The sequence below is a fragment of the Schistocerca serialis genome, chromosome 5, assembly GCF_023864345.2.
Source record: "Schistocerca serialis cubense isolate TAMUIC-IGC-003099 chromosome 5, iqSchSeri2.2, whole genome shotgun sequence".
Taxonomy (NCBI): domain Eukaryota; kingdom Metazoa; phylum Arthropoda; class Insecta; order Orthoptera; family Acrididae; genus Schistocerca; species Schistocerca serialis.
Genome location: NC_064642.1, coordinates 573,768,139 through 574,921,571, shown reverse-complemented (window position 1 = coordinate 574,921,571; position 1,153,433 = coordinate 573,768,139). Strand labels below are relative to the sequence as shown.

General features: G+C 43.1%; 4 protein-coding genes, 1 long non-coding RNA gene and 1 pseudogene across 5 annotated transcripts; 1 reads left to right on the top strand and 5 right to left on the bottom strand.

Moving 5' to 3' along the window:
• Positions 1-64,747: 64,747 nt before the first annotated feature.
• Positions 64,748-224,965, bottom strand: LOC126480809 (phosphatidylserine lipase ABHD16A). Its single transcript, XM_050104134.1, has 12 exons — positions 224,855-224,965; positions 224,714-224,764; positions 209,685-209,924; positions 209,528-209,598; positions 189,064-189,230; positions 175,421-175,538; positions 164,832-164,967; positions 144,075-144,239; positions 136,446-136,630; positions 130,740-130,873; positions 66,675-66,820; positions 64,748-66,127 (listed from the first exon to the last, which is right to left on the bottom strand). The coding sequence occupies exons 1-12, from the start codon at positions 224,924-224,926 to the stop codon at positions 66,017-66,019; spliced, it is 1,596 nt and encodes a 531-aa protein (XP_049960091.1). The 5' UTR covers positions 224,927-224,965; the 3' UTR covers positions 64,748-66,016.
• LOC126480810 (uncharacterized) lies at positions 89,591-122,346 on the top strand. Its single transcript, XM_050104135.1, has 5 exons — positions 89,591-89,705; positions 100,544-100,585; positions 108,675-108,833; positions 113,283-113,467; positions 122,097-122,346. Exons 1-5 carry the CDS (start codon positions 89,624-89,626, stop codon positions 122,250-122,252), a joined length of 624 nt encoding a protein of 207 aa, XP_049960092.1. The 5' UTR covers positions 89,591-89,623; the 3' UTR covers positions 122,253-122,346.
• Positions 224,966-268,408: 43,443 nt separating the features above from the next.
• LOC126482099 (uncharacterized) lies at positions 268,409-390,752 on the bottom strand. Its single transcript, XM_050106075.1, has 5 exons — positions 390,726-390,752; positions 366,728-366,875; positions 353,685-353,816; positions 330,715-330,819; positions 268,409-268,579 (listed from the first exon to the last, which is right to left on the bottom strand). Exons 2-5 carry the CDS (start codon positions 366,818-366,820, stop codon positions 268,409-268,411), a joined length of 501 nt encoding a protein of 166 aa, XP_049962032.1. The 5' UTR covers positions 366,821-366,875; positions 390,726-390,752.
• An 81,949-nt stretch (positions 390,753-472,701) lies between these two features.
• On the bottom strand, positions 472,702-522,972 carry LOC126482098 (protein tincar; the record flags this gene model as incomplete). Its single annotated transcript, XM_050106074.1, has 9 exons — positions 472,702-475,432; positions 486,112-486,300; positions 495,832-495,979; positions 496,060-496,219; positions 498,142-498,635; positions 500,119-500,273; positions 503,603-504,060; positions 514,586-514,916; positions 522,850-522,972. Coding segments are annotated over 9 exons (3,174 nt in total), but the record flags the coding sequence as incomplete, so codon positions are not given.
• Positions 522,973-523,050: 78 nt separating this feature from the next.
• On the bottom strand, positions 523,051-1,042,227 carry LOC126481397 (uncharacterized). Its single transcript, XR_007587550.1, has 4 exons — positions 1,042,023-1,042,227; positions 764,434-764,511; positions 546,739-546,821; positions 523,051-523,191 (listed from the first exon to the last, which is right to left on the bottom strand). It is a non-coding gene; the product is annotated as an uncharacterized LOC126481397 (long non-coding RNA).
• LOC126482464 (5S ribosomal RNA) lies at positions 714,624-714,740 on the bottom strand (annotated as a pseudogene).
• Positions 1,042,228-1,153,433: the final 111,206 nt, after the last annotated feature.

Below are 1,153,433 nucleotides of genomic sequence, written 5' to 3'. Positions count from 1 at the left end.
TTCTGAACATGACAAATGATATGAACATGCCACCATTCTAAATCTGCATGGAACTGCACATCAGTTTGAAGGACAAGAACCCTATGAAAAACGACACAAAGAAACATATTCAAAGACTGGTGAGGAGTAATGGACACCAGGATGTTGCCAAGATAGTCACAGGCACAAAGGGCCATACATTGGTCAGCAGAAGAAATTTTGATCAACACAAAACCCAACTATCTTACTCTGACAGTCCACCTCACCAGTCTTGTCTTCAATAGTTCCTACAAAAGATAATGGCTATGTTGCAGTGAAGGTACCACTGTCAGTCTAGTTGCTGACCAGGTAGCGAGGAAAGGGTTTCCCTCAAAGCCTGCAAGTCTGGCCTTCCTCCCAGGGTGTATGTAGAGAAGGGAAAGCCACAGAGCCATAAGAGGCACCATTAAAGAAGCCTTTCCAACTAACTTGACTGCCATAGAAGAATGACCAGCTTTTTAGCTTAATATGTTTCATACATAAACATCTGCCCTGACATCACCCACTACCAGGTGTCCCCTGTGGGTACCAACCAGCCACAGCAGGGAGCCATCTGGCATGGCTCTCTTTACAGGGAGTTCCGATGGTCCAGAATGACAAGCAACCACTGCTACACAAATATGGGGAGGTAGCAGCTCAGATATCAGATGTATGATTCCTGTGTCATCAGGGGGCTCAACCAAAAGGGTACATAATGACTCCACCACATGGATTGGCTAACATACTGGCTATATAACATTAAAAGGACAACAGTGTTGAGTAAAATATGGAAGAGGCAGTAAGGCAACATACTGAAGATGCTAAGTAACTTCTGAGATGTAAGGAGTTCTTCTACAATTGGCTAACACTGTGGAGATAAAACTTGCAAGGGGAGATCAAACAACAAAAGGGGGAAAATTCTGAAAAGTAAAGGCAGGGGAAGAGAAAGAGGCACAAAACCGTAATAGATAGTAAAATCCATGATCATAATTGGGCTGCCATAAGCAAGCACACCAAGAGAGGAGTAGAAGGGGCCAGAGGGGCAGAAGCGATGATGGAGAGGGAAGTGCACAGGGAAGGGAATGCAGCATGGGAGAGAAGAAAGGACTGCAATAGCTTAGGGCCCTGTGTACACCATGGATAAACTCACAAAGGGTACAGCAGCAATGTTGTCCTGCCATCAAAAATGTTTGGATAAGTGCCATATACGGTATTGCATTCATCCAGTAGAAATAAAACATAGGTGCCAATGGTAGGAAATAGAAAGAGATGAGAGAATATGTTCTAGAGTAAAAAAAAAAGTTCAGATGGCTCTAAGCACTATGGGACTTAACATTTGAAGTCATCAGTCCCATAGACTTAGAACTACTTAAATCTGACTAACCTAAGGACATCACACACATCCATACCCGAGGCAGGATTCAAACCTGCAACCATATGTATAGATACATAAGGAAAAGATCCAACTTGCTATGACAAAAGTTAAAAACCAATTATAATAAAACACTAGCACAACAGCTGTAAGCATTGAAAAAGATGTATTTTGCTACGCCAGAAGGCAAATGACAAATGATGGAAATTTCATTCAATTTTTTTTGTCAATTATTTAATGGACTCTGTCTTTAGTTCTCATAGGGAGAAGATGTATTCTTGTGAGAAATGTGTAGTAGACATTGTATTATCTGAATAATAATTTTTATGAAAATATGAAGTGTGAGGATTCTTATTACTGCAAAAACCATGAAAGTTTTCATTTCCTTCTGCGCATTATGCTAACGTCATGTCATTGTAGTTGACTGCATCTAAAGAGGAAATCCGATGAAAATCAGTGTTGTATTCACGGTCAAAAATGAGAAGTACTTAGGGTGAAAGAAGAAATATATATATATATAACTAATTTACAGAAATCTCAACAGCTTAGAGAATGCAAAAATCTATGTACGTTCACAATACTACTGACTTACAGTTTACAAGAGTTGTAAATTAAGACTGAGAGATAATCCATTCCATTAAATTCAATTCATTCACTTCAAAATTTATAAAAATCAACTTTTGCACAATTGTAAAATAATTTGTAGCTTTCGCAACAAACTGTTGCCTCATCAGGAAAGAGGGAAGGAGAGGGAAAGACGAAAGGAAGTGGGTTTTAAGGGAGAGGGTAAGGAGTCATTCCAATCCCGGGAGCGGAGACATATGTCTGCTTGTGTCTGTATATGTGTGGATGGATATGTGTGTGTGTGCGAGTGTATACCTGTCCTTTTTTCCCCCTAAGGTAAGTCTTTCCGCTCCCGGGATTGGAATGACTCCTTACCCTCTCCCTTAAAACCCACTTCCTTTCGTCTTTCCCTCTCCTTCCCTCTTTCCTGATGAGGCAACAGTTTGTTGCGAAAGCTTGAATTTTGTGTGTATGTTTGTGTTTGTTTGTGTGTCTGTCGACCTGCCAGCACTTTCATTTGGTAAGTCACATCATCTTTGTTTTTAGATATATATTTCCTACGTGGAATGTTTCCCTCTATTATAACTATATATATATATATATATATATATATATATATATATATATATATATATATATGATGTGACTTACCAAATGAAAGTGCTGGCAGGTCGACAGACACGCAAACAAACACAAACATACACACAAAATTCAAGCTTTCGCAACAAACTGTTGCCTCATCAGGAAAGAGGGAAGGAGAGGGAAAGACGAAAGGATGTGGGTTTTAAGGGAGAGGGTAAGGAGTCATTCCAATCCCGGGAGCGGAAAGACTTACCTTAGGGGGAAAAAAAGGCGGGTATACACTCGCACACACACACACACACACACACACAAACACACACACACACACACACATCCATCCGCACATACACAGACACAAGAAGACATTTGTAAAGGCAAAGAGTTTGGACAGAGATGTCAGTCGAGACGGAAGTACAGAGGCAAAGATGTTGTTGAAAGACAGGTGAGGTATGAGCGGCGGCAAATTGAAATTAGCGGAGATTGAGGCCTGGTGGGTAATGAGAAGAGAGGATATACTGAAGGGCAAGTTCCCATCTCCGGAGTTCTGACAGGTTGGTGTTAGTGGGAAGTATCCAGATAACCCGGACGGTGTAACACTGTGCCAAGATGTGCTGGCCGTGCACCAAGGCATGTTTAGCCACAGGGTGATCCTCATTACCAACAAACACTGTCTGCCTGTGTCCATTCATGCGAATGGACAGTTTGTTGCAACAAAAAAGAGTTTCTTAGCCTTTACAAATGTCTACTTGTGTCTGTGTTTGTGCGGATGGATACGTGTGTGTGTGCGAGTGTATACCTGTCCTTTTTTCCCCCTAAGGTAAGTCTTTCCACTCCCGGGATTGTAATGACTCCTTACCCTCTCCCTTAAAACCCACATCCTTTCGTCTTTCCCTCTCCTTCCCTCTTTCCTGATGAAGCAACCGTTGGTTGCGAAAGCTTGAATTTTCCTCAAAATCACCCTCTCCAAACCTTCCAGGAATTTCTCACTTCCAGCCTTGCATCTCAATCCTTCTTAAAAAACCTCAATCCTACACCCAACATCACCAGTGCTGAAGCCCAGGCTATCCGTGATCTGAAGGCTGATCGATCCATCGTCATCCTTCCGGCGGACAAGGGTTCCACGACCGTGGTACTTGATCGTCGGGAGTATGTGGCTGAGGGACTGCATCAGCTTTCAGACAACACCACATACAAAGTTTGCCAAGGTAACCCCATTCCCGATGTCCAGACGGAGCTTCAAGGAATCCTCAGAACCTTAGGCCCCCTGCAAAACCTTTCACCTGACTCCATCAACCTCCTGACCCCACTGACACCCCGCACCCCTACCTTCTACCTTCTTCCTAAAATTCGCAAACCCAATCATCCCGGCCGCCCCATTGTAGCTGGTTACCAAGCCCCCACAGAACGTATCTCTGCCTACGTAGATCAACACCTTCAACTCATTACATGCAGTCTCCCATCCTTCATCAAAGACACCAACCACTTCCTTGAACGCCTTGAATCCTTACCCAATCTGTTACCCCCGGAAACCATCCTTGTAACCATTGATGCCACTTCCTTATACACAAATATTCCGCACGTCCAGGGCCTCGCTGCAATGGAGCATTTCCTTTCACGCCGATCACCTGCCACCCTACCTAAAACCTCTTTCCTTATTACCTTAGCCAGCTTCATCCTGACCCACAACTTCTTCACTTTTGAAGGCCAGACATACCAACAATTAAAGGGAACAGCCATGGGTACCAAGATGGCCCCCTCGTACGCCAACCTATTCATGGGTCGCTTAGAGGAAGCCTTCTTGGTTACCCAGGTCTGCCAACCCAAAGTTTGGTACAGATTTATTGATGACATCTTCATGATCTGGACTCACAGTGAAGAAGAACTCCAGAATTTCCTCTCCAACCTCAACTCCTTTGGTTCCATCAGATTCACCTGGTCCTACTCCAAATCCCATTCCACTTTCCTTGACGTTGACCTCCACCTGTCCAATGGCCAACTTCACACGTCCGTCCACATCAAACCCACCAACAAGCAACAGTACCTCCATAATGACAGCTGCCACCCATTCCACATCAAACGGTTCCTTCCCTACAGCCTAGGTCTTCGTGGCAAACGAATCTGCTTCAGTCCGGAATCCCTGAATCATTACACCAACAACCTGACAACAGCTTTCGCATCCCGCAACTACCCTCCCGACCTGGTACAGAAGCAAATAACCAGAGCCACTTCCTCATCCCCTCAAACCCAGAATCCCCCACAGAAGAACCACAAAAGTGCCCCACTTGTGACAAGATACTTTCCAGGACTGGACCAGACTCTGAATGTGGCTCTCCAGCAAGGATACGACTTCCTCAAATCCTGCCCTGAAATGAGATCCATCCTTCATGAAATCCTCCCCACTCCGCCAAGAGTGTCTTTCCGCCGTCCACCTAACCTTCGTAACCTGTTAGTTCATCCCTATGAAATCCCCAAACCACCTTCCCTACCCTCTGGCTCCTATCCTTGTAACCGCCCCCGGTGCAAAACCTGTCCCATGCACCCTCCCACCACCACCTACTCCAGTCCTGTAACCCGGAAGGTGTACACGATCAAAGGCAGAGCCACGTGTGAAAGCACCCACGTGATTTACCAACTGACCTGCCTACACTGTGATGCATTCTATGTGGGAATGACCAGCAACAAACTGTCCATTTGCATGAATGGACACAGGCAGACAGTGTTTGTTGGTAATGAGGATCACCCTGTGGCTAAACATGCCTTGGTGCACGGCCAGCACATCTTGGCACAGTGTTACACCGTCCGGGTTATCTGGATACTTCCCACTAACACCAGCCTATCCGAACTCCGGAGATGGGAACTTGCCCTTCAGTATATCCTCTCTTCTCGTTATCCGCCAGGCCTCAATCTCTGCTAATTTCAAGTTGCCGCCACTCATACCTCACCTGTCTTTCAACAACTTCTTTGCCTCTACACCTCCACCTCGACTGACATCTCTGCCCAAACTCTTTGTCTTTAAATATGTCTGCTTGTGTCTGTATGTGTGGATGGATATGTGTGTGTGTGCGAGTGTATACCTGTCCTTTTTTCCCCCTAAGGTAAGTCTTTCTGCTCCCGGCATTGGAATGACTCCTTACCCTCTCCCTTAAAACCCACATCCTTCCGTCTTTCCCTCTCCCTCCCTCTTTCCTGATGAGGCAACAGTTTGTTGCGAAAACTTGAATTTTGTGTGTATGTTTGTGTTTGTTTGTGTGTCTATCGACCTGCCAGCGCCTTCGTTCGGTAAGTCACCTCATCTTTGTTTTCTTTTTTTATATATATATATATATATATATATATATATATATATATATATATATATATATATATATCCGCACATACACAGACACAAGCAGACATTTGTAAAGGCCTTTACAAATGTCTGCTTGTGTCTGTGTATGTGCGGATGGATGTGTGTGTGTGTGTGTGTGTGTGTGTGTGTGTGTGTGTGTGTACCTGTCCTTTTTTCCCCCTAAGATAAGTCTTTCCGCTCCCGGGATTGGAATGACTCCTTACCCTCTCCCTTAAAACCCAAATCCTTTAGTCTTTCCCTCTCCTTCCCTCTTTCCTGACGAAGCAACCGTTTGTTGTGAAAGCTAGAATTTTGTGTGTATGTTTGTGTTTGTTTGTGTGTCTATCGACGTGCCAGCGCTTTCGTTTGGTAAGTCACATCATCTTTGTTTTTAGATATATTTTTCCCATGTGGAATGTTTCCCTCTATTAATATATATATATTTGCACACATAGCAGCAGCACAGTTCCGGACTGAAGCGCCTAGAACTGCTCAGCCACAGCTGCCGGCTGTTCTAGAGTCACAATAATCACTAAAAAGTTATTTACTATGCATTTCCTATCATTCACATGTAACTTATCAATCACAATTGTTTCATATTAGTAAATTACTGCTAAGAAACTGCATATTTTAATGCATTCTCTGCTAATACGACGTTTTCTCCACATAACCTTTATACCCTCTTTCTTCAAAATATTTAAGTATTGATGGACAGAACTGTTCTGCACCTTAATAAATATATTAAGATACTGGAGGTTCAACTTGTCACATATGACTTCCTAATTTCATTCTTTACAGAACTATTCTTATATTACAAAACAGATGTATTAACATCACTAGAAATGGAAAATCCAGGATAGAATAATGACAATATTATGAAAAGGATAGATTGTTATTCATCATATCAGAGCTGTTGAGTCACAGTTAGGCACAACAAAAAGACTGTCAAACAAGTAAGCTTTCAGCCAAAATGGCATGACCATTGTCTCTGGCTACTGAGGTTAGACTGCAAGCAGCTGTGCGTGATGGGAGAAGCAGTGTGGGTGGTGAGGTAAGGAGGAGGCCGGGTGTGGAAAGGGGATGGTTAGGAGGATAGGGGTGGGAGATGATAAAGTGCTGCTTTGGGAGATTTGAGCAACGAGGTGGAAAGAAGATGTAAGGCTGCCAGGTGCAATCAGGAGGTCAGACAGAGTTTGAGTGGAGGGAGCAGGCAGGGGAGGAGAGAAGTATAACACCGTGGGTGTGTTGGTGGAATAGAGGGCTGTGTAGTGCTAGATTGGGAACAGCGAAGGGAACAGGGTGGTGAAGGATAACAGCTAATGAAATCTGAAGCCATGAGATTTATGGAAATGTAGGATATTTTGCAGGGAGAGATCCCATCTGTACAGCTGGGTATGGGGAGTGGCCATCCAGTGGGAAGGGTGCTGAATCTGCAATGGAGGGGGAGAGGTGAATCGTGCAGTATAGAGGTAAAGAGGACAGGGGGAGTGTGAAAGGACGCTACAGAAGCAAATATAGATGTCACGAAAACAGGGCAAATTTCTGACCAATCTAAGCATAGCATAAACTATCAAGGGACTTATGCTTCCATTCATATAAACTGGGCAGTCTGGTGAGTGTGGGCAGTGATGGGCACGAAAATTAATACACATGGGCTGTGGAATATAGGTGCTTCCCTCATGGAGTGTGCATCCACGTTTACTGCACAGTGGAAAGACATGTGCACAAAACACAAACACCAAAAACACTTTATGGGTGGTGGAGCATATGGCTTCAAGTCACACTGATAAACCATAACCTTGACCATCACTAGAAAAATATCACAATAAAATGCTGCAATAAAGGTGGCGGTACCAACGCAATTGTCTTTACATCCCATCTGAAAATGACAAATAGAATGAATGTGCTGCTGTCTAAATTATCCCGAAGTTCCTCATCAGTTCAAAGGGTAAGGCCCCTATGAAAAATGACACCCTGAACCATATACAAAGACTTGTGGGAAGTAACAGACACCAGAATCTCACCAAGAAGGTCACAGGCATGAAGGGCCACACATTGGGCAGCAGAAGAGGTTTTGATCGACAATGAACCCAACCACATCTTACTTGGATAGTAAATTTCACCGAACTTGTCTTCAATAGTTTCTACATAATATAATGGCTTTGTTGCAATGAAGAAGTCTGCATCAATTCAGGTACAGAGCAAACAGTGGGGAAAGGAATTCACCTGAAGCCGGTGAGCCTGGCCCACCTATCAAGGGGTAGGCACAGAAGGGATAGCCACAGGGTCATAAGAAACAACATTAAACCATCCATTCCTTACCAAAGATACTTTCAGAGAAGAATGATCAGCGTTTTTTTAGCTTAGTATGTTTCATACATTGGTGTCAGCACTGATACCACCCACTCTGATCAAGGATTTGTCAATGAATGCCATCCAGCAACAGAGGGGGCCATCTGAAGTGGCCACCATTTCCAAGAGTTTCAATGCACCAGAATGACAAGCAACCACTCTTAGGCATATATGGAGATGTGGCACCTCAGGTATCAGAAGTGTGACCTCTGTTTTGTCAGCAGGCGCAATAAAAAGGGTACATAATGACCCCACCATATAGACTGGCCACAGTGCTGCTATATAGCATTAAGAGAACAAGAGTGTCAAGTAAAATTTGAAAGAGGCAGTACAGTCACATGCCAAAGATGCTAAGGATCTTATAAGGTGTAAGGTGTTATTTCCCAATTGGCTCACACTATGGGGATAAATCTTAGAAGGAAAGATCAAATAACAAATCGAGAGCAAAAATGCTGAAAAGGTAAGATTGAAGAAAAAGAAAACCAAGAGGATCAAAACCATAAGGGATAGCAATAACCAGGAGGATACCCAGGCCAATGTAAGCAAGACACCGAGAGTGGGGAAAGAGGGGGCAGAAGGGAAGGAGCGAGAACAGGAATTGAGGTGTGTGGGGAAGGGGATGCAGGCCGAGAAGGAAGCAAAGCTGCAACAGCTTGGGGCCACATGTGCACCAGGGACAAACTGATGAGAGGGCTGTGAGCTCCCTGGGGGCATAGTAGCAGTGTTCTGCTGACATGAAAGATATTTAGATAAGTGCCGTATCGGATATTTGCTCTCATCCAATAGAAATAAAACATGGGTGCCAAAGGTAAAAAATAGAGAGAGATGAGAGAATATGTTTTGAAGCCACAGGAATCACTAGAAAGCAGTTTACTACACTTTTTCTATCATTCACATACACTTCATCAATCACACTTGTTTCATATTAGTATATTACTAATAATAATTAGCATATCTTAATGAATTCTCATATAACAAAACATTTTTCCAGATACTCTTTTACCCTCTTTCTTCAAAATGCTTCACTGCTGATGGACAGCACAGTTCCACACCTGATAAGAGGGACACTGGGATTTTTAACATTACTCCAGTGTCTGTCCTATCAAGCATGGCTCTGTCCCTAGATTTACAACATCTTTGACTTCACATTGTTCATGCATTCACACAGTCATCAGCTAACCTTTTTCTACTGAACAGAAGCTTTGTGCTATTGCAACAATACTTGCGTAATAAATACACAAAGATACTAAAAGTTCACCTTGTCATACATGACTTCTTAAGTTCAATCTTTACAGAACTATTTTATACTGCAGTATAGTTGTATTAACATTATTGGTAACTTGGATATAATGACTTTTGTGGCTGGAATTGGTGGAAAGAGGGAAGGTAGCAGATTTATGTTTAACATGTCCTTGAGCAGCTCAGTTCCCCCACCTTTGACTTCATGTCATTTTAAGCCTTGAAGAGGGATAAGTCAATAAGTTGACACACTTTGCTATGTTCACTCATTAATATCACATGGAAATGTGTTCTGGCCCAGCAGAAGACATGTGCTACTTAAGGCATCAATACACTTGATAGTAGTCATGGATGGTGATGGCAATGGCCATGCTCCACCAAGGAACCAGCCTGCGGTGAAAGGGGCACATTGAGCAGGCAAAAGCAATTCTGGAGGCAAAATAATTGTGTTTGACACACCCACTGATAACTTCATCAATGCAATGTGAGAAGGAGGTGGTAAATGCATCGTGGGAGATATAAAGAGGCTGATCAGCATTATGGGTGCACTGGGTGCAACTAGCCGCATGTAGTGACACATGTCACCATGAATTATGCCTGCCACTTGGGTCCTGAGGGCATCCTCAACTCCTTTCAGCAGGTGGCTGATTTGGTGAAGGCAGCTAGCATTGCAGGCTAAGCTGTCTATTCGTAGCATCATCCCCAGGGTTAATCGTGGTCCTCTGGTTTGCATCAGAGTGGAAGGTCTAAACCAGAGACTCAGATGAGTCTGTGATGGTACTGGATGTGAATTTCTTGACCTCCACTATTGGTTACAGAATTCTGGGAGTCCCCTTAATAGGTAAAGTGTGCACTACATGCAAGAAGTGGCTACTGAGCAGCACAGTACGTGTGGTGTGTACATGAGGCTCTTTTTAGGTTAGAGCAACCCTCCCATGGGATCAAAGATGATTTACCTGATAAATTAGTCACAATGTCATCAGAAAATGTTCATCATCTCAGATCAGAAATAGAAAATGTTAATATGATTGTAGCAAAATGCAAGAGCACCCAAGGAAAGGATAGTATTATGAACAGAAAGTTGGTGGAAACTAGGCATTAATGGAACAAAATCATAATTCAGATTGGGATATTCATCATAAGAATAGGTTAGTCACCAGCGTTGGCAGTGTGTTTATTGCAGTAAGGAATTTGATAAAATCTAGCAAAGTTATCATGGATTCTTGGTGAAGTTAAGCATCAAAGATTGGTTAAAAATGGGAATCATATGGTTTTACAGAGCACGTGGGTCAGGAGCTCTAGCAGCAGAGCACTTCAGACAGAACTTGCAGAATATCATTAGTAATTTTCCTGATCATGCCATTGTAACAGGAGGTGGCTTCAACTTGCAAGGTGTAGACTGGGAGTGCCATGCTATCAAAATGCTAGAGAACCAACTCATGAGGGTCACATCTCAGACCTCTTGGCAACAGACAGACCTGAATTATCGAATGAGTAAACATAAAGGAAGGTATAGTGATCATAAGGCTGTGATAGTATCTACGTCAATGCATCTGTCAAAGAATGTTAAGAAAGGTAGGAAGATATTTTTGCTTAGCTAGACTGACAGAGTACAAATTTCAGAGTATTTGTGCAGTCAGCATGAAATATTCAGTGATGAGAGCAAAGATGTGGCAAACCATTGCAGCATAGTTTCAGCTCTCTGAGATTGCAGATGTGTGTGTAAGTTGCACTTGCGTGAATGTGTGCGTGCATGTGTGTATGTGTATCTACTGCTGACAAAGGCCTTCATGGCTGAAAGCTATGATAGTGTGAAGCTTTTTATTGTGCCTATCGTGGCTCAGCATCTCCGCTATATGGTGAGTAGCAACTTTCCTTCTCTCGTATTGTTACAAAATAAATATAGACAGATACCAAAAATCACCTTTTCGCACATGACTTCCTAATTTCAGTCTTTACAGAACTATCCCTACACTACAATACAGATGTATTAATGTTAGTGGTAAGAAAGATATAATCATAGCTTTTTTGTGGTGATGGTGGTGGTGGTGGTGGTGGTGTTTGGGGGTGGGGGGAGGGGGAGGGGGCGGGGAGAGTCCAATTAACGTCTTAGGCTTTCTTAAACATCTCAGTTCACCCACTTTTGACATCATGTTATTATAAGCCTTGAAGAGAGATGAATTAGTAAGTTGGTTGATACACTTTCCTGTGTTCATTCATTAATGTTATATGGAAATGTGTTCTGACCTGGCAATCACGGATGCTGATGGCAATGGCCATGCTCCATCACAGGAGCAGCTAGTGGTGAAAAGGCCACACTGAGCAGGCAAAGACAATGTTGGTGGCATGAATAAATGCATCAGACATGTCACAGACATATTCATAGCAAAGAAAGTAACATAAGCAGCACTAAAGTAGGTAGAGGAACCATCATTAAGAAGGCACAGCTGTCGGTCTGCAAGAACCTAGTGTACAAGAAGAGTCCCAGCTAGATGAAAAAGCACTGCCCCACAATTGGTGGTGGGCATTAAAAAAGGAGGAGAAATGGAGGGGGCAGTTGCTGAAGAGGAGGGCCGTTAGGGCAGTGGGTGAAGTGGCCTCTCAGGGGCAAGATAAATATAGCAAACTGCAACTGCAGAGTACAAGTGGAGCCAGACAGCAACCACTTCAATGTGCTGTTTAGGGGGATCCATGTACTAACAACGCCCATATGGACCAACAGGCAAACAGCACGAGAAGTCCTCAAGGATCCGACTCGGTTCCAACAGAAAGTACAGAACCCACAAGGGTTGGTCTGTGAGCATCAGTAAAATGAGATTCCTGTAGAATGACACAAACTGTAGAGTAAAAGGAAATAACAGATATCATCTCCAGAACGTGAATGCACTCTCTGGGGATGCAGTCTGTTAGAAATCCATTGAATAAGCACAGAATGGGGATCAAAATAGGAGGAAAACAGGCCAAAGACACTCACCCCACCAAATCACCACCTGTCACCAACAAGGACGTGCGACATCCATAAACAAGAGGTCAGGCTGAGGATGTGAGAATGGAGTCAGCACCTGTTTTTTCTTCTTCTCTTTTATAGGTCAAGGAGGTCAGGGCTCATAGAGAGAGCAACTTTCAGTGAGATCTGGAACTGAGGGAGAATGGGCAACAATGTAGCGCACAGACTGTGGGTCCTGCAGCTGATGTGTTGCAGCAGGTCTCCTGTCAGGGAGATACCAAGGAGAAGGGTCCTGTGAGCGGCCCCCATCACCAGCAGACACTGAAAAAATAGCACATGTCTCCAGCTGGGTAGGAGGAATGGTACCCAGTACGTAGGGCAATGGAACCACAGGGGGTGGGGAGAGGAGAGGGAGCGCAGAACTGGGATATGGAGGAGGGGAAGAAGATGCAACACAGATAAAGTTAGATGTCACAGACACAGGATGAATATGGTCAATATCTGATGAGCCTCAGTATAGAATAAACAATCAAAAGACTTATATTCCTGTATCTTCTCATAAACTGTGCAATTTATTGAGCACAGAGAAAGACAGTTGTGACCATTAATACATATGGAAAATGGAATACAGGAGCTCCCCTCATGGAGAGTGTGTCCACATTCACCACATAGAGGGTCTTCTGTATAATGGAAAAACATGTGGCTGAAACACAAACAGTGAGAACACCTCATGGGTGGTAGGACACATGGTTTAACATCGCACTAGTACACCATAATATTGACCTTTTCCAGGAGGGTAACCCATCAAATAGCACAATAAAGGCACCAGTATTGATGTGATTGTCCTTATGGCCTTTCTGATCATGCTGAGCAAAATGAGGTCCTCACTATTCCAGATTAGCCCACAGTTCCTCATCAGTTTGTTATTTGATGTCCCTATGAAAAATGATACCCTAAACCATATTCAAAGACTGGTGAGGAGTAAAAGACCCCATGATGTCGTCATGATGGTCACAGGCAAAAAAATCCACATTCTGGTTGGTAGGATAAATTCTGATCAACCAGAAATCTGACTGTATTCTTCTCAGAGTCACATTGACAAAATAAATGGCTTCTTGGCAGTGAAGATGTTCCCATCAGCCAAGAATCATGAGCTTTGCTGTCTTCCCAGGAAATAGCTGTGGAAGAGAAAACTGCAGGGTCATAAGAAGCAGCATTAAGGGATCCATTCCCAACTAAAGAGACATCTGTAGAAGGATGGCTTAATATGTTTCATATGCAAAGCATGACATTGCAATACTGTCAGAGACAGCAAAGGACTCAGAAGAGCAGTTGAACGGAATGGGCAGTGTCTTGAAAGGAGGATATAAGATGAACATCAACAAAAGCAAAATGAGGATAATGGAATGTAGCCGAATTAACTCAGGTGATGCTGAGAGAATTAGATTAGGAAATGAGACTATTAAAGTAGTAAAGGAGTTTTGCTATTTGGGGAGCAAAATATCTGATGCTGGTTGAAGTAGAGAGGATATAAAATGTAGACTGGCAATGGCAAGGAAAGCGTTTCTGAAGGAGAGGAATTTGTTAATGTCGAGTATAGATTTAAGTGTCAGGAAGTCGTTTCTGAAAGTATTTGTATGGAGTGTAGCCATGTATGGAAGTGAAACATGGATGATAAATAGTTTAGACAAGAAGAGAATAGATGCTTTCGAAATTTGGTGCTACAGAAGAATGCTGAAGATTAGATGGGTAGATCACATAACTAATGAGAAGGTACTGAATAGAATTGGGGAGAAGGGATTGGTTGGTAGGACATGTTCTGAGGCATCAAGGGATCACCAATTTAGTATTGGAGGGCAGCATGGAGGGTAAAAATCGTAGGGAGAGACCAAGAGGTGAATACACAAAGCAGGTTCAGAAGGATGTAGGCTGCAGTATGTACTGGGAGATGAAGCAGCTTGCACAGGATAGAGTAGCATGGAGAGCTGCATCAAACCAGTCTCAGGACTGAAGACCACAACAACATGCAAAGCATCTGCTTTGATAACCAGCCATTCCAATCCAGGGCTCCCTCATAAGTGCTATCCAGCTACAGCAGGGCTGTCTAGCATGGCTGCCATTTCCAGGAGTTCCTATGCTCAAAATGACGCAACCACTCCTAGGGAGGTAGCAGCTCAAGTATCAGAAGTGTGATCCCTGTGTTGTCAGAGGGGCACAATCAAAAGTGTACATAACAACCTCACCATATGGACTGACTAGCATGCTGGCTATAGAGCCTTAAAAGGACAACACAGTTGAAAAAAAAGATGGAAGATGCAGTAAGGCCCCATGTTGAAGACACTCAGTAAGGTGTAGGGTGTTCATCCGCAGTTGGGACACACTACAGAGATAAAATTTAGAAAGTGTACAAAAAATGCAGAAATTGGAAGGTGAAAAAAAAAAAAAAAAAAAAAAGAGAATCAGAATGTAATGAATAGCAGAAACTAGAAGGTAGCCAGGCTAATGTAAGGAAGGACACTGACAGAGGAGAAGAAAGGGGCAGAGGGGAAGGAGTGAGGACAGGGATGGAGGGGTAGAGGGAAAGGAATGCAGTCCAGGAAGGAAGAAAGGGCCACAGTAGCTTGGGGCCCCTGTGTGCACCACACATGAACTCATGAAAGAGCCATGAGACCCCTTGGGGCATAATAGCCCCTGGGGCATAGTAGCAATGTTCTGCTGACATGAAAGATAATGGATAAGTGCCGTACAGGATATAGAATTCATCCAGCAGAAATAAAACATGGCTGCCAATGGTAAGCAACAGACAGAAATGGCTGATATATTCTAGAGCCACTGTAGTAACTAGTAAGCCCTCTACTGTGCCTTTCCTGGCATTCACATATAACTTATCTATCACACTTGTTTCATATTAGTATATTGCTACTAAGAATCTTTATATTTTAATGAATTTTCTTATAAAATCACATTTTCCAGATAATCTTTATACCCTCTTTCCTCAAAATGCTTCACTGCTGATGCACAGAACAGTTCCACACCTGATAAGAGGGACACCAGGATCTGTAGCATTACTCCAGTGTCTGTCCTATCAAGCATGGCTCTGTCTGTAAACTTACAACATTTTTTACTTGTCTTTGTTCATGTATTCACACAGTTATCAACTAACCTTTGTGCTACTGAACAGAATTTTTTTTTTAATTTTGAAAAAATACATGCAAAGTAAATATAGATAGGTACTGATAGTTCACCTTGTTACATATGACTTCCTAATTTCAATCATTACAGAACTATTCTTGTATTACAGTACAGATGTATTAATATTATTGCTAAAACACACACACACAGACACACACACACACACACACACACACACACACACACACACACATATATCTGTGTGTGTGTGTGTGTGTGTGTGTGTGTGTGTGTGTGTGTATTTTTTTGGCTGGGTAGGGAAAGCAGCACCCAGAAAACTTGGGAACTGAAAGGTGGTGCGGTGAGTGGAGGTGAGGGGGTGGGGGGTAGGAATAGGATAAGAAGGAGGAAGGAGGGGGAAAAGATGTAATAGAGGCAAAGTTGGGTGTCATCGAAATATGGTGAAGGTGGTCATACTTCAGACGAGCCTCTGTGTAGGATAAACATAAAGGGATTTATACTCCTGTAACTTTTTTTTCGTTCCTAAGAACTGGGCAATCATGTGAGCATTGAGACAATCATGAAAGTTCATACACATGGGCAGCAAAACACAGGAGAGCTCCCCACATGTCGTGGGAGTTCACATTCACTGCAAAGAGGGTCTCTGTACAGCAGAAGGACATGTGCCTGAAATACAAACACTGGAAACACCTTTCGGGTGGTTAAACATATGGTTTCACTTCACAGGAATAAACCATAACCTGGACTTCCTCTGGGAGGGTATACACTGCAAATGCTAGAAATTGAACATTGGTATCAATGTGATAGTCCTTACAGTGTTTCTTAACATGCTGAACCACAGTTCCACATTGGCCCAGAGTTCATCAGTTTGAAGGCTGAGGGCCTATGATAAATGACACCCTGAACTGTATCCAAAGACTGGTGAGGAGTAATGGAGACTGGGATGTCACATAAATGGACACAGGCAAGAAGAGCTGCAGATTGGGCAACAGAAGAAATTTTGATCAACAACAAACTGACCACATTTTTCTCAGAGATTCCAATTCATCAAATTTGTCTTTGATAGTTTCTACAAAAATAATGGCTTTGTGGCTGTGAAGGTGTCCCTGTCATTCCTGGTGCAGACCAGGTAGCAAGGACAGGGTTTCACTCCAAGTTGGCAAGCCTGACCCTCCTCCCAGGGTGCAGGCAGAGAAGGCAAGGCTGCAGGGACACAGGAAGCAGTATTAAAGGATCCATTCCCAACTAAAGAGATCACTGTAGAAGGATACCTAGCATCCAGGGTTATAATGTTTCATATGCAAAGCATCCACCCTGATACTACTCACTTTGATCAGATGTGTTGCCACCCACCCACAGCAATGGCTGCATAGTATGGTTACTGTTGCTAGGAGTTCCAAAGCTTTAGATTGACAAGCAATTACTCCTTGGTATACATGGTGAGGTAGCAGCTCAGGTGTCAGTAGTGTAATCCCTGTTTTCTCAAGGGGTTGTACCAACAGGGTACATAATGACTCTACCCCCATGGACTGGCTACCATGCTGGCTATATAGTGTTAACAGGACAACAGCATCGAGTAGAAGATGAAAAAAGAGGTGGTATTGCCACACACCAAAGATGCTAAGTAAGATGTAAGGTTTCTTCTCCAGTTTTCCCACATTATGGAGACAAAATTTAGAAGAGAGAGGTCAGCTGAAAAAGAAAAAAGAAAAGAGGAACAAACCAGTAAGGGGCAGCAGAAACTAGGAGGATGGTCAGGCCAAAGTAAGGAAGGACACCAAGACATAGAAAGGAAGGGGCAGAAGGAAAGGAGTGACGACAGGAAGGGAGAGCACAAGGAACGGAATGCAGCCCAGGAAGGTCGAAAGAGCCACAGTAGCTTGGGGCCCCTTGTGTACTGCAAACAAATTCATGAAAGAGCCGTGACACCCGGGGGGGGGGAGGGCGGTGGGGGTGTAGTAGCAATGTTCTGCTGACATGGAAGATATATGGATAAGTACCATACAGGACACCACACTCATCCGGTAGAAATAAAACACGGGTGCCAATGATAGGAAATAGATAGAACCACATGAATCAGTAGAAAGCAGTTTACTGTGCTTTTCCTATCATTCACATATAAGTTTTCAATCACAGTTATTTCATGTTCATTCATTATTACTAAGAATCTTCACATTTTAATGAATTCTCAGCTAACACAACAGTTTTTCCACATAATCTTTATACTTTCTTTCTCCAAAATACTTCATTGGTGATGGATGGGACAGTTCCGCACCTGATAAAAGGGACACTGGGATTTTTAACATTACCCCAGTGTCTGTCCTATCAAGCACGGCTCTGCCCCTAGATTTACATCTTTGACTTCACATTGTTCACACCTTCACACAGTTTTCAACTAACTTTGTTCTACTGAACAGCAACTTTGCAAAATTGCAAAATGAATATAGACATTAGTTGCTCACCTTGGCAAACATGACTTTCTAACTTCAATTTTTTAGAACTATTCTTGTTTTTCAGTGAGGTTGTATTAGCAGTATTGGTAACCCAGGTATAAGATATTTTTTTTAAAGGAGGGCGGGGGGGGGGGGGGGGGGGGGCAGATTCATATTTTACACATTCGATCAACTCAGTTACTCACTTTTGCCTTCATGTTTTTGCAAGACTTGTTGAGAGATAGATCAGTAAGTTGACCACCTTGCTATGTTCATTCATTAATATCATATGGAAATGTGTTCTGAGGTAGCTCATATTTAGGAAAGAAAATCTTCATTGCACTAAAGTGTGCCACAAGAATAGTACGTAGTGCTCCCTCCAATTGATCATGTAGTAAACAACAGTTTAAGGAGTGAGTATTTTATTTATAGCATTTCAGTGCATATTTTACCTCATGAAATTTCTTCCAAGTATTCCATTAGTGCTCCAGAATAAAGACATCTATAATTACAATACTAGAGGAAAAAGACCTCAATTCCACTTCAAAAAAAAAAAACTGTCTTTACCTCTGAAAGAGGTGAATAACACTGCTACCAAAATCTTTGACCACTTGCCCAACGATACTGTATGGCCAAAATGTTCAATCTGAAAGTAAATAAGGAAGTTCATTCTCGCCAGTTCCTTCTAATGTATAGAAGTATTTTTATTTAGGATCTAGTAGCTTATTTAGTGAAAAATTTTCCATACTTATTTGTGTTATTAAACTAAATACCATTTTCTGTTATTTGAACTCATCTATAAAAAGTGAGATTGTAGTGTTATTTAAATATTAGTGAAATTAATATCCTGTAAACTAAATCATTCCAAGCCATTACAATATATTGAAACATATATATCTGTGGCCCATAGAACATGTAACTAATATGTAACCTGAATAATATAACTATTCTCTAAATCTCAGATTGGTTGTTTGGTTGGTTGGTTGACGTGGGGGAAGGGATCACACAATGAGGTCACTAGTCCCATCAAATTAGGGAAGAAAGTTGGTTGTGTTTTGTCAAAGGAACCATTCCAGCATTTATCTGAAGTGATTTAGGGGAACCACAGAAAACCTGAGTCAGGATGGCCGGACGTGGGCTTGAACTGTCGTCCCCTGAATGGGAGTCCAGCCAGATCCTCAATATTCACAGTATTTTAAAAATTGCTCATATGCAAAAGTACACCTTAACACATCTTGGAAGTATTTTTCTGCAATATAATATGGTACTTTTAAGTTTTTCCTGGTGCAAGGCATTCAGCTGAACATTGCAAATAGTATTATATTAGTTCAGTTACATAAAGTACATTTTCATAATTCATATTCTTTAATATTAGCCCTAGAAGATGATCTACTTCACACATATTTACAAACTTCTTTCTTCTTGAAATAGACCCAGTGCATGCCTAGTGACGTGACAACTCTATCCCCAGCTACTTATACACTCACCAGTCTTTTCCCCTCCTGTACTTCTCTCCTTTTCCACCCTTCCCCCTTTTCCAAACCTCTCAACTGCACCTGTCAGCCCTGTCTTGCTCCCACTATGTCTCTCCTTGTTCCCACAAGCAGCACTACACCATTCCACCTATACCCCTGCTATCCTCCCCCCCCCCCCCCCCCCCCCCTGTGCCACCACCATCACAATCACACGACTCATGTCATACCGCTTCTTCCATGCTCATGTATGTGTGAGTTGTGCTCTTACTTAAATGTATAGCAATCTTTTTGTTGCGCCTGTCTGCGACTGAATGTCTCTTCTATACGGTGAGTAGTACTCTATTGTTTTCATAATATTGTGATAATTCTATCCAAGACTTTCCATTGTTTACCTTACTGCTGGCTTGTAATCCATTGCTCTCCAGAACATATGGACCATGGGAATGGTATACTGCTCAAATTCTGGTTCCTGTCCACATAGGTGATGGTATTTTCATTGCCTCATAGGAGCCACGGTGATGTTGACATTTGGAAGTGTCTGGAATCTCCACTAAAAATGCCTTGTCTTAACTACACTAAAGGCCAAATCCAAAAGCAAGATCATCAATTGAATATAACACCTTGCCCTAAAAGCAGGTTTATTACAATCAGCAATGTATAGCCAAACTATAACTGACCTCCTGGATGGGGAGTGCTGTTATGTATACAAACATCGACTATTTCAAATTGCCAATAATTAGATACATAACCATTACAAACATAAGAAATTCAAATAACCTTCCAGATATTATAAACACTAAATAATAAATAATTTTTGATGGTCAGGTAAGAACTGGAGACCCACAGCAACACAACCAGGAAAGCTAGCCACTATGCCACACTGCATGCACCACAACAGATTTTACTTGTAAATGTGTCTATCTGACACTAAGCAACTCCTCTATGTGATGAGTAGCAGCCTATCATAATTCAGACTGTAGATGTTACTAAAACTGTTTCTAGCTGATGTATTGGGCTTAAGATATTTCCTGCTGGTCACATGTTAAGTGTCAGTACTGTTAGCTTATGTTATTGTGGAGGAGCATTCAGTGAGCTGTACAACATGTATTTACCTGAGGGGGCAGAGACTTGACTCCATTTTTGTATATCTTCTTACTTGTTCTACAGTAGTATGATATTAACCTGTAAACTGTATCTGTTTGGATTCAGTGAGTTCTATGTGATGTTCTGATAAGCACAATACATATTCTGATATTACATCCATACTTTCATTTTCCTGTGTGACAATTAGAACTTCATCATTTTTTATTAATAACATTTCTGATGTTTCAATGTTAGAGCCTAAATGAGTGTTCATTAAGATCAATAGCTTTGTTCAGACTGTATTATTTTGTTTTGCTCATAGCTGTCTGAACTACATTCATTCTGCAGCTCTGTCTTTCGGGTATATTTACCATAAAAAGTCCTAGGGAACTTGTTGGAAATCACTGGGGTGAGTCAATAATGCATTTATCAGACTAGATACTTCTGGTAATTAATCATGCAAGAAGCCCCTTACTAGAAAAATTAATGCCCCACTTTCCTTGCTGATTCTTTTAGTTCTCTGTGAAACACATTTTATAGCATGCTTCTTCCCAGGCTTGTAGTATCACTAAAAAAGAAATACCCCATTCATACTAGAGTGAGGAGCAGTCTCAATGATTCTCTGATGTCATACTCAATTGTATGATTAAGGTTGTGGTCCAAACCATTTCCTCTGTCCTCTAATACATGATCCCGTCACATTAATGTCACCATTTTGTATGTGTAGTCATTGTTGTAATGCAGAAATGAAGTGATTTATCTTAAAAGTAATTTTGAGAACATTTCTCATGGAGAAAGTTTGCTCCAGCTAAAAGTACTTTAAAAATGGATTACAGGCAGTCATGACTGTAAAAACATTTATTTCAATGGAAACTGGTTTTGGTCAGTACCTAACCATCCTCAGACCCTCATGTCACAACAGCAGGATGTGGAGTGAATGGAGCATGTGATATATCTCCATGATGTTGAAGTTCGTGTATTTACAACACCTGCTCTATTCACCACAACCACCTGCCATCATGATATGAGAGTCCGGGGATTGTCAAATACTGACTGAAACTGGTTACCATTGAAATAAAGTCTTTTGTGTTTGAGACTGTTTGTAATTCATTTTTAAAGATTAATCTTATGTCCAAACGGGCACAACCATTGTATTTCAGGCCAAGGGTGGAAGAATTTGTGAAATGGCCAAGTTTTCAAACTGTTTGTAAGCCGCCATGCTTAAGATTTACTGTCCATAGCATAATGGCACTATCCAGAAGCAGTCCAAGGCAACTGTGGTGCACCAAGACCCATAAACGAAAACGGTAAACAACAGCTCTGAGGAATGATGTATGGGCAAATAGACATGCAACTATTGAGCAAGTGACCATCCAGATGAACCAAGGGGATACCAACAGTGTCTCCTCAATGACAGTTTAGTGAATGTTGCTGCATATGACCTCCACAGCGGGTGCCTGGTTCATGTGCCGATGCTGACTAATATTTAACAGTGATGAAGGCTGCAATTTGCATGCCAGTACTGCAACTGGCCGTACACTGACTGGCAACAGGTGGCCTTTTCAGATGAATCATGGTTTATGCTCCATCAGATCAATTGCCATCAGCATGTATGGTGTAAAACACCTGAAAGCTAACAGCTTGCAACAATTGTTGGTAGTGTCTAGGATGGAGAAGGGAATGTTATGGTCTGGTGTTTTTTTAACATTCCTTGGGTGATCTCATCATTCTGAAAGACACAGTGGATCAACATAAGTATGCATCTACCCATGGTGACCATGTCCACCCCTCCATGCAGTTTGTTTTTTGTCACCATGATGGCATCTAGCAGCAGGACAATGCAATGTGTCACACAGCTAACAGTGTATGTGCTCAGTTCAAAGAGTACTGGGGTGATTTCACTGTGCTCCACTGGGCACAAAACTTCCTAGATTTAAAGCCACTCAGTAACCTGTGGGACCAACTCAATTGGGCTGTTCACACAATAGATCCTCATCCGAGAAACCTTGCACAGCTGGCCATGGCTCTGGAGTTGGCATGACTCAACATCCCTTTTGGCTTCTTCCAGAACCTCATTGACTCTTTTTCTACTTATCTTGCTGTGGTTTGTGCTGAAAAATATTGTTTTTAAGGCTTTTCACAGGTGGCCACATTAATGTGACTGAATTGTGTATGACAGTTATTTACCAAGAACCTTCTCCCAAAACACTAATAAGAGGTGACATCACTGGGCCCTATACTTAAATTCATTCATGCATCACATTCCTTATATCCCATCAGGGAGAAAAATCTTCATGGATGCGGAACAAATTAAGGTGCGAATGAAAATAACAAGGAAATCAAAGAAGAATGAATTTTCACTTCTGTGGAGTTTGGAAGGTAGGTGATGGGGTACTTGGGGAAGTAAAGCTATGCAGATGAGTTGTGAGACATGCTCTAATAGCTCTGTTGGTAGAGCACTTGCCAGCAAAAGGCAAAGTTTCCAAGTTTGAGTCCTGGTCCGGTGCATAGTTTTGGCTTTCCAGGAAGTTTGAAATCAAAGAAACTTAATCTTTACACTGCATTAGTGATATACTGTCAGTGTACTACTTCATGGTATTCATGTATATGCTATCTAAATTTTACCAAGGAACTTAGTAAGAAGGGTGCTACTGTGAAAAACGTTTCTGCCTGCTCAGTTTACTATACAACTACTGTTTATCTGCTATTGAAAGGAAATGATTGTATGGCATTTATTGGCCGGGATATCCCCTTTGGGGTTCAGCCGCCACATTGCAAGTCTTTTTAGTTGATGCCACTTCGGCAACTTGCGTGTCAATGATAATGAAGGACACACAACACCCAGTCCCCTGCCGGGAATCGAACCCAAGCCCCATTGCTTGGTAGGCGGTAATGCTACCGCTGTACTACATAATGGTGTATTTCAAGGAAAGTATTGCCTTATATTTGTAAATATTGAGTCCTATTGGAGTGACACAGGTTGAGTTTTTGTATGATGGGTTTCACTTCATACGTGATCTATTACCCAGCTGATATGTGTGGCAAATTTTACCTTATAAATTCCTTGCAGTCACTGTCCTTGATGTAATTCACTGTAGTGGACCTACTATGCATTGCCACTAGACCATGACATGTCATCTTGACAATGGATTTCTTCACTTTTCACGGGGGTGGTTGCTGGAAGAGAGCTCTGATCTATGCAAGCTACTAAAACGATGAAGTCACTTTTATGATGAATCTTCTGTACTGTAAGTGAAATCGTGTCACTGTATAAATGCACTTACAATTGTGAGTGTAACAAATCTGTCTTAACTTGTAGCTCATAATAGATCACCGTGTGTATCCATTTACTGATTTGATATTTCTGAATGACAATTCTCATATGTAATCTTCAACCGCTCTGGCATTGATATTACTGCCCATGTCCTTTGCTCCATGACTTCCAAGGCACCATTAAGCCATGACATCAAAGTAGAAACAGGCTTTCACAGCAGGTGCAGATGCACACTCACTGTCGTGCCTTGTCAATGTTCTGTGCTGACATCTTTTGCACCCAGTCTTTACATACAGCAAACCACAATGCACACAGTGGGATGTTCCACACATAACAACTGTCTGAACAATGCTTCCAGTTTATACGAACAGCTTTCATCTGGTTGAGTAGTTAGAAGTGGAACATGTTATTGCATAGAATCGACACGTTACACCACACTTTCCCCACTATGACAAAAGATGTCACATAACATTGAAAAATATCAGTAAAATACCCATAGTTATAACTTTCATACAATTATTATTAATATCCGTTCTAAAGATCACTTAAGACCAAACCCATTTTTATTTTTTAAAAGTATCAATCATGTGAGTCAACTCGCTTCAATAAAAGATAGTGGGTCTCTGTATTAGCCTCGTTTCATGCTTAACATACTTTGTTCAAAATTTTGGTGTATCTCTCTTCAATCACACAGTTCTTCATTGTATGCTATAATCTAGTAAATGACTCTCCTATTACACATTTTATTGTTCTATGTGTATTAGCTTTCCCTTGTACTTTCACCCAGTTACTTTACACATACATTCGTTCATTTTCGTAGAAAAAAACACGAGAGGTATTTGCCCTGTTTGATCAGGCTACATCATTATTACAGTAATCTTACTCAATGGTAATTGCATTTACTTTGCTTTCAATTCACTGATTCCAACAGCACAAGTTTTTCAAATTTACTGATATAGAAATTGTGTAAGTTAATCTTTACCATAATGAGTTATACCCTGGCGTTTTCATTTACACCACTCTCCACAGATTCAAGTCTCAGATCTGTGGTAAGACAAATATGTGTGGAAATGTAAACTCAAAGAATCATCACTGCCAAAAAACTGTTCAGGTCATTTCGTCTACAGATTCACCTGATCATGGATTAGACCATTCCTTCACTGGGTTTGACTATACTTCTGCTCTCCAACATCTACATAAATTTGGGTATATCCCATCTTCAATCCTTAACAGTAAGCACAGCCTTCAGCCATTATCTTTAAGTGGCTCAATGATGAGGTTTCTCAGTAACATATCAACTGTCCCACTTGTTTTAAACATGTGTTTCCTGACTCCTTCATTTGTACCTTTGTACCTATACTTATTCAAACGCCATAATTTACATATGTTCTATTAAAACATCTAATAATGAGCTTTCTCTCATGTTATTCCTACTACATTGATTTTACTATTTACTTATAACATTCATGTGTGCTTCTCCAAGAGGCTTTCACCTTCTGATAAATAATTGTTGTCAAAGACTGTCCACCAGGGAGCTATTCATTGCTACTAAATTACAAGTTTCATCTCTATTCTTTATCACTAAAGTGGTCACATTCCACTCACATCAAAAACCAATGCAAAAATGCAGTTCTGAGTGTTTACATATGTGAAACATACTTTCTTCTTCATTTCTATAGATGAATGCTTGCTGTGTATATTAAAAGGTAGCTTCCCAAGTTCTGTTGAGAATAACTCTAAGTTTGCTCTTAATTTTTATTTAATCCTCCCAATATTTATAAGATGAGACACATCTACTTAATGACTCTTCAATCCTTTGATTTTATGCCTATGACATCTGTCAAACTGTTTACGCCCCAGCTGCCAGAGCACTGTTTTTCAGCATCAACAGTTCTGTTTATTCTCTGTCTTGATACTACTACATTCACTGATGTCAACAGCTTACTCAGTTACAGATTCATTGTTCTTCAAAAGAGATGTTTCTGTTCATAAGTACAACTTCTCTCAACTGCATTCTCCTATTGAAATATTTTCTTTCTCTGTTATACTGAATAATGATATTTTACACAGTTCACGGAAGTTATATTCTGTGTATGAGACAGCTGAATATTGTGACATGCATATAGTTAAATTGTTTGGATAGGTCTTACCTTATACTTCCAAAACCTGTGACCCCAGCATGATTAGCCTGCATAAACAGCACAAAAACTGCAAAAGCTTCCATAAAATCAATTTGTAAAATGACAGACGAACTGACTGTGACACTTCCTTCAGTGTCCAGACTTGCCATGCATTTGCCACCTTTCTGGCTGTACAATTTCACACCATGGTTTTTGCAAGTCAAGGCAAGTTTCCATTACACTGGAATATCTATAGATTGCATGAAGTTCACCTTAGAGGTCAGCCAACTGTATCACCATTTCACTGCAAACATTGAGAACATGATAATGGCATCACCTGTGACTAACTCCTATGAAAAACTCAAGGGTGAATTGATGCGCAGTCTCTGCCTCACAGGAAGAATGTGTACACCATATCCTGACACAGGAAGACATTGGCAACCAGAAACCATCACAGTATCTGAGGCATCTGAGAGGCAAAGTTGATACCGGCACTGTGCCAGATAACCTACAACATATCTTGTAGCTGCCTTCCACCACCAGTCAAAGCTATTGTAGCATCACAGGCCAAGATGCCATCAGACGCAGTAGCAGACCTGGGTGAGAAAATACAAGATGCCATGACACCTACTCTCTCAGTACAGTGACAGTGCTGTGTAACAGTATACCAGTATCAGTGGTTATACGTACAAACTAGGATTCTCTTGCAGCAAAGTTTGCACCTATTCATCAGTGATCGGAGGCCAGGTCATAAATTCCTAGTGGACACTGGATCACATACTCTGTTACATTGCATTCAGCCACTGATCATTGTTCTGCTTGCTTGTGACAAGCTATTGTCAAGTATCAATGTGTGGTATGCAGTGGTTTGAATTAGATTTGGGACTGCAGTCTGCCTTCAAACAGGACTTTATGACAGCTTATGTCACTGAATCAATTATAGAAGCCTACTTCCTCATGCTTCCTGCTGTGAGACATGGCAAACTCAAGACTGTGAGAGCATTAACAACCTGACAGCTTCAGTTATACAACACATCAGTTCCCATTGCCAAGATCATCCAACTGGAAAGTATTGCTGCTATTGTGACAGTTCCTAGCCTTGGCATGATGTCTTGGAGCTCCTAAATAGGTACATCATAGTACTTTTCACCAATTAAAACTAACAATGGTCCACTTATCATCTGTAGACCTAGACAATTGACTTGTATTTGATTCCATGAACAAGGAAGGCATTATTGCCCATTAAGTAGCCCATAGTTGCCTCCTCCCTGCTTAATGCTTTAGAAGTGTGGTAGGTGGCACTCATGCGGTGACTATCAAGCACTTAACACTCAGATAGTGCCAGACCAGTATCCAGAATGTCTGCTGTGGGATTACAATAATTACCTGTGTGCTTCATTGTGCAAAGGCTTTCACTAAAAACCTGGCGACAGAAGAGAACATACCTAAAATAGGCATCATCACTCCATTTGTTTTATCTGAGAATCTTTTTATGACAGCTGGCTTATGTAATGCTGCACAGTCATGATACAGGTTTATTAACTCAATACTGAAAGGACTGCCACTCTGTTTCACCTACTTAGACAACATGTTTGCCTATTTGGCCACTGCAGAATAGCACCAATGACAACTGATCAAAATCTTGAAATTCTTAGAATGTGATAAAGTGGTTCTCAACATTGCTAAGTATGTGTTTGGCCAGTCAAAAATTAAATTCTAGGCCACCACATTTCCTCTTCAGGGTCACTACCATTGTCAGAAAAAGTAGAAGCCATTGCACAACCAAACACCATTAAGGAATTACTCTGCTTCTTGGGCATATTGAATTTTTACTGTTGCCAATTGCCACTTTCAGCTGAATTACAAGAACTGCTGGCAGCAGCACTTGCTAGTCAGAAACCAAAGTAAATTATCTGATACAGTGGACAGACATAATGAGCTCTGCCTTCAAAGCAAAACAAAATGCAGACTCATGACTGCCACTCTCCTGTCACACCCTAAACTGCATGCATCCCTTGTGTTAGTGTTAGATGTGAGCCGGGCTACTATCAGTGCAGTGTTGGAACAATTATACAAAGACACATGGCAGTCACATGCTTTATATTTTTAAAAACTGTCATCATCGCAGCAGATGTGGAGCACATATGACCAACAACATTTTGCAATCTGTGAGGCAATCAAGTACTTTTGCCCCACAATCAGAAACCAGAGAATTCACCATCTTCACTGATCAGAAACAGCTCACATATACCTTATGACAAAACAACAATTGTTAACAACATCAATACAGCCATTTGGAATTTATTGTCCAGTTCAGCACTGATACCAAGCATATCTCGGGCATTGACAATTTAGTAGCCGATTGTTTTCCTCATGTCAGCAGTGTGTCAAGCATACTGATTTTGTGCAACTCGTCAAGGCACAACACACAGACCATGTGCTTCAGAACCTCTGAAGTGGTGCATCATCAGCCTTAGAGTTTCAACCAGTTTATACTTCTGGAGCACTTGTCAAGTTACACTGTAATGTCTGAAACAGAAGACCTCGCCCCTTTCTACCAACTACATCCAGCTTTGTACATCATGACTTGGAAACAAGCATACACATTATGCTATGTCCAGGTGGTGTTAAGCCCTCATTGTGGCCACCTTACACAAGTCTACACCAAGCCTTATGAAGAGGAGTACAATCACTGGACATAACAGTGAATGGCAAACCTTCTACAGTGTCCCTCAACCAGATCAAACAAGTATATGTGTTCCCAGATGTATTGCCAACTGGTGCACCGTGGGAACCAACCTCATCAGCAAGTACAAGCACCACCCAATGCAAATCTGCTTCCACAACACACAACAAGATCCAGACGATGCGTACACTTCCCTGCAATTTTTTTTTTTTGATGACACTCCACTTTTCCCAGAGGAGCTGGTGTAGTGATCACGATTGCCATCCACTGCATTTGTGTTGTGATGTGTATTTATTTTTACCATGGCTGTTTACACACCAGCCGCAGATGTGCTATGTCTGTTCCCTGACTTGATACTATTACATTTATTGTTGTCAATACCTTACTTAGTTAACAATTCATTACTCTTCAAAAAAGATGTTTCAACTCACATACACAAAATCTGTCAAACGTGTTCTCCTATTGAGATATTTTCTTTTGTGTCATACTGAATACAGTTATTTCCCATGGTGTGCAGAAGTTATATTTCATATAAGGTTGAAGATTATGACACAAGTATATTTGTTTGGATGATCCTTAGCATAGCCTTCTGATATTAATAACTACAGCCCTTTTATTTTACTTGTTTAAATAGACAAATGTGTGGTTCCTGAAGAGGCACAGCAGCCTTTTCAGTAGTTGCAGGGGCAACATTCTGGATGATTGACTGATCTGGCCTTGTAACACTAACCAAAATGGCCTTGCTGTGCTGGTACTACGAACGGCTGAAAGCAAGGGGAAACTACAGCCATAATTTTTCCCGAGGGCATGCAGCTTTACTGTATGGCTAAATGATGATGGCGTCCTCTTGGGTAAAATATTCCGGAGGTAAAATTGTCCCCCATTCGAATCTCCAGCCAGGGACTACTCAGGAGGATGTCGTTATCAGGAGAAAGAAAACTAGTGTTCTACAGATCGGAGTGTGGAATCTCCGATCCATTAATCGGGCAGGTAGGTTAGAAAATTTAGAAAGGCAAATGGATAGGTTAAAGTTAGATATAGTGGGAGTTAGTGAAGTTCGGTGGCAGGAGGAACAAGACTTCTGGTCAGGTGAATACAGGGTTAAAAATACAAAATCAAATAGGGGTAATGCAGGAGTACGTTTAACAATGAATAAAAAAAATAGAAGTGCGGGTAAGCTACTACAAACAGCTTAGTGAATGAATTATTGTGGCCAAGATACATACAAAGCCCATGTATAACACAGCAGTACAAGTTTATATGCCAACTAACTCAGCAGATGACAAAGAAATTGATGAAATGTATGATGAGATAAAAGAAATTATTCAGATAGTGAAGGAAGACGAAAATTTAATAGTCATGGGTGACTGGAACTCGATAGTAGGAAAAGGAAGAGAAGGAAACGTAGTAGGTGAATATGGAATGGGAGAAAGGAATGAGAGAGGAAGCCGCCTGGTAGAATTTTGCATAGAGTATAACTTAACCATAGTTAACACTTCGTTCAAGAATCATAAAAGGAGGTTGTATACATGGAAGAAGCCTGGCAATACTGGAAGGTCTCAGGTAGATTATATAATGGTAAGACAGAGATTCAGGAACCAGGTTTTAAATTGTAAGACATTTCCAGGGGCAGATGCGGACTCTGACCACAATCTATTGGTTATGAACCATAGATTAAAACTGAAGAAACTGCAAAAAGGTAGGAATTTGAGGAGATGGGACCTGGATAAACTGAAAGAACCAGAGGTTGTAGAGAGCTTCAGGGAGAGGAATAGGGAACAATTGACAAGAATGGGGGAAAGAAATACAGTAGAAGAAGAATGGGTAGCTTTGAGAGATGAAATAATGAAGATAGCAGAGGATCAAGTAGGTAAAAAGACGAGGGTAGTAGAAATCCTTGGGTAACAGAAGAGATATTGAATTTAATTGATGAAAGGAATAATATAAAAATGTAGTAAATGAAGCAGGCAAAAAAGAATACAAGTGTCCCAAAAATGAGATCGACAGAAAGTGCAAAATGGCTAAGCAGGGATGGCTAGAGGACAAATGTAAGGATGTAGAGGTGCATATCACTAGGGGTAAGATAGATACTGCCTACAGGAAAATTAAAGAGACCTTTGGAGAAAAGAGAACCACTTGTATGAATATCAAGAGCTCAGATGGAAACCCAGTTCTACGCAAAGAAGGAAAGCAGAATGGTGGAAGGAGTGATTAGAGGGTCTATACAAGGGCGATTTTCTTGAGGACAATATTATAAAAATGGAAGAGAATGTAGATAAAGATGAAACAGGAGATATGACACTGCGTGAAGAGTTTGACAGAACACTGAAAGATCTGATTCGAAACAAGGCCCCGGGAGTAGACAACATTCCATTAGAATCACTGACAGGCTTAGGAGAGCCAGGCCTAACAAAACTCTACCATCTGGTGAGCAAGGTGTATGAGACAGGCGAAATACCCTCAGACTGCAAGAAGAATATAATAATTCCAATCCCAAAGAAAGCAGGTGTTGGCAGATGTGAAAATTACCGAACCATCAGTTTAATAAGCCACGGATGCAAAATACTAACACGAATTCTTTACAGACGAATGGAAAAAGTGGAAGAAGCCGACCTCGGGGAAGATGAGTTTGGATTCTGTAGAAATGTTGGAACACGTGAGGCAATACTGACGCTATGACTTATCTTAGAAAATAGATTAAGGAAAGGCAAACCTACGTTTCTCGCATTTGCAGACTTAGAGAAAGCTTTTGACATGTTGACTGGAATACTCTCTTTCAAATTCTGAAGGTGGCAGGGGTAAAATACAGGGAGCAAAAGGCTATTTGCAAACTGTACAGAAACCAGATGGCAGTTATAAAAGTTGAGGGGCATGGAAGGGAAGCAGTGGTTGGGAAGGGAGTGAGACAGGGTTGTAGCCTATACCTGATGTTGTTCAATCTGTATATTGAGCAAGCAGTAAAGGGAACAAAAGAAAAATTTGGAGTAGGAATTAAAATTAATGGAGAAGAAATAAAAACTTTGAGGTTCGCCGATGACATTGTAATTCTGTCAGAGTCAGCAAAGGACCTGGAAGAGCAGCTGAACAGAATGGGCAGCGTCTTAAAAGGAGGATATAAGATGAACATCAACAAAAGCAAAACAAGGATAATGGACTGTAGTCGAATTAAATCAGGTGATGCTGAGGGAATTAGATTAGGAAATGAGACACTTAAAATAGTAAATGAGTTTTGCTACTTGGCGAGCAAAATAACTGATGATGGTCAAAGTAGAGAGGATATAAAATGTAAACTGGCAATGACAAGGAAAGTGTTTCTGAAGAAGAGAAATTTGTTAACATTGAGTATAGATTTAAGTGTCAGGAAGTCATTTCTGAAAGTATTTGTATGGAGTGTGGCCATGTATGGAAGTGAAACATGGACGATAAATAGTTTGGACAAGAAGAGAATAGAAGCTTTTGAAATGTGGTGCTACAGAAGAATGCTGAAGATTAGACGGGTAGATTACATAACTAATGAGGAGGTATTAAACAGAATTGGAGACAAGAGAAATTTGTGGCGCATCTTGACTAGAAGAAGGGGTCGGTTGGTAGGGCATATTCTGAGTCATCAAGGGATCACCAATTTAGTATTGGAGGGCAGCGTGGAGGGTAAAAATCGTAGAGGGAGACCAAGAGATGAATACACTAAACAGATTCAGATGGATGTAGGTTGCAGTAAGTACTGGGAGATGAAGAAGCTTGCCCAGGATAGAGTAGCATGGAAAGCTGCATCAAACCAGTCTCTGGACTGAAGACCGCAACAACAACAAATAATTTAAATAATTTATTCATTAGTACTCTCTCATCAGAGGTAACTTGAGTATTTTGTATTCTTTTCATGCATCAGTTGTTAAACAATTCCTTACTGCTCCCTCACCAGTGATAACAATATTCTTAGCTACTGCAGCAAAACAACTGATGCACCCAACTACAGCTTTTTCACTTGCATGATACTCCAGTTGTGGAAAGCCTTTTTCTCCCTCTTCCACCTGTTCATGTGACATTGCTAACATGTCATGTTAAGATTTGTAACTGTAGTTCTTTCATTAATAATAAAAAATAAACAAGTAAACAAGGCCATTGTGCCTCTATTAAATTAAATAAACTTAACATTAGTATTGTAATCTTGATTAACAGCCCTTAGCTTACTGTAAAATCTCTTGCCATTTCTAAAACTAGTAATACTATAAGCTCATGTAGAATGGCCCATTCATTTAATGTTCAGTTCTAATAAAGCGAATACGATATTTATTTTGCAATGATGCTTCAGCACCTGCTAGAAATTTATTTAATGTTAGTCTTATGTTCTGTTGCTGAACAAGCATTCTGCTATAACACTATTATTTTGCTAAGTAACTACAAACAACTGCATGACAAAGAATATTCCAGTCATAATGTAACTAATAAAATTTTTACAATTTCATTTCCTCCATTTAACACTTCATGTACCAGTAAATAAAATTCTTTGCAGTTCTGATGCTGGTTAAGGGAGAAGCACTACATCAGCAGTGATTCTATGTGGTCTCAGTAGGAAGTAACATAACCACCATCCAGACTTGAAACTTAAATATATCTTAAATCTCTATCTCCCATCAACCCATTATACAATAATTTCTTATTAACTAACACCACATATCTCAAGATCATAGAATGCCTGTCACTGCAGAACATCCACTGTTCACATACAGCACTTCACTGTTCTAATGAATAGTAGCTCACATAATGCAGAGTGACCCAAATGTCCACAAACATTTGAAAATGTATTAATTCATATGTAAGTAGAGAGGTAAAACTTGACACACGAGCCTGAAATGATATGCGGTTTTTACTGAAACCAAAACAAGTGCGAAAACCAGTCAACAGATGGTGCTGGGCCGCAACACATCACTGATACCACATGAGAAGCAGGTATAAAATGAGCTGTAGTAAGAGAGAGAGAGTCAGATGTGCCAGCAATCACAGCATGGTAACTTTACCAGAAAAGGCACTGTTTGTGAAGCTTTACTATCAGAATGGAGAATCTGCTACTGCAGATTTATGATGCTATCACCATAAGAAGGGTATTCACATGGGTAGAGATCCTTGACAAGTGTTGCTATGAAGAAAATGATCAGGAAGTTCAGTAAACATGTACTAGAAGGTACAACTTTTATGCAGGTTGATGCTCCAGTCTATATTGTTACCGATGTGAAAGATCTGTTGCACATAATGTGTTGTGAGGATTGCATGTGGAGCCTCCACTTGTGTCATGCTTGGCCTCCTAGGTACCCAGAACTCAATCCATATGATTATTGGTTGTGGGATTACCTGAAGTTGCAAGTCAACTGTGATCATCTGATCTCATTAGGGATGCTAAAAGACAGCCGATGGCAATTTCTCACCATACCTACTGATGTGCTGTACTGATGTGATTGTTAGTGAATGATAGCCAACATGCTGAGTATTTCTTATAAAGAATACCATCAACTTTGCTGCAAATCAATTATCATGTTAATTATTGCTTTTGTATCATATGAAGCACCCTCAATTTTTTGTTGTTGTTTCAATAAAACCACATGTCATTTCAAACATGTGTGTCAATTTTTATCTCTCTACCTACATTATTCTGTAAAGTTAGCCTCCTTCATTGACATATGGTGAAATCAAACCTCAATTCTTCATTCAGGTATTCATTACAGCTTAAATACAGTTAAGTAGGGTATACTCACTGGGACATACAAATTCTCTCTTGAAGGCTCCACTAAGCTGACACACTGTATTAAAATTTTTGTAGTATTGGAAATCCCATTCTACTGCTTCCCACAACTTGGCACTAAACAAAGAAAAGTGCGGGTTCATCCACATGGCTACTCAGAGAAATCCGATAAATTCTGGGTATACGATAAATCGCACAAATCTAAGGGCTGTCAATTTGACTAAATATCTAGGAATTACAGTTATGAGCAACTTACATTGGAAAGACCACATAGATAATATTGTGGGGAAGGTGAAACAAAGACTGCACTTTGTTGGCAGGACACTTAAAAGATGCGACAAATCCACTAAAGAGACAGCCTACATTACACTTGTCTGTCCTCTGCTGGAATATTGCTGTGCAGAGTGGGATCCTTACCAGGTAGGATTGACGGAAGACATTGCAAAAGTGCAAAGAAGGGCAGCCCGTTTCATGTTATCGCGCAATAGGGGTGGGAGTGTCACTGATATGATACGCAAGCTGGGGTGGCAGTCACTGAAACAAAGGCGGTTTTCTTTGCGGCAAGATCTATTTACAAAATTTCAATCACCAACTTTCTCTTCCAAAAGCAAAAATATTTTGTTGACTCCCACCTATGTAGGGAGAAATGATCATCATAATAAAATAAGAGAAATCAGAGCTCGAACGGAAAGATTTAAGTGTTACTTTTTCCCATGCACCATTCAAGAGTGGAATGGTACAGAAGTAGTATGAAAATGGTACGATGAACCTTCTGCCAGGCACTTAAGTGTGAATTGCAGAGAAACCATGTAGATGTAGATGTAGACGTAGAACTTTTGAACCTCTTTTTGGCATCCTACAATATCGCCCAAAGAACTGGTGATAATACTAGTAGACACAACTTTCTCTCGTATGTTTTGTTCAAGTAGCTCCTGCAGATGCTCCTCCGAACCAGTCTAAGTGTTTGGGGCACTAATTACTTCACCAAATTCTCTACTTTGTTCTAATGGCTCTATGTGGCCTCACATAGCCAAGATTTGATTATGTATCTTTCAAATTCATGGATTGAAAATTTCTCCATTTGTCTCATCTTATTGTTTACTTCTTTAAATTGTTCTTTAACCTCATTCCTGACTAAGTTACATTGTTCAATTATCTCCATTTGTAACTCCTTAGGCAAATTCAATCATGCCACTTCTACACTATTCAGTCATTTGAATGTGACCACCTGTCAAAGCATGAGTAACCACCTTTTGACATGCAAACCACTGCAAGACATCCAGGAAGAGAGTCCAATGAGGTTCTGGAATGTACCAAAAGGAATGTGGAGCCATGCCAACTCAAGAGACGTGGCCAGCTGCTCTAGGTTCCTCAGCTGAGGATCCATGGCATGAACAGCCCAATCCAGGTGATCCTGCAGATTCTCAATTAGGTTTAAAACTGGGGAGTTTTGTGGCCAGGGGAGCAAAGTAAACTCACCCCAGTGCTCTTCAAACCATGCGCTACACTGTTAGCTGTGTGAGTCTTTGCATTTTCTTGTTGGTAGATGCCATCATGCCAAGGAAAAACAAACTGCATGTACAGATGGACATGGTCCCACAAGGATAGATGCTTAGATAACTTGGGTTGATCCACTGTGGCATCTGCAATGAAGAGATCACCCTGAGAATGCCCTCTGGCCTGGACCCATCTGACAGTGTTTGCTTTCAGATGTTTCGTGCATACATGCCAATGGCCATCTGTCTGATGGAGCATAAACTTGATTCATCTGAAAAGGCTACCTGTTTCCACTCAGCGGATGTCCAATTGTGGTATTTGCATATAAATTCCAGCCTTCATTGCTGATGAACAGCAGTCAGCATGTGAGCATGAACCAGGGGCGGGGTGTGGAGGCCCATATGTAGCAATGTTCACTAGACGTTCATTGAGGAGATGCTGTTGGTAGCCCCTAGTTCATCTGGGAGGCAATTTGCTCAACAGTTGCACATCTTTTCACCCATACACATCTCCACAACCAATGTTCACCCCTGTCATCTATGTCACATTGTACAGCAGTTACCTTGGCACTTGTTTCAGATAGAGCCGTTTTGCCATGCATGGTATACCTTAACCATAGTGGCATGTGAACTGTTTACAAACTTAGCTATTTCACAAATGCTTCCACCCTTTGCCTGAAAGACAATGGGAATTCCTGTTTGGACACCAGATAAATCGCTCCATCCCCGCATTACAAAAACGACTGCACTGTTTACCGCATCCCCTCGACAAGCTTTATATACCCTCCACTTCTAGTGCGCCACCTGTTGTCTGCAAGTATTTATTGCACACTGACATTCCCAACATAGACAGTGGTCACATTAATGTGGCTGGACTGCATATATTAAAATTTTTATCTACTTTTGTAGCTACCTCCTCAACATGACTTTTAAAATTTGACAACGCTTGCCCTTGATTGTCATACAATCAGGCCACTGTTCTTTGGTGGCTTTAACACTATTACATAACTCTTCATTGGTGGCTTTAACACTTTTAGTTTTCTTAACATTTCTGGTAAATTGCCTTCCTTACTGTTGGTAGTAACCAGAATACAGAACAGACAATGATATAAGTATACTTATCAGCACTTAAATAACATCACTATGTTTTGACATCACTGCATAATGCCACAAAATGTGTCTTAGCATCTCTTCACAAAATAACCAATATAAAAATCTCATGTCTGTGCTGTTCACAGCTTGCCTAATCAGGCATACTGCTACCTGCATAGTGCTGCCAATATGCCACTTGACATAGTGATGAGTCGCTGTGTAGCTGTTGCAGAGCCAGCTAACCATTCGCTGACCTGTAAAGTGAGCCTCCACTATAATCATGTTGGTCACCTGCAGCAAGGATGCCATCACTGATTGCTGCTGCAGCTGTAGTCTCCGAATCACAGTATGGAATTCTTCCATGTCAATGATAAAATTCTTCTCTATTCACGTACTAAAGATTACTCAATCATGTTAATATCTTTTCCTGTTCACCTCACTGCTATGGTCAACTAACATCCTTTCTTCAGCACTTTAAATCAATTAACACTTCTTTGGTCTTAACCAAATTAAACATTTCTTCTGGAATATTCAATTGAATTCAGGCAACACCCCTGGTTGCTCTAGGTGGTGTCTTATCTTCTTCCTTCATTCTCTTCAAAATTCTTGAAAATTCTTTTTATTATTATGAAAGTTCTCTTCTTTTTGTTCCTCTGATTTGCATCTTGCATTAGGGCACAAAATGGAGTGTAACGAGTGGGGTTATTGTATGAAGGGTTCCATCTCATACACAATCTGTCACCTGGTTGATATATATGCCAACTTTTACCTTGCAAATATCTTATGGTTGCTGTTCTTGAGGTAATTTGCTGTAGTGGACCTGCTATGCAGTGCCATTACACCATGACGTGTCCTCATGACAATGGCTTCATCACCTTTTTGAGGTGTGGGTGCTGAAAGAACGTTCTGAACTATTCAAGCTACTAAAATGACATAGTACTTTTATGATAGCTCTTCTATATTATAAATAAAATGTTGCCACTGTACAACTTCATTTACAATTGTGGTTGAAAAAGATCTCTCTTAACTTGTAGCTCAAAGTAGATTACAACATGTATTGATTTACTGATCTGATGTTTCAGAATGACAGTTCTCATATATAATCTTCACTTGTTCTGGAGTTGACATATCCACCCGTGCCCTTTGCTCCATGACTTCCAAGGTACCACCAAGCCTTGACAACAGAGCATAAGTAGGCCTTCACAGCAGTGTGATGTTCCACATTTAACAACTACTTAAACAGTGTTTCCAGCTTCCAAGAACATCTTTCGTTGGCTTGAGTGGTTAGAGCTGGAACATGTTATTCCAAAGAGTCAACATGTTACAACACACTATTTACAATACACTGCTGCTTGTCATGCAGCTTGTTGAAATACACTGTTGCTTGCCTTGTAGCTAAGAGAACTTTACCGTCCCTGAATCTAGATATTCAGATAATTGTAGAAAGAGTGCCTAATGAGGAATGTTTTTTTTAAATTTTTTTTTGCATTGGTAGCGATTCCCAATTTCATGTTACATGGGAGCTTGTTGAATATCTTCCCATCAGAGCATGTAACTTCGCTCTGAACCCTCAACAAGAATGCAAAATCTACATGAAAATTACTTTTGTGTCTGGTATTTTGATTGAGTAATACACTGTTGAGGCAAAACTGATTTTTATTATGAGTAAAAAGAAATTAACATTTAAATCTATTCAGAAATGAGTGTAGGAATTCCAACATTCTTCAAATGGCTTCTTCATGATGTACAGTTATCTGCTTTACATAATATTCGCACTGCTCAAACAACTTTCAAAGAATAGTTTAATTTCTTTAGATGCACCACCCAAAGTGTAATTCCTGAACTTTTGTCATTTGGTCAATACAATGATAGATGAGTTTCCTGACACAACACATTGACCTAAATTTCTTGATTAATTTATGTACATGTTGATTCCACTTTAACTTATTATGTGGCTGGATCCCAAGGAAATGAAAGGTGAAGAGCAAATTTTCTGTTACAGCATGTTGTATGTTTGATTCAATTCAAAGAAAAGAGCACAAATACAAAGTGACAAAACAATTTGTGTAGAACATAGTGCATTCTAATGGTACCTATGCAGTTACTTGTTACCAGTATCTGGTGCATTCAAACACACAACAAACAGCACAATTAGACCAAAGCTAACTAGGTGGAGCATTAGCTCTTTCCTTTGCTGACTTCTTCAGTTTTGCATAATATGATTTACTTAATGGCTGACCATAGTAACAGTCCAATTACATTCCCCACTAACATAATAATTTCAGATATAGAGATAAAAAATATTAATTTCAAATTGCTGCTGCGCGATCGGAGAAGGGCAACTAATGGAAAAAATCCTTTTAATACTGATTTTGTAAAAAAAAAAATTGATGATAACATTGAAGAACACTGAAGCCACCACCCAGTTTCATGTTCTGGGAAATGCAGTGCCCGGAAAACTGCAGTAGAGACAAAGAACAATGGTCCATTAGGCACAGAATCCACAACCCACCATAATATTACAGAAACAAGAAAATAATGAAATTGTATAGTCAGTCATTCCACACTGATGCCTTTATACTTGACCAGACGAGGTAGTTATTATTAACATTTTTCTTAAAAACTCTTGGGAAATTATTACCCTGAATTTTATTCGAAGGATACACATTGATTTCAATATACTGAACAATAGTTTCACTATACATAGTGAATTTAAATGAAAGTATCCACATTTTGTTTTCAGTTATTTAGTGCTGTGTGAAGCTTTTTAAAGGCAGCGTGAAAAAAAGACACAAGTATTTACTCTTTGATTTATCATTTAGTATTCTTTAGTGGTTAGTGGCACCAAGAGTGGCAGAACATTACTGAAGCCAGTCAGATGAGAAGGCCCCTTATAGAGGTGGTTCACACACGGCAAACTGTAAGAACAAAATTATTACTGAATTTTAGCACTCGCATTAAATTGATTAACTTTTAAATAAATTCAATCCTCAATTCCTTTTTTAGGAAAGGGAGTCACCACACCATTAACATCTACTTCTGGTGATAACAGGTCTTTACTGCTGATATGAAATAGCATAATACACTGGAGCGCAAAACTTAAGACAAAGGTAATGTTTTCATGATGGATCACTGCCAAGTAAAATAGCTTGATGACATAAAAAAACTGCTACAGTACAGTACAGAAAACAACTGTAAGAAATACACAATGAAACAAAAGTCAATAATTGGACTAAATCTCTGCAGTTCACAATGGCTTGGGGCATTACGAAAAGCGAGGTATGGTCCTCAATAGTGTGTGAGATCACCACGGATGGAACATATGCTCTGTGATGTACTCCCATGCTGGCCACAGGGTTGGTATGGAGTTATAGTGATAGGGCAGTTTACAACAGCTGGATGGTCATTGGTGCAAGTGAACATGCTGCAATACATCTACCCAACACATCCCACACATGCTCAATAGGACTTTAGTCAGGAGAAAAGACTGGACAATTTATTTAGTGAATAAACTCACATTTCAAGAGCACATCCACCTGTGCAGTTCAATGCACTTGCACACTGCCACCTATAAAAATGAAGTCACGACTGAATGAATCCATGAATGATGCATATGGGGGCACAGTACAGTGACACAATAATGTTGTTTGAATTCATGATGTCTGTTCTTTCAGCCAAGAGGAGTGAAAAGATAGTTGGCGCAATTGCGATAAACACTGTGCACAGGTGGTGCAGTGGTTAATGCAACTTTCTAGTAAATGAGAGATACTGGGTTCGAATCCCAGTCCAGCACATTTTTTCACTCATCGCCTCTGATACCGCTTCATGTCCTGATGCAGCTGATATCAATAGCCCCTTCCCTCCCTTTCCTTTCCTTTCCCTTCCTTTCTCCCCCCTCTTCCTTCAGTTCGCATAACAATAATGTTGACCATTGAGTATACCATGTTCAAAGATTTGAAGGTCCTATGTACATGCAACATTAATCCTCTCCACACCATAACAGCGGGACAACAAAAATGATCACCTTCAACAATATTGCTGTGTGCTCTATGCATCCCCACCTCTCACCATATGAGGGTACAATCAGAATCACTACTCAAACTGTAACTGTTATCATCTGTGATGATCACATAACCCCCTCCATTGTTGGTCTTGTCCCGATGTTCTTGGCACCACTGCTAATGGTGCCACTGATGTGCAGGTGTCAATGGAACACAACATACTACTCTTCATGCAAAACAAACAACATCCATGCCACTTGAAGCAAGTGACTGTGTGTCTTGAAGTCTTATTAAATGTGGTTGCAATTAGATAGGCTGTCTGATGTGGATACTTTCTTTCCTGTTTACAATTTAGCGCTTATCTGCTGCTGCAGCTGACCATGACTGACCATCTTCTCTCCTTTGGGCAGTACTGTGTGTCATTTGGAACACTTCCCACACATGTGAAACAATACTTTGAGCAATACCAAACTTCTGGGCCACACTCATCACACTACATCCTTCTTCCAGTTTTCAGATGATTCTTCCCCATGTGAAGCTCTCTAACTGCTGTCTCCAGGCCATTATGTAATAATGAATTCCACCACTGTGCAGTGTAATTGCTGGCTTATTAACAAACATTGCCTTTTTCTGATCCTTCAACTGCCTTGCATTGCAGGCCCAGTCCCATACGAGGGCTCGTATCACGGTCTCCATGGAGTATCCATTATGAAAGCCAAACTGAGAGGCATTCTTCTCAGTTAAATGAATCAGAATTCTATCATAGGCCACTTTTTTTAAGCCCTTTGGTAAAGACTGCAAGGTCTTGAATTAGAGGTAATTTTCTTATCTACAATTTTGTATGTGAGTGTTACTGAAGCATATTTAAGTCTGTTAGGAAACATGGCCTGATTACCAACATGACTTAATGGTAATCCAATCAACTCAACACAAGATTTTTATATTTTGCTTGAAACACCATGCCAGCAGAATTACTATTTTTAAGTGACCTGATGAATTCTGTAATTTCTTTAGCAGTTATACTTTTTCAAATTAATGCCTGTTTGTGGTGCAAATTAATGCCTGTTTGTGGTGCTTGCAGTGTCTGCAAATGTAAGCGTAACCATTACATGTAAATTAGGAAAGGGAAAATAAAGGAAAGGGAAGGGATTACTGATGTCAGCTGCACTGGAACATTACATGGAATCAGCGGCGCCGAGTGAAAATGTATGCTGGACCAAGATTTGAACCCAGGGTCTCCTGCTCACTACGCAGGTGCATTAACCAATGCACCACCTTGGACACAGTGTTATCACAACTGTGCGGACTGTCTCAGCATACCTCAGGGCCAACCCACATTCCCTCCAAGCTCCACCTATCTGCAGTCCCTGTCCATTTTCTTTATGCTTGCTACTCTGAGATTCCCACAGGGGGTCAGGCATACTTGTGCATCTGCACTGAAGAAGGTGGATCCATTGCCCATCTAGGTGAATCAGTTCTACGAATGTGTGGTGTCTATTCTTTCGGACAAGTCCGAAACAACACACACCAAGGGAAATTTGCAGCTGTGATACATTATATGTAAATTGAAGAATATCTGAAAGAAGAGACACCATGCAAAATCTGCAGCTGGGATACATTATATCTAAATTGAAGGTGGATGGGGAGAGAAAGGAAAGGAAAAGGATGGGAAGGGATTACTAATGTCAGCTGCGTTGGGGCATTTTGTGGAATTAGCAGTGATGAGTGAAAATGTGTGCCACACTGGGATTTGAACCCGGGATCTCGTGCTTACTAGGCACATGCATTAACAACTGCACTATCCGGGACATATGTTATCACAACTGCACAGACAATCTCGGCACGCCTCAGGGCTGACCCACATTTCCATCGAGCACCACCTATCCGTAGTTCCTAGCCATTCCCTCCATGCTCGCTACTCTCAGATTCCCGCAGGAGATTGGACATACTTGTGTACATGCACTGAAGAATGTGGATCTGTTGCCCATCTAGGCGAATCAGTTATATGAATGCATGGTGTCTGTTCTTTTGGGCATGTCCAAAAGAACAGATACCATGCAGTCATATAATATAATTTAAGCTTCTGTATTTGGTTGTTTACTACTGCGTTAAGTGCTTGCTGTTGTGGAAATAATCATTGAATTTACTAGCTCATGATTTGTGAATATCATAGTTTCTGCTAGAGTTTTTTCTTGGGACTCTGTTTTGAATGGATTCCTCTTTTTTTCCTTGTTTAGTAATGTACTAAACTGTTTTTCTCTTATTCTAGGACTGTTTTGTTTCTTGAGTGCAGTATATTGTTATTTTTTAAATGACGGAATGGGGGACATTCCAGTACTGTTGGTAATGGAATTTCAAATCCTGATTACTGCTTATTCTTTGGATTATGTAGAACTCTCTTTGTAGCACAAGATACTTTTATCCCTTATCTTTGCTTCTGTTCTATTTTGCCCTTAAGTGTTTTAGGAGAAAACAAGAATCCTAGTGCTGTGGGAATATGTTCAAGAAAGAGTTAAATTTTCCATGAACACTGTCCACTTTATAGATTTTTCCCTAGTGCTCCCTTACTTTCTCCCTGAATGTTGTTTAAGATTCTGTGATACAATATGATCTGTACATAGATGGTCACTAAATTTTATTGTTAAAATTTGACCATTGCAGTCTGATAAACAATTGAGTATTGACTTTACAGCTAAATTACTGATGGGTCTAAAATTAAGTTGTCAGTAGCTATTGCATTACATCCTTCACACTTCACAGAGAATTTCACTGCAGAAAGTAACCCAAAGGGGGGCTTCAAACACTCTATGTGCTCTCAGTTACCGCTGTCTGACAGAAACTCAACATTACAATCTGCACAAACAATGATTCACCAGATAAGTCTGATAACCTAAGAAACAATTTTAGTAACTGTTTTATGAAGCTTTCCTGCTGGTGGGCTGTAAACCTTCAGTACAACAAGCTTGCATGTTTCTTAATCCACTATTGTGATCTACCATTCAAAAAGCTATTCAACACAACATTCATTCACCCACAGGACCTCAAGACTTGACTCCATATTTTGCGTATATCACCATTCCTGATATTTTTTTATTAGTTCATTTTTGAATTTTTGAGGCTTCTAATGTTTTGATGGTAGACACTAAATGCACTTCCTTTAATATTCTTGCCTTTGTCCAAGCTTCAGCATTCTGTTGTAAGAATAGCTGAATTCAGTTTCAGTTGTATCCTTTAGATGAATTTACCCTAAAACTAGCTTAGTGAACACGTTGAAAATCACTGAGGCAGGGCAGATCAGACAGGATGCTTCTAGTGGGTAGCTCTGCAATTAGCAACTTACCAGAAGTATTCACATACAAATTACACTGTGTATGGTGCAACAAAGTGACAGGCAGTGCAGCAAGAACATCCATTTGTATACATCCATTCCTCTGCATCATTTGTCAAGCTCTCCAGAAACACATTCCACAGTAGGCTTCATCCAGGCCTTATCACACAACTCAAAGAGTGATACATCTTTACATTTGTGTGAAAGCATCCACAGTGATGTGCCTGATGTCATCATCAGTTGTATCCAATAAGTGACCTGCACCCCTCTACTATTATCATACGATCTTTTTTCTCCAAGATCCTTCCCGAAGGGCCTAAATAGCAGGTGACATCACTGACCCTTAAACTTGGTTTAAAAATACTAGCTCTCAAGTAATTGCTTCAGTTTGTAGCAGTTCAGACATTCCTCTCCTGTGACTGCTTCCCAGCAATAACTTAAAATTTTCTTCTGACACTTAGCTTGTAACTTACGCCCAAAACTAAGAGCCTGCTTCAGAACTTCTTGGGTTATCTGAATGCTTTTTCCTCAGTCTCCAAAGCACTGAAGCTGTTGGACACAGATAGGCTGCAGCAATCAGACCTGTGAAATCTCTTGGATCTGGCTTGACTGTAATCCATTTGCCTGTTCAAGATCTAACATTGCTACTTCTTGTGCCACAGCCAAACAAAGAGGTCAGTGGAAGAAAGTGCTAACCTAAAGCAGCATATTTTGAGTTATAGCTTGTAATACACTTTGTTAAATTCAAGGACAAAAGGTGAATACAATAAGACAAAACACCTAATATAGCAGACACTTCATTCTAGTGGTACATATGAAGCTACTTGTTTCCATCCTGTAATGAATTAAAGATTTTTTTTTTAGTATTGTGTAACAGTAATGACCATCAACATATCTCCAGAAGTGACCAGCACCACTCTTCATGTAGGTTGTATTACAACATCCTACATCTAAACAACAAGGACTCAGCTCATACTGAGTGCTGTTCTTATGGATTCAGTCGCAGTTTGTACACTGTCCATTCCGACAGTCAGGGTATTCAGTCAAAAAGCTTTGTTTGGTGAAAGATTACTAAAATTGAATTCTTGGTATACAGGGTGGTCCACTGATAGTGACTGGGCCAAATATCTCACGAAATAAGCATCAAACAAAAAAAGTACAAAGAACGAAACTCGTCTAGCTTGAAAGGGAAAACCAGATGGCGCTATGGTTGGCCCGCTAGATGGCACTGCCATAGGTCAAATGGATATTAAATGAGTGTTTTTACATAGGAACCCCCATTTTTATTACATATTCGTGTAGCGTGTAAAGAAATATGAATGTTTTAGTTGGACCACTTTTTTCGCTTTGTCATAGACGGCGCTGTAATAGTCACAAACGTATAAGTACATGGTATCACGTAACATTCCGCCAGTGCGGACGGTATTTGCTTCGTGATACATTACTGTGTTAAAATGGACCATTTACCAGTTGCGGAAAAGATCGATATCGTGTTGATGCATGGCTATTGTGATCAAAATGCCCAACGGGCATGTGCTATGTATGCTGCTCGGTATCCTTAATGACATCATCCAAGTGTCCAGACCGTCTGCCAGATAGTTATGTTATTTAAGGAAACAGGAAGTGTTCAGCCACATGTGAAATGTCAACCACGACATGCAACAAATGATGATGCCCAAGTAGGTGTTTTAGCTGCTGTCGCGGCTAATCCGCACATCAGTAGCAGACAAATTGCGTGAGAATCGGGAATGTCAAAAACGTCGGTGTTGAGAATGCTAAATCAACATCGATGCACAGATCCTACACAATTGATCTAAGTCTTAATAACTTGCCAATAAGATTATTAAACTGATAGTTTTATGTAATGCTGAAGTTTCTGTAAACTAGGAATTTTAAAAATAAATTTAGTGACATTTTCATAAAACTAAATATTATAACATCGTTTTGATTAGCAGTACTAGTTACCTGATAATCATCCCAAAAAGATCTCTGTAGCAGTCTTGACACTCCATGACTTTTACCAAGCAGGAAGACCTTCTTGGTCTCTTTAGGGCCTTGCTTTGTAGCCTTAACTTGTATCTTATGCCTTGAAGAAATTTGGAGATGGGCACTTAGGTTTGTTACTGGTAGGTTCCAACAATACGCAGTGTTACAAAGGTGTTTCAGGAACTCAAATGGGAATACCTGGAGAGAAGGCAACGTTCTTTTTGAGGAACACTTTCCAGAAAATTTAGAGAACAGGCATCTGAAGCTGACTGCAGAATGCTTCTGTTACCTCCAACATACATTGCGCGTAAGGACCATGAAGATAAGATATGAGAAATTAGGGCACATACCGAGGCATATAGACAGTCGTCATTCGCGAGTGGAATAGGAGAGGAGATGACTAGTAGCGGTACAGGGTATCATCTGCTGCACACTGTAAGGTGGATTGCGGAGTATCATTGTAGGTGTAGATGATATATTGTGAGACTGCTTCTGAACTTTCCAGGTTTGCCTGAATGCTGTTGTCCACAGTCTCCAAATCAATGAAGTCATTGTAGATGTATAGACTGGTGTTATCAGACTTGCAGCACCTCATATATCCCTTCACTGATTTGGAAAGTTAGTCTATAACTCAGGCTTCACTTTTAATATTCACAAAACTGTGTGTTTGTGTTGACTGTAGCAGAGAACACATGGCAGCCCCTAGTGGCTTGCACCTCTGTTGCATTTTATTTTAATTCTATCTGACGCTGTCAGGTATGACCGCAGCTTTCATATTTTTTGGTATGATATGCTGTAACATTTAGTTTTAATTTTGTCTGAAGAAGGTGCCCCTTGTGACACTGAAACCTAGGTTACAAATTAATTGTGTTTGCGACTGAGGGTTGTGTTTTTCAAAATTTTGTAACTTCAAGTATGTCTCATCATCCCTTAGTACTTCTGTATCCTATTTCTTTGCATATTGATTCTTCCTCACTAATCTCTTGAACTTCAGCCTACTCTTCATCACTACTAAATTGTGCTCTGAATCTATATCTGCTCCTGGGTATGCCTTAAAACCCAGTATTGGAATCTCCGTCTGACCATGGTATAATCTAACTGAAATCTTCCCGTATCACTTGGTCTGTTCCAAATATACACTCCTGGAAATTGAAATAAGAACACCGTGAATTCATTGTCCCAGGAAGGGGAAACTTTATTGACACATTCCTGGGGTCAGATACATCACATGATCACACTGACAGAACCACAGGCACATAGACACAGGCAACAGACCATGCACAATGTCGGCACTAGTACAGTGTATATCCACCTTTTGCAGCAATGCAGGCTGCTATTCTCCCATGGAGACGATCGTAGAGATGCTGGATGTAGTCCTGTGGAACGGCTTGCCATGCCATTTCCACCTGGCGCCTCAGTTGGACCAGCGTTCGTGCTGGACGTGCAGACCGCGTGAGACGACGCTTCATCCAGTCCCAAACATGCTCAATGGGGGACAGATCCGGAGATCTTGCTGGCCAGGGTAGTTGACTTACACCTTCTAGAGCACGTTGGGTGGCACGGGATACATGCGGACGTGCATTGTCCTGTTGGAACAGCAAGTTCCCTTGCCGGTCTAGGAACGGTAGAACGATGGGTTCGATTACGGTTTGGATGTACCGTGCACTATTCAGTGTCCCCTCGACAATCACCAGTGGTGTACGCCAGTGTAGGAGATCGCTCCCCACACCATGATGCCGGGTGTTGGCCCTGTGTGCCTCGGTCGTATGCAGTCCTGATTGTGGCGCTCACCTGCACGGCGCCAAACACGCATACGACCATCATTGGCACCAAGGCAGAAGCGACTCTCATCGCTGAAGACGACACGTCTCCATTCGTCCCTCCATTCACGCCTGTCGCGACACCACTGGAGGCGGGCTGCACGATGTTGGAGCGTGAGCGGAAGACGGCCTAACGGTGTGCGGGACCGTAGCCCAGCTTCATGGAGACGGTTGCGAATGGTCCTCGCCGATACCCCAGGAGCAACAGTGTCCCTAATTTGCTGGGAAGTGGCGGTGCGGTCCCCTACGGCACTGCGTAGGATCCTACGGTCTTGGGGTGCATCCGTGTGTCGCTGCGGTCCGGTCCCAGGTCGACGGTCACGTGCACCTTCCGCCGACCACTGGCGACAACATCGATGTACTGTGGAGACCTCACGCCCCACGTGTTGAGCAATTCGGCGGTACGTCCACCCGGCCTCCCGCATGCCCACTATACGCCCTCGCTCAAAGTCCGTCAACTGCACATACGGTTCACGTCCACGCTGTCGCGGCATGCTACCAGTGTTAAAGACTGCGATGGAGCTCCGTATGCCATGGCAAACTGGCTGACACCGACGGCGGCGGTGCACAAATGCTGCGCAGCTAGCGCCATTCGACGGCCAACACCGCGGTTCCTGGTGTGTCCGCTGTGCCGTGCGTGTGATCATTGCTTGTACAGCCCTCTCGCAGTGTCTGGAGCAAGTATGGTGGGTCTGACACACCGGTGTCAATGTGTTCTTTTTTCCATTTCCAGGAGTGTACTTCCTCCTCTTGTGATTCTTGAACAGAGTATTTGCTGTTACTAACTGGAATTTATTACAGAACTCAATTAGTCTTTCTCCTCTCTCATTCCTTGTTCCAAGCCCATATTCTCCTGTAACCATTTCTTCTATTCCTTCCCCTTCAACTGCATTCCAGTATCCCATAACTATTAGATTTTCGCCTCCCTTTTGGTAATGTATTATGCTTTCAATATCCTCATATACTTCCTCTATCTCTTCATCTTCAGCTTGTGATGTCAGCGTCTATACCAGAACTATCCTGTCGGCATTGGTTTGCTGTCGTTTCTGACAAGAGCAACCCTATCACTGAACTGTTCACTGTTACAAACTGCCCTACTTTCCTGCTCATAATGAATCCTATTCCCATTATATCATTTTCTGCTGCTGTTGATATCACCCTATACTCATCTAACCAGAAGTCTTTGTCTTCTTTCCAATTCACTTCACTGAACCCTATTATAGCTAGATTGAGCCTTTGCACTTCCCTTTAGAGAAAACTTAACTGTTGAGAAAACTGGTAGCATTTTGTGATATAATTCGCAATGCTGTAGCACAGCATACTATATTGCGGCAGAATCTAAGTTCAAAGAAAAACAGTGTTTCATTTCATGGTGCACAGCTCATCAGAGGACTGACTTTCACTAGAGAAGAATTATATTTGGCTATCACTTTTGTGTTTTTACATTTAGTCCAACTTGTTGCTAAGGAAACAGCAGCATTAAACCTAAGATACAGATGAAGCTGGGCAGCATAGTAGCAATGTTCTGCTGACATGAAAGATATTTCGATAAAATCAAACTACGGAAACTCTAGGCTGGAATATCAACAATATAAGGAAAAGGACAGATTGCTAGTAACCGTAAAGATGACACAATGAGTTGCAGGCAAGCACAATGAAAAGAGTGTTACACATTCAGCTGTCAGCCAAAGCTTTCTTCACGAAAGAAAACGTGCACACACATTCATTCACACAAGGAAGCACACCTCACACACAGAAGACCACCACATCTGCCAGCTCAGATCGGAATGCAACTGTCATGTGAATGAAAGCAGCAATCCGGAGGAGGGGGGAAGGGAGGGGGGGAGGAAGGGGGGGATAGAAGGGCACAGGTGGGGGAAGAGAAGAGCTCTGTCAACATGGAAGCATGACAAGACTGCCAGGTGCAGCATAGGGAGGTTGTGGGGCAGGAACTGAGGATGGCAGTGGAAAAGGAGAGGAGAATGGACGGAGAAAGACAGGCATGTGCACTGGCAGAGGGTAGTGCACAATGAGGGTGAGGAGGTGACGGGAAAGAGGGGATTGAAACTGTTGGGTAGAGAATAAGGGGACAGTAGGTTGAGATAATGTTGGGAGCAGAGAATGAGTTGTAAGAATAACACCATCTGCACAGTTCAGAAAAGCTGGAGTTGGAGGGAAGGATCCAGATTGTGAAGCAGCCACTGAAATCAAGCCTGTTATGTTCAGCTACATGTAGTGCCACATGTGCTCTACTTTGCTTTTGGACACAGTTTGGCAGTGGCCGTTCATCATGGGGGACAGCTGGTTGGTAGTTATACCAATATAAAAAGCTGTACAATGATTGCAGCAGAGCTCGTATATACCATGGCCTCACAGGTGGTTTCGCCTCTGATGGGATAGGACAACCTGTGACAGAACCGGAATGGGAAGTTCTGGGTGGATGGATTGGGCAGGTCTTCCGCAGGGGTATGATCCCTTTGGGAAAAAGTTGGAATTGGGATTGGCATAGGGATGGAATAGGATGTTGTGGAGGTTGGATGTGTGACAGAACTTAGGAGGGATGTGAAAGATCCTGGATAGGATTTCCCTCATTTCAGGGCATGAAGTCAATTGCCAGAAATCTAGCCTCCCATGTCAGAGATACCAACCACTTCCTTCACTGACTCTCCACCATCACCACTCATTATCTCCTGGATTGCTACTCATTACTGTTTGTGCCAGTTTCCTATACACCAATATCCTCCATGCCCATGGTCTTGCTGCTACTGAACACTACCTCTGCCAGTGACCTCCAAACTCCAAACTCACTACCACATTCCTCATACACCTAAATAACTTTATCCTAACACACAGCTACTTTTCTTTTGAAGAGAAAGTATACAAACAAATTGGCCAAACAGTCATGGGCACCCGCATGGTATCCTCCTATGCTAACCTGGTTATGGGTCAATCCTAGCCTCCTAAAACAACAAACCCCAAGTCTGGTTCAGCTTCACTGATGATATCTCATGATCTGGACACATGGTCAAGATACCGTATCTTCATTCCTTCACAACCTTAATACCTCCTCTTCTGTCCAACAGGGCCTCCGGGCTCCATCCACATCTCCGTCCACATTAAACCCACCCACAGCTGACATTCCTTCCACACCAAAAAATCCTTCCTATACTGTCTAGCAATTTGGAGAAGGCGTATCTGGAGTGACAAGAATTCCCTTGCTGAAGGGATCCCTCACCAAGGTCTTCACAGACAAGAACTATTCTACAGATCTAGTCTGAAAACAGACCTGCTGTGCCATTTCCTCATACAGCCCCAGCCCTCCCACCACCCCTAAGAACCAGCTACAAAAAGAGTGCCCCATTCATCACCAAATACCATATAGTGGAATTGAACAACTGAATCACATCCTGCATCAGTGATTTGATTAAGTATTATAATGCCCTGAAATGAGGGACATCCTACCCACTCTTCCTAAAGTGGTGTCCTATTACCCAACCAGCCTCACAACATCCTAATCCATCCCTATGCCGCACCCAATTCCAACTTATTGCCGGAGGAACTATATGCCTGTGGTAAGACCCAGGTGCGAGACCTGCCCGAACCAAGCACCCACCAGTTTGTATTCCAGTCCTGCCACAGGCTTATCCCACCCCATCATAGTCCGGGCCACTTGTGAAAGCAGCAATGTCATATACCTCATTGCATAGCTTTTTATATTGGTATGACTACCAACAAGCTGTCCACCATGATGAACTGTGATTGCCAAACTGTGGCCAAGAACAAAGTAGACCACCATGTGGTACAACATGCAGCTGAGCATAGCATGCTCGATTTCAATGGCTGCTTCACTACCCAAGCCATCTGAGTCCTCCCCTCCACCACTAGCTTTTCTGAACTGTTATACCTACAGCACACTGTCTGCTTCCATAATTAACTTGCCCTCAACCTACAGTCACATACTGTCCCCACTCCCTCTGCCCCATAAGCTCCTCCTCACTCTCATCGCCCACCCTCTTTGTTTGCACCCTATGCCAACGCACCCACCCATCTTTCCCCACTCCTCTCCTTTTTCGCTCCTTTTTCCGCAGCTCCCTCCCCCACAATCTCCCAATATTGCCTCTGTTGGCAGCCTAGACCCTGCGTGCTCCATCAGACTGCACTCCTCTCTCCCCCCACCTGTATCCTGCTACCCTCTCGATTCCCTGCTCCCTTCGGATTGTTGCTTTCATTCATGTGACAGTTGCATTTTTGTCCGATCTGCCAGATATGGTGATCATGTGTGTATGATGTGTGCTTGCTTGTGTGAATGAATGTGTGTGCATTTTCTTTTCTGAAGAAGGCATAATAGCCTTTTCCTTGTGCCTATCTGCAACTCCACATGTCATCTTTACGGTGAGTAGCAATCTAGCGTTTTCCTTATACAGGGCATATCAAAAAGAATCATCCAATTTGGAAGTCTATATTTCTGAAAGTAATAAACATATACAATGAATTTTGTTTTTAGGTGAACAGGAAACTGTAAAAATTTTTTTCATACCTTTTCGTAGATGTTCAAGATGTCCCCATTGAGACGCATGGCATACGTCAATGTGATATTCAAATTGTTCCCACATCGCAGCAAGCATGTCTTGAGTTACAGCTTCCACAACAGCTGTTATGCAAGGTCTCAGTCCATTCATTGTTGTAGGTAAAGGAGGCACATAAACAGAGTTTTATTTAAGCCACCACAAGAAATAATCAGCTAGTCAGGTCAGGTGACCTTGGAGGTCAGTAATGTATGGCTGAATCATTTGGTCCAGTGTGACTGATCCATCGTTTGGTAATCCTTTGATTTAAAAATTCCTGCACCTCCAGATGCCAGTGTGACAGCGCCCCATCCTATTGGCAAATGAAGTTGTTCGAATCAGTCTCCAACTGCAGGAAAAGAAAGTTCTCACGCATATCGAAATACATGCTTCCTGTAACAGTGTTCTTGGCACAGAAAAACGGACCATACACCTTTTCCCATGAAACTGCACAAAACACATTAAATTTTGGAGAATCCCTCCCATGTTGTACAATTTCATGTGAATGTTCAGTACCCCATTCTCTCACATTATGGTGGTTCACCTTCCCATTTAAATGGAATGTTGCCTCATCACTAAACGCAAATCATGGAAGAAAACTGTCATCCTCTGTCTTTCCACAGATGAAATTACAGAACTTCACATGTTGTTGTTTGTCACCTTCATGAAGAGCTTGCAGTAGCTGAATTTTGTATGGTTTCATGTGTCAATATAGATGCAACACATGCCAGACGGACATCAGGGGGCAAGTTCAGTTGTCGAGCTGCACGGCAAATAGATTTCTGCAGACTCCTCATGAAACTGTGGCAGATGCAATTGATGTCTGTGTCGAATACTCAGGGATGGCCCAGTGATATGCCTTTACACAAACGACTTGTTCCTTTGAATTCCTCACATCACCATCTAACACACTGTGCTGTAGGAGGGTCCACACCATACCTAGTACGAAAATAACACACAATGCTACTACTGATCTGCACTGCGCAAAACTTAGAACACAGAACGCTTTCTGTTGTTCCCATATCATTTTTACTAGAACTGAAGTGGATGCACTCTGCTGAATCTAGCAAGAACCATGTAAAAGTTTAGAGTTTGCTCTTTCCAACAGTATGTTGTTCATTCACATATCTCAAACAACTTAATAGTTATGATTTTTTTAAAATTGGATGATTCTTTTTGATACACCCTGTATTGTATATATTTATTTAAGTGTCATACTGGATATTGCATTCATCCAGTACGAATAAAACACGTTTGCCAATGATAGGAAACAGAGAGAGATAGCTGAATATATTCTAGAGCCACTGCAATCACTAGTAAGCATTTTACTGTGCCTTTCCTGGCATTCACATATAACATATCTATGACAGTTGTTTCACATTAGTAAATTACTATTAAGAATCTGCATATTTTAAAAAATTCTCAGCTAACACAACATTTTTTCCATATAATCTATATACCCTCTTTCTTCAAATAGCTTCACTGTTGATGGACAGAACAGTTCCGCACCTGATAAGAGGGACACCGGGATTTTTAACATTACTCCAGTGTCTGTCCTATCAAGCACGGCTCTGTCCATAAATTTACATCTTTGACTTCGGACTTTTTAAACAAACCTTATTCTACTGACCAACAACTTCGTGATATTGCAACAATACAGACAAAATAAATATACATAGAAACTAAGAGTTCCCTTTGTCACATATGGCATCCCAATTTCAGTCTACACAGAACTATTCTTATATTATAATATAGGTGTATTAACATTTTTGGTAACCCAAATATAATGTTTTGGGGGGAGGGTGCAAATACATATTTTACAGCTTCTTAAACAACTCAGTTCGCCCACTTATGCCTTGAAGAATGGCAAATCAGTAAGCTGACACACTTTGCTACGTTCATTATTGATGTCATATGGAAATGTCTTCGGGGTAACTCATATTCAAGAAAGAAAATCTTCACAGCACAAAAGTGCCCGGTAATAATAATATGTATTGTTACCTGTGTTCAATCATCTACTAAATAACTAAGGAATATGTATTTGAATTACAGCATCACAGTACATATTTTATATCATGACATTTGCTGTAAATAATTCATTAGAGCCCAGGAATAATCATATCCATAATTAACAATACTAGAAAAAAGGCGTTTATTACACTTCATAAAAATTGCCCTTAGTTCTGAAAGGATTGAACAATGTTGTTACCAACATCTTTGGGCACTTACCCAATGACACCACACTGAGGTAACAAAAGTCATGGGATTGTTTTATTCATATATAGGGATGGTAGTAGTATCGCGTACACAAGGTATAAAAGGGAGTGCCGTCATTTGTACTTAGGCGATTCATGTGAAAAGGTTTCTGACATGATTAAAGCCATACATCAGGAATTAACAGACTTTGAACATGGAACGGTAGTTGGAGATAAACATGTGGGACATTCCATTTTGGAAATCATTAGGGAATTCAACATTCCGAGAGCCACTATGTCAATAGTGTGCCAAGAACACCAAATTTCAGGCATCATCTCTCACCACAGACAAATCAGTGGCTGACGGCCTCCACATAACGACCGAGAGTAGCAGCATTTGTATGGAGTTGTCAGTGCCAACAGACAAGCAACACTGCATGAAATAACTGCAGAAATCAATGTGAGAGATATGATCAACATATCCATTCACATAGTGCATTGAAGTTTGGCATTGACGGGCTATGGTAGCAGACAACCCATGCGAGTGCCTTTGCTAACAGCACATCATCACTTGCAGCGCCTCTCCTGGGCTTGTTATCATATCGGTTGGACCCTAGATGAATGGAAAACCATGGCCAGGTCAGATGAGTCCCAATTTCAGTTGATAAGAGCTATGGTAAGGTTTGAGTGTCTGCAGACCCCATGAAGCCACAGGCCAGAGTTGTCCAGAAAGCACTGTGCAAGATGGTGATTGCTCCATTTGGTGTGGGTTGTTTTTACAAGGAATGGACTGGGACCTCTGGTCCAACTGAACTGTTCACTGACTGGAAATGTTTATGTACGGCTATTTGGCCATGTTCCCAGGAAAGAACATTATGTCACTGGACAACAACTGTTGGCGATTGGGTTCAAGAACATTGCGGACAATTTGAGCGAATGATTTAGCCACCCAGATCACCAAACATTAACCCCATCAGACACTTATGGGACAAAATCAAGAGGTCAATTCGTGCACAAAATTATGCACTGTCAACACTTTCGTGATTATGAATGGTTATAGAGGGAGCATGGCTCAATATTTCTGCAGGGAACTTCCAATGAGTTGTTGAGTCCATGTTGTGTCAAGTTGCTGTTCTATGCCAAACAAAAGGAGGTCGAACATGATATCAGGAGGTACCCCATGACTTTTGTCACCTCAGTGTAAATGGCTGAAAAAGTTCCTTCTGCGCAGCTCCTTCTAATGCATAGAATAATTTTTATTTAGAATCTTGTAGCTTATTCAATGAAAAATTTTCCATATGTATTTTTGCTATTAAACTAAATATTGTTTTCTGTTATGTTAAGTCACCTGTAAATGATCAGCCTACAGTTTTATTTAAATAATCAGTGAAATTAACATTCTGTTAACTAACTTGTTCCATTTCGTGATAATATATTGTGTAGTGACCCACAGGACACAATTCATGATATTAACCAGAATAATAGAACTGTTCTCTAAATGACAAGTTGGAAAATTATTTATATTATTTTATGCTCATTTCTTTTCATGTAGGTTCAGTTTTGTGAAAAAGTTTGTCTGGAAAAGATCCTCAATATCCATGCTATTTTAAAAAATGCTTGTATGCAGAAGTACACCTGAACAGCTGTTGGAAGCATTTTTCTATCATACTATATGTAATTTTCCATTTTTTCTGATGCAAAGCATTCAACTGAACATATGTGCAAAGTTTATTAGTTCTATTATTTATATAAGCACACTGAAGCACCAAATAAAAATTTTTCAGTGGATGGTATTTGAACTCGAGGCTCCTGCTCACTAGACAAATGTGCTGACCACTGCACAGACCATCCTAGTCCACCTTCCTCCTCAATCTGTGCCTCAGTCCTCTAGGTATTCTCCCCTGAACTTGAACAGCATTGCAGAGGGCCTACAGTTGCAATGGAATAACACCTAAGCATCATCAAACGAAACAAGGAATCCTACCTGAAACCCAGGCAGTGCTGATCCGAGTTTAGGATGGAGTGGAAATTAGATTTAGAAAGGAGGTGTGCTAGGATAGTCGATGTAGTTTTGTGAGATTTTTATTAGTTTCATTTGCATTAGTTTGTTAAATAGGTTGATCTTCTTAATTGGTATCCTCTGATGATATGCCAGAACATGACCTCCTCCACACACATTTATAAGCTTGTGTCTTCTTGAATTATATTCGGTGCATGCCTAACAAAATGGCAACTCTATTCCATGATACTTATACACTCAATGAACAGATAACAGAATTTCATATTGGTTATCATAAGTTTGTTAGGAAAGTCACCAATTTTATGGAATACTTGGTTCAAAACAAATCTGCTTTAGTTTGCATTTAAGAAAATAGTGTCCTGTTATACTCAGAAAAGAGGACAAGTTTAATTATCTTGTCAACGAAAAGGTCAGATTAATCGCTGCTGGGGAATAAATCAGCATGTCCTTTTTCAGAGGAGCCATTCTTGTTTTCATTTCACTTGATTGAGGAACCCGAGGGAAATATAAATTTGTAATTATTCCGCAAAGAGCAGTCAAATCACTTTACTTCAGCATACATTATAAACAGTAAATCTTGTTTTTGTAATGCCATTAAATAATTTTGTTTAAAGGGGCTCGATTTAAATACTGATAACATGATTTCAACCTTTTTTTTTACTGTCAAATACCATAAAATACTTGAAAAAGGTCTGCAAAAAGGGAAAAATTTTTGTTCAACACGCTGCAAGTGACAAGGTTATTAGAGATGGAGCATACGTTTGTATTAGAGAAGGATGGTGAAAGAAGTTGGCCATGCCTTTTCAAAGAAGACAACCAGAATTTGCCTTAAGTGATTGAGGTAAATCACGGAAAACCTAAATTTGGTTTGCCAGATGGAGGTTTGAACCTTTGGTCTTCCCAATTACTGACAGTAAGCAGCAATCAAATACTAATGGAAAATCCAGGATGGAATGTAACAATATTATGAAAAGGAAAGACTCACCACCACATATCAGAGATGACGAGACACAGATAGGCAAAAAAAAAAAAGACTGACTCCCTACTGCGAGTACCAGACAACATAGTACACTTGTGTGAGTGAGTGTGTGTTTTGTCTACACGTGACGAAGGATATAATCCCACAGCTAAAAATGTCTAGCAGTCTTTTTTCAATATGCATGTCTGCCATTCTATGCCTCGTCTACATAGTGAATAGCAATCTATCCTTTTCATGAAGTTGAAGTTGATGTGTTGTCCTGCACTACCCTTACTATGTACAAAATAGGCGGAACTCCAGAATTTTGAAGTGTTTATCCAGTGTTAGAAAACTATGTCTTCAACAAGAACCAGAGCAATAGCTTATTAGTTTGGAATGTCGTAAATGAAATTACTGCCATATCCATCTGGTACAAAATAATCATGCCATGAAAGAAGATGTCACAGGTGAGTAAAGTGTTATACCTACGTTTTAAGACAGTGCCTTAACTTAAAAACATGAGATTTCCCAGCTTGATACTGTTGAAGAATAAGCCTGTTTTGACGTCTACAATTTTTTAAAAACATGTTAATTAGGAAAGGATTTTAGTAAATGTTTGGACAGGAATCAACAGTAACTGTTTGAACAGCCATTCATTTTACTTCCACGACTACATGGACGGACTATAGTGGTTAACAGTTAATGCTCAAATATATTGTTTGTTTGATACATCAGTTTTGACACTCATGTCATTCTCATCAGCCCATGTAACTCTTAGGCGATAGCAGTGTGACATAATATGGACTATTCAGAATGATGTAAGTGTCGAAACTGATATAGCTGACAAAAAAAAAAAAAAATGCGAGCATTGACTGTTAACCTGATGAGATGATGAGGTCCCATACTCCAAGGAGCATAGGGGACGATGCGCGAGACCCGCACTGTCAACTAGGCAAGGTCCTAGCGGAAGTGTTTTGCCATTGCCTTCCTCCGACCGTATTGGGGATGAATGATGATGATGATGATGATGATGATGATGATGATGAAGACGACACAACAACACCCAGTCATCTCAAGGCAGGGAAAATCCCTGACCCCACCAGGACATTAGCAGATTTTAATTATTTTACTTTGCGGGCTAAAAGAGTCTTAATTCAGGCATGCGCAGCCATCATCATAACAACACCAGAGAAAAATGCAGCAGTGGGCTGCGTCTCATCTTCCAAGGAACCATAACCGGAGTCAGGTGGTTCGGCATGTGACTGCCCTCATCACCAGCAACAATGATGCTCCCTTGGAACGGGTGAATCCTTCCCTACAACCAGTGAGCCAATAAATGATGAAAGAGGCAGATACCAACCACGGCGCGCTCAAAGCACACAAGGAACCAGCAGGTCTTGTCCATGGACGGGGGAGCAATGGAGTGGGAATGTGACAGACAAAAACTGAAGTTATCATAACAGTAGTAGGTATAGATTTGGTAGTAGGTGCAGTTTTTATTCATAGTAGAAATAGTTTGTTTAACAATTATTACTAGTAATAGTTGAAATAATTATGGTGATAGGACATAGTATCGTGTAGTATAAAATTAAGTGTTAATGTACATCGCAAAATTTCTCTAAGAATCAATACAGCAGTGCTTATATTATATGTAAAAGGCTATAAAGGAATGTAATAAAATAAATGAAATAAATAAATCAGATAATTTTCTGATGTATTCCTCCGGAATACACTTGTAGTCTTCCACAAACTCTTAGCGTACTTTGTATACTTTCGATAGTCATCATGGATGAAAATCTAAAATGGAACATTAATAAATAGACCTAAACTTGGTAAATAGGCTAATCACAGTTGAAAATGATCATCATCTAGGAGAAATATCCACTGAAGATGTCCTCCATTTTCCAGCAAATATAAATCCACGGAATCTTTATTTTCCTAGCACCACTGAAATCGTTAACTGCACGCGCAAAGTTAAAAGAAAGATCCACGTTGTTGACTGTTAACCTCTGAAGTCAAATTTAGTGTGCTGACTGTTGCTCTACACCAACAATATGGCAGATGTGAATATATGGACAGAATTATCCGCAAGTTTTGTAACCCATATTGCTGTATGATGTTCCTCTCCACAAATGCTGAAGGATTTTTGTATCAAATAAATAGTACACTGGCACCTTGCAGTCTGGCAGTCAGGTGGCACTTGACTAAAATGTTCAAGTGCAGCAGGATAGAGTGCAGTGATCCCTGAGAGTTGCATCCCAAATCATCCAAATTAATAATGTCCGAACAATGTTGTATTCAAATCAAGATAGCATTTACCAAACACCAGTTAGTAACCATAAAATGCTGGTCACAATCAATCTTAAGGTAATAGAAAAATACTGCAGCAGAACAAAAATTTTGGAGAGGGTTGTAAATCATTTCTTCAATGTCCACTTCATATGTTTTTGGATTATTCTCTCTTTCAGCATGCACTTCGTAGCATTTCTGGATTATTGCCTGGTGAAAAAGGTTCTGATGAAATAAAAGTGTCCTAATTTACTTTCAATTTTCTGTTTCATCAGCCTTTTCATTTACAGTTATTCCTCTACTTCACAGAATAAAAGTTCACCCTTGTTGTTTGTATATAAGGGAAATTCAGGTTCATGACTGCAGGTTGCCACATACTAACAACACTGCGTCACACAAACTGCCAGTGAGTCTATATGTGGATTTAAGACTTCTATCCTCAAAAACTCCTAATTCACCCTAAACTAATCTGGAATGCTAATAAATAGGTCACACACCTGTAAATGCCCATAATGCAGTCATCTATTTTATTTTCAAATGACATATTACAACATAACATTATCATGGATACGGTCTTTGAAACAACAACTGTATTTACTAAAACATAAATGTAAAAATTGCACTCTCTGTAAGTACATTTTATTCCATCGAAACTTCCCTAAGATTCCCAGTTGAAATTGCAAATTTCTATATAAACTGAAGTTTGTTGAGTAACAGCAAGCACTTCTGAACTAGTACATACTGGGAAAAGACCTCCAGTGTACCCACATCACTTATCCAAAGTTCATCTGAAAATATAAATCCAAAACAGGATTTTTTTCTTTATTGTTCAGAAAATAATATTTAGCAGCATGATTTCCTATAAATTTTACAGAAAAAATTTAGATTTTGCATAATTTTATCATTCACGTTGAGTTAGATATAATACAGAAGAATACACCATGTGCAGTAATTACTATACCATATCTGCAAATAGAGACTTGTAATATTTTTTATAGCAAACATTAATATAGATTAGAATTTCAGGGTGCACTGATAGTGAGTTTTGCGACTGTTTTATCTTTGGCTAGGATATGAAAGAGGCAAAATAAAGCATTAGTTTATTCTCTAAAGTGTAGAGTATACCCTCACAGGAACAAGAATTGCTGTGTACTGTAAAATTAATAGACGATAATGAGGATGGATGAAGTTTCAAAATGAGCACTCGTTGGGCTATAGCCACTGTTGACACAAAGCACTACAAGAAGAATCTAGGCGAAGTGTTAGTTTCTGTTTAAATCGGTATGGGGGAAAGAGACCTACAAAACCAGCATGTTGAACTACAGGGTGTATCAAAAAGAATCATCTGATTTTTTAAAGAATCATAACTATTATGTTATTTGAGATATATGCATGAACAAAATACTGTTGGCAAGAGCAAACTCTCGAGTTTTACATGGTTTCCACTACACTGCCATCTGGAAGTGGAGGAATTTTTAAATCGAAGGATTACTGAATGTTGGATCAGAAGTATTACTGAATGCTGGATCAGTCACACTGGACCAACTGTTTCAGCCTTACATTACTGGCCTCCAAGATCACCGGACCTGACTGTATGTGACTATTTCTTGTGCGGGCTTATAAACGACTGTTTATGTGCCTCCATTACCAACAACAATGAATGAACTGAGACGTCGCATATCAGTAGCTGTGGAAGCTGTAATTCAAGACATGCTCATTGCAGTGCGGGAACAATTTGAATACCGCATTGACATACGCCATGCATCTCAAGGGGGGCATATTGAACACCTATGAAAAGGTATGAAAAATATTTTTTGAGTTTCCTGTTCATCAAAAAAACGTGCCAAACCAGATGATTCTTTTTGATACATACTGTATATTAATTTGTATAAAAATAATTAAAAACTAACTTTGCTTTTGTGTGGACAAAGAGATCCCAACTACATCACAACTACTCAGTGGAAAACAGTCCTGGCTGCCCAGTAACCCATAGCACTCAGGAAAACTCCGAGGATGGATAACACACCAGCTGCAACTGAACAACCGATATTATAACGAGTCAGAGCATTGTTTTGACTTTCCTTAGGCAATAATTCCTCTCCTAAAGACAATCTCGTGGAGTGATTTGGAAGTAAATGGCTGAATGCGTCTGTTTTAGTAAACCACCAGTTACAATCCCCACCGATTCTTTCACACTAGTGTCTCTTTTAGACTCCCCGTTACATCCAGATAAAGTCAGTTCCCCCCAATCCTAACTTTTCCAGAAAAACCACTAAGCTTCATCGCATCAAAGCTGTAACCTCATTTTATTTAATGTTGTCTCTGTTCTGTTGCTGTAGCTAAGATTTCTCTCTTTTTTTCATGAACATATCCTCAGTTGACAAAATGTAAAGTAATGACAAGTACAGGGTGTTTCAAAAAGGACTTTGAAAGTTCTTATAAATTAATTCATAGTACATACAGAGTTGATTGTAGTGTCAATTTGTAAGGAATACATCAAGTTTTGTCTCCCATAGTTCACTAGTGTCAAATCGCACTGTAAGGAATGCTAGAGGCCGTTGGGTGAAAGATGGCTGCTTTCACTGGACTCGAGCGTACTAGCTGTTTGTTTTGGTTTGAAGAATCGATGTCGGCGACAACAACTCAGCATAATTTTCATGCCAAGAACACTAAAGATCCTCCTCGTAGGCCTATAATTTATGAGTGGCATAAATGTTTTTTAGAAACAGGGTGCTTGGTAAGACATAGGAAATTACCAGGTCGTCCAAGCACATCTAATGACGTCGTTGAGCCAAAGAGACAACGACCCTACGAAATTGACCTGGCGTGCATCTTGCGAACTGCAAATCCCACATATGGCTGTTTGGCGTATTGAGAAACCGTTTTCATTTGAAACTGTACAGATTGATGCTCCTACAAGCAATAAAAGACACTAATAAAATTCTGTATGGGGATGTGAAATCGATTACACGACAATGAACATTTCATGGACAAAATCATCTTTTCGGATGAGCTGACTTTTCACTTAAGTGAAGGTTAATATACACAACTGTACGATTTGGAGCAGTGAAAATCCACATCAAACATTGCAACATGTTCATGATAGCTCTAAACAGAATGTTTTTTGTGCACTGAGCAAGAAAAAAGTGTACGGCCGCTATTTTTTTTCTGTGAGAGAACCATCAGTAGGATACTGTACCTGGATATGTTACAACAATTCTTGATACAACAGACTGATGAGGATGACCAAGAATGAAATTTTTACTTCATGCAAGATGCTGCACCACCCCACTGCCGGGCTGACGTATGGGATTTTCTCAGTGACCGCTTTCCAGGTCAATGGATTGGCCGTGATGCAACAATTGCATGGCCCCCATGTTCTCCAGATGTGACAATTATTTTTTTACGGAGATTCATCAAGGATATCGTGTTTGTACCTCCTGTGCCAGCTTCTCTACCTGAACTTACAGCAAGAATGTACGCTGCCACTGAGCAAGTTACACCTGTAATGCTACAGCAAGTTTGGGAAGAAATTGACTTCCAATGGGATGTGTGCAAGATAATCAGCATCTTAAGTTTAAGGTAAAAAAAAAAAAAAAAAAAAAAAGAACACCTTGATGTGTTTCCCTTCAAAATAACACTAAACACAGCTCTATACCTTCTTTCAATAAATTTATATGAATTTTTAAAGTTGTAAAGTCCTTTTTTAAACACTTTGTACAATAACATCTGAAACTTCCAGGCAGATCAAAAAAGTATGTGCCAGACCAAGACTTGGATTTGGATCCTTGACTTTTTCGCACAATGCTCTTACCAACAGAGCTATACACGCATAACTCATGTCCTGCCCTCACACCTTCACTTCCACCAGTTACACCTGGGTAGTTCAGCTGATCACAGTTGCCAGGAAAACACAAGGTCCTGAGTTCAAGTTCCAGCCCAGCATGTACTTTTAATGTGCCTTGAATTAAGGCTATGTTAAATAAAATAAGGTTACATTTTTGATCTGATGAATCATAGTGTTTTTTCTGGAAAACTTAAGATTCTTGTGCAAATTGATTTTATCTGGATAGGACAGGGACCCTTTTACATATTATCACAAGTTGAAACTTAAATTAGGGCTGCATCAGATGCTTCAGTATCAATAAAGAGATTCTCTCAGGACTGCAGCGTATCAAATTCAACTTATCTTAAAGACCATCTAATAGATTTAATTTTCTGATAAAATCACATGATTTTCCCCACACAAGGCTCCTAAAACCAGGGCATTATAATCATTATTGTTATCATTAAAGCTGCAGTTATGTTACGCCAACATTTTGTTGAAATCATAGCATTGTGTACAGCTGAGACCTAGAAAATTATTGAAATGGGAGGCAATTGCGCCCTACCTATGTTCCTATAGAGTTCAGTATGTACTTGGAATTCTCTGCTTATACAACATTATACGACTATGCAATATCTTCTGATGTGAACACCTTTTAACACAGTAGCTGTAGCCAAAATGTATATGCAACCATGATTATAATTATCAAATACAATTTGAGGTCTTTCTTCAAAAGAATAAACTGAAACGACATTCAGCACAAAAATTATTTATAACAACACATTTATGAATATTTACTGACATGTGGCTCATGGCTACACATGAAAAATAAAAAATATGAGCAAACAATAAAAACTTACAGCTGAATCACAGTTGAAATCATCTGGATGAACAATTTTTCCATTTACAGTGGATAAACACACACTGATAACACCAACAACTTGTCAAATCATAGACACGCACAAACACATTTTGCATTCAGATACATGCTATTCACAACACATGCACTGACTAAGGAAATGCGGTTCCAAAATCAACCAAATACGAAATAATACCAGTGATCAGAAACACTGAATTTATCTGAACAATTAAGCTGCCAAAGTTATGAACTCAAGGAAAGAAAACTGTGTGCTCCTCGTTTTAGAAATAATTTCAGTTACTGAATTATAAGCTTGTCTTATATATGTGGAAATGCTACAAATACATTATGCAACTTTCTTGACAATAAATCAAATAAAAACCTAACAATAGTTTGCGATAGGAAGTACAAATTACTTAATTCATTTGCCTACAATACCCACTGAGTGGACAGAGTAACTGCCAAAAATAATGCATAGTGCACAACATCTAGTACATTATCTTTCTGGTGGGTATGTTTTGTTTATTTCATTTCAGGGAAAAATTGTTTATTTCATTTCAGGAAAAATTAAAATGAAGTCACAAAAATTCTGACATTGATGTCAAAGTAAAATATAAGTTAAAGATCTAATTTCTTGCGACACACATATGTAAAAAACTCCTACACTTAATCATTGGGGAAAAAAGCACCACAACAGACAGTCTGGAAAATCAGGACCAATGTGGTGCACAATAACTGTAAGTTGTTCCTTTCATTTAAACTTAAAGGTTTCTATAGACCAAGAAAACATTATTTATTCAATTTCAAAAATTTACATTTTAAGTGAATTTCATAATTTTCCGATACAAAACAATTACAGAAAATAAAAATAAAAATAAAAGTGTCATGCATGATCCAGATTCAAAGCATATTTTGCAGTCAAATGAGTATTTAAAATGTTTGCAAATACCTAATACCACAAAAGGTCCACAGAGAGTTAAACACATGGAGCAACTGTATACACACTAAACACTTACAGAGAAGGGAAAAAAAAATCATGAGTATTACCAGTTGTAAGCTCTATATAATGATGAGTCAATGAAAATAAATATACAAAGAAAAATGAAATGGAATGCATGGTATCATTCTGACTATATACATAGATACACAATAAAAGCACTACAATGTAAAATCTTATGCAGTATACATCCATAAACAGTGTATCACTTATTTTCTTAATCGTATCTCCATAATTACTGCTTCTTCATATTTTTACATAATCAGATTCCGGAGAGAGATCCCAAGGCATTCTGAATAAATTTGTAGGCAGCTGTGTGCAATGACTTGATCTGAAGTCTATCATGTACTTCGATGCCTGTCAATATTACAAAATACATTAATGCATACCAATACAAACATCAGAAACAATTAGGACATAAAAATAGATAATATGTATCAGTGGCATTCCTTAATTATTTCAGAACTGACACTTGGTTGTTTTCCATTATATTTACTCATACTAACTCTATTGAAGACTTGTTATTGTTTGTCCCATGTGAGGCACAATGGCAGCATCAGTTAGCAAGTACATTTGAATCACAGCAAAAATTTAGAGAAGCATAAGGTTCTCATTAATTCATTAATAACCACATTTACCCAGCTACGTAGACCAGAGGCATTTATTTTCAAGGGGGCAGGGAGGGGATGACGGAAAGGAAAAGCAGCTTGGTGAGAAAGGAAAGAGGGAGAGGCTGGAGTGGTGGGAGATGGGTAGGGGTAGGTGTGTGTGTGTGGGGGGGGGGGGGGGGGGGGGGGGGGAGGGAGGGAGGGAGGAGAGAGAGAGAGAGAGAGAGAGAGAGAGAGAGAGAGAGAGAGAGAGAGAGAGAGAGAGAGAGTCCATGAAAATTTGAACAAATACTTACAAGAAACAATGTCATTTGTATTTTCAGGTCCTTTGCAAACTCTTCACCAAGAAGCATTGGATATGAAGTAGAGCTCTCTGCTATGTAAGAAAGTAATACTGAAGTGCAGAGACTCTCATCGACGGCATGTTTGTTCCACAACTGAGCTACAAAAAATAAAGAAAAGCTTCTTTTTAGTACACAGAAAAAGAAATGATACAGTGCTGGACATTTTCTCATACTGAGCAATTCACTATCAATGTTAAAAATACAATTTCAGTCATAAACCAATAAGTTTAGCCTTGCAGCTTACTATAACCTTGTACGTAATACAGGGATACGCACAGCAACACCACGCTGCCGGCACACTATGCTTCGAATATTACACCAATAGCATCTGCACGGGCCAGCCACAGCCACCAGACGCCAGCCATCTGCAGCAAGCCGCATGACTTGTGCTTACTGCACGACATCTACCACGCCATCTACTAGACACACCCCCCCCCCCCCCCCCTACAAGTGCAGAGCTGCAGGCACTTTTTCTATATGTTCTCAACTGTTGTTCACTTTTATGCAGAAGAAGAATAAACTTTGGTTCACTGTGGCCATTCTGTTGTTTGTGTCTTACATTAGGACCCAGTTGTCAACAGGTGTGATGTTTACTTCATGTGCTTAGTCTCCTGGTTGTTCCTTTGGTTCTTCTTGCCTTGGAGGCAGTGCTAAAATCTCTCCTCGAGCAGTATTAGGCTTTATGGCTACTATCATGAACCTGACGGTGACAGGGATTACGCAGGCTCCCATGCTGTTGGCTTACCACTGCCCTTTAACACTTACAACGATGCAGCTGAAGACTGGGAAGCCTATGAGAAGAAACTTCAGCAACACTTTCTTGTCTTTGGTATCACTGATGCAAACGTGTAATATTTGTTCCTTTCTCGGATTCCTCCTCAGATCTAACAGTCATGCCAGTTAGTCCTGCTCCAGGAAACTGCACCACTTCCATTCAAATAAATGTGTAGGTTGTTGTCAAATTATCACCATAAACACACGCATGTCACTGCAGCACATGTAGGATTCTATTGGTGTTATAAACAACCCCCCAAGTTCTACAGGGCTTGAGTAATCAAAACTCAACAGTCTCAATCACAAATGTCAGTTGGTCACCAATGCTCATCATGACTCATATGCCAATTCCATGGTCCGTGTTGCCATAACTCAGCTGGCTACTGACAAGGAGGTGTGTCAACATGCACTACACTGCAACTGTCCATCTTTGGCTGAGGTGTTAAATACTGCCCAATTTTCCGAGGCATCTCATGCTGCAGGTGACCAGAATGAAGGTTGGTGTCACATGGCAGCAATGGCTCCTGTTCCTGGATGTCAGGCATCAATTAGTTCAGGAGGGGAGGGGGGCGAGGACAATGTGGCAGCCATACAACCGCGGCTTCCGTGCCACACTGGTCAGTGATGTGCCAAACGATAACAGCAAAAAATGCCACAGCAATGGCAGTGCTCCACACTCCCATCTTGACCATACAGTTTCGTGCAACATGGCAAGATCACATGCCCTAAGTGCTGGGTGAGTCGCAACAACTATAGGCAGATAGGACACTAAATGACAGGACATGGATCGGCATTGCCTCCATTTACTTTGTTGTTTGGCGAGTTACAACAAGCGCACATTCATTCCTTCAATTTTCTAATAGTATATTATGCGGACTGCAAATTAGTTTGGTTTGGATGCTTTCAATGCTTTTGGTTTTTTTCCTTTTCAGATACGATGCCAGATCCCTTACTAGCAGTTATATCCTGAGTTCTTGTCTCTCTTTTCAGATTGGTTAGGTACCGTCACTAATTTTGTGGCCCACATTACCCTGAAAGCTACAACTGGCCATGTTTTCTTCACGTGTGCCGTATTTCAGTGGCCTTGTGTGATCAAGTGAAAGCAGAACTGGGCAGGCTTACGCAGTTTGAGGTCATGTAGTCTATCACATTAAATGAGTGGTCTAACCCCCTCATGATTGTTAAAAAGCCAACTTGTCAGCTTCACCTCTCTGGTGACTTTAAAGTTCCCATTAAAGCTGAATCCATGCCTGACATCTACTCTTTGCCCCATCCAGACAACTTATTGGCTAAACTCCCAGGGGCACAGTTTTTCCCCAAAACTGATTTATCTGAAACCTATTTGCATGTTCCATTGGATGAGGAGTCTAAAAGACTCCTTGTGGTTAACACACCCTTCAGGCTGTACCAATATCGGTGCCTCCCACTCAGTGTGGCTAATGCCTTGACAATTTTTCAGCATTTTCCAAAACAATTGACAATGTTCCGGGATGCATCAACTATCTCAATGACATCATTGTGATGGACGCCTTCACAGAAGAGCATTTACATAACTGCACCTTCTTGTTCACAGTCTCACATACTGCAGCGCTGAAATGAAACTCGGCCAAGTCGTCCTTTTCTTTCAGCCATCCATTGTGTATTTGCAGTTTCTCGAGATGGTGTTAAGCATTTATGCCAAAGCCCTTACATCATCATGTCACCACAGTCACGGCTCTGCCTTGATCTACAAATGTCGAAGACCTCCATGCATTTTTTGCTGAAACTGCTCACTATCACAAATTTATTCTGGGCACGTCCACATTGGCCCATTCCCTCCACAAGTTGCTCCACAAGAATGTTCCTTTCCAGTGGCTACCAGCCTGCAAGTGTGAGTTAGACTTTTGAAATCTAAATTACATTCTGCTCCTTGTTTGGCTACTTTCCAATCCAGGCCACCCCACCTGGTTTTGGCTAACACACCTTCCAGTATGGACTTGGGGCCATTCTCACACATCGACGTGAGGTTGGTTCCAATAGCTTATGCAGCAAAAATCCTCAAAATCTGGCCAGCAGTGCTACTCCCAACTTGTAGATCCAAGTTCCATCTCATTACTGACCACAAGCCTTTGGCTTCATTGTTCAATCCTTCTGCTTCATTCCTTGACAAAGCAGCACTTCTCCTCCAGCAGCCTTATTTCTGTCTCACTACAACTATGACATACATTTTTGTCCTACTGTGCAACATGCCAGTTCTGTCTTAGGGTGGGATTTTATCCTACTTTTGGTCAAGACGAACTCTATGAGATGGAAAAGTACAGTGGCAGGGTTTTGTATTATGGGCTCCAAGATCACAGCTGCTGTCACTGCTGGTCCAGTTTTGCATCAAGTTGTTCACCTCGTTCAGCTTGACTTGCTGGACAGGCCTCTGGGTGGAAATTCTGATCCTTTGTGTAACTACTTTGCACTTCAGTGTTTGATAGTGGTGTTCTCTCAGCAACAGAAAGGCTGTTAACTAGGCTGGATGTGCTTCAGATCCTACATCACTGGCATTGGGGGGACTCGCGTACCAAGCTATTGGTCCACTGGCACTTGTTTTGGCCCAGCATTGATGGTGACATCTTATCACAGCCTGCTCTCAGTGTGCTACCCAATAGGCACCGACACTCTCTCCATGGCCCACACCACAGTGTCTGTGTGAATGCATCCAAGTTGATTTTGCTGGACCCTTCCTACCTTCTTACTGGTTGTTTATTGTTGATGCTTTATCTTAATTTTCATACATTATCTGCTATCCTTTGTTATCGACTGCAGGTACGATTTGGACCCTCTCCAAATTTTACTCTACTGAAGGATTGCCTTATATGCTTGTGTCAGATAGCAGTCCGCCATTTGTGTTTCCAACTTTCCCTAATTTCTGCACCCTTCAGGGTATTCTCCACATGCCTGCTCCTCCTTTTCACCCACAATCTAACAATGTAGCACAACAGCTCATCCGCACAATCAAGGTTCAAATGAAGAAGTACATCACAGACTCCTTCATGGATAATGCCTTGCACACTTCTTGAGTTCTTACAGGTTTATGCAGGTGGGAGATTGGAGTCTGGCCAAGAAGCTCCACAATCACCAGCCACACAACTACCTTCAGCTGCTCAAGTTGCCCCACCAATGCCAATTGAAGTGGCCCTTATTACACTTCATTCCTGGCACCCCATTCTGAGCACAAGGGTTCAGCCATCGACTCAAATGGACATCTGCCACAATTCACAGCTGCTGAAGGCACTGCCTCTGTATGGTGTGCACCAGTGATGGGCCGGTAGTGCGTCACAATGACCAACTGCGTCCTCACACCACGACAAGGGCCATGTAACTGCTGCCTTCCTCAGTGCCTGCTGTACCAGCACCGCAGGATGGTCCTTCCCTGGGGTGAGCCAACCTCTATGTGGATGTTGCACTTCATGCCTTTCCTCCAGGATCCAGCCCCTGACATCTGCTATCAGGCCTTTCCGTAATGCTTCAATGCCATCAGTGATTCTGCCGCCAGCTGTGCCAGTGCATCTTTCCCTACTGACATGCCTGATGGAATGACCAGTGCCTTCATCATCAGCACAGTTCCGCCATGACTAGACATAACCAGTGCCCTTTTCATCAGTTCTCTTTTATGGGATTTTGCAGAGGACCAACTGCCATGTGTCCATGGCTGAGCCACTTCTGCCAGTCCCCACTGATTATGGCCCACAATCGTCTTTCCTCCAACACGATCATTGGCTACAGCATCCGACATAGAAGCCACTGCTGTTTCAACAGTCGCCTCGATATGCACATCAGTGGAGTGTCCTTTCCAAAGTGGGTGGGTGGGTGGGTGGGTGGGCGGGCGGGCGGGGGGGGGGGGGGGTGCTATAATCCTGCATGTAATACTTGGATACACACAGCAGAACCTGGCCACTGTCGCACTATACTTTGAATACCCCGACAATAGCACCTGCAAGGGCTGGCCATCAGAGGTCACCTGCAGTGGGTCACATGACTTGTACACACAACATGGCATCCACCGCACCCACTGCTGCAGCTTTCCCCTTTATAAGCACAGTGCAACACGTACCCGCTCTCATACTGTGTTCTTACTTATTGTCAGCAAGTGCTTCTATCAGTACCTAAGATGTTTCTATGTGTGTGTATCTATGTTCTCAATTGTTATAAACTTGTATGTGGAAGAAGAATAAACTTTGGTTCAGTGTGGTCAAACTGTTGTTTGTGTCTTACATCACATAACAGCTGACTTTATACCTTATCCTAATGTGCTGCTCAATACAGTGGTAGTTTTCTATAATGTATACTGAGACAGACGAAAAGAGAGAGCACGTGTGCTTTATTACCAGAATGTAGCAAGCAACTAAGTCATGTATGTTTGAAATGGTGTACGTAATTGATGTAGTTTGAAAAATCTTAGGTTGTTAAAAAGAAAATGATGTCTATCTTCATTACACGTGGTATATTGTAACATCATACTCCTCTCTCAAGTAACCAATACATGCAACAATATGTAGAAGATACATGCACTAAAAATTAACACCCAGCAGGCTTCGAAGTTCTGGAACACACTCCCTGACTAGGATTAAATGCCCTGCTACTAAAGAGATAATTAGAAACACGACACACGACTGAATTGGTCAAGGATTGTTGTGTTCCCCGCAAAGCAACCATCCAGATATTATCTTTAATCAATTTAGCAAAACCCAAACCTTGATGATAGATGGGGATTTGAGCTCCCTCCTCTCGAATGTGAGTCCTACAATTAACTATTGTACCATCTTACAAACATTAACCTGGCTAGATGTCTAAAGGTCTAGAATTGTACACAGATAACAAAAGCCTGCCAGATTAAATGGTTTCACGAGTCATTTTGAAAGACGGCCACATACATTAGGAATCCTTTGACTGCTACCTCATCACATTGGGACTGAACAAGGGAAACATGTTATCTGACAAACAAATAATGAACAATCAGTTCACAACTAAACTGATGAAGACTAGTCTATATACAAAACAACAGTCGAATGCATATGTACATGTATACACATGCGTCATAAGATTTGGAAATAAGAAAGAAAGAAAAAGACCAAGAACTAGCCACAGAAATGGATAACTGGGGCTGAAGTGCAAGAGTCTCAGGGTTAGACCACATCAGAAATGAAGAAATCATAAAAATTATGGAAGTGGAATGGAAGATGATGGAAGCTCTTGAGAGGAAGCGGTTGCTATGGTATGGCAGTTCTAATGAATAGATGATAATATATCGAGAAAGGAGGTGTGGAAGTGGATCCCAGAGCAAAAAAGGAAATTAAGTTGAGCTCGCAGAAGATGGGCAATAGATGTCAAGGATGCTAGGAATGTCAAAGAGAGGGATTGGAAACACCATGAACTATGGAAGTTAGAGATATGAGAAACAGCATTAGCTGTAAACAAGCCTCAAAAGAAAAATAAATGAACTGGTAAATGGTCCGTTCAGAAACTTGTAAGAGTTAGTAGCACTGTATTGTAAAAACAACATTAAAATGCATTTGGTGAAAATGTAGTTCTCACAAAAGAAATTATACTGTATCACACCTCCCCCAGGTTAGTAAATACAGATATGGTAAAATTGTTCTGGAAATCGATCCAATATGGCTCTTATAGAAGTGTTCAGAAGAAAGTCAATCGTCGTCTACTATCATTGAGCCACAAAACAGAGAGTATACCATCGACAGTGCTTTGCTCAATTAGAATTTTTACGTCTCCATAATCAGGTTACAAAAATGCTCTAATATTTCAATCAACATTCACATGGAAAGATGTGTTGTTTTTTTTTTTCGATTATGGAACTAAGTAAGTCGCGATTGCGTGGCAACCTGAGTACACGAATCGGTGAAAAAGTTAGTTAAACAATATTAAATATTTGTTTTGTTTTTCATCCATGTTGTTGAGAAATGTGAAATATAAAACAAGTGGTAGGCAGTGCAACTGCATTGCCGTTTAAATGCGACGCTTTCGCCGTTCCCCCCTCCTTACACTTTGTCAGGGCGGTGGTGATATGTGCCAGATGGTTGAACGTTTTTGACTCGGCAAAATTCTTGGACAGCCCTCGTAGACAGCAGGAAAGTACATGGCGGCTCCATTGATTTGTATAGAAGTCAGATAACACATCTCTCAACGCTTACTACAAACGTGACGACCAACGCAATATTGAATATCGATACGGCAGGCGCCATATTCATTTTGACACACTTAGCTCTCTTGTATTACGACTTGTGGTGCGAAGTTTCAAGGCAACGACACATTGGAGATGTATCAGAAAAACTTCACCCTCATTAATGAACGTCAGCAAGTGGCATAATAAAACGTGGCGGATGGGTACGACGTTCGGTTTTGTATCATATCAAGCTTTGTCATAACACTTCATGTCGACTTCCCTCCCAGTCTTTACATTTCTGCCAACGCCAGCGACCTTGCAGATTTTAGTGTCAAAATTGCGTGGTGAAGTTAAACGTCGCAATTTCTGTTGGCAGCGCCGAGCGCCCATTAAGCCAGCATTTCCTCTCGCACTTCTCCGCCCAGAGTAAAGACCAAGCGTGTCATTTAGATTTTTGTTCAGTATTTTCAGCGACTGTTTTTGAAGAACGCCGATGTGACGGAATAGCACACTAGTTGAGTTAATTTCTTTTCTTTTTTTAACGCAACTGATGTGCTATTTCTTCTCATCTGAAATCTTATTCTATTCACACCACCACCACCACAATTGGACTAATACTTTGGTGCCACATATACTTGCTTCACACAAAGAGGATGATTGGACGTGATGAAAGCTCAAGAAGTAGTATGACTTCACACAGTGAAAGTAAAATTATGTCCTACTACAATTTCAAAAGGACAACAAATAACGAAAACTGTGAAAAAAATATAATGTAAAATAAGAATATTGGCGTTCCATATTGCCTTAAGATATCGATATATCTAGGTAGATTTGAGGACGATATATATATACAATTTTTGAAGAATTTCTATATATCGATGTGTCGAGATTTTATCAACAGCGTTATGCCCAGTTTCGAGCGTCGTGGATGTCTATCACCTTTCGGAAACGTATCGAATTCTGAGAAGTGGGAGAAGCCATGTTTAATAAGTTTCCTACTACTATGTACGAGGGCGGTTCAGAAAGTAACCTCCGATTGGTCACAGTGCGGGTTGTGGGGGGAGTAGCGACGCCATCTGTGCGTTCACGCACTCAACAGGTCAGTCGGCCTCAAGCCGTGGTCGAGTGAACGTCGTACGTGCGCTAGTTTAGTTTTTGTGGCAGTTTGAAATGTGTGCTGCAATAGAAAACCCCGCCAAATGTGAAGTGCGTGCTGTCATAAGGTTTTTTACAGCCAAAGGATATTCTGCAGCAGCTATTCATCGTGAGCTTTGTGCCGTGTACGGACCAAGAGTTATGAGTGAAGGAGTTGTCCGTGAATGGGTACGTTTATTTAAAAGTGGACGAGAAAACGTTCATGATGAAGAGAGGAGTGGTAGACCATCATTGGCGACTGACGAACTCGTTCAGACAGTTGATGCAAAAGTTCGTGAAAATCGACGTTTCTCAATGTCGGAGTTGTCTACTGGTTTTCCACAGATTTCTAAGACTCTCTTGTACGAGATAGTGACAGCAAGATTGGGTTACCGTAAGTTCTGTGCACGATGGGTGCCCAAAATTCTTACCGACCACCACAAAACTCAAAGAATGGCCTCTGCATTAGACTTTCTGTCACGTTATGAGGACGAAGGAGAACCATTGTTAAACAGAATCGTGACCGGTGACGAAACCTGGATTAAGTACGTGAACCCTGAGACAAAAGAACAGTCAAAGATGTGGGCACATTCAAATTCGCCTACCAAACCAAGAAAAGCCTCGCAAGATTTTTCTGCCAGAAAACTGATGGCAATGGTGTTTTGGGATGCCAAAGGGGTGTTGTTGGTTGAATTCATGGAACGTGGTACGACCATTAATCAAGACGAGTACTGTGAAACAATAAAAAAGTTACGACGGGCTATACAGAACAAACGCCGTGGTATGCTGACTTGCGGTATCGTTTCTTTGCACGATAACGCCCGTCCTCACTCCGCTCGCAGAACAACGGCCCTTCTTGAGTCCTTCAAGTGGGACGTTATCAACCATCCACCTTACAGCCCAGACCTGGCGCCAAGTGATTATCACCTCTTCATGCATTTGAAGAAATGGCTCGGGTCACAGCGGTTTGATGACGACGAAGAGCTCAAAGATGCGGTCACAGGCTGGCTCCAGGCACAAGCGGGTGATTTTTATGCAGAAGGAATTTCAAAGCTTGTGAAGAGATACGATAAGTGCCTCAATCGCTATGGAGACTATGTAGAAAAATGGTGCAAAGATGTAGTTGTAAGATGTATATATTAAAATATTTATATTTAACTTGGTGTATTTTTTTAAATCAACCGGAGGTTACTTTCTGAACGGCCCTCGTATGTCCAATGAAAATAGGTTGCTCCAGATATTGAGGATCCCTCGAAAACGCGTCGCTGTTGGTAAGATTAATGTTAAAACATAACGGCAGTTGAAAACAACAAAGTGTTTGAAACCGAGTCGCAAGTTGCAAGGTTATACAGTGACGTGGCGGTTAGTGTCTATTATGTAAAAGAATCTAGCTGGTGCGTCGGTTCGCATCCCGCCACACTTTTTTTCCCCTTCGCTTTTTTAAAAAATTCTGGGACCTTAGTAACGTAATCCTCTTTCAGGAATGAGTTGTAATTGTCAATGACTTACAAATTTAGCCGATACATGCAAATGTTCGATATACGTTGATCATACAGTAAAACACAGTAATTAGCGCCCAAAATAAAAAGCATAGAAAGACATACACTGGAAGAAGAATAAAAACGTGTGGCAACTTAGTCTCCGCGATAAACAATGTATAAAAGAAAATTTACAAGCTAGTTATTTTAGTAGACTTCATTTCCAAACAAGAACATCTTATATGTATGCAGGCGTAATATACAATCCTGGAAATGGAAAAAAGAACACATTGACACCGGTGTATCAGAACCACCATACTTGCTCCGGACACTGCGAGAGGGCTGTACAAGCAATGATCACACGCACGGCACAGCGGACACACCAGGAACCGCGGTGTTGGCCGTCGAATGGCGCTAGCTGCGCAGCATTTGTGCACCGCCGCCGTCAGTGTCAGCCAGTTTGCCGTGGCATACGGAGCTCCATCGCAGTCTTTAACACTGGTAGCATGCCGCGACAGCGTGGACGTGAACCGTATGTGCAGTTGACGGACTTTGAGCGAGGGCGTATAGTGGGCATGCGGGAGGCCGGGTGGATGTACCGCCGAATTGCTCAACACGTGGGGCGTGAGGTTTCCACAGTACATCGATGTTGTCGCCAGTGGTCGGCGGAAGGTGCACGTGCCCGTCGACCTGGGACCGGATGCACGCCAAGACCGTAGGATCCTACGCAGTGCCGTAGGGGACCGCACCGCCACTTCCCAGCAAATTAGGGACACTGTTGCTCCTGGGGTAGCGGCGAGGACCATTCGCAACCGTCTCCATGAAGCTGGGCTACAGTCCCGCACACCGTTAGGCCATCTTCCGCTCACGCCCCAACATCGTGCAGCCCGCCTCCAGTGGTGTCGCGACAGGCGTGAATGGAGGGACGAATGGAGACGTGTCGTCTTCAGCGATGAGAGTCGCTTCTGCCTTGGTGCCAATGATGGTTGTATGCGTGTTTGGCGCCGTGCAGGTGAGCGCCACAATCAGGACTGCATACGACCGAGGCACACAGGGCCAACACCCGGCATCATGGTGTGGGGAGCGATCTCCTATACTGGCCGTACACCACTGGTGATCGTCGAGGGGACACTGAATAGTGCACGGTACATCCAAACCGTCATCGAACCCATCGTTCTACCATTCCTAGACCGGCAAGGGAACTTGCTGTTCCAACAGGACAATGCACGTCCGCATGTATCCCGTGCCACCCAACGTGCTCTAGAAGGTGTAAGTCAACTACCCTGGCCAGCAAGATCTCCGGATCTGTCCCCCATTGAGCATGTTTGGGACTGGATGAAGCGTCGTCTCACGCGGTCTGCACGTCCAGCACGAACGCTGGTCCAACTGAGGCGCCAGGTGGAAATGGCATGGTAAGCCGTTCCACAGGACTACATCCAGCATCTCTACGATCGTCTCCATGGGAGAATAGCAGCCTGCATTGCTGCGAAAGGTGGATATACACTGTACTAGTGCTGACATTGTGCATGCTCTGTTGCCTGTGTCTATGTGCCTGTGGTTCTGTCAGTGTGATCATGTGATGTATCTGACCCCAGGAATGTGTCAATAAAGTTTCCCCTTCCTGGGACAATGAATTCACGGTGTTCTTATTTCAATTTCCAGGAGTGTATTCTGGTACTTCTACAGGAAAATACCGGCAGCTGATTTTTCGCGTTGGTTCAGTTACCGGTACTTTCAAAAGTGCAAAGGGAGCAGCTCATTTTTCTCTAAGTGAATTGTGATTTTTCGGACAAATTAAACATACTTCATATAACCTCCACTCTTATGCCATTGGGAAGCTTATTGTTAAGTACTTTCTGTGATACATAAATGGGGGATGTAAGTAAGTATGAAGTTGCTAGGTTCTACGTTTCAAAAAAAGAAAATGCAACAATTTCTGATAGGGCAATAAATGTGCCAATTGAAGATATGAGTTGCTGCTGTAATTCGTAAGCAAGAATGGCTACCACAGTTACAATTATACTCCGTATTCACAGTCTTAAAAATGCGGCTTCAGTATAGTATTATGGTAACACTACATTTATTATTCCGGTATGAAACGCACATATTTTTTATATTTAACGAGGCATAATGACGTTACATTTATGGTCCTCAAACGGAAAAAAGGTCAATTAAAGCAAAGTCAGTAAACTAGTCAAACTGAATAAATTGAGGGAAAATGTGACCTATCCACTGGCAAGCAGCCAGTAAATTTGTTCCAATTTCTTAATACTAGTGAGGCATAAACAATGATTGGGTATTTGCAGACCATTTCTCAAAAGAACATAACTATGTTGTCCACACATTACTTTCATGCTTGGAAATAGTTACATATTGTAAACAGCAACCAGTCATTATTTCAGATCGGTGAACTGCTACTACATAAACGTTTTCCAGGTAGTGGAATGTATCAACACGTTCTGGTGCCAACTCGCAAGTGAAATCTTCAAATGTACGAACATCGCGGTGATGTCTCTCTGTTAACAAAACATGGACGATGTGCATTTACAACTTTTCGCGGAATGATAAATAGTTCATTAAACTCCGGGCATGCAGCCGAGCAAATAAAATGTCTTCCACTGATATTTCGCCGCGCATCGTCCAGTCATCATCAGACTAAATGGCAAGGCTTATGACAGGGTGCCATGCGCGGCCTCACATGCTTCACCGCGAAGGTAAGCGCCTGCTGGCCACAGACTGGTCGGCGACAAAGAGGCCTACGCTTACACACGCGCCGCCCGTGGCAAGGGCAGACAGACATTCGATTCGCTTATCGACGTATGTTCGGCGGCAATGACACCATGACAACTTCTCTGCAGTTTAATTATCGCTAGAGCCAAATTCCATGCTTTGTTCAAATTAAAACCATTATCTCTATTTAATAAATTATTAGCTAATCTAATCTCTATGGCTTCCTTGAAGACAGAATCCCAAATGGAAGAGGTGGATGTTCACATCACTGTAGTTCATGGAATGCCCTATATCAATACAATGTTCGGCCACAGCTGACTTGTCTGGCTGTGATAAGCATGCGTATGAACGGTGAGTGTTGTTTGACCTCTGTATGTTTCCTCACAATTTCCGCAGGGAATCTGACAAACCCGCCTTACGAAGCAATAAATCGACCTTTACAGAGACGAGTAAAGCTGCAATCTTCGTGGGAGGCCAGAAGATCACGTTAACACAGTGTTTCTAGAGAATACGGCCTATCTTCGAAGAAAGAGCACCCATACCGAAGATACACAGGCTTATCATAGCCAGACAAGTCAGCTGTGGCCGAACATTGTATTGATACAGGGCATTCCATGAAATACAATGATGTGAAGATTCTAACATCTACCTCTTCCTTCTGGGATTCTGTCTTCAAGGAAGCTATAGAAATTAGATTACCTAATAATTTATTAAACAGAGATAATGGTTTTAATTTGGACAAAGCATGGAATCCGGCTCTCGAGATAATTAAACTGCAGAGAAGTCGTCATGGTGTCATCGATAATCGTATCGAATGTCCGTACGCCTTCGACACAGGCGGTGCAAGCTGCGTGTGTAAGTTTATCTCCTTGCCGCCGACCGGCGTCTATGACTCGCAGGCGCATATCGCTGCGGTGAAGGATATACGGCCGCGCTTGGCACCTTATCGTTATTCTTCCAACAGGTGGTGGCCAAATTACGCGGCCGAAATATCAATAATAGAAACTTTATTTAAGCGGCTGCATGCCCGACATACAGATGACTGTAAGACAGCATCATTCCACGGGAGGGTCGCCGCGATCCAAATCGATACGGCAACGAAAGTTAATAGACGCCCTCGACGGTCGAAACTGCGCATGTACATTTCGTTTCATATCATACCCGTGTCCCATTAAGTCAAACGTTGCGCTCGACGCCATATTGGACCAGAGTAAACGGGAAACGACAGCTGCTTACTACTACAGTGCGGCTCGAAATGGACTTCTCACAAAACGGAAGTAATCTGAACAACTACATGAAACTTTTACGAACGGAAGCGCTAAAGAAACGCGTTGTGATAAATCTTTAGTCAAAAATTTATCACATTCATTCCTGTTCACATGTGCTAGCTGTGACTGCCAATGATTTTAGTTTCAGAGGACAATAAAGCTACTTTGTTTCTTCCTTGCAGCAATTTTATTTCATTTCTTAATTTTTTCTGGGACATTGACCTGATAAATCAACTTCACTTCCAATGGAAAACAACGGCTGTATGTTTGTATCTGCGCTGGAATTTTCATTCGTGTTTTCAGCCTGAAAGTATGGTATTGCTTTAAATGATAACGGTAACGGTAAGCTGTATTGAAATTTAATTTATACTATTGTTTGAAGTTCATTCTAACATATTATGTAGTATGAATCATATTTCTAATAAATGACTATTGTTAAGTGTCGCAAAGAAACTTTTGACAAGCTTTGTCCAAAATTACGAGATGTGCTTCGGCTTTTCGATTATGTTACCGTTTGTGTAGAGTTTTTCACCATCATCATCATTTTCTTTCAGCAGTAAATACAATAACGAATCGTGATCACTAATTTGAGAGACAAGCGTCTACTTGGACGAAGCGTTCACGACTGCTCAACAGGCCACTTGCACGTGTCGCCGTCAGGCAGCGCCTTATGAGCCAGCGCTATCAACAAAATACTTTTATTTTCTCCACACTGTAGTGGCAGTAAAAAACGATTTCCATAGGTTAGCTAAATTTAGCACACAGCAACGTATTACCTGAAATGACCCAAACGTAAAGTAGCCAGCGATTGTATTTTCCACAGCAAGCCCTTCATATTTTATGCTGTAGAGTACTTTGAAATTAAATATCACAGTAACTGTGTCCAATATCGAAAAACAAACAGGCAAAAAAATGGTTCAAATGGCTCTGAGCACTATGCGACTTAACTTCTGAGGTCATCAGTCGCCTAGAACTTAGAACTAATTAAACCTAACTAACCTAAGGACATCACACACATCCATGCCCGAGGCAGAATTCGAACCTGCGACCGCAGCGGTCACGCGGTTCCAGACTGAAGCGCCTTTAACCGCACGGCCACACCGGCCGGCTACAAACAGGCACTTAATCATCTTGCTATGATATGAAACGAGAAGATACAAAGGATGTAAATTTTTTGTTCCCATTTGTATCGTCAGAACCGAATGAAAGGTATTACACACAAACAGTGAAGGAAGTACAAATGCGAAATAACACGCTTAATTTTTTAAAGGAAGAGAACCTCTGCTGAAAAACTAAATCCAGGAACTGCTGTAGCTTTGCTGTATGCTTTCTACTCTGTGGTTGAGCTACAACAATATTCGGTCACAATGAACAGCGATGAGCGGAAGTAGAAATAGGTCCACATTTCCGGACGGCATGTTGCTTCGTAATGTTATCCTCGATGACCGTGCGAATTCCACGTCTCGGCGATTCTTTGCTGCCTTCACACCCTTTCACGTCGTAACGGTAGTTGCCTCACTGGCACCGACCGCAACAAGTCTTTGCCGAAGAACAAATCTCGTCCACGGTTCAGGAGGGGGAGGGCAGCAAGAACGGATGCCGTTATTAGGTACGTCTATGCACTACTGTGCCGCACTTCAAGGATGTAGGCGAAGAATACAGCCGTGCCACCAAAATCTTCGTTCACCTGCATAAGAATATCCTGGTATGCAATACGATGCTACGAACCACAGTGATTTCCTTCAGTGTTTCGAAGCTCTCATTTACACTATCTGGCTGCTTTTAAAAATAGACGAATGAATCAAGATGCACCGGTAAAGTTATAACAACAGAAACAATGTACTACATTTACCTGAACGCAAATGACATCGACGGGTAATCTCAATTCATCTACCATGAACTGTGTTCTTTAATTTTGCTGTAAATTGTAATAGAGAACACTAATTCGAATTTTGTTTTAGCGGTTTATTAACTTCTTGGTCATGGTGCATCACGATATCTAACTGCATCCAATACTTTCAACACTGATCGTGAACAGCCACAAAGGTCTCTTAGGGTATAGTTACGAATATTTGGTTAACTTATTTCGAATTTCAGGCCGAATTACGACCTTAAACAAATCTACGAAGCGATGATTCGAGTATTTACTATGCTCAAACCACTACAATAAAATCGATAAATATACTTACATTGCCCTTGTCTTCCAAATATAACCTAATATGGGCATTTATGATGGTCATGAGGGCCTATTTTCGATCAACCGAATAAAGAACGCTCGTCAGGTGAATGAGAAAGTCACGCTGTTGGCACAAGGCATAAACATACAGGTCCATGACGTACCTATCAATATCCTCACTATACATCCTGCGTTTTGTCGTAAACTTTCTCTATAAGAATTGACTTTATTCAACTTATCGCCGATTTTGTAAATAATATTAATGACTACAAAGCAGAACTGAAAAAGTTATTTCCTTTGAAATATTTTCATGTTTTCCACACACTTTTCCTTACGAGTTACAATGCTATATCCGTTAACTGGACAATAGGTTTACCGCAACGAAAATCCTGTAATGTGCCAACAGTCAATGGAAACGTGCGACGCATGTTCATGCAATGGCCTCGCTAAACATCAGTTTGAAAGATTTTCGATTAATGTCACTGAACAAGCATGAAATGTGATAACGGTGTATTGCATCACGTCGCATCAGAGACATCCGTAAAAATGCTGGGAGTTTGCAGCGTGTGACTAGGTGGTAGATAAAAAAAATGCACATGTGGCCTATCAAGTCAGACCACCTGGACATCGTGGCTTAGCAAATCAATGACGAGATTTTTTGTTAACTAAAGAAGTGAGTGTGTCCACGCCAGGAATGCCTTAACGTCCTGCACATTGAGAAAAGTCATTTTACAGCATTAACTGACAGACCAGTGACACGACTGCAGTTTTCCCTTTAGTTAGGCAGTTCTCTTAAATATCAGCGAGGAAGAAAACTGCAACCAACCACACTTATTGAATGAATAATAGGTAACACGGATGTATCCCCATAACTAGTTTCGAATCTAGGCCCATCGTCAGACGGCAACGAGCACCTCTTGTAAAAATTTCCAATGTTTGTCTTCAGGAAATACTGACATTTCTGCGGTTTACGAGTTTTCTGGGCCATCGGAGATACAGTTTACCTCTATCATTTCTAACGCAAACACGGTTTTCACAGACATTGTTAGTTATGATACTGCCCGCAATAACTTTTAACTGAAGTCAGTAGGCGTGTGTCTTCAGCATTACCGAAGCATTTGAGATCGTAGCTTGTGCTGGACGGTAAGCGGAAATGATTGCCCATTATCTATGAACTTTCGTTTGCAGTATTGCCTAGAAAATCAATCAGCACTCTACACAGAGACTTCACCTAGAAAATGCATACGTGATTTATTGCGAAGACATTCGGAGACTCTTGTAATTTAGCGCACTGAAGCTACTGTGGTGACTGCGAACAAAATCGTTTAACTTAAGGTCCATGCAAATGATCAAACTTGGTTGTCAAATCTACTGTTTTCTTTCCATGAGTTTGTCGAACAAGAGGGCAGACGTATAATGTATTTTGTCAAATTTAGCCTCACATTCGAAGCAGCTGGCATACTGTGCGAATTGGGTCGCTAAGTGTTTCGACACTAGTTTGAATGGCTACCCACGTAAACAAAGTATTACTTACAGTGACATCAGCATTGTGTACAAAGAAGCAAAAGAAAACAAGACGTTGGGCCACGGAGTGGTTGAAAGTCAGAGATAAATGTATCCATAAACATCTAATGAAAGTTCATTACAATACTACCACGTGGGAATTTATGCAGTAAGTGAACCGTGGAAGACCCGGATAGCTTAGATTCTTTTATTTTAATTCACTGCACACTTGCTTGTACGTTGTGCGTAAAATATTGATTTTCTTATTAATATCCCGCGTAATATACGGATGGGAAACGCAACACCGCTACCATTCTGGTAACTGCCAGTGCTCTTGTTTTTGTACTTCTTGGATCGTAGTTTTCACAACTGTGGTAACCTACAATACCGTGAGAAAACTCTTTCTCGCTAAAAATACGCGGTAAAACAAACAACGTCCGCCAGCTTGTCAAATATGACATCAATCAAAGTTTCTCTCAAGCACACCAAACGAAGCCGCACACTCTAAATACCTGACAAACTAGTAAAGTCTGACAAGTCGTTTAATTGTTAACAAGAACCTTTAAAATCGTGCATGAAGTCTGCTTCCCACAAACTGGAAGCGTCACGTGCGGAACCGTAGCTTTAATGAAGCTGATCGTATCCGCTTTTGAACAGCATTTCATGTTAGCAGTTCATCTAAAAGTTCAATACTATCTATTTGCAATTCATAACGTATGGACCACATAACTCACTGACTGACTAAGTTTAAGACTATAAAAGTTTGAGGTTCGTTCTGTGGCCAGTCCGAGATTTTTTTTTCTTTTTTTCACTTACTGGTTCTTTAATCATTGGCTACTTTGTATACTAAAAGGAAAACTTTAAATTACAACGTCGTTAAGGATTCACGTTAAAATGATAAAAATTACAATCCTGTGATATCTGCCTGTGTCACTTCACAGGGTGCAGGAGGGCGGCCATAACTTCCCCGGTACGACCACGCCCAATTACATTAGATCGATACTACCTTCGGGCTGAGGACAATTTTATTTTTGTGATGCAGCAGTTAGTAGTCTACATCCTCGAAAAGGAAGTGAAGGAAACTATTCCGAAGAATGGGTTACTATTAAAAATTCTGAACGCTATATAAGGAATGTCCTGCTTGGAAAAAAAAAAAAAAAAGTGTTAAAATGTGTATCAATGCACAGTGCAGATATCGTACCCAGCAGTACCAGAATATGATTTTGAATGATGTAATTTCTCACAGTGAAGAATTTGCAAAAACAAGTTTCCAGATGCACATTTAAGACTCGATGCGCATTACTACATAGTAATCATGCATTAAACAAACTTAGCCATTATGAAACTACGCATACCATCAAATTTCCATAATTTTATATGGCGGACTATCATCAAATAAATACGACAGCCTTTTTTTATACATTGATCTTATCTCCACCCATCTTCGAATTCTGGGAATGGTCTTACAGGAGGGCGATGTATGTACGTCGTCAGGAGATCATCAAAAATCTATGGAAATGCTTAAGGATACCGATAACGAAAATTTTTAGACTACAGTTCATAACTGGATCATTTATGACTATAAATCTGAGAAAACTGCCACTGAATTTTCATATCTCATAAAATGCTAGAGTATAAAATAATTGAAAATGCTAATACTGCATTTCATAAGCAGAAATATGACTATAAATCTCAGAAAAGAGAGACCAACTGAAACAAGTTCTTATTTCCATCTTTCATAACTAATGTCTCACAAAGCACTATACTGCCCATATAAAGAAAACAAACTTGTGGATTGCTGTCGCACACATATTACGAATTAAGAAACATTAATATTCTTTTTGCGAGGCATGATATTAAAAATTTATTTCATTAGTCTCTTCATTGGTGGTAGGATAATTTAATCCCGTCGATGTAGAAGTCGTAAAATGGCTCAAATGGCTCTGAGCACTATGGGACTCAACATCTTAGGTCATAAGTCCCCTAGAACTTAGAACTACTTAAACCTAACTAACCTAAGGACTCACACACACCCATGCCCGAGGCAGGTTTTCGAACCTGCGACCGTAGCAGTCACGCGGTTCCGGACTGCGCGCCTAGAACCGCGAGGCCACCGCGGCCGGCGTAGAAGTCGTAAAAACGTTTCTAAATTATAAATGTTAATGATTATAAGTATGATATTAACATTAATTAACGTTTAACAAGACTTTACCAGATGGAGCAGCTGAGGTGCTTTCGCAAGTCTGAAAGCATCATACCCCAATACGGCAGAAGACCAAGTTGCTGACAGAGGAGACAAGGCAATGAGACTGTAACACATCTCGGTCGTTGTAGGTTGGTCGTTGGCGCCTGCGCATTTCCCCTTGGCGATATTGAGCGAACCGAGCCTGCACGAACCCCTCCGATTCTCTTTAGTGATATTGAACGGACTGGAACTGACAGCGAAGTAAAGCGGAAATACTGGGCAATATTCAACTGCTTGTTTATTCGCTAATAATCTCGCTAACATCAATGTTAACGCATACTCTGTGTGTGTGTGTGTGTGTGTGTGTGTGTGTGGGGGGGGGGGGGGGGGGGGGGGGGGGGGGGGGGGGGGGAGAGCGCGCTAGTTCCCAAATAATTCATTACGTATCACTTTTGTTCATCCCTAATTATTCCCATGACTAAGAGCATGTCATGTAGAATCTACAGAAAAAATCGCATCTACATGAATAACACGGTTTAGTGATGCGAAGAGAAGATAAGGCTGGCAGTTCACAGATACCATATTCAAAAACTATTTTCTTATGGTGGTAGATGCTTTTTCTGTTTGGCTACTCCATTAATATCAACAATCATGGTTTTCTTAATTTCGAACTGACACCAAATAGCGGTGGTGGAGCCAAGGTTTTAAAAACATCCACAACAATAAAATACCTGTCGTGCAGCTTCGCCGCATGCTGCAAGGCTTTCGGTTTGACTGCTACGGAAGATTCACGTTACTTTACGCTGCTTATTTACACACAGAACTTCCCAGCTAGAAATAAAGACGATAGTCCTTATAAATTCCCACCAACTATAAATGAATTTTCGTTGTTGATAAACCACCTAAAACAATGGACTTTATGATGGCAGTGTATTTCAGATTACCCATTAAATGAAACACACTCTACAACACTGATTTAAAAAAAAAGTAAAGTGCCAAAAACGGCAACAGAAACGTGATCAGAAATACCATTAGATTTTCGATAAGGAACGCCAGTGCATCAGGGACCAACCTAAAAGCGTTATGGCAAAAGTGCTGTGACTGCACGACGGACAGAACTATACTAACAGAATAAGCCTGACATAATGCTCAAGGATTAGTCGAGGAACAGTTCACTGAAATCGCAGTTAGTAACAATAACTTACAAGTAACACAAAAAAATAAATAAAAACGTACTATATTCTGACTAAATCAGTCCGGATTTCGCGACATGTTCATACAACAACTACGACCGGCTTATGAACAGTAGCCTTATTACACCAAAGGTAAAAACATCTCATTTAGTGGCACGTTCGTGGAACTCTGAAGTCTGGATGCATTTAACTGTGACGCAACAGTAATTCTAGTGGGGATACTTGCGGAAACTTTCCCTAAGAGTTAAAAGTAGTGTACAACTCCTCACCATCTCTTAAGTCGCAGCTTTATCATCGAACAAATGGCGTATTACAGCTTTTCTTCAGAATTTTTGTTTCTACTCATTTTCTGAATGGTGCTTGGCATAAACGGTACGCGGACATACCGGTACTGAGGTACAGCAAACTCTCGATTGTCCGCGACCGGATTTTCTGCTCTGCGGATTATCGTTGGCCTGTTTCTCTAATTTCTATTTGCTGCTGAAACTTTTTCTTTAACTCGGGAGTGGTCGCCAGTGAGCGACAATCTCAATCCCACGTTAGAATACGTTCAAATGGTTCAAATGCACTATGGGACTTAACACCTGTGGTCATCAGTCCCCTAGAACTTAGAACTACTTAAACCTAACTAACCTAAGGACATCACACACATCCATGCCCGAGGCAGGATTCGAACCTGCGGCCGTAGCAGTCGCGCGGTTCCGGACTGAGCGCCTTAGTTAGAATACGTGTGCAGTAAACAATATGCTGCACGAGCATTGAAAGAGCTGGACTGTATTTTGTTTCAAGTTAGTGTAAGGTAATGTAAAACGGGACTGTACAGCATTCTTTGTAAGTACCGCATTTTCACATGGACTATGATGATTAAAGTAGAATTTAATATAAACGTTAGTTAAGAGATTTTAATTATGATACTGTAATGTTTACAGTCCTAATACGTTACTGTGTACTTCAATTGTGGACTATTCGCGGTTTTCAAGTCCTCAGTGACCCCGGATAATCGAGTTTACTGTATGCTCAAGAGTGAGAGAGCAAACCTAATATAGCACGAATCAACGCGCTAACTATGTAGTGAAAGCCTACTTACATAGTTTGAAGAACCAGCATTAAGTCAGGAATGTATAAAAACACTCCAGCCCCTGTGGATGCTCCTGTAGGGGCCGCGACATCAGGATAACACTATTTATAGCATGTGCTACGATGCTAACTACAACAAGCTCCACATTATTAGAGTTAATACAGAACCGAGACTACACCGATAATTCAACATTTCTTACTGAAAACTGCCATTTCCTTACGAAGCATGCTAGATGCCACACAAAAAACCACTGCATTACACATCCTTTAATCGCCGGAAAATGGTAATGTATTAACAAAATTGCAGTTCAAAAACACTGTACGACTTTCGACAACTGTTCTGCGAATTTTTATATGTTTCTATTTTTAATTCACTTTTTTTCATGACGACGGTCATCATTTACGTCGTACATACTCAAAAAAAAGATCAACGCATTTCGGTGCCTCGAAGTGTGTGATACGGGGGTTTCTCGACTGCCTTTGTCTTCGCTTCCTTTCTCTACCCAACACACTTTGTTCACTATATCCACGTCGCTTAGCTGCTCAAACCCACGTTAACAGGAATCACTATTTAAAACTCCTGGAAGTTTCTGTCGTCCACGTCTTCACAACCAGACATCTGTACTGTAAAATAAACAGTAGACAACAAACTAAAACTGATCGAGATACGAACTGAAGCTGCTGCGAGACTGGACAACATTCACCGACTGCTGGACATAAACATCGAGCGTAGTGTGCGCTGACATAAAACTTCCTGGCAGATTAAAACTGTGTGCTGGACCGAGACTCGAATTCGGGACCCGAGTTCGAGTCTCGGTCCGCCACACAGTTTTAATGTGCCAGGAAGTTTCAGATCTAGTCGATATTTAGCAGTCGAGCCACGATATACTTGGGTTCGGCGCGGCGCGCTGTCTAAGAGGAGGAGCGGAGGAGAGGGACGCTGCCGCATTTGGAAGTCGCAGGCGCCCGAACACATTCAACAGACCAACACGGACCAAATTATGAAGCAGGTTCCTGACGTTGCGTCGCTCTCTCTGCAACAAAGCCCTGCGAGCTGAATGCTTGCTGGGACATCAATCAGCGAGACCAGTCAAGGGTACAGAAGAGAAGAGGCGTGAAATCTGGGCTCGGATGTGGGGGAGTAGGTCAGCTAGGGGGAGACGCAGACAGCTGAGTCAGCGGCCGGTCGGTATAAGGTGGGCGGAGGACGGCGCCGCCGCCAGTACTCGCTCAGCATGGTGGCCGCTCCCGCCTTGCCGCAAACTTCCGCGGCACTCCTCTGCCTCGTTCTGACCGGTGCCCTGTCCGCACCATACAGTAAGTATTTACTGCCATCCGGTGAATGTGGGGGTCGCTGATAACCCTTCACGACTGTTTGGGTTTACACTTATCTTTTGTTTGCAGCTGGGTTATTTTCTTTGCACGATTCTTGGACAATTTTCTGTGGTTGTCATACTCAAGTGCTCGCTGTTTGGACTCCAGTTTAACCGTGAACTGGACATGCCGCACGCTGCCCTAGCTAACATTTCTTGCTGCTGTCTAAAAATTAAAGACAAACCAAAAGGCTATACCGAACCGTAAGAAGTGTTATAGGCAAGGAAAATGTCATACGGCAATACCTCTTTACACATGTCCAATTCAGAGTTTGGATTGGACTTCAAACAGCGAAAATCTGAAGAACACAAACTGGGAGGTTGTCGAAATGAAAGGACAATAATGGACACCCAAAAACTTTTAAGTCATCCATCTCGCTGAGTACGCCTGACAGTTCCCGTGCCGCTTACTCCGCTCGAAGAACACCAGAATCAGCCAGTTACTTCATGAAGTCATTTAAGACTCTTACTGGTCAACAAGGAAAACCTTTTTCTAAACGTGAAGTCACGGCAAATTAAGTAGATTCTTCGTTTTGTTTTTAGTTGAAAAATTATTTGGTTTTTGTTCGATAATACAGCCGCAGAGAAACTTATGTCGTGAGTACATTAGCTGACGAAATATAGGGTGAATGTAAACTCCAACAACAAAATACCAGAGGTTGTTCACAAACATTTTATGAGTACTACGGCGTGCTGAAAAGTAATGCCTCCTAAAAGCTTCAGTCTTGCTTATTCAGACATCATCTAGGGATCAACATGCAGGAAAATTTCGGCATTTCAGATGATACTCCATGTTTTGTATTTCTCCACAATCGCACTTACTGTCATCAGGTTCTAAAAGGGCCCATTTTCTCGGATTCATTTTTACAAGGGCTACACCAGTTCTGATACGGTTTAGCATTTTCGATGACTTTTAGTTTAATTCAACACCACTAGGTGGAAGTTCTGAAACGGGGTAGCCAACCCCTGAGAAACCGTTATCTTTATTTTAGTCTTTTTAATCCATAAGGGTTAACCATATAGTGGATGGCGCTCGGCCAATGTCTATTTCTGCTTGATCACGAGAAAACTCATGAAACATTAAATAAAACACGCTTTATTAACAGTCTATATCTTTATTCTTCATATCAACACATTTATTTCACCACACAGTCGCCCTGGCGATGAACACATTTCTCCCAATGAGAGCCCATTTCGTCGATACCATCACTGTAGATATTTGACTTTGTTGACATAGCCACAACCTCACCTATATCTGCACCGTTTCGTCACTATCAAATATGGAGGACGATCGATGACAGTAAACCCAAGGCATCTGATTGTTGCAGATGTCGCAGCGCTTATATGTGGTCTGGCATTGTCGTCCTGAAGAAGATGGAGTTCCATGTGGGGGCAAACTCATCGAATTATTAACTTACAGCGCACTGTTTCTCACGCACCAACATAGTTACGCTGCACACCACTATGTTACAAGCTACAATTTGGAGCCCTCTAGAGGCAAAGAGTTGCAATTTGCGACAGCGAAAAGGGAAAGCCAACCTGTATGTGCATGACATCTAATACCTTAACAGATACTGATAATATGGAGGCATTACTTTTAAGCACGCCCTCGTATTTTGATTAAGGGTATTAACAGTTTGCTGTAAGGGATCCACGGACTATAATGGCTTTTTGCATAGTAATTGCATTTTCTTTGATTTCTTACTCTAATCTGTCTTTTTATATGTATTGCACTAAAAAAACTGCAAAACACTGCCAATAATACCGACTGTACGGGTCGTATATCTTGTTTGGAAACCAACTTTGCCTAGTCACTTAACGGCCCTTGCTGTCGGCAACAGTAATGCTCACTTGGGGCCGTAATTCTGACTGGGGAAAAATCACGTATGGAGGTTCCTCAAGCCTCAATCTTATGTCCACTACTGTTCCTCATATACTTGAACAATCTTCCATCTAATATATAACAAGCAAATTTAGTTCTTTTTGCAGATAAATTAGTACTGTAATCAATCCAAGCATACATACTAGACGGTAAACATAGTACTTAACAGTATCATCAACTGGTTTTCTACAAATGGTCTCATCCGCAATTTTAAAAAGACAACATATTCAGTTATTCAAGTCCAGAGGTACTGCACCAATAAGTGTAGCACATGGCGAGGAAACAATAAATAGTGTCGAAACTTCAAAATTCTTAGGTGTCCATATTAATGCGGATTTAAGTTGGAGCAAGGGCATTTTGGAACTCCTAAAAAAATTTAGTTCAGCAACATTTGCAATTCGAATCGTTGCAAATATTAGGGAAAGACAAATCAGTAAGTTAACATATTTTCATTCAATAACGTCTCACGGAATAATGTTCTGGGGTAACTCATCTTTAAGAAAGAAAGTCTTAATTGCACAAAAACGTGCAGTAAGACTAATATGTGGTGCTCACCTACAATCATCTTGCAGGCGTCTGTTTAAGGAGGTTGGCATTCTGACTACTGCTTCACAGTATATTCAGTCCCTCATTAACCCCGTAGTAAACAATCGACTGCAGTTCAGAGGGAACAATGATGTACATAAGAGGGGCTTTTGAAAAGTACGTGGAAAAATAAAAACTACTTACGTGTTTGGTGCAAACCTTTTTTATTTTTAGACAGTTTCCTTTCAGACTTACACACTTCGTCCAACGCTGTTCTAATTTGTTGATCCCTTTCGAATAATAGGAATTGACCAAGTCTTCAAAATAGCTATTAGTTGTTGCAATCACCTCCTTGTTTGAATAAAATCTTTGTCCCGCCAGCCATTTCTTCAAACTGGGGGAAGAAATAGTAGTTCAAGGGAGTCAAATCTGAAGAATAATAAGGGATGTGAAACGTGTTGGAATCCTATTTCCATTAATTTTGCGACCACAACTGCTGAGATGTGTGCTGATGCATTGTCGTGACGGAAAAGGACTTTTTTGCGGTCCAATCGCCGGAGGTTTTCTTGCAGCCCGGTTTTCAAACAGTCCAATAACGATGAATAATATGCACCTGTAATAGTTTTACCCTTTTCCAGATAGTCGATGAGAATTATCCTTTGCGAATTCCAAAAGACAGTCCGAAGGAATGGTCTTCGCTTTTTTGGTGCAGATTCTCCCTTGGTAGCCCATTGTTAAGATTTTGCTTGGTCTCAGGAGTATAGTAATGTATCCATGTTTCCTCCACAGTGACGAAACGACGCTCAAAGTCCTGTGGATTCTTCCTATACAGCTCCAAAGCATCCTTGCAACACTTCACACGATTCCTTTTTTGGTCAAGCGTGAGCAATGCACTAGCAATCTCACGCACATTAACTCATCTGTCATCCTTCACCATACCATGGATTTTAACAATGATTTGAGTCATGACCTCCACAGGGCGTCCAAAACGTTCAGCATCACTTGTGCCCATATGACCACTCCGAAAATTTTGAAACCACTTATAAACTGGACTATTTATCAACTGTAATGTTTATCAAGCTTCTCTTTAGTTTCCTGAGGCGTTTTGCCATTCATAAAGTAATGTTTAATCACCACATGAAATTCTTTTTCGTCCATTTTTTGACAATCACCCGACTTCCTTAATACACACGAATGCCAAACACAAAGAAATAGACCAATATGGCGAAACTTGGTGTACGTTCTTTCCAAAGATGCTACAAACTAAACATGACCTCTGATCACTTACCAATAAATTTAAAATGTGTGACAGAGAGCACAGTAACATTTTAAACAAACTGAGAAAGTCTCTCTTTGACAACTACTCCTCTTCTGTAGAAAGTGGTGGGTATGAATTAATAACTCATAGCTGTATATCTTTTTTGGGTAAAAACCGTTTAGAAGTGTTCATAATGTAACCATATGTACAAATTAATATGTGATGTGAAAGTAAAATGACTCATTCCACATCATTACAATCTATCGATCAAAATGATCCCTGGAACATGCAACTAGCAATGATCTTCACCCTCAAACTTGCATTCACTACAGCTCAATTCTGTATCTCCCCCCCCCCCCTTCTGGAAACGTTAGTTGTATATCAATAGCATTGCACAGTAGTATGGGTACTTTTACTGATGAATAGTTGCCCAATATGCACCTCATGTATGGCTTCACTGAATGCAATAGAAGAGTGGAACAATAATGCTATGCTCAGGTGTCCTTGCAGCTGTGGCAAGCACATTGCAGTGCAGTGTTTTGTCTGGTGGTTGTTGCTATACCCTGTGATTGGGGTGCATGATTTGCTAATTTCATATTACAGACTTTTTCACTGACTCTGTAGTATGTTTTCAAAAGGCAAAAGATAAATAGCGTAACAAGCCATTTAAACCAAAATTAGATTACTACTCTGTAGGATCCACCAGAGTGTGCTAGCCCTTTATAACAAAATAATCAGAAAATACCCCTGACAAACTCTGAACTTGAAGTGGAGTTTGGGATAGCCCTGTACAGGAAACAGGATTTTACAGTGGCTTTTTTTAAAAGCAACAATGCAGCATTCTCTTGGTGTCATTGAAGGAAACTGTTGAAAGGTGAAACACAGATAGCTACACATGTTCCATCAATTAATGGATGTCTTTCAGGCCAGCAGTACTGGAGTTACTGATATGAGACATAGACCAAGAGGAAATTTGCAATGATGGGGAATTTGGGAAATATGTTTTTTATGCTGAAGAGAAAAAAATACCTGAGGACTTTCAGCTAATGTTTAGGGAAAAATTAATGCAAGACCATATAGAAACAAATGAGAGACCACACAGAAACAAGTGCAAGATGACACAGAAACAAGTGAAAGACCATATAGAAAGAAATGGACGCCATATAGAAACAAATTCAACATCGCCCAGCTGATGAAACATTGGTGCCCATTTAAAATGATGTGCTTACATATGAGTTTCCTTTTTGCAAACAGTGATTATCCTCCATTCAATTTCTATATATTGCGAACAGTAATTGTCTTAGTCTTACAAGAATCTGTTGGAGTATAGCCATAGGTACTTTTACATCTGAAGATTTCTCTTTATTTGGAATGACACACTCTTTTCTGTTTGCTAGGAACTCTTCAGTTCAGTCACAAAGCATCAACCTGAGCACCAGTATTTACTGTTTTCCATATTTCATTGACGAACAGAGCAAGCTGGGTATCATGAGATGATTTACTCTGAAATCTGTTTTGATCCTGACAAAGATTTTGTCTGCAGAAATATCATAATATGTAAGCATAAAATATGTTAGAAAGTTCTACACAAGACTGACATCAGCTCTGTAGTGCAATATTGTGTGAATGTGTTTGACAATCAATCCTGAAAATGGTAATGACCTTAATTTTTTCCATCATTTGGAACACTTCATTCCTCCAGCAATCTATGAGACCTAGATGAGGAGCAGCAAATTCTTTTGCATATGTGGTGAAGAACTGTATAGCCTTCTCATCAAGTACAGTCAAGTAATTTTTGTTGATTTTTTTTATTCTATACTCCCTTATCTCAACATGTGCGTGATGGGTAAAACAAGGAACTGTGATATAATTATTGTCAGTGAAAAAGTATGGAAAACCTAAGTTAGTATGTTGGCCATTTCTCTGTCACCCTCCATTATGGTGCTATTGCAGCCACTGAGTGACTAGATTTGATTCATTTAGTGATTTAACATAAGATCAAAGCTTTGTAGGATTTGCTATCAGATCAGTAAACGGAATTTTACTTTCAAATTCACTGAACTGGAATGGTAAAGTATTCTCTTATTGCTTTTCTTGCACAGATAAACCAAAAAATGGAAAATACTATATGAAAAGAGACCTGAATTACAAAAGGTAAGAGTCCCACTCCACAAGCATAATATACAATAATACTTGAGAATGAACCTTCAAAGATATTAAATACAAATTATCCCCCACTCATTAAAATTATGGTTGGGAAACTTTTTGAGCCACCATAGATGGGTATTTGGCAGGTCTTTTCAAAATAGAACTTTAGGAACAGTATTGATAACATGGAAAGACTGGATGAAGTCAGTGGCATAAACTTGAATAATACAAAAATTATGCATTTGCTTTTAGGTAACAACTTTCCACTGAATGTTTCACCTTTCCTTTGTATTTTCACATCCCCTCAACATATTTCTCTGACTCTTTAAAGGTCTTCACCACCATATTTTTTCATTGATCTCTTGGCCAACCAAAATAATACATCTCACACCTAGACGATGTTACGCCAACCAAAATAATACATCTCACACCTAGACGATGTTACAAAGATGGAGGGGCACTGCGACATGCATCACCAAAAGTTTCATTGCATTCACATAATTTGTCACTGCATGCTATGACATAATTTGTGCCCTGGGTTGTGTCATCATTATATTTGTTTAAAACATGTAAATACGAAAATTTTCTGAATTAAACTTCAAATTGTACTTTGGCTGTTCCTAGGCTTTGTTAACAAGAAAAGCTTAGGTCATTGAAAATGAAATCTAAATCTCTGTGGTGACATTCAGCTGGTGACAAGTGGAATTTACGATGTGTCAAAAATATAGTTTGTTGTGTTGATATAATGTCTTTCTATGTCTGATGTATTACTATCTTTACCACTTCTGGCCAGCACATGGTCTTTTATGCCTTTGCATATATTTGCGTTGTGTCTCAGTTTTATTTGAGGAATAAAACTCGCTCATCCTACAACACTCTGATTTAATTACAGCCTGTCCAATAGGTTACAGACCTAGAAAAAAATATTAATTTACTGAGATAATGTTTTACTTCCTTTGTGTCAATAATGTCTCCAAAGTGTGTTCAGTTACATTGAGGGCTTTATTTAGAAATTGAAAAGGTGAAAGATGACTCATACAAGGCTTTCCAGTACCCAAAAATTTGACAGAGGAAAATTTCGGCAATGGAAATATCAAATGGAAATTATCTTTTTAAGCTATGAATTTGCTAGATGATGTTGACGGAAGTAAAGTATGACCAGCTGAAGGCACAGATACACAGAACTTGTGGGGTAAGCTTAATACAAAAGCAATGATATTTATTTCATCTGGTATGAAATTTGACCAGCTTCTAAGTGTCATGTCATGTGCTACAGTAAATGATATGTGGAAATTGCTTAAGATAAATTGTGAGCAGTGATCTGCAATAAATAACTTAGTGTTGAAACAACAGTTCGTCAGTTATAAAATGCGATAATACTGCAAAACATATCAGTAAAGTTGAAGCATTAGCACAGTCTCTTGCAGATCTTAGTGATCCACTGTTCTGCAGACTTTCGAAACTTTAACAGGAAGGTTACTGAAAGAAGAGCTGCATCTGTCACATACTGAAGAAATGGCACCTGCATTTGCTGCTGTTAATGGTATTCACAAAAGGAATAAAAGTAAGGATCACTGTTTGCAAAACAATTTAAGCAAAAGTTCTGTGTATAAGAGGAATGTTGACTGTTATTACTGTCATAAAAGAGGTCATTATAGGGCTGAATGCAAGAAAAGACTGATGAAATTGTCAAGAGAAAATCAAGACCCTAAACATCGAGTTCCAAGAGCAGAAATCAGGAACATTCTGGCTTTTAACTGTGATAATGTGTGACTTCTGGACAACGGTGCATCAAAACGCATGAGTTCACACAAGGAATGGTTTTTAAAGCTTAAACCAGTAGTGAAGTTCAAACCTCCTGTTCAGATAGGAGATAATCCAGTTGTTTATGCCGAAGGTACTGGACAATAATAAGATTGAGGTATTTAGTGAGAGACTAGTGACAAGTGATGTAGAAGCTGAAAATCGACGTTCCAGAATGTTATTTGGTATGGACAATGTGGAACAAGCAAATTGGGCATCATGGCACAACAAGTTGGGCCATGTATATTTCGAAAATTTGAAGAAAGTGGCCGACAGTGGTTTGACTCCAGAAATAAAATCAAATACTTCAATTGAGTTTTCCTGTGAATCATGTCAGCATGGTAAACTGCGTAGGAAGGAGTTTAGTTCAAGTTTTCAGATTGTGTCTGTGCTCCAGGAGAATTCATTCATGCTGATATATGTGCAAACATATCACACAACATGATTAGGTGGAGCTACCTATTTTGTTGTAGCTGAAGATGACTATACTTCATATAAGTTTGCATATTTTTCCAGAACAAAAGTGATATCACTTCTGTGTTCTTAGTATCAACAGTTGGCGGAAGGGCAGACAAGGACTAAGCTTCAAATTATTAGGACTGACTATTGGACGGAGTTTGTTAGTGACCAACTTCACAATCACCTCAAGAAGAATGGTATCATCCATGAAACCAGTTCACCATATACACCGGAGCAGAATGGTAAAGCTGAACAAGAAATCAGACCTACAGTGGAAAGTGGCTCACACAATGCTTATCAATTCTGGTATTCAAGACACACTTTGGGCAGAAGCTGTCAATGTGGCAGTCTATCGCTGTCCGTATAAGCCTAATTGTGATTAGATGCCTTTTAGAAATGGTTAATGAAGAAAACATTATTAACGTATATGAAGAGATTTGGTGCTGAATGCTTTATGCGTACTCACAAATGGTTTATACCGAAATTTCGAAGTAAATAGACGATGATGGTAATGATTGATTGAGGTAGTTACAGTAAACTACAGGCCGTATGATCCTGTAAAACAGAAGATAACTGTCATACGAGATGTGGTTTTCAATTAAAATGCCATTGGGTACCCTAATGAACTCAGGCCCAACAACACTGTATACAGACAGATGCAAGAGGAAATGAAGTTCAACAACCTGTTGAAAACGAAGAGGAATTTGAGCAATGTCAAGAACTATATACTATTGAGAATGCTCAGTAGGAATGAATCTTAGAAACTGTGATGAACGTTGCCCTCCACTTTGTTTCCAAAACTATGTGGCTTATGCAGCAGACGTTGATGAACCACAAATTTTCATGGTGGTGATGGCATCTGAAGATGCTGAAAAGTGGTTCAAAGCAATGAAAGAAGAAATGACTTCATTAGCACTAAATAACACAGGGGGTTTAATGGCTCTACCTCAAGATTGCCAGGCTGTGGGCTGGGAGTGAGTTTACAAAATTAAATATGGACAAGATGGTAGCATTATGAGGTATAAAGATAAATAATGTGCAAAAGAGTACTCTCAGAAACCCGGACTGGATCACGGAGAAACCTTTTCCTTTTCACTTGTTGTTTGGTATGAATCAATTCAAATTCTTTTGTCTTTGGCAGGAGTGTATGATATGTGCATGCCGTAATTTGATGTGAAAACTGCTTTCCAGAATGGTGATTTGCAAGATGATATATTCATGAAACAGTCTGAAGGTTTCATTAACAAAAATGCAAATTTAATCTGCAAATTAAACAGAAGCCTTTATGGACTGAATTAGCCTCCTTGATGTAGGAATCAAAAATTTGTTCAGTTTATAAAATGTTTTGATTTCAAAAAGTTTCTTTCAGGTAACTGTGTATTCCATACTCAAGCTGACGGCAAAGAAATGTTTTTTGCCACTTTTGTGATGAATGACTGCACACAAGTAAATCAAGTTAAAGAATTCAAAACTCATTTTGAAACTGAGACTGACAATCCAAGTTACTCTGTAGAATTGGAAATCAAGCAAGACCATGAAAGTAGAGAAATGTTTATTTGCCAAGAAAGTTGCCACTTAGAAAAAAATTAACATGAACAACACTGACTTATTGCAGCTTAGCATTGCACTGAGGACAGTGCCCAGTAAATTAATACATGAAGTACATGGAAAATGTTCCGATTTTGTGAGGCTGTAGGTGGATTTAAGCTTGCTGCCAAGTGAAAAGACCTAATATAATGTTTCCTGTCAGCCTAAGTCAGTTTCTTAACAACTCTGCACCTCAGCACTGGACTGCAGTTAAACACAACCTACAGTATCTTCAAGGAACAAGAGATGAAGGCATTAAATACATGTTTTATTCAGATGCTGATTTTGCCGGAGATATTGATACTTATTGTTTAACAACAGCCTATTTCAGTGGACTGACCAGTGTATCTGTTCCATGGACATGTCACAGGCAAAAATGTGCTGCCAGGTCTACAAAAGAAGCAGCTGCTGAAATCACTCCTCTGGCTTTGTATAGTCTCACAGGAGATTGGAGTTAACATGGAACAACCAATGCCAATCTATGTGGACAACCAAAGTGCACTGCAATTAATGAGAAACAATGAACACCACAACAGGACTAAACATAGTGATATCAAGTTCCATTACATCCTTGAAAAAATAAATGACAGTACTATTATTGTTTCTTATGTTAAGTCAGAAGATCAGGTGGCAGACGTGTTCACGAAAGCACTGCCAAAAGAAAAGTTTCAGACAAATTTTAAATCATTAACAATTGTGTCTTTAAACTTTGCAAACAAGAGAGGCATTGTTGCGCAGTATAGCTTGTCGTGCTAATATAATTTTTGTATGTCTAATGTTTTATTATCTTTACCACTTCTAAGCAGCACATGGTATTTTATTCCTTTTGCATGCATTTGCCTTGTTTTCTAGATACATTCTGTATCTAGAATTTTTTTAAGTGCCTTTGTTTTATTCAAGAAATAAAATTTGTTCATCAGATGCTGTTATGATTTAATTACAGCCTGTCTAACACAATGTATATTTCAAAACTGACTGCATTAAACATGACAGACTCTATAACTAAACATGACAGGCTCTATAAAGGTTCCATGTTTGAAAAGGTTCAGAAATAACCCACTTAGACACTGTATACAGTACACTGAATTAACATGTAAAGATAATGTCATTCCTGTTTCAGGTAACTGGAATTCCTTATTCACTGAACAGACATCAGATGCAGGTGAGTAATGAATATTAAAACTATAATTTACCAAGAAATTAGTTAGCCAAAGTCAAAACTTGTGTCAGTATTACTGCTATTGTTAAAAAACACTAAGTATTTGCAATATGCATACTTTTGACAGTATTTCACAATACCATCTACTCTTAATAAGCACTCAGTACATTAATGGCAATACACAACAATCATCAATAGGATACAAGGTCTCCTGTTTCCAAGATGATAGCAATGTTAAAAATGATCTTCTGCAAAATCGAAATCTGTGTATGAAACATCTCATGCAAATATGGCATTTCTTACATGGGGCTGACAATCAGAATAGTTGAAAAGCAATGCAAGGCATACCAGTGATGCATCAGACTAAAGCAACTAGGAAAATTAGCAGATTTTAAAATTTAAAAAACGTTTTTGATTAAGTCTTCTACCAAATTCCATAAATGTTTTAAATTTTTCAGTTAACCTTAACTCAGAAATTCCAGTCTTAATAGTAGCTGCAACTTTTCACAGTGAATGTCATATTCAATATTTTTAAGTCCAGGACCCCACTTACAAGTCATCACTTCCATAAAAGTATGGTAAAATGTTAGTCAATATATGTATATATTTTTTTAAGGCTGGGCGTACTTTCTTGGTCACTGCAGTGTCACTTTGACCATTGGCCCATTATACCAAGACAGCTTGTTGTGAAGTTATACTGGTGAAAAAATGCTGACTAAAAACATAGAAATGTAGTTTGGTGACCTCAGAACCCTTGTGATGACCCTAAAACCCTTGCCCTGTATTCCCAACCCCCCCCCCCCCCCTCCATCCTCTCCCGCCCCCTTGTAATACAAGTTGCTGAAAATGCAATTCTGCTGAAATAAAGAAGTCCAAAAATATAACAAACAGTGATGGAGATTTAAATTTAAATAATGCCTGGGGGTCCTGTACTCAATGTATTAAAATCTCACTGCCAGCCACATCCACAAGAATTTGAAAACACAGAGAATGTGGATGTCACAGAATATGAGAATGAGCTCCGAGAAACAGAAAAGCATCAGAGAGCTTAGTGGGCATACGAAATCGAACTCAGCCATAGATAAAGGTGTGAGCCAACAATAGTTCATTGCCCAGTTGAAGTCCAAATAGCAAGTACAGAGAACAGCAAAACTGGCAGCAACTGATGAAGATGACAGAGTCGGTTGTCAAAATATTGTGTAGAAAAAGGAAATAACAACTCAGTAAAACAGGAAAGCACACAATTAACTATTGTGATATTTTTTACAAACTGCTTTTGAATAAATAGCACACACACATTTTAAAGACTGGATGGACGTTTATTGCAAACCCTTGATCTTGGGGTGGGAAATTGCTGCTAAATGTGTAAAAAAACTGTAAGTTGATGCACGGCAGTGCACAGGTACCATATAGTTAAAAATAAAAACATGTCACATGAGAAAATTCAGTTTTCCAGGGGGTCGTATCTCAAGTTCTTATTTATCACAGGGATAAGGGGTACAGTGTTTTGGATACCCCTTGGTTGAGCGACCACTGGTGTACCTATCAGAGGAATGTGCCTACTGTAGCTATCCTACAGTACTGGGTCAAAATTTAAACGTTAAGACACTTCCTCCAGCCCAGTAAATTGAGCAAATCAGTTGATTCTTTTACATTAGGTGTGGTCTAAGGTGGACCTTAGGTGACATATAAAAGCACCATTTGTTCATGGTCATTCCAGAGAAAACCCAATAAAACCCTGATCTTTGGGTTCAAAAGTATTAATTATGGGGATGATCAATATTATAATTTCTTATCATGGAAGATTATTGAAATTTTTATCTTATGTTCTCTAGATGATGTTCTCAGGGAACCTTGATACTTTTTTCGATGTCATTTTCTGTTACCAAGATCCAGAGGTAGAAATTCATCGTACTTACCCAAGTAGAATCCAGTCTGAGGTGTAGACGTAGTTTTAACTACCATAGTGAACACATGGCAAGGGTTTTAGGATCATCAAACTACGTTTCTATGTTTTTAGTCAGCATTTTTTTGTCAGTAAAACTATGACAAGCTGTCTCGATATAATGGGAAAATGTATAAAGTGACACTGCAGTGACAAAAAAGGGCTAAAAGCAATCACAACAGGTGTGAAAAGAACTTAAATGACTGACAAAAATTATGTTAAATTGGAAAGATTGCAAATTCTTTATAGTGTTTGTTGTTCTTTTTAAGATACAAATCATAAACCGGACTTTTTCACAAACTGTGATCAATGAGCAAAGTAGCCAGAAAAAATGTTGTTATGTAAATGTATCAACATACATAAATGTGTCCAAGTCTTTACTTACCTGTAGAATTTGTTTTACATAAGCAACATGGCTGTAGCAGAGAAAACAAGGAAACCAGTAGAAAAATGTTCCTGTCAGAGCACAAAAAAGGTTCTGACAAAAGTGGGACACCAGCTGCTCAACGCCTCATTCCACCTTCCTCACCAAAAATTTTGGCTTGTGGACATACTAACACCTTTCTGTATGAAATTGGAGTAGCAGAGAGACAGCAATGGTGGAAGAGAGAAGAAACAGTGCTATAGGTAGAGAAAGATGGAGGAGACAGTGATGTTGAGAGAGAGAGAGAGAGAGAGAGAGAGAGAGAGAGAGAGAGAGAGAGAGAGAGAGAGAGAGAGAGAGAGAGTTGCAGTGAAAAAGAAATAACGGCGGATGAAGACAATAGCTGTGGGTTGCAAAGAGTGAGTGATTAGAGTGATAGTAAAAGAGAAAGAGAGATGGATGGAGATAGTAGCAGTGGGAAAGGAGACAGTGAAAATGAAAGATACAGATGAGCGGAGACCATACATAGACTTGAGGGATCTGGATCCTCCCATACCAGTGAATTTAAACACTTAGGTACAAGGTAGGGTGCATTTTGTATCAAAATTTTAAGCACATGGGTATAGGGTTGGATCATCCAGAATTTTTGAACTCCCGAGATATAGTGGATGGAGGGGCAGTGGGAAAGAAAGACAAAAGGAAACAGTGTAAGTGAGACAGGAAACAGTGGTAGTGGGGTATACTGTAAACCAATGACAGAAAAAAAAGAGAGAGAGAGAGAGACTGAGATAGAGATATAAACATAAACACTGGCAGTGTGAGACAGAGATAAGTATGAAGGCTTCCACAACAAAGAGAGACTGGATAAAAGGATTGAGAATGTTCTGTGTTAGAAGAACATGAATATGTTTATGTGGCAAAACTTTTGATGAAGAAGGCAGAACGACGATTGAGGCATCTGGTTTCTCCACTTTTTCTGTCAACACCTTTTACATACTCGTCTTTCCTGTGCTTTCAACAAAGACACATTTGAGGTGGTAAAGTGCGCGTCATTTATGACAGCGGCCGAGTTTATGGTTCGTACTGCGCATCTGACGTCACAAACACAGTCAGCCAATGAACAGAGAACGACTTTACCAGAGCTCGACTGCAGTGCAGAGCACGGACGAGTGTCTTCAGTTTTAGAAACGTTCAGTCATAAATAAAGTAATTGAAACAAAAGCAATGTCTTGACAGCAGACTTTTCTTTTATAGACAGTTTGGAAAAAGGCTATTCTTTATACCAATTGCTTCATATTCTGTTAATTAATTAAATTAAACAAGCATTAAGCCTCCTAATTCAGGGATAGCAAGGAAAGGTGTTTGTATCATTCTCACTTATCGCTTTTTCGCAATAAAGAACAGTGGTAATTGTTTATTTCCTATTGTACTTCGACGAAACGTGAGTAATTCATAGTCATACCAACAGTGTTTGTCGGTATTTTTGCGTAATAAGTCCTCCAGAAGATACATAGAAGGACGTGCTTGTGTTAGCGTAATGGTTAAAGTGTATGGCTGCTAAGCGAAAGGTTCTGAGTTCAAACCTTGATCGGTGCTTAAGTATTGTTCTTTATTTAAAAACAATATCAAAGTGTCTTACTTCATGAATTTTATTCGTTTGAATGTAATTTTTTGAAATTTCTAGTGGCAACTAAAATCGACCATATGGAAAGTATTACGCTATGGACTTTTACCTCTGCAAACTCTTCAAAATTTTGTGCAATGGTTTACTACATCTAATGCTGCACAATAACTGCACTGAACATCGAAACAAAATTAAGTCGTTTATGGGGGGGGGGGGGGGGGGGGGGGGGGGGGGGGTAATCAGTCAAGAAGGATGTGTAAAAACCAAATTTTTTGGGCCAAATAGTTAAATAGTTTTTGTGAAATCGAATGATGAAGTGTGTCCAAAGCAGTCGAAACACCACGAGTCTGCACAGGCGAGCAGTGCAGTGATGAATGCGGGGGAGCACGTCTCTGTAGCAGCGAAAGGGTTAATGTGGCCGTGGTGGCTTTACTTCATAAACTGCGTGCTCCCCCCCTAAACGTAAGTTTGCGAACTATACTATGGCGCTGCTTCTCTTGGCGCGTACAACTGGCAACGCAGCAATCTCCCGCGTCTGGGCGGGCATGCGCAAACCGCCAAGATAAAAGAATTGAACTATAGTACTAATGAACAAAATGTGGTCGTAGAAGACAAAAGAAACTTTTACATGAAATACACATAAATAAGTCTACAGGACACGTATTATGCAGGTGGTTGGTGATATAGGTAGTTAAGGTAAACAGAAAAAAGTGAAAGTAGAAGGGGAAAAATAGCTTCTTCTATAGTGACTGAGGGGACATCAATAAACTAGCAACAAGTATGATTGCTGTGAGGAACATACTTATCATTCACGGCCATGAAAGGTTCCAACAATCGCAGCATGTTTACATGGCCGAACCACAAGTTTATCTGCACAAATTTAAGAGAATATACGAGAAAAACCAAGAGTTGTTGAAGTCTCAGGAAGAAGATCACAACCTAACATGTACTGAGAGTTTTGAACGTTATAGTGATGAAGAAATACGAGGAAGATTTACTGGCAAATGCAGGCTATGGAAAAGAAGCAAGACAAGGGCTTCTGGCGTTCTCTCCTATGTTTCAATTGGTTATAGCAACACTTTTTCAGATATCGGAAGCAAAGGTGGTTTAAACGGAAAATTTCGGAAGGCATTAAAAAGATGGGCTGGAATAACTTACAAACAAAATACTGGAGTGTAAAAAATCAATGTGTAACATCATCTAGGATTTACAGCATAACTTTTGTTGACAAAGGAATTTGCAGAACAACAGTCAAATAAAAGAGTCAGACAAGTGTAGATAAAAATGCAGAATGGACATAAAATACAAAATGCAAGGTGAAAAGTTATTTATGTAGCTGTGAATGACTGTTTTACAAGTAAAAGATTTCACAAATTTTTGACATAACCCCACTCATACTGGAAATCTCATGGTAGTTTAGTAGAAGTGAAATGAAGCACAACACAGATACATAATTATGGCTACAGGAAGAAAACCTATTAATAATTGATGGGGTACTCCTGTTTAATGAATCAAGATGGAAACTCCAGAAACTTATGTAGAGTGAAGTATGGCCAACACAACAGATCACTCATAAAATGAAAAAGATTGTTCAAAACCTGAGACGCTAAGATGAAGCCATTGGAACAAATTCCACAGAAAAGAACAGGTTTTGCATACAGGAAGCATATGTACAATTTCTAGACAGTAAGAAGAAACCCACGAAATGCATAAAGGAAGGGGTATATACATTACAAAAAGGATGAAAGCTTTTGAGGTGGACAGTGGTTTCTAAAAATATGTTTCAAGAATAAAACAAAAAAATGGTGGTTCTTACTGGTGCCAGTGTTTGACGGGCAGTGTGACATGTAGAGAGAGAAGTTTCACACTACCAATCTGTTATCTCACATTTGTGAGTAGACAACTACAATAATAAACAGATTAATAGAAAGAAAAATTGAAGAAACATTAGATAACAAACAATTCCATTACAGAGAACAAATGATTATTCTGATAACACTCTTCACAACAGGAGGAAAAATAGAGAACAATTACAAAATCTTTACAACATTTGGGAATACAGGGGAAGTATCTGAAGAGAGAAAATGGAGTAAAATTATGATATTCTGAAGAGAGTACAACCGAAGAGTAGAAAATTAAAATTTCTAAAAGTTAAATTATTCTGGATAAAATAATATAAAATCCAATGAAGAAGAAAAAAAAAACGCGATAAAAAGGATATATGGCAGTAATGCAACGTATTACTAACATGGCTCATCTTGTGTATGAAAGACAAAAACAATACATGAAGAAATATTTCGGAAGGGGGATATATGCATGCATAGTAAAAATATCAAATGTAAGGTTCAATGAAAGCTAGTTCACCTCTTACACAACAAAGACATTTATTACAATGCCCATTCACATTAATGTGCCCTACCTGTCAAAAGCATGAATAGTCTTGGTCGGGCACACAGTTTTAATCTGCCAGGAAGTTTCATATCAGCACACACTCCGCTGCAGAGTGAAAATCTCATTATGAATAGACACCTTTTGCAGTGTAGACCACTGCGAGAGATGCAGGAAGAGTGTCAACAAGTTTTTGGACGGAACCAACAGGGATGTGGAGCCATGTTGACTCCAATGCCTTGGTCAGCTGCACAACATTTCTCGGCTAAGGATATATAACGCAAACAGCTCAATTGAGGTGGTACCACAGATTCTCGGTCCAGGGAATTTGCTGGTCAGGGCAGTATGGTACACTCATCCTGGTGCTCTTTGAACCATACACATACACTATGAGCTGTGGGACATGTTACTTGTCGGTAGATGATCGAGCCAAGGAAAAACAAACTGCACGTAGGGTGAACATGGTACACAAGGATAAAGGCATACTTTTCTTTATCCACTGTGCCTTCCAGAATGACAAGATCACCCAGGGAGTGCCACAAACACATTCCCTAGACTGTGCCTCTCCTCCAGCCTCAACCCTTCTGACAATTGTTGCAGGCTGTTTGCTTTCAAAAGTTCCGTACCGTACATGCCAATGGCCACCAGTCATCTGAAAAGGCCCTTTGTCACCATTCAGTAGATGGCCAGTTGCAGCATTGTAGCCAATGAATAGCAGTCAGCATGTGAGCATAAACCAGGCATGCGTTGCAGAGGTCCATACACAGCAACGTTTGCTCAATGGTTATTGAAAAGACATTGTTGGCAGTCCCGTGGTCCATCTGGCCAGTCAGGTGCTGAACAGCTGCATGTCTATTTCACCCACATACATTTCTGTAGCCAACTTCACCTCTGCCATTTACTGCCCGTGGCGCACCACAGTAGCCTCGGAGCCAGTTTCGGTTAGTGCCATTTTGCCATGCACTGCACACAAACAGCTTAGCTGTTTCAGAAAAGCTTCCATCCTTGGCCCTTAAAGCCAATGACCATGCCCCACTAAACATCAGATAAACTGCTCCATTTCCACATTACAACAACAACTGCACTGTGTCGTGCACTTTATATAACCCCCACTGATCGTGCTGTGAGTGGTACTGCACATTAACATCGAACTTAGGTGGTGGTCACATTAATGTGATTGGTCAGTGTATAATGAACATATAGCTCATTTAGAAGGAGAAGGAGAAGAAGAAGAAGAAGAAGAAGAATATAATACTTGTGTAGGACAAGGAAAAGCAAAATACTTACTTACTAGACTGTCTGCTACTTTGTCATTTTACTGACATGGGTTACCTGACAGTTTCTTCAGTCATACAGATGCCAGGACTAGAAATTTCATCACTATGACAAGAAATCAAGAAAGCATAGTAAGGAAGATAAGTGACTGAAGGTTTTCTGTAAATAATGTCTTAACAGGGCATATTGCGCTACCTAAAGCTCAAAAGATTGCAAGACATTTATCAACAGCATGTGCACCACCCTCAGTGGAGAGAGAGAGAGAGAGAGAGAGAGAGAGAGAGAGAGAGAGAGAGAGAGAGAGAGAGAGAGAGAGAATATGTGTGTGTGTGTGTGTGTGTGTGTGTGTGTGGTGTGTGTGTGTGTGTGCGCGCGGCGCGCGCGCGCGCGTGTAAAAGAGGGGGGTGGGGGGCAGCAGAATGTGTGTGTTCATGATTAAACAAATTTTATATTGTATTAAATGGGATTCAATTAAAATCACTGTTATTGTTTACAGGGCGAAGAGTTACTTCCAGCACAAGCAACAACAATAATTCACCCACTGGATCCACAATGAATAATTACTCAGTGTCATTTGTTCCTCTATTTAGTGTACTGGCAAATTTAATACCTAGATTTTTTGGAAGATTCAATCACGTTTCAAATGCTGCTAGAAGTAAGTATTATAATAGCAATATTCAATATCACTGTATGTGGTAGTGTTTTACCTTACAAGTCTAATCCTTACTGTGGCAGCACGTTCTCCTCTGTAATAAATTGGACCTATTTTTTGATTTTCCTCCCTTCCAATATTACCTATTATCATTCTACCAACTTCCAAGAAGTTTTTCTCCTATCAATATATCATTTTCATCATGAAGCTGCAATACTCCCTTAATCGTAACTTTCCTTACATCCTGCCATAGCTATGCGATGACAATTACCTGCATGTGTGGGATCAACCCAAGAAGCAACTATTCATTTACAGAAACTAAACTTTAATGTCTACAGCAATGTAACAGTGCCTTATGCTCTTAATACAGTTCACAATTTTCCAACATACATGTATGAGATTCATATTTTATCATGCGCATGGTCCTGATTCTTCAACCTTTAATGAAAAATTTATGGCATTAAAATAATAAAGAACTGTATACTAGTATGGAATAAAAACTCACCAATGCTACAAGAATACTGTCATATGTTAGTAGCTATTTATCCAGAGTCCTAGCAAGGTGAAAATTATGTTTTATGTAATATTTTGATGGCTGATTCAGTCATCCTCATCAAGTGCTGGGAGCACAATTGTACTTAAGACTAACTGTGAGGGGCATTATAGTAGTAGTCTCCCATTTTTAAGTAAAGAAGCTGATTTCAATTTGCCTTTTAATGTACAGCAATTCATCTTTGAACTAAATAATTTAAGGAGTAATGGTAACAACTCACTAAATAGTTGAGGTGCTGAGTCACTGATAGACACATAAATAGGACTGAGAACATTGCTAGCTTTTGGACAAACACTTCCCCAGAGCTCCAGTGTACACATATTCACACATATTACAATGGACAGTCCCAATGTCCTGTTATCGCAGCTCCACTAAGGGGTTGTGCCAGGTCGAGTGGTCACAGGAAGAAAAGAGATGGTGAACAGGAGGGGACAGTTGGCAAAGTTGAGTTCGTTCTGGCCACAAAAAGGGAGAAATGTGCACAGCACCCAATAATATGAAATTTGGGGGAGGGGGGAAGGGAGAGAGGGGACAAGCAGGGGGAGGAGGGAGGGTAGAGTGGGTGTGTAGGGGTGGGGTAAGGTGGGGATGGGGTTTGTGGGGGTGGGGATGGGGTATGGTGGGGGTGGGGTAAGGTGGGGATTGGGTATGTGGGGGTGGAGTGGGGTATGGTGGGGGTGGAGTGTGGTGCGGTGTGGTGGGGGTGGGGTGTGGTGCGGTGCAGTGTGGTGGCGGTGGGGTGCGGTGTGGTGGCGGTGGGGTGCGTTGGGGGTGGGGTGCGTGGGGTGGGGTGCGGTGGGGTGGGGTGGGGTGGGGTGCGGTGGGGTGGGGTGCGGTGGGGTGGGGTGGCGGTGGGGTGGGGTGGGGTGGGGTGGGGTGGGGTGGGGTGGGGTGGGGTGGGGTGGGGTGGGGTGGGGTGGGGTGGGGTGGGGTGGGGTGGGGTGGGGTAGGTTAGGTTAGTGTTGTTTAACGTCCCATCGACAACGAGGTCCATTAGACAGAGCGCTAGCTCGGGGTGAGAAGGATGGGGAAGGAAATCGGCCGTGCCCTTTGAAAGGAACCATCCCGGCATTTGCCTGAAACGATTTAGGGAAATCACGGAAAACCTAAATCAGGATGGGTGGAGACGGGATTGAACCGTCGTCCTCCCGAATGCGAGTCCAGTGTGCTAACCACTGCGCCACCTCGCTCGGTGCGGTGGGGTAGGGTGGGGTGCGGTGGGGCGGGGTGGGGTGCGGTGGGGCGGGGTGGGGTGCGGTATGGTGGGGTGGGGTGCGGTATGGTGGGGCGGGGTGCGGTATGGTGGGGCGGGGTGCGGTATGGTGGGGCGGGGTGCGGTATGGTGGGGCGGGGTGCGGTATGGTGGGGTGGGGTGCAGTATGGTGGGGTGGGGTGCGGTATGGTGGGGTGGGGTGCGGTATGGTGGGGTGGGGTGCGGTATGGTGGGGTGGGGTGGGGTATGGTGTGGTGGGGTGGGGTGCGGTATGGTGGGGTGGGGTGGGGTGCAGTGTGGTAGAGTGTGGTAGGGTGTGGTAGGGTGGGGTGGGGTGTGGTGAGGTGGGGTGGGGTGGAGTGCAGTATGGTGGGGTGGGGTGGGGTGGGGTGGGGTGCGGTGCGGTATGGTGGGGTGGGGTGGGGTGGGGTGGGGTGTGGTATGGTGGGGTGGGGTGGGGTGGGGTGGGGTGTGGTATGGTGGGGTGGGGTGGGGTGGGGTGTGGTATGGTGGGGTGGGGTGGGGTGTGGTATGGTGGGGTGGGGTGTGGTATGGTGGGGTGGGGTGGGGTGGGGTTTTAGATAGCACGGGATGTGAAGCAGCTATTGAAATTGAGCGTGTTATGCTCAGCAGTATGTTCTGCCATCGGGTGGTCAACTACGCTCTTCGTCACAGTTTGGCAGTGACCATTTACTGGGTGCACAGCTAGATGGTCTCATACCCACATAAAATGCTGTGTAGAATTTGCAGCAAGACTGTAATAATGAGTGTATGGCATTGGTGGCCGGGAGAACGTCGCGGGGCGGTTCGACCACCGCTCCACAAGTTCTTTAATGCCACTATGGCGACTTGCGAGTGAATGTGGATGAAATAATGATGAAAGACACACAACACCTAATTATCTCGAGGCAGAGAAAATCCCCGACCCCACCAGGAATCAAACCCGGGACCCCAGGTGCGGGAAGCGAGAACGTTACCACAAGACCACGAGCTGCGGACACCAAGACTGTTGTAAGATAATATTGCTTTCACATGTGACTCTGCTTGTAACAGGACAGTAGCAGTTTGTGCAGTATTGGACAGGTCTTACAGTTGTACCTTCCACAGAAGTATGGCATATGTGGCACAGGGTTGAGAGTATGTGTGGCATTTTGCTGCTTTCTACGTGGGCACAGAAACTAACATGCTGTTTGTTCACATGAATAGCCATTGCCAAACTGCAGTTGAGGAACAGCTAGGCCACCCAGTTGCTGAACATGCTATCCAAAACCATGTGCTTGTGCTTCACTTTAATGACTGCTTCATAGCCTGTGCCATGTGGATTCTTCCAATTAACACCATCTTACCTAAATTGAGCAGGTGGGAACTCTCCTTGCAATATATCCTTTGTACCCATAACACACATGGCCTCATCATCCACTAGTCACCCAATCCCTGCTCCCACTACTGCACCGTAACATACTTTCTATCATACCAACACTCCTATCGCTCTTTTCCCACACAATATTTCTCTCCTCTCCCCCTCTCTTTCACATGGTCTCCTGGTACCTAGTGGCCCTATCACTAGTGGCCCTATCCAGTCCCCATCTCATCCCTGCACGCTCCCACAGGCAGCACAGCACTTTCCCTCACCCCTACCCTGCTATCAGACCCTCTCCTAAACCAATGCTGCTTCCTTGCGCCCACCACCCACCCCAGCAGATTGCTGCTAACATCAGACACAGTCAGGATCCAGAACCCGGAGACTGCAACCGTGTGTGTGTGTGTGTGTGGGGGGGGGGGGGGGGGGGGGGGGGGTTCCTATTTTGAAAGAAAGACTTTATCCAGAAGCTTAAAACAGAGATATTTTTCATTGTGCTCATCTACAACAACTCCTCCTCTATGTGGCGAGTAGCAATCCATCTTTTCCATATTGTTGTTATTCTATCCATGACTTCCTCTTGTTTGATTTACTCCTTACCCCTGTTAGACACGGAAGCGGCTATAAGTAATGTAAAATACTTAGGAGAGCTATACGCATTTTTCATGAGGTTGAACCATTGTAATTCTCCATCTTATATCTGTGCAAAAGCTTTTCACATTTACCCTAATCCGCAGTACGCATTATGGGAGCTACTGTTACTTCTACTACCCAATACTTAACAGAATTCTCAGGTCTCAACCAGGTAGCCATTGTTCATTTTGAGAAAGACAGTCCAATGGCAATATATTTTAATCATTAATTGCACTTTAACACCCCCTCTCCCAAAACACACACACACACACACACACACACAAAGAGTAAAATTTTGGGTTCACAACCACTAAGCACCACATACACTTTTTGAGTACTACTGGAAGTTAAAGAAGTGTACCAAGCTATAAGTTACATTTGACAGGAAGGTACAGAAACTCTTTTCATGGCAAAAATAATGTACAACATAAAAGATGAAACCTGTGTGGCTGCAAAATGCTTACTGCACAGATGGAATTTGCACCATAAAGCAATGTAGCTGTGCCGTATTCTAATTAGTAATACTGAAATATTTCTTTTTGTTGGTTCAGATGGAATTTGCACCTTAAAACAATGTAGATGTGCCATATTCTAAGTAGTAATACTGAAATACTTCTTTCTGTTGGAGATTTATTTGTTTTTCTTTTCTTTTGCTCTTCTTCAAATCCTTCTATCTTCTATATTCCATTGCAGATATTGATGTTGTTGAGGCTACAAAAAATACCCGCAGCAGCAAACCAAGCAAATTCATATGTACGATGCGCATGGAGGGCAGACATCGTGATCCTAACGATGTTCACCAGTTTTATCTCTGTGAACCTGACCTCAAATACAACCAGAGATGTAGCACATTAATAAATGCACGATCAAATGATATGGTAAGAAAAATGTTAACACTATGATTGTATCCATTTTGAATACAAGTTTCTGGTTGTTAAAATCAATGTCAAAATGTCAGCTCAAGCACCTTCCACAGTTTAAAAACACTGAAAACTGACACTTTTCAAAATAGCAAGCCTTCATCATAATTATTATACGTGAATCTATAACAGTAAGCAAGTTAAAACCGTAAATATTAAAATTGGGGGGGTCATTTCCCTAAAATGGGTTTCTACATCATCGGAATCTAAAATGAGGAATGTCCAACCCACTATCCTTCCCACCCCTCCCACAGTGGTATTTCACAGCCCACCAAACCTACACAATATCCTCGACCATCCCTATATGACCCCTGCTCCCAGCCCCACTGCCACCAACACCAGTCTGGTCATGAGCCTCACCTATCCCATTAAAGGCAGGGCTACCTGTAAAACAAGTTATGTGATCTACGAGCTAAGCTACAACCACTGTGCTGCATTCTAAATGGGCATGAAAACCAGCAAGCTGTCTGTCTGCATGAATGGCCACTGACAAACTGTAGCCAAGAAACAACTGGACCACCCAGTTGCTCTGAGCACACTGCCCAACACAACGTTCTTCATTTTATGACTGCTTCACAGCCCGTGCCATATGGATCCTTGCTAGCGACACCAGTTTTTCTCAAATGCACAGGTGGGACTCTCCCTGCAATATATCCTACATTCCTGTTACCCTCTTGGCCTCAACCTTCATTAGTCATTGTCCTTCACCCACCTATCCCCTTCCCTGCTCTCACAATAGCACTACCGAGCCCTCTATTACCTCTATTCCTCCAACAGCCCCACCATCTTTTTATCCCCCCTCCCCTCCCCTCACCCTCACAACTGCACCTATCTGCCCTATCCTCTCTCTGCCTCATCCCTACACGCTCCTACAAGCAGCACTTTACCGTCCTCCACCCCTACCCTGCCATCCCCCCCCCCCACCCCCCTCTCCACGCCCTAGCCTCCTCTTTACCCCCATCACCCAGATTGCTTCTCCCATCATACACAGCTGCTTGCAGTCCAACCCTGGCAGCCAGAGATAGTGGTCATGTGAGTTGTGTGTGTGTGTGTGTGTGTGTGTGTGTGTGTGTGTGTGTGTGTATGTGTTGTGTAATTCAGAAAAAGTATTTTAACCAAGAGCTTAATTGTTTAAAAGTCTTTTTGCTGTGCCTATATGCAACTCAACATCTCCGTTATATGGCAACTAGCAATCTATCCATTTTATAATACTATCCTTATTCCATCCTGGATTTTCCATTCAGGAATTTAAAGGCCCGATGCCTAAACAGGACAGAATAACTGGGCTGAATATCATAAGACAGCTGGCCAGAGCTGACAGATTCCATGAAAACATAGTGAATAAATTAATATGTAAGAAACAGTGTATGGTTGGAAATGCCACATAGAATGTTAAGAATCCCGTTCCATAATTTATCGAAGAACATAGCTAATATTTTTAAGCTATTTGAAGTTGAAGTCGTATTTGAAGCAAACAACATACTACGATGTAAACTGGGGAACAATTTAAAAATATGAGGTTGATAAATACAACTTGCACTCACAAAATCCAGTGTAACAGTTATAATGGGAGCTATACTGTCAGACTAGTAGGTCCTTCATGTTGAAGTAGGAAGAACATAGATTATTTTTGGCTTAAAAATTTGGAAAAGTCGGCCTTGGCACAGCCAATTCATGAAATTGGCCACACTTTGTTGATAACTGAAGACCTCACAATTTTGCACAACAGGTTAATGGTACGAAACTGGATCTATTAGAACAGTTTGAGATCACTATACATAGTTTTTCTCATGTCTTTGAATTCCAAATGCCCTCTTCTTGGAGGTATACGGGCCATGCACACGAATGGGTGTAAACGTGACACTGCTAATACTGAGGACTGGCTACACTGTTTCATATTATTTTATTTTATTTCATCAACTGACAAATGGTCTGGAAGCACATTGTAAGAACATACAGTCATGAGAGAACTGACTATGGAATCTTTATCACTTTTAATGAATTCTTGTATAAATAACACATCAATTTTAGTGTTTTACACTGTGAAATATGGATGAGCCAACATTTTAACATTAACATTAAAACTGTTTGCATGTTGAAGTACCGTATTTATCCACAAGAAATAGGGAGTAAAGTGATAGAGCATTCATTTATCACAACATAGCATCAGTAATAAAGGTTTACATCCATGTCTACATTACATATTTTGAAAGTCACTTAGTAGTTTTCAGTCTATGTCATTTTCATAAGGCGCACATGAATAATGCCTGTCTATAAGCTTTGGTACACACTTTATCCTATCTTATCTTATTCTTTTGATTTGTAATTGAGATATTTGATGGCTGCACCAGAACTCTTAAAAGTCTTCCTCAAAAATAATGGTTACCCAACAGGATTGTATGTGGTGTATGTATGAGGTATTATATTCATGATATTTACAGAGATTTCATTCCATGTTTACCTATCAGTAGAAACTTACATATTGGGCTCGGCGACTCGCCAAGTTTGTGTTCACTGAACTGACAAGTAAAAAGGAATGAAGTTTTGAGGTGTCTACAAGGGACTGGTTACATTTGTCACTGAAATGTTAAATTATGTTACTTCCTTTCCATTTCTAGACTATCCACTCAGCTTCGCAGCTTATCTAAATCTGTCTGCTGCCCTTCATCCCTTGTTCACAGGATACTGTATGAGAAGCCACTAGTTCCAACATGTTTTCTTTACTCCCAGCTTGAAAGGAAGTGTTGTCTGTAAACCTTAGCAATGGTACCTGTTCCCTTGCAATGTGTACATTGTCATACCCTCCGATTTATAATTACATTCAAGGTAAACAATTACTGCTGATAAATCAATAACAGAAAGCTTCTCGGCATCACTGTTGATTGCAGAACAGAAGAAAATTGAAAATATATAGTAATGAAAATCAATATTTGTCTATAATGAGCAAACCACATGGCGGTGTGTCATGGAGGTACTTTCTGTGCACCACAATCACTCCCCTCCCGCCCCCCCTCCCTCCCTCCCTCTTTCCAGTTCCAGTCTTGAATGGCCTATGGGAAGAAGGGAAGAACAGTTGTTCATAAGCAAATGTGTGAGTTCATTTCTCTCTGCACTTACCTTATGGGTCTTTTTGTGAGATACCAGTATGAGGTAGCAATCAGCTGGCTTTTCTAAAACTTATGGGTCTTTTTGTGAGATACCAGTATGAGGTAGCAATCAGCTGGCTTTTCTAAAACTGCACTCTCTCAGAATTTTAGCAGTAAACAATGATGTTATGCACAATACCTCTCTTGTAATGTCTCCCAATGGAGTTGTATGAGCATCTATATGAAGCTTTTTCACTTACTAAATGAATCTGTGACTAAATGTGTTGCTCTTCTTTGTGGATCTTCTCAATTTCCTCTATCGATCCTATATGGTGTGGAACCCGGCCTGATGAGCAATATTCAAGTGTTGATCAAATGATGGTTTTGTAAGTTAGCTTCTTTATGGGTGGATTATATTTCCTGAGGATTTTCATTGAGTCTCAGCCTGGTACCTTACTTACATGCAATTAGTTTTAAGTTGTCGTTCCACTTGAAATCACTCTGTATGCATACTCCCTGATATCTAATGGATGTGATTTCCAGTGACTGTTCTGCAGTTGTGCTGTCATACAAAAGTGGGTCTTTCTGTCTATTTACGTGCAATAAGTTACATTTGTTAATGTTGAATAATTCCTGCACCAATCAATCCTCTTCATGTCTTCCTTAATTTTGCGGCAATTTTCTAATGTAGCTAGTTCTCTGTACGAGGTCTGTTCAAAAAATTCTGGAACATTCGTAATTTTGCACAAATAGTGTGTTGGAGCAATATGCAGTTAGCATCCCTGCAAATGTCTTCGTTTAATGTGTAACTGCCAGAAGTTTCAGTGTTGTATGTCTGTCAGTTATTGTTCAGTGCTGTACTGAGTAGAATACTGTGCTGCACAGTTCTCAAATTTTGAGATGGCAAAGTTAAAGAAGCAATGCATCTGCACTAAATTTTGCGTGAAGCTCAAGAAAACCTTTATAGACACACATCAAATGATACAGAAAGCCTATGGCAATGAGTGCTTAATTCGCACTTGGTGTTATGAAAGTTCACGTGGTTTAAAAAATGGCCAGATGGGAGTGAAAGATGACCATCATTCAAGACACCCTCTTATGTCTACCGACGAAGCTGATGTCAGAAACATCAAGAAAACTGTGCATGCTAACTGAAGACAGACAGACTGAGAGATTGCAGAAGAATGTAACATTTCAGTTAGGTCATCTCATGAAATCCTGACACAGCATCTTGGAATGCACTGTGTTGCTGCCAATTTCATCCCACGGCTCATGAATCAAAGCCAGAAAGAACTTCACCTTGTCATCTGTGAAAAGCTTTTGGATTGCACAAATGAGAACGGGATGTTCCTTAAGAGAATCGTAAATGATTATGAGACATAAGTCTACAGTTGTGAGGTTGAGACCAAGTTTCAATCTTCACAATGGGTCGGGAAAGGGTCTCCAAGGAAAAAAATCTCGCCAGGTCAGGTCAAATGTCAAAGCCATGCTGATAGTTTTCTTTGAATTTGAAGGATTAGTTTATCATGAATTCGTACCACAGGAACAAATTGTTAATCGATGCTAATACTGGGACGTGTTTGCGACACCTATGAGAAAATGTGATAAATAAACGGCCTGAAATGTGGCAATACAATTCATGGCTCTTGCATCATGATAACACATCCACTTGTTCATACTTGTTGGTGCAAGACTACCGCACAAAAAACTAAATGAGATAGATTTTTTTTAATTTCCAGTCTACCAAGACTGCTTCTGCAAGTGGAAACAACACTGGGTGTGGTGTATCAATTGTAGAGGAGAGTGTTTTGAAGGAGAAAATGTACAAATAAGTAAAAGGCACATGTATGGAAATTTTGTGGATAAATCTCCAGAATTATTTGAACAGACCTCATAATTAACAGGATTATCAATGAAAGGCCTTATGGAACTTCCACACCAAATATATATGACCAAGTGGAATCACTGGAAGTCCCAAGAGGCTTTTAATGGATAATGCTGTTAAGTACAGAGGTCTACCTACATTAGGAAATTGTAGCATAATTCAGGAAGACATGCAGAGGATTGATTGGTGCAGGGATTACAAGTGATACTAAAGTACATATATATAGTGGAAGTATTGGTCCCACTCTCTTGGTGTACACTTGAAATTAGTTTTACATCTGAAACCTTCTGTTTGGTACAAATTAAATGTTGTGTTCTGTTAGTTACAAACTATGCAAACCAATTGGAAAACTTTTCTAATATTCCACACTCTCATATTTTTTTTACTAGACGATAGTTGGAACTGTATTGAATAGGTTCTGGGAGACAAAGAACACAGCTTCAAACTGGGCACCAGTATGTACTGCCTCAGCTGTGTCTTGTGGATGAACAGAGGCAGCTGGGTTTCATATGATTATTGCTCGTAGAATATATATTCATTGCTACAGAGAAAATTTTTCAGTCCCCAGAAATGTCATAACACACCACCATTGAGTGTTCCAAAATTCTGCAACACACTTGTCAATAATATAGGCCCACAATGTCCATCCAAAGACTTTCATGATCGATTTTATTTCTAGTGTTTAGGTGATGTCAGCGCAATTACTATAGTTGTAACATGAACTAACAACTGTAAACAACAACTGTGATTTGAGCTGTCACTTGTGAAGACACAGTGTTAAATAGTGGACATGTAACCATAATATGTCTGTGTTGTCTCACAAATCACAATGGAACAACACCTCTAAACCAAAAGTTCAAGACTTTTTCCAGAATGTTTTGAAAAGAGAAAAGCACGTGTTAATTTTGTTCAATACACCTAGACTCTTGAACAAAAACTACATGTGGACAACTACCAGAACCTGATTAAAATGCACAACGTGGATAATTCTTTTCTGAAGAAGGGCAAGTGCTTTGATGGCATAACTGACATTCAAGCCACTGTGATTCACAAGTTGAACAGCATTCCAAAGGAGAACTTTTCTGACAGTTTCATATTGTTGTATACACTTAGGTGACGAAAAATCATGGGCTAGTGATATGCATATATACAGATGTTGGTAGTATCATGAACACAAGGTATAAAAGGGCACTGCATTGGCAAACCTGTCATTTGTGCTCAGGTGATTCAGGTGAAAATGTTTTTGATATGATGGCCCCATGAACCGAATTAAGAGACTTTGAATGTGAAATGGTAGTTGGAGCTAGATGCACGAGACATTCCATTTCAGAAATTATTAGGGAATTCAATATTCTGAGATTGACAGTGTCAAGATTGAGGCAAGGATACCAAATTTCAGGCATTTCCTCTCACCACGGATGGGGCAGTGGCCTTTGCTTAACAACCATGAGCAATAGCATCTGCGTAGCATTGTCAGTGCTAATAGACAAGCAACACTGCATGAAATAACCGCAGAAATCAATGTAGGATGTACATCGAACTAATCCGTTAGGACAGTGCAGTGAAATTTGGCATTAATGGGCTGTGGCAGCAGACGACCAACGCGAGTGTGTTTGTTAACAGCACGACATTACCTGCAGTGCCTCTCATCTCGGCCCGTGGACATACCGGTTGGACCCTAGATGACTGGAAAACCATGGCCTGGTCAGATAAATGCTGATTTCAGTTGATAAGAGCGATAGTAGTGTTCGAGTGTGACACAGACACCATAAAGCCAGGACCCAGGTTATCGAAAAGTAACTGTGCATGCTGGGAGAGGGTAAATAATTGTGTAGGCTGTGTTTACATGGAAGGAATTGGGTCCTCTGGTCGACCTGAACTAGTCACTGACTGGAAATCATTATGTTCGACTACTTGGAGACCATCTGTAGCCACTCATGGACTTCATGCTCCCAAACAATGAAAGAATTTTTATGTATGACATTCTTCCATGTTACTAGGCCACAGGTGTTCTTTATTGGTTTGAAGAACATTCTGGACAATTTTACTGAAGGATTTGGCCACCAAGATTGCTCAACATGAATCCCACCAAACATTTATGGGACATAATCGAGAGATGAATTCGTGCACAAAATTCTACACTGGAGACACTTTCGCAGTTATGAATGACTGTGGAGGCAGTATGGCTCAATATTTCTGCAGGGGACTTCCGAAATGTTGAGTTCATGCCATGCTGAGTTACTGCACTGCACTGGCGAAAAGGAGGTCCTACATAACATTACGAGGTGTCTCAGAATTTTTTTGGACTGACAGGGTATAGTTCTGCGAATCTGTTAACAACCCTTCTTCTAAACGAGAATGACCTGTGCATTTTCCAATCACTAGGAACACTTCACTCATCCAGGGATCTACGATATACTGCTGCTGGAAAATGAGCAAGTTCTTTTGCATAGTCTATATATAGGTATCCCATCACATCCAGCTGCCTTTCCTCTGTTGGACAACTTCAGTTGACTTTCAGCAGTGAGCAATATCTCAAGCCTGTTTTTAAGCCATAAAGCGGATGGCTGTACAACCTGCACCCACATTCGCATTCTACACAGAGTTTCACAGCATCACCACTGTTCGCTATTCACCATCTGGTGAATATCTACTAGCCAGGTACCGAACCCTTTGTCTGAGGTGGCCCAATGTCACTGCAGCCAAGGCAGCAGCCTGAAGCCTGACATCCACGACCAAGACAGTTTCCAACTGTTTCCAGACAATGGCCAATTGCCACTCATCCCACCCCACCCCACCCCACCCCACCCCTCCCACATCCATATACAACTGAAGCAGTTCCTACCCACCTTTAATCTACATTATGTACCTCTTTGTGCCATTACTGCACATTATGTGAAACTTTTCTCCTTCTCAATATTCCATATCTCCCCCCCCCCCTCTCCCCTTTGTACTCATTACTTAAAGAAGTTCTCTCTTTTACAATATTATGCTGAGTCACTGACAGGCACAACAAAAGACTGTCACAAAATCAGCTTTTGGCCAACAAGGCCTTTACTGCAAAAAAAAAAAAAAAAAACACGCCCACACACACACACACACACACACACACACACACACACACACACACACACACACACACACACACACGCACGCCCACACACACACACACACACAGTTGAAGACATACTGCAAGCACCAGCACATGATGGGAGAGGTGACCGACTGGGGGTAAGAAGGAGATGGGGCAGGGAGGGGGAGGGATAGCAGCATTGGGACGGGGAACGGTAAAATGTTGTTAATGGGAACATGCAGGGAAGAGGTGGAGAGAGGGTAGGCCAGCTAGGTGCAGTCGTCAGGTTAGATGGAGTGCAGAGAAGAGAGGAGGGGGAGGGAGTAGCAGAAAAGGAGAGAAGTAAAAAGGCGTTCTTCTTCTTCTTCTTCTTATTATTATTATTATTATTATTATTATTATTAGTAGTAGTAGTAGTAGTAGTAGTAGTAGTAGTTGTTGTTGTTGTTGTTTTAGGGGTGTGTCAAACATAGTAGTAGCTTTAGAGGTGTGTCAAACATAGTATTTCCACTTCTTATATGAAAGTATTTCTGTACTGTTTAGGTGCAGAATGATGAAAATACAGGACTCCACACAGATGATTCTGAAGTCATGCTAGGCAGTTACAGGACAGGCTGCTTCGCTGTGAAAATCTTCAGATGCAGACGTAACTTTGTATACAGTGATGACGATAAAAGATGTATCCCAGAGAATGGATAACACTTGGTCAAAATTGTGAACATTTGTGTAAATAGTAAATATTTGTAAATAAAAAGCAACAAAACATTAAGCTAACTAGTGTTTTTTAATATTTTTAACTATAAAGAAAAGAGTCTTTAATCTATAATTGTATGAGGAAAAATAAGAAATAAATATGGTGATTTAGCATAAGTGTTTTCAGTACAACCTATGATGGCAGCTACAATAGTGTCTGCTACAAAGTAATGTCGTCTCACCAAAAGTTTGTTTGACCACCACAGTGATCATATTGGAGCTAATATGTCCTTGCCTTCCTCTGATCTGAGAACAATTCTGCCCACTTCATTAGAGAGATGCCCAGGTTTACACGTAAGTCAAACCACAGCACAACATTTAAGACCAAGGGTCAACCTTCTGCTGTTCAGGATGACACTTACCAGCAAAGCCATTAAAACACATTGTCAACAAGTAATAAAAGAAATGCCATAGAGATACAGTAAAGAAATATTAAAATTGGTTTACTCATTTGAATAATCAACATACAAATATATAATTTAAAGAATACGCATGAATAAACAAACATTCAACGAAAACTGCTCTAATTTCTCAGTAAAGTGCAAACTAAAAAAGTGTAGTTATACCATGAAACTACATCATAAGCACCCAGTGACTATGAACTACTGGCGTCTATTGTAGAACACTGTGAACATCACATCAGACCTCAAACTTTCGCTGATATTAGCAATCAGGTGAGGGACACCCTGGACAAAGTTGTGTCCAGTATAGTGTTGTCTCTGTATTTACAGAAGTGTAGCAAAAAGCCAAAATGAACTTGCTGGCTGAGCACTTCTCATATTCAAGAGTTGTTTCTCTGACTGACTTTTGAAAGAAATTTTCAGGTATGGTATTTACAATAGTTTTACTTATTTTGGCACACACATGACCACTATTTAACAAATATGTAAGCATGCAACAGCATGCACTTCCTGATATGTGGATAGGAGGCATATAATGCCTTTAATAGCAGTAACAGAGAGCAAGAGGATGATAGTGCCCATGAGGGGAGAAGCAGCGGGAGGTCAGAACAACGGAGACTGTGACTGTGAGAGAGTCAAAGATAGAAACCACACACACACACACACACACACACACACACACACACACACACACACACAGATAGACAATTAACAGGGTTGAATGAGTTAGTGATAATGGGCAAGTGAGAGTGGATGGATATTACAGTCAGGGGAGTAAGAGGTGTGTTAGTTGCGTGTTAAAAGGAGTGTGACATGCTCCTATGCCAACATTTTTGGGAAAATTTTTAAAGGTGCTGAGGAAGGTAGAATGAGGCTGCTGGTACCCCATTGTTCAATTAGAGTCTTTTAAAACATGAGCATATTAGCCTCTCTTGTGCTCCAGAAGGAGCATTTTTCCACTGGTAATATGGAATAATCAATGGGACGGCCAAGTGTTCTCCTCTGCCACTGGCCATGGGCAATTTTTACATAGAGAACTTTAAAGAAAAAAAATTCCTAGACTTTTCCCAGATTTCTGGTTAAAAACACATTTTTTCCCACGTGAAAATACCCTTCTTCCAAGGTGGAAAATACACTTATCCCTGATAAGTGACAGAATGCTTTCCCTTGGAGCTCTAAAAATATCAATCCTTTGAATGGTAAAGGTTTCATACACCAGAATGGAACTTCAAGAGAATGAAAAACTTGGGAAACAAAAAAACTTTTGGAAATATCTGCGATGTGCAGCAACAATTATGCTGCATATTTTCATACTATGATACACTGCGCATATTTGTATTTGTATTATGAAAGTATAAATTCGAGACATCACATTAGTTTCCGAAGCATTGAAATCAAGATTGAAATGCCCTTTTTATGCCAATCATAGCTCATGTCACGTGGTGTAGTCAGCCAACAGCAACATCACTGTTATGTAATGTGAATACACAAATAAGATAAGTTAATGGTTTAAACTAAAGCACATAGCGTAGCTATAAAAAAGTTAACCTTTCACATATAAAATTGGTCATTTTTGCATTTATTACACTTTAAGATACATCACAGAAATGGGTCAGTAAAATTTTAAATAATAACTATGTCTGGTCTTCTGGACTTGAAATTCTTCTAAGTAGCTAGTCCTCAACATGTTAAGCTTTAAATGAGTGTCAAACACTCTGTGGTTTAAGAAGTTCAGTGCACATTTGCACACGTAACACATTCATCTTGCATAAAAGGAAATTTACTTTCAAACTGACACTTTTCAAAAAACCATTTGCAATATTTTCCTGAAACATGTTAGAAATAGCTTCGTTTCAGCAGTTGCCAGAGAGTATCAGAAAACAGGTGTTACATGGACAGCTATGACGACTTAGGAAGCCCATACGTTTGTACGTCTATAGTATTAAGAGATCTTGCATGACGTCATAAAAGAAATAGGATACTTCAAGAGCATCGGAATTTCGTACACCTTACTAAAATGCATAATTCAGCTTAAAGTGCAAATTCATATGTCCAGATTCACAATGAAGTAGAACCCGAACTGATATTAAACTTTGCATTGCTGTTTTCGGGATGCAAATTTTCTTGGAGTACCAGTACTGTATTATCTCGTTTGGTTCTTGATTATGGCATACTGCCAAACACGCCAGAAGATGAAAATGACACTTCAAATTCAATGACAGTTAAACTAGCCAATAGTGTGGAATAAACGCTTCGTTTCCAACAAAGTGACTGCCTCTGGGGAAAAGATTAATAAAAGCCACAATTAATTAATTAATTGGCAAGCTGACAAAATTAACTTTATCATTCTCCAAGGCAATCGGTTGCCAAAAACTTGGAAAATAAAACAAATTAATCATGTATGTTAGCTTTCCGTAATTATGTGAATGTATTTTAATTCACTTGATAGCTCCCAACCACAGAAATCCGTTTTGTTTTCATTTGATATGAGAAGTAGGTTGCAGGCAACTGCTCAAACGAACTTAATGTAAACAGTTGTGATGTCACACTCGTCGGCAGCAGTTTATTGTTACGATGTATTCCATAGCCTTCGTCCTAAAGCCTCTGACACATTTTGCTGTTTATCAGTTCTTACCAGTCAAAATTACAAAAATTTAACTACAAAAATTTAACTGAAGAGTAAAACAATGAAAAATTGCCAGAGTTCTGAAAAACTCCCGGGTTTTCTCCCAGATGGAAAAATTTCCAGATTTTCCGGTTGTCCTGGAGCATATACCCCTGAAACAGCCACCTTTCTGCCCATTTTCCTCCTTCCATCATGCAGGTGAGAAATTTATTATCACTTCAAAGTACTGATGCATGACAACAGTCCATTGAGTGTGTATCTCAACGCAAAATTTACAGCAGGACTGGAAGTGAAGAAAAGCTGAGCTCAATAGACTTCTCAATTGAGAAGAAGCCTGTGCGTCAGATGTTGACCAATATTGACTGGTGTCACAGCAGGGCCAATTTACATCACCTTCTGCAAACTAGATCTGTGGTGAACCATACATAGACCTAAAGAATATTGGACGAAGACGGACTTGGCCACAAAATAAACTCTCTCGATAATGCAAATGTGAATCCACACAATCGACACAACAGGATCAGCATGTAACAATCTTTTCATTCTGTGGGTAATGCAAAGGAATGTAGGCTGGATGAGACAGCTGAAGGATTAAAAACGTATCTTGATACCAGCAAAAACAATCAGTCTTGTTTTCCCTGTTAAATATAGTTATGTACTCAGAGTTCAGGGTATTTATAATATTCCTTTGGAATGAATGGATGTATAGGTCTATTCACTGGGACCTTTTGCAAGAGCTACATCTAGAACCAGCAGCTCATTAAGGACAAAATAATTTAGTAGTAGTTGAACACTGATTTGTTAATAATAACAAGATCTCGTCTGAGCATATACCTATATATATAAAGTCATGTTTCAAATTACAGGGACTCAGTCATCAAGGAGTACACGGAAATTAAATTTTCTAGAACTATGCAATAATCATGGTGGTTTTAATGGAGACTCAAGCACTGAATGTATCACATACATATACTACAAGTACCATATACAGATATTTGGCAGGTGCTGAATCTTCTTTCTAAAAATAAGGCTGAATTTACTACAAGACACTTACACGAAATGCAACTCATTATAATGTACGAAACGTTACAATCCATGAACACATACAGGTAAACTGGCAGACACTCTTCTCTTGCATTTCTCAAAGAAAATACAATCCTGCTCAGAAAATCACAAGCCTACTCAGAAAACTTCCATATATGACTAGTTGAAAGAATGATTCTGGCACAGATGGCAATATATTATCACATATATTGCTGTTTCTGAGATTAACCCTCACAATACCAAGGGGGGAGGGGGTGGGGAGTACTTTACGCCCACCTTTTGAAAATACTGAAATCAACTGAAGTACTTTATTTTTAAAAATTTTATAAAAAATATTTATTGTCTTTAATAAAGTCTTAGTCCAGATTCTTTTATGTTTTACATTTTTTGTTTAAGCTTAGCTGGAAAATCTAAGTTTAAGGGAGGTGGCCATAAAGTCTTCCCCCCTTGGTAGTAGATGCGACTTCCCACAACAGTCGTCTTACTCCACAAATAATAGAATTATGTGACCTTAGATCACATGGACGTTGTATTTCTCTGGGTTGACAGCAACAATAGTCTCAACAGTCATTCACTTCCCTTTGGTTCTTTATTGTTTCCTGTTCAGTGGCACTTAGTCCAGTGTTAGACAGAAGTGTGATTGAAAATGTATCAACAATCATTTACTGACAGAGAAATATCACAGATTTTGGAAGAATCTACAGATTCACAAATTGAATCTGATGAAACTGATGATGTAGTGACTGACCCTGAAAAGAGGAATGTGTTGTGGGCGAGGATGTGGACAGTGATGAAGTACCTACAGACACTGAAGATGAACTCTGGGCACCTGAAACTGATGAAGACGCAGCCCGTGATGTTAGTAACAAGTATATTACAAGCACTGGAAAAATTTATAGTTCCATACCTCCTCACATTAGAAGGCGAGTAGCACAAAACAGTGACAGAAAGAGAAAGAATAAGAGACGAAGGTAAAGTAGGAACAATAAGAGAATCATTTGAAAAGTTTTTGTCTCCAGAAATTGTCAACTTCATAATAAAGCATACCAAAGAAAATGCATAGAGGCAGAAAATACCCAAGGCAGACAGACTTGAGTTCTTTGCATATATAGGGCTACTTATTATTATGGGGAAGAAAAATAACAGTAAGTCATCTGTTACAGATTTATGGTCCTACTCCTAAAGAAGGTTTATTTATACTGCTACCATGAGCTAAACCAGATCCCAGCAGCTTACTAAAATAGTAAGATTTGATAACAGAGATTTACGAAGCGATCACAGCAAGTGTGATAAGTTCGCCACAATATCAAAAGTTTTTGATAAAATGAATGAATTACTGCCAAAATATTATTCTGTTGGGATGCACACTGTTACTGATGAAATGTTGTCATTGTTCCATGGCAGGTGTCCCTTCAAGGTCTTCATGAATGAGAAAAACCTGGTAAATACAGTATACTTACATGCATGCTTACAGACATTAAAACCAGATATGTTATCAGTATGGAGTCTTATGCTGGGAAAAGAAACGATGGTACACAACAATCAAATTCCGTTGCAGCTGTGGTCGAACACCTGGTGGTTCCTATACATAACTCAGGGCGAAATGTCACCACAGACAGATATTACACACTTCAACTGATTTGGCCGAAGATCTATGGAGGAGTCATAAGTTAACTCTCATGGGAACATTACAAGCTAATAGGAAACATATACCTCAAGAACTGAAAGATATCTCAAGACAAGAATTATATTCTAGTAAATTTGCTTTCAGTGATACTAGTACTGGAAATATTCCAACCACAACTGTTTTTTATATGGCCCATGAAAAAAAAACCAAAAGAAATCTGCTGTTTCTATCATCTCAACATTATGATGCAGCAACTGGTCCACCTACTGACACTAAGAAGAAAACAGTTAGAAATTTATATTATAATGAAACTGAAGGTGACATTAACATGATAGATCAAATGGTGAGGAAATATTCAACTAAGAGGAAAAAACCTAATAAGTGGCGACTTTCTCTTAAAAAACTGGGACTACAGCTTACGAAACCATACATTGAAGAAAGGGCAACAAATATTGCAGGATTGCCAAAGCCTGTAGTTTCAAGTATGGAGGGTATCCTTGGATGGAAAATCAAGCAGAACTTCGATGCAAATGAAGCTCATAGAGGTAAAGTAAAGGTAGATGTCATTTGTGTGTTCGTGAAAGCAGTTCATAAGCAGAAAGGCACAACAAAGTGAACAGAACAATGATAATCTGCAACAATTGTAAGACACACACATGTGGTAAACACAACAAAAAAAGCTGTTGTACGTTCCCAGAGTGAAGTAGATTCCGAAGAAAGTGGTGAAAAAAAAAAAACTTCTCACAAAACTATGTTATGTGCCTAAGCTATTTGTAAATTACCTCAAGTTTTTGTCATATTTTTAAATTAAAGTGTACTTCAATAGTACTATAACAATAATTACTACTATTTTTTCTCAAGATAATTAAACTTCATAAACTTAAAGTAAAATATATAAAATGCATTTTTGAAAACAGTTTTCAAAGTAATATTAAGGTTCTGGATCCAGATTATGCATCAATAGATCTTTCAGAAGCATGTTAATGTAATTCAAGAACATTTAACGAATTTTATTTATTTTTTAATTTTTTTATGGTGGGCACAAAGTACCCACCCCCTTTGGTAATATGATACTGAAAATGGCTTGGTGCCGCAACGGTTAAAGTGTCATTTCACAGCTTTATTACAGTTTTAAATATTTCAGCTATTAAAACTTCCTTCTAGAAGTGCCAGTTCTGCAAGGTTCACAGAAGAGCTTCTGTGAAGTTTGGAAGATAGGTGACGAGGTACTGGACAGGTCGTGAGTTGTGCTTGGGTAGCTGTTTGTAGAGCACTTGCCCGCAAAAGGCAAAGATCCTGAGTTCCAGTCTAGGTCTGGCACACAGTTTTAATCTGGCAGGAAGTTTCATATCAGCGCACATTCCGCTGCAGAGTGGAAATCTCATTCTAGATTTCAGCTATTAGTTTGACCATTTTCTGAATATAAATGGGGATAGCTTTTCAGGTGCACTTTCACACCCTTCTTATGCTAAATATTTTCTTTATAACAAAATCTGTTCTGCCAATATAGTTTTCTTTTAAATGACAACATTTTGTCACTGTGTGTGCAAAATGTTATGGAGCTCTTTGTTTGTATGTGTTATTATTGATGAACCCTCGTCGTCCAGATATTTGATGCAACCCTTTGGGAACCTGCTACATCCTAATTGTATTAGGTTTGCACAGATATGAGAGGCTCTGCCCAAGTCAAGATTTAGTTCCCTAAATAATACAGGAGAGAAAATTCAACATTACTGAGGTATTGCATTAATCTTATGGCCTTAACTCTGTCACACCAGTCAGATACTTGACAGTAACCTGGCAAAACTACATTAAGTTGAAGGTAAATGTAAAATCAACCAAAGATAATCAAAAAGTTTACTCCACCTGAAAAGTCAACAATATACAAAACTCTACTGTGTTCTTGTGCGAGTATTTGGAATCACCAAAAGAGGAAAAGACAACATCAAAGAACTCATATGTACTGCGAGGGGCGCAATTGTGCACACTGTCAACTCAGTGACTTGCATGAGAATGGGTGAAAGAAAACTGATTATTTTCTCATTTCTGCAGCAACATTTAGAAAACCTGAGTCAGAGAGACTGTAAAAATGTTCTGCTAAGTACATGAGATGTTTATCAGAAGGATCAACACTCTCAGATACTGAGCTTTAAGTATGTAAGTGGACATGCAGATTCATTCTTTGCCCTACTCCTTTAAAAAGTATGACAGGAAATGGAACAAAAGATTGTACAAAACATCCTTTACTACATGCTACTGCTGTATTATGAACTAAATATTCAGATGTCAGAAAAACCATACACTGGGATGCTTATTTCATCACTGGGTCATATTTATTCTGAATCCTGCAGACAAGAAAAAAAAAATTCCTTGATCTTGTCTGTTTTTCTTCTCTTTTCCCTATCAGTCTTTTATATGTTTGACTCTCAAAGTTCAGTGTACAAATAATCCAAACTCAGTCTTGTTCCAGTTCAGTCTTGCATCGAGTTACTTGAGATACAGAGACAAGTACCAAACAAAGCGCCATCAGTTACTCTGACCTACAGAAAATTTTGGTTTCTGGTGATGGTAATGATGTTTCTCGTGATCTTTGCCACTTACAAAATATAACAAATGTGGCATTTTTAGTGCATATTTAAAATTCTGTATGGATTCTAGTCGAAAAACTCTTTAAAAACATTTGCCACATGAAGCAAAATACAAAAGAAAATAAATAAACAACAAATATTACTTACATTGCTGAGTACTGTCAGCACTAAGCCATTCAATTAAAGTTGGTACTGTTTCATTGTCTACAATCAATGGATACCTGTGTTTCAATAATTTCAGTAACAGGTGATTACCTCTATTCGAAGCAAGATTCATGTCCCTGAAAAAGACAACAAGTACAAAACAGGCATTAATTTAAGACAACTTCTTTTTGAGAAAAATAGCAAAATAACAGCAGATGGAAGGAGCAAAAGTGACATTAAAAACAGAATACAACTTGCCAAAATAGCATTCAATGGAAAAAGAAACTTACTGACGAGTAGAAATGTTAGTTTAGACGTAAGAAAGAGAGTCATGAAAACCTATGTGTGGAGTACAGCCCTTTACGGATGTGAAACTTGGACTAGTGGAAAAGAAGAAAAGAGAAGATTAGAGGCATTCGAAATGTGGTGCTACCGGAGAATGGAAAAAATCAGCTGGCGAGACAAGGCTACAAACGAAGATGTCCTCAGAAGAGTGAAAGAAAACAGATCTCTTTGGCGAAATATACAGAAAAGAAGAATAACCTTCATAGGTCACATTTTACGGCATAACAATTTCATTAAGAGAATATTAGAAGGAATCATTGAAGGAAGAACTCGCCGAGGACGACCTAGATTAAGCTACATTCAACAAGTAATAAATGACATCGGGTGCCAGACCTATGCAGATATGAAGAAGAAAGTTGACAAAAGAACGGAATGGCGTGCTGCTGCCAACCAACCTGTGGGTTGACAACCGAAGAAGAAGAAGAAATGAATTGATTGTTAAACATTTGGCTATAGGTGTAATTTTTGCCTGTCAATCTATAGCCAAATTCAAGGTTTAACAACTGTCACCACTGAGCACAGATTCTTTCAAAAATCACCAAAACTGATGGACAGAACTTTAACTGTTAGTTTATAAACATACATCATAATTTCATCACTAGCCCAATCTTCGGCAACATCTCACTGATAACTATGGGTCATTTTGCTAAATCTACGGAAAATTTCATATGAACAGTGGCTCAGTATGAAATATAACTGCGAAGCCATTATATCCAACGGCAAAACTATATATTTCAGATCACAGTATAAAATTTATAATTTCTAAAGTCCAAAGAATCACAAATTAGTCTCTGCAACATTAAAAATGATACTAAAATGGGTGCCTGCTCAAATTTAACTTGCTTAAACATTTTGACTGTGATTATTAAAGCATAGCCTCACAGTACACACACGTGACAGACACACAAGAGAAAATCTTTGTGTATTAATGGCTGTTATTGTCAATTCTATATAATCTACAGAAATAGCTACAATCTGATGCCTCTTTATTTAATGAGATTTTTGGGGAAATTAAGAGTATATTGAAAGGAGAGACATATAGGAAATAAATGGAGGTAGTGTATTTGTCGCAGTAGACAAGAACTCAAATCTACAGAGATAGTAACTGAAGCTGCATGTCAGATTGTTTGGGCAAGACTCAGAATCATGTGTGGGCATAAAATGATAATTGAATCATCCTATAGCTCACCAGACTCTTCTCCTGATGTAACTTAAAACTTCAGAGAAAAATTCAATTCACTTGTACGTATGTTCCTCAATCATACTGCAATCATTGGTGGAGACTTAATCATCCAACAATCAATTGGGGAAATTACAATTTTTAGTGGTGGACGTGACAAGACATCCTGTGTAACATAACTAAATGCTTTCACTGAAAACTACCTAGAACAGATAGTTCGGAACCCCACTGATGAAGGAAATATATTTGAGCTAATGGCAACAAATAAATCTGACCTCTTTGAGGATGTTCACATATATATTGACATCAGTGACCATGACATGATTGTGGCAACAATTATTACAAAAGTACAAAGGACAACTAAAACAAGCAGAAAGTTCAGTAAAATGTTCAGTAAACTACATAAAAAATCAGTAATGTAACATCTTGATGAGGAACTTGAAACTTTCAGCACATGGCAGAGAATGTAAGGAAGCTATAGCTCAAGTTTAAAAGAATAACTGAGCATGCAGTGGACAGATATGTAACCAGTAGAACAGTACATAATCGGAGGGGCCCTCCATGGTATATAGTCACTGTAAAGAAATTCTAAAGAAACAGAGATCACTGCATAAAAGGTGTAACACAAAGCATAGGGCTAGGGCTATAGATTGAGAGATTTGGCTGTAAAGAGAGCAATGCATGACTTATTCAATGACTAGCGTAGCAGAATACTGTCAAATGATCTTTCACAAAATCCAAAGAAATTCTAGTCGTATCTAAAGGCTGTTAACGGCACCAAAGCCGTGTACAGAAACAGACAGTAACTGAAACTGAGGATAGTGAAGTAAAAGCTTTACAAAGGAAAACATACAGGAGAATTGCCCTAATTTAATCTCCTTACCACTGAAAAGATGAGTGAAATTAATATTAGTGTCAGTGGTGTCGAGAATCATTACGCACAGGTTGTCAAGATAAATGAGATAGTGTCTTACAGTGTGGATGATCCTCACTAGAAATGGATCTGAATAATTATTGGCTCCAGAACAAATTAAAAAACAGCTTAGAACAGATGATCTGGATGAAATTTACAATACAGCAAATGCTGACAAAATTTAATCCAACCCATGATAAATTCATGTCATCATTGGAAAATAGCTTTCCACACAAGCTCATCAGAAAGGACATTAAACAGCCAAGTAAAACCCATCAATCACTAGAGGGATAAAAGCATCTTTCAAAAGAAAATGGGAATTGTATCTTCTCACAAGAACAGGTAAAGATCCTGCAAGGGTTGATATGACAAAAACTACTCAAAATTATTTAAAAAAATCAAGAAACATGCTCATTATGCCAACATCTGTAATTCTGACAACAGACTTAGGGCTTTATGGAAAGTAGTGAAACTAAAGACAATTGGTTAAAAACACGATAACGTCACTATTGGCTTAAAAGAAAGGGATATAAATGATGAGTCACAGGTAGCAAATACAATTAACAATCAAATCTTAAATATAGCAGAAAATATAGTGACAAACAGTTCAAGAAAAGAAGTAAAACAGTAAAGTCAATCGGAGTAACTATGTACCACTTTTCACTATTTTTTTAATATAATGGACACTAATTATACATCACAATGGAAAATGTAACATCTATAGTTACTAAGTGCTTGGAAAAGTGAAAATGTATACTAACCTTATTAGAGTAAAAGTTCAATTCCAATGCTGGTATGAAGTAACAAAGGCATTCAGGGCACCTTTAGACCAGTCTTAAAAAACAAAGAATTTTTCCTACATCTAACACTCTGGGTGCCAGAAGGAAATCATATATTATTAAGAAGCAGAAACAAAACAGTTTTAACTCAATACTGGAGGTTTACTTCGATATTTCAAGATATTTGTATCGACCTGGCATCGTTCAACTTAAATCACAGTCGGCAGAAGCTCTGTTCACAGTCATTGCAACTAAAGGCTAATCACAAGCCTAAAGAGCTTGCAGGAAGTTAGAAATACAATTCAAATACTAACTAGAAATCACAGAGGTAATAATACTGTTATTTATAGTACAAAATAATGAAAGTAGGTGAAGCAGCAGCCATTTGAAACTGATAAAAAGTTACCCTTACTGACCGTATGTTGAAATGTATTTATTAGTTTCCAGTATTCTGAAAGGCACGACACCACCACCAATATGGTTTGCTAAATTATACAATAAACTGCACAGAACCATCGAAGTTGCAATATTACTTTTCTTTATTACTTGATGACAAGTGCAAAGCTATGCTCATTATCATCCAATAAACTAGGCAATAACATTCATTAGGACAGTCACACAGTTTGTAAAGCAGTGCAGTGTTGAACACCGTTCACCATTCCACTGCTTTACAAAGTGTGTTTCATTTGATGAAGTTCGTGTGGATTCTGGACCAACATAGAAGACCATTTACTTTTGGGTTAATTAATTTAAAGGAGGTTGAACAGGAAATGAGACAAAGAATGCTCTGGCCATCCAGTTGAGGTCACTACAAAAAACCATGATACAGTAATGCAAGAGAGTTGAAAAAATTTTGTAAGATTGTCGAGACTGTAGGCATCTCGACTACATAATACCCTGCAAGGAGAATTGACTACAAAGAAGCTGTGTGTGAGGTGGGTGGGTGCTGTGATTACTCACAGCTGACCAAAAGCACGTCCGGCACAACTTTTCAACTCATGTCTGGCAATGTTTAATCACAACCCGCAATACTTTTTGTACCGATCTGTGACTGATAATGAAACCTGGAACCACCATTAAACAACAAAGTCAAAACAGCAATCAGAACAGTGGACAAAGGCTGGTGAAAGTGCAACAAAGAAGGCGATGAACATTTTTATCAGCTGGTAAGGTGAGGGCCACTGTTTTTTGGGATTCCCAAGGAGTAATCCTCATAGATTTTGGAAAAAAGCAGAACCATTAGGTTTCATTGCTGCATCATTTGAAACTTGCATTGACTGAAGAAAAAAAAAAAAAATCAAAGTTGGCAAGCAAAGAAATGCTCTTTCACCAGGATGATGCACCATTCCACACATCAGTGATAACAATGGCAAAAGTGCATGAACTGAGCTTTGAAGTAGTTCCTCATCCTCCCTACTCATCAGACTTAGCCACAAGTTACTTCTTCCTGTTCCCTAACTTGAAACTGTGGATTGCTGGGAAAAAATTTTCATCAAATGAGGAAAGGATAATTACAATCTAAGAGTATTTTGCAGAGTTTAACGGAACCTATTTTTCCAATGGGATGAAGAAGCTGTAGAATTGCCGTACCAAGTTCACGTCCGTAAACAGAGACTATGTCAAGAAGTGTTTTTTTGTTTCATAAACATTTCTTCTTGCTTTTTCCCATGCTTATCAAACCACCCTTGTACATTACATTGGCTGCCATATGAAATTTTCATTATGGTACTTAAGAAGCTGAGGGGTTTAAACAAGATCTGCTATTTGTTAAGCAACACAATACATTCCATTAACAAAGATGTTCTGGAGACCAATTCCTTGGGTGACATAATAAGGAAAGATAGTGATATTCAGTTCAGCAATTCCACAGACCTTTTGCTACTGCATATAGTGAATAACGCAGCTGACTCTATAAATTACAGCAGTTCAACTACATAGTATGGCAACAGACTATACTGCAGTGTCTTCCAGCACCTTCTATGGAAAGTGTTTAGACTGTTCCCTAAATTGTAATTCCAACTGCTCACAGTCAATGTTTCAAACTTGAGTGCATCTCTTCTCATATCAACAAGTAGAAACACAGCACTAAATGCGAGTTGGCTGTCTGTCTTCAATACGTGAAACAGACATTTTCACTAACTCAGTCTACAATCCCATGAACACTTCTGTCAACTGCTGTCTCAAAGACTAGCTGTACAAATGCATTGTTGTGGCCATTTGTTCCTTCTAAGGGTAGTCATCCAGTATGAAACGGTAACCTCACCTGATCATTTACTTGCAATGTATTTTATTTTTGCAGTATAACGTAGTATCACCATAGGGTTTTTGCATAGACTGAGAGACTCTTCGAAATCTGAACAGTAATAAATATTGATAGGTTTACTGCAATTTGTCTACACACGCAAAATTAGAAGACAAGTTTCAAACATGAAGATGAACACAAAAATACTGAAAATAGTATAGAAACCAAGAAAACACTTGAAATAACTTACTCTGTACAAATTACTTCATCTTCAGTTCTCCTAATGATTAACACTGCCCCAGGATACCTAGCCAGCTGCTGGTAATTATTAAGATTCAAATGGTTGCGTATAGTTTGTCTTATAATAGGCTCCAGCAATTGTGGCATTCGCGTGACAGCTAATGTCATAACATCATCAAATGTAGCATCCAGTATCTGCAAATAAAATATCACATTAGTTCAGATACAAATTAAGAAAATTGTAATGTATTTTTATCTTTTTAATGTGCATAATAATGCATGCTAGCAATTAATTCATGATAGACCCAAAAAAGGGACTGCTTCATTATATACCATAAGGTATTATCTGAAAACTGCTGGATATACATTTCCCTTAAAGTTAAAAGGTCACTAATCCCGTGGTGAGTCGATATGGGCTTCATAATTTTTCGTTCTAATGTGAACATCAGACAGTTTAAATAACAAGACAATTACAAAATCACAAATTTGAATGACTGGAGATCACGATTAATCTCTCTTCACCCATTACGAAGTAATCAACTGTAGCTCACAGTTACTTTGTGGGATGACGATCAATTTGTCTGATCTGAGGGAACAAATAATCTGAGATTTAGTAGTAAATATATTTGGATCATGTTGAATGGAATAAATTATTACAATGCTTTTCAAGATACCGGCAATTAAATAGGATTAGTGAGTGGTAAACTTTGGAAAGTGTATACAACCAGTCCATGTGTAGTGGAATATTAAGTTCAGTATCACTACATTTTGGTATACAGTGGCAAAATAAAATATCCAAGTGTAAGCTAACTCTCAACCAAAGTAAAGAGGGACTTTGAAGAAAGATTAATGATGGTATTATTGCTGGCTCTGTAGGTTCTTGGTTTCCTCAAGCCAACATCACGTATACCATGCATTCAATGACAATGCTGAGTTTCTGATGTCATAGCATGGAGAAAGCACAATGAAGAGTCTTTCTGAATGTGCAGATCAATATCAAGCAGGCCGGTAATCCTGAACACGCATTTGAACATACACCAATGAGATGAAGAATACCAGCAATGTCACAAATGTAGATCGCCTCTCTCTTCAGTACTGTGTTGGGAGACACCATATTGGATTTCAGTTGAAGCCCATATTTCGTGGGTCTTATTTTGTAACTTACATCCTACGAATATATGACATTTCCAAGCACCGTCACAGTGAGGATCTCTCAAAAATGCATCATATTGGTACGAATAGTTGTAGTAGAATGATGGGAAATCTCATTTGGTGATTGAAGTATTTTCTGATTACAACTTGCATGTTATGAAAATGTGCCACTGTAATGCATTGGCACACTGAAGACCTATATATCAGAAATTTTAAAAAAATTAATTGTCCTTAGTATGACTTGTTACATTTAAATGTCAGTTAATAACGTAAGTGATTAAAGCCTTCAGGAAATAACATGTAAGACATGGTCATATGCTGCCGAAGTTCAACATAACATAATGAGTAAAGATGTGGATGTACGAAGCAGTGTGTAGCTGGTTTGCATCTCACTAAATATAATTTTTTATTCACCTTCACATTTTCTAAAAGTTATGGGACTTTCTTATTAATTTAGTATAAGTATATTCTGGAATATTCCATTTTATGTAAATATAAGTGCACCCTGCCTTAGGAGGGAGTTTATTCAAATGTGTGTGAATTCCGAAGGGACCAAACTGCTGAGGTCATTGGTCCCTAGACTTACACACTACTTAAACTAACAACTAACGACACACACAACCATGCCCTAGGGAGGACTCGAACCTCTGGTGGGAGGGGCCGCGCAAGCAGTGACATGGTGCCTCAAACCAGGTGGCCACTCTGCACGGTAGGGAGTCTGTTCAACTGGCTTCATCTACAAGCTTGCACTGCATACAGTAGTAAATTTTACACTTTCTTGTTTGATGTTTGACTAAATTGTACCACCATTGTAACTCTGGTCTGCATTGAGTAGTTACTTTCGTTAATGATAAATACATTTTCTCCACAAGTAATTAGTTGTCACATTCATGTCTATAAAAAACATTTTTACATGTAATGCAAATCTTTCATTTGCTGTTGTTGTTGATAATCATGATGATTTGGTCTTCCATTCACAGACTGGTTTGATGCAGCTCTCCATGCTAGTCTATCCCGTGCAAGTCCTTTCTCCAAATAACTAGTGCACCTTACATTCATTTGAACCTGCTTATTATATTCATCCATTGGTCTCCCTCAACAATTTTGACCCTCCATATTTCCCTCCAGTACCAAACTGAATACTTCCTAATGACTCAGAATGTGTCCTATCAACTGATCCCTACTTCAGTGAAGTTGTGCGATGATTTCTTTTATCCATAGTACGATTCAGTACCTCCTCATTAATTACACAATTTACTGATCTAATCATCAGCATTTTAAAAACTTTAATTCTCTTTGTCTGAAATGCTTGTTGTCCATGTTTTGCATCCATACAAGGCAACACTCATGAGAAACACTTAAATTTAATTCAATGATAAAAAATCCCTCTTTTTCAGAAATGCTTTCCTTTTTTTAGCAAGTCCGCATTTTATATTGTCTCTACCTCTGTCATCATCAGTTATTTTGCTGCTCAAATAGCAAAACTTATCTATTTTTAGTGACTCATTTTGCAGTCTAATTCCCTCAGTATTGCCTGATTTAATTCGTTTGCATTCGATTACCCTTGTTTTACTTTTGCCCATGTTCACTTTATAACCTCTTTTAAACATACCATCCATTCCAAGTCCTTTGCTGCCTCTTCATCAGCAAACTTCAAAGTTTTTTTTCTCTCTTCTACCTGATCTTTCATTCCTTTTCCTTATTTGTTCTTTACTGTTTGATCGATGTACAGATTAAATACGAGGGTCACTCCAAAAGAAACGCACACTATTTTTGTAAAAATACAGTTTTCATTCTGCATGTATGAAAGTTTTACAGTGTGTAGATACATTTTCCCACTTGTTTTCAAACTTAGTTCAACCTTTTCCCGTGAGTGGCGCCATCACAGCATGTCTTCAAGATGGCTGCTACACTTGACATTCGTCAGAAGCAACATGCTGTCATAGAATTCCTGTGCTGTGAAAACGAGACAGTAGGAAATATCTACAAGAGGTTGAAAAAGGTGTATGGAGATGCTGCTGTTCATCGCAGTACAGTAAGTTGGTGGGCAAGCAGGTTACATGATGAAAGCAGGCACGGCAATATTGAGGATTGTCTTTGCAGCAGCAGGCCTCGTACTGCACACACTCCAGACAATGTGCAGAGAGTTAACAAATTGGTGACTGCTGACAGACGCATCACAGTGAACGAATTGTCTTGCCACATTGGGATAGGGGAAGGAAGTGTTTGCAGAATACTGAAAGTGATGGCATTCAAAAAGGTTTGTGACAGGTGGGTTCCCAAGATGTTGACAGTGGCTTACAAAGAAACAACAAAAATGATATGCAGTGAAATTTTGGAACAGTATGAGAATGGTGGAGATGAATTTCTTGGAAGAATTCTGACAGGTGGCGAAACATGGCTCCATCATTTTGCACCAGAGACAAAGAGGCAATCAATGGAATGGCATCATGCAAATTCACCCAAGAAAAAAAAATTGAAAACCACACCTTCTGCTGGAAAAGTTATGGCTACGGTGTTTTTCAATTCCGAAGGACTCTTGCTTGTGGACGTCAAGAGTCGCCAAGTGGAACCACCATAAATTTGGAGGCATATGTGATGACACTGAAGAAACTTCAAGCTCGACTGAGTCGTGTTCGACCACATCGGCAAAAGCAGGATGTTTTGCTGTTGCACGACAATGCACAGCCGCATGTCAGTCAAAAAAAAAATTGAAGCGATCACAAAACTCAAGATGGACAGCACTGAAACACCCACCTTACAGTCCTGACCTGGCTCCATGTGACTATCGTCTCTTTGGGAAACTGAAAGACTCTCTTCATGGAACAAGATTTGAAGATGATGACTCCCTTGTGCACTTTGCCAAACAGTGGCTCCAACAGGTTGGTCCAGAATTTTACCGTGCGGGTATACAGGCACTGGTTCCAAGATAGCATAAGGCAGTTGAGAGAGATGGAAATTATGTGGAGAAATGAAAATATTGTTCCTAAAGGATGTATCTAAACACTGTAAAACTTTCAAACATGTAGAATAAAAGATGGATTTTTAAAAAAATAGTGTGCATTTCTTTTGGAGTGACTCTCTTAGCATTGGGGGTAGGCTACAATCATATCTCCTACATTTTCAACTACCGTTTGCCTTTCACAGCTGCATATAACCTTTAATTCCTTTTATTTTATAACTCCTACCAACACACTTTCAAAGACTGGACTCCAGTCAACATTGTCAAAGGCTTTTTCGAAGTCTACAAATGATGAACATGTGTTTGCCTTTCTTCAATCTTTCTGCTAAGAAAAGTCATAGGGTTAGTATTGCCTGGAGTATTCCTACATTTCTCCCAAACTGATCTTCCCCGGTGTCAGCCTCTACCAGTTTTTCCATACTTCTGTAAATAATCCATGTAAGTATTTTGCAAACCATGACTTATTAAATTGATGATTCAGTACTATTCACACCTGTTAGAATCTGCTTTCTTTGAACTGGAATTATCACATTCTTCTTGAAGTCTGAGAGTACTTCACCTGTCTCACACTTCTTGCACATCAGGTGGTATAGTTTTGTGATGTCTGACTTTCCCAGGGATCTCAATCATTCTAAGAGGATGTCGTCTACTTCCGGTATCTTGTTTCAACTGCTATCTGTCAGTGCTCTTTCAAATTCTTCTCGCAGCATCTTATCTTCCACCATCTACGTCCTCTTCTATGTCTAGAATATTGTTGCTGCTGCTGACAATGGGTTTGAGGAGACTGAACATCTAAGATCATCAGTCTCCTATCTACTCTCTAGGACAGAATCCGTGTACCCTATATGACTGCATCTAGTATTATCTACGTGCAAGAGTGAGAAAGTTTTCTGTATTTTTCACAGCATGTAACTGAAGCAGAATGTGGGTGCCAGACCACATCTGGACTGGCTGAAACTTCGGCCCTCATCGTTGGCCCAGGTGATTTTGAACCCGTACCAAAAGCAAGTTCTTTAAGATGCGTGCTTATCTAGAAGGTGTCTCAAATGTCCGTCTTCACTTGTATTTCCCTAGTAAAGCCCCTCCATATATTCCTCCCACCTTTCAGCTCTCCTTTCTTAGCTTAGTACTGGCTTATCTGAATTCTCAATGTTAACGCAGTTGCTCCTCTTTTCCCCAAATCTCTCTTTGGTCATTCAATAGGTGGTATCTGTATTTCCCATAGTTGCACATACTTTGACAGCCTTGCATTTGTTCTGTAGCCATTGCTGTTTAGCCATTTTTTTATTTTTTGTCAATCTAATTCTTGAAACGTCTGTATTCCCTTGTGTCTGCTTCATTTGCTGCATTTTTAGATTTTCCCCTTTTCATCAATTAAATTCAATATATCTCGTGCGTTATCCAAGGATTTCTACTAGGTCTTGGCTCTTTACTTATTCAGTCCTCTGCTGCTCTCACCATTTCATCTCTCAAAGCTACCCATTCCTCATCTATTATTCTTTCCCCCATTTCCGTCACTCATTGCCTAATGCTCCCTCTGGTTCTGTAAATTTGTCCAGGTACCATCTCCTTAAAGTCCTACCTTTTTGCAATTTCTGCAATTGTAATCTGCCGTTTATAACCAATAAATTATGGTCAAGAGTTCATATCTGCCTCTGAAAATGTCAAAGTTTAAAATCTAGTTATAAATCTCTGCCTTACCATTATATAATTGATCTGAAATCTTCCGGTGTCTCCAGGTCTTTTCCATGTATACAATCTTCTTACATGATTTGATTTGTAATCTGTTAGCAATGATTAAATTATGCTTTGCAAAAAATTCTAGCAGTGAAGGGGAAGGTAAGGGAGGGGAGGGGGATTCCGTTTCCCTTCCTTTCGTCTAGTCCATATTCTCCCACTCCTTTTCCTTATCCTCCTTTTCCCACTATCAAATTCTAGTAGCCCACCACAATTATATCTACCTTTCCCTTAACTATATGAATAATTTCCTTTATCTCATCACAGATTCTTTACATTTCTTCATTATCTGTGGAGCTAGTGGGCATTTAACTTTCGCTACTGTGGTGGGTGTCAGCTTCTTGTCCACCTTGATTACATTAATGATTTCACTATCTATTCATATTAGCTTACCTGTATTCATATTTTCTTACTCATTATTAGACCTACTCCCGCATTATCTCTATTTGATTTTGTATTTACAACCCTGCACAGTCCTGACTGCCAACCTGTATCTTTCATATATGTGATTCTTGAGTTTCTCCCGGCGTATTTGATAGTAAAAATATCCACAGATGTACTGCCGGTCTACAGTGTCCAACGGGCACAATATTTCGGTGATCATACATGTCGCCATCATCAGGTGAACTGACGGACTGAGCTCCTGTGAACGTGCCGGCAAGAGTAAATCGAGCAAACGTATAGTTGTGACGACCACAGCGGACAGAGCCATCACTCCGACGCCATCTCAGACGCCGTCGCAATCTATTCCACTGCGCGACCGTGGCGCGGGGCGCGGACAGCGGGGGGAGCGTGCCGTGGACGGAGGGTATTTAAATCGGCCGCCGCCGCGACCGAACCCAGTTCCCTCTGAGCAGCCATAGCGTACGGATCTTCGTGCTGGCACGGATCTTCGTGCTGGCACGTTCACAGGAGCTCAGTCCGTCAGTTCACCTGATGATGGCGACATGTATGATCGCCGAAATATTGTGCCCGTTGGACACTGTAGCCCAGCAGTACACCTGTGGATATTTTGATTTCATATATGTATTTATTTTTTTTTGTGTGTGTGCGTGGGGGGGGGGGGTGTTAACCCTTCCACAGCCATCTTACGAGGTGTAGGTTTTACAATACACGAAAGCAGAAGGAAACAGCTTGTCTATTTTTGTGAAATAATTGTGATGAACATACACCAGGATGTACTAGGTACCACAAAGAATTAGGTACAGTTTACAATTCCACACAGGCATACAAACAGACAGATCCCAGGAATTATGACCAAATGAAATACATCAGTTTCAGTTATAGGCTTCTATCTGACCTAATACTTTATTTTCAACTTAAGTCAGCTTTGATCTTTTAGCGTCATCTTTGTCCAGCACATGTAGGTTGAAAAACGGAACATATCATCTTCAGATAAACAACTGAATTCGGTATATGATCTGATGCACATCTGAGATAATATGTATGTAATATATAATTACTTGTTAGTAATGGGTAGTTTTATATATCTTACTATAAAATATCAATGTTAATTATACATCACACCTCTCAAAATTCATTTCAGCTTCCACTTGTGTAATTTTACACACACACACACACACACACACACACACACACACACACACACACACACACACACACACACACACATTAAAGAAACATTTGCCCAGAATTATAACAAATGCCTCTGATTAATTGTGATGCAAAAAGATATTGACTTCTTTCTTTGAAGTGTCAAATGCTGTTTCATAATAATAAAAAACCCCAAATCAACAGAACACCACACAAAATTTCCATAACACTTACCACTCCTTTCACATCGGGATAGTTCATTGCTGCCCATGTTGTTGCATATCCTCCAATACTCCAGCCAAAAAGTACTATATTTTCTGGCATGAACCCGAGCTTGTGAAGTGCAAACTGCATTACAATGTCAACTGCATGAAGTTCTTGAGGTGGATAAGGTGCTCCCTGTGAGAAAAACAAAAACGTCATTTATGTCCATCTTATGCAGTAAAATATCTAATTCTGGTGACATTATTATTGGAGTCATCCAATTCAGGTGAAAACTTAAAATTAAAAATGTCCTAATGTTTCCTTGCTCACGCCAACGAAAAGTAATGTATTCTGTGGTAAGAAATCCACAAAAAAGAACAGCTAGTGTGAGGCTCATGTCACTTTCTGGCAACCTTTAGAGCTTACATTCAAATGGCAACTGTGACATCCAGCATTTATTTGATTCATTAAAATCTTGTGGCATTTATGTAATAAACAATAGAAGCTTCTGAATACACACAATGGAATGAAAAAATGATTAGCCAAAGATAAGTTTGTCAAATACTTTGTGATAATCATCAAAAACGTGCATAAACTGTTTATAAGATTCAGTTGAGGAGAGGACGGAAAAGAGTTGGAGAATAAGATTAAGACAAACAGCTGTAAGGGCATGTCTTGTGTCCTGTATCATTGACAATGCTCTAAAACCCACTTACTGTATTCCACACACACACACACACTGTAGATGAGGGCAATGACCCAAAAATTCAGCACTGCTAGAATACTTTCATTCAGTACTGTAGTACTGCCTAAGACACTGTCCATCTTATGAAGAAAACTGGTGCCCTGAAATAACTACAGGCAAGTCTGAAGCAAAACTCAGAGACAAAGTAGACAGCATTTTTTTAATGTTACAAGCTGCATCCAGAATGTTCTTTTCATCCAGAAGTGGAGTGTGCGCTGATACAAAACTTCCTGACAGATTAAAATTGTATTCTGGAGTCAGACTCGAATTCAGGACCTTTGCTTTTTGCGGGCAAGTGCTCTAGCAACTGCTCTACCCCAGCATGACACACAACTTGTCCTCATAGCTTTACTTCTACCAGAATCTCATCTCCTATTTTCCAAACTTCACAAAAGCCCTGCTGCAAAACTCGCTAGACTAGCACTCCAGGAAGAAAGGATACTGCAGAGACCTAGCTTAGCAACAGCCTGCACTTTCGGTGCACATTGCACATGGAGTGGCAAGTCAGAGAGATGGGAGAAGGAGATAAAAGCCCATTACCAGCTCCTAGACTGTCAGTTCATCAGCACACATGATAATGGCAATGTGGTTGCTTGCTGAAATACTGTGTCTATTGGACAATGACATTCAGTTGCTCCTCACTTACTAATTCATTGATGATATTTTTATTTAAAAATATATGGTTCAATATATGTTAATCAACATCTTAATTTGATGTAAGATACAGAATACAAATAAAAGAATGAAAATAAAAACATACAATGGGCCTAGTGAAAGTCAAAGCAGAGATCTCGCAATTACAAGTCTAAAACCATTGGCTTTGTTTAATTATTGCTCAAATCTGTTCAGACCTACAAATCTTCAAATTTCTTTTTTTAATGATTTTGAGAAATGCTTTAGAAAACTGGGGTCTGGGCACTGACCTTCAAGTTCTGTTTCTGTAAGTATGAAGAAAATCTGAGGGAGTCAGTCTGTAAGGTCCCCTTGTAAGATGTACAAGTCAGTTACAACATTATAACAACCTCCCTATTGTGAGAATGAATGAGTGACTTTACGGGAGGTTGAAATGAACTCAACATCATCACAGTTATCAGTCTCTCCCTTTGCTCCTTTAATTATCAAGGCCTAAAGGTTTTCAGGAGGAGGACAGGAGGAAATGTCAATTTTATCTTTGCAGCATCTGAGACAGAGACAGAGAGACAGACAGACAGGTAAAAAGCAGAGGGAAGAAAAGGTAAGGAAATGCACTAAACCAAAGAGATGTGCCAACATCCACATCCGACCAGCAGTCTCCCGGTCACTATATAACACAGGCTTAATGCTCAGGAAACAGAAGGTTAAAAAGATAAAACAATATTGAAAGAAAAACTAAAGGTGAAATGTAATAAAATGAAGTGGGATAGGGACATGTGCCAGTCAGAGCAGCTGGTAAGTCACCCAGATCTAGTTCTGTGGTGCAAGACCCTGTTGCACCCTTCTGGCAGTCTCTAATTTACTGTTGAATCCTGGCTGAATGTTCACATAACAGAACAATGAGAATGAGCTTTTTATAGACTGAATGGAAGGCATATGATGGAACACAAAGGGTGTATTTTGGCTTCCAGGAAACTAAAGATTTCATTTAGCATACCTCATCTGAAAAGAATCTGGAAAGCTGGTATCTTCATGGCAAATGCTGAATTATGCTGGCCTGGCAGCTGAAAACAAATTTCAGAAATGGTCCGACTCATGTCATTTTAACATACTACCATTATTAGTTTGTATCAAAGTCTGACATACGTTTTTAAAATTGACAGTCAATGTTAATGTAATATATTGGCAATGTGATTTTTATCTAATGCAAAAGTATCTGCAGACTATATGCAAATGAAAAAGGGGGTTTAAATATTTTGGAGCACAGCACTCAATGCATATTAGGCCTACTGTAAAAGGAGCTCTGCAGTGCTGGACAACTTTCACATGTATCCTTAACGAACCAATGAGACTGTCAACTACAGATGCAATGGGCAGGGGTATGTTGAGATTTGCAAGAGAAATAATACTTCTTGTTACATCACATTAATAGGCATGGAAGGAAACAAGAGCTATCAAGAGAATGAATTCACAAAATGAGTTATCGGCAGAGACGCCTGATTTTTGCAAAGTACAAAATTGCAAAATTTTTATGAACTTTTACAAATTTTACTCAAAATGAGAAACTATTTACCTTTAAGCAAAATCGCAAAATAATCGATGAAATTGTTTCTTCTGAAGCAATTCGAGCTGTGGCAATGAAATCCAAATATCAATGACAATTGATTCTAGACCACTTCAACATGTATATTGATACCTTTTGTCTTATAAAGTATTGCTAACTTTATTTTCTGCACAAGGAAGTAAGACTTTCAACAATATCTGATGCATTCTTTGACCTGGTAGTGTATTGCGTGTTTGAAATTGTTGGTGATCGCCAGTGCATTCAGTCTTATATTTTGTGATTTGTTTTTGCACTGCTGATTATCAGTATAGCAGAAGGACAATTTTCATCAGGAGGATTTTATGTGTGTGACAAAACTATAAAGATACTTATGTGCAAACACAGTGATACGCGAGCTGAGTGGCAGAGAAAGGACATGTGCAAAAGACATATTAACAACAATTCTTTCCCCAAGAGGAAAGGAGAAGGCACTAAAAGCAACAGGTGTCAAAAGGCAATTTAATTCCACAGATGTCAGTGCAGTGGCAAAACGAGCAAAAACCCATAAAGAATAATTCATTTTATCAACAATTCAAGCTTCCATCAAGCTAATATTCCACCAGAAAAAGTTGGTACCTGGAGCAGAGAGAGTGGATGAACAAATATGTACCAAGTTTATGTAAATTTATATTTTTTTGAGGGGAAGAAATATGAATACCTTATACTGATGTCAATATAATAGAAAGAAACATTCCACATGGGAAAAATATATTTAAAAAAAAAAGGATGCTGTGACTTACCAAACGGGAAAGTGCTGGTAGATACGACACAATAAAACACACACACACACACACACACACACACACACACACACACAAAAATATCAAGCTTTCGCAATGCATGGTTGCTTCGTCAGGAAAGAGGGAAGGAGAGGGAAAGACGTAAGGATCGGGAGCGGAAAGACTTACCTTAGGGGGGAAAAGGGACAGGTACACACACACACACACACACACACACACACACACACACACACACACACACACACACACATCCATCCACACATATACAGACACAAGCAGACACACACACACACACACACACACACACACACACACACACACACACACACACACACATCCATCCACACATATACAGACACAAGCAGACATATGGTTTCCTGTAGCGAAATGTAGTTCGGAGGGAAGATAATTGTTCAATGCTTGCCTAGAAACCACTGTCTCGTCCTAAAAACTATTCTTACTGTCATAACCTTTCATCACCAATAATTGCGTGGATATTCAAACACACTCACTTAGAAACAATAGCTGGTTATACGATAACAACTCAGTATCTCTTATTCGACTGCCGTGCCGTGACATGCGGCCGGCGCCGTTCGTAGCTAGGTGGCGCTCCCGCGCTCAGCCGAGTTACGGAGCGCCACTATCGCCGTTTGCGTGTACTGTCGTGGCGGCACTGTTAAATGTCGTGGTACTGTCACAACACTTTTCCCCCCTTTACAAAAAAAAAAAAACCACACACACTTCCTTGGAGACATGGACAGTGCGGAGACATCCATGGCCTCTTGTGAGGCCCCGAGAAGATCCCACGGAGAGACACGAGAGTATGGTCGAAAATGTCCAGGACGGAAGCTCGTGTGTGAAACGTGCCTCCTGGGCGAGATGATGGGTGAAAACTCCGGAGCAGCATCCATAGGTGTCGTGAACCTGGGGGTGTGCTCCACCGAGATGGGTCCCGGAGAAGGCGGCGTCGCGACTGGGGCTGGTTCCGGCGTACTCGGACACGGTAGCGACGTCGGCTGCATCAACACATACGGTAGATCGGCAGCAGCGACAGGACTGGCTTCTCGGGCTGGTGGAGGCGAAGGAAGGGGCAGTGGCACCGGCGTGGCCACCACTCGTGGGCGCATCTGGTCGTAATGGCGAACAACCATGCCGTCGTCCGTACGTATTTCACAAAGCCGGCGGCCGCGAAGAGCCTTGACCACCCCAGGAATCCATTTAGGGCGACATCCATACCCTCGTGCCCACACGTCGGCGTCCACCAAGTACTTTCCCACACTAGGGGACACAGCACAAGGCCTGACAGGTTGAAGCAGGTGCAGTAGAGTGCGCAGTTGGCGGCCATGCAAGAGTTCAGCAGGGCTGCGATCACCCAGAGGCGTGAAGCGATAAGAACTCAGAAATTGCAGCAGAGCGTCATCTGTGGAAAAATCACTAAAGAATTTTTTAATCTGGCTTTTGAAAGTGCGGACAAGGCGCTCGACCTCCCCATTTGATTGCGGATGGAAGGGCGGTGCTGTAACATGATGAATCCCTTGTCCAGTACAAAAATCACAGAAGGCCTGCAAAGAGAACTGAGGGCCATTGGCCGTGACGATCGTGGATGGAAGACCTTCCAGCACAAAGATTTTGGACAAAGCCAGCGTCGGCGCCGCAGTGGTGGGCAACGGACATCAAACGACAAACGGAAACTTCGAGAAGGCGTCAACAGTAGCCAATAAGTACCGAGGAAGGGGCCGGCAAAGTCAGCGTGCACCCGTTCCCATGGCTGCGCTGGATCAGGCCACGGAGAGGGCATTGTACGAGGTGCAGCCAGTTGTTGAGCACACTGACCACACACAGCAAGCATGTGGGCGATGTCCGAATCAATACCGGGCCAATAAACGTGCCTGCGGGCCAGGGACTTAGTCCGAGAAATACCCCAATGGCCTTCATGCAACAGTTTGAGAACATCTTTGCGAAGAGAGGCTGGCACCACGACCCGTGGAGATGCGCCAGCCGTGGCCAGAAGAACAACACCATCACAAACAGACAGACGAAGGCGCAAGGCACGGTAGTTGCAAAGGGGATCCGATGCCCAGCCCTTGGTCCTGTCCGGCCAACCCCGTTGAACAAAACCGATCACCTGACGCAGGACCGGGTCCCACGCAGTAGCCGACGCGACCTGCGAACCTGTAAGTGGAAAATCCTCGACCGCACGACATTCTTCCTCATCAATGTGGAAACAGAGTAGTTCATCATGATCGAAAACCGGGTCAGGGCCCATCGGCAATCGCGACAATGCGTCAGCATTGGCGTGCTGGGCCGTGGGGCGACAGTGAATCTCATAGTGAAAACGAGACAAGTATAAGGCCCAACGTTGCAAGCGGTGATCTGCCTTATCCGGAATCGACGCCAATGGGCTGAACAGAGAGACCAGCGCCTTGTGGTCGGTGATGAGATGAAACTCAGACCGATACAAAAAACGCTGAACTTTTATAGAGCATAAATGATAGCGAGCACCTCCTTTTCGATTTGAGAGTAACGCCGTTGCGCACCGTTGAGGGTCTTTGAAGCATAGGCAATGGGTCGTTCCGATCCATCCTCATACCGATGGGCGAGAACAGCCCCTAGGCCATACTATGACGTGTCAGTCGCCAGAACCAAGTGCTGACCCGGACGGAATGTGGCAAGACAAGGCGCCGACTGCAAATGAGCCTTCAGGTGGACAAAAGCCTGCTCACACTCATCGGACCAACAGAAAGGGACGTTTTTGCGTAACAGCTGATGCAAAGGATGAGCTACCGCCGCCGCAGATGGAATGAATTTGTGATGATAAGCAATCTTGCCTAGAAACGCCTGAAGTTCTTTGACCGTAGACGGCTGGGGTAAAGCGTTAATGGCCGCAACGTGCTGACGTAGAGGACGTATACCCTCACGGGACAAGTGGAAACCAAGATACATAATGGAGGGTTGGAAGAACTGTGACTTGTCCAGATTGCACCTCAACCCAGCCAAATGCAAAACCCGAAACAGTGAACACAAATTGCGAAGGTGCTCCTCTGTGGAGGCCCCCATGACAACAATGTCATCCAGATAGTTTATGTAGCTGGGAACGGAAGCCGTGAGCTGTTCCAAAAACCGCTGAAAAATGGCCGGTGCGCTAGCGACGCCAAATGGTAACCGCTGGTACTGATACAACCCACAAGGAGTGTTGATGATGAGAAATTCCTTGGAAGAAGCATCAAACGGCAACTGATGGTACGCCTCCGAAAAGTCAAATTTGGAAAAGAACTGGCCCCCAGTGAGCTTGGTAATTAGCTCCTCAGGACGGGGAAGAGGATAAGTGTCAATGAGGCTCTGAGCGTTGACAGTGGCTTTAAAATCACCACACAATCGCAGACTCCCGTTTGGTTTAGAAACCACCATGATTGGCGATGCCGATTCGCTGGAGGTAACAAGGAGAATCCCTGAAGCTGTTAACCTGTCTATCTCAGCATTGACAGGTGCACGCAACGCCACCGGAATAGGGCGTGTCCAGAAAAACTTAGGGCGAGCTGTAGGTTTAAGAGTAATGTGGGCTTCAAAATCCTTGGCATGACCCAAAACAGCAGAGAACACGGACGAAAATTCAGAACACAATCCATCCAGCTGTTGATACGGAATATCCTCAGATATGAGGTGCACATCATCATCAATGTAGAACCCGAACAACTGGAAAGCATCATAACCGAACAGGTTTTCAGTGCCCGCATGATCCACCACATAAAAAATGAGGGGCCTAACAACAGACTTGTAGGCAGTGGAAGCATCAAACTGGCCAATGATCGGAATTTTCTGTTTATTGTAAGTTCTCAGATTTCGCGTAACTGGAGACAAGGGAGGGGAGCCCAACTCCAAATACGTGCGAGAATTAATGAGAGTTACTGCAGAGCCAGTGTCCACTTGCATGCGAATGTCTTTATCCAGAACACGAACAGTAACAAACAACTTATTTGTTTCAGAAAGCACACAGTTAACATCCATGTCCGATGCCTCGTCCTCGTCGACAGGAACTTTAGGGGACTGACACACAGAAGCAATGTGGCCTTTTTTCCTACATGAATTACACGTGGCCCAACATTTTGGACATGCGGCCCTGTCATGCTGTACGAAACAACGTGGACAAGAAGGAAGTGCGGAACGAACCTGCTTCTGAGGTTGCTATTTTCGCTGCGAGCGTTGCGGCCCAACACGACGTTGTTTACGCAAGTGAACCGCTGCCACATCTTCGTTCCCCTGTGAAACAGGCAAATTGTCCGTGTCGAAAGTTGACTGTACAGCGCCTACATCACACCACACGTCTATTTGTGTGCCAGCAGCGTGAGACACTTCAAAGGATTGAGCGATGCTTAGAACTTCCGACAACGACGGGTTTGGCAGTTGTAGGGCACACTGCCGAACTTCTTTATCAGGAGCAACCCGTAGAATAGCATCCATAACCACTGAATCAGTGTAAGACTCATGATGAGTGTCCGTGACAAACTGACATTTCCTACTCAGACCGTGTAATTCCGCCGCCCAAGCCCGGTAAGATTGATGGGGCTGTTTACGACACTGGTAGAACGCCACGCGGGCGGCAACGATGTGGGTGTTTTTTCGGTAATAGTTAGACAATAAGTCACAAATTTCTTGGAAGGACAGAGAGGCAGGTTCCCGCAGAGGGGCTAACTGAGATAGCAGCTGATAGATCCGTGGGGAAATCCAAGATAGATATAACGACTTACACATAGGAGCGTCGACAACGCCGAAAGCCAAGAAGTGTTGCCGCAAACGCTTCTCATAATCCTCCCAGTCTTCAGCGGCCTTGTCGTAAGGAGGGAATGGAGGCGGAGAAGAGGAAGACAGATGATGAGTAAGCGACGTCGACAACGCCTGAATAGCAGCCGTCAGCTGTGTTTGTTGTGCCTGAATAGCAGCCGTCAGCTGTGTTTGTTGTTCAATGAGCACTTGCATAAGCTGTTCCATGTCTGCCCCGTCACAAACACACAAATCCACAATGCAGTGAAAATATCCCATCCTTGTCACCAAAAAGTGTTATAACCTTTAATCACCAATAATTGCGTGGATACTCACTTAGAAACAGTAGCTGGTTACATGATAACAACTCAGTATCTCTTATTCGACTGCCATGCCGTGACATGTGGCCGGCGCCGTTCGTAGCTAGGTGGCGCTCCTGCGCTCAGCCGAGTTGCGGAGCGCCTCTATCACCATTTGCGAGTATTGTCGTGGCGGCACTGTTAAATGTCGTGGCACTGTCACAACACTTACTTTTATAGCAAGAATGAGATCGAGACCTTGTGAATCAGCAAAATTCGGACTTATCAGTGCTGCCAACTGTCACGTGGCAAGAACTTTAAAATGTAGAAATAGAGCAACACACTCAATCTAACCAAACTGTCAGTTGTCAGGATTTTATGATGTATACAGCATGAAGTTTTGGGATGACGTATGAAAGCTGGCAACCCCCTTTTACGTGTGTGTGTGTGTGTGTGTGTGTGTGTGTGTGTGTGTGTGTGTGTGTGTGTGAGTTGGGTACAGCAACGCACAATTGCTGCGCAGTCGCTATGTTGCCAATAAGAAGTCCCACAACCGAATACCCTTTTTTTTTCATATTATCACTTACTACATTTACATGGGAATTAGAATTGAATTGAGGCAATGAGAACCATAAGGGCCTAAATCACACCATTCTCAATTGCAAGTTTGTAGCATTTATTCCAGCTTCTGACATCTGTTGATCTTATGGTGAGTCAGGTTTATCTGTGTTGTAGGCCCACATTGTGTATATGAACATTCGCAAAAACCTGATTTACTGGTTTCTCTGACATTCACTTACATGTGTACTTGACAATGGTATGCTTTAGGCCCTTATGGTTCTCAGCACCTCAACTAAATATGCTTTCTGTACTCTCAAAGAGGAGGAGGAGGAGGAGGAGGATGAGGAGGAGGAAGAGGAGGAGCAAAGATTAAAAGAAGCTGTTGAAGATGAGAGAGTTTCTAATGTTTGTGATGAAATGATGGACACAATAGTGTGTGTTCATGGTTCTGATAAAAGTACTGTGGCGATGATGCAGTTCAGATGCTGTTTGCAGGGGGAGTGAAAGTTACTGCAAATGCAAACAAATGTTCGCAAGCAATAATGATTGTAATTCAGAAACTTGAAATTCAGTACTGACATGTAGTTTCCATAACTTCCGAGTCAGCCCATTATGTGTTCAAGTGTATAAATGCAATTAGAGCTCTAGTTTCAGAAAGGTTAGTACACAGGGAGTGCTGGGGTACAGAATTTGGCGATTTGAACCATTGTGTCATTGAAGACAAAACACATCTTCCTTAATACCAAAACAGAAAGTATGTGTACATTCAATTCTTAAACCAGAAATATGAAGATCAACCCACAAAAGCTAAACTTTTCCCTTTTCCTGTTACCACAAGCTGGAACTCAGGGTTTGAAAGTATTGAGTAGCTTGGAGAATATCTCAATGATATAGTAGAATTCATTGAAACTATTTAAGAGAGTGTGTTGCTGGAAACTTTTTTAAATCTTTGACCTCTAATGAAGTAAAAAAAGAAATCAGTGCCTACCTATTTTCTTGTTAAGCATTGCTCGAAATGTTGGAATTTGCTGCTGACATCAGAGTGCTCCTAGGTACCGTTAATTCGTGTTCTACAATCTATGCTTAGTGGCCTTTCAAAGAGCTTTCAACTACAAGAGGATGCATGTCCCCCAACCCAACCCAAGACAACCTCATAAACTGCCGAAGCAAATGCAAGTACATTTAACATTGCTGTTCCAGTCTGTAGGTAGAGAAAGTCTAGTAAACTGAACCACTTAATAGAGTGTGACACAGGAATGATGTTCATTTCTTCCATCAGTGAACGATTTGATCCATGAAACATAATGAAAGGTAATTTAGATAGTGTAGAAATCTCTCAGCTAATGAAGCAAATTCCCATTCTACAAGAACTTTCAATATCAGTGTATCTTTAGCCATATACAGTTTTTAGTGTTTTATTTGCCAGTTCTTGCAGAGGAGGTAAAGAAATAGATGTGATTTCTATTCTTCTTTCCCTGAAATCAGACTATGCGTATTTTGTGGAAGCTGCAGTGAAGGATCTGTGGATCCCAGTCAGTAACGTGGATAGTGAGAGGTCATTTTCAACATACTTTAATACAACGTTTGACATGAGAACAGTTCTGACTCCCAGTAATATGAGAGTCATGGTATCCATGTCTTTGTCATACTGATTTGTAGATTATGTACATAGGCTAAACCCCACATATTAATGTGTCAGAATAAATGTTTTCTAAACATTTACGCTTTGATGTGTATATTTTTGTCAGACTTATAATTTTCATGCTTTTTGAATTTATGTAAAAATAAAAGAAGTTTCACTGCAAAAATGCTAGAGATGCCAAAAAATAACATAACTGATAGAAATATCTGGTTATTGAGTAGTAGCAGTTACTGTGATAACTGCTCATCTAATACTACAAGTTATGTCAATAACTGACACCTCGCACCATATGTAAACCGAAGATCGTACTACGCTTTTGCGTCAACTCATCTGAGCTCTGGCTACGGTGCTGAGGGACAGACCATCTGGGAGGTGTTCTGTATGCCATGGAAATAACTGCAAGACTGCATGCCATCTGTTGATAGAACGGCGTACTATTTTGTGCACTCTCCCTACTTTCAACACAAGCCATCAAATAAAGTTAATGTTAGAGCGATGGCTGATAGAAGCAAGTGTAAATACATTGCACATGTACGCTCATTCCCTTGAGTCACTGCTCTGTGTGTCAATTTAGTTTGGGCGGGTGGTACAAATAGTTACAAGGAATTTGGGCAACTATAGAGATAACTGTCAGAGTTCAGTATTTTTCTCTGGCCGTTATCGTATTCACTCACAGTTCTTGTTCTCTGGCAGTTAACGGGATACCCCTATAGGTAACCTGGAAGTTGGTAACTGTGTTCCTGACTACAGTTAAAGGTTGTAGAACTTGGTGATATTGCCAGAGAGGATAGTTACTGGAGCGAACAAGCGCACCTTCTAACAGCCGTGTACCGCAAGTCTCTAGAGGAACAGAAGGTTCCAAATGATTGGAAAAGAGCACAGGTAGTCCCAGTCTTCAAGAAGGTTTGTCGAGCAGATGCGCAAAACTATAGACCTATATCTCTGACGTCGATCTGTTGTAGAAGTTAAGAACATGTTTTTTGCTCGCCTATCATGTCGTTTTTGGAAACCCAGAATCTTCTCTGTAGGAATCAACATGGATTCCGGAAACAACGATCGTGTGAGACCCAACTCGCTTTATTTGTTCATGAGACCCAGAAAATATTAGATACAGGCTCCCAGGTAGATGCCATTTCCCTTGACTTCCGGAAGGCGTTCGATACAGTTCCACACTGTCGCCTGATAAACAAAGTAAGAGCCTACGGAATATCAGACCAGCTGTGTGACTGGATTGAAGAGGTTTTAGCAAACACAACACAGCATGTTGTTATCAATGGAGAGGCATCTACAGACGTTAAAGTAACCTCTGGCGTGCCACAGGGGAGTGTTATGGGACCATTGCTTTTCACAATATATATAAATGACCTAGTAGATAGTGTCGGAAGTTCCATGCGTCTTTTCGCGGATGATCCTGTAGTATACAGAGAAGTTGCAGCATTAGAAAATTGTAGCGAAATGCAGGAAGATCTGCAGCGGATAGGCACTTGGTGCAGGGAGTGGCAACTGACCCTTAACACAGACAAATGTAATGTATTGTGAATACATAGAAAGAAGGATCCTTTATTGTATGATTATATGATAGCGGAACAAACACTGGTAGCAGTTACTTCTGTAAAATATCTGGGAGTATGCATGCGGAACGATTTGAAGTGGAACGATCATATACAATTAATTGTTGGTAAGGCGGGTGCCAGGTTGAGATTCATTGGGAGAGTCCTTAGAAAATGTAGTCCATCAACAAAGGAGGTGGATTACAAAACACTCGTTCGACCTATACTTGAGTATTGCTCGTAAGTGTGGTATCCGTACCAGATCGGGTTGACGGAGGAGATAGATAAGATCCAAAGAAGAGCGGCGCGTTTCGTCACAGGGTTATTTGGTAACCGTGATAGCGTTACGGAGATGTTTAGCAAACTCAAGTGGCAGACTGCAAGAGAGGCGCTCTGCATCGCAGTGTAGCTTGCTCGCCAGGTTTCGAGAGGGTGCGTTTCTGGATGAGGTATCGAATATATTGCTTCCCCCTACTTATACCTCCCGAGGAGATCGCGAATGTAAAATTAGAGAGATTCGAGCACGCACGGCGGCTTTCAGACAGTCGTTCTTCCCGCGAACCATACGCGACTGGAACAGAAAAGGGAGGTAATGACAGTGGCACGTAAAGTGCCCTGTGCCACACACCGTTGGGTGGCTTGCGGAGTATAAATGCAGATGTAGATGTAGATTTACGTACTGGTACGGAAATAACCGCTTGCCATCAGGGGTTCCCGAGAGTTGACAAATAACGGAATTCTACTCTCTACATTTCTTATACACTCCTGGAAATGGAAAAAAGAACACATTGACACCAGTGTGTCAGACTCACCATACTTGCTCCGGACACTGCGAGAGGGCTGTACAAGCAATGATCACACGCACGGCACAGCGGACACACCAGGAACCGCGGTGTTGGCCGTCGAATGGCGCTAGCTGCGCAGCATTTGTGCACCGCCGCCGTCAGTGTCAGCCAGTTTGCCGTGGCATACGGAGCTCCATCGCAGTCTTTAACACTGGTAGCATGCCGCGACAGCGTGGACGTGAACTGTATGTGCAGTTGACGGACTTTGAGCGAGGGCATATAGTGGGCATGCGGGAGGCCGGGTGGACGTACCGCCGAATTGCTCAACACGTGGGGCGTGAGGTCTCCACAGTACATCGATGTTGTCGCCAGTGGTCGGCGAAAGGTGCACGTGCCCGTCAACCTGGGACCGGACCGCAGCGACGCACGGATGCACGCCAAGACCGTAGGATCCTACGCAGTGCCGTAGGGGACCGCACCGCCACTTCCCAGCAAATTAGGGACACTGTTGCCCCTGGGGTATCGGCGAGGACCATTCGCAACCGTCTCCATGAAGCTGGGCTACGGTCCCGCACACCGTTAGGCCGTCTTCCGCTCACGCCCCAACATCGTGCAGCCCGCCTCCAGTGGTGTCGTGACAGGCGTGAATGGAGGGACGAATGGAGACGTGTCGTCTTCAGCGATGAGAGTCGCTTCTGCCTTGGTGCCAATGATGGTCGTATGCGTGTTTGGCGCCGTGCAGGTGAGTGCCACAATCAGGACTGCATACGACCGAGGCACACAGGGCCAACACCCGGCATCATGGTGTGGGGAGCGATCTCCTACACTGGCCGTACACCACTGGTGATCGTCGAGGGGACACTGAATAGTGGACGGTACATCCAAACCGTCATCGAACCCATCGTTCTACCATTCCTAGACCGGCAAGGGAACTTGCTGTTCCAACAGGACAATGCACGTCCACATGTATCCCGTGCCACCCAACGTGCTCTAGAAGGTGTAAGTCAACTACCCTGGCCAGCAAGATCTCCAGATCTGTCCCCCATTGAGCATGTTTGGGACTGGATGAAGCGTCGTCTCACGCGGTCTGCACGTCCAGCACGAACGCTGGTCCAACTGAGGCGCCAGGTGGAAATGGCATGGCAAGCCGTTCCACAGGACTACATCCAGCATCTCTACGATCGTCTCCATGGGAGAATAGCAGCCTGCATTGCTGCGAAAGGTGGATATACACTGTACTAGTGCCGACATTGTGCATGCTCTGTTGCCTGTGTCTATGTGCCTGTGGTTCTGTCAGTGTGATCATGTGATGTATCTGACCCCAGGAATGTGTCAATAAAGTTTCCCCTTCCTGGGACAATGAATTCACGGTGTTCTTATTTTAATTTCCAAGAGTGTAGTTCCAGAACAGGTGTCACTCTCTTTCCAACTTCTGGTTGCATTGGAGGATATTGACTTTCATTTTATGTTCTTGTTTTTCTCTGTGTTGTTGTCACTAGAATAGTAGTACTAGCAATAGTACATGTAAAGCTATGAGATATTGTAAAGAGTATGCAGCATGTTAATATTTTTAGGGGTTTTACACTTACTGAAATATCTGAGTATTGTAGGTGATCTAAAAATGGAAAATAGTTGAGTAGCTTCTCTAAGTGTGTGTGTGTGTGTGTGTGTGTGTGTGTGTGTGTGTGTGTGTCTATATATATATATATATATATATATATATATATATATATATATATATATATATATATATATATATATATATGCTTAGTGGCATCATTATGATGAAAAAACGCCAGTGCGGTATCACATCAGTCTCATTAAAGTGTGCCTTATCAACTTGAGTACAAAAAAACTCGTGCAGTTCGATGAAACATAGATTTGTGGCTTTACTATGAGAAACACTAGTTTTTCCAACCTGTACACATTCATTGCAATTTTTTTAGTTATTTTTTGGCCACTGACTTTCAAACATTTTCTACACAGTATTGAGCACATCAATTTTATTCAGGAATATTGTACAATGGAATATTTACACTTCAGACACATGTATGACAAATTAACCATTTGATGGAGGCACATTTGGAATGAATACAGGTATGCTTACAACAACATTCAGATCAGATACTTTATCAGTGGTATTTCAATAAAAGAATAGATTTGCTTGTATTAGGGCCTACTAGTACTTGTGCACACAACATGAATGTTTTTGAATAATATATGCGTTTTTGTTTTCAAAGAGCTCAAGTCAGTTCATTTTCTGTTATGTTAAATAACACTCATTGCTATGTTGCGGTTCTGTTATATGCAGAACTTAGCCCCTCATTTTGAGTTCTCACATGTCTAGTTCATGAATTAGTCTGATAGGTATTCAGACAGGTAACTGTCACAATACTAAATAGTGAAATGAAAAAACGTCAAAGCAGGCAGGTGGCACTGACAGATGAAGTGTTTATTATTGCCTCATATGTGCGACAGCCCCCCCCCCCCCCCCCCCATGAACCATGGACCTTGCCGTTGGTGGGGAGGCTTGCGTGCCTCAACGATACAGATAGCCGTACCGTAGGTGCAACCACAACGGAGGGATAACTATTGAGAGGCCAGACAAACGCGTGGTTCCTGAAGAGGGGGAGCAGCCTTTTCAGTAGTTGCAGGGGCAACAGTCTGGATGATTGACTGATCTGGCCTTATAACACTAACCGAAACAGCCTCGCTGTGCTGGTACTGTGAACGGTTGAAAGCAAGGGGAAACTACAGCCGTAATTTTTCCTGAGGACATGCAGCTTTACTGTATAGTTAAATGATGATGGCGTCCTCTTGGGTAAAATATTCCGGAGGTAAAATAGTCCCCCATTCGGATCTCCGGGCGGGGACTACTCAAGAGGACGTCGCTATCAGGAGAAAGAAAACTGGCATTCTACGGATCGGAGCGTGGAATGTCAGATCCCTTAATCGGGCAGGTAGGTTTGCAAATTTAAAAAGGGAAATGGATAGGTTAAAGTTAGATATAGTGGGAATTAGTGAAGTTCGGTGGCAGGATGAACAAGACTTCTGGTCAGGTGACTACAGGGTTATAAACACAAAATCAAATAGGGGTAATGCAGGAGTAGGTTTAATAATGAATAAAAAAATAGGAGTGCGGGTTAGCTACTACAAACAGCATAGTGAACGCATTATTGTGGCCAAGATAGACACGAAGCCCACACCTACTACAGTAGTACAAGTTTATATGCCAACTAGCTCTGCAGATGACGAAGAAATTGAAGAAATGTATGATGAAATAAAAGAAATTATTCAGATAGTGAAGGGAGCCGAAAATTTAATAGTCATAGGTGACTGGAATTCGACAGTAGGAAAAGGAAGAGAAGTAAACGTAGTAAGTGAATATGGATTGGGGCTAAGAAATGAAAGAGGAAGCCGCCTGGTAGAATTTTGCACAGAGCATAACTTAATCATAGCTAACACTTGGTTCAAGAATCATGGAAGAAGGTTGTATACATGGAAGAACCCTGGTGGTACTAGAAGGTTTCAGACAGTTATATAATGGTAAGACAGGGATTTAGGAACTGGGTTTTAAATTGTAAGACATTTCCAGGGGCAGATGTGGACTCTGGCCACAATTTATTGGTTATGAACTGTAGATTAAAACTGAAGAAACTGCAAAGAGGTGGGAATTTAAGGAGATGGGATCTGGATAAACAAAAGAACTTGAGGTTGTACAGAGTTTCAGTGAGAGCATAAGGGAACAACTGACAGGAATGGGAGAGAGAAATACAGTAGAAGAAGAATGGGTAGCTTTGAGGGAAGAAATAGTGAAGGCAGCAGAGGATCAAGTAGGTAAAAAGACGAGGGCTAGTAGAAATCCATGGGTAACAAAAGAGATACTGAATGTAATTGATGAAAGGAGAAAATACAAAAATGCAGTAAATGAAGCAGGCAAAAAGGAATACAAACGTCTCAAAAATGAGATCAACAGGAAGTGCAAAATGGCTAAGCAGGGATGGATAGAGGACAAATGTAAGGATGTAGAGGCTTATCTCACGAGGGGATAAGATAGATACTGCCTACAGGAAAATGAAAGAGACCTTTGGAGAAAAGAGCACCACTTGTATGAATATCAAGAGCTCAGATGGAAACCCAGTTCTAAGCAAAGAAGGGAAAGCAGTAAGGTGGAAGGAGTATATAGAGGGTCTATACAGGAGCGATGTTCTGGAGGACAATATTATGGAAATGGAAGAGGATGTAGATGAAGATGAAATGGGAGATATGATACTGTGTGAAGAGTTCAACAGAGCACTGAAAGACCTAAGTCAAAACAAGGCCCCAGGAGTAGACAACATTCCATTAGAACTACTGACAGCCTTGGGAGAGCCAGTCCTGACAAAACTCTACCATCTGGTGAGCAAGATGTATGACACAGACAAAATACCCTCAGACTTCAAGAAGAATATAATAATTCCAATCCTGAAGAAAGCAGGTGTTGACAGCTGTGAAAATTACTGAACTATCAGTTTAAAAAGCCACTGCTGCAAAATACTAACACGAATTCTTTACTGACGAATGGAAAAACTAGTAGAAGCCGACCTCCGGGAAGATCAGTTTGGATTCCGTAGAAATGTTGGAACACTATAGGCAATACTGACCCTACGACTTTTCTTAGAAGAAAGATTAAGGAAAGGCAAACCTACATTTCTAGCATTTGTAGACTTCGAAAAAGCTTTTGGCAATGTTGACTGGAATACTCTCTTTCAAATTCTGAAGGTGGCAGGGGCAAAATACAGGGAGCAAAATGCTATTTACAATTTGTACAGAAATCAGATGGCAGTTATAAGAGCCGAGGGACATGAAAGGGAAGCAGTGGCTGGTAAGGGAGTGAGACAGGGTTGTAGCCTCTCCCCAATGCTATTCAATATGTATATTGAGCAAGCAGTGAAGGAAACAAAAGGAAAGTTCGGAATACGTATTAAAATCCGTGGAAAAGAAATAAAAACTTTAAGATTCGCCGATGACATTGTAATTCTGTCAGAGACGGCTAAGGACTTGGAAGAGCAGTTGAACGGAATGGGCAGTGTCTTGAAAGGAGGGTATAAGATGAACATCAACAAAAGCAAAATGAGGATAATGGAATGCAGTCGAATTAAGTCGGGTGATGCTGAGGGAATTAGATTAACAAATGAGACACTTAAAGTAGTAAAGGAGTTTTGCTATTTGGCGAGCAAAGTAACTGATGATGGTCGAAGTAGAGAGGATATAAAATGTAGACTGGCAATGGCAAGAAAAGGGTTTTCGAAGAAAAGAAATTTGTTAACATCAAGTATAGATTTAAGTGTCAGGAAGTCGTTTCTGAAAGTATTTGTATGGAGTGTAGCCATGTATGGAAGTGAAACATGGAAGATAAATAGTTTAGACAAGAAGAGAATAGAAGCTTTCGAAATGTGGTGCTACAGAAGAATGCTGAAGATTAGATGAGTAGATCACATAACTAACGAGGAGGTACTGAATAGAATTGGGGAGAAGAGGAGTTTGTGGCACAACTTGACAAGAAGAATGGATCGGTTGGTAGGACATGTTCTGAGGTGTCAAGGGATCACCAATTTAATACTGGAGGGTAGGGTGGAGGGTAAAAATTGTAGAGAGAGACCAAGAGATGAATACACTAAGCAGATTCAGAAGGATGTAGGCTGCAGCACGTACTGGGAGATGAAGATGCTTGCACAGGATAGAGTAGCATGGAGAGCTGCATCAAACCAGTCTCAGGACTGAAGACAACAACAACAACAACAACAACAACAACATCATGTGCGACAGAAGGGGGGAAAAAAGCAAAGCATGGAATTGACAGGTCAAGTATTCCTCATGACAGGAAATTTTGTTATTGAGAAATTTCTGAAAACTTAATGCAAATGCATATTTCCAACATCAATATTATTAATTCTGACTCTCACATTCTGGATACCCAATGAAGAAATAGTTCAACAGAGGAAAAATGGTATCATAATAACATGAGAGGCATTTAAATCTGTAACCATTATGAGGTCAACACAACCAATCATCCACTGGAATTCTGTGTACAATAATGCCAAGCGTAAGAGTACACAACAAGCTGATGGGTTCGAGAAATGTAATTTAGTCATTCTCCCTCCAAAAACTTAAAACCTTCATGGTAGCTGAAGAAACCAAGCAGTTTTCCAAATCTCACCTAAAACTTGTATTAGCATACTCTCACTTTCCTCAAATGGACTATCTTGTACAAGAGTAAAAGAATCTATCAAGTTATGTATATTTGCATGTTGTTTTACAAGGCTGCACACTTATTCTATTAAGTGCACAGCACAAGAAATTAAGCTACGAATTTTATCTACAGGCTTCAGCTTACGTATTAGTTCATACTTAAAAAAGCACGTTTATAATATTTCACTTAAACAGTGCTGCGGTGAAGTTCTGCATACTTTCCATTTACAGTTGCAAGGATAACATTACTAATAGTGACCAATAACCCACATACAATATGAAACACCAATAACCATAAACACAAATTGAAATGTATCAGACAGTTAATTAGATAAGGTTATGACACGATTCATACGACATTCTTGCCACTTGCCATTACAATTCACTGATAACTAAACTGATGGATTCCACCTACTTTGTTATTTCACTGGAACCCCATCTGAAGCATTCTGTAGAGAAAAATAACTGACAGTTATAAGTAACTGTTAAAAACAACTGTTATAAAAGAATAACTGTAACCGTGATAACAGTTACTCCAAAATAACCATTTGCTCCACCTCTAAAAATGCTGTAAATGATTTTTACTTTAGTTTCTTTTTTTCTTTTTGCTGAAAGTGGAAATAAAATTTAGCAAAATCCTTGACGAAATGATTAAAAAATAGTGAGAAAGTAACAGAAATAACTTTTTTAAAAATGACGAAATCCGACAAAAATTTTCATCAGAAACAGGTGCCTCAAGTTATTGGGCATACACAGGCATTATGCTATTAATAACGTATTATGCTATTAATAATGTTCATCTGCAACTCCTGATATTTGTAGTACTTGTAGACAACTGAGTAAAACTTGTCAGGTTTGTTAATACTATTTATGATCACTTGCATTAGTTATTGGTCAATGTTTTCATCTATGGATAAGACTTTCCTACATGGCCATCAGTCCACATGGATATTAACACATTTAGGATGCATGATGCAACAGATCGGAAGATATCACATGTCACCACGGGATCTACACGGGCTTCACAGGGCCTGTGCATAGCTTTTACGTGACAACTGCCTCCAGCAAAGTACAAAGGGTTTACAAAGCCCCTGGCAGAATAAAATTCAGTGGTTTTCTGTACTAATGGTGCTGCGACACACTTCTGAGTGAGTAGTCATAACGCTCTTGATGATGTGTGTAAGAAATATTAATAGATCAGAAAGACACACAACTAAGAGAAAAATAAATTATTACTTACTGTGCTGCCAGCAAAACCTGGATGGTTCCATCCCAGTACAGAATAACCTGCCTCTATTGGAGTGGTCATAATCCCAATTTCATAAAATCCGGCATTTCCTTCTGAACAGAGGATTAAGACACTTCCATTTTCATGTCTGAAAGTAACAAATCAATACATATATTTTCACCACAAATCAAGTAGTCAAATTTTTAATACTGCCAATACACACACATAAAAGTACACAAAACTATTCTAGTTTTTTGGGAGCATTAGTTCCTTCCTCAGGTAGTAGAGGTATGTGGGTTGGGGAATGTTAAAAAGGAAAGGTAGGACACCCAGTTCCCAGTATGAGAAGCAACCACTGGCTCCGAGGATGCAGAGTAAACCTCTGCCAACTAAAAGCTGTAAAGGGTCACCTCCACCCCACCCCACCCCCTCATTACCCAGTATCACCATGGGACAATGTAGCTGTGCTCGAGTATGTGGGTTTTGTACTTTAGCTCCGAGGAAGCAATCTACCAATAAGCTCACCAATGTTTTACATCTTATTTGTGTGCCTTTCAACCAGTCATCACCTCTGTTATATGATGAGTTATGACCTTTAGTCCTTGCATTATTTATGTTATTCTAGGGACAAGGAAGTGTTTTTTTTTTTTTAATTCATTTTCTTCTAATTTCACTTTTACAGGAATGCCTGTGTTACTTGGTGCCTCTTCTATCCGGTGTATTGCAGCATATTCTCATAAACATCTACATCTATATCTACGACATCGTCGTCGTCATCAATGTATACAGGTTTTCAGTTTAGTCATAAAACTGCTGGCAGGTTGAAAGTTATGGTGCTAATATATTTGTCTTATTTCTAACTGAAGTTTATTGTTAGCAACAAACACAGTCGTAGGTTAAATGAAAAAATGGATTTATACAAAAACAGCAAGTTTCTGAAGTTCTCTCTACGTAGTGCATGATCATTTACTTTAGGTAATACGCTGACAAAAAAAACTCACAACACCAAGAAATAACTAATACAGACTAGTGAAATTTCAGGAATACATTTATCTATATAAAATATTTACGTGGTTCACATTGCAAGACCAAAGTTTAATGCAAGTGCAAGATAATTCATTGCAAATGTGACACGATGGTACAGTAATAATTGGTGTAACCGCCAGATCTTGAATGCAATCAAGCGAATGTGCATGCATTGTTATAAATTAATAGGGAAACATTCCACGTGGGGAAAAATATATCTAAAAACAAACATGATGTGACTTACCAAACGAAAGCGCTGGCACATCGATAGACACACAAACAAACACACAAAATTCTAGCTTTCGCAACCAATGGTTGCCTCGTCAGGAAAGAGGGAAGGAGAGGGAAAGACGAAAGGAAGTGGGTTTAAAGGGAGAGGGTAAGGAGTCATTCCAATCCCGGGAGTGGAAAGACTTACATTAGGGGGAAAAAAGGACGGGTATACACTCGCGCACACACACACACACACACACACACACACACACACACACACACACACACACACATATCCATCCACACATATACAGACACAAGCAGACATATTTAAAGACCAAATATGTCTGCTTGTGTCTGTATATGTGTGGATGGGTATGTGTGTGTGTGTGTGTGTGTGCGCGCATTTACACGCCGTTTTTTCGAAATTTTCCCGAATCTCTCCATCCTTTAACGTGTTTTGGCGGCAACACAACCACCTAACCTATGTGCACATCGTTGTCTACCAACCCAAGTTCACCACAGGATCAACATAGCCCAGCTTTAACCAACATTTTTTCACCTTTTTTCACAACAGATCTCCAGTTACTTTCTCCAGTTATTTTCATTTTCTTCTCAACCTCATGTTACACTTTCCACCTTCTAATACCATGTCACCCTCACAACACCCCCACAACGACCCCATTAAGTTTTATTTACATTCACTCCACAAACATGCCTTCACCCTAGCAAGATTACGCTCGCATATTTTATTTTCTCAGGCTTGTCTGACATTTGGCATTACCCCCAAAGGCCTCACACTTACAGTTCCCATCTCTGGCTGCAAACCTTCTTTCCATCAGTCCCTATACCAGTTCCAAACTGAACAATCCATTGCCCTCACCCACCTAATCCTTCACCTACACATCAACTCAGTCAATGAACACACCCGTCGACTCCTATCCTTAATAAAAGTCCTCAATCTTTCCCACATCAACACCGGCTGTTCAGAGCATCCTCCTACAGGCCAACCGCAAATTAGAACAGCATGCCACCCTTCACCTCAAAAAACTTTCCAATCTCCTGGTTTCGCACCTCCGGAAAGGCAACTCACTCACCCTTCACAACCTTTCCATCAAACCTCAACCTCCTCTCATTGCACACAAACCCAGTCTCTCCCATCTACTCAACCTCCCACTTCCAGCTCCACTCCCTCCAAAACCTCAAAATTCCGATCAACACAATCTGGAACCACAACACCCTAATTCAGTAGTTAACCTTTCCTCCAAACCTCTCTCCCAATCCGAAACCTCTGTCCTATCCAAAGGCCTCACCTTCAGCCCCACTCCCAGATTCAACCAAACAGCCCTCGTCAAAGATTTACTGTCCTACACTCGTACTCTCTGCTGGAAGTATCACTTTGCCACGAAGAAAAATGATCCTAATCCTACTCCTAGTGATCCAACTCCCCAAGACACTATCCAAATTGAACCCTGCCTGGAACAGTTCCGTCCTCCGTCACAGTGGGACCCACCTCCTCTTCATGAAAATCACCCTCTCCAAACCTTCCAGGAATTTCTGACTTCCAGCCTTGCCTCTCAATCCTTCTTAAAAAACCTTAATCCTACTCCCAACATCACCACTGCTGAAGCCCAGGCTATCCGTGATCTGAAGGCTGACCGGTCCATCGTCATCCTTCCGGCGGACAAGGGTTCCACGACCGTGGTACTTGATCGTCGGAAGTATGTGGCTGAGGGACTGCATCAGCTTTCAGACAACACCACATACAAAGTTTGCCAAGGTAATCCCATTCCTGATGTCCAGGCGAAGCTTCAAGGAATCCTCAGAACCTTAGGCCCCCTGCAAAACCTTTCACCTGACTCCATCAACCTCCTGACCCCACCGACACCCCGCACCCCTACCTTCTACCTTCTTCCTAAAATTCACAAACCCAATCATCCCGGCCGCCCCATTGTGGCTTGTTACCAAGCCCCCACAGAACGTATCTCCGCCTACGTAGATCAACACCTTCAACCCATTACATGCAGTCTCCCATCCTTCATCAAAGACACCAACCACTTCCTCGAACGCCTGGAATCCTTACCCAATCCGTTACCCCCGGAAACCATCCTTGTAACCATTGATGCCACTTCCTTATACACAAATATCTCGCACGTCCAGGGCCTCGCTGCGATGGAGCACTTCCTTTCACGCCGATCACCTGCCACCCTACCTAAAACCTCTTTCCTCATTACCTTAGCCAGCTTCATCCTGACCCACAACTTCTTCACTTTTGAAGGCCAGACATACCAACAATTAAAGGGAACAGCCATGGGTACCAGGATGGCCCCCTCGTACGCCAACCTATTCATGGGTCGCTTAGAGGAAGCCTTCTTGGTTACCCAAGCCTGCCAACCCAAAGTTTGGTACAGATTTATTGATGACATCTTCATGATCTGGACTCACAGTGAAGAAGAACTCCAGAATTTCCTCTCCAACCTCAACTCCTTTGGTTCCATCAGATTCACCTGGTCCTACTCTAAATCCCATTCCACTTTCCTTGATGTTGACCTCCACCTGTCCAATGGCCAGCTTCACACGTCCGTCAACATCAAACCCACCAACAAGCAACAGTACCTCCATTATGACAGCTGCCACCCATTCCACATCAAACGGTCCCTTCCCTACAGCCTAGGTCTTCGTGGCAAACGAATCTGCTCCAGTCCGGAATCCCAGAACCATTACACCAACAACCTGACAACAGCTTTCGCATCCCGCAACTACCTTCCCGACCTGGTACAGAAGCAAATAACCAGAGCCACTTCCTCATCCTCTCAAACCCAGAACCCCCCACAGAAGAAACACAAAAGTGCCCCACTTGTGACAGGATACTTTCCGGGACTGGACCAGACTCTGAATGTGGCTCCCCGGCAGGGATACGACTTCCTCAAATCCTGCCCTGAAATGAGATCCATCCTTCATGAAATCCTCCCCACTCCACCAAGAGTGTCTTTCCGCCGTTCACCTAACCTTCGTAACCTCTTAGTTCATCCCTATGAAATCCCCAAACCACCTTCCCTACCCTCTGGCTCCTACCCTTGTAACCGCCCCCGGTGTAAAACCTGTCCCATGCACCCTCCCACCACCACCTACTCCAGTCCCGTAACCCGGAAGGTGTACACGATCAAAGGCAGAGCCACGTGTGAAAGCACCCACGTGATTTACCAACTGACCTGCCTACACTGTGACACATTCTATGTGGGAATGACCAGCAACAAACTGTCCATTCGCATGAATGGACACAGGCAGACAGTGTTTGTTGGTAATGAGGATCACCCTGTGGCTAAACATGCCTTGGTGCACAGCCAGCACATCTTGGCACAGTGTTACACCGTCCGGGTTATCTGGATACTTCCCACTAACACCAACCTATCCGAACTCCGAGGATGGGAACTTGCTGTTCAATATATCCTCTCTTCCCGTTATCCACCAGGCCTCAATCTCCGCTAATTTCAAGTTGCCGCCACTCATACCTCACTTGTCATTCAACAACATCTTTGCCTCTGCACTTCCGCCTCGACTGACATCTCTGCCCAAACTCTTTGTCTTTAAATATGTCTGCTTGTGTGTGTGTGTGTGTGTGTGTGTGTGTGTGTGTGGATGGATGTGTGTGTCTGTGCAGGTGTGTGCCCGTCCTTTTTTCCCCCTAGGGTGGGTCTTTCCGCTCCCGGGATTGGGGTGGCTCCTTGCCCTCTCCCTTAGAACCCACATCCTTTCGTCTTTCCCTCTCCTTCCCTCTTTCCTGATGGGCGGCAGTTTGTTGCGAGGGCTTGAGTTTTGTGTGTGTGTGTTTGTGTTTCTATCGACCTGCCAGCGCTTTCGTATGGTAAGTCACATCATCTTTGTTTTTTAAATATATAAAAATGAAGATGATGTGACTTTCCGGGCGAGGGCGCTGGCACGTCGATGGACGCACGGACGGGCGCAGGCATGCACACGGAATTCTGGCTTTCGCAACCAACAACGGTTGCCTCGTCGGGGGGGGGGGGGATTTGGGTTTTGGGGGAGGGGGTGGGGAGTCGTTCCGGTCCCGGGAGCGGAAGGACTTGCCTTGGGGAGTGGGGGGGGGGGGGGGGGGGGCGTGTACGCTCGCACATGCGCGCATGTCCATCCGCACGTGTGCAGACACAAGCAGACATGTGTGTGGATGGATATGTGTGTGTGTGCGCGCGAGTGTATACCCGTCCTTTTTTTCCCCCTAAGGTAAGTCTTTCCGCTCCCGGGATTGGAATGACTCCTTACCCTCTCCCTTAAAACCCAAATCCTTTCGCCTTTCGCCTTTCCCTCTCCTTCCCTCTTTCCTGACGAGGCAACCATTGGTTGCGAAAGCTAGAATTTTGTGTGTGTATCGACGTGCCAGCACTTTCGGTTGGTATGTCACATCATCTTTGTTTTTAGATATATGTGCATGTATTGTGTTGTATAGGTGCTGGATGTCTGTGGGATTGAGTTCCATGCCTGCTGCACTTCGTCGGTTAATGCAGGGATGGTTAATGCTGTTTGTGGACGATACTGGAGTTATTGTCTGATGATGTTCCACAAGTACTTTATTAGAGACAGATCTGGTGATCGAGCAGGCAAGGCAGCATGCCGACACATTGTAGAGCATGTTGGGTTACATCATCTTTACATGGGTGAGTTTTATCCTGTTGTTAAACACCACCTGGAATGCTGATTATGAGTACCTGCACAACAGGTCGAATCACCAGACTGATACACAAATTTGCAGGCAGGCTGTGTGGGCCAGGTGGAGGTCCAGGGTATCAGGCACAGAAACAGGTTGGTTAGAGGCCCTCAACTGGCCTTCTCCTGACCAACACACGGTCCACAATGGCATCGAGGCAGAACCAGCTTTCATGAGGAAACACCACAGTTCTCCACCCTAACCCCCAATGAGCTCTCACTTGACACCACTGAAATCACAAATAGGAGTGGTTTGCAGTCAGTGGAATGCATGCTACAGGGAAACTGGCTTGGAGCTGTCCTCGAAATAAGTGATTTGTAAAGTTTGTTGTGTCACTGTGGTGCCAACTGCTGCTCAAACTGCTGCTGCAGATGCAGTACGATGAGCGAGAGCCATACACCAAACACAATAGTCTCCTCATGGCCTTCCAGAGCCCTGCCATCTTGTAACCGTTCATTCTCGTGACCACCGCTGCCAGGAATCAAGTATGGTGGCTACATTGCTGCGAAGTCTTTCTGCAGTATCTCAGAAGGACAATCTAGCTTCTTGTAGCCATATTACATGACCTCATTTAGACTTGGTGAGCCATTGATAATGGAGTCTTTATCGCCTTGAAGGCGTTCTTGACTAACGTCAACTCACCATGTCCAATCTCAAAGGCAACTATCCCTCACAACCATTACAGCGTGCATTTAAAGCAAACCTGATTTGTATCCTCATAGCAGCACTACTAGCACCACTCTTATGCAACTGGCATGAAATCTGAATTGACATCTTTTAGATTTAGAATCACACGTACCATCTTTTGCTTATGTCACACAACTCCTCCTTGGTGTTGTGATTTTTTCCCCCGTCAGTGTATTCTGGCAGATAGTTTTTCTATAATAAATATGTTATCAGATTTTATATGGAGTGTCCCAAATAATTAATGCATAAAGCTGTGTGAAAAATATACTAACACCTCCGTGAGCATTTAAAGATCTCAGTTCACTTAACAGAGTATGTATGTGATGAATGTCTCAGTTTATTAACCATGTGGACTACAACAAATTACACACAAATGATTTTATTCACGCTATTCATAAACATAAGTTTTGAAACCTAAAAAGAATTGCGAGTTGTATGAAATTCAACTACTGATGTTTCTGAGAAACAAAGTCAAGATAGCAAAAATCTGAACATAGTCTTGTTCATGTCAGAGTTTGTGAAGTGTCCATTTGCCTGGAACAGATAAAGCTCCAGCAATGCAAATGTGATGCTGTACATACTTTACTGTCTGCACTTATCTAAAAATATGAATTACTGGTTTGAAGACTTCATTAATTTAAGAAAATCATGCTGAGGTAATTTCTCAAATTTAGTTCACTAGCAGCTTCTTTCTTGAGGTCAAATACAGATTTATCCAGTAAGTACTGCATACAGGAAGCAAATTGTGATGCAGACAATAAATCACTTGTTAGAGCATCGCGTTTTAAAACTACTCATACAAATATTTACTTCTCTTTTGTGATTAATTTGTTTTATAAATAATTTTGTTCTGGTGGAAGCAGTTTGCTTGTTTAAGCGTCATTCTGAGAGATAATTCTGAGTTCTAATATTACCTGAATTATCAAGGATAAATTCAATTAATTTAGAGAGTCTGTGACCTTAGTAAGTTTTTGTTTTTCAAAGTGTTCAAGAAATGAAGCATTTCTAATTTACAAGAGTATTGTTTCTATCATTTGTTAACTCTCTCTAAGACAATTTAGCCTTGTCCTTGAACATGCAATTTTAAATGCAAGACACAAAGTTATATTTTCTTCTAATTTTGCAAGGTGCCTGATGTTGAACACACTTAATCATTTGTTTTACATAATATTATTTTATCTTTCCTGTACATGATAGACTCTTTCATGGTGTTAATTACTCATTACCTCCATTTTTGTCTCCGGGGGGGGGGGGGGGGGGGGGGGAAGGGGGGGGGGGGAGGGGGAGGTGGTGATCAAGTCTGCAACCCCTGCAAAATGTTGGAGCCACCGAGGCAGCATTTTGAACAACCGGCATGTGCAACTCAATTTCACATTATATTCAACATTTCCATAAGAAAGAGGTAGATCCACTGTTAATTAAAATCTTCTTCCTTCACCCAGACACAATTATGCATGGTGCGCAACTGATACTTATCAAGTGCCACTACTAACACTACTTCAGCTATTCTCATGAAAGGAGGCTGCACTTCAAAAGTTAATTTCTTCATCTCCTGTGTAGTCCTTAGATGATTGATGAAAAGGTTTGAATGCAACTTAATGTATGAGGCAGGATCAGAAAGTAACTGACAATAATATTTTTTCTTCCCTGGTATTGCAGCTGGAATGTTGAAATTTCATGACAATGTAGTTTGAAGTTTGCACTACAGAGGGTATTTTGTTTTCATATGCAGCTCTACTGAGAGACACCTGAACTATGAAATACAAATGGTACGCACGTCATCAGCTTATGAATAGCAGTAAAGTATAATTCTGTATTTGTGAGCCAAAGGGCACAAATTGAGCAAAATTCACAGGGATGCGCACGGCATATATGGGGATGACTGTATGGACCGTAGCAATGTGTCTAGGTGGGGTGCATTCTTCCAAGAGGGCTGTGTGAACTTTAGTGATTTGTCACACTCCGGGTGGCCAGTAACAGCTGCAAACCTGCAGAATGTCAGAGGCACTGAGGCAGCAATTTTGAACAACCAGCGTGTGCAACTACGAATTTTATCATAGCAGTTCAAACATTTCCTATGGTGTGGTGTACAATTTTATTCACAATACACTGAAATTTCATAAAGTTTGTGCTCACTGGATACCTAAGGACCTGACAGACAACTTGGGTGGCATGTGGTCCAGCATCCACCATACAGTCCAGATCTTGCGCCATTGAACTTTCATTTATTTGGTCCCATGACAGAATTACTGACCAGCCAATGCTTTGTCACAGATGCAAAAGTGAAACCAGCAGTCCACAGATGGCTATACGCGAACCAAAAGGACTTCTATCAAAAGGGCATACTGAAACTCGTACCACGATGGGAGAAATTTGTTGAGAACATTGGTGACTATGTAGAAGAGAAGGTAGAAGATGTACGTTTGTGTGTGTGTGTGTGTGTGTGTGTGTGTGCGTGTGCGTGTGCGTGTGCGTGCGCGTGTGCGTGCGCGTGCGCGTGTGCGCGCGCCCGCGCATGCATGTGTGCGCATGTGGGGGGGGGAAGTGCGGGTGCCGTTTTTTTAAAATCTCTTTAGCTTTTTGGTAACAAAATTACTGTATGTTACTTTCTGATCTTCCCATGTAGGTACTATGAGGAACACAAAAACAACAGAGCAATCATGGTCTTGATATATGTCGAGTTTCTGTGTTGTTTACCCATTGGAAATTTGCATCTGTACGTGCCATTGTGAGTAATGGCCTTTTGCGAGGTATCCAAATCCAAATGTCCATGACATCTAGTCCTCTGTCCTCTTTGTGATGTTTGCTTGGAGATTGATTGAGATGGAGATACACATTCACTGGCAGGAGCAATTCTTGTCAGGTTTGAAACAGACTGTCATTGACAAAGCATGAAACTCGTCATTGGTCCTTGTTGTTTAGGATCATTTTATTACCACAGTTTTTATGCTTTACTGCATGGCTCAGAGCAGTAAACCATTCTTTATAGACTTGTACGACAGTATGTTGATACAAAAACAAATTGGAAAACTTTGTTCAAGTTAAGGAGATTGGGATGTCAAAATATGATAGCTTCTTTCTGTCATTTTGCACCTCTTAACCGTAATCATACTCTACTGATTCCCATAGAGATGACTGGCACATACACATCACTTCACTGCCACGACTTCGTCAGTAGTGGACAGTCACATGACTATCTGGTACCAGTTCTACACCACCTACAGCAATCCAAACCAAACGGTGTGTTCTTTTAAAGTGACAGTTAAACATTGTCTAGTGCACTAAACATAAGTTTTGGAATAAAGGATTGTGTAGCAAAATATATATGATTTTAAGTTTTACAGTTCTTGTCATACCTACAATCGGAGTTTCAATGCAATAAAATCCTCACAGGTTTCTTGCTGCACAAGATTGCAGTGTGAGCACCATGTTTCTGAACAGCTACACCCTCTTTTCACCTTCCAGCAAAGAAAAAGAGAGAGAGCACCTTTCCAAAAAGTTGTGCTCACACTACGATATAACGCAGAAAAAAAATTGTGAAGATTTCATTGCATAACTGCATCTGCCAGTCAGACACATAATTCACTATTAGGACCCAACAGATAGTGTTAGTAATGATATTCAACTTGTCTGAATTTTTAATGGGACAAGAAAACTGCAACAAATGAAATCACTTGAAACTTTTGGCCAACTCCCAAATTATAATTTTACAGAAAAATCAAATTTTAAAAGGAGATAATCACAGTAATGTATAAGGAATGATCTACAAAAACTGGGAAACTGAATTGCTACTGTGGTTCCCCTTCGGCACGAGTACGTACCATTCTTCAACAACTAAGAAGTAGATATTCTAATGCAGTAGATAAAAAAAAATATATTTGATGAGTGCACATGTGCAAGCAATATCTCTGGTTATAATGTGTTGTTAGGGCAAATGTGCAGCCACACTTACTTGTTTCTATTGTCTACAAACATGGTGTCAATTTCATTTCCATCCCTTGATTTCAGCTTATATCGTTGACCATTGTGTTCAGTGATCAACTTTGTTCTACCTTGTAGTAGCATTGGGACTGCAAATGGAACAAAAACATTCACACACAATTAAAAGTTTCTTGAATAATCTACAGAATAAAAAATTATAAGTTACTAAATCATTAAGTAATGAGACTAGAGGTATCCTATTATGTTAATTCTTTAAAGAGATCTTTGGTTTCATGTCAACTTTTACAACTGCCCATCATTCTTGAGCAGAACTCAAGAGAACAATGCATTCTTTGTAATGTTTAAATTTATTTTGTGCTAGCAAAAGGAAAAGCTGTGATGGTGGTTGCACAGAAGATCCCCTTCGTTTAGCACAAATCATTTTATGAAAACTGAAAGGGTATGGGAATCTACAACAGAAAACTCACCTGTTTTGAATGTTACAAAGAGAATATCCCATGAACTGTTTTATGTTACTTCTTCACTCACAATATTTAAATTCTGTTCATTCTTTTTGTAACAGAGGGAACTGCTGGATATTGCCTTGCAAATAAATACTGTCTTCAGACACAAATTTACTACCACACAACCCACTGCTATGTAATGTTACGAAAATTCTTTCATGTAGCATACAGTGAAAACCCCAGTTAACTGAACTCAGTTCAACCGAAACCCAGATTATACAAAACAACTCCAAATATTGCAAAAAAAGAAAAAAATGTCTTTATTGCACAGAAATAATTCAAGGTGAGTGTGTGTGGGATGGCAGGGAGTTGCTTCCCCACCCACGAACTCACCGGTCTCAACAAAACTATACTGCCAACAATAGTGCATTTGAGTGATTGTTTCTTTCCACTGTGTGTGAATTTTTGTTTTTGTGTTATGCTACAAATTATGAAGTACAATATACTGTATATTAATATACTGTAAACCTTCATCTAATTTTAACATTAATAAAGACCATAAAAGATGTCTGCAAAGGGAGATTTTTGAACTCGTTTGGCCTTCAGAAGCTTCCAAAAATATGTACACCAGGAAATAGTGTAGTGCATATTAGATGTTCATGGCCTAACTGAGAAAACTGTTATCCAAAATGGCTTCCCTCCCCCTTTAGTTTGGTTAATTGGTGTTGTAACGTGCAGAAGGAAGATGCCACACCATATTCGACCGAAATTGCTAAGTTTGACATCCCTATGAAAACTGCATTCCTGACTTAGGTGGGAGGTGTTTCACCAAACAAAGAAAGTATTCTGAATCCATGTCCCACCTTCTTACACAACATTTGCCACTGTCCAGTCTATCAAAGTTCTGTACAATATTTCCTATATAAAATAAGGAAAGTACAAGACTCCTAACTACCAGAGACATTTTACATACCCAAGATATACTGAATAGGTAAACATCATCTGATCATTACCATTAATCTCTAAAAAATCTAGTACAATCAGACGTGATAGTTGTTCTCAATGGGACACCATAAAAAATACAAAATGATAAAACCCGTTTATCACACGCCATCCTGAGACTACTCCAGAAGAGCTACAAAAGAAAACATTACAGCATTTTTTTTTTCTTTCAAAAAGTTGAAAGCAGGTGATATCCAGTGGAACACATTAAGAAGGAAGGTAGCTTAAGAGTCCTGTAATTGTAAAGGTCATTGGAGTCCTAACATAATGTTGGACTGGCCCAGAATGAAGAAGGAAAAATGGATACAGCTTTATTATGGAAGCCATTCTAGTATTTGCCTCTAGCAATTCAGAAAAATCACTGAAAATCTCATTTAGTATCACTGGGTTGGGATTTAAACCCTGCACCTAATAAATACAAGTCCAATGTGAATGTACATATTCCAAGCATATAGTGCTAATGAAATACTCTCACGTTTTCATCCATATGGCTGTGTTAACATTCCGCAATATTTCAATGAGTGTCCCTTTCTTCATCTTCTGGCGAAGAAGAAGAAGAAGAAGAAGAAGATGACGACGACAATGAGTGTGACACATATTGAAACATAACAGAATATCAACACAGCTGTCCACGTGGAACACAAAGAAGATTTTGTGACAAGTCTTACATGTTACGACTGTACAATTCACTCAGTGGCACCAGATTTCATTTCAAGCACTAAAATGCAGCATTCAGTGATGCAGCAAATGAAAACTTGACAAAAAGCAGCTGTGTGTTTCAGTCAGAGGTACATATTAAAAGTTTACCCCATCTGAGTGCTGAAAAGAAAGAGAGAGAGAGAGAGAGAGAGAGAGAGAGAGAGAGAGAGAGAGAGAGAGAGAGACAGAGCAGTTGACAATATTCAAATACATACAGATATTTTGAACACAATGATATATAAAACCACTGAAATCCAGAGGAATGGTGATATTGCTTTATTGTCAGTAGCCTGTAGTCCAAGGTATATTTCTCTGCATAACGTTTCATCATCTGTTGCTGAAGACATTGTCAGAGGCTGCTTGAACAACTCAGAAAGCAGTTACAGTTTCAGCTCAGCGAGCCGAACTGTTTATACATTCCACGCAACTGTCAGTTCATGTCATCAAACTGCTGCCAGAGAGCACGGAGTCACGACAAATTATGATTGCACCGGTGTATATTAAGGAGCTTACAACGGAGAAGAGCTCATGCTGTTAGCTTTCTTTAGCATTCACGTCCACAATTTGTGAAAATGCATAGTAATGGTTGGCTATTGGTAAAATCACAGTATCAGCTAAATGAATTTTGTGATTCTCAGATCAGACTGCATGATCTGCTACAGCTGATTTATACTTATTGCCCCGGTGAAAATTGTTCTTGTGTTTCTTAAGGCCACTGTTAATGCTTCTATTTGTAGTTACTATCTATACTTGACCATAAATGCAAAGGATTTATATACTCCTGCTGTGGCAAGTGGCAGCCATAAGTCCTTTGCGGTGTTCAAACATCTGCACACCTTTCTTGTGGGTATACAAACTATCAATATTGTGTTCGTGTGAGTTCTCTGCTGATGAGAGCTGTGGCAGTGTTTTTCTTTCCCAAGCAGAAGGAAAACTTTCCCTTTAGTTGCTTCTTTTTCATTAGAAGCTCTAGAACTTTTAGGATATAGTCCCCTATTTATCTTTCTGTCAGAGCAGCCATATCTTCTAAAGGCGTTTCTTTAATGATCGAGCCCATCCACCAAATCATATGTTTCACAGAGTCTTTTAGCACAGTCCACCAACGTTTTTGTTGTATTGAGCTTGCCTTGGTTGACCAAACATGGTGTGTTGCTCACTGCACGCTTCATCTTGGTAGAGAGATTTCAATTAGCCTCCTCACATGATACACTGGACTTTGTTCTCTCCAGAGCTCATCATCTTCTGATAGTTGGCATCGCATTTGCCACCAAAGAATGTTGTCATCACTTCCACTCACTGCAGACAAATGTAACCTTCCAAGTGTCTTTTTAAGTCCCGGTACTCCAAGCTCCAACCCAGATCTCTGAACTCTCACCGGGAGAATAGATGGACCTAGCACGACACTTAATAATCTGGTAATAGTCAGTAAGTGATTGACATTGTACTGACAGCCAGTGATCCATGGTTTCATTGAGCTATGTCCATGTGGACAGTTACATCCAAGGACATAAAAGTTATGTATCAGTCTTGTCAATAGCATAAAAAGTACACTCATATTTTAACAATTTAATAAATGTTGAACTATCTATTCCACATCATTCACCTACGGACACAATAGGTACTTCTGGCAACAAGGATGGTGTAGCTATGGATACATTAGACCAGGATCGAGCATCAACAAAATGATCACTTTTTTTTGCGCATCTGTGTCACCATTTTTGAACTTTACTGTTTGTTTTTCTTACATATAGAAGTGGGTTAATTTTTTAACTTTTTTTATGAAATGGGAAATACAGGAGAGTGACCACTCACTGCACTTACTCAGTTTCCGAGCCAACAATCCCACACTGCTAGATGCACAGAAGCCCAGCAACGAAATTCAACTGAAGCACAGAATTCCGGAGGCATGATGCCATCTCCTCCTTTCCGTTCTGTTGATGAAAACCAAGAGGCCTGGACGGAATACAAAGTTGGTCTCGAAGAACACTATGTAGCCTACAAAAACAGGTGATTCACAACGTCAATTTTTAGGATATGTTGCAAAGTTGTTTCCCCAAGTTGAGTACCACTCTCTACCCTGTGAGGAAGTCATTCAGAAATTACACGATTTTTTGACACCCAATTTCATGTAGCTGCCGCTTATTTCAAACTTTTTTGTACACATTGCCACAGTAATCAGACTTGCAAGGAGTAGGTGACTAACCTCAAGGGTATTATGAGAAACTGTAAATTTAATCAAACTTGTGGAGCTTCATTCCAAAATGAAGTGCTTCACAATGCACTTATTCAAAATGTGACTGCCAACAGGAAACAGGCTGTGATTTTGAACTATTATGATCCTGCTCTCACTAAAGTACTAACAATGACTAAATCTCAGAAAAGTGCAAGACTTCATGGAATTGGACTTAACTGTGCCTGTTTTTACCATGCTGAGAGTAGATAGTTTTAACGTGCACAGTCCACCGTGTCTCACATTGACAGCAGCCACAAACAGCACCAACTGCAATACACGAGGCAGCCAAGTCTTGCATCAAGTGTTTTGCAATGCGTGGCTGCAAACATTGTTTCTCCTGTGAAACAGAATGCCATCACTGCCAAAAGTCAAGTCATACACAGCAAGTAAGCCTGCGAAAGATTGGCACAGTAAACTCTGTTCCATGCAAATCTGAGAAAATGAAAATCAATATGATTTCTCATTATGAATCCTCGCCTGCTCCTGGAAACACTCACTGAAACTGCAGACACTAGTGCAAGAATTGTAAAGTGTTATATATGGTGTATTCAGTGCCAAATTTTCCTGAATCAGATCAGCTCTTCTCAAACACATAATCAGCAAAATGCTCTGTCACTCACAGATTACACAAAGACAGCCTTCTGAAAGTAGAACTGACAATCATACTCAGAGCAATAATCACCAACTGATCATATCTTTTTACAGGATTGCAATCTAAATTAACCATTTCAGTTAGATACTGATGCTTCAGTCACATTTATTAATCAGAATACATGTACGCAATTGAGACATCCCAAGCTACAGAAATCATACCTTACATCTTACAATGGTGAAAGTACCTCTTTTCTGGAGGTATGCACTCTGCAAACCAAATATAAAAATATGACTACATTAGTGCCATTTACAGTACGGGAAATACAATTTAATCAAAACTTTTTGGCATGGACACATTTGATTTCTTTGGTTTAGATATTCAGGACAATGTGCATGCTATCAATACTCAGTTTTCCTCTGCCAGCATTTATGAACTGCATAAAAAATGTGGACATTTAATTTTATTTAATTCAAACATATGCAATTTTTTTGTAATGCTGTAATAGGTATCAAGAATTGATATATTCAAATAAGGTGTGTAAATTTTTAGAATCTGAAATACATTTACTGCTTCAAACTTGTTGGAACAGGGTGTACATGTGGACAAGAAAAAAATTCCTGCTTTTTCCCAGGTTTCTGGATAAATATTGGATGAAAATACACTTTTTCCCAGGTGAAAACACACAGAAGCCCTGGAGATAGTACATTTTATTATGTGTTAAGTGACAATATACTTCTCCTTTAGAGCTGTAAAACTTACGAGTCCTTTGAATGGCAAAGGTTTTATAAACCAGCATAGAACTTCACAGCACTTTAGGAAATGAAACCCAGCTAAAAGCAAAATGGCTAAGCAAGAATGGTCTGTATAAGCAAGATGCACTTGGGGCAATATTTGGAAATGGAAGAGGATGTAAATGAAGATGAGATGGAAGATATGATACTGCTTGAAGAATTTGACAAAGCACTGAAAAACTTATGCCAAAACAAGGGCCCGGGAGTAGATAACATCCTGTTAGAGCTACTCATAGCCTTGGGAGAGCCATCCATAACAAAACTCTTCCATCTGGTGAGCAAGATGTATGAGATAGGCGAAATACCCCAAGACTTCAAGAAGAATACAATAATTCCAATTCAAAAGAAAAGCAGGTGTTGGCACGTGTGAAAATTACCGAACTATCAGTTTAGTAAGTCACACCTGTAAAATACTAACACAAGTCCTTTACAGAAGAACGGAAAAACTGGTAGAAGCCGACCTTGGGGAAGACCAGTTTGCATTCTGGAGAAATGTGGGAACACACAAGGCAGTACTGTCTCTACGACTTCTCACGGAAGATACGTTGAGGAAAGGCAAACCTATGTTTACAGCTTTTGTAAACTTCGAGAAAGCTTTTGACATGTTGACTGGAATACTCTTTTTCAAATCCTAAAGATGGCAGGGATAAAATACGGGTAGTGAAAGCCTATTTACAGTTTGCACAGAAGCCAGATGGCAGGTATAAGAGCTGAAATGCACAAAAGGGAAGTAGTGAATCTATACACTGAACAAGCAGTAAAGGAAACAAGAAAAATGTTGAGTAGGGTTTAAAGTCCAGGGAGAAGAAATAAAAACTCTTAGGTTTGCCAATGACATTGCAATTGTCAGAGACAGCAAAGGACCTGGAAGAGCAGTCGGACAGAATAGACAGTGTCTTGAAAGGAGGATATAAGGTGAACATCAACAAAAGCAAAATGAGGATAATGGAATGTAGCCGAATTAAATCATGTGATGCTGAGGGAATTAGAAAATGAGACACTTAAAGTAGTAGATGAGATTTGTTATTTAGGAAGCAAAATAACTAATGATGGTCAAAATAGGGAGGATATAAAATGTGGACTGGCAACGTCAAGAAAAGCGTTCCTGAAGAAGAGAAATTTGTTAACATAAAGTATAGATTTAAGTGCCAGGAAGTCCTTTCTTGAAATATTTGTATGAAATGTAGCCATGTATGGAAGGGAAACATGGATGATAAACAATTTGGACAAGAAGAGAATAGAAGCTTTTGATATTTGGTGCTACAGAAGAATGCTGAAGATTAGATGGGTAGATCATTCAACTTATGAGATGGTACTGAATAGAATTCAGAAGAAGAGAACTTTTGCGGTACGATCTGACTAGAAGAAGGGGTCGGTTGATAGGACACTTTCTGAGGCATCAAGGTATCACCAATTTAGTACTGGAGGGAAGTGGGAGGGGGAGGGCAAAAACCATAGAGGGAGACCAAGAGACGAATACAGTAAGCAGATTCAGAAGGATGTAGGTTGCAGTAGTTACTCATAGATGAAGAGGTTTGCACAGGATGGAGTAGCACGGTGAGATGCGTCAAGCCAGTCCTTGGACTGAAGATCACCACCACCACCACCACCACCACCACCACCAACAACAACAACAACAACAACAACAACAACAACAACAATTTATTTGCCATTTTTTCCCTGAGGGAATGGTTAGGCACAATCCTACAAGCACAGCTGAATAGTTATGACAAGCCCAATTATAGCTTTAACTTCTGTGCACAAAACATGTCTTGTGTTACCTGGCTGAATTCGTGTTCCATCAAGCACTTCGGCTTTCCCATAGAAAAGCCAGGGTGAAACTGCCCAAGAACCCACTTTGCACTTTTTTAAAAGCATAAGTATATTTATTGACGTCGTTGTTGCATAATTTGTAATCTATGAAAGAACTAAAATAAATATGAAAAACTAACCTCTGAGTTTAGTCATTTGTAGCTTGCCAGAAAAATTTTTAAATAACAGTATAAACGGTTGGTCTTCTGGGCCCAAAACTTTTCTAAGCGGATGGTCCTCAGTGTTAAGTTTTGAATGGGAGTCTAATTTAAGGAATTCATTGCAGTTTATCACTTGTAAATGACTTATCTTGCATAAAAAGAAATTTACTTCAAAAGTAACATTTCTCAAACCACTATTCGCAATATTTTCCAGCAAAGTGTTAGAAATATAAATAGTTGTGATGTCGTGCTCATAAAAAGCAGTTTGTTGTTACAAAGTACTTTATAGTCTTTGTCCTAAAGCCATTGACACATTTTGCTGTTGGCACACACTTGTGTGTGCACTGTATTCTGATGTTCTAAATGGCACATTTTCTTTGCAAGTTTTATTTTGGTGTTATTCTCTCATTTATGTTTTACAGTGCTGCAATATTATTCAGCAGTAGCGGGGTAAAGTAAAATTCTTTGTTAGGCAAGCAGTTCCTACCAGTCAAAATTACAAAAAATTGATAACTAAGACAATGAAACACTCCCATAATTCTAAAAATTCCTGGATTTTTCCCAGTTGAAAAAATTGGCATTTTCCTGGTTGTCCCAGGGCATGTAAACCCTGTAAAAATATAGTATTTGTTGTCATATTTTCTTTTATTTTTAGAAATGTTTTTTAATTGCATTAGAAAGAATACATTATTCTTCCATGTTATGTATGATGGTATTATGTCAATAAACAGGCAAATTAAATAGGAATGTAACTTTCCTCACGCATCAGTTAAACATCATTAAATGTAGCCTGAACTAATAAAAGCTTATCGTATTTTGTGAAATAAATGACAGTACATTCTTCTCTAATTTGTATCACTTAACTAAGAAGACACATTTCCGCTTGCAGTCAGTTAATGCAAAATGCAGAAATGAAAATCATATATAAAAGCATCACATGACCACGCGCTATTTCCATATAAATTCAGAGTTCGTTACATTTTATATGATTTTAAGATATGAGCATGTGAATTTAATTTAGTTTCATTATTTTACTGCTTAAAAAAAACTAGATTTATTGTGGACACTGAATTTATATTACAACTCTCACATTTCCATTAATATCTTGAAATCAAGTTTCGGTGCTTGGTCAGTTAATGCACGACATCACCCAACTAATTCAGGAGGTACTTTACAGAAGGAGGAGGATGAGTGTACACAGACAGTGAGCGAGGCACTGGATATGCTCCTCCAGACTCATTTTCCTCAATGCCCTCTGGCAGATAACAAACACCAAGAGTCAGTCCCTGACAGCCACTGGTTTACAGGTAATCTCAGGGAGAAAAAGGGAACTGCCACAGATTGTATTCATTTCAAAAATCCAGTAGATGGAGGGAATGTTTCCACTGTCAGAGGCACCAGGCCCAGATTGAATCTTTCCAGTTCTACTGCAACAAGAAGAATGATTAATTACATTCCTGTGTAGACCACTTAGGGTCACTCTAACAGCAGGAATTATTCCTAATAATTGGAAGACATTGAGGGTTGTCTTCATTCTGAAGACAGAGAGAAATGATCATACCAAAGCTACAGATATGATACTGATCTGTCTGTCCTCCTTTCTTCTAGAGATATTAGAAAAACTGATTACTGTGCGCATTAGGGAAGAAGAGGCTAACTGAGGTTCCTCTACACGTAAACCAACACACAAATTAGGCAAATCATGTGAAACAACAATTAAACTTGCTGGGAAGTTGGAAAAAGCTCTACACCTTCAGAAAGTTGGTCTTTGCATCTTCCTTAGAATCGAGGAGGCTATTAACAACACAACCTTTGGATCTACGAGTAGAGTTGCAGAAGAGCATGGCACTGAGGCCACCATGTGCAGGTGGATTAAGACCACAATGAGTACAAGAAAGGCAGAAGCCATCTGACGAAAGAGAAAATGGTGACATCATCACCAGAAGGTATCTGCAAGGTGCCCATCACCAGAAGGTGTCTGCAAGGTGGTGTTTTGTCCCCACTACTGTGGAACTTAATGGTGAACGAATTCATTGAAGAGTTAAATATTGGAGCCTACTTTTGCCAAGGATAAGCAGACAATTTAGTAATAAAAAAAACCTGGCAAATTTGCTAGTACTATTAGAAGAATGACACAATGTGCACTGGGCAAAACTATTACACAAAACAGGATCTAAAGGGTCAGTCCCAAGAAAATAATTGTGGTTCCATCTACAAGGACACATCCAGCTACAGTAAAATGGAATAAAGCAGAACAGAAGGTGGTTGCTGAGGAGCTTGCCGAGGTACAGAGTCTGACTAGCTTAACCATAACATGCTGGACATGCCGCCATTGCAGGTTAAAACTAGAAATAACTGGAATCCTTTAAGACATCCAGTATCTCATACCAATATAGCAAGTGTGGTAAGTATAGAAATGTCTGGGGAAATGCCTGCTGACCATACAATAGCTTCCAGCTACTTCAATAAATCTTTCAATGTAACAACTGGAAGAAAGGGGCAATGGAACAACAAACCACAACACTGTTGTCTCCCTGTGCAAATCAAATCAGTCACCCAATAAACATGCAGAAAATTCATGAAGAAATTGAAAACTGGCATTTCATTATATACCAACAGCCTGACGACTTTTTGAAAATTTCTTCAAGTGTTTTGCATCAGACTGTGGCTAAACAATTAGGGTGTCACAAGTACTTCCTAGAAGCCACCAAACTCCGTGGAATACAGCTCCTTTGAACTTTCTTCTTTATTACAATGTAGGAGCACAAGGCCTACAGAACAAAATCTTAACTGATGATGAGACATTTATTCCCTACACTAATACAGAAACACAACATCAGTCAGTGATGTGGAGCTATAGTTATTCCAAAGACAAATCAGCATTTTTCACTCAGACACGGCCAGTGGAAAGCACTGTTCTGGTGTTTTGATCTTCAGTGAATAGCTTTCTTCATTTCTCATTTTATTACTACCATTATTACAGTTACTAACACTGCTGCTACTAATGCTGCAGAAGGTGGAAAGATTAGGGTTTATGTACCATCAATGAGGTCATTAGAGATAGAGCACAAGCTCAGATCTGACAAAGATGGGGAAGGAAAAATAACAGTGCCTGCATAAAGTAATTTAGAGAAATCACAGCCGACACAGAAATTTCACATTTCTCAAATATGTGTCAACTGCGCAACGCTAATGGCAATTTTATATACACCTTTTATATTGTTTGAAAGTTACTATTTTTTTTTAAAATCAATCCGGTTTCTGAAATTTTCTGTTACCATTCAATTCTAATCTCTGGGCATCCTCTCTTGGTTACATTTAGCTTCATCCACCTTTCATTTTAGAAAAACTTCCACCCCCCTCACCCCTCCCTACCTCAATAAAAAATTTGTTTACTAAGCCTCCTTGGGAAGCAGTCAGATTTTGGCTGTCGTATGTCTGTGTGCCAAGCCATGAGTGCCCAGTGAATGAGATTGAAAACCTATGGCATCCAAACAGTGGACGTGTACTGTCAGGTAAGTGTGTGTCACAGAGCTGAGAAGGATTTTAATCTACTAACTGAACCAGTCCTAACAGCAGTTTAGCCACAGAACGATTCAAGGAGTGTGTTCTAAGTTATTTGTCACATGTGATGCGTATACTCTGCCACTTTATAAAGAGGCCTCATGAGTGTATAAAATATATTCTCAGAAGAAATAACAACAGTCCTGGAACTACTGTGTTGAAAACTGTGCTTGTTTTGTCTCAGGATTACATTATAGTACATCTAAATGTTTGGGTTAACTTTTTATCTATTTCATAGTGTTCTCCCTGTTGGTTATAACATTCTAACATCGCTGAAACAGTACAGGGTTTGAACACTCTAGCATTTTTCACTTTTCTCGCTAAAATGTATTAGTGAAATCAAACAATAGAAAATCCAGGATGGAATGTAACAAGTCTATTGCATATAATAATGCTGAATGATGAATAAAGAATCTGAATGTTATGAAAAGGAGAGCTGGTACTCACCAGAGAGCGGAGATGCTGAGTTGCAGATAGGCACAACAAAAAGACTGTTGGAAAGTGAGCTGAGCACACCGCCCAACAAAACATTCTTCATTTCAGTGACTGCTTCATGGCCTGAATCCTTCCCACCAACACCAGCTTTTCTGAATTACACAGCGAGAAATCTCCCTGCAATATATTCTACGTCCCCGTAACCATCCTGGTCTCGACCTCAATTAGTCATTGTCTTCACCCATCTAATCCCTTCCCTATTCCCATTCCAGCATTACACAGCCCTCTATTTGACCAACGCACCCTTGGTCTTTTTACTTCTCTCTTTTTCCACTCCCATCTCCCCCCCCCCCCCCATCCCCCCGCTCTCCGTCCAATGTCCCGACTGCATCTAGCTGCCCTACCTTCTCTCTCCACCTCGTCCCTGTGTGCTCTCACAGGCAGTACTGTCCCTACCCTACCCTGCTACCACTCCTCCTCCCCACTGCAGCCTCCTCCTTACCCTCCACCCAACACCCAGTTGCCTCTCCCATCATGCGCAGCAGCTCACAGTCTGGCTTCAGCTGTCAGAAAATGGTCGGGAGCTATATGGTGAGTAGCAACTATCCTTTTCAAAATGTTGTTACACTGTACTAGTGGAAAGTTGTGCATGATCACACCACTTTAGCCATTGAAAATTCATGAAGAGCAAAATTTCAGGGCATTTAAGGTCAGTACTTGAAATCTGGAACATCAAAGAACAGCAAACTGATGAAGGAACATTTGTTCCGAAAGCCAGGAACGTAAATTTTTGGTTCTGTTTTTTGTGTATCTATCGGCTGTACTGAGCTGAGATAAGTACTGGCCAGCCCCTCTATCTCTTTGTTAGTATTTGTTACACTAACCAATCTGTAAGATATATGAGGTATACTTCTTGCAGTGATGAAATTGACACACACTATTGTTTCGGAGGGGAAGAAAAAAAAAAAAAACAGAGAGAAACTTGCAATTGAGTAAATAGTTACTTTCTAATATTCTTCATACTGGTACTTGCAATTGAGTAAATAGTTACTTTCTAATATTCTTCATACTGGTACTTCAGAAGTGAAATTACATGAAATGACAAAGATCTCATTCTGTGTGATCCCAAGCAAATCGCAAAGTGTGACTAGATGCCAAAAGAAGTGTACAAAACCAAGATGAAAAATCAGAAGTGTCACCATGGTACAAGTCGTTTCACTAAAACATTACAAGTAGTTAGACAGTGAAGCTGCCCATCCACTGTCCCAAAACAGGTATTTCAAGCAGTTTAATAGAAGAAAAGAATATTATCATGGTAAGTGTTGAGAGTAGACAAGCATGAGCCTTTCAGTTCAGAGCATGACATTCACTATAAATTTGAGCCAAAGAGTGGCTGAGGACTTTCTTCACTGCCTACAAGAAACTAACACAAAGAGACACTGAGAAAAATGGACCAGAAACAATAGGTTTTGCTACGTGCCAATGCCCTTGCACAGCAGCCTTCATGCATAAAAGAAATAGTGGCTCCCTATTTGTCCCTGCTGATTATTATTATTTGTTCCATGCCTAAAAATGAAATCAATGAAACAATATTTTGCAATCGTGGGGTGGGGGAGGAGGGAGGGAGGGAGGGAGGGAGGGAGGGAGTGCACACAACATGGCAGTGGTTTTTGAAATTACTTTAGAGCAGCAGTACAGATGTTGGTGCAAGAACACAAATGCAAGAACAAAAATCTCTGTAAATGATGTGACTTTTTGCCTCTACCCATATTGAGACAATATTTGAATTGATTGTATCTGAGAAGTTATCTAATAACACAAATAATCAACACTAAATATCTAAAAGTATAAGTTTTCCTTATCTCACTAATCAATAAGCAAAAATGGGATATCATTGTCATTATTTAACAGAACTTACACAGCATGTACTGCATCATCTTCATAGATCCAGGATACATTAACTTCACTCCAAATGTGTGAGCAATGATGTAAGTGAGAATGTGACAAGGTATAGCAAATACGTTCTCAACTGCTGAACCTCGAACCGATGGTCTGTCAGCGTACATCCTGAATTTCTTCTCCTCCCTGTTGGATCATTTTTCAATTATGGCAAATGCATAATGAACAATTCCAAATTTGTATTTGAAACTTGGTATGTTTACTAATAAATCGGCTCTCTGCAGTAATATAAATAAGAGCACCCCGACAGTTGCTCCAGCAACTGTATTATAATACAAGAGACAATAACAATCAATTAACAGTACCTAATAAAGAGTACACAGAGCACAGAATAACTTCAATTATATTTTTTGATAAAAACTGCATGTTGCACAAAATACTCTTCAATGTCATAATAAAATGTACAAAAAGGAGAAACTTAGTCTAGTCAATAAACAGTAATATCAAGTTTCAAAAGTAAGTTAAAACATTCAAGGTCTCAAAAATACAGAGATAGAATATGCACCTCCTTTTGCAAAAATTGAATGAAAGTAAATATTCATTATGAAAATTATCTAATTTGGAAGCAAGTACCTAGCACTTCACCATATAGTTTTCATAATGGATGTTTACTTTAATTTTCACAAGAACAGCATGATGATGATTAGCTGCTGTGTTTTCTGAAACAACTTTCTATATGATTATTACAACTAATTTCTACATGAGGTCAATTCCTCATTTCATGATATACTTATTCTTACAGACCTCCAGCATACTGAAGGTGAAACAGGACCACAACTTTTTCTTTATTGAAGTAAACTGTTGGAATTTGTCATGAGTTGCATTAAGAAGTAGCCTTTATTTAATGGTGGTTCGGACACTGTGTCCATTCTTAAACCACCCAGTTCATAACTGAAATACAGTCAAGTATGCATGTTTGGAACATCCCACAGCATACTATTCAAATGGCAAAGCAGATAGTTTAAAATACAATAGGCAAGTTACAGTGAATGATATTGTTCACTTAAAATGCCATTTCTGACAAAATTCCAACCACTTATACACTATGTGATCAAAAGGATCTGAACACCTGACTGAAAATGACTTACAAGTTCATAGCACCCTCCATCAGTAATGCTGAAATTCAATACAGTGTTGGCCTTCCCTTAGCCTTGATGACAGCTTCCACTCTCGCAGGCATACGTTCAATCAGGTGCTGGAAGGTTTCTTGGGGAATGGCAGCCTATTCTCCACGGAGTGCTGCGCTGAGGAGAGATACCGATGTCAGTCAGCGAGGCCTGGTACAAAGTCGCCATTCCAAAACATCCCAAAGATGTTCTACACGATTAGGTCAGGACTCTGTGCAGGCCAGTCCATTACAGGGATGTTACTGTCATGTAACCACTCTGCCACAGGCCGTGCATTATGAACAGGTGCTCAATTGTGTTGAAAGATGCAATCACCATCTCCGAATTGCTCTTCAACACTGGGAAGCAACAAGGTGCTTAAAACATCAATGTAGGCCTGGGCTGTGATAGTGCCATGCAAATGACAAGGGGTGCAAGCCCCCTCCAAGAAGAACATGACCACACGATAAGACTACCGCCTCCGAAATTTACTGTTGGCACAACACACGCTGGCAGATGATGTTCACCGGCAATTCGTCATACCCACACCTTGCCATCTGATCGCCACATTGTGTAGCGTGATTCGTCACTCCACACAACGTTTTTCCAATGTTCAATCGTCCAATGTTTATGCCCTTTACACCAAGCGGCTGCTCAACCATGAAATCCAAGTTTCTTCACCTCCCACGTAACTGTCACAGTACTTGCAGTGGATCCTTATGCAGTTTGGAAGTCCTGTGTGATGGTATGGACATATGTCTGCCTATTACATATTATGATCCTCTTCAACTGTCGGCGGTCTCTGTCAGTCAACAGAGGAGGTCGGCCTGTATGATTCAGTGCTGTACGTGTCCCTTCACGTTTCCACTTCACTATCACATCAGAAACAGAGAACCTAGGGATGTTCAGGAGTGTAGAAATCGTGTACAGATGTATTACACACGTGACACCCAATCACCTGATCACATTTGAAGTCCATGAGTTCTGCGGAGTGTCCCATTCTGCTCTCTCACAATGTCTAATGACTACTGAGGTCACTGGTATGGAGTACTTGGCAGTAGGTGGTAGCACAATGCAAGTATCTTTTTGGGGGTGTCGGGATACTTTTGATCACATAGTGTATCTTATCTCACTTTGATCCTGTAATATACTGCAGGTAAGATTCAATTTTCTTCCATGGACTGTTTATTTAAAAAGAAATATACTGAATCATATTTGTTACTCATTGCTGCTAACTTAATTTACAGAATGGTGCAGATATATACACACACTCAATTTGGAAATAATGTCGGGAAGACAGAAGCATTAATTGCATAGCTGAATAAAATAATTATGTCTACCAGTTCTATCAAACATATTACTGTCTAGCTTTTCCGGAACCAAACACACTGAGGCAGCACAGCGCTGGGAAAAAAAAAAAAAAACCCCACACACACACACACACACACACACACACACACACACACACACACACACATTCTACAGTCAGAAAGCATTATACTGTGTCAACAGACAATGTAGGCAACAAAAAGCAATTACGTAACACAGCCTAAAGTTGCAACCAGGCTCTACTGGGGGGGTGATTCATATGACCCCACCTTTCCATCAGAATTTTGCTGAAAATGAAATTGTATGAACTGTAGTCACAGAGACAACATAAAATAAATATCAAATTCCTCATCTTAAGAAGTCAATTGTTTTGACAAATGGCTTAAGAAAATCTCAGACCAAGAGGTAAAAGAATAAATTATTACTATTTGCATGCAATACAACCTTCAAAAGGTTGTGATCAAATCCTCTCTCTTCCTCGAAAGTCACTAAGTATCCCACATCTACTAACCTTGCTGTGTAAACATGAACTCATAAAATAGGATGTATGATATTTGGGTAAAAAATGATATGCAATCAAAACAGTAAGCATATAAAACTACACTTATTCAATAGCTTACTGAATTACTCAACTAGGTGAATAAATAACGAAGAAACCCTCAGCACAATACACTTTATCCTGAGAGGCACTTGTAAAATGATCCACCCCACAAAATTTAAGTATAAAAATTTTAAGTACAAGCCTCAGACAATTTGAGCTTTCTATACACCTTGATTATCTTTTTCTTCAAACGATTCACAATTTATGGATGTTATTGTCCTCAATTTGATTCTCAGATATTATTCTTACACTGTATTTGACCTTTATCTCAAATTTTCCTCCTCAAATACTTCTTAGTTTGTGGTTTTTCATGTTTCAGTATGGTCAGCTTGTTATGTGCAATAATTTATTGACGATTTTATGTCTTTCACATTAAACAACTTTCGTATACAGATGCCCTATGTAAGCAATATTGGAACGGAGAGGGGCTATCAGAATAATTTTAAGTGTTGGAAGTTAACGAGCCATAGCACCTTTTGTCAGGATCCAAAAGGTATTAAGTTATTCAGTTTTGGTCTACTCTACTATCTTAAGATGGGCAGTTATCGTGAACAAATACTACTGTAACAAATTACTTTTACTGCTCATCACATCATTCATGCAATGCCCAGTGTCAACAGAAAATGTCAGTTTGTTTCCCATTACAAACAGAACTATTTTTTAATACAAATTTTATGTGCCCATTCGAGAGAACATTCTCCAGTAAGTCTGGTCCGATGTTTGTTTTATTGATATGTACTAACAGAGATAGTTAAACATGAAAGTAAATAGCAATCCAGCAGTGACTCAGCTGTGCTGTCACTGCTGGGATACTGGTTATTCTTTAAGTTTTACTGTTCCTGGTAATAACATTGATAAAACAAATATCACACTAGACTACTGGGGGACCATTGTATCAAATGGCACCTAAATTCCACTTTAAAAATAATTTTGTTTGTAACAGGAAAGAAACCGACACTTTCCATCAACACTGGGCATTGCACGAGAGATCTGATCAGCACCATTTGTATACAAAATTATTCTTTTTACCTACTTGGTAGTAAATATCAAATGTCTTTATAGCAACTAATCTTATTATACAACTGAAATACATAAGTGTGCTTGAAACATCAACACCTACTCTAAAATACTTGACTGACCTAAAAGACAGCTTCCAAAAATTCTAAACCCGAATTTGGAAATTATCTGGCTACACTGTAAATCTGAATATTTTCTAGCATATTCAGCAGACTGCTACTATGGGTATCTACATTTCTGTAAAACTTCTCATAGTCTTTGAGATGCGGAGGAACTTGGGAGTAGATTAATTTCTTGAAATTAACTGCATCAGAACGGGTTATTAAAGAGAGAGATCGTGTAACTACAACTGTTATGCTGAATTATGGTGTTATTTTCATTTGTGGTTATTTTAATTCATAAGCAGCACATTCTAAAGTTTTTATGGTAAAGTAAATTACATTCTTTTATGTCTTCCAGCATATTCTTGCAAAACTTGACACTTTCATGCAGATATCTAGGCAACACGAACAAAGGATTTAAAGTATATCAGTGTGACAAATTACTCCTCTTATTTTTAAAATATACATATAAATCCATGTTTACAATGCATAGCTAAAGAGCTGCTGAGAACATTATTTCACCTAGTGTATCACATAAATATGTAGTACAAATAACATTAAGTAAAACTGATGTCACCTTTAAATTTCACTTTTACTATTTAACATTTCAAAAATAAAGCCAGCAAAAACTGATATTCTGTCATCTGTGTGAAGGGACTTGCAGAAACGCTGTAAAACCCAATCACGATTTAAAATTTGAACCTATTGAATAAGAGCCCACAATTTTTAACACAGTGAAACCATGTACAGTCCACATTGTAATCTTCAGTGTTGGACATATCCCCAATAAAGACATTTACAAGTCTGTATGTGACAGCAATAAACACCGTATTTTAAAATCAATTCCTGCGATTTTAACAAAGTTAATACCAACAAACTGTGTTGTAAGATCTTAGCTGGTAGTACAAGTACTGATGATGGTTTGCTTGACAGCACACTTGGGGTAAAAAGACAAATCAATAAACAGTGGGAATTATATTCTTATTTTTCATGTATATTTACTTGCATAACACTGCTTCAAAAATGTTTAGGTCAAATGTTATTGAAGAAACCAAAATGAAATGCACACGTACACTTGACAGCACAGAAAGTGGTGGTGGCGGCTGGAATTTGAATTTACTGCTCTGTTACACCAGAGCTAATAACATTATAGAGTGTACAGTGTTGTTGATAAAAGTAAAGGACACTTATGAGAGTAACTGAGGGGAAGGCATCTTATTTACACTCATCACAAAGCACACACCCTCTCAGAAAAACACAAGAGAACCTACTCCATTTCATTCCTATGGCTTCAGATGTGGAAAAGACTTCATACTGAGAGATGTACTCAAGTGCAGAACAATATGAAATACCTAAATATCACAGCACTTGGTACACTGATTTCACTGTTCAGTGAAGTGAACAGACACAGGCTTGGGATCAAGTCCTGCATACAGCAGTTTTTTGTTTTTGTTTTACTGTGTTGATTTCTTCAATCTAAAAGTGACATGAAATTAATGGCATGAACAGTTTGCAGTTCTTTATAAGACTTTTTGGCCCTGAAGAGGGCATAGCATATGGTTTCTTTACTACTTAATATCCTGTATAAATGGCTTCCACTTCAATGACCATTTGCACCCTGTGAGGAAACGGGTCTGAGATACGAATAATAAGTCTCTTCTTTTATGGTATCTTGTCAAAGGCTGCTATGATGATGATATGACGGTAATCACAGGTTCTTGGCACAGGGTAAGACCAGTTTTCTCACATGGTACATTTTGGATCCAACCATACAGTTTAAATTGCTGAGATCTGCAGCAGAAGGTGGCGAGTCCAAATGAAAAATCTCATTCTCTTCTGAAAGTCATTCCTTTACCATGCTTAACATTTGTACCGGAGACAGATCCTCCTGGAAATATTGGGCAGCATCAAGTTTGGCACTCATCCTGTGAAGCATCCCACATTCACAGGAAAACCTCCACCCCCAAACCTGCCACTGACACATGGTCACTGTGAAACGAGTCACAAATGTATTTGGGGCCAAAATGAATACTATGCAACCTGTACACTCATACTCATACTGGAACATTATCCACTGGGAAAAATATTGGTGCTACACAAAATATACATTCACATTTTGTCGGCAAATGCTGATCACTATAGAAGATCATCATCACAGAGCTTCCCTTGAAGGTCACATGTCTGCATTAATATGTCAACCAATGAAGTTGGAAAAACAGTAGTACGTTTCCATTGCAGTATGTTTAAATAAGGATTTTCCAATAATGCATTTGGATTGAGTTTGGGCTCATTACCCTGGACTGGTATTGTTACACAACAATACCGAGCTCCCACACACCTACTAATTATCCATTACAACAACTGTGTTTAATCAATTGTTGCCCAGTATATTCAGAAAAGTCATATCACACCCTAGCCTCCCATGCCATTGGATTCCCTTCCCCCACAAGAGCCTGCTGAAAAGGAGACTTGGCCCAAGAATTGTGTACTGCCATAAGCCACTGCAGAACAAATGGTGGATGATGGATCCAACTATTCACATTAGCCAGTCAGTCAATGGAGCAGAATACTGTCACCATATGTGCTGATAACATCTAGAATACCACTGCCACATGTGGGGATAAAATCCAATGTGATAAGATACTCCATAACAACATTCCCCTTTTAATAAGATCATACTGCAACAGTATTCAGGAGTTCAACTTTTCTAAATCTGCCCATAAAGTTTTTAGGTCACTAGGCCTTGGTTTTTGAAAAAGCTGAGAGCAACTGGAAATATATTGCAACTATTAGAGCAGTTATCTACCAACCAGAACATCGTGAATTTAGATCCTCACACTTAATACTTTTTGCTTTATTTTTGTTTGATGCAGATAATTGAAAGCCTTTAATAAAGCTCAAGATCGATAACCATAATACATACTGTTTTTATTATCTTTCTTACGGTTAACAAATTACGTACAGATATGTTTGCATGGAAATAATTTGAGTTTCTTTTCAGGCAACTGTTGGATAAAAGGAATGTGATTTTTTTTGTTTTTGTTTTTTTATTCAGCATGCCTGGTGCAGAGAAAATTTGTGTCTTAAATGTTTTTATGACATTCACCATTGTCAAGACAAAGTTCAAGAATATCTCACTTTTAGCCACCACAAGTGGGAGAGGTGCTTGGTTGTGCATTTTACTCTACTTTTTTGAGATATAATGATGTTCAGTGTTCACCTATGGCATGCTAATATGAAATTTTTCACAAAAATTGCTAAGTGAAAAATCCGTGTGATGAGAATTTTACAGACATTACATATATTCTGCATAAATTTTCATAGTAAATCAATATTCGTGATTTACAGTTACTGTAGCACATATTAGGACTAATGTATTGTGTTACATTTAGTTTTCCCTTTAAAAAATAAGGCAATGGATGCATGTATAAGTGACAGATGGTGCAATAAGTAATCGTGTACATGACACCAATGAATCTTCCTTGAACACTAGAATGACGGAATTTGCGACATTCCTTAGAATGACGGAAAGGGGTAATTTTAACCTCACATAAAGTATTTTTGTATTTGACTTAAACAAGTACTTTATTTTCATGTATGTTAATCCCTATCTTTTTGCAAGTTACAACTTTCATTATTTAAAATGATAATTAATACAATACTTACTTATTTGACCAAAAAAGTATTTTCACGATTTATCACTGCTCATACTAACAAGTTCCCTAAACTGTAGAGTTTAATATATTAACTATCTGTAGAACATTTTACACACATTTACTATATATGGTCCATATTATACTCGCACATGTTCACGCATTGTTTTACTGTACTTTTTACTCAAGTCATTGGAATCTGATAGGTGTACTTAGCAAAATGGTTCTACTTTACACCCACATTTTCCACACACAGCTTTGTGGCATTTTACACCATTTTCGTTGGATCTGTTGCCTTTCAAGAGGCTGATTTGGCACTCCTGCTTTCTAAATGATTGTATGCTCATATTCTCCTCTTTTGTCTGTTCTTCCTCCTACTCTTTCATTCCCTTAAGTTCATTTGCTATCTGAATGAATTTATTTCCTTCCATTTTCTCGTTTGTTATGATTTTATAGATGACCCCCACATTTATTTCCCTGATGGCCAAGATGTAGAAGACATGAATCAACGATCTCCTACAAGCAACATTTGTATTATATTTACAGATCAGTTAATCAATCTTGTCTTCTCCATATTTTGTTGCATTGTAAAATGTTGTGGTTTCAGGTCTCTTCTTCTCTTCTTTGCTTATTGCCACTTCAATATGCAGTGTACTCAGGAAGATGATATTTTTATTCTACTGTCCTTGGTATACAGCCATGGTGCAGTCTGTGTTGCCAGTTCGGCGCAGGATGGTGGAGGAGTATATTTCAGCATTTGGCTTCTTTACCTCATTGGGGATTTCATGATGGATCTTGTTTACTGTACTAAGTAACTAAGTTGTTTTTCCTCGAACTTCTTAGCAAGCTGAAGAGATGTGAAGAAGTTGTCTGTTGCCACATTTCTGCTTTGATTTAGAAATGGCTCTATGCCACATAGAATGACATACAATAAACTCCCGTCTATCCAAAGTGATTGGGATGGCAAGTCCCCCTGTTTTCAAGTGTGAAACACCCCAAATTGCGTCAATACTGCGAAATATGATCGTGAAACTTGCGTAGGGTATGTACAATATTATTGATACACTTGTGAATAAGTCTACATGTTCTTGACTGAAAAAATTGTGTTGACATGTTAAAAAGGCACCAAAGTACCATTGAAAACCCAAAGTTTTTAAATGCTGAATAACAAAGCTCACTTATTTTGCGTTCTTATAGAAAAAAATCTGCCTTATTTGGCAGCAGGAAAAAACAGGAGTTTTAATTTTATTACCTATTCTTTTGAGTAAAAAATAAATTACTGTACAAAATTATGAAACAAATCTAGAGATTATTCAAAGGAACGAAAAGTTTGTCTAGAGAAACTTTAAAGTAAAAAATCCAAAAACTTTTAACTTGTGTATGTTGAGGTTCTAGGACGCTTCATTAGAATTTATTTTTTGGTAAAAAAAAGTCTTTTTTGCGCTTGAGAAACTTTTGTTGTGGCAATAAATCTCCAATGTTGGAAACAAACAATCTCAGGATAAGTCGCATCCTCCTGTTGGCTCATGTACTCCAGGGCAGTTTGGATCGCTTCGTAACCGACTTTGCGAGGAATCTTTTTCTCTGCTTCATCATCAGAGACATATTCTTCTGACGCTTTCTGATTGGCCGCAATTTGGATGATTTCTTCCTCAGTCAAATCAAAAGAGTCATTTTTCGTACACTCTCCAACATCTTCAAAGTTCACATCTTCACAACCCAGTAGCTTCTCCAGTAAATTCACCAAAATTGTGTCATTTTCACCTGTTTCTGGCACATCAGCTTGAGTTTCTGTGTTGCGTCCTTCTTTCCACTACTGATGAGTTGTTTTATGATCTAAGAGTATTTCCCAAGACCTAACGAGAGCAATTGGAGGAATTAGATTCCAACTTCAGCAATCCAATGAATGACACTTAAAAACATTGATTTTTTTAAGAGCTTGCACAAAACCTTCTTTAGCATCAATCGCAACAGTTAAGTATTCCAGCAGCTTGTGTCTGTAATGGTTTTTCATTGCCTCAAGAACACCTTGGTCCATCAGTTGACATAGAAACATGAAGTTTGGTGGGAGAAATACAACTTTGATATCCCCATCTTATAGATCATCTGGGTAAGAATGAGCATTGCCCATAAGAAGTAGCACTTTTCGAGGAAGTCCATTTTCCTCCATGTATTTTTCTACAGCTGGAACAAACTCTGCCTGGAACCACTCTTTGAAGATTGGCAAAGGTTTAATCAGCTGGTTGCCATCTCAATGCTCTTTGTTTTGTGGATTTGCCAATTAAAGTAAGACACAGTTTATGACTGCTAGTGGCATTACTGCATGTGAGGACATTAACGCTTTCTTTGCTTTTTCTATATCAAAATGCAGTTTTTTCTTGTTTAGAGGCAAGGGTTTTTGTTGGCAACATTTTGTAATTCGACCTGTTTCATCACAGTTGTAAAGTTGATCGCCAGTATAATCTCCTCTGTAGATGATTGTGTGCAGTTTCTTCTTAAAAAATCAGCAATAGCAGCTCCATCCCCAGATAATGATTTGCCGCTGACGACAATTTCACAAATACCATGCCACTTCTTGAACCAATCCAGCCAGCCATCACTTCCAAGGAATTGTTGCCCCTTTCCTTCAATCAGCTGATAAAAAGTTATTGCTTTTTGACGAAGTACAGGACCTGAAACTGGCACACCTTTGGCTATTTCTTGTTCATGCCACAAAAATAAGGCCTCTTAACTGAAGATGTGCACCTTTTCTCTCTTTTTTTTTTTTTTTTTTTTTTTTTTTTTTTTTTTTTTTTTTTTTTTTCCCCCCCCCCTTCCAGATTTCACTGCACTGCCTGATGCTTGGATGGAACAAAATTTTTCAATTTCTGATCGATTTGTCTTCTAATCAGTAATCATACTCATACCGCCGTTCAAATCTGCAGTAACTTTCGCGGGTGGCTCACCAGTGTCAATTCTCTGCAAAACGCGAAGTTTTTGTTCCAACGAGATCACACTATTTTCCCGTTTCATGTGTCTTTTTTTACTGACACTCGACTGATTCTTTTTTGGTTTTTGGCCACTTCTATCTCTGGACATTTTAAAGCACATAGCGCGAGCACGAAACGTTAAATCGAAAACATACAGATCCACGAACGGACAACACTCGAGATGTACTGGACAAAGCTTCTGATTTTTGAAACCAGGCTGTGGCACCCCTCTCCCCTAACCTACACAAGCCCACACAGCAACACAACAGTGCATTGTACATTCACTGTTAAATTAATAAACGCTCACTTCATCTGATGTACCGACAACAGGCAAAAAGTGTTTGGCACTGCACACTTATTGTCAGTTTCAAAGGGGCTACGTCACGCTGCACAGAGCAAAACTGTACATACTGTACTTCCATGCAATTCCAATGGATGGCAATGACATGAAACCATGCAACATGAACAAGAAACATGCTAGAACTTCAACACATGCACGAATTGAAGACACTCGGACTTTTGATACACACCAGAGCACTGATTAGCTGTAGACTGCTGGAAAACACCAGCAAATGCATGGCTCCAGGCACCGACAAGTTGAAACTTGCCATGTGTCAGTGTAGCTATCCAAAAGTGTAGCTGTGCAACGCGTCAGACAGCGCCAATGTGAGCCGCGAAAATTGGAAAAATTTGTTCGCATAAATCGAACTTCGGATAGATGCGATTTGGATGAACGGGAGTCTACTGTATTCTCCGAATGGCTGCTTTTCTCTAAGCATATCCTCTTTTCCAAGGTATGAGAAAGCACTAATTATCTGTCATAACATCAGCAACAATTCAGAATTTGGAAACATATTTGTCACATTTGTTGGGCCTCAGTTGAGTGAACCTGCAACTTGTTTTTCTTGCTGATGGTTATTTTTCTATGGTTATATTTTCTCCAGTTCATTAAGAACAAATACTGTTTTCCATGAACTTCCCCTCACTTCAGATAAAGTGTAAATTTGTTGGCTGGTAGGCTATCAACCCAGACTGACTTTTCATCGGAACAGAAATACCTGAGAAGCTCCTGCAACCTGTTGCTTGGCATAACGTCCTTGATTAAAGTAGGACCCCAAGAAAGTGACCACGGATCATCTGCTGACATACCTTTTGCACAACTGATATTGAGGCTATCATTGAGGGTGAGGAGATGTGAACTGTGAGGATGTAATAGGGCAGAAGGGTCGGGAACTCTTGGGTGGAGGGGATGGGGACAGTAGATTACTGTAGGTTGAGGCCAGGATAACTTCAGGAAGGTAGAATGTGTCGTAAGGATAATTCTGATATCTACAGTTCAGAAAATATAGTGGTGGAGGGTTGGATTCAGATGGTCCAAGTTGTGAGCTGCCATTGAAGTCAAGAGTGTTATGTTCAGCTGCATGGTGTGCTCTGATTCGACGCAAAAGTTGCAGTCTGCCCCAAGGGGTAAAAGATAATGGCAAGGTGTGCCAGCTTGTGTGAATGTGTGTGTTTTCCTTTCTTTTCTGAAGAAGGCTTTGGCTGGGAGCTCGGTGTGTAACCATCTTTTCAATGTGCCTTTCTGCAACTCAGTGTATTATCTTTATGGTTAGTAGCACTCCATTCTTTTCATAATTGGTGATATTCTCCCCAACGTCCTTCAGACTCCAAACCCACTACCTCATTCCTCATACACCTAACTAACTTTATTGTAACACACAACTACTACTCCTTTGAAGGATAGGTATACAAAACAAATCCGCAGCACAGCCATGGGCACGCGTATGACATCCTCCTACACCAACCTGTTTATGGGCCATCTAGAGGGCACTTCCTAGCCTCCCAAAACCCCAAACCTCTGGCATTGTTCCGGTTCATCGATGATACCTTCATGATCTAGACTCAGGCCCTAGACACCCTACCAATGTTCCTTCAACAGCCTGAACATTTTCTCACCCATATACTTTACATGTCCTCCTCAACACAGCATGTCAACTTACTGGACATTGACCACCATGTCTCTAATGGTTCCATCCATACCTCTGTCCATAAGAAACCCAACAACCCCCAATAGTACGTGAATTTTGACAGCTGCCATCCCTTCCAACCAAAAAGTCGCTCCCATACAGCCTGGCCACCTGTGGACATGTGGACAGCTTATCTGCAGTGATAAGAACTTCCTTGACCAGTGTGCTGAATGACTCACAAACATCTTAACAGACAGGCACTATCCCCCAGACCTACTCCATAAACAGATTTCTCATGCCATATCTCCGCACATACCCAATCCTCCCACCAAAACCCAAGAAGCAGCTACAAAGGAGGGCTTCCTCTGTCGCCCAATACCACATCAGACTGGGACAACTGAACCATATCCTTCATCAGGGCTTTCAGCATCTATTATCATGCCCTGAAATGAGAGACATCTGACCCAAGATTCTTCTCACCCCTCCTAAAGCAGTGTTCCACTGCCCATCCAACACCCACAGCGTCCCAGTCCACTCCTACGTCACTCTCAGTCCAGGCCCCCCACCACAGGCATCATATCCCTGTGGAAGACCTAGTGTAAGACCTGTCCAACTCAATAACCCAGCACTTTCTATTCCAGTCCTATCACAGGCTTATCTTATGACATAAGAAGCTGGGCCACCTGTAAAAGCAGCCATGTCATATACCAGCTCTGCTGCAATCACTGCACTGTTTTTTATGATGGTATGACTACCAACCAGCTGCCTACTAAGATGAATGGATACCCCCAAACTGTGGCCAAGAGCAAAGTGGACCACCCTGCGACACAACATGAAGCTGAATATAGCATGCTTGACTTCGATGGCTGCTTCACAACTCGAGCCATCTGGATGTTCCCCTCCACCACTAGCTTTTCTACACTGTACAGATCAGAGTTATCCTTACAATACATTCTCGACTCCTGAAATGATCCTGGTGTCAGCCTTCAATAACCTACTGCCCCACACACGTTACCCAACAATTTCCGTCTCCCATCTCCTATAACCTCCTCCCAATCCACGACCCCTCACCCCTACTGTGCGCTGCTCTCTGCCTGTGCATCCACCAGTCTTTTCCCCTCTCTGCTCCTCTCCTTTTCTGCTCCCCATTCCCCTTCTGGCCCTCCTCCACAGCCTTCCAACACTTCAGCCAGTAGTTTTGTCTTGCCATTTTCTAGCCCCTACATGCACTGCCCTGCCAAACAACACTCTTCTCTCCCCCTCCCCCCATCCCCACCCATACCCTGATATCCCCCCCCCCCCCCCCCATTTCCCACTCCAGATTGCTGCTTTCATTCAACACAACAGCTGCAGTCTGCCCAGGGTGGCCAGAGATAGCAGTTGTGTGACTTAGGTGTGCCTGTTTGTGTGAAAGTGTGTGTTTTTCTTTACGAAAGCTTTAGCCAAAAGCTCGGTGTCTCTTCATTGAGCCTGTCCATAGCTCGGCACATGGCAATGGCAATCTTTAATTTTCATAACTGGTAATATTCCAACCTGGACTTTCCATTGTTTGAATGTATTGTGAACATATTTTTACGTACCTTGAAATTCTTATATTTCTATGCAACTCTTGGAAATAATATTATTGTGCATAAATTGCACAAACATAACCCAGTAGTATTATTTCCAGGAAATCCGAAGACTACATACTCTTGTTGAATTTGAACAATGAGGGAATAAAATAAAAAATATTACAACATGTGATCTTGGCAGCCAAATATTCTCATTTACCAAATATGAGATCACTCCCAAGCAACGTGTGCAACTTATTCAAATAGTAGATAGCTTATATATTTCCCAAGACTTGTTCTTTACTGTTGTTGTTCATCTTTTGCACAAAATGTAACAGTTACTGAAGTGTACTTCTAGCTATTAAATGGTTTCCTGCAATGCTAAAACGGATCTGCTAACTCTAGTTTCAGAGATTCCGAAGCTGTAAAATCACCCACTTTCTGTGTGTGTGGGCAATCTGTTTAAAGAGTTGGCACCAGAACTCCATTTTGTAGAACAGACAGAAACAACTTTTTTATATCATTCTGGTTGTCAAAGTCATTTGGAACCAACTTTTATTAGCTATAACAAATAACATAAAAGAATAAATGTGATGGCATACAAATATAAGAATCTCAAAGGCCTGAAAATATGTCTCCAACAAATTTTATATCACCGAATCTTGAGAAAACACAGTTACCCAAAAATTCTCTCACCGTTGCCACTGATTAACTTGCAATGTGCAATGGCACACCATCCTGTTGAAACCAGGTTTTATGAAGCTGTGGAATATTGTTAAATGCAGTGCAACAAAGGATTGCAATGTCCTAACATACTGATCCGAAGTGACAGTCACTGTGATCTGCTCTTCACTTTAGAAAAAAGTAAGGACCAATGACCCCATGTGACAAAATGGTACACCATACTCTCTCTCACCTTCCTGAAATGTAAAGGGCACTCTTTAATCATGTAAACTGTGAAATGAAAATGGGCCTCAGCTGACATCCACAGCTTGTCCAGAAATCCACTGTCCTAACTTATGTCTGTGATAATCAGCTGACAGAATTCTAATCACAACTGGTAATAATTCCCCTTCAGTTGCTGTGTGATCTGCAGCTTTTACAGTGACATTTTAAATCATAATGGAGAATTCACGACACACTGCTCACAGTTGCTTCCTTACAAACTACACACTGGAGCCTCTGTAAAACTGAAATGCATACAGCTTGGTATTCTGTGGAGTACAAGCACTTCTTGGTCATCCTGTTGGTTTCTCTTTTACAGGGCAGATCCAGTCTCTTCAAAGTTTTTAATACAAGTTTTTATTGTTTGTTTTGAGGGAAACCAACCATGACTCTCCATGCTGGGAAGAAGAAGGTTCGAACACACTGCGCAATTTCCAAACCATCATGGTTTTTGTAAAACATTTTTACGCCAAAAATGTACTGGTAACCATTGCATTGATCCATTATTACTAAATGAAGAGATTGTCTGCACCTCAAGGTTCCTGTTCCGCAGTGCTGCCGACTGTATATGCCGACCACTAAGCATTTCAAAAGTTCCCATTTTTCCAGGTCCTGCTGCACCATTTGGAAGAAGTGTACAAGAGCCACCCAACTCATGAACCTCCACAATTTCCATATGTAGCCTTCCTGATATATGTGATAGTAGTATGATCGAATCTTTGACATTTGAAACAGCACATTGGGTAGGGAAAAAACAGTCACACCTTGAAGACGACATATAATCTGTAAGAATATAGTGTCGGAAGTTCCATGCGGCTTTTCGCGGATGATGCTGTAGTATACAGAGAAGTTGCAGCATTAGAAAATTGTAGCGAAATGCAGGAAGATCTGCAGCGGATAGGCACTTGGTGCAGGGAGTGGCAACTGACCCTTAACATAGACAAATGTAATGTATTGCGAATACATAGAAAGAAGGATCCTTTATTGTATGATTATATGATAGCGGAACAAACACTGGTAGCAGTTACTTCTGTAAAATATCTGGGAGTATGCGTGCGGAACGATTTGAAGTGGAATGGTCATATAAAATTAATTGTTGGTAAGGCGGGTACCAGGTTGAGATTCATTGGGAGAGTGCTTAGAAAATGTAGTCCATCAACAAAGGAGGTGGCTTACAAAACACTCGTTCGACCTATACTTGAGTATTGCTCATCAGTGTGGGATCCATACCAGATCGGTCTGACGGAGGAGATAGAGAAGATCCAAAGAAGAGCGGCGCGTTTCGTCACAGGGTTATTTGGTAACCGTGATAGCGTTACGGAGATGTTTAATAATCTCAAGTGGCAGACTCTGCAAGAGAGGCGCTCTGCATCGCGGTGTAGCTTGCTCGCCAGGTTTTGAGAGGGTGCGTTTCTGGATGAGGTATCGAATATATTGCTTCCCCCTACTTATACCTCCCGAGGAGATCACGAATGTAAAATTAGAGAGATTAGAGCGCGCACGGAGGCTTTCAGACAGTCGTTCTTCCCACGAACCATACGCGACTGGAACAGGAAAGGGAGGTAGTGACAGTGGCACGTAAAGTGCCCTCCGCCACACACCGTTGGGTGGCTTGCGGAGTATCAATGTAGATGTAGATGTAGAATATATTTGGGTAACGTTAGAGTGTTGAAGGTTTGGATAAATGTTGCCATTTTTCCGATGTGCCATTGACTCTCTTCATATAGTTCCGCATTTCTATGAGAACCCCATTTCTCCATTCTTCACATAACTCCTCATGTTCCATCTCCATTATATCAGAGCAAGTAATCACACTTTTACAAAGTTAAGGATGTTGTGCAACTCAGCCATAACAGGGTAGTCTTCTAAAGCCTTGCATCCCAGAAGCTTAGACACTTGGTGTGTTGTGGCAGTTTCTATTAGATGTGTTCCATTATGAAGTCATTTAATACTTTTTAAGGACCCTGCAATACCACCCAACACATGAATATAGAAGTCCTTAAACAGTGGTGTAACTATGGTGTGTGTGTGTGTGTGTGTGTGTGTGTGTGTGTGTGTCCGTCCTTGCATGTGCAAATAAATTTTGGGAGCCTTGTTTACAACTAAACCATGAAAGAACAAATATGAAAACATTAGACATTCACGCACCACAGTTGGGTTAAAAGTGAAATAAGCTCATCAACTGATGCATTCCTTGTAGAACAAACAATGCTTTCAGTTTTGTAAATTGACACAACATGCTGAAGCAAACTTGTCTTTCCACCTCTCCTACAACTGGCACTACAACCTTTTTGATAATGTCATCCAAGTTAACAGAATACGTTTCATGTCCAATGCTTAGAAATTCTAAAGCACTTAAATTGAACTCTTGATATCTAGTCTCTCAGAAATGTTTTGAGTGATTTCAGTTTAGAAAATGATCTTTCTCCTGTAACAGAAGCACCTGGCAGAGTCAAGTGCAACCGAGAGCTGTGTGCACATTGTGGAGACTACTGACAAGAAAAGTATTTTCCACAAACAAAAATACTGTGAGATATTTAATTGACAATATGTTTCCTTTCTTTCCAAATTCTTTCAATATAAGTATTTTTAGGCAGAACAGTTCATGTGAAGGATCTATGGTTAAATCTGATTCATACTTTCTGTCTAGCTTTTCTGCTCTCTTCTGAATATCTTCACTTTCAAACTCAAAACAATGAACAGGAAGGCACAGAAGAAAAATAATCATTAACATTCTGTAGGCTGGTAAAATGCTTAAGTGCTGAATTAAAATATCAATAGAACCACTGAAAATGTGACTTGAAGAAAATTTAGTTTATTCACAATTCTACGATCTGCAGAAAGCTCGTCAAAATGTTTCTTCATTTTATGGGTACGTTTTGAGGTCAATTTACGATCAAGGCTCCAAACTTTCACTAGTACTTTTGTTGCTTCTACTACAACTTCAAAATTGTTTCTTAGATTGACTAGATTCTTGCTTGCAGTTAGAAGAAGTTGAGGCGCATTCTATCAGCATTAAAGGCTGGAGTAGTTTGGAAACTAAGTTAATATCTTCCAAAATCTCATTCTGAAACAAGGGAGGCATGACAAAATCAAAAGTTGCTACTTTTCATCAAATTAGAAGCTTTTCTCTCTCTCTCTGCTTTCTTTTTGATCTTCAAAAAGACACTGGAGAGGTACTGCAAAATTCGTATGAAATTCTGTTTTACTAGTAACAATGAATCAGATCTGGAAGACCACCTCGTTGGGCACAGTTTGAAGTTGTAACACGCCTGATAGTTGCAACAGTTTTGTTCATTTGTTACCACCACAGCACAGGAGCACTACAGAAAACACGAATACATTGTACTTTCTTGTAAATATGTTGCAATTCCACTACATTCATGGCGGAATCATTTAGTACAAACAGAAATCATGTGTTGAATGATGTATGAATCCAGCGTTTGGGACCCATGCTTTAATTCTTGAGTGCAAACCTGAGTATTTGCCACTTATAGATGCACCACCACCGTGTTGTTGACTTCTGTACTGATCCAGCAGTATATTCATCTTCTCTAAATCATTTATTATTTCTTTTCCGTAACTATCAGCATCATAGCCTCTGCCTCTTACCTCATGGCACCCTGAAAGTGATTTCTTTATTTCAAACTCCTTTTGTATCCAGTTTGCTTAAATATAAGTGCAAATATTTGACAACAGCACTAAGTTGTTCCTTTCTTGATACATCAGTGTTGTGCTACAAAAAGCAGAAAGAATGGCTGCTGTTAATTTCTCTGAAGATCCACTCTAAAACACAATAATTTAACAGTTGTGTCATCTTGTTTTGAATTTGTGGCCTCAAATATTTTGTTTTAGGTTTTTCATTTAAAGGTGTGCCCTGAGAAGGATTATATTTCAGATTCACGATTGCCCCAGAAAGCAATCTGACAGAGAGCGAAGATCCTTGTTACATCCAGTTGCACTACATTATCTGCAAGGCCATTATGTATGCTACTGTTGTCGAAGGTTCTGCTTGCACTCTTGGTTATTATGTAAGTAATATGGCAGACTAGCACCATGTTACCATAATTCTGAGACTACTACCAGGGCAGAATGACCAGACTACTACTTGGGCAGAATGACCAACTGAGCTCTCTTTGTTGGGTGGGTGTAAGTACTATCTGAACCGCATCTGTCTCGTCAGGTGCAGATACAAGTTAACGCCACTCCTTAGGGATCCCACTAGGGAAACAAATGTCGACCCATGCGAAGTCCCGCATGCATGAAGGAGCCTTATAAAACTACTGGGTGGCATGTGTCACTGAGGTTGCATGATAGAGACTGTTCTGCCAAACACCCTATCAGCAAGCACACATTTTGAGACAGTGTTCTCTCTCTCTCTCTCTCTCTCTCTCTCTCTCTCTCTCTCTATCTATCTATCTATCTGGTGTGTATGTCTTCCTACTTTACAGGAGAAGTAGTCTGGCAGCACTGGCCAGTCTCCAGCTTAGGAAATCCAGAGTCGTTGCTGTGCCCATACCAAACCACTGCTGGAGGAGCACCGTGGGAGAAAAAACTGCCCTCTCTTTCACAACTTGTGGGACACTTTGTCAAGACCCACTGCTGAGGCCTGCCCTGCTTGGGAGGCCCTGCCAGTAGCTATGCTATGACTGATGATGCAAATGTGTGTTGCTAGAGCTGTGACCAACCATATTCTTTAGGAGATTCACAGTGAGTATAAATGTAAACTACCTGAAGAATTATGCTCAACTTATCAAGAAAAGCTGCTCCTTGTCTTAGAGAAGTCGTATTTCACAAAAAAATACTATTATTCGCATCACATATTTTGAGTAAAGATTAAAGAACAAGATAATAACGACTAGGGCATACAGTTTCTCAAAAAATAGATGGAACAGGAAAGTATTTACATGTGGTGCCGTTCAGTCATGGCACTCCAGATGACAGTAATATCTTTCCAACTATTTTAAGTTGCCAGTGGAACAGTGTGTGCTTCTGAAGATTGCTACTGCACTTAAACAATATGGCGGATGTCAGTAAACTAGTGCCTCCATCATTACTACCATCACATTATAATTTGTGTTAATTATCCCATAGAAACCCTCTGTTAATTTTTTTCTATTAACAAATCTTAACTTTCGTAACAATGTTTCGAGAACCACATTAATATAATTTTTTGCAAACCTACCCAACAACTTCAGTCCATCGGAAGTCAACTGGGCATGCATAGAAATCGAAGTCATATGCTGATAAAGCTTTCTGAAACGAAACAAATAATCCATATAAAAATGTTACACCTAATACGAAGTAGTGGCAACTATGTGTCAATATTCAATAATACCAACCTTTGTGTCTTTGTTGTAATCATTTTTTGCTGCATTTAAGGCCCTCACAAATCTTATGTACTGCTGATTATTGGCCCTGCCAATACCTCGAATGAAGTAAGATGCAACTAGTACGAGTCCAAGACCAGTAATAAACTTGGCTATTGTGAGCACTCCATCAACAACAAATAAGCCTTTCCTGTGCAATATTGCAGCTACAATTGGTGATGTATAAATCCCAAAGTTCCAAGCTAGATATAACTGAAACAAAACATATTTGCACCTTAATAATACCTGAAATATGAAGAAATGTTATATGTTTCAGATAATCTAATTTTGTATCATCTACAGCTGAAACAAAATAAATTAACACTGTAAGTGGTTTAACAGATCCATCCCATATTACAAATATATGATTAATATCGAATTCCAGATGGGTTGACTCAGATATACACTGTGTGTGTGTGTGTGTGTGTGTGTGTGTGTGTGTGGAGGGAGGGGAGAGTAGTAGTATACATCTACTAGGGAATTGATCCTGGCAACAGTAGATCTGAAAATGATATGCCCAGCCAGATCAAAATCAGTCATCATTAACAAAAAACAGTGATTCAGGCAGATGTTTTCATTCATTATACCAACAGAGATCACAATTTCCTGAGACATGCTATATATTACAAGAAAAGCCATAAACTACTGTCTCACCTTTCTCTTGACCAAATTCAAGAAAGTTCTCAAGTTAGTAATGTATACCCATTTTCTTTCACAAATAATGTACTGGAATCCCTAGACAAAAAATGTCACTTGGTATATTTTGCGATCTTCCTATGGCTTCAGACTGTGTGAATCACATATCTCTCACCAAAGGGTGTCGCAAAGACATCTGAGGGCAATGAGAAATCAGCTAGAAGGTAGCTATGGATACAAGCAGCAAAGTAGATGGGGAAAGGGGGAGGGGTGGGGGTTAGGATCTGACTAGGACTGTAACATTCTCAGGCAGAACATCTTTTTCAATTAATAAAGCAAAGACACAAGTGGAGCAGCCTTCAGTTGCAATACTAACATTACATGTTATCACATTATTATTATGTGGTATAAAGATTTGTTTGTCAGTCACAAATACAATGATCACAGCCTAAATGAATTTTTCTAATACTAAAGTATCTCAGCACTTGAAGGGGGCAAGCACTTCACTGGATGTTTCTTGCCAAGAAGAAAGTGATGATGTGACAAGTGGTTGGTTTGTGGGATTGATGGGACCACACTACTAGGCCATCGGTCCCTTTTTCCACAAACTTGAAACACCCACAAAGAATAAAAACAAACAATGAAGATTACAAGAGACGACACAGGACAAGAAAGACACAGACAGAGACCAGAAATAAGGAATTAAAATCACACCGAGTGTGACAGTGGTTGGCCGACCATAGAAACAAAAAAAGAAATGCCAACCACCAAGAAACAGAAAACCCCAGTCTAAAATCGTAGGCCAAAGGCCAGACTCAACACAAAAAGATAGGACAAACACTTAGATCGAGTGATAAAAACCCCCTGCACGAATAAAACTCAAAACTAAATCAGCTATTGCAACATCATCTGATAACAGTGCAGGAAGCATATCAGGCAGCGCAAATGTCTGCCTGAGCGGAGTTAAAAGTGGGCAGTCCAACAAGATGTGGACCACCATCAAAGCTGACCCGCAGCGACATAAAGGTGGGTCCTCGCGGCACAATGAATAGCTGTGTGTTATCCAGGTGTGGCCAATGCGCAGCCGGCAGAGGACAACAGAGTCCCTGCGAGAGACCTGCAAGGAGGAGCGCCACGCACCCGTAGCCTCCTTGATGGCCCAAAGTTCGTTGGGTGAAGGAAGGGTGCGCCATTCTTCACCCCAGGTACGAAGTACCTTCCGCTGTAAAACAGACCTGAGGTCACTCTCCAAAAGGCCAATCTCCAAGGCTGGTGCACCGACAGCCTGTTTGGCCAGTGTATCAACACGTTCATTTCCCAGGTTGCCGACATGACGCGGGATCCACACAAAGACCACAGAGCGCCCGCAACGGGCAAGAGTATGGAGGGACTCCTGGATAGCCATCACCAGACAAGAGCGAGGGAAAAACAGGTCAATAGATCATAAACCGCTCAGGGAGTCACTCAAATGAGCAGGAGCGGATATACTCTAGGGCGCAAGAGACGGCGACCAGCTCAGCAGTGAAAACACTGCAGCCAGCCAGCAATGAGAGTTGTTCATAATGATCCCCTAGAGTAAGATCATAACCGACATGACCAGCAACCTTCGAACCGTCAGTATAGACGACAACAGAGCCTTGAAACGCAGCAAGGCTTGAAAGAAAGCAGCGGCGGAGGGCCTGAGGGACTGAGTCCTTCGGGCCCTGTGCCAAATCGCGCCATAGGCTTGGGCGGGGCACACAACACAGGGGTATACGCAGAGGGGCACAGAAAAGAGGTGGAAGAGGGAAAACCTCAAGCCCAGAGAGAAGAGCTCTGACGCGAACTGCGATCGTACACCCTAACCGGGACCGACATTCCGGAGGATGGACGACCGACTGAGGGAACAGGACACGATAATTGGGATGCCCGGGCAAGCCACAAACATGTGTAGCGTAAGCGGCCAGTAATCATTGGTGCCGGAACCGCAATGGAGGGACACCTACCTCCACATGTATGTTGTTGACAGGGCTTGTCCAGAAAGCTCCAGTGGCGAGTCGGATCCCGCTCTGAAGGATGAGGTCCAGCAACCACTATGTGGATGGGGACGCCGAATCATAAGCCAGGCGTCCATAATATCGACGGGACTGAATTAACGCCTGGTACAGCTGTAGAAGGGTAGACTGATCAGCACCCCAGCTGGTGTGACTCAAGCAACGAAGAGCGTTAAGATGCCGCCAGCACGTCTGTTTAAGCTGCCGAATATGAGGGAGCCAAGTCAACCGAATATGAGAAAACCAAGTCAACCGGGTATCAAAAACCAATCCCAAAAACAGAAGCATCTCCACCACAGCAAGAGGTTCGCCGTCAAGATAAAGCTGTGGCCCAGGCTGAACAGTGCGTCACCGGCATAAATGCATAATGTAAATCTTGGCAGCCAAAAACTGGAAGCCATGCGCTACACCCAAGATTGCGCCTTGTGGATAGCGCCCTGCAGCTGCTGTTCAGCAGCTGCAATGCCAGTGGAGCTACAGTATAGGCAGAAGTAGTCAGCATACAAGGAAGCCGAGACAGACTCCCCACTGCTGCAGTGAGCCCATTAATTGCAATTAAAAAGCGGTAGACACTTAAGACAGATCCTTGCAGTACCCCATTCTCCTGAACTTGGGAGGAACTATGGGAGGCCGCAACTTGCATGCGGAAGGAAAGATGCGACAGAAAATTTTGTATGAAAATCAGGAATGGACCCCGAAGACCCCAACCATGAAGCATAGAGAGGATGTGATGTCGCCACGTCATATCACATGCCTTCCACATGTCAAAAAAGACAGCGACAAGATGCTGACAGCGAGCACAGGCCACACGATTGACAGACTCCGGGCACACCAGATTATCAGCGGCAGAGCGGCCTTTACGGAACCCACCCTGAGACAGAGCCAGAAGGCCCCGAGTCTCAAGTAACCAACTCAACCTCTGGCTCACCATGTGTTCGAGCAACTTGCAAAGAACGTTGGTGAGGCTAATGGGGTGGTAGCTGTCCACCTCCAGTGCGTTGTTGCCAGGTTTCAACACAGGGATTACGATGCTTTCCCGCCATTTCGACGGGAACTCACCCTAAACCCAGATACAGTTGAAAAGGTCTAGGAGGTGTCACTGGCAGTCCACCGAGAGGTGCTTGAGCATCTGACAGTGGATGCGATCTGGCCCGGGAGCCATATCAGGGCAAGCGGCTAGGGCACTTTGGAATTGTACGATTCAAGGTGGCAAGTGTGAAATGAAAGGCTCTGACGTTCCAACCGCTCTTTCAGGGAGCAGGAGGCCAGTGGGTAATTCGCAGAAGCGGAACTCTGAGCAAAATCCAGGTCCCATCTCCTTAAATTCCCACCTTTTTGCAGTTTCCTCAGTTTTAATCTACAATTCATAACCAGTAGATTGTGGTCAGAGTCCACATCTGCCCCTGGAAATGTCTTACAATTTAAAACCTGGTTCCTAAATCTCTGTCTTACCATTATATAATCTATCTGACACGTGTCAGTATCTCCAGGCTTCTTCCATGTATACAACCTTCTTTTATGATTCTTGAACCAAGTGTTAGCTATGATTAAGTTGTGCTCTGTGCAAAATTCCACCAGGTGGCTTCCTCTTTCATTTCTTACCCCCAATCCATATGCACCTACTACGTTTCCTTCTCTTCCTTTTCCTACTATTGAATTCCAATCACCCATGACTATTAAATTTTCGTCACCCTTCACTATCCGAATAATTTCTTTTATCTCATCATACATTTCTTCAATTTCTTCTTCATCTGCAGAGATAGTTGGCATATAGACTTGTACTACTGTAGTAGGCGTGGGCTTCGTGTCTATCTTGGCCACAACAATGCGTTCCCAAAATATGTTTTTCATATTAGGTGCATTGTGCTGTCACCTACTGCCAGGTACTCCATATCAGCGATCTCAGTAGTCATTAGACATCGTGAGAAAGCAGAATGGGGCACTCTGCAGAACTCACAGACTTCGAATGTGATCTGGTGTCACTCGTGTCACACGTCTGTTCGGGAGATTTCCACACTCCTAAACATCCCTAGGTCCACTGTTTCTGATGAGACGGTGAAGTGGAAATGTGAAGGGACACACACAGAAGAAAAGCGTATAGCCCGACCTCGTCTGTTGACCGACAGAGACTGCCGACTGTTGAGGGGTCGTAATGTGTAATAGGCAGACATCTGTCCAGACCATCACACAGGAATTCCAAACTGCATCAGGAACCACTGCAAGTATATGACAGTTAGGCAGGAGATGAGAAAACTTTGATTTCATGGTTGAGCAGCTGCGCATAAGCCACACATCACACTGGTAAATGCCAAACGACACCTCGCTTTGTGTAAGGAGCGTAAACATTGGACGATTGAACAGTGGAAAAATGTTGTGTGGAGTGACAAATCACGGTACACAATGTGGCGAAGCGATGGCAGGGTGAGGGTATGGCAAATGCCTGCTGAACGTCATCTGCCAGCATGTGTAGTGCCAACAATAAAATTCGGAGGCGGTGGTGTTATGGTGTGGTTGTATTTTTCATGAAGCTGCCTTGCACCCCTTGTTGTTTTGCGTGGCACTATCACAGCTCAGGCCTACATTGATGTTTTAAGCATCTTCTCACTTACCACTGTTGAAGAGCAATCCGGGGATGGCGATTGCATCTTTCAATGTTCATAATGTACGGCCAGAGTGGTTACATGACAATAACATTCCTGTAATGGACTGGTCTGCACAGAGTCCTGACCTGAATCCTATAGAACACCTTTGGGATGTTTTGGAATCCCGACTTCCTGCCAGGCCTCACTGACCGGCATTGATACCTCTTCTCAGTGCAGCACTCTGTGAAGAATGGGTGCCATTCCCAAACAAACCTTCCAGCACCTGATTGAACGTATGCCTGTGAGAGTGGAAGCTGTTATCAAGGCTAAGGGTGGGCCAATACCATATTGAATTCCAGCACTGCTGATGGGAGGGCGTCATGAACTTATAAGTCATTTTCAGCCAGGTGTCCAGATACTTTTGATCACAAGTGTGGGTCTGAAGAAAGAAAAGACTCCAATGCATCATTTGCAAACTCTTCATGAAGAAATGCAGAGGTATGGGTAAAAGTTATATATTGGATCCACCTTCCCATCTTTCATAGTTTAGTATGTTTTATGGAGTGCGAGTTATTGTTTACAGGTTTTGGGTGATGGGCAGTGGGGTCATGCATTGTGGGTGATACGCATCACAATACTGGAGACTTAGCCATAATCTAATACAGGTTTTCTGAATTTGTCTTGCAGTTTTAATTTTTATGGCAAAAAAACCCGCTTAATATGGTGTAAACGCAAACAGGTCAATCTGTTACTACAACCTTTATTTAAAGAACTACTCATCAAGCAGCGGCAGAACACATTGATAGAAGAAGGTTACAATTAGGCAAATTTTTGGAGTCAGTGGCTCCTCCTCGAGGCAGAAGGGTTGAAGTGGAAGGAAGAGGGGTGAAGGAAAAGTACTGGAGAGGTCTAAGAAAACGTGTAAATTCTGAGAAAGTCACCCAGAACTGTGGGCCAGTGGAGACTTACTGGATGGGATGGAAAGGAAAGACAGATTCAGTCTTTCCTTCCCATCTTGTCCGGTAAGTCTCCCTTGAGCTGCAGTTTCAGGTGACTTTCCTAAAATCTTCCCCCTTTCTTAGACCTCTCCAGTCCTTTTCCTTCACCCATCTTCCTTCCCCTTCAACCCCTGGAGAAGGAATTACTGGTTCCAAAAGCTTGTGTAATTGTAACCTTCTATTACGTGTGTGTTCTGCTGCCTCTTGTTGAGTGGATTTTTTAGCTATCCAATTAAATTATTTTGTCAAAAATTGATTGTTTTCATTGTTATACAACTTTTATTTGGCATTCATGTTCACTGGCTTTGCCAACTCACTACCAAATCATAAATTTCCAATTTAATCTAGACCTTGGGCCACACTACAGATCAGTCTGTCACCACAATCAAGATGTGGAGGGTGGGAGTCATCCCATACAACACTCTAGCCAAACTGCAGCATTTATGCGATACAACCTGGGGATTTTGACATTATATTCAGCTGCCTTTCTCAGTCTTCAAATTTTAGTGTGTGTAACATCGCAGGAAGTCAAAAATAAAACAGCAGATGTAAGTCATTTCATTCCATGCAACTGGTAAAACACATCCATTAAAGATGGTAAAGGGGTGCTCCACCATGTTTAATACCATTATTGTGTTGTATAGACCTTGTTCATCTCTGGTAAAATACTGAGGGCATTCCAAAACACAAAAAGCAAGAGGAAAGGTCTGAAATTCAATGACACTAAAATTTGAAGACTGAGAAAGGCAGCTGAATATAATGTCAAAATCCCCAGGTTGTATCACATAAATGCTGCACAAACAAAGCACATCTCACAAAACTGTCAGTTATGGATTAAAAAATACTGCCAAAAACACAAAATTCTCATTAGTCCGCAGACCTCCTGGTACTACAGAAAAATTATGATGTTAATCAGAGGACTAATGAAATATATTAAAGAAACATTCTACATAGAGTTTGTCTGCTTTTGGCTGCAGATATCACTTTTACAAAATGTTCTGAGCTGTTTTCGGTGTCCGGTACACAATGTCCGGTCACAGATTTGAATATGTATGAGTATTGGGCACTTAACAGGAAATCAAGATTTTTTCTAACAGCGTCTGGTAAATGAGGCATGTATGTCAAAGTGCATAGGTGTTATGAGCACTCAAAAAATCCCTTTGTTCACTGCACACTATTTACTAGGTTTCTGTCGAATGCTAATGCTAAAATAGTGGTTAGTTGGTATGTTTCCTAGAAGAGCTCACATTTTTCTATTTGAGATGGTCGTCTTTATTTTAGGGTGTACGTTTTATGTACCCCACAGATGTAGGAAATACTATGCCGAGGTAAAATTTTTTAAATGTAATCATGTACATTTTATTCAATAATACACTCACCCTCTCCAAGATCTGTTCACAAATATATCACACTTTACCATTTTTGTCAATAAAACGTAATGTGCAATAATAAAGAGTACACGGGATGTGAAGAAACAAACTGTTTACTTCTTTGGTTGTACACGTTACATACCCACTGTGTTGCTATAATAGAGGTGTGGGTTTTGTTTATGATTTCTAACTCATGTAAACAAGGTATTCCACTCCTCTCCCCCCCCCCCCCCCCCATCCACCACCGTGCACCTCATTTGTTGTTGCTTTAGTGTACAGTACACTGCATACCAGTGTGGTTGTGCATCAGTGTGACTTAGTAACTGCATGGTGATAGTACACACTATGAATACAATTTTTGGTGTGTAAAGGTGTCTGATGTACACGCATAACGATAAGGTAGAAATTCTGCCAATCTATGGAGAAAGTACGTTGACAGCAAATAATTTAGTAACTTATATTTTTATGTTCAGCACTGTTAGAGAAAATCATGATTATTATGCTATTATGTCTATCTTGCTCTACTGTACGTACCCGTACTGCAATTTTCTGTAGGTGGGCGATATTCTGAACAACTACTGTATAGCAGGCAATTCCCTGACAAGCCACTGGCTTTCACTGGAGGTTTGGTCACCTCATTTTATTTTTTTTTTCTACCTGAAATGGGAAGTTTAAATGCAAGAACACAAACAGACGAAGCTGCTGAGGTTGCTGTGCTCACAGCCGTACCCATTAACACTCAAGTCTCCACACAACAAATTCCACACGAACTTGGTGTCTCGAAAACAAGTGCACATCACGTTCTGCAACGTTATAAATTCTATCCTTACAATGTTCATTTGCACCAAGAGTTTCATGGAAATGACTTCAGCAATAGGGTTCGATTTTGTCAGTGGGCTCAGCAAACAACTTCTAACTAATCCTAATTTCTTCTCAGGTGTTCTTTTTACCGTTGAGGTGTCATTCTCCAACAAAGGAATTGTCAATATAAGAAATATGCATTATTGGTCCATCAACAATCCACGATGGCTCTGACAGGTAGAGCATCAATGTCCATAGAACGCTAATGTTTGGTGTGGAATTATTGGAGATAACTTTTTGGTCCTTTCTTTGTCAGTGTCAACCAAAATGGCAGACAATATGCCTGCTTTGCAAGCCACTCTTTATGTTCTCTTAGACGCCGTGCCTCTGATTCAGTGGATGGTCCTGTGGTATCAGCATGATGGACGTCATGCACATAACACCATACAAGGACTAATTGTGGACCATAAATATCCTGGTAGGTGGACTGGACACAGCGGGCCAGTTAGTTGGCCTGCCTGACCTCTGGACCTTACACGACTGGACTTTTTCTGTAGGGAAGAGTCAAGGCTGCTGTCTACTAAAATGTTCCACCACCGGAGGACATACGGCAACACATTACTGATGCTTGTACAGCCATTACAGACAAAGAAGTAGCACCAAATAGGCCGGCCATGCACAGAGAAACCCTATGTATTAATGTCAATGGTCACCATTTTGAACATGTAATGTAAACACTGTGTTTTCCATGTTGTGTTAGTGTCACAGTAAGAGTTACTACAAAGGGCCATGTTACTTTTGCATTGTCATAAGTATTGTAGTATGGTACTGTACAATGACAAGATCCAATTACTGTACAGTGCAGTACTGTTGCATTTAAACTTTATTGATAATTTGTAAAATGTTAAAATGCTCCTTGAAGAGGTTAAATGACTTAATTAATGAACTTAAGTGATATTTATATTAGAGAAGTTACGTATTATTTAACATTTCCATAGCTACTAGTTTTGGGATAAAATGGTGCAGTGTGATACATTTTTTAATACTTCTTTGAGAGATTGAATGTATTTTTTAATAAAATGTACAGGTTCCATATAAAAAATTTAACGTCCACCCCATATCTCCTACAAATGCGGGGACACACAAAATGCATTCCCTCGGCAAGAACCAACCAATGATGTTAAAAATCATAGGTTGGAACAATTTTTCATTTAACTTATCAGAAAAAAAGCTATTTTGAGTGAGCAAGATGAATGGGACACCCTGTACACGGTGCAGTCAACCCGCACCACACAGTCACCTTTGCTGAGTCAAGTGGTACCAGGTGATGTGTGTGCAGACTTTCTGTTACACATATTCTGCAGTTCTGTGTATTGACATGTCCTTGGAGATGGAAATGGGTTCCATGGCCATTCACTGTTCACTTCCACATGAGCAAGATATTTCAGATTTTTTCTTACTGGCAGGTTAACAGGAAGCTATGCATTGCGCTTGCAGGCATGTCCAATGTTTGGGCAACATCCTGCGCACCGTGTGTTTGTGCACACCACGACATTTCTGATCAACTGCTTTCCTCCCTCTGACACATTGCATTTCTAACGAACCTTTCTTGTTGAATTTTGTAATCATTTTCCCCAGTGTTATCAGGCATCAGATCAATGCCTTTTTTGTACCCTTACATTTCTGGAACTTCTGTAGGGTTACAGCCAGACAGGCACCAGTTCCTGCTAAAGAGCTTTACCAGCAGCACGAGATCCTTCGTGTAGACAGTCATGTTGGGCTTCTCGGACACTAAATGAGGAACAACTGTCTGTTCGTGTGCATATTCTGATGCATGCAGCATCATCTACTGGTCGATTTTTCATTAATTCTTTGTTCCATGACATTTCCTACTGCACCAATAATATGCAGTTCAAATTTGACTTCATTCTTAGCAGTGGTTCACATTCTATAGCGTTTTGACACTGGAACTTTAATTATGGACACCCTGCTGTCCCTAATATGTGTTGTTTTACCTTGTCAACAGACTGTTGACCACTGAGGTGGCAAACATTACATTAGACCAGTAAACTGCACGATTCTTTGAAGAATCAAACTCTCACGTGTACACCAACTTCAAACTTCTGATTAGTATACAAATGAATTATTGCGTTAAATATTTGACATTAAGCATGTAAGCAAAAAAGGCTTAGGAAAGGTTTGAAATTACATTTGAAGTTAGTTGCGAGTCACTAAGTGCTCTCATTCTCAAATACTGGATGAATATAGTCTGGATCTATGTGTGGTGAGATACACTGCCTCAAGACATATGCATAGTTTGTAACTATAATACTTGTGCTAAACCTTTAACATACAATTGTACCTCTCAGTGAGTAGACTATGGCTGTATTTTACATTTGGTCAATAATTGTACAAAATATTAAAAATCAATTTTTTTGTTGCCTCTGGAAACAGTATGATTAGCAACCTGCAACTGGGATGGAGTGCCTTGAATTGGATTAGCCGTTTAGTACTATAGATTACATACACTTTTCATTCCAATAGATCTATAGTGAGGAGATCCTCCAGGATATAGAAATGTCACAAAACAAGAATACACAAATATTTACAAATTTTAAAAAAATGCCATTTTATTTTCCACAGATCCCAAGAGAAAATGTACTCATAAATGTGGAATAATACAAAAACTCTTGAACATATCTTCATTTCAAAGACTACATTCATCACAAAACATGCAAATGTTCTACACTCTTGAGTAGCATATAAGAATTCTTGGCACTTATCAAGTTTAGGGGGAAAAAATTTTCAAAAATATTTTTTCTCACTTTTTGATCAGTTAGACTATGTTGATCTCAAAGATGTTATTTATATTCATCCCCGATAAAAACTTTTTAATATATCAAGACAAAAAAAATTTTAATGAAAATTTTTTTTTCTAATTTTTTGACCAGACCACGAATATGTCATTTGCAAACATCATTCAAGGTAAATTGTAGCACATCAAAGTACTCTGACAAACTAGCCTCATTCAGTTTACACTGAAGTCAAATAACAGTGCAGTTAAGTGTTAGTTCGGTGTTTGTTCTGTGCATTTGTTCTACTAACTCGTAATGACTAGAATCTTTCCTGATTTGGCCGAATTTCATATGGTAAATTTGTCACTATGTTGTTGTATTGTTACATGTTGATTAAATTACAATATGTTGTTTTACTTTTTCAAAACTGATTAAAAATATGTCATATTTGTGATCAGCATAGTCAAATTGACAATGTCATTGTTGCTGTTGTTGTTGTTGTGGTCTTCAATCCTGAGACTGGTTTGATGCAGCTCTCCATGCTACTCTATCCTGTGTAAGCTTCTTCATCTCCCAGTACCTACTGCAGCCTACATCCTTCTGAATCTGCTTAGTGTATTCATCTCTTGGTCTCCCTACACAATTTTTATCCTCCACGCTGCCCTCCAATGCTAAATTTGTGATCCCTTGATGCCTCAGAACATGTTCTACCAACCGGTCCATTCTTCTTGTCAAGTTGTGCCACAAACTCCTCTTCTCCCCAATTATATTCAATACCTCCTCATTAGTTACGTGATCTACCCATCTAATCTTGAGCATTCTTCTGTAGCACCACATTTCGAAAGCTTCTATTCTCTTCTTGTCCAAACTATTTATCATCCATGTTTCACTTCCATACGTGGCTACAATCCATACAAATACTTTCAGAAACGACTTCCTGACACTTAAATCTATACTCAATGTTAACAAATTCCTCTTCTTCAGAAATGCTTTCCTTGCCATTGCCAGTCTACATTTTATATCCTCTCTACTTCAACCATCATCAGTTATTTTGCTCCCCAAACAGCAAAACTCATTTACTACTTTAAGCATCTCATTTCCTAATCTAATTCCCTCAGCATCACCCGACTTCATTGGACTACATTCCATTATCCTCGTTTTGCTAATAACCGGTAAAAAATCAAAGATTTCATGGGTGTCCCCCTAAACTCGATAAGTGATGAATTCTTAGGCTATGTAGTCACATATCATCAAACAGAAATATCATTTTACAACATTTATTTTGATATTGATCACTTTACTGAACTGAATTTGTAAGGAAATCATGTCTTATATAATACTGGTATTATCTGATATTATTAACACATTTGAGACAGCACCTGAGTCTCACTTGTGCAGTTGCATGCCTAGTGCCCAAGTGAGTTCGGGCACCATATTGAAAGGGTTAATAACATAAATATATCAGTTGGTTCCGCTAAGAAATCCATCAGTGGAGGAGGAGGAAGAGTTGGCCACTATTAAATCCTTAAGTTTTTCTTAAAGTGAACTATATAAGTAGCTAAACGTTTTATGGCTGCTGGTAAGTTATTAAAAACAATTATTCCTGAATAATGGATACCTTTCTGGACCAAAGTAACCTTAAATCCTTGTGAAGATTATTCTTATTTGAAGTACTGATTCAATGGACTGAGCTGTTAATTTGAGAAAGAGAAATTAATTGGGAAGCAGATGTTAGTATCCTCAGTTCTTTAAACAGGCCCCTGCAGAATATAGTTGAGTTTGCATCACAAATAGAATATATAACACATTTTTGGACTCTGGAAACTTACATTTGGCTTGATGAGTTACCCCCAAAAAAATGATCATATATGAGACAGTGGAACAAAAAAAGCAAAGCATGTTAGCTTTTTTTATTTTTACATGATCTGTCTCTGCACACATTGCAATGGATTTGCTTAGTCAATTAAGCAGTTCTGTAGCATGGTCCAGCTGAATTTATTATTAAGCTGTGATCCCAAGAACTTACTGGTCAACTTTTTCTATCTTGTTATCATCACATTTTAGGCATACACTGGCAGAAAACCCCTTACAAGTTCTAAACTGCATAGAGTGTGTCTTTTTTTTTTTTTTAATCTTTAAAGACACAATTGGCTAGGAATCATTTATTGATGTCCATGAAAAATAAATGTTTCTAAGGTTATAACTATTTTACTGTTTATCACAGTATCTGTATGATCTGCAAACGAAATGAACTTGGCACACTGTAATGCTTTTGTTGAAGGATGATTGCTACATTCAAGAAAAAGGAAAGATCCTAAGATTGAACCTTGTGGGACATCTCTAGTAATTAGGTCTCATTTGGATTACACCTCACAGTTTTATATAGGTCATTCCTAATGTCAGGCTTTGTTCCCTGTCACACATTTATGATCTGAACAATATTGTAGCATTTTACATTATACCCTAATACTTTAATTTACTTAAAAGGCTATTATGATTTACACATAACGATGCCTTTAATAGATAACGAAATATACCAGTGGCCTGTAACCTACTGTGTAATCCATTATGTATATTCCCATATGTGTGTGTATGCGTAGACAGCCTTCCCTGGATTGGAACCCTTCAGAAAAACACACTGTGGCAATATATTATTTATAGTCAGGTGGTTAAGGAGCCGACTGTACATTACCTTCTCTAAAAATCTTGGGAATACTAGCAAATATTAAATGGAACAGAAATCTGATGGCATTTCTTTACCTCCTTTCTTAAACAATGGCTTAACTTCATCATATTATACGTGACCTGAGTCATGTGTACTAAGTAGAACTACATCTGCCAATATCTGGTTTTAATGAGCATGAATGTTTGATAATGGGGCTTTGGCCCTGAAACTAGCTACAACCAAAAAATTAAAGAATTTCAGTGTAGCTGCATAAGAGTTATTTCTGGAAATATGTGTGGGTGCATACACACACATTCCACAAGGAAAAATGCAAAGTAAAGAAACAACTAATACACGGCTCCCCATTGTGTGACAGAATTATTATGGGAAGAAGCAACTGATACACCTTGTCAAGGAACAACCAAATGATCAGATTGTTGATAAGGTGAGTTAAATGTAACAGATGAAGTGAAGACAAGAGTATTACACAAACTACATAGGATAAAGCAACAGTCCCAGTTATATAGCACCCAGGAACCGACACTCAGAATTAAATATGCTAATAGTAAAGAAGCTTACAGCAAATTATTCTCCTGCACGGTGTTACAGGATCTATCACATGCCAGCTCATCTATGTAGAAAACAATACAACACAGGAGATTGCAACACCAGTACATGTCTTCACAAAGATAATGATTTACATAACAAACTATACGAAAATTCGAAAGTTTCAACAGTTTTAGCTACACAGCCATACATCTGTGCATAAGTACGTTGATATCACGTACACACACTGGTACAGATCACATTCATCCGATTTAAAATTATTGCTAGCATTTTCAGCACAATATCCACCAAAAGGAAAACGTGTCATTTTGCAGGCAGTGCTTTACTGTAAGTTCAATATATTAAGGTAGCTCAAAAACTAAATAAGAAAGCCTTTGTTACTAATTAAGAATCTGTCAAGTAACCTAAATAAGTGAAAGAGAAATGTATTGTCACGGTTCGTCTGCAGAACCACTGATCACGCTGCAGCAACAGTGGGACAGAGCGTAACAACTTACAAATATCAGTTCTGGAAATTCGTTAGTAACATTAGTTCTCAATGCAGTTTTAACTTACCGAGTTAATGACTTGGTCACCAAATTTTTCTAGTTGGCCGGGTTCGTACACCTACAACAACAATAAAACAACGGTTTTGAAGGGTAAACATTCGATATCCTGGTAAGACAATTAATTTCTTTTGGTAAACACAAAACGTACTGCGGCGTCACTGTATACTTTGTATAACTTGGGCGTAAACATACATTGCCAAACCAACCTAACACCAGCCATATTTCGACCAAAGATGTGACTCTGAGTGAATGAAACTACGCTAGTGATCCAAAGCTCTCCAAACGACTCTAGACGAACTAGTAGCCGTAAAGTGCTCAAATGACAAGACCAGTGCAGTATCGATTTTCAATTCTACGACATTTTTCACAAATCAGCCCCATTTGTTTGCGATTAAATACAAACACCAATTAATCCTATTTTGCGACACTTTAAAGACTAAAAATAATTTTATTTCACTTGCGATAAATGTATAAGGGAATAGGTAATTTATTAATAAGTCAAACAAATGAACAGAAATTATACAACTTGAGTAGTTACCAATTAACAGTTAATTGGAAGAACCAGTTCACTGTGGGACGGAACTGTACTCATGTATTTCTTCTGATGAGAAATTGTAGCATTAGTGACAAGTGGATCTGTACCAGAGTCTCTTGGCGTTTTGTTTATTTTGTCTTTAATAGGAGGCGTTAACATGGTGTTTATCCTTTTTTATGAAACATGTGCTGTACGGTTCTATCATTGATTTACCTTGAATGAACCGTGCAAGTCTCATACTGACTTCATTTATAAAACAAAGGAAAAGTTAAATGCCGGACAACATTCTTTGGTCAGTCTTGTTACACAGACTACCTCCACTAATTCAGGGTGCCTTTATTTCGAAGGAACATGATTAAAAGACATTAATTTGTGTTTAACTAGCTAGGCTTAAGGCAAATCCACAATAACGACAGGGAGCGGCAGTCCAACAATATAATCTTCCCCCATGTAAATTTAATGGCCAATAACCCAACCCGACCATGTGCTAGTTCGCTATATTTTATCGTCTGTTGTATTAAAGCTGGGCCGATCAGCCAACAGTTCAGTGACCTTTCAGTTGTTAAGGTGAATATTTACAATACAGCAAGTTAGCGTATTTCACCTTCAGGAGAAATGCGTTTACTCCATGAAATATAGTAGTTGCAAGATGAACAGATTGTTTACATAAAAATTAGTGATTAATGGGAACTCTGTTACAAGAGACGCAAGTGTGAATATGTACATGATTCTGATGATAATAACTTTCTATTGTTACACGCCATTTGCAAAACAGATTGGAACTGAATTATTTGACGAGAGAAAGGATAAAAAAGCCATTGGTGTAAGTTTCAGCAAGAATATACTGATATGTTAAAAGGTAATTCTACCGGTCTTAATTATATCAAGAAGTTTAATTACTGGAAAGTAATCTATGCCAAGCTTCTATATAGGAACTCTGGACATTTGGTTAGTGATGTTTGTTGGTGAATCTGCAAGCATAGCTAAGGAAATTTGGGAAGTGTTTTCTTACAATTAAGATAAATTTGCTTTACGACTGCACATCATATAACGAAATGTGAACTGAATAGCACTGAATCAGTATCTGCAGATTTTATATAAGACCCTATTTATGAACAGTAAATTCACAGGCGACCTGAGATCATTGGCGGCTGCTTCTCCGCTACAGGATAGACGAGTTGCCATTACTGCAGTTTCATTGTTATTTGCAGGTCACAATTTTATTTCAGCACATTATATCACGCTGTTTCAGCGAAGACATAATGATTAATGCCTGTGTTCTGCAAGACTTTAATAATACAAATCATTAGGCCTGGGTACATTAGTTTGGATGTTGGATAATTAGTGAGAATAATTTCACTCAGTCATGAGATTAATTTTTATCTGTGTAGAAGTAGTATCCACAAGACATTACAATTACACATTCTTAGTAATGCAAAGTTTAATTACTTCAGTTAGTCATTAAGTGTACCTTTAATGCATCACTTACATTACATACATACATACACACACCTATACAAACTAGGGTGAAACTTCAACAGCCTTAGGTCTGACAGGACTAGAAACAGTGGATTTCTATTTCCAGATTTATTGAGTACTTTAATTGTTGTATTATAATACTATTTGTTGTAAATCATTGCAATTGGTGAAAGTATAAAAAGATATACTAAATCTGCTAAATCTGTGTATGCTGCATCCAGGTTGTCCAGTCAGCCATGACGATGAGGGTCCATCATATACGAATTTCACATATGAGTTTAAGACAAGCTCAAGAACAGTTTCCAATAGAGACAACCAGAATGAACCAGGAATTAGAAACTGTACAGGGAAGACAACAGGCGATGGAGACAGAAGTGGAGAATTTTTCTACATCAGTAAAGGAGATAGCTTCAGGATGCAAAGCACTTATGGAACAAAAGTTCCAAGCACAAAAACAGAGGTTCACCAAACAGTTAGAAGACTGGGCGCCAGATAAGACGCAACAAATTTGCTGTGTGTTAATAAAAGTATTAAAGAAGCTGTGAAGAGCATACTAAAAAAGGCTTACCAATATCGGGTAAAATGAATCGAGAACTTCAGAAAGTCTAAGATCAAATAGGGACAGAATTTGATAAATGGAAAAAAAGAAGCCACACAAAATGTGCAAGAATGTGCACAGGATTCAGAGGAAATGCGAGGGGTAATCAGAGAAGGCAGGAATGAGAACAACATAGACTGGAAACCACAGGTCCCCTATTATGGATCTTTATCTGACTATGCAGATAGAGAGCAATACCATTGTAGAAGCCTGAACAAACACATTTACGGAAGTGTGTCACTGTTGATTATGCAAAATTGGAGAAAAAGGTGTCAAAGCATAGGCAATTTCAAACATTTTTGCCAGAGAAAAGGACACTCAACCCAGCTGTTTTTATAAAGAGATTTTATGGTGTGTTCCCAAGATCATGGTCAGAAAGACAAAGGATTGATTATATAGCAGGATATATTCAAGAAGACGATAGCTTATGATTGACAGACATGATTGATAAGTGTCAAACATGTGAAGAATTTGAGAAGGTGTTCTTGGTTGTGAGACATTAAAGAGAGATTGAAAATGGACGTTTTTAATCCCCCAAACTATTCTCACACAGAAGAAGAAACCTAAGAAGGTACCTAGAAAAATATTTGAACAAAGCATAGTACTGGGATGAACTGGTAGATCACCAAAGTATTCTAAGGACCCCAGAGGTCAAGTTACTCATGGAATTTAGGGAGAAGTTAGTACATGTATCTGAAGAAAGTTTGGAAAATTTTTTGTTGGCTTTGGATTCACCCAGTTTGTTGCAAGAAGACCAGAGAAGGAGGATAAACTACAATAAAGTTTACACACTGGAGAAGCTACAAGTCAATTATAATAATAGTAATTGTAGAAACAAAAGAAGTGAGGTAAAATGGTAATAGGGCGAAGAATAATAATAGCAAAATTAATGGACAGAACAACAGCTGTGGACCCCAGAATGGCAACAACAGTTTCAGACCAAACAGGAAGAGACAGGCATAATATAACAGGAGATATAATCCAGTATATGACGCTAACAACAGTAAGAAGAGGGTCACACCCATAATATCAGAGATGGAAGACAACAATGATCCAAACAGACATGGAAGTTTAAATTAAATACAACTGGGTTGAACAACAACATGTTTTATGCACAAGAATGGCATGATTACAATGGAAGAATTAACCAAGGACATGAATCCATGTGAGAAAGTTTCTCTTACAGTACTGGTCTCAGCTACATAGGCATAAATTTTAGATATCCCTAAAATAATACTAGATACCAGAGTTTCACTAAATGGAATACCCAATAAATTATTTAAAAGATTATCCCATAAGACAGAGCTACCGAGATTTCCAGTATGTAGCTGTCAGATCATTGGAGCCACATGTATCCAATCATAAACTGTCTGGATATAGACTATGTTAGGAATGAAAGTGGGAAATGCAGCGATTTTGTGAGCATGCCTGGTGATTCACAAATTAATTGTAGACTGTAACATCAGATTGGATACAATGAGTGAGAAGGACATGAAAATGGATTTCTCAAGGGGTAAAGTCAGCCCTTACAATAGTGGAAAATTAGCACAAGTTGAACTTATCAGGGAGGAATGATGTCATAGAAAGTACTGTCAGAGGTGTGGAATTAAGTGTATCAGAAAGGAGAAGCATCATAAGTGTTTAGAAGAAGGAAAAGAAAGGAAGATACTGGGAATAGATGAACAGGTGGAAGAGAAGGTCATAGAAACTCATAGAATACAGGTGAAACAAAGGAACTAGCCGCACAAGATCTTGGAGAAATATAGTTTGGGTTTGAAAGAAAGACCCAGGATAATTCGTGGATTTACATGCAACTTAGAAGTGTTTCCACACTGTGGCAAATCATCTGAGTGAAAACTGAAGAAGTTTGTGGATGAAAAAATAGATAGGATGATAAATTGGGTCATAACTGAACCACTGACAAGCCCATATTATAGTCCTTTATTAGTTGTATCTACACGAAGAGGGAAAGTAAAGTTTATATTTGATGCACAGGTCATAAACACAATCATCATGCCTGTGAGGACTCATCCAGACAAAATCAATGAACGAATACAAAAATTTCATGGGACCAAGCACTTCTCAAGTATAGATCTGTGTACCTCACATTGTCAGATTAAATTAAATCAACAATTGAGGAAATATACAACCTTTATACAGGGTGATTCAAAAAGAATACCACAACTTTAAAAATGTGTATTTAATGAAAGAAACATAATATAACCTTCTGTTATACATCATTACAAAGAGTATTTAAAAAGGTTTTTTTTCACTCAAAAACAAGTTCAGAGATGTTCAATATGGCCCCCTCCAGACACTCGAGCAATATCAACCTGATATTCCAACTCGTTCCACACTCTCTGTAGCATATCAGGCGTAACAGTTTGCATAGATGCTGTTATTTCTCGTTTCAAATCATCAATGGTGGCTGGGAGAGGTGGCGGAAACACCATATCCTTAACATACCCCCATAAGAAAAAATCGCAGGGGGTAAGGTCAGGGTTTCTTGGAGGCCAGTGATGAAGTGCTCTGTCACAGGCTGCATGGCGGCCGATCCATCGCCTCAGGTAGTTGACGTTCAGGTAGTTACGGACAGATAAGTGCCAATGTGGTGGCGCTCCATCCTGCTGAAATATGAATTGTTGTGCTTCTTGTTTGAGCTGAGGGAACAGCCAATTCTCTAACATCTCCAGAGAGTGTGGAACGAGTTGGAGTATCGGGTTGATATTGCTCGAGTGTCTGGAGGGGGCCATATTGAACATCTCTGAACTTGTTTTTGAGTGAAAAAAAACCTTTTTAGATACTCTTTGTAATGATGTATAACAGAAGGTTATATTATGTTTCTTTCATTAAATACACATTTTTAAAGTTGTGGTATTGTTTTTGAATCACCCTGTATATGCCAGAAGAAGATATCAGATGAAGGTACTATCCTTTGAACTTAATGCAAATGTAGGGGTGTTTATAATGGCATTATATACAGTTTTGGGGTCAGAGCAGAGATGTCAGCTAATGCTGTTTGCAGACAATATATTAACAGCAACTTTGCCATAGGAACACCCTGCACACATGTTACTCTGATTGTCAGAACCAAGGTCAATTTACAAAAATCTCATCTTGGAATGAAAAGGATAAAATTTTTGGGCCGTATGATAGATGAAAATGGAATTTTACCAGTTAGCATAAGGATCAGTGTCATTACGAATTTCCCTGTGTCTAGAATGCTTAAAGCATTTTTAGGATTACCTTTATTTTTTTGTTGGTTTATACAAGACCAAGTCATGTACGGAAAACTGCTAATCAGTCTACTGAGGAAGAATGGATCTTGACAATTGAAAAGTGACTGTCAGAATGCATTTGAGGCGATTAAATACAGCTTGATAAACGTAAAATTATTACACCACCCAGAAATGGAACTCGAATTTCGCCTGATCACAGACTCCACAAATGTGGAATTAGGAGCTTGTCTGTTTCAAATCAAAGCAATTGACGGTCAGCCAACCGTCTGCCTAATAACTTTTGAAATAAGATGTTACTGATTAATGAAAGGGAATATATAACAACCACAGAATAGGAAGCACTAGCTGTTGTCTGGACCTTCAAGAAGACCCACTATTTCTTATATGGATACAGACAGTAGTGTACTGCAATCAACAAGTCCTTAGTTTCATGCAGTTGTGCAAATTAGTTATAGCGAGACTATTAAGGTGGACACTGGTACTGCAGGAATAAAGCTTTCAAATACAATATATAAAGGGAAAGAAGAATCAAATTGCAGACGTCCTATCAAGATTTCCTGAAGGGTTAGAACAGTAAGAATCGTAGGACGAGAAATGTGGAGAATTTCTGATATAATTGATGAGGGAACAAACAGCACAGAGATACAATTCAGAGCTATGTCGAGAAATGCTGTTCTTACAGAAGAAAGACCAGTGGTGGTGTGAAATACGATGGAAGTTGGAACACCCCAAGTTTCTAAACATAAACTAGTATTTTTGGGCAGTGAATGATGTACTATTCCAGAGAGCCATGAAAATGAGTTGATAAAATATATGCATCTGGTGTGGGGCCATTTTGGAGTGACTAAGTGTGCGAATAACCTATGGACATACAGTTGTTTCCCCAGCTTGCAACGGAGGTACAGAGAGTATAAATTCACACCTTCTGAACTTATGCTAAAGAGAGAAGAAAATAACGAATAGATAAATAGTCTACCTAAATTGCAGAATTCTAAACAAAGTTGGGAAGAAAAGGTATAACTGGCCTTACTTAACATGGCCAAGAAGCCAAGAAAAAGGAAATTGAAGTATGAGAGTAGTAGAAGATGAGTTCAAATTTTTAATGTGGGGGCAGGGTACTATTACTGACATACCAGTAGGCACTATTATTGAAGCAGTACAACAAGAAATGGCAGGTATTTTTCGTAAGTCCATTTGAGATTATATGAATCCCACACCCAGGTGCTTTATTGTTAGTGTACCCAGCAACATGAAACGAAATTTCAATAAGGTTATTTATTTGTTTATTGTCTGGAGTATTTGGAGAATTATAAGATAGTTATGTGGATCTATCTTCATTTCTTGATGATAGAAGCTTCCATGAACGTTTTGACATTAATTATGTGCAAACACTGTGGATACATGAACCTGTCACAAGACAGGGAGTAATTTTCATGGTGATGGCAACTGACACAGACAGTGGGCGTGGATTTCTTTCTCTTGTGGTCGACTTGACTATTAATAGGTGGAAATTTATTTCATGACAAACTTTTCATGTAATGTAATCAGTGAACTAACAGTGGCTGAGTTTTGACTGCGGAATTGTCTTATTAGACGTGGAAAAAGCCTTCGACTAAGTCTGGCACACTGGGCTGCTCCACAAAATGTATGTCCAGGGTTTCCCCGGAAAGATCGTGAAACTAGTGAAAAACTATCTATCTGGTAAAACATTTTCCGTGAAGACCGATACTTCGCTGTCAAGAGGGAGAAGAACACTTGCGGGAGTGCCACATACTCAGTCCTAGGATCGACCCTGTACAGCCTATACATTTCGGATATCCCTACCAGCCGGCCTGTGTGGCCGAGCGGTTCTAGGCGCTTCAGTCTGGAACCGCACGACCGCTGCGGCCGCAGGTTCGAATCCTGCCTCAGGCATGGATGTGCGTGATGTCCTTAGGTTAGTTAGGTTTAAGTAGTTCTAAGTTCTAGGGTACTGATGACCTCAGATGTTAAGTCCCATAGTGCTCAGAGCCATTTGAACCATCCCTACCACACAGCGTGTACAAACAGCGCATTATGCAGACGACGACGCATTCATCTCCAGTTTCACGAACAGGAACCTGGCAACGAGACGTCTGCAAACTGCCCTAAACAGGAAGGACAACTGGGCAAAGAAATGGCGCATCACTCTGAAATTAGAGAAGACGCAAGCAATGATGACCACTAGACGACTTTGAAGACGCCGACCTCTCTGAAGACCTACTAAAATGCTGCAACTTCAAGGACAAAATCTCCTCTGGAGAAACACTGCGAGTTACCTAGATGTGTCTCTAGACAAGCGCTTAACTTGGAAGTGCCACATAGAGGAACTTTCCAAGAAGGTCCTTGGCAGGATGGAGATCATATACTCTGGCCTCAACAGTAACAGCTGCCTTTACCAAAGCATCGTAGTAGCCGTCTATAGAAGTCTAATTACACAGATACTGGAATATACGTGCGCTGTATGCGGATATGCGGTCAGATTGACGATAGAAAGCCTTCACATAGTATCGCGTTTCCCCACAGAAGACCTCCATGTTGCTGCAGACATGCAGAAACTGCAGACGCGATTCCGCACCATGGCGGAACAGTTCTCTGCCAAAGCGAGAACATTGCGAAATGACAAAATCTTAAACATGGCTACGAATCAGCAACTGCAGAAATCTGAAGAGGTTGAAGAAATCAGCCATCAAGTCGCAAACAAAGATTTACACATGGTATTACATTAAAATAGCTGATGCCGAGCAGTTCTTGTCAGATATAAAACTGACATAAAAATGAGAATTATTACATGACATGGCTTTTTATAGCAGCCAGATTACATTTAGCGTAATTCAGAATAAAAGTCCACTGGTAAATGCCCACCTGTAAATGCCCCCAAACAAAGGCTCTTGTCCCGCTGGTGGATCCACCACGCATTATATCCAGTACGATGTCTAGAGGATGATCCGCACTGCAGTAAGTCCGGGATAAGGTTGAAAGGTGGATCCATCAGCGAGGCGACTGTGTGAGGCTTATGGCAGCCATCCATGACACTCGTATAGAGACAGACATACAGAACAATAAAGCAAATGCATTGCATCTGTAGAACATTTGGTTGAGAGTGACTAGTTGCATTCGAGTATAGTGCTATACTGCTCGACTGATGTGCTGTTCTGTAATGTACATAAGAATAATACTCACAAAGGACTGTCTGCATCGTTCCGAACAGACATCTAGCACACAAAATAGCGGAGCTGGGATAGTGATGTGCCATCATTGTGGATCTTTAAGAGCATAAAACGAGGTGTAACAGGTGCGGCAGGATGTCTTGCTTTGTTGTAATTACTGGAGAATCTACACAATATTGTTACGAAATATCGATAATATAACTTACATAGAAAATGTTACGTTCTTTAGCAGGATGAATTTAAATTTGCTTACATCCCCTACAGAATTGTTTTGCAACGAGTTTTTCGCTCTTTGCGGGTCTTTAGCACTGTCGAAAATAACGTAAAGCGGTTGAAATTGAGACATCGCAATTGGTAATATGCCTGCATTCCTGTGTGTTTGGAGAGTTGTCAGCGGCGGACGGTTACGGCTCTAACGGATAACTGGCTAAATGTTCGTCTATATATTTACGTTGACTGGGATGCGCACCCTGTAGGTATGGGGAAGGGAAATTCTCACGTTCCAAAATACTAAGTTCTGTGGATACACTGTCAAGTAACGAATAGCTTATTATTAAGATAAAAGAAATTCCCCAAAATCTAAAATTTCTAGATGTCTTAACATTGTTAAGGGGGCGTATCAGAGTTGGAAGGTATAACAAAAGCAGAGAAGCTCGATTGGTAACCAATAAGAATTTATACTTAAGGGAAAAAATATCAGAGCAGCAGCAGAAATCAACTCTGTACACTGTCAACTCCCTGTTGCAGATCTCTGCACGGAGAGTGGAAGTCAGGTGAAGGTGTAGAACTGTGCAGACTTTGAGTTTGCATCAAGTGCATCGCTACATGAGTCTGCAGACAAGCTCTCTGACGTATCGTAGCCGTAGATGGATTTGTTTCCAGACTATGAGTTTCCAATCTGAACCACTCTTTGTGTCTCATCAAGGTACGAGGCGAGTGTTGCTACACTTTTCGTGATTTGGCTATCAAAAATACATGCGTGTACATCATCGAGAAAAGAAGAATTCTCAGGATTTCTTTAGTAGGCTGGTGTATAGGACACGCTAATATCCCTGTATAAAGACAAACAACGCATGTGTATGCCGGCAATACGAGCATATACATACGGAAAAATATCAAAAAATATGAAAATTACATAAAACAGGTAAAAATTGAGGAAAACCTGGTATAATTACGGAAATTTGAGGGAAATACGACGAAAAATGTAAAATCACGAAAAAACTTGCATAGTTACGATAACTGACTGAGAATACATAAAATTAGAGAATAACTATCATGAAATGCGGGGACCTGAAGTGTGTTGGGGGCACCCGGATACTGCAGACCGAGAAAAGCTTAAAAATTATGCTCTAGTTGTACTCAGTTTTAACCCTGCCCCAGTAAAGTACGTGGGTTTTCGTACACGAAGTACATATGTACTACACAGAGGCGCTATAATAAAGCATGCAAACCGTATGTATCCCAATCTGTAACACTGTTCTCACACACGTAGTCGAATATAGGAAATCCCGAATTACGGCCGGTTCTCACAGGCAATGTCATTCCTTAAGTATTAAGGAGAAGAATCAATTCGATTGTCAGACATAAGCAATTTCCTAGAGCATCTACAGGAGAGTGGGCCGATGTCACATGTGTCATCCCAAATAGTGTGAGGGGAGTGTACTCGAAACATGTGTTAGGACGAAATTACTAAATTATCTTACGCATAAGCAAAGCTACCTAACATAAGACCAGGACTTCTTTGTGCAACACAAACGTTACCAAAGCTATGATGATGCTTCCGTAAACACCAATAAGACTGTTACATCTCATTTGGCTACCGATCGTGCTGCTTCTGCAAGTGTGTTTTCGTGCAGCAGTCTGTGGGTTGTACCTCAATCGAAAATATTCATGTCGCATTTTCTTGGCTCTATTTCCTAGTGAGGCACAGCCGCATCCGTCAAAACCGATACTACTACTAATTATTAGAACGACTGATGAAGGAAGTGTGATTGAGGAAAATTGGAAGTCTGTGGTAAGGTCTTATGGGAACAAACTGCTGAGGTCATCGGCCCCTAAGCTTACACAATACATAATCCAACTTAAACTAACTTATGCTAAGGACGACACAAACACGCATGCCCGAGGGAGGACTCAAACCTCCGACGGGGCGAGACGCGCGGACCGTGGCAAGACGCTCAAGACCGCGCGGCTACCTCGCGCAACTGCGTTTGAGGGTACGTAATTTTCCGACATAGAAAGACGTATAAAATCCAGTAATTTCCTAAGAGATAGAACAGCAGTCTCCGGACTTGGATCTATCTGGTTTATAAGCAGCTCGAGCGGTAGACATACACTGACGAGTCATCCTAGAACACCAGAATAGTGCAGAAGGAAGTAGTTTTATCATTTTTAAGTTTGTCACCGTAGTGTTCGAGAAGGAAATTTACGGGGTGGCTTTATGTTTGATTTTGGACAAACATATCCCGCATTAGAGTATTACGAGCGTTGTATTCTGCGCATTAACGATATAGCATTTTTGGGTGCAGAATCTTGTAACCATAGGAGTGTGTGTTTATTCTCTACGATCATTTGTCTCATGCCGGTACCTTGTACTGACTCCACACAGTGGAATAATGGTTCAGAATTGGTATCACGGTTGATTTACGTGAAATGTTTTAAACTCCATTCGCCTAGAGCTCCATCATGTATAAACCACACGTTTCTTCCCAGCTGTCTGCTATACCACCCAACACTCTCACGTCTACTGCACCGACAAGAGGCGTTACCCTCTTTGTCACGCACGCATCTGTAGAGGTATTGTACTTTTGGATGGGTGTAGTGGGTACGATTGGTGTTGCAGGGAGGATTGGTCAAGGATGTGGGAGGGATCTGCCAATCTCCGACTTTATCTTAAGAATGCGTGAATACTCTTGTGATGTACATCCACACAGGGAGAGATGGCCAGTCGTAATCGTAAATTTCGTACTATGGTCGATGCGTTGGAAATACGAGTATGTAGATAGCCTAATTGAATCGGTATAGGACGCTTTCTGGTATAATTTGGTGCATGTGGTCGAAGGGACGTATTGCTCACTCATCTAGCTGCATTCGTGGTATTTGCAAAATAGTGGAGGAGTGATTCAGCGATGATGCAGAAACTGGAAAGCAATCTGCTGTGTCATTGGCTGGCGTTGAAATTACGGAACAACTGATAAAATTGCTAAAATTGATCGTGCTATCAACTGTGGTGTGTATTACAGTACATCGTCCAGTATCAACAGTGTCTTTCCCATCCCGTCCGTCCACTCTACGCTAATGATTGACTGACACAACTTGGTTTGATGGAAGGAACCTTGGAGGAATACTGTATGGCTACTATTTGTCACTGTGGAGTATGGGATTAAATGTAGAGGTCATCACCTTCAGGCAGTTGTTTGGAAGCGTTTCTCAATGCTGCACTCTCGTCCTATTTCTATTTAGAAGAACGATCATATGTATTACGTGCAAATTACTTCACGCCAATTGAGTTGAGCATTGATGAATGGAGTAATGCATTGATTGGATTGGAGACGTACAACAGCTTCCCAAACATCGCTGAGACTAATAACAAATTGCCTCTGGATATTAATGGTGGGAAAGACATTGTGGAAACAGATCCTGGTGCATACGATATTGATGATTTAAACGAATTCCTACACACTCTGGAAAAGGTTTTGAGCTAGTACGTGCAAACATCACTGCACTTAAATCTGAAATAAGTACTGTGAATGCAGCGTCTGGCTTTAACCAGAAAGGTTCAATAGGGCGCCTACTGGGTCTCAAAAAAGATCAATATTTGCAGAAGGATCCTAGTAAATTTCACAAGTCAGATCAGACTGTTGACATACTGCCCGTTAGCACATTCCGAGTCGACTGTAACATTGCAACGAACTCCTATCTCAACGACAGTCTGATTCATACTATTTACTAATTCTTCCCCTCAGTTATAACAGGGTGTAAGATTGTTGAGACTCCCAGCAATGAAATATATCTTGCAGTGACAGTTCAGATACTGGGCTATTTAGAGTTTTGATTTCTGGACCAGATTAATCAACTTGTTGGCTTTCGTGGCGAGGAAATCATTGTACGATTACATCTAAGGCAGGATGGGCGTATGGTATAAAACAAGCGCACGCAATCCACAGCACGTCACTTCGTTGCCGAACCACAAAGTGATAACACGCGCGAACTACGAGTTTCTTAAAATAGTTGGGTTGAAACCTCACAATGACGTCCTCACTCTATGTAACCCGTCCACTAAAGTATGATGAGCGAATTACACGTCAGGAATGCCTGTCGCATAAACCTTACGCATCAAGCACATTTAACAATAATGATCAAATTACAATTGTCATCCAGCACCAAGACGCGCTGACGCTTCCATGCAAGAGTTTCATATATTTGGAGGGATAATTCAAGAAAATCGACGTCAGCGCTACAGTGGGATCCAAGCTTACGCGTAACGCTTTATTCCTGTTTCAAGAGATACCCTCTGAACTCAATGGGTCTGCAATGTAGGCATAACATCAACCCTTAAAACATACGAATCTCAAAAATGGCTCTGAGCACTATGGGACTTAACATCTATGGTCATCAGTCCCCTAGAACTTAGAACTACTTAAACCTAACTAACCTAAGGACATCACACAACACCATAAGAATCTGCATCACCCACAGATCTGAATCGCTTAGAAAATGCTGGGTGGTTCATAGACGATCCGACGGATAGAGCAGTTGCAGAGTACAAACGATTTACTGCATGCACACCTCTAAAAATGCTTATGGGCTACTTTGAGGACATGAGGCAGACTGTTATGAACGCTCAACAGGAACTCATTCTCGTATGGAGTGCGACAAATAATACCTGATACATTCAAGGAGTTCAAGAGGAGAATATGATTACAATCAGCCAGACAATATGGCAAATGCCACACGTGTATCAGCCGAGGTCAACATGAACGGGAAACAACTCTTGGATTTCTGTGCCAGCATAGGCTTAGTAATCACAAACTCCTTTTTTAAACATAAGAACATTCACTGGTATACTTGGAAAGGCAGGGGAAGCAGATCTGTCATTGACTATATAATAACAGATCAGGAATTCAGGAAGGCTGTGAGGGATTCACGTGTATTCAGGGGATTCTTTGATGACACTGATCACTGTTTAATCTGCAGTGAAATTGGTATTGTGAGGCCAAAAGTGCAGGAGGTCAGGCCCACATGTAGGAGGATAAGAGTGGAGAAACTTCAGGATAAGGAAATCAGGCACAAGTACACAACAGTGATCTCAGAAAGGTACGAGTTAGTTGACTGTAGTCAATTACAGTCATTGGAAAAGGAATGGACAGGGTACAGGGACACAGTACTAGAAGTGGCTAAAGAATGTCTTGGAACAGTAGTGTGTAAAGGTAGGATGAAGCAAACAGCTTGGTGGAATAACACAGTCAAGGCAGCCTGTAAAAGGAAAAAGAAGGTGTATCAAAAATGGCTACATACTAGAACTCAGGTAGACAGAGAAAGTTATGTTGAAGAAAGAAACAAAGCCAAACAGATAATTGCAGCATCCAAGAAGAAATCGTGGGAAGACTTTGGAAACAGGTTGAAGACTTTGGGTCAAGCTGCTGGAAAACCATTCTGGAGTGTAATTAGCAGTCTTCGAAAGAGAGGTAAGAAGAAAATGACAAGTATTTTGGACAGGTCAGGAAAACTGCTGGTGGATCATGTTGATGCCTTGGGCAGATGGAGGGAATATTTTGAAGAGTTGCTCAATGTAGGAGAAAATACGATCAGTAATGTTCCAGATTTCGATGTACAATGGGGTAGGAATGATGATGGAAACAGGATCACATTTGAGGAAGTGGAGAAACTGGTCAATAGATTGCAGTGCAATAAAGCGGCTGGGGTGGATGAAATTAAGTCGGAACTCATCAAATACAGTGGAATGTCAGGTCTTAAATGGCTACACAGGATAATTGAAATGGCGTGGAGTCGGGACAGGTTCCATCAGACTGGACGAAAGCAGTAATCACACCAATCTTTAAACACGGAAACAGAAAAGAATGTAACAACTACAGAGGTATCTCTTTAATCAGCGTTGTGGGTAAAATCCTCTCACGTATTGTTGAAAGGAAAGTGCGAGTATTAGTTGATGACGAATTGGATGAAAATCAGTGTGGGTTTAGGCCTCTTAGAGGTTGTCAGGACTAGATCTTTAGCTTAAGGCAAATAATGGAGAAGTGTTACGAGTGGAACAGGGAATTGTATCTATGCTTTATAGATCTAGAAAAGACATATGACAGGGTTCCTAGGAGGAAGTTATTGTCTGTTCTACGAGATTTTGGAATAGGAGGCAAACTTTTGCAAGCAATTAAAGGTCTTTCATAGATAGTCAGGCAGCAGTTAGAGTTGACGGTAAATTGAGTCCATGGTGCAGAGTAGTTTCAGGGGTAAGACAAGGCTGCAACCTGTCTCCACTGTTGTTCATATTATTTATGGATTATATGTTGAAAACGATAGACTGGCTGGGTGAGCTTAAGATATGTGAGCACAAAATAAGCGGTCTCGCATATGCGGATTACTTAGTTGTGATGGCAGGTTCGATCGAAAGTTTGCAAAGTAATATTTCAGAGTTAGATCAGAAATGTAAGGACTATGGTATGAAGATTAGCATCTCCAAAACGAAAGTAATGTCAGTGGTAAAGATATATAAACGGATTGAATGCCAAATAGGAGGAACAAAGTTAGAACAGGTGGACGGTTTCAAGTACTTAGGATGCATATTCTCACAGGCTGGCAACATAGTGAAAGAACTGGAGCGAGGTGTAGGAAAGCTAATGCAATGAGTGGTTGTATGGGAGTGAAAGCTGGGTGGATTCAGGTTACCTTATCAATGAAGTTGAGGTTACGGATATGAAAGTAGCTAGGATGATTGCAGGTACTAGTAGATGGGAACAATGGCAGGAGGGTGTCCACAATGAGGAAATCAAAGAAAAACTGGGAATGAACTCTATGGATATAGCAGTCAGGGCAAATAGGCTTAGATGGTGGGGTCATGTTACACGCATGGGAGAAGCAAGGTTACCCAAGAGATTCGTGGCTTCAGCAGTAGAGGGTAGGAGGAGTCGGGGTAGACCAAGGAAAAGGTACCTGGATTCAGTTAAGAATGATTTTGAAGTAATAGGCTTAACATCAGAAGAGGCTCCAATGTTAGCACTGAATAGGGGATCATGGAGGAATTTTATGAGGGGGACTATGCTCCAGACTGAACGCTGAAAGGCATAATCAGTCTTAAATGATGATGATGATGATGATGACTATATCTGTTGTATTCTTCAAGCACAGGAGATATAATTTTATATATGTATGCTATAATTCTTTTGAAGCGGACGTGTTCACGTGCCTCCTCCTCCCATAACCCAATTCGTGCTGCGTGATAGCCGTAATTCCATGCAACCACTCTGTATATTTTGTTATTTTCGGTCTTACACTTCACCTCCTTAACAGCATACATCTTAGGAAAAACTAATGTACACTCCTGGAAATTGAAATAAGAACACCGTGAATTCATTGTCCCAGGAAGGGGAAACTTTATTGACACATTCCCGGAGTCAGATACATCACATGATCACACTGACAGAACCACAGGCACATAGACACAGGCAACAGAGCATGCACAATGTCGGCACTAGTACAGTGTATATCCACCTTTCGCAGCAATGCAGGCTGCTATTCTCCCATGGAGACGATCGTAGAGATGCTGGATGTAGTCCTGTGGAACGGCTTGCCATGCCATTTCCACCTGGCGCCTCAGTTGGACCAGCGTTCGTGCTGGACGTGCAGACCGCGTGAGACGACGCTTCATCCAGTCCCAAACATGCTCAATGGGGGACAGATCCGGAGATCTTGCTGGCCAGGGTAGTTGACTTACACCTTCTAGAGCACGTTGGGTGGCACGGGATACATGCGGACGTGCATTGTCCTGTTGGAACAGCAAGTTCCCTTGCCGGTCTAGGAATGGTAGAACGATGGGTTCGATGACGGTTTGGATGTACCGTGCACTATTCAGTGTCCCCTCGACGATCACCAGTGGTGTACGGCCAGTGTAGGAGATCGCTCCCCACACCATGATGCCGGGTGTTGGCCCTGTGTGCCTCGGTCGTATGCAGTCCGGATTGTGGCGCTCACCTGCACGGCGCCAAACACGCATACGACCATCATTGGCACCAAGGCAGAAGCGACTCTCATCGCTGAAGACGACACGTCTCCATTCGTCCCTCCATTCACGCCTGTCGCGACACCACTGGAGGCGGGCTGCACGATGTTGGGGCGTGAGCGGAAGACGGCCTAACGGTGTGCGGGACCGTAGCCTAGCTTCATGGAGACGGTTGCGAATGGTCCTCGCCGATACCCCAGGAGCAACAGTGTCCCTAATTTGCTGGGAAGTGGCGGTGCGGTCCCCTACGGCACTGCGTAGGATCCTACGGTCTTGGCGTGCATCCGTGCGTCGCTGCGGTCCGGTCCCAGGTCGACGGGCACGTGCACCTTCCGCCGACCACTGGCGACAACATCGATGTACTGTGGAGACCTCACGCCACACGTGTTGAGCAATTCGGCGGTACGTCCACCCGGCCTCCCGCATGCCCACTATACGCCCTCGCTCAAAGTCCGTCAACTGCACATACGGTTCACGTCCACGCTGTCGCGGCATGCTACCAGTGTTAAAGACTGCGATGGAGCTCCGTATGCCACGGCAAACTGGCTGACACTGACGGCGGCGGTGCACAAATGCTGCGCAGCTAGCGCCATTCGACGGCCAACACCGCGGTTCCTGGTGTGTCCGCTGTGCCGTGCGTGTGATCATTGCTTGTACAGCCCTCTCGCAGTGTCCGGAGCAAGTATGGTGGGTCTGACACACCGGTGTCAATGTGTTCTTTTTTCCATTTCCAGGAGTGTATTTGCGACCTGCACGGGTTTGCACGTAGCCGTACAGTATGTAACATTCACTCGCTAGCCGACCTATCTGGGAATGCTGACAATTTGCTTGGTCAGTGGGCGTGCGTCCGGCCGCAGTAGAGTAAGCCACTGGCCGCCGTCCGCTGCGCGCCATATAGCTAACGCGGCCTCGAACGCGAATATTTCTCTTTTCTTAGCTCACCATGGAGCCTTTCGATACGACCGTAATTAGCCGGTGTTAGGATGTCAGACACAATGATGGTAGGTGCGCGTAACATGCGTGTTTTGTAATCAGCCTTAATATACTGTACTATAAATGGAAATGATCATATGGTATTGTTGGCCAGGAAGCCCCATGCGGGGGAGTCTGGCAGCCGTATTGCAAGTCCTTTTTAGTTAACACCACTTCGCAAGTTGTGGGTCAATGATGATGAAAATTATTATGAAGGACACACAACACCCAGTCCCCAGCCAGGAATCGAACCAGGGCCCCTTGCGTGGTAGTTGGAGACGCTACCGCTAAGCTGCAGGGACTATACAACGAAGACATAGAGTAACCAATTTTTTTCATTTATTCAGTTATTGAGACTACAATTCAGTTCTTGAGATTACAATATAGTTCTTGAGTTACAATTTGACTCTGCTATTCCAATGTGGAGATATTTTCAGCTTAATACTATAACAGGAACACTGGATGAGTATAATTTTTACAATTTTCTTTTTATTTCCAGTAGCACTGGATGAGAATGTTTACAATTTTTCAAGATATATAAATCTATGCTAAAAAGTAATGCGGAGATACTTTTGCTGCAACTAAATTCCACAGTCCCAGTAGCATAGATTTTACAATAATTCTGATGGTCAGTGGACACTTAGAATTTAATTTCAACAACCACAAAAGCAAAGGTTTTTACAAAAATAATCATTCTAATGGACTGTTAGCTACCCAGATTCTGGGTGTACCCGGGCATTATACCGTACGACCATCCCGCCTTAGATGTAATTGTACAATGATTTCCTCACCACAAAAGTCAAGAGGTTGGTTATTCTGGTCCCACCGAGCGAGGTGGCGCAGTGGTTAGCACACTGGACTCGCATTCGGGAGGACGACGGTTCAATCCCGTCTCCAGCCATCCTGATTTAGGTTTTCCGCGATTTCCCTAAATCGTTTCAGGCAAATGCCGGGATGGTTCCTTTGAAAGGGCACGGCCGATTTCCTTCCCCATCCTTCACTAACCCGAGCTTGCGCTCCGTCTCTAATGACCTCGTTGTCGACGGGACGTTAAAACAACACTAACCTAACCTATTCTGGTCCACAGTACGCAACTCCAAATAGTCCAATATGCGAACTCTCACTAGAAGGTATATTACACTGGTGGGAGTCTCAACAATCTCATACCCTGTTGTAACTGAGGGGAAGAATTAGTAAATAGTATGAATCAGACTGTTGTTGGCCGTGCGGTTCTAGGCGCTTCAGTCTGGAAACGCGTGACCGCTACGGTCGCAGGTTCGAATCCTGCCTCGGGCATGGATGTGTGTGATGCCCTTAGGTTAGTTAGGTTTAAGTAGTCCTAAGTTCTAGGGGACTGATGACCACAGATGTTAAGTCCCATAGTGCTCAGAGCCATTTGAACCATTTTTTAGACTGTCGTTGAGATAGGAGTCCGTTGCAATGTTACAGTCGACTTGGAATGTGCTGAAGGGCAGTATGTCAGCAGTCTGATCTGACTTGTAAAATTTACTAGGATCCTTCTTCGAAACTCGTCCTTTTGTGAAACCCAGTAGGCGCCCTATTGTACCTTTTCGTTAAAGTCAGTCGCTGCATTCACAGTACTTATTTCAGATTTAAGTGTATTGCTGTTTACACATAGCTTAATACTTTTCCAGACTGTTTAGGAAATCGTTTAAATCGTCAATATCGTATGCACCAGGTTCTATTTCCGCAATGTCTTTCTTACCATTAATATTCAGAGGCAGTTTGTTATTAGTCTCAGCGATGTTTGGGAAGCTGTTGTACGTCTCCAATCCAATCAATGCAATACTCCATTCATCAATTCTCAAATCAATTGGCGGGAAGCAATTTGCTCGTAATACAGATGATCATTCTTCTAAATAGAAATAGGACGAGAGTGCAGCATTGAGGAATGCTTCCAAACAACTGCCTGAAGGTGATGACCTCTACATTTAATCCCATGCTCCACAGAAACAAATAGTAGCTATACAGTATTCCTCCAAGGTTCCTTCAATCAAACCAAGTTGTGTCAATCAATCATTAGGCGGTAATTAACAGCGTAGAGTGGACGGACGGGATGGGAAAGACACTGTTGATACTGGACGATGTACTGTCATACACACCACAGTTGATAGCGCGATCAATTTTAGCAATTTTATCAGTTGTTCCGTAATTTCAACGCCAGCCAATGACACAGCAGAATCCTTTCCAATTCCTGTATCATCGCTAAATCACCCCTCCACTACTTGGCAAGTACCACGAATGCAGCTAGATGAGTGTGCAGTACGTCCGTTCGACCATATGCACCAAATTATACCAGAAAGCGTCCTATACCGATGCAATTAGGTTATCTACATACTCGTATTTCCAACGCATCGACCGTAGTTCGATATTTACGACTACGACTGGCCATCTCTCCCTGTGTGGATGGACATCACCTAAGATTATTCACGCATTCGCAAGATAATGTCGGAGAATGGCAGACCCCACACACACCCTTGACCAGTCCTCCCTGCAACACTAATCTTACACACAACACCCGTCCAAAAGCACAAGATCTCTCCAGAAGCATTCGTGTCAAGGAGGGTAGTGCCTCTTATCGGTGTATAATAGACCTGAGAGTGTTGCAGTGGTATAACAGACGTTTAAGAAGAAACGTGTGGTTTATACATGATGGAGCTTTAGATGGATGGAGTTTGAAACATTTGACGTAAATCAACCGTGATAGCAATTCTGAACCATTACTCCACCGTCTGGAATCAGTACTAGGAAGGTACCGGCATGAGACAAATGATCGTAGAGCGTGAAACACCCTCCTATGGTTACAATATTCACACCTAAAATAATGCTATATTGTTAATGCTGTAGAGGACAAGGGGTTATTTTTAGAAAATATGGTGCGAAATTGTGATTTAGTGTGTTTCAGTGCGCGATGCGCCAGCCTCACAGCAAACGGAGGATGAAGGCTGGCCAGCGCGTTATGCATGTGACACAGTTTTGCAACGAGCGTCGGCATGTGTGTACATGCGCGGCAGCCATCAACAGCCGGAACGCAGCATTAGCAGAATTACACAGGTGCGGGCCGCGTGTGACGCGGTTGCGTTAGCCAACTCATCGTTGCCCGCTGCTGCACCGGCTACTCCCAGCATTATCATGAGCCGCAGCGTCTGCAGGAGGCGAACTAGGCCGGGCCTCGTGCTGCTAACCTCCTACCGCCTGCGCAGCCGCTGACAGCACGGCGTCGTGTTCCCTGGGCTGCGCACATCAGCACGTCTCCACCACGACACGAGCAGTGGGGCTGAAGAACCAACAATAAAGAGGAAGATTGCTAAAAACAGCCACTTTCTTCTACCCAGCCACACCCTACAACCCCGACCACGTCACGCGCTCCGGTCATCCTATTACAAGTGGTGTCAGTCGGGCAACCTGCGCATCACCCACTCCTGTTACAATTGGTGACAGTAGTGGTCTTCCTGGATTTGGAGGCAATTGTGGCTGGTAATCGACGAGGATATGTGGCACCTGAGAAGGGCAACAATGCATCAACAACTCCTGCAGCATGACAAGTAAGTGTCAATTTTTCGTTTGGTGGTTTGTCTGAACCTGTAGCATAGTCTGTCTTCCGTTCCTGTTCTTCTTTCTGGGCTTACTGTAGTCTTGATTTGATAGCTGGTAGTGATGGAGCAGTCTGTGTCAGCGGAGGTGGCTATTCAGCAGCTACTTGAGCGAGTGTTGGAATTAGAGCTAGAGCTTGCTTGGTCTAAAGAAGCGAGCAAGGAACGGTTTCCTGTTAATGCAGTAATTCTTGACACTATCGCTGCGTCTTTGGCCACCCCTTTCTCAGGAAAAGCTGGGAAAGATGTTATGATTTTTTTTAGAACCTTAGCACAGCCACTAAATTGGGAAATTGGGGTGTAGAACCACTTTTGCATGTGGCTAAGTTGAAAGTAACTGAGGATGCCATAGCGTACGTTACATGCCATGAAGAATTAAGGGATGCTCATACATTTGAAGTATTCAAAAAAGGGTTGCTGGAAAGGTATCGGAGGAAAAATACGTCTAGATTTTATCGGGAACAATTGAATAGAATGTATCAAAGGAGTGGGGAATCAATAGAAGCTTTTGTAGATCGAATTCGAAAAATTAATGTTAATACCTATGCGTTAACGAATTCCGATAGGGTTAATGAAGCCATTCTACAGGAAGCTGAGCAGAGGGCACTAGACGCCTTTTTGCGAGGACTACAACCTGAAACCTCCCGCAACATTATGATGGAATTCCCTAAGGTTCTCAATGAGGCAGTCGGAATCACTGTGGCGTTAGAGGAAGTTGAAGCAGCAACAAAGACGCGGGACAGGAAAGCAGTGTTTAATGCAGAAAATGTTTCAGATGTAGTCGGAAGGGACGCATTAGGTGCGATTGCAAGGAAGTGCAGTGCAGGAAATGCAGACGTTGGGGTCATCGGGAGCGTAATTGCAATGGGTCCTAGCAGAGACATGAGAGGAAACCACAAGGTTGGCCTCATCCCCCTCAGTTAAATGGGGCAGGGGGTAGTGTGTCCACTGTGCAACACCCCCGGTAAGGATTAATCCTAGTGCAGAATCAGTGGCAGACTTTTTTCTGACTGGCTTGGTGAGGGGCAGACCGTGCAAATTTTTATTGGATACCAGGTCTCAGGTATCCGTAGTGAGTAGAAATGTACCCGGTAAAGTAGAATTAAAACCACCACGCTGGGCGTTAAGTGGCGTGGGTGGGGGACAGGTGAAGTCACTCGGATCAGGGGAGTTAAACTTCCGAGTGGAAATGAGGAACTTCCAGGCGAAGGTAGAAGTTCTTCCAGTTGTTGGCAGCAGCTATGATGTCATACTCGGATTGGATTTACTGGTTGCGCATCACGCAAAAGTGAACCTGGAACGGCGTACAGTAGAACTGGACGGAATATAATTTCACCTAGGTTCTGCGGCTGAAAAACCATTACTGTCACAAGGAACTGCCCAGACGTTGGGTGAGCCACCTAAACTGCGTACAAGGTTCATTAGGGTTAACTCGCAGGATACTATACCGAAGGGTACAGAAAAAATAATCTGGGCAGATGTTGGAGCTAGCGAGCCGGTAAATTCGTTGTGTGTCGTTGAACCTTTGTCTGAGAATGAGCCGCTGGCTAAAATGAAGTGTTTCACGCGCCGTAGCGTGTCCTACGTGCGGGAGATAGAAGGATAAAAGGTTGTGCCTGTCAGTATTGATAGTTTTTGCCCTGAGGAGGTGCAGTTAGCACGGGGTACCGTAATAGTGAATCTGGAGATAATAGGGGAAGATGAACTGGATAAGGATTTCGCACCAGATTACACAATGCCGGGAGAGTCTGTCGGCTGGTCCGCACTGAGGGGTAAAGTACCATATTTAGAAGGGCAAGACAGAGAAGTCATGGAGAACCTTTTGACGGAATATAAAGAGTTATTTAATTTTCATGGTCCACTGCCTGCCACACCGTTAGTTCAGCATTACATCCCCACTGGGAATGAAGCACCGGTGTACAAACGTCCATATCGTGTCCAAAAAGTTTACAGCCAGTCATGGAAGTTTAGGGATTGGATAATAGAAACCAGTAGTAGTCCCTGGTCCGCTTCTGTCGTAATAGTGGGTAAAAAATCACCTGATGGGGGCAAGACATATCGTTTTTGTTGAGATTATCGTTTCCTGAATCAAAAAACTGTATCAGATGCATACCCAATGCGTAATATCACTGAAACTCTGAATAATTTGGGTCAGTGTTGGTACTTCACGACCTTGGATCTTCGAAGCGGGTACCACCAGTTGAAGGTCGCCCCGGAAGACCGACCAAAGACAGCTTTTTAAACACCTACAGGTCATTTTCAGTATCGGCCTTTCGGACTCAAAAATGCTCCGGCAACCTTCCAACAGTTCCTAGATAGCGTGTTACGAGGGCTGAATCCTAATCAGTGTATGGTATATTTGGACAACATAATTGTTTTCTCAAAGGACGTGCAAGAACATGTGCGCCATTTGCGCGAAGTTTTCGATCACCTGAAAGCAGCGCAGTTAACTCTTCATATGGAAAAATGTCATTTTTTGTTGCAAGAAGTCCGTTATTTAGGTCATATTATAGGACAGGAGGGTGTCCGCATGGATCCAAAACTTGTGGAGGCGGTAATTAATTTTCTGACATCTACAAAAGTAAAAGAGTTGAAGTCTTATTTAGGTCTCGCCAATTACTATACTCCAGAATTTGCGGAAATTGCAAGGGCCCTCACGCAGTTGTTGAAGAAGGGAGCAAAATTTCACTGGTCAGCAGAATGCGAAGAGGCTTTTCAAAAGTTAAAAAATTTGTTAACATCTAGTCAGGTTTTGGCTTTTCCACATTTTAGTAAACAGTTTATATTATCTTGTGGCTCTAGCAATTTTGCTTTGGGTATTGTATTATCTCAGGAAATAGATGGGTGGGAACACCCGATAGCATATGCTTCCAGACAGCTAAACAATGCAGAAAAAAATTACTCAACAACCGATAAGGAGTTACTGGCATTAATTTTCGGAATAACCTATTTCCGGTGTTATTTGTACGGACGACGTTTCAAGGTGATTACCGACCATGCAGCACTTAAGTGGTTGTTAGGGCTTAAATACCCAACGTGTAGATTAACTAAGTGGGCTTTGCGTCTTAGTGAGTATGATTTTGAAGTGATTCATTATCGGGTAAATCGCATGGAAACGCGGGTTGTCTGAGTCATAGAGTATGCGCCATGGAATGCACAGGAATAAATGAGAACGAGTGGGTGGAGGCACAAATTGTTGACACAGATTGTCAACGATTTACCTCGCAGTGACAGTTCGTCGTGGAAGACAGGATATTGTACCGTAAAACTAGGAACAGTCCACACATAGTCATACCAGAAAAATAGCGAAGCGAAATTTTAAGGCAAGCACATGATTCAATGTTTTCTGGTCATTTGGGTCGAAGAGCAATGAAAAGGAGGGTAGCACAGAGTTATTGGTGGTCAAAACATAGGCAATATGTCGATCAGTACATAAAGAATTGTATTCCGTGTGCTCAACGGGCGGAATTGAGTCATCAGAAAATTGTGTTGCAATGACTACCGGAAGTGGACAGACCTTTTCAATTATTTGGCTTAGACGTCTTGGGACTGTTTGTGCAAACACCAGCGGGTAATCGCTATGTTTTAACAATAACAGATCATTTTTCGTGCTATGTGTCTATGACAGCTATTCCGGACCAGCGAGCCGAAACAGTGGCTCACACCATTGTACGTCAATGGATATTGAAATTCAGAACACCTGAAACTATAATTACAGATCAAGGGACAAACTTTATGTCCAATTTGATGAAACAGTTATGCAAGTTGTTGCATGTAAAGAAATTGAGAACGAGCGCATTACACCCACAGGCTAATGGTCGGACCGAGAGAGTTCATCGTACAATAGCTAAGATGTTAAGTTATTATGTAAATTAGCAACACAACAATTGGGATACCTTATTGGCGTTTGTAACCATGGCGTATAACTCAAAAATGCATGAAAGTACAGGATTGTCTCCGTATGAAGTACTGTTCAGTCGGAAGATTCCATCTCCGTTTGAATTGCTCAAAACCCCACCAGGAACCGATATTTCAGCTGTTAAGGATTTCGGTCAGAAGATGCCATCTCCGTTTGAATTGCTCAAGACCCCACCAGGAACCGATATTTCGGCTGTTAAGGATTTATCCACAAAGTTGAAAACAATCTGGCGGCAGGCGAAAAAAATGAATACTAAAGCGTTAGAGAGACAGTACAAAGTTCAGAATAGAAAGGCAGCTTTACCCAAATGTCATATAGGACAATGGGTGATGATGACTAATCCATATGTGCCAAAAGGCAAAACGAAATAATTTGTATCCTGTTATCAACGTCCTTTCCAGGTGTTCGAGATGAAATCGCCGGTGAATGTAAAATTACAGCTTCCAACTCGCCCCACTATTGTGCATGTGAGCCGAATTAGGCCTTTTAAGGGGAATTTTGAGGAACTTCCTTCTTTGTCTGCAGTAACTTCTAGTGGAGAGAAAGATGAATCTAAGAAAAAGAATAATAAAGGAGTAGATAAACAAGAGAACCAAGTTAATTGTGGAAGCGATCAGACATGCTATTATGGTCTTAGGCCACGCATAAAAAGGAAGAGCTAATGTGAGTTGTTTTTCTTTTGTTTCTCAGGAGGCGTGACGTTCTGGTAAGACCAGCAGTTTCAGCGTCATGGGTTGCGCTGAAGAGGGAAGAGGGAAGGTGTGCACTATCTCTCTGTTTTGCTGTTGCAACTTAGCTAAAGCCTTGAAGGAACATCCTATATTAAGTGGTGTTTTGTTATCGCGACAAGTGGACGTAATTATATCCGGAAATCAATGGACCTTAAGGGTGGACTGTAATATTTGGGCGGTTGACGACGAAATCTGTAAATTAGAGGATACATTTAATGAAATTCATTCCATGGTGGCTAATCAGTCGAGGTTTAATGACACACAGGGGGAATATCAGCTACTATGATCAGCTTTTGCACACTTACAAGCTCAGTTGCGGCAAACTGCAGGGTTAATCCCGCATGTCCGAAGGAAAAGAGGATGGTTAGACGCAGGTGGCCATATCCTAAAGACTGTTTTTGGGACCGCCGACAAAGAAGATATTAAAAGTATTAATGAAACGCTACGGCAGGTACAGGATAATGTGAATAGAAACCAGGGAATGCTAGATCTTCACACAACCCAATTAGAGAGTTTAGAGAAAGATGTAGTTAATAATACGCGCCAATTGCGAGCTTTGGCCGTGGCCTTGACGTCCCAGATTAAGGCCACAGACGACACAACCAATCACGACTGGTTGGATAACATCGATTCACAGCTGATAATCGCTAAGCTGCTCCGTTTCCTTGCTGATTGTAACATGGAAGAACTCATAGAAGCCACGGAACTAAAGGAGGCTTTGGTGCACGCAATGCGCGGGCACCTAACCCTGGTACTGTTACCTTCGGAACAACTTCGGGAAGGATTATGGAAAGTTCAATCGGAATTGCTCACATTCCTGGAGCTACTGACGACATTAACAGACGAACACTTATCTTTGTATTACAAAATGGCCACTGTTACCAGTACGCAGACGGGTACCCTGCTGAGAATTCATATCATAATACCATTAACATGCAAGGATTGTAAATTTGAATGTTATGCCTAGCATACGTATCCAGTAAAGTGGGAAATTTTGCAGAAATTCGTACAATTATATATACGGGAAATGGCCGGCCGCGGTGGTCTAGCGGTTCTGGCGCTGCAGTCCGGAACCGCGGGACTGCTACGGTCGCGGGTTCGAATCCTGCCCCGGGCATGGGTGTGTGTGATGTCCTTAGGTTAGTTAGGTTTAAGCAGTTCTAAGTTCTAGGGGACTTATGACCTAAGATGTTGATTCCCATAGTGCTCAGAGCCATTTTATACGGGAAATAATCTTAGTGGTTCGTAACAGACAAGCTCATGCGTTCCTCACTGCACAAGACTTGCTGCGTTGTCGAACAGGTCCAGTTACTTTCTGCCCCGCGAAATTGTTACACACTGTTCCCAACTCTTGTGAGTATTCTCTATTCCGCTCTCAAGAACCAGTCGTGGAGTGCCCTAAGGAAATTATAGCAGGCATGGTGCAGTTCTTTCAGCAAGTGGGTCCACATTGGGTATTTTCAGTAATGGAAAACACAGTCGTTTTTTTCGTTTGTTACGAGCAAGGGAGTACACAAAGAATAGAATTGCAGGGGCAGGGACTGTTAATTAACGGCATACAGTGTGACATTTCAGGACCAACTTTCTGTTTACCAACAGTGATTACTGGAGCTACAATCATGAACATAACACGCGCATTGATCTATGTACCCGACCAACTGGTGCAATTTGTCACGAAAGAAAATCTCAGTCTTTTGAATAGCACATTAGACCCGACTTTGCTCGCCTCTTTGGACAGGATGCTAGCAGCTCAGGATGGACGTATAACTATGGAACATATTTTTCAACAAGGGCATGAGTACCGTAATGAGCATAAGCAACACTTACTAGTTATTGGATCATCAACCACTGCCACCTGTATTTTTATCTTTGATATAGGATTAGTGTACTATCAGTTCAAGGGGAAGGCAGCCCAAATCTCGCCCCTTCCAACCTTTAACCTAAGGGTCCAGGCAAAATCACAGAACAGTTGTGAGGCACTGCAGCAGAACACTGAGTAATGTTTATGAACAAATATTAGACTGAGGATAGAAGTGAATGAATACAGTGTAAATAGTGAATCAATCGCATTTTGTGGTGTTTGTGAAGTGAACTGTAGTTGTTTTGACTTTTTGGTTGAATTCGGGAACGAATTCTTTTCGTACAAGGGAGGAATTGTAGAGGATAAGGGGTTATTTTTAGGAAATATGGTGTGAAATTGTGATTTAGTGTCTTTCAGTGCGCGATGCGCCAGCCTCACGACAGACAGTGGAAGAAGGCTGGCTGGTGTGTTATGCAGGTGACAGTTTTGTAACGAGCGTCGGTATATGTGTACGTGCGCGGCAGCCATCAACAGCCAGAATGCAGCATTAGCAGAATTACACAGGCACGGGCCGCGTGTGGCGCAGTTGTGTTAGCCAACTCATCGAGAACATTCTAATAAACACGGCGCCACATAACTGGCGGATTCAGCAACAGTCTGCACTATTTAAGGGCATCAGAGGTGGGCGTCGGCATCAGTTCGACCGATTGGGCGTTCGGTTGCTGTTACGTCGTCGTCATCAGGGACGCCGTCTCTGAGGACCGGCCAGCGGAAGGCATTACCCGCTGCTGCACCGGCTACTCCCGGCATCATCATGAGCCGCAGCGTCTGCAGGAGGCGAACTAGGCTGGGCCTCGTGCTGCTAACCTCCTACCACCTGCACAGCCGCTGATGTCACGTTCCCCGGACTGCACACATCAGCGCGTCTCCACCACGACATGAGCGGTGGGGCTGAGCTACCGGAAAATGGGATAGAAGAACCAACAATAAAGAGCAAGATTGCTAAAAACAGCCACCTTCTTCTACGCAGCCACACCCTACAACCCCGACCACGTCACCTGCTCCGGTCATCCTATTACCATGCCATATAGTTTCGGAAGTATTAGTTGTGCAGAATGCAATTCTCGTGATACTGTAATGCAGGATATATTTGTCCAACATCAGACATACCCAGCAAGTTTCCTACCAGAATCACTACAGTGCCAAACTAAAAATGATGAAACTACTTCCTGCTGGAATGAGATTTTCACTCTGCAGCGGAGTGTGCGGAGATGTGAAACTTCTTGGCAGATTAAAACTGTGTGCTGGACCGAGACTCGAACTCGGGACCTTTGTCTTTTACGGGCAAGTGCTCTACCATCTAAGCTACCCGAGCATGACTCGCACCCCATCCTCACAGCTTTACTTCTGCCAGTACCTCGTCTCCTACCTTCCAAACTTTACAGAAGCTCTCCTGCGAACCTTGCAGAACTAGCACTCCTGAAAGAAAGGATATTGAGGAGACATGGCTTAGCCACAGCCTGGGGGATGTTTCCAGAACGAAATTTTCGCTCTGCAGCGGAGTGTGCGCTGATGTGAAACTTCTTGGCAGATTAAAACTGTGTGCCGGACCGAGACTCGAACTCAGGATCTTTGCCTTTCGTGGGCAAGTGCCCTACCATCTGAGCTACCCAAGCACGACTCACACCCCATCCTCACAGCTTTACTTCTGCCAGTACCTCGTCTCCTAGCTTCCAAACTTTAGAGAAGCTATCCTGTGAACCTTGCGGAACTAGCGCTCCTGAAAGAATGGATGTTGCGGAGACATGGCTTAGCCACAGCCTAGGGGATGTTTCCAGAATGAGATTTTCACTCTGCAGCGGAGTGCGTGCTGATGTGAAACCTCCTGGCAGGCCAGGGGCATGAGTCGTGTTTGGGTAGCTCAGATGGTAGAGCACTTGCCAGCGAAAGGCAAAGGTTCCGAGTTCGAGTCTCGGTCCGGCACACAGTTTTAATCTGCCAGGAAGTTTTATTCTTCTGCACTATTCTGGCGTCCTGGGACGGTATCGTCAGTGCATACCCAACGCTTGAGCTGCTTATAAACCAACTAGAACCAAGTCTGGAGACTGCTGTTCTGTCTCTTAGGAAATTCATGGATTTTATACGTCTTTCTAAGTCGGAAAATTACGTACCCTCAATCACACTTCCTGCATGAGTCATTCTAATAATTAGTAGTAGTATCGCTTTTGATGGATGCGGCTATGTCTCACTATAAAATAGAGCCAAGAAAAACCGACATGAATATTTTCGATAGGTGATTCATTGAGGTACAACCCACAGCCTGCCACACGAAAACGCACGTGAAGAAGCAGCACGATCTGTAGCCAAATGAGATGTAACAGTCTTATTGCTGTTCAAGGAAGCATCACCATAGCTTTGGTAGCATTCCTCTTGCAAAAAGAAGCCCTGGTCTTATGTTAGGTAGCTTTGCTCATGCTTAGGATAATACAGCAATTTCGCCCTAACGCAACATCTCTCGAGTACACCACGCCCCTTTCTCACACTATTTAGGGTGACACATGTGACATCGGTCCACCCTCCTACAGAACATCCTAGGGAATGGCTTAATTCTAATAAACGCATTGATTCTTCTCCTTAATACTTAAGGAATAACATTGCTTGTGAGAACCAGCCGTAATTCAGTAATATCTATATTTGATTGCATATGTGAGAACACTGTTGCCGATTGGGATTACCTATGTTTTGCATGCTTTAATATAGCGCCTCTGTGTAACACTTCTGTCGCCTTTGTTGGAGTATGTATTACGAAAACCCACATAGTTTACAGGGGGAAGGGGAGGGTTAAAACTGAATGCAGCCAGAACATAATTTTTGAGCTTCTCTTGGCCTTGAGTGTTCGGGTTCCCCCAACCCATCTCAATTTCCCGCATTTCGTGGTATTTTTCCTCTAATTTTATATATTCTCAGCTAGTTTTCGTAATTATGCAAGTTTTTTTCGCAAATTAACATTTTTCGTCAAATTTCCCTACAATTGACGTGTTTCTCGTCAGTTTGTTGTTATTATATCAGGTTTTCCTCGGTTCTTACCTATAATATGTATTTTATGGCATTTTTCATATATTTTTGATATTTTTCCGTATATATATGCTCATATTGCCGGCGTACACATGCGTTGTTTGTCTTTATACGGGGATATTAGCGTGCCCTATACACCAGCCTACTAAAGAAATCCTGAGGATTCTTCTTTTCGATGATCTACACGCATGTATTTTTGATAGCCAAATCACGAAAAGTGTAGCAAAACTCGCCTCGTACCCTGATGAGACACAAGGAGTGGTTCAGATTGGAAACTCATAGTCTGGAAACAAATCCATCTACGGCTACGATACGTCAGAGAGCTTGTCTGCAGACTCATGTAGCGATGCACTTGATGCAAACTCAAAGTCTGCACAGTTCTACACCTTCACCTGACTTCCACTCTCCGTGCAGAGATCTGCAACAGGGAGTTGACAGTGTACAGAGTTGATTTCTGCTGCTGCTCTGATATTTTTTCCCTTAAGTATAAGTTCTTATTGATTACCAATCGAGCTTCGCTCCTTTTGTTACACCTTCCAACTCTGATACGCCCCCACAACAATGTTAGGACATCTACAAATTTTAGATTTTGGGGAATTTCTTTTATCTTAATAATAAGCTATTCGTTACTTGACAGCGTGTCGACAGCACTTAGCATTATGGAACGTGAGAGTTTCCCTTCCCCATACCTACAGAGTGCGCATCCCAGTCAACGTAATTTATAGACGTACGGTTAGCCAGTTATCCGTTAGAGCCGTAACCGTCCGCCGCTGACAACTCTCCAAACACACAGGAATGCAGGCATATTACCAATTGCGATGTCTCAATTTCAACCGCTTTACGTTATTTTCGACAATGCTAAAGACCCGCAAAGAGCGAAAAACTCGTTGCAAAACGATTCTGTAGGGGATGTAAGCAAATTTAAATTCATCCTGCTAAAGAACATAACATCTTCGATGTAAGTTACATTATCGATATTTCGTAAAAATATTACGTAGATTCTCCAGTAATAACAACAAAGCAAGACATCTTGCCACATCTGTTACACCTCGTTTTATGCTCTTAAAGATCCACTATGATGGCACATCACTATCCCAGCTCCGCTATTTTGTGTGCTAGATGTCTGTCGGAACGATGCAGACAGTCCTTTGTATTATTCTTATGTACATTACAGAACAGCACATCAGTCGAACAGTATAGCACTATACTCGAATGCACCTAGTCACTCAACCAAATGTTCTACAGATGCAATGCATTTGCTCTATTGTTCTGTATGTCTGTGTCTATGCGAGTGTCATGGATGGCTGCCATAAGCCTCACACAGTCGCCTCGCTGATGGATCCACCTTTCAACCTTATCCCAGACTTACTGCAGTGCGGATCATCCTCTAGACATCGTACTGGATATAATGCGTGGTGGATCCACCAGCGGGACAAGAGCCTTTGTTTGGGGGCATTTACAAGTGGGCATTTACCAGTGGACTTTTATTCTGAATTACGCTAAATGTAATCTGGCTGCTATCTAAAGCCATGTCATGTAATAATTCTCATTTTTATGTCAGTTTTATATCTGACAAGAATTGCTCGGCATCAGCTATTTTAATGTAATACCATGTGCAAATCTTTGTTTGCAACTTGATGGCTGATTTCGTCAACTTCTTCAGATTTCTGCAGTTGCTTATTCGTAGCCATGTTTAAGATTTTGTCATTTCGCAATGCTCTCGCTTTGGCAGCGAACTGTACCGCCATGGTACGAAATCACGTCTGCAGTTTCTCCAAGTCTGCAGCAACATGGAGGTCTTCTGTGGGGAAACGCGATACTACGTGTAGGCGTTCTATCGTCAATCTAACCGCATATCCTCATACAGGGCACGCATATTCCAGTATCTGTGGAATTAGACTTCTATAGACGCCGGCCGTGCGGTTCTAGCCGCTACAGTCTGGAACCGAGCGACCGTTACGGTCGCAGGTTCGAATCCTGCCTCGGGCATGGATGTGTGTGACGTCCTTAGGTTAGTTAGGTTTAATTAGTTCTAAGTTCGAGGCGACTGATGACCTCAGAAGTTACGTCGTACAGTGCTCAGAGCCATTTGAACCATTTTTTGAACTTCTATAGACGGCTACTACGATGATTTGCTAAAGGAAACTGTTACTGTTGAGATCAGAGTATATGATCTCCATCCTGCCAAGGACCTTCTTGAGAAGTTCCTCTATGTGGCACTTCCAAGTTAAGCGCTTGTCTAGAGTCACACCGAGGTACCTCGCAGTGTTTCTCCACGGGAGGTTTTGTCTTTGAAGTTGCAGCATTTTAATAGATCTTCAGGGAGGTCGGCGTTTTCAGAGATGTCTAGTGGTCATCATTGCTTGCGTCTTCTCTAAGTTCAGAGTGATTTGCCATTTCTGTGGCCAGTCGTCCGTCCTGTTTAAGGCGGTTTGCAAACGTCTCGTTGCCAGGTTCCTGTTCGTCAAACAGGAGATGAATGCGGCGTCGTCTACATAGTGCGCTGTTTGTACATGCTGTGTGGTAGGGATATCCGAAGTGTATAGGTTGTACAGGGTCGATCCTAGGACTGAGTATGTGGCACTCCCGCAAGTATTCTTCTCCCTCTTGACAGCGAAGTATCGGTCTTCACGGAAAATGTTGTACCAGAGAGATAGTTTCTAACTAGTTTAACGATCTTTCCGGGGAGATCCTGGATATACATTTTGTGGAGCAGCTCGGTGTGCCAGACTTAGTCGAAGTCTTTTGCCACGTCTAATAAGACAAATCCGCAGTAGCCTTTATGGTAGAAGCTTTCTGTGGCTGCTTCAACCACCCTCGTTATTTGTTGATGGGCAGCATTGTTATCGCTGGAATCCGAAGCGGAATTTGCTCTCTTCTGATGAGATCCTGTAGTGGTACTAAGCGGATGACACGGTTTTCCGCTTACATTGCCACGGTTCAGGCCGCTGGCACCAGTCAGACAGGGTCAAAACGAAGAGTGTGCAGAAGGCGATTGGACAGCTCATAGCAGTTCCGGCCCGCCATGGGACCGAGTGACGTCACGTGGTGCGAGGGCCGGCGCTCCGTTTGGAACAGCCGCTCCCACCTCCCTACAAGCGTCAAGCATTCGTCGTTGATTCCTTTCGACATCTACAGCCCGCCTCCAATGCCCTATTCAATGTGTACCCGTTGTCTCTCTTAAAATTTTTACTGCACATTCTAATCTCAGCAGCCTCTTTTATAAAGGAATGCCAGTATGTTAACGCATGAGCCAAGTCTCCCGTGTTTTCAAACAGTATTTAGTGCCCGTTTTCTAGGCAATGCTTGGCTAAGGCCGACTTGTCAAGCTCCCTTTGTTTAATACGTCGCTTGTACTCGGTACAACTCTCTTCATCTATACGAATTGTCTGACCTATACAAATGCTGCTGCATTCGCTAGGGACATCATACACACCAGGCACACGAAGAGCGACGCGTCTTAAGCAGGGCGCAGCATATATCGTATCTTGGGGGCGAGCTGGAAGACTGTTCTCAGTCCATGTCTCTGCTCGTTGCTCCACTGTTTAGCAGGAAAGCAGCCAGTTTGGCCTCTTCAGCCGATTCACAAGGCGTTCTTCTTCGGGGGAACCTCAAAGGTTTGCAATGTCTCTCTTGCTATAGCCGCTCTCTCTAAACACGTGCCGCGCGAGATTAGCCGAGCGGTCTTGGCGCTGCAGTCATGGACTGTGCGGCTGGTCCCGCGGAGATTCGAGTCTTCCCTCGGGCATGGGTGTGTGTGTTTGTCCTTAGGTTAATTTAGGTTAAGTAGTGTGTCAGCTTAGGGACTGATGACCTTAGCAGTTAAGTCCCATAAGATTTCACACACATTTGAACATTTTTCTGTGTCTCAAGTGCTGCAATTGATACTGCAAGTGGACGTCGTCAGAAACAACTTTTGCTCTGTGTATTAAGGTGGTCAGGACCGCTCCCTCCTGTACACGACGGCGAAAACTGTCGCCGTTCAAGTATGGATTAGTGTGCGTCGGTTTCCTGTACACTGAATGACCAAGCAGACCTCCTGCCTTCCATTCAACTAAAGGGTCCGGGAACTGTAGCGTGCCATCCTTCTCCATCTCAAAGGTAAATTTAATGTTGGGATGGACACCGTTCATATGATTGACGAACTGCTGCAGTGTTATTTCCACCGTGGGGCCATATGATGAAGGTGTCATCGACATATCTGAGAAAGCAGGACAAACGCATCGCCGCCGTAGTGACAGCCTGCTTCTCAAAGTGTTCCATGTAGAAATTCGCGACTGCCTAAAACAGTAGTGAGCCCATCACTGTGCTATCCAGGGAGGGGGGTGGGGTGGGTAAAAATTGTAGAGGGAGACCAAAAAATGAACACAGTATGCAGACTCTGGAGGATGTAAGTTGCAATTGTTATTTATAGATGAAGAGGCTTGCATGGGATAGAGTAGTATGGAGAGTTGCATCAAAGCAGACTTCGGACAGAAGATCACAATAACAACAACAACAACGTGGAGTAAGGAAGAAAGAGTGCCGAAATACCTCTGTGTGCGTTGTAATTAGTCTGATCTTGTTTTATGTGGTCCCTACAGGAGTGGTATGTCGGATGTTGCAGTAGATTTCTGGCGCGTTTTAACTCTTCACGTAGGCTCTCAGGGGACAGTTGCATCTATCTTAAAGCATCTGTCAGTTCAGATTCTTCAAAATGCCTATGATTCTCTATCACAGGTCATGCAAACCTGTGACCAATCGTGCTGCCCCTCTTTATACACATTTAGTATCCCCTGATAGTTCTATTTGGTATGAGTCCCATACAGTTCAGCAACATTCTGTGATGGGTCGTAACAGTGTTCTGTAAGCAATCTCCTTTGTAGACTAATGCATTCTCCCAGTATCCAACCAATGAATCGAAGTATGTCGCCTACTTTACATAAGACTGAGTCTATGTGATCGGTTGGGGTTGCCATATGTCCCAGTTTTTCGGGAAAGTCCCGGTTTCAGGTTAAAGAAATCGGTGTTCCGAAAAATATTTTCGGAACAGTAGTTTGTCTCGGATTTCACAAAAATATTCTCATACGATTTATTTATTTTCCAAATTCTTGCTTGGATCTACATTTCAACTCTAGCTGTTAAGCTAAATAACGCAAGTTTTTATTATCGCAGCTGTCTGAGTGCCTTAAGGAGTATTACGGCGCGCTAACGCTGGTGACTTTCCATTATCGTCCCGTATCTCAATTCAGTAACATGGTTCTCTGTTTCCCTGTGCGAGTCTAGGCACGGTTAATTTGTTATTAAAGTGTTTGATTGTTTCAAGTGAACTCAGAATGCCAAAGAGGAAGTGTTCATTCCAAGAAATATGTTCAGAAGAATGGTTCTTCATAAAAATTGGGAGACGTGACAGTTGTGTCTAGGACTTCTGCATGTGCAGTTCGCTAGACAAACAACTCGTATTAATGAGTTTTGTTACAACTAGACAATGACGATACTTGACTTTGATAGATGTGTTGCAAGCAAAGGGCGACGTATAAAATAATCAGTCTTCTTCAGAACAAACAGACACAAGTCTGTGCTAAGTAGAGATAGCTAACAAAGTGGCTAACATTGAAACTGCTATCGAAGTAGGCTCTACCAGTCGGGCGCGACGCTTATGTCGTCTTCACCTAGGAGCCGCTGCTGTCGCGTTGTCGTCCTGGATGGAACTCGGTGAGTGCATGATTGGCTGACCTCTTCTCACAGCCTTCTCTTCCCTGCCGTTCCCGACAGGCGTGCCGGCGCTGACTTTACGCCGTAGCAGTGACTATGAAGTGAATGTGTAATTTGTGTTATGTTTTCATTGCAGATGGGGGAAGAGCAGATGTTAAGGATCACTTAGCTAGCGCAAAGCACGAATCAAACGTGTGCCCTGCAAATACTTTTTTAAAAAAATGGACAGTTATTTTGTTTCAAATTCATTCAAACAGTGCAAATTAGTAAGAGCAGCGGAATTGGCAATACAAACTTATGTCCATTTTTTGTCAGTTTAAGAAAAATGTCCACCTCTGTGAGACAGAAATTATGGCAACCCTCCGATCACTCCATCTAATATTCTTACAAACTGTTGCATCTGGGTATTTGTATGACTGGACTGTTTATAATTTTGTGACATACTGATATTGTAGCCATACAATACTATTTTCTTTCGTTTTGCGAAGGGCATAATTTTACAATTTAACACAACTAGAACAAGTTGCACAGCTTTGCATCCCTATCATATCTCCTCAAGGTGTGACTGAATATTTGTGCACCTGTTACCGGATAGTGCTTCACTATACAGGGTGGTCCATTGATCGTGACCGGGCCAAATATCTCACGAAATAAGCGTCGAACGAAAAAACTACAAAGAACGAAACTTCTCTAGCTTGAAGGGGGAAACCAGATGGCGCTATAGTTGGTCCGCTAGATGTCGCTGCCATAGGTCAAACGCATATCAACTGCGTTTTTTAAAAATAGGAACCCCCATTTTTTTATTACATATTCGTCTAGTGCGTAAAGAAATATGAATGTTTTAGTTAGACCACTTTTTTCGCTTTGTGATAGATGGCGCTGTAATAGTTACAAACATATGGCTCACAATTTTAGACGAACGGTTGGTAATAGGTTGTTTTTTTCAATTAAAATACAGAACGTAGGTACGTTTGAACATTTTATTTCGGTTGTTCCAATATTATACATGTACCTTGGTGAACTTATCATTTCTGAGAACGCATGCTGTTACAGCGTGACTACCTGTAAATACCACATTAATACAATAAATGCTCAAAATGATGTCCGTCAACCTCAATGCATTTGGCAATACGTGTAATGACATTCCTCTCACCAGCGAGTAGTTCGTCTTCCGTAATGTTCGCACATGCATTAACAATGCGCTGACGCTTGTTGTCAGGCGTTATCGGTGGATCACGATAGCTAATATCCTCCAACTTTCCTCACAGAAAGAAATCCGGGGACGTCAGATCCGGTGAACGTGCGGGCCATTGTATGGTGCTTCGACGACCAATCCACCTATCATGAAATATGCTATTCAATACCGCTTTAACCGCACGCGAGCTATGTGCCGGACATCCATCATGTTGGAAGTACATCGCCATTCTGTCATGCAGTGAAACATCTTGTAGTAACATCGGTAGAACATTACGTAGGAAATCAGCATAAATTGCACCATTTAGATTGCCATCGATAAAATGGGGGCCAATTATCCTTCCTCCCATTATGCCGCACCATACATTAACCCTGCCCGCATCTCGTGGTCGTGCGGTAGCGTTCTCGCTTCCCACGCTCGGGTTCCCGGGTTCGATTCCCGGCGGGGTCAGGGATTTTCTCTGCCTCGTGATGGCTGTTGTGTGCTGTCCTTAGGTTAGTTAGGTTTAAGTAGTTCTAAGTTCTAGGGGACTGATGACCATAGATGTTAAGTCCCATAGTGCTCAGAGCCATTTGAACCATTTGAACCATACATTAACCCGCCAAGGTCGCTGATGTTCCACTTGTCGCAGCCATCGTGGATTTTCCGTTGCCCAATAGTGCATATTATGCCGGTTTACTTTACGACTGTTGGTGAATGACGCTTCGTCCCTAAATAGAACGCGTGCAAAATCTGTCATCCCCGTAATTTCTCTTGTGCCCAGTGGCAGAACTGTACACGACGTTCAAAGTCGTCGCCATGCAATCCCTGGTGCATAGAAATATGGTACGCGTGCAATCGGTGTTGATGTACCATTCTCAGCACCGACGTTTTTGAGATTCCCAATTCTCGCGCGATTTGCCTGCTACTGATGTGCGGATTAGCCGCGACAGCAGCTAAAACACCTACTTGGGCATCATTTGTTGTCCGCCCCCGGTAGCTGGGTCGGAGATTTTCTCCGCTCAGGGACTGGGTGTTGTGTTGTCCTAATCATCATCATTTCATTTCCATCGACACGCAAGTCGCCGAAGTGGCGTCAAATCGAAAGACTTGCACCAGGCGAGCGGTCTACCCGACGGGAGGCCCTCGTCACACGCCATTATTATTTATCATCATTTGTTGCAGGTCGTGGTTGATGTTTCAGATGTGGCTGAACACTTCCTGTTTCCTTAAATAACGTAACTATCCGGCGAACGGTCCGGACACTTGGATGATGTCGTCCAGGATACCGAGCAGCATAATAGCACACGACCGTTCGGCATTTTGATCACAATAGCCATACATTAACACAATATCGACCTTTCCCGCAATTGGTAAACGGTCCATTTTAACACGGGTAATGTATCACGAAGCGAATACCGTCCGCACTGGCGGAATGTTACGTGATACCACGTACTTATACGTTTGTGACTATCTGTCCATCACAAGGCGAAAAAAGTGGTCCAACTAAAACATTCACGTTTCTTTACGTACTACACGAATATGTAATAAAAATGGGGGTTCCTATTTAAAAAAATGCAGTTGATATCGGTTTGACCTATGGCAGCGCCATCTAGCGGGCCAACCATAGCGCCATCTGGTTTCCCTCTTCAAGCGAGACGAGTTTCGTTCTTTGTAGTTTTTTCGTTTGATGCTTATTTCGTGAGATATTAGTGTTCCACTAAGCTACCGTTCAACATACTTAACATTCATTTGTTGTAGAATCTTAGAACATATTATGAGCTCAAACATAATGAGGTGTCTCCAATAAATTAAGTCAGTCAGGTGGATGCAGTATTTCATGACTTCTAAAAAGTATTTGACTCAGTACCATACAAACGCTTGCTGTCGAAAGGGTGATCGTGTGGAGTATCAAGCGAAATTTCTGACTGGATTGAGGAGATCTTGGTAGAGAGGACACAGTATGCTGTTCTGTATGGAGAGTCATCATCAGATGTAGAAGCAACTTCACGCTTGCTCCAAGGAAGTGTACTGGGGCCCTTACCGTTCCCATTTTAATTTACTGGCCTTGCAGACAATATTAATAGCAGCCTCAGATTTTTTTCTGATGACACAGTTTGCAATAATGACTTGATGTGTAAAAGAACTGCACAAATATTCAATTCGATCTTGATAGGAATCCAAAGTAGTGCATGGGCTGGCAACACGGTTTAAAAATTTTGAAATGTAAACTTGTGCGCTTCACAAAACGAAAAAGTTTAATATCTTATAATATCAGTAATGTATGTGGTGTCTGTTCATTCGCCGACCGGAGTGGCCGAGCGGTTCTAGGCGCTTCAGTCTGGAACCGCGCGACCGCTACGGTCGCAGGTCCGAATCCTGCCTCGGGCATGGGTGTATGTGATGTCCTTATGTTAGTTAGGTTTAATTAGTTCTAAGTTCTAGGGGAATGATGACCTCCGCTGTTAAGTCCCATAGTGCTTAGAGCCATTTGAACCATTTTTGTCTGTTCATTTGGACATGTCCCTAAGAACAGGCACGACATACGTAATTTAAGGCGATGACGACTAGCGGTCCCTTTAGCGCAGATGCACACCAAGCTGAACACTTGCGGCAATCGTCGAGATGCCACGAGAAATGTAGCTAATTATCAAAGGCATTACGTCAGTAGTGTGTGGTATAGCTGAGAATTGGGGTCTGACGAGAGATGTGCTAGGGTAATCCTTGCGTCTGTAGTGACCACTGTGTCTGGATGGTGTTGTGGTCAGCGCGTCTGCCTAGTAAGCAGGAGACCCAGGTTCGAATCCCAGTCCGGCATACACTTTCAACTTGCCCCAATGACATAAATCGATGCCCGCTGGCAGGTGATGTCTTTAATTCCTTTGTGCCTATAATATCAATGATTCACAACTGGAATAAGCCAATTCATAAAAATACCTGGATGTCAGAATATGTAAGGATATGAGATGGAACGATCACACAGGCTCAGTTGTACGTGAAGCAGGCGGCATACTTCGCTTCAATGGCTGGATACTATGGAAATGCAATCAGTCTACAAAGGAGATTACTTATAAAACACTCGCGCTAGCCATCCTAGGATACTGCTCAAGTGTGCGGGACCCACACCAACTAGGAAAAACAGGGGATATTGAACGTGTACGGTGAAGAGCAGTGCGAATGTTCACACATTTATTTGACTCATTAGAGAGTATCACAGAGACGCTGAGAAAACTGATCTAGCAGATACTTCAAGACAGACGCAATGCCTAATTACAAAGTTTCAAGATCAACTTGTACGTGAAGAATCTAGGAATATACTACAGCCTCTTAAGTATCGTCTCTTTAATGATTATGAAGGATTCGACTAACTACAACACTCGAGGTTGCTTAAGTGATCATTCTACCTAGCATCCACACACAAGTGGAACAGGAAGAAGTGTTAATGGCTCTGAGCACTATGGGACTTAACTGCTGTGGTCATCAGTCCCCTAGAACTTAGAACTACTTAAACCTAACTAACCTAAGGACATCACACACATCCATGCCCGAGGCAGGATTCGAACCTGCGACCGTAGCAGTCGCGCGGTTCCGGACTGAGCGCCTAGAACCGCTAGACCACCGCGGCCGGCGAAGAAGTGTTAATAATTGCTACAATGGAAAGTATCCTGTGCTATGTACTTCCGTGTGATTTGCATAAATTCAGATGTAGATTAGACACACTGTCTGACAGAAAAAGTGAAGGACTGGGAACACATGGACAGATGTCAATATAACTTTGTACACGTGCAGATCATCGACGGTTATCTAAAATATTAGAATTCCAATTCTCTGTGACAGGTAGAATGACAACTAGAGTGCATTACTGATGTTCGTGTAAGTGTTGTTACTAGTTCTGATAGGGTACATAAGTGGAGTGAACAGTGACAGATGTCTGATCACTGTGAAAGACCCAAAGGTGCCAGTAGTCACATTAGACTGTGATATCAGCACAGAGTGACAGAGTTTGAAAGGGGCCTCGTTTTTGGTCTCCGTTGGCCAGCTGGTCAAATAATGTAACATCCAGATGTCTGAGACACTGGGCTTTTTCATTGTCCCAATGTGGACTGCAGAGGAACGTGAGGCAGACATACTCGTATTAAAGATTCTGGTCAGGTAGATCTGACCACCACAAGAGAGGACCGCCATACTGTGCATTAAGCACGAGGTGAGCCCTTCACATCTGTGCTGGCATCTGTGAGCAAGTAATGGACTCCCTGCAACATTCTGTGTCATGCCACATGGAGACTAACAGCAACCGGAATAGGGAATTACTGTTCCATGCAAAGGTGCCATCAACATCATCAGCACACAAAAGGTTGCGTGACTGGGAAGCATGGACTCCTGAAAAATGTCGTCGCATTTCGTTCAGCGATGAACCGCGCTTCTGCACTACCCCGGATAACGATCGCCAGTGAGTATGGTGGCGACGTGGGAGAAGTCCCAATATTCTAATGTTTTGGATAGGCTCCACGGTGTTACTTCTGGCTCATAATGCGAGGAGCCATCGGGTACAACTTCACATCGCGGCTGGCAGTGACTGAGGGGACTTTGACGACACAACAGTCCGTCACAAACATCGAGGAACCTCTTGCGTTACCTCTTCAGCGATAGTACCCTGGTGCGATTTTTTAATAGGACAACTCCTGTATACACATGCGACATGTTACTATGAACTGTCTGTGCAGTGCTGAAGTACTACCACGGACAGTATGATTCCCAGGTCTGTCCCCAATAGAACATGTGTGGGAACAGGTCGGACTTCAGCTCCATCCTAGTACCAATTCTGAGAACCTGTTAGAACAGTTTTTATGAGGAGAGAATACAACGGCCTTATGACACCCTTCCCAACATAATCAATGCATACACCCAGGCCAGAGAGTGTGCTACTTTGTACTGATCAGGGCCTCAAGTTATTTGTAACTTTGTCTAGATATTGTATTCACTGAAAAAACATTACACATTCTCTCAACTCGTGAAGTTTCAGTTCGTTTCCTTCACCTCTTTTGGGTGCCTCACTTCTTTTATCTGGCAGTGTATGTAACTACATCATCTGCCAAAAGTTTGAGATTACTATTAATGTTCTTGCCAGCACACTAATATACACCTCACTGGGAGGCACAATGACTTCCCATCCAAGATAACTTACTGTGTCCTCCGCACCAAGAAATCCTCAGTACCGTAACAAATTTCATTTTGTACTCAATGTGCTCATACCTTCGTTAATAATTTTCATCTACTTTCAGAGTCAATGTTTTTTTGAAAGTAAATCGCGAACATCTTGTAATCCTCTCTCAGAAGCCAATCCTGTTTCTGTGCCTGGAGGAAGTTGTTGTTGAAAGATTCAAGTGAGTGTGTTGCAAGAGCACTTTATTCATTTTAACTGGAAGCTGCGCTTTTGAGTAGACGGGAGTTCACTGGGTAGTGTCGTAGGAGCCTGTGGATTGCTGGGAGACGGTGCTGGAGCAGGTTGGAGGCATGCGCTCCAGCTCTTCCTGGTACTGCTGCTCCAGCTGACGCTCCAGGCGGCACGAAGACTCCTGCAGCTGCCTCATCAGTTGCTCCGGTGACGGCAGGCCTCCAGGCTGCAACATGGCCCAAACAACACGTTAGTCGTATTATGTGTCTGTCCAACAGTTACACTACTGGCCATTAAAATTGCTACACCACGAAGATGACGTGCTACAGACGTGAAATTTAACCGACAGGAAGAAGATGCTGTGACATGCAAATGATTAGCTTTTCAGAGCATTCATACAAGGTTGGCGCCGGTGGCGACACCTACAACGTGCTGACATTAGGAAAATTTCCAATCGATTTCTCATACACAAACAGCAGTTGACAGGCGTTGCCTGGTGAAAGGTTGTTGTGATGCCTCATGTAAGGAGGAGAAATGCGTACCATCACGTTTCCGACTTTGATAAAAGTCGGATTGCAGCCTATCGCGATTGCGGTTTATCGTATCGCAATATTGCTGCTCGCGTTGGTCGAGAACCAATGACTGTTGGCAGAATATGGAATCGGTGAGGCAGGAGGGTAAATACGGAACGCCGTGCTGGATCCCAACGGTCTCGTATCACTAGCAGTCGAGATGTCAGGCCTCTTATCCGCATGGCTGTAACGGATCGTGCAGCCACGTCTCGATCCCTGAGTCAACAGATGGGAACGTTTGCAAGACGACAACCATCAGCACGAACAGTTCGACGACGTTTGCAGCAGCATGGGCTATCAGCTCGGAGACCATGTCTGCGGTTACCCTTGACGCTGCATCACAGACAGGAGCGGCTGCGATGGTGTACTGAACGACGAACCTGCCTGCACGAATGGCGAAACGTCAATTTTTCGGATGAATACGGGATCTGTTTACAGCATCATGATGGTCGCATCCGTGTTTGGCGACATCGCGGTGAACGCACATTGGAAGCGTGTATTCGTCATCGCCATACTGGCGTATCAGCCGGCGTAATGGTATGGGGTGTCATTGGTTACACGTCTCGGTCACCTCTTGTTCGCATTGACGGCACTTTGAACAGTGGACGTTACATTTCAGATGTGTTACGACCCGTGGCTCTACCCTTCATTCGATCCCTGCGAAACCCTAAATTTCAGCAGGATAATGCACGACCGCATGTTGCAGGTCCTGTACGGGCCTTTCTGGATACTGAAAATGTTCGACTGCTGGCCTGGCCAGCACATTCTCCAGACCTCTCACCAATTGAAAACGTCTGGTCAATGGTGGCCGAGCAAATGGCCCGTCACATACCCCAGTCACTACTTTTGATGAACTGTGGTATCGTGTTGAAGCTGCATGGGCAGCTGTACCTGTATACGCCATCCAAGCTCTGTTTGACGCAATGCCCAGGCGTATCAAGGCCGTTATTACGGCCAGAGGTGGTTGTTGTGGGTACTGATTTCTCAGGATCTATGAACCCAAATTGCGTGAAAATGTAATCACATGTCAGTTCTAGTATAATATATTTGTCCAATGAATACCCGTTTATAATCTGCATTTCTTCTTGGTGTAGCAAGTTTAATGGCCAGTAGTGTACATATCGGCTGTTGTCCGGGCATTCAATACAGCATGTATAGATGCACTTCAGTCACTACTTGTTATCAGGCCATACGGCGGGCACAGTCAGTTCGGTATCCCACTGCTGTCCGGAGCGTCTCCAGACACGTCTCGCTGGTCATTGGGGCTCAGTTCTAAGTGGTACTCTTCACTGAATACAGTTCTACTTCAGTCTAAGTCTTGAAACGTCGCGGACAACGGTGAAATACCATCGCGACTGTCACCCGCCATACGGCCGCACAACCAGGAGTGTTGGACTGGGGTGTCAATTCTCTCCACACATGGACTCCTTTGATTGTCATCCGCAGCACCCTTAAAGCACAGCGGCACGTCGACGATATTATGTGCCTCGTTTTGGTGTCCTTCATGGCATGCCATCCTGGGCTTACATTTCAGCAATGTAATGCGCGCCCGCCCAGGACAAGAGTTTCTACTGCTTGCCTTCGTGCTTGCCAAACCGTACCTTGGCCAGCAAAGCCACTGGATATCTCTCCAATCGACAGCGTTTGGAACTTTATGGGCAGGGCCCTCCAACCGCCTCAGGATTTTGACGATTTAACGTGCCAGTCAGACAGAATTTGGCACGATATTCCTCAGGAAGACATCCAACAACTTTATCATTTAATTCCAAGCCGAATAATTGCTTGCATAAGCGCCAGAGATGGACCAACGTGTTATTGACGTTCTCAGTATGTGAAGCTCTTTTTGTTAAATAAATCATCCAGTTTTTTTCCGAAATTGTAATCATTTGTTTGTCTGTAATAGTAAATCCGTCCCATTCGGATAATTCCTTCATGGTGCGTTTTTTTTTTTTTTTTTACTGTGTATTTTCCAGGAATCCCCCGTTGCGGAATTCTACGTCTATGACCTACGCTAACATTACTTAACATCTGTGTGAGTGGGTCCATGATTGCTGGAGACAATATACTAAATCTCTAGAACAGCTGAAACAGGAGGGGTCATAAGTGAACCAGCGCCGTCGACCATAGTGTCATTGGGATCAGCCAACGGAACTTAACGGAACCACCACACTCCACCCAACCCAAGATAATGCCCACCCACACACAGCGATAGTTTCTACTGTATGTCTTCGTGCTTGTAAACACTGCCTTATCCAGCAAGGTCGCAGGATCTCTTCCCATTTGAGAACGTTGGGGGCATAATGGTAAGAGCCCTCCAACCAGCGAGGGATTTTGACGATGTAGCGAGTCAGTTGTAAAGAATTTGGCACGATATCCGTCAGAACAACATCCAACAACCCTATCAATGTGAAGCTGAATAACTGCTTGGGTAAGGACCAGAGACGAACCAACAGGTTACTGAATTGCTCAATTGTGAAGCTCTTTATCTTGAATAAATAGTTCAAATTTTCTGAAACTGGAGCCACTTGTTTGTCTGTATATGCATATCACATCTACTGATTTCCTTCCCATTCGGATAATTCCTTCAAGATGCGCCGCTTTTTTGTCTTTTGTCTTGTGTTTTCTTTTTTCTTCTTTAACCCTGAAAATCTGAAACGTCTCAGTTGTTAAGATCAGTAACTGTCAGTAAGTAATCTGCTGCGATGGTAGTGTGGATAAGCAACAACTGTAGTACCATAGTTTTTGGTGTTTTTACTTTTTTATATTATACTTAATTTCACCGTTACCGTAAACGATTAAATTACTGTGGTGTGTCGGTAGCAGATTGAGGTCTCGGTGTTGTACAATTTTGGGCAGGACTACAACAAAACCAGTTACTTATTATCAGCGTAACAGGAGGATTTATTTAATCACTGCTTCTCTCAGCTTATGATCGTTATTTTGTTAAAGAAATCTCCACCAGGGAACATGTAGCAACGTTGTCTGTCAAGCAGTGTAAATGGCACTAAGTTCATGCACAAAAGTGATCTTATACAACCACCATGCATGTTAAGTAATCTCAACTGCATAAGAGTAATGATTTTAGCAGTCTTCAGTGCTGTTGCATAATAGTCTCATTACTAATTGCAGATCGTCTATCCAATTTACCGCTACTGTTATTCGAGGTGGCAACACTTTTCTTTAAGCAAAATGAACAGTTTTGACACACAATACCACACGCGCACTAACGTACTATTTCCTGTCAAAAATATTTCATAAAAGTTGTTGCGAAATAACCATGCTGTTTGCACTATATTTAAAGATTATTCACAATCTAAGTGGAAATTATTGCCTCTGAGTGGGTTCTGAGCCACCAATACACAATTATTATCGCAATAATGACCATAACTGCCGCTGCAGTATTTCACTGAGATGGCGGCTAACATAAGACAACCACTTAGCGATTCTCCTTCATGCACTGTTTTACTACTAACAAATAATATATATCTTTTCTGTACCTTTACTATACGCATTAACATTTAAAAGTATTTCTCGATGTTAATCACTTATTATTCAGCATTTACCAATAAACAGCGCTGTAGATCAATAGTGCTAATGGCTGCGCCCCATTGTAGCTGACCAGAAAACTTAACAATTATATAGGATGAGAATCATATTGAAATAAAAGTTCAAACAAAAGGATTGATTTCAATGACACAAAAACTCTATTTTTCAATATTACTTAACAACATAATACAGTTTTCTTACAGACCTCTGTGCTATGAGACATCAATCACATCCGATCAGTACAATAGTTCGAACAAGAAGAAAGATTACTCTAGAAGAATCATAGATAACAAAAGACGGAGATTTTCATTATCTTTTTTCATAGGTATATTCTGTGATATACGTTTTTACAGAATATTAAATTATGTCACAGACAATAATTATTTATTTTTTTAGTAACGATGAATTTCTTTGTATTAATATCACGAGAATGTTCATTCAGATTCCACACACAATGACGTAAATATTTTTCTGAATAAAAGATATGCGTGGATATTACACTACGTTACAAATCTTCAGTTGAATGTTTAATTACAGTTGTGTACAACTTTCTGCAACTGTGTCGAAATACCACTCTCGATAACTTCCAGATGGCATGCGTCGGGATTGCAAGCAATTACCCTTATTTACTTAAAAATAAACCATTTGTCTGTCCGTTCAGAATTTATTGTCTCAAAAAGTAATGGTCCCATTTACGCGGAATGTTTTGCAAAATGATCAGCATTGTCCGGAAAACGTTTGTAGCTATTGCAACTTTTCAAGCAAAAAGTTGTCGCTTTTCCATTAAAACGTGATGCCTTTTTAATACACATTTTGTGGAGGCTCAAATATGAAATATTTTATAAGGTTCTGGCATGGGAAAGTAATGCAAATTTGCAAACTTACCACATGAGACGAGTGCACTATGGCAAGTAAGAAAACGATAGAACGCTTTATCGACCTATTCGAGATCTACGAAGATATGCACAACCTTCTGGTGGAGCTCTCATTTTATTAGCAGGCGACTACCGACAGACTCTACCAGTTATATTAACAACGCTGGCGTATGAACGAAACACTTGCCTCAAATCTTTGGCACCTTGCGCATAAACGCACATTAAAGATCAACATATGTATTCATTTACAGTGGAATGCACCAGCCATATTTTCAAAACACTTATTGGACATCGATAATGGAAAAGTTCCAGCTGATGTCTTCACAAAATAACGGGTGGTTATAGTTAAAACTGAGGGTGTTCTGGCTGCTGCAGTGCGGGCTGTATGCATTGTACGACGTGGAAGCATCGTAGGTATCGGTGCGTTCGTGGAGCATGCTGAAAAACTAATAGTTCCATTGTCTGCCACCAGGAGAGAATACGACGCTGTAGGCAGTCACGTGAACTGTTTGCTGTTTCGATGTCAGTATGCTGTTTGTCTCGTGGAGCATGCTGAAAAACTAATAGTTCCATTGTCTGCCACCAGGAGAGAATACGACGCTGTAGGCAGTCACGTGAACTGTTTGCTGTTTTGATGTCAGTATGCTGTTTGTCGCTTGGTGACACACGCTGATTTCTTTTGTGGAGTGACTGTTGGTGTAAACGCTCATGACGGCTGAAATTGTCTGTACGAAACGCAATGGCTATTGAAAAGAAAGACCGTGCTCTGCTGGTTAGGTTGTTTTACAAGAAGGGCAGCAATAGCAGCGCTGCACTGCGGGAATATGGCCGAAGAAATAGCAGCGAAGAAACCCCGTGTCAAGAAATGGATCAAAGAATAAGATCAAGAAATTTGAAGAAACAGGTGAATTAGGTACCGCAGCATTCCCGTGACAGTTGTTGATGAAGCTGCTGTAGCCAGTGCGCAAGCAGTCACAGGGGAATTGTCTCTCCAATGGTCAACAGTTTAAAAGATTTTGTGGCAAATTTTTGACTGATATTCCTACAAGATTCAGAATGTGCACCAAATGAAACCCCATGATAGGGTACAACGTCGTGACTTTGCTCTTTCGATTTTTGGCAAGTATGGATATGGATGACATGTCGGGCAATATTCTTTGGACGAACGAGCACCAAAAACGCTGCACGGTGACGTGAGTGCACAGAACTGTCGCATATGTGATTCTACTCCGCCACGTATTGTGCAGGAACATCCACTGCGCTCAGATTAGGTAACTGTGTAGTTTAGTTTCAGAAGCTCCTTCATTCACGGTCCATTTTTCATTAAGGAGATGGCACCTTGCGAGCTTGTTACGTGTAGAGTGACATCTGCACGTTAGAAGGACTTTGTTGTGGAACACCTGATTCCACTTTATCAAGAACGCAACTGTTTCCACACGGCCGTTTTCATGCAAGATAAGGCAACACAAGAAGTTGCTCGCCAAGTGAAAGAGTTGCTTCTAGAAACCTTCAGTAACTTCCTCATCATCTCTAGGCAACTTCAAGATGTGTGGCCTTCCAGATCCCCCGATCCAAACCCATGTGAGTTCCGATTGTGGGGTGGTATCTGAAAGATCGTGTCTGTCAGAGATGTATCTAGACTCTTACCGGTCTGAAGGATAGCATATGACGACGCTTCGCTCTGATTGCACTGGATATGCTGCGAGCAACTGTCGACCATGCTGTGTTATGGATGTAGCATGTTGCTGAGTCGAGGTAGCATACTGAACACACGTAACTTGAGACTATGTCCTACCAAACGTGCCAAACCCACAGTTATCATATGTTTGATCGTTCCTCCCTTTTTCCTGCGCCCACACTACATTGTGATCTTAAACAGTGCCACATTTTCACCTGATGGCAGAAAGTGGAACTATTAATTTTTTCAGCATATTCCGCAAGCGCACCGATTAATGAACATACCCACTATGTTTCAGCGTCCTGCGATGAATACAACCCGAAGTGTAGCACTCGGAATACCGCCATTTTAATTGTAAACACCCAGTATATTTCATTTCAATTTAACTTTTGAGTCAATGATTCGTCGATCGAACACATAATTGAGAAAGTTTTCCCAGAAACGGCCACAATTTACACAAATCATCAATGGCTATATGAACATGCTATTTTGGTAGCAAAAAACACCAGCAGTCAATTATGCCATCCATGAACAAACTGTGGGAGAGTCCGTCTCGCATATATCGATTGGCAGCACCGTGAATGCAGACGATATTTTAAACTATCAGCCTGAATTTTTGCTGTTGCAGTTGGTCGATCAATGCAGGGACGGTTAATGCTGTTTGTGGATGACACTGGAGTTATCGTCCCATAATGTCCCATATGTGCTCGATTGGAGACAGATTCGTTAATCAGGCAGGCCAAGGCAACATGTCTACACTCTGTAAAGCACGTTGCGTTACCACAGCAGTACGAGAGGCGTTTGAAAAGTCCGTGCAAAGTCCGAGAGATGGCACCACCGGCAAGTATCGAGGTCATGTTTAGTTAGTAGCATCTTTGGAAAGAATGCACACCAAGTTTCAAAAAAATGTTCAAATGTGTGTGAAATCTTATCGGACTTAACTGGTAAGTTCATCAGTTCCTAAGCTTACACACTACTTAACCTAAATTATCCTAAGGACAAACACATACACCCATGCCTGAGGGAGGACTCGAACCTCCACCAGGATCAGCCGCACAGTCCACGACTGCAGCGCCTTAGACCGCTCAGCTAATCCTGCGCAGTGCCAAGTTTCAGCCATATTGGTTTATTTCTTTGTGTTTGGCATTCATGTGAATCAAGGAAGTCGAGTGATTGTCAAAAATATGGACGAAAAAGAATTTCGTGTGGTGATTAAACATTACTTAGGAGAGTAAAGAGAAGCTTGATAAACATTACAGTGACTCTGCACAACAGTTTATAAGTGGTTTCAAAATTTTCGGAGTGGCCATATGGACACAAGTGATGCTGAAGGTTCTGGACACCCTGTGGAGGTTACGACTCCAGTAATCATTGATAAAATCCATGATATGCTGATGAGTGATAGAATAGTTAAGGTGCGTGAGATTGCTAGTATTGTGGGCATCTTGAATGTATGAGTACATAATATTTTGCATAAACATTTGGACATGAGAAAGCTATCTGCAAGATGGGTTCCGCGATTGCTCACGCTTGACCAAAAATGGAATCATATGAAGTGTTGCAAGGATGATATGCAGCTGTTCAGAAAAAATCCGTAGGACTTTAAGCGTCGTTTCGTTACTGTGGATGAAACATGGATACATTACTATACTCCAGAGACCCAACAGCAATCTAAACAATGGGTTACCAAGGAAGAATCTGCACCAAAAAAGGCGAAGACCATTCCTTTGTCCGGAAAGGTTGTGGTGGCTGTCTTTTGGGATTTGCGAGGGATAATACTCATCGTCTATCTGGAAATGGGTAAAACTATTACAGGTCCATATTATTCATCGTTATTGGACCGTCTGAAAACCGAGCTGCAAGAAAACGCCGACGATTGGACCGCAAAAAAGTCCTTTTCCATCACGACAATGCATCAGCACACACCTCAGCAGATTTGGTCGCCAAATTATTGGCAATAGAATTCCAACTCTTTTCACATCCCCCCCCTCCCCCCTGTTCTCCATACTTGGCTCCCTCAGACTACTCTTTGTTCCCCAATTTGAAGAAATGGCTGGAGGAACAAAGATTTTATTCAAACGAGGAGTTGATTGCAGCAACTGATAGCTATTTTGCAGACTTGAACAATTCCTATTATTCGGAAGGGTCAACAAATTAGAACAGCATTGGACGAAGTGTATAAGTCTAAAAGGAAACTACGTCGAAAAATAAAAAAAGTTTACCCCAAACACGTAAGTAATTTTTAATTTTGCACGAACTTTTCAAACGCCCATCGTATGCGGGAGAGCATTATCCCATTGTAAAATGCCCCCTGGAATGCTTTTCATGAATGGCAGTACCACAGGTCGAATCACCAGACTGGCAAACAAATTTGCAGTGGGGGTGTGTGGAATAGCCACGAGAGAGACCACACGAGAGATCCTGCTGCTCCACGAAATCGCACCCCAGACCATAGCTCCAGGTGTAGGTCCAGTATGTCTAGCATCCAGACAGGTTTGTCGCAGACCCTCAACTGGTCTCCTTCTAACGAACACACAGCCATAATTGGCACCGAAGAAGAACTAGTTTTCATCAGAAAACACGACCGACCTCCGCCCTGCTCTCCAATGAGCTCTCGCTTAACATCACTGAAATCGGAAAATTGCGGTTGTTTGAGGGCAGTGGAATGCATGCTGCAGGCGTCTGGCTCGGAGCTGTCATTGATGTAACCGATTTGCAATAGTTCGTTGTGTCAGCTCAAATTGCTATTGCAGATGCAGACGATACGCCAGAGTTACATGTCAAACACTATAGTCTTCCATCTCGGTAGTGCTATGTGGCCGTCCGAAGCCCGGTCTCTTTGCAATCGTACATTTTCGTGACCGCCGTCAGTAATATGTACAGTGGCTACATTCCTACCAAGTCCTTCTGCAGAAGGAACATTCAGCTTCTCGTGTAGCCCTATTATACCACCTCGTTCAAATTTAGAGAGGTGTTGATAACGGTGTCTTTTTCGCCAAAAAGGCATCCTTGACTAACATCAACTCACTACCTACAATCTCGAAGGTAACTAATGCTCACTACCTTTACAGGATATACTTCAAAAAAACCTGATCTGCATTATCGTAGTGGCGCTACTAGCGCCACTCTTATGCGATTGGCGCGAAATTTGAAGACACATCATCTTTCAAATGTAGCAACATGTCTACCAACTTTCGTTTATATCGCAAAACTCCTTTCGATTTTGTTCGATCAGTGTTTAGATGAACCCTACCGAAAGAAGCAAAGTAATTTCGTTAAGGTTTTAATACGCAAAGCGAAATCATTAAAACTGTACACCCTAACCAAGTAAACTCAATGTTTGTTTGTGTTCGCAAATATAAGACTGCAGCGATTAATTCTGTCACTGACTTTAACTCCTGAACCTACTTCTGTCATTGGGTAAAATAAAAAACTAATATTGCCATCTATTTTTTCTTTGGTGTACTGAGAAACTAACAGCACCACCTCTCGGTTCTTTGGTGTACTACACTGTCACTAAGGTAAACATCCATAATACTAAGCTGAGAAGGCTCTTAAAGCTTGAAATTACGGTAACTTCTCTTTTTGTGATCCGATTTTCACTACATAACGCCAGTTCGTTGTCCCAAGCTATGCTCAAGTTACCTGTGGAAACCCCTTGAAAATTCAACTACAAGTTTTGGAGATGGCGCGTTCAAAGAGACAGAAACGACGGTTTTAGATAAAACTTTAAATCACGATATGTTTCTCTTTTCACTATTAGATTTTTATTAAATGATGCCTATTTGTTACCGGAAGCTACGCTCAAGTTACCTGTGAAAACCCCATGAAAATTCGTCTAGTGGTTTTGGAGACTAGTATGTTCAAATGAACAGACATTACAGTTTTAGATAAAACTTTAAATCAGGATATCTTTGTTTTTCATGATAGATTTTCTTGGACTGTGGCCTATACAGTGCTACGCTCAAATTATCTGTGAAAACCCCAAGAAAATTCGTGTAGTAGTTTTGGAGATTAGCGTGTTCAATCAGACAGATGCCAAGGTTTTACAGTTTTATTATTAGTGTAGATGTAGATAACGCAATGATAAAGAAATTGTGTGTGTGTGTGTGTGTGTGTGTGTTGTGTGTGTGTGTGTGTGTGTGTGTGTGTGTGTGTGCTTCGTTTATATGCATAATTTAAAAAACAATTGAAAGACGAATTGCACTGCATACCGAGCATTAACGACTAAGTAAATGAACACTACGTTTCCACATGTCATCCCAAAAATAGCTTTATGTCATCTCTGTCAAACGTGTCTCTAACTTATTTATGCCATGTAAAGCAGACATGGGAGACCTTTGATGTCCCGCGGGCCTGATTCAGAAACTGCTGCCACGTCACATGAGGCCACAGCAGCGCTCCTAGCGCATACAGTCAAAACTATAGCGTTCATGACGTTAGTGTTTATGCACTAATATCAATGACACGCGTTTTTGAGCTTACATTCATTTTACGTTTTCCTCATCATTGTTTCTTTACTTACGTCCTTTTAGAGATGCAGTCGTACTTCCGTTGAAAAAAAAATTGCAACGTCATCAGTAAAGAAACAAGTTCAGACGTAAATAAATGCAAACTTCTAAAGATGGGGAACATCTTCGGCGGTAATCCGGTAGGATACCGCCCTTCGATTGACCATTCGGTTTAATCGGAGCGTTCGGAATTGCAGGTGCCAGCCAGCAGTCCAGCCAGCCAGCAGTCCAGCCAGCCAGCAGTCCAGCCAGCAGCAGCAGCAGCAACGGTCCCGGTCCCGGTCTGCAGCAGCGGTCCAGCCGGCAGCAGCGGTCCAGCCAGCAGCAGTGGTCCAGCCAGCAGCAGCAGCAGCGGCAACCGCCGCCCCGGCCCCGTCCGCGGCAGCGGCGGCAGCAGCAGCAGCAGCAGCAGAGGCGTTCCTGCACCCCGCCGTCGCCGTCGCCGTCCGATCCTGGTCTTCGGCCGTCTTCGTCTTCCTCCGTCTTTGTCTTCGTCTGTCCCCAGTTTGTGTCCTTTCCTTTTCGTTCTGTTCGTTATTGTTTCTCCCTGTCGTCATGTCCGCCCCCACCACCACCGCCACCGCTACCACCACCGCCACAGTTTATACTTCCCCTTCCGCGCCCTCCACCACTATAACATGGTGTGCCCAGTCCCACCCCCCTCCTTCCATCCCTCCTCTTCTCACTCTCCCTTCGCCCTCGTTCTTTGTCGCCCCCTCTCCAGCTTCTTCCTCCCGCTCCTCTCAATCTGATCCTTTCCCCCCACTCCCCCAGCCTGTCACTGCAGCTCCGGCTCGGGTGGTGGCCCGTCAGGCCACTGTCCATGCCCAACTCTCCCCGTCGCCTTCGCCATCACCGCCGCCACCGTCATCGTCGCCGTCACCGTCACCGTCACCATCACCATCTCCGGCGCCGCTTGCTGCATCCACGCCGGGACCTGTCCCTTCCCACCACCTCCCTATAGCTCCCGTCCCTCATGTCACCACCCGCCCTTCTGCCACCGTTAAGCGCCCTAGTGGCACCACCACCTCCTCCGCCCCCAAAAAGGCCCCGCCCCGTCCTCCTTCCCCCCCCCCCAGGGTGCCATGGATGTCTCCCGACCTGGCCCTGCTCCCTCCGCCTCTTCCTCCTCCTCCTCCTCCTCCCCCCCTCTTTCTACAAATACCTCCTCTCCCGTCCTGATCCTTCCCTTCTTGAGGCCCGGAATCTCTCCCTCCTCCTCCACCAACCCTTCCTGGTGCACCCATCTCTCTCCTCACTCCCAGACGGGATTCCGTTCTCATCTCCTCCCCCAGCCCCATCCTCCATACTGACATCCTCTCCCGCCTCCCCATCACTCGTTTTGGCCCCAACACCTCCCTCACCCCTGCTCCTTCCCAATCTCCTACCCGCCAACCCCAACCCCCGCATCGCCTGCTGACCCTCACCGCAGTGATCACTCGGCTCAGTCCGTCGATCACGGAGGAGGAGGTGTTGACGGAGCTCAAGGCGCATCCCATGCTGGAGGTGCGGGCGGTCCGCCACATTTTCAACTCGGCTGGCTCCACCTGCCTTATGCGGGTTTTCTCCGAGGACGCCCCCTCCATTGATCGTCTCCTGAAGGAGGGTGCCCTCTTCTTCAACCAGCGTTACAGGGTCGACCCCTCCCGTTCCCCTCCTCAATCCCTGCGCTGCCAGAGGTGTCTGCACTATAACGCGCACCCCACAGCTGAGTGCCGCGAGGCCCCCACCTGCCCGCATTGTAGGTAAGCGCACTTCCTCAGGCAGTGCCCTAACCTCCAATCCCCTCCTTCCTGTAATACCTGCAATCTTCCCCATCCCACCTACTCCCAAAAGTGTAAAGCCCGACCCCCTCCGACCACTCCTGAACTCACCGTCCCTGTCCGTCCTCTGGACGCCCCCACCCCTCCTGGAAATTCCCTTCATCCCCACCCACTGCTGAGCACATCATCCGGTTCCTCACCATCATCCTCCAGAATGTCCATCTCTTTCAGCGCCCCCACACCCTCCAACAGGTATCCCTCGCCACCCGTTCCATTTTCCACCTCAAAATGTACACCACCTACTCCAACAACCAGGCCCATTTCACCTTCTCCCGCCTTGACACCCTCATCTAAATCCCTGTCATGGCGCGACAGCAACGTATCCTTTTCAACAACATCCGCTCCCTACCCGCCAACAACAACCTCTTCCTGCACACCCTTGCCACCCACCGCATGGATGCCTTCCTCCTTAATGAAACCTTCCTCCAACCCCGCCACACCATCCACACTTCGCCCTATCTCCTCTACCGCTCCGATAATCCCCTCCCAATTGCGCGTGGCAGAGTTGCCATTGGTCACCACCGCCAGATCCCCGTTCGGCTCCAACCTCTCCTTCCCGACCCCACCGAACACCTGATCCTTAGTCTCTTCTTCCCCGGCCTTACCGTTACCTGGGCCACCATCTATGTCCGCCCCAATGCTCCTATTCCCTTCGATTTCCTCTCCCACATCGACTGTACCTTCTCCTCCTACGTGATCGCTGCTGACCTCAACATCCATAGTTGTTCCGCTGCCCAGTTACGGCGGTGGCATCGGTTCCTCTCCACCCTTCACGGCGACCTAGTCCCCATCCCCCAGCACACCCATCCTGAATCCAACTCCACTCCCGATGTTATTCTCTCCTCCACCAACCTTCTTGGTCGCATAACGGTGGATGTCCTGGAGCCTATTGGTAGTGACCATCTCCCTGTCCTCCTCACCGTTTCAAACGGACGTCGCCCCTGACCTGACCCTCGTAATGACCCTCCCCCTAAGTACATCCATGACTATTCCCGTGCCGACTGGAATGTCTACCGGGATACCCTCTCCACCCAGGTCGATAGCCACCCTTTCACCTACCACCACCCCGATGATGTCACCCATGCTGCCTCCTTTCTCCAGCAGACCTTATCTGAGGCTATGGAGGGCCACGTCCCTACTTTCGCCATCCACCCCCACCGTCCTACCTTACCCCCACAGGCCGTCCTCCTCCGTGAATCCCGCCGTCTCTACCATGCCTTCCTCCACACGCGTGACCCGGACACACTACAACGCCACCGGCAACTCCAGCGACACATTCGTAATTTGCTCGCGGCTAAGAAACGCCGGGACTGGCGACAGACATGCACCCGTTTAAATACTACTCTACCTATCAACTCGTCCAAGTTCTGGTCAGCCTTCCGTCGCCTAACCGGAACTAAGCCCTCCCCCTATTATCCTCTTCTCCATGATGATCATCCCTTCCCTGACGCCCTTAGTAAGGCCAATCACTTTGCCTCCTATCTGTCTGATGTGTTTTCCATCCCCGATGATCCCCAGTTTGATTACTCCCTCTTCCCGGATATCCGCGATCGAACTGACACCTCTGTCCCTCCCCTCGCTCCTGGTTTCCAGTACTTGGACCACGTTGCACACACGGAACTCAATACCCCTATCACTACACAGGATCTCATTGCTACACTCCGCACAAAACGCAACACCGCTCCTGGTCACGATCGTGTCACCTACTGTCACCTTCGTGAAGCTCCTGTCTCTTTTCTCTCCACCCTGGCCAGGCTCTACAATGTAGTCCTGTCCACCGGTTACTACCCCAACCTGTGGAAAACCTCCCGTATCCTCATGTTTCTTAAACCTGGCAAACCGCCATCCGCCGTCTCCTCCTACCGTCCCATCAGCCATACCTCAGTCTTCAGCAAGGTCCTGGAATCTATCCTCAGCCGATGCATCCACCAGCATCTCCACCAGCACCGCCTCCTTCCCGTTACCCAGTGTGGCTTTCGGCCATCCTTCTCTTCCGATGACCTTCTCCTTCACCTCCCTCATCTCCTTTCCGAACAGCTTAATTCCCGTCGCTCCACAATCTTCCTCTCCCTGGACCTCGAACGTGCCTATGACTGCGTATGGCATTCCGGTCTCCTCTTCAAGCTCCAAACCTTCGCCCTTCCCATTAACTACGTCCGTCTGATCGGCTCCTTTCTCTCCCGCCGTCCTTCCTATGTCACCATCCATAACACAGATTCCTACACCTTTTTCCCCTCTGCCGGTGTGCCCCAAGGCTCCGTCCTCTCCCCCCTTCTGTACCTTTTGTACATGGCGGACATGCCGCCGCCGTCAGCCCCCGTCCACCTTCTCCAGTTTGCCGATGACACCGCCTTCCTTGCCCTTTCCCCCACCCTACAGCGCTCCCAACACCTTCTCCAATCCCATCTTGATTGGTTCACCGCTTGGTGCAACCAGTGGTTGCTCAAGGTCAATCCCTCCAAAACCCAGGCGATCATTGTAGGCAAAACCACCCCTTCCTTCCGCCTCCTTGATTTCTATCTCACCATCTATGGCCGTCCTATCACCCTCACTCCCATCCTTAAGTACCTTGGCGTCACCCTCGACCGTCGCCTCTCCTGGACTCCCCACCTCCGGACAATCCAAGCCAAGGCACGCTCCTGACTCAGTCTCCTCAAGCTCCTCTCCGGCCGTACGTGGGCTCTGGACCCCTCCACCATCCTCCACACCTATAAGTCCCTCATCCGCCCTATCCTTTGTTATGCCCATCCGGCTTGGATCTCCGCCCCCCCCTACCTTTTATAAATCCCTCCAAATCCTTGAAGGTCATGCTCTCCGCCTCGCCTATCGCATCCGTCTCCCCTCCCCCACGTGGATCCTGTACGATCTCATCCCCTTCCCCCACCTCCTCCTTTTCCTTGAAAGGCTACAGATCCTGTACACCTCCCGCAAACTCGATCCTCCTCACCCACTCGTCTCCCCGATCCTCTCCCACCCCCACCCGCTGCCGCGCCTGTCTTCCCATGTCCCACCCGGTCTCCATCTCTCGACCCTCCTTACCCTCTCCCAAGGTGGCTTCCGCCAGCTCCCCGTCCCTGATGATGTCCTCCTCCCCTCCATCTACCCCTCCTACCAACTTTGATCCTCCCTCCCTCTTCCTGTATCTGTTCCTTTGGGCACCCTCCATCCCTCCCCCCCCTTCTCCCCCGGGCCACCCCTCCCCTGTCCTTCTACTCCTCCTCCCCTCTCCTCAGCCATTGGCATCTCTGTTCTCCCCTCTCCACCCTCTCCACCCGCCCTCACCCTTCTTCCCCTCTTGGCAGGTCCTCGGACTCGCACACGCTACGTGGACTTTCGCGCGCCGGAGATCATCGCCATCTGTGTCTCGTGTGTGTGGACGTCGTTTAGTGTTTTTAGTGTCCACCGTCACGCTTCTCCGTTCACTTGTGCCTTCAGATTCATCAGTGTTATGTGCGCCGTGTCAACGTGTTTTCAGTGTCTTTCTCGTCGAGTGTGAACGGCTCCGTGTTTTTTGTGTGACTGTGACCACTATTTTGTGCCCGTCACTATGTTCATTTTCATTCTCCGTTCTTGTACTGTGATTGTCAACTCTATGGCTGAAGAGCGGCGTAGCATGCCGCTGCCAGCCTACCTGATTGTTCAGGTGTTAAAATAACAATAAAGTAAAAAAAAAAAAAAAGATGGGGAAAATAGACGCCTATAAAACCTACTGGTTGCAGCTAATTCAGTACAATACACACTCAATTCCAACCGTAGCAGTATTCTAATACGTTCACAATGGATAAGAATCATTTACTAATGTTAATACGAGAAAGGATAGAAAAACAATGAGATACGCAATTCCAGTAGACAAACAACTAAGAGAAACTTGGTGATTTTTTGTTACAAGCAGGTCATTCGCCTCAAATCTAGCGGCGGCGAAATGGCACTACAGATGCGCGGAGTAAGCAAAACTTTCATGATCTCCTCGGGAGGTAAAAAATGGGGAAGCAATATATTCGATACCTCATCCAGAAACGCACCCTCTCGAAACCTGGCGAGCAAGCTACACTGCGATGCAGAGCGCCTCTCTTGCAGAGTCTGCCACTTGAGTTTGCTAAACATCTCCATAACGCTATCACGGTTACCAAATAACCCTGTGACGAAACGCGCCGCTCTTCTTTGGATCTTCTCTATCTCCTCCGTCAACCCGATCTGGTACGGATCCCACACTGATGAGCAATACTCTAGCATAGGTCGAACGAGTGTTTTGTAAGCCACCTCTTTTGTTGATGGACTACATTTTCTAAGGACTCTCCCAATGAATCTCATCCTGGTACCCACCTTACCAACAATTCATTTTATATGATCATTCCACTTCAAATCGTTCCGCACGCATACTCCCAGATATTTTACAGAAGTAACTGCTACCAGTGTTTGTTCCGCTATCATATAATCATACAATAAAGGATCCTTCTTTCTATGTATTCGCAATACATTACATTTATCTATGTTAAGGGTCAGTTGCCACTCCCTGCACCAAGTGCCTATCCGCTGCAGATCTTCCTGCATTTCACTACAATTTTCTAATGCTGCAACTTCTCTACGGTCGCTGTCAGATGGGATCTTTTTACAACCACTTCTTCTGACGCCGTGTTGCACGATTCTGAATGGTACACCACTCACTGTAGACTCGTTGCAACCAGTTTCATTCACGGTGTGGTCACTGTTGTAACCAAACCAAGCCAAAATTGTTCAGCCAGAGCTGTGGGTTCTTTGAGTATTCCTGAAGTGGATTCATTTTTAACTACAACAGGTGAAATTTTAGTTCATTTTATTTCATGAATGAATAAGAAGATTTAGTTACCTTTATGCAATTCTTCGTTACAGGAGAGCAATGAGTATTTACAACTGTCACTGAATATGAAAGCATCATTTTCAGCCTTAACACAACTACGTGCCCCCTTAAGACGTCAATTAACGGAGGATGGTGTGAGGCGCCGAGGCTAGACATAAGAACGTCCGTTACGTCACCAGCGAGGCACAGTTTTCTGGCTCGAAGCAAGCCATAGTGCTTAATAAATGCTTGCTAATAAAAGTCGCTTTTTGCATTACAGATATTATAGGAAGACTACAGGTCATGAGTACTTCCTTACAACCATATTATAACGCCAGAAATCGCTCATCTTCGAAAATAAAGGAATAATGCTTAAGCTAACGGAAATGAACGAACGGCTATGAAATATCACGAGTGTAAGTACAAGGTACAGCCTGTGGGCCATAGTCACCAGTCGCCGACAGGATGCCTTCCAAATTAGTTCTGTCGTACGACCAGGCTGTCAGGAAGTTGTTAGTTTTCAGTTAATCGTTATTGTGTCGGTATTATCAGTTTATAGTATTTTATAAATAAAAACAACGTAATGGCATCCCTTTTTGGACTTAAGTCTGAAAAATATAGCTTCCCACTTTATCACTAAGAATCACAGAAAGTAAAATTGCACTTTACAGAGACCGTGACGCCGCTGATACTGCTTCTGCGAGGGACGTAAAAGTCGAGAGCTTCTCGGCAAAACTGGTAGAAAGAATCCTACGAGATGACTCACTAAGATAGTCGAATGACGGAGTGTCTTAATCTCCACAAAACTCAAAACTACTAGTCGTGGTATACGCCTGTCACATCATCCTCTACGGACTCCCTGGCTAAACTGAGAACTGACACCATGAAACCTGCAGGGCTGTCCATAAATCCTTAAAAACATGAGAGAGTGGAGATCTCTTCTGAACAGCTCGTAGCAAGGCATCCCAGATATGCTCAATAACCTTCCTGTCTAGGGAATTTGGAGGGCAGCTGTCCAGCTGGAATTGTCCAAGTCCGTCGGATTGCACAATGGACATGAATGGATACTGGTGATCAGACAGGATGCTTAAGGTACGTGTCACCTGTCAGAGTCGTATCTAAACGTATCAAGGGTCCCATAGCACTCCAACTGCACACGTCCCACAACATTACAAAGACTCCACCACCTTGAACAGTCCCCTGCTGGCATTCAGGGTCCTGGGATACATGAGATTGTCTCCATACCCATACATGTCCATCTGCTGGATACATTTTGAAATGGTACTCGTCCGACCAGGTAACATGTTTCCAGTCATCAACAGTCCATTGTCGATGTTGATAGGCCCAGCCGAGGTGTAAAGCTTTGTGTCGTGCAGTCATCAAGGGTACACAAGTGGGCCTTCGACTCCGAAAGCCCATATCGATGATGTTTCGTTGGGTGGTTTGCAAACTGACACTTGTTGATGGCCCAGCGCTTGTATCTGCAACAATTTGAGGAAGGGTTGTACTTCTGTCACGTTGAACGATTCTCCTCAGTCGCCATTGGTTCCGTTCTTCCAGGATCTCTTTCTGGCCCCATCGATGTCGGTGATTCGATGTTTTACGGGGCTCCTGATATTCACGGTACACTCATGCAGTGGTCATACTGGAATATCCCCACTTCATCGCTGCCTCGGAGATGCTGTGTGCCATCGCTTGTGCGCTGACTATAGCACAAGTTTCAAACTCATTTAAGTCTTGATAACCTGCTATTCTAGCAGTAACTGATGTAGTAACTGATGTAACAATTGCGCCAGACACTTGTCCTATAAAGGTGTTGGCGAACGCAGCACCGTATTCTGCCTGTTTACATATCTTTGTATTTGAATATGTGTGCCTATATCAATTTCTTTGGGGCTTCAGTCTATATTGACCTCATTGTGAGGGCACTACTATGCTGAAAGGGAGGCGTGGTACTCAGGAGTGGTTCCCATACGTCGTTGCGGATTGCAGTGAGCCCTCGCTAATGCCCGTGGCATAGATTAGCGTTGCCCACTTCGGTATGGCACTGCATCTCCTAAAAGGATAACCCCTTTCTGTCATTCTGTCGTGCCTGTTGCTTCACAGGTTCCATACAAATGACTGGAACATACATGTCATCTACACTATCAAGACTTATGTCAGAAGTGGAGGGTCACGGGACCACCCGGTAACATTTCTGCACCATCTCCAGCGCTCCAAAGTAGCCAGTGTGTTCTCTTTTAACGGGGTAGACAATGTTTTGCCCAGTGAACTATTATAAACGACTCATATCTGAAGAATAGGACGAATCAGAACGAAGTTCTAGGTTCAGCTAGACAGCTTTGTACGTGGCAACCGGAGGCGTTTGAACACTGTAGTGTCACATTTAATTTGTACTGGTCACACTGCTGTCTTTTTCGCCTGACTGAAGGTAGGTAAATGTTTCTATTTTAATATTATAGTGTGTTTACGATTTCTATGTTTCGTGTGGAGTTGATAGTAGTCGTGATAGTGCGTATTGTCTTTTTATCTGAGATAGGCATTCAAAGTACTTGTCAACACGATTTTTTTAGTCTCAGCCGACGGCCGCGAGGAGATTTCAGCCGCATTATCAAGATATCCTACGGTCTTTTCAATATTGAAAAAATGTGTTGAAATCAAAATCTGTTCGTATCAAAAATGGTTCAAATGGCTCTGAGCACTATGCGACTCAACTGCTGAGGTCATCAGTCGCCTAGAACTTAGAACTAATTAAACCTAACTAACCTAAGGACAGCACACAACACCCAGCCATCACGAGGCAGAGAAAATCCCTGACCCCGCCGGGAATCGAACCCGGGAACCCGGGCGTGGGAAGCGAGAACGCTACCGCACGACCACGAGATGCGGGCTGTTCGTATCAACAATGTGATGTGCGGAAAAGAAAAAGTTAGTAATTACCTGTCGTACAGTACTAAAGCTGGTGAGAATAGTTGTTCGCAATGGAATTCAATAAATTTCTTTCAAGTCACTTGGAGAAAACTGTTCTAAAACGGAGTGTTCTTATTTATGAAGAACTGCATTTATTTGACAAAACTGAAGTGGGTCTGATAAAATTTGAAACGATTGAAAATGAAATTTAATAAAATGACAGAATTTTAAACCATTGTGATCTAAGTAGAATATATTTTATGCAATATATCGTAGAAACGAGTGGCAAAATTTGGTCATAAATAGTTTCAATATTTTTTTCGAATGTAAGAAACTTATTTATTTCGATTATTTTCTTTTTCTATGTCGAAAAACACGAATTGAGTTGCCAAATTAATAAGAAGAAAGCAAAAAAGCTCCCAAAAGCGTACTGAAGATAATTTACGAGGATGGTTTGGAACGGAATAGAAAAAAAAGTACTTACATCACTGCAACTTTTTTATTTTTCAATGTTGTCTTCTTGTAGATTAACGCACTTGGTCCAACGAAGTTGCAGTGCCTTGATCCCATCTCGAAAATGAGTTTCCTCCAGGCCTGCAAAATAGTTGTCAAGTCCGGCTATCAACTCTTCGTCTGAAGTGAATCTTCGTCTACCAAGCAAAATTTTCAGTGTTGGGAAGAGATGGAAGTCTGACGCAGCATTATCATGTGAATAAGGCGGATGTGGCAACAATTCATACCTTATTTCGTATAATTTTGTCTTGACGACGGTACATGTGTGCAGGCGCTCAAAGTCTTGATGGAAGATCAGTTTCTTCCTTGCTAAACCTGGGATTTTTTTGCTTATCTTTTGTTGCAATTTGTCCAAGAGATTATCACAGTATTCTCCAGTAATTCTTTGCCCAGTGCTACAAACAGAATGCCCTTCGTATCCCAGAACAGTGATGTCATGACCTTTCCCACCGAAGGAATTTGCTTTCTTTGGTGGCGGAGATTTAGCATGTTTTCACTGCTTTGATAGTTGCTTTGTCTCTGGGGTATAGTTGGGCACCCCAGTTTCATTTGTGGTCACAAACCACCGCAAATTTCTTGTTCTTTCTACTAACATGGGGCAAATATTGTTCCAATTATGTCCATTCTCATGCGGTTTTGATCCAGCGCCAAGAGTCGCGGCACCCATCTTGCAGATAATTTTTTCATTTCTAATTCTTCAGTTAAAATGTGATATACCCTCTCAGATGACAACTGGCAAGCGTGAGCAGTCTCACACACTTTCAATCAGCGATCCACCATGACCATTTTGTGCACTTTGGCAGTGATTTCTGAAGTAGTGACACATCTTGGACGACCGCTACGCGAATCATCATCTAAGCTCTCCCGACCAAATTTAAATTCATTTGTCCAGTTGGCAACAGTTGAATACAAAGGAGCAGAGTCCCCCAGTGTATTCTGGAAATCGGCATGAATGTCCTTTACTTTCATACCTTTGTTTACGAAGTACTTACCGCTCGAATCTCGGTTTTTTCCTTCTTCGCACATCACCACGTGGGAACAACAACAGAGCCACGACACCGCAACAGCTCTCTTCCAAGAACACTGCCAGTGCCGTGGCACATGTTTACAGGCAACAGTCCAATGAATATCACGTGAACAACTCGTTGCGCTAGCGCTGACCTCTCGTGGTGATTCCGAGAAATTTCAAAGCACCCACGGACTTAAGAGGTAAGAAATTTCACATTGTATTGATTCCCTGAGGATCATATAATTAAGCTCTATAACATACACGGTCACTGAAACTTCGGGAAAAAATTATTAATACAATGTAAATACATAAACGTAGATGTTAAATGAAGGCTATTAGAGAGAACACGTCAGCAAGTGCGTCATCCTGCTGAAAGACAATATTTTTTCCCCCAATTGGACTGAATATTTATCAGCTCATGAACGGCTTTAGTCAATAAAAGGTTATACGAGGGTAAGTCAATTATTATCCGCAAATTAGTTATATTTTTGTTATTTTGGTAGTACTGTCGTTTTAGTTGATGACGCATGCTTTGTTTATTTGTTGTTATATCTTTGAAAATTTAAAGCTGCTAGGTTAGATCCGTTATCACTGCCGTGCTTTTAATCATGGCTGCTCAGCTGTCTATTTGCACCAAAGAAGAGCAACGTCCAGTGATCCGTTTTTTGTGGTCGAAGACTTTCGGTACAGTACGGGAACAGTGTTTTGCCATAACTGAGTGTCTACGAATGGATTGAAAAATTCCGAAATGGTCGCACAAGTGTTACGCACGATGGAGGAGGCAGACGACCGTTTATCGCCACGTGAAATTATCCTCTTAGACAGACGATTAACTATTGACGAAGTGGCACATTATCTGCAAATTAGTCACGGTTCTGCCCACGAAATCGTCCACAACAGACTTGGGTTTCCTAAAGTTTTTGCAAGATGGGTCCTAAAACAACTCACACAGTTGCATAAACAAACACGCTTGGACATCTGCAAAAAACATTTGGATCGTTATGGTAATGAATGGGACAACTTCTTAGACAGGATCATTACTGGTGACGAAACATAGATCCATCATTACGCGCCGGAGAGTAAACGGGAGAGTATGGAACGGAAACATCCAAATTCGCCGAGCAAGAAAAAGTTCAAGACCCAACCGTCCGCAGGAAAACTGATGCTTACGGTTTTTGGGAAGCACAAGGTTCAGTACTGGAACATTATGGGGAAAGGGGCACAACAATAAACAATATATGTTACAGTGAGACGCTTACTGCCAGGCAAAAGCCTGCAATTCGAAACAAACGCCGAGGATTGCTGTCAAACGGTGTTGTGTTGTTGCACGACAATGCCCGTCCGCATACTGCTGCCCACACTGCTAACAGTACTGCTGAAGTACTGGATCATCCTCCATATAGTCCCGATCTTGCCCATTCTGACTCACTCAAACAGGCATTAAGGGGCCGTCGATTTGCCTCGGACGAAGCAGTGAAAGAAGTGGTGCATTCTTGATTCGCAGCTCAGTCGTGGACCTTCTTTTATGGGTGCACGAGGAAGCTGGTACAACGATGGACCAAGTGCGTTGAAACGCAAGCAGTCTATGTCGAAAAATGATGTTCTTGTAAGTTTCCTATGTGATTAAAATAAAATTTATAATTACTTTGGGGATAATAATTGACTTACCCTTGTAATATCAATCCCAAACAAAGGAAAGTTGTAATCAAATAGAAGATTAATTTAAACACGAGACCGCTTTGCTATAAAAAATAGGCATTTCCCTATTAAATGTGTTATGCCCATAGCTTTCTCCGATATTTGGATTAACTTACCGAAACAGTTACAAGGCATCGTACAATTTAACAGAGACTTCGGAACGCAATGCATTTTCTCACGGAGCCATATAGACTCACGTATGTTATTGTGCTCTCTCCTTTCCAATAAACTGATAACTATCATAAAATTCCAACCACGCCAACACACCCAAATCCTCCTTTGACGACAAAAAAGAAACAAAGAAAAAATTCAGCCGATGGGCGGTTTTTGAATAGTTCCGAGTATGTTCAGAACGAAATATTCACAGCTTTGTTTTTCTTACTCTCTATCTTATCAAAAGTAACGTTTCTAATTTTCTTCAGTCGTCATTTAAACCGTTACTTATTCAGCCGCGCGGGGTGGCCGCCCAGTTAGAGGCGCCATGTCACGGATTGCGCGGACCCCCCGCAGGAGGTTCGAGTCCTCCCTCGGGCATGGATACGTGTTTTGTTCTTAGCATAAGTTAGTTTAAGTAGTGTGTAAGACTAATGACCGATGACCTCAGCAGTTTGGTCTCTTAGGAATTCACACATAAACGGACACTTATTCGGTTGGAAGGTACTCAAATACGTCCAAACATTGCTGGGAACTGGCTACGCGATTTTACCTTCGATCAGTTCTATGGAATTGTGGCACCATCCCTAACGAATTTTTCCCACAATCCAAACGTCTGTGCAGGTCATTAAAATACCACCTGAGATTAGATGTCATTACAGTCTCGCAGATCTTGTTTCAGTTGGCATTTATTTTTTCAGAAAGAAAGGATCACAGGACATTGTAGTGAATGCTGCAATGACACTTTCTGCACAGATTAATATTATGTGCCATCCATTCTGCAAAAGCCAAAGGACGAAGTTCGATTTCCGATCAGGCACGGGATTTTCATCTGTCAGGAGACTTCATAGTGGGTTTAGTCAACCATCGCTGTTACGACTTCTACCAGATGCCCAGATGCTTAGCATCACTCGTGGTAGGATCTCAACAAAATTTGTTTAACAACTTGCAGCCCCGAATCTACGATATTTCCAAACCGGGGCAAAAACTTGACAGTGGTGCCCCCTCTCCTTTTCGCCGAGCATTTGTGACAGGACGTCAAAAATTAAAAAAAAAAATTTCTCAAAACTTTGTTCATTTCATAGCGCACATCTCTATGAAGAGTTTGGTCTATAAAACATATATAGCCGGCCGGAGTGGCCGAGCGGTTCTAGGCACTACAGAGAACCGCGCGACCGCTACGGTCGCAGGTTCGAATCCTGCCTCGGGCATGGATGCGTGTGATGTCCTTAGGTTAGTTAGGTTTAAGTAGTTCTAAGTTCTAGGGGACTTATTATCTCAGCAGTTGAGTCCCATAGTGCTCAGAGCCATAAAATATGTATGTTCAAGAAAATGTAAGAAATGTTATTCTGTCTTAAGTGTGCCAAACTGCAGTGCCACGCCTCTTCACATGGCGTTCTTGTATCTCATGCCACCGTATTTCGCTCTGTAAAATTCAAACGTGTATATCTTGTAACGGAAGCCATCAAGCCTATATTCAGAACAGTGGAAATTAAAATGCCGTGTGGAGCCTCTCCTGTTTTGACGCAAGTAGTCGTTTTTATCTACTTCATTTACACAAATAACGCGACAGAATATAATTCACGAAGTACCAATATCAAATTGCTATTAGACATACTACAAGAAAAAAGTTTTACGTTAGGAAATACTTCCACATTTCATACATACGCTACAGTTTCTCAAGCATCAGATCCAAAAGTAGTAGCACGAAATTTTTATATGGATTTGGGATCGTCATATTCTTCCGTATAATTTTTATGATGTTCCCGTTTCTTCTCCTTCCTCGTTGTAACAAGCAATCTTGTCATGATTAATTCTGTAACTATTCCTGCCATTGTCAAAACTTATTCTCCGAGTAACTTCAATGACCCTGCCAGAATCACCTGTTTAGTTATACCGCGTTATTCTCCGGATAGGTGTTATTATGTGTTGGTAAAACGCGTTTTCCGCGCCATTCCGAGAATAGAACTTAAGCGGCTGCTAACCGGGGACTGTACAAATGGCCCTTAGCAGTGTAACGAGCTGGCAAAAATTTTCTGCCAAAATTTCATTTTCTTGGGTTCTCCGAGAAGATTAATGTGTAATCTTTCTTATATGTTATTCCTGTTTGTCATTTATTTCCACTCAGGTAGTCTGAATCTACGGATTTTGCAAATAATTATAACAACGCTTATAATTTGCACACCCAATCGACCGCATAAACAGCTACTGGCATTCGCCCACTCGGGTTTACTCGACTCACTCATATAACCCCGTCCCCTTTTGCCTGCGAGAATGATTTTTATTTCTAGATTCCCCTGGCAGAGACATCACGTATACTATGCACGTATTCAAAAATCAACTTGTGATTCGTTCAGAAATCAACTTAAAATATGCTCAAAAATGTTCAAAAACCAACAGCGATGCGCTTCAAAATCATATGTATAATCAACAGACCAACGTGCGCCGGACGGTAGGCGCTTTGTGAAACAAGGTTTTTTCTTCAAGGCAATGGATTTGGCGCCCCCTGAAATTTCCGCCCAGAGCACCGGTTTGCCCGCCCCCCCCCCCCCCCCCTCCCCAACCCCTCCCCGCTCACATCCGGGCCTGACAACTTGTTGACCGTAATACGAGATGGAGCATAAGCCTGACACAGCTACTTCGGGTTGCCATAATATCTGACTGACAAACCAGGACATTTCGCTTAAACTGACTAAAAATGAATATAGTTTGGGAAGCAGAAACCGGGAAAGGCCAAGACGCTTCTCTTAAGGTTAAAAAAAAGTGAAAGATGCGAGCAAATTGTCATTTTCTGTCGGCAGACTGCGAACCGCTGAAGCGAACCGATCACGGCAGAAGTGGATCACACAAGCATGTCTTCTGCCAAAGCACCTCAAATAACAGCTGCTCTTCAGTCAGTTCGAGGGGTAGAAGCAGCCGCTGTTGCGGCTGTGGCGGTACTAAACAACAGGAAGACGAGGTGAAGAAAGCAGCGGAGTCACCACATCACTGTCACAAGGATGTACAGGATGTACTTGAATGAAAGATTTTACTGCAAAGTTACACTTGCACAGATACTGTTTTGCCGGTCAACTGCACTCGGAACTGCTCAAATTCACGACGTACAAATTTAAAGTTTTTTGGTGAACTAGTAGGCCTAAGCGTATTTGTTCAATTTATTTCCAGACAACAAATGACACCTAACAAATAAGACAGCCAAACTTTGCTAGTCCAATGTGGATGTCTAGAAGCAGTGCAGACAGTAGTTACCTGTAATCTCAGTAGTACGGAATTTGGAACTGGCACTATTCCTTTGTTGTTAGAATTATCGCGCTTGCTTACTAGCCCTTACATGGTACATGGCCATCACTACAAAGTGTGGTCAGTCGATTATAAGTTCGTTCGTCACGCGTAATGCCAGTAGTAAGCGATTCGTTTTGCAGCTGGGTCAGCTCCACAGCCTAAGCACTGACTGACGCGCGCTCGTCTGAACGCTCTCATTTCACTCGGTCTGCAGCCGGTCCGCGTTCTCTCGCGCGAAAGATCCAAAACTGCTTTCAACTAAGTAAATAAACTGCATTTAACACCACGTATAATTAATTTAATAACACCAAATGAAAGGCATTATAACAGCAGTACTTGTGGCAAAATAATAAATCACGCATACTATTTTCACATCTGTGCATTATGAGACACAAAATTAAATATTTAAGTATATTGAAATGCAGCGTTTTCATTGCTTACACATAGCAAAATCTCACTTTAAAATTTCTGCTCTCTTCTAAATTTGGTACTAATCGGATTTATGAGCTTGAGAGAGAAAATCCTACCGCTGAATGATATAACCATTAAAGTCAGAGCAGCCTATTTCGTCTACATCTACATCTACATGGATACTCTGCAAATCACATTTAACTGCCTGGCAGAGGGTTCATCGAACCACCTTCACAATTCTCTGTTATTCCAATCTCGTATAGCGCGCGGAAAGAATGAACACCTATTTCTTTCCGTACGAGCTCTGATTTCCCTTACTTTATCGTGGTGATCGTTCCTCCCTATGTAGGTCGGTGTCAACAAAATACTTTCGCATTCGGAGACAAAGTTGGTGACTGGAATTTCGTGAGAAGTTTCCGTCGCAACGAAAAACGCCTTTCTTTTAATGATGTCCAGCTCATATCCTGTCTCATTTCTGTGACACTCTCCCATATTTCACGATGATACAAAACGTGCTGCCTTTCTTTGAACTTTTTCGATGTACTCCGTCAGTCCTACCTGGTAAGGATCCCACATCGCGCAGCAGTATTCTAAAAGAGGACGGACAAGCGTAGTGTGGGAAGTCTCCTTAGTAGGTGTCTTACATTTTCTAAGTGTCCTGCCAATAAAACGCAGACTTTGGTTAGCCTTCCCCACAACATTTTCAATGTGTTCCTTCCAGTTTAAGTTGTTCGAAATTGTAATACATAGGTATTTAGTTGAATTTACGGCTTTCATATTAGACTGATTCATCTTGTAACCGAAGTTTAACGAGTCCCTTTTAGCACTCATGTGGATGACCTCACACTTTTCGTTATTCAGGATCAACTGCCACTTTTCGCGCCATTCAGATATTTTTTTAGATCGTTTTGCAGTTTCTTTTGATCTTCTGATGACTTTATTAGTCGATAAACGACAGCGTCATCTGCAAACAACCGAAGACGGCTGCTCAGATTGTCTCCCAAATCGTTTATATAGATAAGGAACAGCAAAGGGCCTATAACACTACCTTCTGGAACGCCAGAAATCACTTCTGTTTTACTCGATGACTTTCCGTCAATTACTACGAACAGTGGCCTATCTGACAGGAAATCACGCCGCGCGGGATTAGCGAGCGGGTCTTAGGTGCTGCTGTCATAGACTGTGCGGCTGGTCCCGGCGGAGGTCCGAGTCCTCCCTCGGGCATGGGTGTGTGTGTTTGTCCTTAGGATAATTTAGGTTAAGTAACGTGTAAGCTTAGGGACTGATGACCTTACCAGTTAAGTCTCATAAGATTTCACACACATTTGAACAAATCCAGTCACATAACTGAGACGATATTCCATAAGCACGCAATTTCACTACGAGCCGCTTGTGCGGTACAATGTCAAAAGCCTTCCGGAAATCCAGAAATACGGAATCGATCTGATATCCCTTGTCAATAGCACTCAACACATCATGTGAATAAAGAGCCAGTTGTGTTTCACAGGAACGATGTTTTCTAAACCCATGTTGACTGTGTGTCAATAGACAGTTTTCTTCGAGGTAATTCATAATGTTCTAACACAATATATGTTCTAAAATCCTGCTACATATCGACGTTAACGATATGGGCCTGTAATTTAGTGGATTACTCATACTATATTTCTTGAATATTAGTGTTACCTATGCAACTTTCCAGTCTTTGGGTACGGATCTTTCGTCGAGCGAACGGTTGTATATGATTGTTAAGTATGGAGATAATGCATCAGCATACTCCGAAAGGATAAAACATAATTAAAAACATATTTTCCTATTGCCTCAGCTGTTGATATTTATAATCTATTTTGTTCCTTCGTCCACTGGACATTCATGAGAGAATACTGTATCCACGTTAGCATTGTGTCTGGAACACTAAAGAAGAGTCCACACAGATTTAGTAATTGTGAATACACTTCCACGCGTCCAAAATGTTAAAAGAAAATTAGTTCGTTTCTCCTCACATGACTTACTAGGCCAGTTATCACTATGCTTGCGAAATTGTGATACAGTGAACCGGTTGAGGAAGCAGAGCCGGTCAAACAATGCACTATCGTCGTTTGGTAATTCTTTAGCTTGCAGAAATGGTGCTGTCCTTGTCATTTAATTCTAAACAGCCACAGCAACATCCATCTGAAAACGGAAAATTTCCTCAGGTTCTTTGGCCATTTTTAAATAATAGACACATGTTTCGTAAAACCGTTCAGTGTCAGAATGAAATTTCCGAATATCCCTAGCTTATACAACCTCTATTTTCTGCAACATGGATGTCGCTTTGAGTGATACAAATTTTTCCTCATTACGCCTTCCTGGCACTCCGATAACATCATCCAAAATCGCAGCTACTTCTAAAATACTGCTGTCTGTCTTCTCCAGTTTACGTATTTGTCTCTGAAATACACTCGTCTGGCATTGCAAAAACCGTAAGTATGGCTCAATCCGAAACAGAGTTGTCAGAAATTCAAGTGCTTTTTCTTCTGAGAGGGAGAATGACTCAAAAGCAACATATAATTTCAATACTCTGTCTACTGCAGTAAACAAAGATAATCACCTTGCCTTTGCATGTGACAACAACGCACGATCTCAATAAACTCACAAAATTATTTCAGACATTTGTTCGTACAGTGTATATGGAGAAGTAATTGAAAAGTTTAACTACAAATGTTTCTACATCAACACTGCTCACCACGTCAGCGGCTGCCTTTGTCAGCATTGTGTAATATTTTCGTTTACTTCACTCTTCAGTTTCGCGAGCACTTTGTTGTACCAGCTACTGTATTCCTCCAGAATCAGTGTTGGCATTGTCACCGCAAAACGCTACGCACTTATCAACATTGTTTTCCTCTAAGGCAGTGACGCAAAACGTACTTATTATAGACGCTGTTTCATTTTTCACAAGAGTTAATTTCGATAATTTCACTCGAACGCCATTTTTCGGTGTATAATACTGGACAATTAACGGAAATATTTTCTCGGCTTCATGGTTACAAGCGTCTGTAGCTGTACCAAAATAACAGACCTTAGAAAAATCATCGCATATTTGTTTGACAGTGTCGGGCGCTAACATCAGTTTCACAATTGCTATACATCATCATTAAAAAGTTTGGGGCTGAGCCTACACGCACAGCCCGCTGATTTCAAACACAAATGGCGTCGTTTGACGAGCAAGGTATGCCGGGAATTGATGCGCATGTGCGTTTCAATGTTCACCCGACATTCGATTAGCTACGGCGATTCGAACCTTACTTTCCGAATAACCTTCGAATTTGATAACTTCTACAGTATGAGAAGGGGCTGGGAAAAACTATTTCAAATGTGGTGTACATAGATTTAAGTGAACAGCTTTTCTGGAAGCAAGTAACAGTCGAAAGGCTAGATACACGGTGGAGCCTGACATCAGAGCACCCTTGAGGGGTGTTAATAGCCGACTCCGGCCGCCCTGCCTTTCAATTTCAGCACATTTATGGGAGTAAGTTGGTAAAGAAGAGATGGGAGATGTGATACTGCGACAAGAATTTGACAGAGCACTGACAGATCTAAATCGATACAAGGCCACTGGCGTAGACGGAATTCCGTCAGCGCTACTCGTATCCCCAGAAGATCAGTCTTGAAAAAACTTTACCACATGGTGTGCAGGATATATGAGACAGCCTAAATACCCTCAACCTTCAAGAAATCAGGTGCTGATGGTTCAAATGGCTCTAAGCACTACGGGACATCTGAGATCATCAGTCCCTAGACTTAGAACTACTTAAACCTAACGAACCTAAGGACATCACACACATCTATGCCAGAGGCAGGATTCGAACCTGCTACCGTAGCAGCAGCGCGATTCCGGAATGAAGCGCCTAGAACCGCTCGGTCACATAGGCCGGCGGTCCTGACAAGTGTAAATATTTTCGGACTATCAGTTTTATAAATCATGGTTACAAAACAATCACACGAATAAATTTGCAGACGAATGGGAAGAAAACTATAGAAGCTGATCTCAGGTGAAGAATAGTTTGGATTCAGGAGAAATGTAGGAATACGCAAGGTAGTACTAAGCCTACGACTTATTTTAAAATATAGGTTAATATAGGAGATGGGACCTGGATAAACTGAAAGAACCAGAGGTTGTAGGGAGTTTCACGGAGAGCATTAGGGAACGATTGACAAGAATGGGGGAAAGAAATACAGAAAAAGAATGGGTAGCTTTGAGAAATGAAATAGTGAAGGCAGCTGAGGATCACGTAGGTAAAAAGACGAGGGCTAATAGAAATCCTTTGGTAACAGAAGAGATATTGAATTTAATTGATGAAAGGAGAAAATATAAAAATGCAGTAAATGAAGCAGGCAAAAAGGAATACAAACGTCTCAAAAATGAGATCGACAGGAATTGCAAAATGGCTAAGCAGGTATGGCTAGAGGACAAATGTAAGGATGTAGAGGCGCATATCACTAGGGGAAAGATAGATACTGCCTACAGGAAAATTAGAGAGACCTTTGGAGAAAAGAGAACCACTTGCATGAATATCAAGAGCTGAGATGGAAACCCAGTTCTAAGCAAAGAAGGGAAAGCAGAAAGGTGGAAGGAGTATATAGAGGGTCTATACAAGGGCGATGTTCTTGAGGACAGTATTATAGAAATGGAAGAGAATGTAGATGAAGATGAAACGGGAGATATGATACTGCGTGAAGAGTTTGACAGAGCACTGAAAGACCTAAGCCGAAACAAGGCCCGGGAGTAGACAACATTCCATTAGAACTACTGACAGCCGTGGGAGCCTAACAAAACTCTACCACCTAGTGAGCAAGATGTATGAGATAGGCGAAATACCCTCAGACTTCAAGAAGAATATAATAATTCCAATCCCAAAGAAAGCAGGTGTAGACAGATGTGAAAATTACCGAACTATCAGTTTAATAAGTCATGGCTGCAATATACTAACGCGAATTCTTTACAGACGAATGGAAAAACTGGTAGAAGCCGACCTCGGGGAAGGTCAGTTTGGATCCCCTGGAAATGTTGGAACACGTGAGGCAATACTGACCCTACAGCTTATCTTAGAAGATAGATTAAGGAAAGGCAAACCTACGTTTCTAGCATTTGTAGACTTACAGAAAGCTTTTGACAATGTTGACTGGAGTACTCCCTTTCAAATTCTGAAGGTGGCAGGGGTAAAATACAGGGAGCGAAAGGCTACTTACAATTTGTACAGAAACCAGATGGCAGTTATAAGAGTCGAGGGGCATGAAAGGGAAGCAGTGGTTGGGAAGGGAGTGAGACAGGGTTGTAGCCTATCCCCGATGTTATTCAATCTGTATATTGAGCAAGCAGTAAAGGAAACAAAAGAAAAATTCAGAGTAGGTATTAAAATCCATGGAGAAGAAATACAAACTTTGAGGTTCGCCGATGACATCGTAATTCTGTCAGAGACAGCAAAGGAGCTGGAAGGGTAGCTGAACGGAATGGACAGTGTCTTGAAAGGAGGATATAAGATGAACATAAACAAAAGCAAAACGAGGATAATGGAATGTAGTCGAATTAAATTGGGCGATGCTGCGGAAATTAGATTAAGAATTGAGACGCTTCAAGTAGTAAGTTTTGCTGTTTGGGGAGCAAAATAACTCATGATGGTCGAAGTAGAGAGGATATAAAATGTAGACTGGCAATGGCAAGGAAAGTGTTTCTGAAGAAGAGAAATTTGTTAACATTGAGTATAGATTTAAGTGTCAGGAAGTCGTTTCTGAAAGTATTTGTATGGTGTGTAGCCATGTATGGAAGTGAAACGTCGACGATAAATAGTATAGACAAGAAGAGAATAGAAGCTTTCGAAATGTGGTTCTACAGAAGAATGCTGAAAATTAGGTGGGTAGATCACATAACTAGTGAGGAGGTATTGAATACAATTGGAGAGAAGAGAAATTTGTGGCACAACTTGAGTAGAAGAAGGGATCAGTTGGTAGGGCATATTTTGAGGCATCAAGGGATCACCAATTTAGTACTGGAGGGCAGCGTGGAGGGTAAAAATTGTAGAGGGAGACCAAGAGATGAATACACTAAACAGATTCAGAAGGATATAGGTTGCAGTAGGCACTGGCAGATGAAGAACCTTGCACAGGATAGAGTAGCATGGAGAGCTGCATCAAACCAGTCTGAGGACTGAAGACCACAACAACAACAGGTTAAACAACGGCAAATCTATCTTCATATAATTTGAACGAGGGCGTGCTAAAAAGTAGTCTCCTAATTTTTTATTCTGTTCTCAATATCGGTTGAGGTGTTGCATATCAATGCATATTACTCGATCGACTTCCCTGCTTCGCTGATGCAGCTTGCAACCCTGTGACGCTAGTAGGTCCTGAATTGATGCGTTAACGTGACGGTATGTAACATACCAATGTAGGTGCATAAGAAATAGAGCGCTGTAATCGAGTTTCGAATTCGAAGAGTTTGTCCCTGCTTCGGCAGGGCAATGTCCGACCACACACGAGCGCTGCAGCATCTGCAACTATCCAACGCCTTGGATTCATACCATCAATCATACTCCATACAGGCCGGCCGCGTTGGCCGTGCGGTTCTGGCGCTGCAGTCCGGAACCGCGGGACTGCTACGGTCGCAGGTTCGAATCCTGCCTCGGGCATGGGTGTGTGTGATGTCCTTAGGTTAGTTAGGTTTAAGTAGTTCTAAGTTCTAGGGGACTTATGACCTAAGATGTTGAGTCCCATAGTGCTCAGAGCCATACTCCATACAGTCCTACTTGGCACCCTCCGATTTTCATCTATTTCCAAAGCTTAAGGAACAAGTTCGAGGACTTTACTTTCATAGTGATGAAGCCTTCCAAGTAGAGGTGCTGTTGTGGCTCCGCCAAGAAAATCAAACATTCTACAGTGACGGTATCAACAAACTGATCCTCACTGGAAGAAATGTGTTCGTCGCGATAACATTTGTTTAATTTAAAAAGCCTTAAGAGCTTTCGCATAAGAAATTCGGAGGCATTACTTTTCAGCAAGCCCTCGTATATTTAGAGAAAGCTTCTGTCAATGATGGCAGGAATACACTCTCTGAAATTCTGGAGGTAGCAGGCGTAAAGCACAGAGAGCGGAATGTTATGTACAAACTGTATAGAAACAAGGCAGCAGTTAAGAGTCGAAGGCCATTAAATGGAAGCAGTTGTTGAGAAGGGAGTGACGCAGGGTTTAAGCCCGTCCCCAGAGTTTTCAATGTACAGACTGAGCAAGCACAAAAGAAAACCACAAAAAAAAAACAGGGGCAGGAATTAAAGTTCGAGGAGGAGAAATGAAAACTTTGAGGTTTGTCTATGAAATTGTAATTCTCTCAGGGGCAGCAAAGGATTTGGAAGACCAGCTGAGCGGAATGGATAGTATCTTGAAAAGAAGTTATAAGACGAACATCAACAAAAGTAAGACAAGGGTAATAGAACGTAGTCGAATTAAATCAGGCGTTGGTGAGGCAATTAGAAACGAGACACTAAAAGTAGTAGATGAGTTTTGCTATTTGGGCAGCAAAATAACTAATTGTGACCGAGCAGAGAGGATATAAAACGCAGAAAGAAATTTCTGAAGAAAGGAATTTCTTAACTTGGAATAAAAATTCAAGTGTTACGAAGCTTGTTTTTAAGGTACTTTTCCTTAACTTAAGTTATCCGTATTTTAAAGTTGTGAATGTGATTGTATTCAATACACAGGTAGTTTGAATAAAAAAGCTTTCAGTCATAATTTTTTCGTGTTTTATTAAATTACGTGATGCATTCCTGACTTGTGGGTCCATCTTCAGGTACAAATCGTCTAATACATAATATACATTTGCTCCTGAGTGAGGCAAAATGCATTTTCCTGCTATGAGAAAGTTAGATATTAGGTTTCGTATTTCTTTAATCGAGTCCGAAAATATGCGAGAAACAGTGAAAAAATAATGAAAAACATACCGAACGAACAAAGAACATTTTAAACCTTTTGCGGTCAGAATAGGTTGGTTTATTCAGGTATTTGCGTTGACTGTAGCCTTGTGCAAAAGTGAAACGTATGCAATAAGCAGTTCACACAAGAAGAGAATTGAATTTTTCCGACTGTCATGCTACAGAAGAATGCTGAAGATGAGATGGGTAGATCGCGGAACTAACGAGGACGTACTGAATCGAAGGACTCAAGAACTTGCGACTGACGAGGTGGCCCAGTGGTTAGCACCTTTGACTCGCTTTCGGGAGGACGACGATTCAAATTGTAGTTTGGCCATCCAGATTTGGGTTTCCATAATTTGCCTAAATCACTCCAGGCAAACGCTGGGGTAGTTCGTTTGAAAGGGTACGACCGATTTCCTTCCCCATCCTTGAAACATTTCGAGCTTGTGCTTCGTCTTTAATGGCCTCGATGTCGACGGGACGTTAAATCTTGATATTTCTTCTTTCTTACTTCGACTGTCGTTAAAAAGTGTACGTCGTTCCATTCAAAAAACCATACTTGTTTAATTAACCCTTTCAGGGGCAAAATAAAAAATAATAATTTTTAATTTTTCTTTGTTTTTATTCTATTAATTTTCGTACAGTGAGACAGAAAAATGTAAAAATTAAATGAAATATACATAAACTGAACATATACAGGGTGGTTTCAAATGAGGCCACTGCCCGCTACATGTCATCACTTTTGATGATACAGTAAAAAGCAATTACTTTCTGCAGATAAGCGTAAGGCTACCAGGCAGTGACTACATGTCCATCTGCTTATGTGGGGTTCTTTCTTTGTGCTGCAGTGCACACAGCGCCTTGAGGTTCCATGTTTTGGCAGATGTTTTGCTTCCGATTTACGTTTCTCATGGGGAACAAGAGTTTTGAATTTTTTTGCAGATGGTTCTGACGGTGTACTGGGATGGCCAGGACTATCTTTGAAGACATTACTGCCTGCCAGGCCTGTGGCAGCACGTCTTCGAAAATCCTTTAGCACTTGCTTTGCTGCTGGATTACATAATCGAAACAGAATAAATTCATTTCCAACAGAAATATCAACTATATACCAAAATAACCTTCGTGATTTCCTGTCTATTGCATAAAAACTGTTCATCATATCTGCTTTATCGACACATCCCATATTTGCATTATATGATTTCACTATTTTTGGGCAAGGCACCTTTGTGATTTTTCCATCCTTTCCTTTACGGCTGACTTCTTTAACACATACAGGGAATCAATTTTAGACAGCAACATGACTACACATTTGTCTTTCCAATCGAGGCAGGCAGTGCCATTAGAACAAACTGACCATTCAAACTCTCCTCTTTGCAACTCTTTGTCTGTTTTTAGCGTAGGAAGTCCTTTTCTGTGTGATCTAATTGTTCCACAGACAAAAAGTCCGTCATCTTTTAGCTTCTGTAAAAGTGAGACACTGGTAAAAAAATTATCAAATTATATGTGGTATCCCTTGCCTTCCAAGCCTTTACACATATCTCTCACAACTCACTCTCCTAAAGATTTTTCCACTACGCCTTCAACTTTTCCAGATTTTGTATCCCCTCTTGATTGGCTTTTGGGGCATATATTGTTTGAATGCGATTCGTCCTTTGAACTTCACCATGCATTCATCGATAGCTTGCTCCTTAGTAGGTGCACAGAATTCTTTGAAGTTTATCAGTATCTGATTGATTAGTGGACGGATTTTATATAATTTGTCATAATTTCTGCTCTCCCTTGAAGGCATAATAGCGTTGTCATTGATGTGAATATGTGTCAAAATCCAGCTGAACCTTTTTACCGACATTAGTGAGGAAATGTACTCATTTCGAAGTTCCTTATGCCATGACCAGCAATCACGATAATAACAAAGTTTTTTGATTCCCATTAGAATGTTTATAGCCAAAAATACTTTTAGTTCTGCTTTAGAAAGAGGCCTGAAATTGCCACCTTTCTGTGTTGCGTACAGGTTAGACTGGAAAACTATGTGTTCTAACATAGTGTCACAAAACAGACACAAAAAAAATCTACTGGTTGCATACCTTCACTGTCATTTTTAAGTTTTCCTCGTACACCAGCTTCCTCTGCAAAATTGGCGGCAAAGTTCATTGCACTGACGTCCTTTCTCCATGAAAAATTCGCGATTGAAGACAGTGGCAAATCGTCATTAGTGCTGAAACCATCATCACTGTCATTGTCAAAATGGTCCTCACTCTCACTTTCCGAAATAATTTGAGATAAAAAGGGTGTTTTCATTCGGAAATCCGGATCACTATCTTCAGCTAGCACATCACTTTCACTGTCACTGCTAGTGTCAATCTGTGAGTCTGGATCTGAAGGAATATCTGCGAAAAGGCACTCCAGAATTTCCTCATCCTTTACTCTGTGAGAATACATCACGTGAAACTGGGGACAAAAAAAATTCGTCACACCTACTAATGCAGCCGTTACAGGAGCAGTGGTTTCAAATGGAACCACCACAACATTCACGGAAATAAATGCATTATTTTGGATATTATTGCAGTACATATAGTATTAATGTAAACAGAACAGTTTCTGAATTTAATACATGCATAAAAGTTACCTAATACAGAAGAATATAGTCACAATTTGAGAACAAAGACGTTCGCGCACAGCGTACAAAAATGGATATGCAACTCGCCTCACTACTTGCTAATATTTACAGATTTTGAAGCGGTTCCAGGGACAGTCGCTAGAGGAAGCATCAACTAGGCTGCTGAATGGTGTCCCCAATTGTAGCCACTGCCCTTTTGCCACATAATGAGAAAATTGTAGGTGGTTTCAAACGGAACCACTTCCCCTGAAAGGGTTAATGTATCTACATAGCGGGATTGTTCGGAAATATAGGGCTATTCAAAAAGAAGGAACAGATTTCAATATTTAGTGATTCCAAACTACAAAAGGTAGAAACACAATTCTAACATTCAAATTTTTATGTATTCAATGTGGGCACCATGTGTTAGCAAGACACATGTTAAAACGATTGCTCACTTCCTGCCACACGCGAAGCAGCCGGTTTCTCGTTACCGAATTCACAGCTTCAACAATGCGATGTCGCAGACTTCCGAGAGTGTTAGGCATATGATGGATAATAAAAAAAACACGCGATCTTTCACGTAACCACACAGATAAAAGTCACAAGTTGTAAGGTCTGGAGACCAGGGAGGCCCCCTCGTCGAAGTTCATCTTCCAATACAACGTCCTAGAATGGCTATTCAAGTACCGTCGGACGTGCTGAGAGAATTTAACTTTTGATGATCACAACCTAATTTTGTTCCTATTTATGCTGCATTATTAGTGGTAGTTGATAGCAGTCAAAATTATTATTTTATTTCTCGTTTTTTAGATCAGTTTTTTCGGGCGACTGCATTTTTCCATGCACTGTCTTGTAGGATTTAGTACCGTGCGTTACCGCGGGAAGCTAGTTCCATCGTTTCACAGGAGTTTAATGCCATGCTGCAACTCGGAGAAGCGAATCGAGAAAATCTCGCTGTCTCTGGCCTCCAAAGCGACCGTTATGTCCGCTTCCAACTTGGGAAACCTAACAGTAAAGCTTACACAACACCTTTGTCAATGCCGTATTGATGCTAGCAGTGCAGTCCTCAAAAGGGTGCCTTTCACTAGACTAGAGAGTAGTACCGTCGCACCTCTTAATGTACAGCAAGTCCCAAGACATTTTTGGCACGTTCTTTCCTCTTAATGATGTGCCCTGTTAGGCCCAAACACAAGACGACGTTTAATTATTATGTTTTTCCTGTAATGCAGGGCTTCCCAACGTGTGGTCCGCGGACCCCTTAGGGGTCCGCCGGCTCTTTCTAGGGGTCCGCGGCCACCCTTCACTATATCGTGTAAAATAATGAATAAAATTATTGAATAAAAACGTGAAAACCAAATTCATCACTATTTTTTTTGTGTGAAAAAAATGTGTACTTTTACTTCAGGTCGTATTACCAAGTAGCCTTTACGGTTTCTAAGTGAGAACGCACACACAGTTTAGTGCCGGAGAATGTGGCTTCTCTGAACGCCTGTTTCGCAACAATACGGGGGTCATATTGGAACGAATAAGCCCTCGGTCACAAATATTAAGTCAAAATTGACCTGGTTTCGACGCTAGTATGAGCGTCGTCTTCAGAATTTGACTAACTGTTCTAAAACATATTAGGTATACAGGGTGTTACAAAAAGGTACGGCCAAACTTTCAGGAAACATTCAACAGGCACAAAGAAAGAAAATATGTTATGTGGACGTGTGTCCGGAAACGCTTACTTTCCATGTTAGAGCTCACTTTATTACTTCTCTTCAAATCACATTAATCATGGAATGGAAACACACAGCAACAGAACGTACCAGCGTGACTTCAAACACTTTGTTACAGGAATTGTTCAAAATGTCCTCCGTTAGCGAGGATACATGCATCCACCCTCCGTCGCATGGAATCCCTGATGCGCTGATGCAGCCCTGGAGAATGGCGTATTGTATCACAGCCGTCCACAATACGAGCACCAAGAGTCTCTACATTTGCTACCGGGGTTGCGTAGACAAGAGCTTTCAAATTCCCCCATAAATGAAAGTCAAGAGGGTTGAGGTCAGGAGAGCGTAGAGTCCATGGAATTGGTCCGCCTCTACCAATCCATCAGTCACCGAATCTGTTGAGAAACGTACGAACACTTCGACTGAAATGTGCAGGAGCTCCATCGCGCATGAACCACATATTGTGTCGTACTTGTAAAGGCACATGTTCTAGCAGCACAGGTAGAGTATCCCGTATGAAATCATGATAACGTGCTCCATTGAGCATAGGTGGACGAAACTAAAATGAGCTCTAACATGGAAATTAAGCGTTTCCGGACACATGTCCACATAACATCTTTTCTTTATTTGTGTATGAGTCATGTTTCCTAAAAATTTGGCCGTACCTTTTTGTAACGCCCTGTATAGTACATTAATAAAATTAAAGTTTGTACTGACTGGAAAAGATGCAGTACTTACAAGGGTTGCACAACTGTTCATGACGTCACCTTTCCGGCTCAGATCTTTTTTAATATGTGACTTGTAAGTACTGCATCTTTTCCAGCCAGTACAAACTTTAATTTTATTAATGTACTATATACCTAATATGTTTTAGAACAGCTAGTATAATTCTGAAGACGACGCTCATAGTAGCGTCGGAACCAGGTCAATTTTGACTTAATATTTGTGACCGAGAGCTTATTTGTTCCAATATAATTCTGACACGGTCACTGAACCTTAGCAGTTATGTTCAAAGTAATACGGGGGTCGTTTGTGCGCCGGCTCACGGCGGTAGATGCGCTGAAACCTTTTACGCATGCGCGAAGCGAGGTTTGTCGACCAATCACAGCATTCGCTGGCACGCATGCATGCGGCCCCAGGCATCATTAAATGTTAAACTTGCTTTGTCAGTGCACTACCTATTTCATATGTCGATTACTTCGCGAGCGGGGGGGGGGGGGGGGTGAGGAGCGGGGAGGGGAGGGGGGGGGGTTCATTAGGAACATGGAAATTGCATCAAGAAGCTTTCAGTTCCCAAGGGTTTCGCTCTGAAATTTAAAGTCTTGGGGTCCGCCATGTATTTTCGACTGAAGAAGGGGTCCACCGGCTGATAAGGTTGCGAAGCCCTGCTGTACTGAATTATTCCAACCACAGTATCAAAGAGTGCACTTAGAAATTGGAGTCAGCTACTAAAGTAGATCGAACAAATTACTAATTTCTGGGAATCATTAGACGAAGCATTCCAGACGTTCGGTTTCTACAAAAACTGGATAAAGTGAAGCTATTAAGTCTTTCGATTGGTACGTACAGATAGAACTGCCCGGACCTCGGTTTTCAGAAATCGTTTCATACAAATACTACACAAATACATCACGGGCACAGTCGATGCCATATTCATAATTTGAAAGATTACAGGGTTAGGAGACAAAAGTGTGGCGGATTCTCCATTTCTGCCGGAGCTGATTAACTGCGTGGGTTGCAGAGTGAACTCACTACTAAGAACTGTCGAATTCCATTGGTCAGGTTTCTGGAAATAATCTGTAGACAGACAAAGAGGACTGTGTGCCTGGAAGGATTATGGTGAATGTCAGAACTATATGAGGATCAGGGCCGACGTTTATTATTCTGTCGTATTCTTTCTTCCAGACGGGAGAATAAGACGGACCGAAAAAGGTAATACACGCACGTCTACTTTCAATTTGCCCAGTTATGGAACAGCTGGATCAGTTCTTCTGGGCCACAATATGGTACAGTTACGTACACATTTCGGTTGCATAGGCTGTACTGATAAGGCGTTCGCTGTCTGTGCTGCGTTTATAAGCGTCTCGTGTACGAACTAGTAGTTTGCGACAGCATAAACAAATCAGTGTGCCTGTAAATGTATAAACCTGCTTCAGTATGGCATCAACGGAGCCCATACCCGGGGGCAAAGAAGGCCCACAGTCCTCTGCGCCCCCCTCCCCCGCACGCTCTCAGAGAAAGGAAAAAAATATATTGTGGTCAGGCATTTCTCTTTCAAGAAAATAATTTACAAGTCGGTATTACGCAGGTTTTTAACAAAGTCAGAACTGGAAATTTTTTGCGGCTACTTACAAGTCGCCATTCGTCTTCCAAAATATTAAAAATATTTTATACTCCTGGTTTGCCGCCGCCCCCCTCTCCTTAGAAACCAGTGAATAGGTGCCCTTGCACGGTATAGATAGGGCATGGATAGTAAAAAGAGCAACAGAGAATAATTTGGGAAAAAATTAAGTTCAAACCATTAGGATAATACCTAAAAGCTATTACTCATTCGCGAAGACGAATTTTCCTAGAAAGAAAAATTTAGTTTGAATACAATGAGTTATTCAAAGCCTAATGGATACTGTAGGACATACCGCAACCACACCCTACTAACCATGACCAATATATTTCTTCGTTCTTCCAGCTTATAAGGAAAGTGTCTTTGCCTTTGTCTCAAGATTTTTGTTCGCATTTCATTAGACAATCGAAACAGACAAACATTCTCTCTCATTCTTGACTACGCAGCGAATCTGAAAAAATGGTTAAAATGGCTCTGAGCACTATGGGACTTAACTTGTGAGGCCATCAGTCCCCTAGAACTTAGAACTACTTAAACCTAACTAACCTAAGGACACCATACACATCCATGACCGAGGCAGGATTCGAACCTGCGACCGTAGCAGCAGCGCGGTTCCAGACTGCAGCCCCTAGAACCGATCGGCCACCCCGGCCGGCAGCGAATCTGAACACCTCGACAAAATTTAGTAAGTTGTTGAGGGACATTTTCCGTGTATTTTGGCGTAAGGGACCCGTGGTCTCCGATGGCTCGTGACAGAGTTATTGCACCTCGTTTAACTTCTTGCCCTCATTTTACCCTGCGTTGATATTGGGCTAAAAATGTTATTTGCGTGACATTATAAATGTTTACGGTGTAGGCTACGTTTTCTTGTTTGGAAACAACCTTGCTCCATTCAGTCCCAGTACTTGATACTGACAACAGCACGCCCATTTTATTCTTCGCCCTTAACCTTGCATTCAGTGTTACTAGCTTCTGTATCGGATCTATTTCTTCCGGAAATGTTAGTTAGATGTTTACAATGACACACAGTGGTACGGATAGTGTTATAATAATGATTTAACCGACATGCGACTCGCGCAGGGGTATTCGTGGCAGAACGGGATACTGGTGTACAATGACATTGCACTGTTTTCTAGACTGGAGAGTGCTGCAACTTACTGCAGTGACACGTACATGGTGATAATTATTGACCGACATGAAATAAAATCGTCATAACTTCTGAACGGTTTGCGTTAGGACGTTCAAACTGCACAGTTGGCCGCGGGGTATGATGGAAATTAGTGTGGTATGTACAGTTTGGTTTAGCGACGAACCCCCCTTTAATTTAGGTGGGTTCGTCAATAAGCAAAATTGCCACATTTGGGAGACTGAGAATGCGCATTTCGCGATCGAGAAGTCTCTTCACCCTCAATGGTGACTGTCTGATGTGCAGTCACGGAATAGTCGGTGTGATATTCCTTGATGGCACAGTGACTACCGAACGGTACGTGAAGGTTTTGGAAGATGCTTTCAACCCCATTATCCGCAGTGACTCCTTTTTGTGGGAGTATATTAAAGACAAGGTGTACAACAATAACACCAAAACCATTGCGGAGCTGTAAACTGCCATTCAGTAGGTCATCGACAGCATCGATGTTCCGACACTTTAGCGAGTCCTGCAGAATTTCACTATTCGTCTGCGCCACATCATCGCCAATGATGGCTTGCATATCGAACACGTCGTAAAATAAATCCGATTATCTTTAGTGACATTTAGGTGCTGAATGTCTGCACGCTGTAGTTGAGCACTAAATTATGTTTTGCCGGCCGCGGTGGTCTAGCGGTTCTAGGCGCCCAGTCTGCAACCGCGCGACTGCTACGGTCGCAGGTTCGAATCCTGCCTCGGGCATGGATGTGTGTGATGTCCTTAGGTTAGTTAGGTTTAAGTAGTTCTAAGTTCTAGGGGACTGATGACCACAGATGTTAAGTCCCATAGTGCTCAGAGCCATTTGAACCATTTAAATTATGTTTTCTTTTCATATAGTTCAATAATTGTCATCCTGTAACTACGTCTCTGATTGCAAGGGAGGGTGTGGCAGCTATTTCGACTTAGTTTGTACAGCGACTTGTTGTTGAATTGTTGTTCTTTCTGTTTCCAATTGTGTCTTTATAATTTTTGTTGAATTTAAACGCAAGATAAGCCTTTAATTGTTAGTTGTACGCCCTCAAATGACATGTAATCTTAAAGTGCATATCACATTAGTTTCATAATACGTTTAAATCCGTCAGTTATTATGCTCCACAAAAGTTGTTAACATGAAATGTGGTCTTGGAGTGGTACAGAATGTGACAAAATTGGATAGAATCCTGACGTACCCTCATCATTTTTTGAGTGAAGTAAATTTCAAACCATATACTGTGCTTAATTTTTCCCCCCTTGTTTTTTCAGATGGTGTGAACTTACATTAGAAAGACTGATAGAAAGCAATTGGACGTTAAATCAATGGAAATGGCTGTTTGCGCCGTTTCGTCTTGTAAAAGCACCTGAGGAGTTTAACGTACCCAGATCAACTTTGGAAAGATGGGTTGGTTAAACAGACAGTAGTTCCAAGTACAGAGTTGACAAATCAGATGGGAAACTTAAAAATTTGTTCACTGTAGAACATGAGCGTCAATGGAGAGCAGACTTTTTAGCCCAAAGATGAAACATCTCGTTGTCAGATGATTCTCCTATCAACTAGCAGAAAGAAATGGTTTAGCTCATAGATTTGATAAAAAGACTTGTCTTGCTGGGCAAGACAGGGTTGTGGGATTTATTACTAGGCATCCTACGTTGTCTACTCGTAAGCCAGAAAATAACACGATCTGTGGGATTCAATAAAGAAACAGTTAACTTCCAATTAAGCATTAAAAATGATTGTACATTTTTCAGGATCTCGCTCGAGTTCTAGAAACGGGGCGTCGACGTCCGGATACCGTCAATCGTACGTAGCCACCAGCAAGGTTGAACCACCTGAAGAGCCGGACAGTTGCTCCGAGAAAATATTGCGGAATTTGCATAACGTGATCCGGCGGCAAACCCGTGAAGATTATTTAGAACTTCATGTCTCACTTTTAAGATGATATTCCTAACAACTGCAATAATTTCACAAAAAATTGCCTTCTCCCAGTATGCCACGTGGGTGAGGCAGAATGGGAAACATGTGAGCATTCCTTTGAAAAAATGTAAAAATTACATAATATATAGTTTTAAGTGATTTTCAAGTAAAATACGTTAAGTTAGGGTAATTTTTTTATATCTTTAAGAAATGTTTTCTTATGCTCCATTATTTTGCAAAAATTGTTAAATATTACGCATCTGAAAAGACTGAAATAATGGTAACGGATCCACTTGTAATAGATCACATCACAGTGAACAATAGGGAAATTAAAATAGTGAAACAATTTAAATACCTGGGTGAAATTATAACACATAAATTGGACGAGAAACCTGCATGGCGAGCAAGAACTAATAAAATGATAAAAGCTCAAAAACTAACATGGTCTACGTACAATAAAAAATGTCTATCAATTAAAACAAAATTAAAACATTACAAGACGGTGGTTCAACCAGAGGTTACATACGGAAGTGAAACTCTTTTTAAAGTCACCCAGAAAAACAGAATTGACAAAATTTTAAAAGTAGAGAGAAGAATTGCTAGAACATGCATAAATAAGAAATATCAAAAAGCTGGGCAATGGCGGATAGTTCCAAATGAAGTGGTATACAGAGAACTGGAGCCCATCACTGATACTATACGAAAGAAAAGGATCTCTTTTTGTGGTCACATTCTGAGGACAGCAGAAACCGGATTATCAAGGAAAATTATTGAGAAACTCTGGAATTTGAAACAACAAGGAGGATGGCTTAAGGAAATAAGAGAGGATATGGAAGAACTGGAAATAGCTCTGGATGATTTGCAGAACAAAACGCCAAATTTAAAGAAGTTGAGGGACACAGAAATAAGATTTAAACCAAAAATTGACAAACGACATACAATGAAAAGGGTATTTACAGATAAGGAACGACGAAAAGCATCGGAACGAATGAAGAGATACTGGGCCACTCGGAAGGGGAAAATACCAAAGAAGAGGACCAGAAATGATTGACTGAAGTGGTCCAATGAGGCCGTAAAAGCAGAAGAAGAAGAAGAAGAATTACGCATCCAGTTCCACACCGAGTTGCCTTGTAGAGTGCTAAGTGAAGAACGGCAGAGCCTTAGGGAGGTGATCTTACGCCCCTGGCAGACCTGCCAACACTAGATGTCCCTCCCACCGCCACCCCCTCCCCACTCACCCTCCGTAAAAAAACCCTTCTTTTAATTTCTTGTACGCAAATTTAGCTAATTTCATAATTTTGTAGATTTAAAAAAAATGGAGCATTATTGCAAAATATTTCTTACATGAAATACATTGATAAAAATACTGCATACAACAAATTAAGTGTATCACTGTAGTAAGTGAACTGCAAATTATATCGACTTTCTAAGAGAACTATTGTTTATGGCAGCTACTGTACATTGAACTTTCGACTCTTTAGTGCGAGTCAGTTACATTTCGAGTAGAATAACAACAAAATACTTAAGCTTCAAAGACATAAAGGACATTTTAACAAAGATCGCCAACATATTCTATTTCTGTTTACCAATATAATGAAATAACTTCAGCAGCCGATGCTTTCCATTCCCCTACAAAAACAATAGCCGGAGCAGAACAGTCAGAAAAAGCTTGCATTGCTGATAATCCTCCGAGGCACTTCGAGATTTATACTGACGGCTCCAAAACAAGAGACTACGGCAGACTGGGTTGTGCATTCCTGCGTCCAAAGCAACTGATTTCGCTTTCCGACGGAACTTCTCGTTTTTCTGCAGAAACTACAGCTATACTTGCAGCTTTAAATTATTTGCGGAACCACACAGTGAGAAACATCTTGACTTAACGGATTGCAGAAGCTTAGTCCAAGATATGCACACACCAGACTTTCTTAAGAAGACTAATTCACTGATAATGAACATCATAAAACCTACAAAACAAAACGAAAATCTCAGCAAAAGATAAAGTTTATGTGGATCCTAGAACGTAGTACAATAAATATAAGGAAATGGACGATGTCTTAGCGAAAACCACCGCTCAAAATAGCAGTCTTAAAAACATCGTATTACCGCCGTCAGACCTGAAGAACTCATTATAAAGAATAATAAGGCGCCAACAGCAAGACGAGTATCAATCATCGATATCCATTAAAGGAAAATATTATGGGCAAACACAGCCAAGCCGACCGGAGTGGCCGTGCGGTTCCAGGCGCTACAGTGTGGAACCAAGTGACCGCTACGGTCGCAGGTTCGAATCCTGCCTCGGGCATGGATGTGTGTGATGTCCTTAGGTTAGTTAGGTTTAATTAGTTCTAAGTTCTAGGCGACTGATGACCTCTGAAGTTAAGTCGCATAGTGCTCAGAGGCATTTGAACTTTGAAATACAGCCAAACATTCCCTCGAAGCCCTGCTTGTACACAATTAAGCTGAATAAAAAGTCATTAAGTTCCATAATTCGCACGAGATTTAATCGTGGTTCATTCCCTAGCCATCTCCACTCAATACATGTTCGAGGTAACGCCTTACTATGAATGTGATGCGTTAGCAGAAGGAGACAACAAAAAAATGGCTCTGAGCACTATGGGACTTAACATCTATGGTCATCAGTCCCCTAGAACTTAGAACTACTTAAACCTAACTAACCTAAGGACAGCACACAACACCCAGCCATCACGAGGCAGAGAAAATCCCTGGCCCCGCCGGGAATCGAACCCGGGAACCCGGGCGTGGGAAGCGAGAACGCTACCGCACGACCACGAGATGGGGGCAAGGAGACATCAATCAAATTTTTTTTTCCCAACGTAAACTGTGTGCAAACCAGCAAACTGATTTCATCCAACAGCTAATCACATCTCATTAGCCCTTACAACTGATATAGCAACGCTCCCACATCAAAATAATATACTGATTTCAAAACTAATTGTGTAATTTTTAGATAAATGTAACCTTACTCTTTAAAATTCTAAAACACTCAAAGATGACGGTATGACTTCAAGCCAAAAGTCACAAATTTTAAAAAGACTATTACAAAAACTTAGATGAACAGAATACAGTTATCTATAGGTACAACGACTAACAGCTCCTGTAATATTATTAACCAATAAATCCCCGATTCTTTAAGGAATCGAATTCCCACGTATAAAAACGCTTCAGACCACCGATTACTTTGCAAATGAGTTAATTTTTTAAATATTTTATATTAAGCTTGTTAGCGAAAAAAAGTTTAGATCAGGTTTGAAATTATGTTTAAAGTTTGTTGGAAGTCGCGAAGTTCTCACATTATCAAATACTGGATGGGTCTAGTCCGTGTAATTTGCTCGCCGTTTCATGCAAAAGCTCAATGTTTATAACGTCACATCCCCTGAACCAAATGTGGCAGAGTGATATACACTTGCAAGTTTATTCATAGCAATATGTGGACACTGTGCAAAAGTACTGCGAATACAGTTAGTAGTAAATAAGCAATACTTTAAAACGTTATGCCTAATGCGGCAGTTTTAATGCATGAAGCACGAAACTGTAGTAAGCGATAATCTCTTTTCCTTTCATTATTTTTGGGTGGAGGGGGGAAAGGGGCCAGCGAAAAAAATGTTGGGCATTTACTGTATTTGTAAAGTTTGTTAAAAGGCATTAAGTGCTCTCATTCTCACTTCCTTGATAACATAGTCAGTATATTTGCGCACAGAGAGTTATGCTCCCTCAGGACATATACACAGTTTATATGTGTAATACTTGTCTCACTGTTTTGAACGTTTCACATAATATTATACCTCTCAATGAGCAGATTTTAAATTTTTAAATTCAGTCACTACTTACATGAAAAGTTGAAAATCAAATTTTTGTTTCCCCTGGAAGTTATTAGATAGGTGACCTGCAACTGGGATCGGATCTCAGGATAGTCGCTTAGTAATACAAATCAGCGACAGGTTGGCCTATTCTTGAATTCCTTATTATTTACACAGCAGCATTTTTTTGCTTGCTTTCTGCACTATTGCGTCTATCTCCAGTTTTCAGTCATCCAAAATCAGCAAAATTTGGACGCCTTCGATCAAATAGCATATTTTATTCAGTCCCCGCTCGGCTATATTTGAGATCCTACAATACCTTAGAGAAGTAGCAGCAATGTTTGACATGAGCGAACTGTGTAGGCGGCAGCTGTGTGAACCAAGCGCTGTGTCCCCACACTAACCATGTCAGCGACAGGCACCTATTCCGTTGTAGTAGTTTCCATGACGCTACTAGGACGAAATGAAACTACAGAAATGACGCTGTCAAAAGAGCGTACCTTTACAACCGCAGGCCGAGGAAAAAGCTTCCTCTCGTATGCAGAAGATAGGAATACGAGGAGTAGATCTCACTTACCTCTCCCAGCTAAATAATTAAACTTTTTTTCGATTTAAATGCGTTGTAAGTATATTGCTTTTATTTTATTTTATTTTTGTTTGCATTCGTTTTCCGCACTTTCTCGTGTTTAATGGAGAACCCCATGGTAGCAGGTTTTGACAGTATTAGTATTCAACTTCATTACATATTGTCACGCAATGCGTATGTAATTCTGCTTTAAATAGTGCACTGAACAGTGCACTTCACAGAGGCTTGCGTAGTGTGGATGTAAATGTAGAAGTAGATTAGTATGCTTTATACTCTTCGAGCCTAGACCATTCTTCCTTGCAAATGCTGAAAGTACGAGAGTATTGATGCAAATGTTTTCACATGATATTAACAGATAGTAAAAACAGCAGATTTTATCAGAAGTCAAAGACCACTTCGGTGGCCTCCATAAAATGCGAGAGTACGAAAAACGGATCTACATTTACATTTACATGGATACTCTGCAAATCACATTTAATTGCCTGGCAGAGGATTCATCGAACCACCTTCACAATTCTCTACTATTCCAATCTCGTATAGCGCGCGGAAAGAATGAACACCTATATCATTCCCTACGAGCTCTGATTTCCCTTATTTTATCGTGGTGATCGTTCCGCCCTATGTATGTCGGTGTCAACAAAATATTTTCGCATTCAGAGGAGAAAGTTGGTGATTGAAATTTCGTGAGAAGATTCCGTCGCAACGAAAAACGCCTTCCTTTTAATGATTTCCAGCCCAAATCTTGTATCATTTCTGTGATACTCTCTCCCATATTTCGCGATAATACAAAACGTGCTGCCTTTCTTTGAACTTTTGCAATGTACTCCGTCAGTCCTACCTGGTAAGGATCCCGCGCAGCAGTATTCTAAAAGAGGACGGACAAGCGTAGTGTAGCAGTCTCCTTAGTAGGTCTCTTACATTATCTAAGTGTCCTGTCAATAAAACGCAGCCTTTGGTTAGCCTTCCCCACAACATTTTCTATGTGTTCTTTCCAATTTTAGTTGTTCGTAATTGTAATACCTAGGTATGCCACTTCTCGCACCATTCAAATATTTTTTCTAAATCGTTTTGCAGTTTGTTTTGATCTTCTGATGACTTTATTAGTCGATAAACGACAGCATCATCTGCAAACAACCGGAAGACGGCTGATCAGATTGTCTCCCAAATCGTTTATATAGATAAGGAACAGTAAAGGGCCTATAACACTACCTTGGAGAACGCCTGAAATCACTTCTGTTTTACTCGATGACTTTTCGTCAATTACTACGAACTGTGACCTCCCTGACAGGAAATCGCAAATCCAGTCACATAACTGAGACGATATTCCATAAGCACGCAATTTTACTACGGGCCGCTTGTGTAATACAGTGTCAAAAGCCTTCCGGAAATCCAATAATACGGAATCGATCTGATATCCCTTGTCAATAGCACTCAGCACTTCATGTGAATAAAGAGCTAGTTGTGTTTCACAGGAACGATGTTTTCTAAACCCATGTTGACTGTGTGTCAATAGACCGTTTCGTTCGAGGTAATTCATAATGTTCTAACACAATATATGTTCTAAAATCCTGCTGCATATCGACGTTAACGATATGGGCCTGTAATTTAGTGGGTTACTCCTACTACCTTTCTTGAATATTGGTGTGACCTGTGCAACTTTTCAGTCTTTGGGTACGGATCTTTCGTCGAGCGAACGGTTATATATGATTGTTAAGTATGGAGTAATGCATCAGCATACTCTGAAAGGAACCTAATTGGTATACAGTCTGGACCAGAAGACTCGCTTTTATTAAATGATTTGAGTTGCTTAACTACTCCGAGGGTATTTACTTCTACGTTACTCATTTTGGCAGCTGGTCCCGATTCGAATTCTGGAATATTTACTTCGTCTTCTTTCGTGAAGGCATTTGTGATGGGAATAAGAATAACGTGCAATACGAGCAATATACTTATAATGCATTTAAATCGAACTGTTCACCCAGGGATCCGTTAGCAGTAACAAACAGACATGAGACCACAGAATAGTATGCGAGGAATCCAGCTTATGTTTCATGAAATCAAAACAACCATGGAATCATTTAACCCACCCACTATTACGATAAGAGTAAAGATCACGCACAGCAGAAACAATATATTTACTACGCAATTCTACGAGTGCAATACATTCAAGAAGGTTGTAACCAGGAACGTAATCAGCTCGTTTACATGGGCTACTAAAACCGGTTCTGGAAATCCTCTTCTAGTTGCCGTAATTGAATTTCACTCCCATGTAAACGCAGCCGGTTTTGAAACGTGCTTGGGCTGTCAGGTTACGTCTTGTTTTTAAAAAATTTTGGTTAATATGGACGAAGTGGTTTTTTGATAAGTGAAGGATAAGTAGAAATGTGAGACTGAAGCTGTTTACACCTCATTTCATTGGAGAGAAATAGCGATTGTGCTGACTAAACCAGAAACTGTAACAGCTGTTTTCCAGGCGCCATATTTAACTGGGCTAGCAAATCCGCTTCAGACCTTAACAAGTAAACAAGACAGCGCAAAATTGTTTCCGAAGTTCGGTTTTCATCTTTCGGAAGATGTGCCGCATGAAAACATAGTGAATTTCCTCTTGATAGCAGTCACATAATCGAAACTGCAATATTGACTTTTACAAATACACACACAAAAAAGTTTTGCATCACCCTGGTTCCCAGAACTCTTGAAGATAGACGTTGACTGTGAATATTGTATCACTGACGCAGTCCCTTTCACTGTTCAGAGATGTCACTAAACCCGCCCAAAGATGTAAACAAACGTGCATGAGCAGCGCCTATTAGACGGAGGGGGTCCGACAGCCGATCAGTTCCTGTCATTCCACAAGGAAGGAGGTACACGGCTCGTGTTGTCTGTAGTCCAACCATGCCTAGACGGTCAATAGCGCGGTTCGATCGCGAGGAAGGGCTCTCAACAAGGGTAGTGTTCAGGGGTCTTGGAGTGAACCAAAGCGATGTTGTTCGGACATGGAGGAGAGACAGAAAGACAGGAACTGTCGATGACATGCCTCGCTCAGGCCACCCAAGTGCTCCTACTGCAGTGGATGACCACTACCTACGGATTATGGCTCGGAGGAACCCTGACAGTAACGCCACCATGTTGAATAATGCTTTTCGTGCAGCCACAGGACGTCGTGTTATGACTCAAACTGTGCGCAACAGGCTACAGATGCGCAACTTCACTCCCGACGTCCTTGGAGAGGTCCATCTTTGCAACCACGACACCATGAAGTGCGGTACAGATGGGACTAACAACATGTCGAAGGACTACTCAGGATTGGCATCACGTTCTCTTCACCGATGAGTGTCGCATAAGCCTTCAACCAGACAACCGTCGGAGACGTGTCTGGAGGCAACCCGATCAGGCTGGACGCGTTAGACACTGTCCAGCGAGTGCAGCAAGGTGGAGCTTCCCTGTTGTTTTGGGGTGGCATTATGTGGGGCCGACGTACGCCGCTGGTGGTCATGGAAGACGCCGTAACGGCTGTACAATACGTGAATGTCATTCAGCGACCGATAGTGCCAGGCATTCGTCTTCATGGACGACAATTCGCACCCCCATCGTGCATATCTTGTGAATGACTTCGTTCAGGATAACGTCATCGCACGACTAGAGCGGCCAGCATGTTCTCCTCGCATGAACCCCATCGAACATGCCTGGGATAGATTGAAAAGGGCTGTTTATGGACGACGTGACCCACTAACCACTCTGAGAGATCTACGACGAATCGTCGTTGAGCAGTCGAGATGTCAGGCATCTTATCCGCATGACTGTAACGCATCGTGCAGCCACGTCTCGATCCCTGACTCAGCAGATGGGGACGTTTGCGAGACAACAACCATCTGGACGAACAGTTCGACGACGATTGCAGCAGTATGGAGTATCAGCTCGGAGACCATGGCTGTGGTTACCCTAGACGCTGCATCACAGACAGGAGCACCTGCGATGGTGTACTCAACGACGAACCTGGGTGCACGAATGGCAAAACGTCATTTTTTCGGATGAATCGAGGTTCTGTTTACAGCATCCTGATGGTCGCATCCCTTCATCTAGTCAAGTTGTGCCACATAGTCCTCTTCTCCCCAATTCTATTCAATACCTCCTCATTAGTTATGTGATCTACCCATCTAATCTTCAGCATTCTTCTGTAGCACCACATTTCGAAAGTTTCTATTCTCTTCTTGTCTAAACAATTTATCGTCCACGTTTCACTTCCATACATGGCTATACTTCATACAAATACTTTCAGAAACGACTTCCTGACATGTAAATCTATACTCGATGTTAACAAATTTTTCTTCTTCAGAAACACTTTCCTTGCCATTGCCAGTCTACATTTTATATCCTCTCTACTTCGACCATCATCAGTTATTTTGCTTCCCAAATAGCAAAACTCCTTTACTACTTTAAGTGTCTCATTTCCCTCAGCATCACCCGACTTAATTCGACTACATTTCATTATCCTCGATTTGCTTTTGTTGATGTTCATCTTATATCCTCCTTTCAAGACACTGTCCATTCCGTTCAACTGCTCTTCCAAGTCCTTTGCTGTCTCTGACAGAATTACTATGTCATCAGCGAACCTCAAAGTTTTTATTTCTTCTCCATGGCTTTTAGTACCTACTCCGAACTTTTCTTTTGTTTCCTTTATTGCTTGCTCAATATACAGATTGAATAACATCGGGGATAGGCTACAACCCTGTCTCACTACCTTCCCAACCACTGCTTCCCTTTCATGCCCCTCGACTCTTATAACTGCCATCTGCTTTCTGTACAAATTGTAAATAGCCTTTCGCTCCCTGTATTTTACCCCTGCCACCTTCAGAATTTGGAAGTGAGTATTCCAGTCAACATTGTCAAAAGCTTTCTCTAAGTCTGCAAATGACAGAAACGTAGGTTTGACTTTCCTTAATCTTTCTTCTAAGATAAGTCGTAGGGTCAGTATTGCCTCACGTGTTCCAAATTTCTACGGAATCCAAACTGATCTTCCCCGAGGTCGGCTTCTACAGTTTTTCCATTCGTCTGTAAAGAAATCGCGTTAGTATTTTGCAGCTGTGACTTATTAAACTGATAGTTCACTAATTTTCACATCTGTCAACACCTGCTTTCTTTGGAATTGGAATTATTATATTCTTCTTGAAGTCTGAGGGCATTTCGCCTGTCTCATACATCTTGCTCACCAGACGGTAGAGTTTTGTCAGGACTGGTTCTCCCAAGGCTGTCAGTAGTTCTAATGGAACGTTGTCTACTCCGGGGCCTTGTTTCGACTCAGTGCTCTGTCAAACTCTTCACGCAGTATCATATCTCCCATTTCATCTTCATCCACATTTTGCACTTCCTGTCGATATCATTTTTGAGTCGTTTGTATTCCTTTTTACCTGCTTCATTTACTGCATTTTTATATTTTCTCCTTTCATCAATTAAATTCAATATCTCTTGTGTTATCAAAGGATTTCTACTAGCCTTCGTCTTTTTACCTATTTGATCCTCTGCTGCCTTCACTATTTCTTCCCTCAAAGCTACCAATTCTTCTTCTACTGTATTTCTTTCCCCCATTCCTGTGACTTGTTCCCTTACGGTCTCCCTGAAACTCTGTACAACCTCTGGTTCTTTCAGTTTATCCAGGTCCCATCTCCTTAAATTCCCACCTTTTTGCAGTTTCTTCAGTTTTAATCTACAGTTCATAACCAATAGATTGTGGTCAGAGTCCACATCTGCCCCTGGAAATATCTTACAATTTAAAACCTGGTTCCTAAATCTCTGTCTTACCATTATATAATCTATCTGATACCTTTTAGTATCTCCAGGGTTCTTCCATGTATACAAACTTCTTTCATGATTCTTGAACCAAGTGTTAGCTATGATTAAGTTATGCTCTGCACAAAATTCTACCAGGCGGCTTCCTCTTTCATTTCTTAGCCCCAATTGATATTCACCTACTATGTTTCCTTCTCTCCCCTTTCCTACTCTCGAATTCCAGTCACCCATGACTATTAAATTTTCGTCCCCCTTCACTACCTGTATAATTTCTTTTATCTTATCATACATTTCATCAATTTCTTCATCATCTGCAGAGCTAGTTGGCATACAAACTCGCACTACTATATTAGGCGTGGTCTTCGTGTCTATCTTGGCCACAATAATGCGTTCAGTATGCTGTCTGTAGTAGCTTACCCGCACTCCTGTTTTCCTATTCATATAATAATAAAGCTACTCCTGCATTACCCCTATTTGATTTTGTATTTATAATCCTGTATTCACCTGACCAAAAGTCTTGTACCCTACTGCCACTGAACTTCACTAATTCCCACTATATCTAACTTTAACCTATCAATTTCCCTTTTTAAATTTTCTAACCTACCTGCCCGATTAAGGGATCTGACATTCCACACTCAGATCTGCAGAATGGCAGTTTTCTTTATTCTGATAACGATATCCTCCTGAGTAGTCCCCGCCTGTAGATCCGAATAGGGGACTACTTTACTTCAAAGAATATTTTACCCAAGAGGATGTCATCATCATTTAACCATACAGTAAAACTGCATGCCTTCGGTAAAAATTACGACTGTAGTTTCCCCTTGCTTTCAGTCGTTTGCAGTACCAGTACAGCAAGGCCATTTTGGTTAGCGTTACAAGGCCAGATCAGTCAATCATCCAGAATGTTGCCCCTGCAACTACTGAAAAGGCTGCTGCCCGTCTTCAGGAACCACACGTTTGTCTGGCCTCTCAACAGATACCCCTCCGTTGTGGTTGCACCTAGGTACGGCTATTTTTATCGCTGATGTACACAACTCTCCCCACCAACGGCAAGGTCCATGGTTCATTGGGGGGGGGGGGGGGGGGGGGGCACTACTGAGTCGAAACGGTAACAAAAACGACCTTGATTAATCTCTGTCGAGAGTTGGAATGGTGGTGCGAGTGCACTGGCTTGTGTTCATGTTGCGACTTGATACCATATCTCCCTCAGTTGAGTTCTAGTTTAAAATGTCCAGCACACTCTTCCTATTTCAATCATTTTGGAAAATGTCAAACATTGAGGACAAAGGTAAGAATTTGAAGATATTTGTTGTCCTCGATCAGTTTTAAGAGAATTAAGCACAAAAAATGACAATTGAGGACTGTTCCCAGAAAATGAGGACATCTGGTCATCCCCAGGAAATGAGGACATATGGCTACCTTAGATTAAAGATTAATAGCACATATAATAAGAGACTTGCATGGTTGTGCCGCTGGATGTTGATGGCGGTGGTGGAAGGGGGGATATCGGAGAGGTCAATGGTAGTAAAAAAGAGGAAGCGTCATTTTTCAGTTCTCGCCTAGGGCGGCAAAACACCTAGCAACTGCCCTGCACATTATAGCACAGCGTAGCACCGCAAGGAGCGCTAAAGAACGTGCCACAGCTTCCCTATGTATAATCTCTCTCTCATTGGGTAGAACGCAAAGAGCTAATAGCAGAAGGATTTCTCGCCACATCCTGCACGTTTCTGTCTGTGTGGCTCTCAACAGCAGAGCGCAAGGTCATCGTCATTAACAAGCCTGTGGAGACAACCAACAAATACAAAGCAAAAAAAAAAAAAAACAATAAATATCTCTCTCTCATATTTACATTCATTCTTTCTTCTCATAAAAGCTTTTCTGTTGTATCCCCATTAACAAATCCATGCTCTCTACCTTCCTTTCTGTATCTGTCTCCCATCCCCCATTAGGATCCTCTATGACCTTATCCCCTTTCCACATCTCCTCCATTTCGTTGAACACATCCATATTGTCTACACCAACCATCGCCTGATCCCCCTCACCTGCTGGTGTCTCCATTCCTCTCCACTCCCCACCTGCTGCCGCACCTTTACCGATGTGTGCCCCCCCCCCCCCCCTCTCCATCTCCACACCCACCACCTCCTCTTCGAAAGGAACTTCCAACATCTCCCTGTCCCAGATGATGTGCTTTGCCCCAATATTTATCCTTTCTTCCAACTCTGACCCTCCTCTTCCCTTCTTCTCTTATGCTCACTCTCCTTCTCCTCGCCCTTCTGCTGTTTCCTCCCTTCTGACCCCTGACCTTCTCACTTCTCCTTTCCCACTCCTTGCACTCTCTCTTCATCCCCTCCTCCCTTGTGTGCTACCGGCTCCACCCATTCCTGCCCCCCTCCTCCATCTACCTCCCTCTCTCTTTCCTCTCTCCCCCCTCTCCGATCTCCCCTCCCTTGGCAGGTCCTTCGAATTTTGATGCAGTTACTTCTTCGTGTTTTGGTGCTCGCTGTGTATGTACATAAGTGCAGTGTGTGTTCAGTGCCATCGTCCCATACTGTGAACGCCATTTTTAATTGTGCTATTCGTTCCACCAGTGTTTAAGTACTACACCTTCATCGAGTGCCATTTTAACTGTATGAGGATTTTATGCAAATGTGCCTTGTCAAACTACCCCTTTTTTGTTTATTTTAACTTCAATTGTTTCCCCTTTCTCATGAGTACATTTCATCTTTTATCCCTGTACTTTATATATGTACTGTTCTGCTGCAGTATTTTACGTAATCTCTGTGCTGAAGACAGACGAACTTTGCACTGCCAGCTCACAGCATCCCTTAGCTCTGAGTAAATGAAGTGCTAAAATTGCTCTTATAGTTCTGGAAACTGTTAATTAAAACCTCTCCACAATTGCGTCGTTCTGTCGCTGCCGCCAACACATTCATCGCTGCCATCTTCACCACACTGTCGCTGAGAGATCACCTTCTCCTGCCATGGACGAAATAAACGCTGCCTCCATCGACGGACCACTGTACGACAAGTACAGAATGATGACATGGCCTGGAATCGCTGCCACAGTGACAACAACCACAATTTACACGACACTAACTGCTACTTGGACAAGAACGTGGGCAACGACTATCTGTCAGACATTCGCCAGACCTTTTTGCAACTCTCCTACACCACCAATGGCGCCGCCTGCTGCCCAGACATCAGGAGCATCACTGCCAGGAATCGCATTGCCAACCTCATAACCGACAGCAGCATCAGCCGCTGCAGCTTCGCCAGCAGTCACACCAACACCAGAACCAACCAAAATGGCACTAGCAACATAAACAACTATTAGTCGCCACAATATTATTGCACCTGGTAGTGAGAGCCCTTCGGTCACCTTATCGTGCTTTTGTATCGTAATATTTGATGAGGATATGCTGAACCACTTGATAGTATATGCACAACTGCCTTAAAATCATTCACAGTGCGATGGGCTTTTCTTAGCCACCAATGTACTTGTTTCCGATAACGGCCACGGGAGACCACGTGCAATAATATCGTGGCCAGGCTGTACGATGCTCACAAAAGTACCTGCAGGTAAACAATTTCTACCTGCAGTCATCCCACTACCTCCCTTCCACACCCAACATAAACCCATCACAACAACTAACACAAGCCGCAATACAAGTGATTTTTACTTATTTAATCGTATGACTAGGGGCCCCCGTCGGGCAGACCGTTCGCCGGGTGCCAGTCTGTCAATTTGACGTCACTTCGGCTACCTGCAGTAGATGAGGATGAAAGGATGATGATGAGGACAGCACAACACCCAGTCCCTAGCGGAGAAAATCCCCGACCCAGCGGGGAATCGAACCCGGGCCCAGAGGATTGACAAGCCGTCACGCTGACCATTCAGCTACCGGGGGCGTACAATACAAGTGATTGTAAGACTGAAACTAAAAGGACTCAAGTAACTCTTTCAGACACTGACGACACACATCGAAATCACTGCAAAACCACAAAACCCAGTACATTCCTTTTCCTTTTTGTTAATCAGATGTGACCCCAAATTTTCTAACCATAACACACACCTAATCCACACTCAGCGGTACACACCAGCAGCAATGCAAATCCAGCAACTTGTCCGCAAGGGAGACTTCATCATCAGAAGACCCATGATCCACATTCCCATTCATCTCACAACGAATTATCCTCTCTTCTGGAGGAAATGCAACTATAACACTCTCACAAACAGTCCACCAAAATAACCACAGCTTCCATGTAGTACATGAACATAGAAATTGAAAGTGAACTGTACTCGCAACAAGAAATCAATGTTTGCAAAGCACTACATAATCAGAGTGATAACGGACCTCACATCTTAGTAATAGTATTCCCAGAATCACCCGACACCCCAGACAAACTCATAAAATATGGGGTCTTCATTTACTGCAGGAAGCATCCTGTCGAAGTGTCCAGCACAACCACACAAGCATACCGACTTCAGTGGTGTCTTCCATACAACGGCCACCAGACCGAAAATTGAAAGAACACTCCAGCTCGTCAACGCTGGCAGCAACATCCGAATTTCATCTACATCACTGGCAATAAAAATTGCTACACCAAGAAGAAATGCAGACGGTAAACGCGTATTCATTGGACAAATATATTATACTAGAAATCACATGTGATTACATTTTCACGCAATTTGGGTACATAGATCCTGAGAAATCAGCACCCAGAAAAACCACCTCTGAGTGTAAAAAAATGGTTCAAATGGCTCTGAGCACTATGGGACTCAACTGCTGAGGTCATTAGTCCCCTAGAACTTAGAACTAATTAAACCTAACTAACCTAAGGACATCACAAACATCCATGCCCGAGGCAGGATTCGAACCTGCGACCGTAGCGGTCTTGCGGTTCCAGACTGCAGCGCCTTTAACCGCACGGCCACTTCGGCCGGCCCTCTGACTGTAATAACGGCCTTGATACGCCTGGGCATTGCGTCAAACAGAGCTTGGATGGCGTGTACAGGTACACACAGGTACAGCTTCAACACGATACCACAGTTCATCAAGAGCCAGTTGCTCGTCCACCATTCACCAGACGATTTCAATTGGTGAGAGATCTGGAGAATGTGGTGGCCAGGGCAGCAGTCGAACATTTTCTGTATCTATAAAGGTCCGTACAGGACCTGCAACATGCGGTCGTGCATTATCCTGCTGAAATGTATGGTTTCGCAGGGATCGAATGAAGGGTAGAGCCACGGGTCGTAACACATCTGAAATGTAACGTCCAATGTTCAAAGTGCCGTCAATGCGAACAAGAGGTGACCGAGACGCGTAACCAATGGCACCCCATACCATCACGCCAGGTGATACGCCAGTATGGCGGTGACGAATAGACGCTTCCAATGTGCGTTCACCGCGATGTCGCCAAACACGGATGCGACCATCATGATGCTGTAAACATAACCTGGATTCATCCGAAAAGATGACGTTTTGCCATTCGTGCACGCAGGTTCGTCGTTGAGTACACCATCGCAGGCGCTCCTGTCTGTGATGCAGCTTCTAGGGTAACCGCAGCCATGGTCTCCGAGCTGATAGTCCATGCTGCTGCAAACGTCGTCGAACTGTTCGTGCAGATGGTTGTTGTCTTGCAAACGTCCCCATCTGTTGACTCAGGGATCGAGACGTGGCTGCACGATCAGTTACAGCCATGCGGATAAGATGCCTGTCATCTCGACTGCTATTGATACGAGGCCGTTGGGATCCAGCACGGCGTTCCGTATTACCCTCCTGAACCCACCGATTCCATATTCTGCTAACAGTCATTGGATCTCGACCAACGCGAGCGGCAATGTCGCGATACAATAAACCGCAATCGCGTTAGGTTACAATCCGACCTTTATCAAAGTTGGAAACGTGATGGTACGCAGTCTCCTCCTTACACGAGGCATCACAACAACGTTCCACCAGGCAACGCCGGTCAACTGCTGTTTGTGTATGAGAAATCGGTTGGAAACTTTCCTCATGTCAGCACGTTGTAGGTGTCGCCACCGGCGCCAACCTTTTGTGAATGCTCTGAAAAGTTAATCATTTGCATATCACAGCATCTTCTTCCTGTCGGTTAAATTTCACGTCTGTAGCACGTCATCTTCGTGGTGTGGCAATGTCAATGGCCAGTAGTGTATTTTCAAAATTTAAAGAACACCTTCGAGGACTTCACTTTGATAGTGATCAACGGTGGAAGCAGAGGAGAGGCTATGGCTCCATTAACAACTTCAAGCATTCTACAGTGGCAGTATCAACAAACTGGGACTCGCTGGGAGAAATGTGTTGTTTATCACCAACGTGACTGTGTTGAGAAATAAATATGTAGATATAAAGAATAAATATGTAAAATGTTAATAACGTTTGATTTATCTAAAAAGCCTTAAGAAATTTCAGATAAAAAATTCGGAGGCATTACTTTTCAGCACACCCTCGTATTTTCCTTATCGCGTTGGTGCCCAAAACTCTGCCAGGTGACATTTAGTCTCACGTTGATTCCTCAGTGTAGATTGTCCTCTTTGCGCAATCTGCGTATAGGGGGAGGGAGGGGGGAGGAAATATCATCCTCATTAAATACCCGACAAATGTTACTGGATACACTTAGATTAAAAAACCAATGAAGTCAAGTTCATAGTCTTTTGTAATATCAGCAGTGTCACAGTTCACCTTTGGAATATCAGCTGGTTCTCGACTCGCCCAGGAAGATACGAAGCGCTCCAATTCCATCTTCAGTTTCCATAGCTTTTGCTCGTGTCTGCTCAGTTCTATTTCCTGAAAAGAAGAACACATTATTAACGTCCTAGAAATGTGAGGAACAATTACAGTAGATTCCCCACCAACTGCCGGATTCTATCTCTTTCTGTATGTTCCCTTTGGCAGGTGTTCACCGAACCCGTCACGGTTCCGCTGAACTGTAACGCATGATGTTTAGTTCTGGAAAAACCTAAGGAAGGCAGGAAGATTTGGGATTAACGCGTCGTTGAGGAGAGTTTATATGGAACAGAGCACAATCTCGGATTGGGGGAGGATAGGGAGGGGAAATGGCAGCGTCCTTTTCAAGGGAACCATCTCAGACTTAGCCTCAAGCGATTTAGGGAAATCTCGGAAAACGTACATATGGTTGGCAGGGCGGATAAGAGTACAGTGTGCTAGCCTCCGCGCCACGTCACTCGGTTTACGTACGGCACACTATTTTCCTAAGCAGTCGAATTCTCGCACATTAAAAGTCTCGCTGCCTCGGCGAAAAAATGTTAGCACTGATTAAAAACTGTACAGGCCACAAATATTTTTAGGTCTACCCTGGACGATCTCGAAAGTCTGTGTCTACATCTGTACTCTGCAAAGCGCCGTAAACTGCATGACTGAGGATATGTCCCACTGCACCAGTTATTAGGGCTTCTTCCATTTCCACTCACGTATGGAGTGCGGGAATGATTACTGCTTACAAGCCTCTGTGTCCATTGCAATCAGCCTAATCTTGTTTGCTTGACCTCTATGGGAGTGATATGTAGGGGGTTGTACTTTTTTCCTAGATTAATCATTTAAAGTTAGTTGTTGAAAATTTGTATAAATATGCTTTCTCAGGATAGTTTGAGGCTAACTTCAAGCGTCTGCAATACAGTTTTTTTATCATCTTCATGAAGCTCATCCACAGGTGAAACAGACCTGTGACCATTCGCGCTGTCCTTATTTGCATACGTTCAAAATCCCATATTAATCCTCTTTGATATGGGTCCCAGACATTTGAGCGATATCCTAAGATGTGTCGCACAAGTGTTTTGTTAGTATCTCCTTTTGATTGCATTTTCGTATTATTTTACCAGTGTACTGAAATCTGTCTTTTGTTTTCTCTATGACTGATAAGAGAATGGTCCAATCCGACATGTCGAAACGCACCCTGAAATTTTTTGTGGAAGAAAAATACGACGAAAGAAATTCACTGTCAAAATTTTAGCTACTAAGACGCACTGCAAGTATTTTTTAAAAATTCCTGAAGTTACTTGTTTTTGTCGCACAAAGACCCGTGTATGACAGCAGTTTGTATAGCCAGTCCCGCCTGGCGCGCGATCGGCTGTGATAAGTGTGTGTAGTGCCACGTAGCGACACTAGCGAATTTGAAGCATCTAAACCATACAAAAAATGTCACGCGCCATTAGTGTTTTGAATACGAGGCGGTTCGCAGCAAAAGCTAAACTCTTGCATATGTAATTCTTACAAAGGTGGCTAGCAGATGAAGGTACATCAAGGCAATATAACAGACGACTTCTATCATTTGTGACTATAATTTACTGAAATGAAATATTTCTTACACATATATCATTTTATAACATCTCCTGTAGCACTGTTCTTAAGATTATTTTTGAATAATGTACATTTTAATAACAATCAAACAGTTCCTTGTCTATTACGCATTTTCGTCACAAATAGCAAAGTGTCATTTGAATGACGAAAACAAATATTTTCCTTATACCAGGCACACATAACGAAAGGAAATTTAATGCTTTCAGGCACGTCATAGTAATTACTAGTTTTATTTATATAGAATTGTGTTAAAATAAGAAATGATCCAGGTTCTTATTGTCCTGCATACCGAGCGTACATAAAACGATTTGTAAATAGTGCTGATGCAAACTAATAATGCATAAATGATTGAAATTTAAGAATATTGTTCTCCTGATAAACCACAAATGACACGGAGCAATCGGAAACTACGAGTACATCGTCCGATAATTTCCTTAAAAATACTTTCCACGGCCGTAAAAATTCGTTTGAAGTCACATTGGTTGTTCCGGGTGGAATCTGAATTATAGCAACAGTCTTTACGGCTTCCTTCTGAAAGAAACAGATATAGTTATGTCCACGTCAAGACTCCAATGAAAGCAATGAATTAATTTCTGCAGTTGATTAGAAACTATTCGAACTGAAATGTTAAACATTATTCTTTCCTATTTTTCCAGCTTTTGACAGGTCGATTATAAGATTTTTGCCATTAAACAGTCCTTTTTTAAATTTTTGGTCCTGAAATGCATTGAGGTCGCTGAAGACAGATATAAATTTGCAGAAACAGTAATCCACTCATTCTTTTCACTGTCATAGCTATATATGAAGATACCACAGCATTAATCGACTGTACAACACAGTGTTTTTTGTTGCCTCGAAATAATAAAGTGTGGTTTACTGTCAGTTCTTTCACCAAACCTCACTGATCGGCATCAGATACAGCGGATTTGAGGATAACAGCCAGCTTCGTTTCAGCTACGAAGTAATGGCATTTCCTCTACGCTTTTACTTGAAATAAACTTCGTTGTTTTGGAACTTCCTGCACTGTATAAGTTCTTGAATCTGCTTAACCAGGTCGAAGAAGGCTTGAAATTAGCAGTGTTCATTTCAACTGCGATTCAGAGGGCCCAGTCTCGAAGATTCCATCGGTAATTGTGCGCCGGCCGATGTGGCCGAGCGGTTCTAGGCGTCAGTCTGGAACGGCGCGACTACTACGGTCGCAGGTTCGAACCCTGGCTCGGGCTTGGATGTGTGTGATGTCCTTAAGTTCGATAGGTTTAAGTAGTTTTAAGTTCTAGGGAGCTGATGACCTCAGATGTTAAGTCCCATAGTGCACAGAGCCATTTGAAACATTTGGTAACTGTGCACTGCCTCTCACGAGCACCTCTAAATGGTTCATATCTCAAGAGAACACCTCTAAAGAGCTGCTGTTCATGTTATTTATTCAAGTTTGTGGTTTACGTTGGTTGTTAATGGGAGGTAACGCGGCTTTGTGGCCACCCTGTGCAGTAAGTCTTCCGGATAGTTTTTCTTTGACAGCTCTGCGCGTTTCATTTTGGAGTGTACTTCGTGTAGGTATTTCTTCCTTTTACACAGATTTTACGGACAAAAACCGGGTTTATACACTGCTTAACATAAAGCATTAAAACAAAATTAAGATTAACAAGTTGAACGCCTTATTGCATTCGGTTACTGGGTATGTGGGACCAAACACTTAAATCCCTTTCTTCATTTGAACAGATTATTTTTAATCATATGTTACATCCTTTGTTAGTCTAACCTTGTTATTTTATATTTTTTATGTATTTGGTTAGATGTACACCTGTGGTCACGGGGCCCATGGAAGTAATTTTGCATCGTGGAACCAAATGACCACAACTGGGAATTTTGTTTTTTAGCTTAACAGATTTATTTCACTTCGGATTTTAAACTAAAATGGCTAGCAGAGGTGTCTCAGATGTAGAAATCGCTGAAATGCAGACTATTCTTTCTGGAAATGATGCCACACGCTTTTCCGATGCTTCTGTTTGAGACCGGAATGTTTCGCCTGCTGACGGTCCCAGTTCAAGTTCTGAGGATGATGATGATAAACATAACCGATTATGAATCTAACGATGACGTCCCTCTTGTGAGTCTTTCAGACTGGAACAAATGGGAACCTGTAGCAAGGGACAGAATTCATTTTGCTTTCTCTTCTCCAAACACTGATATTCATCGAGATGGAGTGCAAAAGCTTCAAGGACTACCTCCTATCTTTATTTTGAACACTTTATAGCCGGTAATGTTATATTGCTATTTGAGACTCCAAAAATAACGAGTCGTAAAAGATTTAAGTTGTTACCTTCGATGTTCCATTTATCAAATAAAGAACCAGAAAGAGATCCAGAAGACAGGCTTTTCAAAATCTCACAACTTTAGGATATTCTGGGGGAGAAATTCAAAATACAGGAAAGCAGCGTACCATTTCGTGGACGTATTTATTTTCAGCAATATATCCCTAACAAAAGACATAATATGGGATTAAGGTTTTCAAGCTTTCTGTTAGTGGAAGTTACACTAGGTCATTTAAAGACTTGTTGGCAAAGAAAGAGCAGACGGCATATCTGTTGCCACGAGGGTAGTAACATAATTACTGGGTGGACTCACAGATAGTAACAGAACACTCTATACGGACAACGGGTACACTGGTGTTTCACTGTCTAAAAGACTAATCCAGCGCACTTGGAAGGCATGGTACGTGCAAATCGAACGAATAAACCCCCTGATGTAGTCAAACTGAATAAAAATGGTCGTTATAGCCCAACTGACTGGAGACAAAACGGTAGTCTTAATATGGAAGGATAAACGAGACGTTCTAACGCTTAATGCGAAACATGGTGACTCAACAAACAAGTAAGTTTTAAGGTCATCGACTATAATACAGAAAAGGCTTTTATCGACCTCTTCGACCAGATGGCCTCATACACCCATACGTAAGAAGAACTGTCAAATGGTACAAGACAATTGTCTTCCATTTCATCACTTCTACAGCTGCCTATTGTAAATGCTCTGCTTTTGTACAATTTGTTTCACGAGCATTTCTGTAACCTTCTACACAGCATTCATGAAACGAAAATAAAAAAAATAATAATATAACATGTCACAATACGTTTTCTATTCTTGATCATCAAAACTCAATGTCAGTACATACATTCTGCCCAGTCCGCGTATGATTTTGTCGTTCATTGGCACCACAAAAATCTCTGGTGTATGGTTAAAACATACAAAACATGCCCACAGGCTACAAACAGGCTTGAAGTACGACACGCCGAATGACCACGGATTAGCGACTGGGCTGGCAGAGATATTTCAAAATGCCCACCAGCGGTCATATGGTGTTCGACGTGTTAGCTCAGTTTTATCTCAAATGTCAACACTTATGCTGCCACAAAAGCAATTAGCAATTGTTACGGATATTAGATGAATTGCAAATTTGAATGAACTGTAACTGTGGACAGTTGTTTCAGAGAAACTGTCATCGAAAACTGTAATTCGCTTTACGAATTACAATCATCATGTTATCTGTTACACCATCAACCAAGCATATGTGCCTGATACGTTGCACAAGCGCAGTCCGCTACAGCTCCGGCAGAGTAGTACAATTCTCAGCTGCCTGGCGAGCTACGAATTTGGTAGTTTTCAACATTTTTTAAAAAAACTTGCAGAGCGTCTTACCAGGTAAAATTTTTGACAGGGGCTTTCTTTCGGTGTGTTCTTCCTATATAAAAAAATTTCAGGGCTTGTTGTGACACGCCTGACTGGACCATTTCCTTGTGAGACAATGTGATCATTTCACTTACAAAATTACCCATACAAATTGTTACAGCCTGGTATTTGTATGAGCGGACCGACTTCAACTGTGACTCGTTGGTACTGTAGTAAACCGTAAAATTTTACAATTTTGAACATTTAACCCAAGTTGCCAATTCTTGCACTTCGAAATCTAATCAAGATCTCACTGAATATTTGTGGAGATTATATCGGGCAGCTTTTCGTTACAGATAACGGCATCATCTGCTATAAGTGTGGAGTTGCTACTAATACTGTCTGCAAGGTCGTTAACATACCAGATGAACAGCTAACACGCTTCCCTGCGGCACACTTCTACATCTGCCGATAAATCTACATACATGATAACATTATGAGTACTCCCAATCCAGTCACATATTTCGATTGGTATCCCACATGATCGTACTTTCAATAATAAGCCGAAGTGTGCTACTGAGTCAAATACTTTTCGGAACTCAACAAATACTATATCTACCTCACTGCCTTGATTCATTGGTTTCAAGATGTCTTTTGAGAAAAGCGCAACCTGGGTTTCATATGCTCTGAGGTGATTCTGTTCGAGATACCTTACTATAGCTGAGCTCAGAATATGTTCTAAAAATTCCAGAACAAATGGATCTACATCTACATAGACACTCCGCAAGGCTACTCTCTACTACCCCTTGTCATTTCCTTTCCTGTTCCACTCGCAGATAGAGCGAGGGAGAAACGAGTATCTGTTTGGCCCGTATGAGCCCTTATTTCTCGTATCTTAGCTTCGTGGTCCTTATGCGCAATGTATGTTGGCGGCTGTAAAACCGTTCGGTAATCAGCTTCAAATGCCGGTTCTCTAAATTTTCACATAGTGTTTCTCGAAAAGCACGTCGCCTTCCCTCCAGAGATTCCAATTTGATTTCCCGAAGCATCTCCGTAACGCTTACGGTTGTTCGAACCTACCGGTAACAAATCCAGCAGCCCGCCTCTGAATTGCTTCGATGTCTTCCTTCGATCCGACCAGGTACGGATCCCAAACAATCGATCAGTATTCAAGAATAGGTCGCACCAGAGTCCTATACGCGGTCTGCTTTATAGGTGAACCACTCTTTCCTAAAATTCTCTCAATAAACCGAAGTCGACCATTCACCTTCCCTACCACAGTTCTAACATGTTCGTTCCATCTCAAATCACTTTGCAACGCTACGCCCAGATATTCAAACGACTTGACTGTGTCAAGCTGGGCACCAGTAATACTATATAAGAAATTTGCAGGTTTGTTCTTCCTATTCATCCGCGTTGACTTACGTTTTTCCACATTTAGGGCAAGCTGCCAATCATAACACCAACTGGAAATTTTGCCTAATTTGTCTGGTGTCTTTCTGTAGTCACTCAACTTCGACACCTTGCCATAACTACGGAATCATCAGCAAACAACCGCAGACTGCTGCCCACCCTGTCCGCCAAATCATTTATGTGTGTAGAGAGGTACAGCGGTCCTATCACACTTCCCTGGGGCACTCCTAATGATACTCTTACCTCTGAAGAACACTCGCTATCGAGGACAACGTAGTGGATTCTACTATTTAAGAAGTCTTTGAGTCACTCACATATCTGTGAATTTACTCCATATGCTCGTACCTTCATTAACAGCCTGCTCAGCCCGGAACCGCGAGACTGTTACGGTCGCAGGTTCGAATCCTGCCTCGGGCATGGATGTGTGTGATGTCCTTAGGTTAGTTAGGTTTAAATAGTCCTAAGTTCTAGGGGACTGATGACCTCAGATATTAAGTCCCATAGTGCTCAGAGCCATTTGAACCATTTTTAACAGCCTGCAATGAGGCACCGTGTCAAATGCTTTCCGGAAATCTAGAAATATCGAATCTGCCTGTTACCCTTCATTCATAGTACTCAGTACATCACATGAAAAGAGGGCAGGCTGAGTTTCAAACAAGCGATGCTTTCTAGAACCATCCTGATTCGTGGTCATAAGCTTCTCAGTCTCAAGAAAGTTTATTATACTCGAAATGAGAATATGTTCAAGGATACTGCAGCAAATGAAAGTTAGGGATATTGGTCTGTAATTTTGCGGGTCCGTTCTTTTACCTTTCTTATATAGGCTGCTGGAGTCATCTGCACTTTTTTCCAGTCGCTTGGGACTTTGCACTCGGCGAGAGATTCACAATAAATGCAAGCAAGGTAAGGGGCCAATGCCGCGGCGTACTTTTTGTAAAACTGAACTGGGATTCCATCCAGACCTAGTGACCTATTTTCTTTCATATCTTTCAGGTGTTTCTATACGCGAGTTATGCTTATTACTACGTCATCCATACGGGAGTCTGTCCGATGACCAAATGACGATATGTTTGTACGATTATGCTATGTGAACGATTTCTTGAAATTGAAATTTAAAACTTCGGCTTTGGTTTTGTTATTTTCGACTCCCACACCAGACTGGTCAACAACGGACTGAATGGATGTCTTAAACCCATTTATTTGTTTTGTGAAGTGTAAAATTTTACAGTTTTGAACATTTTGTGTATTATTTCTACTGGCTTTCTTGTAGATAGTGTGTGCTGTCCGAAGCCAAGTGTTCTGTACGTTGGGCACCCACAATATGATTGCGGTTAAATACACTAATATCACAGGCCTGACTTACCCAAGGCCCAGTGCTATCACTATCTCTCTCTCTTTCTCTCTCTCTCTGTGTCAAAAATGGTTCAAATGGCTCTGACCACTATGGGACTTAACTTCTGAGGTCATCAGTCCCCTAGAACTTAGAACTACTTTAACCTAACTAACGAACCTGCGACTGTAGCGGTCGCGTGGTTCCAGACTGTAGCGCCTAGAACCGCTTGGCCACTCCGGCCGGCCTCTCTGTGTCGTTCAAGTTCAGCAGTCATCTTTAATTCAGCTATTCATGAGTATTTGTGTAAGATATTTTGCGTCTAGATACTGCGGGATAACAGGCAGCACTCTGCCTCTTTTCAGCATTCTTTCTTATCTTCCACGATTCTCTCATTTCTTCTCCACAGAGACTCTTTCTGTCTTCAGTCTACTTTGTAACAGGTTTCTTGGGGATTTCGGTCTCTGGCCTCATATTTCGCTTGTGTATCTTGTCTCTGTTTGTGTTTCTGTCTTCAGTATCTATTGGATCAATTTGTCCTTTTTCCAGGTCAACAGTGACTTGCATGGTCCATGATACTGTTGACTTGACTCCCTGTATGTATGTCAGAATTCTGCTGGTGACTCATTGGATGTGACCTGCTGACACCACCTGCTAGGTTTTACTTCTTTTCTGTGGTTTTCCTAGAGCGCAGTCTGTATCCCTTTTCTGTCATCTTTCGGATGAGAATTTTTCTAATAATTTTGCGTTCTTCCTTCAGTATGCTTTCCATGTTGCTTTTCGCATGGAGTGATAGTGTTTCACTTACATATAGTATTTCAGGCTTCATTATTGTGTTGTAGTGTCTGATCTTTGTTTGAACGGACAGGCATTTGTTATTATCTACACTGAAGTGACAAGAATCATGATATAGCGATATGCACATATATAGATGGCGGTAGTATCGCGTACACAAGGTATAAAAGGACAGTACAATGGCAGAGCTGGGTGATTCATGTGCACATGTGTCCGACACGATTATGGCCACACGACGGGAGTTAACAAACTCTGAATGTGCAATCGTAGTTGGAGCTAGACGCATAGGACATTCCATTTCGTAAATTGTTAGGGAATTCAGTATGCCAAGACCCACATTGTCAAGAGTGTGCCGAGAATACCATATTTCAGGCATTACCTCTCACCACGGACAACGCAGTGGCTGACAGCCTTCAGTTAAAGACAGACCAGCGGCGTTTGCGTAGAGTTGTCAGTGCTAACAGACAAGCAACACTGTAAAATAACAGCAGTAATCAATGTGGAACTTAGGACGATCGAATGCGTTAGGACAGTGCGGCAAATTTAGCGCTAATGGGCTATGGGAGCAGACGACCGACGGGAGTGGCTTTGCTAACAGCACGACATCGCCTGTCCCGTCTCTCCTGGGCTGGTGACCATATCGGTTGGACCCCAGACGACTGTAAAACCGCGCTCTGGTCAGTTCCGATTTCAGTTGGTAAAAGCCAACGTGAGGATTTGACTGTGGTGCAGACCCCATGACGCTATGGCCCAAGTTGTCAATAAGGCACCGTGCAAGCTGGTAGTGACTTCATAATGGTGTGGGCTGTGTTTACATGTAATAGACTGGGTCCTCTGGTCCAACTGAGCCGACCATTGACTGGAAATGGCTATATTCGGCTACTTAGAGACCATCTGCAGTAATTCATGGAGTTCATGTTCCCAAACAATGATGGAATTTTTATGGATGAAGATGCGCCATGTCACCGAGCCACAATAGTTCGTGATTGGATTGAAAAACGATCTGGACAATTCTTGCGAATTGTCTGGCCAATCCAGATAGCCTGACATGAATCCCATGGAAAATTTCTAGGCCATAATCTAGAAGGCAGTTCGTGCCCAAAATCGTGTACCGGAAAACTTTCGCAGTTACCGACGGCTATACCGGCAGCATGGCTCATTACATTTCTGCAGTGGTCTACCAATGATTTGCTGAGTCCCTGCCACGTCAAGTTTCTGTACTATGCTGGGAAAAAGGAGGTTCGACATGATGTTAGGAGGTATCCCGTGACTTTTGTCACCTCACTGCATGCCTTGTATTTTGACGTGCCAGTGGTCTTGCTGCCAGTGGTAACAGCGGCTCCCGTCAGATCACCGAAGTCAAGAGGCGGCAGGCTTGGCTAACACTTGGATGAGTGACCGTTCGGTCTGCCGAGCGCTGTTGCCAAGCGAGGTACACTCAGCCCTTGTGAGGCCAATTGAGGAGCTACTTTGCCCGCATCTCGTGGTCGTGCGGTAGCGTTCTCGCTTCCCACCCCCGGGTTCCCGGGTTCGATTCCCGGCGGGGTCAGGGATTTTCTCTGCCTCGTGATGGCTGGGTGTTGTGTGCTGTCCTTAGGTTAGTTCGAGTTAAGTAGTTCTAGGGGACTGATGACCTAAGATGTTAAGTCCCATAGTGCTCAGAGCCATTTTTGAGGAGCTACTTTATTAAGAAATACCGGTTCCAGTCACGAAAACTATGACAACGTCTGCGACAGCAGTGTGATGGCCAAATGCCCCTCCATATCCGCATCCAGCGACACCTATCAGCTGAGTATGTCGGCACCGTTGGCCTTTCTGAGGCCTGTTCGGGAGGAGTTTATTTTTTTTTAATATTTTGCCGTAAGCTCTCTTCATTTTTTGTAGTCGAGTCTTCCGTGAGATTTTTTCTCCTCCTGTATGTTCGAAGCCTTCACCTAGACATTTGAAACGTGTAATTGTTTATCTTGCTGTATTTTGTATCTAATTTTTGTATGTTTAATTTTGCACAAAAGAATTCAGACGTCTGGAAACATATTTGCAGGCCAACTTTTACTCCACGTTCCTTTTAGTATTTCTATTTGTTGTTTTGTTGCTGTTGCTTTGGAATCCGAGAGTATGACCAGATCGTCTGCGAAAGCTAGGTTTGAGATATCTATCTTGTCCCAGGATCGTCCTAGTCGTGTTGGTTTCCACTGTCCTTGGATTTTCAGTTCTTTTTCCCATTGATTTGTCCAGGAATAGGTTGAACAGTAATGGGAATAATCCGTCGCATTGGCATACTCCAGTTTTGATCATAAAGGGATCAGAGATTTCACCCATGAATTTAACTATAGGTTGAACAGTAATGGGAATAATCCGTCGTATTGGCATACTCCAGTTTTGATCATAAAGGGATCAGAGATTTCACCCATGAATTTAACTTTCTATATTGTGTCATCCAATGTCTGTCTGATTAGTCATAGTGTTTTTGGGTCAGGTCCCTGTTCTTCTAAGACGTTGTACAAGGTTTGTCGGTGAATAGAGCCGTGCGCTTTCTTGAAATCTTTGAAAGTACAAATTACTGGAGTATCCCTGATAGCCTTGTCTTTTGGAACTGTTTTCAGATTGAGAATCTGTTCTGTGCATGAACGACCGTGGCGGAAACCTGCCTGCTATGCACCAATTTCGTGTTCTAACTGTTCTTGTATTCTCTAGAGTCAGATCGATGAGAAAACTTTGTAGGTGACTTGTATTGGGGATATTCCTCTGTAGTTGTTCACATTCGTCCTATCACCCTTCTTGTGCAGCGGATGGATAAGTGCACATTTCCGGTCGTCAAGAAGTTTTTATGTTTTCCAAATGGTGGTTATTACTTGAGTAAGTTCCTGTAAAGTCTTTGGTCCGAGGTTCTTTAGTAGTTCTGCAATGATGTCGTCTTCACTGGATATCTTGTTCTTTTTTAATTTAAGTGCACATCTTCAGATGTTGGTGGGATTGACTCTGGGTGAGTGGGGGTGCAATCCTGTGTTCCGAATCTTGTTTCAGGTTCAAGGCCGTTGCGGAGATCAGAGAAATAACGTGCCACTGTCTGACAATTGTCTTGATTGTTAATGTGAATTTTTCATCTTGTTTTCTGAAAAATATGTTTTGAGATGTGTATCCACGGACCTTCATTGCGAAACTCCTGTAGAATTCTCTCGTGGTATGGTTGCGGAAATTTTCCTCTATAGCGTCCAGTTGCCCCTTCATGCAGGTTCTCTTGGTTTGCCTAGTGAGTTTTGCAATCTGTTGTCTGGGCACGTTAATAGGATATAGGTTTTCTAAGAACTTTTTACTGTTGTATTTCTGGAAGATCTTTTTGCATCCTTCTAGTGCATCATTTCGTTCTGAGCCTCACCGTGGGTACTATCAGTTCTTTTGCTTTTTATCTGCAATTTTTGTGGAATTCCACCCATATTTGCTTGTTGTCTTTCCCTTCCCTGCTTTATGTTGGATTCTATTATGTTTTTCGTGTCAAACTTCTCTATGTGTTTTATTTCTGACGGATTTCTTTCGGTGTGAATTCGATTTTGATTCGAACTAGACAGCATCCACATATGCCGCTGAATGCACCTACAAAATTGCATCATTGTGAGACGCTTAGTTCAGAAGATATGACGTCGTAAACATTCAGCTGCGGGGAAACAAACTGCAGGTCGAAATTCGCTAGAGATACAGGTGAGATATGCGAGATGCGTGAAATATACGCATATCAAAAAAAAAATTGCATCACCCCAGTTCCCAGAACTCCTGAAGATAGACGCTCACTGTGAATACTGTATCACAGACACAGTCCCTTTGACTGTTCAGAGATGTCACTAAACCCGCTCAAAGATATAAAAAACCATGCATGAGAAGCCCCTATTAAACGGAGGGGGTCCGACAGACGATCAGTTCCAGTTATTCCATCAGGAAGGAGGTATACGGCTCATGTTGTCTGTAGTTCAACCATGCCTAGACGGTCAATACCGCGGTTCGATCGCGTCTGCATTATTACTTTGCGCCAGGAACGGCTCTCAACAAGGGAGGTGTCCAGGCGTCTTGGAGTGAACCAAACCGATGTTCTTCGGCCATGGAGGAGACACAGAGGGACAGGAACTATCGATAACATGCCTCGCTCAGGCCGCCCAAGCGCTACTACTGCAGTGGATGACCGCTACCTACGGATTATGGTTCGGAGGAACCCTGACGGCAACGCCACCACGTTGAATAATGCTTTTCGTGCAGCCACAGGACGTCGTGTTACGATTCAAACTGTGTGCAATAGGCTGCATGATGCGCAACTCCACTCCCGACGTCCATAGCGATGTCCATCTTCGCAACCACGACACCATGCAGCGCGGTACAAATGGGCCCAACAACATGCCAAATGGACCGCTCAGGATTGGCATCACGTTCTCTTCAGTGACGAGTGTCGCATAAGCCTTCAACCAGACAATCGTGGGAGACCTGTTTGGAGGCAACCCGATCAGGCTGAACGAGTTAGACACACTGTCTGGCGAGCGCAGCAAGGTGGAGGTTCCATGCTGTTTTGGGTGGCATTATATGAGGCCGACGTACGCCGCTGGTGGTCATGGAAGGCGCCGTAACGACTGTACGATACGTGAATGCTGTGCTGCGACCGATAGTGCGAGGCATTCGTCAACATTTACGACAGTTCGTGCCCCTGTCGTGCACATCTTGTGAATGATTTCCTTCAGGACAACGACATCGTTCGACCAGAGTGGCCAGCACGTTCTCCAGACATGAACCCTATCGAACTTGCCTGCGATAGATTGAAAAGGGCTGTTTATGGACGACATGACCCACCAACCACACTGACGGATGTACGACGAATCGCCGTTGAGGAGTGGGACAATTTGGACTAACAGTGCCTTGATAAACTTGTGAATAGTATGCCACGACGAATACAAGCATGTATCAATGCAAGAGGACGTGCTACTGGGTGTTAGAGTTACCGGTGTGTACAACAATCTGAACCACCACCTCTGAAGGTCTCGCTGTATGGTGCTACAACACGCAATGTGTGGTTTTCATGAGCGATGATGAGGGTGGAATGATGTTTATATTGATCTCTATTCCAATTTTCTGTACAGGTGATGCAAAACTTTTTTTGAAGTGTGTATCAAAATATACTTGGCATGAGTGTATGCGGGCAAATCCAAAGGTAAAATTATCTTCCTAAACCCTTGGATCATTTAATGACACACATTAAATTTACTATATGGAAAAAGTACTGTGGGAGTAAGAAACAGAAATCACTGGGGTGGGGGTGGCAACGTGGAGAGGGAAGAGGGGGTGGGAGAGATGGCCACATCGAGAGGGGAAAGGAGGACAAGGACCAAGATATGGGGGGGGGGGGGGGTAGATGTACAGAGAGAGGTGGAAGGGGAATTGATAGATAAAGGGAAGAGAAGGAGATGCACATAGAGAGGAGAGAGGAGGAAGTGGACTGAGAGGTGGGGAGGGGAAAATAGACAGAGAAAGCGAGGAGGAAATGGACAAAGAGAGGGGGAAGGAGCAAATGAATAGAGAAGTGGGGGAGAAGGAGATTGAGGGGGTGAAGAGAAGGTAGAGGTGTCAGGAGAAGAAGGACTCAGACGATGGAGAAGGAGATGGATATAGCGGGAAGCAGCAGATGGACAGAGGGGGGAGGAGCATACAGACAGGGAGAGTGGGGATGAACACGTGGACACAGAAAGGGTCAGAAGGAGATGGACAGAGAATGGAAGGTGGAGGAGTTGGACAGAACGAGCGGAGAGAAGGAGATGGCCAGCGAGGAGGGCAGAGAGGATGGACAGACAGAGGGGGAAGGAGATGAACTAATATAGTTGGAATAAATACTTACCTGGGCAAAGACAGGTACTCAACTAGTAACAGATAAATAACGTTAATGGGCGGATGCGAGATAAGTCTCCTGATTTTAAAATCATTTTATGCAGCATTAACTATTACAGGTGGGGGTCTTCCCTTGTCAGCAGCTGTTCATCTCTAACGCCGTTACGCGCAAAGTTTCTTTTATTAGAACATATACTCTACCTCATCGTCTGATTTGAGATTTCCATTAATTGTTTTGTGACTTTTTAACGCTCATTATGAATGTTACAGTCTTTGCTGTATAGTAACTGTATATAAACGGGTAGTCTTCAGCACACATCATGTTTACATACTATAATATCTGTCGTAGACCTGCGTACATATGAATCCTTTAATGTGTGGCTGTTAAGTTCAGTTAGTCGCCAGAAACCGGCTCGCTGGTGACCGCTTGTGACGCAGCTGGAACGTCCCCTTCATTTTGTGCTATAGATTTCCACCATGTCCCGCTATCCAGATTCTCACGGACATGAACAGCCTCGTCAAGGGAAGTGGTAAGGCCAACAGTGTGTAGTGGTGAGACCTCTCTACGGAGGAAGGGCGCAACGTAAAGACGCGCCCACACCAGCCGCGCCGTGCTGCACCGCGTCGCACAAAAGCAACAAAAGAGGTTCGGCGTAGCGCAGCGCGCTGGGTGTGGCCAACAAAACGCGCCGCTCTGCGCAATAACAAACAAGCTCCGCGCAGTGTCGATACATCTGACGAAATGCGTTCGTCCGCGTATCTATTTGGACCGATCATTCTCATTATCCACTTTTTATTAACACGCGTGCACACATTGCTGCGCACCTACGAACATTCTGCTCCATTCCGTGCAGTTCTGAGCTGCTCTGCGGCGCACGTTTGTGCTCGGTGCGGCGCGTCCGGTGTGGACATTGCTAAACTAAACCTAAGACTTCCTGTGCATAAGAGAATCTCGAGCACTTTTAGATTCACCGATGCAGTTCCAAATTACCTTGCCGTTTGTTCATTTTATAATTGCAGTTACGAGGCAGTGGTCTCAGAGAGATTCTACAAACAGTGAAGATGATCAGGCGTAAGTTATTCAGGTAGTGCTGGTCGTGTATTGTCTCAGCACGAAACGTAATGTGAAAAGATGAGGAGTTAATCGTTTGCTCTTTGATTGACACTTGGGATTACGGCGTAAAACAATGTTGGAAGAGCAGCGATTGAAAATATATTCACTTTAAAAAATGGCTCAAATGGCTCTAAGCACTATGGGACTTAACATCTAAGGTCGTCAGTCCCCAAGACTTAGACCTACTTAAACCTAACTAACCTAAGGGCATCACACACATCCATGCCCAAGACAGGACTCGAACCTGCGACCGTAGCAGCCGCGTGGTTCCGAACTGAAGCGCCTAGAACCGCTCGACAACAGCGGCAAGCTATTCACTTTAAAGATGCTGATAAATGAAAGAAGGGAATTAAATAATGATATGCACATACTTTTTATCTACTATGTATGTCAACGCGTTTGACAGATTAAACAGGACAGATATTTGGTCCATATTACAAGAAAATGGAATTCCGCGACACTCCGTAAAGCCCATAAAAAGCTTAAGCAGTGAAGCTAAATTTGTAATAAAAACAAGGAATAAAATAAGCAAAAATTGCGTTATAACTAACCAAGGAGTTAAACAACGTCGCTCTCTTTCGCCAATTTTATTCAGTTTATATACAAATGACATAATTGAACAGTGGAATGAGAACACAAAAAATTAAGGAATAAAACTAAATAACGACTATTATATAATAACATTACTGTAATCTGACGGCCAGACTATAATAGCTACATCAGGAAAAGAACTGCACCGAAATGTTTTTAATTTAAACCAAATTGGTGAAAATTATAATTTTAAAATATCAGTGGGAAAGCCAGAAGTAATGGCATCCCGGGAATGCAACAAGTGCGATCAGATATACTGATAGGAAACAAAATAATCGCCTAAGTAATCCATTTTAGATACCAGGGCTGCGAAATTTCTTTTGATTATTATAAAGATGTAATTAATAAGACACTAAAATTTCAGAGTTTCTGCGAAACAATGTAAAAAAAACATTAAACGAATAGACAAGTACAGAAATGCAACTGAAATAATGCAACTGAAATTCTGTAAAACGCTACTGTTCTATTGCTTCTTTAGGGATATGAGGCTTCGATAGCAAACAAGGAAGACATAAATCAAATATTGGCGTCAGAAATGGAAATCCGCAGATCAGCTAAAGGATGTAAACTAGAACCCGGATTAAGAAACGAAGGTATTAGAATGAGCTTAAAATATTTACAGTAACAGAAAAAAGCAGAAATGGAAAGAACACGTAAAGAGAATCCATATATTTAGACAACATTGTCTATGGAGAGCAGCGAGATGCAGGCCAGGGTGGCCGAGGGGTTCTAGGCGCCACAGTCTGAAACCGCGCGACCGCTACGGTCGCAGGTTCGAATCCGGCCTCGGGCATGGATATGTGTGATGTCCTTAGGTTAGTTATGTTCAAGTAGTTCTAAGTTCTATGGGACTGATGACCTTAGAAGTTAAGTCCCATAGTGCTCAGAGCCATTTGAACCATTTTTAACAGCGAGATGATGCTTTATTCAGGTTAAAGTGAACAGTCGAGATCTTTATTGAGATCTCGACTGTTCATTTTAACCTAAATATAGTTTCAGGTCGCTGCTCTCCATAGACAATGTTGTCTACATTTAGGAACAATTTATCGAGTCAGGTATTTGGAGATCTAAAGACGTTCATTGACACCAGAACTAAAATCATGAAATCATATTGCGATCTCGACTAAACATAAACAGAATGCCGCAAGACAGATACCCTAAAATAATTTTGCAGTATGCAGAGTGTTCCAGGAGCAACAGCCAATATTCACGAATGTGAGAGGAGGGATAGTACACATGGCCACTAAAACGCACTCCTTAAGAGACGTGATTACTTTTTCAGTAGTGTTCGATTGTGTTCGTATTAGGACACCTCATGACCTCTTCCACAGCGCGACTGCTGCAACAACCCACTGTAATGGATACCACACAACATGGATTCTCAATAGCCTTGTGCAAGATGCTGTCACCGGGTGACCACGTTAAAGTTTCGTAGCTCCTGTACCACTCTCCTAGCAGTATCATGGGTGATCTACATGAACTATGGTTTTATCCACCTGGCGGAGATCTAGCATGTGCTAACTCCACTCCTCTTACAATGTGGAATTCATTTTAGGACTACCTTTGATAAGCAATCAGCTTTTTCGACCTTGAGTCTATCATAAAAAAGCCTTGGTATTTTACTGGAGCATTAGTTTTGACTCTTTCGACGTTCTCCTTGCAATGTATAAATTCCAGCTTTAGCCATTCAATGGTCAGTCTTTTAAGAGGTTACGCAATTAATGATTTAAAACTTGAACGATAGTACTTCGTAAATGCTCTCTATCCTTATGACATCAAAAGTTATTATCACCTGAAAGTGAACGTATAATGTTGTTGAGAAACCGGTTCTGTTGCCTAATAAAGGAAGCTGTATACAGATAATGCGGCTCTGAAGGTTTTTCATTAACTTTCTAAAAAAGTTGAAGCATTTTTAAGAACACTTTGGAAAAGTTTTGGAAATTTCTTGACAGTAACAATGTGAACAAGTGTTCACCTCAGTATGCACTTTAGAGCCTATGCTTACTCGGGATTTCTTCTTGTTTTTGTCCATACCACCACCTCTCAAAATATGAAAAGCAAAGGGCTTGCGGTAGAAGAGATTTGTTTCACAGTACGGAAGACGAGTGATAATTCCTGTCATATCCCTGAATACTGACCATTGCTCCTGGGACAAGCCTGTACAGCCTAACAGGAAAGGGACGTAGGTCAGTCCAGGAAACTACTGAGCTAAGAAGCTGAAGCTGGAACAGTTTTCTCGAACGTAATCCATAATGGCAACCACTCATCTGTTTTTCCCCGAGGGTGTGAAGAAGTACCCAAAGGTCTTAAGGTATGCGGTATGCATTGTAGAGCCCCGATTTAGTGGACATTTTTTCCATGTTTTCATCCATACTAACTCCTCCAAAAATTTGGAAACCAAAGTGCTTGAAGCAGAAATGCCTTAATTTACAGTATAGAAGATGGAAAGTGCACATAGCTCTTAAGCTATGCGTCTTAGAGCCCTTCACCATCATCCCCGAAAGTTTGTAACATCATCACGAAATCACACTGTATGTAATGTTGTTAATATGGGTTGGCTGCACCTTTTAGCTTTGCATAAAATTTAACCTATTCACTGCCTCACTGAACATCATACCCATGAACAATGGATAACTCATTATACAGACTTATGGTGAACATAGAAGGCCGAATATGACACTGGAAAAAGAATGTACAACGAAATAGTAGATCCAGTTACTGTGCAGGAGCTACAAGAGGCTTTGAAATACACGAAGAATAGAAAATCCACTGGAACAGATGGAGTAAGTGCAGAACTAATTACATATGGAGGGTTCTCACTAGATAAAAGACTTTTACAATTAATAAATGTATGTTGGACGGACAACAGGATCCCAGACCCTTGATATACAGTAGAAGTGATTTCTCCTTTCAGGAAATGGGAACGTAATGACTATAAAAATTACCGTGGCGTCAGTTCTTTTAATGTTGGCTACAAACTATACTCAAAGATAATCAATAACCCTATGAAGAATATCATAGATGCTATTATCTCTGAAGAACAAAATGGATTTGGATCAAGCCTTTCATGCACAGACAATGTGTTTGTAATAACAAACATTATGGAAAAACACAGACAATTTACTACAAAAACCCAAATGGCCTATATCGACCTTGAGAAGGCTTTCGACAGCGTGGGCCATGATAGCGTATGGAAGATTATGTTTGAATGCGGATATCCTTATCATCTAAGAGACGTAATGAAAAGTCTTTACAAAAATACACGCATTGCAATAAACACACGTAGAAATCGATTAGAAAAATAATTATTAACCAAGGTGTTACACAACGGTGTAGACCAGTGGTTCCCAAAAGGTGGTCCGCGGACCCCAGAGGTTCGCAAGATGCTATTAGAATAAAAAATATATTAAATATATTTCGTATGATAACAGATTTTTTGTTTTGGCCGCTTCCTGCATGAGCAGAGCTGTAGCGAACGCTAACTTCTGCGTCTAGCGTCTTGCTAGAGCCAACTGACTAGCACACTCTAGCGCAAAACTGGAATTAGATAGAGTCTTAATTTGGCTTTTTTCGGCACTTAGAGTCTTAATTTGGCTTTTTTAGGCACTTGATACTGTGATACGACAAAGTACCAATCATGCTCGATGAGGGTGTCCTCGAGAAAATTTCGTTGGGAACCCCTGGTGTAGACTATCACCTACCCCTTTTAATATGTACTTCGACTTCATTCTTCATAAGTTTAAATGTGAAATAAACAATGGAATTAAGATAACGAATGAGGAATACCTGAATGTACCTTTCTTTGCAGATGAGATCTTTATCATTCAAAAGAATGAACAGAAAACTTTGTGTTCTGCCTTACGACAGATCAGGTTTTTCTTAACGTTTATAAACATTTATTTACAAAATAACAATTTTCGTTTCACAAATACAGTTTGCATTTTACTTTTTCCGATAAGACAATCCGTTCTGTGCTTTTATTTTTTCTGTTATTGTCCAGGTAATTATTTCCTTTGGTCTTTCTATATTTTTCCAGTATCTGTCAGACTGAGTTCGTTAGTAGTTTCTTACGCTGTGTATTATTTCAGTTTACCGTTTTCTGAGTCTTGATACACCACATTTGTACATGTGGTAGGAGGAATGTGGAAGAAAGCATTGATTGCAAGATGTAGTTAGTTACACAGAATAATTGATTAATAAAAGTTATTTTAAGAATTTTTACCTATTACTAGTTGGGTTATTATATATATATATATATATATATATATATATATATATATATATATATATATATATATATATGGTTTGAGCAGTGGATGTTTTCTATCCATTTTAAAATAATGTTGTATTTTTACTATTTTCTTATTAAACCTAGTGTTGGAAAGCCAAAATGGGAGGCATTTTACGTTGGGCCGTAGTGGAATATACATTAGACATGGAATCAACTTGACAGAAGTATCAACGAATGTATCAACTGTCACTCGTTATTTGTTGAGCAAAGTGGTATCCAAAGGAGAACACTCGTGAATAACTATCTTAACACAGAAAACAAAATATGATAAAATGAAAAAGCGAATTATTAAAACAATTTTTTCAGACTGAGTGAAGAGCAATACACTAGGAAGCAGTGGACGGTGCAATCGTAGAGCTAGTTTGATACAGGTGGTGAGCGAGAGTAATGGAGAGAAGGAAGCTATTCATGGTGGAAGGAAAGGCATATATAAGCACATGAAACACTAATTTGTTGCATTGATAGAACTATAATCATATGGAGGTACTCACTGCTGGGCACACCTCTCGACTGCACACGAGGAAGGCAGAAAAACACTCGAAGCAAGAGTTACGCTGGCACGATATGGGAAACTTTTACGTGTTGTAACACTTTTCACTGTCACTTTTTTTTAACACTTTGCGACACACGTATCACTATTGTATTGGCGTTTTTGGGATGTGGGAGGGCGTTCGGTGACGGCGACGAGGGCGGTGGGGGGAGGAGGGGGGGGGGGGGGGGTGGCTGCGGGCGACGGCGGACACGTCACGTGGCGGCAGACAGGGCGTCCCTGAAGGCGGCGGTCAGCGGGATCTCCAGGAAGTTGTGGAATGTCTCAGACTGAAGCGCCTAGAACCGCACGGCCACACCGGCCGGCGCCTTCTTGTTCTCTTCCCATAAGTCCATGAGGAACTGCACGCTGTCTGACTGCCTTTTGGCAATGACTGCGTGTGCAGTCATGGCGAGTGTCCACATCGTGGTCGTGCGTTTTGGTCTTGGAAACGGTTTCGCACCAGGGACGGTGAGTGCCGTGACTTGAATGTTAAGTGGGTCGCTTCTGTTTATGTGAGTTATCATTTATTTGCTTGTCTCCCATATATTGCTGCTTGCCCTGCATAGGAATCGATGTTCTATGGTGTCCTTTTCGTTGCAGGTTTCACAGTTGGGCGATTCCTTTATACGGACTAGGGCCAGCCTCTCGTTGGTCGGTATGGTCTTCTGCGCTACTTTGTACCACGTAGATCTGGCGTGCTCCGGTATTGCTTGGGGGAGGCCTCGTCAGAGAGGTCCACCGCATGAGCGTCTAGGGAAGTGGTAAGAGTGATGGTTTCACGTTGCTTTACACTGATGATGAAATGATAATGAGGACAACATTACACCCAATCCCTGAGCGGAGAAAATTTCCGACCCAGCCAGGAACCGAAACCGAGCCCCTTGGTGTGGCATTCCGCCGCGCTGACCACTCAGCAATCGGGGAGGACAGAATAAACAAGACCTCCAAAGATTAGTATACCAGCTGAATTAAATATGCAAGAAATACAACTTTAAAATTTCTAGTAATAAAAGGGAAATAATGGCCTTCTGAGGAAAATATCCAGTGAGATCAAAAATTGTTTCCGATAATTTAGTTTTAGAGAAAGTCTCACAGATCTCTTATTTAGGCAGTGCTATAAGCTTTGATTTTGGCTCTGATACCGAAAATAAAATGCAAATATTCCAAGCTGTCTGCGATACCATTAGCAGTACACTAGGCCATAAAGTACAAAAAGAGACCATCATCAAATTCTGTAAGTTGATGGTGGTTCACGTGTTATCCAAATCGAAGTGAAAGCAGGGTTACCACCAAAAAAATAAAATGAAATAAAATTCGAGCAGCACAGATGACGTTCCTAAGGGTAACGAAGGGCTGCACAAGAAGAGACATGACTAGGAATGAAAATATTAGAGCAGCATCAAATAATTTCAACATGAATGAAAAAATTCAAAAATATTGTGAAGAATGGAGACAACCCCTCATGTGAATGGCAGGTCACAGAAGATCCTGAACTACAAGCCGAATGGTAAAAGAGATATCGGAAGACCTCAGAAATATGGGAATGATTTTGTTTGTGATTTCGGACCTGGCAACAGCCCAATCCTTGAAAGGAAGATGATGATGAGTATTATGACAGTTTTTGAGTTGCGTGGGATATCTTGAGGGTCCTGTAAAATATGCTGTGAGTGAGTCCAGCCCGTCAGTCATGTAGCCTATAGCCTTGAAGCTGGGTGCCGACGGAGTGGAGGCGATGCATTGGGCTGCCTACCTGCTGGATGCTGAGCAGGCAGCGCTTCCGCAGCTGCTCGTCCTCGATGTCCTTAGCAGCCTGCGGCTTCCCGGGACACACGGGGTCCGGCGGCGGGTCGTCCATGCAGCCGCACCGGCACGGCGGCAGCTTCTGCACACACCGGAAACCAAGTGCGGTATCGCTCACTGGCTGCTTCTGCACTCTGAATGCATTTACTTATCCTGCTCGCAGTAAGCAGTAGCGTGTACTTCTCAAGCGTTACTGAGAAAATCGCAAGATAATTTTGGTCGTCAAATACCGGGTGATCAAAAAGTCAGTATAAATTTGAAAACTTAATAAACCACGGAATGATGTAGACAGAGAGGCAAAAATTGACACGCATGCTTGGAATGACAAGGGGTTTTATTAGAACCAAAAAAAAAAGTTCACAAAATGTCCGACACATGCGCGTCGTTTGGTGATGATCGTGTGCTCAGCCGCCACTTTCATCATGCTTGGCCTCCCAGGTCCCCAGACCTCAGTCCATGCGATTATTGGCTTTGGGCTTACCTGAAGTCGCAAGTGTTTCGTGATCGACCGACATCTCTGAGGATGCTGAGAGACAACATCCGACGCCAATGCCTCACCATAACTCCGGACACGCTTTACAGTGCTGTTCACAACATTATTCCTCGACTACAGCTACTGTTGAGGAATGATGGTGGACATATTGAGCATTTTCTGTAAAGTACATCATCTTTGCTTTGTCTTACTTTGTTACGCTAATTATTGCTATTCTGACCATATGAAGCGCCATCTGTCGGACATTTTTGAACTTTTGTATTTTTTTGGTTCTAATAAAACCCCATGTCATTCAAAGCATGTGTGTCAATTTGTACCTCTCTATCTACATGATTCCGTGATTTATTCAGTTTTCAAATTTATACTGACTTTTTGATCACCCGGTATATACCCGTGCGTGGCCATTTTTAGGATGAAGCGGCGGCACCCGAGTGGTTAGCATTCAAGCCCCGTAATCGCTGGATCATTGGATCGAATCTCGTTCGTCAGTTTTTTTTATTTTCAACACAGTCATTTTCTTTACTGTTTATATTACAATTGATATAAAGGGAAAATACGTGCAATCACATGAACTTTTATTAAATTTACAATGTTATTTGGCAGTCTACAAATTTTTACTATCACAAGTAATATAATATTCATAACTATCGGCTAGTAAACGACCAAAGGCATTAAGTGATACTGAAAATGTATGCTTGTCTGTGTTTTCACAACTGTTCGTATTTAATCGAAATAGAACGAGAAATTGCTTCTCGTGAAGCTATTAAAATACACTCGATACGGCAGGACCAATTATCAGCGCCGATATTTAAGGAAATACTGCGTTACACATGGTTTGCTTCCAAACTATCGGCTGAAGGAGAGGTTTTCGAAAATGTTAACGAGGTTTGTTTTCCCACGGAAAACACCAAAAGACCTTGCGTATGCGGAAAAATAGCATTTATTCAATGCAGCTGGTGCCGTTTAGCTTTATGTTTTCCATTTTTTTTACGAAGAAAACCACCCTGCAACTTGTAATGTAGAAAGCTACGATAAATTGTACATCTTTCGAAAGCCGTCTGTGCCGGTCAAAACTTGCAGGTAACAAGTCGTTTCGGGCTCTTTCCAGGTATAGGGGACTTCTCAAATCACGGACAAGCATACATTTTCATATGCGTTTGGTCGTTTACTTCAAATGGCTCTGAGCACTATGGGACTTAACATCTGAGGTCATCAGTTCCCCAGAACTTAGAACTACTTAAACCTAACTAACCTAAGGACATCACACACACCCATGCCCGTGGCAGGATTCGAACCTGCGACCGTAGCAGTCACGCGGTTACGGACTGAAGCGCCTAGAACCGCACGACCACCGCGGCTGGCGGTCGTTTAGTAGTCGATAGTTATGAATATTATATTATTTGCGGTAGTAAAAATTTGTAGACTGCCAAATAACATTGTAAATTTAGTAAAAGTTAATCCGATTACACGTATTTTTCCCATTATATCAATTGTAATACAAATAGTAAAGAAAAATACTGCGTTGAAAATAAAAAAAAAACTGACGAACAAGATTCGATCCAGCGATCTAGCAATTACGAGGCTTGAACGCTAACCACACTTTTTTTTTTTTGCATGGTTCGTTGTATTTCGTCGTAGCGGGCGTCACATGACATCCGTTGAAGTTCGTTGTTGATCGTTTCACTCAGTTTTTTTTTTATGACAGAGGCCAGCCAGCTGTCTGACCGAACACGCTTTTTTTTGCGTTGTGCTTGGTCGTTGCGGACGTCACAATGACATCCGTTCAAGTTAATTTGTTGATCCTTCCACTCAGTTTTTTTATTACAGAGGCCAACCAGCTGTCTGACCGAACACGCTGAGCTACCGTGCCGGCACCAGTCGGGTGCCGCCGCTTCCTCGTACCAATGGCCACGCGCAGGTATATATTTGACGACCAAAATTATCTTGCAATTTTCTCAATAACGCTTGAGAAGTACGCGCTACTGCTTACACATTTTGTTGTCCCCAACGGAGTAGAACGGGTGTACGAAGTTTGCAGTAAATCCGCGTTCCAGACGTCGTGGCCTCCCCTTGTTAGTGTCGGAGACTCTCACACCGTTGTTCTTCCTGCCTACGCTATCAAAAAGCGTAATAATGAACCACCAGTACACTACCTGATCAATAGTATCCGGACAGACCTGTGCACTGCGAAACTTCGCAAACTGACCACTAGATGTCACAAGACTTGCGGACCTGGAAGTATAAAAGGAGGCGTTGGAGTACTGTGTTATGCAGTTACCGACCCGCTAGTCTTCTTAGTGGTTTGGGCAAAATCTTCCCGAGAGTCATCCAGGCCCGCATTTTGGAACCAATGGTGGCAGACAGTACAATCAGGGCAGAACAGTATGGCCTCCATCGTAAATTATCCGCGGAGCTGCAACTCCTTCGTCTGACAGAACATGTTACCAAGAATTTCAGTGTGTCTAGTGCTATTGCAGCGGTCTTCTTGGATATTGAAAGGGCCTATGATAACGGAACAACTAATTCGGAAACTGGATGAACTGACGTCGATGCCCAATTGTTATGTGAAACTTATAGCCAGTTTTGTGACAGAGAGAAAGATGATTGTTGCAGTATAAGGCCAATCGTTTGATACCCGACTGGCGCAGACGAAGCTGCCTCAAGTATCTCAAGTATCCGTTTTATCCCCACTTCTATTTAATCTCTGTGTCAATGACATGCCAACAGTCACTGGGGTACAAATTACGCAATTTGCCAATGATGCGGCTTTTCTCACCAGCAGCAGACATATTCACGCCGACATTCGACGCCTTCAAAACTGTTCAAATGTGTGTGAATTCCTAAGGGACCAAACTGCTTAGGTCATTGGTCCCTAAACTTACACACTACTTAAACTAACTTAAATTTATGCTAAGAATAACACACACACCCATGCCCGAAGGACGACTCGAACCTCCTGCGGGAAGGGCCGCGCAGTCTGTGTCATGACGCCTCAAACCGCGCTCAACAAGTTCAATGTCAACTAGATGCCACAGCCGCTTGGTGTAAGACCAGTAAGGTGCAACTAAATCCCGCCCAGACGACAGCCATCTGTTTCAACAAGAAACGCCCCTCAGTGCCTACCAACTTGAGACTGCTAGGGGGGATATCCCCTGGGGGGCAACGGTGATTTACCTGGGGGTCACTTTGGACAAACACTTCTTTCTCCATAAAGATGTTGACCTCCTCATGAACAAAGCTTTCGGCATCACGAAGAAACTCATCCCTTTTTTCCAAGAATAGTGACCTCAGAGCCACAGCAAAACTTCGATTATATAAGGCGATGGCGCTCTCTAAGATACTGTGTGGCAGCTCGGTCTGGGGTCTTTCCAGTCCAACATAAATTGGCTGTCTACAAGTTTTACAAAATATGTTACTCAGATTGGTACTCCGTGCCAGCCGCTGTATTTACATCGCTGACTTGCACACTGCCCCCCCATGTGGATACAGTAGAAGCAGCTCGCAAATGGACGACGACCTTGCACAACAAGGTAGACATTTTGCATAACTCAGTGTACCATAAAAAAACTCTGGGGAGGACAATACCCCTCCCATTGTATCAGTATAAGGTACCATGTTCTGTGGTACCATGACACCCTAACCCATTGCACCAACTGGCGGTATCTTATGGACCCTGAGTAGCTGACCCTGAGTAGCTGACCCCAAGCATATATTCATAATAAAGTGAACCTAAGCACCCAATTACTTCTTTTCACCACGAAGAAGTCTGTCGTCGACGACGGTACTTCGATTTACAGTGCAGTGTGTAAAAAAAAAAAAAAAAAAATACTATGTTGTGTAGAGAAGCAGTAACGGCAGAATGAGCTGGTCAAGCGAGCTCAGTGACCAGTAATTTGATGTCACCCGAGTAATAAATCCATCAGGGACACTTCAGCCCTTCTAAAGTTGTCGGCTGTTGCCGTTGCGATTGTGAAGCGGAACCGCGAAGGAACAACCACAAGTCCACAAGTAATCCAAAACAGACAGATCTCATACGAAGGGCGTTTCAAAAGTCTGTGCAAAGTCCGACAGATGGCACCACCGGCGCGTATCTACGTCATGTTTAGTTAGTAGCATCTTTGGAAAGAACGCACACCAAGTTTCAGCCATATTGGTCTATTTCTTTGTGTTTGTCATTCGTGTGAATCAAGGAAGTCGAGTGATTGTTAAAAAATGGACGAAAAAGAACTTAGTGTGGTGATTAAACATTACTTTATGAAAGGCAAAACGCGTCAGGAGACTTAAGAGAAGCTTGGTAAACATTACAGTAACGTTCTGGACGCCCTGTGGAGGTTACGACTCCAGAAATCATTGATAAAATCCATGATATGGTGATGGATGGCAGAAGAGTTAAGGTGCGCGAGATTGCTAGTGCTGTGAGCAGCTCAAATGAACGGGTACATAATATTTTGCATGAACATTTGGACAAGAGAAAGCTATCCACAAGATGGGTTCCGCGATTGCTCATGCTTGACCAAAAACGGAATCGTGTGAAATGTTGCAAGGATGGTTTGCAGCTGTTCAGGAAGAATCCGCAGGACTTTAAACATCGTTTCGTCGCTGTGGATGAAACATGGACACATTACTATACTCCTGAGACCAAACAACAATCTAAACAATGGGTTACCAAGGCAGAATCTGCACCAAAAACGGCGAAGACCATTCCTTCGGCCGGAAAGGTTATGGCGACTGTCTCTTGGGATTCGCAAGGGATAATCCTCATCGACTATCTGGAAAATGGTGAAACTATTACCGGTGCATATTATTCATCGTTATTGGACCGTCTGAAAACCGAGCTGCAAGAAAAACGCCGGCGATTGGACCGCAAAAAGTCCTTTTCCATCAGGAAAATGCACCAGTACACACATCAGTAGTTGTGGTAGCAAAATTATTGGAAATAAGATTCCAACACTGTTCTCCAGACTTGGCTCCCTCGGAGAACTCTTTGTTCCCCAATTTGAAGAAATGGCTGGCAGGACAAAGATTTTATTCAAACGAAGAGGTGATTGCAGCATCTAATAGCCATTTTGCAGACTTGGGCAATTCCTATTATTCGGAAGGGATCAACAAATTAGAACAGCGTTGGACGAAGTGTATAAGTCTAAAAGGTGACTATGTCGAGAAATAAAAAAGGTTTACCCCAAACACGTACGTAGTTTTTATTTTTGCACGGACTTTTCAAATGCCCCTCGTATACTGACGGACAGAGACTGTCGAGCATTGTGGAGGGTGGTTCTAAAAAATCGAATGAAACCAGCGGAAGAAATCTCTCATGAGTGTCGAGGTGCTACCAGCAGTCCAAATAGCATAATGACGGTGCATAGGGAAATAAAAAGAATCGGGTAAAATGGTCGAGCAGGTCCTCGTAAGTCACACATTTCTGTAGGCAATGCTAAGCGGCGATCGATTTGATGTAAAGAGCGATGCCACTCGACAGTGAATGACTGGAAACGAATGATTTGGAGTCTTGAATCACACTATGCCATGAGACAATGCGATGGAAAGGTTTGGGTTTGCCAAATATGTGGAGAAAGTTACCTGCCACTCCTGTTTAGCGCCAACAGTGAACTACGGAGGCACTGGTGTTATGGTGTGAGTATGTTTTCCGTCGTTAGGATGTGGTCCCGTTATTGCGCTTAAGGAAACGCTAAACGCCGAAGAACAAATTTCAGAGCGTTGTGTGCTGTGTACAGCAGAGAGACAGTTCGAAGACGATGATTAGTTTTTTCAGCATACCAATACCCCCTGTCTAAAACAAAATGTGAGATGGAACGGTTTGAGGATAATAGGATTCCTGAAATGGGCTGACCTACCCAGAGTGCTGACTTGAACCCAATGGTACCCCTTTCGGATCAGTTAGAACGTCGATTTCGCTCCAGGCCCTAGCACCCAATATCACTACATTCTCTGATTTCGGTTGTTGAGGATGAATGGACTTCCATTCTTCCAGGGACATTCACGCACCTCACTGAAAGTGTCCCCAGCAGAGGTCAAACCATCAAAAAAGTGAAGGATGGACACACCCCATATTACAAGTAATTTCCGCAATAGGTGTCTGGATGCTTTTGATCAGATAGTGTATTAAAATACAAGCATACTGGACCAAAAAATATTTTGCTGCTATGTTTGATGTTTAGAAGTCCGTGACTGCAGACACACGATGTGGTCTAGAATATGTCACTAATCAAACTTTCTTTTAAGTTATGTGGATTAATATAGACCCTTATTTGTGTGAAACATATTCCCATGCATACTGAATTAGCTCTTCCATTGTAATATAACTATCAATTTAGTGTTGACCCACACTATAATACTGATGAACCAGAACATTACGACCTCTATCCACTGCGAATCGAATGCCGTGTGTTGGCTTGATGCGGTAAGGAAAGATCCTATGTGCTCTACAGGGGCCCATGGCGTGATAAATCGGGACATTTGTTCTTTCATTCAAGTAACAAGAGACACTACAGTTATTTAAATATCAGTCTTTTGTTTCTTCACCAAACGGAAATAAATCACAGGCAATCTTATCTTTAATTTATCAAGTAAAATCTATGATTATAAGAGTAACTAAAAAACATAAAGTTGTGTTTCACGATCCGAACACTATCTTCAGATAATTGATAATTAATCGATTTTCCGGCGTAATAACACACTAAGCGTGTAACTTTTGACTTAAATGAAAAGTACGTCGACCTAGTTACTGTATTACCTGCCTCAGGACCCTACCCAGGATCTGGGAGCCATGGATGTCCAACCTTTACGCTTACCTCGGCCACAATGGAAGCAAGAAGACGAGTATTTTTGGGCCGCGCGTAATATACTTAACAGTAACAATAACCACTAAAAAACGAAAAGCAACTGGACCAATGACTGAATAGCATCGTGTAGCGGAAGTTTCAAATTCAAGATAGTCACTTTATCATAAATTTACATACAAGAGATTTTATGGTCTTTTTTTCACCTATCGAGTGGCACATGCTCACTTCTTGAGCCGCAGTGATACTTGATTTTTTTTAAAAATATTTGTTTAACATTTAACAGTGTCACACACTAACTCATTTTAAAAATAATTGTATGCATTAAAACACATTCACGCTTCAGTCTTTTGTACGCAGATCTGCAAGAAATTATCCATTGAGTTATTTCCCTTTTTCATGTCCAAATATTATCATAAGCTTTACATATTGGAGTGTTCAGAAAATTCGCATAGTAAGTCTGCATTTTGGATGACGAGTTACTTTCTCATATTAATCCCATTAAGTATGCCACGTGCTGTAAGTTGTTCGTTACTTTAAGTCCAAAAATTATATGAACTGTGTGTGCCAGGATCCACGTTGTTGCGTGTCACTTTGCTTTGGGAAACGGTTTCCATTCGGTTTGGGCAGCATGCGGCCCGCGGGTTGGACACGCCTGATCTACGCTGTGAGAGAGGACTACTCAAACTTGTTCTGTGAAAGAAGGACATGCGGAGAAAATTACGCACTGATTCTTGCTAAATAAAACTACTGAAAAACACTGTTTATAAATCACCAAACATACTAATGATATCACTTATAATAGATCCCAGTGTATCTTTTTTTTTTTTCGTTTATTGTACTTTCAATTCCCCACCCGGGGCGGGCTGGCCGAAGCATAAGCGTAGATCCCTGCTATCTACACTCCTGGAAATTGAAATAAGAACACCGTGAATTCATTGTCCCGGGAAGGGGAAACTTTATTGACACATTCCTGGGGTCAGATACATCACATGATCACACTGACAGAACCACAGGCACATAGACACAGGCAACAGAGCATGCACAATGTCGGCACTAGTACAGTGTATATCCACCTTTTGCAGCAATGCAGGCTGCTATTCTCCCATGGAGACGATCGTAGAGATGCTGGATGTAGTCCTGTGGAACGGCTTGCCATGCCATTTCCACCCAGCGCCTCAGTTGGACCAGCGTTCGTGCTGGACGTGCAGACCGCGTGAGACGACGCTTCATCCAGTCCCAAACATGCTCAATGGGGGACAGATCCGGAGATCTTGCTGGCCAGGGTAGTTGACTTACACCTTCTAGAGCACGTTGGGTGGCACGGGATACATGCGGACGTGCATTGTCCTGTTGGAACAGCAAGTTCCCTTGCCGGTCTAGGAATGGTAGAACGATGGGTTCGATGACGGTTTGGATGTACCGTGCACTATTCAGTGTCCCCTCGACGATCACCAGTGGTGTACGGCCAGTGTAGGAGATCGCTCCCCGCACCATGATGCCGGGTGTTGGCCCTGTGTGCCTCGGTAGTATGCAGTCCTGATTGTGGCGCTCACCTGCACGGCGCCAAACACGCATACGACCATCATTGGCACCAAGGCAGAAGCGACTCTCATCGCTGAAGACGACACGTCTCCATTCGTCCCTCCATTCACGCCTGTCGCGACACCACTGGAGGCGGGCTGCACGATGTTGGAAGACGGCCTAACGGTGTGCGGGACCGTAGCCCAGCTTCATGGAGACGGTTGCGAATGGTCCTCGCCGATACCCCAGGAGCAACAGTGTCCCTAATTTGCTGGGAAGTGGCGGTGCGGTCCCCTACGGCACTGCGTAGGATCCTACGGTCTTGGCGTGCATCCGTGCGTCGCTGAGGTCCGGTCCCAGGTCGACGGGCACGTGCACCTTCCGCCGACCACTGGCGACAACATCGATGTACTGTGGAGACCTCACGCCCCACGTGTTGAGCAATTCGGCGGTACGTCCACCCGGCCTCCCGCATGCCCACTATACGCCCTCGCTCAAAGTCCTTCAACTGCACATACGGTTCACGTCCACGTTGTCGCGGCATGCTACCAGTGTTAAAGACTGCGATGGAGCTCCGTATGCCACGGCAAACTGGCTGACACTGACGGCGGCGGTGCACAAATGCTGCGCAGCTAGCGCCATTCGACGGCCAACACCGCGGTTCCTGGTGTGTCCGCTGTGCTGTGCGTGTGATCATTGCTTGTACAGCCCTCTCGCAGTGTCCGGAGCAAGTATGGTGGGTCTGACACACCGGTGTCAATGTGTTCTTTTTTCCATTTCCAGGAGTGTATTATGTACTTAAAATCGGAGGCAGATTAGTTTATTTGTGTTTTTAACACATTGTTTTTTTGGCAGGCAGGTAACGTTCAGATTCACGCGAATAGTTTCTTTAATCGTAGTTTTTGACATTTGGTGATAACGTGGGGAAAACATCGCGTATTGGAGGCAAAGCGCTACTAGAAGTTTTTATAACAAACATCCAACTGGTATTTTAGTTGTAAACAGAATGGCGGCGAACAGTAAAATTGTTAGAGATTTCACGTCAGATGGCTCTAGGTACACTTGCTAAGAGCCAGTATCCACTTCACTGGTTTCCGATATGTGCAGATTGTGTTCCATTCCATGTTTCGCCCTCAACGTTTCTTTCCATTCTGTCCTCATCTATAAAACACCTCACCGAACAAGCTCTTACCATGAGCAACCACATAATGTAGTTCTCATTTCACATCATCCACAGCTTGCAGGAAAGAAATGTTAAAATAACACCATTGGTACTTTACTAAGAAACAATTTGGTATTCTCGAACTGCTTGAAAATTCTTTTCTGTGAATAGTACCTTCCATTACCTTACTAGTAGCATAATGCGCTTGGTTTCAAATTATTCTGTAGAACAGAATGGGGGATACGCCCGCGAATTCCGTCACCTGAGAGGTGATTGAAAATCCTAAGGCCTCCAATATTTTCACAGTACTGACAGAAGATGGAAACAATGAGTTTGGCTTACAATACGCATGTAGTAATTCCCCATTCAGTAATATGCTCTAATGGCACTGTTATACTTGCAAAAATATTCAAAATGTTTCAGCATAATGGTCTACTTTGAAAGACAATAATGTACTGAAAAAACCATGGTCATTTCTGTTGTAATATAAATTTAATGTCATTATGTTTGTTATATAAAGTTAGTGGAAATGTTCCATTGGAGCAACATTTCCTTCCTCCCCTCGCCTTCCTTCTTTGTTCCCCTTCATCCCTTCATGCTGCCCTTCCTTCCAGTTCCTCGGCTCTCAACCCCTCCCCAATCTCTGCCTATTTTCTATTTTCCTACACACCTCCGCATGTCCCTCCCCCCCCCCCCCCCCCCCCACTTCAAGTAATTCAACATCTGTCTCCATCTGTTCCTCTCCACCCCCACATCATTCCCCCTTGTTCCTCCCACGCATTCACAGTCCACCCTGACACGGCTGGAAAAATTACCGTTTTGCGATGGGTTTTGTTTCTGACGTGACCCATCTGTTCTCCCAGTAGGTTAAAGATTGCTTTCTTGCTTTGTTTAGAAATTGTAATTAAAAATTGTAATGTCTTTCTTTATAATGGTGGCCTTTTCATTGTTTTCTCCGTTGATGGAATATTTGGACATTGTGTCTAGTTGCCTAATGTGCTGTGCGATCTTCTCCCATGACAGGTTTTGACTCTTACAAATTCTATGTTTTATTTGTTTATTGACGATATGCCGCTTATTGTAAAATAAAAATAAAATAACCAGATGTAATGTGAAGATAATAATCAGATATAACGTGATAGGAATATTTACGTTGTTTTGTGTATTATAAAAGGTATCTCTCGGTTTGTCTCGATTTTTGACATCAACGTTATCTGTGGCCAAGTTGATACAGAACGGTCCTCGAGTCTGCAGTCATTCGAAGTCTCCAAATAATATCCTTTACAAACACGCGTAACGGAAATTACACATGGGACTGTACGCTTTTCTTGTATTGCTCACTTGTATGAGCTTTCCTAAGCATATTGTAAGTATTTGTACTTGTATTGTATGTTAACCAGGGATCTAAAAACGACGGAGAGGCCCCGTCCCCGCCGCAGCCGCAGTGGTCCACAATCCCACGACGACTACCGCAGTCCACTTCACCCCTCCGCCGCCCCACACCGAACCCAGGGTTACTGTGCGGTTCGGTCCCCGGTGGACCTCCCAGGGAACGTCTCGCACCAGACGAATGTAAACCCTATGTTTGCGTGGTAGAGTAATGGTGGTGTACGCGTACGTGGAGAACTTGTTTGCACAGCAATCGCCGACACAGTGAAACTGAGGCAGAATAAGGGGAACCAGCCCGCATTCGCCGAGGCAGATGGAAAACCGCCTAAAAACCATCCACAGACTGGCCGGTTCACCGGACCTCTACACAAATCCGCCGGGCGGATTCGTGCGGGGACCAGGTGCTCCTTCCCGCCCGGAAAGCCGTGCGCTAGACCGCACGGCCAAGTATTGTACTTAGTACTTACACTTATTTTGGCCCTGTAATTATTATGCCTTAGCTTTTCTGATTTGTTGTTTGAGTAGATTTTGCCACAATTATCTGATGATGGCGACTCGAAACATGTCATAAATAAAGTTTTTAGTGATTAGGACGTTTCCATGGAATTACTACGTGTCAAATATGGATGGCCATACATCTTATGAATGGAAGACTTCATCAGTCAAATGGAGCTAAAATACGCAAGCACTCTTTGCGTACGCGTCATACAGATCAAAGCACTGTAGGGCACATACAGTACAACTCTACCGGCGACAGTGAGGGGTATTATTGATACTAGAAATGGGGACATTTTCATTACAAGAACAGTGAAAAATCATTCGTTTTCTGCGCTTGCATAGTATGACACCTGTTTAAACTCACCGCAGTTGATTGAGACGTCTGACGCGTGGTGTCATGAATGAGAAGCATGTGCGCACTAGCATGCGACAGTTCAAAGAAGTGTAAACGTAGCATGTCATCGAAACGAAACAATCTCAACCTCGCACCAGTCGGTCCGACACAGTTTCGTGAGGAGACATTTGTTTTGGAAGACTGCCGAAAAGCCCTACGGTGGCAATTACGAGAGCTATCAAGATGTTTTGAAAAACAATCATCTGACTTGTTGAGGTTAATAGCATTAACCTCATGTTTACACCCTGACGAAAGCGACGCAAGGGTTTCTTCTTGAAAACATTTTTGAAGTGATTTCTCACGCTCCTATATCACCAGAAATTTTCAAATCGTCGAAACAGACTCCTAAGGAAGCGTTCGCAATAGCTGTGAAAACATATGCAAGACTGCATGAGATTATGCTACGAAATGACACAAATTTATAACTTTTGAGTGACTCCTTTGTAAAAATCATAATCGGGGAACTAAGAACATGTTTGCCCTTCGCACTTCAGCGAATCAGCTTTCGTAAGTTTGAAGCAGTCGCTCCCATATCAACACTTTTTTACCTCGCCTTAGCGCCCCATGTTAGACACGGCGGCCGAAGCAGATACACATGCGTCGTTACACATTCTTCATAGCGTAAACATGAGCTTAATGCTATTAACTTCAACAAGTCAAGTGACTAGTCTCTTGTCCAGTGACACTATTTCAATCCTGTTTGACCATCTTACGTGTTTGACGCCCATTAACATACCTTTGTTGCAGCTTTGACTATAACGTCTCGCCATTTTGTATTGTCTTGAACGATCTTCTTCATCTTTCTGTGCATCCGTTCCGCATTTTCCATCAAACTGGCGATCGTTTCTATAGGCCTTTCACCTTGAGCATGTTTAATGCAGCAACTGTCAACAGAAAGCAGATGATTATATTAATTGTAGCATAGCCCGTGAAACTAAACAATTTAGAATATCAGAATTACACAGGGTTTACAGATTATTGAAATTATTATTTTTATGTTATTACGAGGGTAAGTCAATTACCATCCGCAATTTATTTATATTTTTGTTTATTTTGGTAGTAGTGTCGTTTACGTGGATGACGCATGCTTTATTTATTTGTAGTTGTATCTTTGCAATTTTCAAGCTGCTAGATTAGTTTCGTTATCGCTGCCGTGCTGTTAATCATGGCTGCTCCGCTATCTATTTGCACCAAAGAAGAGCAACGTTCAGTGATCCGTTTTTTGTGGTCGGGAGGCGTATCAGGGGCCGAAATTCTTCGAAGACTTTCGGTACAATACGGGAACAGTGTTTTGCCACAACGGAGTGTCTACGAATGGATTGAAAAATTCAGAAATGATTGCACAAGTGTTACGCACGATGAAGGAGCCGAACGAGCATCTGCCGCCACAAATGAAGAAACCATTGAGCGTTCACGTGAAGTGACTCTTAGACAAGCGATTAACTATTGACGTAGTGGCACATCGTCTGTAAATTAGTCACGGTTCTGCCTACGAAATCATTCACAACAGAATTGCGTTTCATAAAGTTTGTTCAGGATGGGTCCCAAAACAACTCACACAGTTGCATAAACAAACGCGCTTCGACATTTGCAACAAACATTTCGATCGCTATGGCAACGAAGGGGACAACTTCTTAGACAGGATCATTACTGGTGACGAAACATGGATCCATCATTACGAGCCGGAGAGTAAACGGCAGAGTGTGGACCGGAAACATCCAAATACGCAGTGCAAGAAAAAGTTCAAGACCCAACCGTCTGCAGGAAAAATTATGCTTACGGTTTTTTCGGACGCACAAGGTCCAGTACTGGAACATTGTGAGGGAAGGGGGCACAACAATAAACGGTGTACGTTACAGTGAGATGCTTACTGCCAGGCTAAAGCCTGCGATTAGAAGCAACGCCGAGGACTGCTGTCAAAAGGTGTTGTCTTGTTGCATGACAATGCCCGTCTGCATACTGTTGCCCATACTGCTGAAACGCTACAGAAACTCAAATTTGAAGTATTGGATCATCCTCCATATAGTCCCGATCTTGCCCCTTCTGACTATCCCTTGTTTGGTCCACTCAAACAGGCATTAAAGATACAGGGTACTCACAAATGGTCGAAAAATCGAATTTTTTAATAACTTTATTAAATTCTATAGTCTTTCCTGATTACATTGATAAATACATTATAGGGTTTCAAATGAAAATTGACCTATATACACCATATTTTAAAGTTACAATCATGTACGCCGCCACGCCCCCTTTATTTCTGTTACAGAAACCAGTATTATTTCGAAAAGAACTGAAATGTTTCCAGAGATTATACAAATGATACATTGTATATGTTGGTAACACTGCAGGTTTCTAGTGTCTGTATATGATTCTCTTTGCTAGTATTTACTTGTGTTTCGCTGAAGCAGTTTGTTCACATGTTGCTGAATATTTGTTGCCCAAGTGCTACAAATATCTGTGGAAGTACATATCCTTTACTGTGCAACGAATACGAACTATGCCACGCATCAAGAAATTCAATAAAAGGAAATTCCGTGGTAACCAATTCACAAACAAAGCAAGCCACACCGTTAAAAGTATCAGTTCTTCAGAGAAGAAAGTCCCACATGGCACACCTCCTGCTGATTCAAATATTTGTGTAAACAATGATGCTGTTTGCAGTGGATTTGTTGTTGTTGATGTGGGCATCTTATCTTCTTTGATAAAGGAAGTGGCAAAATGTAAACAATGTGGTGATGTAGGCTGTCTGGGAATAACTAAACAACAAAGTAGCAGGAACAGTTTAGCATCAAAATTAGTTGTTCTGTGTAGATCCTGCAATAAATCTACCTCGAACATGACTTCTAACATGGTACATAATTCATATGATGTGAATTTGAAGTTAGTGCATGCATTGCTTGCAATAGGAAGAGGAAAAAAGGCTGCTCAAACGTTTTGTGGTTTGATGGACCTTCCTCCTCCTCCCAGTAGGTTCAGGAAGTACATAAAAATACTTTTAGGTGCCTTCACGGTTGTGTCTAAAGCATCAATGAAACTGTAAATATTAGTGGAACCAGGGACATTGCTGTTGCACTTGATGGGACACGCCAACGTCGGGGACATAGTTCCTTGAATGGTGTTGTGAGTACTACTTCTCTGGAGAATGGAAAAATTGTTGATGCTGAATGCTTACCTAAGTTCTGCCACACCTGCCTGCCACGGTAACACTGAAGGACATATTGAACATCAGCGTTCTACGAATTACGATTGTTACAGTGGAGGTATGGAGTGTGATGAAGCTCTAATAAAAATATTTCAGAGGTCGGTGTCCGTTTATAACGTTATGTATACGAAGTACCAAGGCGATGTGGACTCTAAAGCTTTCAATAAAATTAAATGAATGAGTTCAATGTTTATGGTGATACCTTGGTGACAAAACTGGAGTGTTGTGGACATGTGCAAAAGAGGATGGGTGCTAGATTGAGGAAGCTACGAAGAGAAATGAAAGGAAAGTTGCTCTCTGATGGAAAATCTGTGTCTGGCCGAGGCAGATTAACAGAAACTGAAATAGACCTTCTTCAGAGTTGTTATGGACTGGCCATTAGACGAACAGCACCTCTGAATCACGTTACAGCAATGAGAAAAGCTGTATGGGCCACCTGCTTTCATAAGTTGTCCACAGATGACCACCCTGTTCACGGACTTTGCCCTAAAGGATCAGATTCTTGGTGTGGTTACCAAAAAGCAAACGAAAGTGGTCAAATTTACCATCATAAGCATTCTCTTCCTGGGCCTCTTAAGAACGAAATAAAACCAATTTTTAGAGACCTGAGTGGCCATGTTTTGCTTAGTAAATGTATTCATGGGGGCACTCAGAATACAAATGAAAGTTTCAACCATTGCATATGGGAAAGATTACCCGTTAGTGTTTTTGTAGGGCTAAACACATTAAAAGTTCGTGTAGTAGATGCAGTGATATGTTTCAATGATGGAGTGATAGCACCGCAAGTCCTGAGAAATTTAGGCATAAAATGTGGCTCTAATTTGGAAGGTCAATTGCTTGCCTGTGACAGACAACGGGTGCATGAAGCTGAAAGGTTCGCTCTTCAAGTTACCAAAGAAGCAAGAAGTGCTAAAAGGAATGCAGAGAGGAAGCTTGAAGATGAAGAAATGTTGCAGGATGAAGACTATGCTTAAGGAATGTTCTGAGGCACAGTTTAATTGGACTCATATCTTCATTTGCAATTTCCTACAAGTTGTATTTTTCAGAATTCAGGTACAAATATTTCCTTAAGTTTATAAAGCATTGCTCTGATTTTCTTCTGTAACTTGCAATAGTCCATACGTCTGTAGTAGACCTAAGCTTTATTGCAGAATCAACTAAATTACAGAAAAAATAACATTTTTATTAGGAAAAAAATTATAAAAATTAAAATGTAAGATGTGATATTTTTTATCCTTGTAATATACATGATGATGATGAGGTCCCATACTCGAAGGAGCGTAGGGGACGATGCGGGAGACCTGCACCGCCGTACTAGCCAAGGTCCTAGCGGAGGTGGTTTACCATTGCCTTCCTCCGACCGAAATGGGGACGAATGATGATGATGATGACACTACAACACCCAGTCATCTCAAGGTAGGTAAAATCCCTGAGCCCGCCAGGAATCGAACCCAGCACCCCGTGCGCGGGAAGCGAGAACGCTACCCCCAAGACCACGAGCTGCGGACTGAAATATACATAACAGGTGGAATTAAATAGGTCTAGTACCTCAGCCATGATGTCATGCATATCTGGTAAAAATTTGGTCTGCTTCAAATGTATAACATTGGATTAAATGGTGCCTCAATTTGAGGAAGCATTTCGGAAAAAAATTGCATCAATTTCTTTGTAATTATTTTTATTAACCCCAGCAGGTTCAAAAATATTCAGAATACTTCTAATTTGTTTCGAAAGTGTGTTGAATTACCTGAGATCAACAAAAAATCTGTAAAACATGTACATTATTAACAGTGTCTGAAAGAAATACGTGTTGATTTTTACATAATATTGAGCCGGAAAAGTACCCGCATCCTTTAAGGGACCATCGATTTGCCTCAGACGAAGCAGTGAAAGAAGCGGTGCATTCCTTGCTCGCAGGTCAACCGAGAACCTTCTTTTATTAGGGCATCAGGAAGCTTGTACAACGATGGACCAAGTGCGTTGAAACGAAAGAAGACTACGTCGAAAAATGATGTTCCTGTACGTTTCCTATTTGATGACAATAAAATTTTATAACTACTTTGCGGATAATAATTGACTTACCCTTGTAATAACTTCCATGGTATATTATTCTTGGTTCAACTTTCCTTTAATTTTTCAAACAGTAATCATTTATTCGCAGGTTTGATTCCATCACCCATCGTTTCCAATCTATTGCTAATGTTTTCATCTCTCAGGAAGAATGAAGACAGATTGGGTGTAACGTTCCGTCAACATCGAGGTGATTAGAGACGGAGTACAATCTAGGATTATTTCAAGGACACGGAAGGAAATCGGCTGTGCCCCTCTCAAAAGAATTATCCAGACTTTTCCTGGAGCGATTTAGGGAATCAGGGAAAACCTAATCTGGATGGCCGGACAGTGTGCCCGAATGCGCGTCCAGTGTGCTAATCGCTGCGCCACGTCGCTCGGTTTTCATCCATGTGCAAGTACTATATCTAGGGTGTCGTCCAAACAGGCGAGTGCCACAGCAAGATTGGCACCTCACACTAAAACCACAGAGTAACAGTCACTGCACACCGTGCCAACGAATGAGAAACGCTGACGCAGCCACACCTCCTAGACCTAGAGCTTTGCTATGCCGCCTACATTAGATCGTCTACTTACGGCAGAGCAGAGGAACGCTCAGCCCAATTCGCAGTCAATGACGAAGACTGAAGCATCGTCTTAGATTGGCCGCCACTGTATTAAATGTCTTAGGCAGAACATTAATGTGAACATTATGTCAGTTACTCTTCAAGTGAAGTGTCTTGTAAAATTGTCTGTATCAAGTGATACGTTAACACTCAGAGACGTTTGTAAATACTCAGAACGTTCTAGTGGAAATGGATTATACAAAGTTAAGTAAATCTTCATACACTCCTGGAAATGGAAAAAAGAACACATTGACACCGGTGTGTCAGACCCACCATACTTGCTCCGGACACTGCGAGAGGGCTGTACAAGCAATGATCACACGCACGGCACAGCGGACACACCAGGAACCGCGGTGTTGGCCGTCGAATGGCGCTAGCTGCGCAGCATTTGTGCACCGCCGCCGTCAGTGTCAGCCAGTTTGCCGTGGCATACGGAGCTCCATCGCAGTCTTTAACACTGGTATCATGCCGCGACAGCGTGGACGTGAACCGTATGTGCAGTTGACGGGCTTTGAGCGAGGGCGTATAGTGGGCATGCGGGAGGCCGGGTGGACGTACCGCCGAATTGCTCAACACGTGGGGCGTGAGGTCTCCACAGTACATCGATGTTGTCGCCAGTGGTCGGCGGAAGGTGCACGTGCCCGTCGACCTGGGACCGGACCGCAGCGACGCACGGATCCACGCCAAGACCGTAGGATCCTACGCAGTGCCGTAGGGGACCGCACCGCCACTTCCCAGCAAATTAGGGACACTGTTGCTCCTGGGGTATCGGCGAGGACCATTCGCAACCGTCTCCATGAAGCTGGGCTACGGTCCCGCACACCGTTAGGCCGTCTTCCGCTCACGCCTCAACATCGTGCAGCCCGCCTCCAGTGGTGTCGCGACAGTCGTGAATGGAGGGACGAATGGAGACGTGTCGTCTTCAGCGATGAGAGTCGCTTCTGCCTTGGTGCCAATGATGGTCGTATGCGTGTTTGGCGCCGTGCAGGTGAGCGCCACAATCCGGACTGCATACGACCGAGGCACACAGGGCCAACACCCGGCATCATGGTGTGGGGAGCGATCTCCTACACTGGCCGTACACCACTGGTGATCGTCGAGGGGACACTGAATAGTGCACGGTACATCCAAACCGTCATCGAACCCATCGTTCTACCATTCCTAGACCGGCAAGGGAACTTGCTGTTCCAACAGGACAATGCACGTCCGCATGTATCCCGTGCGACCCAACGTGCTCTAGAAGGTGTAAGTCAACTACCCTGTCCAGCAAGATCTCCGGATCTGTCCCCCATTGAGCATGTTTGGGACTGGATGAAGCGTCGTCTCACGCGGTCTGCACGTCCAGCACGAACGCTGGTCCAACTGAGGCGCCAGGTGGAAATGGCATGGCAAGCCGTTCCACAGGACTACATCCAGCATCTCTACGATCGTCTCCATGGGAGAATAGCAGCCTGCATTGCTGCGAAAGGTGGATATACACTTTACTAGTGCTGACATTTTGCATGCTCTGTTGCCTGTGTCTATGTGCCTGTGGTTCTGTCAGTGTGATCATGTGATGTATCTGACCCCAGGAATGTGTCAATAAAGTTTCCCCTTCCTGGGACAATGAATTCACAGTGTTCTTATTTCAATTTCCAGGAGTGTATCTGTGTTGTAATAAAGTGAACTAATGTTTTACGTGTTCCAGACAGCCTCCTTCTGGAGCTAGCCAGAGATCCGCCGTCGAGCAAGCTAGCGTATTTTCGTATGGTACAACATCAACATCTTCTGTCGCCTGTATCCCTTTTATTCCTCGAAACGTTTTCCACCAGCTGCTCTTTCTGACGCCAAGTCAACTATTCCTGAACTGTCTCTTCTTTCAGCAGGGGTTTTCCACTGTTTTCGTCTTTATTTTTAGCGCCTCTTCTTTAGTACCTAATCCACTCAGTTTTTGACATTCTTACAAGTAGCATGTTTCAGATACTTCCAGTTTCTTCTCCGCATTTCCCATGTTCCACATTTCACGTGCATGCACAGCCGTATTCCAGACATACACACTATCTGGTTTTAAGTATCCGGAAACCCCTATGTAATGCGGAATTGACCACTATAGTCCGATCCACGAACGATGGCGCTTCGCGCTTGTCGAGGCAGACACGGGGAGTGCATTACTGATGTTTCCAACGACAGTTGCAGTATGCGCCTGCGCGTGGTTTCCGCTCGAAGAATGTGTATATCCTGCGAATTATGTCTCTCGATTGCTTCTGCAAAATTTATCATGTACCTCCACTATCAGCGATGACAACTCGCAACAAACGGAATAGAATTTCACTAAACAACTCGCTACGGTCACGTTTACTGCGAGCATTAACAGTAGAGCGCTCACAGTGCTACTGTTCATTGGCTTTCGGAGAATGCTCAGAACAAGCCTAAACTCTAGCACCATCGCGCTTGACTCCAACTGTAGAAGTTGCGAAAGGTGGACACGCCAGTATAAAAGAAGGCGGGAAGTACTGTGTTGTCAGAAGAGAAGCAGTAACAGCAGAAATGGGTCGCTCAGGAGAGTTGACTAACTTCGAACATGGAATAGTCACTGACTGTCAGCTGAGTAGTAAACGCGTCAGAGACTTTTCAACCTGTTTAAATCTGCCCAAGTCGACTTTGGTGGTATGATTGTGAAGCGTAAGTGTGAAGGAACAATCACAGGTAACCCAAGACTAGGCAGAGCACGTGTACTGACGGACTGGAACCGTCGAACATTGCGGAGGTTGTTGGTAAAAATCGCTTGAAATCAGCTCCAAAGTGCTACCAGAAGTCAAGCTACCACAATGACCGTCAGTATGAATTTATAAAGAATGAGTTACAGTGGTCGAATAGCTCCCGATAACCCACTCATTACTGTAGATAATGCTAAGCAATGGTTGAGATTGTATAAAGAGCTATACCATTGGACACTGGATGACTGGAGACGAGTTATTTGGTGTTATGAGTCACGCTATATCCTGTGGCAATCCGACGGAGGCTACCCAGTTTGGCGAATGCCTGAAGAACGTTATCTGCCATCATGTGTAGCGCCAACAGTGAAGTACGAAGGAGGTGGTGTTTACGGTATGGGAGTATTTATAGTGATTAGGATGTCCCTTTATCGTGCTTAAGAAAACGGTAATTGCAGAAGCATATGAACACATTTTATAGCACTGTGTAATGTGTACAGTAATGAACAGTTCGGGGGCAATGATCTCATCAGAACGGTAATGCGCCTTGTCATAAAATAACATCTGTGAGGCAGTGGTTTGTACACAATAATATTCCTGAAATGGATTCGTCTGCCCAAAGTCCCGACCTGAACGCTCTGAAACGCCTTTGGGATGAGTTTTGTTGTTGACTTCGCTCCAGTCCCTAGCGTCTAACATTAGGCTACTAACTTCTCTGGTTTCGGCACTTTAGGAAGAAATGGCTGCCAATCCTCCACAGACATCTCAGGCACCTTGCTAAAAGTGTTCCTAGCAGAGTTAAAGGTGCTATAAGGGCGAAGAATGGACACATTCCGTATTAATTTCAACTAATAGGTCAACGGATACTTTTAATCAGATAGTGTTGCCGCATATCTTCCTTCCTGATTTCAGGAAAAACTTTTTATGCCAGTAAAGCTCTTATGTTCATGGAAATTTCCTCCACAAAGTTCAATTAATTCTAACATTTTCCTTTCTTTGGTCATTCTGACAAATCAAGCTATTGTGCCACATTTTTTTACTGTCTTCAGTTATGTAATTAGTTAAGCTGCTATTCAACTTTCTACTGATCTTCATCATTTTCATGTTAATTATGTTTATCCTTGACTCACGTAAGTGGCAAGTAAACTGTTCATTCCATTCTGCAGGACTTGTAAGGCCTCCTTTCTTTCTATCGCAGAAGCTATGTAGTCCACGACTGTCAGCGTTGCTATCTGTTTTCTTTGAACTTCCATTCTCCTTCTCGCATTTTATTTCACTTCCTTTGCTGCTACGGCGATTTATATGTGAAGCAGCTTTGACAAGAAGCTGCAATCCAACGTTACAGTTTTATAACACGAACAGCTTTTTTCGTGATTTTCCATTGCATTACTTCTGGCTAAGTTGCCTATTACCATTGACAATTCTACGGGCTGTATCGGATAATATAACTTACGCAGCATAACCAGTACACGAGCTGTGTTCTCATAAACACGCAAACGTCTTCTTCAAATTCCATGCAGTGAAGTTTTGCCGACTGGGACATTGAACCAATGTGTTTTCACATCGAAAAGTACTCTCTCCCCCTCCATGGAAAATGTTTCCACAGTGTCCTTCTGCGACAGGTTACATGAATCAGCAACGTGGTTTACTGAACAAATAGAGCAAGACTATTCCTCATAAACTAAGGCCAGCACGGAAGTTGTTATGTTGTTCATGAAGCGCATCAATGGTACTCCTTATTTCATTATGGCAGGGTCCTTCTCCAGAATGTGATAAAAATTGGCTTCAGCTTTGCCTTCCTGGTGTTCTTAGCAACTGATTTCTGAATATCACCGCCATATGTATCTATACTCTATAACTTACTAAGAAACCGTGCCAGTTGTGGTAAGAGACATTACGAGCTAAAACATTATGCCCACTGCCCACCGCGACATTGAATGTCACCTGGTAGCATTGCAGGCACTCAAAGCGTTATGGAAAGTGTACAGTGTTAGGAACATGTATCGAGATATTTATATTCAGGAGAGTTCATTGACAACATTACATCAGTATTTACTTCAATTGAAGAATAATAATTATAGCTATTATGAGTAGTTAGTACACACATCAAAAAAAGTTTTGCATCACCTCGGTTCCAAGAGTTCCGGAACCAGTACGGAAAATTGGAATAATCATAAACATCATTTCCGCCCTCTTTATTGCTCATGAAAACCACACGTTGCATGTTGTACCACCATACAGCGAGACCTTCAGAGGCGGTGTTCTAGATTGCTGTACACAGGTACCTCTAATATCCAGTAGCACGTCCTCTTGCATTGATGCATGCCTGTATTCGTCGTGGCATACTATCCACAAGTTCATCAAGGCACTCTTGGTCCAGATTGTCCCACTCCTCAACGGCGATTCGGCGTAGATCCTTCAGAGTGGTTGGTGGGTCACGTCGTCCATAAACAGCTCTTTTCAATCTATTCCAAGCATGTTCGATAGGGTTCATGTCTGGAGAACGTGCTAGCCACTGTGGAGAACATGCTAGCCACTCTAGTCGAGCGATGTCGTTATCCTGAAGGAAGTCATTCACAGGATGTGCACGATGGGGACGCGAATTGTCGTCCATGAAGTCGAATGCCTTGCCAATATACTGCCAATATGGTTGCACTATCGGTCGGAGCATGGCATTCACGTATCGTACAGCCGTTACGGCGCCTTCCATGACCACCAGCGGCGTATGTCGGCCCCACATAATGCCACCTCAAAACAGAAGGGAAACTCCACCTTGCTGCACTCGCCGGACAGTGTGTCTAAGGCGTTCAGCCTGATCGGGTTGGCTCCAAACACGTCCCCGACGATTGTGTGGTTGAAGGCATATGCGACACTCATTGGTGAAGAGAACGTGATGCCAATCCTGAGTAGTCCTTCGACATGTTGTTAGTCCCATCTGTACCGCGCTTCATGGTGTCGTGGTTGCAAAGATGAACCTCGACATGGGCGTCGGGAGTGAAGCTGCGCATCACGCAGTCTATTGCGCACAGTTCGAGTCGTAACACGTCCTGTGGCTCCACGAAAAGCATTATTCTACATGGTAGCGTTGCTGTCAGGGTTCCTTCGAGCCATAATCCGTAGGTAGCGTACACCCACTGCAGCAGTAGCCCTCGAGCGACATGAGCGAGGCATGTCATCGACAATTCCTGTCTCTCCTCCATGTCGGAACAACATCGTTTTTGATCACTCCAACATGCCTGGACACTTCCCTTGTTGAGATCCCTTCCTGGCACAAAACAACGATTCGGACGCGATCGAACCGCGGTATTGGCCATCTAGACACGGTTGAACTACAGACAACACGAGCCGTGTGCCTCCTTCCTGGTGGAATAACTGGAACTGATCGGCTGTCGGACCCCCTCCGTCTAATAGGCGCTTCTCATGCATGGTTGTTCACATCTTTGGGCGGGTTTAGTGACATCTCTGAACAGTCAAAGGGACTGTGTCTGTGATACAATATCCAAAGTCAACGTCTATCTATAGGAGTTCTGGGAACCGGGGTCATGCAAAACTTTTTTTGGTATGTGTACATGAATCAAAAGCAAGCCATTAATGGTTATTTTCCCTTGGGTAGCAGGTTAGGTACTGAAGTGTGGATGCACGAACGAAAAACGGAAAGTCTGTAATGACAGGCGTAGTCCTTCTTCACGACACAGTTATGAACGAGCAGAAAATTTTAGGTAGTAAATTACGTGATGTGTTTGTGGGAAGACCGTTAGATGCAGAGAAAAAAACAACCAACACACTGAACTGGGTACGTATTAAAAAAACAATGATCTCAAATCTGTACCTGTACCCCTAACATCCTATATAAGTGGAGCAGAGACGAATGAGGAATCAGTCTAGCGACTATATGGACCGCAAACGGGGAAGTCAACTGACATAAGCGACTTTTAACGAAGGGCTCGTTGCTATGGTCCTGTGCCTGGTAAGGAGCATCTCAGACACGGCGAACCCGGATGGTTGTTCGCGTGCTGCTGTCGAACAAGGGATATCGTCTGTTACCACTGCAATTGGCACGGGGTCATAGATATTATACTGCGGATCACTGGAAACATGTCGCCTACTTGAATGAATCGCGTTTGTTTGTTACACCAGGTCGATGGTGTCGTCTGAATACTCCGTCATCCAAGCGAACAGCTGCACTGTGTCACGGATACAGACTGGTAACGACACTTCCATGCTATGTATCATATCCCCTGGACATCCACGGCGCCTGTGGCAGCAAAGTTGTGAACTACTTGAATATTATTCTGGACCATTGCATCTCCTCGTACTTGTTGTCTTCCCTGTTGCTGATGGCACTTTCCAATAGGAGAGCTGTCTGTCTCACAATGCCAGAATCGTGTTCATCGGTTTGAAGAGCATGTTAGAGAATTCATGATAATGCCTCAGCCACCAAATTATCCTGACCTTGTGACATAATTCTATTGAACTCGTTGCTCTTTTCATAAATACAAGATTGACTGTGATCACTCGATCTATTCCATCCTTGGCTCTGACAGTTGAACTCATTATCTCAAAATGGAGGCATATAGCACAGCTTAACGAAATTTCCACTCCTTTAATGGGAATACCCTCCCTAAAAACAAGGCATTTCCGTGGAACATTCTAGAACCATATTAAACACAGTGCAAATACCCGAGAGAGAAAAGCAAGTAAATTGAACTGCTTGTAGGAATACGACATCCGCACAGGAATCATAGATAAATTGGTGCAATGAACCGAGTCGCAGATTTAATTCCACGTGATTAATGTTCAAACAAGAAACATGTAAGGTTCCACACTTTAACAACAAGAAACAAAATTCGATCTGCTGACCAACTTAATTATGTCATCAATGTGTCTCAAGCTACATTTCCGAGTCCACCGGCGGCTTGCACCCCTACCTCTGGAATCTTTATGTTTCTTTTTTATACGGGCCGCCGCGCACTCAGGTTGGACGCGTTATTTACAGTGACTACGAGCCAAAACAGTACCTGCAATTGGGAACGTAGGTGGTTCTTGAACCAAATTAGATGGCAAAAAAGGAGCCTCAGAGGCCCACTCCAAAAGGTGAGACCCCTGTAGTTGAGATAGACACACGAGAGATGTGTCAGGTGTCACAACAGATGGGTCGACAGGCAGCACTTCCTGATCATCAATCACCTCCACAGAAGTAACAACAATCGGTCGTTCGGACTGCACCTGAATGGGTGACATCAATGGAGTAGATGAGTTCAGGGCATCTTAATTTGCTGCTGTTGAATCACTGGGACGCCAGACGGCTCAACGATTACCCACTCTTGGTTGGTTCTGGAGCAGTTATCTCAACAGCAGGAGGAACACTAGGAGAAACAAGAAGCCTCAGCAGCTGTTTTTGCTCCACCGACTCCATCAGGAGTGGAGAACTCAGCACTACAAGATACATCAACCGACAAGCTTACTTCAGCTAAGGGTGGATGAGAAGAAGACGTATCTGACTCCTCATCACCCTGTGTTCGACATGTCTTATGTTGCTCTGCAGACGCTGCCGGCTTGGCAACAATTTCAGCACCGTCCAGCGAGGGCAAAGGCGGAGATTCGGGAGCAATAAGCTGCACATCCCTCTGTTGTTCCATTGCACCCGGGTAAGACATGGTACCAACCTCATGAGCAGTAGAAATGAGATCAGCAAACGTCAGTTTTTAAATGACGACTTCAAAACATACACCCACCGTGGGTAATTAGATCTAAGGCGGCCACTTTCATCGCAGAGAAAGGTTACATGAAAGCAGTAAACAGAGACCTCTAGATAGGAAGGAGTGTCACGTTTGACAGCCATCTCCACTGAATGGATACCGCTATAACATTGGAACCGGTGTTGGGTGGACCAGGGCTCACGTCGTATACCCCTAAAATCGCCACAAGTGAGGAAACCCTCCTCAAGTAAACCGTCGACAACCTCCGGCGGGAACCGCGTGACCGCTACGGTCGCAGGTTCGAATCCTGCCTCGGGCATGGATGTGTGTGATGTCCTTAGGTTAGTTAGGTTTAAGTAGTTCTAAGTTCTAGGGGACTGATGACCTCAGTAGTTAAGTCCCATAGTGCTCAGAGCCATTTGAACCTCCGGCGGGACGTTGAGCACTCTGACATTTAAACAATCCAGTTCCTCTTCAGCAAGAAGCACTATACTTACGGAATCATCACGACGCTTAAAGAGAACTTGAGGACCATGGCGCAAAAGCAACCTAATCTACTCGTAGGGGATCCAAAAACTTAAAGAAAAACATATAGCTATCAGAATTAAAATACGTAGTACGAATCTGATCATAAGAATGCTATCAGCAAGCCAGCCATGAATCTCCAAAGACCCAGGCTGCATGAAACACATGGATTTGTCAAAACTCTAGCTTACTGTACCTTTTATAAGAACACACTAGGAAGCTAAACAGACACTGTTTTTATCCTTGTTTTACAATTTATTATTAATGTTATTGCACAACCTAGGTTTCGGTTTATAAGCCCATATTCAAGTACATTACTGATTCCCAAAGATGATAATCCACACATAAGCATGATGACCAGGCAAAGATAATAATTTCAGCTTCTTGAGGTATTGATCCATAGCTTAATGTACATTTCAACTTCTTGAGGTATCGATCCATGGCTTAATGTACATTAAGAAGTTGAAATGGTTATCTTTGCCTAGTCATCATGTTTATGTGTGGATTATCATCTTTGGGAATCAGTAATGTATTTGAATATCGGCTTATAACCCGAAAACTAGGTTGTGCAATAACATTAATAATAAATTGTGAAACACGGCTAAACAAAGTGTCTGTTTAGTTAATTTACAATGTTTCACCAAGAACCCAGTTGATTCAATTACAAAACACTTGGAAGCCATGGTCGACATTATGAAGCGCACTGCGCCACTACCAATGGATACACATAGCAATCAACGTTATGGACCAAACCACGATGTGACCTTCGACCATAGATACTAATAGACTGGGCAAGCAGTGTAGCGGCTATACATCTGGCGTGGCTGCAACATAGAATCACGTGACTGTTGGCAGAACGTCGGCGGGAGTTCAAGGCAGCATTCTAATTCCTGATTTCACTTTCTGTATTTCTCAGTGAATTTCCTGCTAACTTCACCACATTAAATGTAGCTTATGTAAACACAGCTAGAAGTGATAAATTATTGCGTAACCACTGTACAAATTTAGTTTTACAGCCATTACTTCACAATGAACTTTCTGAACTGCTGAAACACTTTCGATGTTCGGCAATATATTCGCCGCGAATATTTCAGTGTTACCAATTACGAGATGCATTCTCTACTAACAATACGCGTTATGCACTGCATAAAATGTAAATATTGCGTGTGTGTGTGTGTGTGTGTGTGTGTGTGTTTTAGTGTTGTAGAAAGTGTTATAGACTTCATAAATCGGCATAAACAACGAAACCTGTAACGTAAACACACGTGTTCACATCGAATGTAACGAACTCAATTGTGTCGTTCACCCACAAAACGTAAAGCAGTTTCATTTGAAAGCTCTTTTTTGGTTTAAACAGTTTGTTCCACAGATCATGAATACGATACTTCGCAATGATGTGTCAGTTTAATGAAAGGTAGACCTATCATTACATGACAATTCTTCCAATCACTTATTTATACCTAAAAAATCGTCTACTGAGTAGGAGCTGTCATTCATAGATTCTTTTAGTTTGATTTTCAATGCTGGTTGGCTATCTGTCAGGCTTTTAATGCTTTTTGGTAAATGACCAAAGATTTTTGTAGCAGCATATTCTTTATCCCATACATTACAGCTTATTATCTGGAAACTAACATAGGCCATGCAATTACCTTTTTGCAAATGGTATTCAGTATCTGTTTTTTGTTTTTGATATTCATATGTTTTGTAACTGGGAAGTACAAAATAAAACTAAACCCTGATGAGAAATCAAACCCCTAACTTGTTTTTACAAATTGTTCTTCAAAATAATACCAGCATAATTCACCCCTTTTTGTACCAAAGTCAGATTTAATCCAGGATAGTAAAAATCATCCTTTCTTCTTATGCAGTAGCAATGCACATTGCCATTGCTTTTGGAGTGGGAAGGGTTATTGGTAATAAATATATATATATATCTCTCTCTCTCTTTCACACACACAATATATATATATATATATATATATATATATATATATATATATATATATATAGAGGTGTGTCTGTGTATGTGCGGATGGATATGTTTGTGTGTGTGCGAGTGTATACCTGTCCTTTTTTCCCCCATAAGGTAAGTCTTTCCGCTCCCGGGATTGGAATGACTCCTTACCCTCTCCCTTAAAACCCACATCCTTTCGTCTTTTCGTCTCTCTCCCTCTTTCGTGACGAAGCAACCATTGGTTGCGAAAGCTTGAATATTGTGTGTATGTTTGTGTTTGTTTGTGTGTCTATCGACATGCCAGCGCTTTCGTTTGGTAAGTCACATCATCTTTGTTTATATATATATATATATATATATATATATATATATATATATATACACTCCTGGAAATGGAAAAAAGAACACATTGACACCGGTGTGTCAGACCCACCATACTTGCTCCGGACACTGCGAGAGGGCTGTACAAGCAATGATCACACGCACGGCACAGCGGACACACCAGGAACCGCGGTGTTGGCCGTCGAATGGCGCTAGCTGCGCAGCATTTGTGCACCGCCGCCGTCAGTGTCAGCCAGTTTGCCGTGGCATACGGAGCTCCATCGCAGTCTTTAACACTGGTAGCATGCCGCGACAGCGTGGACGTGAACCGTATGTGCAGTTGACGGACTTTGAGCGAGGGCGTATAGTGGGCATGCGGGAGGCCGGGTGGACGTACCGCCGAATTGCTCAACACGTGGGGCGTGAGGTCTCCACAGTTCATCGATGTTGTCGCCAGTGGTCGGCGGAAGGTGCACGTGCCCGTCGACCTGGGACCGGACCGCAGCGACGCACGGATGCACGCCAAGACCGTAGGATCCTACGCAGTGCCGTAGGGGACCGCACCGCCACTTCCCAGCAAATTAGGGACACTGTTGCTCCTGGGGTATCGGCGAGGACCATTCGCAACCGTCTCCATGAAGCTGGGCTACGGTCCCGCACACCGTTAGGCAGTCTTCCGCTCACGCCCCAACATCGTGCAGCCCGCCTCCAGTGGTGTCGCGACAGGCGTGAATGGAGGGACGAATGGAGACGTGTCGTCTTCAGCGATGAGAGTCGCTTCTGCCTTGGTGCCAATGATGGTCGTATGCGTGTTTGGCGCCGTGCAGGTGAGCGCCACAATCAGGACTGCATACGACCGAGGCACACAGGGCCAACACCCGGCATCATGGTGTGGGGAGCGATCTCCTACACTGGCCGTACACCACTGGTGATCGTCGAGGGGACACTGAATAGTGCACAGTACATCCAAACCGTCATCGAACCCATCGTTCTACCAATCCTAGACCGGCAAGGGAACTTGCTGTTCCAACAGGACAATGCACGTCCGCATGTATCCCGTGCCACCCAACGTGCTCTAGAAGGTGTAAGTCAACTACCCTGGCCAGCAAGATCTCCGGATCTGTCCCCCATTGAGCATGTTTGGGACTGGAGGAAGCGTCGTCTCACGCGGTCTGCACGTCCAGCACGAACGCTGGTCCAACTGAGGCGCCAGGTGGAAATGGCATGGCAAGCCGTTCCACAGGACTACATCCAGCATCTCTACGATCGTCTCCATGGGAGAATAGCAGCCTGCATTGCTGCGAAAGGTGGATATACACCGTACTAGTGCCGACATTGTGCATGCTCTGTTGCCTGTGTCTATGTGCCTGTGGTTCTGTCAGTGTGATCATGTGATGTATCTGACTCCAGGAATGTGTCAATAAAGTTTCCCCTTCCTGGGACAATGAATTCACGGTGTTCTTATTTCAATTTCCAGTAGTATATATATATATATATATATATATATATATATATATATCTTCTTCAAAGTGCTTCGAACAGATGCGTGTGTGCGCAGTAGGCTTGAAATCTTTTCGTTTCACTGCCTGTATCCACATCTGCCTGCGCCCTTCATCCTTTGGAAACCTATACGAAAGAGAAAAAGTAGCTTTGTAGCTTACCATTTCAAGAAATATATACGATTGCAATGTGCGCCTGGAAACACACACAGCACTTCAAACCGCCAATTTACGTAACTGTGGCGTTCTGGGTAAGGATATGATACACAAAATAGTTTATCAGTATTCAAGAAATGCCGCTAAATTATACTAATAATACTTACACGTGAAATTTAATGTTACTTCCCTTCACAAAACGCTCGGTACTACCATAAGCACAACAGGATACCACCATTGCTTTGCCAATAGTCACGTGGTATAGCAGTAGAGATGTTGGTGCCACGAAATATACGTCATGACCAGACTACCAATATCTATGGTCGAAGGATGTGACGCACACGATAACACAAACAACACTGAAGAAAAGCTGTCCACGCGCACGCGACACTGGGATGAGGCGGAAAACTAGCGACGTTCCCGTTCACGCACGAGATGGGACTATTCCCTAAGCTACAGAGGTGGACCTTCCTCAGGACCCAGCAGTTTTTTTCAGAATAGTGGCTTTCTTTCTACATTGAAACGCCAAAGAAACAGGTATAGGCATGCGTATTCAAATACATTGAAGCGCCAAAGAAACAGGTATAGGCATGCGTATTCAAATACAGAGATAATGTAAACAGACAGAATACGGCACTCGGGCGTCAACGCACATATAAGACAACATGTGTCTGACGCGGTTAGATCGGTTACTGCTGCTACAATGGCAGGTTATCAACATTTAAGTGAGTTTAAACGAGGTGTTACAGTCGGCTCACGAGCAATGGTACGCAGCATCTCCGAGGCATCGATGAAATGGGGATTTTTCCCGTTCAACCATTTCACTAGTGGACTGTGAATATCAGGAATCCGGCAAAACGTCAAATTTCCGACATCGCTTGCAGCCGGAAAAGATCTTGCAAGATTGGAACCAACGACGACTGAATAAAATCGTTCTACGTGACAGAAGTGAACCCTTCCGTAAATCGATGCAGATTTCAAAATGTTCAAATGTGTTTGAATTCCTAAGGGACCAAACTGCTGAGGTCATCGGTCCCTAGACTTACACACTACTTAAACGAACTTATGCTAAGAACAACACACACACCCATGCCCGAGGGAACAATCGAACCTCCGTGACGTGGCGCAGTCACTCCGCGCGGCGCTGCAGATTTCAATGCCGGGGCATTAACAAGTGTCAGCGTGCGAACCATTCAACGAAACATCATCGATATGGGCTTTCGGAGTCGGGGGACCACATGTGTACCCTTGATGCCCGCACAACACAAAGCTTTACGCCTCGCCTGGGCCTGTCAATACCGACATTGGATTGTTGACAACTGTAAACATGTTGCCTGATCGGACGAGTCTCGTTTCAAATTATATCGAGAGGATGGACGTGTACGGGTATGGATACAACCTCACGAATCCATGGGCCTTGCCACCTACCTGCCCAGACTTGAACATTATTGAGCATACGTGGGGTGCCTTGCAAAGTGCTGTTCAGAAGGGACCTCCACGCCCTCGAACTCTTAAGGATTTATGAACAGCCCTGGAAGATTCATGGTGTAAATTCCCTCCAGCACTACTTCAGACATTAGTTGAGTCCATGCCACGTCGTGTTGCGGCACTTCTGCGTGGTCACGTGGCCCTACACGATATTAGGCAGGGGTTCCAAGTTCTTTGGCTCTTCAGTGTAATTTACTTCGTTAAATGTAGCTAACATTGGCATGACTGTTTATTATTAACACATTATGTGGAATAGTTTTTTATGATTTCCTTTTACGTTATTAGTTGAAAGGTGGCTACCCTGAGTCACAGCGCCAGAGATTGCGCCAAAGATTATTATTCCACCGCCTCCACTGGTGGAATAGTAGTTCAGAGGATGTCGAGGGCAGTTGTTCTGTTGGGCGAGAGAGTAGATGCTGTTCGGTTGGTGTAATGTATAGATGGAAGAAGTTGCAATTGTCTGAGTGTATTTGAGGAGATGGGCTTTTGATTTACGATGCTGGTGTAATGGAAAATTTTCGTCAATATATAATGAGGTAAAAAGGTATTACAGTTTTCTTTAATGACAATGCCTCATGCTCACAGGTACAGTCTACAAGGCATCTGGCTCGTGTTCATTTATTAGACTTGTAATTCTGGTTTCTATGTTCAATTATAATATTTCTGGTTTTTCAATTAGTTCATTGTAAATGGTGTTTAAAACATTTTGTCGTATTGAGAAAGAACCGAGCCAGATACATGTACGTTGAGTCACACTACCACACACAGAACAGTTACACTTGTGCTTTGTTGTTTCGTAGCTTTTATAGTTGCAGGAGACTTAATTAATCAATTGTGTTAATGGAAATTGCTTGTCATTCTTTATTTTTATTTTATGTAGTCAGATTGCGTGCTAATAATAGTCAGGGCCAACCGGTTACGAGACTTCGTAACCGGTCACACAGCTAGTAAAATTATTGCATTTATTCATTAATATTCTTAATTAAGCCACCATGCATAGTGTATACCTTGACTCGTTCTTTTTGATGGGCTCTACAGCACACAACGAATGAATGAATGAAGGAATGCACGTGATAATTCCAGTTACTGTGACACATTTTCAATGCCCTTTTGTTGTAGAGCTTACCAATTCCGCTAGTACCGGGGTGAGATGGAGCAGAGGTAACAATGGCAGGACGGAGGTTCAAATCTCCGTTCGACAATCGATATCCAGGTTTTCCGTTACTTGCCTTAACCGCTTAAACTGAATTTCGCTATGATTCCGTTGACAGTGAACGGTCAGTTTCTCCCTCCAATGCGAGCTTGTACTTGTACTCCGTCTTTAATGATCTCGTTGCCCAATCTTCCTTCCTTGTAAATCTTCTAGAAGAACACTAAGTAACATGCTGTAAAACTGATACGTCCACTGCAAAGACAATCGACGTATACAGGTGCCTTATAGTGACTCAGCACTGATTCAAATAAGACAACATTTTGTGGTGGATGCCTGTATGATCCCTGAACACCGAGTGACTCACAACAATAGAGGCCAACAGATACATCGCCGGTCGGCAGAGTTGGGTAAACTAAAAATTAGACAATATCTGCGAGTTTACCACACAAATCCTTTCCACCGAGAGAAACTATAATCAGTATCAAAGAGATGAGCCAATCTTCCTATCACCAAAGTTGGAGATATTACCGGTCATCTTTATAAAGTCTAAGTATATGCACTGAACAATTAATTATAGCACCCGGCTGCTGCGATACGCTACTGCAAATGTTTAAACATGGTTGTGTAGCGATGTCTAACTTTGCATTCTCCTGTTCATCGTATACAGGGTGGTCAGACATATTCGTTGCAAGAGACGTTGTGTAAAAAAAAAAATTCGATCCGTTGCCGTTTCAGAGTTGTTTACCGCTGAATTTAAGCGATCAGGTCATCGAGCGCGCAAATTCGAGCACTTGCACGCGTTAAAGTGCGGCAATGCACAGACATCGGTCGGTCCATAAGTTGCCACTGGATGAAGTGCTCATTACCAGCTAAAGTGTGTCTCTTTCTGAAGCAATAAATGAGCAAAAGCTGCGTTTCTCGGTTTGAGGAAACCAAACAAAGTGCACGCTTGTCTATACCACCTCTGGTTGTCGGACTGAATTTGCGCTAGAGACGACCTAATTGGATAACTTCAATGTTAAATAATTCGGAAAGGCCCAACATATCGATTTTTTTCTTAACAATTATTTCTCTCAGCTTTTCAGGCTGTTTCTGACCACCATGTGTAATCTACATAATATGAATCCCAGCATAAAGTGCTGTTAATGATTTTTTATTACTATTTGTTGGAGCAGAGATTAGTATGAAAATCGATACTAGCGGATGGTAAATATCCTTACGTTCTTATCCGACGAACTCATCATTAACTTGTGCATGCACTCGACCGGCAAGACACTCTGTCGAGATTTCAGATTTAATTTATGCCACTGTATGATTCGGCTGATCGAGAACAATACTTTCGCACCATTCCCTTCGTGTCTAGCTAAGCGCTAGTGATAATGCGTCCCTCCTCCACCTGTATTTGAACCGGTTACTCTGATACAGTGCGCCACAAAATCGAATATTTTGGAAAGTATTCAAGCACACTCATAATTATTCTAGGACGACGAAAGGAGGCGGTATTTCACGTATACTGTTTAACTCTGTGACAAAAATAATCAGTAAATGAACCAGCGAATACTTGATTAAGGATAGGGATCAAAGCAGACAACATAAGGATCCCATTCCTGGCTTATGCTGATGACCTGATTTTATTGGCAAACGCCCATGCAAGAGGCTTCTATGCTACTCCAAGCACTGCATTTAATAACAGAGAAAACAGATCTATTGATAACACCGGGAAGACCGAATTCATTACCAATAATAAAGACGCCTCCAGAACGATGACAAGTCAGCGCTACCAAGCATATCAAGAGAGCCAAAAGCTGGAAGTGCGTTGAGAACGGTTCTCAGATGATCTCGGTGAAACGATAGTTCTCGATCAAAGGAAGATTAAACTATTGCAGAAAAATGTATACCTCGAAACGTCTATCGATGAATATCAAATTAAGATACTATAATACGTAGCCAGACCGTCAGACCTCTACGCAGGAGAGTTCCTATGACCCCTTTAAAAGTCCTCGAAGTACAAGAAAGAAAATTCCTGCGAACGATAGTAAGACCGAAAATCCATACAGATGGGAGACGATGGTACAGAGCTAATCGTGAACTCTACCACCACCACGAAATCTTCTCCTAAGCCATCAGAAGAAGAACCACCTAGACAATACGGACCCTCGTAGGCCGACCTATATGATTCGGCTTTCACCAGTGACATAGAAAATATGTAAAACTCCGTAAAGAATTAGCGACTATAACGTGATGGTATTGGAGATTTTTTTTTTCAAATGGGCTAAGTTGCAGGTGAGTCTGTCACCACAACCACGTTTTTTTAGTATCGCAATCGTTGGGTTCGCCAACTCACAAACAAACTGTCTCCTTCCAAACTAACCTAGACTTCAGGCAAAGCTACAGCGCAGTCTGTCGCCACAACCAGGATTTTTTGGTATCGCATTCGTTGGGTTCGCCAAATCACAACCAAGCTGTTATCTCCCACAACCAAGCTGTTATCTCCCAACCTAAATCACACCTCGGGCTAAGCTACAGACCAATGCGTCACCACAACCAGTTTCTTTCCCTTTAATATTCGTTGGCTTCACCAACTAACAACAAAACTGTGAATATATGCACCACAATGTGACGTGATGTCACTAGCATAAGCCGACGACTAATATCGAACATTCCTCTTGACACAGATTTTAAAAGTAGCGAACAAAGGTTAAACCATTGGATCCCTGCAGATCACGAACGTCATGTTAGGTAAGACTTTATAATTAACAGCGGGACTACCATTTTGAAATTGAAACTATAACCTTCCTAACATCCCCTGCAGAAGTTAACCACAATGAGACAAGGAAACAGTACACAGAACCCAAGATAGTGTTCATATGGAAAATGAAGGGACAATGGACTTTCAGGAAAGTTCAAGGTACGAACAAGAAAACAGCTACAAACTTCACCAAGGCCACCAGAAATGGTAGACGACAACAGCACAGCAAAAACACAAGTACCGTGGTTCACATGTGATTCAAACGAGTTAAAAAATAAAAAATAAATAAGAAACAATATCTTCTATGGATGCTGTAACAACCTTGGTTGATGTTAACTGGTAAAGAAAAGAGTTGTCGCTTTAGCTTCTGATGAGTCAGGCAAGCTTTTCTTTGACACGTAAGCAAATCATATAACTTAGTATTCTTGATTCGCTCATATTTATACAGCACTGCTTCCTTTAGCCAAATTCACGATGCACACAGCCTAGTGCAGAAATATAAGAGAGAGCACTGACATAACCACAAAAGCAATGTACTCAGCTGTAAGGCACACAACAAGCGGCAGCTGTCGGTGTTACGAAGTATACGATTTTTGTGACCCGCATGAAAAAGTTTTTACCTGTGGGGACGTGTTTCCAGTTGCTCTTCTTCCATTGAAACTGCAGACGTTACAGCACTTGGATGAAGTTTTAACAGACGACCTTCTTTCACAGAGAAACTAAAGGATATCTTTGGCTACCAACGTAAACAACTTTAACAATTCGGTTCGCTCAGCACGATATGGATGAACTGGAACTCATTCACTAGTAGTTAGTTATACTATTAATATGCGCGCATTTCATTTATGCCTTCTGTCTAACGTCGAGCTTAGAAACAGTGCAGCGATATTTGTTCCGTGATTCAACTTCTCGAACGACATATACGAAGGGCAGAACAGCGAGATCAGGCTCCACAATGATGACCGCTATCCAACGTATACATAGTACCTGCGGGAAAACAATTATTGGTTCAAGCTGAAGCGGCCGCTGCAAGAACGACCCATGCAAAAATATAAACATTGGCGATTAATTTCGGTATCATATGCAACCAGTTGCTTTTTTGAATTTTTGATACGGTTTATTTCCCGTGTGATTAATTAGTTTTCGAACCACTGCAGGCTGATCATCAGACGGACACGACCGTTGGGTAAGGTTGCCAGGTACCCCCATTTGAGCTGGACTGTCCTGATTTTTCCGTTGAAAACCCGACTCCTAATTAAAGCTTATCGGGATACATAAAAATCCCAATTACACAGAACGGGTAATATTTCACACAGTATAGTCTGCTCATTAATCGAAGTGAGATGCACTCTTGTAGATGTAACTGAACTTAAAAATGCAACTCGTAACCTAGATGTGCACTCAAAAGCCGTTCAGAGTCTCAACTTTAACCCTCCATTACTCGCGCGAAAATTCATGACATCGTCACTCGCGCGGATGACTGGTGTCATCCACAAAGCAAGCGGTCTATTTGTATACTTTGAACGGTATTTATGAGTGGTTTTATGATTTTTATTAAATTTAAATATAATACATTTAATATTTGTACACACTATAATATGTTCTAATGTTTGAAACAGTTTTACCATTCGAAGAACCATATCTTCAGCTGAATTACTGGCAATACATGCTCCCTCTTGTTGCTTACCGACGTACGGTTCTAAATTCAAAGTGTAAGCTGTTTTTACATCAACCAAGGCAAACACTTTTAACCCATACTTTGCTGGTTTGCTAGGAATATATTTCCTGAACGGGCAGTTTCCTCTAAATGCCAAAAGCTGTTCGTCAACAGTAAGAAGGAGAAAAATATTTTTGGCAATTGTTCGTTAATAATGCAAGTACCTCTCTGATAGCTCTGATAGCAGCCAACTTGTCAGTCTCTCTGCGAACACCTCTATCACAGATATTATCAAACGTCAGACATCTCAACAGAAACCTGAATCGGGTTTCACTTATGCATAAATAACATGATTCAAGTCCGTTTCCCTTTGAGTTATTCCAAAATTTCGATATACCCTAACTAGAACATCTCAAAGATCCACATAGATATAACAAGCCAATGAAAGCTCTGATCTCTATCGCATCTGTTTCTTTAACGTTCCTTCCCCTAGAGACGTCTTTTTTATACGAGCTTGATTTTTTGGTCCAGGCAAAAGCGTAATAAATTTACAAGATCTGCTTCTAACACTGGTAGGATATTTATTTTTCCCCCGATTAGTTATTCCATCTTTCCCTAAAAAAATGCATCCTTTTGAGTTACTTCTTCCTATGATTCATATTCATCATTTTCTGACATTCCTTGTTCTGTTCCTGAATCATGACCGCTTCCATGAACAGAATCCTCAGTCTCTGAGTCAACACTATCACTGTGGGTATCTTCATCCCTCAGCTCATTGAACCATTCCAACCATACATTAGGATCTCTGCTAAACTCTGTCCGAGGTTTTTTGCCTTTGACATTTCTTCCACAGTTTAAAAATAAAGAGAGTACTAGGTTAACATGGAAGGTAGCTGCAATCAGTTTCAATAGTCTAAATTTATGCACATTGAAGATCGATTGAATCTAGGATAGCCCTAAAGTAATACAGACTTACTTTGTTTCAGATTGTGGCAGCAGAGCTCGCGCGGATGACAAGAGTCCTCCAGACTATAATAATGTTTCATAAACAATGTTGTTGTTGTTGTTGTCTTCAGTCCTGAGACTGGTTTGATGCAGCTCTCCATGCTACTCTATCCTGTGCAAGCTTCTTCATCTCCCAGTACCTACTGCAACCTACATCCTTCTGAATCTGCTTAGTGTATTCATCTCTTGGTCTCCCTCTACGATTTTTACATTCCACGCTGCCCTCCAATGCTAAATTTGTGATACCTTGATGCCTCAAAACATGTCCTACCAACCGATCCCTTCTTCTAGTCAAGTTGAGCCACAAACTTCTCTTCTCCCCAATCCTATTCAATACCTCGTCATTAGTTACGTGATCTACCCACCTTATCTTCAGCATTCTTCTGTAGCACCATATTTCGAAAGCTTCTATTCTCTTCTTGTCCAAACTAGTTATCGTCCATGTTTCACTTCCATACATGGCTACACTCCATACAAATACTTTCAGAAACGACTTCCTTACACTTAAATCTATACTCGATGTTAACACATTTCTCTTCTTCAGAAACGATTTCCTTGCCATTGCCAGTCTACATTTTATATCCTCTCTACTTCGACCATCATCAGTTATTTTACTCCCTAAATAGCAAAACTCCTTTACTACTTTAAGTGTCTCATTTCCTAATCTAATTCCCTCAGCATCACCCGATTTAATTTGACTACATTCCATTATCATCGTTTTGTTTTTGTTGATGTTCATCTTATATCCTCCTTTCAAGACACTGTCCATTCCGTTCAACTGCTCTTCCAACTCTGACAGAATTACTATGTCATCGGCGAACCTCAAAGTTTTTACTTCTTTTCCATGAATTTTAATACCTACACCGAATTTTTCTTTTGTTTCCTTTACTGGTCGCTCAATACACAGATTGAACAACATCGGGGAGAGGCTACAACCCTGTCTCACTCCTTTCCCAACCACTGCTTCCCTTTCATGCCCCTCGACTCTTATAACTGCCATCTGGTTTCTGTACAAACTGTAAATAGCCTTTCGCTCCCTGTATTTTACCCCTGCCACTTTAAGAATTTGAAAGAGAGTATTCCAGTTAACATTGTCAAAAGCTTTCTCTAAGTCTACAAATGCTAGAAACGTAGGTTTGCCTTTTCTTAATCTAGCTTCTAAGATAAGTCGTAAGGTTAGTATTGCCTCACGTGTTCCAACATTTCTACGGAATCCAAACTGATCTTCCCCGAGGTCCGTTTCTACCAGTTTTTCCATTCGTCTGTAAAGAATTCGCGTTAGTATTTTGCAGCTGTGACTTATTAAACTGATATTTCGGTAATTTTCACATCGGTCAACACCTGCTTTCTTTGGGATTGGAATTATTATATTCTTCTTGAAGTCTGAGGGTATTTCGCCTGTTTCATACATCTTGCTCACCAGATGGTAGAGTTTTGTCATGACTGGCTCTCCCAAGGCCATCAGTAGTTCTAATGGAATGTTGTCTACTCCCGGGGCCTTGTTTCGACTCAGGTCTTTCAGTGCTCTGTCAAACTCTTCACGCAGTATCATATCTCCCATTTCGTCTTCATCTACATCCTCTTCCATTTCCATAATATTGTCCTCAAGTACATCGCCCTTGTATAAACCCTCTATATACTCCTTCCACCTTTCTGCCTTCCCTTCTTTGCTTAGAACTGGGTTGCCATCTGAGCTCTTGATATTCATACAAGTGGTTCTCTTCTCTCCAAAGGTCTCTTTAATTTTCCTGTAGGCAGTATCTATCCTGCCCCTAGTGAGACAAGCCTCTACATCCTAAAATGTATCTCTCGTAAATGAAAGCCAACAGTGATTGGAAGTAACAGCCGAAGAGTTAACAGAAAGGCACTGAAAATGGCGCGAACTCAATCCAGCCCTGTCAGACAAAATTGAACGGGAAAGTCATGTGGAAGACGAATGTCATCCGCGCGAACAACGGAGGGTTAAGTTGACCGATCAGCTCCCCAACCTGAAACGCTGTATAACGACGACGAAATGCCAAGCTAGAGCAAAAAAAGTCCTGAATCGGTAGAAGTAGATAGGCTTTGGCCGATAGTCATTTGTTTTTGGTTGCAGCCATTGTTATCTACATAATTAACAGTACTGTGTGAGGTGGTCATTTTTTCTGCTGTGTTACTGGGAACTGGTCTTTGTTGCAGTTACGGTGAGCGTGAGGCGGGTCGCCGTCATGCATAAAAATCATTGGAATCTTTCATGAAGTAGAGGGAACAACGCGTTTTGTAGCATGTCCAGATATGACATTTCTGCCACACGTTTCCCTTGCAAAAAATAAAGGTCCATAAACTTTCTGAACATAAACGGCACAAAACGCATTCAGTTTCGATGTGTGTCACGTTCAAAGACGGCGCCAGGATTTTGTGACCCCCAAATTCTTACCCGATTGATGAAACACCGGCCGGGGTGGCAGAGCGGTTGTAGGCGCTACAGTCTGGAACCTCGCGACCGCTACGGTCGCAGGTTCGAATCCTGCCTCGGGCATGGATGTGTGTGGTGTCCTTAGGTTAGTTAGGTTTAAGTAGTTCTAAGTTCTAGGGAACTGATGACCTCAGAAGTTAAGTTCCCTAGAGCTCAGAGCCATTTTAACATTTTTTTTTTTTTTTTTATTATTATTTTTTCTGTGTGTGTGTGTGTGTGTGTGTGTGTGTGTGTGTGTGAAACGTCGAATCCTCCGATGTGAATCGTTCGGAAAAACTGTCCACAGCCATAATCCTGGAGAACTGAAACGCAAATTCGTACCTTCTGTTTTGGTAGCCAGGACGCAAGTGGTGAAGTAACTGCAACTTGTAAGGCTTCGTATGCAGGCGTGTTTTACAACGCGCCGCACCGTTGTTTGACGAATTTGAAGTTTTTTTTAATTTACTGGCGTTCGGAACGCGCCCATACAGCAGTGTCAACAGTGTAATGTCAATTGTGACGATACGAACGCAAGGACAACACAACACCCTCTCCCCGAACGGAGAATGTTGTGGCGTAACAAGACAGCTACGCCACACTGAAGTAGCCGAAAGGCACGCGTTAATCTAGAGAGAGGTCTGAAACAGGATACGTAATAAATGGTAACAAGAAAAGTACGTAGCTGCTATTATACTTAACTTTTAATCCTTGTTGTATACATCGTTCTGGATGAGACATTTCATACGATAACTATCAAACTATGTAAGGCTAATGGCGCCTTGCTAGGTCGTAGCCATGGACTTAGCTGAAGGCTATTCTAACTGTCTCTCGGCAAATGAGAGAAAGGCTTCGTCAGTGTAGTCGCTAGCAAAGTCGTCGTACAACTGGGGCGAGTGCTATTCCGATCTCGAGACCTGCCTTGTGGTGGCGCTCGGTCTGCGATCACACAGTGGCGACACGCGGGTCCGACATGTACTAAATGGACCGCGGCCGATTTAAGCTACCACCTAGCAAGTGTGGTGTCTGGCGGTGACACCACAGAGAAAATCTCCGACCAGACTTAGAATAGAACCTGGGTCCTTCGGTTAGCAATCCGCCGCGCATCCAGGCGAAAGTAGGTAAAGTTTCTGGCCTACCCTTATCGTGAACTTCGAGGGTTCCGGATCAAAGCACCACGGATGCTCTCGACATTTTCGTCAGACGTGCTTGGCCGACAAGTGTTCTTCCCTCCGCATATGCAACCGGTTTCCAAGAACCTTTAATGCCAGTCGTAAATCTGTTTGTGCAGAAGCGCCTTCTTGCTAAATCGACGGCGGAGTGCAGGTTGCACTTAAACAATGGATTGACTTTGCGCCAATACCGAAAGACAAAATTATTTCTCTTGTGCTGCAGTCTCCATGATCCTACAGACAAACAACAGCGGCTGTGTTGAAACTTTGAACCTTCCTCCGTCTGTTGACATACAGAATGTGTTTCCATTTTTATACTTTTTCGGTAATAAACAGCTGAAATCCATTCTTTCCTTTTTTTTAATCACCCTGTAGGATCCTCGCAAGATGTTACAGAAACATTATCTGCACCGTGCCGAGGTAGAAAATGTGGTCGTGGTAACTACACTGCCTCGTGGTTTCCATGGCAAATCGGACTCGCATTCGGAAAGACGACGGTTCAAACCCGTTCCTGCCATCCTGATTTAGATTTACCGTGATTTCTCTAAATCGATTTAGACATATGCCAGGATGGTTACTTTGAAAGTGCACGGCCAATTTCTTTCCACATCCTTCCCTAATCCGACCTTATGCTCCGTCTCTAATGACCTCGTTGTCGACGGGACGTTAAACACTAATCTCCTCCTACTCCATAACAAATCCATTCCACACCACGAGAGAGCACTATCACCAGGACCAAAGTGTCTAGCAACAATGGTGCAGATAATGTTCCTGAACACCTCAGGTTCATGATGAACTAGTTAATGCTACAGAAGATAAATCATACCAAAAATTCAAAAAGGCACATGGCTGCACGTTATACTCAAATAAATCCACAACTTAAGTCAAAATTGCAGTTCGTCATCCACAGATATAACCAATTTCTGATTTGCTACCAGATGAGGATTGGTATGGATGTAGTGGACATAACAAGTAACCGTAAAGTTCCAATGGATACAAGTGCAAATGATAAGAATGACGGGAAGAAAAAAAATAGGGTCAAATGGCTCTGAGCACTATGGGACTTAACATCTGTGGTCATCAGTCCCCTACAACTTAGAACTACTTAAACCTAACTAACCTAAGGACATCACAGACATCCATGCCCGAGGCAGGATTCGAACCTGCGACCGTAGCGGTCACTGAAGCGCCTAGAACCTCACGGCCACACCGGCCGGCAATGATGGGAAGAAATGTTTCTGATGCCTGTACCACGATTTGTGTAGGAGCTCGTAGCTCCCAGAAATGTCTGCTGTATACTGAATAAACAGTGCATATAGGAACTTAATTTTGCAATCATGAGAAGAATACACACAGTATCCATAGTTCTTCTAGGCTTCCAAGACGTACTCTGACGGGAAAAAAATCACAACACCAAGAGGGATTTGTGCGACATAAACAGAAGTTGGTAGGCTACATCTGAAAGACGACGTCTGTTCAAATTCGCGCCAGTCTCAGCACCTCACTGATATTGAACGAGGTCGTGTAATAGGGCTACAAGTGGCTGGATGTTTATTCAGCGATACTGCATGAAGAATTGGCTAGAACCTAGCCAGTGTACATGATTTCTGGCCGCGGTGGTTATGAGAATGTAGTGTCCTAAGAAGACCGGTCTCCACGTGGCATAACGAGAGAGAAGACATGGTGTTCGGCGTAAGGCTATAGCGCATCGTATTGCATCTACAGCAGTAATTTGAACAGCAGTTGGCACCACAGTGACACAACGAACTGTTTTACAAATCGTTTAAAAACAGACGCTCTGACCTTAAACCATCACCATTTGTGACTTGAGCGATGTCGAGCGAGCGCTCGTTGGAATGCGGAGTGGAGGTCTGTTGTGTTTTCTTATGAAAGCTGGTTCTACCAAGGTGTCAGTGATGGCCATGCGTTGGTTAGAAGGAGGCCAATTAAGGACCTGCACTCAACTTGTCTGCATGCTTAGCACAATGGACCTACACCTAAAGTTAATGGTTTGGGGCGCGAATTCGTACGACAGCAGGAGCACTCCCGTGGTTGTCCCACGCCCTCTGGCTGCAAAATTATACGTCAGTGTGGTGATTAGACACCCTTAGCGTTTATTCTACTGACCTCAACCCACCATTTGCGACGTGAGTGGTGTAGGGTGACAGCTCTTTGGAGGGCGGAGAAGAGGTCTGTTGTATTTTCTAGTGAAAGCTGGTTCTGCCTCAGTGTGAATGATGGCCATTATTTGGTTAGAAGGAGGCCAGTTAAGGCCCAGCACCTAACTTGTCTGCATGCTTAGAGACACTGAACCTGCATCTGAAGTTATGATCTGGGGTGTGATGTGTATGATAGCAGGAGCTCTCTCCTGGTTATCCCACGCACCCTGACTACAAAATTGTAAGTCAGTCTGGTGATTCGACCTGTTGTGCTGCGGTTCATAAACAGCATTCAAAAGGGAGTTTTCCAACAGGATAATGCTCGCCCACATACTGCTGTTGTTACCCAGGATGCTCTACAGAGCGTCGACATGTATTCTTGGCGTGCTTGATCACGAGCTCTATCTCTAATCGAACACTTATGGGACTGCACTGGACGACAACTCAACCGTATATTGACCGACGAAGTGCAACAGACATGTAACTCCGTCACACAAAAGTGGCCGTGCGGTTCTAGGCGCTTCAGTCTGAAACCGCGTGACCGCTACGGTCGCAGGTTCGAATCCTGCCTTGGGCATGGATGTGTGTGATGTCCTTCGGTTAGTTAGGTTTAAGTAGTTCTAAGTTCTAGGGGACTGATGACCTCAGATTTTGAGTCCCGTAGTGCTCAGAGCCATTTGAACCATTTTGTCACACAAAATGGCTCCGAAACCTGTACAGTACAGTACATGCACATTTTGGCGGCTACACCGACTATGAACGTACCTGCATTTCACATTTGCAATGGCTTATCCCGCGCTTGCATTGACATGTGATCTTGCAATGTTAATCGCTGAAATATGTTACCTAGACAAATGTAGTCCCAAAATTTCAATACTTTACATTAATTATTTTTTGGCTTTGCGAATTTTTTTCGATCAGTGTATTGTCACTAGCCAACGTTGTAAACTGTTTGTAACCAAGTGCTCAACCAGCTGGAACGCTGCGAGCGACAATTCGACTCGCAGGATCACCGGCGCATTCAGTTCTGAGCGGAAAGTATTGTGCATGTAACATGCTCTAAGAAGTATGTTAATCAGAGAATGATAGCAGCTATCCTTCAATATCCTACGGAACAAATATACAGGGTGGTCCATTGATAGTGACCGGGCCAAATATCTCACGAAATAAGCATCAAACGGAAAAACTACAAAGAACGAAACTCGTCTAGCTTGAAGGGGGAAACCAGATGGCGCTATGGTTGGCCCGCTAGATGGCGCTACCATAGGTCAAACGGATATCAACTGCATTTTTTAAATAGGAACCCCCTTTTTTATTACATATTCGTGTAGGACGTAAAGAAATATGAATGTTTTAGTTGGACCACTTTTGTCGCTTTGTGGTAGATGGCGCTGTAATAGCCACAAACGTATAAGTACGTGGTATCACGTAACATTCCGCCAGTGCGGACGGTATTTGCTTCGTGATACATTACCCGTGTTAAAATGGACCGTTTACCAATTGCGAAAAAGGTCGATATCGTGTTGACGTATGGCTATTGTGATCAAAATGCCCAACGGGCGTGTGCTATGTATGCTGCTCGATCTCCTGGACATCATCCAAGTGTCCGGACCGTTCACCGGATAGTTACGTTATTTAAGGAAACAGGAAGTGTTCAGCGACATGTGAGTCGTCAGCCACGATCTGCAACAAATGATGATGACCAAGTAGGTGTTTTAGCTCTGTCGCGGCTAATCCGCACATCAGTAGCAGACGAATTGCTCGAGAATCGGGAATCTCAAAAACGTCGGTGTTGTGAATGCTACATCAACATCGATTGCACCTGTACCATATTTCTATGAGCCAGGAACTGCATGGCGACGACTTTGAACGTCGTGTACAGTTCTGCCACTGGGCACAAGAGAAAATACGGGAAGATGACAGATTTTTTGCCCGCGTTCTATTTAGCGACGAAGCGTCATTCACCAGCAGTGGTAACGTAAATCGGCATAATATGCACTATTTGGCAACGGAAAATCCACAATGGCTGCGACAAGTGGAACACCAGCGACCTTGGCGGGTTAATGTATGGTGGGAGGAAGGATAATTGGCCACATTTTATCGATGGCAATCTAAATGGTGCAATGTATGCTGATTTCCTATGTAATGTTCTACCGATGTTACTACAAGATGTTTCACTGCATGACAGAATGCTGATGTACTTCCAACATGATGGATGTCCGGCACATAGCTCGCGTGCGGTTGAAGCGGCATTGAATAGCTTATTTCATGACAGGTGGATTGGTCGTCGAAGCGCCATACCATGGCCCGCACGTTCACTGGATCTGACGTCCCCGGATTTCTTTCTGTGGGGAAAGTTGAAGGATATTTGCTATCGTGATACACCGACAACGCCTGACAACATGCTTCAGCGCATTGTCAATGCATGTGCGAACATTACGGAAGGCAAACTATTCGCTGTTGAGAGGAATGTCGTTACACGTATTGCCAAATGCATTGAGGTTGACGGACATCATTTTGAGCATTTATTGCATTGATGTGGTACTTACAGGTAATCACGTTGTAACAGCGTGCGTTCTCAGAAATGATAAGTTCACAAAGGTACATGTATAATATTGGAACAACCGAAATAAAATGTTCAAATGTACCTATGTTCTGTATTTTAATTTAAAAAACCTACCTGTTACCAACTGTTCATCTAAAATTGTGAGCCACATGTTTGTGACTATTACAACGCCATCTATCACAAAGCGAAAAAACTGGTCCAACTAAAACAATCATATTTCTTTACGTACTACACGAATATGTTATAAAAAATGGGGGTTCCTATTTAAAAAAAAACGCAGTTGATATCCGTTTGACCTATGGCAGCGCCATCTAGCGGGCCAACCATAGCGCTATCTGGTTTCCCCCTTCAAGCTAGACAAGTTTCATTCTCTGTAGTTTTTTCGTTTGACGCTTATTTCGTAAGATATTTGGCGGTCACGATCAATGGACCACCCTGTATGTGTCACTTCAGTTTCAAAGAGAAATGCTTCTAACATGCAAAAGGAAATTCTAAGGCCACTTTAACCAAGCAATTAAAAGTGCTGTATGCCTAACGAAATTCTGTTTACAAAGTAATGAACTTGCAAGTGCAATCTCCTATATTACAACAAGCTTGACGACGTGGTGATGAATTTGGCCAGCAAGTGGTGGGGCGGATTCAAAACGTAAATGACTTGGTAGCTGTATATGAGTGGTACCACAGATTTTGCTACCAAAAGCTGTTTCTGCTACTGGAGAGAAACGGCGATACCGACCTGCAACAGAAATAGATGAATAGATTGAGGCTATATTTGCCTACCTGGAGACCAACACAGAAGAGTGTCAGTTTCCTGTGGACGATGTGTTAGAGTAAATATCAACATCACCTCGCCCTGATTTTCGATATGCAAAGGCTGACCTTTTCCAGAAACATGGTGACAATGCGACGAAAGCTGAAACAGATTCATAGGCAGCAACTGTTTGTTTCAAGAACGTTGGGCACCAAGTACGAAAAAAAAATCAGTTTCTCTGCAGGAAAGACACCGAATCCTCAATGTAACTACAAATATCACATTAGACGATATAAGATAGGAAGTGTGCGATGTCAAACAGTACCCTCCATCTGATAACTTTTTGTGTGATACGAAGTCTTATTACCCCGGATACCACAATCTGCAAAACTGGTCTTTGAAACGATAACTGGAACACAAGCGCTCTCTTAGAAAATGGGAGAAAATTTGCGTTTCTCTTGCTCATGCGCTCGTAAGTGCTGTGAGACCACGTTCATTTATGGTCCTACTGACCGCATTTGGTGCATACTGGTACAGGAAGTTAGGCTCAAGACATCTCACTCAGGTTTTGTCTGCCCTTGGCTTTGCAGCATCATATATTCTATCTTTATAAACAGAATATGAAATAAAAGTGGTCAAAAATGAGATATTTTGCCATTTTTCGCAAAATTTGAAAAACTTATTTATTTTGATGAATTGTAACGCTCTTGGTTTTCGGATCAGTAAAAAGTTGTAGTAAATGAATTTGTAGAGAATTTTGTGCTCTTGAAAACGGAAATATAAGTCAAAGCGCTAAGAGCACAAAAAACTGAGATTTTTGGAAAAATTGCAAAATATCCGGAATTTTTTGATTACATGTTTTTCTTTCTTTCTTTTTTTTTCCCAGCCATATGAATGCGATCTTCTACCTCACCTTTTGCAAGGTATATCTAATACCTGCTATCTGACTGAGCTACGCTGCTTAAATCGGGAGTAATATCTGTTGCTCTTTTCCAATTAGAGAAACCCTCGCTTACAAAACTAATTAATTTGCTTTTGGTGCCATGAGTTTAAGGACGGAAGAATCGACAGACAAAACAAATTGCAGCATTTGCTGATTCGAGAAATGCTACTTCGGAATGGTAGGTCCACAACTGTATAATACTGAGATAAATTTGACAGATTTTTTATTTTTTCTGCCTCAGTTGCATGAATATGCAATTTACTGCTTTGTTGATTACCGGTTTCGGGCTGACTCACCCATACTCAAACCGCACACCTAAAATAACAAAATACATATCATCCAGAAAAATATCTACATATAGATTGGGCCTTCATGTCCATATTACAAGTGCTTGTATAATTATGGAAATTGCATGTTACTAACAGCAACTAGTTACACAACATGGTGCCAAAAGGCACGAACTGTTTCTTTCATGAAAATCAAACCGTGACTAACAAATACGACCATTGATACGACAGCCTTTACGTCTTCTGTTACACCTGAACGACGCATTTAAAATGAGAAATATAATATCTAGTGCTCAACAGCACGCGTTAGTAGGTGTCATCCTCATACATATACACATTAGCATGAGGCAACTTATTAGTTTATTATGGTGCTGTCGCACCCATTGTTATTTGTTGATAACATTTTCATAACATATGAAATACCAGTTGTACATTACAAGAAAGATTGATAGTTTTTTTAATAACCTAGGAGCTGACAACTAGAACGCCTTCCCCTATATAACCCTGTATACTCATTACATGGCAAAATTTCATCCTGTCTCTTGAAACAAGGATCCTTCCTCCCTTTAACTCCTAAAAGAAATTACACTCGACCTAATTGCCAAGTAGTGAAGTTGAAAGATATTTTGATTTTCAATCATACAACGGAAAAGGCATGCACAGTATCGATAGTCAGCAAGACCAGCGATAGATGTAGACTATCTAATTACACTATGCATACCACAATTACTGTTGTAGCCAAGACCAATTGTTGGCCTTGCTGAGCTCAGTTGTTCTGTTAATCATTTCAGTTCTTACTTGCATTTGAATTTAATGTTAAGTGCTACCGTTTATTGTTTTTGTGCTGTGTGCTGTTGTGACAGCTTCTGATTATAGAAAACTTTGTAACGAGATATAAAAGGGAAACCTATTTCGATTCGTCCACTAGCGTTATGGTAAGATAAAAATATGTACGCATAACAGTACCAGCCTAAATACCCATCTACAGCGGTTTAATATGAGCACTGGAGTCATTATTTGGAAGCTTTGGGGTTGCAATATTTCAGTTTTTCACAAGGCAGAGGTAAATATCATTACAAATAACATTACTATCAGTGCATAAAAATATCCTTGAATTTGTCCGTGTCGCCCAAAAATCAAGTTGATCGACAAAAATATCGGCCAAATGGCGATGGTTCCATTTCCTTAAAAAAATTGCTTAATATCCTGTCATTAGTAGCCGAAATGGCAATCTGGTCACCCGCGCAATACTCAGTTACTATGAAAACCAGCTCAGGCACAGAACGGTAAGGGGTGTGTGATGACAGCACAACTACAGTTCGTTCATTTCTAAAATATTTTTTCGGCGGGCTGCTTGAATTCGTCCGAACCGACTGCACCCTGCATACCTTCCTTCCCCTTTCGTCCGAAACCTATTTGCGTTCTTGTAATACTGTAATAACTGGCCAGCAATTTCATGCACAATTAAATCTTAAAAATATGTATGCCATACACTTTCAAAGGCTAAACATGCACAATTAAAAGAAAAACATGCAATTTCGGAATTCAATGTATTGTTGTGATCCACTTTATTTTATTTAAAATCCTTCTGCAACAACTAGTTTTTCCAAATTTTCCACTGATAAATAAATAATGATCCAAATTCTCCTCGGCATTCTGTAATGCAAAAAATGATCATTCTACGTTCCAAGAAGTGACAGATGCATACTTAAATGAGGAAATCTGGGAAAGTGTAATATTCGACAATTCCACATCCTGTGCATTTTCACCTCGAAGAATTGTTTACCCTGTTGGTAATAATCATGATGTCTCAGAAAATTAGCATCTCCCATTCCTAATTACTTCCTCAGTTCAAATCCAGATTGAAAGAAGGAAGATTGAACAATCACTTCAGAGGGTGAAGGGAGAGTGGAGCGTGAGTGAGTCTTAGTGATTTGCCTAATACAGCACTCCTAAATAAAAACTCCAACATCATTATCAAATAAAGTGGTTTATCGTTCTTTATGGACATTTTCAGAATAAATGGAAAACATGAGTCTTTTTATGGGTCTCTTTAACAAATCAGATCTCACCTTCGACAAAATCGTGGCCACATCGATGCTTGAAATGGTAGTACAATACCAGAAATTGTTACATTGTATAAAGGAAATCAGTGCTGTAATCTAAAATTGTCTTTTTTATTGTATAACAATGAAAATAATAAATTATTGACAATATAATATCAATGGAGAGATTAAAAATCTACTCACCAAGCAGCGGCATGAGAAATCACACGCAAATAGGATTAACTTTTGGAGACAGTGGCTCCTTCTTCTGGCAGAAGAGTTGAAGTGGGAGGAAGAGTGGTGAAAGAAAAGGACTGAAGGGGTTTAGGGAAAGCATTACAGTTCAGGAAAGTCACCCAGAACCTCAGGTCAGGGGAGACTTAACTGGACGGGATGAGAAGGAAAGACTTTCTTTCACATACTGTCCAGTAAGTCCCCCCTGACCCAGGATTCTGAGTGACTTTTGTGAACTGTACCCCTTTCCCTAAACCACTCCAGTCCTTTTCCTTCATCCCTCTTCCTCCTCCTTAAACTCTTCTGCCAGAAGAAGGAGCCACTGGCTCTGAAAGCTAGTAAAAGTTAAATCTTGTTGTATGTGTGTTCTCCTGCCACTGCTTTTTTGTTATATGATATTCACGTACTGCCTAAAGAAATAAAAGATGGTTAAAGACATAAAAAAGTTTCACCTTTTTTTATCTACATTATTTTGTAAAAAAACCTACAGCTGCGAAAGGAATATACAATACACAGCTTCATACTCAGCATCATTGGACACAATTATTACCCATGTTGCAAAGGTCGCATTCTAAGCCAAAGCTTCATTTGTACCCGGATCTTACATATGTAAAATCGTATGTAAGAGTGTTAGATAAGACTGACATTAATACATCATTTCATAGGCCTTATATTACAAAAATCCTGGTAAAAATAACATATGTCATCACGATGCATGCAGATGAAAGGGAATCATCTGCATTAATATGGCAAGTGAGTACATATGCATGTACCATACGCGCACTAGTAATATAACATCATTTGCCTGTCACTTCGAATGGGAATAACCACAGCTACCATTAATATATACAGCACAACACATTTTATGACCATACATACTGTATGCCGGAATGCCTGGGCATGAAACCGAAACCCTTACCATTTTTTATATTGTGCTAAATGCTTCTTACTAAAACTAACAAAAATCTCATATTGCTTACAAAAATACAAACATATAGCAGATATGGCACATATACATAGCAATTATGCCAACTGATACTATTACATATGACATATTCCTAAATTTCAATGCATGAACAAAGTCGTTGCATTCATAGATAACACTAATGATATAAAGTCATACGTTATATCACCTTGAAATGCATTATCTGTGTCATTCATAATATAATATTGTCTACTAAAAAGTGATCCAGTGTCATAACACACCCATCTCAGATTGTGGCCTTAAACCCCTAACCACTTTGTATTTCTGGTGATGGATACTGCATTCTAGGAATATTACAGATTACCTGTTGCTTATCAGCCATTGTGAATGAATTTATCATTGTAAATGGCTACTGTATGTTAATATTACCTGGCATAGTCAAAGATCAAAAACTACCAAAATTAGCCATATCTAATCCAGGCACAAGAAGTATATATAATGAAAACTGTGGCACATATATGAAAGGTCACGCTGACAATTAAAAATTCTAGGGAGGTGCCACGGTATGAATCATACCTTCAGACTAGTCATGGCCACAAACCCCATACCAAACAAGCATGGTACCTACACAAGAGCATCTCATTTATCTTTTCCAACCAACTGGAGTGTGCAAACACTATTGTATCAACTGCCTCACAATTTACTATGGTCACATTCATTTCTGTAATATACTGCGTTGCCAATGGAGTTTCAAACAATAACTCCTAAGAATTTAAAATAATGTTCTATAGCTATAACATCTTCAAAATGTTATCTACATACTACATATAGGCCTATCTATTGTAATCTATATCCACAATAATGTGTATGTAATAGGTGCAAATACTGTACCACGTCAGATGGTACTTGTAGTTTATAATGTCAGGCTCGCAACACACCGGTGAGCAGTAACCATCACATCATACTTGAAAAAAGAGACAGCATTGGTCGTATATTTTTTACTATTGCAAAATCGATTTTCTGTCACTGAGTGACCATCTTCAGTGCTAGAAGTTAAAAATTTTTTCACATTACGATCAGAGAGTACAACATAGAAAATCACAATTACATCTGCATATGAACATAACACTTGTTAGAAACAAACCTATATTGTATAACTTAAATTGGGATGCACTGTTGTCATTAAGCTTACGGCAATCACATAGACTGAGGTCGCTGTTTACCTGCATTTGTTCAGCAGACCTCGGTGTGACGGGGCTTGACACGCCCTCTATGTGACATGTGTCACGTGAAGACATAGTGTTATTGGTTTTGCGAATTATTAACACTAAATAACTCTTGTACTTTTGTGAATGGTGTAGTAATTCAAATTTAAAATATGTGTACAACACATAGCAGACGCAGGAGAATATCTAAAATACATTGGCATATTGTTTTTTATAAACTATAAAACATAAAATAGATCGATGATAAGTTGTTAGAGTGCAGCACATATACAAAGCAAAAGATAATGCCAAAGAATAATAAATGAACAACATAAAAAGAGGCGCAACACAGGTCTTTTTTAAAAAACGTAACACCCACCATCTGGCGTGGGAAGTCAAAAGTACAACGTTCGTAATTTATGTAACAAACGTTAATACCAAGGAGTCAATATATAAAAAATAATAACGTTAATACCAAGGAGTCAAATATATAAAAAATAATCACAGTACGAAACTGCCGTTACTTAATAATTAAAATGCCGTGCAAATGTAAGGTGCGAACAAGTAGTATACATCAATCATCGAGAAACCATCACAAAAGTACAAGAGTTATTTAGTGTTAATAATTCGCAAAACCAATAACACTATGTCTTCACATGACACGTGTCACATAGAGGGCGTGTCAAGCCCCATCACACCGAGGTCTGCTGAACAAGTGCAGGTAAACAGCGACCTCAGTCTATGTGATTGCCGTAAGCTTAATGACAACAGTGCATCCCAATTTAAGTTATACAATATAGGTTTGTTTCTAATAAGTGTTATGTTCATATGCAGATGTAATTGTGATTTTCTATGTTGTACTCTCTGATCGTAATGTGAAAAATTTTTTAACTTCTAGCACTGAAGATGGTCACTCAGTGACAGAAAATCGATTTTGCAATAGTAAAAAATATACGACCAATGCTGTCTCTTTTTTCAAGTATACCTGTTACCTGGTCGTAGTGCACAAGACAACATGGAGTCGCCAATCAATAACATCACATCATACATAATAATACTATGCCTTATTACAGTATCTGAACCATACATTTCATAAATTGTAATAAATCTTTGAAAAATTATAAAAAATTTACTTAAATTCATCCTGTTCTTTTAGTAGTTTTATTTGGAAGTTTTATCAGGCTCTTTAACCTTCACTTTAAATGTTTCCATCTCTTCAAGGCTGTCTAATTTGGACCCTTTTTATACCCTATGTAAAACGCTCATTGCATTCTGGCTAATGTGCTGTTTACATCACATCTCAAAACTCCTACCTGTCTGCCCTATATAGTACTTATCACAGATACCACATTGTAAGGTACTGCATTGCAGTTTATAGACACTAGCTGTCTCGAATTTATTATAGGCTATTTTTTATCATCGTCTGTTTTAATTACTACATGTCTTAATCTACTCTTTAAAGACCCGAGGTATTGTATGCAATTTTGCATCTCTTTGGGAATTCAGAAAACAATTTGTTGATAACTTCCCCTTGATAGTCTACAGTAAAATACTTGGTCTCTTTCTTATGCACACATTTACCTTCTTTATATTTTCAGCACAGTTCATTAACAATTTTCACATTCTAATGTGTATCTGATGTCCCTATGATCCAAATTAAATACCACCTTTAAACTGTCCTTTGTTTCCACTGTGCCCTTTATGATAATAAATGTATCGCCAACATATCGTGTATAAAAAATGACTTTTTCCTACAAACCTTACTTCTGATTAGTCAACAACCTTGCCTCAGTGGTATCAGATCACCGAAGTTAAGCGCTGTCGAGCTGGGCTAGCACTTGGATGGGTGACCATCCAGTCTGCCAAGCGGTGTTAGCAAGCGGGGTGCACTCGGCCCTAGTGAGGCAAACTGAGGAGGTGGTTGATTGAAAAGTAGTGGCTCTGGTCTCGGAAACTGACATAGGGCTGATTCAAAATGGTTCAAAAGGCTCTGAGCACTATGGGACTTCATCTATGGTCATTAGTCCCCTAGAACTTAGAACTACTTAAACCTAACTAACCTAAGGACATCACACAACACTCAGTCATCACGAGGCAGAGAAAATCCCTGACCCCGCCGGGAATCGAACCCGGGCGCGGGAAGCGAGAACGCTACCGCACGACCACGAGCTGCGGACATAGGGCTGGGAGAGCGGGTGCTGACCACGTGCCCCTCCAAGCATCCAGTGATGCCTGTGGTCTGAGGATGACATGGCGGCCAGTCGGTACTGTTGGGCCTTCATGGCCTGTTTGGGAAGAGTTTTTTTTAGTTTTGATTCTAACTGAAATACTTTGTTTCCTGTGTGTTTATATAAATATTCACTATTAGATCTGATAAATAGTTACCTATCACTAGAGCATTACATTGCTGATTCACATTCTCATCCAATTCTAAATAATTACAGGTATTCTGTGCTAGATTTCAGCAAATTAATTTCCTCACACTCATTCTCCCGTGGGAGATCATATTGTCTCTTATTATGCACAGTGTACCATTAATAGGAACGTAAGTATAGAAATTCACAATATCATATGGAACCATTAACATGTCATCTGCTATTTCTAACTGCTTTACATTATTCACAAAGTTTATCCTACTAGCAATGCTGTAATCCATCTCATACTTGTAGATTTCCTTTAATTTTCTATACAAAAATGTATTCTAAGTTACAAAGGATGCACATCTACCATTAATTGTTATTCTCACACTCTTGCTGTCTTTATGAAGCTTCATTTGTGCTCTTAAGGGGGGATAGCTAAGTTCGTACAAAGAAAACTCTATGTCTTCCAAAGCTGCAATATAAACTATGTGATCTCCACCTTCTTCATTAATGCTATTTGAAAAAATTTTGTCAGATCTTTCACTACCACTTTAATATTGTTCTCTTCCAAAAAATCATGTAGCCTCGGCACCATATTCACTTTCTGTCGAAACCAAAAGGGTATTTCCCGTATTTGCCCATATTATCAAGGCTTTATTCATACATAGTTTATTATTGATTCTCTTGACAAGTTTTATATCTGCCCCCTGCCCCAGACCCTAGTGTTACCATTAGTCAGTTCCTTATTCAATAGTCTTTGAGTTTTAACCACTAGTTTACTCTCATATACCTTAGTGAACTTACTGTAAGGAGAAACTGACTTTATTTCTGCAATGACATCCATAACATCTCCCTTAGAAATATTATTAATGGGGTCAAACTGTGCCTTACATAGCAGCAGCATTTTCTGTTCACTGAACAAGATACACTGAAGAGCCAAAGAAACTAGTACACCTTCCTGATACCGTGTAGGGCACACACAGAGGTTCCATAATACAACATGGCATGGACTTGACTAATGTCTCACATAGTGCTGTAGGGAACTGACACCATGAACTCTCCAGAGCTCTCCATAAAGAGCACGAGGAGGTGGAGATCTCTTCTGAACACCATGCTGCAGGGCATCCCAGATATGCTCAATAATGTTCATGTCTGGGGAGTTTGGTGGCCAGCTGAAGTGTTTAAACTGACGAGTTTTCCTGGAGCCACTCTGTAGCAATCCTGGATGTGTGGGGTGTCGTATTGTCCCACTGGAATTGTCCAAGTCTGTCAGAATGTGCAATGAACATGAATGGATGCAGTTGATCAGACAGGATGCTTACGTACTTGTAACCTATGAGAGTCATATCTAGACGTATCAGGGGTCCCACATCACTCCAACTGCACACACCCCTCACCATTACAGAGCCTCCACCATCTTGAACAGTTCCCTGCTGACATGCAGGGTCCAAGAATTCATGAGGTTGTCTCCATACCTGTACATGTTTTTGACTAAAATGTAACCAATAATTCGGGTTTACCTAAAAGGAAAAGAAAACCAAAACAATTAAAGCTGCATGATATGAAACAACCACACATTAGGCACTGTAGTCCATATGAATAGCCCCAGGGCAATCCTGATATGCTTGCTCACTGCACTCCTCTTCTTGTAAGCAACCAGTGCGTACACGCTCCAAGGCACAACATACAATGATAGCCTGATGAACAGAGAAGTATCTTTTAAGTAAAACGAGGAAAACCTAACTCATCAGCTGGCCGAAAAGTTGTGACAAGTTTCTAAAAGATAATAAGGTAACTGACCAAAGCAACTACCCTCACTTACAGCTGACTGTAAAGGAATTCAATGGCCAACTGAGATTCAACTTCAAATCATGCCATGAGATGGAAATGGTAAATACTTAACTGTCATGCAGGATGGAAAAGATAGCAAATGTTTAGCTGATGAAACTCACTCATGTTAAAACACAAGTATAACCTACCAAATTAAATGCAACAAAATTTGCCCCTTTAAGAGGCATAAGCTTGCAGGCTCCAAATAACTAAAGAAAGCGACTTGGTGATTTAGTGCGCAGCATACCAGGCAAAAAAAATATTTTAAATGTCGTGAGTAATGACGCTTTGAACACAAAGAAAAATTTACAAAACACCAAATATTTAAAACACACAATCAAATCACAACTCTATGACAATTAACCAATTGAAACTACCATGATTTCATATGAGCAATACGCTTCTCAAATCACCTGGCCAGACACAGAACGGGGAACAACAACAACAGGAGGCCGAACTGGGTACGATATAGAAGCAGCCAGACACAAACCTGCACAAGAAACAAACCGGTCACAATTATCGCACTCACAGTGAGGAGAAAGAGCAGTCTTGACAAACTGAGGCAACGAACTAAAAATAGCCCATCGATTATCCGAAGCCAGTGTGTGGCAAAAAACAGTGGAATAGCATGGAGCCGCCAAGAGGTGCAAGGATGACAACGACCCACTGCCTACATCCAAATCTGGTTGGGCAAAGGAATAATGTGTCCACTCTTGTTTCCAGTGCACGTCCCTTGTGTCCGGAAGATGCTCAGCTAGACAAACTTGGAAGTCACACAGGTGGTAGAACGGATAGCCAGCCCATTGCACTGCAGACCTGCGCTGCCTATGCTGCTCCACTCATAGCCTCTCCTGGCAAATGGTCTCAACATTACTTGTGGCAAACATTCCATGACCCCTTCATGCCAAAGATCATGTTCCAGGAGACGTGGAATGAGCTATTGATGGCACAACGGTTCTACATGTATATATGGGGAGTGTCTTTTATGCTTTGACTTTATGTAATGTAACATGGCAATTTTATAGAAAGTTCCATAAGGGATGTGAAATTTCGCATATTTTATATAATGTGTCACATGAATTGTAATCTCCCCCCAACCATTCCCTCTTATTTTTCATTATTCATGATGGTACCATAAGACTGTTGAAACTGGTCATCTTGAGCAATAAAAGTGTCTACACTGTGTTTGCAAAATATTGTGTGTTTACTTTCAATCGTGGTAGGTGTTACCCTCATATATGCACGAGCATATGGCAACCTATTTGTTTGCTATGCACTGTCAATTAGCTAACATTTTTATAACATAGACAATAGAAGTTTTACATTACAAGAAAAGTTGACGATTTTTTAAAAAAATACCCTATTGTCTAAATTAATCATACAAAGACAGGAGAAGCTGACTAGCACGCCCTCTCCTATACAATCCTATATTGTCACTAGAAGGTAAAATATTATCGACCTATATCTTGAAATATTCTCTGTGCGTTGTGATAACACATGTTATTTGTAACAGGTTCTTATGTAATATAAGGCCTGTGAAATGATGTTTCAATGTCAGTTTTATCTAATACTTGTACCTACAATTTTATGCATGTAATGTTAATGTGCAAGTAAGGCTTTGGCTTTGAATGTAGCCTTCACACCAAGGACATTGATTCTGTCATATGTTGCTTAGTATGGTGCTATGTATTGTTTATTTCTTGTGTAACTGGAGATTTGTTTCCAAAGGTTACATAAATAATCTAAGTAAGAAAAATGCAAAGCTTTTTATATATTTCACCTTATTTTATTTTGTTTCTTTGGAAAATATGTGAATATCATACAATAAAAATGGAAATTTTAGATTTTAGGATTGGCTTCATTTATGGTATGTAACAATTTTTGGTATTGTATCATTATTTCAAGACATAGATCAATAATATTTTACCTTGTAATGTCAATATAGAGATGCAACTTACTGGCAGATTAAAATTGTGTGCAGGACTGAGACTCAAACTCAGTACCTTTGCCTTTTGCAGGCAAGTGCTCTACTAACTGAGTTACCCAACCACAATTCACGTTTCCTGGCAGATTAAAACTGTCAGAAGTAAAGCTGTGAGGACAGGTTGTGAGTCATGCTTGGGTAGCTCAGTTGACTAGAGCACTTGCCCGTGAAAGGCAAAGGTCCCAAGTTTGAGTCTTAGTCCTGCACAAAGTTTTAATCTGCCAAGAAGTTTCATATCAATGCACACTCCACTGCAGAGTGAAAATTTCATTCTCAATATAGAGTTGTATGTGGGAGGGCAAGCCAGACGTCACCTCCAGGCTTTATGTGTTTAATTTAGGCGCTAGGTTGTTTAAAAAAAGACTGTTAACATTCCTTGTAATGTAAAATTGGTATTTCTTATCTTATAAAAGTGTTATCAATAAATGACAGTGGTTGAGGCAGCAACGTAACCAGGTGATAGGGTGCCATATGTTCGTGTGTGTATGTATGAGAGCGACACCTACCAAGGTGTCCTGTTGAGTGTGTCATTCAGATGAAACAGTAGACACGTAGGCTGACGTATCAATGGGTGTCTTTGTTGCTCATTATTTGGCTCTGTGGCAGCCATACCACAGAATCATGTGGATGGTGGCATGCAAGAATTTGCCCACGAGAGCAGATTTTACCAATAGGCCAACTTTTGGCAACCGTGCAGTGCCCACATAAGCAGAAGAGACCAAGTGGAAGCGAGAGCAAGGTAGATCTCTGCGCCATGTGGACATTTATGCCGATTGCAGGTTCTGTCAGCTGCAGACCATGTGTATCGAGTACAATGTTTGCTCCTCACCGACCCTCCACTAATCTGAACAAGCACCGATCATTCGCTCCATTCTGTCACATCCAACAGTGCACCTGTGAGACAAGAGATAATTTGCACATTTGGCCGGACATAAGTCCTTTGTCTCCTTCCAACCATGAGACGATACTATGCACTTGATCATAGAGGAGTGTGCACCTTCTGGGATCAGTGGTTGAGCTATTTGCTGCAGTCACGCAACTGCAGCATTGGAACATTTTGGATAATACTTTCGCTTGCTGTTAGTGTACGAATAAATGTATTGTTACATAATCGTGTGTTTTATAAATTACTGTTCCCTGAACCTACACCAAGTTGACTCACCACACAACAGACTTGAAAGTGGTGAAAATAACCTATTTTCGCGTTTCAATGGTGATCTCAACATGATCTGTAGGCAAACACGTAGGGCAGACTTGATTCATGAAAGTGACATAGAACCATGAGTGAACTCCCAGACAAATGTTTCTGTGCTGGCCGTAGCTGTGCGCACACATGGGTTGAGTATTGAATGTTTATTCTTTTTGTGTTCTTGGCTACGTTGTGTGTGTTGTTTTACCTTCAGCATGTGTTTTCCCCTGTACATGCATTATGATGACTGTTGAGGCACTCCAGAAGGTAATAGAAGAGCTGTCGGCATAATTGGCTGTTGGAGAGTGAGCTACAGGTATGGTCCGCAAGCATGTACCCGGCTCTCCTGAAGCCAACGTATGCAGTGACCGAAACCTTCTCAATTCCTGCTCCACTTGTGGAACCTCATGTAGTCTGACATGCTCCCAGACTTGCACACTATCTGGGTGCGCAGCCTTCTTGCACAGGTTCAAACGGTAATAGCCATGCCAACAGATATGCAGGTGGACACCTTCGCACACTTTGCTGATCAGGTACACAACACATTGGCAAAGGCACGTAGTACCGCAGCCGTGGCAGCCTATGACTATACCCCCACCTCCGGAGTGGCACACACCTACTGCATTCACCACCTTGGATTCCGACCTACACCACATAGTGCGGAACTAGAGTGCCCAGTGTGGCAGCGCCCACCACACAGGTTGATTGGCCAGAGGACAGCAATCATCACAGCAACAGCAGACCTGGCTACTGGTGACCCGGCTTGCGCAACTGGCGATGCAGTGACAGATGTTCTAATGATACCCCACTGACAGTGGAAGCACGGTCAAGTGGTTACTGTTGGTACAATGCCTACTTTGGCGATGAAGTGACTGGGTGCCATTCAGTGTGCTCACACCCAAATGCCAGCTCTTACTGGGCCTAGACGCAACCGGCTACAGTGCAGTATCAAAGCATCTGTTCACAGCGAAATGGGGTGGGGGTGTGACATATGTGTTTGACAGTGGTTCACATTTGTCCATTTTCTCTCGAATGGTAACAGACTGTAGAAAGGCTGAAACACTGTGTCTCATGGCGGCAAACAATCCCATGATAAGAACGTATGGTACTGATCACAAATAATGTGGACCTTGAACTGTGCCGTACATTCACACAAAGATTCACTGTGGGCGACTTCAATGAGCTAAACATGGGCATGGATTTCCTCAGCCACTACAAGCTCCTTACTGAGATCCGCAAACAACAGACTGATCAACTCTACAACAAGTTTGAAGATAGTGGGACAGTGACAGCAGGCAGTGTTCTTTAGCATAAACACCCGTGATGTACTCTGGACTGTAGACAGACATCCTGGGGAAATCCCTGGATCTTACTCGCCCATCTGGTGCACTGAGGAAAGTCAAAGATACAACACTGCACCACAGTATTAGCATGCTTCACCTTCCCACCTCCTGCCACCAACGTAAGCACCTGATAGCCTCATGGCAGCAAAGGCTAAGTTTTAGACCATGCTGCAACAAGGCATTATGCCAAAAAAGGACAATTCATGTTGCCCATGTGAGAACTACCATGCTCTGAATTCAAGGACGATGCCAGACAGATACCCAGTGGCACACCTGCTAGACTTTATGTACGCCTTGGCGGACTTGATTATATTCAGCAAGATCGACTGCACGAAGGCGTATATGCAGATCCCGTTGGTGCCAGAAGACATACAGAAAATGGCAATTGTCACCCCTTTGGACTCTTCCTGAGCGTGTGCCTGAAGTTTGGTCTTTGCAAAGCTGCCTAGACTTGGCAGCATTTCGTGAATTCCTGGACAGTATTTTGGAGTCTTGTCAGGCTGTTTCGCAAACCTCGATGATATCCTCATATTCTTGAAGTCATACGTGCTCCACCGCAGCCGCCTAACGACTGCCTTTCAGCACCTCAGCAAAGCTAGTATCTACATAAACCCACTGAAATGGGTATTCAGGGTGATTGAGAGCGAATTTGTTGGGCATCTAATCACCCCTACCACATCCAAACCTCTACCATACAATGTGCAGATGATCTTGAACTTGCTACACCCACAGACCCACAAAGGCCTTCACTGGTACCTCGGTATGATCAGCTTGTACTGGCACCACATGCATAATGCTCTCATGGTGCTGGAGCCCTTGACTGCAGTGCTACGTAAACCACTGCCAAGGGAAGGGCAATCATTACCTGGACAGACAAAATGAAACAAAGCTTTGCTGAGTCCTCATTTAAGTGACACTGCTCACCCACCTGATACACGATGCGGATTTAGCCATAATTGTGGACACCAGTCAGACTGCTATGGACCCAGCACTCCAACAATGCATTGGTGGCAGCTGGCTGCCACTCGGTTTCTTTTCCCACAAGTTATCAGTGTTGTTACACTCGTGGAGAGCGTATGATCAGGAGTTGCTTGCAGTGTGCCAGGCAGTGAAATTGTTGTAACCACAAGCAGAACAGTCATGGGATTGCCAAGAATGAAGCACGGCGGGACCAAATGGGAGCAGCCTCCAAACAAACAAACGAGTGGGAAAGGACGGACACGGACAATGACAGACGATGGAGCAAGACCTTTTGAACAACAACATGCAGGAAGCAACGGGATCACAAGCGGCAACCTCACGAATACACAATGTCCCCTCGTACAAGGAAACAAAGTAAAGTAAACATGCTGTCTGTAGGCGAGATGTTGATAGACTCACGCGAACTTCAAACTGACTCGCTGAGCAAGAGGCAAGTGCTTAAATACAGGATAGGGTACCTCGCTATTGGCTGCTGGGACCACGTGCTCCACCGTGGCACCCTCACATTACACGTGTGCCAGGAACACATGCAGCCACGGCTTATGACATGACGGCTGCAGAGACCTCTAGTGGTAATCGAGGTCCATGGCGTCTGGCACGGATTCGAAACCCAAGGCACTCGGTACCAGAGAAATACTTCTATTTGTCAGTAGAAGTGTTCCCCTTTCATTATTTTCACCAATCACAAGCTGGTAACTCACATTTCACAGCAACGACATCAATTGTTCACCACGCCAACTACAACAGCTGGAGTATATGTTGGAGTTCACTACAGATCTTCAATGCATTTTCGCGGTGGACAACATTATTGCTGACTGTTTGTCTCACGATTGTGCTGTTATCTACTCTCCTGTGACTTAGGATGTTGCTTAAGAACAGGAGAGTGGTGAAGAATTGGACAGCTTCTGCCATGACACCTCCTGCGGCCTGACAATGCAGCTGGTACCCATTCAGAATTCCTCAACAGGCGCACATAGTCTATTTCTCCCAGAGATGTTTTGGTGCAGTGCATTTGACTACATCCACAGGCTATAACACCCCGGTGTAAATGCCACAGTGACTCCAGTGGCCACACGCTTCATTGGGGAGAGACTCCGGAAATCTGTCAGCAATGGGCATGCACCTGCACCATGTGACAACATGCCAAAGTTGGGAGACATACCCATGAACCCATTGGCACCTTTCCTTGCATGACATGCCACTTTGCACATTTCCATGCTGACATCATGGGTCCCCTTCCTCTGTCCCAAGGCCAGTAGCATCTCAAAAAGAATGGTGGACTGTTTCATGCACTGACCAGAGGCAGAGATCACTGCCAAGACTGTCACCACTGCCTTCGTTGACACGTAGGCAGCACGCTTCTGCTGCCCTGTCAAGTAACAGACGACAGCTGTCAGTTTGACAGCGTGGCTGTTTATGCACATGGGCCGACTGTGTGGCATGCAGCTACATTGAACAGTACTGTGTGCATGTTATATTGTGCATAGACGTGGTACAGCCAACACTTAGGCTGCCTTACTCAGGACCACACCACGTGATCACCTGTGTTCAGAAGACTTCAGATCAAATGTAATGGCAAACCAATTAAAGTCTACACTGACTTAGTAAAGCTGGATTATGTCTTGACTGCCCCGGTCACTGTTCACTTCTTCAACCTGGCAGAGTATCTGTCAATGGTCAATGCTCCCCATGCAACCAGTAAGGCAGAGCCCACTCCTTTAGCCTCCGATGGCACATGGATGCCACCAGCTGTCACCACACAACCACATGCACCTCAGCCTACTCGATCCCATCCAGGCAGCTGCCTGGATTGCACCCACACGGGCAAGCTGACTGCCCCCACCACAGCAGCCAGCAGACTATGTCACATAAGCTGGCTGCCCAGTCTATTTCAAATGCCCCTGCTGTGCTATAATGATGCTAAGCCACATGATCCAGCCTGCACAACTCGCATCTGTTGTGTGCCATTGAGACACTGTCTCCGGTGCTGTATCATCTCGAGTTGAGCTCTGGACATCACATCCCATCTCACCAGCTGTTTTACATTGCAGTTCCTGGATCCTCTGTCGCATCACTCGGCCTGCATCATGTCAGGCATTGATACTGAATTGACTCCCATGCCGGTCTCTGCATTGGAGTCTTGTCGAGTTTCGAAAGCCTTGCCCCACACAGCCGTTCTTGTCAAGTTCCGGATGCCTTGCCCCACACAGCCCAGTTTGTCCGTTGTAGTTCCTGGACCTGCCTTCGAGTCCCAACAATACTGCGTTTTCTGTGAGCCTAGACTCTCTGTAGTCTTTGCGCTCCCACAGCCATGCTATGTTTCCATATAGGGTATGTGCAAGAACTCAGTGCATTATGGACAGCACATCTGGTGAACATTTTGTTTAGATATAAATTATAGAGTGCAGCAATCAGTTGTCCTTTTTAGATTTTAGTATGCAAATCCGGATTTTGACTTACAGCTAGCCATTCTCAATGCACTATTTTTTATTCTCAGTGCATGTAAGTCCCTGTTGTTTTGGCGTCAGTCACAGTTCTTTGAATATTCATAATAAGTTCTAAAAAGGCCAACTGATTGCTGCACTCTATAATTTATAAGTCACATACAGTCGCTGAGTGCATCCACTTTCCGAATGGAAGGTAACCTGATGAAGGTTTTGTTTAGTGTTTTTTATTTTCATTTAACCATACTTTGTTTTTGTGCCAGTGCCCTCCGAGGCGACATCTCTGCATTGAACATTTCCAGCCACACATTGCCTAGGAGAGCTCCCAGACAGCAATGCCTGTTACTGCTGTCACTATATAGTGGGCCATGTGAGGACACACCCACTGCATGCCGACCAGCTGTACATAACATCATGCACTGCCACCCAATCACCGCTGACCATCCTGCTACCATCATGATTGCACTGATGTCAGCACAAAGTACAAATATCTGTTGGCCACAAATGGTTCACTTTCTCTTCTCACAGCTACAGAGCTCTGTTTTCCAAAGGGGGGTCTGTGTGGTAAATGTACCACAGACCTGAGTGGATGGCAACAGGCCAGTATTGACCAGTGAGTCTAGATTTGGCAATGGTCCAGTACCCACAGGTCGGGAGAGACAAAGTGAAAGCCAGTGTGAGCTATACACCTGTGATATGTGGACATTCACATTGATCACAGATCCAGGCAGCTGTGGAACACATAGGTCAAGTACAATGCACACTCCCCATTGATGCGTTTGCTGATTCCGTTGCACCCACAAATTAAACAGTGACCCATGAGACGAGAGGTAATTTGTGCATTTGGCCAGACGAGCATCTTTTGTCTCTCTGTGACTGCAAGATCGTAGTATGTGCTCGATCAGTGAGGAGTGTGCACCATCTGGGACCAGTGGTCTAGCTATCTACCACAGTCACATGACCATAGTATGTGAACATTTCAGACAGTACTTTTGCAAGTTTGTTTGTGTACCAACCTTTGCCAGTAAATGTGTTATTATGTAATCATATGTTTGATCAATTACTGTCGCCTGAGCTTACACCCTGAACTTAGTGCATGGGCGTGGCAGTAAAAGCTGGCTCACTACACGACGGACTTGAAAGCAGTTAAAATAACCAATTGCTGTGTCAACTTTATTGTATCAAGCAGTTTGCATCTTTTGACAGTGTATTGCGTAACTAGTTAGGTTAATAACAAGGTATGTCTTTAATCATACAACCACTTTTAATATGGACACTTATAGTGTATGTAAATAATTTTCTGTTTGGTATGTACTTTGTAATTTCTGTTTGAAATCTGCGACCACTGCAACAATACATTGCATATTCATACAACTGAGATTGACAAAATAAAAATATTATCAAATTTTCCTCAAAATCCAACGTTATTTATCATACTATATTCCAGCCATGGATGAATTTTGTACCAACCTTGCTGGTAATTACTTTTTCTGTCTCCAAACAAGTGAAAATAAAAATGCCTTAATAGAGGGTATTTGGTTCAGGGTAATGTTCAGTTACGGTATGGACATCTCTTCCATTGATGAGTGCTGCTGTGCAGTTCATTTCTCTTGCTTGTAGCCAATGAGAATCGTTGAGTTTAATAACTTGTTTTGCCAAAAAATATGAATTGCTGACTTTTGGTTTCGACTTGGATAGCGCTATGTTAAGGATTATCATCTGGCTGTTATGGATTATGAAGTTGGTTACTGGTTTTCGTATGTATTTATTGAATGTTTATCAGGATATGAGAGGATTTCTTAGGTTACTGCTTCATATTCCAATGTTATTGTTCAGTTGTTAATTGGCATTGCCAACAAATGTGGCTAGAGGAAAACTGGTTGTGGTAACGGACTGGTCTTTTGTATAGCTCGAGGCCTAGGTTAAGTTGGAATGTAACAGTTTGGTTGTGAGCTGGCGAAGCAAATGAAAGTGCAAGTAAGAAAACTGGTTGTGGAAATGGACTATCCTGTAGCATAGCCTGAGTTATAGGTTAGGTTTAAATGTTATAACTTACGTGTGAGCTGGTGAAGCCAATGAATGAATGTGACTGGAGGAAAACTGGCTGTGGTGATAGACTGATCTGTAATGTAGCCCAATGATCACTTCAAAAATTTGTGGGTTATTTTCAAAATGTCCTGATTTCTGAGGTTGTGATTATGCAGAAACTTAAAAGTGCAGTTTCAGTCATACTGAATATGGTGTTTTATATGACATTCTGCATGATATATTCCACTATGCCACCATGTAATTTCATACAATCCACGTCTTGATGACATTATCTAATGCTATTTTGTCATTGATTCCCCCAATTTTTGTCTAATTATCCAACTCATTGTCCATCGTGTTCACTTCTCACATTCACCGTGAAAACAGTTATCATCTGCAGTGTGCTACACAATAGCTGGTGGCACCATAAGAACTTTTTTACATTTAGTTCGTTAGGTTTGCATACATACATCACAATCTACAGCAGACAGATTAGTGCTGCTGGTGTTTCTGGTACGAGTAGAAAATAATATTTTGGCTTTATTTTCACTGAGTTTTTCGGTTTTTGACTGTTTTAATTCTTTTCCCATTTCCATTTCATCATAAACAACAAAATTTTTTACTACTTCACTTTCAGGATCACGAAAACTAACTTCTGCAGTTAAAGACAGAGATGTTGTAAATTTGGCTTTATAACTTTTTGTTGCTGACTGAAGAAAGTGATAAGCCAGGCCATTCTGCACTGTAACTATGTTCACTTTCAATTGCACATACATTTCACTACAAAAAATAAAACACACCACAATGATACTGTTTACCATTAACGCAAATTTTAAAACACATTTGCAAAAAGAAAACAGAAGCTGAGGAAGAACCATTCATTTAATATATCAGTCTACCAGTTCGTTTGCTTGTTGTTCAATATGTAGGGACTGATGGATAGATCAGTGTTAACTTTGTCATCATAATATGCACTTCAAATGTATTTGTTTTATTTTATAGCTTTAATATAATACAATACAAAATTGTTTAACAAATTAGCAGAGTGGTTTGCTTTATGCCTATAACTGTATACAAGTTATTTTAATTTTATAAAATGAAGTTTGACTTTGGACTTTGATTCTGAAATTTGTCCATCTTATTTGGATGGGTCAAATGGTGGGGCAAGAAGATTTTGTGCAGGCCTGGGCCCAGCCAGGTGCCATCACTGCCTGTTGGTCATATAAACCAAGCAGAGTACTTAACTTGCCACTAGCTGGTAAATCTGCCAGCATTGATTCTGTAATACTGCAAATAGTGACAAGGAAGAGATGGCCCTTTCTATTTCAGACATAAGAGTGTCATTCATGAATAGGAGTAATTCCTGTCATTGTTGACTCAGCAGGCTTGTTGGAGCTGGGGAGTATATGTGGCAGGCTGCAAAGTGAACAACAATTGCTTTGAGATATGACCGTGATGTAAAGTGTTAACTTTTGTTCAGTTAAAATTTGGACAACTGGTTCTGTTACAGCACTTCTCTAACATTTCATTATCTTCACAAGTCATTTTGTTAGAAAAATAAAGGTTAATTTCCCACTTATTGTGATATAATTACAGTATTGAAATCAAATATAAATCTCTATGATGAATATTATGTATAGAAGACAAAGTGCGAGAAAGACAAAACAGTATTGCACCAACTGAACAATTAGTTTAAACAGAATTTTACACTACCAGAACTATTACCTAACTATCAGTGAGAATGAATGCCCACAGGCAAACATTCTACATGTGCTACATCCAACATCCTGTTCTTAAGTATCTGCAGGAAAACAAGGACTTACTTACATGTTTTACCAATCAGTTCATTTGAATCTCCTTTCCCAACATCAGCATTTTCCAGTGTAGAGGATGGAAACTGTGTATCCAGTATGTTTCCTTTCTCTCACCATTCACATTGTTTTAATTTACACTGATGTCTTCCACCTCAACTGATTCCTCAATTTCTCGCAGCCTTGATTGTCTCTCATGTATTTACACTCTGCATTAGCATTCTCTCTATGTATCTTTCTCATTATCTTTCACTTATTTAGTTTCCCTGCACTTAGCACCATCATCATTGTCGCTCAAAATGTTTCTCAGCTTTGCTTTTTCACATAATTGTCTGTTGTTTCCATTGTACAACTAGCTTAACTATCATCTTTAGTGTACTACATACCATCAACTCACCAATAATAATACTCTTATCTGTTGAATCAGACCCAACTGGTAAGGGTCCCATACAGACAAACAATACTCCAAGACTGGACGAACTAACATATTTTAAGCTATTTCCTTTATTGAAGGACTGCATCGCTTCAGGATTCTACCAATAAACCGCAATCTAGAGTTTGCCTTACCCGTTACTTGTGTAATCTGACTGGTCCAGTACCATTGTGCATTCTTCTATAATAATTGCAGTAATGCCTCACTGTTTAATTGTTGAGTGGATAGAAAATGCCTGAAGAAGGATGCCAAACTCTTTAATTGTCACTTATAAGGGAAGTTAGCAATTGCTGCCATCTTAGCGGGATCTGGCTTGATACCCTCAGGTGAAATAATATGTCCTAGAAATTTAATCTCCATTCGAGCAAATTTTGATTTCTTTAAATTTACCATAACTCCCCTCTTGGCAAATTTATTTAGAACATCTTGCAATAGATTAATGTGCTCATCCCATGTCTCTGTTGTTAGTAAGAGATCATCAATGTATCTGTGACTCAATCGAGCAACTGTGGCCCTAGCACATTGTCATGTGCTGCAATAAATACTCCGGCACTTATATTTAAGGCTCGCCCTCCAAATACAAATGCTGTATATTGTCTGGATTGCTTCGACAACATGATTTGCCAGAATGACGATCTCAGATCTAAAGAGCTTAAGTATCTTTTGCCATAAAATTTCTGGATCTGCTCATCTAAATTTTCAGGTTTCATTTCCCATGCATCAAGAACCAGTCGAATACTTTTATCTGCTTTACTTGTTGCTAGCAAAGGACTGCTATAAGAGGAATTGGATGTCTCAATTATACCTCAGCCCATCATCTTCCTTATCTCTTTCATGACCTCTTCCTTTTTTGTTCAGAGGACCAAATAAGACACTTGACAAATGGTCTTATGTGGATATACCTGCATATCATAAACATATCCCTTCATGATACCAGGTTTACCTGCAAACACTGCAGGGTATTTAGATAATAACTGTCAATTGTTTAGCTTGAAATTCCTCAATGTTTGTTGCTTCATTTACCTTCTCTTTGATAGTGTCGCAGATATTGAGTGACATAAGCCACAAAATGTTGTTGACAATAAATTCATATTACAATTATATGGGTATTTCAGGGATACAGAATTACACCCAATAATAACACAAAGACCTAGAGAGGTAATTGCAACGGACATAACAGGATCCCTACCGACAGCTCGAGGGGGGTAAAATGCATCCTAGTTATATATGATTTATTCTCCAACATCTGAAATGTATACTTCACATGCAGCAACTGCTAGCAGTATTGGGAGAAAGCTAACTACAGATTACTTTAGAACAATTGGATACCCTACCACTGTCATATAATAGATAATGGTACCTATTTTTCTGGAAGCAGATGGAAACATATAATATAATGGGATAATAAGGAGTAAGACATGTCTTACTATCAAGATTTTCACCTAGCAGTGACCCACTAGAATGAATTTTCAGAGAATTAAACAGATTTATCTGGACCTATGGGTCTAATAAGCAAACAAAATGGATTGAATATCTGAACAACTTCATTGAAATATACAATGATTTACCACACCTATAAACTGTATTTACACCAAATGAGTTAATGGCTAATAGTCAGGAAAAGAACGAATGAGCTAAGGCGATACCTAAGTTGCAAAATGAAGATAAATCACACCAAGGAAGGGTGGATATTGGCATTATGAAATATTACTAGGCAAGCAGAATTCCATAAAATGAAGTTCGACAAGAAATTAACCAACCGACAAGAATATGCTGTAAATGAATTAGTATTGATTCAGACACATCCAAAGGCATCACTTTTAAAGAAGTAGAATAAGAAGTGGCACCTGCTATATTCAGGTCCCTACAAAATTAGTTCTATCCCACATGAGGGATGTTACTTACTAGCAGAATAAAAGGGTTGTATTGCCACAGAGATTTAGAGAGATATCTTCACTAAATGGTAATAACAACGGAAATGGTATGAATAACATTTTTCTACTGAGTATGGGTTCACTTGTATAAGTATTGTATATAGAAGTATTAAGTGATATACTTACAGCATTTCATAAATTTATTTGTGTCTTGTTAATTTTAAAATTGTAGATTAGGGCACTTCACGACCAGAAAAGGCAGAAATCTAACATAAAGAAACTAGGGCCAATCAGGCCAGAGATATGTGAATCACATTTTAAGATTAGTGAATTTCTATAACATTTCAATATTTTATATACTGAATTTTATTATCTGTGCTAGATTAGGAGAAAACCTTGCACCTTGTTTGTTTTCTACTCCTTGTACATAATATAAATATTCATGTATCATCCTGTGTCTTTAAATGAATAATTCAATGGATAGATAACTTTTGAATGCATACATGTGTTGAACGTGAGTTGCACGCGAGTCCGCGTGTTTTCTAAATTACTGACTTTGGCTCAGCTTGAGTAAGATTTTGTGTACTATTTGGGTACACGTTGACTTAAGAGAGTTTCCTACTAAAGTATTCTGAACTCACTTATGATTGAAATGCCAAACATGGACATTTGTCCTATACTTTCAGTAAGTCATGTTACCTGTATGAATGATGATGAATGTAATAAGAGTTTATATAGAAGGGACTACGTACTGGGATCAACACAGGTCCAATTTGAACCGATGATGATTTATGTATTTCTTCTGACAATATTGGAATTTAGTGCATCATTATCCTGATGGGTATGACAGAATTTCATTTGTTCATACTCCAACTTGAGCAGTTTCGGAACACCGACGGAAAAAATCAAATTCCTTATCGGTAAATAGGTTGCATCAAATTCAAGGTTGAGCTCTATTATCATCTGCTGCTGATGGTATTTAAAGGTGAAAGTCCCACAGGGAAGGTCTATAATTGCCTCCTTCTCCCGCATAAAATCTAGTCATAGTAACACCGGTACCAAAAGATTTTCTACTAAAAGCAGTGTGCACACTATGGCTCCAATTTCCATTTGAATCTTGGCTTGAGTCTGGAACTTGACTGTCTGGGCCTTCTGTCCTAGTGCACGAACAACTTTGCAGTTTGAAATGGGCAAAACCAGTAATTTTCTAATCTGCAAGACCCTTTTATACAAAGCATATTCTTAACTGACACACTCGCTCCAGTATCAAGAAGTATAGTGGTGGCCACACCGCTTATAATTGCAGTTATTCTTGATTGAATTATTTCTTTCTTCTCTTTGTCTGAAATGGTGGGCTCTTCATATAATTCTTCACAAATGTCCCTACCATTCTGGTATCTAATCATATATATATTGTTCGACCTATTGCCTTCATTTCCATCCTCGGTCACCTGTCGAAAGCATACTAGGACCGATTTTAGTTTGACGGTTTCTGATTATTCGGTTCCTGCTCAGGTGGAATCTCCACTATCCTTGCATTTTGTTGGTAGTTAGTGGAAGATGGTGTTACTGATTGATTCCACTGTTGCGGATAAGGATTAACATGCATGGGTATAGCTTCCATAAAATTTATTGGCTGTGAATGCGAACCATATGTTGGTTGCAGATTCCAACCACTAGGACCTGGCTGCTGCCAGTATTCTTGTCCTGACCGCATGTTTTTCGGGTTGTTCTTATGTGGACTATTTTGCCCGTTTTCGGTTCTCCTTTTACGATTAAAATGGTTATTTACATTTTCGTTATCACCCTGTCAAAGATTATTATTCAATACAGATCGGTTTTGATTGCTATTGTTACTGTTGTATTCTACTTTTGATCCATAATTCATTTTATTATTATTATAACCTACATTATTGAATCGTTTACTTTTATTTTTCCTAGGACTGTTATTGTGCTTGTTCAATGTGTTCCCATTCCATGATGGTTTTCTGTTATTATTATTATTATGATTGCTCCCCTTTAAGAGAGCGATTGAACTTGAATTCATAATTTCATCTCTGGACGTTTTTCTTCTTTGCTTCCCAAAAACTCTTCATCCTCTCAGAATGCTCCTTCTTCTGTTCTGCTGTCCATTTTTTACCAGGCTGGCACGATGTTCTTTCCTCAAACTTCACATTTGTGATTTTATTCTGGCACTCAGTGCAATCTTCGAGAGTTTTTATATTGATCTGCTGCAGATCCCTCTGGACTTCTCTCTCAGCCATCCTGTGCCACATTTACTCTTTGTGATAATATTGGATCAGTTTCCTTGCTGTTCTGGAGTTTTCCATCCTGTAGTAATGTGTGTTTAAAATTTGGCTTTGCGTTTTCTGATTTCATCTGTTACTGTGTTGGTCTTTATATTGAGCTCGTTTAGTGGTCTCTTCATCCTAATGCCTTTTTTGTTGATTGCCCTGTAAATCTTCCTGAGAATTTTTCTTTCCTGCTTTTCCATTTCCCTAATTTTTGAATGACCATCAATCACCATTGTTTCAGCTGCGTAGATTGCTTCTGGGAGAGTCACTGTTCTACAGTGCCTTAATTTTGCGTCTGTAAATGTACTTCTTGTTGTAATGCGTCTATGTGAGCTTGTAGGTCTTCTGGAGCTTGGTGGTTCTTTGTTCATTGGCAATTCGATTTAATCCTGAGGTCTGTATAGTTTCTCCGGGGTATTTAAAATGGCAGACTTGTGCAATTTTACCATGTTTTGTGATTAAAGGGGATCTATCTTCTGGCTGTCTCTCCATATATATTTTTTTTTTCATAAGATATCTTTAGTCCAGTTTTTTGTGAAATTTTATGTAGCTTTTCCACTGTGTGAATCACTTCTGTTCTGTTATTGGTGATAATTGCAATATCATCAGCAACAGCAAGGTACTTGACTTTAATTCGGTTCTCTTTTTTGACACAAATTTGTATGCCCTTTACACGAGATTCCCATTCCCTGATGATCTTTTCTAGAACAATGTTGAACAGCATTGGGGATAGTCCATCCCCCTGTCAGACTCCAGTTTTGATTTTGAAGGGTTCTGATATTTCACCCATGAATTTCACTTTGAATGTTGTTCCTGTAAGTGTCTGTTCTGTGATTTGTAGTGTCTTTCAGTCAATCCCAAATTCTTCCATGATTTTATACAGGGTTTCAAGGTCCACTGAATCATATGCTTTCTTGAAGTTGATGAATGTAATTACTGTGTTTCTGCATTTCCTCATTTGTAATATCATTTTTAAGCACCAGATCTGTTCCGCACATGATCGTCCCTTTCTGAATCCAGCCTAGTACTCACCAATTAGTGGATCTGCTTGGGATTCTATCCTGTTTAAAAGTGTTTTGGAAAGGAGTTTGTAAGTGACTGGGAGCAGAGAAATTCCTCTATAATTGTTGATGTCTGTCTTGTCACCCTTTTTGTGTAGCAGGTGAATTAGAGAGCATTTCCAGTCCTCTGGTATTTGCTCTGTCATCCATATGTCTGATATTATATGATGTAGTTTCTGCATAAGTAGATGATCGCTTAATTTCCAGAATTCAGTAATGATCCCATCTTCTCCTGGTGCTTTGTTATTTTTCAACTGTTTGACTATCTTCATAATTTCTTCGAGATCCGGGGCATGCGAGTCTGGGTGTGTGAATACTGGAGAAGAGAAGACAAGTTTTTCTTGGGGTGGTTCGCAGTCGAGGAGGGAACTGAAATACTGGGCTAAGATTTTGCAGTTATTTTTCATGTTAGTTTCCAAGGAGCCATCAGGTTTTTTTGAAGCACAAGCTACACGCTTGATATCCCTGTATGTTTTCTCTGAAAGTCTTATAGAAATTTCTTGTATTATTTTTGATGAAATCTTGCAGGATTTCTTAGAGTCTGTTGTTGTCATATCCCCGTTTTTCTTTTCTAATTATTTTTGAGGTCTGTTTTGGGTTTTAAGAAAGTTCTTCCAGTTTTCTTCAGTTTTGTGATGGCTAAATTTTTCCCATGCAGTTATTCAGTTTTCGACTGCCTGATCGCAGGTTGCGTTCCACCAGCGATGTTTCCTGGTGCGAGGGGGTTGTCCTAATTTGATGGATTCCTGAATTTTCTCTGTTAGTTTCTTCCAGTCTGTTGACTTCTCCTGATTGATTTGCCTGATGATTTTTTCTTTGTTGAGTTTCAGATACTCTGGATCTGGTTTTGTACTTTTGGGTGGCTTTTTTAACATTCTGTTGGGTTGGAATTTTGTTTTCATTTGGAGAAGATGATGATCTGATTCAAAGACACCTTTGTGGGTTCTGACATTCAGAATTTCTTTTATATTCTCCTTGGAAAATGCAACATGGTCACTTTGGTATTCACGCTGTCTAAGACTGGGTGATCTCCATGTGGTTAATTTATGTGCAGGTTTTTGAAATTGGGTACTCATGATTTTAAGTCCGAAGTTTCTGCAGAAGTCAATTAGTTTTTCGCCATTCTTGTTGGTACGTTTGTGTTTGGTATGGGGGCTAGAGGTATCTCTGAATTTTTTTCCCTTGCCTAACTGTGCATTAAAATCGCCTACTAAGGTTTTCACATGGTGCCTTGGTATTTTATTTGTTGTTTCTTCTAGTGTTTTCCAGAAATTGTCCACTGTTTCAGGGTCAATTTTATTGTGATGATTTGTGGGGGCGTGCACAGTGATAAAAGTGTAGGCTTTATTAGCTGATTTTACTGAAAGCAGGGAGCCTCTTTCATTGGTAGACATGAATCCAATCACTGAGTTGAGTATGGAAGTGTGTACGGTGAATCCAGTTCCGAAAAGTGGTAGTCTGTCTCTTACTTTTATGGCAGATTTGCCCTTGTAGATCCTGTAATTCTCTGTGTTAAAGTGTCCTTCATCCATGAATCTAGTCTCTTGCAGTGCAATGATTTTCAGGTCAAATTTTCCCATTGTGTTGGTGAGTTGCTTTAAATTGCCTGTTTTGGTGACGGTGTCGACATCAATTGTGTTTTCTGTTATTATTATTATTATTATTAGTAGTAGTAGTAGTAGTAGTAGGTGAGATGAGCCGGTAGCACCTAGAGATTTGTTGAGAGTTCTGAAAGCAAGACTACCAGTCACTATTCGACAACAATTATTTTATATCCCTGATACTGATATAAAGGAGTTTCTTAACATAATTAACTTATTAGATTTAGTGCAGGAGGATGTAAGAAAATCTACTGAAGGAACTGCCAATGGTAATAATAATAATAATAATAGTTGTTGTTGTTGTGGTCTTCAGTCCTGAGACTGGTTTGATGTAGCTCTCCATGCTACTCTATCCTGTGCAAGCTTCTTCATCTCCCGGTACCTACTGCAGCCTACATCCTTCTGAATCTGCTTAGTGTATTCATCTCTTGGTCTCCCTCTACGATTTTTACCCTCCACGCTGCCCTCCAATACTAAGTTGGTGATCCCTCGATGTCTCAGAACATGTCCTACCAACCAATCCCTTCTTCTAGTCAAGTTGTGCCACAAGCTCCTCTTCTCCCCAATTCTATTCAATACCTCCTCATTAGTTATGTGATCTACCCATTCTTCTGTAGCACCACATTTCGAAAGCTTCTATTCTCTTCTTGTCTAAACTATTTATCGTCCACGTTTCACTTCCATACATGGCTGCACTCCATACAAATACTTTCAGAAACGGGTTCCTGACACTTAAATCTACACTCGATGTTAATAAATTTTTCATCTTCAGAAACGCTTTCCTTGCCATTGCCAGTCTACATTTTATATCCTCTCTACTTTGACCATCACCAGTTATTTTGCTCCTCAAATAGCAAAACTCCTTTACTACTTTAAGTGTCTCATTTCCCTCAGCATCACCCGACTTAATTCGACTACGTTCCATTATCCTTGTTCTGCTTTTGTTGATGTTCATCTTATACCCTCCGTTCAAAACACTGTCCATTCCTTTCAACTGCTCTTCCAAGTCCTTTGCTGTCTCTGACAGAATTACAATGTCATCGGCGAACCTCAAAGTTTTTATTTCTTCTCCATGGATTTTAATACCTACTCCGAACTTTTCTTGCTCAATATACAGATTGAATAACATCGGGGAGAGGCTACAACCCTGTCTCACTCCCTTCCCAACCACTGCTTCCCTTTCATACACCTAGACTCTTATAATAGCCATCTGTTTTCTGTACAAATTGTAAATAGCTTTTCGCTCCCTGTATTTTACCTCTGCCACCTTCAGAATTTGAAAGAGAGTATTCCAATCAACATTGTCCAAAACTTTCTCTAAGTCTACAAAAGCTAGAAACGTAGGTTTGCTTTTCTTTAATCTATTGTGTAAGATAAGTCGTAGGGTCAGTATTGCCTCACGTGTTCCAACATTTCTACAGAATCCAAACTGATCTTCCCCGAGGCCGGCTTCTACCAGTTTTTCCATTCGTCTGTAAAGAATTCGCGTTAGTATTTTGCAGCTGTGACTTATTAAACTGATATTTCAGTAATTTTCACATCTGCCAACACCTGCTTTCTTTGGGATTGGAATTATTATATTCTTCTTGAAGTCTGAGGGAATTTCGTCTGTCTCATACATCTTGCTCACCAGATGGTAGAGTTTTGTCAGCACTGGCTCTCCCAAGGCTGTCAGTAGTTCTAATGGAATGTTGTCTACTCCGGGAGCCTTGTTTCGACTCAGGTCTTTCAGTGCTCTGTCAACCTCTTCACGCAATACCATATCTCCCATTTCATCTTCATCTGCCTCCTGTTCCATTTCCATAATATTGTCCTCAAGTACATCGCCCTTGTATAGACCCTCTATATACTCCTTCCACCTTTCTGCTTTCCCTTCTTTGCTTAGAACTGGGTTTCCATCAAAGCTCTTGATATTCATGCAAGTGGTTCTCCTTTCTCCAAAGGTCTCTTTAATTTTCCTGTATGCAGTATCTATCTTACCCATAGGGAGATAAGCCTCTACATCCTTTAGCCATCCCTGCTTAGCCATTTTGCACTTCCTGTCGATATCATTTTTGAGACGTTTGTTTTCCTTTTTGCCTGCTTCATTTACTGCATTTTTATATTTTCTCCCTTCATCAATTACATTCAATATTTCTTCTGTTACCCAAGGATTTCTTCTAGCACTTGTCTTTTTACCTATTTGATCCTCTGCTGCCTTCACTATTTCATCCCTCAAAGCTACCCATTCTTCTTCTACTGTATTTCTTTCCCCCATTCCTGTGACTTGTTCCCTTATGGTCTCCCTGAAACTCTGTAGAACCTCTGGTTCTTTCAGTTTATCCAGGTCCCATCTGCTTAAATTCCCACCTTTTTGCAGTTTCTTCAGTTTTAATCCACAGCTGAGCAATAGATTGTGGCCAGAGTCCACATCTGCCCCTGGAAATGTCTTACAATGTAAATCTGGTTCCTAAATCTATATCTTACCATTATATAATCTATCTGATACCTTTTAGTATCGCCAGGGTTCTTCCATGTATACAACCTTCTTTCATGATTCTTAAACCAAGTGTTAGCTATGATTAAGTTATGCTCTGCGCAAAATTCTACCAGGCGGCTTCCTCTTTCATTTCTTAGCCCCAATCCATATTCACCTACTATGTTTCCTTCTCTCCCTTTTCCTACACTTGAATTCCAGTCACCCATGACTATTAAATTTTCGTCTCCCTTCACAATCTGAATAATTTCTTTTATTTCATCATACAATTCATCAATTTCTTCATCATCTGCAGAGCTAGTTGGCATATAAACTTGTACTCTTGTAGTAGGCGTGGGCTTCGTGTCTATCTTGGCCACAATAATGCATTCACTATGCTGTTTGTAGTAGCTTACCCGTACTCCTATTTTTTATTTTTTTATTCATTATTAAACCTACTCATGCATTACCCCTATTTGATTTTGTATTTATAACCCTGTATTCACCTGACCAAAAGTCTTGTTCCTCCTTCCACCGAACTTCACTAATTCCCACTATATCTAACTTTAACCTATCCATTTCCCTTTTTAAATTTTCTAACCTACCTGCCCGATTAAGGGATCTGACATTCCACGCTCCGATCCGTAGAATGCCAGTTTTCTTTCTACTGATAACAACATCCTCCTGAGTAGTCCCCTCCCGGAGATCCAAATGGGGGACTATTTTACCTCCGGAATATTTTACCCAAGAGGACGCCATCATCATTTAATCCTACAGTAAAGCTGCATGCCCTCAGGAAAAATTACAGCTGCAGTTTCCCCTTGCTTTCAGCCTTTCGCAGTACCAGAACAGCAAGGCTATTTTGGTTAGCGTTACAAGGCCAGATCAGTCAATCATCCAGACTGTTGCCCCTGCAACTACTGAAAAGGCTGCTACCCGTCTTCAGGAACCACACGTTTGTCTGGCCTCTCAACAGATACCCCTCCTACGGTACGGCTATCTGTATCGTTGAGGCACGCAAGCCTCCCCTCCAACGCCAAGGTCCGTGGTTCATGGGGGGTGAATAATAATAGTACTAATAATAATAATAATAATAATAATAACAGAAAACACAATTGATGTCGACACCCTCACCAAAACAGGCAATTTAAAGCAACTCACCAACACAATGGGAAAATTTGACCTGAAAATCATTGCACTGCAAGAGACTAGATTCATGGATGAAGGACACTTTAACACAGAGAATTACAGGATCTACAAGGGCAAATCTGCCATAAAAGTAAGAGACAGACTACCACTTTTCGGAACTGGATTCACCGTACACACTTCCATACTCAACTCAGTGATTGGATTCATGTCTACCAATGAAAGAGGCTCCCTGCTTTCAGTAAAATCAGCTAATAAAGCCTACACTTTTATCACTGTGCACGCCCCCACAAATCATCACAATAAAATTGACCCTGAAACAGTGGACAATTTCTGGAAAACACTAGAAGAAACAACAAATAAAATACCAAGGCACCATGTGAAAACCTTAGTAGGCGATTTTAATGCACAGTTAGGCAAGGGAAAAAAATTCAGAGATACCTCTAGCCCCCATACCAAACACAAACGTACCAACAAGAATGGCGAAAAACTAATTGACTTCTGCAGAAACTTCGGACTTAAAATCATGAGTACCCAATTTCAAAAATCTGCACATAAATTAACCACATGGAGATCACCCAGTCTTGGACAGCGTGAATACCAAAGTGACCATGTTGCATTTTCCAAGGAGAATATAAAAGAAATTCTGAATGTCAGAACCCGCAAAGGTGTCTTTGAATCAGATCATCATCTTCTCCAAATAAAAACAAAATTCCAACCCAACAGAATGTTAAAAAAGCCACCCAAAAGTACAAAACCAGATCCAGAGTATCTGAAACTCAACAAAGAAAAAATCATCAGGCAAATCAATCAGGAGAAGTCAACAGACTGGAAGAAACTAACAGAGAAAATTCAGGAATCCATCAAATTAGGACAACCCCCTCGCACCAGGAAACATCGCTGGTGGAACGCAACCTGCGATCAGGCAGTCGAAAACTGAATAACTGCATGGGAAAAATTTAGCCATCACAAAACTGAAGAAAACTGGAAGAACTTTCTTAAAACCCAAAAACAGACCTCAAAAATAATTAGAAAAGAAAAACGGGGATATGACAACAACAGACTCTAAGAAATCCTGCAAGATTTCATCAAAAATAATACAAGAAATTTCTATAAGACTTTCAGAGAAAACATACAGGGATATCAAGCGTGTAGCTTGTGCTTCAAAAAAACCTGATGGCTCCTTGGAAACTAACATGAAAAATAACTGCAAAAGCTTAGCCCAGTATTTCAGTTCCCTCCTCGACTGCGAACCACCCCAAGAAAAACTTGTCTTCTCTTCTCCAGTATTCACACACCCAGACTCGCATGCCCCGGATCTCGAAGAAATTATGAAGATAGTCAAACAGTTGAAAAATAACAAAGCACCAGGAGAAGATGGGATCATTACTGAATTCTGGAAATTAAGCGATCATCTACTTATGCAGAAACTACATCATATAATATCAGACATATGGATGACAGAGCAAATACCAGAGGACTGGAAATGCTCTCTAATTCACCTGCTACACAAAAAGGGTGACAAGACAGACATCAACAATTATAGAGGAATTTCTCTGCTCCCAGTCACTTACAAACTCCTTTCCAAAACACTTTTAAACAGGATAGAATCCCAAGCAGATCCACTAATTGGTGAGTACTAGGCTGGATTCAGAAAGGGACGATCATGTGCGGAACAAATGAGGAAATGCAGAAACACAGTAATTACATTCATCAACTTCAAGAAAGCATATGATTCAGTGGACCTTGAAACCCTGTATAAAATCATGGAAGAATTTGGGATTGACTGAAAGACACTACAAATCACAGAACAGACACTTACAGGAACAACATTCAAAGTGAAATTCATGGGTGAAATATCAGAACCCTTCAAAATCAAAACTGGAGTCTGACAGGGGGATGGACTATCCCCAATGCTGTTCAACATTGTTCTAGAAAAGATCATCAGGGAATGGGAATCTCGTGTAAAGGGCATACAAATTTGTGTCAAAAAAGAGAACCGAATTAAAGTCAAGTACCTTGCTGTTGCTGATGATATTGCAATTATCACCAATAACAGAACAGAAGTGATTCACACAGTGGAAAAGCTACATAAAATTTCACAAAAAACTGGACTAAAGATATCTTATGAAAAAAAATATATATATGGAGAGACAGCCAGAAGATAGATCCCCTTTAATCACAAAACATGGTAAAATTGCACAAGTCTGCCATTTTAAATACCCCGGAGAAACTATACAGACCTCAGGATTAAATCGAATTGCCAATGAACAAAGAACCACCAAGCTCCAGAAGACCTACAAGCTCACATAGACGCATTACAACAAGAAGTACATTTACAGACGCAAAATTAAGGCACTGTAGAACAGTGACTCTCCCAGAAGCAATCTACGCAGCTGAAACAATGGTGATTGATGGTCATTCAAAAATTAGGGAAATGGAAAAGCAGGAAAGAAAAATTCTCAGGAAGATTTACAGGGCAATCAACAAAAAAGGCATTAGGATGAAGAGACCACTAAACGAGCTCAATATAAAGACCAACACAGTAACAGATGAAATCAGAAAACGCAAAGCCAAATTTTAAACACACATTACTACAGGATGGAAAACTCCAGAACAGCAAGGAAACTGATCCAATATTATCACAAAGAGTAAATGTGGCACAGGATGGCTGAGAGAGAAGTCCAGAGGGATCTGCAGCAGATCAATATAAAAACTCTCTAAGATTGCACTGAGTGCCAGAATAAAATCACAAATGTGAAGTTTGAGGAAAGAACATCGTGCCAGCCTGGTAAAAAATGGACAGCAGAACAGAAGAAGGAGCATTCTGAGAGGATGAAGAGTTTTTGGGAAGCAAAGAAGAAAAACGTCCAGAGATGAAATTATGAATTCAAGTTCAATCGCTCTCTTAAAGGGGAGCAATCATAATAATAATAATAACAGAAAACCATCATGGAATGGGAACACATTGAACAAGCACAATAACAGTCCTAGGAAAAATAAAAGTAAACAATTCAATAATGTAGGTTATAATAATAATAAAATGAATTATGGATCAAAAGTAGAATACAACAGTAACAATAGCAATCAAAACCGATCTGTATTGAATAATAATCTTTGACAGGATGATAACGAAAATGTAAATAACCATTTTAATCGTAAAAGGAGAACCGAAAACGGGCAAAATAGTCCACATAAGAACAACCCGAAAAACATGCGGTCAGGACAAGAATACTGGCAGCAGCCAGGTCCTAGTGGTTGGAATCTGCAACCAACATATGGTTCGCATTCACAGCCAATAAATTTTATGGAAGCTATACCCATGCATGTTAATCCTTATCCGCAACAGTGGAATCAATCAGTAACACCATCTTCCACTAACTACCAACAAAATGCAAGGATAGTGGAGATTCCACCTGAGCAGGAATCGAATAATCAGAAACCTTCAAACTAAAATCGGTCCTAGTATGCCTTCGACAGGTGACCGAGGATGGAAATGAAGGCAATAGGTCGAACAATATATATATGATTAGATACCAGAATGGTAGGGACATTTGTGAAGAATTATATGAAGAGCCCACCATTTCAGACAAAGAGAAGAAAGAAATAATTCAATCAAGAATAACTGCAATTATAAGCAGTGTGGCCACCACTATACTTCTTGATACTGGAGCGAGTGTGTCAGTTAAGAATATGCTTTGTATAAAAGGGTCTTGCAGATTAGAAAATTACTGGTTTTGCCCATTTCAAACTGCAAAGTTGTTCGTGCACTAGGACAGAAGGCCCAGACAGTCAAGTTCCAGACTCAAGCCAAGATTCAAATGGAAATTGGAGCCATAGTGTGCACATTGCTTTTAGTAGAAAATCTTTTGGTACCGGTGTTACTATGACTAGATTTTATGCGGGAGAAGGAGGCAATTATAGACCTTCCCTGTGGGACTTTCACCTTTAAATACCATCAGCAGCAGATGATAATAGAGCTCAACCTTGAATTTGATGCAACCCATTTACCGATAAGGAATTTGATTTTTTCCGTCGGTGTTCCGAAACTGCTCAAGTTGGAGTATGAACAAATGAAATTCTGTCATACCCATCAGGATAATGATGCACTAAATTCCAATATTGTCAGAAGAAATACATAAATCATCATCGGTTCAAATTGGACCTGTGTTGATCCCAGTACATAGTCCCTTCTATATAAACTCTTATTACATTCATCATCATTCATACAGGTAACATGACTTACTGAAAGTATAGGACAAATGTCCATGTTTGGCATTTCAATCATAAGTGAGTTCAGAATACTTTAGTAGGAAACTCTCTTAAGTCAACGTGTACCCAAATAGTACACAAAATCTTACTCAAGCTGAGCCAAAGTCAGTAATTTAGAAAACACGCGGACTCGCGTGCAACTCACGTTCAACACATGTATGCATTCAAAAGTTATCTATCCATTGAATTATTCATTTAAAGACACAGGATGATACATGAATATTTATATTATGTACAAGGAGTAGAAAACAAACAAGGTGCAAGGTTTTCTCCTAATCTAGCACAGATAATAAAATTCAGTATATAAAATATTGAAATGTTATAGAAATTCACTAATCTTAAAATGTGATTCACATATCTCTGGCCTGATTGGCCCTAGTTTCTTTATGTTAGATTTCTGCCTTTTCTGGTCGTGAAGTGCCCTAATCTACAATTTTAAAATTAACAAGACACAAATAAATTTATGAAATGCTGTAAGTATATCACTTAATACTTCTATATACAATACTTATACAAGTGAACCCATACTCAGTAGAAAAATGTTATTCATACCATTTCCGTTGTTATTACCATTTAGTGAAGATATCTCTCTAAATCTCTGTGGCAATACAACCCTTTTATTCTGCTAGTAAGTAACATCCCTCATGTGGGATAGAACTAATTTTGTAGGGACCTGAATATAGCAGGTGCCACTTCTTATTCTACTTCTTTAAAAGTGATGCCTTTGGATGTGTCTGAATCAATACTAATTCATTTACAGCATATTCTTGTCGGTTGGTTAATTTCTTGTCGAACTTCATTTTATGGAATTCTGCTTGCCTAGTAATACACTCCTGGAAATGGAAAAAAGAACACATTGACACCGGTGTGTCAGACCCACCATACTTGCTCCGGACACTGTGAGAGGGCTGTACAAGCAATGATCACACGCACGGCACAGCGGACACACCAGGAACCGCGGTGTTGGCCGTCGAATGGCGCTAGCTGCGCAGCATTTGTGCACCGCCGCCGTCAGTGTCAGCCAGTTTGCCGTGGCATACGGAGCTCCATCGCAGTCTTTAACACTGGTAGCATGCCGCGACAGCGTGGACGTGAACCGTATGTGCAGTTGACGGACTTTGAGCGAGGGCGTATAGTGGGCATGCGGGAGGCCGGGTGGACGTACCGCCGAATTGCTCAACACGTGGGGCGTGAGGTCTCCACAGTACATCGATGTTGTCGCCAGTGGTCGGCGGAAGGTGCACGTGCCCGTCGACCTGGGACCAGACCGCAGCGACGCACGGATGCACGCCAAGACCGTAGGATCCTACGCAGTGCCGTAGGGGACCGCACCGCCACTTCCCAGCAAATTAGGGACACTGTTGCTCCTGGGGTATCGGCGAGGACCATTCACAACCGTCTCCATGAAGCTGGGCTACGGTCCCGCACACCGTTAGGCCGTCTTCCGCTCACGCCCCAACATCGTGCAGCTCGCCTCCAGTGGTGTCGCGACAGGCGTGAATGGAGGGACGAATGGAGACGTGTCGTCTTCAGCGATGAGAGTCGCTTCTGCCTTGGTGCCAATGATGGTCGTATGCGTGTTTGGCGCCGTGCAGGTGAGCGCCACAATCAGGACTGCATACGACCGAGGTACACAGGGCCAACACCCGGCATCATGGTGTGGGGAGCGATCTCCTACACTGGGTGTACACCACTGGTGATCGTCGAGGGGACACTGAATAGTGCACGGTACATCCAAACCGTCATCGAACCCATCGTTCTACCATTCCTAGACCGGCAAGGGAACTTGCTGTTCCAACAGGACAATGCACGTCCGCATGTATCCCATGCCACCCAACGTGCTCTAGAAGGTGTAAGTCAACTACCCTGGCCAGCAAGATCTCCGGATCTGTCCCCCATTGAGCATGTTTGGGACTGAATGAAGCGTCGTCTCACGCGGTCTGCACGTCCAGCACGAACGCTGGTCCAACTGAGGCGCCAGGTGGAAATGGCGTGGCAAGCCGTTCCACAGGACTACATCCAGCATCTCTACAATCGTCTCCATGGGAGAATAGCAGCCTGCATTGCTGCGAAAGGTGGATATACACTGTACTAGTGCCGACATTGTGCATGCTCTGTTGCCTGTGTCTATGTGCCTGTGGTTCTGTCAGTGTGATCATGTGATGTATCTGACCCCAGGAATGTGTCAATAAAGTTTCCCCTTCCTGGGACAATGAATTCACGGTGTTCTTATTTCAATTTCCAGGAGTGTATTTCATAATGCCAATATCCACCCTTCCTTGGTGTGATTTATCTTCATTTTGCAACTTAGGTATCGCCTTAGCTCATTCGTTCTTTTCCTGACTATTAGCCATTAACTCATTTGGTGTAAATACAGTTTATAGGTGTGGTAAATCATTGTATATTTCAATGAAGTTGTTCAGATATTCAATCCATTTTGTTTGCTTATTAGACCCATAGGTCCAGATAAATCTGTTTAATTCTCTGAAAATTCATTCTAGTGGGTCACTGCTAGGTGAAAATCTTGATAGTAAGACATGTCTTACTCCTTATTATCCCATTATATTATATGTTTCCATCTGCTTCCAGAAAAATAGGTACCATTATCTATTATATGACAGTGGTAGGGTATCCAATTGTTCTAAAGTAATCTGTAGTTAGCTTTCTCCCAATACTGCTAGCAGTTGCTGCATGCGAAGTATACATTTCAGATGTTGGAGAATAAATCATATATAACTAGGATGCATTTTACCCCCCTCGAGCTGTCGGTAGGGATCCTGTTATGTCCGTTGCAATTACCTCTCTAGGTCTTTGTGTTATTATTGGGTGTAATTCTGTATCCCTGAAATACCCATATAATTGTAATATGAATTTATTGTCAACAACATTTTGTGGCTTATGTCACTCAATATCTGCGACACTATCAAAGAGAAGGTAAATGAAGCAACAAACATTGAGGAATTTCAAGCTAAACAATTGACAGTTATTATCTAAATACCCTGCAGTATTTGCAGATAAACCTGGTATCATGAAGGGATATGTTTATGATATGCAGGTATATCCACATAAGACCATTTGTCAAGTGTCTTATTTGGTCCTCTGAACAAAAAAGGAAGAGGTCATGAAAGAGATAAGGAAGATGATGGGCTGAGGTATAATTGAGACATCCAATTCCTCTTATAGCAGTCCTTTGCTAGCAACAAGTAAAGCAGATAAAAGTATTCGACTGGTTCTTGATGCATGGGAAATGAAACCTGAAAATTTAGATGAGCAGATCCAGAAATTTTATGGCAAAAGATACTTAAGCTCTTTAGATCTGAGATCGTCATTCTGGCAAATCATGTTGTCGAAGCAATCCAGACAATATACAGCATTTGTATTTGGAGGGCGAGCCTTAAATATAAGTGCCGGAGTATTTATTGCAGCACATGACAATGTGCTAGGGCCACAGTTGCTCGATTGAGTCACAGATACATTGATGATCTCTTACTAACAACAGAGACATGGGATGAGCACATTAATCTATTGCAAGATGTTCTAAATAAATTTGCCAAGAGGGGAGTCATGGTAAATTTAAAGAAATCAAAATTTGCTCGAATGGAGATTAAATTTCTAGGACATATTATTTCACCTGAGGGTATCAAACCAGATCCCGCTAAGATGGCAGCAATTGCTAACTTCCCTTATAAGTGACAATTAAAGAGTTTGGCATCCTTGTTCAGGCATTTTCTATCCACTCAACAATTAAACAGTGAGGCATTACTGCAATTATTATAGAAGAATGCACAATGGTACTGGACCAGTCAGATTACACAAGTAACGGGTAAGGCGGTTTATTGGTAGAATCCTGAAGCGATGCAGTCCTTCAATAAAGGAAATAGCTTAAAATATGTTAGTTCGTCCAGTCTTGGAGTATTGTTTGTCTGTATGGGACCCTTACCAGTTGGGTCTGATTCAACAGATTGAGAAGGTCCAAAGAAGAGCAGTAAGATTCATGACTGGTACATTTAGCCATCGCGAGAGTGTTGCAAATCTCATAGAAAGTTTGAAGTGGGGCACACTTGCAGATAGATGGCACGCTAAGCGGAAGGGGCTGCTCACTAAATTCCTAAATCAGATCTTGCCCAAGGATGTACAGCATATGTTATTCCCACCAACTTTCAAATTGTGTAATGCTTATCATTCAAAGATAAGGGAAATAAGAGATCGTACTGAAGTGTTCAGACAGTTGTTTTGCCCTCACGTGATCTACGAATGGAACAGGGGGGGGGGGGGGGGGGATACGACTTTGGCATGAATTGTGCCCTCCACCACACACCGCTTGGTGGCTAGTGGAGTATATATGTAGATGTAGATATGTAGATGTAGACCAGTCAGTGCAGAGAAGATTTTGATAGGACTAAAGAAGCATTAGTTAACGCACCAATCTTGCACCAGCCAGATATGTTAAAAGGCTTTTTTATTGCTACTCATGCTTCAAGCTATGGTTTAGGTGCATGTCTGTTCCAAACTTAACAACAAGAAAATGGACTGGACATAAGAATGATAGGATCCACTAATCGTATATTGACGATGAAGAAATATGAACGGGCGGACACTGTGACAGAACTGGAAGCATTGGCCATTGTCTTTGCATTTAAAAAAAATCTGTTATTATGTCTATGGGAAGCATGTGAATGTTCTATTCAACCATCAGGCATTCTTTCTTGCAAACTGCTACATGGACGTTTAGCTAGATGGACTCTGGCACTACAGGACAATGACTTTGAGATAAGACATGTCCATGGGCCAAATAATGTTGTTGTAGATACTCTTTCGAGATTGCCACAAGGAATGTCAGAATTAGCAGCAATAGTTGAGAATTCTACGGAATTTAAAGTTTTATTAATAAAAGACCTGATGTATCGAAAAAGATACATGGAAATGTGTAAAAACTTGGAAAAGTCACAGGAAAATGATCCTACGTGGATAAACATTAGGGACATCCTCAAACAACAACAAGACAGTGTCTTACATCAGTGTGACATAAGCCACAAAATGTCAAATAACAAGGTCACTGATTATGTTATAACAAAACGAAACTGATGTAGCTGTGGTGTGAAATGTAAAACCACCGGCAGTGAATTGGACAGTGAAACATGTCTAACTAAAAACTGCATAAAGAGAGTGAGACAGACATGTGATAAATTGTGAATTTTTTAAATAAACAATATCATAATTTTCAAAATGATTTTATGGCCACTCGTAGAATGAAATGATATTAGTTGCAGTGATAAGAGGCATTGATTTCAGTTAACAGCTTAAAACAGTACAAAATGACAGACCTTTAGTAGTGCAGTCACATCTGCGCTATGTGAGTAAGATATTTTGAATCAGACTATACCTGCTGCAGTGCACCAACAATGTGTGCTACGTCACTGGCTCTGTTGCACCATGCAGGAATGTTTATAAACAGTGCTGATGAAAACGAAGTATCACGACAGCCCCACTTGCCGATGTTCTCGAGACTTGTCACAGTGGAAGACTTTCTTATCATTGGCATGAGGACCAATGATTTTAATGACTTATGTCAATCAAAAACTTTTAAAATATTTTTGTAGAACTGAGTTCCTATGAACTAGTCATAGAAATTTTCATAAGGAATACCCATATAATTCTAATATGAACGTATTGTCAACAAATGTTTGTTAATACCAAAAAATTCTATACCAGACTCAGAAAGTAAGTAGTTATGGATATCTTGAAGTCCCTTTATTCCCAGTTTTCTGTATCCAGTGAACCCAACAGGAGGGGGGTGGGGGGGGGGGGGGTGAGGAATAATCTGGGAAGTCTCCGCTGCTATTAATGAGGCATCTTTAACTACCAAATTAAACCTGACTATTACAAAAATACTTATTGTTATATGCTTAGATCCATCTAATATGTATATTAATATCAACATCAAAACTATTATGAGTCTAAGTATAATGAGACTATCAGACACCTGAACGATGAATAATTATGACTAAAACCAGTGCATGTCGTGGATGTTGTGGACTGTTAAAAATAATTTTGTTACCAAATATATTTTTTAACAGTCCAAGGGGCAATATTGCATCCACACCACTATTTTATAGTTGATAAAAACATTTTTATTATATTTTTTAATATGTGATATCGTGAGAGACAAGTGTGTTCTTAGAGAAAAAGTTTGGTTTTGCTAGTGCAGAGACGGTGTAACAGTATCTTCACAAGCCACAGAAAATAGACTGAAAACAATGAAATCTTTTAATTATAAGAACAATTTTTTGTTGCACTCTTTCTCCTTGTCTGAGTAACCGTGATGCTAGCAAGACGCGCTTTAAGCTGCCACCCATAATAAGGTCTGGTATTACTTCTCTTATGTAAACTACCTATTGTAAATTATTGGAGAAAAATAGGGAATAATGTTATTCAAGTTCATCTCATATTTTCTGTAAGAATATTGCTAATCTTGATCCTCTGCATTCCATCTTTGCTTTGCTGCAGACCAGCTGCAACATTGTCAATAGTGGTAATATATTTATATGATTTTATTGGCAAGAGTTATAGTTTTATTTCAGATTGAAAATGCTGAAAACAATTATTTAACACTGATTAATGTTTTTTTTCAAATTGAATTCAGTCAGTTATTTTCATGCAATCAGAACAGATTGATTCTGTGATACACTGATGTTCATTTGTCTGTCACCATTTCATGAAAGCTATACGCAGTGAGTTTAAATTGCTGAATAATTCAGACATATGTATTTGCCATTGTAAAAAATATTCATGTAAAGGTAACTTGATTGTATATCCAGATCTATGCTATGAGAAACTATTTTAACTTCTACCATTCTTTGCTGGCGTCAGAGCATAAATCTTTCTCAGCTAAAGCTCAGAAATCTTTTAAGTAAAATTTGCTGATTCCAATGTTGTGTGTCTCCATGTTATAAAAGTGAAGTGATATTCAAGAGTGAACTAAGTTTGTATGAAAGTAGTCAACAAACCTAATTGAATAATTTTAAACAGATTCACTTCTTCACAGACAACATAAGAAAATGGTTGTGTGTTTCAGTTTAGTTCACATTCATGCTTATGTCATGTTCTGTCCTGGTAATGCAGTAATTGAATGAAAATTTAGAACTGTAGACATATTTAAATATTTATGTTGGACTGCTAAATTTACGCATTCACAACACATTTTAAAAGACAGCACAGACAGTATTACGGGACACGTAGAAGAACTTTGCTCAAAGTTAAAAGAAAAATTAACCATACACACATATGTACCCAGCAGAACAGTTCATGGTGGGGGCCTCCTTGGTGTACCATCATTATAAAGGAACAATGACTTCTGCTTAATGTATGGAGCCATAGATAGAAAAATGTTGAATGAAACACATTTGGCTACCAAGATGACCATGTGTGAAGCCTTCAATGAATACTGCAAATGAATGTTATCAAAAGACCTCTCACAAAAATCAAAGAAATTCTGATTAAATGTAAAGACTGTCCATCGTGCCAAAGGTGTCCAGATGCATATGGATGACACCAGAAATGAAACTGGAGGCAGTGAACCAAAAGCATAAATGCTGAACTCCCACACTAAAAAGGTTGCCCCAATTTATGACTCGCATCACTGCATGATGAGTGATATTGATAATAGTGTCAGTGTTGTTGAGAAACAGCTAAAATCACTAAAATTAAACAAGGATTCAGGGTCCAATATTCTATACAGGATTTGCAGCTGATTTAGCACCCATGTCAATGCTGATGCCCTATATCTCTTGAACAAAAAAGCTGTATCCCATTATTGGAAAAAACCTGTGTATATGGAGGATAATAGAAATGATGCATAAATCTAACTGTCCAGTCTCATTAACATGTGTTGTAGAATTCTAGTACATATTCTGAGATCAAATGTAATGAGCTACATCAAAAAGAATGACCTCCGCCATACCAACAATGTAGATTTTGAAGAGATCAATCATTCATAACCCATCTTGCACTTTTAACACATGACATCCTGGAAGCCATGGATCAAGGCAGTCAAGTAGATGCAGTATTTCTTGACTTGTGATAATCTTTTATCTCAGTACCACACCAACACTGATTATAAAAAGTATGAACAAGCAAAATTTTTGGTGAGATTGAGAATTTATTGGCAGGGAGGACACAACATGTTATTTTGGATGGAGTGTCATTGATAGAAAAATAACAGTTTGTAGGGATATCAAATAAAATGGTCACATAGGCTCAGTCACTCTACAAACAAGACATCTTAGAATATTGTACAGGCTGTAGGACCCATACTAAATAGGAATAAAAGGGGATACTGAACGTATATAAAGACAATACAAAAAATGGATCAGAACACTGTTGCAGAAACAATGAAAAAAACATGCCAAATTTAAGCAAATGCAAAATATCCAAGGTTGGCAATCTTTTACAGAAATTCAAATTTAGTGCGGACTTCAATGCGTGATGCTTATAACAATTTCCACAACAAAACTTTATCGCGGAACCTGGCAGAAAATCCAAAGAGATTCTGTTTATATGTGAAATATGCTACTGGCAAAACACAGTCAATGCCTTCTCTGTGCAGTAGCAATGGAAATACTTTCAATGACAATGCTGCCAAAGTAGAGTTACTAAACACAGCCTTCTGAAATTAATTTACCAAAGAAATCAAAGTAAACATTCCATAATTCGAATCAAGAACAGCTGCCAACATGAGTAACTTAGAAGTAGATATCCTCAGAGTAGTGAAACAACTTAATCACTTGATAAAAGCAAGTCTTCCAATCCAGACTGTACACCAATAAGGTTCCTTTCAGAGTATGCTGATGCAATGGCTCCATACTTAACAATCATATACAAACACTTGCTTGACGAAAGATCCATACCCAAAGACAGGAAAGTTGCACAGGTCACACCAGTATTCAAGAAAGGCAGTAGGAGTAATCCTCTAAATCACAAGCCCATATCATTAACATTGAAAGGATTTTGAAAGATATGTTGTGTTCAAACATTATTAATTACCTTGAAGAGAATGTGCTATTGACACACAGTCAACACAAATTTAGAAAACATCATTCTTATGAAACACAACTAGCTCTTTACACACATGAAGTGTTGAGTGCGTTTGGCAAGGGATTTCAAATTGATTCCGAATTTCTAGATTTCCAAAAGGCTTGTGATACAGTACTATACAAGTGGCTTGTAGTAAAATTGCATGCCTATGGAGTATCATCTCACTTATGTGACTGGATTTGTGATTTCCTGTCAGAGAGGTCATAGTTAATAGTAACCAACAGAAAGTCATTGAGTAAAATGGATTTTCCGGTGCAACAACAAGTGCCAGCACAAAGATCAAGAACAATACAGCTGAGAGGGCTGTGAGATGATGTCAGCCAATAGCATGCTGATTAGGACATCACCATCACAGGAGCGGCATCTACATGAAGAGAATAAAAGTGACACGCCGCCTAGTCGCAGCTGGACAGTAGAAGACGTGCACTAGATGTGGACTAGAAGAGAGCACTAGAAGAGCCGTAGTGTTTTATGCACTTATGTGATTAGCTTGCATGGAAATTGTATCTATCAAAGGGCATTGACTATTTGCGTGTTGCCAGTTGCTTGTGACCCATCATATAGAAACGAAAGTTAAGTATTGTCAATTCAGTTACTGTAATAAACTCCGTTAATGTGATTTGCTTGTGTGTTGTCTAATTATCTGAGAAAACAGCTTCCTAGGCACCCTATAAGAGGCGAGTGGGCAGGATTCCACACTGGCGACGAGTTATCAGAAGAATCTAGTGCCTTGTGGCTATGGAATTTTCTGTTATGTTTTGCTGGGGCCTTAATTTAATTTGCAGCGGTGTTTACTTGCTTCAACACTCTCTTTTGGTAGTCAGTGTTTTCAGGTGGGTGTTGCAGAAATTTTCTTTGTGTTTATACTTATTTTTCTTGCTTGCCTTTCTGTTTCTTGCATTTGTCTCTTCCAACATGCCCACCACACCTATCCAGTCCCCTGCTCAGGCGCCACAGCTGCAAGTGTTAGATGCCACACAGCTAATGCAGATGTTTCAGTTCCAGACACAGCAAATGCTCAACACAGTGCAGCAGCTACTGGCCAACGCTGCACACCTGACAGAACAAGCACCGCCTACAGCAACGTGTACTGCTATACCACCTTTTCGACAGTTACGTGAAGAAGAAGAATGACTCGAGTGGTTGCAACAATTTGATGCACACATACTTGCTCACAACATACCAGGTACTGAGAAACTTCCATATCTATTATCCACGGTAGGAAGTGCAGTGTTCCAATTAACTCAGAAGTTGTTTCCTAATGCCACTCCGAGTGAACTTTCCTATGAACAGGTGGTAGATTCACTAACAAACTATTATGCCAACAAGTGAATGTGGTAGCAGCTAGGTATCAATTCTTTAATTGTAAAAAACAGTCAGAACAAACTTCTCGTGAGTGGGTAACAAGATTTGCAGGATATGACAAGGAAATGCAAATTCCAGTGTGCTTGTGGTGAGCTATATTCAGATGTTATGTTCCGTGATGTGATTGTGTGTAATGTAACTGATGTCAAACTTAGAGAACAGATTTTGAAACAGTCTGATCCATCATATCAGCAAGTAGTGCAAATACTAGATCAGTACGATTCAGGTGCCCTGGCAGCTGATAAATTTGAGCAGCCAGCTATTTGTTGGGTTGAGTCCCTTGTTTGTGATCGGCCCATTCAGTGGCAGCTTGCGCTAGCCACACCGAGTGAACAATGCTCCACAGCATGTAAGTATTTCACTAAACAGGCGGCTATACAGGTAAAGAGAGATAAGTTTTGCCCTTGGTGTTATTCACAGCACCAACGCCAAGACTGCCCCTCCTGACAAACTTAGTGTTATGCTTGTGGTAGGAAAGGACACGTACAATCTGTATGTTTGCAACGGAACAAACCTAAGAATTCGGCCCACTCACAAAAATCCAGTCACAATGCCCATGTCATTAATGCAGTATATTCAAAGTCTGCAAAAGGCATTAGCAAAACTGGCACGTGAGCAGTTTCTTCAGTGATGCACCAGTCAAACAAACTTCTTGTTCATTTACTTCTTTGTGGGAAACATGTCAAATTTCAGTTGGACAGGGGTGCCTTTGTCACATTTCTAAATCATCACACATATGAACTGTTAGGCTCCCCACATCTGCCTAAAACTAGTATGGAACTGATGGCTTATAATGGACAAGACCTTCCCATTCTCAGAAAATGTACTTTGTCTGCCATGTATCGCTCACATATGCCAACAGTCACTTTTATGATGTTACAGTCACGTGATTGTGGGAACATATTTGGTATTCATTCATTTGATTTGATTGGCTTTAACATTCAGGACAATGTATTGTCAGTGTCTGCATTCCATGCAAAAAACAGTGTAGATAGCTTGCTAAAAGAATTCTCGGAACTCTTTTTCTGAAGGTTTTGGCAAGGCTAACAGTTTTGTTGCATATATTACTCTGAAAGACAATGCTCAGCCGAAATTTTGCCTGGCTAGAACTGTTCCCATTGCATTAGAAGACAAAGTTGCTGCTGAACTTAAAAAATTTGCAAGATAGCGAAGTTACTGCGCCCATATCAGCTATTCAGTGGGCAAGTCCACTGGTTTTGCTTCCTAAACCTTCAGGTCGCATTCGCCTCTGTGTTGACTTTAAGTCTATAGTGAGCTCACAAACTGTGATTGATATGGTATCTTCATGTAGCACTAGATGAAGAATCTCAAAAAATGTGTGTAGTTAATACTGATTTGGGCTTGTTTAAATACTTGCATTTGCCTTTTGGCAGTGCTTCTGCACCTGCCATTTTCCAATGGTGTTTCGAACAGCTGACAAGCTATTTGGATGATATTGTCATAGCAGGTCATACATCTGAAGAACACATTGGAAATTTACATGCTTTGTTTCGTATGTTATCTGTTGCAGGACTAGAGTGTAGACTGGACAAATGTGATTTTTTTCAAAACTTGAGCTGCAGTATCTTGGTCATGTCATAAGCAGTCAAGGTGTACATCCTCTGCATTTGACTTTGTTAGCCATATAAGAATTGCCAGTTCCTCGCAATGTCACAGAATTGCAGTCAGTCTTAGGGAAAATGAACTATTATATTCAGTTCATACCAAATGCTGCACACATCGCGGGTCCATTGCATTGCTTGTGTCGCAAAAATGTCCTCTTTGTTTGGACAAATGAGTGCCAAGTAGCTTTTCGGAAACTTAAAGATGCATTGCTTAGTGATTTCCGCTTAGTTCACTTCAATCCTGATAAACCATTTGTATTGCAAGTTGATGCTTCCTCTTACAGAATTGGTGCAGTGTTTTTGCACAGAATTGGTGATGAAGATGGACCTATTGCTTTTGCATCAAAAGTGGTGTCCAAAGCTCAGGGTAACTATTCAAAAATTGAGAAAAAGGCTGTGGCTATTGTGTGTGGTGTCACTAAATTCCACCACCATTTGTATGGCAGAAAATTGTACTTAGTAATGGATGACAAGCCTTTGCAGTCCTTGTTTCATCTGATGAAACTAATTCCTGTACGAACTGCCCAAAAATTGCAAAGATGGGTTTTGTTGTTGTCTCAGTACCAGTATGAGATTATGTATCGTCCGACAGCTCAACATGGTAATGCAGACACACTTTCACATCTTCCAATTGGCCTTGATACAGTCTTTGATGCTTCTACTGCATCTTGGTGTCACATCGATGCTCAGGTTTCTGAATTGCTTCAATCTTTTCCGCTAACTATAAGAAAATTGCACAGGCCACAGAAGCTGATTCAGATTTGAACATTTTGCTAACATACATTCGCACATCTTGGCCTCATTCCTTGCATAGCATAAGGAACTCTATAGTGTGCCAGTACTTTGCCTGTCAGCATAGACTTGCTGTACAGAAAGGTGTGATTCTTGTTCAAAATGACAGTAGACAGTCGTATGTTGATGCCTAAAGCTTTGCAAAAAGAAGTGTTGCAGTTACTTCACCAAGGACACTGGGGGATTGTTCATATGAAACAGTTAGTGTGTCGACACTGTACTTGGCAGGGTATGGACACCCAAATAGAACAGATGATGCCACAGTGTCATGCAAGTGCAGAAAATCAGTCCGCTCTGCTACAAAAATTCATTGCTTGGCCAAAGTCACAATTGCCATAGCAACTTGTGCACATAGACTTTGCGGGACCTTTTTGGAACACTCACCGGTTGATTGTGGTTGGCTCATATGGCAAGTTTCCTTTTCAAATGTGCCAATGAACTTGACACTGTCATGTAATACATTTCAGGTGTTGTCTTCTGTTTTTTTCCTCAAAGGATTACCTGAAGTCATAGTGTCAGACAACGGCCCTCAGTTCATGTCAAATTTATTTGAAACATTCTGTGAACATGATGGAATACAGCACTTCACTAGTGCACCATTCCATCCACAATCAAATGCAAAGTGGAACGTTGTGTCAGAGCCTTCAAGCCAAACTTCAATCCGACACGCCAAGGATTAAGCATTTCAACTATTTCTTGCCTCCTATCATTTGCACCCACGAGATGGACCACTGCCGGTGGAATTGCTTTACAGCCGCCGCCATCAGACACTGCTCCACCTGCTTCACCCTCCTCAGCATCCGGCGCTGAAGGAAGGCCACAAATATTGCTTCGTGCTGCACGATATTGACTTTCACAGAGTTTTTAGTGGCAGCAGACGGTGAATGCGAGGCGAGACCGTCAGTCGACTTGGTGCTTGCATGTACTCTATTTCAGGTCCAGATGGCTTGCAGCACCGACATCAAAATCAACTTCACCACTGTCATTTGCACGATGAGCTTTCAGTGTCTCTTCCCGCAGATATACGGTTCCAGAGGACAGTGTGGTCACAGCAGCTGCCAGCTGGAAGCTTGATGTCCCCTGCAGCCACAGTTTTCGGTCCAGCACTGCACCCACACTCCTGCCTCTCCTGCCATTGTCGCGCTCCCTACACGACGATGGTCCATTGCTTTTGGGTAGAGAAACATTCTGGCATAACGATAAGTGCTGACACAAAGATCAAGAACGATACAGCAACGGAAGTGATTTCTGGTGTTTCCCAAGGTAGTGTTAATGGTCCTCCACTTTTCCCTATCTATATAAATGATTTATGAGACAATCTGAGCATTTTGTTTGTACATGATGCTGTCGATTATCATCTAGTAAAGTCATCAGAAGATCAAAACAAATTGCAAAACAATTTAGAAAAGATATCTGTATGGTGTGAAAATTGGCAATTGACCTAAAATAACGAAAAGTGTGAGGTCATCCACATGAGTGTTAAAAAGAATCTGTTAAACTTAGGGTACACGATAAATCAATCAAATTTAAAGGTCTTAAGTTCAACTAAATACTGAGAAATTACGATTATGAACAAATTAAACTGGAAGGAACACATATAAAATGTTTGGGATAGGTGAACCAAATAACGCGTTTTATTGGTAGAACACTTAGAAGATGCAACAGATCTACTAGAAGATGCAACAGATCTACGAAAGAGACTGCATACACTACACTTGCCCATCCTCTTTTGGAGTAGTGCAGCACAGTGTGGGATCCTTACCAGATAGAATTAATGGAGTACATTGAGAAAGTTCAAAGAAGAGCAGCATGTATTGTACTATCACAAAGTAGGGGAGAGAGTGTCACTGACATGGTGCAGGATATGAGGTGAACATCATTAAAACAAAGGCGTTTTTCGTTGCAGCAGGATTTTCTCATGAAATTTGAATCACCACCTTTCTCCTCTAAATGCGAAAATATTTTGTTGACACTGACCTACATAGGGAGAAATGATGATCATAATAAAATAAGGAAAATCACAGCCCACACTGAAAGATATAGGTGGTTTGCTTTTTCTGCGCACTGTTCGAGACTGGAGTAATAGAGAATTATTGTGAAGGTGGCTCAATGAACCCCCTGCCAGACATTTAAGTGTGGTTTGCAGAGTATCCATGTAGATGTAGATGTAGAGTAGAGGCAGTAGTTGTAGTGTTGGCACAAATTGTAATGTTCCCCTGTTTGACTCATGAAAGAGCATCACAGAGATGTTGAAAAACCTGAATTGGCAGACTCTTGAAGAAAGACATAAATTATCCTGTGGAAACATAATTACAAAATTTCAAGAACCAGTATTAAGAAAAGAATCTCCTACTCATAACTCTCATAGGGACTGTAAAGGAAAATTAGACTAATTACAACATGCACAGAGGCATTTAAGCAATCTTTCTTCCCGCACTCGACACATGACTGGAATGGGGAGAAACCCTAACATGCAATTCACGCAAAGTAACCTTTGCCATGTGCTCCACAAAGGTTTGCAGAGTGTGTATGTAGATGTAGAAATGAGGAGCGATAGTCTGGCTTCCCACATTTGTTACACTGATGAAACATGTATAAATCAGAAACGCACTAATCTGAAACTTCCTGGCAGATTAAAAGTGAACGTCACCCTGGGAATCAAACATGAGATCTTTTCTTTTTGTGGACAAGTTCTCTACTGATTGAGCTATCCAAGCATCATTCATGATCCACCCCTGTAGATTCTACCAGTATCTCATCTCCTACATTCCAAACTTTACAGTTGTTCTCCTGTGTGGGGCTAGCTCTCCTGGAAGAACTTCTGGAAAGTCTGGGTAGTAGGAGATGAGAGACTGCTGGAAGCAAATTTGTGGAGTGGATTGTGAGTCATGCTTGGAGAACTCAGTCAGTAGAGCACTTTCCCATGAAAGGCAAAGTTCCCAGATTTGAGTTCCAGTCTGGCACACAGTTTTTATCTGCCAAGAACTTTCAAATCAGCACACACCCTGCTGCAGAGTGAAAATTTGGTCTGGAACCAACAAAGTCATTGTGACAAAAAAAATGAGTGGAGAGCTTGGCAGTATTCTAGTTATGCTTGGTTAGAGGTTGTATATTGGACTGAACTACATAAGTACTGAACTAATTATTGTATTGTCTGTGTGGCTGTTAAGTTTACAGATGCATTGCATTTTATTCATAGCTAAAGCTTCATCTTTTGGAACAATGGTTAAGCAAATTTGCTATGTTTTGTTTATTTAAAGGCAAATAATGATCTCCAGTTGCGGTCATGTTAGTGCACACTAGAACAATTGCAGTGTTTCACAAAAGCGATCATTTCTGATTTCGTAAACTGAGCATGTAACAAGACTGTTTATACTGCTTGGTTATTATGGTTTATTTGAGTATATGAAGCATGTGATCAACAAAGAGAATTATTTATAAATAATTTACTTTTCGGGCACTGCCTTGAACAACAGTTTATTGTCTTTGCTTTGGCCCAGATATATTTCACTGTTATTACACACAGATCAATAGTTTGTTATTACTTACAAGGGAAACTCCCCAATGCACACCCCTCAGATTTAGTGGTAAAATGGTCCTGTAGATAGCCTGTCAAGAACTGAGCACAGATCATGAATGAAAACAGGAAGGAGGTGTACTGCACTGTGAAAAAAAAGACACAAAATAGAAACCGTGAATGGTCCAACTCAAGATGTGCAACATGAAGCAATCTGAATAACCAATGTGTCATGGTTGTGTGGCCATGGTATGATACATTGGTTTCAGAATAGGAGTCATTTGGTAAGAATGTATTACCATTGCAAGCAAATGTGATGAATAATGAGAGCATGTGAGTTGCTGCATATATCTCTCATACAAAGGAAAACAACAAATAACGGGTGTGAAATATGTCACAACAAAGGAATTCAAGAATCAAAACTTCCAAAATGGATAGCTAGAGTCATGACATGTGGTACTTGTGTAGAATAAATAGGAAGTATGTACACCTTGGAGGTATCTTCCTTACACCTCGCTGTTGCAGACAGACATTACACTACAACACAGACACAAATTTGAATACAACGAACAGACATATCAGTGACTGGATGGAAAGTTCATAATTTTGTGGGAAATAAATAAATAAATAGGGCACAAGGGAGATTTAAATATGGATTTTCCCAATCGCAGTCCAACACTCACCACACATTCATGATGCATTGGTTTTTCAGTTTTGCTTGATGTTGCACATCTTGAGCTTGGACAGTACACTGTTTCTGTTTTCATGGTTTAGTGCACTTTCTTCCTGTTTCAGTTCTTGATAGTCTATCTATTGGGCCATCTTCCCAAAAAATTTGAGTGGGGTGCGATGGGGGGTTTTCTTTGTTAGTAGTATACTTGTTTACGTGCTGTGTGTGTTGGTAGGTACAAGTGTACTTTGCTAGAACTTGCCATTTGCTTTTAAAACTGTATCTCACTGCTGATTTATGGTCATCCATCAGTCTTCTAGTTTCTGTTATTGAAAATCATTTCCAAGATTTTTCTTACTGTTGTGTGTGATGACTCTTTTGTGATGGCAGACAGTTTCACCATCTATGAAATCAGTAGTATGACGTGTGATAATAAAGTAATGAGACTGATGTGAAAAAAAATGTTGCTTACCGTTTTAGTCAAGTGTAGCGTTTGTTGTCTCCTTCAAAGTAGTTCCCTTCTGATTACACACACCTTTTCCAGCACTTCTGCCATTGTTGGTAACATTTCTGGAACTCATCTTCTGTAATCGTTTGAAAATGTGTCCCTTTACTGCTGTTTTGACTCTTGAAAATAGACAAAAGTCACACGGAGCGATATCTGGTGAATGAGGTGGCTGTGGTAGTAGTGAAATTGGTTTTGAGGTTAAAAATTGCTGTACTGACTGAGCAGTATGGGATGGCGCATTATCATGTTGCAAAATCCAATTCAATCTTCAGTTATTATTAGACGAACTCTTTCTTGATTGATGTTCAGTTCTTCTGCAATCATTTTCACAGATAATTTTCGATCAGATCGTGCGAGTTCATGCACCCTGGCCAAGTTGACATTCGTCCATGAGGTTGATTGTCGTCCACTGCGATCTTCATCTTCAACATTCGTTCTGCCTTCACTAAACATTTTATGCCAATGAAAAACTTGAGCTCTTGACATAACCTCCTCTCCAAAAGCCTTCTGAAGTTTACTGTAAATTGTCATCGCGTTTTCACCCAATTTAACGCAAAAAGAAATGGCATACCATTGCACAATATTATGTGGTTCCATTTCCATGACGAGAAACACAAACACATGTTAACTTATTACAGGACAACACATGACTGAGCAGTTGCATCGATGTTCCACTTGGACTAGAAGCAGCTTATAGACCAAGGCCAAAGTTATTGTGCCTATGCAATCCTGCAGGTAGCCACATCTTGGAAAGAAATTCAGTATCTATTATATTAAAAAACTAGAAACCCGCCTCGACTGCGAGGCGGGTTTCTAGTTTTTTAATATATTAACCAACGACTGCTGACACGCTGCAATGTTGTAGGTTCTTAAATTCAGTATCATTACTTTATTGTCACACCTTGTATATTGTTTACTAGGTCTGTTGTGTCTAGACAAGACAGCCTAGACACAATGAGAGGAAGCCGAAAGGCACGCGCTAAGCTAAAGCAGGATGGCGTGAGGTCTGAAACAGGATACGTAATGAATGCTATAAAGAAAAATACGTAGCTTCTGTAATACTTAACTTTAATCCATCCTTTTTGGTACATCTGGAGATTGTGGCAATACAAGTGAGACTCTTTAGATACATGCAATGTTACTAATGGCGCCTTGCTAGGTCATAGCCATTGACTTAGCTGAAGGCTATTCTAACTATCGGCTCGGCAAAGGAGCGAGGCTTCGTCAGTATAGTTGCTAGCTACGTCGTCCGTACAACTGGGGCGAGTGCTAGTCCGTATCTCGAGACCTGCCTTGTGGTGGCGCTCGGTCTGCGATCACACAGTGGCGACACGCGGGTCCGACATGTACTAATGGACCGCGGCCGATTTAAAGCTACCACCTAGCAAGTGTGGTGTCTGGCGGTGACACCACAAGGTCCACAATATTTCTGCTGGAATGACAAAATCTTTGCAATAATTATATCATGTGTTGTGTGGAGGGGGGGGGAGGGGGGGGAGGGAGGGGGTGGCATGTGCACGTGTGCCGTACCCAGCTATTTGACTCATACTGTAATGACACATACAAAAGGCAAACTGGTGACTCTGCAAAGTATTCATTCTCTTTCTCTCTCTCTCTCTCTCTCTCTCTCTCTCTCTGTGCAGAATACTTCACTAAGCCATCTTCTTATTTCCACACCTATCTTAATACTTGAGATAATTCTTACAACATACTTCTATATTAAGTCCACAGAGAAATGGCATACACATAAGCCCAGAAGTAAACTCTCCCCTGTAGCTGGAAATACGAGAATCCACTGAAATGTACTGAACTTTTTGTTAAGGGAAGCAGTTGTAAAAAAATAAAATGTTATTTTCAAATATGAAATTACGTTTTTGATGAATTCCTTGGTCACTGGGTTGTAAAGCTCAGACATGATCAGTTGCTGTAGGATATCCTTTTCAATTAATAATACATGTAAGCATCCTGTTCGTGAGGGTGTGAACTACATGTGCAGCTTTTTATCTTTTTTATGGCTGGAAAGGTTCTCTTAGCTGAGGCATTTGATGCAAGAATATGTTCAATGAATTTTTTAGTTTCACAGTATGCTGTCTGGACCCCATTTGACAATAAGTTTCAACAAATCACCAACACTTTTATGGTGGATTGCTACATCCACATCTGCCTACATACTCTGCAAGTCACTGCATGGTGCTTGGCAGAGTGTATCTTGTAACATGGCTGGTAATTTCCTTTCCTTGTCCACTCCAAATACAGTGAAAGGAAAATGACTGTCTTCATGCCACCATACGAGCCCTAATTTCTCTTATCTTAACTTTGTAGTCGTGTGTCTGTGGCAGTAGAATCATTCTGCAGTCAGCTTCAAATGCTGCTTGCCTCCAGAGATTCCCATTTGAGTTCACCAAGCATATCTGTAACACTCACTTGATTATCAGAATGTAATGGTAATAAATCTAACAGCACACTTCTAATCTGCTTCAATGTTTTCCTTTAATTTGAACTGGTGGGGATCCCAAACACTCAAGCAATACTCAAGAATGAGTCACACAGGTGTTCTACACATGGCTTCTCTACAAAAAAGACACCCATTCCTAACATTCTCCCAATAAACTAAAGTTGATCATTTGCCTTCCCTAGAACAGTACTTACACTATTTGATCAAAAGTATCTGGACACCTGGCTGAAAATGACTTACAAGTTTGTGGCGTGCTCAACATGGTGTTGGCTCGCCCTTAACCTTGATGACAGCTTCCACTCTCACAGGCATATGTTCAGTTTGGTGCTCAAATGTTGCTTGGGAAATGGCAGCCCATTCTTCACAGACTTCTGCACTAAGGAGAGGTATAAGTGTCTGTCAGTGAGGCCTGGCACAAAGTCGGTGTTCCAAAACATCCCAAAGGTTGTGTGTAGGATTTGGGTCAGGGCTCCGTGCAGGCCAGTCAATTACAGGGATGTTATTGTCGTGTAAGCACTCTACCACAGTGCTCAATCGTGTTGAATGATGTAATCACCATCCCTGAATTACTCTTCAACAGTGGGAAGCAAGAAGGTGCTTAAAACATCAATGTAGGCCTGTGCTGTGATAGTTCCACACAAAACAACAAGGGGTGCAAGCCCCCTCCATGAAAAAATGACCACACATAACACCACCGCCTCCGAATTTTACTGTTGGCACTACACACTCTGGCAGATGATGTTCACCAGGCATTTGCCATACCCACACCATGCCATCAGATCACCACATTGTGTACCGTGATTCGTCACTCCACACAATGTTTTTTCATTATTCAGTCATCCAATTTTTACACTTCTTACACCAAGCAAGGCATCATTTGCCATTTACTGGCATGATGTGTGGTTTATGAGCAGCTGCTCGACCATGAAATCCAAGTTTTCTCACCACTCGCCTAACTGTCATAGTACTTGCATTGGATCCTGATGCAATCTGGAATTCCTGTGTGATGGTCTGGATAGATGTCTTTTTTTTTTTTTTTTTTTTTTTTTTTTTTTTTTTTTTTTTTTTGTGGTTTTAGGGCGCACAACTTCAATGGTCATTAGCGCCCTAGGATAGATGTCTGCCTATTACACATTATGACCCTCTTCAACTGTTGGCGGTCTCTGTCAGTCAACAGACGAGGTCGGCCTGTGCGCTTTTGTGCTCTATGTGTCCCTTCACATTTCCACTTCAATATCACTTCGGAAACAGTGGACCTAGGGATGTTTAGGAATGTGGAAATCTTCCATACAGACGTATGACACAAGTGACACCCATTCAACTGACCATGTTCGAAGCCTGTGAGTGCCGTGGAGTGCCCCATTATGCTCTCTCATGATGTCTAATGATTACTGAGGTCACTGATATGGAGTATCTGGCAGTAGGTGGCAGCACAATGCACCTATTATGTTTTTGGGGTGTCTGGATACTTTGATCGCATAGTGTACAAGCTCATTCTATTTCATATCACGTTGCAGTGGTATGCCAAGGTACTTAACTGATGTGACTATGTGAATCAGAACACTACTAATGCTGTATTTGAACATTATGGGATTGTTTTTTCTGCTTATGTGCATTAACCTACATTTTGAGCCAACTAGAAATTTCGTCTAAGTAATCTTGTATACTCATACAGTCACTCAATGACATTATCTCCCCGTATACCACAGCATCATCAGCAAACACGCACAGATTGTTGCTTACTCTGTCTGTCAAATTGTTCATGTATATAGAGAATAAGAGCAGTCCTGTCTCATCTTCCAGGGACACTCCTGATGGATCCCCTTGTCTCTGATGAACACTCGCTGTTGAAGACGCCACACTGGGTTCTGTTAGTTAAGAAGCTTTTGAGCCACTCACATATCTGGGAACTTAGCTCGTATGCTAGTATGTTCGTATCTTCAGTAACAGTCTGCAGTGGGTTCCGTGTCCAACGCTTTCTGAAAACCTAGTATTATGGACTCTGCCTCTTGCCCTTCATCCATGGTTCTCAGGATATCATCTGAGAAAAGGACATGCTTTCTACATCCATGCTGGGTTGTTGACAGAGGCTTTTCTGTCTCAAGGAAGATTTTTGTATTGGGTCATTCTATGTCAAGTGTCCTAGAATAAAAAAACGGTCTCCACTCGACCATCTCAGATTCGGTTCAAAACTTGTTTTTGTATACATATGCATGTGTTAGGTCAATGTGCAAAATTTAGGCACAATTATTATAGTGGTTCCAGAGCTAGGGCCACCTTAGTGGACCCATACCAAGTCACAAAGCACACAGTGTGAAGAATTTGGTTAACTTTGTGCATCTTCTTTGATATCTATCACTCTGAATTTTTGTATCCTAGTACAACTTTTGTTGCTGAATGCAACCAGAGCATTCCAATTCCTTAGAAATGGCTATCTATTATGCTACTTGGTCTGAAAGTGCATTGTAAAATTTATTTCAGAAGATTCAAGCCCTAATTTAACCATCCTTTAAGATAAGGGAAAGACAGCTGGAACCTTGATTTTTGGCTGCTAGCCAACAATCAAGTGCTCATTATATTACACCAGTATTAGCATTTATGAGTAAATAGCTCTGATTTTATTGACCCTTGTCTCAAGTGTCAAATTGCAAATTGCAAATTTCTAGCACTTTTCAGGATCAGTTTTCTATATTGCTATCAACTCGATCTTCTTTTTATTGACACCAGTGAAAAGAGCACCCTTTTTTTGTGCTACAAGGGACTGAAAAAGTAGAATAGTAATATTCCATACAAGGCATTTCAAATAGATTAAAAGAAACCTAAGCTGTTATGCTTACCACATGTATTGCCATGTTGAGCTGTTATGGAGAATGTCAAGTCACTTGTGATGTGATTTGTTAGTACAAATTATTTTCAGCATGATACTTTTGTTCCTCTGATGCACAGTACAACTGTTTCTGTTTTATAACACAGGTCATGGGTTCCAGAAATTTCTGTAAATTGAGATGCAGATATTGCTGTTTTATAACACAGGGCATGGCTTCCAGAAACCTCTGGAAATTCAATATGCTGGTATGACTGTTTGATAATAGATTCCAGAAACTTCTGGAAAACTGATATGCAGGTATGACTATTTCATAGCAGGGCATGTGTTCCGGAAATTTCTGGATATTTGATACGCAGATATGACTATTTTATAAAACAGGGCATGGATTCCAGAAACTTATATGCAAGTACAACAGTTTTATAACAAGGCACTTCCAGAATTTTCTTTAATGTTCTGGAATGTTCTCCAGTATTCTCATTTTATACATTCACACTATGTAAGATGTAATTTGATTTGGGTGTGATTCATGTTTGCATGCAAATTGTCAATCATTGTATCATTTGTGGTTATTACCTGTGAATGTTTACCTTGCAGCTTGGTTGATTCCTTCACTCCATTGTTGATTCACTGCTGAAGTTACAACTTGTTATGGCTTCAATCAATGGAAATATGGACCTAGAGCAGTGCACCATTGGACAAGTCAACAAGTCTGTGTGTCCTTTAACCAAGTTCACCAAGAACAAAGGCCTTCTGAAGTCATTTAGTGACCTCTCTGAGGAGGATCAGAATTTGCTGATTTGACAAGTTGTATTTCAGCTTGAGTGTGATGCCAAAATATGTTTACATCATGAAGCAGAACTGTTGACCAGGTTTCAATAATGCAGAAATCATGCTGCAATCCATTTCAAAAGAAGAATCATGTGTTCAACAAAGATCTGCATCCTATTGATGTTGCAACAGCCGACTTTTTGAAACAACTTCCAACAATTGATGTTAAGCCTGGACAGAAGCATTGCCCTGCTTTTATAGTTACCATCAAGCCATTGCCATCATCAGAGTTTGATGAAGATGATTCTACAGTTGCTTCAGACAGCTTGAACTCTAGCCTGACAGCAAGTGGTGTGTCACCATAAAAATTTCAGCGCATTTCAAACCTGGATTCTAGTGGATATGCAAAACGAAAGATAAGGCACGTTCAAACAGTCTATCAAAAGTGCTGAAATTGGCGGGCCTAAAGCAGACGATGTTATAGAACCGCAACCGGGTCAAAAATGCCATGATTGTTCTGCATACAAAGTGCACATCACTGAATTGAAAGCAAAGCTGTAGGTATCCTCAGCTTCTGAGAAAATTCAGATTTTAACTTTGGCTCCTAGGAGTTGGAGCATTAAAAAAATGTTGGAAGAATTCAGTGCGTCTGAGTGAATGGTGAAAACTGCCAGAAAGTTGAAGGAAGAGAAAGGCATATTTGCAAAATCAGATCCAAAGTGAGGAAAGGTTTTGCAAGAAGATATTAAGGAAAGTGTAGCAGAATTCTATGACAGTGATGAAGTCAGTCGAATCTGCCCTGGAAAAAAGGACTTTGTTGCCATAAGGACACATTTTGCCCCAAAAGTTCATACGCAGAAATGTCTGCTGCTTTTTAACTTGATAGAAGCCTATCAAGAATATTGCAGACAAAATATACCAAAAGTTGCCTTTTCCAAATTTTGTGAGCTCCAGCCAAAGTGATGCATCACAGTTGGCTCAGCAGGAACATACTCAATTTGTGTTTGTACAGCTAATCAAAATATAAAGTTGATGCTAGTAGCAACTCCAGTTAAGGATGACTACAAGAGTTTGTTAGTCAAAACGGTTTGCAATATGGATTCAAAAGATTGCATGCTCCGACAAGTGTGACCAATGCCCTGATTAGAAGTACTGGAAAGATCTGTAGAAGCTGCATTTGAATGTAATGACATTGATGAAGCAGTTGAATATGAGGAATGGATACACACTGAGCAAGATACCCTGGAGACAAAGCAGTCAATGATTGAAGAATTTATCCAAAACATTGTGACCAAAATTGTGAATCTCTCACCCCATCATTACATAGCAAAGCATCAAAGTAACTACCTGAAAGAAACCAAAGAGAATTTAGAACCTGGAAAGCTGGCTGTTCTGATGGATTTTGCAGAAAATTACATTTATTGTGCAGGACGCTGTACAAGGCTTCCATTAGGAAAATAGTCAGGCCACATTACATCCCATAGTTATTTAGCGCAAGGCTTTGACTGGAAAGCTTGAGTCTCTTAGCTTCTGCATTATCAGTGATTGCTTGTGACATGATACAGTTGCAGTTCATGTTTTCTGCTCCAAGCTGATTCATCACTTGCGAACCCAATTTCAGTGCTGAAGCACATCAGCTATTTCAGCGATGGATCAGCTGCCCAATACAAAAATTTCAGGAACTTCATGAATCTACGTCAGCATTACAATGACTTTAGTATCAGTCCAGAATGGAACTTCTTCACCACAAGCTGTGGAAAGTCTCCATGTGATGGTATTGGGAGCACAACAAAGCAATTAGCAGCAAGAGCAAGTCTCCAATGGCCAGCTTCAGATCAAATTCTAACACCAAGTGATATATTCAGATTTTGTGATGAACAAATTCACAGAATCAAATTCCTTTTCATCATAAAGGAAGAAATTAATGTTGTAAGACCTTTGCAAGAAAGGAGATTTGAAAATCATTGTACGGTTTGGGGACCAGAGAAAACCAGTGCTTTAGGCCAATTGATGAAAAATGGTTATAAATTAGCAGAGTTTCCAGTGACTCAGTGTCATTTATTGCAAGTGCTGATCAATCAGCACACTTCTCGAGTGATCCAATTGACTGCTCCCAATCTGGGCAATACATAGCCTGCATTTATGACAGCAAATGGTGGGTTGGAAACATCTGTGACACATTATTGCGAGAACGAGATGCCTTAATCAGTTTCATACATCCACATGGTCCAACTAATTCATTCCATTGGCCCCTAAGGAAGGACACCTGCTGGATCCCAGAGCAGCAGATAATTGGCATTTTGCCAATTCCAAGTGCCAATTCCTTGGGTCGGAGATGCACTTACCCATCAGAGGTGCTGAAGAGCATTGAAGAGAATTCTAGAACCATGGAAATGGTTTCATGAACTCTGGCAACAAATTTATGATGCTTGGTTCATTGTGTGAACTTATTGCTTTGTTATGTTCACAACAATGTTGCTTATTTGCTCATTTTTGTATACTGTTCATTGAAGCATGCTTGAGCATACGGTATGTGCAAAGGCTAAGGTATCTTTAAAGCTGGTTTAAAAACCTTATATGGAAAGTTGCCATTCTACTTTTTAATGTTTCTTGCAGCAAAAAATGAGCTCTTTCCAGTGGTGTCAGTTAAAAGAAGATTAGAGATGGTAGCCATATTAAAAACTGGTCCCAAAAAATGCTGTAAATTTGCAATTTTTAGTTTGACACTTGAGACAAGGTTCAGTAAAATCAGAACTGTTTACTCATAAATGTTAATACTGGTGTAATGTAGTGAGCACCTAGTTGTTGGCTAGCAGCTCAAAAATCAAGGTTATAGCTGGTTTTCCCGTACAGTAAAATATGCGTAAAGTATGACTTAAATCTTTTGCAGTAAATTTTACAAGACACTTTCAGATCAAGTAGCTTAAGGGATAGTAATTTCTGAGCAATTTGAATCCTATAGCTGCATTCAGCACTAAAAGTTGTACTAGTGTACAAAAGTTCAATGTGATGGCTGTCACAACAGATACACAAAGCTATACCAAAGTTGGCCAAATTATTCACCCCGTGCACTTTTTGATTTAGTATGGGTCCACTAAGGTGGCCCTAGCTCTGGAACCACTGAAAGATTTGAGCCAAAATTTTGCACAGTCACCCAACACACACACATATGTATACACACATAAGTTTTTAACAGAATCTGAGATGGCTGAGTGGGGACCCTCAGGACACTTGATGTGGAATGACCCTATTTGAACTGAGAATGCTGCAGTACAACGATGTTAAGGATATTGGACTGTAATTTTGGGGGTCCATTCTTTTACCCTTCATATACACAGGAGTCACCGAAGCTTTTTTCTGTGGTTGGGACTCTGCGCTGCGTGAGAGATTTGCAATAAAGTGAGTTGTAAGTGCCAAGGAATACTCTGTAAAAACAAATTAGGATTCCATCCAGACATGGTGACTTGTTTGTTTTCAACTCCAACACTTGATTCTCTATGCCAGGGAAGCCTGTTACTATGTAGTTTATGCAGGAGCCTGTGTGGCTGTCAAACAATGGTATGTTTGTACAATCCTCCTCTGCATCTACATCCATGATACTGTACATCCTTGATACTGAAACTAATTGATGTCCCTTCATAGTTTGAGTGGGATGTTAACAACTGTTTATCAGCTGATTCTAATGAAAATACTCGCATAACCATGATGGATTTATTAACTTGAGTAACCATTGTTGCTATAATGCCATGATCACTACTCCCTTTCTCTATACTGATGTCATCAAGAAGGTCAGGCCTGTAGCTACAAGGTCTAAAATGTTCCCATTGTGTGTGGGCTGCTGAACTAGCTGCTCAAGGCAGTTTTTGGAAAAAGTGTTCAAAAGTACTTCACAAGGCTGTCTATTTAGACCACCTGCAATGAATCCACAGATGTCACAGTCTATACCTGGTGGGTTTAGGTTGCCTCCAGCTACTATTGCATGAACTGTGTATTTCCACACTACTGAGCATAGAATTTCTTTGAGTGATTCTAAAGACTTTCTTTTAGTAATTCTAAGACTGCCATAGCAGATCAGTTGGCTGGTAAAATCATTGGGTAGGTAACTTGAATTTACTTAGACCTTTCACACACATCAGTTCAACTTCACAGTCAGACTCATTTTTGACCTCGACAGACACACTATTTTTGTCAACTGTAGTGAACACTCCCCCTCATACTTTGACAATTTACTGACAAAATTTGGACCATCAAAGTTTCTTTCTTTATATGTGATCTACTTTTCCTCTCTGCATACTGACTGGCGAGCTTCCATAAGAGGATCTCAAACTACCCAGAAAGTCCCAGTGTGCACAGTGTGCACTTAAGTGCTCTGCTACTCGAGTAGCTGTTTCCTTTGTGTAAGGTGCCCCTTACCTACCAAGGGGAGTCTTGCAATTCTCCACTAAATAATACAGGTCCAGAAATCTGCAGCCAGTATTGTCACAGAATTGACAGAGCCTTTGGCTAAGAACCTCTACTAACTACAAACCAAAAGACCCGTATCAATTCTGGGAACCATGCTTCAGATTGAGAGCTCTGCTTATATCCTGCACATGAGGCTAGCAACCTTCACCACTTCTACCAGCCACCTGCATGAGCTGAGGATGGCCTCAGGATCCAAGCAAACAGATATCACTGGTGAAGATTTGCCCCACAACATGCAGCTAACTGCACTCTGCAAGTTTGATAGCCACAGGCAGGACCTTGTCCACATATTGGATGAAACCCCCTTCCAGAAGACATACAGAGTGCACATTGGATTTTTTTCCGGCCCGGGAGGCTATTTCCGTAAGATGCTCCATGACATGCCTAAAATTGGAGCTCACGACAACTTTCAAATCACTCTACCATATACGTGCTTAGGATCTGGTCAAGGAGCAGCCACATGTCCACTTGCAGGGTGAATGAACAAGGCCATATTGCCAAGTCCCACAGTGACTCTCTGCTTAGAACAACGGTACTCACCCTGTGGTGACAGAAGCCATTGCAAGGTACCTCTGTAGCAGAGCACGTGCACAAAACAAGCAACACATGAGGTTTCCCATACAACACACCACATTCTCTGCCACCATTACACCCTGAGGCACCGGCATGAAGAGGCTGACCATAGCCAAAAGCATGTTCAGCTATTCGTAAACTGCAGCCAGGTCCTCCTGGACCCACACACAGCATGCACACACCATACCCATCGTAGCATTACTAATTAAAGAATTAACTATGAAAGCACACAGAGAAAGCTAACTATGTAACTTGTTACCTGCCTGATGTGTTACCAATGAAGGCTGATATCTTATTGAGGTGTGTAGATGACCCTTCAAAAGAAATGACTTCTGTGCTACAGTCTACACTTTACCATTACTAACACACAATATTACATCTCTTAATTACAAATACTTGCACAGAATTTAAGAATTAAACTATGAAACAACAACTTGCTCTGCTGGTCCATCACAGGTGACACTCGGAAACTAACTAGGCTGAGAGAAATGATCACTGGCTGTTCCAAGCAAACAAATACGTGCAATCACTGGTTGTGATCTTAAACAGGAAAAACAAAAACCAACCCATTAGCAGTCTTTTAATAATTGCAATGCAAGTGCAGAAAGACATTGTTTATATAGATTAAAATTACGTATATTTAATAGTTCTAAAAATAATGAAGTGTCCATGCTACTGATTTTATAAGGGTAATTAAATGAAAACACGATGATGAGAAAAGATAAGTAAACTATTTATAATTTCAAAAGTAATCACTCTAACTATTATTACATTTACCGTACTGTGAGACAAGATGGTCAATGCTTTCGTGGAAAAATGTTTGTGGTTGCCTATGGAACCATAATTGTACTCAGGTGTGCACCTCTTTGTTCAAAGCAAATTGAAGACCACAAATATCTTCCTTCGGGGCTCCAAAAGTATGGAAATTGCATGGGTGGAGATGGGGGCCATATGGAGGATGTGTCTGGGCTTCCCAGTAAAAACTTCTGCAGCATACTCAAAAACAGCTTTTAGTTGTAACTTCATGCTAAAGACCATAGTCATCTCTCTGTGGGACCTGGTGGCTGGGGGTAGAGTAGCCATGCATCTTGGATCTCCATCTGCTGCATGTACAGACCATTCAGAGAAAATGAGTCCTTGCCAGGGACTGTAGCTCATAGTGAGCCTGCTGCATGTACAGACCATTCAGAGAAAATGAATCCTTGCCAGGGACTGTAGCTCATAGTGAGCACAAACTTACGAATTTTACTGAGAATCGTGAAAATCGGCAGCACTAATAAAAAAAATATTGTATATTATCACACTGTCAACCCTTCAAACAATGTTTTTAAACTTGAATGTTTCCATTAGTTTCATCATTGTTTCCAATTTACGCTGGTTAAGCAATGTTTACCTTGCATCTGTTGAATACATGCTACAGTGAGAGTCGTGCTGAATTTGGACAGTCGATCAGAAGTAGTGGAAATGTAAAATGAGGTGCAAGTTATATATTTGTTTTCTTGCAGAACATGCTGTTTTGATAGTGATGCCTGTGGAACCAGTGGGTAGAAAAGAGTCCTATAGTACAGTGAGCAGGTATAGGGTCAAACTATGTGACTATGGCAGTGGGGTGTCCACATGGTCCTAAGGCACTATATAGCTTTGTGCTTAGTGTTGGCACACCTACATGTTATACACTGTCATTATGATCACAAACCATCATGCTGCATTGTTGAGTGGTGTAAAAGACAAACGCCATAATCGCACACAAGATGTGAATTCTTATGTATTGAGGGAAATCAAACTTGCATTCAAACTATGTGGAGGGATATTCCTAAGAAACATATCTAGTTCCTCTTTGATTCCATCACACAGTAATTAGCTGCTCTGATTGCAGCATGTGGGGTCTTGTACCATACTGAAATTTCGAAGTTTGAAAAGACCTGCCATCCAAATCATTTGTATACCATCATATACCTAATTGTTGGTATAAAGTTCTTTATAGTCAGGTGAATCATTCTTGATGTTGATTTTTGTTTGTTTGTATATAGTACTTCACGACAGATTAAAACTGTTTACCAAACGAGGACTCAAACCTGTGACCTTCGCATTTTGCTAGCAAGTGCCCAGCTGCTGAGCTATCCAAGGATGACTCACAGCCTGCCCTCACAGATTCACTTCAATCAGTACCTCTCCTCCTTCCTTCCAAACTTCACAGAAGTCATCTGCTTACTGTGTTCTTGTTTCAGTTGTTGGTAAGTAAATATTTTTTCCCTCAGATATACAATTTAGAGATGTTTGTATCGTATTCTGATGTATATTATAATGACTTACTACTCTACTTATTTGCAAAAGAAGCTTCTGGTCTACTGGCAGTCTTTTTTGGAAAATCTAGTTACTACATTCTAGGATATCAGTCTGTAATGTTTGGTATAATGTTTCCTTGTATTTGGACAAATAACTTCCTGATCTACTCTGCATAAAAAGTGTATCACTCCAGTTGAAAAAAAAAAGTAAGTTGTAGGTGTAACACACTTTACACATCAACAATTAAAAGATCACTTGGAATAATCAGTGTCATTAAGTTTAAAAAAATAATACAAAAAGTTATATTCTATTTGTTACATTTATTAATGGTCAATACACATGAATATAACTGAATACATGTGGGAAGAGTGCTTACATTATATGTTACAGATGCTGACTCATACATTTGGCTCCAGTCATCAATAGTTCAATCTATAAATACACTGTCATTCATTACTTTTTGCCAAAACAAATTACAAAACATTGTATCTTACACACATACAACCTAATCAGTCTTACTTTATACAAGCACATACTCTGTGGGGCATGGCAGTTTTTTTATATCTCTATATACAAATGGCAGAAGTGCAGCATCATAAAACATAAGGCAACAATCTTATGGCTCCTACTCTTGGTACAGAGGTCTGTGACTTAATTCATCATTATGACTCACAAAAGCAATCATTATCATGTAAAATTTAGTCATTTGCTACACCATGTTTTAGAACTTTGACAATTTTCTATTACTTCAAATGAATATCAGAGGTGCAGGAACATTTTCATGGCTAGTTATGTATAGGCTTCTGTATCCTACTTACACAAAGGAAATATGAGTGCTAAATGGATGAAGATGATCAAACTGATTACTTCAGATTGTTTAATGTGGATTCACCATTTTCTACCAATCAGCAAGGAAATTAAAAAATATCTTTTACATTCTTCTTCTGAATAAATCAATAATAAAAATTACATCCATTATAAAATAATGTGATACAGATACCCTGATAATTTTTATTTTCTACAATGCCTACACATGAAACACTGAAGATTATAAAACTTGTATCAAACAAGCTGGCAAAATGTTAGTGTTTTGAAAAGGTAACTTTTGTCAGCCAAACTTTCTGTTATTGTGTATTGTCATTTTGAAGTCTCTTTATTGATGGAGTTTGCACGTGGAGGCATAGCAAAGATGACATAACTGATGACAACTAATTCATATCACAGCATGTATTGTTGCCATCAGTTTCACAAATTAAGAATAAAGATATGGAACGCTTATGGAATGTAAGCCAGTGAAATAATAATACACTTTACAGAATATTTGCATACTTGTTAATGATACAAAAGCTCCATCTGAGAATATTATTCAAATGTATTTTCAAAGCAGAAGCTGTTTTCTGCCGAGGGACAGCTGCAGCCCAAGTTACATGGAGTGAACCTGCCAATCTTAGCAACATGCAAGTGTGGTATTTACAATTGTGACAGAGTATTGTAAATATCATCCAAAGCATATTTATTTTGTAATCACATCAATTATAAGCAGAGAAGGACTATTTTACTGCTGAAGTATAAATATTTGTAAATGTGCTGTCAATATTCTTAAAATCCCTCCAGTATCATGCAGTTATTATATTTGTACATACATAGAATACTTATTATTTACATTTTAATACATATTTAAATATTTAGCTTTCCGACATGAAAACACTCACATTTTTAAGATTTAGATATGTTCATAAATAATGATACCAGTGATATTCTGAAAGATGTAGCATGACACTTCATAAAATTGAGCTGCACAGAATAAACTCCTGATTGAAATAAAGTAAAACTATATTGATAGTATTTTAAATTGAAAACATTTAGTTAATAACAGGCACAGCTATTTCCGTTTGGTGCTTATATGGCAGTATTACAAAAAAAAAAAAAAAAAAAAAAAAAATTATTTGCACATAATTTTATTTGTTTTAAGACTGTGAAACTCATTTTTAAAGAGGTATCTTGCTCTGTAAATGTTAAGTATCTTTCAGTTATGCCTTGTAGGCAGTATATCTCTTCATAAAGCACATATTTTACCACTTTTTATTTCATTAGAACATCACAGTTTTTGACTAGACCTTCAAACTAAATTTTCAACTTGTACTCCATTTATTTTTGATTGCTGCAAGGCCACCTCTAAGAAACTAAAGCTTGGAAGCAATTGAATATTTCTGATTGTACAAGGAAAAGCATCAGTCTGTTATGACAGTGAAAGCTCCTTTACTGTGTTCTCCCAACTTCAGTGTTTGTTGAATCTTTGATGGTACATGTCCACATCAGTTGCCTTCCTTGAAAATCTGTATTTTTAAATGTAATTTGCATTGCATTTTGTAGTACATTTGCTTACTGATGTCATCAGAGCTACAGACTCAGCTTAAAAGAGGAAGTCTAATGCTTTTATTCTCTTGAAGTTAATCTTGAAGTGCCCTTCAATTGAAAGAAAATGTAGGCCCTAGAATCTCTGAGAGCACTCACAAACACTGCCCCAGCACTATTATGGGCTGTAGAGGACAGGATATAAAGACAATAATTCTTTATAAAAATATAGGAGATATAAATATAAAGAAACGTAACCTATGGTTTTGTAGTATTAGTGAGATGGGGTGACAAGATGGTTTGCAACAAAATGGGACATGTGCAGCATTTCTGGTAGGATAACATTTCGCTGCCATCTTCAGAGCTGCAAATCACTACTGCTTTGAAAACTGGTTTCTAATTTATATTACTTCCCCATCAATGGATATTTACAAGTCGTTACTCATCTGGCAATTTAAATCAGGCTGATGCTAAAAAAATGAACTTGGTCTGACGTGTCATAAAACTTGCCACTGTTTGCATTAACTACATTACTTAGAAAAAAAAATTACATTTAGGCCACAAACATACCAAAATATTTTACACTGTTAAAAGGCCATGACCTCATCATTACAAAAGTGAATCTTTTTGTACATTGTCTTGATTACTTATGAAAAACATTGACTTATAAACAAACAACAGTTCTATATTTTTGCTGAATGTCATTTTACAATACTGTCTTCTGGTTTTGTAAACTGCTTACCCATTCAAAAATACAATGCTAACTCCCCCCCCCCCTTCCCCCCCCCCCCTCAAAAAAAATGTTACTGCTTCCTATTCATAGCTTGTTCATCACTTTATTATTATATTAATTTATTAGAAAGCATATTAGATCTGAACAATATCAAACAAACATGTTCTGCGTAAATAGAATACATAACCTGTGCACCTATATTTACATTTACTGTTCTTAAAACTTTTGCAGTAAGCAAGTTCACACTGATGACAGCTCTAATAAAAACCTAAAATTTATCTGTATGGTACATGTAACAGTAGTTGATACAGCAGTAACAGATGTAATGTACACTGTGAGTCAAAAGGAATGAATGTCAGATATAAATGCAAGCAGTGTTTGCACATATACCCACACAATATTTATAATCAGAGTGATAAAGAGAGTTTAAATATATATTTTTCCATTTTAAGTAACAATAGAATAGATAATACTGGGGGATAAAACAACAATATTCCATATATTTGATGACTTTGTCCAGTGTGGTTCCAGAATAAACTTAAATGATTACATTATAGGCCATACTCGAATGTTGATGTTAAACAAGTCTTGTCACAAAATAATGCTCAAGACTTTGTTATGCACAGGAGGAACATTTAGGATATAGAAAAGTGACCTTAATATATGTAGAAAGATAATATTTGAAGATGTATCACAAGTTAACAACATACAACAACATAACTGTGTCACAGGACAGCAACAGTTACAACAGGAGATAACTTATCCGTATCGCGATTTAAATTAAAATTTTTATATTTTAACATTTTAAAACTTGGTTATACTTCTAGAAAGCTTAAAATTAGTATGTCTTCAGTACTGCTGAGGTACTGTAATGCAGTCAATAATTACACATTGCTTGTGCACTTTAGTTTCAACACTCAAACTCACTTACTATTCACTTATAAATGTGTATAATTTATAAAGGTAAAAATGAGCTAATGAAGTTTACTACTGTACTTTTAATACTGAATCCAAAATGGCACTCGTATCCAATATGACATATAAAATTATGGTGTTACAAATGTGGAGGAGAACCTTGTACTACATAAATTTTTATATGGCCCTCAAATTTAATTGAATAGATTGTAAAAACCTTGACACAGAGTAAAAAAATAGAAGCCTGTAAGGGGATTTAATTGTGTTTCAGAACTGCTAATATGCTACACAAGTGACAATTTTAAGTGATTTTGATAAAATATGCTCTGTCATAAAAATTACACAATATATAAGTAAATATATAAGGATATGGTCATGTTGATCAGTCAGTTACTTAACTGTCTTCAAATGATCAACAGCAGCAACAATAACACAGCGCTAATCACCAAATGCGTGCTTACAAAACACTTGAACGGAGTTCATTGCATTTCCAGCTTCAATATAAAAATGTAAAGTATGTCTACTTCATACAATTCAGTAATATTTAATTAAGCAATAATACTCACTCTAAAACAAGTTTTGGTGGACTTTGTTAATATATCTTACAAATTCATTACAAAAATTACACACTACTGCTTTCAATGTTTCCACATTACCATTTGACAATGTGGATATTGAATTTAACTAATGCAGCTAATGTCATTTCATATTCACACCACTAGCCTTTTCCTTTGGCCTTTTATTCTGTAGATGAAAATACACCATTGCTCTAATTAACTTTAGTTATGAGGCAGATACTGATCAGAATCTCCACTGGATGCCATTGAAAAATTAGCTGAGTCCCTATCCTGTTTGTGAAGAAGCTGCTGAGGATTGTACTTGACAACTGGTGTGATCTGAGGAAATGTGTGATGTACAGCTATGCCACTGTTTTGTGGATCCACACCACAAGTCTTTGAATTTGCCTGTATCGCTACCAGTGGCCCTAACGGAGGTGCGATATGTGGTGGCCGTCCATTTAGAACTTGGTGGTGGTATGGTGGAAAACGTTTTACAAATGGGTTTGGCCCACTGAATAGACGGACACCATTGTGGTGAGTGGGTATTGTGGTATGTTGTCTGGGGAAAAGGTGACAGCTGCCGGTACCTGATGAATTTGTAGTGTTGTGAACAATCGATCCAGATGTACTACTTGGTAATGGCATGGTTGAACAGTGGGGATATACAGCAGCCATGGGTATAGGTTGTGTTGGATAGTGAGGTAAGGTAGATGATGATGATGGGAAGTTCTCTTGTTCGGGCCTGGAGCCATCCGGGTTGTCTGTAAATGATGTCATTCTCATATTTGTTGAACGACCAAAAGGTTCATCCTTAAGGACAGGAGACTGAGTCCCATCACTCGTCTTTGGTCTCACCTGCTTTCGGCGAATAACAACTGTGCTCTCTGCAGCATTTTCAAGGAGGACTGCAGGACATCCCCCTACTGTTCCTGCATCAGTAGCGATAACTGCATTTGTAGAAGGCATGGCAGCTACACCAGAAAATCCAAAAGATGGTGGTGCTGCACCTGCACTACCTGAAGTTTGATTGAGAACTGCTGTATTTGATGTTGGTGGCTGTACATTCCTCTGGAGCGAAAAACTGCGCCAAGGAGGTTGTGTTCGAGGATTCTGTTCTGATGCAGGGAGATCGTCAACACTTGTTGAACGTCTCCCTGGCTGGTTTTCTGAACTGGAATTTGAATGCACTCCACTTGATGTTTCACTGTGATTTCCACATGGTGGTGAACCTCCAGAACTTTCAGTACTGACAGAATCAGATCGTGGTGTCAGTTCATCATGAGGCATTCCTGAATCAGCTCTTCGTAAACAGCGTGGTGTTTCCATACTCTGTAACTAATGAAAATATTACAGCAGATTAGTACTTAGTTCGAAAACTGCATTGAAAAATAAATACAAATACGCCAAATACAGTAATAAGAGAAATAATATAATAACTGTAAAAACAATTGTGAGGCATAGAACGCCTGTTTTTAAATATTTAATATTCACTTATTTCAAGATTATTCAAAATTATAATGATTTATAATATCATTTCATGGCTGTGCTTTCTTCCAGTTTCTTAGAGTGACCTGATCTGTCAAGTTATTTAGTTCTCAGACTGTTGTAAATAAAGAGTCAAGTCTTCATCAGCATTACAGACAAGCAAATTAATTGTACATTAGGATATGTACTATTAAAAACATATTTCACTGCAACGCATAACTGCTGTGAAATTTCAATTACATAATTATTTTAATAAGTCAGGAAAATTGTTGTAGCCACATCTTAGCAGAGAGAAAAGAATGTTAAGAAAGGGTAACTGGATGGTTACAGGTATACCCAAAAAAAAGTTTTGTTTAAAAACGAAGTTTTAATAGCAGGTTGAAACAAAAAGCAGACACTAATGACATCAGACTGCAACTGTTTGCTTACCAGGAGAGCAAAATAACTTAAATGCAACTAGTTGTAAACACAAAGCAGTAACATGGCACAAAGCTCAGTAATCGAATTTTTGAAAGACTGGAGATAAAATGTTTAGTTGGATAACAATATTTTAATGCAAATTTAGTTTTCTTACAGGGGAACAACATCATCCTCAAAATTAGTAACTCTAAGGAGATATCTTCTGACATAAAAACTGCTGCCCATCCTCTCACATAAAAAAATGCTCGTAATGGTATTCGCTGCATAGGGTATTTCTGATATGAACAGTAGTAGTGAGACTACTGATAACAGGAGATACTACTATCCATTATCATGAAATTTTGCTCAAGTATGCAACCTAAGATAACTGCTTTTTTGTCTCATGACTGGGCAACTTAGTGAACCATAACATGCTTTGTTCCAGTTTATACAAATATGTGACTGTCAGAGTATTTAGCAAACTAATCAAACAACATGAAGAATACTGGATAAACAATTTAAGCTTTACAAGGGAGTATAATTCATTCCATGAATAATGTCATAGAAACTGCTAGTCATCTCTACACTTTGCAGTATATAAGTTTTAATTGACCTTTTCCCAGACAAACCTATCTTTGTTTTTCTAAAAGCGGCCATCTACTTCTACCTGGCTTGGATCCAAATGAAGATGAACATTCATTCATGACTGATTTGTGGAGCCATTTTTTACACTAATACCACAAACTACATGATAAATTATAGAAAACATTATGCACAAAATTCACTCTAAAGGCATCATTTATGTAATGTCTTAATGGTCAAAATGTGAGAGATTAAAATATTTACATATTTACATCAGCCACTTGGAGTGCATGGCAGAGGGTAGTTCTCATTTTATAGTTATTAGGGTTTCTTCCAATTCAATTCACATATGGAATGTGGGGAGAACGATCGCACAGGCCAACAATGGAAAAACCTTTTTGCTGAAAATACCTTATTCTTATGTTTTTAGGGTGGGAAATCCAAATATAATACTTAAAAAACTTTATCACCCACCATTTCTTCACATTTTACAGTTAAATTTATTAACTTAAGTGATTCTTAAAGAATTTAACAGCTATTATATAGTTAAAATAATTTAAAAAGGAGGTGTAATGAATGTAGATGATATTGGTAGCCTTTAGATTTGCTGTTCCTATGATATGGAGGAAGCCAATAAATCATTCCAATGATTGCTACTTTTGCAGTGTTGATATTACTGGTCATAATTCGAAAAACAAGAAGGTAATAAGCTACCCTAACCTTCCGTCTGCCATCCAACCAGTAGGGCATGGTGTAGATTTGTCAGTTCCTGAACCACCAGATGATTTAAATTCTATTCCATGATGATGAATTCCATTGTAATACAGAAAGTCTAGAGCCCCAATTGTTTACTCAGACAAAGCTCAACGATTTGGTTAGGGCTCTGGGCGTAACAAAAGAAAAAGGTGAATTGCTTGGCTCTAGATTAAGAGAAAAGAATTTATTGGCAGTTGGAACCATCATATACATGTACAGAAAGAGAGAGCAGCAACTTTTCAAGTTTTTTCAACAAGAAGATGATTTAGTGTACTGCTCAGACATTCCTGGTCTGATGGATGAGTTTGGTATTGAATACAAAAAGGAAGACTGGAGCCTGTTTATTGATTCATTCAAAACTAGTTTAAAGGCTGTTTTCTTATACAATGGTAACATGTATGCATCTATACCTGTTGGACATTCTGTACATATGAAAGAAAGCTATGAAAACCTAGAAATAATGCTAAATAAAATAGGCTATTCTGCTCATGGTTGGATGATATGTGGTGATCTAAAAGTAACATGCATGCTCCTTGGTTAGCAAGGTGGCTTTATCAAATTTCCATGTTTCTTGTGTGAATGGGACAGTAAGGCTAGGGAACAACACTGGTGCAGAAAGAACTGGTCTGTGAGGGAGTCATTAAAACCTGGTGAGAAGAACATTCTATGCAAAAACATTTTAGATAAAAAAAAGAACGTACTCCTACCACATCTACATATAAAGTTAGGCCTAATGAAACAGTTTGTAAAGGCTTTGCCTAAAGAGGGACAATGTTTTAAGTATCTCTGCCAAAAGTTTCCACACCTTTCAGATGCTAAACTAAAAGAAGGCGTTTTGTCGGACCTGACATTAGAAAATTGATGTTTGATGTTAACTTTGAATCCACAATGACCTTAAATGAGAAAGAAGCATGAGTATCATTCAAGTAAGTCATTACAAAGTTCTTATGACATGAAAAAGACCCATAATATGTTTCTATTATAGCTACAATGTTAAAGAAGTTTAAAACTTTAGGATGTTTAATGAGCCTGAAAGTTCACTTTTTGAACAGTCACCTTGATTACTTCCTGGACAATATGGGAGATGTTAATGCGGTGCAAGGAGAGTGTTTTCGGGGACTACTGTTGGTCACTTTACCGAGAAGTTCAGCAAGCGACCCATTGTAGAAAAAGATACACAAGACACATCAAAGAAAAAAGAGAAAGAAAATACAAACCAAATCCAGCTGACAAGTGAAACCGCTATTAACACATATCTTTATTTTAAGTAGCTTACTGTAAACACAAACCATGCTTATGTTGTAACAAAGTGTTTCAATTTCCCCGTTTACTGTATAGCATAGGATTTTTATACTATATAATAAAAAGCATATTGCTCAAAAATTATGAGTGACACAAAAAACGAAGGCTACACTTGGATTCAGCTCATAAAAATCTATAAATATCAGCTATTAAAGTAAAAAAAAAGTTTTTCAAAAAATTTTTTTCGTTGGCCTGTGTAGCTTAAGCACATTTGTGTGCACTGTATTTAATGTAATCTTTTCCTCACAATCCCTATCAGAGTGATTCGTAGGGGGCTGTAATATATTACTAGATGCATCATTTAAAGCTGGTTCTTGAAACTATATTAGTAGGCTTTATTGGAATAGTTTGTTTCTGTCTTTAAGTGCCTGCCAGTTCATATTTTTAGCAGTTCCATGACACTCCCTCGCACAATAAACAGACCTATGGCCATTTGTGCTGCCCTTCTCTGTAAACATTCAGTATCCCCTGTGATTCCTATTAGGTACAGGTCCCACACACTTCAGCAGTATTTTATGATGGATCATATAAGTGTTTTGTATGCAATCTCTCTTTTAGACTGATTACATTTCTCAGTATTCTACCAATAAACTGAAGTCTACCATCTGCTTTACCTGTGACTGAGACTATGTGGCCATTACATTACATATCCCCAGAAATTGTTCCACCCAGTTCTTTGTAAGGGTTGACTGATTGCAATTGTGACTTATTGGTATTGTAGTCATATGATATTGTTTTTTAATGTTTTGTGAAATGCACAGTTTTACATTTCTGAACATTTAAAGTAAGTTGCCAGTCTTAGCACACTTTCAAATCTCATCAAGATCAGACTGAATGTTTGTGCAGTGTTATTCAGACATTATTTCAGTACTGATAACTGTGTCATGTGCAAAAAGTCTGATGCTACTATTAATATGGTGTGCAAGGTCATTAATGTATGACATGAACAGCAAGGTTCCCTGGGTTACAAATGAAGCTACTTCTATATCTGTCAGTGACAATGTAAAAGTTATGTTTACCCTACCAAGAAACCCTAAATCCAGTCACAAATTTCCCTTGGGTACACCCTTGATTATACTTTCAATAATAAACATATGTTTAACAGTGAGGCAAATGCTATTTAGAAATCATGAAGTATTGCATCTATCTGACTGCTTTAACCCGTGGTTTTCAGGACTTCATGTGAGAAGAGAGTGAGTTGGGGTTCACATTATCAGTATTTCTGTAATGCATGCTAGTTTGCATGGAAGCAATCATTCTGTTCATGGTACCTCATTACATCTGAGCGCAGAATATTTTCTAAGGTTCTACAACAAATGGATGTCGAAAGATATGGGATGGCAGTTTTGTGAATTACTTACATTACCCTTCTTGTAGATGGTTCTACAACAAATGTATGTCAAGAATATTGGATGGTAGTTTTGTGGATCACTTCTGCTACCCTAGTTGTAGACAGGTGTGACCTAAGCTTTCTTGTAATTATTGAGCACAGTCCTTTGCTCAAGGGATCTGAATGGAAAACAGAAGTTCTTCACAGCCACTGTCTATTATGTGGCTGTGGGCTGCAAACATATTGCTCCTGTTGCGCTGTATCATTGCACATCATCTTACAAATTACATGTAACACATATAAGATGATAAAAAAGATTAGGTACCAAGGATGATATTACATTGTCAGAAGATGAGTGACTTAACCAGTGTGGAGTATTACAAGAGTGAGAATAAGTGACTTATATGATATCTCTTGATACTGTTCAGCAGTCCACACATGATGATCAAGCTAAAAATATGAGACCAACCTACATAAAGGATGACATAGTTTAGACTGAGGTGGGAAAGAATTACTCATACAGCTCACGGTAGATAGTGATTTGCAACAGTATTTGAGAATTTATACTTGAGAATGAAAATGTTCAAAAATGTATATTTAACTGCCACTATGTTAATTATGTAAATAGCTCTTGATGAGTAATCAGACCAGATACTTAGCAGTTTTAGAGCCCTAAAATTCTTTCTAGCAGTGTGATTTGCATGTTTCTGCAGCCTTAACGTGTAATATTTTTGGGAGTATAAAAGTATCCTATGTAACACACATTTCCTTATCAAATTTAAGCTGTTTTTTATAGGAGTAAAATTATGGCCCAACATTCTAGAATTCACTGAGGAAAGAAACAATGTTGTTTCACTATAACATTGTATTATACAGCCTTCTAGTAAAATATGAACTTGATGCAGAAAGAAAAGATAAATTTGCATTGCCCACAATGAGACCGGAAACTTTCTAATCAGGTTCATGATGGTGTTGTCAGCTACTACCTTATCCTAATGAGAATCTAATGGAACTCTGAATGTCTCCTTAATGCAGATAATTATTGTTGCAACATGGTACAGACACAATATCAGAAGTAACACCAACCAAGTTTTATTCTGCTTCCATATGAAGAAAAGAACAACAGAATACAATGAAGTAAAGAACAATACAAAGTCTAGTAACTATAGAACACATCAAAAGGCAATCTCATAGCTAAGCATTCAATAAGCAAGTAAACATGACCTGGTGCACTGGGCTTTATTGGGCTGTTGTGCACATGGCACAGTGCTTGCTGTATTGTCTGTCCAGGTTGCAAAGCCACACCTCTCTAGGCTGGCTGTGGAGGCACTTTATCACATGCTATTTGATTACCCATGCTCACACTGTAGTATTACATCAATTACATTTAGTAATGAAATCTCCTTGTTACAGCACAGATGCAGGCTTTATTTCTTACGTACAGAGAACTGCAAAGCATTTTCTGTGCAAATGGGAAAATTTTTGTAATTAACTACAGAACTGTGATGTGTTGGCTGCCAAAGACCAACTCAGTGCCTGTGTTGGAACGGTGGTAGTGATATCATTACCCTTTTCAAAATGTAAACAACACAGTGAGTTTCTCTGTTGTCTCTCAGTATCAAGATATTGCTTCCCTGTTTTGCTAAGATTATTGCTGCTATCCCAGTTAAAATTGTTGTACATTTTGATGTTTATGATTAATTTCAACGACAGACGCAAAGCACACTAATGTGTGAGGCAAGATTTTTGTTTCATCGAACAATTTTCATGTGGTTGTACTCAGCACCCTGATTTTTCCAGAACTTGATTTTTGATGTGGTGTTGGTGTTTCTGCACAAAGTTCAGAAACTGTCTGGATTGTCTGACTGATGTAGTTGCTTCCAAACTGATAAAGCATTTTATAAATTCTAGGTACCCTGAACTCAAGAATGTCCACGAGTAGGTGTAGCACCACTTCCATCTTCTTGTGTGGTCAGAAAATAGCTCTCAAGTGTTATCTCCAAGGTCCTATTTATTTTACTAGATGTAGTCCCACAGAAAGGAAGAAATGCAGCAGAATGATCATTACATCACTGTGGAGCATATTTGCATTTTAGTTTCTTACAGAGTGCTAACTTGATGTCTCAGTTCGTATAGGGGATGTAGCATGATAACTGAGACCGTTTTATACAAGGCTATAGTTACAAGAAAATTGATGCTCAATATCAGAACTTGTCTTCTGTTTGTTCCAGCATGATGACATTCAATACTGAATTGTGAATTGTTTTGAAACTCATATTACCTGTTCTCTTCTCCTTCAGTACCTAGTTTTCCATAGACTGAAAGTTCATATTTCAGAATATTGTAAATTTTGCCCAGTCAACTTGTGTTCTGTGTGTGGTTTAGTTACTTGTCACTACTGGAGTTATCCTTTTTCTACAATATAAGAGGCAATCAAATGAAAATGAGACAGATGCAAAATTAACTGTTCGATTTTGAAATAATAATCAAGATACCATAGCTTTCTATAGCCATGTTGCGAGATTGCCTCCAAACAGATTGACCACCCATCTGTTCACCTTCTGGCAAAACAAGAAAGTTTGCACCACTTGGCTGACAGAAACTGAGAAGGACATTAAAGAACTGGGAATAACTGATCTCCAGAACAGACAGTCTGCGAGACACACCCTGAAGAAAGTCTGAGGATTTCAGGAAAAGCCCCGAGGAAAAGGTACCCCCTAGACAGAAGAAAGGAAGGAGTTACACCAGCAGAGGATGCAACAGTACTGGTCAAAGATCAAAGCCCAACAGTTGAACAAGCGTGGTTCAAAGTAGGCCCATTCGAAACAAGAAGAAGAATCACTATACCTTTTAATACACTTTACCCACTGTGAGACAAGACGATCAGTTGCCTTCATGGCAAAATGTTTGTGGTTACTTCCAGGACCATGATTGTACCCAGGTGTGTACCTCTTCATCCAAGCCATCTGTCAACATTCCAAGACGTTTGTGCTTGAGTACACACTTCAGTTTCTGAAAAGCATCCACATACTGCTGTTTGTTAGTTGTGACTGTGTTCCATTTAGTCATTAAAAAGTAGGCCCTTGAAATCAAATAGAGTGGTCTTTATGACTTTTCCAGAGCTGGCATGCATAGCTTGGATTTATTTGTTGGGGGTGAACCCATGTGCTTCCCTTGTTGGCTCTGAGCTTGATCTCCAGCTCAAAATGATAACACCATGTTTCATCTCCCATGATAAAATGAGACAGGAAATGATATTCTTCAGTGTGTACCATTCTGAATGCCACAGAGAGGTTTACATTTTGTTCAACTTCTGGACTCAGTCAGGCTGTGTGGAACCCATTGTGCACAAATTTTCTGGAACTGCAAATACTTGATCAGGGTACTGTGACTGATGCGTAACATGAGCCAAACTTCTTCCACCATCTGCCCTCTGTTGTTTGTGACAGCAGCATCCACTGCAGCAATGACATGTAATAATGACATGATGAACCAGTCCTAACCAAATGGTTTCTTTCAATGACACCCAACCTTCACAAAATCATGTATTCCATATAAACACATGCTCATGTCATACTGTGTTTGCCATATATAGCAGACATTTGGGCATGAATTTCACTTCCCAACACTCCTTATGCTGCCAAAACCATGCTAAACCTCACTGTTCCTCTTTTCTGACCTCCATAATGAAGTTAGATGACCACACAACTCACTAACCTCACATTGAGCATGTCTAACAGACAGATGGCACAGCAGTGAACATTCACGCTGTTCCTTCCTGATTCCTAATAAAGGGCACTTTTATACATACATCTTCCTGCTGTAGCATTGTGTATGCCATGCTCATTATCTAATCTGTCTCATTTTCATAATACCGTCTCTTATATGAAGTAACTGATGACAGAGGAATTTTGTGTTTTGTGAAACATGTTTCATGCTACTGTTTCATTTCTTTTGTTAAATAAGTCCGTTTGTTCTATGGAGCAGTTGCCAAAGTTTGAAAATATGAATAAGTATATTTATATTATGAGAAGGAAAGCTGCTGCTCACCATATAGCAGAGATGTTGTGTATACTTGCAACTCAGCATCTACACTATATGGTGAGTAGCAGCTTTCCTTCTCATAATACTGTTACATTCCATCCTGGATTTTCCATTGTTTTACTGAATATGTATATTCTTCTTTCAACACTGTTTTGAACAGAAGAGGAATGTCTACTTACCCATTACTGAAACCATGATCATAAGAACAAATCTCTAGTCTTCAGAATTCCCTCACCAAGAGAGAAAGCAAAAAGGAAATGTTGGGTGGGGGGGAGGGGGCGGGGGGGGGGGGGGGGGGGAGAAGGAAAGCTTAAGGTACAGAACAATTGACCAAAGGATAGGGATAAGTTACCTCACAGCATGGAGAGAGACAAGGTATAAGTTAAAAAGCAATAATTTTTGTCACTTTCACATCTTATTCATTTTTTTCAGCACCCTGTCATTGGTTTTAGCTCTCTTCTTTGACCTAATGTCTACATACATGTCATTATTAGGAGTTCATTCTCAGTAACTACTCCATTGTTAATTCTGTCTGCATCCATGCACCTTGCTCCTACATGGCATTAGAAACTATGATTCTTTTTGTTTAGTGACATCTGTAAATCTCTGTTTGCTTTGTTTATTTTCTTTATATCAGTTTCTCTTCTAACAGAAGTGCTTTAAGAGTTATAAAGGTCTATTTTATGCATTTTGTAACCCTGCTCCAGTTATTTTTGTTTCATCAGCTGGTGAAATGACATTCCTGTTCTGTCTGAAATAGTGTTAATATCTTTCTGTTTAATTAAATCCCTGGTTTATTTTAACATGCAGCCTTAATATCAAATATGTACTTAAACAGCTTAATGGAAGCACAGTTTTAAAAATAGGATACAGTTCAGGCAGATTGCAGTGTTAGAAGGTATTAAACTCTCACAAACTGAAGAAAGTATTAAAGAAGGAGCAGACAAGCACCTGTTATTCTTAAGCCATCAACAACATCAAAAATACCAAACTGTCACCTTACTTAATTGAGCTGGTAGATTCCCATCACTTATGCTGTCCCAATGGACATACAGAAATTACAACTGAAAAGATAAGGTGATTTAAGAAAACTAGAATTTATTTCCTTAGAGTAGTAATAGATGTTATTAGAGTGAAACTAATAAAAAACTCAAACCTGCATGCAAACATGATCCTTGTATACTGCCCACATTAAATATATTGAAGTGATTATATAAAACAAGATTATTACAGTAAATACTGAAATGCTGTCAGAATGACTTTCTAATTTATCCATAAATAGATTATGCAAGATGTTAATTACACTGAAGTGAATAAGTTGTTTTCTGCAAATCTTATGCACAAGTCTAAATCACAGTTCAGAAAAATATTTAAGGCTCCATTTTATATTTAAGAAGAGTTAATAAATGTGTGGTAGCCTTATTCTTTTACCTTCATCATTATTAGAAAGGAGTATAACAATTAATGTACATCATTCTTACTTTACACCCAAAAATATGACAGTATATTGCTTCTGTACTTCCATTTTGCAATCCTGTGACTTAAGATTTTTTTAATTACTATAAATAATGGTCTGGCAGAGGCATACTTGTTCTTTACTAACAACATACAATCTGATTACATAGGAGATAACATCCCTCAGTATTAAACTTAAAACAAGAGAGAGGGAGGGAGGAGGAGGTGATTCATCGTCTTTGTCTACATTGTGTTTGAGACACAACTGGGTAAGCTCCCAACATATAATGCAGACAACAGTGTAGCGATGAATTCTGCACTTTAGCTCTCTGATTTTTTTTCTTTTCTAATAGTTTGCTAAATGGACTTCATCACATTCTCATATGACAAAATTTATACTTACATCATTCTTCTATTGGATTTCATGTTGCATATCAGCTTAGAATTTTATTCAGAATGAAATACATGTTGCAATAAAATATGAACAAGCAACAAACAAGATGTATGAGCCTCCCTAACTTTCAAGTATTTGCTAACAAAATTATATCAAAAGATTACATTCAGAATGTAATACATTGTTAACACACAGAGGTGCTATGTTTCTAACTGGACTAACGGGTCCTACAAACTAGAAAACTATACGACAGCCTTTTTTTAGTACCTGGTTTGGTTCTGAGCTGTTGTGAACAGAAACAGTGACAGGAGCCGTTACTGGGTGAGAGCTGCTTGGCTCTCCATGGGGCTCAGGTGTTAGTAAGGGACTGGGATCTTCGTAGTCACCAGGAGTCAGATCTTTGTTAGTAAGCCCATATGTACTGGAGCTGTCTTCACGAGAGGCTGAATCCAGCAGCTGTAAGCATGCAATTACACAACTTAGAGCAAGTTACAATAACAGGTAAGAGTTTGTGGAAGTAAACAGTATTCTGTTTCCAAAGAATTCACAGCAGCTTCAGATATTCCATAGACAGTAGGAAATTTACTCCCTAAATTGAATAGCTGACAGATAGAAAAATATGTATTCCTGACATTGTGCCAGAATGGATACGATCTGCAGTGTAATAAACTCAGGAGAAAAACTTTGAAAAGCCAAGATCACTAGTAAAGCATTTATTTCAATAACCAGATTTGGTGAGACTACATTACCATTTTCAGATCTTATGCTCTACAAATTCACATAATCTCCTCCAGCTGTGTTATGTATCATGTCACATCATAAATATGCATGTGAAACTCTTGAAAAACACTGAACATTGGCATGCTCACACAAAAGCGGACTACAGACTTTGTAGAGTCAGTAGTCAGTTGTTGTGTGAGCATGACCACTTATATTTGGCAGCTATTCTTATGTTTGTAAATATTGCTTGTTTTAAATTTGACATGCTGATATCCAATGATTTTCATTATCTTCACATGCATATGTGTGATGTGACATGGTACATAGCACAGATGGAGGTGATATGTAAATTTGTACAGCATGGGACCCAAAGATGTAAACGTAGTTTTGCCTGAAACTGGTTATTGAATTAAATGCTTTACTAGCATCTTGGCCTTTTGAACATTTTCTTATGAGTTTAGATGCAAAATAATTAAAACAGTTGTAAGGAAAAAATGTGTTAGATATCACATCCTTGATGGTTGCGCAAGCATTGAATGTAGTTATTAGCATTCTATAAGCAACATGTAACCAGTAACAATTTAGTTAATAAAGTGTGTCTTATTGGGAGTAGTATTGATATTTTCATAAATGAAAAGATAAATGGAATCTGGATATACACCATGCAGTATCATTTAAAAGAATATTTAAGCACACATAAGTAAGCTGAAGTATTCATTGCAGGCCATGTTATGGTGAACAGAAACAGCTTTGAATTCATCAGTTAAATGAGAACAATTCAAGGTATAGTTTTTATTATAAGAAATGTGATGTAGAATAAAAAGATATGTGGAAATACAGTCAATGTATACATGGGCATCTGTAAGAATTTTTCAAAGGGTGGGCAAATATCCAGTTTTCATATGAATAATTCGATGAGTTTGAAAATATGACATACCGCAAGTACTAAATTTGACAAAAATACACAAAACTCATTGCATCTCAAAAGATCGATAGTAAATCTACTTTGTACTTATAAGGTAGATTACTCTGGCATCAAAACGATATGCATATTTCAGTGGTACATGCAAATACATCTTTTATGTTGTTGATATGAATATGACTGCTGAAATTACAACCTCATATGATTAGATCAAGAATCTGAATGAGTTATAGAATAAAGCTAGAAAATACTCTTTATGTTAAGTTGAAACAATAAATAAAGTTTGGAAATAGAAAATATGTCAGAATGATAGAGAAAGTACTACATTAATTCTTCTCAATATGGGAAATATAAATGAATAAATTTACTGAACTTTGGTGCCTTCTACAATAGTTAGTTTTCTCATAATACTTCACATCTTATCATGTTAATGTATTTATGATTTATGCCATTTCTTTCATACTATATAATGTTTATTGTGAGTGGCATAACTGAAGTTCAGCTAAATATATTTTCCAAGATACATTTTTTATTTTTGGCTAGGTAAAATACAGCCCAGTGTCAGTGTACATCACAATGAATGTGGGGAAACCTCCCAAAACTGTCCTCATGGCAGAATCATTTTGTAACAGCCTGGGACTAAACCAAGGCAATGCTCATGTCTCCCATGTGTCACATGATTGTGCAGCTCTACTAACTGGAAAGCAGGATTTGTAGTTCTGTGACTGTATGTGGTGCTGTATTACACCCATAGACACTGAGAACATCCCAGTCCTGGAAAGGAAAAGATATGAGAGGTAAGTGAAGTCAACTGTGCTAAACAAAGTAGCACATGTACTTCTGCAATATGTAAAAAAAGTTCTCGTTAGCAATAAACTTATTTTGCAGGGTTTATTAATCCATGCCCATGTTTCATAATATTTAGTCCTGCTGCTATCCTTCTGACAGTGCATGAAGTAACTAGATATGTCACACAGTGTTACCATAAAATTTAGATTTATGATCTTTGGCCTTTCAAATTTATAGAGGGAATGTGATTTAAACTTTCATCAGGAATCTCAGCAAATAAGCTTGCAATCGGCATTATTGACTGTCTCTGGGAATCAATAAGACTATGTTACTGTATGCTGTAGCAGTGAATGCAAACTTCCCTTTCGATTTACAACTTTCCCATTGACACTTTTGGAAGCTGTGTGACAGATTTGTCCCATACAGCCTGACATGGGACATCAAAGTTAATTTTTTTTAGAGTTGTTGACGATGACTGGCTGTGACAAAAACATTTTAGGCAAGATTAGTACTGGTGATGTTTTGTTCATGATCATGAAACAAAGTTTCAGATTTCCAAACAGGTAGGGTCAAAAGACATGTGCTTCCAAAAATCAAGGGTAAAGAACCTGTTTTTTTGTTAGGAGTGTCATTTTTCACAAAGAATATGTGTTTTCAAGTGGAACAGTAAATAAATAATTCTGTCAGGAAATGTTTGGATGCTTGCTAATTTTAATCCTAAACTTGACCCAGTCTCTTCAGCTCCAGTGATATTTTCCTAATGCCTTGACTCATTAGGCAGCAATGACTCCTACTATTCCCTTTGTGAAATGCAAGTTCGAATGTTTCATTCCATTCACTATATTTGTAACCTCTGGTCTATTTCTTCTTCTCAAAACTGAAAATACTCCTGAAACTTTCAAGATTCAACACAATAGAGTAGATCCACAAAAGTGTAACCAACAAAGTTGAGGCAATTCTGAAAGAAGCTTCTCTAAGGCCCTGAGTTTTAAAAATTATGTTGAGCAATGTATCATGCCAAATGGTTTGTATTTTGACTAAATGAACAGTCAGATCTCATGCACTGTTGGTTTCAAATTTGTTACTTCCGTAGTTCAGCGACTTAGGATTTTACTATATATAAGACGGTCAGAAACAGTCTGAAAAGCATGTAACGGAGTTGCAGGGGAGGTTGTGATGAGAAATAATTGTTAGGGAAAAAAATTGGATACATTGTGCCATTTCTCAATTACTTAGCATTGAAGTTAGCCAGTCAGGCTGCCACACGCATAAATTCAAGCAACCTGGTAGAGACTGTGTCACCAAACTTGTTCTTTGTTTGGTGTCCTGAAACTGAACTAAGTAGCTTTTGCTCACTTCCTAAAAAGATACATTTTAACTGGTAATTAGCATTTCAAGAAGTGGCAACTCACAGATCCACAGATGTTTGTGCATTACCATATTTTAGCACATGTTGCTGCTTGAATTCGTGTGTACACTGACTAGCTAATTTCAATGGTAAATAGCTCGGATATGGTATGACGTATTTAATTTTTTTTCTTTACAGTTACTTCTCAGTACAGCATACACTGCAACACCCTTACATGCTTTTCAGACTGATTGTGACCATCCTGTATATATGCTCTAAGCTCCATGATTTCATTTATGTGGTCACTGTGCAATATATGTTTGCATATTAAAACATAAAATTAAATGTTCATATTTTGTTAGCCTATGAATGAAGTAGCTGTTTTGTTTATGGATGAGACTTAACCAATCATCAGTTTGCTCCTTGTATATACCTCAACTGATAATCCACGACCATTCAGGGTCTGAAGAAATATGTTTTCTATTGTAGTTAGTACTTGAGGTGCATTTTTCCATGGGGTTTGTACTAGTAATTATTATGCTGCATACTTCAGTGTCTATGATGCAGTAAAGGAGATGAATTACATTGCAATACATAAATGATAACACATAAATTTCACATAAATGATAACTGTTCATTTGAAAGTAATGAGGAGAGAAACTAGTGACAAATATGAGCATTGAGACAATTGCTGAAATGTACTTGGATTGATTGAATGGAAGGGCTCTGCTCACAAAAGGCAAATGACCAGTTTGAAGTCCTGAGGCTTATCTGTTACATTATTTCTGCTTTTCTTCATTCTATATTGTTGTTAATACTTTATCACTATAAAATAATGAAACATGTTAAACTCTCTAGATAGTATATGTTAAATTAAGCAGTTTTCAGTAAGTTACACCCGGAATAATTTGTTATTTGCTATTTGTTATTTGATATTTCCTGTAGCATTGTTGCACTGGCTGTCAGTTGCACCTTGGTTAAAGATCAGACAACAGGGAGTGAGCTATGATTGTTGACATTTAAATGTCCTGCCAATAGTGACTGACAGTGAAATACTTATATTCATTACACTACCCGAAAACTGCAAATGAACTAGCGCATGGCAATGGCAGACAGTCTGTGCATGGTATTATGACCTCTCATTGCAGAAAATTAGTCCCAAGGTGTGAAATGTCAGTTAAAGTTTTATTTCAAACTATAATTCATATTTAATTCCCATTGTAAAAGAGCCAATGGAAAGAAAATGAAATGCACAACAGCGCTTCAACATTGTAGTTACCCCATGACTGTACACCTACAAGACAAAAAATTAGTCACTCCCAGGTACGATCGTGCTGATACCATGTAATGCTGCCTCTAGCCTTGATAATGGCCTCAGTCAGGTGAGAAAAAGAATCCACAAATTTCTTCAGGTATGCCAAATCAAGCTGAAACAACTCATCGCCTTCTACTTATTTTTAATCTATAAGTTAGATATAGTGGGAATTAGTGAAGTTCGGTGGCAGGAGGAACAAGACTTCTGGTCAGGTGACTACAGGGTTATAAACACAAAATCAAATAGGGGTAATGCAGGAGTAGGTTTAATAATAAATAGGAATGCGAGTAAGCTACTACAAACAGCATAGGGAACGCATTATTGCGGCCAAGATAGATACGAAGCCCATGCCTACCACAGTAGTACAAGTTTATATGCCAACTAGCTCTGCAGATGACGAAGAAATTGAAGACATGTATGATGAAATAAAAGAAATTATTCAGATAGTGAAGGGAGACAAAAATTTAATAGTCATGGGTGACTGGAATTCAAGTGTAGGTAAAGGGAGAGAAGGAAACGTAGTAGGTGAATATGGATTGGGGGTAAGAAACGAAAGAGGAAGTCACCTGGTAGAATTTTGCTAACACTTGGTTCAAGAATCATAAAAGAAGACTGTATACATGGAAGAAGCCTGGAGATACTGACAGGTTTCAGATAGATTATATAATGGTAAGACAGAGATTTAGGAACCAGGTTTTAAATTGTAAGACATTTCCAGGGGCAGATGTGCACTCTGACCACAATCTATTGGTTATGAACTGTAGATTAAAACTGAAGAAACTGCAAAAAGGTGGGAATTTAAGGAGATGGGACCTGGATAAATTGAAAGAACCAGAGGTTGTAGAGAGTTTCAGGAACAGCATAAGGGAACAATTGACAAGAATGGGGGAAAGAAATACAGCAGAAGAAGAATGGGTAGCTTTGAGGGATGAAATAGTGAAGGCAGCAGAGGATCAAGTAGGAAAAAAGATGAGGGCTAGTAGAAATCCTTGGGTAACAGAAGAAATATTGAATTTAATTGGTGAAAGGAGAAAATATAAAAATGCAGTAAATGAAGCAGGCAAAAAGGAATACAAATGTCTCAAAAATGAGATCAACAGGAAGTGCAAAATGGCTAAGCAGGGATGGCTAGAGGACAAATGTAAGGATGTAGAGGCTTATCTCACTAGGGGTCAGATAGATACTGCCTACAGGAAAATTAAAGAGATCTTTGGAGAAAAGAGAACCACTTGTATGAATATCAAGAGCTCAGATGGAAACCCAGTTCTAAGCAAAGAAGGGAAAGAAGAAAGGTGGCAGGAGTATACAGAGGTTCTATACAGGGGCGATGTTCTTGAGGACAATATCATGGAAATGGAAGAGGATGTAGATGAAGATGAAATGGGAGATATGATACTGCGTGAAGAGTTTGACACAGCACTGAAAGACCTGAGTCGAAACAAAGCCCCGGGAGTAGACAGCATTCCATTAGAACTACTGACAGCCTTGGGAGAACCATTCCTGACAAAACTCTATGATCTGTTGAGCAAGATGTATGAGACAGGCGAAATACCCTCAGACTTCAAGAAGAATATAATAATTCCAATCCCAAAGAAAGCAGGTGTTGACAGATGTGAAAATTACCGAACTATCAGTTTAATAAGTCACGGCTGCAAAATAGTAACGCGAGTTCTTTACAGACGAATGGAAAAACTAGTAGAAGCCGACCTTGGGTAAGATCAGATTGGATTCCGTAGAAATATAGGAACACGTGAGGCAATACTGACCCTACGACTTATCTTAGAAGCAAGGTTAAGGAAAGGCAAGCCTATGTTTCTAGCATTTGTAGACTTAGAGAAAGTTTTGGACAATGTTGACTGGAATACTCTCTTTCAAATTCTGAAGGTGGCAGGGGTAAAATACAGGGAGCGAAAAGCTATTTACAATTTGTACAGAAAACAGATTGCAGTTATAAGAGTCGAGGGACATGAAAGGGAAGCAGTGGTTGGGAAAGGAGTGAGACAGGGTTGTAGCCTCTCCCGATGTTATTAAATCTGTATATTGAGCAAGCAGCGAAGGAAACAGAAGAAAAATTCGGAGTAGGTATTAAAATCCATGGAGAAGAAATAAAAACTTTGAGGTTTGCCAATGACATTGTAATTCTGTCAGAGACAGCAAAGGACTTGGAAGAGCAGTTGAACGGAATGGCTAGTGTCTTGAAAGGAGGATACAAAATGAACATCAACAAAAGCAAGACGAGGATAATGGAGTGTAGTCGAATTAAGTAAGGTGATGCTGAGGGAATTAGATTAGGAAATGAGACACTTAAAGCAGTAAAGGAGTTTTGCTATTTGGGGAGCAAAATAACTGATGATGGTCGAAGTAGAGAGGATATAAAATGTAGACTGGCAATGGCAAGGAAAGCATTTCTGAAGAAGAGAAATTTGTTAATATCGAGTATAGATTTAAGTGTCAGGAAGTCATTTCTGAAAGTAATTGTCTGGAGTGTAGCCATGTATGGAAGTGAAACATGGACGATAAATATTTTGGACAAGAAGAGAGTAGAATCTTTCGAAATGTGGTGCTACCGAAGAATGCTGAAGATTAGATGTGTAGATCACATAACTAATGAGAAAGTGTTGAATAGGATTGGGGAAAAGAGAAGTTTGTGGCACAACTTGACTAGAAGAAGGGATCGGTTGGTAGGACATGTTCTGAGGCATCAAGGGATCACCAGTTTAGTATTGGAGGGCAGAGTGGAGGGTAAAAATCGTAGAGGGAGACCAAGAGACGAATGCACTAAGCAGATTCAGAAGGACATAGGTTGCAGTAGGTACTGGGAGATGAAGAAGCTTGCACAGGATAGAGTAGCATGGAGAGCTGCATCAAACCAGTCCCAGGACTGAAGACCGCAACAACAACAACATATATAAATTCAAGCTCCATACATACATAAATTGAATTCCCCTATTGCAGTTCTGTCTGTATGTTAGGGCTATTCTCAGCAACTACTGTAGGGATTTTGATATGATTTTCGGTAATAAATAGAATGATCCATGAGGAAGGTTTGTGTATATACAGGTAAATTTGAAATATTTCAAACAAATTGGCTGCACCACAATGAATTAAAGTCCCCCACTACTATGAAATTGATGCCACAGCCCTATAATGGTGAATGCCATAACTCTTTGGAATTGCTCACAGAGGCATAAGCCTGTCTGACTGCAGCACCAGGTCACCATACCAATTTTGCATGGCAGTGGATGCCTCAACGGAGTTGCATGGCGGAGTGCACTTTGTACCAGTGTTGTGTGGTAAAGGGTCCCTCGTAACAATGTTGCAGGTGGACAGACGGTAATAATATATTACTGGCACGTTATATAATATTTTAATATATTTACCTACGATTATATATATGATCAATGCACATATAAGGCTTGGTTTAGAATGTGCCTTAGCACCATGAATGATGAATGCATCATATGATGCTCAGTATGGTGCCGTGTAATGCTTATTTAAATCGTTACTATGGGTTTAGTACCAAAAGTACACTAATAATGTAATTTGTAAGGCTGTAATTGTTTTATGTCTTTTACCTTATTTCATTTTTAGACAGTATGTAGCCAACATACAGTATTGAACAGCATATTTTAGGTTTTAACATTGACTCCTTGTAGGCAAGGTAGTAATGCTTGGTATTGTAATCTGCTACAAAAATATGGGGCTGTGTACAAGAGGGTGTGCTATGATATCACCTCCTGTCTTTGTATGTTCTGTTTGGATGCTATGTTATTTTGTAAAAAAAAAGAAAAATTGTTAACATTTCATGTAATGTAAAATGGATATTTTCATTTGATTGCTACATTATTTTGTGAAACAAAATTATCAGCATTTGATATTTCTTTACTTTTAAAAATCTTTTCATTTAATGACAATGGTTGCTGCAGCACCATAGAAAACTAATAGGCATCAATATGCGCATGCTCGTATGTATGAGGGCAACACCTACAAAGATATCTTGTTGACTACTGTAGGTAGTATTTGTCAGTCTGGTTGTGTCAGTCAGCTGCAACAGACATACAGGCTAATCAATGAGGGTACTTATTGCTCACTGTATGCTTTGCTCTACAGAAGCCTTTTGTCACCATACTGTATGAATAATTATGGCTAAGAGCAAGGTATGTCTATAAGCATTGAGTACCTGTAATGTGGACATGCATATTGTTTGTAACACATGAATAATAGTGGCTAATAGCAGGGCATGTTTATAAGCATATGAGTACCTATAATGTTGACATACATACTGTTTGTATGCAATATTGTTAGATATGTACTTTGTGATTTTTAGTTGTATGGTTTGAGAATGTGTGTGTCAGTCAGAAACCAGTAACCAATACAGCTGAATTTTATATCAATGCAAATAAGATGGATGAAAAAAAAAATTATTCAATTTCCTCATTTTTCGTACAACTTTCACACAACTATGTTGCAGAGCCCATTCACTTTATACTCCCAGTCATTAAAATTGTCTTATTCTACATTTTATTGGCATTCTGGCCAGAACAGCTGGAGTTAGTAGTCATATGTGTGTGAGGTGTGCTTGCTTTTGTGAATGTGTGTGCATTTTTCTTTTGTGAAGAATCCTTTGGCCAAAAGCTTGTACGTAACAGTGTCTTCGTCATACCTGTCTGCAACTCTATGCACCGTCATTATGTCGAGAGTAGTAATCTATCTTTTTCATAATATTGTTGATATTTCAATCTGGACTTTTCATGCTTTCACTCTACACTGTATTTATGCTTTTCTTATAAGACCATGCCGAAAATATATAGCAGCAGTATTTATCGAATCCATAATTTGCTTTATGGTCAATCTACATTTCAGACTCCAGGGCTTATAAGCACTGATGCATACCTTGTTTTCCTCATTTTCTGCTCGAGGCAGCTCTCGCAGTGTTGCATAGTCACCATCATCTTCTGACTCTTGCTCCAAACCATTCTGTGGGCCCTTCTTGCCTTTGCTCCCACTTTTGGGAGACTTTGCTAAGAGACACTTTCCTTTCCTGTAATAGATGTACCTCCAAAGAAACATCAAACTAATTTGCAAAATGTTTCTAGTAAATTATTTTGGAGCCACACTTACTTTGATGTTGAAAGTGAATCATCAAATGTGACTTTGTGTTTCGTATTTGTGCTTAATTTGCGATTCAACCATGTTAATCTGTCAGAATCTGGAGAAGTCTTTGGTGAAGGTGGTTTTGGCCGCAACCAGTACACTTGTTCCTCATTTATATCATCAATACCTGCAAAAATGTGCACAGTAAGAAAATAGAAGTACAGCAATTTATGGAGGAGGATATGAAACTATGAAGGTAATAAATCAACAACAATCATAATAAACTTAAGGAACATGCAAATATGAATATCTTTTCCAGTTCTTTCATTGTAACTTAGTATATGATTTATCCTAGCATAAAGAGGTACTGATGTGTAAGTAGGGTCCAGAACCTGAAAATATCTGTTAGCACTCCCTCAGCAATATCAACAGACTTTCAATAACATGTACTATCAAGGGGGGAGGGAGGGGGATACTTTGTGGCCACCACAAAAAATTTTTAAAAAATGCGAATATTGTTCATTGCTGTTGACTTTTACACTAACATGCTTTTTAGGGAGCTTTTGATGTGAGGCCATGAAGCTGGAAATATTGAATATGACTTTCACTGGGGAAAGTGACATCTACTACTGAAATTTAATTTTTTTTGTTAAGTAAACTGAAAAGTTTAAAACTTATGTGGAATCTAGTAGAAAAATTAAAAAAAAAAGAAAAACATTTTTTGAATAGTTTAAAGTATAAAGTAACTGACTAGATTACAATATTTTAGAATATTGGACACTACGTACCTTTCTACCCCTTTGTACCACAAGGGTTAAAATTTCCACACATAATGGTACTGAACACACAAGATATCTTATGGAACTATCAAGCTAATAAAAACATTGGTTGGTGGATAGACATATAAATAAGAACTACAACATAGTGGCTCTTCTTATGAACATTAGTTCTTTTTCAGAGTGTATACATAGCTTCTCTGCCTAGGATTGGAACCTTACTAGGCCAAGGTGATGGGAAGAGGAGGGTGGAGTGAAGGGAAGGAAGAAACAAAGGGTATAAGAAGAAGAGACAGGAAGAAAAGAGATTAGAAATACAGGATCATTGAATCTTCACCATGGTATAGGAAGATTTAGCAGTATGTTAAACACAGTGATGTAGAGTAGGTTGTTGGGTGGAGAGAGGCATGTAAATAGGAAAGAGAGACCACTAAGAGAACAATATGATTGTTGTTTCAGCAACCTATAAAGGGAATGAAAGTTATAACGTACTGGTGTAAGGTGAGGACTGGCATAAATTAAACATAATGGAAAGATACCTTGGAAGAACAGTTATGCAGCAAATATTAAAGTTGAATGTGGTGTGCTAAGTTGCATGTTTCACTGTTCGATGGCCAACCTTACCCTTGGCCTCAATTTACAGTGGTCATTCATGTGGGTGGACAACTGGTTGATGATCATGACCATATAAAAAGGCTTTCAAAGGTTACAGTGGATTTTATATGTGATTGGATAGTATATTCCATTGACAAGACAAATTGCTACAAAAATCATTCTGTGTGGATATCAGTGTCACTTGTCACAAGTAACATTGTGGTTCCTGCCATACTTCTCTTTCATTTTAACAGCCTCTTTGCAGTTTCTTACTCGCTCCATTAATTTGGCCTTAATTACAATGCCTGAGATATATGCCAGATTTTAGAGACATGTACATTATTTAATATTTCTGAGCCAATGATAATGTCATGACATGTGTGATATAATTATACATTTTATGCTCGTGATAATGGTTTCAACTGTGAGTCATGAAGAGACTCACACTCATAGGCAGCAGCTGGGAAAATCACTGTTATGGGTGTGACACAAACAGAACATGAACCATACATGAAGGTACAAACCACTGTAGATCTCCACTAATTTTTCATTTAAATGATTGCCGGACTCATAAAAATAGAACCTCAATAGGCATGCACCATAAGATGTTTTCAGCTCAGTGTGGGGGGATCTGTAGCATATTTTCCCCTAATGATACATCATCATTATCTGTACAAAATGTACAAAATGCATAATTTTTACAAATGTTTGCAGGTTACTGACTTGAAAGTGGACTTACTTTGTGCAGCCTTTGGCTTTCGCTCAGCAGCAACACGGTGCACAACACTCATGATGGCACGCTTTGGTGAGCTCTCCGTAATAGCATAGGTGCGGCCATTGCCTATTACAAGTAGTGGTGCACCAGGGCCCGCATCACGGGATGACAGCTTTACATCAGCCACAAGTCTCACAGACCGAGGCGAACGCACCTCGGCACGAGCCACACTGACCCGGAGACGAAAAGCCCAGCGTCGCTTAATGGTGAGTAGGAGCCACAACAGCACCCAGAGTAGAAGGTGTGAAATGCCACCTACTACACATGCGAGTACTGCACCATCTAGGCTGCCACGATATACAGCTGTGTAATCATGCAGGAGTGGCGCATTGCAGACAGCAATGGCAAGCAGAGCACACAGTGCTGCACAGTGTGTGAAGTACCCCCAGCCACGTGCTGCAGGTCGCCGTCCCAGCACAGCCCGCCGTTCTTGCTCCGCATGCACAAATGAGAGAAACCTGCCAAAAGAAAAGAAAAATGTTGCAAATTATAATTGACAGTACAGGCACAAAACTAGATTACTTACATGGTGACAAGAGTGACTGACAAAATGGGATTTGAACATGTCGCAGGGAATATCTTTACAATACATCATTGGCTTTGTAGTTGGAAGAACATACATTTTAATAAATGTAATATATGTTAGTAGCATACGATAATGGCCGTAAGCAAACTTGTCAACATTGTATGTTAACAAGGAACAGTTGCCTGACATATAGCACATAGAAATGATGGCAAGAGATCATTAATTTCTTGTCCAGCATGTGGAACATCATGGTGACAATGCTTCAATTGTTGTAATAGTTTGAAGAAAATGTCCACTTGAATTGCACTTTTCTTTTTATTTAAAACCATGACCTGTCTGCAAGACTGTTATCTAGTGGTGTATGTCAAGCATCCTGATACGGCTCATAATGTTCTCTGCCCTCCCAGGACATATGACATAGACCACTAGACAATGGTCATAATGTAAATAAAAGAAACATGCAACTGGTGTGGACATTTTCTTCAAAACAAGAGATGATGTCTAAATATAATAAGTGGAAGATACTATCGCATGGCTGTATTCCCAATATCTCACTCTATTAGAGGAATGTGAAAAATTCCTCCTGTGGTGCTGCTGAAACAAAAAGCACAACATTTTCTTATTGTGATTAAAAAAACATGAAAAAATCTAGTGTGCCACATCATTCAGTTACACACTTTAATGATCACATCAACATTGGCATCCACAAGTGATGGCTGGGTGGTGGGTGGGAGTGGGGGGTTGTGTCTCTCTCCCCTGGAATCTGAAGTAAAGAGTTTTTATTCAGATATTGAGTTGATAAACATCAGCTCTCTTGGGTATAATAAGTTTTTGTTGTCATCTATAAAAATTTAGTTCTTATGGTGTGACATATCCCAAAATTCACCAAGTTATTTATATAAAAAAATAGCAATTTCAGAGTCTTGCAAACCCCCACCCAGCCCCATCCATCAGTCCCCACTTGGAAAAATTGCTGTGGAACCCATGCACATCAGCAAAACCTAGACCTCACAACAGGGAATCTGTAGTAGAAAGACAAATTTGATCATGTGCCAGACATCTCCATCATCAGCTTTTTCCTCTGCTTTTCTGTGTTGCAGAAACTGCATATCTATTTTTAAATTGTGTTTAATGAAATGTTTAGGCACACTTAAGATAACTGGGCAGTGGCAATGTGAATCTCTGTCTGTGCTTGTATTGTTTGGTAACTTGTCTCCTTTACTCACAAATCAATTAAATTGTGCCAGAAATTCCCCATGTGAAGGAAAAAAACACATGGTGCAGAAAAAGAATTTCACCTTTTGTTTAATAGCACCTATATGTTACAAGCCATGGATGCTGTTCAGCTAAATTTTCTTGTGTGAAAAATGGAGGCCATTTCTTGTGTAGAAAATGAGTACAGAAAGCCATCTCACCTGCCATAACCGTAGAGATAGAGGACAAGACTGGATGCTAGAACCAGCACACTGGAGAGTACATAGAGCGCCAATGTGACCAATGGATTGAGCAAGAATGGTGACTCATTACTGCCAAGAATGGGAAGTGCTTCTGCAGCACCGACTACCTGCACCTGTAAGCAAGAAGAAGTCACAATCCAAGTTGTCTCAAAACTGCTCATGTCACATGTAAAGGATAAAGTCTAGAAACCTCTAAAGCCATAGCTATACAATTTACAGAAAGATGTTCTTCCACAATCCAGATACCTCTGAAGTTATCATAAATATGTGTGTATTTTCAATCCTTGTTTCATTCAAAATTTCTGCACTTAATACTGAACAATCAGTTCCCTGCAATATGCCAAATGTCTGTATTGTTGCTTGGGGGAATTGTCTTTATGCTCTTAATTTCTTATCAGCCCTGAAAAAAATTGCATTTACAGTTAGTTTCTCTTTCATATTATATGTACAGTGTGTGATGGGGTAATCTGATGAATTTGTATCCACTGATATTTTGTCACAACTGTCAGTGAAATGTTGATACTATTATTAAATATTAGCACTACTCATACCATTTCAGTACCGTAGCTATCATGTGTTATACGAATTGCACTTCTGTCACCTAAGTTTGTTTTAAAGACTTCCATTATCATTATGCAGCTTTTATTTTATCCATCTTTTAATTTAAACTGAAATGTTTCATGTCCCAGGAGGAATATAATATTGCTGTGGATCAATAACTTTTCAGGAAAAAAAAAAAACTATCTCCTTAGGAAACAAAATCAAAAGAATGAAAATGCAGTGCAAGAATGAATAAGAACGTTGTCACTGAAAGTTTGTCAATATACAGTCTCATTGGTATTCTACAGTTAGGCATGCTACTGCATCAGGCATTAACGATCAATGTGTAAGAAGAATTTTTCTTTATTACCTTAAGCTTTGTCCATAAATAGGAATGAAGTGTAAATGTGTAAGCAAAACACATTTTTCTCTGTCTGGGTATCCCAATGAACAGACTTGTCTGTACTGGTCAGCTGTTAACCTATGAGAAGTTCACCAGTGACCAGTTCTCAGTGATGCATCATATGACATAAAGTTTCAACATGTGGCATGTTGAAGAAGGAGGACAGAAGATTAAGAGTTTACTGTCCCATGACAATGAAGTCATTACAGACAGAGGACAAGCTCAGATTAGGGAAAGAAATTGGACATGTTGTTTCACAGAAACAATCTCAGAACTCACCTTAAGTGATTTGGGTAAATCACAGAAGACCTAAATCTGGATGGCCACCCGGAGATTTGAAGCATCATCCTAGAGAATGCAAGTCTGCTAACCATTACACCATCTCGTTCGTTTAGGTGTACTGGTCTTAGGCAACTCACAAGGCAACAGTAATGTTTTGTTGGTAGATAATAATGTAGCACAACTTCCTGCTATCAAAACAATAAGTTTGGTTCAAATGAAATTTGGCTACAGTAAAGTGGAGCAATAATTCCCACGCAAGTCTCCAGAAAATTTTTTCAGGATGTTTGATTCCATGACATCGTAATATTCTATTGTCAGAATGTACACCTATTGTCAGAATGTTCACCTGACATAACCATGATTTCAACCTTTGAGATTATTTGAAAGATATAGTGTTCAATGTTCAATGACATTCAGTTACAGAACTGAAGAATGTCATTCAGCAGGAAATTGCAGCAACTCCACCAGTGATGACAGAATGAACAATGGGAAGCTCCCAAATGAAGTTGTATGAGTGCATGAGGAAAAAAAAAACTTGATAAAATTGGATGACAATCTTTAAGTAAACTATAACATATTTTATAATTTCAATATTGTAAGTAAAACTAAGAAATTGAATTTTAATTTCACTCATTAAACTATGTATATACTATTTAAAAAAATAAGCTAATCTTATTATGCCTCCAAAAACATTATATTATTCTATTGGAAACCCTGTACAAATAAAAGGTATTTGTCTTTTGAAGCACAGATGAGTCCATGTGCTATGAGCAACACTGTATTTCTCCCTACAGTACAGGTGCTCTACCATTACATATCATTTATATGTGTATGGTTATCAGCTTTATGGCCTTGCAGAGTGGATGATTGTATGGAATGGTTGTAAAGTATAGTTTGTGTTAATATTTACATAAATGGATAAGGAAGTGAAAGGAAAGAAGAGAGTGAGATTTGACATTGAATCTCCTCTGCCTTTTGAATGCATAGAGTTGCTGAACTTAAATTTGTCATCCGATTGTGGGCCACAATATATTGTGACTGTGGTGTCTCTGTAGAACAGTGCAGACAAGATCTGAGATTTAGTTGAGGGCACTTGGATACTGTACAGTGATCAGGAAATGATCATCACCATCTCTCCTTATCTAGTCACTTGAATACCCCAAGAGGTTAGAATTCACTTGATTAGTTTTTGATCAAGATTCATCTGTTAAGACAGTTTAACATCATTGACCATGAGATGAGTGTCGAATTTTATTCATATGTATGTCATAATCTGAAGCATTCGTAGTCAGGAGCATCTGTCTTCCTAATGAAGTTACTCAAGTAGCTATTAACTACTAGCATATATGCATTCAACATGCAATGCCATTTTATAATGATTGGTGTTTGCTTCATCAGAATACTGTGAACTTTGCAAGACAGAATTAAACATGAAATTGGAGAACCTCGTAGTCAACTAATTAGATTTTCTGACTGATGTATCAGCTTTCAGATCATCCAATCAGAGGTGCCGGTACTGGTGGCTGAATATGTGTGAGGCGTGCTTGCGTGTGTGAAAGTGCATGTGTTTTCTTTGCTGAGGGACACTTGGGCCAATAGTTACATGGGTAACAGTCTTTTTGTTGTGTTTGTCTGCAACTCAATAGGTCATCTTTATTGTGAGTAGCAATCTATCCTATTCCTAATATTGCCACAACATAGAAGATGTATGGGACAAATGTTTACAGTGTAATAGTGACGGTTCTGTTTGGTACTTGTTTTCCAGAGTCCTCTTGTTACCAGAACTTTCCATCAAACATCTTAGTGCTATATGAAACCAAAATTTCCTGTTGAGAATCATGTGCGACATCACAACACTACAGATCTGCAATGAAAATTATAAGGTCCTGTCCATCAGGAACGAATATATTGCAAAACTATATAGAGACATAATACCCAACACTTACATTTTCCCAACACTTACCACAACTAAAATTGTTAATACCCACGATTGCACACATGGATGTGCTAATGCTTATAAAAAATGTGGAAGTTCCTCTCCATATAAGCTTAACAACAGAAACATTGATAATAATAAGCAATAATGATCTGTATGTATTGCAGTTTTCTTTACTGAGGTTTTGCACTCAGAAAATAAATTATGGCAATTTGGCACTCTGCACAAGAGTGCAGCCACTTCCACTAGTTAGTGAGTATGAAACAGTAGGATATTCTCACCTTGTAGAGAACGCAGACACCAGCATAGGCGAGCAGGCTCTGCACTCCATTAGCAAGTAATTGCAGTGAGAAGAGTGCTCCAAATGCCTTATTGGTGTGCCAGAAGACAGCTGGGTATCGGACGGCGTAGACGAGTAAAGCGGCAGCATAATTGGCGAACTCTGCGGACACTGGCCCGATGGTCAGTGCGGGTTCACGCAGCTGGTCTCCAGAGATAGCGAGCCTCGCAGCGGGTGGTACACTCGTGGTCATGTTGGTGGCAGTTAGTGGTTGTGGAGTGGGAAGTGCACCACCAGTTGCTGGTGCACTGCTGTTGCCATCTGAGGCGGATCCCACTGTCGGACCACCTTCCACTACAGACAGCGGCGTTGTTGCTGGAGTTGTGCTCAGAAAACTCAGAACAACCAACCTGTCACGGTTGCCAACGACAAAGTCGAGGTCGGTGTGCCATATCGCCTCTGAAAGATGTGATGGTTCTTGTTAAAACAATGAAAGATTAGATCAGGTGAGGCACTTTGTTTATTCTATAGCTACATCATGAAAAGAACTTTGTTGATGTGGAACATGTAGAACAAAATAACCTATGGAGAACATAAAAGAACTGTTATGTTTACATTTAATCTTCATGCCAAAAATTCTAAGAGAAGCAGTTCTTCCTCTTTACCATGAACCCATGATGAGAGAATTGTTACTTTTAAAAGATACTCACATGACTGTAATGTCAATTGAAGATCTCAATTCTGCACAGCCAATCAGAGGTAAGTTCTGACTCTTGTTGCAAACTCCTTAACAGGTATTTCTAATACTGAAATATTTTGCTCTGCTTCTAATGTTTGCAATTTTTTTGTAATATGTTTACAAATGGGCAAAAATTTCTTCCCTACTATAGGAAATGCCTCTAAATATTCTACATATACTCTGGCACAAAGGTGGTTGGATGTAGTGTATTAATAAATTATGATACAAAATTGCTGGCCAGGACTTAACTTTTGGAGGCAATAATCAGACATAAAAGTAGTAGTGATGACATGATCCAAACTTTCAGATCAATTAGTTCCTTCCTGGAGCAGAGAGAGATATTCTGGGGAAAGGCAAGACGAAAGGGCAGGACACTCAGACTCTAGGATGAGAGATAACCACCTGTAGTGAAGACAAGGTTACAGGAGTCTAGTTCCAGCAGAAGTGGGATGCTGGGCTACTGAAGACATTGATACGTGTGTTTGTTGTCACAAGTCATGTTTCTAAACTGTAGTGACAATTTTAGCAGATGGATTAAAATAGCTGCTCATTATATTTTCAACTGGTACATTCACTGCAATTTGGTAGCTACTGCTGACTTTTCCCTCTTTGAGAACGGGAAGCTGCCAACTCATTGTTTACAAATGCAATAAAAAAAGTATCAATAATCCCCCAATGGTGTTATTATGTTAATCCACTGATTTATATCACTGGTCAGTGGCTCTACCCTTTAAGTGCTACTCCTGTGAATATAAGGGTCCTCTGTTCAAACACTCTGTAACATTGAAATATTTTTTCTTCCAAGTGACCCTGTGGTAGTTTGTTGGGGGGTGACTGGACCTGGGGGTATGGAGGGTTTTAATATGAATAGTGACTTGTAACCAGCCATAAAACAGTTTCAGTTCTGACCCTATCACAAACCTGGATAAATAATTTTGTTGAAAGATAAACACCTATCTACACTACATTTTTTCCCCTGAGAGCAAGTGGAGATGGGGGGTGGGGAGGCGGGGGGGGGGGGGGGGGGGGTTCTTGGTCCATATTAAACTCAGTAAGGTCAGAAGAAGGGAAGACAGGCCTGTAATCCATTGTAGTGTTAATATTCAGAAACAGATTTCTAAGGCTAGTGTGAGAAGTATTGAAAGAGTTTTGTAAGTTTTCAAGCACACACATATTGAACTGTAATGTTTCTCAATGCATTTGAAGGCCCGAATTAAATTGTGTCCAATTTTTGGTTACGAATTAGGCAGCAAAATGACTAAAAATATTTCCAGTAACACTTATTTAATTTGAAATAAAGAGTTTGTGATTAGACACAGCAGCCTTTGAAAAATAAAATACGCATATCTAAAAGGAAACTAACTCTAGATTGGTTAATCAACATGCTCTAAAAAACTTCAGAAGAGGGGATCGTCAAGAGGATTGCTTACGAAACACTCATGCCATCCATCGTAGGATATTGCTCAGATGTATCAACTGGTACTAAATATTACTATCGGAAGATATTGCATGTATACAAAGAAGGGCAACATGAATATTCACAGATTTGTTTGACTTGTGGAAGAGTGTCGCCAAAATGCAGAGAAACATGAACTGGCAGATGCTCAACTGGAGATGCAAGTTATTCAGCAAAAGTCTAATTATGAAGTTTCAAGAACAACTATTAGATGAAGAATATAGACATCTTCATCACCCCTCTGTGTGTCACTCCGGTAGAGACTGCAAAGAGATTGGATTAATTGCTGCACACACACAGTAGTTTAAGCAGTTATTCTTTGCACAGCCCAAAACAAATGAAACAAGTGACTAAAATTGGAAAGTAGGATTGTGTATGACAGGCATTCAGCGAAAAATCTATGGCTGGCATTTGGTTGCAATTGGGAATTAGTCATGTGATGTCCCTAATTCGCTATTTTTGAGCCATCATACTGGATTCACTGCATTTCGTTGTTTTTGTATTATAACTTGCGTTTTATAACAGTATGCCGTTTCAAGGCAGATCTTGAAAGATTTATGGCAAACACTTGACTCTAGGTACAATTTGTTATAATTAAATGTCAAGTAATGACATACTGGCTGTAAAAATCCTTCAGAGATTTTAAGATGAATAGCAATAATGCTCAAAACTTTATGCAATTGCTGTGGTCATGTAGTCAGATACGTGCAGTTACAGAGTTGTAGGATGTATGTTCATGTCCTAATACATGCTAATATATGTTTTCTTTTTATCTTCACATTTGTAACACATTCTGGGACTCCCTTATTTATACGTCAGAATTATGTTCTGCAATATTAGGCATTAACTACATATAAAAGTGTGCTCTCTCCGTTCTGAGTTCCTTCAATGAAACTGTTGTGAGGGAAACAAACATTTATATTCTTTCTTCTCAAAAAAATTTGTGTGTGTGGTTTTTTTTTTTTTTCAATTCATTGTGATTTCCGACGGTGTGGTTAGGCAGGAATCTCGAGAGCACAGTTCAATTTTTTGCATATGAAACAAGCAGCAATCACATTTATAGACTTGCTTGTCACAAAAATTTGGCAGCAATGAAATCCTTACCAATTCTTTCATGAATTTGGCGGCTAAGACAAAGCTCTAGGCAATAACTTAAGGAACTGAACATGGTTCAAGGTACAACTTGGCACTTTTCGCATAAAGAAATAAAATTCAAATACTGGTTGCATGCTTTTACTTGGCCCCTGGGCGGAGGATGCTGGAGGTGGAAGCTAGCGATCAGTTTGTAGTACATTGGCTGCTAAGACAACCCGCACCTCCGTCTTCCACAGCAGATACCTTACAGCACATAAAACAACTGAATGTGTAATAGGTTAATGAATTGCTGAGGTGACACTAAAGTTGACGATGAGTCGCTACAAGGACTATCTCATTTCCGTAATTAGTACTAACAATCTCCATGTACAACATCACATACGGATAAAAATTAATTCACAACGGCTGTTTATTGTTACAGTGGACAATACTATTATGTAGTTAATGTTGGCAAGGACAGTGAACATTCCAGAGCGGCACAAAGTCAGCTAACTTCCGCCAATCACAGGGCCCTAGTAAAAGTGTGGAATTAATATATCATTGGGTTTGAGGGCGGGACGTCTAAGTTTGTAGAAGTAGCACTTAACCTGCAGAGCCACAGTGTAATGACACAATACAGAGCATTAACAAACTAACACCACTGAGGTAGGGTATGGGCGGCTATAGTGGCCAGGGCGTGTAAAGTAACCACCTGCTTTTATTCCCTTCGAGAGTGACGCAGCCTAATGGAGAACACTTAAAACTATTGGTATTGCGAGCGAGTCTCGTGGAGATGGACGGCCGCACTCGTCTGCAGTGACATATTTTGTGTTTTCTATACATCTGATGAATTGATCAATTCAATTGCGTATATTTACAATGTATGTACTGCGACATTTAATTGCTATAGTATTGGTAAAACGTATATTTTAACCTTGGGAACTAGATATTTATGTATTTGGAAGTTACGTATTGTCGTTTCCAGACAACAATCAGCGTAATTTCGTCCAATCGGGCGAAGTGGCCAGTCCTCTGGTAGGGCAAAGCGGCCAAGTGGCCACTTCGCCCGAACATACTCTAAATAACTTGCTTAAGCTATCTATTTTAAAACAACCGATTGATAATAAGAAAATAGTCTGTCTGAAAATACGTAGGTATACTAAAACATTAATATATTAACCGATTTTTGAAACGTAGGTTCTATTATTACACGAATGTGCTAAGATGCCGTCAAATTATTTGACAAAATCACTGCAACAGTCGTGGGATTCCCAGGCTATGCAACAGGCACTGGAAGCTGTAAGAAAAGAAAAGATGTTCTTTGCAACAGCAGCCAAACAGTTCAGTGTTCCAAGAAACACACTTAAACGAAGATTCCATAAGAAAAACCGTGATGCTATTGAAAATAAGAAGATTCTTGGAAACTTTAGATGTGTTTTCAACGAAAAGCAAGAAGAAGAACTTAGCCATATTTTTGACATGGGACGAAGATATTATGGCATATTAGTTACTGATTTACGACACTTGAGGTTTCAACTTGCTGAGCGGAATAATCTACCACACCCATTTAATAAAGAAAAAAAGATGGCAGGCAAGGACTGGGTGGCACAGTTTCGGAAAAGACATCCAAACATAAGCCTTAGGAAACCAGAATCCACTTCAATGGGCAGGGCTCAGGGCTTTAATAAAGCTAATGTGCAAAGATCTTTCAACGTTCTCCAGGAAGTGCAAGAAAAACACTTTTACCCTGCTCATAGAATCTACAATGTTGACGAAACTGGTCTAACGACAGTTCAGTCTAGAAATTTCGAAGTTTTCTCTTGTAATGACAGACGCCAAGTTGGTGCTATTAGGTCAGCAGAAAAAGGTTTGCTTTCAACAGTAGTCATACGCATGTCTGCAAGGGGGGCATTCATTCCACCCTTTGTGACATTTCCCAGACAAAGAATGAAAGTTGAACTTCAAGATGGTGCTCCTCCAGGAACCGCATTTACCTGCCATCACAATGGATGAATATTTTCATGAAATGGTTTGATCATTTCTTGGATTACACAAAACCTACAGCTGACGATCCAGTCTTACTTATTCTGGATGGACACACCACCCACACAAAAAATATAGACTTCACAGAAAATGTCAGAGAAAATCACACAACTGTAGTGTGTTTGTCACCACATTGTAGCCACAAACTACAACCTCTAAATGTATCATTTATGGCACCTTTCAAATTATTATATGCCAGAGCTTGCGAAAAGTTTCTTCGAAACAACACAGGAAGGGTAATAAGGCCGGTATTGCACTATCAAATTTCTTTGTCAAATATCTTTGTCAAAGATATTTGATGGTGTAATAGGAACTTTGTCAAATGTCGTCCAATATTTGATCAAATCTAGGGCCTCACTGTAGATTTGATCAAAGAAATCGCTTGTCTTCTGTTCACTGCAATGTGACGTGTTACCACATGGAGCGCTAGCATTGCTGCAGCGTTCTGTCGTCTGTAGTGTTTTTATAAGTATTGCCGGTAAATACAATTGGTGTGTGCCGACAACTACAAAATTAATAGAGATGTATGAAGCTGATGAGGCGCTTTACAACGTGAGGCACCCTGAATACAAAAATAGATTAAGAGAATTGGGGACCTGACCTAACCTAACATAACATAACCCTCTCCTGTAGCAAGGAATCGGAGTGTTCCAGTGAGCCTGTCTTCTGAAGATGTAGCAGTTCTTAAGTGAATATTGTGCTTTGTGATATGAGGATACACTTCACTGATCACATACAGAAATGTATGCTCATCCATTCTTGAGTAATTGATGTACGACTTGACGTCTTCCACTGTAAACTCACGTAACAAGTTTTGTTGAATGCTTTTATCGTGTCGTCGTAAAACCCACGGCTTCACCCAGATTAGATTAGTTTTTCATTCCATAGATCCGTGCTGAGGAGATCCTCGTGGATATGGAACATGTCAATTTTTTAAAGCTGAAATAACAATACTAATAGTATGAATAAATACATCATTTGTTTGTACTAAAAATTTCGTCAATGGAGTAGAAGGAGTTGGCCACTAGTAAGTCTTTCAGGCTCCTTTCAAACTGGTCTTTATTTGTAACTAAATTTTTTATGTTTGCTGGCAAATTATTGAAGATGAGTGTTCTGAGTAGTGGACCCCTTTTTGAACTAAAGTAAGTGCTTTTAAGTCCTTGTGCAGATCATTTTTGTTCCTGGTATTGTATGTATGAACTGAGTTGTTTGTTGGAGAAAGAGATATATTATTTAGGAAAATTTTTATTAAGGAGTAAATATACTAAGAGGCAGTAGTTAATATACCCAGTTCTTTGAAGAGGTTTCCGCAGGACGTCCGTGAATTTACTCCACAAATAATACGTATTACACGCTTTTGGACTCTGAAAACTTTTGTTTGACTTGAAGATTTACCCCAAAATATTATACCATATGACATTATGGAATGAAAGTAGGCAAAGTGTGCAAGCTTTTTCATTTTATGTTGCCTATGTCTGCTAACACTCGAATTGCAAATACAGATTTGTTAAGGCGTTTCTGCAGTTCTGTTGTGTGCTCCTCCCAACTGAATTTATTATCAAGTTGTAATCACAGGAATTTAAGACTGTCAACCTCGTATGTATGGTTCCTTTTTTTCCCCCACTTCTTTTCCGCATGTGCACACAATGCAATTGCGGTACATGCAACTGCTGCGGTTAATAACAAGTTGTTGTCAGCCATCTTGAACTTTGGCGAAAAATTTGATGACAGTGTAATACCCCTTCTAGCGATACGTCAAAGATCTTTGTCAAATATATTTGAGGGAATATTTGATCACATCTTTGATCAAATCTTTGACAAAGGAATTTGATAGTGTAATACCGGCCTAACACAATTCGAAATCAGTAATCTTCTTGGAGAAGCATTTCTGCTGGCAGCAGTACCATCTACAGCAATTAATGGATTTCGTAAATGCGGGATTGTCCCTTTGACTCGTCTATATTTTCAGATGCAAATTTCGTTGCTGCAGAGGTGTGCATATCGGACATAGGCATGATCTGTGGAGAAAACTTAAATGACAATAGAAGGGACACAGTAAATGAGACAAACAATGGAACTGAAGGTGTTAAAGACGTAGTTAACACGTCTATGCAAATTGAAGAAGATGAATTTGATGTTGTAGCGACAAATAGTGAAGAAGCAGTTGATAGTCCTACTACTGAAAATGAAGCTGGTGCAGGAAGGAGAAGTGAGTGGCAATAACAATAATGAGGGCACTTTCATGGCTGACGCAAATGAGAAGGTAACACAATCAACATCTTTTGCAGTTTGCCCAAAAAATATTACAGGCCTACCTTTACCAAAATTCAAATTAGGCGAGCAGCAACAACAAAGAAAGTAGGGGCAAAGAAGAGGTCAGGCAACGATAATAACCTCTAGCCCTTACAAATCCGAGCTGTTAGAAGATAAGGCGAAGAAGAAAAAGCAGATCAAGAAAAGACGAACAAACCCCGTAGCAAAAGAAATGACTAACACGTCTAAACCAGATGTTGAAATAAAAAGGCCTAGCAACAAAGTAAAAGTGCAAATAGGAAAGCTAGGAGTAAAGTGCAAAAAGCAGCTTTTTGGAGGATACAGTGAAGAAGAATACAGCAAGGAAGATAAGGACACCGAATGTTTCGATTGTAATGAGGCTTAATCTAAAGACACACTGATTGCAAGCTGTGGGCTCATGAAGAATGTGCCGGACGTGGTGAAGATGACGACATGTTTGTGTGTGAATATTGTAGAGATGAGTGACTTATGACCCTAATTTGACTTTGATCTCATGACAAATGTTGCACTGCAACTTGGAATGTAAAACTATTATTGTTTTGTATAGTTTGGTAAATTGTTAATAAGTCTGAATATTTTTTCTCAAATTTAAATAAATTTCATTCTGTAAATGTGTAGACTATGTTCTTCATTTCGCAATTCCTTTCTATTCACTGTGTCCTAAACTTGTTCTTTGAGTCTTTTTTACCTTTTATCCACCTGTGGCCACTTTGCTCTACCTACTGGGCAAAGTGGCTATTTTGCAGACATTCGTTTAAGTCCACTTCTCTACTACAGAACAAGGTATTGAGTCTAAAATGAAATTTTCACTCTACAGCGGAGTGTGCGCTGATATGAAACTTCCTGGCAGATTAAAACTGTATTCCAGACCGAAACTCGAACTCGGGACCTTTGTCTTTCGCGGGCAAGTGCTATACCAACTGAGCTACCCAAGCGCGACTCACGCCCTGTCCTCACAGCTTTACTTCCACCAGTACCTCGTCTCCTACCTTCCAAACTTTACAGAAGCTCTCCTGCGAACCTTGCAGAACTAGCACTCCTGAAAGAAAGGATATTGCGGAGGCATGGCTTAGCCACAGCCTGGGGGATGTTTCCAGAATGAGATTTTCACTCCGAAGCGGAGTGTGCGCTGATATGAAACTTCCTGGCAGATTAAAACTGTTTCAGGAGTGCTAGTTCTGCAAGGTTCGCAGGAGAGCTTCTGATAAGTTTGGAAGGTAGGAGACGAGTTATTGGCGGAAGTACAACTGTGAGGAGGGGGCGTGAGTCGTGCTTGGGTAGCTCAGTTGGTAGAGCACTTGCCCGCGAAAGGCAAAGGTCCCGAGTTCGAGTCTCGGTCCGGCACACAGTTTGCCAGGAAGTTTCATATCAGCGCACACTCCGCTGCAGAGTGAAAATCTCATTCTGGAATCTGATAGAAGTCTCTATGGTCACACTACCATGATCGTTCGCGAGTTCCATTTCTGCTGTTTAGCTCGGGAGAAGCCAACTGAAGGCAATGGCGCACTGAAGATTTATCACAAACACGTGACTCTCTTTTTACGATTTGTTATAATTAAAAATCAGTTATTGATATATCGGTGTTAAAAAGAACTTAGATGCAGGTTACAGACATACACACAGTCGGCAAGCGCGACGTATTCCGAAATAAACAGCAAATACTTGTTACAAGGAAGAACAGAAATACCTAACGGTAAAGCGACTGCTTGCGATAAGTGGGAAATCTGGATTCGAGCTCCAGTCCGGCACAAATTTTCATTGTCGCCATTGCATTATACGTCTGATGGTTGTCCATATTCGCAATTATGAATACATTTCATTCTCAGAAATTTCATTTTTAAATTAAGGCCTATGTATGGTACTAGTCTCGTTCTTCCAGCGTCACACTCGCAACAATGTAATCTTTCGTTTTTTAATCAGACTGATGTCACAAAATTTATCAAAGTAGCATCTGATAGAGGGCACTATTATATGTAAACAAGATCAAATATTGCAGAACACAAGAAAAAAAAAAAAACACTCCGTCTTCAGGCCACGAGTGGCCTACCGGGACCATCCGACCGCCGTGTCATCCTCGGTGGAGGATGCGGATAGGAGGGGCGTGGGGTCAGCACACCGCACTCCCGGTCGTAAGACGGTAATCTTCACCGAAGCTGCTACTATTCGGTCGAGTAGCTCCTCAATTGGCATCACGAGGCTGAGTGCACTCCGAAAAATGGCAACAGCGCATGGCGGCTGGATGGTAACCCATCCAAGTGCCGACCACGCCCGACAGCGCTTATCTTCGGTGATCTCACGGGAACCGGTGTATCCACTGCGGCAAGGCCGTTGCCTTGCACAGCACAATTTTATTAAATTAATACGAAAGCCCAAAAATTTTTAACAAGTGCGAAGATGGAGAAAAATTGTGGCACCTTGTCGCATACGAACTTACTTCCTTCTACTTCTGACCTTCATCAGTACACTGTACCTTACTTGCTTGAAGCTACACTATAACTTCTATTTTAACAACGATCTGACGACTCTTTAAAACCGAGATGTTATTAACGATTTTTAATTGCAACAAACTGTAAAAAAGAGTGAATTGTTTGTGATAAATCTTAAATCTACATCTACATCCATACTCCGCAAGCCACCTGGCGGTGTGTGGCGGATGGTACCCTGAGTACCTCTATCGGTTCTCTCTCCTATTCCAGTCTCGTATTGTTCGTGGAAAGAAAGATTGTCGGTATGCCTCTCTGTGGGCTCTAATCTCTCTGATTTAATCTTCATGGTCTCTTCGCGAGATATACGTAGTAGGGAGCAATATACTGCTTGACTCCTCGGTGAAGGTATGTTCTCGAAACTTCAACAAAAGCCCGTACAGAGCTACTGAGCGTCTCTCCTGCAGTGTCTTCCACTGGATTTTATCTATCATCTCCGTAACGCTTTCGCTATTACTAAATGATCCTGTAACGAAGCGCGCTGCTCTGTGTTGGATCTTGTCTATCTCTTCTATCAACCCTATCTGGTACGGATCCCACACTGCTGAGCAGTATTCAAGCAGTGAGCCGTTATCTTGAATTGCCTCCTCCCGAACTGAGGAGCAGAAACGGGCACCCTGGACTCGCAAAGGATCATGGTAGTGTAACCGTAGAGACATCTATCGGATTGCTCGGTAGTTGTGCGTCCCCGTTCATGTTGGGCCTAGGGGTCCTGTGTGTCGAAGCGGGTAGCTGATGTTTTGTTCATTCCCAGTAGGGAGGTTTGCTGCCGTCTGTGCTGTCACTGTTGCCGGGTGTTACAGCACGCGGACATTCTTCGCGCTTCTTCGAGCCGATCGACGATTTTGCATCCAGTACGCGGGTGACCTGACAGGTCATAGGAAGTGCGCTTACCCCTGGGCAGGAGCCCCTCGTGCAGGAGGCGGGCGTCGAGCAGCAGCGTCGGTAGCAGCAGGCAGAAGGCGGAGGCGAGGTGCAGGAAGGGCGCGGTGGGCCCGCCGTGCGCCCAGAGGCGCGGCGAGGACGCGGCGAGCGCGGGGTCGGGGCGCGCGCCCAGGTGCCGGCCCAGCTTGGCGCCGTCGTTGGCCAGGTTGCCGACGCGGCAGCACGCCGCCGCCACCAGCAGCGGCAGCAGCAGCGCCGCCAGCGCGCACAGCGCCACCTGCGCCTGCACGTCCGCCGACCAGCCCAGCGCCGACGCCGCGCGCACGCTGCGCTGCGCCCCCTGCAAGCCCAACATCTCCTCATACATTGCTACGCTGCCGCGGGTGCAGTGGTTCCCATCGTGGCGGGAATTATTACGCTACTGGCCATTAAAACTGCTACATCACGAAGATGACGTGCTACAGACGCCAAATTTAACCGACAGGAAGAAGATGCTGTGATATGCAAATGATTAGCTTTTAAGAGCGTTCACACAAGGTTGGCGCCGGTGGCGACACCTACAACGTGCTGACATGAGGAAAGTTTCCAACCGATTTCTCATACACAAACAGCAGTTGACTGGCGTTACCTTGTGAAACGTTGTTGTGATGCCTCGTGTAAGGCGAGGAATGCGTACCATCACGTTTCCGACTTTGGTAAAGGTCGGATTGTAGCCTATCGCGATTGCGGTTTATCGTATGGCGACATTACTGCTCGCGTTGTCGAGATCCAATCACTGTTAGCAGAATATCGAATCGGTGGGTTCAGGACGGTAATACGGAACGCCGTGCTGGATCCCAACGGCCTCGTAGGACTAGCAGTCGAGATGACAGGCATCTTATCCGCATGGCTGTAATGGATCGTGCAGCCACGTCTCGATCCTTGAGTCAACGGATGGGGACGTTTGCAGGACAACAACCATCTGCACGAACAGTTCTACGAAGTTTGTAGCAGCATGGACTATCAGCTCGAGACCAAAGCTGCGGTTACCCTTGACGCTGCATCACAGACAGGAGCGCCTGCGATGGTGTACGCAACGACGAACCTGGGTGCAGGAATGACAAAACGTGATTTTTTCGCATGAATCCAGGTTCTGTTTACAGCATCGTGATGGTCGCATCTGTGTTTGGCGACACCGCGGTGTACGCACATTGGAAGCGTGTATTCGTCATCGCCATACTGGCGTATCACCCAGCGTGATGGTATGGGGTGCCATTGGTTACACGTCTGGTCACCTCTTGTTCGCATTGACGGCACTTTGAACAGTGGACGTCACATTTCAGATGTGTTACGACCCGTGGTTCTACCCTTCATTCGATCCCTGCGAGACCCTACATTTCAGCACGATATTGCACGACCGCATGTTGCAGGTCCTATACGGGCCTTTCTGGATACAGAAAATGTTCGACTGCTGCCCTGGCCAGCACATTCTCCAGATCTCTCACCAACTGAAAACGTCTGGTCAATGGTGGCCGAGCAACTGGCTCGTCACAATACGCCAGTCACTACTTTTGATAAACCGTGGTATCGTGTTGAATCTGCATGGGCAGCTGTACCTGTGCACGCCATCCGAGCTCTGTTTGACTCAATGCCCAGGCGTATCAAGGTCGTTATTACGGCCAGAGGTGGTTGTTCTGGGTATTGATTTCTCAGGATATATGCACCCAAATTGCGTGAAAGTGTAATCACATGTCAGTTGCAGTATAATATATTTGTCCAATGAATACCCGTTTATCATCTGCATTTCTTCTTGGTGTAGCAATTTTAATGGCCAGTAGTGTATATTTGCTGAGAGGTATATGCAAGAGCTTACCATTGTGTTTCCGTCACCGAACTAAATTATGAGGTTCATTCAAATGAAACCTGGTCAGTGCGTCTACCTTTGCCTTACACGTATGATGGCGCCATCTGTTGGTAGGGGGACTGATGCGTGTGCACCGTTTGATGTTCCATAGCGCCAGTTGGTTTCAAACCGAACAGAAGGTAGTTATACAAGTTATCGTCAATTACCGAACATGCAGGCAAGTAAAACTCGGATGGACAACTCTGAAACACCCGCTTTACAGTCCTGACCTGGCTCCATGTGACTATCATCTCTTTGGGAAACTGAAAGATTCTCTTCGTGGAACAAGGTTTGAAGATGATGACTCCCTTGTGCACGCTGCCAAACAGTGGCTCCAACAGGTTGGTCCAGAATTTTACCGTGCGGGTATAGAGGCGCTGGTTCCAAGATGGCGTAAGGCAGTTGAGAGGGATGGAAATTATGTGGAGAATTGAAAATATTGTTCCTAAAGGATTTATCTACATACTGTAAAACTTTCAAACATGTAGAATAAAAGATGGATTTAAAAAAAATAGTGTGCATTTCTTTTGGAGTGACCCTCGTACCCATATAGTCGACTCGCTACATACATGTACTGTGTTAGTGAATCTATGACAGAAAACTGAAACATATACGCTGAAATATCTCGTGAAAATGCCGTCTACAAGTTGTAGGCAGACCTCGCAATGGATCAGAAATTCCTTCATAATTCACTTCACAACAGATAACCGAATTGGTTGATAACATAACGCAACAGTAACTATGTAATGGCTACTACACTGCCGTAGGGCTTCTGCGGTAATATTATAGCTAATGGCAGTGGTCAGACACAGAGCATTGGTAGCCTGAAGTCTTCGAGTATCTGCCAGTTTAGAAGTAGCGAGTCCAACAATGAAGTGATTCACAAACAGTAAACGTAGTGAACGCATCTTAACTAGATTGATTTTAAATGGGGAAGCAGGGTGTGGGTGACGTGTCGGTAGGGAGAGGATCATTGCAAGAGAAGCAAGTTTTGTGACGTGTCTACCCCGGTTGCGAATAGTCAGCTTCCTTTCATGCTAATGAAAAGGAGATGTAGGCAGCACTTGCGATGCACTGAGAATTACTTTATCATTCTATAAAAACTGATTGCATTCAGGGGTAGTGGTAAGATGAAAGTTGGAAATCACTGTCCTAGAAGAGGATGTGATCTCTCGGCGCTGGATCATAGAGGAAAAATACTGCGAAACTTCCTCCTCTTTGATCTGAACTCTGTAAAACCAATGTTCTGGAACTCTGATAATCGAGACTAGTCTATTGTCGACCGCTGAGGTGTCTTTCTGTGTGGTGTTGTGGATGTGGGTCCTGCACATATTGCTGATCGGCGATGACAGCCATCTGTGATCCCGAAAATACTGTACCTGACATTGAGTGGATGTATGAGGGGCAGTTAAATGAAATCCGAACGCCCGCCACAACGAGAGCTTGGAATGGTTCCATTCAAAAGCAATCACCACACGCATTAAGACATTCATTCCGCTGTTTCGTACAACGCGGTCGGCCGCTGACGTATCCACAACTGCACCCACTCTCACACTTTCTCGTCTGACGGAAACCGACGTGTACGCATGTCTCTCTACAGATAGCCAATGATGAGAAAATCACACAGTGGAACATCCGAGCTATATGGAGGATATTGGAGTGTTTCCCAACCAAGTCGCTGTAGCGTAGTCTTCATCCGATTGGCAGCGTGGGGTCGGGGGTAGACGTGCAACAGGATGATCCCGTCGGCCAGCTCTCCTGGGCGTCTTGGACTGTATGACACGTCTCAGTTTCTGCAAAGTGTATTTATAGCGATACACGTGAATGTGGTTCCACACTCAAGGAACTCTGCAATCGAAGAAGATCATCATGGCCTTTGCTTGGCAGGTGAGATGTGGTATGTTTCCGCTGTTGGCTTTGCCGTCTGCCGTCGGGCTGCCGGAAAACTGTGGCATGCAATAACACCCGCTTCCACACTGCCAGTCAGACCAAGGCTACTCCAGCGATGCGGCTGGGAAGTTCTACAACATCCTCCATACAGCCTGGATCTATCACCGTGTGATTTTCACATCTGAGGCGACCTTAAGAAAGATATGGGTGAACGTCGGTTTCAGTAGGACGAGGAAGTGCAAGAGTGGGTTCGGTTTTGGATCCGTCAGTGACCGATCGCACTCTACTATACAAGAATTGATCGTCCCGTCTCCTAGTGGGATAAATGTCTTAACGCGTATGGTGATTACTTTTGAATGGAACCATTCCATGGTCTCGCTGTGGCGGGTGTTCGGTTTCCATTTGACTGTACTGTATATATTACGAGGTGCAGCTGAAGATGGAGGTGGTAGTCCAGAAGACGATTACGTAATAAAGAAATTAAAAACGATTCTTGCAGCCATAGGCTAGTTTATTTACAGCTGTCAGCAGCATTCGCACCATCCAGTACGATGGAAAGTCAAAATGATGATAAAAGTAACAAGAAGTACCAGAAATTACATTAACGTTAGAATTGAAATAGAAACTGTGGACCCCGTTGTGGAAGAAGTGAAGGAATTCTGGTATTTCGGAGGCAAAATAACGCGTGATGAATGAAGCAGTACCGTATAAGAAAGAGACTAGCACAGGCAAAAAGGGATTGTTCGCCGTAAAAAGTGGAATTGTACCGAACACAAGCCTTCATTTGAGGAAGAAATTACTGAGAATGTTTGTCTGCTGCGTAGTATTATATGGAAGTGATTCGTGGAAAAAAAAGGAATCGTTGCATTTCAGATGTGGTGCCAACAATAAGGCGGACTGGTAACATAAGGAACGCGGAGGTTATCCACAGGATAAGCGAAAACAGGAATGTGCGAGAAATGATAGTAGAAGAAGGGACAGGATAACAGATCACGTTCTGGGCGAATCTGTGTACTCGTCTTGTTGCTATTGGGTAGGCTGGAGCTAGTTTCTGATATCCATGGGAAGGAAACTTTAGACCTGCCGCGAGAGAATGTGTCGGTCTTCCTTTATTCCGGCCACATGGGCACCGGTCTGGCTGACCACGCTATTTTCAAGGCGAGCGATTTCCCCAGGATGGTCGGTTTTACCAGCACCTGTTTGGAAAAACTTTATTTCCCATTTATTGGCTTTCGGAGAGCGCCGATTCACTTTTCTTCAATTTATTGGCTTTCCGGGCGTGCCCATTCAGCCATCTCAATAGCAGAATATCAGTTACGACGATCGAACATAAGGGCAACACAACACACCGTCCTCGAACAGAGAAAATCTTCGACGCGGCCAGGAAGCGAACTTGAGTACCTCTGCTTGGCAATTTGCCGGGTTGATCGCGCAGTTACCAAGGCGGACTTAGGAAAAACTTGGAAAGCCCTGATAAGAAGCACGTCTTTGCTGGCTGCTATCAGTGGGAGCTGGGTTTGGTCAGTGGAGATGTTTGCATTTGTTGCTGAGGCCTGACTGTAAAATAATTCCGCGGAATGGTTTGTAGCTCGCGAAATCGACAAGTCCTCCGGCAACCCTCGTAACGTGCAAGAGGCAATTTTTGTACCCTCTGGGGCGGAGATGGTATTATAGATTGTATTTCCAGCGCATGTAGTGATCTGAAGTTATCAAGTTGTCTTCCCCGGGTGGAAAGTTTCGAAAGTGTGTTCAATAGCGTGGGCATGGAAACCAGCTTAATATTTGCCTGTTTGCAACGCGACTCTTGCAGTTTAGCAGGCGTACACGTGTAGCAGAGCGTGGAGTCGTTAGCTGCCTGGAGGTATTGTTCGCGAACGAGGTGGGCTTGGATAAGTCTAAAGGAAGTCCCAAATTCCTTTGTTCCAGTAGTATATTTAAGTGTGGTGTTTTTGTGTGTGTCCTTCTCCTTTTTGAATTTTGACTTTTATCCTGTTTTCCTCTCCTATGGATCCTGTCTCTTATGCAGAAAGTCCATGAACCATGATCCTTGCCGTTGGTGGGGAGAGGCTTGCGTGCCTCAGCGATACAGATAGCCGTACCGTAGGTGCAACCACGTCGGAGGGGTATCTGTTGAGAGGCCAGACAAACGTGTGGTTCCTGAAGAGGGGCAGGAGCCTTTTCAGTAGTTGCAAGGGCAACAGTCTGGATGATGGACTGATCCGGTCTTGTAACACTAACCAAAACGGCCTTGCTGTGCTGATACTGCTAACGGCTGAAAGCAAGGGGAAACTACGGCCGTAATTTTTCCCGAGGGCATGCAACTTTACTGTATGGTTAAATGATGGTGGCGTCCTCTTGGGTAAAATATTGCGGAGGTAAAATAGTCCCCCATTCGGACCTCCGGGCGGGGACTACCCAAGAGGATGTCGTTATCAGGATATACTACGTTGCTGCAGAAGAATGCTGAAGATTAGATGGGTAGATCACATAACTAATGAGGAAGTATTGAATAGGATTGGGGAGAAGAGAAGTTTGTGGCACAACTTGACTAGAAGAAGGGATCGGTTGGTAGGACATGTTCTGAGGCATCAAGGGATCACTAATTTAGTACTGGAGGGCAGCGTGAAGGATAAAAATCGTAGAGGGAGACCAAGAGATGAATACACTAAGCAGATTCAGTAGGTACTGGGAGATGAAGAAGCTTGCACAGGATAGAGTAGCATGGAGAGCTGCATCAAACCAGTTTCAGGACTGAAGACCACAACAACAACAACAACATCCTGTTTTGTTTGTAGAGGAGATTATAGGTTGCGAAGGGGGGGGGGGGGGGGGAGGGAGCTAGAGATCATTTGAAACGCCGTTTCCGCTGTTTGCATTGCTCGTTTTCCAATCCAGTGGTCGAATCCGGGAGTCTTTTGATAGGCTGTTGATCAGTGGTATCAGAGTAAAGTCGATAGTAATGCTGTATCGTAAGTCAAAGCGAGGCTGGGGACCCTTATTAGACTGACAGCATGTGTGTAGTAATGCATGGAATTAATCTGGGTCCATTAGTAAACGTATCCGATCAAATCAGCGGAACATTGCGTCGTGTAATTTATCTCGTGCGCTGCTCATCGCTACGTGTGTGTATGTGTGTGCTCAATTTGGACTTCGTGCGGCGCAGCGAGACGGAAGATACATTTCAGTTGCACATGTTGTAAGACATGACAAAATAACTCCTATTGTACTAGAGTAGGCATGGCCAACCTCTGGCGATCCGCGGGCCTGTTTCACATACCCACTTAAGCTCGCGTACTGCCTCGTCACGTGATACGACGGCAGCAGTCCTTGTAGATAAAGTAAAAACTATAGCATCCGTAAAGTTAATATTTGAGAGGTAACAAAGTAATATGAATGGCGCCTTTTTCCGACAAGCCAAGCCCAGCCAACAAGTTATCTATCAAAATACTGGCATCTAAGAGTACATGCATATTATGTTCATCCAGAAAATAGTTAAATTGATGCCACCGAGAAGAAAGACGAAAACTGTGAACTACGGCGACACCCAAAAAATCTAACATGTTGGACGCTGTGAACTCGACCAAGAGCCAATAGGAGTGACTTGCTAACAGGGTACCTATCGAGCGGAAATGAAAACACAGTTTTACAGCATTTTTTTAAAATTTAAAACCAAAAAGCTTAGAGAGTCATCCATGGCAACCAACGTTGGCTAACTTAACACTTATCTGTAGCATAGCCCAGGTAATTGCTAATAGTTAGGAGATTTTTTGGTGCTAAATTAAAAAGTATGGATGCCATAAAACAGTGTTCTCATTTTTACTGTTGGCTGCCATACCGCGGTAGCAGTGCTCCCTTCATATAAGTTCGAAGGCATAGCACCCGTAACGTCAGTGTTTATCGATAAAAATTTTAACTCAGCCCTAAGCTTTTCGACTTGGCATAGCAATATATTATGCATCAAAATACACCTTTGCAAGAGAACATGAATATTATCACACATAGAAGCTCTCAAAATTAAACACAAGAATGCAGGACAACAAAATGAGTGAAACGTGCAATGCCAGTGCTTCACCGTCTCCCATGAATTTCTTCGGCGGAACAGATTGAAACTAATGGCGAGCCACATCCGGTCTTAGGGCCGCTGGCTACCCACCCGTGCACTAGAGGGAGACGTAGTGGCAAAAATTGTGGGGGAAGACAGAGATTGGTATGTACCCGACAAACAACTGAAGATGTTGAGTGTAAGCGCTGCTCTGAGATGACACAGGAGAGCAAGTCTTGGCAGGCCTCATCAAAATAGTGTAAAGACTGATGACAGAAAAGAAAGTGATCCGACATTCTGTTAGGTAATGCCCCGTGATTGGACTTTCGACTCATGTTGCTCTCTCTCTCTCTCTCTCTCTCTCTCTCTCTCTCTCTCTCTCTCTCTCTCTCACACACACACACACACACACACACACACACACACACATACACACGCACACACAAGACGTGGACGCACCTGAACGGCGAGGAAGGCCTGTATGGCGCCGGCCCAGAGGCCGTACCAGATGCTGCAGAGCCCGTTGGCGCGCGGCCGGCAGCCACCCCTGCCCGCCTCCTCGTCTCGCCGGCGCTTCAGCAGCGGCGCCGACGCAGACGTCGACGACGACGCCTGCACCGCGTGCTGGCGCGACGGGCCCGCCGACAGCGACGACTTGAGCACGCCGCCCCCGCCGCCTCCGACGCCGCTCCCGCCGCCGCTGCCGCCCCCGGCTCCGCCGCTTCCGCTTCCTCCGCCGCCAGAGCCGACCTCGCTGCTCGTATCGAATGGCATCAGACTGCCTGTCATCGACATCCTGTCCTGGAAACGCAAACGGAATCGCCGTTAGCGCCTTCAGTTTCGCCTTATCGATGTAGTCACTGTATAGTCTTTAACATTAAAACTACTAACCCGGTTCATGCTGCACTGTCCCAGTTGCAGGTTATCTAACGGTTTCCAGGAGCAACAAAAAATTTATTTCGAATATTTCTTGTAGTTACTGACCAAATTTAAAATACGTTGACAATCTACTCACCAAGAGATGCATTGAACCGCCAAACAAATTGGTACAGACATGCGTATTCAGTTACTGATACGTAAACATAGTTAATACGGCGGTGCGGTCGGAATACCTATATAAGGCAAGTGTTTGGCGCAGTTGTTAGATTGGTTACTGCTGCTGCAATCGTACGTCATCGACATTTAAGTGAGTTTGAACGTCGTGTTGAAGTCGGCGCACGAGCGATGGGACAAAGCATCTCCGAGGTAGCGATGAAGTGGGGATTTTCCCCTACTACCATTTGACGAGTGTACCATGAATATCAGGAGTTCGATAAAACATCAAATTTCCGAAATCACTGGGGCCGGAAAAAGGTCCTGCAAGAAAGGGACTAACGACGACAGAAGAGAATCGTTCAACGTGACAGAAGTGCAACCATTCCACAAATTGATGTAGATTTCAATGCTGGGCCATCAAAAAGTGTCAGCGTGCGAACCATTCAACGAAACATCATCGATATGTCACAAGTATGTCAAAAGAACCACGCAAGAAGCTCACGTAGAAGGAAAGGCACGCTTCCGTCGCTCGTCTGCATTTGCCAAGCATAGCCAAGCCTAGAGGACGTACAGGGGCTTCAAAGTAACTACCCACTTTCAAATAACTAACCACTATTGGAAAAATCCAACAAAAATTATAACAACTGCAGCAAAGGAAGCCGGCCGAAGTGGCCGCGCGGTTCTGGCGCTGCAGTCTGGAACCGCGAGACCGCTGCGGTCGCAGGTTCGAATCCTGCCTCGGGCATGGATGTGTGTGATGTCCTTAGGTTAGTTAGATTTAACTAGTTCTAAGTTCTAGGGGACTAATGACCTCAGCAGTTGAGTCCCATAGTGCTCAGAGCCATTTGAACCAGCAAAGGAAACAATTGATATATTAACAAAAATAATACACAGACGCATTAAGAACAAAATTGTAGACAATTTAGCTGAATACCAATTTGGCTTCCGAGAAGGCAGAAGCGCAAGTGAGGGTCTATTATGTCTTCGGAGGGTAACTGAAGAAAGCATTAGGGTCGAAAGAAAAAAATTACACAGTTTTTGTACACCTTCGACACTGCAACAAACTTATCTAAATTCTAAATAGATTAATCTAGACTAGAGAGATAGAAGAATGAAGAAAAAATCATACAGATAACACACAGCGACAGTAAAGTAAAAAATACGCAAAAAGAAGCTAGAACTAAAGGCGTCAGACAAGGATGCATCCTCTCTCCATTCCTATTCGACATCTACATAGACTATGCAATAAATGAGTGCAAAGAATACTGTAAATGTAGCAGCCTAAATGGAGAAAGAATGCACGAACTGAGGTTTGCGGATGACATAGCTGCGACAGCTCCACCTGAAAGAACTCTCCAAGGAATCTTGGAGGTTATGGACACAGTCCTAAGGGACAAGTACAAAGTAGAAATTATTAAAAACAAAAAAACAGAAATACTCATGCGTTCCAAGAGGTCAAAATAAGTAAACATTAATATTAGAAGAAATAAAAAATAATTACGAATATTTAGGCGGTAACATAACAGAAGATGAAAGAAGCAAAGAAGACATAAAGCAAAGATTTAAATAAACAAAAGCAATATTCATGAATGGGGGAAAAGATAGCTGAGAGCTGCTGCATGTGGAACTAACTTGTCTGTGACTGCGAAGCGTGGACATGAGGCAAAAATGAAATGAAATCTCTTGAAGCGTTCGGTGTATGGTGCTGCAGACACCTGTTAAGGACAAAGCAAACAAATAAAACCACCAACCGTAAAGTCGTGCAAAGTACCATCGAGGCAAAGCCATTCATAGAAACAACAGGGCAAAGTAAACAGGGGTGGATTGGTCACATAATACGACACAGACAGTTTCTTGTAAATGTTCTAGAAATAACATTACAAGAAATCGTATCCCGAAAAAGAGAGCGACTGGCATTTTAAAAACAAATTGTACATAAACCAGGAGTCTGTAATTATGCGGAAATCAAAAAAAGTTAGTTTCTAATAGATCCAGATGGAGAGCTGCCAACAAGGTGGAAAGATTTATGATGAAGAAGAGCCTCTTTCGACGAAATTTGATACTATAATAGTGGCGGACGCGATCTATTTGAAATACTCTTTTATCCACAAATGTCTTGATCGTATTGGTGCACATATTACAGACTACTGGTTTCGATTCTAATGAATAGTCATCAGAACGAAGTACTGTAACGAGAAGAAACAAAAGTACAGAATGCTATTGTATATACACAGTTATAAAAATATTAGGAAGTGTAAGCTATAGGGAAAAAAATATACCTAGTAACTTTCGAGTGACTAGCTCACGAGACAAATTTTACATTTAAGAGGCAGAGAAACGTTCGCTTCAAAGTTAATATTCATCCAGACGCAATCTAATCTGACAAAGCCATAATTATGTTTATTTAGCGATTTTTTACGTACTGATTGAAATCCGTACTAAGCTTTGGCAGGACAAGAGAGCAATGTGTATGGAGGTACTTCAGCGCTGCCTTCTTTTGTTGGGATACAGCTCTCTTTTAATCAAGAATAAAAGGCAAACAGCTCTGCTATTGCAGCGTCCCCCAGTGTATAAGCTGTGGTGGTTATGCAACCTGCAAAGCGAGTGAGTCCCGCAGGTAGCATCAGCAATTCCTGCAGGGGCTGTGCAAGACAGCTGGAGCTGCGGCGAGCGGCGCCGAGGGACTCGTTCGCAGCCGCGGCTTAACGCTATCGATCTGCCTCCAGAGGACAGAGCCGCCACTGCAAAGAGTACGCTGCACGGCACCACAATAACAACCTTACTGCCGTATTGGCCATTCCTTAGTCTGCCGCAATCTGTAATTAGTCAGCGCAGTTACTCGTGAACTATGCACACAAACACGGATACCCTGGCTGAAAATGACTTAAAAGTTCGTGGCTCCCTCCGTCGGTAATGGTGGAATTCAGTATGGTGTTGGCCCACCCTTAGCCTTGATGACAGCTTCCGTTCTCGCAGGCTTAACGTTCAATCAGGTGCTGGAAGGTTTCTTGGGAAATGGCAGCCCATTCTTCACGGAGTGCTGCACTGAGGAGACTATCGATGTCGGCCGGTAAGGCCTGGCACGAAGTCGGCGTTCCAAAACATCCCAAAGGTGTTATATAGGACGCAGGTCAGGACTCTACGCAGGCGAGTCCATTACAGGGATGTTATTGTCATGTAACCACTCCGCGCACAGGCCGTGCATTATGAACAAGTGCTCGATCGTGTTGAAAGATGCAATCGCCATCTCTGAATTGCTCTTCAACAGTGGGAAGCAAGAAGTTGCTTAAAACATCAATGTAGGCCTATGCTGTAATAGTGCCACGCAAAACAAACTAGGAGTGCAAGCCCCCTCCATGAAAAACGCGACCACACCATAACACCACCGCCTTCGAATTTTACTGTTGGCACTACACACGCTGTCAGATGACGTTCACCAGGAAATCGCCATACCCACACCCTGCCATCGGATCGTGATTCGTCCCTCCACCCAACTTTTTTCCACTGTTCAGTCGTCCAATGTTTACGCTCCTTACACCAAGCGAGGCGTCGTTTGGCATTTACCGGCGTGATGTGTGGCTTATGAGCAGCCGCTCAACCATGAAATCCAAGTTTTCTCACCTCCCACCTAACTGTCATAGTACTTGCAGTGGATCCTGATGCAGTTTGGAATTCCTGTGTGATGGTCTGGATAGATGTCTGCCTATTACACATTACGATCCATTTCAACTGTCGGCGGTCTCTGTCAGTCAAAAGATGAGGTCGGCCAATAAGCTATTGTATTGTACGTGTCGCTTCACGTTTCCACGTCACTAGCACATCGGAAGTAGTGGACCTAGGGACCACGTTCGAAGTCCGTGAGTTGCGCCGAACGCCCCATTTTGCCCTGACACGATGTCTAATTAGTACTGAAGTCCCTGATACGGAGTACCTGGCAGTAGGTGGCAGCATAATGCACCTAATATGAAAAACGTTTGTTTTTGGCGGTATCCGGATACTTTTGATCACATCGTGTATGTTAAACAAGGCAGAAGAAAGCAAAACAATATTTAAAAATATGTTTCAGTGTTAGCATTCTTTCGAGAACCTTAACAAGATATCATACAGCCTTTATTGTTTCATTGTGAAACATGTAATCACTATTGTGGTATGAAAACAAAAGTTAGTTCCGTATACTGTAAATTGCCATATTGCTTTGCTCTGAACGTAAATACGTAAAGCGCTGCTCGCCCGAAGATTAGTTTGAACACGGCAGCGCTTTGCTATTAGAGTTGCGCTCTATCAAAGCTAAGGTTCGGTTGTTTTTGTACAGTACAGAAATGACATAGTAAATGGTAGGAGTACCGGTAGTACTGGTAGCATTGATAGGGAAAGAAACAAAAATTAATGCATAAGTTAGAAACTGGGAGCCGAGGAATTCTCTTTGTTTCCTGTTTGTTTCCTTTGCACATGAATGGAACCAACATCGTTCAGTGTTAGCCTACTGACCGTTTGCTTCCTTATAAAATGTAATCTGCATTTTAGAAGCCATAAAAATTAGCTGATAGCGTAACTTCTGAGATTTTATGTAGCCAAAACAATTACTTTCCATGCAAACACTGTTTAAATACACAAAAATAAAAAAATCTATTTAATTATTACTATCTTATACTCGATACATCGTTCTTCATCATGATCAAAGGTAAGATTTTGCTGTTATTATTGAGAAATGGCAAAGTTTTTTCAGGAATAACAGAGACATATTTGATATAAACTCTACGAAGTATTGAAGCAGTGTTCGATACGTTTTTATTTTGAATTTTTTAAATTTTAACTCTTTTTGAGGAAACTGCGTTTCCTAGCGCTGTAAGATAAACCTGGAATTTTTTTCTTATTCCTACTGCAACAACTTTCCGTTTCACATTACAAAGCAACAATTTTCGAATAAGACTCGAACTAAGCACAGACGACTTTAAGCTTGGTTTAATTACTGTTCATTTTTAATTATCAGACAGGAGGATAACTATGTCCACGAAAAATGTTGTTTATGTTACGCGGCCCTTTATACATCCTCACTCAGTTTCTATGCAATCCATCGGTTCCGGTTTCTATAGGAATCTAGTAAGACGCTGATCGCATACGCAAATTAAGCGGTCAAAATGTAACCCCAATAGATATGCAACCCATCTAACGTAAACATAACTGGCCAAGGCTGCTAGGAAAACTACCACAGTCTGTGACAGTCTATGGTAGGCTACGGTAGCTTAACAGCTGTGTTTACTGTCGACCATATTTATCGTTAGATCCAGAACTTTCTTCTCAACACGTCGTTTTTAAAGTAGCAAAATCGACAAATACAAAGGTAATTTCTGGAGGTCGCCAAGAGAGTTTGATAGGATCATTACTGTTTACAGCACATATTAATGTGTCTAGTTGGTAACGTTGGAAGCTCCATAAGGATGTTAGTAGATAATGCCGTTGTGTGCAATTAAGTAGCAACGCCAGAAGGCTGTAGGTAATTTCAGGAGAACCTGCAGAGCATCGATGATCAGTGCAAGGAATGAAAGTTGACCCTCAAGGTAGGTACGTGTAACAGATTGCGCATAAAAGAGCGAAGAGAAACTGTTCGATTAAGCTGTTGGTGATAAATCACTGGAAACAGTAACTACCGAGAAATACCTCGGACTAACCATCCTAAGTGACCTAAAGGGCAATGAAAACCCATAAAAACTATAGGAAAAGCAGGCGCCAAAAAGGGGATTTACTGGCAGGAATCTTAAGGAAATTTAGCTTACAAAATACTTGTTCGACTCCTTTATTATTGCTCAACGCCTCCGAACTTCAGCAGTTTGGATTAATAGAAGAGATAGAGAATATCCAACGAAAAGTGGCATATTTCATCACAGAATCCTTTTATAGGAGCAAGAGCATTAAAATTCTCAACGAACTCAGCTGGCAGACGCTACAAGGAAAGCATAGTACATCAGGGAGTGGGATACGGTCGAAGCTCCGAGAGCGTATGTTCCAAGAGGAGTCTCGCAACGTAATATCCCCTCCCACATGTGTCTCGCAAAATGATCACGACGATAAAAATCAGAGCAATTAGAGCTCCTAAGGTGATTTACCGACAATATTTCTTTCCACGCGACATTGGCAAATGGTACACGGAAGTGAGTAAAAGGTGACGGTACCTCTAGAAGTAAGGAGGCCCGCGGAGTATAGGCGTAGAAGTAGCTGTAGATCAAAATCGTTGTTAGGTGATGATTCATTCCCTGGAGCTACGTTGTTCCTATGAGAGTTCGAACGGCATGTGCGAACTAGTCCACGTTGCAAAAATTTCGCAATGAAGTGTCATTTCACTGCCGTCTCCTAGTAATGTGTTCAGGCGTAATAGTTATCAGGCAGTGCCGGCAGTCCATTTAACTGTCTCCGGCCGCAGCAGAAAAACTCTCTCTGTCCGTGGTAGCAGCCCGCTCCTTGTTGTAGGAGCCAATGTTCACACTACAGCGGAGTGGATGCAGATTTAAATCTTCCTAGCAGATAGAAACTGTGTGCCGGACCGGGTCTCGAACCTTGGACCTTTGCGTTTCGCAGTCAAGTAATCTACTGACTGATCTATCCTAGCACAACTTACGATCCTCCTTCAAAGTTTTATTCCCGCCAGTACTTCTTCTCCTCCTTCCAACCTTAAATTTTCCTGCATAGCTTGCGGAACAAACTTTGAGGGCGGATCGCGGATCGTGCTTGGATAGCTTAGTCGGTAGAGCATTTGCCCGCGAAATATGTATGGCCTGGCGCAAAACATCGGAAGCTTCAAGATGCTTTTCAAAAGACATCGTTTCGCCATTGACTGCAAAATGGTTCAAATGGCTCTGAGCACTATGGGACTTAACATCTGTGGTCATCAGTCCCCTAGAACTTAGAACTACTTAAACCTAACTAACCTAAGGACATCACACACATCCATGCCCGAGGCAGGATTCGAACCTGCGACCGTAGCAGTCGCGCGGTTCCGGACTGAGCGCCTAGAACCGCTAGACCACCGCGGCCGGCCAGTGACTGCAGAAAGTATTTATTTTCACAACTGCAATTTCGACCTGAGGCCATTATCGTGTGGTACGCTGCATACGACTATGCTTCAGTACATGTTAAGCTTAAAGTAATCTTCGAAATGTGCACATGTCATCGTCGTATCTAAGACTTATGACAATGTAAACATAAAAACCGGCTAAACCACTGTTGTTGTACACGTGAACCGTGGCAGTTGGCGTGAAGAACTGATTCAGAGAGCTTTCCAAGAGGCTGTTTGCGGATGACTCTGTTGCATATGGAAAAGTTAGAACACTACAAAATTGCAGTGAAATGCAGGAAGACTTGCAAAGATCGACGCTTGGTGAAGGGATTGGCAGTTGACCATCAACACAAACAAATGTAACGTATTGCATATAAATGGTAGGAAAACACCTTTATTTTATGATAGTGCGATTGCGGAACAATCACTGGAAGCAGTCACATACATTAAAAATCTTGTAGTGTACAGGTTAGGTTTGACCCGTATTTGAGTATTGTTCGTCATTCTGTGAGTCTTACAAGTTAGGATTGAGAGAGGAAGTAGAGAAGAGAACAGAAACAGAATACAGAAGAGGAACGGAAGATCCAGAGAAGCGCTGTGCGTTTCGTCCGAGTTCGTTTAGTAATCGTAATGACGTCCTAGAGATATTCATCCAATATTACTTCCGAGAACGTACGTTCCTACTTGACTCAACTAATATATTGCTTCCGCCTAGGTATATCTCGCGAGAAGGCCATGAAGGCAAAGTTAAAGGGATTGGAGCTCACACGGATTCTTACCAACATCCGTTTTTCCCGCGGACCATTGACGGCTGGAATAAAAAAGGGGGAAGTGTGAGTGATCAGCAAGTACCCTCCGCTAGATGTCGTAAGGTGGTTTGCGTAGATGTAGCTGTAGATGTGTGCCTTTGCCATCATCCCATCTTTGAACTGAGTTAGCCAACTAGTTACAGTGTGGACGCACAATTTAATGTAGACTCCGATCTACGTGTAATTTGGCACTTTTCACATTAATAAAAGTTACTGAAGGTGAAAGAAGCAGTAAGTGATAGAAAACAACATAAAAGCAATAGGCGCGGACCTTTGAACTTGGCATTTACCCACTGAGCCATACATGTGTAATTTCCTTAGCAGGAAATTCTGTAAATGCGAACATTTTTGGTTAGGCTTTACCGTGGCTGTTACTGATATCAAATAAAGCTATAAGTTTACAATTACATTTTATTTTAACTGCGTGTTTCTGCTGTTGAAACAATTATCTTCAAGTGGGTTTATAAGAACTAATACGAAGTATACATTATGTGTTGTGTGTACGACTTTGATGTAACTTGTGACTCTCCAAGGGTTATACGCTCTCTTTCTGTAGTATTTGCATCACATACACTCTGCAAACGAAGTGTACCCTATCTGACCAAAAATATCTGGATATTCTCACGCATTGTGGAATTGAGCACTAGACGTCAAGAGAGACTGACCCGACAGTACAAAAGGAGGCGGGGAGAGTTGTGTGTCAGTAGACAAGCAGTAACGCCAGAATGGATTCGTTAAGAAAGCTCAGTGACTTCGAATCTGAACTAGACAATGTATGTCACCTAAGCAATAAATCCTCCTGGGACATTTTAGCCCTTATGAAAGTGTCCAAGTCGACTGTTGGCAATGTGATTCTGAAGACGAAACCTAAAGGAACAACCACAGTTAAAACAAAACCATGCAGATCTTATGTACTGGCGGTCAGGAAGCGTCGAACATGGCGGAAGCTGCTGCAAAGATTCGCATCGCATCTACGGAAGGACTCATTCTTGAGTTCCAAAGTGCTACCAGCAGTCCAGCTTGCACAGTGACTGTGCTTAGGGAGTTAAAAATATTGGAACACAATGGCTGAGCAGCTTCTCATGTCACACATTTCTGTAGCCAATGCTGAGCTTGAGGTCGTGTAAAGAACGACTTCACTGGACAGTGGATGATTGGGAACGTGTGATTTCAAATGATGAACGACCCCATGCCCTATGACAATCTGATGAAAGTGTTGGTGTTTGGCGGATGCCTGGGGAACGTTACCTGACGTCATGTAAAGTGCCTACAGTGACGCACGAAGCAGATGATATTACAGTATGGTGATGTTTTTCGTGGTTAGAGTGTGGTAGTGTAATTGCCCTAAAGCAAACGTTGAATGCTGAAGAATATGTGAATGCTGAAGAAAATGAACAAGTTTTACAACAATGTGTGATGCGTACGGTAGAGCATCAGTTCGAAGACAATAATTGTATCAGCATCACAATACATCCTGCCATAAAGGGGCACCTGTGAGACAATTGTTTGTAGCCAGTAACTTTCCTGACATGGACTGGCCTATCCAGAGTCCCGACCTGAACGCAATGGAACACCTTTGGGATGTTTGAAAGTCGACTTCGTTCCAGGCAATAGTGTGAAACATCATTTAGCTTCTTTGGTTTCAGCTCTTGAGGAAGAATGGGCTGCCATTCTTCCTTCATAGACATGCAAACACCTCACTGAAAATATCCCCAACGGAGTTCATTAGAGGTCATTAGAGGCGGAGTCACAGCTCGAAATGTTTCAAAGATGGGAAGGAAATCGGCCATGTACTTTCAAAGGAACCATCCCGATACTTGGCTGGAGCGATTTAGAGATATCACAGAAAACCTAAATCTCGATGGTTGGACGCGCATTTGAACCGTCGTTCCGCCGAGTGCGAAGCTAGTGTGCTGACCACTGCGCTACCTCGCTCGGTGCTGTCATAAAGGAGAAGGGTGGACACAACCCATACCAATGTCCACTGATAGCTCTCCAGGTGCTTTTGATAAGATAGTGTATCTGATATAAATACGACGTAGAAATGATCGTGGATTGCCAAAAGTTACATCAAAGTCCTAAACACAACACATGCAGTACATGTCGTGTTAATTCATAAAAATCCATCTGATGGATGATTGAAGCACGTAGTGAAAATAAAATAAATTGTGACTGGTAAGAGTAAACTTGTAGTTTTTATTGAAGTAATATTTATTTAAATGTTCAGTTCACAACTTACTTCATCTCTTGTATTACGAGGACTGTTCGGAAAGTAAGATCCGATCGGTCGCGGAATGGAAACCAAAGTGAAAATCAAAATTTTTTTTGTTCGCAACAGTTAATCACACCTTCCAGCTACCTTTCTAAATAGTCACCGCTCCGACTTAGACATTTGTCGTGGCGTTGCACAAACTTTCCAGTACCCTCCCCGCAGAAAGCAACCGCCTGTGCCTACCGCCAATTCTCTACACTGGTCTGCTTTTCGTTGTTTGTAGCAAAATGTTGTCTTCATAGACAGCGGTTCATGTGAGCAGAGATGAACATCGGAGGGAGCCAATTAAGGGATGTATTGTGGGCGACCAAACACTTCCCATCGAGAACGTTGTAGGAGCGTCTTCATTGCCCCTGCAGAATGCGGCTGAGAATTGTCCTGACGAAAGAAACGCACGACATTTATGTTATGTGAGTTGCATAGCTTCAGGCGAAATCTCTCACCAGGTCCACATGCTTGGCGGGAGACACTGTTGTTTTAGGCACTTCTACGTGATCACTTTGTGCTGTGAACTGAAAAGAGCGACGTGAAGCGATCGACAGGCACACTAAAGACACTGTCTAACACATGTGCAGAGCTCCATTGAATTTTCACTGTGGTTTCCATTTCGAACCAAATCGGACTTTACTTTGCGAATACCCCTCGCATAAATACACTTCTATTTTCTATGTCATGACTTACATGTAAGGATCCAAAAACGGAAATCATTTTGACTATTGTTGATAGAAAGATTTTGAAACAATTTTTTGTAGTTCGATATTTTTGATCCCCACTACAATAAAGACGTCATCGGATTACGCTCTTGGAAATGCGACAAAACTTACGTATACCACTGCACAAATGTTCTCTAAATTTTTAAGTAATTTAGCTGTTTTTAATTTCTGCTCCTCGTCGCTCGGTACACGATCAACAAGGGGTAAGAGATCGCAGTGTATGTATGAAGAATTCGCCAAAGAACCTCCGACAACGTTGAAATCTAGGGGAGTTTAACCTCGTTCCTCCACTGAATCGAAGACCTTCTACTAATCAGTTTACGAGCAGCAGTAGGCAGAGGGCATTTCTGCCGAAAGTGCACTCATTGCCATAAGCGTGATATAACGATTATTGCTCACATACCCCCTGCAGAACGACAGACACGTCGGCACGCAGAGGTCTCCATCACGGCAACGAATTCCGTGCAAGCTCGCATTGCGTGCTTTACAAGCTTCTGCGGCTATCGTGTCACGAGCACACATCAAAGAGAAATTTCCTCCGTTCACAGCTATTAACCCACTCAGTCGACAGCCAATAACATCTTTTATTGCCAAGCCGCTGCCCTCTATCTCTCTGGTACCTATTAAAGTCATACACTTCTGCGAAGGCTTCTTCCTGATCTAGATACGATACACTTCCAAGTCTTCAAGAGATATGTTAGTATGACCATGCGATTCCTTCATGGAATATGATAATAATACTGATTACAAACGGATAATATTGCATACTGTTATTAGTTAGTTACATCTTTCCTGGATCATTTCAACGCGACTTTTTAATTTAAATGATATGTGACGAATCGGATTACAGAATATGTGTACATGATTAGTTTCACGGGATGGTTACACGCTGGCCATTTACTGCATAGTACAATGGACTAAATTTAACATTAAAGAACATATTTTTCTGTCCTTCTCAAGAAATCACACTTTTCTTGTCGTCTCTCTTCTGACTAGTTTGATGCGGCTCGCCAAGAATTCCTCTCCTGTGCTAACCTCTTTATTTCAGAGTAGCACTTGCAACCAACGTCCTCCATTATTTGTGGGATGTATTCCAATCTCTGTCTTCCTCTGCAGTTTTTGCCCTCTATAGCTCCCTCTAGTACCATGGAAATCATTCCCTCATGTCTTAATAGGTGTGCTATCATCCTGTTCCTTCTCATTATCAGTGTTTTCCACATAATCCTTTCCTCTCCGCGCAGAACCTCCTCATTCCTTACCTTATCAGTCCGCCCAATTTTCAACATTCGTCTGTAGCACCACATCTCAAATGTCTCGACTCTCTTCTGTTCCGGTTTTCCCACAGTCCATGTTTCACTACCATACAATGCTGTACTCCAAACGTACATTCTCAGAAATTTCTTCCTCAAATTAAGGCTGATATTTGATATTAGTAAACTTCTCTTGGCCAGAAATGCCCTTTTTGCCTTTGCTAGTCTGCTTTTGATGGATTTCTTGCTCCGTGCGTCATTAATTATTTTACTGCCTAGGTAGCAGAATTCCTTAACCTCATGTACTTCGTGACCATCAAATCCTCATGTTAAGTTTCTCGCTGTTGTCATTTCTGCTACTTCTCATTACCTTCGTCTTTCTTCGCTTTACTTTCAATCCATATTCTGTACTCATTAGACTGTTCATTTCGTTCACCAGATCATGTAATTCCTCTTCAATTTCACTCAGGACGGCAATGTCATCAGCCAATCGTATCACTAATATCCTTTCACCTTCAATTTTAATTCCACTCCTTAACCTTTCTTTTATTTCCATCATTGCTTCCTCAATGTACAGATTGAACAATAGGAGTGAAAGGCTGCATACTTGTCTTATACCATTTTTAATACGAGCACTTCGTTCTTTGTCGTCCACTCTTATTATTCCCTCTTAGCTGTCGTACATATTGCGTGTGACCCGTCTCTCCCTATAGCTTAATCCTACTTTTTCCAGAATTTCGAATATCTTGCACCATTTTACATTGTCGAACGCTTTTTCCAGGTCGATTAATTCTATGAACGTGTCTTGATTTTTCTTTAGTCTTGCTTCCATTATTAAACACAACGTCAGAATTGCCTCTCTCATGCCTTTACCTTTCGTTAAGCCAAATTGATCATCATCTAGCGCATCCTCAATTTTCTTTTCCATTCTTCTGTATAGTAATCTTGTAAACAACTTGGATGCATGAGCTTTTAAGCTGATTGTGCTATAATTTTCGCACTTGTCAGTTCTTGCCGTCTTCGGAATTGTGTGGATGATGCTTTTCCGAAAGTCAGATGGTATGTCGCCAGACTCATACATTCTACACACCAACGTGAATAGTCGTTTTGTTGCCACTCCCTCCAATAATTTTAGAAATTCTCATGGAATGTTACCTATCCCTTCTGCCTTATTTGACCTTAAGTCCTCCAAAGCTCTTTTATGTTCTGATCCTAATGGTGGATCCCCGATATCTTCTAAATCGACTCCTGTTTCTTCTTCTATCAATCAGACAAATCTTCCTCCTCATAGAGGCTTTCAATGTATTCTTTTCACCTATCCGCTCTCTCCTCTGCATTTAACAGTGGAATTCCCTTTGCACTCCTCATGTTATCACCTTTGCTTTTAATGTCACCGAAGGTTGTTTTCACTTTCCTGTACGCTGAGTCTGTCTTTTCGACAATAATTTCTTTTTCGATGACTTCACATTTTTCCTGCAGCCATTTCGTCTTAGCTTCCCTGTACTTTCTATTTATTTCATTCCTCAGTGACTTGTATTTCTGTATTCCTGAGTTTCCCGTAACATTTTTGTACTTCCTCCTTGCATCGATCAATTGAAGTATTTCCTCTGTTAACCATGGTTTCTTCGCAGTTACCGTCTTCGTACCAATGTTTTCTTCCCAACTTCTGTGGTGACCCTTTTTAGAGATGTCCATTCCTCTTCAACTGTACTGCCTACTGAGCTATTCCGTATTGCTGTATCTATAGCCTTAGAGAACTTCAACCGCATCTCGTCATTCCTTAGTACTTCCGTATCCCACTTCTTTGCTTATTGATTCTTCCTGACTAATGTCTTAAACTTTAGCCTACTCTTCATCACTAGCAAATTGTGATTTGAGTCTATATCTGCTCCTGGGTACGCCTTACAATCCAGTATCTGATTTCGGAATCTGACCATGATGTCATCTAACTGTAATCTTCCCGTATCACCCGGCCTTTTCCAAGTATACCTCCTCCTCTTGTGTTTCTTGAACGAAGTATTGGGTATTATTAGCTGAAACTTGCTACAGAACTCAATTAGTCTTTCTCCTCTCTTATTCCTTGTTCCAAGTCCCTATTCTCGTATAACCTTTTCTTCTACTTCTTCCCCTACAACTGCATTAGATTTTCATCCCCCTTTATATATTGTATTACCCTTCCAATATCGTCATATACTTTTCCCTTTATATACTGTATTACCCTTCTAATATCCTCTTATATTTTTTCTATCTCTTTATCTTCAGCTTGCGACGTCGGCATGTATACCTGAACTATCGTTGTCGGTGTTGGTTTGCTGTCGATTCTGATAAGAACAACCCTATCACTGAACTGTTCACAGTGACATACTCTCTGCCCTACCTTCCTATTCTGTTAAGATTTCTTACATCCTGCTCCAAACTCTCAACCTCATGAGTGTGTGGTGTAAGATCGACTTGACAAGGATCAAGCAGATTGACATTAGGTGCAAGTTGGCTAGCAGTATTGTTAATATAAACAAGTCTCTATGTTGTGAATAAAATAGCTGCAGCTGACTGTAACATACAAATTAAAATAATATTTCAATTTATTTTCATTCACATTTAGATATTCTAAGAATCATACAAACAGCAATCCGTCCCCGGTCGCTGAGTAGTCAGCGTTACGGAATGTCAATCCTAAGGGCCCAGGTTCGATTCCTGGCTGGGTCGGAGATTTTCTCCGCTCAGGGACTGGGTGTTGTGTTGTCCTCATCATCATCATTTGATCCACATCGACGCACAAGTCGCCGAAGTGGCGTCAAATCGAAAGACTTGCACCCGGTGAACGGTCTACCCCACGGGAGGCCCTAGTCACACATTTACATTTTACTCTTCTGGAGTCACCGCTTACAACGAACAGCACGTCATCTCCAAATGCTACCAGTCCCCTTATGTTACCGCTGTCATCTGACTTCTCTAGTACGGGTTCCAATGCTGTATCCCAGCTCTCTGGACCATAGACTGATCCCCGCGGATAGGCTTTTCTTATGGTCTTCGTTATTTCCTTTCCTGGGCATATGAAAGTTGCATGTCTTCTGCAACAATAGTCTCTCAGGTACTTGTGCAGTGGCTCTGGACACTCCAACTCCCTAAGGCGACTAAAGAGAGACAGTCACCATAGGTTATCGAAAGCGCCAGTAATATCGATCATGATCAATAGAGTGTACGTAAAATGAGTATCTGTCACTAGCGAGATCGCCCTATTAATCGCGTTTTCAGTTGATTTACCTCTTCTAAATCCGTATATGTGAGGGCTCATCCCTTGTAGTGGTCTATAAACTTATAATATTTTGCGTAATAACTTTTTAAATATCTTACCAAGAACGTCCAGACGATAAATTCGTCAGTAGGATTTTCGTATAATCGGATCCTGCTCTTCCCTTTTACTGATAATCACTACCTCGGCATTCTTCCACGGTATAGGTGCCCTTCTTTGCAAGAGACACTCGTTGTGCACTTCACTTAAGCAGATGCCTGTTTGGTTACATAAGGCTTGTACTATGTCGGCTGGGATTCCGTCCAGTACTGGTGATTTTTTTTCTTTTTTAGCCTGAGAATTGTTTGCCTAATTTCTTTTTGTGCGAAGGGGTACACAAGCCTATTGTTTCTAAAGTATTCCTGTAACATAGTCCGTGATCTAAGCTGATCTTCTGCCTCGAATTTTTCTTCGTTGTCAGGAAGCAGTCTTTCCATCAGTAGGGCAGCTGACTGTTCCCAACTTTCTGTTACTGTTCCATAATTTCTTTTGAGCGTGGACAAGACTGTCAGCGATCGTCCTCTTTTCCCATACTATTTTGTATGTTACTCCCCGGGGATCGGTTTTTTAAGTTAGTCTCCACGAAGTGTTTCCTTCGTTCCATTTTCGTTTTCCATAACTCTTCCTTACTGTACCTATGTGGTCTTAGGATTCTTTCTTTTTGTATCATGCTGCTCTGTTATAACTTCGTGGCTATTCTTGTTTCACATCTTAATTTTTGCAGCGCCTCGGTACAGATGCAAGTTATACCTCTAGAAGGAGCTTTCCTGATAGGTATCGACGCTTCCATTGCAGTATCTACGGCCGCTCTCAGTAATTCGGCTTTAACGTCTCCATTGTCATCCAGCCAAGGACTCTCTGGACACTGAAACTCTCTTCTGAATTTTTCCAAGTTAGCCTTATTGATAATGGATTTGGGCGTCATGCGCACGTTTCCTGTGGTATCTTGGATTTCCCTTCAGTGACGATGTGGCGTCTGATACTGTGATCACTCGATGTCATTTCACTCTCAATCCTTTGGCTTTCACAGGGCGCGCTGCTGCCATATTTGCTAGAGTGACATTGCTCCGACCCTCCCTTCCGTATGTTGGCGGATTGCGAGATGTATTCAGTATTTGTAGATTGAGTTCCACGATGGTTTCTTCTAGTTATCTTCCACAGTTATCAGTCGGGCAGCTATGCTACAATATTGACTTCGCATTTGCATCAATGGCGCAAAGAAGAGGCTTAATTTATCCTAGATGACTAATACCGTCTTAACTTTAGCAAATACTTACCGATATCGTGGCTAAATAAAGACATAGCAACCAATATGCAACTCTCCTTCCCAGTTGACACTTCCTAACAGATTACGTGTTCTGATCAATACTGTTGTACTGTATATGGTCAGGGAAGGGTTGGGGGGGGGGGGGGGAGGTTGTTACATATGCCTCGTGACGACAGTGTGCAGGAGGTCGGGCGGTCAAGACTTGAGAGTGGGCATCCAGGATTCCCGTTAAATGACAGAACAGGAAATTACGTACAATAAAGAGAATATATTTCAGTGTATGGCATATAAGGGGCGCGCCTATGGTCGGAAGTTACCAGGTTTAGGCCAGTCTAGGAGGTCGAACAATTAATTGAAATGGGCAACGGAAGGGGAAGCGGTTCATGTTAACTTATGTTGGTGGCCGGTCGTGAAAATCAGAGCCAGAGGCTCTGCCTTCCGAAAAGACGTCTGTTCTGCTCGAGGTCTGGATTACAGGAGAGAGAGGCAACTGTATTCCGCACCGCAGAACACTCCAGCGCCCACACACGTGACCTGTATCCCACGGACGCTATTGGCTAAAACCAATGGCGTGAATTCGCTAGCAGTTTCAGCAGAGGTCTCAGGGTGCCTTTTGTCAGCAGCTTTAAGTGGACAGGACTGCCTCAGTTTTGAAAGACAGGCAACTTGTGTCACGTAGGCACAGCGTAAGTTGTTCTAGGAGTAAACTTGTAAAGATTTGACTTGGCCTTTGAAATACATTTTTTAAACCTATTCCCTAAAATATTCCTTTAGTGGCTTCCATCATGTACACTGTGATATCTTTATCATAGTACCGGCCTTGTTAAATACTATTTTCGCTGCCATAGGATGTTGCCCTTGGTAGTTATTGACATACTGGGGACCCTTCCGGCTTAGTATACGGTTCTTGAAGGTAGAGAAGTTAGTGATGGTGGATGTTGGGATCGGGAGCGAAGTCTACGTTCAAACTCATCTCATACCAAAGGTGTTCCATGGAGTTCAGGTCGGGACTCTGGATAGGCCAGTCCATTTCAGGAATGTTATTGTCTACAAATCATTGCGTCACAGATGCTGCTTTATAGCAGATGCTGCAGATACAGTCATTATCTCCGACTCAAGTTACCTTCGATTAGGAATGTGGATTCACTCAGCGACAGTGACATGAACTTTCAAGATGATGAAGCACAGCAATCAGTCGTCCTTTTCTTTCAGGTTTTATTAAACCAGAACTAGATTTTGGGCAGTGCCTACCCATTATCAGAGGACTATTTCATAGTTTCAATACATGTCATAGTACATCAATCCTCTGTTGTTCGGGCTTTGGAAATTTGGAAATTTGTGGGAAGGTCTTAAGGGACCTAACTGCTGAGGTCATCGGTCCCTAAGCTTACACTACTTAATCTAACTTAAACTAAATTACGCTAAGGACAACACACACACCCATGCCCGAGGGAGGACTCGGAGACAGCCGCGCGAACGATGACAAGGCCCCTTAGACCGCTCGGCTACCCCGAGCGGCCTGTTCGGGCTTCTGCCACAGTTCTGTGTGTTCTCCGCAAAGCCTACCTTCATTATACAGTAATTTTGAATGAACTGCGACAGAAACCCGAACAACAGGGGACTGACGTACTAGGACATATAGTGAATCTATGAAAAAGTGCACTGATAATGGCTAGGCACTAGCCGAAATCTAGATTTGCTTTAATAAAACCTGAAAGAAAAAGACGACTGATTGCTGTGCTCCATCATTTTGAAATTATCTGCGACTGTTGCCCTATTGTACACAGCGCACGATGACGTAGAATGTGCTCATTTTCTTCAGGATATAGCGTTTTCTTAAGCACAATCAGACGACCACACCCGAACTACTAAAAACATCCTCATACCGCAACGCTATCCCCTCCGGACTTCACTGTTGGCACTACAGATGTCGCAGGTGACGTTCTCTAGGCATTCTAAAAACCCAGATCCTTCCACCGGCATGGCGTGGTTCATGGTTCCCAGTTATCCACTGTGCAGTGACGTCGTTCTTTACCCGACCTCAAGCGTCGCTTAGCATCGAGTTTATAAATATGTGGCTTATGAGGAGCTGCTGGACCATCATACCCCATTCGTTTAAATCCCTAAGCACAGTTTTGCTAGCTTGACTCCGGGTGGCACTTTGGAACTCACAAATTATTACCTCTGTCGATTTCATGCAGTTTTATACCTTACTCTCCGCAATGCTCTACGGTTTCTGTTTTGTAAATCCTCATCGCTAGTTTTGTAAAGGCCTCATCGCTACTGCTGTGGATGCCAAATATGTGAGTTCGTGAAACGGCTTCTTGTGTGGTACACCGCTAAGACAATTTCTCCCTGCCACTGTTACAGAGCTATGCCCCAGCATCACGTAACAGGATAGGAGAACGAAGGTTCTACAGCACTGCAACAAACTAGTAACAAAGTCACACAAATGAGTTAAAAGGTTTACTTATTTTTGTACCTAGTTGAATAACGAAGTCTGCAACACTGCTTGTAATACACTCCTGGAAATGAAAAAAAGAACACATTGACACCGGTGTGTCAGACCCACCATACTTGCTCCGGACACTGCGAGAGGGCTGTACAAGCAATGATCACACGCACGGCACAGCGGACACACCAGGAACCGCGGTGTTGGCCGTCGAATGGCGCTAGCTGCGCAGCATTTGTGCACCGCCGCCGTCAGTGTCAGCCAGTTTGCCGTGGCATACGGAGCTCCATCGCAGTCTTTAACACTGATAGCAAGCCGCTACAGCGTGGACGTGAACCGTATGTGCAGTTGACGGACTTTGAGCGAGGGCGTATAGTGGGCATGCGGGAGGCCGGGTGGACGTACCGCCGAATTGCTCAACACGTGGGGCGTGAGGTCTCCACAGTACATCGATGTTGTCGCCAGTGGTCGGCGGAAGGTGCACGTGCCCGTCGACCTGGGACCGGACCGCAGCGACGCACGGATGCACGCCAAGACCGTAGGATCCTACGCAGTGCCGTAGGGGACCGCACCGCCACTTCCCAGCAAATTAGGGACACTGTTGCTCCTGGGGTATCGGCGAGGACCATTCGCAACCGTCTCCATGAAGCTGGGCTACGGTCTCGCACACCGTTAGGCCGTCTTCCGCTCACGCCCCAACATCGTGCAGCCCGCCTCCAGTGGTGTCGCGATAGGCGTGAATGGAGGGACGAATGGAGACGTGTCGTCTTCAGCGATGAGAGTCGCTTCTGCCTTGGTGCCAATGATGGTCGTATGCGTGTTTGGCGCAGTGCAGGTGAGCGCCACAATCAGGACTGCATACGACCGAGGCACACAAGGCCAACACCCGGCATCATGGTGTGGGGAGCGATCTCCTACACTGGCCGTACACCACTGGTGATCGTCGAGGGGACACTGAATAGTGCACGGTACATCCAAACCGTCATCGAACCCATCGTTCTACCATTCCTAGACCGGCAAGGGAACTTGCTGTTCCAACAGGACAATGCACGTCCGCATGTATCCCGTGCCACCCAACATGCTCTAGAAGGTGTAAGTCAACTACCCTGGCGAGCACGATCTCCGGATCTGTCCCCCATTGAGCATGTTTGGGACTTGATGAAGCGTCGTCTCACGCGGTCTGCACGTCCAGTACGAACGCTGGTCCAACTGAGGCGCCAGGTGGAAATGGCATGGCAAGCCGTTCCGCAGGACTACATCCAGCATCTCTACGATCGTCTCCATGGGAGAATAGCAGCCTGCATTGCTGCGAAAGGTGGATATACACTGTACTAGTGCCGACATTGTGCATGCTCTGTTGCCTGTGTCTATGTGCCTGTGGTTCTGTCAGTGTGATCATGTGATGTATCTGACCCCAGGAATGTGTCAATAAAGTTTCCCCTTCCTGGGACAATGAATTCACGGTGATCTTATTTCAATTTCCAGGAGTGTATAACACAAAGAAGGTCCTCAATGTCTCACGGCAGATAATCTTAGGTAAACTTCACAATACATAGCAAATGCAATTTACAACAACTGTCTGTTCACTTCTAAGAGTTCACTAACCGACGTTCCCTGTCGAAGTCACCCCTGGACCATGATCTATAACCAATTGGGCGAAAGCTGCTCTTCTCTTTTCCGAGTAGGCTTCTGTCCGTTGTCGTCCGGTCATTGGCGTATTGTACTCGGCCGGCAATTGGCCGAGGCGAGGTCGATATCTTCATCCTCAGCGCCGCCCGTGGCGTGGATGGAACTGGCGCAAGTGGCGAGCCTCAACGGCGCTGGCGCCAGCACTCATCTTTGCGCCTGTGGTGTTTTTGCCCTGGCAGTGTCTTGTTCGGTTGACACAGCATCCTGTTCGTCATTAACTGAGGTCTCCCTGGTTTTGGATAAGCCGTGCTTGTTACTTCGTGTTTCCGTTCCACAGTCACATCACCAACAGTCGACTTGGGCAGCTTTACAAGAGTTGAAATGTCCCTAATGAGTTTGTTAGTCATGTGGCATCCAATGACCATTCTGCTGTTACTACTTTTCTGCTCACAACATGTAATATCTCTGGCTTAGTCAGCCATCATATTAGGCTCCAAGAAGCTGTTCCCAGAGCAGTGGAGATGCAAGAAGTATATAGATGACGAAATGTGGTGTGAGGTACCTGTGACAGATGTTAGATTCGATACCATTCCCGTGAGAAAGACCGCCTGCATAATGCTACTGCTCTATGATTGGCTGCTGTGTTCGGAGCAAGGGCGCCAAAACGTTAAAGTATAGTTATTATTATTAGTTAAACTACTCACTGGACTGACTTCACTTTTTAATATAAATATCTCTCAACAGCTGGCTATCAATGTCATTTTAGAATTATTAAAAACAATTTAAATCAAAAACAAAAGACTGACGAAATTGCAGACGAAGCACTTCGGAAGCGTTCAGGTCACGCCTTTTCTGGTGTGGCGCGCGAAGTGTTTCGGGCTGTTCGTAAAAAAAAAAAAAAAAAAAAAATGGTTCAAATGGCTCTGAGCACTATGGGACTTAACTTTTGAGGTCATCAGTCCCCTAGGACTTAGAACTACTTAAACCTAATTAATCTAAGGACATCACACACATCCATGCCCGAGGCAGGATTCGAACCTGCGACCGCAGCGGTGGGGCGGTTCCAGGCTGTAGCGCCTAGAACCTCTCAGCCACTCTGGCCGGCAATGCGCTGTTCGTCACTCTGGATTAGGCAGTCGAGATGTACAGTCATGTTGTCTGTGGCAGGATGTGTTTGCCAGTTTTCAGTATTAAAAGGTTCACTCCGGTAGTCATGAGGCTCAGACATGTGCCACAAATAGTGTAAAATACATTTTCGTAAACATTGTGTTTGATCATGTACTTTGCTGTATCAGAAGATGTCGTATTAAGATCATGTAGTATTCACGTGTGGCTATATTAAAATACTGCGAGTGGCATCCCAAAGAAGCGACACATTATTTCAGAATAGAACCTCGCTAAAAGTCAGTTTCAGCTTCAAGATACAGAACCTACGACCTGCGTGCTGTTTTCTGCGCTGGGGACATCAACTTGAAGACAGCAGGTTAGTGAACTATAACAGAACCTTCGTATTCCACACAGTGCAGCGGAAACAACTAGGCGCCTCACGTGTACTACATGCACAGGACAAACGTGCTCAGTGACACGTCATCTGCAGTAATGCAGAGGAGGTAAAGGACGATTATCGTTATTAACACCTACAATCAATTCATTCTTCCTTTCATGCCGTAAACACAACACTTCGCGCCTTCTTTTATACTGTTGCATCCGCCTCTCGTGACTCCTAGTGGTCAATTCCCGATTATAATGACGTGTCCAAATAGTTTTGACTAGATAGTGTAATTTGAAATGTAAAGAGAAAGGTGAGGAGAAGTTTGTAGGACGATCTTTCTACGGCAGTGGACGAAAAATGACGGTGGTAATCACGCTAATGATAATGATGTGATCTAAAGAACTGAAGATATCCCCTGAATCGATTATAAAGTTAAAATATATCTCATTTCTGAAGAAAAAAATGTTCCAGAGGAAATGAGAAGACAGACACACCTTTCCAATGTCAGACTCTTTTTTTCTTCGTAGGTAAGATGCCAAGAGGTGAAAAATTTCATTTTCTACAATTGCGTAATAAGCGAAAGCTTCGAAAAAATAATATAAAGTGAGTAAGCCGAGAAACAGCAATTTCAGTGATGTCCTGTGGCATTATCAAAATGAAGCTTCAAGCTTACGGCGCGTCAAAAAAACGAGAGCACTGCCGGAATAATTAGAATTACATCACCGCAACAAAAGGGACGATTACAAAGACGTTAAATCTGGAAAAGGCGCAACGCAGAAGGAGGCAGGAGATTCCATAACAAGAGGGGCTTAATTTCCAGCGGGAAAGACGAAAATTAAACGTCGCTTTCAGTGCCTTAATTAATTTGCACCAGTGTGCCGCAGGAGAGGTCTTGAACTTATTTCATTCAAAGCGCCTGCGGCGTGTGCCGCGAGGAACTAAATTAATACGAGTGTATGGATCTGAATCTGGGCCATACTCGAGCGGCCGCCGTCGCTGCCGTAATTAATTACGGGCCGGTCCGTCTGAAATAAACGCGCCTTTGGAGAGGCGAGCAGAGCAGAGGAGCCAGCCGGCGCTACTCACGCAGATCTCAGTGGACCGGGTCCTCAGCGACGGCTGCCCAGCGTCTGCGCGCCCCCGCCGGACGCTGCCATGGATCTGCCCTCCTGCAACATGCACAACCGAGGACTCCATCAGTATGTGCGCGTCTCACATCAGCAACAACTAGAGTTGTAAAGCTACCGTAGGCTACCATAAGTAACGGTAGTCTGCGGTAGTTTTCCTAGTAACCTTCCTCAGTTAAGATCAACCTGCGTTACCCCTGCACGTTAGGTGTGTCGCATACCTATCAGGCTTTACGACATACCGATCTCTTTATTTACGTATGCAGTCAGTGTCTTACTAGGTTCCCAAACCACATGTGGTGAAACATCTAGAAACTGAATGATAATATACACTGAAGAGCCAAAAAACTGGTGCACCTGCTTAATACCGTGTCGGGCCCCCACGAGCACGCATAAGTGGCATGGACTCGGCTAATGTCTGAATTAGTGCTGGAGGGAACTGACACCATGAATCCTGCAGGGCTGTCCACAAATCCGCAAGAGTACGAGGGGGTGGAGACCTCTTCTGAACAGCACGTTGCAAGGCATCCCAGGTATGCTCAATAATGTTCGTGTCTGGGGAGTTTGGTGGCCAGCGGACGTGTGAGTGTCGCGCTGTCCTGCTGGAATTGCCCAAGTCCGTCGGAATGCACAATGGACGTGAATGGTTCCAGGTGATAGACAGGATGCTTACGTAAGTGTCACCTTTCAGACTCGTATCTAGACGTACCAGAGGTCCCATATCACTCGCCGGCCGCTGTGGCCGAGCGGTTCTAGGCGCTTCAGTCCGGAACCGGGCTGCTGCTACGGTCGCAGGTTCGAATCCTGCCTCGGGCATGGATGTGTGTGATGTCGTTAGGTTAGTTAGGTTTAAGTAGTTCTAAGTCTAGGGGACTGATGACCTCAGATGTTAAGTCTCATAGTGCTTAGAGCCATTTGAACCGTATCACTCCAACTGCACACGCCTCACACCGTTACAGAGTCTCCTCCAGCATGAACAGTCCCCTGCTGACATACAGGGTCCGTGGATTCATGAGGTTGTCTCCATACCCGTACACTTCCAGCCGCTCGATACAATTTGAAGCGAGACTCGTCCGACCGGGCAATGTGTTTCCAGTCATCAACATCCCAATGTCGGTGTTGACGGGCCCAGGCGAGGCGTAAAGCTTTGTGCCGTGCAGTCAGTAAGGGTCCACGAATGGGCCTTAGGCTCCGAAAGCCCATATCTATGATGTTCCGTTGAATGGTTCCCACGCTGACACTTGTTGATGGTTCAGCAATGAAATCTACAGCAATTTGCGGTAGGGTTGCGCTTCCGTCACGTTGAACGATTCTCTTCAGGCGTCATTGGTCCTGTTCTTGCAGCATCTTTTTCCCGCCGCAGCGATGTCGAAAATTTGGTGTTTTACCGGATTCATGATGTCGTCGTATGACTAGGTCCTCTCGTTGGTTAGACCGTTCGCCGGGTGCAAGTCTTTCCGACTTGACGCCACTTCGGCGACATGCGCATCGATGATGGTTAGGACGACACAACACCCAGTCCCTGAGCGGAGAAAATCTCCGACCCAGCCGTGAATCGAACCCGGGCCCTTAGGATTGACATTCTGTCGCGCTGACCGCTCAGCTACCGGGTACGGACTACTAGATTCCTGTTATTCACAGTACGCTCGTGAAATGGTCGTAACGCAAAATCCCCACTTCATCGCTGCCTCGGAGATGCTGTGTACCATCGGTCCTGTGCAGACTATAACATCACATTCAAACTCACTTAAATGTTAATAATTTGCCATTTTAGCAGCAGTAACCGATCTAACAACTGCGCCAGACACCTGTTGTCTTTTATAGGCGTTGCCGATCTGCCTGTCTACATATCTTTGTATTTGAATACGCATGCCTATACCGGTATCTTTGGCGCTTCAGTGTATAAATGGCCACATAACCACTTGTTATCTTCCCGTCTGTTACTTAAAAATAAACAGTATTTACAGCAAAATTGAAATTTTCAGTGTTTAATCCAGGTTTTATTGCGAAACTGAAATTTCTAAGTCAGTGCAACCATACTGCCATTGCCGTCACATATTTTGGTACTCCACAACTCACTCATCAACACTTATAGAGTACTTCCCGTTGACCTAGAATCATGAAATTTGGCAAGCTGCAAGTTTTCACCGTAAACGTAAAGGAAAAAGTACGAATACCGTTAATTTGTAACTACATCACACAAAAATTCTTTTTGGCATTTGTTATTCGACTGTTTGGTCGTCTCTTAAGAGTGCTTTTTTCTCAGGAACGGATGGACATATTAAGTTGAAATTTATGTTACATACGAAGATCTATGATCCCTTGACGATAGGAAAAAATTAAGCTTATAAGTGAATGCAAAAAGACACAACCAATTATGTCACATGTTTTGATACTCGCAAGCCCACCCATCAAAAAGTGTAGAGTACTTCCCGTTGACCTAGATCATGAAATTTGGTAAGAAGCAAGGTTTCCTATACATGTAAAGAAAAAAATCCGAAAATTGTTTATTTGTAATTAATTCGCACGAAAAAATATATCGTTTGTCATTTATTATTCGACTTCAAATTTAGAATTAAAACATTCCCCAAAGTCTTGAAGTCTCGGGACCGATATCTTCCCAGTATCAACCTCGTTAATAGTCAAACATCGTCGGGATTCTCGATTCCCAGGATGGATGAGCTGTCTATATACATATCTACATCTCATTTAGCAGTTATAAAAAACACTCACAGGCCATTGCCATTGCCAACAGATGGCGAAACGTTGGAGAATTGACAGTGCGATCACCTAACCAGAACTTAATTGAATGTGACTGCCCTTGGAACGCTATGCTTACATTCTTATAAAAACCTAATAGAAACTGTCAGTGCGGAGCTGTATCAAACGAACGCCTTTGCGAAAACTAGGGACAAGGCATCAACCTGGACACACTTAATCTACAGCGCTCCGAATCCTCCAGGCAAACAGCTAACAACACGCTAAATTTTTCGCATAGCGTTATTGCAGCAACGAGCTTGGAGAAGCTGATACATAAAAGGTAGCATGAACGTTTCTTTGTTTTGACATGTTCGTGGAGTTGCCAGCTAAAGAAAGAGTACCTGCTGCCTCGAGGCACCGCTTATCAGAATAGTAACAGAAACCTCTCGAGATTCTCTCAGTGGTTACGAAGAAATGCAAAGAATGCCGTCTTAAAACTTTGCGTATCAAAGCTACAAATCCCAGAGGCTGGCGAAACATTTGCGTTCCGGCGTTGTCAGCGCGCTCGCGTATCTCCGAGGCGCAGACTGCAGCTCCCCTTGTCTCAGGAGCACAAACTCTCACTCAGCTCTCAGCGAAAGCGGCGCAGCAGCGCCGTCGGCAGGCGAGGAGCCGTTAGCGTGAAGAGCGACAGCAGTGTCCTCTGGGGAAATGCAGTCTAAACAAGGCGTCCCCGTCCTCCGGCGGCCGCCGCTCGGCCGCGCTCGCCCCGACTCGGCTCGGCTCGTTACTTAGCCCGTCGCCGCCTTATCGCCTGCCATCATCCTCTTCCTCCGCAGCGCGTCTCGTGGGACGAGGGCTTAATTGCTCTGTTTCGAATCGCTCCGCCCGTCATTGTCCCGAAAGGAACCTTTTAAACCAAAACGAAGCAAAAATTGTCCCCGCAATCATCTGAGAAGATCTCGGGGCCGGTCGGCGGCGGGGCCCGTTCGGAGCGGAACAAATGTTTCGGTAGTCTCGAGACGACGCTCTGGCGGAACCGAGTGCTTGCCGCACCGCACGCTCGCCTCTGTTCTCCCACACGACCGGTCTGGATTATACGGTGATTCTCCTTGGCCGGCGAAGGAGACACGCTGGAAATTTTCCGACAGTTACGGCAGCGTCAGTCACTCAGAACAGAAACACGTACAAAGACTCATTTCATGGAGATTTGCGAAACGTCTGCAGCACAGGGCGTATTCAATTGCAAATGGAACGTGCTCTACAGCAAGTATAAGCAGTAAGAAAACCAATAGTGCAGCGTATTCAGAATTAGCAAAGACGCAGAAATCATTCCGCTGCGTCCGGTAATATTACATTTTATGGAACTGAGACTTCCTGGCAAACTAAAACCGTGTGCCGGACCGGAATTGGAAACCAGATTCTTGGCTTTCGCAGCCAAATGCTCTACCGCTTGAATTATTACTGACAATCTTTTCTCACGCAAAAAGTATTTTATTGTGAGGAAATATAGTGAGCTAAGCAGTTGTACAAATATTGAGCTGAAGCTTCACCATTACCAACACCTCACTCCATTTATTTGCATTAAATAGACAGAGAATTTAAAAAGTGAAAATGCCAGTGCATATTTCTGTATATAAATTTATTTTCTATAACATAAAGTTAGTTTTATTTTCTTCTTGCACAATATTTAAAGTTTCAATAACATAAAATTGAGTATATTTTCTTCTTGCACAATAATTTCTCTATGCTGATATATTAATTGAACTGGTTTTACTTACAAATTAGGGAACTTAAATAGCAGAATTGCTACAGTTGCCACACAAAAAAGAGTGCTACAGGAAACTGAACATTTATTGTCCCTGTCCACCTAGATCCCAGGGAAACAGTAGCTACAGTAAGGGTGGATGAATATTAGTGTCACTGGTATATTGCACTTAGCATCTTTTTGTTGTGCGGAATATTCAACACAAAGATCTTTGGTTCAACTTACCGGGCGACTGTCAATCTCCGAACTTTCCTATGTTCACTTCTGGTATCACACATACAGCAGAAATCTCTCTGGAGTGGTCATTACATTCTGCGCATTTTGTCAACATTAAGTCGGAACTGTCACGTGATCTCGAGACGAGGCAGTTTGTTTAAGGCCAATTCACAGTGTCCGGCATCTTACGTCACGTCAAAACAATTCCATAATGAATTTCAAAAAGCGGCATTCGCACAGGTCGACAACGTACTGTTACGTAGCGTCACAGCACGTCAAGGTTTCTATCGAATAAAGTTTTGACCGTATAGTCGTCTGCTGACATCGTTAAGTTACGTATTTTCGCACTTCACACTTGTGTTATACAGGGTGGCGCAGATGGATCGGGTGGTTTTGAAGTGGACTGTACGTCTGGAGGGGGGGAGCCAGGTGTTCGGCGACTTCGTCCTGTGGTGGGGGGGGGGGACGGGAAGTTTCAGTTGCAGGCTGGCAGTCAGTCGCGATGGCTACGTGGTCTGTTGAGCATCGTGTTTTCGCAGTGGAAGAGTTCATACGCAATAACGAGTCAATTGTTGCTGTGACGCGTGCCTTTCGCCGGCGTTTCAACATCCCACCTCGCGGTAGTGTTCCTAAGCGAGATACGATATTGAGTTGGGTGCATAATTTCCGCACTACTGGTTCATGTGCTCCAAAATGGACGCCTAGACCGCCAACAATAACAACGCCTGAGAACGTGGAGCGTGTGAGACGCGATGTCACTGCGAGCCCACGTCGATCAACGAGACGTCGTGCTCAAGCTCTTGGAATGTCACGTCGGAGCCTTCAAAGGATTCTTAACGAAGAACTGAAATTCCACCCCTCTAAAATCCTGTTGGTACAGAAGATTCTCCCAACAGACCATCTTCAAAGGCTTCAGTTTAGCCAACAGATGTTGGAGTTATTGGAAGATGTAAACCTGATTATCATGATGTCTGACGAGGCTCACTTTCACATTAACGGATACGTAAACAAGCAAAATTGCCGTTACTGGGCCGACACTAACCCAAGAGATCTACACCAACGGCCTCTCCATAGTGACAAAGTGACGGTTTGGTGTGGGGTTTCTAAGGTAGGGATAATTGGTCCTTACTTTTTTGAAAATGAAAGGGAGCAGGCGGTTACTGTTAATTCGCAGCGTTATGTGAACATGATTGAAGATTTTCTTCTCCCACAACTTGAAGAGAACAATTACGACATGGGCAATATGTGGTTCCAACAAGACGGGGCAACTGCACATACCGCTAGGATATCAATGCAAGCTGTACGCGCTCTGTTCCCTGGCCGTTTGATTTCCCGTAATGGAGATGTCCATTGGCCCCCTCGCTCGCCGGACCTCACGGTATGTGACTTTTTCTTATGGGGCTATTTAAAAGCAAGGGTCTACATGAACAAACCCCGGACCATTCAGGAGTTGAAGGCAGCAATTCACACTGAAATCACATCAATTCCTGGTGATGTGCTTGAGCGGGCAATGCGGAACGTTAAGGACCGACTCCAAGAATGCGTCGCTCGAGAAGGAGGGCATTTGATGGATGTAATTTTTAAAAACTAACATTACTATTTTTTTGTTAATAAACTTCCATTGTAACTACACGTTTTGCACTTTATTTCAATCCAATACCTTTACAATTGACAGTTTGACAAGTATTTTAAAACCACCCGATCCATCTGCGCCACCCTGTATTAGTGGATTTTGTGCTTTTTTGTCTTCATAATCTTAATTTTTATGCTTTGTTTTCTTGGCAAATTACAAATGTTCCATGACTATTCGGGTATATTTTTCCACTGACTGTTCTTACACAAGCGACGTCAGATATCTGCAAGCGAAAATTATTTCGGTTTTACAATGACAGAACAGTGCTGACGTCCACAATGTACACCATGTGATCAAAAGTATCCGGACACCCCCAGAAACAAACATTTTTCATATTAGGTGCATTGCACTGCAAGATATTGCCAGGTACTTCATATCAGCGATCTCAGTAGTCATTAGACATCGTGAGAGAGCAGAATGGGGCGCTTCTCGGAACTCCGACTTCGAGCGTGGGCAGGTGATTAGGTGTCACTTGTGTCATACGTCTGTACGCGGAACTTCCACACTCCTGAACATCCCTGGATCCACGGTTTCCGATGTGCTAGTGAAGTGGAAACGAGAAGGGTCACGTACAGCACAAAAGCGTTCAGGCCGACCTCGTCTGTTGACTGATAGAGACCGCCGACAATTGAAGAGGGTCGCGATGTGTAACAGGCAAACATCTATCCAGAGCATCACACAGGAATTCCAAACTGCATCAGGACCCACTGCAAGTATTATGACAGTTAGGCGGGAGATGAGAAAACTTGTATTTCATGGTCGAGCGGCTGCTCATAAGCCACACATCACGCTGGTAAATGCCAAAAGCCTCGCTTGGTGTAAGGAACTTAAACATTGGACGACTGAAAATTGGAAAAACGTTGTGTGGAGTGACGAATCATGGTACACAATGTGGCGGTCCGATAGCAGGATGTGGGTATGGCGAATGCCCGGTGAACGTCATCTGCCAGCGTGTGTAATGCCAACAGTAAAATTCGGAGGCAGTGATGTTATGGTGTGGTTGTGTTTTTCATGGAGGGGGCTTGCAATCCTTGTTGTTTCTCGTGGCACTATCACACCACAGTCCCACATTGATGTTTTAAGCACCTTCTTGCTTCCCACTGTTGAAGAGCAATTCGGGGATGCCGATTGCATCTTTCAACACGATCGAGCACCTGCTCATAATGCACTGCCTGTGGCGGAGTGGTTACACGTCAAAAACATCTCTGTAATGGACTGGCCTGCACAGAGTCCTGACCTGGGATGTTTTGGAACGTCGTCTTCGTGCCAGGTCTCACCGAGCGACATCGATATCTCTCCTCGGTGCAGGACTCCGTGGAGAATGGGCTGCCATTCCCCAAGAAACCTTCCAGCATCTGATTGAGCATATGCCTGCGAGAGTGGAAGCTGTTACCAAGGCTAAGGGTGGGTCAACAGCATATTGAATTCCGGTATTACCGATGGAGGGTGCCACGAACTTGCAAGTAATTTTCAGCCAGATGTCCGGATACTTTTGATCACATAGTGTATATAAATAAGAAGTTGGCGAAGCCATTGCTAAAAACTTCCACATCAACTCCTTGGTCTGTTTCTACCAAACGTGGTACACATATTACCATCTGGAAGGAAATACGGTGGAGGTAGAACCGGTAACCTCGTATTGGGGTGGCGGTGATAACACGGAGAGGGAAGGGTGAGGAAAAGATGGCCACATAAAGACTGGGAAAGAGGGAAGGAGGACAAAGACATAGATATGGGGAGGAGGAGAAGCACAGAGAGAGAGGTGATGGCAAATGGTTAGAGAAAGGAAAGAAAAGAGAAAGGGAATAGGAGGAGATGGGTAGAGATAGGGAGGAGGAGGAGGAGGAGATACGCAGAGAGATGGGGAGAAAGAAATAAACTGAGAAAAGGAAGAGAAGGCGAACAAAGGGTGAGGAGAAGATAGAGAGAGAGAGAGAGGGGAGGAGATGGACACAGAGAGGGGAGGAGGAGATAGAGAGAGGGGGGAGGCGATAGGTATAGAGAGAGGGAGGAGAATTTGAATAAATACATACCCGCGAAACGCCGTGTACTCAGCTAGTAATAAATAACGCGGTTTGCCGTATTAAGAACCTGACTATCGAGCTAATTTAAGGAAATCAGACTGGAATTTGGTTCTGCAGTGCGGTTAACAAATTTAGATAGACTCGTGAAGAATGGCTGCTGCATTTGAGTACTAGGTTCGTGCAATTATTATGACGTCTTCCGTCGTTTAAAAACGTGCTGCTTCCCTAATGCGCCAGGCCATATCTGTTAGGTGTCCCCCGCCATGACACAGGTAATTCAAAAAGCAACCTTTATCATTCGTTCCTTGACCGCTGAGTCACTTCATTGAAAGCTCTGAGCACGTTTCAGATATTCTGACGCTGTTGTGTAGACTGCTGATTCATTCGGCCTTGTGTGAGTCGCCTTTGCGGATTGTTAGGTCTGGTCCGCAAACATCGGGTGAAAACGAAGAACGGCCGGTAGGACTTCAACGTCCCGTCGACGATGAAATCATTAGAGACGAAGCAGAAGAATGCGACTAAGATGGCGGAGGAAATAGGATATCCCACTTCCAAATAAACCATTTCGGCATTCGCCTTAACTGACTTGGGATAACCACGAAAAACCTTATCTGGATGGACGGACAATTATCTGAAAGTCGCACCTACCGAATACGAGTCTAGAACCGTAATCAACACGTCAGATCGCCCACTAGACATTGGTGAGGCGGCTACATTTAGGAAAAACTCAGTAATCTTTCTTAGCTTCAGGGAAAGAAATTTTCATTGCTTGGTTTATTCTTGCTAGCTCCGTTGATCAATCACAAGCGGACTCCAGGTCTTTCTATCCATAATCAATATCATTCAGAGTATCTTCTCAATCGTATAATCAAGTCGAAGAATTTTTGACGAGTAGATACCAGTAACATATTCTAGTTGGCGAGCGCACATTAGCAACAGAAATATGTCAGCAGTGAGCCAAAGATGCATTATAGAAACGCTTTTATTCTGAATGTGACCAGTCAGGCAATGTAAACAGCACTTGAAAACTGTACTTGTTGAGTAACTCAGACAAAATAACCGGTACATCAAGAGCACTATGCCACAGAAGCTAGACACATCGATTAAACATCCCGGGACGACACTGCGAAGCTATGTGGAAAGACAAAATCATTGTAATACTGACAAACAGACAACTTAGGTCAATTGAGAGAATTACTTGCATTTGAAAAGGCGAGACTCTTGTACAATCTCTCCCCGAGTACTTGCTTCGCCTGGTCTGAACGAAAGATATGGAAGGCTTCCAGAGGAATGCTGTTGGATGCCTAACTATCTGTGTCAGTTACTACGACACCATTGTAGAAATGCTCGGCAATCTTGGGTGCAGTTGGAAGAGAGAGGACTGTTTTTGAGGAAACACCAGTGCGAACTTTGAGAGACCTAATACTCGAGACTATATCATTATTCTACTGTCTACATTGTTCAAACCACGGAAGGAGTACATAAGAAATAAATAGATGGTGCCTACGAAGGAACTAGGCTATTTTTCTAAAGCTCCATTCGCGAGTGGAACATAAAAGGGAGGTTCGAATAGCGATGTTGGATTGTATCATGGCTTGCGGAATATTTATATGCTGTAGATATAGATCTTAAAGATGGTCAATGTTGATTATTGCCTGTTTTCTTTGTGTATCGACAGACACAGTGGAACAAACTCGAAGCAGTTCATGACATGTTTATGTAATGGAAATGTATTTCCTGCAACCATTTGATAAGAGAGATTTCAGCACTAGCTTGCTCGCGTAACTGATGTTTCAGTGCTATTAGTCCTCAGACAATGTAGTTATGCAGAAACAACAGCACTGACTTCGCGTGTCGACGATCAAACTATCTCGTCCAGTGCAAGGCAACGAAGTTTACTTTCTAAAATCGTTTTTCGATAAGTAAACATCACGTTAACTACAGTCAGCGGAATATCTGAAAGTGCAAGACCCATACACATCTACATTTATGCTCCGCAAGCAGAGGGAACTTATTTCCTTTCCGTTCCAATCGTCAATGTTTCCCTGGAAGAACGATTGCCGGTAAGCCTCCATATCATCTCGAATATCTCCAGTTTTATCTTCATGGCCTCTTTGCGAGGTATACGGGGGAAGCAGTATACAGGGTGGTCCATTGATCGTGACCGGGCCAAATATCTCACGAAATAAGCGTCAAACGAAAAAAACTACAAAGAACGAAACTTGTCTAGCTTGGAGGGGGAAACCCGATAGCGCTATGGTTGGCCCGCTAGATGGCGCTGCCGTAGGGCAAACGGATATCGACTGCGTTTTCTTAAATAGGAACCCCCATTTTTTATTTCATATTCGTGTAGTACGTAAAGAAATATGAATGTTTTAGTTGGATCACTTTTTTCACTTTGTGATGGATGGCGCTGTAATAGTCACAAATGTATAAGTACGTGGTATCACGTAACATTCCGCCAGTGCGGTCGGTAGTTGCTTCGTGATACATTACCCGTGTTAACATGGACGGTTCACCAATTGCGGAAAAGGTCGATATTGTGTTTATGTATGACTATTGTGATCAAAATGCCCAATGGGCGTGTGCTATGTATGCTGCTCGGTAACATGGACGACATCATCCAAGTGTCCGGACCGTTCGCCGGATAGTTACGTTATTTAAGGAAACAGGAAATGTTCAGCCACATGTGAAACGTCAACCATGACCTGCAACAAATGATGATGCCTAAGTAGGTGTTTTAGCTGTTGTCGCGGCTAATCCGCATACCAGTAGCAGACAAATTGCGCGAGAATGGGGAATCTCAAAAACGTCGGTGTTGAGAATGCTACATTAACATCGATTGCACCCGTACCATACTTCTATGCATCAGAAATTGCATGGCAACGACTTTGAACGTCGTGTACAGTTCTGCCACTGGGCACAAGAGAAATTACGGGATGATGACTGATTTTTTGCACGCGTTCTATTCAGCGACGGAGCGTCATTCACCAGCAGCGGTAACGTAAACCGGCATAATATGCACAATTGGGCAAAGGAAAATCCACGATGGCTGCGACAAGTGGAACATCAGCGACCTTGGCGGGTTAATGTATGGTACAGCATTATGGGAGGAAGGATAATTAGCCCCATTTTATCGATGGCAATCTAAATGGTGCAATGTATGCTGATTTCCTACGTAATGTTCTAACGATGTTACTACAAGATGTTTCACTGCATGACAGAATGGCGATGTACTTCCAACATTATGGATGTCCGGCACATAGCTCGCGTGCAGTTGAAGTGGTATTGAATAGATTATTTCATGACAGGTGGATTGGTCGTCGAAGCACGATACCATGGCCCGCACGTTCACCGGATCTGAAGTCCCCGGATTTCTTTCTGTGGGAAAAGTTGAAGGATAGTTGCTGTCGTGATCCACCGAAAACTCCTGACAACATGCGTCAGCGCATTGTCAATGCATGTGCGAACATTACGAAAGGCGAACTACTGGTTGTTGAGAGGTATGTCGCTACACTTATTGCCAAATGCATTGAGGCTGACGGACATAATTTTGACCATTTATTGCATTAATGTGCTATTTACGGGTAATCAAGGTGTAACAGCATGCGTTCTCAGAAATGATAAGTCCACAAAGGTAAATGTATCACATTGGAACAACCGAAATAAAATGTCCAAACGTACCTATGTTTTGTATTTTAATTTAAACAACCTACCTGTTACCAACTGTTCGTCTAAAATTGTGAGCCATATGTTTGTGACTATTACAGCGCCATCTGTCACAAAGCGAAAAAAGTGGTCCAACTAAATTTCTTTACGTACTACATGAATACGTGATAAAAAATGGGGGCTCCTATTTTGAAAAACGCAGTTGATATCCGTTTGTCCTATGGCAGCGCCATTTAGCGGGCCAACCATAGCGCCATCTGGTTTCCCCCTTCAAGCTAGACGAGTTAAGTTCTTTGTATTTTTTCATTTGACGCTTATTTCGTGAGATATTTGGCCCGGTCACGATCAATGGACCACCCTGTAATTACGAGTACAACCACCCGGTATGACTCTGCCAGTGCATGGCTGGAATCGCCGATTGAAACTCTATTGCGCTGTCTGTCTATAATGAAAGACGGCGCTCGAGATGACGAGTACAAACTGTCACGGCTTGGTGCGGGCGGAGTCCGCCGACGTGACTTCCTCCAGACGGGGTGGGGTGAGGCCACCTTCCGGCTGCGAAAGAGCGTGTCGCGCGCCAAACAGCCGCTTCCGATGCCACTGTCTCTGCCTGGCCAGTCACGTCCCGTTGTCTGCCGGCTCGCATTGTCCCGTGGCGTAGCAGGCGGCGGACTGGCCAGCGAAACGGCGCGCTCACGTCTTCACTACCAAGCCAGTACCACTCAACGAACCAGCACGCCGCACAGCTTCAACTGAGCTGATAGCATCCTCCTCATTTTACTGTTGTATATTGAGTTCCACCTAAGCATCTCCAGCAACTACGAGGGGCCTTCAATAAGTAATGTGATACATTTTTTCTGTGGGCAGGTTGCTTTTATTCACAATTCCAAAACACGACATTGTTCCCCATTCCTTTCCCTACAAAGCCTCAGTTTTCAAAATAATCTCCATTTCAATTTGACGACCCTAAGCCACCGTCCTGGGGGAGACTCTATGTCCATCCTTCTCATCATTCAAGCACTGCTTCCAGCGGAGTACATCATTCATGGAGCCAAACAGATGGAAGTAGGAAGGTGAGAGATTCGGGCTGTAGGATGGATGAGGAAGAACAGTTGCGATGATGACAGACACTACACCCAACGACTCAGCGTGTTTTTGTTCACTGCCAGGTCTCCGTAGACATTCTGCAAGGGCCTATGAATATCTGCGATGGTCTGGTTTTCCGCCAAAAGGGACTCGACAGCTCTCTGCTTGGAACGCAGCTCCGCTAGAGACTCCGTTTTGAAGCCTACGTATAGCGTCGCCAGCTATCACAACTTCATGAAGTTATGGGGGCTGTAGTGGAAATATATGCCCCACAACAAATGCCTCATTATTTTCTCCTGAAACTGGCCGAGAAAAAAAGTGTTTCATTACTTATTGAACGCCCGCCGTATATTCATTTCCGAGAAGCAATAAAATGGGTCAGGCAAAGATTGATTCACACCAAATTCACTAAATGCTGTTGCTACCAAAAATCACTTGGCTCAAAAAAGTGAAGCACTCAGAAAGGAAAGAAGGAAATAAAAAATGGTTCAAATGGCTCTGAGCACTATGGGACTCAACTTCTGAGGTCATCAGTCCCCTAGAACATAGAACTACTTAAACCTAACTAACCTAAGGACAACACACACATCCATGCCGGAGGCAGGATTCGAACCTGCGACCGTAGCGGTCTCGCGGTTCCAGACTGTAGCGCCTAGAACCGCACGGCCACTCCAGCTGGCAAGGAAATAAAACGAGACTTCACTGATTGAGAGGGTGTGTGATGTTATTCCAGTGATTACAGAATCGAGTTAAATTTGCAAAGAACTTGGCAGCATGAGACTACGTACCAGTATGACGTTGCAGATGACTCTGGCTTGAATACACGCACAGTCTCGGTTTAGAAGAGTGTCGTAAGGTCTTTGTATCCTCTTCTGAGGCAGGTTGGGCCGCAACTGTTGTAACTGGTCCTTGGTATCATGAATTCTGGTACTGCGGAGCTTATGTCCGAGCTGCTCACAGACATGTCCTATCGGGAACAGATCTGGCCATCTTGCCGGCCACGAGACTACCTCGACATGACGCACACAGTTCACAGAGACACGTGCATTGTACTGATGAAAAATGGCACCACGATAATATCGCATGAGAGGTAGCACGTGAGGACGTAGGATGTCCGAAATCTACGAAGACGGTAGGAAGATGGAATCTGACTGTTCACTTATAACTGCTGGTTTTAAGATGTCCTGTAGGTATGAAGCAAGTTGTATCTCACACGTATTTTCTCCTGAATTCCTGCTGATTATCTTGGAGAAGACTGTTCATTCCAAGAACGTCATAACATTCGAACTTAAGAATATACTTTAGGATCCTGCTAAAGATCGATGTCAGCCATACTGGTCCGTAATTCACTGCATCTGTTCTTTTGCCCTATTTGTACACAGAAGTGAGCTGCGCTCGTTTCCAGTCACAGGGACCTGAAAGTTGTGAACTGCTATTTAATGCGCTCTGGCTACAGCTATACAGGGTGAAGAAAAATTCACGCGCTCGGACTTCGCAGCGCGATTCCTCACATACTAGCAGTACAAAAATGTCTCTCACAAAATTTCATCCTTTACGTATTTCGGGCAGTAAATGGACGTTACAGATTGGCAATCTGGCATCCTGTAATGACATGTCCGGTAACTACCTTTGTCAGGAAGTGGAGCAGTACTGTGGAGTTGGAGCAGTCTATAGCGTTTTGGGTTAGCATGCAGGATGTCGATACTAGTTTGAGGCTTATTTGTTTTTATTTGCTAAAAGTAATTTGCTTGGTATGGTATGTAGCGTCTTTATCATCATACAGCGATTACAGTGAGTCTTCTACAAAATATTTGCAGTTACATACTACGAACACAGAAATGGAAGTACAGTCGTTTTCACTGGTCAGCTTTTAAAGAAGACTTTTCCACGTCGTGAACGCGAATTGTTTCGCGCCACTGCATCTACTAGATTGCAAACCTGTTTACTGTCTACCCTCCTCGAATGGGCCCATAGAAATTATTTGCAAAGCACGTTGCTAGCCCCACTGGTAACGTAAGGCCCTAACGAAATGTAATGGACTTGAACGTGACAAGAATATTAGTTCGCATTAATCGATGGGGTCATTGGGGGAAGGTACACACAAAACAAGTTTGGACTCTAGTAGTTGCAGTGGTGCGAAACAATTCGCGTCCATGACGTGCAGAAGGTTTTGTTAAAACCTGACCAATGAAAACGAATGTTACTTTCATTTCTGTGTTTGTAGTGTGTAACTGTAGATGTATAGCAGCATAGCCACTTTAATCGCTATATAACTATTAAGACGCCAGATATCGTACCACGCAGATTACTTTGAGCAAATAAAAACAAATAAGCCTCGATCCAGAATTATACCCTCGACGTCCTGCATCCTAACCAAAAACGCTATCCACTGCACCGACTGCACAGCACTGCTGGTATATCCTGACAGAGGTAGTTACCGTACACATGATTACAGTGTTGCCAGATTGTCAATCTTTAACGTCTATTTACTCCCAGAAATATGTGCAGGATGAAATTTTGCGCTGCAAAGTCCGAGTGCACGAATTTTTCGTCACCCTGTATATACTGTACGTATATGTACATAGGCAGATATGAAAAATATCTACATGTACATCCACATCCACACAATACTCAGCTGGCCACTGTACGATGAAGGCGGAGCGTACCATATGCCACTACTAATCATTTCCTTTCCTTTTCTCGCTCTGACAAAGTGACGGAGAAACGACTGTGTACATTGCTCCGTACGAGCCCTAATTTCTGTTATTTGTCTTCAAGGTCCTTACGCTGTGGGTTGTAGAATCGATCTGCAGTCAACTCTAAATATTCTCAATAGTGTTCTGCAGCAAGAACTTTTTCTTTTCTCCAGGAATTCCCATTTGAGCTCACGAAGCATCTCTGTAACAGGCACGTGATGATCGAGTGTACTGATTAACAAATCTAGGAGCACCTCTCTGTCAAACAACACACTACCAATGCTGTGTTCGAAAGTTACTGGACTGCTTTTCCTACTCATGTGCATTTACTTATATTTTTTCTACATTTAAAGAAAGCTGCCATTCATCACACCAGCTAAGGATTTTGTCTAAGTTATCTAATCACTCCACGACTACACCTTGCCGTACACCCTGTCCATGATATCATTAGCCGGCCGCAGTGACCGTGCGGTTCTAGGCGCTGCAGTCTGGAACCGCGGGACCGCTACGGTCGCAGGTTCGAATCCTGCCTCGGGCATGGATGTGTGTGATGGCCTTAGGTTAGTTAGGTTTAACTAGTTCTAAGTTCTAGGGGACTAATGACCTCAGCAGTCGAGTCCCATAGTGCTCAGAGCCATTTGAACCATGATATCATTCACACTGGGTTCTGTTACAAGTCTTCGAGCCACTCACAAATCTGGGAATCTATCCCGTATGCTCGAACCTTCGCTAACAGTCTGTAGTGGGCAGTGGTGCACTGTGCCAAACACGTTCTGGAAACCTAGCAATATACTGTCTGCCTGTTGCCCTTTATCAGTGGTTCGCAGAATACTGCGCGAGAAAGGGGCAAGCTGAGTTTCGCAAGAGCGATGCTTTCTAAATCCGTGCTGATTTGTAGACAGAAGTTTTCCTATCTCAAGGAAATCTATTATATTCGAACTGAAAAGATGTTCCAGAATTCTGCAGCGAACCGAGTCAAGGAGATAGGTCCCTATTTTGTTGGCCCGTTGTTTTACCCTTCATATGTATAGGAATCACCTGCAGTTTTTACCAGTCGCTTGGGACTTCGTGTTTGGCGAGTGGTTCGCGATAAAAGCAAGCTAAGTAAGACGCAAATTCCGTAGTGTACTCTCTCTACAAAACGAACTGGGATTCCTTTCGGACCCGGCGACTTGTTTCTTTCCAACTCTTTCAGCTGTTTCTCTACGCCAGAGATGATTATTAGTACGTTCCCCAACGGGAGTCTGTGTGACTGTCGAATGTAACGATAGAGCTAGCACGAGTGAACTTTGCAGCAAAGTGAAGACGAAGCAGAAGCTAAGTTGTGGACAATACCAACCATGTGGACAGCGTGTTAATTTATGCGGCTAGAAACCAGCTGCAGCTCTCGGCACACCAACGTCACGGCCAGGCGACAGCTTGCTCAGCCCCATTAGCCGGCCGCAATGGGCAGCGCTTCCGGCGGACCAAGGACCCAAAGGCGCCGCCAGCCGACACGTACGCCGCTAGCCAAGGCCACCGGTCGCCGACTCATTCTACGCCGACTAAACGTAGCGAAAGTAATGACGATGGCACTGGCCCGTGAGTCCGCTAATCTACAACCGAACTCACTGAACAGCATACAGCGATGTAGTGTGACGCCCTCCTTGAAGTTGTGCACAACTAGCGATGCGCCGCGGCTTCGCACGTTTTTCCCCTTTTATTCTTATTTCAGTTCGCCACGAGGAGCGGCTTGGCAGCAGATAAAGGGCTCATGATTACCATTTCAGAAAAAAATGGGTGATGTGTTTAGGAATAAGAGCTTCACAGATTGAGCAAGTTAGTAACGCATTAGTCCATCTCTGGTCCTTAACGCAATCAGTTATTCGGCTTCGCATTTATTGATAGAGTTGTTGGATGTCCTCCTGAGGGATATAATGCGAATTTTTTTTTTGAGTCATCTGTCTTCTGACTGGTTTGATGCGCCCCGCCACGAATTCCTCTCTTATGCCAACCTCTTCATCTCAGAGTAGCACTGACAACCTACGTCCTCGATTATCTGCTGGATGTATTCCAATCTCTGTCTTCCTCTACAGTTTTGCCCTCTACAGCTTCTTCTAGTACCTTGGAAATCAGATGTCCTATCAGCCTGTCCCTTCTCCTTGTCGGTGTCTTCCACATATTCCCTCCCTCTCCGATTCTGCGCACGTCTCCTCATTCCTTACCTTATCAGTTCATCTAATTTTCAACATTCGTTTGCAGCACCACCGAGCGGTCTGAGGCGCTGCAGTCTTGGACTGTGCGGCTGGTCCCGGCGGAGGTTCGAGTCCTCCCTCGGGCATGGGTGTGTGTGTGTGTTTGTCCTTAGGATAATTTAGGTTAAGTAGTGTGTAAGCTTAGGGACTGATGAACTTAGCATTAAGGCGCATAAGATTTCACACACATTTGAATTATTTTTTTTATTTTTTATTTTATTTTATTTTATTTTATTTTATTTTTTTTTTTTTTTGCAGCACCACATCTCAAATGCTTCGGCTCTATTCTGTTCCGGCTTTCCCACAGTCCATGTTTAACTTTCACACAATGCTGTGTTCCAAACGTATATTCTCAGAAATTTCTTCCTCAAATTAGGGCCTATGTTTGACACTAGTAGACTTCTCCTGGCCAGGAATGTCCTTTTTGCCAGTCCTAGTCTACTTTTTGATGTCCTCATTGCTCCGTCCGTCATTGATTGTTTGGCTGCGTAGGTAGCAGAATTCCTTGACTTCACCTGCTTCGTGACCATCAATCCTGATGTTAAGTTTCTCGCTGTTCTCATTTCTGCTACTTCTCATTACTTTCGTCTTTCTTCGATTTACTCTCAATCCATGTTTTGTACTCATTAGACTGTCCATCTCATTCAGCAGATCATGTAATTCTTCTTCACTTTCACTCAGCATAGCAATGTCATCGGCAAGTGGTATAACTGCTACACTTACTTTCACCTTGAATTTTAATTCCGCTCCTGAACCTTTCTTTTATTTCCATCATTGTTTCTTCGATGTGCAGAATGAACAGTAGAGGCGAAAGACTACATCCCTATCTTAGACTCTTTTTAATCCGAGCACTTCGTTCTTGGTTGTCCACTCTTGGTTCTTGCACATTTTGTGTATTACGTCTCTCCCTATAGTTTACCCCTATTTTTCTCAGAATTTCGAACATCTTGCACGATTTTACATAGTCGAACGCTTTTTCCAGGTCGAAAAATCCTATGAACGTGTCTTGATTTTTCTTTAGTCTTGCCCTTTCTCGTGCCTTTACTTTTCCTAAAGCCGAAATGATCGTCATCTAGCGCATCCTCAATTTTCTTTTCCATTCTTCTGTATGTTATTCTTGTCAGCAACTTGGATGCATGAGCTCTTAAGCTGATTGTGCGATAATTCTCATACTCGTCAGCTCTTGGAGTCTTCGGAATTGTGTGAATGATATTTTTCCGAAAGTCAGATGGTATTTGCAAGACTCATACATTCTACACACCAACGCGAATAATCGTTTTGTTGACACTTCTCCTAATGCTTTTAGAAATTATGATGGAATGTTGTCGATCCCTTTTGCCTTATTTGATCTTAAGTGCTCCAAAGCTCTCTTAAATTCTGATACTAATACTGGATCCCCGATCTCAATCGACTCCTGTTTCTGCTTCAATCACATCAGACAAAATCTTCCCTCTCATAGAGGCGTTCAATGCGCTCTTTCCACCTATCCGCTCTCTCCTCTCCATTTAACAATGGAATTCCGGTTGTACTCTTAATGTCACCACCCTTGCTTTTAATTTCACTGTAGGTTATTTTGATTTTTCTATATGCTGAGTCAGTTCTTCCGATAATCATTTTTCTTTCGATTTCTTCACATTTTTCATGCAGCCATTTCGTCTTAGCTTTCTTGCACGTCCTACTTATTTCATTCCTCAGCGACTTGCATTTCTGTATTCCTGAATTTCCCTGAACATTTTTGTACTTCCTTCTTTCATCGATCAACTGAAGTATTTCTTCTGGTACCCATGGTTTCTTTCCAGTTATCTTCTTTGTACCTACGTTTTTCTTTCCAGCTTCTGTGATTGCCCTTTTTAGAGATGCCCATTCCTATTCAACTGTACTGCCTACTGGACTATTCTTTATTGCTGTATTTATAGCCTTAGAGAACTTCAAGCCTATCTCGTCATTGTTAAGTACTTTCACATCGCACTTCTTTGCGTATTGCTTCTTCCTGACTAACCTCTTAAACTTCAGCCTACTCTTCATCACTACCATATTGTGATCTGAGTCTGTATCTGCTCCTTGGTACGCCTTACAATCCAGAATCTGATTTCGGAATCTCTTTCTGACCATGATGTAATCTAATTGAAATCTTCCCGTATCACCCGTCTTTCTCCAAGTATACCTCCTCGTCTTGTGATTCTCGAACAGAGTATTGGCTATTACTAGCTAAAATTTATTACAGAACTCAATTAGCCTTTCTCCTCTCTCATTCCTTGTCCCAAATCCATATTCCCCTGTAACCTTTTTTTCTACTCCATGGCGCGTTAGATCGTCAAAATCCCGAGTTAGTCTAACTTAGAAGTCTCCCAATGAACTGCAGACTTGTATTTACTCAGACTCATGCGCTCGTTCCATGTAACGTGACTTCTGGCAGGTGTTCCTATACAGGTGGTTTCTTGATCACAGATGGGGTATGCAGATGCTAAAGGCTCTTTAGCTTTACCAGTGTAGTCGAATATGACCACGGATTATCCTCAGCAGGCGATGAGACACCTGATGACCTAACCGGGAAGCACAAAAGTCTAGCTCTACAGTGAAACGACGCTTTCACAGTCAGCTCGCCGAGTCTGAATACCTACGCCGTGTGCTGGGCGTTTGCTAATGGATTTCAGGTGGATTGCCGAGCTACCAGTGAAGGTTCAACGCGCGGACGTAAAGTGCACGCGACTGGCGGACGGAGGCTATTAGCGGACACAAAGAGGCGACTTCAATGGGGACAGGAGGCTGTTGGCCGGTTGATAACGGCCGTCCCTGGCCGGCACACAACCCCTGCGAAAGTGTGCTACGCCCCTCGTTGCTGACCTGTTTGTCTGGATCCATGAAGTCTTTTTTATCTCGACAGATACAGAAGTGGAAAAAGAGCCGTGGCGAGATAATGTCTACTGAACGGTGAACGGAGGGGCCTATTCGGGATTCCTCCGATGCTGATGTTAGACTTCGCCGCCACGTTCCTAGGCAGCCAATGTTTTGAGATAAGCAATAATACTGATCCTGAGTGAAACTCTCAAAGTGTGTTATCCATACCGACAATTCAGAGCCAGTGTTGATAAGCACGGCTGCCGGAAACAACGTGTCCTGAATCGAAATGTGTTTTGCACCGCTAGTACTATTCCAAGCGTTGTCCTTGGAGACCTCATTTTGCCTATATTTTTCACTATGACAGTTGGCTCATTCGGTAAGTTACAGAGCGGTTTGCAATTCGACGAAGAATTAGAAACACGCTGCAAATTCTTTTCCTCAGAAAGATGAAGCAAACAAGAGTTGAATGTCACATCTGTTGTCACAAGATAAGTCTAATATCCAATGCAGATTGAATCCCGGACTTCCGTCCCACGCTTATGAACTGCGCAACCAAGATAAAGCGCCTCTTCGGATATGAGTGAAGCTGTTGGACGGCTGTCAGACCAATAATTTTATGTTTTATGGCTTATCTGTTTCCTCAGTCTTAAAGAAATCTCAATCATTTTCGCACCGTGACATTAGTTTTCTTATTTCATCTACACCTACATCTACATTTATACTCCGCAAGCCACCCAACGATGTGTGGCGGAGGGCACTTTACGTGCCACTGTCATTACCTCCCTTTCCTGTTCCAGTCGAGCATGGTTCGCGAGAAGAAAGACTGCCGGCAGGCCTCCGTGAGCGCTCGAATCTCTCTAATTTTACATTCGTGATCACCTCGGGAGGTATAAGTAGGGGTAAGCAATAAATTCGATACCTCATCCAGAAACGCACCCTCTCGAAACCTCGGCAGCAAGCTACACCGCGATGCAGAGCGCCTCTCTTGCAGAGTCTGCCACTTGAGTTTGCTACACATCTCCGTAACGCTATCACGCTTACCAAATAATCCTGTGACGAAACGCGCCGCTCTTCTTTGGATCTTCTCTATCTCCTCTGTCAACCCGACCTCGTACGGATCCTGAGCAATACTCAAGTATAGGTCGAACGAGTGTTTTGTAAGCCACCTCCTTTGTTGATGGACTATATTTTCTAAGGACTCTCCCAATGAATCTCAACCTGGCACCCGCCTTACCAACAATTAATTTTATATGATCATTCCACTTCAAATCGTTCCGTACGCATACTCCCAGATATTTTACAGAGCTAAGTGCTACCAGTATTTGTTCCGCTATCATATATTCATACAATAAAGGATCCTTCTTTCTATGTATTCGCAATACATTACATTTGTCTTTGTTAAGGGTCAGTTGCCACACCCTGCACCAGGTGCCTATCCGCTGCAGATCTTCCTGCATTTCGCTGTAATTTTCTAATGATGCAACTTCTCTGTATACTCAAGCATCATCCGCGAAAAGCTGCATTTTTGGACAAGTACTTCGTTTCTAACTGTAGTTAGTTGAAGTGCATACATTATTAAGTGCTAATCACGTTGCCGGCGTGAAGTGCACAGTGAATATAGACACATCATCCTCGTAAGCAGTACGCATCATCCAATCGTGCACTCGAGAAAGCAGCGAGCTCTTCTAACTTGTCGGTAGAGCTTCATGAAATTCGCTTTTGAATTAATAACACGGTGGAAACGAAGTTCTTCAAGTTCATGGAGACTGGCGCCCATTTAGAAGAACATCTTCCTATTGTTTAATTCTGTGCGTAACAAAATTAAATTTTTTTGCTTGCGTCCTATCACTGGGCCCAAGCGGAAACTTTTGTCAACAGTATAAACGAACCAGTCGTATTTAAATTACGTTGACGACTAAATTTTAATATAAAATTTTATCTCCATCTCGAGACAGCTCATCAAATGAAAACGTAAATGTCGTATGACAGTGCTGGCTGGGATATTCCGCGGGGCGGATTTAGCCGCCTGTCGGGAAGAGTGTTTTTTCCTCCGCGCACGTTGTCCCCTTTCCTTGCGGATATGTGAGAATTGTGTCTTTTATGAAGTTCGGTGTCGTCGAGCTTAACGTCTCCATCCGACAGACAGATCACCATCAACATAGCAAGATGCCCTCAGTTCATGAGACATATAAGCTTCCTATTATATAGAGCGTTTCCCTGGTCAGTTGTAGCTATTTTCCTACTTTACCGCCGGCCGAAGTGGCCGTGCGGTTAAAGGCGCTGCAGTCTGGAACCGCAAGACCGCTGCGGTCGCAGGTTCGAATCCTGCCTCGGGCATGGATGTTTGTGATGTCCTTAGGTTAGTTAGGTTTAACTAGTTCTAAGTTCTAGGGGACTAATGACCTCAGCAGTTGAGTCCCATAGTGCTCAGAGCCATTTGAAACCACTTTACCTTGCAATCGTAATCACTACTGTAATTTGACCTAGTTGTCCTTGAGGCTGAAAGCCAATTTCAGTAGCTCATACTTTATTCAGTTTTAATTTTTAATTAGTGGAATTTGTACAAAAACTAAAAAAATATGCACTCTACCCAGAATTTTTCCACTGTCTTAAAAGCGGTTATAGTAATGTTACTAACGACAAGTAACATCTGCTGTTACTGTATCATTTATGTTCAGTTGTCAATTTCATTTGAAAAACGACTCCCAGCCTTCGGAAAATAAGGTACCGCGGTCTTATACAACCCTCATGCACTCTGCTCGCGTATACCAGCACCCGTGCGGTAGGTACGGCCCGAGTCAGTTTCCTCTACGACTTACTAGCGGCTGCTCTGTACATAATGTCATCATTTCTTCATGGCAGCCGAGATAGCTGGTTTTCTAATTGGCTGGCTCTGAGCACTATGGGACTCAACTGCTGTGGTCATAAGTCCCCTAGAACTTAGAACTACTTAAACCTAACTAACCTAAGGACAGCACACAACACCCAGGTTTTCTAATTATTATAAGGAGTGCAACATTAGTAAGTTGCTACCGAACTATATTTTCAGGATTCTGATATCGCAGTTTCGTCTTCTGCTTATCCGACCTATTTTTCAGGTCCAAATTAAAATGTCCCTCATTATCTAAGATTATTGATGATCCTTTCATCATCAACTGCATTTGATGGTGCCAGGGTACGTGCCTTTTAGAACAGTGCAAGATCAACTTGGTTTAATAGCTTCATGTAATCCAGCCAAGTGAGTACTTTTCTGTCTTATCCACAGTAGGCACTATTATCATTATCGAGAAACCAGTTGTACCTCGGTTCTAAAATAAACGAAGTTTAGCAGCTAGAAGCGGGCTCTACAGATTTTTAGAAAATTTTACCACAAAAGTTAAAAACAGTATTTTCACTAAATTCGTGGGACACTGCGAGGAGGTCTGGAATTGAATCCAGCAGATTGGTGCGAAGATCAGGAACTTTACTCCACCACCCTTCCTCCCCACGTCGGCCAAATACTGCCAATATCAGGTTTCGAACCGACATATCTCTGAGTCGAATGCTACTGCACAGGTGCGAGTAAGCGACCGCCACCGCGGACGTGGGTATTTCGTCGGGTTATTCACGAGAGACGAATCTTTGCGATAAAACACGGGGAAGAAGCAAATATTTTACGGCGATATATTTCACTATCGCTTTACAGTACGTAAAAGTCGGATGAGGGGCATTCAAACGTCTTAAAAAGGGGGCAAGGGAGTCGCTTAATGGCGCGGCGATACTGCGGACTTTATTGCAGCTTTATCGTCCTCCTGTCCCCACAGTCGTAAACCGTTTAGCTGAGCTGGCATAAGAGGTGTGACACACTCATACGTCAACCAGAGCGGGGGCCGTCTGGTGGTCCGCCGACGGCGAATATATGAATCTTTAGGAGCGGGCGGACACCGCGCACCCACTGCCGCGTCCCTTGCCGTATTCCTTTCGGAAGCTCGGACGCTCGGCCCTGGAGACTGTTTAATGAATTATTGATGAGCCTGCGGGCCCGGATAAACATGGCCGACGAAGAATTTCACTTTCATATGCGGCCGCATGCGCAGCCGCGGGTTCAGAGTTCGTGATGCTGCAAACGTCCCATCTGAATATTGAGGAATCGTGGGCGGGCGGTGCCGGCCCTCTTTGGTCACAGTTTGTCGCGGCGTACGCGTGAAATTGGATGCCTCGACAGCTGCGCCGGTACTTGGCGGTGGCCAGTGGCTCTGGATGGCCGGCAGAGGCACAAGTTCGTCAACAGTGGGCTAGGAGGACGGTTCACTTAGTATCGACCGTTTCACAGAACTTCGTAACGCGAGCAGCCACAGCCGTTAAAACTTGATAATGATTTGAAGTAAAATGAACCGCAAGAGAATGTAATTGCTGTTTTCTGTCTTGAACCGACTTCGCTGCATTAAAACATCATTCGAGGTGAACCATATACGAAGGAAAGGATCCCAAGTAATACTCACAATCCAAATTCTATAAGAATCTTTTTAAAAAAATTTAAAAAATTTAAATCTTTCCGAGAATTTTTAAGACTTCTTTTAACATACTTTTGTAGAGCTTACATAAAGTATCCCGGCCGGGTGTCCGAGAGGTTCTAGGTGCTACAGTCTGGAACCGCGCGACCGCTACGGCCGCAGGTTCGAATCCTGCCTCGGGATGGATGTGTGTGATGTCCTTAGTTAGGTTTAAGTAGTTCTAAGTTCTAGGGGACTGACGACCTCAGAAGTTAAGTACCATAGTGCTCAGAGCCATTTGAACCATTTACATGAAGTATTTAAACAGGCACAAAAAATCAAAATTAAAACGTACTTACAACAGTCTCACATTAGCGCACCAAGACGTGACTAACGTTCGTAGTAAAAAATGAAACCTCTGAAGAGGGGAAGTCGCCAAAAGAAATAAAACAGGACATCGGAGTGAATACGAGAAATAAAACCATACATAAGTACAATGAGTGGAAACGAAATACACAAATGAGGAAAGATGGGGCCTCGAGCGAGCTAAATAATCCATCGACTCCCCGTCTAGGCATCGCTGAACTACAGGCAACACGAGCCGTTTACTTCCTTCCTGATGGTATGACTGGAACTGATCGGCTGTAGACGGTGCTCATGCATGGTTGTTTACATCTTAGGGCGGGCTTAGTGGCCTCTCTGAACAGTCAAAGGGACTGTGTCTGTGCTAAAATATCCACAGTCAACGTCTATCAAAAAAATGGTTCAAATGGCTCTGAGCACTATGGGACTCAACTGCTGAGGTCATTAGTCCCCTAGAACTTAGAACTAGTTAAACCTAACTAACCTAAGGACATCACAAACATCCATGCCCGAGGCAGGATTCGAACCTGCGACCGTAGCGGTCTTGCGGTTCCAGACTGCAGCGCCTTTAACCGCACGGCCACTTCGGCCGGCTCAAAGTCTATCTTCAAGAGTTCTGGGAACTGCTGTGATGCAAAACTTTTTTTTTTTGATGTGTGTATCTGTTACATGGGATCCTTTCCTTCTTATGTAATACACCTGTGGATGATGTTTTAATGCAGCAAACCGATTACAATTAAGAGATCACCAATTACAGCTGTCTTGCAGTTCATTTTCCTTCCATTATCGAACGTTTCGCTTTAACAGTTTCGAGACACTGATAAACAAAAGATATACGACTTACAAACCCGCTCGTCAGCTGTTCTTGTTGTATATTAATGACCATGAACTCAATATTAATAATAACATATACTTTTCAAAGGTAACACAGTTACGGAAAAAGCTGCACAATAATTCAGTAAGACTTTAATAAGATTTCAAAGTAATGCAAAAATTGGTAACTGACTTTGAATGTGCAGAAATGTAAACTTTTGCAGTTCTCATAATTGAAAAATCGTAGTATCCTATGACTACAATATCAAGTAATCACAGCTGGAATAGGTCAGTTCATATAAATATCTGAATGCAACTTTTGGTACTTCCATAAAATGGAACGATCATACTTACATAAAATGGAACGATCACTTAGTTTCAGGCGAAGGTAAAGCATGTCTCAGACTACGGTTCATTGGTGGAATGCTATCGAAATGCAATAGGTCTACAAAGGATATTGCACACAAAACACTCGTGAAACACATCTTAGAATATTGCTCACGTGTGTGAGACCCGTACAAAGTAGGGCTACCTGGGGAACTGAACAGGTACAAAGGAGGGCAACACGAATGATCACAGATTCGTATGGCCCCTGGGAGAGTGTCACGGAGATACTAAAAAACTGAACTGGTAAACTCATGAAGATGGTCGCACACTATCCCTTTAAAGCCTACTTAGAAGGTTTCTAGAACCATCTGATGACTCTAGGAGCAAATCGCAGTCCTCTACGTATCGCCCCCTTAGAGATCGCGAAGACAAGATTAGACAGCGTACACACAGACTTTTAAGCAATCATTCACCGTCCTTTCCATACATGAATGGAAGGAAGCCCTAATAACTGGTGCAACGGGACACATCCTCTGCCATGCTTTTCACTGCGGATTGCAGAGCATAGATTTCGATGTAGATGTAGAAGATGAAGAAAACTGCAACCAGCCACACTATTTTTGAATGAATAATTTATTTTCCCGTAGGTGTGAACAGGTCGTGCAACGGAGCTGACGGCCGAATTGGTCCCACATACGTTCTATCGAGGAAAGATCAAGAGATCAAGCTGGCCACGGGATTACCCCAACATCACACAAACAGTTCACAGAGAGTCGTGCCATGTATGGACTAAGAGTGTCCAGTTGACAAATAGCACCACGTTACTGTTGTGAGAGAGGCAATACATGAGGATGCAGGATGTCCATGACGTACTGTCACTACCAGCCGCGACCTGAGCCGATGGATCACAACACTTTGACACCAACAGTAACATCACTGTGCTCCACCAAGCCATCGGAATAGCGGGGCCTCTCTCCAGGTGACCGCCACACTTACCGACGATGGGTAGTGGGGAACCACAATTCATCGTTGAACGCAATGTGACCACATTCACCGGCAGTCCACGCATCTTGTTCATTGCACCACGTCACATGCAGCCGTTTTTGTTCCGCTGCTGAGGGCATCCTACACATGGAACGGGAATTTGCTGGTGCGGCTGTTCTTAAGTCTGCAACCACTGGAGCAGGATGACACAGACTGTTGCAAGGGGCCCATTACTTGTTCTCGGATGGCAGGCACGGATGTAAAGGGATTCAGATGTGCCTGTGGTTGTCAGTCGTGATCTACACTGGTATAGACATGCGTATTCAAACACAGGGATACGTAAATAGGCAGACTACCGAGCTGCGGTCGGCAAGGTCTGTATAAGACAACAAGTGTCTGGCGCAGTTGATAGACCGGTTACTGCTCCTACATTGGCAGCTTATCAACATTTAAGTTAGTTTGAACGTGGTGTTATAGTCGGCGCACGAGCGATGGGACACAGCATCTCCGAGGTAGCGATGAAGTGGGGATTTTCCTGTACAACCATTGCACGAATGTAGCGTGAATATCAGGAATCCGGTAAAACATGAAATCTCCGACATCGCTTTGGCTGGAAAAAGATGCTGCAAGAACAGGACCAATGACGACTGAAGAGAATCGTTCAACGTGACAGAAGTGGAAGCCTTCCGCAAATTGCGGCAGATTTCAGTGCTAGGCCATCAACAAGTGTCAGTGTGCGAACCATTCAATGAAATATCATCGATATGGTCTTTCGGAGCCGAAGGTCCACTCGTGTACCTTTGATGACTGCACGACACAAAACTTTACGCCTCGCCTGGGCCCGCCAACACCGACATCAGACTGTTGATCAGTGGAACACGTTGCCTGGCAGGACGAGTCTCGTTTCAAACTGTATCAAGCAGATGGACGTTCACGGGTGTGAGACAACCTCATGAATCCATAGGCTCTGCACGTCAGCAGGGGACTGTTCGAGCTGATGGAGGCTCTGTAGTCCGCAGCTCGTGGTCGTGCGGTAGCGTTCTCGCTTCCCACGCCCGGGTTCCTGGGTTCGATTCCCGGCGGGGTCAGGGATTTTCTCTGCCTCGTGATGACTGGGTGTTGTGTGATGTCCATAGGTTAGTTAGGTTTAAGCAGTTCTAAGTACTAGGTGACTGATGACCATAGATGTTAAGTCCCATAGTGCTCAGAGCCATTTGAACCATTTTTGAGGCTCTGTAATGGTGTGGGACGTGTGCGGTTGAAGTGATGTGGGACCCCTGATACATAAGCAAGCATCCTGTCTGATCATCTGCCTCTATTCATGTCCATTTTGCATTCCGACCGACTTGCGCAATTCAAGCAGGACAATGCGACACCACAGACGTCAAGAATTGCTACAGAGAGACTCCAGGAACTCTATTCTGAGTTTAAATACTTCCGCTTGCCACCAAACTCCTAGACATGAACATTATTGAGCACAGGTGGGATGCCTCGCAATGTGCTGTTCAGAAGAGATCTCCAACCCCTCGTACTCTTCCGAATTTGTGGACAGCCCTGCAGCACTCATGGTGTCAGTTCCCTCCAGCACTACTTTAGACGTTAGTCGAGTCAATGCCACGTCGTGTTGCAGCACTTCTTCGTGCTCGCGGGAGCCCTACACGGTTTTAGGCAGTTGTACCAGTTTTTTTGGTTCTTCAGCGTATATGCATACCCTAATGTTGCGGTGGAGTCCAACATCGTGTCACTGTCGTATCCGAATGCCGCACAAATCTAGGTACATCATGATTTGACCAGCCGGCCAAGTGGAGAACCACAGTTAAGCCCATTTCCAATTATGTGAGGTGCTGATAGCTCTTTCTCGTACGAGTACGTGAAATCTCCGTGTCCTTCCTTGTGAGCACTGAACATCTGACGCTGTTCATGCCGTTTATATGCCCTACCAAACAACATTAAAAACGAACAACAATAATGAACTTTGGTTGTCGTTCTGTCGGAGAGATTTATAACACTACTTATTTGTATACCTGCCGATGTTGCGTGCTTGTACAAAATTACACTGATATCCGGCCATGCCTCCTGCATGCCTTACCCCTTTTTTTTGTCAGGCAGTGTATATGAATGGTTTTGTGACATACAAAACCCTTTACGCTCTATTCAAGACGTACTTTTTAATATTACAACACAGAGGTCAGCTTCCTCGATGCGCGATTGCTGAGCCATGTGCCAGACTGAGGACAGCTTGGCATACACATTTGTTGATGAATGTTGTGTTTACTTCTGATGCCACGTCAACAAAGTGATTCGGTTGGTTACAACAAGAACGAGATGGATAAATAGCTTACTTTAATTCCCTCATTTACTTAAGTTTTTGTCATCACGGTCCACGAGCTTTACTATTGCACTGTCTTAGATGACTACCGCCTGTCCATTAAGCGTGTCATTCTCTTCAATCTTCACCGCGCCATCACATACAAATCGCATCCCGCCCACGAGCTCTTCAATTCAAGCATTATGAGTTATGGACAAAATCAACAGGTGTAACGATAATTTCAGAGATATCCCAATGCATTACGGTCGTAACTCTTTACGTTATTTACTGATCTAGTGAATAACACTGGGGGAGACGTGTTGCCTCAAATATAAGATATGCTGAAGATCATACACTCCTGGAAATGGAAAAAAGAACACATTGACACCGGTGTGTCAGACCCACCATACTTGCTCCGGACACTGCGAGAGGGCTGTACAAGCAATGATCACACGCACGGCACAGCGGACACACCAGGAACTGCGGTGTTGGCCGTCGAATGGCGCTAGCTGCGCAGCATTTGTGCACCGCCGCCGTCAGTGTCAGCCAGTTTGCCGTGGCATACGGAGCTCCATCGCAGTCTTTAACACTGGTAGCATGCCGCGACAGCGTGGACGTGAACCGTATGTGCAGTTGACGGACTTTGAGCGAGGGCGTATAGTGGGCATGCGGGAGGCCGGGTGGACGTACCGCCGAAATGCTCAACACGTGGGGCGTGAGGTCTCCACAGTACATCGATGTTGTCGCCAGTGGTCGGCGGAAGGTGCACGTGCCCGTCGACCTGGGACCGGACCGCAACGACGCACGGATGCACGCCAAGACCGTAGGATCCTACGCAGTGCCGTAGGGGACCGCACCGCCACTTCCCAGCAAATTAGGGACACTGTTGCTCCTGGGGTATCGGCGAGGACCATTCGCAACCGTCTCCATGAAGCTGGGCTACGGTCCCGCACACCGTTAGACCGTCTTCCGCTCACGCCCCAACATCGTGCAGCCCGCCTCCAGTGGTGTCGCGACAGGCGTGAATGGAGGGACGAATGGAGACGTGTCGTCTTCAGCGATGAGAGTCGCTTCTGCCTTGGTGCCAATGATGGTCGTATGCGTGTTTGGCGCCGTGCAGGTGAGCGCCACAATCAGGACTGCATACGACCGAGGCACACAGGGCCAACACCCGGCATCATGGTGTGGGGAGCGATCTCCTACACTGGCCGTACACCACTGGTGATCGTCGAGGGGACACTGAATAGTGCACGGTACATCCAAACCGTCATCGAACCCATCGTTCTACCATTCCTAGGCCGGCAAGGGAACTTGCTGTTCCAACAGGACAATGCACGTCCGCATGTATTCCGTACCACCCAACGTGCTCTAGAAGGTGTACGTCAACTACCCTGGCCAGCAAGATCTCCGGATCTGTCCCCCATTGAGCATGTTTGGGACTGGATGAAGCGTCGTCTCACGCGGTCTGCACGTCCAGCACGAACGCTGGTCCAACTGAGGCGCCAGGTGGAAATGGCATGGCAAGCCGTTCCACAGGACTACATCCAGCATCTCTACGATCGTCTCCATGGGAGAATAGCAGCCTGCATTGCTCCGAAAGGTGGATATACACTGTACTAGTGCCGACATTGTGCATGCTCTGTTGCCTGTGTCTATGTGCCTGTGGTTCTGTCAGTGTGATCATGTGATGTATCTGACCCCAGGAATGTGTCAATAAAGTTTCCCCTTCCTGGGACAATGAATTCACGGTGTTCTTATTTCAATTTCCAGGAGTGTATTTCATTGATTACAACTTCCGGACTAAGAGACTGTAGTCTAACAGTAAAAATTCTTCCTCCTGGCTTTTCGTTGGCAACTGCGTGCAACATCTTCCGCGGTGAGCCAACGACTTGGTGCTAAGCCGTGGAGGTCCTGTTTATATAGGCCGCATAGAGGGCGCCACAAGTTGTCACGTGTTGTCGACAGTGAAACTGTCTCTGATTAAAATGCATTTTTAAGGTGGCGCCTACAATTACATGTGATGAATCGCCCGGATACCCGAGAGCGTTAACGCTCCACCTTCCACGTCCCTTCTCAAATATACGCTACGCTTGTGTGTGGGAAACGTTATCATACTCGACTATGAGATTTACTCTAGACGCACTCACATTCCATCCCAGAGGGTGGGGGGCGCCCCCGAGCTCCGATTTTTCTGATTTTGTTATGATGATCATTTCTCTCTACGTAGGTAGGTGTTAAAAAAATATTTTCGCTTTCGGAAGAGAAAGTTGGTGCTCGAAATTTCGTAAATAGATCTTGTCACAAAGAAAACCGCGTTTGTTTCTGAAGGCTGCCACCCCAACTCGCGTATCATATCAGTGACACTCTCACCCCTATTGTGCGATAACACGAAACGAGCTGCCCTTCTTTGCACTTTTTCGATGTCTTCCGTCAATTCTGCCTGGTAAGGATCCCATACCGCGCGGCAATATTCCAGTAGAGGACGGACAAGTGTAATGTAGGCTGTCTCTTTAGTGGGTTTGTCGCATCTTTTAAGCGTTCTGCCAAAAAAGCGCAGTCTTTGTTACGCTTTCCCCACAATATTATCTATGTGGTCTTTCCAATTTAAGTTGCTCATAATTGTAATTCCTAGGTATTTAGTCGAATTAACAGCACTTAGATTTATCTTATACCCTAAATTTATGGGATTTCTTTTAGTAACCATGTGGATGACCTCGCCCTTTTCTTTGTTTAGTGCCAATTGCCACTTTTCGCACCATACAGAAATTCTCTCTAGATCATTTTGTAATTGGAATTGGTCGTCTGATGGTTTTACTAGATGGTAAATTACAACGTCATCTGCACACAATCTAAGGGCGCTGCTCAAATTATCACCTAGATAATTTATGTGAATCAGGAACAGCAGAGGGCCTATGACACTACCTTCCGGAACGCCAGATATCACTTCTGTTCTACTCAATGACTTACCGTCTATCACTATGAACTGTGACCTCTCTGAGAGGATATCACGGATCCAGTCACACAACTGAGACGATACTCCATATGCACGCCACCAACAGAACTTATCACGAAGCGACACCTCTCTCGTTGCCCACTTCTTTAATGTTTTGTCCGTTCTCCTAGACGCGTCTCAATTCCCGAACATTCACTAGGCGGGTCTAAATCTGGTAACTTTGCTATCCTAAGCGCGTCCAATGTTTTCCGTATTCTGAAGTACATGCACTTTATTTGACCTAATTTCCTGTTCTCATTCAACATCAGTCCTGGATGTCCACTGTCAAGTCCTGACTGCTCAGCAATCTGTACAGGATGTCCTTTTGGCACGTAACGCAAGATGGCGTCTGTTCACCGCAAAATTTGCCGTCTTTGAAGAGCTGGTGGCAGCCGCTAGCAGACTTCTAAAACGAAAGCGTTTCTCGAATGACACTAAAGCCCTGTAATGAAAGTCTAGCCTTATACTGCCCCACAGTCCATTCTCCAGCTTGTATTGCCGCACAGTCCATTCTCCAGCAGCACGCGGAAAATCCTGCATTAAAATGTAGCAGTTTCTCGTTAACGTAAGTTTTCATTAGTACTGCAAAGCTCGTAATTAAGTAAGCGGTCCACTGAAGATAGTAGCGGGTGGCCGACGTGCTTGCCGTATGTTTGCAACTAATGCGTAGTTAAAAGTGAATCGCCGGCAGAACGCTCGGCCGTGTTGCTGCTTTTGCAGCGCACAGCGAGCGAGATGGGACCCTTGCAATGCCATCCACTCATCCCCTGCAGCAATAAACATAGGGGGCAGCGGGCCGCGTTTATGCTAATGGCCACTCGACCCCTGGCTGGCTGTGCCCGCCCGGAGGTCGATACCGCCGCCGCTGCGAATCCCTCACACAAACTTTACAACTCCCGTCTTCCTCTATTGGCTCCGAGAAAGAAAAACACAAGTAGTAATCAGCAGAAAGTCTGAATACCGTACTGCTCCAATACTCGTGGACGTATTGGACTTGCCGCGGTCGAAGAACCACGGTTATCAACATCATCAGTCACATGATCATCTCCCACATCATCATCTGCATCCATCACAAAACGACGTGACTTATTTATGTCACACCTTATAAGTCGTCCTCAGAATGGTTCAAATGGCTCTGAGCACTATGGGACTCAACTGCTGGGGTCATTAGTCCCCTAGAACTTAGAACTAGTTAAACCTAACTAACCTAAGGACATCACACACATCCACGCCCGAGGCAGGATACGAACCTGCGACCGTAGCGGTCGCGCGGTTCCAGACTGTAGCGCCCAGAACCGCTCGGCCACTCCGGCAGGCAAACAACATGTTTCGTTTACGAAAGTAGTTACGTGTAATACAGCTTCGTTAGCTTTGTTACGATCGTCGAAGATGAGCGGAGAAACTCGTGAAAAAGATAGTCGACACGTCGATGGACTGCGTAACGAATCGTTACGCACAGTCAAAAATTTTGTTGCCGTACCTTTAGAACCATTAACTCAGGTCTAACGTATTTTCTTTTTTCAAATACTCGGAAAAGCACTTCGGCTCGGCAGTGTTTATTGTGGTAATTGTTTTAACATTATACAGACACTGCTCCTCTTTCACTGCGCCTATTAAAACATATATTTGTTCCCTTGTCGATATGCTAGCCATCTGGTTCTTTCTGTAGCATACACGGTACTGACTGCAAGGGTTCAGCCAGTTGCGCAGAAAGAAATCTCGGAATTCACCAGTCCATGTACGTGGCATGTTCACAAAATCAAACAAACTCGCTCTTGAACGGAGAGTGCTCTTATCTACAGTAAAGTCGATATTTCAGAACACAGTTTCATAGCATGCAAGTTATAACACAAAAGGCCTCTTATCACCAATGTTTCATTCACCATCATTTTATTATAACAAAGCGTACCAAAAACGACATGTTTTTAGAGATCGCTAACGGGCCGGTACTTTCAAACAGCACATGCAACTTGTCCCAATAACCGCCAAAAAACTTTAGGGACATGTTCCTTAAGCAGAAATAACGTAAGTAGGCTCTTTAGGTTTTTATGTTGGTAACGCCAGGTAGCGCTCTGTGTGAAAATCACTGACTGTGCTGTGTGCAGTCTGTGGCTGGTTGGACTCATTGTTGGAATATTCGCTATTGTAGTGTTGGGCAGTTGGATGTGAACAGTGCGTAACGTTGTGCAGTTGGAAGTGAGCCACCAGCTGTGGTGGATGTGGGGAGAGAGATGCCAGAGTTTTGAGCGGACGATCTGGACGTGTGTCTTTCAGAAGAAGGAAATTTCTTTAATTGGATGTCACAAAATTATATATATTATGACTGTCAAAATCTTTCGTTGCTAACTATGCCTATCAGTAGTTAGAATCGTTTTATTTAGCTGGCAGCCGGCCGGAGTGGCCGTGCGGTTCTAGGCGCTATAGTCTGGAGCCGAGCGACCGCTACGGTCGCATGTTCGAATCCTGCCTCGGGCATGGATGCGTGTGATGTCCTTAGGTTTAATTAGTTCTAAGTTCTAGGCGACTGATGACCTCAGAAGTTAAGTCGCATAGTGCTCAGAGCCATTTGAACCATTTTTAGCTGGCACTACTGGCGCTCGCTGTATTGCAGTAGTTCGAGTAACGAAGATTTTTATCAGGTAAGTGATTCATGAAAGGTATAGGTTATTGTTAGTCAGGACCATTCTTTTGTAGGGATTATTGAATGTCAGATTGCGTTGCGTTAAAAATTATTGTGTGTCAGTTTAGTGATGATCAGAATAAGTAAAGAGAGAAATGTCTGAGTACGTTCTGTTTTGCTCAGCTGTTTGAAAATCAAATAGCGTAAGGGGTTTACTAGCACAGTCATTTATAATTTTTCTAAGGGAACGTTACAATAAGTAAAGAAGTCTAGTAAATATGGGCTCTAAAATGCATACCTGAGGAGGCATGAGCACTTGTTCAACTTCGATGCTGTGAAACAAATCCCTTCTATTGCAAGGTCTTTGTTTTCCATATTTAGGGAGGAGGTTGGTTGGTTGATTGGTTGATTTTTGGGAGGGAACCAAACAGCGAGTCATCGGTCCCATCGGATGAAGTAAGAATGGGGAAGGAAGTCAGCCGTGCCCTTTCAGAGGAAGCATCCGGCATTTGGATGAAGAAATTCAGGGATTTGTAGAAAACCTAAATCAGGTTGGTGGGTTTGAAAGGTCGGCCTCCCGGATGCGAGTGCAGTGCGCTAACAAATGCGCCAGCTCGCTCTGTTTGTAAGGAGGAAGTATTGAGCAAAACAAGAAAAAAATGACTACCAAACACGGGCTCTAAAATTCTCATTTTAAGACCCATGACAACTTGCTGATCTTCGTTAGTGTGAAACACGTCTCTTCTACTGAACGAGTGCTCATATCTCTTAAGGTATGCATTTTAGAGGCCATATTTACTAGATATTTTTTTCTTGTTTTGGTCCACATTACCTCCTTTCAGTATATGAAAAAAAAGAGTTAGCAGTAGTAGAGATCTGTTTCATAGTATCGAAAATGCACAACTGCTCATCTCTTGAGGACTGCTCTTTAGAGCCCATATTTACTCAATATTTTTTCTTGTTTTTGTGTGAGGAAATCTGTTCCTGAAGTTTGTCGGTATTTGTTTGGGACACTCCGTATATTCATAACACTCGAGTTGTTATACAGAAATCACAAGTTACAGGCTTCATCGATAAAAGAAGTAATCGAATATGGTGTCTCCTGAGTTCTCATTGTGACGTAGACAGCGGTCTTGCATCTCAGTGAGCGTGTTCCTCTCCACGAAGCAAAAGTCTGACGTGTATCAGTCTGCCTTCTACGATTGGGAATGCATCACTGCCAAGCAGTATCCCGGAATATAACGTATGACACGATCATGAGAGAACTCAGCAATTTCTCAAAAATGGTGGGATTCGTTACGATCTACAGAAAATTTGAACGGCTCAGTCTTCTTCGAAGAGGCGCATTGATACAGGTAACGTCATCCACTGTGTCTGTTGGCACCAAGGCAGTAAACCTCTGAGGAACGAAAACATTAGCTGCTATTGTTGCGTAGAATAACTAATTCTCTTTATTTTGCAGCTTATTCCAAACAGCTGTAATTGATTATGTCCATATAATGCGATCAGATACAAAGCTCTGATGACGTTATATGTCACAGTAGGTAGAGTTTGTCCACTGTTTCACTCAGTAGTTGGCAGGACGCCTATTTGCTGACATAACAAGCTAAGTCGGGAGCAGTCACTCCGAGGTCATGAAAACCTGGAACCCAGCCGTCTCATCTCATTCTTCGTATTCGGACATCAGCAGCTGCAGTTATATGGCACTTTCGGAGGACCGCTTTGGGCTCCAAGCACTTGTCGTCTAGTTTTACTGTTTGGCTGTTCATCTCTTTAGACAGAGACACATGCCCGCGATAAAGTGCTACCATTTTAACGCAGTGCAGGCAACATTTTCGAGCCGGAGCATTGTAGCGGCCTGCTGGATGCTGGGATGCTGCAACTCACATTCAAACACCCCATCGTGGTAACAAGAGATCTTATGAGTGCAATGAAACGATCGTATGGCATTATTAGCCAAGAGACCCAATCTGCAGTCGTTCGGCCACCTGGTGGTAAGTGTATTTGACACCAGTAGCGCGTCGATGAAGATTAGATGAAGTGATGAGGACAACACTAACATCAGTCTTGGACTGAAGAAAATCCCGACCTGACTGGGAACTGAGCCCGGGACCTCGCGATCTAGATGCAGCAACAGTAACCGCTATACCACAAGCAGCAGACAGTGCAGTGATCTCTCTGACCTCTCTGGCTTATACTGAAATCCTTCTTCAGCAGTATTTATGAGTACACTGTCGAGTCACATTAATGTGAGCAGTTGTTGTCAAAGGCCTACATAATCCATCTTTTGCATTGCGGGTCACTGCGAGACGTGCTGGCAGAGAATCGGTGAGTGTCTGGAAGGTACCAACTGGGATGTGGAGCCATGCCGACTCCTGTGCGCTGGCCAGCTGGTCTAGGATCTATGTGGTACCATCTCGATCGGGTTCTTCACGCCAGATTCTCTATTTGATTTAAATCCGGAGAGTTTGGTGGCCAAGTGGGTAAGGGAAACTCTTCTTGGCGCTGTTCGGACCACGCAGGTACGCTGTAAGCTGTGTGACACGTTTCATTATCCTGCTGGTAGATGCCATCGTGCGAGGGGTGGACGTAGTTACAAAGGATAGATGCATACTTGTGTTGATCTGCTGTGCGTTCCAGGATGACGGTATCGCCCACGGAGTTCCTTAGACCATGACAGTTCCTCCTCCAGCCTCCACCCTTTGGTTTCACTTTGATGCCGTGCACGCCAGTAGTCATCTGTCGGTGAAAAGCAGTCAGCTTCGGTGCATGGATGATGGGCCACTCCGGACGCACATATGCAGCGATGTTCGCTGAGCGATTATTGGGGAAAGACTGTTAGTAGCGCCGCGAGGGATTAGCCGAGCGGTCTAGGGCGCTGCAGTCATGGACTGTGCGGCTGGTCCCGGTGGAGGTTCCGCGCCCGGGTTCGATTCCCGGCGGGGTCAGGGATTTTCTCTGCCTCGTGATGACTGGGTGTTGTGTGATGTCCTTAGGTTGGTTAGGTTTAAGTAGTTCTAAGTTCTAGGGGACTGATGACCATAGATGTTGAGTCCCATAGTGCTCAGAGCCCGGTGGAGGTTCGGGTCCTCCCTCGGGCATGGGCGTGTGTGTTTGTCCTTAGGATAATTTAGGTTAAGTAGTGTGTAAGCATAGGGACTGATGACCTTAGCAGTTAAGTCCCATAAGAATTCACACACATTTGAACATTTTTTGAACTGTTAGTAGCCAATTAGTCCGCTGTTGAACAATTGTACGTCTATTACATACACATCTCCGCAGCCGTCGTTCAACCCTGTCATCTACGGCCTAAGTTGCACCACCGTTTCCTAACGCTTGTTTTGGACAGACCTAATTTGCCGTGCATGGTAAACTTTAACCACGGCGGCACGTGAACTGTTTACGAATTTAGCCATTTCGGAAATGCTTCTAACCTTGGCCCGAAAACTAGTAATCATGTCCTTTTGGACGTCAGATAAATTTCTCCGTTTCTGCATTATTTTCCGACCACTCCCCCCCCCCCCCCCCCCCCCCACCTCCCGCCCCCCGACACGCTTTATCTACCCTCCACTGTTAGTGATGGCACCTGCCGTTTAGGAGGAGTTACTGCACGTTGACGTCGAAAATAGATGGTGGTCACATTAATGTTCTCGAGTAACGGCACGTTGTATGCACTCTGTTGTTCATTAACAATGCCTGTCTCCTTTCAAAAGTCAGTGCATTACTTTCAGGTGCCTGAAGTGAATTCTTCACTGCAACTGTAGTTTTGTATAGGCTGTTCTTGGCAATGTGTAAGATTACGGTTCTGATATAAGAATATTTTGTTGTAGACATGGTGCACCTCCCCAATCTCTTAATCAGTTTAGAAACCCCACAAGTAGGGATCTAGGAAATCATTTTTCATTTTCCGATGGGCAGGGCACAAGGTGGAGACACTCTTTGTCCCTCGGTTAAACTGGGTGACACTCTACCAAACATAATTGTTACAATACGGCGACCATGACAGGACTGTATTGGCATAATCTGGAGACCATGACAGGACTATACTGGCTTCGAACCAAACCAGATTAAACTCTGATAACTGCGTGCAGAAATTTCGCATTTCTCCCAAACGTAACAAGATCCACGATACCTTTCTATTGGTTATATTTTTAACAATAATGCTGGTTTCCATTAATTTTCGTATCAGCAGCGTATCACATGACATGGCACAACCCTAGAAGCAGGGACGAGAAAGCCGACGCAGGACAGCGCAGCGCTAGCAGCTGCAGCTTTGGGCTGAACTAATAGCGGCCTGTGTTTGCCGCTGCTGGCGCCGACAAGCGGATTAGGCCCTGTCGATCAGCGGCTACACGCTGGGGTCGCGTGCGCGCCTTTGTCAACGCACCGCCGAGTTGCGCCGCGCCCGAATTTAAACAGGCTCTTAATTTAATTCGGCTAGCACGCACAAGCCGCAGCCCCCGTAAATTTCGCGAAATCTGTTGACGGCGCCGACAGGTTACGCCGGGCGGTAAACTTGCAATGAGATTACCGGCGAAGGGGATCCAATTCTGCCGGGCTCCGCCGTAGCGGTCGGCTGCGTGAGGGTCGGCCGACCAATCCGAGTTTCCGTTAAGCTTCTCTCAAATAGAAAAGCTCTTCCCCGTCTGCAGAACTCGTATTTTTATCTCATCCGTTTTGCACTCTGGGGTTCGGGGTTCAAAGTAGCGTTCCGTACTCCCAGCTATACGCGTAAATTTCTATGCCTCTTCAATTTTCGCCAAATGTTCTTCGTTTCTTATCCTTACCACTCTGTGATGCATCAAGTCCAACTTTTTCTCTCTCTTTTTCTGATGAACTGAATTGGGACTGGTTGCCTAGTGGTAATGCTCGTTCGTGGAGATCGATATGTCGCAGGATCGAATCCCGGTCGCATCACGGAAATTTTCAATCAGCTTTTAATCTAGCCTTCACCTCTCAGGGATGTGAGGAGTCACCAGGAACGACACGCGAGTCGTATTCCATGTAGAACTGTAGGTTCCCTTCCCAAGATTGGATAGCTGGGGTAGATTATGGACACCCAAGTCGCCGAAGTGATGTTCATTTGAAAGACTTTCACCCAGCTATTGACAGACATGCAGTTATCATTGTTACTATTACTCGATAATTACTGAAACAGGGACTGTGACAAAATTCGTTTAGATCCAGAGATTTATTCATTTTCTACACTGAAGAGCCAAAGAAACTGGTACACCTGCCTGCTATCGTGTTCGGCCCCCGAGAGAACGCAGAAGTGCCGCATCACGACGTGGCGTGGACTCTACTAATATCTGAACTAGTGCTGGCGGGAATGTACTCCATGAATCCTGCAGCGCTATCTATAATCGGTAAGAGTACGAGGGGGTGGAGATCTCTTCTGAACAGCGAGGCATCGCAGATATGATTAAAAATGTTCATATCTAGGGAGTTTCGTGGCCAGCGGATGTGTTTTAAACTCAGAAGAGCGTTCCTGGAGCCACTCTGTAGCAATTCTGGACGTGTTGGGGTGTCGCAGTATTCTGCTGGAATTGCTCAAGTCTGTCGGAATGCACAATGGACGTGAATGGATGCAGGTGATCAGACAGGATGCTTACGTACGTTTCAGCTGTCAGAGTCGTATCTAGACGAATCAGGGGACACATATCACTGCAACAGCTCACGTCCCACGACATTACAGAGCCTCCACCAGCTCGAACAGTCCCCTGCTGACATGCAGGGACTATGGATTCATGAGTTTGTACATGTGAGGTATTTAACTTTGGTCATCAATCTCCTAAATGTTCAGATTGGTTAACTGAATGGCACTTTGAAATTATTTATAAGTTCATTTGCATATGCACCATGTCCTATCAAGGCTCAACAGCGATATTTTTGTTTTCTTTTTTTTTCAAATCGATCCACTCAGGTGAAGAACATTCCGGGAAACGGCTAACGTCCTTAACGAAAGTCTTTTGCGATTTTTGATGTCTCTTGAAGCTTTGTTGAGAGCATATCTATTGTGGGCAACTAGAATAGACGCTTAAGTTGATCAAGAATATAATTTGAAACTCTGTCGAAGTAAATAGAAGTTTGGAAACAGATATTTTGCCGACAAGCATGGATAACTTCGGCACAGGACTTGGCAGTGTGGACATATCGCATCAAATCGTCGAAGTGCTGAGAGCAAGGAGGAAGTGTTTTACAGTAGAATTCTGTCAGTTTTTTCTTTTTTTTTCCTTTTTCTTTTTTTAACAGAAATGTATGCCAGCCCGTGACTTGCCAGAGATGAGCGTGTGTGTGCTATTGCTGCATTTGGTGCAATGCAAAGCAACTATTTTAAGGCTGCAACAAGGATTCAGACGCGACGTGACATACTCACATTTCATGGTCTTCCAGCGCATATTAGGCTCTGCAAGATGGAGAGGGGCACTCACTCCCAATAAATATGTGCACCAACGTTTTCTGTTTGTGATTACCAGATCGATATGCAGGTCACATCACCCCCTTTAATTCGTCGTCGTTTTGTTGACGTCTGTGATGCGGAAACCAACGAGCTTGTTCCAGCCTCCCCATAAACATTCCGTACCGTACTTCGAGACTGCTAGGTTTCAAACTACGACAGCAGAGATGTACAGTGCGCGCAAAATGCCGTGGCTGCCAAATGCGCTGGGGAAGCGTGGGGAGAGCTCCGAGCGCTGTAGGGGAAACGTCGAGCGCTGCAGGGGAAATGCCGTTCTAAAGTGAAGCCTACACTTACGTTTTTGGTAAATATTAAGTGGCCCCTCTCCACATCCTCAGTTGCATGGTAATCATTCAAAAAGATCTACCGTCACCTCTGCTTACCTTAGTATCTAAAAAAAAAAAAAAAAAAAATTCCGCCGAGACGGGGGAAAACGCAACGATTTATTTTCGCCTGGCTTGTTAACAATTTCTAACTTTCAGAGAAGCGTCATGAGTGGCGAATTTTGAGTAAAACCTACACATTTCTGTGGCTATCATGTCAAAATTTGCTTCTTTTGTCAAAACACAGTGGTGTTATGCAGACACAATTGCGAGAAAATTCTGAAACAGTGGTTTATTAACGTTATTAAGTGAGGAACTGAGGAAAAGTAAAAAGTCAGTAGCTTATGTAAAAGTACATACTCGGTACAAAAACACTTGTAATGTTTTCACATATATTGTCCCTATGCCCACAGCATTTCTCGTTTCACCAGCTATCGATGGCTCTTAAAATTACGTTCTTTCACCGAAAAAGTCCGCAGTTATTGAAATAACACGGTAGATAATGAAGTTTTACGTAATAAAGATATGGCAGAACACTCTTCTCTTTGGGTACCATCATTTGCCAAAATCTCATTTCGATATCTCAAATAGTTTATGAAATATGAGGAATGTTGTGGATATTTCACTCTGTCTTTATCGCTGGCGCGGCGTGATCGCAAACGAGTGTCTACATCAGATCATTTTTCACGAGGTTGGTGACAGATAGATACCTCTACCCAAGTCTAAAGAAAAATTTAATATACTAGGCCGGTTTTTTTTAATAAGTACCGTTTTTTAATTCAAAAAAGACATGCTAAGATATCTCAATAATTTTATTTTTACATGAAAGCCTGTAACTTAATCTACGCACTGGCGCCATTACAGTCTGATTCTTCCTTGTTTACTTTGTGTACTGAGTGCTTCAGATGCTTCCGATAATCGTGAGTCCCGCCGACTGTGAAGTGCGGGCTGTTATAAGATTTCTTAGTGCTTAAGGCCTAAAAGCGATCGATATTCATCGTGAGATCTGTGCCATCTACGGAGAAAACATAATGAGTGATGGAATAGTAAGAAAGTTAGTGAGAGCATTTAAAGATGGCTGCACAAATGTGCATGATGAACAACGGAGTGGGCGTCCTTCGGTCGTTAATGAAAGTTTGGTGCAGGAAGTGGACAATAAGGTGAGAGAAAACAAACGCTTTACGATTTCCTCCTTGCGGGATGACTTTCCTAATGTTTCTCGTAGTGTTTTGTATGGCATTGTGACCGAGCACTTGAATTACCGAAAATTGTGCGCACGTGTTGGGTACCGAAAATGTTGACGGATGTGCACAAACCAATCGTTTAGACAGTGCACTGACTTTACTTGACCAATACCACAACGACAGTGATGATTTCTTGAGCCAAACTGTTACGGGCGATGAAACATGGGTGGCCTACTTCACACCAGAATCAAAGCAACAGTCCATGGAAGGTGAGCAAGGGCATCGTTTCCCTGCAAGACAATACCCGTCCGCATGTGGAGAATCAGACCAAAGATCTCATCACATCTTTTCGATGGGAAACTCTAGATCATCTTCCGTACAGCCCCGAACTTGCGCCCAGTAACTACCATCTGTTCCTGCACTTGAAGGAACACCCGGGCGGCCAGCGTCTTCAAGACGATGACGAAGTCAAAACAGTGGTGATGCAGTGGTTAACAAGTCAGGCGGCAGACTTCTACGACGAGGGTATTCAAAAACTGGTACAACGTTATGACAAGTGCCTCAATATTGACGGAAATTATGTAGAAAAGTAGATTAAGGTACAGGCTTTCATGTAAAAATAAAATTATTGAGACATCTTAGCACGTCTTTTTTTAATTTCGAAACGGTACTTACTTAAAAAACACGCCTCGTATTAGCTGAATCTCATACGCAACAACATATTATGCAATATGCACCGAACGCAAAATCATGGCAACTTGGATTTATCATTCATTGCACACTGTTCCGAATTTCGCTTAGTGTCTTACTTTCACGTAAATATCACAACTATGACCATTAACGAAATGATGGGTACCTCATCATGAACCTGACATACAAAGCTATAAGTAAAGCAAAAATGAAATTATTTACCGAATAGTTTCTGTAAAATAGTTTGATAAAGACTGTAGGGTGCGCACCTCGATTCTTCACCATTCACCGGCTTCCCCATCCGAACAAACGAATGAACTCACCCAGCGTTTTTGACGAAAACTGGTTACTGCGCATCGGACACCGTTTACCGCGCGAGCTGTAACAGGCAGTTCTGGTACCACTTGTAGTATTTCGGTGAGATATACCGGAAGAGTGGAGCACAGGAAGGAAACGGCTGTTGAACATAAGTTGACAAGTCTGGTGCAGCTGTTGGCCCGAGAGACTCACAGAGAACGGTTGTACGGCCGTTCGGCTTGGGACGCGGCGCGTGCTTAATATAGCCGCCCGCGTCTTTCCTCGTTTAGGAAAGACACGCCAGGGAGCCGCTGGAATCCGTGGCGAAGTCGCATCGGGGCATTGACATGCCGCGCCAGAGGGTGCGCTGCAGCGGGGTTTCTGCAGCGCTGGCGCGACTCCAAGTCAGAGTGTCACTTAAAAATAAGTGTGTTGTACGAGTTCCGTTTCAGCTCGTTAACCTTTTTGTTAAATATATATGCAGGACACACATTCGAGTCATATTACTGCACTACTGGCCATTAAAATTGCCACACCAAGAAGAAATGCAGATGATAAATGGGTATTCATTGGACAAAGATATTATACTACAACTGACATGTGATTACTTTTTCACGCAATTTGGGTGGATAGATCCTGAGAAATCGGTATCAAGAACAACCACCTCTGGCCATAATGACAACCTTGATACGCCTGGGCATTCAGTCAAACTGACCTTGGATGGCGTGTACAGGTACAGCTGCCTATACAGCTTCAACACGATACCACAGTTCGTCAAGAGCAGTGATCGCGTATTGTGACGAGCCAGTTGCTCGGCCACCATTGACCAGACGTTTTCAATTGGTGAGAGATCTGGAGAATGTGCTGGCCAGGGCAGCAGTTAAACACTTTCTGCATCCAGGAAGGCCCGTACAGGACCTGCAACATGCGGTCGTGCATTATCCTGCTGAAATGTACGGTTTCGCAGGGTTCGAATGAAGGGTAGAGCCACGGGTCGTAACACATCTGAAATGTAACGTCCACTGTTCAAAGTGCCGTCAATGCGAACAAGAGGTGACCGAGACGTGTAACCAATGGCACCCCGTACCATCACGCCGGCTGAAACGCCAGTATGGCGATGACGAATACACGCTTCCAATATGCGTTCACCGCGATGTCACCAAACACGGATGTGACCATCATGATGCTGTAAACAGAAACTGTATTCATCCGAAAAAATGACGTTTTGCCATTCGTGCACCCAGGTTCGTCGTTGAGTACACCATCGCAGGCACTCCTGTCTGTGATGCAGCGTCAAGGGTAACCGCAGCCATGGTCTCCGAGCTGATAGTCCATGCTGCTGCAAACGTCGTCGAACTGTTCGTGCAGATGGTTGTTATCTTGCAAACGTCCCCATCTGTTGACTAAGGGATCGAGACGTGGCTGCACGATCCGTTACAGCCATGCGGATAATTTGCCTGTCATCTCGACTGCTAGTGATACGATGCCGTTGGGATCCAGCACGGCGTTCCGTATTACCCTCCTGAACCCACCGATTACATATTCTGCTAACAGTCATTGTATCTCGACCAACGCGAGCAGCAATGTCGCGATACGATAAACCGCAATCGCGATAGGCTGCAAGCCGGCCTTTATCAAAGTCGGAAACGTGATGGTGCGCATTTCTCCTCGTTACACGAAGCATCACAACAACGTTTCACCAGACAACGCCGGTCGAGTGCTGTTTGTGTATGAGAAATCGGTTGGAAACTTTCCTCATGCCAGCACGTTGTAGGTGTCGCCACTGGCGCCCGCACGGTATCATTCTACTGGTCGACCTCGGAGCCAGTGTCTTGGTGTATCAATAACGTCCTCATCGTCCTCATACCACTTACTGCATCCTTCTTTGAGCGAAACAAGTCGGAAGATGCGAGATTCGGCCTATAGGTCCAATGAAGTTTTGTGGGCTCATCTCGCGTGCGCTGGCTTGGGTGAGGCCTTGCGTAATCGTGGAGAAGGAGAATTTCCTTTGCATCTTTGTGCGATGAAAACGTGGCAGTCGTTTCTTCAATTTCCTGAGGGTAGTACAATACACTTCAGAGCTGATCTTAGCATCGTGAAGGCGGACATCAAACAGAACAATCGCTTCAGAATCCCAGAAGACCATCGCGATGACTTTGCCGGTTGAGGGTGCGGCTTGGAACTTTTTTTTTTTTTACGGAGGAGAGATGCTGTGGCGCCACTCCAAGGATTGCCATTTTGTTTCTGGTTCTAACTTATGAACCATGTTTCATCATCTGTGAATATGTTCGACAAAAACTGTCACGATCAGCACCGTAACGCGCAAGCAATTCAACACAGAGGGTCCTTCGCTGCTCTTAGTGGTCTTCTGTGAGACAGCGAGCAACCCAGTGAGCACACAACCTTGAGAGAATCCCAGCTGGTGGACGAGTCTGTCAGGACTACTAACGGAGACGTCCAGTTGAGCAGCGAGGTGTTTGTTTGTGATCTGTCGGTCACCGCGAATGAGAGTGTCCGCACGTTCCAACATTGCAAGAATCACAGCAGTTCACGGCCGAACAGCACGTGGGAGATCGGACAGGTTTGCGCGATCTTGTCCAACGACTCGTCGTGTTTTTGTTCACTGCCAGGTCTCGGTAGACATACCACAAGTGGCTATGAGTATCTGTAAATGGAACTCCGCGACAGCTGTGTGCTTGGAACGCACCTTCGTTACAGACGCCAGTTTGTAGACTATGCATAGCGCCGCCACATATCACAACTTCATGAAACTATGGGGACTGAGGCGGGAATATTCCACTATGTTCCACAACAATGCCGCATTTTTTTCTACCGAAACTGGGCGAGAAAAAATAGTTCAAAAAATGGTTCAAATGGCTCTGAGCACTGTGGGACTTAACTTCTAAGGTCATCAGTCCCCTAGAACTTAGAACTACTTAAACCTAACTAACCTAAGGACATCACACACATCCATGCACGAGGCAGGATTCGAACCTGCGACCGTAGCGGTCGCGCGGTTCCAGACTGTAGCGCCCAGAACCGCTCGGCCACACCGGCCGGCAAAAAAAAGTATTGCATTACTTGTTGAATGCCCCTCATATGCATATGCACAGAACACTATAGCTATACGTAGTTTTTGTGCTTGTACTGTGCCAACCGTAGAGGAAGACAACAACGGCACTATAGTCATCAAAATCTGGTGCGTCCAGACTGTCTCGGAACACCATGTGAAGTAGTGGGTCTGTGTGTCCGTGCGCATGCGTGGGTATATGCGCTCGCGTATGACTGCAGTAGCATTACGAAGACGATCCTAAATGAAACGCCGTGGTTCCAAGTACGCATGAAGACCGCCGCTGGTGGTGACTCGTGGCGGAGCCTGGGGAGCGCAAGACGCAGGGCGAGTCCCCCCTCGGCAGCTCAGAAGACGGCGTGCGCTCCAGACGAGGCCGACAATGCGGCCCTACACAGTACTGTATAGCATTCGATCGCGCGGCCGCCCCGGCCGGCCCGGAGCGCCCCCCGCCGCCCCCGCAGCTGCAGGACACTCGGTATCGACCGGCGGCGCATCGCGGAAGGCCGCTGCCCACAAAAACGACGGCGGCCCGCTTCTCGGTCACGTGCCCGCCGTTTGGCGCGGCTGTACAGACGGCTTGGCAGATTGCTGTCGTCACGACGTTAGGAGCCGGGGCAGTCTCGCTCTGCTTGCGCGTCACGTCCTGCCACTGTACTCCGTCAAATCCTCCTTTTTCTTCAGAGCTTGTTGACCTCCATTCCTAAACTTCCTTCGCTACATTCGTGCTACCCATCGTAGATGTGGGACCCATACCAGATACACTGCCGGAAAAAATTAGTGTACCTTCTTGGAAGTTTCCAGATCACCCAACACTTATTGTTGTAACGGTGTATATGGAACACAAGAAATGATTACACTTACATATCAGTTGCACAAGTGGCTCAAAGGTACTAAGTATCGACCCATGCTGAAACGCCAGTATTATTACGAGATGTAGCCTCCATGGGCGGCTATGCAAGTGCTGATTCTGGCATCCAGTCGATCGTACAAAAAAATGGCTCTGAGCACTATGGGACTTAACATCTATGGTCATCAGTCCCCTAGAACTTAGAACTACTTAAACCTAACTAACCTAAGGACAGCACACAACACCCAGCCATCACGAGGCAGAGAAAATCCCTGACCCCGCCGGGAATCGAACCCGGGAACCCGGGCGTGGGAAGCGAGAACGCTACCGCACGACCACGAGATGCGGGCTCGATCGTACAGATGGCGACTGCTGTCCTGGGATATGCTATGCCACGGCTACTCGGCCTGTTCACGTAATACTATAAGAGTTGTTGCTTGACGAGCAGCATGAGTCACTTCTCGCCTCGTCATATCCCACACGTGCTCGATTGGAGACAAGTCCGGAGATCGTGCTGACCAGGGAAGCTGGTAGCATTATCGTGTTGGGCCAACACATCACCGTCCTGTTGCAAGAACGGCAAAAGAACAGGTCCAACAACATTCTGCACGTATCGAGTGCTGGTGAGCGTCCCCTCCAGAAACACCGAAGATGAACAAGAGTTGTAGCTTATCGCACCACGTGTGCCACAGACGAATAAGAGCACCATGGAACGGCTAGCACCTCATGTGGCAGTTGCTGTTGTCGTCGTATTAAGCTCGTATATGGTTTATTGCAGCTCTCCATCTCGTCTGTCGTGTGTCAGTGTCTTCATCTCCGCATTACTACTGTAACCTTCTTACCGAGTCCATCCATTGGTCTACCTCTGCAGTTTTCAATCCCCCCCCCCCCCCCGACACATTTCCCTCCATTACCAAATATCAACGGATCCCTTTTTTTTTTTACCCGAGTTGTGCCATAATTTTCGTTTTTCTCCAGTTAGATTCAGTATATCTCTTCATTAGTCTCTTGATCCATCCACCCAATGTTCAGCATTCTTCTATAGTATCAGAAGTTTCTACTGGCTTCTTGCCTCAACTCTTTATACGGAGCCAGATCGCGCAGTGGTTAGCACATTGGACTCGCATTCGAGAGGACGACGGCTCAAACCCGCGTCCGGCCATCCTGATTTAGGTTTTCCGTTATTTCCCTAAATCGCTTCCGGCCGCTGTGGCCGAGCGGTTCTAGGCGCTTCAGTCCGGAACCGCGCTGCTGGTACGGTCACAGGTTCGAATCCTGCCTCGGGCGTGGGTCTGTAATGTCCTTTGGTTAGTTTGATTTAAGTAGTTGTAAGTTCAGTTGACTGATGACCCCAGATACTAAGTCCCATAGCCATTTGAACCTAAATCGCTTCAGGCAAATTCCGGGATGGTTCCTTTGAAAGAGTACGGCCGATGTCTTCCCCATATTTCCCTAATCTGATGTCCGCCTGCTTAGCTGAGTGGACGGTAGCTCAGCGTGTTCGGTCAGAGGGTTAGCTGCTCTCTGTAATAAAAAAAAAAACTGAGTTAATCGATCAACAAGGAACTTGAAAGGATGTCTTACGACGTCCGCCCCGAGCAGATGCAACGAACGAAGGCGAACAAAATGAGATTGAAAAAAAGTGTTAAAAAAAAAGTGGTAGGGTGCCTGCCTCCCATGTAGCGGCCCCGGGTTCGATTCCCAGCTGGGTTGGAGATTTTCTGCGCTTGTGGACTGGGTGTTGTGTTGCCCTCGTCATCATTTCATCCTCATCACCCTCACGCAAGTCGCCCAATGTGGCGTCGACTGAAATAAGACTTGCACTCGGCGCCCGAACTTCCCCGGATGGGGCCACGATCATTCCATTTTTTCCTAATCCGATAGGGCCAATGGCCTTGTTGTTTGGTCCCTACCCCCAAATCGACCAACCAATCTGAACCCTTTATTGTCCACGTCGCACTTCCGTAAGAGATAACACTCCATACAAACACTTTCAGGAAAGCTTTCCAAACACCTGTTTATAGCGGATGATTCTAAAAATGTGCAAATGTGTGTGAATTCCTAAGGGACCAAACTGCTGCATCATCGGTTCCTAGACTTACACGCTACTTAAACTAACTTATGCTAAGAAGAACATGTACACCCACGCCCAAGGGAGGACTCCAACCTCCGGCGGGAGGCGCCGCGGAATAAGTGATATGGCGCCTCTAACCGCGCGGCCACTCCACGCTGCGATGATTCTAGAAGAAATGACAGCTTTGTTGTTTATTACAGAGAAACTATAAAAGATATAAACACATTGCGCATGTCACTGGATAGGGGAAGGTTCAAAGTTTTTACGCAGCTGAGCTGTTGTTTGGTTATCTCAACATGGCGACTATACCACAAGAGAGATCATTTTGTGTGTTGGAATTTGAACGATGCCAACTCATTGTTGCAGTGCAACGTATGTTCCACTGTCAATTTCGCAAGAAGCCGCCTCAGCACAATCAGATTTATGACTGGCATGCAACATTCTGGGAACCTCGTTGCATATGCAGAGTGAAGAGCACTGATCGGACACGCACGTCTGATGAAAATGTCGAGCGTATTCGAGATGCATTCACACGGAGTCCTCGGAAGTCCACAAGACGAGCAGGCCAGAAACTTAAACGTACTCAGACAACGGTGTGGCCTGTTGCAGTTACTGCCGCAATTACGTCACAGCGTCTAAAGCAGAAGGTACGAATTCTGCATTTCAACTCTCTTTCTTTTCGGATCAATCGACATTTCACTTATCGGGTGAAATACACAGCCATAGTATAAGGATCTGGGTGGTCACAAAATCCTGGCGTCGTCGTCGAACATGAAACAGACTCACCGAAACTGAATGTTTTTGTGTCGTTTCTGTTCACCACTTTTATGGACCTTTTTTGTGGAGGAAACTGTGACAGGAATGTCATACTTAGACATGCTGCAAAATTCGTTGTTTTCTCAACTTCAAGAAGATTCCAGTGATTTCATTTTTACGTATAGCGGCGCCCCACCTCACTTTCACCGTGACATGCGGCGTTATCTTGACAACACTATCCCATATCGTTGGATTGGAAGAGATGGGCAACAAGATCTTGTTCATTACTTTCCGGCTTCCAGTTCACCAGATGTCAAACCTTGCGGTTTCCCGAGCGACGCTTGGTGCTCATACTGAATTCGTGATATAGTGTCTATGTGAACAAAAAATCTTCCTCTGTCTATCCAGAGACATGCACAATGTTCTTCTGCCTTTCATAGTTCATCTCTAATAAACAACTGAAATCCGTTCTTTCTTTTTGAATCACTGCTTATTATAAATCCTTTTCTTGTTCTTGATAGTCGGCACCTCACATCCTCCACTTCGATCATCAGCAGTTAGTTTTTTGTCCAAATAGTAAAATTAGTCTAATACTTTTAATGTCTCATTTTCTAATAATTCCAGCAGAATCGTCTCCTTTAATTCGGCTTCTTTCCATTCTTTTTTTTTATTTTGTAATCTATTTTCAAGAAACTATCCATTACATTCGCCTGGTCTTCCAAGTTCTTTGCTCTCTCTGACAGAGTTAAGATGTCTTCTGCAAACCTTAAAGATTTTCTACAAACTGATCACTGCAAAGAAGAAAATAGCAACCACCAATTGTTAATATTGCTATTTACTTACACAATCAGCGCAGTTACCGGTTTACAACGGACAGTTTCATCCTCAGACGGCTGTTCACGTTCACTGTATGAATACCGTTAGTTCGATAAATTGTGGCTGTGGTGTCTCCTTCCAGACAATCCACCATTTCGTTACTGATTGTCCTCTTTGAGCGTAAAAGGAACGATAATGGACAATCACCACACATTTGATGAAGCGACCGTATTGATCAGGGAACTAGGTCTTGAGATGTAAGATTGTACAACTTTGTGATTGTGCACGTTTGTCCATAAATGTTGTGTACACGTATCTCCTTTCATCATACGATAAAAAAAAATAAATAACAGATTTACTGTACGCTATATATGTTCCTGATTTCTTGTGGAATGGAGATGCTGGTTTGTAACATGATGTTTTATAAGGATTACGCGTTGCTGCGCAAACACCTTAAGATAATCTGTTTATGACTGAATATAGTTGTGAGGTAAACTGATTAATACAGCTATGGGCAACCACGATTCTTCAAAAAAAGTTCAAATGCGTGTGAAATCTTATGGGACTTAACTGCTAAGGTCATCAGTCCTAAGCTTACACAATACTTAACCTAAATTATCCTAAGGACAAACACACACATACCCATGCCCGAGGGAGGACTCGAACCTCCGCCGGGACCAGTCGCACAGTCCATGACTCACGATTCTTCAACAATATTTACAACCTGTAAATCATGTCTCCTCAAAACAATAATTAAAAATAATATCAAACCAGTAAGCTACAATTATATGCAATTTAGAAATTTTATTAGTGCAGACGTTGTAGCTTACGTCATTTCATACGTAGGTTTCCTCCCTGTTTATATTTATTTCGCAGTCATTCATGTCTCTAGATATTTTCCTGCCAGTTGGGAAGCAAAAATATACACTGAGGTGATAAAAGTCATGGGATAGCGATATGTACATAGTTGGCTGTATCACCGGATACACATGGTATTAAAGAGCAGTACCCCGGCGGAGTTGTCGTTTGTAATCAGGTGATTCATGTGAAAAAGTTGCAGACATGGTTATGGCCGCACTACGGTAACTGACAGGCTTTGAACGGGGAATGGCAGTTGAAGCTATACGCATGGGACACTCCATTTCGGAAATAGTTAGAGAATTCAATATTTCGAGACCCATATTTTAAAGAGTGTGCCGGGAAACAAAATGTCAGGCATGGTCACTCTCTGTGGACAGCGTAGTGGCTGACGGCCTTCACTTAACGACCGACAACAGCGGCTTTTATGCAGAGTTGGCACTGCTAACAAGCAAGCAACGCTGCGTGAAATAAACGCTGAAATCAATGTGGAACGCACGACGAAAGTATCCCTTAGGAGAACGCGGCAAAATTTGCCGTTAAGGGGCTATGGCAGCAGACGATCGACGCGAGTGCCTTTGCCGACAGCACGACATCGCCTGCAACACCTCTCCTGGGTTCGTGACCATATCGGTTGGACCCTAGACAACTGGAAAACAGTGGCCTCGTCAGTTGTCTCACCATTTCAGTTGATAAGAGATGATGGTAGGGGTTTGATGTGGTGCAGACCCCACAAAGCCATGGACCGAAGTTGTCAACAAGGCACTGTGCAAGCTGATAGTGACTCCATAATGGTGTCGGCTGTGTTAACATGGAATGGACTGGGACCTACGGTCCAACTGAAGCGATCATTGACGGTTATGTTCGGCTACTCAGAGGCCATTTAGAGCCATTTATGGACTTCAAAAACAATTATGGGATTCTTTTATGACAATGTGGCATGTCATCGGGCCATAGTTGTTCGCGACTGCCTTGAAGTACATTGTGGACAACTCGGGCGAATGATTTGGATACCCAGGTCACGACACGAATCCAATCGAACATTTTTGGAACATAACAGGGTCAGTTGTGCACAAAATCCTGCACCGGAAACACTTTCGCAATTATGTACGGCTGTAGAGGCAGTGCGGCTCATAGTTTCTGCAGGGGACTTCCAACGACTTGTTGAGTCCATGACACGTCGAGTTGCTGCGCTACGCCGGACAAGAGGAGGTCCGACACGATGTTAGGGGGTATCCCATGACTTTTTTTACCTCAGCGGAATAACTACTTCGCAGCAAAGTAGAAAAAGAATTGGAAACCTTTATTAGTCTGAATGTGCAAATGATGGCCGGCCGGAGTGGCCGAACGGATCTAGACGCTACGGTCTGGAGCCGAGCGACCGCTACGGTAACAGGTTCGAATCCTGCCTCGGGCATGGATGTGTGTGATGTCCTTAGGTTGGTTAGGTTTAAGTAGTTCTAAGTTCTAGGGGACTGATGACCTAAGAAGTTAAGTCCCCTAGTGCTCAGAACCATTTGGACCTTTTTTTTTTGTTTGCACAGAGCCATTTGAACCATTTTTGCATATGATGTTAAAGCACGATCAGGTTTCTCGCCGCTTGCTGTGTTGCTGTCTCTTCAATAGTTGTACAGTAACAACTTTCACAGCAGTCATTATTCCGACTGTATACCTCTGATGAGAGAAGAGCAGTTGAACGGAATGGACAGTGTCTTGAAAGGAGGATATAAGATGAACATCAACAAAAGCAAAACGAATGTAGTCGAATTAAGTCGGGTGATGCTGAGGGAATTAGATTAGGAAATGAGACACTTGAAGTAGTAAAGGAGTTTTGCTATTTGGGGAGCAAAATAACTGATGATGGTCGAAGTACAGAGGATACAAAATGTAGACTGGCAATGGCAAAGAAAGCGTTTCTGAAGAAGAGAAATTTGTTAACATCGAGTATAGGTTTAAGTATCAGGAAGTCGTTTCTAAAAGTATTTCTATGGAGTGTAGCCATGTATGGAAGTGAAACATCGGCGATAAATAGGTTGGACAAGAAGGGACAGCCGGCAAGAGTGGCCGAGCGGTCCTAGGCGCTACAGTCTGGAACTGCGCGACCGCTAAGGTCGCAGGTTCGAATCGTGCCTCGGGCATGGATGTGTGTGATGTCCTTAGGTTAGTTAGGTTTAAGTAGTTGTAAGTTCTAGGGGACTGATGACCTCAGCAGTTAAGTCCCATAGTGCTCAGAGCCATTTGAACAAGAAGGGAATAGAATCTTGCGAAGTGTGGTGCTACAGAAGAATGCTGAAGATTAGATGGGTAGATGACATAACTAATGAGGAGGTATTGAATAGAATTGGGGAGGAGTTTGTGGCACAACTTGACAAGAAGAAGGGACCGATTGGTAGGACATGTTCTGAGGCATCAATGGATCACAAATTTAACATTGGAGGGCAGTGTGGAGGGTAAAAATTGTAGAGGGAGACCAAGAGATGAATACACTAAGCAGATTCAAATGGATGTAGGTTGCAGTAGGTACTGAGAGATGAAGAAGCTTGCACAGGATAGAGTAGCATGGAGAGCTGCATCAAACCAGTCTCAGTACTGAAGACCACAACATCAACAACTTCAGATTGTGTAAAGTACTGCACATTATCATTTATCTTCAACGAGACAACGTGCATTTAAGCCTTGTAAACAGTTACAATTACTTACACATCGAGTGCCAATACCAGCTACGTCTTTCCACCTTTTCACCTTTGAAGCAATCAGCACAGTCAGGGTGTGAAATTTGTATGCAGTGAGAGCCTAACACAAGCTGTCACTCCGTTCCACGCGTTCCGCACATCTGCGTGAACAACTCATTAACTGCACTCTGGCCGAGCGACTTTCTGTCCTCCTGTCACGATTTGTCCGCGTCGCTTGCCGCTGCACCTGCATTATGAATCGCGGTGTCAGCGCGCCGTTCACACAAGTTCACCGCTCGCAGTAGCCGGCAGACAGGAACACGGGAACGCTCTTCGGGCGGGTTTACGACACGCGACGAGACTCCACGGCAATTTAGAGCCCTCGAGGTCGGCACCGGCGGTACTCGCCATTGATCGATGCGGCCTGTCAACTCTCGAGCACTCTCCAGAACGCACGCTGGCGCTCGCTCGGCGCACAAAGACGTATTCGCCCGCCGCCGAAGACCCTTCAGTACGCTTCTGTACTCACAAATAACGCAGAGAGCACGCTTCGCTCTGGAGATCACACGGCTAAAGGTATTGATACTCCACACAAAATCACTCTCTGAGCCACTGATACGACGTAGAAGTCCAAAATACTCGACGAACGAGCGAGGCGATGAAAGATCACACTTGTGCCCTGTAAACTGTCCGAAAAGCGTACAGGCTCGTTTTTGCATGTGAGGTACACAGTAACGAGATGTGTTCAGCTTTGTGTGTTTTGGACACTACGAAGTCGCAGCGAACCACGGCTCAACTTCACTTCGGACTGTCCTCACTGAGAATAACAAGCTCTTCCCTAACTCTACCCGATTTTTATCTTGCGTAAGGATCGTTTCCTCGTGCAGAATACTGCTAGCTCCGTGGCTCCGGTTGTTTGCTCCTCATCTTTAACTAGATTTCATTTTACTGCTAACTACCATCTTAAAATTTTTATTTTCTTTAAACAGATTTATATTTTTTTACTCCCTACTGTTGAACATCGTGTCCGTCGCCTGGAAAATGCCGAGAGTTAGGTATTTCTTCTACTTGGACGTGTGGTTGCGCCTCATTTTTACTTTGATAAAGTTTCCTGCTTGTTTCGGTATATATCGATCATTACCTTTTTACGTCCGCAGCTCGTGTTCTTGCGGTAGCGTTCTCGCTTCCTGCGCACGGGGTCCTGGGTTCGATTCCCGGCGGAGTCAGGGATTTTCTCCACCTCGTGATGACTGGGTGTTGTGTGTTCTCCATCATCATTTCATCATCATTGACTAGCAAGTCGCCGAAGTGGCGTCAACTAAAAAGAACTTGCAATACGGCGGCCGAACTTCCCCGCATGGGGCCTCCCGGCCAACAATGCCATACGATCATTTCATTTCATCACCTTTTTACGCTATAACTATTGCCTATATTTTGCAACTACTACCACAGCTCCTTTGCATTGGCGGCTCAGGATTAAACCAAACCGGGGTTCAAATGTAAAATCACATGAAATTCGTTACAAGGTTCATAGGAAACATACACAGTTTTACGAAAAAATACGACTATAAATAAAATAAATCACTCACGGAAGTCATCTTTCTGCGTAGGCTGTTTTATTATTACATAATCAGTTTATTTCATATTGTAGCTACTAGCTAATTTCGCTTTGGTATTGTTTGCTTGATTAGACCCAAGGGAGTGAAATTGGCTACTAGCTAAATAAGGAAATAAAGTGATTATTTCAAAAATAAAACAGCCTACTCAAGCAAAATGACTTGGCTCAAGAAATACACCGTGACCGTGGACCCTCATATACAAAGGACTAAAATAATCTATATGCATTGCTTGTACACAAAGTCTATTTCTTCTATCCTTGCCGGCCGGAGTGGCCGAGCGGTTCTAGGTGCTACAGTCTGGAACCGCGCGACCGCTACAGTCGCAGGTTCGAATCCTGCCTCGGGCATGGATGTGTGTGATGTGCTTAGGTTAGTTAGGTTTAAGTAGTTCTAAGTTCTAGAGGACTGATAACCTTCAGAAGGTAAGTCCCATAGTGCCCAGAGCCGTTTGAACCATTTGTTTCTTCTACCCTTCCATGAACCAAAAAAGTTGATCTATTTCTTACTGAAATTACCTTGAAAAATGCCATTTTCTATGGAAAAAAATACTTTTTTTCATTATATTCATCAGATCGGCATGTTAATTTAGATTTGGCAATGTAATACTTAATATTTGTCAATGTTAGTGAAAGAGGGTGGCAGGATGCACTTGTTGTCGACACCCCTACAACCCCTCCTGTCTCTCCCCCCCCCCCCCCCCCCCCCCCCGCCTCCAACCCGGGATGACAGAATTCGTGTACTCCATCTGTCTGCGTCTAGAGTTATCCCTTGTGAAAATGTGAGAATGTTTTCGAAATGTTTGAGAATCGTGTAATTGAGGCCGGACGGGAGTATTCACCTAGTCGGATGTGGGTAACCGCCTAAAAACCACATCTAAGCTGGCCGGCACAACGCTCTTCGTCGTTAATCCGCCAGGCGTATTCGACCCAGGGCCGACACCTCTCCCCGAATCCCAGAAACGGCGTGCTAACGTGTTTGGCTGCCCAGGTGCTTCTACGGGTTGAAATACTAATGCACTGAAAATGATCTCTAACATTGTACGCCTTAAAACGTCTTCATACTCTCCAGAACTGAGTAACATCTCACAGCCTCATCGGTATTCATTGATGTGAAGATAATTGTCAGAAATTTGCATATTCCTGAGAACGTTGTTTCCACGTCGTTTTCAGCTATCAGCTGAAAGAATGTTTCTACGGCTGCTAGTGATTCAGAAGTTGTGGTGTCTGTAGATAGCTCCTAATTCAGTTTGTAGACGTTCCTGGCTTCTATTATTTGTGCCACCATCTAACCAGTGCATTGTTTCTCACATTTTGAAAAGCCTAGGACACGTGACGTCCCAGACGGTATAACAGAGGCATCACGGGGGCAGTGGCAGAATCACCACAGTCTTCGGTGTTTATGGTGTTCATAGCTCTGAACTTTAAATCCGGCGGCTGCAGTGCGTCCTCGTTGATACTGAAGCTTGCCGGTACTACCAATACGTTTACTTCTTAAGCCTCGGACCCCGAGAAGCACCCTTGTAAGTGTCACAGGTTTCTGGAAAACATTCCTGATTCAGTCCCTGGCCAGGAAACAAGAGTTTAATTGAAAAGAATACCACTTGTTCTTCTTTCTGTTCTTGGTCCATCCAAGCTTGTGCTCCATATGTAATGCCCTCGTGGTCGACGAGACGTTAAACCTTCTCCTCCTTTCCTACACCACAACTAGATATCGTGGATGTAGCCATTTAACGATTTCACAGGGAAAAAACATTGCTCAGAAACTAAACATGTTTTTCTCCGTAATTTCCACATTTTGTAGCTTCTCGGAAAAGCACCTTCAAATAATAAAAAAAAAAAACACTAGCGCACTGTGGCGAATTACTATCTACTTCTTCTAATTCTTCTTCTGCACTTCTTGGATTAGGATTTCTTGCTCGTTCTGGCTTCACAGTTGCGAATTACCTATTTTCTTAGTAAGGTCATCTGGGTGATTTTGAAACAAGTGATAGTGGTCCCACAACCTACTATATTGAGAAACTGTTCTACATGGTGTGGCAATCCTGATGGGTGATATAGAAACGGGTGTTAATGGGTCCACAACCGATTTTATTGAGATACGGAACCAATGGTCGGAAATGAATATTTATTATGGCTGGTTCAAATGGCTCTGAGCACTATGGGACTTAACATCTGTGGTCATCAGTCCCCTAGAACTTAGAACTACTTAAACCTAACTAACCTAAGGACAGCACACAACACCCAGCCATCACGAGGCAGAGAAAATCCCTGACCCCGCCGGGAACCGAACCCGGGAACCCGGGCGTGGGAAGCGAGAACGCTACCGCACGACCACGAGATGCGGACGAATATTTATTATGTTATGGTCATACACAGCGCACATCGCGTAACACAAAATGGTTCAAATGGCTCTGAGCACTATGGGACTTAACATCTGTGGTCATCAGTCCCCTAGAACTTAGAACTATTTAAACCTAACTAACCTAAGGACATCACACACATCCATGCCCGAGGCAGGATTCGAACCTGCGACCGTAGCAGTCGCGCGGTTCCGGACTGAGCGCCTAGAACCGCATAACCATCGCATCGCGTAACAACTAAGTAGTTCATAGTAACTGTTTGAAGTAACGACGGGCAGTTTGGTTCGAATGGCTCTGAGCACTATGGGACTCAACGTCTGAGGTCATTAGTCCCCTAGAACTTAGAACTATTTAACCTAACTAACCTAAAGACATCACAAACATCCATGCCCGAGGCAGGATTCGAACCTGCGACCGTAGCGGTCTCGCGGTTCCAGACTGCAGCGCCTTTAACCGCACGGCCACTTCGGCCGGCACCGGCAGTTTCTATGCATGTTTTGCAACGGCGCGTGCAGTTCTACCGCAATCTCGCAAACATCCCGGGTGTTCAAAAAATGGTTCAAATCGCTCAAAGCACTATGGGACTTAACATCTGAGGTCATCAGTCCTCTACTTAAAGCTAACTAACCTAAGGACATAACACACATCCATGCCCGAGGCAGGATTCGAACGTGCGACCGTAGCAGCAGCGCCGTTCCGGACTGAAGCGCCTAGAACCGCTCGGTCACAGCGGGTGATCAATAGCGTACACCCGACGACTGCATGCATCGAATCGGCGCATTAACCTGTGCTGCACGCACACCACTATCCCTGATGTCAGTTGTCCATTGCATCAGGCAGCTTGAGATTTGTCCATGGTGAGGTGTATTAGTGTTTACAGTGCATGACTCATAGTCAAAGATGGAAAGTTAATCGTCACGAAAGTTGGCAGACATGCATTTATGTGCGGCGCGGTAGGATGCATTGCCCGTAAAGCAGCACAAATGTACAAAGAACGCTTTCCCAATAGCTGCCATCCTAATTGGAAAAAGCTTATCTCTGTGGTTACCAACATACGAAAGACGGTGTCATGACGTCACAGAGATACGGCCACGGTTACCGCCAGACCGAACACCAGACTTTGAGAAGATGGTATCGAATCGTGTGGTCGACCATCCTGCAATATGCATCTGTCAACTTGCTCCTGAAAATTACATTTCGAAGGTTACAATTTGGAGAGTACTGGGGGAACATGTATTACACCCATATCATAAAGAACATGTGCAAGCACTAGGACCAACCGATTTTGAACCCTGCGTTTATTTCTCTCACTGGATTTTCCAACGCAGTGCCGTAATGCCGAATCTCGTATAGTTTGTACTGTTTAAGGATGGGGAATCATTCACCCGTGATGGTGTTCTCAACAGCCGCAGCAGCCATGTCTTGAATTGTCTCTGAACTATAGTAGTATATTTGGATTCATGAAACCATAAACAACACTGCGTAAGGCCCTGCATCTTTATATGACGGCGTGATGGCTGTTGGAATAATTCATTAGCGCATGCCGCCTAGCGGGAACATCGTGAACTAACAGTGTAAGGCGGGAATAAAACTTGAAGATATGCTGCACTCAATTCTGTATGAAACATTTATTTAAGTTATTTACACTTTTCACAATTAAAGGTTACTTTTGTATAAGAAATTTATAAACACCTTCTATAATTTGCGGAATGATAAGGTGTTTTTCGGCGCAATGCTGCAGAGCTTTAAAAAGTTTTCCACTTTCATTGCGACATGCTTTTTGGGTGGAAAAGATGTGACGTATCAGTATCGTTAAGAATTTTATAAAATATTCGAGTAACAGAAAGACTTGTCAAACTTTTAAACTATGCTTACAATTAAAAGTCACTGCCGGGAGCACAAGAGAGTGCACGAGAGACGGAGGCGTAAAGCACAAACCAGTAAAGTCTGCAAAAGTTTAATTTCCCGGCGAGGGCTGACGTGCCCAATTCTAGAGATGGCTGCGCTCGTTTCGGACGAAGAGGCACTGCTAACGCTAATTCTACGTTAGTAAACTCTGTGTTTATGACTGTCGCTCTGGTTTGTATTCTCGTCGGTGTTTGCTAACTTTTACAGCAAAATTACTTGGCCCCTTATTCGTAATTTGTTTACCCCATCGTTTCCACTGTAGCTTGGAAAGTTCTTGTCAATAAAAATAAGTCAGCGGCGTATGAAGTCAGCTTAGTGTGATTGTCGTCACTCAGCAGGGATCGTGGATGTAATTGCTCGCAGTTATGCTAATGAAACAAGATTCCGTAAGTTTCAGTAACGTGTATACTTTCCTCGAAGAGGTACCTCCACTGTCGAAATGATTTATGAGCAGTGTTGAACAGAAATTAAATTCAGTGGACATTTCTGCAAACTATTCTCCCCGTTAGAATTTATTCATTCTGGTAGATGTGGGAGAATGCTGCCGTGTAGAAATTTGTTTCCAAGCCCGTGACAAAATGTTCGCATTCCTGTCTGTGGAACATCGACCGCAAATGCTGGCATAAAAACTGGAACTTGACCTTTCATGTCACGCAAGCCAAACTAAAGTGCATCACGCAAACTTGAGTTTATTCGATGTCGAGTTCCAGAATAAGAAACCTGTTCCTAGAACTCGCCCTATGAGGTGCACCTCCGAGCAGAACATAAATTTTGGTTATTGCGGCTGTGCAGCAGAGGCTACATCAATAGAATTAAGTAACTTCCGACCTGCTCAATAGAAATGTGATGGGACCCTTGCTGTTCATGTTTTATGTCAATGACATAGCAGACAGTTAATAGTACTCTCAAACTTTTCGAAGATTGTCTGCAATGAAGTACTGTCTGAAAAAAGCTGCACGGTTATTCAAACGGATCTTGATAAGATTGCAAAATGGCGCACAGATTAACAACTTGTGCTAAGTGTGTGGTGTCACCGCCAGACACCACACTTGCTAGGTGGTAGCTTAAATCGGCCGCGGTCCATTTAGTACATGTAGGACCCGCGTGTCGCCACTGTGTGATCGCAGACCGAGCGCCACCACAAGGCAGGTCTCGAGATACGGACTAGCACTCGCCCCAGTTGTACGACGACTTTGCTAGCGACTACACTGACGAGCCTTTCTCTCATTTGCCGAGAGACAGTTAGAATAGCCTTCAGCTAAGTCCATGGCTACGACCTAGCAAGGCGCCATTAGCCTTACATAGTTTGATAGTTATCGTAGGAAATGTCTCAACAAGAAGAACGATGTATACAACAAGGATAAATAAAAGTTAAGTATTCGAGGAGCTGCATACTTTTCTTATTAGCTTTCACTACATATCCTGTTCCAGAAGTCACGCCCATCTGCGTTAGATAGCGTGCATTTAGGCCGCCTCTATCTACAAGGTGTTGGCACATTTACCAACATATCAAAGTGTTATGAATTTGTGCACTTCACAAAACGAAAAAAGCTTAGTATTCTATGACTACAATATCAGCGAGTGCCAGTCGGAATCGGGCAGCTCATACAAATACCTGGGTGTAATTATTGAGTTATGCTTAAGTTCTTAGCGTATTTCCATAACTTTAATGAACACAACAGATACTCATGACAGAGATTTTAGTTATCAATAATATATTCTCCTTCACTATTTACAACAGTCTGCCAACGCTGCGGTAACTTTTCGATTCCACGACTGTAGAAATCACGTGGTTTTGAGGGGAAGAACGCGTCGAGCTATGTTCGGAACGAATTTTCACCCGTAAAGGAAGTTGACTGAAGGTTGCTCTCTAGAGAGCGGTAAAGGTGAAAATCTGAGGACCCAAGATCAAGTGAACGAGGTAGGTGCGAAATGACTTCCAACCCAACTCCTGTATAGAGTTCTTGTCAGTCTAGCAGACTGCGGGCGGGAATTATGGTGGAGCAGCATCACTTTCCTCTATCTTGCTGGTCGTTGTTCGACTGCAAGATGTCTCAGTTGTTGACAATAAACGTCAGCAGAGATGGTTACAACTGGGCGAAGCAATTCGTAGTATGCCACATGGTCGCTGTTCAAGCACATGCATAACATTATCTTTTGTTGACGAGCGCAAATCTATGTCTGCGGAGTTGCTGCTTTCCTTTGGCTCAATCATTCCTTTCTTTTTCTTAGCATAAAGACCCCATTTTTCGTCACCAGTGACGGTACAGGATAGGTATGGTCGATGTTGTTCGTGAGCCAACTGATGATGAGCAAGTACATATGGCCACCCGCTGATTTTTGTCATTTTGGTTTAGAGCATGCAGTACCCATACATCCGAGCTTTTTAACCTTTCATACTGAATGGAAATGCCGCACGATGATGTAACAATCACAGTTCACCACATTTGCCAGTTCTCGAATACAGTGACGTGGATCATTGTGGAGTAATGTGTTTAAATGACCTTCATCAAAACGTGAAGGCCTTCCTGAACTTGGAGAATCACTAGTGTTAAAGCGATCCTCCTTAAAACGATAAAACCATTTTCTTTCCGTACTCTATCCAGTGGCATTATCCCCTTAAACGGCCTAAATGTTTCTGCGCTGTTTTCACCCCCTCTTGAGCCCAAACAGAAGAATATATCGGAAATGTTCCCATTTTTCCACTTGGCACTCGATTTCCTAGCGTCCACAGCTCCACTCAGTATCTCAAAAAGACAAAATGACAATACGTAAACTCAGGTTGCAAGAGTGGACGTCAAATGAAAAAGGACAGTCTGTAAGTAACCACATAGCAATCGGAATACCAACGTGCAAAACAAAAAACATTACGGACTTATGCACTAACCTAATATTTGTAGGGATCTGCAATGAAATGATTACACAGGCGCAGTCATAGGTAAGACAGGAGACAGACTCCAATTCACCGGCAGAACACTGGGAATATGCAATCGGTCTAGAAAGAGAGATTACTTGTACAACAGTCGTGCGGCCCATACTATGATATTACTCAAGTGCTTCGACCCATACCAAAAACGATCACCAGGATGCATTAAATGAATACACAGAAGGGCAACAGGAATTTGACTAACGGAAATGCTAACAAATATGACACTTAACTATTAAATGAGCCTACTACATCTCATACTAGTCGTTCCCACAGCGACTGGAAGATAATATAACGAGACGCACAGAGGCAATTAAGCAGTCATTCTACCCGGGCTCCAAACGTGATTTTATCAGGAAGAAACCCTGGTATGTGGTACAATGAGAAATACCTATTACTGTTGACTTCAGAACATAGGTTTAAATAAAATACTCACTCCTCTCATTACGAACGAATCCTAGCTCTGCTCAGACGCATCTTCTAACGGAGTAACGACTTGTTTTCAATTCAAAGCACGGTATATACTGAGCGGTCAATAAACTATCGTAACTACGGAAAGTTGACAGTTCATTGGTCCTGTTTACCTTAGACACACACACACACACACACACACACACACAGTGTGTCACTGAACTATGAAACTGCCGATAAACCGTTCTCCATGCTTTTTATAGAGTAATTATACGACGCAGATAGTCATTCTGTGGCATGACTGTCTACGCTGGCTGCCCTAAAGCCTGTCCGTGGGTTGAGGAGGGCTCAGAGTGCTCAGAGCCATTTTAATTTTTTGTACGTACTATCGGTTTCTGCCGGCCGAAGTGGCCGTGCGGTTAAAGGCGCTGCAGTTTGGAACCGCAAGACCGCTACGGTCGCAGGTTCGAATCCTGCCTCGGGCATGGATGTTTGTGATGTCCTTAGGTTAGTTAGGTTTAACTAGTTCTAAGTTCTAGGGGACTAATGACCTCAGCAGTTGAGTCCCATAGTACTCAGAGCCATTTTATCGGTTTCTGTTTCTGTGGTGGTCTGGAACATGACGGCCATGCTTGGTTCCAAATGGTCTCCAAGTAGCAGCAGCCCACACCATTATAGAGCCACGTTTCGCCGCACTGTCCTAACGGATACGTCCGTCGTACGTCGCACATGGATTTCTGCGGTTACTTCACGCGGTGGTTCCGCGTTTCGGACGAGGGATCGGTTCACCGAGAGAATTCGGTTTTGGTGTGTATGGTTCAAATGGCTCTGAGCACTATGGGACTTGACACCTGTGGTCATCAGTCCCCTAGAACTTACAAGGGAACCTCCCCATCGCATCCCCCTCAGATTTAGTTATAAGTTGGCACAGTGGATAGGCCTTGAAAAACTGAACACAGATCAATCGAGAGAACAGGAAGAAGTTGTGTGGAACTATGAAAAAAAATAAGCAAAATATACAAACTGAGTATTCCATGCGAAGATAGGCAACATCAAGGATGATCTAGGCTCAGGAGTGCCGTGGTCCCGTGGTTAGCGTGAGCAGCTGCGGATTGAGAGGTTCTTGGTTCATGTCTTCCTTGGAGAGTAAAATTTTATTTTTTATTTTCAGACAATTAACAAAGTTCAGGCACTCACAAATAATCAACTTCGCTCTCCAAAATTCCAGGACATGTTCAGATTTGCTTGGACATATGCAGGATTTGACGGTCTACACACGGAAAAATTTGAAAACGTCAAAAACATATGTTTTGACAGAGCACAGGGAAAAGTGTGCGACTATGAAACTGTTGGATTCATTTGTTTCAGTTTATGTGACAATTATGTTTTCATCACTTTTTTGGGAGTAATTCTCACATCCACAAGAAAACCTAAATCGGGCAATGTAGAAGAATCTTTTTACCCATTCGCCAAGTGTACAAGTTAGGTGGGTTGACAACATATTGCTGTCATGTGACGCACATGCCCTCACCAGTGCCGTATGGAATATATCAGACGTGTTTTCTTGTGGAGGAATCGGTTGACCTATGACCTTGCGATCAAATGTTTTCGGCTCCCATTGGAGAGGCACGTCCTTTCGTCTACTAATCGCACGGTTTTGCGGTGCGGTCGCAAAACACAGACACTAAACTTATTACAGTGAACAGAGACGTCAATGAACGAATGGACAGATCATTACTTTGCGAAAATAAAGAAGAAATTTTCACTTGAGGGGAGACTTGAACCAAGGACCTCTCGTTCGGCAGCTGCTCACGCTAACAACGGGACCACGGCGCTCCGGAGTTCAGATTATCCTTGATGTTGCTTATCTTCGCATGGACTACTCAGTTTGTATATTTTGCTTATTTTGTCCTAGTTCCACACAACTTCTTCCTGTTTTCTCGATAGATCTGTGTTCAGTTTTTCAAGGCCTATCCACTGTGCCAACTTATAACTAAATCTGAAGGGGGTGCGATGGGGAGGTTCCCTTGTTAGAACTACTTAAACCTAACTAACCTAAGGACATCACACACATCGATGCCCGAGGCAGGATTCGAACCTGCGACCGCAGCGGTCACGCGGTTCCAGACTGAAGCGCCTAGAACCGCACGGCCACAAAGGCCGGCTTTGGTGTGTAGCGGACGTGTTTACGTCCGGTGTGGCTGTTGCTCCTTGGGTAGATAGTAGCCGTTGATTGCTGCTTGTACTTGACGGAGCCTACAGTTCTGAAGCCGAGACTTCAGTATTACTGCGTCAACCCTAAGTACTGAATTCTCGAACAGTATTCGAACCAAGAAAGCTTGCTGAATGGGCGGTTCTTGCAGGTCTATCGATGTTGAACGGACTACCGATAGAAGTGCTGGCCCAATCTTTTAAGACTTTCAAGTCAGCAGACTGCCCGGTGGGTGAAATTGCCAGAGCGGTAGGAGGCCGAGTCGCCGGGACAAGGCGGCTACCTGACGTGGAAAATCGTTAATGCCGGATGCACGTACCGGCCGTATCGAGCGCTGCGCCGGGCCGGCACGCTGGCCGTGGCTTCTTCTGCCGCCGGCGCTCCGCACCGCCGCCGCGGCAGTACGAGCAGTAGCGGCGTGGCACAGCCGACTACTGCGGTCACCAGCTGGCCGCCACTGTTACCTACTGCCTCGCTACCTTCTTGCCCGATGCTCCAAAAATTGTGTACACCATCCGATTAAAAGTGTTCAAATGGTTCAAATGGCTCTGAGCACTATGCGACTTAACTTCTGAGGTCGTCGCCTAGAACTTAGAATTAATTAAACCTAACTAACCTAAGGACATCACACACATCCATGCCCGAGGCAGGATTCGAGCCTGCGATCGTAGCGGTCGCTCGGTTCCAGACTGTAGCGCCTATAACCGCACGGCCACTCCGGCAGGCGATTAAAAGTGTCCGGGTATCCTTACATAATACGGAAGACTAGATGTCACGAGAGGCGGACCTGCTAATACATATAAAAGGAGGCGAAGATGATTGTCAGTAGAGAAGCAGTTAACAGCAGAATGGGTTGGTCAGAAGATCTCAGTGACGTCCAACATGGAACAGTGAATAGTTGTCATCATAGGAATAAATACATCAGGGACACTTCAACCCTTCTAAAGTTGCTGAAGTCGACGGTTAGTGATGTGACTGTAAAGGAACAGCCACAGGTAAATCAAGCCCAGCAGATGTCATGTTCTGATGGAGTATTGCGGAGGGTGGCTGTAAAAAAATAGCATGAAATCATTGAGATTTGCCCAGTGCTACCAGCAATTCACATAGCACAATGGCTGCAGGGAGTTGAAAAGAATAGGGGACCTCATTAGGCATAAATTTCTGTATTCAGCACTAAGCGACCCTTGAGTTGATGTGGAGAACCACGCCAATGGACAACGGATGACTGGAGGAAGAGGAGGAGGAGATTAGTATTCAACGTCCTGTCGATAACGCGGTTATTAGAAAATGGTTCAATTGGCTCTGAGCACTATGGGACTTAACATGTGAGGTCATCAGTCCCCTAGAACCTAGAACTAATTAAACCTAACTAACCTAAGGACATCACACACATCCATGCCCGAGGCAGGATTCGAACCTGCGACCGTAGCGGTCGCGCGGTTCCAGACTGGAGCGCCTAGAACCGCATGGCCACTACGGCCGGCTGAGGTTATTAGAGACGGAGCGCAAGCTCGGATTAGGGTAGACCGGGGAAGGAGACCGGCCGTGCCTTTTCAAAGGAACCATCCCGGCATTTACACGAAGCGATTAAGGGAAGTCACGGAAAACCTAAATCCGCATGGATGGATGAACGCGGGTTTGAACAGTCGTCTTCCCGAATGCGAGTCCAGTGTGACTAACCACTGTTCCACCTCCCTTGGTGTCCGCCCCCGGTAGCTGAATGGTCAGCGCGACAGAATGTCAATCCTAAGGGCCCGGGTTCGATTCCCGGCTGGGTCGGAGATTTTCTCCGCTCAGGGACTGGGTGTTGTGTTGTCCTAATCATCATCATTTCATCCCCATCGACGCGCAAGTCGCCGAAGTGGCATCAAATCGAAAGACTTGCATCCGGCGGACGGTCTACCCGACGGGAGGCCCTAGTCACACACCACCTCCCTCGGTGATGATTGGAAACGGGTGATTTGAAATGAGGAATCACGCCTGTGCTCTGTGACAATCAAGTGGGATGCTTTGGATTTGGCGAATGCCTAGGGAATTTAACTGCCATCATGTGTAGTGCGTACAGTGAAGTATTGAGGTGGTGGTGTTAGGGTAAAGTTTCCTTTCTCGATAGGGTGTTATCTCCTTATCACGCTTAACAAAACAATAAATGCGGAAGGACACGAACAAATTTTACAGCGTAGTGTACTGCGTACAGTGGAGAAAAAGTCCCACGATGGTTGTTTCTGGCAGCATGACAGTACGCCCTGTCATTGTCTGTGAGACAATCTTTTGTGGACAATAACACTCCTAAAATGCACTGGCCTACCAAAACTGTCCACGTGGACCCAACGATATAACTTTGGGATGGGTCAGAACGTCGACGTCGCTCTAAACCCCGGCATCCAAGATCGCGTCCTTCTCTAGTTCCCGCTCTTGAAAAAGAATAGGCTGCCATTCTTCCACATATACGAGGGTAGTCCGAAAGTAAGTTCCGTTTCGATTTTTCTCCGCAGTACTGCTACGATCGCAGTTCCGTTCACGCGCAGTCGTATCTCTCGTTCAAGAAGAACGAAATGACACGATTTCGACCTCGCTCTGTGTCGTTGTCTCGTTCGTAGTGATGGTAGTGGCACCGTTGATCGAAAATCCTGCCGCGTGTGAATTGAGATGCGTAATTTGTTTTCTGAATGCTGTTTTCTCCGGGGTTTATGGAGACAATTCGATTATTGCTTCTATAGCGAGAAGATGGGTTCTACAATTGAAGGAAGGGAGTGATCAAGTGCATGACGAAGAACAAAGCGGACGTCCATCCGGTATTTCTGATGAAATGGTTAATGGAATCGAAGAAGTGATTAAGCAAAACCGTAGGTTTACAGTTAATACTATTGATTGTCAACTTCCAGAGATTTCACGAACAGTAATTTACGAGATTGTTACTGAAAAACTTGGTTTCCATAAACTTTGCGCACGTTGGGTGCGTAAAATTCTTAGTGAATAACACAACAACAACGGATGGGCAGCGCATTTGATTTTTTGACACGTTACGATGACAGTGGCGAGAAGTCTTTATCCTAGATAGTCGCAGGGGACGGGACTTTGGTTGCTTATGGCACCCCTGAAAGGAAACGGAAATCAATCGAATTGAGCCACACTTTGTCCCCACTAATGGTTAAACCCAAGCAACACCGAAGGACAAAGATGAGCCACAACGACGACAAAATACAGTTTCTATCCCTTTTATTAAAAAAGTGACGACTCAGATCGGTGAGATTTTACAGTAACAAGACATGAGAGCGGTCTTCAGACGAACAAAGAAAATAAGTCAAGTACTCCGATCTGTGAAGGATAAACGCCCTCCTCCTTCGAGATGTGGTGTACACAAAATTCCTTGTACGTGTGCTAAAATTTATATTGGAACTACCAAGAGGAGCGTAAATACACGGCTAAAAGAGCACAAAAGTCTTTGTCGACCAGGAAAAATAGAGAAATCAGCAGTAGTAGATCATGCTCTTCAGTCAGGAAGTCACGAAGTGAAGTTTTCTGAAACAGAAATTTTATCTACAACGTCAAATTATTATCCACGACTATGTAGAGTCATCAGGATAATTTTAATAGGAAAGAGGAGGCAATGAAACTTAGCGACATATGGAGAGTAGCTCTATAGAATCGCTAGACAATTTTATCTTTGACGACAATCGATAGGTAAGTTTTATCTTTAACAAGTATTATCTCTGCTCATCACGTGTTACTTCGACCACAACTCTTTCCTACAGTATATAAGTCGCTCTCGGACGTCCGACCGGTCAGTCGGCAAGACTCAGCGGAGGAGCGCCTCTGAGATGTCCAGCGCAGTCTTGGACGAAACGTCAGGAACAGAAGAGTTTCTTGGACCATGACTTCATATCCCGAAACGTTTGAGGCTAAACCCAAGCAACTCTTGACACCCCGAAAAACCATGTGCACAGTGTCCTTGGGACAGACAAAGCATTTTACTGACTGACTTTTTACTACGAGTTGAAACAATCAATAAGAAGTTTACTGCGATACGCTTAAGAAATTGAGCAGCGCAATACAGAACAAGCGCAGAGGAAATCTCCCAGAAGGTGTGGTTTTTATTCACGACAACGCCCGACCGCACACTGCGAATGTGACAAAAACAAATCCTTCAGAGCATTCACAGGGCAGTTTTCGGACATCCTCCGTTCAGTCCGGACCTCGCTCCCAGCTTTTTTCATCTCTTTCGGCATCTGAAGCAGTTCCTTCGCGGTAAGCGCTTCAGTAACTATGAAGAGGTAAAGAACATGTTACCACATGGTTGACAACACAGGAGGCAAGTTTCTATGACGAAGGAATACATCAATTTGCACCACGCTATGAAAAATGCCTGGAAAATTACGGGGCTAAGTTGAAAAGTAGTGTAAATGTTAAATGATTTTGTGAAATAAATTGCTTTCTTTATATGTATTCGACTCCTTTTTTATTGCCACATGGAACTTACTTTCCGAACTACCTACGTATTTAGACGCGTCACTGAGAGTCCCCAGCAGAGCTCAGGCTGTCTTAAAGGCGAAGGGTGGACACACTATATTAGTGTCCACTAACAGGTGTCCGGATACTTTGGTTCACATAGTGTAAACTGCAAGGCCGCATGCTTTCTCCTGTACGATATGTTACACCTCGACTGTGAGAAACTACTATTTGCTTATCGCTTACTTCCTCTTCTTCCCTATTTTTAAATGTGCTCTGACATCACTGGTTTCTTTTCTCTTTCTCTTCTTACAGGTAGCGTAATTTAATACTGCTTCTGTCGCAATGGCGTGAACTGCTGGACTAAGCGCAATGTGTCTTGTCGCTGTTGTGGCCGAGCGGTTCTAGGCGCTTCAGTCCGGAACCGCGATGCTGCTACGGTCGCAGGTTCGAATCCTGCCTCGGTCATGGATATGTGTGATGTCCTTAGGTTAGTTAGGTTTAAGTAGTTCTAAGTCTGGGGGACTGATGACCTCAGATGTTAAGTCCCATAGTGTTTAGAGCCATTTGAACCATTTGAACACGCGGTCGCTTATTACAGTTCAGCAACAATTCCGAAGTGCCTATGGTCGAGAGTCGACAGATGTGCAGACCATCAAAGGACGGTACGAAAACTTTAAAGGGACTGGCCAGTGATGGAGACAAGGCAAGAAGCGGTAGAGTTGGAGTGAGTACCATCGTATAGTGTTTCAACGCAGTCCGCGGAAATCGGTGGCCGTATTTTCAGATAAACAGGTACACCTCAGAGCACTATGGTGAAGGTTGTTACACAAACGGCTGTATTTCCATGCATACAGTGTGCAGCTACTGCAAACTTCGTAGCGAGATGAAAGACCCAGCCGAGTTGACTTTGCTAGCAACATGCTGGAATGGATCGATGCAGACAATGACTACCTCCGTTTTTTCGATGAAACGACTCTTCACATCTCCGGGAAAGTAAACAAGTATAATGCCGCATCTGGGGGCTGAAGAACCCACATACCGTGGTACAGCAGGTAAGAGACAGTCCGGAAGTGAATGTGTGGTGTCGCTTAATGCACAACACAATTAATAAACCGTTCTTCTTCACTGATCCTATCATTACGACAGATGTTTGTCTGGACATGTCGGAACTTTACTTTGCAGCTCGACTACAGGTGTTTCAACCGTGGACAGTGTTTAAGCAAGATGCTGCACTACCATATTGGGTTATTTGTTTACTAGTTCTTAGATAAAACCCTTCCGGACAGATGGACCGTTAGAGACGGATCGACATCATGGCCACCATGTTCATATACATAACCTCTCTTAACCTTCTTTTTTGTGAGTTTACGTCAAGGATAAAGTGTTCAGTGCAACAAAGCCAGTTGTGCTAACTTTACGGTTCGAATACGAGCTGCTGTAAAACGGAGTGTATTTAGAAGTATATCCGTAAGATGATTTGTAGGTTAAGCTACCATGTGCAACAGACGGCGTAGCTGTACCTGATATAGTTCCTTAGAAACACAGTTTTGTACTCAGGTGACGACTTTACACTCTCCCTGTATTTCAGCTTTAAATCTCTTACTTGCGACCTCACCTGACATTGTCGCGTCGCGTGTTTCCCCTCATTTCCGCTGGCACGTTTTCTACTTCAGAAGTGATGTAATTTTTAGCGTTTAAACGTTTGCGGGGATATTATCAGGCTATCAGGACGCATGAATATCGTCAGCATCATTATCGTCGCAATTTGTCGTCCGCTGCCGTATAAAGACCCCACTTTATTACCCTCATATTGCGTCCTGTCGCTTTGTATTTCCAAGTATGTCCTCGTGCCGTCTACCAACTTCTAGATCTGTGAGTACTTCTTCCGACGTACTGGCATGTGTCATTCGTTACCATGACGAGTGCAGCAATAACTAACCGCGGCCCACCTTCCACAGTTACATCTTTATCCGCAAGCCGTCTCACGGAGCATGGTGTAGGATACTTCTGGCATGACCATAATTTCTCCGCTTCCTCTGTTTCATTCGCTAATGGGCGTTATACCGCGCGAAGAAAAATTCTTGCACTCGGACCTCGCAGTGCGACTGCTCACATAATAGCATACAAAAATATCTCTCACAAAATTTCGGCCTGCGCATATTTCCGGCAGTAAACGGACATTAAAGGTTGGCAATGGGGCAACACTATAGTCACATGCACGGTGACTACCCTGTCAGCAAAGAGCAGTAGTGGTGTGCAGTTGGTGCAGTAGGTTAGCATGTAGGAGATCGAGGGTTTGAGTGTGGGTCGAAGCGTATTTGTTTTTATTTGCCAATTTGATTCTGCCATATCATACTGCAACATGCATCGTTTCTGAAGCCATATGTATCGGTAATTTACATAGTACATATTTGGAAATTATGTGAAAAGCAATTTGCTAGCCGTACTGGTGACGTATGGCCATAACGAAATGAAATGGACCTAAACGTGGTGACAATAATAGTTTGTCCTAATCGATGGGGGCGTTGGCGGAGAGTACACAGAAAACATGTTTGGAATCTAGTAGATGCAATGATGTGAAACAATTCGCGTCCACGACGTGCAAAAGGCATGTTTAAAAGCTGACCAGTGAAAACTATTGTACTTGCATTTCTGTGTTCAAAAAAATGGTTCAAATGGCTCTGATCACTATGGGACTCAACTGCTGTGGTCATAAGTCCCCTAGGACTTAGAACTACTTAAACCTAACTAACCTAAGGACTTCACACACATCCATGCCCGAGGCAGGATTCGAACCTGCGACCGTAGCGGTCGTGCGGTTCCAGACTGTAACGCCTTTAACCGCTCGGCCACTCCGGCCGGCCTGTGTTCGTTGTATGTAAGTGCAAATGTTTTGTAGAAGACCCACTGTAATCGCTGTGTGACGATGGAGACACCAGATACCGTATCACGCTGGGTACGTTAGCAAATAAAAACAAATACGTATCGATCCAGACTCGAACCCTCGACCTCCTGCGAGCTAACCAAAAACGCTATCCACTGCATCAGCTGCACAGCACTACGCCTATATGCCGACATAGGTAGTTACCATACCTGTGACTACACCGTTGCCAAATTGCCAACCTTTAACGTCCATTTACTGCCGGAAATATGCGCAGGACGATATTTTGTGAGAGACATTTCGTGTTGCTAGTATGTGAGGAATAGCGCTGCGAAGCCCGAGTGTGCGAATGTTTCTTCCCCCTATCGAACGGCTCTCGGCACGCCATAGAAATTCAGAAGCACAGAAACTGCTTTAACAGAAAAGAAGAAGGGCTGAAATTGGACAGGTTATGGGCTTGACTACGAAATAAAGCAAACATCGCCAACGCCAACTGTCTCCTACCATGTGGCCCGACAGTCAGGAGTCATTGTTTGGAGCACCATTTCTTTTCACAGCAAGTCCCCTTTGGTTGCCGTACGCGGCACCCCTACAGCACAGCGGTACGTTGACGATATTCTACGCCCTGCTTAGTTGCCCTTCATCGCAAGTCATTCTGACCTTACACTTCAGCAAGACAGTGCCCACCCGTACACGGCGAGACTTCCTATTGCTTGTCTTTGTGCTTGCCAGTAATGTCGCCGTACGTCTTCCCAATTGAGAACGTTTGGAGAAATACGGGCAGGGCCCTCCCAGCAGCTCGCGATTTAGACGGTCTAACGAGCCAATTTGGCATGATATCCCTCAGGAGGACATCCAACAACTGGATCAAAAATGGCTATGAGCACTATGGGACTTAACTGCTGAGGTCATCACCGTAGCGGTCGCGCGGTTCCAGACTGGAGTGTCTAGAGCCGCTCGGCCACTCCGGCCGGCGAAACAGTGACGAATTATGGGTTTTATATTATTTAACGCCATTAATTTTGAGCCATGGTGTAGGTACTATCGGTTTCTGTTTTTGTGGTGTTCTGGAACATGACGGCCATGATCGGCTACAAATGATCTCCAAGTAGCTGGACATAACCAGAGGACCCAATCCATTCCATATAAACACAACCGACACCATTATAGAGCCACCTTTCGCCACACTGTCGTAACAGATATGTCCGTCGTACGTCGCACATGGATTTCTGCGGTTACTCCATATGGTGATCACTGTGGTTCCGCGTTTCGGACGAGGGATCGGTTCACCGAGAGAATTCGGTTTTGGTGTGTAGCGGACGTGTTTTACGTCCGGTGAGGTTCAAAAATGGTTCAAATGGCTCTGAGCACTATGGGACTTAACATCTGAGGTTATCAGTCCCCTAGAACTTAGAACTACTTAAACCTAACTAACCTAAGGACATCACACACATCCATGCCCGAGGCAGGATTCGAACCTGCGACCGTAGCGGTCGCGCGGCCGGTGAGGTTGTTTCCCCTTGGGTAGATAGGAGCCGTTGATTGCTGCGTGTACTGGACGGAGCCTGCAGTTCTCAAGCCGAGACTTCAGTATTACTGTGTCAGCTCTAAGAATTGAATTCTCGAACAGAATTTGAACGAAGAAAGCTTGTTGAATGCGCGGTTCTTGAAGGTCTATCGATGTCGAAAGCACTACCGACTTAATATAAACTGGAGAACCGTGTCTGCTACATTTTTGCTATTGATGATGTAACGTAATTATTACTCGGAAACAGTGACGAAAATGGCTCTGAGCACTATGGGACTTAACGTCGGAGGTCATCAGTCCCCTAGAACTTAGAACTAATTAAACCTAACTAATCTAAGGACATCAAACACATCCACGCCCTAGGCAAGATTCGGACCTGCGACCGTAGCGGTCGTGCGGTTCCAGACTGTAATGCCTAGAACCGCTCGACCACACGGCCGGCTCCAACAACTCTATCAATAAGTGCCATGCCGAGTAACAGCGCGCGTAAGGACCATAGGTGGGGCAACGAGCTATTGACTTGTTCGTTTTGTGAAACTCTTTCTCTTGAATAAATCATCTTTTTCTGAAATTTTAATTATTTGTTTGTCTGTACATGTACATCACATCTACTGATTTTGTCCCATTCCGATAACTCCTTCTAGTGCGTCTTCTTTTTTGCCTTACGGTGTACTTCCAAAGATGTCGCCGCCGCGGAAACATCTGCGCTGCACACCTCCAGGTGAGATCAGCCGTTATCCGCGGAGCACCCTAACTCGACCCAACGAACGTAGTTATCCTGATGCGAGACATCGTTAATCCGCATCACCTCAAGCGACGTCAAGTTTGCCTGTGTTTGCAACTCTGCGTTAGTCGCGCTGGGGGAGGGTGGCCTCCTCTTCCTCCTCCTCTTTATGCTATCTCCTCGAAAATTTGATTCACCTTTTACGCGATGCGACTGTCAATAACATTTCACGTCTGAGCGAAGCCCGCTGGCGGAAGGTTGCTCCCGCCTTTGCGCATTTATTCCTTCGCTCTGCCTTGCCTGTAAGCGCAGCCAAAGGACGTCGGAATGAAATTTGACTTCACAGGGCAACTTCTATGAATTTTAATGCTTCTGACAGGTCGTCTGCTATGCAAAGTTTTTGTGCTCTTTGCTACTACGAGAGCTGTAGCAGCGTGGTACCAGAAAACGTCTTAGAAGAAATACCCCTTTTTTTTTGTTCCCAGGAACCTACCTGTTTAGTCCAACTGACTTCTCGCGCTGCCATTGGCATAATTGTTGTCCCGCCAGCGGTGGAGATATTACCGAAACTTCTGCTTTGAATACTGCGTAGGACTTGGGCCCATTACCCGACTCGGAAGTGGCGCCAACTTTTTGCGTGCGGCGAAACCGCAACTTATCCCGGTTGCTTCCGGGCCGACGCGGGAGAAAAACCTTAGGTCGACACGTCTCTTTATTGCTTTAGCGCGGTAATTAAATATCAGAGCACCCTGCAGAGTTGAGAAACAATGCGCGGAGCCATTCTCAGGGTCGCGGGGTGCAATAATTTGAATAATGAGCAACGGCGGCAGTTAGTTCGGCCGGCGGCCGCCAGGGGCGCTGCAGGCGGCGCGTGGGAGCGTGCGGGCGCCCTGCGGCTGCAGTTCATGCATATACATGCCCAAATGGAGCGCCTCTGTCCGACAGCATTTATATTCACGACGAAACTTCGACCTTTTTTCAGTCCCCGAAATAATTTCGCTAGGGCAAGACGCGAGCGCCACACACAGCACAGGCGAGCATAACAATGAAATTATTTCACTTGACCAGCTTTGCAATGGACTGTAGGTTGATCCCTGCGGTAAATTATTTGAATAACGCAGACAATATCCGTTTTTTTAAGGAGATGCACCTAAAGATAAATGTAAATATTATTTAATAAAAATGTGTTCTGCACTCAACGACGCTATCAAGATATCGTCCGGATAATATACAGGGCATATCATAATTAATACCGAAAACGACAGAGGAAAGGGTATATAATAACAGAAACGTTCTACAGACTTACATAAACTTCATGTAAAAAAATTCTTTAATCACAGGACACAATTAGTGCCCATAAGTTATATATTTTAATAACAATTTTAAGTTTTATTTTTCTGTCTGTATTTGCATCTCTGATTGTGTGCAAAGTGTCACCTTCCGTCAAATGTAATTCTTGTCATGTTTATACATTTTGGTCTTCTTATACTTATAATGATCACCATTATAGCAATATTGCCCAATGATTGTCCGTAACCTTTGCCCACCATATTTGACTTATATACAAAATTGTAATGTTGTTTGACAATTTGTAATTTAAGAAGATACTCAGAGTTTTCGTGTATGTGGTGTCTGTTCTTTCGGAGATGTCCGAAAGAACACGCACCATTTTGATTCTGCAGCCAGTAAGAATCAAGACACAAAGGAATTGTCATCAGCTGCCAGTGGGCGCTGATTTATATCAACTGGGGCAAGGTGAAAATTTGTGTCCGACTGGGATTCAATACCTGGTATTCTGCTTACACAGTGACCACCACAACCGCACAGACTACCCCAGTACGTTTACCGTCAGATCCAAATACTCAGCTTATACCACAGACTACTGATGTAGTGACCTTCCTCATAAGCCTCATTATTCGCGGCATCTCGCCGATTCCTTTAACAGTTCGAGAGTGGTGTGCACCTGCACTAGAGGGATCATGGGCCGTCATCGCCTTAATTACATATCTGGTGTCTGTTCTTTTCGAAATTTCGAGCCTGATGTGCAACTGCACCGAAGGGATCTTTGGCATCATCACCTTAGTTATGTATGTGGTGTCTGATCTTCCTGACATGTCCAGAAGAACAGACACGACATATATAACTAAGGTGATGATGGCCAATGATCTCTTCAGTGCAGATGTCCACCAAGCTCTAAATCCTACAGAGGTTGGCGAGATGCTACGAGTACTGAGGCTAATGAGCAGGGTACTACGAGGGTTGACTGAAAAGTAGTGCCTCCATCTTCGTAACTCTTCAACAGTTGGCAGCATTGATATGTGGCAGGTACTGGCTTTTTCCGTAGCTTCTTCTCTACAGCTCCAGTCGGCGAGAAGCCTTAGCATTGAACGGTTGTGTTGTTACAGTGTAAAGTATGGAACCCTGCGCAGACGGTCGATCAGTGCGATTTAAGCAACGTGCAGTCATTGAATTCTTGACAGCAGAAGGTGTCACCCCAAAGAAGATTCACCAGAGAATGAAAGCATTTTTGGTGACTGTGTTGATGTGAGTACTGTGCGTCGTTGGGCGAGTAAGTTAAAAGATGTTGAGGCTGGAACATCTGACCCGCGTGACAAACAAAGAGTTGGACGTCCTGTGACAGCAACCGCCGAGTTTCACAAGCAAAATGTTGACAGATTGATTTAGGACGACCGTTCAATCACTCAGAGAGAAACTCCAAGCACAATCGGCATTTCACAAGAACGTGTGGATCTTATTATCGCTTTGCTTGGCTATCGGAAGATCTGTGCACGGTAGGTACCCCAGACGCAAAACTTCGGAGACTGATTCTCACCACCGTACAGCATCCTCCATACAGTAAAGATTTAGCGCTGTCTGACTTCCATCTGTTCCCGATAATGAAAGACGATCTGCTGGGACATCATTATGCTTCTGATGAAGACGTTGAGAGAACTGTGAGACTGTGGTTGCGGAAAAAGTGTGTCAACTTCTTACGTGACGGCTTCACAAAACTTGTTCATCGTTGGTAGAAATGTATCCAATTGGCTGGTGATTATGTGGAAAAGTGAATATTGGTAATTAAAGATCACATTCTAAGGATTATTTCTGCATTTGATTTTTTAAAATATTCCCATCCAAACCCAATTTACGAAGGTGGAGGCATTACTTTTCATTCAACCCTCGTACAGAAGTACTGAGAATTTTGGCCTGATGGAAGGCGTATTACGATACTCTGTGCAGCTGTGGTGACCACTGCGTCCCGATGGTGTACTGTTCCGCGCATCTGCCTAGCAAGCAGGAGACCCGGGTTTGAATCCTGGTCCAGCACAAATTTTCAATTTTCCCCACTGATATAAATCAATGCCCACTGGCAGCTAATGTCTTAATTCCTTTGTGTCAGGATTTTGGGCATTAAGTTGTCACTTTTAAGATTGCTATTAGCTTGTTTAATTCTCACTTTCCGGGCCTTGTAGGGTTTTTAATGTTGCAGGCACTCATACCAACGATTTTCCCCCTACATGTAACCCCGACAGAAGGTCATGTTTTACACACTTTAAAGGTGGTTGCAACTTTATACTTCCAGCGTATATTTAGAGGCACACCATTTGACACTATGAATAGGTCAGTTCAGATACAAACTGTTTTTAGTACACTTCTATGTGAGACTGAACTTTAATTTAGGTTTACATCTGAAAGATGATAATGTTCCACATACTAATCGTTGACAATCGTAGACCTATATATTCAATAAGAGTGATGTGTGGACTGAGGCGTACATACATGGTTGTATCCGAAATTCATTACAGAGTATATTTTTCTGTGTTACTGCCTTACGTCAATATTCTGATGTGACAATGACGCACTTCCATCCAATTAAGGACGATGTGCAGCCTGACGTCTGTGTGTATATTCAAATGATTTTTCACATTATTAATTAATATGATTTCCCTATGCTAGGGTATTGAGTGAACACCAGTATGACTCCCGGTTTATTGCAGTACGTCTTACGAACGTTCACACTTACTCTCTTCTTTTATTTTTTACAAATGTTTAGCGTGTCAGGTCTAGTCTGAATAATTTCATACGACAGTCACATGTTACACAGAAGCATGGGCTGTATCGTCTTAGTTATTTAACAGTGCTCTATTGGCATTTAAAGAACTATATGGTTCCTTAATTAATCTCTGTACAACCTGTCGTTATTTATTGTATAAAATTAGGCTTGCAATGGCTCAGCCCCTACCAACAATACGATGTATTTATATTATGTATCTCATTTGCTTTACTTGGCACACAGTACATGATGTATGTATAGTTATCTTTATTTAAAACAATTATGAGGTTTCACAATTGTGAAGGGTTTTCACTTCCTTGTTATGTTACAGTCAACGCTGATATCTTTCACTGTCATTAATCTTTAATTGTTTTACCAAAGATGTTCAGTAGAAATACCTCACTTCGCCTTTGGCAGTTGATGCAATGTTTCTCTGTCATACAGTCACGTTTTAACCGCCAGTGGATGTATCACAGACATCGCCATCTGTATTGGTACCTTACAGACGATTGTCTTTGCTTGTTTCATGTATATATGTTCCTCCATGTTTTTCTTCACTTTGATATTAATAAAAAAAAGTTATTCAAATGGCTCTAAGCACTATGGGACTTAACATCTGAGGTCATCAGTCCCCTAGACTTAGAACTACTTAAACCTAACTAACCTAAGGACATCATACACATCCATGCCCGAGGCAGGATTCGAACGTGCGACCGTAGCAGCAGCGCGGTTCCGGACTGAAGCGCTTAGAACCACTCGGCCACAGCGGGCGGCTGGTATTAATCACTGTGATACTGTGTTACTACTATAAGTTTTGTATTTGACTACTGATTGTGGAGTTTCACTTTAAAGGAACATGAAACATGCTTGCACCTGATCTATTTTCACCTTGTAAATACATGTGCGTATTGTATACCCAGTACCCACATTTTTGTCCTGTTATATTTTTTTCGTGTATATTACATGTATTCAGAGTTGATATTGACAGACGTTCTGTGATGACGATCTATGGCCGAAACCGTTAGACATATAGGTTCATAATAAGCAGCTGATGGTTAATGAATTAGTTTTTCAGGAAGAAAAAAGGTTTCAGTGGACTTGAGTCTGCAGAGGAGCCGTTTGTGAGACAGTTTGAAATGTGTGTGTACGAGCTGCCGCTGACTTCAGTATGAAGTATTGTCCTAATTAGTACAAAAGTGTCTGAAACGTGAAGCCTTCAATCAATTCTCCATTTAAATTGGCCCACGGTTCCCCCACAGCTCATGGTTAGGAAATATGATAGATTTATGATGGGTTCAAAAAATAGCTCTGAGCACTATGGGACTTAACATCTGTGGTCATCAGTCCCCTAGAACTTAGAACTACTTAAACCTAACTAACCTAAGGACATCACACACATCCATGTCCGAGGCAGGATTCGAACCTGCGACCGTAGCGGTCACGCGGTCCCAGACTGAAGCGCCTAGAACCGCACGGACACACCGGCCGGCATTTATGATGGGTCGCTGGCGTTTTTGCTGCTGATATAAAACGACATCTAAGTAAGAGATGAAGTGTACAGTATTTTCGATGGTATGGCTGAAGAATTGAAGCATCCAATTGTACTGTCTCTTCAAGAATCAGAAAGTGTCATGGAGAATTTGTAACTCAGCGCAGAGACAGGTGCAATGTTTCATGCAAATGAGAGACTGCCACAGGGAACACCTCTTCAGCATACGCAATTGTGCAGAGTGTCCCAGAAGAAATGCTAACTGCCTCTGTGATATGATGGAATTACATTAACGAGAATAGCCACTGTACATTAGCCGGCCGAAGTGGCCGTGCGGTTAAAGGCGCTGCAGTCTGGAACCGCAAGACCGCTACGGTCGCAGGTTCGAATCCTGCCTCGGGCATGGATGTTTGTGATGTCCTTAGGTTAGTTAGGTTTAACTAGTTCTACGTTCTAGGGGACTAATGACCTCAGCAGTTGAGTCCCATAGTGCTCAGAGCCATTTGAACCATTTGAACCACTGTATATTGTAAGCTACCACACGACTTGATGAGATAGTTACGATTACAGTTTTCGAGTGATTAGTATATATCGGGTTCCGAACCATAGATAGCAATCGCTGAGTGAGTTTTCAAGGAACATAATGAATACTTATTAAGTTCTTAATTGCCACTGAACCAGAGAAGACATCACGTAATATTTGGTAAACACACGTTCACTACCTCTCCTGAACGCAGGCAGGAAACACAGCGAATATTTTTCTCCCTGCTGTTCAAAATCACGCTGGCACTGCTATATCTAATTTTCACTCGCACGGCTGTCGACAGCACAATGCAGTGACACCTCGTGTACCTGTAATTATTATTCATGGAGCATTTCTTCCGTCCTCGTTAATGGCAATTATTTTTGTTGATTTATATTCTGACAGGCTTGGCGCCATATCTGCCCGGTCCTCGTTTACCGTGGGTTGCTGGATTCAGCCTGAAACTCGCTTTGTTCGGGCAGTGGGTCTGCAGAAGTGCTATTTTTTCCCATCAGTCTCTCTGCCATCTACATGATTGTCTGATGCCTATTAATTTCTATCTTTTTAATTTCCTTTCATCATCACCTACTCTAATATCTTTTTAATTTCCTTTCATCATCACCTACTCTAATTCTACGGCTAAAATGGAGGTGAGAGGCCACACACTATCAAAATTATTCAAAAGATATGTATGAATACGGTTTTTAATGCCTGGTTTTTCTAATTAGTACAGGTAGCCGAATTTCAAGCATTAGACTATAACAATACCTCCAGTAACAGTTAATTAGTTCAAAAATTATCACGTCGCGCACTCAAAGTATGATCTTTTTATTGTGCAACTAAAAGGTCTTTAATGTGATAGGTATTCCTACATCAATTGATAACAGTCACTGAAGAAAATTAACAATAATATCACTTATCTTGTATTCGCAATCCAACGACTATCTCGCTCTGGCTTTGTCTTGTAATTAAAAATGTTGTCTAGGTAGCAGGACTCTCGCTGATGGTGCGGTAGGCACTCGGATGTTAATTACGCCGACTTGAAGAACTTACGAAGACAATCTTTCAGGGTTAATTTGATGATTTACGTTTTTCATTGCAATGTGCTTCATACTCACTTTTCACAAAAATTCATATTTATTAAACTTTTTATACTTTCGAATGTTCAAAACATTACTTCATCATACAATTTCGCAGCCGTTACTGCTCTTAATAAAACTCACAACATTTTTCATTGTCCACAGCTCATACTCATCTTTTCATTTCCAACACAAAGTCAAGACTGTTCATATTCAACACAAAAACTTGACTATTCTGAACGCTTCCACGCCACAAGTCACAAACGAGCATCAAAGATAACAGTAAGTACAAAGATATTCACACTAGATATTATATCGATTTCAACATCTCAAAATATCGACGTACATACATATAAAAATGAAACCAAATTTGAATACAGTGAAAAATATGAGACATTACGCAGAAAAATATTCATTAATCTGCGGTATCGAAAAATAGGATTGGTGGGTGGTAATGGTTTCGCAAATAAAGAACCATTACAAGACATGGCATGAAATGTTTGATGTATGCCAGATACTGTTTTAAATTTCTGACGTGCGCGCAGGCTACTTTAATTGGAAAATGAACATAAGGTCGATATTGCACAATTGGAGGCTGAAATTAAGCTGGCAGTCAAATATACACATGGCGTCTCTGCTAAGAACCGCCAGGTGCATTTTTGCTAGTGTTTCGGTAGATATTTGCAGTTTAATTATTGAAATGTGTAGAAGGAATCGATCCAGACAAATACTGGTCATCACACGTTTCATGCAAAGCCCAATGTCGACAGGAAGCGTCGGTTTGTTTCCCATGAAAAAAAAAAGTTTTTAAAGCGAAATTTTACGCGCGCATTCGATAGAGCGGTCACAGATTAGTCTAGTGCTACACTTGTTTTATCGACATGTAGTAACACGCCCAGTAAAACACGAGGAATAACCAGTACTACAGCAGCGACTGAGCAACGTGCTTCTGCATAGTGGCAGCAGTCAGCGAGGGCCAGGGCGGTGCTGGAGTACTGGTTATTCCTCGTGTTTTACTGGGCGTGTTGCTACATGTCGATAAAACAAGTGTAGCACTAGACTAATCTGTGACCGATCTATCGAATGGGCGCGTAAAATTTCGCTTTAAAAACCTTTTTTTTTCATGGGAAACAAACCGACGCTCGCCGTTGATGCAGGGCGTCGCATGAATGGTATGATAACCATTATTTGTTTGGATTCACTCCAGCAATACGTAGCAAACACGAAATCGCCAACAGCTGTCGAAACGCGAGATAAAAATCGCCTGGCGACTCTTAAGCGGGACACCTCGTATACTTAAGAACACAACATGATACATTAAAGAAACATACATACACTATGAAATAAAAAGTATCCGGACACCCCCAAAAACATACGTTTTTCATATGAGGTGCATTGTGCTGCCACATACTGCCAGGTATTCCATATCAGCGACCTCAGTAGTCATTAGACATGGTGAGAGAGCAGAATGGGGCGCTCCTCGGAGCTCACGGACTTCGAACGTGGTCGAGTGATAGGGTGTCACTTGTGTCATACGTCTGTACGCGAGATTTTCCAGAAAGCTAAACATCCCTAGGCCCACTCTTTACGATCTGATAGTGAATTGGAACCATGAAAGGACACGTACAGCACAAAAGCGTACAGGCCGACATCGTCTGTTGACTGACAGAGACCGCCAATAGGTGCAGAGGGTCGTAATGTGTAGTAGGCAGACATCTATACAGACAATCACACAGGACCCGGGGGGTGGCCGAGCGGTTCTAGGCGCTAGAGTCTGAAACCGCGCGACCGCTCCGGTCGCAGGTTCGAATCCTGCCTCGGGCATGGATGTGTGTGGTGTCCTTAGGTTAGTTAGGTTTAAGTAGTTCTAGGGGGCGGATGACCTCAGAAGTTAAGTCCCAAAATGCTCAGAGCCATTTGAACCATCACACAGGAATTCCAAACTGTATCACGATCCGAGCCACTGCAAGTACTATGACAGTTAGGTAGGAGGTGAGAGCGGCTGCTCATAAGCCACACATCACGCCGGTAAATGCAACGTCTCGCTTGGTGTAAGGAGCGTAAACATTGGACGAATGAACAGTGGAAAACGTCGTGTGGAGTGACGAATCACGGTACACAATGTGGCGATCAGATGGCAGGGTGTGAGTATGGTGAATGCACGGTGGACGTCATCTGCCAGTGCGTGTAGTGCCAACAGTAAAATTCGGAGGCGGTGGTGTTATGGTGTGGTCGTGTTTTTCATGGAGGGGGCTTGCATCACTTGTTGTTTTGCGTGGCACTATTACAGCACAGGCCTACATTGACATTTTAAGCACCTTCGTGCTTCCCTCTGTTGAATAGCAATTCGGGGATGGCGATTGCATCTTTCAACACGATCGAGCACCTGTTCATAATGCACGGCCTGTGGTGGAGTGGTTACATGACAATAACATCCCTGTAATTGACTGGCCTGCACAGATTCATGATCTGTATTCTATAGAACACCTTTGGGATGTTTTGGAATGCCGACTTCGTGGCAGGCCTCACCGACCGACATCGATACCTCTCCTCAGTGCAGCACTCCGTGGAGAATGGGCTGCCATTCCCCAAGAAGCCTTCCAGCACCTGATTGAACATATGCCTGCGAGAGTAGAAGCTGTCATCAAGGCTAAGGGCAGGTCATCACCATATTGAATTCCAGCATTACCGATGGAGGGCGCCACGAACTTGTAAGTCATTTTCAGCCAGGTGTCCGGATACTTTTGATCACATAGTGTATGTCGGTGTTGACAGATGTCAAGTAACTGACCATAAAGAACAGGATTTCTACCGCTTATCAGAGAACGAAGTCGTAGAAAAATTTATAAAATCCTTCTGCAGGTTCGAAAAAAAAGCCAGACTGTAAATTCTTCTTTCGGAAAACAGAGGTACTTAAGAACTTCTTTCAAGCGAAAACAAATGTACAGCGCTAATAACAGCATGTAAAGGCTTTAATCTGAATCTCTTGCCCTTGCCTGTTTGCGGAGTACGAATGTCATTCTTAAGCCGTCGGCACACGGACCGTGCATCCGAACGTTGAGCGTTGAGCATGCCGAGTTTCTGACGTCATAGCGTGGAATAGCACGCTCGGGAGTCTTTACGAACGTTCAGAGCAATATCTGGCACGCCGTCTCCCTTCAGTACAGAGTTGTGAGGCGCCATATTGGCATTCATTTCAAGCCTATATGTATATATGCCGTTTCTGAGCACCAGCAAACTAAGAATCACTGGAAAACCCGTTGTTAGTTGTGTTATTCGTTTCAATAACATAATGAGAAACATCGTATTCGTGGCAAAAGAATTAATGTAACTTGCGTATTATGAGAGGCAGCGACACACTGAAGATACACCCAAAACGCATTTTTCTTGGTACAATTTGCTATAATTAAATTTCAATTAGTAACATAATTATCTACAATTAACGTTTTTAGCAAGGGGTAACACAATATGATTAAGTATAAGGAGCGTGTTGTTGGTTTAGCGTAATGAGTAGCGTCGTTGTTCAGTAATGAGCTTTTGTTGGGGCGGTGGTTCGCCAAAAGTTTTTACTAACATTCGCGTTTTTATTAGGTTCTGATACTTTATTATTTAATATAAGTATTTGCTACAATATTTGATTTTATGTAAATATAAGTTCACCTACTTTTGAGGGGTGAAGTTGTTCGATTGGCTTAATCTACAGGACAGCTTGCGCTACTTGTATCAAGATATTTTGCTCCTTTTTCTTTTACGCTTCGTAATTCACATGTTGCAAAGATTCTGCTACTGGGTAGGAACAGTGATCAAGTAAGACTGACCTTGGGGTTTTACTAAAATGTGAGAATGATGAAATAATGTTTATCTTAAGCGGAGAAGAATTCCAAATTTGTACCGCACTGTTTGTAATGGAACTTTCATAAGCCTGTGTCCTTATTGATTGAACATGGTACTTTCCTTTTCGTGGACGATGGAGGAAACGTGCATTTTAATAGAGCTAACATGGGACTTTTACGCGCGCCCGTTGAGTAAACAGTGTGATTTACGAAGTAGAAACATCCCTCAACTGCCGCTGGAGTTCTTTGCGATCGCGTATACCACGTTGGGGCCCACGTACCGTATGCACAAGTCGCTTCGTTCCTGAGCGTTCAGCAGGACGTTCAACTTGGCACGCTCAACGTTAACGTTCGACAGCACGGTCCGTGTGCCGACGGCTTTAGGCTGCTAAATGGCTATCTTGTACTATAGAGTTGAGTCTTCTTTCTAAGACATCCTGTATCAACTATTTTTCACTTACGAGCGGCGTACATGCGCCCCAAAAAAGCTGAGCATTCTGTTCAAGCACCTATCCTGGTGAAGGTCGACTGCACGAACCGAAACACGTTTGCGATAATTGACTGATACGTTAGTTTTCGGCAGAATATTTAATATATTATAATACATATACATTAAACGCTCGACACTTGCCCAATATCTGCAACATTTAATTTTTAACTAAGCGGGTTTCGGGTGTGAAGTTGCCTCGATGATAGCCTAATAGCCGAAAACAGGTTAATATTGTAGAATGTCACACACGTCATGTGTTTTTCATTCACAAAGAAAATATTTTGTTTCACTGCTGTGCAAATTGTTTTAAGTGAGACATAGTCAATAAACACGGGGTTATTCACAAGAATCTCTTTGGTTTCGGAAGACGACTGCGTGAAAACTAAAAGAGATACAGAAATGGGACACTAATCAGTGGATAGAGTGTCTATTCAAGTTTTTAACTCACATTACGGGTGTTCAGCATGGGCACCGTCTATGACGCGACAGACGTCAATACACGTGTGCACACGCTGACTTGAATTGCCGGTATGTAGGCTGCAGTAGTTACGTAGAGACGAAGAGGCTCCACATGATAGACTAGCGTCGAGAGATTGAAACGCCCCTTTCGTCCGTGCTTCGGAGCTTACGTTGCGTCATGCGGTATCACACTTAGGCCGCTGCCAGAATTCACGTGCTCTTGGCGATGTGCGTGGAGCGGGAAAAATTACGCAACGTACTGCCCGACAGGTTTAATCGGGAGCGTTTTCTGGCTGCACATTTAATCTCTGCACTGCTACACACGTGGACACAGTCTGCAGAAGTGTTGCGAGTCTCGCTTTGACCCATGAGACAGTGCACTAACGCAGCGTTAATAATAAAAAGCCGTAGTAGTTGTGTGACTACTTTCAGGAGTGATTCTCAGATTCGACCACTGCACTGAAATATGCGTGTTGACCATTAACAGTTCATGAAATGCATTCGCAGTTGCGAATTTGGATAACCATCGCTGTGCAATGGAAAGACGACAGTGAAAATTTGTTCCAAACCGGGACCCTTATTTCCCGTTTATCCCGAGCTGTCGACTTACTAATAGGCTATCCTAGCGCCACCAACGGTCAGATCCAGACATCCATATGTCATCAACCATGTGTCTACTGCCTGCACTAGCATATTCATTACGTATATTCCGGTACAGGTGAGAACTGAAAGTCACTTGCCCGGTGTCGGCAGATAAACAGAATATTGCTCCTGTGTTGCTCAGAAATACGACGCAATGGTCCTTCGGACACGCATGCACGTCAGTGTTGGTTGCAGGGATGTACACTCATGTTCAGAAAAAACGGAGCACCTTGAACAGCTAGAGATAGGACGTTAATATTCACGGGGCATGTGCATTGGTATGTACTGGAGAAATGATTAGCATAAGAACCATGTCGCCCCGCCGGTTCAGGGTCTACATCGATATCGCGGCGCAACACCACTCACCGATAAAATGTGCCTGCGGCTCTCGTTGTCGAAAGTGATGGATCAGTGTGACTTGAGCAGACGTGCAGGAAGCCTCGCAGACGTATTCGCGAACCGTACCGTCAAATCAGAGAGCGCATTAGTGGCATGAGAGAATGTGATGCAGCCACCCGGGAAACTGCTGCCCGTGTAGGACCAAGTGTTTTGGCAGTGCAATGGGTGTGTGCAAAATGGTTCAAGGGAGGCCGTAGAACACGACGAGATGGGTCAGGTCGCACCACCCAGACCACTCCCCGAGAAGACTTGATTAATGCGTAGAAATATGCTGGAGAGCAGTGGCGTATGGAACGACGTCACTGTTAATGTTTTCGGACGAATGCAGGTTCTGTTTGTTTGGCAATGATGGCCGCATTTGGTTCGCCGCAGACAGAGGGAATGGCATCATAGAGACTGCATTCGCACAACAGATACAGCCCCAACTCGAGGTCTCATGGTCTGGGGTGCTATTGGATACAACCACAAATCATAACTGATGCGTGTCCATGGCATTGTGACCAGTATGACCTACGTGAATAACATCCTTCGGTCCGTAGCCGTACCCTTTCTGCGCAATACCCCAGACGCCATTTTTCAGCAAGACAATGCACAACCACATGTTGCTGCACGAACAAGTCTCTTCTTGGTGTCACAGGATGTCAGCCTTTTGCCCTGGCCGCCAGATCACCAGACTTGTCGCCAATCGAAAATGTGTGGGATATGGAGAAACGACGGGTGCAGAGCTGTGACCCAACGCCAACCACCGCAGATGACTTTGGAACCAGATGAATGCAACATGGATGGCTATACCACAGGATGTCATTCGCCTCTTATACGCGTCGATGTCATCACGCATGGATCAAGTTACCAGGGCCCAAGGTGGACCCTGTGCCTACTAGACAGCAGGCCACATGTTGAACAAGGGAACTGAAATGCTAATAATTTCTGCGGAACATAATAATGTACATATCCTGTGGGTATGAAAGTCCTATCTCTAACCATTCAAGGTGTTCTGTTTTTTCTGGGCATGAGTGTATTTATACTTCTGAACAACACAGGCACTGCAATATCGTAACTAACAGTTCAGTTTATCACCTCCAACTGGTCTCTAGCAACTGTCGGCGGTAACCTCCAAAATAACGAAACAGGTATATGACAATTCGGGAAAAAGCAACTTAAAAGCACGGTACTCAAATTTCCACGGCCATGGGTATAATTTACAAGCTGCCACCCATGGTTGAGCACACACACCATTAGTCTTGTTATGATGAGTGATGGTGAGTAAATAGACTACTGTATGTGCCATAACATCAGCTGCTCTCGCGTGTCTGCCTGTTTTCCGGATAAGTATAGCTCGTTTTGTGCCCCTCACACAACTGCCCCGTCGCTGATGAGCTGTGCATGCGAAGGGATGCAAGCAGGAACTTGCATCTATCCATCGTGCTATTAAAGTAGCTGTACACTGCACGACGTGAACATTACGCAACAGATCTAATATTTATAACGTGGGGTATGTACAGTGATGCAAAAAAAAGCTCATTTTCCTACATCACCCTCTTAGGTGTCGAGTTTTTTTTTCCGAGACCAGCTTATGTTCTTCCTTACGGTTCAAGCTATCTCAAAGCCAAATTTAATCAAAATCGTTTCAGCATTTTAATCGTGAAAACATAACAGAGTTACTTTCGCATTCAGAAATATTAGTCTTGGTGAAAAACGTTGAGAATTGTGTAAGTATTGCATTCGTCCGTTGAATCGTATTATGTGGAACATATCAACCAATAAAAGCATTTTCACAATTATGATAACGTTCAGACGTCAAAGATTAAATAGCTTTATCAAAGAGTAAGTATTTTTTCCCTTGTTTGCTAATGTTCTTCAGATCAATAAGTATCTTGCACTACACGTTTCCTGAAGTAGTCTATGTTCATTGTCAGTCTTCAAGCTATATCCATACTAAATATAATCGAAATTGTATCAGTGGCTTAGTCGCGAAAACGTAACAGTTGCTTTCGCATTGACAATGTTAGTATCGATTGGCTTCAATTAAAACCCTGACACTCCGTCTCGATCACTAAAGCATCCAAGTAGATGCCTAGCTTCACAACTTAATGTGAGGTCCCCGTCTACTCACTAAACAGCAAATCCCGTCTTGAAAAGCGGAAATGACTCAAACAGAAATCCACGGCCGCGCACTGGAGCGCACTTTCGTATTCCCTCACTTTTCTGTAATGCAAGAGTTAACTCGCAGTATCACGAAGAAACACTATGGGAACCCACTTCCCAGGTGTGGGAGTACCAAGTGTCGGTTTCTGAGAAAAACGGCGAGCTGCCGAAAGAACAGAGTGGTCGACAGCAAAAACTGTGAGTACATCCTAAGGACTAACGGAGAGAAATCCAAAATTTGGGGACAAAAATCGTCAACTACGTACAAAGAAGCCGGAACAGCAAACCGAGAGAAAAACCAAAAGCAAAATAGTAACCGCATGCGAAAGTAACGTTGGCGAACGGAAAGCTTCGGAAACATCAAGGCAGTTGCACACATTCCTCTTGGCTTATTCCGCCAGAGGGCCTTGCCAAATGACGCATAGTCCACGACTCCCACCGTGGGGACACAGAGCAAAACAAGTCTGGATGCCCAACGCTGGTGCGTCCGTCTCGATATCCGAGACGGCGAGGCTACTGAAAGCACTCACGTCTCTGCTTCTGACACACACTACAAGTAACCGTTTCCACACATGGCACGCGACTCCTACAACCCGTGAGGTCTGCCGGCCGACCGATTTCGGGGTCTACAAACCGCCCCATGAATGTATTTAATATGTACGTCTTTCAGAATCAGGAGCAGAATGTGCGCATTTTCATTGGGTATTTGCTCCTCCCACGTATAGCGCTTCTGTAAGAACCTGTTTTCGACGAGGACTTTGAGAATGACAATGGCTGAGGAAAACACTGGTCATCATGAGGAAATCACTCGACGTTGAGCCGACCCGAGAAGACTACCCATCTAGGAGGACCAGGAAAACGACAGTCAGTTACTCTAGCCTCGAGGAAACCTCTTTGCCTGGCAAACATGCCACAGAAACGAGCAAACACATGCGGTCCGGGAATTGTATGTTACAAGCTGCATCAAAATCATTCGGACTGAAGACCACAATGACAACAACCACAACACTCTCGCTTTCAGTGTTCTGCTTTCTAGCAGTGAGGTGTGGGACGTTACAATTGGAACGGAAATCTGGCCCCTACTTGTTCTGGCGATGCCCGTTGGCCGCAGCGTTTAGCACGTCACTCTGGGCCCGTGGGGGTGCTGTGTGCGCACTGTGCTGACACTGGTCTGCGCGTGACGTAATCCACGCTTTGTGCTGCGCCGCCCTTTGAAAGGCCGCCGCCAGCCAGCCACCCACCACCCACGCGGCCGAGCCCCGGCCTGGTCTGTCGTGTCGTGGCGTGGCTCGCCCAAATGCTCCGTTAATCGCGGGGTGGCGCCTTTTAGCCGTCAGGGGCGGCTGCGATCGTGTCACAAGGCGAGTCCGCCATCGCCCGCAGAGTGGGGCAGCGATAGCGCTTATAACGCCGGGAGACAGCTGCCGGCTTCCTGCTCGAGGAGGGCGTTAGGCAAATTAAAAAGCCGAGCCGAGGTACACCGATACCCACACGACGAGGAGACACGATGGAGCGGAAAGTGGCTGGGGACGGGAGCGGCGCAGTAGTTGCTGCTAACCTGGTCCTGTCACATAGGGGTCCACAGTATGCCCATGACCACCCGATACGTGGCGAACTGTGATTCATAAGAGTTATACACCAAGGAATTTATAAACCCATGAAATACGTAACAGGCAACAAAGAGATGCTGCAAGAAAAAATCTCAATCCAAGTATGTGTATTTATTATAAGCAGGAGGCCACGAAAAACAAATTACACTTCTGGCCATTAAAATTGCTACACCACGAAGATGACGTGTTACAGACGCGAACTTTAACCGACAGGAAGAAGATGCTGTGATATGCAAGTGATTAGCTTTTCAGAGCATTCACACAAGGTTGGCGCCGGTGGCGACATCTACAACGTGGTGACATGAAGAAAGTTTCAAACCGATTTCTCATACACAAACGGCAGTTGACCGGCGTTGCCTGGTGAAACGTTGTTGTGATGCCTCGTGTGAGGAGGAGGAATGCGTACCATCACGTTTCCGACTTTGATAAAGGTCGGATTGTAGCCTATCGCGATTGCGGTTTATCGTATCGCGACATTGCTGCTCGCATTGGTCGAGATCCAATGACTGTTAGCGGAATATGTAATCGGTGGGTTCAGGAGGGTAATACGGAACGCCGTGCTGGATCCCAACGGCCTCGTATCATTAGCAGTCGAGATGACAGGCATCTTATCCGTATGGCTGTAACGGATCGTGCAGCCACGTCTCGATCCCTGAGTCAACAGATGGGGACATTGCAAGACAACAACCATCTGCACGAACAGTTCTACGACATTTGCAGCAGCATGGACTATCAGCTCGGAGAACATGGCTACGGTTACCCTTGACGCTGCATCACAGACAGGAGTACCTGTGATGGTGTACTCGACGACGAACCTGGGTGCACGAATGGCAAAACGTCATCTTTTCGGATGAATCCAGTTTCTGTCTGCAGCATCATGATGGTCGCATCCGTGTTTGAGGACATCGCGGTGAACGCACATTGGAAGCGTGTATTCTTCATCGACATACTGGCGTATCACCCGGCGTGATGTTGTGGGGTGTCATTGGTTACACGTCTCGGTCACCTCTTGTTCGCATTGACGGCACTTTGAACAGTGGAAGTTACATTTCAGATGTGTTAGGTACCTCCGGTGTTTCGGGAGACGACTGCGTCAAAACAAGAAGACACACATAAAATACGAGTAAACACATGTCGGTGGATCGCGCATATCTCCAAGTTCTTAATTCACACTAGGTTATTGCCTGCTACTTCACCTATGCATCCGTATATCACATGTATTTCACACACACCTATATAAGTCACATGTATTTCACAAATATTTGTTCACATGCTTTATTTCATAAGTATCTGTAGCGAGTTTCATCTGAATCCTGAGGAAACTGTCTGGTTCTACGCTGTTTTACGTCTTGCAACTTCATAGAGGATGTTAAATGTGATTGTGATATTTAGCCGTGTAGCATAAACTTAGGCTTCCAAACACGCTGGCAAAATTATTAGCCTGTTGCAGTGTTCATTTTCGTTACCTGGTTGACGCATTAAACGGTACAATTTGCGCTTCCTACTTTTGAAACACTCCAACTCCACTATTTTTAAATGCCATACCTTCTCATGCCCACCTCCACTGCAAGAGGTATCAGAGGTTTCTTAGTGCCACAACATATTTTAGGATAAATAACGCGTCATTTGTGTACCAGACTTGGTTGAAATCGCACCAGGCGTTCCTGACTTACGCTTTTATGTTACCCCTTTTTACCCTGCCACCAGTCACAGGGCTACTTGGCCTGCTCGACTGTCAGTCATTTTCTCCACACAACAAGTGATATGTGTGCCGAGATCGGTAGAAACTGCTCAGACGTTACAGAGCTAGGCCGATATGTCACTGTCTTTGCACCCCTAGTTGTCTGCCTTTCTTTCCAGGAGTGGAGCGTGATCGGAACTGCCCCAATGACCCTAGTGTCCCCGAAAACTGTGGATTCAATACTTACATCAGCCATAATACAATATTTTTACATGTCATATATTCTCACCTTCAACTACATCAACACCACTAGAGGGCCGGCCGCGGTGGTCTAGCGGTTCTAGGCGCGCAGTCCGGAACCGCGCGACTGCTACGGTCGCAGGTTCGAATCCTGCCTCGGGCATGGATGTTTGTGCTGTACTTAGGTTAGTTAGGTTTAAGTAGTTCTAAGTTGTAGGGGACTGATGGCCACAGATGTTAAGTCCCATAGTGCTCAGAGCCATTTGAACCACTAGAGGGGCGGTCGGGATACCGTTGTACTAATTCAGAAAGCTTCGCGGGCGAGCACACAACTCGAAAAAGTTTCAATGCAATCGGATGAATGGTGTAGGAACGCATAGCAGACGCACAAACAAATATTAATTTTGAAAAATTAGATCGTAGTTGCACAATATGGCTCTTTATTGTATCTTTATTGTATCAAATTACACCCGATGATGGACCCACGGGGTCCGAAATGCGTCGTGTACTTAATAAAACACAAAAAGTTGTGACTGAAGGCGTTTTTTAATTCATACCTCCCGTTTTGGAGCATCGTTTGATATGTTATTGTTTCGTGTTTTTTTAACTTTACTTTTTTCAAGAAATTGCGTTTCTAGTGCTATGTGATAAGTCTGTATTGTTTTTTAGTTTTATTGCAACATACCTCAGTTTCACATTAAAAATGAACATCTTTCGAACAAAACCTGAATTAAACATCGACAATTTCAATTTAAATGCCGTTTATTTTGAAGTAACAAATAGGAGAATAACTATACAGGGTGTTACAAAAAGGTACGGCCAAACTTTCAGGAAACATTCCTCACACACAAATAAAGAAAAGATGTTATGTGGACATGTGTCCGGAAACGCTTAATTTCCATGTTGGAGCTCATTTTAGTTTCGTCAGTATGTACTGTACTTCTCGATTAACCGCCAGTTGGCCCAACTGAAGGAAGGTAATGTTGACTTCGGTGCTTGTGTTGACATGTGACTCATTGCTCTACAGTACTAGCATCAAGCACATCAGTACGTAGCATCAATAGGTTAGTGTTCATCACGAACGTGGTTTTGCAGTCACTGCAATGTTTACAAATGCAGAGTTGGCAGATGCCCATTCGATGTATGGATTAGCACGGGGCAATAGCCGTGGCGCGGTACGTTTGTATCGAGACAGATTTCCAGAACGAAGGTGTCCCGACAGGAAGACGTTCGAAGCAATTGATCGCTGTCTTAGGGAGCACGAAACATTCCAGTCTATGACTCGCGACTGGGGAAGACATAGAACGACGAGGACACCTGCAATGGACGAGGCAATTCTTCGTGCAGTTGACGATAACCCTAATGTCAGCGTCAGAGAAGTTGCTGCTGTACAAGGTAACGTTGACCACGTTACTGTATGGAGAGTGCTACGGGAGAACCAGTTGTTTCCGTACCATGTACAGCGTGTGCAGGCACTATCAACAGCTGATTGGCCTCCACGGGTACACTTTTGCGAATGGTTCATCCAACAATGTGTCAAAATGGTTCAAATGGCTCTGAGCACTATGGGACTCAACTGCTGTGGTCATAAGTCCCCTAGAACTTAGAACTACTTAAACCTAACCAACCTAAGGACAGCACACAACACCCAGCCATCACGAGGCAGAGAAAATCCCCGACCCCGCCGGGAATCGAACCCGGGAACCCGGGCGTGGGAAGCGAGAACGCTACCGCACGACCACGAGATGCGGGCAACAATGTGTCAATCCTCATTTCAGTGCAAATGTTCTCTTTACGAATGAGGCTTCATTCCAACGTGATCAAATTGTAAATTTTCACAATCAACATGTGTGGGCTGACGAGAATCCGCACGCAGTTGTGCAAGCACGTCATCAACACAGATTTTCTGTGAACGTTTGGGCAGACATTGTTGGTGATGTCTTGATTGGGCCCCATGTTCTTCCACCTACGCTCAATGGAGCACGTTGTCATGATTTCATACGGGATACTCTACCTGTGCTGCTAGAACATGTGACTTGACAAGTACGACACAGCATGTGGTTCGTGCACTATGGAGCTCCTGCACATTTCAGTCGAGGTGTTCATACGCTTCTCAACAACAGATTCGGTGACCGATGGATTGGTAGAGGCGGACCAATTCCATGGCCTCCATGCTCTCCTGACATCAACCCTCTTGACTTTCATTTATGGGGGCATTTGAAAGCTCTTGTCTACGCAACCCCGGTACCAAATGTAGAGACTCTTTGCGCTCGTATTGTGGACGGCTGTGATACAATACGCCATTCTCCAGGGCTGCATCAGCGCATCAGGGATTCCGTGCGACGGAGGGTGGATGCATGTATCCTCGCTAACGGAGGACATTTTGAACATTTCCTGTAACAAAGCGGGACTGCTACGGTCGCAGGTTCGAATCCTGCCTCGGGCATGGATGTGTGTGATGTCGTTAGGTTAGTTAGGTTTAAGTAGTTCTAAGTTCCAGGGGACTGATGACCACAGATGTTAAGTCCCATAGTGCTCAGAGCCATTGGAACCATTTTTTTTAATACCGTCGACCACTGCGTTGTCCGTGGTGAGAGGTAATGCCTGAAATGTGGTATTCTCGACACACTCTTGACACTGTGGATCTCGGAATATTGAATTCGCTAACGATTTCCGAAATGGAATACCCCTTAAGTCTAACTCCAACTAGCATTCCGCGTTGAAAGCCTGGTAATTACCGTCGTGCGGCCATAATCATGCAGGAAACCGTTCCACATGTATCACCTGAGTGCAAGTGACAGCCCTGCCAACGCACTGCCCTTTTATAGCTTGTGTACGCGATTGGGGAAGTCGCTGTATATGTGCATATCGCTATGCCCTAACTTTTGTCAGTTTAGTGGAAGTTTCCTTTTATTTTCCTATTTAATTTAATACTTTGATTTTAAGTATTTTGAAGCAGAGAGAGTATTTTTTTTTAAAAATCTTTGTTAGATTTCTACGTTTACTGGAGGAAATAATAGAAATGGAAACAGAAAATCGGTTACTTTAACAAACTGTAATTTTGAGCAGTTTTGACAGTGAGGTTAAACTGGTGTGGGGAAAAAAAACAGAAAACTGTTTCAGCGGTAACCGCCATCCCTACTGTTGTGACGTCGTTCCTTTCGTGTCACATGGCACACCCGCAACGTGCTTCTGAGCGCGGGCTCTGCTTCGTGTTTCGCGTTTGTCGCGGTCAGACCGCAAAACCGACGCCAAGCGTCGCTTAGCTGCTCGTGTGTCCGCGCGGGGCCTGTTGAGGGCGCTATAAAAAACCGCGTAGGGCCGGCCCTGGCGCGGCCCTTTATTCTCTTTTAGGGCCCTCCGGCCGCCCTTGTGCGCAGCCCGTTAACGTTTATGCGCAGGTAGGCGGGCGTTCGCGAGGAAATTTGCCGCGCTGCGGTGCGACGCAGAGTCGCGTACTGCGGTTTACCGCCGAAGCGCGTGCCGCGCTCCCGGTCGCGGCTACCCTCTCTCACCAATTAGGCGTCGCCGCCGGCGTACGAGTCAATGGCGGCTCGAATGTGGGCTGCCACGAGAAACAATAGCGCCCGCTGCCGTCGCAAACGCTTCTCACGTGACGATAAACTGCGTGCCCACGCAGAGGAGAATTTTAAGGTGAGGGCAGCATTTACGGCGTGCGTATGAAACTTAACTGCTGGTAAGCTTGGAAATTTAAGTGTTGAAGTGGTTAGCTGCAACACCTGTGTTTGTTGCAGAAGTGAGGAACGTATTCCTTTGTACCATTATAATCAGCCGAAAACAAAATTTCCTCCGGGGTAACGACCAACGCTATAAAAGCATCGACAATGGGAAACGGTATTCAAGCGAGATTATGTAATAAAATCCAGATTTCTGTCATAATAGTGTAGTGTTTCTATTGTTATCGATCCACTTCGGTTAGATTGCCGTCTTCAGACCATATGCGAAAGTTACACAATATTTCTTTTATTTTATTATAATTTTGGTTAATCGTATTTTCAGATATCCAAATTTGGTAGTTGGTCCATATATCATCAGTGGTCGATCTCACTCTGTATTCTATTCAGCGTGATGTAGATTTAGCACTCTTATGCTGTCAATTGTTACGTGGTTTGTGGCTGATGTTAATCGTGCTTTGACAGATAGACAGATGTGACAGTTCGCTAAAGTGCTATTGGTTACACTAGGTATGGAGTGTTGATGTCACCATTTTTGGCTACATGTATGATCTTTGTAATCAATCTGTCTGTGTGTAGTCCTTTGTACTCAAATGAACAAACGGATTTAAAGCAAACATTTCATACAAAATTTTATTGAATTCTTAACCAAACGGATAGACACAAAGATCATACATAGAGCCTAAAATGATAACATGAGCACACCGTAACAACTGTAACCATGCAGAATCTATGGCCAACTGTCAGTGTCGAATCTGACAATCAAATGTCAAATTATAAAAATTACGAGAAAGGACGATTGACGACAGCGAAACAGCTTATAGCACATGAGTCCTAAAGCCACACCACGTTGTAATACAGTACGCAATGAGAGCGACCACTGATGCTATACGGACGTAAGTATCAAATGTGCATATCGTGAAATACGATTAAACAACATTGTAACAAAACAAAAAATATAATGTAACTTTGGCAGATAGTCTGAAGATGGCAATCTAGGCGAAATGGTCCCATCACAATCAAAACACTGAACTATAATGTCTCTAAGAGATATCTTCAACCCTGTGGGTCCATTCATTGAATCGTAAATTATTGGCAATTCAAGCGCTTTGAGGTGGGAGGGTTTGAGAACCCCCCCCCCCCCCTTTCCCGAAACTGAAGAGCGAACAGGAGAGTCCCTGCCTTCTCGTCCCAGTTACGTCACGTGGAGTAACTGGATGCTGTTTCAAGAGATTACACCGACCATTGACGACACAGTGCGCAGAAATGCCCTGGTGGTTTATTTCTCACTCACGCCCTTAATCTTCATTGGATCTGTCGACCTGGAAAAAGCGTTCGACAATGAAGAATGGGACAACATGTTCGGAATTCTGAGAAAAATATGGATAGGGTGTGGGTAAAGGCGGGTAGTATACAATATGTACAAAAAAAAATGGCTCTGAGCACTATGGGACTTAACATCTATGGTCATCAGTCCCCTAGAACTTAGAACTACTTAAACCTAACTAACCTATGGACAGCACACAACACCCAGTCATCACGAGGCAGAGAAAATCCCTGACCCCGCCGGGAATCGAACCCGGGAACCCGGGAACCCGGGCGTGGGAAGCGAGAACGCTACCGCACGACCACGAGATGCGGGCCAATATGTACAAGGGCCAAGAGGGAACAATAAAGAGTTGAGGACCAACAACAAAGTGCACGGATTAAAAAGGATGTAAGACACGGATGCAGTCTTTCGCCCCTGTTGTTCAATCTATGCATCGAAGAAACAATGAGGGAAATAAAAGAAAGGTTCAGGATTGAAATTAAAATTAAAGGTGAAAGGATATCAATGATAAAAGATTCGCTGATGATATTGCTAACCTCAGTGAAAGCGAAGTTGAATGGAATGAACAATCTAATGAGTAAAGAACATGGATTGAGAGAAAATGGAATAAGAAGACAGTAATGAGAAGTAGCGGAAATGAGAACAGCGAGAAATTTAACATCAGGATTGAGGGTCACCAAGTAGATGAAGTTAAGAGATTCTACTATCTAGGCAGCAAAATAACCCATGACGGACGGAGTAAGGAGGACATAAACAGACTAGCACATGCAAAAAGGGCATTTCTGGCCAAGAGAAATCTACTAATAAATTTCTTAGAATTTACGTTTATAACACAGCATTGTATTGTAGAGAAACATGGACTGTGGGAAAACCGGAACAAAAGAGAATGGTGCTACAGAAGAATGTTGAAAATTAGGTGGATTGACATGGTAAGGAATGGTAAGGAATGAGGAGGATCTGCGCAGAATTGGAGAGGAAAGGAATATGTGGCAAACACTGACAAGGAGAAGGGACAGCATGATAGGACATCTGTTAAGACATCAGGGAATAGCTTCCATGGCACTAGAGGGAGCTAGAAGAATAGACGTTTGAAGCGGTGTCTTTCTTGAGCAGCTAAAAAAGTTCAGGTAAATTTTTAAAGTCCTTACAGGGGCTCTTAGAAGGACTTTTCCATTTGAGTCACTCGTGTGTCAATGTCACAGCCCTCTGTAGTCACGCCACAGGAGGGCCTAAACAGGAGGGCTGAAAAAGCATAAACACCCTTAATTGCTTGGAATCACGTTCAAATTTCGTCGAATGTTTTTGAACAGCCCCTGGTGGTTCCACCCGGTACACCAGAGCAAAAACTGCGCTCGTACTGCACTCCAAAGGAGTGTGATCACGTTCAATTGTGTTGGTGGTGCATGATGTCCTTAGAGAAGGACTGAAGCATCCAGGGGGTGTCAGTAGTCTCAAATGTTGGTAAGAATTTTGCCTTGTTGCTCATCGCATTGCGAACTGTCGTTCTCGACTAGCACGAATGTGTGAGAAACAACGCCCCAAGGAAAGCAGTAGCTTTATTGACGCTCATTGTGCCTCCAGCTAAGATCTTTTCTTGCCAATTCCGAGCAGCAAAGCGTCTGAAATGCTTTCCTCGGCCACCCACAAGAAAACCGCGTGCTGTCAGCGCTAGGCGTCGCGGTTCTGACCATTGTCACAGAAAGAAGGGGTACAATATGGGTAAGACGGGGCTGACGACTTCCCCACGTCCCCGGTGGCATTGGGCAGAACTGTGGTGAAATTTGGTACCAATGTGACATCATCAACCGACCTAACACCTTACATGAACCTCTGAGCTCTGGCCCATTCTTCGTATGTGCCGACGCCTTGCTGTTTGAAACGTCGCCGAACTCGAGGGTGAAGTCAAAGGGCGCCATGCATTTGCAGCATTATAATGGGAGATTGCAGGCATCTTTGAGCCGAATTTCAAACTTAGGCGTCGTAATGGGAGACAATTACGTCGTTTTGAAAAAGTCGTCCTTTAACTGTTTTTTGCAGTAAACTGTACGGAAGAAACTTCTTCCAGCGATTGCTTTACAATCGTGTAGTCATATAATAGATCTTCACCTATGTATACGGAATACATTACATTCGTTTATGTTGATGACCAATTGTCACTTCCTGCACGAAGCGCCGATCGTCTGCAAGTCTTCCTGCATTTCGCTACAGTTTTCTAGCTCTGCGACTTCTCTGTATACAACAGTACGATCCGAAAAAAGCCTCATGGAACTTCCGATGTCGTCTGCTATGTCACTTACATATATTGTGAAAAATAATGGACCTGTCAGACTCCTATGAGATACATCCTATCTTACTTTTACGTCCGAAGACTTCCCGCCATTGAGAATGACATAGCTGTGTTTTGTTTGCTTGAAACGCTTCAGTCGACATCTACATCTACATTTATACTCCGCAAGCCACCCAACGGTGTGTGGCGGAGGGCACTTTATGTACCACTGTCATTACCTCCCTTTCCTGTTCCACTCGTGTATGGTTCGCGGGAAGAACGACTGCCGCAAAGCCTCCGTGCGCTCACGAATCTCTCTAATTTTACATTCGTGATTTCCTCGGGAGGTATAAGTAGGGGGAAGCAATATATTCGCTACCTTATCCAGAAACGCACCCTCTCGAAACCTGGACAACAAGCTACACCGCGATTCAGAGCGCCTCTCTTGCAGAGTCTGCCACTTGAGTTTGCTAAACATCTCCGTAACGCTATCACGCTTACCAAATAACTATGTGACGAAACGCGCCGCTATTCTTTGGACCTTCTCTATCTCCTCTGTCAACCCGACTTGGTACAGATCCCACACAGAGGAGCAATACTCAAGTATAGGTCGAACGAGTGTTATGTAAGCCACCTCCTTTGTTGATGGACTACACTTTCTAAGGACTCTCCCAATGAATCTCAACCTGGCACCCACCTTACCAACAATTAATTTAATATGATCATTCCACTTCAAATCGTTCTGTACGCATACTCCCAGATATTTTACAGAAGTAACTGCTACCAGTGTTTGTTCCGCTATCATATAATCATACAATAAAGGATCCTTCTTTCTATGTATTCGCAATACATTACAGCTGTTTATGTTAAGGGTCAGTTGCCACTCCCTGCACCAAGTGCCTATCCGCTGCAGATCTTCCTGCATTTCGCTGCAATTTTCTAATGCTCCAAATTCTCTGTATATTACAGCATCATCCGCGAAAAGCTGCATGTCCAGGCCCACAGTTGGTCTGATATTCCGTACACTGGTATTTTAGTCGGTAGGCGGTGTAAAATTTCTATAAAAAAATTTTCCGTATGTGAGGAAAATGAATACATTGCCTTCGAAAGTTTTCTCCTCATGTAACGTGTACTTTATGTAAGGTATTCAGTTGGTGAGAAAAATTGACTGTTGGTTGGCATTCTGTTGCGCGTGTGAACACTGTCGTGAAATATAGCTTTAAATTCAGGAAATGCAAAATCTGAAATAAAGCAAATGAATCTAATTAAATGCCAAAGGAAACTAATTATGGGCTCAGTGAAAACTATACAACTAAAACTCAGTACCGGAATGTATTATGAACGAAGCAAGATACGAACTGCAATGTTAGACTAAGAATATCCACAAAAATAAATTGCTGCTTTATTCGGAAGAAAACAGCTATTTGAAATTACCAACACTGTTTGCTGAAAATTGATCTGCTTGCTAGCACAACACCAGGCAATCCTGACTACACACTGTTTGCTCAAGAAAGCAAGTTGAGATCTGCTCTGAAATAAAAGTAACTTATCTCTTGCTCAGCATGCTGTTTTAATGTCTGGAGTAGTAATGTCCTCGAAAGCAAATACAAATCAGCAGGTGCAACGGCAAAAGGAAACTAAGCTACTTGCTGCTAATTTCCGTCCTTTTTGCTTGTGAGAAACAATCTGTGACTTCGTGAGGGGTAAGGTCCAATTGACGCACGACAAAATGACCGACTCTTTACTGTAAATTATGGAGGTGGATTTTACTTTGAAGAATATCATTTTTGAGAGATCAAACTTTTATTATTGACAAAAAGATTGCACAACGTAAGAAGACCCTAACAATTATAAAGTTTCTCATTAGAACCGTACCTTTAAAATTTCTCCAAAATGTTCTCCATCAATATAAAGAACAAGAAAGTGTTATAAACGGGTTTTCATCTCCATAATAAAGCATTCTAGACAGCTTTTCCCAGATTCACAGAAAACAGATCTCATTGAAACTTCCTGGTAGATTAAAACTTGGTGCCGGACCGAGACTCGAACTCGGGACCTTCGCTTTTCGCAGGCAAGTGCTCTACCAACCTGGAAACAGATCTCATTCTTTGAAAACCTCAGCTGCACGCTACTTTGCCTCAAATAAGAATTTCCCAGCACTGCAATGATAGAATAACAAGTCAACCACAGACAAAACTAAACACAGAGTCAAAGATCTTATTCACTACACACGCAGTGCGCTCATTCATCTTTATTCCAGTACAGTAAAGGTGAATTATTTACAATGGCAGAAAACATATGAGAACCTTACAATGGCGGTGCGGAAGTGTGTCGTATGACTTACGGAAGTCAAGACATATCTACCCGAGGTACATTTTGAAGATGATGAGAGCATATTTCCGGCAGCGAAACCGTGGCTACGAGTACAGGGCAACGACTATTGTAAACAGGGAAGGTATGCTCTAACACAACGCTTCTGTAAGGCCATAGAAAGAGATAGCGACCATGTAGAAAAATTATATGTTTAAGGGAAATGTTGATTACTCTTAAGAATAAATCTGTTCTGAGAAAAAATTGTGAGACATTATTTATTGAAATACCCACGAAGTTCCCGCTACGGCCGCGTAAGCAGTACGCTTTGCGGAGTAATGCCAGGAATGCAGCCGCAGCGAGGAGGCTTGTGGAGTAAGAATGTAGATTTGAACTTTATGACTACCAGGCTAAGCCAGTAAGCCACGCAGTAACATCCTAATGTACGCCATTGTCGAGTCTCCTACGTAAGCTGTAACATTGGAGGTAGGACTCTGTCGATTGTAGCGCCGTCCGACAGGTAACACGAGCTGACTACCCTGCTTGCAGTACAAGCCGTTAAAGTCCCTCCTGAATGCCGGGGAGTGAGCACTTCCCGCGCTGGGTGAGGTGGGGACGCAGCCGTCCGGAACTGCACGGGATCCGCTCGCCACGCAGTGAATACAAAGCACTTGTCGATCTCCCCACTCCGCCGGCGGACAGCGGCTGTTGCTCCACCTGAAAGCACCTGCTTTAGCTGTCGGCGCCCGCGTACACGAGGGACGGCCTCACAGCTTGCGCTACCCCGGCTTGCTCGACCTCGTCTGTAGGACCTCCGTTGTTTCGGCTGTCCTCGAGCCGCCAGATAACGCGAAGTGGGACGTGTGGTTGCCTAACGGCAACAGGGCGCATCATGTCGGCCGGTCTCCTTCAGCTTTTTCTTTTTTTTACGCTTAAGCGAAAGAAACGAGTTTCCAGTACTAACGATCATGTTCACAACCGGAGAATCGATGTCGCTTCGATCATTTACAAGTTAATACTTACTGAGTTGTAAAACTACCGGTGGCTACCGTACACTACCGTAAGTACTGTAAGCATATACTACCGTAGTCTTCGTAATAGCAATGGTCAGTTAAGATCGTAACCGCGTTACCTGTACATTAAGCGTGTTGCATATCTATCGGGCGTTACCTAATTTCGATCATTTTATTTGCATATGCAAGCAGTGTCTCACTAGTTTCCCCTAGAAACTGGAAGCAGTGAATCGCATAGGAGCTGAATGAGCGAATATACTGTATATCTGTGTGCACTACCTGATGTTGTACATAATGGGAACGAATTTGCTATGGATTTCACAATGCAGTGCACTGTAAGAACCCAAAACATGACAACTTTCCCATTTCATCAAAACTGTGTGTGAATTCTTAAGGAGCCAAACTACTGAGGTCCTCGGTCCCTAGACTTACACACTACTTAAACTAACATATGCTAACAAGAGAACCTCCCCATCGCACCCCCCTCAGATTTAGTTATAATTTGGCACAGTGGATAGGCCTTGAAAAACTGAACACAGATCGATCGAGAAAACAGGAAGAAGTGTGTGTGGAACTATGAAAAAATAAGCAAAATATACAAACTGAGTAATCCATGCGCAAGATAGGCAATATCAAGGCAAGTGTGAACAGAGGAACCACGTGGTCCCGTGGTTTGCGTGAGCAGCTGCGGAGTGAGAGGTCCTTCCCTCGGGTGAAAATTTTAATTTTTTATTTCCAGTTTACATGACAAACTCATGTTTTCATCACTTTTTTTGGAGTGACTATCACATCCACAAGAAAACCTAAATCGGGCAAGGTAGAAGAATCTTTTTACCTATTCGCGAAGTGTATAAGTTAGGTGGGTCGACAACATATTCCTGTCATGTGACGCACATGCCGTCGCCAGTGTCGTATAGAATATATCAGACATGTTTTCCTGTGGAGGAATCGGTTGACCTATGACCTTGCGATCAAATGTTTTCGGTTCCCATTGGAGAGGCACGTCCTTTCGTCTACTAATCGCACAGTACTGCGGTGCGGCCGCAAAACACAGACACTAAACTTATTACAGTGAACAGAGACGTCAATGAACGAACGGACAGATCATAACTTTGCCAAAATTTTCACACGAGGGAAGACTTGAACCCAGGACCTTCCGCTCCGCAGCTGCTCACGCTACCCACGGGACCACGGCGCTCCTGAGTTCTCACTTTCCTTGATGTTGCACATCTTGAGCATGGGCTATTCAGTTTGTATATTTTGCTTATTTTTTCATAGTTCCACACAACTTCTTCCTGTTTTCTCGATTGATCTGTGTTCAGTTTTTCAAGGCCTATCCACTGTGCCATCTTATAACTAAATGTGAGGGGGGTGCGATGGGGAGGTTCCCTTGTAAGAACAACACACACACACCCATGCCCGAGGGAGTACTCGAACGCCGGCCGCAGTGGCCGAGCGGTTCTAGGCGCTTCAGTCCGGAACCGCGCGACCGCTACGGTCGCTGGTTCAAATCCTGCCTCGGGCATCGATGTGTGTGATGTCCTTAGGTCAGTTAGGTTTAAGTAGTCCTACGTTCTAGGGGACTGATGACCTCAGATGTTAAGTCCCATAGTGCTCAGAGCCATTTGAACCATTTGAATACTCGAACCTCCGGCGGGAGGGGCCGCGCAGTCCGTGACATGGCGCCCTGGACCGCACGGCCGCTTCGCTTGTCCCCATTTCATCAAACGTATCGTTACCGAAAACTAAACTTCCATCATCTTCGCGAGCGCCATCACTACAGCATCTAGCTATACTTGGTCCACGATATAATATTCCTGTAACACCTCCATCTGATAATACGCCAGCAGTGGATCAGAAGTTGTTAATGGTACATCAATAATTCAAGGAAGTGACTGGTTGCATATTTATTCCAAAATAAATCGTCAATTTAAATCGCAGTTGCAGTTCGTCATCCATAATGGATATACTGAAAAAACATTATCCTGCTGATACATAAATGTAGTTACGATCGTGCTAGCACGAGAACAGCCGAGGAGCCGCTAGCACCAGCCAGCACCCGCTAACTTAACAAAGTCCAAACCGGTCACAATAAATAAGTATCATTGCCACCTAGAAAGCAATTTTGAACTAAAATAATCTGCTTTTGTTTGAGAGGCTATGCTTAACAACTGCTGATTTCCCAAATTTTCTATTATTTTTAGATCGCGGTTCCCTACAGCTCGTAAGTATTTGACAAACGCCATGATTCATCGCGAATAAAAATTTATTACACAACCAGACCATCATTAGGTATCGTAAAATATTTCCTACAGCTTACAAAGTGATATAAATAGAACGCTGTCAAATAACTTAAGATCCATAACTCGTCACTGTTGTCTTACTATTACTAATTGACGACTGTGACTAATCATGGATTTTATATTTATTACGCCATTGACTTTATATCTCTTGTAGAGCTCCACGACGCATGTTGTTGTTGTTGTTGTGGTCTTCAGTCCTGAGACTGATTTGATACAGCTCTCCATGCTACTCTATCCTGTGCAAGCTTCTTCATCTCCCAGTACCTACTGCAACCTACATCCTTATGAATCTGCTTAGTGTATTCATCTCTTGGTCTCCCTCTACGATTTTTACCCTCCACGCTGCCCTCCAACGCTAAATCTGTGATCCCTTGATACCTCACAACAGGTCCTACCAACCGGTCCCTTCTTCTGGTCAAGTACGACGCATGTATCGATAACGTTTTCCGGGTCGCCTCAGTCCATCAGATACAATTATCGTCCGACCACACAACTGCTGCGAGAAACCGGTATTTTCGCAACAAGGAGGGTTGACCTCGGTGCTCTACGCACGCGCAGCAGTCTGTAGACTGTATGTATGAAAGCATGCGTCGTAGATAGATATTGTGCAACGAACAGCAGGGACGCGACGTGGATTACCTCCTGTACAATACACCAATCAGAGCTCATTGTTTCCACTGTATTGGTACCGTGAAGCATGAGATTTGAAAATGATCCTATCTTCAAACTTATGTTGCATCGAAACGGTACATTTCCAGACATCGGTTTCTTATCAGATCGTCTACAGCCCCTAGAAACCTGTAATAGCAATTGCGGAACACTATAGCTATTTGGGTTTCTTCCCATTACACTCACGGGCGAAAGAAGGGAAAATGCTTATTTATCTGCCTTTGTGTACATCATAGGGACACAGCAATCATCAGCTTTGCTCTGTATATATGTAAACATTTACTCCAACACAGTCGCTAAGATTTCATATTGTTCCAGAATTAAAATAAAAATAGTTCCCATCTCCCACCTTTGCACAAGGTTTTTGAACGGTTTTTCTTGGTTCTAAGACAAATCCTGAAACTGGGAACCCCATCTCCTACTGGGATTCCCTCAGCCCCCCAACCACTTCTCCTGACTATCCAAATCCAAAGGGTCATTAATCGCAATGCCCGCTCTAGTCTTAGGAAGGGGGGGGGGAGCTGTCATTAGCGTAATTTTATCAAAAATGGTTCAAATGGCTCTGAGCACTATGGTACTTAACTACTGAGGTCATCAGTCCCCTAGAACTTAGAACTGCTTAAACCTAACTAACCTAAGGACATCACACACATCCATGCCCGAGGCAGGATTCGAACCTGCGACCGTAGCGGTCACGCGGTTCCAGACTGAAGCGCCTATAACCGCACGGCCATATCGGCCGGCAACTCGTTGTCTAGTGGAGTCGCTGTTTCCGCCACCTCAATCTTCGCTTACCACTGACCACAGAAATGTATGGTTTACGAAGAGCTGCTCGACTATTGTACCCTCTCCTCTATAACTCCCTATGCACCGACATTGTACTAGCTGGAATGCTAGCAGCACTTCGGCACTCGCGAGTGATTCCTTCCACGGATTCCGTGCGGTTTTTTACAAGCACCCTCCGCAATGCTCTACGATCCCTCTATGTGTGTACATGACGTCTGCCTGGTCTAGATTTATCTGTGATTGTTTCTTCGCTTTTCCACTTCAAAGCCATCTACAGTCGACATAGGCAGCTTTACAAAGGTTGAAATGTTACTGTTTGCACTGGTCTTCTTTGTGCATGCTGGTTGTCCTCTTTTAGCATGGATGCATTATCCTTCAACAACCTTCCTCATGATCTGTGTAAGTGTTTTGTAATAAATATTCGCTAGAGAAGCATCCTACCAATGATTCGAAGCATGCCATTTCCTTAACCTCCAACTTCGCACCGAGCGAGGTGGCGCAGTGGTTAGCACACTGGACTCGCATTCGGGAGGACGACGGTTCAATCCCGTCTCCAGCCATCCTGATTTAGGTTTTCCGTGATTTCCCTAAGTCGTTTCAGGCAAATGCCGGGATGGTTCCTTTGAAAGGGCACGGCCGATTTCCTTCCCAATCCTTCCCTAACCCGAGCTTGCGCTCCGTCTCTAATGACCTCGTTGTCGACGGGACGTTAAACACCAACCACCACCACCATCTAACTTCGCCTGGGTGAAATACGAGGGGCGTTTGAAAAGTCCGTGCGAAGTCTGAGAGATGGCACCACCGGCGCGTATCGAGGTCATGTTTAGTTAGTAGCATCTTTGGAAAGAACGCACACCAAGTTTCAGCCATATTGGTCTATTTCTTTCTGCTTGGCATTCGTGTGGATCAAGGAAGCCGAGTGATTGTCAAAAAATGGAGGAGAAAAAATTTCATGTGGTCATTAAACACTACTTTATGAAAAGCAAAACGCTTCAGGAAACTAAAGAGTAGCTTGGCATTCATTACGGTGACTCTGCACCTTCGATTAGAACAGTTTATATGTGGGTTCAAGTCCGCAGCTCGTGGTCGTGCGGGGTCAGGGATTTTCTCTGCCTCGTGATGACTGGGTGTTGTGTGATGTAGTTCAAAGTTCTAGGAGACTGATGACCATAGATGTTAAGTCCCATAGTTCTCAGAGCCATTTGAACCATTTTGAAGTGGTTTCAAAATTTTCGGAGTGGCCATATGGGCACAAGTGATGCTGAACGTTCTGGACGCCCTGTGGAGGTTACAACTCCAGAAATCATAGATAAAATCCGTGATACGGTGATGGATGACAGAAGAGTTAAGGTGCATGAGATTGCTAGTGCTGTGGGCATCTTGAATGAATGGGTGCATAATATTTTGCTTCAACATTTGGACATGAGAAAGCTATCCGCAAGATGGGTTCCGGGATTGCTCACGCTTGACCAAAAACGGAATCCTGTGAAGTGTTACAAGGATCGTTTGCAGCCGTTCAGGAAGAATCTGCAGGATTTTAAGCGTCGTTTCGTCACTGTAGAAGAAACATGGATACATTACTATACTCGTGACACCAAATAACAATCTAAACAATGGGTTACAAAGGGAGCACTGCACGAAAAAAGACGAAGAACATTCCTTCGGCCAGAAAGGTTATGGCGACTGTCTTTTGGCCCTCGCAAGGGATAATCGACTATCTGGATAAGGGTAGAACTATTATAGGGGCATATTATTCATCGTTATTGGACCGTTTGAAAACCGAACTGCAAGAAAAACGCCTGCGATTGGACCGCAAAAAGTCCATTTCCATCGCGACAGTGCACCAGCACACACCTCAGCAGTTGTGGTCGCAAAATTAATGGAAATAGGATTCCAACTCGTTTCACATCCCCCCTTTTCTCCAGACATTGCTCCCTCGGACTACTATTTGTTCCCCAATTTGAAGAAATGTCTGGCGGGACAAAGATTTTATTCAAACGAGTAGGTGTTGCAACTACTAATAGCTATATTGCAGACTTGGACAATTCCTATTATTCAGAAGGGATCAACAATTTAGAACAGCATTGGACGAAGTGTATGAGTCTAAAAGGAAACTATGTCGAAAAATAAAAAAGGTTTACCCCAAACATTAAGTAGTTTTTATTCTTGCAAGGACTTTTCAAACGCCCCGGTAGTGACTGTGCGAAGCTGGAGGAATTTACTTCTTTAATAGTCAGTGGTGATGGTGCCTTCCAACGCCTAGCATTTGTACTTTGGTCAGTCTAGCCGCCAAGCGACTGGACGATTTCTACGATCCTCTGTTACGGTTGCGCCCCTTGTTACACACACCCTGCAGACGTTTCATCTCTCGGGCACTGGCTCTTTGCCACTTCTATGTTTAAGACTTCACACAAATCTTCCTTTCCAGGGCTGGCTACAATCACTGAACGTAAACATGTTGTGGCGACCCTTGACCGCTTCAGGACTCCAAGTTCTCCAGCATCAAGTGAGCGCTTGCCCCTTAGTCATTGCCTCATTACAGCTTGCTCGCACCGCGGCCCCTGGGTTGACGATCGCTCAGATGCTAAGAGAAATGGACGCGAAAGGCACGGGTCCAGATTGCAGCTGTAGAGTAGCACTCAGTTTTGATCTATCAGTAAGTTGCACTGCTTATACGGCTGTCATTATTTAACGTGGCGTGAGATGATTAATGAAACTTCATTTAAAACAAACAAATAAATAACGTAGAAATAGAAACTGGCACGAGCGGGCGCGTCCACACACACACACACACACACACACACACACACACGAAAACAAGTTCCCTGACCGTCAACGAATAGCAATCCTACGCCTTCGGTTCTCTGTCAGGTTGATAGCCGTACAAGCAGTGCAACTTGCAACTTACTGATGGACCAAAACTGAGTGCTACTCTACAGCTGCAACCCGGCCCCGCGCCTTTCGCGTCCTTAGCATCTGAGCGTTCGTCAGCCCAGGGCCGCGGCGCAAGCAAGCTGTAAAGAGGCAATGACTAAGAGGCAAGCTCTCACCTATACAGCCCCGACTCGGTCCCATCCGATTTTCATTTGTTTCCAAAAGGAAAAGAACAGCTTCGAGGACTTCACTTTGATAGCGATGAAACAGTGCAAGCAGAAGTGAAGTTGTGGCTCCGTCGACGAAGTCAAAGATACTACAGTGATCGTGTCAACAAGCTGGTCTCTCGTTGACAGAAATGTGTCCGCCACCAGGCTGACTATGTTGAGAAATAAATGTGTATACATGAAGAACAAAGACGTAACTTGTTAATAAAGTTCGTTTTATTTAAAAAAAACTTTAAGAGATTTCAAATAAAAAATTCAAAGGTGTTACTTTTCAGCGCGCCAGGAGTGCTAGTCCCGCAAGTATGCAGGAGAACTTATGCGAAGTTTGGAATTTAGGAGAGACGTACTGGCGAAAGTAAAGCTGTAAGGGTGGGTCGCGAGTCGAGCCTACCTGTATATTTCAGTGGTAGTACACCTGTAAGGCGAAGATTCTTTGTTCGAGTCCTCCCTCAGCACACGGTTTTAATCTGCCAGAAAGTTTCAAGTCAGAGTACACTCCGCTACACAGTAAAAATTTATTCTGTGGATTTTTGTGTATGGTAAGGCAGCTCAAATGTAAAAAAAAAAAAAAAAAAAAAAAATACTATGTGTTTTGACAAAAAGATTTCTAGCCGTCTGACGATGAATGTGTGAGTTCCAAACCGGTAACAGCACTCATTCAATGTAGTAAATGAAAACTAAATTGTGACAGGTTGTTGCTAAACACTGCAACATTAAACTTCCTGGCAGATTAAAACTGTATGCCGGACCGAGACTCGAACTCGGGACCTTTGCCTTTCGCGGGCAAGTTGGTAGAGCACTTGCCCGCGAAAGGTAAAGGTGCCGAATTCGAGTCTCGGTCCGGCACACAGTTTTAATCTGCCAGGAAGTTTCATATCAGCGCACACTCCGCTGCAGAGAGAAAATCTCATTCTGGTTCAAAATGGCTTTGAGCACTATGGGACTCAACTGCTGTGGTCATAAGTCCTCTAGAACTTAGAACTACTTAAACCTAACTAACCTAAGGACAACACACACATCCATGCCCGAGGCAGGATTCGAACCTGCGACCGTAGCGGTCACGCGGTTCCAGGCTGAAGCGCCTAGAACCGCACGGCCACACCGGCCGGCAATCTCATTCTGGACGACAACATTACATACACAGTAAGAGGACGTCCGTTAATTGCGTGAGCTCAAAAAGGGAAGGGGGAGGGGCGGCAAAATCTTACCAACTCTCATTTAAAGGATGGATTCACAGATCATACCTTAGCATAACGGATTTCATTTAGGTCTACAAAAATTACTCCCGAGCATAGACAATTTAAAGTGCCCACCAATCTTTGCGGGCGCTATGAAGTCAATATTTTACACGAGCACATGTCCGGGATTCTCGATTTGAAACAAGTACCACACTTTATTCGAGGCGTACAGTGCGGCACCTTCGAAAAAGCTACGAGTCAGTGAGTCAGTCGCGATACTCTGGAACGCGTATGAAGCCGATGTTATTGTGCTCAACATGGATTTGTGTTAAAACTTTTACAATGCATGTGTTAAACAGCATGCCGACAAGTCGAACAAACGTGCCAGCTCGAAGTTAATCAAGGTTTCCAGAAATTATTGCGACCAGGCGACTGCTTGCAGTAATGTATGGACCCCTTTATTCATCACAGTCACAGTGTTTTACATCCATAATGGATAAAAGTTTTAAGGAATTAATCGTTTGTGGAAGGAAGCTAAGCTGAAGTTCACCGACAAGAATTCTCTTAGTGATAATATAAATCAAGAGAGTGAAAAAGTACGTAATCGTGCTATTCAAAGGAAAGTACAAGAAATATTATCTTCCGTCTGCAAAGTAAATAAATACGTATAATATCTCAATAAAAAGTAATTTTTTTAGAGATCTGTCCAGACCATTAGTATCATTTTCGTGGAGTCTTTTGTTCGTCTGTGTTTGTCTGTCTGTCCCTCGAATACTACTCAGGCTTAGCGAATTTAAAATGTTTTTAATAATGTGTTAAAAAGACGTTTTAATGCACTTTCTAAATAAAACATGGTGTTATAAAAGGGTTTCAATCAATATTTAAAACAAATAAAAATCATTTTTACCCGAATGTGTGGTAAACCTTACGTGAGGGGGGATGGGAGGTTCCCACTAAACCTCACCAAAAGGAGAAGAAGGGACCAAATTTTAAAGAAAACCCCTCACGTTATTAATGGACATCCCCTAAGGTATCTTTTAAAGTGTCTTACGTCGTGCCGGCCGGGGTGACCGAGCGGTTCGAGGCGCTACAGTCTGGAACCGCGCGACCGCTGCGGTCGCAGGTTCGAATCCTGCCTCGGGAATGGATGTGTGTGATGTCCTTAGGTTAGTTAGGTTTAAGTAGTTCTAAGTTCTAGGGGACTGATGACCTCAGAAGTTAAGTCCCATAGTGCTCAGAGCTATTTGATTTTTCTTACGACAGTGAAAATAAAACTGTGTTTTTAAATATTTGTTTTAATTTAGAAAGACCTTGTCGGTTTAGGGGATGCGTCATCCTATTCTGGAGGCAGCGGTGTGGGGAGACCTGTCACAGAGATAATATCGACCACGAGCGGCCGGGCCCTCTGTGTCCGGCGTCTGCTAGAGGGGCGCCAGCTGCAAAGCCCGCCACATACCCTCCGCACTGCCGGACATTGAAACGTCTCTTGGCTGATCCGCAGACAATGACGTAGTAAATCCCATCATGGTCACCGGGAGTCCTCCAGACGCCGTTCCGTTCCCGGCAAAAGAACACACAAAGTGAGGGCCGGGGAGGTGTGTCTATAGCTACGAAACAGGAGACACTCGAGAAATCTCGTGTGATATTTCTCCCTTAAGAGACACTGTGCGACAGAGTGGAAGGTAAGTACGTACTCTACACACGGCCGACTGCGCGCCTGTAACAGAGTCCCTGCCCCGACAAATCGCAAATGGACCGTGCTGGACAAAGAGCCAGCAGACGACGCTATTCGCTCCGGGTTAGTTGAGCAGGAGCTCTGATCCTTTACGTGAAATCGAGACAAGCCGAGGGAACTGTAAATCCCTACTCGACCTAGGTCGAATGTACTGTCACTTGGAACTTGAAATATTTTCTCTATGATATAGCATTATCTCCCGCCAGGATAATACAGTATTCAATGAAGAAACTTAATAGGTTTTCAGCAGACACAGTCTCCTATCTCGATGAGGTTCTTTGTGGAATGCTTTAATTTTATGCTGTGTTATCAGCAATAAACTATTGGTGGCGGTCCCAAGGAAACAAGACATCGACGTTACCCACGACAGCAGTATTCGTTATGAAGTGCATTTTGTATTTCGTTCACGTGACTGATCAAGTTGCCCATTCATTCGTAGAACAAAAGCGTCTCCGAAGGGACAAAAATGTTATTTATTTGAATCATTATGCATCTAGTTTCTGATACTCTCTTACGCAACACATGTCAACCATTTTACGGAGACAACAAATGTCTAAAAAACGAAACAGTGAGCTTGCTGGGTCACGTGGTTCATTTGGGGAAATTTTTGGGATACTGTTCTCCGCACGTCTTGGGAGAATTGTCGCTCATTATTCTCAGAGAGATTACAGTGACAATAAACAGTTGTATATTTAGACTTCAAATTACTAGAGCGTGCTGTAGGTCATACGTAAGAGATCAAGAAGCATTCACACACAATGAGTATGAGAAATATACTATAATAATATCCACAGTGTTTAGTTCGAAATTGATTACTGTACCGTGAAATCTCATGTGATTGCGCGGTAGAAAGTATGAAAAGCAAAAGGTTATAATCAGTCAATCACTTAACCTCAATCGATAGTATTTCATTTTTCTCAAACATCAGCATATAGACTTTTACCCTCACAAGTATATGAAACAAATGTCTGAGTTTCGGTATCGCAAAGCCAACGATTAAGAAGAAAATAGGTATAAAACGCCTCCATAATAATCACCATCATACCACGCATAAAAATGAATGAAAGTAAGCAGATGTAATAGTATTTAGTTTATTAATTTAGATTCTGTCCACGCAACTACTACATCTCTTTCAACATCACCGTAAGTGCCTTCTTTTATTGCTCGACAGTGCTTGTTGTTCGTGTGTTCTTATCTGTTACCGACTGACATCACGATGTGTTGTCTACGTGCAGGTTTCACCGCCTCTTCCGCGTTGGTCGAGATTTGATTGCCCTTTTTATGTCTGTGCAAGTACACTTTTTACCTACAGCACATTTTTTAGCACTGAATTAGATTTTCTTGATAGATAAGTAATAACTGGTTTTGTTCCAAGTGTGGATTGGAGGTTAAGTGGTAAACGTCGCACTACAAATATAAATCAGATAGTCCTATGACTTTTTCTTGTCACTTACTGCTTGTTCCGCCTCTGGTAATGATTGGTATCTGTGAAAGACAGTAAGCTGCACCGAGGTTTGGAGTCCGCCTTAAACTGTAGTCCCCTTATAAATGTCTGACAAAGTCAGTTCAAACATCGGAGGAAAAGAAAGGCATTCAACCGTCAACAAAGCATCCCTTGTAGCGTTTAGACCAAGCAGCCTATGGGTCGAGGACGTGCTTTCCTTAATTGTTTCACAGCCTGGACACAAATTAATATACAACTTATGTTGCTCCAAATACTCCCATAAATGAATAATTTAAGAGAAGTTACGATGCAAGGCTACCGAAAGAGCCGAAGATCAGCTAATATAGAGGGTGGACAAAAATGCGGACGCACCACAAAGGCCGGCCGGGGTGGCCGAGCGGTTAGAACCGCGCTTCAGTCTGGAACCGCGCGACCGCTACGGTTGCAGGTTCGAATCCTGCCTCGGGCATGGATGTGTGTGATGTCCTTAGGTTAGTTAGGTTTAAGTAGTTCTAAGTTCTAGGGGACTGATGACCTCAGCAGTTAAGTCCCATAGTGCTCAGAGCCATTGGAACCATTTGCACCACAAAGATAACACATTACCGTGCCTAATACGGTGTAGGGAACGGCGTTCAAAACGACGTCCATTGGAATCGATAAACACAGGTCCTTTATGGTTTTCAACGGAATCTTATACCGTTTCTTCCTGCAAATTAGTGGCATATTCAGGTAACGATAATGGTGTGTGTGTGTGTGTGTGTGTGTGTGTGTGTGTGTGTGTTGGGGCTTATGGGCGCTCAACGTCGAGATCATCAGCACCCTGACATACATTAGAGGGAGCGAATGTGGGCATACCTAATAAAACTGAAGCACACATGCAAAGAAAGCAGCATAAAAAGGAAATTGCTACATAATAAAGTAAAACGTAAGAAAAGGGATAACGTAGCAAAAAGAATGCCACAGTAAATTGTCATTGGCTGGCCACTTACATAAAATATGGGCGAGCTTGTCACACAGTGAGCAAATTAAGATCCTCTCCCTAAAATCTTGGTAAAAACATTTGACATGGCATAGAACTTTAAAGCTTTAACCACATTCGTCCGAGTGTTGCCTAAAAGAGATGGCAGGTTTGCTGGCAAGTCAGAAAATAAAGCGCAATCCAATAAAACGTGGCGCACAGTGACCTGGACACCACAAGCACCACACATTGGAGGGTCCTCCCGTCGGAGCAGGAAGCCATGCGTCCTAGGGCTGTGACCTATACGAAGCCGAGTGAAGAGAACCTCGTCCCATCGACGGGGCTGAAAGGAAGTACACCACACACGCGTTGTGGGCTCGACTCCACGGAGCTTATTGTCAGTCACTTCCAGCCACTCATCCTCCCACCGACGCATGACTCGTGAGCTCAACAGCGAGGTGAGTACGTGCAGGGGACAGCACACTGAGACACTTGTGGATCGAGACACGCCTCCTTGGCTTCGAGATCTGCCTTTTCATTCCCAGCAATGCCGACATGCCCCGGAACCCAGCAGAAAGCCACCACCTTCCCCAATCGCTATAGTTGGAGGAGGGCATCCTGGATGGTCTGGACTATTTTATCTGCTGGATACAAGCGTTGCAGTGAGTGAAGAGCTGTTAGTGAATCGGAACAGACAAGAAATTTAGGACAGGAAGAATGTCTCATCTGCTCCAGTGCCCGCAAGATCGCAGACAATTCTGCATCAAAGACAGTAAAATTCTGAGGCAGTCGGACCTTGAGGACACGATCCGGAAAAGCAACAGAGCAACCAACGGAATCCCCTTGTTTCGACCCAATGGAAGCGGACGGCGATCACGCTCCTGTCTTTCCAAGGTAGACGACAGACGCTCACTAATACTGAATTCTGGTGACTGTGAAGGCCATGGGAGATGCGGTAATTCATCGTCGTTCTCACGGAACCAGTCCTGAACGATGTGTGAATATTGTGTGCTGTGTGAATGTTGTACGGTGGGAGAGACCTGATCAGCCTAAATGGCCAGTTAATCATGAATACCACGATTGGGTGCCCAAATCATCTCCGAACTCCCACTATGTTTCACTCTAGGAATGTAAACTCGGCCAGAGTGAAACAGAATCAAATGACGTTCTTCTGTTGCTCCTAGGCACAGGTTTATAGTTTCGATACCCATTACGCTGTTACGCGCATTTGTATCACTGATGTGTGGTTTTGAAATCCCAGTTCGCCGTGCAGTTCCCTGCTTATGGAACGTCCTTCGCACTGTTTGGGTACTGACAGCGTTCGCGAGAGCGACATTCAGTTATGCAGTGATTTTTGCAGCTGTCGGTCCCTTATTTTTCGTCCAGTCCTCTTCGACGACCGTCTCTCACGATCACTCAAAACACACTTTCGTCCGCCTTGTGACGTAGCTGGTGAAATTTTTCTGCCTTCCCTGTATGCAGCACAGATCTTCGATCTGGTGCCTCTTGAAACACCAAAAACTTTGGTTGCCTTGGTTACAGAAGCACCATAAGAGTACCAACAATTTTCCAACGCTAGAGTTCACTTAGCTCCGACATTCAGCCCACTAGCCGTCCGCTGTGACAGACCGATTTTAGGGGCTTCAGTCCGGAACCGCGCTGCTGATACGGTCGCAGGTTCGAATCCTGCCTCGGGCATTGATGTGTGTGCTGTTCTTAGGTTACTTAGGTTTACGTAGTTCTAAGTCTAGGGGACTGATGACCTCAGATGTTAAGCCCCATAGAGCTCAGAGCCATTTGAACCGTTTGAACACAGCATACTATTTCGACTAAGACTGATTTTCGCTACGTGTAGTGGACAGTGCACGGTTGTCGTTCGTGGTCAAATACGACAGCGCCACCTTCAGGCTTGGCTATCCTCTGCATTTATGTTCAAGAATGCATTTTTCGTATTGTTACAATGCTTTTGTCCAACCCCTGTATATCGGACACACGCAGCCACGTATTGTAGTCTTAAGATTTCTAACAAGTTATGTTCTGGGATTGGCAATTGTGAAATATAAGCGGAAAATGGACAAATTAATACGACGTTTCCCTCATTTTTGTTAATTTTTTGATTCATGACGTTTCTGGAAAGGATGCTTTATACGGAAGTGAATTAGGATAGACTGCAGCACTATAAATACGAGTAATTCGTGTCCCGGATCTGATATTTACAGAAATTAGTGTAACTGTTGAAACATCCCACGGTGAATGCATAAAACTGATCCAAACCCATCCGCGTTAACTGACGCCCTAATTTTCTTTAAACAACATCGGAATTTGCGCTCGTGTGACTGCACTCCCCCCGCCTGTAATTGGATGAGAGTCAGCGAAAGAATCTCATCCGTAATTAACAGAGCGCGCGTTTGCACCCAGCATAATAAGCCGCTCCTAATGAACTTCTCCGGAGCAGACAGCTGCTAGCTGCATTACCTCGGCGCATTGTCCCAGGCGGCCGCCACAGCAATGCACTGTTTTGCCAACTGAAGAATGCGGCGTTACTGTTAGTGACCGCCACATCTATCTAGGTCACTCCCACATCCGAAGCGAGCTTTCCATAAGCTTACTGGGGCGCAGACAGCGCTTTTGTTTCCCCTGTTGTGATACGCTGCAGAATGTCGAGATCGATGTGAGAATTAAATGTGAAAACGTAACATTATTAAGTCCGCTACTCACGCTGCAACGCACTACTGTTACATATTGGAGAGCTAATCGAAGGAAATCAAGGAGACATTTGTAAGGGCAATTATGGTTCAGTGAGAGAAAATTAAAATTTCTGATAAAATTCAGTAAAACAGTCTAGAACCCAGTTCTAAGCAAAGAAGGGAAAGCAGAAAGGTTGAAGGAGTATATAGAGATTCTATACAGGGGCGATGTTCTTGAGGACAATATCATGGAAATGGAAGAAGATGAAGATGAAATGGGAGATATGATACTGCGTGAAGAGTTTGACAGAGCACTGAAAGACCTAAGTCGAAACAAGGCCCCGGGAGTACACAACATTCCATTAGAACTACTGACAGCCATGGGAGAGCCAGTCCTGACGAAACTCTACCATCTGGTGAGCAAGATGTATGAGACAGGCGAAATTCCCTCAGACTTCAAGAAGAATATAATTATTCCAATCACAAAGAAAGCAGGTGTTGACAGATGTGAACATTACCAAACTCAGTTTGATAAGGCACAGCTGCAAAATACTAACGCGAATTCTCTACAGACGAATGGAAAAACTAGTAGAAGCCGACCTTGGGGAAGATCAGTTTGGATTCCGTAGAAATGTTGGAACACGTGAGGCAATACTGACCCTGCGACTTATCTTAGAAGAAAGATTAAGGAAAGGCAAGCATACATTTCTAGCATTTGTAGACTTAGATAAAGCTTTTGGCAATGTAGGCTGGAATACTCTCTTTCAAATTCTGAAGGTGGCAGGGGTAAAATACAGGGAGCGAAAGGCTATTTACAATTTGTACAGAAACCAGATGGCAGTTATAAGAGTCGAGGGACATGAAAGGGAAGCAGTGGTTGGGAAGGGAGTGAGACAGGGTTGTAGCCCCTCTCCGATGCTATTCAATCTGTATATTGAGTAAGCAGTAAAGGAAACAAAAGAAAAGTTCGGAGTAGGTATTAAAATCCATGGAGAAGAAATAAAAACTTTGAGGTTCGCCGATGACATTGTAATTCTGTCAGAGACAGCAAAGGACTTGGAAGAGCAGTTGAACGGAATGGACAGTGTCTTGAAAGGAGGGTCTAAGATGAACAACAAAAGCAAAACGAGGATAATGGAATGCAGCAGAATTAAGTCGGGTGATGCTGAGGGAATTAGATTAGGAAATGAGACACTTAAAGTAGTAAAGGAGTTTTGCTATTTGGGGAGCAAAATAACTGATGATGGTCGAAGTAGAGAGGATATAAAATGTAGACTGGCAATGGCAAGGAAAGCGTTTCTGAAGAAGAGAAATTTGTTAACATCGAGTACTGATTTAAGTGTCAGGAAGTCGTTTCTGAAAGTATTTGTATGGAGTATAGCCATGTATGGAAGTGAAACATGGACGATAAATAGTTTAGACAAGAACTGAAGCTTTCGAAATGTGGTGCTACAGAAGAATGCTGAAGATTAGATGGGTAGATCACATAACTAATGAGGATGTACTGAATAGAATTGGGTAGAAGAGGAGTTTGTGGCAGAACTTGACTAGAACAAGGGATCGGTTGGTAGGACATGTTCTGAGGCATCAAGGGATCACCAATTTCGTTCTGGAGGGCAGCGTGGAGGGTAAAAACCGTAGAGGGAGACCAAGACATGAATACATTAAGCAGATTCAGAAGGATGTAGGCTGCAGTAGGTACTGGGAGATGAAGAAGCTTGTACAGGATAGAGTAGCATGGAGAGCTGCATCAAACCAGTCTCAGGACTGAAGACCACAACAACAACAGTAGATCGCAACAGATGTTTATTTTGTTCGGCAACCTGTTTCAGTCTATAATTTAGAGCATCTTCAGGCCGTAAGCACTGCAATACAATACTAAAAGCTATTCAAAGGGATTTCTATACAAAGAGGCGGTAATATGGCTAATAACATCTAGAATAAAAGATACAATTATAGCCAAATAAATTGTTATATCCATGATGGCGGCTGGTGGAAATGGACGGAGTAAGATTCTACACCTACATCTACTGGATATTCTCCAAATCACGCTTAAGTCCCTGACAGATGGATCATCAAATCACCTTCACAATACTTCCCTTTTATTCCAATCTCAAACAGCCGGCAGAAAAAACGAACACCTATATCTTTCCATGCGAGCTCTGATTTCTTTTATTAAGATGATCGTTTTTCCGTATTTAGGTGGGCGTCAACAAATCATTTTCGCATTCGGAGGAGAAAGCTGGTGACTGAAATTTTGTGAGAAGATTCCGCCGCAACGAAAATCTCCGTTGGTTTAACGTTGTCCATCCCAAATCCTGTATCACTGTGACACTCTCTCCACTGTTTCTCGATAATACAAAACGTGCTGCTCTTCTTTGAACTTTCTCGATGTATTCCGTTAATTTCATCTGGTAAGGATCCCGCACCGCGCTGCAGTAGCCCAAAAGAGAATGGACAAGCGTAGCGTTGGCAGTCTCTTTAGAAGATCTGTTACATTTTTTAAATGTTCTGCCAATAAAACGCAGTCTTTAGTTCGCCTTCCCCACAACGTTTTCTGTGTGTTCTTTCCAATTTTATTTGTTCGTAATTATAATTCCTAGGTACTTACTTGAATTTACAACCTTTAGATTTGACTGATTTATCGTGTAACGGAAGTTTAACGGATTCCTTTTAGCACTCATTTAGGGTCAATTGCCAATTTTCACATCATACACATATCTTTTCTAAATCATTTTGCAATTTGTTTTCATCATGTGATTCGTAACAACACGGACCTCAAGACAATAACAGACATGATTTGATCGATTTCGCTATTTTAAATAGATTATGACAAACTTTTTTGTGAATCGTTGTATATATAGTTTTTCTGTATATTTTGCTATAATTTTTTTATAAGTTTCAAGTATACCATTTAATGTAACATACCTCACGTAATGAGTATATGATTGGTCGTCTATGGTGTAATGCCACGTGCGATGGCAGGGTCTACGGTACGTATTCTCGAGTAAAGCTACCTTATTTAACATTTGACGTCCGTGTCTTACGTACCTTTCTCCATCCACCACCACCAGCCGCCGTCATGGATATGACAGTTTATTAGGTTATTATTGCAGCTTTTATTGTAGACGTTTTTAGCTATGTTACCATCTATTTTTGTAGAAATCCCTCTGAATATGTATTACTATTGTATTGCAGTGCTTACGCCCTGAAGATGGTCTAAATTACAGACCGAATCCGGCTGCCAACTATGGTAAACATCTGTTGCAATCGAGACTGATTTACTGAATTTTAATATTTTATACCGATCGCTGTTCACTTTCCATTGAAAGAATGCTTTCTAAAATTTTGAAACATCCACGTTTGCCTGTGACGCTGTAATTCCGCGAGACGGCCAAAGGTTTGGAAGACAAATTCAACAGAGTGGACAGCGTCTTGGAAAGAGGTTACGAGGACAATATCAACAGGAAATCAAGGGTAATGAAATCTAGTTGAATTAAATCAACGTAGCTGAGAGAATTTAGTTAAGAATTGAGACAATAAAAGCTGGAGATGCGATTTGTTATTTGGGCAGCATAAATGAAGAAAATCGTATAGAGAGGATATAAAATGTAGACTGGCAGTAGGAAGAAAGACGTTTTTGTAAAAATGACAGTTGTTAACATTGAATATAAACTTAATTGTCAGAAAAGTCTCTTCTGAAGGCATTTCTCTGGAGTGTTACCTAATACGTAAGTGAAACATGGGCGAATAACACTTCACAAAAGAAGAGAACTGAAGTGTTTGAAATTTTGTACAACAGGAGAATGCTGATGATTAGATGGGAAGATTGATTAATTAAGGAGGATGTACTGCGTCGGCTTTCGAGAGAAAAGAAGTTATCGGTGGATAGCACACATTCTGAGGCATCAAGAAATCGTCGATTTGATAACGAACGGAAGTGAGGAGGGTAAAATTTATAAAGGCTTGGCTCTGAGCACTATGGGACTTAACATCTATGGTCATCAGTCCCCTAGAACTCAGAACTACTTAAACCTAACTAACCTAAGGACATCACACACATCCATGCCCGAGGCAGGATTCGAACCTGCGACCGTAGCAGTTGCGCGGCTCCGGACTGAGCGCCTAGAACCGCTAGACCACCGCGGCCGGCAAAATTTATAAAGGGAGAAGCACTGAACAGCGTGGAGAGCTGCATCAAATCAGCTCTTCTGACTAAAGACCACAACAAAACTCACGTAAGACTCATAAGATGCATCGTATGTATCATTTAGGTCTAAAGACTATTTTGTCATCGAATATTTAACTCACGCACAGTCTAATGTTGTATTGCACACGTATATGACACAGTTAAAATCTCTTGTAACTTTTTTCCAATGAAATAGTAACTACTGTAGTAAACATTCGAACTAGTACATCTTATAGTTTTCGTAATGCCTCATTCTCACAGCTTCTAGGTCCTTTCTCAGCCTATAGTAAGTACATTAATTATCTGAACAGAGTGAAATAAAGTAACAAAAAATAGAAAAACGGGATATGTTTTACTTACAGCTTTTGATGCGACGACTTTTCTACGGGGCCAGTCGTCTGTATCAGTTAAGAGGAGCGGTTTCCCAAAATCAGCCAATCTTTGATTCGCACTGTACTACGTGGAGAGCGCTAAGACTGACACTAAACAGTATTATCAACTTTTTCGTATACTAATAACTCAAAATAATCACTGGCTAAATCTTAAGTTTCTAACAATGAAGTACGACCTCAAGACTTGGCCACTGCCTAAGGGTGGTTTACAGATCCAAAACTTTCTCTCTGCAACGGACTATACGCTATAATGAAAGTTCTTTACAAATTACAATTGTCCTAGATTTGTCCAGGACTTATACCGTGCAATGTCCTTTCGCGGGGAATATTCCAAGCGTTGAATTACCCGCTTGCACTACGTAGCCAAACTCCGTATTTCCTGCTAGAGATTATCTTGCATTTTCATAAGCTCCACACGACATAAAATCATCCCACGCAATACACAGACTACACACAAACTTCACGTCGTTTCGACACTGTTCTCGATCGCACCGTCAGAACCACTCTAGTCATATCTGGCGATGCTCTGCGAATTGTTGAGGAATCCCCGTCCTCTTCAGGTCGGCGCGTGGCACTCACTGGTTCGTAAACTGAGTTACGACTCGTCGAAGCAGAGCACGAGGCGCAATTTCGTTAGTGGCCTAATGACGTTCCTCACCCCACCTTATCGTGTCTGCCGCTGCGCGGGAGTGAGTTGCACAATCACGTATGCAACTACTGAGAGACAGTGCATCTTGAATCGTTTAGCACTCCGGTTTGCTACACGCTCTTATCCCGGTCCTCGCTTGACAGACGCCGAATACCTCGGTGCCAGATAACGGTGCTGTCGGCGGAACGTGGTGCGTGGCTGTCCTGGTATGAATCACACAAGACGCGTACGTTGATGGGGCAACTGTTCCACAGCACGGAGAGGACGCTTCCGCACAGGCAGCGCGTGGGCTATCTTTGTTATCTCAGGCTAAGTTCACATTTGTAAGACCTTTATTTACGATGACCGATTTCGGTAAATAGATGAAACCCGAGAAGCTTATGTACGAATCAGCGCGGTTTTAGAAAGCATCGCTCGTGGAAAATTCAGCTTGCCCTTTTCTCACGTGATATACTGCGATCTATGGATGAAGGGCAACGGGCAGATTCCGTATTTCTAGATTTCCGAAAAACATTTGACACGGTGTCCCATTGCAGACTGTATGGAAGGTACGAGCGTACGAAATAGGTCCAGAGATAAATGGGTGGCAAAAGACTCTTTTAAGTAATGGAATCCAGTTTGTTGTCCTCGACGGCGAGTGTTCATCAGAGACAAAGGTATCGTCAGGAGTGGCCCAGGGAAGTGTGACAGGACCGCTGCTGTTTCTATATACATAAACGATCTGACGAACTGGGTGGGCTAGCAGTGTTTGGTTATTTGTTGTGCACAGTAAGACGTCGCCTTTGAGAGATTGTAGGATGATACAAGATAGACAAAGTTTATAGTTGATGTGATGAATGGCAGCTAGCTCTAAATGTAGAAAAATATGAGTTGATTCGGATAAATAGGAAAAAACCATACGTTTGGATACAGCATCTGTAGTGTCCTGCCTGACACAGCCACGTAGTTTAAATATCTGTCCGTAACTTTACAAGGCGATACGAAATGGAAAGAGCACGTGAGAATTTTTCTAGGGAAGGTGAATGGTAGGCGTCAATTTATTGGGATAATTTAAGGAAAATGTTCGTCTGTAAAGGTGGCCGCGTATAGAACGGTAGTGGGACCTATTCTTGAGTACTGCTCTAGATTTTGGGATACGTAGCAGGTCGGATTAAAGAAAGACATCGCAGCAATTCAGAGGAGGGCTGCTGCATTTGTCACCGGTAGGTAAGAACGACACGCAAGAGTTACGGAGATGCTTCGGGACCTCAACTGATAATCTCTAGAGGGAAGATGGCGTTCGTTTCGAGGAGGGCTATTGAGAAAATTTAGAGAACCGGCGTTCGCGTATGGACCACGAAGGTAAGATATTAGAAATCAGGGCTCATACGAAGACATGTAGACAGTTGGTTTTCCCTAGCTTCCTTTGCGAGTCGTACAGGAAAGGAAATGATCAGTAGTGGTACAGTACGGTGGCTTGCGGAGTACATGTGTAGATGTAGATGATTACCGAAAACGGTCATCGTAAACAAAATTTTACGAATGCGACCTTGGCTAAGAAGTTGTCTTCCTTCAAGTTGCCCATCTTTGTGTTTGGCGTAATTTAAAATTACCGATCATCTTACACTTAACAAGAGATACAAGTTACATCCTCATGGTACGTTTCGACTCGCACGAATCATTCACACAACGGCTTAAATTTATGCAATTAATGCGAGTCCGCTTTATCGCAATGTTTACGAGTCCAAATTCTCATACGGCCATTTAGTTAAAGATTAATTGTGGTTTCCACTTGAGGTGGGTGTCTGGACCATGGCGGTATCAGTACTTAACCCTGTTCGCGTCCGAGCTAATGGCTCGTCAGCAATTTATTCACTGAGCAAGATCGCACAGTTGCCAATACCACAGTGGGCTTAGTTTCAGAAGGAAGAGGTCTCAGAGCTCGGTTCGATCTTCCAGTTTTAGCTTTAATTGGTTTCCCTGAATCCCGTAAGTTCTTATGCTACGACGAACTCTTTCGAGAGCACATGGCTGATTTCATTCTCCATCCTCGTCCATCAATAATAACCACCTCGCCAAGAGGAAGTTAAACCCTCACTTCTTTCTGAGGACTTTCTAGATTTTTTTCTCCAATTGAGTATCTGTGTCAAAGACGCAATACCATGAATACACGAATACATCTTAACGTACAAACAAGCTTCCCGAAAGAAAAAATGTAGGATAATAATAATAAGAACAAGAAGAAGAAAGAAAAAAAAAGCATTTCAAAATTATAGTTGCAACAAAGAAGAAACACAGAAGAAATTCCTCGAAGTTCGCTAACAAACATCCAAGATTTTAAGATGAAAATATGTCAATGACCAACTGGAGTCAACTGAAGATAATTTCAAAAATTACACGCAGGATTTCTACAAGACCTTTACGAACCAAATCAAACGGTGGTCACCACAGAACCTCTGCTTTCGAAAAACAAGATGGTATAAAGTAGCCTTGACAAATAAAGAAAACTGCCAAGAACTAGCCGCTATTTTTCATAGCTTTTAAATTCTCCGGAGCCCAAAGAGAGATTCCAGAAAATACATCCAAAAATCACAATAGAAAGTTCGTCATGGCCACCAATACAAGAAGTAGCCTATTCACACATCAAGAAATTTAAAAACAGCAAAGTATCACAGGAGGATGAAATTATAGCTCAACTCTTGAAAAATTTAGGCCCAATCTTACTCACAGAAGTTACACAAATAATACAAAACATTTGACAAGCCGAAAAAATTCTGGATGACTGGATGATTGCTCTAATCCATCTATTACATAAAAATGGCAACCAATCAGATTTAAACAACTATAGAGGGATCTCCCTCTTACTGGTCAGCTGCAAAGCCCTATCATCTTGTCTCTTGAATGGAGCACAAAAGCAATTAGAACCAAAATTAGTAGAATATCCAGTTGGCTTCAGACCGAATAGGTCATGTCCACAACAAATTTTTAGCCTCAAAACCATACTGAAAATGCGAGCCCTCAGACAAAAACCTCAAGTACGCTCATTTGTAGATTTCAAAAGGAGTACGACTCGATAGCCAACCCTTATTATTCTAAACTTTAGAAGTGACGGGACTAGATCCCAAAAATTGAGAACTCATAAAACAAACACTAACTGGCAAGAAATCTAAAGTAAAATTTCTGGGGAAATCTCTGAACCCTTTGACATTCAAACAGAGGTGAGACAAGGAGATGGGCATTCTTCTTTTCTGTTCAGCGTCATCCTATCCAAGGGTATGGAATAATGGGAGAAAGAACTCGAGAAATGTGAGTTTTGAAGCAAATCCTACTGGGCTTTCCCAGAAACAACCTCTTCATACCATACCTCGCGTTTGCGGACGAACCGCTATACTTACAGGACGAAGAGACTGCCGTGAAACATCTCCACATACTTTAAGAATGTGCAGAAAAAGTAGGGTTACTGATCTCATTAGAGGAAACTGAATTCATACGTCCAAAGATAGAAATCCCGAACCAGAAAACAATGTACGGTACAATCAACAGGGGCCCGGACTTTAAATTCCTTGGATAATTTGTCGAACGAACAGTCCTTGAAAAATATCGCAGCAAAATCGCCTTGAAAAAGTTTAAAAAAAGCATTAGGGGTAGTCTAAAACTTGTAGAACAAAGAGTCCATGTCAAGACACAAAATTTCAGCACTACGACACTGTCATCAAAGCAACACTCCTCCACGCAAGCGAAGCTGTGACGCTTAACAGAAAACACGAACATCAAGAAATCAAAAAAGAAGAAAGAAAGATCATTAGGAAAATTTTAGGAGTAAGACGTAACCAAGACGGATACAGGTTACAATCAATGAAAACAACAGAAAAGTTTTCAAAGGACGAAATTGGCATTAAGAAAAGGCGAGTGATATTCTTTGGTCTTCTCCACAGACTACCAGAAAAACAGTTGGTAAAAAGGATACTAGACTGTGTAACATTACTTAAACAAATTGTTGAACGAAATTCCGAACGACCTCCAAAACGCAAACATAGGACCAACAGACATTCCAGACAGACACACCTTCAGACAGAAAGTAGACAAATGGGAAGCTGCGTCAGAGCATTCGAAACAAAAACAGTGCAAACGCAAACAAGCCTTCTCGAAAAGAATGAAAGCCTGTTGGAACAACACGAAGAAGCTAGAGGAAAGCTGACTCGCTTATTTGCTTAACGTCTTCCATTTATTGGGAAAATTGGATCGAGAGTGAAAGCTCTGCTACATACGTTGGAATTAGCCTTATTAACTACATATTTATAAACCAAAATGAACGTGTTCGTGAGGGACTCACACAAGTTGCTTACGGAAGAACAACCCAACTGTTTATAGCCATTATTCTTAAATACATATTTAATTTGTCCTGAATAGTAAAAATGTATTAACAGCCCAGTTTCCCACCACTCCAGTCTTTAGATTGGGAGTTTCTTTAAATGTTAGATTAACTCTAAAGTATCTAAGTTATATGAACGAGAACAATAGTTTTATAAATAATCTACGTTTCCCTTGACTAAATAATAATTTTCGAAGGGAAGAAACAAATAGCTAAATAGTAAATGCTTTTGTTTTCGTTCATTACAGTACACGAGTTTTCCTCATAATGCGATGCCGATACCAAGCATTAAACATTCAAACAAACTAATATGCCAAATTATTCTCACAAAACTTTTCTAACTTCAGCGGAAAGCCGATTCCCGCATAACAATTTAAAATGTGGTTCCCGTCCTTGCATGAATAATTTAGATATTCCGCGCTACTGAAATAACAAATAACGACTGTTTAATATAATGGCACGTTCTTTCTGTTCCTTCAGCTACGAGCCCGTTTTGATAATAACCGTCAACGGTGCGAGCCAAATAAATATATAAAAAAATTCAAAATTAATTTATGCACGCAACATGTAATATCGGATTATGCATTCGATTATGAAAACTGTTGAAAGAATTCGTGGCAATAATAAAAATAACACCGACGGCAACGAAAAAATTTATTTATTGAAATTATTGACAGAATTGCACGATATTAATCAACGGTTTGACGTGCGAATGTAATTAAAACGCACATGTCGTTGGTGTCATTCAGGACAAAGTTAAATTTAATTTAATATTTTTAGCAGACGATATCAGTTGCTGTAAATATTTCATTTGAGTACTACCACAGTCTAACATAACAGTCGCGACACTTCGCCTCTATTTTGTTGCTACAGGCCTTATGAAGAAAGACACAGTTTACCTGTATAATGATATTAACTTTTGTTCGCTACATTTCGAACAAAACCGGTTCATGAACGCAGACAATAACAAACTCGTTTGGAATGCAGCACCCACACTGTTTAACATTCCAAATAACCCCCCTCAACTGACGATGAAGAAGAAACTGCCACAAAGATTCGACAGTCAATCTAAAGCTGTAAAACGGTCCTATGACACAGAAGCAGCCAGTTCGACTCTCCATGTATCAGTGCCAGATTCGTGTGAATCATCAACACAGACCTGCTTTGACGATGAAGTGGTTAAATTAAGTGCAGCTGTTCGTGTCTTACAAAAGCGTGTGAAGTGTCAGAATGTGCAGAAGCGAAACTATTACGGGACAAGGAAAGTGCCTACAGACAGATTGTTTGAAAATTATTCAAATATTTGGTTTTTCGTGAAATGTAATGTACTCAGCTCATTATAGTGTTTTCAGCATATGTCTCCCACTATTTGGCAGTTGCTTGTCCCACTTAGAATAATATAAAGATGAAGGTCGTACTTGTGACAACAGGCGACAATGACAAACACAGTAAGCCTACAGAACGATAAACGAGCTGTCGATCGCTTTTGCATGTAGAGGTACGTGTCTGTGCTTCTTACATGTGAATCTGTGTGTTTATATTCTTTTGATATCAACGTGGTAAGCTGCAATTCCGTCCAATGTCACAAGTGTTTCTTCACGAATGTGTTGTAGCTTGGCACTCTATTCATGTTTTTTGTCCATACTTGCGCATATTTTAGAATCATTTGTAGAAACTTATATGCCTTCTGATGCTCCACAAACTCTTGGAGGCAAGAAAATAACTCGAATAAATCGGAAATTACGTAGGAAATGGATGCAAACAAACATTATGCTTACGACGCGTCTGACATTGACCTTACCCGCCGCTTGGAGCGCTAGTGTCGCTCCATCTGTCAAACGGCAACAACTTTTACAGCAGCGAGTGTCGCGACTGTTATGTTAGACTGTGGTACTACTTTCTTGTGAAGCGTCTCAGATGTTTGGCCGTCTCTGACAGCTTAATGTTTGCGTCTGATCCCCTAACTACTGACTGGATGGTAACAAGCAGGAAGCAGACTACAAAAGCCTATTTTCCGTACCTCCACGAGGACAGCTAAAGAAAAGAAAAACGTCTGGAGTTTCGTCAAGGAACATTCCTATTTCCTCATTTGTGTGGCCATGTTGTCCGTAGCTCCTTTACTATTCCTGAAGATATTTTCGTTCTGTCGTTGCAACTCTAAGAAAATGCGTGTTTTTCTCACCAGGCGCGTTTCGCTTTATTGAGGCAAAGCAACATCAGTGGTCTGTAATCAAATACATTTATAATTTGATTTGTTTTTAAGATCGAAATGCAGTTCGTTAACAATATGTTGCTTTTTACTTACGGTGATTTCTGCTTCGTTTCTTTCCTACATCGGGGAATCCGTTTGCTAGCACATCTTTGCAGTTTTTCTTCATTAGACAACGATACTTGTTCTGTTCCTCGGCAGAACAATGCATTTCTCACGTTTTACATAGCAAAATTTTTCGCACACCATTGCTTTCTGTTTATTTTTATTCTTCAAAGTATGTACTGTTGTTCATGTTTTGTAGTGTTGCCAACATGACATTGCCACTAGTTTGTCTTCGACCTATACTGTTTTTTCTTTATTTTTGTATTTTATTTAATTCCATGTGTGTAGTTCTATTTAATTACGTTGCTCGTATTTATATACTTTGTATAATAGTGATGAAGTAGTAATTTTTTTTGTTGGTGAGAGAGAAGCCATGAAGATTAGACGTAAGTTTATAGTGGTGTGATGGAATGTGAGTTGGGGAAGAAGGTGAGGAGCAAGAAGTGATATTAAATTGGGAGGAGGGGGGAGGATGGTGTTGGGTGGAAGAGGGTGAAGGATGGAAAAGGCTCTTTTCTTTTTGATGTAATTTCTTCAGTTATTTTATGTAGTGTCTGGTTTCTAATATTTATTTAGTCACTGACGAAATATTTATTTTGTGTTAAAGCTTTGTGTACTAGAAATTTTCTTGGAAAGGGAAGAGGTGTCCGTCTTTAATGATTCTTGTGATGTTCATAATTTTTTCAGCATTGCTTGATCTGTGGTATTCTCGTTTTAGATGATGTGCAAATGTTGAATGGTTTGTATCGTATTTAAATGCTCTGACATGTTCTTTATATCTTGTGCCAAATGTACTGCTAGTCATTACAGTGTATATTTTTTCACAGGTCTGCAACTGAGCTGATAGATACCAGATTGTTCGTTTGTGTCGGGTTTTGGTTTCAGCTTTGGGATGTGTTTTTGTATTGAGTTGTTTGTTTTGTAAGCAATGTTTATGCCTTGTTTTTTGAATGTGTTACCTATTTTACGTGTGTATTTGTTCTGGTAGGTCGTTGTATGCCACCTTTCTGTAGTAGTCAGGTTGAATGTATTGCTGTGGTTTGCTTAGTTCTTTTTTTCATTATTTGTGTCTTGAGTGGTAATGTTATGTTGGCAACACTACAAAACACAAACCACAATACATGCTTAGAAATATAAAAATAAACAGAAAACAGTATGTGCGAAAAAGTTTTCTGTGTAAAACATGAGAAATGCATAGTCCTGCAGAGGAACTAAAAATTAGACTACAAGTGCCAGTGTCTAACGAAGACAAACTGCAAAGATGTGCTAGCAGACAGCATTTTCCAACGTAGGCGAAAAACGAAGGAAATCACCGTAAGCAAAAAGCAACATATCGTTAACGAACTGTTCTTCGATCTTAAAAAAAAAATCAAATTATAAATATCTTTAATTACAGACCACTGATGATGCTGTATCTCAAAGCGAAACGCGTCTGACGAGAAAAAGACGCATTTTCTTGTAGTTGCAACGACAGAACGAAAATATCCTCACGCTCCTCCCTGGTCTGAAGCAGATTTGACGACTGGCTAAGCTCCAGTCTACATTTTTTTGATCTTCTCTTCAGCTATTGTCAGTTACGGTGAAAGAAATCAGTCATTCAAACTGGTTGCAATTTTTTCTTCGGTGATAGTTATAAAACTGTTTAGGGATCTTAAAAGGGAATCTTCGGAAGAAACAATATTTGTGAAGAACTAATATTCGAGACAGACTTCAAAGTGATTTTTAATATCTCTTTCATATTTCCCTTGACAGAAACGAGGCAGGATTCGAACCTGCGACCGTAGCGGTCTTGCGGTTCCAGACTGCAGCGCCTTTAACCGCACGGCCACTTCGGCCGGCGCCAACAGTAAGATCCTACGTTCCATTCGTGATAGGAACAGGGAGGAAACTGACAAATAACGGTGCAAAGGGCTGCGTCATGAACGGGGCAGTGCCCTGTGGAGTGTATACGTGGACGTGATTTTCTCTCTCACAAAGGGAGCACGCGAGCATTTAACAAACTGCACCGTGTCAAAAATACTGCCGACTAACGCACCACAGCCGATAACTCGCGCTTTTTCCAACTCTGACAAATAGCCCGTTCCGCTTCGACAGTAATGAGCGATGTGTGTGTTTGCAGGCGGCTGCGGGGAAAGAAGCAAGCTACCCACTAAGTCGTGGGCTACTGGTTGACAAAATTGCAGTTATTTGTTCTAGAATCGGAATCACACCAATTTACAAGCTATATACAAATCGATAGAGTAACATCCGAAAACATAACACATGTGATGTGGTTTTGATCGTTTCATCCCAGGCGCTAGGGATGGTTTGCAGCAGATATCCTGTCTGGCATTGAATCTCGTGACTTGTAGTTTGTTGTTATGAGTAAGAAAGGGGATTCCAACTTAATGTCCCGTCGACAGCGTGGTCATTAGAGACGGAGCACAAGATCGGATTATAAAAGGATTGGAAGGAACTCGGACGTGCCCTTTCCAAAGCAACAATCTTGGCATTTGCCTACAGCGATTTAAGGAAATCACGGAAAATCTAAATTGGGTGGTCGAACGGGGATCTGAAGCGTCGTCCTCTCGAATGCGAGTCAGTGTGCTAACTGTTGCTCCCTTCGCTCCGTAGTTTGTTGTTGTCCACAATAATAAGTCACTTGACCTGTATGGGACGCCCATTGTGTCTTGTTATCTTAGATCTTCCCACTCCTGGTTGTGTCCTGTTTAGCATCTTCTACAGCGTGCAGCATTCACTGGGAACACCACCTAGGAAATTTTAAAGACCACCGTTGACTGTCACTTCAGTGGACACTAAATGCAGTAAGCTGTCATAACACCGTACTTAGGCTGTCTGTACCCAGTCAGCTGATAATGTATTTAACCTTTTTAGTCCTGAGGTATCATATGCGATAACTCCGCCGGCCGCGGTGGTCTAGCGGTTCTAGGCGCGCAGTTCGGAACCGCGCGACTGCTACGGTCGCAGGTTCGAATCCTGCCTCGGGCATGGATGTGTGTGATGTCCTTAGGTTAGTTAGGTTTAAGTAGTTCTAAGTTCTAGGGGACTGATGACCACAATAGTTAAGTCCCATAGTGCTCAGAGCTATTTGAGCCATTTTTTTGCGATAACTCCAGGTTTTATTTTTTTTTTCTCGGGCGCGTACGTAGCTGAACCTTCTCTACGATTTAATATAATCCATTATGGAGTCGAGTCTCCACGATAGTCTAGGGCCTGTGTTGTTCAGAAGTACGATGCAATGCTCCTTTGGATATGCATGCATATCCGAAGCAACAGGCACTGCGGCGACTACAGCCGTTATAAAATATATGAAATGTATTTGCGTTTGGGAATATGGACAACCACCAGCTGTATAATGGAATGACGATAGTGAAAATCTGTGTGGGTCTGGCGCACTAACCCGGATTTCCCGCTCATCGCGAGCGGTCGCCTTACCATTAGGCTATCCGAGCATTTTTCACGGTCAGACCGAAACTTCTACATGTCGTTAACCATGTGCACTCGTACATCCGTTGTGTATGCCACGGTACAGGGGAGATATTTTAAGTGAAAATCGCTTGTACGATGTTGGCGGATAAACAAGACATTGCAGTGCCTGCCTTTCTCAGAAGTACGATGTAATATTGCTTAGGAGAGCATGGATCCGGGTTCGGGTCCTGGTCCGGCACAAATTTTCATTGTCGTCATTTCATTATACAGTTGATGGTTGTCCTGGTTCGCAACTGTGGATACATTTCAGGTATTTCATAACGGCTAAGTCGGTGCAGTGCCTGTGCCTTTGGACATGTTTACATGTCCGAAGGAGCATTGCATCGTAGTTCTGAACAACACAGGCAGTGCAATATCGTCGTTTCAACTTTAGGTTTAGAGAGAGAGAAAGAGAGAGAGAGAGAGAGAGAGAGAGAGAGAGAGAGAGAGAGAGGACGGAATCACAGAGCACCAAGGCTCGGCAATAACGGGAATACAAAAGTGTACTCACTTAAGCTTCCGCATCTTCGTTCTTATTGGCGTGTGAAGCATGTCGCCAAGCGATTTCTACAACACCACACTCTTTATCCCAATTTCAATTCTTCTCAAACGTCTTTTCAATGATCGGAGAGTTCCCTAATTTGTCTTTCACAGAAAATCAAATTCGGTTAATAGTCCAGTATTTCAAAAACAATGCAATGTAATTTTTCCCTCGTTATCGTGCGTTTTTGGTGATATTAAACGAACCGTTTTTGTATCTGTTTGTCACTGTGTACTCAAGTTTCATCTCAGATGATAATGTTCTGGAGAGAAGAGACACAGAGGCTACTGTTAATATTTCAGTCCTAAGTGCTTTCGTTCCAGCAGTAAACACGAAGCCGAGTAGAAAAAAAAGAGCTCTTAATATAAAAAAACATTTGTATATAAAAACATGTGGTCCACTAGCTCTTCTGGAAGTTTGTTCGTTAATTTTTTTGTGGTGGACGTTGTTGTTTCCGTACGCTTCAAGTGTGGGAGCGATCTGGAGTAAAGTGAAATATAGAAGCAAAAACTTCAACAGCCAAGATCGCTAATTATAATTTTATTTTTGATGACCGGTTTCGGCAAATATAAATTTCCATCATCAGATCTTAAGCAAAAATGCAATTTGTTGTTTACTGTCAAAATTCACTTTTTTACACAAAATTCAAAACAAATTCACTGCAAACTGAAAAGATTTAACATAGGTGTTGCAACTAGTTCAACATCGATGCTACCGACTGTTGGCACGGAGAGCTGTTGGGTTATTATTTATTTATCGGTCAAGTTTTATTCTACGAAGAAAATAAATAAGGCAAGAACTTGGAAACGAACCTGTTACCTGCTTAAACGCCCCCTTTCCAGCATGTGGATTCTGGCAGGAGCACTGGTAGACTCCCAGCCTCGTCGTTACGGCTGAAAGGGCGCTTCCATCCTAGCCGTTTTACCGTAGAAACAGGGGAGAATTAGGCGATTTGCATTATCAGCGTGAGAAGAGCACTTCTCCCGAGTCTTTTTCCGTATCGCATGCGCTGTAATGCAGAAGATTTGCAGCAAGTTTCTCTGCTCTGCGAAGCCGCCGTCGCTTGTGATGTTTTCTAATCTTGCAGAGCAGCTTTTAAAGCGGAAAATAGCGGCACCCATGCGTACTAAAGAGCCTATTAAAGCCCTTAAGCGCACGTCGCTCTCTTCATTAGCGGCTTCTCTCTTTGCTGTGGGCCCGAGGCGGCGCCATCACTGGGGTCCGGCGCTACCCTCTCCCCCCTTCCACACCGCTCTCTATCTCCCTCACTCGCCCTCCCCCTTCCCCCCACTTTTTTATGAGATTTGAGGCGACCTCCGCTGTGCCCTATACATCACATGCACTCGTGCGAACGAGTGGTGGAAAATGGCCTGGAAAATAAAGAAACAACGATACACGTGACACTTCTGGGCTGCAGTGGAAAACATCAGAACGAAAAGAAACACAGGCGTAATCTTAATAAGACCATCGCTCAATACATAACTCTCCAAAAGATTTTTCTCGGAACACCTTTAGTCTTAAGAGTTAGAATTTGGTGACGATATCAATCATGTACTATTTCCGTACATAGTCTCCATAACGTTCTCGTATGCCCTTACGTCAACCTTGTGTAACAGCGTGTATTGCATGTTGGTAAAATCTCTTATCGTACGCTCGTAGCCATGTTTACACTGCATGAATTACACTCCCATCTTCTCATGCAGTAGTTCGCAAAGTGATAACTAAAGTATGGAACTCAGAGATGATACCTGAAGAGTGGCAGGAGTCGATTCTGATCCCAATTTTTAAGAAAGGTTAAAAAATGGATTGTAGTAATTATAGAGGGATATCGCTATTACCAGTATGTTCCAAAATTTTCTCGAATATTCTGCTAAGCAGGCTTACACCATATGCAGATGAAATTGTGGGGGATTACCAAGCCGGCTTTCGGAGGAACAGATCAACTATAGACCAAATATTCACCCTGCGTCAAATTTTGGAAAAGAAATGGGAATACAATAAACCAGTTCATAATCTTTTCATAGATTTTACAAAAGCATATGATTCAGTATTACAGTCAAAATTGTACCAAATTCTTTTGGAACTTGGAATACCAAAGAAGTATGTTAGACTTATAGAAGCGAGCTTGAAAAACACAAAAGGTTGAGTACGCGTGGGGAAATTGGAGTCAGAAGAATTTGTAATAAAGAACAACAAACCCACACACACACACTCACCTGCTCACGCGAACACACATATAGTATTACAGATATTGTAATGGAGCATGTTGCAAATACATAAAAAAATCGAAAATAAAAACAATCGCTTACTCTGACTTCGGAGAACTTCTGCAGATGGGGCGCCATTCCACTCCCACACTGTGATGCTCATGTTATCTGTATCTCAGCAGAAACATGTCGTCAGGAAATCCGGAACATGTGCTCCCTTCTGACAATGCGACACTCGTTGCGCAGTGTACGTAGCATGGGAGGACATGCGCAACTTAGTTTCTGAAGTCCATATTAACGGCTGCATAAAATATCGACTCGTTATTTATTGAAGCAGCCTCGTATTATACAGGCAGCCCACCCAATAATGCTTCATAATCATTCAGCGCTTTGAAGCAAACTTTTGATCAGTTAATAATTCGGAAAGAAGCGAATGTTTTACTCTGACGTTGATTTCAGTAACTGAATTAGACAGATGAAGTAGCGATTCCATCTCAGTTGACCTTGCAACTGCTGGGAGTTTATTCTCTCTGAACCAGTTAGGTTTTGGTTCTAATGGAACTCATTAAAAATTGGGGGTTTAGTAACATACGCTTGTCACCATTTGCAGTGAAAATTGTGGCAAAACATTCGGTATCTGTGCTGGATATTACGATCATCGAGAGGTTGTAACAATGGAAAATTGTACTGAAATGCAGGAGGATCTGCAAAGAATTGACGCATGGTGCGGGGAATGGCAATTGAATCTCAATGTAGACAAGTGTAATGTGCTGCGAATACATAGAATGAAAGATTCCTTTACCATTTAGCTACAATATAGCATGTCAGCAACTGGAAGCAGTTAATTCCATAAATTATCGGGGGGTAGACATTAGGAATGGCGTAAAATGGAATGACCATATAAAATTTATCGTCGGTAAAGCAGATGCCAGACTGAGATTCATTGGAAGAATCCTAAGTAAATGCAGTTCGAAAACAAAGGAAGTAGGTTACAGTACACTTGTTCGCCCACTGCTTGAATACTGCTCACCAGTGTGGGATCCGTACCAGATAGGGTTGATAGAAGAGATAGAGAAGATCCAACGGAGAGCAGCGTGCTTCGTTACAGGGTCATGTAGTAATCGCGAAAGCGTTACGGAGATGATAGATAAACTCCAGTGGAAGACTCTGCAGGAGAGACGCTCAGTAGCTCGGTACGGGATTTTGTTGAAGTATCGCGAACATACCTTCATCGAGGAGTCAAGCAGTATATTGCTCCCTCCTACGTATATCTCGCGAAGAGACCATGAGGATTAAATCAGAGAGATTAGAGCCCACAGAGAGGCATACCGACAGTCTCTCTTTCCACGAACAATACGAGACTGGAATAGAAGGGAGAACCGATAGAGGTACTCAAGGTACCCTCCACCATACACCGTCAGGTGGCTTGCGGAGTTTGGATGTAGATATAGATGTAGATGCCTTCCAACGTGCTGTTTAGAAGAGACCACCCCTCGTACTCTTGCGGATTTATGGACAGCCCTGCAGGATTCATCGTGTCAGTTTCCTCCAGCACTACTTCAGACATTAGTCGAGTCCATGCCACATCGTGTTGCGGCATTTCTGCGTGTTTGCGTGGGCCCCACACGATAGTAGGCAGATGAACCAGTTTCTTTGGCTCTTCAGTGTGTATACTTCAGGGAAGGAAATTATGTAAAAGTCCGTTTTTTTTATCCGTATCGAACTGAACCTTCCGTTAACGCCAGTACAGGATCTGATCTCTTGCGTTTTTAATCGCTTAACGCTACAAATAGCTTGCGGAGTAGGTGTACTTGTCTGTGTGGGGCAAAAGATAACCGCTGGAGGGCGCTGTCAGGTATCTAAGGAAACTGCAGCAGACCCAAATTGCACTCGCACTTTACGCCCGCGCCGACACGCGCGCTATCGCGAAAAATTCCGCCAGCGTGTTTATGCGCGCAACGCGGGCGTCTTGTAAATAAGGAGGGCGGTGGTGGCGGCGAGATAAGGCAGGAGGCGGGGGCGGCCCAGGCAAACAGCGGGCCCACCCCCGCAGGCACGCGGCGTGCGTGGAGCGCAGCGCGCGGCTGGCGTACGCACGGGTACGCGCTCCACGCACCGCGGATCGATGCCGGCCGCCCGGACAGACACCTGCGCGGGCTCTGCGCCAAAACTCGGCGCTGCAGCTGGCCGTCCGCCGTGGAGACACACACTGTCTCTCACGGTCATCTCTGCCGGCCAAACCTTAGCTGTCTCCTCGTAACCGACGTCGAAAATGTACGCTAGTGTAGTGACGCTCGACGTTTTGGTAGCCAGTTCGATTCCTGGGCTACGAAGAGTTGAGATCTACTTGCTTTAATCATTTTTCGGCCGCCACTGTTAACGTAGATTCCCCTAATCCACAACTCCCGTAGATACATTTATCTCGTAGTCGTTTGTTGTGCAGAGCTGCAGGCCACGGCTTCGTATACCGGGTGTTTCTCTCACGAGTCGTCAGGGACATTTTCTGTGGTGTTTCGGCAGGTTTTTGCCTGGTGTAGGAGGAGTCAGCCCAAACAAAAGATCTCGTCACGTCTTTCACGCAGCGGAGTCAACAGAAGGAGTCGATTAGTTTCTCATTACAGACAAGATTGCTTTTAAATCGGTATTTTACGTGCACATTCTATAGAGCGCTCCCAAATTAGTCTAGTCCGATATTTCCTTTATCAGTATGTTTTAACAGGGACAGTAAAAAAACCAAGAATAAACTGCAATCCAGCAGCGACTGAGTAGCGCTGTATGTTTGGCGGTAGGTCAGGGCACTACAGTCACGGCTGGAGCACTAGTCGTTCTTCAAGTTTTACTGTTAATACACATTGATAAAACGAATATCGGACTAGACTAACATGGGACAACTCATTCGAATGAGCACGTAAAATTCAGCTTTAAAATAATTTTGTCTCTAACGAGGAACAAAAGGACGCTTTCCGTCGGCGATGGGCGCCGCTTGAAAGAAGTGATGGGCAGTATTTGTTCGGTCTGACTCCAGCTACACAATGCTAAAACGAAATTGCCAATATCTCCGGAAAACGAGAGAAAATGCGCCTGGCGACTCTTAGGAGACACACACCGTGTATGTTTGAGGTGATCTTTTAGGTTTGTAAGTACCAAACACTTAGAATAATCTTAGTTTATTATTGTTCTAGTCATAAAAATGAGATCGAGGCACTGAACGACTGAAGTATCTTGCTGCCTCGGTAAGTCAGCCACTTTCAATAAAAAAAAGCCAAAATAAAAATTTAAAACAGTGTTATCAAGACGTACATCGAACGATTCCGTTTGATGAGGGGATAACAAAACTGTAATTGGTTCAAATGGCTCTGAGCACTATGGGACTTAACTTCTAAGGTCATCAGTCCCCTAGAACTTAGAACTACTTAAACCTAACTAACCTAAGGACATCACACACATCCATGCCCGAGGCAGGTTCAAAATGGCTCTGAGCACTATGGGACTCAACTGCTGAGGTCATTAGTCCCCTAGCCCGCATCTCGTGGTCGTGCGGTAGCGTTCTCGCTTCTCACGCCCGGGTTCCCGGGTTCGATTCCCGGCGGGGTCAGGGATTTTCTCTGCCTCGTGATGGCTGGGTGTTGTGTGATGTCCTTAGGTTAGTCAGGTTTAAGTAGTTCTAAGTTCTAGGGGACTGATGACCTTTGATGTTAAGTCCCATAGTGCTCAGAGCCAAAAGCCATTAGTCCCCTAGAACTTAGAACTAGTTAAACCTAACTAACCTAAGGACATCACAAACATCCATGCCCGAGGCAGGATTCGAACCCGCGACCGCAGCGGTCTTGCGGTTCCAGACTGCAGCGCCTTTAACCGCACGGCCACTTCGGCCGGCCCGAGGCAGGATTCGAACCTGCGACCGTAGCGGTCGCGCGGTTCCAGACTGTAGCGCCTTTAACCGCTTGGCCACTCCGGCCGGCAACTGTAATTGGATTTCGTCTAGACAAAGTATTATTAATGTTTGAATTAACTGACACTGTCACCTTGGAGAGAGCGATCTGTAAACTTGAATATTATAGATTTAAAAAAATTGAAACCTTTGTTTGCCAAGATCACGGTGTGGAAAACAGAGGTTACCAGTTTCAGCCGCTTAAACGGTCACCTCCACATGAGGATACAAATATGCAGTGTATACATCTCCTACCGCCTTCTGAACTTCTGTGGCACGCGATATCCCAATCGCGGCCACTCATTTTATTTTCGCGTTGAATGACGAAACAGGTTTGAGATTCCCGAGAAATGGTTCTTGGTACAATTGCCACTACAGTTAACGATGGAACAACGACTTTCCCGCGATCTTTGGCATTGATAATGATGTAAGAGGAATTGCTTCCCTGGATGCACCTAATGATCCTAGAATTTTCTCTTCGACTAAGACCATCTCAGCAGAACTAGAAAGCAAGGCATGATTGTGCTCTCTTCGGTATCATCAAGGATAGAAGCTACATAGCAATTCAGAGGTAAAACTACGCACTCTGTAGTAGTTATACCTTGTTACTGAATAATTTAGGCAGTCCAGTTTATGACAATTCAAGGAAAAGCGTAAAGCCTAGCGTTCTTTGCGATTAATTTGTCATTTCTGTAAGGAAAGCTAAGTTTGGTGCACCGTAAGGAAACAGAAGCGATCAATAGCCACTCACAGAACATGGGATATTATAATGATTTATCTGCATTTCTATCAAGCACAAGTCGCTGGTTCAAATGGTTCAAATGGCTCTGAGCACTATGGGAAATGGTTCAAATAGCTCTGAGCACTATGGGACTTAACTTCTGAGGTCATCAGTCCCCCACAAGTCGCTGGTTCCGCAACAGGGATGCGTATGTCTCTGACGCATATCACGCTGGTGTATTTTCATGCGGCTGTGAATTTGAGGTAACCAGAAGGAGCAACAAGTTACCTGTTGCAATTAAAATGTGACGTATGTTCCGGGGAGAAAAAGATAATCTTTTCTTTTTTTTTGAAATTCTGGAAATTTGTGGTTAGGACTGTGGGACCAAACTGCTGAGGTCATCCATCGGTCCCTAGGGTTACACACTACTTAATCTAACTTAAACTAACTTACAACACAAACACCAATGCCCGAGGGCGAGGGAGGACTCGAACCTCCGCCGGGGGGCGGTGGGACGGGGGGGGGGGGGGGGGGGAGCCTCCCGAACCGTGACAAGACGCCTGAGACCGCGCGGTTACCCCGCGCTGCTCAATTTTTCTGATGATTTGTACCGAAGAGCCACTTCATATCAAGGTCTAATTTCTTCTGTCTACTGTCGGTTCTGTGAAAGAACAATACTAGCACCACGAAACGACAAAGCTGCAGGCTCTACCTTAGATGTGTTGGCGTACATCGACGGGGCACACGCTCGACACATACAGATCTGTAGCAAAATGGCGTTGCTAGTCACCCAATCAAATTTTTAAATTCGTTAACTGTCAATGAGTTTCCGTCCCACAAAATAAATTCCCTAGCCGGCGTGGCAATTAAACAGCTGCGAAATCTGAGTTCATTGAAACTGTAAAATGGCATACAAATAACGTTACGGCTCTACAACGAAACGTAATAAATGTGGAAGTAGTGACTGGGTACGACACGAGCGATCGATTTTTAATCCAATGAATTCTGTTCGTTAGAAATAGATTTCCGTGCATGTTTAAACGCGTACTGCTCGCGATAAACGCGTGTTCTGCTGCTGTGTTAAATGAAGTTTAGCGACAGCCGCTGACGGCTAGCAAAAACGAAGGAATTTTGTAGTTCAGCGTCCCGTCGGTAGCGCGGTCATTGGAGATGGAGCAAAAGCTCGGATTACGAAAGGAGGGGGAAAGAAGTCAACCGTGATCTTTTCAAAGGAACCAGCGCGGCATTTACCTGGAGCGTTTTAGTGATATCACGGAAAATCTAACTCTAGATCCCGAAGGCGAGGCCAGTGTGCGCCTTCGCTCGATCTACGGCGGCCAGCTAAGTACCGAACGCTTCAGACATGACTCTTCCTGCCCCATTAGCGACGTGAACAGCCTGGTAATCCACACTGAACGTCATTTACAAATCCATTTTGCAAACGTACATGGAATAACAGATCCTTACACAGGGTGATATTGCTAAATGGAGAAAAACTTCACGAAACGATTCCTGGGAGGATAAGGAGCAAAAAATGTTCTACATGTACATACATATTCTGCAAGCCACCGTACGTTGTGTGATGCAGGGTTCCCTGTACCACTACTAGCCATTTCGTTTCCCGTTCCACTCGCAGATAGAGCGAAGGAAAAAATGGCTCAAATGGCTCTGAGCACTATGGGACTTAACATCTGAGGTCATCAGTCCCCTAGAACTTAGAACTACTTGAACCTAACTAACCTAAGGACATCACACACATCCATGCCCGAGGCAGGATTCGAACCTGCGATCATAGCGGTCGCACGGTTCCAGACTGAAGCGCCTAGAACCGCTCGGCCACACCGGCCGGCGCGAAGGGAAAACGTCCATCTATATGCCACCGCACGAACCCTAATCTGTCTAATCTTATTTTTGTAGTTATTACGCGAAATGTACGTTGGCGGCAAAAGAATCGTTCTGCAGTCAGCCTGAAATGTCGTTTCTGTAAATTTTCTCATTAGTGCTCGTCGAAAACAACGTTGCCTCCCCTCCAGTGATTCCCATTTGTGTTCCTGAAGCATCGCCGTAACAATCGCGTTTTGTTCGAACCTACCGGTAAAAAACCAAGCAACTCGCCTATGAACCATTTCGATGTTTTTCTTTAATCCGACCTGGTACGGATCCCAACCACTCGAAAATTACTCAACAATATGCCGCACTAATGCCTTGTATGCGGTCTCCTTTACAAAGGAACCAAACGTTCCTAAAATTCTCCCAATAAACCAAAGTCTACTATTCGCCATCGCTACAAACCTAACATGCTCTTTCCATTTCATAGCGCTTTGCAACATTATTCCCAGATGTTTTGACGACGTGACTGCGTCAAGCAGGACAATACTAATGTTGTATCCGAACATTACAGGTTTGTTCTCCCTACTAATCTGCACTGACTTAACGTTTTTCTACATTCATCACACCAACCAGAAATTTTGTCTAAGTCATCTTGTATCCTCCAGCTATCACTCATCTCGTATACCATTCAGTACGCCACAGGAACATCAGCAAACAACCGCAGATTGCTGCCCACCTCCTCCGCCAAATCATTTATTTATATAGGGAACATAAGCGGACCTGGAACATAAGCGGACCTGTCACTTCTCTGAGGCACTCCTGACGATAAACTTGCCGCTGATAAACACTCGCCGTCGAGGACAGGGTACTGGGTTCTATTACTGAGAAAGTCTTCGAGCCACTCACATATCTGTGAATCTAATCTATATTCTCGTAGCTTTGTTAACAGCCCGCAATGGGGCACTGTGTCAAACGCTTTCCGGAAATATAGAAATACAGGTTCTACCTGCTGCCCTTCATCCACAATTCAAGTACGTCATGTGAGAATAGGGCAAGCTGAGTTACCCACTAGCGATGCTTTCTAAAACCGTCCTGATTGGTGGACATAAGCCTCTCGGCCTCAAGAAAATTTATTATATTCGAACTGAGAATATGTTCATGGATTCTGAGCAAACCGAAGTTAGAGATATTGGTCTGTAATATTGCTGGTCCGTTCTTTTACCCTTCTTATACGCAGGAGTTAACTGCGCTTTTTTCTACTCGCTTGGGGCTTGGCTCTGACCCAGAGACTCGGGATAAATGCAAACAAGGTAAGAGGCAGTGCCGTAGACTACTCTTTGTAAAACCGAATTGGGATTCCATTCGGATCACAAGTGAGGTTACCTTTACAGGGAGCGGTATCGTCAACCTTCAAAATACCCACCTGAAGGCTACGGCTAATCCCCATCTGATTGCGGCTGCGAACCATCAGCGTCGGTTCGGTCTCAGGGTGCAGGCAGGGATTACTGGTGAACTTCCACAACGCCTCACAGAGAGCTGTAGATGCACTTCGTGCGGGTGACGCTGCGTCCCCTGCTGGAAGACGTGTTTTTAGCGGTACGAAGGGTAATTTGGCCACTACATTATGGTGATCCATGTCATTGCCCTCTTCAGTGTGGAGCTACAAGACTGGTACAGGCATAACACTCCCACTTGCGTCGTGTGTTCTCATGTTTGCTTTCAATCATTAAAACCTACACTGTCAATGATCTTTTATCTCCACTTGGAACGCATTTCCGGTCACCTATCTACAAGACCTTTATCGTCCTCTCAGGAATCTTTCCCTGCGGTCATGAGCACACTACGGACGCCGATGTAGAAGAGCCAGGCCGGCCGTCCCCCAGCCACTTTCCGCCCCCTCGTGTCTCCTCGTCGTGTCGGTATCGGTGTACCTCAGCTCGGCTTTTTAATTTGCCTAACGCCCTCCTCGAGCAGGAAGCCGGCAGCCGTCTCCGGGCGTTATAAGCGCTATCGCTGCCCTACTCTGTCGGTGATGGCGGCCTCGCCTTCTGACGCGATCACAGCCGCCCCTGACGGCTAAAAGGCGCCACCCCGCAATTAACGGAGCATTTGGGCGAGCAGCGCCACGACACGACAGACCAGGCCGGGGCTCGGCCGCGTGGGTGGGTGGGTGGGTGGCGGCGGCCTTTCAAAGGGCGGCGCAGCACAAAGCGTGGATTACGTCACGCACAGACCCGTGTCAGCACAGTGCACCCCTCTAGCCCAGCGTGACGTGCTAAACGCTGCGGCCAGCAATACATGTAGAGGCAAAATCTCCGTCCTAACAGTGATTCCCATAGCCCACCGTCCCAAAATTGAAACCTGGAAGCGAGAGTACTGCTGCTGTTGTTGTCTTCCCAATGCCATCCATTTCATGCAACTGCTCTGCCTAGTCCTCTGACAGAGCTACCTCTTTGGGAAACTTCAAAATTACGTCTTTGGCAAACCGCAAAATATTTAGAATGAAATTTTCACTCTACAGCGGAGTGTGCGCTGATATGAAACTTCCCGGCAGATTAAAGCTGTGTGCCGGACCGAGACTCGAACTCGGGACCTTTGCCTTTCGCGGGCAAGTGCTCTACCGACACACAGTTTTAATCTGCCAGGAAGTTTCATATCAGCGCACACTCCGCTGTAGAGTGAAAATTCCATTCTAGAAACATCCCCCAGGCTGTGGCTAAGCCATGTCTCCGCAATATCCTTTCTTCCAGGAGTGCTATTTCTGCAAGGTTCGCAGGAGAGCTTCTGTGAAATTTGGAAGGTAGGAGACGAGGTACTGGCGGAATTAAAGCTGTGAGGACGGGGCGTGAGTCGTGCTTGGGTAGCTCAGTCGGTAGAGCACTTGCCCGCGAAAGGCAAAGGTCCCGAGTTCGAGTCTCGGTCCAGCACACAGTGTTAATCTGCCAGGAAGTCTCAAAATATTTGTTCAAATGGCTCTGAGCACTATGGGACTTAACATCTGAGGTCATCAGTCCCCTATAACTTAGAACTACTTAAACCTAACGAACCTAAGGACACCACACACATCCATGCCCGAGGCAGGATTCGAACCTGTGACTGTAGCATCAGCGCAGTTCCCACCTAGAACCGCTATGCCATAGCTGCAGGCAAAATATTTGTTTCTTATCCCTGTATTTTATTTCTCTTTCCAAGCCGAGCGGTCTAGGGCGCTCCAGTCACGGATTGTGCGGCTGGTCCCCGCGGAGTTTCGAGTCCTGCCTCGGGCATGGGTGTGTGTGTTTGTCCTTAGGATAATTTAGGTTAAGTAGTGTGTAAGCTTAGGGACTGATGACCTTAGCAGTTAAGCCCCTTAAGATTTCACACACATCTGAACATTTTCTCTTTCCAAATCTCCCCTTGGTTCTTCACAAGCTCCACGAAGTACTGACAGAATGTCGCGGATCTGCTACGACCATGTTTCGCTTATTTCTCAAGTACTGCTTATTCTTCATAGCCTTCGCCTCTTACACCTGCAATTTGATTTCTGCGGAAGTTGCAGATAACGTTGCCGTCCACGTATTTCATCCCTGCTTAACTTCAGAATTTCATCGAGTGTGGTCCAGTCAAATTTCGCAAAAGTTTTCTTTAAATCTACAAATACAGTAAACGTAGGTTTGCCTTTATTTAACCTACTTCTAAGATAAGGGTCAGGCTTACCTCGCGAGGCCCTACGTAGGGGCTTACGAAAATATGTTTCAAGTGATATCCCACGAAAGACCACTGCGCAACTAGAGAGGCGCATTGTCGAAAGGCAGTACGTGTTCCGGATTCTGCTGCTGTATGGTGAGCAGGTGCAGCACAGTGAGCGATTGAAATGGATCGACAACTGGAAACGTACTCCAAAGTTGAAGTGCGCGGGACAAACGTCTAAACTGCATACAGATTTTTCGTGTAAGTCCGGTGGTATACGGATCTGTCGTAGGGAAATGGTGCCAAGAATTTGACCAAGCTACACAGACGCGGGTGGTGCTAATAAAAAAAAAAAAAAACTACGCCCGAACAGGCCATGGAGGCCTAACGACACTGACCGACCGTCGTGTCATCCTCAGTCCACAAGCGTCACTGAATGCGGTTATTGAAGGGCATGTGGTCAGCACACCGCTCTCCAGGCCGTTAAGTCAGCTTACGAGACAGGAGTCGCTACTGCTCAATCAAGTAGCTCCTCAGTTTGCCTAGGCCACAGACATCGGCCACAGACGGGATCGACCAGGCATTCGAGGAAATAATTCGCAACAATCGCAGAGTTACTGTTGCGGACATTGCTAAGTAGATGCACATCTCTATATGCAGTGCTCGTTCCATCGCTCGAGATCGTCTGCAGTACTGCAAACTGTGGTCACGCTAGTTTTTTCAGAGATCTGGAAAAACAAAGCAAAGATATTGTTCTCTTGCGTGACTGTGCAACACCCCATAAGACGCGTACAGCACAAGCTGTGCTTGAAAGTTTTCTGCGGCAAGTTTCGAAGTAACCGCCACTGTGTTCAGGTCTTGCACCATCCGATCTCCATATTTTCGTCGAGCAGCAACAGATCTGGAGCGAGAGACCTTTTTCCAAGGTTGAGGACGTGGACGCATGTCTCCGGGACGAAGGAGCGGATTTCTACCGTTGGGGAATTAAACGACTGGTAGAACATTCTGACCGTTGTTTACCGAGGTATGGCGACTATGTTGAAAACTAGTGTCACGTATCTGTGTCACGAAGGAATGTAGTGCAGCAGTCAATAAAAGTTATTACTGCCATAACAACGTGTTATTTATTTTTTGAAGTCCCCTCGTACATAGGCAGGTAAATTCCCGAATCACTCCATAGTGATGATCTGTCGATAACGTTTTGATGATTTCTTGACAGTTTCATGTTTTACAATGGCACACTGTGCCCAGCCTACTATAGCGGCCACCAAGGAAATAAGCGTCACATCACCGCCCTACGGTAGTGCCACTTACTGATAATTTCAAATGTTAGTAAATATTCTGAAAAAATATTACGTAGCCATATTTTTAGTCTAGAATATGATGGAATTCTTTCCAAAAGATGGTTCTTGCCAGTTGCTACAAAATAATTTATAAATAAATAAAAAATAAAAACTAACATTAAAAGAAATTTAAAAAAAATCAACCTGTATAAAAAAATAAAGTGACTGACATATTTGGATTGAAAATAGTATGTCAACATTCTCAAAGTGTGTAAATGCATGTGGTACACATTTTATAGTGAGATATGAAAGTATTCTGAGACAAAAGATAAAATATTGCAAAAGGTGTGAAACTGTTCCGTTGTGTAACGAAAAATGTCGCCGCTGGTAAAATTTCGTTCTTTTGGATTTTGTTCAAACTTCCAACGAGTAAGTTGTTAAGGAAACTATGAAATTAATTTTGATAACTTCTGAGACATCGTTACTGTATCGTGTCACGTACGAACGCATTTTATTTATGAGAGACTCTGCGCCCGACAGTGCGCGATCACTTGAATGCCGCCGACAGGATTTTTTACATGCGACGGCTCGCCTAAATACGACCGAGAATGTTTCGTGCCTCAAGAAATTTGTTTATTTGCAGCTCTTATTGACCCTTCGTCACTGCACCAATCAACCAGATCGCCGGTATACCATATACAAAAGTAACTGTACTTACTTTCAGGGCCCTACTTCCCTTGAAGTCGGGCAAAACACATTTTTGCGTGGGGTTTTGCGAAACGCAAATTTTATAGTACTACAAGAGTATTGTTCTCAGCACGCAGGAAGTGCATTTTACACAAAACTTGGTTCTTGCTGTTACACTGTCTCTGCATTACATTAAAAAATTTTGTGCATCGTTATACAATCTGAATGAAAACAAAGTGGCCGGACAATACAAAAAACAGAGGCTTTGCACCAGAATAATTAACTTTTGATGGCAATCTTTGTTGATGTGGTCTTCAGACCTGAGACTGGTTTGATGCAGCTCTCCATGCTACTCTATCCTGTCAAAGCTTCTACATCTCCCAGTACCTACTGGAGCGTACATCCTTCTGAATCTGCTTACTGTATTCATCTCTTGGTCTCCCTCTACGATTTTTACCCTCCACGCTGCCCTCTAATACTAAATTGGTGATCCCTCGATGTCTCAGAACATGTCCTACCAACCGATCCCTTCTTCTAGTAAAGTTGTGCCACAAGCTCCTCTTCTCCCCAATTCTATTCCATACCTCATCATTAGTTATGTGATCTACCCATCTAATCTTCAGCATTTTTCTGTAACACCACATTTCGAAAGCTTTTATTCTCTTCTTGTCTAAACTATTTATCGTCCACGTTTCACTTCCATACATGGCTACACTCCATAGAAACACTTTCACAAACGACTTCCTGACATTTAAAGCTATACTCGGTGTTAACAAATTTTTCTTCTTCAGACGCTTTCCTTGCCATTGCCTACATTTTATATCCTCTCTACTTCGACCATCATCAGTTATTTTGCTCCACAAATAGCAAAACTCCTTTACTACTTTAAGTGTCTCATTTCCTAATCTAATTCCCTCAGCATCAACCGAGTTTTGCTTTTGTTGATGTTCATCTTATACCCTCCTTTCAAGACACTGCCCATTCCGTTCAACTGCTCTTCCAAGTCCTTTGCTGTCTCTGACAGAATTACAATGTCATCGGCGAAACTCAAAGTTTTTATTTCTTCTCCATGGATTTTAATACCTACTCCGAACTTTTCTTTTGTTTCCTTTATTGCTTGCTCAATATACAGATTGAATAAGATCGGGGATAGGTTACAATCCTGTCTCACTCCCTTCCCAACCACTGCTTCCCTTTGATACACCTCGACTCTTATAACTGCCATCTGGTTTCTGTAAAAATTGTAAATAGCCTTTCGCTCCCTGTATTTTACCCCTGCCACCTTCAGAATTTGAAAGAGAGTATTCCAATCAACATTGTCAAAAGCTTTCTCTAAGTCTACAAATGCTAGAAACGTAGGTTCGCCTTTCCTTAATCTTTCTTCTAAGATATGACGGCAGTCACTTTATATTTTTCTAGCCATTGGATATTCTCATCTGTCATAGTATCAAAGTTCAGTTCTACACTCTAACTTTTGTCAAAATCGTGACATTGCGTAGTTTCTGTTTTAATTTTTATCCTTTTATGAAAACACGTCCCTGTTCACTGTTGGCCAGATTAGTAAAATGGCTCAAATGGCTCTGAGCACTATGGGACTTAACATCTATGGTCATCGGTCCCCTATAACTTAGAACTACTTAAACCTAACTAACCTAAGGACATCACACAACGCCCAGTCATCACGAGGCAGAGAAAATCCCTGACCCCGCCGGGAATCGAACCCGGGAACCCGGGCGTGGGAAGCGAGAACGCTACCGCACGACCACGAGCTGCGGACAGATTAGTAAAAAACAAAAGAGAAAAAAGTAGGTTCGATGTGACAATTTTAAGTTGTTTTCGAATATCTTTTCGCAGTTTACGCTAACCGACCGGAGCAGTACTAGAAGTTGGCCCTTGCTCCTGCATTTCGCACAGAGACACAACATTCAGTTACCGCACTGTTGATAATGTACATACGACAGCAAATCTATGTGGCCGACGAATCACAACGCTTAGCGCCGGTGGACTACAGGGAGCGTATGTCAGCTTAAGGTGACTAAGTTCGTGACAGCCATTTTCTTTCTAGCAACAATGTAACGTGTGGTTACTGCATCATCTAAGAGCATTATAAAATACCGAGAAGACATTTGTTCTTGGGTACAGAGTAGGTGCTGTTTGGTTGTATTCTGAACTGGTATGTTGCGGCTCGCTTCCATCTTGGAGTGGCGTAGCGCATTTAACGGCAAAGTCTGATGGCGCCCCCCACAGTGGCCGGAGGACGTCACGGACCGCGGATATTGCACGGATTAACCGAGGGGTAGGGGGGTGGGGAGGGGACCGCCGTGATTTAATCTAAACGCTACACGCGACCAGGGATTGCGGTGCCCAATAAATCACGCCTCCTGTTTACAGCGACGCTATATAAGCGCGACACGGGAGGGGCCTAAACGTGAAAGGGTATCCAGTCGCTCTGTTTGTTTTCCTTTTTTTAAGGGACTAGACAGCTTACCCTGTAACTCAGGCCTGGGTGTGACGCATCTGCAGTGGCTGCTTATTTACCATTTAAACACACTTCTCTTTTATGGCCAGGAGCGTGGAGCATAAATTGTACACGCCTCGCCCTCGTTCATCCCTCCAAACAGCGTCGAGCCTACTTCGTGCGTTATTAACAATAAAACTAACACTTCCTGAAAGGAAAATCCAGGAGCTGGCAGCAGCTCCTCCCTTCCTTGGAGTTGTTGCTGGAAACGAATTCCGGCAAACCGGTGTCACCTATAACGAACGCAGTATATTGTCTGTAATACACTGACGGGGGAAAAAAAATTGCAACTCCAAAAAACAGTTAATAAAGAGTAATGATATTTCGGAAATACATTTGTCTAGGTAACATTTCTAAGTGATTAACGATGCAAAATCACCGGTTAATGTCAGCGCGAGGTAAGTCATTGTAAATGTGAAATGCTGGTACGAGGGTGAGGCAAATGAAAACCTTAAATATTTTTTTAAATATTATTTATTGTGCAGACGTGGTACAAAGCTGTATCACATCTCAACATAATCTCCCCCACGCTCAATGCAAGTCCTGCAGCGCTTACAAAGTGCATAAATTCCTTTAGAAAAAAATTCTTTTGGTAGTCCGCGCAACCACTCATGCACCGCGTGGCGTACCTCTTCATCAGAACAGAACTCCTTTCCTCCCATTGCGTCTTTGAGTGGTCCAAACATATGGGACAAGATCTGGTGAGTATGGTGGATGATGAAGACACTCAAAATGCAGGTCTGTGATTGCTGCAACTGTTGTAGAGGCAGTGTGGGGCCTCGAATTATGTTGCAAAAGGACACCTGCTGACAGAAGTCCACGTCGCTTTGATTTGATTGCAGGCTGCAGATGATTTTTTAGGAGATCTGTGTATGATGCACTGGTGACAGTGGACCCTCTAGGTATGTAATTCTCCAAAATGACGCCTTTTTCGTTCCAAAAGAGAGTCAGCATAACCTTCCCTGCTGATGGTTCTGTTCGAAACTTCTTTGGTTTTGGTGATGAGGAATGGCGCCATTTCTTGCTCGCTCTCTTCGTTTCCGGTTTGTGGAAGTGAACCCAGGTTTCGTCCCCGGTAACGATTCTTGCAAGGAAGCCATCACCTTCTCGTTCAAAGCGCCGAAGAAGTTCTTCACAAGCATCAACACGTCGTTCTATCATTTCAGGAGTCAGCTGCCGTGGCACCCATCTCGCAGACACTTTGTGAAACTGGAGCACATCATGCATAATGTGGTGTGCTGACCCATGAATAATCTGTAAAAATGCTGCAATGTCATTAAGTGTGGCTTCAACTGCTGCAATGTTCTGTGGAGTCACAACTCGTTGTGCCTAACCTGGACGAGGAGCATCTTCCACTGAAGGCACACCATTTGTTAACTTCCTACTCCATTTGTAGACTTGCTGCTGTGAGGAACGTGTATCACCAAACTGAATCTTCATTCGTCGATGAATTTCTGTAGGTTTCACATCTTCACTACGCAAAAACCGAATAACAGAACACTGTTCTTCCCTGGTGCAAGTCGCAAGTGGGGCGGCCATCTTTATACTGATACTGCGACGGTATGTGTGCACGCTGTTTGTAGCAAGCTTACCAACTTACAGGAGATCAGGACGAAATTTAGATTTGTTATTACAAATTTAAGGTTTTCATTTGACTCACCCTCGTACGTTAATAACAGGTGTAACCGCTAGAATATTGAATGCAAGCATGCAAATATGGATGTGTTGCGTTGTACAGGTGCTGGATGTCAGTTTGTGGGATGGAGTTCCATATCTGTTGCTCTCGGTCAATATGTACATCTCCTTACAATACACCGCATGGTGCGTGGCGGAGGATATGCTCTACTACTATTAGCCGTTTCCTTTCCAGGTCCACTCGCAGACAGCGTGAATGGAAAACGGCTATCTATATGCCTCCGTATGAGCCCTAATTTCTCGTATCTTATCTTCGTGGTCCCCACGCGAAATGTGTATTGGTGGCAATAAAATCATTCTGCAATCAGCTTTGAATGCCGGTCCACTAAAATTTCTCAGTAGGGTTCTTCGAAATGAATGTCTTCTTCCTTCCACGGATTTCCACTTGAGTTCCCGAAGCATATCCGTAACACTTGCAAGCTGATCGAACCTACTGGTAACTAATCTAGCAGCTTGCCTCTGAGCTCAAATGGCTTTAAACACTATGGGACTTAACGTCTGAGGCCCTAGACTTTTTTTATTTAAATTGATACAATACAAGTGTTATTACTACAGCTTATTCTATGGTTAGTTCTTTTAATCACACTATGGGCACTACTATTGTGTCTAGATTCTGTTACCCTATTTCTACTTACGGTAGTCTATTCTACCTGCAGCGTTACAGGTGCGCCAGCATTGTATAAACCTACGTTGTTGGCCGTGTTCACCGAGCTAATCCCGGTGAACATGCCCCTAGCACCGGCTATACTAGTGTTGCTATCCTAGCTTATCCTACATCTAACCTAATATTTAACCTAATGTCGAATCCGGTGAGTGTCTGAATCGGTAACAAAGGTGCACCCCCCCCCCCCCCCCACCTTAATCCCAGACGTGGCGGATTCCAGCCGTGAAGCCTCGGCTGAACGGGACAAGTGCACGGAGTCAAGTCAGTAACAATGTGAGATCTTAATTGTTGTTCCTTAGGAATTCCTTTATGACTTTGTGTGAGATTTCGTTTGCCAATTTTTTCAAGATTGAGAAGTGGCCCTCATGCCTGAGCAGGTGGTACGTGTCATGGATGGGTAACTGTTGACGTAATTGCGCCGCTACGTCGTCGAAGAGGTGGCACTCATACACCACGTGTTCTGGGGTGCCTGGTGTGGCCTCACAGTCACACGCTGGTGTATCCCGTTTCCCGAACCGGCATAGGTATGCCGGGTAGGGTCCATAAACCCGTAAGAAAGTGCAGCAGTCCTCTTGAAGGTTTGAAATGTTTTAATTGCAGTCGCTTCCTCATACTGGGCAGTAATTCGTGTGTTCTGCGACCGGTTTCCTCATTGTCCCACTGTTCTTGCCAAAGATCTTCCCCCCTGCGTCTGATTTCCATTTTGTTCCCCACGTGAATCCCCAGTAGTTCGATTATTTTATACCTTTCTTCCTTTTTGACCCAGTACCATGTCGCTTGTTCTCTGATCTTTATATCGAGCGGACAGAGCTCCATTTGTACTGTTAGCGCTCCCCCCCGGAGTTGTTCTGTATGCCCCTACTGATCTCAGGAGCATATTTCGCTGCACTCTTCTTACAGCCATGGCAGGCATGACCCTCGTGAGCCTGTGGGCCCAGACCCGTATCCTACAATTGATGTCAAAATGCTGTTATGGTATAATTTTATTAGTTCTGGTGGCAGATGGAATCGTTTGTGTCCAATCGCTATCAGATTGTTGAGTAAACCTAACATAAGGACATCACACGCATCCATGCCCGAGGCAGGATTCGAATCTGCGATCGTAGCAGCAGCGCGGTTCCGGACTGGCCGGCCGAAGTGACCGTGCGGTTCTAGGCGCTGCAGTCTGGAACCGCGAGACCGCTACGGTCGCAGGTTCGAATCCTGCCTCGGGCATGGATGTGTGATGTCCTTAAGTTAGTTAGGTTTTACTAGTTCTAAGTTCTAGGGGACTAATGACGTCAGACGTTGAGTCCCATAGTGCTCAGAGCCATTTGAACCATTTGGTTCCGGACTGAAGCGCCTAGAACCGTTCGGCGACAGCGGCCGGCACTCTGAGCTGCTTCGATGTCTTCTTTCAGTCCGTGTGGTGCGGATCCCATGTACTCGAGCAGCACTCAATACAGGGACGGTTGATGTTGTCTTTGGATGATACTGGAGTTATCTTCCGATGATGTCCTATATGTGTTCGATTGGAGACAGACCTACAGGTCGAGCAGGTCAAGACAACATGTTGACACTGTAGAGCATGTTGGGTTACAACAGCGGTATATGGGCGAGTGTTTTCCTGTTGGAAAACACCCCATGGAAAGTTGTTCATGAATTCCAGCACAACGGGTCGAGTCACGAGACCGACGTACAAATTTTGAGTCACAGTGCGTGGGATAACCACGAGACTGCTCCTACTGTCATACGAAACCGCACTCCACATCATAACACCAGGTGTAGGTCGAGTGTGTCCAGCACGCAGGCAAGTTGGTTGCAGGTCCTCAACTGCCTAGCTCATAAGGGACACCATCGGACGCAACTCCGGCGTCATCTACAAACAGCATTAACCGTCACTGTGTTGACAGGCATGGGACTCCATCCCACTAACTGGCTTCCAGCAGCAGCACAAAACAATGCTTGTAATCAACTCAACTGGCCTTCTTCTAACCAACACACGACCATCACTGGAACCAGCTTTGATCAGAAAACACAACAGACCTCCACCCTTCCCTCCAATGACACCACTGAAGTTGCAAATGGCGGCGGTTTGGGGCCAATGGAATGCAGACTACAGGGCGTCTGGCTCGGAGCTGTCCTTCAAGTAACCAAACTGCAACGGTTTGTTGTGTCACTGTGGCGCCAACTGCTGCTCCAATAGCTGCTGCCCTCTCGGAAGTGTCACGTGGCCGTCCGAAGCGCGGTCTTCTCGCGACTGGTATTCTCTTGACTGCCGCTGCCATCAGTCCTGTACAGTGGCTACTTTCCTGTCAAGTCTCTCTGCAATATCGCAGAAGGAACGTCCAGCTTCTGGTAGGACTATTACACGGCAAACTCAGTGGCATGTTGCAAATGGTGTCTTTGTCGCCATAAAGGCATTCTTAATTAACATCAGCTTACCACCTCCAATCTCAAAGGTACCACGACCATTACAGCACGTGTTTAAAGCAAACCTGACTTGCATCCATATAGTGGCACTACTGGTGCCACTCCTATGTGACTGGCGCGAAATTTGAATAGACGTCATCTTTCAGACGCAGAAACACGCCTACCACCTTTCTTTTATGTCGCACAACAACCTCTTGCTCTTTCGATTTTTTCCCGTCAGAGTAGAATGAGAGAATTCTTTCTGAGCAATATCCCTCACGCTGAGCCAATAAATCAGTCACAAAAGACAGAAGACCACGAAACTTTCGTGTTCGTATATCGGGTGGAAGAAAACCGATACACAGTATTCGGCGATAGACTTTTATTTCACTGAGCTGCTGTCAGTGCAAAATGGCGGATGTGCAGCAGGAAGTAGGTGATGTCGGATATAGCAGCACGCTGATAACCAGCGCACTTTTGGATATCGAGACACACGCCACGTGGCTAATGCAGAGTCTGTTCTCACAAGCAAAATTATTGCGACAGTTCCCCAAGAACGAATAGGGAAATGTCGGGTAATGTGGGATACATAAGCTTTTCCTGCACTATATTAATTTCTGAAGGTTGTATTGGAACGCTCTTCACACTAAACACTACTATGATACAATACTTGACAGAATTTTAAAACTCGATAGGATCACAATATATAGTCGGTTTTTTATATATATTTCCACCTTTTGTATATATTTGAAAGTTTAAATTTTTGGAGTGTTATATCGGACAGCAAGCCGTAAAGCAAAAAAGTAATTTGTCACACAAAAACGTTGTAACTGGACCGTAAATGGCTATGAACTTTAAAGAAAAATAAATATACATCGTATTCATGAATCTGTTTACAGAGTTAACATCGATGAATGAGTACACTAACAGTCACGGTTCTTACAGACTGACGACGTAAACTGGTATAGGCATAGGTATTCAAATACAGAGATACGTAAACAGGCAGAATACGGCACTGCGGTCGGCAACGCCTGTCTAAGACAAGTGTCTGGCGCAGTTGTTAGATCGGTTACTGCTCAGTTCCAATGGTAGGTTATCAATATTTAAGTGAGTTTGAACGTGGTGTTATAGTCGGTGCTCGAGCGATGGTACACAGCAAGTCCGAGATAGCGATGAAGTGGGGATTTTCGCGTACTACCATTTCAAGAGTGTACCGTGAAGCCGGCAGGAGTGGCCGAGCGGTTCTAGGCGCAACAGTCTAGGCGCAACGACCGGTACGGTCGCAAGTTCGAATCCTGCCTCAGGCATGGATGTGTGTGATGTCCTTAGGTTAGTTAGGTTTAAGTAGTTCTAACTTCTAGGGGACTGATGACCTCATCAGTTAAGCCCCACAGTGCTCAGAGCCATTTGAACCATTTTTTACCGTGAATATCAGGAATCCGGTAAAACATCAAATCTCCGACATCGCTGCGGCCGGAAAAAGATCCTGCAAGAACGGGATCAACGACGACTGAAGAGAATCGTTCAACGTGACGGAAGTACAACCCTTCCACAAACTGCTGCAGATTTCAATGCTGAGCCGTCAACAAGGGTCAGCGTGCAAACCATTCAACGAAACATCGATATGGGCTTTCGGATCCGAAGGCCCACTCGTGTACCCATGATGACTGCACGACGCAAAGCTTTAAACTTCGGCTGGGCCCGTCAACACCGATATTGTACTGTTGATGACTGGAAACATGTTGTCTGCTCGGACGAGTCTCGTTTCAGATTGTATTGAGCGGATGGACACGTACGGGTATGGAGGCAACATCATGAATCTATGCGCCCTGCATGTCAGCAGGGGCTGTTCAAGCTGCTGGAGGCTCTGTAATGGTGTGGGGCGTATGCAATCTGATACGTCTAGATACGGGCTTGGCAATTCCTTCAGGACAATGCGGCACCCCACACGTCCAGAATTGCTACAGAGTGGCTCCAGGAACATTCTTCCGAGTTTAAACACTTCCACTGGCCACCAAACTGTGCAGACATATTATTGAGCATATCTGGTATGCCTTGCAATAAGCTGCTCAGAAGAGATCTCTTCCCCCCCCCCCCCCCACCCCCGCCTCTTCGTGCTCTTAAGGGGTTATGGACAGCCCTGAAAGATTCATGGTGTCAGTTCCCTCCAGCACTGCTTCAGCCATTAGTCGAGTCGATGCCACGTCGTGTTGCGGTACTTCTGCGTGCTCGCGTGGGCCCTACACGATATTAGGCAGGTGTACCAGCTTCTTTGGCTCTTCAGTGTAAGTTATATATCTTGAATCTGTTCACAGCGTTAACGCCGAAGAATGTATCACGGTGTTTATAGACTGACGATGTAATTGATATTACTATATGAGAACAGTGTCTAATTCATGGTTTTAGCATTTGACGACAATATTTATTTTAGGCTAATACGAAGCTGTGAATTGTTTACGAACATTGTGATGACTAGTCGATCGAAACAGGCTTTGTAGATTTTACCAGCAGCTCAAGGCGTTAATATGGCATTTTTCAGGCAGCTAGCAATTTGCGCACATGAATAACGAAACACACGTCATGAAGAATAAAAAAAAGAGTTTCGCCGTCTTAGGGAACTTTGTACCGGATGAAGCAAAGACCCATTAACATTTTGAAAATTCAATACTTCGCAGAATAATGTGGGTAGAGAGGTAAAAATTGACAATCATGCTTGAAAATGACAAGGGATTTTATCGAAACCAAAAAAGTGTACAAAATAACGAATAGATGGCGCTTCATATGAAGCAAAAGCAAAAAACTACCATAAAAACTGATTTTTAGCAAAGACGATGTTCTTTGTAACAAATGCTCAGCATGTCGGCCGTCACTGATTAACAATACCTTTAGTCGAGGGAGAATGTTGTGAACAGCACTGTACAGATTATCAGTATGTTCAAATGGTTCAAATGGCTCTGAGCACTATGGGACTTAACATCTATTGTCATCAGTCCCCTATAACTTAGAACTACTTAAACCTAACTAACCTAAGGACATTACACAACACCCAGTTATTTATCAGTATGTATGGTGAGAAATTTGCCGTCGGATGTTGTCTTTTAGCATCCCTAATGAGGCTGGAAGATCGCGGCAGACTTGTGACTCCCGGTAACCCCACAGCCAATGATAACACGTACTGAGGTTTAGGGACCTGGGAGGCGAAGCATGACGTACATGGCGGCTCCGTATGCGATCCTCACCGAACACTGTGCGCAAGAGATCTTTCTCGTGTGTAGCAGTATGGGGTGGATACCCCCTCTCTATATAGCTTATTTTACATACAACTGTCATTCGGCGTCACTGACGGTTGCTGTCCATTGACATCTGTTGGCTAGTTTTTGCTCTCGTTTTTGGTTAATTGGTTGATTTTCCAAACAGCAAGTTCATCAGTGCAATCAGATTAGGGAAGGATGGGGAAGGAAGTCGGCCGTGTCCTTTCGAAAGAACCATCCCGGTATTTGCCTGAAGCGATTGAGGGAAATCACAGAAAACCTAAATCAGGACGGCCGGTCGCGGGTTTCAAACGCCGTCCTCCCGAATACGAGTCATGTCTGCTAACCACTGCGCCAATTCGGTCGGTCTCTTGTTTTTGGTTTCGATAAAACCCTATGGCGTTTCAGACGTGAGTGTCAATTTTTACCTCGCTATCTACATTATTCCGTGAATTAGTTGATTTTCAAATGTTAGCGTACTTTTGAGTCACTCTGTAGAATAAATTTATGGACGGTCTACTATGACGCTAGCAATTAGAATTTTCTTTTTCAGATTACGGTCCTTGTAAACATTACGTATTTTTGTGTGCTCCATTGCTATGCTCGTTGTTTTACGTATCGTATTTATGGAATTTTGTGTCGTTTCATATTTACGGAATTTTGTCTCGTTGCCCACTTCTACATTCCTGCAGAAGCACACAAATCGAGTGCCTCTAAGTACACGCGTCATTTTTCAAACTGAAACGAAATAATATTTCGCTACTGCTCGGATTACGATATGGCGCCACAAATGCTGTCAGCGTGAGGGCGAGATAGCTCTAGGAATTGCTCGGCCATACAAAAAAGTCTCCACCCTTGGTGGACAAATTTGACAGCAACTCGGAAAATAACTGCAACAGACTGCTCCATCATCAATATTTCCGGGCCATCGGGCCATACCGCAGTATGGCTGTCTACTGCAGTCACATTACGTCCGTGTTGATATGAACAGTACTGCGGACAAACGTTTCCGCAAGTATGCCCCGTGAAAACGCATCTTCAGATTAGGTGGCTGGTCAGACCATTCTGTACGTGAGAAACGCAGCGTGTCGTGGACTACGAAACACTTCATTCGCAGCAATCCTTCTGGTAATACAAATTCAAATAAAACACAAATCTGGAGTATCGGACGGGGTATTTGAACTCAGCTCCACACGTTTGTGAGTTCAATGCTGTAACCACTGCGCCCTCGTATTCCGCGAGACGGCAGCGGAAGTTTAGGGGAGTGCCTTGCAGTGTTGCCTTTCTGCGAAACTGGCCCGCTTTGTACTCACAGAAATTGGATGGCTCATCTCAAGAGCACTACGCGTCGCTCTGTGTCAGTGCTGAGAGATCGAGCAGGCACGGCTCGGAACTCGCGGGGCTTCTGCAGAGAAGTTCAAAGCGGACGCTTCCTTCTCCGTGGGTCACTATGTTCTGCCGAGTTTCCTCGGGTGTCCGCAGACGGTAGGAGGAGGCCGGAAGATGTCCTTTCATCAGCGGTGCCGGACGATGGACGGCCCTGTGTGTTGGTAAGACCGCGGCCGGATCCCATTTAATTAAGAGTCGGCGGGAACAGTAAAAGACAAAAGACGGCGTCGTCTTTTACGACGCGCGACGTCTGGACGGCGTCTGAAGGCGGAAGGGTTCGCCGAGGCGCTCCACCGGCCTCGGCAGCGGAGTCGGGGCGGTTGCGGGGGTGGCAGTGGGGGTGGGGAGCATTGATCTTCGTCCAGGGGCCGAGGCGACCGCCGTCCGGACTTCTGCAGGCAGGCGGCGTTCTTGACCCAGAGCAGAGAGTTCACGGACGCGGCCCGCAACCGAGGATCTGGTTAGGGGTGTGTTGAACTGAGCCGCCAGCAGGCGGCCATACGGGGGTAGGAAGGTTATGACAGACCCCTAACTTGAAAGCGTTTATACTTCTACTATCAAGGGATGTGTGTGTGAAACCTTATCGGACTTAACTGCTAAGCGTACACACTGCTTAACCTAAATTACCCTAAGGACAAACACACACATCCACGTCCGAGGGCGGACTCGAACCTCCGCCTGGACCAGACGCGCAGTTGAAGGGATCGGTGGAACGAGTGGTGTCTCTTCTTTCAGACATGTCCGAAAGAACACATGGGCGAGACGGCCGTTGGTCCTTTCAGTGCAGATGCACAAACACGCCCAGACTCCTACAGGAATCAGTGATCGCTGCGAAGAGTGAGATTAATGAGCAGTGCACTATGTCAGACTGAGTTGTGTGTGGATAAGTTAGGAATTTGAGTCAGTCAGGAAGCGTGTCCAGATGGCCAAAGGGGCGCCGGCACGGTAGCTCAGCGTGATCGGTGAAGAGGGTCAGCTGCTCTCATCAACGATGAACTTGGACGGATGTCATCCCGAACAAATGCAACTAACAACAACGAACAAAATGACATAAAAAAACGAAGGCGACCGTTCCCGAGAAACTGAAGAATCAGGGTTCGTGTCCCTGTACGATATATAGTTCCAACCTTCCCTAAAAAAAAATGGCTCTGAGCACTTTGGGACTTAACATCTATCGTCATCAGTCCCCTAGAACTTAGAACTACTTAAACTTAACTAACCTAAGGACGTCACACAACACCCAGTCATCACGAGGCAGAGAACTTTCCCTATTGAATTCCTTGAATGCACACTAGCAGCTAATGTCGTTCTTCCTTTGATCAATAATAGATGTTAGTCTGATCACGTAATCTGTTGCATTTTTCAGTAAACACGGAAGTGTTATTTCATAATTGTCAAAATGGTTCAAATGGCTCTGAGCACTATGGGACTTAACATCTGTGGTCATCAGTCCCCTAGAACTTAGAACTACTTAAACCTAACTAACCTAAGGACATCACACACATCCATGCCCGAGGCAGGATTCGAACCTGCGACTGTAGCAGTCGCGCGGTTCCGGACTGAGCGCCTAGAACCGCTAGACCACCGCGGCCGGCTGATAATTGTCACGTTCGGTCCTTGTATGTGCTACTGAATAAAACCAATTTTATAGTGCGGTACGAGTTTCGTCTTTATTTTTTGAAAGTGGCAACGTTAGTAGCTGAGGTTCTGTATCAGTTGATTGGCGACTCCATAGTGTCCTGTGCACTACGACCAGATAATGGGTATACTTGAAAGGAGAGACAGCATTGGTCGTATATTTTTGTTTATTATCGCAAAATCGATTTTCGGTCACTTAGTGACCATCTTCAGTGCTGTAATATATAACTTAAATTAGTAAGCACTGGTGTCAATAAGCTTACGGCGATCACATAGACTTCTGTATCAGTGCCCGCTTTGATGATCTTAAAGCCGTTCTTCTGTTTCCAGTCTTTGGAATTATCACTGAAACAGCACTGAGGAAATGAAAATAAGTTTTCTTCTGGTTTCAAAGCCGTTCTTTTGCTTCTAGTCTTCGGAATTATCGCTAGAACAGCTCTGACGATATGAACTTACATTTTCTTCAGGATGAAAACGAGCGTTCATATTCTCAGCACTGTGCTGCTGATAAATCAGAAGACTGGAAGCAGAAGAACAGCTTTGAACCCAGTAAGCTACAGCTAAGAACCGTGCCAAAAGTAAAGGCGAAACGCGATGGCGTGATACAATTGGTTTATTCAGTTGCACATAGAAGGACCCAACGTGAGAACTATCAACGTAATACGATGTAGGTCATTGTTTTTCACACGTAAACTTTATTGTCAAAAACAAATACATCATAGTATCATGAACTATGAACCTTTCACTGTTTTTCGACACAGTCACTACCGATACTGAAACATTTATCGTAGCATGAAATCAGTTTGGACAACCCACTCTGGTAAAACTCGGTGTCCTGCGATGCTAGGAATTGTCTCACCGCCTGCTCCACATCAGCATTGGTTTGGAAATGACTTCCCGAGAGTGTTGGTTTCAATGTGGGAACAGGTGAAAGTCCGACGGGGCAAGATCGGGGCTTTAGGAAGGGTGATCCACTCTCCCCATCCGAAGCGACGAATCTGATCCTGTGTGAACCTCGCTGTATGTGGTTTTGCTTTGTCGCCCAAGAGCAGAACACCTTCATTCAGGAGCCTGGTCTCTTCCGCCAAATGGCAGACCTGGGTTTGGTGAGGGTGTCGCAGTAGCGTGCGCACTGACGGTCCTTTGCTGGAGGAAATTATGGAGAATTCCACCTTCCGCGTCCCGGAACAGTGTGGTCATAACCTTTCCTGCGGAGGGTGACACTTTGAATCTTTTCCATCTTTGATGAATTGGGATGCTTTCACCTCACTGTGGTGACCATGGTTTCTGGGTTAAAGTGGTGTATCCATGTCTCACCGTCTGTGATGATACTGCGCAGGAACCCATTACCCCCGCACGCGTGCCGCATCAAGTGATCGAGGCTGATTCCTATTCTTGCACTCTTGTGATAGGGGGTCAGAGTTCTCGGTACCCATCTTGCAGACACTTTTGAGCAACCCATGGAGTGTGTGATGGGCCTGAGCAATGCCAATACGTAATGTGGACAATTCTGACATCGTTATGAGCCTGTCTGCTAACACCACCTCCTATACTCTATAAATGTTGTTTCATAATTTGAATGCGTGGCGTGTGTTGTTTCGATAGAACAGACCCCAAGCAGATCCTGCAGCTGTGAAACACTATGTAAATTGAATGGGGATCTCTGCTGTCAGCTGCAGCGAGACATTAACCAGAATCACAGGCGAAGAGCGAAAATGTGTATCGGACCGTGATTCGAACCCAGGATCTCCTACCTACTAGGCAGGTGCGGTGCCCACTGCGCCATCCGGGACACAGTGTTATTTCAACTGCACGGACTATCTCGGTACGTCTCATGGCCGATCGACACTCCCACCGAACGCCACGTATCCTCCATGGTCACGGGACCTCACTTTATGTGATTATTTATTGTGGAGCGTTACAAAAGACTGTTGATATGCCTCCGTTACCAACAACCATGATTGAACTGTGACATCTCGTAATTACAGCTGTGGAAGCCGTAACTCAAGACGTTCTCGCTGCAGTGTGGGAACAATTTGAATACCGCATTGATACATGTCGTCCATCTTAAGGGGGGCATATTGGTCACCTATGAAAAAAAAAGCTTTGTGAGTTTCCCGTTCATCAAAAATGTAAATTCATTGTATATGTTTATTAGTTTCAGAAATACAGACGTGCCGAATAGGATGATTCTTTTTGATACACACTGTATAAGAACATTGTAAATCAGTCATTCTCCAAGACAGTATACCAGTTTTTGCAATAGAGCCTTATCGTGATTGGATTTTATAGGGAGTGTTGAGCGTCAGGGAGACTAGAATGTTCCCACTCTTTTACAAAGTCTCAATTTTACTTAATAGAAAATCTAGGAAGTTTTGGTTTTACGTTAGATCAATAAACGGATCGAAGCCATCTGTCCAGACACTCTGCGACCATAACGGCAATGAAACGTAGGACAAACAGAGAAGGCCGAAATACTAAATGTCTCATCCAAAACTGTTTCGCACAGCAAGACAACACTACAGTTCCTCCCTTAAATCGTCGCATATATGAAAATATGACAGACAGCGAGTTAAGTGACCAGGGGACAGGAAAGCAAGTGAAATCGCTTAACAGAGGAAATGCCACTGGACCTGACGAGATACCAATTCGATTCTAAATAGAGAATGCGAAGGAAGTTGCTTCCCATCTAGCAGTAGCGTACCGTAGGTCTCCTGAGGAGCGGAGCGTTCCTAAAGATCGGAAAAAACGAAGGTCATTCCCTTTTTCAAGTAGGATCGTCGAACAGACTTCAAAAACTATAGGCCTATGTTTGTGACATCGATCTGTTGTAGAATTTTGGGACATATTTTATGCCGGCATATTATGACATTCCTCGAGAACGGAAATCTCCTCTGTATGAATAAATGTAAAACTACAACTAAACTACGCCCGAACAGCCCTTGGAAGGACCAACGGCACCGACCGGCCGCCGTGTCATCCTCGACCCACAGGCGTCACTGGATGCAGATATGGAGAGGCATGTGGTCAGCACACCGCTCTCCCGGCCGTATGTCAGTTTACGAGACCGGAGCCGCTACTTCTCATTCAAGTAGCTCCTCAGTTTGCCTCACAAGGGCTGAGTGCACCCCGCTTGCCAACAGCGCTCGGCAGACTGGATGGTTACCCATCCAAGTACTAGCCCAGCCCAACAGCGCTTAACTTCGGTGATCTGACGGAAACCGGTGTCACACTGCGGCAAGGCCGTTGGCCTGTAAGAATCAATATTTCAGAAAACAACGACCGTATGAAACCCAGGTCGCTCTGTTCGCCCACGTGAGTCGAAAAGGAATAGGTACAAGCGCCCACATAGATGCCGTGTTCCTAGATTCCCGTAAGGTGTTTGATGAAGTTCTGCAGCCGGCCGCGGTGGTCTAGAGGTTCTAGGCGCGCAGTCCGGAACCGCGCGACTGCTACGGTCGCAGGTTCGAATCCTGCCTCGGGCATGGATGTGTGTGATGTCTTTAGGTTAGTTAGGTTTAAGTAGTTCTAAGTTCTAGGGGACTGAAGACCACAGCTGTTAAGTCCCATAGTGCTCAGAACCATTTGCACCATTTTGAAAGTTCTGCACTGCCACCTAATAAACAAAATATGAGCGCAGGGAATATCTGACCAAATGTGTGACTGGACTAGAGAATTTCTAGGGAACAGAACACAGAACAGACGTAGCTTTTGCTCACCTAATTTAAATTTATCACATCCTACGTGGGCACATTTTACCTAGTAATGAGCATCTGAGCGAGTGGTAGCTCACGAACCCCGAAGACGTTTACGGATTACCGCATTTTAGCGCGTGCAAGTGCTTGAGTTTGCACGCGTACGACCTGATCGGCGAACTTCAGAGCTAATTAAATCGTAAACAGTGCAAAGTATCAAATTTTTTTCTTGATGATTATTACTCATCAGAACCTACCCTGTGATACCAACTTTCCAAACTGTCAATGAACAACCTAGTAGATGACGTCGGAGGTTCCATACAGCTTTAGAGGGATGATGCTGTTGCATACAGAGAAGTCGTCACGCTAGAAAAGTGCAGCGAAAAATAGAAAGATTTGCAGAGGATGGAGGATTGGAGCGGGAAGTGACAATTGACCTTAGACATAAACAATGTAACGTATTGCGAATACATAGACAGAAAGACTCTTTATTGTATGATTACATTATTCCAGAACAATCACTGGAAGGAGTTACTCCCAAAACGTACCTAAGAGTACGTGCACGGGATGGTTGGTTGGTTGGTTGTTTGGGCAAGGAGACCAGACTGCGTGGTCATCGGTCTCATCGGTTTAGGGAAGGATGTGGAAGGAAGTCGGCCGTGCCCTTTCAGAGGAACCATCCCGGCATTTGCCTGGAGTGATTTAGGGAAATCACGGAAAACCTAAATCAGGATGGCCGGACGCGGGATTGAACCGTCGTCCTCCCGAATGCGAGTCCAGTGTCTAACCACTGTGCACGGGATGATTCGAAGTGGAACGACCACATAAATTTAATCGCGGGAAAGGCAGAAAAAAAAAGTTCAAATGTGTGTGAAATCCTATGGGACTTAACTGCTAAAGTCATCAGTTCCTAAGCTTACACACTACTTAACCTAAATTATCAGCCGGCCGTTGTGGCCGAGCGGTTCTAGGAGCTTCAGTCTGCAACCGCGCGACTGCTGCGGTCGCTTGTTCGAATCCTGCCTCGGGCATGGATGTCTGTGATGTCCTTAGGTTAGTTAAGTTTAAGTAGTTCTAAGTTCTAGGGCACTGATTACCTCAGATGTTAAGTCCCATAGTGCTCAGAGCCATTTGAACCACATTGCTCGTCAGTCTGAGATCCGTACCAGACTGGGCTGATAGGGTAGTGCCAAAGAAGATCGGCACGTTTCGTGACAAGTCCAAGTCACAGTAGCACACAGTGTATCCTCCTCCACACACCGTGAGGTGGCTTGCGTGATATGGAAGTAGATGTAGTCAAATACATGTTTGTGAAGAAAGCTGCATTTGCAGTCTAGAATTTTTGTTTCTATAACCTTTTACAGGAGCGGACACTTCTGGACGCGGCGGTAAAACGTGATATTAACATCTGCAGGGCTTGCAAGGGGATCCGCTCGGAGTGAGCGTGACACGATCTCGCGGCTGCCAAAGGGCGACCAGGGGCTCACCCTCCCCTGCTTCACGCTCTCCTCTCTCTCTCGTTCTAATTCGTCCCCCGCAGCTGGCGAGCGCCGCTTTTAATGTTTGTACAGCCTTTGTCGCGGCCGGGCCCTTCGCGCGTGGCGCGAGCAATGAATTGAAAATCCCGCTGTTTTACGGCGGTCGGCGGGGAGCTTTAACACTCTCCAGGCGCCGTTACGTCGCCCGCTCCCACGCAGCACGCCCGCCACAGATTGCAGAGGCGCCTCCCACACCTGCAACCGCGGCTGCGTCTGCGGCTCTGTCCAAACAATGGCTGTCTGCGTCCCAGCTCCCACCGCTGCAGCAAGCGCAGTCGCGCGCGCTCCTACTCACAAAGGCTCCCGCCGGGACCACGGATTACCACCGCTTCCTTTTACTTTCTTTCATCTTCAACATGTCTCGACTGCAAGTTTATCTACAAGCGGGAGCCACTGTGGTCTGTGTGGGGAAGAGTACCACGGTTTGCATACCCCCTTCCGTCTCATCAATTACCTAACTTTCAGCGAATTATGAGAAATCTGCACTGAAGAGCCAAAGAAGCTACTACGCCTGCCTAATACCGTGTAGGGCCCCCGCGACCACGCAGAACACTAGAGATGCCTTCTAAACAGCACGTTGCAAGGCATCCCAGATATGTCCATTAATGTTCATGTGTGGGGAGTTTGGTGGATAGCGAAAGTGTTTAAACTCAGAAGAGTGTTCCTGAAGCCACTCTGTACCAATTCTGGACATCTAGGGTGTCGCATTGTCCTGCTGAAATTGCCCAAGAATGCACAATGGACATGAATGGATGCAGCTGATCAGACAGGATGCTTACGTGCCTGTCACCCGCCAGAGTCGTATCTAGACGTATCAGGGGTCCTATATTACTCTAACTGCACACGCCCCCCTCCATTACAGAGCCTCCAACAGCTTGAACAGTCCTCCCCTGGCATTCAGGATCCATGGATTCATGAGGTCGTCTCGATACCCGTACACGTTCATCCCCTCGATACAATTTGAAACGAGACTCGTCCGATCAGGCAACATGTTTCCAGTCATCAGCAGTCCAATGTCGGTGTTCACGGGCCCAAGTGAGGTGCAAATTTTAGTGTAGTGCAGTCGTCAAGGGTACACGAGGGCCTTTGGATCCGAAAGCCCATATTATTGTGTCTCACTATTTAGAGGCACAAAACGCGTGGGTGTTTTCAGCTCGTTACTGAATGCAAATAAGTAGGAGGCCGAGTTGATAAGAGCGGAAGGAGTCCAGGTTGCAATAATATGCGGTGCGGCACACTGTTAGAGAGAAGGATTATTATTCAAGAAACACATAGTACAATCAAATTACTTATCTGCAGTAGTTCGTAGGACTGCAGGTGTGGCTATAAACTGACAATCTCGTTACATGGTATACCACGAACTAATACACATATTCTCAGGGACTAAGCCTGATGGGCCCTTCTCAGAAAATCAATGCAAACATTACCGAACTGGCTGAGGGCCGATTATGAAAGTGCGTCCGCCTCGGTTTGGATCCAGCTAAGAAGTGAATGAGGCACACTCCAGTTCCGTCGAGCTGCACAGCCCGCTAGAGTGTTCTGTGCTCGGCAGACGACGGGCTGCCAACCTTGTGTTGGCGCGGCGTTGTAGTAGTTCAAAATGGTTCAAATGGCTCTGAACACTATGGGACTTAACACTTGAGGTCATCAGTCCCCTAGAACTTAGAACTACTTAAACTTAACTAACCTAAGGACATCACACACATCCATGCCCGAGGCAAGATTCGAACGTGCGACCGTAGCAGTCGCACGGTTCCGGACTGTAGCGCCTAGAACCGCTCGGCTAACGTGGTCGGCGTTTAGTAGTATCTGTGGCAATGATAGTAATATCGATAATGTTTCGTTGAATGGTTCGCAAGCTGACACGTTTTGATGGCCGAGCATTGAAATGTGTAGCAATTTGCGCAACGGTTGCACTTCTGTCGCGTTGGACGATTTTCTTGAGTCGTCGTTGGTTCCGTTCTTGCAGGATCTTTTTCCGGCCTCGGCGTTTCCGGAGGTTTGAGGTTTGCTGGATTCCTGATATTCAGGGTAGAGTCGTGAATTGCCCGTACGGGGAAATCAGCACTTCATCACTATCTCGGAGATGCTGTGTCCCACCGCTCTTGCGCCGATTATAATACCACGTTCAAACTCACTTAAATCTCGATAACCTGCCACTGTAGCAACAGTAACCGATCAGACAACTTTGCCAGACACTTGTTGTCTTATATAGGCGTTGCCATCAGCAGTGCCGTATTCTTCTTGTTTACATATCTCAGTATTTGAAAACGCATGTCTGTACCAGTTTCTTTGGTGCTTCGGTGTAGTTTTGATCAGTACTGTGGGACACTTCTTTTTTAACACACTGTATGTCTGCAGACCTAACAAGATGTGTCATTCTGTTTAGACATCTTGTTGTGACATCCTTCCCAGCACGTATCAGAGGCGTCCCGCCTGGTACCAGAGCGCGGGTGCAGAGAAGTGGACGGCACGGTCGCGCGGACTGCAGGCAGCTGCTCCTACACGTGCGCCCCGCGGAAGACTTTCTGGCTTCGCCTCGGGCTGCCGTATATCATGGCGGAATTTTAAAAAGCGCCCTGCCGGCTGGCAGCGATCCGCTCTGCCCGCCCGCCGTCAACAAAAAAGCTCTTATTGGTATTTATAACGGCACAATCCGGGGTCCGGGCTCCGCCATATATATCGTGGCCGATGAGCGATGCCGGAGCGGCGCGGACGGCGCGGGCCATCCATCAGACGGCAGCTGACGCCTCCATCACCAGCCGCCCCCGCCGTCCGTGCAGGCGGCCAGGTGACGCACGGCACGTCATCGTAGTCATTATCATCATCACCGCGGTCATCGCTGGTACCGTTTGTGCAACTACGGCCGCTCAACAGGTTACAGGCACTGTCTACCCTCGTATAGTACCCACTCACACTAAGTTCACACGCGACACAACTTCCGGAAGTCGAAAACCGTATTCCGGAAACAGTTTTCCGCTCTCATGTTTACATGTTAAGGAGTGGAACAAGTTTGCCAGATCTCTCAAATATGGCGTCTGGAAATAAAATATTTATATTTCTGATTTAGTCAGCACAATGACTGGCGCTCTCTTCGATCGATTATTAGAGGTTGACTTCATGCTCAGTCAAATACTTCTGCTTCCCATTCACTGCACAAAAAGTTACTCCGTCCGTTTGAGCTGAAAATTTTTGAAAACAAGACGTTACCTGACAACCCAAGAACGTTACAGAAACGATTCAGAAACAATCGACGGTGGAAGTGGTAATCCGTGAACTAGAACCGCATTCCAAGCATCGATATTGGAGCGTTTAGGTGACCAACCAGAAAGGGTATTGGGAAATCGGTTTATGAAATCCGGCTTTGGGAGCCACACGCAAATATACTGTATGATGACTAGATGCAGTTTCAGTACTTTCCGCCTTTCGCTGGAGACACTTGACATTCAAGCCGAGGTGTTACAGTAAGGTGGTAAGTTTTAATCTGCCAGGAAGTTTCATATCAGCGCACACTCCGCTGTAGAGTGAAAATTTCAATCAAGATAGTCGAAGATATTCAGTTACATCTGCATACACACCCTGCAAGCCAATGTGCACTACGTGACGCAGGGTATTTGAGAGCAATCTTAGCTACTCACTTTTGTATTTTATTAGCGTATTCAGGAAGGGAAAAATGAGTGTCTAAATGAGGCTAGGTGTACCCTGATTTCTTTTCTACAAGCACTTGATGGTCTGTGGCGGAGGGTACTTTGCGTGCTAGTGACAGTTCCATCTCCCCTGTGTTCAAGTCACGAATGGTGCCCAGGAGGAACAAATATTTATAACAGTGGACGTATGAATTGAAAAAGGCCTTCACTCACAGCTTTTCGTGTTTTATTGAGTACATGATCCATTTCTGACCCTGTGGGTCCATCATCAAGTGTAGTTTCTCTTAATACATGCTTTATTTGTAGTCTTGAATGAGTTGAAAGAAAAAAAAATGAGGCATGTATTAAGACGAACTACACCCGATAATGGACCCGCATGGTCCAAAATGCATCGCGTACTGCATAAAACATGAAAATCTGTGACTGAAGGCGTTTCTTAATTCATATTTCCAGTGTATTGAATACAGTCACGTTTGACGCTGCAAAGTTTGGAAAAAATTAAAAATAATATATTTATAAGCTTCAGTGTGAGTTCAGATCTAATTTTACCTTCATGGCCTTTTGGCGAGACACGGGTGGAAGCAATTTATCGGCTGACATTTCTAGGAACGTAGGCTTACGCTATTTTTACCACCACAGCACGATTACAACAGTTTTTGTGACGTCAGCCACTCGCGCACAATAAAAGAGCTTGCTCTGCTGTTCTTTGCATATTCTCTATTTCCTCTATCAATCCTATCTGGTATGGATCTCTTATAAGCCACCTCCTTTATTCACAGACTGTATTTCCTTAGAATTCTTCAACTGGATCTGTCTACTATATTCCGTATGGGTGAATGGATTTCTGTGATAATTCCATTTCAAAGCGCTCCGTCTGCGAACTACCAAACATTTAACGTATGTGACTGCTTCCAGTGATTGTCCGGTAATCGTGTAGTCATAGAATAATTGAAGTTTCTGACTATTTACGAGCAATATGTTACATCTGTTTATGGAATGGGGCAATTGCCAGTCCCAGTCGTTGTTTGGATAATCCATATTGATTGTTACAGAGGAGATTTCCGGTCTCCAGTACGTCACAATGTATGGCATAAATCGTGTTATAGCACTCTACAACAGATTGACGTCATCGGTTTAGGTCCATATATATGTGCGTGTGTTCCACGACGCTTCTTGAAAACGGAAATCACCTGCGTGTTTTTCGAATTTCTAGGAATTAGTGTTGCGCTCTACCCAAATTTTGGTTCGGTGATTTTGGTACACTATATATATGACGTACTAGATGGTCCGATTACCGGTAGTATTGGTAGCATTGGTAGGGAAAGCAACATAAATGAATGTGTAAAAGAAAAACTGGGAACCGACGACTTTCTTGTTTGTTTGTTTTGCACGTAATTAGAATCACACATCATTTAGTATTAGTCCATTGTGTATTTTAAATCCTACCAGAATATACACTACTGGCCATTAAAATTGCTACACCAAGAAGAAATGCAGATGATAAACGGGTATTCATTGGACAGATATATTGTACTAGAAGTGACACGTGATTACATTTTCACGCAATTTGGGAGCATAGATCCTGAGAAATCAGTACCCAGAACAACCACCGTAATAACGGCCCTGATACGCCTGGGCATTGAGTCAAACAGAGCTTGGATGGCGTGTACCGATACACCTTCAGATGCAGCTTCAACACGATACCACAGTTCATCAAGATGGTGACTGGCGTATTGTGACGAGCCAGTTGCTCGGTCACCATTGACCAGACGTTTTCAATTAGTGAGAGATATGGAGAATGTGTTGGCCAGGGCAGCAGTCAAACATTTTCTGTATCCAGAAAGGCCCGTACAGGACCTGCAACATGTGGTCGTGCATTATCCTGCTGAAATGTAGGGTTTCGCAGGGATCGAATGAAGGGTAGAGCCACGGGTCGTAACACATCTGAAATGCAACGTCCACTGTTCAAAGTGCCGTCAGTGCGAACAAGAGGTGACCGAGACGTGTAACCAATGGCACCCCATACCATCACGCCGGGTGATACGCCAGTATGGCGATGACGAATACACGCTTCCATTGTGCGTTCACCGCGATGTCGCCAAACACGGATGCGACCATCGTGATGCTGTAAACGGAACCTGGATTCATCAGAAAAAATGACGTTTTGCCATTCGAGCACCCAGGTTCGTCGTTGAGTCCACCATCGCAGGCGCTCCTGTCTGTGATGCAACGTCAAGGGTAACCGCAGCCATGGTCTCCGAGCTGATAGTCCATGGTGCTGCAAACGTCGTCGAACTGTTCGTCCAGATGGTTGTTGTCTTGCAAACGTCCCCATCTGTTGCCTCAGGGATCGAGATGTGGCTGCACGATCCGTTACAGCCATGCGGATAAGATGCCTGTCATCTCGACGAGGCCGTTGAGATCCAGCACGGCGTTCCGTATTACCCTCCTGAACCCACCGATTCCATATTCTGCTAACAGTCATTGGATCTCGCCCTCGCGAGCAGCAATGTCGCGATACGGTAAACCACAATCGTGATAGGCTACAATCCGACCTTTATCAAAGTCTAAAACGTGATGGTACGCATTTCTCCTCCTTACACGAGGCATCAGATCAACGTTTCACCAGGCAACGCCGGTCAACTGCTGTTTGTGTATGAGATATCGTTTGGAAACTTTCCTCATGTCAGCACGTTGTAGGTGTCGCCACCGGCGCCAACCTTGTGTGAATGCTCTGAAAATCTAATCATTTGCATATCACAGCATCTTCTTCCTGTCGGTTAAATTTCGCGTCTGTAGCACATAATCATAGTGGTGTAGCAATTTTAATGGCCAGTAGTGTAGTGTGAAAGCCACCTACCTTGTACTTCAATGAATGTTCTGTGGTAGGCGGTTTGCTTTCTAATACCTTGGATTTTGGGTGCTAGACTCGCTTTCGCGAATACAGTGCCTCTCATTCAGGCCCATAGGTTTGCACTCACTTATTTGTATGTCTGTTTCTTGCATTTAATATCTACACTCTCTATCAGACGATATAATCTACGGCTGATTAAGAGTGCAGCAGTACAGCCAGTGCGGCGGCAGCGGCTGTTTTGCTGCGGGACGTTCTGTCATTTGGCGAGCGCCAACAAGTGTCCCACTTCATTTATAACGTGAGTGAGTGGGCGAGAAGGCGGTGCTCGAGTGCGCGAGTGAGCGTGCGAGGAGGCGGCTTTGTGAGGCGCGGGGCGGCGCTGGCTCAATCACGGCCGCCGGCGGATCAGGGAAGACCTTGCAGTGCCCGCGCCCCCTCTGTGGCAGGGGCTGCCCGCCGCAGTGAGAGGCCCCGGCCAGGCCAGCAAAAAGGGCCGCCTCACGGCTCATGGCAGACGGCTGACGGCTCCTGCTGAGTAATTCGCTGTCAATGCTGGCCGCAAAGGCGCTACGAGCGTCCCACGAGGCTGTGCGGGCTCACACCGAACCACTAGAGCCTTACTACATCAAGTCTCGTGTTGTGCCATCGCGTAATTCAGTTACCGCAGCTTGGTTTCTTTTCACAGGCGCTCTGTTGGGTCAGTATCACAGGGTTCCCTTCATGAAATGAACAAAATTGCCAAGTAAAGCTGTAGTTCAAAAATGGCTCTAAGCACTATGGGACTTAACATATCAGGGCATCAGTCTCCTAGACTTAGAACTGCTTAAACCTAACTAACCTAAGGACATCACACACATCCATGCCCGAGGCAGGATTCGAACCTGCGACCGTAGCAGCAGCGCGGTTCCGGACTGAAGCGCCTAGAACCGCTCAGCCACAACGGCCGGCTACGGCTGTAGTTTTATGTTTATGTAGTATTCTGCCTAGTGGCAGGTCCATGTCTTCGTACGGAGAATTTCTGATTCCACTGTTCCCTGTCTTCAGCTTCTTCCTTCAGTCTGTTGTATCTCCTTCCATCTTTATGTCATCCAGATGTTGAATTCTTCTTCTTCCTCGTCCTGCGTTTCCTCTGAGTTTCCCTTCGATGACATCATGTAGCCGGCCACGGTGGCCGAGCGGTTCTAGGCGCTTCAGTCCGGAACCGCGCCACTGCAGCGGTCGCAGGTTCGAATCCTGCCTCGGGCATGGATGTGTGTGATGTCCTTAGGTTAGTTAGGTTTAAGTAGTTCTAAGTCCTAGGGGACTGATGACCTCAGATGTTAAGTCCCATAGTGCTCAGAGCCATTTGAACCATTTTTTGACATCATGTATGAGTCCCTCGTGTCTAAGTACATGTCCAATCCAGTTGGCCTTTCTCTGAATAATTGTACGCAGAATACTTCTCTCTTACTCTTCGTAGTACATCCACATTTTTTATGCGATCTGTCCACTCGATCTGCAACACATGATGAACAATGTGGTGGAAACGGGAAGAAAATACGGCATAGGAATCAACTGGAGAGATCGGAGACTTACAAGGAACTTTTACCTGGGACAAAGGGTAAAGGTACGACTCAACTATGGAGAAACGAACAGTGTGGAAATAGGAAGGGGAGTGAAAATGGTTCAAATGGCTCTGAGCACTATGCGACTTAACTTCTGAGGTCATCAGTCGCCTAGAACTTCGAAATAATTAAACCTAATTAACCTAAGGACATCACACGCATCCATGCCCGAGGCAGGATTCGAACCTGCGACCGTAGCGGTCGCTCGGCTCCAGACTGTAGCGCCTAGAACCGCACGGCCACTCCGGCCGGCGGAAGGAGAGTGAGACAGGGATGTTGTCTGTCGCCAAGTCTCTTTAACCTGTATGGAGAAATGCTGGCGAGAGAAGCGCTTAAAGGATGCGGAAACTTCAAAGTAGGAGAACGTCTCATCCACACCAAGTATGCAGACGACCTGGTAGTGCTCGCCAAAAATCACAGACAGCTGCAATACATGATGAACAATTTGGTGGAAATGGGAAGAAAATACGGCATGGAAATCAACACCGCAAAATCAAAAGTGATCTGCATATCAAAACGTGAGAAACACTTGAAGATAACTGTTGACAATCCGGAACTGTAAAATCTGAAGCAGTTCAAGTACCTGGGAAGTTTTATCACAAAGGATGCCCACAGCACCAACGAAATCCGAGCAAGAATCGCCATGGCCAAAGCTGCTTGCAACCAGAAGATGACTCTGCTGACCAGCAAGTTGAGTTTGGCATTCAGGAAAAAACTGATAAAGTGCTACATTTGGAGCATTGCACTGTATGGAACAGAGGCATGGACCATGAGAAAGAAGGAAATCTGTAGTACCGGGTGGTTATAATTAACGTGCAGCTACTCACAGACATCTAGTGTGGGCCGCAATTATCGTGTAGCAGCGATACTTGTTAGGTATTCTAATGCGTTAATGCGAAATCGATTTACGCCAGAAAAAGATTAGTTCCAATTTGGACCACCAGGTGCAAATATGGCGCTGCGAATGCAAGAAAGACGTGTTACGACCAGGACATGGGCAGAAAAGACCGAACAAGTGAGAAAGGCATAATATTGATTGTATTACTAACCACCGTTTACACAATTTGTTCAGTACGAGCAACAGAGACGTCAACAAGAAGATGGATCCGCAAAATGATGTAGTCAACAGTTGCTCGCACCAGTACCAGTGGAATCTGAGCAACGTGTTCCTGTACACTGGCCTTCAGTTCACGTAGAGACCAAACGTGTCCCTGGTAAACGCATTCTTTTAGTCATCTCCATACCCGAAAGTCACATGGATTCAGATCAGATGATCTTGCAAGCCAGGTATCTGGAAAACCTCTGGAGATAAGACGCTCGTGGAATGTGGTATTCAGCAGATCTTTCACTGGGCGAGCGACAGGAAAAGTGGTTTCCATACGCGTGTTGTGTCCCGATAAGTCGCCATTTTATCTTTTTGCAAAAGATGCAAAGTGTCGACTGTACCACGGCCCAGTGACACGTTTAACCGCAGTATGTGGAGAGTATAGTTCAGACCAGAAGTCATTCCGTCATGATTTGGCGTGTTTTCACACCACGAAATGGGCCACTTATTGATGTTTCTAAGGTATTTGTGTCAACATTCTCGATGACTAAGTATTTCCCTTTTTTCTATGTCTTCATAACGTGTACCATGTTCACACTACCATCTTGCAAGAAGAAAACAGCCACGTTTTGAGGACTCCTTGCATCAGTTCCTAGTCTGACGAATAATCAGGAACCCTATCACACCTTGACTAGGCCAAAAAATCACCTGATCTCAATCCCGTAGAAAAGTCTCGGACGCAATACTGGCGTAAGGATGTGACTAATTTGTTGTGCTTGTCAGCTTGCAAAGTAGGAATCACATGTTGTACAAGGAGGCTCGATAATATGCTGACGTCACAGTACGCCTGACAGGCTCTCTGGGTGTATTCTTGCAAAGAAGTGCGGACCGAAAATAAAGGCGCTTGTGAATCTACACCACACAGACACATACGGCAAGTGAAGTGACTTTTCATGCACAACACGCGGTTTAACAATACCCAAAATTCGGCAGTTCTGTGTATTCACTGCACCCTTTAGTGTGAAATGTACGTAGTCACTCCGTAGGATATTTCCCGGCCACATGTCGGCAACTTTGATCCGTGCCAGAAAGCGAAGATCAGATTCAGAACGTTGTTGCGGATCCTAAGCTTTCAGTTGCTGCGCCATCTGGATCTTGTACGGACACCAGTGTAAAACAGACCGCTAAACGTTCCGTGTTGGTGACCATGGGATGGACAATTCTCGTGACACTGTATCGGGGTACATGCAGCACCGTTAGTTACAGAAGCAGCAACCTCGTGAATAACTTCCACCGGGATAGGATGTCTACCTCTTTCAGGTGCTCACTCGTATTTTCGCATTTCATCCTCGTCTTCTTTGAACCGTTTAATGACACCGGAACTCTTCTGAGACCTTTCAGTCGGTGATACTATCTTAATGCAGCACGTAAAATAGTTTCACTAACAGCGCAGTCTCTCTTCTCCAGAGCCATGCTGTTCACTCCCGTTATGGCTTATCTCTAAGTGGGATGTCCAACAACTCTATCAATCAATGGCAAGTCGAATAATGGCTTGTATAAGGGAGCCACAGGTGTATCAACGCGCTATTGACTTGCTCAGTTTGTGAAGCTCTTTCTCTTGAATAAGCCGTCCAATTTTTTCTGAAGTTGGAATCATGTATTTGTCTGTACATGTACATTACATCTACCGTCCCATCGGATAATTCCTTCGTGTTGCGTGTTTTTATTTATTTATTTAGTTTCCGTGCGAATTTCACACTAACCCCTTGCCTAAACGTTGGTGCTCATATACCCGCGTCGGAGTCGCACTGGTTTGCATATGCGCTGCAGCAACGACCTCGATCGGAATTTTTTTGATCGCGTCTTATGTTTTGGCAGTGCTGTATATCTGCTTTCATCTGTTATTTTATACTACTGGCCATTAAAATTGCTACAGCATGAAGATGACGTGCTACAGACGCGAAATTTAACCGACAGGAAGAAGATGCTGAGATATGCAAATGATTAGCTTTTCAGAGCATTCACACAAGGTTGGCGCCGGTGGCGACACCTACAACGTGCTGACATGAGGAAAGTTTCCAACCTATTTCTCATACACAAACAGGAGTTCACCGGCGTTGCCTGGTGAAACGTTGTTGTGATGCCTCGTGTAAGAAGGAGAAATACGTACCATCATGTTTCCGACTTTGATAAAGTTCGGATTGTAGACTATCGCGATTGCGGTTTATCGTATCACGACATTGCTGCTCGCGTTGGTCGAGATCCAATGACTGGGTTCAGGAGGGTAATACGGAACGCCGTGCTGGATCCCATCGCCCTCGTATCGCTAGCAGTCGAGATAACAGGCATCTTATCCGCATGGCTGTAACGGATCGTGCAGCCACGTCTCGATCCCTGAGTCAACAGATGGGGACGTTTGCAAGACATCAACCATCTGCACGAACAGTTCGACGACGTTTGCAGCACCATGGACTATCAGCTCGGAGACCATGGCTGCCGTTACTCTTGACGCTGCGCCACAGACAGGAATGCCTGCGATAGTGTACTCAACGACGAACCTGGATGCTCGAATGGCAAAACGTCATTTTTTCTGATGAATCCAGGTTCTGTTTACAGCATCATGATGGTCGCATCCGTGTTTCGTGACATCGCGGTGAACGTACACTGGAAGCGTGTATTCGTCATCGCCATACTGGCGTATCACCTGGCGTGATGGTATGGGGTGCCATTGGTTACATGTCTCGGTCACCTCTTGTTCGCACTAACGGCACTTTGAACAGTGGACGTTACATTTCAGATGTGTTACGACCCGTGGCTCTACCCTTCATTCGATCCCTGCGAAACCCTACATTTCAGCATGATGATTCACGACCGCATGTTGCAGGTCCTGTACGGGCCTTTCTGGGTACAGAAAATGTTCGACTGCTGCCCTGGCCAGCACATTCTCCAGATCCCTCACCAATTGGAAACGTCTGGTCAATGGTGGCCGAGCAACTGGCTCGTCACAATTATTACTCTTGATGAACTGTGGTATCATGGTTAAGCTGCATGGGCAGCTGTACCTATACACGTCATCCAAACTCTGATTGACTCAATGCCGAGGTGTATCAAAGCAGTTATTACGGCCAGAGGTGGTTGTTCTGGGTACTGATTTCTCAGGATCTATGCACCCAAATAGCGTGAAATGTAATCACACGTCATTTCTAGTATAATATATTTGTCCAATGAATACCCGTTTATCACCTGCATTTCTTCTTGGTGTAGCAATTTTAATGGCCTGCAGTGTATATTTTGTTTGCACTAAAGCCGTTGAGTCCAACTTATTATGACGACTATAGCTGAGCTGTCATCGACGACGTATGTTGAGGAACCGACTAAACGAAGCGGAATTTGTGCGAGGTAGCTGCCTAAAGTCAGAGGTGAAGGTAAGTCTGTGCGTCGATGCTGGGTCTCCGGTGGGTGGCTGTCCGGTGCAGAGCCGTACAGAGGGAGGCTCGCTCGCCAGCCGAGGTGGTGCTCGTTGTTCGGCTCATCAGCCTTTGTTCGGCTGAGAGCTGAGCCGCCGGACGCGCCTTGTGCAGGAACGCCACGCCGTATCGACCGACGCACCAAGACTGCAGCAGTCGGACAGGGGGCAACGGCCTCTCCTTACTGTCGCCACACCGCGCGGAAGGCCCAGGTCGTCTCGTTACTGGTGGTGCGGGCAGCGCTGACGGCGGTTGTGGCAGGTACCAAGGGCTCCCACAGACACGAGAGGCTCACTCAATAACCCGTTACGTAAGCGCTTGTAAGAGCCCTTTTACGAAGTAAATTATCTGAGTCTTCCATGTCACTGTGTCTGGCACAGAACAGTAACTATCTCAGGTAAAATCCATTCATCACGCGTTTCAATAAACTGTATTGTAAGATTCTTTAAAAAAAAAAAAACTGTCAGAAATACACAGCATATCGTAAAAAAAAAAAACGGCTCTAAGCACTAACATCTGAGGCTATCAGTCCCCTACACTTAGAACTACTAACCTAAGGACATCAGGACATCACACACATCCACGCCCGAGGCAGGATTCGAACCTGCGACCGTAGCAGTCGCGCGGTTCCGGCGTATAGCTTCAGATCTGCATTTCGTTCTACTATGCAGGTGATACTGTTGCGCTGGCAGCGATAGCCTAGCGGATCTAGGCGCTGCAGTCCGCAACCGCGCCACTGGTACGGTCGCACGTTCGAATCCCACCTCGGGCATGGATGTGTGTGATTTCCTTAGGTTAGTTAGGTTTTAGTAGTTCTAAGTTCTAGGGGACTGATGATGGCCTCAGATGTTAAGTCTTATAGTGCTCAGCGTCATTTGAACCATTTGGGATACTGTTGTACCTTGAGGATAGTGTAACTAGGAACACAGGAGTTCCTTGATAGATATTTCAGTCTAGTGGCCGATTTTAGAATCGCATGAAGAAGTGCGCAGTAGAGACTGTCATAAGCAGTTTCTATCATTTTCTACAGTTGTGGTTGTTGTGAGACGAGGGGTTGCCTTTTGTGCAACATTTATAAATATTTCACGTTCTACTCATTTAAGTGTTGTATATTACATCAAAACTATTTGGGAGATATTGTTGATTAATGAGTTGCAGATTTTCATGGAAAAGGTATATACAGGGTGTTACAAAAAGGTACGGCCAAACTTTCAGGAAACATTCCTCACACACAAATAAAGAAAAGATGTTCTGTGGACATGCGTCCGGAAACGCTTAATTTCCATGTTAGAGCTCATTTTAGTTTCGTCAGTATGTTCTTCCACTCACGCTCAATGGAGCACGTTATCATGATTTCATACGGGATACACTACCTGTGCTGCTAGAACATGTGCCTTTACAAGTACGACACAACATGTGGTTCATGCACGATGGAGCTCCTGCACATTTGAGTCGAAGTGTTCGTACGCTTCTCAACAACAGATTCGATGACCGATAGATTGGTAGAGGCGGACCAATTCCATGGCGTCCACGCTCTCCTGACCTCAACCCTCTTGACTTTCATTTATGGGGGCATTTGAAAGCTCTTGTCTACGCAACCCCGGTACCAAATGTAGAGACCCTTCGTGCTCGTATTGTGGACGGCTGTGATACAATACGCCATTCTGCAGGGCTGCATCAGGGATTCCATGCGACGGAGGGTAGATGCATGTATCCTCGCCAACGGAGGACATTTTGAACATTTCCTGTATATATATATATATATATATATATATATATATATATATATATATATATAATTTGTTTCAACACGTAAACCTGTAGATTATTAAGCCATACTTTGTTGGTAGTGCACTATCTTCTATCTTGAAATGGGTGATGGTCTTGTACCATGGAACATATGATATTTGTAAATGAACTGTTGTTCTTTAACGTCTCAAAAATTTTACCAGTAAATTGTAGATGGTGGGGAGATAAAGGAAAGGAAAGGAACTGATGAAATTAGAATTATATATTAATACCTTCAGCTGCTGACGGGCGTTGATATATACATATATATGTATAAGAGGACAGGTGAAAATGTGTGCTCCGACCGGGACTCGAACTCGGGATCTCCTGCTTACATGGCAGACGCTCTATCCATCTGAGCCACCGAGGGCACAGAGGATAGTGCGACTGCAGGGACTATGTCGCGCAGGCCTCTCGTGAGACTCTCATTCTCATCTTATATGTTCACACACTACATTCGTAGTGTCCCTTGCAAACACACTCATTACTCGTGGAAGACATTCTTACCAAGTCCCGTAAGAGTTCTGGTAATCTGGTAATTTGTGTGCATCCGCACAGAAGAAGGTCATGGCCGGTATTGCCAAAATGGCTCTGAGCACTATGGGACTTAACATACGAGGTCATCAGTCCCATAGAACTTAGAACTACTCAAACCTAACTAACCTAAGGACATCACACACATCCATGCCCGAGGCAGGATTCGAACCTGCGGCCGTAGCGGTCGCGCGGTTCCAGACTGAAGCGCCCAGAACAGCTCGGCCACAGCGCGGTATTGGGAGAGCTATATACTTATATGGGTATGCGGTCTGTTCTTTCGGACATGTCCGAAAGAACAGACACCACAACCATATAAGTATATAACGAACTGATGATGTCAGCTGTATTGGACTTTATGCGAAATGAGCGGCGACGAGTGGAAATGTGTGCTAGACCAAGACTCCAACCCGGGATCTCCTGCTTACTAAGCAGTTTCGTTAAGCACTGTGCCATCCAGACACAAGTGTTAATCGCAAACACGCAGACTTTCTCGGCATGCTCCTCGGCTGACCCACACTCCCACCTAGCGCTACCATTTATCTGCAGTCCCCGTTTATATCTTGTGACTCCACTAATTTTAGATTCCCGCTGAAGGTCTAATGTAAATGTGCATCTGCACTGATTGTTTTCGATTCATAGTCCATCGAGGCCTATCAGTTACATGAATGCATGGCGTCCCTTCTTTCGGACATGTATATAATTCCAGTAGTACTGAAAAAGGAAATTTGTTTTAGTTTCAGATAACTTCTCTTAGAAAATTTACTTACTTTGTTACTGGTTTCTGATAATACATCTTCTTAATTTGATTTCACATACCGATTGCTGGATTGCAGTAGAGTATTAATACAATAGATAGGCCATGAAATACAGTGCTGACAAGATTTTCTCGGTTGCAACACTTTTAAACTCAAACACAGGTGCAAGGCCATGTACCTTGAGACGTTTATTCGCATTTGGGAAAACCTTCTTTTTCTGGAGACATTTTCCTAATTTCAAGAAAAGACTGCCGCACCCACCCCAAGAAAACGTTATCGTTCAAAAATGGGATGAGAAAATGTAATAAACTTCTGTTACCGCGTAGGCTAGAGAAGAAAATCTGAAAAGTTCATGGTGTCCCAGAAATGTTGCGACAAACTTGGGGGGGTTGTAAAGGGTGTCATGAGGAAGAAATGGAGGACAGGAACCGGTGTCTGGAAATGTCATCTAACGACGCTACAAACCATCGAAATTATAGGCGCCAGCGCCTGCAGCTAGGCCACTCCATGAGCAGTAAATGTGACTTTGTACAGTGGTGGATCTTAGGTGGAACGTCTCGCAATGCTGTTTGTTGTTCAGTGATCGCGACTGATTGCTAAGATCGCCAGTGGAGAAGACGGAGCTAGCGGCTGCGTAGAAAGGTCTTGTCTCCTATGAATACAATGCTCTGTTGCCTCTGTGGATGACGGTTTTGGGCAAGAATTGCCATCCATAGTCTATTTTTCTCCTGGAATCCTCTAAAATTGCCAGTGCTTTTCTGTATACATTCGAAGTTTGTCGCGACATTTTCAGGGTACTTGTATATTTCTGGGAGAAAGTTTTTATTTTTTGTGATATGACAATGGAACTACGAAACGCGTCGTGTTTGGATATTAATTAAAATAAAATGAATATGATATCAAGATAAAAAATTTAGCGATTCCAAAAACAATAGTCACAAATCACATGGGATTTCTAGGCATACCGTGATTTCTATTACATAGTAACTTCTCCAGCAAATAGGAACGCTGGTACCTCTCACCACCACTTTCCGCCAGCGGGAAAATATGCAGAGCGTGTCATATGGTTGCCATACGACGTTTTTTATTATTTTTTACGCACTGGTTCTTTCCAAGCGGTAGGTATGTAAATCGTACGAGCAGGTTCGTTATAATGTGCAGATCTCTTGTCATCTTTAGGCAGCTTGAAAACAATAAATGAAGACAGTGTGATATATGGAAGTTTGTGTCGGTCCTGAAACCGCGTTCGGACAGCTTAAGTTGTTAAGGCGACAACAGACCTGAGGGAACTTCACGTCACTAGGAAATTAATAAAATAGTTGCAACCTCGGCAACACAATGTGGGTAATTTGGGAATAATAAAACGAGTTTCAAGTCCAGCGACGGATATCATTCCAATTAAGAGAGGGAGAGAGCACTCTGCCTCCCCCCCCCCTCCCCCTCTACAGAACGGCTACCAACCTCTGGGATTCGCAGTGCGTGGTCCCCAGCGTCAGCAATGAGATAAGCCTGCCACCAGCAATGACTGTTTCCTGTTCCTGCCAGTCACGAACCCACGGGAGCTTTCAGTTATCCCATCGCTTCCCGTAGTCGCAAATGTGCCCATTTTGCCAGCTCATGCAAAAGTCATTTCATCCCATTAATCCGCGGTAACTGTCGTGCTCACAATGTAATCTCTTCTAATTATTTGATTCACTCTCCCCAATCCCGTAATCCAGCAATATCCAATATCCATGCACCAAACATCAGCGCATTACAAAACACTTGTTTAAAATCCGCCTCCGGAACGAAACGCCACATTTTACTCAATGTATGGTCGATGCATTGCAGCTTCCTACCCAGGATACAGTGACCCATCTGTGCTCCAGCAAGTAACGAGCGAAAGTTACGGACCGATCCTCTTCGATTTTCTTAGTACTTATGGCATATAGGTACTACCCGCACATTAATTTCCGAAAGCAGTACGACGCACTTCTCGAAAAATGTTATCTCAGAAAACCTAAAAAAAATCGCCTTTTAAGATCAGAAAATTTCGAACATAAACAGAGTCCCAGGTAACTGAGTGCGTGGCACATAAGATTAGTATCGAAACAACTTTTTAGATTTTCGCTGGTAGTGACCTTTGTTTAAATTTTGTATTTATTACGAAATGGAGGAAGTAATTACAAATATAGAATAACAATTTTTTTAGAAGAGTAACATTTTTATTTTTAATTACTAATCGCGAGAAAATGCAAATACAATAAATAAAAGTATGGTGCAAAAACGTGAAACATTATGTAGAAAGTAAAACACTTTTTATTTGTAGATAGTGAACAATATATGTGTATAGATTTTTTTAATTTAACAATGACGTATTTAACTTGTCTGAACAACATTTTACTTTCACGCGATTAGAAATTAAATTTAAAAAGATGGCACTTTTATAAAAGAATTATGATTCCATTTGATAGTAAAGACAGAACTTAAATAAAAAAAAAAAAAAAAAAAAGGATTGCTACTAGCGAGAATCGAACCAGTGATTTCGTGATGTCAAAACTTGCACTTCACGCTCTCGCTTACCAGCGACTGTATCAATAAAATAACGCTGTTTTGTCGAAAACTTTGTATACCACAAAATTTTTGGAAATTTTTATAACAAAATGCTTTCTCTGTTTGTTTAATGGTAACCAATGGTCATTCAATGTAAATTGCATATAATGAAAACTTTTTACTTCATAAATTTTTTGCAGTCACATCAAAGTACATACATATCGTAACATCTAAATGATAGACACTCTTTGACACTGTTTCATCTGGGACACTGTCATCTTTGTACACAGTTACCATGTGGCAAAAAAAAAAGAAAAAAACTTTGTGTGTGTATGTGTGTGTGTGTGTGTGTGTGTGTGTGTGTGTGTGCGTGTGTGTGGCCGGCCAGTGTGGCCGAGCGGTTCTAGGCGCTTCAGTCCGGAACCGCGCTGCTGCTACGGTCGCAGGTACGAATCCTGCCTCGGGCATGGATGTGTGTGCTGTCCTTAGGTTGGTTAGGTTTTAGTAGTTCTAAGTCTAGGGAAGTGAAGTGGAAGGAAGACAAGGATTTCTGGTCAGATGAGAATCGGGTAATATCAACAGCAGCAGAAAATGGTATAACAGGTGTAGGATTCGTTATGAATGGGAAGGTAGGGCAGAGGGTGTGTTACTGTGAACAGTTCAGGGACCGGGTTGTTCTAATCAGAATCGACAGCAGACCAACACCGACAACGATAGTTCAGGTATACAGCCGACGTCGCAAGCTGAAGATGAACAGATAGAGAAAGTGTATGAGGATAGTGAAAGGGTAATGCAGTATGTAAAGGGAGACGAAAATCTAATAGTCATGGGCGACTGGAATGCAGTTGTAGGGGAAGGAGTAGAAGAAAAGATTACAGGAGAATATGGGCTTGGGACAAGGAATGAAAGAGGAGAAAGACTAATTGAGTTCTGCAACAAGTTTCAGCTAGTAATAGCGAATACCCTGTTCAAGAATCACAAGAGGAGGAGGTATACTTGGAAAAGACCGGGAGATACGGGAAGATTTCAATTACATTACATCATGGTCAGACAGAGATTCCGAAATCAGATACTGGACTGTAAGGCGTACCCAGGAGCAGATATAGACTCAGATCACAATATAGTAGTGATGAAGAGTAGGCTGAAGTTCAAGACATTAGTCAGGAAGAATCAATACGCAAAGAAGTGGGATACGGGAGTACTAAGGAATGACGAGATACGTTTGAAGTTCTCTAACGCTATAGATACAGCAATAAGGAATAGCGCAGTAGGCAGTACAGTTGAAGAGGAATGGACATCTCTAAAAAGGGCCATCACAGAAGTTGGGAAGGAAGACATAGGTACAAAGAAGGTAACTGCGAAGAAACCATGGGTAACAGAAGAAATACTTCAGTTGATTGATGAAAGGAGGAAGTACAAACATGTTCCGGGAAAATCACGAATACAGAAATACAAGTCGCTGAGGAATGAAATAAATAGGAAGTGCAGGGAAGCTAAGACGAAATGGCTGCAGGAAAAATGTGAAGACATCGAAAAAGATATGATTGTCGGAAGGACAGACTCAGCATACAGGAAAGTCAAAACAACCTTTGGTGACATTAAAAGCAACGGTGGTAACATTAAGAGTGCAACGGGAATTCCACTGTTAAATGCAGAGGAGAGAGCAGATAGGTGGAAAGAATACATTGAAAGCCTCTATGAGGGTGAAGATTTGTCTGATGTGATAGAAGAAGAAACAGGAGTCGATTTAGAAGAGATAGGGGATCCAGTATTAGAATCGGAATTTAAAAGAGCTTTGGAGGGCTTACGGTCAAACAAGGCAGAAGGGATAGATAACATTCCATCAGAACTTCTAAAATTATTGGGGGAAGTGGCAACAAAACGACTATTCACGTTGGTGTGTAGAATATATGAGCCTGGCGACATACCTTCTGACTTTCGGAAAAGCTTCATCCACACAATTCCGAAGACGGCAAGAGCTGACAAGTGCGAGAATTATCGCACAATCAGCTTAACAGCTCATGCATCGATGCTGCTTACAAGAATAATATACAGAAGAATGGAAAAGAAAATTGAGAATGCGCTAGGTGAAGATCAGTTTGGCTTTAGGAAAAGTAAAGGGACGAGAGAGGCAATTCTGACGTTACGGCTAATAATGGAAGCAAGGCTAAAGAAAAATCAAGACACTTTCATAGGATTTGTCGACCTGGAAAAAGCGCTCGACAATATAAAATGGTGCAAGCTGTTCGAGATTCTGAAAAAAGTAGGGGTAAGCTATAGGGAGAGACGGGTCATAGACAATATGTACAACAACCAAGAGGGAATAATAAGAGTGGACGATCAAGAACGAAGTGCTCGTATTAAGAAGGGTGTAAGACAACGCTGTAGCCTTTCGCCCCTACTCTTCAATCTGTACATCGAGGAAGCAATGATGGAAATAAAAGAAAGGTTCAGGAGTGGAATTAAAATACAAGGTGAAAGGATATCAATGATACGATTCGCTGATGACATTGCTATCCTGAGTGAAAGTGAAGAAGAATCAAATGATCTGCTGAACGGAATGAACAGTCTAATGAGTACACAGTATGGTTTGAGAGTATATCGGAGAAAGACGAAGGTAATGAGAAGTAGCAGAAATGAGAACAGCGAGAAACTTAACATCAGGATTGATGGTCACGAAGTCAATGAAGTTAAGGAATTCTGCTACCTAGGCAGTAAAATAACCAATGACGGACGGAGCAAGGAGGACATCAAAAGCAGACTCGCTATGGCAAAGAAGGCAGTTCTGGCCAAGAGAAGTCTACTAATATCAAATATCGGCCTTAATTTGAGGAAGAAATTTCTGAGGATGTACGTCTGGAGTACAGCATTGTATGGTAGTGAAACATGGACTGTGGGAAAACCGGAACAGAAAAGAATCGAAGCATTTGAGATGTGGTGCTACAGACGAATGTTGAAAATTACGTGGACTGATAAGGTAAGGAATGAGGAGGTTCTATGCAGAATCGGAAAGGAATATGTGGCAAACACTGATAAGGAGGAGGGACAGGACGATAGGATATTTGGTAAGACATGAGGGAATGACTTCCATGGTACTAGAGGGAGCTGTAGAGGGCAAAAACTGTAGAGGAAGACAGAGATTGGAATACGTCAAGCAAATAATTGAGGACGTAGGTTGCAAGTGCTACTCTGAGATGAAGAGGTTAGCACAGGAAAGGAATTCGTGGCGGGCCGCATCAAACCAGTCAGTAGACTGATGACAAAAAAAAAAAAGTCTAGGGAACTGATGACCTCAGATGTAAAGTCCCATAGTGTTCAGAGCCATTTGAACCATCTTAAACCAGGACACATACAGCGTCTTCGCTACCAAGACATTCTTAATCCAGTCACAAAACTAGTCTGGAACCGTTATAATCGTACTTTCGTTAAAAAACATTGGCGTGCTACCACGCTGAGACTTCCGTACAAATTTAATTACGTACATGGATAGCTTATCTAGCGGTTTCGATGAGTGAGTTTGCAACTATAAAATATATTGCCCTGACTTAGAGACGTAAGTTTTTTTCTTCGCCAACAGATAGTAGACCTTATTATTTGATATAAATTTTAACTAGATACCTCTACCTCTTCCTGAAGAAAAAGGGTCTTAAAAGACAGACTGACAGGCTAGTAGACAGACTACAAAGTGACACTACATGGGTTCCGTTTCTACCGATTGAGGTATAGTTTTTACAATTTCGTGAACATAATCGGTCAACAGTACAACATAATGATGCAGGAATTTCTACATCAGTAACCTAAAACTAATCCATTTCTACCTTAGAGATTTGATTAGATCGTTTTCATACGTCATGAGATACAGCTTCAGGTTGTAGCGGGCGCCGGGAGACGAACAGCTACACACTATCTCAACAAAAGTATCCGGACACCTGTTAGTGCACATTAATATGGGGTGCATCCATCCTTCGCATTTACCGTCGCTTGAACTCTATTGACGGCACTTTCTATAGTGCGTCTCTGGAGGAACGGCAACCCATTCTGCCTCAAGGATGGAAACCAAGGAGTTAGTGCTGTTGGATGCTGCGGTCTGGAGCAAAGTCGACGTTCTACCTCACCTCAAACGTGTTCCACTGCGTTCAGGTCGGCACTCTGGGCAGGCCAGTCCATTTCAGGAATGTTACTGTCCACAAACCATTGCTTCACAGTTGCTGCTTCATGACAGGGTGCCTTGTCATGCTGATAAAAAACACGCGCTCTCTCCGAACTGTTCTTCTACTTTACATAGTACACAATGATGTTAAATGTGTTCATATCATTCAACGTTTAGCGTTTTCTCAATCGCAATAAGAGGATCATGCCCTAAACACAAAGAATATCCCCATACTGTAAAAGCCGGCCAGTGTGGCCGAGCGGTTCTAGGCGTTCCAGTCCAGAACCGCGCGACTGCTACGGTCACTGGTTCGAATCCTGCCTCGGGCATGGATGTTTGTGATGTCCTTATATTAGTTAGGTTTAAGTAGTTCTAAGTTCTAGGGGACTGATGATCTCAGATGTCTAGTCCCATAGTGCTCAGAGCCATTTGAACCGTACTATAAAATCATTTCTTCTGCTCCTCATTTCACTGTTGGCAGGTAACGTTCTCCTGGTATTCGCCAAACCCAAACCCTCCCATCGGATTGCCACAGCATATAACATGATTCATCAAATCAGTCGTTTCCAGTCATCTACTGGCCAGTGGCGTAGGCTAAAGACACTGGTACACCTGCCTAATATCGTGTAGGGCTCCGCGAACACACAGAAGTGCCGCAACACGACGTCGGTTGGAGTTGACTAACGTGTGAAATAGTGCTAGAGGGAACTGACACCATGAACCCTGCAGGGCTGTCCATAAATCCCTAAGAGTACGAGGGGGTGAGATCTCTTTTGAACAGCACGTTGCACGACATCCCAGATATGCTCAGTAATTTTCATGTCTGGCGAGTCTAGTGGCCAGCGGAAGTGTTTAAACTTAGAAGAATGTTCCTGGAGCCACTCTGTAGCAATTCTGGACTTGTGGGGTGACGCATTGTCCTGCTGGTATTGCCAAACTTCGTCAGAATGCACAATGGACATGAATGGATGCAGGTGATCAGACAGAATGCTTACGTACATGTCACCTGTCAGACTCGTATATAGACATATCAGGGGTCCCGTATCACTCCAACTGCACACGCCCCACACCATTACAGAACCTCTACCAGGTTGAACAGTCCCCTGCTGACATACAGGGCCCATGGAATCATGAGGTTGTCTCCATACCCGTACACGTCCATCCGCTCGATACCATTTGAAACGAGACTCGTCCGACCAGGAAAGACGTTTCCAATCATCAACTGTCCAGTGTCGGTGTTGACGGGCCCAGGCGAGGTGCAAAGCTTTGAGTCGTGCAGTCATGAAGGATACACGAGTGGGCCTTCGGCTCCGAAAGCCCGTATCGATGATGTTGAATGGTTCGCAAGCTGACGCTTGTTGATGGGGCCAGGATTAAAATCTGCAGCAGTTTGCGGAAAAGTTGGACTTCGGCCACATTGAACGATTCTTTTCAGTCGTCGTTTGTCCCGTTCCCCGGTCGCAGCGATGTCCGAAATTTGATGTTTTACCGTATTCCCGATATTCACGGTACACTCGTGAAATGTTCATGCGGGAAAAATCCCACCTCATCGCTACCTCGGAGATGCTGGATCCAATCGCCCGTGCGCCGACTGTAACACCACGTTAAAATCTCACATCTTGGTAACCTGCCATTGTAGAAGCAGTAACCGATCTAACAACTGCGCCAGTCACTTGTTGCCTTGTACAGGCGTTGCCGACCGCAGCACCGTACTCTGACTGTTTACATATCTCTGTATTTGAATTCGCATGCTTATACCAGTTACTTTGTCGCTTCAGTGCATAAGGAGCTGCTCAACCGTAGTGTCTATTCTAACTCCCTAAGCAGAGTCCCTGTGCTAGTTGGTCTGCTGTTAACACTGCGGAACCGCACCGTGATTACTTCCGTTCTTTTTTTTTTTTTTTTTTTTTTTTTTTTTTTTTTTTTTTTTTTTACAACTGCTCTCTACCATGATCGACGGTCTCTATTCGTCAGTACATGAAATCTGCCTGGTATTGGTTTAGCTGCGGTTGTTACTTTGCGTTTGCCCTTTACGGTGACATCACGAACTGTCCACTTGCGTAGCTTTAGAAGAGCTGACATGACCCCAATGGACTTGTTGCTCTGGTGACAAGCAATGCCTAGTGCACATTCGAAGTCACTGTCCTCTCCTGGTCGACCTGCTTTGCTGTTACTGCTTCCCTGCTGATACCTGTAACACTCCCCGCGTCCTCTTATACAGACTATCCGCCTCTAGTGGCATCTAGTGGTCAATTTCGCATTACACTGAGGAGTCCAGACACTATCAGACAATGTAAACAGCGGCGCGATATCAACAGTTCTTCCCATTCGGGTTGGAGTCCAGGCACCGAGTGCGCATAACAGCACAGCTGGCAGCACCTAAAAAAGACGGCTGGAAGATTGTTCCGACTATTGTGCATCAAATGGAATCAACAGCTCAGCTGAACATCCAGAACAACTGGGTGTGGATGAAGTTACAGATGTTGCTGTAGAGCGCAACAGCATGCCCTCACAATTCGCTGACATGTTGTGAGGAGTTTGGAAGGGCGGTAGATGGCAGAGATCAGCTGAAAGTGCACCCTCCCCTGGGTTTCTCGCGGAGGCTATCCCGCCGTGATTGGCGCGCGCCGCGGTAATCCCGTTTGCCGGCAATTGCGCGCCGTAACGCGATCACGCGGTCACTGCTGCTACTGCTGCAGACAGCTCTCACACGTGCCCCACCTTCAGCACGAGCTTCCCTCCATATGAGCTGCGCCGTCCACCAGTGCAGGTCGATATTTCATCTGCCACGTTTAACCAAATTATGAGACATCGTCATTATTATCATCGTATTCATCGTTAACACCGAGCGAGGTGCCGCAGTGGTTAGCACACTGGACTCGCATTCGGGAGGATGACGGTTCAAACCTGCGTCCGGCCATTCTGATTTAGGTTTTCCGTGATTTCCCTAAATCGCTTCAGGCAAATGCCGGAATAGTTCCTTTGAAAGGGCAAGGCTGACTTCCTTCCTCAGCCCTCCCTAACCCGCTGGGACCGATGACCTCAGCAGTTTGGGCCCATAGGGACTTACCACTACCACCTAACCCGATAGGACGTGATCTCGCTGTTTGGTCCCTTCTCCCCCAAATGAACCAACCAACCATCGTTAACATCATCATCGTGGTCACCACCTTCGTGGTCGCCAACACCACGGTCGATACAACATAGTCATCATCAATGAACTTATCATCGTACTTGAATCACCCTGGCAGATTACAAGTGTGTGCCGGTCTCCCACCTACGATCTCTTCTTTCCGTGGGTAAGTGCTCAGAATTATCCGAGCACGACTTCCGACTCGTACTGACAGCTTCACATTATGGAAGCATACCTGTAGCCTGTGGCTAAACCATTTTCCCGCAATATCTTCAGCAGTGTTACTTCTACATCGTATACAGGAGAACTTCTGTGAAGTTTAGAAAGCAGAAGAAGATGTGCTGGCGGAATTAAACCTGTTAGGGGTGGTTGTTATTGTTGTAATTGTTGTGGTCTTCATTCCTAAGAGTAGCTTGATACAGCTTGTAATCTTCCCCATCGTTCGTTCTTCCATCTATTGTCCACATTATACAATGCCCAGTCCAAGTAATTATTAAGCAAAGTCTTTTATGAAGATTTGAGAGGAGCGAAAATTACAATAAACTTTCAAGTTTACATAGCTTACATGTTGAGGTGGCGCCAGTTTTCTTGTCTAGGTGTCTGATACTTGAATCTGAAGTTCTAACATCAGGTTTCTTACGGAGGTTAGAACTGAGTAAATTGTTGTTTGCAGATTTTTTTTTCATAAATACAGGGTGTCCCAGCTATCTTGTCCACCCAAAATATCTCTGGAACAATAACAGCTACTGGAAAACGACTTTCACCGGCATCAATGTAGGGCTGGGGCCCATGAATGTACATATTTGGAAACATTCTAAAACGAAAGCATATGTGTTTTTAACACAAACTTATGTTTTTTTAAATGGACCTCCTATATTTTTTCTTCAGAAATCAGTAGCATGACAAAGCACATACACAATGGCGTTGATTGCATCGCAATATTCCCATTACATCCCGAGATATTAAGACGCGAAGTTGACGCTTGAAACACCAGACATGCGCTGCTAGCGCACGTCCTGAGTCTCAGGCGTGAACCCCATGCTGCCCGTAATCGCGATGTGATTGACATGTGTAATCACACCTCCATACTTATCAAGAGGTCCGAAACTAATAATACGGTCTGCTGCCATCAACTCTCATAAGCACATAATGGTTTCCCTCTTGCACGTTTTACGTATCTACGTACACAATATGAACCAGTACCGATCGGTGTACACCCGTCAAGTTGTCTTATTTATCCTGCACACCCAAAATAAGGTTTATCTAATGCGTTATATGATCCATTGTGCCTGTCGCGCAGGGCCTGGCTCTACCTAGTCAAGTGTCCAACGTAGTTCCCACTATTGCCACAGTTACCACTTCGCCTTGTTTATGATTTGCGACCCATGCAAACTCCTGTACTCCACCACCCTCCGAGCATCCCATTTGTTGTTGCTTTGGCGTGCAGTACACCGCTTGCCAGTGTAGTCGTGCATCAGAGTAATCTAGAGACGGCACGGAGGTAGTACACATTGTGAATAAACGTTGTGTTGTGGAACTTATATTGTACAGTATAATGTACACACATGAAGATATGGTAGAAATGCTGCTGATCTATGGAGAATGTACGTTGACGGGAAATACGTTATGAGATTGCTTGTTTGTTGATAGTACTGTTAGCGAACATTATGATTATTAAGTTAATATGTGTGTTTTCTACCCTACTCTACATACCTGTACTGTACCCTGTTGTAGGTGGACGAAATGCTGTTCAGGCAGAACGACTGTACAGAAGACGATTCCCTGAAAAGCCATCGCCTTCGCGCCGGATGTTTGGTCGTCTCACATCTCGTCTACGTGAAACGGGAAGCTTAAATCCAAGACCTCGACATCGTCCTAGAACACGCACAGATGAACGTGCTGAAGTTGCTGTGCTCGCTACCAGCTGTGAATCCTCAAATCACCACACGTCAAATTGAACGTGAAGTTGGTGTGTCGAAATCAAGTGCACAGCGTATTCTTAAACGTCATAAATTTCATCCTTACCATGTTCATTTACACCAGGATCTTCATGGAAATGACTTCCGCAATAGGGTAACATTTTGTCGGTGGGCTCAGCAAAAACTTCTGACTAATCCAAATTTTTTTTGCAGATGTTCTCTTTACCGACGAGGCATCATTCTCCAACAAACGAATTGTCAATATGAGGAATATGCATTATTGGTCCGCAGACAATCCAAAATGGCTCCGTCAGGTAGAGCATCAACGTCCGTGGAAAGTTAATGTTTGGTGTGGGATTATTGGAGATACCATTATCGGACCTTTCTTTATAAATGGCATCCAGAATGGCAGACAATACTCCAGATTTATATGACACAATCTTCCTGTTCTCTTGGACACCGTACCTCTGAACCGGAGGATGGTCATGTGGTATTAGCATGACGGATGCCCTGCACATAACGCCTTATGAGCACGACGACTTCTGAACCGTAAGTTCCCTGGTAGGTGGATTGGACGAGGTGGCCCAGTTAGGTGGCCTGCCCGATCTCCGGACCTTACACCGCTGGATTATTTTCTTTGGGGAGCAGTGAAGGATGCTGTTTACCAACATGAACAAACGACACCAGAGGACATGAAGCAACGCATTATTGATGCTTGTACAGCCATCAAAGAGGAAACAGTAGCACGAAGTAAGGCATCCTTCATCCGCAGAGTGACCCTATGTATGCAAGCCAATGGGCATCACTTTGAGCATGAGATGTGAACGCTATGTTTAGTATGTAGTACTGGTATCACAGTGGAAGTTTCTGCAAAGGGCCATTTTACCCAGTGATGTTAAGAAACATTTGTTTGCAACAATTTGTCATTTAACGCATTACATAAACATAACATTGATAATTATGTGATAATAAAACTAATTGGTTAAACATGTTTACATTCATCTTCTATGTCCTACCTGAACTTCCCAAATCAAAACATTTTTACCGAAACAACGGTAAAACTTTTAGTCCACTTGCTCGTTTCACTAAAACCATCAACATGAATTTTACTATTACGAGTGAATGATTAACTGTCACTTGCCCTAGATCTACAGTAAATTAAAGTTTTAACGTTGAACGTCATTACCTTTTTAGTAACGGATTAACGATAAGCGAAGTTAACTTTGTGACTAACGTTGCGGTACACAGATATGTTACAGAACCGCATCACCTATGGGACAAATACCTGCTGGAATGTACGACGTTAATGCAGGATGGCAGCAGACCGTATTATTCGTTTCGGACCTCTTGATAAGTATGGAAGTGTGATTACGCATGTCAATCACATCGCGATTACGGGCAGCATGGGATTTCACGCCTGAGCCTCAGGACGTGCGCTAAAAGCGCCTGTCGGGTGTTTCAAGCGTCAACTTCGCGTCTTAGTATCTCGGGATGTAATAGGAATATTGCGATGCCGTTGTGTATGTGCTTTGTCATGCTATGGATTGCTGAAGAAAAAATATAGGCGGTCCATTTAAAAAAACATAAGTTTGTGTTAAAAACACATATGCTTTCGTTTTAGAATGTCTCCAAATATGTACATTCATGGGCCCCAGCCCTACATTGATGCCGGTGAAAGTCGTTTTCCAATAGCTGTTATAATTCCAGAGATATTTTGGGTGGACAAGATAGCTGGGACACCCTGTATATTTTCCACTGATTTTCTCACATTTTACTGTATCATACAGGATCTTGATTTTTCACATTAACAAAGACAAAATTACATTATTCGCAAATATTATACAAAGAATACGTCCGATCACGTCTGATGCAAGCTTACGACTCTCACACTCTGCGGAAATAACGATATTCCAGGGTTTACAATTTTTCTTAACAAATGAATGTCTACTGGTTTTCGTTACATTATTCAAATGGTTCAAATGGCTCTGAGCACTGTGGGACTTAACATCGGAGGTCATCAGTCCCCTAGAACTTAGAACTACTTAAACCTAACTAACTTAAGGACATCACACACATCCATGCCCGAGGTAGGATTCGAACCTGCGATCGTAGCGGTCGCGTGGTTGCAGACTGAAGCGCCTAGAGCCGCTCGGCCACACCGGCCGGCTTGTTACATTATTAATTTCGATTATTCTGTCATAAATGAATCCAGAAACAACATTATGTCGTAAATGAATCCAGAAACCACATCGCTGAAGCGTAGTCTTCGTCTGATTAGTGGTGTGGGGGTGGGCGCTATCGCACATCAGGATGATTCCGCCCGACAGCATTCCTGTGCGTTTTGACTTTGCGGCGCGTCGCAGTTTCTTCAAAGTGTCTTCATAGCGCTGCGCATTGATTGTGATTCCACGCTCGAGGAACTCGACGAGCAGATGACTTCTGCTGTCGAAGAAGATCATCATGACCTCATCGGAACCTGTGTAAACCGCTTTGGATTTCTTTGGCGAACTGTCAGAACGTTGTCGGACAGAATCATCCTGTTACACGATAATCCCCGCCCGCATATTGCCAATTGGTTGAAGACTACGCTTCAGCTCTTGGTTGGTAAACACTGTAACATCCTCCGTACAACCCGAATCTTTCAGCGTGTGATTTTCTCATCTTTGGCGATGTGAAGAAATTCATGCGTGAACGTCGGCTTCTGTCGGACGAGGAGGTGCAGGGGTGGGGTGTGGTTGTGGATCCATCAGCGGCAAATCGCGTTCTGCGATGCAAGAATTGATCGTCTCATTTCCCAGTGGTATAAATGCCTTAAGGCGTGTGGTGATTACTTCTGAATGGAACCATTCCGTGTTCTCACTGTGGCGGGTGTTCGGTTTTCATTTGACTGCCCTTTGTACCCGCATTTGAACTTGCTTACTGTACTCAATTAATAGTTTGCCCAACAATTTTTTACCCAGTACCCTCCTCCCCCCACTTCATTTCATTATCAAAATGACAATTTCTTGATGTATCAGGATGTGTCCTACAAACAAATCCTTTCTGTTAGTCTGTTACAAATTTCTTTTTTCCCTTTAATTAGCTTCAGTATCTCTTAATTAATTATTCTATTTATCCTTCTAATTTTCAGTATTCTTCTACAGCACGAAGACGAACTGGAGAGAATTTGAAGCATTGAGTATTTTCATGAAGCGTGCATGCATAGCTCAATCGGAATTTGCAGGGCAGTTACATTAATTTCAAGTGTTTACATTCGGTGCATAGTGTTCCCATAAAATATCGTTGCTCAGACTTGTCAGTATAACTACTGAATGTAAGAAGTAAATGCGTTACCGAGTTTCTCTCTCTACATTGTCATCATTGTCTACGTGGAAATGTGTCACGCTGTTCAACTCTGACGGAGTCCCCGACACGCCCATACTTGTATGCAAAATTCATTTCCGGGATCGTAATTCCTTGTTAGTCATACTACCAATGCCTACGCCCTACGGCACTGTCGTGACCAATGTCGTAAGCAGTTTTCCACGAACCAGACCTGTCGTCATCTTCTTCATGTGCTTCGTCCAGGCATCTGACTGTAGTAGATAATTTAAATAATGTTTTGAACATGCCACAAACTCAACTATTAGCTGTTCATTTCCTCACGTTATTTAGCCGACCGGGCCGTTTTCGAACTGCACAGTATTTGTCTTTGCTGTTTCCTAACTAAATAATCTGCAGTGCATCTCATGAATTCGCAAGCAGTTAACGTGTGGGGCTAAGATAAATGACTCTTGTTGCAGTAGGTGTCTCCCTGTCCTAATTCTCAATACGTCGAAAATTTGTTAAAAATAGGTTTCCTCGTTTGGAAATGTCTTCTCTCAATCCTTATTCTGGCCAAGTAATTTCACAGCGTCCACGTCATCTAGGATACTATGTACTGTATCTATCATTTTGGGATTCTGTGTAGCACAAGATAGAGAGAAACGTAGCGTAATATGCTAGACGCCGAAATACAAATAATTGAAGACGAGGGTGAAAATGACTGTGTACTTCGCTTTGTGTGTAACTCGATGTTGTTGGATAAACTAGTCTTGACATATGTCGAAGTGTCTACTTCTTCGACCATGTGGGACAAACTCTCCAAAATAATTAAACGCAAAGCTGTAGTCGCTAATTTTCTTAATTAAATATTATCTCCGTTTACTGACTGTACCAAAAGAAAGTTTTATTTTTGTCTATCTGAAGCAAATGACTAACATTACGAACTCAATCATTAAAGAATACGCGTGTCTACAGTCCACTCTGAAATATTTACGAACTACTTCTTAGATTTGTGTTCATTCAGAATCACACAATAAAGCTTCAGCCGCAGAAATGTTCAGCTAGAGAATGTCTAAAACTTACGACGTCTGGATATCATGCGGGAATCCCGCTTTGTTTTAATCGCAACATCCTGATGAAAGTTGCTTCGCCTGCCTTCTTGCAATCCGTGGAGGTTTGTAATATGAAACCTATAATTAGTCCTTATGCAGTGTGATGTATTTCTGTTGCTTAGAATAGTATGGATTGAAAGTAAAGGGGAGAATGAACTTGGTATCCGCCTACATAACTCTTTTGTCAAAAAGCGCGACGGGGGATACGACAAAGAACATATCGTTAAGGCGCGGAAACGCTGTAAAAGATATGTCTTGGTATTCGATTCCAATTTGGTCTAGGAATTTGGGATAAAATGTTTTGGTTTAGTTCGGACCAGCGGACATTTGTATAGCCATTCGCACGTCTATCTTACTGTAGTTATGTTACAGTACGTTAAGCAACGTTTGGATGACGAACCAGAGCTGGCGCCCAGGCAAATTGCGGGAATCGACTAATTTCTCATGAAAAAGATTTTAATTGGGCTGAAATTAATGTTCAGCTAATGACACCATTTGTATGCTCACCGTTCGGATTTTACGTGCAAAAACAGTTACTCTCAAATAACTCAGGACTGGAGCGAGACTAATGGTTCAAATTTGCTCCACCGGTGTATCGGACCTTGGTCTAAGATAAGCATTAACCTTTTAAAAAATCTTGCCCCATACCGATTTTACGCATAAAAAACACATTTTTTTTTTTTTTTTTTAGTTTAAGCGCACCACTCCTACGAGTATGTTTCCGACTTGTGCGAATCGGTTCAAATTTTGTAAGAGGGTAGACAAATGTAATTAATGGTTGACCTGTTGTTTTGTGAAAGCTTTGTCTCTTGCCACGATACAAGCAATATGGTTCGAAAGGCAATTAAAAAGACCTATACCGGATCAGTCGACATCCGAGTCAACAAAAATTTTTATCGGTTGTCAAGCTATTGGCGGTCTAACGTGAAAATTATGGCAGAGTAAAATATGGGAACCAGAATGAAAAACGCTCCTATTGTAGCACAAAAAATGCGAATATGTGATGGGCAGAGTTAGGGATGTAAAAGAACGGAAATGGCTTTTCGACTCATCTGGCCGCTTCAAAGACTTTTGAATCAAACCACCTTGCTATAATCGCGCTTTTTTACGAGTTATCGCTGCTTCTCCAGCGCACTGGGCATTTCCTGTTACATGTATGGGAGGGGGGCGGGGCATAAGAACAAATAGACACAAATTTACGAGCTGCTAGAGAGTGGGATGTATCTGCAATAGAAATTATGCGAGAGTGGGGTTGCATCTACGACAGGAAGAACCCCCGAGTAAGAATGCAATGCATCTTAAGCTTTAATGCCATGCATTCGTTATATTGCACACGACATGGCAAATGCATGTTGGATCACATGATAGCAGGAGTCTTGTTGTACGACATGACATCATGTAACGTTACTTTACTTGACACGATGCAGTATGTTGCATGTCATGCGTACTTATACTACAACGTAAAAAGCGCGAATATGTCAATATGTTTTGAAATGTCTTTGAAGCTGCCAGATAAGCCGAAAAGCTAATTTCGTTCTCTTACATCCCTACCTCTGCCCAGGCTATATATGCCTGTTTTGTGCTACAGTAGCAGCATTTTTCATTCTGGTAACTTATGTCTAGGAGAGGATGGCGATTTTGCAATAAAGCAATTAGTACTCAAATGTTCAAATGTGTGTGAAATCTTATGGGACTTAACTGCTGAGGCCATCAGTCCCTAAGCTTACACACTACTTAACCTAAATTATCCTAAGGACAAACACACACACCCATGCCTGAAGGAGGACTCGGACCTCCGCCGGGACCAGCCGCACATTCCATGACTGAAGCGCCTAGACCGCTCGACTAATCCCGCGCGGCCAATTAGTGCTGCTATATTAGATTACATATTACAAGCTTCATAATAAACTAACGCATATTTTACAACGTAGATGGCGCTGATAAACAACATTATTCTCTTAATTGCAGATTGTTTGGTTTTTATTTAAGTCGAAGTCAAATCGTCCATTGTTGATTCCAGGAGTAAGCCGAGATGACTTTCAAGAAACTATCGGGACAGCACACGTTTTTATCGAACCGCTTACTCTGACAGACAGCACCTCCGAACTTTTGCATCAATTTTTTAGCATCTGTGTGATAATGAGTCCTATCAGAAAGATGGACAACATAGGAGGCGGTGTGACGATCGTTTACAAAGTCTGAACAAAATAGCGTGACACGATATTAGTACCAACCCCACTAAAAGTCACAGAAACGTGACTCTCTAGAGTGGAGTAAGCCGAAGGACTGAGTTGCGTATCTTGCATGAAAACGAATACTATGCTTATCACCTGCACACGTGCAGGGTTTATCGGCAGCAGATTTTCCTCCACGAGAAAGTAATCTTGCTGGTTGTAGAAACAGTTCACCAACATTATGGGATTTCTGTCGTCAGTGTTCCTCAACGAGGAAGCGACCACTGGCAAAGATGGCATCAAAAATCTACAATTATCTGTGAGCTACAGAAAATTCTCGGGGAATGGTTGAGTAGACGCATCAACGAAGGCTTAGCACGAATGGTTTGGACCGGAATTACAGGCAACCACAAACGTGGACCTTTTGTTTTGCCACAACGCCGTAATGGGAATATATATTTCTGCGTGTGCTGGACTGTGGCAATTTATCAATACGACAGACAATGCGACTGATACACTTCTGTAGTATTATTCATAAAGACATCAACATCTTCCCCAGCAGTTGGATAAGACGAGGAGGGCCTTGTGCCTTTCCTGATCTTCTACCCCCTTTACTGTTTTTTGTGGGGCACCTGACAAGAGTTCCGTATGCTGAACGAGTTGTTAATGTGCAGAGCATTTAACTCCGCGTCGTGTAACCTCTGACGATGCTCGGCTACAGGCTAGGACGTTCGAAAGAGTGAGACAGTCCATGATGCCACGTGCGATGGCGTTTTCATTGCATCTCATAGCAGCCAGTTAGAACATCTTTTGTGAAATAGGAAATAATATCTTGTAATGTATAATGTAAGGTAAAGTTAAAGGCACAAGAGAGACAGTTCTGATGCCGCAGTTAATAACTGAAGTAAGGCTGAAGAAAAATTAAGACACGATCGTAGGACTTGTCAACCTGAATAAAATGGTGGAAGATGTTCGAAGTCATGAGAATGATAGGGATAAGCTGTAGGGAAAGGCGGGTAGTATACAATATGTACAAGAACCAAGAGGGAACAACGAGAATGGAAGACCAAGAACGAAGTGCAAGGTTTTAAAAGGGTATAAAACAGGAATGTAGTCTTTCGTCCCTGCTGTTCAATCCGTATATCGAAAAAGCAACAACGGAAATAAAAGAAAGGTTCGAGAGTGGGATTAACATTCAATTCAAATGATGTCCATGTTAAGATTCGCTGATGACACGGCCATCCTCAGTGAAAGTGGAGAAGAATTACAGGATATGTTGAATGGAATGAACAATATAGTGAGTACAGAATATGGATTGAGATTAAATCGAAGAAAAACGAAAGTAATGAGAAGTAACAGAAACGAGAACCGAAAAACTTAACATCATAATTAGTCATCACGAAGTGGATGAAATTAAGGAATCCTGCTACTTACGCAGCAAAATGATGGACGGAGCAAGGAGGACATAAAAAGGAGACTAGCACTAGTAGAAAGTGCATTCCTGGCCACGAGAAGTCTACTAGTATCAAACAAAACTGGAACAGAAGAGAATCGAAGCATCTGAGATGTCGTGCTACAGAAGATTGCTGGACATTAGGTGGACTGACAAGGTAAAGAATGAGAAGGTTTTCTGCATAATCAGCGAGGAAAGGAATATACGGGAATCCCAAACAAGAAGAAGGGACAATATGATAGAACGCTTGTAAAAACATCAGGCAATAACTTTGTAAGTAGGCTGTTTAGGTTTTTATGTTGGTAACGCCAGATGGTGCTCTGTATGAAAATCACTGACTGTGCTGTGTGCAGTCTGTGGCTGGTTTGCATTGTTGGAATATTTGCTATTGCAGTGTTGAGCAGTTGGATGTGAACAGCGCGTAGCGTTGCGCAGTTGGAGGTGAAAATGGTTCAAATGGCTCTGAGCACTATGGGACTCAACTGCTGAGGTCATTAGTCCCCTAGAACTTAGAACTAGTTAAACCTAACTAACCTAAAGACATCACAAACATCCATGCCCGAGGCAGGATTCGAACCTGCGACCGTAGCGGTCTTGCGGTTCCAGACTGCAGCGCCTTTAACCGCACGGCCACTTCGGCCGGCAGTTGGAGGTGAGCCGCCAGCAGTGGTGGATATGGGGAGAGAGATGGCAGAATTTTGAGAGCGGACGATCTGGACGTGTGTCGATCAGAAACAGTAGGTTTGTAATAATGTATATCATTAACTGATATATATATATATATATATATATATATATATATATATATATATATATATGATGACTTTTGAATATTATTAAGGTAAATACATTGTCTGTTCTCTGTCAGAATCTTTCCTTTGCTAACTATGCCCATCATCAGAAACAGTAGGTTTGTAATAATGTATATCATTAACTGATATATATACACTCCTGGAAATGGAAAAAAGAACACATTGACACCGGTGTGTCAGACCCACCATACTTGCTCCGGACACTGCGAGAGGGCTGTACAAGCAATGATCACACGCACGGCACAGCGGACACACCAGGAACCGCGGTGTTGGCCGTCGAATGGCGCTAGCTGCGCAGCATTTGTGCACCGCCGCCGTCAGTGTCAGCCAGTTTGCCGTGGCATACGGAGCTCCATCGCAGTCTTTAACACTGGTAGCATGCCGCGACAGCGTGGACGTGAACCGTATGTGCAGTTGACGGACTTTGAGCGAGGGCGTATAGTGGGCATGCGGGAGGCCGGGTGAACGTACCGCCGAATTGCTCAACACGTGGGGCGTGAGGTCTCCACAGTACATCGATGTTGTCGCCAGTGGTCGGCGGAAGGTGCACGTGCCCGTCGACCTGGGACCGGACCGCAGCGACGCACGGATGCACGCCAAGACCGTAGGATCCTACGCAGTGCCGTAGGGGACCGCACCGCCACTTCCCAGCAAATTAGGGACACTGTTGCTCATGGGGTATCGGCGAGGACCATTCGCAACCGTCTCCATGAAGCTGGGCTACGGTCCCGCACACCGTTAGGCCGTCTTCCGCTCACGCCCCAACATCGTGCAGCCCGCCTCCAGTGGTGTCGCGACAGGCGTGAATGGAGGGACGAATGGAGACGTGTCGTCTTCAGCGATGAGAGTCGCTTCTGCCTTGGTGCCAATGATGGTCGTATGCGTGTTTGGCGCCGTGCAGGTGAGCGCCACAATCAGGACTGCATACGACCGAGGCACACAGGGCCAACACCCGGCATCATGGTGTGGGGAGCGATCTCCTACACTGGCCGTACACCACTGGTGATCGTCGAGGGGACACTGAATAGTGCACGGTACATCCAAACCGTCATCGAACCCATCGTTCTACCATTCCTAGACCGGCAAGGGAACTTGCTGTTCCAACAGGACAATGCACGTCCGCATGTATCCCGTGCCACACAACGTGCTCTAGAAGGTGTAAGTCAACTACCCTGGCCAGCAAGATCTCCGGATCTGTCCCCCATTGAGCATGTTTGGGACTGGATGAAGCGTCGTCTCACGCGGTCTGCACGTCCAGCACGAACGCTGGTCCAACTGAGGCGCCAGGTGGAAATGGCATGGCAAGCCGTTCCACAGGACTACATCCAGCATCTCTACGATCGTCTCCATGGGAGAATAGCAGCCTGCATTGCTGCGAAAGGTGGATATACACTGTACTAGTGCCGACATTGTGCATGCTCTGTTGCCTGTGTCTATGTGCCTGTGGTTCTGTCAGTGTGATCATGTGATGTATCTGACCCCACGAATGTGTCAATAAAGTTTCCCCTTCCTGGGACAATGAATTCACGGTGTTCTTATTTCAATTTCCAGGAGTGTATGATGACTTTTGAATATTATTAAGGTAAATACATTGTTTGTTCTCTGTCAGAATCTATCATTTGCTAACTATGCCCATCAGTAGTTAGTGCCTTCAGTAGTTAGAATCTTTGATTTAACTGGCAGTATTGGCGCTCGCTGTATTGCAGTAGTTCGAGTAACGAAGATATTTGTGAGGTAAGTGATTCATGAAAGGTATACGTTATTGTTAGTCAGGGCCATTGTTTTGTAGTGATTATTGAAAGTCAGATTGCGTTGCGCTAAAAATATTGTGTGTCAGTTTAGTGTTGATCAGAATAAGTAAAGAGCGAAATGTCTGAGTAGGTTCAGTTCTGCTCAACTGTCTGAAAATCAAATAACGTAAGAGGTTTATCAGCACAGTAATTGATTAATTTTTCTAAGGGCATGTTTCATCTTCTGTGGTACTACAGGGATCTGTAGATGATAAAAACTGCAGAGAAAAACAGAGCTTGGGATACATCCAGAAAATAATTGAGAATGTAGGTTACAATTGGTGCTCTGAGATGAAAAGCTTGGCACAGGAGAGAAATTCGTGGCGGGCCGCGATGTAGTGGTGTTACGCCGCTTAAGCTCGTACGTACTGCAAAAATTGTGGAAAAATAAGTATGCGGCAGTCGGCAGGATGTTTCCAGCATGCTCGTGTATGGTGAGGAAAGGAGCTGCACAGAGAAAATATAACTCTGCAAACAACTGCCGATTTTTGCTTGGGGGCACCCTTTCTTCCTTACCCTGCGGCGCCGGCAAATGCTCACTTTATTCAGACCCTTTATTCGACACGTTTACCAACACACGCGTCGGTGGCATAGAGAGAGAGATGAAAAAAGAGGAAAGTTCTTTCACATTCATAATACGGGTACATTTGCCTAAGATACTCTTTGACGAGGGAGAAGAATGGAAGGCGAGCAAGTGTAAGGCGAGGGTTGCGAGGCAGCCAGAGGGGGCTTAGCGGTCGCAACAAAGGACGCGGCGTGCGGGACGTGGCCGTGTCTCGGGGCGTTGGAGAGGGGAGCAGGCCACAACAGAGCGTCTCAAATAAATACCCCAGGGCCCAGGCCAGTAGCCCACCAAAAGCAGCGCCGCGCTCCTAAATAACCAACCGGAACTGCTACCGAGCCGCGAAAATACATCGCGAAATCAACACGCCGCTCTATCAGTATATCCCCATGAATTTCACTACGCATGAATACGTTTCAAACACAGCGGACGAAATACAAGGCATGTGCAAAAGTGAGTGTACTAGACTTTTATATTTTTTTAGATACAGTGCATTTTGAGAAAAAATACAGGATATTGTTGATACACTTGGCTATTTTTCCACATAATCGCCATCCTCTTCAACGAATGTGGTGAGCCGTGGTACAAGCTTCTTTATGCCCTGCTCGAAGAACTCTACCGCGAGCTTCTTCCCTCACTTCGGAACCTCTTTCTGCACTCGCTCATCTGTTGAAAATTTTATTCCATTCATGTTTGCCTCCAGGCAGGTGAAAAGATGATAATCTGAAGGCACCAAGTGAGGGAAAAAGGACGGTGGTGCAAAACACTCCAACCAAATGACTCCGATAGCACCTCAGTGGCTAAAGCTGTGTGAGGACGGCCGCCTCTCGCCATCATTCCCCTCCCTTTTGCTCCTTTTGAGTGTTTCAGGCTCTCACAATACCGTTATGCATATTGATGGTCTCCCCCTGCGGCAGAAACTGGACCAAAATGATGCATTTTCGGTCCCAAAACAAAGAGGCCATGATTTTTTTTTTTTTTTTTTGCGCGCGAAATTGTGGTCTTCAGTTTTTTGGCAGATGGGGTATTGGTGTGACGCCACTGTGACGATCGTCTGCCTCTGGCGTGTAATGAGCCAGCTGTTTCATCTCCAGTCCTCCAGTCACAATACAGCTCAGAAAATCCTCACCCTCCAATCAATGCCGCTCAAGAAACTAGCGGGCGCTTCTGACCCGATTTTTCTTGAGCTGCTTTGTCAATTGTTCTGGGACCGATCTTACTCGTAGTTTCCGTTGTACCAGCGTTTCTATGAGTGTCTCTTGTAAGAGAATTCTGTAGAGTTGTGGAAACATCACAGAAATTTCATCCACTGTCAACCGGCGGCCTTCACGAATAGTTTCCTCGATTTTTTGCACAGTCAAAAGGGAAGGTCTTCCACTCCTCTGTTCGCAATGAACTTTTGTTCCGCCTGCACAAAACTCTCTACATCGCTTATAGACTTTCGTTTCTGTTCATAACACCTTCGCCGTGAACCGTTTTGATTCGCAAAAAAATTTCGGTAGGTGTTGTTCTTCCCGTGAGTAGGAAGCGGACACAGCACGTGGCGCGGCATTTCTTACCGACGTCTTTCACGCAACTGAACACTACAACGTGAATTTACTTAGCACCGGGTTCGTGCTACGCTCGCTCTGGTCATGGAATCATCTTCTGCGTCTCGATGTTGCCAAGCCTCAAAAAACAAAAACCACAGCCCGTAATGCTCACAGCACACTTTCTTTCTAAGCATGCCTCGTATCATCTGCAGTTCTTTTAAATTTTCAACTCTGAATGTACAGTTAATGTAGTCTTATATATACGGGTGTACAAAACTACGTATACAAAATTTCAGAAAGTTTAGAGCAGGTAAAAAGTGACAAAACTTTCACAGGTGCATAGTTCTGACGTTAGTGACGTTCCGAGATGGTATTCAAACTGACGTATATCAGAGACGTTGCTGACTTACGGATTTCATCTTTTGGAGCGGTGGAGGGGGGGCGGGAGGGGGGGGGGGGATGATGCGTTTGGTATACGAGACATCGACAGACACTCCAGAATAGCTGGTTTCCGATTCGGCTGAAGCTGTGGCCGTTATTCGTCGAACACCTGATTGTCTTGGGCGTGTTAGACAATCATTAGTATGCAGCTATAATTTTTGCATTACTGGAGACAGACGACATTATCAGCAACATACGTTCAAACAGCAGGAGAGCACCCGTCGTCTAAGGATGGTGGCACGGTAGCTCAGCGTGTACGGTCAGAGGTTAGCTGTTCGCTATAAGAAAGAAGCTGAGTGAAGGGATCAACGGCGAAGTGGGTGGCATGGGACGTGCGCCCGGAACAAATGCAACGAACAACTTGAGATCAACAAAAAAGGAAAAAAAAGGTAGCGGCTTTGATTACTAATCAAAACGTTCTCGGTTCCGTGTTCGAAACACACCCCTCTTGAATTCTGAATAATAATCAGCATTGGCAGACGAAGACTTCCGGCATAAGAAGTCACCCTCATTCTGCCAATGGCCTTGTCAAAGCGGGCGGGGGCGCACACAGAGATTCAGAGCACTCTCTTGCCGTTGGGGTGGGAAACTGCCCTTAAAGGCGGAAGGATCAGCAATGATCAAAGACATGGGTATGCAGAAGGCACTCGAAACCATTGCATTAAAGACACATTACGTGTATCCACAGGACATGTGGCCTGTAATTGAAGAAGTGTCGTGATGATCTCTCCATTGGCAAAAGATTCCGGAATAGTCCCCCATTCTGATCTCTGGGAGGGAACTGCCAAGGGGGAGGTATTGAAAACCAACAAAAGGATAACGTTCTACGAGTCGGGTCGTGAAATCTCAGAAGCTTGAACCTTGTAGGGAAACTAGAAAATCTGGAAACGGAAATGCAAAGGCTCTATCTAGACACGGCAGGGGCCAGTGAAGTGAAGTGGAAAGAAGACACGGAATTATGGTCAGATGAGTAAAGGGTAATATCAGCAGCAGCATAAAATGGTATAACGGGAGTAGCATCAGTTATGAATAGAAAGATAGAGCAGAGAGTGTGTTACTCTGAACAGTTCAGTGATACGATTGTTCTTATCAGAATCGACAGCAAACCAACCACTATAACTATAGTTGAGATATATGCCGACGTTGCAAGCTGAAGATGAAGAGATAGAGGAAGTATATGAGGATATTGAAAGGGTAATACAGTATGCAAAGGGGGATTAAAACCTAATAGTCATGGGGGACTGGAATGCAGTTGTAGGGGAAGGAGAGAAGAAAAGGTTACGAGAGAATACGGGTTCGTGAAAAGGAATGAGAGAGGAGAAAGCCTAATTGAGTTCTGTAATAAATTTCAGCTAGTAATAGCGAATACTCTGTTCATTCGTCACAAGAGGAGGAGGTATACTTGGAAACGCCCGGGTGATACGGGAAGATTTCAGTTAGATTACATCATGGTCAGACAGAGATTCCGAAATCAGATAGTGGATACCCAGGAGCAGATATAGACTCAGATCTCAATACAGTAGCGATGAAGAGTAGGGCTGAAGTTCAAGAGATAAATCGGGAAGAATCAATATGCGATGAAGTGGAATACGGAAGTACTAAGGGATGTCGAAACACACTTTAAGTTCTCTAAGGTATTGGTACAGCAATAAGGAATATCTCAGTAGTCAGTACAGTTGAAGAGGAATGGACATCTCTAAAAGGGGAAGTCACAGAAGTTTGAAAGAAAAACATAAGTACAAAGAAGGTAACTGCGAAGAAACCATGGGTAACAGAAGAAATACTTGAGTTGATCGATTAAAGCAGGAAGTGCAAAAATGTTAAGGGAAATTCAGGAATACAGAAATTCAAGTCGCTGACGAATGAAATAAATAGGAAGTTCAGGGAAGCTAAGACGAAATGGCTGCATGAAAAATGTAAAGAAATCGAAAAAGAAATGATTGTCGGAAGGACTGACTCAGCATTTAGGAAAGTCAAAACAATCTCCAGTGACATGAAAAGGAATGGTCGTAGCGTAAAGAGTGCAACGAGAATTCCACTGTTGAATGCAGAGAAGATGGCAGATAGGTGGAAAGAGTGGGGATCCAGCATTAGAACCAGAAAATAAGAGAGCTTTGGAGGACTTAAGATCAAATAAGGCAAAAGGGGTAGATAACTTTCCATCAGAATTTCTAAAATCATTGAAGGAAGTGTCAACAAAACACCTCTTCACGTTGTTGCGTTGAATGTATGAGTCTGATAACATACCATACGACATTCGGAAAAATGTCATCCACACAATTCCGAAGACTGCATGAGCTGACAAGTGCGAGAATTATCGCACAATCTAGCTTAACAGCTCATGCATCCAAGCTGCTAACAAGGATAATATGCAGAAGGATGGAAAAGAAAATTGAGGATGTGCTCAATAACCATCAGTTCGGCTTTAGAAAAGGTAAAGGCACCAGAGAATCAATTCTGAGATTGCGGTTGATAATGGAAAGAAGACAAAAAAAAATCAAGTCACATTCATTGGATTTGTCGATCTGGCAAAAGCTTTTGACACTGTAAAATGTTGCAAGATGTTCGAAATTCTGAGAAAAATAGGGGTAAGCTGTAGGGAGTGCCGGGTAATATACAATATATACAAGAGCCAATAGGGAATAATAAGAGTGGAGGACCAAGAACGAAGCTCTCGCATTAAAATGGGTGTAAGACATGGATGTAGTCTTTCCCCCATACTGTTCAATCTGTTCATCGAAGAAGCAATGATGGAAATAAAGGAAAGGTTCTGGAGTGGAATGAAAATTCAAGGTGAAAGGATATCAATGATACGATTCGCTGATGACATTACTATCCTGAGTGAAAGCGAAGAAGAATTGCATGATATGCTGGATGGAGTAAACGATCTAATGAACACAGAATATGGATTGAGAGTGAATCGAAGAAAGACGAAAGCAATGAGAAGTAGCAGAAATGAGAGCAGCGAGAAACTTAACACCACGATTGATGGTCCCAAAGTTGAAGTATAGGAATTCTGCTACCTACGCAGCAAAATGATGGACGGAGCAAGGAGGATATAAAAAGGAGACTAGCACTAGCAGAAAGAGCATTCCTGGCCAAGAGAAGTGTGCAAGGATCAAACATAGGCCTTAATTTGAGGAAGAAATTTCTGAAAAAGTACATCTGGAGCACATCATTGTATGGTAATGAAACATGAACTGTGGGAAAACCGGAACAGAAGAGAATCGCAGGATTTGAGATGTGGTACTACTAGGGAATGTTGAAAATTAGGTGGACTTAAAAGGTAAGGAATGAGGAGGTTCTGCGCAGAATCGAAGAGGAAAGGAATATATGGAAGACACTGACAAGGAGAAGGGACAGGTTGATAGGACACCTGTTAAGCCATCAGGGAATGACTACCATGGTGTCAGAGGGAGCTGTAGAGGGCATAAACTGTAGAGGAAGACAGAGTTTGGAATACATCCAGCAAATAACTGAGGACGTAGGTTGCAAGTCCTACTCTTAGATGACAAGGTTGGCCCAGGAGTGGAATTCGTGGCGGGCCGAATCAAGCCAGTCAGAAGACTGATAGACTGATCACACACACACACACACACACACACACACACACACACACACACACACACACAACAAAAAAGAAATGTTAAAACAGTATTTATCACATGGCTGTTTGAACACGGTCTGTGAACATCAGTAGCGTTAAAACCTTCATCTACCCCTACACACACACACACACACACACACACACACACACAGGAGACCGAAACAGAATTATCGTCAGCTTAACAGAATGTTGATCCACAAATGTGAAGCAATACAGCAGTGACTCTGGGTGGCATAGATCCGAAAACTAGCTTGGTAGCTTTCGAGGTCTGAGCCACCCGATATCTAAGAGTCCCGTAAATTATGACCGTTATCGCGGTGCTGGCGCCCGATTAAGTTGCGATAGCGATTGCCGAAGTCGGGAGTTGGGTTGGGTTGTTTACAGGAAGAGACCAAACAGTGAGGTCATCGGCCTCATCGGATTAGGGAAGGACGGGGAAGGAAGTCGGCCGTGCTCTTTCAAAGGAACCATCCCGGCATTTGCCTGGAGAGATTTTAGGGAAATCACGGTAAACCTAAATCAGGCGGGTCGGACGCGGTATTGAACCGTCGTCCTCCCGAATGCGAGTCCAGTGTGCCAACCACTGCGCCATCTCGCTCGTTTATAACTCGCTGTATATGAGTTATCCTCAGTAATGCTAGTTACTAATTTGTAAGGTAATTTCTTTTTGTTGTATCAGAATATTCTTTTCCTTTACGTATTGATTTTCAACATTTTTCCGACTGAGCAATTACTTTTCCCATATTTTCAGAATTAAATTAATTCTCGGAGAACCACTGCGCCACCACGCTCGGTCCCGATTAAGTCCGTTCGGATCAGGAGAATTCGGTGCCCAAGAATAAACGTTAGTTCACTATCAAGATCCTACACCAGTCCAGTGTAGAACGATTCTGGCCTTGTGACACGGACGGTTACCATACTAGATGATGCCATCGTCGTCGAGGTATATATAGGGTGTTTCATAATTACACCGACAAATTTCGGGGAGGTGCAGAAGGTGTCTTGAGGAACAAAATGAGATAGGAACCCGTGTCGGGGAACGTTATCAACCGACCCTACATGGCGTTGCATTTTCAGGTTCGATGCCTGTATAAACAGGAGGATTCCGTGATAATTTTACAAAGTTTCAGGCTTGATGGAGAGGGATAAATGAATCAATTTGAGGCAAGAGCCCCTGATCCGCAAACGAACTGGTCGGAAGTTACAAGCGAAAATCGTTCTGATAGCTCTGACAGGGGAATACAAGTACCGGCACTGTTGTTGCCAAGATTCTAGGATAGGAAGCTTTGGAAGGTGAGAGTATGGATGAAAACAAGTAAAAAACGCTAAACATACATGGGCTCTAAAATAAATACCTGAGGAGCTACGAGCACTTATTCAACTTCGCTACTCTGAAACACATCTCCTCAGTGTTCGTAGCTCTCAAGGCATGCATTTTGGAGCTCATGTTAACTGAACACTTTCTTAAGTACTCTTACGTACTTAAAATGTTATAACGCTTTTAGTAAATCTAACCCGCAGGAGTGACTACGTTCCTGAACGCTCTGAAGGAAGTCGCAATAGTAATTCACGGCAGTAAAATCCACAAAGCCCATATTATTTGAAGGTCTTTGAAGTTTGGAAGGCTTTTTGAATGAGAACTAAGTAGTAAAAGACGCACTTAGCGGGAAGGTGTCTTAAGTTATGACAGTTCATGGAATGTAAATGACAATACGAATAATTAGTAGTTTCACAGTATACGGTGCATAATAACAATGCACAAATCTGATAACCATGAGTTTTCCTTCTGAGTTCTTCTGCTGTTGGTGTTGCAACAATCTCAGGTGAAAATAGTGTTAAAGGCACTAAACGGAACTTCTCATCGTAATGGCTGTAACAGAACAATTAATGTTTTGAAATTTGAAAAAACGTGGCTGTGCCACATGAATGTTATCCAATGGTCTGTTACTTTCGTTTTTTAGACACAGATTATTCATCTACCATCAAAATGAAAGTAAAAGATCGTTTCACTTTGAATATTTCAGTAACCATTGTTCTGTGCAAAATGCTTTCATTTTATACCATCTGTATTGCTTTTTACATGTATTTCAAATGACATACATAACATTCCCGCTTAATTTAGATGACTTGAGAACCACTCTTTAATAACAATTGTCACCTCCTCTGTTAGCATTTGCTTACTATTACGTATTTAAAAATTTGTATTATTCAAAAATATATCGTCATTGTCATTTCCTAACATTTTTCATAACCTCGTATTTCAGCCATTTGATGAAAATTAAGATTGGTCTTGTTTTCATACGTTTTGGAAACTGTAAAGAATAATTAGGATTTGTAACACAATATAACTAAAATTGGTTAATTTCATCAGTTTCTTGTACAAAATCTAGTTTATGTGCAACAGCAGTTAAATCAGTAAAACCAATACAAAGCGAACTTTATATTGAGATTAAGTGAATGAAATTATCGAAAAATATTTTTTCCTACACGAACTTGCATTAAGGAAGGCACTCAAACATTAGAGAGTGACACTAAGCTGACACAAAGTTCATTTACGACTCAGTTGGCTCTTTAATTCAGGAAGAGAAAGTATTTATGAATTTATTGAATTTAGTAACGTTGGTAGCAATGTTACATTATGCCACAATGGACGAAAACTGTATTGAAAACAAAATAGCACTGGGACCAATACATTCACGAACTGCGTAAAAAAGAAAACTCCGAAATTTTTTACTGGAAACAAGTATACTCCAGAACAACAGCAGCAATTGGAGTCATTTGTTTCATTCTGAAAGCTACTGTCGATGAATGGCAAACAAATGCAAATGTCACAGTTGCGTTACGCGAGAGAGCATTTGAAAGCTGTCAAAATCCAAAATTAATAGTCTATGATACAATAAATACGAAATTTATGCAGAGTCTAGAAGTAACACCCCATTTCGACACAGATGGAACAATACGACTGTTGGAGACCGCTTTACGGTCTGCTGAATGTTTTCATGACATTAACTTGAACGGAAATTTCTCTGATGCAACTAACTTCGAATATAATCTGGAAGAATTCGATAGCCAGTACTTTACGATTGTTTTTCGCGAAGAACGTTAGACCTTGCCGTATCACACGGACGGTAGTGTTTGCAATTGTCTAAAGCAGGTCGACAGAGAGCAGAATACTTCGCTGCTATAAAAATTCTTGGCTTTCACCTCAGCTGAATATCTGTGGGCCCATCTTGGTCGTCGTATTCACTGCATGAAACCTGCGCAAGAGCTGCAGACATTATCTCTCCTGATATTACGGAAACAAATGAGGGTCTGAGCCTTTTACAGATGGTTCAGTTACTGTGTTCACTGTAAACGCCACTTAATTCGTACAGTGTGTGGTCAAAATAATGCCACTTGAAGGATTACTTATTCATGGATATAATTTTCAAGAAATACGAACAATACTACTAAAAAGAATTTTGATTTTATTGGATAAACTAATAAATACTTACATTATTTTGCCGCACTGTGTATGTAGCACTTGTTCGGAAGTGATCACAGAAGTTGGTGGAGAGACGATCGTTTCTGGTCTAGAACAGAAAAAAAGTAATTAGCCGCTTGCTTAATGTTACGTAAGAATCTGCATAAAAAGTACCCTTAATTCAGCCATATAAAATTAGCATCTGTTGAAGTACACACATAACGAAGAGATACCTAAGGACTGCACAAAGTAAGTTAGACATGTCGTTCCACTGTGCTACAAGAGTGACGAGTTGTCAGAAGAGAAAGCATGTTCTGGGTTTCCTGTAGGCAGAGTTCTCTGCGGTGTGGATAACAGGCGTGGGAGTGAAATGACGCAGCAACTGGAAATGTTCTCCAAAATTGAAGCACGCAGAACAGCACGATTCTCGTGAGCAAAACGCCTAAATTGCACACAGACTGACGGTGAAATTCTTGCGGTATGTGGACAAACGCAATTAGGAGTCCAGCGGTAGCGAAATAGTGACAACAATATAACCAAGCTCTCACTGTCGTACGTGAGGCTGATCAGGAAAGAAGGAAGATCGTGATCTTGCATCATGCCATTTCCATCTCTTCGGTAAGCCAAAAGAACATCTGGAGGGGGGGGGGGGGAAGAGGTTTACCAATGATGGGGATGTTCACACAGTCGTCCTCCTTGAATATCTCCCTGATCAAACAGCAGATTTTCATCGTCAAGGAGTTGATTGGTAGAACGCATCGACCGTCGTTTACAGCGTCTTGATGACTATTTTGAAAAATAGTGTCATGTATCTGTGTCACTTAAAAGTGTAGTGCAATAATCAATAAATGCTACTTGGTATGCTAAAAAAGTATCGTATAACTTACTTTTTGAAGCCCCTCGTATTAATATTTTTTCCGATGTAGGCCACAGCAAACATCGTATTTTGGGTTGTCTGATGTTAGAAATCTGTAACAGATGGCCGTCACACGATGGAGACGTTTGCTGAGAAGATTTAATGATATATTACCATATTTTTGTGTTGTGACGGCGAAGAAATGGCAACCGTTCACCATAGGATGTATTTACTCTTTCGGGTTACCTTGCTTCAGCAGCTGTATGAGTGTCACAGAGGGTATACAGGCGGAGTGCAAACTGTCAATTTCCCGCTACATCAATGTGACTTCGAAACACCGAGCGACACGACAAAAACAACAGAAAACAGTCAAAGAAATAGCTGCATACCTGATTATTATTCTTGGATGTGTATATCCTCCCTTTGGCCATAAGCTGCTACGGTTTTAGGAGAATGCAGAGAATGATTTAGAAAAATGATGTTTTTCTTTCCACTGACGAGCGCTCAATACGCTACGTTCAGCCAAAGATCAAGCTTACGATCAATGAATGCTGACATCCACCTTCTGTCTTTCTGAGTGCGTGCTACGTCTTAAATACGGGCTAAAGCAGAATTCCACCGGTAAAATTTCGGAGGTTGTTCAGGGATATTTTGAGAGTATTTTCATATAAGGAACCTGTGTTCCTTGTGACACCTTACGGAATAGTAACTTAATTGTGGTCAATCAACGCTTCGGGGAATGTGGCTGCATTATTAACGTGTAAAATTCTCCGACGTTTCTGCCATTGTCATAAATGACCTTCCTTAGAGTGTTTTTCTAATAGTTAGAAAAACACCTTGAACAAGGCCATTTGCAACAGTGGCCGAAACATCGGAGAATTTTACGTATTAACAATGGTGTCACAAACACAGATGAATTTTATTGACTATAACAACGGCCGTGGAAGCCCACGCTTACAAACGTTGAAATGTGTGTTGATATTTACTATTGGCTTCTCTTATAACTTGGACACACAGACGACAGTCGGGGTTACTTTGTTTCTCAGACAGTGCGCAATGTCATCTGTGACACAGTGCGTCTATACTAGTATCTCTGCATTGGCCGCTCCTCACGGAGGCTGATCGCAGAGACAATGTAATCGTGAAGTGAGCCACGACCGAGAAAGCAGCATGGCGAGAATGATGAAATTTTATCTTTATCGAGGAAACAGATTTTATAACATCGTTTTTGATATCTTTGCTTTCGATTGATTTGATGAAGACTTCATAATAAGGTAACATGTAATTATCTTTCCTTTAATTGCGCGCAGGCTGCTGCCTGACACCATTATAACAATTTAGTATCTGACACAGAAAGGTCCCCGACTTCTTAGTTATATAACATTAGTGACAATTCAGGAAAGATTAATTCAATTAATGCGACCTTTTGTAACCTACAATGAAAATATACGATTCGTAATAATTCTTTGAGCAGGACACTACCGAACAAAAAACTTAGTATTTTCAGAGTTTGTCATTTCTTTGCAGTTCCTGATTATAATGAAGAGCACTTTTGTTTAAGCGATATTTCTAAATTTGCCAAACACCTTTTAAAGAAATCAATATAAATGTAATAAGCACGTCATCATTCATGTTCCAGTCTGTGTCATTCATTAGGTAAAGTTTCACAATTTCAATTTAAAACGCAGAAATATTACGTGGACTCATTGCACACAGAGTTCGCCTGTAGTTTGCCGCCCAGTAAATGAGACGCCCCTTTTTAGTAGCTTTCAATAGCAGCAGCAGAGGCAGCGGCGGCAGTTTCCAGAGAGCAGTTTCCGGAGTGTTATTCATTATCAAAAGTACGCCAAAAGAGAAAAAGAAAAAAATATTACTTTTTAGATTTAAAGGGGCTATCTTTTACAACCAGGGATCAGTAAATGTTTTGTCATATTTAATGTCACAGAAGTAAAGAAGTATGAAACAGGGTGTTACGATTTTTGAAGAGAACTTCGGTAGAATCTGGTTCTTAGAAATCATGCAGTCAGCTTAACTTCTGTTTCGATTCTTTGTCTGCAGTAGCTGCAGCTTCTCGAACAACCTTTCAGACAATCCAAGCAAAGCAATTGCCAGTGCAAAATCCCAAGCAGAAGCTATCAATAAAACTAATAATAATAATTTTTTTATAAAGAGACATTCAACATAATTAGGATTTTTTCGATTTGTTAGCATAATTACCTCAGTTTACGTGGAAACGCCTTCACAACAGTAAAAAAGTATGCAACTTGCAACTTCCAAAACTTACAACACAGAAGATAGAGTAATGCAACAATCCTCAGATAAACAGTTCAACGTAGAGTCGCTGTGGCGCTCTTCCGTTGCATTCAGTGAACAAGTTGTATTTCCGTCAAGTCTTAATTAGTAAGCCTATCGATACTCTTGAGTATCGCTGTTGTCATATAACTAACACTGCCGGAAAAACGAACCTTAGAGAAACGTAAGCCGAACTTAATGCACACTTGATGTCGAAAGAGTGAAGTAGGCATTGCTTCTGCTAACAGTATGACAGAATACGAGAATTTTGTTTCCAGACGAGACACACAACACGTACCGTCGATCTATGCACTGCTGTGCATATATTTTCAGCTCAATACAGATACGAAGACAAAAGGAGTAAGAAATGAAAAGAATGCAATCGCTCTGTAATAAGGCACTGGAAACGACGGGTCGCTTACATTAAAACTAAAGTCTTATGGCATGGTTGGTAGGGAGACCCCAAGGGACATAACTGCATTTTCGCGAAGGTTAGTTGTGTGTTAAGGGTCCATATTCCCCAGTCAGCAAATGATACAAGCGATTTTTACGATTTTTTCTTGGGAAAACAAATGAAGAAATCTTTTTGCACATTATTTATTGATTCTTGGATAATTGATTCTGAGATAACATTTGTGATTTTTGTTAAGAAATTCAATCATCATTAAGCCCCCCATCCGAGGACTTAAAGTTGTTCTGTCCAAAATGAGGCGTGTCCATGACGGAAGTCCTGCAGTCTGCAAATTTTAAAACTTTTCTTAGTTTGTAAGATACTGAGCACGGAGTGATAGCACAGTTCTTCGAAATTTGACAAAGTAATAAAATGACGGACGTTTGAAACAAAGATGATTTGTCGCCTGTTTTTGGTCACGTTATTTGCAATAAATTATGAATACATTGAAATAAAAAACAGCCTACTACTCCTTGCGGACATGCCCAAGGAGTAATTCAGCCAAATTTAAGAAATATAGCTTTATTAGCGCGACCGCAATCCATTCCGTCAGCTTGCGATACTGTTATTTTCTAGTGTACTAATAAAGATATCTTTCTCAAATTTGCCTGAATAACTCCTCGGGTATGTCCCCAAGGAGTAATAGAATTATTTTTATATTAATTTATTCATTATTTATTGCAAATAACGTGACCGAAAACACACAGCAAACACCATTATTTCAAACGTCCATCATTTTATTATTTCGTCAGAATTTTTAAGTACATGTGATGCTACTTTGTACACAATATTCTATAGACTCAGAATTTTTTATTATTTAAGATTAGATTTGTACACTGGATGACTTCTTCTGTCATGCACCCACGTCATTTTGGACAGGGCAACTTTATGTAACTCCTCAGACGGATTGGGGTGACTAAGTTTCTTTAAAAAGATTGCATAATGCGTTCCAATAATCAATTAAAAAGGTGCAAAAAGATTTACCTTCATTGCTTCATTAGTTTGCAAAAACGTAAAATCGCTTATAATATAGGTTGACTGAGGAATGTAGTTCAAAATGGTTCAAATGGCTCTGAGCACTATGGGACGTAACATCTATGGTCATCAGTCCCCTAGAACTTAGAACTACTTAAACCTAACAAACCTAAAGACATCACACACATCCATGCCCGAGGCAGGATTCGAACCTGCGACCGTAGCAGTAGCGTGGCTCCGGACTGAGCACCTAGAACCGCTAGACCACCGCGGCCGGCAGGAATGTGGACCCTTATGTGTATTTGTTTACTGTAGGTAACTTTAATGAGTGTTTGTATATACTGTCTTACTGTACGACGATGAGAGAAGGGAGAGAATGAAAACTCGGAGGCACATGGTATACTTTTCTCGAATAGCAGCGAACACGCTTAACGTCCGATGCACGCACCTCCATCGACAATATCACATGCTTTCACTCCACTAGCGGCTGCGGAGAGATTCGGAGTTAAAATCCAGGACACAGACGCAGAGCCTGGTGACCACCTCCCCTTGTCAGCGAAACATCGGCGGTGAAAATTTCTTCCATAACCAGGATTCTAACCGGCTTACCTCCGAGGCAGGTGCCAACGCACAGGCGAACGTTAAAGATCTCGGCTACGGATCCGGGTCAATATTAAGAAAATGTCCCTGAACAATCTCCGAAATATTGTCGGTGAATTACGAGGATCATCCTGTATACATACTAATACAGCAGCAACGTATTGCCGCGCATTTGGACCACTCAGTGGGTTCTAGATGGCAAAAGAGCTCGTATTGGTGACGAAGTGAAACTGGAGGCGCTGTAGTACTTAAACATTCGACCAGAAGTTTTGCGAGACATATAAACTAAATTATGTTACTGCACAGAAGGTCCACGTGAAAGTTTTAATTTATGTAGTATACGCCCCACGAATTAAAAAAAAAAAGTTAAGGTTCTTTTCAGAGGTATTTTCAGCGACAGCCCTATGAAAAGATTTTGGTACAATAAGTAGCAGCAGATTTTTTTTCTTTTTTTCTTCCGCGGCTAGCCATGATGTCTACTTTAAGAGTTAATATGAGGCGCGGCGCGGCGCGGAGCCTGTGTCACTGTGATGCTGCCCCCGGAATTGAGGCTTAGGCTATGAAATATTCGCAGCCCCCGCCGCCGTCGGCCCGCGGCTGCGCTGAATCGATAGCTTAACATTCCCGGCGGTGGCGGTTTGCAGCCGCACGCGTGCACCGGCCTCTACCTGGCATGCCGCGCGTGTTGGCAGCACTGGCGCGTCCCTCTATCAGATTGCATACGGTGCCCAGCCTGCCGTCCACCAACACTCTCTCCCTTATTAATTAAGAAAAAAGAAGTTGCATCACACTGTAATTAAATAGTCTTCATTTTATTATATCATGTTCGATGTTGGAGATGCTAGCCTCGTCATCAGATGTATCTACATCTAACGAGTTTGTTTGCGTGGCCATCCTTCGCAGCAAGCACAGAAATATTTGTTTCGTAAACAAAAAACGCCTTCTCTTGCTGCACTGCATTTTATTCTCCCAGACGCGTTCGCCTTTTTCCACTTTAAGGCATCGTTGGGGGGATCTATAATGGTACAGTTGTGATACACTTTTGTTTTGATATGTATTATTCGTAGATTATAAAACAGTTCACTTCTCAATTTTTATGTAAATAAGTAATTACTGGCAGTTCTTTCCGTTTTTAGTTGGCATCTGCATATCCTCTCATCTGGTCACATCATGCTAGAGGTCGCACTGCCGCTCCATTTACGAAACATAAGCATGTTTTTATGTTTCGAACATTTTTCTTCCCACGTTACAGAAGAATGCTGAAGATTAGATGGGTAGATCACGTAACTAATGAGGAAGTATTGAACAGGATTGGGGAGAAGAGATGTTTGTGGCACAACTTGACTAGAAGAAGGGATCGGTTGGTAGGACATGTTCTAAGGCATCAAGGGATCTCCAATTTAGTAAAAAAATGGCTCTGAGCACTATGGGACTTAACATCTGTGGTCATCAGTCCCCTAGAACTTAGAACTACTTAAACCTAACTAACCTAAGGACATCACACACATCCATGCCCGAGGCAGGATTCGAACCTGCGACCGTAGCAGTCGCGCGGTTCCTGACTGAGCGCCTAGAACCGCGAGACCACCGCGGCCGGCACCAATTTAGTATTGGAGGGCAGCGTGGAGGGTAAAAATCGTAGAGGGAGACCAAGAGATGAATACACTAAGCAGATTCAGAAGGATGTAGGTTGCGGTAGGTACTGGGAGATGAAGAGGCTTGTACAGGATAGAGCAGCATGGAGAGCTGCATCAAACCAGTCTCAGGACTGAAGACAACAACAACAAGAACAAGCATGTTTTTATGTTTCGAACATTTTTCTTCCCACTGCCATTGTTGTTGTGATGCACTATCAGTCTTCCGTCACTTATAAAGACATTTGATAGAAAACTGCGACTTCAAGACGTAACTACTTTGAGTTCACTGTGTATCTCATCCTGTTTGGTTTGTTTACGTACAAGTTACCACCCTAAATAAGTATATGCTGAGACCTAATATATATATATATATATATATATATATATATATATATATATATATATATATATATTTGAACCATTTTTGAACCTAACATTACCGCTGGATATATTTCGTAAACCACATCAAATACTGACGAATCGATTCCACAGACCGAACGTGAGGAGAGGGGCTAGTGTAATTGATTAATACAAACCATAAAAAAATGCACGGAAGTATGTTTTTTAACACAAATCTACGTTTTTTTAAATGGAACCACGTTAGTTTTGTTAGCACATCTGAACATATAAACAAATACGTAATCAGTGCCGTTTGTTGCATTGTAAAATGTTAATTACATACGGAGATATTGTAACCTAAAGTTGGCGCTTGAGTACCACTCCTCCGCTGTTCGTTCGTGTGTATCGGAGAGCACCGAATTACGTAGGGATCCAAAGGGAACGGTGATGGACCTTAGGTACAGAAGAGACTGGAACAGCACATTACGTCCACATGCTAACACCTTTTTATTGGTCTTTTTCACTGACGCACATGTACATTACCATGAGGGGTGAGGTACACGTACACACGTGGTTTCAGTTTTCAATTACGGAGTGGAATAGAGTGTGTCCCGACATGTCAGGCCAATAGATGTTCAATGTGGTGGCCATCATTTGCTGCACACAATTGCAGCCTCTGGCGTAATGAATGTCGTACACGCTGCAGTACATCTGGTGTAATGTCGCCGCAGGGTGCCACAATACGTTGTTCCATATCCTATGGGGATGTAGGCACATCACGGTACACATTCTCCTTTAACGTACCCCACAGAAAGAACCAGTAATGCATGTTCCGTAGATTCACTGCCCCGTGGTTTGTGAAACCCGCTTCATCCGTAAACAGGTAGAACTGCAACGCATTCTCTGTTAATGCCCATTGACAGAACTGCACTCGATGATTAAAGTCATCACCATGTAATTGCTGATGTAGCGACACATGAAACGGGTGAAAGCTGTGACGATGCAGTATGCGCATAACACTACTTTGACTCAGTCCACCGGCTCTCGCGATGTCCCGTGTACTCATGTGTGGGTTCATGGCAATAGCAGCTAACACACCAACTGCACCCGCTTCTCCTGTGACGGGCCTGTTACGGACCCGTTTGCGTGCTACGACCATACCTGTTGCATACAGTTGGCGGTAGATGTTTTGCAATGTGCGGCATGTTGGATGCTCTCTGTCCGGGTACCGTTCTGCATACACCCTGCAGGCTTCAGCTGCATTTCGTCGACACTCGCCAAAGATGAGTATCATCTCCGCCTTTTTAGAGTTCGAATACACCATGGTCACAGTTCCTACAACACTACACTATCTCAGACGTCTGGTAACACGGTGTACTACAGTTGGTCTGCGTGCGGAGACGAATGCAGAATAACAATAGCAGCAAGCGCTACATGCGGACACTGCGACAGCTAGACCAAACCACAACAGTGCACTACAGCCACACTCGTAAACACGGTCGTCATCGTTAACATGTCCCTGCAGATGCTGCTCGCCGACCGTGGCCCGTGTTTGTTACACCACGCAACTGAACGTCGGAGGTTTCAAGCGTCAACTTTAGGTTACAATATCTCCGGATGTAATTAGCATGTTACAGTGCAACAAACGGCACTGATTACATTTTCAGATGTGCTAGCAAAACTAACGTGGTTCTATTTAAAAAAAAAACGTAGGTTTGTGTTAAAAAACATACTTCCGTGCATTTTTGTATGGTTTCTATTAAACAATTACACTAGCCCCTCTCCTCACGTTCGGTCTGTGGAATCGGTTCGTCAGTATTTGATGTGGTTTACGAAATATATCCAGCGGTAACGTTAGGTGACTCACCCTGTATATATATATATATATATATATATATATATATATATATATATACAGGGTGAGTCACCTAACGTTACCGCTGGATATATTTCGTAAACCACATCAAATACTGACGAACCGATATATATATATATATATATATATATGTGTGTGTGTGTGTGTGTGTGTGTGTGTGTGAGAGAGAGAGAGAGAGAGAGAGAGAGAGAGGGGGGGGGCGAGATCTACGAATAATATGTATCAAACAATAGTGTATCATAACTGTATCATTACAGATCCCACTGATGATGCCTTAACGTGAAAAAAGGCGAAACGCGTCTGGTAGAATAAAATACAGTGCACCAAGAGAAGGTGTTGTTTATGTACAACACCAAGTATCTACATCTACTACTCTACATCTGCATCGATGTGGTGAATTTCTTTCCTGTACCAACCTTTTCATCGCAGAGTAGCAATTGCAAATGGTTCAAATGCCTCTGAGCACTATGGGACTTAACATCTATGGTCATCAGTTCCCTAGAACTGCTTAAACCTAACTAACCTAAGGACATCACACAACACCCACGAGGCAGAGAAAATCCTTGACCCCGGCGGAAATCGAACCCGGGAACCCGGGCGCCGGAAGCGAGAACGCCACCGCACGACCACGAGCTGCGGACAGTAGCAACTGCAGCCTACGTCATTAATCACTTGTTGGGTGTCATCCTCTACAGTTTTTACCCTCTACAGCTCCCTCTACTTCCATAACAGTTACTCCATCATATCTTAACAGATGTGCTATAATCCTGTCCATTCTTTTTCTTAGTGTTCTCTACATGTCCCTTTCCTCGCCTATTCTGCGGAAAACATCCTCATTCCTTACTTTATCAGTCCACCTAATTTTCAACATTCCTCTGGAGCACCACAACTCAAATGTTTGGATTCTCTTCTGTTCCGGTTTTCCGACAGTCCATGTTCACTACCATACAACACTGTGCCCTAAACGTACATTCTCAGGAATTTGTTCCTCAGATGAAGGCCTGTATTTGATACTAGTTGGCTTCTCCCGGGGAAGAAAGCCCTAACTTTAGCGATTACTGGCATCTACGCCGACGTTTTGCATTTTATTTGTGTCAAAAGAAAAACGAAGGAATACCGACACAGAATGGGGCAACACACAGGTACACAGTTAGAGGGGAGCAAGCGAAAGCAAATTAAAGTAACTAAAAAGGTAATAAGAACAAACAACGAATAAAAAGTTTAAAGGCAAATAAAATAAATGAAAGGAAAAATAAAAGAAAACAAAGAAATGAAATCAATTTCACAAGCTGCAATATGAATCAGCTGTTGATTTTCCAATTTATTGGTGACGTTCCTCACCGTAAAGTACTTTGCGTTACATTACAATACGTGTCAGTCCTCGAACATAAGCCTACTCGCTGAGTAGTCAAAGCTCTTACAGCAGAATCCAATTACTCAGGCGGTAAATTCTTAAAAGTCAAACGATAGTCAATGCAAAGAGGCATCAAAGATCATTGATTTTGTTATACCATACACTGTAAAATGAACAACAAAGCGTTCGTAAATCCTCTTCTACATCGTGACGTTGGTGATGTAACATCAGATAGCCGGCCGAAAGTGGCCGTGCGGTTAAAGGCGCTGCAGTCTGGAACCGCAAGACCGCTACGATCGCAGGTTCGAATCCTGCCTCGGGCATGGATGTTTGTGATGTCCTTAGGTTAGTTAGGTTTAACTGGTTCTAAGTTCTAGGGGACTAATGACCTCAGCAATTGAGTCCCATAGTGCTCAGAGCCATTTGTAACATCAGATACCATTGGACTAGGGAGATGATAGAGAACGGCAGTGATCTTGTTGCAGGAACTATCCCTCCATTTACGTGGAGTGATTTAAGGTAACAATCGAAAGTAAAAATTTGGATGGTTGGGTGGGTACAAGAATTCTGTTCGTCGAGAATACACGTCCATTGTGTTAACAACTGTGCCACCTCTAAAGGCGCAGGTCTTCTTGCAGCGAGGAAACAGCGAAAAAGCCATACAGACAAGAACGAGGAAAAAAACTGCCAGTTTGATCATAGAATGAAAGCTTTCATGGCAGGTCTTGTCATCACTTCCGGGCTGAGATGCCGTGGTCCATACATAAGACTCTCCCCTGACGTTTCGCCTTCGACAACGGAAGGCATCCTCAGAGGAAAATCGGCGAACTGCAACGAGAACGCGAATGAGCGCCGTATATATAAGCCATCCAGAGGGCGCCGCTGTCAATCACGTGACGTCTGCTGTGCTATGATCTCTGATATTGCCAACTTTCTCAGTTGAAATTAATCGATTGTCGCGCTGTTGCTGCAATGTTGACATCCATATCTTATCCAGCTTAATGTCTTTATCTTTTCTATTAAAATTATTGCAGTGTTTCGCAATCTCAGTGGCCTCTCTGTACATTCGCGCTATTACAAATTGTCAGTTTGTAATAGAAACGTCGGAATTCCTTCATTCTCCCAGAGCAAGATTGTATATCATGTTTAAAGTTCGAATTTGTTGAATTAATATACCAGGGATGTCAAAATTTGTTTTCATGCTATTTCTCTGCAATTATAGGGGTTTCTAGCTATGTATAAGCCAAGACCGCGATATTACAGTGCAGGTAATTAATAAATATGTGGTCCGGATGTGTGTGAAACTCGCAACTTCGTTTGAATTCAACATACATACCATTAAAGTGCAAGCTAAACGCTCTAAATGTGATTGTCGATGGAAATTTAAAAATAGTTTTGGCAGCAAAACAAATTTTTGTAGTACGAAATTATAAGCAATTGCATTTTTTAATCCCAGATCGACAGACTTTATTTGAAAAAAAAAAAAAGTGTTCACATGTTTATAAATTATTTCTAGATCAAAATAAAGTTCATAAGATTGTGGAATAAAGAATTTATCGTATTTTGATAATATTTATTGTTAATGTACGTACAGTCGCGGCATAATGAATTGCAGGATACCTTTACTAGCAGTTAATGTCGGGAGCAATTTATCGATGTAGGGCATAGCAGGCTACTCAGGCAATACAGCTCCGTAATTATTTTTCAATGGTGAAAGAGCTGAATGCAACAACCAGTCAACGCTAACTCAATTGTCAGCCGTCTCTTTATTTCCACGCTTGCTGTGTTTCACTCAAATTAGATTCACATTAAAACAGTATAAACAGCGAACTTATCAGAAGGATTTTCATGAGTGAGACCTAGAGCTATGTACCCGAAAGGAGAAAACGCTAAATTTAAATACACTGTTGGCCATTAAAATTGCTACACCACGAAGATGACGTGCTGCAGACGCGAAATTTAACCGACAGGAAGAAGATGCTGTGATATGCAAGTGATTAGCTTTTCAGAGCATTCACACAAGGTTGGCGCCGGTGGTGACACCTACAACAAGCTGGCACGAGGAAAGTTTCCAACCTATTTCTCATACACAAACAGCAGTTGACCGGCGTTACCTGCTGAAACGTTGTTGTGATGCCTCGTGTAAGGAGGAGAAATGCTTACCATCACGTTTCCGACTTTGATAAAGGTCGGATTGTAGCCTATTGCGATTGCGGTTTGTCGTATCCCGACATTGTTGCTCACGTTGGTCGAGATCCAATGACTGTTAGCAGAATATGGAATCGGTGGGTTCAGGAGGGTAATACGGAACGCCGTGCTGGATCCCAACGGCCTCGTATCACTAGCAGTCGAGATGACAGGCATCTTATCCGCATGGCTGTAACGGATCGTGCAGCCACGTCTCGATCCCTGAGTCAACAGAAGGGGACGTTTGCAAGACAACAACCATGTGCACGAACATTTCGACGACGTTTGCAGCAGCATGGAGTATCAGCTCGGAGACCATGGCTGTGGTTACCCTTGACGCTGCATCACAGACAGGAGCGCCTGCGATGGTGTACTCAACGACGAACCTGGGTGCACGAATGGCAAAACGTCATTTTTTCGGATGAATCCAGGTTCTGTTTATAGCCTCATGATGGTCGCATCCGTGTTGGGCGACATCCCGGTTAACGCACATTGGAAGCGCGTATTCGTCATCGCCATACTGGCATGTCACCCGGCGTGATGGTATGAGGTGCCATTGGTTACACGCCTCGGTCACCTCTTGTTCGCATTGACGGCACTTTGAACAGTGGAGGTTACATTTCAGATGTGTTACGACCCCTGGCTCTACCCTTCATTCGATCTCTGCGAAACCCTACATTTCAGCAGGTTAATGCACGCCCGCGTGTTGCAGGTCCTGTACGGGCTTTTCTGGATACAAAAAATGTTCGACTGCTGCCCTGGCCAGCACATTCTCCAGAACTCTCACCAACTGAAAATGTCTGGTCAATGGTGGCCGAGCAACTGGCTCGTCACAATACGCCAGTCACTACTCTTGATGAACTGTGGTATCGTGTTGAAGCTGCATGGGCAGCTGTACCTGTAGACGCCCTCCAAGCTCTGTTTGACTCAACGCCCAGGCGTATCAAGGCCGTTATTACGGCCAGAGGTGGTTGTTCTGGGTAGTGATTTCTCAGGATCTATGCACCCAAACTGCTTTAAAATGTAATGACATGTCAGTTCTAGTATAAAATATTTGTCCAATGAATACCCGTTTATCATCTGCATTTCTTCTTCGTGTAGCAAGTTTAATGGCCAGTAGTGTACATGTCCTAAAGGAGAAAACGCTGAATTTAAATAGTTACCAGAAGCACGACAGTAACAAATTATGGGGGTGTGAACCATAGCTTTGTGTATAAGGTATGTTCAGCTTTATTCATCCTTTTTGGTTATGTAATTGAAGAATGAATTTTTGTCTCAAGACGATTACTGACAGCTGTCTTTTTAAATAATAAAGTAATTATACATGCATTATGACCTTACCTAGATGGCAGCTGGGGAATCCCTGTTTGAACTACTGTACTGCACCACAGTAAAATAAGAGTATACTTGGAGAGTCAGAGTTACAGTAGGAGTTATATACAAGTCTGTACTCCTACTTACACGTGGAACATAAGGTGTAATATAAGGTATAAGTGCAGATATTTCTATTGGTGAATGAGGACGGTGGACTGGAAAACATTATATCAGTATTTAAGTCATTTGTAGATCAATAATTGCAGCTATTAGGAGTAGTATGTTAGTACCTCCACGGACATTGGCACGGGTAAGCCATTACTGTATTTTTGCTCCTGGGCAGCAGGTCAGGTGCTGCAGTGTGGACGCATGGACGAAAACGGTTAGTCTATGCTGACGGGCATAGTCCACTGAGTGGTGCAGTTATGACCGTGCAGAAAACATCAGGTAGTACAGTTTGTGACGTGTTTGAGAAAAGACTATCCGATACAGAGATAAAACAGCCGATATACTGATGTGTGTACATATTAAGGTACCACATATAAAAATATATGCACTTGCGCAAGTTATATGCTGTATGTACAGGGTGTCTCATCTGTCTTAACCACTGCAAATAACATTTAGTCCAAAAGCAAAATGAAAAAAAAAAACGTATATAAAGCCAACATTCTTTAGGTACCAGAGAGACATTAACCAGCGCAATTGCCTTTCGTGCATCCTTATTCCTTGCGAAGATACGAACAGCAGTACGGTTTTGTTTATACAGTATAGCACTCTATAATGTTTATTTGGTAATGCAGTTCCTCTCATCAGGACCTGTACAGAAACGTATCACATTTTCACAACACGCACTTTAATAAGAAACGGAAACAGGGATCATTAACACCCTTTTGCAGTGACGCGGGTGCAAAGGCAACATTACCATCCAAGTCTTCCAAAGTGAAAATTCGTTAGATGGGAAATATTCAGGAAGGATCACACACATGGATTGCAACGCATATTTTCTGAATTTGACTCCACTTTCAAAAACCCAATGTAGTTATGTCTACGAAAACAATTTGTTGCGGAAATAAATGGTACAATAGTCATATTCTGTTACACTAACACATGCCGATAACGTTGGAGGTGCGGTACTAGCGGTCGGATCTTCTCGTCATCGCTGCATTGATTTCTTTTTTGCGTCAGTTCGCAGTACGGCAGAATCTGGCAAACAATTGTACGAAATGGAGATTTATGTGAAGCATGGCGTACAACAGATTTCTCCATGCGGAAAAATTGCATCCGCTGATACTCATCGAAGCTTGTCAAACACTCACAAATAGGAAACAATGGATGTTAACGCAATGAGGCGACGAAAGAGACTTTCTAACGGGGGTGATAGTCACGTAACCGATTGCCGTTCCCCGTATGGGCGGGAGCAAGTGATTTGTCACAAATCGAAGAGCCTGTTGATCACATAGAGAACAACCACTAACAGCGACGGTGCGTCCATAGCCGATTAACAGCATTCGATGTGTTCCGAGCGCCAGCTATTAGATCAGAGGATTGCGAAAGCTTTTGTTTTGCTTGTATTGTGTAACATATAGAGCGCTAACTACAGTGTGAGGGAGGCTGCACTCGAATCCGTGAACTAGATAAACTGTCATGGTTAGTTTGACACATCGACCATCCTGACTGAGGATTTTCGACAGCCTATGTAGAGAAAGCTTTATTGCTTCGCACTCTTCACTTCTGAGAATTTATGCGTAAACAATTACAATACGAAAGCAAGAAGAAAAAAATTTACACAGATTTTGTAAGTATCCAAAAATTCAAGTATATTAGATAAACTATTCGAATCAGTGGACTAATATCAGATCCCAAATAATTAAAACTATGTACGAACTCTCCAAGGGTATCTTCAATACAAAAGTAAGCTCCATAAACGCGAACATTATCCACTCTGTGCTGCGGAATGCATTACTTTAATACAGAAAATGATGGAAAAAGATTGGAAAAAGAGAATAGTAAGTTATTGGAAAAAGAGAATAGGAAGTGGACCAATTAATCTAAAAAATACGGAATTAATGTATGTTTCTGAAGAAGACATACGAAACAAACAAAACTTCAGAGCCAAAATTAAGAACGTTATGGGTTTTAAGAGAAGGGAAAAAATGAGAAACCTTCACCAAGGAACAGAGAAATAATGAGAAAAGGATTGCGAAGGGAAAACGATGGAAATAAATCATAAGCAATTGTTACACGTGGCTGGATCGGACAAACATACACTCCTGGAAATGGAAAAAAGAACACATTGACACCGGTGTGTCAGACCCACCATACTTGCTCCGGACACTGCGAAAGGGCTGTACAAGCAATGATCACACGCACGGCACAGCGGACACACCAGGAACCGCGGTGTTGGCCGTCGAATGGCGCTAGCTGCGCAGCATTTGTGCACCGCCGCCGTCAGTGTCAGCCAGTTTGCCGTGGCATACGGAGCTCCATCGCAGTCTTTAACACTGGTAGCATGCCGCGACAGCGTGGACGTGAACCGTATGTGCAGCTGACGGACTTTGAGCGAGGGCGTATAGTGGGCATGCGGGAGTCCGGGTGGACGTACCGCCGAATTGCTCAACACGTGGGGCGTGAGGTCTCCACAGTACATCGATATTGTCGCCAGTGGTCGGCGGAAGGTGCACGTGCCCGTCGACCTGGGACCGGACCGCAGCGACGCACGGATGCACGCCAAGACCGTAGGATCCTACGCAGTGCCGTAGGGGACCGCACCGCCACTTCCCAGCAAATTAGGGACACTGTTGCTCCTGGGGTATCGGCGAGGACCATTCGCAACCGTCTCCATGAAGCTGGGCTACGGTCCCGCACACCGTTAGGCCGTCTTCCGCTCACGCCCCAACATCGTGCAGCCCGCCTCCAGTGGTGTCGCGATAGGCGTGAATGGAGGGACGAATGGAGACGTGTCGTCTTCAGCGATGAGAGTCGCTTCTGTCTTGGTGCCAATGATGGTCGTATGCGTGTTTGGCGCAGTGCAGGTGAGCGCCACAATCAGGACTGCATACGACCGAGGCACACAGGGCCAACACCCGGCATCATGGTGTGGGGAGCGATCTCCTACACTGGCCGTACACCACTGGTGATCGTCGAGGGGACACTGAATAGTGCACGGTACATCCAAACCGTCATCGAACCCATCGTTCTACCATTCCTAGACCGGCAAGGGAACTTGCTGTTCCAACAGGACAATGCGCGTCCGCATGTATCCCGTGCCACCCAACGTGCTCTAGAAGGTGTAAGTCAACTACCCTGGCCAGCAAGATCTCCGGATCTGTCCCCCATTGAGCATGTTTGGGACTGGATGAAGCGTCGTCTCACGCGGTCTGCACGTCCAGCACGAACGCTGGTCCAACTGAGGCGCCAGGTGGAAATGGCATGGCAAGCCGTTCCACAGGACTACATCCAGCATCTCTACGATCGTCTCCATGGGAGAATAGCAGCCTGCATTGCTGCGAAAGGTGGATATACACTGTACTAGTGCCGACATTGTGCATGCTCTGTTGCCTGTGTCTATGTGCCTGTGGTTCTGTCAGTGTGATCATGTGATGTATCTGACCCCAGGAATGTGTCAATAAAGTTTCCCCTTCCTGGGACAATGAATTCACGGTGTTCTTATTTCAATTTCCAGGAGTGTAAAAAGTTTTCAAGATTCGCAAGCGGACTGCGTGGAATTTCTTTAAGGTGACGGTATGGCGTCAGTAAGAGCATCTGACAACAACAACAAATGCCGGATCCACGGCGAATAAAAATCATGAGTTCCATATACTGCAATTTAAGCAGAATAAAGCCAAGAATCGCGACAGACGTTTGCGTCTGTTGTATTCGAAGAATACCAGAGCACAGTTTCGAAAAGAGGTTTTCATAACATTATTTTTCTAAATAAAGAAAAGAAAAAGAACGGATTCAGGGCAGAGCGGCAGTTTCCACATCGTATCAATACAATATGCATATTTGGCTAAAGTGGACTGTCGAATTTATGCGTGGTTACATTTCGCAACACTGACTCTTACAAATGATGAGTTCTGTGACGTAAGAAAATGTGGCTGCTAATGGGTGACGAAATCTGATTCTGGGGGGGGGGGGGGGGGGGGCAGTAACTGAATCAGTGACGTTCGCTAGTGTCTCGAACGTCTAAAGCCAGAAAATACGGGCTAATCCACAGAGGCACGCCGAGACCCGGAACCAAAACAACGTGATGACCGTCACCAGCACCGCTACATTTATTTGTACTCCAAAGACCACCGTGAATTGCGCGATGGACAGCACAGTTCTGACTTTTGCTCTTGCTGAAGTATTCATGGATGGAGCGCGGGTGTAACAATTGCCGGAAAACTTCCGATTAAGAGCATTTTTCTAATCTTGCAGTTATTATGCGAGATGTGAATGAGAAGAAGTAGTTTTGTCTTGATTGGCTTTAGACTAAGGCACAAAATCTGTTCTGTACCGAGCGAGGTGGCGCAGTGGTTAGACACTGGACTCGCATTCGGGAGGACGACGGTTCAATCCCGCGTCCGGCCATCCTGATTTAGGTTTTCCGTGATTTCCCTAAATCACTCTAGGCAAATTCCGGGATGGTTCCTCTGAAAGGGCACGGCCGACGTCCTTCCCATCCTTCCCTAATCCGATGAGACCGATGACCACGCTGTCTGGTCTCCTTCCCCAAAACAACCAACCAACAATCTGTTCTGTAACTGCTCCCACTGGAAAGTTGTCGAGTATTTTTGTGAGTGTCTGATATTAGCAGCTCTTTTTCGACTCTCCTACCACCTTTCGAACTTTTCGATTAATACAACTTGGTAAGGCTCGATCGCGTCCGCGTTGTTACTTTGAGCCAGCATGGGCTCTCAAGAAGGGGAGTGTCCAGGCGTCTCGGAGTGAATCAAAGCGATGTTGTTCGGACATGTAAGAGATACAAAGAGACAGGAACTGTCGATAACATGCCTCGCTCAGGCCGCCCAAGGGCTGCTACTGCAGTAGATGACCGCTACCTTCAGATTATGGCTCGGAGGAACCCTGACAGCAACGCCACCATGTTGAATAATGCTTTTCGTGCAGCCTCAGGAAGTCATGTTACGACTCAAACTGTGCGCAGTAGGCTGCATGATGCGCAACTTCACCCCCGACGTCCACAGCGCTGTCCATCTTCGCAACAACGACACCATGCAGCGCGGTACAAATGGGCCCAACAACATGCCGAAGGGACCGCTGAGGATTGGCATCAAGTTCTCTTCACCGTTGAGTATCGCATATGCTTTCAACCAGAAAATCGTCGGAGACGTGTTTGGAGGCACCCCGGTGAGGCTGAACGCCTTCGACATACTGTCTAGCGAGTGCAGCAAGGTGGAGGTTCTCTGATGTTTTGGGGTGGCATTATGTGCGGTCGACGTAAGCCGCTGGTGGTGATAGAAGGCGCCGTAACGGTTGTACGATACGTGAATGCCATCCTCCAACCGATAGTTCATTCATATCGGCAGCGTGTAGGCGAGGCATTTGTCTCCATAGACGACAATTCGCGTCCCCATCGTGTACATCTTGTGAATGACTTCCTTCAGGATAACGACATCGCTCAACTAATAGCCAGCATGTTCTCCAGACATGAAACCTATCGAACATGCCTTGAATATATTGAAAAGGGTTGTTTATGGACGACGTGGCCCACCAACCACTCTGAGGGATCTACGCCGAATCGCCGTTGAGGAGAGGGACAATGTGGCCACCAGTGCCTTGATGAACTTGTGGATAGTATGCCACGTGAAACAGAGACACGCATCAATGCAAAAGGACGTGCTGCTGGGTATTAGAGGTACCGGTGTGTACAGCAGTCTGGACCACCACCTTTGAAGCTCTCCCTGTATGGTGGTACAACATGCAAGGTACGGTTTTCATGAACAATAAAAAGGGCGGAAATGATGATTATGTTCATCTCTATTCCAGTTTTCTGTACAGGCTCCGGAACTCTCGGAACCGAGGTGTTCCAAAACTTTGTTTGATGTGTGTGTATATTATATTTCTTTCGCAATTTGCGGTAAATATTTGAAACTGCAGTACAACATAATTTTACTTTCACTGTATGAAGTAGTCTTACTACTTTTTGAGCCTACATGACGTCCAGTCTTTTTCTTTGACTGTATGAAGCAAGTATAAGTGGCACAAACGAAGAAGGCCGATTTCCCTGGGGGGGGGGGGGGGGGGGGGGGGGTGAATGTTATAATAAGATGTCTGATGTAAAGAAATAGCAATGCGTTAAAAACAATTGGTGTGCAATTGATGTGCTATTTCTTCACATCGGAATTCTTCAAATGCAGTTGCTGAAAATGATGAACAAAAATCTAGAGACTTTGCGGTGGGTGGAGACGTGTGCGGGGAAATGCTGACGTAATCGGCGTTCGTCCCTACCAACAGTATCTGCAACGTTTAAGTTCGGCACACAAATTCGATATTACAACTGTTAGCTCGCTGGCGTTGGCAAAAAAAAAAAAAAAAAAAAAAAAAAAAAAAAAAAAAAAAAAAAAAAAAAAAAAACAGGGATGTCGAAGTGAGGTGTTCCAGACAAGTCCGACATTTGACGAAACCAAACCACGCAAGCATCGGACACCTTTTATTGTGCCACTTACATGCAGTTACCATTGCTAGAAAATTGGTTATCACCAAGTGTGAACGTGCGTAGTTTTACTTTCAGTTCTTGCTGTAAGGGGATAGGCAGGCTGCTGGCTTGTTGATGTACACAATAACTAATAATAAACCAATACTTATACAGCTTTAAAACTGGCAGCATATTTATACTGTACAGCCAATATTTTTATAGGTGGATACGTCGATGATTTCTCCGTCGCTATATCGATTTTTATTTAGATACGTCAAGGGCCAAAAATGATATTTCTTAAATATCGATATATCGTATACCAGACGTTTTCAAAAATATCAACAGTGCTAGTGCCTAAGACCCTAAGAAAAAAATTAGATTAAAAATGTTGTAATAAATTTTAATCTAATTTTTTCCTTCTTTAATAGTCAAATAGGAGGTTAATTTATGAATATGACTTTGTGTATTTGAACAACCAGACTGACTATCGTACTCAGCTGAGTAGGGACTTGGTAGGCAGAAGTCGAGGTACGCGTGTTGCAGGCCGCAAAGCGCAGCCTGGAAGATGAGAGGGCACACGCCGCTGGCCACGCCCACTGCCGGGAATGCAGACGGATGGCGGGTTTCCGGGCAGCGCGTGCCCCCGCCTCTTTCGCTGTAATGGCGCAGCTGAGCCGAGCTGCAGCAATTTAGGGACGGCCGGCCAGCCTGGGAGTACTTTTTCAAAAGTCGGCTCGCGTTTCATTTCGGCCTGTGCTGAGAGCGAGTGTGGGGCGACATGGCGGCCTGGTGGCACTGGGCTCTGCCTCACAGCCGCTGCACCTGACGCGGCTACTCACGCCGCGCCGCGCGTCTCTTCCGACAATATTAGTTGCCACTCCATCAGATCGATGCTGGGCCCTCTCGCGACTGCTGCAGCTGACAGCTTCGTTTATTCATCCTTGTCCTCGCTGAACGTCGCAGGACGCTGCAGAGGTGGCGCATAAGCAGTATCTGTACTGGGTCAACCAAAAGTCTAGCGACAGCGTTTCGGACGTTCGAAAGGTTTGTATGGTAACTAAAACGGTGATAAGCCACAGCTTGTTTCCCATGTTGCCACTTGGTGCATCTCTGAATGCCAATGCAATAAAAATTATCGTTCGACTCGGAATGTTGTCACTTTAAACATCTTCTCAAGCTGAATACATTAGCGATACGTAGTCTCTGGTTTCCAGAAGTTGCGTTACTGACAAGGGAACCTCCCCATCGCACCCCTCTCAGATTTAGTTATAAGCTGGCACAATGGATAGGTCTTGAAACAGGAAGAAGTTGTGTGGAACTATGAAAAAAATAAGCAAAATATACAAACTGAGTAGTCCATGCGCAAGATAGGCAACATCAAGGAAAGAGTGAGCTCAGGAGCGCCGTGGTCCCGTGGTTAGCGTGAGCAGCTGCGGAACGAGAGGTCCTTGGTTCAAGTCTTCCCTCGAGTGATAAGATTACTTTCTTTATTTTCGCAAAGTTATGATCTGTCCGTTCGTTCATTGACGTCTCTGTTCACTGTAATAAGTTTACTGTCTGTGTTTTGCGACCGCACCGCAAAACCGTGCGATTGTTATTAAAGTCGCGAGCTATATTTGCTGGATTCATATTGCCCACGGAATACATCTCACGTATTTAATGCACTCTCGTCCAAAGTAGCGAACAATCAACTGCCAGCCAGGGAGCCTCGTTAGCAGGAATACTCTCTCTTCCGTGCGCTGTAGTCGACTGACGTCGTGTGTTTGGATGTTTGTTTAGGTGTAGCGTCCCCATACTACGGCGCAGTTACCTCGCATCGGACGGACGGGCGGACAGATAATAATTGTCTGAAAATAAAAAAAATAAACTTTTCACTCGAGGGAAGACTTGAACCAAGGACCTGTCATTCCGCAGCTGCTCACGCTGCCCACGGGACCACGGCGCTCCTGAGCTCGCACTATCCTTGATGTTGCCTATCTTACGCATGGACTACTCAGTTTGTATATTTTGCTTATTTTTTTCGTAATTCTACTCAACTTCTTCCTGTTTTCTCGATTGATTTGTGTTCAGTTTTTCGAGGCCTATCCACTGTGCCAACTTATAACAAAATCTGAGGGGTGTGCGATGGGGAGGTTCCCTTGTGTGTAGAGCTCGGGCAAGCAAATATGTAACAGTCGAGCGGAGTCATAGCGTTGCGCGTTAGTAGTTGGTGACTCGTGAAGAGGAGGTTGTCTGTCGTGGCGGAATGAGGAACTTGGATAGCGGATGCGCCACACAGAGAATTCTGTTTGAGATGCTTCATGACTGTAACGTGAGGATGAAGATTAATTTTTAAGACGACTGAACAGACAGCACTTCAGAAAAAGGTAACTTACATTGAGTTTGTTACACGCAAGCGCGAGCTCAGACATTATTGCTGTACAAAGATTTCATTGTGTCTAGTAATATCTGTATGCTGGTAATCAGGAAGGACTATCAATCATGTTTTCAGTATTAATTAGCCTTCCCCCATTTAGATTAGTTAAATGGTATTGCTTTACAAATGCAGGAATACACATTTTGTAAGAGAAATATTCTGTAGAAGCAGACATTATTGTACCTGACACTGCGGAGAAAGACAGTGCTAATTGTTCATATTAGTTTGCGCTTATTATTGTCATTAAAATGATTCAGTATAATTTCTAACTTTGCACTTTTGAGTGAACATTAATTTATAATTTTGACAAGAGAATCAAAAACTAATTTACTGATGAGCAGTCTAAAAGAAACAGTTTCAACGCCTGACGTCTATTGACTGTTCCACGTCAGCTGATTGTGCTGTTTGAAGATGGCGTAAGCCTAGGCCGAAACCGACATTTTAATAAAATAACCAGTGCTGTCAAGACTTTTTTGAATTCAATGGAATAAGAATTCAAACAGCCGCGGAGTGATTTATTTGAGTTTATCGTTCTGTCCGTGCAACCAGAGCAGACTCAAATTATCCGTTGCAAGATAGGAATCTGTTGTAGGGCCTAAACGAACATTTTAGACAGAATATTACGAACAGTTTTCAGTTAGTGAAATTTCATGTTGATTCAACATTAGCGTTTCTGTAATGGGTACATTTAAATCACATAACAGTTAGCCATTCAATGTATTCTTGTCAATCATTTACGCAGTCTAATTTACAGACCGTCAGATACATTTCAGATTAGCTAAAAATCACATGCCTGATAAGTAACGAGTATAAATAAGATCATGTTCAAAAGTTGGGGAGCTACGCCGATTCTAGATCTGAATCTGTAATCAGAATTTAGAAATCAGACAATTTTAAGACTGCTAGCGAGAAAGTCTGTTACTTACAGTTTAAGCACACAACTTACAACAAAACTACAACTTTGTAGTTGGTCGGGGATATGCACTGATTATTGTTCTATAAAGAGACACGTGGTTTGCTGTCACTCGTTTCGAAGGAATAATACATATACAAGTTATTCGGATTGTTGACCTAATTACTTTAATCTCTTTCAAAATACTTACCAACAGTGTACAAGCAATTTCCGAAACGTTCAACACAAAACATAGCGTAATGCAACAACTCACAGACGTAAAAAGTACTCCGATGTGTTTGCTTTCTAGAGGTAACACATCGGCGGAATCCCTACACTCTTCCATTGCGGTCAGAGAACGCATAAAATGCAAGCCTTTCAGGAATGAACACTTGTGTGGCAGGTCTCTCAACATTACACAACAACACACCCGTGCATTCCGTCATAACCATGATTTTCACAGGTAAAACTTTCTGAATGACTCTCATAAACTGTAACATGAGCTAGGTTTGGTCAGAGTATTTCTAGCAAACAGGACAGAGCACGCCATTCTCAGCGAAGAGAAATCTTCAGACGTAAAAGTAACTTCGGACGTACCGCAAGGAAGTGTTAGAGGACTATTACTTTCCACAGTATATATAAATGACCTAGTAGATAACGTTGACTTTTCATGAGACTTTTCGCGGATGATGCTGTTACATACAGAGAAGTCGTGACACAATAAAACTGTTGCGAAAAGGAGAGGATCGACGTTTGGTGCAGGCAGTGACAATTCTGACAGTCAGCATAAACAAATGAAATGCATCGCTTATTCATAGACAGAAAAACCCATTATTGTATCGTTACACGGTTTCAGAACAATCAGTGGCAGCAGTTACTTCCATAAAATATCTAGGAGTATGCATACGAAACTATTTGAAGTGGAACGACCACATAAAATTAATCGCCGGTATGACATATGGCAGAACGAGATTCATCGGAGAAATCCTCACGTAATGTAGTCCATCAACATAGGAGACAGCTTATAAAACACTCGTTCGACCAATGCCCGAATATTGTTCATCAGTGGGATCCATACGAGATAGGATTGGGGAAATACAGAAGATCCAAAGAAGAGCAGCACTTTTCGTTATAGATTCATTCAGGCAAGCGCGAAAGCGTCACGGACATGCTCAGCCAATAATAGTAACAGATGCTGCAAGCGAGAGTTTAGTTTAGTTATGTCATGTTCCGTAGATCATTTTCACGATTATTTTATTGATATGATGTGGAACAAGTCATATTACAAGATATAGATACACAGATGAAGAGTGCTAATATTAATATTAATGAAATTTTTAGTTCTACACATGCAACTACATTTAGAGGTACAATTTTTTTTATCAGTTCTGAAACAGAAACTCGTCCATGGAATAGAAGGAGTTGTCCAAAAGAAATGATTTCAAACTAGATTTAAAACTTGACCTGCTACCTACCAGACAGTTTATGTTGTTGGGCAAATGATCGAAGATTTTTGTTGCTGAATAATGTACTCCCTTTTTGAGCAACTGTAACTTCAATAACGGATCGGAAAAGTCATTTTTCCCTCTAGTGTTGTACGTATGACCATCACTGTCTTCGCGAACTGAGATGGATTATTTATAACGAATTTCATTAGCGAATATATATACTCTCATGGTGCAGTTAAAATACCTAACTCCTTGAATAGGTGCCTACATGACGTCCTTAGGTGATCACCACTAATTATTCTCACTGCTCTCCTTTGTGAAATCAATAATTTATGTCTAAGTGGTGAGTTACCCTAGAAAACTTCCAAAAGACATTATTGAGTGGAAATATGCAAAGTACGTCAGGAGGCTGATCTTTTTACTACCAAGACTAGCGATTACACGAAGAGCGAAAGAAGCTGAACTTAATTGTTTGAGGAGCTCAGTAATATTCTTCTTCCAGCTCGAGTTGTCATCGATGTGAACATCCAAAAATTTGGAGAAATCTACCCTGTTAACTGAGTCCTGTTCATATGCTACGTCTATTGTCGGTATGACTATTCGGTGTACAGAACTGGATATAGTGAGTTTTTCAAAACTAAGGGAGAGTCCATTTTCTGAGAACCACTTAATAATTCTTTGAAAGACATCCTTAACAATATCTTCAGTTGCTCTTTCTGGAATGGGATTTATTATAGCACTCGTGTCATCTGCGAAAAGTACTAGTTCTGCTTGCTGAACGTTAAGTGAGAGGTCATTCACATGAATAAGGAGCAGCAGAGGACCTAAAATTGAACCCTGTGGGACTCCCTTTGTGATAACTCCCCATTCACTAGAATTTACCAACCTCCCAACATTATTTGTGTTATTCAGCACAACATTTTGCTTTCTGTACGTTAAATATGATTCAAATCAGCTGTGTGTATAGCCTTCAATTCAATAAAACCTGAGTTTTTCTAAGAGTGTGACATGATCCACACAGTCAAATACCTTGGAAACATCGACGTTCTGCATCACGGTGTGGGCTACTGTTAAAGTTCCAAGAGCATACGTTCTAGGAAGAGTTAATATATTGCATCCTCCCACGTATAGCACGTGATAAGACTATGAAGATAAAATTAGAGAGATTTGAGTTCACATGAAGGATTACCACCAATCGTTCTTCCCGCGAACCATTCGAAACTGGAATAGGCAAAGGGAAATTGAAACTGGCACACGAAGTACCCTCCACCACACATCGTTCGCTGAGCACAGATGTAGAAGTGTTGGTGGAATTGTGAAGAATATCTAAATGAGATCGCACATCTCAGCCATATAAAACTAGGATGCTTACGACATGAAAGACGACGCCGTAACCTCCGCTAGGACTTGGAAAGAGCAAAAATTCCGTAACCTATGTGCGAAACATAACAGTTTCAACGAAATCCAAGGCGGATTATCTCACCACTGCATTTTTCTGAAAGAAGCGGATGCACAGATATAACGTATACACAAAGGTAGGCGAAAATTCACCCCTTAGTTAACAAGCTGCCTAATAAATTCTTGTCCTGTCAATGAGCACCCAACATGAGAAGCTGACACGTGGAGGGAGTTGAACGAAACCTATAGTGACTTAATAAACGCACCTAGTATAATAGCTGTGGTGGTTTTCTTAACCATACGATCATAACGTGTTGAGACTTTTCTGGCAATGCGAAGCCAGGAAGCGTTGAGCTAGCAACTCGTGGTTCATTGTCGATATTTGATGTAGTGCCGGCAGTCAGCCGCCTGGAAAGACACCGGAACTGCTCTGTCGGAACGACAAACAGTTGTGGAGGACGCGCGCTGGCGTGATTTACGAGAGCTCACATACAACAAATAACTCTTCCGATAGCCCCGAGAGCAGCGGAAACAAAAGGGGGGCGGCGAGGCCAATCTTTGCTGCCTTTCTTGCGGCTGCGAAGGGTGAGTCTTCGGAATTACTTCTTACGACTTCACAGAAGGAGCGGGAGGCAGAAAAAGTGGGAAAGGCGGGGGGAGGGGGGGGGGGTGAAGGAAGGGGCTGGGTCGCTCTGCAGGCGCTGGCAGCCGTAGAAATATCGCAGTAATCGCCCCCAGGAACACCGCTTCCATTATGGATTCAATTACTTTTAGATTTCGCAAGAAATGCGGCTGCGGTATCGCACTCAAGTATCTAAATACAGTTTAAATGAGTTTAATGTCGCGGTTGCCCTTTCATTTTTGATGGTAAAGAAGCGAAACGCTTTTCCCGCCTCGTCTCTTATCTCCGTAATTGCTAGAGGATTATTTATTATGAATTCTGAATTAATGGGGACCAAGCGCCGTGAATAGTTGCTTTCTCGTTAGGCACTTAAGTCTTACTTTTAATATCTGAAATGATGCATTTACGGCAGACAATGCTATTTAGAAAGCCACTAAAGGTTTCCCTTAAAGCTCTTCGAGAACAGTTGAGAATATGTAATGCGTCATGTCATCGAACCGATCGATAGGAACACGAATAACGGAAAAGAAGGTATCGTACGAGGTGTGGCTAGAAAAAAACCGGACTAGTACTGGTGAAACAATAAAACGAATGCAATAAGGCTGAAAGTCGCGTGGCCTGTCACGTGACTCTCGCTCCGCCTACTACTCGAGTTTCATCTGCCTCCTGCACTCAGTCTGCCCGTGGCATCTGTTTTAAGTAGTTGACGTTTTGTCTGTGCGTCGGAAAATGTTGAGTGTACAGAAAGAACAGCGTGTTAACATCAAATTTTGTTTCAAACTAGGAAAATCTGCAAGTGAAACGTTTGTAATGTTACAACAAGTGTACGGCGATGATTGTTTATCGCGAACACAAGTGTTTGAGTGGTTTAAACGATTTGAAGATGGCCGCGAAGACACCAATGATGACACTCGCACTGGCAGACCATTGTCAGCAAAAACTGATGCAAACATTGAAAAAATCGGTAAACTTGTTCGACAAGATCGCCGTTTAACAATCAGAGCAGTGTCTGAGTTAACAAGAGTTGACAAGGAAAGTGTTAGGCAGATTCTTCATGAAAGTTTCAACATGAACAAAGTGTGTTCAAAAATGGTTCCAAAGTGTCTCACAATTGAACAGAAGGAACGCGAAGAATGATTTGTTCTGACATCCTGGAAAACATTGAAAGTGATCCCACCTTCTTACAAAATGTTATTACTTGCGATGAATCGTGGTTTTTTACTTACGATCCCGAAACTAAACGCCAATCGATGCATTGGAAAACTCCTGGTTCTCCACGACAAAAAAAAGCACGAATGTCAAAATCGAAATTCAAGGCAATGATGATTGTTTTTTTTTTTTGACATCAAAGGGATTGTGCACATTGATTGGGTACCAGAGGGACAAACAGTGAATCAGCATTACTACATTAGCGTCCTGGCTACCCTACGTGAGCGAGGACGGAGAAAACGGAACGATTTGTGGAGAAAAAAGTCATGGATCCTTCACCAAGTCAATGCCCCAGCTCACAGTGCGTTGTCAGTGAAGACGTTTTTGGCAAAACACAACATTCCCATCTTAGATCATCCATCATACTCACCTGATTTGGCCCCCTGTGACTTTTTTCTTTTCCCTAAAGTCAAGTCAGCTTTGAAAGGCACTAGATTTGAGACTGTTGAAGCAGTAAAAGAAAAAGCGACAGAAGTAATGTATGGACTTACCGAAAATGATCTGCAGCATTGCTATGAACAGTGGAAAATTCGTATGGAGCGGTGTAGAGACCGAGGAGGAGAGTACATTGAAGGAGATAACATGAAATTGTAAATAATTGTAAATAAATGTTTTTTCCAGCATCAGTCCGGTTTTTTTCTAGCCGCACCTCGTATGTCGTTAATTGTTGGCAAACAGCGTCTCGTTGTTCAAGCATCTAACTGCCATGGACTTCTTCTATTGCAAACGTTAACTGCAGTGGAGTGTGGCGTGTCATGTACTCTTCAATGGCGTGTGACGTATTATGTACTGAGTTTATTTATTGTAGCCAACTGGCGAATGTTTGTGCCGCGTTTGTGTAGTTGACATAGCCGGGTGAAGCTGAAACCAGATGCCTGCAGTCTTCTGTGCAGTCATACCATCTGTTACTAACGCATAGTGGCATGTGGAGCTACGGCCTGGGCCATCGCGTCATGCACATACTCAGTCAGCGGTACAATCACTTTGATCTGTCTAAAACACGTCTACTGAGTACTTAAATTTGGGAAAGAAGAACTTATAGATCGGATAGGTTGGCGATATGCCATTTTGTTTGAGAGAGCTGCGGCTTATGCTCTGCGTAACGTAATAACTATCTTCTTTTACTACCAGTACGAGCATCTGAGTCGGAACGCTCATTCAAAGATAGAAAGGAGCGCGCGACATTAGCATAAAAATGTGGAGAACCAGCCGCTCGCGGTGGCTGGCGTGCCTGGAATCCACATCGCCACTCGGCCAGATGCTTATTGCTGCAGAATGAATAACACAAGGCGGGAGCGTTGAAACTATTTTCATTTCTGTGCAGGTTGAACATATTTGAGTTTTCAGTGGGTTCGGTAAATGAATTTCATGTGTTCATAAATAAATATTCACTTTGTTCGTACATGTCTGAATTGTTCTTTGTTTCCCTTAATTTCAACAAATGACTGTTTTCACCTTTCAGATTCTTGTAGACGACTCGATAAAGAATTGGGACTATAACAGGCTCATAATACATTTATTCCTCCACGGAGCTTGTCAGCTATGCCACAGTTTGAAAACAAGCCTAATGCTCACAGATACGAGTATAATATTAGGAGAACTAACGTAAACGATCCATCACTTGGTTTATTTATTATTATTGTAAGTCAGTTCATCGGTCTGAGAAAGCCAAGCGCATACCACCTCCATCAATACCGTGGCTTTACATTTACTGTTGAGACATCAATGCAAGAATGGCATATTTGGCACAGAATAACAAATGTACGAAATTGTTCGGTTTCAAAAGAATTCAGTTTAATATCAATCTGATTTTTTGCCCTTAATATTAAAATTATCGATGTGATTCTCCAGACTCCGATATTTTCTCTAATAATTCTCATGTATGGAACGAACAAATATCTAACTAACTCACAAACCAACCCTAATGCAAAGCTTGAGTATATCAAACGAAGTCCCAACATTTCTTGATCTGGTTGTTATCGTTCTGCTAAAGTACATTCTGTAGCAGATTCATCTTAGTGTAATACTGCTGCACGACTAATGAACAACTGCGGCCTGCGGTGTCGGCGGTTGGTTGTTGTTATTTGACCCATAAGGCATTTGTTTTTCTCAGCTTAATAGTAGCACACTTTTTCCAGATTTTGATGTAATCGGTTAGTTACTGTTGTAAGACACCGAGCAATGACCAGTCCATCGGATCGTCTCATCGTAAGTATTGCGATTATGCAAAGAGTAACGCCTTCATGTCCCATGGAAATTCGCTGCCGCGCGACATTGTTTCTCTGAATACTGGAAATTCGCCATGCGTCTAGCCCATCTGTAGCCCTCAAACTGCCTCGTCCATGCTGCAGCTCCAGAGATTCACAACTCTGGTACTGTCTTGTCCAAACTGCTCGAGTAGCCACGGGTACTCCGCAGATACGTGCCTGAGCAGCTAAGTGCGAGTGAACAGTAAGTGACACGAGGTGGTCTCCTGGGATTGACGATCACTCAGGTGGCACTTGCTCGCGTTCCCTATGGCCCTAAGAGAACAGGTGGACTGCCGACTGACTGTCGCCAGCTGGCTTCCTGCCCCTGCCGAGATCAGATCGACAAATTGTACACCTGTTCAGTCTCGCACACAGATCGCATTTCAAGACCGCCGCGTTCATGTATATAAGCGTTTCGAGTATGAACTTTCAGCAGCTTGTAAGTCAAGGTTCCGCATGTTAGAAGCACATTATCCGAACAATGTACGCGCAAACAAAAGAAAAGGAAATCTAATGAAGGCGATCACTGCAGCGTGTTGATCGTCAGAAGTACCCTGGTGAAGCTTAACGCATGAGGATGGGGATAATGAAAAGTGAAATCGTTCTGAATAAAATGTTCTCGGGTTTCCAGCCGCGTCAATTGCTTAAAACTACACGAGCTTTCGGCCAAGCACTCCTTGGCCATTGTCAAATGGTAATACTGCCAGTGGGCTGTTGGTGCGCCCTTATATACGCTCGCTGCCAGCTGTGACGTCACTGGTGCCCGTGACATTGCCATATATGGGCATGTTTTGAGTCATCTTTCGATGTGCCCTCTTCACCCGCGCGATCACTGGATTCCACGCAGCCCTGAGCTGTAAGCCACCGTTTCTATTCAGGGTGTTTGCGGTAATTTTTATTTCCCTTATTTAACTGTCCCAGAAGCCGTTAGTGCGAGCCACGACAGAGGTATCGTCAAATTTTATGTGGTGACCGTTTTCTAACGCATGCTCAGCTAACGCAGATTTCTCTGGATAGCGTAGGCGATAAAACCTCTTATGTTCTTTCCTGCGTTGTTCCACAGTGCGTACTGTTTGTCTGATGTACTTCTGGCCACACTCACGAGGAGACTCCAGGTGTTCTGAGACCTACTGCGTCTTTAACTGGTCTCAGTAATTGACGGATTTTCGTTGGAAGCTTGAAGGTTGATTTGATCTTGTGTCTTTTCAACGGGCGACGATAACCTGCCCCATGAACTGAGCCACCTACGCAAGGTTTTCAGGAATAACGGCTACAGCGCCCATCAAGTAAAGAAGTGATTTCTGGGAAATATCAGAATACGACCACAGACGAAGGTCAGGAAAAGAAACTTGCTTTGCTGCCATTCTGTGGTTCTGTGTCGGTCAACGTTTTGTTCAATGTTATCGCCGCGAGACTGCATTCGTGAAATCGTTCTGTTTACCAAATGTACTTGATGTCAAACATTAATGTGACGAGAAGAGAATCCCCTACCGCAGAAACTAGTTGCTATTACTGAGGTGATTCACTCGCACGCAGCAACTGCACAACCTCATTGCAGGGTCAAATAGGTTTAGGCAAACTACGCAGAAGTTACGGCAACATTGATTAGCAACAATTTATTTACAATAATTTATTAAAAGAAATGAATATGATGCGCGACAGTGATCTTAAATATTCACGTGGACGGATCAACCTTGAATATCAGTCTAATCCTGAATCTATTAACGTTTCGATGAATAGTTTTTGCCACTCTGCAGGGCGTAGTATTTACAGTCAGCTTCAATGTCTACAAGTTCTGAGGGTAAATACTCTCTACATTCCTCTCTGAAGATCTACTAGAGCAACGATTTTCGCTCCTACCTCGTCTAATGGAAATGGCTTTGAGTTTAATGTCCCGTCGATACCGCGGTCATCAGAGACGGAGCATATGCTCGCGTTACGAAAGGACGGGGTAGGAAATCGGCCGCGGCCTTTTCAAAGCAACCATCCCTGCATTTGCCAGGAGCGAAAAAATATCTGCATGACCAGACGGGGTTCTGAGCCGTCGTCCTCCCGAATGCGAGTGTGTCGTCTAGTTGGACTAAAGCCGATCTGCCACTTGCCAAGGTCCAAGGAGTGGGGACCGAAACGTGTGCAGATTGGAGCCTGTCTGCATCAGTATTGGATCCCACGCATTACTGGACACAGCTCTTGCCTCGTACGGGAGACACGCAGTATATGTCACTTAATGAGCTCCAGATCAGTCTTAATTCTACTGTGAGATTGGCACAGAGGAGATAATCGTGGCGGGTTGCATCAAAAACAGAAGACTGACGATCCACGTCTCATCCCCTCCCTCCCCCTAAGAAAGAGCAGTGGTTACAAGGTTCGTTTTCACGGTTGGAATAGGAGGAAAAATTATTGTGCCATACATCGTCATCCTCTACCGCAAACCATATCTCGGGTAACAGTAGACACAAAAGGACAAAAACGAAATTACAAACTCTTTAGTACAACGAAGGAATAGCCACAAATGGTTTGCAAAAAACTTTAACAGCACAAGTAGAAGATGTATTTTCATGTACCATTTTACGTAACGATTTCTGTAAAGGATACATGAGGAAAGAGAATGAGGTAGGGCTTCAAATATTCTTACGATTTTCAAAATGTACTGAGCTACAAATGAAAAGTGTGGCAGGCAAGTGGATGTGAAACTGACGATACTTTCTTCTATAGAAACGAGTCATACGACGTTGTTGGCTAGGAGAGAGTGGTAAGTCCAGCCAACTAATCGGAAAGCGTTTTCCTCGAGCACAATGACGCCTTTCATTGCGAAGTTTGGGACTTGAATCGTAAGTGTATCTGTTGAGGTAAACGTAATTATAGGTTTGTGTCCATCTTCGTGTTGCGTGATGATTACAGACCGGAGGGGCTTAAATCCGGTAACAGCACACAGCCTACTCCCACCGCTTAGCACCAAAGAGGCTGCCGAGCATAGAACACCGTAATGACAATGGAAGACTTATTTATGAGAATCCAGTGGAATTCTTTCCTCCTGCGCAGTTCTTCACCTAACACAGTCATTTGCTTTTGGAAACGGCACCATTTGGGTAGTGCTAGAGATGTCTTATTAATAAAAAGCTTTTTTTAATGACCTTACTTTCCGCGTAACTACAAAACAGAGATGCAGAGTGAACTAATGGTTAAGGGTAGTTCGGGAAGTAAGGAACGATCGGTCACGAAAAGGAAACCACAGTGAAAATCCGATGTTTTGAACAGATGTGTTGGGCAGTGCCCATAAACGGCGTCACGTTGCTCTTCTCAGTTCTGAGCGCACAGTGAGCACTTAGAGATGCCTAGAAAATAGTCTCCCACCAAGTACGGGTGTCTGCCGGGGCATTCCGCCTGACTTCAACCCCACAAAACGAAACTATGATGCAACGCCTTCTCCGTGACAGCTCAAGGCCTCACACTGCAGGGCCTATGAGGACGCTCCTGTAGTGTTTTCTGTGGGAAGTGTGTGATCACCCACCATACAGCCCGGACTTCGCTCCCTCTGATTTTCATCTTCGCTCAAATGAACCCCTGGCTATGAAGACAACATTTCAGTACAGACAACAAGCTGCAGTAAAACGTAGAAAATTATCGGAAAGCACAGAAGGCTCTCTTCTACGACTAGGGTATTGGATAGTTGGCACAACACTACGACGGGAGTCTAAGATGGAGCGGCGACTATGTAGAGAAGTTACTGAAAGATGTAGCTAACTGTGGCAAATAGAACAGTTTTGATTTTTACTGTGGCGTCTATTTCGCGACCGATCGTTCCTAACTATCTGAGTAGCTGTCGTAATAACCCAGAAAACATTTCATGCACATAAGACAGACAACCCAAAGTACACCATCTCGTCCGGATACGCAATGGTGTAAGTTGGGTTGTCTGTCTTATGTGCACGAAACGTTTACTGGGCCACTTCCATTTTGTCCAGCCTGTAATAGGACATCACTGTATTTTAAACATTTCAATCTATAAAGCTAATTTTCATTGTTATCCGTCTTGTCTATAAGAAGATGGCCAGTGACAGCCTAAACCGGATATGTCTTGTTGAAATTGCAAGGGATTTTTTTTTTCAAGACGCCGTCGACAGCGAAACGGAAGCCATAGTGAAAATCTAAAATGTTTTATTTGCGACAGTTAACTACATCTTCCAGCTACTTCTCTACATCTTCGTTGATTCATTATGGACGACGGCTGGCATGAACTTCTTGATGTAATAATTTAACAACAGCCGTATGTATTGTAGAAATTTATTTTATGAATTTTTATGTGCTACCAGTTTCGGCATTACATTGATGTCATCTTCAGGCCCCACTCGTCATAGTCGTAAAATTGCTATACACAGAAGGAGCCATATAACTGGATCCGTGAATCTAATCGTCCTGCAACAGCTCTTGGTGGCCAGGCGACACAGACTCAGTCTGAACAGCACGTTGCAAGGCATCCCAGATATGTTGAATAATGTTCATGTCTGGAGAGTTTGGTGGCCAGCGGAAGTGTTTAAACTCGGAAGAGTGTTCCTGGGGTCATTCTTTAGCAATTCTTGACGTTTGGGGTGTCGCAGTGTCCTGCTGGAATTGCCCAAGTCCGTCGAAATCCATAATGGACATGAATGGATGCAGGTGGACAGACGGGATGCTTACGTACGTGTCACCTGTCAAAGTCGGATCTAGACATATCAGGGGTCCCACATCACTCCAACTGCACACGCGTCACACCACTACAGAACCTATACCATCTTGAATAGTCCCCTGCTGATATGCAGGGTCCATGGATACATGAGGCTGTCTCCATATCGTAATGTCCATTCGCTCGATACCATTTGAAACGAGACTCTTCCGATCAGGCAACATGTTTCCAGTTATCAACAGTCCAATGTCGGTGTTGATGGGCCCAGGCGAGGCGTAAAGCTTTGCGTCGTGCAGTCATCAAGGGTACACGAGTGGACCTTCGGCTCCCAAGACCCATATCGATGATATTTCGTTGAATGGTTCGCACATTGATAAGTATGAATGGCCCTGCACTGAAATGTGCAGCAATTTGCGGAAGGGTTGCACTTCTGGCAGGTTGAACGATTCTCTTCAGTAGTCGTTGCTCCCATTCTTGCAAGATCTTTTTCCGGCCGCAGCGATGTCGGAGAGTTGATGTTTCACTGGATTCTTGATATTCACGGTACACCCGTGAAATGGTCGTACGGGAAAATCCCCACATCATCGCTTCCTCGGAGATGCTGTGTTCCATCGCTCGTGCGCCGTCTATAACACCACGTTCAAACTCACTTAAATCTTGATAACCTGCCATTGCAGGAGTAGTAACCGATCTAACAACTGCAGGTTGTCTTATATATGCGTTGCAGACCGCAGCACCGTATTCTGCTTGTTTACATATCTCTGTATTTGATTACACATGCCTATACCAGTTTCTTTGGCGCTTCAGTGTAGAAACACCGTGTAATACGTATGCGTAAACCAACATAGGATTTTCAATGTGGTTTTACTTTCGTGACTCATCAGACCTTGAGCGAAAAGAAAAGGACAGCCATCGTATATGTAATGCAGAAATAAACCATTACTAAAGAAAGCTTAGTCGTCTTCGTGCGGCGTAATTAGACGCGTTTTCTGCCTAGCCTGCAGAAGAAACACAGGAGGATCTTCCAGCAATCAAGCGAAGTTAACTTCAAAAATCACTTGATGGTCGTAGCTTGCCAACGTATATACGTAGCAGGACAACTAGCACGAAAAAGGGGAGGCTAGAGGCCAGTTCATCAGCAAGGCGCGAGGGCTGTGCTGGACACAGCCAGTGCGGTGAAGGGGCAGGGCCAACACGCCAAACAACGGACGCCGTAGACGCAGACGCGGCGCGCCGATGAATAAAACATGGCGGACGGCTTCCGTCAACAAGTTGATTACGCGCGACGGACAGCGGCAAGCACGCCGGCCGCCTAACTCCATTAACGTGGCCGCTGCCGGATTACTGGCCACTTAGCCCCTACCTCATTATGCCCCAATTTGAAAGCCTACAACTAATTTCATCTCCGGTAATCCGTGCGCGCGTGGCCACCTGTGTTATGCTCGCCGCCGCAAACAAAATCGCAAACAAAGTTTAAAATAATTTGTTCCCCCCGATTTTACAGTTCAGCGGACCGTTAACTTCAGTAGGTAGCTACGCCTCCTTCCCACTACTCCGACGGCGAACTTTAAATTAACGCTCCACCGACTGTATGATCTTTCTTGGAAACATCAGGTACATGCCGGAGGAATCGCTTAGGAAATTCCTTTTTTATCGAAATAACACTTGTCCCACCATCTTGGCATGCTTTTCTCTTATGTGTATACCTAGCGATAAAATCTACAAGATTTAAGCTAAAATTTTTGCGAGCGACTGACAATTTTCTGAAATAATGATCCTGCTTCTGCGCTACGCTTGCAGGATCTTCGGATTCGCGCGAACGTTTTTTCTGAGTCCATTGTGTTTCCGCAAAATCTTTCGAAATTGTGGTATGTACCATATGGCCTGTTTCAGTATCAAGCTACATACAGCATCATCCTAGTGATCGCAAAGAGGCCGAAAAGTTTATCTTACAAAATAACTCTATCAAACATCCTAAAAAAAAAAATGTTCAAATGTTTGTGAAATCTTATGGGACTTAACTGCTAAGGTCACCAGTCTCTAAGCTTACACACTACTTAGCCTAAATTATCCTAAGGACGAACACACACACACCCATGCCCGAGGGAGGATTCGAACCTCCGCCGGGACCAGCTGCACAGTCCATGACTGCAGCGGCTTACATCGCTCGGCTAATCCCGCGCGGCAAACATCCTGAAAGATTTATACAAATACCTTGTTTTATTTACACTGTTCATCCCAATCAGTCCATCAAAGCAACAATCGGCTTCCAAAAATCAAATAAAGACACCGCAACGCTAAGATCAGGCTAATTCTGAACTATATATATATAAATTTTAAGACTCTGAATCAATAGACAGTTAATTTAGACTTACAGTATTAATTCAGCGCTTGTAACAAGTTTGTACCTCGCTTCTTGAGAACATCTTTCTCCATGTGCCTTTTCACAGATGTGTCGAAATACATCGTGAATTTAGTACCTTCTCTAATGGACTTTTCGTCATGGGGCCTAAACCCTAATCTTTCCTCCATCTTTCCTTGAAATTATTTCCGGTAATGTGTGGACGGAGTCAACTCTAACGATATTCCTTGAATGAGGTGTTTCCTGCTGCATTCAGCATAAATGAGAAACTGTTTTGGATTTTTTATACCTTTACCAAGAAGAACGTTAATAATTCTAACTGCAAAGTAGACAGATGCTGACAGGAATAAATATTAGCGAACCATCAGTTTCATAAGTCATACCTGCAAAAGACTGACACGAATCATTTACAGAAGGATGGAAGAAAGGTAGAAGTCGACCGCGGAGAAGATTAGTTTGGGTCCCGGAGAAATGCAGGAACACATGAGACAATACTGACGCTATGATTTATCTTAGAAGATAGTTTAAAGAAAGGTAGACGTACGTTTATAGCATCTGCAGATTTAGGTATGGCTTTTGGTAATGTTGAGTGCACCACACACTGAAATTTTGAAGGTATCATGGATGAAATACAGGGAGCGAAAGATTGTTTACAATTTGTTCAGAAACCAGACTAAAGCTGTAAGAGTCGATGTCTAGAAAAGGGAGGTAGGAGGAAGTGAAACAGAGTTGCAGCCTATTCCTGATGTTATTTAATCTGTACATTAAGCAAACAGTAAAGAAAACCAAGAAGAAAATCAGGAATGGTATAAAATTTTAGGAAGAAGAAATAAAAACTTAGAGGTTTACACAAAACACTGTAATTTTGCCATAGGTGGACATGTACCATGAAGAACAGTTCAACGGAATGGATAGTGTCTTTAAAAGAGATTAGAAAATGAACATCAACAAAAGTAAAACAGGGGTAATGGAATGTAGTCGAACAAAATCAGGCGATGTTGAAGAAATTAGACTAGGGAATGGCACACTAAAAGTAGTCGATGGGTTTTGCTATTTGGATGGGAAAAAACTGATGATGGACGAAGTACAAAAGATATAAAACGTTGATTGACAATAGCAAGGAAAACGTTTCTGAAAAAGATAAATGACAAAAAAGTGACAAGGAATCGGTTGATAGAATACATGTTGATGCACCAAGGAGTAGTCAACTGGAGGGAAGCGTGGGAGGTTAAAATTGTGGAGGGGGCCCAAGCGCTGAGTACACTAAACATATTCGAATGGAAGCAGGATGAAATATTTATTCAGAGAGACAGATTCGCGTGGGCAGCTGCATCAAATCAGTCTTCGAGTGAGGCCAACATCATTTCGTAGCATACAGAACCTTGCACCTTTATCTCAACGTGGAGACTTCGTCACAGTCAAAAGTAGCGACCTCAAGAAAATATGACTTGGCTGCAACTATGTACCTATTTAAATTACGCAATAGATAGTCCTGATTGGTATGTGGCACTGTTTGCGGACGGCGCTGGCGCTTCGGAATCCAGGAAGACTTCCAGGGATAGTCATCCTGTGGCATGAAAACTGACAGTCGAGTCTCGGTATAAGTAAAAGTAATGTAATATCCGTGAGCAGGTGAAGACCTCCCTCACTATTTGACTCTGTAGGCGATGACACATCATAGTCAGTTATAAAAATGACCTGTATGGACATTGGAACTGTTGTGGCGTAACAAGCTAGATACGCCACACTGAGAAGGGAGCCGAAAGGCACGCGTACACACACGCCGACTGGCGTCAAGTCTGGAACAGGATAAGTAGTGAATTCTAATAAGAAAAGTATGCAGCTCCTCGAATACTTATCTTTTATTCTTTGATGTGAATACATCGTTCTGATGAGACATTTCATATGATAACTTTCAAACTATGTAAGGCTAATGGCGCCTTGCTAGGTCGTAGCCATGGACTTAGCTGAAGGCTATTCTAACTGTCTCTCGGCAAATGAGAGAAAGGCTTCGTCAGTACAGTCGCTAGCAATGTCGTCGTACAACTGGGGCGACAGCTATACCGTATCTCGAGACCTGCCTTGTGGTGGCGCTCGGTCTGCGATCACACAGTGGCGACACGCGGGTCCGACATGTACTAGTGGACCGCGGCCGATTTAAGCTACCACCTAGCAAGTGTGGTGTCTGGCGGTGACACCACAGGAACGATATCATAATAGGCCGTCCGCAAAGCAGCTGATAATGGACAAATTTTTAGAAAGAGTAAATAACCACTTTCTAAATCCTTGTATAATTCATTCATGAGTACTATTGTCTGTGAACCTAATGAAATATAACTAGCAGAAGAGATAGGAAGAATGCATAAAATAATCATTACTTAAAAAATTCTCTTTCTATTCACTCTTGAGTACTATTCTACTGTTAGCGATACTCATTCATTACATTTCCGAGTCCGATCAGCACTTCCAAAAAATAGCAGTGCGATAGCTTTGTCATTTCCTTCGTAAACATCTTGTACTGTGCACGGGTTGTCCAGGAGGGGGCGTACAAGTAGGTGGCTTGGATCTTTTTCAGCCCCGCAGTCGCAAAAGGTGTCATCGCTCGCTGGAAGGATTCTCCATTTCTTCAGGTTGATCTTGCATCGGGGGACGCCCACTCTCAGGCGGTTGAGGGACCTCCATACAGGGTATTGTTTGTTTGCGAGAGGTGCTAGTTCTTCTTTTGGTGAGACGTCTAGGGGCAGTGAACTCTTCCATGTTGCAAGACGAATTGCCTCTGGTGCTCCCTCCAGTGGCGCAGTCCTCGCAAGGAAACTCTTGCGGGATTTATGGCGGGATATTTCTGCCATGCAGAGGATGTCGGCGGTCATTCTCCTGCTTTGTTCTCTCGTGGTCAGCAGCAGTGGCCCTCCGGATGTTGGGTGGGGCTATTCCAACAATCGGATACAGTTTCTGCATTGCTGTTGGCTTCAAGTATCCTGAGATGATCCTTGCAGTATCGTCGACAGCAAAAGAATGGCTCTGAGCACTACGGGACTTAACATCTATGGTCATCAGTCCCCTAGAACTTAGAACTACTTAAACCTAACTAACCTAAGGACATCACACAACACCCAGCCATCACGATGCAGAGAAAATCCCTGACCCCGCCGGGAATCGAACCCGGGAATCCGGGCGTGGGAAGCGAGAACGCTACCGCACGACCACGAGATGCGGGCGTCGACAGCAATTTCGACTTGCGTAGCATGAGCTGAAGCGTTCCACACAGGAGCAGCATACTCAGGGACCGATACTAAAGAAATATGAATAATAGAAGAAATGGAAAAAAGTTATTAGAACAACTGCCACATTTGTTAAAGGTAGAGTAGAGTCGGCGATATCCTCAGCATACTGAACCAGAAAACCCTAAAAGGAAGACCTTATGCGATGCAGACTGATTAATATTACAAGCAATATGCTGTTAAGACAACAGCTAAAAGTCTGACAAGTGCGAGAATTATCGCACAATCAGCTTAACAGCTCATGCATCGAAGCTGATTACAAGAATAATATACAGAAGAATGGAAAAGAAAATTGAGAATGCGCTAGGTGACGATCAGTTTGGCTTTAGGTAAAGTAAAGGGACGAGAGAGGCAATTCTGACGTTACGGCTAATAATGGAAGCAAGGCTAAAGAAAAATCAAGACACTTTCATAGGATTTGTCGACCTGGAAAAAGCGTTCAACAATATAAAATGGTGCAAGCTGTTCGAGATTCTGAAAAAAGTAGGGGTAAGCTATAGGGAGATACGGGTCATATACAATATGTACAACAACCAAGAGGGAATAATAAGAGTGGACGATCAAGAACGAAGTGCTCGTATTAAGAAGGATGTAAGACAAGGCTGTAACCTTTCGCCCCTACTCTTCAATCTGTACATCGAGGAAGCAATGATGGAAATAAAAGAAAGGTTCAGGGGTGGAATTAAAATACAAGGTGAAAGGATATCAATGATACGATTCGCTGATGACATTGCTATCCTGAGTGAAAGTGAAGAAGAATTAAATGCTCTGCTGAACGGAATGAACAGTCTAATGAGTACACAGTATGGTTTGAGAGTAAATCGGAGAAAGACGAAGGTAATGAGAAGTAGTAGAAATGAGAATAGCGAGAAACTTAACATGAGGATTGATGGTCACGAAGTCAATGAAGTTAAGGAATTCTGCTACCTAGGCAGTAAAATAACCAATGACGGACGGAGCAAGGAGGACATCAAAAGCAGACTCGCTATGGCAAAAAAGGCATTTCTGGCCAAGAGAAGTCTACTAATATCAAACATAGGCCTTAATTTGAGGAAGAAATTTCTGAGGATGTACGTCTGGAGTACAGCATTGTATGGTAGTGAAACATGGACTGTGGGAAAACCGGAACAGAAGAGAATCGAAGCATTTGAGATGTGGTGCTATAGACGAATGTTGAAAATTAGGTGGACTGATAAGGTAAGGAATGAGGAGGTTCTAGGCAGAATCGGAGAGGAAAGGAATATGTGGAAAACACTGATAAGGAGAAGGGACAGGATGATAGGACATCTGCTAAGATATGAGGGAATGACTTCCATGGTACTAGAGGGAGCTGTAGAGGGCAAAAACTGTAGAGGAAGACAGAGTTTGGAATACGTCAAGCAAATAATTCATGTAGAGGCGTGCAGGTAGTAATCGACTTAACCAGTTGAATGGAAAACGGTAGACATGAGGACAGCAAGGGCAAAAGGCACGGATACTGCTATACTATGTGTTATCAAATGGTTCAAATGGCTCTAAGCACTATGGGACTTAATATCTGAGGTCGTCAGTCCCCTAGACTTAGAACTACTTAAACTGAACTAGCCTAAGGACATCACACACATCCATGTCCGAGGCAGGATTCGAACTTGCGACCGTGGCAGCATCGCGGTTCAGGACTGAGGCGCCTAGAACCGCTCGGCCACAGAGGCAGGCTATGTATTATCCGCCAAACGCAATATGGCGACTACCGGTCGTTAGATGTAAATAACTTAGTTTTTTTCATTTAACTTATCAGTATATTTACTATGATTAGCGGAAACATGAGGACAGCTGTCCAGCGTGTGATGAATGCCTCTTGGCGGCATGCGACACAGCAAGGAACGTACACAGTATGAGTCAGCTGCCCCTACCTATGGGTTATATGCAACCCGCAACGCCTCCAAAACCACACCTACGATTTTCATATTCTCGCGATGCGCAAACTATTAGTCCCACAGAAAAATTAATGGGACCTTTTCAAAAATGCTTCAAATGGCTCTGAGCACTATGGGACAACTGCTGTGGTCATAAGTCCCCTAGAACTTAGAACTACTTAAACCTAACTAACCTAAGGACAGCACACAACACCCAGCCATCACGAGGCAGAGAAAATCCCTGACCCCGGGAACCCGGGCGTGGGAAGCGAGAACGCTACCGAACGACCACGAGATGAGGGCAATGGGACCTTTTGTAGGAAATTTAATTTTGTACTGGGATGCATTTTCACAAGAGGCCATAGTTTTTTAGTTATTCAAGAAAAATGTACAAAAGTCCCCTTCAAATGCGTTTTTCGTAGATAACCATGGACTCCAGCGAAAACGTATCGTAATACAATTTAATTAAATTAATTTCTATAGGAAGACCCTGTTCATTTTTTTATGACTAACAGTTTGGGTGTAGAGAGTGAGAGAATACGAATAATTTACTTGCAGTTTTTGAAGGCGTTGTGGGTTGCGTAAAACCCATAGGTTGGGGCAGCTGAATCACCCCGTTTAAATGGAGCAGAGGCGAATGGGGCATCGTTCTAGCGATGATACCGACCATAAATGGAGAAATCCACTGGCATAGACGACTTTGGCGAAGGGAAGATTGTTATAGTCCAGCATCTAGGAACGAACATCTCAGAAACGCCGCAGCTGCTCGGCTGTTTGCGTGATAATGTTGTGAGGATCTATGAAAAGTGAGTGAAGGAGGTGAAACCACGAGTAGGCGAGTTGGCTCATCGGTGTATATGCAGACAAGATTTATATGACGCCTCATACCAAAGACTGTAGCGTAGATACGAACAAAATTCTTGTGTAATTATTTCCTTCACATCTCTTACTATCAACACTACAAATACCTCTGGTCCCCTAACGACCACGTATATTTCAGTGCCAAGTGACGGTTTATGATTTCCTATGCTGTCTCCTCCTGAGACGCTGTTATGAAATGTGAATACCTTTCTACCAATTGCAGTTCATGAATTGTCTGTATACTTCGAAACAACCGCACGCTGCTCACGATGAAGTAGGCAGCTTCAACAATTTGCGGATAACTTACGCCACATCTTACTGCTGTCTCTGTGAGTTTACCAAACGTCCGCGAAAGCCAACATTTTGTTACACTAAAAGATTCAAGCAGACGTCTTCTACCAAGGCCTAATGATAGGGCCAGAACGCAGTGTAATCTGGATATTATTTATGATGTACTCGACAGCCGGCCGGAGGTAGTAATAAGGCAACCATTCTACGGTTTTATGGCGTATCCTAATACATGGAAACAAAATCGATGTGTCTCATCTGCAATTCATGGGAAGCAACAATCGGACAAAAAGTGAGGGGTTTAATCATTCCTCGCGTTGTTACGAACAGGTGCGTTGAATTATTTATTGCCAGGGGTAGAATAAAAAATAAGAGGGAAGAAGGGAGCTGTGATAGGACTTGAGTGTGCTTTCTGCACGCAAAGACGTTGTCTTGTTACTCGTTCCTCATCATAATAACACTGGTAAGGGCTATTTTACACCTTGTGGTGGTTTAGTTCCTTCCTGCACGAGTTGTCTTACTAAACTCGGCCTTTATTATGAATGCCACAAACTACCCTTTACAGTGAAACACATCTCCATCAAACGTTTATAGGTATATTTAGAACTTTCAAGGAACACATCCCTCCTTCAAAAATTCACATATTATTTTTGTTGTGCTGAAATTCTTAGTTTATTGTATATCTTTATGCGACGAATTCTGTGTGTATCACACTGTCTGATTTACACTTCAATCGGTGCCGATGTTCACTGAGACAAATTTGGAAAACATATTGGAAATTAATTTTCCATTCTCGTTGTTCTCAACAACTACCCACCTCTATAATTCTTTGTTGGTGATCTAGAATTTTCTTGAAGTGGTCATATTCTTGAGAAATGAAAAAAAAGGAAAAACGACTTTATGGTCGGCTTTTCGAAAGATGCAGGATCCAGTACGATGAGAAAGGATCTTCCATATCTGAGCGCGTAGCGAAGTACTTGTAACATCACCGTTCCCAAGTAAAGAAGAAATAGATGGATAATCCACTTGGCACATACTACCATTACAAAAGAACTTTCTCTATTTCCAATTCTCTCTTCAATTCCAGTCAATGATCACAAGCAAATCATCGTGAGAGTATCCAGTTCTGTTCAGGATAATCATCTTCAAAATCTTTTGTTGGTCTTGGTGAAACAATACACTCTGCTCCTGTATAATGGAAGCAGCTGATATTATTTCACTAACCACTTGGACCAGGAAGAAAACTGGAGTACATTGTTTCAACATAATAAATATCTGAAGATCGTCATTATGAACCGAAATCGACAGTCTGACGACTATTTGTTTGTGTTATTGACTGGAACAAAAGAAAGAACTGGAATTAAAGAAAGAAATTATGTTCTTCTTGGATCACAGTTTACATTCGCGACTATGTCACAGCTTGAGAAACGAAATGACTCTTGTCGTGGGAGACTCTTTTTCGATGTTGAATTTCATCCACATGCTGTGACAATTTTCGTCAAAGCCGATTACCTCAGTTACAGCGTACGAAAACAGTACTAAAATGTATTCTTGCGTCCGTGTACGTAGGGACACTCCGACTGAGGTGTTGGCAGAAGAGCCAACACCGTGTTGCTAGAGGAGGCCGAAATGCACGCTTTTAAGTTCACGCAGATTGGCGTGAGGTCTGGAACAGTTAAGGGAATTAATAGTAGCAAATAAAGTACGTAGCTGATGTAATACTTAACTTTAATCCATCAGTGGTGTACATCGGTCTGACGGTACAGGCATCACAAGTTATATATCTATTGATAATGGCGCCTTGCTAGGTCGTAGCAAATGACGTAGCTGAAGGCTATGCTAACTATCGTCTCGGCAAATGAGAGCGTAATTTGTCAGTGTAGCTTCGCTAGCAAAGTCTGCTGTACAACTGGGGCGAGTGCTAGTAAGTCTCTCTAGACCTGCCGTGTGGTGGCACTCGGTCTGCAATCACTGACAGTGGCGACACGCGGGTCCGACGTATACTAACGGACCGCGGCCGATTTAAAGGCTACCACCTAGCAAGTGTGGTGTCTGGCGGTGACACCACACCGACATTTCTGATATGTTTATAAATCGATGTTTTTGATTCAGTAGCCATGGTATGGGTGTAGACAACAAGTATCGATAATCTAATAGTGCCGCAAAAGTACCACAATATAGCTAGCGACTAGTAAAATAATCGATGTGACAGTATATAGATTTTTTTTTCTTATTCTGTGGTATGTATTTGCCTCGTTGGTTATTTTGTATTGGCAGACTGTACCATATCATTCATCCTTACAAGTAGTTTTCGTGTAATTACAGATCTGAAGACAGGTAACAACCTCAGCCGACACTAGTAATCAATAAAAATAATAAACTGCGATCTTGGCTAATAAAGGATCCTTTCCGAATCCTATTTCTGTAGATAAAATAATAACTTGTCACAGTATGTTGTATGACAACGTCGAAATTTTGGCAACTACATCATCTTTCAGGGACTCGATAGTGAAGGAGGCAATTGATATTCGCTTGACGATGAACTTAATTATTAGAGATAGTGGTTTCAACCTTGATAAAACATGGAATCCGGCACTTGGTGTAATAAACTCACAAAGACGTCGTCACAGTGCAGCTCACAATGATATATCGACATGCCTACACAGATCGACTGCGGAGTCATAGATGTAACTCGCGCATTGTGCACGTTTCTGCCGCCGACCAACGTCTCTGGCGCATTTGCATCTGTGGCCGCATGCGCAGATGCGCGGCACACGAGTATAAAGGGACGCAGCGAGCACTGGAGCGGCAATCTTGTGGCTCACTCTGAAGATGGCTGAACGTTATACAGCCGAAAAATTACAAGAAGAAGGAGAATTCTTGCGGCTGCACACCCGAAACTTAAGGGAACAACTTAATGGCATGTTCGTTAAGGTTCATGTCTGGAGAACATGCTGGCCAGTCTAGTCGAGCGATGTCGTTATCCTGAAGGAAGTCATTCACAAGATGTACACAATGGGGGCGTGAATTGTCGTCCATGAAGACGAATGCCTCGCCAATGTGCTGCCGATACTGTTGCACTATCGGTCGGAGGATGGCATTCACGTATCGTACAGGCATTACGCCACGTTCCATGACCACCAGCGGCGTACGTCGGCCCCACATATAGCCACCTCAAAACATCAGGGAACCTCCATCTTGCTCCACTCGCAGGACAGTGTGTCTAAGGCGTTCAGCATGACCGGGTTGCCTCCAAACACGTCTCCGATGATTGTGTGGCTTAAGGCATATGCGACACTCATCGGAGAAGAGAACGTGATGCCAATCCTGCGCGGTCCATTCGGCATGTTGTTGGGCCCATCTGTACCGCGCTGCATGGTGTCGTGGTTGCAAAGACGGACCTCACAATGGACGTCGGGAGTGAAGTTGCGCATCATGCAGCCCATTGCGCATAGTTTGAGTCGTAACACGACGTCTTGTGGCTGCACGAAAAGCATTATTCAACATGGTGGCGTTGCTGTCAGGGTTCCTCCGAGTCACAATCTGTAGGTAGCGGTCATCCACTGCAGTAGTAGCCCTTGGGTGGCCTGAGCGAGGTATGTCACCTACAGTTCCTGTCTCTCTGTATCTCGTCCATGTCCGAACAACATCGCTTTGGTTCATTCCGAGACGCCTGAACACTTCCCTTGCCGAGAGCCCTCGTTGGCACAAAGTAACAATGTGGACACGATCGGACCGCTGAATTGACCATCTAGGCATGGCTGAACTATAGACAACACGAGTCTTGTACCTCCTTCCTGGTGGGATGACTGGAACTGATCGGTTGTCGGACCCCCTACGTGTAATAGGTGCTGCTCAATTACGGTTGTTCACAATTTTGGGCTGGTTTAGTGACATCTCTGAACAGTCAAAGTGCCTGTGTTTGTGGTACAATATCCACAGTCAACGTCTATCTTCAGGAGTTCTGGGAACCGGGGGTGACGCAAAATGTTTTTTGATGTGTGTATTTAATACATAGCGATACATCGATAAGAATTTCAGTGAATGTAAAAGAAAGTTCACTTTTTTACACACTACATAGGTGTTCTACACGACTCTCATAAGGTCGATATCCAGGCAATAATCCACTTCACGGCCCAATTCATGAGCACATGTGAAATCAAAGAACACAGCATCGTCATAACCAGGATGACCGATGCAACAGTTTGGAAAATCTAGATTTAAAAATATGCAAACCTGCATATTCAGTTGTACGGTACTTCGACTTGCTGAAAGGTACAGTCCAAGAAATCCGTATCACGACAGAACGACGACTGTTAAATTCTAACAAGCAGCATGACTTATGTACAGGATAGACCATTTTCACTTACGGGACAGAACTTCGTGCACTCCGCGCATGCGGCGGTTCCCGATTCCCTGCGCTTATGCAGCGATCGAAACTTTGAACTTTCTTTTACATTCTGTATGTTCTTACCTATGTGTTGCTATGCATTAAAGACTTGCAGCCGTTTCTAATAGCTACGTACATTCGTTTTGAATTGCAGTATATAATTTTCCTACTTCGGCTTGTGTCCTAAATAAGTGCTTTTGTGTTAAAGAAATGCTTGGAATATACTTAAAATAGCAAACAAGATTTCTGATACTGTTGTTACATGTATTTTTGATCCAATGTAATCTAAGTGTCGATACTATTTTAGGTATTGGTTCCGATACCAAATATCGAACTGAATCCGGTGCTGGAACATACGTAGCATAAAAGTAAACAGAATCAAATTGCGTTTGTGTACTTACTAAGTATGTTCAGCTAGAGGAGGCGACCTCCAAAGTAAAACCCATTTGAGTATACGGACATCTGCATCTGTTTCTTCCACTCCTTAACACATTTCTGTAAGTCGTTTACCTTGATTCTGCGTAGGCGCTCCGCCGTTCCTGCTTTCGAGTGGATCGATTTTGGTGAAACGTGTCACAATGTAAGGACACAATCGCGCACTAGTACGACACGACAAGTAGTTCCTCAGTCTCTTTCCTTTTTTGCCAAACGTTGTATAATTCGTCTCATGTCTGAGGGATAAGAACACCAAGTCATCCGTAAGGTAGAGCTAACATAGACCATAAATGTTGGTTCAGCGATCCGGAGAGAATATGTCCCTCTCCTCAAAGTCGGTTGGCTTCAGACCATGTGACGGATCGGTAAATTTTCCCAAGGAAGTTATCGTAGGGAATTAGACTCTGGCAGTATCTTCCCGCTCGACACAAGTTTGGAGGCATGAAAGACAAATTGGAGGAGCCAAAGTAAAGCGAAGGCAGTGGGGCTAAAGATCAACACCACCAAGACTCAGAGTTAACTCCGACACACAGGATCACCCCAAAAATGTTACAAACACGGGAGAAGATATCTGTATGCCTTGGAAGCATCGCTCCAAAGGCAGATGGGGCACGCAAACATATTAATATTTACGTACACTGAGCTAATTTTGTGTTTTCCATCTTTATAGAATACGGCTATGCAGAAACATCTCCAAAAGGACCAAGACTAGAATATTCGGTAGCAATATGAAATCAGCTGTACGGAAGGTCACACCAAATTTACTGCTGTCAAACTGGAGTTTTCATAGATAGTTATTTGTGGGAGCCGTTCGCTTATTAAACAAATGTAGCATGGAGAGAATAAAATTGAGATGGTAGTTAAAACAGTTTTCACCAGGAACAGTCACGCAAACTGAGGTAGCCAGAAGGATAATGTGAAAGTGGGCTACGCAAAATCTTTCCTGAAAACATACTGTAGCTCGTCATTGACGAGAATGGCGAAACTATATCTGCCGAGACTACTTCTCTTCCCATACTTGGATTTGTAGTCAATTCTCGCTGGTTCCTGTTCGTTATTCGTTAGTCCACAAAATACACCGTTTTGCCTCTCTTTTTTTTTCAATTTCTGAATTTATTTTCGTTATTAGATGTGTTGGAGATTAGCATGTGGCGCTTCAGACTAGTCAATTATCGGGTAAGGAATCTCTCACAAATCTTGTAAAGAAAATGCACCATATTATCTAGTTCCGTCTGTTGCTGGTAAGCAAATGGATAAAGAATTATACGAGTAGTTATTAATTATTCGGGAGGCGCAGTTCTGATAATTGTAGAACGTGTTACGGAAAATGATTCAAGTTGAGCCTGTAAACAGGAGTAAAAAAATCCTCCTCATACTTTAGTGTGAAAACAGTAGTTGCAAATAAGGCCGTAAAGTAAAATGGTTTAAATGGCTCTAAGCACTATGGGACTTAACATCTGAGGTCACCAGTCCCCTAGACTTAGAACTACTTAAACCTAACTAACCTAGCCCGAGGCAGGATTCTAACCTGACCGTAGCAGCCGCGTGGTTCTGGTCTGAAGCGCCTAGAACTGCTCGGCCACCGCGGCCGGCGCCGTAAAGTAGGAAGGATTCCAGCCTCTGTAAGGTACTCTAACAATACGACAGAATCAATCTGACAGGTAGATAGCAAGAACCGACCGAAGTAAGAAGATATGAGAAGTGGCTTTGTGCGAGAGAAGAAATCTTTGCTCTACAAAAGGGCTCCACTGTCGTGTCCTGTCACATGCCCTATCACCAACTTTGGATGAAGGTGTGACCTGTGTGGTGCAATCAGGACGTTGACGACAGTGTGACCTGAGGTCTATTAAGTTATCTTGAGCGGACTGAGAAGGAGAAAGTCTCCTAGGATGCTTAGCTAGGAAAGAAGTTGTAGGCTTTACAGGAAGTGAATGTTGGTGCACACACTTAAGGATACAATTTAAAAACAATTTATTCTCCAATAGTTCATCCCTATTCAGAGAGGTGTCTTACAGGGGCTTTATATCTGAGCAAACCAATGAGTACTCCCTACCAGTCTATATGTTACTCATTTTCAGCAACTACCACTTTCTGAGTTCTACCATTTACTATCAGAGGCGAGAAGCTGTGCTTGCATCTCCTTCTGACACTACAAAGTCAAATATTTTAATTGCAATGGGAGAGAAGTGTGAGTCAGCGGTTACTCCTCTTTATATTCTTACACACACAAAAATATTACTCACTGCTACTCGTCCAGATAAATTCCACAAAGCTTGTTCTTTACTACCAGCTGGAAAACTGGTCGTTTGTGGATTTTTCGGGGAGTTTTGATCGAGTTTCTCCCGCACAGGTCTTCCTAAAGATTTTTCCAGGACTTTCCAGAAGGCACTGTAATATTCTGGCTGTACGCCGGCTAGTCGTCTTGGTGCCCGAGGCTGTTGTATTTGTCTAGCCATTACAGCACCACCGCTTCCTCAGCAGGTTCTCAAAGAGTCTGACATTATATGGGGCACTGGCCCATTTCTTGATGTACTCCTGCCACCAAACCTTGTGTGTTTTCTTAAATATTACTGTTAATAAAGTTTCTCTTTGTTTCCTGGCACCCATGCCACTTATTAAATTAATGAAATTCGACAGCCATGACATCAGAACTAGTTACTCATTTACAGGGTGGTCAGAAAAAGTGTGGGAAGCTTGTAAGGGTGTTGCAGGATAGGATGTGCTGAGAAATAATCGTTAAAAAAATTCGATACGTTGCGCCTTTTCCAAGTTAATTGACACTGAAGTTTGCCTATGAGGCCGTTGCGCTCACGAACCTACTACACATGGCAGGTAGTCTTCACCACGCATCCGCCTAATTCAGACCCCTCCATCGGATTGCCAAACGGCGTGGCTTGATTCATCACTCCAAATCACTCATTTCCAGTCATCCACTGTGTCTTTACACCATCTCAAGTACAGCTTAGCATTCTCTATAGGAATGTAGGGGTCATGAGAAGCTGGTCGATCATTGCACCCCACTCTTTTTAACTACGTACCGTCTTTGTGGCCGCGCGGGATTAGCCGAGCGGTCTTAGGCGCTGCAAATGGTTCAAATGGCTCTGAGCACTATCGGACTTAACATCTGTGGTCATCAGTCCCCTAGAACTTAGAACTACTTAAACCTAACTAACCTAAGGACATCACACACATCCATGCCCGAGGCAGGATTCGAACCTGCGACTGTAGCTGTCACGCGGTTCCAGACTGAAGCGCCTAGAACCGCACGGCCACACCGGCCGGCTAAGGCGCTGCAGTCATGGACTGTGCGGCTGGTCCCGGCGGAGGTTCGAGTCCTCCCTCGGGCATGGGTGTGTGTGTTTGTCTTTAGGATAATTTAGGTTATATAGTGTGTACGCTTAGGGACTGATGACCTTAGCAGTTAAGTCCCATAAGATTTCACACACATTGGAACAGACATTGTGCTACTGTAGTTGGACTGCTGGTAGTACTTCGGGACTAACGAGTAGTATCTTCCGCCGGTTTCCTGCGACTTTTTGCAACCACGCTGCCCGATGGTCCCTGTCCGTCACTACAAGGGGCCTGCCTCATCTTGGTTTGGCAGTGTTTCTCTTCACGTTTCGATTTCACAACCGCATGAACTAACAGTGGACTTGGACAGCTTTTGCAAAGTCTGAACTGTCGCTCTTGGATTTGTTACGCAGGTGACATCCAGTGGTTAGCCCGTACCCCTTTCCCTTCTGCTGTTACTGCTTCTCTACTGACAGTACCTCCCACCTTCCTTTATTGTGGCGGGTCGACCTCTCAAACGGTTCAAATGGCTCGGAGCACTATGGGACTCAACAACTGTGGTCATCAGTCCCCTAGAACTTAGAACTACTTAAACCTAACTAACCTAAGGACATCACACACATCCATGCCCGAGGCAGGATTCGAACCTGCGACCGTAGCAGTCGCGCGGTTCCGGACTGAGCGCCTAGAACCGCTAGACCGGTCGACCTCTCATGACATCTAGTAAGCAGTCCGGCTCCGGTAGCTGAGGGGTCAGCGTGATGGAATGTCAATCCTAAGGTCCCGGGTTCGATTCCCGGCTGGGTCGGAGATTTTCTCCGCTCAGGGACTGGGTGTTGTGTTGTCCTAATCATCATCATTTCATCCCCATCGACGCGCAGGTCGCCGACGTGGCGTCAACTCGAAAGACCTGCACCAGGCAAACGGTCTACCAGACGGAAGGCCCTAGCCACACGACATTTCATCTAGTAAGCAATTCCGGGATACATAGGAGTGTCCGCATACTTTCGATTAGATAGTGTAGATACAAAATAGCACATTAAACCTTCTTGTCTGATGCCCTGGTCCACGATTTCTTCCATTTGAGATATCTTGTTGAAGAGCATCCCTTTTGAGTGAGCGATTGAACTTGAGTAGTCATGATTTCTTCTTCTTTCTTCCCAAATTCTGTTATACGTTCACTGTGTTCTCTCTTGCGTTCTTCCGACCATCTTTTTCCCGTTCTGTTCTTCGTATGTTCTTGTTTAAGTGTGCGTTTCTTTATAATGTTTCTAAACTGTTCTCTATTGTTTATGGTGTCTTGTGTGATCCCCAATTCTTTGATGTCTTCTTATGCTTCAGTGATCCACTTTGTCTTGTTTTTGCTCTTGTTTACTATCTCAAAGATTTGTCTTGTGAGCGTGCTTTTGTTCATCCTTCTGACATGTTCATAAAATTTCTTCCTTCTCTTTCTAATGGTGTCGGTTATTGTTTCTATGTCTTCGTAAATCTCTCTAGTTGGTCTCTTCATCCAATTTTCTTCCTGAAACACTGGCCCATATATTTACTCAGAATTTTCCTTTCCTGCTTTTCAGTCTCTCTGATCTTCGTATGACCACGAATCACTGTAGTTTCAGCAGCATAAAGTGCTTCTAGTACGACTACTGTGTTGTAATGCTTTAGTTTCGCATTGACAGAAATAGATTCCTTATTATAGTGATTCCAAGTGAGCTTATATGTGTTTTTTTAATCTGGAGATTCTGTCTTTATTGGCTATTGAGTTCGGTCCTGATGGCTGGATGATCTCTCCCAGATATCTCAAGTGGACAACTTGTGCCACTATCCTGTACTGAGTAGTAATGGGGAGATTATCTACAGGTTTGTTTTCCATATACTCTGTTTTCTCCTAGGAGATTTGTAGCCCAGTTTTCTGTGAGATTTCGTGTGGTTTTTCCAATGCAAGTTTGGCTCTCTCTCTACTCTTCGTTAGAATGGCAAGATCGTCCGCGAAAGCCAGACGCTTCACCCTAATTCTCTGCTCTTTTTTAATCCCAATGGTGTCGGTTATTGTTTCTATGTCTTTGTAAATCTCTCTAGTTGGCTCTAACGTTTTATTGAGTGGCTAGAGTAACAATTCTGTTTTCATATTTCGATGTAGAAGATCTCTCGTCATCGAGGACTGTATACGTAGGAGATATTCTACTTAGTTGTTTTGCTATCGTAAACAGTGCAGCAATTCTTGTCACAAGACTCACCGGAAGACGCTTCGTGCAAGACGTGTTCTTTCCACTCGCTCTTTCTAGCACGACGGAGTGCCCTTTGGGACGAACACGGACAGAGTTGAAGAAAAGGTTCTCGTCGTCGCTAATACAATGTTAACATACGAGTTGCCATGGTTTCGCCCGCCGTGGCTGGTCGCCTGAACCGACAGACGAAGCCGTCGCGTGACGCTGTGAATAGAGGAGGGCGGAGGCACGCACGGGTCCTCCGAGACGCCGGCAGCAGCCAGAATTCGCCAGAATTCCGAGAAGCCATTAGGCGGCCCCGGGCTATTATTCCGTGAAAAGGCGCCCTCAGATTACAAGGTGGGGAGATTGTATGCAAAGAGGTGCCGCGACGAGGAGCGAGGCGTCGGCCGAGCAGGTGGGTAGCGGCTGAGCAAAAGGAGCCAGCCAGCTAGGGGTCCCAACGTGGCGCCGCGCCACGGCCCAGAAATGTAATAAATGGCCCGAGGGCGGGGGTGTAAGGCTGGGCGGCGTGAGTCATCGCGGGGGAGGCGGCGGCGCGGGGGAGCCCTAGCGTATCCTCTCTCTCTCTCTCTCTCTCTCTCTCTCTCTCTCCCCGCCTCAAGACGTGGGGCGGCGCCCCGTCCAGACACCGCAAGGCGCTCTTGATCGCCCCGAGGCATCCCGTGTCTTCACACAAGGCACACGGCGCGGAGAAATTATCCGAACAGAAAACGGTGTGGCTCTGCGCTGAAAATTGGTCGCAACCTGTGCCTCTTGCTGTCCTTTTATGAGAGGACTTTAAAAATCAAGTTACACAGTATAATGGCAGGCGTCTATCTTTTACTGAACGCTACACTACATGTTAAAGTGTCACAGATACATGATATCATACCCTACTAGCCATTAAAATTACTACACCACGATGATGACGTGCTACAGACGGAAAATTTAACCGACAGGAAGAAGATGCTGTGTAAGGAGGAGAAATGCGTACCATCAAGTTTCCGCCTTTGATAAAGGTCGAATTGTAGCCTATCGCGATTGCGGTTTATCGTATCGCGACATTGCTTCTCGCGTTGGTCGAGATCCAATGACTGTTAGCTGAATATGGATTCGGTGGGTTCAGGAGGGTAATACGGAACGCCGTGCTGGATCACAACGGCCTCGTATCATTAGCAGTCGAGATGACACGCATCTGATCCGCATGGTTGTAACGGATCGTGCAGCCACGTCTCGATCCCTGAGTCAACAGATGGGGACGTTTGCAAGACAACAACCATGTGCAGGAACAGTTCGACGACGTTTGCAGCAGCATGGACTATCAGCTCTGAGACAATGGCTGCAGTTACCCTCGACGCTGCATCACAGACAGGAGCGCCTGCGATGGTGGACTCAACGACGAACTTGGGTGCACGAATGGCAAAACGTCATATTTTCCGATGAATCCAGGTTCTGTTTACAGCATCACGATGGTCGCATCCGTGTTTGGCGACATCGCGGTGAAGGCATATTGGAAGCGTGTATTCGTCATCGCCATACTGGCGTATCACCCGGCGTGATGGTATGGGGTGCCATTGGTTACACGTATCGGTCACCTCTTGTTCGCATTGACGGCACTTTGAACAGTGGACGTTACATTTCAGATGTGTTACGACCCGTAGCTCTACCCTTCAGTCGATCTCTGCGAAACCCTACATTTCAGCAGGATAATGCACGACCGCATGTTGCAGGTCCTGTACGGGCCTTTATGGATACAGAAAATGTTCGACTGCTATCCTGGCCAGCATATTCTCCAGATCTGTCACAATTGAAAACGTCTGGTCAATGGTGGCCGAGCAACTGGCTAGTCACAATACGCTAGTCACTACTCTTGATGAACTGTGGTATCGTGATAAGTTGCATGGGCAGCTGTACCTGTACACGCAATCCAAGCTCTGTTTGACTCAATGCCCAGGCCTATCAAGGCCGTTATTACGGCCAGAAGTGGTTGTTCTGGGTACTGATTTCCCAGGATCTATGCACCCAAATTGCGTGAAAATGTAATCACATGTCAGTTCTAGTATAATATATTTGTCCAATGAACACCCGTTTATCATCTGCATTTCCTCTTGGTGTAGTAATTTTAATGGCCAGTAGTGTATTTTGGGTTTTCTAACTCAATCGGCAGAAACGGAACTCTTATAGGACGGTCTGTCCGACTCTTAAAAACCATTCTTCTCAGGAATGGGTAAATATATGAAGTAGAAATGTAAATGACATATTAAAGTCAAATGTCTCTTGGACTGTGTAAAAAAGCTTCTAAGTCAATGCAGTCCGAAGACACGGCTATTTGTGTTACATATTCTGATACTCACACACTTGTTCATCCAAAACTGTAGGGTAGTTCCACTTGGTCTATAATCGTGATATTTGGCAAGTAGCAAGGTTTCACAGTGCAACTACGTGAAGAAATCGGAAAGCTGTAAATCTGTAATTAATCACACAAAAAATTGTTTTGTTTGTACTCTGTCTGTCTGTCCCTTCGTTTGTTAAGACACCCTTTTCTTAGAAATTTTTACACTTATCAAGTTGAAATTTATGTCACATACTAAGATCTATAGTCCCTTGGTGGTTTAATAACTATAGGCTTCTAAGTCAGTGCAATTGAAAGATAAGGCCATTTACGTCACATATTCTGGTACTTGCAAACCTACTCACCTCCGTTTGACATAGAAACTTGAAATTTGGCAAGACGCAAGGTTTGACATTACAAGTAAAGGATAGAATACAAATATTGTTAATTTATAACTATGAAACACAAAAAATATTTCTTTTTTCATTTGTCAGCCTATTTCAAACTTGAAACTGAAACATCCTGGGAAGTGTCGTAATTTCCTGGACCGTTATCTGGCCAATGCCAATATCGTTAACAGACAAAAATCATAGAGATTCTTGATTCCCTGGATGAATGAACTGTCTGTGTACATAATTAAGTTTGCACGCATCCCTCAGAGTGCGAGTCCTACCTCGCACCTCGCCAATTTTAGCATAGCGAAGAACTCTGAATTCAACCGCCGGAAAAAAAAGACTCTGAGCACTATGGGACTTAACATCTGAGGCCATCAGTCGCCTAGAACTTAGAACTATTTAAACCTAACTAATCTAAGGAGGCATCATTCGAACCTGCGACTGTAGCAGTCGCGTGGTTCCAGACTGAAGCACCTAGAACCGCTCGGCCACAGCGGCCGGCAACGTATAATCAGTCTTTCTATTCATCGACGACAGAAAACGGCTTCTCGGTGACGGAGCCATTCGAGAACCGCTGTATGAATGTCATCGCTGGGAAATCGCTTTCTAAACGCTGTTCAGGTTGTTGAAAAGGTGAAAATCGCACGGTCGAAAATCTGGTCTTCCCGGTCACATGACCCACGTCTGTTAATTCCCATCGTGTGGCCATAATCACTTCGGAAATCTTTCCACATGAATGACTTCAGAACAACTGCCATCTCCTCCAGCGCACTGCCCTTTCATACTTTGTGTAAGCTACAGTACCGCCATCTGTATATATGCATATTGCTTTCCCATGACTTCTGTCACTTCGGCGTACTCCTTGATCCATCGTCGTATCACCTAACGGATACTGCAGTACTGTTGATCACATCGGTGTTGGTTCAAATGGCTCTGAGCACTATGGGACTTAAAATCGGTGGTCATCAGTCCCGTAGAACTTAGAACTACTTAAACCTAACTAACCTAAGGACATCACACACATCCATGCCCGAGGCAGGATTCGAACCTGCGACCGTAGTGGTTCAAATGGCTCTGAGCACTATGGGACTCAACTTCTGAGGTCATTAGTCCCCTAGAACTTAGAACTAGTTGAACCTAACTAACCTAAGGACATCACAAACATCCATGCCCGAGGCAGGATTCGAACCTGCGACGGTAGCGGTCTTGCGGTTCCAGACTGCAGCGCCTTTAACCGCACGGCCACTTCGGCCGGCTCGGTGTTGTGAAGTCGAAACAACTGTCACGATGTTCCTTCTTTCTTTTTTTTTTTTTAAAAAAAAAAAAAAAGATATGGCGCCAGTTTTATGCCAAACAGTCGATCCACAAGTGGTCATCAGTCCCGTAGAACTTAGAACTACTTAAACCTAAATAACCTAAGGACATCACACACATCCATGCCCGAGGCAGGATTCGAACCTGCGACCGTAGTGGTTCAAATGGCTCTGAGCACTATGGGACTCAACTTCTGAGGTCATTAGTCCCCTAGAACTTAGAACTAGTTAAACCTAACTAACTTAAGGACATCACAAACATCCATGCCCGAGGCAGGATTCGAACCTGCGACCGTAGCGGTCTTGCGGTTCCAGACTGCAGCGCCTTTAACCGCACGGCCACTTCGGCCGGCTCGGTGTTGTGAAGTCAAAACAACTGACACGATCTTCCTTCTTTCTTTTTTCTTAAAAAAAAAAAAAGATATGGCGCCAGTTTTATGCCAAACAGTCGATCCGCCGTGGTCTGGGAAACAAACAAAAAAAAGGTTCAAATGGCTTTGAGCACTAAGAGAATTAACTTCTGAGGTCTTCAGTCCCCTAGAAGTTAGAACTACTTAAACCTAACTAACGTAAGGACATCAACACATCCATGCCCGAGGTAGGATTCGAACCTGCAACCGTAGCGGTCGGCCGTTCCAGACTGAAGCGCCTAGAATCGGATTGCCACACCGGCCGGCGGTCTGGGAAGCGTTCACGGATACGCATCGGAAGAGAAAACTACGAGGGTTGGAACTTTAATAGTGGCAACTATTAATTTACAGCTCGTACAAAATATATACGTGTTTCAAAGTTTTACTGACCTTCAAAGTGTTCACCAGCATTGTGTATAACCCGTTGCCAGCGATCTGGAAGTCGTAGGATACCCTTAGCACTGCCAGTTGTGTTGACAGTTCGAGCGGCGCGGTCTATAGCCCGACGAGTTTGTAGCAGTTCTGAAGCGAATGCCGGGAAGTGTTTCCTTCAACTGAGGAAGACAGGACTACAAAAGTTGAAGAAATCAGAAACAGCTTGCACTGCACGTGCTTGTGCATTGTCCTGCAAAATGATGGTCAGGTCCTGCAGAAAGTGTCTTATGTCTCCATGCTGTTCATTTTTGGAACACAACCCACGACCATCTTAGACACAGAAGTATGACACTTTCTGCAGAACCTCATCATCACTTTGTAGGACAATGCTCAAGCACGTGCAGTGCAAGTTGTTACCGATGTCCTCAACTTTTGTAGTCCTGTCTTCTTCAGTTGCGTGTAATATTATGGTATGTTGATAATTTTTACTTATGGGCCGTCTGACAGCAACTGAATAAAACACAATTTTAGTGCCACACGCGTTTCGCCTTTACTTTCTGTAAGGCATCATCAGTGGCCTGGAATATGTACATATGTTTCCTATTTTATTTACATCTTTGTCACTGTGCCTATAGGTTATAAACAGTTCTGGTGGTTGCTATTTCCTATTAAGCAGTAATGTTTTGAACTGTACTTACAGGTTGCGTGGACAATTTCTTACATATTACGCTGCTGTTGCATTTTTGGTGCTGTTCTTCTTCTTATGAATGCCAATTTGCGGTTTTTTTTCCACATTCCACAGCACTATGAATTCAACGCTTGTTTCAATGCAATGTTTTGGTTTCTGTTGCCGACTGTCAAATGTTTTTGCCAAAGATCGAATGTTATTGCCAAACTTACGAGTGTAATTATTGAAGTATCTGTGATCTGTTCGTGTATGCATTTGTGTTTGCGTTTGTATATATATATATATATATATATATATATATATATATATATGTGTGTGTGTGTGTGTGTGTGTGTGTGTGTGTGTGTGTGTGTGTGTTAGTGTTATGTTGTGGTATATATACAATTTATAAGCACAGTGACAAAAACGTAAATTAAATAGCAAACATATGTACATATTCCAGGCCACTGATGATTCCTTGCAGAAAATAAAGGCGAAACGCGTATGGCACTAAAATTGTGTTTTATTCAGTTGCTGTCAGACGCTCCTTAAGTAAAAATTATCAACATACCGTAATATTACACGCAACTGAGGAGGACAGGACTACAAAAGTTGAAGAAATCAGTAACAGCTTGCACTGCACGTGATTGAGCATTGTCCTACAAAGTGATGATGAGGTTCTGCAGAAAGTGTCATACTTCTGTGTCTAAGATGGTCGTGGGTTGTGTTCGAAAAATGAACAGCATGGAGACATAAGACACTTTCTGCAGGACCTGACCATCATTTTGCAGGACAATGCACAAGCACGTTGGTGCAAGCTGTTTCTGATTTCTTCAACTTTTGTAGTCCTGTCTTCCTCAGTTGAAGGAAACACTTCACGGCGTTCGCTTCAGAACTGCGGGCTATAGATCGCGCCCCTCGAACTGTCAACACAACTGGCAGTGCTAAGGGTATCCTGCGACTTCCAGATCGCTGGCAACGGGTTATACACAATGCTGGTGACTACTTTGAAGGTCAGTAAAAGTTTGATATACGTCTTTATTTTGTACGAGCTGTAAATAAATAGTTGCCACTATTAAAGTTCCAGCCCTCGTATGTTGTACAGCGCGCTGTGGACGCGGCGAAGGAGCGGACGGCGCACGCGGTCGATGGTGTCTGGTGCTCTGCGAACCATCAGTCAGGCGGCGCGGCTCTGGGCGGAGTGTTGAAGCAGGAAGCGCCGCCTCCCAGATTAGCGAGCGCAGGGGCCGCGCTGGCGGCATTAATATGCAGTCACGCGATGCGCCCCGCACGGCACCGTACACGGCCCGCAGCTGCGCTCCCACGTACCGGGCTCTGCCGCCCGTGACGGGGTGTGGCGCGGGTGCGCTGCTGCGGCCGACGAACAACAGGCACCGGCTGCCAGCCCCGCGTTTCTCATTGTCGTCACGGAGCGTTAAGACAGCTGGGGGGGAAATGGATAAACACGAGTACACCCCGGTACCACAGACAATAATGGTTTGGCTACAAGCAGATGCCGCCTCACCCTCCCACGGGAGGGAACTCTGCTACAACGAAATATGGATCTGTGAGTTGCGGTGGGGTAAGAAACAGCACTATTGAGACGCCATCAACATACCAGTGAGGTAAACTCGTGTATTACATTGAAGAGCCAACGAAACTGGTCCATCTGCCTAATATCGTGTAGAGCCCCCGCGGGCAATCAGAAGTGCCACAACACGACATGCTATGTACTCGACTAACGTCTGAAGTAGTGCTGGAGGGAACTGACACCATGTATCCTGCAGGGCTGTCCATAAATCCGGAAGAGTACGAGGGCTTGGAGATCTCTTCTGGACAGGACCTTGCGAGGCATCCCAGATATGCTCGATAATGTTCATGTCAGGGGAGTTAGGTGGCCAGCGGAAGTGTTTAAACTCAGCAGAGTGTTTCTGGAGCCACTCTGTAGCAATTCTAGACGTGTGCGATGTCATATTGTCCTTCTGGAATTGCCCACGTCCGTCGGAATGCGCAATAGACATGAATGGATCCAGGTTATCAGACAGGATGCTTCCGTAGGTGTCACTTGTCAGAGTCGTATCTGGGGTTCCATATCACTTCAACTGCACACGCTCCACACCTGCTGTTATGCAGGGTCCATGGATTCATGAGGCTGTTTTCGTATCCGTACACGTCCATCCGCTCGATACAATTTGGAACGAAACTCGTCCGACCAGGCAACATTTCTGCAGCCATCAACAGTCCAATATCGGTGTTGACGGGCCCAGGCAAAGCGTAAAGCTTTGTGTCGTGCAGTCATCAAAGTTACACGAGTGGGCCTTTGGCTCCGAAAGCCCATGTTGTTGATGATTCGTTGAATGGTTCGCATGCAGACACTTGTTGGTGGCCCAGTATTGAAATCTGCGGCCGCGCGGGATTAGTCGAGCGGTCTTAGGCGCTGCAGTCATGTACTGTGAAGCTGGTTCCGGCGGAGGTTCGAGTCTTCCTTCGGGTATGCGTGTGTTTGTCCTTAGGATAATTTAGGTTAAGTAGAGTGTAAGCTTAAGGACTGATGACCTCGGCAGTTAAGCCCCATAAGATTTCACACACATTTGAAATCTGCAGCAATTTGCGGAAGGGTTGCGCTTCCGTCACGCCGAACGATTCTCTTCAGTCGTCGTTGGTCCTCTTCTTACAGAATCTTTTTCCGGCCGCGGCGATGTCGGAGATTTGATGTTTTACCGATTCCTGATATTTAGGGTACACTCGTGAAATGTTCGTACGAGACAATCCCCACTTCATCGCTACCTCGGAGATGCTGTGTCCCATCGCTCGGTCGCCGACTATAACACCACCTTCAAACTCATTCAAATCTTGCTAACCTGCCATTGTAGCAGCAGCAACCGATCTAACAACTGCGGCAGACGTTTGTTGTCTTATATAAGCGTTACCGACCGCAGCACCGTATTCTGTATGTTTACATGTCTCTGTATTTGAATACGCATGCCTATACCAGTTTCTTTAGCGCTTCAGTGTATACCATCTGATCAAAAGCTTCTATGACCACTAGATGTCAGGAGAGGCAGATCCACCAAAGGAGGCGGACAGTATTGCGTTGTCAGTAGAGAAGCAGTAACCGACCAGTGTGACGGTCAGGACAGCAGTGACTTTGAATTCAGACCAGTCATTGTAAGTAACAAATCCGTCACGGACATTTCATCCCAACTACAACTGCCTAAGTCGAGGGATGGTCACGTGATTGGGAGACAGAAATGCGAAGCTAAACCACGAGCCGGCGGATATTATGTACAGAAGGACAGGGACCGTCGAGCATTGCGGAGGGCGTGTATAAATATTGCAAGTAATCAGCAGAAAGAATCATTCGTGAGTTCCAAAGCCCTTCTAGCATTCCAGCTTGCACAAAGAATATGTGTAGGGAGTTTAAAAGAATGGGGAACAATGGTCTTGCAGGTTCTCAGAAGTGGTATAAAGTGTGACGCCACTGGACAATGGATGACTGGAAACGAGTGATATGGAGTGATAAATCACGCTATACCTTGCGGAAATCCGATGAGACACTTTGGGTTTGGCGAGTGCCTGGAGGACAAAACTAACCTAAAGACATCACACACATCCATGCCTGAGGCAGGACTCGAACCTGCGATCGTAGCAGTCGCGCGGTTCCGAACTGTAGCGCCTAGAACCGCTCGGCCACCGCGGTCGGCTGCTTGGAGGACATACCAGCCTTCATGTATAGTGCTTACAGTGAAGGCGGTGGTGTTGCTTGTGGTTACGGTGTGGTCCCGTTATAGCACATAATGATATGAACACATTTTGCAACACTACGTACTGCGTACGGGAGAGTGATGGATGATTGTTTATGTCAACATGATATGCACCCTGTCGTAAAGCAGCATCTGTGAAGCAATGGTCTATGGACAATAATATCCCTGCAATGGACTGGCCTGTCCAGAGTCCCTAACTGAACGCAAGTGAACACGTTAGGGATGAGTTAACGTCCACCTCTCCAGATCCCAGCGTCCAACGTGACTACCGTCTCTGGATTCAGCTCTTGAGGACGATTGGGCCGTCATTGCTCTAAACATTCAGACGCGTTGAAAAAGTCCCGAGGAGAATTACAGACGTCGTAAGGACGGGTTGCGGACACAGCCCATAGCATCCGTACACTTCTGATCAACCTATAAACAAAGGATTCATCAGTACAGCCAGAAAACAAAATTCGTAGTGACTGAGTTACAAAGATACATTCTAAATGTGTGAGCGGAAGTAATAACGTTTTAATCATCAACTCTAAAAAATGTTGCGTTATTAATTTTTTGTTTGTTTGCAGATACGTATCCGCAATTCTGTTACGCATTGAAGTCCCGGTGTCACTGTATAGTGCACGCAGGTTGAGCAGAGGAAACAAACAGTGCCATTCCATCACCACTTTCTCAATAGGCCGCGCGATTTTGGTTTGCCTCCTCTGGCAACCTCCTATGGTGCTCTTGGGTGAAGATTTCAGTGTGTACTGGGCAACAGATGTATATCTGCCATTTTCTTTTTTGAGATGATAAGTAAAACTTTATGAAGCCCCTCGTAAAATGTAGATACACAGTTACAAATAATTGTTCAAGAAATGAAACATACATCTAGCTTACACTGAATCCAGCAAGTGGTGTGAAATGACAATTGTGCAGGACACGCCTGGAGAACAGATGATAGGTGGAGTGGCTTCCAACAGAATGAACATTCCAAAGAGAAAAAAAAAAGAAGGGAAGAACAAAGGCGAAGATGGTGAGACGAAATGAGAACTAATAGGGGAGTGTCATCACTAACGACAGCACGAAATAAGAACAAATGGAGGCAGCTTCGAGTGGCTTTCGCTCAGTAGTGAAAAACTAACGGCTAATCTCAACATCACACAGTTAACTAAAAAAAAAAGACTGGATATGCAGACAGATATCATCGAAAGATGTAGAAGCGAAAGGTACTGCTGTGAAATTCCTATCCAAATCGATGTCGATGTAGTCTGAAGAACTTATCTTGCTGTATTTCTTTTGTTGCATTGTCATAACACAATATAGAAATAAATAATCAAAAGGGCTTACACAGATGTGATATTTTACTGCAAAAGTAGATACATTTCCCAATCTGAAGCGGGGAACAAAATGCGCTGTGTAACACACCCGTAAACAAAAATCTACGAAGTATGACATATGTAGCAGGCTGTGTTTTTTAACAGGTTGCTAAGGGGACAGCGCAATTCCGTATTTATTTTGCTTCAATCGCAGCTGCGAGTCCAGAAAAGGTTGCATAGAATATGGAAACTGGAGCAAACGTAGGATGGTGAGGAACTTCGTTTCATTATTAAAGAAACTGTGCCAGCTTGAAGTCACTTAGGAAAAATGCAGAAAATCATACTATAAAGGAACAGCAGAGGAACAATATCAAAATGGCCACATGTGTATTTCTAAGAGTGGATTTCAAAAAGCTAGTTACTCATTGATATCGCAATCCAAGTAACTTTTATTGAATGCTGCACTACACTTGAGAGTGACTCAAACATGTCATTATATTTTTGAATATAATCACCAAGTCTCTTTAAACAACGGCCCGAACGTTCTATCAATGTTCGATTCCTCGACGATAGAAATCCGCTCCTCGGTCACGGAGCCATTCGAGAATCGCTGTGTGAATGTCACTATCAGAGGAAAATCTGCGACTGCTGTGAATCAGCTCCTCGACTGCACATTCATTGTCGTCTGTGGTCGATCTCGATGGGCGTGCTTTCCGAACTACATCACCCACGAATGTGGAGCCCTGATCAAATTGTTGGCACCATTTCACTACGGCTGTACATGACATCGTTTTTGGTCCATATACAGCCAGAATTTCACGACGAATTCGTGTTTAATTTAGATGTTTCTCCCAAAAGAATCGGCTGAGCCATTTGAATCACCCCCCTCCCCCCCCCCCCTCCCCCCACCCACTGTGATGCAACTGTTATCCGTACGCCGGCCGCGGTGGTCTAGCGGTTCTAGGCGCTCAGTCCGGAACCGCACGACTGCTACGGTCGCAGGTTCGAATCCTGCCTCGGGCATGGATGTGTGTGATGTCCTTAGGTTAGTTAGGTTTAAGTAGTTCTAAGTTCTAGGGGACTGATGACCACAGATGTTAAGTCCCATAGTGCTCAGAGCCATTTTTTTTGTTATCCGTACCGCAGCAAACTCAGAAGCTGTCTTCTCGCAATGCGCTACTCTTGTTCCACAATGGTCTTTGCTGGGAACGTATGTGTAACATACTTTATTAAGTCCACACGTAGGACACTTGGAAAAGGCAAAGGAAAATTACAAATTACGAGTACATGTAAAACAATCCGTTAATCTTACAAAATAAGAGCTGACTTATACTCAGGCCGAAAACCTCGAATCAAAGCCATGTGTTCCATCAATCTGACGGAATAAGTACGAACAGAAAAATGCAATATTTATAAAAGTGACTTCAAGCACTTAGGGCAGTAAGACTTTAAACACTGACTTGTTTAAAAGGATCCTTCAACCCTGAAAGGGAAAATGCACGTGGGTTTCTCCCTCTCTTAAGAAATGTGGCTCTGGTAATTTCAGACTTAACATACATGAAATACCTGGTTTTTCGATTTTTTTTATTTTTTTTGTTAATACTACAGAACATTAGCTCGAGTATGATACGATTGGGAACAACAACACGAATAAAGTACGATAGCTTTGTGCACGATACTTCCCAACGCACAGCATTCTGCTCCTCTGCATGCTGGCAAATGTAGGCTGAACTCTGGAAATGAATGCCAACATACCGCGCATTCTGGTAGGGCTTCCGGCCGTAACGAACCACCGAAGATCACTTTACAACTGCGTAGCGTTGTCGCACCAAAGAGGTTAGTGCACCAGCGATCTAGTTGGACGGGTGGTCAAAATTTATTCAGCTTCAGTTTGTGCATAATAGGACAAAAGAGAAAGAGAGAGAGAGAGAGAGAGAGAGAGAGAGAGAGAGAGAGAGAGAGAAATCGTTCGCTCCAAGTCATCGAGTAAAACAGAAGTAATTTCCGGCGTTCCCAAAGGAAGTGTTATAGGCCCTCTATTGTTCCTGATCTATATTGACGACATAGGAGACAAACTGAGTAGCCGTCTTAGATTGTTTGCAGATGATGCTGTCATTTACCGTCTTATAATGTCATCAGATGACCAAAACGACTTGCAAAATGATTTACATAAGATGTCTGTATGGTGCGAAAAGTGGCAGTTGACCCTGAATAAGGAAAAGTGTGAAGTTATTCACATGAGTACTAAAAGAAATCAGCTAAATTTCGATTACGCGATAAGTCACACAAATATGAAGGTTGTAAATTCAACTAAATACTTAGGGATTACAATTACAAATAACCTAAATCGGAACGATGACACAGATAATATCGTGGGTAGAGCAAACCAAAGACTGCAATTCATTGGCAGAAAGAAGATGCAACAGGTCTACTAAAGGGACTGCTTACACCACGCTTGTCTGCCCTATTCTGGAGTATTGCTGTGCGGTGTGGGATCCGCATCAGGTGGGACTGACGGATGACGTCGAAAAAGAAGGGCAGCTCGTTTTGTATTATCGCGAAACAGGGGAGATAGTGTCACAGACATGATGATACGTGAATTGGGGTGGCAATCATTAAAACAAAGGCGTTTTTCGTTGCGACGGGATCTTCTCTTGAAAAATCAATCACCAGTTTTCTCCTCCGATTGCGAAAACATTCTGTTGGCGCCCACCTACATAGGGAGAAATGATCATCACGACAAAATAAAATTAATCAGGGCTCGCACAGAAAAATTATGTGCTCGTTTTTCCCGTGTGGCTTTCGCGAGTGGAACGGTAGAGAGACGGCTTGAAAGTGGTTCATTGAACCCTCTGCCAGGCACTTTATTGTGAATAGCAGAGTAATCGCGTAGATGTAGATATAGATTTCTTACACATTTATTTCTGTTTATTTCCCTACCAGTGCAACCGATACTTTCGGTAATCCTACCATTTACTAAGTCATTTACGTATTCTAACAGAACTACCAAACATAGTTTTGGTAGAGCGCAACTCCAGTTGTCTAACTCTTCCACGGAAATACTCCCGTGAAATTTCAATAGAAAATCTCTCCGTGATGCACAACGCCTCTCTTGTAGCGTCTGCCAAATAAATTTGTTGAACGTCTCGATAACACTCTCGCGCCGACCAAACGAACCGAAGACGAAGCGCACCGCTCTTCGTTGGACCTTTTCTATCCCTTCTATGATCATTACCCGATAGGGGTCCCAGACTGATAAAAAATATTCAATAATCGGTCGAACAAGCGCCTTGTAAGACACTTCTTTCGTGGATGAGTTACAGTTCCGTAACATTCTTCCTATGGATCTCCGTCTGGAACCTGTTTTTCCTACTATTTGCTTTATGTGGTCATTCCACTTAATGTAGGGTGACCAAACGTCCCGTATTTTATAGAATCATCCCTTATTTAGCTTAAGTGTCTCGTTCTCCTGGCAGAATACGAACGGGACGAATCTTGTCCCGTTTTTCACTAACCGTCACGTGTAGCATAATCAAATGTGGAGCAATGTTGTCACACCCAAGGATTTAACCAAACAGAACGAGGTCTATCATTTTCAAATTCCTTACGCTTCAAGATCACTCCTGCAAGAATTATTAGCTCATAACTGCGTTTGTGCTAATTCTACGTTGCAATAACGCTACTGCAGAAAGAGTGTTCTCGATCAAAAATGATAAATGAATTGATTAAAAGATCAGGTTTAGTATCGAAGCCGTTAAGGAAATAGTTATGAGATTCATTTTCAGGATGCTTCATGTACTGATTTTTATAAAATTCCGTTTGAAAATATCAAACGCCTGAATGACATTAATTCTTCTGCAATATATAACAAAAAATGCTTTTGAGAAACTACACACGCTGTAACTTTCAGGCCAACTGAGATTGGAAAATAAGTAACCTACGCAAATAACAATCATTATCTACCCTAGTTAAAGACACCGTTATAGTAAAGTGATTTATTGGTATGTAACAACAATAAACTATTTATCCGATTAGTAATGCAAGGTATTTTGATAGGTTTTGTAGTCCGAATTTTATGAAATTGTACGGTGATCAGTGTAGTTGTAGCATAAACATCTACATCTACATCTACATGGATACTCTGCAAATCACACTTAACTGTCTAGCAGACAGTTCATCGAACCAACTTCACAATAATTTTCTGTTATTCCACATTCTAAAAACGTGCGGAAAAAACTAACACCTACATCTTTCCGTGAGGGCTCTGATGTCCCTCATTTTATTATGATGATCGTTTTTCTTTATGTAGCTCTGCGTCAACAAAATATTTTCGCATTCGGAGGAGAAAGTTGATATGTTGTTTAAAACATCATCGGTCGCAGAAGAACGAATCCGAGTCAACACACACGGAGAATCAAAGTCCACACACTTAAACTGGGCGCCAACATACTGCCCGGGCGCGCGCTGGGCCGCTACTTGCGGACGCGCTTTCCCCGCGTCGCGAATGGGAAGTCCGTGGCCCGTTTGTCCGGCAGGGGGCACTGGATGTCGCCGTGCTCTATGGTTCTTCTACGATGACGTTATAGCCTCAACCCTAGGCGCCTGCGCTTTTCTAGCGAGTCAGCGTATATATTGGCGAGCCATTGCAGCCACACACCAAGACCCAGGCGATCATTGTACGCAAAAGCAGCCCTTCCTACCGTCTCCTCGACTTCTATATCACCCTTTATGGCCACCCTACCCTCACTCCCACCCTCAAGTACCTTGGCGTCACCCTTGACCGTCGCCTCTCCTGGACCCCCCATCTCCGGACAATCCAAGCCAAGGCACGCTCCCACCTCCATCTCCTCAAGCTCCTTTCTGGCCGCACATGGGGTCTGGACCCCTCCACCATCCTCCACACCTATAAATCCTTCACCCGCCTTATCCTTTGCTACGCCCACCCTGCATGGATCTCCGCCCCCCCCAAACCGAGCGAGGTGGCGCAGTGGTTAGCACACTGGACTCGCATTCGGGAGGACGACGGTTCAATCCCGTCTCCGGCCATCCTGATTTAGGTTTTCCGTGATTTCCCTAAATCGTTTCAGGCAAATGCCGGGATGGTTCCTTTGAAAGGGCACGGCCGATTTCCTTCCCAATCCTTCCCTAACCCGAGCTAGCGCTCCGTCTCTAATGACCTCGTTGTCGACGGGACGTTAAACACTAACCACCACCACCACCATCCGCCCCCCCCCCCCCAACGTTTTACAAATCCCTTCAAATCCTAGAATGCCATGTGCTCCGCTTCACCTATCGCATCTGTCTACACTCCCCCACGTGGATCCTGTATGACCTTATTCTGTTCCCACACCTCCTCCTTTTCCTCGAACAGAAACGGATCCTCTACACCTCCCATAAACTTCATTCCCCTCACCCGCTTGTCTCTCCCATCCTTGCCCACCCCCGTCTGCTGCCGCGCCTGTATTCCCACATCCCACCTGCTCTCCATCTCTCCACTCTCCGTACCCTCGCCCAAGATGGCTTCCACCAACTCCTCCTCCCTGATGATGCCCTCATCCCCTCCATCCGCCCCCCCCCTACCAACTCTGATCCTCCCCTTCCACACCCTGTTTATTTTCCTTAGGGCACTCTCTCTCCCTTCTCTCCCTCCTCCCTTCCTCCTCCCCCTCCTCCCCTGGGCTTCCCCTAAACCCTACCTTCTTTCCTCCCCCTCCCATCTCCTCTGCCACTGGCCTCTACCCCTCCCCTCTCCCTCCTCCCCCACCTTTTCCCCTTTTGGCAGGTCCCTGGGCTTGTACAAGTAAAGTGAACATTCACGTGCTGGAGATCGTCGCCAGTGTTTTTGTGTGTGCCATCGTGTTAGTGATTCAGTGTTTCGTCATTTGTGCTCCTTCGTTCACGTGTGCCGTTTCTGTCGTCTCTGTTAGTGCGAGAGTGCTGAATGTTTTTCTTTGGACGCTGCACTTGTGAACGACTTCATGTATTTTTAAATTTGTGTGTCTACTGTTGTCAATCCACCGTGTTCTTTCGTTTTTATATGTCTCCACTTGTACTAAATGTATTATCTGTGGCCGAAGAGCTGCGTAGTATTGCCGCTGCCGCCCTACCTTTGTATAAGGTGTCAAAATAACAATAAAGAAAAAAAAAGACAGCCACACGACCCTCCCATCTTTTCCCCTCCTCTCCGACCTCCAGTCCCTAGGCAACTCCCTGGCAGTGGTTTTTTATTCTTTGAGAGTGTTTCGTTGTTTCCAGTGGTTTTGTTTTTTAAGTATCTCACTCTGTGTGAATTTTATACTGTGGCCGACTTCTATCTTGTGTTTGACTCTAGTGATTTTAAGTAGGCAACGAACTGCCAGCTGTGTTCTCTTAACTTTATGCCGACTTTTTAATTGTCCCTCAATGTCCCCGTATTAGTGTATATTTTAACTCCCATCATCTCCATTTACTTACTACATTCTTAGGTCCTCGTTTTTACCCCGTTTTCTATGTAAGAGTTCCCCTTGTATTTTTGTTAAAGCCATTTGGCTGAAGGGCGGTGGACTGTGCCACTGCCGGCCCTCCCCTGCCCATATGGGGCAGGGGAATGAAATAAAGGAAAAAAAACAGCCACACGTCAGTAAGCACCTGAAGAGGATGAGCAGCTGTCTCGTCGAAATATGGTGCAGCTTTCACAACATATTTGACATGGCCGTGAACCAATGAAGGAGAAAGTTGTAGATTGAAATTTCGTGAGAAGATTCCACAGCAACGAGAAACGCCTTCGTTTTAATGATGTCCACCCAAAATCCTGTGTCATGTCCTCGACACTCTTTCCCCTATCTCTCGATAATATAAAACTTGGTGCCCCTCTTTGAACTTTCTCTGTGTACTCCGTTAAGCCTGTATGATAAGGATCACAAGCCGCACAGCAATACTCCAAAAGAGGAGGGACATGCGTAGTGTAGGCAGTCTCCTTAGTAGATCTGTTGGATCTTCTAAGTATTCTGCCAACAAAACGCCTTCCCCACAACATTTTCTGTGTGTTGCCTCCAATTTAAGTTGCTCATAATTGCAAGTCCTAGGTATTTAGTTATTATTAGGGCCTTTAAATTCGGCTGATTTATCATGTAGCAGAAGTTTAATGGATTCCGTTTAGCACTCATGAGGATGACCTCACACTTTTCATTATTTAGGGTCAATTGCCGGTTTTCGCACCTAACACATATCTTACTTGTTTTGATCTTCTGATAAGATGGGTGCTCAGGTCGTTTTCTAAATCTTTTATATAGATAAAAAACAGCAGAGGGCTTATAATACGACCTTGGGGAACGCCAGAAATCACTTCTGCTTCATTCGACGTCTATCCATCAATTATTACAACTGTGACCTTTCTGACAGGAAATCACGAATCGAGTCGCAGAACTGAGACGATATTCCACAAGCACGCAATTTGATTACAAGCTGCTTGTATGGCACGGTGTCAAAAGCCTTCTGGAAATCTAGAAACAACAAGCAGTTTACAAAAACGACTTTTTTTTTTTAATAATATGAATATTTATATATGTGTTCGGAGAGAGAGAGAGAGAGAGATTGATTTTTGATAGAGATTTTTACTTTAAGTCGTAACTGGTACCTGAATTTTGGTTGCTGCCTCCTTGAATGATCAGCTTCTGCACCAGTTGTTGACGTATTGCAATTGGGAGGAAGTTATTGTTCTTTAAGGTTTAAAATACGACTCTGTTAATTACTTGGCCGTATTGCGGATAGCTTTGAGCCCAAGTATTCGTAGCTTTTCATACCTAAGGGACCACTGTCGTAAGTAAGTAAGATCAAACAGCAATCTGCTTTTCGTGAGAAAAGGAGATTGCTTAGCACACAAACTCCCTTCAAACTACCCGTCCTGCTACGTCAAAAATGGTCGGTGGAGTTCAGCATCATACTATTGTACAAGAACATAATCCAATTACTGTAGGCCGGCCGGTTTGGCCGAGCGGTTCTAGGCGCTACAGTCTGGAACCGCGCGACCGCTATGGTCGCAGGTTCGAATCCTGCCACGGGCATGGATGTGTGTGATGTCCTTAGGTTAGTTAGGTTTAAGTAGTTCTACGTTCTGGGGAACTGATGACCTCCAATGTTAAGTCCCATAGTGCTCAGAGCCATTTGAACCAATTACTCTAATTAAGAAATTATGAGAGGTCGTTACTTATTGAATGCATTTCTTTTCCTGTATTTTAGTGAACTTTGTATACTTACAATTCTGTCGATTGATAGACGGCACCCGGTCGGTGTGGCGGTGCGGTTCTAGGCGCTTTCGTCTGGAACCGCGTGACCGCTACAGTCGCAGGTTCGAATCGTGCCTCGGGCATGGATGTGTGTGATGTCCTTAGGTTAGTTAGGTTTAAGTAGTTCTACGTTCTAGGGGACTGACGACCACAGATGTTAAGTCCCATAGTGCTCAGAGCCATTTGATAGACGGCAACGACAGTGAAGAGTTCACCTCCTTTTCCAAAAACAAGATATTTCTATTCTTCACTTCCAGAAAATTTGTATACATAAATGTTTGGCAACTCTTACGCATACTTTACTCGGTTTTATCACTAAAATCTCAATTCTCATTAAATGTAACAATACGTTTTGAGCGACGGCCTAGCAACACGTCCTCTTTCCACAAGATACAGATTAACAGTTCTCTTTTTTTTAATAAACCAATTGTCTTTTTTTCAGAGTCCATACTCAAAGATTCACAACTACTATCGTTACGGGGATTGCGCGCTAAAGAGTCCAGCTGTCCAGCTGCGCTTCACTTCACTTCAAGTACTTTTTTAATCAGATTTACATTTACGGTATTTACACACATTACTGAGCTTCTCAGAATAAAATCAGACACAAATTAGTTAAAAAAGGGGGGGGGCAACGAGGCTCACATGACATTACAAGTTTAACATAAATCTACTATAAAGATAGAGTAGTAACGAAAGTTTCCTCAAAAAGATGCATTTCAACTTCTAATTTGCGTCCCATATTTTGAGCTGGGAAATCTGGTCACACTAACTTGAGGTCGCTCCGGTTAGTTACTCCTCCACCTCACTAACGAATAAAGAGGACGGGAATACATGTAAAGTTGTGCCGCTGCGCTGGACCGCTTAGAAGCAGTGGTCCGGAGTTCCGTGGCGCGGTGTCTGGCGGTGAAGTGCGGCGCCGCTTCAAAGGCGGCGGCCTCGCGGACAGCTCGCGGGCGCATCCATAATGCACCAGCCAGTCTGCCCGCCTGCGTGCCGGGCTGCCGGCTCTCCAGGCGCTGATCGCGCTACGGTGCGGCGCTCATTGTTCTTTCATAGCCGGCGGCGGCTGCTGCGCTGTTACGCCGCGCCGCTCTCACGCAAAGAGCGCAGAGCGTGCGTGCGGCCTCCACGTGGCTGCCTAGGCAGTGTCTCCACTCAGGCCGATGTGGTAAACTCAATTCGCCAGCACTGAGAGCGGATTGCGCGGAGCCAGAAGGACCGTATCATCTCGAAAGCCGGCTACTTGCTTACCGAGACTGGCTAAAAGGTTTCCAGCGCGCTGAAGAAAATACACGAGACTTGCGGTCTCCCAATTTCAGAGAGATGTTGTTACTTCCGAAACACAGTTTTCGTAAGTGACAGGTGCAGAAATACTTGGATAAATTTTCTGCTTCGTGCAATGAATGGCAACTCTTTATCGGTGTAGATGAATGCACGTGTGGTGTGCGTACTGTAAGACCTTCGGTATACACACCATCAGATTATTTGACTTGTCGCTCTAACGAAGTAGGCGAGTGTCAGCAATATGTCTCGTAGTCTTATCGTGGCGTGTTTTAACTTCTGCCGTTAGGTCAGGCGATAGAAATGCCACTTGCACGCTTAGAGTAGCAGATTGATGGTGACCAACGTTAAACAGAACTTGATTAATTTTCACACACATTTATTAAAATAATAAAAAGCGTAGACATTACGTAACTTGATTCTGGATGCTATTTACAATTGACGATCTGAAGTTCCTTTGGTATTGGTACGTTAATCTTATTCTCACATATCTCTGATACTTGACAAAGTGTCTATTCATTTATCTTCATGGCTACGTACAGGAATATGGTAATCTTATTAGGCGCAGACTGAAACATGACTATAGACTGGTACAGACAAATGCAGACTGACTACTTGGAGGTCTGTACACTCGTTATAATACCTCACGCGTTCAGGTATCACTGCGCGAGTGTGATCCGCGAGGAGAAAAGGTTCTACGGTAGCAGCAATCTCATTGGCTGCGCTACATATTAATACGCGGATCGGCGGAAGCAGAATTTGGTTTGTCTCTAAGGCAGCACCATCTCGTAGTGCGGAGACGGACGAGCGCTGCGCCTGCGCTGTTGTGCTTAGCGGGGGCGCGCTCTAGTGGGAAAGTTGTGTACGCGCTGACTACGCGGAACTATGTACATAACAGCACGAAAATGCCTTAACAAAGAGAAATTAAGACCGGAACCATTAAGTTGGTGCATAAATTCCTAGAGTTTCTCCATATCTTTAATAAACACAACAGATACAGATTATAGAGACTTTAGTCATCAATAATATATTCTCCTTCAATATTTACAACAGTCAGTCAATGCTGAGATAACTTTTCGATTCCGCGACTGTAGGAATCACGTGGTTTTGAGGCGAAGAACTCCTCAAGCCATATTCTGAGCGCATTTTCATCCGGAAAAGTTCCTTGAAGGTTGTTCGGCAGAGAGCGGAAAAGGTGAAAATCTGAGGACGCAAGATCAGGTGAGGCCGGCCGCGGTGGCCGAGCGGTTCTAGGCGCTTCAGTCCGGAACCGCGCGACTGCTACGGTCGCAGGTTCGAATCCTGCCTCCGGCATGGATGTGTGTGATTTTCTTAGGTTAGTTAGGTTTAAGCAGTTCTAAGCTCTAGGGGACTGATGACCTCAGATTTTAAGACCCATGGTGCTCAGAGCCATTTGAACCATCTGAACCATGATAAGGTGAATAAGGTAGGTGCGGAGTCACTTCCCAACTCAACTCCTGTTTAGTGTTTCTTGTCAGTCTAGCAGAAAGCGGTACCCATACACCCAATTTCTGAACCTTCCTCACTGCATCAAATGTTGCACGACGAATGGAACGATCACAGTTCATCAGATTTGCCAATTCTCGAATACATCGACGTAGATCACAGCGGGGTAATGAAGTTTAAACGAACTTCACCAAACCCCGAAGGTCTTCCTGAACGTGGTGAGTCATTAAAGTCAAGACGATCCTCCTTAAAAAGTGAAAACCATTTTCTTGTCCAATGGCATTATACCCATAGACGACGCAAATGTTTTAGCTGCCTCCGCTGCAGTCAACCTTCTATTGAAGTCAAACAGAAGAATACGTCGAAATCTTCCGATTTCTACACTTGGTGCTCCACTTTCTAACATCCACTCACTATCCCAAAATGACAATATGTAAATTCAAATGGCAACATTAAACTACAAATAAAAAATGATAATCGATAAATAAACCAATATCAACCGGAATACCAACATGAAAAACGAGAATGCTACCATCTTAGGCATGAAACTAACGAATTCTGTAAACAATTATTGTTGATTTTGCCTGTAATGGTGAGTAAATCCCGTTCGTTTTACAATCGCTCTTTCACTCACTCTGCTACGGATGCTCACATTCCTTGGAACAGATAATGTGTTTGTTGACATCTAAAAGAATTGCGAATGAATTAGGAAAGAGTTTCGTAAAGTGTTGTATCTGGAGTGTAGTACTATATGGCAGTGACTCATGGAGAAAGAAGATCGCTAGCACACCCATGTCGAGTGGCGTACGCTTTGGCAGCGGTCGGTGCGAACACTGTTGGTGTAAGGCGATTTCACCGCCCGTATCTCGCCAGCAAGGAGAGGAGGGGAAATGGCGTATCGTTCCTGACCACAGGACCTTGCGGGAATGTCCCAAATTAAATTACAAACGTCTCCGCAGTTTCTAAGGTACTGAGGGCATGTGACGCTGTTGACGGTAATCTGTCCGCTGGATGTAGACGTAAGGTGCTCTTAACACCTTGGTGCTCTTCGACTATGTACCAGGTTTCTATCTATCCCTTCCCTTCGTCGATAACAACACAAACACGGCACTACAGTGTACAAGCAGTCATCACAGTCATCCACATGAGAAACATATTACTTTCCCGTGTGCTTATGGTACTTTCCCTAGGCGTTAGTTAATTTTCAAGCGTTTATACCCATTCACATTGGTGTGCCCCTCATTGTTTATTTCCCCGATTTTTTCAAGGCTTAGTTCATTCATCAGTCATGCTTTGTACACTCTGACAGGCATCTTTTGGGTATACCCAATTTTTTATGACAATCCACCAATGTGGTTTGGCTCTTAACGTAGCTAATTTACCGAAAGTTGGGACTCCGCAATTAAAAAATGGTTCAAATGGCTCTGAGTACTATGGGACTTAACTTCTGAGGTCATCAGTCGCCTAGAACTTAGAACTACTTAACCCGAACCAACCTAAGGACATCACGCACATCCATGCCCGAGGCAGGATTCGAACCTGAGACCGTAGCTGTCGCGTGGTTCCAGACTGTAGTACCTAGAACCGCTCGGCCACACCGGCCGGCGGACTCCGTAATTGTCCACCTAAATTGGTAAAATATAACCACTGTAAGTATTTGACACTGTTTTTTGTTGAATGCCAACACTATGATCCTGCGTTTCTACTATTTCAAAAAATTTCACACAAGCGTTTCTATCCTTGGCAGATAAACCTGAAGATGCGTCTTTACTGACGTGAAACCGGTAGTTCTGTACTGACGTGAAACCGGTAGTTGCGAATGAAGCACCTTCATACAGCTATGCTGCTTTTGGAAACATGTCATCATTTTAGCATTTTTATTGTTATAATTTTTATGATAATTGAATTGGTTATTGAGTACTGAGGGTTTTTTGTTGTTATTCACAATGTCTCTGAACTCTGCTTCCCTTTACCGGAAAGTTGTTTGCACACTTACCACTTTACAATTGGTCGGAGGATGGCAAAAGGAAACCACCTACACTGTGAGATTGCGCGTGACGGAAGTGTAGGATCCGTGTTTGCCTGCAACTCTGAAGTCCTGAATATGGGGCTGACTTGTTTAGATCGCTTGGCGTATTCTTATATTTGTAATGACGTTTCGGCTGTTGCGGTCATCATATCAAAAGTTTCAATCCGTAAAACAACGTTCAATGTCAGCTGCAGTCAGACCTAGGCCCTGATTACGCAAGCGTTTTATTGAAACTGACACTGAACAGCTGCCTACAGTCCTTCATCTAGTTTAGGGTACTACGTAAAGAGCAACGGACTTGGATTCTGCACGTCCTTCAGTATAATGGAAGTGACGTTATTCATGCACACTCGTTGCTTTCCTCTCCCGCGTCCTGGTGCACAGGTACAGGTGATCTGCTCTCTTCCTGAGTGGCAATGCAGTTTCTAACACGTGTCTAGTCTGTCAATCAGTTCGTAGCCTTAGATAAGTGGCCACTATATTTCATCAATATACATCACTGGGAGTCTGCTAATGTCATACAGCGACCTTAATTAGAGAATGAAATTTCTGATCGTACGTCTGAAGCACAGCAACGCAGGAAGTGTATCATGCAGTGTGCGAAAACCGGAAATAAGAGAATCGAAGCGTTTGAAAAGTAAGCGGACTGGCAAGACAAGAAATTAATTATGTCCACTGCGGATGACGAACTGAAAGTGTGATTTAAATTGGTGCTTTAATATGCAACCAGTAGCTTTTTTTGTATTTTCATAAGATTTATTGTATTAGTAGCTGACAAACTTGGCATTGTCCGGGCATTAATTTTGCCAATTTTCAAACGAAAGCAAAAAATGAACTGTGTTTGGAATATCCCGGACAGTTTCTGTACGCTAGGCATTGCTGCTTCACGAGTCAACAACGCGATTTTGCAGAAGTCTCCACTGCAACGACTCTGGATGTATAGACGGCGACTGCTTTCGCCTACAGCCGTTTGCGCTTCGCAGTTAAAAGCTGTCAAAAGCGCTGCCAGATCTCAGAGATTTCGTAAAGTTGACACGATTATAGGTGTGATTTAGTAGTAAAGAATAAATATGTTAAAACTTCACGGATGAGTTGGCCTTTTTTCACGTATCTCCGTATTTGTGACGTCATATCTCTTGTATTGTATGTCACACAATGATACATTTTTTAGGGTACAATCAGAGGCAAGTATGGATACTGCCTCCACAATGTGTAGCGAATAGAGTTAGTAGCAAAGACGTAATAAATTTAAACGTCATGCACAATGCGGCAGTTCTTTATGAACGTCGATGTTTATTACATCGTGTCTTCTGAACTATGCGCATTCCCATGATATAATCTGTAGGTACATTTGGCGGCGTATATGAGTACTGTATGTGAAATTAATCGTGAATAGAGCGAGTAGTGCAAAACTAGTAAATTTAAACGCCATGCTTGATGCGGCAGTTTTTCACGCATCTCATTGTTTATGTCGTCACATCTCCTGAACTATGATAGGTAGGTGTTTCTTACCCCGACAGCGATCGTTGCCCTATAGTAAGGAATATGATTACCCCCCCCCCCCACCCACTCACCAACCCACATACGCACACACACACACACACACACACACACACACACACACACACACACATACATACGTAGTTTTCGAGCTGCAGCACCATAATCAGGTGAAGCTGTTGCAGTACTGCAGCTAGATGCTAGGGTGGTGGTACTGGCGGACCTGATGCGGAGGGTGCAGTGGCTCTAAAACTACTTAATGGTGCAATAAATCGTATCAAATTGAAAAATTACTGCCGGCCGCGATGGTCTAGCGGTTCTAGGCGCTCAGTCCGGAACCGCGCCACTGCTACGGTCGCAGGTTCGAATCCTGCCTCGGGCATGGATGTGTGTGATGTCCTTAGATTAGTTAGGTTTAAGTAGTTCTATGTTCTAGGGGACTGATGACCACAGATGTTAAGTCCAATAGTGCTCAGAGCCATTTGAACCATTTTTTTGAAAAATTACTGTTTGCCTATTATAGCCACATAAAAAAGTTAAGATAAGCATTAAAGAATTTTTATTAGAATCGGCGAGGAAAGGAGTATGTAGTAACACTGACAAGAAGTACAGGATTAAGGAATAACTTCTATGGCACCAGTTGAAACCGTACACGGCAAAAACAGTAGGGGAAAGCAGATATCGTAACATAAAGAATTGAGGACGACGCTCGTAATTGATACTCTTGAGATGAAGAGGTTGGCACAGGAGAAGAAATTGTGCCGGGCAGCATCTAACCGGTGTGAAATTGATTGAAAAAAGCACCAAATAGGAATTCTGAAAGGTTATTATATCACGGGACCGCAGAATTTCTGAGAAATTTTCACCGGCTAATTCTTATAGCGCCAGAACAGGACCAGGAAACATGCGTTGAAAAATATCGTCAGCTGATAACCGGAGAAAACTGCACCGGAGCAGCATGTTGATATTCGCTTTAGCAAGTTCCCTGCCACGAGAGAGACGGACAGAACGCGTAACCCTGTTATTTCGATGAGGGAAACCCTACGCTATCTACTGTATAATGATCGCGGTTGTCGAATCCAGTCTGCGTTGAACAGAGTTGATGTATCTCTCACTGATATATTCGCTATAATTTTGAACAAAATCCATTACGAAGGTACACCGGATAGCAGTGAAACGCGTTGGGGAGAAATGGCATTGTCAACAATGTAACAGGACGCCCAGGCAGGGAGACGGCGTCTGCGGGAGCGTGACAGAGGGGCAGTCGCTGGGATCAAGCGGCGGCCGAAGGGGCGGAGAGGGGAGTCCCGGGGCTCGCAGGTAGCGAGCGCACAGTCACGCCGAGTTCCCGGGCATTCAGCGCCTGCTGCAATATTCCTCTGCACAATGTGGTTCCTTCCTGCCGTAAATTCCAATTTCGGAGTTTCTGTAATAAGATCAGGTAGTACGTCGTATGTCGAAGGCGGCATATGTCCCGGGAAGAGCCGCTGTGGTCTATAGTCCGAAAACCGGTTTGATGCAACTCTCCAGACTTCTCTATCCTGAACGTGTCTCCTCACCTACCTATCTGCAATTGCTTCAGTTGTAATTTACAGCTCATAACGTATACAATATAGTCAGGATCAACATCAAGCCCCAGAAATGTTTTGCAGCTTAAAATCTAGTGTCAAAGTGTCTGTACAACCATTACGTAACCTATCTAAAAAGCTTACCTTATCTCCAGGTGTCTTCTGCACGTACAGTCTTATTTTATCATTCTTAAATCACGTATTGGGAAAGATTAAATAATGCTCTGTAAAAAATTCTATCAGGTTTCTTCCCTTTTCATTCTTTTCACCCAGTCCATGTCCTATGTTTCATTTTCGTCAATTTCTTATCAAATTCCAGTCTCTCGACCAAATTAAATTCCTGTACCTGAATAACATCCTTTCAATCCGCACACGATTTCTCAATCTCTTCCTCATCTAGTCGACATTTGAAGTTGTGCTACTGTAGTGGGTGTTGGCTTTGTATCTATCAAGGCTACGATAGTACATTGACTATGCTGTTCGCAGAAACTTACCCTCCTTCATATTTATCATTCATTATTGAACCTACTTTTACATTACCCCAATTCAGTTGTGTATTTTTAAATCCGTACTCACATGACCAGTAAGTCCTGTTCGTCTCACCACAGTTCTCTAATTCCCACTATATCTAACTTGAACATTTCCATTTGTAATTTTAAATTCTCTAACCTATCTACACAATTAAGAGATCTGACAATTCAAGCTCCAACCCTTAGAACGTCAGTTTTGTTTATTCTGATGGCAACATCCTCCTTAGTAGCCTCTGCCCGGAGGTCCGAGTGGTGGACTACGTTACCTCCGCAACATTTTATCCAAGAGGATGCTAACATAATTAAGTCATACGCTACAGCTGAAAGACTTCGGAAAATATAACGGTTATATGAAACTTCCTGGAAGATAAAAACTGTGTGCCGGACCGAGTCTCGAAATCGGGACTTTCGCGGACAAGTGCTCCACCGACCATCTTTTTTTTAAGTGCTTCAAATATTTCAAAACCAGTAACATTATGATCCGAAATAAATCACCTCTTGAAAATTAATAAATAAGGTACGACAAAAATTCCATTGTCGTTCGTCTTGCTTGACTGAGCTACCCACGCATGACCCACGACCAATCCCCACAACCTTGCTTCCGACATTACCTCATCTCCTATTTTCCAAACTTCACACAAGCTCTCCTGAGAGTTTGTGACGACGGGTTGTGATTCGTACTTGGGTAGCTCAGTCAGTAGAGCGTTTGCCCGCGAAAGGCAAAGGTCCCGAGTTCGAGTCTCCGTCTGGCACCAGTACTAATCTGTCGGGAGGATTCATATGGGCGCACACGCAGAGTGAAAATCTCATATTCATAACGGCTGTAGTTTCACTTTGCTTTCAGCCGTTCGCACTGTCAATATAGCTGGGCGTTTTTGGCTAATGTTACAACGCTGGAAGGGATCAGTCGACAATCCATACTATTATACTTACAATTACTGGAAAGATGACTATTGTCTCTCTTCAGGAACCAGGAACGGTAATGACTTTAAAAGATTATATAAGATAAACATCAATAAAAGTAAAATTAGAGTAGTTGTGAATGTAGACGAATTGAATCAAGCAATGCAGAGGGAATTAGATTAGGAAATGGCACACTGAAAGTGGGCAGAAAAAAAAAAACAGGATAACTGATGAGGCCTGAAGTACAGAGGATACAAAATGCAAAATCTAGCAATTCCAAGAAAAGTATTCTTGGAAAAGATAAATATTTTAACATCGGAAATAAATCTTTTGTGAGCCGGCCGAAGTGGCCGTGCGGTTAAAGGCGCTGCAGTCTGGAACCGCAAGACCGCTACGGTCGCAGGTTCGAATCCTGCCTCGGGCATAGATGTTTGTGATGTCCTTAGGTTAGTTAGGTTTAACTAGTTCTAAGTTCTAGGGGACTAATGACCTCAGCAGTTGAGTCCCATAGTGCTCAGAGCCAAATCTTTTGTGGAAGATTTTGTATGCAACATGGACTATAAACAGTCCAGACAAGAAGAGAAACTTTTGAAAGAGTGCCGAAGATTGGACAAGCAGATCAAAAGACTAATGAGGAGGTAATGAAGCCGGCCGCTGTGGCCGAGTGGTTCTAGGCGCTTCAGTACGGAACCGCGTTGCTGCTACGGCCTCAGGTTCGAATCTTGCCTCGGGCATGGCTGTGTGTGATGTCTTTAGGTTAGGTTTAAGCAGTTTTAAATCTAGGGGACTGATGACCTCAGATGTTGAGTCCCATAGTGCTTAGAGCCATTTTTCTTGAGGTACTAAACCTCATCGCGGAGAAAAATGTGAGGCACAACTTAATGAAACATGAGACTGGTTCATTGGACACATTCTGAGGTATCGAGCAACGGTCTTTTTGTTACTAGAGAAAGCACTACATTGAGAGGCTCCGAATGGATATAGGTTGCGGTAGTTTTGCAGAAGTGACAGACTTGCACAGGATTACACCACGGCAGAAAGCAGCATAAATCCAGTCTTTTTAATGAAGACCATAAGCAATACTGCAGAAAAATTTCTGAATGAGAAACCACAAAGAAGAAGAATTTACATGACAAAATAATCCACGGGTGTATGTCCGGCTGCTGAAGTGCCAAGGGCGTAATATTTCGATTATCGATCTTGTCACCATCATCAGGAGGGCTGACGAACTGACCGTCAGGTGGGTAGGGGAGAGCTAATAACATAAGCGCCCCCTCAGCTACCAGTGCGTCACTCCATCAGCGCACTTGATGACGGCGACAGGGGCGATCGCAAAAATCCTGCGTCCTTTGCACACCAACAGTCGCAGTATAGCCGTGGATTATTTTAGCATCAAGTACGCAAAGAAAAAACGATGAATTACAGTGCTAAAATAATTTTTTAGACTGGAAGAAGAATAGAAACATAAAGCTCACAGCCGAAAGAAAATAAAGACAAAAGACGAAAGGAGCCGTGCATATATCTATAGGATGTCAGTAGTTATAGGAATCCTGGGTCCCGTGCGATTCTTTCGCACTTCTGTTGTTATAAATAATCGTCTTGTAGTTGAAACATCTTTAAAAATGAACCAAACGACGTGAGATAATAATCATCAATTCATGATATATCCATTTTTATACATTTCCACGCACAATATTTTGAACAAAATTCTTTACAGAGCATTACAATACCTCGGAGTAAACGATATTTGACGTAAGATTGTAATCTTCGTGTATCTTAGTTTTTCATTTTGTTTAAGGGACATGTGTATGTTAGTTGATTTAGTTACCCTTGAAAAGACTACATACAATTGTCTGTGAGTAAATGCGGTTGGTAGATACAAATGAGCTCTTTTCAGCGTTTGTCCCTGCTACATGTTTATAGTGATCGCGAATGCAATTTTAATAGGCAACTGTCTTCTTCTCAATTTAAAAGGCATGCTTGGAGCAGCCGATGCTAAGTTTATCCGTGGTATTACAACAGTTTTCCCGGCGTCAATCAGCTGAGCATTAATTGTAAACATGGGAACCGTGCGAAACTTTCGCACTTTTATAATTGCACATAACGGCAGTATTTGGAATAAGTGTAGTTGTTAGGATAATGGTAATTGTGAGTATGAAGAAACAACCATGCACATCCATGCACATACATTTGAACAAAATTCTGATTGCACAACGTACTTTATGTTGTAGCAGCAACACATAAATGCACTACAGAAGCAGCAATTACAAATATATATTTGTGTTCAAAAACATATTTTGCGAACGGAATGTTTGTCCCGGCATGTACGACGGGCAGAGATCAGGGTCTTTCAGTAAGGCTACCTGTAACTTTAACTAGACAACCATTTTCATTTACGGTAAGCACATTAGGCCGCAGTAGCAATAGGTAAATCACAATTCAAGACTACAACGACGAATACGTTTGTCGTTTCCGAAAATATATTAGTTTAAAAAACTCAACTTGTACGACGGGTAGAGATAATGGACTACCTCTGGGGTCACGATTATTATTTATGACACTGCCGTACACAAATTATCCAGGTGATAAGTACTTTAAAACAAATAAAATGGTATTTGTAGGAAGATACTGTGAAAAGAGAGTCTCTTATTGATGATTAATAAATTAGCACCGTAAAATATAGTATTACGCTGGGCATCCATGATGCCCTTTTGATTGTATTAGTTAATAGTCTCCTTTACGTTATAAGTTTCTACAAATAATACGTTCTAGCGCAAAATCGATATGCAATGTCGGAAACTGGTTAAAAAAACCTTTCTAGAGATATCTCATTCATCCCTGTACGATTAATGTGAGTTGAGAAAAAGGGATGTTGACTTGGAAATAATATATGTAAGCATGAAACTAAAGGACGTATGGTGAACCAGTTTGCATAATTCTGCAGTGAACCGTAAAATACATTCAAAATAAGGAGGGCGGTGAAGTCAGAGCAGAAAGGCTTACTCACAGGAAAGACAAAGATTAGAACCGATTTATTAGTGCCCTGCCTTTAGTAAGTGGTACTACCGCCCTCAAGTAGATAGCGCAAAAAGAGGTTCCATGGCTACTGTAGAACGGGCTAAGTGAACGATGTTGGTCACTATAAGTTCTTACTACAAAAATAAAGGCAGTGAAAACTGGTGCCATCTCAGATAGCCGATCGAAACATCCCCACCCGATGGATGTATTCACATAAGAGCGGCTTATGTCCTGACCCCGTGAATTAATTACCTCATACTCCATCTTTTGTATTTTCTCTTTCTTCGATGTCAGACAGGTTAGTTGGTTTACAAATTAATACATCCAAAGAGCAGTAATAACTGTTTCTCGTTCAGGCGTCCATTATCTAGTAACGAAGGTTTTTGAGTTCTACACTTAAATCCAGTAACTAGATCTGTACAGAAAAGTAAAGCGCATTGTCATTTCTTCCCTGTGTCCTGTAGAGCACAGAAGCAGCACAAGCGACGATCCAAATCACGGTACTTCCACGTTTGTGAATGTTTTGCTGAACTTGTCCTGGTTCGAGCCACCGTTTTCTTCGAGGCCTAGTTCCTTCACGAACCGAATATGTCGGCTTAACGAGCGACAGGAAATCAATTTCCTGCTTGGAAGGTGAAAGGTCTGCGCAGCTCTAGCGCTGCATACTTCCTGTACCGGCTAAACGTCCAGGTAATAGACACGTAGACGGGGGCATCTATTAATGTCATCTCGTCATAATCTAAGTACACGAGATCTTTCTGAAAGAGAACTTAATCATTACCAGAGTAGATAAGAATAAACATAGATTTAACGAGAAAAAGTGTCTGTTGCAGTTGAAAATATTACTGCCGAAACTCCCATTTCAACTGCAAAACGTCCTGTCAGAAATATGAACGGTTTTCCTGAAATACCAACAAAAGGGCAGGGGCAGGCAGATAAATTAGTTACCGTGTTACTTCTCCTGTCACTGTGGTGACTGACGCACCTTCATATTACATGTACTACCTATTTAGCTCTGATTATAACAATGCGTTTTACCAGACTGACGCCGGGTTCACGACTGAGAATCTAATCCACGGCCTTGCCTTTCGCCGCAGTGCCCTTACCAAAAGACACATCCAGGCAAGATTCACAACCTCACCCCTGGTTCCCTCATAACACGGACTCTGCTGCACAGGTTGCTACGATGGCATCCGTGGCAGAAACAATATAGTGGAGCGTGGCATAGCTAGAGGGCAGGCAATTCTGCAGTACGGGAGAGGCATCGGTGGACTGAACTTCCAGCAGGACACTGAATCGCACTGGCATATCTGATGATCCGGAATGTTTGGACAACACTTTTCCTATTCTTCCCGTTCTCGGCACTGTGGAGAGTTTACCATACGACCAATGTTAACGGCATTCACTATGAATTTTGGTTTAGTCATTGACAAACCCTACTATCATTGCTAATTGCTTAATATTGTTACTGCATACCGACTGTTTTACATCCCGGACGGTCTCTCTTAGCCTTACTTTCACTATTCGGTACCGGGATAAGCGACGTTACGTTCTGTCGAATGTGACTACTCCATTATCTGACGGTTTTTGATCGCTTGTGCGGAGTTACATTTCTGTGATGAGCGATTCTTCAGAGACTGTGGCTGCTGCTGGGATAAGCGGCTTGTTGCAGGTAGCGTACAGAAAAATTCATAATATGTTTTCTCCCTAGCAGTGCAGAAAAACGTGCTGTAGTTTACAATATGTATTATTAAAAAATTATGAGGACGATTCATTTAATTCAGTGTCTGGCCTATCGCGAAATGGAAATCACAGTTACAATCAGGTGAAACTTTGCACAGATGTGTTGGGTAGTGTCTCTAGTATGTCCGTCGATCGCGCGACGTCGCTCTTTTCATTTCTGAGCGCACTGTGAGCACATAAAGATGCCTCAAAAATAGTGTCTCCTACCAAATAAGAGGTCCTGGTGAGAGATTTCTTCTGATGTCATGCAGCCCACATAACATAGCTGTCATGACAATTCTCGGCCGCACTCTGCAGGGGCAATGAAGGTGTTCCCCCAGCGTTTTTGATGGAAAGTGTTCAGTCAGCCACAATAAAGCCCGTATTGGCTCCCCCTGAGTTTCGTCTCTGCTCACATGAACCGTTGGCTATGAAGATAACGTTTTGGCACAGACAACGAGACCAGCGTAGAGAACTGCCGCAAAGCATAGGTGGCTGCCTTCAATGACGAGACTTCTGGAAAGTTGGTACAGCGCTACGACAGATGTCCAACTCGGAGTGGCGACTATGTGGAGAAGTAGCTGGAACGTGTAGTAGTTACTTATTGAAAACAAAATATTATTTTTTACCTTGTCTGTAGTTTCCATTTTGCGACCGACCGGATCTTAATAAACTAATAGCGCTCGTAGTTTTAATACATCTTGAAAGGTTAGAAAAACTGCGACCAGTTTCGATTCATGATTATTTTCACTTTATCAGTTTCAAGCTTTTTCCCATTTCTAGGCGGAAACTGGGTTATTACATTGTATGAGGAAACTGGGTTAGTTGCGTAGTGTAAGTTGGCGAAGCCAGCGAATGTGAAAGTAAAACACGTGACTGTGGTGACTAATCTGTAACTTAGCGCGAGGTTTGGTTAGCTTGCAATGTGACAGTTTGGTTGTGATTTGACGAAGTAAATGAATGTGAAAGGGAAAAGCCTGGTTGTGGTGACGGACTGATCTGTATTTTAGCCCGATATCTAGCTTATGTTGCTAGATGACAGTCTGATTGTGAGCTGGTGAAGCCAACGAATGTGAGATCAGAAAATGTCTTGAAGTGCCTTGGGCTACGCAGAAGTGCCAGCACATTCCATATCCACTCAAGTCTCACAAACTCAATTTCGTCAGAATCCGCTGAGATCCACTGTGAATCGCCCTTCACTAAAAATGTCGATGCCACAAGTGCGCAGATTTTAGGGCCGTCACCTTTAAACAGGAATGACAACTCGTGACACGCGAGTCTCCCTACATGAGTAATGAGTCAGTGGCGCTGCAGTGAACTCAGTTATCACGAGGAAAGGCTCTCGTGTTAAAGGTGCTCCGTAAATGGCAAAGGCACGGGTTCGAGCATTAGAGCGAACATTCCGCTGCAGAGCGAAACATCCGATGTGAATAAAGCAGCAAGTGCAGGTGGCCAAGGTGAGCAACTGAGTGCGGGCCTTGCACCGGGGACAAGTGATGTTGGTGGCAGCAGGCGGTCCGCGCGTTAGCGGGCTCTCGGTTCACACCCAGCTGCGCTGAGAACGCCGGCGAAAAGTGAAAGCCCGCCGCCAACTGGAACCTATGTCGATGCTGAACGAGGGCATTTCCTCTGGGACACAAAAGCGCTCACTCACTATTCACTTCAACGTAACTGTTTTCTACAGCTGACACAGGATACCGCCAGCAGGGTGTTCTGCATCTAAATTAAGTACTCTGGAAGCCACTGTACAGTGCGTAGCGGAAGTAACATCGTACGAATATGAAAATGACAAATGACAATACACTGATTCCCACTGACATAAAAAAAACCATAGAGATATTAAGAAGACGTTAAATGTGAGGTAAATTTATGTAAGTGCTGGACACATAATAATATAGCAAGAAAATGGAACTCCACGACGCTTGATATCGGCGAAAAAAGCTTATTAAATGAAATTAAATTTGTAATAAAATCAGGGGACAAATAAGTACTGGAGGGTCTAGTTGGTTGGTTGGTTGTTTGATTTGGGGGGGGGGGGGGAATTAATCAGCTAGGTAATCGGTTCCGTTGGATTAGGGAAGGAAGTGGGCCGTGCCCTTTCAAAGGAACCATCCCTGTATTTGCCTGAAGCGATTTAGGGAAATCACGGAAACCTAAATCAGGATGGCCGGACGCGGGTTTGAATGGTCGTCCTCCAGAATGCGAGTCTAGTGTGCTAACCACTGCACCACCTCTCTCGGGCAGGATACTGGAACTTAGGAAACGGTGGGGCGTTTGACTCAGCATGGCTGACAGTTTGAACGCAACATATTTTTTAAATATAAAATTTTCAATCTTAAGCAAGAAAAGAATTACTGATGCACTTATTCCAGAATCATAAATGGATGTGAACTCTGAATGTACAGTCAACGTTCACAGTTTCAAAGCTGTAAAAGAAGGCCGTTTCAAATCTCTGTGATCCTACATGTGTTATGGCGTCGCATCGCCTAAGCAAATTTCTGCAACAGATAGGTTTACATGAGCACACAATGTTCAGGATGATTACAAGTCACATTCACGAAAACGGTATGTACTCAAGCACACAACTCACAGTCGCTCTCCACTTAGTTCTGCACGTGAGCACATGGATTTCAAACAAAAATGATCCCTTAAATGAAGTAAAATATTTTTCCTAATCCCGAGCTGAGGTTTACTTTAGTACAGTCCCATTAATTTACCTCCAGAGATAGAAATCAGAAAACAATAGACAGCTCAGCAATGAACTAATGCAGTTAGATCTTGCCCAAGAGTCAAGTTTGTAACAGCTCACTAGTTTCAAGTCTTAAAGGTGAACGTGAACACCGTTATAAGGGACAACAACTTAAGTAATACAGAAGTCCGAGAAGGATTAGATGAAGTTTATCAAGACAGTACCTTTAGTAATTGTCTTCTCGAATGTTGGCGCTAATAGTCCTGTTTAGCTAAATGTAACCACATCACATTACATCGGTTCCAAGATGTCATGACCTTTTGAAACATGCCCAAACCACAGTAAAACACGTGAAACAGACTAAAATTAAGCATCTTACGGAGATCCCACTGCATCAGCTTTACTAGTTTGACATTTCCGGGAAACACAGCTTTGTAACACCTCAGAACACAACCTTCACAAAAGCTTCTACTTTGCGCTTATTCCATAAGCTGTAAAAATGGTATTACTACGGAGCACCATCGGAGTACTGCCACCTTCTCAGTACATCCATAGAACAATCTTCCGCCCGGAAACCTGTTGACATCGTGGTCGCCTTAGTATACGACAAAGCCACGAGTCGGATCGGGTGCGAATCACACACTGACGTGACTCCGGTCCGTAACTGTCGCTCCTCGCTTCCTGCTTCTCTCTCTCTAGATAAGCACCTCGTTCGCCAGCGATGTACAATGACTCGCACGAGGAAGTAGTGCCAACCTCAACTGGTGTGCCAACCACGGCACAGACCATGCATCTGGAGCACAGCACCGTATAGAAGAGTCATGGACTATGGGAAAACCGAGAACCGAAGCGTTAGAGATGAGATACTGTAGAAGGATGATGGAAGTTAGATGGACTGATAAGAAATGAGTTTTCCGCGGAATGAGGTTGGAAAGAAAAATGTGGAAAACGTTGACAAGAAGAAGAAATGGGGCTATAGGACACGTGTTAAAGACGCCATGGAATAAATAGCTCTAGATGGTGAAAACGGTAAGGGATGACAGAGACTGGGCTATATTCAATAGCCGGCCAGTGTGGCCGTGCGGTTAAAGGCGCTTCAGTCTGGAACAGCGTGACCGCTCCGGTCGCAGGTTCGAATCCTGCCTCGGGCATGGATGTGTGTGATGTCCTTAGGTTAGTTAGGTTTAAGTAGTTCTAAGTTGTAGGGGACTGATGACCACAGATGTTAAGTCCCATAGTGCTCAGCGCCATTTGAACCATTTTTATATTCAACAGATAATTGGCGTATCGTGCAAGTGCTACTTTGAGATCAATAGATTTGAGATGGTGAGGGTTACCCGGGGGGACGCATCAGACGACGATGTATCCACACCAGTGCAGGCATCTACAGACATTCATTCTTCCAGCGCACCATAAAAGGAGAGAAACGATAGCAGCGACCAGCGCTCTCCACCACTCGGCGTATACTAGCTCAGGCTCGATGCACACGAGCGAGAAACAGCCGCGCGCGCTACCAGCGAGATGGTGGCGTCAGAAATCGTTTTAGTGCAGATGCGGCGTCATCGCAGCGAAAATCGCGCTGCAGTACTAGATTGGAATCCAACCAGTACGCACGTAGGCGGGAGAAAGCAGCCAGTATTTGCTTATTTCGTTTATGACTACTTTAAGAAACGCAACAGGAGGTTGACACGTTTCCTAGCCTTAAAGGGGAATCAAAAATGTACATTAGCGTTCCAAATTAATAAGGAAGGACGAAAGTGCCATTAGATGGCGGTCGCGCGCGTATTTTCGCCCGCAATACGGACGGCGCAGCGCGATGAAACTGCAACGCTCCGTGCCGAGTTAGGAGTGGAGCGGCTAGTGTGAATTAAAAAATAAAACATCGACCACCCTCAATAATTTGAACGAAGCGGGGCCTGCGTCCGACTGGTGTAGGTCGCACAACGACGTCACTGTTAGTGGACGGCAGGTCGAATCATTCTTTGCGTCACTCTCGTGAAAACTGCGGCAAGATGCAAATGAAATGAGCGACGCACCGATCTCAGGGACGTGGAGCGATATACGCGGTTTGAAATTAGTGACTGAACACGAGAAGTGTTCGGCCTTATACGTCCACTAACAATGGGTCGTCGGCGTCTCTTTCCCAGCCGTGATCGTCTGAAAAAACATAAATCATAAAATATTAATAACAAAGTGACATGGAGGGTTGAAATATAGAAATGAAAATCATAGTAAAATTAACTTTGACTATATTACAACACTTAAGGTACATTTTAACATAGATTCATACAGAGCCATGACAATACGTCTGTACCTAATCAGAGCGGGAACAGAACAGAACAAAAATCAGCGGACACTAGACAAAAAAATTATACATAAAAATGGCTACCGAAATTAAACAGAGGTTGTACGTCAGCAGATACTGCGCTAAGTACACACAGATGAAACTGTAAGAAAGGATGTAATATGGAATCAAACGTCGGAAATGATTTTAAAGGCAAAATAATTACTACTAATTAAAACGTAGTACTACTAGGTTTTGGACTCAACCAACAGTTAGTTCACGGCTGCTGAAAGGAGCGTTCGTCACACTTTCTATGGTTTTCTGTAAGATGAAAGTAAATTCTTTATTTTCTAATGAATGTACAGTCGTCGATGAATTAACAGTAAAAACGGTAGCTGTAGTGTGAACTGCTTACCTTTTACAGATATCTGAGCAGTGGATACGCTCTAATTCATCCGTATTATTTATGCAGAATCGGACACACAACACCTTGTAAAATAGTAAGGAAAGTTTGTAAAGTTGTGTCGGGAGTCTTGCACACAGAGTGCATACCGAAATTCACAGAAGAAAACTGGACGAAAAATGGCACGGATTTGAAAAGTGTGCTATGTTATCTGGAAAATAAAATCTGATCAACCCAAGGAGGAAGTTCGCTTAACAGTAGAAGAAATGTCTTCGTTGATTACTTTATAGACGGCAAAGTACCACAAAGCACCATGGCAAGACAAGTGTATCTATACCTGACCGGTAACTGTCGTAGCGAACACTGAATCTATTTATTGGTTCAAATGGCTCTGACCACTATGGGACTTAACATCTGAGGTCATCAGTCCCCTAGAACTCAGAACTACCTAAACCTAACTAACCTAAGGACATCACACACATCCATGCCCGAGGCAGGATTCGAACCTGCGACAGTGGCGGTCGCGCGGTTGCAGACTGAAGCGCCTAGAACCGCTCGGCCACTCCGGCCGGCAATCTATTTATTCACAAACGTGAAACACTACCAAAATGTGTGCAATTATGTATTTTTTGGCCGCATTATGGAAAGCATTGACTATAATGAACCGGCTGAGATAACAGAATAAATTTTAAACTTAACTGAAGATGAAAGGACTATTGCCAAGGAGCAAAGCATTTGCTGCTTAGTGCTATCCAAGTTTTAAATGGCAGCATTCGAGCAAAAACTTCACCTCTAGAAAACAAACACAAAATACTTTAACAGTAATATTTACCTACATTGATCAGCCAGAACATTATGACCAGCGGCCTACTATCAATGTACACCCGGCCAGGCGATAGGAGCGTCACCTGGCTAGGAATGACACACGCGCTGCATGTAGTATCAGTGAGCTGGCCGGCCGTTGTGGCCGGGCGGTTCTAGGCGCTTCACTCTGGAACCGCGCTGCTGCTACGGTCGCAGGTTCGAATGCTGCCTCGGGCATGGATGTGTGTGATGTCGTTAGGTTTAAGTAGTTCTAAGTGTAGGGGACTAATGACCTCAGATTTTAAGTCCCGTAGTGCTTAGAGCCATTTGAACCAATAAATAGATTCAGTGTTCGCTACGACAGTTACCGGTCAGGTATAAATACACTTGTCTTGCCATGGTGCTTTGTGGTACTTCGCCGTCTATAAAGTAATCAACGAAATTGCACGACTTATCAGGTGTTCGAGGAACGCTGTGGTGAGTGTCTTCAACACGTGGCGAAACCAGGGTGAAACCACGTCCACACCTCGTGGGTTTGGGCGGCCACCCCTCATTACAGATGTCGGACGTGTTAGGCTGGGCAGGGTTACTGTGGTGGAACTAACATCAGTCTTTAATGCTGGGTAGAGTAAAAGTACATCTGAACATACAGCCACCGAACGCTCCTAACGACGGACTCCACAGCCGACGACCCACACAAGTACCAATGTTAACATCAGGACATATGGCTCTGAGCACTATGGGACTTAACATCGATGGTCATCAGTCCCCTAGAACTTAGAACTACTTAAACCTAACTAACCTAAGGACAGCACACAACACCCAGCCATCATGAGGCAGAGAAAATCCCTGACCCCGCCGGGAACCGAACCCGGGAACCCGGGCGTGGGAAGCGAGAACGCTACCGCACGACCACGAGACGAGGGCGGACATCAGCAGCTACGACTGAATCGGCACTAGACGTTGGCGCAGTGGCAGAAGCGCTGCATGGTCTGATTAATCCCGATACCTTATTCATCATGCCGGTGGGAGGGCGCGAATTAGCCATCTTCCAGGGGAACAGCTCCTTGATACCTGGACTGCGGGACAGAGACAAGCCGGTGGCGGCTCCATTGCGCTCTAGGGAATATTCACGTGGGCATCCATGGGTCCAGTGGGGCTCGTGCAAGGCATCATGACGGCAATGAGTACCGTACTGGTTACACACCACGTACACCCCTTCACGACGATCATGTTTCCCGACGCCAGTGGCACTTTTCAGCAGGATAACGCGCCATGTCACTAGGACAGGAGTGTGATGGAGTGTTTCGAGGAACACAGTGGCGAGTTCCAATTGATTCACTGGCCCCTCTAACTCGTCAGATCTGAATCCGATCGAACACGTCTGGGATGTGGTTGAACATGGCGTCAGAGATGGTCTTCCCTCTCTCTGGAATTTACGGGAATTAGGTGACTTGTGTGAGCAGATGGGGTGCTAACTTCCTCCAGCGACCTACCAAGGCTTTATTGGTTCCAGGTCACGACACGTCGCCGCTGTTATCTGTGCCAAAAGTGGACATATCGGCTGTTAGGTAGGTGGTCATAATGTTCTGGCTGATCAGTGTGTTTCGGTTTCGCAGCAGACCCCCACAAAACTTCACATACACTTGAAAGCACGCGGTTCTGTTGTTAATCGTATCGTGATAGTCCTTGAGGAATGTGCCCCATATTTCAGGGTATTTCTTTTTCACTCCATCAGTTAATAAATATACGTCTAGACCTGCTGCATCCATGGCAGGCAGACGGCAGTTTTTGTTGGGGCGTGTGCACCTCCCCATTCATCTACAACGACTGCCGCTTTGCGACGATGGGCAAGATCGCCACGATGCAGCATTGGCTAACGAGCATAGTCGCAGCGTCGCGCCTTGTGTGCCTGGCGCCATTGTTTCAGAAGCACTGCTGAAACGCGCGAGAAAATGGCGCTGTGAGCACGCGATAACCACTCGTGTGCATCGAGTCTAATGGGGTATAGATGTGCATACAAGTATAGACAAATGTCCTACGAAATTTGAAGAAAACAGGGGCGTATTACGTATTTATCTCGAGTACTGACACACGAAACGCTTGAATAATTTGTAATGATGCTGCATTGCAGAGGTCGAGCCAGCTTTACGGCTTAATGCGGCACAGTGGCCGGCGTGTCGCGTGTCCGCCCGCTTGACACGAAACGAGCCGCCAAGGCACGACGGTAGAGGACAGCAGGTGGGCAGATGGGGGCCCGGCCGCCTGGTGCCTGCTGAACAGCGGCAGGTTATTTACCTTGCGCCGCGCCGCCGCTATTTGTGGAGCGCTATTCTCGCTCCGCCCGTGGCCCTGCCCCGCGGTTCGCGGTTGATTCATAGAATCGCCGCCGCCTTTTCGAGCCCTCTCAGCCCGCGACACAATCTCGTCATCGCGCTGCCTGTAATTTCTCGCTGATAACTAGCGGCCGCTGTGAAACGTGACGTATGCTTCTTTGTCACGCTCGCGCATTGCCATAGTGACCCACATACGCACTTGCTTCTCTTCGCGTTCGCCGACCGCGGTGGCCACGCGGTTTAGGCGCTGCAGTTCGGAACCGTGCGACTGCTACGGTCGCAGGTTCGAATCCTGCCTCGGGCATGGATGTGTGTGATGTCCTTAGGTTAGTTAGGTTTAAGTAGTTCCAAGTTCTAGGGGACTGATGACCTCAGATGTTAAGTCCTATAGTGCTCAGAGTCATTTGAACCATTTTTTTCTTCGCGTTCACCGACGGCCAGCCTCATTACGAAGAGTCATAAACACTTGGACAAATCATGGCCGTTGTACTGTTCGAATACGACACCAGATAGAACGAATTGTTTATAAGGGTGGTCCAGTAAGTGATGCAACACATTTTCGGTTGAAAAAATGAGGAATTTGTTGTGGGACATTATGGAATATTCCCGCTTCATGCTCTGCAGTATTATGAAGTTCCAGTAGGTGATGGACCTATACGTCGCCTTTAAAATCGTGTTCCGGGCAGATAACTATCACTGAGTTTCTTTTGGTGGAAAACCAGAGTATCACAGATGTCCACAAGCGCTTGCAGAATGCCTACGGAGATGTAACAGTGAACAGAAAAACGGAGAGTCAACGAGCGAGGCGTCTTTCATCATTGCAACGAGGTCGAGCAAACCTGTCCTATCTCCAACGTGCCGGCCGGACGCACAAAGCTGTGACTCCTCTAAAGTTGGAACGTGCGGACACTCTCATTCGAGGTAATCGATGGATCATAATGAAGGGCCTCTCTGCACAACTGATCGTCTCTGTTGGCAGTGCTGAGACAGTCGTCCACCAGTTGGAAGTACTCAAAGATGTGTGCCCGCTAGGTTTCTCGCTGCCTAACGGATGACTATAAACAGCGAAGAAGGACCATCCGTTTTGCCCAGTGAAGAATGTACCCATGCGGGAAGAAGTACGTTGATGATTGGGAGGGTATCGATGCAGCAAAACTTTGGCTACGACGTGAACCCTTTGAGTGGTATCATGCGGGCATACAGTAAGGTGGCCTAAGGCCGTCGCATTGAATGGAGCTTATGCTGAATAGAGTTTTGTTGCCAAAACAGAGGGGAATAATTGGTATACTGGAATCATGAATAACCTGCTTTCAGACAAAAATTTAGTGTTCCATTACTTACTGAACGCCCCTCGTAGTACACTGATGATTCCAGAATGAGATTTTCACTCTGCAGCGGAGTGTGCGCTGATATCAAACTTCCTGGCAGATTAAAACTGTGTGCCCGACCGAGACTCGAACTCGGGACCTTTGCCTTTCGCGGGCAAGTGCTCTACCATCTGAGCTACCGAAGCACGACTCACGCCCGGTACTCACAGCTTTACTTCTGCCAGTATCTCGTCTCCTACCTTCCAAACTTTACAGAAGCTCTCCTGCGAACCTACACTGATGATGATTTTCCCTAAGATGTCAGCCGAGCGGCGTGGCGCCGTGGCAACACACTGGACTCGCATTCAGGAAGACTGCGATTCCAATACTCACATAGGCTTTTAGTCTTCCGTGGTTTCCCTAAATCGCTCAAGGCAAATGCTTTGGAAACGACATGGCCTATTTCTTTCCCCATACTTCCCGAATACATCTTCTGTTCCAATGATCTTTTTCTCGGCGGGACTTTAAACCGTAACTTTCCTTCCTTAATAGAAGCCACCTGTTTAATGTATAATCCTTTTTCAGACGCGAGTTCTTATTTTTCTTGTGCCTTTGTCCCGCATAGATGCAGAATCAGCCTGGTTGTTACCGGATTAATTTTTAACATGTGGCCGGATATCCTTCCTGTTGCGACTCAGTTACCACCCTGCACGGGTTACGAGTAAGTTTACCCCACTGTCTGCGAGTACTGTTATTGGTGTGAAAGTGAGCGGAAGTTCTGCAAATATTTACGAATCGTGTAGCTAAAGCTGGACTTGGTACCAGTCCGCTATTCGCCTAGTGGGATGTGGCAAACCGTCTAAATTCCACACCTAGGCTCTCTGGCACACCGAGGCACCGATCCTCGTCGTTAATTCGCCGGGCGGACTCAATCCTGGGCCGGCGCACCTCCTTGTCCCAGAAGCGGCGCTTCAAAAAATGGCTCTGAGAACTATGGGACTTAACTTCTGAGGTCATCAGTCCCCTAGAACTTAGAACTACTTAAACCTAACGAACCTAAGGACATCACACACATCCATGCCCGAGGCAGGATTCGAACCTGCGACTGTAGTGGTCGCGCGGTTCCAGACTGCAGCGCCTAGAACCGCTCGGCCAGCAACGCTTCAGCACGCTCGCCTATCCGAGAGTAAAAGTTGTCCCTCCTCTACACTGCCTTGTATTGCGAGTCTTCTTCTACACTGCCTACTTCTTGGAAGACAATTTTAAGCACTTCTATGACTTCATCAGTTATTAATCGTTCAGACGTTTTAAGCTAACCGCAAATAGAGAATATTTTACACAAGATGCCTTTCGCTTTTCATTTATAGACCATCTTCCACGCTCATTCTGCAGATATGGATACATATGGTTTCTATACATTTCGGTATTTACAGATTAAAAACAGTATAAAATTATTAAGTCTATCGTGGCTGCTTGTTGGCAAATTGTCTGTTGGCAATGGAGAGTGAAGCTTTGACAATGCCGGCCACCCGTGATGACGAAACGTCGGAAAAATTATCAAACTAATGTCAGGCGAAGAACCCGAGACAGAAGGTAACAGCTAATGCGTCATTAAAAACAACCTTATTTTTTCTCATCTTACTTAGGAGTTTCCTTCTATAAAATAATACTGAAAGACTTTATATTTGATGGAAAACCTTTTACTGTTTCTGGCCAGCGACCAAATTAATAAGTTGTTGCTTGCTGTTCCCTTCTTGGAGATTTACGTCATGGAAAGTACAACTGGTCTTTTTCGATAGACTGCTGGCCTACAAAGTGTAAACGAGCGGTATATTATGTTCTACGCTTCATCTCATCTGTGTACTGTTGTATTTTCGGCTGTAATACTGTTCAACCTGTCTCAGGTATTTTTTTCTTTCATTTCTCTTTATTAAAAGTGCTAAAAAATGACAAATTTCTATATTTATATCTGCTTAAAAGTATTGATACCAATCTGAATAACACACTATCTCTCTCTAACACACTTCGAGGAAGAAAAAAGTATATGACGCACGAGGAAGGAATTATCCGAATAGAACGGAAATCGACAGATGTGATGTTCATGCACAAACAAACATGATTACAGTTTTAGAACAACTGGATAATTTATTCAAGAGAAAGAGCTTCACAAAGTGAGCAAGTCAATAACGCATTGGTTAACATCTAGCCTTTATGCAAGCAATTACTCGGCTGAGGGATATCGAGCCAAATTCTGTCCAACTAGCCCGTTAGATCGTCAAAATACCGAGATGGTTGGAGGGCCCTGCCCATAAAGCTGCAAACGTTCTCAATTGGGGAAAGATCCGGTGAACCTGCTGTCCGAGGTAGGATTTGGAAAGTACGAAGCAGTAGAAAATCTCGCAGTGTGCTAGCGGGCATTTTCTTGCTGAAATTGAAGCGCAGTGTGGCCTGCCGTGAAGGACAATAATACGAGTCGTAGAATATCCTCGACGTACTGCTTCTCTGTAAGGGTGCAGCGTTTGACAACCAGAGGCGTCTTGCTATGAAAAGGAATGGCACCCCAGACCATCATTCGAGGTTGTCAGGCCGTATGGCAAGAGCCAGACAGGTTGGTATACCAGACATCCTTTCGCTGGTCATCGGGGCATGGAATCTCACTGATTGAAGTAGAATTGTCTCCAGTGATGAATCCCGCTTCAGACTGTACATGTGCGTCACATCTACCGATTTCAGTCCCATTTGGATAATTCCTTCCAGGGTGCGTCGTATTTTTCGTCTTAGCGTGCATTATTGAATATTGCAAGCAAAAATAACGAATAATTAGGTCCTGAAATACAAAAAATGAACACGCTTTGTTCACGACATAACAGACAAATGGACGAGGAAATATTTAGGACATTACTTTTCGGCATCAAGTCGGAGATGTGTAACGAGACATCCTTCTCTAGCATTACTTTTCCTCGACAATAGTTGTCGATAGCAGTATTATCTTTCCAATTTTGGACAGGCCAATATTATCTCAGCTGCTTTTCTGAAAACTTCCATATAATTTTATACGCACAATGTTATATTTCAAGCTAAAATTTATGAAAATGGATGTTATAATCGATAAATACTAGTTCTGAATGTACAGTTAAAATTATTTTTTAGAAACATGTGAAATTACGAAATATTTGGCACACTTAAAATTTCTATTATTAATTACGCAATATAGTACTGTTTTTTATGTTTATCTCTGGATTCATTTATGAAATGATAATCGAACTTAATAGAAGTTCATTTGTCAAGAAAAATTGTAAACCCTTTGGAATACTATTATTACCGCAGAGTGAAGGAGTAGTAAGCATGTCTCTGATGTGATCGGACGTATTTTTGTACTTTGGGCGAACAGTGTAATTTCGGCTTTCTTAATGTGAAAATTCAACAGACTTTGTGATATACTAAAATGTGACAAAATATATTAATGTAACAACAAAAATTCTGCAACAATAAGCTTCAAATTTATTTAGGTCAATTCAACCATGAGGTCCTAGTGACCAAGCGGTTCTAGGTGCTTCAGTCGGGAATCGCGCTGCTGCTACGGTCGCAGGTTCGAATCCTGCATCGGGCATGGATGTGTGCGATGTCCTTAAGTTAGTTAGCTTTAAGTAGTTCTAAGTCTAGGGGACTGATGACCTCAAATTTTAAGTTCCATAGTGCTTAGAGCCATTTTAACCATGAGGTCCTAAAATGTGAGAAATTCAGCTTCAAGGCTTCAAGAATCAGACTCCTAGACAAGAAGAACTGGAGCGAACTCTACACGAAAATCTAAGTAAACTATGAAGTTTGTTGTAATCTTCTCTCCTCTCAAATTTTTCATAAAAGACTTTGCTTATTGCGGACAATAGCAGCAACTAGGAAGAAGCGGGGAGATTACAGATGGCACCGCTCAACCTTTTTTGAGCAGCATTCCATGTCGTCTCTAGATGTGTTTTTTGTGTTTTCTACTACTTTATTTCGAAGATCAAACGCAGTTACACAGAGGGTGACGTTCGCACAGGTGAGTACAAACTTTGCCTATTCGCCGGCCTCGGTTAACATTTTTGACGAAATATATTTGGGAAGAAACAAGAATTTAACTTCAAACTATACTGCTTGATACTGCGTGAAACATCATTCAAAATGTGTGGCGAGATGGTTTTAAGCGTTACAAGAGCAAGCCAAACTTTTTTCTTTTTGTGGTACAGCCACGGGTGGCACAAATATTTTACAACACAGTTACTGTTTTCCCTGAGCAGCACGTCCATTACGTATAAAATGAAACAACCATTTGAACCATATACTGGGGATCGCCTGAATCTTTTCTTGGAAGAGGCAAATGCTAGACTGAAATTCATTGACATGGCTCTGAAAGTTGAGGCTTTTCCAATCATACAAATGTCTTGTAATTCCTTCCGTGGTCTTTAATTTGACTTGAGAGATATGGACTGGGTTACGAGTCCCTAATATGGCCGTGAATGAACCTAGCGAAGAACAAAAAACTACGTCATCGATGGCTTTTGCATAAAATGCTAAACGGGCGACAAATGAAAGACAGCGTACGATATCGACAACATAGTTGTGGCTGGTAATCTGCAACAGCAGAAAACACTGTTTGTCCCATCTTTCTACTTCTACGATTTAAAACTTGTGAAAGATAATAAAGAAGAACGCGGTAGTAGTAGAAAAAGTGATTACAGTGTATTCAACGGTTTGTTAAAGCAACATTTTTATTAATGCAGAATGTAAATGTATAATTTCATAACAGTATTACAGCAGAAAGTTTGAATTTTCCATTGTCGGTATTTTAATACTCATGACATCTGAAAGAAGCGCGCTTTAGTATAAAAAGATGATGTCGCTATGAGAGAGGGATTTTGCTGTTCGATAAATCAGTCTGAACGAAATTAGTTTCAACTGAATATCGCAGACGAAATGATTCACGGCGTGCGACGGTAAAAATACACGTAGAAAGCCTAAGGGCGATATTCCGTTTGCGTGAGTGACGGCGATGCGTTTTTTACTCGATACTCGCGCACACTCACAGCAGAGCGTCTCGGTTAAATATACAACGACTCCCGAAAATAAACGAGGCGGAAACCGTACACTCGCACATTACCGTGCCTTTCACTCTCTCGGCTGATCGCGTTCGCTGGAAAGATGACACGCCAACAAACAAAGCGCCGCAAAATATTTGTCTCCGCCAACTTCGTACTACCAGGCGGGGCAAATGTTTTGACAAAATATTCGTCGGAGGTAAACAATTGTAGTGGGCGGTGCACGTCAAACAGAGGAGAGCAACATAATCAAACTGGGAGCCTCCTACGTACGGCGTCCGCAGTTTCAAGCGTTTGACAAACACCCCTTAATGTCAGTAGTGCTATACGCCACTGTCGTCGATGCTGTAACGACGGTGTATGGATATAAAGCAGGTTGTCGGGTACAGCCATTGATATACGCAACCTGAGCAAAAGTATCTGTACGCCACTATATAATGAGGAATTCGCTACTAAATGTCACGAGAGGCAGAGTCGTCAGTGAAAAAGGATGCGAGAAATATTGTGTTAGCAGCAGAGCAGCCGTAACGGCAGGATGTGTCGGCTAGAACTCAGCGACTTCGAACGTGGATTAGCCACTGGGTGTCACCTAGTAACAAACCCATCAGTAACATTTCTTCTAAAGCTGACCATGTCGACTGATGGTTATACTTTGAAGACCCAAAGAAACTGATGCACCTGCCTAAAATCGGACAGGGCCCCCGTGAGGAAGCAGAAATGCCGCAACACGACGTGGCATGGACTCGAGTAATTTCTGAAGTAGTGCTCGAGGGAACTGACACCTGAAGCCCAGGAGTGCGAGGGGGTGGAGATCTGTTCTTAAAAGCACGTTGCAAGGCGTCCCACATATGCTCAATAATATTCACGTCTGGGGAGTGTTTTAACTCAGAAAAGTGTTCCTTAAGCCACTCTGCAGCAATTCTGGACGTCTGGGGGGTCGCACTGTCCTGCGAGAATTGCCTTAGCCCATCGGAATGCACAATGGACATGAATGGACGCAGGTGATCAGATAGGATGCTTACGTACGTGTCAACCGTCAAGTCGTATCTAGATGTACCACGGGTCCCATATCACTCCATCTGCACGCGCCCCACACCATTACAGCCTCCAGCAGCTTGAACAGTCCCCTGATGACATGCAGGGTCCATGGATTCATGAGGTTGTCTCCACACCGATTCGAATTCGAAAAGAGACTCGTCCGACCAGACGACGTTTTTCCAGTCATCAACAGGCCAATTTTGACGGGCCAAGGAGAGGATTACAGCTTTGTGTCGTGCAGTCATCAAGAGTACACGGCTCCGAAAGCCCATATCGATGATGTTTCGTTGAATGGTTCACACGCTGACGCTTGTTTATGACCCAGCATTGAAATCTGCACAAATTTGTGTATGGGTTGCACTTCTGTCGCGTTAAACGATTCTCTTCAATCGTCGTTGGTCCCGTTCTTGCAGGATCTTTCTCCGGCCTCAGTGATGTCGGAGATTTGATGTTTTTCCGTATTCCTGATAGTCACAGTACAGTAGTGAAATGTTCGTACGGGAAAATCCCCACTTCATCACTAGCTCGGAGATACTATGTGCCATCGCTCGTGCTTCGACTATAACGCCCCGTTTAAACTCAGTTAAATCTTGTGAGCCTGCCATTGTAGCAGCAGTAACCGATCTAACAACTCCGCCAGATACATGTTGTCTTACATAGGCGTTGCCGACCGCAGTGTCGTACTCTGCCTGTTTACATATCTCTGTACCTGAATACGCGTGCCTATACCAATTTCTTTGGCGCTTCAGTGTAATAAATAAATAAATTCTCTCGTTTTAAACAAACTATTCGCGTGCTGAGCTGTTGTGTTGGACATCCAGAGTGGCATTTTTCTGTACGGGTGTGGGAACCACAGGAAAATTTAATGCTACAGACCGTAAGAATCTCGCTGCTTGCACGAAAGTTAGGTCCTGGTGCTATACAGTAGTGGTGTACGTGCGGAAAGGAAGAGCGTGTGAGGTGTGGAAAGTGTGCCGCCTTTGTGGTGTCAGAGTGGAGGCTGGGGTTGGACCGCGCGCTGCAGCTGTCGCTTCCTGCCCTCAGAGGCGGCCGGGCCAGCAAAAACAGCTCCGCCCAATCTGGGCGCCAGGTGCGCAGCGGAGCCTACCTGCAGGCTAGCGCTTTGTTGTTGCGCGCCGAAAGTCGACACCGCCACCACAGCGAGCTGCCACTGCTAGCGCCACCACTCACCTGAAACAAAAAAAAAAAGTTATTATGCAGGCAGCATCCACCACTGTTTTCATTCTTACACTGAAAAACAATGGCAAGAATTGCCAACATTACTCTCAGATTACTCAACCACAATGCGTTTCGAATGCTGCTGTCAGCCTCAGTTGCCTTACGAGGTGTGATAAAGTGTGAATTTCATCTGGCCACGGATCAAGCACGAGTTACTGGTAAACAGCATTGGTATTCAGATGAAGACAAGCAGTAGATCGATGGTGCAATGATTAGCACACTGGACTCGGATTCGAGAGGACAACGTTTCAAACCCGCGTCCGGCCATCCTGATTTAGGTTTTCCGTGATTTTCCTAAATCTAAATGGTTCAAATGGCTCTAAGCACTATGGGATCTAACATCTGAGGTCATTAGTCCCCTAGACTTAGAACTACTTAAACCTAACTAACCTAAGGACATCACTTACATCCGTGCCCGAGGCAGGATTCGAAACTGCGACTGTAGACAACAGTTGAAAACAAAATAGTATCACATCAACTTAATATCAGTAGAAATGATTAGATACTTCTTGCACAGTGCGGCTGCAGAAAAAAAAAAGGGAAGTAACAAACGTGTACCTGAAGATGAGCCTGCAAACACTGAACCGCTTCGCGCTGAAATGTGTACAATGACATTACTTTTATGTTCCTATAGTGGGTGCGTGACGGGAATGAGGGAGCGTCTTTCATAATCGGTTAGATCGTAGAGATCCGCATAGAAGAGAGGATTTTATTTCTACGAGACATAATGTAGTTGACATTAAAATGTGTGAAATCATCAAATATCGCAATTAATACTAGGTATGGAGCCTTAGCTAATTATCTTAAGGAAGTGTAGACGATTATTTCCTCTTTACTTGTATCCACAGTCCTGTAATAATTTGAAAATGACATTCCGACTTGCCGGCCGCAGTGGTCGAGCGGTTCTAGGCGCTACAGTCTGGAACCGCGCGACCGCCACGGTCGCAAGTTCGAATCCTGCCTCGGGCATGGATGTGTGTGATGTCCTTAGGATAGTTTGGTTGAAGCAGTTCTAAGCTCTAGGGGACTGATGACCTCAGATGTTAAGTCCCATAGTGCTCAGAGCCACTTGAACATTCGGACTTGGACTGTTATGTGCAATATCTGATCAAATTTTCCAGACACCTGTCAGTAAACATTAACATGATGTGTGTCCATCCTTCGCCTTTACGATGGGTCAACAACGTGTCTAAATGTCTGTGGATGACTGGTAACTCATTCTTCACGACCCGTCACTCATTTCAAGGACGCCTTGGCTTGGACCGAAGTCGACGTTCTGTCTCGTACCATAGGTATTCCATTGAGTTCAAGTGAGGTCTATGGGCAAATCAATTTATTTCAGGCTTGTTATTTCGCACAAACTATTTGCTTGACAAATGCTGCTTTATGTCAGGGTGCATTGTCATGTCGATACAATCAATCATTGTATTTGAACTGTTCCTTACTGTACGCAGTACACAACCCTCTAAAATGTGTTCACATCCTTCTGCATTTAACGTCACAGTAAGCTCAATAAGGGGACCACTCCCTAACCATGTAAAACACCTCCATATCGCCACACCACCTTCTCACTGTTGGCACTACAAATGAGGACAGGTAACATTCTCGAGGCATTCACCGAACCCAGATCCTTCCATCAGACTGCCAGAGGGTACAGCTTGATTTATCACTCCAAATCACTCTTTTCCAGTCATACAGTATATCCGCTCTTTACACCACGTCAAGCTTCGCCTAGCGTTGACTTCAGAAATGTGTGATTTATGAAGAGCTGCTCCACCATTACATCCCTTCGCTAATGAGAAAACAACACTATCCGTCTTATTGCATTCTTCCGGGTCGGCTTCCGGTGACATTAGTGGTCATTTCCGCATTACATAGGAGTATTCGGACACTGTTCATCATATTGTAGAGTATGTATTCATAATCGTGATTTAGGCGTACACCAACAACATAAGTTACCTAAAGACCAGTTCATGCTTAGGGATACACTGTGTTCACAGTTTCTTTATATATATTGGGTGATTTTTTCCACCGTGTAGGAACTCTACGGATTGATCGATGAGAGGATACGGAACAAAAAACCTCTAATGAATTTATGCAGGAAATCATGAAGGACGTACCCGAAATGTTCGGACACCATACTTGGAGGAAAATGTTATGAACGCTGTGGAAGGCGACCACCGTGTCAGTACCGGGCAGTTGGCCCGCCAGTACAGGGTAAGCAACACGACCGTGTGGAACATTCTCAATGACAATTGTTATTGCCCATATCACTTACAGCTTGTGCAGGACTTACTAGCGACAGACTTTTCAGGTCGGGAGCAGTTTTGTCACTGGTTTCTTCAGCAGGCAACCTCGATTCCGGGATTTGTGTCATACATCTTTACGCGGAGTGGTATCTTCAACTTTCATAAGAGTCATCTGCGGCATGGTATGCAAAACTCAGCGAATCATCAGCATCGGTGCAGCCGGATGTGCGGGCCGAGATAGCTGACAGTATTTTGGGACCAATCCTCCTTCCACGTCGCCTAACAGGCCGGAGGTATCGGCGTTTCTTGCGGGTGACTTTGCCTCACCTGCTGGAAGACGTGCCATTTTTGATTCTAAGGGTTATGTGGCTGCTTCATGATGGTGTTTCGCTGCTAACGTCCGGAGTCATCTCAATCGTGTCTTCCCTGGTCAATGGATCGGTCGAGAGGGGTCCAGTTGCATGGCTTGCTCAACCGGTGCGGTTTCTCTGTATGTCCGTCTTTTTAGCGATGGTCGCGGGACTCGGCAGTTCGATAGAGAATGTCAAATTAAACACCTTTCAGCCGTCAATTTTCAACCTTATTTTATTAGGCAACCAGATTCAGCGTTTTACTACGCCATCTTCAGGCCCCTGCCCGACGTGTAGGGATGAGACCTCGCTTGCGAACGAAGCAGGAGCCAGTAATACTGGTATTAGTAGACATTTGCTACAATGACCACTTGAAACATCACCTGCAGACCAATGTTTGAAGTAGTCACTGTAGCAGATATCTAGTAATACCAGTATTTCTGGGCCCTGCAACGGTCACAAGCGAGGTAGATTACTCCTACACGTTGGTCAGGGGCCTGAAGATGGCGCAGTAAAACGCTGATCCGGTTGCCTAATAAAATAAGGTTGAAAATTGACGGCTGAAAGGTGTTTAATTTGACACCCTGCGCGATTTCTGGTTATGGGACCCTTTCAAAAGCATCGTGTGTGCATAGCCCAGTCCAGATGTGGAAACACTGGAGCAGCGTATTCATGCTGCCTTTGACACTGTTCGGATGCAGCCTGACCGATGTTAACGTGTGGGACAGAACATGCTACGGGGCACATGGAAATCATTTTCAACACATACTGTAACTATGGTTGGATGGAATAGCGCGTATTAGACCGCACTCCTTCTAACAATGCCGGCCGAGGTGGCCGAGCGGTTCTAGGCGCTACAGTCTGGAACAGCGCGACCGCTACGGTCGCAGGTTCGATTCCTGCCTCGGGCATGGATGTGTATGACGTCCTTAGGTTAGTTAGGCTTACGTAGTTCTAAGTTCTAGCGGACTGATGACCTCAGAAGTTAAGCTCAGAGCCATTTGAACCATTTTGAACCTTGTGACAATTTACGATTGAATAAATGATCTACACCAAGGAAACCATACATTTCCGGACATAAGATCGTAAGACCTTTTTCGCTCCGTATCTTTTCATCGATCAATGCCTAGAGTTTGTACACGCTGGAAAAAATCACCCTGTGTAAATATTACACGCCTTCGTACTTATTATGAGATGTGTCAGTGCACTGTAGCTCGACTTAAAGAGGTCGCGCCGATATCGTGTCAACCATGCTGTATTTGTAAGGAATACTGAACAGCGTTCACTTGATAGCAATGGCATAATAGACCGAAATCGACGAAATCGCCAGTATTCGATGCAGCTGTGTGCGTACAAATTTAGTCAAAGCCGTAGCAGCAGAGAGTGCAAGGAGGAAAATGCAGTGTCGTGCTTGCCAGTTGAGTCGTGTTGTACGGGAATGAAGCTCTGTGCGTCGGCGGAAGGAGACACAAAGCGTTGACAGGCTTTCCCTCTTTCTTCCCGTCCCTCGAGTGGCATCAGGGCTCTCGGCGGACCGTTGAGCGGGTCACTTCTGTGCGGCAGACAGCAGGGGTCAAAGCCGCCACAAAGGAGGGGCTTTGGGGCCCGGACTGTCTGCGCTACTGAACAGCGGGCGAGAGGCGAGGGAGGAACTCTGCGGACAGGCCGGCCTCACTAGGGAAGCCAGGTAGCGGCAGATGTTCCTCCCAGTCACAGGTAGAGGAGGTCCAAGGAGGCGAAGGGGCGGTTCACACACCACAAAGGGTACCGTGTTGCGACTGTGCTGCCGTGTCGCGTAGCGTGCATCCCCACATCATATACCGTGTGCGAATTGCGATCAGTCACCAATGGAGCAGATAGGCGACGGTATTGTTGTGGCTCTCGGGATTTAGTTTTGTTAAGGAGGAATCAAATGCGGGAAAGAAATAAACGTCATTACTGTGTTCACCCGCTATTTAGAGCTGGAGAAGAAGAACTCCACGTGATATTAAATAGTCTCGCTGATGATCCTGTGAAATGGTTATAGTATTTCAGAATGAGTTTTACTAACTGCAAGAATTTATTGTAATCCCTTCTTCCTGAGCTTCAGAAAAACACATGAAATGGGGAAAGTGTATTTCAGCTGAAGACAGCTGTAACACTAAGAAATTCTAGTTGCACTCATCATTAATTTTGTACTCAACTACGTATTAATTATTTACGCATTTATCGTTGTCTGCTTATTGTTTTGTTCACTATAGTCATCCGTTTCAGTTTACTATTTTGTAGATATCATGTTAGTGGGAACTCTCAAGTTTCTATGAGCTTCAGCTACAGAATATCCCATCATCATTTCCACCTCTAAGCTCATCTGGAAGCTTCTGTAGCCTGTTGAAATGTCGCAGCCCACTGAAAAATTGGAAATTTGTGGTAAGGTCTCATGGGACCAGACTGCTGAGGTCATCGGTCCCTAAAGTTACGCACTTCTTAATCTAACTTAAACTAACTTACGCTAAGGACAACACACACACACACCCATGCCCGAAGGAGGACTCGAACCTCCGACGGGGAGAGCCGCGTGAATCCGCGAACCGTGGCAAGGCGCCCTCAACCGCGCGGCTACCCCGCGCGGCCGCAGCCAGCTGAGGTAGCGTGGAAGAAATTGTAGGATGTAAGGTGCACTAGTTATGCAAAACACCGTTTGTTCCAAGTTCACTAACATGTTTCAGCACCACTGTACCATCATCAGTAGGTATTTACTCTGTAATGTGAACATTTTTACTAAATGATTACAAAAATTATGTGGATATTTAGTTCAAACATACATTTTGTAATCATTTAGTAAAAATGTTCACATTACAGATTAAATAAAACGGAAACCCACTGATGATGACACAGTGGTGCTAAAACATGTTTGTGAACTTGGAAAAAACGGTGTTTTGCGTAACTGGCGGACCTTACATCCTACAGTTTCAAATTCAAAGGCGGTAAACACAAGGAGCTGCAAATCCAAATAATGAATATAGTGTGGAAGAAGATGGTTGCAGATATAACCGAGATGAGGCAATTTCCTAACTGTCTAGATGCTACCGACGGAAAGCCCTTTTGCGCCAAATCGCAGTTCTGGATGGTGCTGAACAAGTATTACGAGATCATCGACCACAATCGCGAAAACCACGCAGCGCCTAGCGTGAGGTCAGACAGGACACGTGCGTTCGAGTGAGATTCGCAGCAGTGCGCGGGCAAACCTGGCAAGTACCGACCACCGAACGACGGTTAAAGCTGTTTTTGCTGATTCTGATTTCAACGAATTCTTTGATAACAGAATCCCAGCAGGTAGTATTTCTGTTTTATCAAACATCATCGTATGTTTGTTAATGAAGCTGAGTTCGGCAACAGTAAAGTTATCGAAATCGCGATAGTTAATACGGCGTCGGTACTTTCTGAAATCGTTCGTATTGACGACCACTATAACTGGTACCGCATTCCCAGGCAGTTTTATAAATTCCATCACAGGCATCGATATAATCTCTGGTAGCATATGGTTCTCTGGCTACGTGATGTATCCATGACTATTCGGCCGACTAAATAAAATACCACACCACCTACAGAAATTTCCTGACGATTCAAACAAAGGAAGTACTCGAAAGTTACAGATTAATAGGAATCTGACGCGTTAAGCAGACCGTGAAGAAGGCAGCCTCCGCGGAAAACTACTCTGTCGCGTTTTAGATCTAGAAAACAAACGATTACAGGTCACTGATGGTGTTTTATATCAACAAAACGAAACGTGTATGGTGATATAAATATGCGTTTTTTTTTTACTAGTTGCAAAGTCGATTTTTAAATACCTTTATTTTTTGTTACTTTTAGGAAGTAGAGCAACCAGCTACTTTTTAATGTGTTTTTGTTTATACCATTACACGTCTAGAGCTTTCGCCCTCTTCAGCTAGCGTATTACATATTTAAATCTTCAATCAGGACGCGCGAAAAACATGGAATGCAGCTTGCTTGCATCGGAAAATTACAGTCAGTCTACTTACTGGTTCTGGAAGTACTACCGAGGACTTTATTTTTCGATGTAAACATCATGTCAGTGCGCTGTTTTCGTGCAGCGTCAAAGAACAAATCTTAGCCCCACGCTTATAAATGCGGAAAATAGGAGCGACAACAAGCATAGTAGAACGTAAGTGTATCGAACGAGAAATCTATTGTACATATACAACTCTTAAAGCGTATTAGGAAAAGAAAATTGTTAATTTGCTCGGGCGTACTGCAGCATCCAAACTGCAGTCAATGTTTTAACTATGTGCTACTTGAAGTTTAAAGTATGTATTACGCCAACTGAAGATGGGTGAAAACCCGAAACGCGTACTGGTGTGAATAAAAATACAGAAAAATGGCTGGGTGCACTATTTCTTAAAATAATATGAAACACAGCTTCGGAGCTTGACAACCACTAAATCTGATTAATTAATTAATTAAAACTTCCGGGCTGAATTGCCGTGGTCCATATACAAAACTTCTTCTCCTTCCTGACGTTTCGTTGCCTACTGCGGGCAACATCTTCCGAGGTGAGTCGGCGACTGGCTGCTAGGCGCTGGAGGTCCCGCTTATATAGAGCGCTTAGATGGCGCCACCACTCGTCACGTGCGTTCGACTTTAAAACTATCTCTGGCTAGTGCCATCTCTCACGATCACAGGTAATCGATCGTCACTTCGTTGGTGCAGAGTCGACCGCCATATCTCGTCTAGTTTTAATCCTTGTTCTTTTTTATTAAAATTATTTTTGTGCTTGTAGATCTCTATAGCTTCCCTAAACATGCGGGTATAATAATGTGAGGTCCTAGCTATCACGTTTGTCTCACTAAATTTTATATCGTTATCACCGTCTTGCAAGATGAATTAAGCCATTTGCGAACGGCCTTCAAGAGAAGTGGGTACACTAACAACGAGATAGATCGAGCACTCCACCCTAGAAGAAAAGTGTCCGAAAAAGTACAACAACAACCGTCGGATGGAAAAGCTTTCTTCCATTTATTCATAACATCACGGACCGTATTGGGAAAGTTTTGGCCAAGTTTCAAGGGGAGACAACCTTTCGAACTACCAAGAAAATTAGTGAAAGTTCAAGATCGGTGAAAGACGCACGACACACCTTAGCCACCTCAGGTGTGTATAAAATTCCATGTAGCTGTGGCATGGTTTACATTAGAACAACTAAAAAGAGCGTTAATGCCCACCTAACGGAGCACGAAAGGAATTATAGATTGGGACAAATTGACAAATCAGCTGTAGCGGACACGTTGTCAAAGACGGTGATCACGAAATAAAATTTAGTGAGACAAACGTGATGGCTGGGACCTCACGTTATTATACCCGCATGTATAGGGAAGCTATAGAGATCTACAAGCACGAAAATAATTTTAATAAAAAAGAACAAGGGTCGACTTTGCACCAACGAGGTGACAATCGATTACGTGTAATCGAGAGAGATGGCACTAGCCAGAGATAGTTTTAAAGTCGAAAGCACGTGATGAGTGGTGGTGCCATCTAAGCGATCTATGTAAGCGGGACCTCCAGCGCTTAGCAGCCAGTCGCCGACTCACCTCGGAAGATGTTGCCCGCAGTAGGCAACGAAACGTCAGGAAGGAGAAGAAGTTTTATACATGGACCACGGCAATTCAGCCCGGAAGTTTTAATTAATGAAGACGCCGGCCGTGAAAGCTTACATGTTATGATTAATTAATGTTTAATTTTTGTGTTTAGTTGCAACGACGACAAATGTATTGAGTTATCTTTATCATTTTCAACATCGAAATTCACTAAAATATTCAATAACAAAGACCGCACACCGTTTTCACTATATTTGTCGCAAATTGAGAGCTAGAGCCTTGTTCAGAAGGAAGTATATCCTTCCGTCAAAAAAATAAGTTTTGCCAGTGCCACCCGCAGGTATCCGAGGGTTACCGTTGCAACATTGGCGAGCCACCCACTGCGAAACCGGATGCCAGGCTGCTCCGCAGATAAGGCGCGCCGGCAGGTTAATTCGTGCTCTCGGCAGCCTCTGGCAGGCACAGGCAGGCAGGGAGACTGGCCTGTTGAGGAAGCCCTGCAGCCGACACCCGACACCACACAGCACTGCTGCAGCTTTTTGTAGGCCCACGGTCCGCTGCTACTGAGAACGTGCCGCTACAGGTCTACATCATGCACCCGCGTTTGTTTTCGTTTCCTGCAGTCCCCAAACTTCAGCAGGTTACACACTGGATAACTGTTTCCCAATATACTTGCCGCGTCACATTTGTTTACGAGGGGTGATCAGTAAGTAACGCAACACATTTTTCTCTCTCGGCCGATTTTGGTTGATAAAGTGCCGAATTTGTTGTGGGACATCATGGGACATTCTTGCACCAGCCATTATAGTTTCATGAAATTTCGATACGTGGCGGCGCTATAAGAAGCCTTCAAAATGGCGTCTGTAACGGAGGTACGTTACAAGCAGAGCGCTGTCATTAAGTTTCTTTTGGTGGAAAACCAGAGCATTGCAGATATTCATAGACGCTTGGGGAATGTCTACGGAGACCAGTGATCAAAAGCGAAGTGAGTCGTTGAGCGAGGTGGTTGTCATCGTCGCAACGCCGCGAAAACGTATCCCGTCTCCCGCGTGACGGCAGCTTGCACGCGGCTGCGACTCCTGCAATGTCGAAACGTGCGCACGTCTTCGGTCTGGAATCTGATTGACTGGAGTAGATTTCTTCTCAGTGATGGGGGATACCAACCTGCCAATCGCCCGCCATAAGACCCGACAACCAGCAGTGGTTGTCTGGGATGCCAATTCTCCTCATAGCAGGACCCCTTTGGTGGTCATCCGCTTCATTCTTACAACACGGCGATACGTCGACGATATTCTACGCATCGTTTTGTTGCCCTTCATAGCAAGCCATCCTGGGCTTTCATTTCAGCAAGATGATACCAGCCTGCACAAAGTGAGAGTTACTGATGCTTGGTCGATTTGGGGGATGGAACCAAACAGCGATGTCATCGGCCCATCGGATTCGGGAAGGATGAGGAAGGAAGTTGACCGTGCCCATTTAGATGAACCATCCCGGCATTTGCCTGAAGCGATTTAGGAGTGGCCGGCCGCTGTGGCCGAGCGGTTGTAGTCGCTTCAGTCCGGAACTGCGCTGCTGCTACAGTCGCAGTTTCGAATCCTGCCTCGGGCATGGATGTAATGATGTCCTTAGGTTAGTTAGGTTTAACTAGTTCTAAGTCTAGGGGACTAATGACCTCAGATGTTAGATCCCATAGTGCTTAGAGCCATTTGAACCATTTAGATTTAGGAAAATCACGGAAAACCTAAATCAGGATGGCCGGACGCGGGTTTGAAACGTTGTCCTCTCGAATCCGAGTCCAGTGTGCTAATCATTGCATCATCGGTCTGCTGCTTGTCTTCATACTTTCCAAGACCTGCCTTGGGCAGTAAAGTCACCGGATTTCTCCCAGATTGAGAACGTTTGGAGCATTATGGGCACGGCCTTCCAACCAGCTCGAGATTTTGACGATCTGACGCTCCAATTGAACAGAATTTGGCACGATATCCTCAGGAGGACATCCAACAGCTCCGTCAATCAATACCAAGCCGAATAACCGGTTGCATAATGGCCAGAGGTGGAACAATGCGTTATTGACTTGCTGATTTTGTGAAGCTCTTTCTCTTGAATAAATCAGTTTATCTGAAATTGTTATCATTTGTTTATCAGTACGTGTACATCACATCCACCGCCGATGTCGGACCCATTCCGATAGTTCCTTTGTGGTCCATGATGCTACTCCAGACGGGTGTAAAAATGAATTTGCACAACAGAAAATAACGCTAAAGTGATGGTTTGGCCCTGTCTGACTACCCCCTGAAACAGATCTTAGTATCTCTTAATGCTCTTTTTTACATATAAATTACAATCAGAACATAAATGAATGATGAAGGAACTAATACTACTAAATGATAAATGTTGTTGTTCAATATATTTATTACAGATTAAAATCAGCCTTTAAGTACAATTGTGTATATTTCCTAACTAAAATAATTAATCAATTGCCCAACTCTGCCACTTATTATGACTGCGTGGTCTAATAGCACTAACGCGAAACGACTGACATCATCTACGTTCCAAACACTAGAAGACACTGCTTTCAAAGATGATCTACGGTGGTGTGGAACCTCAGTGGAAATAAAGTAACGTGATCACAACTGTTTAGCTTTATAGCCCTAATAAGATGAAGCAACTTGCGATATCGCCGTATGTACTGCATCCGGTGCGTCGAAGTGGTGGTTCTCACTCTCGACTGCGACGATGGAAGAACTCCAGCCACAAATAAACGCTTCCAAACACTAGGACGGCAAAAGGCGGTCCTCTGACTAATAAACGCTAATACTGTCTTCTCCTCTCTGTGTTCTACAGACGAGAAACGCGAACCCCAGCCACAAGGACAGAGTTCAGATAACGTCTCAACGTAAGTATAAGCAAAGAAGTGCTCTCAGTTACTGAACGCTGCGTCTCAAAGACGACTTCCAACCCGGAGGTGAAGTCCAGAATCGTATAGGTTCGCAACGATACAGTGCATAACTGTTCTAACTATAAACCCTCCTGAGAGCATAGACAGCAAGTCCGTCTGTATCAGCAAAAGCTGATATCGAGCGACCATCACACACGAGCGCTCACAACGGAAGACCTCGTCTCTCCACCGCTGGCTTCCCAGCAAGGCTCGGCTCCCCACCCTCGTAATTCCGAAATCGAATCATATTCCCGAAACCACGGAGTATTCTTCCTCTCTGTAGATTCTTCCGAACACCGACCAACCATATTTTAGTCTTCTATCGTCCAGAGCGGAGAGTTTGCGAGGAAAAACCTATACTCGTACAATGGTACGCTTCTGGTAAAAATCCTTGGAAATAACCCAGCCTGCGTGGTTTTCCGAGATGCCGCTTCTTCGTTCCTCTCACCTGCGTCCAAGATTTGGAGAGTTCCCGGTCATCTTTTCGGTCCTGCTACAATAGCGGCCGGCCGTCACCCTATTGTGCTCCAGAGCTCAGGTGCCACGACGTCCGGCCACCTACTTCCTGTTTTTAAGCAGGACCAACACCTGTGCGGGTCTTCCACCCAGAGCTTGAGTTCTGCCTGCTGTTTCATCTCCACTGGCGTTCCAACCTCTACTAGGCAATCATTCATTACGCCGTTCTGTTAATAAAGGCACTCGGTCACTTTTCATGCACTAAGCGTTAACAATTATTTACAAGGCGTACGTGACAGTGTCAGTCTCCTTTAAATATTCATACAGTACTGGCCATTAAAACTGCTACACCAAAAAGAAATGCAGATGATAAATGGGTATTCATTGGACAAATACATTATACTAGAACTGACATGTGACTACATTTGGATGCATATATACTGAGAAATCAATACGCAGAACAACCACCTCTAGCCGTAATAACGGCCTTGATACGTCTGGGCATTGAATCAAACAGAGGTTGGATGGCGTGTACAGGTACACCTGCCATTTGCGGCTTCAACACGATACCACAGTTCATCAAGAGTAGTGGCTGGCGTATTGTGACGAGCCAGTTGCTCGGCTACCATTGACCAGACGTTTTCAATTGGTGACAGATCTGGAGAATGTGCTGGCCAGGGCAGCAGTCGAACATTTTCTGTATCCAGAAAGGTCCGTACAGGACCTGCAATATGCGGTCGTGTGTTATCCTGCTGAAATGTAGGGTTTCGCAAGGATCGAATGAAGGGTAGAGCCACGGGTCGTAACACATTTGAAATGTAACGTTTTGCCATTCGTGCACCCAGGTTCGTCGTTGAGTACACCATCGCAGGCGCTCCTGTCTGTGATGCAGCGTCAAGGGTAACCGCAGCCATCGTCTCCGAGCTGATAGTCCATGGTGCTGCAAACGTCGTCGAACTGTTCGTGCAGATTGTTGTTGACCTGCAAACGTCCCCATCTGTTGACTCAGGGATCGAGACGTGGCTGCACGATCTCTTACAGCCATCCGGATAAGATGCCTGTCATCTCGACTGCTAGTGATACGAGGTCGCAGGGATCGAGCACGGCGTTCCGTATTTCCCTCCTGAACCCACCGATTCCATATCCTGATAACAGTCATTGGGTCTCGACCAACGCGAGCAGCAATGTCGTGATACGATAAACCGCAATCGCGATAGGCTACCATCCGACCTTTATCAAAGTCGGAAACGTGATGGTACGCATTTCTTCTCCTTAAACGAGGCATCACAGCAACGTTTCACCAGGCAACGCCGGTCAAGTGCTGTTTGTGTATGAGAAATCGGTTGGAAACTTTCCTCATGCCAGCACGTTGTAGGTGTCGCCACCGGCGCCAACCTTGTGTGAATGCTCTGAAAACCTAATCATTTGCATATCACAGCATCTTCTTCCTGTCGGTTAAAATTCGCGTCTGTAGCACGTCATGATCGTGGTGTAGCAATTTTAATGGCCAGTAGTGTATATACGATGTACAAGCTATCAAATGATACCTAATCGTGCTTGTAGTTCACGACAAAGTATGTGGATGAGTGCTTGCAAGGTGCGAAATTATAGCCACCTTATAGTGGTGCTTCGTTTTTTTCCGCCCTTATGGTGTATTTGCGGAGTGACTGAAAGGGGGGGGGGGGATGGGGCGGGTTCAGTAACAAAACTGTGACTCAGCCACATCGGAATCCTAGATATGAGCCACAAACGGAGTCAGTTTCTGGCGTGAGGACACCGTTAAATATTACTGAGAAACAAAGGGCGCTCGCGGATGTTGGGAATTTTGGAAGCGGGCGGAGCAGTTGCTTTCCTCGGTGACGAGGGGCTAAGCCCACCTGTCCTGGAGCTCGTAATGAATGAAGCTCCCCGCAACGAGGGCGAGTAAACGCCTCCCTGGGGCTGCCTGCTGTGCTGAACACAGCTTTGTGGCGCGCGCTGCGCGGCTGCCTACTGTAGCAGTCGGTGGGGAGCGCTGCGCTGCCTCTAATTGACGCCAACAATGAGCGAGTTGACGGCCCTTTGTGCCGCCTCCTTTATGTCTGCGATCGATAATGTGCGCAACCAGACCGCGCCAGAGCACGCACTGCTACGTTCAAGGGCACCCGAGTCACAGCGAGCGAAGCACCGAGGAGAGGCTTAAGCCTGATTGCAAGTTTAAGCTTTGCGTTTACTGGGAGTGCTAAAAACACGGCCAAGCCTTTTTCCGCAGAGTGTCGGCTGCCCGCGCAATACAACCAGTTGCTTTTGAGAATACAAAACAATCACAGTTACAGGATCACCAATTTAACGTACTAGCATGCGGTTACAAAAAAAATGGCTCTGAGCACTATGGGACTTAACATCTACGGTCATCAGTCCCCTAGAACTGAGAACTACTTAAACCTAACTAACCTAAGGACAGCACACAACACCCAGCCATCACGAGGCAGCGAAAATCCCTGATCCCGCCGGGAATCGAACCCGGGAACCCGGGCGTGGGAAGCGAGAACGCTACCGCACGACCACGAGATGCGGGCGCATGCGGTTACAGAATGTTCAAGTAAATGGCAGTAAATCACACATGAATAGTGACAGTGAAGTATAATGCCTTATCGGCTATCAGTAGTAATCAAATTACGTGAACGTGTTATGAAGAGTCTCACGTACACTTCAGGAGAACATTTCTTTTCTATTAATTTAGACGCGACACTTTCCATTTTGTCAGTGTCCAGCCATCTGATGAAGTATGACTGTCGAGGGTGATCTCCACAATGAGCCTCAAGCGTTCCATATTATTTCGACTGACATCGGACAGTAAAGTTTGAAGATATGAGGGTAATCCCAAAAGCAAGGTTCAAAATGGTTCGAATGGCTCTGAGCAGTATGGGACTTAACATCTGTGGTCATCAGTCCTATAGAACTTAGAACTACTTAAACCTAACTAACCTAAGAACATCACACACATCCATGCCCAAGGCAGGATTCGAACCTGCGACCGTAGCGGTCACGCGGTTCCAGACTGAAGCGCCTAGAACAGCAAGGCCACACCGGCCGGCGAACCTAGGGAACAAGTGATAGTCACTGGGCCCCAAGTCAGGACTATAGGGTGGGTGGGTGATTATGTTCCACTGAAACTGTTGTCTCTGAGGTTGAGACACCTGTTTGGACGCGATTTCTCCGAACGAGAGAAAACTGGTATGCCTAAGCTGCCACATGGCTGCACATTACATTCAAACGTGATAGCAAGGAGCTATTGAGCAAACTCGTCATTTTGAGCGTTTTCTACATTAGCCAAATGGAGATTGTGAAAATTACTTTTCCCCGTCCGGTAGATGGTCCTCTATGTAAGCAGTTGTCGGGGGAAAATTATTCTCATAGAATTAAATCACTTGTATATTATAGGTTGCAGCGATCAGTCTTGTCCTTTTTAAATTTTATTGTGCAGATCTAGATTTCGGCTAGAAGCTAGCCATTCTCAATGCACTTTGTTTTCGCTCAATGCACGTAATGCCTGTTGGTCGGGCTTCATCCACGGTTCATTTAATACTACTGTTTACATGCATTGAGTGAAAATAATAGTGCATTGGGATTGGCTAGCTTCTAGCCGAAATCTAGATCTGCACAATAAAATTAAAAAAAGGACGACTGATCGCTGCAATCTATAGTTTACGAGTCAATATAACAGTCGCTGGGTGCAACAGCTTTCTGAATAGAAGGTAGCCTGATTAAATCACTTCTTGATTAGATTCGTCCATTCTCAGAGAATTATTAGTGAGTTTGAAAATTTGTAGGCAACTCCAAAAAATGGTTCAAATGGCTCTGAGCAGTATGGGACTTAACTCCTGAAGTCGTCAGTCCCCTATAACTTAGAACTACTTAAACCTAACTAACCTAAGGACATCACACACATCCATGCCCGAGGCAGGATTCGAACCTGCGACCGTAGTGGTCGCACGGTTCCAGACTGTAGCGCCTAGAACCGCTGGGCCACCAGGCAACTCGAATCTGTGATTGAATTATCAAATTAGTTTTGTTTGGACCTCTTTTCTTTGACGGGAACTGTCCAACAGAGCCGTTGTGGCCGTCCCTGGACGTTGTATGCCTCTGCCTTACATACTTTTCTTACTTGCCGGCAGTCGGCAATATGTGGGAGTCCACCTCGCGCTGGACAGCGTTCATAGTCTTTTGGCCCATGAAAGTATTACCGATATCTTGTAAGAACGGTCTGTGCAGTTGCTGTCTGGAGATGGGGTGGAGGCCGTACGCGATATTAGCTACTCTGGACGGCGATAAGCCAGCGATGGCACAGACTGCACCGCCAGAGCCGTCCCCGTCACCTAAGGTTTCGCTGAATTTTTGTTGGGGAGTAGGGTAGTTTGGATTACCCCAGGCGCCTGCAGGGTCCCTAGCGATCGGTGGCAGCCCCGAGCACCAGCCCGCCCGTGCCTCTCGACAGGAGCCTAGCGAGGGGTTGCAGGAGGGTATGGGGTGCGCCAGCTGGCGGGCTGCGCGGAGCGGTGCGGTGCGGCGCGCTTTACGGCGCAATCCAATCAGGTCGCTGGCGGCGGCGCCGTGGGAGGCGGGCTGGCGCCGCTCCACCCGCTGTCGCTGTCGCTACACGGATTAACTCACACCAAGGGCTGCGCCTGCCACCTCCAGATTAACTCACGCCCAGGGCACACGGCCGCCTGCCACCTTCTCGCTAAAGACGCCCGCGACCTCCTCTGCATAAATATGCTGATTAGCAGTAGCGTTGCTAAGAAGCCAGCAAGGTTAAGTAAGGTGAAACGAGTGCATTTCTGCTCCGATTCTTGAAAGAGACCGGGGTAATTGTTTCTCGGATTTCTCGCCGAATGCTTACGCTTTCAACGATCTCCTCTGTCATGACTGCAGCAGATATCTACACTACTGGCCATTAAAATTGCTACAGCAAGAAGAAATTCAGATGATAAACGGGTATTCATCGGACAAATATATTATACTAGAACTGACATGTGATTAACTTTTCACGCGGTTAGGGTGCATAGATCCTGAGAAATCAGTACCCAGAACAACCACCTCTGGCCGTAATAACGACCTCGATATGCCTGGGCATTGAGTCAAACAGAGCTTGGATGGCGTGTACAGGTACAGCTGCCCGTGCAGCTTCAACACGATACCACAGTTCATCAAGTGTAGTGACTGGCGTATTGTGACGAGCCAGTTGCTCGGCCACCATTGACCATACGTTTTCAATTGGTGAGAGATTTGGAGAATGTGCTGGCCAGGGCAGCAGTCTAACATTTTCTGTTTCCAGAAAGGCCCGTACAGGACCTGCAACATGCGGTCGTGCACTATCCTGCTGAAATGTAGGGTTTCGCAGGGATCGAATGAAGGGTAGAGCCACGGGTCGTAACACAACTGAAATGTAACGTCCACTGTTCAAAGTGCCGTCAATGCGAACAAGAGGTGGCAGAGAGGTGTAACCAATGCCACCCCATACCATCAAGTCGGGTGATACGCCAGTATGGCGATGACGAATACACGCTTCCAATGTGCGTTCACCGCGATGTCGCCAAACACGGATGCGACCATCATGATGCTGTAAACAGAACCTGGATTGATCCGAAAAAAATGACGTTTTTCCATTCGTGCACCCAGGTTCGTCGTTGAGTACACCATCGCAGGCGCTCCTGTCTGTGATGCAGCGTCAAGGGTAACCGCAGCCATGGTCTCCGAGCTGATAGTCCATGCTGCTGCAAACGTCGTCGAACCGTTCTTGCAGATGGTTGTTGTCTTGCAAACGTCCCCATCTGTTGACTCAGGGATCGAGACGTGGCTGCACGATCCGTTACAGCCATGCGGATAAGATGGCTGTCATCTTGACTGCTAGTGATACGAGGCCGTTGGGATCCAGTACGGCGTTCCGTATTACCCTCCGGAAGCCACTGATTCCATATTCTGCTAACAGTCATTGGATCTCGACCAACGTGAGCAGCAATGTCGCGATACGATAAACCCCAATCGCGATAGGCTACAATCCGACCTTTATCAAAGTCGGAAACGATATTGTACGCATTTCTCCTCCTTACGCGAGGCATCACAACAACGTTTCACCAGGCAACGCCGGTCAACTGCTGTTTGTGTATGAGAAATCGGTTGGAAACTTTCGTCATGTCAGCACGTTGTAGGTGTCGCCACCGGCGCCAACCTTGTGTGAATGCTCTGAAAACCTAATCACTTGCATATCACAGTATCTTCTTCCTGTCGGATAAATTCCGCGTCTGTAGCACGTCATCTTCGTGGCATAGCAATTTTAATCGCCAGTAGTGTATCATATTCATGGGCGGTGTGGTACTTACGCGTTTAGTTGTCAGAATTATGTCAAGGAGACACTACAAATTCATGGAACTTCCGATTATGTCCATGTCTTTGAGGGAGGTAGTACATCAGTAGCGATATTTTGCAGAAGAGAAAAATGTGTACAAAATTTGTCCCGCACGCCTTGATTCCTGAGCAAAACCAACGACAGGTGGATAACTGGTGCCGCTTGATTGAAATGCAAAATGCGGACAGTTCTTTTCTTGAGAAAACCATCGCGGGTGACGAGACTTTGTCTTATCGATGCGAACCTAGCACAAAACGGCGAAGTACGATTGGTTGTGGTTAAATGCAGCTACTCACAGACGGCCAGTGTGGGCTGTAATTATCGTGTAGCATCGAAACTTAGTAGATTTTCTTAGGCGTTAATGCGGAACCGGTTTACACTGGGAAAGCAATTAGTTCCAACTTTGGTCACCAGGTGCAAATCTGTCGCTGTGCAGCATGTCGTCGACGTCCCCTATGCACATATTGAACAAATTATACAAGGGACGGTTAAAAATGAAATCAACATTATGCCTTTCTAACTTGTTTAACCTTTTCAGCCCACGACCCGTTCTTAATCCATCAAATATGGAAATATTTCTATACATGTTTCTTGTATTCACGGCGCCAGACCTGCACCTGCTGGCTAAAATTGGAACTAATTTCCTTCCAGAGTAAATCGGTTTCGCATTAACGCCGTAGAATGTATACCAAGTTTCGCTGCCGTACGATAATTACAGCCCACTCTTGACCTCTGTGAGTGCTGCACTTTAATTATAACCACCTGGTATTTATTTGACCGAATTACATCATGGAGACGTTGCAAAGTCACAAAATTACCATACACTACTAATGAGTATGTCGATATCCACGGCCGAGGAACGTCAGTAGCGACGATAATCCGTTAACTAGTGGATAATTCTGTTTATTTATCCGCAATATTTCAGCGTTAAGTACCTGTTTCCACGCAGCACTAACGGTTATAGCCACTGCCCCGGTTAAAACTGTTGTTGCACATTCTGATCTCAAAGTCTTCTTCGATGACATAGTCTAGTAGACAGATGCATCTGATTAGTTTTTCCTTTCATCGAACATCATGGTATATTTGCTTTTGTGGCTGTACTCGACAGCAGACGAGTATTTCGAAAAATTGCTATATGTAATGTGGCAACAATGCTCTGTTCCTGCGTCCTGAAATGGTACACGTATGCTGACCAACCGATATAACTGCTACCGCTTTCACAACGAATGTTATAACAGGGACACTTACACGCTGTCGAAAAATTCATTGATCAACTTGTTTGCCTCTAAAGAAGAGAAAGCCGTAGGCTGTTCATCCTGCGATGTAGTCAAGGTAATCAATCCATTAACCAGCTGCAGACTATAGTATCTCGTGTTTCCGATTCTTTGCGTTGACGTTTTACAATATTTTCGCGAGAATGTAAGCATACCGATACTATAACGCGATTTTAAGACTTTAACAACGCCATGAGTGTTTCCACGTCGCTAGTTACGCTAACGTATTTTAACGTTTTCTATATGCTGGCACAAAAGTCCCCATAAGAGTTGCACTTTTCCCATTTTGCGTATAGACTTCACATCTGGGTACTTGCTCTCGTACCTACTGTCACACAGCGATACGGATGTTCGGTGTACAACAGGATTGTTGCTGTTGCTTGATAATACCCAAGGGGGTCGAAATAAGCTAATCACTACATAATGAAATAAAGTGTACATTATCAAATAAAAGAACGGCCTACACAGGAACATAGTTTCTTCTTCTTCCTCTTTTTCTTGTGCCTTTGCCGCTCTTCGGCGCAGGGTCGCCATGATTATGATCGGATTTTGCATGATTAGCTTAAGGCGTGGCCGGACGCCCTTGCTGTTGCCTTCCCGTAACCCCGCCCTCCGGGACGCGGAACGCGCGCACCGCAACTGTCTGCGTGGGTGTTATTCATGTGAAAGTGAGCGAAAGGTTTCTAAATGATTTTGAATCGTATAACTGAACGAGACCACGGTACCAGTCCGGTATTCTCCTAGTGAGATGTGGGAAACCACCCAGAAACCACATTCGGCCTGTCAGGTACACAGACCCCTTGTTGTTTACACGCCGGGCGGATTCGGTCCGAGGAAGGTGCAAGGAAGCGGCGTTTCAAGACGCACGACTACCCGACCGGGTAGTACGCAGAAAAAAAAAAGTTTCGTCTGAATTACACTGAAGAGCCAAATAAACTGGTACACCTGCCTACTATCGTGTAGAGCCTCCGCGAGCACGCAGAAGTGCCGCAACATGTCGTGGCATGGACACGACTGTCTGTAGTAGTGCTGGAGGCAGTTGAAACCATGAATCCTGCGGAGTTGTCCATAAATCCGTATGAGTAGGAGGAGGTAGAGTTCTCTTCTGAACAGCACGTTGCAAGGCATCCCAGGTATGCTAAATAATGTTCATGTCTGGGGAGTTTGGTGGCCAACTGAAGTACGTAAACTCAGAAGTGTTCCTGGAGCCACTCTGTAGTAATTCTGGACGTGTGGGTGTCGCATTGTCCTACTGGAATTACCCAAGTCCCTCGGAATGCACAATGGACATGATTGGATGCGGGTGGTCAGACAGGATGCTTACGTACGTGTCACCTGTCAGTATCGTGTCTAGACGTATTAGGAGTCCCATACCACTCCAGTTGCATACGGCCCACACCATTACGGAGCCTCCGCCAGCTTCAACAGTGCCCTGCTGAATGCGGGGTCCATGGATTCATGAGGTTGTCTGCATACCCGTACTCGTCCATCCGCTCGATACCATTTGAAACGAGACTCGTCCGACCAGGCAACAACCTTCCAGTCGTAAAGAGTCCAATGTCGGTGTTGACGGGCCCAGGCGAGGCGTAAAGGTTTTTGTCGTGCAGTCATCAAGGGTACACGAGTTGACCTTCGGTTCCGAAAGCCCATATCGATGATGTTTCGTTGAGTGGTTCTCAAGCTGACCCTTGTTGATGACCCAGCATTGAAATCTACAACAATTCGGAAAGGTTGCGCTTCAGTCATGTTGAACGATTCTGTTCAATCGTCGTTGGTCCCGTTCTTGCGGGATGTTTTTCCGGCCTCATCGATGTTAGAGATTTGGTGTTTTACCGGATTCCTGATATTAACGGTACCTTCGCGAAAGGGTCGTACGGCAAAATCCCCACTTCATCGCTATCTCTGAGACGCTGTGTCCCATCGCCCATGCGCCGGCTACAACACCACGTTCAAACTCATTTAAATCTTGATAACCTCCCATTGTAGCAGCAGTTACCTATATAAAAGCTACGCCGCTGACGCTGAAAAGACGAGCCTATCCTTGGCTCGAGGTGGTGCAGTTTAGACAAAATTTGTCATTCCTGCGGTTCCTGTAAGAGAGAGAAAGATATATTACCACTCTTGTGTGATTGGTCCTAGCTGGTGTAACCTGAAAAAGAGAAAGACACACTCTGGTGAGGGATTAGTAAAACTTAATCCCTCAGCAGGTCAGGCGAACGCGTGGTTGGCCCAGTCCACGGATGAGCCGGTTGCGGGAGCGTCCCGTCTTCTCGTAGAACTTCCTTGCGATGACGCGAAACCTGTCTAGGAGAGGCAGGATCCCGGTGTCCTGGTGGAGTTGGCGCGTCGACAAGCGCCTCGGAAGATGGCAGTCTTCAGGGCGCGGTTCTGTATCCGCTGCAGAGTCACAATGTGAGCATCTGCGGCTTTCCCTCATACCACGGCCGCATACTCTAACAGTGGGCGAACCAATGTTAGGTAAAGCGTGATGCCGTGTTGCGGTGGCAATGACGACTGCGGGTTTAGCAGCGGATACAGGGCATGAAGGCATCCTATTGGTCTCCCTTTCACATCACGGATGTGATGCTTCTAGGTGAGCCTGCGGTCTAGGGTAACCCCTAGGTATTTCGCCGTCCCACTCCATGGGATAGGTTCTCCCAGGATTTCGACTGGTAAAAGCTACGCCGGATATTTGTTGTCTTATATAGGCGCTGCCGATCGCAGCGCCGTGTTCTGCCTGTTTATGTATCTCTGTATTTCATTACGCATGGCTATGCCAGTTTCTTTGGGGCTTCAGCGTAATTTAATGGTACGATATATTTGATGATGAGAGGCAATGTTCCAAGGAACACACGATTGTAATATGCTGAGCTATGAAATTTTCAATACATCTGTTTTATGTAATGTATCTGTCACTCAATCAGTCGCTTTCGCCTTTTCCTGACCTATAGGTCCCAGTGCCTCTACACACTAATGCGCTGGATATCAAACTACACTAGCAGGCATCTGGTACACTGCTCACTGTCGGACGCTCTGCTAGCGTAAAAATTTAATAAAAGCTGGAAGGAACTGGTGCGCGGAACGCTAGGTGCTTTGCGGCAGAGGACGCACAGAGAGCATTGTCCGCCGGCGTGTTTACACCCTGCCGGGCAGGCAGGCGCGGGCGGAACTGAGGTCGCTCGCCGCAGATAAGCGCGGCTCCCGCAGATAACCCGCGGCGCCCGGAACCAGAGCTGCTTTTGCTTTGCTTCCCCGGGCCGCCGCCGACTCGATCCTGCTAGGGGCAGCAGAGGCACTGCCGCCGGCCATCGACCAGCGTATCGGAATCCGGCGCTGATTGGTTCCGCGAAACCGAACGGGAAAGTCTGCGCAGCCGGAATTAAACACAACCCCCTTCGCTAGCAACGGCGCGCGGCGGGGACGGAATGCGCGCAAGCAGCAGGCGCACCTTGTTACGCAACACGAAGATGTGAGGGCGGATAACGAAAAACGAAAAACAATATTGAACCTCTTTCCTTTTGTCGAAAGTTCTTCCGGGAACCGGTGCATTTCGCTATTGAATGTCCCTTTGTTAGACGACGAGCAGTTAGGTTTTAGGAAAGGTAAATGCACCAGGCAGGTAATACTGACGTTGGAATTGATAATGGGAAGAAAAGTCAAGGCACCTTCAATAGAGCTTCAACCTGCAAAAAGCGTTGGACAATGTAAAATGATGCAAGATGTTCGAAATTCTGAGAAAAATAGGAGCAAGCTATCGGCAAAGACGGGTAATATGCAACATGTACAAGAGCGAAGAGGGAACAATAAGAGGGAAGACCAAGAACGATATGCACGGATTAAAAAGGGTATAAGGCAGGGATGTAGTCTTTCGCCCTTACTGCTCAGTCTATACATCGAAGAACCAATGACGAAAATAAAAGAAAGGTTCAGAAGTAGTATTAAAATTCAAGGTGAAAGGATATCATGATAAGATTCGCTTATGATATTGCTTTCCTCAGTGAAAGTGAAGAAGAATTATACGACCTCCTGAATGGAATGAACAATCTAATGAGTACAGAATATGGACTGAGAGTATATCGAAGAAAGACGAAACTATTTAGAAGCAGCAGAAATGAGAACAGCGACAAACTTTCCATCAGGTCCGCTGATCATTAATTAGATGGAGGAATTCTGTCACATGAGCAGCTACATAGCTCATGACTGAAGGAGCAAGGAGGATATGAAAAACAGACTAGCATTCGCAAAGAGGGCAGTCTTGGCCAAGAGAAGTCTGCTAGTATCAAACATTGGTCTTAATTTGAGGAAGAAATTTTGAGAATTTATGTTTGGAACATTGTATGGTAGTGAAATATGGACTGCGGAAAAACCGGAAGAGAAGAGACTTGACGCATTTGAGATATGCTACAGAAGAATGTTGAAAATTAGGTGGACTGATGAGGTAGAGGAAACAGTAGGTTCTCCAGAGAATCGGCGAGGAGGCGAATATATGGAAAACACCGAAAGTGAGAAGGGGCAGGATGACAGTACATATGTTAAGACATCAGGAAATAACTTCCTTGGTACCAGAGGGAACTGTAGAGGGCAAGAAACTGTAGAGGTAGACAGAGGTTCGAATACATCCAGCAAATAATTGAGGACGTAGGCTGCTAGTGCTACTCTGAGAGGAAGAGGAGAGTTAGAAGACTGATGACTCAAAATAATAATAATAATAATAGTTCCCTGTAAGAACTGCTGACAGACGACGATGGTGGAAATCGTTATATAAAAATGTAACTGATGCCTGGAGCAAACTTCGATTTTGCGACCCCGCCCTTCCCACCTTTCTTGTTTAATCCTCATCTCACTCCCTCATCCATCCACCCTTGCTAGTTTGCTACATCTGAATGCAACAATAAAACAACAATGTACGTGCTGTTCTTAACAGTAATCACTATGCTTCCAGTTAAAATCTCCAAAACAAACAAACCATCCAATTTTGCAAATTCTCACGACAGTGCAATCAGTAGATTCCTAAGCAATTGAGTAAATGGTGCACACTTCAATAATTATTTTTATATGACAAATTCAAAAACATGGATGAAAACAGCCTGTAGCACTGTTTGTAGCAATAACGCGACTCCTTTTTCGCTGATTAATTGCCAGTCAATACAAAGCCTTATTCAACAAAAGAAGATACGCAGAATATACTCCTTACTGCTGCACTGGTTGCATCTAGTAGCCAGAAACCAGATGTCAGCTTCTCGATATCATGAAGGTCTCGTGCAGAGTCCAATCCGTGTCTCCTCATGATTTGTCCTCATGCATCACCTCCCTTTCATACTTTAATGCCCTTCCAACCCTTTCCTTTCTTCTTCATCCTTTCCCTCCTCCTTCGACCTCCATTTTGCCTTTTTCTTTTGCCTTTTATCTGTTCTTAGTTGATTAAAAATCTGCGCTCCCACAAAATAAGCGCTCAGGGTATGCAACCCATCTGCTACAACCTAGGTACGCCACAGCATGCGTCGGTATTACTTACGTTCAGGTCGTCGTGGGAAACAGCAATGGTTAAACCTCTTGTGAGCTAATATCACACGCAGAATCTTTGCAAATATGTGACTGGCTTGACATTTCGCTCATAGAATCCAATAGAAACCAAAGCTTTTGCCCAGCAGTAAATAAAATCCGCCGGCCGCAGTGGCCGAGCGGTTCTACGCGCTACAGTCCGGAACTGCGCGACCGCTACGGTCGCAGGTTCGAATTCTGCCTCGAGCATGGATATGTGTGATGTCCTTAGGTTAGTTAGGTTTAAGTAGTTCTAAGTTCTAGGGGACTGATGGCCTCAGCAGCTAAGTCCCACAGTGCTCAGAGCCATTTGAACCATTTAAATAAACTCCTATAACCAGTACTGAGTTAAGAGTAAAGCGCCACTGAGCATTAACTCGCCAGATGTCGCTACTTAAAGTTAACAGGTTCGAGCGAGATATATAATGAAAGCCGGGTTGCTATTGGCGAAGGATAGAAATTACTAGTATCGTATTTTTTTTTTTTTTTTGAGTCGTAACTCTTCCTACTGTTTTGATGCGGCCCGCCACGAATCTCTCTCCTGTGCCAACCTCTTCAGCTCAGAGTAGCACTTGCAACCTACGTCCTCAATTATCTGCTGGATGTATTCCAGTTTCTGTCTTCTCTATAGTTTAAGCCCTCTACAGCTCCCTTTAGTACCATGGAAGTCAGTGCCTGATGTCTTAACAGATGTTCTGTCGTCCTGATGTTCTATCATCCTGTCACTTCTCAGTGTTTTCCACAAATTCCTTTCCTCTCCAATTCTGCGCAGAACCTCCTCATTCCTTACCTTATCAGTCCACCTAATTTTCAACATTCGTCTGTAGCACCACATCTCAAGTGCTTTGATTCTCTTCCGTTCCAGTTTTCCCACAGTCCATGTTTCACTAGCATACAATGCTGTGCTCCAAACGTATATTCTCAGAAATTTCTTCCCCAAATTAAGACCGATACTTGATGCTAGCAGACTTCTCTTGGCCAGGAATGCCCTTTTTGCCATTGCTAGGCAGCTTTTGATGTCCTCCGTGCTCCGTTCGTCATGGGTTATTTTGCTGCCTAGATAGCAGAATTCCTTAACCTCATTTACTTCGTGACCATCAGTCCTGATGTTAAGTTTCCCGCTTTCTCATTTCTGCTACTTCTCATTACTTTCGTCTTTCTTCGATTTACTCTCTATCCATATTCTGTATTCATTAGACAGTTCATTCCATTCAGCAGATAATGCAGTTCTTCTTCACATTCACTCAGAATAGCAATGTCATCAACGAATCGTATCACTGATATCCTTTCACCTTGAATTTTGATTCCACTCCTGAACCTTTCTTTTATTTCCATCGTCGCTTCTTCGACGAACAGATTGAACAGTAGGGATGAAAGACTACATCCCTGTCTTACACCCTTTCTGATATGAGCATTTTGTTGTTGGTCGTCCATTCTTTTCCCTGTTGGTTCTTGTACATATTGTATATTACTCATCTCTCCCTATAGCTTACTCCTATTTTTCTCAGAATTTCGAACATCTTGCACCATTTTACACTGTCGAACACTTTTTCGAGATCGACGAATCCTATGAACGTGATTGAGTTTTCTTAGGCTTGGTTCTATTACCGACCGCAACGTCAGAATTGCCTCTCTGGTGCCTTTGCCTTTCCTAAAGCCAAACAGATCGTCATCTAGCACATCCTCAATTTTCTTTTTCTTTCTCGTGTATGTTATTCTTGTCGGTAACTTGGATGCATGAGCTGTTAAACTGATTGTGGGATAGTTCTCGCACTTGTCATAACGATTTTAGAAATTTTGATGGAATGTTATGGATCGCTTCTGCCTTATTTGATCTTAAGTCCTCCAAAGCTCTTCTGATTCTAAAACTTGATCCCCTATCTCTTCTAAATCGACTCCTGTTTCTTCTTCCATCACATCAGACAAATCTTCCTCCTCATAGAAGCCTTTAATGCACCCTATCGACCCATTCGCTCTGTCCTCTGCATTTAACAATGGAATTCCAGTTGTAGTCTTCATGTTACCTCCCTTGCTTTTAATTTCACCGAAGATTGTTTCGAATTGCCTACATGCTGAGTCTGTCCTTCAGACAATCGTCTTAAATGTAGAACCAATATCACCACAATCTTAATAAATATTGAAGCAGCCTTCAAACTATCATCCACAATCCAAGATATACCAATGATATTATCATTAGCTTGATGATCAAATCAGAGGTTCTTAGAACTTCAGTTGTCCTCATGGAATTATCTTTAGCACAGTTTATATATAATTTAACAGAAGAAAGAATCATTTAAGCATCTTATAAAAAATTCCACTTATTTTTCTTGGTTGTTGTGATATCTAAGAGGAAAAGAAATCTTACTGCTGCAAGAAACAAATCAGTGTCACTAAATAAAGCGCATCTCTTTCCTAAAGGCCAACATAGGTACAAGACGTGGAATTAGCCACAGGCTTTCAGGCCTTAAAATTAAATCACCAAAACAACAGTCTGCACTTTACCTGAAATTGGGCGCCCAAAAACTTTTAAAATATTTACTCTAGACATGAGCCAATTTCCTCACGGGGGAGAGTTGAAAACTTGCCGCAAACATTGAATGAAAGTGGGGGAGCGGCAGCACAACAAAATATTGAAAATCCAAGCGGAAGTCAGCGCCAAGCTGCAGCAGACATAACCAACAGCAGGCTATGCGGACAAGTGTCTGGAGGAAATACAAATGACGCTCACCATAAACGTAAGGAAGCGGAACTAGGCTTTTTCCTCAACCATGCAACCCGAAGGAGACGTTGACTCAGTGCTCGGATAAATCCTGTGGTGAAGACGATCCGGTCATCCAGTGCACAAGGCGTTACGACCGCTGGACTTCGCCACATCGATCTAAATTCTCCGGGAGGAACCTTGGTAATGCGTAACCAAGTACAGCCATGGCGGGACTGGGCTGGCCCAGCTCGGCACACCAACAACCGCACCGCCCTGCGCGGGGAATGCCGACCGCCAACGTTCACAGCAGAAAAACGGCGGGCCGGCAATGCCGACCAACTGCTCTCCAACAAGCAGCGAAGTTCCACTGGACACACCATCCACCATACCCGCCTGTTCCAACCGCTCCCTTCCTTTTACGCACAACACGTTCCCTCTCTTCCACCAAAGAAACATCCAGAGACCTTCTAAGCGGTAAAGGCGGTGCTTAACTAGCCGGGGAAGCTGTCGAACTGCGTACGGCTCAGAACTGATATACTTCTTTGTAAGCTACTTTTCTTATAACGTTATACAAATACTTTTATAATGGTTTGGTAATTTTATTCGTTACTTTGAAGGCATCTTATGTAAGTCACTATCCATTGGCTGAAGCTTACATTACGCCGTAAAAGTTCGCTTTTTCTATTGTATTTAACTTGTAGCAGGTTAGCCATCAGTAGCAGTAAACGACCGTGACTTCACGCAACTGCTCCGTGGAACGCCGACTGCAGCCATATTGGTAAATGTTAATTTATTATAATTATTCTTGGTCTGTCTTTTTTCTCACAACATTGTATTTTCAACGTTCCCTGTTGAATTTGGCACTGTTTATATCTTTACAGTGCGTTAGATCTGAAGATGGTCAGCATAAAGACCGTAACCAGCCATCATTTTTAAGTAAACTATTATTGCGATCTCGGCTATTTTGTAAGCTGTTAATTAAATAAGACTCTTTGGAAGGAAAACGCCGTCTATCTCATTAACCTCTACTGCGTAAATTTAGAAAACTTGTATTTGACTGTGTAACAATAATACTGCCACAAACGTGTTGAAACGTCCGCTTTGAAAAATTAATGAATTACTATGCAGATAAACCTCTACCTTATTTGATTTTCAAACAGCTGAGCAGAACTGAACGTACTCAGACATTTCTCTCTTTACTTATTCTGATCAACACTAAACTGACACACAATATTTTTAGCGCAACGCAATCTGTCTTTCAATAATCCCTACAAAAGAATGGCCCTGACTAACATTAACCTATACCTTTCATGAATCACTTGTTGTTGTTGTTGTTGTTGTTGTTGTTGTCTTCAGTCCTGAGACTGGTTTGATGCAGCTCTCCATGCTACTCTATCCTGTGCAAGCTTCTTCATCTCCCAGTATTTACTGCAACCTACATCCTTCTGAATCTGCTTAGTGTATTCATCTCTTGGTCTCCCTCTACGATGTTTTCCCTCCACGCTGCCCTCCAATGCTAAATTTGTGATCCCTTGATGCCTCAGAACATGTCCTGCCAACCGGTCCCTTCTTCTTGTCAAGTTGTGCCACAAACTCCTCTTCTCCCCAATTCTATTCAATACCTCCTCATTAGTTATGTGATCTACCCATCTAATCTTCAGCATTCTTCTGTAGCACCACATTTCGAAAGCTTCTTTTCTCTTCTTGTCCAAACTATTTATCGTCCATGTTTCACTTCCATATATGGCTACACTCCATACAAATACTTTCAGAAACGACTTCCTGACACTTAAATCTGTACTCGATGTTAACAAATTTCTCTTCTTCAGAAACGCTTTCCTTGCCATTGCCAGTCTACATTTTATATCCTCTCTACTTCGACCATCATCAGTTTCACAAAAATATTAGTTACTCGAACTACAGCAATACAGCGAGCGCCAATACTGCCAGTTAAATCAAAGATTCTAACTACTGAAGGCACTAACTACTGATAGGCATAGTTAGCAAATGAAAGATTTTGATGAGAACAAACAATGTATTTACCTTAATAGTGTTCAAAAGTCATGTCAGTTCATGACATACAGTCTTACAAATTTACTCTTTCTGGCGCACACACGTCCAAACTATCCGCTCTCAAAACTCCGCCATCTCACTCCCCACATCCACCACTGCTGGCGGCTCACCTCCAACTGCACAACGCTACGCGCTGTTCACATCGAACTGCCCAATACTACAATATTCCAACAATGCAAACCAGCCACAGACTGCACACAGCACAGTCAGTGATTTTCATACAGAGCGCTACGTGACGTTACCAACATACAAACCTAAACAGCCTACTTACAGTGTGTCTTGCACAGAGATCGTGTGAATAATATACGAGAATTAGGTTGCTTACAGCAGCGTGAACACACTCTTCCCTCGCTCATTACCCTAGGAATAAGGAAGAAAATTGATAATATTAGTAAGATTTCCCTCCACTATGTATCTTATGTCGTATTGATGTAGATGTATATGTGGATGTAGAGCTTTTGATGTGACAGCTTGTCGTTTAGTTAGTTACTTATTAAGGCATTCAGCGTTTTACTTCAGTGATTGTAGACGACTATCAGTCCGGATGTAATGTAGTTGCTTTAATTTGTTCTGAAAGCGGTGCTGACATTCAAGACCATAAAAGTGGGTTAAAAGCTGTGAGCTATCTGAGGAAGTTAGCCTTGCATTACTGCGCAACTGTTTCACCAGGTATCCAGTCTAGCTTACCAAATTCCTAACCAGACTAACATTAATTATAATCTTTTAGTACTCATCTTACGATAACCGGTGATTATATATAAAGACAATTTAAATAAAAAGAAATAAATCAGTTTATATTTGGATATTTATTTTAACATTGATCACTGTTCCGTTAAAATTTTAGCATATCAGACTTGATTCATAACTAAACTGGTGCCTTATTTAGGATTGTGTAAATGTGAGTTTGTAATCTTACAGAACACATCAAATATGGAGCCAAGCTTGGGAGACTACATACAACACAGCATTCATAAAATAACACACGAAGAACGTTGAAACATATGCAAGAGGAAATTAATCACAACCAACCGATTCAATTTTCACCCAAAGAAGTTACGTTCGTAGCGCAATCCTGTCCGTCACGAAATTACCACACACTGGTATACTAAATTCATACTAACTCTCTGTGAAATCTTCCCGAAAAGAATAGCTGAGGGCTACTTTGATGCTTACACCACATGCTTCACGTGATCAACTTGGTTTACACAAAGAGTGTAACTCCACAATAATTTTGATAATCAAAATAAATTACATCGAAACGCAATTTACAAAAGAAAAACCTCGAACTGGTTACTATCGTCTTACTATTAACCTGATGGGTCAAACAAATGTATAAGCAAATGGTACTGGTCTCACAAAGTACACCCCACGTGGGTTGAACATAAGGAAAAGTTGCTATATTGAAAAATTGTCAAGACGAGACGTTATAATCTCTTGCACATTCGCATTTAAGATTGATGATCTTAGAGTTACTGATCAACACGTGGTTCCACCTTACTCACAAAGTAGTGACAAAGCAACTACCGGAAGACATTCTGAACTTCACACTCGAATTACACTGTGTTGCAATTTAAGATAACATTAGATATTTTAGAACTAAACCTGAAATAAAGGTGATTAAATTTTCAGTTAGGCTGAACTTAAGAAATCCATTGTCCTACGGACTTAGCAGACACGCATTTAGCCGGAGATCTTACCACTTCAGACGCTCGCCGCAGACAGACTGACCTGGGCCCCTACTGAGCGTGCTTAACAGATACAAACGGAAGTGACCAGAGAGGCAGCTTCCTATACCAACATGACAAGGGATGGACAGGACCATACTAAGAATAGAAACCTCTCTGCTTTTAGAAAGCGTAGCTACCTGTTCTGACATTGGTCCTACTGTTCTCTAGCAGACAGGCTTGTCTGCTACCATCAAGCATGCAACTAGAAATACATTTGCTCATTCATCCTCTCACACAGAAGGGAAGGGGGATGACAGTATACAGTATATAAAAGAAAGCGGATGTAAGTTCCGTATGAGACTGTGTGACATGAATTACATATAAACTGTGTTTTAAAGTGTAGTAGTGTGACAGATCGTTCTTGTTTATGTGTAAAAGTAACACGTTTCACTGCTCGGTCTCCTCCCAGATAGTCAGAAACACCACAGTAAATTTAAAAGAGGAATTTATGCCGTAAATGACATCAGATTTAAGAAATTAACATGAAAGGAATCCAACAGAGACCTTTCACGGATCATCGTACTTCGTCTGTTTGCCCAACAGCAGACGGCGGAAGACTTGTGGACGCGGACTGTCGGTCAGCTGCCGTCGAGCGACCCGCCAGCCGAGTGGCTTCCGACAAGGGCGTCGGCGCTCCGGCGGAGTGACAAGTTAAGCCGGATGAGCCCCTGAAGACGCGCCGGAGGGTCCGGGACGTTATTACGGAATTTTACGGTTCCTCGAGCGACCCCGCGTGCCCATAAATACGCAAATGGCCTTATTGAAATGCCTGCCGGGGGATCGGTCAGAAAGAGAATCTGCGCCGGGTGTGGAACGACTGTTATTGGATAAGTTCCACAGGGAAGCAGGCGCACGAGGGGTGGAAATTGTCTTCCAGAGCGACGGGTGCCAACTGCCGCGCTCGAGACGCGGGCTGCGAGCGCTCGGCCGTGTTTTAATTCATTGTGGGCCACTTACAAATATTGCCTCTGCTGCGCCCGGGACTACTAAACTTGCTGCCGTTGCTTTTCGATGCCATCCGCTTACTGCCACGAAAATTAGTATCGCTGCTTTTTCTTCTATTACATCTAGCATCATACTCCACAGGCCACTATATTGCGCATGGTGATGGGTACCCTGCACCACAACTAGTAATTATCTTTCCTGATCCACTTTTAAATGGATGGAGGGAAGACTGTTTATACGCCTCCAAGCGAGCACTAATTTCTCTTCCGTTCGCGGCCCTTACGTGGTAATCATTTGCATATCACAACATATTCTTCCTGTCGGTTAAATTTTGCGTCTGTAGCACGTCATCGTCGTGGTGTAGAATTGTTTTGCAGTCAGCTGCAAATGGTGGTCTTCTATTTTTTCTCAACAGTGTTTCACGAAAAGAACCTCGTCTTACCTACAGGAATTCCCATTTGAGTTCACAAAGCATCTTGGTAACACTCGCGTGCCGGACGGAGTGGCCGCGCGGTTCTAGGTGCTACAGTCTGGAACCGCGCGACCGCTACGGTCGTAGGTTCGAATCCTGCCTCGGGCATGCATGTGTGTGATGTCCTTAGGTTAGTTAGATTTAAGTAGTTCCAAGTTCTAGGGAACTGATGACTTCAGAAGTTAAGTCCCATAGTGCTCAGAGCCATTTGAACCATTTTTTTAACACTCGCATGTTGATCGAACCTACGGGTGACAAATCTAGCAGCACGCCTCTGAAATGCTTCGATGTCTTCCATTAATTCGATCTGGTGGATACTCTAAACACATGAATAGTTGCCATGAATGGGTCGCACTGGAATTCTAAACGTGGCCTCCTTTATAGTTGAGTTTTTTTTTTTCTTCCGACTGGTTTGATGGGGCGCCACCACGAATTCCTCTCCTGTGTCGACCTGTTCAACTCAGAATAGCACTTGCAACCTATGTCCTCAATTACTTGTTGGGTGTATTCCAGTCGCTGTGGTCCTCTACAATTTTTGTCCCCTACAGCACTCCTCCAGTACCATGGAAGTTATTTCGTGACGTCTTAACAGATGTCCTACCATCCTGTCCCTTCTTTTTGACAGTGTTTTCCATATATATCTTTCCTCGCCGATTCTTCGGAGAACCTCCTCATTCCTTACCTTATTAGTCCACTTAATTTTCAACATTATTCTGGAGCATTACAACTCAAATGCTTTGATTCTCTTCTGTTATGACTTTCCCACAGTCCGTGTTTTACTACCGTACAATGCTGTGCTCCAAACGTATATTCTTAGAAATTTCTTCCTCAAATTAAGGCCTGTGTTTGATACTGGTAGATTTCTCTTGGCCAGGAATGCCCTTTTTACCGGTGCTAGTCTGCTTTTTAACGTCCTCCTTGCTTCTTTCCTCACGCATTATTTTGTTGCCAAGGTAGCAGAATGCTTCTCTTTACTTTCGTGTTTCTTCGATGATGATGATGATGTTTGGTTTGTGGGGCACTCAGCTGGCGGTCATCAGCGCCGTGTTTCTTCGATTTACTCTTAACCCATATTATGTTAGACTGTTCACTCCATTCAACACAACCTATAATTCTCATTCTTCACTTTCACTGAGGCTAATAATGTCATCAGCGAATCGTATCACTGACATCCTTTCACCTTGAATTTTAATTCCACTCGTGAACCTTTTTTTTACTTCCATTATTGCTTCTTCGTTGTGTAGAGTGAAGAGTAGGGGAGATAGACTAATCCATGTCTTATACCCTTTTGAACCCGAGCACTTCCTTCGTAGCCTTCCTCTCTTTTCGTCCTCTCTTGGTTCTTGTACATGATGTATAGTACCCTTTATTCCCTATAGCTTACCCCTGATAGTCTCCACGTGACTACGTAGCACTGTCGAACGCTTTCTACAGGTCGATAAATCCTATGAGCGTGTCCTTATTTTTCTTTAGTCTTGCTTCCATTATCAATGGCAACTTCAGAACTGCCTCTACCTTTCCTAAAGCCAAACCGATCGTTATCCAACAGATGCTCAATTTTCTTTTCCATTCTAGGCAACTTTCATGCATGACCTCTTCATCCGATTATGCAATAATTCTTGTACTTGTTGGCTTTTGGCCAGCTCCACTTTTCTAAAATTATCCCAATAAGACTTGCCGCTGTGGCCGAGCGGTTCTAGGAGCTTCAGTCCGGAACCGCGCTGCTGCTACGGTCGCAGGTTCGAATCCTGCCCCGGGCATGGATGTGTGTAATGACCTTAGGTTAGTTAGGTCAAAGTAGTTCTAAGTCTAGGGGACTGATGATCTCAGATGTTAAGTCGCTTTGTGCGTAGAGCCATTTGAATCTCCCAATAATCCGAACACGAGCATTCGCCTTCCCCTGCGTTCTTGTTCCATTTCATATAACTTTGCAACGTTATACCTAGATATTTACAAGACGTGACTGTGTCAAGCGGCACGCCACTAACTCTGAAGTGCAATATTACAGGATTGTTGTTCCTACCGACCTGCATTATCTTACGTTCTTTTACATTTAGAGCAAGCTGCCATGCGTCACAGGAAATATAAATTCTGTGTTAGTCACCCTGTATCCTCGCACAGTCAGTCAACGATAATCATTTCCGGACGATACAGCGTCATCAGCAAATAGTCCGATATTGCTGCTCTCCCTATCCATCGGATGGGTTATGTACATAGAGAACAAACGCAGTCCTGTCACACGTCCCTGGCATATTCTCTAATGAACATTCGACGACGAGGACGATGTAGTGGATTCTATTACTTTAGGAGTCTTCGAGCATGTCTCGTATTCGGAAACCCATTCCGCAAGCTCCGACCTTCGCTAAGTCTGCAGTGGAGCACCGTGTCAGAAGCAAAACTGAATCAAATTGATTGCAAAGAGCTCCTGCTCCATTTACAAATAGTACACAACTTACTTGCCTTGTGGAGTGTGCAATTTCAGCAAAATATGCGATCAGTGAAAATATGAGTTGCTGATGGAGATAGTGTACCTGTGAAACTGATTCTTAACGTGTGACACAATAGTTAATTCTTAATTAAGCAAAACTACTTACAACTGTGTATTACTAGTGTCAAAATGGCTCTGAGCACTATGGGACTTAACATCTGTGGGCATCAGTCCCCTAGAACTTAGAACTACTTAAACCTAACTAACCTATGGACGACACACACATCCATGTCCGAGGCAGGATTCGAACCTGCGACCGGAGCGATCATGCGGTTCCACACTGAAGCGCCTAGAACCGCACGGCCACACCGGCTGGCATTATTAGTGTCAACATCATGTTGGTATCACTGCAGAAACCTGTTACTGATCATTCAGGCAAATGTACTGTGGGGCCAGGAGACCTCGGAAGCCAATGGTGCAACGCTGGTGCTATCGTCAAACGCCTTGAGCTGTAGGAGGTGCAGCGCCATTTCTCGAGATAAACGAGCTACACACCAAATCTGAATTGCACCTGTTGTAACGGAGGCGGTGAAAGGCCTTTTACTGCTGAATTACCGCCATCTCGATTAGAAGCACGTTGTACAATGAAGGAACTAGTAACTGAGCGCGGTAGATGTGGCAAGGAGAGATCTACCCTAATCACACGAATCAACAGCTTATAACTGACGCCAAAACAAACTTTTAGTTTCGATGCTTAAGTTAAAATACACACCAAGTTTACGTGTTCGCTTAAGTGGTATTGGAAGCGTCTCTCACTGTACAGAACGGATCATACGCCCGCCTTCTTACTTTCAGCACCACTCCAGTGCTAGAGTACTAGCCTGTGGTACGTTTTTACATTGAAGTCTGACGATTTGCTGTGTATTGATGTCTTTTTAAGGTCATTTCTGAATATTTCGTAAGCCGAAATCTCAAATCACAAGCCGAAACTCGTTAAGTTGCGTAGTTTACGAAAATTAAAAGCGATCGCGTGGCGGAGAGTGATGTTAACTTTACTGTGTTACTTTTTTAATTTTTAAAGTTTGTAGTTCAGATAATAATGGCAGCAGCAGTGCTAATACAAATCAAGGCAAGTTCATAGGTTTAGACAATATGGAAAGAAAAAAACGCTCAACAGTGCAAAGCAGTGCAATTTGAAAATTCTCAGGAAAATAGGTATTATCTACAGGGCAAGACGGGTAAGATAGATTACGTTGAAGAACCAAAAGCGGACAATTAGAACGGAAGACGAAGAAGGAAGTCCTCGGATTACAAATCGTTAAAGACAGAAAGAGGGTCTCTCTCCACTACTGTTCAGTGTGTACATCGAAGAAACAATGATTGAAATTTAATAAAATAAATATTCAGAAAGGTATTAAAATTCAGGTTAAAAAGATATCACTGATAAACTTGTTAATTATATTGTCATCATCAGTGAAAGTGAATAAGAACTGTACCACATGTCGAATGGAATGAACCGTCTAACGAACACACTATGTGGTTTTAGGATAAACCTAAGAAAGACGAAGTAGCGGAAACGAGATTAGCTATAAACTTAACACAAAAATTGGCGTCCACAGAGTGGATGGCGTGAAGAAAGTCTGCTACCTTAGAAGCAAAATACGAGGGGCGTTGGATAAGTAATGCAACACTTTTTTTCTCGCTTCATCCCCTATAGTTTCATGAAGTCCCCAGAGGTAGTGGCACTATACGTAGCTTCCAAAATGTAGTCTGTGACGGAGGTACGTTCGAAGGAAAGAGTTGTTACTGAGTTTCTTTTGGCGGAAAACCAGACCATCATAGATATTCATATGCGCTTGCAGAATGTCTATGGATACCTGGCAGATGGGAGCGTTCTCTCATTCTTGAAGCGCTCTTCTTACTCGTTTCGGAGGGATCCCGCCTTCCACCAGACTTTTCCCACAAAATGGCTACTATTACATACTAATGGGCACTGGTAGGGTCACTAATAGGCTTTATTATGCCAACTACAAATCGGTTTAACTACCGATCCACAATCACTTCATACAGCTAACTAATAACGACACCAGGCTCTACTTACGGTTCTGTGTGAAATTCGGTTCTGTTTGATACGTAAATTCAACTAAATGCCTAGGTATGTCAACTACGAACAACTTAAATTGGAAGGAACTCATAGAAAATGTTGTGGGGAAGGCTAACCAAAGATTACATTTTATTGGCAGGACACTTAGGAAATGTAACAGATCTACTAAGGAGACTGCCTACAGTACGGTTGTCCGTCCTCGTTTAGAATACTGTTGCGGAGTGTGGGATCCTTACGAGATAGAACTGACGGAGTACATCGAAAAAGTTGAAACAAAGGCAGCACGTTTTGTATTATCGCGAACTATGGGAGAGAGTGTCACCGAAATGATACAGGCTTCGGGCTGGACATCATTAAAAGAAAGGCGTTTTTTCGTTGCGACGGAATCTGCTGATGAAATTCAAATCACCAACTTCCTCCTCCGAATGCGAAAATACTTTGTTGACACCGACCTACATAGAGAGAAACGATCACCACGATAAAATAAGGGAAAACAGAGCTCGTACGGAAAGATATAGGTGTTCGTTCTTTCCGCGCGCTTACGAGATTGGAATATTAGAGAATTGTGAGGGTGGTTCGATAAACCCTCTGCCAGGCACTTAAATGTGACTTGCAGAGTATCCATGTAAATGTAGACGTAGATCTCCTTAATTACCGAATCCCACGATCACGGAACTTCACCATGAACGGAGATCCATAGCACGCCGCATTGCTCTGCAGATTCAGGACCCCTGCCTCTTGTGACTTCACAAGCAGCCCACTCCAACGTAAATCACGACATCAGTCAGTAGAGAATCTAATTTTCTTTTACCTGTAACTATTATTACTTGAACCTATCATTCCGTGGCTCAAATTTCAGTATTATATATATTTCTGTGAGCATCAACGCAGACGGTCTCGCAATCCCAGTTCAGCAGTAAGGGTGCATATCACCAACTCCCACTGATCACCATGGGAATTTGCATCCCAATACAGTGAATAAGAACATGGTGAGTTGTTGGGCGTCTGTCATCATCGCAACAACACTGGACTTTTGTTCCTCATTCACCTTACAGCCCGGATCTCACACCTTTTTACTGCCATGCGTTTGGCCCAATGAAGGATGGACTCTGGGCGACGCAGTACGTGGACGACGCCAAGGTTATTGCCGCAGCAAGACGTTGGCTTCGACGTCGAACAGTAGAGTGGTACCACGCCCTCATAGGTGGCGTAGGGCCGCCGCGTTGAACAGAGATTATGTTGGAAAAAAGGGTTTTTGAAAAAATAATGGGGAATAATGTGATGTACTGGAATGTTGAATAAAACCTACCTGCTTTCAGCAAAAATAGGTGGCATTACTTATTGAACGGCCCTCGCGACGCATGGCGAATGAGACAAGGAAGTTATAAAAATCAGACTAACATTGGCAAAGGAGGGCATTCAAGGCCAAAAGAAATCTGCTAGAATAAAAAATCGACCTTAATCTGAGGAAGAAATTTGTGAGAATGCACGTCCGATACCAGCATTGTATGGAAGTGAATGGTGTGCTGTGGAAAAACGGGAAAAAAAGAGAACCAAAGCGTTTGAGATGTGGTGTTACAGAAGGATGCTGGAAAGTGTGTGGGCTGGTAAGTTAAGGAGTGAGTACGCTCTCTGCAGATTCAGTGAAGAGGGCTACTTATGGAGAACACTAACAATAAGATAGATCACAGCTTACGGTTTGTAAATGACTCTAGTAAGACACTGATCACATACGCAAACAAAGGAGTCGAAATGAGATAACTCCCGATGTGTATGTAACACATCTAACGTACAGGTAACGCGGTTACGGTCTTAACTGACCAAGGCTATCAGGAAAAGCACCATATACGAAATACACTACTGGCCATTAAAATTGCGACACCACAAAGATGACGTGCTACAGACGCGAAATTTAACCGACAGGAAGAAGATGCTGTGATATGCAAATGATTAGTTTTTTAGAGCATTCACACAAGGCTGGCGCCGGTGGCGACACATACAACGTGCTGACATGAGGAAACTTTCCAACCGATTTCTCATACACAAACAGCACTTGACCGGCGTTGCCTGGTGAAACTTTGTTGTGATGCCTCGTGTAAGAAGCAGAAATGCGTAAAAACACGTTTCCGACTTTTATAAAGGTCGGATTGTAGCCTATCGCGATTGCGGTTTACCGTATCACGACATTGCTGCTCGCGTTGGTCGAGATCCAATGACTGTTAGCAGAATATGGAATCGGTGGGTTAACGAGGGTAATATGGAACACCGTGTTGGATTCCAACGGCCTCGTATCACTAGCAGTCGAGATGACAGGCGTCTTATCCGCATGGCTATAACGGATCGTGCAGCCACGTCCCGATCCCTGAGTCAACATGTGGGGACGTTTGCAAGACAACAACCATCTGCACGAACAGTTCGACGACGTTTGCAGCAGCATGGACTATCAGTTCGGAGACCATGGCTGCGGTTACCCTTGACGCTGCATCACAGACAGGAGCGCCTGCGATGAAGTACTCATGGACGAACCTTGGTGCACGAATGGCAAAACGTCATTTTTCGGATGAATCCAGGTTCTGTTAACAGCATCAAGATGGTCGCATCCGTGTTTGGCGACATCGTGGTGAATGCACATTGGAAGCGTGTATTCGTCATCGCCAAACTGGCTTAGCACCCGGCGTGATGGTATGGGGTGCCATTGGTTACACGTCCCGGTCACCTCTTGTTGGCATTGACTGCACTTTGAACAGTGGACGTTTCATTTCAGATGTGTTAAGACCCATGGCTCTACCCTTCATTGGTCCCTGCGAAACTCTACATTTCAGCAGGATAATGGACGGCCGTATGTTGCAGGTCCTGTACGGCCCTTTCTGGAAACAGAAAATGTTCGACTGCTGCCCTGGCCAGCACCTTCTCCAGACCTCTCAGCAATTGCAAACGTCTGGTCAATGGTGGCCGAGCAACTGGCTCGTCACAATACGCCAGTCACTACTCTTGATGAACTGTGGTATCGTGTTGAAGCTTCATGGGCAGCTGTACCTGTACACGCCATTCAAGCTGTGTTTGACTCAATGCCCAGCCGTATCAAGGCCGTTATTACGAATTCTCAGGATATATGCACCCAAAGTGCGTGAAAATGTAATCACATGTCAGTTCCAGTATAATATATTTGTCCAATGAATACCCGTTTATCATCTGCATTTCTTCTTGGTGTAGCAATTTTAATGGCCAGTAGTGTAAAAAGAGACAGTCTATTCAAACAGACAATGCACAGTTATAAGGGGAAGCTGCGATACATGCGTGCTGCCAATGCGGTCGCATCCGTTGACGAGGCAGCCGGCAGCCGCGGACTTTTTTAAGCTGGCGCCGCGCCCGCTGGACGGGCCAGCGCAGGCTTATAAGCCTGTCTGCATGCCGGCGCCGCCAGCGTTAATCACAGCCTGCCGCTGCCCCGCCATTACGCGCCATCGTGGAGTTACTCCGGCCGGTGTGCCGGTAAATTATTTCTCACACGGCCCGCGGCAGATAGTTTTACCTGGAACTGGCTAAACGGCGCTTTGTCTGCAACCGTAGACACCGCGTCTCGAGCGAACGCTAGGCACGTCGGCTGTTTGTTAGTCTCGCAACTGCATAATAAAATCGCAATTTTAGTACCTTTCTGTCCTAAGCCTGCTTTGCGCACTGCACGATGACGTCTATACTCATTATCGAGCTCTGATCTCTTTCTTCGGAGTGGTGCTTATTTGAACCTGTCGACTTAGACGTTATCTACGGCAACGAATGATACCATGCCACCTGTCAGCGACTCTTGTGAACTCTATTCTGTGTGTTTTCGTATATTAAATTTTTATTTGAATGCATGGTGCCTGTTCCTTCGAAAGAACATGGAGTGTAAATTGAATGGGGATCACTCTGTCAGCTGCAGCGAGACATTAAGCGGAATCAGCGTGACGAGCGAAAATGTGTATCGGACCGGGATTCGAAATCGGGATCTCCTGCTTACTGGGCAGGTGCGCTAACAACTACGCCATCCGGGACACAGCGTTATCGCAACTGCACGGACTATCTCGGTACGCCTCACGGCCGATCCACGATCCATCGAGCGCCGCCTATCGGCAATCCCTGTCCAAATGGTTCAAATGGCTCTGAGCACTATGGGACTTAACTTCTGAGATCATCAGTCCCCTAGAACTTAGAACTAGTTAAACCTAACTAACCTAAGGACATCACACACATCCATGCCCGAGGCAGGATTCGAACCTGCGACCGTAGCGTTCTCGCGCTTCCAGACTGATGCGCCAAGAACCGCTCGGCCACACGGGCCGGTTAATCCCTGTCCTTTATACTCCTGTTAGCACTTAGAGATTCCCACAGGATGTCGGTCGTATTTGTGCATTCGCACTGAAGAAATTGGCTACAGTGCCCAGCCAGGCTTATCAATTATTTGAATGCATGGTGTCTGAGTCCCGGATGGCGCAGTGTTTACCGCACCTACGTACTAAGCAGGAGACCCTGGATTCGAATCCCGGTGCGGTACACATTTTTGCTCGTCGCCGCTGATTCCGCTTAATGTCCCGCTGTAGCTGATAGCAGTGATCCCCCTTAAATTTACAAATGATATTAAAATTTCGTTTACCGACGTGGCCGAGCGGTTCTAGGCGCTTCAGTCCGGAACCGCGCTGCTGCTGCGGTCGCAGATTCGAATCCTGCCTCGGGCATGGATGTGTGTGATGTCCTTAGGTTGGTTAGGTGTAAGTAGTTCTAAGTCTATGGGACTTATGACCTCAGATGTTAAGCCGCATAGTCCTTAGAGCGGTTTTTTTCGTTTGCTGAATTAGTAACTGCGCCCAGTAGTTTCCCAAAAAGGATATCAGAAAGCGTCCAAGGCCACACTTAGACCGGTCGTTGTACAACTGTCGTTAATGGACGAGTGGATATCTTTGTCGAATGGCTTGCTTCGCCGTCTCACAACATAACACCGTATACACAAAAAGTTCGTGTGTGTACATCATAGTGGTCTGCATGTGAGGTAGTGGTAAGGTTCTATGAGACCAAACTGCTGAGTTCATCGGTCCCTAGGTTTACGCACTACTTAATCTAACTGACGCTAAGGACAACTCACAGACCCATGCCCGAGGGAGGACTCAAACCTCCGACCGGAGGGGGGGGGGGGAGAACCGCGCGAACCGTGACAAGGCGTCTGAGACCGCACGGTTACACAGCGCGGCTGCATGTACCAGTTATGTGTTGTTGATGTGGTCTGATATTTTTCACTTTTCCTTTATTGTATGCATGTGTGTGGTTTCTATTACACATACAAATGAAAATGTATATGTATTTCTTGCCACTGACGGTGCTTTAAAAAACTGAAGTGTTGTGCAGGACGAAAATACACTTTTGGGTAAAACGGTGGGTTCTTTGATTTGCTCTGAGAGGAAACGGAGTGGATACTATAACACTGTAGTTCTCCTTATAATAACATAGATAAGAAGAATTACTTAACTCTGCACAATCCCTTTCTACAGGCATATCATGAATATTTACAGATATCTCTGACATTTACGTATCAGCTCTGAATATTACCGTATCACTTGATACAGACAAAATACAAGTCTCCAACTCAGAGTACATTAAACAATAATTTTCTTGTAGAGTTATGCCTAATATATTGATCACACAGGTGGCCTGCTAGAAAACGATGCTGTCGTCTTAGTCGATGATTGCGGATTGGGTTGCGTAGTCCTGCGCTCGACCGTAAGAGCAATTGCGGCGGTGTAGCGAAACGTTTGTGGGCGTGGCTACGCCGGTGCCGCTCATTCGTCGATGCGGTTTGCAGCGGCTGCGTTTTCTTGTGGTTGTGTTGCATGGTACCAACCTTGCTTTCACACCTCGCTCTTCGGACGACACCAAATGAAGCAAAACGCTTGTGGCAAAAAGCCTTTATTCAGTTGCATACAGACAACCCCAGCCTAAAAACCGAGCGAGGTGGCGCAGTGGTTAGCACACTGGACTCGCATTCGGGAGGACGACGGTTCAATCCCGTCTCCGGCCATCCTGATTTAGGTTTTCCGTGATTTCCCTAAATCGTTTCAGGCAAATGCCGGGATGGTTCCTTTGAAAGGGCACGGCCGATTTCCTTCCCTAACCCGAGCTTGCGCTCCGTCTCTAATGACCTCGTTGTCGACGGGACGATAAACACTAACCACCACCACCACCACCACTACCACCAGCCTAAAAATCATTAATACAGTACATGAGACTAACGTTGGTCTTGCGGTGGTGGAACATAATGAGCTTCTAGATTTTCATCTTTTTTTTTCAGCGGGTTGTGTTACGTTTGTACTCGAGTCACGTGCGTGACAGGTGAGTGCACGTGAAGTACCACACTGTTGTGAAAGAGTGTACTGTGACATAAGGAAGAGTGTGAAACTCTAGTGCCGGCAGGTAGCCTTCTCTCGGTTGCCGAGTGAGGTGGCGCAATGGCTGTAAAATGGCTCTGAGCACTATGGGACTCAACTGCTGAGGTTATTAGTCCCCTAGAACTTAGAACTAGTTAAACCTAACTAACCTAAGGACAACACAAACATCCATGCCCGAGGCAGGATTCGAACCTGCGACCGTAGCGGTCTTGCGGTTCCAGACTGCAGCGCCTTTAACCGCACGGCCACTTCGGTCGGCTGTGGCGCAATGGTTGACACAATCGGAGACGGCGACGATTCAAATCCGCGTCCGACCTCCCAGGTTCAAATTTTCCGTCATTGCCCTATACTCCGGGAAAACTCCGGTAGAGTTCTTTTGAAAGGGTACAGCTGATTTCCTTCTCCGCGCTTGAAACAATCCAAACTTACGCTCCGTCTCTAATGACCTCGATTTCGATGGGAAAGCCTTATCATCACCCCTTCCTTTCTTCCTCTCGCTGGGCTAGACATGGAGGATGTGTGCCCTTGCGTTTCTAGGATATTGCACAGGCAGCTACAAGGTGCTTTTTGGTTCCAGAGTTTTCATAAATTTAATACAATTTCTGTACTGCAATGTGTTTCCAATCCCCTTGTATAGATGAACAGTACATTCGGGGCCGGATTTAGATGTGTGGATGCCCTTAATAATTTTTAAATAGGTTAAATATTTTTTTTCGAGTGTTTCAATAATTTGTTGCGAGGAAAAATAATAAAATGACATAATAAAATTAAATAGAAGAAACAAACAAAATTAAGACACGCAGTTAACGAATGTAACCTTGTGAGCTTTTTTCGACGAAAAATCGTTGATGAGTTCGCTGAAATCGAGCTCTCGGAATAAATCAGTCTCACTGCTGAGAAGGATAACTTTGACAGGTGGTTTTGCCTTATCTCAATCTACTTTTTATAATTTTCATTTTTGAAAATGAGCTCTCTTCAGAGCAGTTCGGGACCATCAAAACAAATTACATTCTCCGTGTACTTTGAATGTTTGGGAATATAGCTCTGAAATTTTAATTGTCAAGAATTTGAAAGTAGAACAGCTCTTTAGATTGGCCTTTTTGATACTCCTTTCTGTATAAATGCATCAACGATTAACCAACTCATTACCAAGACTAGGTTGTAAATCGCCTCTGTAAACTTTTACTAATTCTTGTGCAGCAGCATACAAATTTGCAGCGTTCATATCTTCGTATGAATGCAACCTTTCAGTAAGAGAAACACGTATCTAATCGATCACTGTGATAAAACCTGACACCTTAAGCATCTCTTTTGGTTAAAGGATAGCGATAACTTATTGTTCTTTCATATTATCGAGTGGATTCTGGTGCGTGATTGTACGCACTGGTCAGTATTTGATAATCCATTAGCTGCATCTTCGTGTCTATCAGACTTGTCATTTTTGAATTCAACAAATGATTTCAGTGATTCCAATGTACGCATGACAGCTTTAAGAATCATCGGGTCCTGGAACATCTTATTTGTATCACTGAATCGTTCCAAAATGTCGTTCAAAAAAAAAAAAAAAAAAAAAAAAAAGAATGCGTTGTTTCATTTACGTTGATGTCTTTTTGCTCCGTATCGGATAATATGCTGGTTAGAGCTTTGATTTGGGAACAACTGTTGACAATGGTCTCCGTAACTTCTGCTCGACAAAACTAGTGAGTATTGCGAAGATTTTTCAACATGTAAAACTGTTTTTTTTTCTGTGATAATTTTTCAGTTAGAATTCGGTATCGGTTTGTGCTTTCTGTGAAAAATGCATATAAATTCTGAACGAAATGAAAGAATTGAACAGTTGATGGGCATGAGTTAGTAGCAGCCTTTCCAACTAAATTTCATTTCGCTTAAGGATTTTAGTAAAGAGTTTGCTGTGGCTGTACATGTACTGTACATGGCACAACCGGGCTAAAGGAACGGATCGGTTGATAGAACACATCCTGCTGTGTCGAGGAAATGCTATTTTGGTAATGTATGGAAGTGTGTGGGACACAAATTGCAGAGACAGACCAAGACTTCGCCAGATGTAGCTTTGCTGTAGTGATGCAGGTATGAAGAGCTTTGCATATTGTGGACTATAGTGGAGATCTGCTTCAAAACAGTCTCCAGACTAAAGACCACAACTATAAAAATGTATGAAGCAATTCGTATGCAGCGAATATGGTCTCATTCGAAGGTGTGTTCTGTGCCACTGGGGAGTGAAAAGCTTCCGCAGCAGTCTGCAGATCCGTGTTCTGGCGGGCGCTTTGTAGCGGAGCGTGAAGCCACGCCGCCAGAAATATCGGCAAAGGTATTTCCTCTGCACGTGGCGAACGCAGCCTCTCTGACTCACGGCGTCCTCTCTATGTCTTCTTTCTACACCTGCGTATACACTCCCATACCCCAGTTTTTCTTGCAGAAATTGTACCTAATATATAATCATTCATTGGGTTTTGTACACCTGCTCGTGCAACATTTCTGCGTAGAGCCTTAGTCGATGAGATGAACCAAACCTAGACTGATTACGGACACCAGATTACCGGTTGTGGAAGGGGGGGGGAGTTCATGCTAGTTTCGTAGCAAGCAGCGAAATAAAATAATTTTGAGATTTCACAACGAATGTCTCTGTGCACACCTGCTGTTAGTATATATCCATCGCATCTTCTACTTTTCACTGCACTGATACCAAATACAAATATCTGACTGGTTGGGCATTCGGCGATTAATTTGCCTCTACGTGCCACACCTATGATCAGCAAAGACTCATCATATGCACATGCAATAACTGTGAAATTAGGCAACTGTGCAAAACAGTAGTAAAAAACAAAAAGATATCCTTAACCAGACACACATTTAGTTAGGTAATATTGAGCGACGTGTTTCGAGACATCAGATCTTCCGGATGTCCAGATAGACCTAATATGCGTGAAGATGTTGTATAAAATCAGTAACCTGGTCTTTGACTAACTAATGAAAAATAAGAAACAATCCTCCATTCTATAGAGGAATGCACAGTGCTGTGTAACTTGTTAATAGACTGAAGCTGCTTGTTAGATAAGGACTCGAACCCAGACCATTGCCTCGTACAAAATATAGTACTACTTTCAGAGCTATTCAGACTCGTCTCACGACCTACCTAACCGCTTCAGACTGCAGCTAGCTCTTTCGTACTTTCCAAACATCATAAACTCACCCCTGCACCTCTTGTTAAACTTACTAAAATAGGGCCTTAATGAATTACTACACAGTAAAAATCCAAAAAATCCAAACTTTTGTTTTTTGTGGAACTCATCATCTTTCTCTGGATTTTTAGGTGCGGGTCTACAGAAAAATAACAAGTGTACCCGCTTCCGTCTTGCATTGTGATAACTAAATAACACATCACGTTCGATATGAGACACTTGCATGTCCTCTAAGTCGCTAAACTTGATATTCATGACGATATCCAGTAAATGACTGGAAATGTAAACAAAGAGAAGGAGAACATTTCTCGAGCAACTAATGGAATTATTCCATAGCTAATTTATCGACATATATAGAGGTTGAGCTTTTATGAAGACATACTTGTTAGCGTTTTCTATACAAGAAACAATGGATCGACAAAAGGTTTTGTAATTTTCTTTCTTGCGAATTAGGCTATGGAATAGGAAGTATGAAGTACGGCGTAGTAAATTCCAATACGAACTTAATGTTCACGAGTTATGTCCTGGATGGCTTGTTGAAAGACCTTGGATTGGAAAAAAGGTTAATCAAATCAAATTTATATTTTAGAAATGAGTTTTGAACACCCCTTTAATACAGAATGGCAGCGGAATTTCAAAATGGTGCATCTTCATATTTCATTTATTAACCAGATTCAGGCTACTATAGAAACAATGCAGCATTAATAGTAAGCACGAAGATAACATAGTTATCAATCTGAAGATTGTTTGGAACCCCACAGGATTAGAGTGGTTCTGTTAGTGGTAGCCTGCCATTGCCTTCCTCCGATACTGTCAAAGCCGGCCGGGGTGGCCGAGCGGTTCTAAGCGCTACAGTCTGGAACCGCGCGACCGCTACGGTCGCAGGTTCGAATCCTGCCTCGGGCATGGATGTGTGTGATGTCCTTAGGTTAGTTAGGTTTAAGTAGTTCTAAGTTCTAGGGGACTGATGACCTCAGCAGTTGAGTCCCATAGTGCTCAGAGGCATTTGAACCATTTGAACACTGAGAAACTTTAAGAGGACATACAGTTTAAAGGGCATCCACACGATGACTGAATCTATTATTTCTTCACTTTCACAAAGCGTTGCCAGAGGTGAAAGGCGCGATATATTTTAGAAAAATTTCTGATATCCAGAGAAGATCGAATACCGAACCATAAAATTATGGCCTACGAAGGCCAGAGTCGATGAGTATCATGCCTTCATGCATAGTGTTTAAGTAGACCTAAAATACACATCACTTGTCATCATCACTCATAAACCAAACGCATAGTCTCCATTACATTACTATGTGAAATGTTTTCGTTACGGCTCCGTTACACAAAATAATATAATGGAAACAGAGAGTAAATAATTTATTTGATACTCGTATGTTTACTAGAATCTATCGACGGCGAAAAGATTATCTGTCTATAACGTACAGATGCCATTAACGAAGCAAATGAACCTTATTAAGAACTTCCTTCCCACCCATTCACACATACACAATACATTCGAATGAGGAGACATCTGTGATTCACGTGCTCGTATATTGAGATACTGAGAGTAATAATTAGGGATGGCCGCGGACTTACATAGAAAGTAACAAATTTGTTCCGTGTGTATTGAGTAAGTCAGAATAAATTTCTGTTCACTTCAGCAGAAGGGTGCTTTGCTGTTGAGTACCGATGCGGCACACATTGTACTACGTATGGTATGTATAACGCAAGACCTTAAAATGTATGACGAACTTAACTTTAGGAACGGCCGCGCACTTAAAGTTTGCGGTGGCACAATCGATACAGAGTTTAAACAGAAGATGACTCGGTCGTTTGTTTGAGAGCTTTGCTGTTTAGTGTGCTCGTCATACGGAGTATACACTTTTCATTTACGTAAGGCGCAAGGAGAAGATTTATAGGTTGCTGTTGAACTGCTTATCCCTATAGTATAAACGCTGATCCTTTTAGATCTCATTTACATTTCTTTTAATGCCTTTCTTGCGACAAAAAGTCTGAGGCGATTGAAAACGCATCTTTGGGGCTCTCCCAGAGTAACTTCGCAGCATTTATATTGCGTTTGGACCGGGATTAGGATCGCTAGCCGTGTTGCTGGCCCATAAGACGACGGTTGAACAATCCTGCAATTTCCTTGATTACCACTAAAATTTCTCTCATTCACAGTATCAAGATTTTATTTGCCAATAAAGTCCATTGGTTGGTATAGATTGTAAACCGCACGGCGTAATCACAATTGAACATTAAAGGGACCCTTCTGCACTTACTTGAGATAATTAATAAAGGGCGATGTTTCATTTGGCCCAGGCCAACCAGTGGCGGGATGTATATGATGAAATAAGTGGCTCTGAGCACTATGGGACTTAACTTCTGAGGTCATCAGTCCCCTAGAACTTAGAACTAATTAAACCTAACTAACCTAAGGACATCACACACATCCATGCCCGAGGCAGGATTCGAACCTACGACCGTAGCGGTCGCTCGGCTCCAGACTGTAGCGCCTAGAACCGCACGGCCGGCCGGTGTGGCCGTGCGGTTCTAAGCGCTTCAGTCTGAAGCCGCGTGCCCGCTACGGTCGCAGGTTCGAATCCCGCCTCGGGCATGGATGTGTGTGATGTCCTTAGGTTAGTTAGGTTTAAGTAGTTCTAAGTTCTAGGGGACTGACGACCACAGATGTTGAGTCCCATAGTGCTCAGAGCCATTTGAACCATTTTTTAGAACCGCACGGCCGATGAAATAAGTGTACTGTATATGCAGTAAATGGTACTGTTGAGTCTTTTCTTCAGCTGATAGACTAGCTGGTGTCTAACGTCCAATCTCTCACACTTGCGTTTGACACATGATGCTAGTACTAACTCACAAACTGAAAAAAAGTTATTATCGTGATGAAGTTTTTTGCAACGCACTATTTCTTTGCAGAAATCTTCTGACCTGAAATTCATGATTTAAAAAATGTGTAAATCTCAAGATTTTCCATCTTCCTTAATACACCGCCAATCTCTACAGATTTTCTCGGATCTCCCAACGACTCCGCAGACGCCAAAATTATCCTTCAACATCATAACTTAATCTGATGTGTACCTCGAGTTCACTTCGAGGATGGAATATTTGTTCTATACGTCTAAAAATGCAGCGCGCAACGCCTGGTCTAACGGTTAGCGTCTCTGTGTATAGATCGCAAGATCACAGGTTCGCTTCCCTTCTAGGCAGAGATTTTCTTTGCGTGGGGACAGGACGTCTTTATTCTCCTAACCATCGCACCTGATCACCATCGAATTGGAAGCTGCCAAACTGTCGTCAAATAGAAAGACTTGCACCAGGTTCTTCACCACTTTTACAGCCTCGAAAGAGTGCCACGGCACACCAAAAATAATGTTTCTAATGCCTATCATGTCGATGAGATGTTAAGCTCGGGCCTGATGGAGTTTTCCACATGAGATATTTTCAAGCTTCCCGAGGCGCGTCCGAAGTCCAAAACACTAAATGGAAATCTTATTGGAGATTATTATTGACGTATCTGTATTACTAAACAGCTATCGCGGTTCATCATGGTGCCGGGTCGCAATTCATGTTGCCTACCTAACGGCTTCCAGAGGCTACGAAACTTTGAGTTTTCGTATTTCAAATGCATACTGACCGAATTTAAAACTTTAAAATGCCATAATAATCTAGTGATTAAGAGGTATAATGTTATGTTAAAAATTTAACAGAATAAACACGTATTACGGTTAGAAACTGTGTACGTGTCTCGAGGGAGGGGACGTCACGGAGCACAACTTACCCTGACTGTATTCACCTACATCAACATCTACATACATACTCCGCAAGCCACCGTATGGTGAGTGGCGGAGGGTACACTATACCACAACTAGTCGTTTCGTTCCGTGTTCCACTCGCAAGCAGAGCGAGGGAGAAACGAATGTCTAAGTGCCTCAGTATGAGCCCCAACTTCTCGTATCTTATCTTCGTGGTCCCTATGCGAAATGTATGTTGGCGGCAGTAGGACTGTTCTGCAGTGAGCTTCAAACGCCGGTTCTCTGAACTTTCTCGGTAGTGTTCTTCGAAATCTTCCCTGCAGGGATTCCCAATCCCGAAGCATATTCAAACACTTTCATGCTGATCGAACCTAGCGGTTACAAATCTAGCAGCTCGCCTCTGAATTGCTTCGATGTCTTTGTTTAATCCGACCAGGTGTGTATCTTAAATACTCGAGCAGTATTCAAGAACAGGTCGACAGGTCGTACTGGCGTCCTATATGCAGTCTCCTTTACAGGTGAACCACACTGTCCTAGCATTCTCCCAATTAACCGAAGTCGACCATTCGCCTTACCATAATCCTCACATACTCGCTCCATTTCATACCGCTTCGCAACATTACGCCCAGATTCCCAGATATATACCGTGTCAAATGCTTTTCGAAATATGTATATATGGAATCTGCCTGTTGCCCTTCATCCGTAGCTCCCAGTCTTTGAGAATGACGGAACTTATTGATTTCCAACAAATTTTACACATAATTCAAATCTTTACGAAACTTTTTGTCGGTCACATGATGAAAGCAGAGAAGTTTATAGCTTACTATGTTTTCGCTGTTCATGGAGTAAAGCTTCACTATCAGACATAACGTTTTAATTTATTATTTCTTTACTTCTAACTATATTCGCAACACATTTTACAGACAGTATCGACATATACCACATTATGTCCTTGCAATATTATATCATTCCACGACACAGGGCTCATGAGATATGTCGTCCTAAACCTTGAGACTGGTGAAAGTAACTTCCACTTAAAGTGAAGCGTAAAATACCCGGTTTATAGTCATCCGGTGTTTAGAGACTTTTAGGGAACTTTAAACAGAATTTCAAACTTTTTCCAACATTTTTCTCGCTTTTAATGCTTTGAAATATGTAACATATCAAATCATTTGTAAACAGATGTAGGAGCTGTTTTATACGTGAGAGTTCGGTTCTTTAAAGAATCGGGGTTTGGGGGTCCACTGATAAGTTTCGCATTCTGAAATTCCCTTGCGTACAAAAAATTTGATCACGACATTCGGTACGGACTGTGTATCTGGACCGAGTATCAACAAGGACCATATAGCATGTACGGTGGCAGTACAAGTAAAGAAAATAATTTGTAATATTAGAAGGCAAGATCGCTTGATGTTAAAGAATTTATTTCGTGATCAGTTTCGACAGTAACGAGATGTCATACTCAGGCCCCAGACCTCTCAGAAATATAATTGCACGTCAGTGTCGTCGACATATTGAGAACATGCTCCATGTATAACAATACGGCTTCACACTGATTTGAAACACACGTAAAACTTGCTATATAAATCTTATAATTAAATTTTCCCTCATACATTCAAGTCTCACCTTTATCTACTATAATGGTGGAAGCTGAAGAAATGAATTAAAATTTGTGCCAAGGCCGGGACTCGAATCCGTAAGGGGAAAATAAGCTGGAGATGTGAATTAGAGTTTTTGTTGGGGAGAGCAATCGACTTCGGTAGTTCGTGCAGCTATATTGACCATAGTGCTGCGGTGGTGTCATGGTCAGCATATCTGCCTAGTAAGCGAAACGACGCTTCGAGTCCGAGCCGTAGCACAAACTTTCTCCAGCTTCCAACATTATTGGTTCAAATGGCTCTGAGCAGTATGGGACTTAACATCTGAGGTCATCAGTCGCCTAGAACTTAGAACTACTTAAATCTAACTAACCTAATGACATCACACACATCCATGCCCGAGGCACGATTCGAAACTACGACCATAGCGCTTGCGCGGTTCCAGACTGAAGCGACTAGAACCGCTCAGACACACCGGATGGCTCCAACATTATTGTTAAATGAAATATGCGTAGCACCAATAAGGAGCACAGGAGCAAAAATACGTACATCAGTACTCTTACACTCCTTATTGATGCTATGGGTATTTTTTTAGCTTGTTCTGTCGTTAAAAATACAATAAAATGCGTGTTTTTCTCCCCAAAGGCGTTTCACATCATCAGCGGTCTGTAATTGAAGGTGTGGATGGAGAAACAATTCGTTAACAAATAGTTTGTTTTCACTTATGATAATTTCTGCTTAATTTTTTGCCTACTTCAGAAAATACCATCTAATGGCATGTATTTGGTTTCTTTCTTCGTTAGAGACTGATACTTGTGGTCTAAATTTAGGCTGCTTTGCAGAACTATGCATTTTTTTACACAGCACAATTCTTCATACATCAGTTTTCGTTGTTTGTGTATTTCTAAGTGTGTATTATGTTTTGTAGTGTTGCCGACATTGCCACTTGTTTCCCTTTGATATATGTGTTTTTTTCTCTTTCTCAGTAGTTCATTAAGCAAAAATACGCTCAGCAATTGTAAAGCAACTACGGACGATATGGCCACACAAATGAAGAATTAGAGTTTTTTATATTTGACAAACCAGCGTGGAGCTGAATTGTAGTAACTGGATCATGTTCTCAGAATGTCGACGTGACTGACGTGTAATTGTATTTCTGGCAGATCTAAGAACCTGAGGATGAAATAAACTATTTCAACAAAAGATATTTTGGCTTTTAATATTATAAATTACAACATTAGATTGCCCTAACAACATGTGTAAATTATAAGAAAGTTTAGGGGAAAAGTTGTCTTAATCTCATCTCATAGAGGGCGCCACATTGAGCACTACGGAATATCTTACCCTCTGAAGAGTCAGCCACAGTATTATTTTCTTCGAGGAATATCAGGCGTGTTCCAGATGTAGCAAGTTGCGATGAGACTGGTATAACAAAAGGAAGAAAAGAAAATGAACGAAAAAAAAAATTCTAAAATATGCTGCGCTGAAAGGGGAGGTTATTTACATGGTGGGGCCCCGTAGCAATTCGGTTGGCAACGCGGCCATTGTGGCACGGGGAGCCGAGCAGCTGGCGAGTGAAAGTTTGCAGCGCTCCCGCCCTGAGGAAATTTGCATCATTTGCCGGCGCTGGCGCAGAGCCGTCCTCAGAGGCTTACTCGCTCCGGCAGGCCGCGCCTTCGCGCTCAGCCGGCCGGCGATTCCTTCCGGCGCAGTTGGCGGCCACCGCCGCTTTCTCCGCCTCCCCCTTTGTGCTGATCTGTCAGCTCTGCTCTGCCAGGTGTTTTTCTGCGGACCACTGCTCCCGCTCGCTGCTTGCTTTCCCTTTTTCTGAGTCTGAGTGGTCCAGATAGCTCCGCGTGCGGTGCCAGGGCTTGCCGCGCCATTATTAACCCGTGCTCCTCAACCCTCTCCCTCATCTCCTCCCCCCTCCCCCACCCCCTCTCTCTCCTTCTCTCTCTCTCTCTCTCTCAAGGCGTAAATCGAAAGCAGGCACGAATCCAAGGCGGGAGAAATCATGAACCCCTTCCCCACTTCCAAAAAATAAGAGCACTGTACTAGTCACTGATTTAAACTAGTTACGATTGTACAGTATGGTGCAAGAAAAGCCGGCGCCGCATATAAAATTCTCACCAATTACGGTCGAAGTATTAGCCAGCACGACAAACATTGAACAATTAGACGGTAAAGAAATAACAAATAAGCGAGGTACTGGCAAGAGTGAGGCTGTGAGTAGTGGGCGTGAGTCGTGCTTGGGTAGCTCAGATGGTAGAGCACTTGCCTGCGAAAGGCGTAGGTCCCGAGTTCGAGTCTCGGTCCGGCACACATTTTTAGTCTGCTAGGAAGTTTCAACAAATAAGCTCATACAAAGTTATGTATTTACTGAATTGATCTTGTCTTTTACTTAAAAATTACATTAGGTGAAAATGACACCACGCATTCATATAATTTATACTCCTCAGTGGGCTACGAATCCACAACCATCAGCGCAGATGCACGTTTACGTCCGACCTTCAGTGTGAATCTAAAATTAGCGGGCACAGAGGACATGGACCTCACAAAAGAAGACGAAGTAAATATTCCAGAATTCGAATCGAGAACAGCTGCCAACATGAGCAACGTAGAAGTAAATATCCTTGGAGTAGTGAAGTAACTTAAATCACTTAATAAAAGCAAGTCTTCTGGTCCAGACTGTATACCAATTAGGTTCCTTTCGGAGTATGCTGATGCATTAGCTCCATACTTAACAATCATATACAACCGTTCGCTCGACGAAAGATCCATACCCAAAGACTGGAAAGTTGCACAGGTCACACCAATATTCAAGAAATGTAGTAGGAGTAATCCACTAAATTACAGGCCCATATCGTTAACGTCGATATGTAGCAGGATTTTAGAACATATATTGTGTTCGGACGTAATGAATTACCTCGAAGAAAACGGTCTATTGACACACAGTCAACGTGGGTTTAGAAAACATCGTTCCTGTGAAACACAACTACCTCTTTATTCACATGAAATGTTGAGTGCTGTTGACAAAGGATTTCAGATCGATTCCGTATTTCTGGATTTCCGGAAGGCTTTTGACACTATACCACACAAGCGGCTCGTAGTGAAATTGCATACTTATGGAATATCGTCTCAGTTATGTGACTGGATTTGTGATTTCCTGTCAGAGAGGTCACAGTTCATAGTAATTGACGGAAAGTCATCGAGTAAAACAGAACTGATTTCTGGCATTCCCTAAGGTAGTGTTATAGGCCCTTTGCTGTTCCTTACTATATTAACGATTTTGGAGACAATCTGAGCAGCCGTCTTCGGTTATATGCAGATGACGCTGTCCTTTATCGACTAATAAAGGCATCAGAAGACCAAAACAAACTGCAAAACGATTTAGAAAAGATATCTGAATAGTGCGAAAAGTGGCAGTTGACCCTAAATAACGAAAAGTGTGAGGTCATTCACATGATTGCTAAAAGGAACTCGTTAAACTTCGGTTACACGATAAATCAGTCAAATATAAAAGCCGTAATTTCAACTAAATACCTAGGTATTACAATTACGAACAACTTACATTGGAAGGAACACATCGAAAATATTGTGGGGAATGCCCACCAAAGACTGCGTTTTATTGGCAGGACACTTAGAAAATGTAACACTTCTACTAAGGAGACTGCCTACACTACGCTCGTCCGTCCTCTTTTAGAATACTGCTGCGGGGTGTGGGATCCTTACCAGATAGGATTGACGGAGTACATCGAAAACGTTCAAAGAAAGGCAACACGCTTTGTATTATCGCGAAATATGTGAGAGAGTGTCACAGAAATGATACAGGATTTGGGCTGAACATCATTAAAAGAAAGGTGTTTTTCGTTGCGACGGAATATTCTCACGATATTCCAATCACCAACTTTCTCCTCCGAATGGGAAAATATTTTGTTGACACCGACCTACATAGGGAGGAACCATCACCACCATAAAATAAGGGAAATCAGAGCTCGTACGGAAAGATGTAGGTGCTCATTCTTTCCGCACGCTATACGAGATTGAAATAATAGAGAATTCTGAAGGTGGTTGGATGAACCCTCTGCCAAGCACTTAAATGTGATTCGCAGAGTATCCATGTACATGTAGATGTAGATGGACTGCAGATAAGTGGAGGCGATAGGTGGGCGTGTGAGTCCGCCAAGGAGCGTGCCGAGATAGCCTGCGCAGTTGCCATTAACACTGTGTCTGGTTCGCGCTGTGGTTAACGAAACTGCACAAGACACAGGAGATCCCGGGTTCGAGTCCCTGTCCAGCACACATTTTAACTCGTTGCCGCTGATTCCGCATTAAGTCCTGATGCAGCTCATATTACTAGTTTCTTCCCTTCCCTTTCCTTTCTCCGTCCTCCACCTTCTATTTACATAATATGTGTATAGTATCGGGGGCCATGTAGTGTCTGTTCTTTCGGACATGTGCGTAAGAACAGACATCGTGGACTAATAAAAATGACACCCCTCGGTGGGCTGTGGATCAAAACATCACTGCAGATGCACATTTACAATCGACCTCCGGTGAGAATTTAAAATTAGCGAGCACTGAGGACATGGATGGGGACTGTGGATAAGTGGTTGCACTAGGTGGGAGTGTCAGTCAACGCACATGGTTAAAGCAACCACCCCGCGTTCGAGTCCCGATCGAGCACATATTTTCACTCTTTGCCGCTGATTCCGCACGAAGTTCCGATGCAGCTGTTGCCATCAGTTACTTCACTTTCCTTTCCTTTCTCCCTCTTCCAGCTTCCACACACATCAAAAAAAATTTGCATCACCCTAGTTCCCAGAACTCCTGGAGACAGACGTTCAGAGATGTCACTAAACCCGCCCAAAGATGTAAACAGCCATGCATGAGCAGCGCCTATTAGACGAAGGGGGTCCGACGGCCGATCAGTTCCAGTCATTCCACCAAGAAGGGGGTACACGGCTCGTGTTGTCTGTAGTTCAACCATGCCTAGACGGTCAATACTGCGCTTCGATCTCGTCTGCATTGTTTGTGCCAGGAAGGGTCCTCAACGAGGGAAGTGTCCAGGTGTCTGGGAGTGAACCAAAGCGATGTTGTTCGGACAGAGAGACAGGAACTGTCGATGACATGCCTCGCTCAGGCCGGCCAAGGGATGCTACTGCAGTGGATGACCGCTACCTACGGATTATGGCTCGGAGGAACCCTGACAGCAACACCACCGTGTTGAATAATGCTTTTTGTGTAGCCACAGGACGTCCTGTTACGACTCAAACTGTGCGCAATAGGCTGCAGGATGCGCAAATTCACTCCCGACGTCCATGGTGAGGTCCATCTTTGCCATCACGACACCATGCAGCGCGGTGCAGATGGGCCCAACAACATGCCGAATGAACTACTCAGGACTGGCATCACGTTCTCTTCACCGGTGAGTGTCGCATATGCCTTCAACCAAACAATCGTTGGAGACGTGTTTGGAGGCAACCCGGTCAGGCTGAACGCCTTAGACACACTGCCCAGCGAGTGCAGCAAGATGGAGGTTCCCTGATGTTTTCGGATGGCATGGCCGACGTACGCCGCTGGTGGTCATGGAAGGCGCCGTAACGGCTGTTCGATACGTAAATGCCATCCTCCGACCGACAGTGCAATAGTATCGGTAGCATATTGGCGAGGCATTCGTCTTCATGGACGACAATTCGCGCCCCCATCGTGCACATCTTGTTAATGACTTCCTTCAGGATAACGACATCACTCGACTAGAGTGGCCAGCATGTTCTCCAGACATGAACCCTATCGAACATGCCTGGGATAGATTGAAAAGGGCTGTTTATGGACGACGTGACCCACCAACCTCACTGAGGGATCTACGCCGAATCGCCGTTGAGGAGCGGGACAATCTGGACCAACAGTGTCTTGATGAGCTTGTGGATAGTGTACATGCCCCAGCGAAAGAGGACATGCTACTGAATATCAGAGGTACTGGTGTGTACAGAAATCTGGACCACCATCTCTGAAGGTCTTGCTGCATGGAGGTGCAACATGAATGTGTGGTTTACACGATGAATAAGAAGGGCAGAAATGATGTTTATGTTGATCTCTATTCCAAATTTCTGTACAGGTTCCGGAAATCTGGAACCGAGGTGATGCAAAACTTTTTTTGAAGTATGTATTTACGTAAAACTGTCCTTCAAATCTTCTATGGTTTTGGGTTATTTGCGTACACGTTTCCCTTTAGATTGCTGCACAGATAAAAAATCACAAGTGATTAAGTCTGGCAAATTCGATGCCTACAGTCCTTCACTGGCAGTCCTTTCTCAACATACATTCGTTAGATTGACTCGCGTTAAGTGTGACAGGTCACCTCATCCTGTTCAAAGACAGCATGCGTACGTTCATTGGGATGAATTATGCGTAAAAGTCCTCAAAGATTCGAATATACACAGCAGTGTTTACTGTTGTTTAAAAAATTATGGTACCTTACAATCGGAATCGGACGTTCAAAGACGCTATGATACCCTTTGAGAACGTACTCCGCAGATGCGCACGAAAAGTTGGGTTTTAAGATGAAATGCATTCGACCACAGCATAATAACCCGGAGCATTTTTATTAATTGTGACTTTTACATACATTGTTTTGACCGCCATTTTGTTTCTCCTGCGCAGTATGGGTGACTGTGATCGTCGCACATATTTAAAATGTAATGTGAACTAGGCCACAGTTCTGGCAGTGACAGTATGACTGTGCCAGAACTGTGACCTACTTTACATCACATTTTAAACATAAGTGACGATGCTACGCTGATTTTGTGTATATTTTGTGACGAAGCCACTATGGCTTTATGAGTTTAGGACAAATTGCAAAACGGCTATGCCTCGTCATATTTGAAGTGCATGTTTTCATATCCACAAAAGTAATAATTTTTTATCATGGCATATTTTATTGTTCCAACATGTAATTGGATCACTAGTTGTATTCCATTTCCCATTTTTTGCTGCTGATCCGAAGATGGTCATTGCTGACTGAAACCGGTAATCTAAAGACCAAAAGTTTTTGTCAGCGGCGGAAGTAAAAGAAACTCATTCTTCACTTCCTGGATCACTATTTTAATCTGCGACCACGTCGAAATTTGTGATTGTGATGTCGTATTTTAAGTGTTATTTCCAAGTTTATGAGCAGTGTTTAATAAGTTTCGAGGAGCCGTGTCAACGGAGATAACTGAACACACCAAAAGAAGAAGGTCATTTCCTCTGAAAAAATGAGTGATTATTTAATAATTTTTGTGTGAACAGCAGACCAACAATCGAAAATATTGCCTCATATTCGGTTAACCTTCCCTTTCTCCGCAGCATACGGCAAGACTGAAAAAACGATTATATACTTTTGCTAAATGTTACTGTCACCGTGGTCTGAAAATGAAACGTATTGCTTCACTATAAAAGTGAAGAGAGTCAACTAATTTTGTGCCTGATAGCGGTCTCCGAAAAACCTTTCTGAATTACTAGTTGTGGTTAACACAGGGTATTTTTCAATCGTTGCATGAGTGGCTGCCCACGTGGATGGGCTCGGTCCCTGGCCGCTAACATTATTCCAGTCAGGTAGAGGTGGCACAGATTCACAGTACAGGCTGACCGTACCTGCTGCCAACAACAAATCCGAGACCGTTCGTAAGTCCACAGAAAGGGAAGTAAGTCAAGACAGAAAGGGAAAGACTCTGCACTAATAAAAAGGTAACAGGTTGTGTTCCCGAACGTGGGTGGAAGCGATTGAAAGAAACAGCAACCCGTTCATTTACATGATCCTCAATGTAAATATTTTTCATTTGTTCTGTCAAAACTGTCATTCCCAGTGCGATTTTAGGTGCATCCCATTCCCAGAGCGATTTTATCTGCAGACATAATAGGAGCATTATTTCATCAGCTATTTATTCACGCAAATTTACAACGATCTTCGTTAAATTCATTGTTCGATTTTCACTTTAATTTTCGTTATTCATAATCAAGCTCAGTCGCTGTGGTGATACTTGGTGAATTTCAGGTATACAAAATCCATTTTCTCCTTAGGGAACTGGAAAATCCACAGAGAAAAAGAAATTCTAAATCTCTTCCAACGCTTGCCAGGACCATTAGTGCCGCTACGTGGTGACGAAGGTGACCATCTTTCCATTCGCCTCTTGCCCCGCACTCAGCGAGCGCGTGCTCGTATAAAACCGTGAGAGGAAACTGCCGACTGCATGCTTCCGCACCGCTTGCAAAATAGAGTGATGAGGAACGAACCCCGCTTACGCGCGTTCACTCTCGGCTTCAATGCTCTAGCGCGCAAACAAAAGTTAAAAAAAAAAAATGGCTCTGAGCACTATGCGGCTTAACTTCCGAGGTCATCAGTCGTCTAGAACTTAGAACTAATTAAACCTAACTAACCTAAGGACATCACACACATCCATGCCCGAGGCATGATTCGAACCTGCGACCGTAACAGTCGCTCGGTTCTAGACTGCAACGCCTAGAACCGCACGGCCACTCCGGCCGGCAAAAGTTAAAAAAGAAATGAAAGCTATGGTTCTGACAGTTTGTACACCCAAAGCAGATGTTGATATTGGAATACAGCCTTTTTAGCTCAGCTTGACACATGTGCTTATCGAGTACTAGCAAATTTTTCTTTCCGTCCTGAGAGATCGCGCTGCACTGCTTCGGGGGAGGGAGGGGGGGGGCAGCTATCCTCCTCGTGACGCTGCATCGGTCCCAGTATTGTGCTCTGCGTGAACACAGCTGCTCACTGGAGGGGAAAAAGGACTGAGTTTTCTTTCGACGGTCAGATTCTTGCTATTAGCTTTAGCCCGGCTGCCTGTTGACACCGGACCGGCCGCGGGTTGCCTTTTTCCGTACAGCACACGCGCACAGAGAGACAATCGTAAAAAAAACATGAAGGTAATGTGTCTGGCCATTGGTACACCGAATACAGACGATGGCATGGATACAACCTTTCTGCTCGGTTTCATACATGCACATATAGGATGCGTGCCGAATTATTTTCCTCCGTCCTCAGAGACCGTGCTACACCGCTTCGGTGGGCTGCTGTTCTCGTGACGCTGTAACAAAACACGTCTGTGTGGGGACAAGCCGCCGGCACCACTCGCTCTTCTCTTTTTAATCGCGATTTGTGTAGCGCGCAGTTGATTGCTTTGCTGGCGTGTTTTCCGGAGGCGTGCGCTGCGAGGCAGCCTAACCGGCAGGCGGCGGCGCCAGGCCGTCTGCTCGCCTCCCAGCCGGCGGTCGATACGGCCGCGGCGGGCGGGGGTGGCGGGGGTGGAGGCGTGTGGAGGCCGCGGTAGGGGGTGAGTGAGTGGACCCCGGCCGGAGTGGAGCGGAGCGAGTGGACGAGTATAATTGTGGCGGCGCGCAGCTGGTGGCTGCTCTATCACCCCGGCACAATTACGCGCCCCCACCGGGGTAGGTGGCGCTGCCGGTAATGGCCCACGCCGCGTCAGGGGTTCTGCCGGAGGGTCGCCTCGCCCAGACGTATAAACTCTCGGCGTACTTCTTCTTTTTCTTCCTCCTTTTTGTCTTTGGACAACATTAGCGCTGAAATCGTCGCGTCAGCAGCAGTTAATTGGAGATTTAACACGGAAGTGTCAGCTCGCAGAGAGATGGACCGAGGTGCTAACCTGATGTAATCGTTCGCAGCTGACCGCAACTAGTCCTCCTCATCTTTCTCCTTTCGCAGTGTCATCTGTGGAATATCCCCCACCCTCCTCACACTACACAGTACGCTAACTCCCCCCCTCCCCCTCCTCCTCGCCCCTAGTGGCGCGTATTTAAGATCATAAACTTTTTCTCGTCATTCTGGTTTTACAGCTTACAATCGGAATCCACGCTCGATTGGTTACTTTCCTAAGCGAAGGTGCCACGCTCTTACAGAATTTCCGAAATCACGACTTTTCTGCCGTCTTCTACAATTAGGGTTCCGTTCCTCAAACGGTAAAAACGGAACCCTTATAGGATCAATTTGTTATCTGCCAATCTGTCTGTCCGACAGTTAAAAAACCTTTTTTTAGGGATTAATCAGGCTACCGAGTTGAAATTTATGTCACATATGAAGATCTACGGCTCCTTGAGAGTGTAAAAAGTTTAAGCTTCAGTGCGATCAAAAGATACAGCCACTTATGTCACATACTTTGACAGTCACTCGTCAACACCTATAGGCTACTTCCACCTAGCTCGGGGTTCTGACGAGTTAACACGCCAGTTGGACAGAATTCGGCACGATATCCCTCAGAGGATATCTAGCAACTCTATCAACTAATGCCAAGTCGGATAACTGCTTGCATAAGGGCCAGAGATGAACCAAAGCGTTATTGACTTGTTCAGTTCGTGAAGCTCTTTCTCTTCAATAAATCAACCACTTTTTCGGAGTGTAATTATTTGTCTGTCTATACATTTACGAGTACATCACATCTAGCGATTTACGCCCCATTCGGAAAACTATTTCATGGTTTGGTGGTTCTCGTGTCGTGGAGTGTAGAGGGCAGGAACAGACCAGTCCCGCGGCAAAGAGATCACTCGCATATTGTAGTTCGGGAGGATGACGGTTCAAACCCCATTCGGCCATCCTGATTTAGATTTTCCGTGCGATCCCTAAATCGCTTCAGTAGAATGTTGGAATGGTTCCTTTGAAAGGGCACGGCCGATTTCCTTCCCCATCCTTCCATAATCCAGTGGGATCTACGATCTCGCTGTTTGGTCCCTTCCCCCCAAACCAACAAACCGCAGATTGCACACAATGCATACAGGAAATGTACTACTCCGTGCGATGTTTTCTTCTCTCCTGTCTTCGTGTGCCGTGATATCACAGCACATACAAATTTCCTCCCCGCTCAGTAGGTGCCGCTAAGGTGGCAGCAGTTTGCTGCTATTGCCGGGAAGGCGCTGATATCAAGAGTGGAGTCCTCACCAGCGCCATATGAAATCAACAAGCTGGAGACCGGAGTGACAAAACGTGAGTCTGTCGGGAAGCAGCACTGCAGTCTTCTCAGCTGGGTGTCAGCTAGTGGCTGTCGACGCAGAGAGCGGCGCCTAACACAGGGAGGGTTCGAGTCCCGGTCTGGCACATGTTACCATTGAATTCATTTCAGTGCCCAGTTACGGCCGATGTCAGAATTTATTTCATTTCAACAGGAAGAACCAGTCGGTGGTGCTTTGCTCGTTCCCGGAAAGGTAGAGCTTCACGTGCACGGACGTGGCTTAATTAGTTCAAAATGGTTCAAATGGCTCTGAACACTATGGGACTTAACATCTGAGGTCATCAGTCCCCTAGACTTAGAATTACATAAACCTAACTGACCTAAGGACATCACACACTTCCATGCCCGATGCAGGATTCGAACCTGCGATCGTAGCAGCAGCGCGGTTCCGGATTGAAGCGCCTAGAACCGCTCGGCCACAACGGTAGCCGCTTAATTAGTGCTGTGTGCCCTGTATTAGGTATTGTTCAAGGACCGTTACTAGCATTACGTAGTGCAGTTGGCAATCGTATACTTTTTATGGATTTCATGGCTCACCATGGTGGATTAGTTTAGTTGTGTGCTTTTTGTATTTCGTAACTGTGTGCCTGATTGCTCAGTGTCTACTACGGGCGACTGCAGACGCAATATTGTTAGCACGGTGATTTTGTCACCTTGTTCAGTATCATTGTTACTTTTTGTGGGAAGGACTTAAACAGAAAATTCGCGTTAGCACTGATAAAACATTGTTCCTGTAATCTGAAGTTTGGAGTTTGATGTTTCGATACTTTTCAGTATAGATGGAAGGAGGGTATTCTGTTAGCGTAATATTTTGACTTACGCCAGCACTGCGATGTATCTGATCATATCGTATTTATTATGTGTAATTATGTTTTAACTGTGCCTCTTAGATTAGAGTTTCAGTGTTGAGTTGTTTAGTATCCTCACACTGAGCGTTTTGAGAATTATTGAGTTAGAACGTCTTATGAATGTGAGACTTGTAACATTCGTGCAGAAGGATTTAGTTCCACTGATAGTGAACTGCCGGCCGAAGTGGCCGTGCGGTTAAAGGCGCTGCAGTCTGGAACCGCAAGACCGCTACGGTCGCAGGTTCGAATCCTGCCTCGGGCATGGATGTTTGTGATGTCCTTAGGTTAGTTAGGTTTAACTAGTTCTAAGTTCTAGGGGACTAATGACCTCAGCAGTTGAGTCCCATAGTTCAAATGGTTCAAATGGCTCTGAGCACTATGGGTGGTCATCAGTCCCCTAGAACTTAGAACTACTTAAACCTAACTAACCTAAGGACATCACACACATCCATGCCCGAGGCAAGATTCGAACCTGCGACCGTAGCAGTCGCACGGTTCCGGACTGCGCGCCTAGAACCGCGAGACCACGGCGGCCGGCAGTCCCATAGTGCTCAGAGCCATTTGAACCATTTTGATAGTGAACTATTGCTAATGCTGTTTCTTTCGCACAAATAAAAATTTTTTGCATTATTGTTTTGGGAATTGTTGTTACTGATTATGGACCAGTAAAATTTTGCTTATTTTATAATGTTATTTTAAAATTATCGTTTAGGAGAATTTTACTTAACAGTTTAGTGGCTGTGTTCAATAGTAGTGTTGTTATTAAATGAATCAGTGCTAAATTATCATTACGCCTTCACAACCCCTCAGCCTGTTTCACTCCATAGCCTACTTTGCTTCTAATTCAGATTCCTCCGCACGAGTTATCATCCATTCTTGACTCGGTAGTTTATTGTAGACAATGACCGGCATTTAGTGTTAAACTAGTAAACCTCCGATTCTTTAAAGACTCAAGCTACCATGTATGAAACAGCTTCGAACGTCTCATTGCTTCACAAATGAGTTAATACGTTGAATATGTGACGTTAATGTGTAAAGGGGAAAAATTTTAGACAAAGTCTGAAATTATCTCTCATTCTCAAATCCCGAATGATAAAAAGTTCGCCGCGCGGGGTTAGCCGAGCGCTCTGTGGCGCTGCAGTCACGGACTGTGCGGCTGATCCCGGCGGAGGAGGTTCGAGTCCTCCTTCGGGCGTGGGTGTGTGTGTGTTTGTCCTTAGGATAATTTAAGTAGTGTGTAAGCTTAGGGACTGATGACCTTAGCAGTTAAAGTCCCGTAAGATTTCACACACATTTGAAAATTTTTGAAAAACGTTCAGGTATTTGCGCGCCACTAGTTACACTACCTCAAGACAAATACACGGTTTTTCGCTATTATACATGTCTTATTGTGTTAAACTATTAAAATAAGATTATGCTTCTTTAGGAGTAGATTATGATAGAATTTTAAAAATCTAGCTCTATAATCATACGAAATACTGAAAATCAAACTTTTGTTGCCCATGCAAGGCGATAGATAAGTGACCTGTAACTGGTATCGGTTTCTGGGTTAATCCCATAGTAGCGTAAGCAATGAGTTTCATTTGCATTTGGTTACATTGGGAAACTTTGCACCCTTTACGTTTCAGCTTAGGCCAATTGTTGCTCGCCAGTTGGCAAGTGATTGTACTGTATGGAGTAATGGTAGCGACCCTGAGCCGCGGTGGCAAAGCTCCCTCAAGCGGGTCGCTGTAGTGTAGCGGGACGGAGGCTCGGGGCGACAGCCGGCAGCAGGGGTGCCAACTTGGGGAATTAGCGCGCCGTGTCTCGCAGCCGCAGCCGCAGCAGCCGCGGAGCACACAGGCAAAGTTTGGGCCCGCCGCCGCAGACAACCACAAAGGCGCCAGCCAGCCTGCTACAGCAGCGCTCTGGCGCCCAAACACTGCCTGCGGCGCCGAGCCTCCGCTGCGCGTCACACCTCTGACACTCTATACACGCTTACACCTCTCCCTTATTGCCCCATCAGCAACTGAGTTGTTCCGTTGTCTACAGTGCACTGAAAGGCAGGGTGAACACCTAAACTTGCAATGCAAATATTGCGTAAATGGAAAGTGCTATAGATGTGCGGTTTTCACAGAATGGATTGGTACTCGGAGGCTCGTATTGTTAACCGAACGACAGATCGTAATACTACTTAAAAAGTGTATTTTTGTGCGAAGATACACTTTTTAAATGGCACAACGCCTATTGACATTATTAAAGTAAAAGTAGGGTAAATAACTATGTCAGTGGTGTTTATTGCAAGATTCTAGTGCGAGTCGTTTACGAGATATCATATTTTGAAAAGTTCCCACGCCGACACTTGAACAATACCTGTGGTAACACACACTAAAAAACAACACTAGTACACTAGTTGTGTTGATTCTGCCAGTAACGAGACAATTGACGATCACAGATTGTATTCAAACTGACCAGCGACAGCGGCAATTCACGCTTCCAGTCTGTTATGGAACGACTGCTGCACACTTGCTAGCATTTTAGCGGAGACGTTCGAGCAGACTGCAGTAATACATCGTTGCACATCATTGGGTGTAGTCGGTATGTCCCTGTAGACGGCATCGCTCAGGTTTCCCCATAGAAAAAAGTCCACAGGCGTCAAATCCGGGGAATGAGATGACCGAGGTACAGGTCCTCTGCGACCAATCGAACGAATGGGAAACAATTCGGGAAGACACGCTGTAGTTCTTCTTGCATTATGGGCTGGACAGCCATCATGTTGGTACCATGTCTGCAGAGCACGTCTTCTAGCATCCGTGGAAGATGGTCTGCTAGGGGGATGCAATACTTCCGCGGATTCAATGTTGCGTCTATGAAACACGGACCTATGAGCTGATGATTAACTATACCACACCACATAATCTGGTTATCGGCTAATCATACGAGCCTCTGACTACCAATTCATTCTGTGAAAACCGCACATCAGTACCACTTTCCATTTCCGCAATACTTGCGGTGCAACTGTTAGATGATTCACACTGTATAAAAGATGACACAGGGACACGAGGTGGCACAGCGTGAATGAAATGCAGGAAAAGTCTTGTAATGATGCAGGTTGTGATGCTTTCCATTAAAATGCGCAACCGTTTCTTCCTGCACGAGTGACGAGCAATTAACTGCTCGAAAATGTTTTCATCAACTGCAAAAAAAAAAAAAAAAAAAAACGGAAAAAAGGGGTTTAAATGGCTCTGAGCACTATGGGACTTAACATCTGAGGTCATCAGTCCCCTAGAACTTAGAACTACTTAAACCTAACTAACCTAAGGACATCACACACCTCCATGCCCGAGGCAGGAATTGAACCTGCGACCGTAGCAGTCACGCGGCTCCGGACTGAAGCGCCTAGAACCGCTCGGCCACAGTGGCCGTCCGTCCGTGTGCGAATAGGTCCGTAGCTCCCAGCAATGCGGGCATTTGCAAGGCGCTTTTCTCAGCCTGCCGCAAACTCGGCTGAGCAATTGACAGCAGATTCTTCATGTCGACTCGATTCTATGCCAATATCACTGAAAACTCCCAGCCAACTCACTTATCCGTCATCGAAAGACAACATTGCATCCACGACGTCAGTTTTTAGAATTTGAGGCCCACAAATGCTGTTCGAAGCAAGCGTTCCTATATACAGTTACTAAAACTTTGGTTGCGATTTTGAGTTCTCCCTTGCATCTAGCAGGAAAGTTTAACTAGCTAACTCTCGATGGCTAGATTTTATAACATCTGCTATTGTCATTGTTAAGTGATAGTTACGTCTATATTCAACAGCATTTACACTATGACTTGCGACCCTCTGCGGACACAGTTATCAATAGAAGAGTTATTACACTCGCGGTTCTGGTATACCTGTTACCTTTACTCCTAATGTTAAACTTCCTCATATTGCACATATTTATTTTCTATGCGGTTAAAACATAACTATAAAAACAATAAAATTACTTATTGAAACCAAGTGCAAAAGCCATATATATTGCGACCGAAATGAAAAATCCTCCGGAACCGCGCGACTGCTACGGTCGCAGGTTCGAATCCTGACTCGGTCATGGATGTGTGTGATGTCCTTAGGTTATTTAGGTTTAAGTAGTTCTAAGTTTTATGGGACTGATGACCTTAGAAGTTAAGTGCCACAGTACTCAGAGACATTTTGAAAAATCCTCTCACCACAACATAAGAAAGGGAGAGTATCTACTTGGCAGATAGCGGTGTAAAGGAAGGGAACTAGCTTTTAGGCTTATATGGCAGTTTAAAAGACATCTAAATGAAAACATATTGACATATTCACTCTTTTATCCCACCAGAAAAACTTTTCTAGCTATTACATGCCTTATGATGATATATTGCTTATTGTAGCAGGCGAATATTCGGATTTTTGAGCACAGGTCTGTAAATTGCAAGATGAGGTATGACAATAACTTCCAACTACGACAGCTCACTCCACTGGGGAAATAGGATTAACTCATAAAAAAGCGCGAACATGTCAAGATATTTTAATTTAAATGTTTTTGAAACTGCCAAAAAATCGAAAAACTAGTTCCCTTCTTTTACATCCTTAACGCACCTTTTTTGTGCTATGAAAGGGACATTTTTTCCATATTGATTCCCAATTTTTACCCAACCATAATTCTGACATCACTCCGTCATTGCCTGGAAACCGATGCAGACTTTTTGTTGACTCGGGCGGCGAGTGATCTGGTACACGTTTCCTTATTGTCTATCGAACCATGTCGCTCATATCGTGACAATGGATAAAGCTTTCACAAAAAGCAACAGGATGGCCATTAGTTACATGCGTTCGTCTACTTACAAAATTTGAACTGATACACACAAGTCGTGTGCGTGAAAAATACAAGATAGTGCTTTTTGTGCGTAAATTACGAATGAAGCTAGATTTTTTAAAGAGAGTTTTGAATTTTATCGTAACAATGGATTTTTTATTTATTTGTTCCGCTTTAAAGCGTTTCCGTTCATTCTGTTCACATAAGAACTGTGCTGTGTACATTTGGATCAATTTAAACCATCGTATCTCGACAATGCATAGAGATTTTCGAGTAAAAAATTTCATTTTGCCTTTATCCATGTATCTCCCTTCGTGCAAATTTTCAATCGATTTGTACAAGTTTCACGTATAGAAGCCGTGCGCCTCATAAACTTGCGAGAGAAATGTGTTTTTTTTTTTTTTGCACGTTAAAATCAAAACTAAGCAAGTTTTTTTTTAACGGTTAACAGTTGTCTTAGATCAATGTCAGATACACCGGTGGACCAAATTTGAACCATGAGACGCGTTCCAGACCGGAGTTATTTAAGGCTGACTGTTCTTCCACATAAAATCCGAACGAAGGTGACTGTTTTTGCACTTAAAATCCGAGTGGTACACATACAAATGGTACCACTAGCTTAGCTTAATTTCAACCCAGTTAAGACCTTTTGCAAAAGGAATTAATCGATTCGCATGATGCGCCTGGGCACTAACTGTGTATCGTAGTTCAAACCTTGCTTAATACACTGTAACATAGCTGCAATAAGACAGATGTTATAATGACTATACAAATGACCGCTGGTCTGGGCTACATCAGTAACATTTTACGTCATAAAGTGAAACACTTGCAGCCGTTATTTTGATGTTATTTATTATATTGCAGTCAGTATCGGTGACTCAATAACCATATTTAAGCGCTGAGGGTGTGATCTCCAATCGTGTACATGATCCTTACAGTGCTTCTGTAGAACACTGTACCAGCGATGTTGTGACTGCAACAACTACCGGTTTAAGTTGTAGGCCTTTTTGTTGCAAGTCTATTGTCTGCCAGATATGGTAGATGACACATGTGAAAAATAACTACAATTCTTGTAAGAGTTTTGTCCAACAAGTTTTGGATGAGTCCCTGCTTTATGCATTTGCAACTTGAACTTAATCTGTGCTGCATATTTCGAGCTAAAGCTACAGGCAGAACTCAATCATGTCATTGTTAATTGAATCATAAGCACTGGTTCTTGTCCAGTCACTTGATCCGTAACTCGAGAGGTGACTTTTCTGTAACGTATACCACGGGGTGGCGCCCTGGACCCCTATGTTTAAACCGAGATTTAAGGCAAAAATCATATGAAACTATTAATTTATGCTATACAACATTTATTTCTACAACTATTTAATTGTTGTTTGAATCTTCTAGTTGATTTTATAGCAATAAACAAAGCCTGCAGCATTTTATTATTTATCACACAAAAACACGTAATTTTGTGCAGTTCTATTAAAAAGTACACATAAATGGACAGTCAGAGTACTAAATTTTACAGTCTGAAAAATTATATCTCGGTAGCAAATAAATTTCCTGATAAATTTATATATCGGGGTTTAAATTTACGCATTAAAATTGCACCCAACTGGCACAAAAAGAAAGACTGTCAAACACATCCATTGCTGGGAACTACTCAGAAGACATTCAATTTTAACAGGCACTTTAAGTGTATTATTGAAGAAATAGACAGATCCCCATCACAACTTTTCTGCAGTTCTTCCTCTGAATGATGCTCTTGTTCGATAGCAGGACCGGCAACATGCGGTCGCGCATTATCCTGCTGAAATGTAGTGTTTCGCAGGGATCGAATGAAGGGTAGAGCCATGGGCCGTAACACATCTGAAATGTAACATCCACTGTTCAAAGTGCCGTCAAGAGGTGACCGAGACGTGTAACCAATGGCACCCCATACCATCACGCCGGGTGATACGCCAGTATGGCGACGACGAATACACGCTTCCAATGTGCGTTCACCGCGATGTCGCCAAACACGGATGCGACCATCATAATGCTGTAAACAGAACCTGGATTCATCCGAAAAAATGACGTTTTTCCATTCGTGCAGCCAGGTTCGTCGTTGAGTACACCATCGCAGGCGCTCCTGTCTGTGATGCAACGTCAAAGGTAACCGCAGCCATAGTCTCCGAGCTGATAGTCCATGCTGCTGCAAACATCGTCGAACTGTTCGTGCAGAAGGTTGTTGTCTTGCAAACGTCCCCATCTGTTGACTCAGGGATCGAGACGTGGCTGCACGATCCGTTACAGCCATGCGGATAAGATGCCTGTCATCTCGACTGATAGTGATACGGCGCCAACCTTATGTGAATGCTCTGGAAAGCATATCACAGCATCTTCTTCCTGTCGGTTAAATTTCGTGTCTGTAGCCCGTCATCTTGGTGGTGTGGCAATTTTAATGGCCGGTAGTGTGATACGTAACCGGCTAAGGTTCCCACGATTAATTGTTGTTTTATGATTATGGTTTTGATGGTTCAAACGGCTCTGAGCACTATGGGACTCAACTGCTGAGGTCATTAGTCCCCTAGAACTTGAACTAGTTAAACCTAACTAACCTAAGGACATCACAAACATCCATGCCCGAGGCAGGATTCGAACCTGCGACCGTAGCGGTCTTGCGGTTCCAGACTGCAGCGCCTTTAACCGCACGGCCACTTCGGCCGGCTATGGTTTTGATGATTTGCTCATTTAGTTACATACAAATGTAAAGTTACAATTTTGGTAATTGTGAAAGGGAAGTCGTATAATATTGCAGCCCCACGCCACTCCCCCCCCTCCCCCTACCCCCTCCGAAACTTCCATTCTCCAGGCTATTGCTGCTGCTAAACTCTCGTTCCAAATGTTGTCACTATTTGCAGCACATACGTATCAACTTATTAAAATTCAGTTGCAAAAGACGAGTAGTTGTTATTTCTGTCAACAAGATAAGCGCCATTGAAGTAGCAACTGGAGAGGAATGGCTACAAACTCTTGCACTTAGCCAGTAGTGACAGCGGTGGCTACGAGGAGTGCAGCTCGAGGTGGGGGAAATGCAGAGCACAGAGGCCGGGTGTGTGGGGTGCCCGAGCAAAGGCGTCGCGGCGTATGTAAAGCGGCGCTAAAGAGACTGCGCTGCCGTGGCGCGCCGGGCGATTAGCTGGAGAGCTGGAGGGCTCTCGCCACGAGTGTCGCCGGCTACGGGGGCAGCAGCAGCAGCGGAGGCAGCAGCAGTGGCGAGGCGCTAGCCGTGGGTCGCCTGCCGCGCGGCGCCGTCTTTGCCGGCTGCTGCCACTACCAGCTGAAAGCGCTCCGCCGTCAATGGCGGCCGTGTTTTTTGTCGTGACGGCCGGCGCCTCCGCGCGTCTCTTCCGGCGCCGCGCCGCGCCGCACTCTTCCGGCAACAAAGCCGCTCTCGGCACGGCGGGCCGGAGGCTGCCGACGCCGAGAGGTTATTGTGTGCCGAAACAACGGCCCGGTGTCAGCGCGTAGCCGCGACAAAGCCAAAGGCGACAATCCGACCGGCGGAAGAGAGCGTTCAATCCTTTCCACCCCTGTCACCAGTTGAGCATTCCCAGAGCACAAAGCGTTTTCGCGCTTCTTTTAGCACCTGTTGTGTTTAATCAAAAATGTTTTACAGCTCTTTATTGATTCGCTGTTTTCATTAACTTCTGAGACTGGCAGGTGCTCCTTTCGTCGCCTACCTCGCTGTTTAGGGTTATAAAAGAGAGTAATGTCGGAGAAAATTCGATACCACCTACAAGAGAACGTTGTTTATTTGAAACAAAACCGGTTTCTGCAATAAGCCGCTCATCAGGTACTAATTTGTTATTTAATATATCGCCACAGACAATACAAAGGTAATAATAATAATAATAATAATAATAATTGAAAAAAGAGACAGCATTGGTCGTATATTTTTTACTATTGCAAAATCGATTTTCTGTCACTGAGTGACCATCTTCAGTGCTATATTGTATAACTTAAATTGAGATGCACTGTTGTCACTAAACTTACGGCAATCACATAGACTATGTGATTGCCGTAAGTTTAGTGACAACAGTGCATCCCAATTTAAGTTATACAATATAGCACTGAAGATGGTCACTTACGGCAATCACATAGACTATGTGATTGCCGTAAGTTTAGTGACAAAAGTGCATCCCAATTTAAGTTATACAATATAGCACTGAAGATAGTCACTCAGTGACAGAAAATCGATTTTGCAATAGTAAAAAATATACGACCAATGCTGTCTCTTTTTTCAAGTATACCTGTTACCTGGTCGTAGTGCACAAGACAACATGGAGTCGCCAATTAATAATAATAATAATATCTCACTACGATATCGCAACATAGGCAAAAAAAAAACGTACGAAAAATCCGTGGTAACAGTTGGCAACACTACACTGGGTGAGTCACCTAAAATTATGTCCGCTTCCGTAGCGTAGCAGTAGCGTTACCGCCTACCACGCAAGGGGCCCGGGTTCGATTCCCGGCAGGGGACTGGGTGTTGTGTGTCCATCATCATTATCATCATCATTGAGTCACAAGTCGCCGATGTGGCGTCAACTAAAGAGGACTTGCAATACGGCGGCCGAACTCCCCCGCATGGGACCTCCCGGCCAACAATGCCATACGATCATCTCATCTCATCTCATGCACCGCAAATGTTGTGGAAAACGAAAGAGCTATTGATGTGCTGTTTTCACAGAATGGACTCGTAGCCAGAGGCTCTTATCAACAGATTGTAAAAATACTTAGAAAATATACTTTTTTTTTGCAGATGTAAACTGCCTTTAAATGGAAAAATGCCTATTGACATTAACAAACTAAGGTAAATGGAAATGTCAGTAGTGTGTTTTTTTTTTTTTTTTTTTTTTTTTTTTTTTTTGCAGGATTCTAGTGCGAATTGTTTACAAGGTATCGTATGGCTCAAGTGGTTCTGAACACTATGGGTTTAATTGCTAAGGTCATCAGTCCTCTAGACATAGAACTGCTTAAACCTAACTAACCTAAGGACATCACAGACATCCATGCCCGAGGCAGGATTCGAACCTGCGACCGTAGCAGCAGCTCAGTTCCGGTCTGAGGCGCCTAGAAAGGCTCGGCCACAGCGGCTGGCTAATTTTTACAACTACAGCGTAGAAAGTCGCCCTGACATGGTCGCCATTATATTACGTAATTGGCAGAATGGGAAAAGCTGCTCTGTAATAGTTGATTACAAGTGAAATAAAATGATCGTATGGTATTTTTGGCTGGTAGCCGTCGTCTGAGTGTGTTCGGCGGCCTGGTGCAGGGCTTTCTATTTGACTACCCTTCTGTGACTTGCGCAGTGAACATGAGATGAAATGATTAGAACAACACAAGTCCTTGAGCGAAAACAATCTCTGGCCCGACCGAGAAACAGTGCACGAACAGCCGACATTACGAGGAAAAAGTGTTTGTTTTGCTTTGATGAGCTATCGTGAAAGTGTTATCTCAAAACAACATCTAACACACAAATGCTACAGTTTGTGAATATTTTTAACGATTCAAATTTACGTAACATCAGAAGCATTTAGTCTCAGGAGTGCATTTGGTTAAAGTTAAATAGTATGACTTGAACAGTGGATGTTAAACTCTTTTTGAATAATTAACAGGAGTTATTTCAACCACATGTTCCGATTAAGATTTAAAAAGATATTTCTTTTTCTTCCTTCTAGTATCATCAATACTCAGCAGCGATGGTACGCTGCATATTCATTTAGATATGCTGATAGAATTTCCTGGCCCAATAATTTCGATCTATACCTATGAGTCAATGACGGTCCCGCCAATGTTCGCAGAGACATGAACGGTTTTTGAAAACTCAGTATTTACATTATTTTGTCCATTTTGATTGGAGAACACCTGAGCTGTTTGCATAAATTACAGCTGTAGGAAATTCTGCAACCGGCCACAAATTTTCTTTAAATGGTTTTATTATACCGTTACTAGTTTCGGGTCTGAACCCACCGTCACATGGTAGCGTTGACTTCTTGCAAGTTTTACATTTGTGTCTTCCTGAAAAGCCCTCCTGTTACCTCTGTCTTATAATACGTAAAGGAGGGATTTTCACGAAGGCACAAATATAAAGCTTGCAAGAAGTCAACGCTACCATTTCACAACGGGTTCAGGTCCGAAACTAGTAATGGTATAATAAAATCATTTGAAGAAAACTTGCGGCCGGTCGCAGTATTTCCTACAGTGTAATGCAAGTATTTACGCTACATGTACGCATATCCAGTCGCCCGGAGGCATGAGAACCGAAGGGAAAAGCTTGATCAGAGGCAGGCTGTAGCCCAGAGAGCGTGTAAAGTCAGCAGCAGCGGCGCTGGTGCGTGAGGACGCAGATAAGCAGCGATGCCCCGAACCAGTCGACCCGAAGACTCGTCGTTTGACGTCACCACCAGGAAGAAGTCCAGGTCTCCCGCACTGGCGGTGGGGATGATACGTAAGAGAGTCCTCAGGAGGGTATTACAGGGAGAGCAGTTTCTGCCTCAACCTGCTAATAAACGGCGGCACATGTACTTAGGGAAGTGCACACGGCTTATCATGGATGTTTTCTATCGAAGTTCTCGCCTCACAACTGCCACACGGTAGGCATTGGAGAGGAAAACACTTTCATAATACATGAACAAAATTAAAGAATAAATATGTTAAGTATTTTATTCACCTTCAGAGGCTGTTGTTTTATACATAGAAATAATCAGCAAGCAGTTGCATCAAAGGAAATTTAATTTCTTAACCCGTTTCAGACACTTTGTGCACTTCTTCACAAAATTAGAGCTATAGAATTATTTCCGGGTGTCAACAATACGTTGCATACAGCATATTTCTGTGGTCATGTGGTTCATTGTGCCTATACGAAAATAATATAAAGAAGCCAAACAACAAGTGCAGAGATCATTCCAGAACTGGAGCTAATCAGCTAATGATATGCATATCTTGAAGTTGGTTATTATTTCATCGTACTTTCATCCCCACCCTGAGATCAACTTAAAGATTCAATTTATCCTGGACAACTCCTTATGTTCTGTTGATGAATTTCTACTTAAAAACTGGCAGTCAATAAAATATTGGTGTATTTGCGTGAGTGTGATTAAAAAAATAATGTAGTTATTAATGTTAACACTAATCTTGCATACAAGTCTTGACTCGTTTCCTATCACTACGAAAAAAGACCTGTTCAGCTAACTACCGTAAGAGACGATTGTGGCGACAAGAAAGGCATCTAACATTTTTAAACTTTTTTATTTATTTTTTATCACTCTTATGACTGGCACGATGCAGCCCGGCACGATTTCCTCGTCAATCCCTTCATCTCAGAGTAGCACTTGCACCCTATCTCTTCAATTATGTACTGGTTGTATTCCAGTGTCTCTCTGCCCCTACAGTTTTCTCACTTTGCAGCTCCCTCAGTACCGTTAAAGTTAGTCCTTGATGTCTGAATACCTGTCCTATCAACCTGTCGCTTCTTCTTGTCCATTTTCTCGCCTGTTCTGCGGAGAACCATCTCATTCCTTATCAATCCACCTAATTTCCAACAGTCTCCTGTAGCACGCTTTGATTCTCTACGTAGACCGTGATTCACTACCGTACAATACTGCGCTCCAAACGTACATTCACCGAAATTTCTTCCTCTAAGGCCGGTTGATACTAGCAGACCGCTCTTCGCCAGGAATGGCCTCTTAGACTGTACTAATCTGCTTTTTATGTCCCCCTTGGTTAGTCCGTTATTTTGCTCCCGAGGTAGCAGAATTCCTTCGTCCAGTTTCTTGCTAATCACATTTCAGCCATTGCTCACTACATTTGTCTTTTTTCGGTTTACTCCTAGTACATATCGTGTTCTCATTGTACTGTTCACTCCATTCAAGACGTTCAGTTATTCTTTTTCACGTTTACTGAGGGTAACAACGTCATCAGGGCATCTTATGGTTGAAATGGCTCTGAGCACTATGGGACTTAACTACTTTGGTCATCAGTCCCCTAGAACTTAGAACTACTTAAACGTAACTAACCTAAGGACATCACACACATCCATGCCCGAGGCAGGATTCGAACCTGCGACCGCAGCGGTCGCGCGGTTCCAGACTGTAGCGCCTAGAACCGCTCGGCCACTGCGGCCGAAGCACAGCAATGCAGGAAGTGTATCATGCAGTGTGCGAAAACCTGAAATAAAAGAACTGAAGCGTTTGAAAAGTTGTGTTATAGGTCGAGGGCAAAAAGTAAGCGGCCAAGGGCATCTTAACGTTGCTATTCTTTCACCCTGAATTTTAACTTCACTCTTAAACCTTCCTTTTATTTCCGTCACTTCTTCTTCGACGTATAGGCTGAACGGTAGGGGCGAAAAGCTATATTCCTGTCTTAATACCGAGCGAGCTGGCGCAGTGGTTAGCGCACGTGGCTCGCAGTCGGGAGAACGACAGTTCAAACCCGCGTCCGGCCATCCTGATTTACGTTTCCCGTGATTTCCCTAAATCGCTTCAGGCAAACACCAGGATGGCTCCTTTGAAAGAGCACGGCCGATTTCCTTCCCCATCCTTCCCTAAACCGATGGGACCACTGACCTCTCTGTCTGGTCCCCTCTACCAAATCAACCAACCAACCTTTCTTAGATTCTTTTTAGTCCGGCACTTCATTCTCGGTCTTTCATCAGTATTGTTCGCCTTGGGTTCTTGTACATATTGTGTATTATCTATATTTCCCTACAGTTTACTCCTACTTCCTCAGAATTCTGAACACCTTGTGCTATTTTACATTACTAAACTCTTTAGCCGGGTCGACAAACGCTATGTACGTTCCTTGATTTTTCTACAGCTTTGTTTCCATTATCGATTGTAACGTCAGAACTACATCTCTGGCGTCCTTTCCTTTTCTAAAGCCAAACTGATCCTCATCTAACAGGTCCCGAGTTTTCGTTTCCTCTTTTTTATATATTATTCTTGGCGACATCCTGGATGCGTGATCCATTAAGCTGACTGTGCGATGGTTCACTGATATAAAGTTCGAATAAAACAGATGTTCAAAATGGTTCAGCTGGCTCTGAGCACTATGGGACTTAACATCTGAGGTCATCAGTCCCCTAGAACTTAGAACTACTTAAACCTAAATAACCTAAGGACATCACACACATCCATGCCCAAGGCTGGATTCGAACCTGCGACCGTAGCAGTCGCGCGATTCCGGACTGAAGCACCTAGAACCTCTCGGCCACCGCGGCCGGCAAATAGATGTTCCAAATCCTGAAACAACGGCCTCCAAATGACGTGATAAACTCGGCGAAGGAGTAAATGAAACTCCGTCTTGGGCTCAGGAGCGTGAGACAGCGGCTGGTCGATGAAATGTAATAATACTGTACCAACAGTCGTTACTTTGATATTGCTTTGTTAGGCAACCAGTTTCGACGCTCCTGTCACGTCGTCTTCAGGCGTATTGCATGAATGATACCAAGTACCATTTGTGCTTGTGTAAGGCAAAGCACCAATATTTGAATCTACGGAACCAGATTCGTATATTGGTGCCTTGTACGCGAGTGGTACTTGGCGTCATCTGTGCGACAGGCTTGAAGAGGACGTGATAGGAACGTCGTTGCCTAATACAGCAATGTCAAAATAACTGCTTTTGGTGCAGTATTTTTACATTTATTGGAAGGAGGAATACCCACTGCATTCTGCCAGCCACGACTCGTTGCGAAGCTCGGACTGCGATGGCAGAGAGCCTTTCGTTGCCACTCTGCTTCTCTTTGTCAGCAGGAAACCGGGCAGTTGATTTTCAGAGACGCAGCGCTGCTTTTAGGCCGGTTTGGGGGAGTCCATACCGCCCTGCTCTCGGTGCGAGATGAGCGCCGCATTTCCGTCGGGGGGCGTCGGCGTCGCGCCAGCAGCGACAGTTATTATTTTAGGGGCAATTACGCCGTAACGAGGTTGCGCCTTATTTCCGGCAATTTTCCGCGTCTGCTGCAGCCCAACCCCCGGCCTGCGCTGCTCCGCGCCTGACCTAATTCTGGGTGCCATCGCAGATCACTTGGCGCCCTGCCCCGTTCCCAGCGCACAGTATCCAGTCACGTTCATCGTATTTCACCTCGTGCACAAGGGTGCTAACAGGTATCCAGTGTCCTGAAGAACTCAAGCTCGGCTAAATGCAAAACGCTGAGACGCGATGTTTTAGAATCTAACGTCTTCAGAATTTCGTATTTTAGGAAGCGCAAAGACCAGACCCCACTTCCCATTCGTATTAAATGCCTGACTGAGTCGTGCTACCTGAAGCTGAGGGATGGAACAACATTTTAAATTCCCCAGAAATCACCATAAGTAAGAATTTATTACTAAGATAGTATCTGTTCTTTCGGTCATGTCCGAAAGAACAGATACCATCTTCGTATATATATAGTTAAGGCTCACCGGCCACTTGACCATCTTCTTCTCCTGTGCGAATGCACAAACAGTGCCCGAACTCTTACGGGAATCGGCAACGCGCCGCGAGTAAGGAGTATATGGGCGGGGGCACTACGAATGTAGTGCGGGACAATACGTTGAGAATGTGGATTTCGTGGGAGGCGTGCCAAAGATAAATCCCTGCAGTCGCGCTATCCTCTGTGTCCTCCGTCGCTCAGATAGATAGAGCGTCTGCCATGTAAGCAGGAGCTCCCGGGTTCGAGCCCCGGTCGGGGCACACGTTTTCATTTGTCCCCGTTGAAGTATGTCAACGCCTGTAAGCAGCTAAGGGTGTTCATTTCATTAGAATTTATATTGTATTTTTCGAGCATCAGGTCGTCAAACGGTTCAGATGATCTGTTTGGAAAGGAAGAAAAAAGCGAATTAGTAAAATACCGTAAACTGTTGTAACCTTAATCTCTAGTCACGTCTCAAGCTATTTTGTCGATGTGCTTTTCTACCTTTTGTTTTAAGACTGTTTCTTTACTTGGCAATTCTCCGTTTCAAGAGCGTGTGTAACAAGGTTTTTTACAGAATGAATTTTCAGTCAGCAGCGGAGATGCGGTGATTTGAAACTTCCTGCTAGATTAAAATCTTGTGCCAGACTGGGACTCGAATGTCGGACCTCTGCTTTCCACGGGAAGTGCTCTATTGACGATAATTCTATCTTTAAACTCTTCCACTGGTCCGTGTTTGCATACAAAAACAATAAGGGCTGGTGGGTTCGCCTTGACGCAAAACACTTTTATCATTTATTTATTTCCAAACTAGTTTCAACGACAAATATCGGCATCAGCAGTAGGTTCTTTGATTCTAAAATATGCAGAAATAGCATACTTACAAATGATAGTAAAATATTACTATTCTGTACTGTTTGGTTGCAAGTATTGTTTTCTGTGAATATTTACATAATACCTTATTTACAACATGGTTTTACGATTGATTGCAACAACATACTCCTTACCGCTATAAGACAACTGACACAGGACACAGAACAGGAAATACACACACACACACACACACACACACACACACACACACACACACACACACACACACACAGAGAGAGAGAGAGAGAGAGAGAGAGAGAGAGAGAGAAATAAGGAACAGAAGGCGTCAGGTCTCCCGCAACAATTTTCGTAACCTTCTCGTAATAAGCGATACTGTGTCTAAAAGTAGCTGCAAGCCGTCCAACGAACGCGAGAACTTGACGTACTACGCAACAACCTAGCACACACCAAAACTGTACCCAGAACACTGCCGCAATCCTAAGTGTATAACGCTCACATACTTAAGTTAACGTTTTTGTATTTAACACCCACTCATACAGTTGCAGATGACATGATGTATGGCGACGAAACAACAGCACACATATAATACTGTTTTACAACGTTTTATAAGTATGCTATTTCTGCATGTTTTAGAATTAAAGAAACCTCGTGATTGCGTTATTTGTCGCTGAAGCTATTTTGACAATAAAGAAATAACGAAAGTGTTTTGCATCAAGGCAGACCCACAGTCCCACATTGTTGTTCTCTACCTATTGAGGTAGCCAAGTACGACTCACAACTAGCCTTCATAGCTTTACTTCCATCAGTAGCTCTTCTATCTTCCAAACTTCAGAGATTGTGTAACTGCGTCTTGTATAGATACCACTGCAGCTGGTCGACGACTTGCAGAAAGCGGATTTCATACAGCTGTAAATTTATGGAATAATTTTATTACGCTACGCTGCCTCATTGGCACCATTTTCAAGCTCCTATGCACGAAACGAGATAAGCCATCCGGTCGTTTGTGCTTGCGAAAGGAACCACTGTATGAAACTGGTTTCCGTAGATACCAGCACAATAGACGTGTGTGAGTTCCTATGGGACCAAACTGCACGTCGTTAGATGTGCGAAGTGGTATCTACGGAAACCAGTTTGGTATAGTAGTCCCTTTAGTAAGCAAAAACGACTGCATGGTTCTTCTCGTTTCGTGTGTAGCACCGAAACTGGTAGCGCAACAAAATTATCCCATAAATTTACAGCTGTTGGAATCGGTTTTTTGCAAAACTTTACAGAAGTTCTCCTGCATGCTTTGCGGGACTTGTATTTCTAGAAATAGTCTCCTACTCTGGGGCTAAACCGGTTCTCTGACAAATCCTTTCTTTCAGGAATTACGTTACACAAATATTGATGTACAGCTTAACCGTCAAATTATCTACATTGAACGATAAATTAGTACTAAAAAAACTTGAAAAAATGTTAAACACGTCTGCGTATCTGATGTTATGGCGTCTTGTAGACTAACTGCCGATATGTCATTTATTGACAATTAATTATAGCAAATCGCTTCGAGAAGACGCGTTTTTGTTCAATCATCAATATGCCGTTGCCTTGAAACGGCATAATTGCACTACACGCCACTTATAATACGAAAAAAACACTAAAATCCTTTAACCAGCGGTAAGGTCTTTCCAGTCATTTTATTAGAACAAATCGTACACGTTTTCGAGACATCTTCAGTGTGCTGGTGGTTAGAAACACCTTCCATTAATAGCACGCGAGTTATAATATAAAACTGACCAAATACTGACTTCAATGCAAACGACACAATCTAATATGGCGACTCTTAAGCTCTGCTTATAGCATAGAACGCGGTCTTGCTTCTCGTTGTCCACGTCCCTCCGGACGAAGCAAAAATCTGACGTGTGTGTTGCTGTTTTTCACGCTGCAGAATGCTATAGAATGTGCAATTCCACGTTGTGACGTCTCAATATCAAGCCAGCTACATGTCCACGGACGCTTTAAGTCTCGTGTGAGAACGGCTATTTTAAACAGAGATTACGCCAAGTGTAAAGGGGCCTACAAGAAGAGAAAGTGAGAAATTTCTAAGAAATTGGCGTGGAAATATGTAACTGTAAACAACTTACGAAACAGCGAGTAAGGCTGACAATGGCGAGATACAAACTGTCGTAAAATAAAAGAGGGAAACAACCAACGCCCTTTTCCGTGCTGTGCGGGCGCCGGGCGGAACGGCTAATAAAGATAATGCGGCGGATTACAGGCCGACAGGAGAGCAGGCGCTTTCCTCAAATGACGTCACGATCTACACAAGATTTCACGATTGGCTGAGTAATTTTCGTGATTCCTGTTTCAGGTGTTTACCTTTAATCACTTATTATTTGGTGCTGTTGCTTTTTTTTCCTAACCAGAAACACAGCAGGTTTGCCTTGTAGAACTTTTTGAAGGACAACATTTTTACCTTTGCATGTCAGCTTAATTAGATTTCCATCGAAAATGGCCCTTTGATTGGAAATGTAATTAAAACCATTGATGACTAGTTACACACAATTATTTCTCAGTCACAGTTGCGAAGGTAAGCAGTTGATTATCGATTTCGGCCGTTTAGGGCCTTATTCAGATGCACAGAACTGAAACAAAGAATGACCAAAATTGCAGAAGGTACCATGATATACCACTCTTTGAATAAATAAGCACAAAAACATAAATTTTCACCTTGGTTACAGTGTCAAATTGATCGCAGTGTATTAAGGTGGCAGTGTGGCCGAGCGGTTCTAGGCGCTTCAGTATGGAACTGCGCGACCACTATGGTCGCAGGTTCGAATCCTGCCTCGGGCATGGATGTGTGTGATGTCCTTAGGTTAGTTAGGTTTAAGTAGTTCTAAGTTCTAGGGGACTGATGACCTCAGATGTTAAGTCTCATAGTGCTCAGAGCCATTTGAACCATTTATTAAGGTGGGGGGGGGGGGGGGAGGGGGCGGGGCGGAAGAAAGGTATTCAGGAAAGCATCTACGTAGGCATCACGCTTAGGTGGTGGACGGGTGGGAGTCAGAGAGAGTAGGGTAGAAAGTGGTAGAAACTTCAAAAACAGGTGATCATGTGCAACCTTGTTTGCTCAGATTGTGTACCTCGGTTTTGTATTTTCTTAAATTTGGACACACGATAACATTAAATGCAGTTAGAGAGCGCATTATTGCTTTTGACGTATTCCTTTCTTCAGTGGACTTTATTTCTGCGGTGAAAAGGAGATGCAAGGAATTTATTTTTCTATACACCTGACAGAATGACAGACATGGAACTTTGTAAATATGAATTATTTAGAAATTTAATAAAAAAGTATTTCGTTTTATATCAGTGCGAAGTCCTAATTTTCAGCTACTTCCATGCACACCACAGATTTATCTGCTTAAACAATGAAACCTTAACGAAATAGGTCGAATGTCGTACGGATGATTCTTCTGGTGCAAAAAAGCTTCAAAAATTTTTATACTTTTTACATTTCATAGTTTATTCAATAAAGTCGGAGACGAAACAATATCAAGCAGGCTACTGTTATTGCTTAAAACGTCAGCGAATGTAACGGTCCTGAGGTCCATGAAGAGATTTTCAGTGTCTGGCGAGTCTGATTAGTATATAACAGTATCACATATGAGGAATTGCAACAGATATGAAAGCCATAGCGTATATTTATTACTATTTTTCTTTATTTGATGAGTTGGGCTTATTTTCATAATGTCACGCACAGTGTTAGTTCACGAACAAGAAGGTGAACCAGAGCAGAATCGAACCTGTCTTATGGACTACTCACCGTTTGGCTGATACTTGACTCCTTTAACTGATTCCAGTGGCTAGCTATACATTGACCTAAATAATTTTGAGGTTTCAGTGGATCGAGGAGCAGGATCCTGTTGGCAATCAACCACATATGTAACTCGGACTCTATACGCTCGCTGTGTTATCTGTTTTGCAGCCGTTTTGAGAGAGTATGGATAAGAAACACGGCCAGAATTTTTGTTACTTCCGTTTACAGAGTCATAAGATTAAAGATGGGAAATGTTTCTGCCAGATGGGTTCCGCATGATGTGAGTGAAGAGCAGAAAGCAAATCGCAGAAGAATTGCTTCAAAGTTATTGAACAGAAGGAAAAGTGTTTCTAAAAGGGATTGTTGCACTTGACGAAACATGGATACGAGCGTTTGAACCAGAACTGGAGTCTCAGACATCACAATGGAAAACTTCCACCTCTCCACGGTCGAAAACATTTCGCCGCCAACAATCAAAGGTGAAACAGATGATGATCTTCGCGTGTGGCATGAAGAGAGTCTTGTCATATGAAAGAAGAGCTCCCTCGGACGTTTATAGAAAGCACGTACTACATGCTGCTGTTTCTACCAAGTATTCTGCATCCGAAAATCCGTCAAAGATGACCTGACATGCTTGCAGCTGGTGTCATTTTGAACGATAATGCAAAGCCGTTTATTGTCCTACCAGTGAGACATGCGCTCAACAAATATGGAAGTGAAATACTTCGCCCCCCCCCCCTCCCCTTCCCCCGACATACAGTCCTGATACGAACCAAACAGACTTTGTTTCCCAAACTGGAGGAACAACTCCATGGGAAACGTACTGATACAATTGATGATGCTTCCAGTTAGGTGGCCCGAGTAATCAGACAGTTCAACAATGCAGGTGCCCTGTCCGAAATAAAGAAGTTTCCAAGCTGTCATAAGCAAGAACAGAGATTATATTGAAGGCCTGTAGAGGTATTTTGTAAAATAAATTCTATTCTTTAATTCTGTCTTGCAGTATGCAGAACTTCTCAGTTATTATAAAAGGTGTCAACGATTCCATATACGAATAACAGCTATAATGTAATTACTAATAATACACTGAAGAGCCAAAGAAACTGGTACACCTGCTTAACGATCGCAGGCTCGAATCCTGCCTCGGGCATGGATTTGTGTGATGTCCTTAGGTTAGTTAGGTTTTAGTTCTAAGTTCTAGGGGAGTGGTGACCTCAGATGTTAAGTCCCATAGTGCTCAGAGCCATTTGAACACCTGCTTAAAATCGTATAGGGCCCCCGCGAGCAAGCAGAAGTGGTTCAAAGCGACGTAGCATGGACTCGACTAACGTCTGAAGTAGTACTGGAGGGTACTGACACCATGAATCCTGCAGGGCTGCCCATAAATCCGTGAGAGTACAAGAGGGTGGAGATGTCTTCCGAACAGCATCTTGAAAGGCATCCCAGATATGCTCAATAATGTTCATGTCTGGAGAGTCTGGTGGCCAGCGGAAGTATTTAAACTCAGAAGAGTGTTCCGGGATCCACTCTGTAGCAATTCTGGACGTGTGGGGTGTCGCATTGTCCTGCTGGACAATTCTCCAAGTCCGTCGGAATGCACAATGGACATAAACGGAGGCAGGTGATCAGGAAGGAGGCTTATGTACGTATCTGCTATCACAATCGTATCTAGATGTATCAAGGGTCCTATACCACTCCGATTGTACACGCCCCATACTATTACATAGCCTCCACAAGCTTGAACAATCCCCTGCTGACATACAGGTCCATGCATACATGAGGTTGTCTCCATACCCGTACACGTCCATCCGCTCGATACAATTTGAAACGAGACTCGTCTGACCAGGCAACATGTTTTCAGTCATCAGCAGTCCAATATCAGTATTTGCAGCCGTCAAGGGTACACGAGTGGGCATTCTGCTCCGAAAGCCCATGTCGATGGCGTTTCGTTGAATGGTTCCTACGCTGACACTCGTTAACGGCCCAGTATTGAAATCTACAGCGAATTGCAGAAGGGATGCACTTCTGTCACGCTGAACAATTCTCTTCAGTCGTCTTTGGTCCCGATCTTACAATCTTTTCCAGACGCAGCGATGTCGGAGATTTGATGTTTTACTGGATCCTGATATTCACGGCACACTCGTGAAATGGTTGTACAGGAAAATCTCTACTTCATCGCTACCTCGGAGATGCTGTGTCCCATCGCTCGTGCACCGACTATAATACCACATTCAAACTCACTTAAATCTTGATAACATGCCTTGGTAGCAGCAGTAACCAAACTAACAACTGCGCCAGACACTTGTTGTCTTATATAGGAGTTGCCGACCGCAGCGCCGTATTCTGCCGGTTTGCATATCTGTGTATTTGAATAGGCATGCCTATACCTTTTTCTTTGGCGCTTCAGTGTAAAATGTGCGTGATACAAGGTTCAAATGGCTCTGAGCACTATGGGACTTAACATCTGTGGTCACCAGTCCCCTAGAACTTAGAACTACTTAAACCTAACTAACCTAAGGACATCACACACATCCATGCCCGAGGCAGGATTCGAACCTGCGACCGTAGTGCGTGATACATGCTTTAACCACCTAAGTCTGCTGCGTTGAAACGTCTCTGTGATAATTACAGATTTTCCATGCCGGACAAATTAATAAGTATTGTTTCTGCGAGGAGACATTGTCAGCAGGCGACGCAAGAATGAGAGCATGATGCGGGAGCAAACCTACTGGCGAGAATTGGCCCACGGTTCCCCTACATTACACGCACAAACTGCCGGATGTAAAAATAAACCGACTCTCCAATGTTGGGATAAAATAACAAAAGCGACATATCTGATACTCGCTGGGAAAGTGATTTGGCCGGCGGGTCGCAGCAGCTCTTAGCTCAAGGTAATCCCGGGGCCGTGTGCTGTCATTAGGCTTATGTCTAATAATAGAACGGCATCAGCCACGGCCAAGGATTAATGGGCAGCTGTAATGCCTGTACGGCCCTGCGAGCAGCTTAATTACAGGTAGCCCGCTGGATTCCTGAGTCCCCGGTAGCGCTAATGAAACTGATACTGCGCACGCAAGCTCCCAGGCGGCAGTATTTAAGCGCACAGCCAAATTAACGCCCAACTCAGCATCCGGTGTCAAACAGCAAGCTGACAAGAAATTGGTGCATTGCAAAGACGCAATTCATTTTCAGGTAACTCGAACAAATATCGGAACTTTCGCCGAAAACAGTCGTTTTTCCTGTAGTAACAACGACAAAAGCACCATGTTCTATACGCAGTAATCGGAAAGGTATTACTGTGTTCTACATTCGTACCTGAAACATAGCGACATTATTACTCAAAACGCCGATCAGTGTTCAGACACTGCTGTTAAGAGCGTGTAAATCGTAGCGAAGGTAAAGTGATGTGCTTTAAAATTTTGTTCTGATGTAGCGAACGAAAACCATTCAAAGTGTCAGTAGAAAGTAAGTCGAACTTTTCACTTATCCTTTTTTCTGGCTCAGAAAATGGTTCAAATGGCTCTGAGCACTATGGGACTTAACATCTGTGGTCATCAGTCCCCTAGAACTTAGAACTACTTAAACCTAACCAACCTAAGGACATCACACACATCCATGCCCGAGGCAGGATTCGAACCTGCGACCGTAGCAGTCGCGCGGTTCCGGACTGCGGGCCTAGAACCGCTAGATCACCGCGGCCGGCTCTGGCTCAGATTACAAACGTTTTTTCGAGAGATAATTTCGCCTGGAAAACAAGGATTACACGTCTTCGGACTGTGTTCTAATTAATTTAGAGGATATTATTTACTTGCACGCAACTTGCGCACGTAATTTCATTTTATTATTAATGCATGTTGGGCACACGTAGTTATGGCACATTTAACTATTCCAGAAATGGGAGAGGAATCAGTTTTACGAAACAGCGATACAGTAACGAGACGACAACTGCGAAAGGGAAAAGGCCGTATCTTAAATACCAGTCCTGACACCTTGACACAACGATTGTAGTGAACCGGTCTGGCACGGATCTGGTCGGGGGCGGGGCTCGCTCACAGTTACTCACTTCCTGTTTTCCCCCCACCTTTCCCCGAACATGCTTCGTCACACCATTTTTAACGTACCACATTTGCCTAAGATTTAGTAATAAATATAAAACAATAAAATGTTTGAATATAACAATAATAATTCGTTTACATTAATGGTTGTAGCGTCCTGGCTTGGGTGGAGGGGATAAAACGCTGGAATCGATTGATCGCATCCAGGTTGACGTTTGCATACTTATTCGTTTATTAATAACTGGAGTCAAGATCAAAATAAATGTGCAAATGGTTCAAATGGCTCTGAGCACTACGCGACTTAACTTCTGAGGTCATCAGTCGCCTAGAACTTAGAACTAATTAAACCTAACTAACCTAAGGACATCACACACATCCATGCCCGAGGCAGGATTCGAACCTGCGACCGTAGCGGTCGCTCGGCTCCAGACTGTAGCGCCTAGAACCGCACGGCCACTCTGGACAATAAACCTGTCCTATTAACTGAAATGAAACTGACGACAGAAAAATATTTTAAACACCCTGATTTCAATGAAATTCTACAGCGTTCAGTATCACAAGAAATTAAGCATAAGAATAACGACCAATGGAACAATTACTTCCAACATTTACTCAGTTTTTAAAAAATGAAATATTTACAAAAACACTCCCTAATCGACTTTTTTACGAAGACAAATACTAATTTACTTAAAATCCAATAAAATTACAATATAACTATATTTTAGAAAAACACTTGGTCATTTTAACAATTTACAAACAGACCGGTCCCAAATCTGAATTTACATAGAATCGTTGATGACAATGGTAACTTCCATGGCATAGTCCATTGGATCCCAAGCGCTCATTGTCATAACATGTACTTTAGTGTATGAATGTCAATCCGCTACAGCTCATAAAAATATAAGGAAATGTCAGAGACTACCCTGAAACAACTCAGAAACAAGAAAACATGTTGGAGATTAGTGTTTAACGTCGCGTCGACAACGACGACATTAGAGCTGGAGCACAAGCTCATATTAGGGAGGGATATCTGCCGTCACCTCTCAAAGGGATCGTACTGGCCTTTGTCTGAGGCGATTTAAAGGAATTACGGAAAACTTAAATCGGGATGGCTAGACGTAGGTTTGAACCGTCCTCCTCCTAAATGCGAGCCCAGTGTGCTAACCACTGCGCCATCTTGTTCGGAGCGTACGTACATAATATCGTAGCATTACCTACAAGTGTAAAATGCATCCACAACACGCACTCATACGAAGTCCGTCCCAATATAGAACCTCAGGAACGCAATGTATGGCCAAATCGGCGAACATAGCTTAAATACAATCTATCGGCGGACAGTTTGTGAAAGATAACTGGAAAATGGCGACATGACCACACTTTGCACAGTACCTATTCCAATCAGAAGCATGCAATGATGGTGGCTAGAATTCACTCAATGCGTCAAACCTGGATAGACACTCTACAGTCACTGCCGTAAGTTCAGGCTGCGTCGCCTCCAGAATACGGAGTCCAGCAAGCTTGCGGCCGGTCCTACAAACAAACCACAACCTAGCATAAGGCTCCTCCAGAGCGAACGAGTAACCGATTTGCCTCGTGGCTCCGTGCGATGACTGCCCACTTCCGTGTCCCCACAGAAGCCAGATGAACGCTTCGGTAACGAGAGAGAGCTGACCACAAAGCACCATGAAGTATGGCCAACCCCTGACTTGGACCTGAAAGTGCCAATCTAGGTAATAGCATGTAAACTGAAGCTGGAGGAGGGAGAAAGGAAAAGAAAGGAACTATTGATGTCAGCTGCGACAGGACTTTATGAAGAATCAGCGGCGACGAGTGAAAGTGTGTGCCGCACCGGGACTCGATGCCTTCTGATTACTAGCGCCACGGATACAGTGTTTGTGGCAATTGCGCGGACCATCTGCACGCTTCCGAAAGATCCACACTACCACCTAGCACCTTCTATCCACAGTCCCACTGGAGATCAGATGTAAATGTTCATCCGCAATGAAAGTTGTGGATTAATTGCCCAACGAGGCGAATCAGTTATAAGAACGCGTGGTGTCTGTTCTTTCGGACATGTCGTAAATAAAAAAGAAAAGTATAAGAATATCAAAGTAACGAGCATGGGGACTGTGGATAACTGGCACTAGGTGGCATTGGGGATAAGCTGAGAGGCGTGTCGAGATACTCGGCAATGTTGCGACGAACACTGTGGCCGTGTGCCACAGTGGTTAATGCAACTGCCTAGTAAACAGAAGATAGCTGGTTCGGGTCCCGGTCTGGCGCACAATTTCACTCGTCGCCACTGGTTCCGCATAAAGTCCCAGTGCAGCTGACGTCAATAGTCCTTTCTCTTTCCTTTCCTTGCTTCCCCATCCACCTTCAATTTAAATAATATCTACCATAGCTGCGGATTCTGTGCGATGTCTGGTGTTTTGGACAAGTCCGAAAGCTTAGACACCATGCACTCATATACTAGGTAATAGCCGACCGTTGTGGCTGAGCGGTTCTAGGCACTTCAGTCTGGAACCGCGCGACCGCTACGGTCGCAGGTTCGAATCCTGCCTCGAGTGTGGATGTGTGTGATGTCCTTAGGTTAGTTAGGATTAAGTAGTTCTAAGTTCTAGGGGACTGTTGACCTCAGATGTTAAGTCCCATAGTCCTCATAGCCATTTGAACCATTTTTTTAACAGTGCCGCATGCGGCACATGGTTAGTGTATCACTTTACCATAGCTTACAACGATAATAATTTACGCATTATAAAATCGGAGTGTGTACTCACCAGATGTAATATTTCACTTAGCACAATGACTGTGAACGCGGCTCTTGAGACAACGCCTATGCGACCGTGCAACTGAGAGAAATGCTATTACTTTCAGTCGTTTTCACCTCCGGCCAAGAAAGTCAGTCTTTTTGTTGTTTTTCTTTGCTTACCGGAGGACCTTGCCCATTCCGTCTTGCCTCACTCTAACTTGTTGCGGTTTCGCGGTTATACCTCTGGATTTAAGAGCTGTGTCAGATTTGTTGTCGGAAGCGCGTACCGCCAGCGTCTGAATTGGCACCTTTCACTATATAAAATATTCTCTGTAGCCGGTCAGTCCGCGGGCTAGCCCTCAAACGAGAAACTGAAAAGCGTCGGGTGTTAAATGTAGTCTGCAATTTTAGAGAATTCCTTGTCATTTTTTAGTTATCACACGGTCAAGTGTAAGAATGGATGACCAAGAATGAAGTGCTCGTATTAAACAGTGTGTAAGACAAGTATGCAGTCTTTTGCCTCTCCTGTTAAATCTGTACATTGAAGGAACAATGACGGAAATAAACGTGAGGTTCAAGAGTGGGTTTACAATTCAGGGTCAAGGGATATCAATGGTAAGATTAATTGATGACATTGCTATCCTCTGTGAAAGTGAAGGAGGATTACAGGACGTGTTGAACGGAATGAACAGTTTAATTAGTACTGAATATGGATTGAGAGTAAAGCGAAGAAAGTCTAAAGTAATGAGGAATAGCAGAAATTATGACTAGCGATAAACTTAACTCAAAAATTGGGGCCACGAAATAGATTGAGTTAAAGGGATTCTGGTACCTTGGAAGAAACATAAAGCATGACTGAAGGAATAAGACGGGAAAAACACCAAAATTGGGGCCACGAAGTAGGCTGAGTTAAAGGGATTCTGGTACCTTGGCGGTTCTAGGCGCTACAGTCTGGAACCGCGCGACCATTACGGTCGCAGGTTCGAATCCTGCCTAGGGCGTGGATGTGTGTGATGTCCTTAGGTTAGTTAGGTTTAAGTAGTTCTACGTTCTAGCGGCCTGATGACCACAGAAGTTGAATCCCATAATGCTCAGAGCCATTAAAGGGTTCTGGTACCTTGGAAGAAAAATAACGCATCACTGAAGGAAGAAGACAGAAAAAACAGGCTAGCACGGGCAGAGCGCGCTTTCCTGGCCAAGTGCAGTGTGCTGGGATCAAGAATTGGTCTTCATCTGAGGAAGAAATTTCTGAGAATGTGCGTTTGTAATCGAGGCGAGTAATTTGATACAAGACAAATGGTCTCTCTAGCCGGGAAATAAACTCAAATTGGCCTTCAAAAGCCACAGCGCATGCACTCCGTGCAAGATCTTTGAATATCTTCTCGCCTTCTTATGACATCGGCTTATCTCGTCTTTACCGATGGAAGCTAGTTTATTTTTCTCTCTAAATTCGTCCTTGAATATTAAACACATTTTCTATTGCACCTACAAACCGTAAAACTGACGTTTATAAAAATTATACCTCAAAATTCTGTGAAGTTTAACAATCAGTTAATAATTAAATCGTTTTACTTCTCTAGGCTTCTTAATGTGAAACTACTCTCTTATTGCGCTTAAGTTCAGATCGAATTGCAAAAGTAATTAATTTTTGTATACCGCTTACAAAAGCACTTTTTTCTTTATTTACTCTCTCGGGAAAGTTTAAATCACTAATGTTGCCGAAATAAGATATTTCAGAAATCTGACCGACAAAGCCGCTGGCGTAAGAGAGCGACAGGATATTAAAAATCGCGCGCGGTACGTATGTGCTTCAGCTTAGGTGGTGTTTGTAGTGCAATTTGAGGCTCCATAGACCTTACAAGCGTTCGTCTCGACTTCCCTTACACTACTGCTGTACACTATAAATAGTTACCGATTTCAGTGCGTACGTCGTGCCTCCAGCATCGTGTCTGATGCGTACGCCGTTCACGAGCCTAGACTAGAGGTGAGGTTTCATGGCGAAATGCCACGCTCATTTGGTTCAGTTGACGATTCATCCATTCCCCGAATCGACAGTAGTACGTCTATAATACGGCAGCCATCTATACTTGAGTGGGCGATTAGTGTAATTTAGTCTTCAGGATAGATGGCAGGTAGTAGTTCAGCGCTTGGTGGGGTCCGGCCAACCTTCAGCCCTGAGACTGTGGACTTGTTGCGGCGTCCAGTGCCATCGACGCCGGCGGCAACAGGCGGCCAGGCGCTGCCAGAACGAAGAGGCCCGAGCAGCCATCAGCGCTTCCGTCTAGTGCGATCCTGTGTCACGGCCCGAAACTGCCTCAACACTGATATGTGCTCCGCTCCACCCTACCACATACTAGTGCAGCTTTATTTTATTCGACTGGAAATATTGCACATTATTATCCAAAAGAACAGACGGATGAATGTCCTGACCGACTGACTGATTCATCAGTGCCCAGCCCAAACCGCTAAGGATAGAAACTTGAAATTTGGAGAAGCTGTGGCTCTTCGCCGGAGGGATTTGTTGAAATTCCAATCCTAAGGGGTTGATACAAGGATGAAGATTTTTTTCTTTTTGAAAATGTCGCTATAAGGCTGTTTTGAAGCTAGACCTACGACAACTGGTATTTGGTTTCTCAGTCAGAAATTAAGAAATACGTATGTTTCAGCATTTTTGGAAATTTAACCCTAAGGGGGCGAAATATGGGTGAAAGATTTTTTGAAAATATATCATTATTAAAAAAACTACTGAAGTATTTTTAAAGCTACATCTATGAACACTGTTATATGACTTCTCGGTTACAAATACAGAAATAAATGTTTCAGCGTTTTTGGAAGCTGAACCCACAAGGGGATGAAACAGGGGATGAGACTTTTTATGAAAATATTTTATTATAAAAGCCTTTTCAAAGCTAAATTTATGAAATTTACATTTGGCTTCTCGGTTAAAAATAAAAAAAATACATGTTTCACTGTTCTTGGACATTCAACCTCTATGGGGGTGAGATGGGGATGAAAGATTTTATGGAAATATTTTATTGTGCAAGCATTTTTGAAGCTAAATCTATGAAAATTTGTACTTGGCTTCTCTGTTAGAAATAAAACACACACATGTCACTGTCTCTGGAAATTCAACCCCTAAGAGGCTGAAACGTTTTATAAAAATTTTTCATTGCGAAAGGATTTGAAAACTAAATCTTAGCATATTGGTGTTTGGCTTCTCAGTTAGAAATGAAAAAGTACGTGCTTCATTGTTTTTGGAAATTCAACCCCTAACACGGTGAAACAGGGTCAGACTAATTCACTGACTCATCCCCATTGCCCAGCCTAAACCGCTAACGATAGAAAGTTTGGAGAGGGTGTGGGTCTTATACTGCAGGCATCATTTAAGAAAGGGTTCTCCGAAATTCTACTCCTAAGGGGGAGAAAAAGTTTGGAGAGGGTGTGAGTCTTATACTGCAGGCATCATTTAAGAAAGGGTTTTCCGAAATTCGACTCCTAAGGGGGAGAAATAGGGACGAAGGCTTTTTGAAAGCGACTTTTGAAGCTAGAACTACGAAAACTGGTATTTGGCTTCTGTCAGAAAATAAAAAACACATCTTCCAACCTCTTTGGAAATTCAGCCACTAAGGGGGTAAAAGAGAGACTGAAAGACACTTTGTAAATACATAATTCCTAAAGTGCTACTAAAGGATTTTTAAGGCTACACCTATGATTATGGTATTTGACTTCCCGGTTAGAAACAAAAAAAAAATAGCTGTTTCAGTATTTCTGGAAATTTAACTCATAAGGGAGTGCAATAAAGACGAAAATTTTTAAGAAAATATTTCTTTACATTAAAAAATTTTTAGAGTTAAATTTGCGAAAATTGGTATTTCATTTGTTAAAGGATGAAAGTTGCTATGCAGTTATCTCCACAAGAACGCAAAGGGCATAATTAATAGAAACTTTGGACTCCAGCTACCAGAATCGCTTTTTGGTAAGAAGTACAATCGGAAAAGACCATTCTTATATGGCCTCAATTAACGTGAGAAGCTTAGAATGTGTTGCAACTTGAACAACATTAAAATTCGATTAAATAAAGAAAATCTCTGCAGATAATATAGTCTATGTGAGCGGTGCAGCGGGCGCTAAGTTAGTAGTAAATAAACACAACGAAGCGGATCAGCCAGAGAGACGAGTACTGAATCCCTGTCCGGGAAGCCAAACTTAAATTTTACATGTAGCAGGCAATTTACTAAAGTTGATGTGCCTGACTATGACGTGTACTTTGTACTCTGTGCTTTCCGTGCATCAACTGTTTTCGTTTCTGCAAGCTTCCTGCAGGTTCCAGCATCTGTCTAAAGAAAGCTGTTTATCGCAGTTTAGCATGGCTTCGAGAAATTATCAGATCATACTTTATCCTAACAGTAATTATTACGCGAAAAGTTTCATTTCTTTAATTTTTTTTCGGAAAATAGTGGCGGATGTACATACGAAGGCCAAACACAAGATTCAAAAGTTGTTTCTCTGTTATTTTTATTTCACGAAGTCTCCAACGTAAAATGTTGCTGCCAGACGAAATAGGAGCGCAGTGTGTAGAGAGCAGTTGCTATATTACTCAACAGAGGGCCGTGTTAGCCAAAGACACCGAATACACATGTCTTATAAGAAATTCCACGGAGAAACGACGAGCGGACCCTTCGAAGTAACCGCACAGAGAAGAAGGAGTTCTATGAACTTCTAGAAGTGATAATGCTGTATGTTTACATCGCAGAGCAAGAGATATTAGTGACTAACGTAATAACATTTCGCCGCGCGGGGTTCAAAAATGGTTCAAATGGCTCTGAGCACTATGGGACTTAACTTCTGAGGTCATCAGTCCCCTAGAACTTAGAACTACTTAAACCTAACTAACCTAAGGACGTCACACACATCCATGCCCGAGGCAGGATTCGAACCTGCGACCGCAGCGGTCGCGCGGTTCCTGACTGTAGTCGCGCGGGGTAGCCACGCGGTCTGAGTGGCTTGCCACGGTGCGTGCGGCTTCCCCCGTCGGAGGTTCGAGTCCTCCCTTGGGTGTGGGTATGAGTATATGTGTGTGTTGTCCTCTGAGTAAGTTAGTTTAAGTGAGCTTAAGTAGTGCGTAGCCTAGGGCCCGATGACTTCAGCAGTTCGGTCCCATAGTAACTTACCACAAATTTCCAAAATTGTTAAGAACATTTCTGTAAAGAAAAGGAGACGAACATCATATTGATATGTGAAGAGAATATAAACGGTAAAGACTACAATGTAAAATAATGTAATTAACAAAATTAGGTTCCAAAGGATAGGTATTTTCCGATTAGTTACAAGAGTAATATTTCAATTTTATGGTTTAATCGGAATAATGTTGTTGTCTTCAATAACCATAAATGGGTAAGCAAACTGAAATCTCTTATTCATTCGTTGATTATCTGTACTTGCGTACGGCACTGGTTTGGACAAAAAGGATTATAATTCGGCGAAGTATGACCTGACAAAATATTGATATCAAGTAGTACAAGATACAGTAATCAGACACATGGATATTTATTGCACATCTTAATTTCGGCCACTGTGTTACAATCTTCAGTGTAGTAAATGTAAATTAAAACATTAAAAGCACTTGCATATGGACATAGTCCCAGATGGACTATTCATGTCAGAGGTTGAGTACACACTGCGACTGAATGCTGTACCCTTTACTACTTGGAATCAATACGGTCGCTGGACACGATCAAACCTGATAAAAATATTGGTAACTTCTGCTTTTTTTCAGCAATTTTGAACTAGAATGTGTTTAGAATATGTAATAATATGTTAATACCATCTACGCCATCGAATACGACATAGTTTATTTCCTTACTTTAATGTGTTGACTCGTATTTTTCCCACGAAGGCACAGCGCATACATTGGGCAACGACCTATTCTTTCACATTCACACGAGAGATTACAAGAGGAAGAAGAGACTGAATAAGATGAGCCGGAATGTGATTACGAAGATGATGCATTTTCAGTGAGGAGACGCCCCAGAACACCAAAGCCTACCATATTACCAACAACAATATGTTCAATGCCATGCGTCCACCTGAGACATGAACAGTCCACAAAAGTTGTTTCAGACGTTGGTTGCCCGGATGGTTCAAAAATGGTTCAAATGGTTCTGAGCACTATGCGACTTAACTTCTGAGGTCATCAGTCGCCTAGAACTTAGAACTAATTAAACCTAACTAACCTAAGGACATCACACACATCCATGCCCGAGGCAGGATTCGAACCTGCGACCGTAGCGGTCACGCGGTTCCAGACTGAAGCGCCTTTAACCGCACGGCCACACCGGCCGGCTTGCCCGGATGCAAGTGTTTCATATTCGTGCAGTGCAAAAATACAAAAAATATCTTTGGTTCACAGAAATAAGGACCATATACATAGGGAATTCAACAAGTAAGTTACGCATCTTGTCCCACGCAAAGACCACTGCACAGCAAAAGTAGTGCATTACCAGAAGAGATTCGCTGTGTTCTGAGTTTCCTGCAGACACAGTTCCGCCGCGATGCGGATAACTGGTGCATCACACTCTGGGAATGGAATGGTACGTCTACCTGAAGCACATTCCAAAGATGAAATACGCAGGAGAGTACAATTCTTGGGCGCAAAACGTGAAAATTGAACACAGATTCACAGTGAAATTCTGGCGCTGTGTGAACCAAATGGAATGTCGCGTCCAGTCGTAATAAAATGGTGCCAACAATTTGACCAAGGCAGCACAGGGGTGGGAGGTCCTTACCGAGAAGGAAGGCCATCAATGTCGACCACGGATAGCAATGTCCAGCCAATCGAGGGACTATTTTCCGTCAATGAGGATGTTCACCAGTGGTTCTCGAATGGCTTCGTGATCACAAACGCGCGCATTTTTATCATTTAGGAACTGAACTGCTGATAGGACAGTCTGACCGTTGTGTACAAACACTTGGCGACTACGTTGAAATATTGTGTCATTTATCTGTGCCACTTTGAAGTGTAGTGGATAAATGTTACTTGGCCTACCTTAACAACGCGTAACTTACTTCTAGAAGTGCCCACGTTTGAAAAATTTTCTGATATTACTTCCAAACAGAATCATAAAATAACATTTTGTAGTACGTAAACATAGTTGCTTTTTTCAGATGTCAGTTTATATATAAAATCTACCAAAGAAATCCCTGAAACCATATCTTACTAGGATAAAGAAACGTATTCGAGTCCTGATGCCGCATGCCTAATATTTTGCTCAATCACAACCGTATCTTAAACATTAAACGTAGTATCTTAGTCTTAATTTGTCCCAGAACAATGTATCAGCCACCAATATAAGTTTTTCATTCATAAAAATCTTATCTCACGGCTGAAGAGGTTAAATGGTTCAAATGGCTCTGAGCACTATGGGACTCAACTGCTGAGGTCATTAGTCCCCTAGAACTCAGAACTAGTTAAACCTAACTAACCTAAGGACGTCACACACATCCATGCCCGAGGCAGGATTCGAACCTGCGACCGTAGCGGTCTTGCGGTTCCAGACTGCAGCGCCTTTAACCGCACGTCCACTTCGGCCGGCGAAGAGGTTAAATGCACGTAGGTGAACTTCTGCATGATTCCCACACACTGCAACCTATTTTTGTCCCTGTCTCGTCCAAATGATTTTCTGCTCTTTATTTAACGATTTGGAAGTAGACCAGATATAAAAAACTTATCAATAATTTTATGTTTTTACCATCCCCCTTGATGGACCAATTGGTGAAGGGACCTGAACTCCGAAGGAATAGCAGGATTCGCATGGTAAGAGGTCGAGACTTGCTGGCATACATTTAATCAGCAGGAGACTGTGCGCCAAAGCCTGAATCAAATCCTAAACCACTAATCGACCTTTAGTGGAGCACAGACTCATGATGGTATACAAAGAAGGACAGCGCGAGTGCTCACCAGTTTATTTGATTCACGGAAGAACGTCACGGAGGTGAAGAAGAACTGAACTGGCAGACTCTGAAAGATAGACATCATCTACCCCCCGTCCCCCCTTCCGCATAACTCCATAACTCCACCCCCCGCCCAAAACCTTCTTCAAAATTGTGATACTATTTACACTACGTATTTGAGGTAAAGATTGTAAAACCAGTCGTTGTAGTTATTTAGCATACAAAGCTACACGTTTAGAATGTGAGACTCTCATCTGCGTTGGAGACGATGGTTTATTTTATAGCTCTTTTTATTTATTTTTAAGTGCATTGTGTTATGAATTAAACGCAGACAATGAAATGATGGGAGCTTTAGTCTCGAAAGGTGTCGCGTTCCAGTTAAATACAAGATAGGTAACATATTGTTTCGTGATGATCAGCTATATGCGAAACCCACTGGACAAGAAAGTTTTCAACACAGTTGAGAGGTTACTCTTCAAATAAGACGACCTGATATTCTTGGGAGCTGTAGGTTATCGTGATTCTGAAATGGTAGCGTTAGCTGATTTCAGTATAAACTGAATTATTAAATATTTTTCAGAAGAAAACAATGCTGACTAAAACTGTTTGAAAAGGGATTCAGAAACGAAAGGATTCTTGGTGTATGACAGACCACACAAGAGATAGTTGCGGCTGTACAGTAGTGTCATGCATAGACTGTGCGCGTTTCCTTATACAGCACTGAGATCGGAGACTCGGACAGCACAGCTATTACTACCAAACATGTTGACCGGCTGTTGTGTGGTCGCCCCGACACTCGGGTTTCCGTGATGTTAATGGGACACCACCGTTAGCGGGCTAACGACTCCAGGTCGGCTAATTTTAGAAACGGATCAATATTACTGTTCTAACTAGCGCCGTGTCTGCGTCAAATATTTATTCCACGGCATAGCTTGACTTCGTGTTAAACTTTATTCTCTCACGTCTACAATCTCTAGCCTTACAGAATCTGATTTAGAGGGAGGGGGGGGGGGCTATATGACTAACTATACTCGTACGCTAGAATGTTTAAACCGAATCACATTTTTAGGTGATGGGAGAACACGGGCGAACGTAGTAGCATCTAAAGTCGCCCCAATTTCTCGCCCTAAAAGAATAAGTTTTACGAGGCGCGGCGAACGCGTTTATGACGAACTCTAATAAGGAACGGCGGGCCCAGCTCCCCGTATGGTCCGGTGCGGCGTCTGCTCGTTACTGTGCAAATGAGACCCAGCAGAGCAGGGCACAAGACGGCACGCCGCTAATTTTAAAACTCGCTCGCCGAGCGCCACCGCTGCTCTTTCTAAAGGGCTCCCTGGGAAGTTGTTGCATCAAACATTGACTTCTTACTCTACTGGGCATTAAAATTGCTACACCACGAAGATGACGTGTTACAGACGCGAAATATAACCGACAGGAATAAGGTGCTGTGATATGCAAATGACTAGCTTTTCAGAGCATTCACACAAGGTTAGCGCCGGTGGCGACACCTACAACGTGCTGACTTGACGAAAGTTCCCAACCGATTTCTCATACACAAACAGCACTTGACCGGCGTTGCCTGGTGAAACGTTGTTGAGATGCCTCGTGTAAGGAGGAGAAATGCATACAATCACGTTTCCGACTTTGATAAAGGTCGGATTGTAGCCTATCGCGATTGCGGTTTATCGTATCGCGACATTGCTGCTCGCGTTGGTCGAGATCCAATGACTGTTAGCAGAATATGGAATCGGTGGGTTCAGGAGGGTAATACGGAACACCGTGCTGGATCCCAACGGACTCGTATCACTAGCAGTCGAGATGACAGGCATCTTATCCTCATGGCTGTCACGGATCGTGCAGCCACGTCTCGATCCATGAGTCAACAGATGAGGACGTTTGCAAGACAACAACCATCTGCACGAACAGTTCGACGACGTTTGCAGCAGCATGGACTATCAGCTCGGAGACCATGGCTGCGGTTACCCTTGACGCTGCATCACAGACAGAAGCGCCTGCGATGGTGTACTCAACGACGAACCTGGGTGCACCAATGGCAAAACGTCATTTCTTCGGATGAATCCAGGTTCTGTTTACTGCATCATGATGGTCGCACCCGTGCTTGGCGACACCGCGGTGAACGCACATTGCAAGCGTGTATTCGTCATCGCCATACTGGCGTATCACCCGGCGTGATGGTATGGGGTGCCATTGGTTACACATCTCGGTCACCTCTTGTTCGCATTGACGGCACTTCGACCAGTGGACGTTACATTTCAGATGTGTTACGACCCATGGCTCTACCCTTCATTCTATCCCTGCGAAACCCTACATTTCAGCAGGATAATGCCCGACCGCATGTTGCGGGTCCCGTACGGGCCTTTCTGCATACAGAAAATGTTCGACTGCTGCCCTGGCCGGCACATTCTCCAGATCTCTCACCAACTGAAACCGTCTGGTCAATGGTGGCCGAGCAACTGGCTCGTCACAAAACGCCAGTCACTACTCTTGATGAACTGTGGTATCGTGTTGAAGCTGCATGGGCAGCTGTACCTGTACACGCTATCCAAGCTCTGTTTGACTCAATGCCCAGGCGTATCAAGGCCGTTATTACGGCCAGAGGTGGTTGTTCTGGGTACTGATTTCTCAGGATCTATGCACCGAAATTGCGTGAAAATGTAATAACATGTCAGGTCTAGTGTAATATATTTGTCCAATGAATACCCGTTTATCATCTGCATTTCTTCTTGGTGTAGCAATTTTAATGGCCAGTAGTGTATTTTCTTCTGTACAAACCCACCATATTCATAAAAACTGATTAAGCAGGTACATATTTTGTGCCTTTTAACAAACGACGGAATTCAACCCTATGGAGAAAGTAAATGCCATATAATAGTTTTGAATTAACCGAACGTTTGACTGCGTTGTGCAGAATTCCAATTCTAACCTGCAGGAAGTTACAGGCCTGTCAGTAATCTGATTTCATCTATATACAGACTTCCCGCTCCAGCTTTCTTCTGGCAGCTGCGAGTGACAAATTAAATTTTATACTGGCATGCTTTCCATGTAAAGCTACGCAGCGAAATTGCATTCAGAGAAAAAACTGTCAGCAGTGGTCAAGTAGGAAGCCTGATGCGTAGTGTGTAATTTAGATTTTATATGAATTCACTAATCAGTTCATCCTAAATTCGAGCGACAATTATGACAATTTAAGTCCGCATTCTAAGCAAATAACTGTTATTTTCAGCGTGCAAACATGTTTCGCTACATTTTCTTGATTTCTGTCAAATGAAAATAATGGTTTAGGCGATAATTATGGGGACAAAAATGACACATAAAAACAATTTTATCTATTGTGATCACTGTGTTATTGTGTAGAATGTCAAGTTCCGTAGGACCTACACTACATTATTATACACAGTGATTCATATACCCTACCTACAGGTTTTACGCAACTTGCAACACATTCAAAAACCACACATGAGATTTCCATATTCTCTCATTCGCTACACACAGACCTTTAGTCCTGCAGAAAGAATGGACAGGATCCTTTTGTAGGAAATTTAATGCAGTTAAATTTTGCACTGGGATATATTTTCGCTAGAAGACACGGTTTTCAAGTCATTCCACAGAAATGCGTTTGAAGATCACTTTTGAGCGTTTTTCTCGAATAATGCGCAATCTACGATCTCTAGCGAAAACGTATCACAATGTCAAATTTAATTACATTCAATTTCCTACAAAAAAATTCCGTTCATTTTTTTCTGTAGGACTGCTGGTTTGCACGTAGCGAGAGAGAGATCATGAAAATCTTGGTCGTGATATTTGAAGGTGTTACAGGTTGCATAAAGCCCTTAGTTAGGCGTAGCTGAATCAGTCCTTACAACTAGCTCTCTGCTACGAAATGGTGTTATTGTGAGGTTAGTTGACGAGTTAAGAAATCATTTTATCTGTAAACATAATTTTGTTGCATGGAAATATTTCGGGGCCATATTTTCCAGGACTTAGCTATTTTTCGTGGAACCTGCCCTCATTTTCTGGTTCAACTGTTGTGGAAATACACGTAAATACACTGTACATGATTCTGTAGAACTGAAAATCATCTTTGATGGTAGGTTTTTCGATTCTATCATTCGAACTTCACACACACACGATGTTGGTGCTGTGTGTTTGGTCTCTGTTGATGCTCACTTGTTTTCAAACTCGTTCTGGCGCTTCATTTGAACTTTGTTTACTTTCTTCCTCTGCCTGTGTGTGTGTGTGGGGGGGGGGGGGGGGGGATGCGTGTGTGCATGCGTCGGTGTTAGTTTCTATTTTATTTTATTTTTTTTGTTTTGTGTAGTGGTTTATAATCTGTTTTCCTTCTGCTAATTCCCTCCTTATGTGTCAGAGTTTAAAAACGATGACGCGCGACACACAAGAAAAACTGTTCAGAAATCTACAGAAATTGTGATAAACAAGAATTTGTTGCTGTATAATTCTTACTAATTTTCATGAATCTTAATGTGATTTCTGAGCTTTTACTGGAATTTTTCATTGATGGACAAAGAATCAAATGTAATCTGCTTCAGAGAACCATCCTACCTTACGGCCTTTTGTAAATCTTCCAAAATCGAGCTTTGGGTACCGGTGCGCAAAATGAAATGGTCGTTTCAGCTAGAAATGCGAATTATGTCTCATAATATTTACTTTAGAAAGTGATTTAAACATGTGGATTCAGAGCATTACTTTTTCAATAATGAGATAAACGGTTTTGTATACATCTACTTGTTTCTTACTTGTAAATCTATTGTGTAAAATTGACATGACTAGCACAGTTAACAGTACCATTAAATAACTAAAGACTTTTAGAGTTTTTTTTTTGTATGTGGATATCGTAGTACACTATTCTCAAATGTCAGCCGACTGTAAATTTTGACTGTAAATTTCATTCATTTATTTCATTGCCAGAGTTACCCACCGACTTGTAATGTAAGGTGGACCGGTTGCTTCTAAATCCAACAGCAAACACTTCTCATTATGACATTGTTATTGGTATACAGTTGTTAATGCTGTTTTTCAGTAATGTAAAGAACAGAATATATAAAAATTTCCCTGAGGTTACAGCGAATTGAGTGCTTAACTGTTGTTAAAATAGTTCTATATAACTTGTTTCTGAATAGTTGATGAGAATATAATTTATACAATGCTAATGTCAAAGAAAAAGAAAAGTGTAATACAATGAGTGTGGCGAAAATAATTTGTAATCTGTAGAGGGAAGTGATATACTGTATCTGGATGTGTAATATAGCCTATGTAGCATGTTGGTTGGTAATGGCCTATTTCTACCTATTTCAGGTGAGAAGGTCTCGGTAGTACCTCGAGCTATTCTCATCTGAAATGATATGTGCTTATGTATGTTTACTGGGTTTGTGTGTATTGGCATATTACTAGGAGTGTTGCAAGTCAGGACACTACACGATATTCAACAGCTGTTTGTCCTTTTGTTGGTAGTTGCTGTATATTCTATGTGATACGTTCGATACATACGCCTGGTATTATATAGATTAAATACTGATTGAGCATTTGATACATGGAATACATGAATTTTAGCGTTACATGAGGAATAAACTTATATTTATAAATTTGTTAGTAGAAATAGAATTTAGTTCATTGCAACTAGAATGCATTATTCCTTAAATAACTTAATAAATTACATATTCAGTTTTACAGATACTTTATACAGAAAATACATTTGATGTATAAAATTAATTCGTTGTAGCTTTAAATAGAGAAGAGAATATACTTCTATCTACACATAATAAGACGAACAATACATTACTGCTTGTGTACAGTACGCTTTAAACACTATGCAATATGTCGTTGGGGAGTAAGAGACTCGCAATAAAAGTTTTTCGAGCCTTCTCCTCACAAGTGACGTTGCGTTATTACTAGAGTCTTAGTATGTGGTGTCCGTGTTTGTTTGTTTTATGACTGTTACTGCCTGTTGTGTTGTCTGTGATTGTGTTGTGGCATGCAGTGTCATGAGTTGTTGGTTTGGGTCCCTTACGTATTGATTCCTTCTGAGTCATGTTCAGTTAGTGTGTGGTTCCTTCCTCGGTTTCGGAATCTGTGATTGTGGTTGTGTCCTCTCATGTGGTTTGTTGTGTTATTTATGCTTCTCTACGCCTCCTTCCATATGGGTTTTGGCGCTTGTATCCTTCATGCAGCGTGTTCGATACAATATCGGCTACGACATTTATTGTGTTCCAGTCTTCGGGATTACGCGATGTCATTGTCATTATGTATAGGTCTCGCTTGTGCAAGCGTGTTGCATGGCAGTGTGACATGTTATGGTGTCTCATTTTCTCCGCAAACGCATATTTCATCGTTAGTTAGTCTCATGCGGTTTAAATGTACCGGTTACGGCCGGTGGCCTGTCAGGAAATGGACCATCCCGCGGCTTGGGTCGACATGTTTCAGTTGTAATCTTTCGCGTACGTCAGGAAAGAAAGAGTATAGTCGGCGACCCTTGTCGGCTGCGTCCCACTCTCTCTGCCATGTTTGAATCCGCCATTGTTTCATTTGCGTTTTGTTCATAATGTTGGTTTCTATAGTTTCGGCAACTTTATCGAGCCTGTACCTCTTAAACCCATAAAGTGCAGCCTTATCCGTTATGTCTATAGGGAAGGTCCCCATCACAACGCAAAGTGCCTCTAGTGATGTGGTGTTGAAGGTTCCGCTCATTCTCAGGAGTACACTACGCTGACCTCGTATTTCAGTTGTCTTGTTAGTCTGTATGTTCAGTCTGTGAGCCCATGCACTTGCGGCGAAGCATGCGATGGATTCAAATATCGCAATGTGGTAAGTCCTTAGCGTATTAAAAGGTAATTTGTATTGAGTTATGTTGAGACTTTCATAACGACCGGGAGAGCGGTGTACTGACCACATGCCCCTCCTATCCGCATCCTCAGCTGAGGATGATACGGCGGTCGGATGGTCCCGATGGGCCACTTGTGCCCTGACGACGGAGTGCTTTATGTTGAGTCTTGCTATATGTGGATAAGTTTGGAGGCTTTGTCAATTGTAAATTTGATATGATAGTTAAAAGTCTCTTTTTCGTCAAGATGCAGTCCTAGATAACGTCATCCGACTAGAGAAAGCAAAGTAAAACAAAGAAAAACTACCACAGAAGGTCGTAATGATTATCGACAGCGCCACAATTGGCTGTTTGAAAGTTCGGAAGTTAATAGTATTGACTCACAAACGACACAAGACCACCATCTCTTATTTTGCCAGCAAATATTATTAGTTTATTCTGACAAAAGAACTTGAAACACCTACCTCAGTGAGACGATCTGTCAGCCTTAACAACGTCGACCAGTGAAGAAGCATAGTGTTGGACGTCCCGTCCACAGTGCATCATTAGAGACGGAACTTGTCCAGAGGCGATTTATCCCGATACAACAGGCTCTAGATACCGGCTCCAAGGTTGATGCCATATTTCTCGACTTTCGAAAGGCGTTCGACTCGGTTCCGCACTGTCGCTTGCTCCAAAAAGTGCGCGCTTACGGTCTATCCGATGATATATGCGGTTGGATAGAAAGTTTTCTAACAGACAGAGAGCAGTATGTCATCCTAAATAGGGTGACTTCAACAGAAACAATCGTAACTTCAGGTGTGCACCAAGTCAGCGTAATAGGTCCACTGCTTTTTACGATTTACATAAACGGTCTGGTTGATGGTGCTGACAGCGGCAGTAGACTGTTTGCAGATGATGCTGTAGTCTACACGAAAGTAGTATCAACACGAAAGTTGTGAACGAATCAGTGAGGATTTGCAGAAAATAAATGCATGGTGTAATGACTGGCAGTTGTCTCTCAATATTTGTAAGTGTAACCTACTGCGTATAACAAGACGAAAATCCCCATTAATGTACGAGTACAAAATAAATGCCCAGTCTTTGGAGGCGGTAACATCCGTTAAGTATGTGGGTGTGATTATTCGAAATGATCTCAAATGGAAGGATCAGATTACACAAGTAACGGGCAAGGCGAACTCTAGATTGCGGTTTATTGGTAGAATCCTGAAGCGATGCAGTCCTTCAACAAAGGAAATTGCTTACATTACATTAGTTCGTCAAGTATTAGAGTACTGTTCGTCTGTATGGGACCATTACCAGTTGGGTCTGGTTCAAGAGTTTGAGAAAGTCCAAAGAAGAGCGGCAAGATTCGTGACTGGTACTTTTAGCAATCGCGAGACCGTTACGAATCTCATAGAAAGTTTGAAGTGGGACACACTTGCAGATAGACGACGCGCTAGCCGGCCGGAGTGGCCGTGCGGTTCTAGGCGCTACAGTCTGGAGCCGAGCGACCGCTAGGGTCGCAGGTTCGAATCCTGCCTCGGGCATGGGTGGGTGTGATTTTTTTTTTTTTTTTTTTTTTTTTTTTTTTTTTTTTTTTTTTTTTTTTTTTTTTTAGACGACGCGCTAAACCGAAGGGGCAGGTCACTAATTCCGAAATCCGATCTTCGCCGAGGATGTAGAGCATATATTATTACCACCAAGTTTGAAATCGCACAATGATCATCATTCAAAGATAAGGGAAATTGGAGCTCGTACTGAGGCGTTCAGGCAATCGTTTCTCCTTCGCTCGATGCGCGAGTGCAACAGAGGGGGGAGGATATGACTTTGGCGCAAATTGTGCCCTCCGTCACACGCTGGTTGGTGGCTAGCAGAGTATATACGTAGATATAGATATGCTGACAAATCACACATTTTCTTAGGGGAAAAATTATATCTTGTTTATATGACATCACTATTACGCTAGTAAATACAGGATTTCCGTTTCAGAAACAGCGCTGTAATATGAAGTAAGAATGCTGCTGCATGGCTCAGTGAGTGGGCAATACGCAAGCTACTTCCACGTTCGCGTCTGCGCAATATGTTGGAGCAGACGAGGCGACATGTGGCGCGCATACTCCTCGCCTCGGGCCAAATATTTTGGTCGTTGTCAGCACGGCTGTTAAGTCTCGTCGCGTCTGCAGCGAGCAGGCCACGGCCGACAGTTAAACCAGGGCGTAAATAGTTTACGCGATTCGAATCGGCCTGCTAAGCAAAATCTTTGCAATTCGTTACTGATGCTACAAATAAACAACTTTAGCAAGTGTTGGTGGGTTGCTACACTTCCAAAGAGCGTGTCGTGTTGCACAAGCTTCACCATTGTCCTTTTAGCATTCCGTGCCTCAGTCTCTTAAACGGATCCCTTATAGGATCACTTTTTTGTTCCTCTGTCTGTCTGTGTGGCTGTGCGACTATTAGAAACCCTTTTTCTGAGGAACGCGTTGACGTATCAAACTCAAATTTATGTCACATATTCAGATCTATTTTCTCTTTGAGGTTTAAAGATTTTAAGCTTCTAAGTCACTTCAGTTAAAAGATACGGCCATTTATGTCACATATTTGATACTCGAAAACTTACTCATCAAAGCATGTAGAATGCTTACCATTGATCTAGAATAATGAATTTCGGCAAGAAACAAGGTCCCACAGTACAACTAAGGTAAAAAAATCTGAAACTTGTAAAATTGAAATTAACTTATTAAATTGTATTCATATCAAGTAAAAAATATTTTTTGCTATTTGAACATACATTTCATTCATCATCTCTCAAAAGCGTAATGGACGAACATTACTGCATGCGGACGTAAAACTTAAGCTGTAGTCAGGTTTTAGTAAGTAAATAAAAATGTTTTATTAAATCTTCTATTTCTACGTGTATAATCTTAAGTCCCTTCTCACTATATATATATATATATATATATATATATATATATATATGAGAAGGGACTTAAGATTATACACGTAGAAATAGAAGATATATGGCCACTCCCGACGGAGGTTCGAGTCCTCCCTCGGGCATGTGTGTGTGTGTGTGTGTGTGTGTGTGTGTGTGTGTGTGTGTGTTGTCTTTAGCGTAAGTTAGCTTAAGTAGTGTGTAAGTCTAGGGTCCGATGACCTCAGCAGTTTGGTCCCATAAGAATTCACACACATTTGAAAATGGCTCTGCGCACTATGGGACTTAACTTCTGAGGTCATCAGTCCCCTAGAACTTAGAACTACTTAAACCTAACTAACCGAAGGACATCACACACATCCATGCCCGAGGCAGGATTCGAACCTGCGACTGGAGCGGTCGCGTGGTTCCAGACTGTAGCGCCTAGAACCGCTAGGCCACACACATTTGAACATTTTTGTGTGTAGGTAGCTATGGACGCTGCGGTCGACATTACATTAGACAGTAGACGTTCTAACTGCAGAGCCTGCAACTACAAAACTCAGAAAAAAATATAGCCAATTGCCAGTCGTTGGACTCTATTCAGCTGCAGCCGAAATAAAGCCCTGTACTATCATTCGCGCTTTAAATTTTCCACAGTTTTCTTAAGTCATACAAAACGAAAGCTGGCTACTACTTGCAACGGCGATCGAGCGAGATGCGGAGGTATAGGGCCTAAGACTCGACTAGTATTTGAGGGGAACTGGTATTAAATCACTGATCGGCAATACTGATTTACGTTTCAGTTGCTTTTTAATCGCCTTAGGTAGGCACTGGGATGTTTCTTGAAACAGACTGCTTTTTGCACCTGATTCTTGTTTGCAACCTAGTTTCTGATTACCTCGACGTGGACAGGCCTTTTCCGAAAAAGAAAAGAACTGGTCGGGAATATAGTAAATATCTTTAACAACTGCGCATTGACAACTTTTGTTGTTACTTCTGTCCTATGCTAGGTAATTTCTTTGATGATTATGAATATGTGTCAGATGTCTGACCAATAGTTATTTTGCAGAACGTTAAAAACCTGCAGTTGTAGGATATGTGTAGTTTAAGAAACTGGACTCTCTACAGTGTTATTGGGCATATCAAAACTAGAAAATAAAGAAGAAAAAGAAGTATCTAAAGCCAGGACCTAACGCTCCAACTCGAATACTCTTAAGACAAAAAAGTATCCACTGCACTACCTGGGAAACACACCTACAGCGTATTAAATGACAGTACTCATTGTACCTATGACTACAGAGTTGCCATATTTCCTTCCTTTGATGCTCATTTTCTGCCGAAAATTGAAGGGGACGAAATTTTTTGGGAGATTTTTTGTACTGCTAGTATGAAAGGAATCGCACTATAGCCTCCCGGTACGCGAATTTTGATGCAGCCTATATAAGGAATATTTCCATTTATTTATTTATTTCCACTTATTTATTCATTCCACATGCTTCTATATCAGAAGATTTGAGCAGAACAAACATTACGTGCCTAGTCGTGGTTAGAGCTCAATTCAATGAAATTATTCGGGTCCGCGAACGCGTCGCGCTTGATGAGTTTATCCACGTGTATGCTGCTACTGCAAGCAGCCTTCATCAGGAACCTGGAACGGTAATTTTATCACATTCGACACCGTCCATACGCAGAAGGATTTTTATCGAAAAGATCAGATACTGTTAAGCGAAACTGAATCTTCCAGATGCATAGAAGAGATGCGAGGATGGTATAAAGAGCAGCATTAATGCTGGTACGCCACAAATGCAATCAATCATATTTATCGTTCGCACAAGTGTACAGTGTACGCCCACCTACTTTCGAAGTTTCTGACCAAGCAGTACAGTGAGTGCAGTTGCGGAATAAATGTGCCTGGAACAGAGGACAGCTAACCGCCAGCAATATTTTGTCATGCGGGACAGGCATATGAGCAAGCATTCCGGGAGTGTTATTGATGTGTGCGACGTCATTAATATGGACTGCCATCAGCAGTTCTCCTATTGTCCGACGCAGGACGTTACCGGACTGACAGATGTTCTCCCGTCTCCCGTGGCAATGTATTGGAACGTTTGCCACCGACCCGCCTTCGAGCTAGAGGTTGCCAAATTTCCGTGACGTTGTATCTTAAAGTCGCTGGTTCGAGTCTCAGTAACAAATAAAGCTCCCGTTGTCGGGAGAGGGGAGAGCGTGCCACCATGTCGCTTCTACTTCCATGAACTTCATCACAGTGGTTGACGGAAAGAGCGGAAGCAGTTACATTATAGCTGATATTGACCACGACCCTTTTCAAGAGGAACAGATGGCATCGGGGTTGGTTTGAATTCACTTCACTTCACTCATTCTTATCACAGCTCAGAGTTCTGAACCTGATAAGCTACATACTTGAAGCAACGCTATGGCAAATGACTTGCAATATACAAGGAAAACGAAGATTAAGTTTAAGAGGTCTTTAGAGACGGACCATAAGACTCGGATTAGGGGAAGAATCGGCTGTGTCCTTTTCAAAGAAACCATACCAGCATTTCCTTTAAACGAAGCAGGGAAACTACAATGAACCTAAATCTGAATGACCGGACGGAATCTGAACCGTCGTCCTCCCGAATGCGAGTTCAGTGTACTTCCAGTAGGAATGAAACTGCACCTAATCGTAACCACCGCTTCCGTCCAAATTTTTAGTGTATGCAGGTCTTGGCCAGAAATGAAAATGACAGGAGTCGAAGCTCCAGAAGAGCCGGCCGCAGTGGCCGAGCGGTTCTAGGCGCTTCAGTCCGGAACCGCGAGACTGCTGCGGTCGCAGGTACGAATCCTGCCTCGGACATGGATGTGTATGATGTCCTTAGGTTAGTTAGGTTTAAATAGTTCTAAGTTTTAGGGGACTGATGACCTCAAATGTTGAGTCCCATACTGCTCAGAGCCATTTGAACCTTTTTCTTTTTCTTTTTTTTTTTTTTTTTTAAAAAAAAGCTCCAGAGGACCAAGCGATTACATTGCAGTCCAAGAGTCAAGGGGTCGAGTCTCTTTGCGAAGCATGTGGAAACGTTTTCTTTTATTCCTCTCGATCGTCGACTTCATCGGACCAAATAAACTCATCGTCGCGTATAAACGTACACACCGACAAAAGTTCCACTACTTCCTCGTGTATTTTACTTCTAATTTGTACGTGTTCTTCAGTTATTACTGTGGAACTTTATGATGTGATCAGATCGTTTTCGGCCAAAAGATGGAAAGTATAATCACGCGCCATTTTCGACCGGTGATTCGACACTCCGCTGTGGATGCTGTCACATAATTATTTTCACCTGTACTATCAGGCATTTTCGGTCGACTCGATATTTTCACAGTATTCGCATAGTGTTCTCACTGTATTCTAAAAAAAATTTCACGTTACTCCAAGCTATTGAGCTCCTTAGCTACAGCTAGCGTTGTCCCCAACGGCCGAGTGGCCGACTTTTTCGGCTATTCTTCGCTTGCGACTGTCGAGGCTGTTTGAATGTCAAAATGAAACTAACGGAATACGGTGTCCTCTACGATTTAGTTATAATCCCTTCTTGAAAAGTCATTTACAACAACAATTTTTTTCTTCTCCTTTCCATTTCGAGAGTTTTAGGAAAATATTAATAAATATATATTATTGAGCATTGTTTTAGTTTATTTGCAGTGCAAATAACGTAAAAGTTGACAATAAAAAAAGAGTTTTCGCATGCGCACGCAAGCGCACGACCGTCGGATTAACGTTCTGGGCTCCTACCGCTGCGCCGGCAGCTACCTGCAAACTACTTAAACATAAATGCCTCATGCCTCGCCCAACCCACGCCAGAACTACTATCTTTTTCTAAACGTTTGGCCATCTGGATCTCCCATATCAACCACATTCATTTCTCGCCAAGCCCTACATATACCGTAAAGTTCTACGTAACTGGTCATGTGTAAATCTCATATGTAGATCCGGTCCCCTTGTAAGTGTTCGGCGAGGACTATCGTAGGGCAGAATTATCTGACAATGCCACGATACGGGCACAGTTGTTCACATAGAATTACGATGGTTCTTAGACTTTAGTTTAGTACGCATTTCGTTTCTGTATCAACTTGCTTTTTGGTTTGGTTTTTCTCTCCTTCCCGGCTATTGTAAAATTGCATAGTATTGAAGTCCCTAAGAAAATCCTTATTTTTCTTCAACCTAATCGACAATTTAACGTCCCATCCTCAAGAAATAAGTAAGAACAGAGTGAACAAAGGCGTTAGTCTGCTACAATGAGCGCAGCTTAGAGGTCCACATCCAAAATATCATTTTCAAAATACCTGGATATTCTAATGCAGCTTGAGCATAATGAAATATCCGACTCCCTAGAAAAAAATATCACTACGGTTAATGAATTCTTATCGGCGATAACTGGGAAGAATTTAAACTATCCTTATTCCTCGGAGCAATGCGCACGTTCTCGAATATCGTCTTGTGCTTCATCAATTGCTTCTCTACCTTCCGAATTCTGCTCTCAATAAAAAGGAAAAAATGAACATTCAGCATTCGATGCACTCGCCATTGGGAGCATGGTCCAGAGTGTTACGGGAGGCTGGGTGAATGTAATATCTCCTGGACGTGACCAGCATTCGAGCGTCAGCGCCGGAAAGCAGAGATCGTTGGCGCGGCGGGAAACTGGCGCCAGGAAATCGCGTTCGCGAGCGGACACGGAAGCTGCTCGCTGATTACCAGACGCCCTCCTTCCTCCGTCATCGATACTGGCGCCATTTCGCCAGATAGCAACGGCTATTTCTGGCGCCGCACCGCCTGTTCTCCTAGAGACCTTCAAGTTTGTAACTGTCTGTTTGGCGTGACGGGGTGGCACCCACAGTCAACTGCTGTCGATTTAGTGAAAGAAACAAGACTTGTTAGATGTGGTAATTAGATGATCAAAACGCCGACATAACTAGGACCTTTGCAGAAAAGTTACTTGACCTAACTAACTGAATCTCGCCGATTGTAAGTGTCTTTATTTCTTCTTATGTCTTAATAGTCAAGAGAATGTACACTTTAAGAGGTTACCGATTCTTGCATTATCTGGTTTTAGAATCTATTTGTACAACTAAAAAATGGCTGAACGCACACAAACCAAACACCACTCAGTTTAAAAAAAGACATTCTGCAGACTTATCTCAGGACCCCACTTCTGTGTTTTGAGGCTACCACCACAATGAACTATTCTAGTTTTGCGTTCTAATTAGTCTATAAAAATTGTATTTTGTTATAATACATTTCTTCAGCTGTATCCTAGAAAAGAAGACGTGATTTAGAGATGACCATTCATACTTATAGGAACCTGAATGTCAACTAATTGTAGGAAAAGTAAACGTCGGATTACAGCTGACAACATTTTGGATGCGGAGGCAATATGTGAAAATATTTTGTAGCTATGTTTTTTAAGCAGTCCTTTTATATGCACTTTTCGAATATATAGAATTCGTACTAACTCGGAATACCGGCAAATATTGAAAGAACATGTGGTTCTACCTTCGTAACTGGCAAATTCTGTCAAACATGAGGAAAACAGAGCTGTTTAAATCTTGTTATTTTATATGAGTAGCGTTGGAGAATAGAACAAACTATTTTACTGGCGTAAATCTGATTCTGAAATTAAATATCTGCACAAGGTCAAGAGAATTAACGACAAATATTGTATAGCTATACATTTACAACTAATATGGATTACTTCGGACAACTGGCGACTTGTTAACACTGTCTCATTGAGTGGAAAATGTGCGTTATATGCTGAGCCACTGTCACAAACAAATTTATCCTCATACAATAACGTCGGAGAAAGGGCAAAGCTGATCAGATTCACTCAGGCAACGGAAAAACACGGAATGTGGGATGTCAGCATTCGTGCAGAGTACTCACTGTCGCTATACGATTATGAATTATCATGACAGTACTTCACAACACAAACGTCTATGTTGCCTGGCAATGGTACGAATCTCAATGTTAACGAACTAGAAACGATTTTTTTCTTTATTTGGGATTGAAAAAGCCTCACAGACCAACCACGGAAAGAGGAGAAATTCGTAAGCTTTCTGTAATAAGTATGAGGAAATGGCTGTATTTCTCTTTGTGTGATTCAGTAATGAATTTCAAATCCAGTGTTGTGTCGTGCTGAAATAGAATACACTGCATGATAAATCACACTAACTCTTAAAGAGACTTTCGAAGAGAAGTTCGAAATAGTACAGATGTCTGTGAATGATGCTCTGATTCAGCAACAGGAAAACACAGCCGAAAATAAAATGATAACCAAAGATGGAGACGGAAGAACCAAGTTTCAGATAGTGGAAAGGAACCCATATGAGACTATGAGAGATACTAACTTCCATATTTCGGCTCCGGGCTGTTTCTTCTCACAGCGATAGCTAAGCTGGTCCTAAGCTCAAAGACGGAATGCTATAGAGTATGGACTCTTCAGATTTCGTACGTAGTAGATTTCATCGATATGAATTAAAGCGTATAAGTTCGGATCCCTGTATTTATATTTATGAGTGAGCATTTTGGGGTTAAATAGCGTAATCCTTAAGGCAGCAACCGGCAACGCGGAACACCGCATTAAGAATAAATGTCCATGACCAGTATGGAGGTAAGCATAAAGACTCCATCCTCTGCGATGTGAAATCTTCGTGTAAACACAAGACAAAAAGTTAGCCATAGTTTTATTGGCTGGCCAGAATATAGCAAATATGAACATGCTAATATCGCATCCCAGGCGTTCACAGTGGTTCAGATGACTACACTTGAACAATTAGAGAAGGAAAAAATATCAGTACCACAAAAGTAAATGTTGTGGAGGTAATTGAAAAAGTTATTCTTCACTCTGCAGAGACATTCGATGCCCTTCTAGAATGGCGGAATAACTTTTTGTCCTGTGAACGGACATATGATTGAATATATATTCTACTTTGGTGGTACGCTCACATCCTAAAACTTCAATGGCGAGAAATTCGGTACGTCGGGTTCTGCAGTTGCAAAATTTGGTTACCTGCAGCAAATCGGCATGCTATACCACCTTGAGCTAAACAGGCCCTCCATCCAGAAAAATATAGTGACTTGACTTAAAATTATTATGTGATGCATAAACACGTAAAATAGATATGTAGATGATTTTTTGCACGGGTTTCGTGGCAGTGATTTTTGGTACACACTTAGTCCCAAGCACTTTGACGTCGGTCTTTTCAACATCTGGAGATGCGCAACCTAACTGTAATTCAGCACTGATGTCTCCCAGAGGTGTTTAGAACCTTTCATCAAACAGCTGCCAATTACCTGTCTCGCAAGAAAATGAGAGGTGGAATGGGGAGAGGTAGCCGCTTAATTTTCTACATCTACATCTACATCCATACTCCGCAACCCACCTGACGGTGTGTGGCGGAGGGTACCTTGAGTACCTCTATCGGTTCTCCCTTCTATTCCAGTCTCGTAATGTTCGTGGAAAGAAGGATTGTCGGTATGCTTCTGTGTGGGCTCTAATCTCTCTGATTTTATCCTCATGGTCTCTTCGCGAGGTATACGTAGGAGGGAGCAATATACTGCTTGACTCTTCAGTGAAGGTATGTTCTCGAAACAGATACTGAGCGTCTCTCCTGCAGAGTCTTCCACTGGAGTTTACCTATCATCTCCGTAACGCTTTCGCGATTACTAAATGATCCTGTAACGAAGCGCGCTGCTCTCCGTTGGATCTTCTCTATCTCTTCTATCAACCCTATCTGGTACGGATCCCATACTGCTGAGCAGTATTCAAGCAGTGGGCGCACAAGCGTACTGTAACCCACTTCCTTTGTTTTCGAATTGCATTTCCTTAGGATTTTTCCAATGAATCTCAGTCTGCCATCCGCTTTATCGACGATCAACATTATATTATCATTCCATTTTAAATCACTCCTAATGCGTACTCCCTGATAATTTATGGAATTAACTGCTTCCAGTTGCTGACCTGCTATTTTGTAACTAAATGATAAGGGATCTATCTTTCTATGTATTCGCAGCACATTACACTTGTCTACATTGAGATTCAATTGCCATTCCCTGCACCATGCGTCAATCCGCTGCAGATCCTCCTGCATTTCAGTACAATTTTCCATTGTTACAACCTCTCGATACACCACTGCATCATCTGCAAAAAGCCTCAGTGAACTTCCGATGTCATCCACAAGGTCATTTGTGTACATTGTGAATAGCAGTGGTCCTATGACACTCCCCTGCGACACACCTGAAATCACTCTTACTTCGGAAGACTTCTCTCCATTGAGAATGACATGCTGCGTTCTGTTATCTAGGAACTCTTCAATCCAATCACACGATTGGTCTGATAGTCCATATGCTCCTACTTTGTTCATTAAATGACTGTGGGGAACTGTATCGAACGCCTTGCGGAAGTCAAGAAAGACGGCATCTACCTGTGATTTTCAATGGAATGACGGAAGCGGAACAATTTCAGCACATTATATGACATTACTCCTCACATAAAAATACATTTCTCTTCCAATTGAAGAGATGTAAATATAATAATGAATATTTTCGTTTAACGTCCCGTCACTGCCAAGTTCATCAGAGACGGAATACATGTTCAGGCTGGGATAGGATAGGGGAGGTAATAGGCCGTGCCATTTCAAAGGAACCATCCCGGTATTTGGTTCAAGGATTCACTGAAATCAGGCAAAACATATTTCTGTATGGTTGGACGGGGATCTAAACCGCCATCCTCCAGAATACGCGACCAGTGTGTCTCGAATGCGCCACCGCTCTCCGTTGGTGATCCAGCATGCAAAGCTGAACTGGTGATTGGCGATGGCGATGTCCTAGAGCCAAAGTGAAATGTATACTTAGTCGTACGCATTTATTAGTGAATGTTGTCCGGAATATTTTCAAGACTTGGTTGCTGTCAGTTTCTTCAGTACAGTTTTACAGCTCATATAGACAATTTCTAAGACCAAAATAACGGAAGAAAAGATCTCTTCTAGTGCATTCTTCCAAGGAGTAAGGTAGGAGAAATGAAAGTACAGCTTATTCATATTCAGCACTATGTGTACCATGCATAGAAGGCCACATCTTTACGGCATTCACTGTATGTAGAAGGATAATCTTATTTCTGTTCCATAACGAACAACTTATTCCAAAGGGCAGCCAGGTTCTTCTTCGTTCACTGTTCAACGGTGGAACTCTGAATATATAGGGCGGGAGCCTCCTGAGTACAGCCTGTAAATTAGATGCCAAAATGCTGAAATGCAAGAGCAAAAAATGTCATGGAAAATCTAATGCCTGAAGTACAACCAAGCTTTGGATACCGACGATCAAATAATGAGAATATTTTTAGAGAACAGAGACGAGAATTGAGTAGCGAAATACATCTTGGGTTTATCGATATTGAAAATTCATTTGATAATGTGAACAGAGAAATGCTATGAAACATAATACCTAAACAAAGTTATCCATCTCATTACAATGTTGTTAACACTCTATACACAACCACTGAAATTGTTTAGGTATGGGAAACATAAGGCCAATGAAGATAAATTTCAGGGCGTATAATTAGTAAGATCAAAAATAGTTTTAAATAATTAAAACTTGGATCAAGGAAACATATTAAATATCAAGGATACGACATCACATACGTATACAATCATGTCAAGAACCAAAAATTAAATATATTTACTTTGCTATATATAACGATTGTAAAATGTTTGCAGGATAAAACCAGGAAAGAAGCCCAGATGGGGTTTTAGAAAACCATAGCAGTGCCAACCATTACTGACGGAAGTGAAGCGTGAGTAACAAGATACCAAGAAAGAAGAATACAGGCTCAAGAAATGAGGTTTCTTGAAGTTTATTGAAGAGTGGAGGGATGTAAAAGAAACAACCGTAAAACAAATGAAGATGTAAGGAAAGATTTGGAGATGTATAATGTAAACGAAAAAATAAAAGAACGGAAAATGGAATGAACATGTAGACTGTATGGGTGAAAAAAGGCTCCGGTAAAAGCTCTCAATTATAAACGCATTGGAAAAAGAAATATAGGAAAGTCATACAAGAGATGGAGTACCGTAACAGGTAATTTTCCTAATATACGAGGTGAAGAAGCAGTCTGAATGCAGTAGTGAAAGGTATTTACATAAATATTACCCGTCTTAAACAAAGAGCGACAAAAGACACCATTAACACGGTACAGCTCTGCTGGTACATCTTCGCACACAGTGGAGACTTGCACTCACCTTCACTGCATTTTGAGTGGTAAATGCAATCTACAACAGCCAGCCCCAGAGGCTCTGGCGTTCGTTGTTGAAACCAAGTGAAAGTGAAACCGACCAGCAGCTTGCGGTATTTCGCAGTAACAGCGTCGTTCTTCGTTGTTTATGTGAAGGAAAACAAAGAGCGGTTATAGCAGCGTGAGACAGTTAGTAGTGGCAGTGTTGTTGCATCAGCCACTACTTAGTATACTTGCTCCTAGCTTCTTCCAGGAAAAGGGCGGTCTCTGCGTCTTAACATTATTTTCCTCCTTCCTGCACAGCAACTGGTCACTGCTACCCGAGGTATTCTTAGCCGCTGTTTACTCCAGGGCGGAGGAGAAAGAAATATTGCAGAAACACAGCAATCTTGCACTGCTCAGTGACAGGCGTACCATGCTGTAATGATTGTAGAAGAAATTCCGATAAGAATTCCGAAATTTGTTAAAGATAAATACACTCGACACGATATATGGACAAGCTTCAAGTGGAGATTCTACAAATAGTGACGTACATGAAACAGCTACTCTTAAAATTCCAGGAAGCTCTCTTTAATCACAGACGATTCTAGGAACATACTACGACGTCGTGTAAGCGTACACTCTATTCTCTGCCGCATACTACACGCACAAAAGCTGCGGACGGCACACATAACCCTGTAAAAAGTAATAGGAGAGATATTACTTAGAGCAGTAGCTGGAAGTATTACCAGACTTTTGCCGGCCGAAGTGGCCGTGCGGTTAAAGGCGCTGCAGTCTGGAACCGCAAGACCGCTACGGTCGCAGGTTCGAATCCTGCCTCGGGCATGGATGTTTGTGATGTCCTTAGGTTTGTTAGGTTTAACAAGTTCTAAGTTCTAGGGGACTAATGACCCCAGAAGTTGAGTCCCATAGTGCTCAGAGCCACCCAACCAGACTTTTCTTATGACTTTCATTTCAGTATTGTGTGGCCAGTAGTAAACCGTCATTCGGTTTAGTTGATGGTAGAATATAGGTCAACTTAATTGTAACAAATAATATTGGTACACGTACTGAGAGTTAAGTGCCGAATATCATCGACTCGGGCACCCGTTATATAGCAGCGAAATGTGTATAGTGCATAGATGACTAAAGAGTAGTGAAAATCTCTGGGCCGGTAGCAGGTACTTACGTTGTTGCCTGAGAGTTCTGAGCGATTAATACGAAGTTTAATTAGTCAGACAGCTATATTTCAAAGAGACAACAGGCAGTAGTTTTCTGACAGCTTGCAAGTTGCACTTTGCGCGATATACACTACAGATAAGCTCTTGGATGTTGTATTATATCGAAAATTAGCCTGATAGGACATCACATGGGCGATCTACCGTCCCTTTCTTGTGTGTTTCTACAATTAAGGATTCTACTATCTCCACAATTCCATATAATTTCGATGGGAGATGGGAGGAGAATTTTCCCGTTACTGAGATTCAGTAGTGATCTAGGTTATAGGTGCAACACAATAGATGTTAGGTTTCATCATAATATTGGCAGTCATGATAATAAATGAATATCTAACCTGACAGAGACAGCGAATCATGTAGACTGCAGACGAATAGGTTGCTTCGTCACACAACCTAATACGCTCAGCGTCCACGTAGCGCAAATGATGCACCTGCTGTTGCAAAACAACCGCAATGCTCACTTGTACGAAACTCTTACATGGGCAGCAACGTTCAATACGTTTTCCTGCTACTTGCTCGGTCGTTTGCTGTAACAAGGACGTGCACCGTCCGCATATAGTGTTCCAAGCTACGGCAAGCAGGTTTGGTCTCGTTAATGAGGCTATTCTGCAACACAGGAAGAGCGTAGGCAGCAGGATACGTGCAAAGCGCGACCAATCAGCGACCTCTTAGGCAACCAACCGGAGGAGAAACGTAAGTTTTACGCCAGGAAGAATCTTCCGCCGACCGTCGTAGCACTCTCCAACGGGAGGAATTTGAAAGGCATCGAAATGAAGCTGCCAAATAAATTGGATTCCTGAAGTGTCTTCTGAAAGCAAGAAGTAAACGCTTCTTAGCAAATTCGTGGCCATCTAGTCACCAACGGGTATACTTAGTGTGTGCAGCGATGAAGAGCAAAACGACGTTTTATGTTATAAGTTATGTGAAGCAAATTTTATAGTATAAATCGAACAACATTTTACAAAATGGACCAATTGCAGCTGTTAAGAGATGCAGCTGTTAAGACCGCGCATTCTGGGCGCTACAGTCTGGAACCGAGCGACCGCTACGGTCGCAGGTTCGAATCCTGCCTCGGGCATGGACGTGTGTGATGTCCTTAGGTTAGTTAGGTTTAATTAGTTCTAAGTTCTAGGCGACTGATGACCTCAGAAATTAAGTCGCATAATGCTCAGAGCCATTTGAACCAAGACCGCGCAACACATAGGCAGTTGTATTACTTTTTCACGACACGAATAGTTCTGTTGCTACTCGGAGGCGGTTTCGCCAACAGTTTAGCACACAGCGGGCCCCTTGACGAGAATCATTCACAGGCCGTGTGATAAGTTTATACGGGAAGGATCACTGTCGTAAGCGAAGCGAGTTCGGCCGAGCCTGCTTGTTCGCCAGAGAATACTAAAGCGGTGCGAGTTGCTCGAGAGAGAACCCCTGCAAATTGTGCAGAAAGGCAACAGTGCAACTGGGCATATCTCTAGACACTTCGTTCAGTGGATTCTTAGGAGTGGCCTCGGGTTGTAGCCGTACACGATGCCCTCTGCTCAGAAGCTCACTGTCCAACACATGCGGCAGAGAGGATTGTTGGGCGGAGGATAGGGAACGAACTGTCAACAACGTTTGCTTTTCAGACGTGGTGCATTTTCATTTGGACGGTGTGGCTAATAAACAAAATGTATGCTTTTCGGCTACTGAAACTTCGCAAGTGCTTCATGTTCCGACAACGTCATGTTCCGACGATTACGGTGTGAGCCGCAGTTTCCCCTCACGGACTTGCTGGACCTTTTTTTCTTTGAAGAAACGGTGAAGAGTGCACGTTATCTGAGCATGGCCCACAATAACTTCATTTGACAGTTTCTTAGTACTGCGTTGCCGTTCATCACGCAGTGGTTCATGCAAGATGGTGCAAGGTCACTGTGCTGGATTTCGTGCACGAGCGTTTCGACATGCGAGTCATTACATTCAGATTTCCAGGTCGATTCAATGACGGACAATTTTGGACCCCCAATAGTCCACATGACATCATGTGGCATCCTGTATTTGAGATGATGGAGAGTTTCTGTCGCCGGCCATCCTGATTTAGGTTTGCCGCGGTTTTCCTAAGCCATTTCAGGCAAATGCCTGAATCGGTCCTTTATCAAGGCCACGGCCGACTACTTATCATGTCCTCATAAAGCATGCTTATATACGAGGGCAGTTCAATAAGTAATGCAACACATTTTTTGTATGAAACAGGGGTTGTTTTATTCAGCATTGAAATACACCAGGTTATTCCCCAATCTTTTAGCTACACAACACTATTTTTCAACGTAATCTCCATTCAATGCTACGGCCTTACGCCACCTTGAAATGAGGGCCTGTATGCCTGCACGGTACCATTCCACTGGTCGATGTCGGAGCCAACGTCGTACTGCATCAATAACTTCTTCATCATCCGCGTAGTGCCTCCCACGGATTGCGTCCTTCATTGGGCCAAACATATGGAAATCCGACGGTGCGAGATCGGGGCTGTAGGGTGCATGAGGAAGAACAGTCCACTGAAGTTTTGTGAGCTCCTCTCGGGTGCGAAGACTTGTGTGAGGTCTTGCGTTGTCATGAAGAAGGAGAAGTTCGTTCAGATTTTTGTGCCTACGAACACGCTGAAGTCGTTTCTTCAATTTCTGAAGAGTAGCACAATACACTTCAGAGTTGATCGTTTGACCATGGGGAAGGACATCGAACAGAATAACCCCTTCAGCGTCCCAGAAGACTGTAACCATGACTTTACCGGCTGAGGGTATGGGTTTAAACTTTTTCTTGATAGGGGAGTGGGTGTGGCGTCACTCCATTGATTGCCGTTTTGTTTCAGGTTCGAAGTGATGAACCCATGTTTCATCGCCTGTAACAATCTTTGACAAGAAATTGTCACCCTCAGCCACATGACGAGCAAGTAATTCCGCACAGATGGTTCTCCTTTGCTCTTTATAGTGTTCGGTTAGACAACGAGGGACCCAGCGGGAACAAACCTTTGAATATCCCAACTGGTGAACAATTGTGACAGCACTACCAACAGAGATGTCAAGTTGAGCACTGAGTTGTTTGATGGTGATCCGTCGATCATCTCGAACGAGTGTGTTCGCACGCTCCGCCATTGCAGGAGTCACAGCTGTGCACGGCCGGCCCGCACGCGGGAGATCAGACAGTCTTGCTTGACCTTGCGGCGATGATGACACACGCTTTGCCCAACGACTCACCGTGCTTTTGTCCACTTCCAGATCACCGTAGACATTCTGCAAGCGCCTATGAATATCTGAGATGCCCTGTTTTTCCGCCAAAAGAAACTCGATCACTGCCCGTTGTTTGCAACGCACATCCGTTACAGACGCCATTTTAACAGCTCCGTACAGCGCTGCCACCTGTCGGAAGTCAATGAAACTATACGAGACGAAGCGGGAATGTTTGAAAATATTCCACAAGAAATTTCCGGTTTTTTCAACCAAAATTGGCCGAGAAAAAAAATGTGTTGCATTACTTATTGAACTGCCCTCGTATACTGTGTGTGTGTATATAATTTGAGCTACTGGGTTGCATGATATTACCATGACAATTCATATGCCATTGTGAGATGATCCTTTGATGAAATACAAATAAAAAATTATCATAACTACCACATGTGTGCTTGTTGTACGATAAAATCAGGTCTTGAATGAACTCTGGGCGTTCTTTGAGAGGGAATAGGATGAAGTTTTGGAATATCGGGTAGGGAAGACCATTTACGTTCTATTTCTTAAGATGACTACAGATATGACTAGGCATAATGCTTGATATAGCTGCTCATTTGCAAATTCGGCCTGTTTAGGTGACAATCGTATGCTGCCTCGCTTTGTGTCACAAATAAACAGTTGTACCAGTGTGATAGTATATGACATTCTGTGCGTGAAATAACCGTGTATAAAATGGCCGTAATATTGATGACGGTACACTGTATTGGACGAGCACGACTCTTGTTTCAGAATCAGCATAGGAACAGCCTGGAACGGCAAGTACGATGCTCTCAGCTTCATGTCTGTCTTCCTCAACATACTGAGCGTACCTCATTCAGACAATGAATTACGGTACTGGTGAGTCCAGCTGCAGCAGAGGGCAGCTGCATACTTCGCGACTGTGCCGAGACCATAGTGTCTAGTCACGTCTCTGCATTATTTTGCTGTTCTGTTTGTACCAGAGGTACCTACGGCTCTCACTTCACTTGGTACTTCCCTTTGCAAGTGCTTTACTTGCAAGGTATTTTTTTTAACGCACTGTGTAATGAGCGGACTTACACACACAACGTGATTGTGCAATGATCTTGTATTCGGGAATACTGAGGCTAAAGTTTCTTTCAGATTTGGATTTCTCATGATTTTCCTTTATCTCGTCGGACGAATGCCACAATGCAACGATTGGCTCTTTTCAACCTTTACTCCGAAAATGAGCTTCTACTCCGTTGGTAATGAGACAGTCAAATTTAACCTACTTAACTTCCAATACACTTCTTCCTGCTGTGAATATTCAGTACTGACTTTCATACATCGACAGTCCTCGTTCTGAGTGTCTTGCGTCCGCCATATTCATAAAAAGTGTGTGGTATGAAAGGGCGTGTTGTCAGCACACCGTTCTCCCGGCCGTTTTGCAGTTTCCAGACCGTGAAGCCGCACTGCTCCGTCAAGTAGCTCCTCAATTGGCATCGCGAGGCTGAGTGCATCCGTAACAGTTCTTTCACCAAGGAAAAATCCTTGGCAGTACCGGCTATCGAACCTGGGTCTTCCGCACAGCAGCGATCTACGCTGACCACTCAGCTACAGGGGCAGACATTTATGTTGATTAGGGGCTCCATATTGTTGACAACTTCGTAAATAAACATTCTCGGGCGTGTGACTGAACTTCCCTGCTGTTATTCCACCTTTCATTCGACTCCATAGACAGAGAGCATTGGCTCAGTTAGTCAAAACTGGCAAACGAATGACCCAAACCTTTCTGAAAGAAAAGACGTCAGCATCCATTGCAGTAATTTGGGAAGGTCGTGAGAAACCTAAATGTTGATTGCTGGTTGTAGGTTAGCAAATCGAAAGATATTTAATGTGCCATCGACGCTGAGATCTAACATGACAAGAATGAATCATAGTGCGTTTTGTCTTAAGTTAACGAAGGTGACCACGGATAACAGGAAATTAGTGTGGCCTCGCAGGGATTCGACCCTCTCAAATTTGAGCGTACTGATTTCGCCAGGACTGTGCCAACAGAAGCCACATAGCACAGCAAGTCGGGAAAACTCCTTATCCTGGTTGTAACACAAAAAGTTATTAGTCACCCCTTAAGAGACTACACTGATCAGTCTGCGGCATTCTCGATGGCGTAGGGCTGGTACCAGGCCATTGTGTGATCCTGCACCACTGATGTAAATCGAGGCAGCGAAGTGGCGTTGTATGTGCCAGTCATAGTATGGAATCAACACAATAAGATGGCTCTAGGTGAAGACATGGCACAATGGCTGAAAGAAGCTATCGTATTTTAGCATGACAGTACGACAGTGTCGTCCCCCCCCCCCCCCCACGTCCCTTCCCCCCTGAATGAAGTTGCTGATCTGTTGATGTACCAACACGGGCTGTTCAACATACCTACAAGGACTGGTGTAACCCTTTGCTACTGCGCTCTAGACATCAGGTGCCGACGACACCACTCAGAACTTATTTGCTGTTCAGGTTGTAGTGAGCTCAGCCCCTACAGTGCAGGCGATATTGAACTTCACAACCCTGGGATTCAGTGGCTAGACCAGTAGACAGTATCAACAGCACTCTGGCCAGGCCACCAGGTGGCGTACATGGCAACAATAGGGGTCGATGGCAAATTACACGTCTTCATGCATCCACCATGTCACATCCAAAATAGGCCTGCAAGTGATGTTGCGGCTATTTAGGCCAGAAAACGAGCTGCAGACAGCAGTTCAGTCGCAGCCAGTAACTTGAAGATCTCCACTACAGTGCACCAAGGATTAGGCTGTCGACTTCTGGACAGCTTGCCAGCTCCTCAGCTGGGACTCCAAGTGGCAGTGAGTGAGCTGATAGTTGTGACTTGGTATAACCGTACTGCTGCTCTTCTAGCCACGAGGTATTGTCAGTCTGGAAGTTTTCAATCCTTGTCAGACTTAGATATTTCGTTACTGTTGGCTGCCAATACTTTTTCAGAGAAGTACACCGTAAGTGTTGCTATGTATTTATTCTTCTTGGCTGAAGCTTGATTTTGGACTTCGGTTTTAAACCTGAAATGAGAAACTTATTTTTCCATTTTAATCTGAATTTTATTGAGACTTCAAGATTCTGCTCATTAAAGAGAATGTGACTACACAAACGTAGTTCACCGTCTTAAATCTTCAAGATTGTGTTCACTGAAGCGTGTGCAACTCTTTTTCGAGTACCACGAAACATATTTATTTACATTGTGAGTCTGGAAGTCTAGGTGTCTCTGTTATTTGCAAATCATCTTTTACTTTATTTCATTTACTCAAGGAATAACATCCTTTTTCTTTCACTTACTGAAGTACCATCCATGTTTTTTCTGTGGAGAATAATTTCGTGAAATTGTGTTCAATAACAGTTTCTTTGTTCCCCGTACCTGGACTGTTTTCTTGTGCCCACCAAGGGTGGACACATCACCTCTCGTAGCTACGTACTATGGAATAAGAACAGTGAACACGTAAAAATATTGAGAGGGAACGTAGACAAGTGTAACGTTTTCAAGGTCGACACTGTCGCTCTCATTGGATCCTGGTCCATTTGTCAGTTTTCGAGCGAAATTCTGTACAGGGCCACATGTAACAGACATTTGGAGCCATATAAGGGCTATTGTTAACAATGGCACATAAAGCTTCACGTCTTCAGAGATCCAAAAACACGCTGTCTAGGCATCAGCTGACTGTATGTGTACAATGTGCTGTCACGAGTCGCGATTTTGCCTCTTTTCAATCGATACAGGATATCGAGTGCATCGATACCCCAATGAGACGTTTACCACATTACGTGTAGAGGGTGTAATTCAGATCGAAGGTGATTCTGTGATGTTCCTAGACAATTCTTGGGTACACTCATTCATGTTACCATGAACATGACGCAGAACTTCAACGTTGTTAGTAAGCAAGTGTTTTCCAGTATGACGAAGCCATGTTCACAGAGCTGTACACATACATGCCTGCTAAATCATCCAATGTGAATCCCAAAGAAAATGTCTAGGACTGTTCAGAACAGTTGGTGAACCGTTGCTATCTTGCAATATGGTAGCTATAGGAGATCTTATCATCAATAAGTGGTTTCAGTTGGATAACATTACTGAAAAAACTGGTAGACCCTCTTCCTCGCCAAACTGAGGCCATTAGGACTAACCTTTTGCACAGCGTGCATACACTATCTGATCAAAAGTATCCGGATATGTATTACAGGACTGTAATATGGAGTTTGTCCAGTCTTCGCCTCATGACAACTTGAATTTTGCTGGGGACAATTTCAATAATGTGTCTGAATGCTGTGGAAGAATGGCTGGCCATTCTGCCTCAAGAACCGGAACCACAAAAGGTAGTGAAGTTGGATGCCGGTGTCTGGAGTGAATCCGACGTTCTGATTCATCCCAAAGTTGTTCCACTGGGTTCAGGTCGAGACTCTGGACAGCCCAGTCCATTTCAGAAACATTATAGTCTCACAGAGTCTGGTTTATGATAGGGTGCATCGTCATGGTGCTAGGATCATCCTCTCCAAACTGTTCCTCAACCGTGACATGTACACAATTCTGTAAAATGCGTCATAACGTTCCGCTCGTAGCTTTTTCTTAAGTGCAACAAGGGGCCCACGCCCTAATCACCAAAAAGAGCCCCAAACCGTAACACCGCCTCCTCTATATTTCTGTGCGGGCACTACACATAATAGTAGGTAATGTTATGCAGGCATTCGCCATACGTAAACCCATCCGTCGGATTGCCTCAGGGTGCAGCGTGATAAATCAATCGAAATCATTTGCTTCCCTTCACACACTGTCCAATGGTATCGTTCTATACACCATCTCAAGCTTTGCTTAGCACTGACAGTGGCCATGTGTGGCTTATAAAGAGCTGCTCGACCATTTTATACCATTCTGTTTACTTCCTACTTACAGTGACTCTGGTAGCTGAACTGCTGACAGCACTTTGGAACCCGTGAGTGATTCCAGTGATGATTCCACCTGATTTTTTACAACGAATCTCCGCAGTACTCCGTGGTCAATGTCTGTCAGTACATAAGGTCTGCCTGGTTCACCTTTTAGCTGTGGTTGCTCCTCCAACTTCCCACTTGAGGTAACATCACGAACATTCGAGGTGGGCAGATTTAGAAGGATTGCGATGTACCTGACCGACTGGTCATTCAGGCGACATACAATGACTTGATTCTGAGGCGCCTTGTCACGGTCCGCGCGGCATCCCACGTCGGAGGTTCGACTCCTTCCTCGGGCATAGGTGTGTGTGTTGTCCCTAGCGTAAGTTAGTTTAAGCTAAGCCCGCCCGGTTAGCCGTGCAGTCTAACGCACGGCTTTCCGGACTGGGAAGGAGTGTCTGGGTCCCCGGCACGAATCTGCCAGGCGGGCTTGTGTCGACGTCCAGTGAGGCGGCCAGTCTGTGGATGGTTTTTAGGCGGTTTTCCATCTGCTTCGGCGAATGCGGTCTGGTTCCCCTTATTTCGCCTCAGCTACACTATGTCGGCGATTGCTGCGCAAACAAGTTCTCCACGTGGGTGTAAATCACCATTACTCTACCACGCAAACATACGGGTTAAACTCGTGTGGTGTGAGACGCTCCCTGTGGGGGGGGGGGGGGGGGGGGGTCCACCGGGGGCCGAACCGCACAATAACCCTGAACGAGTGGTTCGGTATCGGGCGGCGGAGGGGTGAAGTGGACTGCGGTAGTCGTCGTGGGGTTGTGGACCACTGCGGTTGCGGACGGGACAGAGCCTCTCCGTCGTTTCTAGGCGCCCGGTTAACATACAATACAACACAATAGTTTAAGATCAAGTAGTGTGTAAGCTTAGGGACCGATGATCTCAGCAGTTTGGTCCCATGAGACCTTACCACAAATTTCCATTTACAATGACTTGTCCCCGTTCAAAGTACTGAGCCCTCCTGAGTGACAAATTGTGCTGTTACTGTTTCTGCACTGACAACACAATACTCTCCGCCTCCTTTCACCTCTCGTGGATACTATTGGTTAGACAGTGTATATGCACTCGATGTTACCATAGCGTAACATCAGAGTAGTAGTGTGCCGGCCGGCAGAGGTGACCAAGCGGTTCTAGGCGCTACAGTCTGGAACCGCGCGACCGCTACGGCCTCAGGTTCGAATCCTGCTTCGGGCATGGATGTGTGTGATGTCCTTAGGTTAGTTAGGTTTAAGTAGTTCTAAGTTCTAGGGGACTGATGACCACAGCAGTTAAGTCCCATAGTGCTCAGAGCCATGTGAACCATTTTTGAGTAGTGTGCCAAATCTAATGCAAAATAGCTCTCGGTGGTGGTTCAAAGTTAAAATAATATCAACGAAAGCAGGGGGAACGGAAGACATCGGAGGAGCCGGGGGTGCTATGCATCGGAAGCGGGCGGCGCCCGTCACTGCGAGACATGTGACGTTGGCGGGCAGCAAGTGGGACGGGCCGATCGATCTGCGGCGACCGGGTTCAGGGACCGCAGCCATTACCGAATCCGCCACCAGGCGCTTAATGAGCTGCGGCCGCCGGCGCTGCTGCCAGCAGCCCCCCCCCCCCCCCCGCCCCCTCCAGGCCTCTTACCAGAATGAGCAATTACTGCGGCCCGTGGCAGGGGGCGGCAGCGGCAGAGGCGACCCGACACGAGACACGGCCTGCCTCTCTCTGGCCGCCGCTGTTTGGGTTGCGGCGGTGCGTGTGAGCGGCGCTGGCGGGCGCTCGACCGTTCCTTACCGCCGCCGCCGCGTAATTAATCACATTGGCGGAACGAGAGGGGCTCTCGCTCGCTAATCTAACTGAGCGCCGTAATAAATGTTTCGCCGGCGAACTTCTTCCTTTCTCAATGTCGTGCCCGCGCACTTCAGCGCCTTTCCCCGTCTGCTGGATCTGCATTTCTGGTCCGCGAGGGGTCGAGAGTGGAGGGTGGTTCATCTGCCCATACGTATCAGTTTTACGCAACCCGTAACGCCTTCAAAAACTTGAGGCCGTAGTTACCGAATTATTCATGAAAAACTTACGAAAGTGACTCAAACGCGTTTTTCTCGAGTAACTCGAAAACCATGGCCTCCAGCGAAAACGTGTCCCAGTAAACAATTCAACTACATTAAATTTTCTGCAAAAAGGCGCTGTTCATTTTTCTGAAGGACTAATAGTTTGTGTGTAGCAAGTGAGACGGTGCGAAAATCTTGCACGTGGTTTTTCAAGGTGTTGCGGATTGCTTGAACCCCATAGATAGAGTTTCCTGAAACACCCTGTATTTACAGCGTTCACCCTGTATATACAGGGTGATCCCAAACTCTGTTTATATTTCGTGTACCCTTAACAGAATAACAGACTGACTGATAGCTAGTTGTTTAAAGGACTGCTACATGTAAGAGCTTCTTACATCAAAGCAAGTTACCTTGACAGTAAAATACAGTAAATAAAAAACAAGGTATTACAGCAATAGTAAGGGACTTTATATGAAAAAGAAAAAAAGTGACCTGCGAAATAAAACAGAAAAGAAATATTTGCATATTAACTGAAATGCAGTATTGGAAAACATAAATTAAATTTCAAAAGTCTCAGTTCCTACGTAATATCCGTGGTACGGACTCCGCCCAAGAACATATCTTCTGTAATTATGTCTGTTGTCAAGGTTATATTTTACTTAAAGGTTCTGAAAGTACTGCTTGTATTTAAGGTTCTATATACCTGAAGCTTTAAAAAGAACTGAAACTTTTTTGAAATGAATGTATTCACGCCAAGCAACTAGAACTTTTTTTTTTGTCATACATGAGCTTAAACTTGAAACTGTGCTTTCAGAACTTCGAAGTTAAATATAACTTTGCCGACAGATATAATTTCCGATGTAAACAAAGATGACAAGCGGACACTGTGCGGTTTTAACGCAAGATATATGTCAACAAGTACCCGCCAGGGTAGCCGAGAGCGCTAACGCGCTGCTCCCTGGACTCGAGTAGGCGCGCCGGCCCCGGATCGAATCCTCCCGGCGGATTAACGACGAGGGCCGGTATGCCAGCCAGCCTGGATATGGTTATTAGGCGGTTTTCCACATCCCGCTAAGTGAATACCGGGCTGGTCCCCAAGTTCCGCCTCAGTCAAACGACTCACAGACATTTGAAAAACGTTCGTACTATTTCATGACTTACACTCGACACAGACAGCTGGGGTACACTTCTTCCGTCCCAGGGGGTTCGGGGTGGCGGCAGGAAGGGCATCCGGCCACCCCCTGCCATTAACGCTGCCAAATCCGTCATAACAAAGCCGACCCCGCGTTGGAGCGGGACAAAGGCCTCGAGAAAGGAAGAAAGATATGTGAACGAGTGTTTGTGCCACATTTATAGAGTAAGAGCAGAAAGTAAGTACATCTAACAATTAATATACCATAAATATATAACTCGCGAAGTACAATGAGGTGACTAAAGTCATGGACTAGCGATAGGTAGATATAATAGGCACATATAAATGGCGGTAGCATCGCATAGCCGGCCGCGGTGGCCGAGCGGTTCTAGGCGCTTCATGCCGGAACCGCGCGACAGCTACGGTCGCAGGTTCGAATCCTGCCCCGGGCATGGATGTGTGTGATGTCCTTAGGTTGGGACCTCAGTGTATATCAGTTCTAAGGGACTGATGACCTCATATGTTAAGTCCTATAGTGCTCAGAGCCATTTGAACCATTTTTTTAGCACCGCATACACAAGGTATGAAAGTTAGGCCCATTGGTGGAGTTGTTATTTGTACTCGGATGATTCATGGAAAAAGCTTTCCAAGGTGATTACGGCCGCACGACGGGAACTAACAGACTCTGAACGCGGAATGGTAGTTGGAGCCAGACGTTTGGACATTCCATTTCGGAAATTGTTAGCGAATTCAGTCTTCCAAGATCCACTGCATCAAGAGTGTGCCGAAAATACCAAATTTCAGGCATTACGCCTCAGCATGGACAAGGCAGTGGCCGATGGCCTTCACTTAACTACTGAAAGCAGCGACGTTTGCGTGTAATTGTCAGTCCTAACAAACAAGGAACACTACGTGAAATAACTGCAGAAATGAATGTGGGACGTACGACGATTGTATGCGTTAGGACAGTGCGGCGAAATTTGGCGTTAATGACGTATGGCAGCAGGCGACCGAGGCGAGTGCCTTTTGCTAACAGCAGGACATCTGCAGCGCGTCTCCTGGGCGCTGACCATACCGGTTGGACGCTAGACAACTGGGAAACCGTGGCCTGGTGAGCTGAATCCCTATTTCAGTTGGTAAAAGCTGATGTTAGAGGTCGAGTGTGGCGCAGACCCCACGAAGCCATGGACCAGGTTTTCGAGGCACTCTGCAAGCTGGTAGTGGGTCCTTAATTGTGTGGTCTGTGTTTACTTGGAATGGACTGGGTCCTCTGGTCCAAATGAACCGATCATTGACTGGATATGGATATGCTCGGCTTCGTGGACACCATTTGCATCCATTCATGGACTTCATGTTCCCAAACAATGCAATATGAAATGACATAGCTCTGTGTCACTGGGCCTCAATTGCTCGCAATAGATTTGAAGAACGTTCTGGACAATTTGAGCGAATGATTTGGTCACCCAGATTTCCCGGCATGAAACTAATCGAACATTTATGGGATATAATAGAGAGGTTACATTGCGCACGAAGTGCTGCACCGGCAACACTTCTTCAATTACGGACGGCTATAGAGGCCGGAAGCCTCAATATTTCTGCAAGGGGCTTCCAGCGACATGTGCAGTCCATGCCACGTCGAGTTGATGCATTACGCTGGACAGAATGAAGTTCTACACGATCTTAGGACTACTTTTGCGACCTCAGTGTATATCGTAAATGTACAACTCACGAAATGCAGTAGCTAAAGAAAATTGTTAATTCGGACAGGCCAGCTTCAGGATCCAAATTGCTGTCGAAGTTTTAACGATATACTTACTGACGATTGAAATGTACATTACATTACTGAAGATGGGTTAAAGGCCTAAACGCGTATTGGCAAAAATAAAGTTACATAAAAAAGTGGCTATTTTCTTTATTTCTTGTAATGTAACCCACATCCACGGAGCTCAACAAGCAGTAAAATGGATAAATTATTTCGTTGTGGTTGGTAATCTCAAGGATGTTAATAATGATGATGAAACGTCTTGTACTCCAGGAGCCTTGTTTTTACACTACTGGCCATTAAAATTGCTACACCAAGAAAAAATGCAGATGATAAACGGCTATTCATTGGACAAATATACTAGAACTGACATGTGATTACATTTTCACGCGATTTGGGTGCATAGGTCCTGAGAAATCAGTACCCAGGACAACCACCTCTGGCCGTAATAACGGCATTGATACGCATGCGCATTGAGTCAAACAGAGCTTGGATGGCGTGTACAGGTACAGCTGCCCATGCAGCTTCAACACGATACCACAGTTCATCAAGAGTAGTGACTGGCGTATTGTGACGAGGCAGTTGCTCGGCCACCATTGACCTGACGTTTTCAATTGGTGAGAGATCTGGAGAATGTGCTGGCCAGGGCAGAAAACGAACATTTTCTGTATACAGAAAGGCCCGTACGGGGCCTGCAACATGTGGTCGTGCATGATCCTGCTGAAATGTAGGGTTTCGCAGGGATCGAATGAAGGGTAGAGCCACGGGTCGTAACACATCTGAAACGTTCAAAGTGCCTGCAATGCGAACAAGAGGTGACCGACACGTGAAACCAATGGCGCCCCATACCATCACGCCGGGTGATACGCCAGTATGGCGATGACGAATACACGCTTCCAATGTGCGTTCACCGCGATGTCGCCAAACACTGATGCGACCATCATAATGCTGTAAACAGAACCTGGATTCATCCGAAAAAATGACGTTTTGCCATTCGTGCACCCAGGTTCGTCGTTGAGTTCACCATCGCAGGCGCTCCTGTCTGTGATGCAGCGTCAAGGGTAACCGCAGCCATGGTCTCCGAGCTGATAGTCCATACTGCTGCAAACGTCGTCGAACTGTTCGTTCAGATGGTTGTTGTCTTGCAAACGTCCCCATCTGTTGGCTCAGGGATCGAGACGTGGCTGCACGATCCGTTACAGACATGCGGATGCCTGTCATCTCGACTGATAGTGATACGAGGCCGTTGTGATCCAGCACGGCGTTCCGTATTACCCTCCTGAACCCACCGATTTCGTATTCTGCTAACAGTCATTGGATCTCGACCAACGCGGGCAGCAATGTCGCGATACGATAAACCGCAATCGCGATGGGCTACAATCCGACCTTTATCAAAGTCGGAAACGTGATGGTACGCATTTCTCCTCCTTACACGAGGCATCACAACAATGTTTCACCAGGCAACGCCGGTCAACTGCTGTTTGTGTATGAGAAATCGGTTGGAAACGTTGCTCATGTCAGCACGTTGTAGGTGTCGCCACCGGCGCCAACCTTGTGTGAATGCTCTGAAAAGCTAATCATTAGCATATCACAGCATCTTCTTCCTGTCGGTTAAACTTCTCGTCTATAGCACGTCATCTTCTTAGTGCAGCATTTTTAATGGCCAGTAATGTATTTAGGTCTTTCAGAGTTCTCTCAAAGGGAATAATTACACTGCGTTAAAGGGGTAGTGAAAATTTCGTGTGGAGATAGTGGTGGAAGAAGTGTAGAGCTCATTATGGGCCCCGATCGCTCGTAGTGAATGGGCAGAGGAGAGGCGGCGGTCCGTAACGTGGCCGGCCGCACTGATTTGCTGGGTTGGCGCCCCGCCAGCCTGGGCTGGCCGGGCCGGCCGCTGCTGGCGTCGGCTTCGTTTTTCTGGCCGCGCCTACCCGCGGCCGCTGCTCGTTTTGCTGACCGCTCTCATATGCAGACGCCCCCACTGCGGCACGTCCAGTACTCGGCACTACAAAGAACTGACGACGCCGGCATTAGCAATGCGTGTACGCGCCGAAAGTGAAGTACAGTCCTGCTCAACACAAAATATATTGAAATAAAATTGGCTTAACGTCCTTTCATTCGGTGCCACTGAACACGAAACTGACCTTAAAATTAGCATATGAGCCCTCATTTTCAAATTGCAAATCACGATTTTTTCACTGAATGTAAGACTCCACGTCCCAGCAACTGGCAGCATTACCTGGGCATGTCGTAATTCCAACAGAAGGCTGTTATCAAATTATTAGATACATCAGCACGTGTTCACCGCGTAATCATTGGCGTTGTGCCCGGTTCAGGGTCTTAAGCTGCTACAGATTGTTACGAAGTGGTAGTATTTTGAGGCATTCCGAAGTGCTTTCTTCAGAATTATGAACTAAAGAACTACATGAAACTCTGAAAAACATCCTGATTAACTAGGCGAGAAACTACAAAATGTCTCCAGAATGAGATTTTCACTCTGCGGCGGAGTGTGCGCTGGTATGAAACTTCCTGCCAGATCAAAACAGTGTGCCGGACCAAGACTCGAACTCGGGACCTTTGCCTTTCGTGGCCAAGTGCTCTACCATCTGAGCTATCCAAGCACGACTCAAGCCCCGTCCTCACAGCCTTACTTCTGCCTGTACCTCGTCTCCCACCTTCCAAACTTTACAGAAGCTCTCCTGCGAACCTTGCAGAACTAGCACTCCTGAAAGAAGAGATATTGCGGAGACATGGCTTAGCCACAGCCTGGGGGATGTTTCTAGAATGAGATTTTCACTCTGCAGCGGAGTGTGCGCTGATATTAAACTTCCTGGCAGATCAAAACTGTGTGCCGGACGAGATGGTACAGCACTTGCCCGCGAAAGGCAAAGGTCCCGAGTTCGAGTCTTGGTCCGGCACACAGTTTTGATCTGCCAGGAAGTTACAAAATGTCTGTCTGGTGGACAGGTAAGTAGGTGCCTCTAATGAACTTCTGTCTCTCAATATCTCTAAGACACAGAACCACACCTTCAGTGCTATTAGGTTGAAGAAATGTCATGGGATAACGATAGGCACGTATACAGACAGCGAAAGTAACGAATACACGAGGTACATAAACGCAGTGCGTTGGCAGAGCTGTCACTTGTAATGGTTCAAATGGCTCTGAGCACTATGGGACTTAACAGTGGTCATCAGTCCCCTAAAACTTAGAACTACTTAAACCCAATTAACCTAAGGACATCACACACATCCATGCCCGAGGCAGGATTCGAATCTGCGACAGAAGCGGTCGCGCGGTTCCAGACTGAAGCGCCTAGAACCTCACGGCCACACCGGCCGGCTCACTTGTAATCAGGTGATTCATGTGAAAAGGTGTCCAACGTGATTATGACCATACGGTGGGAATTGACACACTTAGAACGCGGATGGTAGTTGGAGCTAGATGCGAGGGACATTCCATTTCGGAAATTCAGTATTTTGAGATCCAAAGTGTCAAGAATGTGCCGCGGATATCGAATTTCAGGCTTTACCTCTTACCAAGGACAACACAGTGGCCGACGGGCTTCACTTAACGAATATGTTTTCAAAAGATATTTTGAGAGTTTATAATTAACAGTTGTAATGTGAATGCCTTCAGATGTGATAATAATTGGGTGACCTAGTTTTGAAATGAAACCAATGCATGAAAAATAATTAAGTTTTTTGAAAAATAATGAAATTAATATTATTCCTGTACATATATTCTATTTATAAGTGCACAAAACCATTTTATTTATGTCGTTGAAACTATATGAAATGCAAGATTTCGAATTTGAACTTTTCTGTCTCGTATAGCAAATTTATGGAGTGCGTCAAGTAATTCGGTACGTAACGAAAGATGAGTCATTGACTAGTTCCATTACAGGGTCACAACGCTCATATCAATGACGCATGTCTATTCCATATGCGATTAACGTTTAATCGTTTAATATCAGTTACGTGATGAGCACCTCCAGAAAGGATAAACTTTGATATATTCGGACTGATGCTCTATCGAGTAAGACTTTTCCATCAGGGTACGGTAGCGCTGCATTATTAAATGGGTCCGCGCCTTGGAGGCAGACACTGCGCTGCAGTGCAGCAACGGCAACGGCGTCGCGTGGCCTGATGGACAGCCTGCAGTTTTCCCCAGCAATTGCGCGCTCCCTGACCCTCCTCACAGCCCACCCTCTGCTTCCAGTCCCCTGTGAAGTACGACCGTTTCGAGAAAAAGCTATTTCCAACTAGGGGACGCGTCCCTCGCAATGGGGGCGGATCTCCGCCATTTAATGTCTCCTAAGAGAACACGTGGAAGAATTACTAATGTAAGACTCTGCTCCGTGCTGCGTCTCGTGCGAGATTTTGCAGAGCAGCATCGTAACCTCGCAGTTTACCTCTCGTACATCAAGAAGTTAGTTCACGTTCACTGCCGGAAAAAAATATTAGTACACACTTTTAGAGCTTTCCAATTTACACTACTAGCCATTAAAATTGCTACACCACAAAGATGACGTGCTACAGACGCGAAATTTAACCGACAGGTAGGAGATGCTGCGATATACAAATGATTAGCTTTTCAGAGCATTCACACAAGGTTGGCGGCGGTGGCGGCAACTACAACGTGCTGACACGAGCAAAGTTTCCAACCGATTTCTCATACATAAACAGCAGTTGCCGGCGATGCCTGGTGAAACGTTGATGTGATGGCTCGTGTAAGGAGGAGAAATGCGTACCATCACGTTTCCGACTTTGATAAAGGTAGGATTGTAGTCTATCGCGATTGCGGTTTATCGTATCGCGACATTGCTGCTCGCGTTGGCGTTATCCAATGACTGTTAGCAGAATATGCAATCGGTGGGTTCAGGAGGGTAGGCCTAATACGGAACGCCGTGCTGGATCCCAACGGATTCGTATCACTAGCAGTCGAGATGACAGGCATCTCATCCACATGGCTGTAACGGATCGTGCAGCCACGTCTTGATCCCCGAGTCAACAGATGTAGACGTTTGCAAGACAACAACCATCTGCACAAACAGTTCGACGACGTTAACAGCAGCATGGACTATCAGCTCGGAGACCATGGCTGCGGTTACCCTTGACGCTGCATCACAGACAGGAGCGCCTGCCATGGTGTACTCAACAACGAACCTGGGTGCACGAATGGCAAAACGTCATTTTTTCGGATGAATCCAGGTTCTGTTTACAGCATCATGATGGTCGCATCCGTGTTTGGCGACATCGCGGTGAACGCACATTGGAAGCATGTATTCCTCATCGCCATACTGACGTATCACCCGGTGTGATGGTATGGGGTGCCATTGGTTACACGTGTCGGTCACCTCTTGTCGCATTGACGGCACTTTGAACAGTGGACGTTACATTTCAGATGTGTTACAACCCGTGGCTCTACCCTTCATTCGGTCCCTGTGAAACCCTACGTTTCAGCAGGATAATGCACGACCGCATGTTGCAGGTCCCTTACGGGCCTTTCTGGATACAGAAAATGTTCGACTGTTGCCCTGCCCAGCGCATTCTCCAGATCTCTCACCAATTGAATACGTCTGGTCAATGGTGGCCGAGCAACTGGCTCGTCACAATACGCCAGTCACTACTCTTGATGAACTGTGGTATCGTGTTGAAGCTGCATGGGCAGCTGTACCTGTACATGCCATCCAAGCTCTGGTTCAATGCCGAGGCGTATCAAGGCCGTTATTACGGCCAGAGGTGGTTGTTCTGGGTACTGATTTCTCACGATCTATGGACCCAAATCGCTTGAAAATGTAATCACATGTCAGTTCTAGTATATTTGTCCAATGAATAGCCGTTTATCATCTGCATTTTTTCTTGGTGTAGCAATTTTAATGGCCAGCAGTGTACTAAGATTTTTTGTTGCTACAGTGCATGTGAAGTACGTGAAACGATTACATTTACCGATCAACAGCACAACTGGTATGAAGGTAACAGGTATCAACCCGTACTGAGGAAACAATGTAAACGTTGAGTAACATTGAATCACAGTCCGAAACAAAGAGAAAAAGGTAGGGCGAACAAAACACGATCACCGAATCAAGATATACAAGTAGCGAACAAAGCAGATTTGATTTAATCTTGCTCAGGGTAACAAATTCCTCTGCTCACGTCTTCAGAATTCTGCAGCTGCTGCGCTACTAATGACCTCTCGCTGGCTGGGCCACAATCACAGAGCTGCGGTCCCACAGAAATCACGGCGGGCGGTTGTTACTACCCCCCCCCCTTCCCCCCCCCCCCCCCGTTTTCCTTTACAACTGGAACACCGCAGGCGCGGAGTTAATTAAATGTGGACCGTAATTTGTGGCTAATGGAACGCTGGGAACATTTCACGACCACAGGTGTTGCAGCGCATTACGCTTCATTAAATTCGCAAAAAGAAGAGAGGGGGAGTGGGAGAAGAGGCAAAAAAAGAGGGGATGTGTAGAGAGAGAGGTAGAGAAGGGCAGAGGGGTGAGGGATGTACCTCCCTGTTGTATTCAATTAAACTACCGCTGAGTCGTGAATCGCTGACCAATCGTAAATGCTGCGCTTTGTATGAAGTCGATAGCCTGCGAATAATTGTCGTGGGGAGATGGTGAGATAGTCAGTGACTGGGAGGGAGGGAGGGAGGGGATGTGGCTTGGAGTGACACTTGACAGCAGAGGTGTGACGTGAAATGCTTTGAGCATGAATGTACGACCGGCCTCAAAAGTTGCAGACTACAATGGAAGTGTGATTCACCACGCTATTACAATGCGCTGTAATGAAATCGTGCGGTATGTACAATGAATCGACAGCTTACAGACTCTTTATTTTTGCTTTGGTGTCTCCTTGCTGCCCTATTCACTAGACGTCATTACAGAACAATACGCGCAGTCTATTTCGCAAAACAGACGCGTTCTCATTATTCTCTCCGCATCCCATGAGCAACTTTCACGGGCACATCTAGGAATAGTGTCCTCGATGAACTTTGAGATTCACAAAATTTCACAGACGAGGGCCAGGGAATTGTGGCTCCAACCATTTCTCATTGTAACCAGTCGCATTAAAATCTTTTATGTTGTACATACTACACGAACGAGGAGCTTCCTACACCGAATTTCCCGCCGTCCGTACTTTTACCGAGACAAAAGAACTGCGGGTGTGGCATTGCGCCCGCATTTTCGTCTTCCGGCGATAATCTGCAGGTGTGCGCCGAATCGACTCACTCAGTGCCACCTGAGCCATGGCTCTCGCTTTCCAGGATCCTTTCCTTTGTGCTGTCTTTTGTAGTCTGGCAGTTTCAGAAGGGACACTTCTGGTTCTACTCCACATTCATTTGCAGTTTCGCTTCATTCAAATGAAATAATCCGAACGCCTTGCCACAATCACACGATCTGACTTTAGCACTACCGTTGTCATCTGCTCTTCACTTTCACTATAACTTTACGGTAATGCTCTAAGTTTCCATCGTTACGGTGTTGTGCTGATGTATCGTCATGAAAGACCTCACACCATTGCAGCGAGGGCAATTGACGACAACCTTTCAGGTAATACTGAAGTGATAACAGTCGCAAATCTTTTAGGGGTGAGAGCCCGACGAACTTAGAATGTGTTTGGAAAGCTTTGCAAAAAAATTAATAGCATGAGCAACGCTCCTTTTGTTACGGAATGACACTGCAAACTTAATGAAATAAGTGACTTGTTAACTAAAGCCACCTTCAGCAGATAATAGTTTCTACATTTCTGCTTACACTTGGACTCTTCGGTGGACTGTTTCATATATTTTCATTTTGTGTAATTTTTGCTCGAATGTTTGAGCGGAACGAAAATAAGACTCTCTATAAACTACTCAATGGTTTTTTGTCCGAATTTTCATAGCCAAACGAAGAATGGGGGGAAAAAACAAATGGCGTATGAAACTCAAAAGCCTGACGTCTAGTTTTGCAAGAAAATATTTCACTACTCTAACGTAATACGGGTAATTAACAAAATTTTCATTAGTAATCTGAGAGAAAACTGAATCACTTTACGAACAGTTGCCGCTAGCTGTGGAAGTGAAATGTCAAAAAGTATCAAATAACAGCATCAATTGAAAATTCTCTGATTTCTCTTTATTTATATTCTCTTAATAACAATAGAGCACCGGTCGATATTTAAACATGTTCGATGCTTTCTGATCAAAACTTAAAAATAAGACAAGAAATAAGTGAAGAATAGATCAAGTATTTTGAGAAATGATCTGTCTAAGAGCGAAAAATAAACTACATTAGAGAAACATAATTATGACGCGTCTTTGAACGTCGCTCGGGATATTGTACAGCACATGTGCCGATGTGCCGATAGGACGTTTAACGTTCAATGTTTGACTTAGAAGCTTAGAATTTTGAGGAGTAGTGAGTGGTAGATATTTGTCTGGTGAAACTTCGCTCAGTGGTCACTAACGTATGAGATCTCGGGTGCTGTACAGGATTTCGAGCGTCATTCAAAGGTGCATCGAATGTATCTCTAATTTGTTTTATTTCTTTCTTTTAGACAAATCAATTCACAAAACATTTGGCAGTTTTTTCAATTTCTTTTTGGTTCAAATGTTTCTGAGCACTATGGGCTTAACTTCTGAGGTCATCAGTCCCCTAGAACTTAGAACTACTTAAACCTAACTAACCTAAGGACATCACACACATCCATGCCCGAGGCAGGATTCTAACCTGCGACCGTATCAGTCGCGCGGTTCCAGACTGTAGCGCCTAGAACCGCTCGGCCACTCTGGCCGGCATTTCTTTTTGTATTTTATGTCATATGGTCATAAAAGTATTTTGATATTTACGTATGTAAAATTAACTACTTCGCGGTTCAAATTTATTTAAAGGTAGGGTGAAGGTCTCATCAATCCATGGTTAGTAAGAACGCAACGGTGCTTTACTAGGTAGGCACGTTCCTTGTTGGAGGTGGTATGCCGCTGTCTTCCTCCGACCTATGAAGTGACAGTTTTGGTGCAACAACGGCCCGTTTCTCTCCTCGCAACAGCTCCTCAAAATGTTGCTCAAGAACCTTAGCCTCCAGCGCGCACGAACGTGCCGGGTTTGCTTCTCTGATGTGTTTCGAAACTAGATGTCTATAATCGTGGCAACTTATTTCACACCAGTGAGCCCAGGGAAATTTTATGCGGAAAAGATGTAAGATTTCAGCCTTGGAAGCAGGAAAGAGAAGCTGCTCTTATGTGGCTAGTCGTGGATTAATCGTCTTTACACTTCCCAGGGCAAGGGAAGACAGGCAGAGTACCACCGGGATGGATTCACACGTAGGCATGGACAGCCATTTCAAGCGAAACGTCAGAAATGATCCACGAAAAACAGGGCTACCTTGATAAACATAATAACCAAGGAAGAACTGCCTAATATGGGAGTAGTAAGAACATGCTTCAGTTTCAATGTCTGTACTTTCGATTGCACAACCACTACGTAACGTTAGGACCATGATTCCGCCAGGACTGTACGGTTTTTTGAAAAATGACGATTTATCAGTGTGTCATATCTGACATGTTTCGACCATGTCAAGCGCTACCAATAAATTGCCAAACATATCACATGCAGGCAGTGGTCACGCAAAACTGAATTTTGATTTTTTCAGCCGCTTCGAGACCATGGTTTTCATCTTTAACATATTTGAACATGTATCTCTGTGATTTGGCTTATCATAATCCGTGGAATGTTTACTTCTGCTTAATGTGTGCATATTTGACAGAGTGCCTCGCCACGAAGATATTTATAGTATCACTGTAGATGTCGTTTGCGGTGAATGAAGAGAATAGACATAATTCTTAAATCGTTGCGCTTTGATTCACGATTGAGACTATAGCAGACCGAGAGCTTTTTACACAAGACTGCCGCTGTGGAAGCTCCATGCTGCAGAACGGTTCATTAAGAGCTATATTTTGAGCAGATACAATTCTGTACTTTGTGCCTTTAACTGATATTCCTAAACAACATTTCTTTCGCGCATCTTCACAGTAATCAGTAAACTTCCCGAAATTGATCAAGTTGACGCACCAGGCAATATTTTTCGAGTACTAGAATTTCCGCTGATAGAGTATATTGACCTAGTATCCATCGATGGAAAGTATACGAGGAAAATGCTGTGCAACGTAACACACTGAAAGCCGCGCGGGATAGCCGTGCGGTCTTAGGCGTAATGCCACGGTTCGCGCGGCTCCTCCGTCGGAGGTTCGAGTCCTCCCTCGGGCATGGGTCTGTGTGTTGTCCTTAGCGTAAGTAAGTTTAAGTTAGATTAAGTAGTACGTAAGTCTAGGGACCGACGACCTCAGTAGTTTGGTCCCATAGTCCTTATCACAAATTTCCAACACGCTAGAAAACATTGACGTATCACACTGGAAAACATTGTATAATCAGCAGGTGAATTAGTATCGGCAATATTGCCAGATTAATGACTAAGTAACCAATCACCTCGGACAGATGTAATATCTCAGAACACAGCTTTAGTTCCGAATATACACTGAAGCGCCAAAGAAGGTGGTATAGGTTCAAATGGCTCTGAGCACTATGCGACTTAACTTCTGAGGTCATCAGTCGCCTAGAACTTAGAACTAATTAAACCTAACTAACCTAAGGACATCACACACATCCATGCCCGAGGCAGGATTCGAACCTGCGACCGTAGCGGTGGCTCGGTTCCAGACTGTAGCGCCCAGAACCGCACGGCCACTCCGGTCGGCAAGCTGGTATAGACATGCGTATTAAAACACAGGGAGATGTAAACAGATAGAATACGGTGCTATGGTCGGTAACGCCTATATAAGACGACAAGTATCTGGCGCAGTCCTTAGATCGTTTGCTGCTACAACAATGGCAGGTTATCAAGATTTAAGTGAGTTTGAACGTGGTGTTGTAGTAGGCGCACGGGCGACGGGACACAGCATCTCCGAGGTAGCGATGAAGTGGGGATTTTTCCGTACGACCATTTCACGAGTGTACCGTGAATATCAGAAATCCGGTAAAACATCAAATCTCCGACATCGCTGCGGCCGGAAAAACATCCTGCAAGAACAGGACCAACGGCGATTGAAGGGACCCTTTCAACGGGACAGAAGTGAAACACTTCCACAAATTGCTGCAGATTTCAATGCTGGGCCATAAAGAAATTTCAGCGTGCGAACTATTCAACGAACCATCATCGATATGGGCTTTCGGAGCCGAAGGCCCACTCGTGTACCCTTGATGACTGCACTATACAAAAGTTTGCGCCTCGACTCGGCCCGTCAACACCGAAATTGGACTGCTGATAACTGGTCGGGCGAGTCTCGTTTCAGATTGTATCGAGTGCATGGACGTGTACGGAAATGGAGACAACCTCATGAATCCATGGACCCTGCATGTCAGCGGGGGACTGTTCAAGCTGGTGGATGCTCTGTAATGGAGTGGGGCGAGTGCAGTCGGAGTGATATGGAACCCCTGATACGTCTAGATACGACTCTGACAGGTGACACGTACGTAAGCATCCTGTCTGAACACCTGCATACATTCATGTCCATTGCGCATTCCGACGGACTTGTGCAATTCCAGCAAGACAACGTGACACCCCACACGTCCAGAACTGCTACGGAGTGGCTTCCTCTGGTCACCAAACTCCCCAGACATGGACATTATTGAGCATATATGTGATGCCTTGCAACGTGCTGTTCAGAAGAGAGCTCCAACCCCCCGTACACTTACGGATTTATGGACAGCCGTGCAGGATTCATGTTGTCAGTTCCCTTCAGACATTAGTCGAGTCTATGCAACGTCGTGTTAGGGTATTTCTGCCTGCTCGAGGGGGCCCTACACGATATTAGGCAGGTGTACCAGTTTCTTTGGCTCTTCAGTGTACTTGGGCTGAAATAAAAGCTGAATTCAAAACACCCACGAAAACACGCGAGGTTCTACTACCTTTCACCTGTGAGACTAAACAGCAAGCTGCTTGTTTGCTTGCCAGCTGCATGTTTGATTATCAGTTTCGCTTCTTTTATTTTCGAAGCATCTTCAGTGACGATTTTATGTCGTCGTTTCTTGATATAAGTGCCACGATGGTGCTATGTTTGGTTTTTCTATTGAGTCCAATTTATATTCTTGACATTTATGTGCACGTTTCACTGCTTACACCTCGCTTTTAATGAGTATAATTTTGAAAATGTGTCATTACTCTTTGTGGTTGCTACCTTTAATGTCTGTTGTGAGCGCACGACAACATACATTTTTTTTCAAAAATACCCTTGTGAAAACGCTAGGTATATATAATTAAATGTGTGCGTAAGAATGCGGTCTCCTAGACTAAATAGAACAGCCGAATTGAGTTCCATTGCGCCAAATCTGCATGAAGAAATGACGACATGACAACGACCCTTAAATGCTTCAAAAATAAAATTTGCGGACAAGTCTAATGTAAGGTTTTAAAATGTTTTCTGCCATTGTGAATATTTGACCTTTTCTGTACTGGGACAAAGATGTAAGATGTATGAGCGCGTTGCACGAGTAATGGATAAGAGTGTTGACTGTGCTTAATGTAATCTGCGGTATGCTTGGTCGCCAGTCAGCGGCGTAGCGCTTGGACATTCTTATTAGAGGTTTAGATAGTTAGCAGCAGTCTTTTTTTTTTAAAAAAAAGAGAAGGAGATCTAATATTTGTTAATCTGGGAAAAATTATCTGGAATACTTCATTATGGAGATGAAAATCTTGATATTTCGTTCACTGTATGGATGGAGAAGACTTTCGTAGCTATATTTCAAGGTAACCAACGCACGCGCAAAAATAAATGTTTGTTCGTCAGAACTGTTAAATGAAGGAAATCTTTGTCCCTTAGATAACTAAAAATATTCGTGAATTAGTATTAATTTGATCTCTTTGTTTTCATTGTATCACAAATAATGCAACTTATTTAAATGTCTATAATTTCTGTAATAAGAAAATTTCGTAATTGTTAGAGTCTTATGTTGTACACACTTATATGGCAATAATCAGAATTTAGTTTTTCAAGAACTCTTTTCTTGAAAGTAAAACCCTCCTCATTCATCCTTGTAGAGTTTTAAATATTTTGCCGTGTATGCATTGCACCTTACGCCACACGCAGCCACAGTTTGTTTCCGACAAGCGATGAAAAATTTAGTAGAGAGTAAATTATTTCTCTTCAATTGCTGCATTTGCTGATTACAATTTGCTTTCGAAACGTCAGTACACCAGACACTGAAATTTTGCTTCTTGCCAAATTTCATGATTCTACGTCAACGAAAATATCCTATAGGTTTTAATGAGTGAGTTTTCGAGTACAAAAATGTGTGAGGTAAATGCCTGTTTTTTGATTGGATAGACTTAGAAGCTTACGTTTATTACAGTGCTTAGGGACCATAGAATTTCAACTTTATATGTCAACCCATTTCTAAGAAAAAGTGATCTTACCGAGCGAGGTGGCGCAGTGGTTAGCACACTGGACTCGCATTCGGAAGGACGACGGTTCAATCCCGCGTCCGGCCATCCTGATTTAGGTTTTCCGTGATTTCCCTAAATCTCTCCAGGCAAATGCCGGGATGGTTCCTTTGAAAGGGCACGGCCGACTTCCTTCCCCATCCTTCCCTAATCCGATGAGACCGATGACCTCGCTGTTTGCTCTCTTCCCCCAAACAACCAACCAACCAAAAGTGATCTTAACAGACGGACGGGCAGACAGACTGTCTGACAACAAAGAACAAAAATATTTTTTTTCGTGCGATATAATTACAAATTAACAATTTTTGGATATTTTCCTCTGACTGTATTGTGAAACCTTTTGTTCTTTCCAGATTACTTGATTCTTGGTCTACGGGAAGTAAGCTGTAGGTTTTCGTGTGAGTTTTCGAGTATCAAAACATATGGCATAAATGGTGTATCTTTTGACTTCATTGACTAAGAATTTTTACATCGCCAAGGGACTGTAAGACCTTATAATGTGATACAGATTTCAACTTAAAAATGCGTCTACCCGTACCTGAGGAAAATGGTTTTTACAAATCGGACAGATAGACAGACGGACGGATGGACAACAGAGTGAATCCCATAAGGGTTCCGTTTCTACCGACTGAGGTACAGAACCCCAAAAGAGATTTAGAAATGGGTTTATTGCGTTTTGATTCGTCTTCTAAGGCTACCTAATCGTCGTAGTAAGATTTTGTAGAATAAGTAAAATCAAAGAATTGTAATTTGCAGTTTGGTTTATGAAGGAGAACGTACCGTAGAAAATTTATTGCTTCGTCACGTATAAATTTCATGCAAGCCCGGAGGTTTTAGTTTGGATTAAAATGTTAGAAACCAGATGTGTTATCTGCGCGCGGTGTACGGCAGCTACCGAAAGGCTGCGATACGCATCGAGAGAAGAGTAATGGGAAGTCGGCACGGTAGGGCACGCCTCATCCGAAACATTAGCCGAGGGGAGCAGGCAGTCTGCATTCGCTGCTCCCCCATCACTCAGGCGCGCCTGAAGAACGCGACGCGGCGAGCTCTCAATTCGGCTTCATTTGTCGGCCGGCGACAGGGCCAGCCAGGGCTGCCAACACCGCCGCTAGCCAAACAGCTGAGTCGCGCGCCGGCACGCGCCGGGGTTTAGCCGGCACCGGCAGGAGGGCGTCGTTACGGCCCTCGAAAAACTCGTCGAGCGCCGCCGCCGCGGTCGACGGGCTAACGAGCAGCGCCGGCCAAAGAGCTCGGCTCGAGACAGTAAAACTCGTTACGGGCCGGCAGAGGGGCGCGAAACTCGCTCGCGGCCGAGAGCGCTCGAGAAAACAAATTGCCCGCGGCGGGCACAATGCGGCAATCACGCTGCTGCTGCCGCTACTGCTGCCGGCGCGCCGATGGATGTCTCGCGCGGCTGGAGGAAGTTACGCGCCGATACCGGAAACACCGCGTCGCTCGATACGAGCGGCAGAAGGGGGAGAGGGAAAAGATGAACGGGGCCGCGACGAACCCTTATTTCGGGAGCTCCGCTGTTAACCGACTTCATTATACATGCAAATACTGCTCTCGCCCGAAAAAAAAAAAGAAAAATTGGAAACGAGAGCGGTAGATGGCAGCGCACACGAATTTGTATAAAGGGGGGCTTAGCGCCGAAGAAAAACGAGTCAACGGAGGGGTCCCTCCTGATCGCTTGTAGGACGACCCTTGACCACCTGCGAAGCACAGAACAATACATTTGTCTTTGGATCGGCACATCCAAACATTGAGTGACTCAATTTAGACACTGCAATAAGGCAACTCCAAAATATTATATTACTGTTGTATTCTTCATTCTGAGAACTGGTGTGGCGCCGCTATCGCAACCTACATCTATGTGAACCCACTTACTGTGGTGAAGTCTTAACCTGCCTCTGCAATTCCCCTTTCCCCCTAGGCCGTGCCGCGCACATTGAAACATTTCTTTCCATTACCATATTAATGCTCACGTCATCCCAGCTTTTACTCTCACAAATTCAAAGCAGTAGCTCCATATACCCAGCCAGGTCAGTTTCAAGACTGCATTAACTCTTTAACTCGTCATGCTCTGCCGCTCCCCAGGTCATGAGAACATGTTTAAACGCGGTCCCTCGGTTCTCCTGAAGCGCTATTGATGTGTTCCGCCGACCTCTCGTTGTTACGGACGAGTTGCTTCCATACGCAACATATGTGCTCTTTCCATTCTAACATTTGTAACAGACCTCGTTTCTACATCTTCAACCGTCTGGGAAATACGAAGATTTTTATGACCACGTAATTCCCGATTAGCAAGGATGGAACCGGGCACGTCGCGTGTGCCGTCCGTAAACTCAAAAAATCGAAATGGAAATGAGATACCTTTCTGCTCTCAATTTTAAATAAAATTTCGATATCTTATCTACAAAAATGTCTCTGAGTACTATGGGACTTAACATCTATGGTTATCAGTCTCTTATCTACATTTCAGACACTGCAATATATGAGCTAAAATTAACCACACACAAAGTTAACGCAATGTGTTTTTACATCTACAAATGTTCAAATGTGTGTGAAATCTTATGGGACTTAACTGTTAAGGTCATCAGTCCCTAAGCTTACACACTACTTAACCTAAGTTATCCTAAGGACAAACACACACACCCGTGCCCGAGGGAGTGCTCGAATCTCCGCCGGAACCAGCCGCACAGTCCATGACTGCAGCGCCCTTGACCGCTCGGCTAAGCCCGCGCGGCTTTACATCTACAAACTCTTTGAAATTGGTTGGTTGGTTGATTTGGAGGAGGGGACCAAACAGCGAGGTCATTAGTCCCATTAGACGAGAGAAGGATGTGGAAGGGAGTCGGCCATGCCCTTTCAAAGGAACCATCCTGGCATTTGCCTGAAGCGATTTAGGGAAATCACGGAAAATCTAAACCAGGAAGGCCGGACGTGGATTTGAACCGTCGTCCTCTCGAATGCGAGTCCGCTGTCCTAATCACTGGGCCAACTCGTTCGAACTCTTTGATGTAGCATGCAATGTTTCATTTAATTTGATGCTGCACACTACCTATGAGGAATAAAGAAAAGAAGTTCGGTCCTTTATCGAGTGAAGACATCAAACTGTAAGAATCCCAAAAATAATTTTATTACAGTGAATCGTTCCCTTAGTATTTCATGACAGCTGGAAGGCCATCTCTCACCACAGGTATCAGCATTTGGCGAGAAGTACAGCCACAAAACAGCCGCAGAATGCAGAAAGAATGTCTGTAGCAGTGTAAGTGTTGGTAAAAGTTTTAGTGCTTCAGGTATTCTACATAGTCTCTCCCCACTTGTGTACAACGCGCAGCATAATGCTGAACTGTCTGATTGTCGGTTATGTCGTCAAAGCGTTGATCCTTCATATGAATGATTATTTTTGGGGATTAAAAAATCGTCCCTCGGTGCAAAATCGGATGAACGTGGAGGGTGGTTGAAAACTGGCACTTGTTTTTTCGCTAGTAACTGCACTACAACGGCAGCCATGTGAGCGGGAACTTCGGCACCAAAAAGAAATCCCTCTCCTTCAATTGTTGCGGACTGAAGCTTCCTGCGCAACTTATCCACGACACCCAAATAATACTAGCAATTCACCGAGGTGGTGGTCGGAACAAATTGGCTGCTGATAATTCCGTTAGCATCAGAAAAATGACGAGTATTGTATTCATTTTTGATTTTGTCATTCGCACCTTCTTCGGCCTTGGCCAACCATAAGAGACCCATTCCGCTCTTTGTCGTTTTGTGGTAATTTCGTACTGATAACAACAAGCCTCGTCACTGTTGATGATTTTTTTTTTCAGAAAAGAACTGTTCGCATTTTTCATTTCAATCAAGTCGCGCAGCGTGCATGCGTCGTTGTCTCTGTTTGGGAGTCAATGGGCGAGGGACAAAATTTACACACACTTTCCGTTTCATCGAGTAATTCTGGAGAATTTCGCGAACACTCGATTTAGAGATGTTCAGTTTTCCAGCGATAGCTCTGCATGAGAGATGACGGTCGGTTTTAATAAGCTTACCAATATACACTCCTGGAAATGGAAAAAAGAACACATTGACACCGGTGTGTCAGACCCACCATACTTGCTCCGGACACTGCGAGAGGGCTGTACAAGCAATGTTCACACGCACGGCACAGCGGACACACCAGGAACCGCGGTGTTGGCCGTCGAATGGCGCTAGCTGCGCAGCATTTGTGCACCGCCGCCGTCAGTGTCAGCCAGTTTGCCGTGGCATACGGAGCTCCATCGCAGTCTTTAACACTGGTAGCATGCCGCGACAGCGTGGACGTGAACCGTATGTGCAGTTGACGGACTTTGAGCGAGGGCGTATAGTGGGCATGCGGGAGGCCGGGTGGACGTACCGCCGAATTGCTCAACACGTGGGGCGTGAGGTCTCCACAGTACATCGATGTTGTCGCCAGTGGTCGGCGGAAGGTGCACGTGCCCGTCGACCTGGGACCGGACCGCAGCGACGCACGGATGCACGCCAAGACCGTAGGATCCTACGCAGTGCCGTAGGGGACCGCACCGCCACTTCCCAGCAAATTAGGGACACTGTTGCTCCTGGGGTATCGGCGAGGACCATTCGCAACCGTCTCCATGAAGCTGGGCTACGGTCCCGCACACCGTTAGGCCGTCTTCCGCTCACGCCCCAATATCGTGCAGCCCGCCTCCAGTGGTGTCGCGACAGGCGTGAATGGAGGGACGAATGGAGACGTGTCGTCTTCAGCGATGAGAGTCGCTTCTGCCTTGGTGCCAATGATGGTCGTATGCGTGTTTGCGCCGTGCAGGTGAGCGCCACAATCAGGACAGCATACGACCGAGGCACACAGGGCCAACACCCGGCATCATGGTGTGGGGAGCGATCTCCTACACTGGCCGTACACCACTGGTGATCGTCGAGGGAACACTGAATAGTGCACGGTACATCCAAACCGTCATCGAACCCATCGTTCTACCATTCCTAGACCGGCAAGGAAACGTGCTGTTCCAACAGGACAATGCACGTCCGCATGTATCCCGTGCCACCCAACGTGCTCTAGAAGGTGTAAGTCAACTACCCTGGCCAGCAAGATCTCCGGATCTGTCCCCCATTGAGCATGTTTGGGACTGGATGAAGCGTCGTCTCACGCGGTCTGCACGTCCAGCACGAACGCTGGTCCAACTGAGGCGCCAGGTGGAAATGGCATGGCAAGCCGTTCCACAGGACTACATCCAGCATCTCTACGATCGTCTCCATGGGAGAATAGCAGCCTGCATTGCTGCGAAAGGTGGATATACACTGTACTAGTGCCGACATTGTGCATGCTCTGTTGCCTGTGTCTATGTGCCTGTGGTTCTGTCAGTGTGATCATGTGATGTATCTGACCCCAGGAATGTGTCAATAAAGTTTCCCCTTCCTGGGACAATGAATTCACGGTGTTCTTATTTCAATTTCCAGGAGTGTATGTTGTTTACAGTTCTTAGTTCAAGCAGCCACAGTAATTACTGCACTGGCACCACTTGTACGCCGAACGAATAAAATCTGTCACGGGAGCTTTTGGCAGATAAAGACTGTACCTTTCGCTCCTATAATACTGAGCTGCAGACGCACATCTCACGGTTGATTGCTCCTCTTCTGCCATCATCTGAGTTCTACTTTTCACGATTTACAGAAGCTCTCCAGCGTACACTACTGGACGAGCAGCCCTTGGAAAAAGAAAGAATGCCTATCCAAAGCCTGGAGTTGTTTCCAGAGTGAATCCTCCAGTGCGCAGCGAAGTGCTCGCTCTTATGAATCTATCTGAGGGATTAAACTATGTAGCCGACCGAGACTCGGACCCAAACCACGTATGTAGCGCAGTCTGGTCCACAGTTTTAATCTGATATCAATTTTCATAACAGCGTGCATGTAGCTGTGAAGTGAAGGACTAATTCTCCTTGTAAGTAATATACCCAGTCATAAACTGGAAACAAAGGTCAGTGAGTGAGAATTTGATTTGAGCACAGAAGTGTTTTAGTCATTTTTAAGATACATAAAAAAAGACGACGAGGTCTTTAGTGCTGGATTACTATCTCACTTCACCAGGAATGAGGAATATTACTTAATTTTATAAACAGATACCATCTTAGCGCCGGCTGCTTCGTTCACGTGGACTGAGCGGCCTGCAAGATGTTTTGTTTTGTTTTTATTAATCGAATTTTTATGTTGTTCGCAATTTGTAACACCTTCTAAGCTTTTCACGCTAATTAAGGCCATGTGAGCATGGTATTTTTCGAATGTACTTCTAACCAAAAAGCTATTCCGGTAGTTGGAGTCCAAAGTTTTTGTTAATCATGCCTTTTCAGTTTTCGTGGAGACATTTCCATGGCATCTTTTATCCCCTAACAAATATTTCGTTATATGCAACCGAGAAGTGAAAGACCAATTTCAATTTTTTTTAATGTAACGAAATATTTTCTTAAAAATTTTCATTCCCTATTGCACTCCCTTAGGGATTGAATTTAAAGAAACACTGAAATAAGTATTTTTTTATTTCTAACAGAAAGGCGAATTTCTAGCCTTAAAAATCCTTTAGCAGTTCTTCAGTAATTATTTACTTCCAAAAAAAACTTTCACTGACTATTTTACCCCCTTTGTGGCTGAATTTGCAAAAATCCTGAAACATTTCTTCTTGCTGAAATATTTCTGAGAAACCAAATATCAGTTTTCGTAGTTCAAAATTCCTTTAGTAGCGACATACTTTGAAAAGGCATTTCATCTGATATCTCGTGGCCTTAGGAGTGAAATTGCGGACAATCCCTTCTCAAACGAAGCCTACAGTATAAGATCTACACCGTCTCCGAACTTCAAAGTCCTCTCCTCTGCGGTTTGGGCTGGACAATGATGACTCAATGGATCAGTCTGACTCTATTTCACCATGTTAGGAGTTGAATTTCCAAAAACAGTGAAACGCCTACTTTTTCATCTCGAACCGAGAAGCCACACACCAATTTTCAAAGATTTAGCTTTAAAAATGCTTCGCAATGAAGTATTTTCATAAAACGCATCACCGCCTATTTCATCCCCTTAGGGGCTGAATTTCCAAAAACAGTGACATGCGTGTTTTATTTCTAAGAGAGAGGCCAAATTTAAAATTCATGCATTTAGCTTCAAAAATTCTAGCACAATGAAATATTTCCATCAAAACTTTCATGGCCCACTTCACCCACATAGGAACAAAATTTCCAAAAACAGTGAAACAAATATTTTTTATTTCTAAATGTAAAGCCAAATTTAAATCTTCATAGATATAGCTTTAAAAATGCTTTCACAATAAATTTTTTTCATAAAAATATCTCATACCTTATTTCCCCCTCTTAGGGATGCAGTTTCCAAAAACAGTGAAACACACATTTTTTTATTTGCAACCGAGAAATCAAATACCAGTGTTCACATTTGTAGATTTAAAAATGCTTTAAAAATACTTTAGTAGTTCTTTAATAATGATACATTTTCAAAAAAGCTTTCGCCACTATATCACACTCATAGGGTTAATATGCCAAAAGTGGTGGAACACGTGCTTTTTATTTCTGACCGAAAAAAATACCAATTTTCCTATTAGCTTCAAATTGCCTTAATAACGAAATTTTTCAAAAAAGTATTTATCCCCTATTTCACTCCCTTAGGGTTGGAATTACGTCAAGTCCCTTCTTAAATGACGCCTACAATATAAGATCCACACCTTCTCCAAATTTCAAGTTTCTGTCCTTAGCGGTATGGGCTAGACGATAATGAGTCATTCAGTCAGGACATTGCCGTTTATATGTAGAGATTACGGAACACATGAATCTGGAAGAGCTGACAGGGACCTGAATCCGGCTCTCCCCGAAAATATGCCTTGATTACTAGAACGCCACCTAAAGTAGTCGCGAATTAACGATGTTACTGATCAGCGGTTCTTGTCGTTTCGTGGGCGCTATGCGTCCTCATTGTTGTAATAATCATTTCAGACTGGGAACACTACGAAAACTCCTGCGTAATAAAGACGATCACATCTTATTGTAAATAAATTACAGAAAACCTGAACTTCCTGGCAGACCGGACCAGGCAAGTGCTCTAGCAATTAAACTCACAACTGACTACCCGCCCTCACATTTTCGCCAATACCTCCTACCTTGTAAAACTGAGAGATGTTTTCCCGCACACCTTGCGTGAGTGCGCAGGCAGGCTGGGGCTCGAGACGGGACCCCGTTCGGCCGTTGCACCTGCAGCACCCACCAACCGGTCCAGTCTGGACCTGCGCTGATATCTCGCACCGCCTCGTGGCATGCACGCCACACTGCTTGCTGCCTTCCATACCGCCACGAGCAATGATTCCACTGGACTCTGACAGTTTCACAGCGCATTCCGTCACGTGGGCGGTAGCACAAGCGGCAGCGCTTCTATTAATCTAACTTCAGTTGTAGATCACTATGCACAAGAGAATATCACAGTGAAAGAAACGCAGTGGCGAGAAGTTTCAGCTTACAGTTTTTCTCGAGGAAGGACGGTGAGATTTTACTGTTCGGGAAGCATCTTCTAAATCGCTCTATCTCATTCAGATAGTTCAGCTAAAGAGGCAAAACTTCAGCCTTGAGGATGCCCCATATCACTTCGACCTATGTCTTAGCTCATTCATTGATTCATCCAGCTTACTCCATATATACCATGAAGGGAGACTTCAGCTATGTGGAACGGGTCATGGTATACAGTGATTGACGAGAAGCAACTATCCCATAGTGCTCAGAGCCATTTGCTCAGAAGCAACTTCTAGAAACTTAAAGGTTTATACTGCATTAACAGTAAACTATTGCTTTACTGCCTTATACTATTTGTGCCCACGTCATCTAAATCTAAGACAGACGGAAAGAACCATTTAAAATACAGGCGGCTGCTTCTTCAGTCATATAAATTAGTATCTAGACCTGTAGCACACATGAAACTTCGCGTTTTGCCCATCTTCAGCAACCAGCTCCATAAAAGAAATTTAGTTTCTTAAACGGTTTCAGGTACTTAGTGCCCTTCTTCGGAAGGTTATAACTATCGCATTACTTGCGAGTGTCAACAGTAAGATGCCTACAGCATATTGCTGTGGTCATGTGGTTCGTAGCGCCTGTACAAAAATGGTATAAAGAAGCCAAAAACATGTACACACATCATGCCATGCCGTACTGGTCTGAAATCGTCTAGCTTGTTTCGGTTCTATCTACATCTACATTTGTACTCTGCAAACGACTTTAACTGCATGGGAGACGGCAATTCCCATAGCAACGTGCATTAGGATCACTTTTCGATCCATTCGTGTATGAAGTGCGGGAAAAGTGCGCGGTGTGATTAGTCTCATCTTGTCTTCGCGCTCGCTACGGGAGAGACACCTAAGGGCCTGTAGTATATTAATTTAATATTGGTTCTTGAAACTTTGTAAGAAGACGGTAGCCGTGTAGCGGGACAGCTGGCGCCTCGCATCTAGCGTTTGCCGGTTCAGGGTTTCCAGAATTTCCAAGCCGTTCTTCCCTGGGTCAAGCAAGCCTCTCACCGTTCGTACTATCCTTGTTTTATACGTTAGTCTTTCCAAGCACTTGCGCAAAACTCAAGAACACAGGTGACCAAGACTACAGAACGGGTCCCACGAATGTTTTGTTAGCAATTTCCTTTGCAAAATACCTTTGGCCAGTATCCCACCCGCGAACTGCTCTGCCACATGCTTTACCTACCACTGTCCCTATGTGATAATATCATTTCATATCCCTATAGACTGTTATATCCCCGTTCGAGTTGAGTGATTCCAGTTGCTTTACTCTGTGAAGAAGTCTTGCAGCGAAACCAGATTGCTTCTTGACAGACAATGCTTCTTACTATTCTTTGTGGAAAACATCATCATACATCTTATCGTAATTTCCATATACAGACAAATTTCAAATGCTGCTTAAGGTATAAGTGAACCTGGTTGTACACTGTTCAGTCACATTAATATGACCAGCTGTCAAAAGCTTGGATAACAATCTTCTGCAGCACAGACTTCTGCGAGATGTGCAAGAAGAGGGTACTGGCGTAAGCTGCCAGCACTCTGGTCGACAAAGAGGCTGTGAGAAGATCGATAGTAGGCACTGGAGTAAGCGAGCCTATCAGGAGAGAGGCCAAAAACAAACTCGCAAGAAACGTGCCGCCAACTCCCACTCGACCGCCAGTATTTAGATCGCCACCGCGGACCGGTGGGCCCAGTCAGTCACTTGCAGTCAGTCAGCGCAGTTGCAAAGAGAGTCAGTCAGTACCTAGCGATCAGAGCAGTGCACACAGCGGGACTTGTACTTCACCAGCAGTGAGGCCAATGTGGACTGTTACAGAAGAGCTTGTACCACGACACATGGATTAGCTTAAAGATAAGTAGCTTTCTATTCTTATGATTAAAGAATCCTGTTAATAACTGTGTGCAGTTTGTGTTGTAGAAGAGGATCTTTCTTTCTTCTTCTTTTGCTACTGCCTTGATCCCGCATCGTGCGCAGGGTCGGCAGAGTTAAGTACGGTAAATTTTAAGGGGTGGTCGGATGCCCTTCCTGCCACCACCCCATACCCCCCAGGACGGAAGTAGTGTACCCCCGCTGTCTGCGTCTAGTGTAAATCATGAAATAGTGTGAATGTGTTGCAGATGTCTGCCAGTCGTGTAACTGAGGGGGGACGTGGAGAGCAGCCCGGTATTCACCTAGTAGGATGTGGAAAACCGCTTAAAAACCGCATCTAGGCTGGCTGGCACACCGGCCGTCGTAGTTAATCCGCTGGGCGGATTCGATCCGGGGCTGGCGCACCTACCCGAGTCCAGGAAGCAGCGCGTTAGCGCTCTTTTTTTTTTTTTTTTTTTTTTTTTTTTTTTTGCAGACGCTCTATTCATCTTTTTTTTTTGTTCTTTTTTTTTCAGCGCCTGGTACCACTTTCTTTTTTTGACCGTAGCAGTCCCGCGGTTCTGGACTGCAGCACCAGAACCGCTTTTTTTAATTTTTTTTTTCGTTCTGCTACATTTTTTGTTTCTTTATTTTTGCCTTAGACCGCTTTTTTTCTTTTTACTTTTTTTATTTTTTTATTCTTTTGTATTTTTTTCTTTTATTCTTTCCTCTGCCATCCTTTTTTTTATATATAGATGGAAAAAGGCGTCTTTGCCAGCCGAAGTGGCCGTGCGGTTAAAGGCGCTGCAGTCTGGAACCGCAAGACCGCTACGGTCGCAGGTTCGAATCCTGCCTCGGGCATGGATGTTTGTGATGTCCTTAGGTTAGTTAGGTTTAACTAGTTCTAAGTTCTAGGGGACTAATGACCTCAGCAGTTGAGTCCCATAGTGCTCAGAGCCATTTTTTTTTGAAAAAGGCGTCTTTCAGTTACGACAAACAAAATTAGAATGTACATTCGTAGCAACAACAGAACAAGAGTTTCTTCTAAACTATGAAAGAGAATTTGAAACCAATAGTGTGGTGATAGATAATAAAGAAAGAAGTAACCAAATCCCGCACGCCATTCCATGTGCATGGCCCATCTGCGTACAGATTCCATGTTCCAAATTGGTGCAACATTTCGCAGCGTGTGGAGGCCCATGTCGGCGGTCATCCTCTGCCCGGTACTCCCCAACTGTGAGGGGGGTTATCGAAGACACTGCGTAAATAGTTGGCAAACAGTTGTTGGTATCGGTGTGTACACTCAAGTGTGCTATGACTGTCCTGGAGAAATTGCCAGTAATCAAGCACCATCTTCTCATCATCTCGAAAGAGGTAGTATACGGACATGCCTTTAAACCATGTGAGAGCCTGAGTCTTCGCAGGTGGGAAATAAGTATCCTCTGGACAAAGGAGGAGCCGTGGCTCAATTGCGCTCTCGGCTATCCTGGCGGGTCTGTCGTAGAAGAGGATACGGGCCACCAAACAATATCCTCTCCTTGCATCCCATGGCAAAAGCGTACAGTGACAACGAGATGACACAAAAAAGAGAGTCAATGTGCTTCCAGAAAGTATTGATGCTGAGCGCCAGTGCAGTGGCCATCTGCACTATGTTTCTGGGTTGAGGATCCATGACGGAAACAGGCCAAATGAGGTGATTCCATAGATTCTCGATTGGATTTAAATTCGCTGAGTTTGGGGGTCAGGGGAGTCTGGTAAACTCATCCTGGTGCTCTTCGAACCACGCTTGTACACTGCGATCCGTGTGACATGTTGCATTGTCCTGCTGGCAGATGCTATCGTGCCGAGGAAAAACAAACTGTATATAGGGATAGACATCGTCCCCAAGAATAGATGCATACTTGTCTTGATACACTGTGCCTTCTAGAACGGCGAGATCACCCAGGGAATGCCATGGAAAGATTCACCAAACCTGGCGCATACAGGGTGTTTGCCACACGTTTCACACCGTATATGCTAACGGCCACCTGTCGGGTAGAGCATAAAATGTAATTCATCTGAAAATGCCGCCTGTCGCCGCTCGTTGAACGTCCAATTGCGATATTCACGTGCAAAATCCAGCCTTCGTCGCCAGTGAAATGCAGACAGCATAGGTGCATGGACCAGGCACCTGCTGCGGAGTACCTATGCAACGATGTTCGCTGAACTGTCATTGCGGGGACGCTGTTGGTAGCCTTTTGGTCCACCTGGGCGGTAACTTGCTCAATAGCTGCACATCTATTAGCCAGCACGCATCTCGGCAGCCGTCGTTCAACCCTGTCATCTATGGGCCGTAGTGCATCAGAGTTGCCTCGGTGCCGGTTATGCAGAGCGCCAGTTTACCATGCACTGTACAGTTTAACACGGTCTCCTTTCGGAAATGATTTCACTTTTGGCCCGAAAGCCACTGATTATGCCTTTTTGGAAGGCAGATAAATCGCTCCGTTTTCGCAACACGACATCGACTGCGCTGTTTTCTGCGTCCTCCCGACATGCTTTATACACCCTCCACTGCCAGTACTGCCACCTGCCGTTTGTGAGTGGTTATAGGACCTTGACGGCAAAGTGGTGGTCACACTTATGCGACTGCGCCTTGTATATTTCGAATCTGTGGTAGTAATCGGCACACAAACTGGACGGAGTAATTTTCAGTACTTCAATCAATTACGAAGAGTTTAGATCACGACAGTAAGTACACTACTGACCATCAAAATTGCTACACAAAGAAGAAATGCAGATGATAAACGGGTATTAATTGGACAAATGTATTAAACTAGAACTGACATGTGATTACATTTTCACGCAATTTGGGAGCACAGATCCCAGAAATCAGTACCCAGAACAACCACCTCTGTCCGTAATAACGGCCTTGATATGCCTGGGCATTGAGTCAAACAGAGCTTGGATGCCGTGTACAGGTACAGCTGCCCATGCAGCTTCAACACCTTACCACAGTTCATCAAGAGTAGTGACTGGCGTATTGTGACGAGCCATTTGCTCGGCCACTATTGACCAGACGTTTTCATTTGGTGAGAGATCTGGAGAATGTGCTGGCCAGGGCAGCAGTCGAACATTTTCTGTATCCAGAAAGGCCCGTACAGGACCTGCAACATGCGGTCGTGCATTATCCTGCTGAAATGTAGGGTTTCGCATTGATCGAATGAAGGGTAGAGCCACGGGTCGTAACACATCTGAAACGTATCGTCCACTGTTCAAAGTGCCGTCAATGCGAACAAGAGGTGACCGAGACGTGTAACCAATACCATCACGCCGGGTGATACGCCACTATGGCCATGGCGAATACACGCTTCCAATGTGCGTTCACCGCAATGTCGCCAAACACGGATGCGACCGTCATGATGCTGTAAACAGAACCTGGATTCATCCGAAAAAATAACGTTTTGCCATTCTTGCACCCAGGTTCGTCGTTGAGTACACCATCGCAGGCGCTCCTGTCTGTGATGCAGCATCAAGGGTAACCGCAGCCATGGTCTCCGAGCTGATAGTCCATGCTGCTACAAACGTCGTCGAACTGTTCGTCCAGATGGTTGTTGTCTTGCAAACGTCCCCATCGGCTGACTCAGGGATCGAGACGTGGCTGCACGATCCGTTACAGACATGCGGATAAGATGCCTGTCATCTCGACTGCTAGTGATACGAGGCCGTCGGGATCCAGGACGGCGTTCCGTATTACCCTCCGGAACACACCGATTCCATATTGTGCTAACAGTCATTGGATCTCGACCAACGCGGGCAGCAATGTCGCGATACGATAAACCGCAATCACGATAGGCTACAATCCGACCTTTATCAAAGTCGGAAACTTGATGGTGCACATTTCTCCTCCTTACACGAGGCATCACAACAACGTTTCACCAGGCAACGCAGGTCAACTGCTGTTTGTGTATGAGAAATCGGTTGAAAACTTTCCTCATATCAGCACGTTGTAGGTGTCGCCACCGGCGCCAACCTTGTGTGAATGCTCTGAAAAGCTAATCATTTGCATATCATAGCATCTTCTTCCTGTCGGTTAAATTTCGCGTCTGTAGCTCGTCATCTTCGTGGTGTAGCAATTGTAATGGCCAGTAGTGTATATGTTCCCTTTAGCCTCTAGATTAGATTTCGGACAACATCTGTAACACAATCATGAAAGTAGGCTCTGTACTTGGAACAGACCAGCAGATGCGGGAAATAAAACTTTTATCCGTTGTGTGTGACCGAGCGAGGTGGCGCAGTGGTTAGCACACTGGACTCGCATTCGGGAGGACGACGGTTCAATCCCGTCTCCGGCCATCCTGATTTAGGTTTTCCGTGATTTCCCTAAATCGTTTCAGGCAAATGCCGGGATGGTTCCTTTGAAAGGGCACGGCCGATTTCCTTCCCAATCCTTCCCTAACCCGAGCTTGCGCTCCGTCTCTAATGACCTCGTTGTCGACGGGACGTTAAACACTAACCACCACCACCGTTGTGTGTGTGTGTGTGTGTGTGTGTGGTACAGTGCGACTTTGGTGAATAAAGATGTCCAGAAACAACTGCAACCAATCACCTGTACCGATTTTTCAGTTTTATTCACTGCGATCGGTTCCATTAAATGTGTACCATCTGATGAATCATGAGGTGATTCGAAACCGGTCACGTAAATAAGAATTGACGAATCACAAAAGGCAACTGGTTGGAGGTATTTCTGGAAACGTTTAGATAAATGGAAATGTCGTGTGGCTAGGGCCTCCCGTCGGGTAGACCGTTCGCCTGGTGCAGGTCTTTCGATTTGACGCTACTTCGGCGACCTGCGTGTCGATGGGGATGAAATGATGATGATTAGGACAACACAACATCCAGTCCCTGAGCAGAGAAAATCTCCGACCCAGCCGGGAATCGAACCCGGGCCCTTAGGATTGACAGTCTGTCACGCTGACCACTCAGCTACCGGGGCGGACAACGTTTAGATGTGGGGAGGTATCAGATTGTGTGATGTAACGAGCAGCAGGCTCGATTGCCGCAGGGCAGTTTGAATCTGACAGGTCGGCTGTGGGCGGCCAGCTGTCAGTCGGACTGCGACAGGTGAAATGAGCTCAGGTATAGAGGCGGTTACACGTCACGAGGCCCAGCGGTACCGGGTCGGAAAGAGGCGTGTGTTCCGACGCCATGGTCGAAGGCTGAGCTGAAGGGACATCCATTATTTACGTGACGGGTTTTCTTAAAAACATAGATCGCTTACCCCATAGTGACATTTGACGAGACGTGGTGAGAGCCCCACTACCCCTCACGTGTGATTTACCCCGTAGCAGGGTAAAAATATATAAAAATGAAAAAAATACTTCTTTATACATTGATTAAAACACTATAACGATAGTTATAAAACTATAACAAAAAACCACTGGTAGTAGACAACATTCTGTTAGAGCTACTGATAGCTTTGGGAGAGCCAGCCATGACAAAACTCTTCCATCTGGTAAGCAAGATGTTTGAGACAGGCTAAATACCCTCAGACTTCAAGAAGAATACAATAATTCCAATTCCGAGAAAGCACGTACTGACAGATGTGAAAGTTACCAAACTATCAGTTTAATAAGCCACGATTTCAAAATACTAACACGAATCCCTTACACAACAATGGAAAAACTGGTAGAAGCTGACCTCGGGGAAGGTCAGTTTGGATTCAGGAAAAGCGTAGGAATTCGCGAGGCAATATTGACCCTATGCCTTCTCATAGAAGACAGGTTAAGGAAATGGAAACCTACATTTATGGCATTTGTAGACTTACAGAAAGTTTTTGACAAAGTTGATCGGAATGCTCCCTTTCAAATTCTGAAGGTGGCAGGGGTAAAATACAGGGAGCGAAAGGCTATTTACAATTTGTACAGAAACAAGATGGCAGTTATAAGAGTCGAGGGGCATGAAAGGGAATCAGTGGTTGGGAAGGAAGTGAGACAGGGTCGAGCCTCTCCCCGATGTTATTCAATCTGTATATTGAGCAAGCAGTAAAGGAAACAAAAGAAAATTTGGAGTAGGAATTAAAGTCCAGGGAGCAGAAATAAAGACTTTGAGGTTTGCTGATGACATTTTAATTCCGCCAGAGACAGCAAAGGACTTGGTGGAGCAGTTGAACGGAATGGACAGCGTCTTGAAAAGAGGACATAAAATGAACATCAACAAACGCAAAACGAGGATAATGGAATGTAGTCGAATTAAACCATGCGATGTTGATGGAATTAGATTAGGAAACGAGACAGTTAAAGTAGTAGATGAGTATTGCTATTAGGGAAGCAAAATAACTGATGATGGTCGAAGTAGGAAGGATATAAAATGTATACTGGCAATGGCAGCAAAAGCCGTTCTGTTGTATGGAGTGAAGTGATGCATGGAAGTGACACATGGACAATAAACATCTTAGACATGAAGTGAACAGAAGTCTTGGACATGTGGTGCTACAAAAGAATGCTGAAGATTAGATGGGTAGATCACGTAACTAGTGAGGAGGTACTGAATATAATTGAGGAGAAGAGGAATTTGTGGCACAAGTTGACTAGAAGTGGGGATCGGTTGACAGGACACATTCTGAGGCATCAAGGAATCATCAGTTTAGTACTGGAGGGTAGCGTGGAGGGTAAAAATCGTAGAGGGAGACAAAGGGATGAATACGATAAGCAGATTCAGAAGGATGTAGGTTGCAGTAGTTCCTCGGAGATGAAGAGACTTGCACAGGACAGAGTAGCGTGGAGAGCTGCGTCAAACTAGTCTTTGGACTGAAGACCACAACAACAACACAACAAAAGCGTGTTTTATTTAGAAAGTGTATTAAACAGTGTTTTAACACGTGATTAAAATGCTACTTGAAACATGCCTAGAACCGCTCGGTCACAGCGGCAGGCCATGCACCTTCATTGGTGTGTCTGCGTCACAGGCAAAAGAAATTCTGTGTGGCGAACACATAGAGGCCGGCCGCGGTGGCCGTGCGGTTCTAGGCGCTGCAGTCCGGAACCGCGGGACTGCTACGGTTGCAGGTTCGAATCCTGCCTCGGGCATGGATGTGTGTGATGTCCTTAGGTTAGTCAGGTTTAAGTGGTTCTAAGTTCTAGGGGACTGATGTTAAGTCCCATAGTGCTCAGAGCAATTTTTTTTTTGAACACATAGAGCCATGATCTATCCATTGTGGCTGAACCATTGTGCATCATTTGTCTCGCAGTTCGGGATTGGGGCATAAATTCGTAGCTTATTTACATAAGTTTAATAAACACAACAAATACCAAAGTTCCTGGCAGATGGAAACTGTGTGGCGTACTCACAGCTCACAGTCGTACCCGGGGCCTAAGAACAACACATACACACAATAGATACTTCAGTCAGCATTACTGAATTCTCCTGCAGTATTTTCAGCGGTCAGCCAACGCTGGGGTAACTTTTCGATTCCGCGAATGTGGAAGTCACGTGATTTTGAGGCGAAGAACCCGTAGAGCCATGATCGGAACGCGTTTTCATCTGGAAAGGAAGTTCCTTGAAGGCTGTTCAATACAGAGCGGAAAAGATGAAAAATCTGAGGATGCAATATCAGGTGAATAAGGTGGCCCCGACCTGACTTCCCAACCCAACTCCTGTACAGCGTTTATTGTCAGTCTAGCAGAGTGCGGGCGGGCGTTATTGTGATGTAGCATCACTTCGCACAGTCTTTCTTGTCGTTCATGTACTCCGTCTGCAAGATGTCACCAGTGAAGGTTACACCACGAGCAAGCAATTCGTGCTACACCAAACAGTCGCTGTTCAGCCTGATTCCTAACGTTATCTTGTGTGGTTGCTCGCAAGTTAAAGTACGAGGAGTTGCTACTTTGTTTGGGATCAACAATTGCTTTCTTTTCCTTATGTTAGCATAAAGACTCAATTTCTCGTCACCAGTAACGACACAGGATAGGAATGGTCGGTGTTGTTCACGAGCCAATTCATGACGAGCAAACAGAGATGCACATATAACCACCTGCTGATTTTTGTGATTTTGGCTTAGAGCATGCGACACCCATACACTCGATTTTTGTACCTTCCTCACTGCATGCAGATATTGCACGATGACGGAATGATCAGTTCATCACATTTGCCAGTTCTCGAGTACAGTGAAGTGATTCATTGCGAATTAATGCGTTTAAACAATCTTCATCAAACCCCGATGGGCTCCCTGAACGTGGAGAGTCACTAATGTTAAAACGATCCTCTTTAAAACGATAAAATCATTTCCTTACCGTGCTCTGTCCAGTGGCAGTGTCCCCACACACGACGTAAATATTTCTGGCTGCCTCCGCTGCTGTTCCCTTCTAATGAGTTCGAACAGAAGAATTTGTCGAAAATGTTCCGATTTCTCCACCTGGCTCTCAATTTACTTCCGTCCACAGCTCTACTCATTACCTCCAATTGTCAATACGTTAAGTCAAATAGCAGCAGTGAACTACAAGCAAAAAATTACCATTGATAAATAAACCTACAACAACCGGAATATCAACATGTATGCTGCGCGGGGTAGCCGTGTGGTCTCAAGCGCCTTGCCACGGTTCGCGCGGCTCGCCCGTCGGAGGTTCGAGCCCTCACCCGGGCATGGATGCATGCGTGTTGTCCTTAGTGTAAGGTAGTTTAAGTTGGCTTAAGTAATGTGTAAGCCTAGGGACCGATGACCTCAGCAGTTTGGTCCCATAGGAGCTGTAATGGCTCTTTATTTGCGAAGCCATTACCACCCGCCAACCCAATTTTTCGATACCGTAGATTAATGAAAATTTTTCTACGTAATGTCTCATATTTTTCACTCTATTCAAAATTGGCTTCATTTTTATATGTAGGTTCGTCGATATTTTGAGATGTTGAAATCGATATAATATCTAGTGCGAATATCTTTGTATTTATTGTTATCTTTGAGGCTGGCTAGTGCCTTTTGGCGCGGAAGCGTACAGAGTAGTCAAGTTTTTGTGTTGAATAAGGTCTTGACTTTGTGTTGGAAATGAAAAGAGTCTGAGTTGTGGACAACGAAAAATGTTGTGAGTTTTATTAACGGAGTAACGGCTGCGAAACTGTATGATCGAGTAATGTTCTGAACATGTGAAAATATAAAAAGTTTAATAAATGTGAATTTTTGTGAAAAGTGAGTGTCAAGAATTATTTTCAAGTGGTCATTGTTTAAAAAAGTATGCAGCACATTGCAATGAAAAACGTAAATCATCAAATTAATCCTGAAAGATTGTCTTCGTAAGTTCTTCAAGTCGGCGTAATTAACATCCGAGTGCCTTTCGCACCAACAGCGACAGTCATGCTACCTAGACAACATTTTCAAGTACGACCCAAAGCCAGAGCGAGATCGTCGTTGGATTGCAAATTCAAGATAAGTGATATTATTGTTAATTTTCTTCAGTGACTGTAATCAATTGATGTAGCAATACCTGCCACATTAAAGAGCTTTTAGTTCCGCAATACAGAGATCATACTATGAGTGCACGACGTGATAATTTTTGAACTAATTAACTGTTATTGGAAATATCGTTATATAACTTACCACAAATTTCCAAATTTTCAACGTGCAAAACAAAAAGGCTACGAACTTCTGAACTAACCTAATATAAGCTGTTCAAATCTACTTTCTCACGCAAGTTCGACCGACGAGCGAACAGATGTTTTCACGTCAAAGAAGGAAACATCCGATACACCACATGCTACAACGGGCCGGAGCGCCACGTGGTGATTGCAGCCTTTCTACGGGGCTATCGGTTCCGCACAGCACTGGAAAGCGCGGTTACGTCGCGAAGGAGCCTGTAGTAGCGGCCGGTAACAAGTGGTACACAGTGAACGCACAGCTGGTGCGTGCGCGACTGTGTCAGCAGAGGGGCGCGGGCTTGGCATGCGCCGCCGTGCGTGCTGGCTGCGGTCCAGCGGCGGCTACGAATGCGGTGTCCTCAGCACGCGCCACGCGCCGGGCTCAGCTCAGACTGCGCGGCGGGGCTTGCGTTGCACTGTAGGGCCTCGCGTCACACATACATACATACGCTACTGACCATTAACATTGATACACCACGAAGATGACGTGCTACAGACGAGAAATTTAACCGACAGAAAGAAGACGCTCTGATATGCAAATGATTAGCTTTTCAGAGCATTCACACAAGGTTGGCGCCGGTGGCGACACCTACAACGTGCAGAAGCTTCCAACCGATTTCTCATACACAAACAGCAGTTGACCTGCGTCGCCTGGTGAAACATTCTTGTGATGCCTCGTGTAAGGAGGAGAAATGCGTACCATCACGTTTCCGACTTTGATAAAGGTCGGATTGTAGCCTATTGCGATTGCGGTTTATCGTATCGCGACACTGCTGCTCGCGTTGGTCGAGATCCAATGACTGTTAGCAGAATATGGAATCGGTGGGTTCCGGAGGGTAATATGGAACACCGTGCTGGATCCCAACGGCCTCGTATCACTAGCAGTCGAGATGACAGGCATCTCATCCGCATGGTTGTAACGGATGGTGCAGCCACGTCTCGATCCCTGAGTCAACAGATGGTGACGTTTCCAAGACAACAACCATCTGCACGAACAGTTCGACGACGTTTGCCGCAGCATGGACTATAAGCTCGGAGACCATGGCTGCGGGTACCCTTGATGCTGCATCACAGACAGCAGTGCCTGCGATGGTGTACTCAACGACGAACCTGTGTACACGAATGGCGAAACGTCATTTTTTTTCGGATGAACCTAGATTCTGTTTACAGCATCATGACGGTCGCATCCGTGTTTGGCGACATCGCGGTGAACGCACATTGGAAGCGTGTATTCGTCATCGCCATACTGGCGTATCACTCGGCGTGATGGTATGGAGTGCCATTGGTTACACGTCTCGGTCACCTCTTGTTGGCACTGACGGCACTTTGAACAGTGGACGTTACATTTCAGATGTGTTACAACCCGTGGCTCTACCCTTGATTCGATCCCTGCGAAACCCTACATTTCAGCAGGATAATGCACGACCGCATGTTGCAGGTCCTGTACGGGCCTTTCTGTATACAAAAAATTTCGACTGCTGCCCTGGCCAGCACATTCTCCAGATCTCTCACCAACTGAAAATGTCTGGTCAATGGTGGCCGAGCAACTGGCTCGTCACAATACGCCAGTCACTACTCTTGATGAACTGTGGTATCGTGTTGAAGCTGCATGGGCAGGTGTAGCTGTACACGCCATCCGAGCTCTGTTTGACTCAATGCCCAAGCGTATCAAGGCAGTTATTACGGCCAGAGGTGGTTGTTGTGGGTACTGATTTCTGAGGATCTATGGACCCAAATTGCGTGAAAATGTAAGCACATGTCAGTTCTAGTATAATATATTTGTCCAATGAATACCAGTTTATCATGTGCATTTCTTCTTGGTGTAGCAAATGTAATGGCCAGTAGTGTATAAACGATCTGCCGTATATGGTGAGCAGTAGTCTGCGACTAAACGTGGGCTGCTTGTTCCACACGTTGTGGACCACAGTTGAGCCTGTCGAACGAAGACATCGCTCGCTACTTAACAGACAGTTCTGTTTATCGGCGTCATTAGGGTAGTAACGTAAACGGCAAGGAAATGGAGAACCGATATCTCAGTATGGACGTCCCAAACGGAAACTCCTCTTGGTCACTAGAAGAAATGAGTAATCCCCAGAATTTACAACTCAACCTGCAGCGGAGTGGGCGGTGTTTTGAACTTCCTTTCAGAAAAAACTGTGCGCCGAGTAGGGACTTACCTTTCACGGGCAATGCTCATACCAACAGAACTACCCATAGCCTACACGACTCGTTCTCCGGCCTCACACCTTATTTTCGTCTTTGTCGCCTGATGGGGGAGTCCGTTCATGCGTAATGTTGTTTGTTACGTCCACGTGCTCTGAAATTTGCACCTGTCTGAAATAGACCCAGATATACGTTTCTAATTTTCTGTACTACGCACCCTTTTCTGACCAACAGGTCGTTATAGATTTGCGGTAGATTGTAGTGCACTGTTGCTTCTTAATTCGCACTCTACTTCACATCCCCAGAATTACAACCAGCGAGGCGACTTTATGTCCTGAACTTCGCATGATTGTAAAAAAATAAAACTATAAGCATCTGTTTTGCACACATAAACGTGGTTAAAACGTCAATCAAACTGTTACACAAATAATTTGGAAACAGGATGTCCTTGGAATATTAGGTGCAACGTATATCATACGCTGTGCTTGATTAGCGAGAGGACACTACGATACTTTTGCCCGTCAATGTCACATGGGATTACTGCTTCCAGATACCACGAGGAAATGACCATTTTTGAAATTCAATGCTGTGGTACCTCAAAAGAATCCAGTTAGTGCTGAAGATAAAGTTAACGCCTATTCCAGAAGGAAGTCTTATTTCAGCGCCATTGAATCCTGAGTATTGTAAAGCGTCACACGGTGAGAGTCTGGATTAGTCAACGATGCGGAATATTCCAGTTCGCCTCATCCGGAGGGAATTCAAAATGTTGTACTGTTATCGAAATATGTGGTGTTTTATGATGACAGAGTGGAGTAGCTAGATATGAAAAGCTCTCCTCCTGTCTCCCAAAACAAAACAAAAAAGTCAATAGCACATACAGATGACAAAGTGATACAGTGGCGCACGTTAATAAACTAATAAACTCACTCGCTGTCTGTCTCTCACTCTCTCTCTCTCTCTCTCTCTCTCTCTCTAACACACACACACACACACACACACACACACACACACACACAAGATCTCACTCATACTCATATCCACACCTACATACAACCAAGCGCATCCCCGTCCAATAATTATTACATCTACTCCGCAAGCCACATTACGCTGTGTGGCGGTGGGTACTCTGGTAACACTGTCTTTTTCTCAGCTTCATGTTCCATTCACGAAAGACGCATGCGAAGGACGGTTGCAGGTAAAGCTACGTACGCCAGAATTTCCCTTATTTACTCGTTGTAGTGATTTCGTGAGACTCATGCCGAAGATCGCCTGACTGTTCCGGGAACGTACTCTCTCGAGAACTCAACAACAAACCTCTCTGCGATACATAATGCCTCTCTTTTAACGTCTGCCACAGGAGTTCGTTCAGCATCTCCGTAACTCTCTCGTGCCGACTAACCAATCCCGTGGCGAAACGTGCAGCTCTCAGTTGAATCTTATCTAGCCTTTCTCTTAATCCGACCTGGCAAGGATTGCTCATTGATGAGCAAAACTCAAGAATCGGCCGTACACCTTTTGTCTTCCTTAGTCGTTTTTCATTCTGCCTGATTGTTCTATCTTTATATAACACTCACATTATATCCATAAATATGTGTCTACAATAACATTTCGCTGGGTAGCTTCTCTGTCTCCCGGCACGCGATCGGATGTAGTAAGCGGTGATGTAACGTTGCGCTCGTGACAAAACAAATTGTCCGCACGAGACCTGTACGCTAAACCAGTATTACTTTAGAGATTAGTTCTTATTCATGCTCATCTGTTGTCCTCCGTACAGAAACCGGGACATATACTGAATACATTTCAAAATTTTGTACATGGCTGCCCTTTTGGCATATTTCTTATTTCATAAATAACGTATAAGTACTGCCAGTCTTTCACGATGATTCCGTACTTATACTGTGTATCACACGTTTTTTGTCATAATTCTGTGACCATGTTATAGACCATTCTTTGATTTAAATTCTGAGGAAGACACTCCTAGCAGTGTTGAAAACCGGTTAATTCGTTTAAAAATAGTGACTGAGGGCTGCTTTCCTTCAACTGTGAATGCATTTCGCCATCTCCTCTCTAAATAGTGCATGAAGTTTCTTTTACATTTCTTTCATGTCCGCAGTTTCTTTGATTGGACCTTTGCGCCACGAACGTTCCATCAGGATGCGTTTCAAGCGAGAACTCGAGAGGACGCGCTCTGGACTCGCAAGAGACGAGCTACTCTTTCAGTTCCCCTGGAATTTTCTCCGTGAGCTGCTCTCGACAGAAGTAATTAACTATACCCGCCGACAGGGAGGATCACGTTTCTTTGAGGCTCCGTCCAATTATCCTGCGGAATCGATTTGTCGCCTTCCCTGGGGGACTCGGGTCAATCCGTCCCCGCGAGCGAGGCTGCTGCGGGAATTAGTCCAATCAGGAGGCGCGGCGCGGCGCGGATTAACAGTGCCACCGAAAGGCGAGCAGGCAGCCACGGCCGCACAGAAAGCCTCCAGCCTCCGCCCGTCTCCGCTGAATCAGCGTCTTTATGCCAAGGTGAAGGAGGTGTGGCTGCCTTCAGAAAATCTGCAAAATACCTCACTGAATGAACTGAAAAAGAAAGAGGTTCGTCTCTTGTACAAGTAGCATATTGTGTATGGACGTAGATGTTAGCGGGATGATACTAAACACAAAACCGTATTGGGTTTCAGGGTCGGGAACTTAAATATTGTATTCATCTTCGTTGCCTCATGTCTTCATAGAGGTGTCATTGATAAAGAGACATCTAAGTATTAGGTCGTGTTGATATCCTGTCATGTTATGCAACAGGATCAACAATGAGGATGTAGCTTGTTCAGAAGTCAAATCTTGATTCGAGGCAGCATCGCTTTGGTTGTGGCGTGCAGGATTTTGCCTCTGGACAGTCCAGACACTGGTAAAACGGGGAAACAAGGAAGCCATCTAGATCATAGTATCCAAGTTTTACTAGTCATATCTGAGTAGACCGATTTTTTTTTCGTTTCATACCTCAGTAGATAATGATTATGACAAACAGTGAAACTAGTCTTTCATGAAATATTTTTAAAAAAATATTTCCAATCTGCACTAATTTCGTTGGTAAAAGTGGCGAAATGATCGCTGCCTCTTACGTAGATTCTGTCTCCTTTTGTTAAGTATCCGAGTAACAGAAACACACTTATCCCTGTTTCCATAAGAAAACGTCGAACTTTGAAATCTAACTTTTAAGTATCAACCTCTCACCTAAGTGCATCTAACAAGCGATTGCAGAAATGGGATCGCAATGAGTCAGACAACAAAATGCAGCTCATCAACTTAATACCAGTCACTGTGTATATATGGCTATGCTCGAGGTTTACGTAGCCGTATCCTGTGTACGCACTTGATTTTTCACAAGTAAATACCCTTCTTGCTAGTCACTGAACTGCACGCATAAAACTGCTGTCATAGCACACGTTACTTCATCGAAAGACGCAATACAGCGGACTGTGAACAGCCATATTTATTGTTCATGATGTTTAACACATCACCACTTGTAAAACACTAGATTATACCGTCATTTGTAAAAGTACATCTTTTTTTATTTTTATGCTAACCGGACAATATTCACTGAATTGCCGCTATAACTGCAGGCTTCGGTTGTCAACTACAGCTCCCCCGAGATAAATTTATGAGAGCGCATGCGCCTCTGTGGTATACTACTCGCGCTGCAACAATGATCTGAGAACTGCTGTAGATCACAGCTGAAATAAAACCAGTGATTATGGTGAAGTTAATAAAAGAACAGAAAAGGATAATTTTTTAATCACATAGTTCCCCGACAGAACAATTATTCAGCATTTTACAAAATCAAGTTATATTTTCGTACGGGAGGGAGAGGTAAATTTTCGTTCTAATTGTCTCGTTTTTGGGTAAAAGTAGTGACTGTCTAGCATTTCTTGCAGTTAATGTACAATGATCGCCCTACATAATGAATATCAAAATGCTCGTCCGAGAGTTGTCAATTATCTAACAAAAGTTTTTTCTACTTATTTTCCTGTTTCTCTTCTTATAATGATAACTACGTAAAATGGGAAAGTGAGTTAAATATGACACTAACGCTGCCAACTGGCTACACTACAGACCAGTCTGTCACCACTACCAAGATTTCAGGGGATCGCCAGTAATGGGTGAGGGTGGGGGAGGCACTTTAAGTGTTTTCATTTAAGGTACAGATAACTCGCCACAGGTCGCACGTTATTTGGTTTATGACCAGTGAAACTCTTCAGACACGAGCACCTTCAGATATTGTCACTTGATGACAACACCATTAAGCTCCAAAGCCTCGCTAGACACATCGTCAAGAGAAAAATGGACTGGCATGTTTAAATTTAAACTGCACAGCTCGTCATATTTTTAGTGTCCGCACGGTCCCGGCACTAATCTAATGGTGAGGAATCGTGTTGGCCGCTGTCACGTGGATGTCATGTCAGACTTGTGCCTGAGCGGCTCGGCGCGTCACTTACCGCGGCCTGGGCTGCAGCCGGCACACGTGTTGCAGCAGCGGGGCAGAGCGGACAGCAGCGGCAGCAGGCGGCTGGCACTCGCACGACACCACACGGTACGGTAAGGTAAGCTACGCTACGCTACGACACGGACGCGGCGGCTCGCGACGGCGCCTATCGATCGGGCGGGCAGCCGGAGGGTCGAGAGGCGACCATGGCGCGCCCCGCTCACACTCGCACTGGCCGCCAGCAGCCCGCCGCGTCCCCGCCTGCCGCGGCCGCCGCCAGGGGCGCTGCCGTCGCGGCCGCAGCATCCCGCACCCGAACCACCTGCCCGCTCCGCCTCCCAGCTGCCTGCCTGCTACTTGTTTGTTTCTCGCCGCCGGCCGATTCGGGGCCGGTGACTGCGCTGGGGAGCTGGCCGCTTCTCGTTCTTACGCGTACCTTCTGCTGAGCTGACAGGAGAGATCCAGGGTTCGCTTCTGGACGGAGTCACAGCTTGTTAGAGTCTCTGGTCCCCATGCTTCTGCTGTTGGTGATGACGGGATAAATACGCGCTAAGATAAATGAACACTAAGACAAACTAAGAAAAAAAAAACCGAGACTCCACAAAGGAATTATCCAAACGGGACCTAATTCAGAAAATTTGGGTGATTTATTCAAGGGTGAGTGTTCATCGGAGGTGAGGGTATCATCTGGAGTGCCCCAGGGAAGTGTAGTAGGTCCGCTGTTGTTTTCTATCTACATAAATGATCTTTTGGATAGGGTGGATAGCAATGTGCGACTGTTTGCTGATGATGCTGTGGTGTACGGGAAGGTTTCGTCGTTGAGTGACTGTAGGAGGATACAAGATGACTTGGACACGATTTGTGATTGGTGTAAAGAATGGCAGCTAACTCTAAATATAGATAAATGTAAATTAATGCAGATGAATAGGAAAAAGAATCCCGTAATGTTTGAATACTCCATTAGTAGTGTAGCGCTTGACACAGGCACGTCGATTAAATTTTTGGGCGTAACATTGTAGAGCGATATGAAGTGGGACAAGCATGTAATGGCAGTTGTGGGGAAGGCGGATAGTCGTCTTCGCTTCATTGGTAGTATTTTGGGAAGATGTGGTTCACCTGTAAAGGAGACCGCTTATAAAACACTAATACGACCTATTCTTGAGTACTGGTAGAGCGTTTGGGATCCCTACCATGTCGGATTGAGGGATGACATAGAAGTTATGAGGCAGGCTGCTATATTTGTTACTGGTAGGTTTGATCATCACGCGAGTGTTACGGAAATGCTTCAGGAACTCGGGTGGGAGTCTCTCGAGGAAAGGAGGCGTTCTTTTCGTGAATCGCTACTGAGGAAATTTAGAGAACCAGCATTTGAGTCTGACTGCAGTACTATTTTACTGCCGCCAACTTACATATCGCGGAAAGACCACAAAGATAAGATAAGAGAGATTAGGGCTCGTGCAGAGGCATATTGGCAGTCATTTTTCCCTCGTTCTGTTTAGGGGTGGAACAGGGAGAGAAGATGCTAGTTGTGGTACGAGGTACCCTCCGCCACGCACCGTATAGTGGATTGCGGAGTATGTATGTAGATGTAGATGTAGAAGGGAAGAGCTTCACACATTGTACAAGTCAATAATGCGTTGGTTCACCTCTGGTCATTATGCAAACAGTTATTCGACTTGAGACAGACTGAGAGATTTGTTGGATGTCCTTCTGAGGAATGTCGTGCCAAATTGTCTCCAATTGACTCGGAAGATCGTCAGTTAGGGAGAGACCCGGCGATCTTGCTGGCAAAGGTAGGGTTTGGCAAGCATGAATACAACACGAAGCCAAACAATAGAAAGTCTCCCTTTTGCGGGTGGACGTTGTCTTGCTGAAATGTACGCCCAGGATGGTTTGCCATGAGGGGCAACAAAACGGAGCGCAGAATATCATCAACGTACCATTTTGCTGTAAGGGTGGCGCAGATGACAGCCAAACTGGTCCTACTGTGGAAAGAAATGGCACCCCAGACCATCTCTCCTGCTTGCTGAACCCTATGGCGGGCAGCAGTTAGGTTGGTATCCCGCCGATGTCTGGAGACGCCGCAGACACGTCTTCGCTGGTGAACGGAGTTCAGTTCGAGGCGGGACTCATCACAGAAGGCAGTTCGAGACAATGAGATTCCAGGCAGATGACGTGTCTGGAGACGCCAAGGGCAGCAGTGGGAGACCAATCAGTCGCCCGTCATACGAGCCGACAACGAGGTGCCAATTCTTTTCACAGCAGGACCGCTTCGACTCTCATCCACGGCACCCTCACAGCACAGTGATATGTCGAAGATATTCTACGCCCCGTTTTGTTGCTCTTCATGACAAGCCATCCTGGGCTTACTTACATTGTAGTATGATGGTCAGCCCCCGGTAGCTGAAGGTAGTTGGCCTTTGGCTGTGCTGCGGTGAGGACGCGCTGTTTGTGTTCCTGCCGCGGAGCGAGCGCTCGTGTTGTTTACATAGTACTCGGCCGTTTCGCGCGTGCCGTACTCAGCATATAGATCACTATGGCGCACCAATACAGAAAATCGACGCTCAAATTTACGTTCCGCAACGAATTTGCACGGCCCAAAGCACTCGAAGTCGAACGATTTCTACGAGAAGAAGTTAAAATCCCAGCGAGCGACATTCTCGGCATTCACTTGTCCATTGTGAGCAGTATCGTATATATGAAGATCATCAACGACGCAACATGTGAACGGATCCTTCGGGACACGAAACAGGGCCTCCGTTTCTGCCATGCTGATGGCAATGTGGGGACTGTGCACGTCGATTATTCTGGCATGGGACTTCGCACGAGCAGAATTTTCGAACTTCCTTTCGAACTACCGGCGGAGGACGTCGTGACAGCGCTGCGCCCCTACGGCACGGTCCATGATCATATTGCGGAAAAATGGACGCAATTCCAGACATATCCTGTGCTGAACGGCGTCCGCCAGGTCCGAATCGAACTTAAACGACATGTCCCTTCATATCTGACTATCGGTGGCTGCCGTGCCATCGTCATCTACGATGGGCAACCGAAGACCTGCTCTGGTTGTGGGAAGGAGGGACACCTCAGATCAGAATGTATGCAACGTCGCATCACTCAACTGCCGCCGGCTGAAGCGGACCCGCCATCGCAGCCGACGCTGCTTCCTGTGACTTATGCAGCAGCCCTCACGACAGCTACCACTTCTCCACGACAGCCGACATCCACTGCTGTGTCGCGGCTCCATGCTCCAATACAGGGCGATGATGCCACACCCGTTCCACAAGCTACGGATTCAACTCCGATGCCGCCGCCTCCGTCGACGGATAACAACATACAGGAAGATAGCATGGCCGTCGATTCGCTTATTGTGCCTACGGCTGCCTTTGTGCCGGAACGTCGTGAATCTTTGCCATCGTCTGACGCAGAAGAACACACCAGGAAGCAACGCTCTCCGAAGCGACGGAAGCGGAGGCGTAGAGCAACTTCCGAACGGGATGCGACACCGCCTCCAGAGGATGACGATTCCACCTTCAATGACGACGCTACCACAGAGGCAGCCGCCATTTGCTGCAGTGTGGCACCATCGAACGATACTGAGGACCAACCACATATATCTACAGTGGCAAAATCGGATGCCGAGCTGCAGGACAGATGCTGCCCACCACCTTCTGGAGTGCAAGCACCAATGCCGTGTCCTAAGGACGCTAGGGAAGCCGATCTTGCTTTCAGTTCCCCGACGTGGGCGGATGACCACGACGACGAAGGAACCATGCAAGTTACGCCAACAGGGCCCACGGCGTTGGCGCCGGCTCTCTAGAACAGCCTGCAGGTGAGGTTTGGGGGGATGCGGAGGTGTCAATACAGTCAGAAGCGTCATAGGTAATTCCAGTCTTAATGAATAACTTAACACCTGCGGTTCGTCAACAAGCTTATCGTATCGCCACGCTTAACCTCAACACGATACGAACGGCAGTGAAGATCCAGTTGCTGCGTGAGATGCTTCGTTCTTCGGATGTTGACATTGCCCTGTTGCAAGAAGTATATATAGCGGCCCTCCCCGTTTTCTACGGTTATGTGACATATGTGTCACCGGCGGACCGGAATGGCAGCGGTACGGCAATACTAGTGCGCGACGGCATTGCCATCGAAGAAGTGACTTACCTTCCGTCAGGAAGGGGGCTGGCGATCACAGCACTGGGCACGCGCATCATTAACATTTACGCTCCATCAGAAACTGACCAACGCCGCGAACGATCGCTGTTCTACTCGGAGGATATCGCCCCCCTCTTCATCAGCCGCGTCGATCAATATATCTTCGGCGGCGACTTTAACTGTGTGCTCCACCCCAAAGACCAAGTCCCACATTTCTCGACTTGTCAAGAACTTCGGCTCCTGGTTCGAGACCTGCTTCTTACCGACACGTGGGAGACAGTGCACGGTGACCGTCCCGGGCCGACATACCTTACTAGTCACTTAGCCAGTCGCCTAGACCGCATTTATGTCTCACGAGCTCTAGTGCCGGGAGTATTGGACGCCGAACGTTGGCCGCTTGCCTTCTCCGATCATAGCGCTTTCATATGCACACTCACTCTACAACAGCAGCGGATATGGCGCAGCCGAGGACCCTGGAAGCTGAATGTGGCACATCTTCAAGCCCCGGAATGCCGTCAGATTATCGCCAACACTTGGCTGGATTGCGAACGTCGTCTTCCCCGATACCCATCGACTCTAGCATGGTGGGTGGACTGTGCAAAACCAGCTTTTCGGCGTGTGCTAACACAATTCGGAAAAGATACCGCAGCTTGGCATCGTCACACATTGGACTTTTATTACACGATGCTTCGCGAACTCGACAGCCAACCACCATCTCCAAACCGACAAATGGAAAGCCGCCGAATTAAAGGTAAAATATTGTGTCTTACGAGGAAACGTTTGGAGGGGGTCGTAGTGCGATAGCGACGTCAAGACCGAGTGGAAGGAGAAAACCCGTCTATGCATCACATCGTGCTCGACAGCCGCCGACGCCGACAGCAGCTGATCACGGACCTCGTATTGCCGGGTGGTAGGGTCGTAACAACTCAGGCGGCGGTTACAGAAGCCTTCGCAGATCACTATCGCCGGTTTTACGACGATGTGAATACAGAGGACGAGGGAGCGGACGATCACGACATACTGCAGCACGTGTCGCACACCCTCGACAATGCAGCAGCGGCGACGCTTTTAGGTGGAATTACACGAGACGACATCGAGGACGCGCTTAACAAGGGAGCACTCAACTAATCTCCCGGGCCAGACGGACTGCCGCTCGAGTTTTATCGTACTTTCCGCGATCTCATGATGCCCCGATGGATCATCATGTACCAAGAACTGATGACCCCTGGTTCTCACGTGTTAACAAGATCCGGTTCTTGGGCATAACATTTACACAGGATGTGCGCCGCACGGCTGCCATGAACTATGCACGATTACTACGGGCAATACGCACAGAAGTTCGCCGGAACTTACTTCGACGGATGGACCTCCTACAGCGTGTGGAATACCTCAACCTTCACGTGGCGACTAAGATGATCCACATGGCCCAGGTCCTACCGATATCGACAGCGATGGCACACAGACTGCAAGCAGGGTTTGGATATTACCTTACCACCGGACACCTATTCAAAGTCCGCTACGAAACACTCACCCTCCCTCCGCTTGATGGCGGACTGGGACTTATAAATGTACGAGCGAGGGCTACAGCATTATACTTGTGCACAATGATGAAATTGTGGACCCACCAAGATGCTTCCCTTACGGGTCGTTTGTTAGAGTAATTGCTGCCGGCGTCTCTTATGCCACCTGTCACGGTTGCACACATTACACCCTCACTCTCGCACCTCTCGGCATTTATTCTTGAGTATAGTTACGTGCACCCAGACCTTCCCAACACTCGCACTCCCAAGGCGAGAAACTTTTACAGACTGCTGCTAAGGTCCACACCTCGCAATGTGATTGAGAGGAAGAGCCCTACGACCCTATGGCCTGCAGTGTGGAGAGCGGTCCAGAAGTCGTTCCTCCCCACGCGGGTACGAGCCGCGTGGTACCAGGTGGTGAACGGGAAGATTGTAACACGACAAAGGCTGCACGCTATTGGGATGGCTGATTCCTCCCTTTGCCCACGTTGCCACCTCGTGGATACTGACGAACACCGTTTAACATGTGGATCGGCGTTAGAGGTATGGCTGCTAGTGCAGAAGATCCTCGCCTGCTACCTCCGTATCGCGCCTCGCACAATTGAGCCACGGCTCCTCCTTTGTCCAGAGGATACTTATTTCCCACCTGCGAAGACTCACGCTCTCACATGGTTTAAAGGCATGTCCATATACTACCTCTTTCGAGATGATGAGAAGATGGTGCTTGATTACTGGCAATTTCTCCAGGACAGTCATAGCACACTTGAGTGTACACCCCGATACCGACAACTATTTGCGAACTATTTGCGCAGTGTCTTCGATAACCCCCCTCACAGTTGGGGAGTACCGGGCAGAGGATGACCGCCTTCATGGGGCTCCACACGCTGCGAAATGTTGTACCAATTTGGAACATGGAATCTGTACGCAGACGGGCCATGCACATGGAATGGCGTGCGGGATTTGGTTACTTTTTTCTTTCTTTATTATCTATCATCACAGTCTTGGTTTCAAATTCTATTTCATAGTATAGAAGGAACTCTTGTTCTGTTGTTGCTACGGAAGTACATTCTAATTTTGTTTGTCAAAAAAAGTCGGTAGAGCACTTGCCTGCGAAAGGCAAAATAAAATAAAAAATTGGGTAGCGTTCAAGCCCCGTAATCACTGGATCGCTGGATCGAGTCCCGTTCGTCACTCTTTTATTTCTAACACAATTTTCTTTACTAGTTACAATTGATATAATGGGAAAACTACATGTAATCGGATGAACTTTGGATAAATTTACAATGTTATTAAAAAAAAAAAAAATGGTCAGCGTGACGGATTGCCAATCCTCTGGGCCCGGGTTCGATTCCCGGCTGGGTCGGGGAATTTTCTCCGCCAGGGACTGGGTGTTTTGCTGTGCTCATCATCTTCATGCTACCATCCCCATCGACTGCAGGTAGCCGAAGTGGCGTCAAATTGAAAGACCAGCACCCGACGAACGGTCTGCCCGACGGAGGGCCCTAGCCATACGATCAGATCAATAAACTTTTAGCAGGATAATTCTCGCCCCACAGAGCTACATTTTCTACGTTTTGCCTTCGTGCTTGTCAAACCCTACCTTGGGCAACAAGATCGCTGGATCTCTCTCCAACTGAGAACATCTGGAGCATTATGGTCAGGGTCTTCCAACCACCTCGGGATTTCGTCTATCTAACGGGCCAGCTGGACAGTCTTTGGCTCGATATCCGTTAGGATGATATCCAACAACTCTGTCAATCAGTGCCATGCCGAATAACTGCTTGCATCAGAGCCAGAGGTGGAGCATTGCGTTATTGGCTTACTCAATTTGTGAAACTGTTTCTGTTGAAAAAAATCATCCAATTTTTCTGAAATTGTAATTACCTGTTTGTTTGTACATGTACAGACACAACACCGAGTTCCGTCCCATTCGAATCCTTCGTGGTGTGTCGCTCTTTTTTTCTTGGGATGTAGATCCCCGACTATCTGTGGGGTTCAAACTTGAAAGTTGTCTCCAAACTCTTTGTTGTTTGTTTGCTGTCAAAAAAATGGTCCAAATGGCTGTAAGCACTAAGGGACTTAACATCTGAGGTCATCAGTCCCCTAGACTTAGAACTACTTAAACCTAACTAACCTAGGGACATCACACACATCCATCCCGAGGCAGGATTCGAACCTGCGACCGTAGCAGCAGCGCGGTTCCGGACTGAAGGGCCTAGAACCGCTCGGCCACAGCGCCCGGCGTTTTCTGTCATTTCGTTTGGTTGTCCTTCAGTTTCTGCAATATATATGGTGAATCCTTGCTTGTTAGGAACATCTTAGTTGCACAGCAGGTTCACGACGACCTGGTGGAGCTATGCAGCTAGTTATTTACGTGTTCCATAGATCGTTTTAACGATTCTTTTATGAAAAAAAATGACATGATCGTATGGCATTGTTGGCCGGGGGGCCCCATTCGGGGGAATATTTTTAGGTCAGATTTATTTAAAACTTGCTTTGCTGCGTGGCACACGTTTTATGTTATTGGGCAAACGATCACCAATGCTGCATACTGAATTTTCTGCCGCACATATACCTTTAATAACGGTAATAAATGTCTTTCTTTTTCCATTAGTCTCGTAGGTTTGGACAACACTAAGATGAAACATTTATGGCGAATTTCCTTAGCGAATATTTATATTATGTTGCTGGAGGTAAATTACCTGACTCCTTGAAGAAACAACTACATGAAGATTGCGGGTTAACACCAACTATTATTGTCACTCCTCGCCTTTGTGCAATCAATACTTTCTTTCTAAGTGTTACTTTGTCCCAGAAAATTATTCCATAAGATATTCTTATGCGCAGATAAGCAAAATATGCCAGGAGGCTGATTCGTCCGTTTCCAAAGCCAGCAGTTATATGAAGAGCAAAAGTAGGTGAACTTAACTGTTTGAACACCTTAGTGGTTTAGTAATATGCTTCTCCCAGTTCGTGTTTTCATCTATGTGGGCTCCCAAAAATTTGGAGCATTCTAAAGAGTTCTCTTTGTAATTTCTCCGCAGCTACTAAAATTTTCTCTCCTTCCAACATTGTTTGAATTATTCAGCACAACTGTTCGCATTTTGTTTCTTAGTTATGATTCAAACTAGTTGTGTTTAAAACCATCAACATTTCTCGTCAGTACGTAAATGTCGCTGTCTGTGGTTCTGTACTGATAGCGAATAAAACAGCGGCGACGCCTGGCGAAACGCTTCACTGATGGGAGGCACTTGTGTGACCTCGGGCAGGTTGGCGGACGGAAAGTCTCGCGCAGTGCATCACTAGACGGAAGGTTCTGTGATGGAGGCGCTGCAGGCGTCCAGCGTATGTCTACGATGCGCTGCTCCATAACACTGTGGCGTATTCTACTAATTCGCTCAACGGTGTGAGGTATAATATTACCTCAAAATGTTGTGGCAGCGCTGTGTGTAGGCTGAGGAAGAAATGAAGCAGTCGATCTCTTTCTCTTGCTTTTCTGACGATGTCGTCCCCATGCTGTTTCCATGTTAGTCGATTGTCAGTTACTCCCAGGTACTGGGGTATGCTGGCTCAAGGTGCAGCCGTTCCCCAACTGTTGGATCGGCTCAATGCTATTTGCACTGGTCTTCCAGCGACGTTGGTCTGTGTTTTGGTTCCGTTAAAACACAGACGCTATTTCATCGCCCGTCTTTGTAGACGGAAAAGAGTGCCGTGTCAACAACATAGAGGACCAATGGTACGCGACCTGTCCTTGACATGTCCGCGAAGTTCGGAATATATAGGAGTGGTTCATGTACAGAGATCTGATGTTCTTCTGCCCCGATGCAACTGTTCGTCAAGGTTGCCTATATTCTGACCTAGAACCTGATTCCATTCAAATATGTTTTGACGAGGTGCTCGTTTGACAAATGCACTTCCATGACCATGAGCTTATACCGGAGCCCCTCATGCGGTACATAGTCTAACATTCTTGAAAGTCTTGGAATACTGTCCAAAGCAGTCTTCCCGCTCGATACAATCGAGCGACTCTTCCAAGAGATGTATCATCCCATTTCCTTTCCAGATTCCGACTGTTGCCCGGGGAGCAACTGCTCTTTGTAGCGAAACAGTTCATGGCTTGGATTGATAATACTCACAGTTCGTTGCTCTTTCGTAGATTATTGGCCTAGAACAATACTGTAATGAAGTCCCGGCATCCGTATATGCCGGTTATAGCTCTATGTGACTTTTTTGTGTTATTAAATAAAGAACAGGGGAAAGAAATACAGTAGAAGAAGAATGGGTAACTTTGAGATATGAAATAGTGAAGCCAGCAGAGGATCAAGTAGGTAAAAAGACGAGGGCTAGTAAAAACTCTTGGGTAACAGAAGAGATATTGAATTTAATTGATTAAGGGAGAAAATGCAATAAACGAAGCAGGCGAAAAGGAATACAAACCTCTCAAAAATTATATCGATAGACTTCAAGAAGAACATAACAATTCCAATCCCAAAGAAAGGCCGACCAGGGTGGCCGAGCGGTTCTAGGCGCTACAGTCTGGAACCGAGCGACCGCTATGGTCGCAAGTTCGAATCCTGCCTCGGGAACGGATGTATGTGATGTCCTTAGGTTAGTTAGGTTTATGTAGTTCTAAGTTCTATGGAACTGATGACCTCACAAGTTAAGTCCCATAGTGCTCAGAGCCATTTGAACCCAAAGAAAGCAGGTGTTGACAGATGTGAAAATTACTGAACTATCATTTAGTAAGTCACTGCTGTAAAATACCAACACGAATCCTTTACAGACGAATGGAAGAACTGGTAGAAGCTGACCTCGGGGAAGATCAGTTTGGATTCCGCAGAAATGTTGGAACACGCGAGGCAATACTGACCCTACTGCTTTTCTTACAACATGGGTTAAGGAAAAGCAAACGTATGTTTATGGCACTTGTAGACGTAGAGAAAGCTTTTGACAATGTTGACTAGAATACTTTCTTCCAATTTCTAAAGGTGGCGGGGGTAAAATACAGAGAGTGAAAGGCTATCTACAATTTGTACAGAAGCCAGATGGCAGTTATAAGAGTCGAGGGGCACGAAAGGGAAGCAGTGATTGAGAAGGGAGTGACACAGGGTTGTAGCCCATCCCCGACGTTATTCAATCTGTATATTGAACAAGCAGTAAAGCAAACAAAAGAAAAAATTTGTAGTAGGAATTAAAAACCCTGGAGAAGAAATAAAAACTTTGAGGTTTGCCGACGACATTGTAACTCTGTCAGAGACAGCAAGGACCTGGAAGAGCAGCTGAATGGAATTGACAGTGTCTTGAAAGAAGGATATAAGATGAACATCAACAAACGCAAAACGGGGAAATGGAATGTAGTCGAATGAAATCAGGTGATGCTGAGGGAATCAGATTAGCAAATGACACTTACAGTAGTAGATAAGTTTTCCTATTTGGGACGCAAACTGATGATGGTCGAAGTAGAGAGAATATAAAACGTTGACTGGCTATGACAAGGAAAGCATTTCTGAAGAAGAGATATTTGTTAATATCAAGTATAGATTTAAGTGTTAGGAAGTCGTTTCTGAAAGTATTTGTATGGAGTGTATCCATGTGTGGAAGTGAACATGAACGATAAATAGTTTAGACAATACGAGAATAGAAGCTTTCGAAATGTGATACTGAAGAATGCTGAAGATTAGATGGGTAGATCACGTAACTAATGAGGAGCTACTGAACAAACGGAACTGGGGAGAAGAGGAATTTGTGGCACAACTTGTCTAGAAGAAGGGATCGTTTGGTAGGACACGTTCTGAGGCCTCAAGTGATCACCGATTTAGTACTGGAGGGGAGGATGGAGGGTAAAAATCGAATACCAGGAGATGAATACACTAAGCAGATTCAGAAAGATGTAGGTTGCAGTAGTTACACAGAGGATAGAGTAGCATGGAGCGCTACATCAAACCAGTTTCTGGACTGAAGACCACAACAACAACAAAAATAAAGAAAACTTGCGAGGGAAGTTGTTTCACAAGATTGGACGAGAATAATAACGCATTTATGAGAGAGCGAGAAGCTATCGCAACCGTTGAGTTCCAGAAGTATTTTGGGAACTGGAAAAAGCGCTGACATAAGTGTATAAAATCTAATGGGGACTATTTTGAAGGGTTTTGAAAAAAGCGTATTTGTGCTATCAGCTGTACAAGTCTGTATTTATTCTCTACCGGTTTGAGTTATTACAACCATCTTCACAGGAGAAAGTATATATAATTTTGGTCAAATACGACCCAACCAAATGCAGAACACACCTAACTGTCATAATAATATGTCTGAACGTAGTCCATTTAAACGTTGCTATATCTTGGCACATTTATACATTACACACAACCGTAATTGTGCCAAGGCACAGCAACATTTATATGGACTACGTTCAGACAGACTATTATGGCAGTTAGGTATCTTCTACGTTTGATTGGGTCATATTTGACCAAAGTGTATTTTTATTCTACTGATGTACACCATCTTTCTCCTGTGAGGATGGTTGTGAGAACTGAAACCGGTAGAGAATAAACATACAATTGCACAGCTGATGGCACAAATATACTTTTTTCAACATATTTAACGGCAGTAGACAGTCATCTACGAAACGTTTTATTATTGTGAAGGGGATAACAATAATGTAAACGAAAAAATAAAATCTTCGCAGAATACACAAATTTCCGTAATTTTTCAAACACACTTCGTAAACTTATATTAATGATGTTTATGATGTTAGTTTTCGGGTTCCCGGCAACCTGGTCATTAGCTTCTTTGCTACATATCGTTGTGTACATGTCATAGTTTCAACAATGTCTGTCTCACAAGCGAAACTGCTGCCATAATTTTCCTGAAACACATACAAACAGCTTTTTTTTAGGGTGTAGGGTTACCAGACTATAAATACGTAGTCCGTCACTGATAAAATAAATTAGTGGGTTACATTTTCATGTACTCAAATATACCAGTCGTTCTGAAAAAAGTCCTTATGACATAACATACTATGCCACTTAAAATATTCTGATTTTTGTTTCCACGCTGGGTGGCTAATTAGTCGTGAGTTTACTGTATCTGCAGGCAAAAATATGTCAGTATGACCTGTAAAATATTTTTGAAAAACCGAGTAAAATGCTTAAAAGGCAGATGCTCTTTGAATAAAAATGAATTATACTTGAAAGAAAAAATTCGCGTCTGTTTGTGCTTTCTTTGACTGGTGTCATCGTAGTCGAATAAAACTACTTTATCCTGACACGAGATCCTTCTTAGTAAACGAGACTCAGCTGAATAAAAATGCTAAAACTGCTATTATATATGGATGACTATCCAGTTAATAAAAAACAAGCGTCTAGCCATCCACGCAGAGCTCGTTTACATCCCCCCAACACTTTAGGTAGGAGTCCCGACATTTCACAAACTTCATTGTTGTGGACATCGTCAGTTACCATGGACACGTCTCCAGCCAAGCAAAGGGTTGCCCTTACGTCAGCATGAGAAACACGTGTCTTTAAATATGTGTTGCCCCATAAGTGAAGTTCCACAAGCTTCACAAACTGGTGAATCATCCTACCAGGAGAGGGAATTATCAGTGGACAGCGTCCTATTCTTAAGCGGCTAAACGTCACTTGCTTCGCTAAGTGGCTGATTTCATTGACCATAATTTGGCGTTTATCGCCTCCAACCACTCGTTTTACCAGTGACGTATGTTAAGTTTCTTGTTCACCTAACGAGAATTGTTTCAAAGTTACTAAGGTGTCACCCAGAGAGATGCTTACTTGCACTTAATGTTTCCCAAAGAATGACAAAACAGAATACACGCACCCGCCGGAGCTATCACAGAATACCTGTCGAAATCTTCGTGTATAAGAAGTGACTCATTCTTTGCGTGTCCTTAAGGTCGATTACACACAAACCTGATTTTTCCACCGCGCTTGATTGACCGTCACCATCGTCCCAACAGTAGTCCACTGAAGTAAATTAGAGCTTGTGCATTAAGCAGAAAAAAACAAGCGGTAAATCTGCCTTGGCCGGTAGCTGTGCGACCGCCGGCTGCCACTGGCGCCAATGGTAGCTTAAACGTCGCCGCCCAAATAGTGGCGTACGTTACCAAATGCGCGTTTACGCACGTAGCGGATTTTCTGCCGTCGGTGTGAGTTGAGCTTTCGTGAAAGTACACAGTTGCTAACTGGATTTTTCTGTTGCAAACATGATAACCAGTAACCAAGATACAGATAACGAAATTTTAATTTCATCAATTCAAGAAAGGCCTGTTTTGTAGGATAAAACCTCCAACACATTCAAGGGCCAAGACGCTACCAGAAATATCTGCGTAAGAGTTCGTAGCGACTTTGATGAGCTGAAGGAAATAGCGATAAATGATAAGTACATACTTTTTCACATAAATGTACTACAAGAAATTCGACTAAGAGATTCTAGAAGTGGTAATGCTCACACTCTGACTCTGTAGTGGCACAGGATCTTGGAATTGCAGGATTTTTCTGTTTTAATTATTCATTTTTTTACTATCTAGACAAAAACGGTGGGCTATTATTGGCAAATGTTTTAGTTGTGGAAATATAAAAATTGCTGGAAAATCAGTAACAATATAACTGTTTTGAAGACGATTTTATAATGCTTGCGACCTGCTTCTGGTGTTACATTAATAGAAGATAAAAAAAATCTGCGTTGAAATACTTGTGTTCAACAAGAAAGCAGCTAATTTGATCATTATCTGTGCCGACGTCATGCCGTTCAAAATGCCCTTATATCTTGAACATCCACTGTTAAGTCCGCAGCTCGTGGTCGTGCGGTAGCGTTCTCGCTTCCCACGCCCGGGTTCCCGGGTTCGATTCCCGGCGGGGTCAGGGATTTTCTCTGCCTCGTGATGACTGGGTGTTGTGTGATGTCCTTAGGTTAGTTAGGTTTAAGTAGTTCTATGTTCTAGGGGACTGATGACCATAGATGTTAAGTCCCATAGTGCTCAGAGTCATTCATCCACTGTTAAACTACATATGAAATAAATCACGTAGACATCGTTTTCTTTGAGGCATTTTGTTGTACTATCCTCTCCTTCAGTACTTTCCAGCCCTGTAATTGACGATGTATCGACAAACATGTATCGATCTGTATCTCTCAGATAATCATGAAGAATGACGCAGGCTTGGACAATATCATTAGCAAACTGTGGATGGTCGATGAAATGTTCTCAATTTATTTTCCATCTACTACCCCTGAGCAATGGGAGAAGTTTGCTACAGGTTCAAATTCATTTGCTACTGATTGCCACATTTCTTCTGTAAGGGAAGGTATGCACTTGCTTTGCATAATCTATCACAGTGCGTCACAAATATCTGTATCACGTTTGCGTTTGAGATTCCTGCTCTGAAGAAATGATGGTCTGTGAAAGCAGGTCCTCTAGCTAGATATCTGAAAAAAGGAACAAAATTATTTAGTTTCCAAAGAAGAAATTAATTATTGCTTTCTATGTTAACTTTGATAATGTACACGGTACATCATTATTTCTTTTTTGGATAAGGAAGTAATAAAACGATGGAAACATCTACGTGTAGAAAGCTCCAGCCTACCCTCTTCTCCCATTAATTGGCTGAACCCAAATTAGTCGCTACGTTTTTCTCCTTTTGGCTCGTCGACATAATAACAATAAACCTGTAATTTGCTCTCTGTTGATTTCAAACAACATTGTGTGCTGAAAACAATAATTAACTGATTTGATAATGAAAGTATACCGCCAATAATCTGGAGACGCGTGCAACAGTGACAGAGATTTTACCACCGTGTGTAAACGCTAGATTTATATGACCGGCGACGGTCAATTGACTGCGGCTGAAAAAATCCGCCGCGCCTGCATCTGGCCTAACGAATACACACCACGGCAGTGTCAGCAGTTAGAGCGCCTGATATAGATGCAACCCGCTTTGACTATCTGCGGTTCAGGACCAGCAGCTGCGGTTACGGAAACAAGGGGCAAGGCAAATTGTGAAAATCTACGATGTATCAAAGATGATTTGTATGATAGATCTTAATGATGTTGAACGAGTCTGTGGAAGTTATTTAACATACTATTTTTAACCTGCATAGAACGCCGCTGAATTACAGACAGTTCACGAGTCAGTAATTTCATACAAATACAGTGATGAGCCAAAACATCACTGTTCACCACAATATTGTGTGCTGCGTGATGACATTGCTTACATGACACATGGTAAGGACAGAATACAAGCAGAGTAGAGACAGAGGGTGGGGTGAGGGGGAGGGGGGGAGGGCGAATTATTCTAGCGCTGATAACCGGAGTTGAGCGCCCCACGAAACCAAACGTCATCGTCATCATCATCATTATCAAGTGGGGAAATCCACTGACATAAGCGACTTTTCTATGTAAAGTGGTTCGAAAATGTAAGCTAAATAGTAAAACTATGTACATATTCCAGGCCACTGAAGATCCCTTGCAAAGAATAAAGGCGAAACGCGTATGGTACGGAAATTCTGTTTCATTCAGTTGCAGTTAGACGGTCCAAAAGTAAAAATTATCAACATACCGTAATATTACACGCTACTGAACGTGTCTAGTAAAAGGCCTCTTTTGCGTCTATATTTAGCCGGCCGCTGTGGCCGAACGGTTCTAGGCGCATCAGTCCGGAACCGCGCTGCTGCTACGGTCGTAGGTTCGAATCCTGCCTCGGGCATGGATGTGTGTGATGTCCTTAAGTTAGTTAGGTTTAAGTAGTTCTAAGTCTAGGGGACTGATGATCTTAGATGTTAAGTCCCATAGTGCTCAGAGCCATTTGAACCATCTCTACCGGTTTCAGTTATCACAACCATCCTCCCATAGTGCTTAGAATCATTTGAACCGTTTTGTGTCTATATTTAACTCCTGAGTGTGAAATTTAGTCTCTATGTCCTAGAAACAGCATCTAAATTTGCGAACTTCATGTATGGTATTTATAAACCATCCAGACACTTACTACTGGGCAGCAATATGGGCGTGTCCACCATTAGCCTTTATGATGGCTTGAACTCTGCTGGGGACAATTTCAATGAGGTTTCTGAATGTCTATGTAGTAATAGCAGCCGATTCTCCTTCAAAAGTCGAAACCAGACAAGACAATGATGTTGGACGCTGGCATCTCGAGCGGTGTGACGTACTTACTCATTCCTTAGGTGTTCCATTCGGTCCATGTCGGAATTTTGGACAGGCCAGACCATACCAAGAACGTTACTCTCCACAGACCGTTGCTCCACAGATGTTGCTTTATGACAGAGGGGATTGTCATCCCCTTTGAACTGTTCCTCTACTGTACGCAGTACACAATAGTGTAAGATGTCTTCATATCCTTCCGCATTTAGCATTTTCTTATGTCCAAAAAGGAGACCACACTCCAACCACGAAAAAGACTTTCATACAGTTACACTACCATCTCCGTACTTCACTGATGACACTATCCACTAGCGTCGCTCTCTACACCACATTTAGCGCCGCTTAGCATTGATTACAGATACGTGTGGCCTATGAAAAGCTTCTCCACTATTGTGCTCCGTAGGCAGTCATTGTTCTAGTTGAACTGCTGGAAGAACTTTGGAACTCACAAGTGATTCCTTTCGTTGATTTCAAGAGATTTTTTACAGCCATGCTTTGCACTGCTCGACGATTCCTGTAGGTCAGTTCACGTGGCCTGCTTAGTCTTGTTTTAGCTGTGGTTGTTCCTTCGCATTTTCACTTCAGTTTACAAACATTCAAATGCCCCTGATGGATCTGTTACTCAGACATCCCGTGACTGAGCTCTCCTGACCGACCCAGTCTGCTGCTACTGCTTTTTACTGACAATACAATACTCCCCGCCTCCTTTTACACTGTGGGGTCTATTGTTGTGACACCTAGAAGTCACTTCCGCAGTATGGAGGACTGTTCCGGATGGTTTTCGTCGAATAGTATGTATAACGAAAACATTAGAGGTCCTATTGCGTTTTATGGGGACCCACAGGATGATACTACCGTTTCTGTGGAACATTCAACGTGTAGTATAACGTACTCGTTTCTATTAGTCAAACATTCCTCGAGTAAGTCACATATTTGTGAAGATATTCCGTACAATAATCTTTTTCATCCATTCCAAAGAGTGAGCGTTTACCCGTTCCTAAACCAAAAGAATTAAGCAAAAGTATTGTGTCCATCTCTTCACTGGTCGTCCTACACCCCATCTTTTTAGTCTGGATAAAATGTAATGCTTACTGTGGCATGCGCTCAAGTGATGTGGCCAAGTAACTGTTTTTGCTAGTTCCTTATCCGTTTTGTCACTGTTGTTTTTGCATCGAATTGCTGTTGTATGTCTTCACTTCATACTCTATCTCTTAATGTCAATCCAAAAAGTACAGAAACCTAATCTCAGCTGCTTCATTTCTTTCTTACCGTCCTTTTCTTAGAAACCAGTTGACATCTTGTCTTTGCGGTACTGTCGTCCCATTTCTTATTCGACTTACTGGCGCCACTAAGTTCCTGGCTTGCCTTCCTGTGAGTGGTAGCAGCAGCGCTTATTGATAAGAGCACTGTTGTACTATCTTTGGAGCGACCGCTAGTATTTCTGGGTCGTCGTGTGTTGGGAGTTCAGTCGGGATGGAGCAGCAGTGAGGTCCGGACAGCCATGACTCGCCCGACCATTGCCGACACACATGAATTGAGTGGGGACGACCTTGGTTGGTCGTTCGGTCGGTCGTCCCATTGGACGCTTCTGGGTTCTCTGTGTATGTCGACTTTTGATTCGTCCTTGTTGTTCCACAGTGACTGTTATAGTATTGTTCAAGTTGTTTGTGGAAGTGTTTTCGGGCAACCACGTGTAGCTTGTGTGGTTTTGCCTGAGCAGTTATTTTAATGCTGTCTGCGTGCTGGATTGAGTTGTTCTGTTGGAACAGAGCAGCGAGGAAGTCTCCTCGGCGCGGGGTCAGGCCGGGACGGCTGGTGGCGTGCACGTCCGGTCGGATTGTGAGGTGCGAGCTGTGAGAGCTATAAAGTTCGTTGCGCACCGAACCTGGACACTGAAGTTGAGTGATCAGTTAACCTGCGATGAAACCTCAACAGCTGTGACATCTCTTCGTTCATTGTCGGTTGTTGCTTCTTGCGCCGTTCCAGCTAGCAGCAACGTACGGTGTGTTGGAGTTGGCGAAATTTTGCAGCCGTCTTCCTGTGTGGTTGTTACTTATCAGTTAAGTGCACCAGTGGTATTTTCTGCCTTGTGGCGGTTAATGCCCCAGTTACCTGCCCTGGTCGTTAGCATAGTTTTCCGGCAATGTGTTTTTCCCCGCCATGTTGATGCTGTCCAGCACGGTGTGTAGTTCGATAGCCTTTTAGTTGTTTGTTCATATTTTTTCTTAAGAGTGGTTATTGTGCCTTGGTTGTTTTTAGACGCCAATTTAGAAGACGTAGTGCAGCTGGTATCTTCGTCCTCAGCTGATATTTTCCATTGTCGTACTATTGGTCGGGTGGAAGGGAACTGATTAGGTTGTTGGTCAGTCCTTCAGCCATCCCTGGGTCGGGTTGCCATCCGATTATTTAACCTTACTCTTGGCTGCCTGCCTCACCTCACCTTATGTTAGAGCTACCTCCTCAGGCCGACCCTTGGAACACATCTGAGCACCACTGTTGTGTTGGTTTTAGATTGTGATTTTCATTTTTGTCTGAAGTACTACGTGAGGCCTTCAGCCGTCTATTAATTTAGTTTGTTTCAATTTTAAAATAAGGCCTTCTGTTGACTTAAATTAACATTTGAAGATTGTTTTGTTTAAAAACTAAATTTTGAAAGTTTGTTCTATCTGAAATGCTTGTTATCCAGGCCTCAAGCCCTGAGTTGTTCAATGTCCGTTGTGTGGCCTTCAGCCGAGCTTTTACGTGAAATATTTTTAAGATAAGGACTTCAGACATTTTAAATAAAAATTTGAAGATTCATTTGTTTAAAATGATTTTTTTTTAATTTGCTCTATCTGAAATTCTTGTTATCCAGGCCCTATGCCCTGAGCTGTTCAATGTCTCGTGTGTGGACTTCAGCCGAGTATTTACGTGAAATATTTTTTTAAGCAAGGCCTTCAGCCACGTGTATTCTTTAAAGCGAATTTTTATAACTTGTGTTCAGGCCTTCAGTCGTTCTTGTTTTCGGCGTGGTTTTGGGCGTTCAGCCCAGGAGGTATCTCAAGTTTTCTTAACTAGGCCTTCAGCCATATTGTTTTATTTTGATCCTTTTAAGGCATTGTTTAATTAAGTCGTTCTTAGGAAAATAAAAGTTCGTGTGTTTTGTGCAACTGACAGTAACTGATTACAGCCCCCCTCCACAATCATAACCTGACCCGCTGTATCCTGCGAAACCAGATTTCATCCACTAAGACACCTCCATATACAACCATTTATAGAGTTACATTTCTGTGTGTTTTGAACTACATCTGAATTAGCTTTGTACAATGACACCTCTGCCCTGAGGTATTTAAACGAATTTACCTATTCTATCATCTTATGTTTATCACTGTTTTTGCTCATTATGTTTCCTTGCTATTGCTATTACTTTAGTTTTATTTACAGATATAACCATTCGACAAACATTATTCAATTTAAAGACATTTTCCTGTAAAGCGCTTCCGTTCTCTGTTAGGAGAGCTTGGTCGTCCGCAAATAAAATAGTATTAATAAATTTGTTCCTTCCATGGTCCAGCTTCTTGGGGTTTATAGAATTCCCTTCTTCTAATTCTTTGTTGGTAGACGTATATACAATGAGGTGACGTAAGTGACTAGACAGCGGCATGCACATATAAAGATGATGATAGTATCGCGTACAGAAGATATAAAAGAGCAGTGCTTTGGCAGAGCTGTCATTTGTAGTCAGGCGATTCATGTGAAAAGGTGGCCACACGATGGGAATTAACGGAGTCTGGACGCAGAATGATAGTTGAAGCTAGACACATCGGACATTTCATTTCGGAAATCGTTAGGGAATTCAGTATTCCGAGATCCAAAGTGTCAAGTGTGTGTCGAGAATGCCAAATTCCAAGCATTACGTCTCACCACGGACAACGCAGTGGCCGGCTACCTTCACTTAAAGTTCACATGGTTCAAATGGCTCTGAGCACTATGGGACTCAACATATAAGGTCATCAGTCCCCTAGAACTTAGAACTACTTAAACCTGACTAACCTAAGGACATCACACACATCCACGCCCGAGGCAGGATTGGAATCTGTAGGACCTAGAACCGCTCGGCCATAGCGGCCGGCGTCACTTAACGACCAGCGGCTTTTGTATAGAGTTGTCAGTGCTAACAGACAACCAAAACTGCCTTAAATAATCGCAGATATCAATGTGGAACGTATGACGAACGTATCTATTAGGAGAGTGCGGTGAAATTTGGCGTTAATGGGCTATGGCAGCAGACGACCGATGCTAGTGCCTTTGCTAACTGCACGACATCGCCTGCAGCGTCTCCTGTGGGTTCTTGGCCCTATCTGTTAGACTCTAGACGACTACAAAACTGTGGCCTGGTCAGGTGAGTCCAATTTCAGTTGGTAAGGGCCGATGGCAAGGTTCGAGTCTGGCGCAGATCCTACGAAGCCATGGATCCAAGTTGTCGAGAAGGCATTGTGCAAGCTTGTGGCGGTTCTGTAATTTTGTGGGGTGTGTTTACTTGGAATAGACTGGGTGCTCTGACCCAGTTGAATCGATCATTGACTGGAAATGGTTTTGTGCGGCTACTTGGAGACCATTTGCAGCCATTCGTGGACTTCACGTTCTGAGAAAAGGGTGGAATTTTTATGGGTGACAATGCGTCACGTCACCAGGCCACAACTATTCGCGACTGGTTTGAAAAACGTTCTGGACTGCTCGAGTGAATGATCTGGCCACTCAGATCGCCCGAAATGAATCCCATCGAAAAATTATGCGACATAATCGAGATGTCAGTTCGTGCTCAAACTGCTGCGCTGGCAACACTTTCGCAATTACTGACGGCTGTAGAGGTAGTGGTTCAGTATTTCTGAATCGGTCTCCCAAGGACATGTTGAGGCCATTCTCGATATTAGCAGGTATCCCATGCCTTCTGTCACCTCAGAGTATCCTTATGAACTCAATGTCCACGAGAGTCTTACACAGTAGTTTGTGTTTTCCCATTCCCTTGTCACGATAACTGCTTTGACGAACAACACTGCTGCCTCTCCGAAACGAACAATTTGAGAATGGGACGTCTTCCGCCAGCGTCGCGTGTGAAGGAACAGGCCGGGTGCAACGCACTGCACGGCGACGCGACCACGGGCACGCACTTCCCCCGTGGGTTGGGAAGGTGGCCCGCTTATCGCTGTTTGGCCAGACGTCTCGTGACCTCCCAGGCGCCGCCGGACTGGCCTCACTTAATTTGTCACGCATCCGATGCAGGCTGGCAGCGAGGCCAGGGGGCAACGGCCCGTCGTCGTCAAGGCTGTCAGAGGAAGGAAGAGGTGGTGGTGGTGGGGGGGAGAAAGAATTCGGCTTGGACAGGAACGTTTCCCACGGCCTTTTCTGAAGTAACCAGTCCGCCATGCGTCTGAAGCGTTACACAGAAACCACGCGAAACCTAAATCAACATGGTGAGCGGCGGATCTGGATATAGCTATTCACGAGTCATCAGCCCCCTCTGTCGGTGTGAACACATCCGATGCTTTTGGAAACTTTATCCACTCTCTGTACAATCTCACCAATATCCAGATACACTATCACGCTAAATTCTGGTACTCTATACACGAGGGACGGTCACAAACGTCTAAATCTACACTGGTGTCCAAAATTAAAGTAATAGACGGAAATGTTTCAAGGCTGCGTTTATTTTGCCACAAAACAGGTGATAATAAAGTAGAAACAATATAAAGAACACAGAACTTAATCAACTGCTTATGCTTATCCATTACGGATATTTTAGAACCGTGACTGTATATTGAATGTAAATAAGTTCTACAAAACTGCAACCAGTCACTTTTTTGAATAATTATGTTTTATTCCATGAACCGGTTTTCGAACCTTTTCAGGTTCATCTTCAGATGGTTTCAGGAAGTTACATCATTACTGGTAGTAGCACAATGCTGGTTGCTGGCTTGCGACAGTATAGGCGGCTTTTTTCGGTTAGTGTCCATCTGTCTGCCTCCATTTTGATGTCCACTAGTTATATAAGGACACACACTTCCACACACACTATATTAATTTACACTTGGCAGCGAGACTTCTCCAGCATCCAGCACCAGCATGCGCTTTACAACTTTATTTTTTTACAAGCAGCAGTTGTAGAGCGCATGCTGGTGCTGGATGCTGGAGAAGTCTCGCTGCCAAGTGTAAATTAATATAGTTTGTGTGGAAGTGTGTGTCCTTATATAACTAGTAGACATCAAAATGGAGGCAGACAGATGGACACTAACCGAAAAAAGCCGCCTATACTGTCGCAAGCCAGCAACCAGCATTGTGCTACTACCAGTAATGATGTAACTTCCTGAAACCATCTGAAGATGAACCTGAAAAGGTTCGAAAACCGGTTCATGGAATAAAACATAATTATTCAAAAAAGTGACTGGTTGCAGTTTTGTACAACTTATTTACATTAATCAACTGCAACATGAATAACTCTTGACAAAAATGTTCTTTGTTTTTTCCAACTTAATGGATTTGCACACGCATTCTGACAACTGGTTGATGTGCTCAATATGGGGTTTGACCACCTCTGGCCCATACAGACCTGACAACGACGGGACATGCTGTGAATGGTGTCATCAATCTCATGTTGAGCCAATAACACCCATTCTTCCTGCAGAGCTGTTTACAAGTTTTGGAGAGTGGGTGGTGGACTTTGACGTGATGCAACCCATCCCCCTAGTGCATCCCACACACGCCATATGGGATTCAAATCGGGAGAGCAAGGAGGCTCCGGTATGCGTGCAATATTCCGTTTGTAAAAGAATATCAACCACCCGTGCTCTATGAGGTCGACCATTATCGTCTATCAGTACAAAGTCTGGCCCCACAGCACCTCACACAACACCGCATGAGATCTCCTCACGTTACCAGACAGCAGTTAAGTCTTGCTGGTTCACCTGTACAATCGCATGAAGAGACGTTTGAGTGGTCAACATAATCCCTGCTCATACCATTAGGGATCCATTGCACAATGTTTGGGTCCCTACAGATGCGGGTCCGTTGAGAATCACTCTCCAGACCAAATCGGGACTCATCTATGAAAAGAACATTGACCCATCGTTCGACCGTCCAGGTGGCATGTTGACGGCTCCTCTCTAAACGTTCCCTTCTGTGAAGACACGCCAGCGGTAAATAGGCAGAAAGTTTCCAACAATAAAGGCCGCTCTACACCGTTTGCCTCGATACAACACGTTCAGCGGATGCTGCGAAGTCCGATGCTAATTGCAGTGCAGTATTAAGGCGGTACCGTTGTGCCCTTACAGCCAAATAACGGTCCAACGGTCCAACCTTTCCGATGTTACACGTGGTCGGCCCTGTCCTGGTCTTCGGGATACAGTTTCGGTCTCTATAAACTGTCGCCTCATCCGAGAAACAACAGAACGATTCACATTAAGGGCCGGCCGGTGTGGCCGTGCGGTTCTAGGCGCTTCAGTCTGGAATCGCGTGACCGCTACGGTCGCAGGTTCGAATCCTGCCTCGGGCATGGATTTGTGTGATGTCCTTAGATTAGTTAGGTTTAAGTAGTTCTAAGTTCTAGGGGACTGATGACCACAGATGTTAAGTCCCATAGTGCTCAGATCCATTTGAACCATTTTCCACATTAAGACATCGGGCCACATCAGTTTTCAACTCTCCTGCGTCCATTATTCCTAAGGCCCTCCACAGCAGAGAGTCTGTAGACGTCTTCTCTGTGCCATACTGCACCGTCTGTGACTGTGTACACAGCGATTGTGGATGTGGTATTGCCCTGCAAACACTACCCCGCTTGATAAGTGTTCTGACGTCATTGCAGGTGTGGTTCTCCGTTGACCGCAACGCCATCTTCCGTGCAGAACACGATCATAACGACATCTGCTGAGAGTTTGTATGATTATATCGTGAATTAGTCACAGGACGGGAAAATGGCAGTTTGTTGCTTTAATTTTTGACACTAGTGTACTTGGGCATGGATACTCTGCAAATCACACTTACATGCTTTCAGAGTTTTTATCGAACCACCTTCACAATAATTATTCCACTATCGAACAGCGCGCGCAATACACGAGCACCGACAACTTTCCGTGCGAGATCTTATTTCTCTTATCTTATTATGATGTTCGTTTCTCCCTATCTAGGTTGGTCAACAAAATATTTTCGCATTCGGAGGAGAAAGTTGGTGATTGAAATTTCTTGGGAAGATCCCACTGCAACGAGAAACGCCTTTGTTTTAATGATGTCCACCACAAATCCTGCATCATGTCAGTGTGCTTTACTTCTCGACAGTACAAAACGTGCTGCCTTCTTTGAACTTTCTCGATGTACTCCGTTAACCCTATCTGGTAAGGATTCCACACCGCGCAGCAGTACTCCAGAAGAGAACGGACAAGCGTGGTGTAGGCAGTCCCTTTACAACATCTGTTAAATCTTCTAACTGTTCTCTCAATAACACGCAGTCTTTTCTTCGCCTTCTCCACAATATTTTCTACGTGTTCTTTCCAATTTAAGTTGTTCGTAATTGTAATTCTTAGGTATTTAGTTGAATTTACGGCTTTAGATTTGATTGATTTATCGTGTAACCGAGAACTCATGTGAATGATCTCACACTTTTCATTACTTAGGGTCAATTTCCAATTTTCGCACCATACAGATAGCTTTCCTAAATCGTTTTGCAGTTTGATCTTCTGATGACTTTACTAGAAGATAAAGGCAGCAGCATCTGAAAGCAACCTAAGACGTCTTCTCAGATTGTCTCCTGAATCATTTGTTTAGATAAGGAACAGCAGAGAACCTATAACAATACCTTGGGGAACGCCAGAAATCACTTCTGTTTTACTCGATGACTTTCAGTCAGTTATTACGAACTGTGACCTCTCTGATAGGGAATTACGAATCGAGTCGGATAACTGAGACGATATTCCATAAGCGAGCAATTTGATCACAAGCCGCTTGAGAGGTTGGTGTCAAAAGCCTTCGGGAAACCTAGAAATATAGAATCAATCTGAAATCCCTTGTCGATAGCACCCAGCACTTCGTGTGCGTAAAGAGCTAGTTGTGTTTCAGAAAAACAATGTTTTCTAAATCCATGTTGACTGTGTTCCAATTGACTGCTTTCTTCAAGGTGGTTCATAACGTTCGAACGCAATATATGTTCAAAAATCCTGCTGCATATCGACGTTAATGATGTGGGCCTGTAATTTAGTGCGTTACTCCCATTGCCTTTCTTGAATATTGGTGTGACCTGTGCAACTTTCCAATCTTTGGGTCGGACCTTTCGTCAAGCGCATGTTTCTACAGGGTGTATCGTAATTAATGGCGTAAACGCGTACAGTTGAAAGTGCACGATACTAGAAGCAAAAAAGTCTCAATAAACATACGGGCGAAAATCCATATCTTAAGAGCTACGAGCAATTTTTCATCTTCGATACTGTGAAACAAATCTCTTCCACTGCAAGTTCTTTGCTTTCCATATTTTGGGAAGAGGTCGTATGAACCAAAATAAGAAAAAAAATGTCCAGCAAACTTTAAAAGTTACGAGCACTTGATCATTAGAAGAGTTGTGTATCAAAGTAGCAAAGATGAACAAGTGCTCATAGCTCTTAAGGAATGCATTTCAGAGCTCTTGTTTACTGTACTTTTTTTTCTTTTTTTGGTCCAGACTAACAGTTCCCAAAATATGGAAACCAAAGAACTTGCAGTAGAAGAGATCTGTTTTACAGTATCGAAGACGAAAAATTGCTCGTAGCTCTTAAGGTATGCATTTTCGACCCTACGTTCACTGAGACTGTTTTGCTTCTATTATCGTGTACTTTCAACTGTATTCGTTTACGCCATTAATTATGACACACGCTGTATATGATTGCTAAGTATGGAGGTATTACATCGGCATACTCTGAAAGGAGCCTTGTTATTGATTGTGTTTTGCCTCTAACATACTTCACATGCTACGAGAACCTTCTTGGATTTTCTGTCGGGTTTCAAGATGAAGTTTTGCTGTGGGAACTATTATAAGCATCTCGCAGTGAAGTCCGCGCTAAATTTCGAGCTTCTGTAAAAGATCGCCTATCTTGGAGCTTTTGCGTTCGTTTAAATTTGGCATGTTTTTTTCGTTGTTTCTGCAATAGTGTTCTGACCCGTTTTGTGTTTTGTTAATTTAGCTGATATAAAACTCTTAATTGCTGTAGATACTATTTCTTTGAATTCAAGCCACATCTGGTCTACACTTATTGGTACATTGTTAATTTGGAAGGAGTGGAGATTGTATCTCAGGAAGGCGTCAAGTGAATTATTATGTTTTTTTGAATAGGTATATTTTTTGGAGGATTTGTGAGTTACAATATTCAGTCTCGCTACCACAACCCTTTGTCCACTAATCCCTGTATCCGTTTTGATGCTCGTTATCAGCTCAGGATTATTTGTTGCTAAGAGGTCTAGTGTGTTTTCACAACCGTTTGCTATTCGAGTGGGCTCGTGCACTCAACCCCCGTTGCCCTTGTAGTCACCTCCTGCGTATAATAGACTCTTGACCTATTTATTACCTGTAAGAATGAAGTTGCGACCAAGAAACTTGGTGGTAGAATTGTTGTTGTGGTCTCTGTTCCGAAGACTGGTTTGATGCAGCTCTACATGCTGGCCTATATTGTGCATGGCTGTTCATCTCTGCATGACTGCCGCAGCCTACTTCTGTTTCAGCTTGCTCACTATACAGAGTGTTCGGAAATCCCGGTTGCACACTTCTAGGGCTTGTAGAGGGGCGTGAGTAAATAATATTTTAGATAGGAAGCAACATGCCGTTTCCGTTCTACGACGGTTTCAATTCAATGTTTAACTCGTGCCCGTCTGCTCGAGGAAATGAATTAGGCATGACACTGTACAGGTATTTGGTAACAGTTCGGAAGAAAAGCACAGTCGTTTGTATTAACACTTAAACATTACTTGTTTACATTGTTTCAAAACAAAACAAAAAAAAAGAACGTAGCATACTGTAAGTACAGAACACTACTGATCCATTACAACAGCAGCTCGATGTAAATCGATTCATCGCGGTCTTGTATTACCACTACCGCGAGCACTAACGTATCAAAAACGGCTCTGAGCACTATGGGACTCAACTGCTGAGGTCATTAGTCCCCTAGAACTTAGAACTAGTTAAACCCAACTAACCTAAGGACATCACAAACATCCATGCCCGAGGCAAGATTCGAACCTGCGACCGTAGCGGTCTTGCGGTTCCAGACCGTAGCGCCTTTAACCGCACGGCCACTTCGGCCGGCACACTAACGTATCACATCGGATAACGCAATAACGAAAACAGAGTGCCCTAGCGGAGCGATGTTTAGCACTGTCCTCTACAGACGAAAATAGGATCGACAAACCCAACCGCAGCACGTACAGCGAGGTATGTCATCTGATGACGTCACATATTCAACATTTGTCATCCATTCTTAGGATGTTTTCCGACATTTGCGGCCCCATGTATCTTGTATTAAATTATCCGTCTCAACGCCATCTACATAGTGAAAGGGTCCTGTAGCCACCTTTCATTGCCAACTCTCGTAGTGGTCAAGTCGGCAAAGAGGTTTCCGCTACTTGGGAGAAATCCACCTGCGTTAGGTTGGTGGCGGAAATGGCATCCTGGGGTTTTCCGGTCCACGCGGAGCGTGGAAGAGGCTGGAGAAGCGGGAGGCAGTCTGCCGCCGGTACGGGAAGCGTACACAGCTGTGCTCCAGTTGAAGAAGGGTGAGTTGGACTGACCGCGTGGCGCGTTGTCACATAGAGAGGGGAGCTTTTAGCTTTTGGTCTCGAATTTCGTCTTATAAAGATTTACTTGCTGGGTTGCAGCAGGGAATGCAAGGCTTTTGTAGACTTTCAGTTTGATTCCCAATGCAGTCTTGACTTTGATCCGTGAGAGGAACGCAGCACAAGGGAGTTGCATATGTTGAAGTGCCCTCGGTTCAGTGTGAATGTTTATGTGCCTACAACTGTGTGTGTATGCTTCTAATCTTTTCCGGATCTTGGTAATTTTTGTGTATTTGTGAATTTTCTTTGTCTCATGTGATTAAAATTTGGCCACGGTCCATAGAAATTGTCTCCGCGGACCGAGTGGGCACGCGAGTCTGTTATGAAACGTATAGTATTTCACAAGCAATTGTACATAGTTAGCATGCAACAGCAGTCTATAGATGCACTACATCAATGTTTTAAGTAATAAATAATTTTGCCTTCAATCTTATCTTGTGTACCGATGTTACGTCGCCGTTACCTTCGCCATTTACCTTGTAGTTTTCCTTGTTGGCCCACCTATAGCGTCTCCATGTGCACAGGTGTAGTGATTAGTGTCCCTTTTTTTATCTGAAACAAATGCTCTGGAATAGATCGTGTTTTCACGAATCTTGCTGCAGGCTGGACTTACGCATGGTGTTCACGACCTATTTACTTTACTCAATATTTGATTCACGGGAAGAATGCCTGGATCATATTAATAACTACATCCCATTCTCTATCAATGACTTTACAATGAATGTTCTTTTGTGAGTTTTTCTTATTAATAAATTAAGTAATTTTCCGACTCAGTGCTACTTCTTCTTTGTCGTGTGGCTAGAGTTGGTGGCGACCCTATCTTTTATATTGATTTCAGTGTCAAGTAGCATTTTCTTATTCAAAGTGCGCGTGGCTCTTTTAGCTATCAGGATACATTCAAAGGGCGCTTCATGCTTCTTGCACATAGCGTCCTTTTATTCACGCTACTTACACATGGCTTACCCTGCTCACGGATTTCGGTAAACCAGAGATCTTCTGATGCGCAGTGAGGATTAGTTATTTTCGGTTGGATGTGCTAATTGGTATATTGTCTTTCTGTGATACAGAATTTACGTGAATTTATGATATAGGTGTGCATTTTCTTACATGTTTTATCTTGTATATGTATTACTGTATAGATATTGTGATTTAGTATTCAATTGTGTTACAAGTGTGGGTTGACTCTTGTCCTGTGGCGTGTAGCGGTGTCATATAGTAAATCTTGGGTGCTTTGTGGGGACTGTGAGTCCATTAGGAGACTTTGGTACTATTCTTGTATTTTGGAGCACGGAGTAACTATCCTTATGATGGAGACGCGTAGCTGTTCAGGGAGCCGCGATCGGAAAAACCAGTCAGACAACAACTCTGAACAAGGACGAGATCAGAACGTCGAGTCCGACCAGGAACGAAACGCAGAAAACGCAAGCACAAGTGTTGTCCATCCTGAGCCCGCTGTAGTGTTTTCGAATCAGTCGATAGATGCAAATTCATTACAGACTATGCTACGGCAATTACTAGACAGTAATAAAAGGGATATCGAGGAAGCAAATAAAAGATTGAGTAGTGAAATAGTACAGGGTGTTGGGGAGAAACTGGCGATCATTGACCAACGCATCTCCGCCTTAGAAGAGGGGCACCAAGTCATTAGCAAGCAGGTGATGGAGCATGAAGAAAGGTTCGCTGGGAATATACGTATACTAGCAGAACAATGCCAGAGTGAACAAGCGGCTCTTGAGTCCCGAGTAGGACGAAATTCCGCCAGGGATCTCCACGCGTTAGCAGAACAATGCCAGAGTGACCACGCGGCTCTTGTGTCCCGAATAGAGGACACTGCGGCTAAGTGCACGGTCCACCTTAGCGCGCAGGTAGAAACCCTCAGCCAGGCGATAATAGCTCTCGAGCGAGAGCAAGGGCTTACGCAAACAAAACAAGACACGGCCCACCGAGAGATGCGAGAAGAAATAGCCAGGATCTCAGACGCAGTGGCGCGTAAGTCTGACAATAATAGGGAAACGATTACCTCGTCATCAGCGGATGCAGACGAAATACGGTCGATAACGAAATGTCCGCGTGGACAGTGTGAAATAAAAATACAACAAAGAGGGGTTACCGAGGGAATATGTGAGCGCATGGCCCGTTTAGAACTTCACCTAAAAGGTTTAAAGGCCCATGAAGTTGAAAGAAATGAACGAAAGGGCCATTATTCCGACGATGATTCTGGGAATGATGGCGAATTTGATCATCGTCATGATCACGGATCTCGTACCAGGTGGGAACGGCGCGGATCCCCTCAGGAACGTTCGCCAAGGGAAACTCACGAATTTGACTATAAACATCTTCTGACCGTGAGGAAGTTTGAAGTCTTCCGTAACTCGGCTACGGGGATTCACCCGCGGGCCTGGTTACAGCAGTTCGAGTTCTCCCTCCCCCCTACGTGGCCCAGTGCGCACAAAATAGAGTATATGTGCGGCTACCTCGAAGGTGAGCCAGCGGCGCGGATGAGGTCAATTGCACGCAATTGCTACACTGTTGGGGAGTTTCGTCAACGCTTCCTGTCGATATATTGGTCAGTGGCAGCGCAAAGTCGTGTAAAACACGGACTCATTATGCTACCAGAGTTAAACAGGTCAAAATTCTCCAGCCCTGTGCAGATGTTCGAGCACATGCTGCAGGCGAATGAACATCTTGACGATCCTTATGGACCTGCAGAAATTATTCGTATTTGCCTGGGAAAGTTTCCAATGCAGTTGCGGCACGTTATCCTTGCAGGACGATGTAAGGATGACGTAGAGGGGTTTCGCAATTTCCTTTTAGAGCTTGAGTGCGATGCGAATGGCACCACGCAGAATTACGGTCGGAGCGCCTACGAGCAGCGGCCGCGCGAGCGAAGCCGCAGCCGTAGAGACAGGTGGCACTCCAGACGTAACGGGTCGCCTCAGAGTTACAGGGCGCGCGAGGGTTGGCAGCGTCGCGATTCCTCACGGAACGCGGGCAGAACGAACGATGCCAATCGTCATCATTCGCTGAGAGTAAATCAAAGACACCCCCGGGAGTTTAGAAGATATGGTAATCAGCAGAGATATTGGAGTAATTATAGCGGACCTAGGAACGGTAGTCGTGACCGACCACAGAATAATTATCGAACAAGCAACAACAGGGGTGCTGTAAACAGTACGGGTGGTCCGCCAGTGGGTGTTGAAATTCGTCCCGCAAACCCGCGGCACAATCCGACAAATACCTCTAATCAAAGGGATCAATGACTGTTGGCTGGCTCGGTTGGCGTCAAACTTAATGAGGACCGGTGCTATTGATGATATTGATGTGCATTTGAATAAAGGAAGACGATATTAGGGAAGATTTGTTGAGAGAGGGCCACAGTATTGGTGTGCCCGCGGTAAACCCAGTCGCCTCTGTTTCGTAAAATTACAGTGTATATTTTCCAATGTTTTGATTCATTCTGGTGTGATTGAAATTAAAGTTTATATTTTCTATGAATTGTAAAGGGTCCCCCAATATGTGTGTAGTTATTTCTTCTTGTCAGCAGAAAGGAGTAGTGTTGTGCAGCTTCAAAACATCTGAATGTGAATGATTATGAGGTTCATATGAAGCGTTTCCTATTACAGTAAGATGGCTTTCGTTCTTTGATGACTAAAAAGGTATCGGGTGTGTTGGCGTGGCGAGTCAATGGTCGTAAGGTAATTCTTGATGATAAATTACAGTTTTAGTGTTCTTATTCCCCTTAGGTGAGCATGATTCAGTGAGATTTTTCAAATGTACTGCGATGTTAATGAAGCAACTTGGTGACTTGTAGGTGAAGGACTTGTGTATGAAGGGAGATTAATAGTGTTTGATTTTCAGAGTTGCCATCTTATAAGATATTTGGAAAGTGTAACTTGCCGTCACATACTACTAGGTACGGTTGAGGACACCAGGGTGTGAAACCCCAGAAGATGTATATGGAAACAGCTTATAACCTCAAGCAGCTTGATATTTAATAGAGAATCAATGCGACTACCTCCAAGCTAAAATAACATGACGGTAGGTGAGGACCCCTGGGGACATGTGGTGAGTAAGTGTGTAATCATTATGAGTATCTTATGATAGCAGTAAGTTGGGTACTCATGGCCCTGGACAATGGATTTCTTTTGACAGTATTTTTTTATGTACTTATAGGACGAAGTGTTTATGTGTTTCCTAATAGGATAGGATGATTTTTATTTCCATTTTTATGCCCACTGACCTTTTGCATTAGTCTGATGAATAGATGTTGAAACATTTACCATTCCAGATGTGACTTGAATGAACCTTCTGTGTCTCATTAATCATAACTTTTATTATGCAATGTCCGTAGAAAAGAAGTCTCGGAAATTTTTCACAGATCAGCAAACATGTTCTGCAAACCTTGGAGGAGCAGTCAATGAACAACGATATGGGTATTGGTGTTGAAAGGAATATTTTGTTTATATGTGGGAATTGTAGTCGGGCTATATGGTGATGGTGGCTAGTACGAGCTGTGTAGATTGTGTGTAAGAGCGTAGTTAGGAGTAGGTAGAGTTTCGTGTCTGTAGCTAGCAGCGGCGCCAAATCCTATCCAAATCCTGACCAAACCTTGTACAAGATCTACCCTGAATGATTGACAGCAGATGTAATGCTGGAACTATATTTTATAAAAAGGATTTTTTTGTTTGTTTGAATATTGGTTATTTAATTTTTTTCATTGTTTTTTTTATTAGTAATGTTAAGAAGGCCCTTTTTGCCAAGTTAATTTTGGGCACTATTCCATGTATTGATCAGGAGTGAGAAACTCCGAAGATTTTGTGGTAATCTGTACACATGATATTTTGCAACGATCCCTGTGAGCGCAGTTCTTAAGTGGGTACAAGGCCGCCTAGGGAGCCTCCGCATCAGAAAGCACAGGGCTTGGTCCACCCGCAGGCGTTGCCGAACCCTGGTATCAACGGCGAAGCAGTGATGCGGCGAGCGGTCACAGCTGTTTCCCCGTCAGAGGGGAGGGGATGCTGGTCTTCCCCCAGGCGCAGGCTCACACCGGAGCCCGCAGGCGTGTCACCACGGCAGCGCCAGCTGATGGCCGGCGTTCCACTCCATGCGCTAGTCATCTGACAAGCGAAAGGGAAAGTATGACGCACGCCAGGCGAGGCCGCCGATCCCTGAGCGCCGCTAGTCCAGACGGCTGCTGCGGTGAGGTAACGCCCACTGCCCGGAGGGACGCGGGTCCCACCACTGACGCATCAGCTGAGACGGTGCAAAGAGGTGATAAGCGGGTCTCAAGCCCGACACCCGCACGAGTTTACGTCGACCTCGATGCGACGCAGAAGAGCGCGTGTCTCCCCATTGACACGACAGGAGACGGGGGCGTGTGTCGGTAAAACACATTCCTCCACAACACACGGACGACGACCGCCAAGCCGCCTTCTCGATGATGAGGCAGGGCCCACAAGTGGCGATGTCCTGCAAATCTGCAACGCCGAACCATCCCGCAGTATGGACGCAGAGGGTGGAAACGGGCACGAGGCAACGTCGCGGGGTGCTGTCTAGGATGAACAACCTGGGTTACAACGGACGTTACAATCAACGCCGCTGCGAACTCCCCAATTCAGTGTTGTGGTCCCCTAGTAGCTTATCCTCCAAGTCGCCTTTAGAAGAGACTCCCACCCCAGCACCTAAAGAGAATACCCAGTGAAACAACCATCTGGCGAAACTGAAAAATGACAGCGTGTCAACGAGTTGATTTCTGGATGTGTTTTTGTACTCATGTCTTATTTTCCATAGGTGATTATTTACCAGCTGTCATACCACTGGGTTCATTAATGATTTTGTATCACTGTAGTTGTTGTGAATATTGTATTTTGCACTTTCACTTGCATGTTTTTATATATGTCAGCACCAGATGATACTGCTTTGGTTCGTGATAATGATTTTGCATCATTGTATTTGTTTATATATTTATATATATTATGTACCTGTTCACCTATGTCTCTATGTTAACTTTTGATAGTTGGTTAAAGCAATTTTAAAATAATATCTCATGGTTGTGGTCGTAGTAGGTCAGATGACATGTTAGCGTAGTATATCACGCTTACTTTAATTTGTTCTGCTTGCTTTGCGGACCGCATGAGGTCACAATTATTGACTAAGGTCAGATAAAGCTCACTTGGATATAAGAGATTAATCAACTCCTTTGTGCTGCTGTTTACTGTTGCAATTGTTACTCGTTAGGGTATGTTTGTTTCGAAGACTGTTGGCGAATCTCCTAGCATGGCGAGAAAATTCGCGGCACAGTCTTCTCCGGGACGTTTGGGGTGATGAAAGGGTCCTGTAGCCACCTTTCATTGCCAACTCTCGTAGTGGTCAAGTCGGCAAAGAGGTTTCCGCTACTTGGGAGAAATCCACCTGCGTTAGGTTGGTGGCGGAAATGGCATCCTGGGGTTTTCCGGTCCACGCGGAGCGTGGAAGAGGCTGGAGAAGCGGGAGGCAGTCTGCCGCCGGTACGGGAAGCGTACACAGCTGTGCTCCAGTTGAAGAAGGGTGAGTTGGACTGACCGCGTGGCGCGTTGTCACATAGAGAGGGGAGCTTTTAGCTTTTGGTCTCGAATTTCGTCTTATAAAGATTTACTTGCTGGGTTGCAGCAGGGAATGCAAGGCTTTTGTAGACTTTCAGTTTGATTCCCAATGCAGTCTTGACTTTGATCCGTGAGAGGAACGCAGCACAAGGGAGTTGCATATGTTGAAGTGCCCTCGGTTCAGTGTGAATGTTTATGTGCCTACAACTGTGTGTGTATGCTTCTAATCTTTTCCGGATCTTGGTAATTTTTGTGTATTTGTGAATTTTCTTTGTCTCATGTGATTAAAATTTGGCCACGGTCCATAGAAATTGTCTCCGCGGACCGAGTGGGCACGCGAGTCTGTTATGAAACGTATAGTATTTCACAAGCAATTGTACATAGTTAGCATGCAACAGCAGTCTATAGATGCACTACATCAATGTTTTAAGTAATAAATAATTTTGCCTTCAATCTTATCTTGTGTACCGATGTTACGTCGCCGTTACCTTCGCCATTTACCTTGTAGTTTTCCTTGTTGGCCCACCTATAGCGTCTCCATGTGCACAGGTGTAGTGATTAGTGTCCCTTTTTTTATCTGAAACAAATGCTCTGGAATAGATCGTGTTTTCACGAATCTTGCTGCAGGCTGGACTTACGCATGGTGTTCACGACCTATTTACTTTACTCAATATTTGATTCACGGGAAGAACGCCTGGATCATATTAATAACTACATCCCATTCTCTATCAATGACTTTACAATGAATGTTCTTTTGTGAGTTTTTCTTATTAATAAATTAAGTAATTTTCCGACTCAGTGCTACTTCTTCTTTGTCGTGTGGCTAGAGTTGGTGGCGACCCTATCTTTTATATTGATTTCAGTGTCAAGTAGCATTTTCTTATTCAAAGTGCGCGTGGCTCTTTTAGCTATCAGGATACATTCAAAGGGCGCTTCATGCTTCTTGCACATAGCGTCCTTTTATTCACGCTACTTACAATAGCTTCGAGAGTTTTTAAACGTCAATAAGATTCACTCTATATGTCAGCTACCTCAGTCATAAGAAAAGTCCCTTGAGGATGTCCGCCAGTGACAATTTAATTTCAGTAAATGAACCACATAGCTTGCGAATCTCGTGTGTGGAACAGGCGCTCAAACTCAGGCACTTTACTTTCTCGGGAAATATTCCCTGAAAATGGGTTCTGCAGATATGCGAAATGTTAGGCACTGCTTTGCGTTCCGCGCAAGTGGAGTGATTCTATCTTTCAGACAGTTCATTTATATTGCAGAGTGAAATATACATTTTTGCACGTAACTTTCCTTTACCTACGTTTGTATCACGCTACTTCTACACACTGTTTTTCAACATTTTTGTTGTTCACTTTGAGGGTAAAGTGAAACTACTGACAATCTTTAAAAAACCAAACATATAATTTTAACTGGTTCATCCAGGGTTCTTGGTGAAGTATTTCCTTTAATTAATATGAAAAATATAATTAAAGGGAACTGTACGGAACAGGGCAAAACTATACGATCGATAAATGTGGCAGAAGAAGTTACTTGAACGGTTAGTGACATTATTTTACCGACTTTATTAACAACTCTTTATTTTGTTTTGCTTCAAACCTACACTTGGCAAACATGTTGCAAGTCTGCATATCAGTCATCTGATTTGCTTAGTAAATCAGGGCACATAATATAACCTCTACAAATACAGTGCAATGTTTTATTTAAAATATTTTTGTTGTTCCACATGTGTTAGCATTCAGTAAGTGTACTCCAACACAACAGGATATTAATGCCGTTTTTAATATGTCAGAAGTCTCTTAAATTCCGAACGAGCTCTAGAACGTTTAATATCACAGAAATTGAGCTAATCGACGAAAGTAATGTCTTGTAACAGTATCAACATTGCAACTGTTGTTTTATAAGAATGAAAATACGCTATCGTGAAATGAAATTTCAGCAGTTCGTGCAAATTATGTATCGTTCTCTCAAACCTTGTCATGATAATTGGTAACTTGCGGTATATTTCGATATGAGTGTTCCGTAAAGCACATGAATAGTTCAACTGTACTCACTTAGAGGGTAGTTCGGCTGGTGGTGGTGAACACGAGAAGGGTTTCCTTATGTTGGACCAAATGAAGTACCTGTTTCCTCTCCTATCCCACAGGCAGACGAAGTTACCGCTGGTAAACTACATTTTCGCCAAAAAAATGCGCCACGCTATCTTACTCGAAATCCCTTCCCTCGTTTGACGAGGACCACGAAATTCTTCCCATAAAACCCAAGCTAGTCGATGTCGAGTGGTCTTAGTATGGCTCTTCAACGCTGCCTCTGCGTTGTAAAATTATCAAAGAAAATCACCATATCGGAAGAACACACAGAATGCTTTTTAGATAACCCCTTGAAAGAGTACACTGGTCACTGTAGATCCTGCAACACTGACGTAAGACATAGCAACGAGGTGGTTTGCAGGAGCCGGTCTGTCATAAGAAATCAGCGCAGTATGAGATATCGACACGGGGAGGAGAACTGCATACATCGGTCATTTGGAGCCTTCACACGTCTCCACGGTTCAAGCGACACTGAAACTGATTGGACAGTAGCGGACTAGTGTGTAGAGGGGTCCGACAAGTCCCAGTTTTGACTCTTTGCAAATGATATAAGGCCTCGAGTGTGCTGACGGCACAATGAAGCGTTAGACATGCTACATGATGCAGTGCAGGATTCGGGTGGAGTGGGATTTGGGCTGGCAGTTGTGCAAGTATGGCATTATTTTACAATAGCGTTTATTTAACTGCATATACACTAGCAGAGAAACATAAGGACACCGACAGAAGTGATTGGCAGTGAATAAGAAATCAACAGTGTTTTGGCCCAGAACAGCTCTTCAGTAAAAATTGGCATCGCACAATAGCAATTACAAAATAGGAAACTTTTCCTAAGCAACTGAAATATGTACAACACGTATCTGGTTCAGATCCTGTGGCACATAAACGTGCATCAACAAAGAACAACAGAATAGAAATCATAATCTCTACAAATTCAGTTAGTTGTACATTTCAACTGAGTAAACATAACAACACAGTATAATAAATGAATAAAATCACAGGAGGAGCTACCTTTACTACCAATAACTGTAACTAGTTTATTTGGTTTATGTTATTATATTGTACGTCTGCTAGAACTGATCGTTGACGTTCTATACGACGTTAGTGAAATCTGTTTGTATTTTTTACAGTAATTTTTTTTCTTTTCTGTGTTAACGTAGCTTATCTTGGATTGTAATCATTTTGTATGTACAGATACAATGTAATGTATTATGTAGAATCAATATTATTATTTATTGTGTAATACTGTTATTATGCATTATGTAATTTCGTTCTAATTGGAGGAACTTCGGCCTGTTAGAAAAATTAATATCTATGGAGACTACTACACGAACAGTTGAGGAGCGATGGTGGATGCTGTTTTGTTGCAATTACGAGTAAAGCTAAACACTACGAGTGAGACAGACTGTCACTTCAGACGGTGAACTGTGCATCATAAGGCTCTGTATGCTCAAAACTGTAACTGAAATTTGTGTGATGGCAAAGTTCCAAAAAAATTCAGTACTGGCGTTGTGAAAAATAAAAGGGTGGACTGCACTTCAGGGTGCATAATCGGCTAGCCGTGGACTGTTGTTTTCTGGAAATTATCTCGTATTCTTAATATTAAATTTACTGAAACAAGGAAAGTTATTATGGAGTATTTCGGCGGGTGAGCGAACAACGAGACAACGGAGCGTGGACCCCAGAGATCCTACAGCAGTCGTCTCAGGTAGGAAGCTGCAGCACGCACATCTCTGCAATCACACTGCCTATTGTCGACCGACATTACATTGCTGCGAGTTATCAGTAAGAATCCCATCCATAATCATTGTTAAAACGCGTCAGTAAATGCAAGTCAGTTTTCAATTTACCATTCAACAGGTCTTCTCCAGTAACACCTCAGATTAAATTTGCGTTTTGTGCTGTAAAAGGCCATTTCAGGAGCAAGAACTTTACTCAGTTGTCTCATAATAGTGTGTGATGATATAACAGTTTATGCTGAGGCCTTTATAATCATTTAACTACGACCTGAAATAAAACTCTAAATACATTATCTAAAGCCAAGTCATCACTTATTCTTTAGTGGTGACAGTTTATTCCATAGAGCGAAAAACCAGTCCAAGTTGCCAATATTTTATTTTTCTTTCGATGACTAGTTTCGGGCCGAGACCCATCTGTATGCACTCTAAACGTACATTAAACATTTTTTGAGATCTTCGGAAATGCCAGTTTCGCCTTTGTTATGTTGATTTGAAAATGGGTCTCGGTCCGAGACTAGTAGTCGGACGAAAAAATAATATATTTGCAACTTGGACTGATTTGTCGTTCTATTGTTTAACAGAGGTTGCTGACCCAAGTTACTCCAGCATGCTGGAAGTTCGTGATTTAATTCCAATCAGAGATCATTTATTTCTTTGTTGATTGCTCTGCTTAGTAATTAAAGATTCCTACCAAGTTTCCCACCAAGGACATCGTGAGTTATAATAGTTCTAAATAGCTACCATTAATAAACCAATACGCATCAGATTAATTAGTTCGGTGAAAGGACTTTTTCGTATAACAAACTTGCACTGCCTACCCACGTTTCTAGAGTTGTTTACTGCTACATCAGCTCTTACTAAATGATATTTTAGCTGTTTATGTGTATCACATATATGTATGTATTTTGCATGCGATTGAAGTGCGCTTGAATTCCATATCTGCGCTCTCAGTCACAGTTGGGCAGAGAAGCAGTCTGCTTATGAATTTGGATGAAATGGACAGGTGAGTGACATTTTAATCACAACAGTTGTCGAGGTGTTTTGGTGAAGACCTTGCTACAGAACCTTTACATGTTAAGTGCAGTAAGCTAATTGACATGGTGGGGGAAGGTATCGGCTGAGTATTTACTTATAGGACACTCTGGATATCATTATAGAACACGTAACAGAGTGACAGTGCTTGCAGATTTTCATTAGCAATACTAAGAAGTTAGGTCCGTTGTAGAGCCTCCACCAGCCTCTCACTACTGCTACATATAGTAGGGCATCACGAAGCTACCTAGTCGAGAGATAAAACCACTAATATAAAATTTAGAAAGCTTGCAGCTATGTACAGTAGTTAAACACGTCTCAGCGTTATTACATACGCAATATACAGGGTAAGTCACTAACTATAGCCACCAAGAACAACTCTGAAAGTATGACAGGAGCTGAAGCATTTGAGGGACAAAAGTTGCATGGGACAACGGGGGCCATTATATGGCGTTGGTATTTTGTTGCTAGGTGCGGTCGCTTCACAGATATGAAGATCAACTTTGTTTTTTTAGGTGGGATGCTATAGTTTGGTACTTATTTTCTGATAGTGGTTATCGAGACGAATTCAATGATGTGTAACAGTACGGTCAGTGAAGGTCAAAATGGTGGCACGTACGTTCATTTACAGAGGGTGTTCGAAGTGATCAATGCAGTGCTGCAATCTTCTTATCATGGAATGAGTGGTATTCCTTATCACATCGGCACTTATCGATGCACATGCTCTGACAATTCTATCTCGCATTTAACGTCTTTATAAACAATGTCTTTTACGAAGCCCCACAAGAAAAAATCCAGGGGTGTCAAGTCTGGCGAATGAGCCGGGCACGACACATCTCCTCTGCGTAAAATCGAACGATTTGGGAATTGTCTCTGAAACTCATTTCTAGTCATCAGTGGAAAACGAGTCGCACATTCATCGTGTTGATACCACATTCTGTTCCTTGTTCTTAAAGGTATTCCTTCCAATAACGGACCTAATGTTTCTTGCAGGAATGTGGTGTACTTCCTACCATTGAGATTTCCTTCGATGAAATAGGGGCCTATAATTCTGTCCTCCAGAATCCCACACCGTACACTCACCGACCACGGTTTTTGGTGTGCAACTTTCCTCAGCCAACATGGATTTTTAGTCGCCCAATAATGCATGTTATGCAAATTAACATTTCCATAGTTCGCGAATGTAGCCTCGTCAGTAAGTAGAATCAAATTAATAAATGTGTCATCCCTCTGAATCTGAAGTCCAGCCCATCGGCAGAATTCAATGCGACCCATACAATCCGTACCAGTTAATTCTTGGTGGAGACTGATATGGTAAGGATGACATTTACGGCGATGCGGAACACGAACAACGCTACTCTGGCTCATGCCAGATTCCTCTGCGATCTGACGCGAACTAACACAAGGATCTCGAACCACAGTGGCAAGAGTACCAATTTTCGTTTCCTCGTTAGTAACTTTTCTTTGCCGGATATGTTTTGGATGAGTTAAAGATCCAGTTGTTCTCAATTTATCACACATGTTTAAATGTACGACGCGTAGGGTGAGTACGTTGAGGACATCTTTCAGCGTGAAAATCTCTAGCTCTCACTGAATTTCGTCGGCATTCTCCGTAAATGAGCAGCATATCGATTTGGTCTTTGAGGAATACATCATTCACATTTGCTTGATTGGACGATACTAGTCTTACCGTTCCTATTACTGTTGTATTGCGAAATCGTAGAATGGTGTTTACATGTCAATGGCACGTTAGATGAATACTCTGTACTCGGCGAATATTTACTATTTGCACGATATACGAGAGAGAATTGTCAGAGCATGTGCTTCGATAAGTGCTGAAGTGATAAGGTTCAAATGGCTCTGAGCACTATGGGACTTAACATCTGAGGTCATCAGTCCCCTAGAACTTAGAACTACTGAAACCTAACTAACCTAAGGACATCACACACATCCATGCCTGAGGCAGGATTCGAACCTGCAACAGTAGCGGTCGCGCGGTTCCAGACTGAAGTGCCTAAAAGTGATAAGGAATACCACTCAATACATGATAAGAACATTGCAGCACTGCATTGATACCAATGGTCATCACTTCAAACACCTTCTGTAAACGGACGTTCATGCCACCTTTTTGACCTTCGCTGACCTTGAAAGACCTCACTGTTACACATAACTGGATTCGTCTCGATAGCCGCTATCAGAAAATAAGTACCAAACTACAGCATCCCATTTAAAAAGCAGAGTTGACCTTCATATCTCTGACGCGACCCCACCTAGCAACAACAAACCAACGTAATATTATGGCCCCCGTAGTCCCATGCAACATTTGTCCGACAAATTTTTCAGCTACTATCATACTTTCAGAGTTATTCTATGTGGCAATAGTTAGTGACTCACCCTGAAGAATTCCCTGTAGTACATGGTAGGACACGCCCTCAAATCGAGAACAAAACTCAATACGGAACACACACTCTTGCTTCCTCACAACCACATCGTACATTACCAAAATTACAACAAACAAACACCAATTGCTGGCTGCCTTCACTGTGCTCAGTGCCGCCACACAGTAACATCAATCTCACGTTGGACACTGTAGACCGGCAGTACACCCGTGGATATTTTGATTATCAATCTCACAGTTTGTCAATTGTCCACCAATGACTGTGGACGACTAAAGTACGCTCCTAGTGTTCTGTTCACTATATCAATAGCAAATCCCCACTGTTCCCCACCTCTAGCTATGGTTGCTGCCTTTTATGGTCACTGGGAAAAGACATAATCCGCTCTCCAGGCAGGCAATGTCCGCAACAGGTTGGCCACACCCCTTGTCGACCATAGTGACTATACAGGCAGCCCGGCTCAGTGGCACACCGCTTTGCACTCTGGAACTTCCGTCTAAGTTTCTGGACACCAACTAACTTTCTGATCTACTCCAACTCTGGTCTGGGACGACAACTTGTGCTCCCCCGTCATACCAGATCAAGTCTTGACAGCGTCCCGTAGCGAAACGTTGCCGCCTCACGATTCGTCCGCCGCCAGCCATTGTGGCTTGCAGCGGTGGCTGAACTTACAGTCGCAGCATCTTTCATTCCAGCTGACCGACACATCCAAGGCCAGGCCGCCGATAAGGACAACCTCGGCAACTGCGTCGATTCTTGGTCCGACGAGGCACTGCAGGCTTGTCCGCCGCTTCCACCTCGGTGGAGGCGCTGTCCTATAGACGATGTTGTGCTTACCATTCACAAGAGGACCGTGCGAAAATTCCCTAAAGAGGTGATTCATATTGACAGGGTGCGAGGGCAAGACTGGGACTTCAACATATGTAAAATGGAAGACGCAACTCCCAACAGTTTTTGAGAAATTCGACTTTGTAAATTTAGGCTTGGTTACAGAATCTGTATACCCACAACTGCTTAAAAAGTTCGTAACTGAGCATGTAAGCGCTTAGGTTCAGAAGAGCGAGGTCCATTGATCGATGGAATCTCCTTGCTGTTCCTTTTTCTGTTTTGTTTTGTTTTTTTTGTTCAGTACGTACGCAACTACAGAAACGCTGTGATAACATCTTCGAAGTTGGCAAACTCACAATAGCATTACACAAGAATTTTCTAAACGGCGTCTTAAGGCCGTACGTGAGAGTAGAACAGTTTCGTTTGCTGCTCGGTTCAAGAGGAGGGTAAACGAACCCGCGTTTGCCCAATGAAATTCTTCAAGATGGAGAGGCGTTGCCAACGTGCAGTATTAGAGCATTTCCTCCTCCAAAGTGCACTCCACTGGTGCAGCCTTGCGACGTTTATAATCATAGGCGGATGAAAATCATTATAAAATGATTACAATATTGCGCATACGTAATCGAACAAAATAGAAACCTCCTAGAGAAGACTGTATGAAAATTCTATCTTTCGTTGCGGCACAGTACTCGGTAATATGCTTCGATATCGTGGTACGCCGCAGAATTTTGGGATGATACAATTCGGCTGTGAATATAAATCAGATTTGTTCCGCAATAAAAATATGGAGAAAACCATGAACATGAAAAAATTGGCGTTCATTACATATACTGTATGTCGCAATAATTCTTTTTTCCCTTTTTTTAGCATCAGTGTCAGCTAAATCCTGCAGTGCTCCATTTATTACACACTTTTTTTTTTTGACTAATCAGTGTTCTGACTGGGTTGATGCCGCCTCTCACGAATTCATCTCATGTGCTAACCTCTTCGTCACAGAGCATCACTTGCAACCTACGTCCTCAATTATGTGCTGAATGTATTCCAATCTCTATCTTCCTCTACAGTTTTTACCCTCTGCAGCCCCCTCTAGTATCGTGGAAGTCATTCCCTCATGTCTTAACACATGTTCTATTATCCTGCCCCTTCTTGTTGTCAGTGTTTTCCAAACATTCCTTGCCTTATCAATCAACCTAATGTTCAACATTCATACTAGTAGACTTCTCTTGGCCAGGAACGCCCTTTCTTTCTAGTGCTAGTCTGCTTTTGATATCCTCCTTGCTCCGTCCGTCACTGGTTATTTTGTTGCCTAGGTAGTAGAACTCCTTAACTCCATCTACTTCGTCAGCATCAATCCTGATAAGTTTCTCGCTGTTTTCATTTCTGTTGCTTCTCATTTCTTTAGTCCTTAGACAAAGACTCATTAGACTGTTCATTCCATTCAGCAGATCATGTAATCCATCTTCACTTCCACTACGGATAGCAATGTCATCAGTGAATCGTGATACTAATATCCTTTCTCCTTGAATTTTAATTCCACTCCTGAACCTCCCTTTTATTTCCATCATTGCTTCTTCGATGTACAGATTGGACAGTAGGCTAAATCCCTGTGTTACAACCTTTTTAATCCGAGCATTTCATTCTTGGTCGTCCAATCTTATTATTGACTCTTGGCTATAGTACATATTGCATATTATCCGTCTCTCCCTGTAGTTTACCCCTAGTTTTCTCAGAATTTCGAACATTTTGCACCATTTTACTTTGTCGAACGCTTTTTCTAGGTCGACAAATCCTATGAAGGTGTCGTGGTTTTTCTTTAATCTTGCTTCCATTATCAACCGCAACGTCAGAATTGCTTCTCTGGTGCCTTTAACGTACCTAACGCCCAAATGATCGACATCTAACACATTCTCAATTTTCTTTCCCATTTTCCTGTACATTATTCTTGCCAGCAACTTGGATGCATGAGCTGCTAAGCTCTCTCGCACTTGCCAGCTTTTGCAGTCTTCGGAATTGTGCGGATGGTATGTCGCCAGACTCATACATTCTACACACCAATGTGAATAGTCGTTTTGTTGCCATTTCCGTCAATGGTTTTAGAAATTCTGCCTTATTTGGTCTTCAGTCCTCCAGAGCTATCTTGAATTCTGATATTGGATTCACTGTCTCTTCTAAATCGGCTCCTGTTTCTTCTTCTATCACATCACACAAATTTTCCCCTTATAGAGGCCTTCAATGTACACCTTCCACATATCCGCCCTCTCCTGTGCATTTCACAGTGGAATTCCCGTTGCGCTCTTAGTATTACCATCCTTGCTTCTAATTTCCCCGAATACTGTTTTGACTTTCCTATATGCTGAGTCAGTCCTTCATTTCCTTTTCGATTTCTTCACATTTTTCATGCAGCCATTTCGTCTTAACTTCTCTGCACTTCCTGTTTATTTCATTCCTCAGAGACTTGTATTTTTGTATTCCTGAATTGCCCTGAACATTTTTGTACATCCTTCTTTCATCAATCAACAGAAGTATTTCTTCTGTTACTCATGGTTTACTCGCAGTTACCTCCTTTGTACCCATGTTTTTCTTTCCAACTTCTGTGATTGCCCTTTTTAGCAATGCTCATTCCTCTTCAACTGTCCTGCCTACTGAGATGTTCGTTATTGCTGTATCTATAGCCATAGAGAACTTCAAGCGTATCTCGTCATTCCTGATTGCTGCTGTATCCCACTTCTTTGCGTACTGATTATTCGTGACTAATCCCTTAAAGTTCAGCCTAGTCTTCATCACTGTCATAGTGATCTGAGTCCACCCCCGGTATCTGAGTGGTCAGCGCGACAGACGGTCAATCCTAAAATCCCGGGTTCGATTCCTGGCTGGGTCGGAGATTTTCTCAGCTCAGAGACTGTGCGTTGTGTTGTTCTAATCATCATCATTTCATCATCGACGCGCAAATCGCCCAAGTGGCGTCAAATCGAAAAGACTTGCACCCGGCGAACTGTCTACCCGACGGGAGGCCCTAGTCATACGACGTTTATTTATTGTGATCTGAGCCTATATTTGCTCCTGGGTACGTCTTAGAATCCAGTATCTGATTTCGGAATCTCTGTCTGACCATGATGTAATCTAACTGAATTCTTCCCGTATCATCTATCGTCTTCCATGTTTACGACCTCCTCTTGTGATTCTTGAACAGAGTATTCGCTATTACTAGCTGAAATTTATTACAGAACTCGATCAGTCTTCCTCCTCTCTCATTCCTTGTCCCAAGCCCACATTCTCCTGTAACCTTTTCTTGTACTCTTTCCCTTACAACTGCATTCCAGACCCCCATGACCATTAGATTTTCATCTCACTTTACGCACTGTATTACCCTTTCAGTATCGTCATATACTTATCTTCATATACTTATACTTGTCACAAATGTAGATACTAACAAAACAAACACCGTCCGAATAGGCCTTAAAGGCGTAGCGGTACCGACCGGCCGCCGTGTTGTCCTCAGCCCTTAGGCGTCACTGGATGCGGATATGGAGGGGCATTTGGTCAGCACACCGCTCTCCCGGTCGTCGTCGTCAGTTTTCATGACCGGTGCCGCTACTTCGCACCTAGTTGGTGACCCATTCAGGTGCTAGCCAAGCCTGACAGCGCATAACATCGTCGACATGACGAAACACGTGTACTGATTTGATTCAGAGATATCGCTTATCCAGTTTTTGTTTCCAATCTCTCTACGAATTATTTTTCTTTATTTTCAAGATATAGATGATAAAAATAATACAATAGTTAAACATTCATACATAATAAACTTGTTAGAATTAAGTGGGAATGAAGGGAAAGTAACAGCAGTGAGATTCGATCCACAAACCTCACTCTTATTGGAACTAAGCGCTTACTCGCTCGGCTGCGGACTCGACCATGCAAACTACATAACCATACCTAAAATTTTCGAACTTGATTTTCTCGAAAACGGTTGTGAGTTTCGTCTTACAGTTTACATGTGTTACAGTTCTAGCCATTCCCTACATAGCCTGTCAACATGAATGAAATCGGTGAAGGGAAGTTCGTGCGCTCTCCTTGTCTGTGCAGCTGACTAACTAACTAACTTCTTCAGTGCCGCGCCACCCCAGTTAGCCTCCGGAGCAGCGTTGCTGTGAGTCAAATGCCGCCAACTATGAGCGATCGAGGAGCACTGCCAGTTAGGTGGGTAGGAAATCAACCGTGCCACGAAATACAATTTCACAGTACAGTGTGTACTTCAGACTGTAGGTGGTTCTGTGATGTATTCAGAGTGCGTTCGTACCATGACCTGGGCCAGTTCATTCGTGACCTTGAAATTGATGGCTTATTTCAACGTAATTGACCAGATGTTCCTCTTTCTTCTACATCTTCATGATGAGTATGCTGCAGACGCTCCTGCAATAGCCATGTTCACAGGACTGCACGCGTACATTTCTGGCTTGACAAACATTCGGCCACTCAACCACACCTCGACTGGCTCTCTAAATCACCCGTCCTTACTCCCGTAGAAAACGTCTGGGACTTTTTGCCTCAGTTAGTGAAACTCATCCATCAGCCTCCTCACAGTATGTTAGCTCTACAGGTTGTAACATCAATGGGTAAAGTCAGTTGAATATGACATACCTGAAGAATCATGTGGACTCCGTTGCTGTCGAACCGCAGCTGTTATGATGGCTGGACGCAGTGTTAGACAAAAATACACACAGCGTGTCCTTGAGGCTACTAACGTGCGGTGTGCATATGACCGGCGTCGACATGTGGGAGAAATGAGGTAATAAGCTACAGTAAGAAAATGTGCGATACCTTTGGTGATCAGTCCATATGTATTACTTTGCAGATAATTGATGAGACCTAAAAATTTTATGTTCAATAAAGGCTGTTTGCTGAAGCTGCTTCTGTAGTTTTGATGTGTTCCGATCGACATTGTTTCGCGATATCATTCAGCAACGAGTACAAGAAGTTGCCTTTAGTAACGCCCTTTTCCGCTGACACTGCGTTGCTTGATTTTGATAAAGCTTGTCTTATCATAAGCACACGATTCAAGGCTGAAAAAGAGTCGCACTCCATAATGCGATCAGATTCTTTTTTTCTTGTAGTGTACTTCATACGTGTCTTTCCTATGGCGTAGTCCATAATTACACAGTAGCATTTATGGAAAAAATTGGATATTGTGTTCTCCAATACACTCAAAACAAACTGTATTATTTTGAACGTAAGCATCGCAGAACATGATATATTCAACGCGTTGAACACAGAGATCGTTGAGTGTATCTTGGAGCTGAAGTAACAATTCTTCCTAGGGACCATTCTTACTCTTCAGATGCCTGAAACAGTAACGAAGCTTGAAAAGTTTGCATAGCAAAGTTGGAGATCACATCTCCCTTTCCCTAATAATGCACTAGTATAACTCGTCATTAAACTGCTTGTTGTGAAATCACAAGTCGCTGCTTAGATTTTATTTTCGTGTGTTGTACATCACATAGCACGCACTAATGCCCTTTTTAATGTGCTTTATGGAAGGTGCGACTCTGTGCCATCGAGAGTTTGTTCGATAATTGGTGCAGACGACTTTTATGTTCCCACTGCGGCCAAAGCGTGCCACGTTTGCACAAAGGAAAACCAATTATACGCTTCAAATGCAAAGTTATCCGAGTAATTACGGGACACGCAGGTGCTGTTGAACAGGAAAGTGAGGCATAGAAGCCACTACTTACGAAATCACTCACGAAAATAAACAGTACAACATGAAAACACGACAACGACCTGAATAATCTGTGCAAAGATTACACAAATACACGCTCTCTCTATCTCTCTCTCTCTCTCTCTCTCTCTCATACACACGTAAACACACACACACACACACACACACACACACACACACACACACACACACACACAAAATCGCCTTTAAAGTATTTGCAATGACAAAATACAAATGAATACTTATTATAAGCAACTCAAAAAGACTTTTGCACTATCCATGTACCTATGAACGTGAATAAGCTTAGATTCGAAAGTGGCGCGGAATTAATCGATAAAAATTATGAAACTAAAAGAAAGTTGCTTTACCGTGAAAAAACAAAACAATTACTGAAACAAGAGCAGGGGCTACAGTTGATAGACGAGCTTAAGAGGTTCATCAAATCAGTTTCCAGACTGAATATCGCAACAACAACAAAAATAAAGTCATTTGTCAGAAAATGTCATTACAAAAACAGTGAATAACCAACGAAGCAGTAGTAATCTGCTAGTTGGAGCTTGGAATGTAGGAAGTCTGGATGTGGTAGGGCAGCTACAGAATATGAAAAAGGAAACTCAAAGGCTCAGTCTAGATACAGAAGGGCGGAATGAAGATAAGGAGCCGGCCGCGGTGGTCTCGCGGTTAAGGCGCTCAGTCCGGAACCGCGCGACTGCTACGGTCGTAGGTTCGAATCCTGCCTCGGGCATGGATGTGTGTGATGTCCTTAGGTTAGTTAGGTTTAAGTAGTTCTAAGTTCTAGGGGACTGATGACCACAGATGTTAAGTCCCATAGTGCTCAGAGCCATTTGAACCATTTCTGAAAATAAGGATTTCTGGTCAAATGGATATAAAGTAATATAAAGGCTCGTGGTAGAAAGTGCCATGACAAAAATACTGAATACTCAAGGACAGGGTAGCATTTTATGAGTCAGAGCGCGGAATGTCAGAAATCGAAATGGGGTACGAAAGCTAGAAACTCAATCATTTGAAAATGCCATACAAGGCCGAAACCTGGGCCGTAATTATATAAAAAACAATACGGTCAAATAGCGGCGTATTCATTTAAAAATTATTGTATGACTATTGCTCAGCAATATCAAAAACTGTTTCTCAAATGAGAAATGAAATGGCTCAGTCTGGTTATAGGTAGTCAGTAAGGTGAGATGGAAAGAAAAATGGTTCAAATGGCTCTGAGCACTATGGGACTTAAGAGCTGAGGTCATCAGTCCCCTAGAACTTAGAACTACTTAAACCTAATTAACCAAAGGACATCACACACATCCATGCCCAAGGCAGGATTCGAACCTGCGACCGTAGCGGTCGCGCGGTTCTAGACTGTAGCGCCTAGAACCGCTCGGCCACCCCGGCCGGCGATGGAAAGAAGATACGGATTTCTGGTCAGATTGATATAGCACAATATCAAATACAGTGGAAAACTGCGAGATGGGAGTGGGATACAGGGCAGAAAGAGCAATTGTGAACAGTTGAGTTGTAAGATTATTTTCATTAGAATCTACAGCAAACCAACAACAAAAAAGATTAGGTGACCATGCGTGCTTCACAGTCAGAAACTGAATAGATAAAGTATGTAAAGGTGGATGAAAATCTATCCCTGGGGATTGGAACACTGTAGCAGGAAGGAAATAGAAGACAAACTTACAGAAGAATATGAGCTCTATAGCTGGAGTCAGTGGGGAGAAAGTTCTGCAATAAATTTCAACTAGTAACGGCGAATATACGGCTCAAAAATCACAAGAGGAAGAAATATACTTGGAAACATGGGAAGATTGTAGCTGAATTACATCTTGGTAAGTCAAAGATTTCGAAATCAAATGGCGCCTTGTAGTGCACCCAGGATCAGACAGAGACCCAGTATTGATGTAGAGTAAAATTAAGAGTAGGAGGATCGTCCGTAAGACCAATTGTGGGTAAAAGTGGCATGATGTGCATTTGTTCTCTAAAGCTGATACTGCGATAGCGAATGCCACAGGAAGAATTTTAGTTGAAGAGGAATGGACGTCTCTAAAAAGGGCACTCAGAAACTGAAAAGAGAAATGTAGATAATAGGGAGATAGTTGCGAAGTAACGTTGGTAACAGAAGAAATGTTTCAACTTATAGAGGAACGAAAGAACTACAAATTTGTTTATGAAACGACAGAAATATTGCGGTATAAATCACTTAGGAACAAAATAAAAAGAAAATTAAAGAAAAGTGAATCGAAATGGGCACATGAAAAATGTGAAGAAATCTAAAAAGAAATGGTCGTTGGAAGGACAGACTCAGCATCTAGAAAACTCAAAGCGACCTTTGGTGAAACTAAAAGAAAAGGTGTCAACATCAAGACTACAAAAGGAACTTCCCTGTTAAAAGCCGAGGATAGACCTGATCTTTGGAAAGGGGACATGAAGCTATGAGGAGGCGGACTTGTCTGATGAAGTGGTAGGAGAAGAAATGGGAGTCGATATGGAATGTATAAGAGATCTAGTATTAAAGTCAAACAGAACTTTCGAAAACTTGAAATCAGATAAGGTGGAAAGCACAGAATACATTCCTCTGCCGGAGAGGCAGTTCTGTCGTTGCGCTTGACAGTGAAAGAACTTAAGAAAATCAAGACAAGTTCATAGGATTTTTGAGTTAGAAACAGCGTTCGACAACGTAAAGTGAAGCAAGAAATTCGAAATTCTCAGAAAAATAAGAGTAAGCTGTAGGGAATGACGGGAGACAGACAATATGTACAAGAACCAAAAGGGGACAACAAGAAAGGAAGACCAAGAACGAATTACTCGGATTAAAAAGGGTGAAAACAGGCATGTAATCTTTCACCCTTACTATTCAGTCTATACATCGAAGAAGGAATGACGAAAATACAGAAAGGTTCAAGAGGAGGGTTAAAATTCATGGTGAATCGATATCAAAGATAAGATTCTCTTATGACATTGCTGTCCTTCGTGAAAGTGAAGAAGTATTACAGGACATTTTGAATAGAATGAACAGTTTAATGAGTACAGAATACCGGTTAAGAGTAAACCAAAGAAAGACTAAAGTAATGAGAAGTAACAGGAAAGTTAATAGCAATAAAATGAACATCAAGATTGGAAATCACGAAGTAGGTGAGGTGAAGGAATTCTGCTGCCTTAGAGGCCAAGTAACGCATGACGGACAAAGGAAGGAGAACATATAAAGCAGGCTAACACGGGCGAAGAGGGGATTTCTGCCCAAGTCTGCTAGGATCAAACACCGGCGTTCACCTGAGGAATAAACTGCGGAGAATATACGTTTGGAGAATAACATTGTGCAGTAGTGGATCTTGGACGGTGAGGAACCCGGAAAAGAAGAAAGTCGTTGTGTTGACGTGTGGCGATGCAGAAAGATGTTGAAAATTAGGTGCACTGACAATATGAAAAGGTTGTTCGCAGAATCGGTGAAGAAAGGAATATGTGGATTTCACTGACAAGAAGAACGGCCACGATGATAGGACATGTGTTACGACATCAGACAATAACTTCCACGGTACTGCGTTGTAGAGGTTAAAAACTGTAGGGGAGACTGGAATACATCCAACAAATGATAAAGCGTGTAGGGTGCAAGTGCTATTCTGACAGGAAGAGTTTTGAAAAGGAGAGAAATTTTTGGCTGTCTGCACCAAAAAAGTCAAAGACTGACACCCGAAAAAAACCATGTTTCCCTCACACAGTAAGATTCATGACAGTGTGCCTTCCTATTAATGATAGCCTTTTGCAGATTCTCGTCCACAGTTTTATAAAGGCCTCGTCGCTACTGCAGTGGAGGCCGAGTTACCACTGTTGTTACGGTAGGCCGAGTTCGTGAAACGGCTTCTGGTGCAGTACACCGCTAAGACAATGTCTGCCGTCACTATTACACAGCTATGCCCCAGGGTCAGGTAAAAGGATAGGAGAACGAAGGTTGTACAACACTCCAACAAATTAGTAACAAAGTCACACAAATGAGTTAAAAAGGTTTACTTATCTTTGTGACTAGTTGAGTATAGAAGTCTGCAACACTGCTTGTTATATAACACAAGAAAGGCCCTCAATGGTTAAGAGCAAATAATTGTAGGTAAACTTCACAGTACATAGCAAATGCAATGTACAACAACCGACTGTTCACTTCCAAGAGTTCACTAAAAGACGTTCTCTGTCTAAGTCGGTCCTGGACGAGGATCTATAACCAAGCGGCCGAAAGCCGCTCTTCTATCTTCCGAGTAGGGTTCTGCCCGTTGTCGCCCGGTCATTGGCGGATTGTGCTCGGCTTGCAATTGGCCGAGGCGAAGTCGATATCTTCATCCTCAGCACCGCCCGTGACGCTGGTGGAACTGGCGCAAGTGGCGAGTCTGCGGCACTGGCACCAGCTCGCCTCTTTGCTCCTGCGGTGCTTTTGCCCTGGCTGTGACTTGTTCGGATGACACGGCACTCATCGCCTCTCCCCTCCCCCCCCACCCCAAACCACCGCACCGTCGTCACGTACGGCCGAGCACCATACCGACAATGAGGCAGAGGCATGGCTGTTGGAACTAGTGTTGGAACGGCGACCGTTGCTGCAACCAAAGCCGAGTCGCTACTCGGATCTCGACATCTGTCTTCAGTCTGCGAGGGAACACTGGCCGAAAAACGACGAAGAGGGTGCGTCGCACCACCCAACCGCAGATCATCTTGTTGATGGTCTGAATCCATAGCGGCACCTCCTTGACTGGAGGCCCCTTGGTAGGCCCCTGCGCGGGGCTGACCCAGCGTTGGTGGCGTGGCAGGCGCCGCCGGGCGTTCGCTAGTGGACGGATGCGGCGTCGGATCGATGTCCATCGGTTCGAAGTCCAGAAAAACCGTCGCGTGACCCTACGCTGACGGATGGCGCTCAGGTTGAGTCGACCACGAAGGCCAGGAATCTGAACATACGAGAAGCGGCAGAACTTTGCAAGCGACAAGGGCGAATTTGATTTAGGTGCCGCTACTGCAATCCATCGGGGCCTCGAATCTGAAACACACGCCAACCAATTGAATTAGTAATGACGCCGCGCTCCCGTGGCTTCTTTCTGTCATATATTCTCTAAAACACAGGTTGGCTGATCTGCTATGTTGCTGACTGAAGTCTGTAGGCGCCGATTGATGCTGGGCAAGGAGCAAATGCAAGAGCGTGTTGTGATTTCGCCCATGCAGCAATTCGGCGGGCGAAGGGCCGTTGCGGGGCTGGGAGCGATAAATGGGCAAGAAGCAAAGCAAGGCTTGTTCGCGTGGATGACGCAAGTAAAGTTTGTCCATTTGCTGTTTGAACGTACGAACAAAACGTTCAGCGTCACCATTTGACTGTGGGTGGAATGTTGCTGATATGAGATGGCGTATGCCGTTCGCCGTACAGAAATCTTCAAATTCTGCAGAGACAAATTGAGGTCCGTTGTCCGTGACGAGAAATTCAGGCAGACCTTCGATGCAGAATATGGTCTCAAGTACTTGCAAAGTGGAGCGAGATGTTTTCAGTGACACGGGAACAATAAACAGGAATTTACTATATGCGTTGACATTTAATAACCAGAGTGTGTTCCAGTAAGGGCCAGCAAAGTCTATGCGCACACGCTGCCAAGGCGACTCTGGCTTGGCGGCCTGATGTTCTGGTGTTCCGCACACGATTGACACCGTTCAGACATCCTTTCTATTTGCGCGTCCAAGCTAAGCCATGTGCAATGTCTGAACTCTAATTGTTTTGTACGGACAACACCCCAATGACTTTGATGCAATAAGCTGCGTACATGTCTTCGAAGAACTTTTGGTGTCACCACACGCGAATGTCCTGACTCCGAGTGAAGCAAATTGACACCATGAACAACAAGAGAACATGTATATGCACAAAATATGGGGATTGATAGAAGATGACCATGCGGTACTAATGTATCAGAGCAAAATTTGCAAATCGGGATCGGAAGAAGTGGCTTGCGCTACTTCGATTATCAAGCGGAAACTGCTCGAAAATGTCAGTTTCTTGAGCATCAATTTGAAAACATGCTGCTTCGAAAGTGTCGAAGTCAGCATGAGGTTCCATAGGTACACGGGAGAGAGCGTCTGCATTCGCATACTTAGAAGCGGGCCGATAAATGATCCCGTACTGGTAGTTGGAGAGAAGAAGAGCCCAACGTTGTAATTTCTGAGCAGTACCAAGAGGAATATGTTTGGCCGGGTTGAAGAGTAACTGCAAAGGCTTGTGGTAATTGACCAAATGGAATTTTCGACGATATAAGTACTGGTGAAGTTTAGTCACTCATAAAATGATGGCGAGAGCTTCCCTTTCTATTTGGGAATAGTTCTGCTGAGCTTTGTTCAGAAGCATGGAAGTGAAGGCAATAGGTCTGTCTGCCGAACCAATCCGGTGAGACGGAACAGCAACAATTCCATAGGACGATGCGTCCGTGGCAAAAATGAGAGGATTGTTTCGATCGAAATGAACCAAGCATCGATCACTGAGCAATGCCGCTTTCAATTTCTGAAAGGCCCTGTCGCAATCGTGGGACCAAACAAAAGGAACATTTTTACGGCGAAGGCGATGCAAGAGATCCGCTTTATGAGCTGCGTTAGGGATGAAGCGAATATAATAACACAGCTTCCCTAGGACAGATTGTAGTTCTTTGACATTCTTAGGCGGTTTGAGATCACATACTGCTTGCAAATGTGCCTGTGTCGGAGGAACTCCTCGAGAATTGATAACATGGCCTAAATATTCTTTATTACACTTGAGTCCGGCCTCAGACAAAACTTGAAATAAAGTGCGCAAGTTGGCAAGATATTCTTCTGCTGTGAGGCCAGCAACTACAATATCGTGCAGGTAATTCGTGCATGAAGGTGCAGAAGTAGTCAGTAGGTAGCGTTGGAAAATGACAGGTGCTGATGCGCTAACGACAGGCAAACAAAGGAACTTGAAAAATCCTAAATGTGGACTGATGACAAACACATTTTGCGAAGATTCATCAAGGGGAATCTGCAGATAGGCATCGCGAAAGTCCATTATGAAAAATAACGACCTGCGCTTAAGCGATCCATGAGTTCGTCAGGGCAAGGCAAGAATAAGTATCCACAACTATCTGAGGATTGACAGTGGTCTTCAAATCGGCATAAATCCTAATTTTTCCTGATGTCTTGCGAACATAAACTACTGAGGAAGACTACAGACTCGCAGAGATTGCTGCGATTACGCCATTTTCTTGCCAGTGAGCCAGTTCTTTTGCAACCTCTTCACGAAGCGCAATAGGCATCGCACGTTCTTCGAAAAAGCGCGGCTGCTCGTTGTCTTTAAGCATAACGTGCGCTACAACGTTATTGGCTTTAACCTTCGCCAGGAGCAAACAGTTCTTGAAATTCGTCACAGAACTTACTTTAATTGAAATGAGACACAGCTATTACACTGGCCACAATGTTTAGTCCAAACAAATAGAACAAGTCGTCACCAAAAATATTGACTGATTGTCTAATTCTTATTACTTGAAAGGAAACTGCACTCTGCAGATCCTGATACGTGGCCGCAATGTTAAGTGTTCCTATCACTGGAATGTTCTGGACATTGTATGCTGTTGGTGTATTTGTAGATTGACACAGTTTTGGTTTGTTCAAAATGGTTCAAATGGCTCTGAGCACTATGGGACTTAACATCTGAGGTCATCAGTCCCCTAGAACTCAGAACTAATGAAACCTAACTAACCTAAGGACATCACACACATCCATGCCCGAGGCAGGATTCGAACCTGCGACCGTAGCGGTCGCGCGGTTCCAGTCTGTAGCGCCTAGAACCGCTCGTCCACCTCGGCAGGCTGGTGCAGTACACCGCTAACACAATCTCTTCCTGCCACTATTATACAGCTATGCCCTATGGTCTTCCACAGCACTCCAACAAATTAGTAACAAAGTCACACAAATGAGTTAAAAAGGTTTACTTATCTTTGCGACTAATTGAATAAAGAAGTCTGCAACACTGTTTGTAATATAACACAAAAAAGGATGTCAATCGATAGGTGCAAATACTCGTAGGTAAACTTCACAGTACATAGCAAATGCAGTTTACAACAACTATCTGTTCACTTCTAAGAGTTCACTAAACGACGTTCCCTGTCTAAGTCAGCCCTGGACGATGATGTATAACCAAGTGGGCGAGATCTGCTCTTCCATTTTCCGAGTAGGCTTGTGTCCGTTATCGTCCGGTCATTGGCGTATTGTACTCGGCCAGAGGCGAAGTCAATATGTTCATCCTCAGCGCCGCCCGTGGCGCTGGTGGAACTGGCGCAAGTGGCGAGTCTGTATGGCACTGGCACCAGCACGCAGCTCTGCGCCTGTGGTGCTTTTGCTCTGGCTGTGTCTTGTTCGGACGACACAGCGAGTCTCATAGTCTCAAATTTGCTTTTCTGAAAGTACCGATTTTGAGAGAAATATAAAATTGACAAGGGAACTGTTATCTGGTAGTCAGGGACAGGCAGAATAAGGCAACGATTGTGGATGACGCTGTAATCAGCTACCGTTGGCTACCGTTGGCTACAATAAAAACATGCACTTTATTTGAAGAAATAATTTAAAACAATCATTTTAAAAGATTTTGGTACACTAACGGCTGAAGGCCTTATTAAAAAATAATTGAAAATTATTTGTCGGCTGAAGGCCACAAGCAATGTTACAAACAATTAACGGCTGAAGGCCTGATTAAGAAAAAATCGGCTGAAGGCCACAACAAATTTCGGATTACCCAACGGCTGAAGGCCTGAATTGCAAATAAAGCGGACAATTACACGTTAAAAATACTAAAACCTTTTTAAAACGATCTTAACAAACTGTAACAGGCTATGGTGACGGCTGAAGGCATTATTACGACATAATTGAAAATTCCCCCCATGAACCATGGACCTTGCCGTTGGTGGGGAGGCTTGCCTCAGCAATACAGATGGCCGTACCGTAGGTGCAACCACAATGGTGGGGTATCTGTTGAGAGGCCAGACAAACATGTGGTTCCTGAAGAGGGGCAGCAGCCTTTTCAGTAGTTGCAGGGGCAACAGTCTGGATGATTGACTGATCTGGCCTTGTAACATTAACCAAAACGGCCTTGCTGTGCTGGTACTGCGAACGGCTGAAAGCAAGGGGAAACTACAGCCGTAATTCCTCCCGAGGACATGCAGCTTTACTGTATGATTAAATGATGATGGCGTCCTCTTGGGTAAAATATTCCGGAGGTAAAATAGTCCCCCATTCGGATCTCCGGGCGGGGGGACTACTCAAGAGGACGTCGTTATCAGGAGAAAGAAAACTGGCATTCTACGGATGGGAGCGTGGAATGTCAGATCCCTTAATCGGGCAGGTAGGTTAGAAAATTTAAAAAGGGAAATGGATAGGTTAAAGTTAGATATAGTGGGAATTAGTGAAGTTCGGTGGCAGGAGGAACAAGACTTCTGGTCAGGTGAATACAGGGTTATAAACACAAAATCAGATAGGGGTAATGCAGGAGTAGGTTTAATAATGAATAGGAAAATAGGAATGCGGGTAAACTACTACAAACAGCATAGTGGACGCATTATTGTGGCAAAGATAGATACGAAGCCCATGCCTACAACAGTAATACAAGTTTATATGCCAACTAGCTCTGCAGATGATGAAGAAATTGATGAAATGTATAACGAGATAAAAGAAATTATTCAGGTAGTGAAGGGAGACGAAAATTTAATAGTTATGGGTGACTGGAATTCGTCAGTAGAAAAAGGGAGAGAAGGAAACATAGTAGGTGAATATGGATTGGGGGGAAGAAATGAAAGAGGAAGCCGCCTTGTAGAATTTTGCACAGAGCATAACTTAATCATAGCTAACACTTGGTTCAAGAATCATGAAAGAAGGTTGTATACCTGGAAGAATCCTGGAGATACTAAAAGGTATCAGATAGATTATTTAATGGTAAGACAGAGATTCAGGAACCAGGTTTTAAATTGTAAGACATTTCCAGGGGCAGATGTGGATTCTGACCACAATCTATTGGTTATGAGCTGCAGATTGAAACTGAAGAAACTGCAAAAAGGCGGGAATTTAAGGACATGGGACCTGGATAAACTGAAAGAACCAGAGGTTGTACAGAGTTTCAGGGAGAGCATAAGGGAACAAATGACAGGAATGGGGGAAAGAAATACAGTAGAAGAAGAATGGGTAGCTCTGAGGGATGAAGTAGTGAAGGCAGCAGAGGATCAAGTAGGTAAAAAGACGAGGGCTAATAGAAATCCTTGGGTAACAGAAGAAATATTGAATGTAATTTATGAAAGGAGAAAGTACAAAAATGCAGTAAATGAAGCAGGCAAAAAGGAATACAAACGTCTCAAAAATGAGATCGACAGGAAGTGCAAAATGGCTAAGCAGGGATGGCTAGAGGACAAATGTAAGGATGTAGAGGCTTGTCTCACTAGGGGTAAGATAGATACTGCCTACAGGAAAATTAAAGAGACCTTTGGAGAGAAGAGAACCACTTGTATGAATATCAAGAGCTCAGATGGAAACCCAGTTCTAAGCAAAGAAGGGAAGGCAGAAAGGTGGAAGGAGTACATAGAGGGTTTATACAAGGGCGATGTACTTGAGGACAATATTATGGAAATGGAAGAGGATGTAGATGAAGATGAAATGGGAGATAAGATACTGCGTGAAGAGTTTGACAGAACACTGAAAGACCTGAGTCGAAACAAGGCCCGGGAGTAGACAACATTCCATTAGAACTACTGATGGCCTTGGGAGAGCCAGTCCTGACAAAACTCTACCATCTGGTGAGCAAGATGTATGAGACAGGCGAAATACCCACAGACTTCAAGAAGAATATAATAATTCCAATACCAAAGAAAGCAGGTGTTGACAGATGTGAAAATTACCGAACTATCAGTTTAATAAGTCACAGCTGCAAATTACTAACGCGAATTCTTTACAGACGAATGGAAAAACTGGTAGAAGCGGACCTCGGGGAAGATCAGTTTGGATTCCGTAGAAATGTTGGAACACGTGAGGCTATACTAACCTTACGACTCATCTTAGAAGAAAGATTAAGAAAAGGCAAACCTACGTTTCTAGCATTTGTAGACTTAGAGAAAGCTTTTGACAACGTTAACTGGAATACTCTCTTTCAAATTCTGAAGGTGGCAGGGGTAAAATACAGGGAGCGAAAGGCTATTTACAATTTGTACAGAAACCAGATGGCAGTTATAAGAGTCGAGGGACACGAAAGGGAAGCAGTGGTTGGGAAAGGAGTGAGACAGGGTTGTAGCCTCTCCCCGATGTTATTCAATCTGTATATTGAGCAAGCAGTAAAGGAAACAAAAGAAAAATTCGGAGTAGGTATTAAAATTCATGGAGAAGAAGTAAAAACTTTGAGGTTCGCCAATGACATTGTAATTCTGTCAGAGACAGCAAAGGACTTGGAAGAGCAGTTGAACGGAATGGACAGTGTCTTGAAAGGAGGATATAAGATGAACATCAACAAAAGCAAAACGAGGATAATGGAATGTAGTCAAATTAAATCGGGTGATGCTGAGGGGATTAGATTAGGAAATGAGACACTTAAAGTAGTAAAGGAGTTTTGCTATTTAGGGAGTAAAATAACTGATGATGGTCGAAGTAGAGAGGATATAAAATGTAGACTGGCAATGGCAAGGAAATCGTTTCTGAAGAATAGAAATTTGTTAACATCGAGTATAGATTTAAGTGTCAGGAAGTCGTTCTGAAAGTATTTGTATGGAGTGTAGCCATGTATGGAAGTGAAACATGGACGATAACCAGTTTGGACAAGAAGAGAATAGAAGCTTTCGAAATGTGGTGCTACAGAAGAATGCTGAAGATAAGGTGGGCAGATCACGTAACTAATGAGGAGGTATTGAATAGGATTGGGGAGAAGAGAAGTTTGTGGCACAACTTGACTAGAAGAAGGGATCGGTTGGTAGGACATGTTTTGAGGCATCAAGGGATCACAAATTTAGCATTGGAGAGCAGCGTGGAGGGTAAAAATCGTAGAGGGAGACCAAGAGATGAATACACTAAGCAGATTCAGAAGGATGTAGGTTGCAGTAGGTACTGGGAGATGAAGAAGCTTGCACAGGATAGAGTAGCATGGGGAGCTGCATCAAACCAGTCTCAGGACTGAAGACCACAACAACAACAATTGAAAATTATTTGTCGGCTGAAAGCCACAAGCAGTGTTACAAACAATCAACGGCTATAGGCCTGAATTACACGTGAGGAAAGCAATTACACGTTATAACATTAGGATAAATTTGTGACAACTTGACCAAATAAGACGGAGTGATCCACAGACAGTGCTCCCTGGATCGACCTGAGGAAGGTGACTACAGCTGTGTAAGCGGTGAGACAGGCAGCCAAGTGCAATGTTCGACCAAGGAGGGCAACACAAACTAGAGATGGTTTAAACGCCGACAAACCTTCTTAGCAAATCCACCTAACGCCAGATAACCAGTACAACGATGGAATAATTCAGTTGAGAGCGAAGTGACAGACAGCACTGCGTCTCCAGAATCTGGTGTTTAAAACACCAAAAGGCAGAAGGAACCGCTATAACCCAGGTGGGCAAGGAAAACAGTTATCCATATCCCAATCAAGGAAGCTGTCAAATTACACGCCAAGTCGGACAGCATCGGCAAGACGAGGAAAAAGTACACTGCCGCAAAATATGCTAACCTCCAGGGCAGGTAACTGGGGCGTTAGCGGCCACTAGGCAGTAAGATACCGCTGGTTGCACTTCAGTAATAATAACACTACATCCAAACTAACATCAAGCAATAGAAGGCGGCTAATAGCTTCCGCCAACCTGACAGGCTCCACTTGTTGCGGTTGGTCTCACCGACCCTGGGAGCAGCAACACGCAAACAACAGCGAGATCTCAAACTGTGGAGGTTTCACTACTGGATAAGGTTCACTCAGCTTGAAGCATCCTGGGTTCGGTCGTCGGCGACAGCCCCTCGGTCCGACAGTGCCTGCGCGCCGCCAGCGGTCGCGGCCTGCCCTCCCGCTGCGGACTTCCTCGCTGCTCTGTCCAAATCCGAACTGTCTGAGACACACGATGACCTGGAAATACTAGCCGTGGCACCAAATATAGTACCACAGTACTGGCTATCGATACCGCTGCTGCTGCCACTCGTGGACAAGCAATAACGAAACGCCACTACGCTATTACAAGACACCAAGTTATGAACGGTAAGAGCAGGGGGGCCCAGGAACTTTTACTGTGTAGTTTTAATGTTTATCATTACCTGGTCGTGCATTAGTGGTTTGTTGCTTTAAGTCTGTTCTTCAGACGGCAGCGTCTGCGAGTGGTGGATGTCGCTTGCATGTGGCCGTAGCTGGATCACACTGGACCAGGGGCTTAACATCGGTGACTATAATTGTCTTTGGGACCTCCCGGCAGTAGTTCAAGTGACTGTCACCAGGCACAACAGAACTGTACACATGAGTACATAGAACACTCCTGTCTTTCATAGCGTTCTGCAATATTCCATCCTGAGTGTGTGTCTACTTTCGAATGGACTGCTCAGATTCTTCATTCCACAAGTCACTTTGTATTCAACTGTTGTTGCTTTTGAGCAACGCCTTATTTTTTTGTGCTACAGATGTTGCTCTTGCCAAAACGTTTTTCTCCATTCCAGATATACTTAGATTGCAATATCTCTACTAGAACTGCAAACTTTCAGGTACTAATGTCCTATCAATTAGGGTTCTGGCACAATTCATTGTGCACAGTCGTCCGTCGATTGCAGACCAAAAGTCGAAAGATTTCCATGGCTACTTTAATGGTCCTTCGAAGTTCCCCTCCCCCTGTCCTTGAGGCTGCATTTGTGAGAAGTTTTGTTTTCAGGCTTCCTCAACTATAAGTCAGTGATCCGTAGCTGATTTTTATCATTATGGTAGTTACTTACACTCTTGCGTGTTGTCCTAGCATTCAGACGATTCATTTGATCACAGTCTTCTACCTAACAAGGGTAAAACATAGATTTACTCGTGACATATATCTAATACAGTTCTTGACTTCAATGTTCTGGTCGCCATTAACCTTTCTCTGGTATCATATACTGGTACCACCCCACAGCGTATCAGGGTTGGTAACAGAATGGCAAGTTTCTGTCTCATGCCGAAAGCGGTCAAGCGGAATCTGACGGAGCCAATGGCGCACGCCCACTGAGCCGCATATTCAGTGGCTCTGTTCTACGAGCGCCCTCTGCCGACACGACGTAAGACGGCTGGCGGAAGCCACTCAACCTATTCGCGCTCGGAGCCACTTTGCTACTACACCATTGTCTTTGCTTACTTTATGGAGCCCAATCCTTGTTGACATTGTAATACTATGACTGTATTATCTGTAATGAGTCTTTTAAGAAAATCTTCTGCTTGTTGTGTTAATTTGTTCACTAATCATTTCTGCTCCGGTCCAGATTTCCTACGACGATAGTTGTTGCACCATTCTCTAGCCCACCTCTCCTTATCGCTGTATACGAAGTTATACACAACACTTTGTGTATATTACTATCCTTACTGCTACATGATTGCTTTAATTAAACCAACTTTACTCAGTGCCCAAAGTGATTCGTAACATTTCACTATACTGAATACTCAACGTCCAGATAATTGACCTTGTGTCACCAATAGTGATAGATACACGACCTCATCCCCCCTCCCCCCATGCTGAATTACCCTTCAAGACCCCTCATTGTCGAGACGCGCTACACACAACCCACACGAGAAAAATTAACGCTACGACGTCGTTGCGGTCGTCCGTGAATTTCAAGGGCAACTTATGCAATATCAGTCCCATAGATGTACTCGGCAAATTGTATGTGAATGTCTCAAGGAGGCTACAGAAGTCGCTTTAGGGAGCCAGCTGCAGATGCCGTCATAAACATTGCTAAATGTTATGGTACTTATGATCACATAAAGAGAAAGACGTTAGTGGGAGATGATAAAGGGACGTTACCGAGCAGTTGGGATTTGCTGAAATGAAAAATAATCAGTAGTAAAGTGAAATTTACCCACAAAATGGATGAGGAACAGTGGTATATTTTCCGACAATTTGAGGCTCACTACACTGACTGCGGACGTTGACTTCTTTCAAATCGGCAAACCGGTCGCGCACTAGCCCACAGGGGCTTATCCAAGTCGTCGGTCTGCTCGTCAGATATCTCAGTACATGATGTCTTCGTGTGGCACTTTGCTATCGACACAGGACAGTCCACCATTTCCAGAGATGTTGCACTAACTGGGAAAAAAGTTTCCACGCCATCGACAATAACATACCAGATTCAGTTGAAAAGATTTGACTCACTGACTCCACAATCGTATTACAAATGTCAACAACATAATGTTCATATAAAGTCGGTAAAAGATACTTCAATATCTCTCTTTGAGACTGTTGTGGAATCAAAAATTTGTGTTAAAAATTCTTGAAAATACAGTCTTATAAGATCGTGCAAATAATTCTATTCAGTTTCTGTATCTGCACTTGATGGGACTCCATTTTTACGCTGGGTAGTTTGACATATTTGTAAATATTTCGCTAAGCAGAAGTCACAATATCAACAGCTGTCTGATTGACTTAATCTCGTTAGAGACTGGCATCAAGAAAAATTCTACAAAAAAAATCTGAAGACCTCATTCTTGGTTTTCCATTTTTCTGTGACCTCTTGATTCTTGCAAATATTGTGTTGTTCGCGTTTTTCCCTATATATTACCCTCGGCCACGGCGACACAGCAGTTATTCTTACCACTTGACACCGAGCGAGCTGGCGCAGTGACTATAACACTAGACTCGCATTCGGGAGGACGACGGATCAATCCCGCGTCCGGCCATCCTGATTTAGGTTTTCCGTGATTTCCCTAAATCGCTCCGGGCAAATGCCGGGATGGTTCCTTTGAAAGGGCACGACCGACTTCCTTCCCCGTCCTTAATCTGATGAGACCGATGACCTCGCTGTCTGGTCTCCTCCCCCAAACAATCCAACCACTTGACAATTGAGGAGAGCTCGGTCGAAAGCTCGTGGGATTCTAACCTCCTGACGCGGCTGGAAGCCCGAGAAAATGTTATTATATTACCCCTGTTTTTCTCAGAAATTTAGAACGTCTAGCACGATTTTACATTGTCGAACGCTTATTGTAGGTCGGCAAATTCTATGAAAGTGTCTTGATTTTTCTTGCTTCCATTTTTAAGCGCAACGTCAAAACTATCTCTGGGTGCCTTTATCTTCTCGAAAGCCAAACCGGTCGTCATCTAAGCCATCCTCTGCTTTTTCTACTCTTCAGTATATTATTCTTGTCAGCAAATTGGATGCTTGAGCTATTATGCTGATTCTACGGTAGCTGTCGCTGTTATGTGCCCTTGCTGTCTTTGGGATTGTGTGGATGATATTTTTCCAAACTTTGGATGCTATGTCTCCAGATCATAGATTCTACACATTGACTGGAATAGTCGTTTGGCTACCGCTTCCTCCACTGAATCAGAAATTTCGAAGGAATGTCATTTACCTCATCCGCCTCATTTGATCGCAAGCCTTTTAAACTCTGACTCTGGTAGCAGATCCTCTATATCTGCCTTATCGGCTCCTATTTCGCCTACTGTCACGACATCTGACAGATCCTTCCCCTCGCAGAGGCCTTCAGTGTATTCTTTCCATCTTTCCGCTCTCTCCTCTGCACCTTACACTGGAATTCTCATTGCACTCATAATGTTGCCACTCTTGCTTTAACTTCACCGGAGTTTGCTTTCGTTTTTTATGCTCTGAATATGTCCTTCCGAGGACCATTTGTTTTTCGATTTCTTGTAGCCATTTCGCCTTGGCTTCCCTGCACTTTCCATTGTTTCGTTCCTAAGTGACTTATATTTCTGTATTTCTCTTTCACTGCATTTCGTCGACCAATTGAAATAGTTCTTCTATTACCCATGTTTCCTTCGCATTTACCTTCTTAAAACCTATACTACCCTTTTTAGTAATATACCTTTCTCTTCAACTAAGCTGTCTACTCTTATATTCACTACCGTAGCATCCACAACCTTAGGGGACATCAAACTTATCTCTTCATTCCTCAGTGCATCAGTGTCCCACTTCTTTCCACGCTGATTGCTTCGAGCGGTTTTCTTAAATTGCACTCTAATCTTCATTATTATTGTATTGTGATCTGAGTCTATATCTGCTCCTAGGCATGCTTTACAGTCCAGTATTTGGTTTCGGAATATTTCTCTGGCCATGATGTAATCCAGTTAGAAACTTCTTGTGTGTTCAGGCCGTTTCCAAGTATACCTCCTCCCACTGTTATTTTTAAACAGTGTATTCGCTATTACTACCTGAAATTTGTTGCAAAACTCAATTAGTCTCTCTCTCCCTCCCTCTCTCCCTTTTACTACTGAGGCCATATTGTCTCAGTTCCTTCCCCTGCTATCGTGTTTAAATTCCTCATGTTAGTTGCTTTGGCTCAAACATATCAACGTAAATTATCAGTTTCACTGTGAACTATAAAGAGAAATTTTGTGGCAGTAAAAAAAAATCATATTTTGTGCTTTCATTACAATCATCCAGCTGGCGCAATTAATACTTTTTATCTATATATATTATGAAAACATATGTAAGCCTATACGTATGTTCCACATCTCCTGTTAAATCACTGGACCACTTTCGGCCAAACTAGGCACATATATCACTTACTCTCTAGAAAGAATCGCCGTGGGTGTGAGAACCATTTACCTGTGATAGGGGTGGGAATAAAAAGAAGTGATTTCAAACTTTTAGCAAACTTTTTCTCACTGCCAGCCTCCACAAAATGAGTAAACGAAAAAAGTTCATAGCTTACGACGTTTTCGTTGTGCGTCAGATATGAAGCTACTTCTTTGCTATTAACTCTATTCGTAACAAATTTCGCAGGCAGTAACCAGGTGTCTCGCTGAATGTACCGACAAAATTATATCATTGTGCTACACACAGTTAAGGAGATGTGTGGTCATAAACACTGAGATGCATGAAACCGAAACTACAGGGCGAAATTCTCTAGGTGAACAATGTGTAGAAATATGTGTGAAATATGTCGAATACATGTGAAATATATGCCACTCAATGTATATACAAAATTATATTATCGCATGATACATAGTTCAGGAAATACGACCTAATAAACACTGAGATGCGTGAAAAACTGTTGCATCATACATGACGTTTAAATTTATTACTTCGTTACCACTAACTCTATTCGTAATACTTTCCGCTGACAGTATCCACATATGCCGCTGAATGTACCTACAAAATTATATCACTGTGCTACACAGAGGTCATGATATGTGACGTCATGATATGTGACGTCATGAACATTGAGCTACATGTAACCTAAACTACAGGGTGAAATTCGCTAGGTGAACAATGTGTAGAAAAATGTTTGAAATAGGTTAAATATATGTGACATGTGCGTGCGTGGGAAAAGCTACGGGCAATCCCTAGATCGATCTCAGCCAGGTTAGGTACACTACTTACTGTCTGGAAAGACAGTGTGGGGGTAAGAGCCAACGTCCTTCTATTAGGAAGTGAGTAATAAAGTAGACAGAGAGTGAGAGAGAGAGGGGGGCGGGGGTAAGGAAGGGATGAACAAAATGCGAGGAGGAGATAGAGGGGTTGTGAAGCTAATAGGGGAGGGGGGGGGAGGAAGAGGAATTAGTATAGAGGGATAGGTTGGTTAGGTGGTTCATTTGGGGGAGGGGACCAAACAGCGCAGCCACCAGTCCCATCGGGTTAGGGAAGGATGGGGAAGGAAACCGACCATACCATTTCAATGGAACCATCCTAGCATCTGCATGAAGTGATTTAGGGAAATCAGAATGGCCAGTCGCGGGTTTGAATCGTCGTCCTTTCGAATGCGAGTCCAATGTGCTAACCACTGCACCAATCGCTCGATGGTATAAAGGAAGGAGGGGAAAGGAGCAGACTGTCAGAGGCGGGAGAGCAGAAGTGCAGAGAGAGGAGAGAGGAGGAGATGGATAGAAAGGTGTGTGGGAGGAGATGGACAGAGGCAGGTGGCTGTGGGAGATGGACTATCAGAGGACTGGAATAAAAAATATACGCTTGAGTGCAGATTGCCACACTCAGGTGCAACGTCTACATCCACCGAAGAGTCATGTGTGTTAAAGTTCGCCGGTCAGGGTGGCCGAGCGGTTATAGACGCTACAGTCTGGAACCAAGCGAACGCTACGGTTGCAGGTTCGAATCCTGCCTCGGGCATGGATGTGTGTGACGTCCTTAGGTTAGTTAGGTTTAAGTAGTTCTAAGTTCTAGGGGACTGATGATCTCAGCAGTTAAGTCCCATAGTGCTGAGAGCCATTTGAACCATTTAGTTAAAGTTCCGCTTCCGGATCGGGGAAGTGCGCAATCCCTGGATATGATCCGCCCGGCGGATTAACGACTACGGTCTATGTGCTGGACAGCGTGGATGTGGATTTTAGGCGGTTTTCCGCATTCCACTAAGTGAATACCAGTCGGGTACCCTAGTCCCTTCTCATTTACACGATTCGCGAACATTAGAAAACGTCGCTAATTTTCACGTGAATATCACTACAAGCAGACTTATGGGGTGTGCAAATTCCATCCCAGAGAATAACGGCTACCCCTTAAACTAACCATGCCAAATCCATTCATAACCATGCGGATCCTGCCTCGATACGGGACAAAGGCACAATAAAAAGAGGTAGTGCAATGTCCGCCATTAACAAATGAATAAAGCTATGGTCAGTTCTCGTCGAATTCTTTATAACCTGGTCTCCGTTTGAAAATTACCAGTTGCATGCAAGATGGTGGCTTTTAAAGGAACCGCCGCTGGTTTTACCCCCGTCCCATCTTATAATGCTTTTAATTCCTGCTTATCCACCTCTTTTTGTAGTGGAAGGGTGGTTTCTCGCCTATGGACTACGCTGTGTGCACATTAGTATATAAAATCAAATGTTAACTTCAAAATTACCTTTTATTACTGTAGATAACGTCATGAAGTTACGCCCAATGTTGGTCAAAACAGAGCGTAAAGACTATATCACTTGTGGTGTTAGGGATATAAGTGCAGAGGTTTTTATTAGAGACTGAGGACAGTTTACCGAACAATATTAAATTAGTATTAACTTCATTTTCTGACTAATAATTGTAGCTACTGCGACTAGTACATTTCTAGGTTGATTAATACCTCCAAGTATATGTGTCAAGAGCAAGCCATTAACGCTTTTTTTTTCCTCCTGGACAGTAGGTTAGGTGCTGAAGTGTGGACACCTGGACGCTAAATGATTAGTCTATACTGACAGGCGTAGTCGACTTAGTGGTGCAGTTACGACCTTGCAGAAAACATCAGGTAGCAAATTATGCGACTTGTTTGCAATAAGACTGTTGGACAGAGAAAAAGCGACTTCTGCAGTTGCACCCCTCACACAATGTTCACCGAGCGAGGTGGCGCAGTGGTTAGCACACTGGCCTCGCATTCGGGAGGACGACGGTTCAATCCCGTCTCCGGCCATCCTGATTTAGGTTTTCCGTGATTTCCCTAAATCGTTTCAGGCAAATGCCGGGATGGTTCCTTTGAAAGGGCACGGCCGATTTCCTTCCCAATCCTTCCCTAACCCGAGCTTGCGCTCCGTCTCTAATGACCTCGTTGTCGACGGGACGTTAAACACTAACCACCACCACCACCACCACACAATGTTCAATAAGCGAGCCAGAGTGCGCAGGTATTGTTTTTAGGATAATGATCTCCCGCGGTGCTTTAAATGACAGAATATGAGAGGAGTTGTTCTCTTTTCGAACTAGTGCACAGAGGGAGCAACAACCGGTGATTTTCGTCGGGTGACAACAAAGGCGGCCAATTAGCCAGGGACGGCCGTGTGCGTTACGTCTGCGCGGCTGCGCTTCATTTCGCCCGAGTGGACCTGCCCACGTCTGCAAAGTTTCCCCCCGCTGAGAGCGGGATGCTCGGAAGTCGACCGACGACGGCTGGTTGTGCGACTGGTAGCCGCATTGTGTGGATGGGGAACGGCGAAAAACTCAGCACAAGCTTTTCTGCCCACTGCGCTTCTTAAGGGGACCACACCCTGCCTATCCAACCCATGTTAATTTAGGCAAGTGTTTGACCCATTTCTGAAAAAAACTATTTGATGCATGACCTTAATATTTTTACTGTATGTTACATGATGCTAATAGTCAACTATACTAAAATCTACTTTTTTCCATTTTATGGTTTTTAAGAAATACGTTTTAAATTTATTAACAAAAAATATTAAGTTTTTTCTGCATAAATTTCTTTGTGAAATTCCTGATGGGGGAATATTAATGAATGTAGTATCAGAGGTGGCTTTTTATGTTATTTCATTCATTTATCTATGATAGTTTCTGATATAATGGGGTATATGTACTGAAATTTTTAGTTTGCGGGAAATTGACTTTAAAGAAAAAAACTTTTGAAATTTGTTACAGTTAATTAAAATTGTCCTGCTGCATATGATGGCCCTTCTTTGGTCTCTAGCAGGTCTTCCAGCTTCTTTTTCGCCTTCCTGGATGTTTGTCTTGCTTTCTTGGCCATAATAGATGCAGACCTGTCTGCATCGGCTACCCTCATTTTATCGCAATGTTGCAGCCCAGTGAGCATATTTTCACCAGGATTACTTCCCAGCTTTTTCAGTGCCCAACACTTTCCAATATTACCACAATTGAATGTAATAACAGCATCATGAACTCTTAGTTTAATTGTATACGTGCCTACAAATACAGTTTTAGGAAAGCGGTTCCAAATTCTGCTGTTGAAACATTCATTTGGGTTGTGTGTCTGCCCATGCACACATTTCCTTAGAAGGTCAGGATGAGTCAAGTCTCTGAAAATAGGTTTAATTGCTGTAATAACAGCAACAGGAAGAAAATGCTGGTGAGAATAAGATTTTCCAGTTGCCTCAGCCCTATTGTATTTGCACCATGAATTTTCTCCTGATGGACACAATCCACGACATGGACTTGTTGCCTCTAAATTATAGTTTCTTGAAAATGCCTTTACGTTTCGTCGTCTTCAATACACACAACAAAACACACGTAAACAAGCACTGCAAACGTAAGTATAACAACTACTCGCAATCACACTTGAACAAAACTAACCGTGTGTTTGAAAGCGTGTTGTTTACAAACAGAAGAAACAAAAGAATAGCGACCGTTGCATTCCAAGGATAGTCAACACACTCGGGAGTAATAAAAAAATCCCTAACGTGTAATGTAGGGGATATAAAGACCTAAAATATATGCAGAAAAGTGGGTGACAGAAAAGTGGGCGTGTCACATAAACACTCATGGTAGGAAAATGCTCAATAAATGCTCGAAACAAATTTTTTTCAGCAAAATCATTTTCAGAGTACTTCAATAAAACCTTAATCTATCGATATATGACGAAAACTGAAAATCGATTTTTTTCGACCTGAACCACGGTGTGGTCCCCTTAAACGACGCGCGAGTACCGGAAAACGTACCATATCTGAAAATCAATCACTTTTTCGCATCGCGGATTGCTTCTTATGGACGACCAATCTATGTTATAAACAACTGTCTGAGACTGATATTGAGGTAGCGTGGGTCTAGAATCCAACCCGAGCTCCATATTTGTCTGAAGTGTAACATGATAATGATGAGGCGAAATACTTCGACTACCTGCTGAACAGAGTCCTGATCGGCATTTAGAACAAAACGCAGCAGTGGTTCTACGTGACATGGGTTCAACAAGCCCTCGATAGGTTTACAGAGATTATGTTGGAGGGGCTTTGTAGGTAAATGGATGGACAGGCTGGTTTTAAATTGATATATAACGTAATTTATTCATTAAGTATTGAAGAACGTAACTGCATAAAATCATACTACCAAAGTCTTCAGATGTGCTTGGAATAAGCACCATTAAAAGTTTGAAATGCTGTTATAATGTACACATTAAGACGTATAATCTAATGTAAATTTTAACACAATGAAAGATGTGCTATAGTTAGGAACTATGTAATGTCTTGTGGCAATATAGCTCACGACGTATAAATTAGCCAGACTATATTCATCTAGTGTACTAGAATGAGGCAACTTAACTACTATCAACAATCTTTATACATGATTTCAAACCCCTACGAAGTTTTTCCCTTTGCGACACACATGAAAGGAAAAGAAAGTTTATCGTGTCTCTTACTACATTATGGCTATCCATGAAGTAAAACTGTAGTGTAAGTTGTGGCGCTCTCTCTATTGGCAACACATTTTGCAGACAGTATCCACATACACCACTGAAAGTACCTGCAAAAATATATCGTAGTACGACACATAGTTTAATAGACAGGAAGTCATAAACAATGAGATGTGTGAACAAATAGCTTCTGATTAGAACGGATCGCAAACTACCAACACAGTATTATCCAGTGCTTCATAATGAGAGCACTTAGCGACATCCAACAAACTTTAAGTGTAATTTCAAAATTTTCTAAATTTATTCTCACTTACATGTTTAACGTAAAATATTCAAAGAATGAACTCATTTGCAAACTAATACTACGCCCAAAGCTGTTTTATACATGGGAATTTCACTCTTTAAAAATTGAGGGTTGGTGGTTGACTTCTACAGTTGTATTGCAAATGACGAGCCATCTGGTGATTTCGTGAACTGTCCAAAATTTTGGGTGATAAAGCTAGGAACCTCATGTATCTCACAAAATAAATGTATAAGTATCTTGTTAGGTGTCACGACAAATCTTAATAACAAAAGCACCTGAGGCTTTGTCAGCTCACAGTTCAATTTCTGAGATAATGGTCGCTAGTCTGTTGGAGCATAAATGCATGCCAGAGAGGTTTCTGTATCTTAAATTTAAATGTTTGTGATGTTTAAAGACAGAATCCGGAGCTACAGGAATTTCTGTATTTGTTCGTCAATGATGACGCTCGTTTTTAACGTATGCTATCGCAGCATAGAACTGTGTTCTGGTCGGCCACTGTGACCGAGCGGTTCTAGGCGCTTCAGTCTAGGGGACGGCCATCCTGGAAATACAGTAGGATGATGCTACTTTGTAAATGTTTACAAATTTGTTCAGTGTTCCGAAATTTTTTGCCGTGCACCCGGGCATCACTACTATTTATTCCAGAATTTCGGTTCAGACCCTTCCAATCATTGCCATGGCTAGTTGGTGAACGACTTGCGAGTGTAAAAGCGCACCTTTATATTCCTTGAGAGGACAAAATAAACGATCCAAATATATAAAGAAGGGCGACGCGAATGGTCACATGTTTGTTAGACTCACGGTGGAGCGTCACAGAAACGCTGCAAAACATGAATTCGCAGACGGACACCAATTATCCCGGATAGCTAGTGTTAAGAGCAGAATCTAGAGGTATTCTTTAGCTCTGTACGTGTTGAGACGTTGGGGAGTCGCTGGCGCCATCGATTCTCTTATCTAGCAGGGGTAGTAATCCCGTTCGTTCTGGGATACCCGTTTTCTCTTTCGTTTTCCTCTTCTGGTCGTTATTTAAGCGCGGCGCCTCCGGCTATGTCTCTCAGTTTTCCGCTCCGGGGCCCCTAGTGACCGTGCTTGCCCGTTGCTTGGGCATATGCTGTGTTGGCGGGTCTTGGAGTGACCGTTACGGAGGGGCGTTGGTTGCTCTCTGAGCGGTGTTATGATTTGAGGAGTGCGACGGCGGCGGGTTGGTGGTGATGGCCTCCAATGCACTACCAAGTGTGTATGTTGTACTAACTGATGCTGGATGCCTGTGTATGCTATGTGGATTCACGTCGTTTGCTGCTACTAACGGTGGCCATCTGCTATTTCTTTGAAGTTGTGTTTTGTGATCAATCTGATAGTAATTTATGTTCACAGCCGGAAACAGTGATTTGTATGTAATTATCCGCGCCGTGGCGGGAATAAGGAATTCACTCTAGGTTCCGGTATAAATTGAGTAGTGGCGTTAAGAGCGTAAAACACTGCTCATTGGCAGGAGTACTAAGCGTGAGTAGTGTGAAGGCTGCACTAGTCACTCTAGGATAATGCGCAGGCCATGTTTAGTGTTAAGACAGTGTGCTTGTAATGTTACTTGAGTATCTTACTATTTTTTCTGTGGTCTTCAACTGAAGGATCGTGACTTTGGTGTCTTGTATTATGGGTTTTTATGCACTTGGTTCGACAGACTTTATGCTTGTTATTGGGGTCTGCCTGTAAGAGTAATCAATTACGAGCTTTAAGAAGTAAATATTTTCCATGCTATTTGTCAGAGGTCTTGCATGTGTTAAGGGTATTAAATTTAAGGGTGGGGGGGAGGGGGGACGGCATAACTCTGAAATAAGGGGGTTTGTTTTGTATCCTTTGGTTTGGTTGACTGTCCTTTCTTTTTTTTTAATGACACAATGTACTACAAGCGGTTCCGGATTGACCCATTGACCCATACAGCGGACGGCGCGTTGACTGAAATATGTTCGGACGGCGTTACCTAGGCCAGCTACGTCTTGGTGACGCTCGGCGATACTTGGCTGTATCCTGTCAGAGTCGCTGCTCGTCCCAGTAGTTGACAAAAGTTGAGTATTCTCTCTCGTAATTATTTGGAGATTCCTCTCGTTAACGTGTTCGGGCTGTGCCAAAGTGCGTCCTCTGTTCCTACTAGTTTGGTCCTTCTTGTATTAGGGTGCATCATCGTTTGGTGTGTGCCCGCTGTTGCGTGGAACTTAAACGTCTTTTCTGCCTAAATATTGTTAATATACTTGAAAGGGATTTCACGAGTGAGTTCAGTGGAATAAGTCACTACATAATTGTTGGTATTCCGTTGTTCTATGATCTGTTTATTGGTCTAAGGTTCCAGTTGGGGAATTTGCTTTTTTACATAAAATTGTTAATTAATATTCTGTACTGTTGCTTGTTTTACCAATGAGGATTTAGTCCCGGTAAATTCCTGTTAAATTTGTGGGCAATTATGCTTGTCATCTATATTTATCTGGGGCTCTTTGTTATTTAGTTAAAAGAAGGATCTATATTTAACTTGTTTCACTCCATATGCTCTTGTAAAGACTTTATAACGTTTTTAATTCATTTGTTATTGCTGGCTATTGGAACGCCGGTGTTGTAAACGATTTAGTAATTCTGTTTTTGGGGCTATGTGTAATAAATCTTTGAGATCTACAAACTTGTGTTTGCGTTTTCTTGTGATTGCCCTTTGTGTCTGGTTTGAGGATTGTAAATTTCAAGTCCCACGTGTCTATGCGGCAGGGACCACGAAGAGAAGATTAGATTAATTTCAGCGCGCAATGAGGCCTCTGAGCAGTGACTTTTGCTATGCAACACACGTAGTTGGAACGGAAAGAAACCCAGACTTGCGGTACAACGCAAAGAACCCTCTGGCATACGAAGAGGGTTACAAAGTATAGAGTTAACAAAGTATATATAAAGAGGCAGATGTAAATTGGCTGTGAAATTCAATGCTCTTGCGTCACAGATAATACGTGAGCTGCATTTCACAGTAAGTCTCTGAGTCAACTATTCTCCGCAGTGTCGTAAGTCAAAGAAGGTTTTGAGCCGAAATAATATCGCAAGAAGTAAAAAATGTTCTGGATGCACGATGTAAATGATGAAATATTGTAGCTGCAGGGAAACCTCCGTAATTAGAATCGAATGCTTTTTTGGAATTGAAATTGGAGATTGGACAAGGTACGGAGTTTGTGAGCAATATTATCAAAGTCTCTTTTCTAAATATAGGTTTTCTGCCAAGCCATGTCATTAGATATAAATTTGCAAAAGCGGTAGCCTACGTATCATAATGAGTGCTGCTGCCAGTAAGATTGCACGCACAGTGAGTGTGGCTCTGGTTTGAGAGAGGATTATGTCTACTCGTCAATAGTTGAGTTCGGACTCGAAAATATGCTTCCCACTTGTTCATATTCGCTACTGTGAAAAACATTTCTTCTACTGGACAGGTGCCCATAGCTCTTAAGATATCCACTTTAGAGTCAATGTTTATTAGACATGTTTTTGTGGGATCTTGTCCACTCGTCGCTTACAAGGTGCCTATAGGATGCTACGTTGTCGGAATGCTATACAACAATTCAAACAAATAACATTAGTAGTGAGCCGTGGCTGGCTCATGTTATGTGTTGGATTAAGCCCTTGGTTGCTATTGTGTGTTTAGTCTGCCGCGGTTATCGCGATTATGCTGTTATTGTCTCTCTCCGCGACTGGCAGCGGCGGTGTGTATCCATATTCGTACCTTGTACTATCTTTGGCCTGGCGCTTGTAGTTTCCGGCTGTGCTGTGTGCGACCAGTTGGTCAGTTGGCGTGGAGCAGCGAGGAAATCTTCGCGGCTCGTAGTTTGGCTGAGGCCGCTGGTGGCGTCCACGCGCGGTCGGAGAGTGTGGTGCTGCTCCCATTGCTACGAGGTCCGTGGTTCACCGATCCTAGACACGCAAGTTGAGTTTTGACTTAATCTACCAGCAAGTCACGACTGTTACCGTTGTGTCGTTTGGATATCGTTGTCGGCTGTTGGGACATTCCCGCGAGCAACAACGTGTGTTTTCAAGTTGGCAAATTGTAGCCACCCTCCAGTGGAGTTTAACTGTACTTGGTTATTTTGAATTTAAGTGCACCAGCGGAATCTTCTGCCTTGGGGCCGTTAACGTTCCGGTTACCTGCCCTGGCCGTTGACGTAAATTCAGGCAGTGTTTTTGCTCATCGTGTTGTCGTTGTCCAGCAGGGTGTGTAGTTTGACAGCTTAATGTATAATTGGTTGTGGGCGCCAATACCTTCTACGTTGTTCCATTGAACTCCCTGTTGTGTGCTGGTCGGGTGGAATGGAAGTTATCTTGCTGGTGGGTCCGTTGACTGTCTGTCGGTTGGGTTCTCGTCGGATCGAGAATGGTTGGGCCGACTGCCTGTCTCACTTAAGCGAGCGTTAGTGTTTGAATTCGAGGCAGACCCTCGGAAACTTCTGAGCGCCGTTGGGTGTACCGCCTTTTCTTGTTTGTTCTTGTTGTTTGTTTTTGTATGGCTTCTAGCCGATTTTTAAATTAAGGTTGTTTTGCCCTTAAGGTGTAAGATTGTTTGGGCCTTCAGCCTAATTTAAAGAACTGTTTTAAGTAAGGCCTTCGGTCTTTTTTTTTTTTAAATTAACTTTGTTGAGTCTTAAGCGATGGGCCTTCAGCCGATTTTTAAATTAAACTTGTTTGCTCTTAAGGTGTCAGATTGTTTGGGTCTTCAGCCTAATTAAAGGGCTGTTTTAAGATAAGGCCTTTCCCTTTTAAATTATTTAATTTTGGTTTGAGTCTTAAGAGATGGGCGTTCAGCCAATTTTTTTTATAAAATAAAACTTGTTTTGCTCTTAAGGAGTGAGATTGTTTGGACCTTCAGCTTAATTGAAAGAACTGATTTAAGATAAGGCCTTCTGCCTTTAAAATTTCTGATTTTGGTTTGAATCTTAAGTTATTGGCTTTCAGTCGATTTTAAATTAAAGTGGTCTTGGCTTGAGGCATGAGATTGTATGGCGTATTCAGCCGGTTACTGAGTTCCAAAAATTAATGCCTTTTTTTTCAAAAAAATTCTTGGCTCTTGTATTGATTGGTCAAATAAATAAAGTTGTATGTTCGAGTGTAGCTGACAGCCACTTATATTGGCCTCTTTCCACAATTTAAACTACCTGTCCTGTCCTGCGAATTTAACATGGTGTCTCTAGCAGTTTTATTTCAAATAAGCAGGTTGACAATACTTAACTTTGAGATTCACAAGTAGTAGTCGCAAACGAGGGGTGACATGCAATATAATTTAGAGTCCTTCGCTATGTGTAACGTTCCTGGAAGCTGACACAAATCACTAATACTGCCCGGCGAATCCTGTCCACTATTGTCCGTATACGGAGCAGATCTGAGCGGCCGAATCTCGCAGGAGCGGCTCTTATATTCACTTACTGCGGGGCGCTCCTGGCACGGCTCGGTCCATGTCAGGAGGCTATTCGCTGACGTTTCCTCACCGCCTTCTCTGGACTTCTGTTCGTCGTCTTCGTTCCGGCGCCTGTGGTTACGCCAGAACAGTTTTTCCTTTTTTGTCTGTACTACCATTTCTGAAAGTTGCAAGTACCGATACACGTATTCCACTGCCAGAGGCTTAAGAATAACTTTCACTTACAACTTTCGACTTCTCTCTTACCTCGAATTGCACAGGTCACACCAATATTCAAGAGAGGTAGTAGGAGTAATCCACTAAATTACAGGCCCATATCGTTAACGTAGATATGCAGCAGTATTTTAGAACATATATTGTCTTTTAATATTGTGAATTACCTCGAAGGAAACGGTCTATTGACACACAGTCAACATGGGCTTAGAAAACATAGTTCCTGTGAAACACAACTAGCTCTTTATTCACATGAAGTGCCGAGTGCTATTGACAAGAGATTTCAGATCGATTCCGTATTCCTGGATTTCCGGAAGGCTTTTGACACTGTACCACACAAGCGGCTCGAAGTGAAATTGTGTGCTTATCGAATATCGTCTCAATTATGTGACTGGATTTGCGGTATCCTGTCAGTGAGGTCACAGTTCGTAGTAACTGACGGGAAGTCATCGAGTAAAAGAGAAGTGATTTCAGGCGTTCCCCAAGGTAGTGCTATAGGCCCTTTGCTGTTCCTTATTTATATAAACGATTTGGGAGACAATCTGAGCAGCCGATTCCGCTTGTTTGCAGAGGACGCTGTCGTTTATCGACTAATAAAGTCATCAGAAGATCAAAACAAACTGCAAAACGATTTAGAAAAAAATATCTGAATGGTGTGAAAAGTGGCGGTTGACCCTAAATAACGAAAAGGGTGAGGTCATCCACATGAGTGCTAAAAGTAACTCGTTAAACTTCGGTTACACGATAAATCAGCCGTAAATTCAACTAAACACCTGGATATTACAATTACGAACAACTTAAATTGGAAAGAACAGACAGAAAATGTTGTGGAGAAGACTAACCAAAGGCTGCGTTTTATTGGCAGGACACTTAGAAAATGTAACAGACCTACTAAGGGGACTGCCTACACTACGCTTGTTCGTCCACTTTTTAGAATACTGCTGCGCGGTGTGGGATCCTTACCAGATAGGACTGACTGAGTGCATCGAAAAAGTTCAAAGAAAGGCAGCACATTTTGTATTATCGCGAAATATGGGAGTGTGTGTCACAGAAATGACACAGGATACGAGCTTGACATTAAAAGAAAGGCGTTTTTCGTTGCGACGGAAACTTCTCACGAAATTCCAGTCACCAACTTTGTCTCCGAATGCGAAAGTATTTTGTTGACACCGACCTACATAGGGAGGAACGATCACCACGATAAAATAAGGGAAATCAGAGCTCGTACGGAAAGATAAAGGTGTTCATTCTTTCCGCGCGCTATACGAGATTAGAATAACAGAATTGTGAAGGTGGTTCGATGAACCCTCTGCCAGGCACTTAAATGTGATTTGCAGAGTATCGATGTAGATGTAGAATTGATACAGTCATCCTTCTGCATCATCCCTGAAAGTTTGAGGCACCGTCACGAAGTCGCCCTGTATGTTACAAATGGTTATAGTTCTATAGTAGTCCCTTCTGGAAATCTCGAAATTAACTTTACATTTGTTGATTCTGTTTTCCTTTAAGAATGATGTGTTTACTAGGATGTGAGAGTATACTCCCAAATCCGGTCCTATACTGGGTAAGTTCGTATTTCGTTTTGTTAAACGACTGTGAGAAACTCTATCGAAAGCCTTCCTGAAGTCAAGGGATACGGCATCAACCTGTGCGCCCTTGTCTACGGCACAGGATTTCGTGGTCGAAAAGAGCGAAATATGTTTCGCAGTATCTCTGTTTACAGAAACCACGTTGAATTCTGTTGTGAAGGTTTTCATTCTCCAGAAACATCGTAATGCGTGAGCATCAAATATGTCCCACAATTGCCGGCCGCGGTGGCCGTGCGGTTCTGGCGCTGCACTCCGGAACCGCGGGACTGCTACGGTCGCAGGTTCGAATCCTGCCTCGGGCATGGGTGTGTGTGATGTCCTTAGGTTAGTTAGGTTTAAGTAGTTCTAAGTTCTAGGGGACTGATGACCTCAGAAGTTAAGTCTCATAGTGTTCAGAGCCATTTGAACCATTTTGTCCCACAATTCTAAAACAGTTTTATGTAGTGATTAGGCGTTTAATTCTGTGGAGCCATCCGAAGTCCCTCCTGATATCAGGAAAGGTCACCTCCTTTTTCGTATTCCTTAATACCCTGCTAAATTAGCAGGACAGGTAGTTTAAATTGTGGAAAGGGGCCAATATAAGCGGCTATCAGCTACACTCGAACATACGACTTTATTTATTTGACCAAATTTCTGCTAGAAGCGGGGAATGGTTTTTCGCATACTCTCTGTAGGAACCCATAGATATCTCACATGATCGAGATGTATTTCTACTATTGAGCGAATGTAGTTGAATTGTCTACACCCTCAACAATTTGCGAACTAACAGATTTATTGACAATATTTTGCATCATTTTTAATAGGTGATTCCTCTCAGCTTTCAGATACTTAGTAAAAATCACTCTACATCATCATCAAAAAAATGGTTCAAATGGCTCTGAGCACTATGGGACTCAACATCTATGGTCATCAGTCCCCTAGAACTTAGAACTAATTAAACCTAACTAACCTAAGGACATCACACAACACCCAGCCATCACGAGGCAGAGAAAATCCCTGACCCCGCCGGGAATCGAACCCGGGAACCCGGGCGTGGGAAGCGAGAACGCTACCGCACGACCACGAGATGCCGGCACATCATCATCAGTTGATGTGAAAAACTCTTACTATTGCTCCCAGTTTCGTTTGTCATAAATCAGTACCAGAACTTGCGGTATCTGTGTGGATACGTAAATTACATCCAGTCCCACTCCACCACGGAAACATAGAGGCCAGAAGTACTTTTCTTATGGTTGTGTTTCTGAAGGATGAATATCTCATAGCAATAAAAGTGTTATGAATCATAGATCACACAGTTTCCGTTTTCTGTGACGTATGCTCGCGTATTCATATTACTACTGCAAATACTTTCTTCCATTATATTAACAATATCCCGCATATAAGGATTTCTTCCTCTAGGAGAGAGACGCAACTCGAAAGTTTGCTCGTTCAATAAACGGCGCTTTATGTCTCGTATTGTAGAAGGTAGTTGCACAACACTGCTGCGATGCGGGACATTTCAGCTGTTGTTCTTGGCTGCACTGTTATTGGAATATTAAAGCGCGCGTAAAACTGCAGCTCTTCGCTTCTTTGCAGTGGTCGTTTAACGTTGGGGCGTAACCGTGAAGAATAACTCGGAGAGTGGAGGGGCCACGACGTGTCGGTAATGCTCGCGCTTATGACACACCGACCGGAAACGGCGATCATAAAACGTGGGCTTCAGGCCTCGAAGATGAAACGTTTCTTAACGGCGTCGTAACAATTACGGGATGTTTCATTTACGATGAAAGCGCAGTCACCAACGCTACAGCCGCGCGGGATTAGCCGAGCGGTCTTAGGCGCTGCAATCATGGACTGAGGTTCGAGTCCTCCCTCGGGCACGGGTGTGTGTGTTTGTCCTCAGGGTAATTTGGGTTAAGTAGTATGTAAGCTTAGGGACTGATGACCCTAGCAGTTAAGTCCCATAAGATTTGACACACATTTGAACATTTTTTGAACCAACGCCACTCCGGAAGTAGTACCTCTATAGGCAGGTGCACAGGCCCCCGTCGCCACAAAAGAAGCTGTTGGTCGGACACTGTGGCAGGTGGCATATCGGTTTTAGCCAACATCGAGTGTGGTTTGGTACATCATCTCCACCACGTCAAAACTACCGTCTGACGGGAAAGTTGAGTGTTGTTACACACCTTTTGGTTTCTGAATTGAGCTGTTTTATTCTGTTCCAGGAATTATCCCAGGCATTTAAAAGTTTATTGTATGGTAGGAAAAACAGTATCTTTTAAAGAGGTTTCGGTATTTGACGTTTTTTAAACTCAATCTGTTGATCGACCTTGAACTCATCCACACAGGATCTACTATTTAGTTTATATGTGGTCGGAGGCTTTCCCGGCGTATGTGTTGTTTCCAGAGCTCTCGGATGTCCAGCCGGATGCGATCGTTGAAGTCCCACGATGTTTCGGCGAATAACGTTTCGGCCATCATCACCTGATGATCACCTGATGATGGCGGAAAAGTTATTCGCCGAAATATCGTGGGACTTCAACGATCGCATCCGGCTGGACACCCGAGTGCCCTGGAAACAACTACTATTTAGTTGTTATGAGGATCCACTAAATTGGAAATTAACATAATGTAGATTCACATCAACATTGTAAAAACATTAATGAGTGATTAAGATTTGTTGTCATATTTAGCAAATCATACAACATGAAGTAATAAAGAAGAATATGTACACATAAGACGTAATGAAGAATGGAACACAGTTTTTAAATAGAATGTTTATTTTACAGCCCGTTCACAGTAAGGGAGATACAGTCATTGTGAGCAACAGTTCATTATGGGAGTGCTGTAAGTACTGAAGAAACAATGATGATTTAATAGATAACTTGCTAGAAGCTGACTACATTAGAAGTATAGATGGAGTTTTTCGAGATGTTGTTTGTGCGCATTACTGTACCTCAGGTTTCCAGGACACAGCACACTATGTTGTTGTGTGGAAAACGAGAAATCTAGATTTGTCAATTACTTACACATATGGCGAACTGATGAAAAGTTAGTGACTTGTTCCGAGTTTGCTTCCTTTGTCTTCGTTTGGCAACCACAGAGTTGGACAGAAATATGGAAACACTGCGAGATGATTGTGTTTGAGCATGAATGCAGATGCCAGCCGAGCCAGCAGGTTGCGCCGTTGTATCCGACCTTGGACGGCACCTGTGCAATGTCCTCAAGTTGCAAGCGTCAGTAGCGGTCGGAACAGCGTCCTCTGTAGTTGTGAGTGCATTACGTCGGAGCTGACTGAATTCGAACGAGGGCAAATTGTTGGTGCTCGTAGGTGGGTGCTTCCGGAACCAAGGTAGCCAAAGTGAGTAGAGTTTCCAGAGCCGCCGTATCGAGGATTTCTAACGCAAACAGGGAAAGTGCGTGTTGAGTAATTGTGGAGGACGGTCACTGAAGAAGATTTTGACGAAAAATAATAAGGAAAGCCGCCAAAGTCACTGCAGGACTCATTAAAACAACAAGGACATTCCATAAGCCGGGAACTGCAGCTCCAGCTGAAATTCCAAAACCAATTCAATGGGTGATCCATGGCTGGACACGGCGAGACGACAGAACGAAAGGACCGAGCAATTGTCAAAGAGGCACTCAGAGACCCGGATTCAAAATCATGATCGATCCGATGTGCAGCTGGTGCTTCAGTGAGCACGAGGACCATTACTAGGCGGTTCAGAGAATGGGGCTCAGCTCACGGCAGCCCTTGCTCTATCATTGACCTCTACACCAAAAAGTCCGTTCGCAGTGCGTACTGGAATCTCATTGGTTCGAATAGAATTGCCTTCAGCGACGAACCCAGTTTCCAAATGAGACCCGATGACCAGCAAAGACGTGTCTGGAGGCACCCTGAACAGCGGTGGGATACCAGCCTAACTGTGGGTCGCCGTACGATCCGACAACCAGGTATTCTTGTCTGAGGTGACATTTCATTTCATGAAAAGACTCCTTAGGTTGTCATCAGCAGCATCTTTACAGCTCAGCATTTTGTTGCATTCATAGAAAACTATCCTGAGCTTGTATTTCAGCAAGATAATGCCTTCCCAAACACGATGGGAGTTTCTACTGCTCGTATTCGTTCTCACCAAACCCTTTCTTGGCAAGCAAGGTCACCTGACCTCTTCCCAGAACGTTTGGAGCGTTTATGGGCAGTGCCGTGCAAACAGCTCGCGATTTTGACGATCTATCACCCCAATTGGGCAGAATTTGGCACCATGTTCCGCAGGAGGACATCCAACAACTCTGTCAATCAATGCCAAGCCGAATAATTGCTTTTATAAGTGCCAGCGTTGGACCAACACATTACTGGCTTGTTCAATTTGCCAATGTCTTCTCGAATAAATCATCCAATATTTCCGAAACTGTAATCATTTGTCTGTCCGTACATGTACATCACACCTACCAATTCCCGTCCCATTCAGATAATTCCTTCCTGGTGTGTTGCTTTTATTGTCTTAGAGTGTATTTTTTGGTTGATTATGCACTCATGATCCAAAACATTATCACCACCTGCTTAATAGAATGAGATTTTCACTCTGCAGCGCAGTGTGCGCTGATATGAAACTTCCTGGCAGATTAAAACTGTGTGCCGGACCCAGACTCGAAGTCGGGACCTTTGCCATTCGCGGGCAAGTGCTCTACCAACTGAGCTACCCAAGCACGACTCACGCCCTGTCCTCACAGCTTTACTTTTGGCAGTACCTCGTCTCCTACCTTAAAGGCAAAGGTCCCGAGTTCGAGTCTCGGTCCGGCACACAGTTTTAATCTGCCAGGAAGTTTCATATCAGCGCACACTCCGCTGTAGAGCGAAAATTTCATTCTAGAAACATCCCCCAGGCTGTGGCTAAGCCATGTCTCCGCAATATCCTTTCTTTCAGGAGTGCTAGTTCTGCAAGGTCTGTAGGAGAGCTTCTGTAAAGTCTGGAAGGTAGGAGACGAGGTACTGGCAAAAATAAAGCTGTGAGGACGGGGCGTGAGTCGTGCTTGGGTAGCTCAGTTGGTAGAGCACTTGCCCGCGAAAGGCAAAGGTCCCGAGTTCGAGTCTCGGTCCGGCACACAGTTTTAATGTGCCAGGAAGTTTCACCTGCTTAATAGCTTATAGGTCCACCTTTCGAAGACAATACAACAGCGATTCTGCGGGTATGGCTTCGACAAGTCCTTAGAATGTTTCAGGAGATATTGAAAGGTGGCTGCACTGTGCCACTGCGCCAGAGATTGCGCCAAAGAGTACTATTAAGCCGCCTCCACAGTGGTTGTCGAGAGTTCGTAGCGGTCTGTGCTTAGAGAGAGCTCGTAGTAGTCAGTGCTTGGAGAGAACTCGTTGAGGTCAGTGCTTGTTAAGAGTTCGTAGTAGTCAGTGCGTGTTAAGAGCTCATGGCAGACAGTGCCTGTCGAGAGCTCGTAGAAGTCAGTGGTTGTTGAGAGTTCATAGCAGTCAGTGCTAGTAGAGAGCTCTTAGAGGACAGTGTGTGTTAAGAGTTCGTGCCGAGATGTGCTAGTGGGCACTGCTTGTCGTGAAGTCGGAGTAAGATGTTGTAGTAAAGAGTGTTGTTCCATGTTTTATGCAGTTATTTGATGGGAGAGATAGCAGATGTTATTGTAATGAGTGCATTTCGTCAATATATATGAAGGTAAAAACTACAATGTTCTTTTATTAATTGTGTGTCTGAAATAATGCGTCACTACAGGTTCAGTCAACAAAGCATCTGGCTTGTGTTCTTGTATTAGAGTGAATTCTGGTTTTCTTGCGTAATTATAGTTTTTCTAAATTTCTTTCGTCACGTCAGTATAGTTGGTATTTAAAAATTCTTGTCTTGTTGGAAAAGAACCGTGCCACATGTGGACGTTGAGTCACACTCCCACATACAGAACAGTGACTCTTGTGCTTATTGGTTTTGTTGGTTTTTTAGTTGCTGGGGACTTAATTAATTAGCTGTGTTTACGAAAATTTTCTTACATTGTTTGTTGCAGTCAGATAGCGTAATAATAATGGTCAGGGCCAACCGATTACGAGACTTGCGTAATCGGACATACAGCTACTAAAAATATTTTCAATAATAATTTAATTAAGCCCCCATGCACGGATTCTTTTTCAGTTCTCTGAAATAATCACTTGCACGTAGTAGCTAATCTTACTTTGCCAAGCACTACTCAGATATTCGATTACTACGTACAAGTGATTATTTCAGAGAACTGAAAAAGAATCCGTGCATGGGGGCTTAATTAAATTATTATTGAAAATATTTTTAGTAGCTGTATGTCCGATTACGCAAGTCTCGTAATCGGTTGGCCCTGACCATTATTATTACGCTATCTGACTGCAACAAACAATGTAAGAAAATTTTCGTAAACACAGCTAATTAATTAAGTCCCCAGCAACTAAAAAACCAACAAAACCAATAAGCACAAGAGTCACTGTTCTGTATGTGGGAGTGTGACTCAACGTCCACATGTGGCACGGTTCTTTTCCAACAAGACAAGAATTTTTAAATACCAACTATACTGACGTGACAAAAGAAATTTAGAAAAACTATAATTACGCAAGAAAACCAGAATTCACTCTAATACAAGAACACAAGCCAGATGCTTTGTTGACTGAACCTGTAGTGACGCATTATTTCAGACACACAATTAATAAAAGAACATTGTAGTTTTTACCTTCATATATATTGACGAAATGCACTCATTACAATAACATCTGCTATCTCTCCCATCAAATAACTGCATAAAACATGGAACAACACTCTTTACTACAACATCTTACTCCGACTTCACGACAAGCAGTGCCCACTAGCACATCTCGGCACGAACTCTTAACACACACTGTCCTCTAAGAGCTCTCTACTAGCACTGACTGCTATGAACTCTCAACAACCACTGACTTCTACGAGCTCTCGACAGGCACTGTCTGCCATGAGCTCTTAACACGCACTGACTACTACGAACTCTTAACAAGCACTGACCTCAACGAGTTCTCTCCAAGCACTGACTACTACGAGCTCTCTCTAAGCACAGACCGCTATGAACTCTCGACAACCACTGTGGAGGCGGCTTAATAGTACTCTTTGGCGCAATCTCTGGCGCAGTGGCACAGTGCAGCCACCTTTCAATATGTGGAATTGCGTGTCTACGCACAGGTCACGCAGTTCCCGTAGAAAACCGGCCGATGGTTTTTGGACGTGGGGCTGGTGGCCTATAGCGTCCCACAAGTGTTCTATCGAGGTCTGATCAGACGAATTTGGTCGCCAATACACCAATGTGAGTATACATCATGTTCCCTAAAATACTGTAGCACCCTGGCTTTGTAACATGAATAGTCATCCTGCCGGAACGTGCAACCGCCGTCGGAGAAGATATCAGGCATAGCATAACAGTGCATCCACTGGCCTGCTCCCACGGCACGGTGCATTTTTCGAGCAGCCGCCCACCTAGATGACAGCTTATCTGGACAGGATCACCTACGTGGTGTAACAAGAACGTAATTCATCCGACCAGGTGACACATTCCTATTGATCCACGGTCCAGTCTCGATGAGCCTGTGTCATTCATACTCGTAATTGACAATGTTGTGGGATCAATATGGAAATTGGTCGTCTACTGCAGAGTTGTATGTTAAAAAAAATGTGCGACGAATGGTGTGCTCCGAAACACTTGTGCCTGCACCACAGTTGTGCTTCTGTGGTCAGATCCGCCAAAGATCGCCGCCTCTTCTAGTCCACAAGGAGGGCCAAGTCACTGAACATGGACGTCAAACATGTTGTCGCCTATTCGTAGTTTCTTCTACCTAATCAACTTTCCATAGATTCTCACGACAGTAGGACACGAACAGCCGACCAGCTTCGCCGTTTAGAGACGATCGTTACCAGGCTAGAGCCAAAACATACTCGCGTTTATCAAAGTCGCTTATTTCAGAAGTTTTTCCCATTTGCGGCCCATATCGCCACTAAGATAATTCTCCATTCGTCATGGCTCCATTTATACACTGATTAGCAAAACATTGTGGCCACCACCCGCCGTGACGTTGGATGCCCCCTGGTTGCGTTGCGGGCACGTGACGCTGTGACAAAGGTATGTAAGCGGAGCAGACACGGACGAGGGATTATCCTATCGGAGATATGGGCTGCACATGGGGAAATCCATTCAGGTAAGCGACTTTGACAAAGGGAGGGTTATTATTACGCACAGCCTGTGATCGAATATCTCGAGAAAACGGCGAAGCTGATCGAATGTTCCTGTGCTATGTTCGTGAGCATCTATGGAAAGATGTAGGAAGACAGTGAGACTACCACTAGGCCCTAAACGGTTGGACGTCCACGGCTGTTCACATAACGTGGGGTTCCGAGGCTTGTCTGCTCTGTAAATCAGGATAGATGGTCATCTATGGATCTATGGGGAATTATCCTATCGAAGATATGGGCTGCTGAAAGAGCGCAATGCTGGTGCACTCACACGTGTTTCGGAGCACTCCATTCATCGTACAGTGTTGAACATGGAGCTGTCTGCAGACATTTTGATCTGACGACATCGTCAATTACGATTGCAGTGAGCACAGGACCATTGAGATTCGACCGTCGATCAATGGAAACGTGTTGGCTTGTCGGATGAACCACATTTTTGCTACACTAGGTCCATGGTCGTCTCTACAAACACAATCATCGAGACGAACGGCGGCTCGAAACGTGCAGCGCGCCACGGATGCAGGCTGATGGGAGCGGTATTACGCTGTGGAAGACGTTCTCCTTCGCTTGCATGGGAACTGTGGTAGTAATCGAAGATACGCTGGTAGCAGCGAACCACGTGCGTCCTTTCGTGCTTGATGTCTTTCTCGATGGCGAGGTCATCTTTCAGCAATATAATTGTCCGTGTGTCGGAGGCACAACCGTGCTACAGTGATTCGAGGAGTGGTACAGTGAACTTTCGTTGATGTGTCGGCGATCAAGTTCGCCTGATGTAAATCTTGTATCGCTGTCGGGCGCCATCACCACGTACACATGTTAGTGGTCCGTTATGTACGCGAATTACATGACCTGTGCGTAGACAGGTAATACCACATACCGCCGCAAGCCTACCAATAAACAGTCGACTCCCTGAATTAGTGACGTATTTCGTTCCAGAGACGGACAAACAAGCTATAACCAGATCTTCATAATGTTTGGGCTCGTCAGTGTATAGTCCTCTTACCGTGTCGTATGCCCGCAATGTCACCAGGTCGCATTCAGCCTAGCGTTGAGCAGAATTCTGTTTTGCATTATCTACGTACGAGAGAAGTATGTGTCAGAGCAGCAATGGAACACACATACCTAACTTCCCAAGGTAGTTTGTTCCCGAATGCGCTACAGGAGCGCACCTCAGAAACCATACAAGCGATTCAACTTGCCCCATAACGACTGCAGTGCAGGTTTTTCTACCCGGGTTTTGCTACAGTATTAATTTGTCTCGGCCAAGCAGTGCAACATATTATAAACTGCTAAATGGTAACTGAATGTCGCGTCATTACTATTAACTAATTAATAATACTTTTACATGGCCGGCTGGAGTGGCCGTGCGGTTCTAGGCGCTACAGTCTGGAGCCGAGCGACCGCTACGGTCGCAGGTTCGAAGCCTGCTTCGGGCATGGATGTGTGTGATGTCCTTAGGTTAGTTAGGTTTAATTAGTTCTAAATTCTAGGCGACTGATGACCTCAGAAGTTAAGTCGCATAGTGCTCAGAGCCATTTGAACTTTTACATGCGGCTCAATGAGGAAAACAACTATGACCCAATAACCAAATGTCTTTTTGCGGCTCTGGAGCCTCCAGCAAGTTCATACCGATTAAAATGGGCCTCATAAATTCCTAGCTGGATTACGTTAGGTGTTAATGTGTAGAAACCGCTTACATGTAGAAAAATCTTACACTCCTTAAGGCTTAAAACTGATATAACGGAACCACGAAGACGGCGCAAAGGAACCCAATACAAAGTAAGTATATGTACTTCAACTGGACTAGAATATGGAAAAACACAAACAATGTCGTTCAAAAATCGAATGACCAAGCCAACTGGCATGAAATAATAAAAATAAATTGCACCATTGCCGTTTGAGAACATCATCTCAAAATCCAAGGAAGTTTCATAGTCTGAAAATCACATTAAAGTGCCTGGCAGGGGTTAGAAGGCCTCTCTCTCAAGGAGATTTGTATGCAGAGAATAAAACGAAATGTGGAAATGTTCATGAAGAAAGGTAGCCCAGAATTATTACCAGAACCAGCAACACATAAATCAACTTGAAGTATATCACCTCAGGCAGGACAAGGTATCACATGAAAAAGCCCAACACTGTGACGTGGTTGACGGATTAATTTGTGTACAACGCAATAACCAGCAGACCGTAGTCTACACCCGACTTTATAAAACCCGAACCACTCAACATTTTAAGTTTAAAGCAAATCCTAAATATCAGTAGTTGATGAAACGTTTCTTATAACTCTACATGCTTCCTGAATTGTATATTTACGTTTGATAGAAGGTGCACTTAATTTTTATAATGCAAATTGTAGAACCTTCTTCGCCTTTATAGATGAAAATAGTGCTACAAGTTACAGGACAAAAGTAAGAGCACCTAATTTATAAGCAAACGCAAATATTCACCAGGTAAGCTAGTGAACTGTATCATTGTTATTTTGCGCAATGAAGATGCAACTTCAAAATGCAACCGATGAAAAACATACTGACGAAGATATAAATGTATCGACCAACTGATTAGATGTTGGTGTAGTTAAAGCCACAAGAGAATTCCAGAAAGTAAGTTACACATTATTATAGCAGATCAAATACCCTATAGCACCTCAAACGGACATAGATGCATGCTACTGATTTGAACGTATTACCAGATCTTCGTGAAGCAAGTGTTCAAATCATCACCAATAGTGAACCCATTCGACATTCGACAAGCGCGTTTTGAACATCCTCGCCGTTGGACCGTTGCAAAATATTTGCCCCCACCCGCCCTCCCTCCCTCCCAGATGTTCTTTGTTCTTTCAGTTTGACGAAGAGATGGAAATCCAACAGAGCAAGATCTGAATTTCACGTTCAACTGACTCAACTCTCTGTGGCATTGGTCAAATTGTTTAATACATTTCACTACTGCTGGACGCGACATTGCCTTTGGTCCACATACCTCCAGAATTTCACGGTGAAATGTGTGCACCCCCCAGGGGGTCCACAACTCTTTCGTGGATACGTGCGTGGCGAGCACGGGGCCCCGAGCCATTGCAGCCTTCTTTCTCTCCCGGGCTGCATTTCCTTTCCCTTCCTCTCCTTTCCCCTCCATACCCCTTTCCCCTCGCCCTCTCCTCTCCCTCTATTGGTGTCCTTGCTTATGTTGGCCCCCGCTATCCTCCTGGTTCTGTTGGTTTTACACTCTGGCTTTGTTGCGTAATCATCTCCTCCTTTTGGCATTCCTTGGTCCCCCTCTGGGGTTTGACCTCCATTCCAAAATTTTCTCTTCCGTAGTGTGAGCCATTTGGGGAAGAGCACCTTACCTAGTGTCTCCGACGTGCGCCCTCCTAGTACATTCCACCTTTTCTTTTACGTCGTTGTCTGATGCTAGGGTGCATAGCCAGCACGGTAGCCAGCCCGTGTGGTGGGGTCGCTATGTACCCTTTTGGTACACAGGGATCACACTTCTGATACCTGAGCTGTGACCTCCTCATGCATGCCTTGGAGTGGTTGCTCGTCATCCTGGAGCATCGGAACTCCCGGCAATGGCCGCCGTGCTAGACGGCCCTTGCTGTGGCTGGGTGGCGCCCGTGAGGAGAGCCCCTGATCGGAGTGGGTGGTATCAGGGCGGACGCTATGCAGATGAAACGCATAAGGGTCCAAACCTCTGGCCGCTCTTCTGCGGCCGTCTCTCTGCGTGGTACTGATTCCTCAAGTGCTGCTTCTCTTGCCCCTTCGGCCTTCCCTTCCGTGGCTACCCCCTGGGAGGAGGGTCAGGCCCGTCGTCTAGGGGCAAAACCTTTCCCCCGTTATCTAGTTTGCACCAGGACTGATGGAGATACTTTCACCAGTGTCAAACCTTTATTCTTTGTGGAACACATTGAAGACAAGTTCGGCGAAGTGGACTCCCTGAGCAAGATGCGGTCGGGTTCATTACTGATAAAAACTGCTTCGGCTGCCCAATCTGCGGCCCTTCGTGCCTGTACCCATCTTGGCACAATTCCCGTGTCCATTACCCCTCACCAGTCTCTAAATATGGTACAAGGTGTGATTTTTCACAGAGACCTCATCCTTCAAACTGATGAGGAACTTCGGGACAATCTCGGACGGCGGGGTGTTCACTTTGTTCGGCGTGTTCAGAAGGGTCCTAAAGATAATCGTATTGATACTGGTGCCTTTATCCTGGCCTTTGAAGGGGATACCCTTCCTGAGAAAGTTAAGATTATGGTCTATCGCTGTGATGTGAAGCCGTACATCCCACCTCCTATGCGGTGTTTTAAGTGCTTGCGTTTTGGCCACATGTCTTCTCGCTGTACCCAGGACCCTCTCTGTGGTGACTGTGGACGTCCACTCCATGAGGGGAGTCCCTGTGTTCCCCCTCCTGTATGTGTAAATTGTCATGGTAGTCATTCTCCACGTTCAGCAGATTGCCCAGTTTATAAGAAAGAAAAAAAGATACAAGAGTATAAGTCTCTTGATCGTTTAAGCTACACAGAGGCCCGTAAGAAATATGCACGATTGCACCCTGTGTCCATGACATCTAGTTACGCCTTGGTTACATCTTCATCCCTTCCTCCCCCTTCCTTACCCCCGTCCCGGACCCCTCTCCTTCCCCCCTCCCCTGCGGCTCCCACACCTTCTCCTCTGGGTGCCGCTCCCCCTCCCCAGCCGGAGAAGTGTCCCACTCCTTCGGCGTCTGCTGGTCAAGGGCGCCTCTCCCGGGATGCCCCTTCCCGGCACCTTCCAGGTCAAAGGTCTGCTGCAGCGCGGCGACCGCGAGAGCCGCGGTCTATCGGCCCCCAGGTCGCCCGGTCTCTTTCTGTTCCTGATCTTGCTGCAGCTGGCTCCATTATGCCACACAGCCCTCCTCGATCTCAGCCTGAAAAGAAGAAGAAACATAAGTCCCGGGACAAAGAGCCTCTGGTGTCACCGGAGGTCCCTTCCCCGGCTTCACAACCGGATTCTGACCTGTCGTTTATGGATGTCGCCCCCTCCTTGTCGGTGACGGGTGGGGACCCGGCGGTATGACTGGATTTAGCGTGTTCAGCCCTCATTTAAACCATCGTTCTGTGGTTCTCCAATGGAATTGTAATGGCTACTATCGTCACCTTCCGGAATTGAAATCCCTTCTTTCGTCCTACTCAGCAGCTTGTGTGGTTCTCCAGGAATCTCATTTTACTGATGCTCACTCACCGACCCTCCGTGGGTTCCGTGTTTTCTGTCGAAATCGGGTCGGACCCTTGCGGGCTTCTGGTGGCGTTTGTACGTTGGTCCGTACAGACATTGCTAGCACGTGGATTCCTCTCCAAACTACATTGGAAGCGGTTGCTGTTAGGGTCCACTTAGACTCTGCAGTCACAGTATGCAATCTTTATCTCCCTCCTGACAGAACTCTTACACCTGCTGCCTTAACCACCCTTCTTCAGCAACTTCCTCCTCCCTTCCTCCTCCTTGGGGATTTTAATGCTCATCATCCTTTGTGGGGCAGTGCCTATCCATCTAGACGAGGTCTTCTTATCGACCAATTTATTGCAGACCACGACCTGTGCCTTCTTAATGATGGCTCCCCTACTCATTTCAGTGCTGGTCATGGTACCTTTTCTGCCATTGATCTTTCTCTTTCTTCTCCCTCTCTCCTCCCTTCATTACACTGGTCGCCACACGACGACCTTTGTGATAGTGACCATTTCCCGTTGATTATCACGCTCCCTTCCCGCTCCCCGATGGAGAGGTTACCTCGTTGGTCTTTCCACCGCGCCGATTGGCCTCTATATACTGCACAGGTCGAGTTTTCTCCCTCTTTGTCGGGTTGTATTGATGACGTCCTACGTGACGTGTCTGACGCGATTGTTCGCGCTGCTAACCTTGCTGTCCCGCGCTCATCTGGACAATTTCGTCGTCGGCAAGTCCCGTGGTGGAGTACGGCCATTGCCATTGCCATCCGTGATCGCCGTCGAGCTTTGCAACACTTTAAGAGGCACCCATCTGTAGCCAGCCTTTCTACCTTTAAGCGCCTTCGCGCTAAAGCCCGTTATTTAATCAAACAGAGCAAGCGGATATGTTGGGAACGATTCGTTTCTTCCCTTGGTTCCACTGTCCCTCTGTCACGGGTATGGGCTACACTTCGCTCTCTCCAAGGTTGCCATCGGCAGTCCACCCTCCCAGGCCTTCACCTCCCAGATGGCATTTGTACGGACCCATTAGTTCTCGCAGAACATCTTGCGACCCATTTTGCAGTGGCATCAGCGTCGGCCTCCTATCCAGCTGCTTTCCTTCATCGAAAACAGCAGGCTGAAGCTGTCACCTTATGTTTCACCACTTGTGAGTCAGAATCTTACAACGAACCTTTCACTGAATGGGAATTTCTTTCTGCTCTATCTGCTTCTCATGATACGGCTCCTGGCCCAGATTCCATTCATAACCAGCTGCTTCAACATCTCAGTGCTCCACAACGGCACCATCTTCTTCGGGTGTTTAACCGTATCTGGCTCCAGGGTGACTTCCCTTCTCAGTGGAGGGATAGCATTGTGGTTCCTGTCCTTAAGCCTGGTCAGAACCCCCTATCTGTTGACAGCTATCGGCCAATTAGTTTGACCAGTGTTGGTTGTAAGTTACTTGAACGGCTGGTCGCCCGTCGGCTCACTTGGGTCCTCGAATCTCGGGATCTATTGTCCCCTTACCAGTGTGGCTTTCGAGAGGGACGATCTCCAATCGATCATTTGCTTCGCTTGGAATCCGCAGTTCGGCAGGCTTTTTCCCAGCGCCGCCATTTGGTTGCAGTGTTTTTTGACCTTCGCAAGGCCTATGACAAGGCCTGGCGCCATCACATCTTACTAACCCTTCATCAGTGGGGTCTTTGGGGCCCACTCCCGATTTTTATCCGCCAGTTCCTGATCCATCGGTCATTCAGAGTTCGAGTTGGTACTGCTTTCAGTTCTCCACGGACCCAGGAGACGGGCATCCCACAGGGTTCTGTCTTGAGTGTCCTTCTTTTCCTCATTGCTATCGATGGACTTGTGGCCTCTGTCGGTCCCTTGGTCGCCCCTGCCCTGTATGTGGATGATTTCTGCATTTGGGTTAGTTCCTCCTCGATGCCATCTGCAGAACGGCAGCTCCAGGTGGCTATACGGCGTGTCTCTGCATGGACCCTCTCCCACGGGTTTCAATTCTCTCCTTTAAAATCGCGGGTGGTCCACTTCTGTCGCCGTACTACGGTCCACCCTGATCCAGAGCTCTATCTCGCTGCACAAAGATTGCCTGTGGTTCCACAGTTTCGTTTCCTAGGTCTTCTTTTCGACAACAAGCTCACTTGGCTGCCCCATATCAGACTCCTGAAGGTAGGATGTTTCCGTAAACTCAATGTCCTTCGCTTCCTTGCCCACTCCTCCTGGGGTGCGGACCGTTCCCTCCTCCTCCGTCTTTATCGTGCTCTAGTTCTGTCACGTTTGGACTATGGTTGTCAAGTTTATGGTTCAGCTGCTCCTTCCACGCTGCACGTGCTGGATCCAGTCCACCATCGTGGTATCCGTTTGGCCACCGGTGCCTTCCCTACTAGCCCTGTTGATAGTCTCCTGGTTGAAGCTGGGATCCCCCCCTTTCTGTTCGGCGGTCCCAGCTTCTGGTGTCTTATGCCCTTACTATCCGTTCTTCTCCCGCTCATCCTTCCTATTCTATCCTATTCCCAGACCATGGACGTCGCCCGCCTGACTCCCGCCCTCGGGCGGGTTTACCGGTTGGGCTGCGCCTTGCGTCTCTTACCCGTGATTTTCGGCTTCCTTCTTTGTCCTGTCTTCCTCGCTCCCTCCCCTCCACCCCTCCTTGGTTAGTTCCTCGGCCTCGAATTCGGATGGATCTCCGCCGCGGTCCGAAAGATTCCATCCCCCCGGTGGTGTTCCGTTCCTTTTTCCGCCAAATTTTATGGGAGTTTCGGAATGCTGTTGTTTTTTACACTGATGGCTCTAAATCTGCTGATCATGTTGGGTATGCCTTCACGTCCTTTGTTGGAACGGAAAATCATCTACTGCCACCCTCATGTGGGGTGTTTACTGCGGAATTGATGGCAATTTCCCGGGCCCTTACCTTTATTAAACAATCCCAACACAACCGCGTTTTGTTATGTACGGACTCGATGAGTGGCCTTCTTGCTATTGACCGGTGTTTTTCGCGCCATCCCTTGGTCTCTGCCATCCATGACCATCTCGCTGATCTTCACCGTGCTGCTTGTTCCATTGACTTCCTATGGGTCCCGGGCCATGTGGGTATCCCGGGTAATGAGCTCGCTGATCGTTTGGCTGGGGGAGCAGTTACTTACCCCCCATTTTCTGTAACCCCTCCTGCAGCGGATTTACGGCTTCACATCAAATCCCACTTTGCACAGTCATGGGCCAATTCTTGGGAGGCTACTCCACTGTCTAATAAACTTCGTGCCATTAAGGTGAATACAGGCCCATGGCGTTCTTCCTTTCGCCTCTCCCGCAAGGACTCGACCACACTGTGTCGTCTCCGCATTGGCCATACCAGGCTGACCCATGGTTTCCTTTTGCGTGATGAGCCACCCCCGCTATGTGGTTGTGGAGCCTTCCAGTCAGTGGCCCACATTTTGGTTGAATGCCCCCTTCTTTTGGCTCTGCGTGCTAAGTACAGACTCCCCCACACTTTACCTTTGATGTTGGCTGACGATTCCCGGATGGTCTCTCTGGTTCTAGGTTTCCTCCGGGAGAGTGGTTTTTATTCTCAGTTTTAAAGTTTTTAATCTCCCTCTGGTGTTGGGGCAGGGCGGTGAGTGTTTGGGTGTCTCCCACTGTAGGCAGTGTTCAGAGATTCCCGATTCACCTCCCTGACCGGAATCCTCTTTTCTTTCCCTTTTACTCTGTTTTTACCCCTTCTTTTTAAGGCTTGGTTAGTTTTTCTGTTCCCATACGTACTTTCTGCATTATAGCAGTTGTACCTTTTAAGTCACAGGTGGTCTTGCCTATGCTGTTTCAGCATAGTGTTGGGTTCGTTCTCTTGCCAACTTCCCTCATTTGTTTTTACTAATGACAACGTGACTGCCCTTTTACGTTTCCCCTTTATCCGTTTTATTTTTCTGACTATACTGAGATGTCCCGTTAGTAGAATGGAGTCTATTTGAAACAAGGGACTGATGACCTTGCTGTTTGGTCCCTTTAACCTCAAGCAACCAACCAACCAAATGTGTGCAGCTCAGATGTTATGATCACAAGAACTGTACTGTCCCAAGTATTTCAACTCTGAAGTACGCCATTCACTAACCATTTGTGATGTACATGGTATCATATCATAGCAGAACTGTGTCTGCAGGATACCCAGAGTACGTGCCCTCTTCTGACAGTGCGCCACTCTTGTTGCGCAGTGGTCTTAGAGGGGGGGGGGGGGGGCACGTGTGTGACTTACTTTCTGAAGTCCCCTGCGTACAGAAAGACAGAAAGAAATGGCTGGTGTTGAGCTTCCAGATAATTTCATCCACAGTCATACTGTTCAACCAGCATTAACATGGATAAATTAACAATAGTCGGAACCGCCAACTCGCACAAATATTTTCTCGTATTTCTTTCCAAGGTCGCTCCTACACTGAAGCGCCAAAGAAACCGGTATAGGCAAGCATTTTCAAATACTGGGATATGTAAACAGACAGATTACGGCGCTGTGGTCGGCAACGCCTATATAAGACAAGTGAAGCGGTTACTGTTGCTGCAATGACAGGGTACATAGATTTAAGTGAGGTTGAACGTCGCATTATACTCGGCGCACCAGCCATGGGACACAGCAACTCCGAGGTAGCGATGAATAGAGGATTTTCATGTACGGCCATTTCAAGAGTATACCGTGAATATCAGGAATCCGGTAAAACATCAAATTTCCAACATCGCTGCGGCCGGAAAGAGATCCTGCAAGAGCGGACCAAAGACGACTGAATAGGATCGTTCAACGTGACAAGTGCAACCCTTCCGCAAATTGATGCAGATTTCAATTCGATATGGGTTTTCGGAGCCGGAGACCCACTCGTGTGCCCTTGATAACGACACAAAACTTTACGCCTCGCCTGGGCACATTAACGCCGACATTGGTCTACTGATTACTGGAAGCATGTTGCCTGGTCGGACGAGTCTGGTTTCAAATTGTATCGAGCGGATGGATGTGTACGGGCATTGAGACAGCGTCATGAACCCATGGACCGTGCATGTCAGCAGAGGACTGTTCAAGCTGGCGGAGGCTCTGAATGGTGTGGGACGTGTGCAGCGGGAGTGATATGGGAGCCGTGATACGTCTAGAAACGACTCTGACAGGGACGTAAGCATCCTGTCTGATCACCTGCATCCATGGAACCACGCGACCGCTACGGTCGCAGGATCGAATCCTGCCTGGGGCGTGGATGTGTGTAATGTCCTTAGGTTAGTTAGGTTTAAGTAGTTCTAAGTTCTAGGGGACTGATGACCTCAGATGTTAAGTCCCATAGTGCTCAGAGCCATTTGAACCATTTGAACCTACATCCATTCATGTCCATTGTGGATTCCGACGGACGGGCAATTCCAGCAGGACAATTCGACACCCCATACGTTCACAGTTGCTACAGTGTGGCTCCAGGAACATTCTTCTGAGTTTAAACACTTCCACTGGGCACCAAACTCCCCAGGAATGAACATTATTGAGCACATCTGGGATGCCTTGCTACGTACTGTTCAGAAAAAATCTGCACCCTCTCGTACTCTTACGGATTTATGGACAGCCTTGCAGGATTCATTGTGTCAGTTCCCTCCAGCAGACATTAATGACACGTCGTGTTTCAACACATCTGCGTGCTCGCGGAGACCCTACACGATATTAGGCAGGTGTACAACTTTCTTTGGCGCTTCAGTGTATTATTATTATTAGTCGCAAAGCTCCCAGAGAGGAAGGCGCTAAGTAAAGATGGTTCATTTTCCGTTCTTCTTATTCTTCTGTTTTTTTATTTTTTTTTTTTTTATTGGCCCACCAGTTTTTCATTGTGTACGAGAATTTAGCTCTTCTTTCTTCGCTCCATTTTGTTCCGGTTCTTCGGGCTATCGTCTCTGGTTTAACCTCTGATTTTCCTACTATTATTTTAAAATTGTTCCTTACGTCTATTTCATCTTTGGTGATTTTGGCTAATTCCAAGTCTTTTTTTAACATTTTGGATCCATTATTCTCCATTAGAAAGGGTATCTACGTATTTTACTATTCTTTTTGTTAGTCTCCTTATGTGGCCATAGAATTTGAGGCGTCTTTTCCTCATGTCTGTCTCTATGTTACAATGTTCTTCAATTTTGCATGTTTTCTGTAGTCTATATCCATTCGCAGTCCATCCTGGTCCCAGAATTTTCCTAATTATTTTTCTTTCTTCTTTCTTTAGATTTTCTGTATCGATTTTCCTGTATAGTGCCAAGGTTTCGCTGGTATATAGCATTGATGGTCTAATTACTCTTTTGTAATGTCTAATTTTGGCATTTAAAGGTAAGCATTTTTTATTGTAGAGGTTTTGCACTAATCCTAAACCTCTACGAGTTTTTTATATTCTTTCTTGTTGTGCATATTTTTCAGAGATAATTTCTCCCAGATATTTAATGTGTGATACTCTGTTAATTTCTCCATATTTGTTTTGTAATTTGAAAATTTCTAAATTTGTTGTTGTAAACACTGTCTTTTCAAATGATATCTGCTGGCCGTCTTTCTCTGCGCATTATTTTAGAGTTTCTATCTATTTTATAGCCATCTCATAACCATATGCCATTATTGTGAGATCGTCCGCCAAGGCTAAGTAGGGGATTCGCAGGTTATTTTTTTTTTGGTTCCTAATGAAATTGGTTTCCAGCAATTTTCTTCTTCAAGTTTCTTTTCCCATTCTTCCATGACTCTGTCTAGAACTACATTGAGCAACAAAGGCGATAGCCCACACCTTGTCTAACCCCAGTTTTTATCTCGAATGGTTTCGAAAGTTTTCCCATCAATTTCACTTTGGATGTTGTATTTTTTAATGGTGGCTGAATGATTTCCTGTATTTTTAGATCTAATCCTTTTTCTTCAAGAATATTAAATAGTGTGGGTCCGTGGACTGAGTCATAGTCCTTTTAGAAGTCGACAAAGACATATACCGTAGGTTTGCCTTGCACCTTACTTATTTTTGTGATTAATTTTAGGTTCAAAATTTGCCGTGCGGGCTAAGCCGAGCGGTCTAAGGCGCTGCAGTCTTGGACTGTGCGGCTGGTCCCGGCGGAGGTTCGAGTCCTCCCTCGGGCATGGGTGTGTGTGTTTGTCCTTAGGATAATTTAGATTAAGTAGAGTGTAAGCTTAGGGACTGATGACCTTAGCAGTTAAGTCCCATAAGATTTCACACACATTTTTGAACAGGTTCAAAATTTGCTCTGGGCACGAACTGTTTGGCCCGAAACAGCTTGGAAATCTGAGATTTTGGGTTCTAGCAGTTGTTGTGCTCTTTCAAGATTACAAGCTAATAATATATGTGACAGGGAGTAGAGAAATTCCTCCGTAATCATTACCTTCATTCAGTGTATTATTATTATCATTATTGTTATTATTATTACTATTGCTGTTGTTATTATTATTGTTATTAATGTATATGAAAATATTATCAACCAATGTTAGAGATTCCAAAGCTTGTTTGTGAGGCGGCATGTTATTTTATGGAACCACGTAGAAAATGCAGTAACGAAGTACAAGGGAGGGCATACACTCACAATGTAGGTGACTGCGTTCCCTCATGTTGTTCACCACTGCAGTGTGTGAGGTTTCTGTACTTGAAGTAGAGATACAGATCGTGTCGGAGTACGTTGTTTGCAGCAAGTACTTCGCTTACAGCGTAATGCTAAAATCTCACGTAACAACCACATTGCGATGTAATCGCTGGGTTACCTGTGAAAATTCTCATTATGCCCCTTTCCGCCTTGAGTCATCGCGGAGACGCTGCCGAAATAGTCGCGTGCGACTGCACTAAATTGCTCGTAAAAAGGGGACTCGTGTGACGTTAAACGACTAAGAAACGCCTGGGAAAGATGTGCACGATAAATGAAATTACTCACTTCCGACGTAAGAGGCTACAAACCGCCTCTTCATTGCCGCCGCAGGAGCTGAGACAGCTAATTGCCCGAAAAATTAACGTCAGTGGGTCCGCATTTCTTCAGTACTTTCGTGCGATGCTAATTGCTCGTGAGTCCACTGTTTCACAACCGAAATGACTTCGTCGAGTGAATAAAATAGCCTCGTCAGATACTGAGAAATACGTTGCCGGATGAGTTCAAATAATTTGCAAACAGTAGGCTGAAAATTGTGATAGCAAATGACAGCGCAGGTCAGCAAAATACACTTAAGTAAAACGAGAAAAATACGGCGCTGAATTTGGAGAGAAAACAAAAAGATCAGAACAGACCACAAAACGTGAAGAAACAATGAGAAAGGATGTTTGCGCTGCTTCAGAATGAGTTATAGCTTTCCGAGGAATTCAACTGGATTGTTTGTGATATATAAATCATAAGATATAGGCTTTGTATGCATCATAAGCTCAAAACGCAGAACAGAAGTGACTTGGAAATACACTACTGTTTGTAAAAGGTTAAACAGAAGCAATGGTCTGCAACACGCTACGATAGGAGGACGTTTAGAACAGCGGGATCATAATAAGCAATTTAAATGAAAGAGAGATGGCATGCATGTAGGCCCAACAGCGCAAATCTTTTGTGTGACCGGGCAGGTCAGTATTACGCAACGCTTTGTCGGTGCGGATGATGATGATGATGTTTGGTTTGTGGGACTCTCAACTGCGCGTTTATCAGCGCCCGTACAAATTCCCAACCTTTGCTCAGTCCAGTCCAGTCCTCTCGAGGCATGTGAAAATCCCTGACCCCAGTCGCTGCAGAGCGGTCATAGGAAGTGGAAACTTGTAACTAAGAGCCACTATGCCTCACCAGCATCACAGGGTGGAATATCGGCATGTGAGTGCGTTCGAAGGGGCCGAGTGATTGTTCTCGGGCAGGCGGGTCTGTTGTTCTGTAACAATGCGGCTAGTATAGGGCACGCTGCTTCAATAGTGAGGCGTGTGTGGAACCAGTGGACCAGTGGAGAGAAGAGGGCCGTACACTGCGCCGGCAGGTTACTGGACGACGCAATGTGACCATAGCGCGAGATGACCGCCATTTTTTCCGCTTGACCGTAACGGACAGAGAAGCTGGGTCCACAGTGTTGGCGAAACGTCGGAGCACTGCAACAGGTATGGATATGTCTGCGTCGACGGTTAGACTCCGTCTTCTGTGGGCTGGACTGATGGCATACGTGCCATTGCGTTAGATTCCATTGACCCGAACCCTCCAACGCAGCAGACTGCAATAATGTGCACGTGAACGCCGATTCTGACGTGCTGAGTAACAAGATGTAGTTGAGCCGTGGCGACTGGCGCTAGTTATGTTCCACTTGCGTCGCTGCTATCGACACTCGTCTGGTCTTGTACCTCTGACTGTTCCGCCTTTGGTTTTCCGGCTTGGCGTGTGGCCGGGGTCTCTCACCGGTCGGTGTTCAACGAGGCAACATGTTTTGAAGGCAGGCCCTCGTCTCGATCCGCTGTGCCTGGGCCTCGCCGTCCTTGCCGTTTTGCCGCGCGACGGGTGTACCGTGCTGATTAGTCGACGCGTTTGTGTGCGAAACGGTGGCTGGTCCGTCATCTCATGCTGAACATTTTCTCATCGCGTAACTGGAAGCATGAAGTTACGTGTGATTCATTTTCTGCGGTTAACCTGTGAAGACCTGTGAAACTTATGGTGGCATGTTGTATCTACCGGAGATCAGTTAAGGATGGTTTTGAATAAGAGAGTGTTATAAGGAACTTACGAAGTCTTAAGGCTTCGAAGTGTTGTTTCCGCGGAGAGGAGTCTAATTATTTCGGCAAATGCAAAAGGGAATAGAGTTTTACTGCTTGTTTTAAAGGTTCCTTCCAGTGTTAATTTGATGTAGTATGTTAATTAGTGTGCTCGTCACCCAGTTTTGGTTTTAGGCTTTCTTCCAATATGAAGGGCAGAGCTTTAAGTCAGTTAATTGTTCTTTTATTCGGTAAAGGTCGCAGTTTGGTTTTCACTCATGTTACAGACAGTCACGTAGTTAGTAAACCTTGCATGGTCTTGAAAAGGGTGACTCATGAGTTGAATTTGTCTGTCGCGTGTATTATTTGCTTTTGTAGGAATGGTCTGGTACGTGGGGCAGACAGGGTTTGTCGCCTTGGCGGGCAGGCTGAGATCGTGCGTGTGTTCGGCGTGTTTTCTGTCCTGGCTTGCAGCCTGATCATCTTCGAAATTGCTTGGCGGTTGCGTTCCTCTCGTTTGTTCCGAGTACCCCCGTGTATAATCCACGTTTCCATCCTTTAGTTAAATATCCGGCCTGTCCGCCGGGACGGACGAGATCTTTTCATAAATAACTGAAGGTGAATCATTAGTGCTGTGTAAAGGTTAAAATCAGTTGTCTATTTTCTTAAGAGGACAAAGGTCCGAATTAAATTTCTATATTGTTATTCTAATTCTGTAATAATGAAATTTGTTCTTTAGTTGAAATTAAGATTATGTACCAACCACAAGTTTGTCCACCAGAAAAGATCCCTAGCTTCCTTTATCCTTTGAGCAGCTGTGAATAAATTGAAATTTTGGTTTTTCTAGAACGCAACTTGTGCAGTAAGACAGTTCAGTAGTGTTTTCGAACGAATTCCGCTTCAACTCGTCCTATAGTGAAGGCCGCATACGCATTCGGAGCCGTCGTGGTGAACGCAGTCGGGTGGACGGTAATGTTCAGCGACGTAGCGAAGAAACGGCAAGTGTGATGGTTTGGGGCGCCATTGCCTATACCACGCGATCTCGCTTCCTACGTCTTGAGGGCAAACTGAACACCGTCAGCTATGTCGGGGAGGTTCACAGGCCGATGAACTGCCCCTCCTGCAGGCTGTTGCACATGCCATATTTCAGCAGGACAGCACCCGGCGGCGTGTGGCGACATATATGCAAGCTTCCTTCGAAGAACGACTGGTGCCACTGCTTCCCTGGCGTGCCTGTTCGCTTGACTTGTTGTTCATTGAACATGTCTCGACATGGTGGGTCGGCAGCTTGTTTGTCGAGGTCCTCCTGCAGCCACAGCTGATGCTTTACACACACGGCTACAAACCGCGTGAAAGATTATTCGCCAACAGCATATTCAAGCACTCTTTGACTCCATGCCATGATGTCTAGCGTCTCCGATTGCAGCACGTGGTGGCGTTACTCTGTACCGAATTTCCACCGTCGCAGTGTATGTACAAGTGTGTAATGTTAATCAATAGTGTAATGTCGTGTTCCTAATCGGTGGAACAAATTTCATTGTAATCACATCTCTCAGTCTTGGCGTTTCATTTTTTTCCAAACAGTAGTGTAAATCGCAAAACAATGTCCGACATTCGAGATTCTTAACACTGCCATCAGCCGCTGATCCAAAGCCGGGGTTGGCGGTGGTAGTGGTGGTGGGGGGCGGGGATGTGAGGTCGATTCCATAAAAAGAAGTAAGGGTCTCGTAAATTGTAAAGCTACATTTACCACAGAATTACATTGTAGGTGACTGCATGACGGCCTGCTGAAGTGGATTGTCTTGTGGCCTTAACTTTGACATTGAAGCCAGGATCATGCCTTGGGTCAGTACCGGACTGGCCGATTGCTCTACGGTCGTGGGACATTTGAGCTCTCAGTTGCCAATCCATCCTGCCATTATAGCCAGCAGACGTTGATGACGCTCTTTCTTTATTCAAGAAGTTCCTCATTTAGCCTCACAAGGACTGAGTGGATGCCATACTAGACCTCACTATCTTATAAAACATCTGAGTAGGCACTGCAGATGCGACTCAGGTCCCTCCACAGGGAAGGTACGAGGCTAATGGTTTTTTTTCGTTGTAGCATATTTTATTTTTACTACCTGTATCTTACTTCGAGAGCTTAAGGTGCTTGCAAAGTACGAGTAACATAATGAGTAAAAGTAATAATCTTAACCATAAATTAGAAGTAGAGAATTCAGCAATCTACACATGGGTACGAATATCTCAGATGCAACCATAACATATTCTTGCATAATTTGCAGAACTGTTTTGATAGTTTCGTTTTTTCTGCAGTTCATGGTGTAATATTGTCAGTTTAAAACTAAATTTAATTAATTTCAGTGTTTCTGGTGTTCTCGCGTGTTTCATGAATTAATCAAAAAATGGTTCAAATGGCTCTGAGCACTACGGGACATCTATGGTCATCAGTCCCCTAGAACTTAGAACTACTTAAACCTAACTAACCTAAGGACATCACACAACACCCAGTCATCACGAGGCAGAGAAAATTCCTGACCCCGCCGGGAATCGAACCCGGGAAGCGAGAACGCTACCGCACGACCACGACCTGCGGGCTATGAATTGATCCTATAGCCATATTATCATATTGTTTTTCTGGCCATCGCTTTTGATGTTATCTATCCCCTCTGCCTTATTTCATCTTAAGTTCTCCAAAGCTCTTTTAAATTCTGGTTGTAATACTAGATCCCCTACCTCTTCTAAGTCGACTCCAGTTTCTTCTTGCATCATATCAGACAAATCTTCCGCCTCATAGAAGCTTTCAATGTATTCTTTCCACCTATCCGCTCTCTCTTCCGCATTTAACAGTGCAATTTCCGTTGCACTCCTAATGTTATCACCCGAAGGTGGTTCTGACTTTCCTATATGATGTATGAGTCGTTTCAAATTAGGCAGAAGGGGTATATAACATTCCATCAGAATTTCTAAAATCATTGGGGGAAGTAGCAACAAAGCGATTATTCGCGTTGGTGTGTAGAATGTATTAGTCTGGCGACATACCATCTGACTTTCAGAAAAATATCATCCACACTATCCCGAAGATTGTAAGAGTTGACAACTGCGAGATATCGCACATTCAACTTAACAGCTCATGTACCCAAGTTGCAGACGAGAATAATGTACAGGAGAATGGAAAAGAATATTGAGGATGTGTTAGATGACCTTCAGTTTGGCTTTAGAAAAGGTAAAGGCAGCATAGCGGCAATTCTGACTTTGCGGTTGATAACGGAAGCAAGATTCAAGAAAAATCAAGACACATTTATAGGATTTGTCGACCTGGAAAAAGTGCTCGACAATCTAAAATGGTTCAAAAATGGCTCTGAGCACTAAAGGGACTTAACTTCTGAGGTCATCAGTCCCCTAGAACTTTGAACTACTTAAACCTAACTAACGTAAGGACATCACACACATCCATGCCCGAGGCAGGATTCGAAACTGCGACCGTAGCGGTCGCGCATTTGGAGACTGTAGCGCCTAGAACCGGTCGGCCACCCCGGCCGGCTTCCAAAATGGTGCAAGATGATCGAAATTCTCGGCAAAATAGAGGTAAGCTATAGGGGGAGATGGGGGTCATATACAATATTTGCGAGAGCCTAGAGGGAATAACAAGAGTGGACGACAGAGAACGCAGTGCTCGGATTAAAAAGGGTGTAAGACAGGGATGTAGTCTTTCCCTCCCTACTGTTCAATCTGTACATCGAAGAAGCAATGACGGAAATAATAGAAAGGTCTAGGAGAGTAAATAAAATTCAAGGTGAAAGGAAGTCAGTGATACGATTCGCTGATGACATTGCTATTCCGAGTGAAAGTGAAGTAGAATTACAGAATTTGCTGCATGGAATCAACAGTTCAACGAGTACAGAACGTGGATTGAGGGTCAATCGAAGAAAGACGAAAGTTATGAGAAGTAGCAGAAACGAGAACAGCGAGAAACTTAACATCACGATTGACGCTCGCGAAGTAGATGAAGTTAAGGAATTCTGCTACCTAGGCAGCAAAATAACTAATGACGGGCAGAGCAAGGAGGACATCAAAAGCAGACTATCACAGGCAAAAAGGGCATTCCTAGCCAAGAGAAGTCTACTAGTATCAAACATATGACTCAATTTGAGGAAGAAATTTCTGAGAATCTACGTCTGGCGTATAGCAATGTACGGTAGTGAAACATAGACTATGGTAAAATCAGAACAGGAGAAAATCGAAGCATTTGAGACGTGGTGCTTCAGACGAATGTTGAAAAAAAAAGTGGTTCAAATGGCTCTGAGCGCTATTGGACTTAACATCTGAGGTCATCAGTCCCTTAGAACTTAGAACTACTTAAACGTAACTAACCTAAGGACATTACACACAACCGTGCCCGAGGCAGGATTCGAATCTGCGACCGTAGCGGTCGCGCGGTTCCAGACTGTAGCGCCTAGAACCGCCCAGCCACTCCGGCCGGCGAATGTTGAAATGTAGGTCGACTGATAAGGTAAGGAATGAGGAGGCTGGAGGAGGTTCTGTGCAGAATCGAAGAGGAAAGGAATCTGTGGATAACATTGATAAGGAGACAGGACAAGATGATAGGACATCTGTTAAGACATGAGGGAATGAGTTCCATGGTACTAGAGGGAGCCGTAGAGGGCAAACACTGTGGAGGAGGACAGAGACTGGAATATGTCCAGCAAATAATTGAGGACGTAGAGAGCAGGAGCTAGTCTGAGATGAAGAGTTTGGCACAGGAGAGGAATTCGTGACGCGTCACATCAAAGCAGTTAGAAAGCTAATACCCCCCCCCCCCCCCCCAAAAAAAAGGCGTGTCCTTTCAATAGCTTCATTTACTTCTCTATCTCTCAATCTTCAGCTATCGTTGTCGATGTCGGTTTGCTGTCGATTCTGATCAGATCAGTATTATCACTGAACCGTTCACAGAAACTTACTCTCCGCCTGAATTGCTATTCATAACGGATCGTACTCATGTTATACTATTTTCTGTGGCTGTTGATATTACCCTATACTCATCCGATCAGAATTCCTTGTATTCTTTCCATTTCACTTCACTGACGCTTACTATATCTAGACTGAGTCTTTCAACTTCCCTTTTCAGATTTTCTACCTTCCCTACCACGTTCGAGCTTCTGACATTCCACGCCCCGACTCGTAGAGCGTTACCCTTTCGTCAGTTTTTCAATATTTTTCTCATGATCACCTACCCTTGGCAGTCCCCTCTCAAAGAGCCGAATGAGGGACTATTCCTTAATATTTTGTCAATGGAGAAATCATCATGACAATTTTTCAATTACAGGCCACATGTCCTGTGGATACACCTTGTTCGTCTTTGACGCAGTGTTTCCATTGCCTTCTGCACCCTCATACCATTGATCATTGCTGATTCTTACGCCTTTACGCGTTTCCCACCCCAAGAACAAGAGAGCGCTCTGAACCTCTGTCCGCTCCTTCGCCCTCTTTTGACAAGGCCGTTGGCAGAATGGTGGTGACTTCTTATTCCGGAAGTCTTCGGCAGCCAATGCGGTGGCGGGTCTCGAACCTGGGACTGAGGACGTTTTGGTTACTGATCGAACTCTACCTCAGAGCAATGGTGCAACACCGTTATACATTTCCTTTGTTATTAAATTTTCTCTGAGATGTTGCCTGCTTCTCTTAGGAAGCCGTCGATGTCATTCAGAAAAACTGATTCGAGGTTGTCGTCTATGCCTACTGCATCACACAACTCACGGAAACGTTGCAACACCGATTTCGATGTCAGGCTACTGTTGTACGTTGAGTTTTCTACGTTGAGTTTCTCGAGTACTTTGTTTTGTCTTTTTCGATGTTCGGATTAGATGATAGAGTGACGCATTCTCCTCCTGGGTAATACTGTCAGCTCTTGAACTTACTTTCAGAACCTCTAGTGTTTTTCTCTGAACTGACATTATCTGTACTTTAAACTGGCTTTCTGTAAACTACTAGTGCTTTTGTCTGCCTCCACAGCTTAGTGTCAGTGCAGTTGGTTGGTATGCGCCGGACCCGTGTTCGGTTCCAGATGTTGTTGTTGTTGTGCTCTTCAGTCCTGAGACTGGTTTGATGCAGCTCTCCATGCTACCCTATCCTGTGCAAGCTTCTTCATCTCCCAGTAACTACTGCAACCTACATCCTTCTGAATCTGCTTAGTGTATTCATCTCTTGGTCTCCCTCTTCGATTTTTACCCTCCACGCTGGCCTCCAATACTAAATTGGTAATCCCTTGATGCCTCAGAACATGTCCTACCAACCGATACCTTCTTCTAGTCAAGTTGTGCCACAAACTCCTCTTCTCCCCAATCCTATTCAATACCTCCTCATTAGTTATGTGATCTACCCATCTAATCTTCAGCATTCTTCTGTAGCACCACATTTCAAAAGCTTCTATTCTCCTCTTATCCAAACTATTTATCGTCCATGTTTCACTTCCATACATGGCTACACTCCATACAAATACTTTCAGAAACGACTTCCTGACACTTAAACCTATATTCGATGTTAACAAATTTCTATTCTTCAGAAACGCTTTCCTTGCCATTGCCAGTCTACATTTTACATCCTCTCTACTTCGACCATCATCAGTTATTTTGCTCCCCAAATAGAAAACTCGTTTACAACTTTAAGTGTCTCATTTCCTAATCTAATTCCCTCAGCATCACCCGACTTAATTCGACTACATTCCATTATCCTCGTTTTGCTTTTGTTGATGTTCATCTTATACCCTCCTTTCAAGACGCTATCCATTCCGTTCAACAGCTCTTCCAAGTCCTTTGCTGTCTCTGACAGAATTACAATGTCATCGCAAACCTCAAAGTTTTTATTTCTTCTCCATGGATTTTAATACCGACTCCGAATTTTTCTTTTGTTTCCTTCACTGCTTGCTCAATATACAGATTGAATAACATCGGGGAGAGGCTACAACCCTGTCTCACTCCCTTCCCAACCACTGCTTCCCTTTCGTGTCCCTCTACTCTTATAACTGCCATCTGGTTTCTGTATAAATTGTAAATAGCCTTTCGCTCCCTGTATTTTACCCCTGCCACCTTCAGAATTTGAAAGAGAGTATTCCAGTCAACATTGTCAAAAGCTTTCTCTAAGTCTACAAATGCTAGAAACGTAGGTTTGCCTTTCCATAATCTAGCTTCTAAGATAAGTCGTAGGGTGAGTATTGCCTCACGTGTTCCAATATTTCTACGGAATCCAAACTGATCGTCCCCGAGGTCGGTTCAAATGGCTCTGAGCACTATGGGACTCAACTGCTGAGGTCATTAGTCCCCTAGAACTTAGAACTAGTTAAACCTAACTAACCTAAGGACATCACAAACATCCATGCCCGAGGCAGGATTCGAACCTGCGACCGTAGTGGTCTTGCGGTTCCAGACTGCAGCGCCTTTAGCCGCATGGCCACTTCGGCCGGCCCCCGAGGTCGGCTGCTACTAGTTTTTCCATTCGTCTGTAAAGAATTCACGTTAGTATTTTGCAGCCGTGACTTATGAAACTGATAGTTCGGTAATTTTCACATCTGTCAACACCTGCTTTCTTTGGGATTGGAATTATTACATTCTTCTTGAAGTCTGAGGGTATTTCGCCTGTCTCATATATCTTGCTCACCAGATGGTAAAGTTTTGTCAGGACTGGCTCTCCCAAGGCTGTCAGTAGTTCTAATGGAATGTTGTCTACTGCCGGGGCCTTGTTTCGACTCAGTTCTTTCAGTGCTCTGTCAAACTCTTCACGCAGTATCACATCTCCCATTTCATCTTCATCTACATCCTCTTCCATTACCATAATATTGTCCTCAAGTACATCGCCCTTCTATAGACCCTCTATATATTCCTTCCACCTTTCTGCTTTCCCTTCTTTGCTTAGAACTGGGTTCCCGATACTGCCAAGTATTTCATTCTTTGGTGGCAGAACTGGTACGAGTGGACTAAGCCTCGTGTTGTCAATAGAGGAGCTCCTTGACTAAACAGTAGCGGCTCCATGGTCTGAAAAGTCTTCAAATCGGCCGGGAGGGCGGTGTGCTCACCACATCGCCCTACATACAGCATCCCTATGACGCTGTATGGCAGAGGATGGCATGGCGGTCGGTAGACAGCCCTAGGGACTCCAGGCCTATCGAAGAGCTCCTTCGTGGTTTTCTTTTTAAACTAATGACTGTATCTCGCGTAGTTGGTGCTATTCTCGAGATACGTGAAATAAAATTCCTAAATTTCCTTTGTACTTTTCTGCAGCTCACTTTTGTTTTAACTATATTGTTAGAGCAATGTCCTTAATTTGGGTTTCGAAATCTCCACCCACCAATTTCATCTTTTGGGGTATTTCCCTAAGTTAGTGACGCTGGTCTTCTATGTTTCCAGCACCATAATTCTTCAAATGTTCAAATGTGTGTGAAATCTTATGGGACTTAACTGCTGAGGTCATCAGTCACTAAGCTTACACACTAATTAACCTAAATCATCCTAAGAACAAACACACACACCCATGCCCGAGGGAGGTCTCGAACCTC

Bases quoted from the DNA above. Each gene is read 5' to 3' on its own strand.
- LOC126480810 (XM_050104135.1), top strand. From the start codon at position 89,624: ATGGTGGCCGCTCCCGCCTTGCCGCAAACTTCCGCGGCACTCCTCTGC. The intron at 108,834-113,282 runs GTAAGTATTATA...ATTCCATTGCAG, and splicing joins CGTTTCAAATGCTGCTAGAA to ATATTGATGTTGTTGAGGCT. The intron at 113,468-122,096 runs GTAAGAAAAATG...TGTACTGTTTAG, and splicing joins ATGCACGATCAAATGATATG to GTGCAGAATGATGAAAATAC.
- LOC126480809 (XM_050104134.1), bottom strand. From the start codon at position 224,926: ATGGCTGGTGTTAGGTTGGTTTGGCAATGTATGTTTACGCCCAAGTTA. The intron at 224,765-224,854 runs GTACGTTTTGTG...TTGTTGTTGTAG, and splicing joins AAGTATACAGTGACGCCGCA to GTGTACGAACCCGGCCAACT. The intron at 164,968-175,420 runs GTAAGTGTGGCT...TGTTACTTTCAG, and splicing joins TTTGTAGACAATAGAAACAA to ACATGAAAATGGAAGTGTCT.
- LOC126482099 (XM_050106075.1), bottom strand. From the start codon at position 366,820: ATGGAAAATGCGGAACGGATGCACAGAAAGATGAAGAAGATCGTTCAA. The intron at 353,817-366,727 runs GTATGTTAATGG...CGGTGTGTGCAG, and splicing joins TAGTCAAAGCTGCAACAAAG to AAGCTGCCGCCGTGCCGGTG. The intron at 268,580-330,714 runs GTGAACTGTGAC...GCCATGTTGCAG, and splicing joins AACCAGCTGATATTCCAAAG to CCTGGAGGCCTGCCGTCACC.